The following is a 928,387-nucleotide window of genomic DNA, read 5'->3' as shown; positions in this document are numbered from 1 at the left end:
ATCATCAAACTGTTGTTTTATTTGCCTAAATAATTTAAATTCCAAAGTAATTTCCAAAGCTAAATCAATTAAATCAGAAAATGATTTGACTTTTGGACATTACTTTGGGGAATAATTTTAGAAGTCCCCCGAAGAGCCTAGTGGTTAGGATGTCCACCTCTGAATAATTGAAGGTTGGGGGTTCAATTTTAGGTACGCATCTCTAAGAGTTATGTGCGTTTTAAACAATTAATTATACTTAACTTGATTTAGCGGTGAAGGAAACATCATGAGGAAATCTGCATGCCTGAGAGTTCTCCATATTGTTCTCAAAGGAGTCAAAGGTATACTATTATGTTCAGCCTGTCGCTGGCTCACTATAGAGTACGGTTCTCTCGAGTGTGAGAAGAGTTTTGGCCATAGTCTACCATGCTGGCCAAATGCGGATTGGTAGACTTCACACACCTTTGATAACATTTTGGAGAACTCTCAGGCATGCAGGTTTCCACACGATGTTTTCCATCACCGTTAAAGCAATGATATTTAATTATTTACTTAAAATGTAAAAAGTACTCTGTGATTCTCATTTCACAGTGTTAGTATACCTCTATATTTAATGTACTCTGTGCATCAAACCTACTAATGAAAGAGTCATCACATATTCTTTTAAAAGTACTTATGAGACTTATATTAATCTAAAAATGCTTTTATACTATTATACTAGCTTCTAAAATTAATAATTGATTTCTAATCTAGCAGAAGAATTACTATAGCATTTTTTAATCCCTTTCATAACTTTATTTTAATTAATATGAGTAGTAAAACGATTTGCGGATAGCTTATGTCACTGATAAAAACACCTCTCGAGTTGTTTCAATGAAAACCTCATTTGACGTAACATTTGTCGAGGTTCTTATATGACATCAAACTTCAAAACGCGTCCGCAATAGCATTTTTCATACAATAAATTTTATCGATAGTGTAAATGAACTGTCAAAACATTTTTTTGTCCACATCTATCCTTTGTGGACTGTCTCACCGAACCGTGATAGGAAAACCATATTTTGACATTGATGCTGTCATTAAATGATAGATGCAGTCGATTCGCAATCGGCCTGCTGGCCATCAATGAATTTGGCACATTTAGATTAGACATTTCTCCACAAAAGTCCCCACCCCCTGGGACTTCGGCTTTCCTCACCCCTTTCCCCCATAGATGTACTCCGGTTAAGATAAAACCGTTTATAGCAAAAATAACTCTAATTAAATTATCTACAAGTCTGTAGGGGAATTTCAGTCCATATACTTGTATAATAGTCTCAGAATAAGGACTATTAGAAGTACCTAGCCCTATTGTGACACTTTAGAGCGAGATAGCTAAATGCATTTAAGCTCTTATTAGAACGTGACAAAATGATTATGTTTTGTCCTTATCACCGTGGCCACTTTTTTTTTGTTTGCTAAAATGTATTTGTACGTGAGTATTTGGCAAACAACGTGAAGTGAGGTTATGTTGACTCAAGTATTGTAAATAAATAATTGATTTGTTTTGTTTTTCAAGTTATTGTGCAATGCTGGGTTGCAGTATACTAGGCTACAATAGCCGAAGCGAACGTAAAATAGACGGAATAACATTTCACAAGTAAGTACCTCTGCTTGAGCGAGAGGGACTGAGGGCCGAGGGGGCCACGCCAGTTGCATATCTGTGATAATAGTCAATAGATACAATGCGAAGTACATTGTACATCGGAAACGGGTAATATTGGAATAGTAGCGGGCACGGGGATTTGAGATGCCATTAAAAAAATTATTAATTTACCAATCTAATCTCCTAAGATTAGATTAGATAAATATGTATTATTTATGTCTGTGGGGGAATTTCAGTCCATAGACTAATCTAAAATAGATATAGATCGACCGAAAAAAAAGTGAAATTAAATGAGGCCGCCAGCCGCCACCTTCTTTCTTGCGGCATATTATAAGTCCCGCAAATTGCTATTGCGCTGGAACCATGCTGCTGCATGCATGCTGTATGCTGGTAAGTGGTAACATCGAGATTTATACTCAGACTGAGCAGTGAGCCAGCTAAAACAGCAGCTCAGCCAGTACATTACTAGTATGATCATTCACTCGAGGACCTAAGTATATAGATGGTGAAATATATATGTAATCATCCCCGAAGTTATTTGTAATCACAAGTTTGTATAACTATAATTAATATAGTAGTACGTAAGTACTAGCTACTATCATAGAGTAGGATGTATATAGGGTACTACTATGTTGCAAGTACCTACCCAGTAACCATATCGCTAACTTGCACGTGTATTCCAGTAGAACAGGGGCCACTGTTTCCTTTCTTAGAAAGCCCCACAAGAGAGGCACTTTGTTAATAGGCTACCGCTAAATAATATAATGAGTTTTTAAATTTAAACATAGAGGCCATGGGGCCGATTCTCTTGTACACAATCTCTAAACTAAACTAAATTAACAGGTCTACATCTAGTGCTATCCTTTTCCACAAGCAACATTATACAAGGGATAGCAATAGATTTAGACGTGCCATTTTAGTTTAGTTAAGAGATTTTGTACAACGGAATTAGCCACAATTGTGTAATCAATACTTCTTATTATAAACTACTGACGCCCGCAACTTCGTTCGTGTGGATTTAGGTTTTTAACAATCCCGTGGTAAACTCTTTGGTTTTCCGGGATAAAAAGTAGCCTATGTCTTTTGACTATACCCATGCCTCCGTTGCGATGTGATTGAAGGACAAACTAATAAACCAACAAACAAACACTTTCGCATTGCTGATGCGAAAGTGTATTTGTTTGTTTGGCAGTTTTTTTTAATGAGATGGCAATCCGGACACGAAACGGGGGACGCACCGCACACCCGCACTGGGTTAGCGCGGAGGCTGTGCGGGTGTGCGGGGCGTTCCCTCCCCGGTTGCCATTTCAACCTGTCGCGTACATACGTCCACGACTTAGGTCCGACAGTGTGCACAGTTCAGTGTATTAGTATTATCTAGAGACCTACTCGTATAAGCCACAGCTAACGAAGGCATCCGTCAGCCGCGTCTGATAATTTGTTTCTGTCTTTATGCATTACTAGATGATAGACAGACAAACATAATAGCACACTGGGTGTTTACGAAATGCATAGGAAATGTATAGAATGCGTAGGTAAAATACCTATGTCGGGCTGCGTTGCAAAGCAAAAATCCGCCTAGGCCATTTTATATGAAACTAGCTGCCCCGGCGAACTTCGTACCGCCTAACAGTCGATTCTTTTTCAGGATTTTTAAAAAAAAATTCTCTCCGTAAGAACCATCCTCGTACTTCGAGGAATATTATAAAAAAAGAATTAGCGGAATCGGTTCAGCTGTTCTCGAGATTTGCGATCAGCAACACATTCAGCGATTCCTATAGTCCGCGACAGATGCCAATCGGGGTATGAGGAAGGGGGACGCCGCGCACACCCACACGTCACCCGCGTTCGCCCTACCGGATGAATGCGGGGGATATTCGGGGCGTTCCCTCCCCGATTGCCGTCTCGACCTGTCGCGTACATACAAAATGCCGCCGCGCCGTTGCAGTCCGATCCATCTTACTTTATCCAGGGAAAGAAGTTAGTATAGTGCTCCCATAAAAATAATAGAGAGCAAAATCTCAGTGAGCGTTAACTATTTTGTGCCACCAACCAATCACAAACATGTTTTCCAATGATACCCAATTCGATTATTTTTTCAAAAAAACATTGAAATTCAATTAGAAAACATAGTTTTGTTTGTGATTGGTTGGTGACACAAAATGGTTAGCTCCCACTGAGATTTTTGTCTCTATCATTTGTATGGGATAACGTAACAGAGAGAGCGCTATACTAACTTCTTTCCGCGGATGAGTATGGTGAACGCCTTCCTTTATGTGGATACGCCTTTAGCCAAGCCGGTAGTAAAGATGAATAAATAAAATGCAAGTAAATTAAGATTCAAGTTCTTTAATTAGCATTATAAGGACCTACTATCTCTATTTTTATATACCTAGTTCAAAAAAATAAATTAAATAATAAAATTTATGAAAGAACCATTTGGTTCTGTTCAATAAATGCAATATTAAAAATAACTAGGCGGTGGGAACAGGTTACTTCTTTCTAAACATATTGCTTAGTCTGCGACTGCGCGGGGTGCCCTGTGAATAAATAACAAAAAATTAATATCGGCCTCTCACAATCTCCAAGTCTTCAGGTTCACGGTCAAAGTAGGCTATAACATATTGCTTAGTGAGGAGTCATTTTGTACGAACTATATAGGTACCTATGTGGATGTGTAATTCTAACGACAACATCATCATCATGATCAACCCATCACCGGCTCACTACAGAGCACGGGTCTCCTCTCAGAGTGAGAAGGGTTTTGGCCATAGTCTACCACGCTGGCCATGTGCGGTTTGGTAGACTTCACAGGCCGTTGAGAACATTATGGAGAACTCTCAGGCATGCAGGTTTCCTCACGATGTTTTCCTTCACCGTTAAAGCAAGTGATATTTAATTAATTAAAACGCACATAGCTCCGAAAAGTTAGAGGTGCGTGCCCAGGATCGAACCCCCGACCTCCGATTAGAAGGCGGACGTCCTAACCACTAGGCTATCACAGCTTTTTTTTTTTTTTTTATTAGATATGCCAACGATAAATTGTAACAACATTCACAAATATTAAAAACATGTCACAAACAATTCCAGTCCTACTACAATCATCAATTATAGGCATATACAGCATTACGTAAGTCTCCGATTGTGTTAACAATAAGCTACCTACATTACAAACTTTTAACATTAACCACTATTTAATAAATATAATCTACAGCTAAATTAAATCCATACTAATATTATAAATGCGAAAGTGTGTCTATCTGTCTGTCTGTCTGCTAGCTTTTCACGGCCCAACAGTTTAACCGATTATCACAGCTTCGACAGTAGAAATACACATCCAGAAATGAAAATTTCAACTCTCTACTATTGTGGTTCATGAAATATAGCCCGCTGACAGACGGACTGACAGCGGAGGCTTAGTAATAGGATCCAGTTGGCACCCGTCGCGTACGGAACCCGAAAAACTCACTTCAACAGTATCGTTCTTGTTGGATCGGAAGAGCGAGCGGAGCCGGGAGGGAGTGCTAGTCTTGCGCGAAGCGGACGGGTCGGCCTCGATGCGTAAAGACTCGCGCAGTTCAGAATCCTGTATATGAAGAGAAAAATTGGACTTAGGTTTTTAAATATCCCGCTGGAACTCTTTATAATAGAGAATAGTATGGGCACTATCCCACTATTCCCACTAATTGGACAGACGACATCAAACGAGTCCCAGGGACTTTGAAAACCTCCCTGGCGCAGTGGTGAGCACTGTGGTCTTATATATGGAATGGCTTGGGCTCGTTTCCCGGCAGGGGCAAATTGGGGAATTTATTGGGAAACTTCGGCCATGGCTAGTTACCATTCAACAGGCGAAACCGTGCCGCCAAGCTGTATTTAGCGTAGCGGTACAATGCCGTGTAGAAACCGATAAGGTGCACGGGTGACGGTGACGAGTTTAATAATACGGAACCCTAAAAACCGCCACTCCCCTTTCAAGTTAGCTCCTGCCATGTTAGACTGCATCATCACTTACCATCAGGTGTGATCATAGTAAAGGGCTAACCTACCTCTGATGCTGCAAATGTTGATGGGCGGTGGTAATTACTTAACATTAGGTGACCCGTATGCTCGTGTGCTCGTTATTTTTATTATAATTATTATATTAAAAAATATATCTAGCAGTGGATGGCTATCAGTTGACGATGATGATGATGCATCAGTATGGATATTTACCGTAGCAGACAATCGGCCCGCTTGCTTGCTCGGAGTGGGCGGCCCAGGCTTCTTGTACGCGGTGATGCCAACCTCCTTCCTCTGCTTCCCGCCCAGCGACATACTCGGCCCGGTAAACTGAAAAATAAATAACAGAACCTTAAAAATACCGAAAAAATCGGTCAAGTAGTAACACTTTTTAATTTATTTTTATGGCAGTGCTGTACACCGATTTTTTCGAGGTTTCTGGATCGATTTGCAAATTATTATTTTTAATCAACAGAGGATGTTTCCGTAATGGTCCCATAAAATTTTCTGGATCCAACTCCTCAATCCTGATGCTGCAGGGTCATAGTGAATTAATGTTGTAGGTACCAAGCAACGTCTATGCTTGGACTCCAAGTCAATAGAAATAGAGATTCTGTGAAAATTTCAACTCTCTAACTATTACAGTTCACGAGATACGGTCCGCTGTCAGACAGACAGACGGACGGACAGAAGCGCAGGCTTAGTATGTAATAGGGCCCCGTTGGCTGTTGGCACCATTCGGGTATGAAACCCTTAAAAGTATATATCGAAACATTAAAGTTATTAGCTTAGTCGCAAAATTGCTGTTTATGACAATCAAAAGCTCAAAATAATAGTAAATTTCGATTATTAGTTGATGGCAACACAATAAATAGGGGAATCCCAGGTTTGTGTAAAAAATTAAAAAGATAATATTTGCAAGATAATATTTTACACGTCCGGTCCTAAGAGATTAAATAGATAACAAACTTGATGATAAAATATTAAAATCAATATATTCCGGAAATACCCGTATTGTTTATGAACGTGAATTCTCTGCTAAACTGTGTTCTATACAGTAAGTACATCAAGTAAAAAATACTATACTCTATCCACGGAAACAAGTTAGTCTAGCGATGTGTATGTATGTTGTTGTATTTATTTGTATGGGCATTTTAACGCACCGACCAATCACAAACGAAACTATGTTTCCAAATTGAATTTCGAATGTTTTGTTACGCAGGCATAGTCAGGCCGCAACGCTAGACGTGCCTGCTTACTGCGTTCCCACAGTCGCCGCGGAAAATGACACCGTGCGCGAGGACTGGGTTCACACATCACAACTAGACATAGAAGCCTCCGCCACAAATCGGCGGAGCAATTAGGATAATTTTTATAATAAGAGTTAGTATAATATAATATGTAAATTATTAAAAATAAAATTAGGTTAAGGAAATGTGGTTTCCTTCCGCACCCCCTGCAGTCGCCCCCTATTTATCTGTTTTATAAACATTTTCGAATTGAATTTCGAATGTTTTACTTTTATGTTTCCAAATTGAATTTCGAATGTTTTTTGAAAACATCTTCGAATTGAATATCGAATGTTTTTGAAAACATATTTGTCATTAGTTATGTATATTTGTGAGTAGTAATGGTTAACGCCCACTCAGATTTTTGGCTTTGGTTCAGGTACTGAAGCTTCAAGATGCGATGTCCGGGCGGCGCCTCGCTATATGCGCTCTAGTCTCACCTTGATGTCTTCCTCGTGTATGGCGGGCGCGAACTGCGTCTCAGCGGGGTAGGAGCTCTTGAGGTGCGGCGGACACAGCGAGTTGCGGTACTGAAGCTCCGAGATGCGATGTCCGGGCGGCGCCTCGCTATATGCGCTCTAGTCTCACCTTGATGTCTTCCTCGTGTATGGCGGGCGCGAACTGCGTCTCAGCGGGGTAGGAGCTCTTGAGGTGCGGCGGACACAGCGAGTTGCGGTACTGAAGCTCCGAGATGCGATGTCCGGGCGGCGCCTCGGTCTCGCGGCGCGGCGTGGCGGACAACTCTTGCAGCCAGCGGTTGTCAAACACCTCGCCTTCCTCGTCGGACATGTGCAAGCCACGACCGCCTAATAAAAAAAGTATTATCTATGGTATTCCAAACGTATGTAGTATGTATGTAATTCAACTAAAAAGTTTTGATTGGTGGTTTGAACGCTAAAATTACAATAACTATGAATAAAAAATACATATTTTTATTGGAGATCACAGAAAACTTACCCTTTGCATTATTAGTGTTGACGGGCAGAGAACGCAGGGAGTGCGTGTCGGATTGCCGCCCGCACTCCTCCGCCGGAGGGACGAGGCCCGACTGAAAATAAATATTACAATTAATTCGCTTCGTTCATTACCCCTTACCTGGTACCCCATCCGATCTAATTACATATTTCCACTGGACCTCGACATGATATAAACCAGAAGGTATAAGTAACTTAGTCACGTGATCCGAGAAATCTATATCTATATATAGTATAAAAGGAAAAGCTGACTGACTGATATATACCAACGACGATAGATAGATATCAACACACAGCTCAAACTACTGGACGGATCGGACTGAAATTTTATTTTATTTTATTGTTTTTTATTGAAATTTGAAAACAAATCCCGCACCGGGTTAGCGCGGAGGCTGTGCGAGGCGTCTCCATCTCGATTGTCATCTCGACCAGTCGCTACTATAAAAAATTGGCAGTAAGAGGGGTCTGCCGACAAAAGTGAAAACTTAAACATTGCTAATTGACATTTGAATAAAAATTTGAACCTTAATGGGTTGTGTTAAGGAATAAATTTTGAAACCTTGAAGTTTTAACCCAATCCAAAATCGATGAAACTAGACTAAAGAAGTTTTCACTTCAAAACATAATCAGTACCCATATTATAAATGCGATAAAGTGTTTGTTTGTTGGTTTGTCCTTCAATCACGTCGCAACGGAGCAACGTTTCCGGCAAACCTGTAAAAATACCAAAATGCTTACCGAATGCACATGTTGCAAAGACATAAGCGAGCCAGATCGCTGCTTCTTCCTCAGCCAATCAGCCTCGCCCTTTTGCATGAGGTACTTCTCTCCAACCCTCCACAGCTCAGTGGTCAGTGCCTTAATATGTTCCTCGCACTCTCGCAATTTGCTCCGAGTCCTTTTTAACTCTTCCTCCAACCTTTTCATCTCTTCATTCTCTTTTTCTTTGAATTTTTGTATTTGCTCCTGGTATAGTTGTTTCTGAAAACATTTCATAGTGTCAGACAAAAAAATGAGAGTACTATATTCTATTCATGGGAAAAAGTTAGTATAGCACTCTCTTTTTACGTAATCCCATACAAATGACAGAGAAAAATATCAGTGGGCGTTAACCATTTTGAGCCACCAATCAATCACAAACGAAACCATGTCCTCGAATTGAATTCCGAATGTTTTTTGAAAACATTTTCGAATTGAAATTTCGAATGTTTTTTGAAATCATTTTCGAACTGAAATTTCGGATGTTTTTTGAAAACATGTTTGTGATTGGTTAGTGACACAAAATGGTTAACGTCCACTGAGATTTTTATCTCTATAATTTGTATGGGATTATGTAACAGAGAGAGCGCTAACTAAACTTCTTTCCACGAATAAAGTATAGAATAGGAAAAAAAGCCACATGCAAAATATTTCCAGCATGCTTCAATAAGAAACCATAAACGCAAAAAAAGTTCGTGCAACATGCTTTTCTGTACATAAAAACACTAATTACCTTTCCGATGTAGATTGTTTTTAAGCAATACTAATTTCTATGTTTTAATGAACACTCAAACAAAATAAACAGAAATAAAACAAAAAGCATTCATTAAAACATTACTTTATTTAATAAATAAAGACTTCACAAGTCGAAATAAAAAAAAAAGCACACGTCAATCACCAAGAATCCGTTTGCAAGTAGAACCACCAAACAATTTGATAGGCAAGAATCAAGAACAGTATAGGGAGAATACTGACCATTTTCGCCTTCATCCTGTTAAGTTTGTCTTCGTATTCCGCACGAACTTCCATCACTGTTACTGATTGGGCATCTTTAGCGCCTTCTCCCTTTTGAGCGCGCGCGACTTCTTCCATAATCTTCTGGAACGATGTCTGTAACTCGTCTAACTGAATTTCTAACCCCGCGTTCTGGAAACTTCCAGAAGAAAGGGAAGCGCGCTCGGCCTCTGTTGTGAACGCTTGCTTAACCTTCTCCGAAGATATCGTCCTTGATACGCAGCGTTCTACCCATCTCTCAAAATTCATTGTACATTCTAACAAATCCTGCATTACTGCAGAATACCCCCTTTCTAGCTTCCCCATAGCTGCATCTGTTATACGCCCGTCTAGACTCAAAATCTCCCGCCTGACGGTTCTTTGTATGGACACAACACGACTCAACTTTTGCGTGTACAATTCCTTAACAGAATTGAACGTCTTTATGCTAACTGAAAGCTCAGTTAGGAACTTCCTGGTATTAATTATTTCGGATTCGTTAATCCTGTTCACTTCGATCAATCTATCCCTCTCTTTTTGGAATGCGACTTGTTTTTCGGAGCAGCGTCGTATGTGTCTCTCGGTCGTTTCGAGGAAGTTCTCTAGGTCCTCCATAGTGATCGATCCTGCAGTTAAGCTTTTCCGTAGATCGCTGTCACAATTTGTGTTTCCGAAATTCGTCAGTTCCTTCAAGACAGTATTGGACTTGATTTCTGCTATCCTCTTTAATATGATCGCCTGATACTTGGCGGAGACTTTGATTATTTGCGATGCGCGATTTTCGGTTGCGCTCATTTTGGTGACTTGCTTTTTGAGGTCCGCGATTTCTTCGTTCTTGAGATGGACGATTTTTTTGAGTTGACTTGACAACTGTTGGCAGTTCTCCTTGCTCAATTCTAAATCCTTGGCTGCGTCGAGGTATTTGTTTTCTGATTCGGCCACGAGAGATTTCAGGTATGTGATATCGCTTTGAAGGGTGGTTATCGTCCGGTTTTTGTCCTGTATGATTTTTTCGAGGTCAGAGATGGTCTTATAGCTCTCCATAGAGGAGTAGTCTGTGGAAGTGGTATCTACCTGATGCTGCAGGTGGTGCTCTTGTCTGTGGTATTGTGGACTCGAATTTTCGTGACTGGCAACGGCAACTGAAAACAATTCTTTTATTGAACATCGACCAACTATTTTACTGTTGATTGCGTCACAAACGCTATGCTGCACGCTGTGACGTCATTTATATGCAATGAATAAATCTTTTATTGGCTTTGAACTATTTAACTGATTTTTATAGCAATGTTTATTTTAAAGGCTAATTAATTTGGGATCTGAAATTGTGTGAAATTGAAGAATAAAAATAATTAGTACAATTAAATTGTAACCTTATTTATTCACATGAATAATTTGATAATACAATGTAATTACAAGTAAAACATAATTACAACTATTTATACTACTTATACATGACACAAAGAAAACATTAACTTGTTTTATTTTTGATATTAAAATTTTATATGGTTTTTGATTGAAAACTTTGTTTTTTACTTAAATTCAGCAACATGTTGCCTACCTCAATTTTTTACATATAAATGACGTCATGCAAAGTGGTGTATTTAATAAACAGTTGCTTAATTTTCGAACTTTCGCGCGATTCCCTATTTTCATAAGCAAATGAAACGGCAATATAAACTCACGCGTCTCTCTTTGTCCAATAACTTTAATTAATTTTTCGTTTTCATTTTTCAAAATGTTAATAGCTTCTCCATTCTGTTGCATTTCGTCCAACTTTTTCCTCAACTCTTGAATTTCGGATTCTTTAATATCGACAAGTTTCGTCGCAACTGCCAAAGATTCCTTTTCTGATATTAATTCTTTATATAAATCCTTTATAGTTCCATCCTTTTCTTCCTTTAGCTTATCAATTATTCTGTCTTTTTCACTCGTTTCTTGTTCTATTTTAGTTTTTAAGGCCTTTACTTCATCTTGAAGAGTGTTTATTTCTTTTTGACGCGATTCCAATTCTGCTTCTGCTTTGGACTGAAATTCTTCAAGAATAGAACATTTGTTGGTTAGATTCACTTTTTCTTTAGCTTGCTCTTCAAGCTTTTGTACTTCTAATTGGCAACGATTTTCCAACTCTATAATTTCTGTAATAAAATGCATAAAATTGGATAAACTAGAAAAAACATTCGTGCCCCCCGATTGTAAAAAAAAAACGTATTTATCGTTATCGTTATCGTAATCGACAGCAAATTCTGCCCTTTGATTGGTTGATTCGCTGTTCACATTTTTTCACAGCCAATCAAGGAGCAGAATTTGCTACCGATTACGATAACGATGAATGTTTCTAAATCTATGCGATACGAATAATTTGATTTTGATCTTGAATAAGATGATCTGTTATTTGATCCTACTTTAAAGACTTATTTTCATGTTTTAATTTTCTCATGTCCGCCATGTTGGATTTGTATTATGACATCATAATATTATAGCATATTATATACGGAACTGGGAAAAAGAAAAACAATTAGGAAATAGATGAATAAATCTACATAGACTGCTAAAATCACAAGCTATTTATAGAGTACTTTAAAATAGAAATAAAAAATCCTCTGTAACATACTTGTATTTAGATCTTCGTTTGCTCTATTTAGTTCTGCGATTTGGTTGTTTGATTGTTTTAATAACATATTGTTTTGTTCTTCTAGTTTTTTCGAGCATACATTTAATTCTTCGATTTCTTTATAAAGATTTGCATTTTCATTTTCTATTTTCTGCTTTTCTTTTTCCAAATCAGCGATTTCAATTTTAAATTTATTTATACTGTCAGTTAATTCTTCACATAAATTTGATTTTTCATTTTCAGTTTTTAACTTTTCTTTTTCCAAACTGGTAATGTCAATTTTGAATTTATTCATATTGTCGATTAATTCTTTACTCAGATTCGCTTTTTCATTCTCGATATTTAGCTTCTCTTTTTCCAAATCAGCAATCTCAATTTTAAGTTTGTTAATATTTTCAAGTAATCTGACGTTTTCTGTTTGTTTATTTTTGAGTAAAACTTCTAATTCGTGTGTACATTTACACTGTTTGTCCAAATCGTCTCGTAGCTTTTTGACTTTGTCACCAAATTCAACTTCCATAGTGTCACTTTTGATCTTCCATTCGTTATTTTGTTCTTCTAATGAACTTATACCTAGAAAATAAACATGATACTTATAAAATGCTAAAACCTAATGTTTGTCTGTCTGTCTGATTGTTACTTATGTTATGTAGATATCTTTCATCTGACTGCGATTTTACATCTGACAAACTTTGTACCATTGTGATTGACCGATTGCGTGATGGTTGATGGATTAACGTACGCGGTGGTGTACGAGCCGCATTGCAACACTAATAATTGCTAATAATAATAATTTATAAATTGTCCTAAATCTGGTCTAATGGAATAGGCAAGTTCTAGGTAGACTAAATATCTTTCCTTACTCTGCGTACAGCTAGTGTTAGCAAGGCAGAAAAAGTAAAACAGATGAGATTTTAAGCCTACGACTTTTCGAATTTCAGTCTTCAATCTAAAACGTCATAGTAATATGACCTACCTTCACTTTGTTCATTCAATTTCTCACGAACCTCATTATTTTCAAGCGTCAAAATTTCTATTCTACTTGTTTTCTCTGATACCTCTTCGATTAACTTAGCAATTCTCTGCTCAAACGTTTTTTTCTCAGATACCATTTCATTTTTAATATCATCTTTTTCTTTACGCAAATCAGAAAGTTCTTTGAATAAAGTTTTAAACGCGTCTTCTTTATCTTGTAACTTAATTTCGGCATCTTTCCTTTCAATTTCAATAGTATGTTTTAAATTGCTTATTTCTCCTTCTAAAATCTGATTTGCTTTTGTATATTCATCTATTATTTTGTTAAGGCTAACTTTTTGGTCTTCCATGACTGACTCTGTTACAGTAACCATGTTTTTCAATACAAGTCTTTCGGATTCAAAGTCGTTTATGAGTTTTTCTTGATTTTGTTTTTGAGATCTTAGATCCTCCTCTAAAGATTTGATGGCTAAAATTTCATAGGTCATGTAAATACAATATATGTTTTATACACTTACAAAATAGTTAAAAAACAGTGTGTTACCACGGCTAAACCACTAAACCGATTTTGATGAAAATTGGCACAGAAATACCTTGCTATATTTTAAATTTATACAGGGAAATTCGTATGATCCACATAGTCACTAGTTTCTTTACTTGATTATCCGTCAGTATCAGAATAAAATAAAATCTACAGCATAGTATTGTATCAAGATAAAATATTATTAATTTTCTTGAAGTATAACTAGCTGTAAAAAATGTATCCATACTCCATATATGTAGCAGGTACAGTAAAATCTAACCTATTAGAACTAGAAAGTAGAAGAGTATGAAATAACTAACAAAATTAATGAAATACTACTTTCCCATATGATATGGCTTTGAACTTTACTTTGAACTTACCTGCATTGTTGTCTTTTATAACATGTTGTAACCTTTCTTTCTCATTTCTCAAAGTCTCCAGTTCCGCGGTTTTCTCTTTCAAATAATTCGTTAATTTCGTAATCATCATATTCAAGTTATCAATTTGGCATTCGTAAGTTTTCTTCAGTTTGTCGGTCAAATTCTCATTGTCGATCAATTTGTCTTTGAGGGAGTGAACTTTAACGTCTAACTGTATTTTGACGTCATTTAATTCATTTCGTAGAGTTTGATTTTCAAGCTGCAGTTGTTGAATGTCCCTTGCTTTCGTCTCTAACGTTGTGTTGTGCTTTTCGTTTTGTTTTCTCAAATCTGGGAAAATGATTTACAATTTTGGTGTTATGATATAAGTCTACATAATAATAATAAGTATAGACTATACAGTATACACGAAAATAAAGTTAAGAAACATCTACGTATATAACATGAAAAGCTGACTGGCGATCTATCAACGCACAGCTCAAACTACTGGACGGATCGGGCTGGGTATGCAGATCGCTATTATGACGTAGATATCCGCCAAGAAAGGATTTTTGAAAATTCAACCCCTAAGGGAGTAAAATAGGGGTTTGGATTTTGTGTAGTCAACGCGGACCAAGTCGCAAGCATAAGCTAGTTTTATAATATTATAACGAAAACGTTACACTAAAAATGATTCTACAAATATATAAAAACCGAATGAACATTCGAAACTAATTTCGGATTTATTAAGTTTTTTTTATCTTTTCGTTTAAAACTTACCAACTTTAGAATCGTTAACAGACTTTTCCAAAACCTGAACTTCGTCCTGAAGTTGTGTAACTTGTATCTCCTTTTGTTTGACCATGTCTGATATTTCTTTGACGGCCGTACTTTCTTTTTCCAATGCCTTCTCTAAATTCTTCTTCAACGTTAGTTCGGAAACTAAATTATAAATAATCTTGAAAACGACATTACATTTGTCTATATCGCTGGCATTGGGAGTTAGAACATTATCATATTTACTCAAGAGGTCTTTACAGGTGTTATCGCTGTTCATTTTATCAAAAACTTTGCTTATTCCGTTATTTAAAATCGTGCGTAGATTTTCGTTATTTTCTTTAAGAGCTGAAATAAAAACATGCCATAATTGTATCTTTAAATTCAAATTAACTTATTTTTAATAGCCATATTCAACTGAACTCTAGTTTTTTTTAATTATCAACAACACGACTTAGCAAATATGTTGGTAAAAATCATGATCTCACAAACCATGATGAAAAGCTACTTGAAATGAAAGTCAACCCAAATTATTTTAGGCCTTTTTTTACGTCACAATTGTTTGTTGACCAAATAATTGACGCATCATTTCAGTACTAAACTGTCTAATCATGAAGACTTTTAATGTTCTTAAGGGCAGTGACAAACAAGAATTTTTCAACACAAAATACATACCATTATAATCAGCATTTAAGCGTTCATTGTTGACCGCCAAATTTTCTATTTCCTCTATCTTAGCAGCAATTTCTGTATCCAACTTTTTGTTTAAATCTGATATGTTTTCTAATAAATCAGTATTTTCTATTGTCAATTTATCGAGTGTCGTCCTCAATTCGGTGTAAGATTTAGTAAGCATCTCCTTTTCAATTGTAAGTAACGCTTCTTCTTTTTTAAGCACTGCACATTCTCTAACCAAACTATCATTCTTTCTTTCCAATTCAGTTTTAAGCAATGTCTCTGCTGATAATTTATCTTCTAAATTATCTTTTAATTCAATAACATTTTTCTTTTCTTGCTCAGCCAAGTCCTTAGCAAGTCTTTCTTCAACTAGTTGTTGAGTCAGACATTCCTTTTCTTCTAACAAGGTATTTTTTAAATACTCGAGTTCTCGTAACTGATTGCATATTTGTTGTTTTTCAACGTACAGGGCGCCCTTACTTTCATCTGCTATTTTTCTAATTGATTTTTCTTCCATAAGTTCTTGTACTAATATTGCTTTCTCGTTCAACAAACAATTTTTTTCCAATGTAACTTTTTTCAAAGCAGATTCTGCTGCAGAAATTTTATGTAACAAGTACTCCTTTTCCTTAATCAAATGTTGTTTTTCACTTTCTAGAGCATCTTTTAAAACCTTTTCAGCTAATAGGTTTTCTTTTAAGCTGTCATTAGTATGAGCACTTTCAGTGCAAGTATTGCGTAGTGAAGCTACTTGTGCAGTTAATTCAGCTTTTTCTTGGTTCAAGCTATGAACTGCAGCTTCCAAATTACGTATCTTTGATTCAGCACACGTGACATTATTAGTGTATTGAATAATCTCATTTATTTTCGCTTTTGTATCGTCTTGCATTTCAGTTTTCAATTTTTCCCATACGAATTTATCTTTTTCATACTCTTTCTGTAATAACTTTAAATTATCTGTAACACTTTTAAGCCGAGTTTCTAAACCTTCTATCATTGCGTCTTTTTCTTTGATCAGTAATTCATGATTACTGTTATCTTCTTCTACAGTGTAGTGCAATTGAATATTTTCCCTTTGTAACGCCTCCACCATTTGAGCATTGTTCTCTATAACCGATTTCAATTCTTCTTCGGACTGGCGAACCAAGGATTCTATATGTTTTATTTTATCGATTAGTTTTTCTTTTTCTGTATCTTTTTTCATGATAATATCTTTAGCGTTTTGTATGGCTTGATCAAGGTTACTTTTTAAGGCATTTATTTCTAAAAAAAGTTGAAACTATTATAAATTAAAAACTAACAAGAGTTAAATTACTGAAACATTATTCCGAGAAAAACCCCTACAAATAAATATTTATGTATACAATATTTTAAATTCGTAGTTCCTACCTTTAATTCTGTCTTCGTTGGATTTTGCTGAAATTTCTAATTGATTTTTTAAATCACTTATTTCCGCATTTTTCCTCAAGATTTCTTCATTTAGTTGAGAGCTTATGGAATTGAGATGAGCACATTTATTGAAATACTCTTTTTCAAATTTAGCTTTGTAAATATTGGTTTCATTTAACTGCTCTAAAAGAGCTGCTTTCTCTTTTTCAATCATTGAAGATTTCTCGTATTCTTGTTTTAAAGTTTTTTGTAATATTTCGATATCCGTTTTTAAGGTATCTATTTGTAATTCTTTGGCCTTGATCGTATTACTCGACTCTGTTCGCCGCTCTATTAGTGATTTGTGGAGTTCGTTCAATTTAGTCATCAATATAGTTTTTTCTTTATCATACTTGTTTTGAATATGATCACATGTATTTGTTTTTTCATCAATAGTGTATTTAAGGTGATCAATAGCTGAAAGAGACACATCAGAAAACAATTAATACAGAATTGAAAGTTTTATAAAAAATATTATTATTTTGAGATTAAACATTTCTATTTGGACTTACTATTTTCGTATTCCTTAGCTTTGTGAAATAGTTTTTCAATTTCATTTCGTAAGTTGATGATGATATTACGCTTTTCGTTAGTGTCTTTTAATAAATTATCCTTTTCCGTACAAAGAACATTAAAGCTTTTTTCTAAACCTTGTGAATTCGTTATTTCAGATGTTAGTTTATTATTCAACAAGTCAATAACTTTATCCTTCTCGCGAGACTGTTCATCATATTTAATTTTCGCTTCATCTAGAGACTCTTCAATAACCTTTATTTTATTTTCTTTCTCAGAATTATCCCTGTTCAATGTCTCAACTGTTTTATTTAAATTTGCACAAATTGTCTTCAATTCTGCAGTAACTTTTCTTTCGCTGATCAAACTATGTTCTGTTTCATTAAAGTTTATTTTTAATGAACTTAGTTGTTCATTTAAGATATTTATAGTTTCTGTCAATTTGTTATTACTAAGTTCTAAATCATGTAATTCATTCTGGACGCTAATTTTATACTCAATTTCATTTTGTAGTTGATTTCTTAAAGCTTCAACTGTAGCATTTGTTTCGTCTAAATTGTACTGCAACATCTTCTTTTCTTGAGTGTACTCGTTTTCAAGACTTTCTTTTTCTTTATAAATATTCTCAATCTTTGAATCTCTGCTTTGTATGTCAACAAGTAGTTTTGCCTTACACTCCTCTAAAACTCTGTTATCGTCTTTGCATTTCGCAAGACAAGAACTAAGATTTTCGATGTCTTTTTCCAATTGTTGGTTGTAAATGTTGCATTCTTGTATTTGTTCTTTTAAATGAGAAATTTCATCATTTTGTCGTCTCAAATCATCCTCATACGCTTGAATTTGCGTATTCAAATTTGTTACATCGTTATTGTATTTGTTAACTAATTCACCTCTCAACTCCTTTTCCTTTCTCAAATCGAATTGTAATTTCTCTATTGCTTCACCTTTTTCACATATTTTATTTTGCAGTTCAACTAGTTCATTATTTCTATTCAATACTTTCTCATTTAGTTTCATCACTTTATTTTCATATTCTTCTCTCATTTTAAGTCTTGATGATTTTTCAGCATCAAGATCTGATTGTACTTTTTGTATTATGTGTTCAAGTTTTGTAGTTTCGTCTGTTAGGCTCTGTAGAAGAGATAACTTCTCTTCTTGTAAAATTTGGATTTCTTTCATCTTTGAATCAATGATTCTTCTAGAATTTTCTCCATTCCCTTTTAATCTTTGCTCAAGCTCAGTAACCTCATTGTTTAATCTTGTAAGTTCGTCATCATAGCGTAATTTCAAATGATTCTTTTCTTCTATTTCTTCATTGATGCGGTGTTTTAAATTGAAAATGTCAGTGTCTTTCTCAAAAATTGTGTCCATCAAGTTTTGTTTTACTTCATCAGATTTTTTTGTTAAGTCATTAAATTGATCCTAATATAAATCAAAAACTTAGTAAAGGCAAAATTATAAAACAGCTACTGAAAAACTTTTAAATACATATCAACAAACCTGCAAGAGTTTAATCTGTTGTTCTAAAACAACTATTTTGGCACGCTCCTCGCTTAGTTGTACTTCTATGACGTTGGCACACGCTTCGCTACATATGGCTAAAACAGTACAAGATTTTTGTTAAGATCTGCATTATTGTTATACCGATAGACTCATAGTTATTGTTATTTTCCTACAAAAAAATTTAATTTATCTATATAGTACATAACTTGAATTATTCCAGGAAACTCTTTGTGTGATATCCTGCTTGATTCAACTAGTTTCCGTGACACGAATATACATACAGTTATCTTATACTGTCGATTTCACGTGGATTAAGGTTTTTTGAATCCCCGCACGAATTCTTAATTTTGCCGAGATGAAAAGTAGTGTGTGTTTACCGCTAATGCGGTGAACACTGCTTACATGACTCAGCTCTCTCTGTTTAGCAATTTGAGTCCAGCTTGAAAAAGGTAACAGACTAACAGACAGACACACTAGGACATTTATAATATCAGTCTTAATCAGAGATTCCCAAAGATTGGTAACTGACTGCCATATTATGAAGTATAATGGTAGTCGTAGAAGTATTATGTAGGGTACTCACAAGTATTCTGCAAGGATCTCACGCTCGCATCAAGCTCGTCACACTCTAGTTGGCTAGTATCAACGCTGTTACGAAGATTATGCTGCCTCAGTTCTGTGACAAGCTCTCGCAACGACTGCACCTCTTTTCGATTCGTCTCTAATTCCTCAGCTAACTGGCATACTCGAGATGTTTCCTCCTGACTTGTTGTTATCCATTTGTCACGCTCGCGTTTTAGTTCGTCTAACTGTGAAACAAAGATAATATACACATTTTAATGTAGATAACATTACCATACCACGATTAATTTGATGTTTTTATTTGTCGATATTTCAACCTAATTGCACGGGTCGTTGTCACGACGGGACTGCGGTGCTGCGAGAAATGAAGTTCGAGCTGTCATGGGCAGTAGCGAACTACCCTCTTTCTTGTATTTTTCGCTGGAACTTCACGAGCAGTCTGGCAAAATACACTTACGTCACTATTAACTTTCGATGTCGTATGATGCTGTCTTGGTTGGAAGATATAAATAACATAAAGACAATCATTTGGACAACTTAACCTATATACATATCACAAGTTTTTCAAAAGTGATTTTTTATTTATTTAACTAAACTTACCTTTACATCGCATATCAATCGATTGCGATTGTTAAGCAACGTTGACCCATGTGTGTAACTGGATGGGTGACCGACTTTGGAGGTCCAAACTTGGCCTTTTCCGTTTCCTCTGTGACTCGGAGGGCACATTAAGTCGTCGGTCCCGGTTATTATCACTACCATCTGATAATAACTGCAAACCCTAAGAAATGAAATCTCTTTCTCTTTGGGAGTTGTATACGAAAGGATCTGGGACCTCCCAACGCATTATTATCTCAAGAAAACTCCTGCCATTTAGGTGTTAATGGAAAGAAGTCACCACCCTCAGCAATGAGGAATACGACTATAAAGAAGAAGAAACTTACCTTTTTTTTATACATATCTCTCTCATACTGCACATCATCCAACTTCTCCTGCACAGTCACTAGCCGCTCCTCAGCTTGCTCCAACTGTTTGACAAGCTTGACTGTATTGTTGTTGGACACCTCAGCATCTTGGACACTGGCGTCTTGTCCACAAGTGGACAGCTTGGCTTTTAGAATGACTATTTCTTGTTTGTACTGCTCTTTGTCTTTTACTGGGAAAAGCAATATCAAGTTACTGATGAAATGTTCGTACACAAGACTGATACCTAAGTGTATTTTTATACTTAAACCTGAAAGTATGTAGATAACGATAATGAAAAAAAAACGGCTAAGTGCGTGTCAGGCTCGCGCAACGAGGGTTCCGTAATACAGTCGTATTTTTTCGACATTTTGCACGATAATTCAAAAACTATGATGCATAAAAATAAATAAAAATCTGTTTTAGAATATACAGGTGAAGACCTTTCATATGATACCCCACTTGATATATTTATCTTACTTCGAAAATGGAAAATACTAATTATTAGTTTATGACCACAATTAATTTTTTTTTGTGTGATGAAACCACAATTCACGGTTTTCAGATTTTCCCCCAAATGTCAGCTTTAAGCCTACCTGCCAAATTTCATAATTCTGGGTCAACGGGAAGTACCCTGTAGGTTTCTTGACAGACAGACAACAAAGTGATCCTATAAGGGTTCGGTTTTTCCTTTTGATACCTCAAAAGGAAAAACGGAACCCTAAAAATTATCAAAGGCCTTTGTGATAATCATGAAAATACATACGTGCATTACATACGGATCCTCCTTTTTTGAAAATTGCGGCTCCGACGCGGCAGCGGCGCTGCGCCAGTACAGGAAGCCATCCCGCCAGTCTCCGCGTCCTGCCCGCAGGTTTCTATGATATACTTCACTTACCAAGTTTCTCCATCCTCAAGTTGTGTCTGGTGAGCTCCTCCTGCAGATAGTTGCGGTCGAACCTCTCGGCATCCAGCGCGGCCTGCAGGCGCCGCACCTCCGTGTGCAGCGAGCGCAGCGCAGGCGGCGTCTCCGCTACCATGACGTATCCCGCCACAGTCGCCGCGTCCTGCCCGCAGGCCTCTGGAATTTTCGATCATACTAAAGTGTTCTATCTGCCAGCAGAGATGGCCTGGCCAAAAAGACGAACCAGGCAACCACCTAGGGTATTGGAACTTTGAGGATGGCATACCCAGGGTATGGAACAGATGTCTTAGCACAAACTGACTGGCGTGGGCGGTTAGCTCGCGTGTCTTCTGTGTGTAGCAGCATTGAAATAAAATATTATAAAGTTGAGTTGTGATTGTCCTTCAATCACAACTCAACGGTGCAACGGATTAACGTGATTTTTTACATGGGTATAGATATAGACCTGGAGAGTGACACATTTCGGATTTGTAGAGCGTTGTTTCTGTCACTCGTACCTATATGATGTTTCGTCAGCTCAACAACAGGGGCAACACTACAAATCTGCTATCTCCTTCTAAAGGCCTATGTACATTACTTTCGGCCGCCTACTGTACATATCTTGTACAATGGTACGGAACCTTGCATGTGCAAGTCCCACTAACACTTGACAGGTTTTTTGGAATCTCATGCAGTCAAATGCTCTCATCTGTCGTCCATTGATGTTTTAAGTAAAACAAACTACAGATTAAAAATAAGTTTACCTGCAATCGCCGCCAAAACATCTGTAGAGGATATATCATTACAATTCATTAGGCTTTTACTGAATTTCAATATAATTTCCTGATCGGCTGAACTAAGTTCATTGCACATTGCCTTTTTAATGTCCAGGTTTTTAGAGTTCACACACACAAAGTATAGTAAGAGTGAAGCAGCTATGTAGGTTTCCTCCTCATTTACCGGCTCCAGGTTCCCATTTTCGAAACGGAATTCCGGATACTTCTCCAATATAAACTCCTGTATTGTGTGAGCTTCTAATGTAGATGAGGTTGACTCGTCCAAGTTGAAGTTCTCTCGTAAATACGAAATAATGTTCACAAGAGACTCTGCAGTTACTGGGTACCTTTTTTTAGTACCTTCTTCAAAGTAACAATTGATCTGAAATGAAGATAGTTATCTACACTAATATTATAAAGAGGAAAACTTTGTTTGTTTGTTTGTTTGTTTGTTTGTTTGTACTGAATAGGCTCAAAAACTACTGGACCGATTTTAAAAATTCTTTCACCATTCGAAAGCTACATTATCCACGAGTAACATAGGCTATATTTTATTTTGGAAAAAAATAGGGTTCCGTAAGATATTTGGGTTTTTCGGACACAAGGTGTAAAAAATCAACCAGAAAAGTTACTTATTTTGCGTACGCTGCCTAAACTATAAAAGATAGAACCATAAAATGTTCTAATTAATTGTAGATCTTATAAATATCTACAAAAAAGTCCGCGACACACTATACCCATCTATGTCGAGTGAGGCACAGCAACCATTTTTTTATTTAAAAATCTTGAATTTTTTTTGGACTACATTTAAACGCGTTTATTTTACTCATGCTATTAATCCTTATCAAAATAAATGATTTCATCACTAAGAACAGTTTATGGAGATAATATTTGGTCTTTGAATGATTAAAATTGGACGTTTGGTTTTGAAGTTATGGCGAAATTAAAATATTACGATTTCTGCTGCACGGCCCGTTGTATTATATAAAGAGGTAATGTCGTTAAGTTTGTTTGTAGGGGGTAATCTTTAGAACTACTGAACCGATTTTAAAAATTCTTTCACCAGTAGAAAGCTACATTATTCCTGAGTGACATAGGCTATACGGGATCTTTAAAAACCTAAATCTACGCGGGCGAAGCCGCGGGGATCAGCTATATTATATAAAGAGGTAATGTCGTTAAGTTTGTTTGTAGGGGGTAATCTTTAGAACTACTGAACCGATTTTAAAAATTCTTTCACCAGTAGAAAGCTACATTATTCCTGAGTGACATAGGCTATACGGGATCTTTAAAAACCTAAATCTACGCGGGCGAAGCCGCGGGGATCAGCTATTACTTATAAGAATAATAGTAAAATAAAATAAGTTGGTAAATGAGTTGTTTGAAGAGTTTTATGCATGGGCAAAAATTTCAATTAATTTATTTATAGATTTTAACTACCTATGATAAGTACTTATAAAAAAGAAAGCTTTTTATAAGTACTAAGTATCCTCGTAACAATTCCAGCTTAAAGTATTATAAGTAGCTATGTAAACTTTTACTCCTTGTTTTTTGCTTTTAGTAGTGCACTTCGTCAGTATAAAAAATAATACCTATTATTAGAACGAATGTGGATAGTTGTTTGCGGTTTTTTTTTGTATGGCTGTTACAAAATTTGGCCATATGCAACTCGGACGCACCGCACCTGGCGGCCGGCCTGCAGATGGCAAGGAGGTACGGCGCATATTGTAATAACAAAGAATAAGTACTTATAAACTTATAAGATACCAAATTTAATTTAATGAGTCAATAAAAACATACCCAATTAGCAAGAATAATTTTCCATTTTTGTAACATTTTCTCTGTTTTTTAACTTCTAATTGCACGTTAATTTTCTTCCGAATCCGAGTACTGTTTGTTTACACTTTACATGATATAAAATAAGAAAGTAGAAACAAGTCTATAAAAGTTTTGCAAACAAGTGATTTATTGTAATTTTAGTAATTTTTCGACAGTTGTTATTTTGCCGTTGCAATTTGAAATGTTTTTTTTTCACAACGTATTCGATTCGTCTGTTCCGTCCGTTCACTTCAACTTCAAAAACGATCCCATAGATAATAAAAATATACCTACTAAACGCCGGCTCCACACGTTGCACAGAATACATTTACTCCAACGTTGGCCCCAACACTGTATGCCCAACGTGTGGATCGAGAGATTAGATTAGCATTGGCCCCAACGTTGGCAAAGCTAATTTCCCGATCCACACGTTAACGGAAACCCCGATCCTAGGTATGCGCGAGGTCCGAAAGTAGGTATAATGCTGGTATAATGTTGTTTGAATATTACCTCCATGGTTATCCATTATTATTAACTCTTTGATTGATCATTTCCATAGAGATATAGAGATCTATCCACAGAGTACTTTTTACATACGGAAAAGATACGGAAAGATCTATCCTTACAGATCCTTTAGTCTGAGATCATTTCCCAGCTTTGTTTCCCATTTCATCTGTGCCCATCACCGACCAGAAATAAAAGGATTAAAAAAAAAAAAAAACAAGAAATAATAGGTGCCTATCACAGAGTATATAATATACTGGTACCCCATTTCCCAGTATTTTTTAAATAAACTAATTACTTACTTTAGAATTACTTAATTTTACCTACTAATGATATTAAAATGAAAAGTGAGTAACAATATGTTTAAATTGTACAAGCAAAATTTTTTGACGCTGAACTAATAAACTGTAGGTACTTCGTTTCAAAGTATTTCGATTCGATGTCTATTAATTGTCTGTATAGATCTCTAATCTAATTACTAATTTAATTAATTTTAGAGAGTTAGTCCAATATGTCGCCAACGCGAGCAGCTGGTCTGGTGATATTCAGACATACAAATCAAATTATTCAGTTTCTTTTGCTACAGACTTCTTATGGAGTGCACCACTGGACCCCACCAAAAGGTACCTATAATATAAACACTTTATTAAATGGCACTGTAAATAAATTTTACTATGGAGTAAATCTAGGAAGTGTCTAGCCGACCGACCGACGCGCGACGGAAGGCTAATTTATTTTTATTGAGCCGACCGTCGTATCGCTAGCCGCTCAACAGCAGAGACAATACTCTACAAAACCGCTATCTCTTTCTAAAGGTCGGTGTACATTAATTTCTCCGCGTACTGTAAGTAGGTAAGTTTAAACTTTGAACTGTAAAAAGATATTTAATTAGGAACTACACTTTACTTTTTCAGGTCATGTAGACCCTGGCGAGTCAGATTGGGAGACAGCTTTACGTGAAACCAAAGAGGAGGCTGGTCTATCTGAAAATGAATTGGATGTAAACTGAAATTCTTTTTGCTCTTGTTCCTAACATGCCCTAAGTATTTACATTTTACACATTGTTTATTATTCTTGAAGCCAACACCTACCGAAAAACTGTACCAGCTGGTAGGAATAGCCCCCCCTTAGGTGCGTCTAGCGGTCTCTAGCTCGGTAGAACAAAGCAGACACAGGATAGACGTCACCCACTATTCAGTCATAAACCGGCCCGTCCTAGGTTACACTCCAGGAATAGCTTCTTACACTCAGTGCAGCCTCTCAACCAGTCCGCTGAAACTACGTGTCTTGCTATGTGGAGGTCATGGCTAGGCACCCTGAACCGGAACATCAGAGTGAAGGAGAGACTAGTTGAAGGATACAACCTCAGCTGGCCTAGGAAAACGAGTAGCTAAAATTTAGAACAATATCTACTGTAAATAAATATTGCTAGATATTCCAGATATACAACTGACATATAGTCCCTTAGTGAGTCTAAGTTAATTTTATTTCTCATTTTCAGATCTACAAAGATATATCAAAAATATTAAACTATAAAGTGAACGGTAAACCAAAGGTTGTTGTATATTGGTTGGCTAAACTAAAAAATCCAGATCAAAAAGTTACACTGTCAGATGAGCATCAAGATTTGAAGTGGCTGCCTTTACAAGAAGCTAAAGAAGTTTCTGGATTCGAGGATATGCAAAATTTGCTTGCAGAATTCCATGACAAGGCACTGCAAACTGTGTAACAAATGTTGTTTTATATTATTGTATAATATCTATAATATTGTTTCCTAATCAAAAATAAATACATACACTTTTAAGAATGTTGTGTAGCATTTAATTTTTATATTATCTGGTCCAAGTTCCTACCAAAAGCTGTTAGAATAATTACATCACTTTCGGCAGCGTACCTATTGTATATTATAATACTAGCTGATCCCCGCGGCTTCACCCGTGTATATATAATATAGCCTATGTCACTCAGGAATAATGTAGCTTTCTATTGGTGAAAGAATTTTTAAAATCGGTTCAGTAGTTCTAAAGATTACCCCCTACAAACAAACTTAACGACATTACCTCTTTATATAATACAACGGGCCGTGCAGCAGAAATCGTAATATTTTAATTTCGCCATAACTTCAAAACCAAACGTCCAATTTTAATCATTCAAAGACCAAATATTATCTCCATAAACTGTTCTTAGTGATGAAAAACAAAATCGGTTCAGTAGTTTCAGAGATTACCCCCTACAAACAAACTTAACGTTAACTTAACATTGTGACTAATTCCTTTGTACACAATCTCTAAACTAAACTAAAATATCACGTCTAAATCTATTGCTATCCCTTTCATAATGTTGCTTGCGGAAAAGGAAAGCACTAGATTTAGACCTGTTAATTTAGTTTAGTTTAGAGATTGTGTACTAGAGAATCGGCCCCATTACCTCTTTATAATATTAGTATAGAAATAATATTATGTGGGAGTAATTAATGTACTCTGCGAGTACCAATACGGCGGTTACGCACTCACGCGGTCCGTGAAAATACGTTCCTTTTTGTTTTGTATGGTAGCTTAAGACATAACATGTCGTAGATATTTTTCGTATCCGTATTTTCACGAATTCGGATCGGATAAGTGCATGGTCGGTGTGAGTGTGTGATTGATTAGCATCACCGACCAGAAATAAAAGATTAGCATTCAAAGAATTTGTATGTTTATTGTTAGCAGCAAAGAATTTGTATGTTAGCTACTACAGTCAAAGAGTGGCATTAGTGTCTCCAGACTAGTATATTGATCTGTGATTAGTGTTCTGTGCTATAGTCTAAGTACAATTTATTTTTATTTTCCAAAAAAAGGTCAACAATAGAAAGCACAAAATAGAAAGATTTCTAAAAATTGTAAATAAAATGCGTATTGCTATTGGTTGCAATGAATAATAATGAAGAAAAACAAGTGCCCAATAATGCTGCTTCGGAAAATATTTCAAAAAGCAAACCTAGAGTTCGTGGTAGAAAACGAAAGCGGTACCTACGTTTGATTTACTTTTAACAATCTTAGTTGTATTTGATAAACTATCAATTGAACAACAATATAATACAAGAATATCTCTAAACGATTGGAGCGTAATTCTCATGCCATAGTGCAAGGCCACATTATTTTTCCGGGAGAAACGAACCTGTCTTTACTTGTTTAGTACAAGTTTATTAGTTTACTGGTGGTTTATTTATTAGTTTTATGTAATAAAAAGTGTACATAGAAGACACAAATGTAGGGCAACCTGAGTAATCTCCGTAAGTCTAGTATGATATTGATAGTCATATAGTCACCTACTATATGAACCACAGCAGCCAGTTTTTAGCTGGTGAAAAAGCTAACCAAACCATTGTGGTTCACATCTATTATTTTTTACTGTGGTGTATATTCTTTGAATACTTACCTGGCACCTGGCATAGTTATAAGTACAAACAGAAATTAAGTTTTAATTTAATTAACTAATTAATTAGAACGCTGTTAGCCATCCGACAGTTGGGGAAATCCAAATATATAAAAAGAAAAGTGACTGACTGACTGATCTATGAACGTGCAGCTCAAACTACTGGATGGATCGGGCTGAAATTTGGCATGCAGATAGCTATTATGAAGTAGACATCAGTTAAAAATGATTTTTGGAAATTCAACATCTGAGGGGGTGAAATAGTGGTTTTAAATTTGTATAGTCCATGTGGATGAAGTCGCGAGCATAAGCTATTAATGTATAATTGTTCATCCAACGTTGTAAAAGATCAGCTAACAATATCATGGTCTTCTACATAAAAATAAATTCTTCTTCCATCAGTTGGTTGGCTAGACACTTCCAATTAATTAATGTATCAATATAAGGTTGCGTTTGTATTATTAATTTAAATTTTTTTCAGACAAGATACTGAAAGTAGCAGTGATGTCGAGGATGATCTTCCTGAAAATACACTGGAGACAGAGAAAAACTTACAGACTTTGGCTATCAAAAATAACTTAGATGATGTTAGCGTTAAAAAAATTCTAAAGGTAGGTATTTGTGTTTAAAACTTTCTACATAGGTAGTTAGTTCTACTTCACCGCCGACCTTTCGGTTTTCAGTCCACTCCTTTACCCGTTGAGCTATTGAGACACTGAATAATAATTAATAATCTGTATAAATTCCACAGAAAGTAGTGACCAACGATCATGTTCTGGCTCTAGTCAAGATGCGAGAAGAAGAAGAAGATTCAGGCATAGAAGGTGGTCTCCAACCAAAGCTTACAAGGGCAAAAGCCAAGTAAGGATACACATCAATACATGGGTATCTTACATCTGCATTGACACCTTTCCAATATTAGCATTGTAGTAGGGGGCTCTATTTATTAAGTTATGGGATTTCAACTTTTAAGTTTAACAATAAGATTATGGACAATGTTAAGGATTGTTGTCCACAGCAGCAAACGCTAAATTGTAACCTCTTAGGGCGTTTGTGCACTCATCCGTGATTTTACGGATCCGTGAAAAAAATACAATTTGAATGAAATAGTTGTATGACGGCCACTTCGAAGAATCACGGATACGGAGTGAATACGGATGAGTGTATAAACGTCTTAATGGCGTTTGTGCACTCATCCGTGAAATCACGGATTCCGTTAAAATACGAATCGAATGAGTACGTATTTGTATGACGGCCTCTTCAAAGAATCGGGGATACGAACCGAATACGGATGAGTGCACAACAGCCCTATGTTACCCATCCAGTTAACTATTTGGGTCAACATTACTTAACCAGCGCAATCAACTGATTAGCTAGTAGTCCTTTTTATATCTGTTTCTACCATACAGGGAATTGAGGAAGGTATCTCGCGGGAATGCATGGCACCACATCGAGTTGACTCCTATCAAGCATATTCCAGTCAAGACCAGGCCTGAAGTGAAGGCTCTGATCGCCCAAGACCTGCCTGATGATGAAGACGATGAGGAATATGAACCTACGCATGACGATGTAAGTGACTTTGACTGATAGGCTATGGCAAAGAACTTCGCTTATTGCTAAGAGCTTAAGCTATTCGCTTAGTGACCTGATCCTAGTGAACAAACATATTGCAAACTGCAGTTGGCCATGTTGGGTTACTCAGCTGTTAGGATAGTCTTCACCACTGTTAGTCTTGGGGAGTGTAGTACTGGGACAGTTAATTATAACACTTCGAACCTTTTAACCAGTTTAAGGCACACAGCCGCGTTATTATCGGTCGATAATATCGCATGCGTTATTGCGATATCTGTTTTCAGTACATTTTGTATCAGGATGGTCATGTAGTTACACACTGCTGCGATAATAACGCCGCAATGGAAGTAGGACGTATTATCGCAGCAGTGTGTAACTACATGACCATCCTAATACAAAATGTAGGTTAGGTTTAAAGACGTTTATTCTCATAAAGACAAAGTCACTTACATGAGAACTTAATTCTAAGAATAAAGTTTACAAATATTCGCCATTTAGGTACTCATTCAATGCATTTGTCGAAGTGATTCGCATTACTCATAATGTGAGCAGCTAATTCAGTTTTAAATGCATTGAATGAGTGTACATTTTTTATGTGTGCAGAATGTACTGAAAATAGATATCGTAATAACGCATGCGATATTATCGACCGATAATAACGCGGCTCTGGGGGAGCCTTTATTCTGTGAGCGCGTGTTCACCGAACGGCCGGTTGGTAGGGACTGACTACACAGTACGCGTCCTGCCTTGGCTACCGAGTAATGCTTAGTCAGTCCCTACAATAATGCTTAGTCAGCTCCTACAGCCACACTGCGAGCGACGTGCCACGGTAGGTGCCTAATTACCTCGCGAGTCGCGTAGCGATCGAACGTGTTGGTTAATTTTTGTTAGTCGCCTAGTGATTCAATGGAAGAAGTTTAAAGTTCTGCTGTTCTCATCAACAGGTGGCGCTAAAGTGTATTGTGTGTCACCAAGCTAGGAGCCTTGTGTATCTTGTACACAAAGATAGCTCTTAACTTATCTCTAAGCTTGACACATAATGTGGTCTTTGCCTAGGGTCGTTTAGATAGACTGGCGCAGAGAGCAGAGCTGGTTGTAGTTTATTGCGCCTTCAAAGTGGCCGCGTGGAGGCAGCGCGGCTGCAGCGCTGCGGCCGCGCTGCTTTGTAAATCCATATAATTTCTATCTATGACGCACGACCGCAGTGTGGGTGTAGCGTTACAGTCGCGCGTTTTTATTTATATGGATTTATAAAGCTGCAGCCGCGTTACCTCCGCGCGGTATTTTGCGACAAATTTGAAATCACCCTTGAGTTTTAGGACATTGAAATAAGCTTTACCTATATTTATTATCTTTATTGATAAGAGGCAAACAATTGCAAATTTTAACGAAATGCCTCAAAATATGGATAATGATATCTAACATTTATACAGTACGCGGCAGAAAATAATGTACATCGACCTTTAGATGAGCTTTTGGCTTTGTAGAGTGTTGTCTCTGTCACTCATACCTATTTGACGTTTTGTCGGTCTCAATGACAGAGACAATGCTCTACAAAACCGCTGTCTCTAAAGGTCGATGGACATTATTTTCTGCCGCGTACTGTACTTATTGGGCAGGGCACATAGTTCGTACAACCGATAGGCGTTGGGGTCCCAAGGTGCTGGAATGGCGACCTCGCACCGGAAGACGCAGCGTTGGAAGACCGACCACTAGGTGGACGGATGACATCAGACGAGTCGCAGAGAGCCGCTGGATGGCGGCGGCGCAAGACCGTGGCGTGTGGAAGTCCCTACAAGAGACCTATGACCAGCCGTGGACGTCTATCGGTTGATAATAACTGTACTTATTATGATTTCAGAGTGACGATGACGTCACGTGCAGTGATTTAGATTCGCAGCCGCGAACACCGGCCACTCCTGCCAGCCAAAAGAAACTAACCCCACAGGTTGTTAAAGATGGACCCTTTAAGGTGCCACAAGTTAGTAGCTTTATTTATAATGTGCGTTGTATTGTGTACCATACAAATATTATTGCAAAAGTATAATTAAATATCACTTCCTTTTAACGGTGAAGGAAAATATCGTGAAGAAACCTGCATGCCTGAGAGTTCTCCATAATATTCTCAAAGGTGTGAATTTTTCCAATCTCATTCCGTATGTATGCCTCTCATATTGAGAGTTATATTTTTGTTCCGTTCGCCGTGAAGACCACGTTTACAAAACATTTCACTGCGGTTAATAGCCTCATCCTTGTGAAAGAAGGGCTGGCTCGTTTACTGCGCATAGGATCAGCCTGGCTGTCCAGCGCGTAAATGCAGCCAGTATTCTTGGCACCATACGCGGGCATGATTTGTACAGATAAGGGTTAGCTTTAATAATAATAATAATAGTTTTTATTGTCAGGCATGAAAACCCATAAAACATAAAAAATTACAATAAAATAAACATTACATTTACATTGCAAAGCACATAGACATAATACATTAACTTAAGACTAACTGAAATGGTTAAAAAACTGTCATGTCGCAGGTCACAGGTATTTACTTATTTGTAGAAAAATTCTTATTAACATTATTTCGCTCTCGAAAAACTCGACAGTTTTATTGTAACACATTTTTAATAGTAAAAAAAAAAAATCTTTCTAGGAAGTTTCAGCAACAGTTCGCAAAAAATTGGACCTAGAAGAGGAAGCAACCATAGCTCTCCGAACTAGATCTAAACTGAGCCTCTCAGAGACACCCATAGAGCATATAGAGAGTTCGTTCATACCGCCCGATGATATTCCGATGCCAGATGTGGACGATCTATGGAATGAATTTCTGAGCGAGTGTATGAATCCAGAATCTAAAGCCAATGAAGATGATGATGAATTGGATCCAGAGTACAATGTTGCCGCGGATCCTGATGCAAGTACGTTCCAGGGTTGTAAGTCCCGCAAATTGCTAATGCGCGTGGCCGCCATTTTAGTGACGTCAGCACTAGACTGAAGTTTCGAGCTGATGGTATATTTTTATTTCGGCTGAAGTCAAAATGACGTCATTTCAATGTTAATGAGACATGGTTCCAGCGCAATAGCAATTTGCGGGACTTATAATAGAAAGAGCTAATTGTTATTTTTAGCTACAAAACAAAACACTATTTTATCTTTACAGATGAAGAAGACGAAGAGGCCTTAGAAAAGGGTATAATAAGAATATCAAAGAAGGAGTTGAATGATTTGGTGACTGAACTGATGAGTGTGATACCAGAGAGCGTGGAAAACCAACTCATTCCCAACATACAGGGGGATCTGAATCAGGCTAACAATGGGGCTGTAGCTACAGGGGGTGTTTCGGGCGTACCAAAAACAACTGATGTGGTAGGTTATGTTAAACATAGTATTTAGATTGTACACAATATTTTTTTATAAAAGCCCCACGTAACCCCTCCGTCAGGGGAAACGGAGGGGTTACGTGGGGCTTGCACCAGGCGACAGGCATTTCCTGTGTATGAAAAAAGGGAGCCGCTGGATTCAGGCGGCGCAAAACCGTGGCGTGTCGAAGCTACTAAAAGAGACCTATGTCCTGCAGCGAACGTCTATCGGTTGATAATGATGACGAACACTTTTTTTAAAGGTGCAAACACATTGGGAAGGTAAACAAGAGCCTATATCGGATGACGAATCTCAAACTACTCACAAAGCAGCCAGAATTACATTTGAAACCAGTAACACTTTTACTCGAGTGTCCGTCGGCAAGATAGAGATAGAAGATGTGGACGAACATGAGACAAACAAGGACAGCACAGAAGATACATCTATGGCAGATAGTGCTATGGTTCCTAAGACTGAAGTTCCTACTACTGGATCGTCGGATGTACCAACAACGTGAGTATAGTAGTATTTAATGGAAAATAACCTTCAAATCCAGTATCAGTATCAACATTTTGTATTGTATAAAACGGGTACATACCATACCACGATTAATTAGGCGATTCGCTCGAGTGGAATTTAGAAAATCGAGGTGGGGGATGAATTTCCAAAAATCCTGGAATACGTATTTCTTCATTTGGGACCGAAACCCCAAATACCAATTTTCGTGCAAATAACTTGAAAAATGACGGACTTTCATACAAACTTCCATCCCCCATTTAACCCACTTAGGGGTGGAATTTCAAAAAATCCTTTCTTAGTGCATACCTACTCTTTACAAAGAACACTTACTCAAAATTTCATGTCTCTAGGATCAGTGGTTTAGGCTGTGCGTTGATATAATTATATGTCAGTCAGTCAGTCAGGACTTTGAATTTTATATATCACATTGGGGCTAATTCTGAGCACAACCTAATTTTAGAGTATTCGTATGCTCTTCTTACTAATGTAATATAAAAAGGACAGACATAGTTTGACAGTTTTAAATTTAATTTTTAGATGGTAAAACCCGTGATTTGAGCACGCATTCGCGAACCTACTGTTTAAATTTGTATTGTGCACTAAAATTTAGAGTCTTTAAATGTGAAAGTCATGTTCCGTTCCTTTTTTAGCATTAGTAAAAAGAAAAGGATGTAGATACTCTAAATTTAGTTAAGAGAGAGACTAGAGAATCGGGGCCCAGTTAAACCGACTGTGGTTTTTGTGGCACTGAAAAAAAGTATATTATCATTTTAAGAAAAAAAAGGTTATGCCCGCGACTTCCTCCGCTTAGATTTAGGTTTTTAAAACTCTTTACTAATCGAGTTGTAGATGTTTTTAAATTGAGTTATTGTTTTTGTTTCCTCCTGTTGTATTGACTTTCCTCCATATGTTACCAACGCCTGCACTCCTATTTCGGGCACATCATGCGACGGGAGAGTGATAGTTTAACACATAGCCTACTTTTTATCCCGGAAAATCAAAGAGTTCCCGCGGGATTTTGAAAAACGTAAATCCACGTGGACGAAGTCGCGGGCATCAGCTAGTAATATTATAAATGTGAAAGTGTGGATGTTTGGATGTTTGTTACTCAATCACTCAAAAACGGCTGAACGGATTTGAATGAAATTTGGAATGGAGATAGATTATACCCTGGATTAACACATAGGCCACTTTTTATTTTGAAAAATGTAATTTAGGCATCAGCTAAATTCATATTATAATTGCAAGACAAGTTTCCGATAGAAGCTGATGGAAACAATTAATCCGCATGAGGTTGCAAGAACACCAAGACTACGACCTTCAGAAATGAAGGAAGGACTGGAAAGGGGGCATCCATAAATTACGTGAGATGTTTAAGGGGGGGAGGGGGTCGAGTCAAATCTCATCTAATTTTCTGATTGAAACAAAAAAAATTATACTATTTTGGTCCATTTAATCCAAGCGTAATCGTAATATGATTAAAATCATTCACTAATTCGTTCGAAAGAAAATAAGTAATTTCATTCAAGTATGAAACCCACATTTTGAAAAATCTCACGTGAGATTGGGGGATGGGGGAGGGGGTTGAATAAAATCTCACGACATCTCACCAGGGGGGTAGGGACGGACAAAAAATTAAAAAAAACGCCTCACGTAATTTATGGATGCCCCCAAAGAAAGACATTGTTTTTGTTATTCTGTGGATGACTGAAACGGTGTGTAAGTCTGAGCTTTGTTTGTTCCAGTACAGGCCCTCGTGTTGTTACAATCTCAGTAGAAGAGCGGGAGCTTCCGGTGGTGGAGCCCGCGCCGCCGCCCCCGCAGCCGCCCGTGTCCCTACTGCGATTAGTTAAGCCGCAACCTCTCACGGTTAACATTGAAGTCGACAACACTGTCAAGGTGAGGTATCTGTTGATGGTCCACTGGTTCAAAGCTACAACCTGGTTCAAAGCTACAACCTGGTTCAAAGCTGGTTATGTGTCCTCTCTGTCTCTCTCTCTCTCTCTCTATGTAATCCCCCCCCCCCCCCCCCCCCCCCCAAGAAAACAAAACAGTAGGGCGATTGTCTAAAACCTGCATCAATCATTATTACAATCTCAATTGTTCTGATTGGCAGAATATGTGCGATTCTTGTTGCAACAATGCATTGTGGCCAATAGTGAGCGAGCATTAACCAATCACAGATGATTGCGATCGTGACATTGTAGCTGTCAAACAACCGCGGTAGAGAAGTGGTTTATTTCAATTTAATATGCTTGACCCACTTGTTTATTGGAGTATACCTGACTATTTTGGAACCTGTCCGGGGTCCTTATTCAATGGGCCTCTGTTTGCGACGCCCAGGCAGTAAGTGAACCGTAGTATAGTTGGTCGATGCAATATTTGGTATGTATGTAAAAATTACTCATTATTGGTTTTTATTAAGCAAGATTGTCGTCAAACACAAGCCTATCTGGCAATAAAAATAAAAATTATTGGATTTCAGTGTAATCATTTGCCAACAGATGTCGCCCGAACAAGTGACCATATTGGAGCAACAACTGAGGCAACACGTTCAGCTCGCCGCTTCCAACTTCTTGCAACTCTTCGTGCACCCCATACATTGGCCCTACGCGCCTAAATACAAGGAATATTTGGTATGCATACATCAGCACAACCTCAATAGCTCAACCGGTAAAGGAGTGGACTGAAAACCGAAAGGTCGACGGTTCAAACCCCGCCCGTTGTACTATTGTCGTACCTACTCCTAGCACAAGCCTGACGCTTAGTTGGAAAGGAAAGGGGAATATTAGTCATTTAACATGGCTAATATTCTTTAAAAAAAAATACGAAAGGTTGGCGGTTCAAACCCCACCCGTTGCACTATTGTCGTGCCTACTCCTAGCACAAGCTTTACGCTTAGTTGGAGGGGAAATATTAGTCATGATTAAAATCGCTAGTATTCTTTAAAGAAAACCGGCCAAGTGCGAGTCAGACTCGCGCACCGAGGGTCCCGTACTAGGGTATTTTTTTCGACATTTTGCACGATAAATCAAAAGTTTAGTAGTAGTAGTATTATGCATAAAAATCAGTAAAAATCTGTTTTAGATTACAGACAGATTAGAGACAGGTAAAGCCCTTTCTTATGACACCCCACTTGGTATAGTTATCTTACTTTTAAAATTGAAAATACTAATTGTTTGTTCATTAACACATTTTATTTTTTTTGTGTAATGTAACCACAAATTTACAGTTTTCAGATTTTTCCCCTCATGTCTGCTATAAGACCTACCTTCCTGCCAAATTTCATAATTCTAGGTCAACGGGAAGTACTTGAGTACTACAAGTACTACTTGACAGACAGACAGACAATAAAGTGATCCTATAAGGGTTCCGTTTTTCCTTTTCCCTAAAAAGCACTGTTATTTCATAGTTTTAAATTTTCTGTCAGCAGTCTTCACTAACTGCCAATTTTTTTTTACAGGAAACTTTCAACAAAACCGTTAGTGAAAACCCCAAGTCAATAGTGAATGTATGCAACCTGATCCCCGCAGTAGAACTCGTCCGCAGCTGGGAGGCCTCTGTGTCTGAAGATACGGAGGAGAATAAGAAGATGATAGAGTAAGTACTTGAGAGAACTATGCTTTGAGTTTCTCTACGTGATCAAATCAGAAATGCGGAGATCCGTAGGAGAACTAGAGTAACCGACATAGCTCAACGGGTTGCGAACCTGAAAGTGGCAATGGGCAGGGCACATAGTTCGTAAAACCGATAGGCGTTGGGGTCCCAAGGTGCTGGAATGGCGACCTCGCACCAGAAGACGCAGTGTTGGAAGACCTCCCACTAGGTCGTCCACCTAGTGGGGGGGTCTTCCAACACTGCGAGCGATATCAGACGAGTCGCAGGGAGCCGCTGGATTCAGGCGGCGCAAGATCGTGGCGTGTGGAAGTCCCTACAAGAGACCCATGTCCAGCTGTGGACGTATATCGGTTGATGATCATGATGATGAAGTACTTGTCCCCTTTAGATTTACAAATATAGGGATTAGGCGAGCGAATTGCACTAAACTTCCTCAGTATATCAATCCATACTAATATTTTAAATGCGAAACTGTGTTTGTTTGTCGGTTTGTCCTTCAATCACGTCGCAACGGAGCAACGGTTCGACGTGATTTTTTGCATGGGTATAATGAACGACCTGGAGACTGGAGAGTAACTAGCCTCCTTTTATACCGGACAAACAAACAGTTCCCACGGGATTTTTGAAAGTCCACGTAGATGAAGTGGCGGGCGTCAGCTAGTTAATAATAATACCCTGGTACTGATTCAGAGCACAACTAAATTTTTGAGTATTCACATCCTATTCTTACTAAGATGATATGAAAAGGACAGACACAGCTCGACAGTTTTAAATTTAATTTAGAGCTGTCAAACCTCGTGACATTAGCTGCCAGTCGCGAGCCTGCTGCCGAGTCTTTAAACGTAAAATTCATGTTCCGTCCTTTTTTAGCAATATTAAAAAGAAAAAGATGCAGATACTCTAAATTTAGTTTACAGAAAGACAACAGAATCGGCGCCACTAACTCACTAAACTGAAAAGAGCAACCGCCGAGTTTCTTTCTGGTCCGTCTGAGTAGGTAAAGCAGTTTGAGTTGTGCGTTGATAGATCAGTCAGTCAGTCACCTTTTACTTTTATATATTTAGATTACATATTTAACGTGTATAGTTTATTTTAAGAACAATAATGAAAGAAATAATGGGGCCGATTCTCTTGTACACAATCTTTAAACTAAACTAAATTAACAGGTCTAAATCTAATGCTATCCTTTTCCGCAAGCAATATTATGCAAGGGATAGCAATAGATTTAGACGTGTCAGTTTAGTTTAGAGATTGTGTACAACGGAATTAGCCATAAGCTAGTTAGGGCATAAGCTAGTTTACTATAAATGCACACATTTATTAACCCTTTGCTTTCAGATTTGTCCAAGCAGAAATGGAAAAATGGTAAGTAATGTTTGTTAAATACAAATTTTTCCTTTAATTTGCTTGTTGAAAATCTATCTCTGGTACCCCATTTTTATATTTTTTTAATATGTCAGCTAAAGATTTTTATCATATCATCTAGGAGGAAAAAATAGAGCTTTTAATCTATGCATTACTTGCTATCACATTGATAAGATGGCGGATTCAAAATAGCTGATCTGTTTGGCGGTAATTTTTACGGAAGTGGCATATGAACGTTACTTCCACCCGAAAAGAGATCCAAGTCACACTTAGGCTGAGATCTATAGAGCACCCTTTGACTTTGCTCAGACTTAAGATTGAGTTAAAGCGAGACAGATTTATGTGAGAAATATAGCTCTGTCTCGTTTTAACTCTGTCTTAAGTCTAAACAAAGTCAAAGTGCGCTCTATAGATCTTACCCTCAGTCTCAAGCAATCTCTCAAGTCTTACTGCAGTACTTCAAAATCGTTTTAGCCGTCGACGTTGCGCAGCGAACAATCTGTATACGGGGGACTTTCCCGTACTTTTCAAGAAGGTGGTCGCCAACAGTCCGGTATTCCTGTACCCCCACATGCTGCCGAGTATGCCCTACCGCGCCAATTACATGAACAAGAGGTTTAACTACTCGCGCCCAGAGGACGCGTAAGTATTTAAAATCGTAATAAATTCGGTTTTGCCGGTTTTGCCAGTATTAAAAAGAAAATCTTGAACTCATGCTATCCTGGCTTACCCCTAAATCATTGTTAGGGCATACACAGTCCGTGAGGTAATCTGATAGAGTGAGATTAGTATGGTATATGTTTGCTTTGCAAAAACACCTTCCTTGTACACGCACAAAACGCTTTGCGTTATCATTTCTTATACGCATGGCTAGTATTTGGATTACTCCTTCGAGATCAGTGTTTCCTACCATTATAATCCGGGGAACTTTAAAACAAGAGTGAAGAGAGTTAGGCACTTAAAGAGAGACCGCTGTTACAAGTTGGAGCTCTGTATATGTCTTTCTTTATTATTGGTTAGGGGAAACTAATACATTGCTCATACTGAAAAATTAAAAACTCTATGCTCACATTTACAGACTCATAGTGCTAGGATTGGACCAATTCTGGTGGTACGTAGAAAACAACCCGAAAATCTTCAAACCACCCCGCAAAGTGCACCCCCGACATCGATGGGGTCTCATGATTACTGTGAGTCTGGTCAGCAAGCACATGTTCCCCTGGCTCACCCCCAAAGCATTGTTGGGACATATACAGTGTGTGAGGAAATCTGAAGATAAATCAAATCCTATAGTGGTAAGTTTTCTCTCTACATACTTTGTACATCATCATCATCAACCGATAGACGTCCACTGCTGGACATTTGCTCTCTGTTTGACATTTTTTATTGAGGCCTTTTATAAGTATGTACCTATATGCCAGCCCTGTTATAATTTAACACTTAGGTATGTGACAAAGGTCTCTTGTTACAGAAATATTTTGCGGAGAGGACTATAGATCCAGTGAGGCATGTGATTTTCCCATTTAATCCAAAACTGACGCTGTACGAACACCCCGAGATAGAAATGCCTCGGCTCTGGATCAAGTATCTGTCAATAAATAGCAAACGATTTAAAGTAAGTTCAGTATTATTCTTATATTACCATATTTGAATGCGAATCTAATATTTTTCTTGAGTCATTATTACAAGACTTTCAAATAAATATAATTTATTACATTGCAGGTTCGATAAATACTAAATCACAATAATATGGTTTTATTTATAAATATATGGTTATTGGTATTGGATTGTGTTTAGTTAGTATAATAATTACGCTAAGTTTTTACTAGTGTCCTAGTTACACACTGTGTGTTATGAATTAACTGATTTATTTCAAAAAATCTATTTTATATGATTTTAGGTCTTTGGAAATCGTAAGAAAACCGTAAGAATACCACAAGGCATTGAAGTTCTAGCCGGCAAACCAATAGAACCGATACAAAAGCAGGCTCTACCTATCGACTTTATAAAACCCATAACGTGCAACCGTGCTAACAATTTACCGACAACTCCCAAACCAAACTATGTGGACAAATTCGATGTACATATAACGACCACAACTTCAGAAAATGTGCCAAATACTAACTTCCTTATAGCTTCAAATATTTATACCCTTGTAAACACTAGTACAGGAACAAAATTAATACCTTTAAATATTGGCCAAACTAGTACAGTTAATAATAGTTCCACCACAACTATGTGTTCTACTGCTTCAAGTACCGCATATACTCTCCGTACTAGCACAGTTAATAGTTCAACTACTCCTATCTGTTCTACTACTATAAGTAGTACAAATCATGCAGAGACTAATAAATGTTTAGAAGCCTACAATGATGTAGAAGATAAAACAAGAATAGCCGAAATAAGTACAAAAACAAAGTTTATAGTTATAACATCCGATAATGCTTTGCGAACAATCGAACAACTTAACCACTGCCCATGTTGCTTATCTCTAAAGAAAATATGTAAAGTAAAACAGTCGTTAATGACAGATTACTTGAAACCTAATATAGGAAAGGAAAAAGATTGTGAATGTACTAATAAAAAGTATCCGAGGATAACGAATAAGCTGAAAATCTTAGTGAATAATTATAAAAGTCTTTCGAATGTTTTGTACACTGGGTTACAAGAGAAACTCAAGGAGAATCGAAATGTAAAAAACAAAATGAGGGCCGAATCATCGGATTTCAATTTGAAAGACTTTGGTACGTACTTTTTTTAATGTAGATTTTTTTATTCAGTTTAAATTTTTGTCGTTTTGAATCCTAATTATATTTTAAACGTGAAAGTTTGGATCAGTAATTGAATGTTTGTTACTCCTTCACGACAACCGATTTAGCTGTGGAATGGAGGTAGTTAATAATTTTTGATACTACAATTAATTTGAAAATCCCATAAAAAACCACTTATTTCATAGTTTCAGGGCATTTTAATTTTTAGTTTTACAATTATTTAACAAAAGGAACACATTTTTTTTTAATTTTACGCACGTACATCTACTGGCGTTATTTTTTTCAGCATCAGCAATATCATACCAAACGAAGCTACTAATGCGGACGGTTGTAGTAAGAAATAACTTAATCAAAAACACCGTATACAATACTTTCTCAAAATTCGACGTAGAATCTGATGATCCCTTAGTTTTGGCCCAGAAATTGTTGAAAATATTCAATGTGGATTTAGCGGATATGTATAAAGAGTTTGTGGGATTTCTAACGGCGGAGCAGGCTGCCACCCTTGGGCAATTCAAAGAGTATTTCATAGGCAATTGTGTTGAAGATTTACTCAAGAAAGTCGAGGTAAGTTTCTATATTTAGTGTGTATTCTAAATGATAGAACACTGTTATTTGATTATTATTCACTAGATGATGCCCGAGACTTCGTCTGCGTAGATTTAGGTTTTAAAAATCCCACGGGAACTCTTCTCTTTTCCGAGATAAAAAGTAGCCTATGTCGTTCCCCGAGATGAAAGCTAACCCTATACCAAATGCAACATCCGTCAGATCGATTTTGTTTGTATAAAATGTAGCTTATGACACCTGGACCATAACAACGAATTAATTGACACCTCACTTTATCAAAATCGGCCTAGTAGTTAGCCGCTACAGTGGAACACACATAGATTACATACATACATAGACTGCCAAAATCATAACCCTTCCATTTTGGCTTTGCCGTAGTCGGATAAAAAAAACAAAGAGTAAACAAGTTTTTCATTTTCAGGAACAAATGCAAGATAGTGTGAAGCGTCACGAGTTATTTGAGAAAATCAAAGAACTTTTCACGAACAAGTCAGTCTCGCCTTGTGAAATTTGCTGTGAGCTATTGATGAGTGTAGATGAGTATCCTGAACTAGCGCGATATATATTCTCACTGTTCCCACATCGACGGAAAGAGGAGGAGTAAGTCATCCATTCCTTTTTTTAATTCATAGACTAGCGCTCGGCTGCAATCAGATCTGATGGCAAGTGATGATGCAATGGAGCGTGCTTACCTAGAGGAGGCCTATTGGGAGGAGGAAGGCGGAGAATCATTATTTAATTTTGTATTCGTTTCTTTGCTATCAGTATTAGAGATTAAAGTCACGATGACTTCTTAAATTATATCAAAACAACAACAAATCAATTGGCACCTCATTCATCGAAATCGGTCCCGTAGTTCAGGCGCTATGGTGGAACACATAGAATCGGATACAAACATACGTACATAGACTGCTAAAATCATAACCCTTCCCTTTGTCTTCGCCGTAGTCGGGTAAAAAATAAACCTTGTATTCGTCAACTTCAAGTCGTTTACAAACTGCCAAAACTGGTATCGATCTTTTTTTTGAAATAATAACAATTCAATCCTTGCAATAACTTGTAGGACAAAGGAGCAATCTGCAAACAACCAAAAAGCCAAGATACCAAGTAAAATAACCACTAGAACTTGTGAAGGTGTAGAGAATGTTTGTGGAGTAACGGAAAGCACGTGCGAAGTTACAAGGAATGTCTGCGAAGAATCTACCGTCACTATGGATTATGAGGCTGATAATTCGTGCAGGTATGATAGGTAGGATGGTGTTTAATCCATGAATTTTACGGACGCACTCGCCATATTTGCTTTATGTGTCAATTGTTATGTAAAAATACGGTTTACCTTTATAATTTTAAATTTCCGCAAAATCTGTGAAGTGTAACTACATAGAAGCGCGCGCACTGCGGAATTAATTCTACACCGATTGAGCAATTAATATAGTGGGTTCTCAAAATGTATTCACTATAGCCAGCAGGAGGATTTCGTAAAACCTACATCAATCATTATTACATTATTATAATTATCTCAATTGCTGTGATTGGCTGAACTTGTGCTATTCTTGTTGCAACAATGCATTGTATCCAATAGTGAGCGAGCGTCAACCAGTCAGAGGTGATTGCGATCATGACATTGTAGCTGTCATTCTACCGCAATGGTTAAGAAACTTTGGTCAAAGTTAGTAACTAACTGGTTGTGTGACTGATTCTTTAGGCCTGAATTTGGCACTGAGCCGTGGGTCCCAATTATTTTTATCATTATAATAATTTCTGATATTGGCCCCGATTCTCTAGTCTCTCTATAAACTAAATTAAGAGTATCTGCATCCTTTTCTTTTTACTGATTTTTGCTAAAAAAGGAACGGAACATGACTTTCACATTTAAAGACTAAATTTTAGTGCACAATACAAATTTAAATAGTAGGTTCGCGAGTGCGTGCTAAAATCACGGGTTTTACCATCTAAAAATTAAATTTAAAACTGTCAAACTGTGTCTGTCCTTTTCATATTACATTAGTAAGAAGAGCATGCGAATACTCTAAAATTAGGTTGTGTTCAGAATTAGCCCCAATATGCGGCCAGTCTAAAGCATATTTTGAGAAATAATCAAATTTTATAGCGAGGAAGAGCCCCAGCTCGCCGTAGATGAAGATCGAGAACGAGAACGTTCACCTGATAACATCGATCCCGATGAAGTTCTAGCTGAAACAACTGACAGAAGAGAAGAGAACCAAGATGAGAGAGTACAACTAGTCACTACTATTAAATATGTGAGAATTTCTGATTTTCATAATTTCCCTTCTATATATCTATATATATAAAATGTAAAGCTGACTGACTGACTGACTGATCTATCAATGCACAGCTCAAACTACTGAATGAATTGAGCTGAAATTTGGCATGCAGATAGCTTTTTAATAACGTAGACACCATCTACGTTTCGTCCACGCGGTCAAAGCCGCGGGCATAAGGTAGTCTTAAATAAAACTTAAACCACGCGGATAAAGTCGTGAGCATCATCTTTTTTATTCCCATACAAGTTAGCCCTCAACTGCGTTCTCACCTGATGGTAAGTGTCTGCAGTCTAAAGCGAGTTAACATGGAAAGAGTATGACAGTTTTATTAAACCCATTACCCTGATCGGTTTCTAAACCAACCCAATGCTAAATCGCTTAGTAGCACGATTTTGCATGTAGGGTGGTACCTAGCCACGGCCGAGGCCTCCAACCAGACCAGACCAGACCAGAGACAATTTAGAAATCATAAATTTAAATTGTTTACTTTTTTTAAAAGGTTTTCCTATAATAATAATACTAAGAGATTTTTCTTTTAATACAGGAACCAATAGAAACATGCGAATTAATCGTAACCAAAACTGAAGTGCAAGATACTAGCGATACGGACATGTCCATGCTCATCATGTCAGAGGATGAATCCATTAAAACTGAACCAATCGAATGGACGAGAGAGGAAGACAAACTAATTCTAGAACTACTAAAGCAGTATTTAACCCCAGCAGAAAGAAACGATAAAACCATTATAGAAATTATGAAAGAAAAGGATTTGTTGAATATTATCATAAATAGATTGTCCCCTAAGTCACCAGAGGATGTGAGCGAACGTGTTCTGTATTTATTACAAATATTAATTTTAAGCGATTTTGGAGGCAAAAAATAACGTTTCGATTGTAGTACATTATTTATTTATTGTAATAAAATAATAGTGATCTTTTCGTTGTTTTAATTTCTTAGTAAAAATAAATTAACTTACTTAATACTTAGCAAGATTTGCAAGAAATCGTCAATTTTTTTGTGTAATCGTAAAGAGGTTCCGACATGGTCAAGCACATAGAGATGGTAATCATTCATCCAAGGTCAAGCACGTAGATTTTTGCTTGAGTAAAGCATTTTTTGAACTTGACGCGTGATTGATGCGATTTATATTTTTGCTTGACGCGACGTTCGGACAGTGTTCGATGCTTGGATGCTTGGATGAATGATGAATAATTTATTATGAGAAAAGTGCCATTTGCTTGACGGGCACATCAAGCTAAACCTATCTCTATGAGCTAAACAAATCTACGTGCTTGACCATGCTTGACCGTGTTGGAAGCTCAAACTTGCAGAAAGAGCAGTCAGCGCCATCTATTAGTGTCTTGTACGTACCTACCCTCTGTCAGTTCAACAGTTACCATAGATTATAGACAAATTACCAACATGTTACCAGGGTGCGTAAACTTAGATCAAAAAGTAGGGAAATGTATTGCGTACTATACTGCAAAATTACATAGTACGCAAAATTCTGGGTTGTTACTTATTTAACAAGTATTTTTAATTTAGCAGTATTATAATCAAGTAATTCAAAAATTCAAGTTCAGAGGTGCTGCGTATGTTTTCCAATGTCGTCAATAGATGGCGGTATGTCTCATTCCATGATTATACCAGCTCAAAAAAAACAACTAAAGTGGTACAGATCGCGCGGCGAGAGTTTGGCTTTGACCTTCGGGTGGAGGGGATTACTGCGCATGGGTACGTACTGTAGGGAACGACTGGAGCAGTGGAGCGCCAATCAGAGCACCGCGTGCGCCTACACACCCGCCCCGCACCCCACTAATTGCCCGTTGATACCCAATTTCTGATTTCTGCGCAATAACGGTCAAAGCCAAACTCTCGCCGCGCGTACTGTAGGTAGCTTTTATAAAAAGAGTTATTTTATTTTTTATTTTTTTATTAAAAGTAATTAACTTGTATTCAAAAGAAAAGAAAAAGTAAAATAACAATAATTATCACGTTGTTTCTCTACTAAATTTACATTGGCGGAATTTTTGCGAATCACAAAACGATGGTATAAAGAGCCGAATAGAAGAAAAAAAGAAGAAGAAGTTAAGTATAAATTTTTTTGTATAGCTTTTTTCGTAATTCTTTCTAAGAAGTAAAAAAATATTTGAATTTATCTTTATTTAGTTGTATTTCTGCTAAATCACACTGGCAGCACTGTGCCCTGTTTATCAAACGTTACAAGTCTTGTATTACAAGCGTTTCTCTTGTAAATTTTTGCATTTTTACAAGAATGCGTTTATCAAAACTACACTTGTAAACTACAAGCTACGAGTAATATCACTTGTAATACAAGTGTTTTTCACACTTGTATTTGTGGTTTTGTTCATCAAAAATGCCTTTGTAACTTGCAGCTTGTAACTTGTAACGAAAAAGTTGGAGAGCCTCCGTTGACTCTTAATTTATTTTACAAGTTGTATGCAAGTATGATATTGTATAAAAGAATAATTAAATTATCTAGTACCTAGTAGTAAATAGGTAAAATAACTATAAAATAATTCGAAGGTGTAATTTTATTAAACTTATCAATGCTGCTCTTTTTAAATTTGACCAAAACGTGTCTCATGTACATACGAGTATGCTGGCATAATCTTTTTCGGCAGATACAAGTCCATGCGACTGACATAGCAATAGTATCTCTTTCCACTCTGCTATTTTTTGGTCTTAAGTGGGCTCAGTTCGGTGCTTTCTTCATACAAACGTAGGAGGGTAATTACTACATTATTTGATATTGTATGCTTAAAACTAAGTATTATATAGATTAATCTCGTCATTATCTAGGTTTATTTATATGAAACATTAAAAAAATAATATGTTTTAAAGTTACGAGTCTCAAAAGATTCCTATTTTAAGACAAAATTTATGACAACTTTGGGCGTTAATAAATAAGATTAGGGGTATGAAAATTGTACAGGAATTTAACATTAGACATAGTTTATTTATTCATTAGTTGAAATAACTATACTTTGTAAACATAAAGCTAGTAGTTTTTTCTCAAAAATACTTTTCCTAAACCCTTGATTTCGGTGAAAATCATCGTGCCTCTCACCTTTCTCATACAATGTCAAGTGAAAAGCAAACAGGTTCGGTTGATCGTACTGCGTCACCTTAAGATAATTTATCAGTAAATGCGCCAAATAAAATATCTTTTTTGTCACAAATTACTTAATTGAAGAATAATTGTAACTTTCGAATCAGATTTCGCCATTTTTTGCAGTGTAATTCGAATAGCGAAATTTTTTATAGTCTATCCTTTTTTTCAAATTTTAAGTCTAACCTTAATTCATGAAAAAGAATGTAATATTTTTAATTTAAACTTTTTGTGTCGGTACTTTCTGTTGGTGTACCGAAATAGAATAAATAAAAGTAGATAGGTAAGTAAAATAAGAAGCAACAGGTTTTACAAATAGGTTATTTAACACAAAATTAAATTATTTGAAAAATAAAATTATTTTTAACAATAACTTGACTAGTTATGGTACCGTAATTTCTATTTTATCGTCATTTATTGCGGTTGAAAAATTATTTTGCAATTTAGCAAAAATAAAGTGTTATAAATTAAAAATACAAGTTCTACAAGTCTTGTAAAATCCTACAAGTCTTGTGAAATTATTTGATAAACATAATTTACAAGAGTTTGTAAAAAAGTTCTTGTAACTTGTAACTTGTAGCTTGTAGACTTGTAATGTTTGATAAACAGGGCACTGGTCATTGACAAAAACAACAAAAGTCAATAAATGAAAATGTCGGACGTGTGAGTTGTGTTGTGTTTTTTGGATTAAATAACCTAATCTAAGATTTTTGGTACGTGCGAAATGTAAATTTGCCTGAGGCATTTAAGTTGAGCTTTAGTTCATGCGGTCAGGTTCATTACAGTGATATTTGCGCAACTGTTTACCGTCTTTGTTCTGCGCGTGGAACACTAAAGACAGGATTTGTTAGTAGGTATAGTCAGTGTATTTTATTCATTGTATTAAACTTTTAGTGCATATTTAGTGTATTAAAGTTACTTCTAGTGTAAATATAGTGTAGTCATGTCATCAGCAAAACATTTTACGATGTAAATCAATTTTGTTTTCATTAAGTATAGAAAATATAACCTACATTATTTTAAAAATAACTTTGTTTTATTCAGGGCTGATTTTTTCAATCGTCAGATAAAACTCACAAATCAAAAATCTATCGTTATTTGACGATTGAAAAATCAGCCAAGTAACCCAAATCTAGAATAATAATAAGAAAGTAGGATAATATAGGAACCTAGTACCTATATTATACGTATAAATGTATATAGTACCTATATAGGTATAGGTACTATATACATTTATACGTATTATATGTATTACATATATACGTAGATATAGATTCAATCACCATAGTTCCAAATTTCAAATCTAGGGGCGCTTGTGATGCATTTCCAATTTTAGGCTCGAAGTTTGGTCTCTATTTCATATATTACAAAGAACTCTGTGCATGTTACCAACAATGCGAAGCTGTCAAATGCAGCTGAGTGAATTTTCCCCACTATTATATTTTCTGTGCTACAGTGTTATAAATAAAGATTTTTTTTTAAATTTTGATCAATTTGCAAAATATTCAGACGGTCCGTGATTCAGACTTGTGTATTTCTTGCATTTTATTGCGAAAGTAAAAGTAATGGAAGATTGGCTAAGTGAAGGATTGTCTAAAATATTAGACTTCGAAATCCCCGAAGATCTGATAAAGTAAGTCGATATACTTACCTAATTAAATCTTGTGGAACTTCTATAACAAATATTATATGCAATTATTATTCTATTTTTTTGTTACAGATATATTTTATCAATAGAAAACGAGAAGGATTTGAATGAGTATCTTAAAACTTTACTTGATTTCGATAATTCACAGCATAAAAACTTTTACTTGGAGTTGACTAAAAAGAAATTTCCAAATAGAGGTTAGTTTTATCGTTTTAGAATTGTTTTACTAAATTGTAGAGTATGTAACTAGGTTTGTTCATATGGTCGAGTTCGTTGTCTGGACTGCATGACAGCAGAACCGCTTCTCCTATGCACACTCCACAGATAAGCTCGTCCATCCATATACGATTTTAAAGCTTGTTATTTTAATTAATCATCACCAACCCATCGCCGGCTCACTACTGGGCTGTTCAGGTATCCTCTCAGAATGAGAAGGTTTTGGCCATGGTCTACCAAACTGCCCAAGTAACAGATTGGCAGACTCACACACCTATGATAACATTATAGAGAACTCAAGCCTGCCGGTTTTTTTCACTGTTAAATCAAGATGTGATACTTGATTACTTAAAATGCACACATACACAAGTTAGGTGAATAACCCGCGATTGAACCCTTATCCTCTGAAATAGGAGGCCAACATTTTAACCACTAGGCTATTACAGTTTATTATAATTACCATTATGTAAATTTTTGTTTGTTTTTTTATTTATCAGGGAATTCTCAAACAAAACAGCAAAAGAAAAAGATATCAAAAAATAAGCAGCAAGATTTTATGAGCATTGAACAACCACCTACACAAAGTGCTGCCCCTGAGGAGTCTAAATCAAAGAAAAAGACTAAATATGTCAACCTTTACTCGCAAGAGGGGAAGAATGCTCAAGTAGTCTTATTGAAAGGTATATATAAATTAATATATAATATTATATTATAAATAAATAAGTTAGATTACGTATAAGACTAGCTTATGCCTGCGACTTCGTCCGCGTGGACTACACAAATTTTAAACCCCTATTTTACACCCTTAGGGTTGATCTTTAACTATGAGATTTTAACATATTATGAGCTTAATAAAATATGTTATACTGCTAATTGCAAAAATATTAACTAATAAACTTCTTAATGGACACTTCAAAACTGACAGAGTTTCATACAAACTTCGAACCCCTATTTTACCCCTTCAGGGGTTGAATTTTGAACTTTCATACAAACTTCCATCCCCCACTTAAGGGTGGAATTTCAAAAATCCTTTCTTAGTGGATACTTACTCTTTAGTAAAGTGGGCTTAGGCCAAATATTTCTGACAGTAAAATTAGATAATCAATAGATATTCTCATTCGTTTATTAGGTAGACACCACTGTGACTGCCAGGCGTCCAAACATGAGCTGATCAACAACTGTCTACAATGTGGCCGAGTAATTTGCAAACAAGAAGGTTCTGGGCCTTGTCTGTTCTGTGGGAATTTGGTAAGTTTAGTTAGGACTTTTTCAAAAGAAGGTCAGAATAATAGTGTAACTATGAAAAAAAAGATTGTGTACAAAATAATTGGTCTAAATGTAGAATTATTGCGCAAGGTTAATTTTTACAAATGGAGTGCGTCTAAAGCGGATTACGACTGCCAGGATTACGGACACCGATGTTCATTGGAACATGTTGTTAATATGAAGCGCCGCGTCTTGTGGAACATTTATATTGCTTTATAACAAGGATTTTATAAAGCAACTAGCTTATGCTCGCGACTTCGTCGAACTTTTCTTCGACTTAAGAACAGCTGGCCCGAAATGGGATCGTATAGCGCAGGACCGAGATAAATGGACATCTTTGGAGGAGGCCTTTACTCAACCTGAGGTCCTTACATGAATAATAATAATAATTACCTAACAATACTAACAACTAAATTATAAGTTCAACTAACCAACTAACAAAGCATAGATAATTTAAACTATTGTAAAATGTAAGGAATAAAAGGCTTTTTAATTTTATTTTATTTATTTTTTATTTCACCCCCTTAGGGGTTGAATTTTCAAAAATCCGTTTTTAGCGGATGCCTACGTATAATAGCTATCTGCATGCCAAATTTTAGCCTGATCCGTCCAGTAGTTTGAGCTGTGCGTTGATAGATCAGTCAGTCACATTTTCCTTTTATATATTTAGAAAAGGTCTATTCTGGAGAAGGGTGGCCCAGGACCGGAAGTACTTGCGAGAGCTGGAGGAGGCCTTTGCCTCGAGGCACTCAGAGTTAAGAGACTTTTTGTGATGCAAACAACTGTAATATAACTAAAAAAAATTGGACACTCTGAAATAAAGGCTATTTTTATTTCATTTTATTTTATAACAAGGATTTGTAAATAGGTATGTACTCCAGAAGAGCAAAGAGAAATCAATGCGAAGACCAAATCCAGTGCCAAGCTTATGGAGAGTCTGATGGAGAAGAGCCGCCCTAAAGGTTGGGAAGCTGCCTTGTCCCATAGGAATAGACTGTTGGAGTATGATCGCACTAGGTATGTTGTACAGATATTCCAAATTAAAACTGTGTGCTTCAATTCTTCATTATTTGTCAAAGCTGTATAAGTCCCGCAAATTGCTATTGCGCTGGAGCCGAAATGAAAATATACCATCAGCTCGAAACTTCAGTCTAGTACTGACGTCACTAAACAAAACCGGCAAAGTGCGAGTCAGGCTCGCGCAATGAGGGTTCCGTACTACAGTCGTATTTTTTCGACATTTTGCACGATAATTCAAAAACTATGATGCATAAAAATAAATAAAAATCTGTTTTAGAATGTACAGGTAAAGACCTTTCATATGATACCCCACTTGATATAGTCACTCACTTCGAAAGTTGAAAATACTAATTATTAGTTCATGACCACAATTTAATTTTCTCTACCTACCTGCCAAATTTCATGATTCTAGGTCAACGGGAAGTACCTTGTAGGTTTCTTGGCAGACAGACGGACAGACAGACAGACAGACAGACAACAAAGTGATCCTATAAGGGTTCCGTTTTCCCTTTTGAGGTACGGAACCCTAAAAAGCGGCCACGCGCATTAACAATTTGCGGCTCTTATATCCAATATTATTAACGCGAAAGCGATTTTAAAGAACCAAAATGCAGACACCATCTAGAACTAGTATAACAATAATTAGTAACAATACAAATGCGAAAACGTGTGTGTTACAGTACATGGCAAAATAATATTGTAATGTTTAAATTATATTGTACATCGACCTTTAGAAAGAGATTAGTTTCGTAGAGCGTTGTCTATATCGTTGATACCGACAAAACGTCACCTAGGTCTCATACCTAGGTGACGTTTTGTCGGTATCAACGAGAGACAACGCTCTACAACAGAGACAACGCTCTACAAAGCCGAAATCTCATTCTAAAAGTCACAATAAAAACCTGCACAATAGCTTTATCTCACGACTCGAGTTGTCATGATGGGGTTTGCGACGATTGTCAATCCTACTTTCTCCAATCCTACAGCGAGCGTCGTACTAGGGTGACAGACGACGATAGCGACTACTTCAGCGCCAACAGTGTATGGCTGAGCGCGGCCGAGCGCGACAAGCTGCAGAAGTACCAGCAGTCGCTGCACGAGAAGAAGCACGCTTCGAGGCTTAACAAGAAGATGACCTTTGATTTCGCTGGTATGTCCTAGAGTGTACAATTATTCGGACTTTTCGGCCATGTTTTTAATTTATATTCAGCCTCTCAGATTAAGGGCCGGTTGTTTCAAACCATTGGTCTTCGTAAGATCCGTTCGTTAAAATTTAACGGACGTAGACGAACTTTAACATCTGTTAATTTAAGTGCGTTGCTTCATTGTACAAAAAACTGTTCGTCATTGTTATTTTGGTTGCGAAACTAACCCTAAAAATTAACTTACTTCTCCGTATCCTTTTCTTATTTCATTTTAAGTATATTAAATTATATACATAGTTATTAATATTGCTACTTCGCATTTTAAACACTTTTTCTTTCTTACAAAATCTTCAAAAAAACTATCATTAAAAGCTTTGAATTAAATGGATTCCATTATAATTTGTAAATAAAATATTCCGTTTGTAAGAAGTATGAAGTTACGAACTGATTTGACGATCACCAATGGCGCCAGCACTGGTTAACGTAAACGTAACTTTTTAACGAACGTTAGCGCTAATAGATGCTGAATCAACGCTTTTTCTTTACTTACGTTCGTTAGCGCCATATTTAAAGGTTACGTGTCCGTCAAAGTTTGTTGAAACAACCGGCCCTAAGAATCAAGTAGATTTGCCATTAAAATAATAATAAGCTTGTAATAGAGTAAGCTAGGTGTATAGAAAAGCTCTGAAGAGTGACAGAGATATAAACACAGTTTTTTGTCATTGTCATAGTGTAGCTTTTTTTGTTGGGCACGTCTTAGTTTGTGCCCAACAAACCTCTGTGATAGTAATTTATTGCGAATATTACGAGTTTTTCTTTAGTTTTCTGTTTTAAATTTAGTATTGAAGGTGTGTAGAAGCCATTTATGGTGCATTGCTGTGTAAAAGTTGTAGCGAACGCAAATTATGAAATTGACCTTTCATACGTAAGTATTATTTCTTTTGTTGTTTTGTCCCTTTCGGGTATACGCGTCTGACAAGTCTCTTGATTCTTAGTCTGAGTTCAGCCTATTTGACCATGTTTCATTGGTTATCGGTTGGTTACAAATTAGATTAAAGTATTAGATTAGAATTTCTTGAAATTAATCCCGCTGACTTGTTCTCAAATAATAATAATCTTTGAAATACATGCTTTGAATTTCCGTAGAAATACAAACATTACATTTTATCAAATAGGTACTGACAATTAAATGTTTGACCGAATATTCTGTTGATAGGTCGAATATTCGTCAAATTCGTCAGAATTTTGGATCGACTATTCGTCAAATCTTTAGGTACCTAATTCTTCACCTTACAGGCCGTCAAATAGTAGAAGACAAGGCAATAGATCATGAAGTGGATGAAGAACGTGTCAGACAAATTACTGCGAATAGTGGCGTGAGCGCTGTGAATACACAAATGCTGCGACCGGATCTGTTGGTCGACTCGTCGGGCGATCGGGACGTCGCGCCCGGTGTGAACGCGCCTTTATTACAGGTGCGTGCGCTTGTGTTCTTCTTCTTCAAAACAAACTTCTATTCAAAAGTCAAAAGTCAAATCATTTATTCAAATGTACACTACACTCATTTATTTATTTTACTTCTTAACCACGAGGCTATCACGGTGAATCAGATATAGATCCCGGCAGTTAAATAGTCGTGTCTGACTTATGATACGAGTGCGAGCTCGCGCAGGTATTATACCACGTGCTCGTGTACTGTGTACAGATGTAGCACTCACACTAATGCAGATGGTGAACGTAGGGTGCGGCGTGGCGCGCGGACTGGTGTGATCCAATCACTCGCGTCGCGCGCCCCACTGACGCCTAAAAAATGCTATTGCGACGCGTCTTGCGGTTAACTTCACAAACGAGTATATCATTGGCGCGGACTCTTATAAAATAATAAAAAAGAAAAAAAAATTCTCGATAGTTCGACGAGTCAGTAAGTCAGGAGAGTCAGGGCTACGCATCAGCAGTAAGATCGACCTGGAACCAGACCTCGCGCATACAGGATCTAGAACTTCAAGAGATGAGCGACACTGGGAAATGTCTGTCCATGCACCAACCCTGGGCTTCCTTGCTCGTTGAGGGTATAAAGCGGTAAGGGCCAATTTATTATTATTTAAGAGCTTTTTTCAGGCTACACTCAGATAGCAATATTTTTTCCGTGTACCGTACTTATACGAAATTTTATCGTGGAAATATCGGCCAATTAATCACAAACATGAATAAAAACCATTCGAAATTCAATTCAAAAACATAGAATAGAATAAACATAGAATAGAATTTATTAAAGTACCTAAACTTTTACAAGTGCTTTTGAATCGTCAAAATAGTTTATGGTTCACTGGTTTAGAATGCCGTTCCTACCGTGAAGAACCAGCAAGAAACTTGGTGATTGCTCTTTTTATGTGTTCAATTTATAATATAATACATAGTTTCGTTTGTGATTGGTTGGTGACTCAAAATGGTTAACGCCCTCCGCGTTTTTATCTTTGTCGAGAGAGCACGCTGTACGGAAACACATCATTTTATTAATACAGTCCAAGACCCTACAGTGCGACAAGGCTTTCTTGGCACTTAAATGACATTGACAGGGGGGCGCTGTTGTAGAACAAAGGCTTAGATTATTCAAACAGGAACAAAGGGGACACTTTAGGGGGAGGGGAAGGGGAGGGGGGAGTGTCTCTCCAATTCCACACAACATTGGCGAAGTAAATTGCGCCCGTTTGGTGCAGCCGCGCGCCATAAAAAAAAATGGGGACACTTGACGACGACGTTAGTTCCGATTTTCGCCACGCGCCAAGAGAGACTTGTCGCAATGTATTTCATACACACAAGTTGGCGGAGCCAAGTGCCCTGCACTTATTGATTAGGGATATCTCGGCGTCCAATAACATAGTGCACTGTACTACACGTTATATTTTATTAGTTAAGAGAACAATTAATTAACTTGAAAACAGACTCGTCTGACAAATCACTTTTCGTTGTTGAGTTGTGAACAGTGAATGTCCGGTCCGCTGGTCCGTACGTCCGTTATACGCGAGCTGCCGACGACGCGCGACCTTCTTAACTCGAATTTCATCTCTGGCGAGGTTTCATCGCATCGAGTTGTTAAAGCAACACTTCTGGGGCCGGTTTTCAAATTAATATATCACATTACTGCAGCAAAAGACCAAGTGGTTGCAGTCACAAAGGCACCTTAAAGAAGGAGATCTTGTTGTCATAAGGAAAAAGACAAGCCCCCGTTAATGTGGCTACTAGGAAGAATTGTCCACGTGCTGCCAGGCGGAGACGGTATTGCGAGGGTCGCCGATATAAAAACTAAAAAGGGGATCATTCGACGAGCGTTCAATAATATTTGCCCCTTGCCCACTAGTCTTGAAGATACTTCAACGCCGGGAGTATGTTCAGGATTGCCGCGGCCATCAGAATAATACGGCCGCGTGAAGAAGGTCGCGCGGTGCGAACCAACGGACTGACACAACGAAAAGTGAACACGTCAGACGAATCTGTGTCTTAATTAATTAATAGTTGTTCTCTTTACTAATAAATTACTTATAACGTGGAATACGGTGCATTATTATTTTGGACGCCGAGAAATCCCTCAACAATACGTGCAGGGCACTTGGCTCCGCTAGCCGTATAACCGCGGCTATCCTGAACACAAGTATATTTTGCAGACACGAGGGTCGAACCTGGTACACGAGTCACCGCGGCCGGCTGTGGATAGCCTCCACGGCTAAACCACCCGACCATTCCGTTGTGAGCGCTGTCGAGAACCAGTATAGAATTCTACGACCAGGTTTTATTATTATTTTATATTCACACACACAGTACACACACACACACATACACATTCACACATACAAGAAATATTGTAGAAGAAATGTTGTGTAGACCTTTAGAATGAAATTTCGGCTTTGTAGAGCGTTATCTCTGTCACTCATACCTATGTGACGTTTTGTCGCTCTCAACGACAGGGACAACGCTCTACAAAACCGTTATCTCTTTCTAGTTAGTTCTAGGGTAGTTCGCCACCCTTTACGGCTCGAACTTCATCTACACTGCAGTCGTGCAGTCCCGTCGTGACCGTGATCGTATGTACATTATAATAATACTAGCTGATGCCCGCGACTTCGTCCGCGTGGATTTAGGTTTTTTGAAAATCCCGTGGGAACTCTTTGGTTTTCCGGTATAAAAAGTAGCCTATGTCCTTCCCCGGGATGCAAACTATCGCTGTACCAAATTTCGTCAAAATCGGTTGAACGGATGGGCGGTGAAAGGCTAGCAGACAGAGAGACAGACAGACACATATTCGCATTTATAATATTAGTATGGATTAGGATGGATAATGATGATGAATACACACTTGAAGAAACTTGCACGCCTGTGAGTTCTCCGTAATGTTCTCAAAGGTTTTTTTTTTTTATATGTGCTCCTCCCTTTTTTTCCTCCGACATGGCGGTCGGAGACTGTTCTAGGTCGGTACTAAGATTGGTTTTTTTTTTTCCATTTGCCTTTCTTATTGCTTTGTTGAAATTGGTGCTACTACACACTAAGTGCAGTGCGTTAGGGATACTACGTTACACTAGGCTTATACTTAGACTATGCTAGTTTTTTTTTTTTTTTTAAATAATAATATTCTTAATTTTCTTTTTTGTCTTTTTTTTGCATCTTTCATAGCATATTTTCTTAGTTCTCAAAGGTGTGTGTAGTCTGCCAATCCGTACTTGACCATTATGTTGTTTTAGATGAGCAGCACAAGTTTCCGTCTTTCTACCCGACGGGCTGTCTGCTGGGATGCGTCAACTTAGATGATTGCTTGCCGCAAGAAGAATATGCCAAGAAGTAAGTTATATTATTGACTACTACACTATTATTATGTATTAAGAAGTAGACGGAATGACACATTTTTTAAACCTTCGTGGTTTTTTGCTGTGTCTAAATTGGATTTGTTAAATATTCTTTATGTTGGTAATAAAAATAAAAATAAACTAGCTGATGCCCGCGACTTCGTCCGCGTGGCTTTAAATTTTTTTAAATCCCGCGGGAACTCTTTGATTTTCCGGGATAAAAAGTAGCCTATGTGTTAATCCAGGGTATAATCTATTTCAATTCCAAATATCATCCAAATCCGTTCAGCCGTTTTTGCGTGATTAAGTAACACCACGGGGTTTTTAAAAATCCTATGTCCACGCGAACTAACTCGCGGGTATCATCTACATCTACTTAGTATCATCTAAATATCCAGTCCACAGCACCCCATTCTGTTCCATATTCCGTGATGACCATGATTAATGACTAAAAATTGAAATCGTACCAAGTTAGATCCCTTCCCGCAAGTTCAAACAACAACTGTACAAAGATTCAACTCAATCGGGTATAGGAGCGCATATGGGTCAAACAAAGAAACATTAATTTAGAATAGAATTGGAATATTTTTATTAAAATAAACTTTTACTACTTTCGAGTCGTCAAATGCATCTACTAGTGGTGACTTTTTCGGGATGCCTTTTTGCTATTTTTGAAATCTTTAAAGGACTGAAAAAGTATCTAACTTGTCATTCCCAACAAATAAAGATCTCATATTTAGAAAAACGCATCTCATATTTACAAGTACACGGTAGAAAGTAATGTACATCGACCTCTAGAAGGAGATAGCAGATTTGTAGAGCGCTGTCTCTATCGTTGAGACCGACATAGCGTCATATAGGTATGAGTGACAGAGACAACGCTCTACAAAGCCGAAATGTCATTCTAAAGGCCGATGTACATTACTTTCTGCGTCGTACTGTAGTTAGTTTATCTTTATCTTTTTGTTGCAGTTACGCAGATGCGGATGAGAGTGACAGTCCTTATGTATTTATTTGCTCCAACCCCATCAACTTGAGGCTGCGCTTTCCTATCAAGGGACACCATAAGATTTGTAAGTTATCCTCAATCTCATGACTTAAATTAATTATTATTGAAATAAGCCATAATTTCCTTCAATCAATCCATACGATACTTAATATTAAATTGGTATATAATGGTAAATTAAAACTACCTGACTATTCATAAGTACTTGTAAAAAGTTTACATGAATAAAAAAACATTCTATTCTATTTTCTATTCTATAAATGAGAAAGTGTTTCTTGTCTGTTTGATTATCTGCTGCTTTTCACGGCCCATCCGTTTAACAGATTTTAACGAAATTTCGCATAGTAGCTTGCATCTCGGGAACAATCAGAGTTCCAACGGGCTTATAAAAACTATAACCACGTGCCAGTCCAGGAACAAATCCACTCGGGCATCATCTATCTGTTACAGAGATAACTATAAAATAATTAAAGTGTTTCCACGAGATTTTTCAAAAATCCTAAATTCACGCGGACGGAATCGTGGGCATCATGTTAAATAAATGACTGGGCTATGAAATCATAATAATAGTTTACTATCTTGGTTACAGATTCTTTGGACAAAAATATTCATCAAGCGGCAGTGAAATGTATTCAGAAAACATCGAAAATGCAGGCCGAAGAAGCAAACGCAGGATAATTTAAACAAATATAACTTTTAATTTAAAATACTTTGCTTATTTATCAAAAGAAAGTGAAAATAAAAGCATTTGTTACTTAAAGAAATTCATTTATTTACACATTTAAAAACTACAGTTCAATATAAATATTTTAAGAAACACACACACACTTATACCCTAACTAACACACATAAAAGACAACTCATAATTAAATCAACTCAGACATGCATTCGTACACTTGTGTACTTTAATACTATACGAATATATCACTCTTGATATATTAGACTTAACACTAAAATGAGCACCAATCGAAAACAGGGAAACATTTTCTTAGAGTTAAAAAAAACCAGTCAATAACAAAGAAATGCAGGTGGGGTCTTATACAACCACAATTTGTAAATGCTAGAACTAATATTGCGTAAAACTAGAATTTTCTGACGCTTTGGCAGTCGAAAAGATTTGGTTTTTTGTAGTACTTAATAGGAATTAGGAATATTTAAGGATAGGAATATTTACGATTCCTTCTTTTGGTTAAGCTGAGGAAAGAATGCTTCTATCGGTAGTATTGGGTCGTCAGTAGCTATCGTGAAATAACTTGGTATTCGTCTGCTATTTGAGGGAATAGATTTAAACATTCCGGGGGTATTGTAATCTTTACTGGCCGCTAACGTTAGATCTGATACTCTTTTGGAATGTTCGAATAGTCGTTCTATGTGATCTTGATGCTTTTTGTCTGCTATTTTCATTATTGCACTTTCAGACCGCGTTCGTTCTGACGTTATATCATTTTTGTTATCATTGCTTGCTGTGGCTTCCGTAACAGTTACGTCCTGTACTGATTGCCCGATTTCTGAGTCAGAAATTTTCTTTCTTAAAGGCCTTTTATGTACATTTATAGGACTCGTTGTTTCGGTAGCATCTTCAGTTGGTTTTGGTCGTCTCTGCCCGTTACGAATACGAGCTGAAATCTTTTGGGTTGTTACTTCACTGTCTGTATTCTTCCGTCCGTTGTGTCGCGAATGGATTTCCTGTTCATTATTTTCAGTCTTATTCAACTTGTGTCTGGGTTCTTTAGGTGTAAACTTCTTTCTCTCAGTTGTAGTTTCGACGTCGCTGAAAATGACCTCGCTGTATGGATTTTTCCTATGCGGATGTCTTGCTTTGGGTGTATTTTCTACTACTTTCTCCGTTGTACTTGTTGTTGAATTCAGCCGATTTCTATAATCTTTGACGCTGAATTTCGGTCTATCCAACTTGCTTTTGAGTCTTGGCCTATGAATTTTTCCTGATATTCTTGAATCTGATTCTGTGCGTGATGGAATAGTTGTTGGTTCAGTTTCTTTAAGAGGTTCTGTGCTGGACTCCATTCCTAGAGGTCTTAGGTCCCTATGGAATGAAAATTCTTTAAAGTTATCGCTTAAACTTACGGAGACATCACTTATTGGTGTATCTTTTTCATCCTGCTTATGACTATAATCTGGAATTTCGCTCGTAAATTTAAAGTCACTAAGATTAGGTATTTTCGATGAATGTGGACGTGAAGATATTTTCATAATCGGCGACTCTTTAATATCTTCTTTTATCGACTGTGTCGTTGTATCGATTTTATCCGAAGGAGTTGTTTGGGGGCGTCTGTGACTGAGGAGCTTTTTTTTAACTACCGTAGGTTTGGTTGCAGAAGTGGTTGGTAATGCGCTCGTAGTTAAGTCAGTAGTGACAGTTGGAGTAGTCACACTCGATTCAGTTCTGGTCTTAATAGGCCTTATTCGTGGTCGTATAGTGGGAATTTCATCTGAAGTAGTAGTGGAAGCTTCTGTAGATGCATCATTGCGTGTGCTTGTTTCATTTTTGTTCCGGTTTATAGGACGACGTCTCCTGATTTTGTTGCGTTTTCGAACTCTATTATTATCTACTATAGGTTCGGAAGTGCTTGGACGTTTGAAGTGTAGACTGGGTGGCAGAGTAGGTAACGTTTCAATCGCAACATCATTATTCTCTTTATTTGCACTTTGTGTTGTAACGTCTTGTTTGTATGCATCATTCGGCCTCTTAGTTCGTCTGTAGGGTTTGTGGTCGTGGTATGCTGGAGTGGACACTTTGTAATAGTATTCCTTTAGTTTAGTTTTGCCGATGGGTTCGAAGTCATCACCAAGAGGTCGTCTGCTTTGTGTATCGATGTGACTCTCGTAATTAAATCCATTATCGTATCCTTTCCCGCCTTCCGTGACGATGGCGTATTCATCAGCTGAATCAGGATTTGTTGTTGTAGGTCTCTCGAAAATGTTATTGGTATTGCCCGGTTTTGTAATCGTTTCTTCAGATGCCTGGTAGTGGTTTTGTGGAGTTACAGTCCAAGCTGCTGAGGTCGATTGTGTTGATACTTCTTCTGATACATTTTCTATTACTGCGTACGAGGGTCGATGAGATAAAGCATTCAAAGAGCTCTGTAGATCAAACATTCCAGGAGCATTAGCGTATTGTTGGGAAACTTGTTGTGTGAGACCGACGTTGTCAGATACCTTTTGTTTTTTCTTATCATAGGAATAGTTGATGTTGACAGTTTCGGGGTCATCGTAGTTTGGCGAGTTTTGTGACTGGTAGCCATAGTTGTTGTAAGCACTCTGCGTAGTAGTTTGTAAGATAGGGGGATTATAAGTAGTAATCTTATTAAAGTCATGGAAGTTGTGGAAGCTTTTGGTGAAGGGATCCTGAGGACTAGCTTTGAAGTAGTGTTTACTTCCAGCGTTTGGATCAATTTTCAATGGCGACACTAATTTAGTTTGTGGTGTGGGCACGTTTCCGAGATCGTTAAATGTCGAACCATAGAATAAATGATTTTGCGTTGTCTGTAACTTAGGGGTAGTTGAAGAAAATACAGATGATGTCGTTTTGAAATTTGGCGAATAGTTAAAAGAGTTGAAAATGGTCTGTTTAGTCGGTTGCGGGGGTAAATATGTCGTTTTTGTATTTGGATTCAGATGATCTCTTCCTTTTACGGATTGTAGGCCAAAGGATCCGAACGTACCTGAAATAATAAAAACCCAAGTTTAGTAAATATTTTAATGACTTTAGCAAGCTTCATTATTAAGCATTAAAAAGAGCAACTGCCGAGTTTATTGCTGGTTCTTCTCGGTAGGAACGGCATTCCGAACCAGTGGTAAATTAAAACTACCTGACTATTCATAAGCACTTTTAAAAAGTTTACATGAATAAAAAAACATTCTATTCTATTCTATTCTATTCAATGATGGTATAGGTGAAAAAGCTATACGTACCTAAAATGTTCGGGAAATGTTGGATATTATAAACGTTATCTTGGAACGGATGCCCATATTGATTGATCGGGAATTTAGACGTGTACGTTTGCTGTTGAGCCGTCTTCACCGGTTGTGAAATGAACTGGGAGGCTGTGTCGCTATCTGGTAACTTATAGACTTCAGGCTTGTAGATCTCGGTTTCTGCCGACTGAGGCCGCTTTCCATCCGGTCTTGCGTATTCTACCTTCCCGTACATATCTACCGGGATGTTATACTGCCCGAATTGGATCGGTTGAACGTTCGTCAATTGTTGCAGTATGTTATTATGGTACTGGGACTTTTGCTTTGTGTTTTTCAAGACCGGGCGAGCGGAGTATGAGTTGTGAGGATTTCGGAAGATCACGCTGTCGATTGGGTAGTTCTGGAGGAATTTGTATTGGTTTAGATTACTTGGTAAAGCGAAGGGATTGAGGTATGAGTTTATTGGTTGGTTGGGTGGTAGCGAATGTGAAGTTATAGGAACAGTTCGAAGTGTTGTTGGGCGATAAGACTGCGCTATTGAAGTCAGTTTGTTGATGTCTCTGGCTGCTAGCGGTCTTGCTGAAGAATGGTACATTTCTAGTCCAGAAACGGGTATTTTATAAGGTGAATGTAGAGGCGCAGTATTTAGAGATCCATACAGAAGCCCTCCAGATCCGATAACAGGTCTCCAGCCGCCTTTAGACACTGGCAAATTCTGGAAAGAGATAAGTATGCATTAATACAGGGCAAAATAAAAATTGGATCTGAAAAATTATTTTTCAGTTATTGTAGTCCACGCGGACGAAGTTGCGAGCATAAGCTAGTATACAGTGAACCAAAAGCTTAATTTGCTATAATCCGCTGAAACAAGTTGAATCTGTATGGTGCAACATGCAGCATACGAAAATCACCGCCCGCCCTCCCACTGCTCAACATGCAGGAAGAAGCAGCCACCAGGCAAGCAATACGCACCACCACCACGCAGCACCACACAAATCCCAAACACACTCGAAGCACGACTTACAATGCACAATTGCAACTTTGCAATTATGCATTGTCTAGGTCTACATCTCCTGAGGATTCTCCGGTGGCTACTTATCCCTGCATGTTTAACAGTGGGAGGGCGGGCGGTGCATTTCGCATGCTGCATGTTGCACCATACAGATTCAATTGTATCAGCGGATTATAGCAAATTAAGCATTTGGTTCACTGTATATCATGGACTTTCGCAAAGTAACGCCTGCTTATATACAACATAAGCTAGTAAATAATATTATTTACTTAACATATTGATAGCTAACTAAGAAAATAATGAAGCTTACTTGTGCTTGAGCTGCTAAGGAGCGTCGTCGGTGGGGCTTGTGACACGCGACGGACAGCAGCAGCGTCTGTGTTGCCAGCGCGACCACACATAGCCGCACCCCTGGAAAACCACAACATGACTAAATTAACTAACATATTTTTTGCGCAAATAATCAACAGTCAATCAAAAAGCTGTTTAAGCCTAGTGGTTAAGACGTCAGCCTCCTAGTAGGGGGTCGGGGTTTGATCCCGGCCACACATCTCTCTTTTCCGAGTTATGTGCTTTAACGGTAAAGAAAAACATGTGGAAATCTACATGCCTCAGAGTATTTCCCGTCGACCTAGAATCATGAACTTTGGCAGGTAGGTAGGTCTTATAGCATAAGTTAAGAATACAAACCGAAAACCGTGATTTTGTGGTTAAATCACAAAAAAAAATTAAAATATGTTCACGAAAATTTAATTTAATAAATTACGTCATATCGATGGCGATATATTGTACATCATCATCATCATGATCAACCCATCACCAGCTCACTACAGAGCACGGGTCTCCTCTCAGAGTGAGAAGGGGTTTGGCCATAGTCTACCACGCTGGTCATGTGTGGATTGGTAGACTTCACACACCTTTGAGAACATTATGGAGAACTCTCAGGCATGCAGGGTTCCTCACGATGTTTTCCTTCACCGTTAAAGCAAGTGATATTTAATTAATTAAAACGCACATAACTCCGAAAAGTTAGAGGTGCGTGCCCGGGATCGAACCCCCGACCTCCGATTAGAAGGCGGACGTCGTATACGTAGACGCGTACGTATATTGTACGATGGTACGGAACCCTTCGTGAGCGAATCCGACTCGCACTTGAGCGGTTTTTTTAATCTGAGATAAAATCAAAATAATCGTTTACTCACTTTTTTTGAATAAAACATTCATTCAGAAAATACCTATAGATACTAAGATACTTATATAGGTAAGCTTGTTTTAATACGGACAAGTAAGTACAGTAATAAGTATAAGTAGTGATAATCCAAAAATAATGACCAATAATGCATGCCTATTCGCTTCTCCGTTTCTCCCACAATGTAATTTTACTTTTCGTATAGAGACAACATGACAAAGCATATCGAATGAAAGTGTGACCCTAACCCAAAGTTCAAACTACGTAAGTAAACAGGTGCTTAGTTTATAGGTAGAACATAGATGGCTTGAAATATAATTAGAAGAAGAGTTAAATACTTTTCAGACATGTAGCACAAGGCGTAGCTGGCGCACACCACGCACGGGTGCGGTGAGTTGCGATTTTTGATGACGGGGAAAAAAAATCCCACGAGATTTTTAAAATCCTATATTGACGTGGAAAGCTGTGATAGCCTAGCGGTTAAAAACGTCCGCCTTCTAATCGGAGGTCGGGAGTTCGATCCCGGGCACGCACCTCTAACTTTTCCGAGTTAGGTGCGTTTTAAATAATTTAATATCACTTGTTTTAACGAAGGAAAACATCGTGAGGAAACCTGCATGCCTAAGAGTTCTTCATATAATGTTCTCAAAGGTGTGTGAAGTCTACCAATCCGCACATGGCCAGCGTGGTAGACTATGACCAAAACCCTTCTCACTTTGAGAGGAGACCTGTGCTCTGTAGAGAGCCGGTGATGGGTTGATCATGATGATGATGATGACTGTATGATAATCTTATATGTATATTAATATTTGACTAATTAGAAATTGTGTTATTTGTGCTGGCAATGGGTTGATCATGAGGATATTGACATGGATGTCGCGGACATCGTATAATATTTGGTACAGAGATAGCTTACATCCTAGAGACGGACTTAGGCTAAGTACTTTTTATCCCGAAAGAGTTCCTGCAGGATACCTATTTGAAAACCTATACCTATGTCGACGCGGACGAAGTCGCCAGCGACGCCAGCATCATTCAGTATTTTAATTATGTCCTTTTTGGCAACCGATTGGCACCGTGACTAATTCCACTGCGAACACTAGATTAATTTAGTCTAGTTTAAACATTGTGAAGGTACAACACAATTAGCTATCTACGTTCACTGAACTACAAGTTTGGTTCACGCAACACGGATACAATAAAATTTCTCCTTTTTCCAAGAAAATTGTGGTTATTGATAATAGCTTATTATTTACCTAGTTCTTGAATAGAAATAAAAAGCGTGCCGAAGTCGTGGGAACGTCGGATTCGACTGCGATCAGTTCCGCTCTATATAAATTCGTTTACAGTTTTCCATTGACGTCGATATTGTGATATTACCGATCTGCGTAAATATTGATTGAGATCGATAAATAACTTAGCGGATGTGAAAATCATTAGATAGATACTTACACAACTTAAATTACGGGGTTTTAGATTAATAGATAAGTAGGTGCAGTAGAATTTCCGCACTTTTGTAAGTGTGAAAATTCACTTTCTGTCAAATGTTTCCGTTATAGTTATGTAATAATTTTCAAACTTTGTTAGATTTCGCTTCGCCATTTTTCACTGGCTATTTAAAGTAAGGTAACATAAAGTGTGAAATAGAAATATGAAACGGATTTTCATGTGAATTTATCACATACCTACTACCTGTGAAATGGTCGATCTAAGTTTTCACGTTTAGAATAATTTAAGCCGTGATGGTCTAGCGGTGAAGGCCTGGGTCAATGCCCAATTACAGTTAACTAAGATCTCGGGTTCAACACCGCAAGCATGTCTGAGTTTTCTACACATTATTTAAGTACTTAAGTTTTTAGGGTTCCGTATCTCAAAAGGAAAAAACGAACCCTTATAGGATCACTTTGTTGTCTGTCTGTCTGTCTGTCTATCAAAAAACCTATAGGGTACTTCCCGTTGACCTAGAATCATGAAATTTGGCAGGAAGGTAGGTCTTATAGCAGTAAGATATCTATACCTAACAAGTCGGATATCATATGAAAGGGCTTTACCTGTTCATTCTAAATCAGATTTTTATTTATTTTTTATGCATATTAGTTTTTGGTTTATCGTGCAAATTGTCGAAAAAATACGACTGTAGTACGGAACCCTCGGTTCGCGAGTCTGACTAGGTTTTTTTTCTGTGAAAGAAAACATCGTGAAGAAACCTGCAAGGAAAATACAGTGGAACATCCATATTTCATAATGCATTCATGCGTCATTTAAAATAGCAACAAGGTGTCGAAAAGTTATACAAATAATTATGGAGGTGTCACTTTCTAACGATTGCGTGTATGGACGTGCTATAAATTTAAATGATTTTATATGGTAGCACGTAGCACCATAACAATTCGTAATTGTTATAGGGCTTGCCCAAGACTTGTCCAATGTTGGGTTGGTAATCTAACCCAAAATAGGAAAGTATCTACTAGAAATAGAGGCGTGCGTAAAGTTAGCAAACCGTACCTAGTAGTGGGTAACAATTTCGAAGGTAGGCAGGTACCTATAGTTTCGTAATTTATGATGGGTTAATAAAGAACCGATTACCGAATATAAGGACAACTGCTACCCAAAGTTATAAACTAATATATCTATAAGCTATGCCTATCAACTATCAATAAGACTTGCAGAAGTTAGCTTTGACAAGTAATTAGTAAAGTAGGTAGGTGGAGTCCGATCGTCGCGTCGGTCGATTTCTGATCAAAGCTGAAGGAATATCTATCTTGGCTATCGCCAGAACCTTTAGCTGGAACCGGAGATAAAGGTTTAACAACACTAAGAAATTCCGTTCAAGTTAGCTAAAAGTAGGTAGATATATAGATAAAATCTTTATTGTTTTATTAAAGTTTGTGTTTGTTGTCTTTTTGAGCTTGAGAAATAATCCTTCCTGAATCCTTTTGAAAAAGGACTTCATAATTAATTTCAAGTTTCCGAAGTTCTCATTTTCTTCTACTTTTTCTCTGTATAACCGGATACACTTGCCAATGCTTAGGTAGGTAGGTACTTACAGTAGCAGAAACCGAAGAATGAATCATACCAGTTACCACACGGCTACCAGTTCCTTTAATAAGAATCAATTGGCTTTATTATGGAACCAACAGACGCATTTAGCAATGCATTTAGCTGTTCTTCTGTTTGCGCTACTGCAGGTAAGCCTAAGCATTGACAAGTGTGTCCGGCTAGGTTTCGCTGACGTTTCGTTTCAAGCATAGCATTAAAGAATAGTCCTAATTGATATCAGATTTAGGTAAATTGCACATGTCGTGATCTCGTACGCCGCTCAGTGCTCACCTACCGTGGCACGTTTCACTCTAGCTATTCGAGAAAACTTCGCTACATTTTTACCGTCTCGCGAAATATGGGAGAGTGGACAAAAGTGTACCATATCGGTATGAAAATAAAAGTGTGTTTCGGAAATTTGATCTCAGGTTGTTGCACTGACAGACACGATACGACATATTGTACTGTTATTAGCGGACGATTTGAGACAATAGATGTATTATACAAACATTGAAAAAAAATCTATCGGACCCTACAAAAAAGTCTAATATCAAGTAGGTGTTTAAGTACTTACTTACTTATCTACCTAAGTAATCTATCAAATTATTTATTAGGGATTAAGTAATATGTAAATACCTAAGTCAGAGTGAACCACCTAAGTGCAAAATTAATTTGAAAACTTAATCTACCTAGTTCCATATTAATTTTTATTAGCTGTCAAGGAATAAACCATAAAATCTGCATAAAAACCATAATATCTAATGGTAAACACATAATAAGTATTAATAAATAGGTAAATGAAATTAAGTACAAAAAAAGAGTAACAAAGCAGTCATAAAGATCGCGAACGTTAAAACGAAGCGATATGCAAAACTATAATTACACAGGAGAAATCGCCACTTACTCTTAAGATTGTTTATTTTGCCACATAGGTAAGAAGAAAAATTAATTTGCAAAATAATGAAATTAAAACTGACTGAACTAAATAGTTAGTAGACTTGAATGAAATCAAAATCAATACTGGATATTTCTTGAATGCTACTTAAGTATTACTTATAATTTCTTTCATTATGCCGATTAATGGATTTTTCTATACTTTTTAAGAGGGCCAGTATAATTAATATCAAATGGATGACTTTAATAATTAACACACCCAATTTAATAATAATAATATCACACGTTTTAGATATTGTTATTATTAGGTAGGTATTTATATTTACTTCTGGCAACGCGACCTATGAAATAAAACACATAAAATACAATACAATAAATGAAACATTTGTTGTATTGTGTTATGTGTTTTATTTCATACGGGTATGTGTTTCTATATTCTTCAAGCTTTGTCAGTTTTCGCAAGAATTGATAAATAAGAAGTGATAAATCAAATCTTTGGTAACCCCATTGAAAAATGCATTGTTGCGCGTTGATGTCTAATGTATGGGGCCTGCCCACGATCTCTTTGTTCTATATATTAGACATCAACGCGTTCTAAATTTTGTAAACTAACTAATTAATGCAAAAAAAAAAACTATGCCAACGTCCGGAAATTTGAGCATTTTATAATGTATATTATACAATAAACAGACTGGAACAATATATTAAAAAATATACAGTTAATTCTATGGTAATGTTAAGCGCTCGCGGTTCCTAGTTCCTACCATTTTATTTTGTTTATTTATTTTGTTGTTTTAGTCTACAGATGAACTGAGGTCTATAGCACTTACTGTAATCGGCATATCAGCCTGGTCAAAGTCATTCTGCACACCTACCCACCTACATATAGCCATTAACAGTCTGATAAGTCCCACTGTACCTTAGTTTCTATTGGGATGATTTTGTTATCATATTTATATAGGTAGAATATCTATCATCTTTCTTAAAAGATTATGAGATATGCCTGTTATACTTAAGTACTACATTGAACTTCTTACTTTAGGTATATATCTCATCTAAATAGATACTTTAAGCTATAATACTTTTGTTTAAGTAGTGCGTATGGCGGTTGTTTAATTTAGGAACATTTACTTATTGAATAATCCAATAGTATCGCAGACGGTACGAAGGTAAGAAAGAATTTGTAGAAATTCTATATTTCATGTAAGCGATGCTGAGGATTTAAGCTATATTTTATGAATAGAATAGGTTATAGGTAGTTTTTAATAAGCGGTAATATCTAGTCTATCTCTTATTCGGGGGAGTTCAATCCCGGGCCTCTACCTCTCCGTTTCTATACAGTGAGACAGTGGTAACGGAGCGCTGTTCTAATCTGTTACGTTGGTCCTAGTGAGTAGGGATGCCCTAGGTTCCGATATGTGAAGAAACTTTTTGGAGCTATGTGCGTTGGAACTTGTTAGCAATATAGGTCTAAATCTTGAGGAAACCTGCATGCCTAAGAGTTCTCCATGATCTTCTCGGTAGGTATGTGAAGTCTATGCGAATTTGATCAGCGTGGTGGACTACGGCCTAACCCCCTTCTTATTCTGAGAGGAGATCCGGCTTGATGATGCGTTCATTAGACATAGTAGTGACCCAATGTTTCGGCACGCTTTCCGTATCGCCTACGAAATAGCAGGGCTGTGCACCTTCCCTCATATTATTATTCTACATGAAGCAAATTGCAATATTTCGGCGATTACGCACTGCATTTGTACGAATGCGGCTTGGTCCGCATATTTTTGGAAACCTCTAATTAAACCTAAATAAGAAATGATATTTAGATTTGAAATTCTTTTTAAAGCAAACCCGAGGATATAAGCTAGGTTTTGATTTAAGCTAGCTCTCTAGAGTGCTCGGTCTGTTGCACTTTATCTTGTAAATTGAATATTAGGAAATTGACCTCAAGTAAGGAAGAAAGTGCTTATTGCAACCGCATCACGTTAGCGTGGAAAGTGGCCGTATCTAGCGTGTAGTATACGCGAAGGTCACGGGCGCTGAATAGTAATGAACGGTCGCTGCTGCTGGAATAACGATGTGTAACAAACTTGTTATTATGTATTTACCATTATAAACCATACCATATAAGCTGTGATAGCCTAGTGGTTAGGACGTCCGCCTTCTAATCGGTGGTCGGGGGTTCGATCCCGGGCACGCACCTTTAACTTTTCGGAGTTATGTGCGTTTTAATTAATTAAATATCATTTGCTTTAAAGGTGAAGGAAAACATCGTGAGGAAACCTGCATGCCTGAGAGTTCTCCATAATGTTCTCAAAGGTGTGTGAAGTCTAACAATCCGCACATGGCCAGCGTGGTAGACTATGGCCAAAAACCCTTCTCACTCTGAGAGGAGATCCGCTCTGTAGTGAGCCGGTGATGAGTTGATCATGATGAAGATGACTAGCTGATCCGCCCTGCGCTTAAAATCGGTGATAACACAGTGGTTAAGACGTCCGCCTTCTTTTCGGGAGATCGGGGGTTCGATTCCGAGTATCCTCGCAGGTGCGTTCCCAACGAGTCACACCCAATCGCGTGAGAGTGTGACTTATTGGGAATCTATTGGTTTTTCCCATCGAGTCACACCCGCAGTAATAGTGTGACTCATTAGGGATTCTAGTGAATGTCGCACCTCTAAGTTTAGAGTTATATGTGCCTTTTAAGCAATCACTACCCATATTATAATTGCGAAAGTGTGTTTGTTTGTTGGTTTTTTTGGTTTGTCCTTCAATCACATCGCAACGGAGCAACGGATCAACGAGATTTTTGCATGGTTATAGTTTAAAACCTCGAGAGTGACAAAGGCCACTTTTTATCCCGGAAAATCAAAGCATATAGCGTATAGCTCACGCCTTGCATTTATGTACTACTTACTTCCAAAATAACAGTCTAATAAAGTGACAATTCGGGATAATATTTTAAGACACCAATTAAGATAACTACCTACGTGCTGTAGGCGTTCAAATGATGTTAATCTACTTATAAATTGGCAATTAAACTGGCTACTTAAGTATTCATCCGAATATAAGTGTATACCTACTTAACGTCCTATGATATGTAAAACGGTTTAAGTGTGGGAAAAGTCATTATTTGTATATTTAATTTCATATAAAGTATTTTGTCCTCATTAGGAAACAAATAAATCTAATGCTTTACTTACATAGATTTCAAACTTTTACATTTTTGTTCTACTGGTGTGAGAACTTTAATAAACACATTGTAATAAAGTTAAAAAAACCGGCCAAGTGCGAGTCAGGCTCACGCACCGAGGGTTCCGTACTACAGTCGTATTTTTTCGACATTTTGCACAATAAACCAAAAACTATTATGCATAAAATAAATAAAAATGTATTTTAGAATGTACAGATTTGCCCTTTGAAATGATACCCCACTTGGTACATTAATCTTACTTTAAAAGTTGAAAATACTACCTACATTTTAATGTTTTTTTGTGATGTGACTGTGAAATTCACAGAAAGACAGACAACGAACTGATCCTATAAGGGTTTTTTTCCTTTGAGGTACGAAACCCTAAAAAGTGACATTTCAGGAGTTGGGCAAGCAAATTTAATTTAGAACACCTTAGATATCTAACACATTTTAAAATTATCTTAAAAATGCGTTTAAAAGTGTTCCATTTATCCCATAGGTAATATTTTAATTTCAAATATGCAGCTTATGGAAATTCGTGACTGAGGCGGGCAATTTTAATTCAGCACATTTTCACGGCTGATTAATGTAGGTAGGTAAGTATATGGCATATTTTAAAATTACCTAAAAATGTACCTACGCATACCTGCCTATATAAAGTACTTACAATACCACAAAACAGATGTTTTAATGGGAACTATTCTCACAGCATGTTAAGACACTGGCTTTTTGTGACAACAAATTAAACGTGGTTATGTACCTATTATGACATTGTGACAGTGATGGTAATCAATTAACGTGGGAATCAATTTGTGGAGCATCGAACTATGAAAGCTATTCAGAAAACTAAAATGGCCGAGTTATTGTCAAAAAAACCTACAGTACGCAGCAGAATTTAATGTACATCATTGGCCTTTAGAATGACATTTCGGCTTTGTAGAGCGTTGTCTCTGTCACTCATACCTATATGACGTTTTGTCGGTCTCAATGACAGGGACAACGCTCTACAAATCTGCTATCTCTTTCTAAATGTCAATGTACCTACATTACTTTCTAGGGTACCGAACGGGCGTGGGCGATTTTTATGCTAAGCAACTGCAGCTTGGCAATCGGAGTTGTCCGGCTATTAGGCATCTATAAGTGGTGGTCTGTGATACAACTAAATGCGGAATGGATGCTGGTAGATGAAGATTCAGGGCAAGAGTATGATAGCATTCTTATTTCATACTACGAAGTGCACTTTATAATTTCACGTTTAGTTTAAAGGAGCATAAGCCACAAGTTCATGACTACAAACTGCTAATTAATTACAATAATAGTCATTAAGTAGAGAGAGAAAATAAAATAGTGTTGATTACTTTTTAAAACCGTAGGTATGTGGGTGTCTATTTTAATACGCGTGCAATTTTATTTACTATCTACTTAATTAAAATTACAATTAACCCTTAAATGGAGTAGTTTAAGAGTAACTTTAACTAAGTATGTTCAACTCTTTACATGGGCTTATTTTTAAATCGTAAAAAATACTTTCGTGAGAAATTTTAACCCGGTCAGTAAAACGATTAACGAAAGGAAACATGAAATTCATTACAAAATAACAATTTGTACATTCAAGGAGGTTATACCAATAAATTATATAAGATTTAGACACGTGAGAAATGGACGGAAAAGAACCGGCTACCGATTAAATGTTTTGAGAAATTAGCTCAAAACAGTCAGTAGGTGAACTGCGATGTGGCACGCACTTTCTGAGCAAACTTACGCTAAAGGTCGTGTAATGGTGTCTTAAATCTTAATGATGCGAATAGTAAACAAGTTGATCTGTTATGTACTTATTTATATAGTCTGACTAACTTATGCTCGTGACTTCGTCCGCGTGGACTACACAAACTTCAAATCCCTATTTCACCCCTTAGGGTTTGAATTTTTCAAAAATCCTTTCTTAGCGGATGTCTACGTCATAAATCTGCATGCCAAATTTCAGCCCGATCCGTCCAGTAGTTTGAGCTGTGCGTTGACAGATCAGTCAGTCAGTCTTTTCCTTTATACATATTATATATGTAAATATTTAGATACTTACTTACAACTTCACGTTTAGTTTGAAGGGGCACACGCCATAAGTTTATGAATAAGTACAATATTTAATACTTATAATATTTCGAACTTTTTGCCCATACATTCACCTGTCAATCATCATAAGTTATGACTTTGCAATAGCGTTCGAACAATGTTATTGGCACTCGAGAATTTCTCTCGTTAGCTGTTCATATTAATTGTTACATGCGTACTTAAAGTTTTATAGATACTTAGAACCGTAGCGTAAGTTTAGTTATATACCCAAGCAGGTAGGTATAGCTACGTAGTTTTGTTTATAGTTCAATATCGGATTTTACATCCTTAGAAAGTAAAATAGAGATCCAGATGTACTTATTTCGTTTTGTATCCTCATCTCATTTGTACGAGAAAGTTAGGCGCAAGGCTCGCCGACATAGTAAAAGCTAAGGCTGAAATCAACCCCTAAGGGGGTAAAATAGAGGTTCAGTTTGTGTAGTCCACGCGGATGAAGTCGCGGGCATAAGCTAGTTGTAAAATATAGCATTGATGAACGATACGGTAGGTAGGTGTCACTAAGTAGCGGATGGGATGCAAGGAACTTTGCAACTGTGTGCCATGTTGGATTCGTCATAACGTCACATAGCCTATAACAAACCCTAAGAAAACACTTCAATTTAATTTTTCAAATCAATTTTCAAATCAATTTTTTTAGTCCCTAGTTTCAAAGTAACGAAAGAACAAATGAACGTGCAAAAGAACTTAGATTGCCATAATAATAATTACCCTCCCATATAAAAGTGCAACAATGCTAATGTCAAACATGCACTCTGTTACATAACATCAATAATAAAACCAATTAACAATGACATAAACTTTGTAGAACAATTTAGCACGTTACGCTCCAAATTTAAACATCCATAAGACCTCTATAAAGCATTCGCAAGTATTACAAAACAGTACCAATTTGGGTACAGCACTTTCTTAGTAGAAAGTTAATTATGATCGCTTACCGAAAACACTGTTTCACCCGCTCTGATTAACATCGATATAATTCATACTGGGCTTAGATTTGATGTTTTGCACACACGCTGTGCGACCACCGCAAAAGTGAAAATAGATCATTTATATTGCCTATATACTTAATGACAAAATGACAATTATATTGCAAGAGCATCACTGTAGGCAATTTAGGTTTAAGTATCATAAATCTATATTTACCTATTATTTAATTAATACAGTTGCTGTAAATTTCCATAAAATAAATAATAAATAATTGTGGGCTCTTCTCAGACCTTAGAACCCGCGTAGCTTTAGTTTAAATTTACGTTATTAATTATTATCACCAATGATTACCTCACAAATACAATAGTTAACAATCAAAAAGTGTACCTACGCAACAGGTCCAGACTCCAGATGGTAATCGGGGCGGGAACGCCCTGCACAGCACACCCGCACAGCTCCCGCGCTAACCCGGTGCGGGCGAACGCGGGTGGGTGTGCGGGGCGTCCCCCCGCCTTATACTCCGATTGGCATCTCAACCTGTCGACTACACTATTTTAAATAGGTAAATTTGATTTCGACTTTGACTCTGAATAAAGATGTCTATCTTAGTAATAAAGTAGGTACATAACTACAAGATATTCAACAGTTCTCCACAATCTCTGAACAAAACGATTGGTAATCCAAGTATTAAAATCCAACTTTCTGTGCTCCACAAACCTTTATAATTAACTAGCTCATGCCCGCGACTTCTTCCGCGTGGACTAGAGAGATTTTCCACCCCTAGTTTATCCCCTTAGGGATAAAATTTTCAAAAATCGTTTATTAGCGGATGTCTACATCATAATTTGCCATAAAGTCGTTCCGTCCAGTGGTTTGAGCTGTGCGTTGCTAGGTCAGTCAGTAAGTCAGCTTTTGCTTATATATATTTAAGAAGAAGATAAAGTTATGAAAGGCATTGCCACTGAATCTGAGCGGAGCGGAGACACATTGGTAAAGAGTAAAAAAACGTCTGAAGACTTTTACATAAATTTGAAAGAAAATAATTTTCATGACGTAACCAGTTCACTAAAGTGAAGCGACAAAGTGCACCAATTTATCCCCAGTGGCTTCAGACTCCCTTTCCCATGTGATTAGAAAGCGGTCGACATGTATAATGCGGAAGGCCAATGAATCGTAGGCAATGAATGACAATGAAAAGCATAGCAGGAAAAACTCGATTCAGGGGTGGGTTTGCGTTTCTTTGTTGTGTTTTCCCACGAGAGTGAAAGCCCATAGTTTTTCTGAAAGGCGAATTATATGACGTCAGAGTTTGCCATTATGTAGGTAAGGTACCTATACTAAAAACACCTCTAATTTTTGAATTAAATCTGAAGTTTGATGTGAAGCTCTTTTTCCAAGATTTCCGACTTACAAGTAGTAAGTAGGTATTGGCGTAGACTATATTTTGTTTCTATCTATCTATTAAACTAAATTGCTATCTATGGAAGGGATATTTTAAATAAAATTCTTCTGTAAAACTATCAACATTTCTTACTTAATATGACACTGGTCATCAAGTTTTCAAGCAAAAACAAGTCCACAATTTTTTTTTGTTCGGAATGACCTGCCTTGTGCGTAATACTTAGAGAGTTGTATCTATCTTTCTCTGCTTATTCCTTCATTAATGTAAATCGAGGTCCTGGCAAGATCTAGCCTCGAATGGATAAGCTATTTCCATTATCTTCTGTCGGTGACTATTTTGGCAATCGTGTAAAACTCGTACAAATTGGACTCCCTCAGTTACAGATGTATAAATTGTAACAGACATAGAAATTCTACCTGGTTTAATTTTTGCTTACAGCATCGTATGTTACGTCAAATGTAAATAAAATGACAAAGCCTGCAATTAACATAGACATTAGACACATGTATAGTGAAAGAGAAATTTAAAAGAAAACCTCTGGTAAACAGCTCAAGTATGGACATAGCATAAACGCTATGCTTTCAATTGGAGCCTGCAGTCGATATGGTAATCGGTTCCGTCTATATAAACTATATAATTTTCTATAGCACGAGAGTTCCACTCGACTTGCGCTTACGAAATGTTTTTTCCTATTATTATGGAAACTTAAATTATAGAGCACGCTGTGTTAGATTTTATTAATTAAATACCCTACCTCTACTAACTGATGACCTCTTAACATCTCTTTGTGAGCGTGATAAAAGTTTGCAGATATCTTAAATTTAAACTTAAGTATATATTCCTGCTTAATTATACAAAATCATGATGATCTAAGTACAAATAAAAGCTCTTTAAAAAATAGCGTCATTCTGGTTTTTGAGTTCGTCTTTATTAAGTAGGTATAAGAGGTCCTTTCATTTGAAATTTGGTGATTTACCTATATATCGCACTTAGCTAATAGCGTGAGTGTTCTTAGAAACCTAAAATGATCATAGAATGATCTACCTAAATCACTCTAAAGGCATTTTTGACCTTGCCTCTACACTTATATAGTCATGATTGATTGACGATGTGATGTTTCTATAGATAGTCTCTCATGATTATCGGTCGACTATATAAAGTTCGCCATCATCATCATAGTCACAAACCGTTGCCAATGAGCTGAGCACGGGTCTCCTCTTTGAGAAGGGTGTAGGCCATAGTACACCATGCTGACTAAATTGTGGATTGGCCAACCTTTGAGAACATCACGGAGAACTCTCAAGTATGCACGTTTCCTCACGGTGTTTTCTTTCATAGTTAAATCAAGTGATTTAATTGCTTGCATAAAATGCCCTTTTCTCCGCCAGGGATTGAACCCCGGACCCCCGAACAGGAGGCCGAAGTCCTAGGCTATCACCGCTTAGGTATTAACTTGATAAAGTTACAACACACAATGTCTGTATAGTCTCATACAAATTGCAAAACCGGCTGAGAACGAAAAATATCCAGTACTTAGGTTGTCTATTGTTAATTGCTATTAAGTATTTTGTAATGTACCCCATTGCAGTTTAGTTCTATATTTTTATACTTTAGACACGTTATCTGCAATGCATTGCATACCAACAGGTATAAAAAGGTTTACTTCCTACTAGCTGATGCCCGCAACTTCGTCCGCGATTTTTTTTTAAATAGAGATAACGAGCAGGCGGGTCACCGGATGTTAAGTAATTACTCCCACCCATGAAAATTTGCAGCACCAGAGGAACCGCCGATGCGTTGCCGGCTTTTTAGGAATTTGTTGGTCCGCCCCTTGAATAACCCCATGTTGTAATCTAATTCAATGATTTTCCTTAATAAAATGTAGTCTGTGTTACTCTCCAGGTCTTTAACTGTATCCATGGAAAAAATCACGTCAATCCATACTCCATAATCGCGAACTGGCAATGGAATCATGGAACGAGTGAAAACCCTAACTCCAGAAGGTGTAAAGCGCCGGACAAAGTATGTCGCTTAAGTGTTTCTCCGAGAAGGTTTCTGCGATTTGTTTATCTTTTAGGCAAACTAAGGAAAAACCAACTTATACGCTTACTTTACAACTTATACGGTGAAATAGACATTTAAAATTTGTGTAGCCCATGCATTGAATTACTATGTACTTGAGCCCATGCGGACGAAGTCGCGGGGATAAGCTATAGTCTAAGTACTATACCTAGATAACTAGATTAAATTTGCTAAAATCTGTTCTTAGCGGATGTCTACGTCTATAAAAAAAAAGGTGTCAATAAGCTATACGTCCAGTAATTTCAGCTGTGCGTCGATAGATCAGTCAGTCACACAATCATCGTTTCCTTTTATTTATTTAGATTGTAACTGCGTTTTGCAACTGACCCACGAAGTAATAGATAGGTACAGCTAACAACATAAACAAGTTAATAGAAACCGTTTTGACAGCAAAAAGTACAAGCAACCAAACAAACGAGCTCTGCTGGTCTGGTTGTCGCCGATGTACCGCTTATTGATGTGACAGGTTTCCTTTGGAACCTGTTGTTTACTCATCAGGAAGTTAGAAACTGGAGCACAAATATAAAAAGTCCATTAAAAAAAGAAAGCTTCTCAGAAAAATATTTTATTTTTAAACGATCATGCGGTCATGTTAAGTGGTTATCGCCGCCCATGAACATTTGCAGCACCAGAGGAACCACCAATGCGTTACCATAACGGGTGGTCGAAGTATACTAGACACCCAGGTGATAAGGGTGCATCCTTATTGTTAAGATTCACTCCAGTATAGATAATATAATATATCAATTTCAAAACGAGCAACCCCATCGTTCTAATTTTGGTAAAGCAGGAAAAGAACCCGGCATCAGAAGCTGGAATATTTTATGAATATGAATTATTAAAATAAATACCAGTTAAAATGTCTTTCATAGTATTTTTTACGCTTCGTAAGATGTTATACTTTTTAGGGTTCCGCACTTCATAATAGAAGGAAACTTCCCGTTGCGCTACAATCCTGAAATTTTGTACGTAGGGAAGTATTATGGCATTTATGGCGCATGCAAAGGAGGATGATAAAAAAACATTAATTTTAAATCCTGTTTGGAAAATATTACGCGAAAAGTTGATATAAGGTTTTACTACGTTAGTATTATAATATACTTATTCTGTGGTTTTACTAAGTATTAAAAGTAACATTTTTCAAAACTTCCGTAAAACTTCTAACTGCTCACAGTAGCTGCAGACCGCACAGATTCGCGTTATTATGCAGGAAATTACTGTCAAAAAAGGTAGGTTCCTATGAATCCTCTCGAAAGTAACGATATAGCAATAGTTTTTATTTTTAGTTATTATTTCAGTTTGGCAACGTAAAATTAATGGACGTATGTTTTTTTACTTAATAGTTAATTTGTAGCTCCTAGATTTTTAGTTTTTGAGGCGATATAATAAATTAATCAAATAAATACATTATTATAAGTATCCTTCCAAGGTACGGAATCCTCGGTGTGCGGATCCGACTCGCACTTGCTTAGTTTTTTATACTAAAATCTGTACCACGCTGAACGCACTGATAACCACTAACGGTTTTTATTTTTGCATGATTTCGCCGTGAAGACCGATAAAAAATTGCACTTTTTATGCAGCTAACATGCAATTATTATATCTAGCACTCACGAAAATCGATCTTCCTAAATCAAAAATAATGTTTTGTTTAATAAAAAATGAATATTTTTCTCATACTTGAAATGGTGCGAAAATAATCTGGGAAAAAGATCGATCCCAGCGACCTTGCGGATCCTCCTCACAAATTCAAATACTTAAGTAAGTATTTAAGCATTTACATATATAACGAATTTTGAAGTTATGTATAATAATTTATGTACCCTTGTCCGCCTAGTTATTTATATTATTAAAAAAATGCGTAATTTTTTTGGAATTCTAAATTTAAATTTTAACTAAGTAAAATTAAAAATACTGTTTTCACTCGATTTATGAAGGTAATTTTTTTACGTACTATGTATTTGGATACAAGCCTTTTTATCTAAAATCGGCAGAAAATAAATTCTAATTTGGAACTCACCGTTCATTTTAATACGGCTACTCCACACGTAGGCTCACAAAGTAAGGCTGTGTACACACGTTCGCATCACTGTCACAACACTCGCGGTGGCAACGCACTTACAGTTGCAGTGGGTAACTGCGTCTGAGCCACTGAGCCGTGTTCTGTGATGGGTGGTGGTGGTGTTTGAATATGGAACCACGTTCAGAAACGGGTAGGGACGGTTTGCTTTGTCGTGGTCACAGATTAATGGGATACTGGTCGTGATTGCCGTTTGTTTTGGGTACTTTACCATTAATAAATTTTTGAATTTTGCTAGAGTACCACTGAAATCCAGCTAGATACCTAGGATTTCAGATCGACATCAGCAACCAAATTCGATCAAACACGTTTAAAGAATATTGTTCATTAGATGGGCGCGAGCGGTTCTATATCAGGTAGGTATAATATGCCCTTGCATAGCCGTGATGGTAGAGTCACAGTTCACGACAGTTAGATAAGCTTGTAGGGAACTTCTAACAAAACGTCGAGGCTTCGACGTCTGTGGAAGGTGTCACATGTTAGTACATTTGACTCAGGTAGCCCTAATTTAGTCCTATTTTTCTATGATTTTAATTTTTACGTTAAAATAGCCTAACATTTGTCATATCGTGCATTCAGGATCAAACCCAGAGTTCCCTCACTCTATTACCAACGACATAACTATTACCTACATAATATATTATGATTCAAAAGGGTTTTATAAAAGCATAATACAATACTTACTTTAATAAAAGTAAGTAACTAGGTACTTACATATGTCTGTTTTTCGTGATCGTGTGAAGAGGTGAATACATTTTTGTTGATGATAAGATAAGATGGAAACGAGTCAATAAAACAGACGTTTAGGCCTAATTTTTCGTAAATGGTGATTATTTTCGAAAAACTGTGAAGCAACGTAAAACAATGATTTCATGCCTACTTAGTTTTAAATCCTATGCACCCACGACAATAATAAATAAATAAATTATTAAGTATCTATTTTACTTTCTTCCATGCTCATTTCGATTCAATGCAAGCCCCTCGTGCATATGAACGCGCGATACTATAATTTCTCTCGTCCCTTGGAATGTAAAATGTATGGAAAGTAGTTCCGGAATATTTTTTGGGTAATCGATGAAATAGAAAGTTAATTGGTTACATATTATACTTCATCATCATGATCAACCCATCGCCGGCTCACTACAGAGCACGGGTCTCCTCTCAGAGTGAGAGGGTTTTGGCCATAGTCTACCTTGCTGGCCATGTGCGGATTGGCCAATCCGCACATGTGATACTTATTAACATGCTATTATATCTAAAAATAGGTATAAAAGGAAAAGGTGACTGACTGACTGACTGATCTATCAACACAGCTCTTCTACATGATGAATGGGCTGGGCATGCAGATAGCTATTATGACGTAGACATTTGCTAAGAAATAATTTTTGAAAATTTAACCCCTAAGGGGGTAAAATAGAGGTTTCAAAGTTGCGTAGTCCACGTGGACGAAGTCGTGGGCATAAGCTAGTATTACATATAGGTCATTGCCTTCCTAACCTATATAACTTACTAGTGGCCACATAATAAAATTTAAATACCTTTTGTTAGGTAGGTACATTTTAATTGTTATATTTCGCTAAATTCTTCATATCGATAGAATAGAATAGAATATGTTTTATTCAAGTAAACTTTTTACAATTAGTGCTTTTGAATCGTCAGGTAGTTTAAATTTACCACTGGTTCGGAATGCCGTTCCCTACCGAGAAGAACCAGCATGAAACTCGGCGGTTGCTCTTTTTAATTTTTAGATGAAAGTAAATTGTATTTCTAAACAAATGAAATTCATTATTCGTAACAAAAATGTTATATGCAGATACATAATATGCGTTGTTGGTATTCGTAACACGAGGAAACCGAGAATGCATTTTCATACATTACCACAGTTATTCAATTAGTTCGGGAATTAGTTTGCTTCCGTTGTTAGTTTTTACTTCCGATTTTACTATTTGGAAAGCAATAAGTACCTATATAAATTATTATATTAACAATATGTTATTGTGGCACTCGATATCATCATCATCATTATTCATCAACGTCTCTTGTAAAGACTTCCACACGCCACAGTCTTGCGTTGCGCCGCCTGAATCCAGCGGCTCCCTGTGACTCGCTTAATGTCGTCCGTCCACCTAGTGGGGGGAGGAGGGGAGTCTTGAAAATGTCTAATAGGCACTGAAAAAAAGCAACTGTCGTCGAGTTTCCAAATCAGTGGCACTTGTAAAGTTTATTTGAATTTTTTTTTAATTTCTATTTCTATAATAACACGACCCCGCTCCGCTCTGTTTCAGTGGAAAAGGACCCAGTACGATCAGAGTTCAAGTAAATTCGTATTTAGGAAAATTCTCTTGGACTACTAAGTAGGTACCAACTATACAATACGCGGCAGAAAATAATGTAGGTACATCGACCTTTAGAATAAGATTTCAGCTTTGTAGAGCGTTGTCTCTGTCACTCATACCTATGTGACGTTTTGTCGGTCTCAACGACAGAGACAATGCTCTACAAAACCGCTATCTCTTTCTAAAGGTCGATGTACAGTATTTTCTGCCGGGTACTGTACCTTATTTTCTTATGGACAATGGACATAATTAAAAATAAATAAATAAGAATTCGAAATATTTTATTTATTGAGTAATTAATTCTTTTATTTCTTCATCTTTATTGTTTTACTAAAATAAGTACATCTACATAAAAATAGTAGTATTTTTTTCACGTGTTTCTTACTCGATGCAGAATATTACACTGTTTTAAAATTCATCAAATTTTGTTCATCTGTTTTTGTGTAATAGGTATCATCTAATTCTTAAAATCATCTAATTCTAAATATTCAAGTAAATAAATAATTGAATCGTATGCAAAACTATAGGGCAATAATTTTCAAACATTTAAGTAAATTACTAAAACTTAGAGCTCCATAATATCATTTATAATACTGAGCACATTTTTGTTCGAATCTTTTGATTCATCTGCATTTAAATTTCTTTTCAACATATTCAAAGTTTTTCCTATAAGTCTGTATTTCGAAATATGATCATTTGTGCCCTCTTTACCCTTCCTGATTGTTACTTTCAGTGAATTTAGCCAATTCTGCACAAATATCAGGAACTCTGGTGTTATGTCTTGCGTCAGTTGGAAACGTATTAAGGTGTGTGTCCACGGTTGGGAAGTTAGTGTTGCGACCACGTTTGCGTCATTCGTGTATGCAATTGTATGTTTGAAAATTGAGTTTAATGTTTTCCAACCACTTGAAGATTGGTTTTTGGAGTCCTGAAAAATAAGTTACACGAGTTTTTGAACATACCTATTGCCTCGTCTACGAAATTACCTAAGTACCTAATGAAATATTTAAGCACTATTAATTCTAGAATAATTATAAATTTCAACGACACAACTTCAACTTTATTATTAAGGATCGGAACGCTCGCTCCTTACGCTCTGACACAAACGCTCAGCTCGCTCCACACAGACTTCACACACGCGTCACACACGCGCTACACATGCTTCACACATGCACTACACACGCACAACAAACGCGCCTCACACGCACAACAAACACGCCACAAACGTGCACACACGCACAACAAACGTGCCACACACGCACAACAAACATGCCACACACATGTGTCACGCCCAACAAACGCGCCATACACGCGCTACAAAAGCGCCTCACATGCACAACAAACGCGCCAATTACGCACTACAAATGCGCCTCACATGCACAACAAACGCGCCAAACACGCTACATACGCGCCACTCACGCACAACAAACGCGTCACACCCTCGCTACACACCAACAACAAACGCGCTACACACGAACAACAAACGCGCCTCACACACACTACACAATACACATGCGCCACATATGCACATCAAATGCGCCACACACGCGCTACACACGCTCCACATTGGGTGCACAGACGACATCAAACGAGTTGTAGGAAGCCGCTGGATTCAGGCGACAGAGGACGGTGGCGTGTGGAAGTCCCTACAAGAGACCTATGTCCAGCTGTGGACGATTGTCGGTCGACGATGACGATGACGGTGATTAGATTAAGCCCTTGAAACCATTCTTACCCGACAACACAACATCAACTGTACTCTAAACATAAGCGCCCTCAACGCTTTACATTGCTGCATCTGTGAAGGATAGTCCTCCAGTTCGTAAGAGAGGGCTATTGGTGTATTTGGACCAGAGCTAAAGATTGTACGGATTAGTTCTAACAAAAAAGCTCCTCGTTCATTTTCACTGTCTTGTCGAAGAGATTTTATTATTAGATCGGTTTGCAGTTCGAGAACTGATTTCGGCTGAAAATTCGTAATATTTTATTAACTAAGCAAATCTTAAGATGAAGATGTTAGTTTTTCAAAATCAAATGTTAAAAACTCGTGTTAGTAGATAAAGCTTGAAACTTGATTCGCTAATCCTAATGTTATCGAAAGAGATAAAACACTTATTTTAAGAAACTGGATAAGATTAGAATTACTTAAAATTCATCATGATCAACCCATCGCCAGCTCACTACAGAGCACGGGTCTCCTCTCAGAGTGAGAAGGATTTGGCCATACTCTACCACGCTGGCCATTTGCGGATTGGTAGACTTCACACACCTTTGAGAACATTATTGAGAACTCTCAGGTATGCAGGTTTCCTCACGATGTTATCTTTCACCGGCGGACGTCCTACCTAACCATTAGGCTATCACAGCTTCAGTTAAAATTACTAACGTAATAATTAAGCTTAACTATGCAGTATATATTCAGAGCCTCAATAGCTCAACCGGTATAGGAGTGGACTGAAAACCGAAAGGTCGACGGTTCAAATCCCGCCCGTTGCACTATTGTCGTACCTACTCCTAGCACAAGCCTGACGCTTAATTGGAGAGGAAAGGGGAATATTAGTCATTTAATGTGGCTAATATTCTTTTTAAAAAAAAAATTAAAAAAAAAAAAAGTATGCGTCCTAAAAGAGAATAATACAGACAGAAGTTCTTACTTTGTAGTTGTTCTTGGTGAAATGGAAGATGATACAGGCAAGAAGCTGTAACGAAGTACAGGCGACCTTGTCATCAGAGCTGTTGATGGCTGTTAGAACACAGGGCAGGAAACCAGCGCGATTTATGTATGCGAGCAAAACTGAAAACATTATGAAGATCATAAAACATATATAGTGGACTAACTTATGCTCGCGACTTCGTCAGCGTGGACTACACAAATTTCAAACCGCTATTTCACCCCCTTAGGGGTTGAATTTTCAAAAATCCTTTCTTAGCGGATGCCTACGTCATAATAACTATCTGCATGCCAAATTTCAGCCTGATCCGTCTAGTAGTTTGAGCGGTGCGTTGATAGATCAGTCAGTCAGTCAGTCAATCAGTCAGTCAGTCACCTTTTCCCTTTATATATTTAGATTATTCAATATGAAGGAACTTTAGAGTAACTCCCGAGCGTAGCGAGTGTGTTGCATCTAGGGCAGTATTACCCCCAAGTTCAATACTCTACTCTTCACACCACGCGAGACAGTAATATCAAAATCTTCGTATGCTTAAATAGTTACCCACCTATCTGTCTTTAGAAGTTTCTGGGTATACTTTGAGCATTAATAGTTTCCAGAGATAAATTACTGCTGCCATATACCTATATTCAAGTTTTAAACCGAATTAGCTTCTTTGGGATTAGTTTGTATGTGAGAGAGATGTGCGTTGTGATATTCTTTTTTGATGGATTTTTAACATGAGGCCTTGTCAGGGCATTGTCAATATTCTATTAGGTAGTTAGTTAAATCATCATCAAGCATACCTTTATTATCATCGTGTTCCATGGACACATCCAAAAGTAGCAAGCATAACTTCATGCATACAAATTCAAAGTGATATTTGAAGTCTACGTCTTTTGAGTTCACTGTATTTTTGGAATACAGTGTTGCAATAAATACAGCTACTTTAAAATACACTGATTCGTCCATTTTGGAGGGTAGTTCTGTTATTGCTAAGTCTAAGAGATAGCAAATATTCGTTTCTGCCAAGAGAATATAAGTACAAATTTAAATTCGACGATTAATAATAATTACCTATTGTATTGATTGGGTATTTTCATACTTTTGAATTTGATAAATATTATAACTTTATTAGAAACTAGGATAAACATAATGACGTACGCTGAAAAAAATATTAAAATCCAACAAAGATTTATAGTTTGAATTTTGGAGTGGGAGGGTCTTCTATCCCTTTCTCGCAAAACGAAAATTTGTATGAAACCGTGCGGTTTCACGACGCTACTATGGCATTAGTAGGGTGTGACGTCAAAATTCTATATCGCTATCTCTGTCTAATCAGAAATATTTAAATGCTTATAACTTTTTTGTTATTTGATCGATTTAATTAGTTTCTTTCAATCTTTCAATTATTTATTTTTTGATCGAAAACCAACAATCATAAATTAAATTCGGTAGCGTCGTTTTGGTTTATATCAATGATTACGTCTTTCTCCATCACAAGGTTTTCTTTAATATTTAAAAAAACATTTATACCTACCTCTTTCATGAAAACTAATCAATGCTTTAGATAATACTTTAGGTAGTAAAGACCATATTAACGTTGAAAATTCTTCCTTAGCAGTTTCGTCTCCTCTTTCGATACAAATATTAATAGCTTCCATACAATTTGTTACGATTGTATTGTCTTTACTTTTTAATAAAACGTTTAGAAGTAACTCCCAGACTGTTGATTCTCGTATTAAATCTACTGGTAATGTATTCTCAATTTTCAACCATTGCGATATCTGTTTTAATAAATAATTTAATTATTGTTATAGTAAACTGACTCAAACTGCGATGCTTTCATTTTAGTAAGTACTTTAATTCTCTAATATATATAAATAATTAGAAAAAACTACTCTGTATTAAAGTTAAAAAACAAATGACTTACAACATGTAATCTAACAAAATTAGAGATCCTTAAAGATGTAAACGCCCAAAACAATATAGCGGGGTTGTGTGTATAATAGATATCGGGTTCTGGATACAACATAGCGACAAGGCGGTCTGTTGCCTTCTCTAAATAAATTCTTTGCTCTAAGGAATCTAATGAACCATTTGATACTGTTGACATCTAGATGGGACATTCAAATAATAGCTATTAATTTACGATTGACAGCCGTACTCAGAGTCGCTAATCGTTACTTAAGATTGAGTTAAAACGAGACAGATTTATGTGAGAGATATAGCTCTGTCTCGTTTTAACTAAAGTTAAGTAACGATTAAGCGACTCTGAGTACGGCTGTTAGTTACTGAACTATAAGAAAACTTTAGGAAACTTATAACAAAAATGGTTTAATATAAAAGTTAAAACTATTACTGCAAAAACAAGCCACAAAGCTTTTATTATGTATCCTGGAGGTTTGTCAACTTTGGGGAGTCTCAAAATATGTTCAATTAAATGAGGTAGCAAAGATGCTGTAGCTTCTTCAGGACTGCAAAATACCAAAAATAAAACGAATGATAAAAATAAAATAAAAAAAATTATCAGCTGAAACAAAAGTAAAGTTTTAATGTAAGCAGCAAACCAATAGGTAGACCAATTTAATGAATCTTGCAAAGATGTTTTGATTAGATACATAAGAACTTTAAAAGTGCTTAAATTATTTAAAGTTTTACAGGTATTGAATGCAGGCGTGAACTCTTAGTATTTTACTTCTGCTATAAATTAGTAATGACAAAATAAATAATATGTTATCAATAATAATATATTTAAGAACAAGTTTTTTCAAAGTAAAAAGTTCAACAAGAAAATATACTTCTCTGAAGACTGGCAGTAGAAATAGATATAAATCAACAAGCCGTAGGGGTCGTTCTTCTGTAGTTGTAAACCTATGTTTTGTGGTTTTTCAATCCCATTTTGCAACTCGACTAATCCTATCTGCAAAATAATAATAAATCCCTTATACTTTTACTTATATTTATTTATTACTACTTACGCTATTTTTATTATCTTTTTTTATAAATAAGTACAGGGATATTTTTTAAAGTCGTTAGTCCCATTGTTTTTGAGTGATTTTCAAGTTGTATACATTATCTACTCATTAATATAAATCAAAAAAGATTTGGATCAAGAAGACTACCTTGACGAACTCCATAATTTAATAACATTTAAAATGTTAAATAAAACAGCAAGTATCTTACGTGTATATCCTTTATGCAAGTTGCGATATTATCATTGTCCTTAACAGTTAGATGTTTCGCAGCTAATATTTTTAACATCTCTCCTAATATCAGAGTGCTTGTTTTACGAACCATCTCATCGTTCCTGAAATATTTTTTTGTTTTTAGAGACTAGCCAAAATTTTTATGGCACTACTTATTACTTACTTTAAAACTTATTAAGGCTCGAATACAATCAGTTTTTAATGTACTTTGCATATGTTTTTTAATTAAGAATGTTACACGAAAACAAATGGCTAGTCTAGTCTACCTACTACTATTATGCGTTACTTATTTTTTGATAAGTAGATGTCGATTGAAAATATTTTGATGATCAAAAACAAATATACCTTAAGGGTTTTTATCTGCACCTTACATTTTAATAATTTAGATAAGATTGGTACATCGTCTAGTAATCATGTGAAACATTTTACCTCATTATTTGAGTCTTTGGCAACATCATTAGATATCCCTTGGAAAATAAAACATCACAAAACGCAGGAAGAACATCAGCATTCGTTTGTTCGTGCAAGAAACTCATAAGAACTTTTAGAAAAGAACCGTATTCCTCTGTACCTATCATATCTAGACTGTCCTACAATTCCAAACACAATTTTTATTAATTACTCTATCAGCCGTACTCAGAGTCGCTTAATCGACAGCGACTCTGAGTACGGCTGTATGTTTATACTATTATTCAAATAGCTTTTAATAGAACTATTAAACTTCAAACACAGAAGAATAACCAGCGATATGGTTTAAATTCGGTTCGATCTTCGAAGGGCCGTTTATTACAGTAGGTACGCATACAATTAAACTTAAAGTTGGCTTTGTCCTTATTACTGATCATGCCTGCGTGAAATGGTGCCAAGAATATTGGCTGCGTTTTTACGCTGGACAGCCAGGCTGATCCTTTGTGCAAAAAATGAAACAGCACTCCTGTCACTAGATGATGCAATAACTGCGGTGAAATATCACAATATTTTTTTGCGCTATTCAGACTCCATGGCTCCAGGGTCTCCACGGCAAATGACACAAAAATCTAACTCTCGACATGACAGGCATTAGGTACAGGTTGATAGGTTGACAGGTTGATAGGTTGTGGGCTCTTCTCAGACCTGGGCGCGTTTGGAACCCTCGTAGCTTTAGTTTTAAGTACGTATTTATTATGACCACTATATCATATCATCTTACAAATAAAAATTTATGACAATCAGGAAGCGTAAAATTTTACCAATTCTGAATAAATGATTTGATTTTGAGTTTGAGTTGAAACATTTTACCTTTACAAAAACCACGAGCTGGTTCATCGCATTTAGGATCACATGTCTCAGTTTTGAAGAGCATTGTCTCAGCGCACTTATCTCTTGTTCATCTTTCAATATTTTATGTATAAAGTCTACTGGCTCTTTGCTTTTCTCAAGAACTCCTATGAGCCTATGAATAGGAAACATACAAACATTGTTCAAGGAAACATGTTTAAGAATTAACTAGTTAGGTATAATGCATTCAATATTAACTGGCGTGTTTCCACCTGAGACCGTCATTAGCAATTACAATAGAATTGAGTCGTGGAGGGTGAATTCAATGGTATCAACACTGGTTGGTTTGCAACAAAATATATTAGGTTGAACCGGCTCCTTTTAAAACGAATGGGCTCTAAGTGTTTGCTTTATTACCACTATTGTTTACGTGGCATGTCGAATGTAATCCTATTGTCATTGCTAATGACGGTCTCAAGTGGAAACACGCCAGTTAATATAGAACGAACTACACTCTACACAATGATCATTTTAACACAAGGATTTAAGTAGGTAAGTGTTGTTTCAATAATGTTTTGTTGATTTTATTTACCCTTTTTTTATAGATTACTAGCTGATGCCCGGGACTTCGTCCGCGTGGATTTACGTTTTTCAAAATCGAACTCTTTGATTTTCCGGAATAAAAAGTAATCCAAGGTATAATGTAGGATCTCCATTCTAAATTTCATGCAAATCCGTTCAGCCGTTTTTGCGTGATTGAGTAACAAACATCCAAACATCCACACATTCAAATTTATAATATTAAATGTAAATATTAGGATTAGGATTAGGATTGCTAGGCTGTAATCACACTTGCTGGCAAGTGATGATGCACCCCAAGATAAAGCGCGCTTGCCTCGAAGAAGCTCATTCACTGTTGACTTGTTGAATTGAAGTTAACTATATTAAAAGTGGAGGACAAAACGTATGACGGAAGGGCGTTCCACCCGCGGTTAAAAATTAGAAACGAGGCGGCGAATCGCTTCGTAGGTGTCCGTGGAATTTTGACTACACGTACGGATGCTTTATAGATAGATGAACAGTATTTAGATCCAGTACATCTTTCTGATACTACTTAACAGTTAATTAGATTTTTACTTTAAGTAGTAAAAGTATACTTAGGTATATTTTGCAAAGCGATGTTACATCTTCTAATGTTCTTGCATTGAAAAAATTTGTAGGTATAGTCATTTGGTTATAAGTCCCGCAAATTGTTATTGCGCTGGAACCATGTTTCATTAACATCGAAATGACGAAACTTTAGTCTATAGTGCTGACCAGTGGCGTGCACAGGGTTTGAAGCCAGGGTAGGCATTAGTTAGGTGAGAACCTGTTTATTGGCAGGTCATAATGAAATTAGCATTGAGCCATTACAACTGGGGTAAGCACTGCATTTATGCCTTTATGACCTGCACGCCACTGGTGCTGACGTCACTAAAATGGCGGTCACACGCTTTAGCAATTTGCGGGACTTACAACACTTATGTAAATTCTATGATAGGTGGTTACTAACTGACCTCAGCATATCAATTCCAAGTTCACACGTGACTATCAGCATCATACTCATATCTCCACCAACTCCTACCAGCGCTATATGATTCAGCCCCCCAATGAGGAGTTCGACCCATTTTTCCAAGACCTCCACAAGTATATTAGCTACACAACCCTTGAGATCCAGATCATCTGGCTGGTAAGATATCAACGCCTGCAGCACTAAAGCGCTTAAAATGATAGAGTTGGCTTTGCCTCGTATTCTATCAGCTAATGTGGTGAAGCAAGCTAAGAACTGTTCAGTGCTGTAAGGGGTCTGGTGGGATAGGGGTGATGTGGTTTTATTCGATTTCACTCTGGGGAGAATATAAAATATAAATAAATAAAACGTTTATTTTTCAATCATCTAGTTACACACATACCTACATAGATTTGATCTTGAACAAAGCGTGCTTGTTGACATAAGCATATACAATATTAAAAATGGTACAAGATCAAGAACTGGCTATCCTAGCTAGATTTTTAGATCTGTGTTAAGGATAGCCAGCCCTCTCCCTCGGTTATCTAAAAAGTAAATAAAAACATGAGTGCACAAGCACAAATCAGTTATTACAGAAGGTTGCTGTTCTTTAACGTTTTTACACTTAAATTAACGTATGATTTATGAACCTAGATAGTTGTGAAGGAAAACTATAGTGCACAGTGAGTGGCGTGTTTGCGTTTGTGAAGTGTGTGTGTGTGTGTGTGTGTGTGTGTGTGTGTGTGTGTGTGTGTGTGTGTGTGTGTGTGTGTGTAAATGTGTAGGGGTAAGTAAAGTGAGTAAACTCTAACTGTAATTAAATTATGTTGTATAGGTAAATTAAATAAGTACTTACATCTTACAAATTCCAAGTTTTATTATAATTAGAACCAAGTGATTTAATAACAGTTGCTTTGGCGGTGAAGGAAAACATCGTGAGGAAACCTGCATGCCTGAGAGTTCTCCATAATGTTCTCAAGGATGTTTGACGTTTGCCAATCCGCACTTGACCAGCGGCAGCGTAGTGGACTATGGACTCACATTTCGTGAAAAAACTCGTGCTCTGTAGTGGGCTGGCGATGAGTTGAGATGATTGTAATTTTCACTATAAAGACTTTTATATTAAACTAGATTGAGATTCCTGTACCTATTCATTTACAGATTTTGTAATGAAAATTTCTTAAGCGTGATTGAAATAGGTGCAGTGACATCTACTTTGTTGTTTAGAAGTTGTTGTGAAAATATTATGAGTTGCAAGTAGAAAATGTAGTCCCGCAATAAAATGAGGTCTCAGGTTAAAATCTCAGGCAAGTAGGTACCTACCTGTAACTTTTCGGAGTTTTTGTGCGTCAAACGCAAATAAATATCACTTTCTTTAACGGTGAAGGAAAACATTGTGAGGGAACCTGCACGCCTGAGAGTTCTCCATATTGACTTCTAAGATCTGTAAAATCTGCCAATCTGCACTCGGGCAGCGTGGTGGACTATAGCGGGGTATGAGGCGGGGGGACGCCCTGCAACCCGCATGTTATCCGCGCTCGTCCGCACCGGGTTAGCGTGGGGGCTGTGTGGGTTTGCGGGGCGTTCCCTCCCCCGCAGAGGAGGAGAGATCCGTTCTTAGTAGTGAACGGGTGACAGGTTGAGATGATGAAGACTTACCCATCCAAGAGTTCGCAGATGAAGTGCAAGCACACATCGACGGCGGTATACGCGTCGGTGGCAGTGTAGTGAGCCAGGGCCCGTGTCACCGCGGCCAGGGAGTCAGCCGCATGCTCGTCCGAGAAGAAGCTAACATCCTGCCAGAGCAGGCGGATGCACTGGAGAACTGACCTAAAGGTAGTAAGCGACTAATTCGACACTACCTATAAAGATTTGACGATCTCTCTGGCGCAGATGTGAGCGCTGAGGTCTTATAAGTGGGTATCTCGATATAAATCTTATGGTGCTGCCATACTGCAGTTATAAAAAATGTTGAGTATAAACGTTCTACTTAGTTAACATTTTGTCACAAATATGTGTTCGCAAATGGTTAGCAATCACAATTTGAAAGAAACACTAGTCAATGTGTGTACAAAAATTTTATGAGTAAGTATTGGTATTTTCAACTGTATTTTAAACAAACCAAAACATTATACATAACATGTATTTAAACAAATTAATTATAAGTATAGTATTAAGTTTCACTATGTACCTAGATTTGATTTTAATTTAATTTATAACGATGGGGCTAGGTCACCTGTAAAAGCCCCTCACATTAAGTATATCTGATTTTAAAAAAAATGTTGCAAACTTTACCAATGTCGTTTGCTACTACGTTTATTACCTACCTACAATTAATACAATACAAATCATTTATTTGCTGGTTGTAGGCATTAACCTACTAAATGTTATAACTACCTATAGTCCGTGACAGGTTCAGATGGCAATTGTGGTATGATGCGGGGGGACACTCCGCACACCCGCACGTGACTCGCGGTCGCCTGCACGGGCACCGGATTAGCACGGGGGCTGTGCGGGGCTTTACCTCCCCGATTTCCATTTCGACCTGTCGCGTACTATATTAATTATAAGTTAAGTGGTCTTAATTAATGTTCAATAATGTTTTAAAACATTTTATAACTGCAATGCTGCAATGACAGCACTTGTAAGATACGAATTGATTCGATTCTGCGACTGTTTAGTTTGTAGTACGTACGTAGTCAACCTTGTCATATCTACATATATCTAAAGTATAGAAACAGTAAGTATAGCTAGTATATGTGTAGTTGTTGTGGTTTTAATTGTGAAAACCATCGGCTTATTTGAAATGTCAAACTTATAATAGCTTTTTGTAGAATTTCTTCATAAGAAAATCAATCCAATCAAGCGAAAAAATTTCGCTACAAGTGGACAAGTGATGAAATGATACTGCTATAATAATCTCTATAAGCAGTGATGCCGTTGGTGTTTACATTTGAAACGCTAATATATTTTTTCATTGTGCTTGCAATATAGTAATGCTTACCGAAAGAGTGAAAAATCCAAGTTAGAAGTTGCTTCACACAGGAATACAGTTACATCATTGTCCAATATATATTGAACTATGTCAATTCTTTCGTTTGAATTGTAGTTGTACCTGCTTATGAATTCGATAAGGTACTCGCAAGCTTTGCTTTGAGTTGCCGTGTCTCGCGATGATAGCAATCGTTTTATGTCACATAAAATATTGTTACTTCTGGGATTATATGTTCGATTAAAGTTAACTAAACTGCACATTTTTTAAAATTTAATCTCTATAAACTTCTAAAAGCCAAATTGTGGTTTGAACATCCCGCCATTTAAAACTGCCGTAGAATTTTCAAAAACGCCGCCAATATCTTAAATGCCCACAGATAAAATATCTTAGCATGATTTTATGACGCTTGCTGCCTCAGACTAAGAGCGGCTGAAATTCTGCGCGTCCAATATATAGTGGCCTGTACACGGTCAAACATGTTTGTCAAATATTTTAAACGTTTGTAGTCGTGTTTGATGCGTTTGTCAAACAAACTACGTGTTTGGCAAATTTATTTCTCAAACATGCTTGAAGGTGTAGGTACGGCTGCTTTTATCAAACAAACTACGTGTTTGGCAAATTTGATTGACGGCGTGTTTGACAAACATGTTGGACCGTTTACGGGGCACTGTTGTATAAATTTCCCTATTCTCTGTAGTCTAAGGAATTTCCCGAAAATCATAGACAATTTATGGAAATCGCTAGGTAGGTATACGTTCTGGGCGCTCCATTGCGCTTGTACCTAGCACAGGTGCACCAACTTGCGTTGGTGTAGAAGAATCATTAGTCTCAAAATAATATAGGCTGTGGCAATTTGATTTTCATAGTCGGCAACATTTGTTCTCAAATGTCATTCTCGATAGAGCACCGACCAGAAAAGATAGAGCTTTTATATAGAGTAATAACCAGTATACATATTAATCTATGGTAATAACTAACCTTATGTATCTGCGTATCGTGAAGTATTTTTATTTTTACAAAAAATTGTTGATTAGATCAATAATTTCTTAGTAAATTACTGTTTTAGACGCCTAATTAACACCAAAATAGAATTGAAATGGTAAGAGTGACCTGGTATCGATACAACATTGTGTAATTTAGTACTTTTTAGGAACCAATCTACACATCCACATGAATTCTGTTTTATGTATCAATAATTTAATGTTATAAAATAAACGTTGTTGCAGTCGGTGATAGAATTTTTGAAGGATCTGCCTTCGTACGACGAGCACAACTTCACCCTCTTCAATACTGACCATGGCATTCGGAATTGTTCCAAAAGACCTTCAATATATCTCCCCACTAAGGATATTCCTTCTGAACAAAGTTGAGTATGCGATTTTCTCTTGTAAAATTAAGTAATTTAAATCCGCGATGGTTTCGCTTGTGTGAGATTTTAAAAATCTATTAGTAGGAGTCTACATTAAAGAGAAAAACTACATGCAAACTCAAGTTTCTAGACCTAGCGACATATAAACTGTATGTTGGTAAATTTTAGTCAATCATCTTTTCCTTTTACAATAAAATTAACTGTTACTAATTGGTGGCTACTCAGATTAGCTGTAGCTTATAATATAATAAGATTAGCTAAAATATTCTGTCTAGTTTTCAGTCCACAAATTAGTCTGACTCTTGCAATCCAGAAAAAGAAAGATTTTTATTCAAATAAACTAACTTTTACGAGTACTTTTGAATCGTTGAATGCATCTACCACTGGTTCAGAATGCCAGAATAATTAATTCTAAATTAGATCTTCAAGCATTTAAAGCAACTTAAAATCAACCTGATCAAATTGTTTCTTTGTTTTTGTCTTTAATATTTTTATACCTTACTACAATATATTTTTATTTCTTCTTTCAGTAATTGTAACAGAAAAGACAAATATTTTATTAAGATACCTACACCAGCAGTGGGAAAAAAAGGTATTTATTACTGAACAGACAGTAATTACATAATAGTTAGCTAATTAATTACCTTTATTTTTATGTACATTCTAAAACAGATGTTTATTTATTTTTATGCATAATAAGATGTTAAAAAAATACTGTAATATGGAACCCTCGGTGCGCAATACTTATTTGCACTTGGCCGGTTTTTTCAAGTGAACTCTATTGTTTTTCAGAACAACACCTCCCCAAAGAAACGGGATCAAAGTCACATAGAACAAAATGGTGATGAAACTCGACCACGCAAGAGGCCCTGCCTAAACTCTACGTTTAACTGAAAATGTTCCCACACAATTATGTGCTTCAGTTACAGACTCTACCAAGTGTATTGCCATTTTATATTAACATTTTGTATATCCCATTTTTAGGTTGACTTATTTATTGTTTCTTGAAACACACTGGTTTCATGTTTTTACGCATAACAAAATGCTTGAATTATAGATCTACTTTTCAACTACAGTTCTTGCAATTTCGTAAATTGTGTGTGTGAAAGCGTGAGGCTAGAGAACTTTACTTGTGGTAACGTGGTCATTGCGTAAGAGTGCGTGCATGTCTGACTAATCAGTCGCGAGCAAGCTCTGTCAAACACACACATTTAGTGTACCTTACGTATACCGATACGACTTAAACACAAGCATGAGTCAGTGGCCTTCGTGAAATGCAAGAACTATATCAACTATTTGTTTTACATAAACACTAAATTAAAATGACAGATCAAAAAAAGTTGCCAGCTTTATCTTGAGTAACCATATGAAAAGTTTTTAACCAATTCGAAGTTTTATGAACACTACATATTTTATTGTATTAATATTTGGTGCTGTTGTGATTTTAGTTTAGTTTTGTGTAGTAACTGAATTAGCATTGAAGGTGCACATACCCTATTATTGTGTTGTGATGCACCTGAACTGTAAGGCAGTCAGTCAACAGAACTTGAACACTTGTCTGTTGTGGTACTCTGGCTTTTTCACTCCAGAGTACCACTTCACTCTGATTGGTCGATCGTCGCGCCAAATAGCGTTGCAATACGTCAGCAATGTGCCTGCACCTTAAGATTGTAGATGATACTTTGTAAATTCTCTTCTGTCTTTTACATTTGAATGTAAAAAAGTTATGATTAATTCATTCCATGTAAATTAAGTTATTACATTCTGTGTAACATAATAACTTCAATGTGCACTAGAAAAATTGTTTTAAAATGTAAAACCTTTAGTGGCACAGAGGGTTGATGCATACTATCGATTAAAAATGTGTTCGGTATTTATTGTATAGGGGACATACTTTATTATAATATTTTTATGCTAGTTCAAGTTGTATGAACAATTTTTTTAATCAGTTTTTTATGCTATATTATTTATATTCCTAAAGCTAACCCATTGGCTACTATCACCTGAGGGTATATTCAAATTATATAATTTTATTGTTTTCTTTTAGCTGAGCATATCAAATTTTTAGCCGCTTACATTTTCAGTGTAGTTAATCCAGTTGTATACAATCTCTAGACTTGCAGGTCTAAATCTAGTGCTGTTCTTTTCTGCAGGGAGCATAATGAAAGGGGCAGCAATACATTGACTTCTCATTTTGAGCCAATTGACAACCTCGAGGGTAGTTGGGCATCCACATGAAAGCATATTTTGAAGCATATTTTGCTTCTGTAGAAAGGCTCGAGCTTCTTCCTTAAGTTGCTAGACGCTCAGATGATAGTAGATAATGTGGCTAATTCTGTTGCACACAATCACTACAATACGCGGACGAAAGTAATGTCCATCGACCTTTAGAATGACATTTTGGCTTTGTAGAGCGTTGTCTCTGTCACTCATACCTATATGACGTTTTGTCGGTCTCAACGACAGAGATATCGCTCTACAAATCTGCTATCACCTTCTAAAGGTCGATGGACATTACTTTTTGCCGCGTATTTTAACAAAATTTACAGGTCGAAAGAATGCTTCAATGTATTTGCTAATTCTAATATGCTGTAAATTTTTATAATTTTCCCTGCGGAAAAGGATTGCATTAGTTTTAAACCTGTCAATTTCGTTCTGAGATTGTGTGCAACAGAATTAGCTACAGTGTGCCGGAGTATGATAATCAATGTTTTAGTTGTGATTAGTTATATTGATCTAAAATTACATTTGTAAAAATAATTTTTCATAAACTTAGGATGAATGGTGATTTAGCAAAAAAGTTGAATTGTTATTTATCTTTGTAATGTAGGTACCAACTACCAGCGGTATTAATTTTCAGTGTCATTTGAATAGGTTTTATTAAATAAGTATGATTCAAATATTTTTATTACTTGCACATTTTAGAAACCTTTACTTTTAGTCATTAAACTATGTAGGTATTAATAGGTATTTCTGATTCTGACTCAAAATAAATGTATACCTATTACATAAGCACTTAGACAATTCCCTATTTATATGAGTGGAATATTAGGTTATTTTAAAAACAAAAAATGTTTATAATAATAAATAATAATAAATACACTTTATTTGCACAACCACAAGAAGGATTACATTAAAGAATAAAAAACACAGACAGAAGGAAGATACAAAAGGCGGCCTTATCGCTAATTAGCGATCTCTACCAGGCAACCTTAAAGATTGGAAAGTATAAGGAAAATTAGACTGCAGGTGGTGTGTAATATACTAATAAACATACATTCAAATAACTGATCAGAGTTAAACCGAAGTTAATTCACTGAATTGTAACTTTTTAATTTGTTTTGCTCAAAAATGATAGTCTGATCATAGCTTAAATTTTTTTAATACAAGCAGCTATGTTTTGACCTGTAGTGCAATTCAGGTTATTGTTTTAATACATGATATTAAATATATTTAATATACAAATGCTAAAGTAGTTTTGTTATAGCTCCCTCTCATATAGGTACCTACTATGCAGTCTTACGTGGCTCAACTGGGAACTGAACCTGCAATCATGGACGAGGTATCCTGCAATCTGTTATTAGTTGCTTTGTCAAAAATTATTTTGAAAGAGTCAATTTACATTCTCAATAACTTCATACACATATTTTTAGAAGACAGTCTTCATATTTGTTCGACTGATAATTTTCTGAATTTTCCCGCTTTGCATAAATATAAATGAGTTTGAAGTAGATGCATAAATGTTATGCCCGGAAAACTCATTACAATAAGCCTTCGATGTACTCTTTTTTCTACTATTTTCGAAAAACTAAAATTTTAATTTTCGCGGCTGGGAGTTTTTGTCAAATAAGACCCCCAGGTTTGCACACACTGATCAGCAAAATGCTAGAGTTCAAAATAGCATGAACGAGATAATTCCTTGTAGATTTTTTTATACTCTAATTTTTAGTGATGATTCAAGTTTGATGAAAATTACTCAAGCATTTTGCTGCTCAGTGTGCATTGACTCTTATGGTCTGGAGATAAAGGTCAATATGCTACTTGTAAAGTTTTAGATAGTTGCTTTTGCTTTGACTGTCAGTTTGAATAATTAACTATTAATTTTTGCAAACTGAAAATTAGAAATAGGTAGGTAGTTACCTAATTTGGAAATTGTGATGGTACAAATAAAACTACATCATTAGAATGAAAAATAATTTTAATCTAAACAATTATACTTATTTCACAATTTGCAGAATTGATCCACAAGCTGCATTGTTGGATTTTCAAGGGTATCTAATGGAATTTTTCACTTAAAAGTTAATAGTGATATCTTACTTAAATATCTAAAACACCAAATGCTAGATATCTATAGGTCATAGATTTAATAGAAGTATGTCTTGGGTGAATGTTGCATATCTATTTAACTTTGCCCAAAACATTGGCATTATAATATTTTATTGTAATAACTCTTTTTAATTAACTCACAACTTTTATTGTTGCTAAACAAGTAGTACTTCTATCATATCTATAGGCCTTTAACAAAGGTTTACTCTATGACATAATAATTGTGTCAATATATTAGTGAATACAACTTTTTGTATCTTATAGTCAGCCTTAAATACTACACTTTTCATACACTGGTATTTCAATTTAATACATCTTGTGTAGTCATTACAGCAAGTATTCTAATAATTATATGTCAAAGTGTAAACCAAGACTTCAACTGAAATTCCTATCTAGCCGCAAGTGATTCACATGGTTTTTACATCCATTAAAAATTAAAAAAGAAATGCTAATGCCATTATCTTCATGATAAATTTACTGTAAAATAAAATTTAAGATTTATTCAGCTCTGAAATAATTTTAGACTAACATTCTTATAAAATGTCTCAATTATTATGAACAACTTAATCTTTAGCAGGCACTTCGATGACTCGGGGCTTGTCAATGATGCGAGCAGTGCGGTTGCCCTTCTCAACGATGCCAATGATCCAGGCCTGGTAGCCCTCCTGCTTCTCAATGTCTTTGCAGTATGCCGCAGCCTGCTCGCGAGGCAAACAGATCAGCAGCCCACCAGAAGTCTCAGGCGCATGACCTTGTAGTAACTGAAACATGTTGCCACAGGCCTTGGCAACAGCAGCCATCTTCGCGATCACTGGCAAATTATGAATAACAAATGAAACCTCATTCTTTTGATGCGACGCCAGATTCTGTGCATGTCCAAGAAGACCGAATCCAGTGACATCAGTAGAACCATGAGCATTGTATTTGTGCATAAGCCGGGCTGCAATCCGGTTAAGTCTGCTCATAGAGTCCATCGCACGATGATAAGCTCTTCTCACATCTTCTTCAGACACTACCAATTTAATTCTATTCCATCGTTCTGGCTGGTCGAGCCACTGATGAGCATTGACTGCAACTTGGGTGCCAAGAGGCTTCGTTAGGACTAAAACATCACCCATAACAGCATTGTCGGGTACAATGTATTCATTGGGCTGGCATATAGTAGTAGCAACCCCTCCGATGGTGCACCAGGGATTGATCACAGTTTGCCCACCAGTCACAGATGTGCCTGCTTCCAGTGCAGAATCCTTAAACCCTCGCATGATGAGAGGAATGACTACGTCTCGCTCCTTTTCAGTCATCTTAGTCGATACTCCGAGCAGCATCAACATGTTGTCACATTCAGTCACACCCATGGCGTATAAGTCGCTAAGTACATTGGCACACGCGATCTTCCCCATCATGTAGGGATCGTCTACTAAAGGGTAGAAAAAGTCAGTCGTTTGTACCAAACAAAGCCCTCCATGTCTCAGCGGCGTCACCGAACAGTCCAAGCCGATTCCGATGCGCGGGATAGCCACATGCATAAATTGATCTTGATCCTGCTGCGAATAGTCCTGCTGCAGCGACTCGACGAGCTTGGAGAGGACATCTTGGGGAACTTTACAACTTCTTCCTTTGAGATCTGCGAATCTCGTCAAGCGAAAACTAGCTTCCAAATCGTGCGCCACAGGGTCGAATGGCCGACGAAGAGCCAAAGAATTGGGGTTACCGGCCATTTCTAGTTGCGCTGAAGTCAGTGAATCCTGCGCTACACTAGAATGATACGACATATTACACAATAACAAAACAATATTTTGATTCGCTTTCGGGTAAGTTCAATAAAAATATCGAAACCCGACACGCCGCCAAGTGACGCTTGCAAAATGGCGTCTCCTTTACAAAAAGAAAATGGCAGCTACAACTTCATTCGAATAACGAATTCCTATTGGTTGATATAATTAGTAAACAAACGAATCTGTTTGGTCATTGGCTAATATTATAACGATGGATGAAATTTGCAAGGAGAACGTACTTATCAAATGAAATTCTATGTTTTTGTATGATTTAAACTAAAAATTGTTGTTAATTTATTAAGAAAATTGTAAGATATTTTTTATTTTACATTACATTCATAGTCTGACATCTTTCGATACAGTTAGTTAAAAATATAAGTTTTTATCTGTACTGTGCTACAGTGCAGCAACCATAGAGATAGAATTCATCCAAGGACCAAGGCAGCAACAGTTGCAGTGATATTATTATTCTGTGACGACAAAACGACAATAAAATTTTAACCAATAGCAAGAGTTTAGTAACTTTTTTTATTGGTTCATAATTTTTTTCGGAAACAAGCCCACAATTCAATTGGTCAATACATACACATTATTTAAAACTTAGATTTTGGCGGTTATTTTTTTTATAAAATTAAACTTGTTGACTACTGCCGGAATGTCCTTCGTTTCCTTTCTAGTTAAATTCCTATTACTTATTCAAAAATCCTTATAGAATAATTTAACATGCGATTGTGTATATAGTACAGAATGGAATTGTTAAAGTGGAAGAAAGTTGAAAATGAAGCGGGCTATCCGTGTTACATCGAGTGAGTAAAATCTATTGGTATAACTTTCTCTGCCTCGTAAAATATCTTATTATCCAGCGTTTGTTTATCCACAATTTGTCTTCTGTTGCAGTGAAACAAACGGCAGACAACACTATGACCATCCTCAGTTTAGCAGGATATTGAAATCTCTGGAAGAGTACAATGACATCAAGTACAGTGCTTACAGAATTGCATTCAAATTGTTTGCTTTACAGAAAAGTTTAAAGGGTGAGTAACAAGATGTTTTAAATCACGAAAACGAACAGTATCAAAATATGGCACCAAGATCAAAATAAAATTATATCTGGCTCGTTGGTGTCTTTTCAGTTACAGTGTAACTGATACATGGGTCGCCCGTAACGCGTTTTATGCTCCACCCATGTACAACTTTAATCCCATTTCGCTTTAAAGAGATTGAAGTCAAAAGCTGACTTAATGGAATAAACAAATTAAAATAAATCATTGTTTACTTCCAGTGCCCCCACTTCGCATAAGTTCCGGCGTATTCTCACGACACCAGCTAAGCCTGTCAGAGAGCAGCTTGTCTCTAGACACAGCTGAGTTGGAAGCTGTATTAGCTGATATCTACTTTGCAGCTGAGAAGGAAGGACTATTCAGTGGTGATGTTGACCTGGCAGTGGATTTGTTGATCAACTTGTTGCTCAATGTGTATGATGAGTGAGTAGTTTTATGTATACCTTAGTTTTTTTAGATAATATAAAAACACAGACCACCACCTATAGACGCCTAATAGCCGGACACCCCAGATCGCCAAGCTTAGGCAGTTGCTTAGCATAAAAGTCGGCCCACGCCCGTCCGGTACCCTCATTCCGCACATTGCCTTGATTATGTGACTTTTGAGTCTACCAATCACAACGAAGCATTCTCCCCTGTCCCCCGCCAACCAGTTGTGAAGTCGGGCGAGCATAAAAAAAACTAAAAATCAAAGGGTGAAGTTGGCCTATACCTACAAAAGTTAATTTTTACTTTGTAGTGGTTTTGGAAGTCTGTTTTTAATAAGTATTTTTGTGGGATAAAGTCTGTGTCCTATGTCTGTGGATGCAAGCTTTTTCTTTTTTAAGGGATGTAAACTATCTCTATAGTTTTTGTCAAAATTGGTTCTGTACATAACTTGTGAAAAGGTAACATACTTATTACTTATATCGCATTTATAATATTAGTATAATATGGATATTAATTTAAAGAAATTTTGTTAATGTTATCTAGCTAACCTTATATATATTCTTTGCGAGTTGCAACTTTTAAGTTGATAACAGAGACAAGCCATTTTTTAACCGTATCTTAAAGGCATCCTTCGTTTGACGACCTCCCTGGCGCAGTGGTAAGCACTGTGGTCTTATCTTATTAGTGGGAGGTCCTGGGTTCGATTCCTGGTAGGGGTTTGGAGTTTTGTAATTTCTAAATTTCTGGTCTGGTCTGGTGGGAGGCTTCGGCCGTGGCTAGTTACCACCCTACCGGCAAAGCCGTGCCGCCAAGCGATTTAGCGTTCCATTACGATGTTGTGTAGAAACCAAAGACGCATGGGTTTAGTAAAAACTGCCATGGGTCTTCCAGGTTAACCCGCTTCCATCTTAGACTGCATCATCACTTAGCGCCAGGTGAGATTGCAGTAAAAAAACCTTTCTAAAAATATTGCAATTTTTTTTCATTGTTACAGAGAAAGAAAAACATCAATACGAGTGTTAGCAACTAAAACCATCCTAATATTATTGAGTGAAGAATCAATAGCAGAGAAATGGCAGGCCCTAGCAAACTGCTGTGCAGACCACAACGGCTGTGTGTCACCAAGGAGGTTGGCTGCACTATTGGCACATGTCACAGCTCTGCCCAAGTATCTGGGCTGTCAATGCGATCACTTGCAGGGTGACTTGGACTCCTGTTTTGCTAAGGTATTGTATCATTAAAGTTTTTTTTACTAGTGCAGGCCCTCACCAACTTTGCCAGATTAGTTCCTGAAAAACTGATACAATTACTCCAATCACACACTGGGCGGTATCCAGTTATTGACTAGGGTGAACGTTGCTTAACTACCACAATCAAGTGATATGTGCACAAGTGTGCACCAGCACGATATAATGTGACAAGATTGTACCACCCCCAAATTAACTATTTTTCAGTTATCTCACTGACTGTTGTGATGATATCGTAGATTGGCTGTGCTGTATTATCCCGGATAAACAGCGGCGTCTTAGTAATAGGGTCCTGTTGGCACCCTTCGGATATGAAACCCTAAAAATGGATACTATATTGATCTATTAAACAATATCTTCGATATGCTTACTTACAACTTAAAAACGTCTAATTGTTGGTGCTGGGGCATACAATTGCATAACTAGCACAATCCACACTAATATTATAAATGCGAAAGTGTGTCTGTCTGTGCGTCTGCTAGCTTTTTACGGCTAAACCGTTCAACCGATTTTGACGAAATTTGGTACAGAGATAGCTTGCATCCCGGGGAAGGAAATAGGCTACTTTTTATCCCGGAAAATTGAAGAGTTATCCATATAATCCATAGGATTTTTAAAAACCTAAATCCACGCGGACGAAGTCGCGGGCATCATCTAGTGAACTAATATGTAGACTAGACTAGACTGTACCACTCCCAAGTAAATATTGTTCAGTCGTTTTCTCTTCATACAGAATGCAGGCATGCTTGGAGTCTCGTCGCAAGCCGTAGCAGAATGGGGGGTGACAAGTTGCTCCAGCACTCGCTGGCTTGGTGTTGTACAGCGAGTGGTCGACAGTAGGAGCAGTGCCAATGTAAGCGCGGCCTGCAGTGCGTGTGGACAACCCCTTATACAGGTACCTAGCATACTCACATCAAGGGCGGATCCAGGGGGGGGGGGGGGGGGGGGTCATGGGGGTCATGACCCCCCCCTGGGCTGCGTCCAGGACCTAGGTGGACCACTAATTAAAATTGTTAAACAATGTTTTTTGTATTTTTATATACCTAGATTTTATGTAAGTTCCTTCAATACTTAATCAATTTAATATAATATTTTGTATGATGGCAAAAACATTATGTTCTTGCGAATATATATTGCGAAATGCGAACAAACGCATCCAAAATTTGAATTTTACCGCGCCACCGCTACCTTTCATCGAGATGTCACATTTCGTGTGACGTTCTTCAATGATTGAAGAACATCACATGGCACTTGCCCAGGGCCCACGATCGATTGGGGCCCAGTAGTCCCTGCCAGATCACCAAACTATAACAGACCAACCGATATTTTAATACCCAAAAACATATTTATTTCGATAAAATCAACGGTCAAAAAGCCATCTCAAACAAAGGACCGTAGAGATTGTTAAATAGTCAAGACTGACTTATATCCGATCTTTATTGTCTTTACTGATAACGCAAATGATAGAATATTTCATTCTTTTTCACACTTTTTAAAAAATTCCCGACAGTAAAAACCTCTAAAAGTAAAAAAAAAATGTATTATATACCTATAATGTATTGGTCGGATTGGTCCTTTACGTTTATTATTTATAGTAAAGTTTTTATTATCCAAGCGCTCGTTGCATCTGGGGACCCCTAAAGATAATAGAACTATTCTTTATACAACAGATGACTTTATAGTTTTTAGTACAAAATTCTGGCATTTATCTATATCTATATTTATCTTTTCTTTTTTTGTAAATAATGTCATAAATTTTGCGCTCGCTTCGCTCGCACGTTCTGTTCACTACGATTAAAAATCCCTTCCGAGATGTAAGCTATCACTGAGTAGTACCTACCTACCTACATTTGGCCGTGAAAAAGTACCTAACAAGATGATAGACAGACAGAAAATTTCGCGCTCGCTTCGCTCGCGCTTTTGCTCTGTATTAGTTGTTGCCCGCCCGCAACCTTGTCCGCATTGATTTAGGTTTTCAAAAAACCGTAGAAACTCTTTGATTTTCCGCATAAAAAGTGTATGCAGGTTTCCGGGATGAAAGCTTTCTCTGTGTAGTAAAAATAAATAAATAAAAAATAAAAAAGCCTTTATTCTAATACGTTATACGTTAATACAATGATTATTATTATTAAAATTAATATTAACAAATTACTACAATTCTAAATCATGTCAATAATAATAGAGGTCAATTATGTGTATATTTGAAAGTAACAATTTTTATGTCAGTCAACGATAAATAAAATAAAATAAAATTATAAAATTTAACCTCGGATAATTTTCAATTTACGTATTAGTCGCCGCTACGGCGTAGGCCTCCCCCAAATCTTTCCAGCGCTTTCTGTCCCTAGCTTGCCGCATCCAGTCAGGTCCACATACCTCTGAGAAAATGTCTCGCCATCTCTTTTTTTGGCGGCCTCTTTTTCTCTTTCTATCTCTTGGGATCCATTCGGTAACTGTTTTGGTCCATCTAGTGTTATCTAGTCTGCAAAGATGTCCTGCCCACTGCCATTTTAGTGTCCGAATTCTTTTAATTATATCTACTAGTTTAGTTTTCTTTCGAATTTTTTTGTTGCTTATTCTGTCTTTTAATCTCAAACCCAACATGCTTCTTTCCATCTTGTCATATAAAAATATTTTTCACCCCCAATGCGCAGGTGAAAAATTAAAAAAAATTACAAAAATAAAGAAATTTATTTTTATGGTGAGGTAAGGTGGAGAATACTTACCTTTTTCCTTCCAGCGGGCAAATAAGGGGTAGGAGAAGGATGGCCCTCCCCTACAGTATAAGATAAGATTCGGGCGCCAGCCAGCCGGAGGAACGACGCACGGATAGCCGAGCAGAGGCCTGAACCTTTAATCTCAAGGCAGGGATTTCGGGCCTACTCCGTCGTGGACTCTCTCACGAGACGACAAATGTCAGATAAATATGTTGGAGGATCAAAACAACGAAAAATTGTAAAAATTTTTGAATTATAATATAATTTTCTATTTAAAATAAATTACTATTAATAGCGTCCCTACGTTCCTTGCCTTATCTTAATTCTACAAAATATAGGTACCCTTTACATTATTAAATATTAGACCTAGGGTTATGAAAAATTTGTACTAAAATTAATAAAATATATCGTTCGCCACGCACCGGAGGATATTTTAAAGAGTTCCCTGATTAAGATTTATAAACCGACGCACTAGATCTTCGGATGCAGGCCGATTTGTGTGAAAGGACATTTCAACACCATGTTCTAATCAGGTTCCACAAACACATATTTTTGAAGCAAATCACCTCATAGTGCGATAAATAGGGAAACACAAGGGGAACACATGGGGAACACAGGGGAACAGCTGCAACAAGAAAATTCTAGTTAGTATATAATTTTCTTGTTGAAAATTGTATGGCGCAATGAGGTTATACAATTTGGATACTTACCGCATTAGCGCTGTTATTTCATAATATCCATATTAAGGTGAAGCCTTCAAGGCCGAAATTACTGCTTTCTAGGCATTTCGCCACAAAACGTCTCATATTTCATAAAAATCCGGAGAGAGCCGAATATCACGTACGAATTTTGGAAGAAAAGTGACAAGTCATTAGTCATGTCAAATGTCTTCCATCAATTACTATAAATTTCGTTTAAAAAAAAAACAACTGTCAAAACACTGATCTATGGTCTCCTTGAAGATAATAATGGGTAGAGGTTATGTTACCGATGTAAACAAATGCCTGTCAGTGTCAAAATTCTATTAAAAAAAAAGGAAAACAATTATAATAAAGGATGTAACGAGACCGTCTAGGTACACGTTACAATTTCCCCTTTCTAGAGAAAAAGAAAAAAAAAATTTTTTTTTTCTTTACCCTTAACAATCCTGTAAGGCAAAAACGAAGGGAACTACCAAACAAAAGAAGAATTAAATATCTAAATTCATTCAAGCCAAAACGACCAAATAATCTTTAATAAATACGGATTGAGAAGCAATCCTTCAAAGCAAAAAAAATTATCTTAAACTAAAATTGCATAGTATTGGCATTCAACTGACCAGACACGTAGCACCAACGCTGTGAAATGGTAAGCCAAACTAGCGAAGAAGAGAAGAAAACTTTCTAAAGAGTGTGTGATTAGAATTGGCATTCTACTGACCAGATCACTAAGCACTAACGCCGTGAAATGATAAACCAATCTAACACAACACTTAGCCTAAACAAAAAGAGTCTAGAGTTAGTCTGCACCCGTTCAACCCGCTGAGGCACCCTCGCCGCGCATTGACGAACTAACCTAGCTAAAGGGTTTTCGGAATGGTCTGCAACTGGACAAAGCACTGGGCACCCTCGCCGCGCAGTGTCGAACCACCCAAAATGATGCACTACAAAAGAGCGACATCCAAAACACCGTCCTGCCTAAGCAAGGACATAGCATACATGTCCACATGTGTGAGACAAGGCTGAATATGAGTACCAAAGACCCATCCAAAAGAAAATATTTACATCCACTTGCCCGTTAAACAGACACAAGCAGGAGGATAGCATGGAGCATGTGCCAACCATGATCCCACAAAAGATCTGTACATATGTACAAAACTACTTGACTGATTAAAACAGAAACAAGCAGGAGGATAATACGGGGCATGTGCTAAACCGTAATCCCACATAAAAACAACTGTACATATTTACAACAAAATAAGGTAATACGGTGCAAACAAAGACAACCGCAACCAAAAATAAGTATAGGATTGACAAAGGAGCCAAAAATCCTATACAAAATGAGCCCTTATAAAAGAACTACAAAGATAAAAATGTACAATATATACACATAAGGTAGTGCGGGGCAACTGCATAGCCGCAAGCTACAAAAGGATAGGATTGACAAAATAGCCAAAAATCCTATAAAATCAGTAGGACTGACAAAGAGTGTCAAAGAATCCTACTCAAAATGATTAGTCCTTATTGTGTTAGCTTCTGTTTAGTCCTTTTCAAAATAAAATTAATTTTAAGTTTTAATTTTGTCAAATTTTAAGAATATCTTTTATATGGTATCTACCTGTACTATTCTTTGCCAAATCTTTCAATATATAAACAGTATCTGAAATTTTCTTTATTATTTTACATTTAACAAATCTAGGAGCTAATTTAGCTGAAAAGAACGAAGCAGCATTGGATTGCACAAAGTTGCGCCTCCAAACTATGTCTCCAACACAATAAGAAATGACTTTTCTTCCCACATTGTAGTATTTGGCATTACGTCTATATGATTTAGCCAAATTACTAACAGTTTTATCAAAAATATTACTCAAAGTAAGAAGTGCGTCCGAATAATCAGAACGACTACCAATAACTAACTCTGAAGGATCAGAGATAGAATTAAATTTATGTAGGGACCCATCGAGGAAAACTTCCCTACCAAACATAAGAAAATTAGGTGTGTATCCGGTAACTAGATTAATAGTGCCATTAATAGCTGCCTGTATATGGGGCAAATATTTAGACCAGGTTCTATGATCGTTCTCAACATAGCATGCTATACAAGTTTCAATAGTCTTATTAAAGCGTTCAACTGGGTTATTCTGAGGGGTATACAAAGTGTTATAAAATAATTTTGGAATGTTATATTCTTTAGCAAAGTGTTTAAAAGATACCAAAGTGAATACCAAAATGAACCGAATTTAAATCATCATGATTATTTCTAATAGTTTCTAAAATATTTTCTCTAGGTATTACTATTTTCCAAGCTAAATTTTGATTTAAAATAGATTTAGGCTTGACATATTTATACAAGGTATGGCTTTAGATAATAATTTAGAAAAGTAGGCAATAGGATGTTATTGACATGAGTCATCATCTTGCATCAGAACGTTAATTAATTTAGTTAAGGGTAAAAAGTTCGAAATAAATCATCTGTAATAATAAAATCTATGTGACAAAACAGTTTGTTATCAAAATCTGTCCAAATAACCGATCAGAAAGTCTTGTAATTCGACGGTGCATTTATCACATCAAATGACATCCTAACGAATCCAAACAACCACGACCTAGGACTGCAAACATGGTCTAGTCAATGAAATTCAAAAAAAAAAAGTAAAATAAGTAGGTAAGTATAAAATTTAGAAAGGAAGAAATCATTTTCTTGTAAATGAACAATGAAATTCTCCGTTTTTAAATTTGGATAAAATGTCAAAATAATATAAAAGTCAAAACCAAGGATGATGTCAATAAAATATTAAAGTTGTTATTTGTCGCTGTGCACCTTACATTTTCCAAGAAAATTGGCCACGACGACTCCTATATAGTATTAAGGTTAAATTTCCTAAGAGGAAATATACCTATTTAGGTAGTTGGCATTAAGGGCAATACGATTAAGAACTCTAAAAGACAAAGACTTACCAAGAAAATATGTTAAGTTAAATTTTGAAGATTGAAATGCTTGTTTACATAATAATTACTTACAATTTGTGATGAACTATACTCCGTTCCAGACATACTAATAGAATCTTGACCGAACATGGTAATGTTTACAAAATCTATAGATATACAAAGCTTTATCATTAAATTTCACTCGCAATAGATAATAAGTAATACACAATATACCTCAAAATAAGCTACGCTTGATTAACATGAAAGAACACTTAAATTAGCTATGCTAGGACAAACATCTTAGTAACTAGGCATACAATAAATAGGTTACACGGTTACAATACACCTTAAAATATTACAAAACACTAAGTAAGACAAGAACGACGGCAATTAAAATATTGATCCACCAAACCATGAGAATCAACACGACTAGGATCCCAAAAAAGAATCAGGTCTCTGTTCCAGGGCGACAAATGTCATATAAAAATATTTTAGTGGATCAAATCAAAAAAAAGGATTTGAATTATTTTCTATTTATTTTATATTTAAAATAAATTACTATTAATAGCGTCCCTACGTTCCTTGCCTTATCTTAATTCTACAAAATATAGGTACCCTTTACATTATTAAATATTAGACCTAGGGTTATGAAAAATTTGTACTAAAATTAATAAAATATATCGTTCGCCACGCACCGGAGGATATTTTAAAGAGTTCCCTGATTAAGATTTATAAACCGACGCACTAGATCTTCGGATGCAGGCCGATTTGTGTGAAAGGACATTTCAACACCATGTTCTAATCAGGTTCCACAAACACATATTTTTGAAGCAAATCACCTCATAGTGCGATAAATAGGGAAACACAAGGGGAACACATGGGGAACACAGGGGAACAGCTGCAACAAGAAAATTCTAGTTAGTATATAATTTTCTTGTTGAAAATTGTATGGCGCAATGAGGTTATACAATTTGGATACTTACCGCATTAGCGCTGTTATTTCATAATATCCATATTAAGGTGAAGCCTTCAAGGCCGAAATTACTGCTTTCTAGGCATTTCGCCACAAAACGTCTCATATTTCATAAAAATCCGGAGAGAGCCGAATATCACGTACGAATTTTGGAAGAAAAGTGACAAGTCATTAGTCATGTCAAATGTCTTCCATCAATTACTATAAATTTCGTTTAAAAAAAAAACAACTGTCAAAACACTGATCTATGGTCTCCTTGAAGATAATAATGGGTAGAGGTTATGTTACCGATGTAAACAAATGCCTGTCAGTGTCAAAATTCTATTAAAAAAAAAGGAAAACAATTATAATAAAGGATGTAACGAGACCGTCTAGGTACACGTTACAATCTTTCTTTGGCAGATAGCTAGTTTCTCCTCTTCTTCTTTTCGTAATGACCATGTCTGACATCCATATGTCAGACATGGCATTATTGTGACTTCGTATAATTTCTTTTTTATTTTCACATCCATCTCCTTGTTCTTCATAACTTCCTTAAAGCTCCAATATTTACTCCATGCCATGGCAATTCTCCTATTTATTTCCTTTCCAGTACTGTTTTCGAAAGAGATTGATTGGCCAAGGTACACGTAATCTTTCACGTGCTCTATATTTTCACAACCAATTTTAATATCCTTCTTTTCGGCGTTGGTAAGGATTTTCGTTTTTGAGGTGTTCAAAGATAATCCAGCTTTTTTGCTCTCCTGTGCCAATTCTTCCACCATACTGCCAAGATCAAACGCATTCTCTGCAAACTCTCTGTGTAGTACCTGGTCAAAAAGATAGACCGTCAAATGGTAACAGATAAGTAGATAGACACGCTGTCGCATTTATAATATTAGTAGCTACCTTATGATTTTTTCGTAAATATTTGAAAATTTCGCGCTCGCTTCGCTCGAGCTTTTACTTTATATTGGTTGATGCCCGCAACTTCGTCCACATAGATTTAGTTTTTAAAATTTCCGTGACAACCCTTTAATTTTCCGGGATAAAAAGCCGTTTCCGAGTGTAAACTATCTCTGAATAGTACCAAATTCTGATTTAGAATATGGACTTTGAAAAGATAACAGATAGATAGAAACATTCGCATTTATAATACGTCTAGAACGTGACTTGTCTGCTTTCTTTGCCTATTCCAAGAAAATAGTACCTACTCTGTCAAGATCATAGGGGCCCCGTTATTCTAATGTGCCCAGGGCGTCCAATAGGTTAAAGACGGCCCTGCGTGCGGGTGTGCGGGGCGTCCCCCCCAACCCCCGCTCGTCATAGCCCGATTACCAACCAACCAACTCGACCTGTCGCAAGAGGTCGAGATGTTGTGACTTGACCACGACTACGTGACCCCCCCCTGGCACCAAAGCTGGATCCGCCCTTGAGTCTCACATACATACTCTACTAACAGTATGGGACGCGCTTTGTTATACCAGTGTTTGATGGCTCAGTGCAGTGTAAAGAATAGTTAGAAGTAGTTTTAATTAAAGAGCCTGTGAGGACCAGACCTTCATTATTTTAATTTATTAAAGTTCAAAGGTGTCTTGCAGGCAGTTGCCACGATAATAGACAATTAATGACGTGATTTCTCATACTATTCCAAAGAAAATATAAAAAAAACAAACTTATGCTCGCGACTTCGTCCGCGTTGACTACACTTTCAAACCCCTATTTTACCCCCTTAGGGGTTGAATTCTCAAAAATCCTTTCTTGTTGGATGTCCTTTCGTATAAAGTAATATTACATTGCAAAATTTTAAAGCTAGAATTTGCTGAACTCGTATATTTTTCTTTTTTGCCTCTTTGTTGGAGTTAAAATATTTTTTTTTTAATTTTCAGGTGCTGAAATTCAGATGTGCAAAGTGTAACGATGTTAACTTTTGTGAAAAGTGTTATTTATATGGCAAGGACTTGTCAGGTGTTCCCAGTCATAAGAAGACCCATTTAGTGCAAGAGCTAATCGATGGAGAGGTACAGTATACAAATATCTTTTTCTAAGTAATAATCAAAATTGAGTTGTGACAACACATACCAATCGATTGCGATTGTTAAGCAACGTTGGCCCAAGTCGGTAACTGGATGGGTGACCAACTTTGGAGGTCCGAATTTGGCCTTCTCGTTTCCACGAAGGAAGCGAAACACGCCTCGATTATGCTGTCGAACCCAGTTATTATCACTAACATCTGATCATAACTGTAAATAATTAACTTAGAGTAGAAATCTCGTTCTCTTAGTAGAGTTGTATGCGGAAGGATTTATCTCAAAAGAACACAACCAAACCATTATAACCATTATAGAATTAAGGAAAAGGGGTCACAACCCTCAGCAATGAGGAATACGACTAAAAAGAAGATACAGAAAAAATAACAGTTTTAGTTATGGTAAAAAGAATAGTTTCTATAATGTAGTTTTTAATTATGTTTTAGATCAAAGCTCCTGAATGCCTCAGCTTCATAAAAGGCATGAAAAGATTTTTCTTCTGCACGAAGACAAGAAAGAAAAAGACGAGTAAAAAGGATAAAAAGAACAAACATACAAGACAAGGTTCGCTCAAAAGCAAAGAAAAGCCGGCGATATTTACGTCGACGGTGGGCAAGGCTTCGGGAAATAAAACTAACAATCCAGCCATGACGCTGCAGGATATTATTACTAACATGGAAAATGACACTAAGTAAGTAAAATATGACACTACTGTTGAGTTGTTAAAAGAAATTCAAAAAATTATGGAGTTACAGTAGCCGGGAAAAAATATTGTACAGTACGCTGCAGAAAGTAATGTACATCGAACTTCAGAAGGAGATAGCAGATTTGTAGAGCGTTGTCTCTGTAGTTGAGAACGACAAAATGTCAGATATGAGTGACAGAGACAACGCTCTACAAAGCCAAAATATAATTCTAAAGGCTGATGTACATTACTTTCGGCCGCGTACTATACATTTACCTTTAAAATGATATTTTAGCTTTGTAGAGCTTTGTCTCTGTCACTCATACCTATGTGACGTTTTGTCGGTCTCAACGACAGAGACAACGCTCTACGAAACCGCTATCTCTTTCTAAAGGTCGAAGTACAATATTTTCTTCCGCGTATTGTAATATTGAAGATTTAGTTTGGATTTTTTGTGATTAAATTAGTTTAATCTCCACTTAATTCTTTGAATTAGTTTGGAACTAGCTTCGTGCGTTTAAAATATTTTTAGTAGGTACAGATAAAAAAAATGAATCTTTATATTTTACTAGATGATTCCCGCGACTTTCTGGATTGGATTTCGTTTTTTAAAAATCCCATGAGAATCTTTGATTTTCCGGGATAAAAAGTCTATGTCCTTCCCCAGGATGCAAGCTATCTCTGTACCAAATTTCATGAAAATCGGTGGAACGGATGGGCTGTAAAAGGCTAACAGACAGACAGACAGACGGACAGACAAACAGACACACTTTCGCATTTATAATATTAGTATGGATAAGCTGAAAGTAACATTTTTCGATTGCTTATTGCTGATAGTATCTTGTTTATACATTGTTAAATTATTTCTCGCTTGGTGTTAAATACCGTATTATTACCTCAAATAATTTTAGAGCTCTCAAAGATCTGATGGATCAGCTGGACACAGTGGCCAAAGCCGGCGACAAAGACAGTGACGAGCAGTTAAAAGGCAAGGCAGAGGTGTACTACAATCAGATATCCGCACAAATCGCCAGGCTCAAGACATTGAAGGTAAGTTTTACTTTTATAAAATGTAGACATTGTAACAAATAGCGCGCCACCGTTAGGAATTTCACCCTCACCATCTGGGTGTCTGGTGCACTTCGACCGTCCGCTGTGCCAAATCCTTCTTTCCACGCACGTGCAAACTGTGGAACCAACTCCCATCGGCGGTGTTCCCACTAGATTATAACATGGGGTTATTCAAGGGGCGGACCAACAAATTCCTAAAAGGCCGGCAACGCATCGGCGGCTCCTCTGGTGCTGCAAATGTTCATGGGCGGGGGTAATCACTTAACATCAGGTGATGTGCCTGCTCGTTTGCTCGCTATATCTACTTAAAAAAAAAACAAAAAAATATTGCAAAGTCTTCTCTCTATCTCTACCTATTACAGTTCACGAGATACAGCCCGTTGACAGACAGACAGACCGACGCGTGACGGACCTTACAGCGGACGAACCTTATTTCCGACGAGTTGTACTTAGCTCAATCTTCATTTCAGGATAATTTCCTCAACCCGGACAACTTTCCACCTGAAACCAAATCTGAAAAATTGGAACGACCTCAAGCATTCGACCTCTTCAGTCCCATACCAATAGTAGACGAGAAACAATCAAAAGTCACCGAAAATGCCAAAAACCAGCCGAGGGTGCTCAGCTTGGATTCTGGAAACTTCTCAGTGGCGGACAAACCTGATAGTCAGCATTTGTTGACTATGTCGGGAGATGCCTTGAAACCTGTGGTGGTTCATGCCACATCGGATAGCATTTCTACTGTGTCTATGAATGATATGAGCAATTGGTACAATGGTAAGTGTTGCTTAGCTTAGATTATCGAAACTTCTTAGTGGCGGATTGAATGAGAACGGTTTAGACCATAGTCGGCAAACTTAACATTTGAGAACATTATGGGGAACTCTCAGGTAGGCCGGATTCCTCACGATGTTTTCCTTCACCGCTAATTTAACATTTGTGAACATTATGGGAAACTCTCAGGTATGCCGGTTTCCTCACCATGTTTTCCTTCACCGCTAATTTAACATTTGAGAACATTATGGGAAACTCTCAGGTATGCCGGTTTCCTCACGATGTTTTCCTTCACCGCTAATTTAACATTTGTGAACATTATGGGAAACTCTCAGGTAGGCCGGATTCCTCACGATGTTTTCCTTCACCGCTAATTTAACATTTGTGAACATTATGGGAAACTCTCAGGTATGCCGGTTTCCTCACGATGTTTTCCTTCACCGCTAATTTAACATTTGTGAACATTATGGGAAACTCTCAGGTAGGCCGGATTCCTCACGATGTTTTCCTTCACCGCTAATTTAACATTTGTGAACATTATGGGAAACTCTCAGGTATGCCGGTTTCCTCACGATGTTTTCCTTCACCGCTAACTTAACATTTGAGAACATTATGGGGAACTCTCAGGTATGCCGGTTTCCTCAAGATGTTTTCCTTCACCGCTAACTTAACATTTGAGAACATTATGAGGAAATCTCAGGTATGCCGGTTTCCTCACGATGTTTTCCTTCACTGCTAACTTAACATTTGTGAACATTATGGGAAACTCTCAGGTATGCCGGTTTCCTCACGATGTTTTCCTTCACCGCTAACTTAACATTTGAGAACATTATGAGGAAATCTCAGGTATGCCGGTTTCCTCACGATGTTTTCCTTCACTGCTAACTTAACATTTGAGAACATTATGGGGAACTCTCAGGTATGCCGGTTCCCTCACGATGTTTTCCTCCGCTAAAGCAAGTGATATTTAATTGCTTAAAATGCAAATAAATATATAAAGTATTACAGTTTTATTATAAGTATTGATTTAAAAAAAACTGTTTCAGAAACGGAATCTTCTAATAAACGAAATACAACTAAAACAAAACTGGAAAGCAACCACAGTATATCGGCCACAGAGAAGCGCTTTGCTGCAGACATTCGCTCTGTGGAGAACAGTAACGACAAGATGAGGGAACTCAACGCGGACCTGGACACGGTGTTGGATAGACTGCAACAGATACTCACTAACAACTTCGCTATGGATGGTAAGTGGCGTATCAGTCGTAGCTTAAGGGCGTATTTGGACAGAGTGGAGCGCAGAGGAGCAGAGAAAAGTGGCAAGTGTTTCCATTGAAGCGGAGCGGGGTGGAGTGGAGCTGAGCCGAGCAGACTTGAGCTGCATCGAGCCGTGTTCCGATCAGTCAGATTGGTCTACCCTACCCGATGCGCTGCACCGTCCCCCTCCGGTTTGTGCCCACAGCTCGCTCGACTACGTTCTGTCCGGCTCGGGGCCGCGTGTTCATTTAAGTATTTTATTAGAAAGTCCGTTCAGCTCCGCTCCGCTCCACTTACACAGTTTCCACTGATACGGAGTACGGATTTCGAAAATTGTAACCCTCCATACTTAATATTATAAATGCGAAAGTGTGTCTGTCTGTCTGCTAGCTTTCACGGCCCATCCGTTAAACCGATTTCGGTGAAATTTGGTACAGAGTTAGCTTATATCCCCGGGAAGGTAATAGGCTAATTTTTACCCCGGAAAATTAAAGAGTTCCCATGGGATTTTAAAAAACCTAAATCCACGCGGACGGAGTCGCGGGCGTGATCTAGTAGGCTAATATTATTTTCAAAAAAATTTGAGGTTCCTACGAAAATTGTAATAACTTATTAATTACCCGTGTGAAGCCTCGAAGACGGATCGTAAAGGTGGGTCTACGCCTGGCGAACCGAGCGCAAGCCGAACACAATTCGTCTAGTGTGGGCCGACTTACAAGCCTCGAACGAGCGCGCTGCGAGCATTTTGTTCGTGCTCGACTGCGTTCCGCCTGTTGTCGGTTTTTTGACGAACATAAGGGGATTTGCTTTGCGCTCGCAGTGATCGAGGACAGTGATCGTTGTACGTCCACACTTGACGCCGCGAACGACGAAGCCGAGAACGGCTCCGCTTGTGCTTCGCTCGTGCTCGGTTCGTCTAGCGTAGACCCACCGGAAGAAATAAAATGCAGAAAAAGAATGAATATACAACTTAAATGTAATGGTGGCTTCAGACTCGTGTTTCGACAACACTCAACTGCGGGAGACGGCGAACGAGATGGAGGGTCTGTTGGGGACCCTCATACGAGGCGTGGAGCAACGCGCCACGCTCAACGCTAACAATGGACTCGTTTAGTATATTTAGTTACTTGTATATAGTCCGTACAAAATGACTTTTACGCGCCATTTTAACTCTATGGGTTAACTGTCATGTCGAAAGTACGGTTCACCTTTAAAATAAGGACTAAATCGTACTTTTGATAAGAAATTTGACACATAAAGTTAAAATGGCGCGTGAGAAGTCATTTTATACGCATAAATGCTTGAAATATTATAAACAGGTAAAGTTTGTTTGTTTTTAGAGCGTAATCACTGGAACTACTGAACTGATTTAGAAAATTCTTTCACCAGTAAAAAGCTACATTATTCCTGAGTGACACGCTATATTTTTTTTTATTGGAGATCCCTACAAAAATTGTAATAAGCTACCCGTGCGAAGCCGGGACGGGTCGCTAGTATCTTGTACAAGGGTACGGAACCCTTCGTGTACAAGTCTGACTCTCTCTTGGAAAATTTTTGTAGCTCTAAAAAAAAAGATGCAAATACTCTAAATTTAGAGAAAAACATTAGAATCTGCCTGTGTGCTGTTTTGCACACAAAAAATTCGCCACATTTTCCGTCCCACTTAAATCGGTGCTCAAATAACATAAGACTATTTATAAGGATCTGATTAGATACTAAATTAAACGAAAATATTAGAAAAATAACATGCCATATATTTTATAAAAATTTACAATATATTGTTCGTATATAATAAAATAATAAGTATAGTATAAATTACGTATTTATTAATGCAATGTTAAAATTATTATTTCGATATAAATTCTTAACCTAACTAATCTTATGGGTTAAGCGTAAGTGAAGTAATCTGATATATATTTTACTGTTTTCCAAATATCTTTTTGTGTTAAATGTGAAACTGTACATCTAAAAGTGTTTTTCTTAAGACTTTATATTTTTCTAAACAATTTCTTTTTTACTAATGAATTAATTTGAATTTTTTTTTACTAAACAATTCTTCAAGAAAAATAAATTATTTTTTCCTATTCTCTGAATTTTTTTTTGTTTTCAAATATTTTGGAAACTTGATTATATTAAATCAAAAGTATAGATTATTGTCATACTTGCAAAAATGAATAAATTAGTCTATAAGTACTGAAATATTATGAGCTCACATTGTTAAAAATACCAGTGAATTGATGTTTTTGTCATAAATTACACAAAATGCAATTAGATTGCACTAGCACAACCTAGAGAGTACTTAAAAAATAAAATTATCGATTAAAAATAAAACATTTACAAAAAAATATGTATAAAATTATAATATAATGTATTAACTACTCAATAAACAATTTATGTTAATGGACGGCTTTTATTTCCTATTAATATCTACATTTGGATATATTTCTTATTATTAATTAACTAAAATAATAAACTTCTATCATACCATATAACTTTCTGACAATTATCTATTTTCAATTTTACACCACCGAGTACAGATGCAGATACAATGCGAAACAAAACTAAATTAAGAGGTTTAAATCTAGTGCTATCCTTTTCCACACGGAGTATTTTGAAAGGGATAGCGATTAGCATTTAGACTATCATTTAGTTTAGTTCCGAGATTGTTTGATTTGATTGTTAAAGCAGAATTAGCCACATTGCTTGGCAAACAGTTTGAGTAAAAGCGGCGCGGTGTAGTGGGGGAAAGTTGAACCAGGGCTGATAGAAACAAACTGCGTGCTTCCACGCAGTCCGCGCAGACCTAAAAATCGATATTGTGCATTTTCTCAACATGTTTGCCAGGCACTACTCTAAAACTTGAGAAAACTCTATTAAGATAAAGATCCTAGTAACGCCAATGCGTTGTCCAAAATCCAATAAGTTGAGTTAAAATAGAGGAAATGCGGCTACTTCCTCCCCATCATCGCCTTTCAGTGTGCTTAGTATAAGATTTTACAGCTCACCATCGCAATTCGAGGTTTGAAAGTCGAATCATAGAGAGTAGTAAAATGGACCTACAAGGTCTTAGTTTAACGTAAAAAATTCAGTACCACCGATTTTAATTTCGCAAGTTTCCGCTTGGAACGCTGACTGTAGATCTATGAACGAACTTCAACTTTAAAATAAGGCTGTTAAGGCCCATTTTACTTTACGCTAAAGTGTTTGGACGATCGAATTCTATCAACATTAGATGAGATTTAAAAGCTCACACTACAGTGCGACAAGGCTCTCATGGCACTTGAGTGACATTGACAGGGGGGCGCTGTCGGAGAACAAAGGCTTAGAATATTCAAACAACTACAAAGGGGACACTTGACAGCAACGTTAGTTACGATTTTCGCCACGCACCCAGATTGCCTTGTCGCACTGTAATCATATGGATGATACATTAAAATCACTACTGCGCAGGCTTATAAACTGCAGTGTTCGTGATCTACAAGACTTGAAACAAAGCCTATTGGCTGTTTTTCAATGAGGCATGTCAGTTTCTCTTGCTGCTATTGATGAGATACTTGCAGCAATGCGTCAAGAGGTGCTTCTCTTTCTCCGTAGATCCGTTTTGATGTATAGCAGTGGGGCCTCCACGTTCCCGAGTGTATATGTCCAGTCCGTATTGACCTGGAATAGACCAAATATGTGTGGAATTAAGGTTTTATGTAGGTATATGCAGTTAAAATAATACCTACACCAAAATTGGTAGGTACTCATAAAAGTAAAGTGCATCAATTATTTATACATTGTAAAAAGTGATAAGCAGCGTATTGCAAAATTTTAGGTATGCAAAATCCTGTGACGTAGAATTTGTATGAAGCGCGCGAAAGGCTGCATATTCTGTCAGAGTTTTGCATGAAAAATCGCGCGGTGTGGACACTCTTACCATAGTACGAGTATATATCGATAGGAATCGATATGCGGCAGCTTCATCGTAAAGTAACGTTTGGACAGTCTTATAATAATCCTGCCCTTCCGAGCCGATAGAAGCGCGAAGACTGGGTGCGATTTAGTCGCTTTTAGATTTAGTCTACCCATCCCATAATAGGTACATGGAAGATCGGAATTTTTTGTGCGTGTTCGCATGAGTCAATACTCAATTCATACAAAAACGCATCCATTCCAAAGTGCTCTCGGCCATAGAGTGCTAAAGAACTCCACGGTTAAAATACCATCCGGGCTTTACCTAATAGCTAAGTATTTTTGTAGAACCAACAAAAGAACAATTAACAAAACTGCACCTACCCTCTTCAGGGAAAGTGATGTAAAAGTTGACAATGTCGTCGACCACATTCTGCTGCACGTATTTGGAGAGCCGCTTCTCGTCCACGCCGTTCTTGTGAAGCGTGGCCATGAAGTCCGCTAGCGGCCGCGACATGCGGAACTGGATCTCTAGTTCACGACCCGCGAAAACTAGCGCCTCCTGAAATATAAAAAATGAGGGTAGATCGTATCAGCTTATCTTACTTATTTTTACTGCGCCATATTGGATTTGTTGTGATGTCCTATAGCCTTGAGTCCTGTGAGTCCTGTGACACGGCTAAGACCAGTTTGGACTTACCTACTTGGTCACGTGATGCGTGAAACATGCCTAGTTGCACGGCCCTTCCATGGCTCTCACTCACTCTTATGAGATAGATAAGAGATAAAAGTTTACGCTTAGAAAAAGAGGCGTTTTCTAAATTTCAGGCCGCGGCGCTGTGCAAACTGAATTGGACTTTATTGCGCCGTAACAATAATTGCTATTTACTCAAACGGAGTAAGCATTCTGTGCAAAGACAAAGCCTATATCTACTTTATTTATCTAAATCTAATGAATAGTTTTGCAATCAGATTTTTCTGGGATGAAGATAATTCATGTCTTTACGATCTTGAACAATATCTTTTACGTACCTGATGAGTAATGGGAACTAGTCCAAAAAGTCTTGTAGCCTTCGTGGGACCCCACTCGCCGCTTGCACAGTCGGGTAAAGGTACCATGACCGTTTGTAGTTCTGCGCAGCAAATCTGTCACCAAAGAAACTGCGATGGTACAACGGGTCGAACAGAACCTGGGCAACTATGTGCGCTAGTCTTTCCTATTAAGGATAATTTCTTGAGAATTGAATTCACTTTTAGAGTAAATTTGAACATTTAAGTGAGGAAGGACCTGATGGTCCTTCCTTACTTAAATGTTCAAATTTATGCGAACTCTACTCTTTTAGCCTACTGAAATCGAATTCTGGATCTTTTCAGTCGCACTTCTACGCCAGAGAGGACTTCAAAACCAATTTTAAAGTCTGTATTCAAATAGTTAACGCACTAGACAAACTGATGTCTGAAGTCATCTTCAAGTTTTAAGCCCGGTATCCGTCAAGACCAATCATATTAAGTATAGACGATGATGTGAAAAAGTCATCTATCAATTATATTATATCTTATTGGTATATTAAACACATCTCCGCCTATCTGCCTTATGGTCGAAACGGGTCTTAGGGCCGTGTTTGCTTGGTGATGGATGCAACAACAAAAGGATTTATTTAGCTCGATTTTTACTTTAGTGGTTACCTTAAATTTGCAAACGCTCTTGAACTTCATGGGTTCTCCGGTGAGGTACTCCCGGGGCGTTACCGCATTCGCGAAGATGTCCAGCAAGAAGGCGCCGCTGCAGGGCGCGTGTACACGGAACGAGACCACGTTGCCTACCACTGACTGCAAATAAGTTATCATCAGCGGCTCGATTACGGTCAAATTATAGCTACAACTAGCTGATGCCCGCGACTTCGTCCGCGTGGAATTAGGTTTTTAAAAATCCCGTGGAAACTCTTTGATTTTCCGGGATAAAAAGTAGCCTATGTCACTCTCCAGGTCTTTATCTATAACCATGCAAAAAATCACGTCAATCTGTTGCACCGTTGCGACGTGATTCAAGGACAAACCAATAAACCAACAAACAAACAAACACACTTTCGCATTTATAATATGGGTAGGTACTGATGTCACGATTGCAATCACCTCTGGTTGGTTGACGCTCGCTCACTATTGGCTGCAATACATTGTTTGCAACAAGGACACCATGAATTCAGCCAATCACAATTCACAACAATTGAAAATTGTAATGATAAATTGATACAGTTTTTCCGCAATTGATCAGCAGTGTTGCATCGATGCTATGACATTTGCTTACACGTCCGAATATGTTGAGCTAATTGAACATCGTGAATATTTCTACAGGAGTATAGCTATAGGGAGATTTTTCCAAGGGAAAGCCTAAACCGGAGAGATCAGCCGCAGAACTAACATCGTACTTTGTGATTTATTGTAATTGTGATTTATATGTAACTAGCTTATGCTCGCGACTTCGTCCGCGTGGACTACACAAATTTCAAACCCCTATCTCACCCCCTTGAAGTTGAATTTTCAAAAATACTTTCTTAGCGGATGCCTACGTCATAATAGCTATCTGCATGCCAAATTTCAGCCCGATCCGTCCAGTAGTTTGAGCTGTGCGTTGATAGATCAGTCAGTCAGTCAGTCACCTTTTCCTTTTATATATTTAGATGTACAAATGTAAAATGTTATATTTTGCAATGCCCATGTTGTAATAATATGATAATATTATATTTTAAGACGTAAGACATGAATGCAAATAAAGATTAAAGAATAAAGAGATTTAAAGAATACTTGCTCTCTGAAGCATGTAAATGCCATCAACTTTCCAACTGCCGAACTAGGACTGAAATCCGTGACCTCATGGCCCGAAGTTAGCCACTTGATCACCGAGGCAGTGAACGAAGTCAAAATTGAAGGAATTATGTGATAAATGAAAGTACCTGCATAACAAACCGCTTGAGACTGACGCCGTCGAAGCCGTCGCCCTCAGTGTCGTAGAACTTGAGGTTGTAGTGGAAGATGAGCGAGCTCTGCATGTGTGCCGGCATGGCTATGCGCATAGTCGCCGCACCTGCGCAATACATACACTAACCTATAGAAAACTAAATAAAATCCGCAAAATAATTGGTCTCTTAGGTCACTAACTCACATTGTCTTGATGTCCAGATATATGTGTATAATTTGTAGGCTTTAATTAAGCCTTTCACCGGACAAATTACCAGAAAAACCATACCGGTTTCGTCACCAAAAGAGATTCAGGAGAACATTTTCATCTCGGTTATTTAAATTTTACATGACAAATTAATCAAAGTAGTTAGTCAAGCATAAATCTTGCTGCGCGGATAAATGGGGATTAATCCCCATTTAGCCGCGCAAAACTGGCGTTAAGCCTGTTTGATTTCAGGGGGTAATACTCCCGGTGGTCCGTGATACTTTCTGAACTAGTAGTGAGATCCTCTAAAAAATTGAGAGTTGGTAAAGAGATAGGAGCTTTCCTTTTGGCGCGTTTCAGTCTTATACTACATACCAAAATCAATAAAAGTATATTATTTAGACGGCATCATCACTTAGGTAAGTATCGTCCGAAATGGTATCAAAAACAGTTTAATAATTATATTTTCCTCACCCGTGGAGTCAGTGAACATAACAGCCTTAGTGTTAGGATCGCTGAAGTAGAGTCCATAGCGGAAGAACAGCGAACGCACGAACGGTAGCTCTTCAAAGTCGTGCAGAGTGATGGGCGTCTTGAGAAGCTGCCAGTCCGGCTGCAGCGGGTAGAACTCGTAGATGAACTCCCGCGGGTCCGTCAGGAAGTAGTGGTCGTCATACTCGTATCTGTGGAGTCAGAAAAACCCTGAAAGCTTGTCCAATATCTGCTCTGATATGATTTTGGATAGTAGGTTAAATTGGCTCCACGTTGGGCGCCAACAAATTGAAGCCCAACGTGGGGCTTCTTCTAAATAGGTAGGTACCTAAGAAAGGGAAGTGTATCCAGTGGGTGCAATACGCGGCAGAAAATAATGTTTGGCCTTTAGAATGACATTTCGTCTTTGTTTCAACGACAGAGACAATGCTCTACAAATCCTGTCATGTCATCATGTCCTTCTAAAGGTTGGTGTACATTATTTTCTACCGCGTACTATACCCATGTTTTGGTAGGTACAGGATCGTTTAGCTTTCTCCGGTTATCAATTTACAATACCTACGCTATGTCTCAACCAACAAGGCACTTCTCCTCATTTTCGTACGTATAACGTCGTTTTAGTCGAGTACCTATGGGTAACTATCGCCAGGTGTGAATATAAGAATTTAAATGCAATAAGTATATTATTTCATCACTTTTCTGTGACCGATGTTATTAATCTGATGGCATTTCAAAATTTTTTATACCTATTTAAGACCAACTAAACAGCTTTCCAGAAGCTTTTACCAACCTTAAACTATCACTCTTCCCTCTGTTCCCCGGCTTGGGAGCATCTTTCGCGTTCACCAAGTGTCGAGCTCCCCAGTTGCACTGCACGAATCTCCACGCGCCGGCGACGTACACCGCGTTCCAGGAGTTTCTGAAGCGGTTGTCTTCGAAGCGGACACCTGGTTGGTAGCCCGCGGATTTGCTGTAGCCCTTTATTACCACGCAGTGGAGACCTGCGTAGCTGGAAAACAAAATAAGTACTCTGAGTTAGTCAAGGTAAATCGTAGAGTAATACAAAAATAACAACGTCGTTACTCTAGTAATCTATCGATAGATTACAGATACATTAATTATTTATTCATTTCGACTGTACCTAAAGGGTGAGGTTTGAACCTTCGAGATTTAAAATTTCAATCTGTATTGTTGAGTTGAGTATGATTACCATGAAGGAATACAGCACAGATGCAAATAGCAAAAAAACCATTGCTCCAACTACTTAAGGCAATTGTAGCAATTGCCTTAAGTAGTTGGAGGCAGACTAAAACTTGCGCAGTCGGTAGGATTAATAAAGATTACCTGCATAATCTTTTAAAAAGAACATGGTAACTTTCAGTGCCGTGTTTGATTCCTCTGAGTAACCCTAATGGAGAGTCCCCTTTGAGGTTATCGTCAAAGTGTATGTTGTTGAGGTTCTTCACGGTGATCCAGCGGAATATCGTGCGCGCCTTCTCGACGTCGCTCGCACATCGTCCCACTAACTGCCGGACCAGGTCTGTGAAGGTCTTTTGGTCTTCTTGCGCCACCTGTAGATTAACAATATTTTTTTAATGAGATTAAGCTGCATGAAAATATAAATCAGCATTTCGCAGATATAATAATATGCTTAGGACATTGTCGTCGATTGTAAGAGTTTTCAGGGGATCCCAGAAGACCTTAAATTTTGACTTTTTTTCGTTTTTCACCTATAATATACAATATTCGACGAATGCTTAAAACCTCAAAGCTTAAAAAGGGGTTTTTAAGCATTCGTTAACTGGACTAGTTACTTAGTTTTCTGAAACTTACCGAGATGGCAATTTTGTCGACATCCGCAAACTCCATCGGGTCTGTATAAATGTGGAACTTCGAGACGAGTGGAGGCTGCGGGGGCGGCGCCCTAGCTGGGTACGGCGGGGCCTCCTCCCCGTCCAGATATAACGATGACGCTGCCATGTACTCCGATCTTCTTTCCGTTATTAGCTCCATCATTTCGTGGCTTTGCTTCTCTACTAGGGCTGCTGTGGCTGCCCTGGAAACAAATAGATAAGAAATGTTTGTTAATAAGTATATTGCTATAGACTAGTTTACTAACTAAGAAAAACCGGCCAAGTGCGAATCAGACTCGCGCACTGAGGGTTCCGTACTACAATCGTATTTTATCGACATTTTGCACGATAAATCAAAAACTACTTACCTACTAGATCTCGTTCAAACCAATTTTCGGTGGAAGTTTGCATGGTAATGTACATCATTTTTTTTTTAGTTTTATCATTTTCTTATTTTAGAAGTTACAGTTTGGGACACATTTTACCACTTTGGAAGTGTCTCTCGCGTAAACTATTCAGTTTAGAAAAAATGATATTAGAAACCTCAATATAATTTCTGAAGACCTATTGATGAAAAAAAATTTTTTGAGTTTCAGTTCTAAGTATGGGGCACCCCCAAAATTTATTGTTTTTTTTCTATTTTTGTGTGAAAATTTTAATGCGGTTCACAGAATACATCTACTTACCTACCAAGTTTCAACAGTAAGTATAGTTCTTTGTTCCATTTGTACAGTTCCAGTTAAAATGCTTATTTCCCCCTGGATACCATAACTAGCTAATTACTGATTTGATTAAGTTCTCAAACTAAAAGTCTATTGGGAACTGGGTAGCCCGGGAATTTTAGAATTAAAGTTCTAATCTAAAGTTCTAAATTAATCTAATGTTTTGTATGGCAATAAATAATTTATTTATCTATCTATCTGTGTTACGACTAGAGATTGTTAAGAATTAAGGTGAATGGTAATTAAGATTCTCATCATTTTAGCTGTCTCTTGTTAACATATTTCATCTGATAAGTCATTCAAACAATATTCTCATGCGTAAAGACTTGGGCAGACACAACGCGTTCAGCGAGCTATGGACATTTGTCCATTTGGCAGCAATGGTCTAGTGAATGTTAGAACGTTAGAATAAGATTCGAAATGAAGAGGTCAGAAGGAGAACAAAGGTCACTGACATTTCCCAAACCATTAGTAGGTACATTGATTTGTAGTAGGAGTGATAACGCTTAGAACTTGTAAGTCCTATAGAGTGGAAACTGCATACGAGTAGCATATAGTGTGAGGTGCCCTCAGCAAGGTAGACTGACGATATAAAGAGACTGGCGGGAAGTGTCTAGATGTGGAATGCCGAGGGCCGGGTAAGTTGTCGTTAATTGCGAAAGGCCTATGTCTACCTGGATAATCATAGGCTGAAACGATGACGATGACAGCCCATTCATCCGCGTGGACTTTTTAAAATCTCGTGGGAACTTTTTGATTTTCCGAAATAAAAAGTAGCCTATGTCACTGGTCGTTTACATTTGCAAAAAATAACGCCAATCCGTTGTTTTGTTGCGGCCTGATTGAAGGACAAACCAACACATAGACACACTTTGGCATCACTATCTATATTATAAACTAGCTGATGCCCGCGACTTCGTCCGCGTGGATGTAGGTTTTCAAAAGCCCGTGGGAACTCTTTTATTTTCCGGGAGAAAAGAAGGCAGGTCATGCCTGTCGTAGAGGTGATGGTTTGTTGTCATCAGCTAGTTAATAATATAGGTAGTGATCAGCTTCTAGGAACAGCGTTGGACACGTTGCCGTCGCTTAACGCTGCCGCCGCGCGATATGTCTTTCCAAACCTTTATCCAACATCCGGTTTTACAAGCGGCGCAAATGAAAGTAACTTCTCACTACTGTTGTGCTTTGAACCCAACCGCTGATGATGAATGCAATTTTTTACTTTTTACGGTCAGTGACTGAGTTTATTTGGATGCTAATATATGGATGGTAGTTAAAGAGTGTTTCTCTTAATACAATATTTAATAGTGATATAAGTTAGTTTATCTAATTAGTTACAACAAACGATAATATTTTAGGGCCTAAGTGACTCGAATGACGTACCTATCTGGTATCACAATCCCAATTGGTAGACCATAAAATGCAACGGTACTTTTTTATACAAGTTAGCCCTTGACTAGAATCTCATCTGGTGGTTAAAGATGATGCAGTCAAGATGGAAGCGGACTAAACTTGGGAGGGGTATAGCAGGTTCATCAAACCCCTAAACCTGATCTGTTATACTACGCGGCATCCTACCGTAACGTTCAATCGCAGTTATAGGGTGGTAGGTAACTAGCTACCACTCAAGTTGCCAGACGGCCAGAGCCTTTAGAAACTTCAGAGAGAATTTAGAAATCATGAATTACTAGCTTATTCCCGCGACTTCGTCCGCGTGTACCACACTTTCAAACCCATGTTTTATACATTTAGGGATTGAATTTTCAAAAACCTTTCTTAGCGGATGTCTGCGTCATAATTGCTATCTGCATGTCAAATTTCATGCCGGTTCGTCCAGTAGTTTGAGCTGTTCATTGATAGATCAGTCAGTCACATTTTCCTTGTATAGAAGTGCAAACTTGTCCCTGTAGGGAACCGAACCTGGGCCCTCCCAGTTATAAGGCCACAGCACTCATCACTGCGCCAGTGAGTTTCTCAATAACAAATTAAAGCGTAAGTACCTTTCATGTTCCAGCATTTTCCTCGTCAAACTCTCTTTCTTCTTATCTCTCCGTAGAGTCATATTCTTCTCGAGGTCTGCTCTCTCCTGCTGGTGCCGGAGGGTTAGTGCTCCGAGCTCTGACTCGGGCCTCCGTTTCTTCACTTGCATCTCTTGTTGAAATCTGTTTGTCAGCCTTTCTAGCTCTCTTTCCCATTCATCCTGGAAGATATAATCGTATTATTAATGGGTTGTTGTTTGACAAGGTATGTTAACTTTTGAGCAGAATTTTAAGCTTAACTATCGATGTACAATAAATAATTGGCATCAAGTAAAAAGAACTGAGAGTTCTCAAACTCCAACTTCCAAGTTAGTAAGCAGGCGATAAAAAAGCAGGAGATTCCAGGAATGCTGGAAAGGATCCTGAATCTACAGACTCAAATTGGCAGACACTCTACTTCACAGAATATTTAGGTAATACTACTATACATATACGTAGTACGTACAACTATAGTACGCTACGGGTCGAGATGACAATTGGGGAGGGAACGCCCCGTACACCCGCATAGTCCCCGCGCTAATCCGGTGCGAGCGAGTACGGGTGTGCGGGGCGTCCCCCCGCCTCATACCTCGATACCCCGATTGGCATCTCAACCTGTCGCATACTATAGGTTGACAGATGACATCAAATTAACTATGGATTCAGGCAGTGCAAGAGCGCGCCCAGGTCTCTATGTCTAGGTCACGCCTTTAGGTCTCTTTTGAGACATAAATATTCTAATGTTATATAGATACCTGTATTTCTTCTCGTATTCTTCGGTTTTCTTCTTCTCGATGTTTGGAGAATTTTCTGTACAAATCATCTTCTTCTTGGCGGTGTTTCATTTCTAGGTTAGTCTGTTCATCTCGATCCTGAAACAAACATGAAAAATATTTAATTTTCTATCATTTTTCTTTCAGTCTTATTTATAAAGAACCTCCCACTGATATTTTATGACAATAAATTTTATTCCAAAAGTATATTTAGATATCTTAAACCCGGTAGACGTTTGGGGTCCTAGGGTGCTAGAATAGCGACCTCGCATCGGAGAGCGCTGCTGGAAGACTAGATGGTTAGACAACATCAAATGAGTCGCAGGGAGCCGCTGGATTCAGGCAGCGTAAGACCATGGCGTGTGGAAGTCCCTACAAGGGACCTATGTCCAGCTGTTGACGTCTATCGGTTGATATTGATGAGGATGATGATGAAGAGGTATTTATATGTACATTATAAGGAGCCTATTATAATAAAATAACGATGTTAGTTCTCTGAACATCAATGATAAATGAATAGTACGTAAGATTGATTCCGTAATTGCGTTTAAACAACTCACATACTCTTTATTTTTGCACTTTCTATGCATTCATTACTTATCTAATATTTGCTGTTTACTATCTACTTGTCACATGTAGTCATTATACAAAGTAGGTAAGCAAAATTCACAAATGATATAAGTAACTCATCCAGCGACTCCATTATACCTATTGCTTACCCTAATGCTAGTTTTGGTTACATACAGAATAGGTGTGCATGTAATTTTTAAAGCTTTTTGATGGTTTTCTTCATTCAGCACAAAATGACGTGATACTTCGCAGACAAAGTAGGCCGCGTGATTATATATGTATGCGTTTTCGGACTATAAAACCGAAAAGCGTGCCATTGCCATTTACTTCAGTGCATAGTAATATTCGCGCAACGCGACTTGAATGACGATTAACGCCGATGTACGATAAGTGTGTAATAAGTATGTAAATATTACATCAAGTCACTTACAATTCACATTATCGTTCCATTATTCAAGTTTTTATCAACTCGGGTCAAACCATACGACGAAATTTGTTTTCGTATTTAATCGCTTTGATAACGGTATATATTATCGTCAGTAGTCCACAGCAAACTCGTCGGTCGGTCGTGTATAAATGTGTAATTTATAAAGTGAAAATGTTAAATCTAGTAAGAGGAATACGGCGATTGAATGGCCAATGCCGGCGGTACAGCTATGCAACAGTGATCGGAAGCGAGCCGAACAAAAATGACCCATACTACCAAGAAAATAAGACTAAAATGGATGAACTTGTAGAAGAGCTTCGACAGAAAACAAATGACGCTATCAAAGGCGGACCCGAAGAGGCGGTAAAGAGGCACACGGCGAGAGGAAAATTGCTCGTGAGAGACAGGATTAACCGGTTAGTGGACGAAGGAAGCGACGTTTTAGAATTGAGCACGTTGGCCGCCACCGACATGTACAAAGGTCAGGTTCCGTGCGCCGGCATAGTTACAGCTATCGGCAAAGTTCAAGGTCGGGACTGCATGATCGTTGCGAACGACGCTACCGTTAAAGGAGGGACCTATTTTCCTATAACGGTGAAGAAGCATTTGCGAGCACAGGCAATTGCACAGGAATGTCGACTTCCGTGCATTTATCTCGTCGACTCCGGAGGTGCTCATTTACCAGATCAAGCGGAGGTTTTTCCCGACAAGGAACATTTTGGACGAATTTTTTATAACCAAGCAAACATGTCCGCAGAAGGCATCCCGCAAATATCTGTAGTAATGGGCTCGTGTACAGCCGGAGGTGCTTATATTCCCAGTATGTCGGATGAAAGTATTATTATTAAGAACCAGGGTACAATTTTTCTAGCTGGCCCGCCACTAGTGAAAGCCGCCACAGGAGAGTCCGTGTCGGCTGAGGACTTAGGTGGTGCTGATTTACATTGCCGACAATCTGGAGTAACGGATCACTATGCTCAAGACGACGAACATGCCTTACATTTAGCTAGAAATGTAGTCGCTAACCTAAACTGGAACAATGATAAAAGCGCAAGAAACTTCCCTCCAAAAGTTGACGAGCCCTTACATGATATCGAAGAGTTGCATGGAATTGTCGGTGCAAACATTCAAAGACCTTTCGATATCCGAGAAGTAGTTGCCAGAATAGTAGATGGGAGTAGGTTTCACGAATTCAAACAGCTTTACGGAGACACATTAGTGTGTGGATTTGCATCGATATATGGTCAACCCGTAGGCGTTATAGGCAATAATGGTGTTTTGCAATCAGAAGCCGCTTTAAAAGGTTCACACTTCATACAACTCTGTGCTGCTCGTAAAATACCGCTTCTGTTTCTTCAAAATATTACTGGTTTTATGGTTGGCAGAGAAGCCGAGGCTGGTGGAATTGCTAAGAACGGTGCAAAAATGGTAACAGCTGTGAGCTGTTTTAAAGGACCTAAAATAACTATTTTAATAGGTGGCAGCTTCGGAGCTGGTAACTATGGAATGTGCGGAAGGGCGTACTCACCAAGTTTTCTTTATATGTGGCCTAATGCTAGGATCTCTGTGATGGGTGGGCCTCAAGCTGCTACTGTTCTATCATTAGTTGCAAAAGAGAAGGCTTTAAGGGATAAGAAGACTTGGACTGACGAAGATGAGAAGAAAGTAAGAGCACCATTGGAAGCTACATTTGAAAAAGAAGGTCGGCCATATTTTAGTACTGCTCGATTATGGGACGATGGCATAGTGGCTCCAAGAGACACAAGAAAAGTAATAGGACTTAGTTTATCGACTGCTTTGAATGCCCCATTCAGAGACAGTAAATTCGGTGTGTTCAGAATGTGAGCTATTACGTGGATTATAATTAAGTGAGTTTGTGATATAACGTAGTACAACGATAATGGACTAAGAGCCTGTGCGTGCCAGTACTTCCTTATTTTATAAAAGCTGAAAGTTTCTTTGCGTATTGTCCCCAATACTGCTCCCAGAACCTTTGTTTGGATGTTTGTGTGTGGCTTTGGGAGATAACATGTAATATAGGTGATACTAAGTGTCTGGCAATGCATAACGTGATTTCTAATACTACTTAATAAGAAAGTATTAAATATGAAAAAAAATTAGTCTTTATAGTTTGACGTAAGATTTTCAAACAAATATCCAAACAAACGTTCCTGTCAGTGTTAAGGACAATACGCAGAGGAACTTTCAGCTTTTATAAAATAACGAAGGTCTGGCAAGCGCTGGCTCTCTCTCTATAAAACAGTTTAATGTAATAATAATGAACTTTATAAACATGTAATTTAATTTGTGTTTGATTGTGTTATCAGTAGATAATTATATTTAGTTGTTACACAATCTTGTGTTTGATTTTTGTTTCTGGTTAAGAAATATTTAAAATGTGTATTACAAAGAGATTCATTTACAAATATATTTCGAAAGTAACATAATGCAGCAGAAAACTTACATCTACTATTTAATTATTTACCTAACACTGTTTGTATGTTTAGTTTTCTTAATTTTCTTTTTTGATTTAAGATTTTTTTACATTATGTTCAACGTAAATGTCGAATGTCACACTTCTTGTATGATTAGTTTCCTTAACTTTCTGTTATAGTTGGTTTTTTTTTTAATATTTTCAATCACATTAAGTATGCACAATTTTTCTATAGTTGTTATTGGTAGTTGTTCCTTATTTGTCAACAAAGAACAACAATCTTGAAAATGGCAATTGTCGTCTAATTGTTTTTAAACACAATGCCACATAAATAAGGACATTCATCTCATTAATTAATTTAGATCAATCAGCGTCGAAAACGATCGATGCAAATGAATAGAGACTTAAAAGTGAAAACAATAGGGGTTATAAAACATTTTTGGTTAGAGTTTAAAAAGAATAGCAGTTGATTAGGCTCCGCGCAAACGGCCCACCGACCACAGCCAACGATGACTGTCGCGCGCCACATACCTACTTTGGTACCGCGCAAACGAAGGTGGTCGGTGGCCGACACTAGTGGTCAGTGGCCGCTACTAGTGTTTGGTGGCCGCTACAATTTGTAACACCCTCCTTGTGGCCACTGCGAGTGGTCGCCACAGGTGCCATGTCGCGGACACTGAGGCTGAGATCTACATATAGAGCGCACTTTGATTTTGCTCAGACTTAAGATAAAGTTAAAACGAGACAAATTTATGTGAGAGATATAGCTCTGTCTCATTTTAACTCTGTCTTAAGTCTAAGCTAAGTCAGAGTGCGCTCTATAGATCTCACCCTGACTCGCAAGGGGCCACCACCGGTGGCGTGTTGCAGACACTGGGTCACGAGTGGACCACTCGCTACACGTGTGCGGCGATGCCATACAAAACGTGTCAACGTGTAAACAGCATGTCGCCTGCCACCGGTGGCTGTGGTCGGTGAGCTGTTTGCGCGGAGCCTAACAGTGAGAACAAAGGCGCGATAAAAACAATATCCGTTTTGATTAATATGCAGATCGCGCGACCTGGGTGTACGTACGAGCCGGGTTCACGATATTACCACCTTTACAGCTACGTAGGAGCAAGTGTCAGGCCACTCACATAAGTTGCTTTCATAATCACTGTTATTATATTACTTTTGTAAGTAACTACAACTGCCTTGTTGGTCTAGTAGTTAGCATTCGACTGCCGATGACGAGGTCCTGGTTTCGATTCCCGGGTCGCGCCAAAAATAGTTAGGTACTGGGATTTTGTTATGAAATTTTCAGTACCAGCCCGGAGTTAGGAATTTGGTGGTGTTTCACCCCCGTGCCTCGGTGTAGGTACGTAAAGCCCTCATTCCTGTGCCTGATCTCTCTCCGGTCGTGTCGGATTTCTGTCCCATCAGGCTGTGAGAGTGAGGTAATAGAGAGTGCATCAGCTGTATTTGCGCACACACGCTTGCGCACTATAATAATATATCTTCCGCGCAGTTTGCAATATACAAAGACTATATAGTTATCTCCTTTAGACTATAAATCAAACTTACTGTAACATGGCGAGTCAATTGTTCAATTTTCTAGATCGACAAATAAATTAAATTGAATTGTGATAATTGAGGTGATAGTGTACCTAACTAAATGGTAGTAGATATAATGCTAATGGGGTCCCAAGGTGCTGGAATGGCGACCTCGCACCGGAAGACGCAGCGTTGGAAGACCCTCCACTAGGTGGACGGACGACATCAGACGAGTCGCAGGGAGCCACTGGATTCAGGCGGCGCAAGACCGTGGTGTGTGGAAGTCCCTACAAGAGACCTATGTCCAGCAGTGGACGTCTATTGATTGATGATGATGATGATAATGGTAATGGTAGCTGGTAAGTGGTAGGTATAATGTCATATCTTCACACATGGTCAACTTACGTCACTCAGCATTAGTAAACTAATACCTCAGACAAAACACATCATACATCATGCACATTTTACGCTTTCCACTCTTGGGCCGCACGCGCAGTTTTTGCCCCGAGCATTGAATTCTTCATAAGAAATCTCCAGTCTTCTTTGCTATTAACACAGTTAATTGGCGATTTGTATGCCGAATGAACAACTATGGCGATTTGTTTTTGTTTGCCGTTGTCGGTGCTGTAATCTTCTAGAATTATACTCCCGTTAATGCTAATAGATCTAAAGTACCTATAAGTACGTGGCAGGTCGAGATGGCAATCGGGATATGAGGCGGGGGGACGCCCCGCACACCCGCACGTCACCGGCGCGATCCCGCACGGGGGCGCGTGGTAGCATTTTTTTTTAAATTGGCGAGCAAACGAGCAGGCGACCCACCTGTGGCCCTACCGAGGTTGTTTAACAGCTACAATGTCACGATCGCAATCATCACTGATTCGTTAATGCTCGCTCACTATTGGCCACAATGCATTGTTGCTAATTGTTGCAACAAGAATCGCACGAATTCAGCCAATCAGAACAATTGAGATTGTAATAATGATTGATGCAGGTTTTAGACAATCGCCCCGCTGATGTTAAGCTGATGTTGTGCTGTCAGCTGTGCGAGGCGTTCCCTCCCCAATTGCCATTTCAACCTGTCGCGTACCGATAACAGAAGGTTAATACGTTCTAGAAACGGGAAGGTACACCTTTCAAACTGAATTTTTTTACGGAAATCTCAAGAATTAAATACATTTTTTTTAATGAATATTAGCATGTTAAATGACTAATATTCCCCTTTCCTCTCCAACTAAGCGTCAAGCTTGTGCTAGGAGTAGGCACGACAATAGTGCAACGGGCGGGGTTTGAACCGTCGACCTTTCGGTTTTCAGTCCACTCCTCTACCCGTTGAATTATTTAAACCTGTGTAATTTTAAAACTAGTTATTGTTACTGAAAACTGGCAAACCACAGCCCGAATATTATGTCTAAAATGTGTCTACAAAATTACCTACATCCAATCCACACTTGGCCAATGCCTTAAATCTAGCTAACTAACACTATAACGTGTAGAAACCAAACTGCCATACCCCTGCCAGGTTGGCCCGCTACCATCTTAGACTGCATCATCACTTACCACCAGGAGAGATTGCAGTCACATGCAGTCAAGGGCTAACTTGTACTTATCGGAAAAAACCCTCCACATTCTAAGATGAGACCCGTAACCCGTAGTCAGCTGAGGAAGGGTAGAGGTGATGATGAAATTAATGACAAAGATGTTATGATTGAGGAGTTGGAATCCAATTTTTTTTGTCGCAAAGTTTTTCTATCGATTAAAAAAAATTATGCAGATCAGATTTCTGTGTATATAGGTACAAAAACATAACTCCTCCTTTTTTGAAAGTCAGTTAAAAAGTAGCCTATGTTACTCCTTGGTTAATCCTCTACTTGTCTGTGAAAGTTCCGTCAAAGTAGGTTCAGCCGGTATGAAGATTAGCCCGTTCAAACAAACAGACAGACACTTCGGTTTTATTAAGTAGTAAAGAAGTATAGATATAGAAGTATAGATTACTTATTACTACAAAGGTTCCTACTTGATTTATGTTACCACAACAAATGAACATGATTGTTTTAATAAATACCTAATTATTTTGCATTTAATATTCTAATTGCCAACTAATGGTTTAGCAATTGATCTATGTAACTACTTCTACAATTTATTGATAAATAATTATGGAACTTGGCAATGGTAGTTATTACGTATAATGAAATGACTGGTTATATGTAGTAAGACTATGTAGATGCTATACTTACCTAAGAATAATTTTATTTTTACCTACATGAAAAATTTTAGATCGATAGTTGAATTCTCTGTGTGTTTTGGAAGATTTGTGTGGGTACTACACAAATCCTCCAAACTACCTACTTCATGCACCACCACCACGCAGGTGGTGGTTGTGACTGGTGCATGAAGTAGGTATTGGTGCTGATTCTGTTGTCTTTCTATAAGCTAAACTTAGAGTATCTGCATCTTTTTCTTTCTAATATTGCTAAAAAAGGACGGTACATGAATTTTATATGCAAAGACTATAAGTTGAATTTCTAAATTAAATATAATTTTCTAAATTAAATTTAAAAACTATGTCCTTTTCATATTACAGTAAGAAGAGGATGCGAATACTCTAAAATTTAGTTTTGCTTAGAATCAGTACCAATGCTTGCTTTACTTGCACGACTGTGCATTTTTTTAAAAGAATATTAGCCAAGTTCTAATAGTATATGTATGAATGCAGTTTGCACCACATAATCTTGGTTCTAGCGGATTAAAATAAGCTTATCCTTAGATAATTTCTGGCTAGTAATACCTACCACAGCATAAATACATATATTACCTATCTATACAGTAAGACGATGCTCTTCATGTTTGTGGACTACTTTACTTACGAGCTAGCGCCTATTACCCGAGCGACTGATCCTCTACTAAGCAAAATAATTTAGTTATACTCGAGCTAACTCGCATCGGGTTAGCGCGAGGGCTGTGCTGCTGTGCAGGGCGTCCACTCCCCGATTGCCATCTCGACCTGTCGCTACTATACCTACGCAGTATCAACTATCGAGTATCAACTCAACAAAAAAAAAAAACTAACTATACAGTATCTATAACCTCTAGTATTTACAGCCAATTATATTCACGTCCTACGTTTTGCGTTTCGGTCGATTATCGCATTTACAACTGCGAAATTTTACGCGTAAGATTTTAATGATTGATGACAGAAACTTAATATTTCATTAATGGTTTTATCTTCACACAATCATTTATTAATTTCAAATTAGCAGCTTTAAAACTATTTATTTAGTTACGGGCGCAAAAGATCACGAGTCTCTTCTGAAATAAGAAGGGTTTGGTCATATAGTCCGCCACGATTGCCGAGTGCGGATCACGCACCTTTGAGAACATTATGGTGAACTCTTAGGCATGCAGATTTTCTCACGATGCATGTTCCGATTCACCGTAAAAGCAAGTGATTAATTAATTAATTGCTTAACACATAACTCCGAAAAGTTAGAGTTGCGTTCCCAGGATCGAACCCCGAACCCTGCGACTAGGCTATTACCGCTTTACTTTTTATAATTCCAAATTTTTATATTTCCAAACACGCCCTGGCCCCAGAATAAGACCACAACAAACTCAACCAGTTACCACTTCTTTTATCAAAAAGTTTTTATTTAAAGTCATCTCCTGTTCCTATTTGCTTTCTCTTCTAAAGCATAGATTGCCGCGCAGCATTAAACTGCAATATTAACGTCTCTATATGCCAAAGTCATTATAACTACATATGAGGCATTTAAAAGCATACTTAATCCCTCGGAGCAGGAAGTTAGGACGCCATTCGTAGCAACTAATAATCCTGTACACTTAATTTATTCTGCTGTTTATTAACATGGCTTCTTTTGTAAAGGTCCGTTTTCATGTTTATTTTCAACTAGCTTATGCTCGCGACTTCGTCGGCGTGGACTTCACGAACAAACCGATATTTTACCCCCTTAGGGGTTGAATTTTCAAAAATCTTTTCTAAGCCGATGTCTACATCATAATAGCTATCTGCAGCCCGATCGGTCCAGCAGTTTGAGCTGTGCGTTGATAGATCAGTCAGTACCCTTTTCCTTTTATATATTTAGACTAGATTACAAAAATCCTGTGGGAACTTTGTAATTTTCCGGGATACGAGTAACTTTGTATGATAATGTCTAATGTCACTCTCCCTATGTTTCTCTTTCGGATCTTCTCATTCCGATTTGAACACGTAGGGAAACTCCAAGCATAGCTCTTTTCACTGTTCCCTGAGTTGCTCTGAGCTTTCTTAGGCTTCCGCTTCAACCAACAGTGTACTGCTATAATATTGTAGTATTCTCGTGTTATCATTATCATTTGGTCTTACCATAATAAAACTAATACAGATAGTTAGGGCACATAGTTCGTAAAACCGATAGACGTTGGGGTCCCAAGGTGCTGGAATGGCGACCTCGCACCGGCAGACGCAGTGTTGAAAGACCTTCCACTAGGTGGACGGACGATATCAGACGAGTCGCAGGAATCCAGTAGTGGACGTCTGTCAGTTGATGATAATGATGATGATAAAACTTACGCCAAGCAAATTACCTTGAAAATTGTGAATGAGAACGATCATTAGGTAGGTACCTACTACCTACTTATTACATAAAGGTACAAAATTAACAGTATTAATTTTGTCAAGTCGAGCAACCCGTGGAACCGTTAGCGTCCCAAAAAAGCTCTGAAACTTTTTTCATTGCGTTGATGGATGTACAAAATGTTTTGTTACCAAGACGTAAGATCTACACACCTACAAAAACATTTTTTTTTAAATTAATTTGAAACTTCAAGCGTGTTACTGCATGAGGGACGTGTAGCCTAGTTGTGACATTACATATCAATCGATTGCTATTGTTAAGCAACGTTGACCCGAGTCGGTAAAAATGAGCTACCGGTATGATGAGAATTATGAATTATTAACTACCTTATTCCCACGACTTCGTCCCCGTGGACTAAACAGTCCATTAGTTTGAGCTGTGCATTGATTGCATCAAAACAATGTAAAGTCCGATAGTTCCTCCCAAGCTACCGACGACGTGCGAAGCCTGGGCGGGTTGCTAGTCACTACCCATATTATAAATGCGAAAGTGTGTTTGTTTGTTGATTTATTGGATTGTTGGTTTGTCTTTCAATCAAGTCGCAAAGAACGTGATTTTTTTGCATGGGGTGTGAGAAGTGGCTATTTTTTATCCCGGAAAATCAAAGAGTTTCCACGGGATTTTTAAAAACCTAAATCACGCATACGAAGTCGCGGGCATTAGCTAGTCAGCTAGTATTTTATAATTAACTAGCTTATGCTCGCGACTTCGTCCGCGTGGACTACACAAATTTCAAACCCCTATTTCAACCCTTAGGGGTTGAATTTTCAAAAATCCTTTCTTAGCGGATGCCTACATAATAATAGCTATCTGCATGCCAGCCCGATCCGTCCAGTAGTTTGAGCTATGCGTTGATAGATCAGTCAGTCAGTCAGTCAGTCACCTTTTCCTTTTAGGTATATATTTAGAAATCTGTGTCCTCAGAAATCTGCAATCTGCATCGTATGAAAACGTCCTCTAACATTGCAAGTTACAAGCAATGCATTTAATTCAACAGGTGTAATATTTTGTAATTCAAATGTACTTTAACGAGATGTCTCGGCGCGTAATTCCTATTATTTCTTCTCAGCATTCCTGTATCATAAGCGATGTTATTGCGGCGGTATACATGACAGGGCCCATTGCTTTTTACAACCCTAATAAGTATCTTGTTTAGATGCTCGTAAAATGTTTTAATGTCTTAAGTCTCGCTTTATTAGAGGTTAACTTTGGGAAAACTGTCAAGCAACTCTTGATTCTAAATGGGTATTTTTTAATAGATTTACGTTTGTTTGTCCGCCTTAGAGCTACTTTATTTAAATGGAATTGGGCAGGTCATCTACTTCTTTCGGTCCCTTAAAACAAAAACCATCTATCAACGCTACTGTGGCAGATTTAGGCGTAGGTACCTACATAAATACAAATCAATATCGCGATAAGATCAAATAGGTATTCATAATATTTTCTGTTTTGTTCTGTTTCTGTCTGTTAATTATTATAGTGCATCAGAGGCAAGTGCAAATAACATTGGAGATATGAAAACACGATGTGGTTGTTGAAATAAAATGATAGAGTAGGCGCGGGGCGATCACACATTCATTCGATAGAAATCCGTGAAAATACGGATATAAAAAATATCTACGTTATACTTATATGTTATAATAATATAATAAGCTACTTCAGAGCGTATTTTTACGAACTCGGATTAGATGAGTGCGTAACTGCCCTTACGCTAAAGCACATTATGGGGCCGATTCTCTAGTACACAATCTCTAAACTAAATTAACAGGTCTAAGTCTAGTGCTTTCCTTTTCCGCAAGCAACATTATGAAAGGGATAGCAATAGATTTAGACGTGATATTTTAGTTTAGTTTAGAGATTGTGTACAAAGGAATTAGCCACATTGTCACATTAACTAATTTGAAAAGATATAATATGTTTTTATCCAAATAAACTTTTACAAGTGCTTTTGAATTGTCAAAATAATTTGTTACCGCTAGTTCGGAATGCCGTTCCTATCGAGAAGAACCAGCAGGAAACTCGGCGGTTGCGCTTTGCAAAAGTTAGATCTACGGCTTCGGAATTTGGGCGATTAAAACAAATCTTTACATAGTAGAAAATAAAGTCGCTTCCCGCTGTCTGTATGTATGTATGAACGCGTAGATCTTTTAAACTACGAAATTTAATACGGATTTTAATGCGGTTTTCACTAATAGATAGAGTGATTCAAGAGGAAGGTTTATAGCTTTAGTTTAATTCTCAAAAATTTAGAGATCCCTAGAGAAATTGAAATAATGTGAATTAGGTCGGCAAAAAATTCCTCTCATGTGAGAGTTTCCGAGGCAATGACACCACATTAGTATCTGCCTTGCACCCACGCGAAGCCGGGGCGGGTCGCTAGTATACATATAAAATTGAGGCCCAAGTTACTTCGTGAATAATTTTCTAAACGCAGTAAATATCTAGTTTGGGAATTTTTATGTGAATTTTTAGCACTTGCTAAAAGATGATAATTTAAGTAAGTATATGTATATAGTTAGTACTAGAGGATGCCAGCGACTTCGTCTGCGTGGATTTAGGTTTCTGAAAATCCTGTGGGAACTCTTTGATTTTCGGGATAAAAAGTTGCCTATGTCAATTTCCGGGATGCAAGCTACCTTTGTTCCAAATCTCATATAAATCGGTTAAACAGACGACCCTTTAAAGAAGCCCGTGGGAACTCTTTGATTTTCCGGGATAAAAAGTAGCCTATGTCCTTCCTCGGGACGTAAGCTAACTAATTTCCTCAAATCGGTTAAACTGTTGGGTCGTGAAAAGCTAGCAGACAGACAGACACACTTTCGCATTTATAATATTAGTATGGATGTAACTGGGTATGCAAAACAGCAAGAACGTTAGTGATGTTGATTCGGTCGATACCTACAATTTAATTCCATTTTTGTTCATTAATTAATGTTAATGCGTATTCAAATTCACTAATGGCCTGTTAAAGATATTTGAAAATCGTAAATTACCAAGTCCAATCAAATTAACCGAATAACCTATCTGAGATGACCGTAATGAGCACGAACTTGTCATCGATAGGCGCCTACAAATAAATTATTATTCATAGATAGTTAAATATTTGAACACTAACCGGCTTTAATAGATATTTAAAAACTAATCAGCTCCTTGGAAAATCTGGAGCACCGCAGAGACATAAGCTCTCTTTGCGTATTATGTCGCCTTTATAATGCTCTGAAGAGCTGTTTGATCTCATTCCACCCTTCTTTTTCTACAACCGCACCGCGCGCCACCTTAAGCAATTTCACCCTCACCTGCGGGTGCCTGGTGCACTTCGACCGCCTGTTGTAGCAGATCCTTTTTTCAAACAAAAACATCTCAAGATAAACGTTCGAAATTGAAATTACTTTTTTAATTCTGCTGCCTACTCTATCACTCAGACTATTGGCGAAAATTGTGAATAGTTGCAATGCAATACAACTATTCACAGTGAACACTTGCGGTCACTGACCAAAATAACCAAACATAATATTGTCATCAATGTTTGGGATCCACAATAACGAGCAAAAAAAGCGATTTCAAAGCGTTTTATTCTAAAGACAACCAAATTGGGTAGCTGTCAAACGCTTATCCCATACGAGGGGTTACACAATCGAGCCAATCACCGGTCCTAATTAACGACTTTCTCTGATACAGTCAACGTACGCGGTGGGCCCCACGCATGGTACCTACAGCGGGTACGATAAAAACACGAGATACAATGAGCTATGTTTCATTATATTTATTTACTACAGATCCGCCGCGGTTTCGCACACGTAGCCAAAGTAACCACAGATAAAATTCCAAACCCCTGCCAGGAATCGAACCCGAGACCTCCCACTAATAAGACCACAATTCTTACCACTGCGCCAGGGAGGTCGTCAAAACCGTGCTTTTGTTGCAAGGAACCTTACTGTCATAAACTGCCTGTGTCGTCGGTCCATCTGCATCACGCTGGAGGGCGCCCTACACTTCGATTAATTGGACGCGGTCTATACTCTAGACACGGCAGTATTAATAAGGCTTATTTATTAGTTCCATATTACGATCAGTTTGTAAATGCGTGTGGGAACAGCGTAGGTTGATTTGAATAAGGTAGTTCATAATTAAGTCGTGAAATTATATTTGACTAGCTTATACCCGCGACTTCGTTCGCGTGGACTACACAAATTTCGAACCCCTATTTTACCCCCTTGGAGGTAGGAGTTGAATTTTCAAAAATCCTTTCTTAGCGGATGTCTACGTCATAATAGCTATCTGCATGCCAAATTTCAGCCCGATCCGTCCAGTAGTTTGAGCTGTGCGTTGATAGATCAGTCAGTCAGTCACCTTTTTGTTTTATAATATATTTAAGGACAAAAGAGGCGAGACCGATATTTTATGATAAGTGGGTGAAATACCTTTGAAAAATCAAACGAATAAAAAAACATAATTTTGTCCTTTCCCATAACCAAGCGTAAAGTTAGGAAAAACAAAGGGCTATGTTCTTTGAAGATAAGGTAAGTTTAATAGACGTGACACGAGCTGTTACATAAATCCAATGATTAATATCCACTTCGATACCGGAGCATCCTCAGGATTTTTTTTTTCAGGATTTTTTACGACCTCCCTGGCGCAGTGGTAAGCGCTGTGGTCTTGGTAGTGGGAGCTCCTGGGTTCGATTCTAACCACAAAGAAGTGTAGATAAAGCACTATAAAAATTATAAAAATATAATGAATAAGCTTGTGATTTCTCGTAGGTATATCATGGCTTTTCGCAAAGCAGCGCCTGCTTCTATCCAACGCAACGTTTCCAATTAGGTTTTAGAATGCAAATCGATTTTGGTACACAATAATATTGAATTCCATTTCAAAGTCAATGCACAATTCAACAAAGGCACGCATTTATAAGTAGGTGCAATATTACACCACATTTCCCAGTAAGCGCGGCGAATTACAGTTGAACACTGAATGTTCAGTTTTTGCTCCCATCGCAACCGTATGATTTATGAGTAGGTACGCCCGCCTTTGTGTATACCGAACGGTAAATAGACCGCTGCTCCCACGGCCGAAGCCGGCTGCATTCACATGTTACGCAGGCAAGACCTATCTGCATGTTTGAGATGTGTTTTGAATCAAGTATGCCATCATTGTACTCCCCCATGCTATTTGTTTGTAGCTTTAAATTGTGTTTTGCATCAATTTTATTGCTTCTGTAGTCTGTACCCTCTTAATCTAATATTATGTACCGTACATAGAAATGTGCATATTCAAGACATGATTAGATATAGGTATCTCCATGCCAATGTTATTCCCTTTCATTTAGGCATCGGGCGATTTTGAAAGCAGCAATAATACTATGAAGAATGCATAGTCTTATTATGAAATGCTGCTTTTTAAGATCATATAAAATTAATAAAATTGATGATTAAATCATTTGTTGAAGTGAGAGTCTTTTGGATTACCATAAGAAAAACTTAAACAAATGACGATAGAATGAAAATTGCATGACCCGGGTTAGATCTTCCTACGAAAACTAGAAAACTTGAAAATTAAGAAGAATTAGAGAGGAACGAAAATCAATAGTGTAGTATAGGAGAATGTAAAGACACAAAAAGTACTGATGTACCTACTGATGTATATGTGTGATTATTAGCGATCTTGCGATCTACAAATCCTAGTTGTAAGTTACTAGCTGAGATAAGGTATACCACCGTGACATCATGGTCTATGGTCTCAGCAATGAGCAAACATAATATTTTCCATTCCACGTAAACCAGTCCGACTCACCCACGCAACATACAATTTTAAATATCATTTTAATATTTATTTATACCTTACGGTAACTTCATGTGAATAAGATCTTTTGTGAAATGTCAGTAGGTTAAGTTTAAAGTGAAAATGTGTTTTGATTTGAATCACTTGTGAATGAGGCTTACAGTATTTAGGGCGAATATATTCCCAAAGATGAATTAAATTGTTGTACAGTGCGACAAGGCTATCTTGGCGCGTGGCAAAAATCGGAACTAACGTTGCCATAAAGTGTCCCCTTTGTTCTTGTTTTTATATTCTAAGCATTCGTTCTCCAACAGCGTCCCTCTGTAAATGTCATTCAAGTGCCAAGAGAGCCTTGTTGCACTGTACCTATCTTGTTTAAATAGCTGTAGGAATAAATGGTTTATAGAGATGGGATTATTACAGGGGCCAATTTAAGGGCCGCATTTGTTCCTAATCTACATAAATGAGTTGTTATCCCTATGATGGTGCTGTTGATTTTAATATTTAACTTTATTGATATGAGCTTAGATAAACCCAGAATTATAAAAAGATATACATATAAAATCTGATAGATAAAAATCGCTTCGACTTTTTGTTTACAGCAAAACTGAAATAAAGTAAGATATCGTAAAAGTATGTATAAATAGCTAAATTAGAAATAATAAGCACAGTAATTATTGTGGTTGAGTTCCTATTATCACAGCCAATTTTTGACGTTCGTAAGCTTATTTTATAATCATCAAAGGATCACACTGATACCGATTATTGTTCATTATGCCGTCTCAAATATTAATTAGCCGTTATTTATCGATGCTGTTTGGGTAAATGCCAAATATACGTTAATTGATATTAATAGTACCCTATTGCTCAAACAACTATAAAGTCTAATTGTTATACGTGTCATTATTTTTATTGGTTTCAATTGACATAATACAACCGACAAGAACTTAATATTTAATACCTAATCCTGAATAGGAATAGATTTTTTGTTTTATAAAAACAGCGACCTAACGAACAGGCGGTTCACCTGATGTTAAGTGATTACCGCCGCCCATGAACATTTGCAGTACCAGAGGAACCGCCAATCGTCGTTGCCGGCCTGTCAGGAATTTGTTGGTTCGCCCCTTGAATAACCCCATGTTGTAATCTAATGGGGACTACATAATAGTTATGGAACTGGATCAGTTTCAATGGTTTTCCACAGTCCTTCCGCGTATTTTGTCGTAACCGCCTCGTTACAGTGTCGTAAGGAACCACAGGCTCGTTTGTGTTACAAAAGCGAAAATTGATAAAGAAACAATCCATGCTCTACTTCGTATTTGTTATTTGTGTGGAAAACGAAATCGCCATTGAATTAAATTTGAATTTTGCATTACATTACATTTCCCTAGGTCTGCATTTTGTCTTACACAAAGTTCGTCATCTTCTGCAGTCCACGCCGGACGAAGTCACGTTTTATTAATAGCTATCTGTACCTATGCCTTTCAGTCCGATTCGTCCTGTAGTTTAAGCTGTGCGTTGATAGATCAGTCAGTCAGTCACCTTTTCCTTACGTTCCTTTTAATGTGTTGAACTTTATAATAATTATCATCATCATCAATTTGTAACACACATTATGCAAATAAAGAATTTCAATTTTTATTTCTATTACATTTGAACTATGCTTAAGCTTCCTACATCTGTTTTCTACTACAGATGCTATCAGAAAAAATCGGCACAGATTTCGTTCAGTTATCAAGTTACGGCCTACAACGCGTACGGTATCGATGCGCGTGGGCGCAAGGTCGCTGTGATCCATTCCATTCATACGATCTACTAAGGTCACCATCAATGTTCAACTTCAAGAGAACCTTCCTTGAAAAAATAACTTTAGTTACTGTGCGTCCAGTCCTAAGGTTCATGTAACTTTCAAGTCAGTGTTAACTAAGTATTAATTAGTTATAGATTGTTTATATGACAGGCTGTTAAAGTTACGTTACGATTAGAGTCAAACTTTAACTAATTACCAAAAGGAAAGGGGGTTGCACAAGTTAGTATTCATACCTCCATGATTAATATACGGTCTCGTACAAAGTTAACAAATCCTGCTTGTGCAACCCAAATTGCTTTTAGTGACGGTGGAATCCCTCGCCTAATAAATACTTTAGATAACAAATTTAGAAATGAACTAACTAGATTTAATTTAAAATATAAGCTAAAATCCTATTATATTAACAAATTGTAATGATCCCCATTTTTGTATAAAATGTAATGTAATAAGTGTTTATATAAACAATGTGAATTGTTTATAGAAACACTTAATGTATTATGTATTAAGAAAGAAAGATATTATGTATTAAGGAAGAAGAAACCTTCGTGGTTTTTTGCTGTGTCTAAATTGGATTTGTTAAACATTCTTTATGTTGGTAATTAAAAAAAAAAAGTATCTCCGTAACCCTAATGTAACTTTATTCCCATGTTATAGCACTGGACCAAGCTTTGATTTCCCATTTTCGCCACCAAATTTTTTGCTGGTTCTTCTCGGTAGGAAGGTATTTCCAATTTTCGAACCTTAGTAGGTAGATATATGTATTTGACGATTCAAAGTTCCTACTTCTAAAAAGTTTATTTGAATACAATATTTTTCTGTTCTCTGTCCTATTATCTGGATAATCCACATATTTTTCTTTTCTTTATTACCAACGTAAAACAAAAAAAAGAGTGCTAATATTTTTCATATTCAGGCCTGCTAGATTTAATTGTGACGATGTGATCTTTTGATCAAATTTTAATATTTTGAATTTGTAGATAGGTACTTATCTGTTTTTTTCTACAAAAATCTCTTGGATTTTGCCAGAAATTCAAGCGCAGATTAGAAATCAAAAAAAGTCCCGGATTTTCGTAGCCAAAATGGTGTAAGCCTACTTGAGTTAATAAACACTCAATTTAATATGCTTGCATCAGATTATATCACGCGGGTGACATTTGTGCATTAATTTTTCGATAACTATCTATGATTTATGTGTATAATTTGCATCCATTATACAATATAGGATATTATATACAGACGTTATAACACTGTTATATCAATTCACGAAACTTACGCAATAGAGCGTAAAAGCATCTATTTTGTTAATGTTATATGTAGTTGGAAACGTATGGCATAGAATGATTACAATTTTTAAGGCTCTTTACGCACTGCATTTGATCCGAATCGTTTTGACTTCAGTCTTTAATCTCTCTGAAGAAAAGGAAAGTGTTTTTTTTTTTTTTTTTTTTTTTTTTTTAATACAATAAAACTTAAAGCTAGCCTTATTTAATTACTATATAAATCATGACCGCGTGGAATGGTGCCAAGAATACTGACTGCATTTCCGCGCTGGACAGCCAGGCTGATCCGCTGCGCAAAAAATGAGCCAGCCCTTCTGTCACCAGTTGAGGCTATTAATCGCGGTGAAATGTCTCGTAAAAAATTTTTAGCACTAAGACTCCATGGCCCCAGGGTCTCCACGGCAAACGGCACAAAAATGTAACTCTCTATAAGAGAGGCATACTTGCGCCGCTTGCCGTTTTCAGCTGTTTCTGCTGCGGCTCCCGGTCTTGATGCTGTCTTCCTGATATGACACGGGGCCAATGTGTCAACGCAAGTTGCGTCCCACATTAGCGCCCGTCCCCGTTCCCAGGGAACCAGCGTCAATCCATCAGGTCTCTTGCCATCATCCCGACTAATCCCTGCCGGCTCAATGAGCGCAGGAATATTTATGGTGGCAAGAGCTCTTTTAATTGTATCTGAATATTGAAAGTGTTTTTGTATTGAAGTATAGTGTGTACTATGCACCTATGTACATCCGAATTTCCCGGGCAAAAGCAAAAGCAAGTTATGAATTAATATTCCTAGATATATCTAGGGTAGATTTCTTCTATGTCTATGGATAGGTATCACAGTTGCAGATAGCGTCCTCTTGGCCTCGGGGTAAGTAGGTACCATAAGGCCTGAATTTCAAAGCAATAATTTAAAAAAAAAATTGTTTTTAAAATGATTCTAACAAGCATTATTATTCTAATAAACGTATTGAAAATCGTATTTATTCATTTGCTTCAGAATTTTCTTGTGATTTTTAGACCTCAAATTTTTTAGCTTAACTGCCTTCCTTTTTCTAAAACTGCAAAAAGTAGCTTTGACTCATTGTCAAAAAACAGGGAATTCTAAAAAAAACTAAAATTTTTGATCCTACTGTAGCATTATTTTTTAGAAACATCAGGTTTTGAAAATTCCCACGTTTTGGCGATAGATCAAACTGTAGTTTTTAGACAAAGGATAGCAATTCTAAAATCTAAACCTCTATGTAGGTAGGTAGGTACCTATAGTCCGCGATAGGTTGAGATGGCAATCGGGGTATGAAGCGGGGGACGCCTCGATTGCCATCTGTCGTGTACTAGGTATGTACTAGATATGGTATGGTGACAAGAATGATGAAGAAAAACTTCGCTTCGCTAAATCGCTTTCGCTAAAATAAACCTCGTCGTTTTTCTTATCCATAAATCTTAGCTATTTTATAGGTATATTGTCAATTCAATGAAGTTGTAAGAAAGATTTATTATTTAACTTTCCTCGCGAATTAATATCTCATACTGGACCGAGATGACTAAGTCACCGAGGCATGTAAGAAGAAAGCAAAACAATTAATTATAAAAGCGAATCGCCCAAGGTGTTACATTTTCATAGTTGTATCAATTTAACAGTTGTTTTCATTGATTACGTGTAATCAAATAATTGGGACTTCATATTTTAATGTATATAACGGGTACATACAACATACCACTATTAATTTTAAAGAAGGTAGTTCGCTACTGCCCTTAACTGCTCGAACTTCATCTCTCGCAGCACCACAGTCCCATCGTAACCACGACCCGTGCAATTGGGTTGAAATATCGACAATTAAAAACAAAAAATAATCGTGGTATCTACCCGTTATATTCATTAAAATACGTGGTTAAACTACGAAATAAGCATAATATCATTTATTGGGACTTCAATATAATATAAGAATTTGTAAAATGACCATGAGTTACAGAGCCCGGGCTCCGAAGGTATACAACTAAATTGCACCCAAAATACGGAAAAAACCATAACTTTTTTATTTTTTGCTTATATTTAAGGCCCCAAATTAATAATTTTTATATCATTAAAATGAATAAAACGCGCGTAAAATGCAATTTATCATATTTACCCTACATTTACACTTAAAATGTATTATCGATTCTGAAAATTCTTTCACTGGTATATAGCTACGAGTATATTATTTCCAAGTGCTAACTTATAGGCCGTAAATTATACCAAGCGCACGAAATCGCGGGAAAAAGCTATAATAAAATAATGAAAGAAAATGTCAGAGTCTTTGTGCTTTATATGCCATCAACAGTGGAAACTACAATACACTTTCCAATTTTATGACAATCCTTTTATAATATTGCTAAATTGTCAGTCTTTTATTTCCCGTTAGCTGCAACGTGGGAAGCAACAGCTTTTATATAAAAGGAAGTTTGTTCGAACATTCTTATAAATATTGTATCACGATTTAAAATGTATAAATGATATCATTACACTCACAACAGCTATTTAACATACCGGATACGTTTTTTATGTTTTACCTAGTAAACCTGCACGCAATTTTATTTTTATAAGTCAGAAATGATAAGACTTAGGCTGAGATCTATAGAGCGCGCTCTGACTTTGCAGAGTTGAATCGAGACAGATCTATATCTCTCACATAAATCTGTCTCGTTTTAACTCACCTAAGAACAGTGGCGTGCAGGTCATAGCACATAGGCATTAATGCACTGCTTACCCCAGTTGTAATAGCTCAATGCATATTTTTCATTATGACCTACCAGTAAACAGGTTCCTACCTAACTAATGCCTACCCTGGCTTCAAACCCTATGCACGCCACTGCCTAAGAACCTATTTGTTATAGTAGGTTAGAAGTACCTAGGTAGCTACCTATCCGGTATAGTAGGTACACCAATAAACTGCAGAAGTCTAAAATAAAATTCATCAAAGTAGAAAATCAGCATCTTTATGACCAACCCGTTGCCATCCGACGTTTGAGTCCGACTCGCACTTGACCGGTTTTTTGTATGAATTGCAAGTCTCAAGATGGACAGGTACCTGCCAAAAACAGTCTGTACGCAATCCTTGGCAGGCAGAATATAAACACATCCTGTTTTCACTACAGAAGGATGCGCAGCCACTTGGTTACAAATCTTACTTGCGTCCTGCATTATTCAGCACGATACTTCAGCTGTCACCGAAAGGTACGAGACCATGTTTTTGTATAGGTACAGGGCTGCCAATCATCCTGTGTTTTCCAATACATACATATCTATGTCATGGAGAAAGTCGAAGCCGATCTTCATATAGCATTTATTAGTCATTTCAATAGCCTTGCCGATCCAAAAGCGCTATCAAGCTAAGAAAAAGTAATAATAATAATAAATCTTTATTTGTTCCAATTACAATTTTGCTTAAAATTACCCTCGACCCCCCCAAACCAGGTTAACCCGTGTCATGGGGGTCAGTCTCTTCCCAGATGTGCAATGACAATGATTATATTATTATTTTAAGTGTTTTTAAAAGTCTTCAATATTTTAAAAAGTAGTATAGTTCAACGAAGACAACGTTAAATGTATTAAGCGAGAGTACAACCTCCTATAAAAACTGGCGTCTCCATTTAAAGGTTACATAATAATGAGCTTCCCACAAGAAATGGCTGACCGCTGACGAGTGGACGGCAGGTCCTTCGACGCCGTATACGGTCACGGCCCATTGCCCGACTTAATTTGGTTTTGGCCAAAAAAGACAAAAACATCACGTAAGCAAAACTAACGTATAGAAAGGCTTACAATTTTGACGTGGCTTTATAAGGTCTGCTTGAATATTAAGTTGGTTATTTCAATCGAAATATCCTTCGTAATATATTATGTATGTACCCAATGAAATAATTGGTATTCTAAATGTGAAAGGGTGTTTGTTTGTTGGTTTGTGCTTCAATCACGCCGCAACGGAGCAACGGATTGTTTTTCCATGGATATAGTTGAAGACGTAAGAGAGTGACATAATACTGTTCATCCCGGAAAATCATAGAATTCCCACGAAAATTTTAAAAACCTAAATCCATGCGAACGAAGTTGTGGACATCAGCTAGAAGAAAAATTAAAAGATAAACAAAAGAGACCTCAAAATGAACAGAAAATAACCTATGAAATTCAGGTAAGTTAACATCATGGAAGAAGAGTAAAAAAAAATTTTGGAGTTCAAGGATCTAGACTAAAAAAAATTTTAAGTATTAAGAAGAAAAAATAAGACTTTTCAACGTAAATTCCTACAGAGAAATTGCGAAGTCGAAGATTAAAATACAAAATCCAAAGACTGATGCAAAGATACAAAATGCAAAAGAAGAAAATATGCCTGTATCTGCGTGCGGATCGTCCGGCGTCCTGCGATCGGAAGCTTTGTCGATTTCTCGCTACACTTAATGACGGTCGATTGTTATGGTGGTGTGGCCGGTCTGTAAGTTATAGGCGATAGCGATGGTCGTATATTTATATTAGATGGTTATTAGACATGCCTCTTTAGCAACAAAGTTAGGGCTATAACAGTCCTTTTTATTGAAATTTTCCTGATTGGTTAAAATTGTGGTATTTTTGTTACAACTGTGCCTTTCAAACCAAAAATACACTAGCGTTTCGTGTTGTGTAATTACACGTCAGAAGAATATCGGTTTCATACATTTAGTATAGTTAGAAAAAAAAATTTTGAGTGGCGTGTCGTGACGCCACTCAATATTTCTGTCAAATCATATTAAATGTAAGGAACCGTTAAGCATCTGATGTCCCACGACACAACACGTCACTAGTATATATTTCCGGCTTTAGCTAATACTTACTCTTCAAATTAGCCAAACAGGCTCCTACTATCAGACCCTTTAACTTTACTCTGTTACTTTATTAAGGTTGATTATGGTTCTTAAGGTACATTCTAAGGTTCATTTTGTTTGGTTATTAGTTTCTTTACCGCTTTACTCCTATGACTTATTTCAAAATATTCGCACATTCCCGATGCGCACGCGATCGTTTCTAGTCCGAAAGGCAAGAATGCGAAGATCACTCGATATTGCTCCGAGAGATAAATAATTATACCATTTTAAATCATTTATAAGGTATTTTGCTGTGCCGTTTTAATTAGATCTATTTGAGTCTATAAATACATCACAAATTGGCTTTAACGGAATCGTCAATATCGGATAGAAAAGGGAACTATAAATTATTATTATTTTTATTAGTTGTTTTAAATTTTTGTATAGTTTAATTCGTTTGTTTAAATTAGAGTAGTTTATTAATATTGTGTCGCCCTAGTTCTACTGATAAGCTGTGGATAGTGTAGTTGATTACATATTTGCCAATTAAAGTCATAGTTTTAGCTTTTAACTAGCTTATGCTCGCGACTTCGTCCGCGTGGACTACACACATTTCAAACCCCTATTTCACCCCCTAAGGGGTTGAATTTTCAAAAATCCTTTCTTAGCGGACGCCTACGTCATAATAGCTATCTGCATGCCAAATTTCAGCCCGATCCGTCCAGTAGTTTGAGCTGTGCGTTGATAGATCAGTCAGTCAGTCAGTCACCTTTTCCTTTTATATATTTAGAAGATACATAATTTAATTGTTTCTGTCCCAAATACATAAAAATAAATAAAGTAAATAAATAAAATAAGACGCAGTCGCGAATGGCTAAATCGATTTACTCATTAAGATCAGTTCAAACGCAATAGAAACTTTGCTAGGTAAACCAGTGTTACAGTGAAAACACTCAATACGCAATACCTAGGAACTAGAACACAGCCTTGCAAGGTTCTTTCGCTAACGAGTTCGACATACCTACTCTCATAATGTCTTATGCCGATCAATATTAATAGTTATTTAAAATGTGTTTTATTTAATTGGTACAGTGTAGGGAACTCAGATTCTAAGAAATTAAAGTTAAAAATCTCATAATTAATATCGGACCGTAATGTAAATTTTGAAGGTAGAGCTTTTTCGTATATTATACCTATCAAACGTAGAGCTCGAAAAGTTGACTCGAAACTCGAATGGAATATAAATGACTCATTTTCGCCACAATGTCCCATACAACAATAGAGATGTTGACAACTAGTCAAATCCATGGATGTAGTAAATTATGATTCTCTTATAATCTTAGGTCAAATCAGTAACTTTTTATCAAACGTCAAACCGCACCCTTAGTATGCGAGCTTTAGCTATGAAATACCGAGGTTGCGCGAGTCTGATCTGCACTTGGCCGGTTTTTCAGTTTAATCAATAAAATTTAAAATGGTTCTAACAAAGGACGTGGAATTTACGTATTTTGGAAGACCTTCTATTTAATAATTACTGAGAAATCATTTATTTTTGACATAATAATATGCACCATCCCTATTGGAATTACGGGTGTCAGCCGTGATATACCTGCTGATGAACAGATAAATCCTTTGCGTTGCGCGGTCGTGTAAAAATAATTGGAATTGTTGAAATGATTGATGCAGCTCTTCAGCAATCGACCACACAAGGGAAATTAGGCAAAGAGAACAAAATACTATAGATTATTATTTACTATCACAGGATTTAAAGTAACTTACCAAATAGCAATCAATAGGCTTTTCTTTAGGCCTATGATACGCCTTCTGCAGCTCTGTCTGTTTGAGTGCATGCGCGATGTGGAGTGCGCTTGCGTCGAAACGGCCATACTGATAGTCAGGCGTGTCGCGCGATATTTCACGCGCGGGCGACGCGTGCACACTGCCGCCGTTAGTCGCGCGCATCGGCAACACTGTTGAACAAAAGATACAATTACAGTTTATCACAACCACGAAGACTTACAATATAAAATAATATGAATATATTGAATAATAATAAATAAAAACCGGCCAAGTGCGAGTCAGGCTCGCGCAACGAGGGTTCCGTACTACAGTTGTATTTTTTCGACAGTTTGCACGATAATTCAAAAACTATGATGCATAAAAATAAATAAAAATCTGTTTTAGAATGCACAGGTGAAGACCTTTCATATGATATCCCACTTGATATAGCTATCTTACTTTGAAAATTGAAAATCCTAATTGTTATTTCATGACCACAATCTAATTTTTGGTTTTCAGATTTTTCCCCGAATGTCTTTCGAATTTTCGAAGTGAGGTTTCCTAATGAAATAGGACCTACTTATATTTCAAATGTACTCTAGTAAGTTTTTTTCTAAAGTATGTAAACTATTTACTTTGTAAGCCTCCTATCAGACCAAACCTGAGATAATGGGAGTTCCTATTTACGTGCTCAGCGCAATCAAGGGCATCTCCATGGAACTATGAATAAGCTTAGCTTAGGCCACAGCTTCTACAGACATGTTTAATTTTTTGGTGTGAATTGTTTTTTTTAATAGAGGTAGCGAGCAAACGTGCAGGCGTTGATGTTAAGTGATTACCGCCGCCCATGAACATTTGCAGCACCAGAGGAACAGCCGATGCGTTGCCAGCCTTTTAAAAATTTGTTGGTCCACCCCTTAAATAACCCCAGGTTGTAACTTGTAATCTAATGTCCTTTTAATAGGAACGATAAGTAGGCTAACTCACTAGTCAATACTCAATAGTCACGCATAACGGCTGTACACGGTCGGACACACGCCAATAGCCGCTAATAGCCGGCTATTATGCGGATAGCCGTTACTGATAGCGGCTAACCAGAATAAATGTGTTATAACTGTGTGTTTTGTCTACTCTTTATAAGGTCCGCGTAAACAAATGATCATTGAATAATTATTATAAAAATAAGCCGGTAAGTGCGAGTCAGAGTCGCACACGAAGGGTTTCGTGCCATCGTACGAGAAATAACTCATTTTTTTATTAATCGAAATGTCCTATTTTCTAAAACTATTAAATACTTTAACTATCAACTACTAAAAACTATTATAATTAAATAGAATTCTACAATAAATACACTTCTCTCTTGTAATATAACCACAAATTCATGGTTTTCGGATTTTGTTCTATAAGACAGTGCTATCTGTCAAATTTCATGATTCTACAATGGGAAGTAGGTATCCTGGTTTTGATTCCCTTGACGGGTCTTGACAGACATGATAGACGGAAAGGCAACGAAGTGATCCTATAAGGGTTCCCTTTTTCTCTGCAGATAGGTACGGAACCCTAAAAACTCTAAATCTGAAAATGAGAGATTACCGTTGGGGTTATCAGCTATTTGTTAATGGTTTGTTAGGTGAACAAGACTAATAATGATCGTGGGATTTGCCTACCAAAGTTTTAAAAGTTTTTTGCTTCTAGGGACCCCAATTTCTTACTCTATCGATCAAGTTTCCAAGCAGCGTTAATAAAGATGAAAAAATTTGCTAAAACACTTTAACTGCATTATTAAATACTGATACATTTAAATAATAAATTCCAGTGAACATTAAAATATTATCGCATCGGATTGTCACACTAGAATTGACTTAGCATGTCTAGAGAATAAATTAAAAGCATTTTAAACAAAACTATACCTTAATAGAGTAACAATTAAAGACGATATTTCAATAAATTAACACCTCGGAATGGTGTCAACGACCCTTTATGTAACCATAAGGCATAAGTCACACTACACTGTCTTCCCTAGAATTCAGCTACATACCTATAGTACGCGACAGGTCAAGATGGCAATCTGCGTGATGACGCCACGCACACCCGCACAGCGCCGTGCGGGTGTGCGGGGTATCCTCCTGCCTCATACCCCGATTGTCATCTCGACCTGTCGCGTACCATACTCGTACCAGTTTCGATGGTAATCTGTTTGAAATCTACAACTACAAGGCTTTAAAGGTAATTAACGTCCAACTCGTGAAGTAGGAAATAGTTAGTCAGTAGATTGGTAGTTAGCTGTTAGATACGTGACAGGTACGTCCTACTAAATAGCTAATAGGTTAGTTTCAGTTGCGGATTGAGCCTAGGTAGGATTACTAGATTGAAAAATCTCCTCTATCGTTATTTGTAGTTGATTAGGGCTAGTTGGAAAAAATAAGAACTTTAGAGAAAAAAAAAAACTATTTTTTAATGTTTTATTTGTGCCATAATATTTAACAGAACTAGGTAGGTACTTATTTTAGATCTCAGATCGTCATTATTTAAAAGCTGAAGATGAGAAAAATCTATTTTAAAGTTTCTGTGCTCTAGGGATGGGCGATAGAACTGTGACGCAGTGTTAATAATAATAATAATAATAAATTTATTTATAAGAATACAGGTGACATAACATGGTTATAAAATTATTTGGCGAGCCTTATGCATTCTACCTTAAATCATAATTAAATCATAATAGCTCTATTTGCAATTTGCATGCCAAATTTTAGCCCGATCCATCCAGCAGTTTGAGCTGTGCGTTGATAGATCAGTCAGTCCTTTCAGACAGCTTATTCTAGCAGACCTTTTCCTTTTATATATTTAGATAAGGTATTTTATAAACGGCTCTGGAAATTTACCTAAAGCTTTAATAAATTCCGCTGCCGAGCAAAAACTGGACAAAATCCATGTTTTTATCTCATCACGACCGGTTGTTGCGAAACTCGTGTAAGCGTGCTCAATTGGTCAATTTGATGGACGTAACATTCGCGTTATTACGCTTAAAGTCTCTTAAGGAATGCTTAAACTTATCCGTCTCTCCTTTTACGGCTATGTGTACCTATGTGTTACGAAGTGGTATCTACTGAGTAATCAGATACCCAGAAATGTTTACCTCACATGTACAGATTTTGCCTTAATAGTAATATCACAGCTAATATTATAAATGCGATGCTTTCTGTCTGCTATCTTTTCACAGCCCAATTTTGAGAGATACCTAGCTTGCATTTCGTCCAGAAATATGACGGCTATGTATGTATGACTACCAGTTTACATACATAACAAGTCGATTTGTCAACTTATCGTACCTATGTATGTGTTGCTAAACTTGATTGTGTATGGCCAAATGGCACAGAACATCCATCTCTCCGTAGCAAATAACGAAATTAGCAGATAGTAGGTAGGTACTGAAGTACTTAGATACAATTTCGTAATAAACGATCACCTTCTATATTTTACTCTCTCTACGTAGTTTATTTGCTAGTATTCGGAGCACGCGTGTTTTCTAACATAACAGCTCACAGCTGTATTGCCCAAGCGTTATACCTACCTACATTTCTTAATAAGGTAATGAAAATATGTTTCAACAAAACGACACCATTACAATGTTTTAAAAAATTGATAGGGTTTTCAGATTTTATACTTAGAAACTCAGTACCCGTAGTACAAGATTTTACGTCTCACCAAACCAAACCAAATTCGAGAGTCGAAATACTTCCGCGTTACAGTAAACTGGATCTTAAATGCCTTGCTTTAAAGCTCAAGTTTGTCTACACTTCTACAGCTAGCGCTCCAAGCGGAAACATTGCGAAATTAAAATCAGTGGCATTGAATATTTGACTTCAATTCAAGGATGTTTAGGTCCATTTTACTGTAACGCGGAAGTATTTCGACTCTCGAATTTGGTTTCGTTTGGTGAGACGTAAAATCTTGTACTACGGGTACTGATCAGGAAGGAAGTGGAATATAAGAGATTTTTATTCGTTTATTTATTCACTTGCTCTCATGACGTAGTAGGAGAGATGTAGGACTATCCCTTAAATATAAGTACCTATGGAGTGTTTGATAAGGTAAATATAGCACCTAATATTATATTATTATGTATTTGAAAAATGTAATTTTTTTTGCTATAGGTACATATATTTTCTAAGCTACCTTCTTGAATAAAGTGGTAATACAGACGACCTACTTATTCAGACACATGTTTCAAGCTTACATTTTAAAGGTTTTCAAATTTAGAACCTCTAGTGAAACCTCCATACTCCACAGCTCTTTTGTCTAGTTTAGTTCTGTTTAAATACTAGTAAGTATGTAAGTATGCTACATGAGTAATATTACAACTTTTTGTAACTACGATATTTTTTGTACTTAACTACGAATAGAGGTACAAATTCTCACGGTTTCGATGTTTCATTTCCGTTATTTAAAATAGCTTGCGGCAACTTATCTTTTTGAGCATTATTAAGTAAATCGATTCTATTCATTTTCATTGATATTATAATGAGATAAATTAGCGGAGCGAGACCAATAATTAATCTATGATTATATCATAGCCAATCATAGCCATAGGTCAAGCGTCAAAATATACAGGTGAGGTCCACGGGTGCTTTTGCTTTGGGTCACTGGGCTGTCGTATGGAATGCGGCCGCTTTTGCAACAAGTTCTTCTGTCCCTTTCACTCTCGCAGTCATTTATTACCCTTCCCTTTTTGACAGTTCCTTCTGTCTCATTTACACTAGTCAGAAATCTATTGCTGTCTCTTTTGGCACCGAACCGTTGCGGAGACTACCGATTTATTTGGGTGTAAGGTGAGTTTAGGCGCGGTTCTATACAATAATATTAGCGTTTTCCAATGCTTTTTCCCTTAAAAGCTGTCATTTTTGCCAAAAACGTGTAGGTACCTACTATCTACCTACTTTCTTAATTCTATGAGAATTCTACTTGAAATAATCTCCACTTTCATCTAAATATATTAAAGGAAAAGGTGACTGACTGACACGGAGGAGAGAAATGACTGATCTGATCTACCTATCAACGCACAGCTCAAACTAATGGACGGATCGGGCTGAAACTTGGCATGCAGATAGCTATTATGACTTTTGGAAAATTCAATCCCTAAAGGGTTAAAACAGGAGTTTGAAAGTGAAGTCCACGCGGACAAAGTTGCGTAAAATTTTTAGTAACTAATAAATAAACCTCTAAAAATCTAGACATTCACTCGTTAGTGATTCAAAAACTATTTAATATTGTACCGGATGCCATATATTATGCGTACTTATTATATAATATGTTATAGCACAGTTGTTTATTATATCGCAATAATGTGTACCTAACGCGACGATTAACCTGTTTCTTGGACCAGTTTTAGTTTTGCGGGATTTAAGAGAAGTATAGTAGGTGCGCGATAGGTTGAAATGGCAATCAGGGAGGGAACGCCCCGCACACCCGCGCAGTCCCCGCGCTAACCTGGTACGAGCGTGCGCGGATGACGTGCGGGAGTGCGGGGCGTCCCCCGCCTATTACCCCGTTTGCTATCTCAACCTGTCGCGGACTTTAGGTCACCCTTTTGTGCTGCCCAGTGATTCCATTCAAACGTACCTACTTAGGCTACTAAGTTTATTTTAGACATGTTCTAAAAACAAACGTTTATGTCTGTTCAGATTTCTGTAAAAAAATATTTATTTTTTATTTAAACATCTTTATTGCTTAGAGCTAGCGCGCACCACGGTGCGGCGAGTTGCGGTGCGTTTTGAAATCCGTAAATTTGATTTAAAATCTATGAAAATCCGGTGTAGAATGAATTCCGCAGTGCGCGCGCTTCTATGTACTTAGTTCTATAGTTCACAGTTTTTCTGGGGAATAAACGCACTGAAATTTACCGTGGTGCGCGCTAGCTCTTAATACTATGAACATACATAGAATAAAACATAGGTACAGGATAGACTTAAAAACAAAGGGCGACCTTATCACTAGTCACTACAGTGATCTCTTCCAGGCAATCCATACTTACTTAAGAACTTATAGAACTATCAGACGGGGAGTCGTAGTGCAACAATACATACATAGGTATACATAAATAAATACTCTAATAAATACATATTATACAATATATATACATACATATATAAATATACCTACATCCATATATATTAAATATCAAAATATTTGTCATTAAATATTATATCTAATTAAATTAAATTAAATTCAAGGATTATCTGATTTGTTCTTGCGGCTGTTGCGCCTATTGCGACTCTTGGGGAAGTGTGTGTGGTACTTTATACTTTATAGCTCGTATAGTGTGAGCCGACCGGACTGCAAGGTCACGGCTATTGTCAAAACGTCAGGAATCCGTGATATAAATAGCAACGTAATGAGGTTTGTTACAATGGAGGCTCATTTGACGCTGTTGGGAGTTTGTAATCAAATACAGAGAATCAACCAGCATAGGGTTTCAAGTAGGTATAAGTCCCGCAAATTGCGAATTCGCGTGGCCGCCATTTTAGTGACGTCAACAATAGACTGAAGTTTCGAGCTGATTTTTATTTCAGCTGACGTCAAAATCACGTCATTTAGATGTTAATGAGACATGGTTCCAGCGCAATAGCAATTTGCGGGACTTATACCTACCTACTGCCTAATCATCCATCCATCCATCATGCCTATCCATAAACAGGTGATCAAATGTAAAAGGTCATAAATACCTTATACCTATAAAAAAAATAAAAATAGTTTATTTTAAATAACTTAAGTTTACAGTAGCTGTAGGAGGTTGGAGCCTTCTTTTAAGTGTAGGCGAACTACTCCTGTGTCAGAAGACCTATAACTACTAACTACACAACAGCGTATACATTGAATGTTGCTAGGTACAGTAATTACCACGACCTAGGTAAGTAATAAGTATGTACTTGGCGAAGAGGTGTGCACTGTGGTCTTATAATTAATTGGAAGGTCCTAGGTTCGTGTACCGGCTGGGTCAATTTGGATAATTTCTAAGCTGTTTTTTTAAGTTTTGGACTGATGGGATGCCACTCATGCCGTGTAGGAACTTTGAGTGCACTTATAAAATACTTATGTACCATTTTTTGTTTGCATTATAAAGAGAAACTCGGTGTATAGCATTCCATCCAAGGATTTGCCCTGGGCGTTGATGAGTCAGTCAGTAAGTAAGTCAGGAGTCTTAGAACTTTATGACCGACTTTCAAAAAGGAGATGGATATTATTTGTTTATTAATTTTATTAAAATATAATCTTACTTTCAGTCTCATGGTTGCCACGGGCGTATTCTCGAATCTGCTCGTTCACATAGTTGTTGCTCTTGGGCACATTGATGCCTACGAAAGAGTTATCCTAGTGCCCGGGCACACATTTGGACACATGACTTGAATAGTAATTTTTCACTTAGTAAAAAGTGCCGAAGTCTCTAGTTCCTACCAATAAAAGTCTACTGCATATTGATTATAGAAAAAAATCTTACATTCAGTCTCATGGCTGTTCCGGGCGTGTCCTCGAATCTGCTCGTTCACGTAGTTGTTGCTCTTGGGCACGTTGAGCGCGCTCCTGATGCCCACGGACGAGTTGTCCAAGTGCCCGGGCCCTATTTTGGGCACATGACTCGAACAATACACCTCTTTGTCTTCTGTCCAATGCTGGTTATTGTAGTATGTCTGGGAAAGAGGTTTCGATGTTAAAAAAGATCGTGTTACAGACATTCAAACATTTTTGACTCTTTTCTACAATTCTTCTCTCTACAATTATTATAGTACACTAAACATAATGATAGTACACTTAAAAGTTTAGTTTAGTTTAATATTCTTTATTGTACACCAAAAAATAAAAAAAAGACACAAAAAGAAACATGTAAAAGAAGAACATACAATCAGCGGCCTTATCGCTGTGAAGCGATCTCTACCAGGCAACTAGGTTGAAGAGGATTTAAGGGCTAGTGAAAACTGGGTTTAAGGTGTACGTAAGTTGTTAGGGAACATAAAGATAATAATTATAATATAAGTAATATGTATATTAATAGGCACAGAAATGCCTTAATAATAATATATAGATAAAGATATACACAGGTACATATATAATACATAATATATATACATATATTAATATATAATATAGTGATAGATGAATAATAAATATACAACAATAATATTATGAGTAATATTGATGTTTTAATTGTAGGATAATATATTTAATAATGTGTAATTACATAGAAGGGTTCTGACAGTTTAGATAGTGTTTATATACACGAGTCTTGAAAACGTTAAGAGACGGAGCTTGTCGTACCTGCTGAGTAAAAACAATATTGGACAATATGCCCGCTCTTTGCATTTAATAAAAAATCACATCTTGATTCTTCAGAACTCTTCAGAAATCTCTTTATTTTTCGTCAAAAACCGTATGGGCCGTAAAAAGTTATTTGACAGAACGGACACTGGACACACCGCATTTAAAAAATACTAGCTGCCCTGGCGACTTCGTTCCGCCTAACAGTCGATTAAATTTTTTTAATTTTTCTCTCCGTAAGAACCATCCTCGTACTTCAAGGAATATTATAAAAAAAAAGAATTAGCGAAATCGGTTCAACTGTTCTCGAGATTTGCGATGAGCAACACATTTAGTGATTCATTTTTATATTATAGATTAATATGGATTTTTCTTGTGCGATTTTTTTTCGATTAAAATTATAATGTATAGGTAGGTATATTACGTATTCAATATAACGCTTAGGTTGAAGTTGGCTAGTAAATTAGCAGTTGCATTTCTGTATGGTGTACCTACCTGTATGTTAGTAAAACCAGTGCTTGACACACGGTCCAATTACCCACGGAAGCAATCAACCCATCGTCGGCTCACTACAGAGAACGGGTTAAATCTCAGGGTGAGAAGGGTTTTGGCCATAGTCTACAACGCTGGCCACATGCGGATTGGTAGACTTCACACACCTTTGAGAACAAGTCATTATGGAGAACTCTCAGGCATGCAGGTTTCTTCACGATGTTTTCCTTCACCGTTAAAGCAAGTGATATTTAATTACTTAAAACGCACATAACTCCGAAAAGTTAGAGGTGCGTGCCCGGGATCGAACTCCCGACCTCCGACTAGAAGGCGGACGTCCTAACCACTAGGCTACCACAGCTTGCGGCGGAAGCAATAACTATTACTTAAGTAACTAAGTTCTAACTAAGTACTAATTCGTTTTATTTTCACAAAAGCCTTCAATGTTCCTACTATGTCGCCAGCCATAAACGTACCTACATACAACGGAAAGCTATAAAGGTTTACTGAAGCCGGTGCATTTGCTATTGTGTTCCAATGAATGAATTAAGCAGGTATTATGAATCAACTTTGTAATGACTGCCTGTAATTGAACCGTTAGGAGCGACAACAGAATGGCTATTCAATACGCGGTGGCGTCGAAATGCCATCAAATTTTATTAATTTAATCAATGTAAGTTTTAACAAGTTCCTCAATTGCGTATTTGACTACATCAAAATTAATTTTAATTTAATTTAAAACAACTTTATTGTTAATAGATTTACAGTATACACTTACAGTAAGAATACAGGATACACTTAAAAAACAAAGGGCGACTGTTTTTTAAGTGTATCCTGTATTCTATGTAAAGTGATAAATTAAATTATTTCTCAGTGATTATTAAATAGAGGGTCTTCCAAAATACGTGAAATCCTACGTCCTTTGTTAGTTTTTAGGGTTCCGCACATGAAAAGAAAAAACGGAACCCTTGTTGCATTTTTTTGACATTTGCATATTTTGCACGATAATTCAAAAACTGTGATGCATAAAAATAAATAAAAATCTGTTTTAGAATCCACAGGTGAAGCCCTTTTTGCCGTTAAGCCGTTAAGCCGTTATCTTACTTTTTGAAGTAACTACTTATTGAAAATACTAATTGTTTATTAGTTCATAACCACAATTTAATTTTTTTTGTGTGATTTAACCACAAATTCACGGTTTTCAGATTTTTCCCCTTATGTCTGCTATAAGACCTACCTACTTGCCAAATTTCATGATTCTAGATCAACAGGAAGTACCAACAAGTTCAAAGTTTTCATAAAACGTAAACTAATTGAAAAATCCTATTACAATGTAAAGGATTATTTAAATAATAAGCACGCTTGGGAATGCGTTGCTTAACGGCTTTGTGATAGTTCTAATAAGTTTCAATAATTTTGTAAACTGGTGATAATAAAAAGAATACCCGGCTGAGTTTGTTGTGGGCTCTTCTCAGACCCGGGCGCGTTTGGAACCCTCGTAGCTTTAGTTTTAAGTTTGCGTAATAATTATCACCACTATCTTACAAATCCAACATCTGAGCATCAAAAAAAGTAATTTATTACCTATTTTGAATAAATCATTTGACTTTGACTTTGACTTACCCTGTAGGCTGGTCGTAATTTTATAACAAGTAGGTAGATGGGCTTGTTTACATTGCATTTTTAATTTTATGTGGGGAGAAAGGAGGTCAACTTACACTGGTTAATTGAACAAAAGAGTAACGAAATGATGGTAGTAATGACATGCTTCGTTATTACGGACAATTCAATTCGGACATTGATATTCAATTAAATAGTTTTTGTAGTTTTTGTGTTAGATAGAGGCCTTAATTTTGAAGGAGTGGCCATTGAACCTGTACCATTGATCATCATCAAATACTAAGAAGAATCATGCCAGCAAAAACTAGGTAAATAGGCAAGCACATGCTATTTATATGGCAGATATTCTATAGAATTACTTTTGGGCCGAATATCAGTACCCTTATTATAAATGCGAAAGTGTGTTTGTTTGTTGGTTTGTCCTTCAATCACGTCGCAACGGTGCAACGGATTGACGTTTTGCATGGGTACAGATAAAGACCTGAGGAGTGACATAGGCTACTTTTTGTCCCGGAAAATTAAAGAGTTCCTACGGGGTTTTTAAAAATCTAATTACACGCGGACGAAGTCGCGGGCATCAGCTAGTAAGTAATATTTTTACGGTCTACATCTACACTCTTCTAGATAAATCCAGGTAAAATGATTTTCATTGCTAGCTATTGCATTGTAGATAGCTATTATGACGTACCTAGGCATCCGCTAAGAAGGGATTTTTGAAAACTCAACCCAATTTTTGAATGTTTTTAAGTAAGTAATCTGAATTTCACCGTCTCAAACTTAATAAAAGTTGCCATGAAGTGAAAACTTAGGCCTTGTTTCTAAATGACTTCATATAGAAAGTATCAACGAATGCAATATGGCCTCCAAAACAATATGTAACATACAGTTACGATTATTATTATTCAATGCAACGAGTAAGGAAGGTTAATAACTCATGAGTCATACTATGAACATCTGATCTGTAACAATATCATTACTCACATTTATTTACCTTGGATTACTCATTTTGTGAAGGCTCAGCAGCTTTTGTAAACGATATATCTATTGTATTCGGAAAATTGTATAATACGGGTTTCCAGAGCCAGAATAGGTAGGTTAGAGCCTGGTGCCCCTACGCCTTTTTGGGCTTTTTAGGGTTCCGTGCCTCAAAAGGAAAAACGGAACCCTTAGGATCACTTCCTTGTCTGTATGTCTGTCTGTCCGTCTATCCGTCTGTACGTCGTATCTATCAAGAAAATTTATCTATAGGGTACTTCCCGTTGACCTAGAATAATGAAATTTGGTAGGTAGGTAGGTAGAATAAATCCGAAAACCGTGAATTTGTCACAAAAAAAATTAAAATGTGTTTATGAACAAATAATAATTAGTATTTTCAACTTTCAAAGTAAGATTACTATACTAAGTGAGGTATCATATGAAAGGGATTTACCTGTATATTCTAAAACAGATTTTTATTTATTTTTATGTATCATAGTTTTTGAATTATCCTACAAAATGTCGAAAAAATACTACTGTAGTACGAAACCCTCATTGCGCGAGCCTGACTCGCACTTTTCCGGTTTTTTTAATTCTATTTTGGTAGGGACTGCCCTGCGTTTTTAATTTTTTCAGGTAATGTTTTGTAGAGACATACCTACATATTATTATCATTTATCATTGTGTTATCAACCTTGGTCCTTGATACGTGCTTAGCGACATTTCAAATGTCTGCTGACATTTTGGCGACCTTGCGGCACCTACCTTATCGTTAACGTTTTTGCACTATTGTTATTTTGTTATCTAGCTTATGGTAATTTGGTAAATTTCAGAAGCTTCATATATTTTTATTCTGAGGCTGACAGCAATGTGTTTAAAAATTTAAAAAACCGGCCAAGTGCTTGGCGGGTACGCGCAGTGTAGGGTTCCGTAGTCACAACTTAGCCATGATAGTTTTCCTTTACAATTGATTATACATTCCATTGCTGTGAATTTTTTCACGTTTACTACCATTTTACAAACTTGACTCTAATAAAATTAGCACTTTAAAACATCATATTTTACAAACGGATCTAGAAATCGAAAAATGATGTTCCCACACCCACAGTATTTAAAAAAATCATCCCCCACTTTACATGTAGGGGAGCTACCCTAAAAAAAATATTTATCACAATTTTATTTCACTACTTTGTCGGCGTGATTAATATACCCATGCCAAATATTTGGCATGCAGACAGATAGCTATTACGACGTAGGCATCCGCTAAGAAGGAATTTTTGAAAATTCAACCCCTCAATGGGGTTGAATTTTTGAAAATTCAACCCCTCAATGGGGTAAGCTAATAATAAGCTAGTTATACATAACACTTACTTCTAAAAACTCGAAATTATTATAGCTGAATGTTTACGTTTCATCATTTAAAAAAAAGAATAACTCACCTTCAAAGTCAATTTAGTTCCACAAACAGCACATTTAAAGCATCCACTGTGGAAAAAAGTGAAATCCTTGAGTGGACCAACTCGGTCCACTTGGTACACGATCTCGTTGCACCTGAAGCACGTGCTCTCGTAGAAATTCGGCCGGTACATGGCTGGCTCTGTTTGGTCACGTCATAATTAGAAAACACTTTACACTTTCACTTCACTTCGTTCACTTATCGTTCACTTCGTTCACTTATCGGTCACTTATTTCACTTGCACATTGTCTGATAGTTTATTGATTCTGGAATTAAATTTACACATTTAAGTCATGCACAGGATTCGTTTTAAATTTGTGTTAACTATGTTTAACAAACTGGTACCTATGGACTATATGGAGGCATTCCAATTTGCGACATTAGTAAATTAACCTATATTCGGAAATATATATAAGTCAGAAAAGTATTTTTTTATGTGCCTAGTGGATTTTTCAATATTTTTTTACGTTTAACTGGAACAATTTCAAAATCAATCCTACTGTGGTTAAGATTCTTAAAATATAGAAAAGCCTGAGAAAAGGATGTTATGCTTGCCTTGTGCTAGATAAAAATACGTTATGTAAATGTTTGCGGAAGAACAAACAGTAAAAAGAGGTTAAAACCTAAGGCCGCGTGCACACGCGCTCCGGCCCAGGAAGAAGCAGCCACCAGGCAAGCAATACGCACCACCACCACACAAACCCCAAACACAATCGACGCACGTTTCGCCCCGACACCGGAGCATCTTCAGGAGATGTAGACCTTACAATGCACAATTGCAAAGTGACGCAGTGACGCAGTGAAGTTTCAGCGGATTACAGCAAATTGAGCTTTTGGTTCATTGTAGGTATATCATGGACTTCCACAAAGTAACGCCTGCTTCTATACAATAAATAAAGAGTTTCTAACTAGTAACTATAGCTTTTTAGACGAAGTACCTAGATTTTGTAGGAAAATGTAATAGTCTTAGGAAATACAAGTAAACCTAATGTTTAGAATTATCCAACTTGGTTTGTACGTTACTGTGGCTTAAGTAAATGAGTGTTTATGGCAACTAGGGTGGCAAGTTTATTGATCCACGGCAACCCCTGGGTTTACCATAAAGGAGGAATGACGCAGCGGGCACTGGTCAGTTAGCTCAGTGCCTTGGACTCGCGCACTGAGGGTTCCGTATTACAGTTGTATTTTTTCGACATTTTGCCCGATAATTCAAAAAATAAATAAAAATCTGTTTTAGAATGCACAGGTGAAGACCTTTCATATGATACCCCACTTGATATAGTTATCTTAATTCGAAAATTGAAAATACTAACTATTAATTCATGACCACAATTAATTTTTTTTGTGTGATTTAACCACTAATTCACGGTTTTCAGATTTTTCCCCGAATGTCTGCTATAAGACCTACCTGCCAAATTTCATGATTCTAGGTCAACGGGAAGTACCCTGTAGGTTTCTTGACAGACCGACAGACTGACAGACAGACAACAAAGTTACCCCTTATAGGGGTTCCGTTTTCCCTTTTGAGGTATGGAACCCTAAAAAAATGCAGATCAAATAATTTTAAACTTAGAACTTTAGTTTTTAGATAGTTTTTCCGGGATCGCCTACATAAAGAGAACCGTTTAGTGGAAGAATGGCGAGAGATGTATAAATAACTAGGAGTAACGCATGCAGCGTATGAACACGGCCTATCATTACATCGGCACGCTCCAATACGCTGCGCTGGTGCATCGTATGGTGCAAAATATAAGCGAAAAAATAATAATAAATATATTATTTTGTTGAAATATGACGGTGATGTCGGAAGATATCAAGTCGACTGAGAGGTTTCATCGAAAATGCTGTCTTTATGGAGAACACTCAGGCATGCAGGTATCCTCAAAATGTTATACCTAGGTACTATAAATTAGAAAAAAAAACTGGTTTTTCCGTTGGTCTGCCTGTGAGGATTTAGATTTCTAGGGTGCCGAAGGGTACTAACGGGACCCTACTATAAGGCTCCGCTGTCCGTCCGTCCGTCTGTGTGTCAGCGGGTTGTACCTCGTGAACAAAGGTAGAGAGTTAAAATTTTCACAGAATGTGCATTTCTATTGCCGCTATCAACAAATAATAAAAATTTCAAAATGGCCGCTATGAAAATTTTAAGTGATATTTGTTGTAAGATGGTATGTTGCTAGTAGGTATCTACTTATTTTAATTTGAAAAATCTTTATTTTGAGCAACTAGGACTCAATTTGTGAGTAAACGTAGAATTTAAATTCTTAAAAACTAATGTATGTAACTACACTTTAACTGTGGGAAAAATACAATTATTTTTTTACATTACAATCATTGTGGCCTCAATAATGACCACTTGAATAATGTATCCCAAGCATTCAATTGGTGAGTCCATTTTATCGTAAACATGTTCAGGATACGATTGGTATAGTAAATTGCTAATGCGCGTGGCCACCATTTTAGTGACATCAGCACTAAACTGAAGTTTCGAGCTGATGGTATATTTTTATTTCGGCTGACGTCAAAATGACGTCGTTTCAATGTTAATGAGACATGGTTCCAGCGCAATAGCAATTTGCGGGACTTATACTTGAGCGCAGCCTTGTCAGCAGTGCAGGTGATGACATTCTTCCGCATTTTGGTAAAGAAGTCAAGTTTAAGTCACCGCTGAAGTCTTTAACTCAAAAGTGGTATTAAGCCCGAAGCAACGGTACGCGGCTGGTAAGCATTAATTTGCTAATAAACAGCTCTTAGAACATAGCGTGGAATCAGAATGTATTGTATGTGAAATTATATTCGCTGCGGACAAATCATTAAACAGTGGGTACCCACCTTGTTCTATTCACTGAGATTTATGTGAATTACTTAATGAAACTTTTTTAAATTCATTAAATGCAAACGCTTGACCACAATCGCACCTGATGGAAAGTGACAATGTGAATTACTTTTTAAAAGACGTTTTTGAAAAAGGTTTGGGGGCTTTTCATTCGCCATAGTACCCGGGTGCACCGGCCCGAATACTGTTCTTCCCCTCGGACGTATCCAATAGGGACCAGCAGCACCCAGGCACACTGGGAGGTTACCTGCCTGGCATCCCAGGTTTGGGGGCTGATTTTTCATCGCCAAGTGTGGCCAAGTGACGTGTTTTGGGCTGACGACTTTTGACTGAGTGTCTATATATAGGTCTATGGATTTTATAAACAAAAAGTGCGAGTCCGACTAGCACACGAGGAGCACAAGAAATTTCATTTTTTTAATAATGTAAGCACACACTTACGGTTTTCGAATTTCCCCCTTTACTTTCAAAATCTAAATGACAATATTACAATAAAACTTAGTAAAGCTAGTCTTATCTAATAATTACTATACAAATAATGCCCGCGTAGAATGGTGCCAAGAATGCTGGCTGCATTTCCGCGCTGGACAGCCAGCGTAAAAAATGAGCCAGCCCTTCTGTCACCCTTTACTTGTGCTATTCGCTACTTCCCTAATTTCAATGATTCTAGGTCAACGGGAAGTCACCTATAGGTTTTGATTTCCTTGACGGGTCTTGATAGACAGACAAGGAAGTGATCCTCTAAGAGTTCCTTTTTTTCTCTGATACCTGCAACGTGTAGAAAAAAGTTGATAAATAATGGAACATCTGACTTTTCCGATGTTCGATTCGATTTGTGAATGGCAATCATTTAATTTGATAAAGTGATAACTTTATATAACACATATGTAATTAATATGAATAAATATCTTTTTTAATTAATTCAGAATGAAATTAATGCGTTAATCAATTAATAAATAATTAATATCTATACGCTTTTTGCAAATTATTATTGCATTGAGCATAGTGAAATCGACTCATTTACTTTATTTATTGCCCAAACAGGTGATAAATCTACAGGACAGTTTCTATGCCAATAAAATGTTAGAAAGCTCACATTTCAATAGTCAATTTATAGCTATTAGCTAGCACGGCTAGGCTAGGGTTTGCTTGTTAGAAATACGTGAGCGAATCGGTTAGGCCTAACTCGGTTATTTGATTTAATCTTGATTAATTGATGAAAGGTATGTGTCTAAGGCCTAAGGCGGATATGGACAAATCGGCAATTATTACGTATTCTGAGAAATCGGTAGTTACGGATATTCATTATCACCATCAACGCATTGCCGGCCCACGGTCTGAGCTCGGGTCTGGGTCTCGTCTCATAAAGAGCTTAGCGTCTCATAATAGTACATAATAATTCAATTGTCTCATAATGGGTTTAGCTTTACAAAGTTTAGAAGTCTGGCCAAGTGGGGATTGACAGACTTTACACACTTTTGAGAACATTATGGAGGTCTCAGGCATGCAGGTTTCCTCACGTCTCACGATGTTTTCCTTCACCGTTAAAGCAATTGATACCTAGGTATACATAGCTCCGAAAAGGTAAACGTGCGTGGTCAGGATCGAACCACCTTGGACTCCCAGAATAGGAGGCCGATAACGACTAGGTTATCACCACTTTTAGACAAAGAATATGACCAGATTTTTCGAAATTCCCATGGGATAGGGAATGAAGAGGGTTTAATTTTATTTTTGCCAAGCGAAGCCGCTTTCGAACACTAGTTATTTCTAATTCAGATAAGTAAGTCAGTACGCACCAAAAAGCTATTCTTCTGAATATAGACTATGTACTCGCCTATGTATAGGTTTTCGCCTTTTAAGCTCAGTGTGACAAAGACAAATCACCTTTATTGGAGTGATATATCGTATTTTCCGTTATAATATACCACAACAGGTATACAAAAGGATCCAACGGCATTAGTTACAAGTTAAACGAGAAAACGGTCACCCAGACAAAAGCTATAAAGCTATTAACTCTTCTAAAATATTTAGAAATGACATCATTCTTTGGAATATAGACATTTCACGTTAGCGAATTACTTATATAAAACAAAATTGAAATGTTAATTCTAAAATACGTTTGTATCTAGCATGTTATGCAAAACGGTTCTAAATTCCATATTCGATGGAAATAGGTGCGCATAGCTTGAACATTTAGAAATGGCCTGTCTAAATTCTGAATCATATTATTCGATAATATGTTCGAGGGATTTTATTGAAAAAATGCGACACAAAGATGGATTGAAAAATCTTTATCGCTACGCAAAAAAGATCAATTTAAAACTATATATTTTATTGATAGTTGTCTTTATCTTTAAATCATTATTTATTTACGAAATGTTAGAAGAACATTAAGATTTGCCAAAGATTAAAAGTTATAGATTAAATCCTTGTCAATTTGCTAAATTATTTCTTTACACCTTTCATAACTGGTAGATTACCCTACCTACATGTTTATTAAATTGATGTTTATTAATTATTTATTTTCACATTATCATTCGTTGAAATGGTAGTGGTTTATTTATTAACAAATCCATACTAATATTATAAATGCGAAAGTGTGTCTGTCTGTCTGTCGGTCGATCTGTCTGTCGGTCTGTCTGTCTGCTAGCTTTTCCCGGCTCAACCGTTCAACCGATTTTGACGAAATTTAGTACAGAGATAGTTTGTATCCCGGGGATGGACATAGGCTTTTTTATCCCGGAAAATTAAAGAGTTCCCACGGGATTTTCAAAAACCTAAATCCACGCGGACGAAGTCGCGGGCATCATCTAGTTGACTATAAAAAAATAAATTCAGCTGTACACCAGTTTTGCTTATAAATTCTATATTGTTCTTAAGTTATTTGGCAACTTTATGTGCAATTTTATGACCGTTTTGCAGTTTCAAACGTATCGTATGTTACGAAACTTCGCCATTTGTGTGTCCATAAAGTATAATGTAAAAATAAAAATGTTTTTAAGATTGGGTTGTTGTCAGACTGGGAGGTGAACTTTTCATTCTTAGAAGCTACCGCGGAAAAAATGTAACAAGTAAATGTTGAATTCCAAATAGGTATTCCTTAAATAAATACCCGTAGAGTCTACAAACCACAGTCAATAGTTTGCCTCTATTTAGTTTAGATCTGTTGATTTCTAATGTTAATAAAATGAATTATCTTGTGCATACAATACGATGTTAAAACGGTCAAGTGCGAGTTGGAATCGGGTCCTATTATCCCGATAGACAGACGGTGGAGGTTTAGTAATACAAGCAGTTGAGTTATACAAGGGGCGGATCAACGCATTCTTGAAAAGCCGGCAACATATTGGCAGTTCCTCCAATGCACCAATGCTGCAAATGTTGACGGCCGGGCGGGCGGTAGCAATCATTTGACGTCGATGACCAGCTTGTTCGTTTGCTCGCTTTAAATCCATACTAATGTTATAAATGCGAAAGTGTGTCTGTCTGCTAGCTTTTCACGGCGCATCGGCACGATTTTGACGAAACTTGGTACAGAGATAGCTTACATCCCGGAGAAGGACATGGCTATTTTAATGTATAAAACGGGTACATACCACGATTAATTTTTGTTTCTATTTGTCGATATTTCAACCCAATTGAACGGGTCCCGTGACCACGACCCGTGCAATTGGGTTGAAATATCGACAAATAAAAACAAAAATTGATCGTGGTATGTACCCGTTTTATATATTAAAATATGTCGTTAAACCACGAAATAAGCTTAAAAGGACATGGCTACTTTTAATCAAAGAGTTCCCACGTGACTTTTACAAACCTAAATCCACGCGAACGAAGTCGCGGGCATCATCTAGTATAAAATAAAATTATAAACAATCATTTTACTCGTTTTTTTCTTTTGAATGGTGCCAATATGATTCCATAAATGAATTCAGCATCCCGACTTATTCCAAAGTGATACCAAACTTGCTCTTTACATCAAAAATGTTGATGGTTCCACTTTTTTTCCAGAGATTCTTCCCTGGATCGTAAGGATCAATCCTAACAAAGGAAATATCTTGTTCACGAAACGCCGTATGATGTGTCTTACACTGTGGGACTAATGGTAGCTCCTGCAATTTATCTCATCCTACGATCTGTCTCAATCATTTTAACGGCACCGTTTTTCGAAATCGATCCATTCTCAACCGAGCGAACCTTGAGCCGTTTTAATGAAATTCTCACTTATCGTAGGTGATTGTTTTGGGCAGTATTGGTCAATAGGTGTATAATATCTAAATGGGTGTATTTGGGTGTAGATGATAGAGCGTCGGTGGTGAGTGGGTGCTGTGAACTTTAGAACCACTTTTACCTGTAGGTATAACGTATTACTCAATCGCAAATTTAATAGCAGGTGTGTATTGAAAGCGAAACCCCTTCAGAAGAAGTCGTCACGATCTTAGAACAGTGTTAAAAGATAAAATAAACTCCAAATGCCTTTTTGTTGTATTTGGATAATACAACAGAAGAATATCAATCTGCCATTTTAGACTAGCAAGAACTTCTTGCAAGTTATTCCGCAAGTACCTACTTGCAGAAATGTTTACACTACGAGCAATATTGTGCATGTACATACATGTGTGACTTGCGGCAAGTCCAGGAAGTTACAAAACCTGCGGAAGTGAGCTTGACGTGATTGTTTACACGGTAGGAATAGCTTGCGAATGTCAACTTCTGCAAGTTTTGTTGCTAGTCTAAACCTCAATATAGTAAACAAATTTCAAACCCCTATGTCACGCCCTTAGGGGTTGAATTTCCAAAAATCCTTGCTTAGCGGATACCTACGTCATAATAGCTATCTACATGCCATATTTCAGCTCGATCCATCCAGTAGTTTGAGATGTGCGTTGATAGATCAGTCAGTCAGTCAGTCACCTTTTCCTTTTATATATTTAGATGCCATCAATCTTTTATCATCAATATGAAGTAGGTATGGTGACCTAGTGCCGAAATATTGACTAACAATTTAAGAATAATTGTGTTGAAATTTGAAACATGAATTGAAATGTTTTTTAATTCTCAATGTTGTAGTTTCATTCATTGACATGTGATCTCATTCAAAGGCTGTATTTGCGCTGATGTCGGCATGTCGTTTGCCCACATTATTGGCGAAGGCAAACCGGGCCAGTTTAGTTTACTCTGTTTTATTTAAATCGGTGATAGCCTACTGATTAAGACGTCGGCCTCTTATACGGGGGTTGGATCCCGGTGAAGGAAAATATCGTAAGGAAACCGACATGCTTGAGTTTTTTTTTTTTTTTTTATTCATTATAGGTGTACGCTAGGTGTTCTCCATAATGCAATGTTCTTAAAGTTGTGTGAAGTCTGCCAATCCACACTTGGTCAGCGTGGTGAACTATGGACAAACCGCGACTTCGGTCTTACTGAATTTATAAGTAGGTACCTGTTCTGTCCCAAACATTTCCATTTCGGAAGAAGAATAGATTAATATTTTGGTGAACAAATATCACATACCTCAATAATAATGAAGCTGTTGTCATTACCTTGCAGTATTGCACATAAAAGTGTTAAAATAATATCTTGTACGTAGGTACGGAACCCTTCGTGTGCGAGTTCGACTCACACTTGACCGGTTTTTGTGAGATGTATTCAAGTTATCCAGTTTGGCAAAGATCACAGCTTGTACAGCCTATTCAGTCGTGACATTTTTTGTCATTCGCAAAAAATCTTGTCGCGTTCTTATTACTCTTTGATTTAATTAAGATGGTAACGGTATTTGAAACCGACTCTAATTAGATTATAATTACGCTAAATCTAGGTGGCTTAATTTTTTATGTCTTACTAGTCCATCATTCATTCTTTTGTTGAACCATTTTAAAGGAATTTCCAAAAGGAAATACCATAGACCGTAGGTATAGTCCGTATACCTATACTTAGGTTTTTTTTACCTCATCAAATTCCCCTCTTCCTTCTAAAACATGTATATATATACGTTTACCTACTATGAGTATTGAAGCTGTGGTAGCCTAGTGGTTAGGACGTCCGCCTTCCAATTGGAGGTCGGGGGTTCGATCCCGGGCACGCACCTCTAACTTTTCGGAGTTATGTGCGTTTTTAAGTAATAAAAATATCACTTGCTTTAACGGTGAAGGAAAACATCGTGAGGAAACCTGCATGCCTGAGAGTACTCCATAATGTTCTCAAAGGTGTGTGAAGTCTGCCAATCCGCACTTGGCTAGCGTGGTAGACTATGGTCAAAACCCTTCTCACTCTGAGAGGAGACCCGTGCTCTGTAGTGAGCCGGCGATGGGTTGATCATGATGATGATGACTATGAGTAGGTACGATATAAAGTACAACGGGTGGGGTTTGAAACTTTGAACCGTGGACATTTCATGACCACTGAGCTATTGAGTGTCTATAGTCTATTATCTAATTTTATTACTCATGTCTACTTGCCAATCCGCACTTGACCAGTGCAGCGTGGTAGACTATGGCCATGGTCATGACTATGTCTCTGTAGTGAGCCGGGGATCGGTTGCTCATGATGATGATGATGAATTTTATTATAATGTTGAATTAAATTTTATCAATGAAGCTATTGATTGCGATGAGCGATCTTAACTGTGGTTATTAATAGGTAGTGCAATCAGTTTAAAATAGTATCTACCTATTTAAAATAGTATATACCCCTAATCGGCTTCTACGCGGCATCGTACCGGAACGCCAAATCGCTTGACGGCAAGTCTGCCGATTTCGGATAGGTATGTAGTTTACTCTATTAGAACGAACCTATGTAAGTAAATATGAAATATCTATAGATATAGGTATTCTACGTAAGCAGAATGGGCTGAACAGTGAACACTCAAAACAGGTTTTTCTTTAACAATATACCTACCTATTTAAGTATATACAAATGTTTATTTAATTTGCAACTAAACATGTCTAAGGTTACATTTATTTTTATCCTTCGCTTTTGTTTCTTACGTAATATATTTTTAAGTCAAATGACAAGGTTTTCTGTACAATGCGGGTCATAGATTAGTTGAATTAAAAGGTTGACTTGAAGTCCCTGAAGAAAATTGATAAGGTTTTAGTAACTACCTACTTAGTAGGCTGGAAGACCCAAATACGGAATTGTCTCCCGAATAGGTAGGTAGGTATAACAAGGTGGCTACCTAGGTGTAGAATTTATTTTATAGACTTTTTTGTAAAAAAAACCTACATACATATTAATAAATAAATTATTATAATATATATGTAATGTACAAATGTTATATTTTGCAATGCCCTGACGGGGCTTCATATTGTAATAAGTAATAATAAATGCAAATAAAGAAAAAAGAATAATAACCTGAACTGTCATAAAAATTTACTTAAATTTTACTTAATAAATGCGAAAGTGTGTTAATATATGCTATATGCAGCTTTTCACTGCCCAACAGTTTTTGATGAAAATATATGGTAGAGAATTAGCTTACATCCCAGGGAAAGACTTAGGCTACTTTTTATCCTGGAAAATCATAGAGTGGTCACGGGATTTTTAAAAACCTTAATCCATGCAGACGAAGTCGCGGGCATCATCTAGTTTTTTAATTATTTTAATGCCATGCCGTTATTTCCATTGAACCGTCATTCTAAAGTTACCCGGGACCATTGGAGCTAGGTAGGTACTGAAAAGATATCCTTGTGTTTAGGGAACCCTAGTAGTAGTAGCTGAATGTTTTATTAAACCCGTGCCCCTTTGGTTTCTACACGGCATCGTACCGGAACGCTAAATCGCTTGGCGGCACGGCTTTGCTGGTAGGGTGGTAACTAGCCACGGCCGAAGCATCCCACCAGACCAGACCAGAAAATTTTAAAATTATATAATTCCAAATCCCTGCCAAAAATCGAACCCGGGACCTCCCACTAATAAGACCACAGTGCTTACCACTGCGCCAGGGAGGTCATAATTATCACTCATTGTAATAATTGTTAGGTAGATAAAAAGGGAACAAAAAATATACGAATAACAGCATCATTCCGTCTATCATTGTTAAATAACCTTTTCGACTTTATACCACCACCGGGCACCATGAGATTGCCATCATTAAAATCTGCTTACGCGGTACCTTTTACTGTAAATCTAAATACATTACGTGTACACCAATGTAATCGCACAACACAGCACTAACGGAATAAAAGAAACCTCAAAGAAACGCAACGGTACATAGGAAAACACTTAAAAAGAACGAATCTTGTCTATGACTTGGTTTGACAGTTGTTTAGGTCATTTTATCATATCACGATAGGACGCGCGGCGTTCGCGGGGACCGGCCGTGGACTGCCCGCGATTGTTTACGGCCGGTCTGGCTATGGCAAAGATGAAAGAACCTTTTATGTGTAGCTAAAGTTACTATCAATACGTGAGCATAGGTGGTCTCTGTGAGACTTGGATTTTATTTAATTTTATCTCCAAGTCTTTGAAGATAGTTGTACAGCTAGAGTTATTAGCTATTAAGAAGGTTAGACATCTAATTTCATGCCTTAAGTACAATGGCGTCACTAAATAGTAGGTAGGAATTATTTGGAAGTAGAAGAGTTTTAATCCCCCTTGCTAACTGGACGTAATGGGCAATGTCTCTTGTTAGAGAAAGAATTATTAAAAACTTTACATAACACACACTAATAAGTGAAGTAAGATAACAGTAGATTTAGTATGAGATTTCAAATCTCACCAACGTTGATAGAAGTCAAACGTTGACTTGTTTTAAAGCGTCCATACATCTTCAGCCACCGCTCCTTGGGGAATCTTGCGAAATAAAAATCGGTGGAACTGAATGTATGACTTTATATCAAGGATTATTAGGTCTGTTTTACTCTGAAATTATCTCAAATTCTATAAACGTTGACGAGATCTAAAATCTTATACTTACTGACCCTACTAAATTAAAAATGATTTAACGTAGTAAGTAAGCAACCTAGTTAAAATATTCTCGATTTTAGCGAACCAACAGACAGACTACAATATTATTATTATTAATACAGTATTATTTATTTTATTTTAGCAGTAGATGTAAACTTGATTATCTTAGATATTATGTCGGTACTGATTAGTATTATTATGATGGATTCAGTAGTTCATCAATCGCTATCGAATATCGAACAGATTTTAGATAACAATAACAAATGATCGATGTTGATAAGTGAAGTGATGAAGATAACCTTACTCCAACTTGCTCTTTGGTTAGATCATTCCTTGGTAATAATTTGTTATTGTGGATGTGCAATTTGATATATTAATATACATAATTTGTAGCTAATATCCATCTGGAATAATGTATCTACCTATCAAATGGTAAAAGCATTTTTGAAAGTTTCGAAGATTACCTACAAAAAATTTGACCCTTGTAAGGAAATATAAAACATTTTCTTACTTTCTGAGGTTATATAAATATTTAACGTTTTATCACTAAGGCATTAATACCAAACAGGCTCTTCAAAGTTAACTAATCTATGACTGCGAAGGTAGCGAAGAAGCGGCGCGGGCAGTACATCGGGCATTCCGAACTAAATCGCCTGTTGGAGAAAGTAAACTCTACTAATATAGCCTTTTACGAATCGATTAATACTAATTTAAACCCTATACCCAAGCAATAAGATTGATATTTTAAAGATGGTGATAAATACAAAGTCATCTCTGGTCGGTAATACAGGTGATTGTATCGTATAGGTACGTACCACGATAGGTACGCACTAGGCAGCCTGGGTTCAAGAGTTCTTTGCATAGCAAAATATCTCGTTTGAACTACAATGTGTGTTTACATCAGATTTTAGACTAAAACTTTTCAAGTGGATCTATTATAATAAAATCCATTCCAAAAATAGCAATGATAGACTTCACATAGAACACTACGGAGAACTCTCCGGCGTGAAGGTTTCCTCACTAGTTCTCAGATCCCTAGGGCACCGTAAAAGCAAGTTATATTTAACTAGCGACCTGCCCCTGCTTCGCACGGGTAGCTTATTACGATTTTCGTAAGGCTCACAATTTTTTTTGAAAATAAAATATACCCTATGTAAGAATGATAAAGCCCTACTGGTGAAAGAATTTTCAAAATCGGTTTAGCAGTTCCAGAGATTACTACCCTACAAACAAACTTACAAACTTTACCTCTTTATAATATTAGTATAGATTGTTTAAAACGCACATACCAAACTCCGAAAAGTGGGAGGTGCGTGACCGAGATCGAACCCCAAACCTCCCGAAATAGGAGACTGAAGTATTTACAACTACGCAACTACTGCAATAATTGTATTTACTTTTAAATATTATTTTTAAACATGAAATTCGGAACGAGTTTTCAGCTGGTTTTCCTCTGTTGCAACGCCTTTTTGAACCAGTGGTAGATTAATTAATTATCGACGAGTAGCAAACAGTCTGATGACTAAAACGTGCTTAGTAAAAGTCAATTGTTTTTTTTCAATTATGAAGAAAATAAATTTTGTGTTTGCATGGTTAATTTGTAGAGACAGGAGAAGCTAATAATTCAACAGCTCTGATATAAAAGACATCAACGGGTGTCATGCTGTTTGTGATCTTTAATTGCGATATAATTTTAACATCACCGCTTTTAAAATCATGCAAATTAATTATAAAAAAATTCTTTAATTTGTTTTTTTTAAATTCATTATAGGTATGCGCTTGACCACAATCACACCTGATGGAAAGTGATGATGTGGCCTAAGAGGCTAAGATGGGACGCGTTTACCTAGAAGATGCCTATTCACTCTTGTTTTAAAGATACCCGAGTTGTAATTGGTAGCAAACATATATCGCGGAAGAGTATTCCAAACCTTAGCCATACCTACGTATGAGGAATGATGAGGATAATTTTATCGTGCTGTCAAAGCCATAAAGCAAAATAAGAAGAAGAATTACCATCTTAACATTTTGGTCAGTTTTGTAACGATTTATCCAAAACAGAGTTTTATCTCTTTTATCTCTTTCTACATACCACATATTGATTTATAGTGTTAAAATAAGATTTTCATTTTCTTTTTAATTATAATAAAAAAATTAAAGAAGCATTTAAAAATAAATAAACGAAAACAGTGCCAAAACAAGGGGTACAGTTACAAATGGACATAAGGCATTGAAAAACAGAGAATTGTAATTGCAAGCTACAGCTTTGTGGGTTTCGGATACTTGTAGAACATACAAAAAAGTAAAATAATTAAAATGAATTATAAAACTATTTTTTTATAAACTGAAATTGACATCTTTCGATTGCCAATACTATTTTGTTTACATATACATTTTTAGATTTTTTCTCGCTTGGTGTGAAATACCCCATTAGGGTTTTAGGGTGCGTTTCTACTGACGTGGAGCTGGGTGGAGTGGAGCGGAGCGGACTGTAAATTGGCCAATCACACAGTTTTCAGTTTTTACTGATGCGCAGTGGGGATTTCAAGCACTATGATTGGCCAACTCACTGTCCGCTCCGCTTCACTCCATCCAGCCCCGCGTCAGTGGAAACGCAGCCTACCTATACCTTATATCCTTTTTTGATAGTTAAAACTGTATTGGTACCTACCAGATCATTCGCAAATTATTATATTAGGCTCCTGGTAGCTAAAAACTAGCAATTGTAACATCTAACAAAAGGAAATTAGAGATAGGTCGTCTTCGTAACCAACTTTAATCTGGTGAGAGTTGGCTTATAAAAAGAGGTAGAGTTGTAGCAAACAGACAGACAAACGTATGATAGGACATATTATGTTTTGATTAAGTATGGTAGGTAACTATAGGAAAAAATAAATTGTATTTACACAAGTTTAAAAAATCTACTAAAAGTATGCTCCCGAAAATAGCATATTACACAATCGAAGATTATCTAAATGATAAAAGAACGTGGATTTGACCAGCTCGTTTCTGCAATGCACGGGACTGCAATCACTTTTTTATACATGGCATAATATTGTATATCAAATCTTTGGAAAGAGCAACCGCCGAGTTTCTTGTTCTTCTCGGTAGGAAAGGCATTCCGAACCAGTGGTAGATGCATTTGACGATTCAAAAGCACTTATAAAAGTTTAATTGCATAAAAAATATTTTTATTTTATTTATTTATTTATTGCCTTAGATGAAGTCACTGTTTTATTTTTATGTATGATATGTTTTAAGGCTATATTTTGTAGGTACATAGGTTACTTTTAAGGTATTCGACTTTAACAAATTGTTGTAGGAACGGATGGTAAAAAAAACAAATTTCAAACTTTTTACAATGACTTAATTTTATTTACAAAAGTTGTACATAATAAATAATACATTTATGATACAACAATTATTGATAGTATTCTATATTATCTTTGTATCTTAGTTTACAGTACTTTGTAACTTAGTTTATGCAAAGCAAAATTACAACTTCATGTATTTGCTATAACATGTTAAGGTAGGTATATATAGTTCGCGACAAGTTTAGATAGCAATCTGGGTATTAAGCGGGGGGGACGCCCCGCACACCCGCATGTCACCTGTGCTCGCCCGCACCGGGTTAGTGCGGGGCCTGTGCGGGTGTGCGGGGCGTTCCCTCCCCGATTGACATCTTAACTTTTCGCGTAATATAGATATCTCACAGTCTAACCAGTCTTAGTACAAACGCGACAGGTCGAGATGGCAATCAGGGAGGGCCTTTTTTTGTTTAGGTCTAATGGGGTTGAGATCAAACTTTTTTAATCCACTATTTTCTCGTATTTGGAAAAAGAAAGTTTTATAACATTTTTATTATAAGAATAAAATTAAACTTAAAAATCTACGAATTTTATCGACATAGCGTATACATAGGTAAAATTAACTATAAAAGTAAATAAGGAGGTTTTTCTGTTTAAATATAACTAATATAGTTATATTGTAACAGTAATTAGGTACCTATTTATTAACGTAGACACTAAAAACTAAAACTACGCAGGTGCAGCCATTTGCCCGTGTTGTATTGACGCCAGCTCGTGTTGCGGTAAAGGTTGGTGTTTTCTATTCGGCTCCAAAATATCCGTACCCCAAGTCCACTGTCAAAGAAAAACATATTTTTAATTTTAATATCAAAGTATGTACATGAAAACATTATTGCTGATGTAGAAATCTGAATCTTAATAACACGCTTTTATTTTGGGAATTAGTTAAGGTGTAGTAAATCAGGAGGAAAAATCCTCCTTTTGTGGACATTAAAGTCATAGTTCTATCCGCCAAGTGTATAATTCTTCTACTAAATAAAAATTATCTCTACGTTTCCACCCTAATTAAGAAAGATGGCCACGCGGCGCAAGCAAGTGTAATTTTTTTTACAATAATTGGTGATAGTTACAGCTAGGTGACTGATTTAAAATTAAATTTCGATATATTTTCTTCTATTTCATGCTTTAAAACTTCTTTATCGTGATTTAATTTCGTGCAGCGACATCTAGGTATTCATTTGAAAGTTACTATGGCGTCTCTAGGCTTGGCCTTCCTATCAGCAAAGTTGCCCTGCGCCACACCCGGGTAGGGAGGCCAAGACCCGTACACAGAGTAGAATGTAAATATTTTTATTCAAATAAACTTTCACAAGTACCTGCTTTTGAATAGTCAAATGCATCTATCTACCACTGCTTCGGAATGCATATAGCCTAGTTTTCGGTAGAGGTGGAAGTACACTTACTATGAGCACAGCGAAGGTCATCCCAAGGAAGTATCCTGCCAGCACGTCGCTCCAGTGATGCTTGTAGTCAGTCACTCGGGAGAGCGCGGTGAACCAGCTCAGCATCACCGCGCCGAACTGAAGCACGTGGCGAAGAACGCGAGTATCTCGCCAGACCATGCGCTTTTCTAGATAGAGCTGTAATGTTTGAGAAATTAACTTTTAATATGGCTGCGGTTTGTTTCCACGAAACCTTAGTCTAATAAGAGGAGAATCATACGTAAACAACTAAAGATTACTGAAAACATTTTTTTTTTGCTAGCGAAAAAATGTTGTCTTAACTTAAACCTAGTAGGTAATTAAAGTTCGCGACAAGTTGAGATGGCAGTCGGGGTGGGGACGCCCCACACACCCGCACAGCCCCGCACTAACCCAGTGCGGGCGAGCGCGGGTGATGTGCGGGGCTACTTGCCGCGGGACAGGTGGAGAAGGCGGGTAGAGAGGCGCGACGGGTGCAACGGATCGACGTGATTTTTGCATGGATAGGTATAGTTAAAGACCTGGAGAGAGAGGCTACTTTTATCCCGGAAAATCAAAGAGTGATCACGTAATTTTTAAAAACCTAAATCTACGCGGACGAAGTCGCGGGCATCAGCTAGTAGGTACGCAATATAACTTCAAAAAGTTAGAGGTGCGTATAATGCTATGCGTGCCTGGAATTAAAACTCCCGATCCTCCGAATAAGAGGCTGAAGTATTAGCCACTAAGATATTTTCAATTGAACCGAGTCTTTATCACTAACTAGGTTATCACCGCTATATGATAAGAAAAACGAAATATTTAGACGTATAATTATCTAGAAAATACCTATACCTATCATCTATACCATGTTCCAGCGAATTCTTAGAGAACTCCAAGCTGCTCCAAGCAATATTTCAAAGCTTTCTCTGTGATAAAAGTACATATGGTAAGTATTCGACAGCTATAAGTTATACTTCATCATGATCAACCCATAGCCAGCTCACTACAGAGCACAGGTCTCCTCTGAGTATGAGAAGGATTTGACCATAGTCTACCACGCTGGCCAAGTGCGGATAGGCAGGTATACTTACAGCCAAGTAAAACATGGTGAAGGCGGACCAAGCAGAGTGTCCACTCAGGAAGGACATGTGCATGTCTGTGAACTTGTCCGTCTGTTCACCCGTGCACGTGTACTCGTGGGGCTGGATGTACCGCTTCTGCCACTCGGGGAGGCTGCAGTCTATTGAGGGTTTGCATAGCTGGAAACAAAATTTGAACTTGACAAAAGAATTCGTAAGACGATTTTCTTTCATGATTTCGATCGATATCATTGTCGACCCTAGGGTAGTGGTGAGCACAGTGGTTGTCTTATAAGTAGGAGGTCCCTGGTTTTATTTCCGGTAGAAAAGCTGTGCTGTTTAGGTACGAAACCGAAATAAGAACTGTGATAATAAGACTGCCGTGCAAGTTAGTCCACCTCTATCTTATACTGCTACCAGACAGATACCAGATGAGATCACAGTCTATCTTGTAATGGAATAAAAAATCGTGGATTAAATTAAACAATAAAGAAATCTAATGAACCAAAAGCTTAACTTGTTCATTATATATCATGGACTTTCACAAAGTAACGCCTGCTTCTATACAACAATAAATAAATCGACTGGTATGATGCTTAGGATACGCCGGTCCTCAGTGGAGGCTAGCTGATCTTCTTAGAATAGAATAGAATAGAATAAATTTTATTGCATTAACTGTGTAGGTATATTAGGTGAAGTATCAGCGTATTCACAGCATTCTGTCCTCGTGGAGTTGCATTATATAATCTGTATGATCAACTCACATCAAAGAAATGCGGTCTAGGTCTTCCAATAACGTTTTTGGCGATGTTAGTAGTGAGCTCTATAAAGCAGGTTCCGAAGGCGAACGAAGCCAGCGGACAGTAGAAGCCTCGCAGCCATGCTGGTATACAAATGCTGAGGATACGCTGGTCATCCACTTCCTTGCGTAGGAGCACCCACTCGCAGAGGAAGAACTGAAAATGAAAATTTATTTTATTACACATGAAAAGTCGATTTTTTTAGACTTATCCTACACACGGATGGGATGCGGAATATTACAGGAACTCTTTGATTTTCCGGGAAAAGTAGCCTATGTTACTCTCCGTCCTTTCAACGATCTCTGTGCAATCTATGTAAGTACCTACAAAATATTAAGTATTGATTTCAATTACATACCATCATTATTGCAAAAACATTTAATTTAAATACCAGAACAGAATTAAGTCCATACGTGCATAATATTATTGATTATATGTTTGTACTTTGTACACCTTATAGACATTCGTCTGCGGTTATATATTGTAATCGATTCTTTATAACTGCAGTAGGGTTTTTTATAGTGGTTTTTTATAACGCGTATCATCTTCTGTATATGTAAAAGGACTGACTGACTGATCTATCAACGCACAGCTCAAACTACTGGACGGATACAGCTGAAATTTGTCATGCAGATAGCTAATATGACGTAGACATCCGCAAAAATTTTGAAAATTCAACCCCTGAGGGAATTTGGAATTTGTGTAGTCCACGTGGACAAAGTCGCGGGTATAAGCTAGTCCTAATATAAAGTACTTACTGCTAATATAGGCAGGCTGAGTCCAAACATCCTGAGCATCGGCGTGGTCACTGTATCATTTTTATATGGAAGCATGAGGCTCTCGTCTCCACAGAAGAACCCTCTCTCGAAGGGCTCCCAAAGGCTGTTTGTCGCGTATATGCATAGCACCACTATAAAAAAATATAACCCTAATTAATAAATAAAATCTATCGCATTAATTACGAAAAACTAATGAATATTGGTGCACACAAGCTGTGATAGCCTAGCAATAGGACGTTGTATAGAAGCAGGCGTAACTTTGCGGAAGTCCATGATATACAATGAACCAAAAGCTTAATTTGCTGTAATCCGCTGAAACAGGTCGAATCTGTATGGTGCTGCGTGGTGGTGGTGCGTATTGCTTGCCTGGTGGCTGCTTCTTCCTGCATGTTTAGCAGTGGGAGGGCGGGCGGTGCATTTCGCATGCTGCATGTTGCACCATACAGATTCCGAGACCTGTTTCAGCGGATTACAGCAAATTAAGCTTTTGGTTCATTGTAGTAATAGGACGTCCGCCTCCGAATCGGAGCTCGGTGGTTCTATCCCGGGACCTCTAACTTTTCTGAGTTATGTGCGTTTTAAGTAATTAAATATCACTAACATCGTGAGGAAACCTGCACGCCTGAGAGTTCTCCATAAAGTTCTCATGGGTGTGTGAAGTCTGCCAATCCGCACTTGGCCAGCGTGGTAGACTATGGCCAAAACACTTCTCACTCTGAGAGGAGACCCGTGCTCTGTAGTGAGCCGGCGGTGGGTTGATCATGATGATGATGATGATAATGATAAATGAATATTGAATTAATCTGTGAATCGTTTTGTATTGATAGATTTTAACTGAAGAGTTAGATCCAGGATATTTTTTTTTAATATCTAACCAAATTCAATAAATTTCAAAGCTTTTACAACATTCAACGGTCAAGTCAAGCTATGCTGTGCGTCTCGTTTTCTCTTCACCTACGAATTTGTCAAAAAATAAATCAGGCAAGAAGTTGATTTTTATATTTATTTATACGGTATTATTTCTACAAGTTTTTTTTAAAGTTAATTTTATGAAACGCTTGAATGCTATTCAAAAACTTATTTATATTATACGAAAAAAACTGCGGCAATTTCAATTCACGATGAAAATATTTTAATTATCGTTTCAGTTATTATTTAAAGTCACATTTAATACGAGTATTAAAATAGGTAAGTACTTAACTTAAGTGAAAATATTACTATTTAAGCATCGTACAATATTATTTTACTTACATATCGTTATTAAAAATAGATCTACGAAGAACTTCCTAATAACTCGAATTGACTCTTCGTGCGACATGTTGGCCGGCCGTCGAACAAACAACTAACTAAAGATATCACTTTATATTCCTCGCTATATACCTAAGCAGGTAGGTATCTACTTATAACTATGGGTTATATAAATTGATAGAAGGAACGCAAAATCTTTGCTTATGATAGTATAATCGTAAATAGGAAATCATGTTCTGAATTTCATAATTGATAAACTTTTATATGGTTTTTAATTTTTATCAAGCTCTTTATATATAAAATTCAAAGTCTGACTGATTGACTTATATATCAACACACAGCCTTAACCGCTGGTCCTAGAGACATGCAATTTTGAGGTTGTGTTCTTTGTAAAGAATCTTTGAAAAAGTATCCACTAAACAGGATTTTTCGAAATTCCACCTCTAACTGGGAAAAATGACGGGCTTTCATCCCTCATTTAACCCACTTAGGGGTGGAATTTCAAAAATTCTGAAATATCAGGATTTTTGAAAACAACCCCCACCCGAGCGAAGCCGGGGCGGGTCAGCTAGTTAGTACATACAATACAAACGCATGGATGTCTCTTTGATATTTTTATGACTAAGTACTTATCTACTAACTTTTTCTTTTATCTATGGGCCTCATAAAAAAGCTCAGAGTCATTCAATCAGCGATGGAGAGAGCTCTTCTTGGAGTTATTCTACGTGATCAAATCAGAAATCGGGAGATCCTTAGGAGAAGGAGAACCAAAGTAATCAACATAGCTCAGCAGGTGGCGAAGCTGAAGTGGGGCACATAATTTGAAAGAGCGATAGACATTGGGGTCCCAAGGTGCTGGAATAGCGACCTCGCACCGGAAAGCGCAGCGTTGGAAGACCCCCCACTAGGTGGACGGCGCAAGACCGTGGCGTGTGTAAGTCCCTACAGGAAACTTATGTCCGGCAGTGACGTCTATCGGTTGACGATGATGATGATGAACTTTTTCTTATTTTTAAGTATTTTACATTTATGTAATAACCAACTTATGCTCGCGACTTCGTCCGAGTGGACTACACTTCAAAACCCCTATTTTACCCCCTCAGAGACTGAATTTTAAAAATCTTTTCTTAGTGGATGTCTACATCATAATAGCTATCTGTATGCCAAATTTCAGCCCGATCCATCCCGTGGTTAGAGCTGTGCAGTGATAGATCAGTCAGCCAGTCAGTCAATCAGTCAGCTTTTCCTTTTATGCAATACTAGCTTATGCCCGCGACTTCGTCCGCGTGGACTACACCAATTTCAAACCCCTATTTCAACCCCTTAGGGATTGAATTTTCAAAAATCCTTTCTTAGCGCATGCCTACGTCATAATAGCTTTCAGCCCGATCCGTCCAGTAGTTTGGGCTGTGCGTTGATAGATCAGTCAGTCAGTCAGTCAGTCATTCAGTCAGTCAGTCATTCAGTCAGCTTTTCCTTTAATGCAATATATAGTAGACTAATAAGAAATAGTAGAACTAAGTCATTGTTTAATAACAATGACTTAGTATTTGTAATGTCTGTTTTCTTTACAGTCTCTTTTCCAAAATTCTTTGAGAAATGCGTCATAAAACCTTTTAAAAAATACAGTTTAAAGTTACAAAGTTAAAGAGTACTTACAAAATATTTTTTCTTGACTTACTTAGTTAGGTACTAAATATTTTTTTCCGAAAAACAAGTTTTAATAACCTATATAATTAACACTAAGTACATAGTAGATAGATATAGGTACTATATACTTCCTAGTAAATAATAGCGTCTACTTATAGACAACACTGAGATTTCGACGGATGTTTTGAGTTGTATGATAGAAATCTATGTATCAGAAATTTACAATCGCCTGACTGAGTTTTCCTCACCCTTTATAATTTTTCTATAAGTATCTAAGTACTTACATCCAGCTATTAAAAATATGTCCACGAAGAACTTTCTAAGTATCCGCATAGAGTCCTCACGCGACATCTTGTGTGTCTGTCTTCTAAGCACAAACTGCAGAATAACGTGTAGCTTCCAACCTCTATATATAGGATATATAAATCAGGGAATAGATAACGGAGTAGAGGAAAATCTCGTACTGTAATAGATTAAGTTTATTGCAAATAGGAAATCATAAAATCGTGTATGATTTGTTTTTCGTACTAATTGATTTAGGTAGGTATAGTACGCAGGTCGAGATGCCAATAGGGGTATGCCGTATGAGGCGTAAGGACGCCCCGCACACCCGCACATTCCCCGCACTAACCTGGTGCGGGCGAGCACGGGTAACGTGTGGGTATGCGGGCGAGAGCGGGTAACGTGTGGGTGTGCGGGCCGTCCCCCCGCCTCATACCCCGACCTGTCGCGGACTTTACCTAGCAATCGAGTCCTATGCGGAAGTATCTGTTATCTAAAAATAATAATATTCTTAGATTATGTAATTGATGAAGGGATACGGACCTCAGTAAGACGCAGATACCTATATAAACAACTTCGAGAGGGTAGTGTTTACTCGTGGCAGCTATAACAACCAACTTTACCAACTTACTAACTTACTTTTACTTCATCATCATCATCATCATCATAATCATCATCAACCAATAGACGTCCACTGCTGGACATAGGTCTCTTGTAGGGACTTCCACACGCCACGGTCTTGCGCCGCCTAGATCCAGCGGCTCCCTGCGACTCGTCTGATGTCGTCCGTCCACCTAGTGGGGGGTCTTCCAACGCTGCGTCTTCCGGTGCGAGCCGCCCGCGCCATTCCAGCACCTTGGGAGTTGGGACCCCAACGTCTATCCGTTGTACAAACTATGTGCCCTGCCCATTGCCACTTCAGCTTCGCAACCCTTCGCAATTCTTCGCAAAATTTACTTACTTACTTTTAAAAGTTTACCGAGTCATTTACTTGGTTACTTTAGTTTGGAAGTTCAAAAAGTCATTACCTCTATAAGGAGCACATTGGGTATTACATGCGCATGACTAATAACTGATCCTAAGTCTAACCCCAAAACGATAGTTTTTGGGAATGTGCTAAGAGTTGGTAGGAACGAAAATAGTCCAACGAACTGTGACCTTTTAAGCTCTTTAAATCAATAAAACATTGATACAAAATTAGAAAAACATTGCGTGTCAAATTATGACGCACAAAAATTTATAGCATGTTACGTATTTAAATTTAATAATAAGTAAATAATTAATTTATTTGTACCATGACGTATCTTCTATATGAAACTAAACTACGATGTACCTAAGCACGCGTTTGTTTATTTTTCAGTGATGGAATGCAATATTCAATGGCAGTTTTTATAATTGAGTAGGGAGTTTTTTTGGTAGGGAGAAAGAGATGGGTGGACCTAGGCTCCAACACGCTGGTAGGAAGTCCAACATGCTTGTCAAGTGCGGATACCAATTCGCACTTGACCAGCGTGCAAATATCTACCAAAATATTTTACACACCTTTGAGAACATTATGGTGAACTTTCAGGCATGCAGGTTTCCTCACGATGTTTATATTTAAATGCTTAAAACGCGCATAGCTTTAAAAAGATTTATGTAGCAAATTAAAGGTTAACTTTCATTGGATGATATGACCACTTTTTTTTTCGTGGAAAAATCCGCATGGATACCACCGCGCCCGGGGAGGCACGGAGGTTATGTCAGACGGTTAGGTTGTGGCGACTAAAACCGCACGGTGTTCCACTCCACGCATCACCTGGTGGCTGGAATACGGGGTAGTACCTACACGTTCGCGCAACCCAGTCAGCGGTGCCTGCTGAGAAATCTCCTCAGGGGACCAATAGAGTCACTACACACCGTCTGAGGCGCACCAGGAACACAAAGGTGCGGTGCGCCTCCCAACTCGAGGACTGGTTTCAGAGTAACTTTTATGATCCACAATCTATTTAAGTAGAAATTAGACGGTGCACAGTGCCAGTTGTTGTTCTGAGGGTTCATATTAGAAAACGTGACACCCCAGTTACGATGTGCCAAAGTATGGAGATCAATGCACGAATTCGAACCTTCAAGCAAAGAAATTTAAATTAACATTATTCTGTCGTGTTTCGACACTCGTCTATCAACGAGATTGAGATGGGCAAACTCATACTAAGCTTAAACAAAAGTCTCCCTTTCTCTTGAGCAAAGATAAATTTGAACAAAATACATGATTAATAGCTTTATAATAAATAAGTATAAGTAGATACCTAGATAAAAGATAGAAGTTTTATTTTTAGGCGGTTAATTTATTAATCAAACATGTTTACTTTAAAAATAAGTTGGACGAGTCGATAAACTTTAAATAGGTAGCTACCCACATATTTATAACTGTATAAGTTAAAAATAACATTTGTTTTCAATGAACGAGATACACTCTTATACTTATATCAGATTGGAAAATTTTTAATAATGAAAACAATAAAAATAAAGTCAATAAATTCAGTCAATGCCCTTTAAGAGTCAGGACTGTATAGTTGACCCAACAACCTCTACATTGGAATGCTACGCACATTTAAGCTGACGGACCATTTCGAACAAAAATGTTTGCAGCTCCAGCTTTTAACTCGTTTCGCGCGATTCCATTACGCAAATTTTTGTGTGCAGGTAGGTGCTGGTGAAAAAAAAACGATGTAATTATTAGGTACACCGTACACACGAACTGATCAAAATACTTCAGACTTGAACTAATTTTTAATCAAAACGGCCTAAAATTGAGTCCAAAGTTCATGTTGTCGATAAAAGCTTTAAAAGCTTTCATTCTGTTTTTTGCTCCTTGTGTTTCGTGCAAATAGACCGTTTTGCTCATTTTGTCACATAAATAGCTCTTCTATCCATACTACCTAATATTATAAATGCGAGAGTCTTTCTGTCTGTCTACTAAGTTTCACGGCCCGCCCATTTAATCAATTTGTACGAAATTCAGTCAGGGACAGATGCATTCCGGAGACGGACATACGCTTTTGTTTCTCCCGGAAAATCAAAGAATTCCCACGGGATTATTAAAAATCTAAATCAACGTGGGTGAAGTCGTAGGCGTCATCTATTATGTACATAGATAGAGCTTGCATCCCAGATACTGATATAAGCTACTTTCGTCTTTACGTCGCGGGCATCATTTGAAGGTAGGTAGGTACTAATTGAGTTCAATGCTTATTTAATTATGATACCTATATGCTGCAATATTTCATATCAATTACTTACTAGTAATCACTGGTTCGAAGTTCAATCTATAGGAAAAAACCGACCAAGTGTGTGTCACACTCGCGCACCGAGAGTTCGGAAAGTTGGAAGTCCCTACAAAGGACTTATGTCAACTAGTACTTATCGGTCTTTTATCGGGTATATTTTGGAGAGTGTGCTCAGGAACTTTACGACCTTATTCCTCCTTCACCATTTTACCACTGAACAGCGAGAAACCGTAAACGGTGGCATCTTTATGTGGTCGACATTCAATCTACTCTCTCCGTTTTTGCTCAACGTTTCTGATTCGAGCCGCTAAGACGTGTGTAAGAGGAATGCCATTCCGCCAATCGCATTTCCTGCAACGTAGGGATAACATAACCTTAATACCTTCAAGGCAAGAATGAATAGGTATCTTCTAGGCAAGTGCATTCCTACCTAGACCTCATCATTGCTCATAGTTTATGTTGATTAGAATAGGTATTCGTCTCGAACTAGGTATAAATATTTTAATTAGGTAACAATCATAAGTTCTTAAGTATGGGTTACCCGGAAGAGATCACTGGTAGTGATAAAGCCGCCCTTTTTTTTAAGCATATCCTGTATTTTTTATTCGTTGTCATAGTATTGAACAATAAAGATATTTGAAATTAAATTAAATTAAATCATTCCCGATTGAAAATAAAGCGCGCTGATAAGGTTGGTAATCTCAATTATTACTACCATGCATTCAATACGTTTCTGGCGTGTGATTCGCGATTACCGGGGGCGTGACAGTCGAGTAAGTAGTTTTCTTATCAAAGGTGATAGCGGCTTTAAAATATAGGCTAAGACGCGGCCGATGCCCTAAGGCCCTAAGGCCTCGTTCAGGGAGACGCGTAACAACACAAGTCGAACGGTGTGAACCTCGCAGCTCTACTTGCAGTCTTCTTCAGACATCTCACGACGCAGACTTCTTTTTACTATGGAGTACGATTTCATCGACATAATATTATTAATAGAAGATATTGATGCTTATATTTTGCAGGCTTCCAGCCCCTGAAATAGAACACCACGCGCGTAACCCTTTGGACTCCGAAGTGTTACGCGCGTGTCGAGTTCGTTCTTCGGACGGAGGTATCTGCTGCACACGCGGCGGTAACCACCGCATGCTCTGCAGCGGCCAGCGGGTATCACTATACATCAAACAAAACGTAGGTACTTACGTAAATATACCTGCTAGATTGTTCATGGGCGGCGGTAATCACTTAAAATCAGGTGACCCGCCTGCTCGTTTGCTCGCTATATCTTTAAAAAAAAATAGATACTAAATACACTTCTACGTGTACTTCTTCTTCTTCTTCTTTATATTAACCTTTGTTTTTTAGCACTAGGACTCCATGGCCCCAAGGTCTCTATGGCAAACGGAATGAAAATGTAGATAATTCTCGATTAGAGAGGCATAAAAGTTATAGATAGGTATGAAACATTTTGCGCATGTAACTAATCACGTTTACACTTTAATAAATAACTTTTTAGGTAGGTAGGTAATTCTACCATGCGTTGGCTACGTTGTCTTCGTGTGATTCGTTGTTATCGAGGGCGTGACAAGGCTTTATCGCTATTTGTCAACGTAAAGCGTTCTACATACCAAACTGCTGGCCCACCGTCTCGCCGCCCGTAAGGTATTAATAATTTTAAGCTAATTACGTGGTTTAACTACACATTTTAATGTAGATAACGCCTAACGGGTACATACCACGATTAATTTGATGTTTTTATTTGTCGATATTTGAACCCAATTGCACGGGTCGTGGTGGTCACAACGGGACTCGAAAGTCACGTAATCAAGACAATGTGCGGAATGAGAGTACCGAACGGGCGTGGGCCGACTTTTATGCTAAGCAACTGCCTAAGCTTGGCGATAGGAGGTGTCCCGCTGTTTAGGCGTCTGTAGGTGGTGGTCCGTGAGGGGTTGCGTAACCGTCGGGGTCTCGGGCCATGCCTACTGCAGTCTGCAGGGCCGGCGGCTACGATGTAAGACAGATCATCTTTTTGCACGACAATGTATAGTAATAGGTAATGTAGTATAGGTAATGTATAGTATAGTATAATCTTCGATAAATAAATAAGTAGGTAGACATACTGGTAGGTATTAGTAAATTAATAAACGATGATAATTATTATCATGATAGTAAATTTATTGTAAACCTTATATTTATGATATCTATTGGATCAATAAGATAGTAGGTTGCCCCCTTACCACAAAAATTGCTCACCAAGTAAATTATCACTGCTATAATCTCAATAGTTGTGATTGGCTAAATTTATGGTATTCCTGCTACAACAGTGCATTTTAGCCAATAGTGAGATTGTGACTACGTCGCTGCAGTGTGCAGTTATCAAAGTCAGGCGATCTAGGCCTGATGATACACGAAATTGTAAATGGTAGCCAGAGTTTTATGTTATGCACGCTGCGTGCATGGGTGCATGCCCCGTGCATGCGCCACAGTTTATACAAAACTAGTTTCAACTTTTGACCAAAACGACTTTCAAATTCCTAAAAATACTAATAAGTATATTTTTGCAAAATATTCTCAAAGGTGTGTGAAGTCTGCAAATTCGCACTTTGCCAGCGGGGTGGACTATGACCTAACTAAGCCCTTCTCAGAGAAGACCTTTATTAATTCTGCAAGTAAATGGAAGTGAAATAGGTACATCGGTCTGAAAAGAAGCCCTCCAACTCAGCTCAGTTTTCTTACTACTTAATACTAAAAAGAAAACCCGGCTGGGTTTTCTTTTTAGTATTAGATAGGCATCTTACCATACCATACTTATCACTTTTATAAGAGCTAATATTATTGTCTTCAAATAATTTTTCTTATAACCCTTAATTTTTTTCAGGAAAAATCTATACATTTTGATAGGAAGACTGTTATAGATTAGTTTTAGTTTAGCTTATCATGCTCCAAGGTTCGACGCGGGTCAACTAAGTATACTGATAAAATGACTCGAAATAGGAACATTAACTTACGCAATATAAGCTTACGCACGTGATGTGCGTGTTTAGCTATTTTTGTTTCGTTATCTTTTACGAAATATGGGTGTGTCGCGTATAAGAATAATAAGTTTGAGCCTGTGGGTTTGCCCTCCATTCCTACCGTCTGCTAACTTGTTTCGTGGAGCATCCGTTATGGATACCACTGCACCCACAAGGCACAGATGTACTTATATCGGACACTTTGTTGGGGCATCTGATTACTGATGTCTGATACCTCAGATATTTGCCATAGAGGTTTGTGTCTGAGGGGCCCGACGTCTCAACACAAGCTGAGTGGCCTACCTGTTCGAGGTGTTGCACTGCTATACTGATGCCTCGAATAAGTAAATCGGTGTGCCATGCATAGAATAGAATATAAATACATTTCTGTTCAAGTAAACTTTTACAAGTGCTTTTGAATCGTCAAACTGTAAATTTAATTTGATACTAAATATCTAATTATTCAACAAAAACTAAGTGGACCTAAGAAACAACGTGGGACCACGTTTTTCTTAGGTCCAGTTCTATGTATAATCTTTAGACTTTTAGCATAATATGTACAAACTACAGTACAGTAGGTAGGTACATAGTGGAAAGTGCACGAATATTATTACGGAATCGAACAGATAACCCAGTCTATAGGTCGATTACGTACATTAAGGTCACTGTGGTTATACAGATGTAATCAGAACGCTAGCAAAAACTTAGCGTTATTGTTATATTACCTAAACACAATCCGATATCAATAACCATTTGCCTCATTTTGTAGTTTTAGTGATATTATCTTTCAAACCCGCAATGTATAGCGCGCAAAACTCTGGTCAGTGCCCCGCCTACGACGCGGCATTGACTCCGAGTGGCCTCCTTCCGCAATGTTCGTTGATCTGTAGCGTCAGTCAGATGTTTAATTTGCAATATATCGTGTGCTTTTACATAATTGGTTTTTAATTTTTTTATTTTTTTTTCGCTGTGGTATCTCATCAGTAATCATCAGTCAGCTGTCTTCGTTTTTGCTAGCGTTCTGGTACGTTAGTACTATTTTATATTCTGTGGTTCTGGTTACAAACTGTACCTAACCTACGGAGGTAGTGACTATATTAACTTATTGTTCTTTGGGTACATTACGAGGAAGAGTGGTAGGTACCATCGAACACCTCGTGGAAGGGACATGTCCGCGTGGGCGTTCCCCAATTACGTGGCAGGACTCCGAAGTTCCGTTCCACAACTAATAGGTACTGTGGTGGCCCGGATGCGTGATCGTCAAATTTTCTTTTCAAACAATAAAATGGAAGGACATGTACTTCGTTCAAAGTTAATCAAGTGGCTAATCAATCTAGTCAGTATGATAGATAGTAACTAAATCCCCTTTTTCGTAAAATAATAGGTCGGTGCTCGGTAGTGTACCGGTCATGTCACAGTACAATAACAGTGAGCGAATGCATTCAGGTACCTTGGCGGTACTTTCCTTTGTGAATTCGTTAGAATTCCTTTTCAAAATAGCTGGGTTCCTGGGGTAAACAGTGGTTGGCTTTTTTCGTCCCGTCCCATTATAGGTACTCGCGATGTTATTTAATGAATTTTGCCAATTAGATCTCGCGCAAGCGTAAGACTAAGGCTGATCGAACAAGTATGAAATTAGGGTTTTCCGAAACGGGATGAGGGAGATAATTATGCCGCCCAAGTGCTAGACTAGAAATTCTAGTCTCTAGCCCATTCTAACCATCGTCCCGTAGCATTGAGATTATCCCTACGCTGTTAAAACAGCCTTGATATCAAGTTATGGGGGCTGCACAGAGTTGGTCCTTTTATCACGCTGAGAAGCGGTTATATCCTCGACTGACAACTAGTGCCAGGAGCTAACTATGTGGGCTTAGAGCCCGCCCCATGTACCATGGATTTTGATATATATAAATTGTTATGGTATGGTTTTTGACTTGGCCAAGTCAGGTCGAACCAACTCATTCGTGCTGGGGAGGGCGTGTTTGGTATGCCCAGACGATGCCGCTAGCGGTTGCCCATCAGGAACAGCCAAGCTATGATAGTCGAACCCAAAGGTAAGACGATATGTATATATATATGTTGTCACTATACCAAATGCCATTCGCCCCGTTATGTACTTAGACTCAGATGAAAAGTATGTTTACTTAGCACTTTCAACTCATTGAAGTCCCCAACAGCAGCTAGATCCTCCTCTCGTTTCAATGTCGTTGTATCGTACTAAAGCTAGCAATTTAAATTATGTGCTAGTACAGTATTTGCAAACGGTAGCTTACTAAGGTGGTAGCATTCTATCTTGTCTAGATTAAGATATCTACAGAGACCTATTCCTGTATTAACTAGCTATGGAAGGTATTGGAAATAGCTCTTTGTCCTCGAGTTAGTATGAGGTTAAGTTCATCAATAATTCTAAGAAAGAATGAACCTTGCGTGGCAAAGAGGTAGTTAGTTCCTCTCGTCTATTGTTTCACACTGTCTATTGTCTCTATAATGCTAGGTAGGGTAACTCATTTCACGAAAGCGTCAAGCGGTAAGGGCTCATATCACATAGATAGGTAGTAATAATATTATTACATTGAGCTATAATTTAATCTCTTGTTTGACTCAGACCATAGATCGATGTAGCCCCTTATCTCTTGACCTCTTTTGAAAAACAGACTAATATTATAATAAATGAAAGAGGTTGGTTAATTCAAAATCTATTTATTGTACTTTACTTTGTTAAATGTATTAGTCAAATCTCTGATGGAGCAAAACTCTACTCTGACCACTGGAAGAAAAGTCCTTTATGTTTCTTTTCCCAGTGGTCGGGCACTCTATTCAAAAGCCATGCTATATTTTCAAGGGAAAAATAGAATGCCCTGACCAAAAAACCCTTGGGCTGATGTTATATACACATTTTATATTTAAATTACAATTATGTACGTTAATCTTAGAAGTACAGTCTATAAGCTACAGTCCTACGAACCTTTTACATATGGAGACACGAAATACAGACAACATGTGTTATTACAGCGAACATAATAATCATATCCGAGGACATCGTAAAAGCAACCTATCTTGGCTTTCACAAATTTAACATTTCTATGTTAAGTATTTTCGGATCGCGGCTAGGTCTGTAACCACTAACCCATTGGGTGCACTTGACCCATGCTTCCTTGAACATTATACAAGCCAGCAGTATTAAGAAGATTAGAAATAAGCTCAGACAAATTTGATCTAAGCCATTCCAGACTTGTAGAGGTAATTTATTATCCATGTCGATAGTATACTCGCTTCTATTACTTTGAAAATCACGTTCTATATTTAATTCCGGCAAGCAATTATATGTTGTAATTTTAAGAGATCCTCGGATATTACATAATAAGACAGTTTAAGTTGTACATTACCCATAGACTGGAAAGTGTAGACCGTCTTGCTTAACACTGGCTTTAATTAATTTCCACTTATCGACTTTATACAGATATTAAGGATAAAAGGTACCCGGACAAACTCGTTAAACAAAGAGATTTTAAGGAAGGAAGGCCGCTCGGAAACGTAGAGCTTCGTCGTGGCACTCCCGCGTCACACTTCTGTCCCCTTTGCGAGGTTGATTCCAACTGCCCTGTCCGACTCCTGCGCTTCCCCTTGCCTGTCGTCTCCCCCGCTTCCGAGTTTGTCCCCTCTCGCTTCCTCCAAACTATCGCCTTCTCTGTCAACAAAAATCACTCGGCAGAAAAAATTCTCTAGTTGCAATGGTAAAATCTGAACCACATCTGTTTCGCATTTTCGTACCCTCGAGCGTAAAAACTGTATTCAGAACTATCGCTTTATGGCGCCTTGCCTATTATTTATTGCTATGAGAACGACTCACTTTGGTCGTTTCTTATTTTTTGTTTGTCCGCGTATAGAGTACTAAAAATGTTTTTTGTTCATTAGGATTTCTAGAAGGCGGCGAAAAAAAAAAGTTATTGCCGACAGCATTATACGAATGCCTTTCTAGGAACTCAGTAAAATAATAAAATAATGTTTCTATTTTGGCGATGCCGAGAAGGTGCCTACAACACACTCCCCCGAAATAAGTTTATTTTTCCTTTTGTACTATATTCCATACCTTGTATTTTGCAAGGGGTCAAAAAAAGAAACTCTATTTCACTAACTATATTTAATTACCTACTTTTTTTTTTTTTTTTTTTTTTTTAAAGTCAATTCTATGTACTGTTCGCCCCGGCAGACGTGACAGGTATTCTTTCGTGCGCACAAGTCTCAAAAAAAAAGCCTCACTCCTTTCTTTCCTATAGTTGTGCTTTTATTTTAAGTGTCTCTGAAGGCTACCTATTTCTTTCCATTGATCTCGTATTACTCGTTCTAACGATGCCCTAAGCAAATTCATTTCAGGACCCGATGCTTTGTTTGTTAAGACATCGGTGGTGCCTGCTATGTGTCGCGATAACACATCCGCCACCGTGTTTAGCTTCCCTTTCACGTGCTCCACAGTGTAATCAAAACGTCCTATGTAATGCACCCAGCGTATCATCCGTGCGCTCAATAACTTACACGTTTGTAGAAATACTAAGCTCTTATGGTCTGTTCTTATCACTAATTTCGCGCCTCACAAGTATGTTTCGAATTTAGACAAGCTAAATATGATAGCCCATAACTCTAATTCCGTCACTGTCCATTTACTCTCCGCTAACGTAAGTGCCTTGCTACAGAAACCTAACACTCTCTCTTCTCCCTCATTATCTAGTTGGAAAACATATCCCGAGACACCTAGGTTACTACTATCAGTTTGTAAATAATAGGTATCCTTCGGATTTGGATGCGTTAAAAGTATCGTATCTATAAATAGACCCTTGACCTTCTCAAAACAATCATTTATTTCTTTCGTCCACGTCCATTTCGTACCGAGTTTCAAAAGATTACAAAGCGGCCTAACTACTTCGCTATACTTGGAAATGAACCTTCTATAATAGTTAATTACACCCAAAAAACCCCTTAATTGTTTTATGGTTCGAGGTATGGGAAATTTTAATATGGCATCTACCCGTTCAGGGTCCATACCCACTCCGTTCGTGTTCACTATATGGCCTAACAGCTTCACCTCGTCACATAAGAACCGACATTTATTTAGTCTACCTGTTAACCCTGCTGCTTCTATTCTATCTAGTACCCGATCTAGGTGCTCTAGATGTAAATTGATGTCGCCTTTCGTGAATATTACAATGTCATCTAGGTAATTCACACAGAATTCACGCACGCCTTCCAATATGATATCCATGGCTCTAGAAAAGCCCGCTACAGATGTTTTCAAACCTTGAGGTAACACTTGATAAGTGTAGGTACGTCCCAAAAATAAAAATCCGGTATATTTCCTCGAATCTTTATGTAACGGTATTTGAAAGTAAGCATTGCTTAGATCGATTAAGCTAATGTAATTCACCCCGTGAAAAGATTGTAAAATCTCAGAAGTAAGAGGCGGGGTCTCTGCGTCTCCTATCATTTTCTTATTCAACTCGCGAGCGTCTAACAAGAGTCTTATTGACCCGTCGCGCTTCCTAGTAAAGGTGAGCGGGCTGCAATACGGTGTGACATCCTGCTTTATCACTCCCAAACTTTCTAACTCGTCTAGTTCCGTCTTAACCTGTTCCCTATAGGCCAAAGGCACTGGATAACTATGCCTTGTAAAGGGTTCCTCATCTGTTAGTTTGATAATGTGTTCGTATCTGCCTGTTAGTCCTAACTTCTCTACAAATATTTTACAGTGTTTGTTCAACACAGGCAATAAGAATTTCCTATGTTCATTACTTATGTTCGATTTTTCCAATTGGGATTCTATAATTTTCTCACTACTTATGTCCCTACTCGATACTCTCTGATCTGTTGTTCCGGAGTCTTGATCTAGAATCAAGTTAGTTGTGGCTGCATTCGACTCTCCCCCTAACCTTTCAATCTCGCAATCAGAATTTAGCCTAACACAAGACCTAACTCCTAAATGTTCTATGGTCATCGTCCGTTCACTCCCACAGTTAATTATCCCTTTTACTCTTTCTAACCAATCATAACCTAGTATTAACGATCTAGGCAACCGTCGCATTATTAAAATGGGTGCCTCGACTAAAGTGTTTCCCAATTGGAATTCTATTAAAACCAACCGGTTGGTACTCTCGCTTCTAGAACCAAAAGCTCCCTGAATCTGTAAGGATGGAATAGCGATTTCAGGTAGCGTTCCTCTCTCTCTAACAATCGAATCGTACAATTCTCTAGTCATTCCACTAATCTGACTTCCTGTATCTATGAGGGCCCTTACAAAGTTGCCGTATATCTTAACACATACCTCGGGTAATTTAGGCAAGGAATAATCGATACCTACATCGGTAGACTCACTATCGAGGTCGTGGAACATTGTATACAGTTTCACACTATTCCTTACGTCATGCTCACACTTGGCTCCTCTCTCATAACATTCCAATACATTGTTAAACTGATTTTCCAATAAGATTGCTATGCCTCTGTTTTCCTGTTGGGAATCGAACCCGTCGGAAATCGCACTAACTCTCAAGCGCCGTTGAATGCCATTCAACTTGCCCCCCAGACTATGCCCTGGTTTCCAGCCGTTGTTAATTAGAATATTGTAAGCTACGTTAGTCGCATCGCGCCTCGTGGTCCGTTCACCCCTTTCGTCACAAAACGTCAAAACATTGGACCGCGTATGTGTGGGGAAATCTAGTTTTTTGCTAGTGTGTTTTCCTCCACTGGTTTCGGTCCAATACCGCTACCGCTTTCCTTCACAAACGCAACAGCCGGTCTGTTGTTTACATTCTCGTTTTTGTTGAATGTAGGTTTACCGTAATACGATCTGTTACCTGCATACCCCCGACGGTATCCACGTCCTCTACCTGCATTAGAGTTACCTACTCGCCTGCTAGTTGATATCGTTGCAACGACGGGTTGTGCCGGGATCGACCTACCGTATTGTCTATCTCTATACGTTCTACCTGACGCGACCCGCGCAATACCTTTCGATTTCTCGCTAATGTTTTGTTCAAGACTTCGTAAGAAATTTATACCATCCATTATGGTCACCTCGCCCTGTCGTGTAAACCACAAGCGTTGCATGTCTATCGGAAAATGTCTCATGATGGAGTTAACTAAATCTCTTTCACTGAATGCGATTGTTAGTGATTGCATTGACTCAGCATAATTTGCGAAATGTTCCGACATAGACATCCCAGACTCACTAGTATAAGTCGCATTAATCAGTTTATACCTAACTGACTCCTGGATTTGTTCCGTCCAGTAAACGCGTCTAAAATCCGTTTCAAAATCTGTGAAAGTTACCCAATTTTTTGAGTAAAGATCCATGACCTTTCGTGCATGACCCGTAATGCACCCTAACGCGATGTCTACACCCCGATCAGACTCATTTACTGCCTTAATGTATCTATTCAACTTCTTCAAAAAAGTTATAGGATTGGTCAACGGTTTACCATCAAAGTTAGGTTTATTTATAGATGGTTGTACCACATAGACGTTTCTTGTCTCAGTGGATGACGCGTTAGGCGCGTTCGAACCTGAGCTGGTAGATTCTTGCCTATCTAGACTACAATTATCCGATACATTGTTAGCCTCGCTCGATAGAACACTCGTATTATCTACTGATGCTAGGGTTTGCAATTTTTTTTCAAATTCGCCTAATTTTTTCAAAATCAACTCTAAAGTCGAGTTGGTTACGGTCTCATTTCGCGTATCCGTTCCTATCTCGCCGAGCTCTGATGTTTGGCTAGTGGATGGTCCGGTTTCTACGAATGTCCCTACCTGGACTTGGGTTTGCGAGACCTCTGGTTTTTTCCTAGTATTACGTTTTACCTTGCTTGGCGGCATAACTATTTGTTATTATATTCTCTTTAAAATTACTCTACTGTTGCCCGGCGGTTCCGTTACTCCGACAAAGTTCGGTTTGTCCGTTTACTCACGCCTACTTTGTTAGTAGTTAGGTAAGTTGAGTACAGTGTTTACGCTTGGAGTTGGCGAAGTTACAGATGTAATAATAATCTTAAGTATAGATAAAGCTTAGTCTAGGGTTAAGCAAGGAAACAGGTTCCTGGGTACCGCCGCTCCTTAATGATCCTGTAATAGATACATCTTATATAAGATATGCAGCTTCTTTATGCTCCCCCTATATCCTAGGATAGCTTGTAAATGTTATAATACATTATAATTAAAATGACAAGTACACCAGCTTGTTGGAAATTCCTGTAAATTGTACATTTCTAAGCATAATCATTATATATGTAATAACGTGCAATCTGTATTTCGTCTCTCCATATGTTGTTTGCAAATGGTCCCTACTGTTTCTACGTTGTGTATATCATATATATATTTTTTTTTTCTTTTATTTATATCCAGTCGTATCGTTATTTCGAGTACGTATCTGGATCCTGGTCTTGCGGTACCATTTTCTGTGGTGGCCCGGATGCGTGATCGTCAAATTTTCTTTTCAAACAATAAAATGGAAGGACATGTACTTCGTTCAAAGTTAATCAAGTGGCTAATCAATCTAGTCAGTATGATAGATAGTAACTAAATCCCCTTTTTCGTAAAATAATAGGTCGGTGCTCGGTAGTGTACCGGTCATGTCACAGTACAATAACAGTGAGCGAATGCATTCAGGTACCTTGGCGGTACTTTCCTTTGTGAATTCGTTAGAATTCCTTTTCAAAATAGCTGGGTTCCTGGGGTAAACAGTGGTTGGCTTTTTTCGTCCCGTCCCATTATAGGTACTCGCGATGTTATTTAATGAATTTTGCCAATTAGATCTCGCGCAAGCGTAAGACTAAGGCTGATCGAACAAGTATGAAATTAGGGTTTTCCGAAACGGGATGAGGGAGATAATTATGCCGCCCAAGTGCTAGACTAGAAATTCTAGTCTCTAGCCCATTCTAACCATCGTCCCGTAGCATTGAGATTATCCCTACGCTGTTAAAACAGCCTTGATATCAAGTTATGGGGGCTGCACAGAGTTGGTCCTTTTATCACGCTGAGAAGCGGTTATATCCTCGACTGACAACTAGTGCCAGGAGCTAACTATGTGGGCTTAGAGCCCGCCCCATGTACCATGGATTTTGATATATATAAATTGTTATGGTATGGTTTTTGACTTGGCCAAGTCAGGTCGAACCAACTCATTCGTGCTGGGGAGGGCGTGTTTGGTATGCCCAGACGATGCCGCTAGCGGTTGCCCATCAGGAACAGCCAAGCTATGATAGTCGAACCCAAAGGTAAGACGATATGTATATATATATGTTGTCACTATACCAAATGCCATTCGCCCCGTTATGTACTTAGACTCAGATGAAAAGTATGTTTACTTAGCACTTTCAACTCATTGAAGTCCCCAACAGCAGCTAGATCCTCCTCTCGTTTCAATGTCGTTGTATCGTACTAAAGCTAGCAATTTAAATTATGTGCTAGTACAGTATTTGCAAACGGTAGCTTACTAAGGTGGTAGCATTCTATCTTGTCTAGATTAAGATATCTACAGAGACCTATTCCTGTATTAACTAGCTATGGAAGGTATTGGAAATAGCTCTTTGTCCTCGAGTTAGTATGAGGTTAAGTTCATCAATAATTCTAAGAAAGAATGAACCTTGCGTGGCAAAGAGGTAGTTAGTTCCTCTCGTCTATTGTTTCACACTGTCTATTGTCTCTATAATGCTAGGTAGGGTAACTCATTTCACGAAAGCGTCAAGCGGTAAGGGCTCATATCACATAGATAGGTAGTAATAATATTATTACATTGAGCTATAATTTAATCTCTTGTTTGACTCAGACCATAGATCGATGTAGCCCCTTATCTCTTGACCTCTTTTGAAAAACAGACTAATATTATAATAAATGAAAGAGGTTGGTTAATTCAAAATCTATTTATTGTACTTTACTTTGTTAAATGTATTAGTCAAATCTCTGATGGAGCAAAACTCTACTCTGACCACTGGAAGAAAAGTCCTTTATGTTTCTTTTCCCAGTGGTCGGGCACTCTATTCAAAAGCCATGCTATATTTTCAAGGGAAAAATAGAATGCCCTGACCAAAAAACCCTTGGGCTGATGTTATATACACATTTTATATTTAAATTACAATTATGTACGTTAATCTTAGAAGTACAGTCTATAAGCTACAGTCCTACGAACCTTTTACATATGGAGACACGAAATACAGACAACATGTGTTATTACAGCGAACATAATAATCATATCCGAGGACATCGTAAAAGCAACCTATCTTGGCTTTCACAAATTTAACATTTCTATGTTAAGTATTTTCGGATCGCGGCTAGGTCTGTAACCACTAACCCATTGGGTGCACTTGACCCATGCTTCCTTGAACATTATACAAGCCAGCAGTATTAAGAAGATTAGAAATAAGCTCAGACAAATTTGATCTAAGCCATTCCAGACTTGTAGAGGTAATTTATTATCCATGTCGATAGTATACTCGCTTCTATTACTTTGAAAATCACGTTCTATATTTAATTCCGGCAAGCAATTATATGTTGTAATTTTAAGAGATCCTCGGATATTACATAATAAGACAGTTTAAGTTGTACATTACCCATAGACTGGAAAGTGTAGACCGTCTTGCTTAACACTGGCTTTAATTAATTTCCACTTATCGACTTTATACAGATATTAAGGATAAAAGGTACCCGGACAAACTCGTTAAACAAAGAGATTTTAAGGAAGGAAGGCCGCTCGGAAACGTAGAGCTTCGTCGTGGCACTCCCGCGTCACACTTCTGTCCCCTTTGCGAGGTTGATTCCAACTGCCCTGTCCGACTCCTGCGCTTCCCCTTGCCTGTCGTCTCCCCCGCTTCCGAGTTTGTCCCCTCTCGCTTCCTCCAAACTATCGCCTTCTCTGTCAACAAAAATCACTCGGCAGAAAAAATTCTCTAGTTGCAATGGTAAAATCTGAACCACATCTGTTTCGCATTTTCGTACCCTCGAGCGTAAAAACTGTATTCAGAACTATCGCTTTATGGCGCCTTGCCTATTATTTATTGCTATGAGAACGACTCACTTTGGTCGTTTCTTATTTTTTGTTTGTCCGCGTATAGAGTACTAAAAATGTTTTTTGTTCATTAGGATTTCTAGAAGGCGGCGAAAAAAAAAAGTTATTGCCGACAGCATTATACGAATGCCTTTCTAGGAACTCAGTAAAATAATAAAATAATGTTTCTATTTTGGCGATGCCGAGAAGGTGCCTACAACACACTCCCCCGAAATAAGTTTATTTTTCCTTTTGTACTATATTCCATACCTTGTATTTTGCAAGGGGTCAAAAAAAAGAAACTCTATTTCACTAACTATATTTAATTACCTACTTTTTTTTTTTTTTTTTTTTTTCAAAAGTCAATTCTATGTACTGTTCGCCCCGGCAGACGTGACAGGTATTCTTTCGTGCGCACAAGTCTCAAAAAAAAAAGCCTCACTCCTTTCTTTCCTATAGTTGTGCTTTTATTTTAAGTGTCTCTGAAGGCTACCTATTTCTTTCCATTGATCTCGTATTACTCGTTCTAACGATGCCCTAAGCAAATTCATTTCAGGACCCGATGCTTTGTTTGTTAAGACATCGGTGGTGCCTGCTATGTGTCGCGATAACACATCCGCCACCGTGTTTAGCTTCCCTTTCACGTGCTCCACAGTGTAATCAAAACGTCCTATGTAATGCACCCAGCGTATCATCCGTGCGCTCAATAACTTACACGTTTGTAGAAATACTAAGCTCTTATGGTCTGTTCTTATCACTAATTTCGCGCCTCACAAGTATGTTTCGAATTTAGACAAGCTAAATATGATAGCCCATAACTCTAATTCCGTCACTGTCCATTTACTCTCCGCTAACGTAAGTGCCTTGCTACAGAAACCTAACACTCTCTCTTCTCCCTCATTATCTAGTTGGAAAACATATCCCGAGACACCTAGGTTACTACTATCAGTTTGTAAATAATAGGTATCCTTCGGATTTGGATGCGTTAAAAGTATCGTATCTATAAATAGACCCTTGACCTTCTCAAAACAATCATTTATTTCTTTCGTCCACGTCCATTTCGTACCGAGTTTCAAAAGATTACAAAGCGGCCTAACTACTTCGCTATACTTGGAAATGAACCTTCTATAATAGTTAATTACACCCAAAAAACCCCTTAATTGTTTTATGGTTCGAGGTATGGGAAATTTTAATATGGCATCTACCCGTTCAGGGTCCATACCCACTCCGTTCGTGTTCACTATATGGCCTAACAGCTTCACCTCGTCACATAAGAACCGACATTTATTTAGTCTACCTGTTAACCCTGCTGCTTCTATTCTATCTAGTACCCGATCTAGGTGCTCTAGATGTAAATTGATGTCGCCTTTCGTGAATATTACAATGTCATCTAGGTAATTCACACAGAATTCACGCACGCCTTCCAATATGATATCCATGGCTCTAGAAAAGCCCGCTACAGATGTTTTCAAACCTTGAGGTAACACTTGATAAGTGTAGGTACGTCCCAAAAATAAAAATCCGGTATATTTCCTCGAATCTTTATGTAACGGTATTTGAAAGTAAGCATTGCTTAGATCGATTAAGCTAATGTAATTCACCCCGTGAAAAGATTGTAAAATCTCAGAAGTAAGAGGCGGGGTCTCTGCGTCTCCTATCATTTTCTTATTCAACTCGCGAGCGTCTAACAAGAGTCTTATTGACCCGTCGCGCTTCCTAGTAAAGGTGAGCGGGCTGCAATACGGTGTGACATCCTGCTTTATCACTCCCAAACTTTCTAACTCGTCTAGTTCCGTCTTAACCTGTTCCCTATAGGCCAAAGGCACTGGATAACTATGCCTTGTAAAGGGTTCCTCATCTGTTAGTTTGATAATGTGTTCGTATCTGCCTGTTAGTCCTAACTTCTCTACAAATATTTTACAGTGTTTGTTCAACACAGGCAATAAGAATTTCCTATGTTCATTACTTATGTTCGATTTTTCCAATTGGGATTCTATAATTTTCTCACTACTTATGTCCCTACTCGATACTCTCTGATCTGTTGTTCCGGAGTCTTGATCTAGAATCAAGTTAGTTGTGGCTGCATTCGACTCTCCCCCTAACCTTTCAATCTCGCAATCAGAATTTAGCCTAACACAAGACCTAACTCCTAAATGTTCTATGGTCATCGTCCGTTCACTCCCACAGTTAATTATCCCTTTTACTCTTTCTAACCAATCATAACCTAGTATTAACGATCTAGGCAACCGTCGCATTATTAAAATGGGTGCCTCGACTAAAGTGTTTCCCAATTGGAATTCTATTAAAACCAACCGGTTGGTACTCTCGCTTCTAGAACCAAAAGCTCCCTGAATCTGTAAGGATGGAATAGCGATTTCAGGTAGCGTTCCTCTCTCTCTAACAATCGAATCGTACAATTCTCTAGTCATTCCACTAATCTGACTTCCTGTATCTATGAGGGCCCTTACAAAGTTGCCGTATATCTTAACACATACCTCGGGTAATTTAGGCAAGGAATAATCGATACCTACATCGGTAGACTCACTATCGAGGTCGTGGAACATTGTATACAGTTTCACACTATTCCTTACGTCATGCTCACACTTGGCTCCTCTCTCATAACATTCCAATACATTGTTAAACTGATTTTCCAATAAGATTGCTATGCCTCTGTTTTCCTGTTGGGAATCGAACCCGTCGGAAATCGCACTAACTCTCAAGCGCCGTTGAATGCCATTCAACTTGCCCCCCAGACTATGCCCTGGTTTCCAGCCGTTGTTAATTAGAATATTGTAAGCTACGTTAGTCGCATCGCGCCTCGTGGTCCGTTCACCCCTTTCGTCACAAAACGTCAAAACATTGGACCGCGTATGTGTGGGGAAATCTAGTTTTTTGCTAGTGTGTTTTCCTCCACTGGTTTCGGTCCAATACCGCTACCGCTTTCCTTCACAAACGCAACAGCCGGTCTGTTGTTTACATTCTCGTTTTTGTTGAATGTAGGTTTACCGTAATACGATCTGTTACCTGCATACCCCCGACGGTATCCACGTCCTCTACCTGCATTAGAGTTACCTACTCGCCTGCTAGTTGATATCGTTGCAACGACGGGTTGTGCCGGGATCGACCTACCGTATTGTCTATCTCTATACGTTCTACCTGACGCGACCCGCGCAATACCTTTCGATTTCTCGCTAATGTTTTGTTCAAGACTTCGTAAGAAATTTATACCATCCATTATGGTCACCTCGCCCTGTCGTGTAAACCACAAGCGTTGCATGTCTATCGGAAAATGTCTCATGATGGAGTTAACTAAATCTCTTTCACTGAATGCGATTGTTAGTGATTGCATTGACTCAGCATAATTTGCGAAATGTTCCGACATAGACATCCCAGACTCACTAGTATAAGTCGCATTAATCAGTTTATACCTAACTGACTCCTGGATTTGTTCCGTCCAGTAAACGCGTCTAAAATCCGTTTCAAAATCTGTGAAAGTTACCCAATTTTTTGAGTAAAGATCCATGACCTTTCGTGCATGACCCGTAATGCACCCTAACGCGATGTCTACACCCCGATCAGACTCATTTACTGCCTTAATGTATCTATTCAACTTCTTCAAAAAAGTTATAGGATTGGTCAACGGTTTACCATCAAAGTTAGGTTTATTTATAGATGGTTGTACCACATAGACGTTTCTTGTCTCAGTGGATGACGCGTTAGGCGCGTTCGAACCTGAGCTGGTAGATTCTTGCCTATCTAGACTACAATTATCCGATACATTGTTAGCCTCGCTCGATAGAACACTCGTATTATCTACTGATGCTAGGGTTTGCAATTTTTTTTCAAATTCGCCTAATTTTTTCAAAATCAACTCTAAAGTCGAGTTGGTTACGGTCTCATTTCGCGTATCCGTTCCTATCTCGCCGAGCTCTGATGTTTGGCTAGTGGATGGTCCGGTTTCTACGAATGTCCCTACCTGGACTTGGGTTTGCGAGACCTCTGGTTTTTTCCTAGTATTACGTTTTACCTTGCTTGGCGGCATAACTATTTGTTATTATATTCTCTTTAAAATTACTCTACTGTTGCCCGGCGGTTCCGTTACTCCGACAAAGTTCGGTTTGTCCGTTTACTCACGCCTACTTTGTTAGTAGTTAGGTAAGTTGAGTACAGTGTTTACGCTTGGAGTTGGCGAAGTTACAGATGTAATAATAATCTTAAGTATAGATAAAGCTTAGTCTAGGGTTAAGCAAGGAAACAGGTTCCTGGGTACCGCCGCTCCTTAATGATCCTGTAATAGATACATCTTATATAAGATATGCAGCTTCTTTATGCTCCCCCTATATCCTAGGATAGCTTGTAAATGTTATAATACATTATAATTAAAATGACAAGTACACCAGCTTGTTGGAAATTCCTGTAAATTGTACATTTCTAAGCATAATCATTATATATGTAATAACGTGCAATCTGTATTTCGTCTCTCCATATGTTGTTTGCAAATGGTCCCTACTGTTTCTACGTTGTGTATATCATATATATATTTTTTTTTTCTTTTTATTTATATCCAGTCGTATCGTTATTTCGAGTACGTATCTGGATCCTGGTCTTGCGGTACCATTTTCTGTGGTGGCCCGGATGCGTGATCGTCAAATTTTCTTTTCAAACAATAAAATGGAAGGACATGTACTTCGTTCAAAGTTAATCAAGTGGCTAATCAATCTAGTCAGTATGATAGATAGTAACTAAATCCCCTTTTTCGTAAAATAATAGGTCGGTGCTCGGTAGTGTACCGGTCATGTCACAGTACAATAACAGTGAGCGAATGCATTCAGGTACCTTGGCGGTACTTTCCTTTGTGAATTCGTTAGAATTCCTTTTCAAAATAGCTGGGTTCCTGGGGTAAACAGTGGTTGGCTTTTTTCGTCCCGTCCCATTATAGGTACTCGCGATGTTATTTAATGAATTTTGCCAATTAGATCTCGCGCAAGCGTAAGACTAAGGCTGATCGAACAAGTATGAAATTAGGGTTTTCCGAAACGGGATGAGGGAGATAATTATGCCGCCCAAGTGCTAGACTAGAAATTCTAGTCTCTAGCCCATTCTAACCATCGTCCCGTAGCATTGAGATTATCCCTACGCTGTTAAAACAGCCTTGATATCAAGTTATGGGGGCTGCACAGAGTTGGTCCTTTTATCACGCTGAGAAGCGGTTATATCCTCGACTGACAACTAGTGCCAGGAGCTAACTATGTGGGCTTAGAGCCCGCCCCATGTACCATGGATTTTGATATATATAAATTGTTATGGTATGGTTTTTGACTTGGCCAAGTCAGGTCGAACCAACTCATTCGTGCTGGGGAGGGCGTGTTTGGTATGCCCAGACGATGCCGCTAGCGGTTGCCCATCAGGAACAGCCAAGCTATGATAGTCGAACCCAAAGGTAAGACGATATGTATATATATATGTTGTCACTATACCAAATGCCATTCGCCCCGTTATGTACTTAGACTCAGATGAAAAGTATGTTTACTTAGCACTTTCAACTCATTGAAGTCCCCAACAGCAGCTAGATCCTCCTCTCGTTTCAATGTCGTTGTATCGTACTAAAGCTAGCAATTTAAATTATGTGCTAGTACAGTATTTGCAAACGGTAGCTTACTAAGGTGGTAGCATTCTATCTTGTCTAGATTAAGATATCTACAGAGACCTATTCCTGTATTAACTAGCTATGGAAGGTATTGGAAATAGCTCTTTGTCCTCGAGTTAGTATGAGGTTAAGTTCATCAATAATTCTAAGAAAGAATGAACCTTGCGTGGCAAAGAGGTAGTTAGTTCCTCTCGTCTATTGTTTCACACTGTCTATTGTCTCTATAATGCTAGGTAGGGTAACTCATTTCACGAAAGCGTCAAGCGGTAAGGGCTCATATCACATAGATAGGTAGTAATAATATTATTACATTGAGCTATAATTTAATCTCTTGTTTGACTCAGACCATAGATCGATGTAGCCCCTTATCTCTTGACCTCTTTTGAAAAACAGACTAATATTATAATAAATGAAAGAGGTTGGTTAATTCAAAATCTATTTATTGTACTTTACTTTGTTAAATGTATTAGTCAAATCTCTGATGGAGCAAAACTCTACTCTGACCACTGGAAGAAAAGTCCTTTATGTTTCTTTTCCCAGTGGTCGGGCACTCTATTCAAAAGCCATGCTATATTTTCAAGGGAAAAATAGAATGCCCTGACCAAAAAACCCTTGGGCTGATGTTATATACACATTTTATATTTAAATTACAATTATGTACGTTAATCTTAGAAGTACAGTCTATAAGCTACAGTCCTACGAACCTTTTACATATGGAGACACGAAATACAGACAACATGTGTTATTACAGCGAACATAATAATCATATCCGAGGACATCGTAAAAGCAACCTATCTTGGCTTTCACAAATTTAACATTTCTATGTTAAGTATTTTCGGATCGCGGCTAGGTCTGTAACCACTAACCCATTGGGTGCACTTGACCCATGCTTCCTTGAACATTATACAAGCCAGCAGTATTAAGAAGATTAGAAATAAGCTCAGACAAATTTGATCTAAGCCATTCCAGACTTGTAGAGGTAATTTATTATCCATGTCGATAGTATACTCGCTTCTATTACTTTGAAAATCACGTTCTATATTTAATTCCGGCAAGCAATTATATGTTGTAATTTTAAGAGATCCTCGGATATTACATAATAAGACAGTTTAAGTTGTACATTACCCATAGACTGGAAAGTGTAGACCGTCTTGCTTAACACTGGCTTTAATTAATTTCCACTTATCGACTTTATACAGATATTAAGGATAAAAGGTACCCGGACAAACTCGTTAAACAAAGAGATTTTAAGGAAGGAAGGCCGCTCGGAAACGTAGAGCTTCGTCGTGGCACTCCCGCGTCACACTTCTGTCCCCTTTGCGAGGTTGATTCCAACTGCCCTGTCCGACTCCTGCGCTTCCCCTTGCCTGTCGTCTCCCCCGCTTCCGAGTTTGTCCCCTCTCGCTTCCTCCAAACTATCGCCTTCTCTGTCAACAAAAATCACTCGGCAGAAAAAATTCTCTAGTTGCAATGGTAAAATCTGAACCACATCTGTTTCGCATTTTCGTACCCTCGAGCGTAAAAACTGTATTCAGAACTATCGCTTTATGGCGCCTTGCCTATTATTTATTGCTATGAGAACGACTCACTTTGGTCGTTTCTTATTTTTTGTTTGTCCGCGTATAGAGTACTAAAAATGTTTTTTGTTCATTAGGATTTCTAGAAGGCGGCGAAAAAAAAAAGTTATTGCCGACAGCATTATACGAATGCCTTTCTAGGAACTCAGTAAAATAATAAAATAATGTTTCTATTTTGGCGATGCCGAGAAGGTGCCTACAACAGTACGAGAAAGATAAAGGAAAGGTTTGTTGTGGGCTCTTCTCCGACTTGGGTGCGTTTGGAACCCTCGTAGCTTTAGTTTTAAGTTCGCGTAAAAATTATCACTCCTATATCTTACAAATCCAACAACTGACAATCAAAAAGTGTAATTTATTACCGGTTTTAATTAAATAAATTATTTGATTTTGATTTTGAGATCTGTGAGTTTTGTCAAGATCGGTACAGCGGTGAAAAGTTAACAAACAGACAAACTTTTACACTTACAGTATTATTGTGGCCGACTGACTTCTTGGTTTCGTAGCAAGCAGTGGCGTGTAGGTAATAGAGGTATAAAAGCACTGCTTACCCAAGTTGATTTCATCATTGCACTCAGTACACAGTAAATAGGCACCTCACTCGCATTGCAAGTTGCAACGCATGTCGGGTATAAGCTAGTACTAGCTTATGCCCCCGACTTCGTCCACGTGGACTACACAGATTTCAAACCCCTATTTTACACCCTCAGGGCATGAATTTTCAAAAATACTTTTAGCGGATGTCTACGTCATAATAGCTATCTGCATGCCAAATTTCAGCCCGATCCATCCAGTAGTTTGAGCTGTGCGTAGATATATCAGTCAGCCAGACAGCTTTTAACAATATTTCTAAATCTAACCTACATAATTTTGCATCACCTAATTTGATGCGTTTGCAACCTACATATATTACATAGATTTTTTTCTTTTTTTGGGAAAAGATTACATATTTATATGAAAATGAAATAGTAAATAATTGTCATAAATAATATAATTTTCTTTTTTAAATTACAACAAAAAATAGCACACAAAAATACTGACAGTTTAATACACGTTGATTATTGAAGGGTACCTACAGTGATATAGGCAAACAATTTGACAAAACACCGATCAAGTACGATGCAGACTCGCACACGAAAGGTTCCGTACCATCATTACAAGATATACTTACAGTGCGACAAGGCTCTCTTGGCACTTGAATGACATTGACAAGGGAGCGCTGTTGGAGAACAAAGGCTAAGAATATTCAAACAAGAACAAAGGGGACACTTGACGGCAACGTTACTTCCAATTTTCGCCACGCGCCGAGATAGCCTCGTCGCACTGTATCTGATTAATTGTGGAATGTTATTTTAAGTTTTTTTCGCATTTAACACAACTTATCCTATCATTACTAGTTAATACATAAAATAGTTCAGAAAAAGAATAAAGTACTCGTAATTACAAGTTTCAATTCTATAAATTTCAACTAAGAAGAGCATCGTCATACTTGGAATGTAAACGAGTATTGAATAGTAAATTGATTTACATGGCACAAATAATTGAAATACATAAATGATACAATAAAAAACTTAATAACATTAAGATAAGTGAATTAAGGAAAGAGCACGGCGCGAATGGACAATTTTGGAAGTTTTAGAATCTCTGAAATAAATACGAGTTCTAGGAAAGACCACGGGGAAAGGCCGAGGGGTCATCAGACAGAAATCAAGCATTTTCTTTCTCTTGTACTTTGTGTCGCTCACCCATTATTATACACTTTATATCTCAGACCGGCGCGTTTAGAACCGTCGTAGCTTTAGTTTTAAGTTCGCGCGTTAAAAATTACCACCACTATATCATCATCTTATAAATGCAACAATCGACTATCAAAAAGTGTAATTTATTACCTATTTTGAACAAAACATTTGATTTGATTTGATTTGATATAATATGGCGATAAGCGATCCACTTTACTTATATCCATTTACGAGTAGGCCCCCATCGCAATCCTTCGTAAAGATGCTTCCCGTCCAAAAAAATCATATTGACAATAATTTTGTTCAGGTTATTTCCAAAAATAAATGTAAGTTTATTTGAGTCTGAAAGTCATCCTCTTTTTATGAAGGCTGGGTCATCGGGACAGAACAGGTCTGGGCAACATTTCCGGTGGAGCGGTTTCCCAGGATGCAGGCGGGCCGTACTTCTTTGGTTTCAATACGTAGATAAACTGAAAATAATAGTAGTACCTACATTATTATAGAACTAGCTTATTACACAAATTTCGAACCCCCATTTTACTCTCTTAAGGGTTGAATTTTCAAAAATCCTTTCTTAGCGAATGTCTAGGACGTAATAGCTATATGCATGCCAAATTTCAACCCGATCCGTCCACTAGTTTGAGTTGTGCGTTGATAGATCAGTCAGTCAGCCAGTCAGTCACCTTTTTCTTTTATAGATGACGTTCGGAGAGGGGGTTCTAAGTCCTATCCCAAAAGGGAAGGGTTTTAACCCTAAAGGGAAGTGTAGTCTATATTTACTAATGGACCAACCCTAAAAGTCTTTTGGTTCTTCTTTGTCTTTGTCTAGTGATATTGACATAATATTTTTTTGTCTTAAAAAGCTTGAACGAGGAGAGGGGCGGACAGCCGCTCTCCATTAAGTCGGCCCCCACTCGTCTTCATTGTTAAGTCGTTTCCATTACAGCTGCCTATCTACCTAGCCACATCTGCTAGCGACTAGCGTTTGGCTGCAATCACATCTGGTGGCAGGTGATGCAGCCTGAGATGGAGCGCGCTTGCCTAGAACATGCGTATGCACTCAAGTTTTTTTTAAAGAATATTAGCCATGTTATATGACTAATATTCCCCTTTCCTCTCCAACTAAGCGTCAAGCTTGTGCTAGGAGTAGGTACGACAATAGTGCAACAGGCGGGGTTTGAACCGTCGACCTTTCGGTTTTCAGTCCACTCCTTTACCTGTTGATCTATTGAGGCTCTAAATTGAAGAGCGCAAGCGCGCGCGTGAGTTTGATAAGGATTTTGCTTTAGAACATCAAAACTCGCTTGGTAACACTTACCACAACAATGCCATAGAGCGCTCCGACAGCGAATCCAACGGCTACGTCACTCCAGTGGTGCATGTGGTCCACCACACGCGACAGCCCCACGTACCACGCGCCGATCAGTACTGCGAACTGAAAGCCGTGACGTAGGAGCTTGGAGCCGCGCCATTTGCCCTTCACTTGGATGTAGAACTGAAACAAAAATGTTGAGGATCTTTGAATAGTTGATATTCGACAAAACGAGGGTCCAGGTGGAATTTGGTGATCGAATCTTTTAGGTGTTTCGCATGTATACGTTTATAGCCTTTATGTTTTCTGTCAAAAATTTCTAAAAACGATCGTGTCTCGATCGTGTAAAAACGATACGTCAAAAGTGAAGGGGAAAACAGAAGCTGGAAGGGCATTCCATATCCTAGCGGTTCGAATTAGAAACGAGAAAACAAGTCGCTTCGTAGCTTAGGTGGAATTTCGACTACATACGGGGCAGACAGCAGACTTTGACGTTGCTTTGCGGCACGACTGTAGAATGGTAGGAACCAGCAGCCCCCCGACTGTGTAAGAAAAACGTATCGTGATCACAATCGACAGAAAATTCGGCTGTTCGCATTTGTTAACAGCCAATCAAGGGGCAGGATTTGCTACCGATTACGATGAATATGTTTTTCTTCCACAAACGTAGGGCAGGTCAAAACTTACAATGAGGAACACAGCACTGTACATGGCGAAGCTGGAGTGCGCGCTAGGGAAGGACAGCCGCATATTCGTGAGCCGCGCCGCGTCCGCCTCTGGACCAGTGCATGTGAAGTCCTGGATGTAGCCCAGAGTATTGAGGGTTGATGATGCGACTGGCACTGGTCGACACACCTGGAATTTAAAAAATATTGGCATTTAGTATCCGTAAAAATCATTTAGGAACAGTTCTTCGTCTGTTCTTTTGTGATGCATCTTAGATACAGGTCTTTAAGTCCCTGAATACTACTAGCATGTATATGTAGGTATGGGCATCAGCCCGCGACTTTGTCCGCATGAATTTAGGTTTTTAAGAATCCCGTGGGAACTCTTTGATTTCCCGGGATAAAAAGTAGCCTATGTCCTTCCCTCGGATGCAAGCTTCTATCTAACACAATAAAAACTTATGTTTTATATAATTTTTTAGTGTTTTTACCTACACTTCAAGGAAATTACTAAATAATTTTAAATACACATCAAAAATTGCGTAACCGGCAGGAATCGAACCTGCATCTTCTGGGTTGGCGCCCGATGCCTTGACCATTCGGCCACGGTTTCGCTTACTGCCAGTAACGAAATTTGTGATGTGTATGTTCACTCAGTACTAGACATGTGTCCGCTATAGCGTAACTTAACTGAAAACCGCTGCCGTGCCTATAGCGTACCGTAGCGTTATTGTCGTAGCTAGCAACGGTTTTCAGTTATCATCTATGACGAACCACCTGACAACGCAACACTTCCAACTGGCAACTGACAATGCATTGTTTGGTTTTTTGGTAACTAGAAACGCAATAATTATGCCTTCTCTTTCTTTCTTTCACTGAAAGCTGAGAAGGAGCGGTTATTGGCTACCGGCTTAGTAACTAAGAACTTGGTAAACCAAAGCCGATCTTATCTCTATTACGCTAAGGCTTAACTGTACAAGTACTTGTCCATTACACTTTGATCTGTCAATCTAAATACAGTTAGCCTTAGAGTAATAGAGATAAGGTCCTCTTTGGTTTATCAATCTTCATGAAATGTTTTTGGTTAACTGGACTGTGGGAAACTATTCGTGCAGGCGTCCACTATAGTTTGACCTATGTCAATGATCAAATTAAACTTTACTGCTATGAACTTAAGGTTGTGATTACTTCACGATATTCATGAAAGTAAAATTGGTTTTATTTTAGTGAATATGCGCGCGCTAGCTATACAGACGGTATTGATACGGCAGCTAGCTTAGTTACTACTACGGAAACCGCTGCGCGTTGCGCATATTAAATTAGTTGAAACACAACTCTGATACCGATATTCGGCAACGGTTAACAATATCGGTATTGAAACTAAGTAACTGTTGATTAACCGTTGCCGTAAATAGCCAATAACGCCCATCTTTACTCAGTACTGAAGCGACTGTTTAATGCTATCTAGTAGCGACACTTTGCAGTTATCGAAACTACTTTCAAAGGTTACCATATTACAATGCAGCTCTTTGAACGAGAAAAGACATTACTGGCAGTAAGCGAAACCGTAGCCGAATGGTCAAGGCATCGGGCGCGAACCCAGAAGATGCAGGTTCGATTCCTGCCGGTTACGCAATTTTTGATGTGTATTTAAAATTATTTAATAAGAACTTACATCAAAGAAATGCGGCCTCAGCCTGCCGATGACGTATTTAGCAGAGTTCACAGTCAGTTGTTGGCACGCCGCGCCGAACGTGAACACGCCGATGGACGTGTAGCTCTCCCAGAGCCAGCCTGCCACCAGGTTCCCGAAGAGGAACTTGTCGCCTACGCCCTTCCCTTGCTTATCCCGAACTAATTCCACAATTATTATCTGAAAGAGATTTTTTTTGGCATAATATATCCCATCCAATCCAATCCATCAGCCTGTTTGCGTCCACTGCTGGACATAGACCTTTCCAAGAGCGCGCCACCAAACACGGTCCTCCGTCTGCCTCATCCATCCGCAAAATATATAAGGAAGGTAAATCTAAAGAAAAGTTTACTAGTAGCAGGCACGGTTGGAATTGTTGTAATAAAATTAATAAACCAGTTTTAAACAAAAAATGTTTTGTTTTTCCAGCAGGCTGGGCACATTTGGTTACCCGAGACTATACGGAGGGCGCGTAAGTCTAGTGTTAACTATTAGGAGAGAGAGAGAGTTTAAAATGACGATTGAAAGAGAGGCGTTTGTTAAACTTATGAAATTCAACTCGCGCAGCATTGCGGAATGCTGCGCGAGTTGAATTTCACTGAGTGGAGAGCTGCGTTTGAGTTGATATTAAAAGAAAGGACACTGTGCCTCGACTCCATTTATCTTCTTTGCCTTCAATAATATCAATATTCAGTACACTACTTAGGTATGCGCTGTGCCTAATAGAATTTTAATAGCAAATATGTTAACCAAAGCATTGCTTACCGTAAAAACATTGAGAGCAAAGCCGACGCCCGCCAGCAGGCCTTCAGATATTTGCTGCTGCTTGTACGGCAGCATGAGGGATAGATCATTCTCGAAGTAGCCGCGGTGATACGGCTCCGCTACCAGTTGTAGTACTAGCAGGGGTACTGACACTGAAACATACAACATTTTATTTATAGGATTTTTTTATTCTGATACAAGGTAGACCTTGACTACGATCTTACCTGATGGTAAGTTATAATCTAAGTTATACACTGTAGTCTAAGATGCAAGCGGGCTAACTTTGGAAGGAGTATGGTAGTTTTTTTTAATCCATACTCCTGATCGGTTTCTACACGGCATCGTACCGTACCGTACGTTAGTTGGGATATGAACTGCAAATAGATAAACAGATGGAAAAATAATCCATGTTATCTATTTGATTATGAGGGTATTTGATAGTGATCGAATAAAATGCGATAATTGTACTGGTAATTGAGATTTGACTCACTACATGGGTACCTAGTAAGTGGGCACATTACTAATTATTTTTCTTTAAAAATGGTATGAAATTAAATACCACCTATAATGTGCTAAGTAGGTACCTAAAAATAACTGAGTACCTAAGTAATAAGTACCAAGTTATAATAAAAATTGGTAGTTACCTACCTAGGTGATAAAAAATACTATCGTTAAGTGTCATTGTCCATTTAAGCTATTTTGACTGAATTTAGAACATCAGGTGAAAATGAATTTACACAAAGATAAAAATTCAGGTAGGTAAATAGCGTTTTTTATCTCCGCAGAATCTAATGACCCGGTTGCTGCAATTATACGGTATAAGTACCACCACTTCCTTATTTGATGACGCTAAGCTAAGAGGTCATTTGTATAAAGGCAATAGCTACGACTGATTGTTAAGGTTTTACTGCAAAACGGATTTATTGATACGTAAAGAAAACCATGGCTATAGTGCATACTGCATACCATTACGTATAATTATCTACCTAAACACCGATAAAACCATAAATAAGAAGACTTTTTAGACTCTGTAGTCTGTACAGGACCTACTCTATTGCCTCTATTGGTCATTTTGGGCCAACGCTGACCCAGCACACTGCAAATTTTTAGACTCTGTAGTCTGTACAGGACCTACTCTATTGCCTCTTTTGGTCATTTTGGGCCAACGCTGACCCAGCACACTGCACATTCACATAGTAGGTATGTCTAACGCGTATCTACTAGAAACTAAAACTAGGCCCTAAATAGGGATAACACTGTTATCCCTATTTAGGGCCTAGTTATCAATAACAGCTCAGCAGGGTGATTCGCTAACTCAGTTTCTAATACTGAATGATAGGCACGACGCTCATTTTTAGGGTTCCGTACCTCAAAAGGAAAAACGGAACCCTTATAGGATCACTTTGTAGTCTGTCTGTCTGTCTGTCTGGTCTGTCTGTCCGTCTGTCTGTCAAGAAACCTACAGGGTACTTCCCGTTGACCTAGAATCTTGAAATTTGGCAGGTAGGTAGATCTTATAGCTGACATTTGGAGAAAAATCTGAAAACCGTGAATTTAGGGTTAGATCACACAAAAAAATATTTAATTGTGGTCATGAACTAATAATTAGTATTTTCAACTTTCGAAGTGAGTGACTATATCAAGTGGAGTATCATATGAAAGGTCTTTACCTGTGCATTCTAAAACAGATTTTTATTTATTTTTATGCATCATAGTTTTTGAATTATCGTGCAAAATGTCGAAAAAATACGACTGTAGTACGGAACCCTCATTGCGCGAGCCTGACTCGCACTTGGCCGGTTTTTTAATCCGTTGAAGGTTTTCTACGAAAAATATTTTAATATCACCCTCATTGGTTGGTTCTACATTGCTGCTTCACTGGGTGGTAGTAAAATATTTTTTTGTAGAAAACCTTCAACGGATTAAAAAATGAGCTCTGTGGCTATCGTTCAGTGTTAGACACGCGCTGGTATTCATAATATTTTCCTCCTATTTAAGGACGTCCGTTATCTGATACGTCCGATACCGATTAACTACTCATATCAGGATAAGTCCAGGTACCTATCGATTTGTTTAGTGATAACTTGATAAGTTGGAAAAATTCAAAGATAAGCTAGTAAAATCACACGACTCTTCAGTGGGAGATGTCAAGTAGGTAAAAATCTGTAATTTGGCTCTTGCAGCAGTAGCATCTTGCATTTTAAGTGTACTTGCTTACTAAACTCGGGATAGAATTTTTCCTAAGAGCCAGCGCGTGCCAGACATTCGTTGTTTTATTAAAGCTGAAAGTTTCTCTGCGTATTGTCCCCAACACTGGGAGGAATGTTTTTTTGGACGTCTGTTTCGATCATGGTGACTTTGGGAGTTCAACATGTATTCATTCAGTATCATGGCAACCCCCTGCCAGACGCCCTTAAAGTTTAATATTTTAAGGCTGTCTGGCAGAGGGTTGCCGCGACACTAAGTTTCTGGCAATGCAGGACGTGTTTCTCTATTCCGAAGAAAATAAAAAAACTAGCCAAGTTCGAGTCACACTCGCGCACCGAAGGTTCCGTACCTACTAGTAGTATTTTTTGACATTTTGCACAATAAATTAAAAACTATAATTCATAAAAATAAGTAACAATCTGTTTTAGAATGTACAGGTAAAGCCTTTTTATATTATGAATACCCCACTTCGTATATTAATCTTACTTTGAAAGTTGAAAATACTAATTATTTGTTCATGAACACATTTTAATATTATTTTTTGTGATGTAACCACAAATTCACTTTTTTCGGATTTTTCCATACAGACAGACAACGAAGTGATCCTATAAATTTATTTTTTCCTTTTGAGGTACGGAACCCTAAAAAGGGTAAAATACCCTGTTAGATATTATTTCTTAATTATTTTTCATGAGGCATCTAGGAGGCATCTATATTTTTTAACAGACTTTCAAAAAGCAAGAGGTTCGCAAGTCGATTGCGATCGAGGTGCGATTTTAATTATTATTATACATAATATAGCAGGTAGATAAAAAGATTTTCTAGACGATTGCATTATATGACCTCTGCAGGTCCGTAGTGAACTAAAGGCATTCAAAGGTAATCAAGATTGTAACTAGATTGTAATATATTGTTAGATATAGGTATACCTACCGTATATTATACCTAATCTGGATATAAGCTATGGGTTCTAACCATTTTAAGGCAGTGGTCCAACCGCCGGCGAGAAACGACCAACTATCGGCGATTTTCTCTCTCAAGAAACGCACAATAAATGTACATTCCGTGTAAACGAAAGCGATGCATATATCAAAAGTTGCTCTCGGACTGTTCACACTGCCGGCCGGCGACGACTCGCTTTACTAGTTTTGTCGCTGAGCGACGAGCTTTCAAAAATAAACTCGCTCAGCGATATTCGTTCAGCGAAGCTCGCTCGCTTGAACACGCGTAACGCGAGCGCAGGTTTGCGCAGGACTGAACGACCGCGGGCGAATGGCGCGAGTAATCGCTCGTCGCACTTGCACACTCGCTTATAACCCGGTGACAGAACAATCGAAACTACACACTCGTTTCTAGTTCTACTCGTTTCTCGTTCATCGTCGGCGGTCGGACCACTGCCTAAGCCTCCAACTTCAAGTCTCAACTTCAGTGCCGTGAACATGCGGCACCTACTCGTATATCGCAAAAAAAATGTGTACCTACCCTACAATAAAAAAAATTTAACTAAAGATAAGAAAATAACAAAAGATGTGTCTAGAACTCTAGATGTCTTTTCAAATTGATTAGAGACAGTAAATCAGCAGTGTAAAACAATGGAACCATATTTAACTAGTAACTACTACGTACCAAGGTACAATAAGTATTCATTCATAAGAAGTACGGAGTCAGTATGATTATACATCCCTGTAAGTATAATCATACCGACCACATAATCATACGTAATGAATAGGTAATGTATGAGGATAAAATAATAATGTAGGTACTTATACGTACCTATCCTCTACAAAGTACAAGTGAGCTGAAAATATAACCAAAGAGTGGTTATGGTGTACTTCAATATATTTTATTACTAGCTGATGCCCGCGACTTCGTCCGCGTGGAATCAGGTTTTTAAAAATCCCGTAGGAACTCTTTGATTTTCCGGGATAAAAAGTAGACTATGTGGCTAATTCCATTGTACACAATCTCTAAACTAAACTAAAATGTCACGCCTAAATCTATTGCTATCCCTTTCATAATGTTGCTTGCTGAAAAGGATGGCACTAGATTTAGACCTGTTAATTAATTAATTTATTTTATTTTTATTATTCATGTACCAAAAATTGTAGTTACAAAGTAATAATAAATTAAGTTACATCGGAAATTTAGTTTAGTTTAGAGATTGTGTACAAGAGAATCGGCCCCAATGTCACTCTCCAGGTCTTTATCTATACCAATGCAAAAAATCACGTCAATTCGTTGCACCGCTGCGACGTGATTAAAGGACAAACCGACAAACCATCAAATCAACAAACAAACACACTTTCGCGTTTATAATATGGGTACTGATATTCACCAAGTATTTAAGACGATTATCATGGGCTCCTAGAATAGTAGGTAAGTATGTAGACCAAGTAGACATGTAGTATATGATTTAAATAGGTATCGTATCTTTTAAAAAAGTCGCGGGCATCAGCTAGATGTGGTTACTAATATTAAAAATCTTACTTACCGCATGCTAATACAAAGAGGTCCAATATAATTTTCAGCATCAACTTGTCAAACGCCATTTCACATTAGTCACAGATTCACCAAGGATTCACCGTTATTTGCGCAGGACTTTCATTTAGTTACCAACACAGACCAGTCACCAAACAAGTTTAAAAAAAACATTGATTTTTTTTAATCTGTTAAAATTTAATACGACCGTTTCGCCAGCGAATTGAAATCTCAATGATAAAGCATCGCTGATAAAAAAGGCAATCTCTAAGTGGGGTAGGGTTAGTCATTTATGCGAACATGGTTTCATTTCATTATGGAAAAGCCTCAGGTTTTACTTTGAATTTATGTAATATCGAATTTACTTTGTAACACAACAAATTTTGATATAACCTGTGATAACTTTCAACGTTATTAATTTACTACAATATAATTGCAAAACATTGCAAGAAAACTAGTGTGGGTGGTTTGATAAACTTAACCAGATGTGCGGAAATTAACATTTCTGTCATAGGATTTTAGTCCCTGTTCTAACAGATCAAGGAGCAAAATTCCATAATATTTTATATTCAACTGATTGTTGTCCTGAAAATGTGGAACAGTCAAGTTTACTTAAGAAATAGCGTACCTACGCTATTAGCAACTTTATTGCAATGTACTAATGATAAAATTCCAATACAATGCCTATTTGAATATCTTTGAATGTTGGCGCCATCTATGTACGAATACAGAAACAACGGTACCGACATAAGTTTACCACAAGTTTTGAAACCATTCTCATAGGGGACGCTATAAGGTTCAGTTATAGCACAGATAGGTTTGCGAAGGTTTGCGACTTGTTCTTGAAACAAAATTTTGAATTCAGAGTTTCCGCCACAGAAGTATCTATGGCGGTAACTATGAATTTAAAATTTTACAAAAATTAAGATTTAATTACGTCTCATTTTTAAGGACTCAATTAAAAACAGATATTTTAAATTCAGAACGTGTTTATTATGCTTCAGTGTTAAAACTATGTACATTATAAAACATTACAATTAAGCAGCTGCCAAATAAAAACTAGTGATAGGCAGTGCATTCTCCAAAACTACAATATAAAATAAATAAGTGCATTGTAAACATTGTACAATATAGCTTAGATTAAATATGTAACGAAACATTTTATATAACTCAAAATGTAAATAAATATTATGTACTATGAGCTGATAGTTGAAACATTTATGATAGGTACTCCTATATCATTAATTTTTTATATCATTTAAGCTGGCCGCATATTTTATCAGAAATTACTGTCGGTCCGAAAAATTCCGATGTACGCCAGCCGGTATCTTGACGCCCTTCGATTTCATGAGAGAGAGAGAGAGAGAGAGAGGGGGGAGGGAGAGGGAGAGAGATAAGAGTTTACGCGATCGAAAGAAAGGCGTTTGTTAAACTTGTGGTGCAGTGCTGTGCGAGCTGAATTGCACTTTATTGTGTCGAACCTAAAGTTGCTATTTATTTAAACGTCTGCAGATTCAAATTTCTGTGCTAGACCCTGCAGCCTGTCAGAAGTTTTCCGGCTTCGAAAGTACAATTCTGATGTTCGCCACACAGTATGACAATAAAGATAACTGAGTTCTGACAAAAAATTCCTGATAACTATTCGACCAGCCTTATAGTAACGACAAATATTTACTAATTTAAGAATGTTTGTACAATTAAAAAAAAGACATTAAATTTTTTTACCTTTTTGTTTTTAAATTCATAAACGATTCTAGTTTATTCCACTCAAATATTTTTTTCAATACTTTTAAGTGGTTTTTTCAATGTGCCAACTAAATTTTTCTTATCTATGGTGCCCATCTACAATGTTTAACTGTCTCTTAAGTTATAATATAAAAATACATTAAATTGTGATATTAACATTACTTATTTATTAACTACATAATATAACTAAAATCGGGGTAACTTTGCTGTTCAATGTAACTTTGAAAAAACTTTAATCTCTATTAAAATACAAAAAATGTCTCTACCAGTCTTGACTTTGAAATCATCCAACCGATGTGCTCCAAACCAGTTTTATTAGAAAGGCAATATTGCGAAGATGGCTATAGACCAATAAAAAAGCATTAGGATTTTTTAGCATAGTAGCACAGCCGTTTATCAAAGAATTAGTATAAATTAGGCGTTTTTGGTCATCGATGTATAGCTAATAGTAAGACAAAAAACCATTTAAATGGTTAGAGCTTCATTAATAAGCAAAGTTGCCCCCATTTAAAGTACATTAGAATTGACAAGAATTTTCAAAATTTTCTATTAACAATAAATAAGCACATTTATTTTGATACGCCTAATAAACGCTAATTCAGCAACTTTCATAAACCACTGCAATATTTTTATTTACATTTTTTCAATTGGCTCTACGGCTCTGGGTTCTAGCCCTTTTTATTTACACCTCTAAATATATCACAGAATAAAAATACAACCCAATGTCTTCAAGACAGGGTATTTTTATATCTATATCTACTAATAAATAAACGTGCCTTGTAACTTTTTTACTAAAAAAGTGAGTAAAAATGCACTCAAATTCGTTATTATAAAATACCTGTTATAATTTAAAAAATATCTTAATAATAATATAATTGTACTATCTACTAAGGCTATCTTGACATTTGATCAAATATATATAAAAAAGTAAATATATATTTAACATAGAGTAGTCGTAAGTAGAAAGGATTTAGAAAGAATACTTTTTTATGTACTTAACTAGCATAATTATTTATATTATTATTAAACCAACACCTTATAATAATATATCTTTATATTTTCTAAACCAATAAAGTTAGCTGATTAAAGGCCGATTTTTCAATTACCAAACAATGTTTAACTGAGAAAAACCCTGGTACAGTTCGCGGCCCAAAGTAATGTACATCGACCTTCAGGATGATATTTCGGCTTTGTAGAGCGTTGTCTCTGTCACTCATACCTATATGACGTTTTCTAGAAGGAGATAGCGTATTTGTAGAGCATTGCCTCTGTCGTTGAGACCGACAAAATGTCACATAGGTATGAGTGACAGAGACCAAACCAACCAAGACTAAGAGACTAGGAGGCTTCTACAAAGCCGAAACCTCTTACTAAAGGTCGATGTACAATATTTCCTGCCGGCTACTGTACTGATTGTATGTGATTAATTTTGACAGTTTTTGCATTGAAAATCTGTCAAAAGTCTTGTCAGTTAAAGTTTATTTGGAATTTAAAAACGAGCCCCTACTTATAGGTGCTCTGTAAAACTTAACACGTATTTTCTTAGTATTTGCCTTTAACTGATGTGATGTAAGGTATCATAATATAATAAAAATGCACCTCATGTATAAATGCCTTTACAATAAATTTTACATTGCACAATAGTGCACATGCTATGTGCATTGACATTCATGTTGCATTCATTGAATTATAGGCTTCAACTTAAATGCTATAAGTGCTTAAACCGCGTGTACATAAATAAATCTCTATGCGTAGTAAAGTTGCAACAGATCTCATAATACTGTCATACAAGCAATTCAAACGTGACAAGCCGACAAATTGACTTAATATGAAATGTGCATCTGTATGGAAGACGAGGGGTTAAAATAATAATCTGTGGAAATGTGTTATCGACCACGCAGATCGATTGTGTTTCGCTATAGAAAGTTAAGGGCCTTCGCACTTAATATATCGAATTCAGACGTACAGTACGCAGCAGAAAATAATGTACATCGACCTCCAGAATGACATTTCGGCTTTCTAGAGCGTTGTCTCTGTCACTCATAGCTATATGACGCTTTGTCGGTCTCAACGACAGAGGCAATTCTCTACAAATACGCTATCTCCTTCTAAAGGTCGATGTACGACATTATTTTCTGGCGCGTACTGTTCGCTTTATTAGACTGGACGCATACTGGTTACTATCGCCTGATTATTACACGACTGCACAAAAAGAGGAGTGTAATGTTTTCAGGGTATGGTTTGTATGTATTGTCAGTTTCTATATTCCACCATAACTTCTAATTGGCTGAACAGATTTGGATGAATCTATTATCGTAAGAATCCTTACATCAATCCCCTGAGACTAGCTAAGTATAACATATTTACAAATTCAACATTGGCAATTAAAAAGTGTACAATAATAAAAATAACGAGCGTACCAGCAGGCTTTAACAATTTAGTTTAGAGATTGTTAGCAGACATTGCAGAATAGTTAGCTGTGATGGACCTACATAATATTGTAAGTATATTTTTCAGTAACGATATTAATTTAAACCTTTTTTTATATAAAATACTCCAATCAACATTTTTAACTAGACATTCAAATATTTTGTTAGGTAAGGTCTTTTTACAGAAAAAGTACTTACTTATTTGTTCACGAAAATCATAACTTTTTATTGCTAGATCTAATTTAGTACAGTTAACAGCTATTTTTCTTAATTGACGCTTTAGTATTTTCTAGAATTGCCTAATAAATATGTACTTAACTATCTAGTATCTATCGAAATGTCTTTTATTAACTCTTTCAGATATCAGATCTGAAATTGCTTTTAAATTTTAAATATCGAATACGGTAAATTGACGGTATATTTATTTTATCCACCCTAAAATAACCATTTTAGGATGTACATTGTACATACTCGAAAACGTGTGTCCCCCTGATAACGGAATTTGTATATTATTTTTTAATCTAGGATGGATAAACCAACACACATTTCCCAGTTTACACCCACAGTAGGGTTGCTGTTTTAGGGTGGATAAACGGAATAAGCGAAATTAATGGCTTTTTCCGCTTATCCACCCTAAAACAATTACTCTAGGATGTATAGTCGGAAACATGTCTATCCCCCCATAACGGAATTTGTATATTATTTTTTAATCCGGGGCGGATAGACGGACACGCGTTTACGATTATACACCCTAGGGTGGCTGTTTTAGGGTGAATAAACGGAATAAGCGAAAACCATCTATATTTGCTTATTATATTTACGCAATAATGCACCAATCCCTCTGAATAATATGTGATACGATACGTATATAAATACAATTATTACTCTATCATTCTAGAGAATCACATGACTGAAAAAAACAATTCTATCTTACATTAATTATTATCTACATCTTAAAAAGTTGTTCTATATAATATACTAGTGCATGTTAGAAACAAAATTAAGAGGCAAAATGTTTACAGTTTCTTTACGTTTCAATATTTTCTTCTTGGGGATTAATCACGCTACGCATTTGCAAATAATAAATAAGTCACAATCTGAAATAGAAGACATTTTTGCGAGAACGTCGCTTAGCAATTTTAAGCTGATTGATGCGTTGCATTAAACACCCTTTTTGTATTTAAGTAGTCAGTCATAAAAGTAGTAATTTTTGTGATTTTCTAATATTTGACACTTCACCAAATTTCACCAACCAAATACCAGGGTCTCATAAATTCAGAGTTCAATCATCGAACTTCACACAGTCGTCTTATAAACTGAAAACTGCTTACGTTAAAAGAGTTCAGACTTTAGAGGTCCATATACTCATGGGAGATCCACGACACGTTCGGGGGTCATGGTTCCTCTTCGCTCAAGGAACTATGAGACTCAGGGGAGTGTCAAACATTCCAACCAGTGGGTGACCGGGTGTTGCCGTTGGTGGTGAGCTCGTTGTCGTGGTGGTTGGCTGATTGCCGTCGCGGCGTTTTGCGGAGGCCGGAGACAAATGAGAACTGTGAAAAACCGTTTTTTATTTAGAAAAAAAATTGTGTGTAATCTTTACGTGCAGTTGAAAAAAGCTCGCGCGATCTAAAATTAGTCGGCTAAAGGATTTTATCATAATCACCTACATACATTACTAGATGAAAAAACTTTTAACTAAAGCTTTTAATTAATTCAAACTACTTCATATCATCTCGATAAAAGATGGCAGCTTCAAAACAGCTGTTCTGTTTGGCAAAATGTTCATTTCGACAAAAGTGTATGAGCATTAACTCCCATCCGAAAAAAGATCTGAGACTATCAAGTTCGCATCTAGAAGTTCTATGAAATGGAAGCAGTTTTCTTTCACATGTTTCACAGGTACCAGGCAATTAGACGTAGCAGTTCCAATCCAAAATGAACTTACAATGATAATGGCGTAGAGCAATCCGATACTGAAACCGCTGAGAACATCGCTCCAGTGGTGCTTGTAGTCGGAAACTCGAGTCATCACGGTGTACCAGGCCATCATGATCAACACGAATTGTATACCGTGACGAAGGAGCTTCGACCCGCGCCAGGTGAAACGTTTTTGAAGGTAGAACTGAAATAGAATAAATAACATACGGTTTAATTATTACGTTTAAAAACTAGTGATGATATACACCAGCTATGTACCTCATAAGAAGCTCCGAGTTACTCAGCGGATGAAGGAGTGAGCTATGCTCACAGCTCTAAGTGATCAAATAGAAGAATCAAGATAACCGACATAACCCAACGAGTTGCGAAACTGAAGTGGCAATGGGCGGGTACATAATTCGAAGAACCGATAGTCGTGGCGTTGGGGACCCAAGGTGCTAGAATGGCGACGCATCGAAATGCGTAGGTAGCGTTGTTAAACCCCACTACAATGGACAAATGACATCAAAGGAGTCGCAACGAGCCGCTGCATTCAGATTTCAGGCGGCGCAAGACAGTGGCGTGTGGAAGTCACTACAAGAGACTTATGTCCAGCAGTGGATGTCTATCGGTTGATGACGGCTGTTTAATGTAGGTACTTGCAAGTGAGTGTAATATTCATAGTTCATATTCTAGTCATGAAAATGACAAAGAAATACCACCTACTCAAAACACATGCGTGAAAAATCATTATACAATAACATGCACATGTTCATTGTTTCCATATTTCATAGTTCATACACAGAAGAGGTATACGTAACGAAAGTGTTACTACGTGAGGTACTTTTCACCATTGCTATTGTACTGAAGACGCCACGGGCATCTCACGTATAGTTCGCGACAGGTCGACAGGCAATAGGGATGGGGATGCCCCGCACAGCCCTCGTGCTAACCAGGTGTGGTCTAAGATCCGTTATTAGAAATATATCTACCCTCATCTGTTCATTAATTGTGATAGAGAATTTATAGTAGATAATGTGTAAATTGATACATCGCACATGATGCATTGATACATTGCCTAAACCACGTGCCAATGATGTAAAAAAAAAATTTCATCAACTTCTCTTATGAGTTATTTATGGAAATCGAGCATCAACTGAAAGATTATACCCCAAGGAGTTGGTTGCCTAGTTTCCCCTCCGCGCAACTATGGGGTTGCCACTTGCCAACGGGTACAAACGGTTGTACAAACGGGTAAGTAAGCGACCTGTTGCGTACTATACCTACCTACGATCACAGATGTTGCTTAAAATGAATATACTTCTGCACAATTTAGACTTTCGAGAAAAGTGCCTACCTACTTCTTAACTAAAGCGAATCACTATCGACGAGTGATACAAAACCATAACCCATAAAAATGTAAATGGACTGCCCATATCAGTTTACGGATTTACTTATAGGGGAGTGAGTCTCCGTTCTGTTTACAAAGTAATAGGCTTTTTTACCAAGTTTATTGGGGCAGAACAAATATCGACACGGTGCAAAGCTATGAGGGAGAATTTAAGTCAGATCCGGCTTGCACGGTACAGGTGATTTTGCGATGATTTTTGTTGTCATAAAAGGCAAAGGCATATGCTAAACTACTGCTAAATAGATTTATTTTAAAGTGAGGGAATAGGAATATCATCCAAAGCTGTAAAATACAGCATTTCACTCCAACTTTATGTATATTACCACTAAACGCTCTTAAACTTCTGTCCTTTATATTTTAATCTTCAGCAGTATATGCATATGAATCGAATACTGGCAGATGCAGATGGCAATTCAAAAGTAGGTAAGTACACTTGTAAAAGTTTACTTGAATAAAAATATTGCTATACTATTCTATTCTAAAAAAAACTTTAGGTACAGAAGGCTCAACAGGTTACTGACCAATTGAATCCAATCTGGGTGCTGTATGAATTTTTAAGAGCAAAAGTCTTAATGAATTTTAATAAAGTTGTTCCAACTTACCGCAAAATAGAACATAGTGTAGGCAGAGAAGGAAGAGTGGCCACTGGGGAAAGAGAGTCGCATCTCTTTCATCAGCTTCTGTTCGGTGCCCAGGCATTCGAACTGTTCGATGTACCGCCACTTGTTGTCTGGCGATGTGCAGTCTATGTTTGGTTTACATACCTGTACACAAAGAAAACAAAATGACTCTGCTAATAGTGTAACCTACTCAGTTGTACACAAACTCTAAACTATAACGACAGGTCTAAAATTGCCATCTTTTACATAATGCTCTCGGCGGAAAAAGATAATACTAGAGTATTACTTATGTTTAACAGAATTAGTCGAGAAAAGACTGGCTTTTTTCGAAGATACCCACAGAAAAAAATCTAAAGCACATCATTCTCAGGACCTGTTTCACAACCACCACATAAACTTTATGTAACGGATAAATTTGACATTTTGACAGATTCCCAATACAAAAACTGTGACAAAATTGCGAAAAATGACAAATTTATTCGTTAGGTATAAAGTTTATCTGGAGGTTGTGAAATAGGCCCTTAGAATAAAACTAAAACATAGTTTTGTCACAGGCCAAAATGACACTAGAAATTAATAATGATGATCTCCATTTTGCAGTGTCAGGTTTTTATATACGACCTCATTCTATTATATTCTCAGTTACATACGATATATGACCCAGTTGCAGGTACTTAGGAAGTTAAGGAAAATGATAGTAGATAGTGTTAGAGGTAGTAGTTTAGTAGTGAAATCTAGGAATCATTAGGATGGTTGAAGATAAACAGAATTGTTTTCTAGAATAGCAATAGGTAGGTATTTGAATTAATACTCAAAAGGTAAAGATGACTAACCGTCGTACTCAGAGTCGCTAATCGTTACTTAAAGTCGTTGAGTTAAAACGAGCCAGATTTATGTAAGAGATATAGCTCTGTCTCGTTTTGACTAAACTTAAGTAACGATTAAGCTACTCTGAGAACGGCTGTAAGAGAGAAATTAAACAAACAACATCAACGATCTTTAATTGAACAACGTCATCATACAAATTAAATAAGCCAACCTTGGCACAAGCAAACCCTGTAATCAGCAAGTAATAATCAGTTCGTGATAAAATTATCAACTAGGTGGGTACTCAAGTAAATTGCTTATGCGACCACCAAGGGATTACGTCGAGTCGGAGATTTTCTTGAGCAATTTTCTTAAGTCGGCTTAGTTGAACCTACCTCTTATAAATAAATAAATAACTATCCACTAATGTACTAGAGCTAGAAGCTGTGGTAGCCTAGTGGTTAGGACGTCCGCCTTACAATCGGAGGTCGGGGGTTCGATCCCGGGCACGCACCTCTAACTTTTCGGAGTTATGTGCGTTTTTAAGTAATTAAAATATCACTTGCTTTAACGGTGAAGGAAAATATCGTGAGGAAACCTGCATGCCTGAGAGTTCTCCATAATGTTCTCAAAGGTGTGTGAAGTCTGCCAATCCGCACTTGGCCAGCGTGGTAGACTATGGCCAAAACCCTTCTCACTCTGAGAGGAGACCCGTGTTCTGTAGTGAGCCGGCGATGGGTTGATCATGATGATGAATGTACTAGAGAGCGGTGATAGACTTGTGGTTAGATGACTGCCTTCTATTCGGGGTGTTGAGGGTTCGATCTCGGGCACGTACCTCTAACTTTTCGGAGTTATGTGCGTTTTAAACAATAAAATATCACTTAGTATGAATTATAAATACTATCTGTCCCGGCTTACTCACGTGTGTAGTCGACGTTAGCCCGACTAGTTTCGAACCCATCCGGGGTCGTTTTTCAAGGGAGTCCGTCCGCGCACGCGCCGCGGTTTTGACTCCCTTGAAAAAGGACCCCGGATGGGTTCGAAACTAGTCGGGCTAACGTCGACTACACACGTGAGTAAGCCGGGACAGATAGTATTTATAATGGAAATCACTCACGGTAGTTTAAACGCTAAAATAGTATGAATTACTTTGTAAAAAATGTATTCATTACCTAATCGTTACTTACTAACGATTAATGAATAATGATCACACCTATAGTGATTATACTGATAGCTTAGCGGCATACCAAAGCGATTTATCCTATAATCATATTTATAGGAATAGTTTGACGATGGCCTCTTCGTACATGTAAAACTTCAATCATTATTTTCTTCAACAGGAACGTAAACAATAACATTTCCAGTTGAGCAGGCTCTTAACCAGTCAATATGCTTTGAGTGATTGCCTTCCCGCCGCGGGACACCGCCTGCTCGACACGCTAACGTCTTTTCTGCAATCACCTCGTCCAGCCTTGCAAAATACTAAAATATTTTAATCAAGTAGGTTCTTCTCAAAATGAATAATTATCGATAACAAATTATCGTACATAGTAATTACCTACTTATTTATAAAACAGCGCTTATAAAAGTAAACATACAATGTAGTTTCTCTTTTGCATCAAAAAAGAAACAAAAGTTCTTTTAAGGCTACCAGCTTTTTTCATCTTAAATATTAATCATACCATTGTTTACATGCCCCATGTTATTATGGTTATTATACAATCTCGTCAAAGTATCGACTATAAAGAGGGTAACAATACTGCACAATTTAATCGGGACAGTCCTAGTTTAAAACAAATTTTATACAGACAAGTCAAGGACTTATACAAGCTAGGAAATTGAAGCTAGGATCGTATTAACTATTCCTAGCTTCAATTTCTAAACCTAAAGAAACAGTTTTGAGACGCATTTAACTCTGCCTATACCTATCACTAGCCCCACAATTTAATTTAAATTGTGGTTTCAAAATCATTAAAGATTCATTATGAGAAATGTTTAGAAAACAGTTCTAAGTTCGAACACTTCACAAGAATGTAATAGATTTAACTGTAAAGTCATAAAAAGGCATGCCGTACTATTGGAGAGCTGTAGGATATTTTGCATAATTTCAGGTAGGACTTAGTCTGCGGCCCAGCTGGGAGGAGGTGCGTCATTGCGGGGCGGGCAGCGGGCGCGATGCCGCTCGGCACCCGCTCGCGATTAGGGCACGTCCGCGCGTCTTCCTTCCAATTTCTTGTAAATAATAAGAGTGCGTCTTCCTCCCAATTTCTTGTAAATATAAAGAGTTTGTACTACACGCTGGCCGCCCCATAGGACGCACCCGCTCCCACCTGGGCCGCAAATAAATTCAGCCGTAAAGATTCCTGTACCGCTACCAAAAATCGTGGTAAACCCACCCATACGTCCATCATCCTATCATTCCGTCGTATCGAGAACAAGTTTTATATTCACGATAATCGTCTTTTTATACCGAAATTGGCTGTTTTTACGATATGTTGCCTTTATAAAGTGGGAAAATGTTTATTTTTCGCGTTTTGCATACTAAACCGGTGTAATTTAGCAATTACGTGCCTCGTGAGCCGGAGGCACGTAGTTTCTTATGGTATAATCGAGTAGCTTTCTGTAAGTTATTTATTGAAAATCTTCGAGGGCTTATTTATAAATCAAAAAGTTGCTTCAAAAACAGGTCGCATTTATAATAAGGGTAGGTAGTTATTGGTTTAAAAAAACATTTTTATTCTACGTAACAGGTGCTCATACAATATCTCTGGTTTCAGCTGAACATTGATATGTCAGTCAGCCAGTTTCTTGTATATCAACTAGCTTATGCTTGCGATTTCGTCCACGTGGACTACATCAATTTCAAACCCTTATTTTACCCCCTTAGATTTTCAAAAATCATTTCTTAGCAGATGTCTACGTCATAATAGCCATCTGCATGCCAAATTTCAGCCCGATCCATCCAGCTTTGCATTGAATCGTTGATAGATCAGTCAGTCAGTCAGTCACTTTTTCCTTTTATTTATTTAGATAGCGAAATTTAGCCCAATATGTGATGTCAACTCACTAGAAAATTGCCAGGTCAACCTGTCGCGAACAGTATCTACAATGCATTTCGAGAAACTTAAAAACATTTTGTTACTGTTCAACATATTAAGGTTAAGTAACTGTTATAATTTAAAGTCACAAGAAATACCAACCAAGAAGCAAAACAATACCTCTATAAATTATAGGAAATAACTTCATAATGAATTCTGTACATCACACCGTATTTATTGGTGATTACTCACGACCCTTTACTACGGCTGTTGAATTTAATGAACCGTAGAAATATACCACACAACTCAATTTAAATTTCTAGGTATATCCACATTGATAAATACTACATCTTTTTGTATGCTTTCGTACGTACCCATGTACCTATTTCTTTTTTTGGTAAAGAATTATATGCATAAGGCCATAATTTTTTATTACGACGCAAAAGCAAGGTTTGTGGGTTATTCAGATTAAACCAAGTTGCTTTTGAAAATATGAAAAATCACAAATCCGAACATTTTAGAAATGAAACGTTCAAGTTCTGGTCAACTTCACAAATAGTGAAAAACAATTATGAATTTCAGCGGTACATATTATAGCAATGTGCCAATGACAGGGCAGTCAAATGGATAATCCCTGGTTAAATATCGGGGGTATTGTAAATTGTATAATTTTTTTTTGTATATTTTGTTATATTCATCGACGGACGTCATTGAGTTTGACACAATAATAAATAACAAAAAAAATATATATTACTCGATTCGTAAAATATATTATTCGATAATGAAGGGTACCGAAAAATTAGATGTTGCCAAGTGACTTCAAACTCTCGCCACATTTTCTGAATCGCGCTAATGAAATTTTATCTCATCATTTATTTAGCGATATGACCGCCTCTTTGTACCTACTTTTTAAGATTTCTTTTTGTAACATGTCATTTGTGTTTTTGTGGTGCGATAAAGTATAGACATACATACATACATACATCATCAATCATCATTATCAACCGATAGACGTCTACTGCTGGACATAGGTCTCTTGTAGGGACTTCCACACGCCACAGTCTTGCACCGCCTGAATCTAACGGCTCACTGTGACTCGCCTGATGTCGTCCATCCACCTAGTAGGTATCTACGGAGCACTATATATAAGTTCCAAGATACTAACATATGAAATAAATCACATAACTATGTAAAATCTTTATATATAAAATTCAAAGTCCTAGCAGACTGACTGACAGACCTAAACCACTGGTTGGAGGATGTGTTCTTTGTAAAGAGTAGATATCCACTAAGAAAGGATTTTTTGCCCCTAAGTGGATTAAATGGGGGATGGAAGTTTGTATGAAAGTCCGTCATTTTTAAAGGCGATGATAATTGGTATTTAAGCTCTCGGTTAAAAAAAATACGTTATTCAGGATTTTTGGAAATTCAACCCCCACGTCAATTTTTCTGAATCCCACCCGAGCGAAGCCGGGGCAGATTAGCTAGTAAATAAATAAATTGGTTAAATATACTAGATCGCGAATTAAGAATTAACACTGACAAGACAATGCTTGTCTCGTCAGAAATACAAAACGCTGCGTGTAAGAATTTTAACAAAACAATGGAATCCCTGATTGCCTGATCTTGCCAGCACGACTTGATTGTTGGCTATTTTTACATAAAGTCTGCGTCTAGTCTTTATTACCTTATTTACTTGCTTTGCATTCTTAGCGATTTTACTTAGTACTTACTCGTAATTGCGTGTGCTAAAGTAGTGCTTGGCAGTTAATTGCCAGTCGATAAGTTTAGCTACACTAGTTTCCAAAACTTTTCTTTTTAATTGAGTAATCCTAATTTATAACTTCAGATTTGAAGAAACTGCCAAGTTTTGGCAAAAATAAAAATGCTATAAACCATACCCTATCCCGTTGAATTTTTTTGCTGTTGGAACTAGTGACTAGTGAAACGTTAACTTGCAAATTTTAAAAGCTTTGTCTATTGAATTAACTACTGTGATAAATATAATAAATTCCACCACGAATAAACTGAAATTGAGACGAGAGAACTTCCTTTATTTAAGAGAAAATTGAAAAAACTACTGTTAGAAACGACATATTACTCGATTGATGATAACCTTTTAGAAAAGTTTTAATTTTATTTTAATTTTTGACATTTGTAATACTATTTATTATTTTATTTTTTTGTGACTGGGTATTTGATGTGACTAATTTTATCAAAACTATGTACACGTTGTTAGGTATGCCTATCATAACATATTGCATGCTAATATGCAGAGTTTGGCTGTACCTTTTTGTTTGGCTGTAACATCTCTACTGTTTACCCAGATTAGCAATAAAGAAATTTGTATTGTATTTGAAATAACATCCAATTAAATTCGAATATGTCGTAAATCAGCAATAACCCGTCAGCTATTATAGAGTTCTACCACAAACAGAATAACTCTCGGAAAACAGACGCATATTAAACGTAAGCCAATAAACAATAACAAAAGCATAAAGTCTATGGACTAGGCGTAAAATTATGCAAATATTATAGCAGCTATAACGAACCGTGTTATTTCACAGCTTGAATTGCCTCGAGCTTTGACAGTTCATAGAATTGCGCGCAAAGCTTGCATGATGCTGTACGCTATTTCACACATTGGGTATTTTACTATGGAACTAGGTACAGTACGCGCCAGAAAGCAGTGTACATCGACCTTTAGGATGACATTTCGGCTTTGTAGAGCGTTGTGTCTGTCACTCATACCTACTCGTATATGTCGTTGAGACCGACAAAACGTCAAACTACAACAACTCTACAAATTCGCTATCTCCTTCTATCTTCTGTGCTAATTTGACTTTATTAATCTCATCGAGGTAATCCAGAGATATTTCTGCATCGTAGTCTTTTTTATTTAATAGACTAGGGCTTGGCTGCAATCAGACTTGCTGGCAAGTGATGATCGCGCTTGCCTAGAGATGCCTATTCACTCTTGTAGTCTTCATTATTGAGGGCCGTAAGAATTTCCATGTATCACGTAGGTAACTAGCTGATTATTATTAGCTATAGGTATTTAAAAATCCCGTAGGAAATCTAAATTTTTCGGGTCAAAAATATCCTATGCCACAAAAATCACGCAATTAAAGGACAAACAAACAAACAATGGGGAAGTACCCTATAGGTTTTGTTTCCCTTGAATTGACAGACAGATAGACAATGAACTGATCCTATAACTAATGAACTATTCCTAGTTTAGGGGGTCAGGATTCTAGAGAAATAACCTGTACCGAGTTATTAAATAAATAAATTAGTTAATTATAAGGGTTCCTTTTCCTTTTTGAAGTATGGAACCCTAAAAATTATTTTAAATGAATATTTTATAGTTAGCTAAGTGATGCTGCATCTAAGATAATAATCATACTCTTACAAGATTTATTGTATATGGTAGAAAATGGTAATGACGAGAAGACGGCGCGATGGCACTGTAGAAATATAGCACTTACGACAAACACTGTAATTTGTGGCTGGAGCCCCCGGGGCTCCGCTTTAGCACTTCATAGAAATTGCATTTACTAAGCTTCTTATTTATTGAACACTATATGTACAATAAAGCTGTGATAGCCTAGTGGATAAGACGTCCGCCTTCTAATCGGAGGTAGGGGGTTTGATCCCGGGCACGCACCTCGAACTTTTCGGAGTTATGTGCGTTTTAAGACGGAGGCCTCGGCCGTGGCTAGTTACCACCCTACCGGCAAAGCCGTGCCGCCAAGCAATTTAGCGTTCCGGTACGATGCCGTGTAGAAACCAAAGGTGTATAGGTTTAATAAAAACTGCCATACTTCTTTCAGTTTAGTCCGCTCCCACCTTAGGGTGCATCGTCACTTCCCATCAGGTGAGATTGCTGTCAAAGGCTAACTTGTATCTGAATAAAATAAAAAAAAAACAGACGGACAGACAGACAAGAATGTGATCCTATAAGGGTTCCTTTTTTCATTTTGAGGTACGGAACCCTAAAAAGTCAAAACAAGATAATATTAATACCTCCAATTTGCATATTCATTACATAAAGTGCAATTGCTTTAAATGCAGTCGTATGAAAGTTATCAATTTCATATCCTGTATCATTATTACGCCTATTAAACTAATGTGCGATTGCATCTTCCCACTTGTCTGAAATACGATTGCTTTGATGTTAGCGATATTGGTTCTTATGCCTCCGGCCACCTGCTTCAAATGCATGGGGTTTCACTGAATGTAATGTAAGGTAATGATAATCTTTTATTTTATGTTTATTCGAGGGTGCTAATTTAATAGAGCCTCGATAGATCAACCGTTGCACTATTGTCGTATAGGTACCTACTCCTAGCACAAGCTTTACGCTTAATTGGAGGGGAAAGGGGGATATTAGTCAATTAACTTGGCTAATATTCTTTAAAAAAACCGGCCAAGTGCGAGTCAGGCTCGCGCAACGAGGGTTCCGTACTACAGTCGTATTTTTTCGACATTTTGCAAGATAATTCAAAAACTATGATTCATAAAAATCTGTTTTAGAATCCACAGGTGAAGCCCTTTCATATAGTTATCTTACTTCGAAAATTGAAAATCCTAATTATTAGTTTATGACCACAATTTAATTTTTTTGTGTGATATAACCACAAATTCACGGTTTTCAAATTTTCCCCTAATGTCAGCTACAAGACCTACCTACATGCCAAATTTCATGATTCTAGGTCAACGGAAAGTAACCTGTAGGTTTCTTGACAGACAGACAGACAACAAAGTGATCCTATAAGGGTTCTGTTTTTCCTTTTGAGGTACGGAACCCTAAAAAACTAGCTTCAATTGTCCCACGATTGAGATCTTTCCGATACTAATATCACTGCCCATCCATACTTCCCGTCCATACTAATATTATATGTAAATGCGAAAGTGTGTCTATCTGTCTGGTAGCTTTTCACGGACCATCCGTTCAACCGATTTTGACGAAATTTGGTACAGAGATAGCTTGCATCACGGGGAAGGACATAGGCCACTTTTTATCCCGGAAAATCAAAGAGTTCCCACGGGATTTTTAAAACCTAAATGCAGGCAGATGAAGTCACGGACATCTTCTTGTATATTTTAAGGTCCATAGTCACGGAACACCTACATCACCTCAGCTAAGTATTACACAAAAGAAAGATAGAGGAAGTAGTAAACAGTTTAGCCACCTGCCTGACTTAAGGCAACACAATGGCTGAGAGACTTATACGGGGCTGAACGAGTGATAACTGCAAATAAATGGCTGCAAGCGAAGCCTGCTTGAAAGGCCTTATTGACTGACGGCGTTACAGACGTAGGCCTATACGCCTTCTCAAGACGATATTAGCATCTTTATGCGTGAGGTAGCAACTGTGTGAGCAATCAAGCTCCTTTTCACACTTTGCGGTTACCTGGCAGGTCGGCGCCGGAATTGTACCAGGCGCCAAAGAGTATGGGCTTTTTGAACTTTGTCACTTTCTACACAAGGTCGAAAAACCAGAGTAATTCCCGCTCAGATTTATTGAGCAGGCGCTTCAAGCTTGTGGCAAACAACAAACAGCAAGCATCGGCAAACACAGATGTCTTGCCTGCCAATCGGAACGCTTCAAAGCGTTGGCAAGCATATGCAAGCGCTTCCACACGCTTGCTGTTTGTCACAAGCATGTGGATCAGCTGCGCAATTGCGGTAGTATGACAGCTACAATGTCACGATCGCAAAAACCTCTGATTAGTTGACGCTCGCTCACTATTGGCTACAATGCATTGTTGCAACATATTCAGCCAATCACAATAATTGAGATTGTAATAATGATTGATGCAGGTTTTACGAAATCGACCTACCGGCATCACGTATGACTAGTGGTTGGAGCGGAATTTAGGTCTCAATTTCCTATTCCTTCACCCATGTTTGATTGTAATCCGTTTTTGATTTGTTCGGCTTGCCACGTGCGAAATTGTTTAGACTTCTTGCACGTCTCAGTAAACCTACGTGCTACTTACAATCCTGTGTAATCTTACACCAAAATTATTTAGGTCACGAAACTCACGAAATGCATAATATTTCGTTTTGTTTGTAAAATAGGTTATATTATATTATATTATTATAATATTTATAAGCGAGGATGACCTCTATAGTGTTACGAATACGACTTGCGATGCCAATATTAATTTACTTTGAACCAGTAGGTCGATTCCGGGAAACCTGCATCAATCATTATTACAATCGCAACTGATGTGATTGGCTGAATGTATGGTATTTTTGTTGCAACGATGCATTGTGGCCAATAGTGAGCGCGCGCCAACCAATCAGAGGTGATTGCGATCGTGACGAATTAAAAAAAATTCAGCTGTCACTCTACCGCAATCGAGCAACAGGAATTGAACTGTGAATTTTTAAAAATTCGATACATGTTAGGTTTTTGACAGCTGTGACTATACAGTAAAAGATAAAAGCGGGCCCATATAGGGTGTGATATGAGTTTCTATACGTAAACGCCTAATCGCTTCGCAGCACGGTTTTTACGGCAGGGTGATATTTGATAACTAGCTACGGCGAAACCTGGGTTTCTCTATACTGGACGCTTTATAACTTAGTGATCATAACTGAATGAAAGCCAGCAAGCTCATTTGATATTTAGTTTTAATCTATTGAAGGCTTGCTACGAAATAATATTTTTATATCGTTCAGTGTTTGACGGAGAATCGAGAAGATCAAGATTGAAATGACTAAACTGCTATCCCATTTCTGATGACGGAGCATCAGTAAGATGATGATGATTAGGATTGAAGACAGAACTACTAAAAGTAAATGGCATATTGTTGTCGCACTTGTAGTTGCCGCCTTTTGAACGGAAGTTACGTGATCTGTTGCGGGGAAGCCATCTTGAGTCGATTTGTATAAATGCGGGTAGTTGGTGGTTTTTAAGCGAGTCTCGTTCCGACTCGAGACTCGGCCGACTATTAAATACTTTATGTGTTTAGGTCGCCATTTTGATTGAGTGGCAACCACTCAATCAAAATGGCAATTATTGTGCCCTAGTCGAGTTAGTATTGCAATTAGGTTATTATAAAAGGTAAAACTCTCGATAAGCCTCTGCGCGTTGTAATTGATATTTAATTTCACTTCTGGTATGTTTACAATATTTATAGGCTCTTTAGTCTTCGGAAACGTGACGTGGGTGTAGTACTCTCGTACGCGTCTCAAATTGAGTGTGACGGGTGCATTGCGCTATTAGACACGCTTGTGTCTGAAACGTTGTAAGAACTAAATGCGCGTGTTATGTTCTGTGACCTAGATGTTGTGTGACTTGATAGAAACTTATTAGATGGTTTACTAAACTTAGGTAAATATGCAGGCACTCAAAAATGTGTCCTAACTAGATCATAGCTATTTTATAAAAACCTCAATACCTAGTTCAACGGAGGAAAAATTTGAGAGTTCTGTTTTGAAAAATTCTCATGTTTTTGGCAATAGATTGTAGAGAAGACGGCAGATTTAGCTTGTCTACTTTTATATTCTTAGAAAGACAAGAGGTTTTTTTCGTGAATCGAACCTAGGAAACTCTAAGAACCTCTTGCTTGCTTGCAAAGTCAGCCTTATCATTTTGATAATAGCGTTTCATTGTAATATCATGTTAAGTATACCTAGTAATAATTATTTATTTTTTTGGGTTAAAAACCTAACTTCTTAGTTTATATTATACTTATTTTTAAATGACTTCCAAAAATGACGTTCTCAATTCGGTAGGGTTTTTTTAACCAAGTTCAATAAAGGAGGTTATCTATTTATGTAACACTAGATGTTGCCCGCGACTTCGTCCGCGTGGATTTAAATTTTTAAAAATCCCGTGGGAACTCTTTGATTTTCCGGCATAGAAATACCAATGTCCGTCCCGAGATGTAAGCTAGCTCTGTACCAAATTTCATTATAATCGGTTAAATTGTTGGGGCGTGAAAAGCTAGCAGACATAAACACACTTTCGCACTTATAATATTAGTATTGCACACAACACATTACAATACAATTGAACAAGAGTTCTCACTGCAGTTATGAGTATAAAACAAACACTTTCCCACTCGAGAGATACATAATCACGGCCAATTGTCGTCAATAAAAAGTTCCAGCGACAACAATCACTCCTTCAATCAGAACAGATGCAGCTGTTTACACTTTTCGATGCAACACTATTGGGTTTCATTTTGTTTTTCTTAGCGTATTACTTATTAAAGTAGGAACTTCCTACATATGTACAAGCCAGCATACGTACTGGAATATTACAATTCTTTAAAAATATTAAAATTATTTTAGCGTTTAAACTATCGTGAGTGATTTCCATTATACATATAAAATATCTCTCACCCGGCTATACTCACGTGTTTAGTCGACGTTAGCCCGACTAGTTTCGAATCCATCCAGGGTCCTTTTTCAAAGGGAGTCAGTTCGCGTACGCGTCGCAGTACATTACTTTTGGCCGCGTACTGTACGTAGTTCGTACTTGTACTCGTACGTACCTAAACTGGCACGATATTAATTAATATTGCTGTACTTTACTATCGTACCCAACACACCGCCAGTCTTCACCCCTTTGACACGGAACTTTTGTTTTTCTTATTCTCTGTAGGTGCATTTTCAAACTTCGAAACCACCGTATTTCATTTAATAATCTCTACTTCTTTATTTTTACCATGAAAGGAAGATGTTTTAATCTCAAGGAAACTTGTCGAGCGTTAAAAAAATAAGCAAGCGTAAAAGCTTTTTATTGGACCAGTAATCCCATACTAAGCCGTGACACTATGGACCTATGGAACACCTATGAAATAAAGACAGCTCGGCTACCATTCATAAGTAGGTGAATTGTTGGGATTATAAACGCCCGAAAAGGTAAGAAACTTTGAAAAAGTAGAGTTCTTTTTTGATGCGAGACGTGTAAGGGGTCACGGTAAACTGGTCGACAAAGGAGGTCAAAATAGGGGCGCGCATCAATGCAAAGGTTTTAAGCTCCCTTCACACGACGCGTGATCAAAATTGACCCCAATCGCTCAGTACATATTTGTTTCCCGCTGGTATACCTACTCACATCACAGTGGAACCGATTTACTTGTACAGTCGAGGAATTAAGTTCTTTTTCGTTTAGTTAGGATTAGTTTACTGTTGTGCGTCATGTGAGTACATAGTTTTGTTGTAGGCTATTGTATTGGTACTTGGTACGCCTAATGCTAAAAAACGAAATTCTACGAACTCTCTTAATACACTGGCAGATTTGTAGGTATATGATTATACAGGGTGTAACCAGAACGCTAGCAAAAACTTAGCGTTATTGTTATACTACCTAAACACAATCCAATACCAAAAACCATTTGCCTCGTTTTGTACTTTTAGTGATTTAAATTTTTTTTAACCCGCAATGTAGAGTGCAAAACTCGGGTCAATGCTCCGCCTACGACGCGGCATTGACTGCGAGTGACCTACTTTCTCAACGTTCATTGACCTCTAGCCTCAGTCAGATGTTTTATTTATCGTAAACTTTTACAACCTATAGCATTTTTAATAGTTTTTTTCGCGTTTTTTGTGGCATCATCAGTACTATCATCTGTCTTCGTTTTTGTCAGCGTTCTGATTACACCCTGTACTTTGAAAGTTTCAGAAGGTGTCATTTTTACTATTTTTTTATTTTATTTATTATAGGCCCACGCTTGACCACGATCACACCTGATGGAAGCTGACTCTTGTTTTAAAGATACTCGGATTGTAATTGGTAGGAAACACAGACTTGTTGTTGTCAACGTGGATCATGATAACACGTCACGCTTACGAAAACGGCCTGTAGGGCGATTGTCTAAAACATGCATCAATCATTATTACAATCTCAATTGTTCTGATTGGCTGAATTTGTGCGATTCTTGTTGCAACAATGCATTGTAGCCAATAATGAGCGAGCGTTAACCAATCAGAGATTATTGCGATCGTGACATTGTAGCTGTCATGCTCCCGCAATCGCGCAGCTGGTGTACGTGGAGTTCTAGCCGCGACGTCGCGCGGCGGTAAATTTGCCGCGACGTCGCGCGGCGGTAAATTTACCGCGCCGTGTAAACAACCTTTAAAATGATAATCGTAGGGGCATTGGATATGTCATAAGTTTTAATTAGAATGGGACATTAGGTCGGCGCTGTCAAAGACGAAATGAACGGGAGTCAGGACGAGGGAGGCGATTCAATAAATGTTGTCCGTGTAATTGATTGTGTTAACGCGATGGGAATCGTTGCATTCGATATTATTGGTGATATACTGTATTCTAATGACACAGCATGAGTTGTCACGCACATTATAATCAGTCTTTATAAACGCCGCGCCTTTTTTGTATTGCTTTTTTATGCGTTCTGAAGTTTCTCTGTATTATAAATTCACAACTACAATTATCTACATAATATATTTTTTACTTATCTACTTTAATATCACTTACTAGCTTATGCTCGCGACTTCGTCTGCGTGGACTACACAAATTTCAGACCCTCATTTCACCCCCTTAGGGGTTGAATTTTCGAAAATCCTTTCTTAGCGGATGCCTACGTCATAATAGCTATCTGCATGCCAAATTTCAGTAGTTTGAGTTGTGCGTTGATAGATCAGTCAGTCAGCCAGTCAGTCACCTTTACCTTTTATATATTAAAATTTCATTGAGTACACTACTATTATAACGGCGATTTGGCTGAAATTTGGAATGGAGATAGCTTATACCCTGACTTAGCACATACACCTAGGCTATTTCATCCCGGAAAATCAAATATTTCCCGCGGGATTTTAAAAAAACCGATATCCACGCGGACGAAGTCGCGGGTATCATCTAGTGTCTTAATAAACGACTTATCTATGATAATCTAATTTACGTCTATGACAGTTTGATTTATTTTCAATATGTTTTACAATGTTTCTCAAATACATACTAATCGTATGGTAGCTTATGTACGTTCATGGCCTTGCACATTTCCGCTATTTAACCATAGATTATATTCTAAGGCGCCTTTGGTATTGTCACAAGTTTTTCACATAACAATTACTGTCATGACCTTCTCGATAAGAAACAATTTTAGAATACCCATACTGCACGTTTTCTTCAATTCCCATGTACCAAGCACAAGTTCGCTCGTGCATGAAGTACTGCAACCATTTATGGGATACCTCTGCTAAGTATCAGCTTGATGCATAGGATTCGGTGATCGCGCTAAAAGACTCAGTGGTGACGAATCGCTGGTCAATTTTAAACTTCAAAGTTTGGAACATCGGCGCAAAGTTGCATGTATTTTACAGCTTTTTTTTTTTTTTTAATTCAGATACAAGTTAGCCCATGACTGCAATCTCACTTGATGGTAAGTGATGATGCAGTCTAAGATGATATCGGGCTAACCTGGAAGGGGTATGGCAGTTTTTATTAAACCCATACCCCTTTGGTTTCTACACGGCATCGTACCGGAACGCTAAATCGCTTGGCGGCACGGCTTTGCCGGTAGGGTGGTAACTAGCCACGGCCGAAGCCTCCCACCAAACAAAAGGATACATTTCGGAAAGCGTGCCGAAGAACTTTTCTACCTGGTTCCTCCTTCACCGTACCGCGAGGCATCGCCAAGGTCTGCACCCGTACGTAGTTGAAATTCCACGGATACGTACGAAGCGATTTGCCTCCTCATTTCAAATTCGAACCGCTAAGATTTGGAAAACCCTTCCAGCATCAGTTTTCCCCTCTAATTATAATATGAGTACCTTCAAGTCAAGAGTGATTAGGCACCTTCTAGGCAAGCGCACTCTATCTTAGGCTGCATCATCACTTGCCACCAGCTGCGCGATTGCGAGAGAATGACAGCTACAATGTCACGATCGCAATCACCTCTGATTAGTTGACGCTCGCTCACTATTGGCTACAATGCATTGTTGCAACAAGAGTCGCACAAATTCAGCCAATCACAACAATTGATATTGTAATAAGGATTGATGCAGGTATGAAATTTAAAAAAAAAACTTGATGTATAGATGAGGCAACATAAGTAGTAGATAATGCTCTTTCCATTCATCACAGGGGTTTAAAGCTAATTACGATTGACAACTCCACTCCCACTAGAAATTCTTTAATTATTATGTACTTACTTAATTTCAACAAAGTACTTAATTCTGTAATTGCTACCTATACAAAAGAACGCAATGATCTTATTGCACTATCAAACGGATTGCGTGCAAGTAGACATTAAGGCTGTACTTATTGCACTTGATAATAATTATCCACACGCAGCGAATTAAGTGTTCCACTAGATGCGGCGTTTGACAGTAACTTGTTCCAACGAACATCGGTATCTTGTCAATCAACCCACTATAGAGTTAGACGGAGTCTGTTTCTACAAACATAAATAAGTTAGAACAGACAAAGGTACAAAAACTCAACTATGATAACGTGAATAATAATTTAGAGTTATCGCGTAAGTTTAATTTTTACAGACTGAATACTTTTATAAGTTGTATCGGCAAAATTCGTTTGCGCAGAAAAGCTTGGTTGGCGCGTAGGCAACAACCAATATCGCTGTCCACACGGCATTCCATGAGACCATGCATAGTCAACGTCGCATGTTGCAGGCTCTTGAATATATTGTGCGTAATGGAAAGTGAAGTCTTCAATTTGGGCATTCAATCATTAAGATCTTAACGAGTTTTGGCTTGTAGCAGCACTATGAAGCGCTACATCTAGTGGAACATTTATATCGCTGTCCACACGCCATCCCATGAGGCCATGAATAGTCAACGTCGCATGTTGCAGTGCCGTGTAGTGCAAGCGAATTCGATCATTAACGTGCTAAATGAGTTTTGTCTTTTGACTGTACATCAGCGTAACTCATAAAAGTAGCAGCACTATGAAGCGCCGCATCTAGTGGAACATTTATATCGCTGCCCACACGCCATCCCATGAGACCATGAATAGTCAACGTCGCATGTTGCAGGCCTCTTGAACAAATTGCGCGTAATGGAAAGTGAAGTCTTCAATTTAGATGAGAACCATTGTTAATGCATCGCTCCACTTGATGCAATGGTGGTTTATTAAATGTATTCACACTTTAGTTGCTATGATTTGATTGTTTTCAATTATTTATTTCCTTCACCTTTAAAGGAAAAGCTTTAACGAATAGCTTTATCGTAAGGAAATTTGTATACCTGAGAGTTCTCCATAATGTTCTCAAAGGTGAGAATCCACACTTGACCGGCAGCGTGGCTAGACTATGGCCCTGTGGTGTGGCCGAAACACTTCTAATTCTGAGAGGAGACCCATGCTCAGTTGTGGGCTCGCGAGGGTCATGATGATGATGACTGAACAATGTGGCCAATTCTCTTGTACACAATCTCTTTAAACTAAATTGATAGGTTTAAATCTAATGCTATTCTTTTCTGCAGGCGACAGTATGAAAGGGATAGCAATAAATATAAACGTATCAGGCACAAAGTAGAATTAAAATATACTAAAATTTTAAATATTATGATATTTTTAATTGATAATGACATACTGAATAAATAATAATTGTTCCCAGCTACCCTGAGTGAGATAAAAGTCGTCAAAATTCGTAATATTACAAAAAATATGAAGCAATAACAATAAATCCTTTACAATATGAGCTAACTGGAAAAAATGTTCACATCGATTTAAGCTCTCACAAGTTAACAAACAAACCCATCAAACGAACAACCCTAAAGCCTAATATAATTTATATACGTTATAAGGTAATATAAGTATTATAAGTATTAACGTAAAAGAGAAAAATAAATATAGTTGGAGTAACGAGAAAAGTCCAACTTTAACGTACTTGTTAAATAGTAAACTCCAGGAAGACGCTCTGTTGATGGTCAATAAAATGGAATTTCCCGACTTTTAACGACAATAAACTGTTTTACGACGTACAGAATGCGGTCAGTCGCATTAGGAAATTGTTCTGCGATAGTATTTCAAATATCTCTAGAGATCGTAAAAAAGATGAAATGAAAAAGGAACCTAAGAGATATGGATTAAAATGATATGCTTCTCGAATTGAAGGAGACATTAACATTGGAATTCATAGTCAAGATAGGGGCTTCTTAAGGGGACCTTTCAGACAGCATGTGTCATATTCAACCATAATGCATTGAGGAGAAATTGGAAAAAAGCAAAATTAGAATTTTCATACAAACTATCAATATTGATAAAAAAGACCGTTAAAAACATATATGGATAATACATACATTCATTTTCCATAGAAGTTTTAGTGTAGACGATATGTTTGTCAGCATTTACCTAATATCTAAAAAAATTACAAAGGATACAGCCAATATAAAAATAAAAACATCAAAGAGATGACGCTTTGAAGCACAACAAATTTCTTATCCACTCTCATAAATAGTAAAGTAATAAACTTCAATAGAAAAACTCGATATAATTATTTTATGAACAAACAGTATTAATTAAATAAACAACAGAATACTATCAAACAATTTAATCCAGGAAGTTTGTGATAGTCAATAAAACGGAACCCAGGTTTTAATGACAATCAAGGATTTTACGATGGAATGGATGGGGCTAGTAGCACCAGGTAATTAATGTGTGAGCGTATTTCAAATGTCACACCAAAAGATAGTATCGAAATGAATGGTGTACTGTGAGTTTATAGTTTTTAAAGAATGTAATAAAAAGGCAGTTGGGGTCCCAAGAATGCTGAAAGCTGGAATGGCGACCTAGCATCGGAAAGCACAGCGTTGGCAGTATCCCCCACTAGGTGGGCAGATCACATCAAATGAGTCGCAGGGAGGTGTTGAATTCAAGCGGCGAAACTGAAATAACCGGCATGTGGAAGTCCTTGCAAGAGACCTATGTGCAGCGGTGGAGATCTATCAGTTGACGACGACGACGAATAAAAAGGGTATAAATAAAACACATCAAAAGAGTTACTTTGTACCGTATTATATAAATTAAGGAAGAGAATACAGTATTGAATTTGGAGGAAGAGAAAATGAAAGAAGGCACAACAACGATCATAATAATATCAGGAAAATAAAAGAGAAATAACGCCACAAGACTCTTTATGACGTTGTTAAGAGATACGGATGAGGCAAACGTGACATGCAACTGAGACTTGGCAAGCGTTGATATGAAACAGGAAAGACCACTTAGTACGTTGACAGATTGGCAGTGAAAATGAGAATTTTGAAATTCTTGTTATTTTTTGATAATTTGAAAGATTGTCTCTTTGTTTGTAAATACACGTCACTTGTGAGCAAATTATAAAAATATAATTATTATCTTCATGAAAAAGCACTTAACGACACACACACATCACGACGATTCCGAGGACTTCAAGGGCCAAATCAACATGGACTAATTTACAACTTCTGGCCTCATCAATAAGCAAATTTAAAAGGTGAGTCTGGTACGAATATTTCTATTCAATGAGATTTTACATCACACTGATCGTTGATAATATTCGAGATCGGAACAAAATAATGTCAGGGTTAAATGGACTGGCTCCTTGATCTAAAGTCAAAAATTGAGTTACACCGACTTTATTTTCGCAATGTTTCCACCTGGAGCGCTGGCTGTAGGTGAAGATGTATAGACAAACTTGAATTTTAAAACAAGGCAGTTAAGATTTAACTTAACATAACACTGAAGTGTTTCGACACTCGAATTTTATCAACGTTGATATCATGTAAAATATCGTACATGTCTCGTACGAGTCATGTATGTAAAAGCACACTGAGTATTCTAGATATTTCCTTTGAAATTGTTCGATATTTTTTAATTACGTACTAGTTACTAAATCTGTTTAAGTTAAAAAAAAGGACGTTCCGGAAATATAAATGTTTAAAAAAAAACTGTTAAAGTTAAAAAATACCTTTTATTACTTATAAATTGTTATAATGCAAATGATTTTCGATTCGATCTCGATTATACAACGGTTTTATTTGGTAATACGCTGGGAGTACTCGTAAATGTCACTTAGTTCTAACTAAAGGATAAAATGGCCCATAAAATGGTAACTCGGAATGGCTTTTTAAAAACACGACTAGGCTTGTGACTATAAAACTGATAATGTAATTATTTTAGAGGAATAAAAACTTTTATGGGAATACCGAAGAATAAGAAAATAAAACTTAATTTTGGGAGGGCAAGCATTTTCGAAGCATGATCGAATTAGAAATAAGAGATCCGTAAGAGAACTAGAGTAATCGACATAGCTCAACGGGTTGAGAAGCTGAAATGGCAATGGGCAGGGCACATAGTTCGTAAAACCGATAGACGTGGGGGTCCCAAGGTGCTGGTATGGCGACCTCGCACCGGAAGTCGCAGCGTTGGAAGATGCCAAGTATACCAAGTAGATTATCATATTATGAAAGGGTTACCTGTACAGTATGACACGCTTTTAGCCGGTTTTTTGGTGATCATGTGCCTAAAAGGTACTATTTTTTATGTGTGTGTGGTCAATAAAGTATTCAGGCAAACAAATATTTGGCACCATGTCCTCCCTATATGACTTTGTTACTAGAAAAATAAACTTCTTTTTATTTATTTCACACAGACACTGGTTCACCTTTAAAAAAGGAGTAAAATTATTATACTTTTGACATGAAATTTGACACAAAAAGTTAAAATGGCGCGTAAGGAGTTAAATTTTACGCCTTATACTCGAAACTAAATGTTAGTGATGGACCATCGGTCAACATAGTGCCAACACAAAACCATTTTCACATAATGCGTCAATTTTAATTGCCGGTACATCAGTGGGGCGCTTCGAATCGGCACAAAAAATAATTGTCATTTACAAAATGACATGACAAAATGACACACTTCTTTCCGCGTTCTTGTAAAATGCTCATTTCAGTGGATCTTCCGCTTAAGTTTGTGTCTCACAGGCAGCAGCGGGGTCTTCTCCGTTTGACCTAGGCCAAAACGGGGGTACGGGCCTCGAGGCATGGCCTCCTTGCCCGGGTGTGGCGCGGGGAAGAACGCTTCCCCGGTAACGTCCTTTAAGCCGTTGTCGGCTAAGGCCTGCCTTCTTGGCTTAGGGCCTCGAGGTCTCGGTTTTGTGTTGGGTCCAGGGCGCCCCTACTGTAGGCTGTGGGCTCGTCATTGTGCACAGGGGTATTATCAACGCCGGTAAAGCTTGCGTCGTCCTCATCGTCGTCCTCTTCATCAGCACGTTGCGCTGGTGTGGGTGACCGCAGAAGCTCGCGAGGTAGAGGACGCCCGTTTGGTGGTCTGGGTTGAAGCGGTGCTATCCCGTGGAGGTGTATGTACGGTCCATGGTCCGCGCGGGCGAACATTCGCCGCGCAAGTGCATGGACGTACTCCTCCACGGTGGGCGTCTTGGTATCCCGATGAATGACGTCGTTTCTGACGTACCTCGGAGCTCCAACAATCAGGCGCAGGCACTTGTTCTGTTGAACCTGTAGCCGGCGCTTCTGGTAAGCCGAACAAAGAGCGTACCACGCAGGTGCCGCATACGTCAGGCGTGAGCGGACATAGGCTCCGTAGATACGGAGTTTGGTCTTCGGTGATAGTCTTGAGGTGAGGACCTGGTACAGCATCGACGTGGCCGCCTTTGCGTGGTTCACGGCGTGATCCACCGTCGGAACCATGTTTAGGTTACAGTCGATGCGGCACCCCAAGTAGCACACCGAAGTCTGCCACTCTATGCCCTGGCCTCGAAGTTGGAGCTGACGTAGCGGCTTCCGTACGCCGAACAGAATGGCTGCCGTTTTCCCCACGTTGACAGCCATTCTCCATTTGTCCAGCCATTCAGGAAGCAGGTTCAACAGGCGTTGCATGCGATTAGTGGCAACAATTTGGTGATAGGACGACGCAAGATACGCACTGTCGTCAGCGTAAAGTGACAACAGTACGTCTTCCTCCCCCTCGCGCAGATGACCGGCGAGGGTAGGGATATCGTCTGTATACACTGCGTACAGACATGGTGATAGACAGCTGCCTTGGGGTACTCCGGCGCGTATTGGGCGAGGCTGGGAGTCCGCGCCGTCCACGGATACATAGAACGACCTGCCCTCCAGGTATGAAGCTACCAGACGAACGATCGCGGGTGGCAAGTTAGTGGAGAGAAGTTTCGCCAGGAGTCCGGCGTGCCACACGCGGTCGAAAGCCTTTTCGATATCTAGAAAGACCCCGACGGTGCAGTATCCTCTGTTCTTCTCACTGGCGATGTGGTGTAGTCCTCTTGCCAGCTGGAGCGTCGTGGAATGATTACTGCGAAAGCCAAACTGCTCATCCCTCGGTTGTAAGTGGGGGGCGAGCCTCCGCAGCAATAGACGCTCAAACAGCTTCGCGATGTGCGGCAAAAGGGTGATCGGACGGTAGCTCCCTGGTAGACGGCGGTCTTTTCCTGGTTTGGGGATAGTGATAATCTTTCCCAGCTTCCAAGTCTCAGGAAAATGTGAGGTACGGAGTACCCCGTTAAAAACTCTCGTCAGTGCTACGAGAGCTCTTCGAGGCAGCTGCTGTAACGCGGCGATCGGGATCCTGTCAGGGCCTGGCGCCTTCTTTTTTGGTAGTCTGAAGACGGTCTTTCTCAGTTCAGACGGAGAGATAAAGTCTTCTCCCTGAAGCGGAGGTATCTGGGCCGACAGGAAATCTTCCACTTGTTGGTAGATCGCCGCGTGGTGTCTGGTCGTGGTGTCGTCGGTGGCCGATGGGTTGGGGGTAAATTGACCTTCCATATACTCCGCCATGATCTCTGCTCTGTCGATGGCGGAGTATCTTCGCCTACCCTCACGGTCTAGCAGAGGGTAGGCGGGTGTGGTAGTTCCGGTAAGAGTCTTACAGAGGTGGTACAGGGTGGTATCTGACTCCGACGCCACATCGATGATATCCTCCCAGGCGGCATCTTCACGGGCGCTGAGTGCATGCGCCAACTCCTCTGTAAGACGGTTGAGATCTTGCTTGACCCTTGGGCAGCGAGTTCGCGCCCAAAGCTTGCGTAGGGCACGTTTTTTCACAAGCTTGTCTCGGAGTGACCTCGGCAGCAGATCCCTTCGGCCAGCGTGTGGTTTAGTGGTCGTTGCCGCGTCTTTGGCATTTTGTATGGCCACCATGAGTGTACGGGCGGCCCAGTCCACATCCACTGGGGTCGATATCGGTCCTACCAGCTCAAACTTCGACAGCGCGCTGGCGTACTTTTCCCAGTCTGTTATGGTTCTGGGAGGTGGCGGTCTCACAGGCGGCACTCGACTGCTATGTTTCAATCGTCATTGGATAGATAGCGCTAATTGGACTTTTGAGTCGCACCGCTAATGCGCCGCCGCAATAAATCCGATCCAATCTTCTCCGAGCTTTGGTACATGCAGCATACTCCATGGTATAAGGTTTAACAATTGAGCAAGAAAGCTGCCGGGAAAATTAATCACTTGAACTTCTTTTTGGTTATTCCTTTTGAAATTTCACCGAACAAGAATAACAAATTATAAGTCGCGAATACAGTATATCGTCATCATCACCATCAACCGATAGACACCCGCTACTGGATGTAGGTCTCTTATAGAGATTTCCACACGCCAAAGTCTTGCGCTGCCAGAGTCCAGCGGCTTCCTGCGTATCATTTGATGTCATCTGTCCACCTAATAGTGGTCCTTCAACGCAGCGCTTTCCGGTGCGAGGTCGCCATTTTAGCAGCTGGGGACCCCAACGTCTTCGGTTTTTCAAACTACGTGCCCTGCCTATTGCCACTACAGCTTCGGAACCCGCTGAGCTATGTCAATTCTTTGGTTCTCCTACTCCAGAGAAACTCCAAGCGTAGCTCTCTTCATCACCCTGCTGAATGACTCTAAGGCTGAGATCTATGCAGCGCACTTTGACCTTGACTTAAGATACTGTTAAAAGGAGACAGCGTTATATTGCTGGCATAAACCTGTCTCGTTTTAACTGAAACTTAAGTCTGAGCAAAGTCAAAGAATGCTCTATAGATCTAAGCTGTCTTATGAGAGCCATAGTTAGCGACCGTGTCCCATGTAGTAGTTTTAGTAAAATGTAGTAGTAACACCGTTAATATTTTGTTAAGTTGCTTACACAAAAGTCCGTGCGGTTTATCACGTTATCTATACCTAGTCTTATAATATTTACTGAACAAAAATCAAAACTTAAAAATACAAGACAAAGATAATAAAAATTGTAGTACATTAATTGGTTAATCCAAAAAAGACAAATTACTTTTCGTAACAACTTTATCAGCTCTATTAAGTTCCCTAGAAGTTTATAAGATAACCTCTGACCTGATGCGGCAATTAATAACAAATCAAATCATAAATGTGGAAATCAAAAAAGATCTTTATGATTGAGGGAATAAAGATAAATTTACAGCAACACTAAGTAGCCTATTTGGCAGAATTAAAAATAACTGTCCATTTCAAGTTGGTCCCGACTTGAGAGTTCAAGAATAAGTGATAACATTTAGTGTTATTTATTGCAGCACAGAATAAATAATGATGGTGAGGTTGAACTGCATGCAAGTTACATTGATGCAAATGAAGATACAAAACAGATGTGGTATTTCTTTTTAAATTGATCTAAATATATAAAAGGAAAACCTGACTGACTTGTCAAACTTGATCCATCAACGCACAGCTTAAACTACTAGACGGATAGGGCTGAAATTTGGTATGCAGATAACTATTATGACGTAGACAAGCTTAGAAATATTTAGGGATTGAATTTTTTTTTAAAGAAAAGAGTTTAATGAGCTAAAAACTGGCTAAAAATTAAACTATCATTTTGGCAAGTTTCACACACTTTTGTCGCGTCGCATTCTTGCACATCTGTGGTTAAGAGGCATCCTACTATAAATCTTTGTTAAGATAAAAAAGCGCCATTGAATATCGAATGAGGAAGAGCAAAAAAGAAAACTATGAAAAGATTGTTTCCGAAAACGGTGATAAAAGAGCCACTGTACGAATAAATTTATTGCAAGAGTTATTTTGTATTTTCATTGCAGTTTTACTCAAACAACGTTTTATTTTGAGTTGAGTCGTTATGTTTGACAAACGAGGGCTCCAGGAGTCTGACAAGATCTTGTATCTCGTCTTATTAAGGTGCTATTTTTAGACAAATACAAATAATAACAGCATAAAGACTACAGATTTAAAGTGAATCATATTTTATAGGGTTATTCCGCACGTTGCTTTAAGTCTAAATTACAGTGTATATGAGACAAAGGCCTAAAATACAGGAGGAGGTTTTCATCATTACGACACTACAGATAGTATAATGTTAATTCTGTGCTCGTCTACTTAATAAACGAACACATTTTTCACACCACTCGCTCGACAATGCCTTATTAAAAACGTGTAAAGTTCGTCATTACATTCCTATCACTTAGCCGGGTTGTAATGTTGTGCTGATATCCATTACGCCTTAAGGGATTTAATGGGATTTGTGATTGAAATCTGAAAATGTCTAAACTGCCTTTTTTTCGTTAGCCGGCAGCATACGGGTAGTATAGGACACATATTGTGTCTGAAATTATGCGCTTTAAGCAAAATGTCTCTTTTGTTAACGTTCAATAGTTTTCTAAAGGCCGCGACGACGGACGCCCAGATTCACCTACAAAATGAATAAAAATCGCAAATCACTGCGTTTATTTGGACTATACAAATTGTGCGGATGTTTTAAAATGACACTGCATAATTTCATACTGCTGATTGTCACGCAAAAACACTTTACAGGGCATAACTACGAATACAGTGCGTCGTTATATTAAAAAAAAGCAACCGAGCGTCTCTTGTGAGTTTGTGATGTGAACTACTGCGATCAATCAGAATAAATGACAGTGACACACAGTTTATGGTTTATGCATATATGAATTTCAAACTGAGAATTTCAATTTAAAAGGGTATGTGTCTAAATAAAAATCCTCATTCCTTATTTTGCAAAACAGACCAATGGCCAATCTCTCTCATGAGACGACCAATCAAACGAGACAGTTTCATGTTTGCGTTTTATGTTGACCATGATATTGAAAAGCAAAAGGATGTAACTTGTGAGTATAGTTTTTGTATTTCACTAAAACTAGTGGCTCATGCTTGTGTTTAAGTCGTATCGGTATAAGTAAAGGACACTATGTGTGCGTTTGCCAGCGCTTGCTCGCGACTGATTGGTCCGACATGCACGCACACTTACGACCATGTAAACGACGTAACCACAAGTAAAGTTCACTCGTCTTCGTGAATCGCAAGAACTATACCTACCTTCATTCAGTGTGATAAAGTTATATTCATATATAAGTCAGTATAAAAAAGTTGTTGACATTCGGAATTCAATGTAAAAAAATCTGTCTTATAATCAAACTGCTTGAGATAGTCCCATTAAATAGAAAATGGTTTCCTTATGGATTTAAAAAATTGAATAAATTTCATTGCTCTGAGTGAATTTTAAATTAATTCTGAATTATTTTTTTCAAGGTAATAGACAGTAAGAATTCCCAATTGGACTACGGGACTCTAAAAATAACCCTCTATATCGTTTTTGCTACTGGTTTCCGCATGGGTAAACAGTGATAATGCAATCCCCATTTACGTAGGGTCACTACAATAATATAGTGAATTTCTATTGTCATACATCTTACCGACATCATATTTATTGATTTTACACGTACTAAAGTGTCGAAACGTGACTGAAATGAAATTGATATTATTATGAGCGTGAGCGTATAACCAAACATATATTTTATTAACAAGTTAACAATACATGAATGTACTTATTCATGGTTGGAATAGTTTGCCAATAGGTTTAATTTGGGAATACTTATTTTTATCGGAGAGAGGTTTTAGGTTTTAGCAACCTTACTGGACAAGCCTAACTTTCTAAGGTAATAATTGTCACTGGAGCCAAAATATGAACTTCGAGCACAAAAAGCCCCAGAAACTTTCTAGGAGTACGAGCTACACAATAAATGCGGTATGGCCGTCTCCTACACACCTCTTCTACAATTTATCAAACATAAGTAGTCGCACTGCATAGTTCAGATAACTCTCAAATAATTTCAGCGAAGAAACAGACCAAAATATTTAACACCTGTTAAAAAATTATTCTTCTTCTTTCTTTTCTTGTTTTTCAACATGGTCATATCATTTCGTTCCTTACAATGGTTTAGGTGAAGAAAGTACTATAATATATAAGTATGTAATTATTACACCATATGGCATTTTTCCAAAGACCAAAAACCCAGACCTAAAAAGATAAGCATCGTTGGCATCACAAACAGAATGTCAAGTCCAAATGGCAGGCTTACCTTTGCATGGTCTTTTTGTAAAAGGACACCGTCTGGTCGTTATACGTTACGCATCGTCACTTGAACTCTCGTCTAACAGTATTATTTGTACCAATTATACTTTGTACTGCTATATTTGTTCCACGGCTTAATGTGAATGCACTCTGATATAAGTACTTAAGTTAGGTACCTACAATATTGAAACAAAAAAAAGTTGGATTTTAATTTTTGTTTGAATTTCTTTTTTAGTTACTGGGATAGTAAATAAAAAACTGATTGGTTTGGTTATAAGTTAGAACTCCTAGAGTGTAAAAGTAGTGGATAGTACGTTGACGGATGACAGAAGTGAGTGGAAGAACGTAGCGTGAGATAAGGTAAGGAAGAAGAAGGCTATCAGTTAGAATTCCAAAGAAGACACATTGAGATAGTGGAAAAATTATCAGAGAACACAATATCCCAGAGATTGCAGGAACTGCATCGAGAATTATGTTCAAAGACGTTGGTTTAGTAACAAAAACGTAGTAAGTGGGTAAGTACTTCAAATAAGGCAATAAAAATAAAAATAAATGTGCGCTTTCATTTGAAGTGCATAAATTATTATGTTGAAACAGGACATAAAATAAGTAACTTTAGAAATTGCTATTTTAGATTTATATAATATCTTTATCCATAATTCTGTATCTTTCTGATTTATGCGTTTTTAGACGTGAATTTATGTTGGTATTAGTATAAGGTACCTACTTATTGGGTTTAACGGGTTATAAAAGGTGAATGCTGCGCTAAACGCTAAAGTGGGTTTATGAGTGTACATTTATAATAATTACAGTTCTGAGGCTTAGAGAAGAACGAAGAACTTAGAGTAAAGGAAAGTACCTACCTACCTACTTCGTTTTATGCTTAGCATTGTGCGTCTAATAGGTAAATTAAAGCAAGGAAAAAAGACGCGGAAGGATCTGGGAGCTGACCACATTTTTTCCCTTAGAGACTCCTATTATTTTGACGTGAATAATTTATTAAATTTTCAAGGTGGCTGGCAGATGGTTGCTACTATAATAAGTGTCTGGCAATGCATGACGTGATTTGTAGTACTATTCTAAAGAAAATATAAAAATTAGACTTTATACCTACTTTGGCGTAAGAATTTTTTACCTGTTATCTCCCAAAGCCACCATGATTCAAACAAACGTTCCGCCCAGTGTTGGGGACAATACGCAGAGAAACTTTCAGCTTTTATAAAATAATGAAGGTCTGGCACGCGCTGGGTCTTAGGCCACTAATCAGTCACAAAATATCTAGGACGACGATCGATAAGAAATAAATAAAGAAGCAAGTGACTAATAATAACGTGGCCTAAACAAATATATGGTTTTTTTCCAACATAAATAAAGGCTTGAAATAAATGATTCACCAAAAAACAGTAAAAAAAAATCAAGATGAGTGAAAGTCTAATCAAATCAATGATAGATGAAGGTCAATAAATAATAATGTTGAAAAAGTGGATAAAAAACGGTCAAGTGCGAGTAGGAACCGCACACGAAGGGTTCCGTGCAAGCATAACACTAGTATAACAGTACGCGGCAGAAAATAATGCACATCGACCTTTAGAAAGAAATAGCGGTTTCGTAGAGCATAGTCTCTGTCGTTGAGACCGACAAAACTTCACATAGGTATGAGTGAGAGAGACAACGCTCTACAAAGCCGGAATCTCATTCTAAAGGTCGATGTACAATATTTCTTGCCGGCTATTTATTGTACCTGCTTTTTAATTTTATTTAAATTTGCACGACAGCCATTTTTAAATTCGTCGTCTTGGTTATTATTATTTTGTTGTTACAGCGACAATAGAATAGAAATATACACTCAGTGAAAAATTTAACTCTCTACCTATTACGGTTCATGAGATACAGACCGCTGACAAAGACGGACAGACAGCGGAGGCTTAGTAATAGGGTCCCATTGGCACCTCCAGGTACGGAACCCTAAAAAAGCATCAAGACAAATTGAGTAAGCGTCTGATAGCTGTTAAAAGCATTACTATTTCATATCCAATCGATCAGGTAATGAACTCTAATCAGATCTATGATCATCATTCAAATAGATAAAACTGATTGACTGTGGTCTGTGCCTTCTTTGACTATACTCGCAGGTCGATGACTCGTCTCACGGCATTGATTCGATAGTTTGCATCTACATAGTTGATTGTTTGTAATCGACATACAGAATTATGATTTGCAATTAGGTAATATTGATTTTGATTTTGATTGATTGAAAAATCCACAATTGCAAAAATTGAGGAACAAGGTAAGGAAAGGTCTACATCCCCTGAGGATGCTGCAGCGTCGGGGCGAAACGTGCGTCGACTGCGTTTTGAGATTTGTGTGGTGCTGCGTGGTGGTGGTGCGTAATGCTTGCCTGGTGGCTGGTTTTTCCTTTTTTTCATGTTTAGCAGTGGGAGGGCGGGCGGTGCATGTAGCATACAGATTCAACTTGTTTCAGCGGATTATTGCAAATTAAGCTTTTGGTTCATTGTATTCAAACATTGTTCAGGGCTAGACCACACCCGGATCTTAGCTTATTAATTAAACAAGAGTGGACGTTATCTGAACATAAAAAGACGATCAAAAACACTGAAACTAAATTTTAATAACGTTATTAACTCAAACGTGTAATAAGATACAATTATAATAATATTTTCATAGGAAACAAGTTATACAAAACTTTATGAGCCATAAACACCAAATAAAGTTATGTACAGTTACTTTGAATAACACAAACTGCCCTCTCGTCTCGAAAGTTACCGTTGGGTAGAGCTACCATTTGTATAATATCTTAAAGTTGGGACACTAAAACGATCCTTGAATTCAATAAAAAAAAAATTGGGCCTCCTACTTTTTTGGGTGTAACATCTGTTGGATCAATTTTATATCCTTATAAAATGTAGCCTTTGTCACCCGGACCATAATAAGAAATCGATTGACACCTCATTCATTAAAATCGGTCTAGTAGTTTAGCCGCTACAGTGGAACACACAAAATAGTTATAAACATACATACATACATAGATAGACTGCTAAAATCATAACCCTTCCTTTTGGCTTTGCCGTAGTCGGAAAAAAAGTATCTTAGTAAAAATAATCCTGAACTTTAACTGACGTGCGTGTCCGTACGTTCTAAACATACGTCAGACGAACGATTGACTCTAGGTTGAATACTGAAACGTAATTAATGAATGTTTCAACCTAGAGTCATTCATTATAACGATTACTATGGATGATGGTAATGAACTTGCTTCTAGTCGAACAAATGCCATCCAGATTCCAGAACATCGTTTTGGAATTTCGAACAATCAGCCCAAAATAGTAACACCAGTCTTCACATCATTCGTAAGATTGAGCCCTTAAGGGATTTCTTCCAACTGATTTTGAACAATGAAACAATATAGTTATCTAAGAAATAGACCAAATTAAAGCAAGCCAAGCCCAAACGTATTAGCGACAAAGTGTGTATTACAAAACAGATTTTGTATGATGATAGGATGAAAATAATGAGTTTATTAGGTACTTCATTAACAAGCAATACAATGGAGCTATCAAAATTATTCAAAAACCTAGAATATGCCCTTCCGCTTTCTTTAATTTTTATAATATCCTCTACTCTAAGGTTGCCTGGAAGAGATTGCTATTTTAGTAATAAGGCTGCCTATTGTACTTGCAAACATCTTTGTTATATTTCTATGCTTTTGGTTTTGGTGTACAAATAAAGAGTATTTTACTTTAATTTTACTTTACTTTATTAATCCGAGTAAATCTAGAATTATAGGGTTCCTATAGTTGGTACAATATGTCAAATTGAAGCCGTGATGGCAGCGAAGCGTGTCGCCGGACATTTATAACAGATGTATCCACTTAATACGAAAGTTAATTTAGGGTTTGGGGTGCGATGTATAAACGAACGCGCTCTGTGAGGAATTAAACTCGAATGTAAGTTATACTCGTATTGCAAATAACCGTGACCTTGTTGGTTTACGCTGGTCATACACGATCAAGTTTACCGGTCAAGTTTGCAGCGGACTTGAAGCGGCGTCCAGTACACTTGACTAATCTAATAAGACTTATCAGTATGCACTTGACGGTGCATCGCTATCAGTTGATTGGACGCCGCTTCAAGTCCGCTGCAAACTTGACGGTAAGCTTGATCGTGTTTGGCCAGCGTTGAGAGCTTAATAATAAAGAGGATAAGATGTTGATCATTGAATTAAATGTATGGAACGTCTAATTCGGACAAAAATCGTGTTTTATGAAGCTGTCAAAATTAGTATGGCATTGGACATCAAGTTGTAAGCAAAAACGAGTTGCAGAAGCGTTGCAGCTCCTGCAGACTGAGTGCCCATAGATATATCTATAGAATTAGTAGTTAGGTACCTACTGCATCCGCAAATTTTTTGTTCGGAATAATGTCTGTCTATTGCGTAATACACACCTAGGATTGGTTTCCGCTACGCTTCAACGCGCGGCGGAGACCCATTCGTTGTTGATGCGTTCGCTTTACGGAAATATTAAGCAGAAAAAAAAGTGGGAACTAGAAACCTGTCGAATATGAGTTAATTAAAAATAATAAGAAGACCTTGGTTAAGTGTCGGAATCTTGGTAAGAAAACAAAGAAAACATTAACAATTATAAAAACTACAATTAAGGATCTAAGTTTCTGCCATAATAAAATAAATGAATACGTATAATATTTAGATTCACTGTTTCATAAGTAGAGTCGTTAATGATCCAAATTAAACACCGATTATGGGTGTAAAGCGCCACCCAGAAGGGAAACGTCACTTAAAAGCCATAACACGAGCCCGAATAAATATAGACCAAGGGGATTAAACAAATGGAGACTGTGTGTAGATTTATGCACTCCCGGTCGACAAATATAAAGCGAGCAAGTGGTTTCAGAGTTAATTTAATTAAAGTGAAGGAGACATACGATGCAAACAGAACTCTACATCTCGGAGCTTAGTACTGTGAAGTTATTTCCATTTATACTTCCATACTGTGTCTGTAAGCTATGATAGCTTAGTGGTTAGGACGTCCGCCTTCTAATCGGAGGTCTGGAGTTCGATCCCGCGATAAAGCGGCATTAGTTTACTTTTGTATCCCTGAAGGTGTTTTCGAACTAAGTGCTTTGCGCATTGCCACTTCGGCAACCCGTTTAGCTATATTTTACTAGGTATGACATTAAACGAATTATAGGGACCGCTGGATTCAGGCGGCGCGGCGGCGCAAGAACGCGTGTGGACTTATATATACTTACAAGAGATCTATGTCAGCATTGGACGTGTATCGGTTTGATAATGATGTTGATGAGCCCTGAACGATTAATGTTATTCAAGATCGACAATCGATATATTCTAAAATCTAAAGGCCTATTTAGGACTACGTTAATAGTTACATGACTTTATGATAAAATGGCGGTGTACTTGAGAAACCTATGTGAGAAACTAATACGGTATTTGACAGCTAGTCAAATCAGTAACTTTTTATCAAACGTCAAAACGCGCGCTTAGTAATTAGACTAATTAGTATGCGAGATTCTATGAAATACCGGTGTGTGACGTCACAGTCATTTGAAGTGTTTTTTTTTAGTTTCCTCGATAATTTAAAATGGTTATTGCACTTAAAACCAACAAAGGACGTAGATTTTACGTATTTTGGAAGACCCTTTATTTAATAATCACTGAGAAACAATTTATTTTTGATGTAGTCAAATACCCAATTGTATAGAAGGATGGGTCAAAAACTTTTTAAAAGCATATCCACTTGAAATCAGATTATACTAAGCAGAAAGAAAATCTGTTCACACTAGCAAGAACCAAGCAATTTATTGATAAAAACTTGTCCACTACCGCCGTCAAGGGTATTCAATTTGTGAATATTTTATGCAAAGCAATCACAATCTATCAACTTTTAATCAGCAATAAATATTCAAGGGAAGGCGGCATTAGTCTGCCAAGGAGTTATCAACACTCGTTTAAGATGAGGTGATATAATTAACTGGTAATTCGTTTTTAGGGTTCCGTACCCGAAGGTTATAGTTCGTAAAACCGATAGATAGACGTTGGGGTCTCAAGGTGCTGGCATGGCGACCTCGCACCGGAAGACCCCCCACTAGGTGGACCGACATCAGAAGAGTCGCAGGGAGCCGCTGGATTCAGGCGGCGCAAGACCGTGGCGTGTGGAAGTCCCTACAAGAGGCCTATGTCCAGCCGTGGACGTCTATTGGTTGATGATGATGATGATGACCCGAAGGTTGCTTGCCAACGGGACTCTATAACTAAGCCTCCGCTGCCATCCGTCCGTCTGTCTGTGTCTCGTAAACCGTAAAAGGTAGAGAGCTGTCACAGAATATGTATTTCTATAGCCGCTATAACAACAAATAATAAAAATTTCAAAATGAGCGCCATGAAAATTAAAAAAAATATTTCTTGTACCATGGCACGGAACTCTTCGTGTGCGATTCCGACTCACACTTGACCGATTTTTTCAGACTTATTGTATTTAGATGTTCGTGACTATTAGTATGCAGTTGTAGTGTTTGCGTGTCATGATACCTGCCTGGTATGTCACGATACCAGCCGCTCTCTTGACTTTAACATTTGAAAAATTATCATTATTTATTTTTGCAAGAATCACGAGCGAGAGTGAACGTTGCGCGTGAATTGAAATTAAAGTGATTTGATTAAAATTAATATAAACTTTCATTTATGAACTTTCAACAGTAGAAGAAGGCCGCACGAAGACTAATACCTACCTAAGTACTCAGTTTTCATAATTCTAGAAATTAGTTTTCTAAATGTGTAAAAATAAAAAAGTCCGGACTCAATAATTGACTCATCAACACCCAGCCCAAGGCTTAACACCTAGAAACCATTATAATGCAGACGATATAGGAATAACGGATTTTTCAAAATTCCCACGGGATAGCGAACAAAGAGGATTTACATTTTCCTCGAGCGAAGCCGCGGGCGGTCGCTAGTATTTACTACAGTTTTTGAAATATTTTTTAAGTTTGTGGTAGAAATTCGTTATTGAGAATGAAAAACCAAAAAAAAGCTCTCAAACGACAGGGAAATCGAAGTCCCCAAAAGTTACTAAGCTACTCAGAATATTTTATTCATTTAGTTATTCAGTCACAAGTTCTATATTATAATCCCTATAATCAGCTGTTAGTGATACTCGTGGTGTAGAAGCCGGTAAGGAATCGATAATACCCAAGAATAATGCCTTAAGCTGATATGACTGTCACCCGTCATTATAAACCGCTGACTGGCGACTTCCTTTGGTTAATACTAGTAAGTACCTACTTTCTACTAATTTACATAATATGAAATAAGTAGGACATTCTATTCCTACTTAAGTAGTTAAAAGAGGTTCAATCTTCCTTTAACTAAGTAGGAAGTTGTGTACAATGTGGATTGTAAGGTCTACATCTCCTGAGGATGCTTCGGTGTCGGGGCGAAACGTGAGTCGAGTGTGTTTTGGGATTTGTGTGGTGCTGCGTGGTGGTGGTGCGTGTTGCTTGCCTGGTGGCTGGTTTTTCCTGCATGTTTAATAGTGCGAGGGCGAGTGGTACATGTCGCATGCTGCATTTTGCACCATACAGATTCGACTTGTTTCTGCGGATTATAGCAAATTATGCTTTTGGTTCATTGATCAAATAATTAGTATTTTCAATTTTCAAAGTAAGATAACTATACCAAGTGGGGTATCATATGAAAGGGGTTTACCTGTATATTCTGAAACCAATTTTTATTTATTTTTATGCATCATAGTTTTTGATTTATCGTGCAAAGTGACGAAAAAAATTCCCGAGTACGGGACCCTCGGTTCGCGAGTCTGACTCGCGCACTTGGCCGGTTTTTTAATCAAAATGTTACACTATGGAAATATGCAATACATAAGCAATGTATAAGACCCGCAAATTGCTATTGCGCTGGAACCATCTCTCATTACATCGAAATGACGTCATTTAACGTATATTTAGGTAAAAATATAGCATCAGCTCGAAACTTCAGTCTTGTGCTGACGCCACTAAAATGGCGGCCACACGCATTAGCAATTTGCGGGACTTATAACAGCTATTACACTACCTTGTGGCACATTTAATTCGAACTGTTTTTTATTACACACTATAGATAGGGTTACTTCGTAAATTCGTCATAATTCAATTATCTACTCCAGTACCTTTTAATAGCGCCACGGCAGCCCACGTTTTATAAATAAAACATTTTTTATTACCGATAAAAGTTTATACCCACGGCCTTTACAAATAAGCCGTACGCCGATATGGACTAAGAGCCCGTGAAGGCCAGACCTTCGTTATTTTATAAAAACTTTAAATTTTCATGCTGAAACTTTAATAAATAGTTAAAAGGGTGTCTGGCAGGGGGTTGCCATGATCCTTGATTTCTATTACTATTCCGTAGAAAATATAAAAATACACTTTATAAGTACTTTGACGAAATATTTTATACACCTTTGTTGCCTGTTATCTGCCAAGGCCTCGCCGATCAAACCTTCATAGTCACTGATCATTCCTATCTGTGTTGGGGACAATGCGCAGAGAAACTTTCAGCTTTTATAAAATAACGAAGGTCTGCCCCTAGCAGGCTCCTTCTCTAATATACCTACTAACGCCACGGTAATCAAATTTCATAGTTCATTTTACCATGATGGTGTTATAATATACATCGATGTATAATATATACACTACATAAAGAGTATAACGGGCGGATATTTTTAAAAAACAAACAATGGCTTCTGTTCACGAAACTTAAACACGTGTTAACTAGCGGTTTGTAAACTTTCAACAAAATAAAAACAAAGCTTTTATGAAATTCAAAGTTTTGGATAGAGGCAGGCTTTACTTTACGGACGTCCGTGATATAGGTACAAGGAACAAGCTTAATTCGCTATAATCCATCAAAACAGACCATCATGTCTGCTATAAGACCTTAACCTTCTTGCCAAATTTCATGATTCTAGGTCAACGGGAAGTACCCTATAGGTTTCTTGACAGACAGTCAGAAAACAAAGTGATCCTATAAGAGTTCCGTTTTTCTTTTTGAAAATGGCGTAATATTCAAGTTTTGGAAAAAAACAATGTACTTAAGTAGGTCTTCCTATTTAACATGAAAAGCTAAATTCGAAATTTAAAAAAATACATAGTTTGACCTCTCGAAGTATTTTCAAAAAATTATGAAAGTGAAAGTTTCTTAGACAATTTATGGAAAAAACCGTCACAGGTAACCTAACACTAGCCCTGATGTAACTAGTACACCTATGAATAATTCTATTGACCGGGCAATCATCTAATTGAAGCCACTTGAAATGATCTAGACGTCCTAATAATGACACATTGAACCATAACAATAACGGCTCGCATGATGTACGATATCTGATGGCAATGATTCTGATGATCAAATAATTTTAAAGTAGGTGTTCGCATCTTATTCTTACCCATGTTTAGGACACCAGTGTATCCAAAGGATAGACATACTTATTTTATTTTAAAACTGCTAAATCTCGTGACTTTAATTGTCAGTCAGTCAGATCAGTTTTTCAAAAATCCCATGCGAACTCTTTAATTTTCCGGGATAAAAAGTAGCATAATATGTCCTTCCCCGGGATGTAAGCTAACTCTGCACTAAATTTCATCGAAATCGGTTAAACTGTTGGGCCGTGAAAAGCTAGCAGGCAAACAGACAGACACACTTTCGCATATTTATAATATTATTAGTATGGATCTAATGGGCACATGCCTCCCTCCGATCCTTTCGCCATTCCCTATTCTGTGCCTCTTCCTTCAAGGGTTCCTTTTTTCCTTTTGAGGTAGGTACGGTACCCTAAAACCTGTTAGTATGTATTAAATTTCTAAAATACGTGACATCTTACAAGTAGGTTATAAGGAAACTGTATATTTTATCATTAACAATACAATGAAATAGTAAATAACGTTTCCCACGTTTACTTAACGTCGCGTCGAGCAAATCACTTGTTATAGCAATCAGTTAACTGCCTTACGAATTTGTTTAATTGTCATGCACGTTGTCAAGATAATCAGTTGTTTAATTTTTAATTTGATTAAACAAGATGATTAGATGTAAACATGACGTTAATGTTTATACTCGTGTTGTTAATGAAACTGATGATGTTAATTTCATTTTGTTTGATAGCAAGCGCAAATTTTATGGCTCTAAAGATAACAATATGAATATTTAAGTAAAATAAACTGTACTCGTTTAGTAGGACTTACCTATTAAAATAATTATTTTTCTATATGTATAATGTAAAAGGACAAACGGATTGTCTTTCATATCAATACTAATACCGAAAACAGCTGGCAAAAAACAGAAGCTGGCAAGATTAAAAAAATAGAAATAGCGAGCAAACGAGCAGGCGGGTCACCTGATGTTAAGTGATTACCGCCGATCATGAATATTTGCAACACCAGAGGAACTGCCGATGCGTTGCCGGCTTTTCAGGAATTTGTTGGTCCGCTCCTTGAATAACCCCATGTTGTAATCTGGTGGCAAAACTGCCGATAGAAGTTGGTTCCATAGTTCGCATGTGCGTGGAAAGAAGGATCACAACGTACGGTCGAAGTGCACCAGACACCCAGGTGGTGAGGGTGAAATTGCTTACGGTGGCGCGCGGTGCGGTGTAAAAAACGGAGGGTGGAATGAGGTCAAAAAGCTCTTCAGAGCACTCCCCATTATAAAGGAGATAGAACACGCAAAGAGAGCTTACGTCTCTGCGGTGCTCCAGGCTTTCCAACGAGTCTAAAGAGCCTACGAGAATAAAGGGGAATTCATATCCAGTGTCTAGGATAATAAAATAATTGTAAATGTACTTACATCAAAGAAATGCGGCCTCAGCCTCCCTATAGTGTACTTGGCGACATCAGTGGTGAGCTGTTGGCACGCGCAGCCGAAGAGGAACACCCCGACGACTCGGTATACTTCCCACACCCATGCCGGCATTTCGTAGCCGAGGATGACTCTTGACCGGCCGCCCTTGTAGTCACGTAGCCTGATCCATTCGGTGAGGCACATCTGGTGACAAAAAATAATAAATTAAAATTGTAACACCGATTTTAGTACTCGACTTGTAAACTAGGTGGCGCCAGTAGAACGTTATGTCGCGCTACGCCCGCGCCGTCTTGCTGGGACAGAGTTCAACGCTAGTTTTCAATAGTGCCAACTCTCATAGACTGTAATAGTGTACGAAAATATAAGTTTATGTCAAGTTCGTCCTCTTTTCTTCATCGCCTGAAAAAACCTCCTCTACAAAATTTAAATATACTTTCTTCTTAGCATGTTGAACTGCCAACTCCTAGCGATGAGTTGACGACATTTAAAACCTCTTCGCTAAATAATAGAATCTGTCGCTCTTTCCAAATCAATGGACATCCTTCTGTGACTCCGGCTCCTGTTACCTGGCACTTTTACTATCATTGTAATAATTATTGTATTATCTTCTTCTTCTAAATATAGCTTTTTATGACGCAGGCATCCGCTAAGAAAGGGTTTTTGAAAATTCGACCCCTAAGGGGGAGAAATAGGGGTTTGAAATTTATGTAGTCCACGCGGACGAAGTCGCGAGCATAAGCTAGTGTAGGTATAAGTGGAAGGATTCCACACAGGATTCCTACGCAAACGCTGGATTAAATCGCTGTTGTGAAATAGGGGTTTGAAATTTGTGTAGTCCACGCGGAAGAAGTCGCGAGCATAAGTTAGTTAAACGTAAGTGTGAATACCGGAGTCCGGAACGGTCAAAGCGCGTGGGTATAACCAGCAATTTTTTTATTAACATTGACAATGACCTCCGTATCAGAGAGCGGCAGTAGGAGGGCAACCTCTAAAAATACTGTTCTTGTATGATATCATGGTTCGATAAAAATAAACCTTATAAATTATAATTTTGCAAGTCATATCAAAACTATCACAATATGTTTGTGACGATGTTTTTGTATTCATTTCAAATTGAGTGCATCGAAATTTTTGAAGTGTAAATAAACTTCTTTACAGCCGTACTCAGAGTCGTTAATCGTTGGCGTTTCCAACGTTCGCACCAATTTTAAACTTGAGAGTTTGCATTTAGGTCCTTTCCTTAAAAGTAGACCCCCAAACTGAACGCAGTTCTGAACGGGGGAGTTTCAGAAATTCCAGCCGCGAGGCTACAGCGGTCAGCTTGACCGTGAATTAAAAAAAAACATACAATCGAATTGAGAACCTCCTTCTTTTTTGAAGTCGTTTAATCATTTAACTCGCAGATGTGTTATTGAAATGGGTTGACCAGCGCACAGTACAAGGCCGCTGCACATGAGGCAGGAAATTCATGTCATTATGCAGTCTGTACTCGTATTCGCTGCCGGATTTTTATTGTTGCCTCAAATAGGCGCAGTTTTGCCTCACAACGATTTTATTTTCCGTTCGCAATTTTAAGGTTAACGACTTTATTTGGTGAACTGTAATTATTAAAATTTCTGTAGGTAGTTACAACTTAAAGTCTGTTCACTAACATAGTGTCGCTACCCAACTTGTGTTTATTATTTATATTCGTATTTTATTACAATAACCATAAGAATAATACAGTATTCTATTTTATTCTTAGAATAGTAAACATTTACTTATCAAACGCAGTGAAAAATAACATAATAAATGCAAAACATTAAGTGTGCCTGCGGGTGTTGCGACACTAAGTCAGCGAACAGACTATACAGCCTTGATTATTACAGCTTACTAGAACTAGCTGATTCCCGCGACTTCGTAAACTTGGTTTAGGTTTTTAAAAATCCCGTTGGGAACTCTGATTTTCCGGGGTGAAAAGTAGTCTATGTCACTGTTCAGGTCTTAACCCATGTAAAAAATCACGCCGATCCGTCGCGTTGCTCCGTTGCGACGTGATTGAAGGACAAACCAATAAACCAACCCACAAACACACTTTCGCATTTATAATATGGGTAGCGATTCTATAAAATAATATGGAAGTAGCTGATGTGACTTACTTCAGCGAGGTTTTCTCTTTGATTTTCCGTGATATGGCTCCGGGATTTTTTTTAAATCTAAATCCACGCGGTAGAAGTCGCGGGTATCAGCTAGTAACACATACTCAGCCAATCACATGAACTGAGATGCAGCAATGATTGAAAGTAGAAAAAAAGAAAGAAAATCCTTTATTTTTGAATTTTGATTGATGCAAGTTTTACGCAATCGAGCGAACTAATAATGGACGACATATTTTTTAGACACGCAAATCTCTCTGAAAGAAATATCATTAACCATACAATTTGATCATGAGTGAGGCCTACCATATCGAAAGCACAGAATAGATTGTGACTAGGTCCTCAAGTTCGCCATACAATGTCAACTTCAGAAGTCGGTTTAAAAATAAAAACAAAATCATGCCGTTTACCACGTAAATACATTTAAGAGTGATGTTTGTCTAAGCATGGGCGAAAATAGCTCACAAGAGTTGATTACCATAAAAAATACCATACATTTACGCTCATCGCTAGTCGTCGGGACACTGTATGACCTCTTTATTCACTTATAGTGTAAGAGACAGTGCTATACTTGGTATCAAATAAAAACTATTAATATAAACACAAAAAATCCCAACTCTGGATTTTCTATTGATATTGCTGTCTTTATCAAGCGTTGATTTCATTTTGTATGATACCTATTATGGTCTATATAATATTATGGTCTTCTCCTATCTGAAGATAGTTTCTTCTCAGGCAAGGTGTTCTAACCCAGACCACATCATTGCTATTCATGATTGATTCCATGTCTTTAGCGTGATAACTGTCGTCAAACCCAAGCTTATCATTACCCAGGCCATAATATCAATGCGAAAGTAAATTTGTTTGTCGGTTTGTCTTTTAATCACGGAGCAACGGATCAACCTGAATTTTCATGAATATAGTTAAAGATCTGAAGAGTGACATGGACTACTTTTGGTCTCAGAAAATAAAAGAGTCCCAGTCAATTTCCGTGCGTTTGCCCCCCGCAAAATCTGTGAACTATAAAACTACACAAAGCGCGTGCACTGCGAAATTAATTCCGCACCGGATTTTGATAGATTTAAATTCAAATTTACGGATTTTAAAACGCACCGCAACTCGCCGCACCGTGGTGCGCGCTAGCTCTTATGATAAGAAAGGAACAGAGAACCAAATGTCTTTTGGCTTAGCCATCTCTAATCGACCTGGAAAGCTAATTGCTTTGCAGAATGCGGTGCTGCTAGTCCAGTCTAGGCAGAGTTTATTCTAATGAATTTTCATTAGAGTACAACTTAACAATATGGGCTCTTAGACTATCCTCTTTATGAAACATGTTTCGCATGACAGAACCTCATGAATACAAGACAAGATTGTTCCAAAATGAATGAAAATGAGTTTTGATTTGCATGTCTAGTCTTAATGGAGGAGGTACTAAATCGATTTGAATTTTGAACATTTGAAGAATAACCTCGTTTGCCTATGATTTGTCATATATACCTATAGTTAATAGGTAGGTACCTATGCATAGTTCGTGGACGTTCACTAGGTGGACGGACGACATCAGACGAGTCGCAGGGAGCCGCTGGATTCAGGCGGCGCAAGACCGTGGCGTGTGGAAGTCCCTACAAGAGACCTATGTCCAGCAGTGGACATCTATCGGTTGATGATGATGATGGTGATGATGATGCATAGTCCGATCGGGTAATGCTTGAGGCTTGAAACCTTGATCATGCTACCCTGATCGTGTGGGATTGTCAGTTTTATATGACAATATTATACATTGGCAGAACTGCCTATAAGATCAAGGTCAAAGGCCCAAGCATCGTAAGTCAAGGCCAAAATCGAGTGAAAAGGTTTAATTCTATTATTATTAGATACTTACCTGTTCGATGTTTTCGTATTTATTTCGTTTCTCGGAAATTAACAAAGTCACCATCGCATTGTCAAGATTTGGATACAAAAGCATTTAATCGTGTTTTTCGACGTGTCCAAAAACTTTGAAGTATAGTACGCGGCAGAAAGTAATGTACATCGACATTTAGAAGGAGATAGCAGATTTGTAGAGAGTTGTCCCTGTCATTGATACCGACAAAACGTCATAATAGGTATGAATGACAGAGACAACGCTCTACAAAGCCGGAATGTCATTCTAAAGGCCGATGTACATTACTTTCGGCCGCGTATATTTGTACGTATTAATTTAATCACATTATGTGCGTGACATTTGTTTTGGTGAATTGTTGTATTAAACGCGCGAACTAAATCTTTGGGACCCGAAAATTTTTTTTTCAAGAGGAAGGTTGATAGGTATAGTTTAATTCTCAAAAATTAGAGATCCCTAGAGAAATTGATATAATGTGAATTAGGTCGGAAAAAAATCCTCTCAGTTGAGAGTTTCTGAGGCAATGACAACTCAATTTACGTAATCACTGAGAGAAAAGAGATAGTAATCGACGTAGCAGGTCAAATAGTGAATCTCAATCAACTGACCCTGATGATCCAAATACGGATGCGTAAAGACATCGAAGGTAGATATGTCCAACCGTGGGACAGCTCAGATTAGATAACATCTCCGTTAATTCCAATCCCGCGTTTCATCATGATAATATTATCAAGTCTGCGATTAAGATATCAATGCTAGATAAGCCTGCATCAGATCCATTATCGAATATCGCTTATTATAATAAATATCAGATAATGCTAGGTAGAGAAATGATTTTATCAATTTCCGATCTCTTAGTGACTCAAAACCGTGTCATATTGATATGATAATTTCCTTGTAAAAAATTTGTTATCTATCGATAATAAGTTTGCGCTCAATAAATTATGATGCAAAGACTCATTCTGTAACATTTTGGTAGGTAATTGACACCACGCAAACATTGATTAAAGGGTATCGGTCGATGATAAGTTTGCGTTCGATAATTGATAAATGATGATTCAAGTTTTTAAAGAAATCGATTAAAGGGTAGGTATGGAGTTAAAAGATTGGCATATATCTTTCAACGCAGCGATTTTTTATCTTAGATTTCAGCGTCATTTATCATCGATTAAAACAAATAGATCTGCCTGGAAAACTTACTTGGTTATCTTTAATGGTCTAGATTTCAAGAACAGTTAATTAATTGTGTGTATGTAAAAATATTTATATTATATACTTTTGAAAAAAAGAAAAGTTCTGACTTACTCACTAACTCATTAACGGCCAGCCTAAATAAACCATTGGACCTAGAAATCTGAAATTTAGCACGAGAGGTTCTCTTTATAATGACGTAGACAAGGATTTGTAGACAAGGAATCGGACCGGATTTTTGAAATTCCCCCCCTCGAGCGAAGCCGCAGGAGGTCGCTAGTAACGGATAAACACGCTAGTTCTAGTAGATATAATAAACGTAAAATTGTACATTGGAAAGTTCTAACTCTACATAGTTTACGTTAACGTTGATTAAATTGTCAACAATATCGATATTTTATTTCGAATCGATATTTCATGCATCAACGCAGACTCGTAATTACAGAACGCAGTAAAATGTGTTTATTAAGTGATATTTGCGAGTTTGCAAACTAATTAAATCTCTATGCAAATCTAGATAAGAGAGAATTGCATAAAATCTTATAACTAGCGTAAGCATTGTACAGTCGAGTACGAAACTGTTTAAAAGGTTTTTCATTCGATATTTTTTTGTGACTTATTTTTTAAATATAGTGAATACTTGTTAATGGCCACTACATTTAGTAAGTAGTATGTGTAGAATAAGCACTATTTTTAATTTATTAGTTTAAAGTAGTCATAAGTAAACCAAAAAAAAAACGAATTCGGATCTATTTGCTCACCTGTTAATGCATTCTTAAATGATTTCTACGCTATTTAACAGCTAAAGAAAGCCCCGCTAGCTGCTGCAGAAGTGGTTCTCTAGAATAGTCAGACCACAGCCAATTGCAACAAAGTCATTTCTCAAATATAAATAGCATCATTGATATATCAGGCTAAAATCAATGTGCAAACTTGACTAAGTTGGGATAAAATGAAATAAGACCGAATATTGAACGACGCCGAACACTATTTGGATTAAAACCATGCGTTTGCCAGAATCCAGATAAGGTAAACGTTTCTTTATATTTAATTTTTCTTAAACGCTTTCCAAACTAACTGTACTTACAGGCAAATTCAATAGATGCATGCACACAAAACAAAGTTGTTGCGTAAATGAGAATGGGAACATGTACGTAGCAGAATGCATATTCATTGCTTGTTTTAGTTTCTAACATTTTCTCTCCGTTGAAGTATAGAAATTATCAATATTAGTAATATCCCTGCTAAATATCTCTACTCTGGAGCGAGCTTGTACGGCTGGAGTGAAGACTTCGGCGGGGAGGGGCGATGCACGCACAACAGACGGAAACGTTTAAGTTCGGAAACCAGCCCAGAGGAAGAAAGAAAGAAAGATCCCTACTAGATAATAAAGTGTCTTTGTTTATTGGTTTGTTCTTCAATCACGTCGCAACGATTCAACGGATAACGTAAATTTTTTCATGGATATATTTGAAGACCTGGAGAGTGACATAGATTTTTTTATCCCAGATAATTAAACAGTTCCCAGTTCCCACGGGATTTTTACAAAACCTAAATCCACGCGGACAAAGTCGTGGGTATCATCTAGTTGACAATAAATAGATAAAATTCAAAGTGAAGTTCAGATTATATTCGTTGAAATATGAATCTAAACAGATTAAAGGTAGCCTATGTCCTTGCCTGGGATGTAAGCTAACTATGTACCAAATTTCATCAAAATCGGTTAAACTGTTGGACCGTGAAAACCTAGCAGACAGACAAACAGACAGACAGACACACTTTTATTTATAATATTAGTATGGATTATGTTCATAGCTCACTCCAACTTTCAAGATCTAGTAATGAATAACGAAATCAGTCTAATAAACAAGATGTTGCAAATACGCAGTTCAAATGAACACCACAAGTTAAATTGTAATAGACAGCTTCTATTCTTGCAGTCTTTGATCCACATCTTCTTAGGGCGGCCGCACACGGGGAGCCGGACTGGAGCAGTTATTGCCAACTGCGGGGTGATCTCACTATTAGCCAATCCCGGTATTGGAAGCCCTAATCTCAACCTAAGCCCCCGTTCACAGGGTATTAACACTCAATTTTATATATTACAACTGCATTTAAATTGGCATTTAATTTTAATTGGGTTTCATTGCTCGAAAAGTACTCTCAAGTAGTTGACAATGATTGGTCAATCAGCTAACTTAATGTCTAACACTTGAGTGTTAGTGCCCTGTGAACGGGGTTTCAGGTTGAGATTAGGGCTTCCAATACCGGGATTGGCTAATAATGAGATCTATAAGCCACTGTTACGAAACAGCTTTATATATATCGCTGCCAAAAATTTGTCTCGTTTTGACTGAAACTTAATTTTGACCTGAATGCTCTATAAATTATCTCAGACTCAGTGTTTTAGCTCAACCACACAACAAAATTTTGCCATGTTGCTGACCGGTCGGAGCAGTCGCTGCTCGCGACTACCAGTTTAGTGAATATCAATGAAATGAATGTAATATTCACGACAAGGTCCAATTTACACTTCTGAAGGAACAATTTTTCATTTAGACATCCAAAATGCAGTTCAAAACAAAATGCAGACGCGCAAAGTTACGCAAAACAAATTAATAACCGTACCTTCAAAAAACAAATACGGTGAGCGCACCAGTGCATACATGATCCCTCGCCTAATAAATACTTTAGATAATAAATTTAGAAATGAACTAACTAGATTTAATTTAAAATATAAGCTAAAATCCTATTATATTAACAAATTGTAATGATCCCCATTTTTGTATGAAATGTAATGTAATAAGAGTTTCTATAAACAATTTATATTGTTTATAGAAACACTATTATTATTATTATGTATTAAGAAGTAAACGGAATGACACACTTTTTAAACCTTCGTGGTTTTTTGCTGTCTAAATTGGATTTGATAAACATTCTCTATGTTGGTAATTAAAAAAAAAAAAAAAAAAAATGAAGATTGTAGTTCGCTATGCAGTCGCAGTTTGAAGCGGTCCGTCATGAGTGCTTTAAGCTGCCCGTGTACGGCCACCTTTACCGGTCTAATACCGATTTACGATCTTCATCACACATGCCAGTCTCTATCTTGGGTTGTCACGTTTTATTGTGTAAAGTATCCATTTCAAAGTGGGGACGGAACAGGATTATCATTTAGATACAGGGCGACATAAATAAGGATTTCCTAGCTATTTTTGAGGTTGTAAAGTTTACACAACAGATAGACGGACGATGGACAACTCTGTTAGGGTTATAAAGGTATTAAAAATAAATTGTTATTGCTTTCGGATAAGCAAAGACATCAAATTGCCGCCTTTCTTCTTCAGATTAGAACGAGCGTAAGAGATACTGAGGAAGTTACAGAGAACCTAACAAAATTATACTTACTTACATCAGTAACCAATTCGAATTTCTGTGTCTCTTTTTATACAACTTCCTGTTTTCAGGGTTTCTACGTATTTCAGACTAGCTGATGCACGCGACTTCCTCCGCGTGAAATTAGGTTTTTGAAAATCCTGTCAGAAGTTTTAATTTTCTAGGACAAACAGTAACTATCCAGGGCCGTCTATACCCGGCGGTTCAAGGGGTGCGGTGCACCCGAGCGTAGAGTCCTAGGGGGCGCAAGGTGACCGCCATAATTTTTTATGGGTACCTACTACACTGAGCCACGCGAGCGGAGCCGCGGGCACAGCCAGTGACGTAACAATAACCCTCGAGGGCCGAGGGCCGATGGAAAATTTAAGTAAAGAGGAATGTTAGTTATGATTAACATGGCTAACCGATACCAAAAGTATCGTGTAGGTATTGTGATTTGTGGCTCGTAGGAAGTAGGCTGTACCCGTAGTAAAAGATTTTACGTCTCACCAAACCAAACCAAATTCGAGAGTCGAAATATTTCCGCGTTACAGTAAACTGGATCTTAAATGCCTTGTTTTAAAGCTCAAGTTTGTCTACACTTCTACAGCCAGCGCTCCAAGCGGAAACATTGCGAAATTAAAATCAGTGGCATTGCATATTTGACTTCAATTCAAGGCTGTTTAGGTCCATTTTACTGTAACGCGGAAGTATTTCGACTCTCGAATTTGGTTTCGTTTGGTGAGACGTAAAATCTTGTACTACGGGTACTGTTATTTTTACGAAATAAATAGAAAACGGTAAATATACCAACCCGCATGAGCTAAAATTAGCCGCGACAATGACATCGTTAGCAGTTAGCACGTTGTTTACGACACAAACAGTTTTATGTGACGCGTTAACTATTTGAGGTTAGGCTTTATGGGATCCAACGGTCTGCCCGCGAAATTCAAATTTAACTTGGTTTTTCGTAATTTGTAAACTAATACGACAAAGTAGGCTTATGGCATTCAAATTGAGCCCCTAGCAGTATCATCTTCAGAGGCTTATATAAAAATCTTTAAGTACTTGAAAGTGTCCAGTTTAAGAAATTAGTCAAAATAATGAGTTTGATGTGAGCTGCTCACAAATTAGTCATTATTTTGACTAATTTCTTAAACTAGACACACTTTCAAGTAAAGATTTTATATAAACCTGTGAAGATGATATTGCTAGGGGCGAAATTTGAATGCCATAAGTCTACGTTGTCCCATTAATTTACAAATTGTGAAAAGCCAAATTAAATTTGAATTTCGCGGGCAGACCCGTGTCTTGGGCCTTAAAGCAAGTGATATTTAATTACTTAAAACGCACATAACTCCGAAAAGTGAGAGGTGCGTGCCCTGTATCGAACTCCCACCCTCCGATTAAGATGTCCTAACCACAAGGCTATCCACCGCTGACTAGGCTATGACACTTAAGTATAATAATTATATCATTGTACGCAAATTTCACGGTTATCGGACTGTATGTAGACATAATATTTGCTCGACACGTCTCGGCCGCGCTCGTACGAGTGTTTCATCAAGTAAATCGAGTTGATTGATGCCCTAACAACATAAATCTCTGACACTGCACTCTATTTGTCAAACGCTGACAAAGTAAACTGTAGTATTTTACTCGACAGCAGTAAATAAGGAACTGACTAGATATATTAATACTTAGGTATTTACTATTAATTGTAACTGGTTCTTATTAGTTACATACAACGTGGTAGGACTGATAATAGTAGGTATAGTACGCGACAGGTCGAGGTGGCAATCGGGGTGGGTCGAGTCGAACTGGGTCCCTTTGAAAAAGGACCCCGAATGGGTTCGAAACTAGTCGGGCTAGCGTCGACTAAACACGTGAGTAAAGCCGGGTGTGAGATATGTATAATGGAAATCACTCACGATAGTTTAAATGCTAAAATTCCTCAGTATGCTCATAGTTCTTCGTGTTACATCTTACAACTCGTAAACGCTTTTTTCTAAGGGGCATTTATATGTGTTTTTGTTTTGGGCGTCCTTTTGCTTTTGCGATTTCTCTCACTGCCCTTGATACATATGAGAAAGAGAGACAAGCTATAAATATCAAAGGCGATAAGAAAAAGAGGAACAAAGCACATTGCAAGTCGATAAGTGCATCGCATCGCCCGATATTGCTCCATTCAGATAACGCACTCGCCGTTACGACTGTCATCTAGATACGAGAGGTTGATACACAGCATCTGGTTACTGACAACTGTCGACACTGCCAGACTCTCGCATCCTTTGTATGAGAACTGTACAAGTATAGAAGTCTAAGTCTGCGACCCAGCTGGGAGCGGGTGCGTCCTGCGGTGTGACCAGCGGGCGTGATGCCATACTCTCCATGCCGTTCGGCACCCGCTCTCGGTGTGGACACATCCGAGCGTCTTCCTTCCAATTCTAAACGATGGCCGCCCCGCAGGTCGTACCCGTTCCCACCTGGGCCGCAGACTGACGTTTTAACCCAGGCTTCTTATAAACTAGGCTATCATCGCTTTTCCTTAAAATTTATAAATAAACTAGCTGCCCACGAATTCGTTCGCGCGGATTTAGGTTTTTAAAAGCCCGTGGGAAATGTTTGATTTTCCGGGGAAAAAAGTAGCATATGTCACTCTCCAGGTCTTTGACTATACCCACGCAAAAAATCAGGTCAATCCGTTGCTCTGTTGCGACGTGATTGAAGTACAAACCAACAAACCAACAAACAACGCTTTTGCATTTATAATAGGGGCAGTGACTGTATACACCGTACTATTAATTAGTTGTCTAAACTTAAATTAATTACTGAAAATTAATTGTTTAATTTATCTTTATTTATTAAATTGTACTTATTTCTAATTTTTATCATTGCAGTACGTTGTCTGAAGAAGTTTTTCGGATGTGGGGTATTATTTTTTCAATAAAAATTCAAAAAAATTAAAAATCTTCCTACAAAAAATCCTCATCTAATGTGAAGGAGCACTTACACAGTATTCTAATAACTGATAAGTAGTTAGTAGACAGTGTACATTTCTCCCGCCCATTATCATCAAAGGCAGTGGGTTCGGACAAAGTCGAACACACACGTTAATGGAAAACAAATATTTGGGAAGAGATCGTTATCTCTGAGTAAGCACCATAAAAAACGTTTAAACATTCTCTTTGAACAGTTTGTATTGTAATTAAAGGAAGACGACCTCTCAGCGGACCTTATCTACGTGTCTACTATTGCTGTCTTGTATCACTAGGAGCCAGGAAGTTGCAAATTCGATTCCCGGGTAGATCAAATATTTTCTAAATGATATTATTTCAGTGCCTCTGACCACAGCTAGTTCATCTGAAATAGTTTATAATTGTCTGAAGTGAATTCACTAACTTAGATTTACATAAGTATTCACAATACAACAAAACAAGAGTGAATAGGCACCTTCTTGGCAAACGCGTCCCATCTTAGGCCACATCGTCACTTTCCATCAGGTGTGATCGTGGTCAAGCATGCGCCTATAACGAATAAAAAAAAATCACATTCAGATTTCTTTATTTGTATATTGTGTTGGTAGGTGCATAAGGTGTCTTATTACAGAGTCCAACATATTAGCCTAAGCGGCTTACAATTCAATTAACATTATTAAATACTCATATTTCAGAAAATAATTTACATCATAAAATCCTACCTACTACTACAACACTATGTATTGTATACATAAATAAACACAATGATAAATGGACATGAGGGTACACTGAATCACTACTCGCTAGATTTGGCAAGATAATCAAAAACATTAACCGCCGCGGCCGAATCAATATACCAGTACCCGTAGTACAAGATTTTACGTCTCACCAAACGAAACCAAATTCGAGAGTCGAAATATTTCCGCGTTACAGTAAACTGGATCTTAAATGCCTTGTTTTAAAGCTCAAGTTTGTCTACACTTCTACAGCCAGCGCTCCAAGCGGAAACATTGCGAAATTAAAATCAGTAGCATTGAATATTTGACTTCAATTCAAGGCTGTTTAGGTCCATTTTACTGTAACGCGGAAGTATTTCGACTCACGAATTTGGTTTCGTTTGGTGAGACGTAAAATCTTGTACTACGGGTACAGACCTTAAACTTATACAACAAGGATGACCAGCCTTTATGTTTTCGTAGGATTAAGCTGAAATAAAATCAAACTCAAAGTGAAATCATTTATTCAAAGTAGGTACTATTGTACACTTTTAGACTGTCAGTTGTTGGATTTGTAAGATGATATAGTGGGGATAATTAATTACGTAAACTTAAAACTAAGGCTACGAGGGTTCCAAACGCGCCCAGGTAGATGTTTGGTCAAGAATATTTTTATTAAATAAAATACGCTTCTAGGAAAACAGAGTTTATGCAATGATCCGCCCAAGTAACCGCTTATTTTTATACTTTACAATATTGACGCTAACTCTAGTAAAGAGCTTTCACGTTAAAAGATACCTTCCCTAAATTGGATTATGTATAAACATTTTCGCTAAACTCATATTTATTATATTAAATAGAGGGTCGAACAGTACATTATTCTAGCTAAATGTTAAAGCGTTACTTAGTGTCCCAAATTTAAAATATTTGAGATATGAAACCCTAACAATAACTTAAAAATACTCATTCAAAGATGGGTAGGCGTAAAAAGAATACAAAATCACTGGCCCAATGCCAAGTCGTTATCGGTCAAGGTGATAGAGATTGGAAGTTGACATAAGTCAAAAGAAAGAATGAATGAATGAAATAGCGTTTATTTTACACTAAGAAATATAAAATTAAAGACAACCTACAAAGTGATTCGAACAATAATAATTATTGGTGGGCTTATCGCTAAGAAGTGATCTTTACTAACCAAATAGAGAAGCCGATTCTCTTGTCTTTCTCTAAACCAAATTTAGAGTATCGACATCTTTTTCTTTTTAATATTGCTAAGAAAGGACGGAACATGAATTTTACACTTAAAGACTCTAAATTTTAGTGCACGCTACGAATTTAAACCATAGGCTCGCGACTGGCAGCTAAAGTCACGAGGTTTGACGGCTCTAAATTAAATTTTAAACTGTCAAATAGAGTCTGTCCTTTTTATATTACATTAGTAAAAAGAGGATGCAAATACTCTAAATTTTCACCAATAATTAATTATTAGATTTTTATTCAAATAAACTTTTACAAGTACTTTTGAATCGTACATTGCTCGGTAAAGGCCCGTATTTTTTACTTAGAGTTACAGTTAGAGGAAGAAATTAACTAAGTAAAATAAATAAAATCTTGTTTTTATAAATCAAAATTGCAGATAGTTTAGAACAATTATGTAAGTAGTATAAAACAAAAAATAAAAGATAAAGTGGAAATGACTAAGCAAGCATAAATATGTTGATATGACCATTTATAGTTATTAAGTATAGTTAGCAACTATTGTTACTAGACCGTTACAAACAATTAGTGCGTCACGATCTGATATAGTTAATGCAAAGAGCACGAGATGCACACTGCAAACACATAAATACCATAAGTAGGAGGTACTTATAATAAAATTATACTACGTTAAATCTACTTACTTTACAACCTAATAATGCCTACAGCAAATTGTATTGGAAATGCTTGTGACACACGGACAGACACACATTATGAATCTAGGGTTACTAATTTAGCAATGAAGCTATAAAAACAGATAGCCTGTATTAAAAGCAGAAGTCATGGCTAAACCTACAAGCTAGTAATTTCGAAAGACAGCCATAAAAGAAATGGTAGGTACCTTATACAGTTCTTGCAATTCACGAGGGCGAGTCGCTCATGATTGTGTTTAAGTTGTATCGGTATCAGTTAGGTAAAGTAAATGTGTGCGTTTGCAAGCGCTTGCTTGCGACTGATTGGTCCGACATGCACGCACACTTACGCAATGTCCATGTATACGACGTAACCACAAGTAAAGTTCACTCGATCGCCTTCGTGAATTGCAAGAACTGTACCTACTACGACAAAGTGTTGCCAAGATATTTTTAAAGTAATAGGTAATTGATAAATCGTAAATTAGAAAGAGATAATTGGTACTGATTCTGAGCACAACCAAATCTTAGAGTATTTGCATTTTCTTCTTACTAATGTAATATGAAAAGGACAGACGCAGTTTGACAGTTTTAAATTAAATTTTTAGATGGTAAAACCCGTGATGCACTGCGATGAACCGCGTGCACTAAAATTTGGAGTCTTGTATGTTCTGTCCCTTTTTAGCATTGTTAAAAAGAAAAGGATGCAGATACTCTAAATTTAGTTTAAAGAAAAACAACGGAATCGGTGCCAATTATCAAACTAATTTTATAAAACTGAAAGGAAATAGTTGTTAAAAACTAAAAGATAAGAAATAAATTAACTAATAAAGTAATTTGTTACGTTCTAATAATTTCATTTCACTGTCAAATAAGCTACAGTAGATATATTCTGGCGATGAGCAGGTGCAACGTTATATCGATAAATCTTATAGAGCTCAACGTTACATCGATAAATCTCATACCTATCCGCTCCACTGGTGAAGAGGAAAAAAAATTATCATCTAGCGGAAGATTCATTTAATTAAAACGTCAAAAGATTTGACAAGCGCTACTTTTGATAAGCGTCGGACAACGATGTCTATACAGCATCGGAGTTTTTCATCAGGAATTAATCTGATTATTGGGTTGAAAGCAGGAATTATAACTTTTTTTATCGATGACAGCTTTGCGCTCGACTACGATTTTAAGTAATAGTTAGAAAAATATGCAGTCAGATGGAACGCTCTCAAGCAGTAGAGATGTGGTAGATAGAAACCTACAGTGCGACAAGGCTCATTTGGCGCGTGGCGAAAATCGAAACTAACGTTGCCGTCAAGTGTCCCCTTTGTTCTTGTTTGAATAGTCTAAGTCTTTGTTCTCCAACAGCAGCCCGTCAATGTCATTCAAGTGCCAAAAGAGCCTTGTCGCACTGTATTTTTGACAGTCTAATTTAGACAAAAATTTACTTTTCGCTTATGTTACGCTAACTAACCAATCAAGATCAAATTGTATAGAAACCACATAGAAATAACCTCCAATCTAATCCATACTAATATTATAAATGCGAAAGTGCGTCTGTCTGCTAGCCTTTCACGGCCCATCCGATTTTGACGAAATTTGGTAGACAGCTTGCATACTGGGAAAGGACATAGACTACTTTTATCCCGGAATATCAAAAAGTTTACACGGAATTTAGAAAAAAACCTGAATCTACGCGGACTAAGGACTAAGTCGCGGGCATCATCTAGTTAACAATAAGAAAATAGTAGTATTCAAGAATATAATGACTTTTTATTCAAATAAACCTTTAGAAGGAGATAGCAAATTTGTAGAGCACTGTCTCTGTCGTTGAGACCGACAAAACGTCATATAAGTATGAGTGACAGAGACAACGCTCTACAAAGCCGAAATGTCATTCTAAAGGCCGATGTACATTATTTTCGGCCGCGTACTGTACCTACGTGCTTTTGAGTCATCAAGTGAATCTAAATATTTGTGACTTCTGAGTATTTATTTTCTAAAACTTACTGTTTTACTTTCTATAATTTCTTTTGATCAAACTAACCAGTTTCGGAACGAGGAAATTCGCAGAAGAACAAAAGCGACCGACATAGCTCAAGGATTAGCGGGCTGAAGTGGCAATGGGCAGGTTATGCATGTCTGTCGCAGAACCGACGGCCGATGGGGCAGACGTGTTCTGGAGTGGAGACCGCGTCCCGGTAAGCGCAGTGTGGGACGACCCCCAGCCCGCTGAACCGATGACCTGAAGAAGGTGGTGGGGAGCGGATGGATGAGGAAGGCGGAGGACCGTGTTTGGTGGCGCGCTCTTGGAAAGGCCTATGTCCAGCTGTGGACGCAAACAGGCTGATGGATTGGATTGGAATCAGTTTTCAGTTCAGATATTATAGAGGTCGAAATTAGTACGAGACAAAACACAATTACACACTAATTACGTTTTGTCACTGATCACTACACTAATCACTTATTAGTACACCTCGTTAACTTGTCGCATTGACACACGTCAATACAGACGATTGGGTAGGTGTAGGGTTGACAGGCGTCCGGATAAAGCCGGACATAGGTAGGCTTTTCGATTGCGTGTCCGGCCAAAATAAACGGTGTCCGGCTTGTCCGGCTTTTGTTAGGCTTTTTACATTTCTGTCAATGCAACAAGATATGTGATGGGGACTTCTTATCTGAATCGTCCTGTTTTTCGAACTTGGCTTACAGTCTACCGAGTCCACATCGTCCCGACAAGTTCTCGGTATTTAACCAAGGTCCACCCATTATTTTAAACTAATTTGACAAGCCACCGGTTAAGGGACTACCTGATACTCTACCGTACCTGTGGCACTACACGAACATAAAAAAGTTCGTATTAAATAACATCTCCAAATCAATCAAGTGCATGCAAACAATAATTTGACACCCGGGGCACCCAATAAACTACGCGTATCTACTGAATTAATCCTTTCATTGATATAGTTGAATGCATCTGAAGGTTTCATTGTATTTTGAGATTTATGCGTATTGAAATAAATCTGGATTTTACCAACCGCAGACCTTGCAATGTTTATGTTTTAAATAACACGATCCCTACTCTTAAAATATATGGAACCAGAAACACTATCTATAAGTTAAACATAAAGGAGAAGCTAGTAAACATTATAAAAAGTATCATAACTTAATTTATATAAGAGATAAAGTTTCGAAAGTTACGCCTCAAGAATTGTGACAAAGTAGAAATAGAAAGGTTTCAAGTAATCGATATTCAGTAACGAGATATCGATTGCTCTATCGAATTTATGATAAAGACAATAAACCGCTTGTAAATATATAGATTCACATTGAAATGTAACAAAATAGCAACAGAAAAGTGTAATATGTATAATATGTAACGGACACGAGGTAATTGTGATACGTAATAGTATACGTACGAGTACGTATAGTATAGTATGTTATAACAACATTGTAAGTTGAACAATTAAAAAGAGTAACCGCCGAGTTTCTTGCTGGTTCTTCTCGGTAGGAACGGCATTCCGAACCAGTGGTAAATTAAACTACCTGACGATTCAAAAGCACTTGTAAAAGTATACTTGAATAAAAATATATTCTATTCTATTCTAAATACGTATACACAACACCACAAAATAATACCAATCGTGTTCATATTAGGAATAATATATTTCAGAAATATTATTCCTAATACGAACGTAGCAATAATATAAATCTGATATATAAATATAATTACTTAACGATTTATTCGACAACTCGGCCCCTCAGGATTACGCAGTTAAGCACTCAAATAACTGAGCCAATAATATTTTCATATCAGACACAATGTATGGATATGGCTGTAATAAATTATCATTTAATACCGGTAAAACAATTCGAACAAGTTTATTAGAGTCAGAAACTAAATCAGGATTGCTAAAATTTGTTTTAGGTTACATTATATTTAATACTTATATAACATTTCTTTTTGTAACCTGTCATTTGAGTTTTGTGGTGCAATAAAGTATTAAGTATATTATTATTTATTAAGTAGGTAACTATATTGATGTGGATTTTGTCCTTTTATTAAATAACTCGTTTCGATTTTTGTTTCGGAAACCGTGGAGAGTCACTGTACCCAAGTAGGTATAGGATGTATTGTTAAAAATACTGTTGAAATTAAAACTTTCAAATTATATTCAAATAGATGAATATATGTATGTTCATATATTCATAATATATGAACATAATATTTGATGTCGTGACTTCGTCCACGTTGATTTAGATTCTCATAAATCCTGTAGGAAATCTTTGTTTTTCCGGGGTAAAAAGTAGCGTGTCACTCTCCAGGTTTTCAACTCTATACCTATTCATATACAAAACCAGGTCAATCCGTTGCTCCGTTTCAGCGTGATTGAAGGCAGACCTACAAACAAACACACTTTCGCAATTATAATATGGGTAGTGATTACTTGAAAATAATTAATAAAATTTTGGTGGCAGCGGCCATTTTCTTTTTTTCAATTTCTCTACTAAATTATCTTATCGAAATAGAATATACCATATGGGAACGGGAACTGATCTATTAACCGTGGTGGTATTCAACGCGAGTGTTTTAACCGGTAAATAATGATCGTATCAAAGACAGTAGGCGCTGATTGGATGCAGATAAAACGCTAGATAAAGCCTATTTTATTAACTAATAACAGGCAATCGTAGTAAGGTCTAACGGTATTAGTAAGTCCGCTTTCTTCTTTCTAATTAAATGTTGATTGCATCGATGAGAGAGATTTGAATTTTGTAAACAATAAAGACTTTTAGATTGAAAAGTATAGATAGATAAAGTGAGTTTACGACATCCATAAATTTCATAAGTTAACCCAAATAATTGAAAAGAGTTTAATACGAAGACGCAATGGGAAAGCTTTCATAATCACACTAATATTATAAAGGCGAAAAAGTGTGTGTATGTGTGTGTATGTTTGTTACTCTTGGATTTGTCTGAAATTTAGAATAGAGATAGATTATACCCTGGATTAACACATAAGCTACTTTTTATCCCGGAAAATCAAAGAGTTGGCATGGGATTTTGAAACCCTAAATCCACACGGACGAAGTCGCAGGCGTCAGCTAGTACCTTATCATAATATAATAATTAATAATGAACAGGATATGAATGAAGTTGAGGTGGTTTCAGAAACAACAAGTGGTGGTGATACCTACTTAATCAAGTTATTCTATTCAGCATTTTTACATTAAACTAAATAGATGGGTCTAGATAAAACATGGCATCATCATCACGACCAACCCATCGCCGGCTCACTACAGAGCACGGGTCTCTTCTCAGAGTGAGAAGAGTTTTGGCCATAGTCTACCACGATGATGTGCGGATTGGTAGACTTCACATACCTTTTGAGAACATTATGGAGGACTCTCAGGCATGCAGGTTTCCTCACGATGGTTTCCTCCACCGTTCAAGCAAGTATCATTACCTACCCTTATTATAAATTCGAAAGTGTGTTTGTTTGTTGGTTTGTCCTTCAATCACGTCGCAACGGTGCAACGGATTGACGTAATTTTTGACATGGGTATAGATAAAGACCTGGAGAGTGACATAGGCTACTTTTTATCCCGGAAAAATCAATGAGTTCCCACGGGATTTATTTTTTACTTGCAGATGTAAAAAACCTAATTCCACGCGGACGAAGTCGCGGGCATCAGCTAGTATTTAATAAAACGCACATAACTCCAAAAAGTTAGAGGTGCGTGCCCGGGGTCGAACCCCCGACCTCCGATTAGAAGGCGGACCTCCTAACCACTAGGCACGATAAAACATGTGCTAATACTATTATTATATTATTACTTTGTTAAGATTTTGTGCTTAACAGAATTAGCATAAAATATTGTAAATCTTATGGCATACTATTGATTAATTTGTAGTAGGAGACAATGATAAATGGCTCAATCAATTTGAATAATATTCATGGAAATTGACTGAGCTAAGAGATTGCCTAGCGACCCAATACCTCTATCTAATATAGAAGTTAGAAACTTAGGTATATTATTACCCACTCGTTCGAGTATGAGGAGGTTAACGACGACAGGTCGTCAGTTTATAGTGTAGTTTATATTTTGTTAGCAACTTTTACGAAATGTGTGAGAGTAAATAAATTCTTGAACGTTTTCAGCCCACGTGCGAACAGCAAATGTATACAAAAGGTTAGAGCCATTAGTTGATAAGCGCAAGGTGACAACTAATGCTTAGTTCACTCTGTGATGTTGGACCGAACTCGACCAACAGCAATTTTTAGGGTACCTCAAAAGGAAAAAGGAACCCTTATTGTCTGTGTCGTGTCAGTCAAAAAACCTTTACGGTTACTTCCTATTGACGTAGAATCATGAAATTTCGTAGGTAAGTAGGTCTTAAAGTACAAGTAACTTGTGGTTACATCACAAAAAAAATTAAAAGGTTAATGAACAAATATATTTAGTATTTTCTTTTTAAGATAACTATATCAAGTAGGGCTATATAAAAGGGCTTTACCTGTACCTTCTAAAAGAGATTTTTATTTATTTTTATGCATAGGTAAATAGTTTTTGATTTATCGTGCAAAATGTAGAAAAATATACCCGAGTACGTAACCCTCGGTACGCGAGTCTGACTCGCACATTTTCTATCAGTTTCCATGAAAAACAACACACGTTCCTCTTCGACGTGAATAGACAGAAGACAATCTTAAAAGCTTATACTTAGAAATAAAAATCTACATATAAGAGATCACTCCTAACCACTGAGATAACACTATCCATATTATAAATGCGAAAGTGTGTTTGTTTGTTGGTTGTTTCTTCAATCACGTCGCAACGGGGCAATGACAAGACGTGATTTTTTGTATAGTTTAAAAACCTGCCCCCGATTGTCTAAGAAAAACGTATTCATCGTTGTCGTAATCGTCAACAAATTCTGCCCTTTGATTGGTTGATTCGCTGTTTACATTTTTTCACAGCCAATCAAAGGGCAGAATTTGTTGACGATTACGATAACGATGAAATCGTTATTCTTACACAATTGGGGGGCTGGAGAGCGACATTGGCTACTTTTTATCCTGGAAAATGAAAAAACTATAGGTAAATCCACACGACGTACGAAGTCGCGGGCATCAGCTAGTTAAATACTAATTCTAACTCAATGGTCCTAATTGATAAGCGTTGACAAGTAATGGCTGACCAAACACAGCGGGCTGACTATTGACGGACGATCAACGGTCTTCGCACCTTGACTCTGTAGTCTGTAGGTAGTAGGTACATATGGGTTGAGGAAGAAATTACCAACTAAGTAGGTACCTACTTATTGAAAGTAGGAAATGTTTATTTTGGTTAGGCTTACGCCTATGAAGTGTGTAAAATGTGAGTAATAATGACAAACGGCTAACATACATAAATGTAAAAGCCTGATAATAAAAGATTTAAAAAAAAATTACAAACCAATTATAGTCTACTTTCGTGTTAATGATGTTGATGTAAATAAACATCGATAAAAATATATCCGTGTGGATTTCGGTTTTAAAAATCTCGTAGGTAGGAACTCTTCGATTTTCCGGGACAAAAAAAAGCTTACATGTTCGTAGTCAATGATTAGGATTAGGAAGCCAACTGTAACTCAGTAGTTGACCGGCGATAAGTAGAGATGATGAAAGAAGAGACTTACCGTGAATACAGGGAGGCCGATGCCAATGATGTAGAGCATCAAGTTGGTGACAGTGGATTCTTTGTAGGGGTGCTTGAGAGACTCATCGTCACAGAAGAAGCCGCGCTTGTACGGCGTCCCCCACAGGTAATACACTAGGATGAGGAAGCCAACTGTAACAATAGAAAGGTCTGATTATTCTAACAGTAGGTAGCATGTTATGTAGTAGGTAGGTACCTACGATTTCAATTTATAGCATAAGAACTAGCCAGACATGCGTTGTCATGCAACTGTATGCATGCAGGATATGCATGATTAAATAAAATTAGAGGTCTAGTAGAGTCCGGCAATTTGCTAAGATAGAATTGTATCAGAGAATTACGTAACTGCAAATTTTATTTTATATCCGTCAATTAGATTTTTAATCGAAAAAGATGAAGTCAGAGGACAGGGTTTTGTAATGAAGAAACACATAAGTATATACTTGTAATTAAATAAAGTGCGGAAGGATCTGGGAACCCACCGCATCATTATCCCAAGAGAACTGCTACAATGGTAGGAGTTCTCTTGGGATAATGATGCGGTGGGTGCGGTGGTTGATGGGGTGGGGTGATTAACAGAAAGGAGTCACGACCCTCAGCAATGAGGAATAACTACTATAAAGAAGAATTAAGTAAAAGTGTAAAAGTCTAATTTCTAAATTCAGAACCGAAACGAAACTGACGATGAGCCTTATCAGCCAAAAGCAAAGCGATACTAATTTGAGAAGCAAATAAATTCTAACGGAGTTTAAAAATAACGGGCAAAAAATCAAAAGAAACAAGTCATTATCTGTCTCTAAAAAACTTTAATGAAAGAAGAACAGTAAACTATTAAAAGAAGTGAAGAAAATATAGTTAAAAATCTAATATACAACCATAATAAATCACGTCCTCAATCGTTCTATATTTGGAAGAAACGATTAAAATCAACTGCAAGGCATCAGAGGGGAATTTAAATTGGTGTGGACTGATCCCATTCTTACGGAGTTCACTATTGTTTCGATTGTTGCTTCTACAAACACTTCGGGGGACAGACAAAAAACATCAGGTACTGGATGCACCGTTGCGGGATTAGATAAACTAGAATCGGCTACCAAAATATGCCACACTTTTTATTCATGTCATTTCGAGCCCGAAGGAGCTTAGTAAAGGCTACAATAATATTTATATGTTGACTAGCTGCCCCGCCTCATCAGCTAGAGAAATTTCCGAAAAATGCTGAAATACTTCTTTATTTTTGAGGTCCAAATACCAATTGTCATAGATATTTAAATTTAAAATTACGGACTTCTATATAATACAAACGTTCACCCCCTATTTAGTTAACACATTAATTAACGCCTACGTCATAAAATGAACCTACTGTTTCAAAGCACTGTAGGTACCTACTGTCAAAATTTCAAGTTTCTAAGTCCAGTGGTTGTGCGTTGATAGATCTTAATATTTCATCTCATCTCAATCATCTTTACTTGCTATAAATATTGAGTCATGATTTTGTATGTCTTTGATATTTTGTGTGATAAAATACTTTGAAAACCTTATATAATCTTTCTGATCAAATAAAACTATAGGTACGTGTTTAAAATCAACTGGCTTTCAAAGTTCGATATTTTAATTAATATTGAAATGAGAACCAAACTTTCTTTGTATGGAATGCACTGGGGAGCGTGCTAGGGTTACTTCTCTTAATGAACATTTCATCTTGAAATAACAAGTATTCTATGCCACTTCCAGTGAACCATACAAAACCATAGATCGTAAGGCAATCCCCTTTGTTATTGATCCCAGTTAAAAATAACAAACACAACATTACCCTTAGGAGTTAGGAGCGATGGGTGGAGGGCTGAAGCTTTTACGGCAAGCTGTTAATAGTTATTGAATATTGGTTTCACTGTCGCCGCAAAAGGACTTATGTTTACCATAACAATCGTTAGAAGTACATACCTACCTACTAAATACCAATATACAAACAAAAGCTTTATTCTTTTACTAGCTTATAATGAATTTTAAAAGTTGAATTTTAAAAATCCTTTCTTAGCGGCCGTCTACGTCATCATAGCTATCTGCACGCAAAATTCCAGCATGATCCGTCCAATAGTTTGAGCTGTGCGTTGATAGATCAGTCAGTCAGTCAGTCAGTCAGTCGCCTTTCCTTTTATATATTTAGATACAAGATACATATCTATACATAGTGGCGCGCACAAGTTTTGAAGCCAGGGTAGGTATTCAGGTAATTCGACTGTAGTACGGAACGGAACCCTCGGTGCGCGAGCCTGACTCGCACTTGGCCGGTTTTTTTGAATTGTTAACACATTGAGTATTGCCAGTCGTGTAGCGTTCTTAAAATTTATAAATAGGAATGATTTCATCATCAAAAAAATTGTTTTATATTTTAATCTGACCATACAGCCATAACCATGCAACTATCGATTCCTAGTTCTATGGGGATAATAATCGATAATCGAATAAGTGCATTAACGATTATACGCTACCTCATCCCTAACTGTGAGCTGTCAAAATCACCATCCTATATTAGACAAGGTATAGGTACATACAGTTCATGAATCATAGAGTCGCCTACGTATTGGGACAACGACCTCTTAATTTTACATCACGCGAGATAAATTACACGGTGTGGTCTAATCTACCTACATATTATTACGACAAACGCGTGGCTAAAGTGATTTTATACAGGAACTCACTGAAACACTATAATGGGTTTATTTTAATGTAGATAACGGGTATTTATCACGATTAATTTGATGTTTTTATTTGTCGATATTTCAACCCAATTAGACTGGGGGCACACGATCCGTTGCGGCGCCGCACCGCAAAGATTTCACCGTATCAGCAGGCACACGAGCGGTGCGGCTCCGTAACGTTGTTATGTCGCAGTGCCGCCGTAGCAGCGTTGGACAGTATATTATGTTAATAAAAACAACGGAGCGGTGCCGCTCCGACGTCGCAACGCATTTACCCTCCCCGCCTCGTCTCGGTGGTTGCAAGTCCGGTGCAGCGCCGGAGCGCATCGTGTGACATGCCACAGATATTTCTATGTAAGACGAGCGACGCAGCGACACCGTTCCGGCGCCGCACCGCCGCAACGCATCGTGTGCCCTCGCTCTTACACGGGTCGTGGTCACGACGGGACTGCGGTGCTGTGAGAGATGAAGTTCGAGCTGTCATGGGCAGTAGCGAACTTACCCTCTTTCATCACACACACAATTAAAAACATCAAATTAATCGTGATTTATGGACCCGTTGTCTACATTAAATGTCGTTAAACCACGAAATAAGCTTAAAATCATTAGTCTATAATGTGTAGTGTTAAGTTGTTTGCATTGGTAGGTACCTATTGCACATTTCGTGTCAGGTCGTACTAGGTCGCAGAGATAAACATAGCAAGTAGGTACGCAACAAATCGAGATGGCAATCGGGGAGGGAACGCCAAGCACACCCGCCCAGCCCCCGCGCTAACCCGGGGCGGGCGAGCGCGGGTGGTGTGCAAGTGTGCGGGGCGCCCCCCCCCCCCCCCCCCCCCCCCGCCTCATACCCCGATGGCCATCTCGACCTGTCCCTACGTTTGTTTGGAGCGCACTTAGAATACGAATAAACCCCTCGTGATAAAAGAGCAACAAGCTTATCAAATTATTAAAATCCCATAAACCCTAAACGTAGATCGATAGAAATCATTATCCAAACATTCCTTATCAACAACTTAGACAAGGAATTTATAACTTGAAAGGTGTAAAAGCTGATAAGGCTTGCAGATAACGCTAGATTTAAAACCACAACAAACACGAAGGTATTCTAAAGTACGACCTTCGATAAGCTACCTTAGAAAAATAAGCTTAAGATTCAAAATCCAACAGCAGATTTGATAGATAGAGGCATATTGTGTAATGCTTAAATTTCAGTAGTTGCCAAAGTAAGGTCAACGACTCTACATTTGTATGAAAATATTATAGTAGGTACTTTTAGGGTTCCGTACCTCAAAAGGAAAAAACGGAACCCTTATAGGATCACTTTGTTGTCTGTCGGTCTGTCAAGAAACCTACAGGGTACTTCCCGTCGACCTAGAATGATGAAATTTCGCAGATAGGTAGGTCTTATAGCAGACATTCGGGGAAAAATCTGAAAAACCGTGAATTTGTGGTTACATCACACAAAAAAAATTAAATTGGGTCATGAACTAATAATTAGTAATCAATTTTCGAAGTAAGATAACTATATCAAGTGGGGTATCATATGAAAGGTATTCACATGTACATTCTAAAACAGATTTTTATTTATTTTTATGCATCATAGTTTTTGTATTATCGTGCAAAATGTCGAAAAAATTCGACTGTAGTACAGAACCCTCGTTGCGCGAGCCTGATTCACACTTGGCCGGTTTTTTTTATTTTTAGTGTTGACTGGTTTTCGCTGACTTTTGGAAAAGGTAGTGGGCGAAAATAACGTCATTTATAATCATGTGTGACAATGGACCAAGGTTTTGTTTTTTCCGCAACATGCTTGCGTGGGCCGCACTCGCATTTAAATGTTAAGTATAGTACGCAACAGGTCGTGATGGCAATCGAGGTGAGAACGTTCCGCACACCCGCCGCGCTAACCTAGTGCGGGCGAGCGCGAATGCTGTGCGGGTGTGCGGGGCGTCCCGACTGAATCATAAAGGCACACACAACTAACGACAGAAACTTACAATGTTCGGTTAATATTTTGAAAAATTCTCGATTATGATAGGTCGACTGAAGTGACTGAACAACGACGAGATCCACTAAATGAAATTATTAAGATCGTCATTCTATTCATAACACCACCTGTGTTTAATTAAACTTGGATACTTACCTACTTATGGGATATGTATGTCGGAGAACAGGAGGATGGCTGATAATTATTATTCATCTTTAGCCGACATCAGAAGGTAGTAATTAATAAGTAGGTACTTTAATCCATGTTCTTTACAAATAGTTCTCAGTAACGTATCGCACATGGAAACCATCAACGTAACACAACCAGATCACCCTAACCTAACCCTACCTATGGTCGCCTCCAACCACCCCTCACAGCGACCCCTCACCTCACTCTAAACTAGCTAACCTAAGCTAAACACTACATCGTGTGATTAGGGCGCAATTGCTATTGCAACCTCTCAATCAAGTCACGACCTACTCCGTTATCTAATCATCTCAAGGTAATCAATCACAACTTCATGAACGCTCTTAAAAGGATCATTGCATCGACTCTCTTACGATCTAAACCAGATCTTATAATTGACTTCTCATTACTAATTCAGAATATCGCAATAGCTCTACCTTCTCCACTCTGTGCACATCTGCATACAGAACACCATAGCATCGTGCGCCACACGCGCCACGACTACTATCCACCCAAATAAGCGATCACAACAGAAACCAGGTAGAATGTAAGCTATTCGATCTCATGGGCAACTCATTGTCTAATCCATTTCAACATTACACGAGAGTCATCAATGATTCTTTACCAACCGGGTTATACGATTCTAAAGCGGGTACTATCAAAGTTAACTTCAAGTTACTATCGCACTAAACTATCACTTCAAACTAATCATTATCTCAACTGCCGGTATATCTCCAATTACACTCTAAATCACTAGCGTCTGCAGAAATAACCTTAACGGATGTCCTTATAATAATCTATCCACTGAGCCAAACGTTAACTCACGAATTACTCTAATATTCACCAATAATTAGTATTCCATATTCGTCAAACAACTAAGCGAACATTATTAATAGTGCTTTGCAGACAAAGTCACCGGATGGCACTAGATGTTACGATTTAACACAATGTACATTAGCATCGAACAATTACTGTTCTAACTATATCACAATCACCGAATTAAATATCACGATTAAGAAACTACCTACCTATCTCAAAGAATAATAATTAGCTAAGCTATAATCTGATAGTTAATTAATTTAATGCGAGAGAAAATTGTGAACCACAACAAATGCGTGCGTGTCAAAGTCCAACTCTGACAACTAAAATAAAGATGGCTACCTTCCGTAGAGTAAAGCTCATACGTTTCTTTTCACGGTGTCTACAGACAGTAAGAACTCTTTCAATATCGACCCTCCAATACGGCCATTCTGACATGCGACCGTCCTCGGGCGCTAGTATGTATCAAGCACAAACATTTTATAAACGTCAGAACATCCGCTCGTTCATCCTGACAATCAGCACAAGCACACAAACCACATATTCTAAAGCATGCATATCACAACCATTACAAATAAAACAAGCATGACACAACCAAAGCATAGCCCAACTTTATCCATAGTAGCAACTTCTAAAACACACTGCACCATTTGCCATAATAGACTCACCGCTCATAATTATGTCTCATAAAACCCGAACTCCAGCAGTACCCCGCTACTGATCCTATCACCTGTTCCAAACACCCACCACACTATACACCAAGCTAACTCCCCTCAGCTGAAACGGCCACGCCGCCGTCCATCCATTATCGGAACAGCCACCTCGCCGTTTATCATCTAAATGGCCACCTCGCCTTTTAGACAACTCCCTTTTTTTCAAAACAGCCACCTCGCCGTTTATCATCTAAATGGCCACCTCGCCTTTTAGACAACCCCTTTTTTTTCAAAACAGCCACCTCGCCGTTTATCATCTAAATGGCCACCTCGCCGTTTAGACAACCCATTTTTATAAATCAAATATTCTTTAACGTCGCAATAGCACTTTTCCAAAAGCAATTCACTAAGCTCTTCCTTATACACATCCAAACTCATCCTTTGATGTCAATCGGCAGCTTATTGTTCATTTTTTTTTTACAGCCATAGCGCAAACGCTTTTCATGCATGTACCACTGTGACATTCTGAAATGCATAGCTCGTGCGTGCATCCAACCGACCCACTCATCTTTACCTCATAATCTCGTTGGAAATATTTTTGACATCTCCTAATAAATACGCCCATATCCTCTATGCTCATACATCACAGTGGAAGGACCCCCCACGCATACACAAATTCGTCCAATTCAGCACACACACCTAATGTGCACCCTCAAATTAGAGTTCCTGTCGCAAATTATTTCCAAAAACTTTAACTCATCAACCCTCTCCATCGTCGCATGATCATGAACTGCATCATTTTAGTTTTATTTAAGCGCACTTCCAAGTCATTATTACTAATTCAATTAATTATCCTCCAAAGCGCCGTTCAATTCCCATTCCTACATTCCTTCAACATTATTCTATCATCTGCAAACAATACACAACGAACAATGGTCGCTATCGTAATGTGCGAAAATGCGAATTTAAAAACCTCCTCCGTTTTTGAAGTCAGTTCAAACGGAAGGATTCTAATACACCACACATACCATACACTCTGAGGTACCCCCCGCTTATCACATTCCAGTGGAAATTCGTACACCCTTTGGTATTATTTTTCATTCTAGCAATCCCAGCGCACATTTTCAGTCCATTCAAATACGACTCTATCCATTCATAAGCTCTTCTTGCAACACCATATCCATCTAATTTATCCAATAATATTTTATGATTCACAAAGTCAAAAGCCTTAGTCACATCCAGAAAAATAATAGCAATAGGTACCCTGTCATTCAGGCTATCATTATCTATTCCACTTAAACAGAAACAATCCTCGACAGTGGAGCTGTCATTGCAAAAACCAAATCGTTCATCCACGAGCACACCATTGGCATCGAATTTTTTTTTTTGAGACGTTTCACCATTACCTTTCCAATCATTCCCGCTAATATTGGCACCAATGTTATAGGACTGTATAATTTATAATACTTTAGTATAAATAATATGACAATAAAATAGCCTGCATCAAGTGTATAGAAAATATAAATATAATTTAATAATCACAAATCACAAGATGACTTTTTCTAACCAAGACTAATGACACGGACCTCTTGTATCAAGATTGACACAGACTATGTATACTCATAACATCTCCCTTTTTCATTTTGTTTTGTTTTTTAAAACATTAACTTAACTTATGAAGACATTAGGACCAACACAATGTGTGACAATTTTATAAAAATTATTTACATACTGACATTTGACATAACATTTTAACTTATAGACTGACAGTGGTACAACTATAGTTTGAAAACTTAAAATCTACTTTCACAAATTATCCTTAATCATAGCAATCTTGAAATCTAACTGGGGGTTTGACCTGTCTACCACTTATTGTTGTCTTTATTCCCTTATCTTTACTTTCTTTACAATCTTCCATTCTCATTTCCTTCTTTGGACTGACATGTTTATTACTGACTGGACTTTCTACTTTGTTTTCATGAATTGTATCCTTAGTTGGACTTGAAGAATGCGAAGATAGCAAGTGCTGGCGATTTCTTCTGTATGTAGACCCATCTGGAGCTTCAACTATAAATGATCTAGGTTGCTCACATTCCTTGACAATTTTTCCCGGTTGCCATTTTGACTCTGGTGACTTTTTAAACATAATTTTATCTCCTTTGTTGACATTAGGCAATTTTTTTGACTTTTTATCATAATAAAACTTTTGTTTATAATTATTCTGTTGTTTTATTTTCTTATATATCCTATGACTCATTACTTTAGGTTCAAGGTGTTTTACAACAGTAGGTATAAGTGTTCTGAGACGACGGGACATCAGTAACTCAGATGGAGACGGTAGGTTGTTTCTAGGTGTAGTTCTGTATTGCAATAATGCAAGATATGGATCATCACCTGACTCTGCACATTTAGTAAGTATGCGTTTTACAATTTTTACTCCAGACTCCACTAATCCATTAGAACGAGGCAGGTATGGACTAGATGTGGTATGAGTTATATTCCATGACTCTAAGAACTGTTTGAATTCCTGGGAATTATAAGGCGGACCGTTATCCGTGTTCGCAAATACAGGAATTCCGTGGCGACTGAATATAGGTTTCAGCGCATTTATCAGAGCTTTGGCTCCCGTTGAACTGACATTAGCAATTTCAATATAATTTGAATAATAATCTTCAACGACAAGTATAGTTTGATTTTTGAATTTTAAATAATCCATGCCCACTTTTTCCCAAGGAAAAGAACAAATTTTATGTGACATAAGAGGTTCAGGCGGATTAGCATTCCTGTGTGATAGACATATTTCACAATTTTCCACACACTGTTGTATATCATGTGACATTAAAGGCCAATATACAACTCCTCTGGCAAAATTCTTTGATTTTTCGATGCCTTGATGACCACTGTGTATTATTTTCAAAATTTCTGACCTTAATTTTGTAGGTATTATAAGACTGTTACCTTTTAATAATAAATTACCGACAGCATGGACTTCATGACGACAATTCCAATAGGGTAGGACTAGTTTATTGACTTCTGACTTTCTATCAGGCCATCCTTTCTGATAGTATTTTTTCAGTAGCTGCAAACATTCATCATTTTCCGTAGCCTCGACAAGCCACTGAAGACGTTCTTCTGAAATAGGTAAGTTTTTTACTAGCATATTGACATGAACCATGACATCTTCATCCAACTCATCTTCACTACACTCAGGTAAAGCTGCACGTGATAAAGAATCGGCAATATACATTTTAGTGCCAGGTTTGTATTCAACCTTTAGGTCGTAGGACTGTAATCTCAGCATTAACCTCTGCAGACGTGTTGGGACTTCAGCTAAAGGCTTTTTAAATAAAGTAATTAATGGACGATGATCTGTTTCTACTGTGACTATTTTACCATAAAGATATTGATGAAATCGAATACATCCAAAGACAATGGCATATAGTTCTTTTTCAATTTGTGCCATGTTCTTCTGACTTGACGTTAATGTTTTAGAAGCATAACAAATTGGATGATTATCTTGAAGCAAGACTGCACCAACTGCTGACTGACTTGAATCGACTGACAAGACTACTGACTTTTTGACATTATAGTGTGATAAGACTGGCGCTTGACAAATAATATTTTTTAGACGTGTAAATGTAGCTTCATGACTCTCATTCCATGACCATTCGCTTGACTTTTTTAATAATAGACGTAGAGGTTCAGTTTCCTCTGCCAAATTCTTAATAAATCCTCCCAGATAATTTAAAATTCCTAGAAATCTTTGTAGATCCTTGAGACAGACAGGCGACGGCATATCTTTGATAGCCCTGACTTTATCTGGGTCGGGGGACACTCCATTTTTTGAAAATATATGTCCTAAATATTTCACTTGTGTATGACCAAATTTACACTTACTTTTATTAAACTTTAGGTTGACTTCTTGAGCTTTTTTAAACACTCTTTGTAGATTTTCATCATGTTCTTGACGATCCTTGCCATAGACTAAAATATCATCAGCATACACCATGACTCCAGGTAGTACACCAAATGTTTCTGTCATAATTCTATGAAATATTTCAGGGGCACAGTTGATACCAAAAGGTAATCTCTTAAACCTGTACCGGCCAAATGGGGTGTTGAATGTACACAACATTGAACTTTCTAAATCAAGACAGATAACCCAAAATCCACTGCTAGCATCCAGCGTAGAAAAATATGATGCTCCATGTAGCTTGGATCGCACAATATCAATAGTAGGTATTGGATAATGTGATCTACATATCGCTTCGTTCAAATTTCTTGGGTCAAGACAGACTCTAAGTTGACCATTTTTCTTTTCGACTAAAATAAGTGAACTCACCCATGACGTTGGCTCGGTAACCTTGGTGATGACATCCAGACTTTCCATATGGTCCAATTCCTTCTTCAGTCTATCATGTAATGAGAATGGAACTTTCCGTGGTGGATCAATTTTGGGACGGACATCTTTATTGACAGTAATGTGACACTCACCAGGTAGACAGCCCAATCCATCGAATACAGATTTATACTTAGACAAAAGACTCTGTAAATCATTATTATTATTAATATAATATGACTGTAAATGTGACTGAACATGACAATTATTTTTATAATGTGACTGTGACTGACAATTATTATTGTTAACTTGACAATTATGAGACTCGGACAGAGTTTGACTATCACTTGTGACTGGATTTGACTCATAGTTCTGACATACACTTTGACAATGACTTGTGACTGGGTTTGACTCATAATTCTGACATACACTTTGACAATCATCTGACTTGGCTATATTAAAGACTCTTTTAATAAGACCTAACTCTGTACATGTACTTTTACCAATGACAGTTGGAGACGACACATTTGCTATAATAAAATTAATTGTTTTTGACTGAGATTGACTATTTATATGATAGGTACATTCAAGCTTTTGTTGACCTAATATTGGAATACTATTTCCACAATAAGACGTTACTTTGGCATGACAAGGTGACAAATTCTCAATGACATTTAATGACTGAAACAAATTATATGACATGACATTAGCATCACTTCCTGTATCTAAAATACACTGTACATTTATGTTATTAATTAAAAAATTAACACTCCAATCTGCATTTGTAGATAGACTTGAATTTAAATGCCCGACAAATAAACAGTTTGACTCATTACCTTCATATGTATCATTATCCTCTTGTTGTACATATTTCACTTGTTTAGACTTACAAAATGCTGCATAATGACCTAAAAATGAACACTTTTTGCACCTTGCATTGCGCGCTGGACATTTAAATCGATGAACTTGTCCACACCGAGTACATATATTCCTATTTTGAGACTGTGATCTATTTCTTGACTGAGCCATTGTTCTTGACTGCGACCTTGCTCTTGACTGTGACATAGACTGACTGAGTGACTGACGTTGGAAGAACACATTAGTAGATTCCTTGAATTCGGCTGCATGAGACTTTGCTGACACTATAGTTTTTGACAGATTCCTTGCCCGTTCTAGGGTCAAATCCTCTTCGAGTAAAAGTTTTTCCCGAACATGTTGATAATTTTCATGCATGTTAGTGATATAAATATCCTTTATCATTCTTTCTTGTAAACTCTCGAATTCGCAGGACTTACTTTTGTTTATTAAACGTGTTAAGAAGTCTTCCAGACTTTCACCTACATTTTGTTTTGTTGTAAAAAACTTGTAGCATTCATAGGTTATGTTTCTTTTCGGCACAAAATATTCTTCAAATTTCTTTATTAGTTGACTGTACGTAATTTCTTCTATGTCTAGACTGAAAGTGTTGAATATTTCCAGGCATTCACTGCCTATAAAATGTAAAAATACTGCGACTTTTCTTGCATCAGATTCCTCGGAAAGGCCACTTGCCTTTAAAAATATGCCAAATGCTTGTTGCCACTTCTTCCAATTAACTGCACAATTGCCCTCCAGGCTCATAGGCTTAACGTTTCCGACTATATTGAGCCTTTTTGATGTGACTTCGGTGACATTTGTTTGTCCTTCGTGCTGTCTCTCAACTTTTGTGTCCGGCATGGTTTTTTCCACGACACTTCTGACACCATGTATAATTTATAATACTTTAGTATAAATAATATGACAATAAAATAGCCTGCATCAAGTGTATAGAAAATATAAATATAATTTAATAATCACAAATCACAAGATGACTTTTTCTAACCAAGACTAATGACACGGACCTCTTGTATCAAGATTGACACAGACTATGTATACTCATAACAAGGACGGTGCCACATCAATCGCCTTTTTTTTGAACACGGGCTACAGGAATGGTAACTATAGAAATTTTTAAGTTGCTAGGGAAAACCCCTTATTCAAACGACTGATTCACTATGTCTGCAAATACACTGCATAGGCGAATAGCGCACTCTTCTACAGAGCCAGTCCTCATCTCATCTTAGCCCAGCTTCAGTGTCACTCGGTGACTCTATTATACCAAAAATCCCTTCAGTCAACCATACCGTTTTATTATTACAATTATCCACTTTCACCTTCTTAGAGGGTAAACACAGCACATAGAAAAGTTATACAACATCATGAAAGGAATCAAATGCCTCGCCGACGCTTTCCGAATATTCGAAAATGTAAGAGACAAGATAAATTTCATGAATAAAATTATTTCGTATTATCCCTGTTGTAGTCCCTCCCATATTAAGACCATGCAGACCTATATCGCACTTTTTTTTCAACCCTTACTGCCAATGCCCAAGTAGCATCATGATCTGAGAGTGCTAGATAGTCAATCTCAGCAGCTGAAAACATCAGACCACTAGCTATTAAATTAGTTGACAACCGTGCTGGGACATCACACTCCCAATGCTATAACCATTTAGTAAGGAAACCAAGTAGTTTGGAACCCTCGTAGCCTTAGCTCCAAGCTTACGCAATTCACCATCACCACCATACCACATAACTCCAACAACTGACAGTCAAAATTGTAAATTAACTTAACTTAACTATTTTGAATAAATGATTCGAGTTTGAGTTTAACTCCATTAAATCACGGCCACTTTCACCACTCCTTAGCGCATCTCTACACAAAATAATCCTTCTTTCTTTCTCTTTTTATTCAAAACACACAAAAGTAAATCAAGCTTTTCAAGAAAGACCACGTGTGGGTATTAAAATTGAAAACATGTCTTGCACAAATAAATTAAAAAAAAAAAAAAAATCTTGTAACTTTTTTTTTTTTTAAACAAAGCTAGTGTTGCAATGATTTTCAAAAATGTGGGCATAAATCGTGTATCCCACTTCTGATGTCGGAGAACAGGAGGATGGCTGATAATTATTATTCATCTTTAGCCGACATCAGAAGGTAGTAATTAATAAGTAGGTACTTTAATCCATGTTCTTTACAAATAGTTCTCAGTAACGTATCGCACATGGAAACCATCAACGTAACACAACCAGATCACCCTAACCTAACCCTACCTATGGTCGCCTCCAACCACCCCTCACAGCGACCCCTCACCTCACTCTAAACTAGCTAACCTAAGCTAAACACTACATCGTGTGATTAGGGCGCAATTGCTATTGCAACCTCTCAATCAAGTCACGACCTACTCCGTTATCTAATCATCTCAAGGTAATCAATCACAACTTCATGAACGCTCTTAAAAGGATCATTGCATCGACTCTCTTACGATCTAAACCAGATCTTATAATTGACTTCTCATTACTAATTCAGAATATCGCAATAGCTCTACCTTCTCCACTCTGTGCACATCTGCATACAGAACACCATAGCATCGTGCGCCACACGCGCCACGACTACTATCCACCCAAATAAGCGATCACAACAGAAACCAGGTAGAATGTAAGCTATTCGATCTCATGGGCAACTCATTGTCTAATCCATTTCAACATTACACGAGAGTCATCAATGATTCTTTACCAACCGGGTTATACGATTCTAAAGCGGGTACTATCAAAGTTAACTTCAAGTTACTATCGCACTAAACTATCACTTCAAACTAATCATTATCTCAACTGCCGGTATATCTCCAATTACACTCTAAATCACTAGCGTCTGCAGAAATAACCTTAACGGATGTCCTTATAATAATCTATCCACTGAGCCAAACGTTAACTCACGAATTACTCTAATATTCACCAATAATTAGTATTCCATATTCGTCAAACAACTAAGCGAACATTATTAATAGTGCTTTGCAGACAAAGTCACCGGATGGCACTAGATGTTACGATTTAACACAATGTACATTAGCATCGAACAATTACTGTTCTAACTATATCACAATCACCGAATTAAATATCACGATTAAGAAACTACCTACCTATCTCAAAGAATAATAATTAGCTAAGCTATAATCTGATAGTTAATTAATTTAATGCGAGAGAAAATTGTGAACCACAACAAATGCGTGCGTGTCAAAGTCCAACTCTGACAACTAAAATAAAGATGGCTACCTTCCGTAGAGTAAAGCTCATACGTTTCTTTTCACGGTGTCTACAGACAGTAAGAACTCTTTCAATATCGACCCTCCAATATGTATATATAGACTATTTAAATAGGTTTATTACTTGCAGATTGATAATAATAGGTATGTCATAATATCATCTAGAAAATCTACTAAAGGTACAACTCGAACTGCTGCGCTGGGATTTGATTTAATTATTAGGGCACTGATACCTACCTAGTACCTACCTACTGATGTCTTTGATTTAGGGGCACCTACCCACTTTAGCTCCTTGCGCTGAGACTACTGCACGTATGAAAGGATTTTCAGAAGGTCAGACGGAAAAGCTAGTCTGTACTAATATTTATAAAGGTAAAAGTTAGTGTCTGAGTTTTTGTCTCTGAGTTTAGTCCTCTGACTAAATAATGATCCGATACGATAAAAAAATAACAATAAGAATATTATTTTTACTGGGGACATAAACATAAACATTTTAACGAATAGTAGTAATAAAATACATACAGAGAATTACTTAAATCTAATGGCAACTCATGGACTGCGGCAAGCAGTCGACCAACCAACTCGGTTATACACATGCATCGATCACTTTATGATCAGAACACCAAACAAATCGCATACATTTATTTTTAACGAATTGACAGATCACTCTCCCATTTTACTAATAACGGAAGGTGCATCAAAGTTAAACCTAACATCTTTTCATAATAAACTAAAACTAAATTATGACGGTATAGGAGAAGACCTTAAAAAAGTAAATTGGGATGATTACTATATTATTAACGATACAAATGTGGCAGCTGACGTTCTATGTAAAACCGTAGAAGAAATAGTAGACCATAATAAAACAATAAAGCGTATTCCAAAAAAATATCAAATAATCAAACCATGGATTACAAAAGGAATGTTAAAGTCAATAAGGAAGCGCAACAAAATGTACCATAACCATAAACAACAACCTGATAACGCAGATTTAAAACAAATTTATTTAACTTATCGCAACAAATGTAACTACCTAATTAAAAAACTAAAAAATGAATACTACCGAACTAAATTTGATCTAAACTCACATAACACTAAAACTACATGGAATATCATAAAAGAATTAGGATACTATAACAAAAATAAAAGTATATCACAGGAACTATTAAATATAAAAGAATCACCACAACAATCACTAAATTTCGTAAACAGGTATTTTACAAGTATTGGGAGAGATCTGGCTAACATAGCTTATAATAAAATATCTCAACGTCAAAGCGGATCTTCACCCGATATAAATTCAACTCGGTCCTTTCTTCATTCATTTTCGTTTTTACCTACTGATTGCATTGAGGTTAAGAATATAATTCATTCGCTAAAAAATGGAGCTCCAGGTTTTGATAACATTACTACAATAATATTGAAAAAGTATTGGAACTACCTATTTGAACCTATCACTCATCTATGTAATTTATCATTAGTAACGGGAATATTTCCGAATATCCTTAAACAAGCCATCGTAACGCCGATACATAAAAGTGGAGACAAATCCCTACCCTCAAACTATAGACCGATCTCACTACTGTCAGCGATATCCAAAATTTTAGAAAAATTAGTCCATAAAAGAATGTTCTCATACCTAAATAAAAACAACATATTAGCTGACCACCAATTTGGATTTAGACCACAACGCTCAACAGAAGACGCAGTATTAAAAATTACATCTTTAATTACATCATACCTGGATAAAGGTGAAAAGTGTGTAGGTGTCTTCCTTGACCTTCAAAAAGCATTTGACACAGTATCAATACCTATTCTAATATCTTGCTTAGAAAAAATCGGAATACGTGGTATGCCACTACAATGGTTTACTAGCTATCTCTCAAATAGAGTGCAACGGGTACGTGTAGGAGAGCACCTAAGTGAACACTCAGTCTGTGACTTTGGCGTCCCTCAGGGCAGCACACTAGGTCCGTTACTCTTCTTAATCTACATTAACGAACTCTGCTTGAGTAGTATACCGAATGCAGATTTAATTATGTATGCAGACGATACTGTATTATTGTTCCATGATATCTCCTGGGACAGTGTACAAGTAGCGACTACTAAAGGACTATGTACAATAAGTCTTTGGCTGGAAAATCACTTATTAACACTAAATACACAAAAAAGTTCTTACATGTGTTTCAGCAACAGCAGACCCGGCGCTGTGGGCACAACATTTAGTATACAAATACACAATACATCCTGTAGCAGTCATAATAACAGCCTTATGACGAAATCATGTGCATGTCCAAATCTCGCAAGAGTTACAACCATAAAATATCTGGGAGTTATAATAGACGACCAACTCTCGTGGAAGCCTCATCTTATGGCAACAGCGCTTAGGGTAAGGAAATTGATTATAATTTTCAAAAACTTGAGACCCATACTGGACAAAAAGCGGCTGATACAAATTTACAAAACTCTTTGTGAATGCGTATTAACCTACTGCATTACATCATGGGGCGGAGCGCCTAAATCGAATTTCCTTCTAGTAGAACGCGCACAACGGGCAATACTTAAAGTGGCGTTAAAACTTCCTTATAGATACCCAACTCATTTACTATATCAAGAAGCTGAGGTTCTTAGTGTTAGAAAATTGTTTATATACAAAAGCATTTTAAGATATCACAACGAGACTGTTCCATTGCTACCAGCAAACACTAAAAGAGTTACTAGATACCCAACACCAGCAGTAAAAACTGCGCTGGCTCAACGCCACTTTGCCTTCTTAGCACCTTTATTATATAAAGCGATTGATAGGAAAACCACAATTAATAATATTAACAACTACTCGGCAAAAACAAAAATAATTTCCTACCTCAAGAACCTTAGTTATGTGAGTATTGAAGAACTTTTAAGCGCACACCACATTTCTACGTAAAAATAATACACACACTTACTTACACACACACCCACACACACACACACCCACACACACCACACACACACACACACACACACACACACACACACACACACACACACACACACACCCACACACCCACAAAATCATACACCCACACACATATGCATACACGCCATGTGAATTTTTATTTTATTCTATTTTATTTTACTTATTTATCTTATTTTATTGTTTAATTTAGATTTTATTATTAAGTAATAGTTAGATACTCAATAATTGTATTGTAAATTAAAAAAAAGCTTATGTAACAGGGAAGGCACTGGCTCCCATGACACAGTTTATACTTCTTTGGGAGCCAGTGGTCAAAGTCTTATGTGTCAAACCTTTTTTGCAAATAAAGATATATGTTATGTTATGTATTATGTATTATACTGAAAATTATTTCATTGATAGAGCTGGCCTTACTACATTATAGGATATAAATTATTGCAAAAAAAAATGCACAGTTCCTACAGGTCATGCAGTCGTACGAAGCTAGTATTCAATATACCTATTACCTAAGTCTATGCTGGCCTATGCTCTTAGAATCTATGCTACCAACCATAAAAGTCAATGCTACCAACCTATTACAGAACCTAAGGCTGAATGAAACACGTCGTTGTGACTTGTGTTTCTTCAGACTAAAAGGTTTTCGTTGGACAAAAGGACATTTAACAGTTTTGTTTTCTAAAATTTAGAAAAAACTCACTCAAAACAAAGAACATACAAAATGTACTTACACCAAAATAACGTCCGCCATTATGCAAATGCTAAATATTGTGTCCGAAACAAAACCCGAAAGTACCCAGCAGAACAGAAAGTAACAATAAGTGTACAGTTGCATTGGCACAATAATGGTCTCGTATGATGCTCGGATAAATACAAGCATTGCTGCATGAATGGACTCGCTGTTCCCAACTCTACCGACTGATTACGGAACGCGATTGCGACCGGACTGACTAAGCTGAGGCAGAGTGAGGGAACTCTCGGTTTGATCCTGAATCGACGATATGTCAAATTCTATGGATATGGTGACGTAAAATCAAAGAAAAATAGGGCTACTTTAGGGCTACCTGCGTCAAATTTACGCCTGCCAGTGACGTCGATGGCTAGACGTTTTTTTAGAAGTTACCATTGTCGTGAACTGTGGCTGAGGGCTGAATTATTGTGTAATCCACTCGCAAACAACAAAGATCTATGACCAAACACGCCTCAAAACAAAGAGCATACAAAATGTACACTAAATAACATGCAAATGCTAAATATTGTGTCTGAAACAAAACCCGAAAGTACCCAGTAGAATAGCATTGACACAATAATGGTCTCGTGTGATGCTCGAACAAAAACAAGCATTGCTGCATGAATGGACGCTCTGTTCCTGACTCTACTGACTGATTACAGAAAGTGATTGCGACTTAGTAAGCTGATGGCTGAATTGTGTAATCCACTTGTAATCAACAGTTTCATGTTAATAACTGACAGCTGTTGGTAAGTCTAAGCGTCGTCGCCCTAATACAACGCGAATGCGCAGTCATCGCAAGTTCGCGCGAATTTTACTCGTACGAACGTACGATCAAACGTATTGATCTCGAATATGTGTCCTAATTGGCATTCGCGCTATGATCGTGTATATTCGCGTTCTATTAGGCGCGAGCACGCGATGGTCGCATCGCTTATTCGCGCGATGATCGCGTAATCGCGTTGTATTAGGACGACGCACGCCTAGACTGGCTGGTCGATTGTGTGCTACTTAAATAAGATTTTTACGTTGTTGTTTTCATGTTGTCATGGTTGTTATTTTACGCCTTTGTGATGAATTTCACTTCCATTGTGATGGTGATTGCGATCTGTACACGTAATAATCAACGGTCACTAATGGAGTCGATGCATTGACCCCGTCCTGCAGGATGGCGTCGTTGATACATTTCTTTTGGGATTTAATCCCATAGACATACCTACGCTTTTATCGTCTTACGCAAGATTATGCAGACTTCTAGATAAGGTTTATGCTTTGGACAGTCAATTAAAATCGAGATATTTTTAATATTTTCTTATTTAATATTTTAGAATTTACTATCCCCCTGGAATAACGCTAAAAGAAGCAAATAACAATAGAACGTACATATTATTCAATGTTAGAACTGTAAATTTCAAGGAGATCCTTGACAAGGCCTAGAAAGTAAAAACCTTAAACTTCAATTTAAGTTTGTTCATGCTTTTGCTATCATGTGACCATTTTTTGGTAATCCCTTTGTATAATTCTTACTGAGATGATTTAGATTCTTAAAATTAATAATACTATCCTTTGAAGATGTCTGTCTGACAAAAATAAATACATATTGCGAACATTCTTTTTTTACACGTAAAAATTCAATTCCTAGAGCTTCAAACTCCAAAACTTCATAAAACTATTTTTTTATACTCATTACAATATACTAGTATAGTAAATATGGTACTGTCAAAACAAGCAGTGTACCGTCGTTAACATAAATTACAATAACAATGAATCCTGCCCTGAGAGACAATGGCTCAAGGGCTTGTCCAAAACAAATCAAGCATCAAGCTTACACTTACCATGTACTTGCGTTAACTAACTTGAACAAGACTATGGCACTGCATGTATATCATTTGAATGCTAAACAGGCTCAAAAGCTTATAGGTATAAGGATGGTATTAAATCTTTAATCCGTGTGGGTGTTAACACGCCAAACTATTTTTTTCTTAAGCCATGCTAATCATGACTAATATTCCCCTTTCCCCTCCAACTAAGCGTAAAGCTTGTGCTAGGAGGAGGTACGACATTAGTGCAACCCTTTTAAATTTGTTCCCTGTAGAAAAGGAGCCATTTTTTACCCTATCGTAGTAGAACTTGAAAGATTAAACCATATTAATAAACTTAAAACATGGCACGAAAGTATTAAAGTTCCATTGAATGTAATGTTGCGTGTTACTGACGATAGATGGCACTGTATTACTTTACTTTGCGTTATAACACAGCATGTCCCCACAGTAAATAAGAGTCTGGCGAACTCTACATCATTGTCAAGCGCAAACTAAAGCGCGTTCCATCTTAGACTGCAATTTTTGATACGCTTAAATTGTACTATGTACAAAAGCGTGATTAATTGATTAAATAATAATAAAAAAAGATTGACATTTCTTGAATACATCTTCAAAGTTCAAACATTCTAAAAGAATAGCAGCACACATTGACATAACAATTATTGCTTATTAGCTATCGACATCAGACGAGTCGCAGGGATCCGCTGGATCCAGGCGGCGCAAGACCGTGGCGTGTGGAAGTCCCTACAAGACATGTGCAGCAGTGGACGTCTATCGATTGATGATGATGATGATGACAATTACGATATAGATTATGGCTGATTCTTTTTAATTCGGAAGAGAAAATATTCATAACTAGATAATGCCCGCGACTTCATCCGCGTTGATTTAGGTTTTTAAAAATCCCGTGGTAACTTTTTGATTTTCCGGGATTAAAAGTAGCCTATGTCCTTCCCGGGATGCAAGCTATCTCTGTGTCAAATTTCATCAAAATCGGTTGATCGGATGGGCCGGTAAAAGCTAGCAGACAGACAGAGAGACAGACACACTTTCGCATTTATAATATTAGTATGGATAGCGTGATGCACGATAGTTGATATCTTTAACCGTTCACGACGTCGAAAACGCACGATGGTTTATCATTCGTGGCATAAAATATTGTTTTATGGAAATACGGTGAAAAGTAGACCACTAGAGTATAGGGACGTCGATGAAAGAACTGCGTACAGTGTTTATAAACACTCACCCAGATACAAGATGTATGCACATACGTACAATATTGAGATGGTCTTGTTTGGTAACTCAGAGATTTTTGACATGTAAAAAATATTGATGATTTAAAGACGTGTGTGGTCGATGATGTTTTAAAGTTGATGTTCCGTTAAAGCAAGAGATATTTAATTAATTAATACGCACATAATTCCGAAAAGTTACACGTGCGTGCCCGGGATCGAACCCCCGACCTCCGATTAGAAGCCGGACGTCCTAACAACTAGGCTATCACAGCTTCTATTAATGTACCCAAGATCATTTTTGTTTTGAGTATGATCCCGTACGATATAGTTAAGGGTTTAGGAGTTCGGATTTTAGGAGGGAACTGACATTCGTTACGTGTATTTTTAAAATAATTAGAGGGGAAAACCTTTTCACATAGAGAAATTTTCTAAATAAGTCAATAACTTCGCCGACAACGACAACTGATCACATTGGCGCCTACACAAAAAAACAGGCCAAAAGCGAGTCAGACTCGCGCACCGAGAGTTCCGTACTACAGTCGACATTTTTTCGACATTTCGCACGATAAATCAAAAATCTATTACGCATAAAAATAAATAAAAATCTGTTTTAGAATGTACAGGTAAAGCCCTTTCATATTATGATACCCCACTTGGTATAGTAATCTAAATTTAAAAGTTGAAAATACTATAATTTGCTCATGAGCACATTTTAATTTTTTTTTTGTGATGTAACCACAAATTCACGGTTTTCAGATATTTTGTCTCTTTATGTCTGCTATAAGACCTACCTACTTGCCAAATTTCATGAATCTAGGTCAACGGGAAGTACCCTGCAGGTTTCTTGACAGACAGACAGACAACAAAGTGATCCTATAAGGTAAATATCGACAAATAATCTTAATGTAAGTGAACAGTATGCTCTTTTTGAGAATAAAAATTCTTTAAACCGAAACCGAAATATCGACAAATAAAAACAAAAATTAATCGTGGTATGTACCCGTTTTATACATTAAAATATGTCGTTAAACCACGGAATAAGCTTAAAATCATTAGATCCTATAAGGGTTCCTTTTTTCCTTTTGTGATACGGAACCCTAAAAAGAATACCATGTCTTACAATCCCACAGTGTGTCTAAAGGTTCGTACGCACCTGAGCGGCGCGGCGCGGCGCTTCAGCGAGCTGCACGTCGCGGCACAGAGCGTCAAAATATCATTTCTATCATTTTGTATGGCGCATATCGCACTAGAGCGGCGCTGCACAGCGCTTCACCGCGCGTTGCCGCGCGGCACGGCTGGAGAGAATATTTTGAAGCGCAGCGAAGCGACGCGCAGTGCAGTGACGCTAGTGCGACATACCCAGCGGCGCGGCACGGCGCTTCGCGCTCGTACGCGAACGGGTATAAAAGTGACGCGCAAGTGACGCGAGGTGCCGCGTACTGAAGTTGTAGTGCGGTAGGCACCGTCGAGCGGCCTGAGGTGACGCGTTCTGCAGTCGGACTGAAGCGCCGCGCCGCGCCGCTCAGGTGCGTACGAACCTTTAATCGAACAATTAAAAGAAGAATTAATCAAACCATTGAACAATCGAACCGGCTGTAGACTGTACAGAGCGATAATAATTTCTCAACAGTTTTAAGTGTGCAGTCATTAATTTCTTGCACTGCCATTTACATTTGTCTTCATAACGGCTATGTTATGGAGAAATGTTTATTTTTTGTTTAGTTGTAGTAATTATTTTGCAAGTGGTAGACAGGAAAACAAATATTGCTAAAACATTGATAGAGACCTGTTAATAAATTCGGATGGCAAAGCATTCCCTCCAGCATGCTATTTATATTTTTTTAGGACTCTAATGTAAAAAGGAAAAACACTTTTTGTTCAACAAATAGGTATGTTAATTATCTTTATTATTATCATCACCATCTAAAAAAATTCATTCAACAATAGCACGGTAATGTTATCTATAATATTACCGTGACAATACCATTATGATAAGATAAAAGATTAGAAGCCGAAAAAGTTGTTTAAATTTTTTGAAATCATAATACTTAGTTGGTATAATTTTATTATTTCACATTTATTTTTACCTCCTCATTTATTTTCTACATTACTAAGTACCTAATTCATTTATTATCTAACTTCGTTTTCATTCCTTCAAGATTACTCTTATATCCGATTCCTAAAGCATCGATGAATTTCTCTTTACCTAGGATTTTCTTAAAATTATGTCCACGATTTCGTCTGCGTTTTAGATTTATAAAAATCTCTGATTTCATACTCACATTTATAAGGGTACTGATGGATAGATAGGTAGATTAAATAGATAACACTGCAATATATCGTCAAAAAATAGACCTTACTTTAGATTAATATCAACATTTCCATTCACACCACTGTAAAAGCCATCGTAAATCTTCCCTCATGTACCCTTCCAGGCGGTTATAGGAAGGGAGTACAGACCATTAAAACTAGAGTGTTACTAGGGCATTCACATTAGCTATTTGAGTAACTAGTACAGGAAATAATGCATGCACATGGCATTCACAGTTACAAGTCTATATTTGTCATGTTAAGTACTCTATACTCTATAATCTATGTATACTTCGTATCCGTCATTATTAACTAGTATGTTTATCAAACTCCCGGTCTAATCGCTGGAAAAAATTCGCTTGGCATAAAAAATAATGTACCTATTTATTCTAGCACCCTTATTTATTTTCTCTTAACATTGCTATTGTCAGATTCTTTTTTGAAATTGATTTGTTGTATAGAAGCAGGCGTTACTTTGCGGAAGTCCATGATATACAATGAACCAAAAGCTTAATTCGCTATAATACTGCTGCTTCTAGCTTCTAGCTTCTTCCTGCATGTTTAGCAGTGGGAGGGCGGGCGGTGCATTTCGCATGCTGCATGTTGCACCATACAGATTCGACCTGTTTCAGCGGATTATAGCGAATTAAGCTTTTGGTTTATTGTATGAAATTGATTTGTTTTTCAGAAATCATATAAGATTACATAAAGGACGTTGCAAGGTAAACACTATGGCAAACATCTGTTTACCTCAGTGTGTTACCTTACTACATATTACTTCCTCGTCACTAGCAGTTTTAAAACTAGTGACGAGGTATTATCAAAACAAACACCGTTGTCTAGGAATGTAGCGTGTCTATCGGTCAAACGAACCGCAATAAATGATTCACGGCTTGCATGCGGCATGCGCGCAGCTCAGAGTAAGGAAATGATGTTACAGAGGTTCGACGTAGCCGTATAGGTACATAGAGGAATCATGTGGTAAGTGCGGGACGAAGGACTGAGTGACCCGAACCGGCCTACGAGTTAGTGCCCTATGTTGAAGAATCATCGTGGTCGTCATTTCTTCTTCCTGCGTTGCTCCCTCAATTTTGAGGATCGCTCCCTTTTGATGTGATCTTTGCCACGATGTTTTTCCATTGTTTTCTATTTCCTGCCGCGTGGATTGCATCGCAGGCAAATCGCAGGTAGGTGTGTCGACTGCTTATTTTATTTGGTCTGATTAGGTAAGTCTCAGGCTACGTCCGCGGAGTCTCTTTCGTTCAATCTTTTTTTTAATTTTTATATTTTATTCAGATACAAGTTAGCCCTTGAGTAGAACACCAGAAACCAGCCCAGAAATTTAGAAATTATAAAATTCCAAACCCCTGCCGGGAATCGAACCTGGGACCTCCCATTAATAAGACAACAGCGCATACCACTGCGCCAAGGAGGTCGTCAATCTTACCAGTGATCATGAGTTTTTTAATATTGCTGGCGTTCTTTCTTGCAATGTGACCGTCCGTCGCGTCGTCATTTAACACGAGATCAAAGTCGTAGGACTACTGTAGCTCTGTTTATACTGTGCCCGCAGTATGAACACGAAAATTATGCAATTAGGAGCATTTGACCGGGTGACCATGTCATTAACTGTTACAACATTTATGGCACGCACTAGAAGGAAGTAGTTATTTAATCTTATGCTTTGTCGGCTTCATAAAGATTAACAGCTTGCATTTTAGAGTACCTACTTATCTATAAGATCTCTCACCCGGCTTTACTCACGTGTTAGCCTAGTCTAATGATAGATAGATAGATAGATCTAGTGTGAGCCTTAGATATCCATCCCCGGGATGCAAGTCATCCGTTTTGACGAAATTTAGTCTAAATTTCGTCAAAATCGGTTATACGGATGGGCCGTGAAAAGCTAACAGACAGACAGAGACAAACATACTTTTGCATTTATATGTAACTAGCTGATGCCCGCGAATTCGTCCGCGTGGAATCAGATTTTTTTCTTCGATTTTCCGGGATAAAAAGTAGCCTATGTCACGCTCCAGGTATTTATCTTTACCCATGCAAAAAATCATGTCAATCCGTTGCACCATTGCGACGTGATTGAAGGACAAACCAACAAACAAACACCCTCGCATTTATTATAAGTGTACTGATTAAAAAATAATTTATTCAACCCATGACAGTAAAAGCGTACGAAACACAAATAGCACAAATAGGATAAGACAATGGTATCGAAGCCTCATAAATCTTTCGTGAACAGGCGTGTCCATTGTCAAGGAAGGTAAGTAACACAATAAGGTATAAGTATCAGTATCATACAAATGGATGATATCTGCAGCCCCATTGAAATTAATTATAGGGGAGACTCCGGCACGCCTGTGCCGCCTCCGCGTGTAAACCTGTATGGATTGCTACAGTTACAAGATATCTTACACTGCAGTGAGAGCTGCAGTGTATTTAAGATTCCGTATCTCCAGAGCGTTAGAAATTATCCGGGTTCCCCATATGCGTCAGAGTGGTTGTAGTTAAAATAAATTTAAAAAACATGACTGCTATGCCAAAAAACTAACTGAAAAGTAAAAAAATCATATTTGTAAATGGCGCCACACAGCTGCCATTTTGAATTTTAACGAACTATTTTAACCTCTAATTGAAACATATAGCCACATCTGTTTTAATTAGACATTATGGTAGAACATACAACATAGAAAAAGAGGTGGATAATACGTTGACGAATGACAGGAATGAGTGGAAGAAGAAGACATGTTGTGCCGACCCCACGTAGCGTGGGATAAGGTAAGGAAGAAGAAGAAGGTAGAACATACAACATACAATAAGTACATGAACCCTGAAAATCTAAATCTAAAAAATAATCGGCAGTCGTATAAAATTTGCATTGAATTCAAACTTTGCTCTAAAAAAAGTCTGCAATATTGCCAGGGTTTTGCTAAAATCATTCCAGTTTAGTTTGTTTTAGTTAGTATGTTTACTAAGCTTTCAGCAAACTATTAAAACTGTTTCTAATTCCGTATTTGGGTTAGTTGTTACTGAGAGTATTAGTTTAGAAGACCATAATTACTCCGTGAGTCATATTCATGTTCGCGAGCTTAATATGGCACAAGCGTTGTAGGGGTCATGCAGGATTCTATTTAAAATTGTTGATTGCAATGAGTTTACCAAAATAGAGCTGTAAGTACATTCTTACAGTTTTTATTCGTTAAGCTTTGTTTTCTAGGATAGTGGCGCTATGTGACGACAACGTTCAAAATAGTATTTTTGGCAATCGTTTATAGAGCGCACTCTGACTTTGCTTAGACTTAAGACAGAGTTTAAACGAGACAGATGTATATCTCTCACATAAATCTGTCTCGATTTAACTTAATCTTAAGTCTGAGCAAAGTCAAAGTGCGCTCTATAGATATAATACATATGGTCAAGCGGGCCCGAAGCACGTCCACGGTGCACACCGTCCAATCAAAAGATTCCTCGCCATCCCGTGCCCATGCGCTTGGTGTGGTCACACGGCCATTGATTTTTTTGCAATCAATTACTAACTTATTTATTATTGGCAACAATTGTACATCCCACGATAAGCAATTACGGACGCCTCCTACACCAGCGATTCTTACAAATGTTCATCCATATATTCGCAGATTATAATTTGCAGCCATTATTTTCAAGCAGTCGGAGATCGGACCCCACGGTTAAAACTCTATCTCTACCTACTGTAGGAAATTATTCCCTAACACATGGCATTAAGGTTTGAAATCAAATGTACGAGTTCATAGATCAGATAAATTCATATCGTGTAGGTGTGGGATATTAAGAAGTAATAAATCTAGCACAGGTATTAATTATTATTATTGTATTTTCATCTGTGAAGGGACGCGACGGGAATTTTATTTCGTTACTCGACTTAAAGGGTGATAAAGTTAGAAGTTGATTTATCGATTTGATTGTGTGGGAATAATTAAGATGTATTGGACTTGGTGAACTATTTACTTTTATTGTTTTGCAGTTGTGTTACGATATTTTTCATAGAGTAATAAAGGGTCGTATTAAAGCGGCGGCAAATAAATTGTAAGTACTAGGTACTTACAATTTATTCGGGTGCTTGAAAAATTAATTACGGGCAAAGATAAATTATCTTTGCTACAGGTAATGTTAGGCTGGCGACTAAAAAAATATAGGAACCTTATATTATGACTGTGTGGGTATTTTTATATCTGGCATCAAGAATTATATGTAATAAATAATAAATAAATAAAACGTTTATTTTTCAATCATCTAGATTACACACATACATTGATTTGATCTTGAACAAATTTGCGTGCTTGTTGACATATACAATATTAAAAATGGTACAAGATCAAGAACTGGCTATCCTAGCTAGATTTTTAGATCTGTGTTAAGGATAGTCAGAATTATATGTATAGCCTCAGCCTTAATAGCTCAACCGGAAAAGGAGTGGACTGAAAACCGAAAGGTTGACGGTTCAAATCCCGCCCGTTGCACTATAAATTGTCGTACCTACTCCTAGCATAAGCCTGACGCTTAGTTGGAGAGGAAAGGGGAATATTAGTCATTTAACATGGCTAATGTGGCTAATTCCATTGTACACAATCTCTAAACTAAACTAAAATGGCACGTCTAAATCTATTGCTATCCCTTTCATAATGTTGCTTGCGGAAAAGGATAGCATTAGATTTAGACCTGTTAATTTAGTTTAGTTTAACGATTGTGTAATAGAGAATCGGCCCCATTATTCTTTTAAAAAAAAATGTACCAACAATTGAATTAAATAATTACGGACGGATAATTTATGGAGACTAATCTATATATATAAAAGGAAAAGGTGACTGACTGACTGATCTAGCAACGCACAGCTCAAACTACTGGACGGATCGGGCTGAAATTCGGCATGCAGATAGCTATTATGACGTAGGCATCCGCTAAGAAAGGATTTTTGAAAATTCAACTCCTAAGGGGGTGAAATAGGGGTTTGAAATTTTGTAGTCCACGCGGACGAATTCGCGAGCATAAGCTAGTAATAATTAAAATAAGGGCATCTAATGCGCGTTATGTGCACGATTCTTGCGCGTGCGTAAGTGTGGATCTACCTTAACAATGTTATTGCGGACGTAATAATTTTATATTAGACCTCTACAATCCAGCCCAATGGTATTACGGGTAATCTAGGGAAGTGCAGTTAGGTTACCTATAACAATGCATGGTTACTAGTTAGGAGCTAAGTATAGTGCATGGTGTACGTAAGTGTAAGGTGCTACGATGGTGAGGTAGCGTGAACCTTGTTACGAGATTCTCATACGAACGTAACGGCTACTTTAGAGGTTTGTAATTTTCTCTATTTAGGAGATAACGATCGGGTATCTTAGGATTCTGAAGTATTTTAGACTAGCTGATGCCAGCGTTTTCGTCCGCGCCTGGAATTAGGTTTTAAAAAATCCTGTGGGAACTCTTTGATTTTCCGGGATAAAAAGTAGCCTATGTCACTCTCCAGGTTTTTAAATATACCCATGCAAAAATCACGTCGATCCGATGTTCCGTTGCGACGTGATTGAAGGACAAACCAACAAACAAACACTTTCGCATTTATAATATGGGTAGTGATATCCTCCAGACTCATAAAGAGGCGTGTTTCTTTTATATTATAACTTATCTATTAATATATACATGGTTTAAGTAGAACGCTAGCAAAAACGAAGACATGTGATAGTAGATACTTGATGATTACTGATAAGTGATAAGATACCACAAAAAAAACGCGAAAAATAAATTTAAAAAACCGGTATTTTTCAAAGTTCGCAAAGTATTTATGTATTGCAAATAAAACATCTGACTGACACTAGAGGTCAACGGACGTTGCGTAGTTAGGTGCCGCGGGGTCAATTAACTTATCTATTACTACACAGGGTGTAAGTAGAACGCTAGCAAAAACGAAGACAGGTGATAGTACTTGATGATTACTGATAGGATACCACAAAAAAAGCGAAAAACTATTTAAAAAAAACCGGTATTTTTCAAAGTTCTTAATGTATTGTGTATTGCAAAGAAAACATCTGACTGACACTAGAGGTCAACGAACGTTGCGTAGTTAGGTGCCAGTTGCCACAGGGTCAAAGTCATAGGCAATGCACTGACCCCAAGTTTTGGACGCTATGCATTTTTTTTTATTCAGATACAAGTTAGCCCTTGACTGCAATTTCACCTGGTGGTAAGTGATGATGCAGTCTAAGATGATAGCGAGCTAACCTGGAAGGGGTATGGCAGTTTTTATTAAACCCATACCCCTTTGGTTTCTACACGGCATCGTACTGGAACGCTAAATCGCTTGGCGGCACGGCTTTGCCGGTAGGGTGGTAACTAGCCACGGCCGAAGCCTCCCACCAGACCAGACCAGAAATTTAGAAATTATAAAATTCCAAACCCTCTGCCAGGAATCGAACCCGGGACCTCCCACTATTAAGACCACAGCGCTCACCACTGCGCCAGGGAGGTCGTCAAAATTGCGGGTTTCACTCAGATCTGTCTCGTATGTCTATTTACTCTTGTCTGGAAGGTAGTCAAGTCATAGGTACGTGGCAGGAAACACGGACGTCGGAAGGACGTTCTATACCTTAGAAAGTTTAAGCTAAAACGTTTCGTACGAGTAGATTGAATGTCGACCACATAAGGATGCCAGCGCTAACCATTTCTGTGGTTCTGTGGTAGAACATTGAAGGAGGAACAAAATTATGGAGTTCCTAAGCACAATACTATATTAGATTAGATTAGATTTATTTATTTTCTTTCATGTACATTTACATTAATTGATGGTGGGTGCTTAAAGCTTAATATAAGTACATGAGACCCTGTCAGGGTATTGCAAATACAATTTTAGGTACAATAAAATGATAAATATTGAAGATACAATAAAAGGTTACAATTTAAAATACAATAAGAATAGGATTAAAATTATTAAATGATCATTACTAGCTATATGAAATACTAGCTTATGCTCGCGACTTCGTCCGCGTGAACTTCATAATTTTCAAACCCCTATTTCCCACCCTTAAGGGATGAATTTTTAAAAATCCTTTCTTAGCGGATGCCTACGTCATAATAGCTATCTGCATGCTAAATTTCAGCCCGATCCGTCCAGTAGTTTGAGCTGTGCGTTGATAGATCAGTCAGTCAGTCAGTCACTTTTTCCTTTTATATATTTAGACTAGCTTCTGCCCGCGGCTTCGCCCGCGTGGCCTACAGGAAACAAATGGCATTTTTTTTTCAGAAACAAACATTATAACATCAGGACGCGCACTCTGAACAGCACCGAATAACACATATAACCTTCCAACCCCCATTTCTAAGCTGACACCTAACCTCAAGAAAAAACCTACTTTCCAAATTTCAAGTCAATTATAATATCAATAATTAAAACTTTACTTTACACATACAAACTTTCATCCCCTATTTAACCACCCTTATGGGCAAATTTTCCAAAAATTCTGAAACACGTATGTCTTCATTTGTGACCGAAAACCCAAATACCAATTTTCATGCAAATAACTTCACAAATGACGGACTTTCATACAAACTTCCATCCCCCATTTAACCCACTTAGGGGTGGAATTTCGAAAAATCCTTTCTTAGTGGATACCTACTCTTTACAAAGAATAGACCCTCCAAATTCCATGTCTTTAGGACCAGCGGTTTAGGCTGTGCGTTGATTTCACATACAAACTTACATCCCCTATTTTACCACCCTTATGGGCAAATTTTCCAAAAATCCTGAAACACGTATTTCTTCATTTGTGACCGAAAACCCAAATACCAATTTTCATGCAAATAACTTGAAAAATGACCGACTTTCATACAAACTTTCATCCCCCATTTAACCAACTTAGGGGTGGAATTTCGAAAAATTTCTTAGTGGATACCTACTCTTCACAAAGAATAGACCCTCCAAATTTCATGTCTTTAGGACCAGCGGTTTAGGCTGTGCGTTGATATCTATGTCAGTCAGTCAGGCAGGACTTTGAATTTTATATATTAAAGATTATTCATTTGCATGCTTATATATTTTATTATATTATGTATTGCAGTACCGTAATTCAAGCTCAGCACTTCATGCTGGCATGTCCAATTTGTCCAACTGCATTATAGTAAATTAAAGAAATCAAGATACCTGTGTAGTTATTTGTAGCCCGTCACTTTAATCAACGTACAAATGGAGTTCCAAAGGTGGTCCATTTGTCGTACGATGCAACGAATTGATTTCTGATATAAAAGCCTGATTTCTGATATGTATGTAAATTATTGTTTATGGTTAAAACATGGCCCTTTATTTTTCCTCTTTCCTCTAAGTTCCTCGGTCAAATAACCATACATCCAATAAATTATTATTCTTTATTCAATAACTGTCTATATCTATAGTCTATACTTAAGCTGTTTCCCTCTCTGTATCGGTTTCCTCATTGCTGAGGGTTGTGACCCATTTCCAATTACAGGGGATTCTTCTGGACTCCTTGACAGAAGGATTAAGGTAATAGTAGGTAGAGGTACCTAGTCATAAATCATTAATCTACTTAAATATTTCTCTAGTGCATTTGTCATCTAGTTCATCAGTTCTTAGCTAAAAACGGAAACTTGTCATAGATAATGCAGGCCCAGTATCTACCTATCTATTTAGTTATTTCCCGCCACTTACTGAATTGACCATTTCATCTAATTTACAGGAGCACTAATACATCTAAGTAAGATCTAACAGCCGCACTCAGAGTCGCTAATCGTTACTTAAGATTGAGTTAAAACGAAACAGATTTATATGAGAGATATAGCTCCGTCTAGTTTTAACTAAACTTAAGTAACGATTAAGCGACTCTGAGTACGCCTGTTAGTAATGTAGTCTACGTATTTAATGTTGTCCATAAAGTTTTTCGGTTCTAAGCTCAAAACGGTCATAGTCATAGATTAGTTAGGTATAGTACTAAACAGATAATTCACTTCCTGCCACCTTACTTAATTGGCGCCCGGTCTAGATACAAGTAAAGTGCCTAACAACGAATTCGCCCACACACAGGATGGAATCGTTTTAGGTCTCCGGTATCAATTGAGTATAATATATCCCGTGAAATGTACACTTAATAAGAGCGGAAAGAGCCTGCGTTTCCTTGTATCGTATTTAGATGCAATTAATAGCTACATCCATTTCTTTATTAACCATTTCCATTTTTGATGAAATATCTCGAAATATGTAGATATATTTACCTACCTATCTACTCAATATTGAAATAATAATATGCACATGCTGTATATGCCCATAATTGATAGTTGTAATAGTACTAGAATTATTTGTAACCTATTTTTAATTATTATGAATGTAGTTACAATAATTTACCGTCGGCATTTCAAATAATAATCAAAAAATATGATATATATCCATGAAAATTGATATTTGGGCTTTCGGTTAAAAAATGAAGAAATAGTTCCGGTGTTCGGATTTTTTGAAATTCCATACTGAGGGGATGGGCCGATTACCAAAAAATCTTCTCAAGAGAAATTGTTACGGGTCAGCTAGTATTAAATAGCAAATAAATGATTTGTATTTGTATTTGGTTTATTAAAATAAATTTTTTCCTCATCAAAAAGGAAGAAATTTTCCCTCTAATTTAATAAGTCCTTCAATTGAATTTAATTGGAAACTAGAAAAACTAGAACATTCCATCGATAAGTTTTTCCTCTTTGATGTCAAAGACTGGTTTGGAATAAAAACACAGCGTGTTACGTCAAGTAAATCCTTGCATACTTAATATTATAAATGTGAAAGTGTGTGTCTGTCTGCTAACTTTTCACGGCCAAACAGTTTAACCGAATTTGATGTTTGGTACAGAGTTATCTTACACCCCGGGGACGGACATAGGCTACTTTTCATCCCGGAAAACCATAGAGTTCCCACGGAATTCTTAAAGACCCATCCGTTTAACCATTTTATATGAAATTTGGTACATGGGTAGACTTTCAGACTGACTGATCTATCAATGCACAGCTTAAACTACTGGACGGATCGGGCTGAAATTTGGCATGCAGATAGTTATTATGACGTAGGCATCCGCTAAGAAAGGATTTTTGAAAATCAACCCCTAAGGAGGTGAAATAGGGATTTGAAATTTGTGTAGTCCGCGCGGACGAAGTCGCGAGCATAAGCTAGTAACCAATAAATACAGACGCCATGTTACGTCAAGTAAATTATAAATCATTCAATTCAATTGGTCCGCTGCGACCGAAGTGAATATAATTTATTCAACAAAACAACCGTTGAATTAATAATGGACCTGTGCATCGCCGTGGCCCTAATATGGACGTGACCCTGGCCTTAAGAATAATAATTTTAAGGACACCGCGATTCTTTTAGAGTAGTTTTGACTTTAATTTTAAGGAAAATAGTTGACGCATTACGGTTAACTACCTTGAGGAGCTTTAGGCAGTGGTCCGACCGCCGGCGAGAAAACGACTAACTATCGGCGATTTTATCTCACAAGAAACGTACAATAAATGTACATTCCGTGTAAACGAAAGAGATGCATATTATATATAAAAAGTTGCTCTCTGACTGTTCACACTGCCGGCGACGACTCGCTTAATAGTTTTGTCGCTGAGCGACGAGCTTCCAAAAATATACTCGCTCAGCGATATTCGTTCAGCGATGCTCGCTCGCTTGAACATGTAACACGCGCGCAGGTTTGCACAGGACTGAGCGACCGCGGGTGAATGGCGCGAGTAATCGCTCGTCGCACTTGCACACTCGCTTACAGCCCGGCGACAAAACTATCGAAACTACACACTCGCTTCCCACTGATCGCCAACTCGTTTAAGTTTCTAGTTCTACTCGTTTCCCGTTCATCGTCGGCGGTCGGACCACTGCCTTACATTAAGGAGCCTCTGCGTGAATCTGCGTTTTCTTATACGGTACAACATGCAAAGAATATAACTAAATACTAAATGAAAACTAAATACTTACAATAAGTATGTAGGTACCTACTTAAATAACATCCTCATCATCATCAACCGATAGACGTCCACTGCTGGACATAGGTCTCTTGTAAGGACTTCCACATACCACGGTCTTGCGCCGCCTGAATCCAGCGACTCTCTGCGGCTCGTCTGATGTCGTCCGTCCACCTAGTGGGAGGTCTTCCAACGCTGCGTGTTCCGATGCGAGGTCGCCATTCCAGCACCTTGAGATCCCAACGTCTATCGGTTTTACGAACTATGTGCCCTGCCCATTGCCACTTCAGCTCTAGTTCTTCTATGGATCTCCTCATTTCTGATTTGATCATGTAGAGAAACTCCAAGCATAGCTGAGCGAAACTGGGGCGGGTCTGCTAGTTAATAATAAAATGATCAGACCTACAATGATATGACTCGGTCACACAAAATAGTATGATATAGCATCATATTTGAGCAAATATTTGGAAAACATATTACAATTACATGGTTGTAAAGGTGCGATGTTTCGTTGTGTCTATATAACTGTAATTTAAAACTCAAATCATCCGTATTCCGTACTAATCGAAAAAGCAAATAGAGACCAATGTAAAGACAGAAGGAGGTTATCGCCAAGGTTTGGAGTCTAACAGCCGCACTCAGAGTCGCTTAATCGTTACTTAAAGCATTAATTAGTATGGATAAGTAATGCCTTAAGTAACGATTAAGCGACTCTGAGTGCGGCTGAAAGATATCTAAACACGTCATAGAAGATAAGAAACGATAATTATTCTAAGTGAGGGCCGATTTTTCGATCGTCATTCAATCAGATAATGTTTTTTTAAGGTATAAATGGATGTTTTAACAAATTGTGTATTGCAAATCCGTAAAAAACGTCAAATCTATTCACCTGTTTTTTTTCAATATTTCTGAAAAATCAGTCCAAAGAACGTTAAGAAAAAGTGCAAAGGGTAAAAGATTTTTTTAATGTGACACAAGAAATCAACATTTTGGTGTACAATTTAAAAAAAATCCATTTTTACCTCACAGATAATTGATTATTACTATTTAGCTAAAATGATTCCTAGCTCCATGGGTTACTTAATGATTTTTTTTTTCTGCAACTTATTTAAAGGCTCTGGGTTCTAGTTTTTCGGACTCAAATACAATATTACTGTCAATTGCTAAACATAGTATGTTATATTGCAGCAGATACGACATAATACATTTTGCACGGTTCCACGTTCTATTTTAGAACGTCAATTAAAAGCAGAGGGCGGGCTAAGTGGTACAGATATAGTACCTACCACAAATATTGAACGCCGATATGAAAACACGTGGGAACATAAAAGCCGACGTTTGGCAAAGATTAAATTATCTCGCAGAGATTACAAAATCCTCACTCCTTAGTCATTATTCGCTATGACATTGAAATAGTTTCGTAAATCGTAACATACCTAAAGCAATGAGTGAAGAAGCTTATTTACACTACATTGTGGCTAATTCCATAATATCTAAATATATGATAATATAATAATATAATATCTTGCACTTTTGTGAATAATTTTGCTTTTTAAAATTTATAATTTGAACAATTTTTGTAAGTATGTTTATGTTAGTTTGTACTCGTAGTTTAATTAGTGTAATTGGCTTTATGGCCGTTCTAATTAAATAATAAATAAATAATAATAATAATATAAAAGAAAAAGGTGACTGACTGACTGACTGATCTATCAACGCACAGCTCAAACTACTGGATGGATCAGGCTGAAATTTGGCATGTAGATAGCTATTATGACGTAGGCATCAGCTAAGAAAGGATTTTTGAAAATTCAACCCCTAAGAGGGTGAAATAGGGGTTTGAAATTTGTGTAGTCCACGCGGACGAAGTCGCGAGCATAAGCTAGTCTTAACTAAATTGACAGATCTTAATCAATAAGTAAGGGATAGAAGTATATTTAGACCACTCATTTTAGTCTACTTTAGAGATTGTATGCAACATAGTTAGTCACACGTAGCTCTAATTCTGTTATACACAATCTTTAAACTAACTGTACTAAAATGCCAGGTCTGAATATAATATTGCTATTCCTTTCATAATACTCCCTATAGAAAAGGATAGCAAAGGAAAAGGATAGTATGATATTATTAGAACTGTCAATTTAGTTTAGAGATTGTGTACAACGGAATAAGGTATTTTACCCTATTTTGAAAAGTGTCTTAACTTGATCCTAAAGTGATACTATTTTACCTTATCACATACACACATTTTTATCTCATCACATACATCCTAATTCGATCGTTAACAAAATGACAATTCATAATATATTACATTTTAATTACTCACCTAATTGTAATGTTAAAATTTGCGACCATTATTATATTATAATAAGTTATTAATAATTAGCAAATAGCTTCAGAAAATACAATTATGAGTTGTAGTTATGGTTATGGGCGTTAGTAATTAAGCAGTACACAATAGGTACTGAATTGTGCGTGTTGATTATTCATTTAAATTATGGTTTTAATAAACCTTATCATTTTCAACATGTTTTTAAGTAAGTACTTAAATGTTTCATCTATGCCGAGTGCCGACTCACGGTAAAGGGATGGCGAGATTGTGTGTATGAGTGTCTCAATTATTTCAGTTTGGGTTATACGTTTTGAACATAATATTTTAATTAGGTAAGACAAGTTTAGTAACCAATTAACTGAGTGCTTACTTATTCTTTTGTTTTTATTTCTTTTCTGTTTGAATGCTACTTAGAACTTGGATATCTGTTTTGTGTTTAATCTTTGTCCCTCGCAAGGCGGTTTCAGAGACGTCCCGCTGCTAATTGTTGCGGGCTCCATGTTTGGTACATAAAGATAACAAGCATTAAGCTCATATCTTCTCCACTTAAGACACTAAGTTAACTTAAGCGTTAAGTGTACCTAAACATTTCAAAGTGGGTAGACAAAGGTAAAAGGAGAATTGAGAAACTGGTAAACTGGGAAATAATGACTGCTGAAGTTTTTACCAATTAGTATGGCTACAGAACCCAACCTTACGAGTGTTATGATATGCACTTGATCAGTTTTTAGGGTTCCGTACCTTAAAAGGAAAAAAAATCATGATAAAAGTCATGTCAATTTCCGGGATGCAAGCTACCTTTGTACAGCAGACAGACAAACAGACAGACACACATTCGCATTTATAATATTAGTAAGTATGGATTATAACTATAAAGACTGATGCTAAATGGTACTTGTAAAATGCAGTGCAGTGTACTTATAATTTTTACCTCGGTAAAAAATCCTTGACGTATTTAAATTGTCGGTAAACGAGCTGTCATAATATTGCGCTCTACATTTTTGCTCTCAAATAAAAATCATAAACAGAATGCAATTATTACTGAAGTACTTAACTACAGACAGTGGTTTTTTAAAACAACTTGACATGTTAAAAATGTACAATTTTCTTTGGGTAATGAACTCCTTGACATTATGATCATGAAATTGGCGGGAAGCGAGGCCGACAACGGCAGCCATTATTACGACGGTTTATTTTTTAGGGTTCCGCACCAGGAGGGTGCCAAACGGGACTCTATTACTAAGCCTCCGCTGTCTGTCCATGTGTTTGGCATAACTGACAGACATAGACGGACAGACGTACAATGAAGTGATCCTATACGGGTTCCTTTTTTCCTTTTGAGGTACGGAACTCTAAAAATGATGAGGTCTAGGTAGGAGATGGCAGACAGGCTAGCGATGGCCTAGAAGATGCCATTCACTCTTGCCTTGAAGGTACTCGTAAGTACAGTGCGACAAGGCTCCCTTGGCACTTGAATGACATTGACAGGGGGGCGCTGTTGGGAACAAAGGCTTAGAATATTCAAACAAGAACAAAGGAAACACTTGACGGTAACGTTAGTTCCGATTTTCGCCACGCACTAAGATATCCTTTTTCGCAAAACATTCCAAAAAAGTATGCATATGATATTTCAGTAAAATTGGCGACAAACGAGCTGTCACATCACCTGACAGTTTACTTTAATCTCACCGAAGCGTCCCCAAAGCGTCCCGCAGCCCGCTGTCACGCTATCGTGGCCGCTTCATATAAAGGCTCCTTAACGGATACGGTTAATCTGACAGCAATCGCGTCGGATGTTTTGACAGGCACCGCAATTACCTGCTACTTTGTTTGGCGGCTCACTGCGCCCACCGTTCACATCCTCCGTTCGTTGCACCTAACCGACATGACCTGTATTATCACAAGCACAACAGGTTGTAACTAAGTAGTTTTGGCTAAATGGACGAGGCACTAAAAATAAATAACGGTAGACAGTAATCTTATTCAATCTAACCAGAATTTTACACAAGGCAAAAGCAGATAATATGACCTGTTTTATCACACGCACAACAGATTTTGGCCAAATGGACGAGGCTCTGAAAGTAAACAACAGTAGACAGTGGTCTTACTCAATCTAACCAGAATTTTACACAGGACAGGAGCAGATATGACCTGTTTTATGAGGCTGATAATCACAAACCCGAAAGGTTATAAGTTTTGGCTAAATGGACGAGGCTCTGAAAGTAAACGACGCTAGACAGTAGATTTTTGATGATGACTGCAGTTAAATTACTTACACTTAAGTTCTATCGGCGATTGTTTCAGTAATTCCATTGTTTACGACGGCATATTAGTTCCACAAGCAGGCACAGAAGCATTGATGGTTCTGTTTTCAAAAAGCGCGACGATTGTTTGTTGAAGAACTATAAACCTATCCTTCAGCAGCGAGTAGCGAAATGGATTGCTCAAAAAAGCCTTTCTATGAGTTGTTCATTAGAACGTCTTGCTCGTACGATATGACGTTTTCTAGCCTCCCGATTTCCGACCCGAAGGCTTCAGAGATCAGTCACTACCATATATATCACATCCACACGCTGGACAGAATTCCAGAAACTTTGAGATGACTTGACCAAATTGCGCAGTGCCTGAAAACCAAAATCATCGAACAGTGCGTGAAGTATAAATAATGCAGTGAGACATGGGCCTCATAAGAAAACTGAGTCTCTCAGTGGCTGATGATGGGGAGATTGCTCGGAGTTTTTCTACGTGATCAAATCAGAAATGTAGAGATCCGTAGAAGTATAGAGTTACTAAAATAGCTTACCAAGTTGGAAGCTGAAGTGACAACGGGCAGAGCATGTAGTTCGTGGACGTTGAGGTCCTAACTTTCCCGAGATGTTGGAATGGCGGCTCATACCGAAAATCACAGTATTTTATACCTACTATGTTCAGTAGTGGACGTCTATCGATGACGTCAACGACGATGAGATTTGTACTTACTACTTGTACTTTTCCCAATGATCGTATCTTAAAAACCAGTCATTCCCTGACTCAATCAAGTACTCGATGCAACGGATTCAGTGTGAAATCTATAGATCGCACTCGGACTTAGCTTAGACTTAAGACAGAGTTAAAACGAGACAGAACTAGATCTTTCACATAAATCTGTCTCGTTTTAACTCAATCTTAAGTCAAAGTGCGCTCTATAGATCTCAGCCTCAGTGTATTGCCACGCTAGAAGACATATCAGCGACGACGCGGAAGATTACATAGGCTGTCTTTAGAGGAACAAAAAAACTGTGATTGGTTACATTTGGTTATTTATATCGCCTCCAAACCTACTAACAAAGTTTACTCACATCAATTCATCGGTTCCCAGTGAGCACAGTGGCTGCATTGATGGCTCGAGTGCTGCCCATTCATCACACGATGTGATGTGCCGAGCAGTCGCTACTCGCTACTCGGAAATGTGTGCGGAGTTTAATTTGATTAGCCGTTGATAAGTGCATGTGTCAATTAATTAGGTTCTTTTATCGCACACTGCGTAGTGTGCACTTTTTGTGCATTGTTCATTTGGGCTCGGCTATTGCTTTTGAGGGTGGTCATAACATCAACCGATAGACGTCCACTGCTGGACATAGGTCTCTAGTAGGGACTTCCACACGCCACGGTCTTGCGCCGCCTGAATCCAGTGGCTCCCTGCGCTTTGAATTGATATGTAGATTGTAGACCAATGGGTCTACATATCAATTTACAGCTTAAATATCCCATTGAAACTCAAAAATCTTTCAAAATCTATGGTGTCTACCATAGTGTGAACCTGCATCTTTTCAATAAACCCCCATAGTACACATCTGGTTAGACTTAAGTATTTCAGTTAAATAACTTAGAACGTTTAAAGCCGTTTAAAATGCTCTGGGCTAATCTGCGATTTAATTAGGTAGGTACCTACCTACTTATTTCAGAAATCATGGCTCCACAGGACAAAGTAGACATAAATTAAACAAAAACTAAATAGGTACCTAGGTACCTAGTTATAAGCCTATAAGTGCCTAGAAGGTGTTTTGCTAACAAGGTAGGCAGGTACCTAGGTATACGTACATACGCTATGCCCAATGGGTAGGTAGCCGTAGTAAAAATATAGAGAAATAAATTGTTGTAGGTTAGTACCTATTTAGGATTTCAGAGGGAACATAGTGTCGACTGTCGGTTTATTTTGTCGGTAGGTACTGATATCTGTGCTGATAGCATACTATGTTAAATAGTTAATTTTCTGTAGTTTTGATAACTTCGACTGATAAGCTGATAACAAAAACAGGCACTTATTCCGTTCTACTTTTTCGCGAATTGCATCCGTTGAATTTAGAACAGAACGTTATCTACCTATTCATTTTACTATTATGTTGGAAACGGCCTTGAATTAGAATCAATGTCACCGCACTACAGGAAACTAGGAAGAAAGGTTAACTGCTGTTTATAGCTGTAAAACATTTTTTTCAGTGCTGAATGAAGTCGTTAAATAAAGACGGTAAAATGTACTACGTTTTTCATTAAAAATTCATGACATTTTAAATAATAAAATCACCAAAATACTCACCGATAAAAAGTATCGCGAAATCCATAAGAACTTTTCGCAATATAAACTTCGAATCACGGTCGATTGTAATCGAATGGGCACGAGAGTTTGTTTTACGTTCGTTTCTCTCCATTTTGTGATTATTTATTGTTCAAAATAGATGAGAAATGGGAAAATTCACTGAAAAACTGTTACACAAATGTTACGAAACGTCAAGCACTACTAATCGTGAATCTGTCGTACACAACACACGTCAAACGCTGAGCGCATGCGCGCGTCGACTGCACGTCGCACGACTGCGCTGCGCTCAGCGCTGGCCGCTGCGCGACACACTGCGCTTGCGCTCCACTCGACGACGCGTTTCATGGAGCCATGGCCCAACACCAACACACGGGCTCGGGCCACGACTATGGGTACAATTTCGATATTTATATACACTGTACATATAATATTATAACAGTTGTGCAATAAATGTAGGTAGAGCAACGCTGAGGGGCCTTGCAGATAGCGGACGGGAAAAATTTTGTTCGCTTGGTCATATCTTGTCATTTAGACCCATATGAAATTTGGTATGGTACAGAGGTAGCTTGCATTGCATAGGTAGGTACCTACCTACCGGAAATTTATATAGGCAACCTTTTATCCCCAAGAATAAAGGGGGTTTGGACGGGATTAAAAAAAACCGAACGTGAGAAGTACCTAACTTGAGTAAGTATAGTAAGTAAATACCTCTAGTATCGTAATTGCTATCTTACCAACATATACCTTAGGGTCCTTAGGTACCTACTTCTTGTAAATTAAAAATACAAGTTTATACAATCCACAAGTCTTGGGAAATTATTAATTGATTAACGTAATTTACAATAACTTGTATAAAAGTTCTTGTAACATGTAACTTGTGAGCTTGTCACGAGCTTGTAGACTTGTAACGTTTGATAAAGGGCAGTGGAGATTCAATGTGACAAAGAGGTCTTAATTTTATTTTATTTTATAAGGCAAAGGCATGCCGCTCGAGTAGTAATCGGTAGCTTTGAACATCTTTTGAGGAACACCTGTGGACCCTTTTTCCTTTATACTTTAAAGGTTGGGTATTTCACTATTTACTTTTATTATTAGATCGGATGCCATTCCACGTTTTTAGAGTTCCGTACCTCAAAAGGAAATACGGAACCCTTATAGGATCACTTTGTTGTCTGTCTGTCGGTCTGTCAAGGAACCTACAGGGTTACTTCCCGTTGATCTAGAATCATGTGGCAGATAGGTAGGTCTTATAGCAGACGTAAGGGGAAAAATCTGAATACTGTGAATCTGTGGTTGCACCACACAAAAAAAATTAAATTGTGGTCATGAACTAATAATTAAGTACCTAGTAATTTAAATTTTCGAAGTAAGATAACAATAATATTATATCAAGTGGGGTATCATAATATTATGAAAGGGCTTCACCTGTGCATTCTAAAACAGATTTTCATTTATTTTTATGCATAATAGTTTTTGAATTATCGTGCAAAATGTGGAAAAAATACGGCTGTAGTACGGAACCCTCGGTGCGCGAGCCTAACTCGCACTTGGCCAGTTTTTTTACTGAATCACTTACCAAAATCTGTCACTTTTATTTAAGATATTTTGAACTCGTCAAAATTCTTCTATTTACCTGCCCCTCAAAATGTTATTTAGGTACCTACGTGTAAATAGGCTAATTATGGTCTATATTAGTGAACATAAATAAGTAAGCTAAATAAAATAAAATAAATAAATAAATAATCTTTTATTTGGGATCATAGCGCACAGTTTACAGTTAGGTATACAACACCAATCAAACGTACAGAAAAAAACCGAAAAACAAACATGAAGAAATAAAGATCACAAATAGGTACTAACTAATATGTACGGCTTTACACCTTAAAAAATTAAAATATGTACCTATACCTATTCATACCTATCTAGGTATGTTCATTAAAATTAAGACCTACTGGTAGGTACTGCAACTTTTGACTGAAACCTTATAAAAATACTTTCAATAACCTATGTAAATCGGTGCACTCGCTCGATTTTTTCAGTCTTCACTGGCCCTACAAAAAAATTAGCTGAAGTCGTTTGCCAGCTACAATTTTAATTATTAAGAATAGCGACATCTAGCTTCTATGATCGAAAATACATAGCTCAAGCTAAGTGCCATCTATGCGAACTGTATCAAACTATTATGAATTCTTCTATTCATAACAGTGCTAAGTAGTTAAACTACTGCTCAACAGATGGCGCTTTACTTCGTAATTTTACTTTCCATTATAGATGGCGCTGTAAGGCGGTAAATTTTATTTTTTGAAATAATATGTAGTTTATTTCCTTTATGGGTGGCGTTTAGCCTTTAGGAAAGAGAAATCCCAGGAATGCTAAAATATACTGGACGGAAGGTATCAAAGGCATTGAAAGTGTTCTTTATTCAAATTCTCTCGGTTCATTAGGGAAATAGAATGAGACTTAGGTAGGTACAATATTCGTTCGACCCGTAAGCTTTCAGGTATACATATTAATCTATGCCGTAAGCTAGTAAAACGAAGGAATCCTGAAACAGAACGCTATACGGCTTTGCCGGTGTGATAGGCTGGTACCTTGCCCTATCAAGCCGCGATTTATACCTACCTATAGCGTCCAATGATATTAGGTTTACAAGTTTTTCTTCTAATATCATTGATAGCGTCAGTGAAGTTCAACTTATTGTGTAAGTAATTTTTGGCGGGTTTTGCCATTCGATGAAGATAGTTCACCCACATTCATTCGACCAATTAGTCTTTTATTTCTTCAATAAATTAATTTTTAAAAATCTTTTTCAAAACATTAAGACATACTAGTATATCAAGGGTTTATTATATTTATCTACACTATTAATATTATAAAGAGGAAAACTTTGTTTGTTTGTTTGTTTGTTTGTTTGTTTGTTTGTTTGTTTGTTTGTTTGTTTGTACTGAATAGGCTCAAAAACTACTGGACCGATTTTAAAAATTCTTTCACCATTCGAAAGCTACATTATCCACGAGTAACATAGGCTATATTTTATTTTGGAAAAAAATAGGGTTCCGTAAGATATTTGGGTTTTTCGGACACAAGGTGTAAAAAATCAACCAGAAAAGTTACTTATTTTGCGTACGCTGCCTAAACTATAAAAGATAGAACCATAAAATGTTCTAATTAATTGTAGATCTTATAAATATCTACAAAAAAGTCCGCGACACACTATACCCATCTATGTCGAGTGAGGCACAGCAACCATTTTTTTATTTAAAAATCTTGAATTTTTTTTGGACTACATTTAAACGCGTTTATTTTACTCATGCTATTAATCCTTATCAAAATAAATGATTTCATCACTAAGAACAGTTTATGGAGATAATATTTGGTCTTTGAATGATTAAAATTGGACGTTTGGTTTTGAAGTTATGGCGAAATTAAAATATTAAAAGTCTGAAACTCTACAACAATCCAAGAGACTACCTTGAGTTCTCACTGGCCAAAACCAGAGTTGAAGCCCTAACCAAATCCTGTTATTTGAACTATATAGCAAGAACTGAGAACTCCATCTCGCGCGAACCTAAAATGTTCTGGTCTTACGTGAAAGAACGTAATGTTTCTTCCTCTGAAATTCCCTCCGACATGACGCTCAATGGTAGTACGGCCAATTCTGGTAAAGACATCTGCAACCTGTTTGCGAAGCAATTCTCGTCCCTGTTCACTGATCCAACACCTAACCGGTTAGTAAACTTTGCGGACCACTCTTCACAGAAGTCGCTCTCTAACATACATATATCTGAACGCGAGATTAGTAAGGCTCTCAAATCTTTGGATCCTAGCAAGGGAGCCGGACCTGACGGGATACCCCCAATCTTTATAAAAAAGACCTACAAGTACCTTACTTTACCCTTAAAAATGATTTTCAACAACTCGTTAGCAACCTCAACCTTCCCCGACCTTTGGAAGTCGGCCAACATTCTCCCCATTTTTAAGAAAGGGGACAAAAATAATGTCCAAAATTACCGACCCATTTCTATGCTAAATACATTCTCAAAAGTTTTTGAAAGCTTAGTATGTCCAATTCTGTCTCACTATTCGAAGAGCATTATATCAGCTGACCAACATGGTTTTTGTCGAAACAGGTCCACAGTTTCCAATCTGGTCGGTTATATTTCGTACATTTCCAAGTGTGTGGATAACAAACAACAAGTCGACTCAATATATACCGATTTCAGCAGTGCATTTGATAAAGTAGACCACAACATCCTTATTTTAAAACTATGTGGGTACGGGATCCACGACCCCTTGCTATCTTGGTTTAGATCTTACCTTGCTAATAGAGTCTTGAGGGTAGTAGTGAAGGGTTTCACCTCTGATCCCTTCACTGCAACATCCGGAGTGCCCCAAGGTTCACACTTGGGACCATTACTGTTTTTGTTATTTATTAACGATATAACCAATATTATACGCTATAGTAAGTGCTCTATATTTGCCGATGATCTTAAGCTTTATCGAGAAATCTACTCTATCGAAGATAGTCACCTACTACAAAAGGATCTGAACTCTATTGAGGACTGGTGTACTAAGAATAGAATGACTCTAAACGTCTCAAAATGCGCACACATTAAATTCACGCGCAAAAAGAACACTGTAAGAACTCATTATTTTATCCATAAGCAACAGCTTGAAGAGGTTGCAGTCATCCGTGATCTCGGTGTCATGATCGATAGTAAGCTTACACTCAAAGAACATATTGACCGCATAACAACCCGAGCGTGGAAGTTGCTGGGTTTCATTAAACGCAATACCAACGATCTCAGAAGTACCAATTGCATTATAAAAATATTTAATGCACTGACCCGCAGTATCTTAGAATATGCAGTCCCAGCATGGAATCCGCATTACAAAACTCATACGGCAAGAATAGAGCGAATTCAGCGTTCCTTCACAAGGTACCTGGCCTTCAAAGATAAGTCATGTCCATATCGCGCCGATTACGAAATACGAATGAAACACTTTAAAATCCAATCCCTGGAAAAACGCAGGCTTATGTCGGACTTAATAACTCTGCACAAAATTGTCCACAACACTCTGGATTCCCCTGACCTATTGAACCTGATAAACATCCATGTCCCACGACGACCTCCTAGACTTCCTGTAAATAAAACTTTCTTGCCCCATTTTTCCAAAAGTAATCTAGGAAAATTTGCCCCTTCAAATCGATTAATGAACTCTTACAATAACTTAACATACACTGACATTGATATCTTCCACGATTCTCTAATTAAATTTAAGAAAAAATTGTACTCCATGAATGAGCTGACATTGTCGTAATCTTTAATCCTTAAATTGTTATCGTTATCTGACTCTTACCTAATTTAATTAATTAAGCAATTGTATCTATTAATTTAGCTGTAGATTATATTTATTAATTAGTGGTTAATGTTAAAAGTTTGTAATGTAGGTAGCTTATTGTTAACACAATCGGAGACTTATGTAATGCTGTATATGCCTATAATTGATGATTGTAGTAGGACTGGAATTGTTTGTGACATGTTTTTAATATTTGTGAATGTTGTTACAATTTATCGTTGGCATATCTAATAAAATAAAATAAAATAAAATAAAATAAAAAATAAAATAAAAAATAAAAATTACGATTTCTGCTGCACGGCCCGTTGTCTACACTAATATTATAAAGAGGAAAACTTTGTTTGTTTGTTTGTTTGTTTGTTTGTTTGTTTGTTTGTTTGTTTGTTTGTTTGTTTGTTTGTTTGTTTGTTTGTTTGTACTGAATAGGCTCAAAAACTACTGGACCGATTTTAAAAATTCTTTCACCATTCGAAAGCTACATTATCCACGAGTAACATAGGCTATATTTATTTTGGAAAAAAATAGGGTTCCGTAAGATATTTGGGTTTTTCGGACACAAGGTGTAAAAAATCAACCAGAAAAGTTACTTATTTTGCGTACGCTGCCTAAACTATAAAAGATAGAACCATAAAATGTTCTAATTAATTGTAGATCTTATAAATATCTACAAAAAAGTCCGCGACACACTATACCCATCTATGTCGAGTGAGGCACAGCAACCATTTTTTATTTAAAAATCTTGAATTTTTTTGGACTACATTTAAACGCGTTTATTTTACTCATGCTATTAATCCTTATCAAAATAAATGATTTCATCACTAAGAACAGTTTATGGAGATAATATTTGGTCTTTGAATGATTAAAATTGGACGTTTGGTTTTGAAGTTATGGCGAAATTAAAATATTACGATTTCTGCTGCACGGCCCGTTGTATTATATAAAGAGGTAATGTCGTTAAGTTTGTTTGTAGGGGGTAATCTTTAGAACTACTGAACCGATTTTAAAAATTCTTTCACCAGTAGAAAGCTACATTATTCCTGAGTGACATAGGCTATACGGGATCTTTAAAAACCTAAATCTACGCGGGCGAAGCCGCGGGGATCAGCTAGTCTACACTAATATTATAAAGAGGAAAACTTTGTTTGTTTGTTTGTTTGTTTGTTTGTTTGTACTGAATAGGCTCAAAAACTACTGGACCGATTTTAAAAATTCTTTCACCATTCGAAAGCTACATTATCCACGAGTAACATAGGCTATATTTTATTTTGGAAAAAAATAGGGTTCCGTAAGATATTTGGGTTTTTCGGACACAAGGTGTAAAAAATCAACCAGAAAAGTTACTTATTTTGCGTACGCTGCCTAAACTATAAAAGATAGAACCATAAAATGTTCTAATTAATTGTAGATCTTATAAATATCTACAAAAAAGTCCGCGACACACTATACCCATCTATGTCGAGTGAGGCACAGCAACCATTTTTTTATTTAAAAATCTTGAATTTTTTTTGGACTACATTTAAACGCGTTTATTTTACTCATGCTATTAATCCTTATCAAAATAAATGATTTCATCACTAAGAACAGTTTATGGAGATAATATTTGGTCTTTGAATGATTAAAATTGGACGTTTGGTTTTGAAGTTATGGCGAAATTAAAATATTACGATTTCTGCTGCACGGCCCGTTGTATTTATTATATATTATATAAAGAGGTAATGTCGTTAAGTTTGTTTGTAGGGGGTAATCTTTATATTATATAAAGAGGTAATGTCGTTAAGTTTGTTTGTAGGGGGTAATCTTTAGAACTACTGAACCGATTTTAAAAATTCTTTCACCAGTAGAAAGCTACATTATTCCTGAGTGACATAGGCTATACGGGATCTTTAAAAACCTAAATCTACGCGGGCGAAGCCGCGGGGATCAGCTAGTATTATATATATTAAGTAGGTACTCTCCAAAAGTAGACTTTAATGACTTAGAATATCTCTGACGGTAAGTAGGTGGTAATTCGCCGTTTTCTTCATCGATTTTGTACGAGTGCATACCTACTTAGTAGGTTCCTACTTGCCTAGGTACAGAAAGAAGCAAGTATAGGTAGGTACATAGAAGCAGCGAGAGGCTAGTGGCTTAGACATCAGCCTCCTAGGCCAAATGCAGTTCCGTGTTTACCTACAACAATTATAACTAAATAAGTTAGTAAAGGTACCTATACTAGACAAACCATATTGATGTTGAAAACCCCCTACAAACTGTCTAAATGCAACTTCCGTGCGACGACGTCTTTTAAAATAAGTAGGTGCAACTTAATAGGTACCTAGGTATCTATACTTAGGTTATCCACTAGGTATACTACAGGCACACATTTTGGTTTGGCTATGCAAGGATACCTAATCTCATAGCGGCAGCGAGGCACGAGGCCCGCATGCTTATCTTGCAAATGGAAATGTTTGCGCCGAGTTGCGCTTTGACGGATTACCGCACGTTTAGCTAATCAACAACCTACCTTCCGTTACTTTAATACTAACAGCGCTATACATAGGTAGGCTACAGGCAGCGCTATAGGTATCTATCTACCTCTAGGTTATCCGCTATACTATAGCTACCCCGATTGCCATCTCGACCTGTCGTGTACCTACTATAGGTACCTACTCGTATCACGATAGTTTGTCGGAAAAATTTATCCTATGGGCAATGCTTAGGAATGTACAGTACTTACGTGGCAGAAAGTAATGTAAATAATATCTGTCCAGGCTGTACTTACGTGACAGATACACAGATGACAGCCGGGACAGATATTATTTATAATGGAAATCACTCACGAGTCACGGTAGTTTAAACGCTAAGAAAGTAATGTACATCGACCTTTAGAAGGTGACAGCAGATTTGTAGAGCACTGTCTCTGTCGTTGAGACCGACAAAACGTCATATAGGTATGAGTGACAGAGACAACGCTCTACAAAGCCGAAAAGTCACTCTAAAGGCCAATGTAGGTACCTACATTTTCTGCCGCGTACTGAGGTAGGTACTTACCTACATCTCTTGTGCGTTTCTGCGAGAAGCGACTTGTTTACAGTTTAACTCAGTTAATAAAAAATAAGTAGACTGTAGTGTAAGATGATCGATACGAAATTGAATGTATCAAATTCACCCCCCTTATTCTTTTGTAGAGAACACGTTCTCAGTTCTCACGCAAGATACCAGAACCCTTTGCACTGAAGAGGTTTCAATTTTATTTTCATTCGACTGTCAGGAGAAAAGAAATATTTAACAGGGATGTATCCAGGGATAGGGTGGTTTCCCCTTAAGGTACCTAAGTGCTTGAAGTTATAAGTATAGGTTCCTAATTAGGACATACTTACATAGGTACTTTATAATCTTTATATTAGACTACTTATTAGCAGTTATGCATACTTAATATTATGAATGCGAAAGTGTGTCTGTCTGCCTGTACCTGCCTAGGTATGCCTAGCTGCTTGATTTCTTGCCCTGCTAGATTTTTACGGTCCATCTGTTAAAATCGATTTGGACGAATTTTGGTACAGAGATAGCTTAGGTACATCCCGGGGATGGACATAGGCTATTGGTTCCGGAAAATCAAAATCATAATAAAATAGGTAGGTACATACTTACAAATAAAAATCTTTTTTATTCAATTAAACTTTTACAAGTAGGTATGTTGGTACTTTTGGTACTTGAATCGTCAAATGCATCTACCACTGGTTCGGAATGCCTTTCGGCTTTCCTACCGAGAAAAACCAGCAAGAACTTCGGTGCGGTTGCTCTTCAAAAGATTTGATATAATAGGTACCTAAGTACAATATTATATGCCATAAATGTAATTGCAGCCCCGCACATTGCTGGACCAAGCGTCAGGTCAAAATAATTCCCACGGTCAAATAGGTACGAGTAGTTCCCAAGAGATTAAAAAAAATCTAAATCCACGTGGACAAAATTGTGGACATCATCTTTTTGTTACAGACATAGCTTGCAAGTTGCATCCTTAAAATTTTCATCCCTGAAAATCAAAGAGTCATAGAAATCAAAGTTTAGGTACCACAAAGAGCACGATGGAGAGACCGATGGAGATTTTCATTTAATAATGCGATGAATGTTTGATAGATAGGTATACACATAATTATTAGGAAAATGTCAAAACAGGAGCGTAACCAGGGATGGGATAAGTATGTACCTATCTACCTACCTAATTTTTTTTTATTCGGTAGGTAATTATATTTTTTATTTTATTTTTATTATTCATGTACCAAAATTGTAGTTACAAAGTAATAATAAATTAAGTTACATTGGAAATGCTTATCTCTAAACAGAGATTTCTTCCAGCTTATATTTTTTTTTTTAATTTTTAGGATCGTCTACAACTGGCTCATATTTATCTACTGAATAGAATTTTACTATAGGACTGCTCAAGATCTAGAGGCCCCAGCTAGAGGTGAGGCCCGGGTTGGCTACCCCCTGTCCCACTTATAGACCACGGTTTCGGTATTTCGAGGCCCCTCATTGCCCCAAACCTTAGGCCTGCTATGCTCTGCGTGCTCTTGTTTTGAAAATGGAACTAAGTAGGTACCTACCTAGGTGGTAGGTGATGATAAATAGAGTACCTAGTACAAAATGTAAAAGCAATCTCAAAAATCATAGCTTATGTGTAACACAAAGCAAAGTTTAAATTTTATTTTCATTTAACTGTCAAAAGAAAGGTAATATAATTATTTAAACAGGGACGTCGTCAAGGGTGGTGTGGATTCCCCCAAGTAGAATTCCCCTTAGAATCTTGAAGTTGAAGTATCGTACCTACCTCTACTAAGCAGAACTAATATAAAAACTATGAAACTATATATTAGGTAGGTAGGTTTATTTTTCGGATTTTTCGCTGGCTCGATTTCCGGGTGAGACATTAGACAAGCGAATTTCAGAAAACCTTTGAATGCAGTTTTGTTTCTTTTTAAAAATAAGGGAATTTTTACTTTAGTAAAATGATCTAACTTAAGAATTTAAGGTATAAGTAGATCCCCTCCCCTTTTTTCCACTCTGTGGGTAGGTAGGTATAGTAAGTACCTACTTTATTCTGACTGCAAAAGTTTTATCTTAATTCTCAAAACGCACGAACAAATAAACAGAAATTTGTTTAAAACATCGTAAGTACCTAATTTCCATTATACATGTCTCACACCCGGCTTTACTCAGTAGGTAATTTATAATCAGTAGTAGGTACCTACCTACCTACTTAAGTACCTACCTAGAGAAAAAAAAATTTGGAACAAATATTTTGTGGGGTAATCAAACCCTAGGTAGATACCTATCTATTCATAATCAGTCATTAATTCTAAACTACGAGCTTTGTACTTTGTAGGCACAGTTACCCATACCACAGAATATGTACCTAATAGTACTAACGTACCCATACCTACTAGGCTACTAGGTATGAAGATTACCTATAATGCGGTTTCAACTGCATACAAACACGCATCACAATATGACACGCAAGTATAATTTAAACAGACAACATACAAAATCAAACAAACTTTAAACCGGTAACCGTGCGTAAACGATCGCAGAATTTCAGGAAAACGGGAAAATTCCTTCATTACAGCCGACAATGCCTACAGTTGGCTACATACAAATAACTGGCAGCGTCCAATTTAAATAACAGCCTCGCAAAGCTGAAAAACAACCCGTAACCGAAGTTGAGAATAAATTAGCAACCACCCTACCCCCCTTTTTCCCCAATGTGTACATTGTGCAAAATATTATTTGCCTTGCCAGACAATAATAGGATCTATTGCTCCGCCCTGACATGTTAGCTTTAGGAAGCTCCTCCCAAAGAGGCACACTCGACGATTGGTCACGGACCTCGTCCCTCTCTGTCGCTCGCGTAGTCCGTCCCTGTCGTTCGCATAGCTTTTCCCTCGACGCCCGAGGGGTAAATGTTTTGGTAGGAAACACACACGAGGGTTTTCCAGAGACGCGTATTGTCGGGGCGTTTCGTTAAGGGATATTCTTTACGCGCATTTTATTCGGTGATACCTGAATTGTGTGTTAGAATTCGCTTTATGAGATTTTTTTCAATAGAGTCCTTTAAGGATTAAAGGATCTTTCTATACGTATCTCGGTAAACAGTTACTTTTCCTCGTTTTGTTGGGATCTCTTTGGAGCTTTTTCATATTTATTTTCGCATCTTTTCGCGGTAAAAGTTTAGCTAAACTCTCGTTTCGGTTTGAGGCAAAATGTTTTGCACTCAAGTATGATAACAATTTTGCTACCTACCCTACTTTTTGTGGGGAACTTATTTTAAGTGCTTGTACATTTACGGAAATATCTATATCTATAAGTTAAAGTAGAAGCATGTTAGATAAGTAGGTATATGACCATTTTAAAAATTAAAAGCTATTTTATTAAAATCTTAAAGAGGGTACCTAGTTATAAAGAAATAAACATTAAACAAAATGAATTACATAACATATCTATTTATTTTATATCTACAACCAATTTCTAAATGAGTGATTTAAATAATTAAAAACACTTTATATAGGTACCTACTACCTAAGTAACTTATAAAATGTAGGTTTCTACGACTGATTTGAAAAAAAATAACTGCGGACAAAACAAGCGTCCACCGAACGAAAAAGTCCCGCCGACCAAAATAAATACCGCAACAAAGTTAAATCGATAGGGAGCCTAATAATTATTAGTCAACGGCCTGAAATTCATGCACAAAGCTCCGACCCGCAGTAATAATAACGACAATTGTTGTGTTTACTGAAACGTAAACTGCGGAGTGGGTGACCCCCTTCAGGGCGGAGCCAGGCGGGCCGGCCTCCGGCGAGCCGGGGCCCGCTGCAGTCCGTGCCGTGCCTCGCGCCTCAACGCACCTCTGACATGTGACGGTGCCATGGAAGACTGTGACTTGAGTCAGTACCGCGACATGATCATCGAGGGCGAGCTGCCGCTGGACCTGCGGCCGCCGCCTCGCCTCTACCTGCCGCACTACCTGCGCGACGACCGCGACGACTATCCGCAGGACGACACCTACGTCTCCGTGGACGAAGACACGCCGGACTTACCCCCGCCTTCCAGCGATTCAGAGCGATACGACGCGTCCAGCCCTAGCGATACGAAACCGAGTTCCCCGAAGAAGCCAAAAACAAAGTCATCATCCCAACTAATAAAACCGCCCTACTCATACATCGCTTTAATAACCATGGCCATCCTGCAATCGCCACATAAAAAGCTGACTCTTAGCGGTATCTGTGAGTTCATCATGACGAGATTCCCGTATTACCGCGAAAAGTTTCCCGCGTGGCAAAACTCTATCCGGCATAACTTGAGCCTTAACGATTGTTTTATAAAAATTCCGCGGGAGCCCGGGAATCCGGGGAAAGGAAACTATTGGACGTTGGATCCGTTGGCTGAGGATATGTTCGATAATGGAAGTTTTCTCCGCCGTCGGAAGAGGTATAAACGGCCGGCACCGTCTTTGCAGCATGCTCATGCGATGGTGGCGATGCTCGCGAGGGAAGCCTATGCCCCGTTGTTGCCTTTGCCGTGTTATTTGCCGCCGTCGCCTCTACTGTCGCTGCCGCGACCGCCGCCAGCAACTTTACGGCCGGTCCCGTTGCCACCGCGTCTAAACGAAACCACGGATACGCGAAGCAAGAGGTCGCGGAACGGTTTCTCGATAGAATCTATAATCGGCTCGCAGGAAAGCCAAGTTTCTGAGCCGAGGCGTAGTGCGTTTTCGCCGCTGCATCAGGGCATGCCGCCGGACGACTGGGCGAGATGAACGTTCTTAAACGGGTGCGTTTCTAATTTTAATTCATTTTAGAACGTCCCGACGGACATTGTTTTGGTGGTTTGCAGAAGCGCGATGGTTTTCGGTGTGAGGGAGTTAACGATATCATTACACGGCTGATTCAATGGTGTATTTTATTTGCAATGGGAGTTTGTAAAAATGTAAATTTTCGCTACGGGTGTAAAATAATTATTTTTAGTTTTATTGTTTTTTCTTTAATAATAATTATTTTTTGATGAACAAATCAGTCATAATAGTTACCTACACTGCGTATTTTTGCCGTAGTAGGTATTATTTACTTAAGAATATAAAGTCAGAGAGTAAGGATATCTACCTACTCATGTGGTAAAGGCGAAGTGAGTCGTATTTGAAGAGATATACAGCATGTTTGGAAAGATAAAATAAAAATGTAAAAATAAATTAAATTCGTCCGTGAAATAAATATAATTAAGATAAAAATAGCGTACTAAATAATTTGTTTTCTTCATCTGATAGCAGCTTGGTAATTATTTGGTTAACTTACATTTATTAGGTATCTACTATAAAACGTTTTTATATTTGGAAATATAAACAGACAATTTTTTACATCTAGACAAAATTCTTGTACCTATCTACCTAAATAAAACTTTTAATAAATTTTTTTTTAAATATATGACTTTGATATTAAAATGATTTACCTTCCTATGTAAAGATAAATCAAATTGTATTTTAAAATAATTGTTGTTATTTTGATTGAAAATTGTTTTTTTGTCAGGTAAACATCAATATTTATACGAAAAAGTACGATGCCTGTGTATAAAAAATAAAAATCTAGTCATTATTTGTACAGAGTAGTTACAAAATATAGAAACTGTAAATATTATATGTAAATTTTTGTTACAATTAGCTAGGAAATAAGTAGATATTGTTCAGTAAGGACTACTTTGCCAAAAACAAGCTGTATTTATTACGTAGTTTTAATTGTAGCATATATTTTTGTGTAATTATTTCCAATAAGATACAAAATATATAACTATAGAAGACATGCCGTTATTTCAATTATTTCGAAAAAGCTTTTGCTTATTCACTCCATTTCCAAACTCTATAAACGACGCGAGACGGTGAGATAAAGAAGCAACATAAATTAAATATTCACACCTCTATCATCAATTTTGCTCTGAATCTACACATTTTTCAGAAATAGATTATAAAGTTATCTAATTGTATTAAAAGATAGGAAGCTAAAAAGTGTTTCTAGCTTCATACGCTCGGGTTGCCACCTTTGCACCTCAGCTCAATTATTTTTATTTTTAAATATATACTAGGTAAATACCTACTAAAATATAACTACTTTGGTAAACATTGAAATAAATATGAAGTGTAGAGAAATTCAAACAATGTAGGTAGGTAAGTCTTCTTCTTCCATACCTTATCCCACGCTAAGTGGGGTCGGCACAACATGTATTCTTCTTCCACTCACTTGTGTTTTTCGTCAACGTATTATCCACCCCATTTTCACGCATATCCTCTTTCACACAATCCATCCACCTTTTCTTTGGTCCTCTCCTCTTTTTTCCTTCCACTAATGTAGGTAAGTATATTTAATAATTAAAAGTTAAATTGAATAGTGATTACAGTTTATATTAAGTACTAGCTTATGCCCGCGACTTCGTCCGCGTGGACTACACAAATTTCTAACCCGTATTTTACCCGCTTGAATTTTCAAAAATCCTTTCTTAGCGGATGTCTACGTTATAATAGCTATCTGCGTGTCAAATTTCATCCCAGTCCATCCAGTAGTTTGTGCTGGCATCAGCTAGTCAAATATATAAAAAAGATTCCGACGAATTGAGAACCTCCTCCTTTTTTTGAAGTCGGTTAAAAAGGAAAAGCTGACTGACTGATTGACTGACTGACTGATCTATCAACGCACAGCTGAAACTACTGGACAGATCGGGCTGAAATTTGGCATGCAGATATTTATTATGACGAAGAAATCCGCTAAGAAAGGATTTTTGAAAATTCAACCCCTAAGGTGGTAAATTAGGGGTTCGAAATTTGTGTATTCCACGCGGACGAAGTCGCGGGCATAAGCTAGTAATATAATATATAAAGTACTTTAAAATTAATGTAAGTATATTTTATGATCAGAAATTAAATAGAACAATTGGGGCTGATTCTCTTGTACACAATCTCTAAACTAAACTAAATTAACAGGTCTAAAACTAGTGCTATCCTTCTCCGCAAGCAACATTATGAAAGGGATAGCAATAGATGTAGACGTGTCATTTTAGTTTAGTTTAGAAATTGTGTACAACGGAATATTATAGTTTATTTTGTCCTACTCAAATTTTAAATTATTAAAAGGTTTCTTATTTTCTATGCAAAAAAAATATTTTTCAGAGAAATGTAGAGCATCCTGTAGATCACCTTAAAACAATGTTACAGTAATATTAATACTAAATAACAGACAGAACAAATGTTTGTCGTAAGATTTGCACTGGTAACAAGTTTATTTAAGTCTTGCTAATTTTGTTATTGTATCATACAATGTTGCGTCTAATAGGGATAGGGTTGCTTTACTTATGGTTTACTAGCTGATACCCGTGACTTCGTACGCGTGGATTTAGGTTTATAAAAATCCCGTGGGAACTCATCAATTTCCGGGATGAAAGGTAGCCTATGTCCTTCCCCGGGATATAAGCTAACTCAGTACCAAATTTCATCAAAATCGGTTGAACGGTTGGGCCGTGAAAAGCTAGCAGACAGACAGACAGACAGACACACTTTCGCATTTATAATATTAGTATGGATTATCTTTTTTTTACAGGACTTTTATACAATAGATATGTATATTATGACAAACCTATCGTACCTTATAACATAGATTAACTTAATTAACAATTAATTTGTAAAATAATAGGGTATTATACCCTTTTTAGGGTTCCGTACCTCAAAAGGAAAAATCGGAACACTTATAGGATCAATTTGTTGTCTGTATGTCTGTACTCAGTAACAATAGGGTACCTACTTCTCGTTGACCTTGAATGATGAAATTTGGCAGAAAGGTAGGTCTTATAGCAGACATGAGGGGAAAAATCTGAAAACCGCTAATTTAGGGTTAAAAAAAATTAAATTGTGGTCTGAACTGCTTAATAATAATAGGCTACTTGACTCATATCTAATTTCGTCCAATAAATGATTATTTATTATAGTATTTTGCTTAAGACAACGAAATATATCAATAACAATTATTAAAAACGCAGGATGGATATATAAATCCAATTTAAAAAAATACAGTTGTTATTTTTATTTGAAACGCAGAAAACGCTGTCAGCCATGATGTGACGTCATTAAATATGTAAACAAAGAAATGTCATCCCTATGTCACGCGGGGACTAACGTAGTATCCATATATATAAAATTTAGAGTCCTGACTAACTTATATATCAACGCACAGCCTAAACAGCTGGTCCTAGATACATGAAATTTGGTGGGTGTGTTCTTTGTAGGTAAAGAGAAGGTATCCACTAGGAAAGGATTTTTTGAAATTCCACCCCTGAGTGGGTTAAATGGAGGTTTGAAATTTATGAAGTCCACGCGGGCGAAGTCACGTGCATAAGCTAGTTTTTATATATTTCTAAAAACTCATAGTAAACGTAAAAAAATATCGTTTTCTCTTTAGAAATTGAATAAGTTATTAAGTAAGACTTACAACAAAGTGATCTTTGCAAAAATAAATTTGGGTTGAAGTCGTTAGTCATATAGGATCCCTTTAAGCAAGTCTTTGCGTGTTACGTATATTTATTTCACTGGGCACTCTAATCCACAACTTTCCTGTGGTCTTTATCGATGCGTTTTTTACTTTCTCGGATGATACAATAACGATAATTACTATATTTTTCATGTAAACTAGTATAGACGTCATGTTTATTAAAATTTGGGAGGTTATGCTGTTGTTTACAAATGCATGACGTCAGAGCACAGATAATCTATCGGCCAAACATGGCCGACCAGTGTTTTCACCTGTCTAAGAAAAATATATTTTTAAATTAAAGTTTTACGGTTATTAGGGCGCAAAAAAATTTAATTTTTTTGATATAATAGGACAAATATTAACCATTTAAGACCAACTTAAAAAAAGAGTCAAGTAGCCTATTAGTATTTTCAAAATTTTAATAATTACATATTTTACTTATTTTTCACCATAGGCCATCTATCCTCCTTGGCATTTTCATGGCGGGGCATCTAACCCCATCAAAAAGCATTTATCTCCAAAAAAATGGGTCTGCGAAAATTCAATTTCTGCAAAACCAGTAATTGTTAGGCCAACAAAAACTAGTGGTAACGTTACATGAAAGATTAAACTAGCTATACTAACAGGAATTATTCAAATTATATTTTTATTTTTGAAATTAGAACGCTTTTTCAAAAAGTGGGGCATCTATCCTGCCTTTACCGTAGCAGTCGGACTAACGATGACTAACCACGTGAGTACCTACCTATACCTACCTACCCACCTTACAGCCTGGATCATCTATCTATATTCATTAGGTATTAGGTTTTTAGAGATTTTTTGAAAAAACTACCGTATAAGAAATAATGACAGTCAAAGTTTTTAACAACTATCGTGGTTATACGGGACCATAATTATTTATGTAATCTATGCGTGTTCTGAAATCTGGTAACTACGTGACCACTGACCAGTTTTTTAATTTAGGCAATTTATCAGCCCTCGCAACATGCTTCATAAAACACATTAGCTTAACTTATGCTAAGCATAAATGTACTTAAATGTTGACTCAGCAAATAGTGTAGAAAATGTCGGCTGTTAAGCTCTTATCTGACGCGTCAAGTGTCACTGTCACCGACTGTACCTCTCAACAGGCTATTTTAATGTGTATTTGCCAAGGTATTTGCTAATAATAATTATTATATTGACGCCAAGGTTGACTTTGACCTACATGACGTAGGCTCTGGTAATAAAAAATAGCAATTATTTAATCGAGAACCTTTTTTGCTGTGGTAAACAGAGTTCTCCTTCTTTCATACAGCGAGAGATAGAGAGGGCTATGCTTGGAGTTCGGTACAGTACCTATGCGGCAGAAAGTAATGTACATCGACCTTTAGAACAAGATTTTTAAAGCATTGTCTCTGTCGTTGAGACCGACAAAACGTCTCATAGGTATGACAGAGACAACGCTCTACAAAACCGAAATGTCATTCTAAAGGCCGATGTAGGTAGGTACATTACTTTCTGCCGCGTACTGTACTTTATGAGATCAAATCAGAAATGAGGAGATCCGTAGGAAAAACAGAGTAACCAACATAGCTCAGTGGGTGGAGAATCTGAAGTGGTAATGGGCAGGGCACATAGTTCGAAAAACCGATAGACGTTGGGGTCCCAAGGTGCTAGACTAGCGACTTCGCACTCGAAGGCGCAGCGTTGATGACTCCCCACTAAGTGGCCGGGCAACATCAAGCGAGTCGCAGGGAGCCGCTGGAATCAGGCGGCGCAAGACCGTGGCGTGTGGAAATCCCCACAAGAGAGCTATGCCCAGCTGTGTGTTTGTGTGTCATTTTGTCAACCAGGCGCCGTGGTTTGAATAATAGTTCCAAATTTTTTCACGCTGTACCTATATGATTATGAAATTATAATAATATGTATATAATTTTAAATGAGAAATATCATTGAAACTTGTCAAAATGTACCTAAAAGTAGGTACAAGGAATCCTAAGGAAAATCCACCGATTGCCAAAGTAGCTAAGTACCTAAGTACTTACCTATACTTAAATCTATTAAAAATAGGTAGGTATGCTTAACAATTTATAATTATGTATACCTACCTTATAATTATACTCAAATAATATACATAATATATACATAATACCTATAATGTTGTTTGTTAATTAAAAAGTCGTTATATCATGATCATAGCCTTTTTGTCATTGACAAGCAACGTAACATTTCAAAACGTGAAAATTGCGAAACGTAGCACAAACTGATGAGATCTAAAAAAATAAAAAATACCATGTTTTCATTTCTATTTACACGGACAGATAAAACGGATTGTTTTAATTGGGGCATTGTTTATTCTGATAGTCAAGGAGTTGCTGGCTAACGAACTAAAAAAGTGTAATCGAAAAAAGTCAATTACAAATAAAAAAAACGTAAAAAATATTATACCCCCTTTGCTAATTACACCTGGCTAAAGTTATTTAAATATGCATAGGTATACTCATTTATAAGTTACCTTCTTATTTATATATTAACTTTATGTCTTTATTTTTGGCTGAAGTTCTATTAATATACCTACCTACTAGCTTATGCTCGCCACTTCGTCCGCGTGGACTACACAAATTTCAAACACCTATTTTAAAAATCATTTCTTAGCGGATGCCTATAAGTACGTCATAATACCTCAATACACAATCTGCATGCCAAATTTCAGCCCGATCCGTCCAGTAGTTTGAGCTGTGCGTTGATAGATCAGTTAGTCAGTCAGTCAGTTAGTCAGCCACCTTTTCCTTTTATATTTAAAAAGACAAGTACCTAAGTATTTTACGTTTTTTTATCTCCTGTGAAATTGATTTATCCGATTGTGCCTCGGCTAGGGCCGCACTGTCGATAGAATCACTGCTCTTACACTAAAAACTCTTCTGTCAATCCGAAGACAAACGCACAAACGTATATTTCAACGCACTGGGAAAACAAAGATACTGAGTTACGAAAACTTCTCAAATCTCGATGATAAGGAGTGACGAAACGAAAGCAACGTTAAGTTATCTAATTTATGATGCTTACACACAAAAAGGCTTTTCTAAAGATTACGAACAATTTTGAGGAACAATACGGTCACGGTAGACATTGGTAGCATCCATATCATGATCATCATCATCATCAATCGATAGCTGCTGGACATAGGTCTCTTGTAGGGACTTCCTCGCGCCACGGTCTTGATCCGCCTGAATCCAGCGGCTTTCTGCTACTCGTCTGATGTCGTCCGTCCACCTAGTGGGGGAGGGGGCTGTTTCCTCCAACGCTGCGCCTTCCGGTGCGAGGTCGCCATTCCAGCACCTTGAGACCCTAACGTCTATCGGTTTTGCGAACTATGTACCCTGCCCATCTTCAGCTTCGCAACCCGTTGAGCTATATCGGTTACCCTAGTTCTCCTACGGATCTCCTCATTTCTGATTTGATCACGTAGAGAAACTCCAAACATAGCTCTTTCCATCGCTCGCTGAGTGACTCTGAGCTCTACACCTAGTAGGAGGATTATCAAGGCTACGTTAACTGGTAAGAGGTTACTATTCCAGTACCTTGGTCCCCAACTTCTCATCATCATCATCATCAATTATCATCACCGTCAACTGATAGACGTCCACTGTTGGTCTCTGGTACACACATATACACACACAGGTTGCACAGGTCTCTTGTAGGGACTTCCACACGCCACGGTCTTGCGCCACCTGAATCCAGCGGCCCCCTCCACCTAGTAGAGGGTCTGTCAACGCTTTCTTTTCTGGTACGAGGTCACTAGCCTCCATATTCCAGCACCTTAGACCTCAACGACTATTAGTCCAAAATTGTAGGTAGGTACATGAAAAACACACTTTTCTATAATTATGACTTTTATTTGATAAATAAAAATTAATTTGTTTATTAAATATTAAAAGTTTAAGTAGGGATTCTATTAAATAAACTTAAATCTAAATTAAAAGTACTTAAAAATATTAAATTAAAACATACAAACTTAAATAAACATTACCAATTTAAAATTAAACGTCGTCAAACAGACCGCCCCTGAGCCAAAGGTGCCCAGCCCTATTAAGCTGGCACCATTGCCACGCTGAATGGCGATGGTCAACCTTTGGTCGCGTACGAAACCCTTCGCTTTCTCGCCCCAGATTTACCTTTAATAAATATGTAGGTAGAGTTATAAGTAGATAAATATAATGTCATAAGTTTAAAATCAATGGGTGTTTACTGAGTGAAACATGTCGGAAATTCAAATTATATGTTCTAAGATCTTTTGGTATGTAATATTATAGCTTCTTATTAGAACTAGGCAAATATACTGTGGTTTTAATACGTGAAAGTTAATATATTTCCACGAATAGCGAAGTTTCTTGTCTCTTATTCCTAACTAAGTATATTTAGATTTTTGGTAAATATAGAATTAAGTTTGGAAATGTAATTGTATTTGTTAGACAATAAATTTATAAACTTAAATCTAAAAAAAACAACATTAAATTAAAACTAAAATAAATTAAATTAAATCTAAAACCTCATCGAGACCACCGCAGCGAGGCATTGTACCCAAGATGCTGGCAGCATTACCCCTTTGGATGGCCAAACTAATTCTTTGACCAAGGTAGCTGCCAGCTCTCGGGTCCCCGGTTGACTCGATAACTCTTTTCGAAATTTCTTCAAAAAGAGCTCGAGCCCCCGGGCCCTACGGCCCCAAGGTCTCCACACCAAAAGGCACGAATACGAAGCTCCCATCGAGGTTTTCATATTTGCGCCTCTTGGCCTTTTCGACGCTGATGGCCGCTGCACCCGCCATAGAGGAGGTCGCCTGAATGTGGGATGCAGCTAAAGTGTCTACACAAGTTGCATCCCAAACAAGCGACCTGCCCATCTTCCATGGTACGAGCGTCATACCATCAGGTCTCTTGCCATCGCTACGTGCCAAACCAATAGGTTCTAGTACAGCTGGCACATGGGCGGTGGCAAGGGACCTCCGGATGATGTCGTTAAGGGTACTATGGCGGGAGAAGCGTCCAGCGCTTCTCGAACAGGAGAGCCCATGGTGGCCGAAGGCGTCAACGCAGTCACCGCAGTGGCAACGGTGAGGCTGGTTTATTGTGGCGCCAAGCCTAAGACCAATGAGAACAGAAAGTGTCGTATGGTCTAACATAGTGCCCAGGTTGGCAGAGGGAAGAGCATGTAGCCAGTAGCCGGACTCCTATTGTATTTTAAATTTTAGGAAAAATAGCGGTTACCTATTTATTAATTTATTTATTGAAGGTAGTTTCAGTCATGCAGGTTTCCTCACGATATTTTCCTTCACCGATAAAGCAAGAGATATTAATTAGGTACTTAAAACGCAAATAACTCCAAAAAGATGGAGGTGCGTGCCCGGGATCGAACCACCGACCTTCGATTAGGAGGCGGACGTCCTAACCACTAGGCCATTGGTAACTAACTATACCTATCGAAGCTTGTATACAACTTTCTTTGAGAAGATGACTATAAGTAATATAAGTAATCTAGAGTCGAGACCACCCAAAAAAAAGCTCTAAAACATCTCGTTGTTTCCTTGAGTTAATTCGGGCCTTATCACGATAAGCGTAATCACGGCTTTTTCTTGTCTGTCAGTTGGTTTGTTTGAGAAACCTCACACGGCGTCATAGCAGAGCTGCGGCCATACTTGTTTGTGTAAAAAGTAAGTAGGTAAGTGTATAAACATTATAAGTAAGTAATCTTGGGCTACCTACGGTTGTATGGAAAAATTGATTTTTGAGAAGAAATTTTCATATCGTCCTTACCCTGGTCATAAAATATTAGTGTTGCGAGTAAGTAGGTACTTATTAGCGGTGGCGTGCACAGGGTTCCAAGCCAGGATAAGCAGTAGTTAGGAAGGTATCTACTTACATTGAGCACTAAGCTATTTCAACTAGGGTAACTATTTCTTGGGTAAGCAGTGCTTTTATGCCTCTATGAACTGCACGCCACTGCTTATTAGGTAGATACTTCTTAATTTCACAAGAATCTTTCTCAGCACGTTGTCTACTAAATTCCAGTAGCAGATGCGTGCTGGATATCGTCTGTTGAGTAAACACCTAAGTAATAATATTATATTTTCATAATAGTGCTCAGAAAAAACAGTCCCAACACACGCTTCAATTGCGAATAAGCAAAAGTGAAGAATTTCCAAAGATAATTTTACTAAATAATTCTTACAGAGCTTTTATATTTGGCGGCTTTTATAACACTTCTTACAGAGTCCACATAATAATGTGAAATCAATTGAGCGTTTAATGCTGATATTTGCGATTCATGCCTTAGTTACTGGTTAGCTCTAACAATGCTCTACGCTCAAAGAATAAAAAATATAATAGAGGCGTCCTTTAGCATTGATATTATTAGACGCACCACTTCAAGTATTGTTAGTAGGTAGGTACGTGTACTCGGAGATTTTAACAACATTTTGATAAACAAGAAATAAAAGAAAGTTGATGACGGTAATCAGTACCCTTGTTATCAGTAGGTACCCTTATTATAAATGCGAAAGTGTGTTGGTTTGTTTGCTTAAACGCGGTCTCCACTCAAGGACTTTCCGGCTCCAACGGCCATCGCCTCTACGACAGGCATGACCTGCCCACTGCCACTTCAGCTTGCTAATAGTTTGGGCTATGTCAGTGACCTTGGTTCTCCTGCGGATCTCCTCATTTCGGATCTTGTCCCTCAAGGAAACTCCTAACATATGGGACGCCCTCCAGCACGATGGACCGACTATATAAAGAGGCTGGCGGGAAGTGGCTGGATGAGGAAGGCTGAGGACCGGGTGTGGTGGCGCTCTTTAGGGAAGGCCTATGTTCAACAGTGGACGTCCACAGGCTGATGATGATGATGATGATGATGATGATGATGATGTTGGTTTGTTGGTTTATTGGTTTGTTGGGTCGTCCTTCAATCACGTCGCAACGGTGCAACTGATTGACGTGATTTTTTGTATGGGTATAGATAAAGACCTGGAGAGTGGCATAGGCTACTTTTTATCCCGGAAAATAAAGGAGTTCCCACGGAATTATGAAAAACCTAATTCCACGCGGACGAAGTCGCGGGCATCAGCTAGTAAGATATATTATTTCACTCAATTGGTTTACCCAGTTGAATATGTAGTGTTTGGTAGCTAAGTTTGCCAGGTGGAGATTGCTCTCTAAACAATAATAATTATTTTTAACTATAGCCATGCAAAACAAAAAGCTTTTTGAAGGACAAGCCAACAAAGTAACAAATTTTGCATTTTCATTTCATATTAATATAAGATGGTCAGTGATTGCCTATTGCCTATTGCCACGTCTGCAACTTCTATGAACACGAAATAACCTCAAAATTCTTATGCAGGTACTTATAACCACCCGTCGAGCTATGCCCATCTCGCATAAAGGCCCCTATGATTTTTCCATGTCAATTAAACAACTACCCGCGAATAAATGTAACATGTCCAAAATACACATTGACAAAGTCCTTCAATCTATATTAACTGTATGGAATATACAACTTTGTCGTACTAATGTTAGTATTATAACGTGTGCAGCAGAGTGTATACTGTTTGATGGTACTTGAACACATGCGTCGTGGGTTCGATTCTTATTGAATTTGCTTGGAGATGTTTTTATCGTGTTTTGGAGCACCCCTGCTGTTAGTTGTAACCTTTTTTTGTTATACAAAGTAGGTTGCAAATTTTGTGGTAATGGGTCTTTTATTAGGTACGTGTTTGATTGAACAAGCTATTTGGTTCAGTGGTGCGAATAGCCGCATAGCGTGGTTCCTGGTTTATTTCCGGGTGGTTCTTTTTAGATCGACCTTTAGAGAGTTCGGCCTCGTAGAGTGTTGTCTCTGTCACTAATGTCTCTGCTCAGTCAGTGCTCATACCTATGTGACGTTTTGTCGGTCCCAATGACAGAGACAACGCTCTACGAAACCGCTGTCTCTTTCTAAAGGTCGATGTACAATATTTTCTGCCAGGTACAGTACTTAATTGATTGAAGTACATCTATGATTGAAGTAGGTACCTATACATATGTATATTGGTACCACCCTTATGTCCATACTACATCACATATTGTTATTAGGGAAACAGACCCTTGCCTCCTTTGTGAATCTAATAAACAGACGGACATTCGGAAACAATTTGAACACTTTGATTTGCCTCTTATACCTACCTATCTACTTATAACTTCACAAATCTACATCTACACTAATATTATAAAGAGGAAAACTTTGTTTGTTTGTTTGTTTGTTTGTTTGTTTGTTTGTTTGTTTGTTTGTTTGTTTGGTTGTACTGAATAGGCTCAAAAACTACTGGACCGATTTTAAAAATTCTTTCACCATTCGAAAGCTACATTATCCACGAGTAACATAGGCTATATTTTATTTTGGAAAAAAATAGGGTTCCGTAAGATATTTGGGTTTTCGGACACAAGGTGTAAAAAATCAACCAGAAAAGTTACTTATTTTGCGTACGCTGCCTAAACTATAAAGATAGAACCATAAAATGTTCTAATTAATTGTAGATCTTATAAATATCTACAAAAAAGTCCGCGACACACTATACCCATCTATGTCGAGTGAGGCACAGGAACCATTTTTTATTTAAAAATCTTGAATTTTTTTGGACTACATTTAAACGCGTTTATTTTACTCATGCTATTAATCCTTATCAAAATAAATGATTTCATCACTAAGAACAGTTATGGAGATAATATTTGGTCTTGAATGATTAAAATTGGACGTTTGGTTTTGAAGTTATGGCGAAATTAAATATTACGATTTCTGCTGCACGGCCCGTTGTCTACACTAATATTATAAAGAGGAAAACTTTGTTTGTTTGTTTGTTTGTTTGTTTGTTTGTTTGTTTGTTTGTTTGTACTGAATAGGCTCAAAAACTACTGGACCGATTTTAAAAATTCTTTCACCTTTCGAAAGCTACATTATCCACGAGTAACATAGGCTATATTTTATTTGGAAAAAAAATAGGGTTCCGTAAGATATTTGGGTTTTTCGGACACAAGGTGTAAAAAATCAACCAGAAAAGTTACTTATTTTGCGTACGCTGCCTAAACTATAAAAGATAGAACTATAAAATGTTCTAATTAATTGTAGATCTTATAAATATCTACAAAAAAGTCCGCGACACACTATACCCATCTATGTCGAGTGAGGCACAGCAACCATTTTTTTATTTAAAATCTTGAATTTTTTTTGGACTACATTTAAACGCGTTTATTTTACTCATGCTATTAATCCTTATCAAAATAAATGATTTCATCACTAAGAACAGTTTATGGAGATAATATTGGTCTTTGAATGATTAAAATTGGACGTTTGGTTTTGAAGTTATGGCGAAATTAAAATATTACGATTTCTGCTGCACGGCCCGTTGTCTACACTAATAATATTATAAAGAGGAAAAACTTTGTTTGTTTGTTTGTTTGTTTGTTTGTTTGTTGTTTGTTTGTTTGTACTGAATAGGCTCAAAACTACTGGACCGATTTTAAAAATTCTTTCACCATTCGAAAGCTACATTATCCACGAGTAACATAGGCTATATTTTATTTTGGAAAAAAATAGGGTTCCGTAAGTATTATATAAAGAGGTAATGTCGTTAAGGTTGTTTGTAGGGGGTAATCTTTAGAACTACTGAACCGATTTTAAAAATTCTTTCACCAGTAGAAAGCTACATTATTCCTGAGTGACATAGGCTATACGGGATCTTTAAAAACCTAAATCTACGCGGGCGAAGCCGCGGGGATCAGCTATCTAAATATATAACAGGAAAAGTTGACTGACTGACTGTCTGATCTACCAACGCACAGCTCAAACTACTGGACGGATCAGACTGAAATTTGGCATGCAGGTAACTATTACGACGTAGGCATCCGCTGAGAAAGGAGGGGGGGGGGGGGGGATTTGAAATAATTAACAATTCTACTAAACTACAAAAAAAAAATTGAAACTAAAATAAATTCAATTAAAACCTTTGATAATTTAATACTATTATGTTCAGAATGTTATTGTTAATATGTTCAGAATTAGGTAGGTCTACTTTATTTCGGCCAAAATTAGTCGTACTTAAGTAAGCACCCTACTCAACCCCTACTATACCCTAGTGGCACAGCTTTCTAGTGGTTTGGATGTCCGCCTCCTATTCGGGAGGCCGGGGATTCGATCCCGGGCACGCACCTCTAACTTTTCGGACTTATTATGATTTTTAAGAAATCAAATGTCATTTGCTTTAACGGTGAAGGAAAACATAGTGAGGAAACCCTCATGCCTGAGAGTTCTCCATAATGTTCTCAAAGGTGTGTGTAGTCTACCTATCCGCACTTAACCAGCGTGGTGGATTATGGTCAAACCCTTCCCATACTGAGAGGAGACCCATGCTCTGTCGGCTATGGATCATGATGAAGTCGGTTAAAATTAGCCGTACAATAAAACAACCACATAGACTCTAGGATTTTATTACACTCACTTAATGCCTTCATTCGAATGATTTATTCCACCATTCTCTAACTGACAAAAAGCAGTAGTTAGTTTCCGCCCAATCTCACGCAATCTTTCATGCTACTTTACTGCAAACAATTCGGGTGTTTTATGAAACGGCCAGCTCGCCAAATTGGGGGCTCGAGCAGCCAGGCGTCAACGAATCTGCCCCACCGGCAAAATATTTATTTCATTACTCCTATTCATGGGTCCTAATCTGTGTTGCGGAGCAAGTTTAAACTTGGGTCTCTTTTTGAAATGTCTACAAACTACAAAGCATTTAATAAGTGTATATTTAATTATTTATATTATAGGGATGCTACTATGACGTCGGTAAGTATATTTTGTTTTATATGTTTAAGTTGAAATAGGTACTTATAGCAAACTAATTTTTTTAAGTAGGTAGCTGTAGGTATACGAATTTGTTGGTAAGTAGGTAGTTATACATACACATTATATGCATAATATATTTTCCTCTATAGGTTCTTTAAATACGCAAGGTACCTTCTAAAAGCTTTGTTTTTCTTAAAACTTACCTTAAAAGAGTAGTCTTTTAAAGTCTGCTCTTTTAAGCTTCAATCATCGATGTGCTTTATAATGGACGTCCTCTAGGTGTCAGTTGGTCGAACAGGTCTTAATAATTACTAACGTCTAATTTAGAAGTTTGGATATCACATCTAATTCCCCAACTTTATCAACAACATAATAGTGTAGGAACAGATCATAGCTTACTTCGCGGGGCGTCACAATCGAGGGCTGGATTTTTTCGACCCCTGTGGTGATATTGTCACTTACACACAATCAGAAACAACCATAACACTAACAAAATAAGGTTGAAAGTTGTACAACAAGTATTTGTCAACGTAAGTTCAATGCGAAGCACTATTGTCAGGATAATGCCACGATCAAACGCAGTGCCATTGTCAACAAAACCTACATACTGAATTAAACTTTAATGTTATATATTTAGGGTTGAAATTAGGTTACTTATCGTTTCGCATAGTAAAACCAGATAAGGGGTAAGTGAGATTCATTTAAATCGTCCACACTGTCACTGGTCCTCTTAATTTTACTTGTAATAAACGTTTCGGTGGAGTGATGTCATGCGCCTTGAGAATGTTCGAGTTGTTAAAATTAATCGTTGATTAAAATAAACGATTTTGTACTAACTCCTACACTATATACAGATTTATACTACAGTCAAAACCGTTTGAAACGACATCATTTATAATGACACTAGCTGATGCCCGCGACTTCCTATGAAGTCTAAAAAGCCTATGTCACTCTCCAGGTCTTTATAATCTATACTCATGCAAAAAATCACGTCAATCCGTTGCACCGTTGTGGCGTGATTGAAGGACAAACCAACAAACCAATAAACCAACAAACCAACAAACAAACACACTTTCGCATTTATAATAAGGGTACTGATTGGACTAATAACCAAGATAATTACATAAATATCCCGGCTATACTACCGGCTATTACAACTAGCGACTTTGCAAGTTGCGACCTAATCCTTTTTGGGCCTCTGCTCGCGACGCGCCGAGATGGAGACTGCGAGCCGTGCGGGCTGCGACACACAAGGCACGCTGTGAGCGGAGCTGTGGTTTCATCTCCCGACGGTTCCAGTTTCGCTAAGTAATATGACTCCTTAAAGGTACGCGTACACGGGCAATTGAAATTCCGCAATTCCAGGCAATTTAGTCAGGACATGAAAGTCCCGTCATGACATGAAGCAACTTACTGCAATCCCCAGTAGGTAATACCTGAAAGTTTCAGCAACGTTATGCGAAATAATTGCTCCAGATAGCTCCACTTATTGCACCAAATTGACCCATATGTGTTGCCGAGCAATATTTGCTTAATAAATTGCCCATGTAAGCGCCCCATAATATCTTGGCGGTATATGCGCCTTTGGCTTTTAAAACAAGAAACATCAAACGAGGAAAAACAAAAGCCACTTATAACAATGAAAATTAACTCAATAACAATCAACATTCAAATAAAATACAAGTGTCCGTCTGTGTACGAGACCGTAAAAGTCGGTCATTAAGTGCGAGTCGGACTTGCACGCGAAGGGTAAGTACCGTACCATGGGGTGTCAGCCAGGTAACCTCCCAGTGTGCTTGGATGCTGCTGGTCCCTTGGGGGGCATCCATAAATTACGTGAGATGTTTAAGGGGGGGGAGGGGGTCGAGTCAAATCTCATCAAATCTTACGTTGGAGAGAGGGGGGGGGGGGGGGGGGGGTCGAGGCAAATAGCACGCAATTTTTTTTCTGATTGAAACAAAAAAAATTATACTATTTTGCTCCATTTAATCCAGATTGTACATGCTTAAGATTTAATCTTAAGCGTAATCGTATACGATTAAGAACATTCACTAATTCGTTATTCGGTCGAAAGAAAATAACTTCATTCAAGTATCCAACGCGTTTACGCAAGAAACCCACGTATTATGTTTTTAGGGTTCCGTACCTCAAAAGGAAAAACGGAACCCTTATAGGATCACTTTGTTGTCTGTCTGTCTGTCTGTCTGTCTGTCAAGAAACCTACAGTGTACTTCCCGTTGACCTAGAATCATGAAACTTGGCAGCTAGGTAGCTCTTCTAGCTGGCATTAGGGGAAAAATAATCTGAAAACCGTGAATTTGTAGTTACATTACACAAAAAAAATTAAATTGAGGTCATAAACTAATAATTAGTATTTTCAATTTTCGAAGTAAGATAACTATATCAAGTGGGGTGTCATATGAAAGGTCTTCACTTGTACATTCTAAAACCGATTTTTATTTATTTTTATGCATCATAGTTTTTGAATTATCGTGCAAAATGACGAAAAAATACGACTGTTGTACGGAACCCTCGTTGTGCGAGCCTGACTAGCACTTGGCCGGTTTTTTTCATGAGTATTTCTATCTTATTTTTGTACCTATTCTACTCCCTTTACAAACTCTCGCACTGCCAAGGGTCACTGGTAGCGATCTCTCATAGAGATAAGTGCTTCTCTGCCCACTTTTGCTCTCTTTTTCTCTTTACTGTAAATGTTTTTGGTACAAATAAAAAAAAAAGATTTTTTTGCATTGCTGCGGATGGGTACACAGACTTGCAACTTGGCTCAAAGCAACGCAAAGGCTTAAAAGAAGATCTTTTAAACCTAAACTGTCAATGGGCTAAATCTAAACAAGTTGATGTTTGGCGAAGTGATTCCACGGAGAGCCTGGGAGAGCGCATCTGCTAAGCCTATCCGTACACAGCTTCCCCGGGAATGTTTTATACTGTTCCCTTTATTTTGAGATTACGGAATAATATAGTGTTTGGGAGTTCCCTTTTGTTTTTGGAATGCGAGAAAAATAAATTAAATATATCTACCTAAAAGTGCGGGTCAGACTCGCGCACTGAGGGTTCCGTACTACAATCGTATTTTATCGTCATTTTGCACGATAAATCAAAAATTATTATGTCCAAAAACGAATAAAAACCTGTTTTAGAATGAACAAGTAAAGCCCTTTCATATGGAACCCCATTTGCTATACTAATCTTACTTTGAAAGTTGAAAATAGCAATATTTGTTCATCAACACATTTTAATTTTTTTCTTGTGATGTGACCACAAATTCACGGTTTTCAGATTTTTCCCCTAATGTCTGATATAAGACCTACCTACCTGCCAAATTTCATGATTCTAGGTCAACGGGAAGTACCCTGTAGGTTTCTTGACAGACCGACAGACAGACAGACAACAAAGTTATCCTATAAGGGTTCCGTTTTTCCTTTTGAGGTACGGAACCCTAAAAAGGGAAAACTGACTGACTGACTGATTGATCAATCAACGCATAGGTAAGTAGCTATTATGACGTAGGCATCCGTTAAGAAAGGATTTTTCAAAATTCAACTCCTAAGGGGATTAAATAGTGGTTTAAAATTGTGTGTAGTCCACGCGGACAAAGTCGCGGACATAAGCTAATAAATTAGAAACACAGCCTCTTTTTTTTTGCACGTAGCGTCGTCAATGTCACATACCTACCGTTGTAAAAGTAAGTAGGTATGTAGATACAATAAAATGTAGACTGTCTGTATGTACAATATAACGTTCATACATAGACACTATGTACGCACGTGTGTGTACACACAACTACCGTGCAACCGCTGTCTGGCTTAATCTCACTTGTGCTGAGCTCAAAGTCTCCTTCAAAATGTGTCATCACACTGAAAGGCACTATTTTCATACGTGCATAGTGATGCCACTGTGAATTGGCCGCTTCCCTTTTTGAAACGGAGCTTCTTAGGCACGATTTACACAGGAGAGGCCTAGGGGCAGCACAGATAATATTATGGTGTAGTTTCAAAACTTATTCATACAAAGTTTATGAAAGCGACGCGTCCGCGTCGTGAATTATAAGTACTCAAACCGCAGCGCGGCTGGCGTGACGCTTCGCAGCCTGCGTTATTCGTGCCTGTAAATCTCGCCCTACGGCGGTTACGCACTCATCCGATCAGAGTCCGTGAAAATACGTTCCTTTTTGTTTTGTATGGGAGCTTATGATAGGTATATGTCGTAGATAACGGATAGAAGGGATAGAACGAACAGATTACGTGAAAAACGTCTCTTTCACGTTCCGTATACGCGAACCTTATCATGTGGCTATTCACCCGTTCCTCGCATGCTTAAATGCTATAATGACATTTGTGTGTCAGGCGCTAGTGATGTAGATATTTTCCATGACAAACTAACCAAATTAAAAAAAAATATTATTTGTGATCAAATTGGAGACCATTAATCGTGGATATTTTGTTAGTTATATTTTGTTAAGTAGGTATATCTATATTTTTCTTTAAATTTAAATTCCTTTACATATTTAACTATTTTATTTTTACCTACTGTTAATCTGTCAAGTTACTCTGTACGTTATTAAGTCTGTCTGTTATTAAGTTAATCTATACTTTAATCTGTTAGTCTGTAAGTTAGTGCATGTTAGTTTATAAGCAAAGTTTCACCTGTAATTGACGACCATACTGTTTATTGTATGTATTTAAATGTGCGGTCTTTTATGTATGGAAGTTGTCGGTGATAAATAAATTAAAAAAAAAAAAAAAAAAAAAAAAAAAAAACAGATGACGAATATAACTCAGATGACGGAAGTGCAGTGCGTAATCGCTGTTAGGCTGTGGTCTCGACGACAACGATGGGTGGGGCGAGGGCGGCGGCGGTGGCGAGAGCGTGGAGTAATGATACAATGTCTGGGCATTCATTTATGATGCCGTTCCATCATTGTGGCGACCATCATCGTCCCACCGCTCTCATCGCCGCTTCCGCACCATGAGCTGTGGGATACCCACCGACAGAGCGAAACAGTACCTACTTACCTGTCTTGCTTACTCATATTATTGGGGGCAATAATGTTTCATTCCATTCCATTCCATCAGTCTGTGCGCATCCACTGCAGGACATAGTTTTTTCAAGAACGCGCCACCAAACACGGTGCTGCCTTTCTTATAGTACCTACATCCGTATCAGCTGTCCTCGGTCCAGCGAGCTTGAGGTAGTCCTAGACTGCGTTTACCCATACTATATACGGTCCCCACACTAGATAAGTCTGCCCCAATCGGTTCTGCGACCGATATGGCCTACTCCCTGCTACTTCAGCGCCGCAACAATGTGATGTGCGCTCCAAAAAATCAGTTTGCCGCGTTTGCATGTACATTCATTTTTTGCCTTTTAGGTTCCCATCAAAAAGTTCGTTACGAAAGCTTCCAAAATGAGCATTTGAATTTCGAATACAACAGCCATTTCTCTAGCGCCTTACCAAAGCCGCGAGTACATCCGGGCGCGGCAAGAGATCCGGTTTATTTGCGCTTATAGACTTGTGGACACAATACTTGAGGGGATAACGTCGCCGACTGTACTCCTGCTCCCTCTAGCGTGGGTGTAACGACGTATGAGCTGACTGTAGCTAGGCTGAGTATTGTGCTTTGTCTCTGTACAATTCTTTGAAGATTACGGCTTATACCACCTTTGTAGAATAGGCTATGTATTTCATCTTTATATGCTGCCTATGTTTATTTTTACCTTTTACCACGACATGGATTCTTTATGTTTTTGCTATACCTACTTCCCAGCGAGGGTATTACATAGTTAACGATTCGTTCATCCATCAGCTTGCGTCCACTGCTGGACATAAGTATTTTTTTCACACATGGTCCTCCTTCCTGGTGTATCCGTTTCTACATATTTCTACTACGTTGACTGATGACCTCGCTGGCTCAGTGATGGCTGTTGTCACAATTGGGAGGTTCTGAGTTTGATCCTGGCAGAGGCGATTTGAAAATTTATGTAAGTATTTTTTAATACACCTAAATGCGACTTCATCGGCGTAGACTTAGGTGTTTACAAATCCCGCAGAAATTTGTTAATTTTCCAGGGTAAGATACTTCTTACCCTGGAAAATTAAGCTTGCATCTATCCCTGAGATGCAAGCTAAACCCTGTATCCAAGTATGGTCAAAATTGGTAAAATGAATGGGCTGTCAAAATTAAGCAGAGAGCCAAACAGACAGACACACACTTTCGGATTTATAATATTATTATGGATTACCAGTTGCCATTTTCTTAATGTAGATTTAGATATTTCAAAAGCACAAAAATAATAGTAGGTAAATAGGTAAGAATAGGTAATTGCCCGCGTTCTCCATATTTTCGTTTCCCACAATACCGTCGGTTGGGAGAACGGCGCGCAATTATAAATATTTCAATTTACAATTTCGTATTTTTAGGAGGCGTTCAGATTGCGCTATGGAATTTTCCTGAAATAATAAAACGATCTGTCACAGAACCAACTTACGGCAGATGAGGCAGAGATATTCTGTGGGTATTCTCGAGTGGGGACCGGTACCATCATCATAATGATCAACCAATCGCCGGCTCACTACTGAGAACCCTCTCAAAATGAGAAAGGCTATTAAGAGGAACAGAACAGGGTGACAAGGACCCAATGTTGTCCAGTATTATAGAATACCACGATTAACATGGGTCCAAATTAAACTGTTCTGTTCCCTTCAAACAGTGGCGAAATTCGCACAAAGTTAGACAAAACTTTAAAAATTCAAAAAGGTCTCTGACAATGTCAGGGGAGAAGCCGCCTCTAAATAGAATCTGAAAAGACTAGATTTAAAATAAATTTTGTATCATTAATAAAAAAAAATTGAGAAAGGTTTAGCCATAGTCGCTATACCTACGCTGGCTAAGAGTGGATTGGCAGGCTTTAGAGTTTACACCTCTTTGAGAACATTGGAGAGCTCTCAGGTGTTATCCTCACGGTATTTTTCTTCACCGTATTTAATTGGTCAAAACGCACATTATCTCCAAAAAGCTAGACGTGCATACCCAGGATCGAACCCTAAGCTTATCATCACCATCAGCATCATCATAAGCAACATCATTATTGACCGTTGACGTGCGGGTGTGCGAGGCGTCCCCTCGCGTCATACTCTGATTGCCATCTTGACCTGTCGCGCAATATACCTACCTACCCACGGTGTTACAATATGAAAGATATTCAAAAGGAAGGGGGATGAATAATTTTCATTATCCGCGAGTTAACACTTAGCACAGCGACGACTCTGGCGGCTGACGCTTAATTTATTCCCTCAGTTACGCTTTTACTGCATTTCCACTTTTTATTCCATTATGGATGAATGTTTAATAAGTTTTTGTCTTTCAAGCGCCAATGGCACGAGCGTGGTTTTTTATTGGGACTTGGGAGCGGCAAACTCATTGATGTAGGAACCACCCCGACAATGGGCAAACTCATTTTGCGGATTGAAATAAAATTGTACTTACTTTTGACAGGCAACGAAGTGATCCTATAGGTAACGGTTCCGTTTTTCCTTTTGAGGTACGGAACACTAAAAACAAACCAACAAACAAACAAATAGATAGACTTACGCATTTACGAGTATAATATGTAGTACAGCGTCGTATAAAACTTTTAAAAACTTTTTGTAGTAATTTTATTTATATTTGTACTGTTTACCCGATTACGGCAAAGACAAAAGGAAGGGTTATGATTCTATTATTGTTAACGACATATCTACTGCCTACCTAACCACATACTTTGTACCTACAGTAAGCTAAGGATAGAGAAAATGTGCAGTGCTCAGATAAGCCGTCAAGTACTTACACTTACGAGCACGGAGAATCCAATATTGTTATGTTTAAAAAATGTGAATAGATAAGTAAATAAGAAGTCATTTATTTTATATATATATAAAAGGAGAAGGTGACTGACTGACTGACTGACTGACTGATCTATCAACGCACAGCTCAAACTACTGGACGGATTGGGCTGAAATTTGGCATGCAGATAGCTATTATGACGTAGGCATCCGCTAAGAAAGGATTTTTGAAAATTCAACTCCTAAGGGGGTTAAATAGGGGTTTGAAATTTTGTAGTCCACGCGGACGAAGTCGCGAGCATAAGCTAGTGACTAATAAAGTTACAACGAACAAATTTTTTTTTTACCTATTTACAGAAATTAAGGACATCTACACAAAAATACAACGTCCCCCTACAATATTGATATCAATTACAAGTATTGTAATTAGAAGGCCGCGTGGCGCCGCGGGGGTGTTTGAGATTCGCACTGGATTTTTGTCTCTGCTCTAGCTCTGCTCTCATAAGTACAAATATTAATTACTAGCTGATGCCCGCGACTTCGTTTGTGTGGATTTAGGTTTTTAAAAATCCCGTGGGAACTCGTTGATTTTCCGGAATAAAAAGTAGCCTATGTCACTTTCCAGATCTTTGATTTACCTACCCATTATACCCATGCGAAAAATCACGTCGATCCATTGCTCCGTTGCGACTTGATTGAAGGACAAACCAACAAACAAACACACTTTCGCATTTATAATAGATAGGTATACAAATACAAATTACAAATACCTATATACATATATTAATTATTATGTAAGTACTAGCTTATGCTCGCGACTTCGTCCGCGCGGACTACATATACCTATTTTAAACCCCTATATCACCCTTAGGGGTTGAATTTTCAAAAATCATTTGCCTACGTCATATTGATAGCTACCTGTAGGTTTGCCAAATTTCAGTCCATCCTGTGCAGTAGGTACTTAGTCTGAGCTGTGTGTTGATAGATCAATCAGTCAGTCAGTCAGTCAATCAATCAATATATATAAATGTATTGAACTAAATTGGGTATTAGATAGGTACTTCCGCATGAATTTAGGGTTTTAAAAATCCTCGGGAAAGTTTTATGTCCAGTCTCCATCCAAGTATCATATCTACTAATTATTTCGAAACTTACGATTTTCGTTAGAAATAGCTCTTGAAAGCGCTGTTTTATTTCATACAGGATGTAACCAGAACGCTAGCAAAAACTTAGCAGCATTGATTCTGAGTGGCCTACTTACACAACGTTCTTTAACCTTTAGCGTCAGTCAGATGTTTTATTTGCATATCGTGAAATTTTACAAAATATAGGATTTTCAAAAATAGTTTTCGCGTTTTTTAGGGTTCTGTACCTCAAAAGGAAAAACGGAACCCTTATAGGATCACTTTGTTGTCTGTCTGTCTGTCTGTCTGTCTGTCTGTCTGTCAAGAAACCTACAGGGTACTTCCCGTTGACCTAGAATCATGAAATTTGGCAGGTAGGTAGATCTAGAAAAATCTGAAAACCGTGAATTTAGGGTTAGATCACACAAAAAAAATTAAATTGTAGTCATGAACTAATAATTAGTATTTTCAACTTTCTAAGTGAGTGACTATATCAAGTGGGGTATCATATGAAAGGTCTTCACCTATACATTCTAAAACAGATTTTTATTTATTTTTATGCATTATAGTTTTTGAATTATCGTGCAAAATGTCGAAAAAATACGACTGTAGTACGGAACCCTCATTGCGCGAGCCTGACTCGCACTTGGCCGGTTTTTTTGTGGTATCATCAGTAATCATCAGTACTTTCACCTGTCTTCGTTTTTGATGGCATTCTGGTTAGGTACACATTGTATATTGTAAATGCGAAAGCCTGTCTATCTGTCTGCTGAAGGTACCTATAGAGAATAGATAGCTCGTATCCCGAGGAAGGACATAAATATACCGTTAATTTGTGGTTACGTAACAGAAAAATGTTATTTATAATACTTATACGATGGTACGGAACCCTGCGAGTCCGACTCGCACTTGACCGGTTTTTGTTTATAGTTCGCAACTACTTAGATACCTACTATAGAGTATGACCGTATGACGCTCTTAACATAATGAAATATTTGCAATGTATTAAGCAAGTGATAAGTATGTGTATACCAACCCATGGTGTTCAAAACGCGTGAAGACTAACCGTTTGATGTGTCGCGTGTCCCCAATCGTGTTCCTTAATCAATCGACGCATTCCATATTGACACACAGACGACACAGACGTGATTGTATTTGTTATTAGATTTTTAGATGTCTTTTTACTTGCTCATCATCATCATCACTAACCCATCATCGATCCATTACGTGCCATTACTGAGCACGGATCTCCTCTTGGCTCTTAGAATGAGAAGGGGTTCTACGCTGGCCAATTGCATTTCAAAATGTCGAATTTCGATCTTGTACCTGTCTATCAAACTTTTACTACTAACTGCCCGCAGCCCAGCTTCACTAGGCGAAAATGTAAGTCCTTTATTCCTCATCATCATCATCATCATCATCAACCGATAGACGTCCACTGCTGGACATAGGTCTCTTGTAGGGACTTCCACACGTCACGGTCTTGGACCGCCTGAATCCAGCTCTCTGCTACTCGCCTGATGTCCGTCCATCTAGTGGGGGGTCTTCCCGGTGCGAGGTCGCCATTCGAGCACGGACCCCAACGTTAATCGGTTTCTCAAGTGCCCTGCCCATTGCCACTTCAGCTTCGCCACCTGCTGAGTGACGTTGGCTTTACTCTCCTACGGTAATATTTGTTACCTACATTATAAAGAGAACATCTGTGTGTGTGTATGTGTGTCAGTTTTCTAGGTCCAAGGATTTGGGCTAGGCGGTGATGTCAGTCAGTGAGTGAGTCAGGACCTTTCTTTGCTTGAAAATTCTATTTGATCTAATAAAAAAAATGTAGCTAAGTACTTAAAAAGATAATTTTAACACTCCACTGAATTTAATACTCGAGTGTGTTATCACAAAACGCTCTAACACGCATCCCGTCAAATTAAATGACAATTATCTCAACACCATCTCAATATTGCCGCTTTTAGACCCCGCGGCACGTGCCCAGACCTGTGTCGATATTAGTTTTTTATTTGACTATACGACCCCCTTCAAAAGTTGTCAACGTGTATCGAAAACTACTATCGCCTACCACTTACATTTTCACTCTACTAACATTTTACTAGCATTTATTCTTAGCGATATAAAGACTAGTTTAAAGTACGTTTTTAGTTTAAGAATAGTAAAGTTAAGTTGGTTTTTGCAATGTTTGTCGTTTGCTCATCGGATATTAGGGCTGCGATTGAGTGGCGTACTATTTGACAATGTTCTTTGTAATGGCTGTCCATTCCCATGGAAATTGTATTACGTACGGATTTTGTTGTTCTTTATACACCGTTTTGAGTCTGGAGTACCCCCGGGTATTGCTTTAGGCGATGAGATTGCAATGTACCTTAGGTGTACGATGTCAATATATTTAAGTTTATTAAAATGTTAGTTACTCCATAATTTTTTCGTTTTAATTACAATTGATATTTCTACGCCAATGGGTCTACGGCCGACAATGGGTTGATGATGATCATAATAATGATATTTTAATGTCGGTACCTACAGGCATTTTCGTTTTAAAACACAATGGATTAGCGCGGGAACTGTACGGGTGTGCACCCCACAGATCCCACCCCGATTGCCTTCTCGACCTGTCGCGTATTATATGCAGGTTACCGCACTTTCATATAGTTTCTTACCACTGTGCTCTAAATATCACGCGATCAATCCAACAAACAATAAGTAGATACATAAAATATATGCATCTAGCATAATATTATTTCATCGAATACAAAAAATGGAATATCCTCACGTAGCAACGTAGCTCGTAGCCGCTTCGTAGAGCTGTGGTAGAGCCCTGTATTATTTTCTCAAACCTTTTCTTCTATGACAGGTTGTATGAAGTAACGATAAAAAATGTAAATATTTTACGATTGTCTTTGATAAGGCGAGATTTTAGATAATATAAAACATAAATCAAAAGAAATTACGGCCGGCAGTGGCTCAGGAAAGTACCTTTGCAAATCACTCTACAAATTTTCTTTTTTGAAAATATTACAATAAAATATCTCGTCATTTGTTTTTTATTACTAAGACTCTATGGTACCAGGGTCTCCCCGGCAAACGAAACATAAATTAATTGTTTAAACTAATTTTTTGTTTGTTAAAAAGAACTGATTTAACAAAAATACCGGAAAAATTAATATACTGAAAGATATTTCAGTAGGTACTCTTGCACAAGCCCGTAGGAACATTTTCCTCCTAAAAAAATTTCCAGTACGGCTTCATCAAAAAGGTATTTCATTAAGTCGCCGGCACTTGAAAGAAAAGATCGCACATTCTAGGATGCCATCGACTTTTCTAATGAAGAATGTCCATTTTAAAAAGGCCGCGACGTCTTTCTTTGGAAGCCTTTGTTTTTTTTGTCTCCGTCTTCGACAATCGACTGCGCTTTTTTTTTGTTCCATTGAACATCTAACGAACGATGTTGATATTGATTTTATAAATTGATTTTTAGAAATGCCAATCGGGATATGAGGCAGGGGGACGCCCCGCACCCACACGTCACCTGCACTCGCCCGCAACGGGTTGGCGCGGGGGCTGTGTGGGTGTGCGGGGCGTTCCCTCCCCGATTGCGATCTCGATATGTCGCGTACTATATTATTGCTCGCGGTGTATTTAGGTATAGAGTAGATTAATAATATTTTTTCCCTTTTATTTGTTAATCTTTTATTACATTTAAACCTACTTTTTTTTCACGCGTAAATACTTATACCTACAACTAGGTAGGTATTACAATTTTTAGGAATATTTTTCCCTATAATATTTTACCACCCGCTTTTAGGGAGGTATAGGTACCTACCTACCTGTGTTACTTTGACGCATAAATAATACGACCTAAAACAACGAAAAACTGAATAAAACTTAGTAAGTAACTACTACAAACTGGTGACAATAAATAATGTTCAACGGCAGTGGACGGCCTCGCACCGTCCATCGGATTGCATTAAACATTGCATTCAGCCGGTCGTATAAATTTACAATTGCTAACAAAAAACAAGATGGCATTCGTTACTCAAATTTGGGGGAAAAATCTGTTAACCTGTAGAATAATAGGTAATCAAAATATTTCCAATGAAATATTACGGTCTAATAATAAATGGGAAATTACCTACTTACTAAGTAGATTCGCCGAAAACCAATTCAGAAATTAACTTTATGTTTCTGAATTGGTTTTCGCATAATTTTAGTTCGAATTTTGATTTTAAATTGTTCTGGATTTGGTTACGTAACATTATTTTAATATGAAACAAAAAAAATAATTATTGTAAAACTTATAAAAGTTTATATAAGTTGTTTTATAAAAATTCTAATTTATACGCAGGAATAAGTGAAGCAGGAAAATTTCATGCGTAATAATTACATACATGATTCAATAAAACTCATAATAATTATTTCCGCCTTCCTAGCAGCATTAAATAAATACTTATTATTGTTATGGCTAAATCTTACCGGTAAAAAGGGCATTACTGATAAGTATAGAGCTATTAATTCCAATATCAATACTGATATGTAATTACTTTGATAATCAAAATCGCTTCATAAAAGTTTACTTAAGTTAATATATTGGATATTTTTAACATTTTCAATGGTTTTAATTTTAGTTTACCGTTTTATACTGATTCAGAGCTCCTATATACCTACAATAAATCTTTTTAGGTATAGGTAATAATATAGGCATACCATTTTGTTTCGGGTGTTGGTAAATTGCGATAGAAGCGGGGAGTATGGCGCATCAATAATGCAGGCAAGCGGACAAATCACTTAACGGACTGAGCGATTGGTACTCTCTATATAACTGTATGTATTGTAGCTGTAGGGTGTATAGGGTAAATACATTGTCTATCAACCACTGGAAGTAGTATACCTGAGTAATATTTTATAGGAATAGATTTGCGTTTTGAAGGGATATTTTTCACAACTCGGAAGCACCTTCGTTTAGTAAACTTGAGCTTTGTATTTTAAGTAGGTAAGTAGTAGATGTTTGAGGATACATTGTTAACTATATAATATATACTTATCACCTGGAGAGATAATATTTTACATAATTAGGATTCACAGGTCCATCGTTCAAAAATTAAAATTAACAATGTACCTACCTAATCACAATCTCTAAACGACACTAAATTGACAGGTCTATGTCTAGTGCTAGTGCCATTCTTTTAAGCAGAGAGCATTATGAAAGAGATAGCAATAGGTACATATTTTAGATCTGACATTTAAGATCACTAAAGATATTATAAATCATTTAAGATATTATAAAAGCGAAAGTGTGTTTACTTGTTGGTTTGTTGGTTCATTGGTTTGTTGGTTTGTCATCAATCACGTCACAACGGAGCAAAGGATCGACGTGATTTTTCGCATAGGTACTTAAAAACCTAGAGAGCAACTGTGTGCTACTTTTAATCTCGGAAAATCAAAGAGTTTCCTCTGGATTTTTAATAACTTAAATCCTCGCGGACGATGTCACGTAAATCTACTTACTAGTTAGAATATTTATTTTGTACAAAAGAATTAGCCGAATCGTTCAATTTTGTTGTATAATAGTTTCGATTCAGGCTTGGGAATATAATTATTTTAGAATTAGAGATTATGAATTCTATGGAAATATGTAAACTATAGCAGTATAAGGTATCTGGAACTGATGCAGATTTTGTAGATGAATCCATTGATGTTGGAATCCCTATTATTCTAGGGATGAATCAGTGCGTAAATGTCAAATCAGCAAAATCTACTTTCCAATAAAATCAATGTCTGCAAAATCCATTCAAATTAAAAGAAATATGTCTGTGTATCTATATCAGTACCTAACCTTATTAAATGCGAAAGTGTGTTTGTTTGTTGGTTTGTCCTTCAATCACGTCGTAACGGTGCAACGGATTGACGTGATTTTTTCGCATGGGTATAGATAAAGACCTGGAGAGTGACATAGGCTACTTTTTATCCCGGAAAATAAAAGAGTTCCCGCAGGATTTTGAAAAATGTATGTCCACGCGGACGAAGTCGCGGGCATCAGCTAGTTATCTATATTCTATGCAGTTTGCGAGCAGAGCACCAAGTGTTCCGAACAAACAACCGCACAGCTTCATCGGATGAAGCTACGCGATGCAGTTCCAGCGAATTCAATTTGATAGTGGAGGAAGAATGGGGAGGGAGGGGCGGTATACATTCTCAAATCAAACTCTAGATGCCCTTGCAAAAATGTTATGCCCCCTACACACTTGCAGATAGAACGGAATATTTTTTTACGGTTTTCAGAAATAAATTTGTTTTTAATATCAGTACTTACCCTTATTATAAATGCGAAAGTGTGTTTGTTTGTTGGTTTGTTGGTTTGACCTTCAATCTTTTGCATGGGTGAGTGACATACCTAGGCTACTTTTTACCCCGGAAAATTAAAGAGTCCCCACGGGATTTAAAAAAACCTTAATCCACGCGGATGAAGTCGCGGGTATCAGCTAGTAAATAAATAATTAAAGGCGCGGAATTTTTCGGAATGTAAATATGAGTGTGAATATAATACAAGAAAAACTTTAAAAAACCTTCGAGTGTCTTGTTGTCTTGCTAGTTTTTGTCCGGCGTGAAAAATTGATATTATAATTTTATTATTATATCAATGAAATATTGATATAATAATAAAATTAAATTCTGAACCGGTTGTGGAATTAAAACACTATCATCTTTACCTATAATGCCCGCGGCTTTATCCGCGTGGATATAAGCTTTTGAAATCCCGTGGGAACTCTCTAACTTTCCGAGATAAAAGTAGCCTATGTTGCTCTCCCAGTTTTTTATTATAACCATGCCGAAAATCACGCCGATCCGTCATTCCGTTTCGGCGTGATTGAAGGACAAACCAACAAGCCAATAAACCAACTAAAACACACTTTCACTTTTATAATATGGTAGTGATGACTGTATCTTCAAACAATCGACAATAATTAAGTACCTTGAGTATTAAATTACATGTAAAAGCACCTAATGATTCACATTGTGATTCAAGTGACATCACATGCACATCGCAGTATCGTACCATAGATATATGAAGCTAGTCTGATAAGTGTGAAGATAGTAGCATAAGTGTGAAGTTAGTAGTATAATTGCGAAGATAGTAGCATGTAGTAGCAACGCGCAGTTGACGCGGATGCAACTGGATTCAATTTGATGAGACAAGTGGTGGGATGAGGGAGTGCGACTGACGACGCCGCGCTGATGGCTAAATCGTGTTCGATTTGCACCTGACTTGCGACTCCCACTGAGATATGCTCTACTTTACCATATTAAATTTGTTTGGAGTTTCCAACCAATTCATTAAAGGATTTGCGCTTAACTAGTTCCTCTTACAAGTTTTCAACAGTTTGTATTTCTGTTCCGTGGTTACCAACTGATCTACGCGACTTCATCCACGTGGATTTAGGTTCTTAAACATCAATTGGCAACTGTTTGATTTTTCCAGGATAAAAAGAAGCCTATAATATGTAAATCTTCAGGTCTGTAGGAAAGAATAAAAAATTACGTCGAGCCATTGCTCCGTTACGACTGATTTGTGGACAAAACAACGAACAAAAAAAACCACAGTTTTGCATTTGTAATATGGGTAGTAATTTCAAGATTTTAAGCATTTCTAAAGTTTTAGAGCTTATTGCTGCAACTCAACACTAACAAACTACTACACTATAAATGTTTTCAGTGTAATTTTAGTTATGTACTTTGTTAGGTATAACTAGCTTTTACAGTTATAGTTTTAACTATCTTACACTATTTTTAGTAAAATAATTACGACTTTTTGTATTAGGTACCTATATGAGACTTATTTTAGTAGATTAAACAAAACCAACAAGATATGCGCCACCTATACCTACCTGTAATAATATAAGAGAACAAGGTAGTTCAATTTGACGAAAATCGTTTACTAAAATTGTGGTTTTAATATAACTAACTGACCAATTACTTATACCTACGCAGTTGTACTTTGTGTTTTACTTAGCTAAGTTACTTACTTATACCAACGTTTGGTAATTATAGATGCGGTAGGTATGTATCTACAATAGAAAAGGGACTGAATTTTCTTTGTTAGCATTCCTAAGAAATATAAAATAGAGCATTCTCCATTCAGTACCCCGCTACCGCAGTATTCTCTACAAAGTTGCCATCACCTCCTAGCCTAACCGAGGCCGCAAGTTTGCTACACTCAACTCTCAAGTCGGGAGTTTTTGAAACTTCAGGTCACTTCCACCTTGCAGTTGAAACTGTAGTGGGATTAACATGTTCTTAACACTTGGCTTTTGAAGTGCGGATTTATATTCCAGTTCAGCGAATAAGAAAGTTTATTTCGTTTGAAGTTGGGAATGGAAAAATTATAACCGTTTCAGAATAGTATCTATTTGGTTCGTCACTAAGTGGACATGGTTTCTCATATAACGAGGTTACGATTGAGATTAAAAACTGTTACTTAACTGCATAACATTTTGATACTGTTAAAATTTTGAAGTGAAGGTTTATATTAGCTACCGTTTAGTGAATATGTTTATTTCGTTTGAAGTTGTGAATGGAAAAATTATAACCGTTTCAGAATAGTATCTATTTGGTTCGTCACTAAGTGGACATGGTTTATCATATAATGAGGTTACGAGTGAACTTAAAAACTGTTACTTAATTACATAACATTTTGATACCATTACAATGTTGAAGTGAGGGCTTATATTACCTACCGTTTGGTGAATATGTTCATTTCGTTTGAAGTTAGGAATGGAAAAATTATAACCGTTTCAGAATAGTATCTATTTGGTTCGTTACTAAGTGGACATGGCTTAGCTTATAATGAGGTAAGGATTGAGCTTATAAACTGTAACTTAACTGTATAACATTTTGAAAACAAGAATTTTGAAGTGAAGATTTATAAGTAGTACTTACCTACCATTTAGTGAATAAGTTTCTTTCGTTTGAAGTTGGTAATTAAAAAAGTACAAGCGTTTCAGAATAGTAGGTAGGTACCTACCAACTACCAACCTATTTGCTTAGTCACTATGGGTGAACATAGTTTACGTAATAACAAGGTTACGATTTATATACCTAGCTTATAAACTATTTTTTAACTGCATAACATTTTATTGACATTAGAATTTTGAATATTTACTTAGGTATATTAGGTATAGTTTATCAACTAAGAAAGTTTATTTCACTTAGTTGTGATGATAAAGATAAAACCGTATATATCAGAATATACCTTAGGTACAACTATTTGGTTCGTCACTAGCTGAACATGGTTCATGTTACAACGAGGTTACGATTTGGTTTATAAATTGGTACCTACAGAACTGAATAATAATGCTAAAACTTGTTTTTCTATTTTATATTATTATATTCTATTTTAGCCAATATTTAAGGTTTATTTTATCCTGGAATTTTATTGAGAATGAAAAAAATTGTAACCGTTTGGAAAATGTTCTTAGGTGCTTTGCTGATGAGGCTACAATTTAGCTTGTTAAGTGTATCATAACACATTCATATCAATTGGTTTTTAAAATGAGGATTTATTTTCAGATATGAAAGTGAATAGGAAAGTTTACTGCTATCAAATTCTGTAGGTACAGAAAAGTAAAAACCACTTCGGAAATTTTGTAAGCATCATAATATTGTTGCCTTGTGGGAATGTCTGTTTTTACCAAACTGTTAAAAAACACTACTTATCTAATATCTACTTACCTATTTAATAATAGGTGTTTTTAAGTAGATACCATTTTTTTTGTATTGGTCTATCCTTTTAGGCAAGGTAGGTATGAAATCGTGTACCTATCTATATACCTACCTAATCAATATTTTTGTCGCTAAATAATAAAATGTAAAAAAAATCATTGAGGATTTTACATATTTTTAAACAAATAGGTAGGCGGAAAGAAAAATCATAAGCGTGTATACTGAATCAACTTTTATGATGTTCTCATATTGTAAAAGCTGTTTAGTGTAACATACCTTATATAAAATTATGTTAATGTTATGTGCAGTAGGAAAGTATACTTATTCAATTCAATGCAAAAAAACAAAACAAAGAATTATCTTTAAAGTAACAACGAGTAATGACAGTTATTAAATAAAAACGCGTTTCATTACACTTATACTGTCTACCTATTAAATATTAATTCATAACGGCTACCTCCATTTCCACTAAAAGGAACAAAATGCGGGAACGCTTGAAGCAAAATTAAATTTCATACCATATTATTTTGTTCACAAAAATCATTATCCGTTTACGCTTTCGCAGGCAATTATTTTAATCCGATAGCTAGCGCGGCCCGATGCGGAATGAAATAATTTAATAGCCCCCCAACGTCCCCCGCACAGATTCAAGATGGCGCCGGGGCGGAGCAGGGGGTGGGGCGTGCCGCCTCATTTGAATTTCGAACCCGAGCTTTTCGAACGTGTGCTTGAATTTCCAAACGGGTTTTCGGCCAATTAATTTCAGAATAATTCGGTTTCAACCGCTTCTATTTGGCTTAATCGTTGTTTAATTGGTAATAATGTGGGGTCCATTTTTGTGGTGGTTAATTGAAGAACGGAATAATAAAACAATGTTACTTTGTTATAACGTTTATGTTATTATGATTTTCTCCAGTATTTATCATACTTAGTTACCTTTTTTCGATTGAATAGGTATGTACCTACCTACTTAATTTTTTTAAAATAATTACTTACCTAATATGTATTTTTGCATAATTTGAACCTTTGCTATCAATAGATAATTATTATTTTCCAGCCTATGTTATTATATCTACCCATTATTATTAGTTCTAATATTTTAATAGGTAGGTAGGTAGGTAGGTAAGGGAAACGCTGGTATAGTCGTCAGTGTACCGATACCCGTCAGATTGTAAAAAATGGTCAGCTATTAATTTCTAGCAAAAACTAAATGAAAACTTTTTATGGCAACATATTTGTGATAGTATTTTCCATAAATTAGTATAACAACATTTAGTCTAAACCATAATAGAGTTGGAGAAAAACGCATTCAAAGTTAGCATTTTCAAAATTTGTGTTTTTAGCCAGGTTTAGTCACTCAATCGTAGTCCTACATGCTAGTATTCGAAGAAAGTTTTGAAACATCTGTTGGCCACTGTGGTAAATCTGATTATTTTATACAACAGTCAAGTTAATTTTCTAACGAAATAATCTATAAAACTGTGTTACTTTTATTATTATTTTTGATTTAACGCATGTGACATCTATTGGTACTTTGAAATCCCTACTTGACCCAATACTCGTCAAAATTCATACTATTTTGACGGTTACTGGGACACACTAGAAAAATGAACGTAATACCGACACTGTTCAATTTTAAACCTTATTGCAACGTGATAAGAGTTTCAGTTGTGGTACACAGACAGTGACAATTTTGGACAGTTAATCTGTACTTGAATTAATATTTAAATTGAAGATGCAATGTTTTTATTTTTAAACCTGACTACGACGAAGTTAAAGTTTTATAATTATGTTTTTATTTTTTAACGACGAAGTTAAAGTTTTATAATTAAAATTATAAAACTTTAACTTCGTCGTAGTCAGGTTAAAAAATAAAATCATTGCATCTTCAACAGCCACACAGATACGGGAATATATATTTGACCGAGCGAAGTGAGGCCTCTGAGTTTACTTGAGTGAAATGGCACTTGTCCGTCTGTCCATCAGAACCTTATAACTTCTGAATTACTGGTTTAATTACTTCAAATTTTAACATAAAATGAAAACTGACGGCCTTCAGACGAATATTGCACACAAAAATATAAAAGCTTTATTTCAGCGGGGCTCTCATATGCAATAGGGAGTTTTAAAGTGGCGATTGAATTCGACGCTATATGTCAAAAACGGCGACATATTAGAAACTGAAACTTGTGTATAATTTCAGTTATATCGTGTACTTGAACAACAAAAATTTAAATTAGATATATGTTATAAAGAAACGAAATTATTTCATTTTTAATGGGCATTAGTATTTTTAACATAACTTTACAATAATCTTAATATATTATATGGCACTGTTATGGGATAATAGAGTTATGGGATACCACGAGTTCTTAGTTCGGAGTGGACCACCGACCACTAGTTTAACGACATATTATTATGTATATAACGGCTACATTCCACGATTATTTTGTTAATTTTATTTGTCGATTTCTCGACCCAATTGCACGATCTTTGCAATTGGGTCTGGGCGATGGAGAGACTCTGAGCTTTTTTATGAAGTTCATAGTTAGCAATCATGTCTCGGAACCATATGTCAACAGGTATACATACCTACTCGTCTACAATGTCGAGTGCAGAGCTCTTAATGATTACTGGGTGGGGCAGGAAATCAGCCTTAGTCATGATTTCTGTCTTACTCATGTCCATTTCTAGGCCCACCTGTTCTGAAGCTCGGCTGTCATTGAGCATTGCATTAAGGTCTTCCAGAGTCTCTGCAATAACGACTATACATTGTCATCGGCAAATCAAAGGTGAGTGATGTACTCGCCATTAATGTTAATGCCAAGTCCGTTCCAATCCTGAAGCTTAAAACAGTCTTCTAAAGCAGCGGTAAAGAGCTTCGGGGGAGCTTCCTTCCCTGGTCCTCAATGCGGACTGACATCGTGGCGGTTTTCGTACAAGCACTTCAGCACTTGAATATGCCAGTAGTCGATTTGGCACCTCTATGGCGATCTCAATACAGCCTATGTTTCCAAGGAATCGAAGGCTTTTTCATAATCCAAAAACGTTAAACAAAGTGGCCGATTATATTCTTCAGTCTTCTGTATAATTTTCCGCAGCGTGTGGATGTGATCCAGGTCCTGAAGCCTTTTTGGTATTTTTTGCTATCGCATTGAGTGGAGTTTCAAAGAAAGAGCGAGAAAATTTGGGGTTCATAAATATAAATATTAAAATATAACAAGCAACAGAAAAACAATTTTAAAAAGATGCCTATTTGACTAGTAGTCATCATCCCTATTTGAACAATAGGTATCTAAAAACAACTTGAACAATATAGTAGGTAATGCTACCTAATACTCGTAGGTGGACCCCCCACTACGTGGACGGACGATATCATTCATTTGGATTCAAGTGGCGCAAGACCGTGGCGTGTGGAAGTCCCTACAAAAGACTAATGTCCAGCAGTGGACGTCTATCGGTTGATGATGATGATTTTTTTTATTTATTCAAATACAAGTTAGCCCTTGACTGCAATCTCACCTGATGGTAAGTGACGATGCAGTCTAAAATGATATATCATAGACAACGTAAACAGCCAAAGACAAGGCGCGGATTTCCCGCCATGGCATGGCTTGAAAGCCCAGAATCTAATAGTTTTCCATTTAAAACGACTAGTCAAATTTATATTTTACACATTTTCTCAGCTCAAGTGGCGATGTAAAATAATCACAACTTGAAAATGAAATTAAAGTAAACCTTATGTCTATGGCAATAGAGTTTAAATTATTGATAAAAATTGACGAGTTCTGGGACGCATTGACGATAATTAGGACAAATCTGACGGATACTGGTACAAATCACTCATTTTTGTATTTTTTAATTATTTAATAACATTAATGAAACTTATTAATTCCAAAACTATATTTAATAAATACATTATAATATTTGCTTTCTTGTCATGTAATTTGTTTTGTTCTAAATTAAATAACAGCAACGTGGCAAAGCTGCAAAGTCAGCTAAATTGAGAAACCGACGAGTATTGGGACATTTCCCTTACTTATGCTATTATTATATGCTATTTTGCGCACTTCACATACAAATTTCTATACCTAGGCAGAATAGGCACTTAGGTACCTACCTATAAGTGTAGGCTACCTAGGTAGGTAGGCCTAGATACTCTTGAACAATTTCTTTACATTTTCATCTACTTACCTAGTACTTCTATCATATTATAGAGTCATTTATTACTATACGTAAAACTTGTAAAAACCTTGACAGAAAAATTGGTAGGTAGGTATTTATCTATGTCTTAATAATTAGCTTTAGATACTTCATTAAGAAAAAACTAAATATTAGTAGGTATCTATTCACATTAATTAAGGAGTAGAGCTAGACCTTCTTACAATTTTTTAAAAACCAAACACAATATAAATCTGCCACAATAAATTAGTACCTATCTCATTAAGTAGATAAAAATAGAATTAATCTACGAATAAAATCAGCCAACCATAAAAACCTCTTTAACCACTACAAAAGACGCGAAACTCCTACCAACTCGCAACAGTAGGTAGGTAGGTAGGTAGGTACTATAATTACCAAGACGCAAACACGAACCTCAAAGTCGGAAAGTTCCGCCATCCAAAACTAATCATCGGCGCCTCAGAAAGATCCAAACAAGTCGCGATTCCGAACAAAAAGCCTCATAATACGTTCGCTGCAAACAGTGTATTGTTAGAACTTTCACAATATTATGTAGAGTGGTGTAATGCGGCACAAAGGCCCTCCCCGCTCGGTAAATAACGCTTTGTTCTACGAAGCCAAATTTTGACAATCACTAGCTCACTCGCTATATCTATGTTTGGCGGATTGCTGCCAAAGAGTAACTAATTCACGTAGAGCCAACAGGTTTTTCAAGTAGGTACCTACTTACCTAAAGCTTAGGCGTGACTTTTCAAGTTATAGGTAGGTAAAGCTTAGGTCTGAACTCAGATTTCAAAATGCCCGCCAACTAGAACAGGGTAGAGGCTGCTATTTTTTATCAAAATGACCGCCAAATAGAACGGCTGTTTGGAGCCCGCTATCCTTTATCGACGATAATATAGGTACAAGACGCGGCAGAAAATAATGTAAGTACTTACATCTGCCTTTAGAATGACATTCCGGCTTTGTATAGCGTATGTCTCTGTCACTCAAACCTATATGAAGTTTTTCGGTCTCAACAACAGAGACAATGCTCTACGAATTCGCTATCTCCTTCTAAAGATCAGTGTACATTATTTTCTGCCTCATACTGTAGGTCTTCAAGTGTCATCATCCTACCGGAGGTTGGCAATCATTAAGGCTAACTACTTAGATCTTGTTTACTGCTGCCCTAAACAGTCATCTTGTACTCATAATAAACCACTGGCGAAGGTTCTTGAGGGTATTCATCTACGTCTGCCATCTATCTTGCCCTGTATTATAAGCTGCAGTAGATATATTCATACTGTAGGTATTCACTGAATAAAATAGCGCCATTGACTGTCGAAACATCGATACCACTGTCTACTCTATGACGATTTTCCGCTGTGTGGGTAGGGAGGCGCACCCATTGGGGGAGCGAGGTAGGGCCCTACCCCGCCAGTCCAATGTTGACAATTGATGGATATCTCTTGTCTTCTAAAGGCAGGATTAATGTCCTGCAGCAGAGTGACAATGGTGACGATTCCTTGAGGATTAGGCACTTGAAAGCGTGAACATTCACTCCAAGATGAGAAATGTTTTACGGACAATGGCTTGGATACTTTTTGTGAACCTTTCCGGATTCATTTGGGTGGAATCGCGAGGATTCTTTCATCTTTTGCACATGAAAAAGGTTTCAGAGGTAATCCTAGTCTGAGCATATAAAGGAAGTAAATAAATATTATGATAAAAAACAATAAAAATTTTAATCTGTGAGTATAGGTATATAAAATTCAGAGTCCCGAGTCCTGACTGACTGACTAAGTAAGTGACTTATAATATATCAACGCACAGCCTAAACCACTGATCCAGACTCCAGAGACATGAAATTTGGAAGGTGTGTTTTTTGTAAAGAGTAGGTAGGTATGTAATAATATGTACCTATAGCCACTAAGTAAGGTTTTTGAAGTTCCACCCCTAAGGGGGTAAATGGGGGATGGAAGTTTGTATGAAAATCTATCATTTTTCAAGTTACATCTATGAAAATTGGTATAGGTACTTACAGGCTTTCGGTTAAAAACAAAACAATGGGTAGGTACATAAGTAGGTACTTCACAATTTTTGAAAATTCTACTGCCAAGAGGGATAAGGGATGAAAGTTGGTATGAAAGTCCGACATTTTTCAAGTTTTTTTCAATAAAATTGATTTTCAGTTACAAAAGAAAAATACGTAGGTCATAGGTAGGTACTTACCTACCTACCTATTTCAGGATTTTGAAAATTCTAGCCCCCCGCCGATTTTCTAAAATCCACCCGAGCGAAGCCGGGCGGGTCAGCTAGTTTATTTAATAAGATCTAATAGTAATGCCATGCCGCCAAACTTTTAGTTTACATCATCGATGTCAAATGTGAGAAAAAATCGAGTGTGCAAAACGGTAACACGCACTAGTGCGTAAAACATTCTTTGAAAGTTTTGTCAACGATGACAAGAGATTCTTTATTAGTAGATACCTAAGTAGATACTTAGTTGTAAATATTTTCCTACATAATGTTCATATTGCTCAGTCAGTGTTTGGTTTTCATTGTGGTGGAACCGACCGTGTCTTTACCGCAATAACAGCGAAAACTGCTGACGCCGCGATCCGACCGTCGCCGCGGCCGTGCGTGAGCCAAAATGACCTAATTCCGCGTTTCGTCGCGTCAGGTTTATTATAAAATAAATAATCATCGCTATACTACTTGGTTCCTGCAACTATGGCCGATATAAAAATAGAATTAAAAACGGAAAATGAGCGCTTGCTTTTTAACGCATTTACAGAAAAAAAAGCTGAAAATGAAAAACTCCAGCTTATAACTAAAAAAATGGAGCAGCAAATTTTGGAGCTCCAAAAACAAATTAAGCTCCTTTCTAATAAGGATAACAACCCAATGGATACGTCCGGATACAAAGAAAGTTCGGGTCCATCTGCTGAATATCATACGGACGAAGAGGAACTTGCGCAAGAAACAGAATGGATAAGAGTGAAGAGTAGGAAAAAAAGGAAACTAAGCACGTCACCCATTCTGTCACAGAGTAGAGAATTCGAAACGTCAAACACAGAAACGCGTAAAAATGAAAAAAAGAAAACTAAGAAAGTACCACTACCCCCGCCTATAATGGTGTCCGGTGTGGAAAACTATCAAACATTTTTTGACTTACTGTCAGGAAATCTTCCCGAAGCCTCATCAGATTTTACATTAAAAATGATGAACGCAAAGAATGTCAAAATAAACGTTACCAATGAGGACACCTACCGATCCTTGACGAAAATCTTAACTCAAAATCAATTTCTGTGGCATTCCTATGAGAATAAACAAGAAAGACCTATTCGTGTTATGGCTAAAAAATTGCCTGCCTCATGCCAGCCCAAAAGAATAATTGAAGACCTTCAAAGCAAGGGTTATAAAATAGAAAATGCAGTGAACAAACTAAGATGGCAGAATAAAGAGCCGCTTAATATGTTTACTCTAACATTTAATAATGTAGAAGATATAAATAAAATTTATGACATTAAACACATTCTAGGGTGTAAAGTTGAAATTCACCCTATCAAAACATCAAAACTGGTACCTCAGTGTAAAAAATGCCAAGCATATGGTCACACGCAGAAATACTGTGCCAGAGAGGCCAGGTGTGTAAAATGTACAGGAAAACATCTGACTCGAGACTGCACTAAGCCAGCAGAAGAAAAACCCAAATGCTTACACTGCGGTGAAGCGCACCCTGCTAACTATCGGGGTTGCATGGTTGCCAAAGAAATGCAGATCCTAAAAAATAAGAATCTTAAAAAATCATCAAAATCATCCTCATCTTATCCTCAGCGTTCATCGAAACCTGAGAAATCTACTAATTCCCATATAATTAAAACTAATGAAGACACGAACAAAAGTGAACATCAAACTTATGCTCAAAAAGTCTCTAGAAATTTGCCAAGCACAAAACTGCCCCAGGGAAATATGGAGAGCAAACTAGATGAAATTCTCAAATACATGTCCTCGTTTGACGAAAGATTGCAAAAACTTGAAAGTGGCGCTAATAAGGCTACCAATAAGCCAAAAAAATGAATAATAAGCTTAAAATATTTGCATGGAACTCAAACGGACTACTACAACATCAACAAGAGCTACAAGTAGTCCTTGATACACTAAAGATTGATATTTGTCTAATATCTGAGACACATTTTACTAAGCAATCGTTTATTAAATTTAACAGTTATAAAGTGTACCATGCCATACACCCAAATAATACAGCGAGAGGCGGCAGTGCCATCTTAATTAAAGAAAATTTGTACCATTATCAAGAATTCCAATATGAGGAACAGGAAATTCAGGCAGTAGCTGTGAAGGTCAAAACTACAAAATACGAATTTTCGGTAGTAGCTATATATAGTCCCCCAAGGCATTCAATTTCAAAAGAATATTATGTGAACTTCCTCGAGAAAATTGGACATAGATTTATTATTGGAGGTGACTTTAACGCGAAAAATACCTTTTGGGGCTCCAGATTGACTACTACAAAAGGTAGAGAACTCTTAAGTGCCATTAAAGATTTAAAATGCGATGTAATAAGTACAGGTAAGCCTACCTACTGGCCTACAGATACGATGAAAATACCAGACCTAATTGACTTTTTTATTTATAAAAACATATCAACAAAATATCTAGACATTGATGAAATGTTCGACATGAATTCAGATCATTCTCCTATTCTCTTAACGCTAAGTGACACAATCATATATAAAGAAACCTATCCTGGTCTTGTAAACAAAAATACAGACTGGGACAGCTTCAAAATGGATTTGACTAACAATATTAACTTAAATGTGCCGCTTAAAAACTCGGAACAACTGAACGAAGAAGTAAGAAAATTTGTATTAGATATTCAGCTGGCTGCTTGGAATAATACACCAAAGCTTAGGAAAAAGCCCCAAGGAGTGGTTGCTTATCCCAAAAATATCCTTGAACTCATCATTGAAAAGAGAAGGCAAAGAAAAAAGTGGCATCATTCAAGATCTCCACTTGATAAAAGGTTGCTGAATTACTTGACTAAGGCACTAAAGAAACAAATCAAAAACTTTAATGATTCGTCAACCTACAGTTATCTCCAAAGCCTCACGAGTGAAAGGAGTACCGAATATTCACTTTGGAAAGCAACTAGGAATTTAAAAAGACCATGTATGCATATTCCTCCAATTAAAGAAGAAAATGGAATGTGGGCAAGAAATAGTGAGCAAAAAGCTAAAAGATTTGCAGAACATCTCGAAAAAATATTTCAACCAAACGAAGGAGAGCACATTGATTTTTCTACGATGGAAACAAATCAAGAAAACTCTCCCATTAAACTAGTAACGCCAAAGGAAATACTCAGTATGATTAATAAACTGAACTTAAAAAAAACTCCAGGATATGATCTTATTACTACAGAAATCCTGCGAAACCTTCCAAAAAAAGGAATCGTAAAATTAACGACGCTGATTAATGCAGCATTTAGAATTAAGCACGTCCCTGATTTGTGGAAAGTTGCAGAAGTAATTATGATTGCCAAACCAGGCAAACCACCAAATGAGGTTACATCATACAGACCAATTTCTCTGCTACCAATTATCTCAAAACTTTTTGAGAAGCTACTGCTCAGCAGATTGAAACCTATATTAGATGAGAAAAATCTGATTCCTGACCATCAGTTTGGATTCAGGGAAAAGCACTCGACAATCGATCAAGTACACAGAATAACAAATATAATTGAAAGAACACTAGAAGAAAAGAAAGTCTGTTCAACCGTATTTCTTGATGTAGCACAAGCCTTTGATAAAGTCTGGCATGAAGGTCTTGTTCAGAAACTTAAAGTATTACTTCCTCAACCATTTGCAAACATATTAGAATCATATATATCTGATAGAGTATTTCGAGTGAGGCAAGAGGAAGCTTACTCCAAACTCAAGGTGATCAAAGCTGGAGTACCTCAAGGAAGCGTTCTGGGACCTGTCCTTTATCTCCTGTACACGTGTGATCTTCCACAACCCGATCACAATACCATCGCTACTTTTGCCGATGATACTGCTATCATAGCTGTGGGTAATACTCACCAGGAGGCATCGGGAAAAGTTCAAATAGCTCTAAATGAACTACATAAATGGACGAAAAAATGGAGAATAAGACTTAACGATTCCAAGTCTGCCCATATTGATTTTACTAATAAAATACCAAAATATTATCCCATTTATATTGACCAACAAAAGATACCCTATGCTAACACGGCAAAATATCTTGGAATGACTCTTGACAGTAAGCTACGCTGGAAAGCACATGTCAAGAAGAAAAAAGAAGAGCTAGAGTTACGGTACAAAAAATTGTACTGGCTCATAGGCAGAAACTCATCACTGTCAACTAAAAATAAGATACTATTATACAAACAAGTCCTAATGCCAGTGTGGACTTATGGTATCCAGTTGTGGGGCTGTACCAGAAAGACCAATTTACTAATAATTCAGCGATTCCAAAATAAAGTGCTTAGGGGTATCGTCAATGCACCCTGGTACGTCAGGAATGTAGACATTCATCGCGATCTCCAAATGGGCTTCGTGGACACAGCTATTAGCAAACACGCTAAATCCCACGAACGCAGGCTCCGTGAACATGTTAACGTCGAGGCTATCCAGCTCCTCGACAACACAGACCTAATACGTAGACTTAAGAGGACTAAGCCTTTTGAGCTAGTGTAGTTATAGTGAAAGTGTAGTGCTAGTGCAAATCAAAGATCACACGAACAAAGTGAAAGCATAGTGCTAGTGCAATTTAAAGAACACAAGAACAAAGTGTCTTCCAATAAGGTATCTTAACTATAAACTAAGCTAAGTCAATGGACAGATTCTTAGGTATAAGTACGTTTATAAGTTTAGGTTAATATAATATTGCTTATTAGCCTCTTTCATAGGCTAGATTGTAATGGTAGTAAAGTACTGGTGACAGTGCTTTACGACAAAAAAAAAAAAAAAAAAAAAATATTGCTCATAGCACGTAGTGACGGCAAAACGGTCAGCCCTCGGGGAGGGTTCACGTGTTCGGAACTCGTCGGCAATATTGCGATAGCCGGCGGCGGCTCATTTAATCACGCAACGGAATGTGTCGACATAGAGGTCACTATGGAGTCGGCGTCACTACCCAATACCCATATTATTATAAATGCGAAAGTATTTTGTTTCTTATTTAGGTAGGTTGAGGCGATTTTTTACGGACGGAATGTGTCGACATACCAATTACAACCCGGGTATCTTTAAAACAAGAGTGAATAGGCAGCTTCTAGGTAAACGCGTCCCATCTTAGGCCACATCATCGCTTCCCATCAGGTGTGATTGTAGTCAAGCGTATACCTATAATAAATAAAATAAAAAAAAAAACATAGAGGTCACTATGGAGTGGAGTGGAGATATTATAAATGCGAAAGTATCTTTGATTCTTGGCTTAATAGGTTTGTCCTTCAAAAGATTGAGGTGATTTTTTATGGGTGTAGTTAAAGACCTGATAATTGACATAGGCTCTTTTTATCCCGGAAAATCAAAGAGATAAGATTTAGCTTTTTTGTTATACTTAATACTTACCTTTACATAATCCAATAGGTATACCAATAACCATTTGCCTCTTTTTGTAATTTTAGTATTTTTCAAATCCGCAATGTATACCTACCTACATAGCGTGCAAAACTCGGGTCAATGCCTACGACGCGGCATTGACACCGAGTGGCCTACTTATGCAACGTTTGTTGACCTCTAGCGTCAGTCAGATGTTTTATTTGCAGTATATCGTAAACTTTACAAAATATACTTAGTTTTTTTTTTCGCGTTTTTTTTGTGGTATCTTATCAGTAATCATCAGTAGGTACCTACTACCACCTTTTTTGTTTTTGTTAGCGTTCTGGTTACACCCTGTATAGTTGTACTGTTGATATCTACAGCCCGATACACAAAAGGTTGACTGAAGAAACCCATAAAACTAATACCTAGATGGTGCGTAGGTACAAGGTCTTTTCACATTTTCTGCAAATTATTTACCTTTTAAGTCAAATCAGTAAAGTAAAAAAGATTTATTGAAGCAGTTTCCATAGTTATCCGCAAGAAGCTGGCACTTGGCACGCGGCGATCGCGCGCTTATTGGACGAGTCAATAATGTCGTACCGGACAGCAGCGCATACTTGTGTGTAGAGGCGGCAATAACCGACGTCAACCATAACGTTTGGCGTGTACATGGAAAATTATGTTCGGGATTTTGTATTTGTAGATTGACCCTTATTGGGCTGCTATCGTTTGCTTGGAACGTCTTCGAGAAATCTATACTAGATAGTTAGGTAGATAGGTACGTACTAAACTGAATGGATTTAATTAAATTATTCATCCTAAGTATTTTTTTAAAATGATGAGCCTGCTCAATTTTTTAATAATGACTAGCTTATGCTCGCGACTTCGTCCGCGTGGACTACACAAATTTCAAACCTCTATTTCACCCCCTTAGGAGTTGAATTTTCAAGAATCCTTTCTTAGCGGATGTCTAGTGCCTACGTTATAATAGCTATCTGCATGCCAAATTTCAGCCCGATCCGTCCAGTATTTTAAGCTGTGCGTTGATAGATCAGTCAGTCAGTCAGTTACCTTTTCCTTTTAGGTATACATTTAGACTTGTGCTAAAAGACCTATACCTACCTACCTTTCATGATTCTAGGTCAACGGGGAGTAAGTACCCTAAAGGTTTTCTTGTCAGACACGACGGACATCAGACGGACAGACAGACAGGCAGACAGACAACAAAGTGATTCTATAAGGGTTCCTTTTTTCTTTTGAGGTACGGAACCCTGAAAATGGAATTTTTATTGGAGAACTATGTTGTCCGTCTGTCTGTCTCTCTTAGTAGGTATAAGTACGATTTTATTATTATGTAAGATTAATAATTTATTTTACATTTTATTTTTATTTATTTATTTATACTTTATTTATTGCACATAACTCATGTAAACATAATAAAAACATACAAGGATGTAGCATGCAAAGGCGGCCTTATCGCTAAAGCATGAATATTTATGGCAAATTGAAGTGCTACTATTTAGAGCCTCAATAGCTCAACCGGTAAAGGAGTGGACTGAAAACCGAAAGGTTCAAACCCCGCCCGTTGCACTATTGTCGTACCTACTCCTAGCACAAGCCTGACGCTTAGTTGGAGAGGAAAGGGGAATGGGCCATGTTAAATGACTAATATTCTTTAAAAAAAAAAAAAAAATTATACAACACCAATAATAATAATTGTACCTCTTCTACATAAGTAAATGATTTAAATTGAATTGAGTAAGTACTTACTTAGTTTTCTCTCGCGTCGTGGATTTTGTTACACAGTTTCTCTTTCTATTTTCCTTGACTAAAATGTCCGTCGGTGTTTCTACTTCGCTTGCTCCGACCCTTATGTATTGCGGTAGGAGGTATAGATAGTGGTCAGCAATTTTCTCCGGTCAAATTCATTAGCGACCAAGTAATTTATTTAGGAAAAAACAATTTCGACGCCCATTCGGGGAGATTGCTTTAGTGAGAACGTTGTGTTTTTATGACTGTATTTAATGGTTTTGTGGTGTGGTGTATCTAGCCTATACATGGGTAGGTATTTTATATGTATAAGTAGGTATAAAAACCGGCCAAGTGCGAGTCAGGCTCGCGCAATGAGGGTTCCGTACTACAGTCGTATTTTTTCGACATTTTGCACGATAATTCAAAAACTATGATGCATAAAAATAAATAAAAATCTGTTTTAGAATGTACAGGTAAAGGCCTTTCATATGATACCCCACTTGATATAGTCACTCACTTCGAAAGTTGAAAATACTAATTATTAGTTCATAACCACAATTTTTTTTTTGTGTGATCTAACCCTAAATTCACGGTTTTCAGATTTTTTCCAAATGTCAGCTATAAGATCTACCTACCTGCCAAATTTCATAATTCTAGGTCAACGGGAAGTACCCTGTAGGTTTCTTGACAGACAGACAGACGGACAGACATACAGATAGACAGACAGACAGACAACAAAGTGATCCTATAAGGGTTCCGTTTTTCCTTTTGAGGTACGGAACCCTAAAAAGTAGCTTTTGCCCTTGACTTCATGCATAGGTATGTGTTAATGTCGAGTCTAATTCTAGCACTTCTAGCTAACGTTCTATTATATGGATTTTTATCAAAGTTAGTGCAGTAGTCTTACCTACTATCAGTACCCTTATTATAAATGCGAAAGTGTGTTTGTTTGTAGGTCTGTTGGTTTGTCCTTCAATCACGTCGCAATGGTGCAACGGATTGACGTGATTTTTTTGCATAAAGACCGATATAGGCTACTTTTTATCCCGGAAAATCTACGAGTTCCCACGGAATTTTTAAAAACCTAAATCCACGTGTACGAAGTCGCGGGCATCAGCTAGTCTGTTAATAAAAATTTGTATAACTAACATTCAAATTGTTGACGCAGCGTCCAAAATTGGGCAACTTTAGAAACATTCGCCCATTTTGCGGCACATAAAATGTATTTATTATAAAGGCAAACACAGACAAAGTAGACGCGAGCGGCTAACGGAACATTTTTCAGAGTAACAAAGCGAATATTGGAGAGCTCCACAAAAGCCACCCGCCGCCGGGCGAGGCTCGGTTAGGCCTGTGCCAACCGTCTTATTATTTTATCGATAAATTTATATTATCAGATAAACATATCGAATTATTAATATTAATGCGAAAGTGTGTTTGTTTGTTGGTTTGTTGGTTTGTCCTTCAATCACGTCGCAAGGGAGCAACCGTTTGACGTGATTTTTGGCATGGGTATACTTTAGTTAAGGACTTCTAGGGCGACTGTCTAAAACCTGCATCAATCATTATTACAATCTCAATTATTCTGATTGGCTGAATTTGTGCGATTCTTATTGCAACAATGCATTGAAAGTCGGTTAAAAAAGTAGCCTATATTACTCCTTGGTCAATCCTCTACTTTTATGTGAAAATTCCGTCAAATAGGTTCAGCCGTTGCGAAAATTAGCCCGTTCAAACAGACAGACAGATATATATATTTTTTTAAAACGTGTGATGCAGTTATGGTACAGTTCAAATAACCATAATATGAGGTGAGGTTTCGAAATTACAGACAGATACTTTAATTTTATTTATTAGTATTGATATGGGTATTATATTATGGAAAGTAGCTATCATATTCATACGTGAAAGAACAATATACGCCTGAAGATACGTACTTTACAAAGCGGTGATCATACTATCATGCTAGCAGTAGCTAGAGTCTTTATAGACTGTCTATTAAGACAATAACAGAGAAGCATCGTACTTAATTTAATTTATCGACAACCTCCCAACTCTAGCGACTGACTCAGCTCAAACCAAGTGCCTCATAGTTACATACGTAGGTGTAATTGTTTGTAAGTACATTTTTCTTTGAGGTTACTCTCTATTAAACGCTCAAAGTCAAATAGGACGCAATGGGCTTAACCACAAAGGTGTAAGAGATGAAAGGGGACGTTAATTGTTCCTCAAATTATTATGAATTTGATACACGACCGAGTCAAAGGGCTATGTTAAAATTGTGGGCCCATTTGCCGGCGAAAGTAGATGTAAGGCAGCCTCTGAACTTTGATCTTAGGGTAGGTAGGAGTTGCCTCGTTGAGATGCGGGTTTTATTAAGTGTTTCATACTAATTTTCTATTTTTAAAATTGACTTTATAATTCTCTTATATTATTAAATGCCACGTAGGTACCTACGTGCCCTCAGATTCGTCCGCTTTTCAGTGAACTGAAAAGTTTTTAAGTATTTTATTCTTATGTTTAAGTCAATGTACATATTTTATTTATAGGTATACGAAGCGATTTGCATTCTCGTTTATGATCCGAATTGCTAGGATATGGAACGCCCTTCCAGCATCAGTTTTCCGCTCCAATTATAATATGGGTACCTACCTTCAAGACAAGAGTGAATAGGCATCTTCTAGGCAAGCGCGCTCCATCTTAGGTTGCATCATCACTTGCCCAGGTCTGATTGCAGCCAAGCGTTTAGTCTATATATTTAAAAATAAAGACTTGCACACAGCTGCACAAGAGGCCGACAAACAAAATACTCTCTTAATAGCTCAATTACGATTAAGTTTTTTGTATTTGCTCACTTTGTTTATCCTTCAACAGTTGTATCCCCCTAAACAACTCCCTTAGTACGAGCTTACACATCTCGACAACGATGATAGATTACGACGCGACATAAAAGTGGGTACCTAGTTACGGCAAATTGTTGTCATGTTCGTCCATACAGCTATAATCAGCGTAAGCGACAACTTTTCCAAATTAAATTAGTACATATTATTAAATGTACCTACTTGAACATCAAAAAAAGGGAACTTAGGTCCGTTTTATTCAGATGTTATAATATACTTAGGTACCTTTTTTATTACAGGATAAACTTGCGCTTGACGACAATGATGGCTTATAAAGAGCAATGATGAGGTTTAAGTTGGAGCGCGCTTGCCTAGAAGATGCCTATTATACACTCTTGCCTTGAAGGTACCTATAGTCCGCAACAGATTGCAACAACATCGAGGTATGAGGCCCCCGCCTCCATACCCCGATTGCCATCTCTGTCCCGCACACCCGTACGTCATCCGCACTCGCCCGCACTGGGTTAGTGCGGAGTCGGAGGCAGAAAACACGAAAGCGGGAAGGGTGATCCAATCCTTAGCGGTTCGTATCAGAAACGTTGAGCAAAATATTTCGTGCGACTAGAGATTTCTTGCTCGCGATTTCTCGCTGTTCTAAAGTTTCGATATTCGAAATCTTTCAACGTTTTCGATACTTGCGAACTTGTACTAAGGGTACGGTTATGAGCTATGGAGGTTCACACAGTAAAAATCCCATAATCCCCGCTAAGACGCGGACGCTTACCCCTACTGTAAATATTTACTGAACGTCATGTGTTTGCCGTGATTTTGTTAGATTAGAGCTGATTTTAATATTGGAGCAACTACTGGATTTTTGTTTGATAAGGTCATAGCTATTGCTGTTACTGTTTATAGGTAAGTTGCAGATTCTAGGATAAACTTAATAATTTCTTGGTATCTTCTTGGTGGCTTGATATCTCTTACGGGGTGCCACAAGGTAGTGTTTTAGGACCAACATTGTTCTTAATTTATATAAATGCACTCTGTAATTTAAAAATCAATAATGCAAAAATTTTTTCTTACGCAGATGATACTGCAATAGTTTTTTCAGAAACCACTTGGGAAAAAGTTAAAAATATAACAGAACTGGGACTTGCTAAAATCGCTCGCTGGCTGAAGAATAATTTACTAACACTAAATACTGAAAAAACTAATTTTATATGTTTCTCCATCTCCAATAAAACTCAGCCGGAGGCCGACTATAGCATGATATTGCACGCTCCTAACTGTAATAGTAACTGTAATAATTGCTCCAGTATCAACAGGGTAAACTCCACTAAATATTTGGGCGTTGTAATAGATCATAGACTATCATGGCAGAGACAAATAGAAGTAATTAGTGGTAGAATACGAAAACTAATTTGGATTTTTAAAATGCTTAGGCATATAGCCTCTAAAGTCCTGTTAAATAAAATTTACATAGCTTTAGCTCAATCTATACTAGGTTATTGCATCCCCGTTTGGGGTGGTGCGGTTAAAACTAAATTCATTGATATAGAGAGAGCACAAAGATCTTTACTAAAGGTCATGTATCAGAAACCTTATAGATTTCCTACACACAAGCTTTACTCAACCAGTCAGGTATTAACTGTGAGACAGTTATATATTTTGCAAACGATTCTGAAAGTACATAAATCCACAAAATTTGAAACTTTAATTGTACGAAGGAGAAGGAAACTTAATGTCATTAATATAGCTGCAGCAAAAACGTCTTTTTCTCGGAATCAGTACACCAGAAAATCTGCTCATCTCTACAATAAAATCAACAAAATTCTCAATTTCCACACTAGTAAACAGTTTGATATTAAAAAAACATTGTCTAAGTGGTTACAAGAAAAAACGTACGACGAAACAGAATTACTTCTAGGAATATAAATAGGCAGGTTAAATTTGAAATTTGTTATTTGTTATTAAAAATATACACATGTACACACTCACACATACATACACACACTCGCACTCACAATACACACTGATACACATATGTACACACACACACTCATACACACACACACACACACACACACACGTATTTTTAAGTTTCATAATGTTGTTATAAGTGTTTGTTTGTTAATGATGGAGGAGGGAGAGCGGGGACCCTGAGATACAGGTTTTGCAAACTTACTTCAGGGTCCCTGGCACAATTTTAAAAAGACCTTTTAAAACAAATAAATCATTTCATTTCATTTTCATTTCATTTCATTTCATTTCATTTCATTTCATTTCTTGGAAACTACATATTATATTACTTATTATTTAAGTATGTTCTTAAGAGAGATTTGCGTATTGCAAAGTCATCCAGTAAGTATGGATATTATAAATGCGAAAGTGTGTCTGTCTGTCTGCTAACTTTTCTGAATTTGATGAGTAGGTACAGAATTTTGGTAAAGAATACGATTTTGATGAAATTTGGTACAGAGTTAGTTTACATCCCGGAGACGAACTACTTTTTATCCCGGAAAATTAGGTATACCTACTTACCTAGAGTTCCCAAGGAATTTAAAAAAACCTAAATCCACGCGGACGAAGTCGCGGGCATCATCTAGTTACATAATAGAAAGTACCTAATGTACATCGACATTTAGAAGGAGATAACATGGGGCTATTAATTTTATTTATCTGCACCAATCGGTACCAACCTGCACTAATCTGTCAGTACGGGAAACCAGCTTCTTTGCACCCTTAAACACCTCAGCCATCTGGCTTATAAGTATACGGCACATCCTTCGAGGTATATCCATTATCCACATCTGCTTTTTACGCAAGTCTTTCAAGTCTGGTCCATGCCTCGCTACCATATAAAACCTTATACGAGTGGGCAATAAACTCACTCAAGTATCCACACTTACCCAATCGGTTCATCGAATAAAACACCCAACAGTCATATCGATTAGAAAAGAAACAATAATTATTGCTCATAAAGAATATACGCCCTATTAATACGTGCGGTATTATCCTCAGCCACGCCATCTGTCGGCAAGACCGAAAATACCAGGATAAAAAACAATTTCATATAATTAAAATTAAGGTAAAGTAACCCTTAAAAATATGGAATAAGAGTGTGTGTAATATTTATGAGTGGTGTGAATAATTTGGAAGTAAATGTAAAGTCAAATCGTGGTGAGCTTCCTCGCGGGTGGCCGTTTGCAGCTGTAATGTCATGTGGCGGGCCACTAAAATGTTCAGTTATGAAGTCTAAGCATAATTTCAGAATCTGTGAAATGAAATACTTAATACCTACTTAATAAGTATTTATTTCATGGCGATCTAGTATCGGAAAGTCCAGTGATGGAATTTGGAAAATGCTTCATTAGTAGGTGGACAGACGACATCAAACGAGTCGCAGGGAGCTGCTGGATTCACGCGGCGCAAGACCGTGGCGTGTGGAAGTCCCTACAACTTTACAAGAAACCAGTTGTTTACCAGTGGACGTCTAAGTATCAGTTGATAAGGATGATTTATTTCATGGTTAATAGGCCAATAACAACAATAATTAATACATATAGCTAAGCATTAAGGTACTGGCCGTTCCTAATTAGGACTAATGGTGTTTCAGTACGGGGTGCCAACCACAGTGTGCCTGGGTGCTGCTGGTCCCTTTTGGATGCGTCCGAAGGGAAGAGCAGTATTCGGCCTGGTGCACCCCGGTAACATGGCTAATAATCTCTCTTCGGGGATATTGTTGGCTATGGCTATGAGAATTTCTAAATGATCGCCATGAAAATTAAACAGTGTTATTTCCTTTAAACCCTTTGCACAGCCCTTTGTGTGCGAGTCCGACTGTATTCTGAATTAGTTATAGGTTGCGTTACGGATCTCCAAAAAAAGGCCTTCGAAAACGCATCATTCTAGCGCTCCCTCGCAACTTAGGAATTGATGTCGCTATAATCTGATTCATTAAGCAGTTGCACAGGACAAGTGTGCTGTGCAGTAATAGGATTAGGTGTTTTGAAGCGATTATACGCGGCGGAGGGCGCTTACTGTCTGGACAAACTATTAATAAACTTTTGCTGGCAAATGGGCTGACCTCGTAGGTCAGATCCTGCATATTTTATGTTAATTAGTAATTTAATTAGTGTAATTGGGCTATATGTCCGTTCTAATTAAATAATAAATAAAGAAATAATAATAATCTAAATATAATAGAAAAGGAAAAGGTGACTGACTGACTGACTGATCTATCAACGCGCAGCTCAAACTACTGGACGGATCGGGCTGAAATTTGGCATGTAGATAGTTATTATGACATAGGCATCCGCTAAGAAAGGATTTTTGAAAACTCAACCCCTAAGGGGGGAAATAGGAGTTTGAAATTTGTGTAGTCCAGGCGAATGAAGTGCGAGCATAAACTTGTAATCAGTACCTACCCTTATTATAAATGCGAAAGTGTGTTTGTTTGTTGGTTTGTTGGTTTGTTGGTTTATCCTTCAATCACGTCGCAAAGGTGCAACGGATTGACGTGATTTTTTGCATGTGTATAGATAAAGACCTGGAGAGTGACATAGGCTACTTTTTATCCCGGAAAATCAAAGAGTTCCCACGGGATTTTTGAAAACCTAATTCCACGCGTACGAAGTCGCGGGCATCAGCTAGTAAATAAATAAAGAAGTAAGTAAGACTTGACATTGCATGTAACAAATTGGTAATTAGATAAGTAAGTACTTAGAAAAGTTTATTGAACATCAAGATACAAGAAATAATATAACCAATTAAAGCAATACAGGTTCTAAGTTTCCATTTAAGCAGAGCGGAGAAGAGATGTGTTCAGTCGACCATTCAGATTCTTAAAAGATAAGGTGAACCACCACCACCATTTAAAATTCTGATTGGTTGACACATCTCTCCGCTCCGCTCTCAAGAATAGAATCTGTCATAAGTCGACACGCAGGAGAATCAAAGTAAATGCTATTAGCAAGCTGAAGTGGCAGTTGGCAGGCCATATGCGTTGGAGCTTAAAATTCCCAGAGTGGAGACCGCTTCTAAGTAAGCGAAGTGTGTGTGTGAATGGATCGACGATATTAAGAGACTGATAAGAAGTTACCGGATGAGGAAGGCTGAGGACTGGATATGAAGGTGCTCATCAGCGAAGGCCTACAGCAGCTGTCCTGTAGCGAGGCCCACTGTTCTGCAGGATGCCTCGGTCAGATTATAGAACGCAGTAGAAACAATTTCAACCAGGAGGTTGACAGAAGAGTCTTCCAATCTAATGAGTGTGTCCTACCTGTGATGAGGACTGAGGTACCTATATGCAATGGATACATAAACACTGACAATAAATTATTGGCCTCGTCCACAAAAATAAAGTCGCTTCGCGCCATGAAGCGGGCGTTGGCTCTCAGGGTTTATAATTCATAACAGTATTAAATTAATAGTTTACCCACATGCCAATATTTTAATAGGTGAAAGCAATATCGAATGACAAATTCTCGTAATGTAGATCCTGTTAATACCACAATTTATGAGTTGTGGTGACATCGGAATATGCAAGCATTAACCACCCCTGTTCATCTCGTCTCCAAATGGTTAGGGCGTGAGTCGTCATGTTATAAAATGGTGTGAGATCGTTATGGGTTTATTGGTTATAATTTTAATGGTATCTTGCACGTTTAGCGTAAACATTTAAAAGTTTATATTAAAAACTTAACAATGGATTATGGAATGGATGATTTTTGAGGGTGTTTGCTTTGAGATGACTAATCATGATCTGAGATCAGCTGTATTCTAGAGTTCTAGACCTTTTGATTCTTACGGCAGTTTGATTTATTGACTAGTTTAGTAAATTAGTAGTTAGGTACATAACAACGCGTGAAGAAAACGTGTCCAATGTGGCTTAAACGCATATCAAATTTGGTCGTCATCTATGAGCCTCATAAGAAACTTAGAGGCACTCAAGTCAGCTGGCGATAGAGAGAGCTATGCTCAAAGTTACGTTAAAGTGGTCAAAATAATCAGAAATGCGCAGATTCGTAGTTTTTTTTAAATATCCTATTACAAGTTGGCCCCTTGTCTGCCATCTCACCTGGTGGTAAGTGATGATGCAGTCTAAGATGGTAGCGGAACTTGGAAGGGGTATGGCAGTTTTTATTGCACCCATACCCCTTATCGGTTTCTACCACGGAGGGCAGAAATTCGTCCGTGGCCGGTGGCATCGAATACTATATCGCTTGACGGCACGGCTTTGCCGGTAGGGTGGTAACTGGTAACTATTAGCCACGGTCGTATAGCCTCCCACCTGATGAACCAGAGTAACCGACACAATGGTTCAACGGATTGCAAAGCTGAAATCTACTTATGTGGCAGTAGCGGGGTACATAGTTCGATGAACCAATATTATAATAAGTAGATGTTCGGGTCCCAAGGTACTGGGGCCTCAACATCTATTCGACCTCGCACTGGCTCGCAGAGTCGGAGATAGGTTGGATCCAGACGACGCAAGACCGCGGCGTGTGGACTGTGGAAGTCTCTACAAGAGATCTCTGTATGTCCAGCAGTGGACGTCTATCAGTTGATAGGTTGATGATGGCGACATCCACGATTGGTAAGCCCATTTTTTTAATTGAAGGTTTTAAAAATAAACCAATGCGTTCAGAAACTTTAAATGGCATAAGTAGAAATGCAATAAAAAACAGCGATACACAAATAATTGCGTTAAACTCGCTGCACTTGAGTTAAACAATAGGTTTATTGGCGCCAAAATCGGGGTGCATACGCCACTTGGCCATCTGTGTGATTGCGGGAGTGAATACGATTCGATTTTTAAATTATTTTATTCCAATGTAAATTGGTTTGTGTACAAAAAAGTTCTTATTTGAAGTTGTGCATTTATGCTTCCTATATTATTTATGTAGGTAGTACTTAGGCAGGTAATCATCATCATCATGATCAACTCATCGCCAGCCCACTAATGAGCACGGATCTCTTCTGAGAATGAGAAGAGTTTTAGGCCATATCCGCCATGCTGCGCGCTGACCAAGTCCAGACTATCAAACTTCATGCTACATAATTATAGAACATTCTGGAGAACTCTCAGACATTTACTTAGGTTTCCTCACGATGTTTTCATTTTAAAACGCACACAGTCACTCCGAAAAGTTAGATGCTCAGGATCGGATCGGTCATCGGACCTCCAGAGGTGAACGTCTTACCAAGAAGGCTATCATGGCCGTTCATGATGAAATGCCTAAGTAGTCTCTAGTAGTACTGCGTACTATGGTTAAACACCTAGAATAATAAATACTAACCAACATCAATGGTTAAACATTAAAATATAGTCCGTAAAAAAAAACCGGCCAAGTGCGAGTCAGGCTCGCGCAATGAGGGTTCCGTACTACAGTTGTATTTTTTCGACATTTTGCACGATAATTCAAAAACTATGATGCATAAAAATAAATAAAAATCTGTTTTAGAATGTATAGGTGAAGACTTTTCATAATATGATACCCCATTTGATATAGTTATCTCACTTCGAAAGTTGAAAATACTAATTATTAGTTCATGACCACAATTTAATTTTTTTTGTGTGATCTAACCCTAAATTCACGGTTTTCAGATTTTTCCCCAAATGTCAGCTATAAGATGTACCTACCTGCCAAATTTCATGATTCTAGGTCAACGGGAAGTACCTACCCTATAGGTGTCTTGACAGACAGACAAACAGACAGACAAACACCAAAGTGATCATATAGTCATTTTTAGGGTTCCGTACCTCAAAAGGAAAAACGGAACCCTAAAAATGATTCCTCACGCGCCATTTTAACTCTATGGGTCAAATGTCATATCAGAAGTAGGTACGGTTTACATTTAAAATAAGGACTAAAATCGTACTTTGGACATGAAATTTGTCACAAAAAAATTAAAATGGCGCGTGAGTAGTTCCATTTCACCCGTTATACATTTTATAGCCGGGTCTTTACAGCGATTTGTAGAGCCCATTCGTAACGGAGGGTTATCGGGGGTCGGAAAGGATTAGGGCATTACAATAAAGGGTGGTTAGGTTTAATCACCGCGACCGTTCGGGATGCGTCCCGAATACTGTAGTTAGTCAACACAATTTATTTCTATTGAAATTAAACTGATATTAGTTTATTGATTTTAATAAGTTTGTGGGTTTCGGAGTGCCTCTGCCCTCTATGTAGGTATCTACTAACGAATGAGAAACATAGGTACTTACTAGTTGCAACTTTTATTACATACTTGATAGGTTGAAGGAATCTATGTAGGCGAAGTTGTGGGCATTCACCATAGAATAACAGCGCGAGCGAAGCGAGTGCGAAATTTTTGATATAAATACGAAAAACTCTTTAGGTAGGCATTTATATTATAAATCTAGTCTATCTACCTATCTGTTACCTTTTCACGGCCTATTTTTAGGGTTCCGTACTTCAAAAGGAATAATTAAAATAAATAAAAGCGTTATTTCTTGTACGATGGCACGGAACCCTTCCTGTGCGAGTCTGACTCGCTCTTGACCGATTTTTTAATATCAAATAATATTTCACGATACGAGTACCCGAACAGTTTTGACATCCATTTGTGTGGCATTGACGTTTGACAGATGTGTCAATTGGTATTTGATACTCACAGTTAGGTCAATAGCGTAATCAAATTCATTTTCAGCGAAAACTTTCGTTTTATCAATAAAATCATGAAAATTACTATATCTATTCACCATTCGTAATAACTAGAACCAAAAAAATGTGGCATTTACTACACGCGAGTTCTTGTAACATTATACGACAAAGGTTTGTCTTCCTAACCTATTACGTGATAATATTTGTTATTTATCCTGTTTAAAGAGGAAATAATACTGTTGTAACAATGTTTTCAGGTTACTTACGGTTAAAAGTAATGGTTACTTTATTAATTTGGTGAAAAACAAGCCGTCTCAAGCGGTGAAACAGTATGTATCAAATGTGAAAAATTCAGCTGAAAATGGTGTTTCAAAAGGATTATTATTACTCTGTAGCCCATGGAAGCTGTGCTCCGGCTTCAGTTTAGGGTTAGCTGCTCGTTTGTTGTATAATAATACTGTATATTGTAAAGCCGTGCCCTCTAGAGTTATACAGCGTAGACCAAATATTAATGAAGACAGTGCAAAGTTTGATTGGAAGCGGTTTTGGGAGTACCTGCTACCACATAAATGGCTCTTGGCTGCTGCTGTTGCTGTAAGTAATAATTTAATGTCATAATATATTTCTTTGTCATTTAAAATTAGAAAAAAAATGTGTGTAGACAGTCATTAGTGAAGAAACAAAAATGTATAGAAATAAATATCATTTGCTTTAACAGTGTAAGAAAACATGTATGCCTGAGAGTTTTCCATAATGTTCTTAAAGTTTTGTGAAACTTGCCAAACCACACTTTGGCCAGTGTGGCGCGCTATTTCCTAAGCTTTTCTCATTGCGAGAGGAGACCTGTGTTCAGTGGAAGTCCATTTTACCTATTTCTCCAAGTGATTTTCATTCATATGATAAGCTGTAGGTCGATTTCGTAAAACCTGCATCAATCATTATTACAATCTCGATTGTTGCGATGGGCTTACTTTGTGCGATTCTTGGTGCAACAATGCATTGTAGCCAATAGTGAGCGAGCGTCAACCAATCAGAGCCAATTGTGATCGTGACATTGTAGCTGTCATTCTACCGCAATCGAGCCAGATCAATCATAAACCACTACTAAAATATTATACACTTGGCTATAAATCTTTTCTATTTCATTCCAGTCAGCCCTAGCAGTGGCATTCCTGAATGTCTACATTCCAGCGATGTTGGGTGTCATAGTGAATATTCTAGCTGGTATGAGAAACAACCCCAATGCTGACTTCATTGAGGAGATAAAGTTGCCTGCGCTCAAAATGATTTCATTGTATATAGGACAGGTTTGTTGACATCAATATGGTATTTGACAACTAGTCAAATCAGTATCTTTTTATCAAACGTCAAAACGCGCGCTTAGTATGCGAGATTCTATGAAATACTGGAATGTGACGTGACATCATAATTACGTACTTTTTTAGTTCAATCGATAATTTGAAATGGTTATTTTACTTGAAACTAACAAAGGACTTGAATTTAACGTATTTTGGAAGACCCTCTGTTTAATAATCACTGAGAAATAATTTATTTTTAATATAGTCAAATACTGAATGAAATTGTACAAAATGTATTTTATTTATGTGTACATCCTTAAAACTGGTTAAACAGATGGCCATAAAATCGTAATAGATACACAGACAGACACACTTTCACATTTATAATATGTTAAAAATTGGTGATATGAATGCAAAAACCTGTCAAGTGCAAGTTGGAGTTGCACTCAATAGGTTCTATACCATAGTACAAAATATAACACATTTTTTTTTGTGATGTAACCACAAATTCACAGTTTTCTGATTTTTCCCTTTATTTGTGTTATAACTGGCTATAAGGCATTGCTACCAGCCAAATTTCATGATTCTAGGTCAATGGGAAGTACCCTATAGGTTTCGATTCCTTACAGGTCTTGATAGACGGACAAAGAAGTGATCCTATAAGGGTCCTTCCTTTTTTCCTTTTGAGTTACGGAACCTTTAATGTATGTTTACGTTTTCCAGGCAATCTTTACATTCTTCTACATACACTTACTAGCTCAAGTAGGGGAGCGAGTTGCAGCACAAATGAAACAAGACCTATTTGTATCAATACTGCAACAGGATATGGCGTTTTTTGACCAGGAGAGAACTGGGGAACTTGTAAATAGGTATATTTATAGAATTTCAAACATTATGTTTGTTGTTAAGGGCACAAGTACCGTACTTGTGCCCGTACAGTCCAGCGTACTCGGAGTACGCTCGACTGAAGTTGCTGGCGCACGTGGGTTTAGCTGTTTGCTTTTCACCTAGCATTGTATGGGAAAAGTGAGAGGCATGATGATTTTCACCCGGCCGGACCCATTCGGGCGGTCCAATTTAGGCGTTTGGTCACCGCACCACACTGTCATATCAGAAGTACCATTTTAGTCCTGAATCCAAGGTTAAACCATACTTTTGACTTGTCAGTTGACACATAGAGCAAATATGGTGACTCATCATCATCATGATCAATATGACCGGCTCACTACAGAGCATGGTTCTCCTCTCAAAATGAGTATGGTTACGCTGGCCTCACACCTTTGAGCACATTATGGAGAAGTCTCAGGCATGCATGTTTATGACGTTAAAACAAGTGATATTTAATTACTTAAAACACACATAACTACGAAAAGTTAGAGGTGCATGCCCGGGATCGAACCCCCGATTTCCGAATGAGGCGAAAGTCACTCACTGCTTATTAAATTTGGAATATCTTATCCCTGTTTCAGGATAACTGTAGATGTACAAGACTTTAAAAGTTCTTTCAAGCAAACTATATCAGGTGGCTTACGAGCAATAACACAGGTGACTAGGAATAAAATTGTTTGTAGGTATCAGTCCCGCAAATTGCTATTACGCTGGAACCATGTCTCATGACATCGAAATGATGTCATTTTGATGACAGCCGAAATAAAAATATACCATCAGCTCAAAACTTCAGTCTAGTGCTGACGTCACTAAAACCTGACCTGACGTCAATCCTGACCATCCCGGAAGACCTTTAAAACTAAGACTAAAATGGCGATCACGCGCATTAGCAATTTGCGGGACTTATAAAACTCTTCAATCATCAAATAAATCTTTGCTGTTGACTTGAGTTGAGTTTGACTTTTGAGTTTACACGCATGTGTTGTTTAAGTTAAATTAGTTTTTACTATCTAAATATTATGTATATAAAAGAAAAAGCTGACTGACTGACTGACTGATCTATCAACGCACAGCTCAAACTACTGGACAGACGGAAATTTGGCATGCAGATAGCTATTATGACTTAGACGCTCGCTAAAGGATTTTTGAAAATTCCACCACTAAGGGGGTAAAATAGGGGTTTGTTTATATAGTCCACGCGGCCGAAGTCGCGAGGATAAGCTAGTGTCCTATATTTTGTTTAAAATATTTCAGGTAGTGGGTTCAGCGGTGAGTTTGCTGGTCATATCTCCGCATCTAACTAGCTTGACACTGGTATGTGTGCCGTCCGTTGTTATTGGAGGCACCTTCATTGGCTCGCTGTTGAGGAAGCTTTCTAGAGAAGCACAGGCTCAGGTAATATTGAAAGAAAGAAAGAATCATCAATCAATCATTTACCAATGTTGTCACAAAAACAAAACACTTATTGTACGCGGCAGGTTGAGATAGCAATTGGGGGGCAAGTCACTCGCGCTCGCACGCACCGGGTAAGTGCGGGAGCAGTGCGGGCGTGCGTGGCATTCCCTCCCCGATTGCCATCTTGACCTGTCACTGCTTTAACGCTGTAGGAAAACATCGTGAAGAAATCTGCGTGCCTGGCAGTTTTCCATAATGTTTTCAAAAGAGGGTGAAGTCTGCCAGACCGCATTTGGCCAGCGTGGTAGACTATGGTATAAACTCTTCTCATAATGAGATTAGACCCGTGCCTATCGCACCTTTAGGGAGACCTTATGGGATACCTTAAAGATTTAAAACTTTTATTTACTTTCTCAAAATTAAACTTAGCGACCTTATTTAATTGACTTCTAAAATGTATTTTAGGGATATATTTTAAACTTTACACTCCAAATTACTTATATTTCATACTTTTATTTAAATTCGAGATATCTATAACCCAAAATATTCTTTCTCAGATAGAAAAAGCCACTCTAGTCGCAGAAGAAGCGATAGCAAACGTTAGAACTGTGCGAGCGTTCGCTGGCGAAGAGAATGAAGCAGAAATGTTTGCTGAAGAGTGTAATATGGCTGCAGATCTTAGTATGGAGCTTGGATTAGGAGTTGGGATGTTTCAAGCAGGGACCAATCTCTTTTTGAATGGGTGAGTGTGTATTTCTAAAATTTTTTATTAAAAAACCGACTTCCAAAACCACTACAAATTAAAAAATAACTTTTGTTTCTAGTTTCTACATGTGTAGGTATATATGTTGAAGTCGGGCGAGCTACACGTTTTCATTTCTAGATTCTTTTATGCTCGCCCGACTTCATTCATACATAGTCGGTTTTATTTTATTTTATTTTATTTTAAGCTTTTTAGTGTAAGTAGTCATTGTGGCTAATTCCGTTGTACACAATCTCTAAACTAAACTAAAATGGCACATCTAAATCTATTGCTATCCCTTTCATAATGTTGCTTGCGGAAAAGGATAGCACTAGATTTAGACCTGTTAATGTAGTTTAGTTTAGAGATTGTGTACAAGAGAATCGGTCCCAATGCTTGATACCTAAAAATATCAATTCACCATCAGAAATTCCCGAATCCCCACGGCTTAGGAGTTCAGTACCTCGCAGCATCAGCATTGAGGAGTTGGATCCAGAAATTAAAATGGGACCACCACCTTAACATCCTCTGTTGATTAAAAAAAATTTTGCAAATCGGTCCAGAAACCTGGACAAAATCGATGTACATACATTTTAAAAAAAATGGGCCGAATTGAGAACCACCTCCTTTTTGGAAGTCGGTTAATAACTGAAGCTGAGATCTATAGAGCGTACTTCGACTTTGCTTAGACTTAAGTTTCAGTTAAAACGAGACAGATTTACGTGAGATATATACGTCTGTCTTGTTTTAACTCTGCCTTAAGTCTAAGCAAAGTCAGAGTGCGCTCTATAGATTTTACCCTGAGTGTCCATATCTCCATTCAGAATGGATCATCATCATTATCATCAGCCCACTGCCGACCCACTGTTGAGCACGGGTTTCCTCTTAGAATGACAAAGGCAAAAGCTAGCACGCACCACGGTAAATTTCCGTACGTTTTTTCCCCGCAAAATCTGTGAACTATAGAAGTGCGCGCACTCCGGAATTAATTCCTCACGCAATTTTAATAGATTTAAATTCTAACTACCTTAGGTATGCTCGCGACTTCTCATCCTTAGGGGTTGGAAAAAATCCTTTCCCAAAAATCCCAAAAATCCTTTCTTAGCGGACGCCTATGTCATAATAGCTATCTGCATGCGAAATTTCAGCCCGATCCAGTAGTTTGAGCTTATGCTCGCGACTTCGTCCGCGTGGACTACACAAATTTCAAACCCCTATTTCACCCCCTTGGGGGTTGAATTTTCAAAAATCCTTTCTTAGCGGATGCCTACGTAATAATAGCTATCTTCATGCCAAATTTCAGCCCGATCCGTCCAGTAGTTTGAGCTGTGCGTTGATAGATCAGTCAGTCAGCTTTTTCTTTTATATAGATAGATTTGTCTGTACTTAAAAATAATTAAACCTTTTTCTTATTTTTGTAGTATGGTTCTAGCGACAATGTTTCTAGGCGGTCACCTGATGTCGACGGGTCAGATGACCGCCGGTGACGTCATGGCATTTCTGGTAAACGCACAGACAGTCCAGCGATCGGTCGCCCAACTGTCGCTGTTGTTCGGGTCTGTCGTTAAAGGACTTAGTGCTGGAGGCCGAGTTTTTGAGGTAATATTATGGTTCCGTACCCGAAGGGTGCCGACGGGCAGTGGCGTGCACAGGGTTCCAAGCCAGGATAAGCAGTAGTTAGGAAGGTATCTACTTACATTGAGCACTAAGCTATTTCAACTAGGGTAACTATTTCTTGGGTAAGCAGTGCTTTTATGCCTCTATGAGCTGCACGCCACTGCCAACGGGACACTATTACTAAGCCTCCGCTGTCAGTCCGTCCGCCTGTCTGTCAGCGAGCTGTATCTCGTGAACCGTAATAGGCAGAGGGTTGAAATTTCCACAGAATGTGTATTTATTTCTATTGCGGGCTATAACAATATAACAAATATGGGTACAGAGCGAATAGGCATCTTCTCTTGACCATCATCACTTGCCACCAGGTCTGATTGCAGCCAAGCGCTAGTCTATAAAAAAAAACAAACAATAAAAAATTCAAAATGGCCGCCATGAAATATATATTTAAAAAAGTTATATTTCTTGTACGAAAGTACGGAACCCTTCGTGTACGAGTCTGACTTGCACTTGCCTGGTTTTTATTATTTCTAGATTTGCCCGTACAGTTTTTTTTTATGATAAGAATATTAGCCATGTTAAATGACTAATATTCCCCTTTCCTCTCCAACTAAGCGTCAAGCTTGTGCTTGTTGTAAATATTTATAATATTATATGTATACAATATACATATATATTCATTGCACATTAGGTATTTAGGTAGGTTACAAAGCATAAGTAGTATAATTTTAAACAACATATTGTATTATAGCTTGTTTGGCGAAATTATTTCTTCTGTGTATATTTATGTCCTAAATATTTATGTACCTACTAAATTGTTGTACATTCAACAGTACATCAACAAAGAACCAAAGATGGACACGTCTGGCACTAGAATAATCAAATACCATGAGTTCCATGGAGACATAGAATTCAAGGACGTCACCTTCGCTTACCCGACGCGGCCTGAAGCGGTTAGTATCATCATTTCAACCCATCGCTGGCCCACTACTGAGCACGGGTTTCCTATGAGCATGAGAAGGGTTTAGGCCATAATGCACCACGTTGGCCAAGTGCGGACTTCACACACTTGAGAACCTTATGGGGCATTCTTTGGCAAGCAGGAAAATGTGTCTGTCTGTCTGCCCATCTGTATATCTGTCCGTTTGACCGATTACAGAGATAGCTTGCATCCCGGGGAAGAGCATATGATATTTTTGATCCCGGAAAATCAAATAGTTTCCACGGGATTTTTAAAAACCTAAATCCGCACGGATAAAGTTGCGGGCATCATCTAGTAATTGATAAAAACGAACATAACTCCGAAAAGTTAGAGGCGCGTGTACGGGATCGAACCCCTGATACTCCGAATAGGAGTCTAAACCACTAAGCTGTCGCCGCTTATCGTTAGTATCGCAAAAATTTAAATTATATAACCATAACGCGCTCGCTTCGCTTGTGCCTACGAATATCTCGGTTGCAAATGGGTAACTTACACCCTCGTTTAACAATCTAATATTTCTTTAGAAGTTTAACTAACGCAGAGAGGAATAAGAGAGCCGAGGCGCGGCATGTTTCTTGTTAGCAACTGAAACTAACCTTTATTTACATTAGCATAAAGGCGACAGCGTGTGACTCCCACAGGCGTGTCGCGCTTTCTTAAAGTCTTGTCCGTAATTTGTTTTGGTACCTATACCAATTTCAATCTTATGTTTATGTTCAAATCAATCAAAAAGATTGCTCTACACTGCTCTGATAGGCGGGCCCTAATGACGACTATGTTATCATCTTCATCATCATGATCAACCCATCGCCGGCTCACTACAGAGCACGGGTCTCCTCTCAGAGTGACAAGGGTTTTGGCCATAGTCTACCACGCTGGCCATGTGCGGATTGGTAGACTTCACACACCTTTGAGAACATTATGGAGAACTCTCAGGCATGCAGGTTTCCTCACGATGTTTTCCTTCACTGTTAAGCAAGTGATATTTAATTAATTAAAACGCACATAACTCCCGAAAAGTTAGAGGTGCGTGCCCGGGATCGAACCCCAGACCTCCGATTAGAAGGCGGACGTCCTAACCACTAGGCTATATATATACACAGCACACTATGTTATAGTTAATACAAATCTTTATGTTTTCAGATAGTGCTAAAGAATTTCAACTTGAAGATTCCAGCGGGCAAAACTGTCGCCATTGTTGGTACTTCTGGCAACGGAAAGTCCACGATTGCTGCTTTATTAGAAAGGTAGATCTATACTAATATTATAAAGAGCAAAGGAGATAGAAAATTTGTAGAGCGTTGTCCCTGTCGTTGAGACCGACAAAACGTCATATAGGTATGAGCATAGAGCAGAAACAAAGAGGAGATGTTGTATTAAGATTTCCCTATGAAATATCGAGTGACATTTTGCGGGGTGAGGGGTTGTGGAACGCCGCCCACTTCTCAGTTTTCCATCTGCGGGTTAGTAGCAAAACTACTCGCTTAGCGACCTAACATCGATATATTGATGTCACTACATAGTTCAGCTATCTCACACTAGATGTCATTTTCTAGAACTATTTTAATAATTACGTATAAAATTACTTACAAATGAAATGTGATACCATTCATAGCATCAGAACGTCTGTCTGAATAACTTTGACACGATAAAACACAACACTTCATCCTTTTGTTCTTAAAAACGCGAAAACACACCGATAATACGAGTCTCATTATATGTGAACCTGACGAACGCAGACAGCATACTAACTAAGGCCCCGCCCACAGTGATGACGTCAGGATCTAGTTGAAAATCACAGTGCACAGTTGCTTAGGCCAACTCCTCTTTGTTTCTGCTCTATGGGTATGAGTGACAGAGGCAACGCTCTACAAAGCCGGAATGTCATTCTAAAGGCCGATGTACATTACTTTCTGCCGCGTACTGTAAGTTTGTTTGTAGGAAGCTGTAAAACTACTGAACCTATTTAAAAAAAAAATTGTCCATTAAAAAGCTATAGTACGCGAAAGGTTAAAATAAAGGTAAAAATAAACATAGGAAGGTATAGTTGGCGAACAAATATTAGTATTTTCAATTTCAAAGTTCCCTACAAACTTTCAAAGTTCAAACTGTACCAAGTGGGGTGTGATATGAAAGGGATTTACTTGTACATTCTAAAACAGATTTTTATTTATTTTTATGCATAACTAGCTGATGCCCGCGACTTCGTCCGCGTGGATTTACGTTTTTCAAAATCCTGCGGGAACTCTTTGATTTTCCGGGATAAAAAGTAGCCTATGTGTTAATCCAGGGTATAATGTATCTTTCATTCCAAATTTCAGCCAAATCCGTCCAGTAGTTTTTGCGTGAAGGAGTAACAAACATACACATACACACACACACAACACACATACAAACTTTCGCCTTTATAATATTAGTGTGATAGTTTTTGATTTATCGTCCACTAGCTTGTGCTCGCGACTTCGTCCGCGTGAACTACACAAATTTCAAACCCCTATTTCACCCCCTCAGGGGTTGAATTTTCAAAAATCCTTTCTTAGCGGAAGCCTACGTCATAACAGCTATCTGCATGCCAAATTTCAGCCCGATCCGTCCAGTAGTTTGAGCTGTGCGTTGATAGATCAGTCAGTCAGTCACCTTTTTCTTTTATATATTTAGAAAATGTCGAAAAAATACGACTGTAGTACGGAACCCTCGGTGCGCGAGTCTGACTCGCACTTGGCTGGTTTTTGTTTTCAGATTCTATGACGTGAACGGTGGGTCAGTGACAATAGACGGCATAGATTTGCGCGAGTTTGATTGCCGTTGGTTGAGGGGCCGGACGTTGGGCCTCATCAGTCAAGAGCCGGTGCTATTCGCTACTAATGTTAAAGAAAATATACGATACGGCCGACCGGAGGCGAGTGACGCTGAGGTAAATATTTATCAGGATATCTATCAAACATAGATAAAAGCCGAAACATATTTATTTACTCACCCCTTGGGGATCTCTATACCCTATCCGCGGAAACAAGTTACTATAGCACTCTTTCTGTTTGGCTCTATCATTTGTATGGGTACGTAACAGAGAGTATACTAACTTATCCGTGGAATAAAATTAGTATAGCGCTCTTTCTGTTTGGCTCTATCATTTGTATGGGTACGTAACAGAGAGTATACTAACTTATCCGTGGAATAAAATTAGTATAGCGCTCTTTCTGTTTGGCTCTATCATTTGTATGGGTACGTAACAGAGAGAGCGCTATACTAACTTATCCGCGGAATAAAGTTAGTATAGCGCTCTCTCTATTTTTCCTTTCGCACTTCCGAACTTCATACCGCAGCTAGGGTATAATATATGAGCCTCAATAGCTCAACCGGTATAGGAGTGGACTGAAAACCGAAAGGTCGACGGTTCAAATCCCGCCCGTTGCACTATTGTCGCACCTACTCCTAGCACAAGCCTGACGCTTAGTTGGAGAGGAAAGGGGAATATTAGTCATTTAATATGGCTAATATTCTTTTTAGAAAAAAAATATATTAATTTTTGCAGGTTCAAATTCTTTATTTTTCGGAAAAAAAATTATACATAAAGTGTTGCAGAGTTCAAGAGCGTGTAAAATTCACTCCTATTTGCATCTTTTTTTTCTTCTCCCTTTCTCTTCTATCTGCGATCAGTCCCTGGACTATAAACAGATTGGAGGTTCGTAGACAAGATTCATGTTACCCAAAGTCTGTAACTACTACGGTGAAAGATTAAGTGAATATTTGGTACCTAAAATTTACAACGGCATAGATTGGTTAAGGGAAGAGAATAAGGTCAGTGAGGGGGTGCTTAAGAAGAAGTTAAAGGAACACTTCCTTAGGGACCCCCTTACTGTTTAATTTATTATTATTATTTGTATTTTATTTTAGTTTATTTTGTTTGTTACCTCAGATTAAGGATTGATCTCTGAAGCGTTCAATTCGCTGCAGCGACCAATCCTTAATCTGAGCATTGATTAGTGTTATGAGTTTAAGTAGGTATTTAAGTTAGAATATAAGTTTACAAGTTAGAATATAAGTTAGAATATCATTTAATACGTAGATTCTAGTTATTTTTAAGGAGCGCCAGCTCGCCAACAAACTGGCTCACCAGTTTGGCGAGAGAAAAATAATGTATATATTTGGTGTACCTACGCTTGTTATAAATAAATTAAAAAAAATATCGACAAATAAAAACAAAAATAATCGTGGTATGTACCCGTTATATATATTAAAATATGTCGTTAAACCACGAAATAAGCTTAAAATCATAGGTTAACATATTCTTTTCCAGGTATACGAAGCAGCAAAAACAGCAAATGCAGACGATTTCATTCGGGGCTTCCCGGAAGGCTACAATACGATGGTCGGAGAAAGGGGCATGTCTTTAAGCGGTGGACAGAAGCAACGCATCGCCATCGCTCGAGCTGTGTTGAAGAACCCTCCCGTTATGATACTGGATGAAGCCACAAGGTAAAGTTGAACCAACTAATGCAGATGACGTCATCCGGGGCTTCCCGGAAGGCTACAATACGATGGTCGGAGAAAGGGGCATGTCTTTAAGCGGTGGACAGAAGCAACGCATCGCCATCGCTCGAGCTGTGTTGAAGAACCCTCCCGTTATGATACTGGATGAAGCCACAAGGTAAAGTTGAACCAGCTAGTGCAGATGACGTCATCCGGGGCTTCCCGGAAGGCTACAATACGATGGTCGGAGAAAGGGGCATGTCTTTAAGCGGTGGACAGAAGCAACGCATCGCCATCGCTCGAGCTGTGTTGAAGAACCCTCCCGTTATGATACTGGATGAAGCCACAAGGTAAAGTTGAACCAACTAATGCAGATGACGTCATCCGGGGCTTCCCGGAAGGCTACAATACGATGGTCGGAGAAAGGGGCATGTCTTTAAGCGGTGGACAGAAGCAACGCATCGCCATCGCTCGAGCTGTGTTGAAGAACCCTCCCGTTATGATACTGGATGAAGCCACAAGGTAAAGTTGAACCAGCTAGTGCAGATGACGTCATCCGGGGCTTCCCGGAAGGCTACAATACGACGGTCGGAGAAAGGGGCATGTCTCTGAGCGGTGGACAGAAGCAACGCATCGCCATCGCTCGAGCTGTGTTGAAGAACCCTCCCGTTATGATACTGGATGAAGCCACAAGGTAAAGTTGAACCAACTAATGCAGATGACGTCATCCGGGGCTTCCCGGAAGGCTACAATACGATGGTCGGAGAAAGGGGCATGTCTTTAAGCGGTGGACAGAAGCAACGCATCGCCATCGCTCGAGCTGTGTTGAAGAACCCTCCCGTTATGATACTGGATGAAGCCACAAGGTAAAGTTGAACCAGCTAGTGCAGATGACGTCATCCGGGGCTTCCCGGAAGGCTACAATACGACGGTCGGAGAAAGGGGCATGTCTCTGAGCGGTGGACAGAAGCAACGCATCGCCATCGCTCGAGCTGTGTTGAAGAACCCCCCCGTTATGATACTGGATGAAGCCACAAGGTAAAGTTGAACCAGCTAGTGCAGATGACGTCATCCGGGGCTTCCCGGAAGGCTACAATACGACGGTCGGAGAAAGGGGCATGTCTCTGAGCGGTGGACAGAAGCAACGCATCGCCATCGCTCGAGCTGTGTTGAAGAACCCCCCCGTTATGATACTGGATGAAGCCACAAGGTAAAGTTGAACAAGCTAGTGCAGATGACGTCATCCGGGGCTTCCCGGAAGGCTACAATACGACGGTCGGAGAAAGGGGCATGTCTCTGAGCGGTGGACAGAAGCAACGCATCGCCATCGCTCGAGCTGTGTTGAAGAACCCCCCCGTTATGATACTGGATGAAGCCACAAGGTAAAGTTGAACCAGCTAGTGCAGATGACGTCATCCGGGGCTTCCCGGAAGGCTACAATACGACGGTCGGAGAAAGGGGCATGTCTCTGAGCGGTGGACAGAAGCAACGCATCGCCATCGCTCGAGCTGTGTTGAAGAACCCCCCCGTTATGATACTGGATGAAGCCACAAGGTAAAGTTGAACCAACTAATGCAGATGACGTCATCCGGGGCTTCCCGGAAGGCTACAATACGATGGTCGGAGAAAGGGGCATGTCTTTAAGCGGTGGACAGAAGCAACGCATCGCCATCGCTCGAGCTGTGTTGAAGAACCCTCCCGTTATGATACTGGATGAAGCCACAAGGTAAAGTTGAACCAGCTAGTGCAGATGACGTCATCCGGGGCTTCCCGGAAGGCTACAATACGACGGTCGGAGAAAGGGGCATGTCTCTGAGCGGTGGACAGAAGCAACGCATCGCCATCGCTCGAGCTGTGTTGAAGAACCCCCCCGTTATGATACTGGATGAAGCCACAAGGTAAAGTTGAACCAGCTAGTGCAGATGACGTCATCCGGGGCTTCCCGGAAGGCTACAATACGACGGTCGGAGAAAGGGGCATGTCTCTGAGCGGTGGACAGAAGCAACGCATCGCCATCGCTCGAGCTGTGTTGAAGAACCCCCCCGTTATGATACTGGATGAAGCCACAAGGTAAAGTTGAACCAGCTAGTGCAGATGACGTCATCCGGGGCTTCCCGGAAGGCTACAATACGACGGTCGGAGAAAGGGGCATGTCTCTGAGCGGTGGACAGAAGCAACGCATCGCCATCGCTCGAGCTGTGTTGAAGAACCCCCCCGTTATGATACTGGATGAAGCCACAAGGTAAAGTTGAACCAACTAATGCAGATGACGTCATCCGGGGCTTCCCGGAAGGCTACAATACGATGGTCGGAGAAAGGGGCATGTCTTTAAGCGGTGGACAGAAGCAACGCATCGCCATCGCTCGAGCTGTGTTGAAGAACCCTCCCGTTATGATACTGGATGAAGCCACAAGGTAAAGTTGAACCAGCTAGTGCAGATGACGTCATCCGGGGCTTCCCGGAAGGCTACAATACGACGGTCGGAGAAAGGGGCATGTCTCTGAGCGGTGGACAGAAGCAACGCATCGCCATCGCTCGAGCTGTGTTGAAGAACCCTCCCGTTATGATACTGGATGAAGCCACAAGGTAAAGTTGAACCAGCTAGTGCAGATGACGTCATCCGGGGCTTCCCGGAAGGCTACAATACGACGGTCGGAGAAAGGGGCATGTCTCTGAGCGGTGGACAGAAGCAACGCATCGCCATCGCTCGAGCTGTGTTGAAGAACCCCCCCGTTATGATACTGGATGAAGCCACAAGGTAAAGTTGAATCAACAAAAAACTGGTTATTATTACATAATTAGTGTTCTAAGAAAAAACTTACCAAAAAGTACGAACAAAGTTGTTTTTACATGTCTCACATCCGGCTTTACTCACGTGTTTAGTCGACGTTAGCCCGACTAGTTAAGAACCCATTCGGGGTTCAACAGGGACGCAGTTTCAACCGCGACGCGTGCGCGAACTGAGTCACTGTGAAAAAGTACCCCGAGTGGGTTCGAAACTAGTCGGGTTAACGTCGATTAAACGTGAGTAAAGCCGGGTGTGAGACATATATAATGGAAATCACTCACGATAGTTTAAACGCAAAAAGTTGTTTTGTATTCCAATTTTCAAGTTTGGTTCTTGTATAGGCCAGAGAAACAATACAATCTCATCAAGCAGCTGTGAAGGAGTATTTTACGAAACTTTTTGGTAATTGGTTTTGAATACATACATTGCACAAAATATCAACTGATTTTAAAGCGGACACAGGCACTCGCGTACACGCTCACTAGCACACACAGCAACTCACACACACACACACACTCACTCACACTCTCACACACACACACACACACACACACACACACACACACACACACACACACACACACACAGACACACACACAACACACACACACATACACACCCACTTACTCAAACACACAATCTTTGTATTTGTTATTATTTCATTTTAAGTAAAACCACTATGTATGTGAAGGCACTGGCCCCTAAGATACGGGGTCTCCTAGTATAGGGGCCAGGACTCCATTTAAGTCAAATGTAATTTTTTTAGTAATAAATAAATATTCATTCATTCATTCATTCAATTTCAGTGCCTTAGACTCAGCCAGTGAGAAGGTGGTACAAACTGCGTTGGAAACGGCGTCAAAAGGCCGCACGGTGCTGGTCATAGCGCACCGACTGTCCACTGTGATGAACGCGGACCTTATCGTCGTCCTGAGCAAGGGGAAGATTGTCGAGGTATGTACAGTACGCGGCCGAAAGTAATGTACATCCGCCTTTTTTTTTTCTTTTTAAAAAGAATATTAGCAATGTTAAATGACTTATATTCCCCTTTCCTCTCCAACTAAGCGTCAGGCTTGTGCTAGGAGTAGGTACGACAATAGTGCAACGGGCGGGGTTTAAACCGTCGACCTTTCGGTTTTCAGTCCACTCCTTTACCGGTTGAGCTATTGAGGCTATAAAATGAGATGGCCTTTAGAGTGACATTACGGATTTGTCGAGGGTTGTCTCTGTCATATGTACCTATATGATGTTTTGTCGGTCTCAAGGCCAGAGACAACGCACAAGAGTGACATAGGCTATTTTTATCCCGGAAAAATCAAAGTTGCCCCGGAATTTTAAAAACCTAAATCCACGCGAACGAAGTCGCGGGCATCAGCTAGTAACAAATAAACATTCAAACTCAAACTCAAACTCAAATAATTTATTCAGAATTGGTAAAATTTTACGCTTCCTGATTGTCATAAATTTTTATTTGTAAGATGATATGATATAGTGGTGATAACTTATACGTACTTAAAACTAAAGCTACGAGGGTTCCAAACGCGCCCAGGTCTGAGAAGAGCCCACAACAAACCCAGCCGGGTATTATTCTATTATTTAAAATTTCTTTGCAGATGGGAACACATGATCAACTAAAAAAGCTAAAGGGTCATTACTGGAACCTCATAAAGCAGCAAGACCAAGAGACCCAAGACTCCTCCAGGTCGTTATGAAGATAGTTGTATGTGCTAGCCAAAGTTATTAGTTCAATTCCTTAAGTGCAATTAGAGATAAGTAAGTATTTATTGTATTGGTATCCCTTTCATAATGCTCCCTGTGAATAAGGATAGTTGGTACTAGATCCTAACAACTGGCAGGAGAACTAAAATCACGGAAATTTGGCGATCTTCCTTCGTGGTGATCTCCTGGATGCTGTGGTGCAGTAGCCGGCAGGAAATATTGTACATTGACCTTCAGGGGTTGAATTTTCAAAAATCCTTTCTTAGCGGATGTCTACGTCATAATAGCGATCTGCATGCCAAATTTCAGCCCGATCCGTCCAGTAGTTTAGGCTGTGCGTTGATAGATCCAGTCAGTCAGTCAGTCACCTTTTCGTTTAATATATTTAGATTAAATTGGCTCTTGTGATGATGTAATATAATTATTTATGGTAATTGTTAAAATAGATATTATTAATTTTATTGTGACTTGTGGTCGGTGAAAGTGATAAATATATTTTTTTGTTATAAATATGGTATTTTATTTGTAATTATAAATTGTTACTTAAGATATACTTGATGATTCTAAATCTTGGGTCAATCCTCCGCCTTCCTCATCCACCCACTTCCCGCTACCTTCTTAAGGTCGTCAGTCCAGCGGGTTGGAGGTCGTCCCACACTGCGCTTGCCGATACGCGGTCTCCACTTCAGAACACGTCTGCCCCAGCGGCCATCGGTTCTGCGGCAGACGTGGCCTGCCCACTGCCACTTCAGCTGGCTATGTCAGTCACTTTGGTTCTCCGACGGATTTCCTCGTTGCGGATTTTGTCCCTCAGAGAGACACCCAACCGAGCTCCATAGCACGCTGAGCGACTTTGAAATTGTGGACAAGGCCTACTGTCAGTGTCCACGTCTCAGCGCCATACGCCATCACAGGTAGGACACACTCATTAAAGACTTTCGTCTTTAGGCTTCTTCTTGGCTAAATCTTGGGTATTGTGGCCGAATTATGTTGTACACAATATCTAAACTAAACCAAATCTATTACTATCCTTTTCTTAAAGGAGCATTATGAAAAGTATAGCAATATATTTTAGATCTGTTATTTTGTTTTAATTAGGAAGTTGTGTACAACAGTATTGGCCATATTTTGGTTTAGTGGTTTGTTGGTTTGTCCTTCAATCACGTCGGAACGGAGCAACGGATCGACGTGATTTTTTGCATGGGTATAGTTTACGACCTGGAGAGTGACTGACTAATTTTTATTCCGGAAAATCAAAGAGTTCCCCCGGGATTGTTCAAACCCGCGTACGAAGTCGCGGGCACCAGCTAGTACCTACTTATTATAAAAAAAAACAAAAGTCCGAAGAAATATTTATTGCATACAGGATCACCAAAAATGTTTTGTACATAGTAATTTTAAATAACACTGACAGTTTATTTACATAATAAATTATTATTCTTATAACGTACCTATTACACTATTGCCTACGTTTAATTTTACTGTGTAATCGTATGTTTATATTATAATATTTACAGATTAACAATTTTAGAATTACCTCTTAGAATTCAAATAGGTATACTTTTAGTTTTTAATTCTATGAAATTTTACAATAAACATGTATCGTCTTACAAAATAATATTAAGAGTGCGCTACTCAGGAGTTCAAATACAAATTATTCATAAGGGCGGTTGCAGACTAGCGTTTTTTTTACTTGTATTACGTGCGCTTTCGCATACATGCGGCGCTACATTTCGGTACGTAACTAATCGCGCTCATAATCACGCCGCAGCATGTTCGCTCCAACCAGTAGGTCAGTCAATAGCAATATGGATTCCGACGAAGAACGCTTCGTATATGAGCTTATAAGCGCGTCTACAATCTATATATACGGGCTTACAGCCCGTTCCCATTTGTCGGCTGTCGGGCCCGGATTTTAACCGGATGTTTCAGTGCCAGAACATTTTATATGAAGCTCTTCACACTTGTCTGAAACCGATTTTGTGTCAAAATGTTCTACTCAAAATGTAATGTTTCTTCTGTACGTTGACGGGCGCATTAAGCAGCTTGATTAAGCAAAACAAATCTACGTGCTTGACCGTCTCGGAACCTCTTAAGTTTAGTGCTACCCTTTTCTGCAGGGCGCATTATGAAAGGGATAGCAATATATTGATTTTCCTGTCGCTTTAGTTTAGAGATTGTGTATAGCGCAGCCAGTGACTTAGCTAAGAATAGATATGAGAAAAAAAGGTGAGGTGGTAAGGATAATTTTTATTTATAACATAAGAACAATACATTTTTATGTTAAGACCAGTGGCTTGTTCTTGTTTTTTTGCAATTTATATTTTTAAATGTGTTATTTGTAAATGTGACTGGTTGTAAAATACATAACAATGGATAGTTTGTACAATTAAATAGTAGGGTATAGGCAGTGGTTTCTGATCTAGAAGGATGCTACGCCACTGGTCTAACCATAGAGCTTCATTGAATTAGACGTCATTTTTGTAAATTCAAAATAATTATTTATTACTAAGTATTTTGTCTATTGAAAATTAAGTATTTTACATATTTGATGGCATACCTACAGTACGCAGCCAAAACATCGATCTTTAGAAGGAGACATGATTTGTAGAGCACTGTCTAGGTCGTTCAGACCGACATATGGGTATGAGTGACAGAGACAACGCTCTACAAAGATTATAGGTCATTCTAAAGGCCGATGTTCATCACTTTTGGCCGCGTACTGTACCTACTGTTTATATATAACGACACGACAATCTTCCGACTTTTAAATTTTTGTAGCATGCAACCCTGTGGCATGACAAAATGACATCCCAAGTAACGAAGCTTTTTACAGTAACGCCAACTACGCTAAATTAAATTACTTATAAATCCGACTTATTTAAAGTTTTAATTCCTTGGAATTCAATATGTTACATACTAAGAAAATAATTCTTTTGATTTGAAAATTTTTTGCTCAGAAAGTTTAAGATATTTTAATTTTGCAATAGTAGTAATTTTTAACTTTCTATGCCTTAATGTAATATTTTTCCTATTAATAATCAAGTATTTAAGTAATGAATCAATTAAAAAAACTTGAATTTTCTACTAAATATAGGTACTTAATCTGTTTTGAAAATAATTATTGCATAGAAATATATTTAATTGACCACAATTCGGAATAAACTTTATTTTGTTTAAAACCAGAATTATTTTATGTTCGTGTCTTATTAGACACGAACATAAAACAATTCTGGTTTAAAAATAAGTTTTGATTCTTTTTCTCTCATAGAGATAAGTGCTTCCCTGTCCACTTTTACTCTCTTTTTCTCTTTATTGTAAATGTTTTTGGTACAAATAAATAAATTGAGCTGTTAATAAGATATAGGTAGGTACCTAATAAAATAAAATAATCTTATTATATAAAATAAATTTATTTATAAAATAAAATTGTTTAAGTAGGTAACTTATTTTTGTTTACGGCGGGGAAATCTTCTAAAGATACCTTATGTTTAAGTACCTACCTACCTACTTATATAAAATAAAATAATTTTATTTTACAGTGATAATATTTTTATTCAATAAAAGAAAAAAATATAGGTAGGTACCTTTGGTGTTAATTTTAGAGGTTTTATAATTGGTATAACTTCAACTTAGATTATGTAAGTACTATTTATTTTCTATAATATTATAAATTCGAATACTTTAAGTGCCTTTAACTACATAGATATATTCAATTAATTATAATACATTTTAATTTTTTAACAATTTAGACAATAATAAGTATCTTAGTTTATTTTTGTAAAAAAAGAAAAAAATAACCACTTATAAAGTTCCTACAATCATTTTTAATATTCAAAAAATAAAGTAACTGTAGAGTTAGATAAAATAAAAATATAGAGCATAGACTAACGATCCAAAATAATAATTACGAAATAATTATTTCCTTATATATTATCCGTGCCGCATTTGGCTTAGCTACAGACAAAAATATGGGCTATGACTTAAAACTCACAATTAATTAAATTTTAGTAGTATCTCTATCCATGGAAAGAAGTTAGTATTGCGTTTTCTCTTTTACGTAATCTGTTACAAATGATAGAGCCGAAAACATAAAAATCTCAGTGGGTGTTTACCATTTTGAGTCACAAACGAAACTATATTTTTGAATAAAATTTCGAATGTTTTTGAAAACAAAAATCCAATTTGCTTTTGGAATGTTTTTTGAAAACATGTTTGCAATTTGTTGGTGACTCAAAATGGTTAACACCCACTGAGATTTTTGGCTCTGTCATTTGTATTACGTAACAGAGAGAGCGCTATACTAATTTATTTCCGTGGATAGAGTGTAGATGTCGCTGTACTAATTTCAACCACGCTAGACAAGTTTTCAGGACTAGTCCATAGATTTGTCCGAGCTGCATATTCTACTTACATTCACGTATGGTATTGAAATATTTAAAAATAAATCGTATTCTATGAGTGATAGAGCCTCTATTCGTCTAACGTCATCGCAGGCCGAAGTGTATCATCACGGAAGAGAAGAGGAGCAGGCAAGTGATGCTTGAGGTTATGCCGTGGATGGCGCTAGTGTTGCGACGGAGTATCGCTGCCATTTTATTACCTGCAATCGAAAAACATCAAGTATTATATGAGAAAATCTTAACAGAGTTAGTTAGTTCAGTGTTGCTAGCAATTTGAGCGTACCGTGCACTGACTCTTCACTTAAAAACATAAATATATAAAAGGAAAAGGTGACTGACTGACTGATTGACTGACTGACTGACTGACTCTATTAACGCACAGCTCAAACTACTGGACGGATCGGACTGAAATTTTGCATGCAGATAGCTATTATGACGTAGTCATCCGCTAAGAAAGGATTTTTGTAAATTCAACACCTAAAGCATAAGCTAGTCTTCTCTATAATATAAAAATGAATCACTAAATGTGTTGGTCATCGCAAATTTCGAGAACAGCCGAACCGATTTCGCTTATTCTTTTTTATAATATTCCTTGAAGTACGAGGATGGTTCTTACGGAGAGAAAAACTTAAAAAATTTGAATCGACTGTTAGGCGGAACGAAGTTCGCCAGGGCAGCTAGTTTAATATAAAATACTTACTGCCTTCGGACACGAAGACGTGTATAGACGCCGGCTCAGTGTTGCTTGCACTGCACGTATAATTCCCCGAGTCCTTGAGCGTGGCTCCGCGAACTGTGAGCCTAGACTGTGTCCTAGCCCCTGGCTCCGTCTCAACCGTGATGCCGCCTCGCGTCGCATCGTAGTTGATCATGCGGTCGTTGTGGTACCAGAACACGTACTGTGGCGGTGTTGGACTCTGGAATTTAAAAAAAATTGCTGATATAAGTCGAACTTTCTAAGTTCCGCAAATTGCTAATGCGCGTGGCAGCTATTTTAGTGACGTCAGCACTAGACTGAAGTTTCGAGCTGATGGTATATTTTTATTTCGGCTGACGTCACAATGACGTCATTTCGGTGTTAATGAGACATGGTTCCAGCGCAAAAACTATTTGCGGGACTTATATAACTCATTGAACTTAGAGGAGATAGCTACAAACTAAAATTGGGTTCTATGAAGCTGTCAAAAGTAGGTAGTATTTGTAGTATAAATACTGAACATCAAGTTGTAAGCAAAAACGAGTGTTAGCCCGAAAACATTGTTGTTCTCGAGGAGTTACAGCACCATAAAAATGCGTTGGTAGGTACTCCTCTTTATCTAAAGAAAATGGATCAAGTAGGTATAATATACCTTTTCAAAGAAATACATAAACGTTATCCCTGTGGACTCAAACTACTCCATTATCCTTTAAAAACTTATAAAATATTCACGATTGAGATGGATGGGTTTATATGCAATACGAGTAGATACATCCGTCTTCGAGAATCCCTCTGTGAATGAGCATTGAGCATAGAGCGGTATTATATCCTGATCCGATACAAGATTATCCGGTGCGGATACAAACAAACGGGTTGGTTGATTGAGTACGCATTGTGTAGATACAATAGTATTATAGTGATGGATTTGGATACCATTTACGTAGCTACGTTAGGCGCAAAGTAAGTCTCGATCACCGCCGTAAGGTCGCCGGCTTATCAGTGCTTTATAGGATACTAGAGGGTGGATTTAGGTTTTTTAAAAATCCCGTGGGAACTCTTTGATTTTCCGGGATAAAGAGTAGCTTATGTACTTCCCCGCGATGCAAGCTATCTCTGTACCAAATTTCGTAAAAATCGGTTGAACGATTGAGCCGTGAAAAGCTAGCAGACAGACAGACAGACAGACAAACAGACACACTTTCGCATTTATAATATTAAGTATGGATACTACCTGATGCCCGCGACTTCGTCCGCGTGTAATTAGGTTTTCTAAAAATACCGTGGGAACTCTTTGATTTTCCGGGATAAAAAGTAGCCTATGTCACTCTCCAGGTCTTTATCTATATCCATGCGAAAATCACATCAATCCGTTGCACCGTTGCGACGTGATTGAAGGACAAACCAACAAACAAACACACTTTCGCATTTATAATAACGGTACTGATTTCGGAGCGTATGCTCAGGAACTATTCGATCTTCTCCCCCCTTCTCCATTTTACCAAATGCAAGACGTTGGGCGAGTTTCCATCCTTAGGTAGGTATCCATCTACACGCACGAAACGTTTTGCATCATCATTCCCAGGGCCCTCTTTCCCACTGGGCACTCTGGGCACGTGCCCAGGGCCCACGATTCATAGGGGCCCACTAGTCCCTGCCACTAAATCACCAAACTATAACCGACCGACCGATATTTTATTACCGAAAAACCTATTTCATATTTATTTCAATTTCAAAATCAAAGGTCAAAAGGCCCTCTCAAACATTATTCTAATGTGCCCAGGGCCTCCAATAGGTTAAAGACGGCTCTGATCATTCCTTATACGCATGGGTAAGGTTTGGAATATGTTTGGAATACTCTTTGGCGATCTGTGTTTCATTAATTACCAATAATTGGGTATTTGCCTACTTTCGAATTTGATAAATATTATTACTTTATTATAAACTAGGATAAAAATAATGACATACACTGAAAAAAATATTAAAATCCAACAAAGATTTACAAAGTTACAGGCATTTTAATTTTGGAGTGGGGAGGGTCTTCTATATAATTAGTTTTTTCAGTTTACGTCATTATTTTTATTCTAGTTTATAATTTAAAAAAAAAAGTTTATAATAAAGTAATAAAAAAATTGGAGTCATATTTGACTCCAATTACAACCCGGGTATTTTTAAAACAAGAGTGAATACTGAATAGGGATCTTCTAGGCTAACGCGTTCCATCTTAGGCCACATCATCACTTTCTATCTGTTGTGATTGTGGTCAAGAAAACCAGATACAAGAGACCTATGTCCAGCTGTGGACGTCTATCGGCTTATGATGATGATGACCCACCTTCTCAACGATGCAGATGAGGTGAATGACGCTGCCCAGGTCGACGTGATGTTCTCCAGAGCCGAGGATGAAGGCCTCGGGCACCACTATCTGCAGCCTCACGTAGTGTGACACGATGCCTGTCCGAGTTGATACCTGGAACATGTCAGGTTCAGGAATGAGAAATACTAAGGGGGACCAAGAATTTTATTTTTTATTTTTTATTTTTGGAACACAACCAGCTTTTACATTTTTACTTAGCTACTTATTTCTAGTTTGTACATATGCCTATTAAGTGTTAACTTATTTACATTAGGTACATCTATTTGTGCGGGTTTCATCATCAACCGTTTGCCGACGACCTTTTGACGACCTCCCTGGCGCAGTGGTAAGCGCTGTGGTCTTATTAGTGGGAGGTTCCGGGTTCGATTCTTGGCAGGGATTTTTCTGGTCTGGTCTGGTGAGAGGCTTCGGCCGAGCGATTTAGCGTTCCGGTACGATTCCGTGTAGAAACCAGAGGTTTATTAAGAACTACCACACCCCTTCCAGGTCAGGCCGCTTCCATCTTAGACTGCATCGTCACTTACCACCAGGTGAGATTGCAGTCAAGGGCTAACTTGTATCTAAATAAAAAAAGAACCGGCCAACGCCAAGCGAGTCAGTATTTTTTCGTCATTTTGCACGATAAATCAAAAACTATTAGGTATGCACAAAAATCAATAAAATCTGTTTTAGAATGTACAGGTAATTTTAGAATATAGGACGGATAAAGCCCTGTTGTAAAAGTTGAAAATACTAATTATTTTTTCCTGAACACATTTTTTGTGATGCAACCACAAATTCACAGTTTTCAGATTTTTCTCCTTATATCCTCTTTAAGACCTACCTACCTGTCAAATTTCATGATTCTGAGTCAACGGAAAGTACCGGTAGGTTTCTTGGCAGCCACGACAGACAGACAGACAGACAACAAAGTGATTCTATAAGGGTTCCTTTTTCCTTTTGAGGAACGGAACCCTAAAAAACAAAAGTGTTCCACGCTACTAACGCTATATCAAATGCTACATGAATGCTACAAATGTTGTGCAAACTTAGAAAAAAATATTTTTTTCGTTGAATATTTGCAATATTTTGGATCCGTATTTCGTAGGCTTACAAATAATATGGGTACTACGACTCATAACAAACTAAACCCAAAGGTTTATTTATAGGGGTCCAAGTCTTTCGTAAAAGCTTTGCACTAGTGTTCACATTGCCTGCGAATTTATTTCCTTTTATTTTCACGTCACTATGTGCCCCCAAAAAACTCCGAACAGCCCTTTAATACTTGAAATCATTTCATTTATGTAAATAGGACTATTCCGTAAAGCAATGTCTCTCGACAAGGGGAGAAGCTTATGTTACGTAACATTCTCTTCTGTCATAGTATCTGATCTGACCAGTGGGTCTATTACATTACATGTCTGTGTTGTGAAGTTTTTTAAATTCAATTACTATTTTTATCATCATCTATGCGTTAATGTATCATAACCAGTAAGTACTGCGGGTGTCTGTAATTGTTTCTATTTTATTTAGAAGCTTTGAGTAAGTTAGTATTTTTTTGTTAGCTTCAGTTACGCAAGCTGTGGTCATTTCAAGTAGGTCTCAATCGCATGTATTTACTTATATAGCTAATTTTAAATTAACTGAGCCAAAAAAAATACTGATATGTTTGGCGGCCATTTTCGGTGGAAGTATTGAACGTTACTTCCGTCCGAAAAAGATATGAGTTACTTGAGAGTGATCTCTCAAGTGACGCCCGAAGAAATTTAGTATCTACTTTTTAGTGTGTCGCTTGATGGGACTATTCCATCTGCATACAAGGGGAGGATACGGTTTAAAACATTCAGGCTTGTTCCCGTTTTATCTGTCTTTGTTCTCTGTCGACTCCAGAAATAGATCTAAATCGGTTTTAGCTTAGGCGTGATACGTCAGACGCTTAACCCTTTGGGACGGAGCGCTTTGTCGATATTTTTATCAATAGATAGGTAAAAGGCCGAATACACGATCGGTTACCAACCACCAACAGAGATCACCTTGGATGGATCAACCAAATTGGGTTTCCGTCTACACGGTGGTGTGGTTGGATGAACTTGTCAGTGTACAGAACGCGGCCGAAAGTAATGTACATAAAATGATGTACATGACTACGGTTTTCAGATTTTCCCCTAATGCCTGTTATAAGACCTACCTACATGCCGAATTTCATGATTCTAGGTCAACGGGAAGTACCCTCTAGGTTTCTTGACAGACAGACAGACAACAAAGTGATCCTATAAGGGTTCCGGTTTTCCTTTTGAGGTACGGAACCCAAAAAATGTACTTATTATAGTTACTTTATTCAAGAAGAATCGTAATAAAAAGTATAGAAAATAGAAAACATCTAAAATTCATAAAATAATGAACAGCAATAATAATTTATCTTTCTTTCTTAGAATCTTCGAGAATTTTATAAAATTTTCCCTAAAAGAAATTGTAAAACATTTTCAGAAACAAAACAGATACCCAACAAAAGGAATGATTACACTTTTTCACGATATTCCTTTACAATACGGCCAATATAATTGGCATTGGTGAAAATAGAGGCTGCTATTTTCTATTTATTCGAAAGCTTTTGTAAAAGAAAAGTTTTTTTGCGTGTTTGCTAACACTTGAATGATCATGCTTTTTAAAGTATAATTCGTCTTTATTTTGTGATACCTCAAGTTAATTTATGACGCACTTTACACCCATTAATAAGTAACTAATATTAATACGTGGGCGGGTTGGATAGCCAATTCAACTGATTTAAACTAAATACAAACTAAAATAGCATAGACGATCTTAAAGCACCTTCTTTGACCCTCATGTCTACAGAGACTGGAGGGTCACACAGGGTGGTTCTTTATACCCACACACTTTCTAGACTCTAGAGAGACATTTACTACCTAATATAGCTCTGTGAATAATAATGATGACTGATTAGTTAGTCTGTACTATATAAGTCAATGGACTTACCTATATATTACTTCGTATGGACATGGTTATTGAACAAACAAAATGGCACCGAGAACCGACTCATTGGTGCTTAAGCACTAATGCAACCTCAGTGACATCTGGATTTATTTGGTTTCTAAACCGTGAAAAATTTTGTTCGCTTGACCATATCTTGTATCGATGGTCTGTACTGTTATTGCAATGTGACTATTTACAGTTCAATTGGGTACCATGTTTCCTAAGCAGTTATTTAATAATTAACCTAGGGTTCCGTACTACAGCAGTCGTATTTTTTTTTGATCGGTTTTCGGATTTTCCCTTTGCTTGTGCTATAAGACCTACCTACCGCCCAAATTTCATGATGCTAGGTCAACAGGAAGTACCCTATAAGTTCTCCTGACAGACACGACGGACAGACGGACGGATAGACAGACAAACAGAAATGATCCTATAAGGGCTCTTTTTTTCCTTTTGAGGTACAGAACCCTAAAAGTAAATAGTTCTGAGATCTTTTCAAATGGGCGCGTAAAACCCTCGTATCTTTACTTTTAAGTTTACCTATTACACTACTCCATTATTACATCGTTATCTTACAAATTCAACATTTGGCAATCAAAAAGTGTACAATGGAGTTACATTAGGGCGGCTGCCCAAAGCTGGTTGAGAAGTCAGAACACCTTTTTGGTTGTGCAATTTTTTTTTTTTTTAAAGAATATTAGCCATGTGAAATGACAAATATTCCCCTTTCCTCTCCAACTAAGCGTCAAGCTTGTGCTAGAAGTAGGTACGACAATAGTACAACGGGCGGGGTTTGAGCCGTCGACCTTTCGGTTTTCAGTCCACTCTTTTACCGGTTGAGCTATTGAGGCTCTAGATGGTAAATGGTTTTATTACTGGTTTAACATTAAATGGTATATATTAAAATGAAAGATAAGCTACACGTCCGTTCTCGTAAATGATCGAACACGAAGGCGCCTATGTGTCCTGTCTTCGGTAGTAGCTCAGCGGGGCGATTGTCTAAAACCTGCATCAATCATTATCACAATCTAAATTGTTCTGATTGGCTGAATTTGTGCGATTCTTGTTGCAACAATGAGCAACAATGCATTGTGGCCAATAGTGAGCGAGCATTAACCAATCAGAGATGATTGCGATCGTGACATTGTAGCTGTCAAACAACCGCGGTAGGGCCGCAGTAGGGCGATTGTCTAAACCCTGCATCAATCATTATTACAATCTCAATTGTTCTGATTGGCTGAATTTGTGCGATTCTTGTTGCAACAATGCATTGTGGCCAATAGTGAGCGAGCATTAACCAATCAGAGATGATTGCGATCGTGACATTGTAGCTGTCAAACAACCGCGGTAGGGCCACCGGTTGCGCTGATGGGGTAGTCAGCCAGCGTAACAGTGGTACCCTATTTTGAAAAAAATGCTTTGACTTTGAAAAACTATAACCATATAATATAATAATATATTCATACTCTTACAAGTCTGCCCACATCACCATTAATTTCTATATCACAAGTTATGAATCCACATTAAATAAATTTAGCGTGGCGTAGGATCACAATAAGGGGTCTTCTATTCGGCTCACGTGCCGCACTGATTGTTTGTGTATCTCTTTGTAACGGATATTCTTTTTGGCCGGATCTTTGCTCGGGTTATTAGTAGGTTGTTTATAGGAAATCGGCGAGCCAACTCCCTTCCACAGTGTTCCTACTAGATTTCACCATGAGGGCGGAAACAAATCAAATAAAACAAATCAAATAATTTATTCTAAATATAAATATATAAAACGAAAAGGGGTCTGACTGACTGACTGACTGATATATCAACGCACAGCTCAAACTACTGGACAAATCGGGCTGAAATTTGGCATGCAGATAGCTATTATGACGTAGCGTAGACATCCGCTAAGAAAGGATTTTTGAAAATTCAACCCCTAAGGTGGTAAAATAGAGGTTTGGTAGTTCACGCGGATGAAGTCGCGGACATAAGCTAGTAGGTAATAAATGACGCTTTTTGCAAATATTAATAGGTGACGGTTATCACCAGGTGACTCATCTGCTCGTTTGCTCGCTATCATAAAAAAAAGAATTTAGAAATTAAAAAGTCATAGTCCTCCATGCAGGCAGACTCTACAAACCTTTGAGAACATTATGGAGAACTCTCAGGCATGCAGAATTTGTTACATCGTCGTTCGTTCGTTAATTCGTCACAGGTCGTTAATTTATCACTATTTTATTTCGCCATTTACTTGCCTATAGTACGCGACAGGTCGGAATGGCAATCGGGGTGGGAACGGTGCGGGTGAGTGCGGGCGCTGTGCGGATGATTTTCCCCTATTGCCATCTTGACCTGTCGCGTACTATACCTACTTACAGTACGCGGCCAAAAGTGATGAACATCGATCTTTAGAAGGAGACAGCAGATTTGTAGAGCATTGTCTCGGTCGTTAAGGCCGACCAAGCGTCATATGGGTATGAGTGACAGAGACAACGCTCTACAAAGATGAAATGTCATTCTAAAGGCCGATGTTCATCACTTTCGGCCGCGTACTGTACTACACATTTAACTAAGCGTTACGCTCACCCATTAGAAATGTCCCATTTCCGGAGTAGAGAGAAAACAAAGAAAAAAGAACGAGAATGAAGCTTGAATCTTTTAAAGCGTTGCGTTGTATGTAGATGAAATAGCTGTATTTACATAAAGGAATAAACATAACGAAAAGGAAACCTGCATGCCTGAGAGTTCTCCATAATGTTCTCATAGGTGTGTGAAGTCTACCAATCTGCATATGCCAGCGTGGTAGACTATGGCTACAACCCTTCTCACTCTGAGCGGAGACCCGTAGTCTTTAGTGAGCCGGCAATGGGTTGATCATGATGATGATGATGACATAACGAAAATGACTTCAAGCATTGAAGGACTGTTCAAGAGTTCTTTGGCAACACAAACTGACGTGGAAATAAAGGGGTATATTATTATAAGTACTTGTGTATTATTGTAGGGCAATGTGAATATAACATTGAGAAAATTTGAGAAAGTAAGGTTTTACCGTATTTGCAAACCATTTGGGAAACGTCCGGAACCTCTATAAACAAGCCTTTTTAAGCTTGGAATGTCACACGGCACACCCAGATAAATTTAAATAAGATAAGTCATAATAGAAATGGTTTTTGTTGTATTTAAGTAGGAGACCGCTTGTCGCATGAGCAACTTATGTAACTTATTCTGATCGCATCTTATTTACACACTTATCTTATTTATCTTACCTTTGGATGCCTGCACTGCCAGTGCGTTGTCGCCGTTCTTATTAGAAAACTAGCTTATGCCCGCGACTTCGTCCGCGTGGACTTCACAAATTTTAAACCCCTATTTTACATCCTTAGGGTTGATCTTTAACTATGAGGTTTTAACATATGAGCTTAATAAAATATGACATACTGCTGCTTTGCTATGTTTTCTCAGTTTTATTGTATGGAGTCGAAGCCTGGACTTTAACGCAAGCGATGAGCAACAAGCTGGAGGCGTTCGAGATGTGGGTGTACAGGCGAATGTTGCGAATCTCATGGAGAGATCGTGTACGCAATACCACCGTGCTGCAAAGAATGGGAAAGTCCACTGAGTTACTTAAATGTGTGCAAAGGAGAAAGCTCGAATATCTGGGCCATGTTATGCGCAACCCAAAATACGATCTACTGCAGCTTATAATACAGGGCAAGATAAAAGGCAGACGTAGACCTGGCCGTAGACGAATATCCTGGCTCAAGAACCTTCGCCAGTGGTTTAACATGAGTACAAGATCACTGTTTAGGGCAGCAGTAAACAAGATCCAGTTAGCCTTAATGATTGCCAACCTTCGGTAGGAGATGGCACTTGAAGAAGAAGATACTGCTAATTGCAAAAATATTACCAATAATTAATCTATGCTACAAACCTTCTTTATAGACACTTCAAAACTGACAGACTTTCATACAAATTTCAACCCCCTATTTTTTCCCTTCAGGGGTTGAAAAAATCCTTGCTTAGCGGACGCCTACGTCATAATAGCTATCTGCATGCCGAATTTCACCGCGATCCGTCCAGTAGTTTGAGCTGTGCGTTGATAGATCAGTCAGTCAGTCACCTTTTCCTTTTATATATATAGATAGATTTGTCTTATTAGAACTTGTCTTGAACACACTGTATGTCGGTGTGTCTTGTACACACTGTCGGTGTGTATTGGTACGCGTATATTTTTGCCGTTTATTACGCACATCTATTTGGTTAGTAGGCACTTATATCCCAAATTAAAGGCCGGGTGATGCCCGCGACATCGTCCTTGTTGGTTTACCTCCATAGCATAGGTTTTTAAAAATTCCGCGGGAAAAATGAAACCACAAATAAAACTACTTCCTAAGACAAAGATCCTTCACAGTTACGCAGCTGTTTGCTAATGGTAATATTTTTCGACCATATTTATTTTTTACCAGCTGCTCCGGCGAAGTTCGTATTCGTACCGCCGTCGATTCAATTTTTTTAATTTTTTCTCTCCGTAAGAACCATCCTCGTACTTCAAGGAATATTATAAAAAAAGAATTAGCGAAATCGGTTCAGCTGTTCCCGAGATTTGCGATGAAAAACACATTTAGTGATTCATTTTTATATTATAGATTACAAGAGAGAGGTGCGCTATCCAGTCCAGTAGTTAATTAAATGTTTTCGTACTTATTGGTTGTCCTGGATCACGTTTGCGCTCGGATGAATTCAATTATTCATGTTGTAAATAAAAACAAAGCAAAAATTATCTCACAGATCCCTTGATAATCCTTTTCATTATATTGTTTCACCCTTTTTAGGGTTTCAAAAATAAACAAAGAACCATTAAAGTCGGTCTCAATGCCCGCTGCTGGTCATAATATGGGGTCGAATAGAAAAGAAAAAAATATTTTTAACTTTATTCAAAGTGCTTATGAATCGTCAAAGAGTTTATACCACTGATTAGGAATGAATGCCTTCACTACCGAGAAAAACCAGCAATAAAGCGGCTCTTTTAAAAACAAGATTATTTCTTTTCAAAGGAATTAGACACTCCACGTTCTTACGCGTTTGGATCTATAGCGACTCTGGACTGGCTGGACGTTGATTAGTCAGTCAGTGAGTAAGACAGGACTTTTTTATTTGTAGATATAAAAATCAAAGTCCTGACTGACTGACTGACTGACTGACTTATATATCAACGCACAACTTAAACCGCTGGTCCTAGAGACATGAAATTTGGAGGGAGTATTCTTAGTAGAGAGTAGGTCTCCACTAAGAAATATTTTTTTGAAATTCCATCTCTAAGTAGGTTAAATGGGGGTTTGAAATTTATAAGTCGCGAGCATAAGCTAGTAGTTAGATATGACGTGTTATTTGTTTTATAATGTATCTACAAGAACTTAGAAAGTGCTACTAACGGACAACTTACTGTTTGTTGCTTCTGTTAGGTTTCATAATCATTATCATCATAATCAACCGATAGACGTCCACTGGACGTAGATCTCTTGTAGGGACTTCCACACGCCAGTCTTGCGCCGCGCCGCGCCGGCTGAATCCAGCGGCTTGCTGCGATTTCGTCTGTCTACCTAGTGGGGAGTCTTCCAAAACGCTACGCCTTCTGACGTGAGGACGCCATTTTGGAACCCCAACTAAACGTAGGTATCCTACTTTGTAAATTTAACTGATTCTTCACGATTTATAACAGTATGATGTACCTAAGTCTTGTAACAGACAGTTTTCTGTTTTCGTCATTTTTACGGAACCCAACATTATCGCTATCCGAGTCTCACTTAAACCAGTTTTTTGTTTTATTTTGTGATCAAAAATACGGTCTTCATTACCATTGGTATCATATCATGCGGATTCTGTATTCAAAATACACAAAATTGCTTTATCCGTGTTACTGTTTGCGGATTTTGGACAGGGGATAATAATATTTTGTAAATACGTGCCTGTTGGCGATTTGCGAATGCCGACATTTTTATGACGGTCGAAATTAAATTCCTTTCTAATTATATTTTGTATTTTATTCCATTATGCGACAAGGATAAAAGTTTTCTTTGATGTCTACTCATGCACGAGAATTTGTGACTAAAGGTACCCACTTAGGTAATAGAATTTTCTAAATACCAAGGTTCTTGCTGGACATCAAAGTTCGAAATCCGTCATTTGTCCAAGTAGAAATTAGGTAGACCATTTGATAAATCTACTTACTTCCTTAAATCCGAAACATGGTAGATTCAAAATAACTCCGGAAAGTATGTAGCTATAACCAGCTATAACAATCAGTGAAAGAATTTTCAGAAACGCATCATTAGTTCATGAGATTACCCCCTTACATCCAAACTTACAAACTTTACTTCTTTATATTACTGTGGACTAGCTTATGCTCGCGACTTCGTTTGCGTGAACTACACAAATTTTAAACCCCTATATCACCCCCTTAGGGGTTGAATTTTCAAAAATCCTTTCTTAGCGGATGCCTACGTCATAATAGTCATCTGCATGGCAATTTTCAGCCCGATCCGTCCAGTAGTTTTCCTTTTATATATTTAGATAAAGCTACAAACTGTGAGCTTAATTTTTTTCTGTCTGTCTACATTTTCTTAGCAAAACAAGTCTTCATAACATTTACCACCTCAAGGAAAGGTAAGTACGAAACGCGAGTGCAAACTGACGTTTGAAACGGAATGCCGTCGCGTAATTCATTTTTCTTTCGCGACCCTCAAGAGTTCACTACGTAGAACCTCTTTGAGGAAGAGGTCTTTGCCCTGTGCGCATTGAACATAAAAATATGTAGCTTGATTTTACTTGCCATTTTTGTAGTGTTTCTAAATATTTCTTATGTAGGTAATGGAGTAGCAATCAGCATTTAAGTTTTAATTGTTTTGATTTTAAAAGGTGTTTTTAATAAATTAAGCCGCCTAATTGGCTTCTACTGACAAAATAAAAGCCTACTTAAGTTTATTTTATTTTACTCGTTTAGGTAAATGTTATTTTCCGCCTAAATTGTATATACCTACGTAAGTAATTAAAGGCTAAAATCCATACTTCCATACTAATATTATAAACGCGAAAGTGTGTTTGTCTGTCTGCTAGCTTTTCACGGCCCATCCGTTCAACCAATTTTGACGAAATTTGGTACAGATATAGCTTGCATCCCGGGGAAGGACATAGGATACTTTTTATAACGGAAAATCAAAGAGTTCCCACGGGATTTTCAAAAACCTAAATCCATGCGGACGAAGTCGTGGGCATCATCTAGTAAATACTATTATTTTGTAACTAAAGGCTAAATCAAACCCACCTCTATTCACTAATTATTCCAATGCTTGCCCAATAAGCGACTTTTAGTTCTACCCCGGGACAGAACCTCATTAAAAATACAAAGTGTAAAGTTGCCCCCGTTATTATTTGCTCAAATCCAAACAACTTAGAGCTCCCACTCAAACACTTTGTAAGGGATCAGCTAATGGAAAAGATAAGGGTCCTTATACAATGTAGTAATATAGGTAAAGGTGTAAGCCTCTAATAGTCTCTATACTCTGATTTTTAATTCGGTGGAATTCTGACGTTGTCATTTTTATACATCAGGGGAGTTATTTGTAAGAAAAACAGTGTGACCACCACCTGTAGTTCGATTTTACCCCAAATTACATTAAATCCGTATCAATATAAAAAGCCCTAAGACATAACTGTCTGTCTGTTATTTTGAAATGACTACCTCATATTAAGCTCATATGGTTATTTGAACTGTATCATAACAATCAAACGTTTTTAAAATTTTTGTCTGTCTGTCTGACCGGGCTAATCTTCAGAACGGTTGAACCTATTTTGAAAGGATTTTCACAGATAAGTAGAGCTACTAAGTAAGTACTACGTACTAGGGAGTAACATAGGCTACTTTTTAACCGACTTTCAAAAAAGGAAGAGTTGTGTTTTTCTACCTATGTACACAGAAATCTCCGAGATTTCGGAACCCTAAAAAGCGTTAAATTTTACGCCGACGCCACGTGACAGCATAAACAGAGCATACTTTTGTGAACGAAATGTCAAAGAAAAACTCATTTCATTATTCCCTTCATGTAAAATCAACCTGTAATCGTGTAGGATTTTTCAGAGTTCAGACCCTTTTACAAAATAGCCGTCCTTTGAGCACATGCATACGTTAATTTTTGCATGCACCACTCTGTCCCCTACACAAGGGGACCGCCCTTAGGGCGTTCATCCATACTATAGACCTCTGCACGACAAGACAATACGATAACGACTCTCAGTCTCACATGGTTTTTTATTCCCATACAAGTTAACGTTGAAGAAGAAGCGGTAAGCTCTGTGGTCTTATTAGTGTGAGGTCCCTCGTTCGAATCCTGGCAAGGATTTGGAATTTTATAACTTCTAAATTTCTGGTATGGTCTGGTGGGTGGCTTCAGCCGTGGCTAGTTACCACCCCACCAACAAAACCATGCCGCCAAGCAAATGTCGTGAGTTGCATATCGTAATTGCAAATCGTGTCGTGCGGTTATCCGTGGAAACAGTCACGGAATTAATGTAACAGTCGACAGTCGTCACATTAGCGCCGAATTGCAAATTGCGGTTTTATGAATTACAAGCGCTGACCCCTGTATTATGTGTGTTTGTATGTGTAATTTGGACAGTCTGCTTTAATTATATAAAGCGGCTTATACACGATCTAAAAAGGCATAATTCCTTAACTCGTGAGACACTTTACAGAAACCAAACTTTACGCATCTTTCAATCGCTCATTCATTCATTTCATCGCAATCGCTCGGTGGGAGATCTCCCTTTCACACGGTCGAGCCTGCACACCGCTCTCGTACAACTGCAATCTTACGTGGTATGGTAAGTGATGATAGTCTAAGAATGAAGCGGGCTAACCTGGAAGGGGTATGGCAATTTTTATTAAACCCATGCCCCTTTGGTTTCTGCACGGCATCGTATCGGAGCCCTAAATCGCTTGGCAGCACGGCTTTGCCGGTAAGGAGGTAACAAGCCACGACCAAAGCCTTCCAGACCAGATAAAATTCCAAATCCCTGCCAGGAATCGGACCCAGGACCTCCCACTAATAAGAGGTTGCCAACAGGCACTGGTTTGTTATCTAATCATAAAGTTAGGGCTTTAAAAATAACGTTTAGAAACAAAGTGCTCTTTAACTAAACCGTAATCGATACTACGTTTCTTCCAACAGGGACAGACTAAATCACTAATCGCGTTAAAGCCGCTTCAAGCGTATGGGCGCCTTTTGTTCTTAAACGGAAAAGGCTTATAGCGGGATTTTAGCATAAAATTTCCGTTCGTGAATTTTCACATTCTTCCTGTAACTGAAATTCTGATTGTATTTACAAAACTTTTATTGTTCTCTTTAGGTAGGTAGGTATTTATTGCTATTGGTACAAAATAGTTTTATGTATGTCTGTTTGTTTGGCCGGGCTAATCTTAGAAACAGTTGAATACATTTTGACGGGACTTTCACAGTAATTTACCTATAGGTACCTACTTGCCTGCAACACTTTTTTTCCTAGAAAATAATTTTATGTATGTCTATCTGTTTATTTGTCCGGGCTAATCTTAGAATCAGTTGAAACCATTTTGACGGGACTTTCAGAGTAATTTACCTATACTTACCTACAAGACTTTTTATCCCAAAAGTTAAGTAATTTATGATTCTATAGATCCATAAATGTATTAGTGTAATAATCTCTCTCTCTTTCTCTCTGAATTGTATTCCTCATCGCTGAGGGTTGTAAGCTATTTCATTGGAATAATAATGCGGTAGGTAGGATTCCTTCCACATACCCACCACAACTCTTTCAACTCTAGTTTTCACCATTATTATCAGGATATCAGTGAAATAATTGGGACTGACGGCTTAACTTGCACGGAGAAAACGAAATTGCCAAGGAGGCTCGGACCTCCAAAGTAGATCACCCATATAGTTCTTATCGATTTGGGTCAACGTTGCTTAACAATCGCAATCGACTAATATGCGTTGTTAAAACTAGGTCACACGCCCCTAAAAATCTGATTTTCTATCGCCGAAAATACCTAGTTTAGAGCTACGTAACTATAGTTTGTCGTACAAATATTTTATATCGGAACTAGTCAATGATATTATCATGTCCAACCATTGACTTATATATTACTTCGTAAGGACAGGGCCATTGAACAAGCAAAATGGCACGGACTCATTGGTCCTAAAATATTTATTTAGCACCAATGCAACCTCAGTGACGTCTGGATTTCAAACGGGTCGTTCATTAGTATCTAAGAGGTGGCGCTGATTTATTTGGTTCCAAAACCGTGGAAAATTTTGTTCGCTTGGGCATATCTTGACTTATATCGATGTCAAAGTCAAAGTCAAAGTCAAATGATTTATTCAAAATAGGTAATTAATAACGCTTTTTGATGGTCAGATGTTTGATTTCTAAGATATAGTGGTGATAATTACGCAAACTTAAAACTAAAGCTACGAGGGTTCCAAACGCGCCCAGGGATGTGTCCAACCCTCCAAAGCCACTACTGAAGCAAATAAATTAAGTAACCTCGACTTCCTGGAAGTCGATTTAAAAACGAAACGTTTTATGAATTTAACATGAGTTGGCAGAGATCTTATGACGTATCCGTCGTGGTCCCTAGGCACCCACCGCCGCGCTATGCATGCAGAATTCGGATCAGAAACATGAATATGATAATTTGTCGAGCTGAAATACCCAATTATGCAACTGTTCTAAAACAGATTTTTACTTGTTTTTATTTATGATAGTTTTTGATTTATCGTGCAAAATGTCGAAAAAATACTTCTGTAATATGGAACCCTCGGTGCTTGAGTCCGACTCGCACGTTTTATTCAGATTTAAGTAAACCCTTGACTGGGATCTCATCTGGTTGTTTTTTCATTAGACACTTTAGTATGAGCTGCTATGAGAGTTATGGAGCAGCGAGGATAAAGAAATCTTAATAAATGTTAAGCTTCACCTTAGGGAAGCAACGGAGCAACGGATCGATATGAATTTTGCATGGGTATAAGTAGATAAAGACCTGGAAAGTGACATAGGCTACTTTTGTCTCGGAAAATCAAAGAGTTCCCACGGAATTTAGAAAAAAACTAAATCCACGCGGACAAGGTCTTGGGCATCAGCTAGTTTTCAATAAATAAATGTAGCACTCGCAATGAAGCTACTCTACAAAATACAACTAAAACAAAACTAATTAACGGAAACAGGGTACCTATAGCATAGCCTAGGTAGGTATAGACTATAGTTTTTTTTAAATATATCTTTATTTTTAAAGGGCTTTTATTACTAAAATCAAATTTTATATGCCCAATATTATACCTAACTTAAGTAATTTAAATTTTTTGTGTATATTCGTGTCTCTATATTCAGTCATTCAGCATTTTAAGAATAGATAATAGTAGAAACCTGGAGAGTGACATAGGCTACTTTAACAAAACAAATTTGAAACAAAACTTACACATATTCTTTCAGACCAATATTATCATGTCTGAAGTCCATTAAAAAAAACATTCCATAAATTATACATGAGAGGGTAGAGATCTTAAAATGTAGCTCACTGCTTCCCTGAGTATGCATGCTGAATAATTTCACCAACGACCATGAATGTTATAATGTTTTGTAAGAAAACTTAACTTACATTGTAACGATATGCAAATAATGTATGAACGTCATCTTACAAGTATTCTCCGTCCAATTTTATAACATCGAATGTGCACGTATGGATAGTACGTGACAGGTTGAGATGGCAATCGGGGTATAAGGCGGGGGGACGCCACGCACACCCACATGTCACCTGCGCTCGTTCGTACCTTGTTAGCGCAGGGGCTGTGCGGGTGTGCGGGACGTTCCCTCCCCGACTGTCATCTCGACAGCATAAAAATTGCTTGCCCACGCCCGTTCAGTACCCTCATTAGAATAGAATAGAATATAATAGAATTTATTTTATTCAAGTAGACTTAAGTATTACAAGTGCTTTTGAATCGTTAACTGGTTTAATTTACCACTGGTTCGGAATGCCGCACATTGTCTTGATTACGTGACTTTTGAGTCCACCAATCACAACAAAGCATTCTCCCCTGTCCCCCACCAACATTTTACGATTTTGTTTCATGCAAAACCTTTTATATGCCTACTCTTGAGGTTAAACTCTCTGTGGTTCAACCTATAAATTAAACCAATTCCACTGTACGGTATTGGTACGGGTACCGGGACCAGTTTTCGCCAATAGGGTAGAAACGCTAAAACCTACTAGACTTGAATTAATTTAGAAGTTGCCCCGGTTGGAAATCGAACTGCAGGTCTTCCACTTAAAAGACCGTAGCAACTATGCTATAGAGATAGTGAAAAGGTTAAAGCCATAAAATAATATGATAGAGAATAACAGTTACATTTCCCTAACACAGTGATCAAATAGGACGCGGACGTTACGCGGAAATTCAAGATGGCCGACTCTTTTCAGAACGTTTATATTCCATTTGTGATGTTTATTGTTTCCATTTGCATATTTTCATTGTTCAGAGAATAAGGTAAAGCGTTGGTAATTAATTTAAAATATGGGCGAATTAAATATGATTAATTTTATTACTTAAAAATCCTTCAGACATTTTTATCTGCGGCCAAATATTGGCATGTTATAATTATGGCAATGGCTGTATTTAAATTCCCAAAATTGGCAGCACGTCTTTACCGGTAGAGTTATGACTAGCCACGACCAAAGCCTCCCACTAGACTAGCCCAGAGACAAATTGCAACAAAAGCAAATCAAAGGTAAAGTAATGTTCCTAAGGGGGTAAAATAGGGATTTGAAATTTGTGTTGTCCACGCGGGCGAAGTCGCGAGCTTAGGTACGCTAGTTTAAGAACTAAACGTTTTTCACTCTTTCTTTTCTTTCACTAGATGCGCCATTTAGAATTTAAAAAAAAATTGCGGGCTGAAACTTTTGTAACAACTTGTTTTTGCTAACAACTTGATGGTATGATACTAATTTTGACTGCAGACGATTTTGGTTTGAAAAAGATTTTATAATAGGTACGTATTAATTTAATTCCATGAATGTAATTGAGTGATGAGTGCTTAGCGCGTTAAGTTCCCGTATTTAAACGGTTACAAGTGTGTCTGAGTGGGCTGGAGCGAGCGACTGTTATGTTCGCTTGATTGCAAAGAAACCCCTGAAAAATATTTTAATGCGTTTAATTGAAAAGTGTTTGTTGGTTTTTGGGCTCCTCTAATGATTTTATACATTTTCCGCAATTCCTACTGGAGATCCTACTACCTCCCTACATATCCCTACCCTACCTGCCTACTTACCCCTACCCTACCTACCTACCCCTACCCTACCTACCTACCCTAACTACCTCCCTACTTACCTACTTCATGGAATTGTGAAGTTCCTATTGGATTAAAAAAACCCGAAATACACGCGAACGAAGTCCCATTTCGTTTTACTAAACGTTTTGCCTACATTTTCTTATTCCTTATACATACCTGCTATTTCTTGGGCAAATAAAGTTGTGCTTGACTAGTTTTTCTTTCGATATAGATTTTTCGCTCTTCTAATATTTTCTGCTCTCAATTGGTATGGAGTTCATTTGGTGATGGGAGAAAAAATTGAAAAACAATCATACCTACGCCTTCTAACTTCCATGTGAGATCAATTTTATTAACGGCTAACTTGTAATCGAATAAAAAATAGTAAGATGAGATCGTGTTCCAGCGAAAACTTGTTATCGATAAAAAAAGGAGAAAAAAGCGAGCTTTAAAACGGGGTCGATGGATTTTTTAATAAACGTTGTGGAGAAACATTGCTATGTCCTTGACATATAAAGGAATTTTTGTGTGAAACATTTTCAATTCGGGCGCGGGGAAACGCCAATAAAACCGACAAACAATGCGGTCCTCACTGGGAACTGGTGACAATATCCTCATACAGGTTGCCAATTTCGCAGACGTGTTCTGCACCCGGCCTTATTTACCCAATTTCGTATTGTTTTTACACAAATGCCCGAAAATAGGAGTATAATGTTTTCAGTAATTTGTGCAGTCCTCGTGGACTATACAAATTTCGAACCTCTATTTTACCCCCTTATGGATAGAAATTTCAAAAATCTGCATGCCAAATTTCAGCCCAATCCGTCCAGTAGTTTGAGCTGTGCGTTGATATCGATACCTCTGGGCTCAAAGGTCGTAAAGGACATTTGGTCGAAAATGACTTTTTGACACTGCTTTACTCAGTTTTTAATTCTCTATCGATCTGTATATTCCGTTTCACGAAATTCGTAAAAAAAATGCCTTTACGACCCACATAATTTGGCACGTTAAACAAAGTTTACCGTGAAAATATGGGTGTAAGTAACACTTGGTTACCAGAGTCTACTCCTTTTGGTAGTAAAGCAAAGTATAAAAAAAACCTTTGGGCGTAACATACAAATAAATTATCAATTGTCTTATACCACCTTAGATGGTTAATATAACACCTCAAAATTTTGGACGTAAAGGACATCACGTTTACAAATTGTCTTGTACACCCTTACAATTTAAAATAAAAAAATTAAAGTGTTCTTTACTACCTAGTTTCATTTTAATAATGCGCTTTCATTTGCGCCCTTAAGGGCGTAAATAAACAAAAGTAGATGAGGAATAGTCCCATAAGTCCTAGAATATACTACCTAACTTGATTAACCCTATTCTTGGCAGTGTGCATTGTAATGCACAACACACTTTCAGAAAATCCTGACACTACACGAAACCTTTTTTAATTTTAATTTTTAATATTGTATTAGTTCATACACTACTAAATTACAAAAAAAATATAAATGCGTTATTTGAAACATCATATTTTCAGCAGAACCTGAAATTGATAAACTGCATGTCGGTGTCTGCGCGAAGTAAAAAATATTGATTTTTAATACTATTCTTGTCAAATTTTTGAAATAACCATACAAAATTATATGAACAACAATATTTTATATCGATAAATGTCAATATTATAAAACAATTCCAATGGTTTTATGATGTCATTTTTACATATTATGTATCTTTAAATGTACACTACTCGCTCGACTACAAAAAGCGTTTATTACAAATACTTCAGATTGGCCAACATATTAACATCTTTCACTGTTATCTAATGTAGGTGCTGGCTCAGCATCAATTTTATCATCAATTTTAAAACCTTCAATCCACAATTGCAATTTTGCAATTGTGGATTGTAAGGTCTACATTAAGCTTTTGGTTCATTGTATATCATGGACTTCCGCAAAGTAACGCCTGCTTCGATAGAACATATAATTTTGGAGGGTTTATTCGAGTTTTCCAGTGATTTCAAACTTTTAATTTCAGACAAAATTATATCTATGATAGTACTAGTACACCAAACAAATTTACACATCTCACAGAAGTAAATAGTAGAAATATTTTAGCAGTAAATAAGGATATTTATAGGAATTTACATGATTGGTCTCAGAATTCCTGTAAGATGAACATAGAAAAAAGAAGTATAATTACTTTTGGGCATTTTTTATTTAATATAAATGACTTTTTTCTAATTAGGTTAAGATACCTAGTACAAGCAAGAACTTTATTGTTCTTAGAATTAAAGTAAGTAAATTTTAATAAGAAAGATTATATAAATACTGTATATTTTAATATATATAACGGGAACATACCACAATTAATTTTTGTTTTTATTTGTCGACATTTCAACCCAATTGCACGGGTCGTGGTTACAACGGGACTGCGGTACTGCGAGAGATGAAGTTCGAGTTGTCAAGGGCAGTAGCGAACTACCCTCTTTCTTGTTCTTTTCGCTGGAACTTCACGAGCTGTCCGGCAAAATACACTCACAGCGTCACTATTAACTTTCGATGTCGTTCGATGCTGTCTTGATTTGCATAATTCTACCACTGGATTCCACATACCTACTTGCTAGTTTAAAACCATCCTCACGATTGAAATTCTGGTGTTTGCGAATTTCAATCGCTTCGCGCACTAGTCTAGGTATATAGTGGAGGTCTATGGAGAGAACTCGAGGATTGTGGAGTTCAATCCAATGTTTTGTGCCTGGCTGTAGAATATGCTCCGCGATCGCAGACTTCTGAGGATCGTTGTTTCGCACCGCTTTGAAATGTTCTAACTCGGGTAGAGTTGCTGTGGGTCTCTTCGTTTGACCAATATAGGAGCTCCCACAGCTGCAGTCGATCTTATACACAGCCGGACATTGGTATGGCAGACGATCCTTCGTTGATAGCATCAAATGGACAATCTTTTGTAAGGGAGTAAACACGATCTTAATGTTGTATTGTTTTTTTAACAATGTACCTATTTTATCAGTTACTCCTTTTACAAAAGGTAGGTAGGCCATGTGTCTTTCCCGTACCCGTACCCGTACCCGTTAAATACATTAAAATATGTCGTTAAATGACGAAATAAGCTTAAAATCATTAGTTAAATATATTTACCTTTATATTTACCTGATAAGCTAGTGTGGAAATGGAACAACACGTAAAAGATTTGATAACGAATACAGTGAACTTCCATGCGATTATGAGCTACTTGAAACCTTGAACGAAACAGATAAAGAGGATGATGAAGAAAGTGAGAAGGAAGATGAATAAATAAATCATCTTATGTTTATTAAGTTGATTTACGAAAGAAGTGAAACTAATTATAACATTAAAGAAGAGAGTGGATAAAAAAATAATTAGTTACCAAAATATTAATTTATAAGATTTATTGTAAGGCTTCGTGTTCAAATCCAAATAAATGATCTCGGTTTGATTAGAAAAAATACGTTTTATTTGAACAATTATGTTATTTCATTATTATTTTTAGAGAAAATATAATAGTTTATGCATAATTACATACAAAATTACATAATGCGTTTAATACTTAACTGTAATTATTATTTTATCCTTACAGAATACCTTAGCGGGTGAGCCTTAAGAACCTAAAAATAATTACACATGTCGGTTATTTCCTTATTTTGTTCAGTTTTGTGCAGTAAAGTAGATTTACGCCCTTAGGTAATATCATAGAACGATAATTTGTAGGGTGTAAAGGACATTTATTTTCAAATTTATGGTCGTAAAGGAAATCTATTTCAGTAAATACAGCACTAGCGCAATTTTTGAACACTGCCTTAGAAAACACTATAAATTCTAAGCACTTTCTTCCTAGGTTTCATTTAAATAGCTAAAGAAACGAAGGTGCTAGAGAAAAAAGAATTTTATTTTTTTCGTTTTTTGCTTCTCCTGAAAAGTAGCGTTTTGTCCTTTACGACCTTTGAGCCCAGAGGTATCGATATGTTCAGTCAGTCACCTTTTCGTTTTATATATTTAGACTACTGAGGTACCTATTTAAAATTGCTTCGTCAGGGGGGTTGTATGAATTAAACTACCCTTTAACATTAATATAATAGTTGCGTTGTAATAATAGCTCTTTTGTCATTTTCTACGGTGCCTTTTACACTTAATTGCATGTTTTTAATCCTACGGGAGCTTTTATTTGGCAATTATCTAATTGTGAAATTGTAATTAGCTTTATTTGAACTTTGTTACATGTTTATGCCAACTAACTGAATTATGCATGTTGAACAAAATTAACCTTATGTAAATAAAACTAATTACTAATTTATTATTTACTAGCGACCTGCCCCGGATTCGCATGGGTGTTTAAAACAAATTGACCCAAAACAATATTTAACTATGATTTATAAACATCAATTAGTGAAACCCGCATTAAAATCCGTTGCGTAGTTTAAAAGATCTATATATGCCTGAGAGTTCACTTATAAGTGAACTTTCAGGCATGCAGGTTTCTTCACGATGTTTTCCTTCACCATTATATAATAGCAAGTAATATTTTTAATTACTTAAAACGCACATAGCTCCGAAAAGTTAGAGGTGCGTGCCCGGGTTCGAACCCCAGACGTCCGATTAGAAGGCGGACGTCCTAATCACTAAGCTATCACACGATGAATATGACATTCATCGTGTGATAGCTTAGTGATGATGACCATCATCATCATCATCATCAACCGATATCCATTCACAGCTGGACATACGTCTTCCGCTGCGAGGTCGCCATTCCAGCTCCTTGGGACTCCAACGTCTATCGGTATAACGAACTATGTGCCCTGCCCATTGTCACTTCAGCTTCGCAACCCGTTGAGCTATGTCGGTTACTCTAGTTCTCCTATGGATCTCCTCATTTTTGATTTGATCACGTAGAGAAACTCCAAGCATAGCTCTCTCCGTCGCCCGCTGAGTGACTCTGAGCTTTGCCGATGAATGTAATGCAGTCTTAATGTAGGTATATTAAAATGTATCTCTAGTAAATAGGTATAGGTACCTATCCACTATACTTAAAATAGTTTCATCTCAAACAGCGCCGCCGTTCCCGAGAGCACTCTAACATTTGCAATTTAAATTGCATGAATGTAAAAACCCCTTTTAGCAACCATTTTCGAGGAATTCCTTTGCTTACGAATTATAATATTATTAGAGAGCTAAGAAGACAAGAGATTTATCTGATTTAAATGTATTAAGTAGTTCTTACAAAATTTCGTAACGAATTTTTTCAGAATGTTTTTTTAAATTCGTAAAAATGTTTTCACTGTTTGAAAACAACCCTTGTTTACAGTCATGGATCAGCATATAAACAGCCGTACTCAGAGTCGCTAATCGTTACTTAAGATTGCGTTAAAACGAGACGGATTTATGTGAGAGATATAGCTCTGTCTCGTTTTAACTAAACTTAAGTAACGATTAAGCGACTCTGAGTACGGCTGTTAGATTGTTTATTTAAATGCCATTATAATAATTGGCAAACGCATTATAGTTACCTGTATGGGTATTTCTACCGCCATATTTCAGCCCGATATTTATCGAGCTGTGCCTTGATAGGTAATTAGCTTTATTCAGTCAGTCAGTCAGCGGGTGAGAACTTTTCTTTTATAAATGTACTAGATGATGCCAGCGACTTCGTCCGCATGGATTTAGATTTCTTTAATCCATTTTCCGATATAAAAAGTACTTTTCCGGTATGCAAGCTATCTCTGTACCAAATTTCGTCATAATCGGCTGAACAGATAGGCCGTGAAAGCCTAGCAGACAGACAGACACACTTTCGCATTTATAATAGTACTAGATGATGCCCGCGACTTCATCCGCGTGGATTTATGTTTTTGAAAATCCCTAGGGAACTCTTTGATTTTCCGGGATAAAAAGTAGCCTATGTCCTTCCCCGGGATGCAAGCTATCGCTATACCAAATTTCGGCAAAATCGGTTGAACGGATGAGCCGTGAAAGGCTAGCAGACAGACAGACAGACAGACAGACAGACACACTTTCGCCTTTATAATATTAGTATGGATTGATTGATGACGTACATAGGTAATATCGTACACTATGTCCGGATATTAATATAGTATGTAGGTCGGCAAACCGTAAGTATCATCAAGTGATACAGTAATAAGGTTAGTGTGCTTCTATCCACTTCACTTACAATCAGATGAGATCGCAATACAGTGTGTAACCAGAACGCTAGCAAAAACGTTATTGTTATATTATTACCTAAACAAATGAATTCCTCTGGTGCTGCAAATGTTCATGGGCGGCGGTAATCACTTAACATCAGGTGAGCCGCTTGCTCGTTTGCTCGCTATCTCTATTAAAAAAAAACACAATACAATACCAATAACCATTTGCCTCATTTTGTAGTTTTAGTGATTTAGTACTTTTTAGCCCCGCAATATATAGCGTGCAAAACTCGGGTCATGCCTACGACATTAACTCTGAATGGCCTACTTACGCAGCGTTCGTTGATCTCTAGCGTCAGTCAGATGTTTATTTTACACTACTACATAAGATTCTGTGTATTGCGTGTAAGTAGGTACTATCCAACACACCTAGTTTCTCCTTTCACCAAACGTTGCCTGGTGGAGATTTCTCTGAGCAATAAGGCCGCCTATGCATACAGTTGTTTGAGTTTTTTTTTTCATATTTTGTGTGCAATAATGTATTTCTATCTATCTATCTATCTAACACTGGAACATGGTAATGGAAAATCAACACCTATTCATTAACTTAAATAATAGAGTCTTCTTATTCATGGTTAGTTCTTATTTATTTATTTTCTTGCGCCATTCTTTACGGTGTTGGGCGAGCCTCCTCCAAGCTTCTCTAGCAAACTTGGTGATGTCGAATAGCGAATAAAATAATATATTAGTATAATACTATTATTACCTGACATTCGTAGGTACCGTTGTCTCTCTTCTGAACGAACTTGATTTGCAAAGTCCAGTCCTCTGATCCCTCCCCATGGAGCACCTGAAATACAATAACATTAAAATTATTACATACCTACAATAACGTAAAAATTAATCAAAGGGATATGGGTTGAATAAAACCTGCCATACCCTTTCCAGGTTAGCCCGCATCCGTAATATACTGCATCATCACTTATCACCAGGTGAGATTGTAGTCAAGGGCTAACTTGTATCTCAATAGCTCAACGGTTACAGGAGCGGACTAAAATGCGGTAGGTCACAGGTTCAAACCCCACCCGTTGTACTATCGTCGTGTCTACTCCTTTTTTTTTCCCCCCCCCGTGGGGAAATCCTCATGAATCCGCACCCGGGGAGGTACGGAGGTTATGTCGGACTCTTACCGACTAAAACCCCACGATGTTCCACGCATCGCCTGGTGGCTGGGCTACGGGGCCAAACACGTTCGCGCAACCCAGCCAGCGGCGCCTGCTGAGGACCCACCTCAGGGGACCAATGAAGTCCCTACACACCGTCTGAGGCGCACCAGGAACACAAAGGTGCGCCTTCCGACTCGAGGAGTCGTATCTACTCCTAGTACAAGCTTAACGCTTAGTTGGAGGGCAAACGGGAATATTAGTTAGCATAATAAACTTGGCTAATATTCTTTATAAAATAATAATAATAATAAATAAAGACTTCTTTTGGTTTCACAATCCAAAATGCATTAAAAAAAATTCAAAAAAATTATAGCCAGTGTCAATTAGGAGTATGTAAAGCTTCTAACGATTGGTACCCCATAAATCCAAATCTGTTCAAGCATTTAGAAGTCATGATGGAATAAAGAAACTCACATACATACATGAACCCTGAAAAAAAACACATCGAACCACATTTTGCAATTCATTAATTCATTGGATGGGTCGTGTTGTGCCTGTACGGGATATTATTGTGTGAAAAGATATCGAAAATTCCATCCTGGTTTACCCTTACAGAGTCAGTCAGCTATGTTTTCCTCGGCACACTTTAATAAATGAAATAGAACAGAAAATCTCTGGCGCGAATTGTTTGACATCTCTTGGGTCTGTGAGTTCGGTATGTGACAAGTATGGCGGATATTATTAGGTTATTAGGTAGAAGGTGTAATCTATACTGAAAAGCTGACAGACTGACTGACTGATTAACTGACTGACTGACTGATCTATCAACGCACAGCTCAAACTACTGGACGGATCGGGCTGTTTGGCGTGCACATAGCTATTATGAGGTAGACATCTATCCTAAGAAAGGATTTTTGAAAATTCAACCCCCAAAATAAGGGTCTGAAATTTGTGTAGTCCACGCGGACGAAGTCGCGCGAATAAGCTATAAGCAGTACTACAATATTTATTATAATATCTATACGCTCGAACGCCTACGGCGTTGCTCTCGTTTTTGAAAAATCCGGCATTAGTCCTTGTGTGTATTGTAAAGGGAACCTCAGTACAAAATTACACATTTCTTAGTTATTCTGATTTTATTTTAATTTCTTTTGTTAGTAGGTAGTATTTTTCTTGGTTATGTTTAAAAACAAAGACACTACATTTAAAATCATGTAGAAATTGTACATCGGCTTTTAAAATGACATTTCGGCTTTGTACAGCGTTGTTTCTGTCACTCATACCTATATGACGTTTTGTCGGTCTCGACGACAGAGAGAGTGCTCTACAAATCTGCTATCTTATTCTAAAGGTCGATGTACATTACTTTCGGCCACGTACTGTACTTTAGAAGTAACTTAAATTTAACCGAAACTTTGCAAATGATCTTCCCGATCAAAATGCATAGTACACAAGTACCTAATCTGATGTAATTTGTCTGTTAAGATTTATTGAGCTTGATACAATGTGCGTATCAGATCTGCGTGTAATTTACGATCAGTCAGCCTCCCTGATGATAACTCGTATGAGTTACATTGTACAGTACGCAGCTGAAAGTAATGTACATTGGCCTTAGAATGACATTTCGGCTTTGTAGAGCGTTATCTCTGTCACTCAAACCTATATGACGTTTTGTCGGTCTCAACGACAGAGACAACGCTCTACAAATCTGCTATCTCCTTCCAAAGGTCGATATGTACATTACTTTCGGCCGCGTACTGTAGGTGCGTATCACTACCGCTCTTATAAATGCGAAAGTGTGTTTGTTTGTTGGTTTGTCAAGTTGGTGCCTCAACAAGGGCTAAATTAAATAAAGGTAAAGATAAAACTATAGGTAGTCAAATAAATGAATGCACTAGCAATACAGCAACCCTCACACTAACTAAAGCAAAATTAATTAGCGAATACACGAAAATAATTAGATACTTTAGCACCAAACGATGAATGGGCACGAATCGAAAACCGCGAAATTAACGCTTCGAAGTACTAATGAAAACGCTAACCCGTTCCGCGGATTTTAGATGACTATCGAATTAACTGATGATGACTCAGTACACTAACTCTGACTAAATTCTCTATTTGTGCACTCGAACTACTGTTTGTGCGATTTATGTTTTAGTTAAGTTAGTTTAGTTATGTATGTTATATTGTATACAGGCTACGCTTGTATTTTTGCTTGAGGTATGTTAACTGTTACAATTTTCTCCTAAGACACCAAAACAAAATACATGCTCCGAATTAAAAACTGCTTCATTTTTGAAAGTCCGTTAAAAAGTAGGTATGTTTAACAAATAAATACTTAAAATAAGAATGAAATAAAAATATTTTTTTTTCAATATGATTTTTTTTTTATTTTTTACATATTTATATGAAAATACAATAAACAAAAATACCAAACTTATTCTAGAACATAAAAATTACAGATCGAAAATATCATCTAAACCACCGCAACGAGGCAGGGTGCCCAGAACGCTGGCAGCGTTACCTGCGTTACCCGTTTATTCAATTAAACTTTTTACCTACTTTTGTATCGTCAAATGCATCTACCACTGGCATGGCACTGATTGGGAACGCCTTTCCTACCGAGAATAACCAGCAAGAAACTCGGCTCAGTAGGAACTCGCAATGCAGCAACCCTACAAAATACTACTAAAACAAAACTAATTAACGGAAACAAGAAATTTGATACTTCAGCACCAAACCGTGAATGGGCACGAATCGAAAACCGCGGAATTAACGCTTCGGAGCACTAATGAAAACATTAACCCGTTCCGCGGATTTTAGATGACTATCGAATTAACTGATGATGACTCAATCACTAATTCTGACTAAATTCTCTATTTTTGCACTGGAACTACTGTTTGTGCGATTTATGCTTTAGTTAGGTTAGTTTAACTATACACTGTATGGTAAACCTACTCTTGTATTTTATGCGTTAGGTATATTTACTTTTAATTTTTGTCTTAAAACACCATTAAACACCTAAATAAAACAAACATTCCTTAAGAACTACCTCGTTTTTGAAAGTCGGTAAAAAGTAGTTATTTTAAATACACAAATGTAGCACTCGTAATGAAGCAACCTTACAAAATACAACTAAAACAAAATTAATTAACGGAAACTGGAAATCAGATACTTCAGCACCAAACGATGAATGGGCACGAATCGAAAACCGCGGAATTAACGCTTCGGAGCACTAATGAAAACGTTAACCCGTTCCGCGGATTTTAGATGACTATCGAATTAACTGATGATGACTCAGACCACTAATTCTGACTAAATTCTCTATTTGTGCACTGGAACTACTGTTTGTGCGTATGTTTTAGTTAGGGTTTTCTATAAGATTAAAAACAGAACCGGCCTCTAATCAGACTGGGTTTAGATTATAATTACTTACGAAGCTTTCGTTTTGTATAATAGCTCTCAAACAGTTTATCTTTCAGTATTTGTGCCTGAATTAACCCTTGGTTATTATTTGTGGATTTAGGTAAGGATAATATTCTTATTGGCTAACCCAGACTAAGTTCTAACTAACAAGCGAGACTAGGTATAATTAATAATATCGACCGGTCCGAATCCAATCTACAAACTCGAAGGACGTGATCTATTCGTAACAATGTTGGGTCCGCAACAGAGTTACGAAATTGCTTTTGATTATTTTTGTTACACCTCTCGGAAATAATGAAACGAGAATGATGAGATGAGGTTTTGAAGAAGGTCAGTGAGGCGAACACAACTTCGTAAATTATATTATACCTACTAGGATTTTCTCGCGCCGTTGTCCACGTGGGTTAAGGTTTTTTAAAATTTGGATTTTCCCCAAAATCTTTTTATGAGAATTAACCTTATAGAGAGAACCTACATTCAAAATCTTAAGTTTATAGAACCAACGGATAGAGCTGTAGGGTACGTTGATATGACAGTCAGTTAGTCAGCTTCATCTTTTACCTACGTATAAACCTACCTATAAGCTGGTGTTAGTTAGTGAATAATAGTTTTTTTTTTTTTTTAAAGAATATTAGCCATGTTAAATGACTAATATTCCCCTTTCCTCTCCAACTAAGCGTCAGGCTTGTGCTAGGAGTAGGTACGACAATAGTGCAACGGGCGGGGTTTGAACCGTCGACCTTTTGGTTTTTCAGTCCACTCCTTTACCGGTTGAGCTATTGAGGCTCTATATGAAAACAAAATAATTATTGTAAGTATTTAACTCACCTGAAATCTTTCATCGTTCGTGTAAGTGAACTTCCCCGAGCTCAGGATGTGCCAATCCCGCTTCCTAATCCACGACACTTGCTGTGAAATAAACAGGGCCATATTAGTTCCTCGCTGCTCTAGTACAAGAGTATATATAGGGTTACTATCTTTAATAATTTTCTTGGACATTATTTTTTATAAAACTGTCTTTTTTAACAACAGAGATACACAACGTGGCAGAAAATATTGCACATCGAACTATAGAAAGAGATTTCGGCTTCGTAGAGCATCGTCTCTGTCACTCATCTAGATATATCGTCAGAAAAAGCTGACTGACTGACTGACTGACTGGCTAATCTATCAATGCACAGCTCAAACTACTGGACGGATCAGGCTGAAATTTGACATGCAGATAGCTATTATGACGTAGGCATTCGCTAAGAAAGGATTTTTGAAAGTTCAACCCCTAATGGGGTGAAATATTGGTTTGAAATTTGTGTAGTCCACGCGGACGAAGTCGCAAGCATAAGCTAGTATCTGTGTAAAGTTTTGTCGGGCTCAATGACAGAGACAAAGCTCTACAAAATCGTTATTTCATTCTAAAGTTCGATGTGCAATTTTTCCTGCCGGGTACTGTAACTTTCCAGAGCTCGAGATCTACCAATCCCGCTTTCTAATCCACGACACTTGCTGCGAAATAAACAGGAAGATATTAGTTCCACGCTGCTCTAGTACAAGAGTTACTATATCGATAAATGTTCTGGGACATTATTTTCTAGAAATTTATCTTAGACAATATAGATAACTAGCTTATGCCGTTGAGCCGTGCGGTGATACAACTGGTGCAAAATTAGTAACACATTGCTCTAATACCCATGATTAAAATATATTTTTGCATATTTTATAGGGACAGTTTTTATAGGAATAGTATGGTTTATCCAATAGTAAAAAAATGTTTATTGTTTACGCTCTATTATTCTCTTTGAAATTAAAGTTCGTTATTTATACGAATAGGTGACTAAATATAGCTTACCATCTGCAGACAAATTCTGCTCGCATTAGGAAGCAGTCGTAATAAGTAGGCATATAAGCTGCTGGTTTCTGGCAGGCTTGAAAATAGTATAAAGACCCAATGACGCAAACAGTCAGCCAGAAACAAAGTAAGTTTTTATACAACAGGTTGCCTTATATTGAGCAATATTTATATTGTAACTAGCTGATGCCCGCGACTTCATCCGCATAGATTTACATTTTTCAAAATCCTGCGGGAACTCTTTGATTTTCCGGAATAAAAAGTAGCCTATGTGTTAATCCAGGGTATAATTTATATCCATTCCAAATTTCATCTAAATCCGTTCAGCCGTTTTGGCGTGATTTAGTAACAAACATCCAAACATCCAAAAATCCACACTTTCACATTTATAATATTAGTACTAAGGAAGTAGCATAACGCCTACCTGAGTATGTAGTTTGGACACGCTTTTGGATATTTTGTACTCGAGTGTTTCTTGAGTAACAATTTATAGGAAAATCCTAGAAACCCAAATCACCTGGTCGCCCTAGTTAATACCAAACACAATATACATACGTTCCCTTTAACAAAGACTGTTGTGACTCCTACAATCTGCATTGCGACGGCGTGAGATTACGATCAGCGAAGTTCGTAATTAGCTATTTCTCCTGAAGTTTTTCAAAGGATTTTCATGGGATTTTCTTTGATTTTTGTGATAAGTACACATTTCGATAAAACTTTTTTGTTTTTTCGTATACTTATTACTAAAACTTTAGCTTTGTTTCGTCACATTTCGTCGCGTAGTTTGGAGCACTTTTGCTGCTTTAATAAAAGTTGTTCTTTGCCATAAATAGCTAAAAAAAGGAGACAGGTTACGCTTACAGCAGGTGTTTACGGTACGCAGCGATATTACTATTTATTTGCAGTGATAGGCTAGTGGTTGAGGCATTCGCCTCCTAATCGGAGGTCGGAGGTTCGATCCCGGGCACGCATCTCTAACTTTTCGGAGTTATGTGCATTTTAAGTGATTAAATATCACTATGCTTTAATGGTAAAGAAAAACATCGTGAGGAAACCTGCATGCCTGAGAGTTCTCCATAATGTTTACAAAGTTGTGTGAAGTCTGTCAATCCGGACTTGGCCAGCGTGGTAGACCAAACACTTCTCACTCTGAGAAGAGACCCGTTCTCTGTAGTGAGCCAGCGATGGGTTGATCATGATGATGTCTGTAACGGTACGCTATCCCGTCGAAGTGTGCTGTTGCGTTACTAAGTTTTACATTGTCACACCATTATGACGATCTTATCGTTAAGATCGTCATATTGGTGTGACAATGTGACTCAATCGTGTGAGTAGCTGAAACTGCTGGACGTAAGCTAGACCGTGTTCTGTGGAGATCCTTGCGAGAGTCCTTCACCTATAAGTGGACTTCTATCGTTTGGGACAACAACGACCACTTAATTGTATTGTCTATGAAATTTTAATAAATGGTACTTACGCCTATTTCGCTCAAGTGTCCGACGAGACAGTGCAAGTAAGATGTCCCGCCGAGCCGCGCTGACACGTAGCTGACGGAGTTGTTGTGTATTATGTCTCAATAAATAGTACTTACGCCTCTTTCGCTCAAGTGTCCGACGAGACAGTGCAAGTAAGCCGTCCCACCGATCTGCGCTGTCACGTACCTGACGGAGTTGTTGTGTATTATGTCTCAATAAATAGTACTTACGCCTCTTTCGCTCAAGTGTCCGACGAGACAGTGCAAGTAAGCCGTCCCACCGATCTGCGCTGTCACGTACCTGACGGAGTTGTTGTGTATTATGTCTCAATAAATAGTACTTACGCCTCTTTCGCTCAAGTGTCCGACGAGACAGTGCAAGTAAGCCGTCCCGCCGAGCTGCGCTGTCACGTTGCTGACGGAATTGTTGGCTGTCACGTCGGCGGCCGGGGCATTGCCTCGCCAACCGCGTGCTCGCGATGTCCCGTGATGCCCTATGGATTTAAAATGGATGTAAGAGACAGATAAAAAAGTATGAACACATTGATATTTGCTAGAGATTTTTTTTATTTTTTACAACTATATTCCGCGACAGGTCGACGAACGTGGCAATCAAGATGGGGACACACACGCTTAGCCCCCGCGCTTACTCATTGCGGGGGCTAAGTGGACAGACAGATAGACAGACGGACAACGAAGTGATCCTATAAGGGTTCCTTTTTTATTTTGAGGTACAGAACCCTAAAAAAAAGACGTGGAGAGGAATAAAAAGGGGTGCTCACGTATGTCTCCATTGGAGGATGTGAAGAGGGGCAGCATGCAGAAGACAGCAGCGGCGAACGGTATGCCCATCCCGCCAGCCACTCGCCATTTCATCTGAAACAACGACAAGTAATTTTCTTAGGGTTGATGTGTAGTCGCAGCGAATCGAAGTGAATTTCTAAAAATTACAGAGCACTAGCTGACCCGCCCCGGCTTCACTCGGGTGGAATTAAGAAAATCGACATGGGAGGTTGAAGTTCCAAAAATCCTGAATCACGTATTTCTTCATTTGTGACCGAAAACCCAAATATCAATTTTCATGGAAATAACTTTAAAAATGACAGACATTCATACAAATTTCCATCCCCCATTTAACCCACTTAGGGGTGGAATTTCTCAAAATCTTTCGTAATGGATACCTACTCTTTACAAAATACACATCCTCCAAATTTCATGTCTCTAGGACCAGTGGTTTAGGCTGTCCGTTGATATATAAGTCAGTCAGTCAGTCAGGACTTTGAACTTTATATAAATAAAGAAAGATATAGGTATTTGACCCAATGGTCCAGCGCACTGCCAGAAAAAAATCTTCCCCATAGTCTCTCCCCCTAAAGGAAAATGTCTCTGTTGGTTTTTCGTACAAAATAATTGATGGACTGACTTAATAGGACGGGAAAAAATTTTTGTGCGTTCATCAAAAATGGCACAAAAGTTTTGTGTTATTGTTACGCTTCTGAAGTCAAACGAATTCAGTTTTGATGATTTTTCTTTTCGAGTTTGGAATAATATTTTTGTCCTTCCCTTAGATAACAGAAGTGTTTTGTGAGTCTTTGTAACGTGACGGAGCTTACCAGCAAGAAGTTTTGGTTCGATCACGGTCACAAAATACATTAAACATTTGATATACGGACTACGGTTCAGAAACAGGGCCGTTATGCGCCTATGGATATAAATAAGGTTCTCAAAGGTATGAAAACTTTTACTGTGTGTGCGGATCTTCTCCGTATCTCGCGACAGGCTTGTGACAGGCATAAATCTCGCGATCATTGCTGTCAAACGTCCGGCTAGAGAGAGACAGCAATAGCCACAAAGCAAAATTGGAAGAAGAAGAAGAGAGACAGCAAATGATCTGTCGGATTGCTACTGCTGTCGCGTTGCTGTCGCTACTACAACGTTTTACGTAATCACCCCGCCGAACGGCCAGACGGGGGTACGGGCCTCGAGCCTCGAGGCTTGGTCTTACCCGGGTGCGCGCAGGGCAACTTTGTGCCCTGGTTCTTTAAGCCGGGATTTCACCGGCTAGGGCCCGCCTCTTGGCTTGATATAGTGATATAGTGATTTGTATCTCTACCGTTAGTTCACCGCGCAGCGGGTGGCTCAAGCCACTTCGCCGCGCGTGGACATATTGTAAGTCCGTGTGTGTGTCAGGTCGGGATGGGTCTCCGCACGACGGCGCCAAGTCCGCTGTCCAGTGCGGAGACTTTACTTCCAGAAACTCCATGCATCAAGTATAGCCCACGACAGATGGCAGGATCTTCGGATTTTAAAAACCTAAATCCACGCAGATGAAGTCGCGGGTATCATCTTAATAAAAGTTTACATGATAGGTTTCACAGAAAAATATTTGTACTTACTAAGAAAACTCGTTTAATCTAGTATCTTATCGTTGCAATCCTAGCCAGACTGTCGGTGCTTTTTTAACCGTTATGAACGAGAACGAATGGAATAACTCGATTTTTCTTCAAATATCGGAAAAATATTTTTCCATTTCGATGCCACATAAACGATTCCATTGTACTCGGTGTTTGCTTTAATACTTTTTTGTGGGGCGGAAGTGAAATTTTGTTTATATAGGGAAATTATTTGCCTTCCAAGTTCCCCGTTTTCTCAGAAGATCTACACGGATTTTCGTGTTTTATGCAAATTGTGACACATCTCTGTTATTTTTATGTTTGATAGAACAGCGAGTGGTATAGATTGATTACTAATGGACTAGGCCTCGTTTACGGAGACGCGGGGCGTCACCCGTTGCGATGGGCGGCGCGGCCCATATGGCGTTGTATGAGTGCGTTTACGGAGAAGCAATTTTATACGCGTTTGTTTGAGATGGAGCGTTTTTTGCGGCTGAGATCGCGGATCGCATCGACGCGTCTCACGCGGCGCTCATCGTGGCGGCGCACGCAGCGGCAATTCTCGATGAAGCGATGCCCGCAGCGGAACCTTCTGCCAGTCTTTATTTGGAAATCGCATAACGCAGACGCGCCCGCCGCGTGCAACGCCGCGGGCACAGCGGCGGGCACCGCCACTCTTCCCGCCTCGCATCTCTATGAACAACATCGTACTCACAACCTTGAATGGGAAGCTGGAAGAAATCTCTGTTCAGAGATAAGCATTTCCAATGTAACTTAATTTATTATTACTTTGTAACTACAATTTTGGTACATGAATAATAAAAATAAATAAATAAATAAATCGTATATAGCCATATGTTTGTGATTACGCGTGCGATGATCAGTGCCGCTTCACGCGCCTCCTCACCATAACCATAACGCCGAGTTTCTTGCTGGTTCTTCTCGGTAGGAAAGGCATTCCGAACCAGTGGTAGATGCATCCGACTATTCGTAAGTGCTTGTAAAAGTTTATACGAATAAAAAAGATTTTTATTTATTTATTTATTTATCTATAACCAAAAAAAACGTACGACGGGCCGCGAGACGTCACGCCACAAGCGACGCACGACGCCCCGCGTCTCCGTAAACAAGCGTGATTTTTTTGCATCGGTATACTTAATTTTAAGCTACTTTCGATACCAGAAAATCAAAAAGCTCCCGCGGGAGACTTAAAATAACAAAAATACCTAAATCCACGTTAACGAAGTCGCAGGCATCTACCTACTAGTTCATAATATTAGTATAGGACGGCTAAGACGTACACACAGCACACTTATGTCTTTTTCATTTTTTCCTTGAAGTTAGACTAGTTTTAGATTTGTTCATGAGTGGTTCATGAGATGTCTTATTTCTTGTGTAATTTGGCAATATTTTCATTTTGTATTCAAAGATTTTTAGAATACTTAATTCGTATTCGGATATTAGATAATACTTAATAATTATATAATAATTATTTGCACATACGGTAAGTACTTAGATTAGGTAGTTAGCTGTTTAGAGTACCTACTTAAGCAAAGTAGCTCATTAATTAGCTAATACATACCGAGTACATACTTCACTAATGTATTAAATAGCAGTGAGTAGGTAAATATTAAGTAGGTATTACTTTATTTACCTACTTAATTTGAATAAGTTGGGAAGAATTGTGTAAAAATAAAGATAATAATATCTATTCTAAATAATATCTGTCCCGGCTCTGTCTGACAAAGACCGTCAAAACCGCGGCGCGTGCGCGAACGGACTCCCTTGAAAAAGGACCCCGTATGGGTTCGAAACTAGTCGGGCTAACGTCGACTACACACGTGAGTAAAGCCGGCACAGATATTATTTAGAATGGAAATCACTCACGGTAGTTTAAACGCTAAAATAATAATATCTAGGTGAAAACAAAGAAAATACTTGTTATTTCCGTACCTATACAATAGATAAGTATGTTTTTGTGCCTAGGTATACTTCGCGGTTCGTAGACTATATTTTTATCGAGCTTGGGGACTATCATTTCCGTCTAATTATTATTCATCGGAGGAGTCTCTGAATATTTCAATTATCTAATCTACACTAATATTATAAAGAGGAAAAGTTGACTAACTGACTGATCTATATCAAAGCATACAGTATAGTACCAGTACCCTTATTATAAATGCGAAGGTGTGTTTGTTTGTTGGTTTGTCTTTCAATCACTTTTTGTATGCATTTTGCATGGGTATAGATAAAGACCTGGAGAGTGACATAGGCTACTTTTCATCCCGGAAAATCAAAGAGTTCCCACGGGATTTTTAAAAAACCTAATTCCACGCGGACGAAGTCGCGGGCATCAGCTAGTTAATAGTATGGTAGATGCATCCGACTATTCGTAAGTGCTTGTAAAAGTTTATACGACTAAAAAAGATTTTTATTTTTATTTTATTTAAATATTATAAAAAGAAAAGTTGACTAACTGACTGATCTATCAAAGCATACAGTAGTAGGTATATAACTATATGCAGTAGAGATCCGCTAAGAAAGGAATTACACCCTAAGGGGGTAAAAAAGGGGTTGGTAGTCAGTGGCGTGCAGGTCATAGAGGCATAAATGCACTGCTTACCCCTCAATAATAGCTCAATGCATATTTTTCATTATGACCTGCCAGTAAATAGGTTCCTACCTATCTAATGCCTACCCTGACTTCAAACACTGCGCACGCCACTGTTGGTAGTCCTCGGGCATAAGCTATTACAAAATATATAATTTTGCTATGGCAATAATAAAATAAATAATAATAATAATAATAGCCTTTATTTCCCAATAAAGATAACAAAACACACTTTATCTTAAACATAGTTATACTTAATTCTATTTTTCAATATATTGACTTAAATTAGTTAATTAAATCACCTTTTCACATTTCAACATGTAATAATATGTTGTGAGGATAAAATATAACTCTTACAATGATATTAACCTTATAATAATATTAGTATTAAGTAGGAAAGTACTAGGTATTTCTTTATAATTTCAGTTCATTGACTTCTGTTACTCTAATTAGGTACATACCTACTGGCAAAAATAGTCCTACACAAGTATTTTGTTAATTAAGTTCAAAATCGTGATACTAATTAAATCATTTGCTACTTGCCATTTCATTATTGATACTTAAAATAAACAATAATTACATAATATTATACTTCTTTCTTTTCAAATACAATACATTTTACAGTTAACTAACCGTGAAAAAAAGTTTTAATGGATTGAAATTCTGACTAAAAATTAGTTTATAATTATTACAAACTTATTACATTGTTGTTGTTGTACAATCATAATATTTTACCATATAATAAAACTATAAAATAAATAGTTAAAAAAAAATAAAAATCTAAAATAATTTTGATACTTAGTAAAATTTGCAGTAAGTAAGTAATTCAGAAGTATTAATAAAACATTGTGTAGCAATTCGTTCATTATTCGGTGCAATGGTTTAAAATAAGTTTTTAGGTTAAGGGTCTGTAGCAAAAAATATCGGTCAAATGCCTCTCCGGATTCATACTGTGCACAAATCTTTTGAATAGCCTGGGTAGGTACTATAATATTATTTTTCTTTACATTTCCCGGAGTGTAACTGGGTCAGGACTTTCTATTCTAAGGAAAATGAGTGTTTAGAAAAGCTACTAAAGAAATATTTATACTGAGATATCTCATTTCGAAGCGCTTTTGTGTTTATTAACTGAGTACATGACGGCCTTAACAGCTGTTAGTCTTATAATTTTATAGGATTTTTTAATTGAATTAAATATCGCACGGAAACCTGCATGCCTGAAAGTTTTCCATATTATACTTTTTTCTCAGCGAATCCCCTGATTTTTATATTTTGGGGTCCTTGAGTGTCGGTAAATTTAATATTAAACTAGATGATGGCCGCGACTTCGTCCGCGTGAATTTCGGTTTTTGAAAATCCCGTGGGAACTCTTTGATTTTCCGGGATAAAGAGTAGCCTATGTTCTTCCCCGGGATGCAAACTATCTCTGTACCAAATTTTATCAAAATCGGTTGAACGGATAGGCCGTGAAAAGCTAGCAGACAGACAGACAGACTGACAGACAGACACTTTCGCATTTATAATATTAAGTATAGATTTTCTTTCAACGCTGCGTTTTCCGGTGCGAGATCGCGATTCTAGCACCTTGGGATCCCAACGTTTCACAACTCGCTGAGCTATGTCGGTTACTTTGGTTCTCCTACTTGACAAGTAAGTAAATACAATTCAATAACAAGAAATTCGCTTTTCCGGTTGCATACAATTCCGTTAATTAAAATAAAATTAAAATGTAATTTGGCACCACTCTACATTTTCGGAGAGCTCGTCCGTCTCTCACGGCGAGGCGTGCGGTGAATTGACATTATTTTCGTTGCGTTAATTGGATTTTTTCACAATGGAACTTTTAAATTAAATTTAACTAAAAATAAAAGAGATTTAAAAAAAACCGTTAAAACTCTTGACTGCAATAGGGTATTTTGACAGGTTTTTAGTTATGTCTAAGGCCGGCCATACACGGACTGCTCGAGCGGTTAGCCAGTGATCAACATACCGCTAACGGACCGCTCTTGCAGTCAGCGGAGTCAACAGCTTGAAGCGTGCGCGACGTGAAATGAGGAGCGCGGGTGGAGGTACAGTGCGGACAGCTCGAGCAGTCAGTGTATGCCAGGCAACTGCTTGACGCCCAACCGCCCGAAGCAGTTGCAACTGCTTGAGCGGTTCTTGTATGTACGTACGTAGAAGTCTGTAGTTCAATATGCAGTCGCAGCTGGAAGCAGTCCACCCTGACTGCTTCAAGCTGTCCGTGTATGGCTGGTCTAAGGACTCTATAGAAAATGTGTATTTGAGGTTCCATTACATATTATTGTGCAAGAAAAAACGAAAACAATAAATGTCCCGATTAGCCCGCATCCATCTTAGAATGCATCATTACTTACCACCAGGTGGTATTGCAGTCAAGGGCTAACTTGTATGTGAATAAAAAAAAAATTAAATATGCCGCCAAAACGCTTTCCTGACAACATGGCGCCTCATGACAGCGCGAGTGTGACTCACACAACTTGGCCGGTTTTGTTTGTTGGTCCGCTTGATAAGTATGTGATAAGTACAAAAACAGTTTTTTTAAATAAGAAGATTTTAAGACAAGATTTTAAGTAAACGTATTCCAACAACATTAATTAGAAAATCGGTCGATAAAATAATTATCAATTAACTTCGTGCTTGTTTCTAACTTCTTGGTAAGTAATTTACCTTGACGATACTACGATGAAAATTTGACTTCGAAATTATTAATCATGATAAGTAATTTTAAAGTACCAGAATAAACTTTACTCTCCAAACATTTACAGTGAACTAGCTTATGCCCGCGACTTGTTCCGCGTGGACTACACAAAATTCAAATTAGTATTAAAATTCGTTTGGATGCCATACAGACCACTAATAATAATTAGTAAATAGTTTGTGGGATGCCGTTAGGCGGCGTGGTGCCTGCGAAACTCGTTTTTAGCTAACATAATATCTATGTTGATTCATAGCATCACTAAGCCAAGCCAAGCAGCCAAGTGATTTAATGCAATTTTCTAAAATCCATTTTTAGCATTTTCTCCTGAAAACTTGTGATTTTTGACAAAGCGGGATTTGAATAAACAGACGGTATTCCGTATTAGACTACACAATAATACAAGCTATTCCTTGTTAAATACCAGGAGCAAGTCAGATCGAAGAAGCATCCTTAAATATTCAAACCCCAACAGAATCTGGAAGGTGGACAAACAACAATTTCCTTGTATAAACAACTTTTACCTGCGCCCCACAAAAATATTTATTAAAGTAAAGACCTCGTACAATAAAAACGATTTAGGAATCAGCTAATAAAATATTCGGTTATTTATCGATAATCTAATGAAAAAAAACATCTAACACTAGCTGCGCCCCGCTTTGTTACCCGAGGTGAATAAGTTTGTACACGTAAAAAAATATTTGAATTTGCTAAGAGTAAGTTGGCAAAGAGAAAGACATGAAACAAATGAAGCTTGTAAAAACTTATTCACAGCGAGAAATTCTTCTTTTTCCGCTGATACGTTCTTAGGCGCCATAATTGCACCTTCGCACAACCACTCCTCGTTGCTTAGGTTCTGTAATTCTGTTATAAGCTCGGAAAGACCTCATCAATTAGGTGGTCTTCCGAGCTTACTATAGTGCTGAACCGACTATCAAATATTATTAGGCCGTCCGTGTCTATCGGTACGCAGCCTTCATCGCCCTTGAGGAGGATTCTTGTAAGGACTCCAGACTCCCTATCGTTGAAGAGCTGGACTCTCACGTCATTTTAAAATCTCTTCCTTGTTGTAAACTAGATGATGCCCACGACTTCATCCGCGTGGACTTAGGTTTTTGAAATCCCGTGGGAACTCTTCAATTTTCCGAGATAAAAAGTAGCCTATGTCCTTCCCCTGGATATAAGCTAACTCTGTACCAAATTTCGTCAAAATCGGTTGAACGATTGGGCCGTGAAAGGCTAGCAGACAGACAGGCAGACACACTTTCGCATTTATAATATTAAGTATGGATATAGATAGATTGCACTTTGAATAAATATGCCTATTACAATAAACACGATAGTTTTTATGTAGGTGTGTATGTGTGTATGTTTTTTATTCCATCACGTTACAACTACTGAAACAATTTGGCTGAGGAATTAAGATAGGTATAATACCCAATATTTACATTATTTTATTAAAAATTAGCTTATGCTCGCGACTTCATCCGCGTTGACTACACAAATTTTAAACCACTATTTCACCCCCTTAGGGGCTGAATTGTCAAAACTCCTTTCTTAGCGGATGCCTACGTCATAATATTAGCTATCTGCGTGCTAAATTTTAGCCCGATCCGTCCAGTTTGAGCTGTGCGGTGATAGATCAGTCAGTCAGTCAGTCAGTCACCCTTTCCTTTTATATATATAGATTATCAAATACCTACTTAGCTCAAAAATACTCTACAATAATGGTGTGTTATGCATTATTATTTTAATACAAATTGGGAACTAAAACAATTTTGTATTTCAAATATGTACCTATTCCACAAATCATTTCCACGAAATAGGTAATTTCGTTTAAGTGTGTGTTTAAGACAGGATGTCATTATAAATACAGGATGTTCCTAAACATTAAAGATAAAGATTAACTCAGGGAAACTCCTCACGAGCGCTTCTACATAGGAAGTAGGAACGTGAGATTATCGTGTTACAGGTGTGTAGCGGACCATTAGTGCGCGTTTTTGTTAAAACTCTCTGTTTTTCCTGGTTAAAATATAGTTTATGCTATATGTCCGTCTCCGGAATGTGAGCTATCTCAAGAAATTCTTCTTATCTCTCTCGTAGTTCTTGGTAAATTCTTTTGATAATTCAAAAGCACTTGTAAAAGTTTATTTGAATAAAATTCTATTCCCGAATAAAGAAACCAAATTTCGTCACAATCGGTAAAGGTAAATTAAGGGCTGCGAACAGATAGCACACTGATAGACTTTCAAATTTATAATATTAGTGTCCGGATAATGCACGGTTCAAAGAATTGCAGTTTAAGAAATTATATGAAGTACTTAAGTAGTTTATGCTAGACTGTTTTGCACCTGTGCTCTTTTTTGACACAAATGTTTTACTAATTCTACAGTCTCGGTACGGCACAGTCCACGCATGATGTGAAGTAAATCAGGCATTATTGTGGTTGTGTGTTTTATTGCAATTCTCCCTTTAAATCTATTAAATCGCCGATTAAATTATAGTTGGCCAAAAAGTTTATAATTCGCTATCGCTTTAAGACAAGTCGGTAAGTTATTCATTAAATTTTCATGAATAATTTAGCAGATAAACAGTAAACACCCTGTATACAGCCCGCTGGAGCGTGACGCTAAACTAAAATAGTTGCCTTCAAGCTGTCTTATACTTACAAACAAACTGGAAAGTTCAACAGAGCAATTATCTTGTCTGCTCAAACTGTTGCTTTTGTTCTACGTTTTGTACGCTCTGCTATTGATAGATCGAAATACATTGATACAAGCGGTGCCTAGAGGTTAAGAAAGTGATCATAGCTTAGTAGTAAAAACGTCCGCCTTCTATTCGGAGGTCGGGTCTAATTTTTGGCTTAAATTTATAGCCCTTAAATTTATACGGGCTGCAACAAACTCTAGCAAAAACTTAGCGATATTGGGGCCGATTCTCTTGTACAGAATCTCTTAACTAAACTAAATTAACAGGTCTAAATCTAGTGCTATCCTTTTCCGCAAGCAACATTATGGAAGGGATAGCAATAGATTTAGACGTGTCATTTTAGTTTAGTTTAGAGTTTGTGTACAAGAGAATTAGCCGCATTGTTATACTACCTAAACACAAACAAATATAAAAATAACCATTTTGTAGTTTTATTGATTTAGTATTTTTCAAACCAGCTTGCAAAACTCGGATCAATGGCCCGCCTACGACGCGGCATTGACTCCAAGTGGCCTAATTACGCAACGTTCGTTGACCTCTAGCGTCAGTCAGATGTTTCATTTCCAATATATCGTAAATTTTTACAAAATCATAATAATTTTTAATATTATTTTCGCATTTTTTTTTGTGGTATCATATCAGTAATCATCAGTACTGTCACCTGTTTTCGTTTTTGCAAGCGTTCTGGTTATAATACACACCACACAGACCGTATAACATCACACTCCGGCATAATATAGGCTCTATCTATCAGTTATATAATTTTCTGAATCTGATCATTAGTTCCGGAGATTACCTCCTACATCCAAACTTACAAACTTTACCTCTTTATAATATTAAGTGTAGTCAAAGTCAAAGTCAAATGATTTATTCAAAATAGGTAATAAATTACTCGTATTGATTGTCTGGTATGGTGTTAGATTTGTAAGATATATTTGGTGATAATTATTACGCAAACTTAAAACTAAAGCTACGAGGGTTCCAAACGCGCCCAGGTCTGAGAAGAGCCCACAACAAACTAGATTCTGTAGTTGCATTAATCGCTCGCCATAAACTGCGTGGGTACAGACCCACGCAGTTTATGGCGAGCGACGCGACGGTAGAAATGTCTTCAAAAGATCATCAAAACCCCTAGATGAAATTTGAATAAAACTTAATTAATGAGAGTGCGATTTGGTCTTCAGTTTCAGTTTAATATTCCTGAAACGTATCCATTATTATCGGATTTTCTTTTATATGCTAATTGCTCGCTCCGTTTCATTATGTAACTGAGAAAACGCTGAGTTATTGCCGGGCAGCTTTTATTTCACGGCGCTTGTTATTTTACTGCTTATACTTTGGAAAATTCTTTTTCAAGTCTTTGTATTGGCGTTTTCTTGGTAATTAATCAGAGCTGGCTCATAATTGTAGCTTTAGCCTTGAAAAAGACAACGGTCGTCAAAAGATAGTACTAATCCTATAGGTAAGTATATAACTTTTTTTTACTTTTTTTAGTATTTCTGTAGTCAGGTCTACAAAACGTGCCTACAGAAATAGTTAAAAAAGTAACTCAACTCAGATAGTAACTCTAATCTTTTTCGGACGGAAGAAATATAAAAGTATTACATATTTAAAACTAGATGATAACCGCGATTTCGTCCGCGTGGCTTTAGGTCTTCTAAAGTAGTATATTATGTCCCGGAATGCAAGCTATCTCTGTACCAAATTTCATCGAAATCGGTTAAACGGATGGGCAGTGAAAAGCTAGCAGACTGACAGACGGAAAGACAGACAGACACACTTTCGCATTTATAATATTAGCATAGCATATTATATATATGGATATGGATGATTGCCAAACATAACAGTTATTTTGAGGCCACCATCTTTTATAGATGCATTTGTTTTAGAGTACCAAGTATAACATACCTAGTTAGTGTTGGTGGCATAGAAGAAAACTTCTATTATTTTTGGTACATTAGGATAAAAATAAAAACCTTTTGGCGATTCATTTTCAAAAATGGTATCACGCGCACGTTTTCTTTTACTTCAATTTACTTAAAGATAACAAACAATAACTATAATGATAAGTTGGTCGTCTTCAAGCCTATAGTTTTTTTAAAAATAAAAAAATAAATGATTATTTATTTATTTATTTATTTACAAAACTGCAGGTAATGACCATAATTATCAAAGTTCACTTTGTATAATATGTAGATATGCATAATATTGTAATAGTATTAGATAACAAAGTTAGTATTACTGAATTCTGAAGGCTTTATGCAAACTTGCCTAGAAAAAGAGTGAATAGGGATCTTCTAGGTAAGCGCACTCCAACCTAGACCTCATCATTGTTTACCATCAAGTATGATTGTCATCCAGCACAAACCTTACTTGAGGTAAAAAAAAACCTGCTACAGAATCTCTACCTATTTTTGCAACAATAGCTATAGTACCTATGAATCTACTCAGACTTAGAAAGAGCAGTTTTAAAAGCTTTGCAAAAGTAGCTCAGTGCTAATGTCGAAATTGAATCGTCTCTAGGCGTCAAAATTGAATAATGGTGGGTGAAATATACTTTTAGCGGTAAGCTCATTGAATCGAGATGTAGGTTATCTGGGTTAGATACCTAGAAACTCGGATCGAGTTATTTAGAGAAAAAAATATCACTTTTGCTTTGAAAGGTTACCGTGAAAGCTTTCTATGGTTGAATATTGTGTCAAAATAATATGTAGGTATGGCTAAACGGTAGTAATACGAAGTAAAGTAATGTACATCGACCTATAGAAGGAGATAGCGGATTTGTAGAACATTGTCTTTGTCGTTGAGACCGACAAAACGTCATATAGATATTAGTGATAAGAGACACTTAGATCATATAGCTCTACAAAGCCGAAATGTCATTCTAAAGGCCGATGTACATTACTTTCTGCCGCTTATTGTACAATATACATGGTAATATTATAATAGCAAATACAGTAGTCAGCAAGAAATATTGTACATCGACCTTCAAAATGTGATATCGGGTTTGTAGAGCGTTGTCTTTGTCGCTCATACCTAGACGTTTTGTCAGTCTCAACGACAGAGGCAGCGCTCTACGAAACCTCTATCTCTTTCTAAAGGTCAATGTACTTAACTACTTACAATATTTCCTGTCGGCTACAGTAGTAAAGATATGATAATGTATACAGAGGCTCGACGAACGAAGTCGTCTAGACAGAGCAATCGTGCGGTAAGTGTGGGACGTAGGAGCGACCCGAACTGGCCTACGTAGGGTCCTACGTTGAAGGGTCGTTGTGATCGTCATTTACCATGAGATCAAAGTCGTCAGACTATTGTGTCTCTCTTTATACTGTGTACGTACGCAATGTGTATAATATGACCGGTTCAATCTATTATTATATACTCCAAACTAATATTATAAATGCGAAAGTGCGTCTGTCTGCTAGCCTTTCACGGTCCATCCGTTCAACCGATTTTCCTTTGGTACTTTGGTAATGTGGTAGAGATAGCATGCATTCCTGGGAAGGACATAGGCTACTATTATCCCGGAAAATCAAAGAGTTACCCATTTTTCGTGCGTGCGAAGTCGGGGGTGTCAGCTAGTATTTAATATTAGAAAAATATTGATCATAGCAATTATATTTGTGTGCGAAAGCATGTCGTGTTTTACTTTAATTTGTTCTACACTATCGATCTCCCTCGTTAAAATGTACTTAATCGTTATTCTATACGAGTTAGTGGAGGTAGCAACAAACCTACTCGATATCCTTTTAAATAAATTGACAATCGATACATCAGCGTCTTACCCACATCCCACATCTCTCTTCTTAGGTTGCCATTTTCTAAACCAAGTTTGTGAAGACGTTTTTTATTAAGTATTTTTTCCTGAATAATGTTCCGTTATTTACTAATGATTTTAGGCTTATTACGTGGTTTAATGATGTAATATTTATATCGGGGTTGTTACAGTTTTGCGAGCAAACGAGCAGGTGGGTCACCTGATGTTAAGATGTTATAAGTCAACTACCGATGCGATGCCGGCCTTTCAGGAGTTTGTTGGTCAAGGTTACGTCATTTATTATTTTATAATTTTTACAATCACATAGGTAAATAAAATTTTATTCTGCCATTTTTGTTGCCGCATTTGTGGAAAAATCGATAGGTACACTTATTCGAATATTGATATCTTCTAAGCGAAATTAGAGCGACAATCGATACATCAGAGTTTCACCCACATCTCTCTTCTTAGGTGCCCATTAAGTTAACCAAGCTACGATAAGGCGTAACATTTTATGGGGCATCGTTTTCCTATTACCGTGTTCGTAGGTGATTACTGATATCTTTGCTTTAGTAAGTATACTGGGAGGACCCTCTACCTTTTTGCCTTTTTGTGGGCGTTTAGTGAGGTGACGATAAAATACCTATTTAATAAAAAGATAGAGTTTTATGATTATTTCATGTGATTCTTTTTACGATATTTCGGGAGCAATTTCAGGCGTAGTGGTGTGTGCTGAAACCTTAATATAAGTGAAGATCCTGATTTTTTTTTAATTTGTACCAAAAACATTTTCAATAAAGAGAAAAAAAGAGTTTTGCGGTACGGTTAAATAAGGAATTCAAAAGTCTGGTCTGAGGTCTGTCTGAGGGAGCTGACCTGTGTGTGGCCTGATTGTGACTTGTGAATTGTGTGTTGTGTAATTGTGTAACGACGTATGGAGCGCAAACGTGTAGGCTAACAATTATTGGCCTCGTCCAAAAATTAAAAATCGCTAAGCATGGTACAAAGTGAGTTATGTTGGGTATCTCTCTCGAGGATAAATTCCGGAACGAAAAAATTCACAAAAGAACAAAAGCGACCGACATAACTCAAAAAAATAGCAGGCTGAAGTAGCAGTTTCGGCGACAGACATGATCTGCGCGGTCATGTCTGTCGAACAAACGACGGCCGATGGCACAGAACTGTTCTGCAGGGCGATTCAGAACCCTTCGATAACATACCGTGTCGATACGATTTGGTATCGATCTCGTATCGAATTTTTTTTGTCGTGCAATTAAGAACGTTTGATGTGTTGTGATGTGTGATGTCAGAAAGTTGTTGTGAATAGCGTTTGATAGTCGTAATCGTACGATATCTACGTAAGTTCGATTCGGTTTCGGTTTCGACAACTTTACTGTCGATACGGTTATTCTGAATAATACATCTTATCGTACGACAACTTACCGAATCGAACGATAATTATGTTATCGAAGTGTTCTGAATCGGCCTGCTGGAGTGGTTACCACGTACAAGTGAGCGCAGTGTAGGACGACCTCCAGCCCGATGGACTGATGACCTTGAAGAAGAAGGTAGCGGGAAGCGGGTGGATGAGAAAAGCGGTGGACCGTGTTTAGTGACGCATTCTTAAAAGGTGGAGGTTTATTCCAGCCGTGGACTGGATTCGGCATCATCTAGTATATCATATTTCCACTACAAGTAACACGAGCCGTAACCTATCTCTCAAACCGTGAACTAGATGTTTTAGTGGAACAACCCGGGTCATTACCCGCGGTGCATTGATGTCGGACCTTTGTTCGCGCGATTAACTGCTTTGATCGCTCGCGCGTTAGCCCTGCTCACTTTTATGTTATATGAGAGTAAAATTTTATATAGAATAGACCGTAAATATTTCATTCAAAAATGAATGGGTATGTAGGTTAAAAGGTAGTATGTATGGCTCTTAAGGATGTTTCCGACTACGGTTACTAAAGTACATAGCTCAGCGGGTTCCGAAGCTGAAATAGGCAGGGCACATAGTTCGTAAAACCGATAGAAGTTGGGGTCCCAAGGTGCTGAAATGGCGACCTCACACCGGAAGATGCATCGTTGGAAGACCCCCCACTAAGTGGACAGACGACATCAGACGAGTCGCAGGGAGCCGCTCGATTCAGGCAGCGCAAGACGTGCGTGTGGAAGTCCCTACAAGAGACCTGTGTCCAGCAGTGGACGTCTATCGGTTGATGATGATGATGATGTAGTAAAACAAAGACGCTTTATAGGTTCGTCCTTTTCAGTTGTATGTCTGTCTGTGTGTCACAGCTATTTTAAAAATAAACTATAGGGGCTGTAAAGTTGAAATTGAGCACAGCAATTATAAAACCTACTACTACTATAGTACGCGACAGACTGAGATGGCAATCGGGGTGTCGGGGCGTCCTCCCGCTTCATACCCCGATTGCCATCTCGACCTGTCGCGAACTATACAAATAATATGCCGCATCCCGGGGAAGGACATAATATTATGGCAAGGTAGACTAGCAAGAATACCTACAGTATGTCCAATGATATTTTCTTTGCTAAAACAAAAGGTGCACGGAAAGGAAAAAAATAGAGGGTTATATAAAAGTTCAAATGGGGTTAATTTTTTTATAGCAGTTCGTAGAGGTACGGTTGAACTCGTGAATTTTTTCATACTAACTTTCTGTCATTCCGCTAAAGCGGCATCACTTCGCTCGTGTTCAAACCATATTAGAAGTTAAACGAACTATTCCAATATTCCTATTACTAAAGTGTAAACTTTTACTCAATTTAAAACCAGTCACGAAAATTTCAGTCTCTAACATGTAAAATCGCCTACCCCGTGCCTACACTCTGTGTTCAAAGCGATGACGTCGCCGCCTGGCACTGTAATGGGATAAAAAGAACGTTTGCAGTGGAGATATAACGGAATACGGAGGTTCGATTCCGATTCCGAAAGGTCGGTTCCGATAAATTTTAATCGGAAGTTATATCGCAGGTCGAATATGCAGATGTTGCTAACTTCACTACCTGTAGGTAGGTAGGTATTTTTAAGATTTTAGATTCGATTGTTTTTATTTTCAACACTTGCCTACCTGTATTATTTTTTGAACTGATATAAGAATATAACTTACTAGCTGATTCTCACGACATCGGCCGCGTGGATTTAGGTTTTCGAAAATCCTGTGGGAACTCTTTAATTTTCCGGGATAAAAAGTAGCCTATGGCCCCGATTCTCTAGTCTCTCTCTAAACTTAATTTAGAGTATCTGCATCCTTTTCTTTTTACTAATGCTAAAAAAGGAACGGAACATGACTTTCACATTTAAAGACTCTAAATTTTAGTGCACAATACAAATTTAAACAGTAGGTTCGCGAGTGCGTTCTAAAATCACGGGTTTTACCATCTAAAAATTAAATTTAGAAATGTCAAACTGCTTCTGTCCTTTTCATATTACAATGGTGGGAAGGGGGTGCGAATACTCTAAAATTAGGTTGTGCTTAGAATCGGTGCCAATGTCACTCTCCAGATTTTTGTTTATACCCATGCAAAAAATCACATCGATCCACTGCTCCGTTGCGACGTGATTGAAGGACAAACAAACACACTTTCGCATTTATAATAGGGGTAGTGATGAATAAATCTCACTTCTGCCAATCCGATTCCAGTTCCGATTCCGGTTCCGGTTCTTATAACCAAATCAAAAACTCCGGTTCTGAATTCGGTTCCGATATAACCACTTCCGTGACATCCCTGTGGTACTAGGTACGTTATAACTAGCTACTAGAGGTGTGCAAGGAGGGAGAAATGAAGGGAAAGAGATGTCATATCTTACAGATTATAGAGCTGTATCATAATATTACCTTCGGTTTTCGCGTGTTACGTATATCTACAGTGCGACAAGGCTATCTTGGAATTTTAAAAAACCTAAAACCATGCGGGCAAAGCCGCGGGCATCAGCTAGTTCTAAATAAAGTGTGTGATTTAGTTCATATTTATCGTTCACACGAATCTAGTTCATTTGTATCTTTTGTTCTAAATGTCTATAAAGTTAGTCACGCTCTTTTAGCTAACTCCGTAATAGCTGTGAGCGGCTTGACCGTTGAAAAATCGAAATTGAATTGTTTCAACACCAAAATCTAATAATGTCGGATGAAATTTAGTTTACTAGAGTGGGCTCAGAGTGAACGAGACCACTACTGTCTCATTTACGTAGTTTGTTCTGGTAACATAACATACCTGTAAGGTGTACCATACTATGTAGGTAACACCAAATAGTTGTTTTGTCCTAAAAATATATATATATAAAAGGAAAAGGTGACTGACTGACTGACTGACTGACTGATCTATCAACGCACAGCTCAAACTACTGGACGGATCGGTCTGAAATTTGGCATGCAGATAGCTATTATGACGTAGGCATCCGCTAAGAAAGGATTTTTGAAAATTCAACTCATAAAGGGGTGAAATTTTGAAATTTTGTAGTCCACGCGGACGAAGTCGCGAGCATAAGCTAGTTCGTAAATAAAACATTTTAGATTTTTTATTTTTGTATTCTTTATTGCTGAGAATTTGACCCTTTCATTAGATAATCATTAGAGGCTACCCAGAGAGATTCGATTTCTAATGGAAGAGAGTAAGTACTCTCTTCCATTAAGAATTATTTTCAAATTAATCTATCAACGCACAGCTCAAACTACTGGAGGGATCGGGCTGAAATTTGGCATGCAGATAGCAATTATGACGTAGGCATCCGCTAAGAATTTTTGAAAATTCAACCCCTAAGGGGGTTTGAAATTTGTGTAGTCCACGCGGACAAAGTCGCGAGCATAAGCTGGTAATGCAATATACTCCCTTCTATTATTCATTTCTTCGTATACTAATGCGGTGTGCTTTCAAATCCATCTTCATTCCAAAGATCACTACCGAGAGTAACATTTCGGTTCTTAGGTCATATTTATTAATTTAATTATCTTGCAATACCTATATTTGTCTCACATATTTTAATCTTCTTAATTTTGTATAATTATGTATCTGTAATAATAATAAAAAACCAAAAAGTGGTAAGCGATTGCTCATTTCCAAACTGGCGAACATAATTATCATTAAGCGGCAAAGTTTTAATTTGGGCTCAAACACGCGACTTCTAAATTCACGTAATTGCGCCCTCAAAGTTTATTCTTATTTGATTCTTATAATGGAGTTTATCATTTCTAATGGAATGTTTTAGCATATTATTATTTTTAATAATGTAGGTACGGTACGTACGCGGTACTAGGTACAAGTATAACTGCTAATTTCTTCGGACGAATCCTTCGTATAATTATAAAAATGAAAAAAAAATGACTTCACTTACAGGTAAGTTCGTTTAATCATTAATTATTACGGACTTCTTTATTTATATTTATTTTTAACTATTACTGTTTAGCTTAAAATATAAAATCTACAATAATCCATACATTCATCCTAACACGTATTTATGCTATGCTGAGTTTGCGACCTTATTGTATATTGTTAGTTTTTAGTCTGGATATAATATTAGATAAAAACATTGTACATAGTTACTACTAGCAATAACGAAACAATAAACGATATTTATTTATTTTAATGTATATGACGGGTACATACCACGATTAATTTTTGTTTTTATTTGTCGATATTTCAACCAAGACCCGTGCAATAGGGTTGAAATATCGACAAATAAAAACAAAAATTAATCGTGGTATACATTAAAATATGCCGTTAAACCACGAAATTAGCTTAAAATCATTAATAATCACATAATTTATACAGGTACCTATACTCAATTCCTTATTGCCTTATTTTCGTCTTAGCACCTTTCCTCTATTTTAAAATTCAAATCACTTTTACAGTTTAGTTTAGAGCAATTTAAACGGCTCTATCAAACGCTAGAATCATAGAATTGCTAGCATGACTGTGCCGCTAGCAACGACTGGAATCAAACTGGGACACAATTGGGGCGTAATTTGTGGGCGAATTGTAATTGCGGCACGCTTAGGTAATTCCTGAAGGCAAACAATGATTCATTACCCTGTACCTACCTACTACTGGCTTCTAGCATTCCATTTGCTGGATTGAAAATCCTTTTCTTACAACAAATAGATTGGCGAGGTGGGTGATTTCTTTTACTTTAAAAATACCTACATATCATGTCGATATTAATAATAATCCTAATTCCTAATCCATCTATACTCCATACTGATATTATAAATGCGAAAGTGTATCTCTCCGTCTGTCTGATAGCTAGCTTTTCACGGCCCATCCGTTTAACAGATTAAAAGATCCGTTTAAAAGGACTAGGAAAGGAGGAAAGCAAGGACTAAGGCTACTTTTGATCTCGGAAAATCAAAGAGTTCCCATGGGATTTTAAAGAACCTAAACCACGCGGATGAAGTTGCAGGTACCATCTAGAATCCTATATAATTATAAACACGTTTTGACTTAATATTATGTTCAATGTACCAATATTATTGGTACAGAAAGTACAGAACCGTCTAAATGTACACCCTTTTGTACGTTTGACCGTTTTTCTTCCAAACGATTAGTGTTTACTTATTAATCTAATCTATATTTCATATATTACGTCGTATTCCTACGCAATGATTGATGTTTCGAGCATTACGCTTGCGTGTATAAGTTCTCTTCAAGGTAAGTAAACGAAAACTAGAAAAAAATTATGAAAAAGTTTGAGGTTTCTATAAGAAACTAGACAACCCTAACTAATCAAAAAGCCACAAGCTTAATTTGCTATAATTCGCTAAACAGACAAATCTGTATTGTACAACTTGCAGCATGCGAGATGCACCACCTCCTCCCACTACTGAGCCTGCAGGAAAAGCAAGTCACCAAGCAAGCAATATTAAACGCACGTTTTACTCCAACATCGAAGCATCTTTAGGAGATTTAGACTTTACATTGCACTTGTAAGCGAGAATTTACTACGCAAAACCGTTAGAACTAGTACCATAAAATATTCATTCTAAAAATATATTCATAGCAAAATGAAGTAATAAAAAAGTTGATAGCCAATCTACGGAACAAAGAGTTCTTTGATCACAACCGTAGGTACCTATCCGATAGGGCGTTAAAGTTTATGAACCGAATTTTAAAAGGTTCTCATTTCGATACTACGATTGTAAAGTATCGTCCTGCCTTCTTTGACTTTAATTTTTAATCCCTTTAAGGTTTGCTACGATTTTTTTTTAATAACAATCAGTGAAGCAGCAATGTATATCAAATGAGCTTGGTGGCTCTCATTCAGCGTTAGGCACTGATTTAGCGAATTAACCCACAGATCTCGTTCTTGTGGATTTTCTATTGTCTGACTAACATGGTAGAGAGTTGAGAAATACACGACTGTGATGACCTCCTTGGTGGTCAATTAATGAGCCTGTTTGTGTCCACAGCTGGACATAGGCCTTCCGAGAGCGCGGCACCACCTCCTCCTCCTCCACCGTCCTCCGCCATCCTCATCCACCCACTTCCTGCTATCTTCTTAAGGTGAGTCCAGCAGTTTGGAGGTCGTCCCACACTGCACTTGCTGTTACGCGGTTTCTACTCTATAACACGTCAGCCCCAGCGGCTATCACCCTTGAGGATACTATTACCAAGCCTCTGCTGTCCGTCCATCCGTCAGTCCGTCTGTCTTTCAGCGGGCTGTATCTCATGAACCGTAATAGGTAGAGAGGTAATTTTTTTACAAAATGTGTATTTCTATTGTCGCTATCACAAGAAATAATAAGAAACCAAGATAGCGAATTACAAAATGGCCGCCACACAAATTTAAAAGATACCTACATACTACAGTGTTATATCTTGTACGATGGTACGGAACCCTTAGTATGCGAGTTCAACTCGCACTTGACTGTTTTTTCGTAAAAGACCTTATATTACGCAAACTATACTCTTAAGGAAGGTTATCAAAATCTTTAAAAATACCGTACAAAATTCTTACCAAAAAAAACTTGATACAACAAACGATACCTATTAGATTCTTGTCCAAAGGTCCAAATTCTTTAAGAGACCTCCCTATCGCTTTGTTTCGCATTAATCTTGGAGATAAGACGATCCTGTGGTCGTAATGTCTGTTTGAAAAGAGTATTTAAGGGCCACCAATACGAGACCTGAATTGATAGTACCCTCAAAGAAAGGGCAATCTTCTTAGGGGTCGAAGGAATGAACATATTGGTAAGAGGTCACGTATTCCTTGTATTTATGGAATAAATACAAAAGCTTGATTAATATGTGTTTCTGTATCTCTCTCTCTCTCTCTCTCTCCATCTCTCTCTCTCTCTCTCTCTCTCTCTCTCTCCCCCCCCCCCCCCGCTATATGTGTTTTTGCGTTTGTATAAATAAAAATAGCGGATAAATGGGAACCCTCGGTGCACGTGTCTGACTTGGCCGGTTTGTTTTATTTGGCGACGCATTTGCTAATTATACCGCATAACCGGCTTCCACATAAGTACTGTTGCTCAAAACTACAAATAGTAGGAATATTCAATGCTAAACAAATGTCTTAAGAGCTGGCTTGCAGTTCCTCTGATGCTGCTTTGGGCGGTAATAATTCGCTTGCCCGTTTGCTCGTGTATACTTATTTGGGCCGATAGTCCGTAGCTAAACGCTACGTCGTAGACGTACGCTTCGTCGTAGTTATATTGTTGTTATACTGCTCATCGTACTATAAAGCCACAAGTGAGGAATTTTCCGTAATATATGCAGATGACTTCATCAGTATGCATTTCCAGTACCTACTAGCTAAAAATTATATGCCGGCTTGTAATCTGTGATCACCTTAAACGTAATCTTGTGCTTTTAACCATTATTACCTCTTGCATTATTCTATTCATATAACTCATTTACTGTTTATCAACGCACAGCTCAAACCATAGTCTTTAAACTTGAGGTATTGAAAGAAAGAAAGAAAAGACGTTTATTTACCAAATTGTGCAACACATCACATCTTAAAACTAAGAGCTGGTTATTCCGTTCTTTATTGCATATAGAATTCTCGTAGATGTAAACGTAGGTCGTAGACCCCAATTATAAAGGTTCTCAGAATTTTCACTGCTCAAGCGAACCCGGGGGTGTTTAGCTAGTCTAGCTATGTTATAATACAATCGTTGCTAAATTGTAGAAACTAATAATAAATTTAAAAGTTTTGATTGAATCTTCAATCATTATCAAAAAGGTATTTTTGCATCGGCGGATCGGATAGACGAGTGAAATTACTCTCAGCGGGATTCTAAGGATTTGATGTCAGCGTAAACAAGAATAACCCCGTTGTTTGCCCCATTCCCGACAAGATAAAAGACCACTTTCCTTTCTTAACCCGGCGGGAGATGAGTTCCTATTTCGATCACAAGAGGTCGCTACCGGGTAAAAAGTACCCGCGGTATATATCTGTAAATACTCGTATTAGCGTTTGGTGTTTGTTATATGGTTAAAATCATGAATCAATTATGAATACATTATTGAAATGTACGCAGTGGCGTGCACAGTGTTCGAAGCCAGGGTAGGCATTAGTTAGGTAGGCTGTTTACATGCAGGTCATAATGAAAAATATGCATTGAGCTATTACAACTGGGGTAAGCAGTGCATTTATGCCTTTATGACCTGCTCGCCACTGAATGTACGTCCAAGTAATTGTATATACCTAAGTTGAAATCTAAAACCCAAATTTAACTTAAAAATCGGCCCAATTTTATCAAATAGTGTAAAATGATCAAATTTAGGTACCGAACTTAAATCACACTCTAACATTAGCAGTTACAGTCTTACTTATAAAGAAGAAAAAACGGCTCAAAACTACCGGGTTTAGTAAGTAGACCTCCACTTAGAAAGGATTTTCAGAAATTCTATCTGAGTGAAACCAGGCCGGATTGTAGGTACTAAAATACAGGAAGTACTAAAACGTATGTGTTAAGGAGTAAGCGAAAACAGTTACTTTAAGATTTAACACCTCTCTGGTATTTAATACCCGGATACGCGCTGTGCCGGGTTAAATCGACCGTGGAAAAACCTAAAGGTCATCGATCTATCTCTTGGTTCACATTTATTGTCTGTTTGCGACTTATTTCGTCGTTGGGAATGTTTTTTACGCAAATCTATTGCCTCTTACGATTTGCTTGGCCTTCGGAGTTTTATAGATCGATGAAAGCTTTGGGACTAGACTCTTGAGTTACGCCAAACTAATAGTTTCGTATTATGCACGTTTTGTTTTGCTATCGATAAAGCATTTTAAATACATAAGTACTATTGATTGGTTAGAGTGGTAAGTGAATAGTACTACTACTATGTATAGTTCGCGACAGGTCGACATAGCAAGCGGGGTATGAGGCGGGGGGATGCCTCACACATCCGCATGTCACCCACACTATCCCGCACTGGGTTACCGTGAGGGCTGTGCAGTCGTGCGGGGCGTCCCCACCGCAATTGACATGTCGCGCACTAAAGTTGTGTAAGCATCAGTCAGAAAAACAGGTATTTATATTGAAATATTTTAAGGAATAATTCAAATATTCTGCCAAAAGTTGCGCGAGGCACATAGGTCACAGCCCGTAGAAGTTTATCGAGAGATTTAATATTTTATAGGTACCTATAAAATATTAAACTCGATAAACTTCATTATAAATACTATCTGTCCCGGCTTACTCACGTGTGTAGTCGACGTTAGCCCGACTAGTTTCGAACCCATCCGGGGTCCTTTTTCAAGGGAGCCCGTCCGCGCACGCGCCGCGGTTTTGACTGCGGGACGCACGTGCCGCTGCCCGTAGAGCCCGTTGTGAGGGTGGCTGGGGTGGGGGGGAGACAGCTGCCGATCGTCTCCCGACAGTTCCTGCTGTTCTTCGTCACTGGAACCGTCACCGAAATCCAGGCACGCGGAGCTAATGGTGTCCCGTCCCACGACTGATGCCCTTGTCTTAGCGTCAAAAAGCGGTTTCCACGCTGAGGGTAGCATCCACCCGAATTTCAATCGTGACAATGGATGGATGCTACCCTCAGCGTGGAAACCGCTTTTTGACGCTAAGACAAGGGCATCAGTCGTGGGACGGGACACCATTAGCTCCGCGTGCCTGGATTTCGGTGACGGTTCCAGTGACGAAGAACAGCAGGAACTGTCGGGAGACGATCGGCAGCTGTCTCCCCCCCCCACCCCAGCCACCCTCACAACGGGCTCTACGGGCAGCGGCACGTGCGTCCCGCAGTCAAAACCGCGGCGCGTGCGCGGACGGACTCCCTTGAAAAAGGACCCCGGATGGGTTCGAAACTAGTCGGGCTAACGTCGACTACACACGTGAGTAAGCCGGGACAGATAGTATTTATAATGGAAATCACTCACGGTAGTTTAATCGATAAACTTCTACGGGTTTTTTTAATAACACTATTTAGATTTTTTTATTATATAAATAATCAGCGAACGAGCAGACGGGTCACTGCCGCCCATGAACCAGCACCAGACGAGCGGCCAGGCAGTCATGGCCGGCTTTATATAAGTCCCGCAAATCCCTAATGCGCGTGGCCGACATTTTAGTACCGTCAGCACTAGGCTGAAGTTACGAGCTGATGGTATATTTTTTCAAATGACGTCAATTCGATGTTAATGAGACATGGTTCCAGCGCAATAGCAATTTGCGGGACTTATCCTAGCACACCCTAACGGCACGAAAAAGTATTGAACTTAAAAAAAGCAATATAAGCGTTGACGAAGTCTTATTATGTAAAAAAAATGGCCAAGTGCGAGTCAGGCTCGCGCACCAAGGGTTCCGTACTACTTTCGTATTTTTTCGACATTTTGCACGAAAATTAAAAAACTATGATGCATAAAAATAAATAAAAATCTATTTTAGAATGCACAGGTGAAGCCTTTTCATATGATACTCCACTTGATATAGAAAATTGAAAATACAAAACTTTAGTTCATGACCACAATTTAATTTTTTTTGTGTGATGTGCCTCTGTAAAATTCACGATTTTCAGATTTTTCCCCTAATGTCTGCTATAAGACCTACCTATCTGCCAAATTTCATGATTCTAGGTCTACAGGAAGTACCCTGTAGGTTTCTTGACGGACCGACAGACAGACAGACAATAAAGAGATCCTATAAGGGTTCCGTTTTTTCTTTTTAGGTACGGAACCCTAAAAAGGGGAAAAATAATACACAAGAAAAACCGCAAATGAAGTAAAAAAATCGTCCATATTATGCACAGCTGGCTTATTCGCCTGCCAACTGACCTCTTTCGCTTACTTTTGGCAATGGATCCGAAATAAATACGCCTAATTAACAATGCTACTCTTCTGTCCCAGTTCACATAATACGTCTATTTAAAAAATCTTCATTTGTGTGCACATACATGGTCGCTTATATTAATAGAATTAATTAATCTGAGCATGGTCGTTACATTATTATTATATTATCCTGTGCAACGTGTTGTTGTAAAGGTTGTTTTTGTACTTATATTAAAGGTTGTTTTCGTACTTATATTATAGCTCTAATATTCTTATCCATTGTTTTTTCCTGGTCTCGCGTGCTATATATGCGTACTCTTGAAGTTGAATTATCTGTGGTAACAGCCTAGATTTATTTATAAGGCCACAGCCCGCTTCACTGTTTCACTAATTTCGGCATAATTTTGTACTCGTTATACCTCCCACAGTATCAGTGGAGCGTTGTATCACAAAGCGCAATATTCATAACTACGACCAGCCAGGCTTAGGGCCGGTTGTTTCAACAAACTTTGACGGACACGTAACCTTTAAATATGGCGCTAACGAACGTAAGTAAAGAAAAAGCGTTGATTCAGCATCTATTAGCGCTAACGTTCGTTAAAAAGTTACGTTTACGTTAACCGGTGCTGGCGCCATTGGTGATCGTCAAATCAGTTCGTAACTTCATAATTCTTACAAACGGAATATTTTATTTATAAATTATAATGGAATCAATTTAATTCTAAGCTTTTAATGGTAGTTTTTTTGAAGATGAAAGAGAATTTGTAAGAACGAAAAAGTGTTCAAAATTCGAAGTAGCAATGTTAATAACTATGTATATAATTTAATATACTTAAAATGAGATAAAAAAAGGATACGGAGAAGTAAGTTAATTTTTAGGGTTAGTTTCGCAACAAAAATAACAATGACGAACAGTTTTTTGTACAATGAAGCAACGCACTTAAATTAACAGATGTTAAAGTTCGTCTACGTCTGTTAAATTTTAACGAACGTATCTTACGAAGACCAATGCTTTGAAACAACCGGCCCTTAACCTCGATACGTATTGATGAGAACATAACAGTCGACACACATCACTCAGCGTTCACGGATTTTATGACATAAGAGTTTATAGAGCTTATCTATTACAACACTAGCTGATGCCCGCGACTGCGTCCGCGTGGAATTAAGTTTTTTTAAAATTCCCGTGGGAACTCTTTGATTTTCCGGGGTAAAAGTAGCCTATGTCATTCTCCAGGTCTTTATCTATACCCATGCCAAAAAATCACGTCAATCCGTTGCACCGTTGAAACGTGATTGAAGGACCTTTATTTAGTAGTTTGAGCTGTGCGTTGATAGATCAGTCAGTCAGTTAGTCACCTTTTCCTTTTATATATTTAGATGTGAAAGTGTGTTTGTATGTTGGTTTGTCTTAGAATCACGTCGCAATGGAGCAAAGAAAGGATGAATGTTATTTTTGCATGGATTAAAGACTCGGAGCATTTTACGAGTCCACTCACTCACTAAAAAATATCACTTTGGGATAAAAATTATTGGCTATTTTTTATCCTAATCCCGTTGTCCCGTTAATCAATTAAAAACCCCGTGAAAACTTAATGATTTTTTGGGATAAAAATCAAAGAGCTCTCACGGGATATTTAAAAACCTAAATCCACGCAGACGAAGTCGTGGGCATCACCTAGTGAAGAATAAATAGGTCTAAGTGATTTCTATTCTTCATTCCTAACGATGAGAGGAAAATGCATGTAGGTATTTTAGAATTCCCTCTGTATTAGAAACACAATAGAGCTAGACAATGTGTGCCCATAGTACTGATTCCACCGGCTCACTGGATTACAATAAGCGAAACTCAACAACGGGTAATGGTATTGATGAGTCTGGATTATATGAATACTTACTGTATTTACTGTAAATACGTTTGGAAATAATCGGATCTAGTTTTAAGTTGAGTGAAAAATAGGGTAATTTACCCTTTTTTGAAAAGTATCTTAATTTGATCCTAAAATGATAATAAACTACAAAAAAAATTACAAAATTTTTATTCAATCGATAAGTGCAATTAAAATGCATTTAACTTTTGCATTTCCAATTTCACTGCGAAAACGCTACTCGCCATCTTTTTAGGCTCATGAGCTGTCATGACGTCACACGGATTGGTAAGCAACGGTGTTTTCTAAGTGAAATACATTAAAACTACAATCCATGTGACGCCACAGTCGGAATTTACATGGCGGCTATCATGCGTTTTGGATATTTGTAGAACAGATAAAAAAGTGAAATCTTTAAAATGAATTATAAAATCCATTATATGAATCAAAACTGATGCATCGATGCGATCATAATAATATTAGTAGGTAAAATGTAGGTCGGTAATTAACGAAATGTTACTGAATACTCGCGATTTACGTGTATTTTTTTCGATTGCTAATACTATCTTGTTTATACATTTTTAAATTTTTTCTCGCTTGGTGTAAAATACCGTATTATGCACGCTAAAACTAAACGACAATGTACATGTATTTCAGTTACATATATAAACAGGTCACGGTTAAAATTTAAAAGTGGATTCAAATCTATGATCTGAGGTCTTAATTACCGCAGAACTATTACAGTAAAAACTGGTCAAGTGCATATTATGACAATGCATGAAGTCGGGTTCCGTAGCCATGCTACTTGCTAAAAACTTTGGCGATCATTATTTCTAGAGCGTTATTTTTTTTCAAAAACTGTTCTTGGACTCTATCTTTTGTGTTCTTTGGACATTTACAGAGATTCTCTTTCACAGGAGTAGCTTAAGAAGAAATAAATTAAGGCAAAATGGCTCCAGGTTGCCAAAGATGCAAATGGTGGGACGATATAACTAAAGGGCCAGACAAGGCTCAGTTACCCGAAGTTATAAGAAACAGCTTTAATAGAGAAGCTCTTCGTCTGATGCTCGCCAAACTTCGTTTTGAAGAGGGCACGCGCTGATGATTATGACTCAGGCATACGGACAGACAAACTGGATGAAACTATAGTGTTAGTTAGTTCGTTACAGAGGAACCCTAATAAAAGTAGAGCAACTGCTCATATTTCGCCCAAACATTTAATTACTTAAAATATGGGTTAATGATATGAGTGTATGTACGAGTACGTGTTTGCATTTACCAACAAGATTTCAAACGAATTTCATACAAAAGGGTGCTGCGTTAAAAATATTATAAGCATATTTTGCTTTTTTAGCACTTTTTGTCGTAAATGTTTTGTCTTCTAATTTTATTTACATTTTATTATGAGACCCGTAATATTAATATTAGGTAGCTGTAAATATTGTAAATGCAGTGATAGTCTAGTGGTTACATCAGCCTCCTAGTCGATGGGTCCTGAGTTCGATATCGGGCACGCGTCTCAACTTTTCGGGGAATTTTACCCTTTTTTGAAAAGCGTAAAATTCCCTTCTAAAAAATTTTAAAATAAAATAAAAATTTCATTCTAAAGTGATAACAAACTACAAAAAAATCACAAAAAAATTATTCAATCGATAAGTGCCATAAAAATTCATTATAATATAATTTTATTAACTGAAATCAGTCTGAAATTATCATTTTTCGATTGCTTATAATACCAATTTGCTTATACATTTTTAGATTTTTCTTGCTTGGTGTAAAATACGGTACCTAACAAGGTATCACTTGCTTGAACGGTTTTGAAGGTTTCTTCACGATGATTTCTTTGACTATCAAAGCAAACGATATTTAATTGTGTACAATGCACATAACTTCGAAAAGTTACATTGCTAAACGAGTTAAGTAGTACTCTTCTTCCCGTAGTCGGCTAAAAACTTAAAGAGACCATTAGAACTTTAGTTATTGAACTTTATCTTGTTAAGGATAAGATTGTAAAATTTGAAAAGCTCTCAAAGTTTCAAGTTACAAAAACCCTCGACGCTTTCGATAACTCAACGATTTTGCCGACTTTGTTAAAAGCGTAAATTAATTTTAGTGGTCTGCCCGAAATTGCCTTTTAGCGCGAGCGCTGAGCAATCAAATTAATGAAAAGGATTTTGTTTGTTGTTTAGGCTGCCTGTGATTAATGTGAAGATGATTTATAAATTGAGATAATAACGTCCTTTAAATTAAATTATGGTAACATAAGCTATGGTTAGCCTAGTGGTTTGGATCCAATTAAAGATAACTTGCTTTAACGGAGAAGGAAAACATGGTGAGGAAACCTGCATGTCAGCGTGCCTCCATAATGTTCTCTAAGGTATGAAGTCTGCCAATCCGCACCGGGCCAGCGTGGCATAAGCCCTTTTTATTCTGAGAGGAGAGCCGTACTCAGTAATGGGCTGGCGATGCGTTGATCATGATGATGGTGATTGCCTCGATAACATAACACTGTTCGTACAAACTTCTCCATTATAGGTATCACCGACAGCCCTCTAGGCAGAGCATTTTTTTTAATTCATAGACTAGCACTTGGCTGCAATCACACCTGATGACGCAGCGTAAGATGGAGCGCGCTTGACTAGAAGATGCCTATTCACTCTTGACTTGAAGGTACCCATATTATAATTGGAGGGGAAAACTAAGCATGCATCGAGAGTGGGGAGATACGCGTACGGGCCACAACACATGAATAAGGCACACGTCACAGAGAATGAAGCTTGCTTTACCGTGATAAAAAAATCCAAGAGGCGAAATTGCAGGCCGCTAACTTAATGTATTTCATGGAATATTGATAAGACATAAACCGCTCTCAAAGGATATAAAGGCCAATCTGAAATTATAATGAGCGGTTGCCGGGGGCTGACGAATTGCCTCTAAATATTTAGACGGGCGTTTACTGAATATTTCGGGAATTTATTTTTCAACAAAACTGTCCATCCAACTTTGATCGTATTTCTATTTTTTTGTGGAACTCGCAGGGCTTGGAATACCTAGATGCCGGATACCGCATGTAAAAAATCTGACGTCAAAGAATAAAGTATCTCCCAAAGCCACCATGAACCAAACAAACATCCAAACAAATGTTTGACCCAGTATTGATAACAATACACAGAACTTACAGCTTTTATAAAATAACGAAGGTCTGGCACGCGCTGGCTCTCTCTTTCTCTCTGTAAGCTCTGCATAGGAATGACAGACGTAAATATGCCAAAGATGTCACTTCAATAGCTTGGATTTAGATTCGAGATCAGATTAGTGCGTAAGCAATATCCGAGTTCGGTCCGAGTTTTTTAATTTCCGTATTTTCACGGACTCGGATTGGATGAGTGCCTAATCGCTCTAAGGGTTTAGTTTAACTAGAGAACCCTAAAACTTCTAATGTGAATACGCCCTAAATAATGAAGCTTTCAATCGAATTTCACTGGAATAACGTTAAAATATTAAATTGTCTGGCAACAATAGCCGTTTTCGTTTTCTTTCTCAAAACTGAACACAAAGTTGCTAGAACACTTGATGATATTTCATGTCTGAACGTCCAAGGCCTTCCAGGTAACTAGTAAGGATCGTTACAGGCGTGCCACAACTACGCCCTAGTGGCGCAAAAATGACGCCGAGCACAACATTGTATGAAAACACGTAGTTTCATTATTGTACACAATTTGGAGTCACATTCAAACAGCTCTCGCGAATCTGTAAAAAGAGCAACCGCAGAGCTTCTTGCTGGTTTTTCTCAGTAGGAAAGACTAGAAGAAGTTACTTGTGGTGCTCGCACGCAAGCGGTCGACTACATCACGACCGTATTGTATATTACGCGACAGGTCGAGGTGGTAATCGAGGTATGAGGTGGGGGATTTCCCACCGGGTTAGTGCGGGGGATGTGCCGGTGTGTGTGGCGTCCCCACCCCGATTGCCATCTCGATCTGTCGCGTAGGTAAGATACCAATATAGCAAAACCGACAATGTAACTTACAAAAGCTGCAGAGAGACAATTCATAATATATTATAGCCTGGGGATATTTTTGCGCCGTATTGTGGTCCGTTTGAATAGACACTCAGTTGATAAATGTGCCCGAATGTCTAAGCAATGACAAATGTTATTCAAGTCTTTCATTGGGACTGAATTTACTCAATTATTAGGTAAGCTTCTGATAGGTACAGTTGAAAATATCTAGGAGTCAAAAACGATGAAATATTTCTTACTAAATACCTACCTAATAATTCAACTGTCTACTACCGCGCACAAAAAGTGTGATTTTTTTATTTATATGTGTCAAAAATTAGTACCTTATAGAGAAAAGAAAAAGAAAACCCCCGACCTACCAGATAGGAAGCGGACAACTTAACCACTAGGCTATCATTGCTTCGCTATTAAGTAAATAGGCTAACTTTATCTATTTTAATATTTATTCAAGACTAGCTGATGTCCGCGACTTCGTACGCGTGAAATTAGGTTTTTTAAAATCCCGTGGAAACTCTTTGATTTTCCGGGATAAAAACTAGCCTATGTCACTCTCCAGGTCTTTATCTATACTCGTGCAAAAAATCACGTCAATCCGTTGCTCCCTTGCAACGTGATTGAAGGACAAACCAACAAACAAACACACTTTCGCATTTATAATAAGGGTACCGATATCAGATTCTTATTAAAATATCCATGAACGAGCAGAGAGAACTCCGACAGTCTTCAGAATTTTGTTTATTTTTAATTATATAATTTCCACTGATAAAGCATGCCGGTGTTTTACAGATACCCCTGTACAAAGACAGCTCAGCGTTCTAGGTGAAAACGTGGAATGAATAAAAAAAGTCCGATTGAAAACACGACTCAGCGAGCTACGGCAAATATTAAAAAAAAAAACTGGAACAGCTGCTTTTATTCCCACGACGCATTTAATTAAGAAAAATATGAGGTAATGGTATATTTCAATGTGTGTATCAGCGATATAAACGTTTTACTAGATGGGGCGCTTCATCGTAACAACATGACCCAACGGTGTCCGCACTTCTGTCAATCGTAATGCGCTTTAGACGCAGTCCGTTTGTAAAAATTAAAATTGCGAGATAACTGTAATAACCACAAGCTTCAGTTTCTGATATGTAGCTGTTTTTGACATAGGTATAGCGTCGAATTCAGTCTTCACTTTAAATCACCCCATTTCGTATGAGATATATTTTTAATTTTTTTATGCAATATTCAGCTGGAGGCCATTAGTTTACATATTATGTTTAAATCTGAACTAATTACGTTCCGTAATTCAAAAGTCATAACGCTGTGACAGACAGACAGACAGATAAGTGCAATTTCACTCAAGTAGACTCAGAGACCTCGCTTTGATCGGTCAATTATTCACACGTATGTGAATAAGCTTTAAAACCTATAGCCTGTTCTAAATTATCTATGTTCGTAGAAACGGATGGACTGTGTCTAAAGCGGATCACGATTGACAGGAGTGCGGACACCGATGTTCGTTGAAACATGTTGTTACTATGAAACGCCCCATCTAGTCACTTATATATATCGTTGGTGTGTACTATTTTTTTCACCAACCTGGACGTGTGTACTGCGAATTTTAATCACATCTACATTAAACACGGTTAAAGCTTAACATCAAATATAGCGCTGTGTGAGCCAAACGGAGCGTATGATTTTGAAAAGCACTCGACGTTTCATAATATTAGGCTTTGTATGTCTAGTCAACTTAGGTCAATGACATCTATGACTTCTATGAGCTATGATAGCCTAGTGGTAAGGACGTCCGCCTCCTATTCAGGAGGTCGAGGGTGTTTTTTTTAAATGTGTTCCTTCCTTTTTTAGGGTTCCGTACCTCAAAAGGAAAAACGGAACCATTATAGGATCACTTTATTGTCTGTCTATCTGTCTGTCTGTCTGTCAAGAAACCTACAGGGTACTTCCCGTTGACCTTGAATCATGAAATGTGGCAGGTAGGTAGGTCTTAAAGCAGACATTCGGGAAAAAATCTGAACACCGTGAATTTGTGGTTACATCACACAAAAAAAATTGTGGTCATGAACTAATAATTAGTATTTTCAATTTTCAAAGTAAGATAACTATAATATTATCAAGTGGGTTATCATATGAAAGGTCTTCACCTGTGCATTCTAAAACAGATTTTTATTTATTTTTATGCATCATAGTTTTTGAATTATCGTGCAAAATGTCGAAAAATACGACTGTAGTACGGAACCCTCGTTGTGCGAGCCTGACTCGCACTTGGCCGGTTTTTTTAAATGTGTTCCTTCCTTTTTTCCTCTAAGATGGCGGTTGGTGATTTTTGTAGGTCGGTACTATGGTATTATTGTATAGGTATTTGAACTGTACCAGTTCAAATAACCATATGAGCTTAATATGTGGTAATTATTTCGAAATAACAGGCAGAAACTTTTTATTTATTAGTACCTATAGATTACTATTTTGAACTCCAATAGCTCTTATGTCAACACGAACTGCAAAGTCGCATTATTCGACAGCATTCCGTGAAAATATCGAAGGCAAAAGTTAGCTGGAAATAAAAGTTATCGTCGCATCGCTTGAAAATGTTTTACGATACATTAAGAGCGCGTCAAAACTTCAACGCTAACCGACATTTTGCCAAGTCATTTCCGATAAAATTTTGCCGATATCGCCAACTTCATTAAAACCGTGAAAGATTCGCTTAATATTAGGAATTAACCTGAAATTAGCTCTTAAGGTGCCATCCACGTTATCCATACTAATCGCTATCTATATTATAAATGCGAAAGTGTGTCTGTCTGTCTGCCAGCTTTTCACGGTCCAAAGTTTTAACCGATTTTGATGAAATTTGGTACAGAGGTAGCTTACATCCCGGGGAAGGACATAGGCTAATTTTTATCCCGGAAAATCAAAGAGTTCCCATGGAATTTTTAAAAAACCTAATTCCACGCGGACGAAGTCGCCGGCATCATCTAGTTTCCGATAAAACTTTGCCGATATCGCCAACTTCATTAAAACCGTGAACGATTCGCTTAATTTTAAGAATGTTCTAATGAATGTTCTAGAATGAAACTTGATATGCTTTCTGTAATCGGACCTAGGTTACTTTTTATCCCAAAAAATCAGAGTTTCCACGGGATTTTCAAAAACCTATGTACGCGGGTATACGTAGAACTAATAAATAATAATCCATGCAGAAAATCCTTCAAGCTCAACGGTTGAATTTCGAAAGGTGGCCGGATCAAACCCCACCCGTTGCGTTGCACTATTGTCGTACCTACTCCTAGCACAAACTTTGCGCTTAGTTGGAGGGTAAACGGGATTATATAGTCATGATTAGAGTATGGGTAATCATCATCATCATGATCAACCCATAGCCGGCTCACTACAGAGCACGGGTCTCCTCTCAGAGTGAGAAGGGTTTTGGCCATAGTCTACCACGCTGGCCATGTGCGGATTGGTAGACTAATATTCTTTAAAAAAATCGCTCAAACAGCAGTTGTCTACAAGGAAATTTAAGTCCAGTAAAATTAAGTAGATAAATCGTTTACGGCGTGAATGAAACGAAGTCGGGGATAATCGAGAAATTTTATCGGAAATGACTTCGCGAAATGGCGGTTCTTGATGCGAAGTTAGACTTTCGAAGCGATCTTAATGTATCATTTTCAAAAAGTTCTCGAGTGATGCGATGACAACTTTTATTTTCGACTGACTTTCGAGTTTCGACCATAAAAGAAATGTTATCATACTAAATTACACTGGAAATGGTTTGTAATTGAAGTAAGATTTCTTTAGGCAATTGTATCGACGCCTATACTACAGATAACCAGAACACTATATCCATGGAAAGAATTGCTTTTTTATTCAGATACAAGCCCGTGACTGCAATCTCACCTGATGGTAAGTGATGATGCGGTCTAAAATGTAAGCGGGCTAACCTAAGAAAACCTATAGGGTACTTTCTGTTGACCTAGAATCATGAAATTTGGTAGATACCTACTCGTAGGTAGGTCTTATAGCGCAAGTAAAGGAATAAATCCGAAAACCGTGAGTGTGTGGTTATATCACAAAATAATTAAAATTAACCTTCAGGATATGTGTACCAGTGATAAACAAAAGATAAGAAAATCAAAGAGTTCCCACGTGATTTTTAAAAACTTAAATCCACGCGGACTAAGTCACGGGAATCAGCTAGTAATTTAATGAAGATTTCAGAAAAACAGACGTAACCGCCCCTTTTCCGGTCATTTAAAATTATCACGCATAACTTCCCTGCTTGTTTTCCCATATGATTGCCAGAAGAAGATTACTTCAAGCGAGAAATATAGGGCTCTTAATATTTTATGAAGAAATATCATATTATAGACCGAGAGAGATATGCGTGGTACAAAGGCAAGTTATCTTAATATATAAAATGAAAGGGTGACTGACTGACTGACTGACTGGTCTATCAACGCACAGCTCAAACTACTGGACGGATCGGGCTGAAATTTGACATGCAGATAGCTATTATGACGTAGGCATCCGCTAAGAAAGGATTTTTGAAAATTCAACCCCTAAGGGTGTAAAATAGGGGTTTGAAATTTTTGTAATCCACGCGAATGAAGTCGCGGGCACAAGCTAGTTTAGTTATAGATGACTAGCCTTTTCCCACGACTTCGTTTGCAGGATGTAATTTATAACCTATAGGTAGGTAGTAGGTACTTATCAACCGTCTACGTTCCTTAGATTTTATACAGAATGTAAAAATGAAAATGAATTTATTTATTTCACGTAAGGCAGAATGTGCCACTTATGATATGACAACACTCTAGCACCGGTTCGGAAAACAGGTTCCACTGAGAAGAGCTAGCAATAAACTCAGTAGTTGCTCTTTAAAAAAACTAACAAAATACATAAGCAATGTAACTACCTTGTAGGCTGTTCATTAGGTATTATGTATATGCATAATATTGCGGCTTTAACCATGCTTCTACATTTGTATGTATTGTATTCTGTACAATACATATCTAGATGAACACCTAGATTTGGTGCATCGATTTACATGGAACATGGTTCAATTTATACCAGAATTCGAAATAGCCGACGGGGCGTATATCATTGGGATTTCTGACGATTTATTTCGCGAAATTCGAACAACATGAAGCCGAATCGTTGTATTGGTCAATCAGGCTTACCGGTTGCCTTGTTACCAATCAAAACTCGGTTCTCTCTTTGTACCATTTAGGGCAGGGTAGAGAAATTGAATCTACTGCATTTGGTTTTGTTAATATTTGCACATTTTTTGCATAGTTGCTCGTTGTTCTGTTCATGTAAAAGTAACGCTCTTTAGAGCTTACTGCACTTATTTTTACACGAGTAGCCTATGGGTGGACTACACGAAAAAACAGTACAGTACCCTGCGGGTTCAGTACAATAATGCATTCAGGATGCTAATGGGTCTGCCTCGACTGTAGCGCGTCGGGTATGTTCGTGGATGCGCACGACTCGTAAGCCTCCCCTTAAAAATTTCTCAACGCTTCTCTGAACATTCCTTCACATCGACCAGGCTGATCCGATGCCCAAAAAATGAGCCAGGCCTTCTGTCACCAGAAGAAGCTTTTAATAATTATTCTGTTCTAGTTGGCTAGCATTACCCGTCATCATCATCATCATCATCAACCAATAGACGTCCACTGCTGGACATAGGTCTCTTGTAGGGACTTCCACACGCCACGTTCTTGCGCCGCCTGGATCCAGCGGCTCCCTGCGACTCGTCTGATGTCATCCGTCCACCTAGTGGGGGGTCTTCCAACGCTGTGTCTTCCGGTGCGAGGTCGCCATTCCAGCACCTTGGGACCCCAACGTCTATTGGCATTACCTACCCGTAATATATCGATTTTGTGTATCTTAAGATATCATCTCCACGGACGAGAGAATCACGGCGATAGTCTCGTGACAAAATTCGACACAAACTATCGATGCGATAGTATCGCCCTATGTAGATAGGCCCAAGTTCGTATCGAATTTTGTGATGCGATTTTCTCGTCCGTGGAGATGGTGAATAAGATGCCGACTATAATCTGAGCCTTGAGAGTACCTAACTTGTTGCATGAAAGCTTGACGCTGGAGTTAGCGAGAAATGTCATTAATTATTACGCAAGAGAAAACGAACAGTGCCTCAAGTGGAATATTTGAAAAGCTCTGAGCTCGTGTAGTAAGTTTTCAAGTAAACTACCTAACTTGATATTAGCTTTTCAGTAAAGTTCAAGCTCCGTGCGAGGAGCGAAGCAATGTATCTGTTTAAAATCGTCAATTGATAGATGCCTACTGATAAACATTAGACAGTACGCGGCCGAAAGTAATGTATATCGGCCTTTAGAATTACATTTCGGCTTTGTAGAGCGTTGTCTCTGTCACTCATACCCATATGACGTCTTGTTAATCTCCAACGATAGGGATAGTGCTCTACAAATCTGCTATCTCCTTGTAAAGCTCGATGTACATTACTTTCGGCCGCGTACTATAGAAACTTGATGACGACCTCTCTGGTGCAGTGGTGAACTCTGTGGTCCTATTATTCCCAGCAGGGAAAATTTGGAATTTTATAAATTATTTTTCTCTGGTCTGGTCTGGTCTGGTGGGAGGCTTCGGCCGTGGAAATTATGCAGTAAGGAGCTACTAGCTGTAGATGTAACACATACGATGAGTGTGTGCTGAAAGATTTGTATGGTATTGTCTTGGTTGTGTTGCTTGCCTGTCTTTCTTCTTTAGTAGTGGGACGGTGGGCAGTGCATACCGAACGCTGCATGTTGTACCATACACATATTTTGTCTGCTTTGGCAGATTATAGCGAATTAGAGCAATTACGCACTGCATTTTCGTCATCCGAGTTCTCTCTGTCATCCATGAGAATATTATGTCGGATGTGCCTCGGATTAAAATCGGACATATGACGTAGATATGTCAAAAATGTCCACTGAATAAATTGGATTCGGATCAGAGATCGGATTAGTAAGTGCGTAAGAAATATCCGAATTCGGTCCGAGTTTTTCATATCCGTATTTTCACGGACTCGGATCGGAAGAGTGCGTAACCGCTGTTAAGCTTGTGGTTCCTTGTATATCACGATTTTCCGAAAAGTAACGCCTGGCTTCTATCGAACAATAATGCAATCCTAGTTTCAGTTTTTTCGCCGTCCTTTAAAATTTAATTTGGTGGATTAGACCGGTTTTGTACGCCAGCTCCTCAGTTTAGGGTCGTTTATTCAGCAAAGAATAAACTCACAATAGACAGTTTTCCCGCGATGAAATAAAAGAGCATAACAAAAAGCCTTTACACAATACAATTGATATGAACTCCGAGCAAAAAATAACAGAAAACTTTTGCTACGTACCTACGGACAGACTAACTTTTAGAGGCCGCGTAGACTACAAACTTTTGGTCAGACTAAAGGTATAGTACGCAATAGGTTGAGATGGCAAACGGGCAGGGAACGCCCCGCACACCCACACAGGCTTACTTTCCTTAATGATAATTTCAAATGTGTTTTGAGGTTTGTGCCAAAAAATTCATTAGTTTTAAAAATAATAACGTAAAACATAAGTACTTAGTAAGTAAAACTTAGTACCTACTTAAAACATCGTACATCTCACTCTTGAGTATGTTCCGCCCTAAATGGTGGTTCGTCCAGCATGAACTTGACTTGAAGTGACCATAGAGAACACTCTTAACTATCGACCGATCAAAGTGTGAAGTCTGCGCAAGCCTTTACCGTCCCTACTACGTCGGAGATGCGTCGGAGAAACTAACTTTTACATGACAAAATAAATGTTAGATCTCTTTTAGGGATAATCCTACGGACAAAGACGGATTGTGCCAAGGTCGTATTTATGGCCCCTTTTTGTCTGACCAGGGGGTACTTTTGAAACTACAATACGATACATTAACTGTCACCCTTTAGGAAAACAGCCTAAATAAATATTGTACTAAAAGGGCTTAAAAACTGGGAAGCTTTTCATGACAGGCGTCTCTATCTTGTATAAAAAAGTAGTTGAGTTCGACTTCGCTGAGTGGAATTTTTGAAAATCGGCGTAAGGGTGGAATTTCCAAAATCCCTGAAACACGTATTTCGTTTCGTTTCGTTTTTAATCGAAAGTTTTTATATAGTGTGTATACATTTTGAGATCTCACTTGACATAAAAAAGTACGATTCGCCTTTAAATCAAGGACTAAAATCGTACTTTTGACATGACAATTGACTCATACAGCTAAAATGACGAGTGAGCTCTCAAAATGTGTGCATTATTCCAATTTTTATGGATCATTTTTCATCATAAAGTTTATACTGTCAGGTAGGTATGTCTCATGTAGGTTGAGATAAAGGGATTCAGCACTCACCCGATCTGAGTCCGTGAAAATACGGATATAAAACTCAGATCGAACTCGGATATTGCTTACGCACTAATCCGATCTCTGATCCAAATCCAAGCTATTCAGTGAACATCCTTGACATATCTACGTCATATGTCCGATTTGGATCCGAGGCACATCCGAGATATTCTCACAGATGACGGAAGTTGGATCTAGTAAATAGTTCTACGTATTTTCACGGGCTTGGATCAGATGAGTGTGTAACCGCCCTAAGTGAAAAGTTGGGTCTTGAAATTTCAATATAAAGAAGATTTATCTGTAAGGTAATAATAATAAGAGAGTTTGGAAATCAACAGACCAGCCGAGCGGTCAAACTCTCAACAGTGAAACCACAAATCGGTCAAACCGCGTCCCAATTTCATTTTCGGTCCACTGGAAACCGGTCACGCATTTCCTCTCCATAGAACAGGAAAAGATATTAAAATAATACTAGTCAAGTGCGTGACATACACGTATAAGTTAGGGTTCTGTAGCCTTGCTAGTTGTTAAAAACTTTTTTATTTATTTAAGGAACACTTACAATAGGTATAGATATTCTACATTTACTACAATAATTACACAAATAGATAACAAGTGTTTACAACGCCAATTATTGCGCCAAGTTGGTAAACTTAAATAAATCTTTATTAAAACTTTTATGCTTATTAATTCTTAAGGTGACGCAGCACGCTCGACCGAAGTTGCCAGCGCACGTGGGTAACCTGTTTGCTTTTCACCTGACATTGTATGAGAAAGGTGAGAGGCACGATGATTTTCACCGAAATCAAGCACGCGAAAAGGGTTCAGGGAAAGTATTTGGGAGAAAAAAATACTAAATGTGTGTTTGCAAAGCAAAAATATTTCAACGTATAAATAAATAAACTATGTCTAATGTTAAATTGTTTTAGAATTCTCAGATTCCTAATTTTATTCATTTACGCCCAAAGTTTACGTAAATTTAGTGTTAAAATAGGAATATTTCGAGGCCCTTAACTTTAAATCAATATTTTTTTCAATGTTTTATATATTAATGAACCTAGGTAATAGCAAGACAAACCGTCAGATTGTCATCAAGCACAAGCCATGGCAATAAAAAAGAGTTACTAAAACCTCGTTAACTAAAAGTTTATAGAGTACCCTAAAAACTAGGTACCTCTAGCGTTATTATAATATTTCTCATAGCGTTTTCCATCCTAACGAGCTTGTGTATTTTGTTGTATTTTTACGATATCATAAATTACTTAGCCGGAAGTTTCCTTCCGATCGGCGAGGTTGCTCCGCGGGGAAAATGAATTTCACTAACAAAAGCGAGGGAATTAGTGTTGCTCTGTGGTTAAGTGTTTGGTTTCTTTTACGCAATTGAATCCTTTTGCGAAAGTTTGCTTATTTATTGGCTTTTTAATTTCATCTTTTTTGTTTGCTTCATTCACATTCACTTTCATGTTCACTTTTGTCTACGATATGAATTCTGATCTGTAGAAGGCTTGGGACTTGGTAGCCATCATATTTAAAAAATGGAGTTCAGTACCCTTAGTACGAGATTTTAAGTCTCACCAACGTTGATAGTATTCGAGTGTCGAAACACTTCCTCGTTAAAGTAAACTGGATCTTAATTTCCTTGTTTTAAAGCTCAAATTTGTCTACACATCTACAGCCAGCGCTCTAAGCGGAAACGTTGCGAAATTAAAATCAGTGGCATTGAGTGGCAGACTTCGGTGCGCTACTTGGGGTGCCGCATCGACTCTGGCTTGCACATGACCTCTATGGTTAATCACGTCGTTAATCAAGCATGTGCAGCTACGTCGATGCTGCGCCAGGTCCTCACCTCGAGCCTCACACCGAAGACCAAGCTCCGGATCTATGGAGCCTATGTCCGCTCACGATTGACGTACGCGGCACCAGCCTGGTACTCCCTTTGCTCCGAGTACCAGAGACGCCGCCTACAGGTCCAGCAAAACAAATGCCTGCGAACAATCGTCCAAGCTCCGAGGTACGTGAGGAACGACGTTATACACCGCGACCTCAAGACGCCCTCCGTGGAGGGGTACGTCCGTACACTCGCGCGGCGCATGTTTGCGCGTGCAACACCAACAACGGACCGTGCGAACACCTCCACGGCATCGCTCCACTCATCCCACGTCCGATGGACGGGCGTCCATTACCTCGGGAGCTTCTCCGATCGCCCTCACCAGTGCGCAACGCAGGCGATGGCGACGACGACCGAGACGACGAGACAACCACCGGATTTGGCACCGATACCGTCTCTGCACTGGACGACACGCCTAGCGCCGTCGTGCAGAGACCTACCAACGAACACACCAAAACACCAGGGCCCAAGCCAAGATGGCAGGCCCTAGCCGAAAAAGGCTAAAAGAAAAACACCTGGGCACAGAGATGCCCAGCGACCCGCCCGGGTAAGGAGGCAAAGCCTCGAGGCCCGTACCCCCGTCTGGTCGATTATCGACCAAACGGAGATGACCCCGTGACAATTTTTCACTTTAATTCGAGGCTCTTTAGGTCCATTATACTTTCACGTTACTGTGTTTCGAATCTTGAATTCTAGCAACGTTGGTGAGACGTAAAATCTTATACTAAGCGTAGGTACAGAAACCTTTGCACAAAATGGTCATTATTTTAATTCATTTTATTAAAGGGGATATTCGCATAAGGGAAATGGTTCCACCATCGATTATGAAGGCAACGTGTTATGACCGCTGCCCCAAAGTTATTAATGTGGGTGACGCCCCAAACTATTATTGCGGTGCGAACTTTCATTGAAATCCTTTTACAAAATCGACAAATGTTCACAGATAATGGACTAAGAGCCAGCGCGTGCCAGACCTTCGTTATTTTATAAAAGCTGCAACTTTGCGCATCGCCCCCAACACTGGGAGAAACGTTTGTTTGGATCATGGTGGCTTTTGGAGATAACAGGCAATAAAGGTGTAAAACCCTTACATCAAAGTGTAAAGTCTAATTTTTTTTTACATTTTCTTCGGAATAGTATAGATAATAATATAATATAATACTACTAATATATCTACTACTATTCCGAAGAAAATTGCCTGTTATCTCCCAAAACACAATGAATGGTCCATACTTCATGGTCGCTGATCGTTCCTCCCTGTGTTGGAGACAATACGCGAAGAAACTTTCAGCTTTTATATAATAACGAAGGTCTGGCACGCGCTGGCTCTCTCTCTCTCTATGAGTAAATAGCGGTGAAGTTTAGACTGAAGAAGAGTATCTACAACTACCTAATATGAAAGAGTATGGCAACACTGTGGAGATACTTAGGGTTTTTTTTATTGCGAGATAGGCGCTTGACGATGGTCACTTCTGCATAATTGTAATATTAGTTTGGATAATATGGATATTACCTACCGATAGTTTTAATTCTACTGCGGTTACTATCCACTATAGGGGTACCAGGTAAGCTTATGCAGATGTTTTCGCAATAAAAGCGGATAATGGCGCTCATTTTCCGCAGATTAAACCCGCTTACCGCGCAGGTTGGTACGCTTGTATTGTTCCAACCCCGCTTATGGCTCGCGTGATCAACTGTACAAACTTCATAACTCGCTGACTAATGAAAGTCTGAATAGATCGTTTAGTTGAAACAAGAAAGACAAAACAGTAATATGCCTTTAAAATGGTCTATTGTATTTTGTTACATAAAAGTGCCCCTATTTTCTTATACATGGTGTCACGAAACGTTATCAAAAACTTAGCGTTATTATGTTATACTACTTACCTAAACACAATCCAATACCAATAACTATTTGCCTCATTTTGTAGTTTTAGTTATTTAGTATTTTTCAAACCCACAATGTATAGCGTGCAAAACTCGGGCCAATGCCCTGCCTACGATACGGCATTACTCGTCTTCGTTTGTAATATGTAGGGGTGGTTTCGACCTCAATGCGTTTCGTGTAGGTATGCGTTGAATTAAAAGGTTGTAATTATAGGAACTTTATAAAACTACTAGATAATGCCAGTGACTTCACGCGGATTTAGGTTTTTAAAAGCCCCGTGAAAATTCTTTAATTTTCCGCGATAAAAAGTAGATCATGTCCGATTAGAGGGAGCGCCACCGTCTTTTTACCATTTCTGAATTTTCAAAGAAACAGTATTAAATCCTGAAGGTTCATGGACTCACAAAATGAGAACGTATTATGTACGTGTCCTTTAGAGAATATTGCTTTTCTGGCGTAGATTGGACATTTGTAAAAGATACTTTACGACTGATCCGTAAGTACGTAGTCCGCAATACGTTGAGATGGCAATCGGGGTATGAGGCAGGGAGGCGCTTCGCACACCAGCACATCACCCGCGCTCACCTGTACCGGGTTAGCGCGGGGGCTGCGCGGGTGTGCGGAGCGTTCCCTCCTCGATTGCTATCTCGAACTGTCTCGTACGAGATTTAGCAAGCGAAATCCAATCCTGTCTTCGTGCGAAGTAATCTGTTTAGTTTTTTACTATTGTGTTGTTTTCTGCAGCGCAACGTCTATTGATAGATGGAACAAAGGCTACCAACTCTGCGGATAGCAATTGGCTCGGATCTATCTGCTTGTTTTATCTGTCGAAAGATGCAGGCGTTACTTTGCGGGATTTCCTACAAGAAACAACAAGCTTTAGTTGCTGTTATCAATGATCAATGTGGTAAACAACTATGTATTAAGTAATATTTTAATATGTAAAACGAGAAGGTGACTGACTGACTGATCTGTCAACGCACAGCTCAAACTACTGGACGATCGGGCTGAAATTTGGCATTATTATTGGATAGCTATTATGACGTTGACATCCGCTAAGAAAGGATTTTTGAAAATTCAACCCATAAGGGGGTAAAATAGGGGGTTAAAGCTAGCAAGCACATGGACATACATTACATTTTTAATATTACTAAGTGTGGATTAGTATAATAATTATAATATTAGCATATACAAGCATATTAGCATAAGCAAAGATAATATATTAAACAAGTATACTTGTATATATTATCGTTGGCATAAGTATACAATATTAAGAATGTTACAAGATCAAGAATTTTATAGTATATCTAGCTAAAAGTATGACGTCATGTTACGCGTACAACTATGTAATGTATGTAATGTATGTACTATGTAAGTAGCTATATTTTTGATACTACAATATTGAAAATCTAAAAAAACCCACTGTTATTTCATAGTTTTAAGTTTTAACTTCAGTGGGCGGTCCCCACTGACTACCAATTTTTTTTGAAGTCGGTTAATATCAGCATATAAGCCTATGCTTGCAGAGTCATTCAGTATAAGATGGCTATTGAGGCTGGAATAATAACAGGTAACATTGAAAAACTCCGCGGGCGTCGACGCGCGCCACCCACGCGTTCCATTTACAGACACTCCTGCTTTTCGTTTTACGGCAAAAAATTGCTATCCCGAAAAAACTATAAAAGTCATCGTTATCAACCCATAGCCGGGTCATAGTTGGTCAAGTGCGGATTAGCAGACTTCACACACCTTGGAGAACAATATTGAACAATGGAAACAAGAGTTAATCAATAAGTATTATCATTAATTAACTCTTCATTATCTCTCTATAAAATAATGTAGAACAAGAGAGTAAAATAAGAAATAGGGCCAATCGTAAATAGGGAAATAGACAGCCCGTCAAGTATAGCCCACTTTCACCGCGACAATGTTAATCATCCGAAGTAGGTTGATCTCCGGCGTTGTTATCTCGATAGACACTTCTGATTCTGGGAGGAGACCCGTGGTTCGTAGTGAGCCGGCGATGGGTTGATCATCGTGAGGATGATGCTGATAACATTAATTAACTCTTCATTATTTTTCTCTCTATAAAATAATATAGAACAAGAGAGTAAAATAAGAAATAGGGCCAATCGTAAATAGGGAAATAGGCAGCCTGTCAAGTATAGCCCACTTTCACCGAGAGAATGTTAATCATCCGAAGTAGGTTGATCTCCGGCGTTGTTGTCTCGCCGTAATAAATGGCAGCCGTCACTAATTTTCAGATTATCTCAGAGTTTATTTGACATTTAACGCTTTTAGCACGCCTTGAATAGAAAGGCATTTCTATTCATAAATCATAGTTTACTACACCGCAATCGAGTCATGCCATGGCGTAGTTGCGCAATAGGGTCTTGGACTGAAGTAATGAAATGATTATCTATTATGAGCAACAGATCGACGTAATTTTTTGCATGAGTATAAGTTAAAGACCTGGAGAGTGACATAGGCTATTTTTTATCCCCGGAAATCAAAGAGTTCCCACGGGATTTTTAAAAACCTAAATCCACGCGTACGAAGTCGCGGGCATCAGCTAGTTCAATATATTTTTTCGGCATAATAACAACATAATTATTACACTCATATTCGTGTGGTAACAAAAGGTTTTTCTTTTTCCCCATTAAAACGTTTTGCCTCGTGTTCTCCGTTGAAAGTATTAAAAATCCATCAATGTGAATATTTACAAAGGCGCTAGTGTAAAAAAGTGTATTTAAAGGTCTACTGTTTCAGAAGCGTTAATTATTTTTAGTTATTTCTTTCGCAAATTAAATAATTAATGCGTACCTCTAAACTAGTGGTTGTCGATGAATTCGTCCGCATCTTTTATTTTTAACTAGCTTATGTCCGCGACTTCGTCCGCGTGGACTACGCAAATTTCAAACCCCAATTTCACCCCCTTAGGGGTTGAATTTTCAAAAATCCTTTCTTAGCGGATGCCTACGTCATAATAGCTATCTGCATGCCAAATTTCAGCCCGATCCGAGTTTATTAGATCAGTCTGTCAGTCAGTCAGTCAGTCAGTCACCCTTTCCTTTCCTTTCCTTTTCCGTTACAAGTTAGCCCTTGACTGTGATCTCACCTGGTGGTAAGTGATAATGCAGTCTAAGATGGAAGCGGGCTAACTTGGAAGGGATATGGCAGTTTTATTAAACCCCTCATCTATGGTTCTATGCGGAATCGGTAAGGTGGTAGCAAGACTTTAACCAGAAATCCTCTTAAATATTTTAAAATGTCAGTTTATGATGCTCGTGAATTTGTTCGCGTAGATTCAGGTTTTTAAAAATCTTTAATTTTCCGGAACAAAATGTAGCCTACACATATTTGTCCCGCAAGCTTTCTCTGTACTCTCTGTCTCTTTCGTTAAAATCGGCTTAACGGATGTACTGTGAAAACGTAGCAGACAGACAGACAGATAGACACACATTCACATTTATTAATATTAATTACTAAGTTACATTATTTTACTGTACTATACAGGATGTAACGAGGACGCTAGCAAAAACGAAGGCAGATACTATGATGATTACTACTACTACTACTGATATGATAACACCAAAAATAAAACGCGAAAAAACCATTAAAAATCCCTACATTTTGTAAAAGTTCACGATAAAACATTTGGCTGACGCTAGAGGTCAACGAATGTTGCGTAAGTAGGCCATTCGGAGTCAATGCCACGTCGTAGGCGGGCATTGACCCGAGTTTTGCACGGTATTCATTGCGGGGTTGAAAAAGACTAAGGGCCGGTTGTTTCAACAAACTTTGACGGACACGTAACCTTTAAATATGGCGCTAACGAACGTAAGTAAAGAAAAAGCGTTGATTCAGCATCTATTAGCGCTAACGTTCGTTAAAAAGTTACGTTTACGTTAACCAGTGCTGGCGCCATTGGTGATCGTCAAATCAGTTCGTAACTTCATACTTCTTACAAACGGAATATTTTATTTACAAATTATAATGGAATCAATTTAATTCAAAGCTTTTAATGATAGTTTTTTTGAAGATTTTGTAAGAAAGAAAAAGTGTTTAAAATGCGAAGTAGCAATATTAATAACTATGTATATAATTTAATATACTTAAAATGAAATAAGAAAAGGATACGGAGAAGTAAGTTAATTTTTAGGGTTAGTTTCGCAACCAAAATAACAATGACGAACAGTTTTTTGTACAATGAAGCAACGCACTTAAATTAACAGATGTTAAAGTTCGTCTACGTCCGTTAAATTTTAACGAACGGATCTTACGAAGACCAATGGTTTGAAACAACCGGCCCTAAATCACTAAAACTACAAAATGAGGCAAATGATTATTGGTATTGGATTGTGTTTAGGTAGTATAACAATAACGCTAAGTTTTTGCTAGCGTTCTGGTTACACCCTGTATTATTAAAATATAATATACCTACAGATGAATTTCTTCCTACAAGTATTGTAAAAGAATGTTAAACAGCACAACACAATAGGTACAAGGAGGAACTTAAAATAACTTTCTACTTTCCCGATACAAATGTCAAAAACACTTTGTGGAGGACAAAGCCGACTTAATGTTCAAGTAAAGTATTCCCTTTGAAACTTACAAAACTCTGCCACAGTTTGACGACCATACAGACGGGAAACATTACGAGGTTGGTGTAGCCTAGTTGCAGCAGAGTATATGAGTCAATAAAGCTTGACCTATAAAGTTCAGTGAGTCACAAAGTAAAGTGGCAATGGGTGGGGGCCATGTAGGTCGATGAACCGACTTAATTAGGTATTTGCCTACTTTAGAATTTGATAAATATTATTACTTTATTATAAACTAGGATAAAAATAATGACTACACTGAAAAAAATATTTAAATCCAACAAAGATTTACAAAGTTACAGGCATTTTAATTTTGGAGTGGGAAGGTCTTCTATCCCTTTCTCGCAAAACGAAAATTTGTATGAAACCGCACGAAGCTACTATGGCATTAGTAGGTGTAACGTCAAACTACTGTATCGCTATCTCTCTCTAATCAGAAATATTTAAATGCTTATAACTTTTTTGTTATTTGATCGATTTAATTAGTTTTTCCAGTTTACGTCATTATTTATAAAATTTTACGTCTCACCAAAGTTGCTAGAATTCGAGAGTCGAAACTCAATAACGTCAAAGTAAAATGGACCTAAAGACCCTTGATTTGAAGTTGAAAATCCTATGCTACTGATTTTAATTTCGCAACGTTTCCGCTTGGAGCCCTGGCTGTAGATGTGTAGACAAACTTGAGCTTAAAATCAAGGCATTTAAGATCCAGTTTACGATAACGCGGAAGTGTTTCGACACTCGAATACTATCAACGATGGTGAGACATAAAATCTCGTACTACGTACAGATGTCACGCTTTTTATTTGAAGAAAACTGTAAGGGCTCTGTACGCTTGCTAAACTGTGCCGCTACCTTGAGTTTTGTTACGAATAGATGAACAAAAATTTTGAAGTCGCGTTTAGAATTTTGTTATTGTATAATTAAGGGGAAACATTCAAACTTGACTGCGTAGGTAATGTTATCTCGTTAACGTGGCTAATTATTTCTTGGGAAATAACAAAAGCCCACCTTTGTTACCGTTGTATAAATATTAGAGTAAAAGTCGAGTAAAACATTCTTAATCGTACATCGTATCGTATACTAATATTATAAAGAGGTAAAGTTTATAAGTTTGTTTGTAGGTGGTAATCTCTGTAACAACTATATAGATTTTGAGAAGATTTAAAAAAGACTCCCCCACTAGGACTAGGTGGACAGATGACATAAAACGAGTTGCAGGGACCCGCTGAATGTAGGCGGCGCAAGACCGTGGCATGTGGAAGTACGTACAAGAGACCTTTGTCTAGCTAGCAGCTATTTCTGCCAGGCAAACAGGTTGGGGAGAATTTAATGACTAGTGAGAAAGGGTTTAAAAAAAATTATTATCAGGCTTTTACATTTATGTATGTCAGCCGAGAAAGGGTGTGTAAAAAAGTTGTCGCGGAACAGCGATTCAGGGAAACATAAAATTATGGTGATGATTCTAAAAAATGCATGTACCTATCCATTGGTATATCAAAAGAACACAAAGTCTTTCTCTATATACAAAGTAATGTTTCTTTTATATAAACATTCACAGAGGAACGTGTGAATTTTTAATACTCACAAAGGAATGAAGCGAATCATTTTAATAAGCGATGTTTGCATACTATACTCGGAAGGCAGAAATAAGCTTAGGGACTCAGATTTCATATTTGTTTTAATTAAAAGCAATGTGTAGAATGTTGTAGAGGGATCAGATTGTTATTTACAGTTTTTTTGTGTATGTTTGTGGTTCTATACGAGTGTTTTCATTGTATTTTTAAGTAATTTTTAAGTAGCTGGAAACCGCTGGGTACCTATCATTACCCATATTATAAATTCGAAAGTGTGTTTGTTTGTTGGTTTGTTAGAAAGAAAGAAAGAAACAAAAAAGAAAAGACGTTCATTTTCCAAACTGTTAGTTTGTTGGTTTGTCCTTTAATCACTTGGCAACGGAGCAACGGATTGCCGTGATTTTTTACCTGGAGAGTGACATAGGTTACTTTTTATCCCGGAAAATTATTATGATATCCTATTTTTGAAGTTTTACATGTATATTCCATTTTTGCCGACTTTTACTGGACTATTATATTGTCGTCCACGAAAGGGTTAGTATTAGTAAGAGTTAGTCAGTATAATAATAACTTGCAAGACAGGTATTTTAAAATAGCTTTCGAATACTTGTACCATGATCAAAATACAAACTCAAACATTCGCCTAAAATATGCAAAATAAGGCCTAAATACTAACGCTCGCAAGTTTTGGAATGTCAATAATTCCAAGTAAAGCTACAGTGAATTAGCTTCGCCTGTTAAATTTATTCTCCGCTTAAAATTCTGCAAGCGTCGACCGTAAGCGCTACAAACTGGACGGTATTTCTGGTGTTGGGAAAAAGCGACCATCCACTTCGAGGGGAAGAGACTCATGCATAACTTTCGTCTTTGTCAAAGTACCAGACCATTGGTCATAAAAGTCTAAGGAGCTAATACTAACTTCTATAACTTAATACGAGAACGTAGTGTGTTTGGATTTTCAAAGTTGATGTGTTGTCTATATTTCATAACATTTTTCCTATTGGTTACGGTACATATCTGGTTACAATATATTACTGTCAGACATACTTTAGCTGGTTACGTTTCATACGTTACACGTACTTGTTCACGTAAGTAGGTAGACAATAGTAGTATTGGAGTGCTTTGCATAATTAAAACCCTACAGTTCCACGAAACACGAACTGCAGCAGTTGATGGTTAAGAGTCAATAAGAGATCAAGACGAACTTAAATAGTCAATGACTTGACTTCTCCACAATGTAGTGTGTCATTGAATGACGCATTGTGGAGTCTACATATTTCCCCGCGAATGTTACGGTGTCGGAGTGAAACATACATTGAATATGTTCTAGAAGATTTGTGCAATGTTGTGTATTGCTTGCTTTTCCTAGTTCTTTAGTAAGGCATTTAGCATGCTGCATGTCGCACCATACATATTTCTCTGTTTTGACTCATTATAGCAAATCAAGCTTTAGGTTTTTCCACATTAATATAATATATCTCATTGACCGATACTTAGTTCAGTAAAAGCGAACTTTTGTAATTAAATTATGAGTTTTTTGTATCGCATGAAATTCCAGAATTGTATCTGACTATAATTGATGTCTACTCCTAGGCGTGTAACTTGAAGCTGAAAACGCTACAAACTGGCGAGTATTTTTGGTATTAAGTTTCAAGTGGAAAAAACAAAGAAACAAATTTGCGGACGCCAACTTTGCCGGCGGCATTCCAGATAATCCTGGGAATGAGGCCATGGAAAATGCTGAGGTATTGCAGAATATTATCAAATAACGGTTTATTATTTTCCAAAAATATGTTATTCTGGAAGAGTTCTTAGCTGACTAGCTTGTGCTCTCGACTTCATCCGCGTAGACTACACAAATTACAAACCCCTATTTCACCCCCTTAGGGGTTGAATTTTCAAAAATTCTTTCTTAGCGGATGCCTACGTAATAATAGCTATCTGCATGCCAAGTTTCAGCCCGATCTGTCCAGTAGTTTGAGCTGTGCGTTGATAGATCAGTCAGTCAGTCAATCCTTTTATATATTTAGATTAAGATTATAATAGGTATCATCTAACAATATTATGTAAAATGATTCTAATTAAGTACAGAGGATTTTGTGATTTAATTTTCCTGGAGGATTGTTTTTTTACACAGACAACAGAAACAAAGTATTTTATACTTCAGAACTCTTTGATTTTGAGGCATCAAAAGTAGCCTATATCACTCTCCAGGTTTTAAACTATAACAATGCAAAAAATCACGTTTATCCATCGCTCCGTTAAGACGTGATTAAAGGACAAATCAACAAATACGCTTTCGCTTTTATATTATGTGAAGCGATTAACAAATTTAATCCAAAGAAAATTATATTTCTTACTCACAAAATCAATTACTTACTTATTACTTTATCTTTACCTTATCTGTAAATATAAAATTCAAAGTCCTGACTGACTTATGTATCAACGCACAGTCTAAACTGCTGGTCTTAGAGACACGAAATTTGGAGGGTGTGTTCTTTGTAAAGAGCAAGAATTCATTAAGAAAGGATTTTCTGAAACTCCACCCCTAAGTGTGTTAAATGGGAGTTTGAAATTTATCTGTAAATATAAAATTCAAAGTCCTGACTGACTTATATGTCAACGCACAGCCTAAACTAACTGGTCTTACAGACACGAAATTTGGAGGGTGTGTTCTTTGTAAAGAGCAAGAATTCACTAAGAAAGGATTTTCTGAAACTCCCCCCTAAGTGGGTTAAATGGGAGTTTGAAATTTATGTAGTCCGCGAACTATCGAGTCGGAGTCGGACGAAGTATCGAGCATAAGCTAGTCTATAATATAAAAATGAATCGCTAAAGTATAGTATGTATATGCTTAGTTATAGTAGTAATAGTATAATAGATATAGTTCTAATAGTTATAGTAAACATGTTAAATTTTATATCTACGTTACATGCAGATTCCTTTTCTTTTGTATATAAAATGAGCCATGAATTTTAAGGAGAGTGCTGTCGCCTAAAACACAGGTGTATGTATACCTAGCTTAGGGACAGTCGATTTTTCTGTATACCTACCTACTTAACAAATTGGTTTGTTATGTATAAGTATGTATTAGTACTCGTAAGTAAGTATGTATAATTGTACCTATGTTTTGATCAATAAATAATTTATTTATTTATATTATTTATTAAACTTAAATTTGTTGCTTGTCGCAAATCTCGAGAACAGCTGAACCGATTTCGCTAATTCTTTTTTTATAATATTCCTTGAAGTACGGGGATGGTTCTTACGGAGAGAAAAATTTTAAAAATTTGAATCGACTGTTAGGGGGAACGAAGTTCGCCAGGGCAGCTAGTTTCTAATAAATAACTAATAATTACGGTATGTATTTACTACCTACCAATTCATCATTAGTATTAACATTCCAGCGCTCTCATTATCTATTGCCAATACCACGAAACCGTGAATTGAACGGATTCAGCGAATCCCTTTCCACTGGTTTTGTATTAATTTATGCAATCGCCATGCGCGCAGGATGAAACACTAATTACGCAAAGCGGATTACATGGTGATTTCCACTCATCGTCATCCTCAAATCGCTGCTTTTCTGGCCTCAATACATACTAGTATTTCACAACGGCGTCTACGCCGAAAAAAGAGAGAAAGTTTAGACGTTTAAACGTATTAGGAGTTAAGACAATGGCGCCGATTATGGTGTCTTTTTTAAATTGAATTTAGAGTATCTGCATCTTTTTCTTTTTAATATTGCTAAATTAGGACGAAACACAAATTTTACATTTAAATATTCTAAATTTTAGTGCACGCTATAAAACAAAGGGCTCGCGACTGGCAGCTTTAGTCACGAGGTTTGAATTTTCAAACTTGTCTTTATGAATTTAGATTTCTAAAAATCCCGTGAGAACTCTTTTATTTTCCGGGATAAAAAGTAGCCTATATGTTACTCTCCGTCCTTTCTCTATGAAAAAAATCAAGCCGATTGGTTGCTTAGTTAGGGCGTGAAGGAAGGACTAACAAACAATCAAACAAACACACTTTTGCATTTATAATATTAGTATGATCTATAGTATTAAAGTCTATAAGTGTGATCATTAAAGCGATCACGATTGGTTTTATGCACAGCCCCTACACGCTTTGTCATACCTATTACATTAATTAATAGTAATCCGCTTACTGCTCATCACAATAAATCTATTTTAATGGCCCCAGCTTGCAAATATAATATTCGCTCGTGTCGGCTATTCCGCTGAATTAGTGGCCACAGTTTGTGCGGATATTCGGTTAATGCGCTGCAAATTGGATCATTAAACATTTAGAGTTTCAGTTCTATGCTGTCTGCAGTTAAAAAGCATCGTCAGCTAAATTTGGATTAAATGTAGGAACAAACTAGCGGAATTCCGCGACCGGAAAAACGTGCGTGGAGTTTCCTTTCGTGCGCGTCGTTTCCACAGTGTGGCACTCCACTAAAATTTGCCATTTATGAAGTGGCGGCATCCTCTAGTCTATATCACTTCACTACCCCTATTATAAATGTGAAAGTGTGTTTGTTTGTTGGTTCATTGGTTTGATGGTTTGTTGGTTTGTCCATCAATCACGTCACAACGGTTCAACGGATTGACGTGATTTTTTGCATGGGTATAGATAAAGACCTGGAGAGTGACATAGGCTACTTTTTTATCCCGGAAAATCATTAAGTTCCCACGGGATTTTAAAAACCTAAATCCACGCGGATGAAGTGGCGGGCATCATCTAGTAAGCCAATAAATTAAAAAAAACCTTATTCTTACATGCATTATAATGCATGCAGGTTAAAGAGTAAATCGGATAAAATATGGACACATCATAATGGCCAATAAACGCTTTACAAACAACGCGAGGGCGGCGCCTGTTTATCGACACTCGATAGTAATTATCGACCGAGTGTTGGACCAATATTTTCAACGAGATTTATTATGAGGGCCATTTTTACGATTTCATTGATTACTATTTTTTGCTAGGTTAGATACTGTATCTATTTTTTTATTTTGTATTTATTTTGGGCAGGGCACATAATAGTTAGTAAAACCGATAGAAGTTGGGGTACCAAGGTGCTAGAATGGCAACCTCGCACCGGAAGACGCAGTGTTGGAAGACTCCCCACTAGGTGGACGGACGACATCAGACGAGTCGCAGGGAGCCCAAGAATATTCAGGCGGCGCAAGACTGTGGCGTGTGGAAGTCCCTACAAGAGACCTATGTCCAGCAGTGGACGTCTATTGGTTGATGATGATGATGATGAAGATGTCATACATACTTATTCATTTCGAATAGGTACCTATTCAACCTCTCAATACCTCCCTTGAGGTTCACTCAAGTCTATCTACAGAAGAAAGCTCTTATAAATAATTGGATGAAGATAATCGTTTGCTATAAGTACCTACCTATATGGTATATATGGTTGTTATTTCAGTTGGAATGATAAAGCCAAAGAAATCTACTTAATAGACAAAGAGCCAGCGCGTGCCAGGCCTTCGTTATTTTATAAAAGCTTTAAGTTTCTCTGCGTATTGTCCCCAACACTGGGAGGAACTGGTTTGTATCATGGTGGCTTTGGGAGATAACAGGTAATAAAGGTATAAAAAACCTTACGTCAAAGTATAAAATCTAATCTAAATATATAAAAGGAAAAGGTGACTGACTGACTGACTAACTGATCTATCAACGCACAGCTCAAACTACTGGACGGATTGGACTGGATAGCTATTATTACGTAGGCATCCGCTAAGAAAGGATTCTTCAAAATGCAACCCCTAAAGGGGTAAAATAGGGGTTTGAAGTTTGTATGAAAGTCTCTCAGTTTTGAAGTTGTCGATATTGTCTATAAAAAAGTATTTTTGCAAATAGCGGTATGACATATTTTATTACTCATAATATGTTAAAATCTCATAGTTAAAGATCAACCCTAAGGGTGTAAAATAGGGGTTTAAAATTTGTGTAGTCCACGCGGACAAAGTCGCGGGCATTAACTAGTCTTCACTATGAGTCTCAGTGTTAAATACTAGGGTATCATCGCTCTGTGTGTATAGATTTTTAAAATAGCGACACAGTAAATTCACACATCACCAAGTTTCTCTTCGCGACATTGTAATAAATAGGAGTTTCGTTTGTGAGCGTTGAGCGAAGGGCTTACACGGCATTATTAGGGGGCCTTTTTCATTTTTCCACTCGACTGTAGTCAGTTTTTGTCTTAACATTTCCGGAGTAGGCTTGACACCGTATTATTAGCTTGTCGACGGAAGACAACTTTGATTACTTTTTATGGTGATGATGTTTTGATGTGCTGATTTGTCCAATTTTGCCTTCTAGGTATTAATAATAGTAAGTATAATTTGCTACTAGGTACTCCGTACTAAAAGCTGTGATAGCTCAGTGGTTAGGACGTCCGCCTTCTTATCGGAGATCGGGGTTTCGAGCCCGGGCACGCACCTCTAACTTTTCGGAGTTATGTGCGTTTTAAGTAATTAAATATCACTTGCTTTAATGGTGAAGGAAAACATGGTGAGGAAACCCGCATGCCTGAGAGTTCTCCATAATGTTCTCAAAGGTGTGTGAAGTCTACCAATCCGCACATGGCCAGCGTGGTAGACTATGGCTAAACCCTTCTCACTCTGAGAGGAGACCCGACACTACAGAGGTAGTCGTGTCGGTCTGCTAGCCTTTCAAGCCCCATTAGTTTAACTGATTTTGGCAAAAATTGGTACAGAGATAGCTTGCATTCCGGGGAAGGACTGCGACTTTTTTTTTTGTTTGATGTCATTTATCCACCTAGGGGAGGTCTGTGCGAAGTTGCCACTCTAACACCTTGGGACTCCAACATCTATCAGTTCTTAGGATTCCGTACCCAAAGAGTAAAACGGGACCCCATTATACTACTAAGAGCGTCCGTCTGTTCGTCTGTCTGTCCGTCTGTCACCATGCTGTATCTCATGAACCGTGATAGTTAGACAGTTCAACTGTCTAACTATCACGGTATTTTCACCTGTTGCAGCTATACCAACAAAATATACTAATAAAAACAGAATAAAATAAATATTTTTATTATAAATTTATCTCCCATACCGCAAACGTGATTTTTTTCGCACTTGGCTGTGTTTTTAAGTTTGTGTGCACGGTCCATTGCCATTTCAGCTTTGCAAACTGTGTCGGTTGAATTAGTTATTCTATGGGTTTCCTTATTTCTGATTTAATCACGTCATAGCATAATATATTATATTATGCAGCTTTGTAAGTAAAATTAGAGTTTGCTTTACTCTTTTAATCGCCATTTTTATCGCAAAACTTTATAATAGTGTTTATCCATAAAATAATTAAGTACTATCGTCTATCGGTAATCTATAAAATAACTTGAGCCAATCAAAAAGTTTCTTATAACTCCGACCATCTTCCGGTAATAAAACAAATCGAGAGTAAGATAAAATAACATATTGTTATTAAGTATAGACTTTCATGTATTTGAATAGGGTGTTAATATTAGGTTAATTTACATAATTAGAAAATGTAAATTAGAAAACTTTGTATTATTATAAATAAACATAATGATGTAATTCTATTATATTTTGTCGTATCAAAGCGTTTGATAAAATAGTATGAACGAAGTAGCGCTTGTATAGAAAAAAAATCATTACAGAAAAATTAAAATACTAAGTATGTAGGTAGGTACCTACTTACCTGATTATCCTTAATTTTTTTATGATAAATTATAATATTAGTAATTAAAAACCTTATTCCACGTGGTTGAATGGGCGACATCTGTTAGTTTACGTGAAAAAAAAGAACAATATAATCAGTACCCATATCAGTACCTACCCTTATTATATCAGTAGGAACCCTTATTATAAATGCGAAAGTGTTTGTTTGTTGGTTTATTGGTTTGTTGGTTTGTCCTTCAATCATGTCGCAACAGAGCAACGGATCGACGTGATTTTTTGCATCGGTATAGTTAAAGTTATTTTTTATCCCGGAAAATTAAAGAGTTCCCACGGGATTTTTAAAAATCTAAATCCATGCGTACGAAGTCGTGGGCATGAGCTCATCTCTATATATAAAAATGAATCGCTAAATGTGTTGCTGATCGCAAATCTCGAGAACAGCTGAACCGATTTCGATAATTCTTTTTTTTATAATATTCCTTGAAGTACGAGGATGGTTCTTACGGAAAGAAAAATTTAAAAAAATCCTGGAAAAGAATCGACTGTTAGGCGGTACGAAGGTCGCCGGGGCATCTAGTAATCTCATAAATGCAATTTTATCCTGAAAGTGAACTTAACTCTTACTAAGTCACTTTTATGAACAAATTCCTGTACAAAGTGTAAAGTTAGCAAGTTCTATTTAAGACGCTTTCTATATAATAAAGTTTCTGTAACATTGCTGCGAGTTGTACGTGACTTTCGCAAACTTAGTAGGTTCCGATTGTAATTCAATTCACGCAGGGTTTGTTATGCCCGTACATCTAATATTACACAAAATACAATTACGTCGTACTGTATCGTATTAATTGATCTACGAATTGTGTATTGATAAACGAAATTTTGTCCCTATTGACTATATAAAGCTCGCTGTAAAGGCTGTTCTACGCCGGAGAAATAACATGCAGTAATGCGGCATGCTACAAAATGGAAACCTTAATAGTCTTATTCATAAAAAATTATAGAAGCTTTATTAGCTTGTTATAAGCAAAGTTCTCAAAAACATTATTCATATACGTTCAATAGTGCTATAACGCTCAATAAGTATTCAATAACGGCTCTGTAACTTATAACAGGGTTGTATAACTTATAACATACGTATATTTTGTGGCTGTAGTTTATTTTACGAGACAACATCGTGCTGTTAGAACAAAAAATTTACACTAAGTACAACAATCTTCCGATGATTCTTGTCACATTTTATATTAATTTAGCATTCAGCCTTATGGCATGTCGCAATCATGTCGCACAGTATTGCTCTGGTGTAAAACTGCCTTTAACTGGCCTGCGCAACATAGTATCAAGATAATGAATTATATTGTAAGTTGTGGCCAGAGTTTTCGATTACGCGCTTTGTTTTGTTTTTGTTATAGTTTCAGTTCAGTGTTCAGTTAGTAGTAGAGTAGTATTATTTTAACTATTTGGGGATACAACTGCGGTGTTAAGATTGCTTAAATTTAATTAAAGGGTTTTTATACCTTCTTTTTTGATAATAATAGCAAGTAAACGCGCAGACGGGTCATTTGATGAGAAGTGACACAAATACCGCCGCTCATGAACATTTGCAGTACCAGAGGAACCGCCAGTGCGCTGCCGGCCTTTCAGGAATCTGTTGGTCCGCCCCTTGAATAACCCCATGTTGTAATCGAATACCTAGTATGATCAAATTTCATCTCTCTAAGTTCAGAATAGGTATCTACCGAAATCTAAGTCTACATACGCTAGTACGTAAGAGGGTCAAAGTGTTCAAAGGAAGCGATTCGAGGGTCCCTGGTCGTTCCTTGAAAGTCTTGAGATCCAGTGTAGGGCCTTGCTCACTTCCCCGTTCTTTGACGCATTATGCAGTGTAATAGAGGATCACTATTCATATAGGTATATGGGTATACCTAACTAAACATATCGACACTGTCAGATATAAAAATACGACGAAATCGTGATTTTGACACGAAGCGCTTTTATAAACAACTCGCTTATGCTCGCGACTTCATCCGCGTGGACTATACAAATTTCATACCCCTATTTCACCCCTTTAGGGGTTGGTTGAATCCTTTCTAAGAATCCTAGCTATTTTGACATAGCTGATTGCCAAATTTCACCCCGATCCGTCCAGTAGTTTGAGCTGTGCTTTGATAGATCAGTCAGTCAGTCAGTCAGACAGTCAGACAGTCAGTTAGTCAGTCAGTCACCTTTTCTTTTTATACATTTAGATTTCGCTAAAAGAGCGAGGCCCGACTCGTACTTAACTGGTTACCTATTTATATTTAATCATATTTTTACTAATACTAAATCACATAATACTAAATCAAAAATGTATTGGCTATGAACGGTCCTAATTGAACTTCGACCTTACAGACCAATAGAACATTGGTCTGTAAGGTCGAAGAGACGAAGCATCCTAGGCATCGATATAAATGACAAGATATGCCCAAGCGAACAAAATTTTTCACGTTTATGGAACCAAATAAATCAGCGCCTCCTCTTAGATACTAATTAACGACACGTTTGAAGTCCAGACGTCACTGAGGTTGTATTGGTGCTAAAGCACCAATGAGTCAGTGCTATTTTGTTTGTTCAATAGCCCTGTCCATACGAAGTAATATATAAGTCAATGATCCTAGGCCATCTGTTTCAACAGCAATAGGCGTTAGAACCCAGGCTCAAATTGTACGTCAATAAATTCCATACAAACAACCCTCACATTAATCGTACAGCAAGTCGCAATAATTTGTGACGTATTAATTGTTTGGCCGTACGCTTAGCCTAGCTCGCAATATATCTAGATAGATTGTTACCCATTAGTTATGGTATTGGCCAAGTTTACAGGCATGTTATTTTGACAGATGGTTATTAGTTTGAGAATAGTGTAAATTATAAGTTCAAGGAACAACAAAGAGGGCGCTACATCGAAGCGATTGCTCGTTGGTCGGTGGACCCTAAAATAGTGCTGTGCTTTCTGACCATGTCTCGGATCCATATTTCATCACTGGCAACACGCACAGTTCGAAGACTTTGGTCTTCGAGCACTGAGGAATTTTGGACAAGAAGACATCTCGAAGCTTCCTGAATGCTGCCCAACCGAAACATGCAACTACATTCAACTACAGAGGAATGTGCAGTGCTCAGACAAGCCGCCAAGCGCTTACGAGCATGAAGAAACCAATATTGTAAGCGTTTTTTCTTTTTGTGTGGAAATAAATTAAATTAAATTAATAGGCTTCTTGACTCATATCTAATTTCGTCCAATAAATGATTATTTATTATAGTATTTTGCTTAAGACAACGAAATATATCAATAACAATTTTTAAAAACGCAGGATGGATATATAAAACCAATTTTAAAAAATACAGTTTTTATTTTTATTTGAAACGCAGAAAACGCTGTCAGCCATGATTTGATGTCATTAAATATGTAAACAAAGAAATGTCATCACTATGTCACGCGGGGACTAACGTAGTATCGATATATATAAAATTTAAAGCCCTGACTAACTTATATATCAACGCACAGCCTAAACATCTAAACAGCTGGTCCTAGATACATGAAATTTGGTGGGTGTGTTCTTTGTAGGTAAAGAGAAGGTATCCACTAGGAAAGGATTTTTTGAAATTCCACCCCTGAGTGGGTTAAATGGGGGTTTGAAATTTATGAAGTCCACGCGGGCGAAGTCACGAGCATAAGCTAGTTTTTATATATTTCTAAAAACTCATAGTAAACGTAAATAAATATCGTTTTCTCTTTATAAATTGAATAAGTTATTAAGTAAGACTTACAACAAACTGATCTTTGCAAAAATAAATTTGGGTTGAAGTCTTTGTCATATAGGATCCCTTTAAGCAAGTCTTCGCGTGTTACGTATATTTATTTCACTGGGCACTCTAATCCACAACTTTCCTGTGGTCTTTATCGATGCGTTTTTTTCTCGGATGATACAATAACGATAATTACTATATTTTTCATGTAAACTAGTATAGAAGTCATGTTTATTAAACTTTGGGAGGTTATGCTGTTGTTTACAAATGCATGACGGCAGAGCACAGATAATCTATGGGCCAAACATGGCCGACAGTGTTTTCACCTGTCTAAGAAAAAAATATTTTCAAATTAAAGTTTTACGGTTTTTAGGGCGCAAAAAAATATAGTGTTAATTTTTTTGATCTAATAGGACAAATATTAACCATTTAAGACCAACTTAAAAAAAGTGTCAACTAGCCTATTAAATGACCGGAGGGCTGGCAGTAACCTCGGTCAGCATATTAGTCTGGCCATACAACGAGGGAACGCTGCCAGCGTTCTGGGCACCCTGCCTCATTGCGGTGGTTTAGATGATATTTTCGATCTGTAATTTTTATGTTATATATAGAATAAGTTTGGTATTTTTGTTTATTGTATCTGAATAAATGATTTGAGTAATTAAATGCTTGGTATACCTATTATTAAATAAACGCTGCAGATACATCGCGTCACTGTTAATTCCAGCTGGAAATGCCAGTATAAGGCTGCTTTTCCACCAGAGATGTGCTATGCTACGTTGCTATGGATGCGTTTGATATCCACCAATCATGTTCATTGGTGCACATAGCTTAGCACTGGTGGAAACGGATTCAACTAAGATATGTTTTTTATATGGAAGGATGCGTGCTATGGGCCGTCTCGAGTGGTGTAGCTATGTGCAGAGCAGAGTACCTACAGTACGCACAGTTACATAGCTTAGAATTGGTGGAAACGGTCATATATTTTCGTAGCGTAGATTTCACATTTTCGTAGCATAGCTGCATAGCACATCTCTGTACCCGTAGTACAAGATTTTACGTCTCACCAAACCAAACCAAATTCGAGAGTCGAAATACTTTCGCGTTACAGTAAACTGGATCTTAACCGCCTTGTTTTAAAGCTCAAGTTTGTCTACACTTCTACAGCCAGCGCTCCAAGCGGAAACATTGCGAAATTAAAATCAGTGGCATTGAATATTTGACTTCAATTCAAGGCTGTTTAGGTCCATTTTACTGTAACGCGGAAGTATTTCGACTCTCGAATTTGGTTTCGTTTGGTGAGACGTAAAATCTTGTACTACAGGTACTGGTGGAAAGGCACCCTCACACCTGCCGCACGCCGCCTCGCGTCTCTATGAGTCGGGACAGCATCCATTGCTTACTGAAGTATGAAACTCAATTTTGAAACTGTTATCTTGCCCGCTTTTATAAAAGTTTCCAACAAAATATTGTTTTAAACTTTTGTATTATACCTATCCTTTTAAAATAATGTCAAATTCAATTTCGTACGCTAGATCACATTATTTTGTACGCAGTAGGTACGTACCTACCTAATAATGTGCGACAAGGCTTTCTTGACACTTGAATGACATTTGACGGGGGGCGCTGTTGGAGAACAAAGGCTTAGAATATTCAAACAAGAACAAAGGGGACACTTGACGGCAACTTTAGTTCCGATTTTCGCCACGCGCCAAGATAGCCTTGTCGCACTGTAGGAGGAATGTTTTACTAAGTGCATCCTATTTTCATTGAACTTTAAATTCAGTTGGTTTCACGTTAACATAGAATATATAAATATTTAAAAAATATATTATTTAAAGACCACATTTGACACTCATTTTTCCTCCTCTTTACACTAGATTTAATTACCTACTAAGTACTGGAACAGCAGCCTATTCGCACATAATTTTTGTGTGGATAAGGGTAACGAAACCAGTCGAGCGGGACAAGGCCACCGCTAAACGTAGGAAACATTAGCGCTTCTTCAACACCGCGTGCCATTACGTTGCGACCAGGTTGGAAAGTAGATTGTACTGAGAAGAGCCAGCAAGAAACTCACTAGATCAAGATCGGGCTGAAATTTGGCATACAGATAGCTATTATGACATAGACATCCGCTAAGAAAGGGTTTTTGGAATGGGATAAAATAGGAAGTCGCGGGAATAAGCTAGTTAGATATAAGGACAAAAATAGGTAGGTATTCTGAGCACGTTAAGTTTCTTCTTATCGTTTGGTCACTAAAGTATGTGAAATCCGAAATCACTTGGACGCGATAAACCTCTATCCCGCAAATCCCTGGCAGTAAATTGATGAGCTATCCGTAAACGGATCTGGGGATGTCTGGGGCTATCGGACGGTATTAGGGACGAGATTTTCTAGGCTCCTGTTAGGGAATGAGAGTACCTAAATCACGAGTAAGATAATATGTAGGTCATAGGTGCCAGATTCCTTAGGTTTATACCTAATCGCGTTTCTTTTATAACAGTATATTTTTTATATTATTACAGTGGGATGTTTAAACTCAAGTCTATTTAAAAATGAAAAGGGCTTAGGCCATAGTTCAACACGGATAGCCAAGCGCGGATTCGTACTTAGATTTCGCACACCTTTAAGAACATTATTATTGAAAACTCTCAGGCATGCAGGTTTCCTCACGATGTTTCACTCATAGAATACGAACACTCAAAAATTAACCATGAAGATCTTTACTAGAGTTTCACGCAATTGAAATTTGAATGTATTGTCAATTAAGCGTGAGGATCCTCAACTAACAACTGACTTCATATTACGTGATACCTCGTCGCTTTGTGTGCAGTAAGTGGTTAGTTCCGAAGTTCCTACGTGACCGAAGTAGGAACTCGTTCACGCTCTACAAAATTTGTTCCATCCCTCGATTTCATAGTCCAGTAATCTCGCCCGGGTTGATCCTTGTGGACTCAGGTCGTTTATAATCGGGTTTCTTTTATAACGGTGTGATTTTTTAAAATTATAATCGCCGGCTTCTCGGTAGGAAAGGCATTCCGAATCAGTGGTAGATGCATCCGACTATTCGAAAGTATTTGTAAAAGTTTATTCGAATAAAAAAGATGTTTTATTTATTTTTTTATTCTTAGTAGATACTGAGCACGGGTTTCATTTCAGAATGAAAAGAGCTTGGGCCATAGTCCACCACGCTGGCCAAGTACGAATTAGTAGATTACGCACACCTTTCATGAACATTATTGAGAGCTCTCCGGCATGCAGGTTTCCGGTGTGAAAAGTAGAGTATTGAACATGGGGGTAATACTGTCTTAGTCTTGGGCGCCCCTAAACCCCACGCTTTACTCAGGATTCTAGATTCCTTAGATCTCGATTTTAGAGAACACCCTCGGGAGTTACTCTAAAATCCCTCGTTACGCCTGGGATTTATCCCGGCGCCCGTGACGTAAGACATTACGTTACCCCCATGTTGAATAATCTACTATTAAAACGCACATAACTTCGAAAAGTTAGAAGCGCATGTCATGATCGAAACCCGACCTCCCGAATAAAATGCCGACAACTTAACCACTAGGGCACACAGGTACAGTACATCAGCCTTTAGAATGACATTTCAGATTTGTAGAGCGTTATGTCTCTGTCACTCATACCTATATGACGTTTTGTCGGTCTCTCTGACAGGGACAATGCTCTACAAATCTGCTATCTCCTTTTAAAGTTTGACGTACATTACTTTCGGCCGCGTATACACCACACCGTCTTTAAGACTCCGTCCGTAGGTATATGAAAAATGCAAAATTACGCTAAGGCGCATTTATCGTTAAAAATTGTAACTAAACACGCATGTAATTGATGCACAGCGAATAATCACGAGCGCCTAAAGTGTGAAGTGATTTTCATTATCGCAAAAACCAGTTTCGGCACGTTCCTCGCGTTTCGCTGAAAATAATCCATGTATTATTAGCTATTGTCAACAGCTAACTTTCATTTTACCCTGAGCAGATAGAACGTCAGCGATACTGGTTGGAACTGTTATTTGCTTGAACTCTGTGTTTTCATAGAGAGAGAGCCAGTGAGTGCCAAACCTCCGTTATTTTATAAAACTGAATGTTTCTCTACGCATTGTCCCCAACGATCCCCGACTATGAATGCATGACGCGATTTCCAATACTATTCTTTATCATCAACCGATAGACGTGCACTGCTGGAAGAGAATACAAAAATATTAAACTTTATACTTTGACGTAAGATTTTTTTAGACCTTAATTACCTGTTATCTCCCAAAGTCACCATGATCCAAACTTCATAGTCGCGGATCGTTCCTCCCTGTATTGGAGACAATACGCAAATAATCTTTCAGCTTTTATAACACCGACGTATATTGTACCTACGGTGTACAATACATGTCGGTTTTTATAAAATAACGAAGGTCTGGCACTCGCTGGCAGAGTACATAAGCAATCATTGTTCTGTAGGATTATGATGCATGATGAAAATTAGTCAGGCATATGAAGGTAGGTTTGTTTTCACGTTTAAGCTTAAATAGGTAATATAATATTTGATTAAATCCTCTTAGAAGATATTTCAACGAAAATAGTAAAAAATATGTTTTTCAAACTTATTGTAATATTAAAAGTATTATTTAATAATATAATGTGAAAAATACAAAAAAAGCTTGGTAATACAATTGCCTAAACTTTCCTAAAATTGCCTTACCTATATATTTTTGTTGTAAAATTCCTGTATTTTGTGGTCAGTAAAAACTAATTCACTTATTATTTATTTATTAATGTTATGTAGGTATATTAGTTATATTCTAAGGTGATCATACTAAAAATACCTACTGCCCGGCTGAGTTTATTGTAGGCTTCTTCATATCGTCTGGAATCTTCGTAGCTTTTATTTTAAGTTGACCTGAATAATATTATAGCGAAAAAAGCTATGATTTTCTTTTTATATGTAAATCAAGGGCAAAAATATATAAATCACACATTTTGGACACGTTTCAAAAGATAAAAACAGCTACGTGCGACAAATGAAGGCTCGCCGTCCCAACAGGCAGGTAATCCTACATTAGATCGTAAACCGTTAAGCTGGCAAGTGGAGTCATAAAATCGGGGAATCTGCTCTTCCCGTCATAAAACTCCCATTCTCGCGAAATAACTCCAGCATATAAATAGGTCTTTCGGCATTAGTTTTTATGCGCAGGCCTTGATCCTTAATAAACTTGGCTGCGCCACTTAATACCGTTGATTGAATTACGCAAAACAACATTATTCTGTGTCTGTTTTTGGTTTACGATCATATAGAATCACTAGCTTATGCTCGCGACTTCGTCCGCGTGGACTACAAAATTTCAAAACCCTATTTCACCCCCTTAGGAGTTGAATTTTCAAAAATCCTTTCTTAGCGGATGCCTAGGTCATAATAGCTATCTGCATGCCAAATTTCAGCCCGATCCGTCCAGTAGTTTGAGCTGTGCGTTGATAGATCAGTCAGTCAGTCAGTCAGTCAGTCAGTCAGTCAGTCAGTCAGTCAGTCAGTCAGTCACCTTCTCCTTTTATATATATAGAAGATTATCATCATCATCATGATGAACCCATCGCTGGCTCACTACAGAGCACGGGTCTCCTCTCTGAGCAAGAAGGGTTTTGGCCATAGTCTACCACGCTGGCCATGTGCGGATTGGCAGACTTCACACACCTTTGAGAACATTATGGAGAACTCTCAGGCATGCAGGTTTCCTCACGATGTTTTCCTTCACCGTTAAAGCAAGTGCTTTAATTTTTTTGCTTGAATTAGCACATTGGAATGTGGTGTGAGACAAGGGAGATTAACATTCCCTTTGTTATTTAACTTATACGTAAATGATCTGACTGTTCGCCTCAGTGTTACACACGTCGGGAAAATATCGTGAGAAAACCTGCAGGCCTGAGAGTTCTCCATAATGTTCCCATAGGTATGTAAAGTCTGCCAAACACCTTTCTCATTCTGAGAGGAGACCCGTGCTCTATAGTGAGCCGGCGATGGGATGATCATCATGATGATGATGACGATTATGGTAGAGGATAAGTAATAAAATAAATAGCCCAAAAGCTCAGCTAAAGTTGGAAAAGACAGTCAACACTCTGTATTTAATCAACCACCACTCTAATCAGAGGTGGTTGATTAACTTTAACAGAGTGATGTATCTCCAAAAAGATCCCATACGAAAACCTCAATATTCAAATTTATGTATATACGAGTAGGTACTTTATAAAAATACTAGCTGATGCTGATGATACTAGTGGGTTTAGGTTTTTAAAAATCCTGTAGGAACTATTCAATTTTCCGGGATAAAAAGTTGCCTATGTCCTTCCCCGGGTTGCAAGCTACCTCTGTACAAAATTTCGTCAAAATCGGTTGAACGGTTGAGTCGTGAAAAGCTAGCAGGCAGACAGACAGACAGACAGACATATAGACAGACAGACAGACAGACAGGCAGACAGACACACTTTCGCATTTATAATATTACTATGGACGTATGAGCCCTTTTTTCCGCACTACCGCACGGCTTACGGCTATTTTTTAACCTAATCCATATTCTACAGAAACACTTTTCTTAGGCTAAAGAGCTCTCCAATCTGTCTCTACCAATGTACTCTGTACCTAAATAGGTACGTAAATATTTTGTCCCAAAAATGAGTGCTCAGTTTAAGAATAATAATAATTTTCAACACACTTGCTCATAAAGTGGCTCAAATTTCACCGGAAAGCTTCGAGATATCTTTTCGTCCAAAATTACTTGGTGCTTGAAGACCAAAGTCAACGAACAGTGATGACATAATGATATGGATCTGAGACAAGTTCGCTAATTGTGGACTTCTTTATAAAGGCCATCACTCAACGTTCGATGAAAAGAGATAATAATAGCTTTAGTTTCTCTACGTGATCAAATCAGAAATGAGGAGATCCTAGCTAAAGTAAAGCTAAGGTGGCAGTAGGCATGGCATAGTTTAGAAACCCGATTAAAGTTTGGGTCCCAAGGTGCTAGAACGGCGACCTCGCACAGGAAGTGGTCAGATGACATACGTGTGGCAGGGAGCCGCTGGATTCAGGTGATGCAAGACCGTCGTATGTGGAAGTTTTTTTTTTAATTTGGCTGGATGGTAGTAGGAATAAATCTGAAAAATCCAGACGAAGTCGCCTGAAAAAAACAAGAATTATTAATATATTTTTACCTGTAATCAACTTCCAGATGAACGTTCTAAGGACGAAGGATGAAATATTCCATTTCATTCCAAACGGAACGTGACGAAGCGTCGGTTTCCTAATCTACACGAGTTGGGGGCCCTTTTGATCTTTTATACTGCGCACTTCCTTTGACGGCTGGAAATATTGGTGGAATCAGGTTTTATGGTAGCACGTAGTCCCCCGCACTTGTAAATATCGGACCTACCTACAAACTATTGAAATAGCGTGAATGATTTTTAAGGTTCCGTACCTCAAATGGAAAAATGGAACTCTTATAGGATCACTTTGTTATCTGTCTGTCTGTATGTCCGTCTGTCTGTCAAGAAACCTACAGGGTACTTCCCGTTGACCTAGAATAATGAAATTTGGCAGGTAGGTAGGTCTTATAGCAGACATTCAGCGAAAAATCTGAAAACCGTGAATTTGTGTTTACATCACACAAAAAAATTAAATTGTGGCCATGAAGTACCTAATAATTAGTATTTTCAATTATTAAAGTAAGATATAAGTGGGGTATCATATGAAAGGGATTCACCTGTGCATTCTAAAACAGATTTTTATTTATTTTTTTGAATCATAGTTTTTGATTTATCGTGCAAAATGTCGAAAAAATACGACTGTATTACGAAACCCTCGCCGGTGCGCGAGCCTGACTCGCACTTGGCCGATTTTTTCTTAGGGTTCAACAATAAAACAAGGGACAAGGTCTGTGTGTCACAGGCATTTTAGAAGCAATAAAACCTGTCCTGAAGCGATCAAGTGTCTATAATAAAGGGCCAAGAAGCGCAAATATGAAAATATAAAAAATAATTTCATATTTGTCCCTTTTCGGCTGAAAACAATGGGTTCGAGGACGCTAGATCCTTTTTTAAGGACCTGTCATCCCATCTCGTGGAGTCCACGAGTCACCGGAGGGCTGGCAGTTACCTCGGTCAGCATATTAGTTTGGCTATTCAACGAGATAATTTGAACGAGGTACCTAACGCAGCCAACGTTCTGGGCACCTGCCCCATTACAGTGGTTTAGATGATATTTTTATTTGTAACTAGCTGCCCCGGCGAACTTCGTACCGCCTAACAGTCGGTTCTTTTTCAGATTTTTTTTAAATTTTTCTCTCCGTAAGAACCATCCCCGTACTTCAAGGAAAATTATGAAAAAAAATTAGCGAAATCGGTTCAGCTGTCCTCGAGATTTGCGATCAGCAACACATTCAGTGATTCATTTTTATATATAGAGAAGATTTTCATGTCTATTTATTTTAAAATTTGGGTCCTTTAATTTATTGAAAAATCTAACTAAGAAATCTATAAAAGCTGTTAAGTTGAAAATGAGCATATTTATAGAAATGTCCTCTTACCGTTATACAAAGGAGGCTTTCTGGTTTGTGTACAGAGACTTATTAAAATTTGAAAAAGTGACCTGAACATGAAAAGTGAGAGAAAGAGGCGGATTTTTTTTTATTTGGAATGATATTGTGACCCCTTTTTATTACTCACAATGATAGGAGTTTCCTTTAGATAATTTTAAGATTTAGAGGTGGGCTCCCAGTAACAATCGCATTTCCGAAAGTTAAGGTGTCTCTCCAGAATCGGACCCCCGACCTCCCGAAAAGGAGTCGGTGGTCTTAACCACTAGGCTGTCACAACTTGGTAATCGCTAAATAGTGACCTGCTAGCTCGTTATTTCACTATTCATATATAAAATCTGTTCAAATCATAATTGTATAAGTTCGCGACAGGCTGATATGGCAATCGGGGTATGAGACCGGGGGATGCCCCGCACACCCGCACGTCACCCGCGCTCGCCCGCATTGGGCTAGCGCGGGGGCTGTCCGGGTGTGCGGGGCTTTCCCTCCCCGATTGCCATCTCGACCTGTCGCGTACGACACCTACTGCTTTAAAAGCTATTAATGCAGCTTTTATTGTTACAATAGTCCAAGGCCTCAATCCAATATCTTTCAGTTTACCTCAACAAAAGGCTCACGTACTCACATTGACTCACACAAAAAACCGCCGTCACGCTACCACAATATGACCTGAGGGTCGTCCGAACGAATCTATAATGTTATAGATACTAGATATAGCTAGATCCAGCTTTCCATTAACTATTGTGGTGGCAACCATCAATCAAACGCGTAATATGAAACGCCTACAAAGCATTACGTATTGTAAGGCCTAGTGCTCATAGGAGGAAAGATACGCACCGATTCCTTTTTCTTTTTCTAGTTGACCCGTCTCGGTTTTGCTGGAATAAAATTTCTGAAATTTACGTGATTGTCATTGTCATTCATGTCATTAACATAATTTTGTAAATGCTAGGTAACTATTGCACACCATTATAATGGTAAATACACTGTAACCTGACTGCTGTACACCTATAAAACGTGTACGTGTACGTTGCAATAATAAATTATGATTATGATTATTATAATTCTGTGGAAGCTCTTAGTGGGCTAAATAATAGCCTATGTCGTTCTCCAGCTGTCGTCTATATCTAAATATATAAAAGGAAAAGCTGAATGACTAATCTATCAACGCACAGCCCAAATTACTGGACGGATCGGGCTGAAATTTGGCAGATAGCTGTTATAACGTAGACAACCGCTAAAAAAGGATTTTTAAAAATTCAATTCCTAGAGGAGTAAAATAGGAGGTTGTAATTTGTGTAGTCCATGCGGATGAAGTCACGGGCATAAGCTAGTAAACAATATGCATGTAAAAATTCTGTTGTTGTTCAAAAAGTTCTTGCGGCGTGATTGAAAGAACGCACTAAGAAATATGTAAATAGTACAGTAGCAATATACCTAGTTGGTAATTATTATAATATTATGCGCTTTGCCGCCATTACAAAATCAAGGGAATATTTTAAACAGGAACATCCATAGGCACTGTAAAAATTTACGTCTTTCAATCCTATTAAAATTAGCAATGTAAATTTTTAAGTCCGAGAAAATCTTATCTTTCTTGTGAATTAATATTGTCGGATTTGTTCCCACAGATTTTTCGAATATCGTCGGACATTTTACGACAAATTTAATTTTAACTTTTTTTTTTTGTAATATTTTTATCATCATCATCATCATCATCATCATCGACCGATAGACGTCATAGGTCTCTTGTAGGGACTTCCATTTTTATCATAATAAGGAAAAATGTCAGTGTGTGCTCGGCCTTATGGTGTCTAGTTATAAAAACCAATATGTGATACTCAGTCATTAATTATTATATATACGATACTATTTATAATACTTTACATACTGTTTACACATTACTAAAGGTATAATTCCGAACCACGCTGCACGCAGCAGCGCTGCCGCAACAGTGCTGTCACCAGCTGCGCTGCTGCGTGCAGCGTGGTTCGGAATCATACCTTAACTCAGAAAAGTTAGGTGTACATGTGTGCTAATTTTAAAAGATTGAATGAATTTCGATTGAATTTGATTGATTGAATGATTAAAAGAATGTTCTGTCCGAGCTTTTACAAATGTGCAAGCGGAACTTTTTGCTCAGAGCTTTGATCTTAACAAGACCGATGGCTGTATTTTTTTTTAAATAGAGATAGCGATCAAACGAGCAGGCGGGTCACCTGATGTTAAGTGATTACCGCCGCCCATGAACATTTGCAGCACCAGAGGAACCGCCGATGCGTTGCCGGCCTTATATATTAATATATTACGGGCTTATTTTGTATAGCTTAAATTCCTTAGTTAATACCTATGGGTATAGACGTGCCAGTCGTTTCTTAAAACTAGCATAACTCCAATAGCATCCCGAATGGTTCCCAAGCCGCACTTTGTATATAAATTCACTGTATTCTTAATTATATTGCGTAGCTTCAGCCAATTTTCCCCCTAAGAGTCGTCTGGAGTCTTGGACCGCAATACTCATAAACCATGCCGAAGGACTTAATTTATTTATCGTTTCTCAGCTTAAAGTGCTTTTTGTTTACGCTACGAACTGTACGCGACTCCGCGCGTGAGTTGTTATCATCATCATCATGATCAACCCATCGCCGGCTCACTACAGAGCAAGGGCCTCCTCTCAGAGTGAGAAGGGTTTTGGCCATAGCCTACCATGCTGGCCATGTGCGGATTGGTCCACTTCACAGACCTTTGAGAACATTGTGGAGAACTCTCAGGCATGCAGGTTTCCTCACGATGTTTTCCTTCACCGTTAAAACAAGTGGTATTTAATTACTTAAAACGCACATAGGCCCGAAAAGTTAGAGATCGAATCCCCGACCTCCGATTAGAAGGCGGACGTCCTAACCACTAGGTTATCACAGCTTGTTGTTATATTGTCTCAAAATTTGTTTAGGTATAGTACACGACAGGACGAGATGGCAATCGAGGAGGGAACGCCCCGCCTCATAGCCTGATTGCCGTCTCGACTTGCCGCGGACTATACTAGCTGATGCCAGCGACTTCGTTCGCTTGGAGTTAGGTTTTAAAAATCCCCTTCTTTTTTATTTTGCGGGACGAAAGTAGCCTATGTCACTCTCCAGGCCTAAATACCTATAGCATGACTATATCCTTACAAAAATTACGTAGATCCGTTGCTCCGCTTCGGCGTGATTGAAGGACAAGCCAACAAACGAACACACTTTTGCATTTATATTATGGATAGGGACAGAATGTTTCATCCAAATGTTTTAATCCACACTAAGTACCTACTTACTTATAAATGGGAAAGTATGTATGTCTTGTTTTTTTCCACAACGTTTCTGATACAAACTATTAAGGCCCTTCCGGAGTCCGTATTTCATAATACCTTCAAGACAAGAATGAATAGGCTTCTTCTAAATAAGCGCGCTCCTATATATGTATCTCTATAACTAGCTAACCCGGCGAACTTCGTACCGCCTAACAGTCGATTCTTTATTTTTTAATTTTTTTAATACTTACAATTATTGTTTAAATTTTTCTCTCCGTAAGAACCATCCTCGTACTTCAAGGAATATTATAAAAAAAGAATTACCGAAATCGGTTAAGCTGTTCTCAAGATTTGCGATCAGCAACACATTCAGCGATTCATTTTTATATATAGAGATATTTTTTTATAGATCTTGATTGCTTTTCATTAAGCATGATTGTCGTAAAACGCAAGCCCATTTTGCAGTAAAAGTAAAAATATAATATGCTGATAGGCACCAATACCTATACTTACTACACTTTAACAGTGTTATCCTTATGATATTATTTGAGTGCAACCGATCGCACTCAAGTTCCATCCATTGTGCCAGCTATATTATCTCGTCCACACCACGATAAAAGTTTCCGGTGGCGGGACACAAGAGACATGGAGAAGTATTTTTTTGCAAATATGGCGAAGTAAAAAAATTACTACTCATATTATAATAATACGAATGTAAGTACAGTTCTTGCAATTCACGATGGCGAGTGGCTCGTGTTTGTGTTTAAGTCGTATCGGTATAAGTAAGGTATAGTGAATGTGTGCGTTTGCGAGCGCTTGCTCGCGACTGATTGGTCCGACATGCACACACACTTACGCAATGCCCGCGTATTCGACGTAACCACAAGTAAAGTGCACTCGCCTTCGTGAATTGTAAGAACTGTATATGGAAATGGTTCACAAAGATAGAGAACTCATGTCCACTATCATGCGAAGGAAGCTCGCTTTCTTTGGACATTTACAAAGAGGAGCCCAATCTCATTTCCAAGATTAGTTTAGGGCTTTAGGTCGCCAAAGACGCAAATGGTTGGACGATAATATAAAGGGGTGGATAGGGCTTAGTTACCCAAAGTTAAAAGAGGCGGCTTTAAATAGATAAGCTTTTCGCGTGATGACCCCCAAACTTCGTTTCGAAGAAGACACGTGATGATGAAGAAGTATATGTTGCATTAGTTTTTGTATTTATTTATTCTTCGATTGAGACTTATAAAAGCGCTTACGAAAGTCAGATCGGTACAGTACAATCCATACTAATATTATAAATGTGAAAGTGTGTCTGTCTGTCTGTCTGCTAGCCAAGCGCGGATTCACCGTTGTGGGCACGTTGGGTATGCCCACAACCTTAATAGACAGAGGCGTAACAATTGTGCTCGTTTTATCAAATTGCAAATACCTAGATTTGATTTCGAGGGTCACCGAACAGGCAACACATTATATGCGCCTTCCAAGGGCAATATTGTAAAAACCGATTCGCACTTGGCCAATTTTCAGGTGGCTGTGCCCACAACCTTTTTTGAGAGCTCGATCCGTGCGTGCTGCTAGCTTTTCACGGCTCAACCGTTCAACCGATTTTGGTACAGAGATACCTTGTATCCCGGGGAAGGACATAGGCTACTTTTTATCCCAGAAAATTGAAGAGTTCCCTCAGGATTTTTAAAAACCTAAATCCACGCGGACGAAGTCGCGGGCATCATCTAGAGTACAATAATAAAAATAAGTCTAGATAATAATTATCGATTAAAAGTGCATAAAAATTAATAAGTTACCCAAACACCTTGTTATACAGAAATTAAATGTGTTAATTGCAATTCTTTTTTTGTTAGCTTTCGTTTGTTTGTTGGTTTGTCCTTTAATCACGCCATTACGGAGCAACGTTAGTTTTTTAAATTGTAGAGTCACTAAAAGTTGCTAAAATTGTAGCTTAGATCAGTGAGATGATATCATGTAAGTACTCTTAAAAGTTTAATTATATCTTGGTATCTTTATAAATATGATTATAATACTTACCGCAGAGTGACACTTTGACATAACAATTTCCGAACACTGATTTATAACTTCAAAATACATTTTAAATTAATTTTATTTGTACTGTACTACTCCATTGCATACCATGTCTATAATATAAACGAATAAAAACTGATTATTACAGTATTATGTTTAATCTAAACCCGGAGGTTCCGTAGGTATTTCTACTATTTTTTTAATATTCGTTAAAAAGTATTTATAAAGTGATTATAAGTCTATTTGAAACCTTTACGCGTTGAACCTATATCCTAATTTATTTAAATATATAAAAGGAAAATCTAAATATATAAAAGGAAAAGGTGACTGACTGACTGACTGACTTATCTATCAACACACAACTCAAATTACTACAGGACGGATCCGGCTGAAATTTGGCACGCAGATAGCTATTATAACGTAGACATCCGCTAAGATAGGATTTTTGAAAATTCAATACCTAAATGGGTAAAATAGGGGTTTGAAATTTGCGTAGTCCACGATGGTGAAGTCGCGGGGATAAGCTAGTCTAAATATATAAAAGAAAAAGGTGACTGACTGACTGATCTATCAACACCCAGCTCAAACTACTGGACGGATCGGGCTATTTGGCATGCAGATAGCTATTATTACGTAGACATCCACTATTACTACTATAAAATTGGGCTTTATAATTTAAGTAGTCCACGCGGATGAAATCGAGGGCATACGCTAGTTTTTATTACAAGTTTTGGACCGAACTTTGTCCCGTGAGAGTATGACATATTTTGAGGGACCCTAAACTATTAATAAAGTGTTTATTCATATTGCAATTCTTATCACTCATTCAGAGTTTAGGCGATGGCACATCTGCTTGTTTCGACATTTCGTTTAATCTGTGGGTCTTATTAATAATGTCATAGAATTAATACCATCTAGTTAATGTAATAATTCACTTCCAAAATGGAGGATAGGAGTGCTCTTATTTGTAAGTAGATGTATATTTTATTGAGTGTGTTTTTAGATTATTGGTTATGTTATTATGAACAAAAGGTTAATTTTTTTAATTTTTAATTCTGATACAAGTTAACCCTTCCTGCGGTCACACTTGGTGGTAAGTGATGGCGCAGTCTAAGATAGAAGCGGGCTAACTTGGAAGGGGTTTGGCAGTTTTATTAAACCCATACCCTTAATTCCGTATTCGGCATCGTACCGGAACTCTAAATTGCTTGGTGGCACGGCTTTGCCGTTTCGGTAGTAACTGGTCACAGCAAAAGCCACCCACCACCAGAGAAGACCAGAGCAGAGTTAATTTAGAAATTATAAATTACCAAATTGCCACTGCCGGGAATCATACCAGGTAACTCACAGCACTCACCAACGCGTCAGGGAGGTCGTGAAAAATTTATGGGTCCCGATTGTGTACTCGTTGAACAGTGAGCTACTTTATAATTAAGTTTATTTTAAAAATATTACTTGTGATTTTTTGAGCTTGCACAATGTTGGACCGTTAGATATATAAATATTTTTGAATTTCAGATTTCCTTGTGGCCACTTCAACTCTTTTGGGCGTACACCCGACACATAACTGCGACATTGAAGATAGAGTCTCAAGCTGTATTTTCACAGTTGTTTGTGAAATTTATGCTGGAAGTGCTGCAATCACAAGTTGTAGCTCCGATCCTTATGTCACTTTTGTCATAAAAAAGTCTACCGCCAATATTCTCAGCGCTGGCTTCTTTGGAGCGACCAATTTTGATTCAAGAGTGAGAGTTATTAATGCCAGTGAAAATAATTGGAACACTATTGCAGAATCAGTTTTCAGGTATTACTCTAAAGTTCAACACATGGATATTTCGAATAACAGGATCAAAGACGTACAAAATATGGCATTCAAAAATTTGATATATCTCGAAACACTGAATTTATCAAGAAACGAAATCAGTTATCTCGGCTTGAGTTCACTATACACTCATGACAATAAAGATTCAGAAATAGTTTCGTTGGATCTCTCATACAACAATTTAGAATATCTACAAAGTGGTTTGTTCAAATACATGAACAAAATAAAACAGCTAGATCTAAAATGTAACAAGATAAATGACTTGCCTGACGATGTGTTTATGAACTTAAGAAACTTGACAAGATTAGACTTACACAATAACAATTTGACAGCGTTTAATATGACTCTGATTAATTTAAAATCTTTAGAATACTTGGATGCGTCAATGAATAACTTAATACGGTTGTCTGGATATGAATTAAATCGGTTAACATCTTTAGTTTCAGCAAATTTTTCTAACAATGTTATTGAAACATTGGATTCTAATTGTTTCAATCAAGCTTTTAACTTAGAAGTTTTAGACCTTAAAAATAACAAAATAAAGTCGGTTTTAGAAAACATAATGCTTATTAATAACGTCAAATTAAGATATTTGGACTTTAAAACGAATTCTATTACTGCGATAGAAGATAATGCTTTTAAGCATAACAATCTTAATTTTTTGAATTTAGAGCAAAATAATATATCAGGACAAATTACTGAGTCAACATTTGCTGGTTTAACAAATATAGAGGAGCTTAATTTGAATGATCAAAATATAACATCACTAAAAGCTGGTGCATTTTCAGACATGGCAGCTTTAAAAGTTCTTAACCTAAGCAGAAATAGCATTTCAAGCATTGATAGTTCCTGTTTTGGTTTAATGAAAAATTTAAGTATTTTAGATCTATCCCATAATGACATATTGGATCTGCTTTTTATTAAAAATTCCTTGATAAATTTAACAGAATTGATACTGAAAAACAATCAACTATTAAAAATAAGTTCGCATCAATTTGCTAATCAGACTCAGTTAAAAAAACTAGATCTATCTATGAATAAAATCAAAACTATTGAAAGATTTTCTTTACCACTTGAAAATTTACAATATTTAAATGTAACTGGAAATTGTTTAACAGGAACAATAGAGCCAGATACTTTCAGTCCAGCTAAATATTTGAGATATTTGGATTTAAGCAACTTTAATTTGAATAAAGTAAAAAATATGTCATTTATTAATTTGCCAGTGTTAGCACGAATGAATCTCTCAAACAATAAAATAGAAGATATAGAATTTAATAACTTTGTTGGTGTGAATAATTTGTATTCCTTAGATCTCTCTCACAATCAGCTTCAAATGTTAGAGCTGACGAATGAATTAAATAATTTGAAGTCTCTGTATTTAAACAACAATAATTTGAAAAATCTCCCAAATGTTAATGTCTCTAGTGTTCTGTACTTAGATTTATCTTTTAACAATATTTCAAATGTGTGTGACATATTTTTCAAACAATTACGGAATCTTAAAGCGTTACACATGTCCTATAATAAAATAGCACGTTTTAACTGTCATTATACGAATTCCCTAGCAGAACTTACAGACTTAAGTTTGTCTCATAATGGAATGAGTAGTTTAGATTTGAGTTATTTTAAGGAGTTAATTAGTTTGGACATAAGTAATAATAAATTCCATAATATTGACAAACATTTCCTAAAAGATATGGATAACTTACAAGCTTTGGATTTAAGCAAAAACGATATCACTGAGGTGCCACCTGGGACATTCCAGAATATAAAAATTTTGAAGATGCTCAATTTATCATCAAACCATTTATCCGACTTAAGATATGGTAGTTTCAGAGGATTGCATAGAACCGAAGTATTAGATTTATCTAAAAACGATATAACGGAGTTAGATGTAGATATTTTTCATGAATGTTTAGAACTAAAGAAACTAATCATAGACTACAACCATATTAAATATATAGATTTTGAGAGGTTGTTATTTGTCACTCCAAAGTTAAGTTCAATAAGTTTGGGAGGAAATCCCGTATCCTGTAAAGAGATTGTCCGAAATATGAGATCGGTTAATCATACTTTTTTCCGTTCGATAGAAGTGACATCAATGGATAAGATATATCACGAAGACAATGTTCACGGAATTAAATGTGGTAATGCCAATAAAAGCGTCAATCCACACAAGATTAGACCTGAGGACAAAGATGCTAGTTCACCACAACATTCATCAGCATTAGTATATTTTGTATGGTCTACAATGATAATATTCATTATTATTTTAGTCTTAATAGGGATTATTTATTTTAAGTATTACAGGAGTCAAAACAGCGATAATTTTAATGCTCTACGATCACGGAGATCATTAGAACTCAGTAATTCTAATATTGACAATGATTTATTAAGTTAGATTTATTTTATTTTGTTACAGTTTCAAATATGATAAATGTTTTATAATTTAGTGTTTTTCTAATTGGTGTATTTAAGGATATCTTTCCTCGGTTAAGTCTAAGCAATATGTAAGTTTGACCAGTCATAGAGGATTTTTCCTAAATCAGTCGTCTATTTTATATTGATTTGTGTTATAGAAGCTGTTGCGCCGCCTCTTGCTGGGCCTCATTCATTGCCTGTATGTTTATACTTCGAGTAGTTAGAGCTTTTATTATTTTCCTTTGAGACTATTTCGGCGTACTCTAAGATAAGTTTTGCTTATGTTAATATTAAATTACAATAATATTATAACTTCGGGCCTGAGATGTTTTAACCGGCAACGGGGAGACTTTTGTAAACCTTTGACGTGACCAGACGTGTACAGTGAATATAAAATTCTAAGTGGAATAAGATATTTGATTTTCTCCATCCTGACCCACCTTCTGTTACATTTGTTAGTTTTTTTGCAGGTATTACAATTTTCATGAAATAGAATTTACAATCAACCATTTCACTTTCGACATACAAACGTAAGGCTCAATTAATTTTTTATTAGGTAGTTGAGAGCATAAACTGATCACTAGTTTACTACTCAGTACTCATAGCTATCATAAATGCGAAAGTTTGTTTGTTTCTTTGTTTGTTGGATTGTCCTTCAATCACACCGCAACGGAGCAATGGATTGACGTGATATTTTGCATACAAATATGAAAAATCTGAGAAGTGGCATTGCGTCTTTTTATCAGAAAGTTCCCACTGGATTTTTAAAACCTAAATCCACGCGTACGAAACCGCAGGCACTATCCAATAATTGATGAAGTCATAGTCAAAGTCAAAATTCATTTATTGTATTATACATTGCTTTTCCAAACGTGCAATATTATATTATACAGGACAAAACAAATGGTTTAGAGTTATAGGGAATAAACAAACTAAATTTTGATTTTGATTTTGAAGCTCTATCATAATTATTATAAGAGTCAAAGATGTAACAATATTTAATAATTTTAGTAAGTATTATTACTTAGCTTTTGTTAAAGAAAGTGAATGCTCTCAGTTTCGAAATAAAACGCTCATATAAGTAGAACCTAAACAATGAAATAGCGAAAAAAATCGAAAGGGAAACATTTTTTCCCTTCGACGCCACATTTGTCACGGGCTAAGTACGAAGGTTCGCAAACATTTGCGTTGTTCTGTTAACACGCTCGGAATTGCGGACGAAATTCTATATAAAGACAATTTTATTCGTAAACAGCGCTTTTGGCTGACACTCGCCGAATGTATTGGGCACTGTGTACTGCAGTCTACAGGCAATGTCACTAAATCCATACTAACATTATTATAAATGCGCATTGCGCAAGTGTCTATCTGTTTTCTCTACTTGGCTAAACCGCTGAATCGATCTTGAAAGAGGTTAAAGAGTTATAAGTACAGTGATAGCTGACAGTTTTTTTACTACCATCCATAATTCACAATTTTTAGGGTTCCGTACCCCAAAAGTAAAAAGGAATTATACCCTGTCCGTCTGTCCGTCGTGTCTGTCAAGAAAACCTATAGGGTACTTCCCGTTGACCTAGAATCATGAAATTTGGTAGGTAGGTAGGTCTTATAGCACAAGTAAAGGAATAAATCCGAAAATCCAGAAATTAAAATGTGTTTATGAAAAAATAATTAGTATTTTCAATTTATAAAGTAAGATAACTATACCACGTAGGGTATCATATGAAATGGCTTTACTTGTACATTCTAAAACAGATTTTTATTTATTTTTATGCAGTATAGTTTTTGATTTATCGTGCAAAATGACGAAAAAATAAGACTGTAGCACGGAACCCTCAGTGCGCGAGTCTGACCAGCCCTTGACCAGTTTTTTTTTAATCTAGGCAATTTTGTGGCACTTGCCTATGCTACCACCGCCGTGCCGCGCCGGTCCGAAAAGCAGATTGTATAATTCAACTGAGAAGAGCCAACAAAAACTCAACAGGACCCTCTTTTGGTCTGTTAATTTTGTTCTTTGTTTGGGCTAGTGCGCTCACCATACTCAATCGATTATTGAGGACTGATGCCTTAGCTGTAACGTCAACCGTCACTTCTCCTTCGTGGCATAGCTCAGAAACTCTCTCAGTCGAATGTTAGAGCTATACAATATTACGTACTATATAATATTTTGTAGCATATTGTATACCAAAACCTATTTACTTATTACACGCGAGAACTTTTTCGCGAACAACACAATAATATAGACCATCAATCATCTCGAACTCCGAGGTCGGTTTTTTCGAATATTTCGCACTTGACGTGAAATATGCCTGAATAAATTTGTTAATACCTATAGCCCAAGCACAAGCAGCGTGACAACGTGACTCTTACGACTTTTTAGTCGACAAAGCGTTGCGAATATGAGAGAGATGTGTTGTCAGCCCCAAATTGAGAAGTTATCGGTGTTACTTATTTTTTATATTTTACTACCTGCCCGCCCTGACTTCACCGTACCGTACCGTAATACTAATTTGGTTTTGGCCATAGTCTACCATGCTGGCCAAGTGCTAGTGCAAATACCTATTCCTATTTAATGACTTTATCAAGTACCTACTTAAGTCTAACTTCTTACCTTGTACAATTTAAACTGGAATCGATATTGACTTCTAAGTAAGTGCCATTTCGAATGCTAATGTAAATTCGTTACCGAGAACTCTCGTTAATGTAGTCGAAGTTTAATTTAACTGTACTACTATACTATAATGTATATTATAACGGTACCCAATTGCACGGTGCAATTGGGTTGAAATATCGTCAATTAAAAACAAAAAATAATCGTGGTATGTACCTACCCGTTATATACATTAAAATATGTCGTTAAACCACGAAATAAGCTTAAAATCATCAGAACTGAGTACTTTACAATGTACCTAACTAAAGCTTTATAAATGCAATAAAAAAGCATGAAACTACTAAACTTAAACAATATCGATTCGGTTATCATGTACGTTATCCAAATCGATATTGAATGAAGGTATAGGTACATCATATTATTATCACAATGATCATCTTCAAATTATAGATTTCCAGAGCTGGACATAGGTCTCTTGTAGGGACTTCCACACGCCAAGGTCTTGCAACAAGTAAATCCACTCCATGCGACTCGTTTGATATCGTATGTCCACCTAGCGGAAGGTCTTCCAACGCTGCGCGTTCTGGTGAGAGGTCGTTATTCTAGCCCCTTCGGAGCTCATAGAGATTATAGACCATAGAGTAAACGGTTTCGACATCAATGGAGGTAATGACATTATGAAGTACTTAAGTCAGTAACTTCTTACCAAGCTTCTTACCTTGTACAATTCAAACTGGAATCGATATTGACTTCTAAGTAAGCGCCATTTCGAATGCTAATGTAAATTCGTTACCGAGAACTCTCGTTAATGTAGTCGAAGTTTAATCGAACTGGGTACTTTTCAATGTACCTTTACAAAGCTTTGTAAATGCAATAAAAAACCAGCCAAGTGCGAGTCAGGCTCGCGTACCGAGGGTTCCGTACTACAGTTGTATTTTTTCGTTATTTTGCACGATGAATCAAAAACTATTATGCAAAAAAAACTGTCTTAGAATGTACCTACTCTTTCATGTGATACCCCACTTGGTATAGCAATCTTACTTTAAAAGTTGAAAATGCTAATTATTTGTTAAAAAAAGCAATTTTTTTTGTGATGTGACCACAAATTTCAAAGAATAATTAAACTAAGGTTGGTGAAACGTATTATTCAAGACTAGGTAAATGTAACGGTTAATTTTATTCCTGGCATAGCTGTTATTCTCGGATAACGCCGCAGTTGATGAAATTGGGCCTTGAAGCCATTATTTCGTCGCACTCAATGCTGCTGACTTCAGAAGTATTTTCAGTATCGAAAATTGCGTCTTTTGCGTCTCATATGCCTTCTTTGGCTGATCCTTTGCCATTTTCAAATGCTAATGTTCTTTCTACACCATCAATCTTACGCCCTTCGCTTCGGTATTGGCTGTATACGCGACAGGTCGAGATGCCAATCGGGGTGGGGACGCCCCGTACACCCGCACAGCCTCCGCGCTAACCCAGTGCGGGACAGCGTAGATGAAGTGCGGGTGTGCGGGTTGTCATCCCGTCTCATACCCCGATTGCCAGCTCAACCTGTCGCGGACTATACGTGTGCCCTTATATTGTTGACCTATTGATGGTTCGACGATATTCTGAAGTGTTAAGTGTAAGTAAGTTCTTACCTTGTACCGTGAATCGATATTGACTATTAAGTTACCTCCATTCCAAATGCTAATGTCAATTCGATACTCAACTGTCGTTAATGTAGTCTAAGCTTAATCCAACTCTAATGCCTTCATTGAAACGTATTTAACTTTTTATTCGGTCTTTCATTTCAACTGGAGTTTTATTGTATTTTGTTTATTTTTGTAACTTGTTTTAGTCTGTTCACTAAGTATTTAAAAATAAGTGATTTGAGGATCAATCAAATTTACTGTGTAGTAGATCATTAGGTAATTCAGGGTAAAATAAAATGAACCTTAAGCGGTGTTTATTTATAGTGCGTTTCAAGCAAATGTAGTTTGGCTCTTATTTGAATACTAGCTTATGCCCGCAACTTCGTCTGCGTCGACCACACGAATTTAGAGCCCTATTTTACCCCCTTAGGGGTTGAATTCTCGAATATCCTTTCTTAGCGGATGTCTACGTCATAATAGCTATCTGCATGCTAGATTTCAGCCCGATCCGTCCAGTGGTTTGAGCTGTGCGTTGATCGATCAGTCAGTCAGTCAGTCAACTTTTCCTTTTATATATTTAGACTAACCAATCGTACTCAATGAAATTTTAAAGATACGGTCTAGGAACTAATAATATTACTTATCTGTGTCTGTGGTTTTCCAGATTTCCATTAAAATATTTTGTTTTAATGGACACGGGCTCAAGGATTATCATACAAATATTTAAACCCATTTAACTTTCAAACTAGACATTTTCAAACTAAGTAGCCCTATTGTGACTCTTACTATTAAAGCGAGATACTTAAATCTATTTAAGCTCTTATAAGAACGTGACAAAATGAGTATTTTTCGTCCTTATCACCGTGGCCACTTTTTTTATTTAGGTACCCCATAGGTTTTCTTGACAGACACGGACGGACGGACGGTCAGACAGACAACGAAGTGATCCTATACGGGTGCCTTTTTCCTTTCAAGGTACGGAACCCTAAAATTAGATCATAACAAAGTAATACCTAGTAGGTAGGTATATTCAAAATAGATATGCGATTTCTTCCTCGAAACTATTATTTATCTTTAACAGTAACATCAATTTCAATTCAATCGTCAATGGATATTGAATCGCGGTGATTTTTCTTTCCCGTGGGGATGAACCCTTAGTTTGGTGAATAAATCCCAGCAAAAACCAAAGGTAAGGCTCGAGTTTCATTAGCGACGGTCCAGCGGTTTGCGGTTGGAACGGACAGAAAGAATGTTGGGATGAAAAGTTGTGTTGGAAAAAGGGGTCAACCAACTGAGGTCCTATTTTTGTATTCATTAGCGAGTCACAGATTCAGCTTTGCATTGAGAAGCCGACAAGATAATGTTATTTTATTTGTTGCATTGATATACCATCATGATAACACAATATTGTCGGCCTACTACTGTTGAAGGATCTCCTCTCAGAATGAGAAGGGTTTAGGCTGTAGTCCGCCACGCTGGTCAAGTACGGATTAGCAGACTTTACACCCACCAATACATTATGGAGAGATCTCAGGCACGCAAGTTTCTTCACGATGTTACTTTTACCGTCAAAGTAAGTGATATTTTAAGTTTTTTTTTTCAATTCAACTTTTGAATCGTCACATGCATTTACGAGTACCACTGGTTCGGAATGCCTTTCTTACCGAGAAGAACCAGCAAAAAAACTCGGGTTTTTAATTGCTTAAAACGCACATAACTCCGAAATGTTAGAGATGCCTGATAAATGAATGCTTTTGCCACATTGGGTAATAGATAAGCTGAAACAAAAATGACACACGCAAAAACACACGGGTCTACGGGTCATGTGATGAAACATAACATTAGGTAAATCTGACGTATAAATCGGATACACTTTAAGTATTCGATCCCTCTCATTCAATACGGGATAAGAGGGACTCAATACCCGAATCCATTCGCATCAATCAACGTTGACTGGGTAAAGCTAATTTAACACACAAACGTACTTACATTTCAAAAGGAATTTCAGAAGGCTTGACGGGCTTATAACATGTAAACTAGAGTAACTTTGCGTAATACGTACCTACCTAATGGAAATGTGGCGCAGTATTGCAAAGATATTGAATTAACATCGAATAACATGAAAACCTGAAAGTGTGTGTGCTTTAAATGACAGGACTTGCTTTGAAATGATATGTTTGTTCTATATTTACATACTTCTTATACAGGATGTAACCAGAACGCTAGCAAAAACTTAACGTTATTGTTATACTACCTAAACACTTCAATAACCTACCAATAACCATTTTCCTCATTTTGTACTTTTAGTGATTTTGTATTTTCATACCCGCAATGTACAGCGTGCAAAACTCGGGTCAATGCCCGAGTCATCAAGGTCATTGTCTCCGAGTGGCCTACTTACGCAACGTTTGTTGACTCTTAGCGTCAGTTGCTTTATTTGCAATATATATCTTTCACGAAATAACTTATATCTCTATCTTTCACAAATAACTTTCACAAAATTATAAGATTTGTTTATTTTTGCGCGTTTTTTTGTAGTATCATATTATCAGTAATTATCAGTAGGTACTATCACATGCCTTCGTTTTTTCTGGTTATACTCTGTTTATCAGTCAGTATAGTCTAATAGATCAGTCAGTCAGTCTTTCAGTTTTTCTTTTATATATTGTGCAATTATTGTGCCACCAGCTTCGCTCTCGCTGCCGCTTCCGCTCCCGCCAACTGCTGTCGTCGAGGCCACGGCATCAAACTCACTCTTGAATAGGTACATTTTGTTCCAACGACCTTCAATTTGTTATACAATATACTATATAGGCATATAACCATGAGAAAAGATAGACTATATTGCAAAATAATATAAAAAGGTTTTAAAAAAGTAAATTGAAAAAATTTAAACCAAATTTGATTTTTTCTTTCCCTTTGATATCATCCGAAACGTGATTTAGAATAAATTACATTTGTTAAAGATGCGTCTAACTGCTAACATAAAATCATAAAGATGACCTGAGCGACAGTGGAAATTTTTAGAAGCGATTTTTTCAAAAAATCTAAAATATTTTTAATCTATTAAACTTTTACGAGTACTTGTGAATCGTCAAATGCATTTATATGGTTTCTGACAAAGCTGTAGAATATATAAGCATTATCATTTGAGGTTTTGCTTGTTTTTGTTTTACACCTTTACTTTTCGGAGTCATGTGCATTTTCAGCAATTAAATATCACATTCATTTAATGGTGAAGGAAAACATTGTGAGGAAACCTGAATGCCTGAGAGTTTCTGATAATGTTCTCAAAGGCGTATGAAGTTTCCTAATACAGCCAGCCAACCAGCGTGGTAGATTATATGGCTTTAACTATGTATTCTCATTCTGAGACGAGACCCATGCCTAGTAGTGAGTCAGGGTTGAGATGACAACGATGATGATTAAAACAGTTTAGACAACCTTGACATAGCCATATTTGCCATCTTGACATAGACATAGCCATAGTATGTGTTAGCCGCTATGTTAAGGCACCTGTGATTTTTCAAATTTCAATCCAACTCTTTCACGTTAGGCTATTGACATTTATTTTCATCTCGCTGACTCACTCTGGCTTTGCTAAGATAGAATTTCCAAAAATCCCTATCTACCCCCCCCCCGTTCACACGACGGAAGATAATGTCAGATCTACTTGTTATCGGATCCTACAAAACCGGATAGTGTGTGTACGTGTCGTCGGCTCACGGGCGCCATCCGTCCAAACCATCGGTTCTGGTTTTTACCGGATCTTGCAATCGTATGCTTGTTTAACTACATAATATATTGAAATAATATTACCACTAAATTGGATCCGGCATTTTTTAGAACGATTTGTAGTCGCAAAATCAAATAACAAATTTAGCCGGATCTGTTTTTTGTCGGATCCTACAATCGTATGCACGTAAATACGTGCATTGGAATATTGTTGTCAATTAATCGGATCTTACAAAGATCAGTTCGACGACTAAGAATCGGATGTATCAGTATGAACGGTCTATGTTATAGAGAGACCTACCTATACATTGCAAAGTTTCAAGTTTCTAGACCCAGGCGGTTGTAGCTTTACGTCAATATGCCAGTCAGATAATTTCTCCTTATGTTGTATAGGCTCCTTATATGTATCGAGTTCATGCGTATCTTGGAAAAGTTCGTCTAAGTTACCTACATGAATGTTTCACATTCAAGGGATACCTACTACAAAATTAAGCAAAAGCAGTAACTTAATCAAAACTTTGCTTTGATACAAGTTGCGAATGTCTATCCATTTTAACGGGAATTTTGTTATAACTTGTTGCCAAAGTGGAGGGATCTATCTTTGCAATGTCTGGAGACGTTAGGTTAGTTGAACTTTTAGTTAAAAGAAATGAAAAACTCGAGTACAGAATGAGTTAACTAGCTTATTATAAAACTTAATCCTCGTGAATAAAGTCACCTGCAAAAGCTAGTACCTATCTACTAAAATATGTATAAGTTTCTTACATCCAAAACAATAGTTACCTATTTAAGTTCTCAGTTCTCATCCAAAATTCCTACACGAGCTAGACCCGTGTTTTCTTGGCATCATGCCTGCTCTATGTACCGTAACCACATATTTTTATTTATTCAACAAACATGCAGGATAACATTAAAAACAAAACTTTGTCTGTCACAGAACCGATGACCGCTGGGGCAGACGTGTTTTGGAGTGAAAACTGAGAATTTGTATCGTATTTTAACGTATTTTATTTATTTTTATTTTATTTCCACACAAAAAAAAAACCACTTACAATATTGGTTTCTTCGTGCTCGTAAGCGCTTGTTGTTGTTGTGTATGTCCGATGAGGCATGAGGCACGATGCTCTTGCTATATTATCAAGCCTCTTACATTGATAAACGCTGTCTTTTATCAATTCAGCAGCTCGCTCTATGTAAATAAGCCGTAAAGTTCTTAGTTCTCCGTTAAAATACACAAACTCGATACAAGTGTACCCACTTCTCTTGCAAGCGTTCCCGTTTTGTTTATTCTTGCTGAAGATTTTAATTTATTCAGCTGCTGTTCCAGAATAAAATGTGCTAAGTTTATTTATTAAAAGCTTAAATTATGGTAATCAAGTACTTAGTAATTCATGATTACCGATTAGTGACATAGCCCAGCGGGTTGCAAAGCTAAAGTGGCAATAGGAGGGCACATAGCTCGAACTACCGATAGACCTTGGGGTCCAAAGATATTTACCTACTCATGTGCCCAAAGTGTTGGAATGGCGACCTTGAACCGGAAAGCGCACCATTGGAAGACCCCCACTAGGTGAACAGACGGCGTTTAAACGAGTCACTGGGACCCGCTGGATTCAGGCGGTGCTAGACCTAGCGTGTGAGAGATCCTACAAGAGACCTACCTATCTCCAGCAGTAGACGGTTGAAGAAGATGATGATTTGTCTATGAAGTAATTTAATCGAATAAGAGATAAAAAGAATCAGAGTTAAGGTGGTTTGATAGACCCAGCCGCGAAAATTCAAATTTTAGTTAGTTTTTCGAAAATAGTAGACTAATCATACTTCGAAAGCTTATGGTAATGCGTTTTGGGGCATAACATTTATGTATCTACATGTTTTTCCATAAAACTTTAGTCAAAAATACTCATTTACTTCATATTTGTTCCTGAAAGATAATTTTCTGAATTTTCCCAGATTTGCACAAATATGAAGTACCTAGGTAAATGAGTATTTTTGACTTTACGTGCAAAATCTTTAGTTTACCCTAGCGGTTATGTCAGTCAAAAAGTTTCCCGTTTTTTTAGATATATGACGCAGGTTTTTTTGGATTTATATACAAAATTTGGTCGTTGTTGATGGCCGCTATATCGTTTTTCTTATCAATCAGTACGCACATCCGGCGCTCACATCTACTCGTGTGCTCACGCTCTCTTGAGAATGAATACATGAATACCTATCGATTGAACGACTGTCTGTACCCGTAGTATAAGATTTTACATCTCACTAAACGTTGCTAGAATTTGAGAGTCGAAACACTTCTGCGTTATAGTAAACTTGTTTTAAAGCTCAAGTTTGTCTACACATCTACAGCCAGCGCTCCACGCGGAAACGTTGCGAAATTAAAATCAGCGGCATTGAATTTTTGACTTCAATTCAAGGCTCTTTAGGTCCATTTTACTTTGATGTTATTGTGTTTTGATTCTCGAATTCTAGCAACGTTTGGTGAGACGTAAAATCTTATACTACGGGTACATATATGACAATAGCCACAGACAACTTCACTCTAGTCTAGAATTGTACCACAGACCATCCACAACGTACACTGTCTATGACGTTCACTAAGGCTGGTATAAGTCCCGCAAATTGCTATTGCGCTGGAACCATGTCTAACTAACATCGAAATGACGTCATTTGACGTATATTTAATTAAAAATATACCATCAGCTCGAAACTTCAGTCTAGTGCTGCGCCACTAAAATTGCGGCCACGCACATTAGCTATTTGCGTGAATTATACCACAGACCTACGTATACTCTGTGTTGCTTTTCAAATAAATTCCAATGGAAAATGAGACGTGGTATGTTTGTTTGCATTATAAGTAGGTTTATCATTTTAAATAGACTTGTAAAATTATGTCATCAAGTTACAAACTTGAAGCAGACCTCGAATCAGTGGATACATTAATTCGCACAGTTTGCCTTGAAATAATACCTACACAAACTTGTGCAGCCCCCGTTGGCAGCGTGCCTACTCGGTGTACTGGTAGTCAACAGTTTTTATTTATCTACCCTCTCGTGGATCATATTTATTAGCTACTAGACGATGCTCGCGACTTCGTCCGCGTGGATTTAGGTTTTTAAAAGTCCCGTGGGAACTCTTTATTTTCCGGGATAAAAAGTAGCCTATGTCCTTCCCCGGGATGCAAGCTATCGCTGTACCAAATTTCGTCAAAATCGGTTGAACGGATGGGCCGTGAAAGGCTAGCAGACAGACAGACGGACGGACAGACAGACACACTTTAGAATTTATAATATTAGTATGGATATGGACTATTAGCCCGCAATTTCATCCGCGTGGATTTAGTTTTTTTAGGTTATACAACTCCCACGCGATCTCCGGGATAATAGTGTCAATTTCCGGAATTTACTCTACCTCTGTACGAAACTTCATATAAATCGGTTAAACGGGTGGGGAACTCTTTGATTTTCCGGTATAAAAGTAGCCTCCTTCCCCGGGATGTAAGCTAACTTTGTACCAAATTTCATGAAAAACGCTTAATCTGTTGGCCCGTGAAAAGCTAGCAAACAGACAGATACACTACGAAGGAAAGGTAAAGGCAAGTATCCCAAAAAAATAAAAGGTAAGTACTTAACTACTTACGGGATTTTAAGAAAACCTTATCTTCTCGGTAAAAGTCGTGGGCAAAAGTTAGTAGTATAAATCATTGGCATCCAATAAACCTATTTATACCGTTTCCGTATTGCGCCTGATTTTTCCATATCGATATGGACGTAGGTACCCGCTTTTGTAATGGATATTTTTATTTGTTGAGCGTATCGACATTTCCCCGCTGTGTTTAATCGTCTATAACAGCTTTGCTGCTTTTATTTGACATTTTAAAATGCAAGCTGCATGAGTTTAATTTTTATGCGCTGCTACTTTGAGTTAGCTTTTATTTTTTAGTAATTTTTTACCTGGTTAGTTCTTTCTTTTTATACTGGGTGTAATTTGAACGCTAGCAAAAACTTCGCGCTACTATTATATTATACTACCTAAACACCATCCAATACCAATAACCATTTATTTGCTTTATATTTTTCTAGTTTTAATTATTTAGTATTTTTTTCAAACCCGCAATGTCCAACTCGGGACTAATTCCTCAAACACGATGCGGCATTGACCCCGTGGCACCTATCTACGCAACGTTCGTTGACCTCTAGCGCCAGTCAGATGTTTTATTTGCAATACAATGCGAACTTTAAAAAATACTAACAGTTTTTTTTTGTCTTCTTCTCGTCTTTTTGATATTCATCAGGGTATCATCATCTTGTTTTTGATATCTTATCAGGGTCCTGTCTTTATTTTTTCTAGCGTTCTAATAGCATCCTGTATACACCCTTATAATCAGTACCCTTATTTCAGTACCCTTATATGTGAAAGTGTCTTTGTTTGTTGTTTTGTTGTTTGTCCTTTAATCACGTCGCAACGGTGCAACAGTTGGCGTGATTTTTTGCATGGTTATAGATAAAGACCTGGAGAGTGACATAGGCTACATTTCCCGGAAAATCAAAGAGTTCCCTCGGGATTTTTAAAAAACCTAATTCTACACGGATAAAGTCACGGGCATCGGCTAGTTTATCATATCTTACAACTAAGTAGGCATGTAACTAGTAGCTTTCATTATAAAAGTTCACGAGAATAGACCAACTACGAGTTGGACGTCTAAAACAAATTTCGGACTCTTCTATCCCGTGTTAAGCTAATACTTTCCCGGATATTCTTAAACTCGTTTGGTCCCCAGGAAAGGCTATTACGGATTCCATCAACGTACGCGCACCAGGAAAGTAGACCGTGGCAGGCGTTGGCAAAATTGAATTTGGACAACTCAATGGACTCCGTTAAGTAGACGAATGTAGGTGCTTGAAAAGTTGTAAGAGGAAATAAATACTATTTTTATCCAACTGCGACGAAGCCCAAAAGTAGGGTTATGTGTTTGACCTGTACATATATGTATGTTCGTTCCTATGTCCGCTCGTAACTACTCAACGGTTTGACCGATTTTCATAAATGATACGGCATTAGATTCGTCTTATGGCGCGACTTTGCGAGTGTCACTGGGTGCAGATTTTACCAACGTCGAGTGACGTTTAACCGAGGAATAAATTAGGCGTGATAACAGTTTTGTATTGAAAATCTGCCAAAATATATTTATACTACACCTGCTCGGAAAGTACCTTCTGGTTTGTCTCATAACGAAAGTCAAAGTACGTCATTACTGTCAAACAAATATGCGGGCTGAAAAGATGTATGGAAGATCGGGCTGGAAAGTTGTATGAAAATCCATTACCAACGTGGTTTTTTTTTTAAATTTTTGATACTAAATATTAGGTACTTTTTATGTCATGTTTCGATTGTTTGTCGAAACAAGACTTAAAAAGTATCTAATAACTAAGTAACAAAAAAATATAATACCTACTAACTAAGTAAGTCATAACAGCTAATAACGGGGACACTTTTGACTCTAATAAAAATTAACACTGTAAAACATCATATTTTACAAACGGATCTAGAAATCGAAAAATGATGTTCCCACACCCGCAGTATTTTTAAAAGACCTATTCAACGATATCCCACACTATGGGGTAGACGAGAAAAAAAATCATCCCCACTTTAAATGTAGAGGAGCTACCCTAAAAAAATGGCAGTCGGGGTATGATGAGGAGCTACACCCCACACACCCGCACATCACCTGCGCTCGCCCGTACCGGTTTAGCGCGGGGGCTGTGCGGGTGTGCGGGGCTTTCCCTCGCGTACCTACTATAAATAGATAAATAAATACTATACTACTATAGAAATATACCAAGAAATACGCTTACTTACTAGAGTTTTAACTTAATTCTTAACTATAGAAAATATAACGGTTAGAGAAAAAAATAACAGTTTTTAGTAGAGAATTTTACCTAATACAACCTTTATGCAACAAATGCAACAGGTCCAAAAATAGAACAAATTCAAGAAAGCAACAATCACAACAATGCAATAAGTAAATGCAATTCATATAAATCGCTTTACATTTGCGATTTTTCCAATATCCGAATGACGTTCCCGTTTCGTATTGCGACAGCTTTTTATTTGCATTTTATGTTATTGGGCTGCTGTTTTTAATTGTCTATAATAGAATTTTATTTTATTTTACTACCATGAGATATTTTTTTATTTTTAGGGTTCCGTACCTCAAAAGGAAAAAAGGAACCCTTATAGGATCACTTCGTTGACTGTCTGTCTGTTGTGACTGTCAAGAAACCTATAGAGTACTTCCCGTAGACCTAGAATCATAAAAAATTTCAGTTAGGTAGGTCTTATAGCATACGTAAGGGGGAAAATCTAAAAATCCCTATTGCATAAACGTTAAATTGGGTCAAACAGATTTCAAATTCATGCTTTGTTAAGTAAGTAATCTATTTAAGATGCAAATGAACAAACAAGTCCAAACCCAACCAAACTAACCCATAAATAGTTGAATATAGACCGGTTGAGATTTAATATAAGGCTAGGAGTACATTAGCTACTCCCTTCCTCCTTGGCATCTCGACCTGTCGCACACTATGCCTACTCATTAATAGGTAATTCTGTCGGCGAAAACTTTCTCTCCGCAGCGACTGGAGCTATCAAAGAAAAACCTAGTTAGCGACGCTCTCTTGACAGTCAAAATAGTGGCGTACAGTACACGGCAGAAAATAATGTACATCGGATTTAGAATGACATTTCGGCTTTGTAGAGCGTTCTCTCTGGCACTCATGACCTATATGACATTTTGTCGGTCTCAACAACAGAGACATGTGCTCTACAAATCCGCTTTTTTTTTAATTTATAGACTAGCGCTTGGCTGCAATCAGACCTGGGTGGCAAGTGATGATGCAACCTAAGATGGAGCGCGCTTGCCTAGAAGATGCCTATTCACTCTTGTCTTGAAGGTACCCATATTATAATTCGGTGGGAAAACTGATGATGGAAGGGTGTTCCAAATCTTGGCGGTTTGAATTAGAAATCGCAAGGCAAATCGAGGCAAATCGCTTCGTTATCTCCTAAAGGTAATTTTCTGCCGCGTACTGTAGTTTGCGCAGTTATCTATGCCTAGAGCGACCGGCTTCCAAACAGCATCAGCTGCTGAAATGAAGTGATTGCTGCTGCGATTAGACAGCATCTAGCCTAAGGAGATCTATAAATTAATAGAAAAAGTTGTCAAGAAAGGTCCAGTCCCAAAGTTAGAACTCTAACTTCAATAGACTTCTAAACTAATCAGTTAACGTCAAAGTGGGATTCACAAAAGATACAAAGGTAATTTTGTTTTCAACGCGTAGAGACTATCGTCCAAAGAAAACTCTGGTATATAATTTATATGAAGCTGAATTATTGTAAGGGCGCATTCACCTTTATTTCTATCCTGCATGTATCAGCCTGATCCGTCCAATAGTTTAAGCTGTGCGTTGATAGATCAGTCAGTCAGTCAGATTTTAAAGTATTTTTTGGTCAAAATATAACCCGTAGTAAAAATGATTGCCATTCTGTTACTGATTCTGAACAAACTACTTTTAGATTTTGCGTATACTAAAACTAACGTTGTTTAAAACCAAAATAAATAGTCAAAGAAGTTAATGATATTATCATTCCCAAAATACCAAACATATCGGAAATCCAAAAGTAGTGAAGCAACAAATCAAACATCAATCAACTCACAAACTCTAATGATGTAACATCGAAGCCAGTCCCACAGACACTTGAGGATGTTCACAGATATTTAAAGGTGATGACGCACTGTCGCACAGTTCACGACAGTTACGGAACTTGTAACAAAACATCGAAGCTTCGAAGGCACTGGCAGGCGTGAAATGTTACCTGCATTTGACGCAGGTAGCCCTAAAGTTTTCTTTGATTTTACGTTACCACAGCCTAATATTTGACAAATGTTAAACATTATCATGATCTGAAGAAGGCGGTGGGGAGCGGATGGATGAGGAAGGCGGAGGACCGTGTTTGGTGGCGCGCTCTTGGAAAGGCCTATGTCCAGCAGTGGACGCAAACAGGCTGATGGATTGTTTAAATTTGAATAGTAAAGCACAGCCAAACAAGTCCACGAACTAATGTTACGCGAACGCCACTTACCAACTAACGCTCGCTTCGGTTACATTGCGATTAGATGCTCAAGTCAGGGCCTACCTTAAGGTATATTTCCAAAGGAAAAGTCCGGCATACAAACTTAATACAATTTATCTGAAGCAAAACTTCGTCTCTTGCTAAGTTTGTGGACACCGTCCTTTTTGATCTTCCCTTCATAAAGCCTTACTTATATGAAGTTTTTCTTGTATTTTTGTGACGTATCATTCCCAACAATATTAAGTTTTTTGGGGATCCCTTGACATAGAAAGTTAGATGTTTTCTTTTTTTGAACAGTGTTTTGTTTAGCAAAGTTGGTAATCTCGTCACATTTTCGAAGTTTACCTCGTATTTTTAGGTAGGTAAGTACATGTTCTAATCAATGGTAAAGAGATTTTTACCATTTAGTCGTGAATTTGTTTTATTTTATAGGTGTTATTATGACGCGCTTACCTGCAACGCGCTTTAGTATGGAAGCAGTCTTTTGCTTGTGTTAAAAAACTCGATCACTAGAAAAGCCCGTGTTTGCTGACCTCAAGTTCTTGACAGTGACTCGTTAGTCGTTGGCTTTATCTCTTACGCTTATTGACATTTAACATCGATTATATTGAATAGGAAAGTTATCATAATCTTTACCTATTTTATGCTTTTTGTAGCGTGTTTTAAATGGATTCAAACAACGCAGTTTGATCGTCATTTGAATATTTAACTAATCAATTTTATCGTAATATTTTAAATTTAAAAAAAACCAATGAAATTCAATAAAATTCCATAGAGATGTTCTAAAAATTAACATCTGTAATTACTTTTTAAAATTATACGGGTTCAAACACTAATACACAAATCTTTATGCCTCCATAACTTTGATAGTAGGGAAACTTTTCTCAAGTTAGTTTAACAATATACATACGTACTCAGACATTTTATTCGTACCTGCAGATAAAAGAATAACTAAACGATAAAGTTTTTTAGCTATAAGACTAACAAAAAGAAACTCTTTAAGAAACAAAACATGTACGATCTTTTATGTGACAAAGAGAAATGTTCCTTAAAAGACAAATCTATTCGTAGGGTTTCTGTGACCCGAATATATTGGTGTGATATTATTGTGAAAGCTATCTTGCGTTAACGTAATGTATGCTTAACTAGCTGATGCCCGCGACTTCGTACGCGTGGATTTAGGTTTTTAAAAATCCCATGAGAACTCTTTAAAATCAGGATAACTTTAAAATCCGTAACCCATTCGTTACGCCCACATAGGTTAAACTTGTTTATCTGATACTAGCTTATGCTCTAGCTTATGACTATATAAATTTCAAACCCCTATTTCACCCCCTTAGGGGTTGAAGTTTCAAAAATCCTTTTTTAGCCAATACCTACGTCATAATAGCTATCTGCATGCCAAATTTCAGCCCGATCCGTCTAGTAGTTTGAGCTGTGCGTTGATAGATCAGTCAGTCAGTCAGTCACCTTTTCTTTTTATATATTTAGATTTTATTACACATCCGTATAAATTCCAAATATCTCGCAATATGGCTTGAATCAGCAACTAAAAGTGATTTTCGTCTACTTATCAATAATAGGTAGGATACTATTTTGGGACTTTACCTACCAATCGACAAAAAACTAATGTGTTTTTCCAGCACGGATGTAGAGTCTACTGATAAAACAACATAACTAAGCGATAAAAAATACGTATTACCTAAACTAACATACATATCTAGACGCTCGCAAAGTAATAACAAATTCCGGAAGTTGATTCCTTCAACAGCGTAAAAATCTATACTGTTATCAACAGTAGCTATAGATTTTACCGGAGTTTTTCGTTAGTATCTAAATACGATCTCACGGTAACACGGTACGTGATGATAAAGTACAAGATGGAAAAGTGCTAAACTGGATGTATGTGAAAAGTGGGGAGAATCTTAGATTGCCTCCTAAACATGTCGTATGTGTAGGAGGGTATGTACGTATGTATACAGGGTGTAACCAGAACGCTGGCAAGCGTTATTGTTATACTATCTAAACACAATCTAAAACCATTTGCCTCATTTTGTAGTTTTAGTGGTTTAGTATTTTTCAAACCCGCAATGTATGTATGTAAATTTCTCCAAGGGCACTTGGGTTTCCACTCGCTCAAAACCCGAAGAGACTGCGACCAAATTGGTACAATTTGCAAGATTCTTAGGGGTGTGATCGACTGCTCTGAACTACACAACAAGCTCTGTTGCGTTTATGCACCCTCTAATTACAGCTAACTTCGCCACCGCTCCAAATTTTTCAAAGTCCGTTTAGTCGCACGGTAGCGCGCTCCAGGTCACCCATACCGCGCACTTTGGCTGCGCTCAACGCGCTGCTGAAGGAGTCCCCTCGCTGTGACATATTTGCTGACAAATGGGCTGACCTCATGGGTCAGATTTTGCACTTTTGTGAAAATTTATAATTTTGCTTTTCAAAATTTATAATTTTAACAATTTTTGTATGTATGTTTATGTTAGTTTGTACTCGTAGTTTAATTAGTGTAATTGGTTTTATGGCCGTTCTAATTAAATAATAAATAAATAAATAATAATAATAATAATAATAGCGTTCAAAACTGGGGTCCCCATCTACGACGGGGCGTTGATTCCGAATGGCCTACTTACGCAAAGTTCGTTGACCTCTAGCAGTCAGATGTTTTATTTTCAATATATCGTGAACTTTTACAACATTTAGGATTTTTTTATTATTTTGTTCGCGTTTTGTTTGTGGTATCATATCAGTAATCATCAGTACTATCACCTGTCTTCGTTTTTGCTAGCGTTCTGGTTACATCCTGTATAAGCTTATTAGTCTTCCTCGTGTATGGACTTCCGTAAAGTAACAATTGCATCTATCCAATCGTTTAGAAAATGCAATTGTCTAAACAGCCCCCAGTCCTCCTATAATTTGAATCATAAAACATACCGCAATGTTGGCTTAACCGTATGCAATGGTGGTGCAAACAGACTCAGTCGGGCTATGGAACTTTAGTTTTCGGGGCATAATATAATTTATAATATAATTTTAGTTTTAATTTAATATTGTTTTCTTTTTTTTAGATTTAAGTTTATTAATAGTTTATTTGTTTCCATCTTCAAGTAATTATTAAATAATAAAAGAATATTTACTATATAATTTTATTATAAACAGAAAATTCCTGATCCATTAATTGACTCACTCATCATCTCTCAGGGATCTAGAAAGCACGGAGGTTCCCTCTATAATGCCATAATGATAATGACAACGAATAAGGCTGGATTTTTCGGAATTCCCACGGGAGTAAAACTGCAGACGGTCACTAGAATAGGTGTAAAAGACCAATGTCTTCTAAAATGAAATGAAATGAATATAAAATAGTTTATTTGTATAAATATGGGAACACAAGGTGTTAACAATACAGAGTTACAAGCTAAGATAATGAATTAGTTGCAGATATTCAGAGAGTTGTAAAAATTCATACATTTTATTTGAAAAGCAATATCCAGAATATTGAAAAAAATAAATTTACACTAGTCTAGGCTAGACTATTGGGAATGTAAGCGAAAATTCGATAGAGCTCGACTCAAAACGCGAAATGAATATTCGATAGAAATACCTCTTTTTTATTCTTAATACAACTCGCCTAGTTATTCTAGGCATGAAAGATAAAATAGAAGTTTTACATTTTTGCGAACGTAAATAAAATACTATTTGGTAGCAAAAATTTGTTACATGTTACATGTGTTTACAAGAAAATTTGGAGGAATATATTTTTCATTATTTAGGCAATTTTACATGAATACCTGTTGACATAATTGTTATCATTCATCATCATCATCATGTTCAACCCAACGCCAGCCACTGCATAACACGAGTTTCCTCTCAGAATGACAAGGGGTTTGGCCATAGCTTACCACGTTGACCAAGTGTGGATTAACATTCTTCACACACCTTTGAGAACATTAAGGAGAATTTTCTCTCAGGTTTCCTCACGATTTCCTTCACCGCTAAAGCCAGTGATATAATCACTTAAAACGCCCATAACTATGAAAAGTTAGAAGTGCGTGTCCAAGATCGAACCCCATATCGATATCTTAACCACTAGGCTATCATAGCTTCATAATAATAACTACTTACATAGATAATAATAGGTAAACTTTCTTGAACAAAGTTTTGAAAGTTTGCAGTTTCAAAACTTTGGGAATTTTTGAAAAAGTTAATCACACTTTGTCTGGAAAAAAGTTAATAGTATACTATGCTAACAGCTGATAATAGGACACAGTTATTAATAAGTAGTTTGTTTCGAAAAATAAATCCCTAAAAACTATAGAACAGTGTCAATTTTGCCTGTGTATTCGGGTATAACTATTACTAATAAAGTGTGATTTTTTCATTTTAATATAAAAATATGACTTTCTTACCTACAATAAAACTTAACGCTAGCCTAATCTTAGTATTGTAGGTATAAAATAATGAGCCAACGTAATAGCCAGGCTGACCTTTGCATAAAATAATATGAGCCAGTCCTTCTGTTATCAGATTGGTATGATTATTACTATAATTTTAAATATTTTACAACGATGATGAGCTAGTTTTTTTATAAAAAATATTACTTAGTTAAGTAAAATAAGTTAACTTAATATTTTTACCACAAAACTTTATTCTACATCTAATCGAAATAAATCGCAATCCTCGTCATGGATTTGAGCATTTACGTAAAAAACCGACGTGGCCCGTAAAGTGGCCAAGAGTCATCGATTGTTTTCCCTGGTGAAAGGCCCTTGAATACGTAATTTGACAGGCGTGAATGAAAATATTGTGAACAACCACTATAGTACAAGCCCGGGTAACCTACTTCGTGAAAACATACGAACGGATAAAGATATTTGCACCGCCACGTTTTATAGGCCAGTACTTGCAAGCCGCGGGTGATTGAATGTCATAAATAAATACTTAAATATAAAATATATCCGCATATAAACGCACTTGCTTTGACGTATGGGTTGAATTGGAAACACACGTCAGTCTAAAAAGGCGCCCAACGTAATCTATTTAAATGTGTGTCGGAAAAAGTCATAATTAGAAGTAAAGTAATAAGAAGCCTTTAATGAAAGGATTTAGAAAAGTTTATAAAATAAAACATGTAAAGGTCGTTAGATTGTAGGCTATTGACCTTGGTATTAAAATGAGGACGTATAACACGAGTTTGTTTGTTAAGCTTTATTAGGTCAGTATTTTTTAACATCAGCTTGCAACCGCAACGTCTATCGGTTTTTCGAACTAAGTGCCCTTCACATTGCCACTTCAGCTTTGCAACCCATTAAGCTATGTCCTATGAACTTTAGGTCTCCTACGGATCTCCTCATTTCTGATTTGATCATGTGTAGCACTCTTCATCGGCCGCTGAGTGACTCTGAACTTTCTTAAGAGGGCCATAGTTATCGAACATGTCTCGGATCCATAATATTATGTCATCGTGCAACACACACTGTTCGAAGACTTTATCGTTCAAGCACTGAGGAATTTTACAACAAGGCGTCTCGAAGCTTCCCGAACGCTACCCAGCCGTTAGATTCGCTGGTTGACCTCTTTCTCGAAATTGAACTTACCTAGATGGATTATGTGTCCCAAGTATACATACTCGGCTATAATTTTGAATGGAGAACTCTTAACGATTACTGAATGGGACGGGACATGAGCATTAGACATGATTTTCATCTTACCTACTCATGTTTTTAGGCCCACCTGTTGAGAAACTCTGCTAAGTTCATTGAGCATTGTATTCAAATCTTCTAGAAACTCTGGAATATTTGATTACAGTACGCAGCCGAAAGTGATGTACATCGACATTTAGAAGGAGATAGCAGATTTGTAGAGCGTTGTCTCTGACATTGAGCCCGACAAAACGTCACATAGGTATGAGTGACGGAGACAACGCTCTACAAAACCGAAATGTAATTCTAAAGGCCGATGTACATTACTTTCGGGCGCGTAAAATTGACTTTAAGAAAACTTATTCAATACGACAACAAAAGTCGTCACATTAAAGGAACCCAGATCGAAAAGTTAATCCGAAGCGATTGGAGTCTCCTGTAGCGTATTTTTCATGTAAATCACCAGGGATCTTGAGCCAACTGACAAACTTGTCGCTCTGAGTTTGATTGATTACATACTTATCTAAGGACTTGTGTAAGCGGATATGTTGCCAAGACAGGCTTGCGATAAGCGCAAGAGATTCCGGTTTGAAAAACGAATTAACTTTACGCTGTCCGCTGGAAGGAAAGATCATCACCATCAACCCATTGCCAGCTCACTACTGAGGACTGGTTTTCGCCCTTAGTCTACAACGCTGGCCAAGTGTGGGTTGGCAGACTTTACACAGTATTTGGAGGAATATATTTTTCATTATTTAGGCAATTTTACATGAATACCTGTTGACATAATTGTTATCATTCATCATCATCATCATGTTCAACCCAACGCCAGCCACTGCATAACACGAGTTTCCTCTCAGAATGACAAGGGGTTTGGCCATAGCTTACCACGTTGACCAAGTGTGGATTAACATTCTTCACACACCTTTGAGAACATTAAGGAGAATTTTCTCTCAGGTTTCCTCACGATTTCCTTCACCGCTAAAGCCAGTGATATAATCACTTAAAACGCCCATAACTATGAAAAGTTAGAAGTGCGTGTCCAAGATCGAACCCCATATCGATATCTTAACCACTAGGCTATCATAGCTTCATAATAATAACTACTTACATAGATAATAATAGGTAAACTTTCTTGAACAAAGTTTTGAAAGTTTGCAGTTTCAAAACTTTGGGAATTTTTGAAAAAGTTAATCACACTTTGTCTGGAAAAAAGTTAATAGTATACTATGCTAACAGCTGATAATAGGACACAGTTATTAATAAGTAGTTTGTTTCGAAAAATAAATCCCTAAAAACTATAGAACAGTGTCAATTTTGCCTGTGTATTCGGGTATAACTATTACTAATAAAGTGTGATTTTTTCATTTTAATATAAAAATATGACTTTCTTACCTACAATAAAACTTAACGCTAGCCTAATCTTAGTATTGTAGGTATAAAATAATGAGCCACGTAATAGCCAGGCTGACCTTTGCATAAAATAATATGAGCCAGTCCTTCTGTTATCAGATTGGTATGATTATTACTATAATTTTAAATATTTTACAACGATGATGAGCTAGTTTTTTTATAAAAAATATTACTTAGTTAAGTAAAATAAGTTAACTTAATATTTTTACCACAAAACTTTATTCTACATCTAACCGAAATAAATCGCAATCCTCGTCATGGATTTGAGCATTTACGTAAAAAACCGACGTGGCCCGTAAAGTGGCCAAGAGTCATCGATTGTTTTCCCTGGTGAAAGGCCCTTGAATACGTAATTTGACAGGCGTGAATGAAAATATTGTGAACAACCACTATAGTACAAGCCCGGGTAACCTACTTCGTGAAAACATACGAACGGATAAAGATATTTGCACCGCCACGTTTTATAGGCCAGTACTTGCAAGCCGCGGGTGATTGAATGTCATAAATAAATACTTAAATATAAAATATATCCGCATATAAACGCACTTGCTTTGACGTATGGGTTGAATTGGAAACACACGTCAGTCTAAAAAGGCGCCCAACGTAATCTATTTAAATGTGTGTCGGAAAAAGTCATAATTAGAAGTAAAGTAATAGAAGCCTTTAATGAAAGGATTTAGAAAAGTTTATAAAATAAAACATGTAAAGGTCGTTAGATTGTAGGCTATTGACCTTGGTATTAAAATGAGGACGTATAACACGAGTTTGTTTGTTAAGCTTTATTAGGTCAGTATTTTTTAACATCAGCTTGCAACCGCAACGTCTATCGGTTTTTCGAACTAAGTGCCCTTCACATTGCCACTTCAGCTTTGCAACCCATTAAGCTATGTCCTATGAACTTTAGGTCTCCTACGGATCTCCTCATTTCTGATTTGATCATGTGTAGCACTCTTCATCGGCCGCTGAGTGACTCTGAACTTTCTTAAGAGGGCCATAGTTATCGAACATGTCTCGGATCCATAATATTATGTCATCGTGCAACACACACTGTTCGAAGACTTTATCGTTCAAGCACTGAGGAATTTTACAACAAGGCGTCTCGAAGCTTCCCGAACGCTACCCAGCCGTTAGATTCGCTGGTTGACCTCTTTCTCGAAATTGAACTTACCTAGATGGATTATGTGTCCCAAGTATACATACTCGGCTATAATTTTGAATGGAGAACTCTTAACGATTACTGAATGGGACGGGACATGAGCATTAGACATGATTTTCATCTTACCTACTCATGTTTTTAGGCCCACCTGTTGAGAAACTCTGCTAAGTTCATTGAGCATTGTATTCAAATCTTCTAGAAACTCTGGAATATTTGATTACAGTACGCAGCCGAAAGTGATGTACATCGACATTTAGAAGGAGATAGCAGATTTGTAGAGCGTTGTCTCTGACATTGAGCCCGACAAAACGTCACATAGGTATGAGTGACGGAGACAACGCTCTACAAAACCGAAATGTAATTCTAAAGGCCGATGTACATTACTTTCGGGCGCGTAAAATTGACTTTAAGAAAACTTATTCAATACGACAACAAAAGTCGTCACATTAAAGGAACCCAGATCGAAAAGTTAATCCGAAGCGATTGGAGTCTCCTGTAGCGTATTTTTCATGTAAATCACCAGGGATCTTGAGCCAACTGACAAACTTGTCGCTCTGAGTTTGATTGATTACATACTTATCTAAGGACTTGTGTAAGCGGATATGTTGCCAAGACAGGCTTGCGATAAGCGCAAGAGATTCCGGTTTGAAAAACGAATTAACTTTACGCTGTCCGCTGGAAGGAAAGATCATCACCATCAACCCATTGCCAGCTCACTACTGAGGACTGGTTTTCGCCCTTAGTCTACAACGCTGGCCAAGTGTGGGTTGGCAGACTTTACACAGTATTATTTCTAACTTTGTTTTTCTATTATTTTGTTGTAATCTTGTCTTCTTTTTTAAATTCAGACACAAGCTAGCCCTTGACTGCAATCTCGCCTAGTAGTAAGTGATTATGCAGTCTAAGATGGAAGCGGGCTAACCTGGGTATGCCAGTTTTTATTAAACCCATACCCCTTTGGTTTCTACACGGCATTGTACCGGAACGTTAAATCGCTTGGCGGCACGGCTTTGCCGGTAGGGTGGTAAGTAACCACGGCCAGACATTTAGAAATTTTAAAATTCCAAACCCCTGCCAGGAATCGAACCCGGATCCTTCCACTAATAAGAACACAGCGCTTACCACTGCGCCAGGGAGGTCGCCGGTATTATTTCTAATTCTGATCTCCTTTTATTTTTCTGTGGTCTTGTCTTATGTATTTAAGCGCCCTTCCGACAGCGTTTGAAGCCATCTTTATCGCTAATGTCGTGCCCTTTGAGAGGACGTATTTCCATGTTTTACTATACAACTTTATAAAATACGCGCGAGTAGTTGGTACATTAGAGACCTTTGTATTCTGTCTTTCAGGAAAAATGTATTTATGTGCTCTTGTCATGGTCTATTAGTATTTTAATGGCACTATCGGGGTACTCAATTAAATGCAGCTGTAGTTTCTAAAGGTATCTTTGAACTGAGTTTTTATCCGACAGAAGAAAAAAGGTTCTCAATTTTTTTAAAGTTAATAATTGATTTACGTATATTATCTCTCTCTCTGCTTCGTATTCTGTGGTGCTGTTGTATTTTTTTTGGAAATTTGTATTTTTTTTGTGACTGTGTGTATTTTATGTGACTAATTTTATCAAAACTATGTACACGTTGTTAGGTATATCATAACATATTGCATGCTAATAGGCAGAATTTGGCTGTACCTTTTTGTTTTTGTAATATCTCCACTGTTTACCCATATTCGCAATAAAGAAATTTGAATTGAATTGAATTGAATTGTTGCCACTGCCAAACACTAAAATAGCACTTTTGACGTGAACACTAGTTTATAAATTAAAAAAAAATACTGAATACAATCGCTGGCAAAAACTACTGGGTAATAATTACAAAGCCTCCAAGAGTTTTGTCTATCTGTGTATCTACGTCAGCCACAAATTGCTTTAGTTAATTTCCAACTGTGTCCCTGAATTTGGGTCACTCCGAGCAGAACTCTGTGTCCCTTTTGTGTCCACGAGCTACGCTTCACAGGTCTTACGTAAGCACTTGTTAAATGAAATCGTATTGTTTAAAATTTAGCCTTTTAGCCTAATGTGGTAACACCCAACAGGAGAGTAGGTAATGTTTTAACCTGTGTGTAAGTAGGCAGGTATGTAAGTTTTATTTATTTTCCCCATGCATAAAATATTATAAATATGGATACCTATATCCCTCATAAGAAAGCTCAGAGTCACTCAGCGGGCAATGGAGAGAGCTATGCTTGGAGTTTCTCTACGTGATCAAATCAGAAATGAGGAGATCCGTAGGAGAACTAGAGTAACCGACATAGCTCAACGGGTTGCGAAGCTGAAGTGGCGACGGGCAGGGCACATAGTTCGTAGAACCGATAGATGTTGGGGTCCCAAGGTGCTTGAATGGCGACCTCGCACCGGAAAACGCAGCGTTGGAAGACCCCCCACTAGGTGGACGGACGACATCAGACGAGTCGCAGGGATCCGCTGGATCCAGGCGGCGCAAGACCGTGGCGTGTAGATGTCTCTACAAGAGACCTATGTCCAGCAGTGGACGTCTATTGATTGATGATGATGATGATAAGATACCTCATTCAATACAGAATATTTCTCTAGATTCGTCTCCTCTGCGAATGAGAAGGGTTTGACCACAGTCTACCACACTGGTCAAGTGCGGATTGGCAGACTTCACACACCTTTGAGAAATTATAGAGGCATGCAGGGATGCAGGTTTCCTCACGATGTTTTTCTTCACCGTGGCCTGGACCCTCGCCTACGGAGGAAAAAATATAATATCTAATTCGTGGTAAGTTAAAGTAGGTAGGTAGGTAGGTAGGTATACTTTGTAAAAGTTTAAGTAAAATTATAATTTAGTCGTTCAACTAATTTTCAACAAAAAGAAATTAGGGGTTCTAAGCAATAGTACCTAACCAAATTTAATTATCAAATTATTCAAACAGAAATTTCGAGATGAAACTTTAAATAGGTCATCGCCCACACCTGTTTCAATTCCCGAATTCAATATTGCACCTTCGATTGAACATAGCTTTCATTTTTCTTTTTGGGTTCCCTTTTTGTTTCTTTGCATAATTTGCCTACTATGGTGTTAAATAGGTCAGCTTTTGAAGCAAAAAATCAGTTTATGAAAAAAATTATGAAAGGATTGGGAGGAATTTATGTTAGGACGTCCGCCTTCGGATGGGAGGTCGGGGGTTCGATCCCGGGCACGCACGGGTATACGCAACTCTCGAATCGGATGCATAACGTTTTAACGTTTTGACGACCTCCCTGGCGCAGTGGTGAGCGCTGTGGTCTTAATAGTGGGAGGTCCCGGGTTCGATTCCTGGCAGGGGTTTGGAATTTTATAATTTCTAAATTTCTGGTCTGATTTAGCGTTCCGGTACGATGCCGTGTAGAAACCAAAGGGGTATGGTTTAATAAAAACTACCATACCCCTTCCAGGTTAGCCCGCTATCATCTTAGACTGCATCATCACTTACCACCAGGTGAGAATGCAGTCAAGGGCTAACTTGTATCAGAATTAAAAAAAAAAAAAAACCACTAGGCTATCACCGCTCTCATACATAGATACAACTAACTTCAATCTATAGCAGCTTTTCCCCGTAACAAGACAGAACACCGTAAGCTCTAATGAACCCCATGCCTCCATCGTGTGCGAGCTGCGAGGCGCACTGACCAACTGACCTGATTAATTTAGACTCCTCCATTAGGGCGCCCTATTACTGTACACAGAGAAGCTTCCTGTAGGCGCTACGATGAAAATTGCACCCGCTTTTCTGCATGGGTATTGGAGAAAAATAATTGACTATACTAACGACATCAGACGAGTCGCAAGGAGCCGCTGGATCCAGGCGGCGCGGCGCAAGACCGTGGCGTGTGGAAGTCCCTACAAGAGACCTATCCGGACCTAACCGGACTTACTTATCAGTTAATTCCATTAATCGTGAAAAAATTTACCTAGGTATTTTGAGGATTTTTTCTGATATAAGATATAACTATTTTCCTGCAAAACTTTTCGCGTCATGACACGAGACATTTTCTCGATAAAAAGTAAGCTTTACGCCTTTTCAATTCATCAAGCTAAGAGCATCTCAATGCCAACGAACTAAATGTTTTATATTTTATTCTGTAGTTTGCCCTTGAAAAGGATACATCAATGTCTAAGTACCTATTGACAAACCCATTAAATCTGGGGATCAGCTGCACAAACACACATCAACAGATTACAAAGAACCCAGAATAAACTAATAAAGACACTATTTCATTATAATTACCTAACACCAACTAAAGACCTATATAGAAAGACTAGACTCCTTAACATAAAACAATTATACACATACAACACATGTCTTCTCATTAAAAAAATTACTAGTAAAACTGTACATACCAATATAACATTTAAACAAAAAACTATCAACTATAATCTTAGAAATAAAAGTAAATTACACACTTGGCAACCACGAACAAAAACCTACGGAACTAAAAATATAATGTGTGAGGGTGTACATATGTTTAATAGCTTACCTGAAGTGATAAAACAGACTAAAACCATTGTTCAATTTAAGAATAGGCTAAAGAAATATGTTGCGGACTATATTGTTTAACTAGAACTTGTAATTTGCATAAAATTGAAATAGTTAATAAGTTAGATAAAAAATATTATAATTAGGTACCTATAGACATAGTTAAGTATTATTATAGTAAAATTTAAAAATTGAATTTGTAATGCATGCGTCTGTGTTAGTAGTTACTAAAATGTATATATAATTAATCTTAATGTAAGTGAACAGTATGTTCTTTTTGTGAATAAATTCTTTAAACCGAAACCGATTAATAGAGCTTATTAAGGCTATTAGAAAATTATAAACGAAAATTGTAATAAGTAATCAAGCACGTGTCAGAAAACGCATATAGTATGGTTCCGTAGTCATGCTTAAAACGAATAGTCATTATTAACATTTTTTTAAAACTATCTTGAAAACCTCTTAATGATTTTAAAATACCTATTCAGCGAAATATCACGCAATGGAATAAACCGATTTTTTTCCGCTCTCGATTTTTATATTCAGGATTACCTACCTTGATAATTCTTTTTAAAATATAAACAAATTTTTCAACTTTATTTATTTATTTTTTATTTTTTATATCTTATTAGAACGGCAGTGCCACTTACACTAACTAGATAATTAATAATAAATTTAAATACAAATAAAGGTACAAGAAAAAAGACATAAAATACAAAACGATAAAAAATCAAAGGATTTTGAATATGTACGCTGAAAACATTGGATGACATATTTATACCTTTAATCTACTTAGGTTATGTTTTAAATGGCTGTAATACGCAAACGGACAAAAGTACAAAGTGTTCCTAACCTAAAGGCAAACGGATAATACGAAAAAAGATGAAGAACCGCATATCTCATCTCAAGATAATATCCCACGGATAGCATCCCGTATCATTAACAAGGAGGCATCTGAATAAAGTCGTATATAGCCACGTGTCATTAACCCTGAGTGAAGGCAGGCTGATATCAAGTCCAACCCGCGTCGGGGTAAAGGGAAATTGAGATATAAAACTGACAGATAAAAAGACTCACCTAAATAGAGGGTACAAAATGGTTTACATATTACATTTTTGTAAGCTGTGATAGCAAAGTGGTTAAGACATCCACCTCCTAATTGGAGGTCGGGGGTTCGATCCCATGCGAGCACCTCTAAATTTTCGGAGTTCGGTGCGTTTTAAGTACCTAATTAAATATCACTTGCTTTAACGGTGAAGAAAAACATCGTGAGGAAACCTGCATGCCTGAGAGTTCTCCATCATGTTCTCAACGGTGTGAAGTCTGCTAATCTGCACTTCGCCAAAGTGGCAGACTATGACCAGAACCTTCTCATTCTGAGAGGAGACCCGTGATCTGTACTGAGCCGGTCATGGATTAATCATGATGATGATGATGATGCATTTTTGATGACTTCCCTGGTCTTATTAGTTGGAGGTCCCGAATTGAAGGGGCAATTTGGGAATTTATGTTTTCTAAATTGTCTCTGGTCTTCTGGCAAGCTTCGACTAGTTACTACTCTACCGGCAATGCTGAACCGCTAACGATTTAGTGTTCCGTTATGATTCATTTGGTAGGCATTCCGGACCAGTGGTAGATGCATCCGACGATTCGAAAGCACAAAAAAGATTTTTATTTATTTACTCCTCGTAGAAACCGATAAGGAGAATAATTATGGGTTTAATAAAACTGCCATATCCCTTTCAAGTGAGCCTGCGTCCAACTTAGACTGCATCATCGCTTACCAAGGGCTAAAACTTGTAATCGATAAGAAAATACGAAATATCAACTCGTAATGTACACGATTTTTATGACCTAAGTAACCGAACTGGGTTATAATATACCTACTTTGTGATTTCTAATATCTAACATGTTTGATTTTCGGTTACGGAACCCTAAAAAGACATGAAAGTAGTGGCTAGTAGTAACCAATCTCATCACCAACTATACTAAGCAAGATTACAGTAGGTATAACTTGGTAGTCGCAAGTACTAGATTGCAATGTAGCACGTGTTTTTGTAGCCTAACTCGCTGCAATTTATGGTGCAGATCGTTCTTGGAATAGGGGTACCATTAATTTTGGTTATCTTGGACATTTTCCCGTATTTTGTAAAATATCGGGCTTGTTTTTACACCATGATTAATGTTTCCCTTCCCATCCAATAATTAAGCTTAACGCTTGTTTCAGGAATAAGTAATAATATTATGGACGTATTATGTAATATTTTTTAATTTAGAGTCTAGCCATCGTCATTATAATCAACTTATCACATTGAGCAGATTAAGAAGGGCTTAGGCCATAGTCTGCCACGCCTGACTAAGTGCGAATTGGTAGACTAAGTGTATTTGGTATACCCATACGTCTTATTAAGCACGTGATGATGCCCGCGACTTCGTCCGCGTGGATTTAGGTTTTAGAAAATCCCTTGGGAACTCTTTAATTTTCCGGGATAAAAAGCAGCCTATGTCTTTCCCCGGGATGCAAGCTATCTCTGTACTAAAATTCGTCAAAATCGGTTGAACGGTTGAGCCGTGAAAAGCTAGCAGACAGACAGACAGACACACTTTCGCATTTATAATATTAGTATGGAAGTATGGATTAGTATGGAGTATGGATTTAAAGCTTTATTTTGTCTTACTAACTTACTAACTAATAAAATAGAATAGAAAATTATCATGTTATGCGCAACCCAAAATACGATCTACTGCAGCTTATAATACAGGGCAAGATAAAAGGCAGACGTAGACCTAGCCGTAGACGAATATCCTGGCTCAAGAACCTTCGCCAGTGGTTTAACATGAGTACAAGATCACTGTTTAGGGCAGCAGTAAACAAGAGAAGTTAGCCTTAATGATTGCCAACCTTCGGTAGGAGATGGCACTTGAAGAAGAAGAAAATTATCAAAAGGTTGCATCAACATTAGTGGTTTGTCCTACATTTTCGTAAAACTTGGTATCACCAATAGCACCGTAGCAATTCTAACTAACACGTACAGTTTCAGGTGGTACCTAGGCATCTATTATGTAGCACCTACCTGCAGTGGCGTGCACAGGAGTTCAAGCCAGGGTATGCATTTAGGTATGAACTTATCTTACAGCAGGTTATAATGAAAAATAAGCATTGATTTATTACAATGAGGGTAAGCAGTGCGTTTATGCCTCTATGAGCTGCACGCCACTGCCTACCTGCTACCTACATTAACAAATGATTAATTCCAACGGAATTATTTAGTGCACGAATTATTTAGGTATTCTACTATGTACTGGGAATATATAAGTGAGAAGGTATCATCCAATTTTCCACTCAGTAATTGATTTGATTGGTTATTAGTATTATTAGTTAGTATAGTAAGATTTATATAATATATATTCTGAGTCAGGTCGATTTTTAGGGTTCCGTACCTCAAAAGGAAAAACGGAACCCTTATAGAATCACTTTGTTGTCTGTCTGTCTGTCCGTCTGTCTGTCAAAAAACCTACAGGGTACTTCCCGTTGACCTAGAATCATGAAATTTGGCAGGTAGGTAGATCTTATAGCTGACATTTGTGGAAAAATCTGAAACCCGTGAATTTAGGGTTAGATCACACAAAAAAAAAATTAAATTGTGGTCATGAACTAATAATTAGTATTTTCAACTTTCGAAGTGAGTGTCTATATCAAGTGTGGTATCATATGAAAGGTCTTCACCTGTACATTCTAAAACAGATTTTTATTTATTTTTATGCGTCATAGTTTTTGAATTATCGTGCAAAATGTCGAAAAAATACGACTGTAGTACGGAACACTCATTGCGCGAGCCTAACTCGCACTTGGCCGGTTTTTTTTGTATAAAATGTAGCCTATAATATCACCCGGACCATAACAACGAATCGATTGACACCTCATTCCTCAATATCGGCCCAGTAGTTTAGGCGCTACACACATAGATACAAACATACATACATCCATACGTATATAGATAGACTGCTAAAATCATAACCCTTTCTTTTGGATTTGCCTTAGTCGGTTAAAAATGTAACTAAGGATTAAACTAAGTGTATAACAATGTTAAGACTCGATACATTTTATGAGTAAGTAGAGAAACTATATCAAACTGGGTCTGAAACTCAGCAAGGATTAACTAACAGCTTTTCCTTCACTTAGTGATTACTTCATAGCAATATTCCTAAGTAGTATTTGTTCATAGGAATTAATATTCAGAGCATGACTTTCTCTAATTACGTCGAAATAGGTATAAAATTTCTTGGAATTGGGTTTGTGTGCTAAAAACTGTGTGTCAAATATGTCAGACTTATTAAATGCCTTATATTATAGTGTCAAGGCCGTGAATATGATTAATTTTTGTATAGGTACCTGCCTAAAGGTATGATTCCGAACCACGCTGCACGCAGCAGAGCTGTCGCGGCACTACTGGTCCCCATACAATCTCTATAAGCTTATATGAGACTAGCTTATGCTCGCGACTTTGTCCGCGTGGACTACACAAATTTCAAACCCCTAAATTCATACCCTTAGGGGTTGAATTTTCAAGAATCCTTTCCTAGCGGATGCCTACGTCATAATCGCTATCTGCATGCCAAATTTCAGCCCGATCCGTCCAGTAGTTTTAGCTGTGCGTTGATAGATCAGTCAGTCAGTCAGTCAGTCATCTTTTCCTTTTATATATTAAATATATAAAAGGAAAAGATGACTGACTGACTGACTGACTGATCTAAATTTATCTAAGTATCTAAATTTTAGATTACATTCCGAGCTAGGCAGCAATGTCGCGGCAGCAATATGCTTGCCTAGCTCGGAATGTAATCTCATATAAGCTTATAGAGATTGTATGGGGACCAGTAGTGCCGCGACAGCACTGTTGCGGCAGCACTGTTGCGTGCAGCGTGGTTCGGAATTATACCTTAACATACACACAATGAAACGACTAAAGCACGCGACAGATCGAGATGGCAATCGGGGTGGAGACACCCCGCAGACCCGCACAGCCCCCGAGCTAATCTGGTGCGGGATAGTGCGAAGCGTCCCCCGGCTCATACCCCGATTGCCATCTTGACCTGTCGTGTACTATATGCACGTATCTTTCATTTCACATCACCAGAGTGAACTAGAGTGAGTAAACTCTCGGTTTGATCCTGAATCAACATCTACCAGATTCCTTGTCGTTTCATAGACGTTAAACGACGAAGACGTTAAACGTTAGTTAGTAAGAATTTACCTATATTTAAATTAGTCCAGAGCACGCTCGTGCTCTTGACTAATTTAAATATAGCAGTTAATGAACAGAATATGTAATTCATCATAGTTTGTTAAACACTGCAGTTCGAGGGAGTCATAATTAAATAATAATATTATGATAGCGAGTTTAATCTGCAAGTTTGTGATATACTGCTCTAATATCTCTGTTAAAGTCCACCAGAGCATGGCGTAATTTAATTCACCCGCTTGCCCACGAATTGCTTACTCTGAACGCGAGTAAACTCCAACCGCTTGATAATATTATCTATCGTAACAACTAGCCCGAAATAATTGCTTTTTGTCTAACTGGATATGGAACAGGTTGTAAGCTTATCAAATAATTTAGTCCGACCGACACATTGGATGCGTTTTCGTACGAATTTGTAAAACACGTATGAACACGCACGAACAATTTCGAACTTCGAAGTACTCTGCGAGCGCGCAGACTGGGTGCGCGTTGTCGTTAGCGAACGCATGACTAAGTAGACTCCTGCCGTAGTGGAGCGGTTCGAGGGGGTGACAGGTTGTCACAAGTTGACGAATGACTGAGCTCTCGCATCACGTCATCACACCTCTCCCGCACCGCTTCACTACCGCAGAAAAGTCCTCAGTTATGCCTGTTTAAGTCCAGTAGAGCGTTCACTCGCTTGCCCACGAATTGCTTACTCTGAAAGCGAGTAAACTCCGACCGCTTGAATAGATAATAATCTATCGTAACAACTAGCCCGAAATAATTGCTTTTTGTCTAACTGGATATGGAACAGGTTGTAATGCTTATCAAATAAATTTAGTCCGACCGCACATTGGATGCGTTTTCGTACGAACACGCACGAACAATTTCGAACTTCCAAGTATAAGTCTTCTGTATAACCTGCCGCAGCGTGTGGATGTGATCTATGGTACTGAAGCCTTTTCGGAATCCGGCTTGTTCGGGAAAACTCCATTTTTTTAATATTTTTAATGGCAATGCATGACGTGGTTTCTGATAATATTCCGAACTTTACGACTATGTACTTTGACGCACGACTTTTTACACCTTTGTTACCTGTTATCTCCCAAAGCCACCATGATCCAAACTTCATAGCCGCGGATCGTTATACACAGAGAAACTTTCCAGCTTTTATAAAATAACGAATGTCTGGCACGCCCTGGCTCTCTCTCTCTCTACATGTTTTAAAACATGTTCTAAAGATAAAAAAGTAATTATTTTTATAGTTATAATTTTATATTATAAACAGATTCAGACAACCTGGGAAAAAACGCAATTTATATACGTACCTACGTACATAGGTAGAGTGTAGATCCAATTATAATAATTTTCTTTTCATTAAACCCGTTAGCGAGAATCTGATATTTTAAACTAAATTATGTTTTACAATTAACAGTTGTAAGATATAAGTACTTAATAATCGTAAAATAAAATAAAATTTAATCTGAAAATATGGCATTGAGAATAATTATTATTATGTTTACATTCAACAAAACGAGACGAAAAGTAATTTCGTCGCGCTTTAGAATATTGTTTTAATTTGAAAGCGAATGAACTTTAAAAGGACCTGCTTGTAGATTAATATTCACTGTAGATAATACTAAAGGTTAAAAGTAATAAACTTTTATGTGTACAATAAGTATATCTTTCTTAAAGGGAAAGTTTAGGACGTTAAATGTAGTCATGTCTGAAGATAAGTAACTTTTGATGTTTTCCGAAATTATAAGTAAGTAGGTACCTATTAATGAAATTGTAAATAATAGTCAATAGAGTCAAAGTTAATTTGACAAGACTTGATGAAATTTAGCAATACCTATTGAATTTGAGAAAGCGGTGATGTATAGTGGTTACTGAGTTTGTTGTGGGCTCTTCTTAGACCTGGGCGCGTGGAACCCTCGTAGCTTTAGTTTTAAGTTTGCGTAATAATTATCACCACTATATCTTACAAATCTAACACCATACCAGACAATCAATACGAGTAATTTATTACCTATTTTGAATAAATCATTTGACTTTGACTTTGACTTTAAGACTTTGGATTCCTATTAGCAGTGGCACGCACTGGATTTGGAATCCGGTTAAGGGCAATCAATAAGTAGGAACTTACAACGGGGAAACTGATATAGAAAATCAGCATTGGTCTTTACAACAAGGGTAAGCAGTGCTTTTATGCCTCTATGATCTACACGCCACTGTGGCTATTCGTATGGTTCGAGGTTTAAACCGCGCAAGCAGTTTGCCTCTCCAGGTGGCCTCGTATGACAGATCGTATGACATCGAATGAGTGAAATAGCGATTTTATTAAACTACCTTCATTAGATAAATTAATAATTTTACATCATTTCTGACAATTCAAATTATTTAAAAAAAATAACCTGACACTAAGCATACTGTCCTCAGTAGTGGACAGGCGATGCGATGAGTTGAAAAGGTGAAGAGAGAGTTTTATCTACGAGTTGACGATATACTGCTGCGATTCGTTGACATCCAACAGCCAACAGGGTGTGGTTTAATTGAGTCGTTGCACGTAAATTGCTTTGATGTAAAGACGAACGAACTTGCTAACTGCTTAATATTGTGCATCTTGAGTAATATCTTTGACCTACTAAAACGCTCCTGGTAAAGCTAGATTTAAAGCTTGGCTGATTTAAAGCTTCTGATTTAAAGTTCGTAGGGAGTGTAAGTTTTGATAATGATTTACGTGTGATGACTTCTGTAAACTTATTATATCTATACTAATATTATGAGAGGTAAAGTTTACTGTACACGCAGTCAAAAGTAATGTACATCGACCTTTAGAAGGAGATAGCAAATTTGTAGAGCACTGTCTCTGTCGTTGAGACCTACAAAACGTCATATAGGTACGAGTAACAGAGACAACGCTCTACAAAGGCGAAATATAATTCTAAAAGCCGATGTACATTACTTTCGGCTGCGTACTGAAAGTTTGTTTGTAGGGTGTAATCTCTGTATCTACTGACCCGATATTGAAATTGAAAATGTTTAAAATTCTTTCACCAGTAGAAACCTACATTGAATGGCTATATGGAATTTCAAAAATTTTGAGGTCTCTATTAAAGTTGTAATAAGCTATCTGTGCAAAACCAGGGCGAGTTGCTAGTTGTTAATATTGATTTACTATATTTTACTAAGTTTTTACAACAATCGCTATTAATTTGCAGACTTGCTGAGGAGGTTTGTGCTCCATCTCCAAATTATCAAATCTTCACCTAATTTATTATACAAAACTAACATAATAATGCAACCTTTGTATAAATAAAAGAATTGTCAAAATTGGTTCAGTTTTGATGGAGTTATGGAGTAATATAGACAAAAATTAGTAGGTATTCCCTATCCCGAACGAACCCTATAGTTTTTCGTGGAAAAAACTATCCTAAGTATTTACATGCATACTCGTATTAGCCCGGAATATTAACTCAACCCATTTCAAGATGCGTTCAAATCTGTTCAGTAGTTTCAGCGTGAAACGTGCATAGACAGACAGACAGACAGACAGACGAACAGGCAAAATTTTCAAAATACATAATACCTCATCCTCTGGTGCTGCAAATGTTCATGGGCGGCGGTAATCACTTAACATCAGGTGACCCGCCTGCTCGTTTGCTCGCTATATCTATTTAAAAAAAAACCTATATTTAACTAGATGATGCCCGCGACTTCGTTTGCGTGGATATAGGTTTTAAAAATCCTGTGGGAACTCTTTGACTTCCTTCCCCGGGATGCAATCTATCGCTGTACCAAATTTTGTCAAAATCGGTTGAACGAATGGGCCGTGAAAGGCTAGCAGACAGACTGACAGACACGCTTTCGCATTTATAATATTAAGTATTAGTATGGATGTACAAAAATCATCCAGTTATAGTTTTATTATAAGTGTAGCTATTTAGTAATTACCTAAAACGATCGCATTTGCTAATTAACCTTGTATGTGTACGTACGGGTGTCGGTGAGTTATGTAGCTACCGACTACCGGCTCATGTGATAATAATTGTTAGGTATAAATTGTAATGTTAATATTAATTTATTCTTGTTTGTTATAATGATTATTTTGGCGAATATGTTGTGGACGGACACAAGGGGTAAGTTGGTTACATAATATTCTTACATCACCTATTAGGTATGTAGGTATAGTGCGCGACAGGTCGAGATAGCAATCGGGGTATGAGGCGGGGGGACGCCCCGCACACCCGCACGTCACCCGCGCTGTCCCGCACCGGGTTATACTGATAGCAAAGCTCGATCTCTTCCCAAAGAGAAAGGGGCATCTTAAGAAGAGAATAAAAAGGTGCCTGTTTTGCAGTGGTGTGCAGCTCATAGAGGCATAAACGCATTGCTTACCCTCATTGTAATAAATCAATGCTTATTTTTCATTATAACCTGCCGTAAAATAAGTATATAGGTACCTAAATGCATACCCTGGCTTGAACTCCTGTGCACGCCACTGCTGTTTTGTTACTTTTGAAGAAAGCCCTCTTAAGAGCCCGCTTCATCGAAGCGATAGCTTGTTGGCGGGTGGAGCCTAAAATAGTGCTGTTTCCACAGATGACGGAAACAAAGTTATCTTCCCTTTCTCTCTAACCGCACAAACTAAAGACCAAAAATTATTGTGAAGTTTAAGTGTGACACTGTAAGCTTATTGAATAGGCATTTTGTAGGCAAGGCTGGCATTTTCGGCTCCATTATTAGATACATTGCTAGCATGTCTTTTTTTTAATAAAAATGGTGAGCAAAAGAGAGTGGCGTAGCTACCTAGGGGCAAGGCAGGACAGTGCCCGGGGGCCTTAAAGCTCAGGGGGGCCTCGAATCCTTACCAGAAAATCTAGATCGAACTAAACTTTTGAAAAGTTCTCCCATTTTTAAAATAAATATGACAGGTTGCAACCTGACTTTAATCATGGCAACTCAGTTGAGAGAACTTCGAAAGTAACTAGGGAATTCCCCTAAATTCTTTCTGTAAATTTATTTGTATATTTAATATTTTTACTTGATAAAACCTAACCAGTTTCGATAGCAGTGGAGCCCCATTTTTTGATTTGCCCCAGGAACCTTGGTTACCTAATGTGACACGTAATGTTAAGTGATTACCGCCGCCCATGAACATTTGCAGTACCAGAGGAACCACCAATGCGTTGCCGGCCTTTCAGGAATTTGTTGGTCCGCCCCTTGAATAACCCCATGTTGTAATCTAATGGGAACACCACCGAAGTGAGTTGATTTTATCCAAGCGCTAGTCTATAAATTAATAAAAAAGAATGCTAACATGAAACTAAAAGCATCATATCCCTTCCGCAGTACCTAAAACTATTATAGATACAAGACTTACGTCTATTAGCTCATGATAAAATTGTCGCAATCAAGGTTGATTTAAGATAAAATTAGTTAAGACAAATTACGTTCGTGATGAAAACGAATTCAGTAGCTCTGATGTGGGCCTAGATATGAATCCTCATAGACTGACGTTCATAATTTTATATTATTCTTGTTTTTTGTTGAAGGTACTTTAATGAAAATGAGTGAAGTGAATCCTCAGATAACGGCAGTGCGTGGTATGTACTTAGATGTATTAATTTTCTCAAAATGCTATGCACGCGATCGCCACTCTAGGAGTTTCATGCTCATATGGCTATCGCCACAGTTCACGACAGTTACGGCGATTACGCACTGCACTTCCGTCATCCGAGTTATATCCAACATCCGTGAGAATACCAGCGATTAATTTATCTACGACATAATATGTCATAAGCTACTATACAAAACAAAAAGGAACGTACTTTCACGGACTCGGATCGAATGAGTGCGTAACCACCGTTAGGGACCTTCTAACAAAACTTCGAGGAATCTACATCACTGGTAGGCGTCAAATATTAGTAAATTTGACGCAGATAACCCTAAAGTAGCACTAGTTTTGTTTGATTTTACGTCACCATAGCTTAATATTTGACATAATAGCGTCGATTCAGGATCAAACCGAGAGTTCCCTCACTCTAGTTCACTCTGCTATCGCTCTGTGATGGCCAGTGTGGTTGACAATGGCATCAACCGGCGATGGGTTTAAATTATGCGGCTGAGTTTGTTGAGGGCTCGTCTCAGATGTGGGCGTGTTTGGAACCCTCATAGCTTTAGTTACAAGTTTACAAAATTAATTATTTTTATTATCACCACTACTACATCATCTTACAAATCCAACAACTGACAATAAAAAGTGCACAATATTATAGTACCTAATTTGAGTAAATATTTGACTTTGACTTTGATTATGACGATAGTGAAATCAAATTTGTAAACGTCTCATTTTTCATTTCAGTATCTAATACACGAACAGTTGGTGTTTTACAGCAATAACATAAACAGAGTTCAATGACTTTTGGTCGTATCGATTTAAAAGTCAATTAACTGCGCTACGCCTAAAACTCATTCTAATAATGTTTAGAATAGATTAAAATATAATTCTTTGTTCCTCTACATTTACTTTTAAAACCACTCAAGTACGAGTCGGATTCGCACACGAATGGTTCCATTTCATATTACAAGATATTACCTTCTTAATCAATAGTTTTTATTTGCATAGTGGTCATAATTCGCCATCTTGGTTTTTATTATTTGTTGTTATAGAAATACACACTGTGAATATTTCTACTCTCTTCCTATTACGGTGCCTGTTATCAGACACGCGGACGGACAGCGTAGGTTTAGTAATAGGGTCCCGTTGGCACCCTTCGGGTACGGAACCCTAATAGTCTAAGGGGTATGGGTTTAATAAAAACTGCCATACCCCTTCCAGGTTAGCCCGCTATCATCTTAGACTGCATCATCACTTACCATCAGGTGAGATTGCAGTCAAGGGCTAACTTGTATCTGAATTAAAAAAAAAAAAAAATAGGCAAGAATAAAACAAATTAAGAATAGAATGCTATTTTCACTTTAATTTTTACTTTTAAAAAGTAGGTAATTTTCAACAGTCAAACGAATTAACCACTGGTAAATCGTAAATGTGAGAACGCAAAATTTTTAAAACATCTAAATTTTTAAAACTGGGAAGCAGTAGAGTGAAATTTAAGCCGAATAAATCCTTGGGACGCTGGCAACGCCGGCATTTTGTTTCAGCGCATCCATTTTGTGAAAATATGAGCTGCTATTGTTCACAGCTCAAAAATCGGTTTGTTCACTCGAAAACCAAAAAGATTGTTACGGGTATTAAGAGATATTATGGAAAAATGCAATGTAGACATGCAAAATTAATGCTTCAGACGTATTTCAAATAGGCAAGTACAGTACGCGGCCAAAAGTAATGAACATCGATCTTTAGAAGGAGACAGCAGACTTGTAGAGCACTGTAACGGTCGTTTAGACCGACAAAGCGTCATATGGGTGTAAGTGACAGAGACAACGCTCTACAAAGATGAAATGTCATTCTAAAGGTCAATGTTCATCACTTTCGGCCCCGTACTGTACGATGCTACGATTGTTTATTTGTAGCAATTTAAAAAAAATTGTGGCACAAAACATTTAAGAGGAGTTTGTTCGTAGCGCGCTCCAAAAAACGTAGCTTCGTTTTCATTTGAATTTCAACCAACCAAACTCAATGAATTAATTATGAAATTAATATCTATCTGTGTCTGTAGTTTGCCCCGTAATAAAATTTTTTTACAAAAAAAATAAAAACCGACTTCGTTACACAAACACTAAAAATTGAAAAATAATTTAATTTATTACCGATTATATTATGTATACAAGAGTTAATATAGTTCCATAATAATACTTTTTGGTGCCGGTGCCAATTAGCTTTAGCTGCGCGAATCGTCTAGACTTCATATTTTTATGGGACTCCACAATGGCACCTCATTGGCACCGACCCCAAAAAATATTATTATGGAACTATATTAACTCTTGTATACATAATATAATCGGTAATAAATTAAATTATTTTTCAATTTTTAGTGTTTGTGTAACGAAGTCGGTTTTTATTTTTTTTGTAAAAAAATTTTATTTCACAATTTTTAGTGGCCCCATGGAATTATGCTATGACTGGTTAAAAATCTACTGTTTACTAAGCTATTACACTGATCGCGAGCAATTTACTCTTATCCGTTGAGGAGTTCCAGTATCTATCTTCGAAGATGTTCATCAGATCTTCACCAAATTGAAATGGGACCAATTTTGAAGTATACCCTTTCAAACAAAAAAAGAATTTTCAAAATCGGTCCAGGCGTTTTCGAGTAATCGGGGAACATACATAAAAAAAAAAAAAAAAAAAAAGATTCCGACGAATTGAGAACCTCCTCCTTTTTTTGAAGTCGGTTAAAAATTTGTAACTTTAAAGTTACAAAGTTCATGTAAATCTTGAGCCCCTTTTTACGGAAATTCGGCAGGAAGTGAGAAGTGACATAGTGGAAGCGCGCTAGGGAAACTTCTCTTAAATAATTTCTTGTTATACTAACCGTACTTCATTTTCTTTTCAGACAACAATGAGCCTGCAAACGCTCCCACTGCAATGCAGGAAGTCAATCTGGCGCTAAAGGAGTGCGGATTAGGCCTCTTCCACATACGACTGATGTGCACATCCTTCTTTGGTGTCGCAGCTGGAGTCGCCGTGTTGAACAGTACACCTTATATTTTGCCTATAGCGGAGTGTGACCTTAATATGAGTTTACTGGAGAAAGGAGTTTTGAATGCTATGCCTTTTGTTGGTGAGATTTTTTAATTGTGTCATCATCATCATCCCATCGCCAGTTCAATACAGAGCACGGGTCTCCTCTCAGAGTGAGAAGGGTTTGGCCAGGTCTACCACACTGGTCATGTGCGGATTGGTAGGCTACACACACCTTTGAGAACATTATGGAGAACTTTCAGGCATGCAGGTTTCCTCACGATGTTTTCCTTCACTGTTAAAGCAAGTGATATTTAATCACTTAAAACGCACATAACTCCGAAAAATTAGAGGTGAACCCCCGACCTCCGATTAGAAAGCGGACGTCCTAACCACTAGACTATTATAGGTTACTAGGCTATCGCAGACACTGTTAAAAATTCTGTTACAGGGAACAGGCAGGCAGTAAAGATTACAATTAGTCACCAGGAGATAAAATTCTTTGTCGATTTTAACGACAAATTTTAAATTATATTATCAGCTGAACCCGTTCATGTAGTAGGTACCAATTATTTGATAGTTAGGGTGATAATAAATAAACTACTAAGTAGAGTGTAACTTCGTTGGAACTTTTGGATTTTCAGGGATAAAAGTAACCTATGCGTCACTTTCCAAGTCTAACTATGCCAGTCAGTTGGTCCGTTGCGATGTAATTAAAAGATAAACCAATAAACCAACAACCTGCCATGTTAATTACACTTTCGCATTAATAACATGGCAGTGATAGGAGTACCTACCTACTGGTGTTTCATAATACTACAATTCATTAAAATCGAAGATTGAATATAATATTACAGGTTATAGTAACGTCTAATGCAGTTACTTAGTACAGAGGCGGATTATCCCTAAAGCAAACTAGGCACGTACCTAGGGGCGCGAGGTAACGAAGGGGCGCAGGTGATCATTTAGAGTGCCACTACCTGGCCTACCAAGTTATCCGTACTCAGTAAATTGTCTTGGAGTGACCGAAACTGCATCTTCTTTGATATTGCAAAGTGTCATGACGTGATGTTCTTCACTCGTTAACATAAATAAATATAATCACCAACTACCAGCTATGCAATGAGACGATTCCTTGTTCTTTGGAACTTAGTAAATTTTTTAATATGGCTGTTAGTGGGGCGCCTATGAGGTGCTTGCCTAGGGCGCTCTTGACATTTAATCCGCCTCTGACGTAGTATGTCAGTCATCATGATTAAAAGCAGTTGTGACCGCGCATTAATTGTGTATTAATTTCCATGGGATTAAAGCGTTAATTTATTAACGTCATGTATAAAGACGCATGCGATGGCTCGGGCGGTCTTATTGCCCCATCAAAAGGATTTAGCACGTCACATAGGACGACATGTGGCTACACCCTAGTCACATTTATAGTACGTGAAATATTGTTTAATTAAGAAGGCTTACTCCTACAAGTTTCTGTACATGATTAAGTTTGAAATGAGAAAATCCGTAGAAGAACCGAAGAAATTCGACTGAAATTTGGAACGGAGATAGCGTATTCCCTGATTTAACGCATAGGCTACTTTTATATCCAGGAAAATCAACGAGGTCCCGCGGGATTAAAAAACCTATATCCACGCGGACGAAGTCGCGGGTACCATCTCATTATCATCATCATCAACCAATAGACATCCACTGCTGGACATATAGGTCTCTTGTAGAGACTTCCACACACCACGTTCTTGCGCCGCCTGAATGCAGCGGCTCCCTGCGACTCGTCTGAAGTCGTCCGTCCACCTAGTGGGGGGTCTTCCAACGCTGCGTCTTCCGGTGCGAGGTCGCCATTCCAGCACCTTGGGACCCCAACGTCTATCGGTTTTATGAACTATGTGCCTTCCCATTGCCACTTCAGCTTCGCAACCCGTTGAGCTATGTTGGTTACTCTAGTTCTCCTACGGGTACCATCTAGTTAATAATAAATCCACGCACCAATCTATAAATTGGTTTTTATCACCTATATTGTAAAATATTATTATTTTTGCAGGTATGGTATTAATATCGGTAGTGGCAGGTTTTTTAACTGACATATTCGGTCGTAAATTTTTTATATTGAGTGGATTTAGTGGCCTCTTCATATTTACGGCTATAAGTGGAACCAGCCAAACTTATTTAGTGCTAGCCATTTGCAAATTTTTCGAAGGATTATTGTAAGTATAAATGAATCTATATCCTTTTTTATAATTTTTATGTGTTTTACCTACACTTCAAGGAAATCACTAAATAATTTTAAAAATACGTATCAAAAATTACGTAACCGGCAGGAATCGAACCTGCATCTTCTGGGTTCGCGCCCGATGCCTTGACCACTCGGCCATGGTTTCGCTCATAGTACGCTCGAACGCACAGGGTACCTACATAAAAGCTATTCATAAACAACACTTGAGGGACGGACGACACTAACTGTATTCTCTGCTAGTATGGTAAAAGTGGAAATGTGTCTGTCTGTTTGTCTGTCTGTTATCTTTTCATGGCCCAGACACAAATAATTGGTTTTCAGAGGCGGGCATAGATTAATTTATCTCGGATAATTTTAAAATTTTAGAGTTTTAAATTTTATTCACGGGATTTTTGAAAACCTAAATCCACGCAACGGAAACTCAGCTGCTGGCTGGTCGTAACTGGCCATGGATGAAGCTTTCCACTAAACCCACAGAGAATTCAACCTTAAGAGTACGCATATACAACGTTTTGCATGAAAACAAAATCGTAAAATGTTGGCGGGGGGGGGGACAGGGGAGAATGCTGCAATTGGTGGACTCAAAAGTCGTAATCAAGACAATGTGCGGAATAAGGGTACCGAACGGGCGTAGGCCGACTTTTATGCTAAGCAACTACCTAAGCTTAGCGATCGGGGGTGTCCGGCAATTAGGCGTCTATAGGTGGTGGTATGTGACTAAACCAAACCCGAGCCAATATAGAAATCATGAATTAACAAATTTTAAAATTTATAATTTTCGAAAACAGTATCTAGACAACAGCACTCACCGCTGAACCAAAATTTTGTAAATACATTGTTCTGTCGCAATGAATTTTATTCATTTTTGATTATTTTCAGATCAGCTACCGCATTCTCGCCTATGATAACTCTGACGTCGGAGTTTTGTCACAGTGATATCAGAGACCGAGTGATGCTGTTGCAGTCTTCATTCACGGCAATCTCCCAAATAGCTATTGCTCTCATGTCATGGGCTATATTACCTCAACACTGGGAATATACAATGTTTAATGGAGCTATAGGTAAGATTAGAAGTTTTTAAGCAGTGTGTCCTGCCCGCCCTCACGTATGGCGCTGATACGTGGAAACTGGCTGATAGCCTTATCTGCAAATTCAAAGTCGCATAACGAGCTATGAAGAGCCTAGGGCTATGTTGGGAGTTTACCTTAAACATACTTAGTACTTATCTATACTACTATCTTATTAGACTGATCTATCAACGCACAGCTCAAACTACTGGACGGATCGGGCTGAAATTTGGCATGCAGATAGCTATTATGACGTAGGCATTTAGTAAGAATGGATTTTAAAAAATTCAACCCCTGAGTTCGAAATTTGAGTAGTCCACGTGGACGTAAGTCGTCTCTCAATCTAGTCGGAGGGCACCCTAAAGTGCCCCGTAAACGGTCAAACATGTTTGTCAAACACACCAAATACGTAGTTTGTTTGACAAACGCAGCCGTACACCTTCAAGCATGTTTGACAAACACGCAAACACGCCGTCAATCTTTACCAAATACGTAGTTTGTTTTACAAACGCATCAAACACGACCGCAGACGATCAAATAATTTGACAAACACGTAAAATTTGACAAAAATGTTTGACCTCTCCTCGAGGATTTTGAGCCTCTATCTCAAAGATCTCTACTAAAACAGTGGTTTGTAGTCTAAAGTATTCGAAGCTGCATACTATTAACTTTAACGGCAGAAGTTTGCACAGCCATTGTGACTAATTTTGTTGTACTAACTGAAATAACGGGTCTAAATCTATTGCTATCCCTTTGTAATGCTCCCTATGGAAAACGGTAGCACGTTAGATTTAGACCTATCAATTTGGTTGAATTGCGAGACTATACCACAATAAGCTACATTTCCTGACCATCATAAAAACACTAGCTTATGCTCACGACTTCATCCACGTGGACTACACAAACTTCAAACCCCTATTTCATCCGGGTTGAATTTTCGAAAATCCTTTCTTAGCGGATGCCTACGTCATAATAGCTATCTGCACGCCAAATCCTTTTATACATTAAGATTTTCTTTCAGTGTTTAACACGTGGAATTTTTACCTATTCATCATGTCGTTATGGTCACTAACGGCGACCCTCCTTTTCGCATTCCTACCCGAAAGTCCCAAGTACTACATAACGCAGAAACGATACGACGAAGCGAGGGATATACTCATTAAAATTTATAAGCAGAATACACGGAAACCGGCTGATACTTTTCCCGTAAGTATGCCTACTTCAAGATGGCCGGTGCCACAGCTTAACGATCATACAGTTGTATAGATTGTCACTTTGCAATTATGCATTGTAAGGTCTACATCTCCTGAGGATGCTCCGGTGTCGGGGTGAAACGTGCGTCGAGTGTGTTTTGGGATTTGTGTGGTGCTGCGTGGTAGTGGTGCGTATTGCTTGCCTGGTGGCTGCTTTTTCCTGCATGTTTAGCAGTGGGAGGGCGGGCGGTGCATTTCGCATGCTGCATGTTGCGCCATACAGATTCGAACTGTTTCACCGGATTATAGCAAATAAAGCTTTTGGTTCATTGTATATCATACAGTTCAAATGGATTTTTTGCATATTATACACGTCATCATAATCTCAATCCGGCTTACTACTGAGCACGGGTCTCCTATGTATTAACCTATATTTATATTACTATGTACTTATGTACAACATTGTCATCAATCCAACATGATTTGCACGTGTCAAAACAACTCATCTTCTCAACATGTAGTTTTTCATCGAAGATCGCCAACTTCAATAGTGAATATGTTTACTAAAACATAAAGACACGACAAACTTGGAACTCACTCGAAATTGGAACGTTCTGATCTGTATGGTTACTAAACTGTGGCCATATCATGTAAGAACTTGGACCCTCGAAGATTTAATTTAATATTTAAGTATGTTTTTTTTACTTTACTACAAAATTTCTAAACCCTATTTCACCCCCTTAGGAGTTGAATTTTCAAAAATCCTTTCTTAGCGGATGCCTACGTCATAATAGCTATCTGCATGCCAAATTTCAGCCCGACCCGTCCAGTAGTTTGAGCTGTGCGTTGATAGATCAGTCAGTCAGTCAGTCAATCATTCAGTCAGTCAGTCAGTCAGTCACCTTTTCCTTTTATATATATAGATAACCTATAAGTAAGGACTATGTATTCGCGGCGCTTCCGTTTGAGACTCTGAGCCCATGGTCATCGGACACGAAAGCTTTTATAAACGTCGTGTCCCAAAAGCTGATCCACGCATCTGGTGACCCAAGAGCTGGTGCTTATTTCGCTCAACGGTTAAGCCTTGCCATTCAGCGAGGTAATAGCGCCAGTAGAATATAAGAACCTACCAACTAAATTATTTATGGAAAGTTACTTTCCTTTTAGTACAAAAATATTTGGAAAGAGAAGACTAAACAAGACATAGAAGAGTCTTCAGGGCCCGTTTCAAGGAAAAACCTTGGGCACATGCTCTCGGCTGGTCTACACAACGTTAAAGTCATGTTACACAAACCTCGTGGACTGTATCTATTGCTTTTTTGCACTCTGAACTTCTTTTCAATGCTTTTGTGAGTATTTTCGTTATTCTTTACTCATTACGGCATAGCGCAGTCACATAGTCACATAGTCGCATGACGCGACCAGCATAGAAAAGCTCACAGGGAATATCGAAGGAATTTGACTTGACGATTTAGAGGAATTTAAAGGAGGAAGGCTCGAGAAATTTGACGGACCAAGTTAAGGAAGAACTTCATTCTGGCATCTACTTCTGGCATCTAATGTACTTATCACTTGGCGAAGAACGGAATGCGTTGGAAGAATATCATCCTGTTTAACCTATCGCCAGCTCACCACAGAGCATGGGTCTCTTCTCAGAATGAGAAGGGATTTTGGGCATGGTGTTCCACGCTGGCCAAGTGCGGATTGGCAAACTTCACACACATTTTGTGTTGATGTTTTCCTTCACCGTTAAAGTAAGTGATGTTTAATTGCTTCAAGCAAACTAACTCCGAAAAGTGAGAGGTGCGTGTCCAGGATTGAATCCCCCGACCAATCGAAATATTACAAATATTTAGAAATATATAGAAGCCACGATTTTCAGTAATGAAACCGTAGCCGATATAGCGTACACAGACATTTTTAAGCACAAGTCCACAGTTATGAAACTCTATAAAATATTTCACACTTTAATTTCAGATACAATGTAATAAGGATGTGGTTCCCTCAGCTTTCGACGATTGTCGAACATTACAGCACTAGAGACAGTCAAGACCTGTGCGTCATGTTAGACACCTATACGCACGACTTGAGTGTAAGGAGTTCTAATGTCACAGTGGACGAAGTTTGTATACCAGTAAGTATACTTTTTACCAACGGGCGATGGTAAGAGCTATGCTTGGAGTTTCTCTACCTGATCAAATCAGAAATGAGGAGATCCGTAGGAGAATTAGAGTAACCGACATGGCTCAACGGGTCGCGAAGCTGAAGTGGCAATGGGCAAAGCACATAGTTCGGAAAACCGATAGACGTGGGGGTCCCAAGATGCTGGAATGGCGACCTGGCTCCGGAAGGCACAGCATTGGAAAACCCTTCTCTAGGTAGACGGATGACATCACGCGAGTTGCAGGGAGCTGCTAGATTCAGGCAGCGCAAGACTGTGGCGTTTGGAAGTTCATACAAGAGACCTAAGTCCAGCATTGGACGTCTATCGGTTGAAAGTACGATTAACACCATGGGGATGCAGCAAGTAATTCTACCTGTTTTCTAAAAGATTTACCATCTCCTTGATTTCAGGCGGTTAGTGGAACAGAAACCTACATAAACACCGTGATCCTAGGCTGCGTGTGTATAGCACCGTACATCATCACGGGCGTGCTAGTAAACAAAGTTGGGAAGAAGAACCTGTATATAGCGTGTTGTCTCATCTCCGTGGGAGCTACACTGGGACTTAGATGGGCAAGCTCCAAGATTGGCTTTGTTGCTCTATTCTCGTTCGACGTTTCAATCTCTCAGACGATGAAGAGTCTCAATCAAGCTCTGGTTGTAGAACTTTTTCCGACCACTATAAGGTGGGTATATCTTTCTTCTTATTAAATCTATGACAGGTCCCAGTAGGCAAAGTTTGGAAGAATATTTGTATAAGTAAAAGCATGTTGTCTGATGTCTATTTGGCTATTTGAAGACCATTTGACACGAAGTGCCTCGTCCGCGCCTCGTTTGTGGCACGGCCCGCGCCCGCCACGTGCTGGCATAAATCTATATATACAAAAGGAAAAGGTGACTGACTGACTGACCGACTAACTGACTGATCTATTAACACACAGCTCAAACTACTGGACGGATCGGGCTGAAATTTGGCATGCAGCTAGCTATTATGACGTGGGCATCCGCTAAGAATGGCTTTTTGAAAATTCAACCCCTAAGGGGGTGAAATAGGGGTTTGAAATTTGTGTAGTCCACGCGGACGAAGTCACGAGCATAAGCTAGTCATCCATAATTCAATAAGTGCCACTCAAACGTTGATCCATATATCTAAATTTTATCTGCCTGCGTGGACCCATTATCTTTTTTTCTTCATTTAACCCTGAAATGCAATGCAATGATATTATAGCCTCAATAGCTCAAGTGTTAAAGGTGCGGACTGAAATTCGAAAGGTCGCCGGTTCAAAGCCCACCCGTTGCACTATTGTCGTACCTACTCCTAGCACAACTTTTACGTTTAATTGGAGAGGAAAGGGGAATGTTAGTCAAGGTCATGGCTTACTCTTTTTAAAAAAAATTTGCTACTTATCTTTAATTTTCAGATCTCTTTCACTCGCTATGATAATGACAATTGGTCGAATCGGCAGTGTAGTTGGAAACATCTTGTTTCCGATACTATTGGATATGGGCTGCGCTGTACCATTCTTCACTTTAGCGGGGACTATGATAGGTAAGAAATATCATCCATAATATCCATCCATTATCTATGAGTGGATCATGATAATTGTGTGGTAGGTATGTTTTTAATATGATACTCGTAATAGCCAGTAATTTATTAAAAAAGGTAATTTCAATTTTTCAGGTACTACTTTATTGAGTCTAGTGATACCAGTGAAGAAAAAATGATTTACTAAAAACTTTATATTGTAGGTACATGAATTTTTAATAAACTTTTATTTTTGGATCCAGTTTTTAATTCTATCCCACCCCCAATTGTGCAATCAGAGGTGTTCAAATTTTAACATATTTTTGAATAACTAACCGATGCCCGCGACTTCGTTCGCTTGGAATTAGGATTTTTAAAAATTCCGTGGGAACTCTTTGATTTTTCGGGATAAAAAGTAGCCTATGCCACTCTCCAGGTCTCGAGGTCTCCAGGTCAGGTTATCTATACCCATGCAAAAAATCACGTCAATCTGTTGCATCGTTGCGACGTGATTTAAGGACAAACCAACAATCAAACACGCTTTTGCATTTATAATAAGGGTACTGATTTAGTAATCTATATATTATATATATAAAAGGAAAAGGTGACTGACTGACTGACTGACTGACTGACTGACTGATCTATCAACGCACAGCCCAAACTACTGGACTGATCGGGCTGAAATTTGGCATGCAGATAGCTATTATGACGTAGGCATCCGCTAAGAAAGGATTTTTGAAAATTCAATGCCTAAGGGGTTGAAATAGGGATTTGAAATTTGTGTAGTCCACGCGGACGAAGTCGCGGGCATAAGCTAGTTTATATCTAAACTACGTAATGCCCTCGACTTCGCCCATGTAAATTAAGATTTTTAAAAGTCCTATGGAAACTCTTATTTGCCGGGTCAAATACATTTTGTCCCGGAAAATAAGAGTCCATGCCCGTCCCCGGGATACAAGCTATCTCTGTGCCAAATTTTGTGAAAATCTATTAATCGAATGGGCCGTAAAAAATAAGCAGACAGACAGACACACTTTCGGATTTATAATATTAGATATTAGTATGGATTTTATAATAAAATCCCGCAAACTATTTTGGACTTACCTTTGCACAAGTTTAAAAAATCTATTAAAAATATGCTCCTGAAAAAAGCATATTACACAATAATTGAAAATTATCTAAATGATAAAAGAGCGTGGATTTATATTAGTATTTGTATTAGGATTTATATTAGATTTATATTAGTAGTAGTATTAAAGCGCGCCGCGGTTTAACATAGGCTCCGTATATAAATCTGATTTAAAAATACATGCGATGGAAAAGCTTACTTATTTACGTATTCATCCGATTTAAAACTATGTAAAACAAGTGTAAAAATGTGCGCAAGTCAAACTGTCTGGTAATATTTGCAAAAAAAAAAAACGTAATATAAAATTTAATAACTTTGTGTGGAGTGCGAACAGTAAAACTTTAATATTATGTAAAATAAACCAAATTCCAGTGTAAGTAACCCAAAAATAAGTGCATAAAATAAGTATATAAAATAAGTGTATACAACCAATAAACATTAACTATTTTACCTAAACACTAAATTCGATGACCGTTTGTTATTTCAAACCGAGTGACAATTTGAAATTTGAATCATAACAAAAAGGTTATTGACATGAACTGCTGCAACAAAGCACAAAGTTAATAGTTACTACTAATTTTGCCTAGAGCTCCTATAGTTGTGATGGACTAGTGGTACTACGGTCGGACATTCTATAATAAACATTGGTTTTCGTCGTGGTTCAAATCCTCGACTGGTTCCTTCAAGTTTTGCTACTTTTTTATTTTATTTTTTATTTTTGTTTCTCTTTACCGTACACGTGATACATACCTACTTGTAATAATGGAAGAAAAAGTGATTATAATAAATGAATTTTTAACATTTTTGCAAAACAAAATAGAAATTATTGATGAGCTAAGCATCATTCAGATTTGTACAACAAACTTTACTGTGGAAGAAATTGACTCAGGGAAGACGGTGCTGTTTAATGCCTTGGCGTCAGAAGGCGTTAAATATGTTCAAAGAAAAGGGGAGGATAAAGTAAAGAAAAATATAAAGGACATAATAAAGGTACTTAAAGAAACGGATCCAGCAAGACAACCTACATTTGTAGCACAAAATCTTAATAAATTACCGCCGGTCTCCTTTGATCATGTTGACGTCACGCGCCTGCTCAAAGACATTGTTTTCTTAAAAAACGAACTGCAATCCCTACGTACTGACTCTGTGACAAAATCTGAGATGATACTATGGCAGACGAAAATTAGTTCCGATATTACGAACTTAAAAATTATGACAAAGACCGATCGCCAAAATAGTCCGGGGCAAAATGTACAATCAAGTAAACAAAGGGCACCACAAGATAATATTAATATTATGCATAAAAAGTGCATTTTGGAAACAACAAACGACTCGGGGAAGTGCGATGCGCTGGCCCCGGTTCTCGACGAGTGTACCTACGTACCGAGCTATCGTGATATTACACGGACGAATACAAGTGCATCGGTGCCGATGACCCAGGGAAATCTGGAAAGTAATAATGCACTCTGTACGGATGACAATGGTTTCACGCTAATTGAACGTAAAAAATATAAATATAGAAAAGCCAACATGCGTGGTTCGCTCGCGAATAGTGGACATATCCAAGTAGCGGAATCGCTCTGTTCCATTTATGTATCTCGAGCGAAAACGACTGTCACAGAAGAAGATATTAACGACCATATTTTGGAAAGGGGACAGAAATGCATTAGTGTGGAAAAGTTAAAACAGAATCATACAACTGCTTTCAACTCGTTTAAAATTGTAGTTACAGCAAACAATTTGGATACGTTTCTAGATGCAAATTTCTGGTCTAAGGGATTAGTATATCGCCGATTCCGAGATCGCCCTGTATCCCACGCAATTAATAAACAAATTCATGGTTGATAAACCCACTAAGATAATAAATAAAAATAGAGAGCAAAGGCAGCTCAGTTCGGTGCTTTCTTCATACAAACGTAGGAGGGAAAATACAACAATATTCGATATTGTACGCACAAAACTAAGAATTATATCGATTTATCTCGTCATTATCTAGGTTCAATGATATCTAAAACATTGAAAAAAATATTGATTTAAAAGTTACGAGCCTCAAAAGATTCCTATTTTAACACTAAATTTATGTCAACTTTGGGCGTAAATAAATAAGATTAGGAATAGGAAAATTCTAAAAAAAATTATCATTAGACATAGTTTATTTATTCATTAGTTGAAATAACTTTACTTTGCAAACCTAAATTCAGTAGTTTTTTCTCAAAAATACTTTTCCCAAACTACTGTTCAACCCTTTTCAAGCGCTAGATTTCGGCTAAAATCATCATGCTTCTCACCCCAAAACATTAGACACCGCGCGGGTGGCGGAGGGAAGGGCCAGCCCAGCGGCGCGCGGCTGCGCGTGTAATATTGTGGTTTCTATGACGACAACTGTTGTTATTAATATGTTTTCAAAAACAAAAGTCGTAATGATTTTATAAAATTAATTTTTATTCAGTGGCTATGCAAATGTGTAGAAGATTGAGCAGAGCAGAGTCAATAAGTCCTTCAAATACTTATTGCATTTTGTACATTGACCTCTGGAATTTGAAATTTGGACACCAATTTTATTCATTGGTTTATTGACCTGACTTTGTTGTTGAGGTCCTAGTAGGGATATCTACTCGTGTGGTCCTAGTACAATAGGTAAGTAACTTTGTTTAGTTATTTATTTTATCTAATTTTAAAAAACCGGCCAAGTGCGAGTTGCTCGCGCACCAAGGGTTCCGTACTCAGGTATTTTTTTGACATTTTGCTCCATAAATCAAAAACTATTATGCATAAAAATAAATAAAAATGTGTTTTAGAATACACACAATACAGTAAAGCCCTTTCATATAATACCCCACTTGGTATACTTATTATACATTGAAAATTGAAAATACTAATTATTTTTTCATTAACACACTTTAATTTTTTTTTTGTAAGTTGTAATCACAAATCTATGGTTTTCGGATTTATTCCTTTACTTGTGCTCTAAGACCTACGTACCTACTAAATTTCATGATTCTGGGTCAACGGGAAGTATCCTATAGGTTTGTGTGACAGATACGACACAGACGGAGAGACGGACAGACAGACAGACAACGAAGTGATCCTAAGGGTCCCTTTTTTCCTTATAAAGTACGGAACCCTAAAAAGGTACCTGTATATGTATAATAATATAGGTAGGTAGGTACCTACCTGGTGGTATTTCTTTGTATTTTTAGGGTTCCGTACCTCAGAAGGAAAAAACGGAACCCTCTGTCTGTCTGTCTGTCGGTCCGTCTGTCCGTCCGTCCGTCTGTCCGTCCGTCCGTCCGTCCGTCCGTCCGTCCGTACGTCCGTCAGTCCGTCCGTCCGTCCATGCGTCTGTCGGTCCGTCCATCGGTCCGTCTGCCCGTCCGTCTGTCCGTCTGTTCGTCTGTCGGTCTGTCCGTCTGTCTGTCTGTCCGTCTATCTGTCTGTCTGTCTGTCTGTCCGTCTTACAAATAAAGTACGCAACGCTTCGTACAAATAGTACTTTTTTATTTATTTACTAGCTGACGCCCGCGACTTCGTCCGCGTGGATGTAGGTTTTTAAAAGCCCGTGGGAACTCTTTTATTTTCTGGGATAAAAGAAGGCAGGTCATGCCTGTCGTAGAGGTGATGGCCGTTGGAGCCGGAAAGTTCTTGAGTGGAGACCGCGTAGGTATAAGTAAGCGTAGTGTGGGACGCCTTCCAGCACGATGGACCGACGATATACAGAGGCTGGCGGGAAGTGGCTAGGTGAGGAAGGCTGAGGACCGGGTGTGGTGGCGCTCTTTAGGGAAAGCCTATGTCCAACAGTGGACGACCGCAGGCTGATGATGATGGAAAAAAATCACGTTGATCCGTTGCACCCCTCACACGTCCCTATCCGCCTTCTCCACTCCTGTCACGCTGGCGAATAAGTTTGGAATAGAATAGGATTTCGATGGAGTGCGTGGATTTTTGTGAACGGAGTTCAACCATGTAGTCGTGGTTTGGTACAATAGTAAATGGTACAATATTAATTCACCAACAACAGTTCCTAAAACCCATAGAATAGGAGTGCAGTACCCTGCAGCATCAGTATTGAAGAGTTGGAACTTAAAGTTCAATAATGGTATATATGTTTGGCATCTACAATATTATCTCACAATCAACAGTGGCTTAGGAGTGCAATACCCTGCATCATCAGGGTTGAAGAGTTGGGATATCGAGTTGAATTATGAAGTCGTTGCTTGGTACCTAAACCAGAGATAGTTTATTCTAAGCGTACCTTTAATATCAATTCAACATCAACTATTCCTAAAACAGCTGATTGAAATCCAAAAGTACAAAAGCTACCCGTGATTATTATGATGATGGTTGAGAAGTTGGCACTTGAAGTTTTAACATGTATGGTTTCTAACAAAAAAGAATGAATGAAATCGGACTACGCGTTAATGAATTACAGCTCAGTATACATTTTAACTTTCAACCCCTCTCCTAAGGGAACCATGCTGAATTTCGGGATAAAAAGTATCCTATATCCTATATCCTTATAGTATGACGTCAAATCGTACCAAGTTTCATTGGAATCCATTCAGTAGTTTCAGCGTGATGCGCGGCCGTGATACAGACAGACAGACAGACAGACAGACAGACAGACAAAAATGAAAAAAATTCCAGTTTTGGGTTCAGTATCGATTATAGAGTGCCCTCGAAAAAAAAATTTCAAAATATCTTCAATGTACAGAATTTCACCTGTTACAGTTTTATTATAAGTAATAAAATAATAATAATAATATTGATTCAGATACAAGTTAGCCCTTGACTGCAATCTCACCTGGTGGTAGGTGACGATACAGTCTTGCTTACGACTATTTCGGATCGGAAATTCTTGGATTCAGGTTAAATGCAGTGCAAAAAGAGAGATCATTAGGATTCCGTACCTCAAAAGGAAAAAGGAACCCTTATAGGATCAGTTTGTTGTCTGTCCGTCTTACAAATAAAGTACGCAACGCTTCGTACAAATAGTACTTTTTTATTTATTTATTCAGATACAAGTTAGCCCTTGACTACAATCTCACCTGGTGGTAAGTGACGATACAGTCTTGCTTACGGCTATTTCGGATCGGGAATTCTTGGATTCAGATTAAATGCAGTGCAAAAAGAGAGATCATTAGGATTCCGTACCTCAAAAGGAAAAGGGAACCCTTATAGGATCAGTTTGTTGTCTGTCTGTCTGTCTATCTGTCAGTCTGTCAGTGTGTCTGTCAAGAAACCTGTAGGGTACTTCCCACTGACCTAGAATGATAAAATTTGGCAGGTAGGTAATAACAGTTATAACACACGTAAGGGGAAAAATCTGAAACAATGAATTTGTGGTTACATCACGAAAAATAAATAAAAATGTGTTCATTAACGAATAGTTAGTATTTTCAACTTTCAAGTAAGATTAGTAAACCAAGTGTGATATCATATAAAAGGACCTTACTTGTACATCAAAAACCGATTTTATTTATTTTTATCCATACTAATATTATAAATGCGAAAGTGTATCTGTCTATCTGTCCGTCTGTTTGTCTGCTAGCTTTTCACAGCTCATCCATTTAACCAATTTTGATGAAATTTGGTACAAAATAGCTTGCATCCCGGGGAAGGACATAGGCTACTTTTATGATAAATAAGATTTAGTGGATACCGCTATTTTTCTGGAAATAACGTTAGATGCGAAACTTCAATGGGGCTCTCATATAAATAACTTATCGAACAGACAGTTCTGCTGCATATGCGGTAAAAAAGATTCGCCAGTTGACAGACATAGAAACGGCGAGACTAGTATATTTTAGTTACTTTCACAGCATTATGTCATATGGCATATTATTAGAAAAGAAAAAGAAAGAAAAGAAAAAACGTTTATTTTTAAAGCTGTACCACACATTACCAGTTACCAACTGGTTAGGTTATCCCAGCGCCTCTTATACTTGAGTAATAAAGTCAAAAAACCTCAAGTAGAAGAAGCGCCGGAATAAAGTATGTCATGTGTGGCACAACCCAAAAAAAAAGGTCCCTACTCAGCATAAATGCATATTGTCTTGCACAAGTACAAAAACATACAGCGCTGGTTTTCAGTAGAAACCCTGATTCAGATGGCACCACGGAATTATTATGGGGTAATGCTGCTGATATAAATTCTATTTTTGTGCTGCAGAAAAGGGCTGTTCGAGCCATATATAGTATGGGACCACGAGAGTCGCTGAGAACTAAATTTAGAGAAGTTAAAATTATGACAGTGCATAATCAATATATTTTTGAAAATTTATTGTACGTATATAAAAACATAAATAAATTAACAAAAAAAGTGACTGTCATAAGTTCAAAGTGACTGTCATAAGTTCAAAGTTTTCATAAAACGTAAACTAATTAAAAAATCCTATTACATTGTAAAGGATTATTTAAATGATAAGCAAGCTTGGGAATGAGTTGCTCGGCTTTGTGATAGTTCTAATAAGTTTAATTTATGATTTTGTAAAGTGGTGATAATAAAAAGAATACCCGGCTGAGTTAGCTGTGGGCTCTTCTCAGTCTTGGGCACGTTTGGAACCCTCGTAGCGTTTGCGAAATAATTATCACCACTATATTTTACAAATCCAACAACTGACAATCGAAAAGAGTAATTTATTACCTATTTTGAACAAATCATTTGACTTTGACTTTTGATCCCGGAAAATCAAAGTTCCCACGGGATTTTTAAAAAACCTAAATCCACGCGGACGAAGTTGCGGGCATCATCTAGTGCATAATAAATAGTTTTTGATTTATCATGCAAAATGTCAAAAAATACTATTTACCTATTTATTTATTTTTATTTTTCACTAGCTGCCCCGGCGAACTTCGTACCGCCTAACAGTCGATTCTTTTTCAGGATTTTTTTAAAAAATTTCTCTCCGTAAGAACCATATTCGTACTTCAAGGAATATTATAAAAAAAGAATTAGCGAAATCGGTTCAGCTGTTCTCGAGATTTGCGATCAGCAACACATTTAGCGATTCATTTTTATATGTACCGAAATTCTAGTTACATAGTAGTAATAAATTAAGTTACATTGTAAATGCTTATCTCTAAACGGAGATTTAGAGATAAACATTTTACTATTGTAGTACGGAAACCTCGGGGCGCGAGTCTGACTCGTACTTGGCCGGTCGGTCTGTCGGTCGGTCGGTCGATTTATTTTAGAATGCATCGTATCGACAGCTGGTGGTAGTAGTTTACATATATCCTACTAATATTATAAACTAGGTGAAGCTATGATAGCCTAGTGGTTAGGACGTCCGCCTTCTAAACGGAGGTCGGGGGGTTCGATCCCGGGCACGCACCTCTAACTTTTCGGAGTTATACGCGTTTTAATTAATTAAATATCACTTGCTTTAACGGTAAAGGAAAACATCGTGAGGAAACCTGCATGCCGAGTTCTCCATAATGTTCTCAAAGGTGTGTGAATTCTACCAATCCGCACATGGCCAGCGTGGTAGACTATGGCCAAAACCCTTCTCACTCTGAGAGGAGACCCCTGCTCTGTAGTGAGCCGGCGATGGGTTGATCATGATGATGATGATGAGGTGATGCCCACGACTTCGTACGCGTGGATTTAGATTTTTAAAAATCCTGTGGGAACTCTTTGATTTTCCGGGATAAAAAGTGGCCTATGTCACTCTCCAGGTCAACCATACCCATGCAAAAATCACGTCGATCCGTTGCTCTGTTGCGACGTGATTGAAGGACAAACCAACGAACCAACAAACAAACACACTATCACATTTATAATAGGTGTAGTGATGTGTGTGTGTGGATGTTTGGATGTTTGTTACTCAATCACACAAAAACGGCTGAACAGTTTTGGATGAAATTTGGAATGGAGATAGATAAAAGTGTTAATTTAGGGTATACCCTAAATTAACACATAGGCTACTTTTTATCCCGGAAAATCAAAGAGTTCCCACGGGATTTTTAAAAACCTAATTCCACGCGGACGAAGTTGCGGGCATCAACTAGTAATAAAATATAATTTGGACTTATCCGAATTCCGAAAGTCAGGGTTGTCAAATCACACTTTACATTATAAAGGCGAAATTTTGTATCTGCGTGTGTGTGTGTATAGGTTTGTTACCCTTTCACGCAAAAAGTACAAGACGGATTTGGCTGAAATTTGAAATAGTGATCGCTTTTGAAAGAGTTCTCGCGGGATTAAAAAACCACTATATCCTCGCGGACGAAGTCGCGTATATCATCTAGTTACAAATATAAGTATGTAGGTCATATTGTGTGCTTAGACAATTTAATTATATACTTGAGTTTTCGTGTAACAGAAACAAAAATGGATTGGCGGAAGAGGAAAAAGAAACGGTTTAGACTCGCAAAAGCTTCTCGCAAAAGCAAATCCCTTGCAAAGAGGAGATCTATTAAAATTCATCAGAATCTTTCCAAACCATAATATTATCTTGTGATGATAATGCCATTACTTTTTCGGGGTTATTCCCGTGCGTCACACCCGACGTGAGTAACAATGTGACTCGACGGGAATTTTATTTGACTGAATATGTACTTTTCCGGGATGCTGAATTTGATAATGACATTTATTTTCAAATCCAAAATAGTAGACATGCACTTTTCACAAAAAATAGAAATGGGTGTCGTTTTCAGGGTTTCCAGGATGCTGGTTTTGATAATGACATTAATTTTTTAATCTAAGATGGCGGGCCAGCACTTTTTATAAAAAATAGACGCGAGTGTCGTTTTCAAGGTTCTCCAGGATGGTGAATTTGATGATGACATTTATTTATTTTTAATAAATACTTATATATTATACTTCTATTTTAGTGGATCACGGGATTTTCTTTGGCAAGGAAACGACAAAGCAAAAAATCGAATTGAATTAGATTATGATGCTATCACACCGTACCATTTAGAGCCAGCTTCTGAAAGTTTGACACTGTGTTTGTAAGTTGATATTATTTAGATACTAGCAAATGCCCACGACTTCGTCCGCGTGGGCTACACAAAATTTCGAACCCCTATTTCACCCCCTCCAGAGTTGAATTTTCAAAAATCTCTTCTTAGTGGATGCCTGCGTCATAATAGCTATCTGCATGCCAAATTTCAGCACGATCCGTCCAGTAGTTTGAGCTGTGCGTTGATAGATCAGTCAGTCAGTCAGTCAGTCAGTCAGTCAGTCAGTCAGTCAGTCAGTCAGTCAGTCACCTTTTTCTTTTATATATTTAGATTAGGAATTAGGATTAGGATAATATAATTATTATGTTACTAGCTGCCCCGACGAACTTCGCACCGCCTACAGTCGATTCTTTTTCAGGACATTTTTTAAATTTTTCTCTCCATAAGAACCATCCCCGTACTTCAAGGAATATTATCAAAAAGAATTAGCGAAATCGGTGCAGCTGTTCTCGAGATTTGCGATCAGCAACACATTCAACGATTCATTTTTATATAATAATATAGAGATTTACTATTTGTTGTCAGATTTGTCAATGCTGAATTATGTTGTATTTTAGTGACTCAAGACATTCCTTTTAGAAGAAAACAAGGAAAATAAAATGAATGTGCCCAATATACGTACCACTGAAATCCAACATGATGCTGCAACATTCAATTCCGTACTAAATATTGAAAGGTCTACCCATACCATACTTGTAAGTTGTTATGCTATGTTTTTTGCATACATTCTATATAGATAATACTCACAATATATTTACGTTGATTGTATGTTTATTAATTCCAGAAATGAAATGGAGAGCTTCAATAGTTCTGCGTCGAATGATACATCTAATGTGACTGTTGAAACAGAAAATGATACATATTGTGTTTATGTGTGTAGTGGGCTTTTAGAGGGAAATTGAATTGTACCTACTTCCTACTTATAAAAATAAAATTTTCATTTTTGAGATCAAAGTGGAATTTATTTAGACTTTTTTATACACAAGTAGATGGTATATATAGTTTTTAGTCGCTACTAATAGATAAGTGTAGGCAACAAAATTTATTTTCACAGACAAACGAATGTGTAATCATGTGTTCCTAATAGGTAATCCGCCAGCACAGAGAATTCAACTCCTAGAGTACGCATATACAAGGATTTACATGAAAACAAAATCGTAAAATGTTGGCGGGGGACAGGGGAGAATGCTTTGTTGTGATTGGTGGACTGACTAATAAAAACAATGTGCGGAATGAGGGTACCGAACGGGCGTGGGCGATGATTCATTTAAAATTCCGTGGGATCACCACGATTTAGCAATGCAATTCCTTAGGTACAGCATCAGGGTCGAGAAATGGGTCTTCGAGTTCAATGATAAAGTCTTTACTTGGTAGATATAGGTACCTACCTCTCAATATCAATTTATAACCGACAGTTTCAAAATCCCATAAGTTTTGGTGGTCATGTCCCCTGCAGCATCAGGATTGAGGAGTTGAAATCCACATTTTATATAGGACAATGTTGCAAAGTTTCTTTATCAATTAAAAAAAATACGCAAATCGGTTCAGAAATCTCGGAGATTTCTGTGTACATAGGTAGAAAAACACAACTCCTTTTTTAAAAGTCGGTTAAAAAAGTATCCTTTGTTAATTCTCTACTTGTCTGTAAAAGTCCCGTCAAAATAGGTTCTGCCGTTCCGAAGATTAGCCCGTTCAAACTTCAAACAGACAGACAGACAGACAGTTTTTAAAAACATTTGATTCAGCTGTTATGGTACAGTTCAAATAACAATATTATGAGCTTGCGGTAGTTATTTCGAAATTACAGACAGACACTTCATAGAAGTATGGATTTCTATAATATAATATAAGTACGAGTTGTTTATACACGCTGAGGTAGTAGTTACCTAATAGGTATGTATGTAAGTGAGATTTTATAGTATTCATCAAAAGATAAGTAGGTAATCATTATCATTCAAAAAAAATTTAAAAATATCTATTTCAGTAGGTAAAACAATTTCACATAGTGCGTAGTAATTGGGACCATCCCAGTAAGTGTTTTAGTATTGCTACGAGTACTCGTGGCAGGCGACCCCGCTCTTCCATAAAATCTTATACAATAATAATTGAAATAAGTAGTTCCTTCATAAATCATATATTTACAAAAATTCATCGGTGACATCTGTCCAACTATCTGTGTGCCATCATCAATATATCTGGACGCTAGTGTGAGCGCATGCACTCGCTACACTGCTCATCACTGAGTCTATTTCTTTCTATCACAATGTTAGGTGAAATAGCATACAGGTTACCCACGTGGGCCGAGCAGTTCGGACGTGCATCCAGCGTCACCTTAATTATGTACACAGTATACATAACGAATTCGGATGTACGGCAAAGTCTTCTGTTGACACATCAGCAGGTATCCTGAGAGGAAGACCTTATGGTGGACTAGCATTAATGTGGCGTAAGTCTAAGTTCCACAATGTATCGGTGATTGAGTGTTCGAGTGATAGAATTGCAGCGATTCGTATTAATATTGGTGAGTGCGTTTTTGCTGTTTTTACGGTGTATATGCCGACAGATAGTGACGAAAATCTGCCAAGTTTTACAGATTGTCTAGCTAACATGAGTTCAATCATAGAAGTAAATAATCTGACAAAAGTGTACATTCTAGGAGACTTTAATGCCCATCCTAATACACGGTTTGGCTCTGAACTAGTGTCATTTTGTAAGGAGCAAGAATTAATATGTGCCGATTACGAGTTACTGAATATCAACTCGGACACTTACACTTTTGTGAGCGACAGTCATGGCAGTCGTAGGTGGCTGGACCACTGTGTCACTACCAAGTCCGCACGGAGCACAGTAGAGTCAGTGGAAGTTATGTATGGGGTTTACTCATCTGATCATTTACCTATGCGCATAGTGTGCAACATGGGTGACATACAGGGGAGTCCTGCTGCCTGTGATAACATGAACAGTAAAAATACTTACGATTCCAACTCTTTTGATAGAATTCGTTGGAATAAACGCGATGCTAGTGAGATAGATTTCTACTTTAATTATTGTAATTCTAAACTTAAGGATTTAAATGATTTTTATTGTGATAAATGTATAAATAAAGAACAATGTGATAAAATAACTGAACACTGTAAATATATTAACGATTTGTACATAAGTATAATTAATATTCTTCAAACGGGCGCTATTATTGCTTCTAGTTTGCGTCCCGATGGACACAGTAAGCGTAAGCGTAAGCATATCATTGGATGGAATTTTCAGGTAAATGAAAGTCACAAAAATGCACAAGTTTATTATAAAAGTTGGTTGTTAGCGGGCAAACCTGCCTCTGGGCCAATTTATAATAATATGTATGAAAGTCGAAAAATGTTTAAGAATAAATTAAATTGGTGCCAGCGTAATGCAGAAGCGATTAAATTAGATATACTAGCGACACATAAAAGAGATAAAATTTTTACAAAATTTTGGAATGCAACTAAAAAATTCAATTGCAAACAAAGCCTGCCAGTGATGGTCGAAAACGTGCAGAAACCTGAGGAGATAGCCAACCTTTTTGCCAAAAAATTTAAACTGGAACCTTTAAACATAGATTTATTAAAAGATGGAACAAATGTTACACCCTCAAATTCAAATTTAAGAAATAATGTTGTACAGTTTACACTAGTAGATTTAAAAAATGCCATCAAACAAATTAAACGCGGTAAAGCACCAGGTCACGACAATTTGAGTATAGAACATGTCGTATGTGCGGGAAATGTTCTGTACTCAAAGCTATGTACCTTATTTAATATGTGTGTTAAATATTCATACCTACCTGCTGACCTTATGAAAACTATAGTTGTTCCAATAGTTAAAAATAAAACTGGTGATTTATGCGCTTCTACTAATTACCGGCCCATCTCCTTAGGTACTGTAATAGGTAAAGTTTTAGAAAGAGTGCTGCACCCTGAACTGCAGAAAAACATAAGTATTGATGATGCTCAGTTTGGCTTCCGTCCTGGTCTCTCGACAGACTCAGCTATCTTTAGTCTCAAACATACAGTGCAGTATTACACTCAACGTAATACATCCGTTTATGCATGTTTTCTAGACCTGAGCCGCGCATTTGATCTAGTAAACTATGATGTCCTTTGGAACAAATTGCATGCGGCTCAGGTCCCGAATGAGATGGTGAGTCTGCTGAGGTACTGGTACGGGGGTCAGATTAACCACGTAAGATGGGGTGACGCAACTTCTAGTGGGTATAGGCTAGACTGCGGGGTTCGCCAAGGTGGGCTTACCTCTCCGGACCTTTTCAACGTCTATATCAATGACCTGATATGTGAGCTCAGGGGCACCAGGATCGGCTGTCATCTAGGAAATGTTTGTGTGAACAATCTTAGCTATGCGGACGATATGGTGCTCCTGAGCCCCTCGATTAGTGGACTCCGAAAATTACTTTCGATCTGTGGTCGATATGCAAAAGATCATGGGTTGAAATACAATGTCTCTAAATCAGAAATGATGGTATTTAGATCGGGAAAGGGACCGGAGAGGGTGCCCCCGGTTTATCTGGAGGGTTCTGCGGTTCGGGAGGTGCAACAATTTAAGTATCTGGGGCATGTTCTCACTGGTGACCTCAGGGATGATTTAGATATAGAAAGAGAGAGAAGAGCCCTCTCGGTTCGGTGTAACATGCTTGCCCGCAGATTCTCTAAGTGCAGTAAAGATGTGAAATTGACACTATTTCGTGCATATTGTCAGTGTTTTTATACCTGTCAATTATGGACGAAATATAAAAGAGCAACAATGAACACCATTAGGGTGCAATATAATGACGCATTTCGCATCCTAATGAGATTGCCAAGGTACTGCAGCGCGTCAGGCATGTTCGCCGAGGCGAGAGTCAGTGACTTCTTCGCCATTATTCGTAATCGTGTAGCCTCTTTCTGGGATAGAATACGACAATCCAATAACGTCATACTTGAGGTTATAGGTGGGCATATGACCGGTCAGATATTCGATCACTGGCGGCGTGTGCATCGGGACGCGAATAAGAAGTAGAAGTAAGATTTTACTTCTACTTCTTGAACATCAAATAATATTTTAGTTATTTTAATTTTAATTTTAATTTATATTAATTTCTTTATTTAGTAGGTATTTTATTATAATGTATAATGTATAACTTGCTGGATTTATATCTGAAAATAAAGATTTATTTATTATTTATTATTATTTATTTATTATTTATTTATTTAACCTGCAGCTCGTTCCAGCAACGCACAAGAATGCAAATACTATTTTATACATGGCATAATCTTGGACCTATATCAAATATTTGAAAAGAGCAACCGCCGAGTTTCTTGCTGGTTCTTCTCGGTAGGAAAGGCATTCCGAACCAGTGGTAGATGCATCCGACTATTCGTAAGTACTTGTAAAAGTTTATACGAATAAAAAAAGATTTTTATTTTATTTTTTATTTTATTTTACTTTAAAAGAAGTTATGTAAGGCACAATATATGCAGATAAAATAAATATACAGTGCAACCATTCATATTTTGAAGTTAACAAAATATATATGTACCAGTATGCACCTCTCAGCTAGGTACATAATATTATATTGCCTAGGACTAGGTCATACTAGCGATATTACGTCATAAGACTAAAAGTTTCTTTTGACAATAAAATAACAAAAAGTTGGCTGATATTACAATACTTCGTCACTTCATTCCTCGGATATAATAATTTTACCAAGTAGGTATAGTTAGTCCCTTTCACCTAAAAGTAACGACGCACGTTTTAGAGACATTGAGTCTCTTAAACGTGTTTCGTTACTTTTAGCTTATTGCCGCGACTTCGTCCGCGTGGACTACACACATTCAAACCCCTATTTTACCCTCTTAGTAGTTCAATTTTCAAAAATCCTTTCTTAGGAGATGTCTACGTCATAATAGCTATATGAATGCCAAATTTTTGCCTGATCATGATCAGTCGCTGTGCGTTGATAGATCAGTCAGTCAGCTTTTCCTTTTATATAATACTAGCTTATGCTCGCGACTTCGTCCTTGTGGACTACACAAATTTCAAACCTCTATTTCACCCCCTTAGGGGTAGAATTTTCAAAAATCCTTTCTTAGCGGATGCCTACATCATAATAGCTATCTGCATGCCAAATTTCAGTCCGATCCGTCCAGTAGTTTGAGCTGTGCGTTGATTGATCAGTCAGACACCTTTTCTTTTTATATATTTGATTTAGGTTCATTTCTGGTATGGCAGCAAGATCGGACTTCACATGCTCACCTCGGGCGCGTGGCTCATGGCTGCTGTATCGCCTGTATCCGTCATTCCTTTTTCGTGCGTAGCAACGAACGGACGTTTAAAAATAAGTAAGTTTTTACGTTAATCTTTTTTTGTAGTACCTGCTTAAATAATATATTGTATTATTCTTGTAAATATTTAGTGAATTTCAAGTGAAAAACTGTGATAGCCTAGTGGTTTGGACGTCCGCCTTCTAATCGGAGGTCGGGGGTTCGATCCCGGGTACGCACCTCTAACTTTTCGGAGCTATGTGCATTTTATGTAATTAAATATCCCTTGCTTTAACGGTAAAGGAAAACATCGTGAGGAAACCTGCATGCCTGAGAGTTCTCCATAATGTTCTCAAAGGTGTGTGAAGTCTACCAATCCGCACATGGCCAGCGTGGTAGACTATGGCCAAAACCCTTCTCTCTGAGAGGAGACCCCTGCTCTGTAGTGAGCCGACGATGGGTTGATCATGATGATGATGATGATGAAGGGAAAAACAAGGAAGACCACCAGATTATATCGGGTTTGCTAAGAGGTTATAAAATACCTCGTTAGCATGACATTACAAAATTATACATTATAGCATGCAAGATATCAAAGCGATACTCTGGGATTTTTTTTTGTACCAAAAACATTTACGTAAAGAGAAAAAGAGAGTAAAAGTGGACAGGGAAGCACTTATCTCTATGAGAGATCTCTACCAGTGTCCCTTGGTAGTACGAGAGGTTATAAAGGGAGTAGAATAGGTACCTACAAATGTTGTGCCTGAAGGTCGTTAGAAATAAAAACGTGAGGATGGTGATGATATTAATGTTTTCGCATTATGCTATATTAATAGCAATATAAAAGTTTAATATCTTTACAACACGAAAACCATTTTTATTAGGTATATTGGTATATTCAAATAATATAAATATTCTGTGCTCTGGGACCATAATACAAGAACAAGTACTTAGTACACAGTACAAAATTCTAGCATTCGCTTGTCCAACCATTAGCCATACTCCAAACTAATATTATAAATGCGAAAGTGTGTCTGTCTTGTCTGTCTGTCGGTCTGCTAGCTTTTCATGGCCCAACAGTTTAACCGATTTTGATGAAATTTGGCACAGAGTTAGCTTACATCCCGGGGAAGGGCATAGGCTACTTTTTATCCCGGAAAATCAATGAGTTCCCACGGGATTTTCAAAAGGCTTAATCCACGCGGACGAAGTCACGGGCATCCTCTAGTATTTTAATAGTTTTTTTTTTATTTATTCAGATACAAGTTAGCCCTTGACTGCAATCTCACTTGATGGTAAGTGATGATGCAATCTATGATGGTAGCGGGCTAACCTGGAAGGGGTATGGCAGTTTTTATTAAACCCAACCCCTTTGGTTTCTGCACGGCATCGTACCGGAACGCTAAATCGCTTGGCGGCATGGCTTTGCCGGTAGGGTGGTAACTAGCCACGGCCGAAGCCTCCCACCAGACCAGACCAGAAATTTAGAAATTATAAAATTCCAAACCCCTGCCAGGAATCGAACCCGGGACCTCCCACTAATAAGACCACAGCGCTCACCACTGCGCCAGGGAGGTCGTCAGTTTAATACTACGAAGTTGTCCGAGATAACAACTCAAAGGTTGTACAGTATGCGGCCGAAAGTAATCTACCTTTACAACTTTGTAGAGCGTTGTCCTTGTCGTTGAGATCGACAAAACGTCATATAGGCATGAGTGACAGAGACAACTCTCTACAAAAGCGGAAATGTCATTCTAAAGGCCGATGTACACTACTTTCGGACGCGTACTGTAAATAGATGCTCCCAGCTGTACTCACGTGCTAAGTCGACTAAGGACGTATGTTTCACAACTTCCAGATAAACCTTATGAGGTTATGACAGCTGTTTTTGTATTGGGAATCTGTCAAAATGATCTGTTAGATAAAGTTTATCTGGTGGTTGTGAATTGTGAAACATGCCCTTATAATTCTAAAGGTTAGCGATGATAGTGGATGAGACGCCGGCCTCCAATCGGGTATTTGACTCCAATTTTTTATTACTTCATTATAAACTGGAATAAAAATAATGTCGTAAACTGAAAAAAAAACTAATTAAATCGATCAAATAACAAAAAAGTTATAAGCATTTAAATATTTCTGATTAGACAGAGATAGCGATACAGCAGTTTGACGTCACACCTACTAAATATGCCATAGTAGCTTCGTGCGGTTTCATACAAATTTTCGTTTTGCGAGAAAGGGATAGAAGACCCTCCCGCTCCAAAATTAAAATGCCTGTAACTTTGTAAATCTTTGTTGGATTTTAATATTTTTTTCAGTGTACGTCATTCATTATTTTTATCCTAGTTTATAATAAAGTAATAATATTTATCAAACTCAAAAGTAGGCAAATACCCAATTAGGTGGTCGAGGGTTTGATCTCGGGCCTTTCGGAGTTATATGGACCCATATTAAGCAATTGCTGTAACGGGGAAGGAAAATATCCTAATAGACCTGAGAGTTCTCCATAATGTTCTGGAAGGTGTGTGAAGTATGCCAACCCGCACTTGGCCAGTGTGATTGACATGGCCAAATCTTTCTCATTGAGATGAGACCTGTGTTCAGTAGAGCTGACGATGGGTTGATGATGGTGATGATGGTGTTCTGCTGCAACAATGTATTTTAGCCAGAGGTGATTGCGAAAGACAATTGATAAGACAAAAGTCTCTCGTATAGTCGTACCCTTATAGAGAGAGCCAGCACGTGCCTGACCTTCGTTATTTTATAAAAGCTTAAAGTTTTTCTGAGTGTTGTCCACAACACAAGGAGGAATGATCAGCGACTATGAAGTTTGGATCTTGGTGACTTTGGGAGATAACAGGTAATAAAGATGTAAAAATCTTACGTCAAAGTATAAAGTATAATTTTTTATATTTTCTTCGGAATACACCAGACGTCTTTAAAGTTTAACAATTTATTAACGTTTAAGGGTGTCTGGCAGGGGTTGCCTCGATACTAAGTGTCTGGCAATGCATGACGTGATTTCTAACACTATTCAAAAGAAAATATAAAAAATTAGACTTTATACTTTGATGTATCTAAGATTTTTCAAACCTTTATTACCTGTAATCTCCCAAAGGCACCATGACCCAAACTTCATATTCGCTGATCGTTCTTCCCTATGTTGGGGACTATACGCAGAGAAACTTTCAGCTTTTATTAAATAACGAAGGTCTGGCACGCGCTTGCTCTTAGCCCATAACGGTTCGAGATAAAATTGTTTGAGAAAACAGTATCATTGTTGACACAAGATAAATATTATTTAATAGGTAGGTTGTACCCATCTCTCATCTTAAAATGAGTAGTTCAGTTACAAAAAACCTTGATATGCATCAGGTTATGATGGAAACTAAAAATATTGCCTTTTGTTGAAGGTACTTACTTAATAATTGAAAATGAGTGAAATTAATCTACAAGCGTTGGCTGGAAAGGGTAAGTATTTATTGAATAGTTAATTTACAAATTAAAGAGTGAATCTTCAAATAGAGTGCTGCAGCTATAGAATGACGTGATTTTTTATGGGGCTAGAATTCATTGTTAAAGAGAATAATTTAAAAAAAAACATGATTTGTATTCATTTTTAAAATAATTAATTAATGAAAAATGTTTTAACATAAAAAATATTTTCCCGCATACTTAAATGACTCTATTTTTATGTTAAGAAATTGAAAAAAATTGTCGTTTATGGATTGTGACGTCTTTGTTCACCTTCCGTACAGCGTTCCTCCTACGTTCATGTTTAAAAAATAAATAAAAAGTATGATCTTTTTAATGATTTTCTATAATAACCCCATAAAAACGCCGCTATCCAAAAAAATCACTTCATTTTATTACTACAGTTCAAGACGCTATCATTGTTAACTACATGGTGCCTGCGACTTCGCCCCTTTGGATTTAGGTTTTTAAAAATCTTCTGGAAACTGATTGATTTTCCGGAATAAAAAGCATCCTATCTTCATTTCCAGGATGCAAGTTATCAAAATCGGTTAAACAGAAAGGTTTTTAAAAATTCCTTGGGAACAGTTTGATTTTCTGGAACTAAAAGTAGCCTATGTCCTTCTCCCGGAATGCAAGTAATCTGTTTACCTTTCGTTGAAATCAGTTTTTTTTTAATTCAGATCCAAGGTAGCCCTCGATTGCAATCTCACCTGGTGGTAAGTGATAATGCGGTCTAAGATGGTAGCGGGCTAACCTGGAAGGGACATACCCCTTTGGTTTCTACACGGCATTGTACCGGAACGCTAAATCGCTTGGCGGCACGGCTTTGCCGGTAGGGTGGTAACTAGCCACAGCCACCAGACGACCTGAAATTTAGAAATTATAAAATTCCAAACCCTGCCAGGAATCGAACCCGGGACCTCCTACTAATACCACAGCGCTTACCACTGCGCCAGGGAAGTCGTCAAAATGGATGTGCCGTGGAAAGGTAGCAGACAGACAGACCGACACACTTTTGCATTTATAGCATTAAACTGGATTGATGTAGTAGTTTTCTTAATATTATATTTTAAGTCTAAAATAGCATAGAAATGTTTTAGCATGATAATTATTCATTTCGGTGAATATATCACATTGGCTTGCTTTGATACAGCCGGCCGCGAAAACTCAAATTTTAGTTAGTTTTTCGAAAATAGTAGACTAATCATACATCGAAGGCTTATGGTAATGAGTTTTGCGGGCATAATATTTATGCATCTACAATTCTACATGTTTTACTATTTTCGAAAAACTAACTAAAATTTGAATTTTGGCGGCTGGATCTATCAAACCACCCAAAGGATTCTCCGTCACTCGCTCCATAACTAAGTAGGTTACTTAGTTTCTTTTTCATCCGAGTACTAAGCAACTAAAGTCAATATTTTGTGGACACGTTTTAGAAACTAATATCTATGTTTGTGGTTTGCTAGTTTTTCATAAAAAATTCTAGTTTTAAAGTTACAGTTTTAAGGATTTGTATGCACGTAGGTAATTATACTTGAGCCCGTATACCTATCTACTAAATTTCATTGAGTTTTAATAATTTTTACAGTGTTTACCTCCACTTCAAAGAAATTTCAATTTTTTTTAAATACATATCAAAAGTTGCGAACCGGCAGGATTCGAACCTACGTCTTCTGGGTTCTCACCCGACGCGGATGCCTTATGTATTTAAAATTCATTGAGTTTTAAAAAAAAAATATTAGCCATGTTAAATGACTAATATTCCCCTTTCCTCTCCAACTAAGCGTCAAGCTTGTGGTAGGAGTAGGTAAGACAATAGTGCAACGGGCGGGATTTGAACCGACCTTTCGGTTTTCAGTCCACTCCTTTACCCGTTTAGCTATTGAGGCTATAATTTTAGCCAAACTACGTTTGTTTGGAGTCCACTACGAATCAGCCCCCTTAACAATCTCTTTAGTTTTCAAATGAGCTAACTGATTTTTGAGAATTGAACATTTTGGAATAATAATAGTGCATGCTCCTGTTTTCCACTGAGGATACGAAAACAAAATGTCAACATTTCACGCGTTTCAAGATAGGTACTTATTTGGTAAAAACTTTCATCGTTTCTTCGTTTCATCGTTCGCTACGGATGAAAGCAATTAAATCTTACGGTTTCCCAGGCGTTATTAAAAACATAATATCTAACCTGGTAAAAAAGTCACAATTCGAGTTTTCCGGTGTATCTGTTCACTTATTGCTTAGTAACTTTTCAGTGGATTTCAATTTTGCACAATCATTTAGAAAATTACACGTTTTTTACACATTTATATTTAGTCCATAGAATAAATAAACCCATCTGTGAAATATCGGAGTGAGTAAGCTAATTTTTAATAAATAAAATCGACAGGTATGGTTGTGAGAACTAAAAAATCTGCTACACCTGAAATACCCCTATTTCACAATACAGTTGTTTTGTTGCGTCAAAATTAGTCTTAATAAATATTTGTTAGCAGTTTAGTTTAGTCTTAAAAATATCTGTCTACTGTGTAAGACTTATTATTTACTTATCTGATACGAGGTAAAATATTACAAGTGTATGAAGATAACATTATTATCAAGATAAATATTTGAACCATCTTTTACATCATAAGAGAGGTAATTTTGGAGCTAGGTTGCGTAAGTTTGTAATAGGTATCTTTACAATAGTCACAGTTAAATTGCTTTATCGCTAAAAATAGGGTTTTCATGATACACTCTGGTATCGATGACTCGATGCTCAGAATAAGGACTATTAGAAGTAGCCCTATTGTGACACTGTCTGTTAGAGCGAGATGCTAAATTCATTTAAGCTCTTATTAGAACGTGACAAAATGATTATGTTTTGTCCTCATCACCGTGGCCACTTTTTTTTTGTTTGCCAAAATGTATTTGTACGTGAGTATTTGGCAAACAACGTGAAGTGTAGAAGGAATGACATTTCACAAGTAAGAAAATCTGCTTGAGCTAGAGGGACTGAGGGGGCCACGCTAGTTGCAAAGTCGATGAGTCATTGTTATCTTTCTTTTTTAACCGACTTCAAAAAAAGGAGGAGGTTCTCAATTCGTCGGAATCTTTTTTATTTTTTTATTTTTTTTATTTTTTTTATTTTTTATGTATGTTCCCCGATTACTCAAAAACGCCTGGACCGATTTTGAAAATTCTTTTTTTGTTTGAAAGGGTATACTTCAAAGTTGGTCCCATTTCAATTTGGTGAAGATCTGATGAACATCTTCGAAGATAGATACTGGAACTCCTCAACGGATAAGAGTAAATTGCTCGCGATCAGTGTAATAGCTTAGTAAACAGTAGATTTTTAACCAGTCATAGCATAATTCCATGGGGCCACTAAAAATTGTGAAATAAAAATTTTTTACAAAAAAAATAAAAACCGACTTCGTTACATAAACACTAAAAATTGAAAAATAATTTAATTTATTACCGAATATATTATGTATACAAGAGTTAATATAGTTCCATAATAATATTTTTTGGGGTCGGTGCCAATGAGGTGCCATTGTGGAGTCCCATAAAAATATGAAGTCTAGACGATTCGCGCAGCTAAAGCTAATTGGCACCGGCACCAAAAAGTATTATTATGGAACTATAATAACTCTTGTATACATAATATATTCGGTAATAAATTAAATTATTTTTCAATTTTTAGTGTTTATGTAACGAAGTCGGTTTTTATTTTTTTTGTAAAAAAATTTTCTATAATTATAAAAATGAACCGCTGAATGTGTTGCTGATCGCAAATCTCGAGAACAGCTGAACCGATTTCGCTGATTCTTTTTTCATAATATTCCTTGAAGTGCGGGGATGGTTCTTACAGAGAGAAAAATTTAAAAAAAATCCTGAAAAAGAATCGACTGTTAGGCGGTAAAAAAGTTCGCCGGGGCAGCTAGTATAATAATAAAATCATTAGTGTGTACATACATCTAACTTCAAGATAAAATATTTTTTACTACCTATCATTATTTTTAACTAATTGATGTCCACGCGGATAAACTGCGTCAACTTTAAAATTTTCGTGGGAAATATTTCCTTCTCTCAGATTAAGAAGGGCTTAGCTTAGTCCATCATACTGACCAAGTGCAGACTGGCAGACCTTTGAGGTAGTATAAGTCCCGCAAATTGCTATTGCGCTGGAACCATGTCACATTAACATCGTAATGATGTCATTTTGTCGTCATTTGACGTATATTTAAGTTAAAATGTACCATCAGCTCGAAACTTCAGTCTAGTGCAGCTGACGTCGTTCGATTCCTGGCAGGGGTTTGGAATTTTATAATTTCTAAATTTCTGGTCTGGTCTGGTGGGAGGCTTCGGCCGTGGCTAGTTACCACCCTACCGGCAAAGCCGTGCCGCCAAGCGATTTAGCGTTCCGGTACGATGCCGTGTAGAAACCAAAGGGGTTGGGTTTAATAAAAACTGCCATACCCCTTCCAGGTTAGCCCGCTATCATCTTAGACTGCATCATCACTTACCATCAGGTGAGATTGCAGTCAAGGGCTAACTTGTATCTGAATAAAAATAAAATAAAAAGTCACTAAAATGGCGGCTACGCGTATTAGCAATTTGCGGGAATATTCTATTACATATTCTGTGCCTTGAGTTATTAGGCTTCACTTAATTTGACTGAGAACTCTTGCCAAACCTGAAGATTGACTTGTTAAATCTACCTAATTTGACAAATAGAGATTTGATTCACAAAATTCGAAGACCAATTGATCAGGATTACGTCTTATAGAGATAGAGTAGTAGACTTTGTAGCTTATTTAGAGTAGTTATTTTGTAGTTTGTTGTTTGAGCCAAGCACCTGAACTAAAACTACAAACATCAACATTTCAAAACACACATAGTTTTGAATTAAAACTTTCGTGAATAGTAGTTATGAATTTGTTTCACAAAATCATACCAGCTATGATCTACCTCACGTAAACTTTATCTTTCTGATGTGGAGGTATATGCTATCACTACCCATTTATGCGAAAGAGTGTTTATTTGTAGGTATGTTGGTTTAATGCTTTTTTGGTTTATTTTTCAACTAGCTGATGCCCGCGACTTCGTACGCGTGGATTTAGGTTTTTAAAAATTCCGTGGGAGCTCCTTGATTTTCTGGGATAAAAAGTAGCCTATGTCACGGTCTTTGACTATACCCATGCAAAAAATAACGTCAATCCGTTACTCCGTTTCGACGTGATTGAAAGACAAACCAACAAACAAACACACTTTCGCTTTTATAATATGGGTAGTGATTACGCCACAACGGGGTAAAAGATTGGTGTGATTTTTGGCGTGGATATATTTATCACTATTCATAATATAAGCATGCGAAAGTGCGATTGTTGGTTTCTTGGTTTGTCCTTCAATCACCCCGTAACGGAGAAACAGATCAGCGTGATTTTTTGCGTGGATATTAAAGTTAAAGATCTGGAGAGTGACATAAGCTACTTTTTACCCCCGGAAAATCAGAGTTCCTTCAGGATTATAAAATCCTGAACTTTTGCTAACGAACCGCTGGTATCAGCTACTAGTTGTTTTAATAAAAACAAAGTTTTACTTATATCCAATTGGAGCTATTTAAATCAGTTTCACGTTTTAGTTCTAAATTTTCTAGTCGTTACAGCGCTGCTAGAATAAATTTGAATATATTCGCACTTACTCGAACATTTGCAGTTTTAAGTCGATTTATTGAATTCGTTATCTATTGAACTAGAATTTTGAGGATTTTCTCTTAGTGCTAGAATTCCTGAGACGCCACGGTTAATCTTAATTAGGTTACGATCATAAAAAAGCTTAATTTTTTCTGGAAACCGCTGAAGTTTTTGTATATTATTATATTTTAATGTAATCTAGACTAGAGTAATTACTCAATTTTATAAACTGAGTAAAGATCATTATTCTTATCACGGAAAAAAACAATCGGCGTTTATAATAAATGCGAAATTCTGTCTATCTATTACCTTTTTACAGTAGATATACTTGTTACAGAGATCGAAATATCATCAAAGACTTCCCATGGGGGTTTTTAAAAATCTTAATCTACGCCAACCCAAATGTTTATTATTTTCTCCATCCGATTTGATATTATTAGATGCATACTTTTTAACCGACTTCCAAAAAGAAGGTTGGTTTTCAATTCGGCCGTTTTTTTAAAATGTATGTTCACCGATATTTTTTGTTTTGCAAATAGGGTTAATTTTTTTCTCCACTTATGAAAGGAATCACACAGGTGAATCTGTTGGCAAAATGTTTGTTAAATAAAATCGTTTCCTCAAAAAGTAATGTTGCTTTATTCATTCAAGATGTTCTTCCAATGCGTACAGATTTCCCATGGCAATCCAATGCCATTAAATATTCAATCTAATGCTTCTTTTATGTGCTCGCAACGATCAGTGCCTAATGAAATTGTCTAATGAAAATAAATCTACTTTCAGTTTCCGACGTTCTCTAAATCTAAACTTACCTTTCTAATACATATTTGATTTTGTTGGTTTTCTTTGTAAAGCTTTTAAAAGCTTTTTGTTAGTTTGACTTGTTCGTATGTTGTCATTCCCTTGAAATTGGTAATTGACTTTTCGGCTACTTTCGGTGAAATTTTGCAAACACGTGTGGTTTGGATAACAATAGGTATATTATGTTAAACTTCTATGTTGATTACATAAAAGTTTAACATTTCATTCATTATTGATTTTAGGTATTTTGTCGGTTTTCTTTCCGTCGAAATTGGTTCTTAATTTTTCGGCTACTTCCCATTTTCCAACTGAGTTGAAATTATTCAAACACGTGATTGGTTGACTATACATATTTAATTTTAGAATTTGTATTTCCTCGGTTTTCTTTGCTATGGCTTTTTAAACGCTTTTTATTCGTTTGAATTATCAGCATGTTGTCATGACGTCGAAATTGGTAACTGATTTTTCGCTGGTTCCAATTTGTTTGATTGAGCAGGAATTTTGGAGACACGTGTGGTTTGATGACTGATGTGACTCTGATGATGGCGGAGGGAGGTGGGAGGTGGATATTGGAATTGTTTGATGGTACGAGTATATAGCAGGACAGTCGAATTTAAACTCATTTGCTCTGTTTCACGAGGAGATAAAAATAGAATGAACTGATAATGTTGATGGGCACTGAAACTCCCAAAACATAATGGTATAATGACGGTAGTCGGTAGTCGTGTTTGAAGTTTGGAGTTTGGACGTACTTTTTTTTCATGAGTATGTTTCAATTATTTTAAGTGGAAGGTACATTTTATAAAGTTGTTTTTTTAACTTATCTAGAGATAGGTACTTGTTCAGTTCTCTTTATTTTTTCTTTCATGTATTTCTGTTTTTAATATTTTTCTTTTTTTTCATTTCAAGGCAAAGGTAATATGACTTTCTATCATTTATGCATTGAGCTTGATATATTGTTTGAGATTGCAAAAACTTTTAAACAAGCAACTCTGCGGAAGTATCGAATATTTCCGTTTAAAGTATCTTTTCAATAAAGATACGCAGAAATTTTGAAATTTGAATACAAAGAGCTCGCAATATGATACAATTTATTGATTCCTTCATCTCGTGACCTACTTTGGGAGACTTAGCTTATCAAGCAATAATGTGAGAAGGAAAATACTTTGTTCGGGAAGAAATGAATATAAATTGTTCGTATTAATCTAATTAGGTAGATAAAAGATGTTGTTAAACTTAATGAGGTTTTTGATTAGTTTTTACGATAATAAGTTTTGGGATCATGTTTCCTATTATTTATTTAGTTCACTATGGAAACCCTGGAGAGATGCAAAAATCTTACTCTTGTTTATTCATTTTTGTGCGAAGAATCAGTTTGGTAGTTTACCGGGAAAATGCAGCTAGTATTCTTGGCACCATTCTTCTTTATATGATTGGTTTAGGTATAGAATTTAAGTTTGTAGCGTCAAAAAAGTTTTTTTTAATTTTAATAAAGTCCTGTTCTTTCAACTTTTTCTAAATCTTTTACCAATCCAAAACTGTACTCGAAAGCCTGCTTTTGCGTTGGTCGTCGTTTTATCGTCAAATGACTTCATATTTAATTCGAAGTTAGAGACGTTTATTTTCTCTTTGATCACAAGATTTTTTCCATTAGCATTTATATAAGCAATAGAGCAGAGAACAGATCTCGTCTCAAGTGATCTGGTTTGATTAACGTTTAAGTCTGAGAGCGAGGTGTCAAATTCTGAGAACATGATTTATAAGTTCAAAGTTTGTAAGGCGTATTCTGCGTTATCTGTTTATAGTAAACTAGCTTTTTTCAGTGACTTCATTTGCATACCTAATTTAACGTCTATAATGTAGCTATCCATCATTGAAAGAATTCTCAGAATTGGACCCTAGTGGAATTCCGGCAATCACCTCTGAGATTTTAAACTTACAAACTTTACTTCTTAGTTTCGTGTAATTACTAACACCAATATGATCCTTGTTGGTCGAAATAAAAACATTTTATTTTTTTATTTTTATTTAATAATACTTCTAGCTTATGCCTACGACTTTGTATATCAAATATTTAAAAAGAGAAACCGCCGAGTTTCTTGCTGGTTCTTCTCGGTAGGAAAGGCATTCCGAACCAGTGGTAGATGCATCCGACGTTTCGAAAGCACTTGTGAGAGTTTACTTGAATAAAAAAATGTTTATTTATTTATAACACCTATTTTATCCCCTCAAGGGTTGAATTTTCTAAAACGCTTTCTTAGCGGATGTCATAATAGCTCTCAGCATGCCCAATTTCAGTCTGCTCCGTCCAGTGATTTGAGCTGTGCGTTGATAGATCAGTTAGTCAGTCAGCTTTTCCTTTTGTAAATATAGCTTATCACACTTGATTCAAAGCATTAGGTACTCTTTTATTGATAAACATAGATAAAGGATTTGGATCCTTTATCAATTGATCAGGAAAGCAAATGCTTACGAAGGCAAAACGGCAATCATTAGAGACGTTAAGGGAAACTTAGAGAAATTGCATCATTATGCTCGAAAGAATCGGAGCTCTCTAATAGATTGAAATTGCTTGTTTTTGCACATTTCTCGTTATCTTGCTTGTTAGCTTACTTCCTTTGTAATGGTTTAGTAATATGTGAGAATTTTTACTCAGTAGGTATGGAAGGATTGCGCACCTCTCATTTCGAAGTTATGTCTTATTTACTAAACTTGAAAATATTATATCTTTACTAAGTATTGGTATATTAGGTCGTCTTTAGGGATTATTCTACTAACTAGTACATTCTTTAATCATAATATATATATAAAAATTAAGCTTCTTTTTTTTTTAAAGTTCTACCAGGCTTACTGGGTGATAATTTGTATCTTAATAATTACTGTAAAGAAATAATTGAAGTACAATTTTATTTTGAATCGTAGTTTGTTTTGAAAACATATTAAATTTGTCAAATTTTATTTTGGCATTCAAATTACAGGAGCACCTAAATAAAAAAAAACACAATTTACTTTAGTCTCAAGAACTAGTCAGAGCAATATCAAGTACATCCTAAAGAAATCAACTAACTTGATGCCGACTAAAAGCCCACTTAAATAAACTTTAGGGAAAAAAGTAAAAAAAAATATTGAACGATACTCCACGCTTCACTAACAACACTTGAATTGGCTTTGAGAGCTGCAAGAACCCTTGAAGTTTTCGTTTAAAATGAATTCAAATAATTTTTAATACCTAATACGCCGAATTTGAATCCTCTAATAAGTCACTTGAAATTAGTACTCTTTTTAATTTTTTGAAAGAATTTTTAGAAACCTCAGTATCACTTTTGAAGACCTATCCATAGATAGGGTACACATATGGGTTTGATGAAAAAAAAAATTTGAGCGTCAGAGTATGGGGAACCCCAAAATTTGTGTAAAAATCTTAATGCAGTTCACAGAATACTTCTACTTACCAAGTTTCAACAGTATAGCTCTTATAGTTTCGGAAAAAAGTGGCTGTGACATACACACAGACAGACAGACAGACATGAGGAATCTATAAGGGTTATTTTCCATTTGGCTACGGAACCCTAAAAAGCTAGTAAAATAATAAAATAGAATTAATTCATTTACAGATAGTGATGAGCAAAAAGCCCCGACTGCTATGCAGGAGATTAATCTCGCATTGAAAGAGTGTGGGTTTGGTCTATTTCACTTTCAACTACTATGCACCTCTTTCTTCGGCGTCGTGTCCAGTGTTGTGGTGACTAACAGCGCGCCTTATATACTGCCGATAGCTGAATGCGATCTCAACATGAATCTCGTACAGAAAGGGGTGTTGAATGCCATACCTTTTCTTGGTAAGTTCTTTTCACTGGTAATATTATGTTAGGGTAATACAACAAAGGTTTTAAAAATTATGTTGTGGTGTCGTGATTCGACAGGTTTTTTTTAAAAGACTATTAGCCATGTTAAATGACTAATATTCCCAAAGACTAATAAGACTATACTCTGCAACTAAGCGTCAGGCTTGTGCTAGGAGTAGGTACGACAATAGTGCAACGGGCGGGGTTTGAACCGTCGACCTTTCGGTTTTCAGTCCACTCCTTTACCGGTTGAGCTATTGAGGATTATAGATTGATGACTAGAGGTGAAAGAGTCGTGAATACATGAACAGTTAATGATTTTAAACTTATTTCGCGTTTTAGCGACATAATATGGTAATGAAGGTAACGAGTACATACCACGATTAATTTGAAATTTTTATTTGTCGATATTTCAACCCAATTGGGTATTTGACTACATCAAAAATAAATTATTTTTCAGTGATTATTAAATAGATGGTCTTCCAAAATACGTAAAATTCACGCCCTTTGTTAGTTTTAAGTGCTATAACCATTTTAAATTATTATTATCGATTAAAACTAAAAAAAGTCAAACGTCAAATGGTTGTGACGTCTCACACCGGTATTTCATAGTATCTCGCATACTAAGCGCGCGTTTTGACGTTTGATAAAAATTAAAAAGTTACTGATTTGACTATTTGTCAAATACCGTATTGCATGGGTCATGGTCAAGTATGTATCTTATTTGTATAATCTTACGTTGTGATCTGACTTCAATGAAATGACTGCGCGATTTAGTTGTTACCTGTAACAAAAAGTCAAATATAATAAAATATCATATATAATCACATATTTGCTGACAAATGGGCTGACCTCATGGGTCAGATCTTGCACTTTTGTGAAAATTTATAATTTTGCTTTTTAAAATTTATAATTTTAACAATTTTTGTAAGTATGTTTATGTTAGTTTGTACTCGTAGTTTAATTAGTGTAATTGGCTTTATGGCCGTTCTAATTAAATAATAAATAAATAATAATAATAATAATAATCATATCAGATACGCCCTGATCTAACTACTAAGGTGACTATACCCTATCCGTTGAAAGAAGTTAGTACAGCGCTCTTTCTGTTACGTTATCTCATACAAATGATAGAGCCAAATACTCGTAAGGGTTAAATTTCAAAGATTCAAAAAAATCAAATAATTTATTTAAAATAGGTAATAAATTACTCTTTACTGTCAAAGTCATTTGTAAGATATAGTGATGATAATTACTATGCGAACTTAAAACTAAAGCTACGAGGCTTATTATAAAAACGTATAGAATTAACAACAAATGAATTGCTAACTTTACTTAGCCTAGAGGAGGGCATTACAAGTTAATTTTTATTCCTAGTATTTACATTATGACAGTAATTTTTTTGAATTTATATATTATGTTTTTATGGACGTATAATAAATTTTCAAAAATATATTGAGTATAAATACCCCAAATTACTAAATGCGTGGCCGCCAATTTAGAGACGTCAGCACTAGACTGAGGTTTCGAGCTGATGGTATATTTAAGGTATATTTTTACTTAAATATATTTACGCCAAATGACATCACAATGATGTCATTTCGATGTTAATGAGACATGGTTCCAGAGCAATAGCAATTTGCGGGACTTATATGCAATGTCATAATTTATTGTTATTTTTATGATCATGTTTTATAATTTTGTTTTTAGGTATGATCTTAGTATCAGTATTAGCAGGGTTCTTGACTGACACATTTGGCCGCAAATATTTCGTACTGCTCGGTTTTGGGGGATTATTTACATTCACAGTAATAAGTGGGACTAGTCAAAATTATACTTTATTGGTCACTGCGAAATTTTTCGAAGGAATGTTGTAAGTATTATATTTTTTTTATGCAAATACAAGTTTGCCCTTGACTGCAATAAATAAGCAGCAGTCACCTAATGGTAAGTGATGATGCAGTCTAAGATGGAAGCGGGCTAACTTGGAAGGGATATGGCAGTTTTTTATTAAACCCATATACATAATAATATATCCCTTTGGTGTCTACACAGCATCGTACTGTAATGTTAAGTCGCTTGGCGGCACCACTTTGCCGGTAGGGTGGTAACTAGTCACGGCCGAAGCAACCAGAAAAAGAAGACTACAGAAAAGCACAAACTCAATAATTGATCATCATCATCTAACACCATCACCAGCCAATACTGAGAACGAGTCTCCTCTCAGAATGAGCTAAGGGTTTTGGCCAAAGTCTACCACGCTGGCCAAGTGCGGATTGACAGACTTCAAACACCTTTGTTCCAATTTCAAAAAGTTAGAGGTCGGACTCCCCCTCCCCCCTTCCCCCTCACCCACCACTCTCCACCCCTCCCTCCTCCTCATCCCCCCTCCTCATCCCCCTCCTCATCCCCCCTCCCCCCATCCCTCCCTCCTGATTAGGAGGCCGTTGTCTTAACCACTATATTATGAATTATCAAATATCAACACTTGCATGGAGATGTCTAATTAAGTACGATGTTTCCTAGTTTTCACTCGTATACATTTCAGAATTGAATCTAACTGAATGCATACTCTGTATGAGTAATAAGTAATTTAGCGGAGTACTGAATACGGATCACTTATTCCGTTAGGAACTTGAACATAGTGAACAGGCTTTATTCAACTGGTGTTGAATGCCAACTTGACCGCAGGCAAAGACTGTTTTAGACAACATTTAAGCTGTTCTGTTTAGACTTTGAAACATGGCTGGATGTGTTTGGAAGCTTCAACTTTAATTCATTAAATCCATTGTATACACAGTGGTGAGTGGACTCAGAACAGGAAATCTCTTTAGCTCAAACGTAGCTGTATAATAAGTTCAAAATTGAAATGGCAATAACAGGTTCGACGGTCACCCAAATCTAAATCAGTTGATTATAATAGCCCCAAAGCCTAAAGACGAAAGCCTTTAATGAGTGTGTCCTACCTGTGATGACGTATGGCGCTGAGACGTGGATACTGACAGTTGGCGTTGTCCACAAGTTCAAAGTCGCTCAGCGTGCTATGGAGCGGACTATGTTGGGTGTCTCTCTGAGGGACAAAATCCGTAACGAGGAAATCCGTCGGAGAACCAAAGTGACTGACAGCTCAACGAATTAACGAATTAATTTAACGTAAGGAATTTCACCCTCACCATCTGGGTGTCTGGTGCACTTCGACCGTCCGCTGCGCCAGATCCTTCTTTCCACGCACGTGCAAACTGTGGAACCAACTCCCATCAGCGGTGTTCCCACTAGATTATAACATGGGGTTATTCTAGGGGCGGACCAACAAATTCCTAAAAGACCGGCAACGCATCGGCGGCTCCTCTGGTGGTGCAAATGTTCATGGGCGGCGGTAATCACTTAACATCAGGTGACCCGCCTGCTCGTTTGCTCGCTATATCTATTAAAACCCTGGCCCAAATATTCACGCCAAATGAAACTGATCCTGACACTGATGAAACAGAAATAGAAGACGTCCTCGGTCAGCCTTTTCAATTGGATATGCCCATTACGCCAACAAACCCAAGTGAGGTTATCAACATAATAAAACGTATGGATAGCAAGAAAGCGCCTGGCTTTGATCTAATTGATAAAAAAGTCCTATCAGAATTACCCAAAAAAGGTATTGTGTTCCTCACCATTTTGTTTAATGGCATCATTCGTGTTGGCTACTTCCCAGCACTATGGAAGGTCTCACAAATTATAATGATAGCAAAGCCTGGTAAACCTGTCCATGAAGTAACCTCATACAGGCCAATCAGTTTACTACCTGTGACATCAAAAATTTGTGAAAAAGTTGTGTTGCAGAGACTTATGAAGGAACTCTGCTCAAGATGTATCATTCCAGACCATCAATTTGGCTTCCGGCAGCATCATGGAACTGTCGAACAGGTACACAGGGTATGCAGAACAATTAGAGATGCACTTGAACATAAAGAATACTGCTCTTCTGCATTCCTTGACGTGCAGCAAGCATTTGATAAAGTGTGGCATACAGGACTATTGTTCAAAATTAAATCGCTACTACCTCATACATTCTTCGGATTATTGAAATCTTACCTGACTGATAGGATATTTCAAGTCAAGGAAGCCGAATACACCTCTTCGTTTCACCCAATTACAGCTGGTGTGCCACAGGGCTCAGTGCTAGGTCCTGTACTTTACACCATCTATACGAGTGACCTACCTCGAATTGACGATGTTACTGTGGCTACATTCGCAGATGATACCGCTGTACTTGCTCGCAGTGAAAATCCTGACGAAGCTTCGGCTATTCTACAACGTGGTCTAAACGAGATTGACAAATGGCTGTCGAAATGGAGAATAAAAGCTAGCGGTACAAAGTCAGTCCATATAACATTTACTCTTCGTCAAGGAAACTGTCCTCCAGTCTCACTGCGGAACAATCAGCTTCCGCAATGTGACAGTGTTAGATACTTGGGCATGCACCTAGACAGAAGGCTCACCTGGAAAAAACATGTTCAAGCCAAGAGGGATGAGATCTATCACCGATATAGAGGACTGTACTGGATGCTCTCAAGGAACTCCAGGCTTTCCCTAGACAACAAGCTCCTGATATACAAGACAATAATAAAGCCGATATGGTCATACGGCATTGAGCTCTGGGGATCAGCATGTGACTCCAATATTCAAATTGTACAAAGAGCTCAAAATTACATTTTGAAACAACTATCCAACGCGCCATGGTTCTTGCAGATATCGGAACTCCATGAGCACTTAAATATCAACACAGTAAAGGAAGAGATTAGAAGCTATAGTTGCAACTACAAAACAAGACTTACTAACCATCCAAATCGTCTGGCAGTGCAGTTGACAATGCCGCAGGCGATTCGTCGACTAAAGAGAAAGCATATACTGGATAATTAGCTGAGACCCATGGAGTTTTCCCGCTGGGGAAGTTGTCTCCAATCACGCCAACCAGTCCTCCAACCAATCTGCTCATAGTCCATCGACTGATCGCATGATAAGGCACAACAACAAAAAAAAAAAAATCTATTAAAAAAAAAAAGAATTAGCCAGCTGAAGTGGCAGTGGGCAGGCCACGTCTGCCGCAGAACCGATAGCCGTGGAGCAGACGTGTTCGGGAGTGGAGACCGCGTATCGGCAAGCGCAGTGTGGGACGACCTCCAACCCGCTGGACTGACGACCTTAAGAAGGTAGCGGGAAGTGGGTGGATGAGGAAGGCAGGCATACTCCAGTTTTATTTATATGAACTTTGGCCCAAGCGGGAAAATAGTTATTCCGCGCTCAAAACATAGCGGAAACTGCTAATCCATAAAATAAAAAAGCTTTACTGCTTCGTTTGAAATGTTAGGTTTCATCTCGTCTTTAATACTCAAACATTGGCACCGATTCCGTTGTCTTTCTCTAAACTAAATTTTGAGTATCTGCGTTCTTTTCTTTTTAACAATGCTAAAAAGGGACAGAACATCATTTAAAGACTCTAAATTTTAGTGCACGCAACAAATTTAAACAGTAGGCTCGCGACTGTGCGCTAAAATCACGGGTTTTACCATCTAAAAATAAAATTTAATCTGTCAAACTGCGTCTGTCCTTTTCATATTACATTAATAAGAAGAATATGCGAATACTCTAAAATTAGGTTGTGCTCAGAATCAGTACCAATTTGTGCTTCTTTCAGATTTGGGACATCATTCTCTTCCCTGTTAGCTTTAACAGCAGAGTTTTGTCACAACGACATCAGAGACCGTATTATGATGCTGCAATCTTCCTTCATATCAGTCGCTCAAGTTATTACTGCCTTGTTATCCTGGGCGATATTGACACAAGACTGGAACGTTTCATATTTCAATGGAGCTATTGGTAAGTCGTACTTAGAAATAAGAGAAAAAAGCTAGAGAACTCATGCCCACCATCATGCGAAGAAAGTTCGCTTTCTTTGGACATTTACAGAGAGGAGCACAATTCTTATTCACAAGATTAGTGTTGGAAGGTAGAATTGCAGGCAAAAGGGCTTCAGGTCGCCAAAGATGCAAATGGTTGGACGATATTATAAGGGCACATTATAACAGGGCTTGGTTACCTGAAATTTAAAGAGGCAATTTTAGATAGAGAAGCTTTTCGTATGTTTATCGCCAAACACGGGATGATGACGATGATGATGATAAGTAATAAGAGGTGCGGGATCAAATTAGAAATGAGATTCGTTGGAGAGCCAGAGTAACCGACAATGCTTAACGGTTTTCAAAGATCCAAGGCAAGGGAAAGCAAGGCAAGGGGCAAGGCACATATTTCCCAAGGTGCTAAAATGGCAACCTAAGACTGAAAAGAGCAGGCCCCTCACTAAGTGGGCAGACGATATCAAACGAGTCACAGGGAGCCGCTGGATTCAAACGGCGGCTGACTCTTCGTATAGTTCTTCTCGGTAGGAAAGGCATTCCGAACCAGTCGTAGATGCATCTGATGATTCAAAAATACTTGTAAAAGTTTAATTTGAATAAAGAATATTTTAATTTAATTATATTGAACATACGTATACCATAACATTTAATATAATGCACATGACTGCACCAAAAAAGTTAAGTAAAGATTTTGTAGTAAAATATGCCAGTAGGGAAATATAATATAAATTACTCTTACATGTTTCGCAAGGTCTCAGAGTCAATTTCCGTTTGTGTAAATGTAGGAAACTAGTTTATCTAAATTGGCTAGGTCTGGGAATTTCCTCTGGTTTCCAATTCTGCTCTAAATAGCTAATGCCCTACGGAATAGCAAGACCAGAAAATTACTATGCTTAACGATTCCATGAAAAAATCACGAAGATTTAAATAAAGTGTGTCATTCCGTCTACTTATCAATAAATAATAGGTGCTTCCATAGCGTTCCATAGTATAGAGTATTCCATAATCAAGATATTTTACCAATAAAAAAAAATTGTAGTCAGTAGGACTCTCCATAAGGATCTATCTCTGATAGAATGGTAGTCTTTTAGTAATTATAAGATGTGATGTGTCATGTGTGGCACAAAAGAACTTATTAACCAGAAATCGTGTCATTTTACTATCGTCAGGTATTAAAATTTTCCATTTCAGTTCTTCATAGATGGAATTTCTACTTATTCGTCATGTCATTATGGCCATTATTCGCGACTATCCTATACTGCTTCCTGCCTGAAAGCCCGAAGTACTACATTACACAGCAGAGGTACGATGAAGCAAGGGAGGTCCTTATCCAAATCTACAAGAAAAACACAGGGAAGTCTGTTGATGAATTTGCGGTAAGCATATTATTCTAGACTAGCTTATGCGACTTCGTCCGCGTGGACTACACAAATTTCAAACCCCTATTAATTCATCCCCTGAGGGGTAAAATTTTCCAAAAATCCTTTTTTTAGCGGATGGCTACGTTATAATAGCTATCTGCATGCCAAATTTCAGCCCGATCCGTCCAGTAGTTTGAGCTGTGCGTTGATAGATCAGTCAGTTAGCCAGCTTCCATGTTTGATTGCCGATGATGCACCACGAGGTGAGATTGCAGTCAAGTGCTAGCTTGAATTTGAATTTAAAAAAAGGGTATTGTAAAATAAAAATAAAACGTTACTGACCAATGACCATGTTTACCCATAAAAATAGTTATCATAATGTAAATACTAAAAAACTCGTAAACTTTTTACACTAATAGATCCAAAGTACTAGACGAGCCAAATGGGTCACCGCTATTCATTTTGGCCGCCGTTGCAATTATGCAATCAGAGGTGCCACTGGACCGAGGCCAAGTACTAAATGGTATTAGAATCTACAAGACAGTACGGTATTAAATGTTTTTTCTGACGAAAAGCACTTAATCTGCATTAATCTGCTTTTTAGATATTGCAGTATCTAGAGATATAAAAGGAAAAGGTGACTGACTGAGTGACTGATCTTTCAACGCACAGCTCAAACTGTAGGGATTGGGCTGGACAGATAGTTATTATGACGTAGACATCCGCTAAGAGAGGATTTTCAAAAATTTAACCCCTAAGGGTTAAATAAGGGCTTTGAAATTTGTGTAGCCAAGTATAACTGTTACGACAAGTCTTTGTAGGTCTCAACGACCTACAAAACGTCATATAGGTATGAGTGACAGAGAACGCTCTACAAAGCCGGTACCAGTACTTATAGTTTTTCTTCATGTTAGTGTTTTTGCTATGCTCATGAAGGATTGAGGTTGATTACCTAAAACCCTATACATTTTATGGACATATATTTGACTTCATTATGTTTTGAGATTTTTGGGGCAAGGTACTTTGCTGGTCCTATTACGCTATGCAAAAAAGGCCTCTTTTTATAGAGTGTGTCTGACAGTTGTGTTCTAGGGATAGTTGGTGTGTGTGTGTGTGTACGTAGATCCGTAGTAATTTATTACCCCTTCACGGAGGTTTACGAAAAATGGCAGGGCAATTTTCCCCATATTTTCCCTTATTTTTTGCACTGTTTTTGTAATGAAAGAGCCTGTATTAAAGAGTTGTATGAAATAAAAGATTAATGTAATTAATCATTCCGGACTTCGTCTTTTGCTAAGATAATTAATATTTTGCCAAAAGATAAAATCGTTTGGCGCACCTGAAAACGATAAATCAATTTAAGTCAAAAGTAAATAAGGTTTGTGAGGAAAACGAATTCAAATGATAATAATTATTAGCATAGGTAGGTCCTATACGTCCCGCAAATTGCTAATGCGCGTGGCTGTCATTTTAGTGATACCAGCACTAGACTGAAGTTTCGAGCTGATGGTATATTTTTATTTCGGCTGACGTCAAAATGATGTCATTTCGATGTAAATGAGACATGGTTCCAGCGCAATAACAATTTGCGGGACTTATATTAATAGGCAGAGCTGTAAAAAACCGTTAATACATGTTTAAAATATTTTTGTTAAAAACATATTTAAAACATTGGTTTAGACAATATATTTCTTGGCCTGACTTGAAAAATGAATACACTTAGTTCTTCCTCAGAATTTTCAAACAAACTTACGGCTTCTAGAGTACCTAAACAACTTAATCTGCAACTGACATTTTCCCCGGAACCCTCACAACATACAATATAAACACATTATACCTTTTCTTCCATCGTGTTCTCAAACACAATATGTCATCGTAACATAAATACAGGGGGATTATGAATTTATGTGGCATACTTCTTTACCGACCGGTGCCATCAAAGAGTTTCAACTGAAGGATAGAGTAGCTAATGAAAAGATTTTCTTTCAAAATTGTGTTCCTTTGAATCAGTTGTAATATCCGACGTTCTATTGACAGGCAATTACTCTATTAATGTATTAATAAACTTTTTTGTGAGCTCTTAGGGTAACTTTTTAGCTAAGTAAACTTTTTTTTGTAGGAGACGCTTCGGTCCACATTACTATCAAAACCACGCCACCAATCAAATATTTAGCTTTCTGTTGCCATGCCGCGAATAACGCGACATGAGTTAGTTATGGGTTTATTAAAAACAAGTCACGGGTAATGGATTATTTTTTTAAAAAAAACTTACTAAGTTTAGCGTTTGGTAGTGTTATTTTGTATCAATGGTCAAACATAATTATATAACATCTTGTCGCCAGTGCTACGTTAACTTGAAAACTGACACTCCAGGCATTTATGAGTAGGTAATGTCAATATTAGTTTTTATTGCACTTTGTCCTCCACAAAGCCTTGCTGGGATTAGAGGAAATAGTAGCCAAATGGCCTCTTTTCTGCTTTCACTTTATCTTATCTGTCACATAGGGATTTTTAAATTAAAATATCATTGTCCGCACTTTTTGAGGCCGATCAACGACATCGTTCTGTGAATTATTAATGCGAATTGCAAAGTTAAAGGCATAAAGGCAAAAGAAAAGATTTATGTGCTCAAATATTCGTCGCCCGTACGTCGAATGATCATTATTTGTTAAACATGTTGCCAGCTGGGGTTACGATGGTTATTGATGATCGGGGCTTATAGGGATTTATTACTGTGAGGCATGCAACGTTAATATTTAAAAAACTTACTTAAAAAGTTGGTAGTTCCAAATTTGGCTAACGTAGCGTAGAATCTGAATATTAATCATGGAAAAGTCAAAGTTAACTAGTCATTGCGAAACTAAGCTTCATATAGTCTCTTTACTATCAAAGATGAAGTCAATGTGTTATAAAATAATTTTCTTAAAAAAATAGCACTTACTACTACCAACCCCCACTTGGCCAACGTGGTGGACTATGGCCTAAACCCTTCTAATTTCGAGAGAAGACCAGTGCTCAGTAGTGGGCCAGATCTGGGTTGAGATGATGATGAATAGCCTCAAAATAATAAATAGCCTCAATAGCTCAACCGGTAAAGGCGTGGACTGAAAACCGAAAAGTCGACGCCGACGTTCAAACCCCGCCCGTTGCACTATTGTCGTACCTACTCTTACTAAACTAAACTAAACTTAGTTGTAGAGGAAAGGGGAATATAAGTCATTTAACATGGCTAATATTCTTTAAAAAAAAATAAAAAAAAAAAAAAAACAATAAAATAATAATGCACAATGTGAGATAATTTATATGTAAAAGGAAAATTGACTGACTGATTAACTCACTATCAACGCACAGTTCAAACTGCTGGACGGATCGGGCTGAAATTTGACAGGCAGATAGCTATTATGACGTAGACATCCGCTGAGAGAGAATTTTTAAAATTTCAACCCCTAAGGCTTAGGGCTTTGAAATTTGTGTAGTCCACGCGGGCGAAGTCGCGAGCATAAGCTAGTACTAACATATTTTTTTTATTTTACTAGAACCTTTGGAATAATATTTTTAGCTACTTACATTATTTTTGTTAATAAGATAATTTTATGTTATTTAAAATTCTCCCATTCAGTTTTCTCATTAAACTGGTAACAAAATACAAGCAACGAATTCGTGTTCACATAAAATGCGTCCACCATTTCCCATTTAATTAAGTAATTGCATTAAATGGGTAACAAGATACACAGTTATCATACGAAATTACAGAATAATATGAACAGTTTACAGAATCAGTTACATTTAATTGGCTACGAAACTATATTTTAACGTTATATATAATATCTGTCCCGGCTTTACTCACGTGTTTAGTCTCAGATATTAGTGTGTTCATATATTATATAATATAATGGAAATCACTCACGATAGTTTAAACGCTGAAATATATTTTAACGGTTTAAATTATTAAAATGATTGGTCACCGAATAGAGATGCTCTACCCTTAAGTCCAGTTTCATAACAATTGGTTAAATTTATTACTGTTACCGTCAATTATTAAAGCAAAATGGAATGTACCTACAAATCAAGATTTGTTAACTGAATAGTAGACTGGCTATGGGCAAGATTTTCGCTCAACATGCGATATTCATTGAAAAAATTGGTAATATTTTGAATTTTATTTACTAACTATATAGTTTTGAGCACAGAAATTTGGCAACTACCTATTTATAAGTAGTTAGTTAGTTGAGCTTCGGTGCTATAACAATCATTGAAAAATTGCATCGGACTCAGCATTGTGTTTTGACAGTTGAGGCTTGGAATAGTTTAAGTCAAAAGGACCTATTTTTTGACTAAAGCTTATTGTACCTTTTTCCTTTCTATCACAATTATTATCGTCAAATATCTTTGAATTATCTAATAAATTATTGAGTTAATACGTTACGTGACGGTGTGACAGGCGGCCGCATTGATTACTTCCTTCACGCAACGTGGTTTATTACGAAAGGGGGTGCTAAGTAATAAAATAAAATTAAATGTAAACAAAATTATCGCTGATGCCTTTAAAGGGCGTGAAGACTGCAATATAATTTTACGAGTGCTGAATAAAATTATAATAATATTTTTCCTCTTGAGTAGCGTGTTAATGATGATTATTAACTGAAATTATTCTTGTTTGGTCAAAAATTGTTTGCGAATTTGAGAAAATGGATGTATCGTTTTGTTTAATTGAATTTTTGAATTGCATATTTATAATAGGATGTGACAAGAGGTCTTTAGAGATTTTTTGAGAACAGTACGGTATTTGACTACTGGACTCCCTGCGACTCGTTTGATGCCGTCTTTTCACTTAATCGGGGGTGTTACAACGCTGCGCTTTCCGGTGCAATTTTCTCGTCTTAAAATCCCTAGTGCTTGAAAATCGAAGCCCTCAAGCCACATACATTGCTACTCGGTGCTTCAAGCAGTGCTTGTTCATAATTATGTCGCTGACTATGGGCCTCATAAGAAAGCTCAGAGTCAGTCAGTAGGCGATGGAGAGAGCTATGCTTGAAGTTTCTCTACGTGATCAAATCAGAAATGAGTAGATCCGTAGGAGAACCGTAATCACATAGCTAAACGGGTTGCGAAGCTGAAGTGACATTGGGCAGGGCGCATTAGTTCGAAAAGCCGATATGTTGGAGTTCCACGGTGCTACAATGGCAACGTTGCACCGGAAAGCACGGTGATGGTCACGAAATATTTTATTTTACTTTCCGTTTGTTTGATATAATTAGGTAGTTTTGTTTTTCTAGTTCCATTTTCCTTTATAATGGGAGAAATAAGGGACTAATATTCTAGAGTCATCATGAGCAACCCATCGCCGGCTCACTACAGAGCACGGGTCTCCTCTCAGAGTGAGAAGGGTTTTGGCCATAGTCTACCACGCTGGCCAAGTGCGGATAGGCAGACTTCACACACCTTTGAGAACATTATGGAGAACTCTCAGGCATTCAGGTTTCCTCACGATGTTTTCCTTCACCGTTAAAGCAAGTGATATTTTAATTACTTAAAAACGCACATAACTCTGAAAAGTTAGAGGTGCGTGCCCGGGATCGAACCCCCGACCTCCGATTGGAAGGCGAACGTCCTAACCACTAGGCTACCAAATATTCTAGAAAAAAAACTCGTATGTACTTGCCAGCGGACAGTAAACGATAAAGAGACCTCCCGCTTTTAAACTTTTTTCTCATCCCCCTGTAATCCCTGGCTTATAACAAGATTGTCTTAGGGCCGACTGCGTCACAAAGCATACAAATGAATATTAAATAACGCTTTTAACAAGGGAAACGTTGTTTCCCCCTGCCTGGCGTACATGCAAAGTGGCGTATTTATTATTAACAAGTTGATTAGATTCTTTTTCAGGAACTCCTTTATAACTGACTAGCTGATGCCCGCGACTTTGTCCGCGTGGAATTATGTTTCTTGAAAATCCCTTGGGAACTCTTTGATTTTCCGGGATGAAAAGTAGCCTATGTCACTCACCAGGTCTTGATTTAGACCCATGCAAAAAATAACGTTAATCGGTTACACCGTTGCGACGTGATTGAAGGACAAACCAACAAACCAATAAACCAAAAAACCAACAAACAAACACACTTTCGCATTTATAATAGCCTTATTACCCTGATTGGTAATTCTATTTGCGAGCGTTTATGATCTTTGAGCCTTTCGAGTAGACGGGATTTGTTTAAATTTTAAGGCAATATGTCGTGGCAGAGTAAAAATCTAATTTAATGACCATCTTCTCAACCTATCACAGGTCCACAGGAGTATGGGACTGCCTCGTTAGTCTAGTGCAGGGGTCACCAATTAGCTCCATTTGGGGTCCGTTTCTAAAATATTATGACCGTCGCGGTCCGTTTCTACTTTTTTAGGGTTCCGTACCTCAAAAGGAAAAACAGAACCCTTATAGGATCACTTTGTTGTCTGTCTGTCTGTCTGTCAGTCTGTCAAGAAACCTACAGGGTACTTCACGTTGACCTAGAATCATGAAATTTGGCAGGCAGGAAGATCTTATAGCTGACATTTGGGGAAAAATCTGAAAACTATGAATTTGAGGTTACATCACACAAAAAAATTAAATAAAAAAAAAAAAAAAAAAAAAAAAAAAAAAAAAATTGTGGTCATAAACTAAAAATTAGTATTTTTAATTTTCGAAGTAAGATCGAAGAAGTTTCGAAAGCGCTTCATTCGTGCATTCTAAAACAGATTTTTATGCATCATAGTTTTTAAATTATCGTGCAAAACGTCGAAAAAATACGACTTTAGTACAGAACCCTCTTGCGCGAGCCTGACTCGCACTTGACCGGTTTTTTATACACCAGATAAGTTTCTAGACCAACAAACCGTCCTTCTCCAGGGGCCACATCTTAACGAAACTCAGTCTTCTAAAAGATGATTTAGTTTCTGTTGTGTAAAGGTCCGCCCATTTGGTGATCCCTGGTCTAGTGGTTAGTCTGTTCTACTGCGGATGACGAGGCCCTGGTTTCGATTCCCGGGTCAGGCCCAAAAAGGGGTAGGTACCTATTGGGTTTTTCTGTTAAGGAATCCTCAGTAGGTACTAGTACCCAGAGTTAGGAGGTTGGCAGTGTGCTTTGTTTTCCTTTACTGCAAGTCCAAAAAGTGAGAGTGCCCAGATTCACAGACACAGCTGACGCAAGCTAAGCTATGAAAATGAAGCAATCCTTTTAGCTAGTTTCGCTCACATCACTTACATCGCACGTCCCTTTTGAAAAGGGAACTCGTATACTTAATCTCAATCCGTCACATGCAAATTGTATATTGGCCTGAATACATCAATGTTTTACGTCGCCACGGTAATGGCGTGAACACAATAACCTGGTAAACAAACCCGCTAAGGCTGCCATAAGGGTCGCGAGGAATGTGTTTGATGTGATAGTCACAAATAGATTCGTTCCACTTTCAAATCCTAGCTCACTCAACTATGACATATACTAAGTTATAAAATGAACCGTTTCATTTGGAGAGTTACTGTCACCGTCAATTCTTAAAGCAAAATGAAATGTACAAATCAAGGATTGTTAACTTTCGACCAAAGAGGTATGAATACTAACTTGTGCAACCCACTTTGTATTTTTATTAGTGGTCTGTTTAACGATAACCGAAACGTAACTTTAACCACCTGTCATGCTTGTAGACCTAGACCGGTCTTTTTTTTTTTTAAAGAATATTAGCCATGTTAAATGACTAATATTCCCCTTTCCTCTCCAATTAAGCGTCAGGCTTGTGCTAGGAGTAGGTACGACAATAGTGCAACGGGCGGGGTTTGAACCGTCGTCGGGGTTTTCAGTCCACTCCTATACCGGTTGAGCTATTGAGGCTCTAATCCTACTGAGTGTCTTAAGTCATGGCATATTGAGGCTCTAATAAACTGAGGGTCTTAAGTCATGGCAAAGAGATCAACCTGAATAGTAGACTGGCTATTGGCAAGATTTTCACTCAACATGTGATACACATCTTTTCATCCCTCCTCGATGAGAGAGATGTAAAAGATCCTACAGAACGCGGCAGAAAATATTGTACATCGACCTTTAGAAATAGATATCGGTTTCGTAGAGCGTTGTCACTGTCGTTGAGACTGACAAAACGTCACATAGGTATTGAGTGGCAGAGATAACGCTCTACAAAGCCGAAATCTCATTCTAAAGGTCGATCTACAATACTTCTTGCCGACTACTGTACTTATCCTAATCCTAATCACACTTACCTAGAGGCTATTATAAAGGCGAAAGTTTGGATGTCTGTTACTCCTTCACGCCACAATGACTGAACCAATTTGGCTGAAATTTAAAATGGAGATAGCTTATGACCCTGGATTACTCTTTATTCCGGGAAATCCAATAATTCCGGGATCTATGAAAACCTATATCCAAGTGGGCATCGTCTAGTTTTTATATAAAATCTGCCGCATGATTGTGGAAATGTGATAGTAGAAAGGCAGCCTTGCACTTAATCGTAATCCGTAAGAAACAAATCATATATTGGCCAAAACACATCAAACTTTTACGTCTTCCCCATAAAAGCGCAAACACACATGCAAAACAATAACCTGGCAAACAACCCGTTAAGGCCGCATAAATCTTTGGCGTTCTATCGCGGCTGGAAATAGCCGGAGAAGTTGAAACGTTCCGTATAAATTCTAAGAATATTGCCGCCATTCGATATCGGTATTTATGGCTGGTGCCACAGGGTAACCACCATTTTTAACATTAAAAAAAAAATCAAAAATTCAAATAATTTATTCAAAATAGGTAATAAATTACTCTTTTTGATTGTCAGTTGTTTTATGAAAAATGTACCACCTACTTTGTCAAAAAATTTGTATGTCAGGGTTTCCTGGCTGGATAATCTTGGCTTCTGTGTATTGTAAACACCTTGTCTTCGCATATTCATACAAATAAACTCTTTCATTTCATTTCATTCCCATGTAGCGACTAGCAAGGCTACTCTAAAGAACATCAATGACGAAAAATAAGTTTTTGAGAACTAATAAATTCCCAGAAGTGTTTATTTTATTTTATTCTGCTTTCAAGGAATATAATATAGGTGTATAAACATACCGGAAGTGAAGTTAAATATTATTCACGACGCGGACAGGCTTATCGAGAGTTTTACCTTTTATAATAACCTAACTGCAATGTTAACTTGATTAGGGCACAATTGCTATTGTAACCACTCAATCAAAATGGCGACCTAAACACAAAAAGCATTTAATAGTTGGTTGAGTCTCGCATCGGAACGAGACTAGCTTAAAAACCATCAACCACCCGTATTTATACAATCGACTCAAGATGGCTGCCTCGTAATAGATCACGCAACTTCCATTTCAAAAGGCGCCAAATGCAAATGCGATGTCATTTTGAATCCAATAATCAATGTTTTATGACTGTTGGTCTTAGGCGAACTTCGTGTGAGTGCAGAGCAATCTCATTTCGTTAAAATCGGTCAAATGGATGGGCCGTGAAAACTAGCAGACATACACCCTTTCGCATTTATAATATTAGTATGAAGTGTAAATACGAGCTGACAACCCTAGCTGTGACGTCATAGCACCTGATACCATCTCCCAATATATTGTTTAGCGTCTTATTGTCTCACTGCTATAATTTTCGTGAAATGGGTTCTGTATTACTCTTGTGGTGGAAATCATGGTTTTTGTTCCACAATGCATGGAAATTACATAATAGTTATCTCACTGATTCAAAAGCAAAACAAAATAGAAGTAAAGACTTCGAGAGTGATTTTGACGGTTCACTAATGAATGACAAAAAACGTATGACAAATTATCAGTTCACCAAAAACTTTTGAAAAACTAATCAAATCACAAACGTCGTATACCGCAAACATATCATTTTACAAAAGATCATTTGACAAATATTTTATTCACAAATGTTTTACTTTGCAAATTTGCTGAATGTTAAAATATCATTTAAAAATTTATTATTTCAAATTCGCGATTTTACAAAATAATAGATGATAAATTTATTATTTGATAAAATAACTAATTAACAAAAAATACACAAAAAGTCTGTTTTGCATACATATGCAAACCCCTATGCAACGCAGCAATAATATCATGGGGCTCCTTTTTTCTGGATGTGAAAAAAAAATAACCCACGAAGGAGATGGCGGGGTCTCAGACCGCCATCCTCTTCTAACCTAACCGTTCCGAGTCGGAGTGCCCCAAGTCCCGAGCTCGCTTCGCTCGCTCTTCATGGTGGGAGCGGGAGGGAGGAAAGAGACCCCCCACCATAGTGGTGGTCTCTTCTCGTCGACCGGGGAGCGGGGCTCCTTTTTTCTGGGTGGAAAGAGACCCCCCATTATAGTCAGCGGTCTCTCTTAAAAAAAAGTGCGATATATTGTTTTACTAATTAACACGATTAAAGAAATCAATTGTTTGTCAAATGATATTTTATGAAATAAAAATTTGTCTGGTAATTTGTTTTATCAAGTGAATTATTTGTAGAAACATAAGTTTTATAACGATCATAAAACGATTCATAATTTTTATTATAAAATTTAAAATTTGTTTGGGAAATGAAACTTTGTCATTTGTTTTTTGTCAATTGATCGGTCACCGATTTTGACTTGTGACTGTTTAGATTTTGGTACGTTTTGTGTCGTAGGTAGTTTTCTTCTTAATATATAAAAGGTGACTGACTGACTGACTGACTGACTGATCTATCAACGCACAGCTCAAACTACTGGACGGATCGGGCTGAAATTTGGCATGCAGATAGCTATTACGACGTAGCCCGTAAGCATCCGCTAAGAAAGGATTTTTGAAAATTCAACCCCTAAGGGGGTTTGAAATTTGTGTAGTCCACGCGGACGAAGTCGCGAGCATAAGCTAGTTATAATATATTACAGTAGGTACGCGGCAGAAAGTAATGTACATCGGACATCGGCCTTTAGAATGACATTTCGGCTTTGTAGAGTTTATCTCTGTCACTCATACCTACATATATGACGGTTTGTCGGTCTCAACGATAGAGACAACGCTCTACAAATCTGCTATCTCCTTCTAAAGGTCAATGTACATTACTTTCTGCCGCGTACTGTAGTCGATTGCGTTGATTATAATGGACGATCGAATACCTATAGTACGCGACAAATTGAGATGGCAATCCCATCAAAATCCCGGTGCGGGATAGCGCGGGTGACCTGTGGGTGTGCGGGGCGTCCCCCACCTCATCAACCTTGTTAGCCTGTCGCATACATATGGTCTGGCAGAGTTGGTCCATTTCTGAGCCATATTGCCATGTAATATTTAAAAAATAAACTGGCCAAGTGCGAGTCAGGCTCGCGCAATGAGGGTTCCATACTACTGTCGTATTTTTTCGACATTTTGCACGATAATTCAAAAACTATGATGCATAAAAATAAATAAAAATCTGTTTTAGAATGTACAGATGAAGACCTTTCATATGGATACCCCACTTGATATAGTCACTCACTTCGAAAGTTGAAAATACTAATTATTAGTTCATGACCACAATTTTTTTTTTGTGTGATCTAACCCTAAATTCACGGTTTTCAGATTTTTCCCCAAATGTCAGCTATAAGATCTACCTACCTGCCAAATTTCATGATTCTAGGTCAACGGGAAGTACCCTGTAGGTTTCTTGACAGACAGACAGACAGACAACAAAGTGATCCTATAAGGGTTCCGTTTTTCCTTTTGAGGTACGGAACCCTAAAAATATACATATAATTAAACTTGTACAAGTTCCTACTTTTGAATCGCCATGTCATGTCTTTGGAGTAGGTATGGTATAATATCATTGATTTATTTATATATTTTGCAGTATAAAGACTTATGGAAAGACAAGAAAACGTACGCAATAGACGAAGCACCGGAGAATGGTCCGAACAAAAACTTCGCGGGCATGCTCACAGCCAGCCTCCACAATGTCAAGCCGATGTTCCAAAAACCCCGCGGCCTATATCTTCTGCTTTTCTGTGTCATGAGCTTCTTCACTTTGCTATTGTGAGTACACATTTTGATATGTAGGTACGAGAAAGTATTCTCTTTATGGTTTATTAGAGTTGACTTGATGTGATTATATTATATTGACTACTTTTTAATTTTATTATTTCTTGGTTAATATATTACAGGTAGATAATTATTATGTGACATGTGATATTATATTATATTATGTGATATGTGACTGTTGAACATTATAATTCTAAAAAAAAAAGTTAAAAAAAATAGCTTATTAATAATAGATAATAAGAAAATAAATTTTGCATGCCCACTGTATGGCGGATTGTAGCTGTAAATAAACCACTGTAACACCATCATTGTACCTGCAATCGTGCAAATAAATGATTTGATTTGATTTGATATGCCCGCGACTTCGTCCGCGTGGACTACAGAGATTTCAAACCCCTATTTTACCCCTTTAGGGGTTAAATTTTTAAAAATCCTTTCTTAACGGATGCCTACGTCATAATAGCTATCTGCATGCCAAATTTCACCCCGATCCGTACAGTAGTTTGAGCTGTGCGTTGATAGATCAGTCCTTTTATATGTTTGTAGATATTGTTGTAGCCACAGAACAGAAAAAACAGGTTGTAGCTGTTAATGTGCGTTTTGAGCAATTTAATATCATTTGCTTTATCGTCAGTCAGTCAGTCAGTCACCTTTTCCTTTTATATATTTAGATTAATATTTTGTGTTTTTTAGGTTTCCCTACCTCAAAAGGGAAAAACCGGCCAAGTGCGTGGCGGGCCACGCGCAGTGTAGGGTTCCGTAGTCATACTCCTTACTTAGTTATGATAGTTTTCCTTTAATTTTTTTTATATATACCTTACTACTGCTGTGAATTTTTTCACGTTCCTATAGCCATTTGGCTGATAAAGGGCCACACTTGACTCTAATAAAAAAACCGGCCAAGTGTGAATCAGACTCGCGCACTGAGTGTTCCGTAGTACAATCGTTTTTTATCGACATTTTGCAACGATTTAAATCAAAAACTACTTACTAGATCTCGTTCAAACCCATTTTCGGTGGAAGTTTGCATGGTAATGTACATTATATTTTTTTAGTATTATCACTCTCTTATTTTAGAAGTTACAGGGGGACGGGGGGGGGGGGGGGGGGGACGGACGGACGGACAAATTTTACCACTTTAGAAGTGTCTCTCGCGAAAAAAATGATAGTAGAAACCTCAATATCATTTTTGAAGACCTATCCATAGATACCCCACCCCACACATATGGGTTTGACGAAAAAATTTTGAGTTTCTGATCTAAGTATGGGGAACCCCAAAATTTATTGTTTTTTTTCTATTTTTGTGTAAAAATCTTAATGCGGGTCACAGAATAAATACATCTACTTACCAAGGTTCAACACTTTTTTCCGAAACTATAAGAGATAGTTTCGGAAAAAAGTAGCTGTGTCATACACACAGACAGACAGACAGACATGACGAATCTATAAGGGTTCCGTCTTTTGCCATTCGGCTACAGAACCCTAATTAGCAGTTTAAAACATCATATTTTACAAGCGGATCTAGAAATCGAAAAATGATGTATTTTTAATGATTTTTTTTTGTTTTTGTTTTAAAAGGTCTTTTTAAAAATGATAACATTGAAGTAGCCGAAAAAATTCTGAAAAGCCTTGAAAAGGCTTCCTTCACCTTCTGAAAAGGTGTTCGTGTTTCAAGATTTATAGTTTTCATAACTTTTATTTCAGGTACAACGTAATAAGACTATGGTTTCCTCAACTGTCGACAATTGTAGAACATTACAGCAAAACAGACAGCCAAGATCTATGTGTCATGTTGGATTCTTACACTCACGACTTGGCCTTAATAAGCACCAACGATACAGTCACCGAGGCCTGTGTACCAGTACGTATGCAGTTTTTTTTTTCTTTTTTTTTAAATTATCCCCTTTCCTCTCCGACTAAGCGTATCATATTATACTATATCCCGCTCCTTCCTACTGGTATTCAACCGTTGAAACTAAGTAGTTCCTAAATGATTTTTAATACATCTCAAAATTTGTGGAACCGGCAGGATTCGAACCTGCATCTCCTGGGATCGCGCCCGACGCTCTGACCGCTAAGCCACGGTTCGCTTGCTGCCAGTGATGGTTCACTCAGTACTGAAGCGACTGTTAACGCCATCTAGATACTAGTAGCGACACTTTGCAGTTATTAAAAAATTATTTAGAAATTTCCTTGCAGTGTAGGTAAAAACCACACATTATCATGAAAAATTATAAATAAGTAGTTCCTGTATCTAAAAGGTAAATAAATGCGATTTCTTCTTAGATAACCTTCTATGGAATTTCACTACAACCTAGGTAACAAATATTTGAAAAGTTATCATGTACAGAACGCGGCAGAAAGATCGATACCTACATCGACCTTTAGAAGGAGATAGCGGATTTGCAGAGCATTGTCTCTGTCGTTGAGACCGACACAACGTCATATGAGTGACAGAGACAACGCTCTACAAAGTCGAAATGTCAAATAATGTAAAATAATGTAGTAATCAACCTCCTACGTTTGTATGAAGAAAGCACCGAACTGCGCCCCGAAAGGGGAAGTTACCAAAATAATTTATCGGATTTTCATTTTTTAAAGCTAATAACCATAAAGTTAATTTTTAGGTCTGTAACTTTAAAAACATAGGACTTTCATATTCCAACCACCATTTAACCCACTTAGGGGTGGAATTTCGAAAAATTCTTATACCTACTCTATACAAAGAACACACCCTCTAAATATCACGTATCTAGGACCAGCGATTTAGGCTGTGCGTTCATATATAAGTCAGTCAGAACTTTGAATGTTATATACACAGATTATTTAAGCAGCATATTTACCCCTCTTTCAGGTGGTGGGCAGTGCAACAACGTACATAAACAGTATGATACTAGGCAGTGTTTGTTTAGTACCAGTCATAATCAGTAGTGTGCTTGTAGTAAGAGTGGGGAAGAAGAACCTCTACATTGCATGCGGTCTCATCTCTGTGGGGGTGACCTTAGGACTTAGATGGGCGAGTTCGAAAGTAATCATGGTAGCTCTGTTTGCGTCAGACATAGCGATTGCTCAAATGATGGTGAATCTGAACCAATATCTGGTTGTGGAATTCTTCCCAACGACTATGAGATATGTTATTTTAGCACACTTGTACACATTGGCCCAAATACTCAGCTAATAAACTTGGCGTACGTGCCAGTGCTGGCTGCCTTGCCAACTTTTAAGAAAAAAAAGTCAATGGCAGCTTTAGCCTCGATAGCTCAACGGTTAAAAGAGCGGACTGAAAACTGAAAGGTTGCCGGTTCAAATGCCATCAGTTGCATTATTGTCGTGCCTACTACTAGTACAAGCTTTACGCTTATTTGGAGGGGAAATCACTTACCAACAGGTGAGATTATAGTCAAGGGCTAATTTGTAACTGAATAAAGAAAACCCTTAAGCAATTCAGGTGAATGTGACATGTCATAGTATTTAATAGTGAGTTAGTGACTATAATTAGTATTTTTTGTAGCAAATTACACATTTTATTTTGTAATTATTGGGTTCAGAGAAACAATCAAATACTCGTTACTCAAACACGGACACTACCCTACTGGTACGTCATGTCAAATGTTGGAATGGTTTCCAGTGATGGCTAATTATTATTTCATTCCATTATTATACCTTTTATACGTTGCTTTCAATTATTGATTTCAAAAGGCTAAACATGCACCTCATTCCCCCCTCTTTTTTCCACAACCGCACCGCGCGCCACCGTAAGCAATTTCACCCTCACCACCTGGGTGTCTGGTGCACTTCGACCGTCGATTGTGCCAGATCCTTCTTTCCACGCACATGTAAACTGTGGAATCAATCAACCCAGCGGCGGTGTTCCCACTAGATTACAACATGGGGTTATTCAAGGGGCGGACCAACAAATTCCTGAAAGCCTGGCAACGCATCGGCAGTTCCTCTGGTTGCTGCAAATGTTCATGGGCGGCGGTAGTCACATAACATCAGGTACTCCTGCTCGTTTGCTCGCTATCTCTATTAAAAAAAAAAACCTTGCAATATTCTCGTCTATTCATAAACTCTAAATATTCCTTTTTTATATCCCGAATCTCCTAATGTACACTTCTGTGTAAATTTGTTAGTACCTTACAAAAGCAGTCTAAGTACAGAAATCCTTCCAAGATATCTTTAAGGACGATTACCCCTTTTGACTAATAAAAAATGCCACAGGAGCAGAATATGAAACGCTTCGACCAGACAGACTGGTCTAGACAGAGCCTTTTGCTCTATGCTTTTGTACAAAGGAATAAAGGCTTATGCGCTTTGAACCACGATCGTGGTCTACTTTCAAACAATTTTTTACTTAAAACCTCAAGCTGAACTGATAAAGTCGCTTGTGAAGCTTTACTTAAAACATCAGCTACTTTTCATCTGAATCGAGTAAAACACAAGAAAGGAATCCCTTTGACGATTATATCATTTCTTTACACAATTCAGTAGAACAGTAGACATTTCGAGCTACTAATCAACTTAAATATATCATTCTTTCGTATCATGTTCCTTCCTTTTTTCGTCGGATACAATAAAATAATTGGGCAAAGACTGTTTTGTCGTGGCATTGAACGTTATGATAAAGGACTCCTGACTGACAGTCTGAAGCATATAAATTGCTGTATTAAATTATCGCCATTTTGGCGCCATATACCTACCTACCTACCTACCTACAGTGATGAAGACACCCGGAACGGAATTATACCTATACTAGCTTATGCTTGCGACTTCGTCCGCATGGACTACACAAATTTCAAACCCCTACTTCACCCCCTTATGGTCGGTTCACATTATTCCAGTAGCATTCCAGTCCAGCATTCCAGTCCAGTGCTGGAATGCTACTGGAACAATGTGAACCTGCACTGGAATGTACCCATTCCAGTGATCAATCCAGTCCAGTGACTGGAATGACGGTCTATTTTTCATTCCAGCTCGCCCATTCCAGCGCCACTGGAATAGTGTGAACGGCCAATCCAGTGCTTGATTACACGTTTTACAGTGAACACGCATTGTTGTTTTTTGTGGAGTTCTATAGCTAATTCCTAACAATGAAATTAACTGAAAACCAAACTCTTCTGTTTGTTTCTTTGTATAGAGAACATGTGTGTCTGTGGGATATCACTTCAGAATTTTATAAACACAAAGGCATGCGCCAATCCGCCCTGCAAAAAATTTGTGAGGGTATGCAAATAGAAGGTTTTACTGTAGAAGATGTAAAAAATAAAATAAAAAGTATGCGATCTACATACTACCTTGAACTGGACAAGATTAAAAAATCCTCCACTTCTGGTGCTAGTGGTGATGTTTACCAGCCGAAGATAAAATGGTTCGCCGAGTTCAATTCATTTATAAGAAATGCAATGGTGAAAAGAAAAGTACAGGTTTGTTTGTTAAGAAATTAAATTATTCAGAATTTATTAATGAAATTATATAATTCTAAGATTATTTAGAATGAATGATAAATTGAAATGAATTTTCGTCTACAACCAGTGACTATAAAATTTACAGTTACCTACTTTTTAAAAAATCATATTATTTTGCCACGGTACTTTCCCTTCGTTCACAAAATAATTAGTATACTGTGTTCTTTTCTCTCTTGCACTTAACGATGAATGGTTACTGCCTTGCTGTGTGATACTGTTTAAACCGCGTACGTCAGTTCTCCACATACCTTCAATCAAACTGTGGGTATCAATATCATCGCGGTCAACAGAACAAGTAGTTAGATAAGCGCTCGACTTTTTTCGTAACCAGTTGTGTAGAGAACAAGCTGCAAATACAATGTGATCCACAGTATCTATCTTTGTCGAAATAGCCTTTTCGAAAACTCGAAATCGGTTTGCTAATATTCCAAAAGCATTTTCGACAATGCGTCTGGCACGTGATAATCTGTAATTAAATATTTTTTCTTCAAAACTTAAATTGGGCCCAGGATATGGTTTCATCATGTATGTTTTTAATGGAAAGGCAGCATCAGCTACAATTACCCCTCCTTCTGGTATAAAGCCGCTAGTTTCCAATTGATTATAGATAGAACAGTTTTTGAAAATACCACCATCAGATGCACTTCCATTTGCTCCTACGTTGATATAGGTAAAGCAATAATCGTGGTCTACAAGTGCCATTAAAACAATGCTATTATCTTTTTTATAATTAAAATTCACACTTCCATACTCCTTGGAGCCCGTAATTTTAATATGTTTTCCATCAATCGCTCCGTAGCAAAGGGGAAAGTTCCACTTATTCCGAAATCCTTTCTCGATTTGTCCCCATTCGAGTGGCGTACTTGGTACCTGTAATAAAATAATAATTTTATTTTCAGGAAAATACAGAATCTCAATCTAGAGTGCGGGCTGATGACGATCCCTCCGCTTTTGCACCAGAAACTCCTACACCAGAAACTCCTACACCGGAAACTCCTACACCGGAAACTTCTGCACCGGAACCACGAAAGAAGAAGTCTAGATTAACAGAGTTATCTGCAATTGTCAAAAACATGAAGGAGATCAAAAATGACTTCTCCAACTCAGAAAGAGAGGAAGATGAATTTGATATCTTTGGAAAATACATTGCAACGCAATTAAGAAAACTTTCCACAGAACAGGCTATCCTAGGCCAAGAAGAAATACAAAAAGTGGTAACAAAATGTAGACTGAACGATTTGAGATTTAGTAATACGAGTTATTCTCACATACTACAAGCGCCTGGTCCAAGTTCTAATACATTTTCAATGAGTCCAGCATCTACTACAGACACCCAAGCCACTGATGATTCACTTAATTTATTGTGTGAAGATACAGAATACGCCAATATTATTATGAATGCTTTCAATCAAGCTTAAATGTGAAATAGTGTTAAGTATGAGGAAATTATAATAAAGAAAATTAGTTACCTTGATGTGATCTTTTAATGCCCTTTTTATTTCTTGACAAACTTCTGATATGATTTGCGATATAGATGATTTTGGCAACCGAAACAGATGACTGAGGCTTCTGTAACTATTTCCAGTAGATAAAAAGGATAGAGTGACTTCTAGTTTTAATTTTGCAGGTATGGCATCTCTTAATAATGTATCGTTACGTTGAATATTGTTTGAAATTAATGATAACAACTCCTCAAAATTTTCTGCTGTCATTCTCATTGCCAATCTATATTCATAGGCATCTTCTGATTTCAGCTGTTGCAAAAGCATTGTTGAGCCTCCTTTTACATTTCTTTCGCTTATCCAGTTTCTCACCCAAATCCGCTTTTTTCTTTTTAGTTCTTCTTCAACTACATCAGTTACTTCTTCTAACAGTAATAATTGAACAGTTTTAAAACAATTTCTAAACTCCTTTCTTGAAAGCATTGTCACTATAGTGTTACCGATCTAACAGCTTTTGAATGACTGGAATAATGTGGACGATATAATCCAGTCCAGCACTGGACTGGATTAACTCGCTGGATTACTGGACTGGAATAATGTGAACTGACCATTAGGGGTTGAATTTTCAAAAATCCTTTCTTAGCAGATGCCTACGTCATAATAGCTATCTGCGTGCCCAGCCCGATCCGTCTTGTAGTTTGATCTGTGCGTTGATAGATCCGTCAGTCAGTCAGTCAGTCACCTTTTCATTTTATAAATCTAGATTACAAGCTGATACGCCTGGCTTGACTCAGATGGAATTTTATGTACTTATGTGACGCGAATCCGAACACATCATAAATTTCTGATGTGCGTTGAAAGCTTAGAATTTATTTTGTCGATTAATTTTTCTACGTACCAATATTTTATAGCAATATATGGGAGCAATCAATCATCGCCGGCTACCTACTGGCACATAATAAGAAGGTATTAGGCCATAGTCCATCACAATGACCAAGGTGTTGATTGGCAGACTTCAACACCTCTGTGAACATTAGGTAGGTAGGTATGCAAAACTTTGAGGCATACATTTTTCAGATGTTTCTTTTTCACCGATAATGCATATGAATGTCAAATTGCTCAAAAAGCACATAAATTACAACAATATGGGAAACTAGCTGATGCCCGCGACTTCGTCCGCGTGGATTTAGGTTTTTTTAATCCCGTGGGAACTCTTTAATTTTTCGGGATAAAAAGTGGCCTATGTTCTTCCCCGGGATATAAGCTAACGCTGTACCAAATTTCATCAACATCGGTTAAACGGTTGGGCCGTGAAAAGCTAGCAGACAGACAGACACACTTTCGCATTTATAATATTAGTATGGATCAATTAATTAACACGTAGGTATTTCCAGTATGAAACATAGCTGCTATTATTACTCGTTTACCTAACTATTTATTAAACGCTAATTTTAATACCTAATTAATCACGATAGCAATCACTTGTATACCATTTACAGCAATAAATAACACCAAAAGGAAAATATCTTACTTTGCATCAAATTTGCATAAAGAATGTTGTAATAGTTTTGCAAAGCGTAGTAGGAAAGTGCCTGTATTACAAAACTTGTGATTGAAACATTGCGATCATCGCTTAGAGCTATATAGTAAACTAGCTGATGCCCGCGAGTTCGTTCGCGTAAATTAGAGTTTTAAGAACTCTTTGTTTTTCCGGGATAAAAAGTAGCCTATATCACTTTCCAGATTTTTAACTATACCCATGAAAAAAATCCAATCCGTTGCGACGTGATGAAGGACAATGATTCACTACTGAGCATGGGTCTCCTCTCAGAATGAAAAGGGTTTGACCAATGATAGTCTACCACGCTTGGCAAATGCGGATTGGCAGACTACGCACATTTGAGAACATTATGGAGAACTCTCAGGCATGCATGATGCAGGTTTCCTCACGATGTTTTCCTTCACCGTTAAAGCAAGTGATATTTAATTAAAAATGGCGCCATGGAGTCCTAGTGCAAAAAAAATTACGAGACATGTTAGCCTCATCTGATGACAGAAGGGCTGGCTCATTTTTTGCGCAACGGATCAGCCTGGCTGTCCAGCGCGGAAATTCAGCCAGTATTCTTGGCACCATTCCACGCGGGCATGATTTGTATAGTAATTAGATTGTAATATTTTCAATAAAAAAAAATAAAAAAAAAATATGTTCATAATTATTATAACTTAAACTTACTTAAAATTAGAGGTGCTGCCCGGGATCAAACTCCCGGCCTCCCGACTACTAGGCTGAAGTCTTTCAAATTCAAGTTTCTTGTCTTTTTCCCCTTTTTCTTAATATGGGTAAACAGTGGGGATGTTACAAAAACAAAAAAGGTAGGTACAGACAGTGGCGTGCACAGGGTTTGAAGCCAGGGTAGGCATTAGTTAGGTAGGAACCTGTTTACTGGCAGGTCATAATGTAAAATTTGCATTAAGCTATTACAACTGGGGTAAGCAGTGCATTTATGCCTCTATGACCTGCACGCCACTGGGTACAGCCAAATTCTGCCTATTACGACTAGGCTATCATAGCTAGTTTAAATAATAAAGTACTATAATAAATAGTAGGGGTTGAAAAGGGGTATGAAAATTTGCGTTTCATATTAAGACTGTTTCAGATTTATGATACATCGCCGCAATATGTTATAAACAAAGCATGTTTATTGCGAGCTAATTTTATTACGTGATTAATCACGATAGCTATCGCGCTCGACTTTTGCAGGAGTAAATAACGTGGAAAGGAACATCTAAGTTTGTTTATGAAAATATTTCATCATCATCATCAACCTCACTACAGTACCCGTAGTACAAGATTTTACGTCTCACCAAACGAAACCAAATTCGAGAGTCGAAATACTTCCGCGTTACAGTAAAATGGAGCTAAACAGCCTTGAATTGAAGTCAAATATTCAATGCCACTGATTTTAATTTCGCAATGTTTCCGCTTGGAGCGCTGGCTGTAGAAGTGAAGACAAACTTGAGCTTTAAAACAAGGCATTTAAGATCCAGTTTACTGTAACGCGGAAGTATTTCGACTCTCGAATTTGGTTTGGTTTGGCGAGACGTAAAATCTTGTACTACGGGTACAGAGCACTGGTCTCCACTCAGAGTGAGAAGGGTTTTGGCCATAGTCTCTACCACGCTGGCCATGTGCGGATTGGTAGACTTCACACACCTTTGAGAACATTATGGAGACTCTCAGGCATGCAGGTTTTCTCACGATGTTTTCCTTCACCGTTAAAGCAAGTGAGATATTTAATTACTTAAAACGCACATACAACTCCAAAAAGTTAGAGGTGCGTGCCTGGTATCGAACCCCCGACCTCCAATTAGAAGGCGGACGTCCTAACCACTAGGCTATCACAACTTTCAACATGAAAATATTTACTTATAATTTAATGTTGTTTAATATTAGCTAACTGCGTTAAACAAAAGATATCTTGTCTATGAATCTGTAAGTCAATGTAATTGTGTTCAATATAATAGGTAATAATTATTATTGTGTCCACTTCTTACTGCATTCTAATTCCCAACGAATTACTTATTTACTTACTTAAAGTTTGTTTCCTTAATTATTTTATTTACAACTAGCTTATGCTCGCGACTACACAAATTTCAAACCCCTTTTCACACCCTTAGGGGTGGAATTTTCAAAAATCCTTTCTTAGCGGACGCTTACGTCATAATAGCTATCTATCTGCGGTGCCATATTTCAGCCCGATCCGTCCAATAAAAATAAAATAAAAATAAAAATCGTTTAGTTATATAGTTTGAGCTGTGCGTTGATAGATCAGTCAGTCAGTCAGTCACCTTTTCCTTTTATGTATTTAGATAATATTGTATACATATTAGATATTATAATTTGATAAATTAAAAGGTGCATGTTTGTTTGTCACCTGTCAATTTGATAACACTTGTTGTTAATTAAATTACTCCTAGAAACATTACCCCAAACGAAAAATTATTTTAGTACTTACCACGACAAAACAAAACTGTACGCAAAGTCGCGGTTAAAACTCAAAGCTTTATGAAGTTGCAAAAAAAAGTAAAATAAGATTGGGGAGTCTTGTAAAACTAAAATGAGTTTGAAAAAAACTCTTGATGAGCTTTGATGTGTCTTTAGCTCTAAAAATAAGACTCAGCTTTTAAAAACGTGAAGATCGAGCAAGTGATTGAGATAAAAACTCCATTTCAAAAGCTGACATCGTCGCCTCGACTTTGCCGGGCCCTATTTGAGAATGTCACAGTAACTTCACGGTCGAGGGCATCTTCGCATTATTAAAATTAGACAAGCAAAAAGGTGTCTCATTTTCTAAGACAATATATACCAGAGATGAGTCTTAATGCTACTTTGAAATCATTTTCATTTGGTGAAATTATTATTTTTTCTTCTCCTATTTCACATGCTATTTTTCACGGAAAATGTTTTTTTACATTATTGCACTTAAAATTCATGTCAAAGTCAAAGTTAAATGATTTATTCAAAATAGGTAATAAACTCTTTTTGATAATCAGATGTTGGATTTGTAAGATATAGTGGTAATAATTATAACGCAAACTTAAAACTAAAGCTACGAGGGTTCCAAACGCGCCCAGGTCTGAGAAGAGCCCACATTACTAATATAGCTACGGCCGTAGACTGGGAGGCCAGACCAGACCAGAGACAATTTAGAAATCCATACTTCCATACTAATATCTGTGTCTGTCTGTTGAAGGGAACAGATGAATCGATCAACATACAAACAACATTCATACTATCTTCATAGACAACTAAACGTGTAACCTTCTCGTATTTAGGTAAAAAGGTTTCTGTGAATTGTCGACAGCAAAAAGGGGGCGTATAACAAAGCATAGAAATTTATATGTTACAAGAGAGCGTCTAAGATAATTATATTGTAGCATCGCCACATAAGTCACGGCTAACCAAGACATTAGATGCAGTGTAACTATAAATGTCTTCGCACATTACACAGACGACGTCAGTCCAACACTATCCCAACTCAAACTTTCGGTTTGGACTAGACTAGGTCACCAGCGGACAACATGGCGTCAATGAATAGGCATGGCGTCTTTTTCACCATTTGATATTTTTAAAGGGATTTTATAGGTGAACTACCTATATGCCAGCCCCATCGTTACAAACTTAATTTAAAAAAAACTATAGTTAAATGTAAAACTATAACAATTTGAGAAAATCACTAACAATTTCGTACACTTTCACCGCCGAAATGCTCAAAGGTTTACTTAAAATACAGTTGAAAATACCAATATTCATAAAATCTAAATTTATTTAACACGTTAGTGTTTCTCTCAACTTGTGATTAGGGTTTCGTTAACGAGTAGGATATTATTTATTCACTCGGCATAAACTAGGTGTCTAGGTATCAGACATGCCAGTGCTGCCAGTCGTAAGCGCGTTGTAGGCAGCGCATATTCAACGAATGGCAAACGGGTCGAAGTTGGCTATAAGTGTACGACGCGTAGACCACGCGTGGAACACGCACACTTTGTAATTAAATGTTGAAAATTCCACGCGATATAAAGCTCACATTTCCATGCCTTACGGAGTTGGCATCTAACCTGTGTGATGTGCGAAGACCTTTAATGTGTGTGTGTCATCTTAATGGGTCGGCAGAATAGGAGCCTAGAGGAATATTAAACTAGATACCAACTAGTTCCTATGAATCCAGAGTCGCATTGCAACTACAAGATGGGAGAATTTAGTGGATGCTAAGTATTTCATCGAGATTGTTACTTGCAGACTATTGCAAGTAGGTCCTTTAATGTAGGTTTAACATCGTTACGAAAAGTAATACTTAGAGAGTTTTGTCTTCTTGAAAGTTTCTCAGCGTATTGTTTATGCTTTGTACGAAAATGATTCCTCCTTCAATTTTCTACTATAGTATAGCAAAGCATCGTCAAAATCTGCACGAAAATTCGAAATTCCATGAGCACGCACGAAGCGTTCTGATTCTCCTCGTTTAGTGATTTGATCCGCTAGAATATGGAACTCTGGTACTGAAAATGTTCATGGACGGTGGTAATCACTTAACATCAGATGACCCGCCTGCTCGTTTGCTCGCCATTTCTATTTAAAAAAAAAAAACGCCTTTTCGGCATCAGATTTCCCCTACACTTTTCATATACGTAGGTACCAAGCAGCTAAGCGCTAGCCTATAAATTAAAAAAAAGTGCCCTTGTTGCGCAAAGCAACATACGAGTATATACGTATACTAGCATATTATGGTCGCGACTTCATCCGCGTGGAGATTGTTTTTTCAAAAATCCTTTCTTAGCGGATGCCTACGTCATAATAGCTATCTGCCAGCTCGATTCATCCAGTGGTTTGAGCTGTGCGTTAATAGATTAGTCAGTCAGTCAGTCAGTTAGTTTTTCATTTTTTTGAACTGGTTTGCTTTTGTAAGGGAACAAAAAGTCATTTGTTATTTTTTTTCAGATCTCTGGCACTTGGAATGGTAATGATGTGGGGTAGAATCGGCAGCCTAGTGGGAAACGTACTGTTTCCAATACTATTGGATATGGGGTGTGTTGTACCCTTCTACACTTTAGCTGGGACGATGATAGGTAAGTTACTTTTTCACGCGATGATAGGTGAGTAGTCATTGGTCATAGAAATTAGTCAAAATAATGAGTTTGACGTGAGCTACTTACAAATTAGTCATTATTTTGACTAATTTCTTAAACTGTACACTTTCAAGTAAAGATTTTAATATAAACCTGTGAAGATGATATTGCTAGGGGCGAAATTTGAATGCCATAAGTCTACTTTGTCGCATTAGTTTACAAATTGTGAAAAACTAAATTAAATTTCAATTTCGCGGGCAGACCCGTGTCTTGGGCCAGTAAGCTAAGCAGTGAAAAATCTCTTTTTTTCGTTTCAGGTATTACTTTGTTAAGTTTTGTTATACCAGTAAAGAAGAATTAATTATAAGTACTTAGTATTATTCTGTGTTCTTGTAAATATTGGTAGGTAACTTTAGTTTTTTTATTGTATAAAACAACGTAAGTAACAAAAACGTTTCATTTTTATTTTTTCCAACTTTAACCAACCAACCAACGATTTACCTAACTGCTCGAGCAGCAGACCCCGCAGAATTGCTCCGTCCAGACATCTCCATCAACTCCGTTAACCTACTGTATTTATAGACTGTGACACTGGTCAACATCCTCTCAATTCCAACTATTCAGTAAGTTAAGATGGATACAGATTAAGCATTTCAAACTCGAACTTGTAAACTTGTTCTGTATTTAGAGTCAAAGGCAAAGTTAGAGTCAGCTGAATTCAGCTTTGATAAATAAGTAAGCTCAGACGACTGTCGAGCTCAGGTACACCGAACAAAATGTCATGTTACACTAAAATCCCTTGGATTTTAACCCCTATTTTAGGGAGCTTAAGATCTAATATAATTTCTTCTTTTTCGCAATGCGAGTTGGGATAGTGTATCGGGGTCACCGAGATCCAATTTCTTTGAGGATATAGTTTCAAGTTTATTGTTTCAAAGTGCCTGGGCGAATGAGAACTTTAGTTTCTTTTAATGAAATTGCTTGTACATGCAAAAGGCTTACGCTTAACTTGTCCACTTTATTTCTCTTGGCATTTTGTTTCTTTAATTTTTAAACATCGTCGTCGAACTAAGTTTGTGAACTAATTTAAGTAAGTATAGAATTCATTATTATAATTTTATATAGGTACATTTTTAGATTTTTTCTTGCTTTGTGTAAAATACCGTACCTATTAAGAATAGCTTAGACTATACATTGAAACGAATGAGAATAAAGAGATTTCACCATTCCGTCTCTTTAAACAGAATTCCCTCGGAAATGTTACCCAAATTACGCAATCCTGAAACTGAAGTATTTTTGCCTTCCAAGACATTTAAGGAGATCCAAGGGAACTTGGGCCCTCAATTAACATAAAAGCTTTTCTTTTTCATTAACCTAATGATTGTTTTGTTAAATCTTCGTGAATGTTTGTCAGTTTAGGACGAAGTTGACATAAAATTTGGAAAGTTCAGGACTAAATTACAATTTTCTTTAATAGAAATTGTAGACAACAGATTGGGTAGGTATTTCTCGACATGGGAACTGATTGTTAGAGCCTGAATAGAAGCAGACGTTATGATGTTGTTAACACATTCTACCCCTTTAGTATTTTTTGCATAAGTACGACTACATTTAGTAGAACTGTACCTATGCGGAAAACTCCGTAGGTAATTTACGACTTACCAGCAGGTGAGATCGCAGTCAATGGCTAACTTGTATCGGGATAGAAGAAGGGTCCATATAATACTAAAACATGTGGTGACCTTCACTTAAAAGGAGCTGAAAATAACTATAAGTCTATTCAACTGAATAGAAATCCTCTTAAGACTCTGGGAAGTCTGAAAGCACATCGAAGTTTTAATCGATTTGTCGTTTGCCCGAACCCAAACTAAATGATAAGAGGTAGCAAGTTCACTAATGAACTTTGGGAATTAAATTTGAAAGCGGGTAAAACTTGTCATACTTCTAAGTTTTCAAAGAAAAGCAGACTGACTGACTATCATAGCTCAAATTACTGGATGGATCGGGCTGAAAGGTATGCATATGGCTATAATGACGCGTAGACATCCGCTAAGAAAGGATGTTTGAAAATTCATACCCTAAGGGAGTAAATAATAATAAAAAATAAGGGTTTGAAAATTGTGTAGTCCACGCGAACGAAGTAACGGGGATACGCTAGTACTTTAATATATAAAAGGAATTTTGAAAGTGATGAAAATTTGTATAAAAGTCATTTTATGTCATTCAAGTTATGTCCATAAAAATTGATATTTTGGTTTTCGGTTACAAAAGAAAAAATACCTAGGTACCTATTTCAGGATTTTTGAAAATTCTACCCCACACCGATTTTCTAAATTCCACCCGAGCGAAGCCGGGGCAGGTCAGCTAGTTAAAAATAAAAGACGGGGAACGCTCGCCGCGCTTGGGCACGCCTGCAATTGCCACGCGCCGTATGCCTTTAGTAAAAGAAAGTAATGCTTATTTTACAATCTTATAAAAAAAAGAGGGCGATGCGATATCGCTTCGCGGTTTTGAGGTTTAGCATATAGCCTTGAATTGATCAATATAAAAAAAAGATTCCGACGAATTGAGAACCTCCTCCTTTTTTGAAGTCGGTGAAAAAATGGAATTAACTTTGCACATTAATCTCCTAAAGGACCTCCTCCCACTCCTCCTCCTAATCTCAATTTAATAAGAAGTCAGATGTTATGTTACGTCAAACATAATAATTCATTACGGTACCTAAGCATTTTCCATGCCTTGGGGTGGGTAATCTTTGGAATTAGCGTACAAAATAACTTACTTGGCATTTCCTTATGACTTAGTTAATACTAAACTCGGCTCTTACATGATTTTATGAACTCAATTTGATAACATGTCTAATTAACTTAATGGTTTTTCCTTGATCTTAAAATTATTAACATTTTACTAATTTGTACCTAGTCTTACTTAAGTATCTACTTCATCATCATCATGATCAACCCATCGCCGGCTCACTACAGAGGACGGGTCTCCTCTCTGAGTGAGAAGGGTTTTGGCCATAGGCTACCACGCTGGCCAAGTGCGGATTGGCAGATTTACACACCTTTGAGAACATTATGGAGAACTCTCAGGCATGCAGGTTTCCTCACGATGTTTTCGTTCACCGTTAAAGCAAGTGACATTTTAATTACTTAAAAACGCACATAACTCCAAAAAGTTAGAGGTGCGTGCCTGGGATCGAATCCCCGACCTCGGATTAGAAGGTGGACGTCCTAACCTCTAGGCTACCATAGCTTATTGGAAGGCGGTAGTAAGTATCTAGTTATGTTATTATTATTTTACTTACAAAAATTCAAATTACCAATAGGTATGATATAAAGAGGCTGGCGGGAAGTGGCTGGATGAGGAAGGCTGAGGACCGGGTGTGGTGGCGCTCTTTAGGGAAGGCCTATGTCCAACAGTGGACGTCCACAGGTTGATGATGATGATGATGAATAGGTACATCATCATAATCATGATCAACTCATTGCCGGTCCACTACTGAGTACAGCTGGTCTCCTCTCAGAATGAAGGGTACACCCTAGGCTATAGTCCGCCACGCAAACTTGGAGAACATTGTGAAAAACTCTTAAGCATCCAGGTTTCCTCACGATGTTTTCCTTCATCGTGTAACAAGTGATATTGAATTGCTTTAAACGCACATAACTCCGAAAAGTTAGAGATGCGTGCCCGGAATCGAACCCCCAATCTCCCGAATAGAAGGCAATTCTATTAACTAATCACCGCTCTGTTAGGAACATAGTTTGAATTTATTGTTAGAGTATCGAAAACGAATATTTTTGCAGCAGTATATCTACCCTTATAACCAGCCTAAGAAAAGGTTCACTGTAAATAACGTACGAGAATATTTTCCAGGGTCTTTCTATTTTAGATGACATATAAATAATATGACATAACGTAATATGAAAGCGTAATCAGGATACATGAAGGGACGGACGCTGTTATTAAAGGACGTAGGATGATGGTATGCAAGATAAATACGGCCGAATATTATGAAAATAGACGATACCATCTCTCAATCCAGTTATAGGGATTGTGATATGGGATCGCATACATTTAGGGTAGAATCGCTCTTCGGATACCTACTTTTTTGTTTTAATTTTTTTTTAGATAAATTTCCCTCGCATGCTTTCCGCTCCGCATAAAAAAAAAGTGTAGTTTAAAGTTAAACGGGCTCAAAATTTGAATGTGAATCTTTGAGCTCGTGTAACTTTAAAACTACACATTTTTTTCAGGAACCTAGAAAATCACATGTCATAATTATAATTAACCGCGTAAAAGCGGTTGACCACTCATCCGATCCAAGTCCGTGAAAATACGGATATAAAAAACTCGTACCGAACTCGAATATTGCTTACGCACTAATCCGATCTTTGATCCAAATCCAAGCTATTCAGTGGACTTAGATATGTCAAAATATTCTCACGGATAATAGCGATCACACACTCATCCGATCCGAATCCGTGAAAATACGGATATAAAAAATATCTACGACATAATGTAATAAGCTACCATACAAAACAAAAAGGAACGTATTTTCACAGACTCGGGTCGGATGAGAACGTAACCGCCGTTACGGAGAGAACACGGATGACGGAAGTCGGGACATTTTTAAAAAAAAATTATAGACTAGCGCTTGGCTGCAATCAGACCTGGTGGCAAGTGATGACGCAGCCTAAGATGAAGTGCGCTTGCTTAGAAGATGCCTATTCACTCTTGAATTGCACCTATTGCGTAAGCTACCATACAAATAGTTCTATGACTACTTCGTATCGATCGTATTTTCACGGATTCGGATCGGATGCAGTGCGTAATCGCCCTTAAGCTTTGAGCGAAGTATTTTTCATGTCCCGTTTGTTTTTTCCACCATGTATATTATTATACTAAGTAGGTAATATAATGATGAAGTCGGAAAATAATTTTCTAGAACAACAAAAATATTTGAATATCTGATAACAGGCAATAAAGTCCCTAACTTTTATATACTTAGAACTGTCTATGACGCAATCCCCAGTAACTTATCGAGATCAATTCCGAAAGTTGCCAAAGATTGGGGCAAAACGAAAATAGATTTTCATCCACACGATTTCAGGTTTTTGGACAAGTTTTCGCCCATTTTTATCCTATCTCTCGACCGTATATATTACCGGTAAGTGATATACGAATGTCGTGGCTCATGGGCTATTTATTTTCGGACTATTTTTCTCACACAGTGTAATAGTATTGGTTTTGGTGTAAGTACCCTATCTTACAAGTTTACTTTGAGTATACATTAATTATACACCACACAATAATTACAGAAATATACAGTCATATGAAGCTCGTTTTATCAGCAGCAGCTTATCGCTTTTAAGCAATCTCTTCATCCTTATTATTCATATTTTCTATTTCGCATTCACTATGGGATGGTATTATTTTGATGGTGTTTAGGTACCAACCTAAGTAGGTGTTTAAGCATGTAAAGTTTTGTTCAAGAAAGGCGAATTCTGAGCGGGATAGAAAGTCGCTCGCGCCAATTGCTTACAATGAATTTATATGAAGGTGAATACGTAGTTCCCGGTAATTTTTGTTTCTTTCCGTTATTTTTAACCGACTTCAAAAAAAGGAGGAGGTTCTCAATTCGTCGGAATCTTTTTTTTTTTTTTTTTTTTTTATGTATGTTCCCCGATTACTCGAAGACGCCTGGACCGATTTTGAAAATTTTTTTTTTGTTTGAAAGGGTATACTTCAAAGTTGGTCCCATTTAAATTTGGTGAAGATCTGATGAACATCTTCGAAGATAGATACTGGAACTCCTCAACGGATAAGAATAAATTGCTCGCGATCAGTGTATAAGCTTAGTAAACAGTAGATTTTTAACCAGTCATAGCATAATTCCATGGGGCCACTAAAAATTGTGAAATAAAAAAAATTTACAAAAAAAAATAAAAACCGACTTCGATACAAACACTAAAAATTGAAAAATAATTTAATTTATTACCGAATATCTTATGTATACAAGAGTTAATATAGTTCCATAATAATATATTTTGGGGTCGGTGCCAATGAGGTGCCATTGTGGAGTCTCATAAAAATATGAAGTCTAGACGATTCGCGCAGCTAAAACTAATTGGCACCGGCACCAAAAATTATTATTATGGAACTATGTTAACTCTTGTATACATAAGATATTCGGTAATAAATTAAATTATTTTTCAATTTTTAGTGTTTGTGTATCGAAGTCGGTTTTTATTTTTTTTGTAAAAAATTTTCATGAGATAAGACATCTCAAAAGATGGTCTCATACTAAGAGATTTTTTAAATTCTCTAATTTGATCCCAACTAAAAGTGACCAACAAACTATTCCAAGTTCATTTATTGACTCATCATCATGATCAACCCATCGCCGGCTCACTGCAGAGCACGGGTTTCCTCTCAGAGTGATTATTATTTACTATTATTCGATTTATTCACTACTTGTAGCAAATTTAAATTTAATTAGCCAAATAGATTCGCAGCAAATTGACTACGAAAAACGGACAGACAAGCAAACAAACGAGTGATCTTATATGGGTTCCGCTTTTTCATTCAGACATGCGGAACTCTTAAAAGACTAAATTTAGAACTAAATTTATGAGAAAAGAACAGATTTTTACTTTGAATATCACGCTTCGTCATTAGCAATTCCGACTTTGTACCTTGGGACGTAAAATGCTTTTTACGTCACTTGCAATGTCTGCATTTATAACTTCCCTGCAATATAGCGCTAAAATCTCCATAGACTGTAGTCATAACGGTGAACGACCTTAGTTACTTATTCCTAGCTCCAGGGGACACCTGGCTAGCTAGATAGCTTAATACCCTGAATCTTGATTAACTTGTGACTAACTTACAGTTGAAGCGAAGATATCTATGTGCGATATAGAAAACTTCGTCAGTTTCAATGGCTTGTTCTTATGATTCGATTTATGAGATCCCGTGTTCAAGTTCCGGGATGACTCAAAATGAGTTATTCGGATTTTCTGCCATGAAATTCTAATTTATTTGCGGCCCGGGGTCGAGAAGGTAGCAGTACAGTACAACAACGTTAATACGTTGGTCTTGGCTTAGTATGACTATAATAATGAGCGAATAGAGAATGCACTTGTGTTTACGCACACACTTCTGCAGTAGGTATACCTATCTCCTGCATAGTTGGCTAGTCTGCAGTAGGATTGACTATTGTAGCTGAATTTAGATCAGAAAGTTATTAAATATTTAACAAAGTTGCAGGTGTAACCTTTGCAGGGTCTTATAGAGCTAATTGCAGTAAGATGTTACATAAATTATTATAACTTTAGGTATATGATTACAACAAGCTTTGCAGGGACACATAGCTATTTATGTAGCTTAATACCCTGAATCTTGATTAACTTGAGATGAACTTCCAATTTAGGCGAAGAGATTTACATGCGATATAGCACAATTGTTGCAAACAGCACTTTCGTAGCACAATGTAGAGAAAATACTGATTTACTAGTATATAATAGAAGAAGTAAAAACAACTACAGACTTTTAATTGCTTTGCAAAAATTGCCCTGATTAAAAATGCAAATAAACCACAAAAAATGTTGTATAATGAGCTAGCAGAAAAGTTTGTTCGACCACCTGTTTTAATTTCCAAGGAATAACTGTGTGAGCCTTGAGAAATTTTTGGACTAATCAAAAGCCTTTAGTTTCTGAGAACTTCAAGATCGCTTGTGAATTATGCTGATTTAAATCTGAGTAAATAATCTTAATATTATGTAAAAACAATAAATTTTTTGGGTTCCGTACCTCAAAAGGAGAAAGAGGACTTCGTTGTCTGTCTGTCTATCGTGTCTGTCAAGAAACCTATAGGGTTGACTAGAAACATGAAATTTGGCTAGTAGGTAAGTAAAACATGTAAAAGGAATGTCCGAAAACCGTGAATTTGTGGTTACATCACAAAAAAATGAGTTCAAGAACAAATTTAGTCTTTTCAACTTTTAATGTAAGTTAAGTATACCTACTACTAAATGGGGTATCATATGAAAGCGCTTTACCTGTACATTGTAAAACAAATTCTTATTTATCTTTATGCATGATAGTTTTTTATCGTGCAAAATGTCGAAAAAATACGACTATAATACGGAACCCTCGGTGCATGAGTCTGACTCGCACTTTTTTATTTTTTTACAAATAAATACAAATACAAATACAAATTATTTATTTGCTGATTGTAGGTTACATTTATAAGTTGTCAATTACAATTTTTGTTTCGAGTAGACATGTGTCCGCTATAGCTTAACTTAACTGAAAACCACTGCCGTGCCTTTAGCGTACCGTAGCGTTATTGTCGTAGCTAGCAACGGTTATCAGGTATCATCTATAACGAACCACCTGACAACGCAACGCTGCCAACTGGCAACTGACAATGCATTGTTTGGTTATTGGTAACTAGAAACGCAATAATTATGCCTTCTCTTTCTTTCTTTCACTGAAAACTGAGAAGGAGCGGTTATTGGCTACCGGCTTAGTAACTAAGAACTTGATAAACCAAAACCGACCTTATCTCTATTACGCTAAGGCTTAACTGTACAAGTACTTGTCCATTACACTTTGATCTATCAATCTGAGATAGAGAGATAAGGTCCTCTTTGGTTTATCAATCTTCGTGAAATGTTTTTGGTTAACTGGACTGTGGCAAACTATTCGTGCAGGCGTCCACTATAGTTTGACCTATGTCAATGATCATTATAATTAAACTTTACTGCTATGAACTTAAGGTTGTGATTACTTCACGATATTCATGAAAGTAAAATTGGTTTTATTTTAGTGAATATGCGCGCGCTAGCTATACAGACGGTATTGATACGGCAGCTAGCTTAGTTACTACAACGGAAACCGCTGCGCGTTGCGCATATTAAATTAGTTAAAACACAACTCTGATATCGATATTCGGCAATGGTTATCAATATCGGTATTGAAACTAAATAACTATTGGATAACCGTTGCCAGAAATAGCCAATAACGCCCATCTTTAGTTTCGAGCTACAATCTACCATACTATGGTGTGCATCAAACTCTGTTATAACATCCAAAGATCTCCACTTTTTTCGATTAGAACCAGACTAGTGCACGTGACAGAGATGAGATGCCGCTTTATCCAAAGAGCTGGCAACTATAAGGAGGTTGAAGACCTAACTTTTATTGGTGCAAATTCTATGACTTTCCAGATAAGCTATATGGAATATTAAACAGGATATTCCAATTGAATTGAATACCTACGAGATTGTGAAAATTTCTTCGGTATAAAATGAATGTGAATTATTTATGGTTACATCACAATTTTTTTTAAATTTTGTTATGGTACCCTTCGTGAGTAAGTTCGACTCATACTTGAATGGTTTTTTGTAAATAGTACCAAGCCATCTTGTCAACTCATCTTCTAAGATGAAGCAGTACAATCACACTAATTTATTTGCAACTTCATAGTTATATCACACTAATATTATAATCACTCCGATTTAGTTGTTACACTTTACATAATTACTGTTTACTTACTTACTTACACTGACAGAGTTTTTGCTTACAAAATATATAAAACGAAAAGGTGACTGACTGACTGACTGACTGATCTATATATAATTAAAAAAACTAAATCATCTAGTTTGGCATAAAATATTATTCTGATAGCTAGTAAAATGAAGAGTTATGCCAGAGCTTCAATCTATTTTATTTTAACTCTTGAAAGTCTTAAGTTGAGATTTATACAGCGTACTTACACTTTACTCAGACTTAAACTTAAGTTAACTTGAGTATGAGTAACTCAAAGTGCAACCTATAGATCTCAACCTAGACTAAAAAGAAGGGCTATACCTGGCTGAGTTTGTTGTGGGTTCTTCTCAGACCTGGGCGCCTGGTAGCTTTGGTTTAAGTTTGCGTGAAAATTATCACCACTACATACTTAATCTTAAAAATCCAACAACCACCATCAAAATGTGTAATTTATTACCTATCTCTATATATAAAAACGAATCGCTGAATGTGTTGCTGATCGCAAATCTCGAGAACAACTGAACCGATTTCGCTAATTCTTTTTTTATAATATTCCTTGAAGTACGAGGATGGTTCTTACGGAGAGAAAAATTTAAAAAAAATCCTGAAAAAGAATCGACTGTTAGGCGGTACGAAGTTTGCCAGGTCAGCTAGTTTAGGATAAAATATTTGACTTATACTTTGGGCAAATAAAGACTATAAAAAATTATTACTTCCGTAAACAGGATATCCTAGAAAAAAATCTGGCAACACTATTCGCGATACAAAAGTTTAGCTAAATTGCCGTTGAATAATCTAAAACATACTTCCGTGCATTTTACATGAGGCGAAAAACAATGAAAAACGCCGGCATCCGCTTTGTGTTTCCGCCATGTTGTTTTGTTTGTTTTCACTGTTATGGCTTGTTATCCGTTCTGTACCCGTAGTACAAGATTTTACGTCTCACCAAACCAAACCAAATTCGAGACTCGAAATACTTCCGCGTTACAGTAAACTGGATCTTAAATGCCTTGTTTTAAAGCTCAAGTTTGTCTACACTTCTACAGCCAGCGCTCCAAGCGGAAACATTGCGAAATTAAAATCAGTGGCATTGAATATTTGACTTCAATTCAAGCCTGTTAAGGTCCATTTTACTGTAACGCGGAAGTATTTCGACTCTCGAATTTGGTTTCGTTTGGTGAGACGTAACATCTTGTACTACGGGTACTGTTATGATTTTATGTGAAATGGTAAATTATAAAAAAGTAATCAAAATATATCAAAATGTAGTTTAATTTTCGCATCGAAGGAAAAAGGCACCCGACCATTGCGCACTAATAATACTAAGTACATCTAATACTTTACGCACATTAATTCTGATGCGCCCGGCTCACGTTGCGTGCTTTCTAAATGATATCTTCATAATATCAATAATTCTTTTCATAGTAGATGGACAGACGGACAGACAGACAGACAACAAAATGATCCTATCATCCTATGGAACCCTAAAAAAGTAATAGTTATGAATAATATAGGCACGGTAATGTTATCTATAACATTACCGTGATATAGGTAGGTATATGAAGCTTATTAACTCTCTCCGAAACGACGTACCTACAACAATATAGTTCATAAATCCCGAATCAGTTTCGGTCGTGAAATGAGGTCTCTATCCACCAAGGCCGGAATAAGTTATTCATAACCGTCAGGCGCTGTCAACATTCCCCACTCTAACGAGACAAAATGCCCTAAAAGGCAGTGACATATGAGACAGAGTTTTTTATTTATCTTCAACCTCTCCCTGAGGAAAATCCCGTGGCAACTTGATTGTCCGGGATAAAATACCTATGCCACTCTCCAGGTCTTCAACTACACCCATGCAAAAAACTAAACTAAACTTATTTCCAAACGAAACGGCACAAAACTGTGCTAAACTATAGTCCGAGATTCATGATTTTGATCACTGTATGAAATCTGAACTCATTTTAAACAAAACGGTCTAATTATTGTGCTCTACTTGTGTCCAAAGTTCATGATTTCAATCACTGAATGAAATTTGAACTCAATCCCATGTAAAAATGGTCTAAAGTTGTGCTAAACTATCCTATCCTATCTATTAATTTCATGATTTCGATCACTGAAAGCTGAACTCATTCCTAAGCAAAACTGTCTATTCTATATTTGCTTGTCAATTCGTTAGATAGATTTGAAAAATACAAGACTTCTAAGAATCTACGACTGCTTGTACTGATTACCTACTTGCTGTAAGTATGCCTTCTGTTTTCAATATTTCTTCACAAACAAAGCTGAGGTAATTTACAAAGAAAATCAGATTTGAAGTAAAACTCTGACAACTTGCTGCTGGCTACGAGTTGCCATCAAAGTACTTAAAAAGCTTTCATTTCTATGAGAAGCAAGGATTTTTTGCGAAAATATAAATAAATTAGCAGTCAGTGGGGACTGCCGACAGAAGTGAAGAGTTGACGCTGCTTTTAAAAATTGTACCTTGATGGGTTGTATTATGAAACAAATTGTTAAAACTAACAAAATTGTCTCTGACGTGATCATGAAGTAAAGAACAATCACTATCTTTCGTACAGTCTTGCAATTCACGAAGGCTACTGAACTTTACTTGTGGTAACGTCGTTTACATGGTCATTGCGTAAGTGTGCGTGCATGCCGGACCAATCAGTCGCGAGCAAGCGCTGTCAAACGCACACATTTAGTGGACCTTACGTATACCGATACGACTTAAACACAAGCATGAGTCAGTGGCTTTCGTGAAATGCAAGAACTATACCTACCTTATAATATCTGAATAATCTTTCTAAAGTCAAAATGAAGAGGAAGGGTACAACTACAACTCGAAGGACGTATTAATATTGCACCTTGCCTTTTTCGTTACAAATCTTACTTGACAACGTGACATATCCCCCAGCACATTACTACGTATATGAAGGTTTTCAGTATCTTTGCCCCTTTGGGACAGCTTGCGCGTAAATAAAAATACATACCTTCATACTGCTTGTCATTCTATATTTTATTGATTTTTTGTTTTGAAAGATCACATTACCTTACCGAAATATTGCTAGGACTAAAACAGCCAAGCGGGTTGTACTTCTCAAAGAATAGTGAAAGTCGCGAAGCAGCGTTGTCGCACTGATCGTCCTTGGCTGCAGATGAAAAAGCGACAATGTATAGAAGCAAATTAACACAGCCTAAAGAGATCACATAGTCGGTCGATAGAGACAGCTAGACAAGACAATCCTGTGGGAATTTTTTCTTGGTGGTTTTGATCACGTAGAAAAAATCAAAGCGTAGGTAGCTCTTTCCATCGCCATCTAAGTGACTTACCTGTCTTTCTATCTTCTTATTTCTGTGGATGGGACGGATAGTTATGAAGTGCTCTCTAAGGTACAAAGTAATCGTAAATAGCCTATGCTAAAGTCTACGTCGTTTAAGCTCAAAATATTATTTTATTCATAAAGTTTGTCAAGATTTTCTCGACCTTGAGCAATAAAATAACGTAGAGGAGGGTCTCTTGACACTTTCTGTTAGGCTTGAAGTAGAGTACCGATTTTAGTAATCAAGTACAATTTTTCTTTCACCAAATACACTGATTTCATACACTTTTTACAACAAAAAGATTGTGATTTTACGCAAGTTTAATTTGAGAATTTCTTTTTCTACGCTTAGTCAACAAAATTATTGGCTTCAATTGGCGAGTCTGTTTACATTAATATTTCTTTTGATTCAGATAATAATATGAATGAAATGCATGTTTATTTTATTGTTTATCCTTATAAGGGTTAAAATTTTCCACCATACGCTGGGGATAAATCTAGCAGACATTTCCTTATTTGTCTTTTGTGTCTATGTAGGTTATATAATTATTTATATTCGTGCTAATCCTATTCACCTAATAAACCTATAAATTTAATAAACCTACTCACGATTATATGTTACATCCTTACTTGATTCTTCGCGTTTTATAGCTACTGTAGCAGTACTTAGAAAAACATAGTTTTCTCATAACTGGATTATTTCTTTAAGTAATTAGTTAATACCTAATCGTAGCAGCTAGGCACTGAGGACAAACCTCTGTGGTTTTTTCGGAGTTTTTAGACTAAGCTTTTTGAATTGTATTATGGTTTGATAATAAATAATTAAAAAAAAATTGTCACGCAAAATGTACGCTCAAAGCCACCATCAAAATCACCTTCGGACAAATCTAAGTGATTATCAGCTCTGCGACATTGACAAAATGCAGTTGCACTAGACATAAAAGCGTGCCTTCTGCGCTAGACCTTAGCCTAAGAATATATTTTTTTATTCGTCCCCAAGCTGTCTCAACAGGGCAAAAGGCTGAAGTGGTTAAAGTAATATGACTCGTAGTTTTAGTGTGCGAGGGAATATTAGAGGTCCTTATGTGCTGTCAAGCAAGATTTATTAGTAAAAAACATAAAGTACCTACTTATTTCATCTTTGTGTAAATAAACTTCGACTTTATTTTGGCCGCCATAGATCAAAATAAAAAATAGAATAAGTCATTAGCTCCTTAAACACTGCCATAACTTACTTTATTTAGATAAAGATATACATACTTTAACATAAATTAAAAAAAGCTGTCACCTAATCGTGGTTGACCTGATTTTCGTGAACATTTTTGGGGTCCCGTACTTCAAAAGGAAAAAAAGGAACCCTTATAGAATCACTTCGTTGTCTGTCTGTCTGTCTGTTTGTCTTCCCGTTGATCTAGAATCATGAATTTTGGCAGATAGGCAGATAGATAGGAAATATCTATAATAATAATTAAAGAATGTTACTTTAATTTTTGTTTTGCGATGTAACCACAAATTCACGTTTTTTGGATTTTTCCCCTTACGTGTGCTATAAGACCTATCTACTTACCAAATTACATGATTGTAGGTCAATGGGAAGTACCCTTTATTTCCCGTTGACGGTTTCTTCACAGACAGACATACAGACAGACAACAAAGTGATCCTATAAGGGTTCCGTTTTTCTATTTGAGGTAGGGAACCCTTAAAATCTACGAAGGTAAAAAACGTACCTATTGTCACCAATGTGGAAACTCCTGTGTGAAACTTCTACATTACATTGAAAAAAAAAACGATTTGAGGTGGTTCACCTCCTTTTTGGAAGTCGGTTAAAAACATGTTATTTCTTACTCTTTACATTAATTTCAGCATTTCTTTTTCAAAACCACTCTATCCTCTTAGTAATAATATCTTTGGTTAAAGACATTGAAAGTCGCTGGCTGGGAAATTTTTAATTGCCAGCTAAATAAAACCTGAGTGGACTCCAATTATAAATAGCAAATTGCGAAATAAGAAAAATTACGAGGACAAAATGGAAGCGTCTGAAATTCAGAAATTTCATCAAAGAAATTATACTAATTAATTTTTAAAACCACTCTTGATAATTAAAACATTTTTGGAAGTGTATGTAGCAAAATGGGTTATTCAAAGACGTGTTTTTTTTCATGGGCATAGCTAGGTGTCCTGAAAAGTGACATAAGCTATAATTTGTAAAGACGTGGAGGGTGACAGGGGGCTATTTTTATCCCGAAAATCAAGAGTTATCACGGGACTTTTAAAACCAAAATACACTCGGATGAAGTCGCAGGCATCCAATAGTCCGCCTTAGAATACCGCGTTATGGTAAGATCGATAAGGTTATATAATCATCATCATCATGATAAACCTATTGCCGGCTCACTACAGAGCACGGGTCACCTCTCAGTTAAGGAGGGTTTTGGCCATAGTCTACCACGCTGGCCATGTGCGGATTGGTAGACTTCACACACCTTTGAGAACATTATGGATAACTCTCGGGCATGCAGGTTTCTTCAGGATGTTTTCCTTAACCGTTAAAGCAAGTGATATTTAATTACTTAAAACGCACGTAACTCCGAAAAGTTAGAGGTGCGTGCCCGGGATCGAACCCCCAACCTACGATTAGAAGGCGGACGTCCTAACCACTAGGCTATCACAGCTTGAGGAGGTTGTATATAGACAGATTTAGTTTAAAACATTTACGTTTTGTTGTAATGGTTTTTGTAAAATCAATAAACGATATGCAATTTATTGTTCCAAATATTTGTTAACCTATAATATAAACATCGTTCAATGTGTTATAGACATACCTATTGATCTAGTAATCATAATTATTTGTTTAATAAGAATCCCGTGTTAACAATCACTACATTTTGCTAGCATAATGTTTGAGCTAGCAAATATTAATATTGGCGAGATTGAAACAAATTTTATAATAGCTGTTAATTTAATAAAACAATTTGCTTTTCGGACAATTTTATCGAAAAACATAGAGATATTAAAATTGGTATTGTTAATAAATACTTTTGAAGTCCTCTGCGGCGCAGCGGTGTGCTACGTTGACTACGAGTAGCTACGAAAAGAACGATTTTCCGGTACAAAAATAGCCTCTTTGCGTCCTCAAGACGAAAAAACGTGGAGAAATTAATTTCATAAATTGGTATAATATTATTGATTTTCCGGGACAAAAGTAGCCTATGTCCGTCCTCCAGACGCAAGCTACCGAATTTCAACAAAATCAGTTAAACAGACGGGCCGTGAAAGGCTAGCAGACAGACACATTTCCACATTTATAGTATTATACCTGATGTCCGCAACTTCGTTCGCGTGAAATTAGGTTTTTCAAAAATCCTAGTCTTTAGGAAGTCTTTAATTTTCCGGGATAAAAAGTAGCCTATGTCACTCTCCAGGTTTTTATCTATACCCATGCAAAAATCACGTCAATCCGTTGCACCATTGCGACGTGATTGAAGGACAAACCAACAAACCAACAAACAAACACGCTTTCGCATTTGTAATAAGGGTACTGACTAGCTTATGCTCGGGACTTCGTTCGCGTGGCTTTCAAAAATTTTGAAACCCCTATTTCACCCCCTTAGTGGTTAAATTTTCAAAAATACTTTCTTAACGGATGCCTACGTCATAATATTATCTGCATGCCAAATTTTAACCTGATTCGTCCAGTAGTTTGAGCTGTGCGTTGATAGATCAGTTAGTCAGTCAGTCACATTTTCCTTTTATATATTTACTTATCGTTTTAATTAATAAGAAAGAAGTTTTAAATATTTTACTTTGTATCTGGCGAGCACGCAAAGCCATTTATTTACATCAGTCCAGACAAAATTTCGCAAGCCGGTAGAAACTACACTTATTTTCACCGGAAGATACACACGCACCTGTCTAATACTATGAAATGACATGAGCAATTCTGTAAACTATTATAGTCCCTAACTCGTCTTGGTACATTCCAAAGTTGCCTGCACACATTCGATAATTACTGATATTTCATCATGCTCGATATGATGTGCCCCCTCTGGCGCCACGACGAACGTTTGTCGCTCAGGTTTGTCGCAATTAAAATGACGACCGGAATATGACGACACTTCCGCTCCAAAATGTATGCTATTTGAAACCTTTTGTAATACATCAAACCCTGTGAATCTCATCGTTATGATCAACCCATCGCCAGCTCTTGAAAGTGAACTTGAAATAAATTTTTGGTAAAAAATTAGTGTCCCTGACAGCTTTAAAGGATTAGGATACTTAATAGAGTCTGCCTTTGAAACTTCGAATGAAGCATGAAAAGGATTCAATTTAAAATGGGTGATATAATTTAGAAACCCTTTTTAGAATATCATAATACCTCTGGGTGACCCATTAACCGCTTATATAAACTCAGTTTAGCCATTTTATACTTAACTTAGGGTCATGAGTCATGACCTCGTTACATCGTCCAAAGACTTGGCGCTGAAGATATTGTATAGTTTTATTTCTAGGGTTCTGTACCTAAAGAAGCGTTGCACCTTTTTTGTAACACACATTATGACAATAAAGAATTTCTATATCGTGATCGTGGGTTTGATCCCGGGCACGCACCTCTAACTTTTCAGAGTTATGTCCTCCTACATCAATATGTTTACTCCATTTTTGTTACGCTCCGCAATGTGAAAAATCGTTTCTTGAAAAAGTATTTATTTATTTATTGAATAAATTTTAATTTGTGAAAGAACTGTCGTTTTGACTTACCTCTAATCTCTCGATAATTTCTTACTGATAGTACGGTATCGAGTAAAAGTATCGATACCCCGCTAGCATCGTTTCCTTCTTACCCTTTCTTTGAAATAGTTTATATAGTGACACCTAAAGAAATAGACACCATTTTAGTTGACTGTAAAATAAAATAGTAAGACAAACAATACAAAATAATCTAACAACGCGTACTTAGGCAAAGTTTTAAATAAATACACCAACAAATGTCCCTCTATAACACGTAAGCACATAAAAGGCCCATACAAATTCGAAAAGGGGCCCTTCCCAAACCACAGGTAACCGCATGCAATCTACCCTCACTTTTATAAGCAATAGAACGCGTATAACATTATACAGGATGACACCGAAACTGTGTGTAAGCGCCTATTTTGGGCTCTTTCGTGTAATTTCACGTCTTTTCGTTTCACGAAACTTTTTGTTGCGATAGACCGCGGTCTGTATTCACGAGTGACAATAATAATTACACGCACAAGTCCTTTATTTTGTAGCTTTTTTTTTTCTCTGAATTCTCATATTTATGGTTGTTAACTTGTTATTAGGAAACTATGATGAAACAGTCGATGGAGACTGGAAACGAGACGATCTGCGGGGTGATTCACAAACTTAGGCTTAGATTTATAGAGTGTAGGTACTTTGACTTTGCTCAGATTTAAGGCACCATTAAAAAGAGACATTTATGCCAGCTATATAAAGCTGTCTCGTTATAACAGTGTCTTAAGGCTGAGCAAAGTTAAAGTGCGCTCTATAGATTTCAGTATCAGTATCTAACACTGAACGATAGCTACTGAGCTCATTTGACATTGGTTGGATCTACATTGCTGCTTCACTGAGTTTTTCGTAGAAAGCCTGTAGAAATCAATGTCAACTGTGCTCGGTGGCTCATTGAGTTAGAGAATCACTAGGCTGTAGACATGTGTCCGCTATAGCTTAACTTAACTGAAAACCGCTGCCGTGCCTATAGCGTACCATAGCGTTATTGTCGTAGCTAACAACGGTTATCAGCTAACATCTATGACGAACCACCTGACAACGCAACGCTGCCAACTGGCAACTGATAATGCATTGTTTGGTTTTTTGGTAACTAAAAACGCAATAATTATGCCTTCTCTTTCTTTCTTTCACTGAAAGCTGAGAAGGAGCGGTTATTGGCTACCGGCTTAGTAACTAAGAACTTGATAAACCAAAGCCGACCTTATCTCTATTACGCTAAGGCTTAACTGTACAAGTACTTGTCCATTACACTTTGATCTATCAATTTTATTACAGTTAGCCTTAGAGTAATAGAGATAAGGTCCTCTTTGGTTTTTCAATCGTCGTGAAATGTTTTTGATTAACTGGACTGTGGCAAACTATCCGTGCAGGCGTCCACTATAGTTTGACCTATGTCAACGATCATTATAATTAAACTTTGCTGCTATGAACTTAAGGTTGTGATTAGGTACTTCACGATATTCATGAAAGTAAAATTGGTTTTATTTTAGTGGATATGCGCGCGCTAGCTATACAGACGGTATTGATACGGCAGCTGGCTTAGTTACTACTACGGAAACCGCTGCGCTTTGCGCATATTAAATTAGTTGAAACACAACTCTGATACCGATATTCAGCAACGGTTATCAATATTGGTATTGAAACTAAATAACTATTGATTAACCGTTGCCAGAAATAGCCAATAACGCCCATCTTTACTAGGCTGGAAAGACTTTAGTTCGCGGTGCGGCGCGGAGCCTGAGCGGTGCCGCCACGTCATCCTACATCACCGCACCGCACACGCAACGGACTTGGGACCAGAGACGAAGCGGGGAGGGGTGGTGCGGCTATACATTTTGCCGTAGCGGCAACGCAGTGCCTGTGTGGCGCCCAATACTCAAATCCACAGCGACGGTGCGGCGCGGCACCGCAACGTAGTAAAAACGCATCGTGTGGCCTTCAGCGCAGTCGAGTATAACCCTTTTAGTCCAAGAAATTTTCTAAGCTTTCATCTCAAATTAAGTATCCCTGGGGAAGAGATAAGTGTGCATGACAGCTAAAAGGATTACTCCGTTCAAGAAAATCTGCTTTCGAAATATTGAATGAAGTATGCGAGGATCCAATTTAAAATGGCTATTTGAAAGTCCCTTTCAGAAATAAATTAATGTTTGGTTAGCTCGGAACCGCTCCTTTGGACTTTGTTTTAGCATTATAGCTCGCTAAGGAATATTTTATTACTGTTCATAATTTCGAAAGTAGGTAATCTCTTTGAAATTTCTTCCTTTGTTCCACATTATATTGCAAAAGTATGTCGTCTATCCGTCTGTCTTTTTTTCTGTCTGTCTTTTCACGGCCTATTCGCTTAACCGATTTACACTTTTGCGTTTTTAATAAACGTCTAAATTTTGATTGTAAAAATTATTGTAAAAAATAATACCTATTATGGTAAAGCAACTATACTGGTTAAATATTTCATGCAAAATACTTTTAGAACAGTGACATTATTCTAGTGTAGATAACGATTGTTTATATAGACTCGAAATTCTATTCCGGCATGTCAAAGTGAAAACCAAATTTTCATTCAAAGGATATGCATAACGATGAGTTCAAATTGAATTCATTTTGGTGCGGAAACAAAGCATCCATATTGTGGGACTCCATTTTAATTGCGAAGCGTCGTGTATCGAGAAACATCATATCGAATGCCGGAATATCAATTATATTGTTCCTGCCGAGGGCTATTGAACTCTATGTAAATGGTATAAAGTCCACAAGGGATGTAGTATTGATAAAACGTCGCATGTCGTTGGGTTGGTACGAGTAGATGTGTCAGTTTTCCCCTGAGAATAAACGGTTTGGTTCGAAACGGGCGAATATTTGCTTACGTAGATACTGTTCATTAGTAACATCAGTTTTTTTCTGAAACCACAGACAACGGATTGTGAAGCTCAAGTCGCGGGCGTCAAGGCGGGGTACATAGTTTACAAACCGATAGATGTTCAAATTCTAAGTTACTGGAACGGTGACCTTGCACCGGAAAGCACAGCGTTGGTAAATCCTCACTAGGTTAGCAAGTTGCAGAGAGTTGCTGATGCAAGACCGTGGCGTGCAGAGGTCCCTACAAGAAATCTATGTCCACCAGTGGACATCCATCTGTTGATGACTTTTTGCTTTTATGTTTTCTATAATCTTGCAAAAAGGGGAGAACCAAATGAAAGAAACAAGCTCTATTGTTGATTAGTAAGCTAATTTGTAACTGTAATGAAAATAAAACGAGGTGAACATTCTTAGAATTTTGGGCTAAATAAATCTATTAAATTGCATTATTTATCTAAATAAAGTCAAAAAAGACTGACGGACCATATGAGTAGATTATGTCTGGACGGAGACTATAATCACAGTATAAAAAGATACACAGTAGGTCCGACGCGTTTGACCTCGTGGTAAATGACGACCACGACGACCACGACGCGACGACTCTTCAATATAGGTCTCGGAATTACTGGGGTCTGGGGCTGTCTTGGGTCGCTTCCTTACCGCACTATTGCTATGTCTAGATGGCTTCGTCGAACCTCTGTAACATATCTATACTTACTTGTACTATGATGGTTCCTTGTTTCACTACGAAACCCCTTTTTTCCGCTGGTACAAAACTCAATCAATACCGTAAATATTAAATGAGAAAATTACTAAAAGTTATTGGTTGGGATTGTTTTAATTACCAATTAATTACAAACCTTACGCCAATTATTGTAATTTATTATTTCTGTGAAGAACAAGGTTGAACGGAGTCGTTATTGCATATAATGAAATAATTAATTATATTGTGTTTTGTATTGTATGGAATGATTAAAAAACCTAGCGACTTTAGTGTAGACAAATGCAAATAAAAGCTATAAAAAATCACTCCAAATTCAATGCAATTGTTGTATGTAATTCACGTTTATTAAGATATAAAACAAGACTAATCAATAATAATAATTCAATACAATAATAAAACAATACCTTCGATATGAAAAACAATATCGTCGATATGAAAAGAATATAAATTAATTTGATAAAAATGAAAAACAAAAGTTAGTGGTAATTATTAACGATACGGTCTAAGATAGAAGTGGGTTAACTAGTGTCTAGTAATTAATTAAAGTAGTAGAACTGAAACTAGCTGTGTGGTGATATTTACAACTTTGGTCTCTTACCCTTCACATTCTGAGAGGAGACCCGCGCTTGATAGTTAGTCAGTGATGAGTAAATGACGATGATGACAGATACGTTCTCAATGTGAGCCCGCTTCATCAAAGCGTTAGCTTGTTGGTTGGTGGAGCTTAAAATAGTGTTGTTTCCACGGATAACGGAAACAACATTATCTGTGCATGTCACCCTTTTCCGTCTAGCCCCACCTTACCATGAGAGAGGCAGAGTGAATGAACTTTGCTGGAGCAACAAGACTTTTTATTACAAAATTTCAGAATAAATTTAATTTTCCTAAGTATATTTATTACTAGCTGACCCTGCGAACTTCGTTCCGCCTAACAGTCGATTCAAATTTTTTAATTTTTTTTAAAATATCAATTCACTATCAGAAATTCTAAAATCCCCACGATTTAGGACTTCAGTACTTTGCAGCATCAGGATTGAGGAGTTAGGATCCGAAGTTCAATGATGTAGCCTATGCTTGGTACCTAAAATAATTTTGCATCATCCGCAGTTCCTGAAACATTATAGTTTAGGAGTGCTGTACCCTACATCATCAGGGTTGAGGAGTTGAGACTTGAAGTCTGAGAATAAAGTCGTTGCTTGGTACCTACAATATGAATTCACTATGAACACTTCCTGAATCTTGATAACTCAGGCGGGCAGTAACCCTGCAGCATCAGGATTAAGGAGTTGAATCCAGAATTTTTTATGTGACCACCACAAAAACTTTTTTTGTTGATTTAAAAAAAAATTTGCAAATCCGTCCAGAAACCTCGAAAAAATGGATGTAAAAAAAGAACCACCTCATTTTTGACAGTCGGTTAAAAACCGATTACCTTGAAATATTTACGGAACAATTTTTAAAATATCCCCTTTCTAACAAAAAAAGAATGAATGAAATCGGACTACGCGTTAATGAATTACAACTCAGTATACATTTTAACTTTCATCCCCTCTCCTACGGGAACCATGCTGAATTTCGGGATAAAAAGTATTCTATATTCTTCCTCATAGTATGACGTCAAATCGTACCAAGTTTCATTGGAATCCATTCAGTAGTTTCAGCGTGATGCGCGGCCGTGATACAGACAGACAGACAGACAGACAGACAGACAGACAGACAGACAGACAGACAGACAGACAAAAATGAAAAAAATTACAGTTTTGTGTTCAGTATCGATTATAGAGTGCCCTCGAAAAAAAATTTTCAAAATATCTTCAATGTACAGAATTTGACCTGTTACAGTTTTATTATAAGTATTGATTGATGATTGATGATGATTATTTTGCATTGATTATTATCAATCACTTCGCTTCTTATTAGAAGCGAAATCGATATCTGCCTTAGTTTTAGGCCTACAACAGCAAAAAAAAATAGATTTATCAACGTAAAACTTGTACGGAGAAGTAAGTAAGAAGGATATCATTTAACATTCTGAATTATTCCTCAAAATTCTATGAGGCTTAATGTAATTTACGTATCATGGATAAAGAAGTAAAATAAAACGGGCAAAGTGGGATTAAGATTGGATTCGTAACCATAGGCATGGTAAATATAATTAAATAATAAGCTAGAGTCGCCATTTCTTATAATTCCTCGCCCCGTGGCCCTACCTCCATAATTTACTTTTGTTTCAATTGTAACAAGTTTAAGAAGAAAAAGATTTATTCGACAGGCCCCTCAAAGTTTTATCGTAAAAAAATGTTCCCAAGATTTGATGAGAAATTTTCACAAGGGATATTACTTAGAGGTAAATTTTGGCTAATTTATGATGTATGGTTTCAGCAGTTCTTTTTTAGAAGGGTATGGCCTAATTGGTACAGATGGTATGATTTAACTTTCAGAAGTTTATAAATTACACAGTAGGTAAATGTCATGTCCAACTAAAGTGAGCTGCTTTCTTCTTTCTGGTTCTATTCCTCATTGCTGACGGTCGTGACCGTTTTCCATTAATCACATGGTAGGAGTTCTCTTGAGATAATAATGCGGTGAGTTCCCAGATCCTTCCTTCATTAAAGAAGAAGATGAATAAATAAGTTGACAACCACCTTTACGCAGTGGTAAGTGCCGCCTTATTAGTGGGAGGTCCCGGATTCAATTCCTGGCAGAGATTTGGAATTTTGTAATTATTAAATTTCTGGTCTGGTCTGTTCTGGTCTAGTTACCACCCTACCGACAATGCAGTGCCGCCAAGCGATTTAGCGTTCCGGTAGCATGGGTTTATTAAAAACTGCCATACCCCTTCCAGGTTAGCCCATTTTCATCTTATATTGCATTGTCATTTACCACCAGGTGAGATTGTAGTCAAGGGCTAATTTGTAACTGAATAAAGAAAAAAGAATTATTTACTTGGTCAATGATTACACTTTTCTTTACTTGGTAACATAAACGTTAAGTGTGACGTAAAACAACAAGCTTTAAGCCCATTAAACAGTGAAGTTATTTTCAATGGTCCAAGTTGTTCAGTACTAAGTATTACCTAAGAAACTGGGAAGTCCTTTTGCCTGGATAACTTTTAACAACGGCCTCAACTACGGACCTATTGTTTGAATGTGTTCTTTACCGTTTAGTTGGGTAATGAAAAGTTCTAAACAGAGCAAATTTCTTCAATAGCTGGAATAATACCATTTTCTCTTAATAAAAATAAAACAAATACCTAGAAAATTCTGTCCCAATCAATTAGGTACATATATTAACTCAGGATTCTTGTATCCATTTTATATTTATTCTAGTACCGTAAGACCTATTCCACTTCTTAATACGCCTTACTCACAACCTTGAATTGGAAGCTGGAAGAAATCTCTGCTTAAGATAAGATTATGAGATAAGCATTTCCAATGTAACTTAATTTACTACTATGTAGGTTAATTTAGTAACCTGATTCCAATCTAAAATCCACTTTCGGAATATTTTGAAAATCCTAAAACGTAATTCACATTAAAAGTTTAGCTTTAATAACTTTAAACATTAAACCCATTAAAGCACCAACCTGTGAATTGTGATTTCACTGGCCCCCGAATTACTTAGCATTACAAATACCCGAGTAACTTGGAAGTTCTTACACTTGGGTAACTTAGATCAACTTTACCTGGCGTTGTAACAATTCGTTACTTATTATTTTACCGAGCAACTTCTGAAGCAAGTCGCTGAAAGGTTATTTGACCAGACCAAAGACAACAGAAAGGGTGGGCGGATAAAGAAAATGCCCTTTTATTTAACTAAGAATAGCATTCAATTCACCTTATTTAATGGAATGTAATGAAGAGTAGGCAACCTTGGCAAAAAAATCGAAAACCTTTTTTTTGATGCTCAAAAGTTAATTTATTTTTTATTTTTTAAAGGCTTTTATATGCCAGCCTCATCGTTACAAACTTAAAAAAAACTAGTTCTCAGTCCCCCAAATTACATATTGTAAAAGTAAAATTTACTGTATCAATACTTATAAATTATTTAAATAAACTATTAATAAACTTAAATCTAAAAAAAACAACATTAAATTAAAACTAAAATTATTATTGAACTGGAACCATGTCTCATTAACATCGAAATGACGTCATTTTGACGTCAGCTGAAATCGAAATATACCATCAGCTCGAAACTTCAGTCTAATGCTGACGTCACTAAAATGGCGGCCACGCGCATTAGAAATTTGCGGGACTTATATTATTAAATTTGAAAGTATAATGAGAAAGTTAGGTTCATTATATCTGCTACAATAGTTTTACTGCGAAGGTGATGAATAATCAAGCAATAGACATTGGTGTAACCAGAACGCTAGCAAAAACTTAGCGAATAATTGTTATACTACCTAAACACAATCCAATACCAATAACCATTTGCCTCATTTTGTAGTTTTAGTGATTTAATATTTTTCAAATCCGCAATGTACCTACACGCTATAGGTATAGGCAAAACTTGGGTTAATGCCCCGCCTACGACGTGGCATTGATGCTAAGTGGCCAACTTACACAACGTTCACTGACTTCTAGCGTTAGTTAGATGTTTTATTTGCAATATATCGTAAACTTTTACAAAATTTTTATATATTTTTTTCCTGATTTTTTTGTGGTATCGTATCACTAAACATCAATCACTATTACCACCTATCTTCGTTTTTGCCAGCGTTCTGGTTGCATCCTGTATTTTATAATCTCTCTGTGTTGTATTTCTCATTGATGAAGGTGATCGCCTTTGATAAATAACTACAAGAATGCTTGGGTCTTTTTTGAATCACGACATAGTAGGTATGACTTTAGAACTCTTTCGTGACCACCCAGTAGATAAATGTAATTTTATATTATACGATTGCATGCCAGTAAACATGCGAAATAAATATTATTTACATGAAAGGAAGAAAACAGTTATATCTCCATTTGTAATCTTTTTAAACTGAAATGATTTCCATGTATGAGTCCAGTGGCGTGCAGGTCATAGAGGCATATATGCACTGCTTACCCATTTGTAATAGCTCAATGCATATTTTTCATTATGACCTGCCAGTAAACAGCTTCCTACCTAACTAATGCCTACCCTGACTTCAAACCCTGTGCACGCCACTATGTATCTACAAAATGATATTAAGTAGGTATATTATATGCCAAAAAAGAAGTAGATATATATAAGTTAATAATATAAGTTTAGTATCAAAGTGAAGACTTAAAACCACGACACTTGCTTAGGTCACATTTATAGTGCTATCTTTTTTACTCTCGTGAGTTTTTGATCTTCTGTCCTACTTTTCACCGAGCAATAATTTTATACGCCACTACCTTTGAACGTCATGTCTATAATGTCATTGTTTGTATAGTACGCGGCCATGTAGGTACATCGACCTTTAGAAGAAGATAGCAAATTTGTAGAGCACTGTCTCTGTCATTGAGACCGACAAAACGTCATATAGGTTTGAGTGACAGAGACAATACTCTACACAGCCGAAATGTCATTCTAAAGGCCGATGTACATTACTTTCGGCCGCACCCTGTGTAACATTCCCAGAAGACAATATTTCTGTATCAATCTTGGGTTTTTAAGGAACTAGCGGGTACCCAGCAATACTACGCTAAAAAAACCGACCAATTGCGAGTCAGACTCGCGCATTGAGGGTTCCGTACTACAATCGTATTTTATCGACATTTTGCACGATAAATAAAAAACTATTATGCCTAAAAATAAATAAAAATCTGTTTTAGAATGTACAAGTAAAGCCCTTTCATATGATACCCCACTTGGTATGGTAATTTTACTTTAAAAGTTGAAAATTGCAATATTTGGTTATGAACACGTTTTAATTTTTTTCTTGTGATGTAACCATAAATTCACGGTTTTCAGATTTTTCCCCAAATGTCAGCTATAAGATCTACCTGCCTGCCAAATTTTATGATTCTAGGTCAACGGGAAGTACACTGTAGGTTTCTTGACAGACAGACGGACAGACAGACAACAAAGTGATCCTATAAGGGTTCCGTTTTTCCTTTTGAGGTACGGAACCCTACAAATAAAAAATTATAATGAAACCGGTTTGAGGCACATCGTTGGATAGTTTCTAAGTTTAAAACGGATAGTAAACATTTTTTGGGTTTTATACAATAATCATTAAGATTTATAAAACAGTTTTCCATTGCCATGTTTTATAATCTATGTTCATGCATGCATGCTTACATGCATGTTCCAAGCTACCTAAATCTTCTATTATCATTGTTATCCATCATAATATTATGTAGCTGCTACGCGCAAGTCTATCTTGCATAAAAATAAGTTCTCTATTACACGGCATCGTACCAAAGCTTATCGTACACACAAGTACCCTTATTGTAAATGCGAAAGTGTGTTTGTTTGTTGGTTTGTTGGTTTGTCCTTCAATCACGTCGCAACGATGCAACGGATGGGCGTGATTTTTTGCATGGGTATAGATAAAGACCTGGAGAGTGACAATTGGCTACTTTTTATCCCGGAAAATCAAAGAGTTCCCACGGGAATTAAAAAAAACTATAGACAGGTGGACAGAGATATCAAACGATTCGCAAGGAGTCGCTGGATTCAGGCGGCGCAAGCCCGTGGCATCTGTAAGTTCCTACAAGAGACCTATGCCAAACAGTGGACGTCTATCGGTTGACGATGATGATGATGATAGAATGTACGGTAGCCAGCTGGAAATATTGTACATCGACCTTTAGATAGAGATTTCGGCTTCGCACAGCGTTGTCTCTGTCACTTAAACCTATGTGACGTTTTGTTGATCTCATCAACCAGAGTCCAGAGACAACGCTCTACGAAACCGTTATCTCTTTCTAAAGATCGATGTACAATATTTCCTGGCGGGTATTGTAACAATATCATTACTCTTGTTTTATTTTATTTCCATGCAATAAATAATAATATGTTCAAATCTTAAGCAAACATAATTTACGGAATATGACGTTACATGCAGAACGATAAGAAGAACAAAGGGTATCTCTTATAAATAAATTTGAAAGTGCTTTAATTTTAAGGGACGCGTGTGATATACGGTATTTGAAAGGGGAAAATAAATTGCCATTTTGTCACGTGTCGGGAATTTTGAAATTGGCTTATTTAATCTACGTTGTTCCGGCGTACGCGGGTCTTAGCTAATTATATTATTATGTCCTACCGCTAAATAAAAGCTTTCTCTTTCATTGAAGAGTCATCATCATCATCATCAACCGATAGACGTCCACTGCTGGACATAGGTCTCTTGTAGGGACTTCCACACGCCACGGCCTTACGCCGTCTGAATCCAACCCTACGTCCTAAGTCCCTAATCCTAGTCCCTACAAGAGACCTATGTCCAGCAGTGGACGTCTATCGGTTGTTGATGATGATGATGATGATAGTTTCATCAATTTCAACGCGGCACGCTAAATCGCTTGGTGGCACAGCTTTCCCAGTAGGGTTGTGACTGGTGACTAGCTAAGGCCGAAGCCCACCAGACCAAACCTATGTGGCGTGGCAGACTATAGCCTAACCCTTCTCATTTTGAGAGGAGACCGGTGCTCCATAGCGGGCCAGCGATGGGTTGATCATGATGATGATGAACCTTAGTCCCTAGGACAAGGTTCTGATAATAAATTCTAAGGCCGTTATCTTTCTGGGGACGTCTGTAATGTATTATAGTACTATTATATATTCTGTGATATTGCGATATTAAGGCCATAATTAATTCCATATGAATTCCCACTAGATGATGCCCGCGACTTCATCCGCGTGGATTTAGGTTTTTAAAAATCCTCTGGAAACTCTTTGATTTTCCGCGATAAAAAGTAGCCTATGTCCTTCCCCGGGTAGCTAGCTGCTATCTCTGTAGCTAATTTCGTCAAAATCGGTTGAACGGTTGAGCCGTAAAAAGCTAGCAGACAGGCAGGCAGGCAGACAGACAGACAGACAGACACACTTTCGCATTTATAATATTAGTATGGAAGTATGGAATTTTGTCACGTGTCGAGAATTTCTTAATTAATTTGCTTACATCATCTTTGTCATTTGGAAATATCATTTTGTGATAATGAGTTTAAAAACATACATGTTCTATTTACAGAGCCTCAGTTGCATGATAGACCGTTAAAATTAAGCTAAATTTTGACCACCATTAAAAATCATTCGGTTGATCTGGTTCGATCAACCGAATGATTTTTAATGGTGTGACCTTGTTTTGCATTGCATAAGTCATTATCCATACCTCCACGATTTAAGTTACTTTACAGTTACCGTTATTAAACTTTGATCACCATTAAAATCGATCTATCGATCGAATCGTCGTATGGCCTTGTTTTGCGTTGAAGAAATCATTATCAACATGGGATGAAGGTTAAAGTAAAATTTCTTGACTTGACAACCAATTTTGCTTTTATTGATGGTCAAAGTTTAACGGTAATCATTACATAAATTTAAATGCCTGTCATACAACTGAACGTAATTCCGTTTAAAAATATATTATTTGACATTTATTTATTTATTTATAAAAAAAAAAATTTTATTTTTAAAAATTATTTTAATTTATATAATTTATACAATTCAGATAAACTATTAATAAACTTAAATCTAAAAAAACAACATAAAATGAATTTAAACAATTATATTTATTAATCGTACTTTTGAAATGACAGTTGACACACAGTTCTTAGAGAGACATAATTATGTCCTTGTGCAAGAGGGCCTAAAATCATAATAAATCGACGTACATCATAATTTTGTTTTTTTTTTTTAAAGAATATTAGCCATGTTAAATGACTAATATTCCCCTTTCCTCTCCAATTAAGCGTCAGGCTTGTGCTAGGAGTAGGTAGGACAATAGTGCAACGGGCGGGGTTTAAACCGTCGACCTTTCGGTTTTCAGTCCACTCCTTTACCGGTTGAGCTATTGAGGCTCTAAATTAAATGAAATCATGGTACAATAATTATTGTTTTCATTCCATTCGTATAATTCCGGTTTGAAGAAACATTTCAAAATTGCAAACCAATTATATCGGTAAAGTAGTATCAACAAAATAAAAACTAATAGCGCGTTAAAATATTGTACTTTTCACAAAATGGGATCCTAAATCGTCCGACTAGTTCACGGGCTGCTGCACTTTGTATTGGTAAAGTATTTTATTTTAGTTCTCGAACTATTGGCTACAAAACTTTTCTTATAATACAGAAATGTAATAAAAAGGTAACTTTCTGTAATAAAAACCGGCCACGTGAGAGTCAGACTCGCGCACCGAGGGTTCCGTATTACAGTAGAATTATTTCGATGTTTTGCACGATAGAGCAAAAACTATTATGCATAAAAATAAATGAAAATTTGTTTTAGAATGTACAAGCCTTTTCATATGATATCTAACTTGAAAATAGAAAATACCTACTAATATTTGTTCATGAACACATTTTTTTCTGTGATGTAACCACAAATTCACATTTTTCGGATTTTTTCCATTACTTGTGCTATAATACCTACCTGCCTACCAAATTTCATAATTCTAAGTGAGTTCTAAGTCAACGGGAAGTACCCTATAGGTTTTCTTGACAGACATGACGGACATACGGACTAACAGACAGACAACAAAGTAATATAAGGGTTCCTTTTTTCATTTTGAGGTACGGAACCCTAAAAATATGAATTATGTTATGAAAAATGAAAATCATATTTTATTGGCATTTATTAACTAGATAGGTACTAGAAAATTCGAAGAAAATATCGAAGCGAATCAGGTTGTTAATAAAAATAAAAAAAACTCATAAACTCTAATTTACACAAACAAAGTATGTACAAATGCAAATTATTTATAACAGGACCCAATTCTATTAGGATCCTTCTCTCAAATACAACATTTCTGTATTCCAAGCTCATAATATAACAATAATTATAAGCCACCGGGGACCGGCCGAGGGGGGAGGTTGGGGAGAGGGAGACATTTTCATAACGGCGTCGAATTAATTATCCAACATGACCTAACCTAACCCTTTTATGTTTCATGGTGCTCCCTACAGGTAATGTGGCAGGCTGTCATATAAAATTAATTGTTTTGTAAAGTAGATTGGTCGTTAGTCTCTACTTGATATTACTGTAACATTGTTATTGACATGCGTGATTTTGCCCTGAATAGGGTCTTGGACTGTACCTAGTAATAAAATTAACTGATTTCTGTATAGCGGTAGTTTATGGGGCTAGAATTCATTATTAAAGAGAATAATTTAAAAAAATCTTGATTTTTCGGAATTCGTCGGAATCTTTTTTTAATGTATGTTCCCCGATTACTCGAAGACGCCTGGACCGATTTTGAAAATTCATTTTTTGTTTGAATAGGTATACTTCAAAGATGGTCCCATTTTATTTATTTCTAACATGAACGTCACGCTGTACGGGAGGTGAATAAGTCATTATTCACAGTCACAACAGGTAAACGACAATTTTTTTTCAATTTTTAGGGTTCCGTACCTCAAAAGGAGAAACGGAACCCTAATTGGATCAGTTTGTTGTCTGTCTGTCTGTCAAGAATTCTACAGGGTATTTCCCGTTGACCTAGAATCATGAAATTTGGCAGGTAGGTAGGTTTTATGGCAGACGTTAAGGGAAAAATCCGAAAATCGTGAATTTGTGGTCACATCACAAAAAAATGGGTTCAAGAACAAAATAAGTAGTATTTTCAACTTTTAAAGTAAGATTACTATACCAAGTTGGGTATCATATGAAAGGACTTTACCTGTACATTCTAAAACATTTATTTATTTAATTTTAGGTATAATAGTTTATGATTTATCGTGCAAAATGTCGAAAAAATACGACTGTAGTACGGAATCCTGGGTGCGCGATTCTGACTCGCACTTGGCTGGTTTTTTTTATTTATAATAACGCAATCCTGAGGAAGTGGGAGAAAAACTATTTACGTAAGACGAGCGATGACCCTTTTGCCTATATTATGAAATGTTACTTTCAGCGACACGTCGGCCTACTTGAATCACAAGGGTGTGATTTATGTACGGTGAACTTACCTATATGGGAAGCCCTGTAATCTAATATAATCCTATTAATTCTGTAACCCTTGTAAACCTATGGGTAACTGAGTCTCTAGGCGCCATAATACTATTTACTAATAACGCCAAAATATTATGAAACTAGCGACCCGCCCCGGCTTCGCACCTGTAGCTAATTACAATTTTCGTAGAGATCTACGAAACATACAATACAACATATTAACATATTATATTATAGTAGGATACATTACAAGATAGCCTATGTCACTCAGGAATAATTACGCCTTTCTACTGGTGAAAGAATTTTCAAAATTGGTTTAGTAGTTCCAGAGACTACCTCCTAAAACAAATTTACAAACTTTACCTCTTTATAATATATATATTTTTTTTGTAAATTAATCAAATATGGACTTAGTTCTTTTGACTAACTCTTATATTAATTAATTAATGTAGATTTTTTTTTATTCAGATACAAGTTAGCCCTTGACTACCAATCTCACGTGGTGGTAAGTGATGATGCAGTCTAAAATGGAATCTGACTAACCTGAAAGGGGTATGGCAGTTTTTATTAAACCCATGCCCCTTAGTTTCTACACGGCATCGTACCGGAACGCTAAATCTAAAAATTATGACGACAGTTTTATCTCATACTATTATAGACTAGTTTATGTTTGCGACTTCGTCCGCGTGGACTAAATAAATTACAAACCTCCTTTAAACCCACTTAGGGGTGGAATTTTGAAAAATCCTTTCTAATCTTTATAAAGAACACACCCTCCAAAAATAATGTCTCTATAGGACCAGCGGTTAAGGCTGTGCGTCGATATAATACTTAAATCAGTCAGTCAGTCAGAGCTTTTGTTTTTTTTTTTTTTTAAAGAATATTAGCCATGTTAAATGACTAATATTCCCCTTTCCTCTCCAACTAAGCGTCAGGCTTGTGCTAGGAGTAGGTACGACAATAGTGCAACGGGCGGGGTTTGAACCGTCGACCTTTCGGTTTTCAGTCCACTCCTTTACCGGTCGAGCTATTGAGGCTTCAAAGCTTTGAATTTTATATATACAGATTACATAGATAAAGGGATTATACGGATTTAAAGTAAGAGGATTATATTAATTGTTATTATAACTGGATATGTCACTGGTATTAATCGCATAGCTGTTAGTGTAGCTAATTACTATAATATTAGTCTGTATTAATGTGCTTATTGATATAATAAACTAAAATAATAATTATAATATTGCATGTGAGAAAGATATTTAGTCCAGCAGCCGCCGAGTGTTTTTTTTTGTGATTAATAACAGGCTGTAGTATAAGATTTTATGCCTCACCAACGTAGATAGTATTCGAGTGTCGAAACACTTCCGCGTTATAGTAAACTCGATCTTATCTGCCTTGTTTTAAAGCTCAAGTTTGTCTACATATCTACAGCCAGCGCTCCAAGTGGAAACGTTGCTAAATTAAAAGCAATGGCATTGCATTTTTGACTTTAATTCAAGGCTGTTTAGGTCCATTTCACTTTGACGTTATTGTGTTTCGACTCTCGAATTCTAGCAACGTTGGTGAGACGTAAAATCTTATGCTAAGTGTACTGAATGTTCGTGAGTAGGTTCCGTTTGACGAGACGCCCGAGGTTTCCACTGTGAAAACACGGCAAAAGTAATGTACATCGGCCTTTAGAATGACATTTCGGTAGAGCATTGTCTCTGTCGTTGAGACCGACAAGACGTCACATAGGTATGTGTGACAGAGACAATGCTCTACAAATCTGCATTCTCCTTCTAAAGGTCGATGTACATTACTTTCGGCCACGTACTATACCTGTGTCCGTTATAGACTTTAAAACCATCCAACCGATGTGCCCCAAACCAATTTCATTAGAAAGGCAATAAAGCGAAGATGGTTTAAGAGTTTTTAGCGTAGTAGTATACGCCGGGTATCCGCTAGTTGTCGATATTTTTTAACTTCTATGGAACATAAATTAAAAAACATAGCCATAAAACGTGTTCCATGAAAAATAACATAATTCGTAGATACTTGTGACTGTTTTTTCGCTCCGCCTGCCATTGTATGTCTGACGTCCAATCAAGATAATAAAGCCGTATACCCAACATCGCGTGACCAAAATATTTCATACTTTTAATCTGTAAAGACTTTTCTTTGTTGAACGTTAATGTTATGAAGGCCCTGTGAAAGTACATTCCTGCTCATTGCCGATATGAATCTGTGAAATAAAAACTGTATTTGAAACAGCTTGTTTAATCCTGAAGTCATGCTAAAGGCCGATGCACATTACTATCTGCTGCGTACTGTACTCGTATTTTGATTTGGTCATCATTAAATAATTTATTTGTAGCAAATTAATGTAATTTATTTAAATCAATGAAGTTGCAAACGGCACACCTAATAAATAATTGTTTATTTGAGCTGCACCATTTATATGATCGAATTTGAGTTTGTTATTATTGCGGTAAGCCGCTACTAACAGTCGGTCTATGAAATAATCTAAATACATAAAAGGAAAAGGTTGCTGACTGACTGACTGACTGACTGATCTATCAACGCACAGCTCAAACTACTGGACGGATCGGGCTGAAAGGCATGCAAATAGCTATTATGACGTAGGCATCCGCTAAGAAAAGGTTTTCGAAAATTCAATCCCTAAGAGGGTGAAATAGAGGTTTGAAATTTTTACAGTCCACGATGACGAAGTCGCAAGCATAAGCTAGTTTAGAACTAAATGGGACACAAGTAGAGACATTATGGAGGTCATGCCACATCGAAAACTCATGCAAAGCTATTAATCTAATGACTGTGTAAATAGCTCAACAACTCAACTGGCTCTACTAATAATGGTCTCTTATTATTCAGTTTGACACTTTTATTTATCAAATCACTAGACGATGCCCGCGACTTCGTCCGCGTGGATTTAGGTTTTTGAAATCTTGTGGGAACTCTTCAATTTTCCGGGATAAAAAGTAGCCTATGTCCTTCCCCGGGATATAAGCTAATTCTGTACAAAATTTGATCAAAATTGGGTGAACGGTTGGGCCTTGAAAAGCTAGCAGACAGGCAGACAGGCAGACAGGCAGACAGGCAGACAGACAGACAGACAGACACACTTTCGCATTTATAATATATTAGTATGGATTTGTGACGAAATAAATGTACTTACAAAAGTCACTAAAAATAAAAACTGTCCTAAATCAACATAAGGACAAAAAGTATTTTCTATTTCTATAACTAATAGTTAGGTTGGACACGAGTGAGAGGTTCTGTTGGCTTTTTTTTTTATTTTTTTTATTTGCAAGAATGTTTGTACAAGTTTTTGAAACTATTGTTAGTTGTTTTAACGAAAATGTTTTAGACCGATTTCTATCATAGATTAGGTAGACTGTCTTTATAACAATTAAACTAGTAAAATAACTTATGGTGAACTAGCTTATGCTCGCAATTTTGAAACCCAATTTTGAAACCCCTATTTCCCCCACTTAGGGGTTGCATTATCAAAAATCCTTTCTTAGCGGATGCCTACATCATAGCTATCTGTATGGGGAATGATAGCGACTGCATCCGCGTGAGTTTGATTAAAAATCCTGTGTGAACTCCTTGTTATCCGGGATAAAAAGTACGCCTATGTCACTTTCCAGGCCTACTCCAGGTCTTCTATTTATCTATCAATGCAACTCTGTCACTCCCTTACTCCGCTGCGGCTGCGGCATGGTTATAGGATTTAAACCAACAAACAGACACACTTTCGCATTTATAATTAATTTTAGTACTTACTGTTACCATAACAGATACACCCCTCTTTAATTTAAAACTCTCGCCTCGTTAAATTTGAATAAAAACAAAATATAAAGGATGGTTTATGTTAGACCGTGCCGAGGCACCAGATTGGCAATTTGTATGAGGTCACATACAGACTGCACCGTATCCGAGTCTTCCGAGCCTCATCTGTGTTGCGTTTCTTCATAATATAAAATTCCAATCCATGGATCATCCTGCCGGGCCTGGCGCGGTCTAGCATAAATCATCCTTTATGCTGTTTGCATACCAAGAAAGTCGTTTCATGAAAACAAGGAACAATAATTAATACTATCATCAATAACATGTAAAATACCTACAAAAATACATTTACATGTTACATGTTATACTGCATACAAACGACTATTTGTATAGTAATAATATTGTACATGTATCCGTAAAACTAATATTTCCACGGCATCCGTACCTTAACACGGCAGTTGCCAAGTTCTAATTATGGGTTTTAGCAGCGGTGCAAGCGTGAACAAGTTTCATAATTGAGTTTAGTTAGAACTACGACTTGTGGTTATAGCACACTTTCTCTACCTATAGTCTGTAACAGGTTGAGATGGCAATCGGGGTATGAGGCGGGGGGACGCCCCGCACACCCCCACGTCACTCGCGCTCGCTCGCATCGGGTTAGCGCGGGAGCTGTGCGGCTGAGCGGGGCGTTACCTCCCTGATTGCCATCTCGACCTGTCGCGTACTATACCTTGTTGTGGGTGTGGGGTTGCACGTTTAACTAAGTATGATTAAGGTAAATTAATATCTAGCTTACCACTACCTTAGTTACCTATCTGTTGTAACAATTATTTAGTTACATACTAAATATTATTCAACATGAATTTCAGTGAACTTGGAACATGAGCGGTAATACCTCTAACTTTTTAGAGTTATGTGTTTTCTAAGCAATTGAATAAACATCGCGAAGAAATGATGCATGCCTGAAAGTTGTTCTAAAACGTGTGTGAAGTCTGCCAATTTGCACTGGACCGATTGGCCGGCTGTTGCCCTTCCCATTCTGAAAAGAGACCCGTGCTCTGTAGGTAATGTGCCGGCGATGGGTTGAACATGATGATGATTATGAAAAATAAATAAAGATAAAAAAATAGCATCGACTAATAATTAACAAACTCATAAAAATGTTTCAAAACTAGCGAAACGACCTGAAAAACGAACCTAAAATGGAACGGAGAAAGTTGGAGCAAAACAAAATGAGCTTGGCTGGCATCCAACGGCAATAGAAGGTCTGATGTTAAGGGTTTGTGAAGTGAACCGAGAGCGTGAAGTAATGAGATGAAATTGAGAGTCTTACGGAACTAAACCTCGAGTACTTACTTACCTAAGTATAATACCTACTTGGTTATTGAAAATAGTTGAAGAAGCTTTTATATTCTACCAACTTACTATACTTTTATTTTATTTTATTTTTTATTTTATTATAAAGGCACACAAAACAGGTTTCAGCTATAAATGGACCAAATAAAAATAAAAAACAATAGATTAAGATCTAAGCGGTAACCCTTAATATGTGTACACAACAATGCTTAAATAAATATATGCACTAACTTACTGATAAGATACAATTTATAAAAACACAGAAAAAAGAAATACAAGAAAATTAACTATGAAAAATATACTTGAAGTGTTACTTTTATGTTTAAAATACTATTTATTATTGTTATTAAAACTACTATTTATTATTAAAATACTTTTTATCCCGAAAAGTAATGCGAACGAAGTCGTAGGCATAGTTAAAGACTTCTTTAACTATATTAATGCAATTAATAACGTCGATCTTTGCTCCGTTGCAACGAGATTGAGGGACAAACCAATAAAAAAAAACACATTTTCGCATTCATTATTGAAAATAGATGACAGCGCTAGGCTTTTATATTCTACTAAATATATTCTATATTTAGTCTGGAATATCAAATATATTCTAATTATAATATTTATATTCTATTTCGCCAAATTTGTAGTTGACCGTTTGTTTTTTGCGGCTCTATAGAAATTTCCATAGATCACATTTATGCCCAAGAGCATAATAAGCAGTTTAGTCCGCTTACACTCGGCATAAAGAAGAACTTTACGAGCATGACAAGTGAAAAATCATTATTAATTTTCGAGTCTACTCAAATTCATCTCGTTACTCCACATTTTACACTTGGCCTGGGAAATGTTCCGGCCCTTGATATTACACTTGCAATTGTCTTTGGAGAGTTGCCAAGTTTCTTTTTGTTCGAACTTTCTCGAAGTATTACTCCAGTTTTATTTCCGGTTGTGAGAATTTTTTTTAATAGTTTTATTATTAGTTGTTATCTGAACTAGACTGTTCGCTTGGGGATATGGATCTTACATGCACGTAGAGCTCTAGGCGAGTGGATGAGATGAAGGCGAATTTACAGTTGGTCGTGACCACAGAGTTCTATAGGTAGTCCGGGTAAACTTCGCTTTAGATGCTAAGAAGAAGTGATCGGCCAGGATATAGAACCCAATTGGCGTTTACCCTTAGTTTATTTTGCTTTTTAAAATTTATAATTTTAACAATTTTTGTATGTATGTTTATGTTAGTTTGTACTCGTAGTTTAATTAGTGTAATTGGCTTTATGGCCGTTCTAATTAAATAATAAATAAATAAATAAATTATCATTATTTAAAACATATAACATGATATAACACCACTTCAAAACTTTAAGCGTGCTTTAAAAGCGGTTAAATACGTTAAACAGAGTTTAATTTTTAATTTAAATATTTTTGATACACATTTTAATTTTTAATTATCAACATGTTTTTATATGGGTCCCAAACCTGAAATAAAATGATTTTATTTATTTTATTATTTATTTATTTAAGCACGTAAGTACCTATATCTCATTTCACGTCGCGAGCATAAGCTAGCGTATAAATAAATGCATGAATGATTAATGTAAGCGAGATATAAAACATTAGGTCATAAATTGTGTAAAAAAATATTATTAAACAGAATGAAGAAAACATGCGTCGAATAGTTTCACCTCATTATTTTTTTGAAGTAAAAAAATCTGACGCAAATATTATCGTAGAGTCGAATAGAAGCATAAAAATAGGTGAATTAAAAATGAAAAGAATTTTGTAATTTCCCAGGTTTATGATCCTTTATTTCCTTCTTATTTTGCAGTTCACGCTCCCACCTCGCTTGTCAAAGCCAAAAGCTCTCGGCCCTTGATATCAGACCTTCCATTGTCTTTGGAAAGCAGCCAAGCTCGTCTCTTTTTACTCTAACTTTCTCGAGTTCTCATTGCAGTATTATATTATTACCCTCGGGGCGTTTTTCCAACCATTTTAATATTTTGTCAAAACTATTTTAAAGGTGACTTACTGACTGACTGACTTACTGACTGACTGACTGACTGACTGACTGACTGACTGACTGACTGATCTATCAACGCACAGCTCAAACTGCTGGACGGATCGAGCTGAAATTTGGCATGCAGATAGCTATTATAACGTAAGCATCCGCTAAGAAAGGATTTTTGAAAATTCAACCCCTAAGGGAGTGAAATAGGGGTTTAAAATTTGTGTAGTCCACACGGACGAAGTCGCGGGCATAAGCTAGTAGATGGATAAGCTTTTAGTTTGCTCGGATTGACATCAATATTACACCAAAACAACTTCAATGCATTTTAGTGTTTAACTTGTGAGTCATATTCATCAGTCTCCTTAACACCGCGTTGCAAGTAGAGGCAAAAAACGGACCCCGGACTGGCATATTACTCTAAATCAATACGTGAGTTCAGCCGTCAGAGTTTTATATTTATAAAGGCAATTAAAAATAGTGCAAAAGTAATGATTTTAAGCTTATTTCGTGGTTTAACGACATATTTTAATTTAGATAAGCCAGGCACAAAACATTGGACTGAACTCCACAATCTTCGGTTTCTCTCCACAGACTGCCACGATATTATTATACCTAGACTAGTGCGCGAAGCGATTGAAATTCGCAAACACCAGAATTTCAATCGTGAGGATGGTTTTGAACTAGTATGTGGAATCGAGTGGTAGAATTATGCAAACCAAGACAGCATCGTACGACATCGAAAGTTAATAGTGACGTTTTGAGTGTATTTTGCCGCACAGCTCGTAAAGTTCCAGCGAAAAGAACAAGAAAGAGGGTAGTTCGCTACTGCCCTTGACAGCTTGAACTTCATCTCTCGCAGCAATGCAGTCCCGTCGTGACCACGACCCGTGCAATTAGGTTGAAATATCGACAAATAAGATTTACATTAAAATAGTGCAAACATTTTATGAAGTGTCTGTTCCTAAGTTCCTAAGCCCAAATACCTATACGTGTGAAGTTTTCAAACTTCCAAAATAGAAGTTGAACTATGCTTTGTATGATACGGCTAACGTGTAACGGTATTTTCCTTTGATGTTGTCGTCAAAGCGCTTTTTGACACTAGGCCTTAGCGCTAGGCGATACGCCGCGACGGCGAGAAAATTGTCATTTTTTTAGTGTCACTTTGTAAATTACTTATGACTAACTGATGCCCACCTGGTCTGCGTAAGCGTGGATTGGGAACTCATTGATTTCTCGGGATAAGAAGTAGCGTATGTCACTCTCCAGGTCTTTATCTATACCCATGCAAAAACTAACATCAATCCATTGCACCGTTGCGACGTGATTGAAGGACAAACCAACAAAGAAACATACTTTCGCAATTATAATAAGGGTACTGATAAATTAAATTACCACGCGCATTAGCAATTTGCGGAACTTATAATAATCATTACATTCGTGTAGAGCGAGATGGAAACATTTAAAACAATGTCAAGAATACTGCTTTATCTAGTAACATATTAAATCTAAAGCCATTCACAAAAATTATGGCTTGCGGTGGCGAAGCTCAAATGAAAATTCAATAACACTTTATCATATTACCATTTTGTGACACTGGACCCGCCTTAACGCGCTTTATAGATTTTTACTCCACCTATAATTTCGTATCGATCGATTAACTAGAGTGTCATTAAAATACGTATTCATTTGTTAGGTATAATTGTACGTTGATGTACTGTGCGTTATGTGAATTTTGATAGTATTCATAAAGATTACTAAAGTAAAAGCTCGGTAAAAAAAATAAAAATAAAAATCATAGAAACAGATGTTACTATTTCACGTCAATCCGCCGAACAGTACTGGAAAATGGAAATCCAATAATACCTAATTCTCATACTCAACCCTCCTCTTGCTCACCGTACGTGATCGGGCGTTTATGGATTTTTACCCCACCTTTAATTTCGTACGATGCGATGAGGTGCGTGTCATGTCATGTAATTGAATTCTGTAATGATTGCCATGTTACCTAATATACCGGTCAAGTGCGAGTCAGGCTCGCGCAATGAGGGTTCCGTACTACAGTCGTATTTTTTCGACATTTTGCACGATAATTCAAAAACTATGATGCATAAAAATAAATAAAAATCTGTTTTAGAATGTACAGGTAAAGACCTTTCATATGATACCCCACTTGGTATAGTCACTCACTTCGAAAGTTGAAAATACTAATTATTAGTTAGTTCATGACCACAATTTAATTTTTTTAGTGTGATCTAACCCTAAATTCACGGTTTTCAGATTTTTCCCCAAATGTCAACTATAAGATCTACCTACCTGCCAAATTTCATGATTCCAGGTCAACGGGAAGTACCCTGTAGGTTTCTTGACAGACAGACAGACAGACAGACAACAAAGTGATCCTATAAGGGTTCCGTTTTTCCTTTTGAGGTACGTAACCCTAATTACAGGGATATTTCATCATCATCAACCGAAATACGTCCACAGCTGGACATAGGTCTCTTGTAGGGACTTCCACACTGGAGGTTGCCATTCCAGTATCTTGAGACCTCAACGTTTATCGGTTTTTGAACTATGTGGGCGCTCATTGCCACTTCAGCTTCGCAACCCGTTGAGCTATGTCGGTTATTCGTGACTACGCTCACGTTAATTTCAACATCAAGCTACTTTAATACATCAATATAATACTTAATTATTCTTAGGGGTGAATAACTTATTAACTTAATGGGTGTGGGGGACTCTAATGTGGGTTTAGATACACTATTTGTTTTGTTATTAACTAGCTGCCCCGGCGAACTTCGTACCGCCCAACAGTCGATTCTTTTTCAGGATTTTTTTAAAATTTTTCTCTCCGTACGAACCATCCTCGTACTTCAAGGAATATTATAAAAAAGAATTAGCGAAATCGGTTCAGCTGTTCTCGAGATTTGCGATGAGCAACACATTTAGTGATTCATTTTTATATTTTTTATTACTAGCCGATGCCCACGACTTCGTCCGCGTGCGTTTCGTTTTTTGAAATTCCCATGGAATTCTTTGATTTTCCGGGATAATTATTGTAGCCTATGTCCTTCCCCGGGATGCAAGCTATATCTGTACCAAATTTCGTCAAAATCGGTTAAACGGATGGGCCGTGAAAAGCTAGCAGACAGACAGCCAGACGAACAGACAGACACACTTTCGCATTTATAATATTAGAATGGATTACTAGTTGATGCCGGTAACTTCGTCCGCGTGGATTTAGATTTTTAATTTCCCGTGGGAATTCTTTGATTTTCCGTGATTAAAATGAGTCTATGTCCAGGTCTTTAACTATACTTATTATCCATGCAAAAAATCACGCTTACTCGTTGCGACGTGATTGAAGGACAAACCAACAAACTAATAAACCAACAAACCAAGACCAACCAAGGTTTGTTGGTTGTCCTTCAATCACGTCGCCACGGTGCAACGGATTGACGTGATTTTTGCACGGGTATAGATAAAGACCTGGAGAGTGAGATAGGCTACTTTTTATCCCGGAAAATCAAAAAGTTCCCACGGGATTTTTAAAAAACCTAATTCCACGCGGACGAAGTCGCTGGCATCGTGCATTAATTATTAATATTGCTTACCTAATCGATTTTATGGAACATTTGAAAGTCGTACTATTTCTATGAAAATATTCCTTGCGCAAATAATTTCACTTAGATAAACCTGTCCACTTAAGCTCCTAAAGTTAAGCGCTTTGTATTAGTACCTACTATTATAATATATTCTGTGCCTAAAGCTGGTAACGTTTTAATATTGAATGTACAATTAAGGGTTCAGTGAATTGAAGTGACTTTGAATATCACTTCAAAATAATAGGTACCTAAGTAGTCTATTTAGCCGGTACCTTTGTCGTCGTAAATATGTCGGCAACATCAAAGGACCTGCCACACTGGCCTTGTACAAACTAGGCAAACGCAAATTCTGCTCTAAAAGTTTGAAATACACCGTAATAAATTCAATTTTCCATACCTCATGTTGTGTATGAAAAACTATAGGTACTTAATGCCCAAGATGGGTTGCAATAAATGTCTTTCGATTTACATTTTACAAAGTTGATGTTTCAGAAACCTTCTCGCAAATGCCAACAACAACTGTACAAAGTTTTGACTCAATCGGACGAACGATGGACTAGCGCGTATGTAACGAACAGACAAACACTATTTTTTTATATCATAAGAAGATATCTAATATTAAACACTAACGGTAACGGTAACGGTACCCGGCTGAGTTTGTTGTGGGCTCTTCTCAGACCTGGGCGCGTTTGGAACCCTCGTAGCTTTAGTTTTAAGTAGGTACGTATATTAATACGTACTGGGCTTTTTAATGTGGAACGTAAGATCTCTACATAAAGTTGTAACTTTGAAAGAGATTCCAACTTTGAAGAACTTACTACGTCATCATAAACTTCTATCAACGCTGCGATAAAATTTATGAACTACGTATCTGCCGCAGTTGCAGAAATGTTGAGTAGAAAATTTTCTTCCTCTTCACTAAAATGCGCTTACATCGGCAATTTTAATGAATTGTTGCTCGGCAACACGTATGGATCAATCTGGAGCAATTTCAATAAAATGCGGCTATTGTTTCGGCAATATTGTTTCTAATTGTTCCATATTATATTACATTATTTTTTCTATTTTTATTTTTTAAACTTATGATAATAAAAACTCTAGAAGCCTGCATGTAAAACCTCGTCCATTGCTAGCGACTACAATTGAACTGAATTGCTAGTGTATGAATATATTGGTTAGTTGATTATATTCATACATGTTACTCCATGTCTTTCAATACTATATGGCGCTATGGAACAAACATTGCTGTTTTCAGGTACCTACTGCAATACATTGCTTCATGTGGTCGTGACATCAAAAAAAAAATAAGAAGAACTCGCTTCGGTCACCCAAAAATTTTTACCTAAGTACATATTATTTTTATAACGTGTAGAAACTCACTACTAAGGGTTTTTGGAATATTTAGCCCAAAAATTATACTCGAGCGAAACTGGAGTGGATCAGCTAGCGTAATAAACTAAGGCTAGCGGTTCAAAGCTGGATCGTGTCATATATTATGCACATTGTAGGCGACATTTCATACATAACTTCTCTCGCTTGCGCCATAAAACTGCGATCTTAAATCTTTCCAAATAACTTTGAACTTTGTAATTTTACCGAGTCAGTAATTTTCAAAGAGCTTACAAACTTCCTAAGAACTATGGGTCTGTGCATAAAACATTCGTAGCCACAAGCTTCTTCCAGCTTAAAATGTCGGGATAAAATTTAAAAGCTGCAGTAGGAAAAGCAGGTCTAATTTAGTAACTGTCTGTTGATCTTGAAGATTTTCTGTTCAAATAAACTTTTACAAGTGATTTTGAATCAACTGAATCAAATGCCTTTACTACTGCGAAGAAACAGCATCCAAAAGATAAATCCACAAGATAACCAAATCTATAAATCCACGAGATAACCAAATCTATAAATCCACAAGATCCACCAACCAATCACAAATATGTTTTCAAAAAACAGTCATTGAAATGCAATTCAAAAATGTTTTCAAAAATATTCACAATTCAATTAGCAAACATAGTTTCGTTTATGATTGGTTGGTGACTCAAAATGATTGACGGCCACTGAGATTTTTGGGTCTGTCATTTGTGTGGGATTACGTAACAGAGAGAGCGCTATAGTAACTTCTTTCTGTGGATAGAGTATAGTAGGGTCAGCAATAAAGCTAGGTTTGCACCTGCCAGTACAAGTGACTATGGACGGGTGCATACCTAGCTTTGTTGCTGACTGTACATACATCACTGGAACCATAATATTGAGCAAAATCATTTTAAATATATAAAAATGAATCGCCAAATGTGTTGCTCATCGCAAATCTCGAGATCCGCTGAACCGATTTCGCTAATTCTTTTTTTATAATATTCCTTGAAGTACGAGGATGGTTCTTACGGAGAGAAAAATTAAAAAAAAATTGAATCGACTGTTAGGCGGAATGAAGTTTGCCAGGGCAGCTAGTGTAAAATAAAAGTTTCATTTACAATGTAAGCGCCATAAATAATGCTTTTTCAAAAATTATTACCAAGTGCAGCAGCCACTTCGAGGTTTTCTATTAATTATCGCTGCAATAAAAACAGAAACATTGCACCGGAAATGCTAGCGGCGGCTGATCGTTAATTAGTTACTGTTCCAAGCTCACGCAATTAAACTCATTGAAAGCTATTTCACGTTTAAAAAGTTTATAAAAGTAACGCTTATTGGTTTTCCGCTAGTTTGTTGCTAAAATGCTTCTATGAAGAACTAAAATGAATAAAACGAATACTTAAGTAAAAATAACCTTTATATACAACAATGCAATCTCTAATTTTTTTTTCTAAATATATAAAATATCTTCTTTATCTATAAAAGGAAAGGTGACTGACTGACTGACTGACTGATCTATCAACGCACAGCTTGAACTACGGGACGGATCGGGCTGAAGTTTGGCGTGCAGATTGCAGATAGCTATTCTGACGCAGACATCCACTAAGAAAGAAATTTTGAGAATACAACCCCTAAAGGGGTAAAAAGTTTTTTTAAATTCAGCTAGTCTAGCATACCTAAGCTAGTCTTTAATAAGACACGCAAGTCATTGATCGATCGAAAATTAAAGGGTGGGGTAAAAATGTTCAAAGTGCGGGCACGTACGTAGGGTACGTACTAGACTCGAGTCGAGTATCAAAATTGGATATTATTGGATTTTCACCGACACTCCGCCGTTGTAATCTTGATATCTCTTTTGCTGAGTCCCTTTAGACTTTGTGAAAGGGTAACATCTGATTCTATGACAGGTGGATTTCAAGGGTAAGCTTTCTTAGACTACTTTTCTTCTAAATAAGTAGGTATCTTAATTTTTATGGGGCTATGTCCGACACGGATAGGATACGAATTATGGCATTAGCGGACTACTATTTCAGTTGTAAGAAAAATCAACTCGCTTAAACAGTTCTGTACTTTGCTTATCGATTGTTCTACGGTTTATCTATAAATTTTATGTTATTCTAAATGATGATCAAATATTTTTCAATATTTGTCGTTTACGGATTGTGACGCCATTATTCGCTTTCCGAATAATTAATTATTATGTTAAAAATTTGATTTTTTTTAATTATTTTCTATTAAATAAAACTAAATACCTATATAAAAAATTACATTTGGTACACGCTACTAGAAACGCTATGAAACGTAAGGTAGTTGTGAAAATGTTTTAAAATTTTCCTGCACTTAGCAATTTTACAAAGTCAGTAGTTTTTCCGAGTTACCAACTTCCCAACAACAATCCTTCGGTTGCATAAAATATTTAACTCGTGAACTCCATAAATTGTGCAAAACGTTGAAATTAAATTTTATATTTAACTAGCTTGTGCTCGCGACTTCGTCCGTGTGGACTACACAAACTTCAAACCCCTATTTCACTCCCTTAGGGGTTGACTTTTTAAAAATCCTTTCTTAGCGGATGCCTACGTTATAATAGCTATCCGCATGCCAAATTTCAGCCCGATTCGTCCAGTAGTTTAAGCTGTGCGTTGATAGATCAGTCAGTCAGTCAATCCTTTTATATTTTAAAAGATTAGGTGATGCCCGCGACTTCATTCGCGTGGATTTACGATTTTAAAAATCCCGTGGGACTCCCGAATTTTACGGGATAAAAATTAGCCCTTTTCACTCTTGAGGTCTCAAACTATACCTATGCAAAAATATGGTCGATCCGTTGCTCCGTTGCAACGAGTTGCTGATTAAATCAGTTGGCAACATCCCTATTATACCTTTTAAAAATTCTAAGTTGTTTTTCTTTATTTAAATTTATTCAAACTTTAAATAAGATGGATATGACTCAAATAAAACAGATTAAAGATTTCTTATATAAAAATAAAAATATAATAAATAATCGTAGACATACAAAGTCCCACAAAATGTATTCATATTCCCAGAACGTTTAACGGTACGTCAGACTGGCTCTCTTTCCCCCAGCTTTTTATTTACTGTTTTATGAACTTGGGGAATAGAATAAATTATTCACGACTGTCTTTGTTACAATGTATTAAGAAAGATTTTTGCGTCTGATTCTATTTTTGGAATAATCTTATTCAAATCCTCGGAATAAATCCCTAATAATACGTAGGTAATAAGTAATCCATATTAGGTATATTTAAATCACCTAATTCAATGATCTTCATTCTGATTATGTCACTGACAGAGTCTTTATTTATGATTCTTACATTTTCAGCCAACACAATTTTGTCTTACCTTTTTCTATGTGTGTCTTTTTGTGGGATGTATGTACCACCACCTAGAGGCACAGGAGGTCCTTCTCTATCGTAATGAGAGGATTTTTGAAAATTCATTCCGTAAGGGGGCATATAATATATTATTATGTGTGTGGAAAGTACGCCATTTTTGAAGTTAAAAAATGTGATAGGTATACGCTGCTGTATTAAAATAAAAATCAGTTGTGTTAGCGTTTTTAGAAATGTATCTCCTAAAGGGCTGCACGAAGGAAATAATTTGAGACCAGTCTCATGGTTCCTGGGAAGTTGCGATGGGAAATTCCATCGGGCTTAGAAACTACTCACTCTAATAAGAACGGCTCGTGGCAAAAAAAGAGGTGTTGAACCATTAGAACGGAGCCGGACGATGTTTCTACCGAATGCCTTCGGTGTGGACACGCACATCTAGGCTACGATTTCCGTCTAAACGCACAGACCGACCGACGTTGCGTTAATGTTAATGCATTTTAATTCGATTAGAAGTAAGTCGTTATAGCCTAGTGGTTCAGGGTAGCGATCCGGGGTTCGCTCTTGGCCCACAACTCTCTTTTCGGAGATATGATGGGAATTTTGATCGGCCATCAAATATAACGGAACCTGCATGCAGACGGAGATGCCAGTCGCAAGCGATATATAAAACGGTTTACCCTGATTAAGAATGGCTTGGGGCAAAAACAAGAGGTGTTACTTGGAATCATTAGTACGAATTCGGACGATGTTTTTACCGAATTCCTTAGGTGTGAACACGCAGATCCGGGCTACAATTTCCGTCTAAGCACACAGTTCAAACACGGAAAACATCTGAACGGTGGTAGTGTTTTAAACCTAGTTGGTTAAAGCTTCGGGATGCATCTCTAACTTTTAAGAAACATGTGAAGTGTGAAACATGTTAACGGGGAAGGAAAATATTGTGAGGGAACCTGCACACAGACTGAATTCCAGTGGTAAATGAAATATGAATCGCTTTACCGTGATTAAGAACCGCTTGGGGCAAAAACAAGAGGTGTTAGAATAATTAGAACGGAGTCGGACGATGTTTCTAACGAATTCCTTAGGTGTGAACACGCACATCCGGGCAACGATTTCCGTCTAAACACACAGACCGACGTTGCGGCAACGAAATGTTATTTTAATTCCGTTACAAGTAAGCGGTGACAGTGCTTAAAACTTAGTAAAGACCTCCCTGGCGCAGTGGTAAACATCGTCATCATCATCATCATCATCATCAACCGATAGACGTCCACTGCTGGACATAGGTCTCTTGTAGAGACTTCCACACGCCACGGTCTTGCGCCGCCTGAATCCAGAGGCTCCCTGCGATTCATCTGATATCGTCCGTCCACCTAATGGGGGTCTTCCAACACTGCGTCTTCCGGTGCGAGGTCGCCATTCCAGCACCTTGGGACCCCAACGTCTATCGGTTTTACGTCTAGCGTTCAGGAAGCTTCGAGATGTCTTCTTGCCCAAAATTCCTCAGTGCTTGAAGACCAAAGTCTTCGAACAGTGCGTGTTGCCAGTGATGACATATGGATCCGAGACATGGTTGCTAACTATGGGCCTCATAAGAAAGCTCAGGGTCACTCAGCGGGCGATAGAGAGTGGTAAACGCTGTGGTCTTATTGGTGGGAGGTCCTCGGTTCGATTCCCGGCAGGGGTTTGGAATTGTATAATTTCTAAATTTTTGGTCTGGTCTGGTGGGAGGCTTCGGCCGTGGCTAATTACCACCCTACCAGCAAAAGCCGTGCCGCCAAGCGATTTAGTATTCCGGTACGATGCCGTGTAGAAACCAAAGGGGTAGGGTTTAATAAAAACTGCCATACTCCTTCCAGGTTAGCCCACTTCCATCTTAGATTGCATCATCACTTACCACCAGGTGAGATTGCAATCAGGGGCTTACTTTTATCTAAATAAAATAAAATAAACTTCTGCCTCTTATTTGGGAGCTCCATGGGTTCGATCCTGGGTTCAATCCGTTCTGGGTTGGGTGCATGTCCGGGGTCGAACCCCCAACTTCCCTATTAATAGGCTGACGTTTTAACCACTGGGCTGTCACAGCTCTCTCTCTCTCCCCTTCCCACTCATATAGCAATTTTACACGGTACCAGAAATGTCGATAAAAAATAATTTACCAGGCAATCAATCAAAATGTACGACCGATAACCACTCACTATACTAGATATCTAATATTTATTGAATGCTATCGTAAACTACTGTAATATAAACTAGTATTCATTGAAAGCGTTTCAATACATGTTAGTTTTCTATTTTCAAATAAACACAACCCTTTTATGTTGAAAGCGTAATCCATTCAGCTTATTAGCTTTTATAGGTTCGTATTTAATAACACTTATACATCGATGCACTTAAATGAATATGATCTAGTCAATAGAATGTGTTTTTTTTCTGTTGACAAATTTGTAATCCCTTGATTTGGATTACAATCTATCTACCTAAGGGTGAGATCTATAGAGCCCACTCTGATTTTGCTTAGACTTAAAAAACGAGACAGCTATATTTCTCACATTCGTCTGTCTCGTTTTGACTCAATCTTAAGTCTGAGCAAAGTCAAAGTGCGCTCTATAGATTTCAGCCTAAGTGATCGGTCCGATCCCAGGCACGTACCTCTAAATATTCGGAGCTATGGACGTTTTGAACAATTAAGTATCACAAGATTAAACAGTGAAGGAAAACATCGTGAGAATAGTTCTCTTGAGAGTTCTCCATAAAATTCTTAAAAAGGTGTGTGAAGTCTGCCAATCCGCAATTGGCCGGCATGGTAGACTATGGCGTAAATCTTTCTCATTCTGAAGAGAGACCGGTGCTTATTACGTTGTGTTCACTTGTCATCGATATACATATCAGTGTGACTTGTAGTGAGTAATTCATGCGCTAAAGGTAGAATAAATGTATATTGTAAGTGTTCCTTATTAAATTAAATTAAATCAATTATTAGTAAACCGATGATATTATGATATATATTGATGATCAAATGGAGATGTAGTCTAAGTATGAACTAGGTTAAACCTGGAAGGATTCTCGCAGTTTAAGTTAAACCCATAGGTAGATATATACCTAATCGGTTTCCATACGGAGCGCGAAATTGCCTGGCATTAATAATAAGCCACGGTAGAATCTCCCACCAGACAAGATCGGAGCCAATTTATCCGCTTTTACCCGCAACTTCGTCTGCTATATATCACTACCCATATTATACATGCGAAAATGTGTTCGTTTGTTGGTTTATTGGTTCATTGGTTTGTCCTTCAATCACATCGCAACGGAGCATCGAGTCGACGTGATTTTTTGCATGAATATAGTTTAAACCCTGGAGAGTGACATAGGCTACTTTTTATGCCGGAAAATCAAAGAGTTCCCACGGGATTTTTAAAAATCTAAATCTACGCGTACGAAGTCGCGGGCATCAGCTAGTACTAACATAATGTTTTAAATGCAAAAGTGTTATTGTTCTCTATCTATTACTTTTCACGACTCATCCGTTTAACCCATTTTGGTGCAGAGATAACTTACATCCCGGGGAAAGACATAGGCTACTAAATACTAAATTGAATATTCAAATCTTATATAAGTTAAATTATTTTGCAGCTAAATATTAACGCTTCGTAGTAACCTATTAAAAACAAATAAATACAAGAACACATAATATTATAGAATCAATAGATATAAATTTTCAGGCCAATGTAGAGCTGCAGTTATTAGTGACACCAATAAATTATTTATCAGCACTAAATTAAATAAACCGAAGTAAAGTTTTCACATAAAATTACGAATACAATAACGAATTACAAAATTATGACTGAAAAGTCAATTATAGCATATTTTATAAAATGCTAACGCTCGCGCTGTTTGTTACGGTCTTTATTAATAAACCGGTATTTTTTTAACAGTATTCAATTCTAAATTGCCGAGTTTTCCTGAGAGGAACGAAAATTAAGAACCTCTTGGAGCGGCCCATGAAAAATTAAGGCATACCACTTAGCAAGTAATCACGCTAGGGGGTGAAATGTAAATATAATTTACCATTTTTGCGCACCATCAAACGGGCCGATCGAAATCCTTGCGTACACTGCCACTGCACATGGTGTTATTTACAATCACAGAAAAAATTCGTCTCGCACTCAAAATTAATTACAAATCGAAATAATCACAATCACCGATTTATTTCTCCCGTTTTTGTATGAAACGAGCCTGATCGCGGCGTAGCGGGTTCGCGGCAACGGCTACGTAACTGCCGCTACGGCGCTACGAAGTCACCCGAGGGCGCACGAGTTTTCCCGACGATCGTTCGGGGTGCCGGGCGAAATTCGCTCAGTGTTTCATATTTTTATATCGGTTGGGACGGCGCGGAATTACGGAGTTTGCTCGGGTAGGTTTTTATAGCGTAACGGAACCGAGCGCGGCTGGCGCGTATTCTATTTGGGCGGTATTTTTTCGACTTGTGTGCCCGCCGCGAAATTTTTCATTGTTGGTATGGCCCCCGCTAGCAGGTGCTGTATTTATAATGCCCTGGTGAAAAAGTTTGCCTGTAATTCACGAAATAGGGTTATCTGTTTAAGTGCATTTTATTTGATCCTGAAGCTCTATTTTTTTAGATACAGGATGAGAAATTATCAACAAAATAGCAAGGATGCCGTCTGTTAAAAACTGTACATGAGAGTGGAGTAAAAAACGTTTATTTAAAAATGAGCCACACGTGTAACTATTATAATGTGTCAAAAATGAGTCCTCATACGCCATTTAAATTTGTGACAAATTTCATGTCAATTTTATTCCTTATTTCAAAGGTGAACCGTACTTTTGACATGACAGTTAAAAAGGCGCGTAAGGAGTCATTTTTTACGGAATATAAAACAGACGCACCAAAAGTAAGCACTCTCACTATCACGCCTCGTACTTCAGAGTAAAAAAAAATTGTTCAAACAAACTTTTACAAGTGCTTTTGAATCGTCAGAGTAATTTACCACTGGTTTGGAATACAGTTACTCCTACTTTCTACTATATTATAATAGCAGTAGCAATATTTATAATAGCAGTAAATTGACCTATTTATATTATTAATTATAGAGTTCAGTGGTTAATATCCTCCTGATATTTAAGGTTGGCTTACTTATTAATTAGCGCTCCAATGTACGGCCGTAAAACTCTTTGTTTGCAGGCGTATTGGGGCAACAAACACAATCAACGACCGCAATGACATCACCAAAGTATACGTTCTTACACATTGAGATACTTGTATAGAGAAGTAAACTTCATACATCAGACATCAAAAACTCTCTTAGTAACAGATACTCTGTAATGGAATACTCCATTTATAAAGAAGAGCAAAACTACTAAGTACTTACCAATGTGCTGATTGTATACAAACCTGTCTAACCTATGTAATAACCAGTCAAATTAAGCTCATATTGTTGGGCATTGTAAGCTTTATTCTTAAGCCATTAGATGAATCCCACGACTTCATCCGCAAAGATTTGAGTTCTTTTTTAAATTCTGTGGGAACTCTTTGATTTTCCGAGACAAAATTAGCCTAAACAGGCTAATTTTATCTCGGAAAACCTGGATCCTGCAATCTACTTATTTCTGTAACACATGACTTCATCTTAGTAGATTTAGGTTTTTTGAATTCCCGTGATTTCCCCCTTTTTGATTTAACTCTTTGGGTTTTTCGCCAACTCCCGTTTTCTCCAACAAAAAAAAAACAACGTCCCAACTATCGTTTTTCATTTCATGTTTCCAATTCCGAGTTTCTTGCTGGTTCTTCTCGGTAGGAAAAGCATTCCGAACTAGATGCAGATGCATTTAACGATTCAAAAGTTCTTGTAAAAGTTTATTTAAATAAAAATATTTCTATTCTATTCTATTGTATTGTTTGCCACGATTATTACTTTTTTTGACGCATTTATATTGTGCGTGCGTGTATTTTTCATCAATTAGCTAAATACGGAATTAGTGTTATTTATGTAAACAGTTCAACACGCACAGTAAAATAATTAACATGGTGATTGATTATTTTATTTATTGTATTAGGCACTCATAATGTAATTCATTTCTAATTTTTAAATAACATATTAAACTATTCCTACAATTAACGATGGAAGAAAATATCGTGAGGAAAACTTCATACCTAAGAGTTCCCGACAACTGATGTTCTGAAAGATGTGTGAAGCCTGCCAATCCGCATTTGGCACACATTTCGGAAGGATTTTCACCCCTTCTCCAAATTTCAAAAATTTCTCTCCAGCAAAGCCTTGGTGGGTCAGCTAGTCTATATATATATATAAAAGGAAAAGGTGATTGACTGACTGATCTATCAACGCACAGCTCAAACTACAGGACGAATCGGGCTGAAATTTGGCATGCAGATAGCTATTATGACGTAGGCATCCGCTAAGAAAGGATTTTTGAAAATTCAACCCCTAAGGGGGTGAAACAGGGGTTTGAAATTTGTGTAGTCCACGCGGACGAAGTCGCGAGCTTAAGCTAGTTAAACTATAAAACAGAAAACTCCGGAACACCTTGTTTGTAGTGGCATCATAATAGGCGGCCATTTTACTTTTATCGCTTGTAGCATATGCACGGATAAATAAAAAAGCTTTTAGGCCCGTCTTAACCTTAATCTGCTGGCAAACTGTGTTTAACTTTCACAATGGATGATGTTTGCATCTGCTTGCTTATGTAGATAACTGGCTTTTGCTCGTGACTTCGTTCGCGTACTTAATTATAATTTCTAACATCAAAGTCAAAGTCAAAGTCAAATGATTTATTCAAAATAGGTAATAAATTACTCGTATTGATGGTCTGGTATGGTGTTAGATTTGTAAGATATAGTGGTGAAAATTATTACGCAAACTAAAACTAAAGCTACGAGGGTTCCAAACGCGCCCAGGTCTTTTCTTTATTGCAAACACTTAAAAATAGAAACATCCTATAAAACGGATTTTGGCTTATAGAAATACTAGATAGAAAGAAGAAAGAAAACTAATTTATTCATCTTATGCCTAAGGTACAAACAAACTTAAAATTAATGGTTAGTAGATCGTAGTTAGTAGATAATAAGAAGTACTTAATAATTAATTAAATCTAAAATGAGTTCTTGCACCCACTTGGCACAAGATGAAATGGCCCCAGCTCAGCATTAATAGATAATGCCTGCAACTTCGTCCGCGTGGAAAATTCCATGGGAACTCTTTAATTTTCCGGGATCAAAAGTAGCCTATGTCCTTCCCCAGGATGCAAGCTATCTCTGTACCAAATTTCATCGAAATCGGTGAAACGGATGAGCCGTGAAAAGCTAACAGACGGACAGACAGACAGACACACTTTCGCATTTATAATATTAGTATGGATATGGACTTTATGGATATTGTTAGTATCCAAATTGCCCCTGCCGGGAATAGAACCTGGGACCTCCCACATATAAGACCATAACGCTTACCACTGCGCCAGGGAGGTCGTCATAATGTATCTTCATTTGATTAGCTAGTGTGATTACAATCACCCGCAATCAGTACCCATATTATAAATGAGAAAGTGTGTTTGTTTGTTGGTTTGTCCTTCAATCACGCAACGGAGCAACGGATCAACGTATTTTTTGGGTTGGTATAGTTAAAAACCTGGAGCGTGACATAGACTACTTTTTATCCCGGAAAATCAAAGAGTTCCCACGGGATTTTTAAAAACCTAAATCCACGCGTATGAAGTCGCGGCATCAGCTAGTTCCTAATAATTAAAAAGTCCGGGAAGTCTTATATTGCATGTACAAATGAAAATAGACAGATGTATGTACGAACCTTTTTACAGACTTGTAAAAGGCTCTATTTACTCTATATGAGAGCCGTCCGAGATTAGAAAAGTTGCCGGTTTGAACTTCAGTCGACTGTATTAGGTCAAACCTCATCCGGCACACTATTGTTGTACCAACTGATACAAACTGTTCAGTACCTTTTCTTTAGAGAAGCAAGAAAATATAATCGATACTTAATATTATAAATGCGAAAGTGTGTCTGTCCGTCTGGTCTGTCTGTCTGCTAGTTTTTCACGGTTCACCCGTTTTACCGATTTTGATGAAATTTGGTACATAGATAGTTTGCATCCCGGGGAAGGACATAGACTACTTTGATCCCGGAAAATCGAAGTGCTGCCGCGGGATTTTTTAAAATCTAAATCCACGCGTACGAAGTCGAAGGCATCATCTAGTATTATCTAAATCATGATGAAGTTAATCCACACTTCCATACAAATATTATAAATGCGAAAGTATGTCTGTCTATCATGTCTATTTTTCTGTCTGTCTGTCTGTCTATCTGTCTGTCTGCTAGCCTTTCACGGCCGGTCCATTCAACCGATTTTGACGTCGGTAATTTGGTACAGAGATAGCTTGCATCTCGTGGAAGGACATATGCTTTTTATCCCGGCAAATCAAAGAGTTCCCACGGGATAAATCCACACGGAAGAAGTCGCCGGCATCATCTAGGCACTTATCTATGAGCTCGATTGGTGAAGCCTTATGATTATGCTCTCATTTTTACGAAAGCTTGTTTTCTTAGCATGATTTTTTATTCCGTCCGACTATCTGTCTGTGTCTATATGTCACGGCTAGTGATAGAGTTTTGACATAGCATAAGTGGCATAAGTTGTCTTCATCATTATCATCATGATCAACCCTTCGCCGACTCACTATAGAGCACGGGTCTCCTCTCCAGAGTGAGAAGGGTTTTGGCCACATTCTACCACGCTGACCTTGTGCGGATTGGTAGACTTCACACACCTTTGAGAACATTATGGAGAACTCTCAGGCATGCACGTTTCCTCATGATGTTTTTCCTTCACCGTTAAAGGAAGTGATATTTAACTAAACAAAACGCACATAACTCCGAAAAGTTAGAGGTGTGTACCCGGGATCAAACCACCGACCTCCGATTAGTAGGCGGACGTCCTAACCGCTAGGCTATCACAGCTTTTGTAAGTTGTCTTACATGACAATAAATACATTTGATTTCATTCCAATGCGAGTAGAACATCATATTAAATAATTTATGAACCCTAAGCAACCATGTTCAGACAAAAAAATATGGCATCAAGCGAAAAACAGGAATTATAAATTTGCTGGGCAATAAAAATGAATGAATCAAATGTTTCCGTCGCTACGTCATTGTCAGACGCGTTCACAGTTTTACAGCGCCATAAAAAATTGCGTTCCATTCGTTTCTATGAATTGGGATTTGGGTGGTGTGAAGGAGGCGTAATGATTTAAATTGGGTTGTTTTCTCAAACTTTTTACATAAAGAAAAAACCGGCTATGTGCGAGTCAGAATCGCGCACCGAGGGTTCCATACTACAGTCGTATTTTTTCGTCATTTTTCACGTGAAATAACTATTATGCATAAAAGTAAATAAATATCTATTTAGAATGTACAGGTAAAGCCCTTTCATATGATATCCTACTTGGTAGGTATATTAATTAATCTTACGTTGAAGTTGGGTTCATGAACACATTTTAATTTTTTTTGTGATATAAAACCACAAATTAACGGTTTTCGGATTTCTTCCCTTACGTGTCTATAAGACCTGCCTATCTGCCAAATTTCATGATTCTATGTGAACAGGAAGTACCCTGTAGAGAGACACGACAGACAGACGGATAGACAGACAGACAGACAGACAACGAAGTGATCCTATAAGGGTTCCTTTTGAGGTTTGGAACCCTAAAAAAACTGTGCGAGTGCGTACTATGTTAGTGATTGTAGTACTTAGTTTCCTTTTAGTTGTTAATCCATGTCTGTCCGTATATCTATTTATCTGTCTGTCTATAATATGCGTTAGCCATTTTATTTTACATAGTTTATAAGTATATATTTATAAGTATAGTCATTGGTTGGTTACATTCAAACCTGGTCACGCAATTCGAATGAATGAGTAGGAACAGTGAAATGGGTTTCATTGTTTGCAGGTAAGTGCCATTTTTAGGGTTCCGTAGTAAACAAGGAACCCTTATAGTTTCGCCATGTCCGTCCGTCTGTCCGTCCGTCCTCGGTTAATCTCAGAGTCTATTAGTGTTAGAAATCTGTAATTTGGCATGGGCTTAAATATTAATCACGCCGACAAAGTGCTGAAATAAAATTTTGATAAATATTTTTTTAGGGTAGCTGCCCTACATGTAAATTGGGGATGGATTTTTTTTCTCGTCTACCCCCTAAAGTGGGGTATCGTTGAATAGGTCTTTTAAAAATACTGTGGGTGTGGGAACATAATTTTTCGATTTCTAGATCCGTTTGTAAAATATGCTGTTTTAAAGTGCTAATTTTTATGAGAGCCAAGTGTCTCCCCCCTCTATCAGCCAAATGGTAGTATATAGGAACGTAAAAAATTTCACAGCAGTAGTATATATAATCAATTACAAAGGAAAACTATAATGGCTAAGTACGGTTCACAGGTTAAGGAGTTATATCTGTTTTTCGAGGATTGTGACTACGGAACCCAACATTGCGCGTGGCCCGCCACGCACTTGGCCGGTTTTTCAAACTAAGGCTTAGTCACACAATAGAGTCGATCAGGCTACAGTTTAGATCCGGTAAAATATTTTTCTATATAAATCTATGGGGAGAATTTAAACCGAAGCACCGGTTTTTTTTATTCGACGCGACGCGACGGGGTAAAGCCCAAATAAGTGTTACGTGTTTGACCTGTATATATGTATGTGTGTTTCTAAGTTCACTCATAACTACTCAACGTCTCAACCGATTTTCGATAAATGTCGATTTTGTCTTGATGTCGCGAGTGTCACTGGGTTCATAAATTCTTAAAAAATCAAAACTGTATGCACTTTAAAGTGGGCTGTAAAGGATGCACTGCAAACGCAGTAAGGGTTTTTTCGAAAACTTTTAAATTACTTGTTTAAGAGCCCGCTTCATCGAAGCGACAACTCGTTGATGGGTGGGGCCTAAAATAGTGCTGTTTCTATAGATGACATTAACTTATAATTTATAAGTATGGCTAGCTCAATCAATCTGCATACGAAAGAATTTATATGACACATTATTTTCTCAATAATTTCGCCTCAACTAAATCCAAAGAAAAATATTGTATTAAAAAAGAAAAGAAGTTGAAAAACGCGAGGCAATAAAAGAAAATTCTCCCTCTATCTAGTTAAGCAAATAGATTCAAAGTTAAATTGTACGTGAAGCGGCGAAGAAACTTTTGTTTTTTAATTCGACTTCTCTAATAGGGACCGCTTGTAAACTAGAAAAGCTACAATATTTGTTTGTTTCGAACAACTTTCGGAAAATATTGCGGTATTTGTATAGGTAATAAAAAAGTGGTATACGACAACTATAGCTACATGCCATTACGGGCTTTATTCTTTGAGAAATAATCACGGAAATAGCTTGAAAACATCTCAATGTTACGGTAGGTAGTGTTTGTGACGTGCGAAGTTTGTTTAGTCTCAACAATATTGGATGTAGGCCATTATAGCGTATACATATAAAAATATATAGTTATTTCCATACTGAAGCATTTATGTAAGCCAAGGCCAGACTCGAGGCATATTTGCAATAATGTTCGCTGAAGGAACGGTTCGCTAATATTACGTTTAGAGCTAGATACCGCTACGCTACGGTTGGCAGTCAAGCCAGAATTATATTTACTAGTCTATCATCTAGACTTTTGTCTTAAATGCTCAAGTATTAGAGGCGCCGGGATAATCTAACCCGTAGGTAGATAATTGGTAGTGTGTGGCACAGCTTTCGAATACAAAAGTATTTCTCTTCTTTCTTCTTCTTCCTTTCTTTCTTTAATTACTCAAGTTACTTCATAAATCAGAAATCTACATAAACTTTTGTACAATTTAGGGCGATTTCATAAGGGATCTTCTTATGTATCGATTAGATACGAAATGACAACATAGATAGGGTCTATTTTCAGAGAAATTCCTATAGGATACCATGCCATACTATTATAACTGGCTGTTAATTAGAGAGTGAGAGAATTCATACTAATATTATTATTACAAATGCGAAAGTGTATCTATCTATCTTCAGTCTGTTAACATTTCGTGGCTAATCCCTTTGACTTATTTTGACGAAAGATACAGGGTTAACTTGTATCGTGCGGACGAACAAAAGCTACTTTTTATCCCGATTTAAAGAGTTCTCTCGAGATATTCAAAAACCTAAATCCATGTGGACTAAATCGCAGGAATTCCTAGTTAACTACAAAACAGCACTGTGGGGTGTTTAGACATAAACTGGTTAAGTTGGTACATAGTGTTACGCGTAACCACAAGCGCAAACAAAATGCGAGCAAGGTAACTCGTCTAGTGTGAACCCAGTTTGTTTTATTACTTTTCGCGCAGGCTTTCGCGAGATAAAATATTTATAGGTATAATAACCTAAATTCTCACAGTCTCTTTTAAAGAGAGTAGCTCACGTCTATCAGTGTCTATAGAACGAAAATAGATTTTGTTTTTGCGGATAATGTTCCTAAGTAGGTACCTACCTAAGCTTGTTGTTTCTTGTAATAAAGGTTCATAATAAATATACTTAATATTCTAATGCTCAAAGCCTGAAATCCAGCTCGATATTTGAATCCTTGTTTCCTATGGTAGGTAGTATGAATATAATTATAGTGGAAAAAGTTTCTTATTTTACAATTTCAATCGTAATATTTGAAATTTCTTCAAGTCGCAAGTCAGTTTTAGTAGCCCCTTCCATTAATCATCCATACTAATATTATAAACTAGCTGATACACCCGGCTTCGCTTGGGTGGAATCTGATACACTCGTAAGTATACAGGGTGTAACCAGAACGCTGGCAAACACAAAGACGGGTGATAGAACTGATGATTACTGATAAGTATACCACAAAAAAATACGCGAAAAAAAAAGATAAAAATCCTATAATTTTGTAAAAGTTTACGATATATTGCAACTAAAACATTTGACTGATGCTAGAGGTCAACGAACGTTGCGTAAATAGGCCACTCAGAGTCAATGCCACGTCGTAGGCGAGGTATTGACCCGAGTTTTGCTAGAGGTCAACGAACGTTGCGTAAATAGGCCACTCAGAGTCAATGCCACGTCGTAGGCGAGGTATTGACCCGAGTTTTGCACGCCGCCAACATTGCGGATTTGAAAAATATTAAATCACTAAAACTACAAAATGGTTATTGGTATTGGATTGTGTTTAGGTAGTATAACAATAACGCTAAGTTTTTGCTAGCGTTCTGGTTACACCCTGTATATGATACTAATATGTCCTATCTATGTTTGTTATACATGACAGTTTGTTCCGGCGCTTCTTTTGCTTGTTCTCAGGTGGAAGAAGCGCCGGAATAACCAGCTCTTAGTTCTAAGATGTGATGTGTGGCGCAGTTTTGTAAATAAACGTCTTTTCTTTCTTTCTATGCTACTTCCGGATACAGATACCAATATAGAAAGCAAGACCGTGGCTGACCTATGTCCAGCTGTGGACGTGTATCGGTTAACAATGATGACGATGATGATGATTATGAGGACAACGAATAGGGTCTTTTAAATACAGGAAAAGATTTTTCACCTTTTTTACTTAAACAGCAGCAAAGAATTTATCGTGAGGTCAAAACAATGGCTTCGTAAAACCGCTCTCTTGTCCAAGTGAATGTAATAAAAGTCCGCCGGCCATTTTGTCGATGCGCAATGACCTGAAAAAGCAAATGGCGGCCGCGAAGTTTTTTCAACAGCTCCGATATTACGTCTGATTCAATGCGTGCCAAAAGGTTCGAGCAGAAGGGAAACGTAGATAATTAAACTTTATAATTTTTTGTTCCGTGCTAAAAGCCGTGATAGCCTAATGGTTAAACATCCACGTTCGGCTCCTATTAGGGAGATCGGGAGTTCGATCCCGGGCATACATGGTTAGGTAGGTTTCAAGCAATTAACTTGCTTTAACGGTCGAGGAAAAACGAGGAAACCTGCATACCCGAGAATTCTCCATAATGTACTCAAAGATGTGTGAAGTCTCCCAATCCACACTTGGCCAGCGTGGTAGACTATGGCCAAAATATTTTCATTCTGAGAGAAGATGCATCCTCAGTGGAGAGCCGGCGACGGGTTGATAATGATGATGATTTTTTATTCAGAATACTTTACTTACTAGGAATAAAGTTCACTTAGATATAACCGAATATTGAAAACTAGCTGATGCCCGCGACTTCTGCTGACGTCCGCGTGGATTTAGGTTTTTAAAATCCCGTATAGTACTTATTTTAATTAGTAGATGTGATAACACTGTATGGACCATAAACTTCTCATTAAATGAACATTTTTCTTTAAAAGAAAATTAAACCTGACTTTCTGTTGTTAATTAAGGTGACGCTTTTAAAATAAGCTATACTATAAGTTCCTACAGTACAAGTAAGTCTAAAGTTAAACATAAAATTACACCATAATTAAGGTTTCTGAGTAAAGCCAGTCTTAATGAGGGCTTTAGAAAGACTCGGTTTTGTAGGGCTGTCGACTGCTACAGTATTTAGACTAATACCCATCTGAAACATAAAAATTCATGGTTGTTTGCCCGTCTGTCTGTTAATCAATTTACTGAACCAAACCTCTTTGGACCCCCAAATAGAGGTCTAAGTCATAATTACTAGACTGTCATTGCTTTTTAGCTTATTTTAAATCAATAAAGAAGTTCACTTCAAGAAACAAATACGAAGAAAATGGGTATTCCCTAAGTTATAACACTCATTTAGCAAATTCAAAACCTATAAATCCCAGCAACGAAGCTGGTGATTCCCGAATAACCCCATACATCTAGTTTCCTCGTCTCACGTTTATATGCCCAGACGCACATTAAATCACGAACCAGCATAACCGCACCGAGCTCTGCAACTCGTAACCCGTTCTTCACATTCAATGTATTATTGTTATTGCCTTTGTTCTACTACTTATAGTAGGCATACTAGTTTGTGCCCCTGATTTTGTTGTCCTATTTATGCCTAGTATACTTATTAGTATACTATAGTAGATTATGCCTATTTTATCTACGTGGATTTAGGTTTTAAAAATCCCGTGGAAAATCTTTGATTTTCTTGAATGAGGAACACTCTTCAGGATTTTAAACTATAGGTTAGGTTAGGTTGCGACGTGATTGAAGGATAAATCAACAAATGTATTAGCCAACAAACAAACACTATAATTTTATAGTGATACTAGATGATGCCTGCGACTTCCACATTGTTAGTTTTGGTTTTTTTAAAGTCCCACGAGAAATCTTTTATTTTTCGGGATAAAAAGTAGCCTTTAGGTATCCATTTTCTAATAAAAATCTTTTAAAATACAATTCATCCCCAAAGCTTACTAACAATAATATTAAACCCATATTTATTTTATCTTCTGTTGCAATCCCCATTATCGAAATATATAAAACGAAAAGGTGACTGACTGACTGAGTGACTACTGGACGCATCGGGCTAAAATTTGGCATGCAGATAGCTATAATGACGTAAACATCCGCTAAGAAAGGATTTTTGAAAATTCAATCCCCAAGGGACAAATAGGGGTTTTAAATTTGTGTAGTCCACGCGGACAAAGTCGTGAGCATAAGCTAGTTTTATATACTAGGAATAAAATTATATTTATATTATATAGAATCTGAATATTAAATTTAAAATAAACAATCCGTGCATCACGAGTAAGCCACGAGAAAACTCAAACACATTTATATTACTAACTGGAACACCCATAAAGGGAATAAAGAGTATAAAAACTCATATATTTTGCATGCCAGGGGTCACAAAAACAAACGCCATTAGAAGCTTATATAATATAAAATATTTTTAATTGAATCATATTCATGCTAATATTATGAATGTGAAAGTGTATCAGTATGTTTGTTACCTCTTCAATGTATTTTTACGTTTGGTACAGAGATAGCTTGCATTCTATGGACATAAATGAAAACTTACGAATATTTACACCGTCAAACTTTCATACTTGAGCCGTAAATTAAATTCTAACGTGTGTTTAAACTGCAGTTATGAGTATGAATTAACCATAGTATAAATCACACGAAGCTAAAACTTATCATTTTGTAATGGCGCTATCAATTCTCAAGCTGCAAAGTGGCTCATAGATCTTACTTTTATAAAACGTATTTATTTTTTTGACATAATATCATAAATAAGCTCTGTTAGTGTGTGTGCAAAAACTACTGAACGGATTTGGCTGAAATTTGGAATGGAGATAGATTAACACATAGATTAACGCTACTTTTGATCCCGGAAAATGAAAGAGTTCCCACGGGACTTTGAAATATCTAAATCCACGCGGATGAAGTCGCGGGCGGGCTAGTAATATATAATATTTACACATTTCCTTGTACTTACTGCAGTAACGGCTATGTTAATCACAGAAAGCTTATAGTTTTATAATGACGCTATCAATTCTCAACCTGCAAAGAGTCTCATATGTCTCGCTTTTATATAAAAGGTGCCGAAACGCACTCTAAGTCACGATATTTTTGTTTTGAACACCATAAAAACCGTGTTATATTAATTTAAATACCATAAAAAGTTCACGGTCCAGCAAAGTAATACTGATTAAAGAATGGACAGGTAGAGAAATACTTTGAGGACAATATATTACTTACACAACACTAAGTAATTCAAATCACCATATTTCATAGAGTATACACAATACTTTGTATCATAACAATAACAGCTATGATTATAATTTTATAATGACTATCAATTCTCAACCTGCAAAGAGTCTCATACGTCTCGCTTTTATATACAAGGTGCCCAAACGCACTCTAAATCACGTCCCAGTACAACCGCATGAAACTCCACAACTCGCGGCCCATTTACATCGAACGTAATATTCTCTTTGTTGCCAAATCAAGCCGTAAATATACCTACGCCACTAGCACTACTTATAACTTATTCTTCCAAACCAAACTGGGAAGTGTGACAGAGTATAATTATAGAAACAAAATATAACTGATGACAAAAGAATTATTTAACACTTGTCCTCGTCATTAAAGTGACGTATCTGTAATATTTTAATTTTTGAACACCATAAAAATCATGTTATATTTAATTTAAATACCATAAAAAAGTTCACAGTCCAGTAAACTAATAATGTTTGACAAATAAATGGGTAGATAAATTTATTGAAGACATACGCACCTCTATTATTTCAAAGCAGCATATTATTCGTAAAATATACACAACAATACTTTGTATTATAACAGTAACAGCTTTGAATAAGTGTTAATTACAGCAAGCTTATAATTTTATAATGACGCTATCAATTCTCAACCTGCAAAGAGTCTCATACATCTCGCTTTTATAATAAAAGGTGCCCAAACGCACTCTAAATCACGTCCCAGTACAACCGCACGAAACTCCGCAACTCGCGGCCCATTTACATCGAACGTAATATTCTCTTTGTTGCCAAATCACGCCGTAAATATACGCCACTAGCACTCTATTCCAGCAATTACGCGGTTATTTAAAATTTCTTTAACGGTGACGCTTTCTGAATAAATATTATTGTGAAACTCTTGAAATTCAGTTCATATTTCATTGTTACACGTGATGTTTATGTAAGTTCATGAACTCTTTCTTAAAATGAATGTACGCTCGAATAGTTTGTAAAAAAATGCGAAATTTAGAACGATATTTTATGTGTAATGCTTCGGAAAATTGTAATAACTATTTATTATTGTTTGACCATAAATTGTCATGATGTTCTTTGAAGAAATTATTGTGAACTAGATGATGCCCGCGACTTCGTCTGCGTGGATTGAGGTTTCTAAAAATCCCGTGGGAACTCTTTGATTTCCCGGAATAAGTACCAAATTTTATCAAAATCGGTTAAACTGTTGGGCCGTGAAAAGCTAGCAGACAGACACACTTTCGCATTTTTTATTTTTCATTTTCATTTATAATATTAGTATGGATAGGTATTTTGACCATTTTGATAGAGAACCTAATGACTCATTAAATCTCGTACAGTAAAAAAAAGGAAAAATTGCCTCCTTTACTAAATCTACTTATTATTAAATATCTACTACTAAACCTACAATTAAATAAAGGGTAGCAAATATTATAATTGTAATTTAGGCATGTAGATAAATGAAAATAGTATTGTCTTACTTTTAGCTATACGAAAATAATAATAATGTCAGTTTAACCAACCACCTTGGCCACATATTTCGACTACTACTCATCCTCTTAACGGAACTGGGTGAATAGTTAATAGTTTCTCAAACAGCTAGGTTAACATGTACCCGCCCATCTTGTGGTCACAGCGTCCACTACAAACTGCGTAATAAGGAGTTGTAAGCCGACAATTAAGCCACCAACCCGCAAGAACTCGACGAATTAACGGAACACTTGTTCGTGTAATTAGTAACACGTTAGCCCTATTCAGTCTCAAGATTTTCCTCATAAAACGTACAGTATTAAGCTTAATTTTTAATTCAGTCGCGGTTACAAAAATTTTCTACTAATTTTTTGTCTAGACCACAGACGCCATATAGACGCCATAATATCACTACGTCCACTGTTGGCACCACGTCCACTGTTGGACATAGGCCTTACTTGAAGAGCACCACCACACCCAGTCATCAGCCTTCCTCATCCAGCCACTTCCCGCCAGCTTTTGTATATCGTCGGTTCATCGTGCTGGAGGGCGTCCCACACTACCCTTTGTTATACGAGGTCTCCACTCAAGAACTTTCCGGCTCCAACGGCCGTCGCCTCTACGACAGGCGTGACCTGCCCACTGCCACTTCAGTCCGGGCTATGTCAGTCTTGGCCATGTCAGTGAGCTTGGTTCTCCTGCGGATCTCCTCATTTCAGATCTTATCCTGCAAGGAACCTCGTAACAAATATAGTCCTCTCCATAGCTCACTTACCGACTTTGACTTTATGGACAAAGCCGTTTGGAATATCAGCTGTAATAGATAAATTAATAATTGTTCGAGATTGTATTGCCGCAAGTGGGTATATCTTAAGTCCTTTTGTTTAGTGTAGAAAAACACATACTCCAGGCATCTGTACGGGACACTGGCAGTCAGCAGAGAGCGTCCGTTACCGTACATCATGTGGTCACGCGCCGTCACACATTGCGAGGATAAATCCTGTTTTAGCACCCCGCAACGATCGCATATAACGTGTTTGTTTCAGACAAAAGTGTGACAGCGCACGTATTTTATAGTTTACGTTTTTGGCTTTGGTTTGTATGTAGCTTTTTAGAATAACATTGTACAGACTTACGTGAAACGTATCTCAACCAAATTCATCATTTTCAACCCATAGACGGCGTTAACAAAAAATCAAATACCAATTTTTTTTAATTGGGTAGGTATCATTGTACACTTTTTGATTGTAAAATTGTGAAAATTGTACGATAATAATGTAATATCTTAAAACGAAAGCTACGAGGGTTCCAACCGCGCCCAGGTCTGAGAAGAGCCCACAACAAACTCAGCCCAGTATTATTTTTAGTATCACCACATCATCATTTAAATATTTCTGATTAGACAGAGAGAGTTACCCTTCTCATTCTGAGAGAAGATGCATCCTCAGTAGAGAGCCGGCCATGGGTTGATAATGATGATGATTTTTTATTCAGAATACTTTACTTACTAGGAATAAAGTTCACTTAGATATAACCGAATATTGAAAACTAGCTGATGCCCGCGACTTCGTCCGCGTGGAGTTAAGTTTTTAAAAATCCCGTGGGAACTCTTTGATTTCCCGGGATAAAAAGTAGCCTATGTCACTTTTCAGGTCTTTATCTATACCCATGCAATAAATCACGTCAATCCGTTGCAACGTTGCGACGTGATTGAAGGACAAACCAACAAACCAACTAACTAACAAACAAACACACTTTCGCATTTATAATAAGGGTACCTACTGATTATATTTATTCGTTCGATCATCAAATGACAGTTGATAGATGTTCGGTCGAGGAATGATATCGAACAAACGAAAGCATTTCTTGGCATTGCTGTTATCAGATTAAAGATAAAATGTATTCGAAGTTGATGTCGGAAAACCCGTTATTTATTGAGCTTGGTGATTTCAAAAATATCGCATTATAAATATCTAAATATCTAATACGCCCCCGACTTTGATTTCCCTACGGAACTCTTTGATTTTCCAGGACGAAAAGTAACTTATGTCCGTTTTCGAGTTGAATTTTAGACTCTTTCATTTGATATCTCAATCGATACGATATCCAAAAAATTTTTTAGGGACTCCACTTTTTTAGATGTAACATCTGTCACACTGATTGTGTTCGTATAAATTAGTAGCATATGTCACCCGGATCTAAATAACGAATTGATTGACACCTCATTCATCAAAATCGACTCAGTAGATTAGGTGGTACTGTGGAACACACATATATACAAACATACATACATACATACATACTTACATACATAGACTGCTAAAATCATAGCTCGGTGACTCCACAGGAGCAAGGGCAGCTAATAATTTCTTAGGTTAAAATAAAATTCCAAAAGAGTTAAAAATGAGGTATTTCATACGTGTAATGTGAGCGTAATGTTGTTATGAATAAATGGCCGCCCAGATACCTCGTAATATACTTTAATGTTTCAAATTTATGGCCGAAATTGAAAGTCATGTGCGCAACGTAAATTAACTTTAAAATTTTCGTTCGCTTCTATAAAAAAGTGACTTATTTTTTGTTCAAAATACTAAAGCTATTTAGTAAAATAAATATATTCCAAACTGAAGTTGTACGTACCTACATTTCATCAATACCCTTATTATAAATGCGAAAGTGTGTTTATTTGTTCGTTTGTTGGTTTGTTGGTGTGTCCTTCAATCACGTCGCAACGGAGCAACGGATTAACATAATTTTTTGCATGGGTACAGCTAAAGACCTGGAGAGTGACAAAGGTTACTTTTCATCCCGCAAAATGAAAGAGTTCCTACGGGATTTTAGAAAACCTAAATCCATGCAGACGAAGTCGCGGGCATCAGCTAGTTTACCATAAATATGTTTCTATACTTACCTACTATAAATGATACCCGCGAATTCGCCTGCGTGGATTTAGACTTTAACAATCTGCTGAGAATTTTATGATTTTTCGGGATAAAACTAAAGTCTGTTTCTGGGGATGCAAGCTATCTCTATGGCATCGAATATAATATTTGATAGATTTGTCTAAAGTCTAAAGGCAGATTTAGATCAAACGAGCAAAATGTTCACTCTATGTCCACTCTGTCATATTTTCTTTGGGATAAACAGAGGCCAAGCAATCCTGGATCTCTGTTTTTCCAAAAAGAGAAGAGATAGAGCAAGCATTTGCTAGTTTAGTCTAAATTCCCTTAAAAAGATATGATAAAGCGACTGCTAAGAGGTAGAAATTGGTTAATTGTGGATGTCCATAAAATACACTCTCCAGCTGTTGTCTCCAGCTGTGAACATTCTGGTTCTCTGGTTTAAGACTCATTCGATCCCCAAATCCTATTACAAAACCCCGAGTTTTAGGTCACACTTCAACACCTACACCGCTAGAAAATTTGCATATCTTGAGAGAAAATTCCGAGATAGGTACGTGTAGTGTAACTTGTATCAGATACATATTTAACTTTCAGGTCACGAGTCACCTTTACGTTCCGCGATCTCATGTAAATGAGAGTGTCGTTGTTTCGACTTTTCCAACTCATTTGTTCGAACCATAGAGTAGGATATAAGCGTCATGTAATCGATGGTGAGTATGTTATGTTCGAACCTTGGTTTGTAGAAATCCCTAACAGACGCTTGAATTTTGTCCAGCAGTACCTAAACGTCTTGCCGGATGAAACGATAACGACGATATTTTGGCTATTTTCCGACCTTTCCCAAATTCTTTTACAAATTCCTGAGTTTAGGTCACATTAATTCAACACCTAAATCTATCTGACTTTACACAGTTTGCATATTATCTTGAGAAAAAATTCCGAGATTGGTACGTGTAGTGCAGTGGCGTGCAGGTCATAGAGGCATAAATGCACTGCTTACCCCAGTTGTAATAGCTCAATGCAAATTTTACATTATGACCTGCCAGTAAACAGGTTCCTACCTAACTAATGCCTACCCTGGCTTCAAACCCTGTGCACGCCACTGGTGTAGTGTAACTTGTATCAGATACATATTTAGCTTGCAGGTCACGAGTCACCTTTACGTTCCGCGATCTTATGTAAATGAGAGTGTCGTTGTTTCGACTTTTCCAACTCATTTGTTCGAACCATAGAGTAGGATGTAAGTATATTATCTTCGAACCTTGGTTTGTGGAAATCCCTACAAGACACTTGAATTTTGTCCAGCAGTAAACGTCACAAGTACGATACTTGACTAGTTTTTATACTCATTCGATTCCCAAATTTTATTACATTTCAAAACCTACGCCTGACTTTAGACAATTTGCATATCTTGAGAGAAAATTCCGAGATAGGTAGGTGTAGTGTAACTTGTAGATACATACAGGGTGTAACCAGAACGATAGCAAAAACTTAGCGTTATTGTTGTACTACCTAAACACAATCCCATACCAATAACCATTTGCCTCATTTTGTAGTTTTAGTGATTTAATATTTTTCAAACCCGCAATGTATAGCGTGCAAAACTCGGGTCAATGCCCCGCTTACGACGCGACATTGACTCCGAGTGACCTACTAACGTAACATTCGTTGACCTCTGGCGTCAGTATTTGCAATATATCGAAATATTTACAAAATAGTAGGATTTTTTAATTTATTTTTTCGCGGTTTTTTTATGCTATCATATCAGTAGTCATGAGTACTATCACTTGTCTTCGTTTTTGCCAGCGTTCTGGTTACAACCTGTATTTAGCTTTCAAGTCACGAGTCACCTTTACGTTCCGCGATCTCATGTAAATGAGAGTGTCGTTGTTTCGACTTTTCCGAGTCATTTGTTCTCGGTTACCTTTTGTGGGAAGCCAGCTGCCGATGGGGAAGTAAATGGGCGTGAGAAGGATCCAAAGTACGGTAGGTCGAAATTCATGTGCAATCAATATACCTTCAATCGATTGATTATTGAATGAACACTAGCTTATGCCTGCGATTTCGTCCTCGTGGATTTCACTAATTTCAAACCCCTATTTTACCCCCCAAGGAGTTGAATTTTCAAAAATCCTTTCATAGTGGATATGTACGTCATAATAGCTAACTATCCGTCCAGTAGATTGAGTTGTGCGTTGATGGATCAGTTCTACTACGGTTCTCCTACGGATCTCCTCATTTTTGATTTGAATATCCAAGCAATAGCTCTCTCTATCACCCGCAGAGTGACTCTGAACTTTCGTATAAGGCCCTTAGTTAGCGTTTTCTGGTAGTGGCATGTTTTCTACCGCGCCCGTACTGTACAATGCACAGCCCCTAAAATAGTTAGAAACACGTAGACGTCAAAACTGCAGTCTCGAAGCGTTGAGCTCGGTTACAGAATGAAATGTGTTCATCCACGTAACCCCAGCACTGTTTGTCGTCTCTACACACGGACATACTAACACCAGGATCGTGCACTTTGCACTTACTGTCTAAAGTCAGTGTTCCACACAAAGCTAAGCTAGGCTCTTTTTCTACTCACGCTCATCGTCGGTGTCGCATGTCAATAATATTAGGTAATTCATTTCAGTGTGAAACGTTCCCTAATGAGTACCACTTGAATACACCCAGTCCTCAGCCTTCCTCATCTAACCACTTCCCACCAGCCTCTTTATATCGTCGGTCCATCGTGCTGGTGGAGGGCACCCTACCAAAAGCTTGCTTATACCCGGTCTCCACTGTAGGACTTTTCGGCTACAACGGCCATCGTCCCTACGACAACCATAACTTAAGTATTCTGTGGTAGAACCTTCATAGACTACGCCTATGTTGTAATATGCACAGTTCGTAAGTCAGAAACACGTAGACGTCAAAGTCTCAAAGCGTGGAGCTCGGTTACAGAATGAAATGTGTTCATCCACGTAACCCCGGCACTGTTTGTCGTCTCTACACACGGACATACTAACACCAGGATCGTGTGAGTTAGGCTACGATGTACAGAGGTAAAAGAGCGATAATCACGTTTTCTTTTTGTCACGTTTATATTTTATATTTGCTACAAATATCAAGCCATATTTACAATAATATAACCAATATAATAGTATACCAAATATAACCAACCAAACAATAATATACCCAAGCTATAATACGTATATCTATTATCGCATTTGGTAGAACGATGACCTTATTCCTGCCACCTTGCCACATCCGATTGGTATACATAACGTGAATTGTGTTCCAAACGGCTTAGATTCCCAGCGGTTGCCTTTGCAATTTAAAATTTTCATCTAAGTAAACGTTCGCACAATAACACCAAAAACCGTTTAAAATAAAGTAGGATAGTGCTGGCTTCCCATAGCACAGGAAATCCTAGTTTTAGCTTTAGGCCTAAGGGCCAGGAACTTTGCACTGCTACTACCATGGTTAATTTAGTGTTTACCTTGTTTTTTATCAAATAAAGATTATTATTATTATAGTTGAGTAATTTCGCGAAATCTTCCTCGACCAAGCATTTCTGTTTATCAAAACGTAGCTCCTTACGATTGGTGTGATGTGATTAGTCTCTCAAAAAGTATTAAATAAATAAAAATATAAAAAAAATGTTTTTATTTCGACCAACAAGGATCATATTGGTGTTAGTAATTACACGAAACTTAAATCTAATTGTTAGTAATTATTAATATTAGTGTTAGTAATTACACGAAACTTAAACCTATTTGTTAGTAAAAAAATCTACAAGTATTTAAATTAGGACAGGATCGATTTGCCAGCACGTGAATCCTACAACAGTGATTCAAGTACAGGCAGTCGGTCCTGTCAGAAAATACCTTCAGGAGGCCGTTGAACGTATTTGAATTAAGTTTGCAACAATATAGCATTAACTACGCAGTTATAACTATTATATTATTTATATAGCTTATGACAATACTTATATAGATAATACCTACTTATACCTCTTCTATATGCAGGAGACAGCATCAAGAGCGCCGCAGCACTTATCGTGAGTTACATTTTTGTTCCGTTTGCCGTGGAAACCCTGGGACCATGCTAAAAAACTCTTACGAGACATTTCACCGCGAGTAATAAATTATGATTATGATTAATATTTTCATTAAAAATGTCAATCATACATTGCGGGTTTGAAAAATACTAAACTACTAAAATTACAAAATAAGGCAAAAGGTTATTTTCCTGTTATATAGGTATTTAGATAGATTAACGAAGTAAGATCATGATTAGAGAAGGATGTAGGTACTCTCCATCAGTCCAACGTTACTATAGACAATATTATTAAGTAGGTACCTTCTACCAAAGTTCGGGACCACTTCAATTACCAAATTCGAACTAAAATAGGAACTAATAGATATTGCTTTGTCACAACTAAGTTCCGACTATGTACAGAAAACTAGTAGAAACGCTGCATATTACACAGGGTGTAACCAGAATGCCAGCAAAAACTTAGCATTATTTAATACTACCTAAACACAATCCAATACCAATAACCATTTGCCTCATTTTTTAGTTTTAGTGATTTAGTGTTTTTCAAACCCTCAATGTTTAACGTGCAAAAGTTGGGTCAATGGCACCTACGACGCAGTATTGACTCCAAGTGGCCTACTTACGCAACGTTCGTTGACCTCTAGCGTCAGTCAGATGTTTTATTTGCAATATATCGTAAACTTTTACAAAATATAGGATTTTTAAATATTTTTTTCGTGTTTTTTTTTTCGTGGTATAATATCAGAAATCATCAGTACTATCACCTGTCTTCGTTTTTGCCAGCGTTCTGGTTACACCCTGTATTATAGGTATGTATGGAAGTGGACGGTAGGCGTGCAGCCATTTTGAGCTGCTTTAAGCTTCTGCATGCAAAGTAGGATTTAGAATTGACAAGGTGCCTATTCGGCTGAGGGATGGAAGCGATATTTCTGCAAATTGATAGTCTATTGTGAAGCCGAGTAGAAAGCGAACAGTTTGCTTTTATGGGAATTTATGTGAAGTTTGCAAATGTCTGAATGTACGTATTTATTTATTATTACGAACTAAGTAGATGCTGGCTGATGCTCGCGAGTCGCGAAATACTTTATACAAAAAAAAAACTAATATTACTACTAAAAAAATACTAAATACTTATCTACAAACTAGCTGATGCCCGCGACTTCGTACGCGTGGAATTAGGTTTTTTAAAAATCCCGTGGGAACTCTTAGATTTTCCGGGATAAAAAGTAGCCTATCCTATGTCACTCTCCAGGTCTTTATCTATACCCATGCAAAAAATCACGTCAATCCGTTGCACCGTTGCGACGTGATTGAAGGACAAACCAACAAACCAACAAACCAATAAACCAACAAACCAACAAACAAACACACTTTCGCATTTATAATAAGGGTACTGATTATAATAAGGGTACTGATATCAGTCATTTATCAATTGTAAATAAAATATATAATACACACCCACACTATCCCGCACCAGATTAGTGCGGGGGCTGTGCGGGTGTGTGGAGCGTCCCCACTACATCATTGCCCCGATTCCCATCACGACCTGTCTGTAGCAAACTATATGTTTGTCTGATACCGACGAAAGAAGTTATGCGAATGGCCACTGTCTCCCCGTGGTACATGCGCAACGTGGACCTCCACAGAGACCTTCAACTCCCGACAATAGCTCATTACTTTAAACAGCTTTCCAAAAACTATTTTGAGAAAGCCCACTCTCTTGAGACACTCCAACACCCTAATAGTTGAGGCAGCGACATACACCTTTGACCGAAACGACCTCCCCGATAAAAGACGCCCTAAATACGTCCTTAACGATCCCGACGATCAAATCATGACCGACAATGCTCCCTATCTCGTAGGGCTACACAATACAACCTCATCACAGCGTCTTTGCCGGCGAAGACGAGGTCCCCGATTTCTAACGTCACCCGGACGTGGACTCACGCTACGGCCTCGGGGGCGTACGGACTAACCAGTAGTCCAACAACTCCACCCATCCCAACGTCATCCTTAAGCCGTGGTCCGAGCCTCACAGGAGGCGCCCTTAGGAGGACGTTGCCCCCCAACCTCTCGAATTATTTCTTCGAGCCCTAGGGCTCACCCCCAGGCGGAGCTTCGCGCTCGCCAACCCCCCCGGTGACGCTGTAGCGGCCAGTAGGGCCTACGCAGCATAGTCAATCCGAAACAACACAAAAACGATAGAAGTTACACAAAGTTTGGTTATTGGTAGAGATATTTGGTATCTAAGCACAATCGATCTCAATATGCAACTTAACTGATTCGTCATTCATGAATTCAATTTCCTATTCCTCGACAGATTTCAATTTTCAACTGAATTTGCGCTAAGCTTAAGCTAGCTTTAAAGATTTTAAGACATTATGATAAACATTATGATTTTTAAAACAACAACAAAAAAAACTGGATGATGCCTTGGTCCGCGTGGCTTTTGGTTTTTACAAATCTGAGAACTTTTGACGTTCCAGGATAATAACTGGACTAAATTTAAATTATTGTATTCTTTATGAAACAATAAACGTACTATAAAATATCAAATTTCATAAAATTCGGTTTGACGGATGGGTCATAGAAACTCTTTGATTTTCAGGGATAAAAAATAGCTTATGTCCGTTCCCGAGATGTAAGCTAACTCTGTAAACTCCAATTTTTTTCTAAATCAGTTGAACGGATGGGCCGTGATATAGTAAAAGACAGACAGACACACTTTGCCAACCTCTGATAGGAGACAGCACTAGAAGAAGACCAATAAAAACCTATAATTATATCAGCTGTAAACACCGTGATAGTATCTAAACCTTAACTGAAATAATAAACACGCCGCTACCAAAATGTCCGCCGTTCCAGACAAGTGAGAACAACGCAATTTAGTTCAAGCTGAATGTAATTAACGGGAATTTATGTGCTTTTGAGGAGCTAATGTTATGAGGTCTGACCATACCATGTGCGTGCAGTATGCTTAGTATCAGACTTTACATCTCGCCAACGGTTATACGTCGTAACATAATAATCAAAGTACTAATAATGGACCTAACAATACTCTATATTTAAAGACAAAAATTCAGTACCACTGATTTAAATTTCACAAAGTTTTATTTGGGACGCTGCTGGACGAACATGATCTTTAGAATAAGAGAGTTACGGTCCATTTTACTTTAACGCTTTTGTATTTCGATGCTTAAATTCTATAAACGTTGGTTTGGTAACACGTAAAAGCTCATACTAGACGTAGGTACAGTTGTATGCGGTAGACGCGTAGTGTTTTAGAAAATTGAATTTGAAACTGCTAAAGCTCTTTGGTAAAGGAGATGAATGAAGTCATACCTTTATTTATAGAGCCACGATAGCCTAGTGGTTACGACGTCCAGCTCTTATTCGGGAGGTTTGGGGTTCGACCCCGGGCATGCACTGTACTTGGCCAGCGTGGTGGACTATGGCCAAACCCTTCTCATACTGAAAGGAGACCCGACCTCTGGACCATTTTAATTACCCATGAAATACAGATGCGAGCTCATTTCCCTGCAGAGGGACAGGGCAGAGGGGACTGACAGACAATTGGACAGACGGATAGACGCAGTCTTTACCATAATGGCACACGGGGCCCGTGCCCAGGGTCCCCATCGTCAAGGGGGCCCCGAAAGGCCGATATATTCGCCTACATTTTACTTTTCTTTTCTGTTTTAGGCACATCTATCCCGAAAAAATCTTTAAGAGTAAATTAGCGAATGAATTTGTTTTTTTTCATTCGCTTTTTTACTTTCTAACAGGGCCCCAAATTCTTGTATGCCCAAGGGCCCCGGCATGGCTTAAAACAGCCCTGGATATACGGGCAGATGAACTAGACTAAACATAGGTAAAAAGAAAATCACTTAAATTATCACAACTCCACATTTTTGCGACAAGGGTTAAAAACTTTCTGGAATTATTTCAATTTCCTGGGCCTTGAAAAATACTTGTGCTGCACTTTCAACCCTGAAACAGCGGGTCCCGTAGAGTGCTCATTAAAAACGGCTTTTGCTGAGTAACCTTAATGACGCCATAATTTTTTTTTATACCATTTTGTACACTATTAACCCGACGTGACTTTTAAACATAAATAAAATGAACGTTTAGAAATATTCCACAAGTTTTTAAGTAAAAACCAGAGTTAGAGAAGCTTTTATAGGATTTTCTCGTATGTTTGTCTCAGAGGTAGGAATACCTACATCATACCGTACACAGGTAGGAAGACATATCAGTACGTATAAGGGTACTGGGTACCTAAGGGTACCTTATGATAAATGCGAAAGTGTGTTTGTTTGTTGGTTTGTCCTTCAATCACGTCGCAACGGTGCAACGGATTGACGTGATTTTTTGCAAGGGTATAGATAAAGACCTGGATAGTGACAGGTTATTTTTTATCTCGGAAAATCAAAGAGTCCCTACGGGATTTTTAAAAACCTAATTCCACGCGGAGGAATTCACGGGCATCAGCTAGTGATTCATACTTTTTTAATTTATTTTAGCGTTTAAACTACCGTGAGTGATTTCCATTATAAATACTATCTGTCCCGGCTTACTCACGTGTGTAGTCGACGTTAGCCCGACTAGTTTCGAACCCATCCGGGGTCCTTTTTCAAGGGAGTCCGTCCGCGCACGCGCCGCAGTTTTGACTGCAGGACGCACGTGCCGCTGCCCGTAGAGCCCGTTGTGAGGGTGGCTGGGGTGGGGGGGGAGACAGCTGCCGATCGTCTCCCGACAGTTCCTGCTGTTCTTCATCACTGGAACCGTCAATTTACTTCATTTGTGAGGTAAAAAAAAAGATAAATATGTCCGGGTTTTACGCTCGACAATCCGGGGTTTTTTCGTTCCTTGTCCTATATTTCGTAGATTTTACAGATGGCAACCCTACTTTAAGTAGCTTTTAAACAGGCAAGAATACTACAGTATTTTTCCATCCCTCAACTAAATAGGTCACTTGTCAATTCCAAATCCTACTTTGCATGCAGAGAGTGACAGTGCCGCAACGGCTGCACTCGCGTACCAAATAAACTCTTAGAAACTGACGGATCTCTGAGCTTGAACACGTCAAGGATAACTATTGGTTTTCGAATATAAGTCACTGGTAATGAAAAAACTATGCGTGAGTTTACTAGATATAACGCTTACTCTTTCTGTCGGTTCTGCTATGCCCATTGATGTTGGAAGGCCACCACAACTGTTTGATATATTCAGTTGACAGACTGAGTAATTTCAAAGCACGCTCTATATTTTTGTAAAAAATAAAGAGTTCGTGGAAGGAAATACATAATTAAATATTTTGAATCTCTATAGACGTGCCATTTGTTAAACGCGCAATGTTCTGGGACCATTTGAAACGTGTATACGTGCGTAGTCATTTCGATTTGAACAAATCAATAGTATAAGGTCTAAAAGAAACATTGATAGAAATAACACGGGACATAATATGATTATATTTACCACTTTAACGCAGACGTCGCGCACTAAATGGCCCCACTCTCATGAAAATCAAAGTAAGTAAGTAGGTACTCGTAAGTACGAGTAACTCCACCGATTATTATTGTAGATCGATTTTTGTTGAACATGATTGAATGCATACTGACTGACACATACGATCTTGTTACATTGAGTTGATATAAAACTAGGTTTCGCTTATCACCGTCCAAAAAAATCCGGAGAAAAATCAGTCTCATACATGAAACAGTAGTCGTTATTAGGTTTTACTAGCATTTGTTTTTGTTACAACTTTTGCGTTTCGAGAATAATATTTCGAGAACCCATCGTAGTACCAAAACAGTAACTACAGTAGTATAAAAGCTGATTTGGAATATCATCAGATACATTTAGCTTGCGGGTCACGAGTCACCTTTACGTCTCACGCCCTCATGTAAATGAGGCTGTCGTTGTTTCCGAGTATATTCGACTCTTTGCCGGCTCATTTGTTAGCACTTACCTTTTGTGGCAAACCTTCGAAGATACCGATATATAAATAAATATAAACCGTGGTGTGTGGAAGTCGCTACAAGAGACCTATGTCCAGCAGTGGACGTCTATCGGTTGTTGATGTTGATTCGATCATTATTTAATTAATACGGTAATTGACTATGCCAAAAATAAATTATTTCTCAGTGATTATTAAATTGAGGGTCTTTCAAAATACGTAAATTCCACATCCTTTGTTAGTTTTATGTGTGACAACCATTTTAATTATCGATTAAACTGAAAAAAGCACGTCAAATGATTGTGACGCCACATACCGGCATTTCATAGAATTTCGCATACAAAGCGCGCTGACGTTTGATAAAAAGTTACTGATTTGACTAGTTGTCAAATACCGGATTATTTTGGAACTTAAAGCGTTGTTCTTTACGCACTTGGGTATAGTGTATTTGAAGTTAAAATAATTATTTTACTTGTTAAGTACGGTACCTGCGGTGTGAAGCCAGACAACGTTAAGAATAGGTATGATTAAAGCAATTCCCTGTATAGAGTCTGTACTTACTCCTAGAGTCTAAAAAATATTTTGGTGAGCATTTAAGTTGTACCCTTTGATCATTTGAACACACTGATATCCTGCATATCCTGCATAGCGCAATGGCCCGTACGCCGTACGAGCCATTGCGCTAAAAAACATCGAAGAGTAAGTAATTTCTACCGACCTATTCGTGAACCCATACATAAAGTAAAGCAATAAAAAGTTCTGCAAGTAATCATACTCGTAGCTACACAGATTTGACAGAAGTTTTATAATAAGGAAAATGTTTTCCACGAACACGGGTTTGCGGTAGTTTAGAATGATAGTCCGGGAGGCAGCGTCGCATGTTGGTTGGTATTATTCATCCCTCACAATTCTGGTTTAATACATTTCAATTTTAGTATCAAATTATCATTTATAGGTATAACTACTAGATGATGCCCGCAACTTATAAGTTTTAAAAATCCCAAGGGAATTTTTTGAATTTCCAGAATAAAAAGTAGCTTATATATCCTTCTTCAAGATGCAAGCTTTGTATATCAAATAGATAATGTCCGCAAATTCGTCTAAATGTATTTAGGCTTTCAAAATCTCGTGATAAGTCTTTGATTTTCCGAAACATAAAGTAGCCTATGTCCTCGGGATGTAAGCTACAATGTAATACTCTGTACAATCTGTACCTGTCCAAATCGGCTAAGCGGATGGGCCGTGAAAAGCTCCCAGAGAGACAGACAGATAGATGCCTTTTCGTTTTTATATTACTATGAATTAAAGAAACCAAGCGTCAGTTGTTTGTATTTAGGTGGAGCTGAAGGTTGACGAATCAAGAGTATTGAATTTATTTTATATCCAACTAGCTTATGCTCGCGACTTCGTCCGCGTGTACCTACTGCACAAATTTTAAACCCCTGTTTTACCCCCTTAGGGATTAAATTTTCAAAAATATCCTCTTAGCGGATGTCTAAATCAAAAAGCTATCTGCATGCCAAATTTCAGGCCGATCCGCTGAGTAGTTTGAGCTGTACGTTGATCTATATAGGATATAGATTTTTTCATAGCCATCTTCACCCTAACTGGAGTAGGATTGGCATGGATTCTTAAATGATTAACAAAAACATTCCAAAAGAAATTGTAAGGGATGAAACGCTCGTTCTTTACAACGCTGCCTCCTGGACTATTATTTTCTAGATTGAACCAGCAGCGAGTCAAACCCAGGGCCTTTTTACGGCGTGAATATTCGCATCGCTGTAATAGAGAGGTTGTAAGGGCCAATGACAAAAGTTTTACCTATTCAACTACCTACAGTACCTAACCGTAGATTCTGTAAACTTAGCTACAGTATTATAATCATCATCATCATCATCATCATCATCATCATCATCATCATGATCAACCCATCACCGGCTCACTACAGAGCACGGGTCTCCTCTCAGAGTGAGAAGGGTATTGGCCATAGTCTACCACGCTGTCCATGTGCGGATTGGTAGACTTCACACACCTTTGAAAACATTATGGAGAGCTCTCAGGCATGCTGGTTTCCTCACGATGTTTTCCTTCACCGTTAAAGCAAGTGATATTTAATTAATTAAAACGCACATAACTCCGAAAAGTTAAAGGTATGTGCCCGACCGACCCGGACTTCCTAACCACTAGGCTATCACAGCTTTTTAGTCATCATTGTCATTAAATTATAGACTTCACGGCTGGACATAGGTGTCTCGTTGTGACGTCCACATGCCATGAATCCAGCGACTCGACTTGCGACTCGTTTGACATCACTAGATTACAGCATGGGATTATTCAAGAGGCGGGCCAACAAACTCCTGAAAGGCCGGCAACGCATTGGCGGTTCCATTGGTGCTGAAAATGTTCATGGGTGGCGGTAATCACTTAATATCAGGTGACCCACCTGCCTGTTTACTCGCTATTTTTATTTAAACAAATCTATCAACCTAGTGGGGAGTCTGCTAACGCTACGCTTCGCGTTGAGAGGTCGCCATTTCAGCATCTCGAGACCCTGACTACAACTCTTCAAACATTATGCCCCGCCCATTTCTACTTCAGCTTCGCAAACCGTTGACCTAGCTTAGTTACTAAGAAAGCTCAAAGTCACTCAGCGGGCGACGTGATGGAGAGAGCTATGCTCAAAGTTTCTCTACGTGATCAAATCAGAAGTGTGTTGATCCCTCTAAGGACAGTATTATAATAATATGACTAACTTCGTCCGCGTGGATTAAGGATTGAAAATTCCGTGGAAACTCTTTGATTTTCGGGGAAAAGGTAGTTTATCACTGTTCAGGTCTTTATCTATACCCATGCAAAAAATCACGTCAATCCGTTGCACCGTAGCGACGTGATTGAAGGACAAACCAACCAACCAACTAACCAATAAACCAACAAACAAACACACTTTCGCATTTATAATAAGGGTACTGGTCACTAACTGATGCCCGCGACTTCAACCGCGTGGGCTTGTGATGTAAGATCGCGTGAGAACTCTATGATTTTCCGGGAAAAAGTAGCCTGTCATTCTCCAGGTTTTTAACTTTATCTATGCAACACATCACGCTGATCTGTTGCTCCTTGTGGCGTGATTGAAGGGCAAACCAACTAACCAACTAACCAATAAACCAACAAACAAACACACTTTCGTATTAATAATATGGGTTGTGATTACTTTACTAAACCCGCCCACTTCTTAAATACTTTCTCTGAGGAGTCTACGTTATAGAAAGACTCGGCCAAGTAGGTACGAGTCAGGCTCGCGCAACGAGGGTTCCGTACTACAGTCGTATTTTTTCGATATTTTGCATGATAATTCAAAAACTATGATGTATAAAAATAAATAAAAATCTATTTTAGAATGTACAGGTGAGGATCTTTCATATGATACCCCACTTGCTATAATTATCTTACTTTGAAAATTGAAAATACTAAATTAGTTCATGACCACAATTTAATATTTTTCTTGTGGTCTAACCACAAATTCACGGTTTTCAGATTTTTCCCCAAATGTCAGCTATAAGATCTACCTACCTACCAAATTTCATAATTCTAGATCAACGGGAAGTACCCTGTAGGTTTCTTGACAGACAGACTGACAACAAAGTAATCCTATAAAGGTTCTGTTTTTCCTTTTGAGATAACTGTACCTACCCTAAAAATCTAGATTTATGCAAAATCTCAAGAGTCTAGACCCAACAACGGTTTGAACTTTGAGCTGTACGTTGACATTAAGTAATCAGTCTTTTTTTATTTTTATATTACCTAAAGGAGATATTTTGTTTTCACATCTCCCTTCGAAATGCATAAATCACGGCCAAGCTAACAACAAAAATAAAGTTTTCACACCCCTACAATATAAAACAACGATAAATAAAGCGAAAAGAATTTCATTTCACAACAAAACAACAAATACGAGTTGAGTGTTGACCGCTGGACGCTTACATAAGATTTATAAGCTCGTATTCTTCGTCCCCTAGAGGTTTAGGCATCGGGAATTATGATCAGCGCAGACGACCGACAATGAATGATCTAATCTGCGATTGTGTAAAAAGTTACCATGGAAATGGTATTCATTTCATGGCGTAAACAGACGATTTCAGTTGTCAAACGACAATTTCGAATTGTGTAAGGTGTTCATGATTGTTTAGTCATTACATGGTTATGAGATTGGTTTTTAGACCATTGAGTGAATGATTTGATAAGATTTGACAGCTAATTTCGATTGTGTAACTATTTTGAGGCCATTGCTTATGTCAAATAATAACTGTGACTCGAGACCTATGACAATGGTCTTAATATAGGTCATAATATAGGTTTTAAATATAATTATCTAACTTTTTTAAGCCAATTCCTACTTCACCGCGGTAAATTTTGTACCTTTTTACTCGACTACGGCAAAGCCGAAGGCTCAACAGTGCACAAATTAACACAGCTCTTTATCAAAAAGTGTTTTAAACAAAAATTGACGTTATTATTGCAATAAAAGGTACTTAATAATTCATTGCATACATAAGTACCTAGCTAAACTACAACTAGTGATAATAATTTAGTGATGCTAGATGCTAGAAAACCACTAGGTATCGACGCCTCTCAATCCGGCTGGTCACCCTGAGAGGTTAGACCAATAACCTTCAGTGTAAATACAGTTCATAGGTGTTTTGATTGACTAGGTAGGTACCGTATGTTAAATGGACACAGAAAACACCTGAAGGAGGCCTCACACCCTAGGGCCTAGGGTGTACTGCACAGCTAAACGGTATCTACCTAGGTATCTACTGGAAACAAATTAGCATTTAAGTAATTTGTTCACTGATTACCTTAGAAAAGAACTCGACTGATTACAGACAGATTGTTTTAAGTTTAAATTGGCTTAGGTATAATTATGTTGTAGGTACTTATGTATGTACCTACCTACTCAAATCTAATAGGTGAGTTTTGTAGGTAATTAAATTTTTGTTTGTTTATTTAATGTAGTATTTTATGTTATGTAAAATAGCTTACTTTATTATAAACATTAAATGGTTTAATGGTATAAAATTTAACTCCTTACGCGCCATTTTAACTTTATGTGTCAAATTTCATGTCAAAGGTACCATACTTTGAGGTGAAAGTTGACTCATAGAGTTAAAATGGTGCGTGAGGAGTCATTTTGTATACTATACCTAACTATACCTAACTACCTACTTAAAACATCATCATGATCAACTCATAGCCGGCTCACCACGGAGCACAGGTTTCCTCTCAGTATGAGAAGAGTCTGGCCATAGTCCACTACGCTGGCCAACTGCGGATTGGCAGACACAACCTTACATACCTACATTTTTATTATTAAAAGAACCTACTTCCTTGGATACAATATCAATAATATAAGTTAGTAAAAATGAATTGTTTATTTGCATTCTACACTACACTAGACAAGTACCTACATAAGAATGAATATTATTTACAACTTTTAATTTGATCATTTATTCAACAATTTAATTTACCTTGGTTTCCATATTCCAGTCAAAAAGAATGAAAATAGCTACTTACATCTTTTATTATTTAATAGAATGTTATAAGGACCTACCCAACTATCTACTATCATTTAAGAAAAAACATTGTCAAAGACTAAAATTCTAGAATGTTATACTTAAAGGAAAGTAGCTACCTAATAGGTACTTATATTTTTTATATAGAAATACTGAAGATAAAATAAACGAGAAAAAGAAGTATGCATTATTACTACATATAATAGCAAAAATATACTTACTAATAAGTAAAAGTAGGTAGGTACATTTATGTTAAAATATTTAGGAAATAGTAATGTAACAGGTTTCAAGGGCAATGTTATTAAGTACCTACCAATAATAATGATAAAGCATTTTTTATTTATGTTATTAATGAATGTACTGTACTAGTTATACCTATCTACTACCTAGGTAGGTAGGAACGATACCTAGGTACTTATTAAAACTCTATTAAGTATGTTTAAGTTCAGTAAATAAAGGGCTTTAATATTATTATTATTACGGCAAAGCAAAAAGGTAAGGATATGATTTTAGCAGTCTTTGTACCTAGATGTTTGTATTTAAGTACTTATGTTCCTAAACTACTGAGCCGATTTTGATAAATGTGGTCTCAATCGATTCGTTAGTACAATATTAAGTAGGTACCTATGCAATTAATTCTGTTTATTTGGCCATGCCAGTTTAATCAGTTAGGTAGGAACCTAGTTACAGTTTTATTTAATTAATTGCTATGTTTTAGTAAGTAAGTTTTCTGTTTCATCATAGGTTTAAACCGTGTAAATATTTGGTGAGTGTTTTTTGCAATTAAATCTATTCATTTCATACATTGGAGAGAGTTTTACTTAGTTGATTAGACCCCAGGGTAGCTATATTTAGGTACCTATCTACTTACCTATTTCTTAAGAGTAGGTACCTAGCTGTTTAACTTTTTACTTTATCTTGTTAAGTACCTACCTAATTGTAATTGTGAAAATAGCTCACCCATACATGCTGAGAATGGGAATGAGGAGTTCCCAGCTGCCGAAAGCCCCTGCCACATCCCAGAAGGGGAATTTGTGGACAATTACAGGCTATCTTTGCCACTGTTCCAGCAACTTGTCGACGAACTCACACCCATACTTGCAGTCAAGGCAGAGATCTACACGTATCTCTACAGAGTTCAAAGTATTGGTCTTATTATAAATACTATCTGTCCCGGCTGTACTAACTAAACGCTAAAATATTGGTCTTATATTATAGTAGGTAGGTACGTATTGATGAAAATAAGAAAAATTAGGATAGAATAGTCATGTCTGCCAAGAAAACCTAAGTATAGGGTACTTCCCGTTGACCTAAAATCATGAAATTTGGCAGGTAGGTAGGTCTTATACTACAAGTAAAGGAAAAAATCCAGAAACCATGAAATTTGTGGTTATGATTCTAGGTCAACGGGAAGTACCCTGTAGGTTTTGATTCCCTTTTCTTGATAGACACAACAGACATACAATGAAGTGATCCTGTAAGGGTTCCTTTTTAAGGTTCTGTACCTCAAAAGGAAAAACAGAATCCTTATAGGACTACTTTGTTGTCTGTCTGTCAAGAAACTTACAGGGTACTTCCCGTTGACCTAGAATCATAAAATTTGGCAGGTAGATAGGTCTTATAGCAAACATAAGGGGAACAATCTGAAAACCGTGAATTTGTGGTTACATCACACAAAAAAATTGTGGTCATGAACAAATAGGTAATTAGTGTTAACAATTTTCAAAGTAAGATAACTATATCAAGTGGGGTATCATATGAAAGGGCTTCACTGGTGCATTCTAAAACAGATTTTTATGCATCAGTTTTTCATTTATCGTGCAAAATGTCGAAAAAATACTAGTACAAAACCCTCGGTGCGTGAGCCTGACTCGAACTTGGCCGGTTTTTTTCTTTTGGAACCCTAAATAGTAGGTCTCTGAAAATTTTTTGCTATGGTAATGAGTAGGTAAGTAGGATATCAAATGAAAGAGGAGAAAATTCTGTTCATAAAATAAAAAGTATGTAAATTACGATATTAAACATCTTTATTGTCTACAACTATTACAAATAATAAAAATATAGGATAAGCGACAGATGATTAGGAACCTACTAGCTACTCAGCCCCACCCGTTTGGTATTATTAGGTATTTCTTTGGGTTTTAGTTGGGTTTATCTGTTTACTTATGATAAACATAGGAAAATTTTACCTACTTATAATATGCTAAAATGTTGAATGTGAATCACAGTCAATTTTAACACGGCACACAACTCATCATCATCAACTCATCACTGGTTTATCACATTGGAGGCAGACATCTTAACCACTACACTATCACCGCTCTTGATCAAAGATTACTAATTATGAACACATAGTAAATAATAAATTATTTGCCTACTTATATGCTATAAATAACTCAAAGTCTTAATGTGAGAAAACTTAACATTTGATTTTTGATTTATTTTTATAAAGAATGTTAGCAAGTTTATTATGGTGACTAATAATCCCCTTTTCTTTCCAACTAAGCGTAAAGCTTGTGCTAGGAGTAGGTACGACAATAGTGCAATGGGTGGGGTTTGAACCGGCGACCTTTCGGATTTCAGTCCGCTCCTCGAACCGTTGAGTTATTGAGGCTCCGATAACACTCTGGGCTGTTCATAGTAAACCAAGTAGGGTTCTAGGGTTAAGGATAATGCCTTTACAACTTCTTCAGTGCCTGTTCTGCAATCTCCATTTGATATCCAAGCAATTTCAAGGCGTTGCTTCTCATAACTTTGTGCCCCCACGTTCCCCTCGTTGGCTTCTAGTAGGCCAGAGTGCTTATAGGCATTTCTCTGCCGGAGACTTCTTAATTTTATTAACGTATGGAAATTATGGAATAGATATCGAACTGAGAATTTTGTCTAATTTGTTATTGTAATTTGTTCTCGTAAAATTCGTAATTTGTCATTACTGACATTGACACCACTGTCACTTGTCACTTAATTGACACTTGAAACGTAGACTTACAGGAAAAAGCATAATCTAAGAGGAAAAACATAGGAAAAAATAAGTCCACTAACGCCACCTATTGTCGAATAGCAGTAAACTCGACTATTCATTCGTTCAAAGCGTTTAGTTATTGCAAATGCATTATATAATAATAACGTTAGAATTCAATGTTTTAAGTATGAAAGGTAATTTTTATGATGAAATTAATAAGTTAACTTTTAAGTTGCATTGTTTTTGTGTCCGACATAATTCTTAAAAACAAAAAATATTGACTTTCACTAATGCTATTTGTATAATAAAACGCGATTCTAATGAAAAATTTTTAAGTCACCGGTCACCAGTAGGTCTTCATATGATGATACAATTTACGCAATTCGAATTCGGTTTTACCATTTATGACCAATCGCTTAGATTTGCCATGATGGTTAAAACTTACGCAATCGCACTTCTGGTAATATCAGCGAAGACCAATAGTTGTGAGTAAATACCGAAGTTTGTAGACCCAATGGAAAAAAAGTGAAAAATCTTTACTTTTCTCTTTAAATTGCCTTAAAAGTAAAAAACGGTAACAAGTGCTTTAGTTAGGAACTGTGCCTCCAGATTGAGAAATTACAAAAGAAAAAAAAGAAAATGTTAGAAATCAATTAATATTATGTTACAGCTTATCCACAATTATACACAAAAAAACACACACATTGTAACTTACAATGTGTGTGTTTTTTTGTGTATAATTGTGGATAAGCTGTGAAAAAATTTAAACAGCGAATCAACCAATGAAAGGCCAATGAAAGAATTTGCTGACAACCTTACAACTGTAGTAATATAATAATGTAATTAGGGTTCCGTACCTCAAAAGGAAAAAGGAAAAGGAAACCTACAGGGACCCGTTGACCTAGAATCATGAAATTTGGTAGGTAGGTGGGTCTTATAGCTGGCTTTAGGGGAAAAATCTGAAAACCTTGAATTTGTGGTTACATCACACAAAAATACTTAAATTGTGGTCATAAGCTAATAATTAGTATTTTCAATTTTCGAAGTAAGATAACTATATCAAGTGGGGTATAATATGAAAGGGCTTCACTTGCACATTCTAAAACAGATTTTTATTTATTTTTAGGTATAATAGTTTTTGATTTATCATGCAAAATGTCGATAAAATACGATTGTAATACGGAACCTTCAGTGCGCAAGACTGACTCGCACTTGGCCGGTTTTTTTTTACGGTGGTAGTTTATGGGGCTAGAATTCATATATTTTTCATATACCCTATTCGGTCTCAAAATGCGGTTGTCTACGTTAGATCTCAATCCGAGACCTAGGGATTGCCTGGGCCTCTGACCGCATAAATTTTATAATATTAGAAGTATTTTGTTTTATAAAACATATAAGTAGGTAGGTGTCGTGGAACTTTTTAATTTTATTTTAATATTCCCAAATGTTACAGAAAGCTATGAATCTGTAATTGCATGGCGTCGAAATACTGTAAACATCCACTACTTTTAATAAGTGCGGTGCATTTTAGAACGTTACCTAACATTTTTAATTATTCGACAAAAAATCTCGTTACAGTAATGGCGCTGCATCCTTCAACACTAACGAAAATATACACTTGCGACAAAATGTCGCTCATCAAAAAGTCGCTCAGAGATCAGTAATTTACAAATTTTTGAGCTGGTCTAAATTTGAAACTACACATTTATGGAAATCTGATAATACACAGACAGATTTTTTTTGTAGAACGTGTCTTTAAAATTCCATTGAGTTTCATTAGTACACAGAATCGAACTACACTAACCCTGTATATAGAAAACGCTGGGTAGCCCAATAATTATGGTTACTTTACTTGATTGGCAATTAAAGAACCTTGTTAATGGCCGCAAGACCCCTATGACGCGCTACAATAGTGCCAGCAGCATCGTGCGCATCTTAAAATTAATCGGAACCAGTAATACATTCACTTGACGATCCTAAAACACTTTGCAGCTTAAATTGCATTTTATTGCGTCGTATCAAAAGTTTGCGGAGGGATTCTTCTCTACCTGAAAGGTACTATTTTCTGTAATGAAACGATACTTAGAAAAATAGGCTATGAAGCCTATGAAATCTGAAATAACTAATTTGACAAGACAAAAAGTTTGAAAACAAAAAGTCTTAAGTGTTACATTACTCTATTACTTCCGTGCCCATGGGGATCGCAACATCCGCAACACAATGTACCTACCACTAGGCAGTTACTGCCTTGTAAAGGGGATGGACCATAAAGTTGATCGTCAATACACTTTGCGAGGGAAAATCGACCTTAATGCAACGATGATAGTGATTCGATTCTCGACTTTAGTGGTGGTTTACTAGTGTTATGTGGGTTCAGCGAGAGACTGGCGCGACTGAACTTGAAGACTGAAGCTTTCGTTTTAATTAATATTCGAATATTTTTTTTTGAAGATGAGCTACGCTCGAGCACTCACCTGATATTAAACGATGCTGCGAATATAAAAAGTGGTATAAAAATTACGCATAATTTATCATATTTTTAACCGATTTCAAAAAAGGAGAAACAAATAGAGGAAAAAAAATGCTCGATAACACAATATTGTTTATACTACGATTTTCAAGGTATCGTTGTCTTGTAGGTACCTGCGAACCTTGTATTATAAAATACTATGGCTTTCGCCGAATACAATAATATGTAAAAAAAGACAAAATTAGTCACATCTATATAACACACAAACTTGAAAAGGAGTGTAAATTTTTATTGAGATCTCGTAAAAGTAGCTAATCCATATTAATATTATAAATGCGAAAGTGTGTATGTCTGTCTGTATGTCTGTTACCTTTCACGGCCCAACCGTTGTGATGAAATTTGGTACAGAGTTAGCTTATATCCCGGTGAAGGACAGAGGCTACTTTTTATCCCGGAAAATTGAAGAGTTCCCATGGGATTACAAAAGAACCACGCGGATGAAGTCGCGGGCATCATCTAGTCTAAATATATAAAAGGAAAAGGTAACTGACCGACTGATCTATCAACGCACAGCTCAAACTACTGGATGGAACGGGCTGAAATTTGGCATGCAGACAGCTATTATGACGTAGGCATCCGCTAAGAAAGGATTTTTGAAAATTCAATCCCTAAGGGGGTGAAATAGGGATTTGAAATTTGTGTAGTCCACGCGGACGAAGTCACAGGAATAAACCAGTATAGTATATTTTGAATGTCCTACGAATCCAACGTTTACACTGACTAAGTAAGTACAAAGAATTTTCAAATGTAGATTGAATCGTTTTAATGTAGAAATTTAGTCGAAAACAAACAAATCAGGCAGCCAAACGAGATTTATTTCTACATCGGTTGACCGCATGAAGTATGGAAAAGCGCTCTTGTACGCTAGGGACGGTTGTGCGAACTTTTCGTTCAAATTTATTTTATTTGTTTGGCTGAGAAAACTTAATTTGTTAAAGGGACTCAATTCACTAGCAAAATTGTGTATTTCGAAATCTCATACAGACTCGGGAATAGGGTTGCCAGGCGTCCGGATAAAGCCGGACATAGGTAGGCTTTTTGATTGCGTGTCCGGCCAAAATAAACGGTGTCCGGCTTGTCCGGCTTTTGTTAGGCTTTTTCATTTCGCAAACGAGCGTGGCCGAGTGCAGGCGAGTCGACTGCCGGTCGCTCCCGCTTGATTTTACATACAATTTTTTTGCATTTTTTTTGAAAAGCTTGATTTTACATATAATTTTTCTGTCGTACCTATTAATACTAAGACACAAAATCGTCAATAATGTAGGGTGTCCGGCCTTTCTACCCAAATGTCCGGCCAAACTGGCTGGTCTGTCTGGCTATTAGATTTGGCGACCTGGCAACCCTACTCGGGAACATGCCTCATTGTTGTTAAAATTATATGAATCTTAGGTGTATCGGTTGCATTACTAAAATGGGCTAAGCCAGACGATTCGCCTCATCGTCTCTTCATTCAGCTTCACCTACTCGACCTTCGTTTTGCGGCTCGCTTCGCTCACCACTTTCGCTCTTTTCCTCACTTAGCCTTGTAGGCTGGCTTCATTCAACACCTCCTTCGATAAAAATCTGAAAAAACTAATTAACTTAATGTGTAGACATAATATCACTACCCATGTTATAAATGTGAAAGTGTGTTTGTATGTTGGTTTGTCCTTCAACCACGTCGCAACGGAACAACGACTCGACGTGATTTTTTTAAATTGTTGAAATTAAAGACCTGGAAAATGACAAAGGCTACTTTTTATCGCAGAAGATCAAAGAGTTCCAACGGGATTTTTAAAAACCTAAATTAACGCGAATCAAGTCGCGGGCATCAGCTAGTTATTAATAGTTAATTAGAATCTCAAAATCTAGATTAAGTACCTCCAATTATTCATTATAATATCATACCTAACTAACATAATATTTGAAATCTATAACGTTCTGAATACTAAATAGAGAATATTATGCGGTGAGATAGTGTATAATATACCAAAATGTTGGTTTAGTTAGTAGGCATAAATGCAAATGTTATACAAATCAAATGTACGCTAAATTTTAGAAATTCAATTATACGATTCATAGTTTAAGTTAGTATCAATTTCAGTTAATAACATTTTTCTTTTGTATAGATAGCAACTAGATTATGCCCGTGACTTCAGCCGTGTGGATTTGAGTTGTCAAATACATTTCATGGGAATTCTTTGTTTTTCCGGGATTAAAAATATGCTTGTATCACTGTTCAAGTCGTCATCTATATCCATGTGAAATATTACGTAGATTATAATGTTGTAGGGGTATATTACTAGGGACTAGCAGCGACTTCGTCCGTATGCAGTTTTTTTAATAGATTCCGTTGCAATACTTGCAATAACAATAATCTATATATATAAAAGGAAAAGGTGACTGACTGACTGACTGACTGACTGACTGACTGACTGACTGACTGATCTATCAACGCACAGCTCAAACTACTGGACGGATCGAGCTGAAATTTGGCATGCAGATAGCTATTATGACGTAGGCATCCGCTAAGAAAGGATTTTTGAAAATTCACCTCCTAAGGGGGTGAAATAGGGTTTTGAAATTTTGTAGTTCACGCGGACGAAGTCGCGAGTATAAGCTAGTAATTTATAATATCGTAGAATACTTGAGAAATAATTTATATTTAACAAACACACAAAATAAGTATTCTAAAATATAAATTACTAGCTGATGCCCACGACTTCATACGCGTGGATTTAGGTTTTTAAAAATCCCGCGGGAACTCTTTGATTTTCCGGGATAAAAAGTAGTCTATGTCACTCTCCAGGTCTTACACACGTCGATCCGTTGCTCCGTTGCGTCGTAATTGAAGGACTAACCAACAAACCAACGAACAAACAAACACACTTTCGAATTTATAGTATGAGTAGTGATCGTTATTGCAAGTATTGCAACGGAATCTATTAAAAAACTTGGCTGCATACGGACCAAGTCGCTGCTAGTGACTAGTCCATACTAATGTAGTTATACCTAGCTACAATATAATAATACCTACATAAATAATAATACATAGGTTGCAAGTAGTTGCAACCTATGTAAAATTACTAAACCCAGTGGTTTCAGTTTTTTTGTTATTAGCAGGCAATTTTCTTTTGAAAAAAGATTTGATTGATTCAGTGTAATATTTATATTCACCGGTGAGATAAGTAAAATCTGGCAAGAATCTAAATATATAAAAGGAAAAGGTGACTGACTGACTGATCTATCAACGCACAGCTCAAACTACTGGACGGATCGGGCTGAAATTTGGCATGGCATGGCATTATTACGATGTAGACATCGACTAAGAAAGGATTTTTAAAAATTCAACTCCTAAGGGGGTGAAATAGGGGTTTGAAATTTGTGTAGTCCACGCGGACGAAGTCGCGAGCATAAGCTAGTAAAATATATAGGCGCAAAAAAACTAATTACTTTAGCACAAGGAAACCTTTTAGTCGAACGAGAGGGATACACCCACCAGGACACGAAAAATCGATCTCTATATTAAATCTGATCATTAGTCACGGACGCTTTTACGGGATTATCCCGTTGCTCCATTAGCAAAAACGTTGCTAAGCCACACATGGTCAAATTTGAGATCTCGACATCTTCCCTGAGTATAAAACAAAGTAGTACCTAATCTGCGTAATAGGTACTCTGTGTAGACAATCGGTTTTAGTTTTTAAACTGTTACCCGTTGAGGAGTTTAACTCTGAAACTACTATTGACCAGAGACCTACTTGACAATAGAATATATTTGATTTTACGCTCAGAACAAATACCTTCAGAAGTAGCCCTAATGTGACTCTTACTGTTTTTATTAAAACGATATAGCTAAATGCATTTAAGCTCTTATTAGTGACAAAATGATTGTTTTTGTCCTTATGACCGTGGCCACTTTTTAGGGTTCTGTACCTCAAAAGGAAAAACGGAACCCTTATAGGATCACTTTGTTGTACTCTGTCTGTCTGTCTGTCCGTCTGTCTGTCAAGAAGGTACATACCTACAGGGTACTTCCCGTTGACCTAGAATCTTGAAATTTGGCAGGTAGGTAGATCTTATAGCTGATATTTGGGGAAAAATCTGAAAACCGTGAATTTAGGGTTAGATCACACAAAAAAAAAATTGTGGTCATGAACTAATAATTAGTATTTTCAACTTTCGAAGTGAGTGACTATATCAAGTGGGGTGTCATATGAAAGGTCTTCACCTGTACATTTTAAAACAGATTTTTATTTATTTTTATGCATCATAGTTTTTTGAATTATCGTGCAAAATGTCGAAAAAATACGACTGTAGTACGGAACCCTCATTGCGCGAGCCTGACTCGCACTTGGACGGTTTCTTTTGTTTGGCAATATTTGTACGTGAGATCTTGACAAACAACGTGAAGTGAGGTTATGTTGACTCAAGTATTTTAAAGAAATAATTGATTTGTTTTGTTGTTTTTTGTTTTTTAAGTTATTTTGCAATGGTGGATTGAAGTATACTAGGCTACAATAGCCGAAGCGAACGTAAAATAGAAGGAATAACATTTCACAAGTAAGTACCTCTGCTTGAGCGAGGGGGACTGAGGGGCCCACGCTAGTTGCATATCGGTATATAAGTGATATAAGTAGGTATCTGTGATTTTACGTCACCATAGCCTATTTAATATGTGACATCGTTGATTGTGCTTCCACGCATCTTTGTCATTCTCTCTACAGCAACAACTCGTAAACTTGTAAAGTATAGATACAGCAATGAAAACTCAGCTACCTATTTATTTTCATTACCATTTTTATTTTCACAACATGCACCATTTCCCAGAGCTATACATTTCCACGTGTCTCGCTCGCACCGCGAAACTTGGTTTTTTGCATTTATCTGCGTTTTATTTATCGGATGGCAGCCCGTTCGATCGTTATAGTCCGCAAATCGCTAATGCTCGTGGCCGCCATTTTAGTGACGTCAGCACTAGACTGAAGTTTCGAGCTGATGGTATATTTTTATTTCGGCTGACGTCAAAATGACGTCATTTCGATGTTAATGAGACATGGTTCCAGCGCAATAGCAATTTGCGGGACTTATACGGCTCCTATTTGTGTGTAGTAGGGTAACCACATTTATGTGGTGATCGCGAATAATGATGGATAGGCTAAGAATTAATAAATTACCTAATAATTGATTAGGTATGCCACCATCGCCCATTCAAATAAATGTGAATAAAAATAAATAAACAGAAATACATTATCTGTGAAAATTTCAACTGTCTAACTATCACGGTTCATGAGATACAGCCTGGTGACAGATGGTCAGACAGACGGACAGCGGCGTCTTAGTAATAGAAAAAAACCACAAGATCAACGAGGCAACTTCGTTATGAAACAAACAAACATTTTCATTCCAGAGATAGCATTTAAATTAAATCAACAGTTGCACAAGCGGGTAGCTATTTCATTAATAACCGAGAGCCAGATGATTTATTACTATCGAGTTTACATAATTCAGCTTTTAATTGTATAGCATTTGCATTTATACTAAGCAAATGCTAACGTGCTATTGAATTAATCAATGTAGTACGAATGAGTTCGATATTTAGTGTGCTAGTATCAGATATATATAATTTACGACTAGTGTTATAAAGGAGTAAGCGCTGATAGCCTAGTGGTTAGGACGTCCGTCTTCTAATCGGAGGTCGGGGGTTCGATCCCAGGCACGCACCTCTAACTTTTCGGAGCTATGTGCATTTTAAATAATTAAATATGCTTGAACGGTGAAGGTAAACATCGTGAGGAAACCTGCATGCCCGAGAGTTCTCCATAATGTTCTCAAAGATGTGTGAAGTCTACCAATCCGCACATGGCCAACGTGGTTGACTATGGCCTAAACCCTTCTCACTCTGAGAGGAGACCCGTGCTCTGTAGTGAGCCGGTGATGGGTTGATCATGATGATGATGATGATGATTCTTTTCGTTAGGTCGAGGTTCAATCCCAAGTTTATGCCCGCGACTTCGTCCGTGTGGACTACACAAATTTCAAACCCGTATTCTACCTCCTTAGCGGTTGAATTTTCATAAATCCTTTCTTAACGGATGTCTACGTCATAATAGCTGATATGCATGCTTAGCCAGATCCGTGTAGTAGATGGATTCGTGCCTTGATAGATCAGTCAATCAGTCAGCCAGTCTCATTTTCCTTTTATACATTTAGATAGATGATTTTTGATGGCTCAGTTTTCGAACGCAGATTTTAACCAATTGGCCACTGAATGCATAAAAGAAATCGCTATGAGGAAACCGCAGTAAATATCGTTCATTTCCTCAACAATATTTATTTGATGATGTCGAGGAAATATTAACGCGAGTACATGAAAGATCCATCGCGACATTACGTCTCGATCATTAGTCACGGACATTTTTACGGGATTATCCTGTTCAATCACTTTGCTGCTCAGTGATTTGAGTAGGATGACCACAGTTTAGGGGCAGACATTCGTATAATAACTATACCGTTTACTCTCCTAATACTAATTTGTACAGCCTTCTTGTCTTTTCTTATGGTAGGCATTCTTGCTGTTTCATGTTCCTATATGCTTAGAAGATTTACATACTGTTAAAAATCCGATATTTCAGCTTTGTTTCGGACACATTCAGCCATTATATGCAGTATATCCCCCACTATATCCCACTCTGAACAGTTAGGAGATGGGAGCTTGCCCATCAAGCTGCGAAACTGTTTAGCGGAATAAGTATGTCCAGATCGAAGTCTATGTATTACCACCTCGGTCCTACTTATATTGGCAACCTATGGTCGTCGTCACAAAGTTGGCTGTATGGTTTTATACCAAAGACCTGGAAAGTGACGTTGGCTGCTTTTTATACCGGAAACTCTAAGTGTACACACGAGATTTATAAATAGTACATCACTGCACGAGTCCGGGAAGTATAAGCGTTTTCTGGTCGAGTGTGAGTTAGACGGCCAAGCCTTGGCGAGGACGTCTATAAAGTCGTCGTCGTCGTCGGACGTCTTGTAAAAGTTTATACGAATAAAAAAGATTTTTATTTTTTATTTTTTTATTTATAATACGAGGCCAGAAAAGCACTCCCGGTCGAGGCATGTATAGTGCTTTTCTAAAAAATGAAACGAGTAATTTATTTAAAAAGTTTATGTATTTTGCTAATTCAGCTTCCTCTCTCAAATTAGGTGTGCAATGAAATTCCAATTTCATTTCATTTCTGGACAGTAGTATCCAGAAATTAAATTCCATCATAATTCCATACTTACTTTTCTGACAGTAGCAATACTGTCCGGGAAGTTTAACTTTCGAACCAATCTATAGGGTATGAATTATTGTGCACATTTCATATCATTTTTTAGAAAAATCTAAATCCACGCGGCCGAATTCATGGGCATTAGCTAAGTAAGATTTCATTAGAGAAAATCCATAGTTCATTAGTCAGCCATTTTGTTGCTCAGCGATTTGTGGAAAGACCACAATTCTGCCGGGAGCGGATAATGGCGGATGTGACGTCAGTAGTATCTGACCGCAGTCGATTCGCTCGAAATCAACTTGAAATCCAACAAGGACTTCCTGACAGCGACGTTTGCGAAACTTGACATCTTTTGTATCTGTTCTAACCATGTTCAAACTTAGACGTTAATAATTTAGTAGGTATCTGGTATTATGCTTTGAGTTATTAACTTAAATCACTTGCTATGAATGCGAAAGATTGTTCGTTTGTTGGTTTGTCACTTTGTCCTTCAATTAAGTACGACGCAAGGATATACTTAATGTAGGATTGGTAGACTTCACACATCTTTGAGAACATAAGGAGAACTCTCAGGCATGCAGGTTTCCTTACGATGTTTCCTTTGTAACGTAGCAAGGAGGTTGATGTTGGCAACGTCCTTACTACGTACATGAGATAGGAATTATACCTGACTTCGACTGATCGGGAGATCTTTAAAGCAAACACGAATCGCACACAAACATAATCATTTATTCACTTCTAATTATTAAAGTTACCTTACAGAAAAGTTAATCTACATGACCGCTTATATTAGGCTACAATTCTAGATACGGCGGGAAGATTTATTAAACGCGGATATCGGTACGCGGGTACCGGCGGCAGGTATATAACGCGGATCGCGTCGCGGACGGCGGAGGGGAGCGAGACGCGCGGGGGGAACGGACGGTAGCTGCTACCGGCAGGCTGAAGGCTACCGGTGTCTCCCAACCTCTTCACCCTGGCCGAGCAGCGAGTAATCACACCGGCCGTAGTGGGCGAAGGCGCCGAGAGACTGTCGTGAACTCGTGGACGTTGCCCTATTTATAGTCTGGGGGGCGTGGCCTACTCGGTGGTGTGATCGCTCGGCGGAGATCGGCGGAGGTCGGTGGTGTGTTCGGTCGTGGAACATTCGAGATGCTTCCGCGCGTACTCGGCGCGCGGGCAGCTGACTGTTTGTGACACCTTGTCACACTCCCCTCCTCCGCTGGAAGATTTTTTCCTGTAAGGGGAAAAATCACTGGATTAACAAGGAAACGGAAAAAACTCTGAAAGAAAAAAAAATCTTCTTTTATGAGGGTAGTCTGTCCCTCTTTTCTTTTTATTGCTCGTGGACACTCTGTCCATGTTTTCGGTCATTGATATTAAAATCTACTAGATGTGCTTCTTTCATTTTTCCGGTTTAATATTTATTCGGGTTTTCCCTTCTTCTTCATATTTCTTTAGCCGGCTTTATTCTATTTTACCCTTTTGTTTGACGTGATTGTTCATGTCTAGTCTAATTTTAATATGCTAGTTCCATATTCGGTTCGATTCCTTGCCATCGTTCGGTATCGGATAATGTCGTATCTATGCTATACTGACATCATTATCTATGTTCGATGTTGAAATCCGGTTGTTATTGCAGGTATACTTGTTCGCTGTTGTGCCGAAGTACCTAGTAGTCTTTTACATTTACGGTGTATACGGAACTTCTGAAAAGATCGGTCGGAAGGGTTTCCGGTGTATCGGTTCTGGTCGGTACATTTATTAATATAGTTTTGTCGATGTTCCCTCCAATTATAATTTAAACCTATTTTTTGATTATGCGGAATATTTGATTTCTCCCGGATTTGACTCTTAACTACGGAGTTATTTATGTTTTCTTGTCTATACGTATTTGTAGTATTACGTATTTGCTGGATTATTTTTATCGGTTTCAAGCCATGCGAGCTTGAATTTATTTTCTCGGAGTTTTCGGATTTTACGGTACGGACGGTTTGACATTTTATTTGTTGTTCGGGTAGTCGGATCGCTTTATTTTGAACCGCTGGTTTTTGTGTCCTAGGGTTGTCACGTAGAGGTTTTTTCCACACTATGGTGAGTCCTAGTCTGTGTAAAAGGTCCATTCCTATAATCATCGCTGTTGTCGATGGTAGATAGTTGACTTCATGTATCAAGTTTTGTCCATTTACTTCCAGTTCAATATTGATTACCTTATCGGTTTTTATTTCAGATCCATCAGCTAATCTTATTCTGTTTTGTTTTTCCGTTATCCCTTTTACCTTTCCCTTAATTCGGTCCATAATTTCTTTGTTTATGAACGTTTTCGTTGAGCCTGTATCTACTAGTGCTCTAAACGTTTTTCCATATATTTTGGCGTTGACAAACATTCTGTTGTCCCCATTACCCTGGGTGTTCGCCGTGTATGCTTCTAGTTATGTTTTGCTCGTATCCCCGGTTTTCTTACAGCAATTCCGTGTTAACTTCCCCAGTAGCCCACACTGACTGCAGAAAATAATTTGTTTGCCTCTGCACTCTTGAGATCTGTGATTTTTCTTGCCACATTTCCAGCAGCAGGCTTGTGGGTCGTAATTCGGGTATATTAATCTTTTTTCGGCTCTGGGTTCTATAACTTTTGGGGTTTCGGAAGTTATTTCGATTAGGCTTAATTGGATTTCACTGTCTCCATGATCGGACATCGGTCTGTCGAGTGAGTTGTACTTATCTTGGTTTGAAGTAATTTTCTCGTATTCAGTTGCTAGTTCGACCAGTTCCCTCAGTGTGCTGAAGTCTTTACTTTTTGTATACAATTTATAATTTGGGTTCATGTTGTCGTAGATTCTATCTAACTGATCGGCTGGTTTCATTTTTCCATATCGCCTCATTAAGGTTTTCAGGTCGGTCAAGTATTCTATAAAATTTTCTCGGTGTTTTTGTCTTCTATTTATTATGGTTTCCAGCAGGTTTCTCTCGTAATCTCTCGGAAAATAATATAATTTGAAATTGTCTGTAAAATCTTTCCAGCTTTTCCAGTCTAGCTTATTATTTCGGTACCATAGAGAAGCTCTTCCACTTAAGCATCTAGGTATTAGGTGTATGATCTTGTTTCTATCAACTCCTAATGTTTCGGTGAGTTCTTCGATTCTTTCGAGGAACTCTACAGCATCCCCGGTTGTGTCGAATTGTATATTCCATCGGGTTACGGCCTTGTCAAATTCTTTCAAATAATTTTCGTTGCTCATGATGCAGTACTTACAATTTTTGCTTTTTCGGTCGGATAATCGGATTTTTCGAATTGAGTTTTAAACGGATTTTTTGATTTCTGCCGAACGGATTCACAGATTGTCGCGTTTCTAAGTCCTTAGTCAAAATGCTTCGATGTAGGATTGCGACTTAAGTCTGGTTTTCTATCGGATCGGTATCGGAACGAACGTGTCGTATCGGTGTCGTATTAGTATCGGATCGTCGCGTCTATTGTCCCCCTTTCAGATAGACGGTTACGACTGTTACGTACTACGGTACGGTAAAATTTATTTTGGTGAGTACGGTACGGTAACTTTGGTTTTTATGCGTTCCCCTCTGGTCTGTTTCGTAAGATCGTGTTTCGGTTATTGTCTGTCTATTTAGAGTGTACTTTGTATTTTGTTGTGACGATGAGATGTTTATCCTTTGGCTTAGTAGCTGACTTAGCATCTATTTCACGTTGTTCTTTATACGTGTACTTCAAGTTTTCTTAGATACAGACGGGTCAGATATTTGCACTCGCAGTCGACACGAGGGTAATCGCACCGACTTATCTGCGAGAACTTGTATCTGTTTTATTTTTCAACACCGCGGGTGTGTCTCTTATTAAACGCGGTTCGGATACGCACTCTCACCTTCGCGCAGCGAGGGTAATCACACCGAATGTGAGGGTTTGTATCCGTCTTTATTTCGTGTAAATACGATCTTGTCTTTGTGTAAGTTACACGCGGGTCAGATATTCACTCTCACATGCGAGCAGCGAGGGTAATCACACCGCCTGTGAGGGTTTGTATCTGTAATATTTCGTAAAAATACGATCTTGTCTTTGTGTAAGTTACACGCGGGTCAGATATTCACTCTCACATGCGAGCAGCGAGGGTAATCACACCGCCTGTGAGGGTTTGTATCTGTAATATTTCGAAAAAATATACGGGTGTAACGAAATTGTCAGGTTCCCTATGTCTTCGGTACGGATTTTTTTTTTTTTTTTTTAACGGACGCGGCGCGGAACCCGGACGGTGGGTTATTTACGTGGGCGCCAATGTAACGTAGCAAGGAGGTTGATGTTGGCAACGTCCTTACTACGTACATGAGATAGGAATTATACCTGACTTCGACTGATCGGGAGATCTTTAAAGCAAACACGAATCGCACACAAACATAATCATTTATTCACTTCTAATTATTAAAGTTACCTTACAGAAAAGTTAATCTACATGACCGCTTATATTAGGCTACAATTCTAGATACGGCGGGAAGATTTATTAAACGCGGATATCGGTACGCGGGTACCGGCGGCAGGTATATAACGCGGATCGCGTCACGGACGGCGGAGGGGAGCGAGACGCACGGGGGGAACGGACGGTAGCTGCTACCGGCAGGCTGAAGGCTACCGGTGTCTCCCAACCTCTTCACCCTGGCCGAGCAGCGAGCAATCACACCGGCCGTAGTGGGCGAAGGCGCCGAGAGACTGTCGTGAACTCGTGGACGTTGCCCTATTTATAGTCTGGGGGGGCGTGGCCTACTCGGTGGTGTGATCGCTCGGCGGAGATCGGCGGAGGTCGGTGGTGTGTTCGGTCGTGGAACATTCGAGATGCTTCCGCGCGTACTCGGCGCGCGGGCAGCTGACTGTTTGTGACACCTTGTCACACCTTCACCGTTAAAGCAAGTGATATTTAGTAATAACTTAAAAGCGCACATAACTCCGACAGTTAGAGGTACGTGCCCAGGATCGAACTCCCGACCTCCGATTAGAAGGCGGACGTCCTAACCACTAGGCTATCACAGCTGTAATATTAATTGTATTTTATTTAAATTACTTGTAGATACTTACACAGTTTTAGCATTCATTTTTTTTGGGTAGGTAAATCTTTTTTTTTAATGAAAATATTACAATAAAACTTAATAGCTTTAAGTTTTAGCCTTATCTAATTACTATAAAAATCATGCCTGCGTGGAATGGTGCCAAGAATACTGGCTGCATTTCCGCGCTGGACAGCCAGGCTGATCCGTTGCGCAAAAAATGAGCCATCAGATGACATTCTGTCACCAGATGACATTCTTGTATCTAAATCTAACAAAAACACACGATTAAAACTTTTCACATAAACACGCAACCCTTTATAATTACGCATAGATTAGTAGCAAGCAAGCTAGATTAGTTTTTACTCTGACATTAAATCGTCTGTTACACGGGAAATCGATGGCGACATTAATTTTAATCATTAGTAATGGCTGGTTACGCTCGATAATGCCGTTCAATCATTTTGCTGTGCAGCGACTCGAGTAGGGAGACCACAATTCCACAAATGTAATGTTTTTAGGGTTCCGTACCTCAAAAGTAAAAACGGAACCCTTATAGGATCACTTTGTTGTCTGTCTGTCTGTCTGTCTGTCTGTCGGTCTGTCAAGAAACCTACAGGGTACTTCCCGTTGACCTAGAATCATGAAATTTGGCCGGTAGGTAGGTCTTATAGCTGGCATTAGGGGAAAAATCTGAAAACCGTCAATTTGTGGTTACATCACACAAAAAAAATTAAATTGTGGTCATGAAGAAATATTGCTATTTTCAACTTTCGAAGTAAGATAACTATATCAAGTGGGGTATCATATGAAAGGGCTTTACCTGTGCATTCTAAAACAGATTTTTATTTATTTTTATGCATCATAGTTTTTGAATTATCATGCAAAACGTCGAAAAAATACGACTGTGGTACGGAACCCTTGTTGCGCAGCCTGACTCGCACTTGGCCGGTTTTTTATTTAGATACAAGTTAGCCCTTGACTCCAATCTCACCAGAGGGTAAGTGATGATGCAGTCTAAGATGGAAGCGGGCTAACCTTGAAGGGGTATAGTAGTTTTTATTAAATCTTTTGGTTCTACACGGCATCGTACCGGGACGCCAAATCGCTTGGCGGCACGGCTTTGCCGGTAGGGTGGTAATTATCCCACGGCCAAAACCTCCCACCAGACCAGATCAGAGGTCGCTTAATAATAATTATTGTTACAATGACAGTTTGAATAATACTAGTAACTCAAAGTATTTTGAAGTCGATTATTCGATAAAACACAGTAGGTATGCTTAATTTAAAAGTCAATAAAATCAGGAATGAAATTCGATGTAAGCTCTCTCGTAATGAAAAAATAATGAATGTAAATATTAATATTGCCATCGTCATTATAAATTCTGCCCTCTGTTGCCTCGGACATACAGTTCGATGTTTACAGATTCATGCGGATAAATGTATCATTTTACGAAAAAAGCAACTCGGCTCTCTCGCCTCTCTCGATTCGGAGGTGCTTTACGGAGCGTTTACTGCCTTTACTACCTTTACAGTGCCAACGCACCTGAGCTGCGTTGCGCTGCACTGCAGGGCGCGTCACTACAGGCCGCGCGTCGGTGCCTATCGCACACAGAGAATTCAACTCCTAGAGTACGCATATACAAGGTTTTGCATGAAACAAAATCGTAAAATGTTGGCGGGGGACAGGGGAGCATGCTTTGTTGTGATTGGTGGACTTAAAAGTCACGTAATCAAAACAATGTGCGGAATGAGGTTACCGAACGGGCGTGGGCCGACTTTTGCTGAGCAAGTGCCTAAGCTTGGTGAGCGGGGCTGTTCGCCTATTAGGCGTCTATAGGTGGCGGTCTGTGCTATCGCACTACAACTGCAGTAAGCGGTAGCTCGCGTCACTTCTATACCCGTTCGCTTACAAGCATGGCCGTAGCCAGAGGGGACCTTTGGGGGTTCAACCCTATCAAAAATCTTTTAAATTATTTATGTAATAAGATTATCAAAATCACCGCCATGAAATTTTCAAAATACATATAGTAAAGTGTTATTTCTTTATACGATGGTGGGTACGGAATCCTTCGTGTGCGAGTCTGACTTGCACTTGGCCAATTTTTTATAACCCGTCCGCGCTCTTTGATACACGATTGAAATTCATACGATGAGTCCTCTTCTCCCATGAAACTAAGGACTGCAGCGTCCTGTCTGTAGTTGGCTACTGCCTTAACATGGTCCCATGAGAGTCCCACTTGATAAGGTTTACCTCAATGGACCTCTGAAGAATGGTGGTTAATGTAATGTTGGGTAATTGACCAGGTATCCTTCAACCATCACCATCGCCTCAAAGCTAAGCTAGAAATTGGTATAAAGATTTTTTTTTTATTTAGATACAAGTTAGCCCATGACTGCAATATCACCTGGTGGTAAGTGATGATGCAGTCTAAGATGGAAGCGGGCTAACGTGGAAAGTGTATGGCAGTTTTTATTAAACTCATGCCCCTTTGGTTTCAACACGGCATCGTACCGGAATGCTAAATCGCTTGGCGGCGTGGCTTTGTCGGTAGGGTGGCAACTAGCCACGGCGGCCGTAGCCTTCCACAAGGTATATGTAAAACACCGATGAGAAAGCCTGCAAAAAAATCTCTTCATAGTGCGTTGCTCCTATGTCTTCACCTAGGCATATAACTCGATGATTTTCACGGAAAATGCATGGCTTCACTTATTCATGTTCGGAAAATTTAAATTAATGTAGCGAAGTAACGTTCAGAAAAGGTATTATTAATAAAGTGATTAATGGTATGATAGAAAAAAAAATTAACTTCAACTTTTAATAACTGTAGGTATACACAGCTGATTGTGATAGCTAACTGATAACGTAACTTATGATGAGTACAGGTACGACAATATTCCCTTCTTTCACAAATCCCATATTATAAAAGCGAAAGTGTGCTTGTTTGTTGGTTTGTCCTTCAATCACGCCGCAACGGAGCAACGGATCGGCGTGATTTTTTGCTTGAATATAGTTAAGAGTTAAACAAAAAGTAGTCTATGAAAAATAGACTACTTTTTATCCCGAAAAATGAAAGAGTTCCCACGGGATTTCAAGCTGTTTCGGTTGGAGATGAGTTCATACTTTGTATTCAGCAAGTCATAAATGTCCAAATTAAAAAAAATCTTAATCATAAGTGTAAAATCGTTTTATTCACCAGGTCATCACATGTTGAACTCCTAATTTCGGGTAATCTTGGTTTATAGATAAGCATTTCCAATGTAATTTTTTTTATTACTTATTACTTACTTATAGTAACTAAAATTTTGGTACATGAAAAATAAAAATAAAAATAAATAAATAAAGTTATACCTACGTATAACTTTATTTATTTATTTTTAACTTGTTCGAAAAGAATTCTGGTATATATTTTTGTAAATGGAAAAATTCTATAAACTAACCTATTTCCATTAACGTCACAGATAAGACGCCGCGGCCCACCATTTCTGCACTGATAGCATCTATGCACCGCCATTCACTACTTAATCAACCGTGGAAACTGCCCTATACAGGAAACCTTTGCTTTCCATACACTTATTTTATTTTCTGACACTCGTAGCTTTAGTTTTTAGTTTGCGTTAAAATTATCACCACTATATCTTACAAATCCAACAACTGACAATCAAAAAGTGTAACTTATTACCTATTTTGAATAAAATTATTTGATTTGTTTTGATTTGACTTAGGTATATGCCATCCGCACATGGCCAGCGTAGTGGATCCGTAGGAGAACAGTAGCCGACATAGTCAACATGTTGCGAAACTGAAGTGGCAATGGGCAGGGCACATACTGCGAAAAACCGATAGACGTTGGGGTCCCAAGGTGTTGGAATGGCGATGGCTGGAAGTCACCCTATTAGGTGGACGGACGACATCAGACGAGTCACAGGGAGCCGCTGGATTCAGGTGCGCAAGACCGTGACGTGTGGAAATCCCTATGAGACCTATGTCCAGCAGTGGACGTCTATCGGTTGATGATGATGATGATGATGATGATTACTATTTTTAGGGTTTTTAACTTAAAATCTTGCTCACAAAGCTGATATATAAGATTAACATCTGTATGTATCATATAACTCAATTGAAAAATACTTGAATAAAGTATATTTTAATTTCCTATGCAGCGACCAAATTGAAAATTCCTTCTTGGCGATACGAAGTTATTGAAGTATGTTCTAAGAAGTTTATTATAAAACGCTTTATGAATTTCTAAGATACGATAAGACGCGTCTGGTCTATTAGTTTTATCTTGCCCTCATAGACACTCGGAACAGACTGACCCCATGTCTACGGGCTATCCTAGCTTGGGGGTCGAGGGTAATTTTATGCCAACTTGTATTTTTAATTTTGGAACAAATAAAGATTTTTTATATTGATAAGTATTACTAGCTGATGCCCGCGACTTGGTCTGCGTGGATTTGGGATTTTAAATATCCCGTGGGAAATCTTTGATTTACCGGGATAAAATGGCAATGTCACTCTCCAGGTCTTTAACTATACTCATGCAAAAAATTACGCCGATCCTTTGCTCCGTTGTGACGTGATTGAAGGACAAACAAACTTGTCCTTCCCCGGGATGTAAGCTAGCTCTGTACCAAATTTCATCCAAATCGGTTAAACTGTTGGGCCGTGAAAAGCTAGCAGACATACAGACAAACACATACACTTTTGCACTTATATTATAATTAGTATGGATAAGTAAGTCTTACTAGGATAAGAAAAGTAAGCTTTACAACTTTGTGTATCACTTTAAGTTTTCTAGCTTTTAGCTAGACTCAAGCATGACTTAGACATTTTCATTGCATTTTCTTATAAATCTTATTGGAGTTTGCGGTGTTTTCTTGTTTGGAAAATGTATTTATTTTCTTTTAAAAGTGCTTTCATTTCAATACTAGAATAAGCATTTTTTCTTTTTAGGGTTCCGTACCCAAAGGGTAAAACGGGACCCTATTACTAAGACTACGCTGTACGTCCGTCTGTCTGTCCATCTGTCACCAGACTATCTCACGAACCGTGATAGTTAGACGGTTAAAATTTTCACAGATGATGTATTTCTGTTGCCGCTATAACAACAAATACTTACTAAAAAACAGAATAAAGAGTAAATAGGCATCTTCTAGGTAAACGCGCCACGTGATTGTGGTCAAGCGTTTGCATAAATAATTAATTGAAAATAAAAAAATATATATTTAAGGGGGCTCCCATACAACAAACGTGATTTTTTGCTCGTGTTTATAAATAATAGTACGGAACCCTTCGTGCGCGAGTCAGACAGAGATAGCTTGCATCCCGGGGAAGGACATTTGGCTACTTTTTATAGCGAATAATCAGAGTTCCCATGGGATTGTTAAAAACCTAAATCCACGCGGACGGAGTCGCGGGCATCATCAAATTTTAAACAAAGCTTACCTCCACTATTATTTATTCTCTGCCATATAGATAACATTATATATCGCTTCGCAAAAAGACATTAAAATCGGGTCGCCACTTTTAGTGCTAATAAAAGACATAATATCCGACACACCAAGCGCCAAATGTACGGGAAAAAATCCGCGCAGTTAAGCTGAAAATTTTAGTCCTTCAGTTTTATGATTTCGCGCGAAACTGACGTTATTTATGACACTCGGTGTGCTTTTTGTAAAAATAATAGTTACCAACATAATATGTTACTTACTTTATGCCTGCAAACCTACCTACCTACCTACCTAGTTGGTAGCTGTAGCACACGAGTAGATATTATAGACCAGAGGGGAAGCTTCACACTAGCTCACGCACACCACGACGTGTCACGGACGCTCCGTGCGCCCAGTTTGGCGGCAAACGGTGCGTGAGCTGCTCTAGAGAGAGTGAACCTACAGCCACCCGCTAATATGAAGCTTCCCCTCTGGTCTATACATCTACTCGTGTGGCTGTAGTACGGCTGATACGGTTAGTACCTGGTTGATTGGTACTTGGTTGGTACCCTAGAATAAGATAACACGCTGCCTCTTCCAACATCCTTCCAACGTTGGTACCTACCTAGTTGTTGTACACCACACTGCTTTGCGGAATTTCATTCTTTAGGGTTCCGTACCACTGGTACGGAACCCTAAAGAATGAAGCTTTTACCACAAAAGGAAAAAGGATCACTTCGTTGTCTGTCTATCCGTCTGTCGTGTCTGGCAAGAAAAGGGTATCAAAACCTATGGGGTAGGTGCTTCCCGCTAATCTAGACTCATGGAAGGCAAGTAAGTAGGTCATAATACTACAAGTAAAAGAAAAACACTGAAAATTTTGAATTTGTGGTTACTTCATAAAAATTAAATACCTAATTAGTTTACTAAATCACATGTAGATCGCGCTGTATGTCGTTAACTTGCAGTCTTGCACATAGAAGTGTTATAATATCTTGTACAATGGTACGGGCGGCTGTAATATAAGGCGGGGGGACGCGGACGCCCCGAACACCCGCACGTCACCCGCGCTCGCCCGCACCGGGTTAGCACGGGGGCTGTGCGGGGTGTTGCCATCTCCCCGATTGCCATCTCAACCTATCGCGGAATATACCTACCTAACAAGCTCATTATAAACCAGCGCAGCAAATTACTATCGATAGATCCTGAACACAATATCTCATAAACCTTCTATTCTACGTGAAACCCTTTGAGGCTCAGCTACACAGGGTACTGTAGTGCCTATAACGAAGATCAAAGGTGTTTATTATTAGATGGAGGTAACTATCCAGTTCTGATTAATTCCTGATAGTCAATAAGGGTGCTGTGTGCTTTGGTACAAGCATATTGTTTATTATCCTTTTTTAATTAACAGCCCGAAGGTGAGCTTACAAGTATAAAAGTTGAAAATTGTAAATGTTATAATGAATAGGTACTAGGTGCAGTAGGTACCTACGCGGAAGAAAATCAAACATCAACTTAAACTAACTTAATTGACTAACTGATTAATTAATTATTTAATTAATTAACTGATTAACTTAGGAATAGGCCTTTAGAACCACATTTTGGATTTGTAGAGCGTTGTCTCTTTCACTCATACCTATGTGACGTTTTGTCGGTCTTAACAACAGAGACAATGCTCTACAAATTCGCTGTCTCCTTCTAAAGGTCGATGTACATTATTTTCTGTCTACATGAAATGAGGTGAACCAGAGTATCTAACCGAAAGCTCAACAGGTTGCAAAGCTAAAGTGACGCAATGGACAGAGCACGTCATAGTTCGAAAGACCGATAGGCGTTGGAGTCCCAAGTGTAGGTACCTTAAAAGCTTCCGATACGGTCCAGCTTGACGTCAAGCACGTAGTTTTGCTTTGCTGCTTGATGCGGCCGTCAAGCGGTTTGATCAAGCAAACGACACTTCTGAAGATATAAATAGTCATACAACGCACACAGAGCATTTTTATTATGTGAACTTCGCTATTCAGTATCATGTCGTAATATCTCCCTATTAACCCATCTCAAAATCTCACTCTGTATAACTGACAAAGCCTCGGAAATATAGCAACAAGATTTATATTCATAGAATTTCCATTCCACGATGTGCCACTGTCACTTAAAATTCTTAGAAACCTCCTCAAACAGAATAGATGTTGTTGGGGCCACTGTTTCTTTGTAAGAATGTTACACTAATTAAATTCCGCCTCCTATCTTTTGACCTTTATCGTACCGGACGGGAGACCAGCTTAAGCTGAATTTTAACACTGTCTATTTGCCTCCCAACTTGAAACTTGTGGAGAGCGTTTGAATAGAAGTCGGGGGTCAAGTGGCGTTGGTGGAGCTTAGCTTTAAAATATAAAACTGTTTTTTCTCCGTAACAAGAGATGTTTTCACTGTTTACCGGAGATAGCTAAGCTTGAACAAGAGCGGGTATGAAAATGGATAAAGGTAATGAATAGGGGAATAATTCGGGGTGTTTTCTTTAACACCATTTTACTGTGGATACGGCAGAAGATTTATTGTATTTGTTAACATTTTGAAAGCCGAATATAAAAATTAAAGCTAAAGGCTAATAGGCTAAAAGGATTTTATATTTACCTAATATTAAAACGTTTTTTGCAGCATTTGAGAAGTTAAATCAGGTCTTCTCATCGTCAACAACTCAGTGTCTGTAGACGAAAGTCTTTGAATATTAGTGTGTCCTTCCCGTCCTCACTTGTGGAGCTAAAACATGGACACTGTCAAAAGACCAGCTGGTCGATTGCGGAAAAAATACATCAATCATTATTACAATCCAAATAGTTATGATTGGCTGAATTTATGGTATTCTTGTTGCAACAATGCATTGTAGCCAATAGAAAACGAGCGTCAACCAATCAGAGGTGATTGCGATCGTGACATTGTAGCTATCAAGTAATAGCGCGTAGGATCTCCACTGGTCGATTACAAAATTCAAAATTCTAATAATTTATTCAAAATAGATAATAAATTACTCTTTTTGATTATCACTGATTAGATTTGTAAGATATAGTGGTAATAGTTATTATGCAAACTTAAAATTAAAGCTACGAGGGTTCCAAACGCGCCCAGGTCTGAGAAGAGCAACATGAGAGCTTACAGTAAAATGACAGTAGGTAATAATATTGGAATGTGACGATCGCAATCACAGGTGGTTGGCCGGTACTCTCTAAAATACATTGTTACAGTAAAATAAACCTCAGCCAATCACAACAATCGAGATTGTAGCAATGATTACGACTGTCGCATTTAACATAAATAAATAAATGTAGAATTTCTCCGTCTAAAAATATCGTGGGAATCTTGCTAACGCAACTGATACAATTGTGAACGCATTTAACTAATGGTAAAATGTAAGACCGTAAATAAGGACTCGGAGAAATTCCACGGAACTTAAAACTGTTTCAGTCGTTGAATTATTGCCGATCGGGACGCGTTGCGGAAAATATAAGCGGATTGTTTTTGAAACGTTCAAGAATTCCCTTTTACAAACAGAATGGCGCCGATTCTGTTGCCTTTCTCTGAACTAAATTTAGAGCATGTCTGCTTCTTTTTAGCGTTTAAACTATCGTGAGTGATTTCCATTATATAAAATATCTCTCAACAGCTATACTCACGTATTTAGTCGACGTTACCCGACTAGTTTCGAACCCATTCGGCGTCCTTTGTCAAGGGAGTCGATGGGGATGGGAATGAGGTAGATACCCCATCTGTTTAAAGTTAACTTTAAGTTTGCATAGATTGGCGAAAATTTTATGGAGATGCCATTTTTAAGGTTCCGACAGGACCCTATTAACAAGCTACCGCCGCCCGTTCTCTGTCCATCCGTCTGTCCGTACCGTAATAGGTAGAGTTGAAATTTTCACAGAAATGTGTATTTCTATTTCATATATTGTTCTATAACAACAAACAATAAAATTTTAACATACATAACATATAACACACAAACATACATTTGTTTTTATTTAATTTATGCAGCATGACACCGCGCGCTTAGATTACACTCATAAAGAAATAACCAGACAAGTGCGCGTCGGACTCGCACACGAAAGGTTCCGTACCATCGTACAAGTATACCTACCTAACACTTTTATGTAGAATACTGCAAGTTAATGACGGACTGCGTCATATATAAGTACTTATGTGATTTAGAAAATTATTTTTTCATGACACACTTTTTAATTTTTTTTTTCGTGATGTAACCACAAATCCACGGTTTCCGGATTTTATCCTTTGCTTGTGCTATAAGACCTACCTACCTGCCCATGATTCCAGGTCAACAGTAAGTACCCTATAGGTTATATTGACAGACATGACAGATAGACGGCCAGACAGATAGACAGACAACAAAGTGATCCTATAAGGGTTCCTTTTTTTACCTCTTGAGGTACGGAACCCTAAAAATATCATAGGCAAGCTATGAAATACACCCAATCATTGAATTGACTATTAGATAGGTATATGAATGGGAATTTCGAAATGACCACGGTTTACGGACTAACTTCGCCGTCGCGTTATCTTATCACTTGAGCAATGCTTTAATGGACTAACTCGTTAGCGAGGCAAAGATTATCAACAAATCATATTTCATACTGTGAAATATATCTGTAGGTAGACTTAGACACTTCCCATAAACTCCTAATACTAGTGTTTCTGGTACTAGTAATTAAGTACTTTACCTTCATCAGCCTATGTAGTCCACGGTTGGACACAGGCCTTCCCTAAAGAGCGCCTGGTCCGCGTCCTCAGCCTTCTTATAGTACAAAGTAGTATAAGCTACATTACCTTTGCTCAGTATTTAATTAAAAATAAAGATAATTGCTTTGGAATAGTCAAATTATGTGAAGTAAAAGAAGAAAGAAAGAATCCATTAGTGGCAACTGGCAGATCAACATGCTAGAGTCCAGAGATGTAATATGGATTATTAAAAAAAAGAAACATATCGGAAAAGGCGCTGTTGAAGAACCTGACAGAAAAAACATGGCGTCAGGCGGTGAACACCGTGAAAAGGGTCGTGTGTAAAAGTTGTACTATAGGCAATGGAAAAAGAATATAAGTGTCATATTGAATTAATACAGTGTATTTAATTAGTATTTGGCGTTTTATTTAGGTGTATAGTAGTAATTAATTACTTACCAAAGTAATACTCTAATATCAAGAAATTCCTAAATTCCTAAAAGTCCGGCAACGCATCGGCAGTTCCTCTGGTGCTACAAATGTTCATGGGTGGCGGTAATCACTTAACATGAGGTGACCCGCCTGCTCGTTTGGTCACTGTCTCTATTTAAAAAAAAAGATGCCAAGGATATAATATGCTGAGGGCTATAATGATAATAAGAGAAGAGAGAAGAAAATAGAGATTTAGAAGGTCAGTATGAAGTAATGCCACGCTGTTCCGTGCTCATCTTGGAAGACATGGGGAGGTTATATTAGTCCGTACCAGGGGACACGCCCTGCTAGCAGGCAAAAGTTCGTAGGGATTATTTCCTCCCCCGAAAAAAAAGATACAAAGAAAAAAAGATGTGTTATTCATCCTCATCATAATCAGTAATCACAAACCATAGCCAGCCTACTAATGATTCTGAGCAAGAATCTCTCAGAAAGTGCAGGGTTTAAACCACGACGCATGGTCAAGTGCGGATTAACAAAATATCTACAGGAACATCACGGAGAACTCTCAGCCATACAGGTTTCTTCACCGTTAAAGCAAGGGATATTAATTATTCTGATAAGTTAAAGGTGGGTGTCCAGCATCGAACTCTGAAACCTCCGAATAGGTGGCGGAAATATTTAACCACTCAGCCATCACCACTTTTTTTACAAAAGGTATTCAAAAACAAAGGTTAACTCAATGAAAATAATACAATTGACTAGTTGATAAGACAAATATGATGTATCATATTATCATACACACGGAATATTGTAGCATCTCTACCATACACGGTAACATAAGATTTTTATGAATAATTTATGTTACACCTTTTTATCGCACTCGGTACGATCGCAATGTACTCGAGTTTTCTCGAAGGAATTTTTGCTGGAACATTCTACGAAATTTCGTCACCCATTTTCTATGTTTATCTTTATCAGAAAGCAGCACGGGTCTTATGGAAAGGAGAAGATATAGAAGAGCATCACTCTTCGTTCCCACATACAGACGCTATAATATAACCGCATTGACTGCGCCACTTGAACTTATATTATGAAGGACTTCACACGATGTGACGAAGAAACATACAACGCAATATCTCACCATCAATCCTCGACTATGCTAACGAAGTTTTCTCTACGAAACACTACATTATTGTACAAGTCCCAACATACAATGCTTGTACCAGCTCGGTAGCAGGTACAGGAAGATCTTTTAGGTCTATTAAGTATAGGTTAAATGAATAATATTCCCTACTCCCGTACAGAAGTTATTCGTAACGTTCAGCTCTGCCAAAGTACTAGACCACACGGTCTGAAAGTATATTATGTCAGCTGTCAGAGCTACTCAATTTTAAACTTTCTTATCATTTAAATAATCCTTTACATTTTAATACGATTTTTCAGTAACTAACTTACTGAAAAATCGTATGTTGTATGTATCTTCTTGTAAGCGTGTTGTTTGATGGACTTTATAGGTCTTTAGAAGAACTAAAAGCCCTAAAATAACAGCTTTCGCAGCGTATTTTCCTTTGTAATGGGTGAAATAAAAGAAAAAATTAAAGTTCGTCGAGTCTTATCGTGTTGGAGAGAAAACCTTGCAGAGTTCTTAAACGTATTTTAGTTTTTCGAAAGGAAAATACAATTAATTTATTTTTGAAACCAAATGTACTTTTAAACATCTACCGTGTCTTTAAATCCATACTTAATCTAAATATATAAAAGGTGACTGACTGACTGACTGATCTATTAACGCACAGCTCAAACTACATGCCAAATTTGAGCCCGATCCGTACAGTAGTTTGGGCTGTGCGTTGATAGATCAGTCAGTCAGTCAGTCACCATTCCTTTTATATATTTAGATACTTATAACATGGGGTTATTCAACGGGCGGACCAACAAATTCCTAAAAGGCCGGCAACGCATCGGCGGCTCCTCTGGTGCTGCAAATGTTCATGGGCGGCGGTAATCACTTAACATCAGGTGACCCGCCTGCTCGCTTGCTCGCTATATCTATTAAAAAAAAAAAAAAAAAAAAACTTTTTTAGCAAGTTCCTGCGAACTAATCATCGATGTAAGAGTGTGTCGAGCCAAATCAGACTCAACCCAATTCAAGATAATATCCAGTACTTCCTCGCATAACACAAGAGCATTATAGCCTAAATCCACGCGGACGAAGTTGCGGGCATCACTTGCAGTGGCGTGCAGCTCATAGAGGCATAAACGCACTGCTTACCCTTATTGTAATAAATCAATGCTTATTTTTCATTTTAACCTGCCGTGTAATAAGTTCATACCTAAATGCATACCCTGGCTTGAACTCCTGTGCACGCCACTGATCACTTGTATCTTATAAGATGGCACGGAACCCTTTGTATGTAAGTGCGACTCGCACTTAGCCAGTTTTTCCCATCTCGTCCTCTCTATTCGTGCTATTATTAAACTAGTACCGCTACCAATTCTGTCGAACCAAATCAGAGTCGACCCAATTCAAGATAATATCCAGTACTTCCTCGCATTACACAAGAGCATTATCGGCTCCATTTTCCAATACGATGTTGGCGCTAAGGTGGATGTGAACGACTCTCGGGTACCTCGCACTTTCATATTACTCGTAGATATCTGAGTTCAACTTAATAATATATTGCCCGATTTGTTTGTTTTTAGGGTTCCGTTGCTAAATGGCAAAAAACGGAACCCTTATAGATTCGTCTTGTCTGTCTGTCTGTCTGTCCGTCCGTATGTCACAGCCACTTTTCTCCGAAACTATATTGCTATACTGCTAAAACTTGGTAAGTAGATGTATTCTGTGAACCGCATTAAGATTTTTACACAAAAATAGAAAAAAAAAACAATAAATTTTGGGGTTCCCCATACTTAGAACTGAAACTCAATTTTTTTTTTCATCAAACCCATATGTGTGGGGTATTTATGGATAGGTCTAAAAAAATGATATTGAGGTTTCTAACATTTTTTTTAAAACTGAATAGTTTGCGCGAGAGACACTTCCAAAGTGGTAAAATGTGTCCTCCCCCCCTGTAACTTCTAAAATAAGACAATGATAAAACTAAAAAAAATATATGATGTACATTACTTACCATGCAAACTTCCACCGAAAATTGGTTTGAACGAGATCTAGTAAATAGTTTTTGATTTGTCGTGCAAAATGTCGATAAAGTACGATTGTACTACGGAATCCTCGGTGCGCGAGTCTGATTCGCACTTGGCCGGTTTTTTTCTTTCTTGATTTTTATGCTAATTTTCTGTAAAGAGCCGTGATGGCACAGAGTACATTATATATACTGCGTGATGGCTTAGTATAATAGCAGTAGGTGACTGTACCGCTGAGACGGCATATAAGTAGTATAAGTCCCGCAAATTGGGGTTTTCAAATTTTTCTATCAGCTTAGCAAAATGATAATTGTCCTAAATTGACTCTCAAAATAGACAAGAGGTTATTAGAACACCTGCCACAAATATTATTGCAAAAGAGATTGCCCATTTTCTTAGGAGCTTTGGGCCCCCCCTAATATAATTGTTATGTCACCATGGTTTTAATTTTATTTTGTAGACAAATAATTAACTCTTTATATTGTGCAAACGATTTCTATTTATTCACCCTGGTTATAAAGAAATCTTATTTTTTATATTGCTGATATTGAGGTTATATTTAATTAATACTTCTTCAAAATAATTGCATGTTTACGATTCTAACTGTAATTGTGGATATTTTCAATAATAGAGTGAAAAAAAGTCGTTATAAAACATTATCGTAAAAAAATAACACATTTAAAAAAAAAATTAAGTTTTGACACGACGCCACAAAAGAGGGCCCGTTCACGGGCGATCTCCTTTAACTTCACTAGGTAGATATAAAGCTATGTTAAGAAAGTCTGTTTTCTTACGTGAGAAACTTAGATTATAATTAATCTATTCTGAGACAAATAGGTAATAATAAAATTATACGACGGAAAAGTATAGGTAGGTAGGTAGGTATTATTTCAAAAAGACCTAGCACAAAATTCAAAATGTCTGCTTATCTTTCTTGCCTGATTCTAATTTTGAATTTTACTAAAAAGCTAAGAAACTATGTAGGTACTACTCTGTCTACTTATTTAAAAAAAGTTTCTGTTTTTTCCTCCTCTGTGAGCCTAACTAATTTTACGACGAAATAGATCTCTATATTTTTAGAATGCCGACTCAAAATACAAATGTCTGATTCTGAATCAAGCTGCAACAGATAGGTGAGTACCTACATGGTAAAGCACTTTATCAATTACGTAAATATGTCCACTTTGTACGTAATAATGATGTGCTGGCCTGTTTGATGGGTATCTTTGCTTAAGGAGTTTATACCTTAATCCGTTTGAATGAGATTCACAATTGCTTGGCTGGTGATAATGATTAGTAAAGTTTGTCGAGTACATCAAAGGCATTCCGTTCTGATATCCCAGGTATGTGATACGAATATTAATCAATGCAAATAGGTTTACGCTAAACGGGAACAAATCGACCAATCACACTATACAGACTTACGATAATATTGTTATGTTCGACTTGTGGACAATCCCAAACTAACCGGCTCGTTGGGAAGCCTGGAGCACCGCAGAGACGTTAGCTCTCTATGCGTGTTCTATCGCCTGTATAATGGGGAGTGCTCTGAAAGGCTTTTTGACCTCATTCCACCCTCTTTTTTCTACAACCGCACCGCGCGCCACCGTAAGGAATTTCACCCTCACCATCTGGGTGTCTGGTGAACTTCGACCGTCCGCTGCGCCAGATCCTTCTTTCCACGCACGTGCAAACTGTGGAACCAACTCCCATCGGCGGTGTTCCCACTAGATTATAACATGGGGTTATTCAAGGGGCGGACCAACAAATTCCTAGAAGGCCGGCAACGCATCGGCGGCTCCTCTGGTGCTGCAAATGTTCATGGGCGGCGGTAATCACTTAACATCAGGTGACCCGCCTGCTCGTTTGCTCGCTATATCTATTTAAAAAAAAATATGCGTCATTAACAGGCAGTTCTATTATTATACAGTTTTTTTTTTCAAAATAAAAACAGCTAGCAAACCAGCAGGCGGGTCAACTGATGTTAAGTGATTACCGCTGCCCATGAACATTTGCAGCACCAAAGGAACCGCCACTACAGTACACTAAAGCAGAGATAATTAACAATAAATTATCTCTGATTAAAGGATTGTTTTTTTTACCTTGTAAGCCTCAGTGTTTATTATCACTACCCATATTATAAATTCGAGGGTGTGTTTGTTTGTTGGTTTGTCTTTCAATCACGTCGCAGCGGAGCAGCGGATTGACGTGGTTTTTTTGCATGGTTATAGTTAAGGACCTGGAAAGTGGCGTAGGCTGCTTTTTGTCCCGGAAAATCAAACAGCTCCCGCGGGATTTGTAAAAACCTAAATCCACGCGGGTGAAGTCGCAGGACCACAGTCTCGTCGTGACCACGACCCGTGCAATTGGGTTGAATTATCGACAAATAAAAACGCCAAATTAATCGTGGTATGTACCCGTTATCTACATTAAAATAGCCAGATAATGATCGCTAAACATAAGAGATAAAATGGTACTCTTATCTTAGTCAAGTCGAATGCTTAAAGATCAGTACTACTGATACTTTATTGTTAGAAAAGGTTACGAGTTAAGAACCTCAGTAATGAGGCATACTTGGCATGACACAGAGGGACATAGTGAGAGAGAAACCCGTAAGTAATAGTCTAATAGTATGCTTGTGCAGAAAGTTTATCTTTTCCGTATTAACAAGAGAACTGTTAACTGGGACACGTTTCGACAAAGGCAAAGCAAACAGGGCTATAATATCCGGCCGCGCAAACTGTGGGTAAATAGATATGTTTGTACTACAGTAGTGTTAGTATACCCAAACGACTTTGAAAACTCGCCAATGTTGAGCATTGAATCGAAAAAAAAAAGTAATAAAAAAAGAAATAGGAGAAATGAAGTAAAAAAATCGGTGATAACTTAGTGGTTAAGAGTTCAGCCTCCTACAATAACTATAATTTTTTAAGTCAAAAAAATAAAGTTATTGTGCCTATTTATAGTTTTGGAATAAAAAGCTTCCAAAATTTGGCATAATACCTACCTACTACGGGCCTACAAAAATTATTATTGTTTCCATGTAAATCAATGTGTAAATCAGTATTTATATTTGCAGGTTTGGCTTAGTCTTATTTGGCAAGTCCATCGTTAAATTTGCTGTAAAACATTTCGATACGGTTTGCCGCAACAACTCGGATCAAACGTAGCCTTTGGGCGACTAATATATCTGCCTAAATCCTAAAATATAGAGGATAGTTGGAAAATAACGTTAATTTTGGAAATAGCACAATTTGTAACTTTATCACTGTACAGTACCCGGAAGGAAAAAATTAGTCCAGTATGAGGCAGATGTAAAGGGCGGGTGCTATCCTGCGTGTGACGTCAGCGTCACTAACGGCGAACCGCATTCTCTGGGGAGCGTATCTATCAAGAAAGTCGCTGTGCCTCGGCGCTATTCCACTCAGCAAGTATGCGTTGTCCTTAAATTACACCTAGGGTTAAACTCGATCGTTTCGTTCCTCATTTGCCCTACATGTATAGGGCGGGTGCTATCCTGCGGGAGCGGTATTGGCGTGTGTGTCGTCAGCGTCACTAACGGCGAACCGCATTCTCTGGGGAGCGTATCTATCAAGAAAGGCGCTGTGCCTCGGCGCTACTTCACTCAGCAGGTATGCGTTGTCCTTAATGTACACCTAGGGTTAAGCTCGATCGTTTTGTTCCTCGTTTGCCCTACTGATGTATAGGGCGGGTGCTATCCTGTGGGAACGGATAATGGCGCGTGTGACGTCAGCGTCACTAATGGCTAACCGCATTCACTGGGGAGCAAATTTGATGACGCTCGCGAAATTAATTGTTTGTCACATACGCATTTTAGACGGGTAAATCTTTTTTTTTAAGATTTTACATTGTTGCATACTAGCCTTATTGAATAATATTAGCTCTAAAACAATATTAAACTTTTTTACTCAATAATAATGAAGAAATTGCCAATAAATTGTAAAGGCACCAACGTTAAATTTGTTCAGATGTAAACATTTAATCACTTGGTCAGTAGGAAGGTACAATTAATTGTATTTATTACCAACTAGCCTAACCTAACTGATGCCCGCGACTTCGTCCGCGTGGAATTAGGTTTTTAAAAATCCCGTGGGAACTCTTTGATTTTTCGGGATAAAAAGAAGCTTATGTCAGTCTCCAGGTCTTAATCTATATACCAATTCAAAAAATCACGTCAATCCGTTGCACCGTTGTGACGTGATTAAAGGACAAACCAACAAGCCAATAAACCAACAAACAAACACACTTTCGCATTTATAATAAGGGTACCGATTGATTTGTTCTTTCTTCTCGGAAGGACCCGTCTAGTGCGTAGTACTATATAGAGTTCGTTGGCTACATTATAGAGAAAGATAAATGTGAAGGAATCTTATAATATTATGTAGATACGCGACAGTTGAAGATGGCAATCGTGGTATGAGCCGGGGGGACGCCCCGCACACCCGCACTTCACCCGTGCTCGCCCGCATCGGGTTAGCGAGGGGGCTGTGAGGGTGTGCAAGACGTTCGCTCCCTCATTGCCATGTCGACTTGTCGCGTACTATACTTTTGTTTCGAATGTTGGGGACTTCTCCACAATCTCAACTCTACAATTCCATTTCGACAAAGAGTTTTAGCAGTTTTAGGTTTCAACAATCCGAATATTTAGATGAGTGTTCAGGTATGCAGAAAGTCTGTCTTGTTTTAAATGGGTCCCTCCTTTTACTAAGGCTTCAAAGGAGATGAATTATACGAGATTTTACGCCGTAAAAGGATTTCCAGGCAGGGCTGAGATCTATGATGAGTACGTGAGTAGCTTTACAACATGATCCTAGAATATCTTTTGTTATACTCGTATCAACGACTAGCTTATGCTCGCGACTTCGTCCGCGTGGACCATACAAATTTCAAACCCCTATTTCACCCACCTATGGATTGAATTTTCAAAAATCCTTTCTTAGCGGATGCCTACGTCATAATAGCTAATTGCATGCCAAATTAATTATTAAGTACTTCTTATTATCTACTAATTACTATCTAATAACCATTAATTATTTTAAGTTTGTTTGTACCTTAGGCATAAGATGAATAAACTAATTTTCTTTCTTCTTTCTTTCTTTCAAATTTCAGCCCGATCCGTCCAGTAGTTTACGCTGTGCGTTGGTAGATCAGTCAGTCAGTCAGTCACCTTTTCCTTTTATATATTTAGACTAGCATTTGCCTTCGGCGTGAGAAAGTGGTTAAAACATCAAAACCAAAAAAGATCGTTATATAATTTGATCAGCTAGGTACCTGATCACGCCTTTTTGTTAAAAACATTACCTATTAAAAATTTGAATAAACACGTTTACAAAAATATTAAAAATTGGTTTTGTTTCAACACGCATCGCGAAGTGCTTTATAAGTTTGTTTTTTGCCTAGTTAAAAGGTTTTTTAATGGGTTTGTTTTGTGAAATATCGTAAAGTAAGACTGTTAGCCCATTAGCGTCGCCCAGGAGTCTTTCCATAATGAGAGGGTCGTTAGTAGAAGAGGCCTTTTAACTACAGTTTATGTATTGTAGAAAAACTTTCTTTCACTTTCCCCTACATTTTAAGATAATGGAGTAACATTGTAAAAAAGAGAATAAATTTTATTTTAATTGTTTTAGCTTGTTTACACACTTACAAAACTTTTTGATAGTAGCCATTGATGTAGGATAGTATAATCAAAGAATTTGTATGTAGTATAATAGATGACAGATCACGAACAAAATGGCATCGTTCAAAGTTCCGTGGTTCAAATGGCAAAAATATACAAGTTACAAAATGTAAAAAAAAAGTTTTATAATATCAACAACTTCAGTTTATTATAAACCTTAAAACTTGAACATAAAGTTTAATAACGATTGCAAAATATTTAATACTAGCTGATGCCCGCGACTTCATCCGCGTGGAATTAGGTTTCTCAAAAATCCCGTGGGAACTCTTTGATTTTCCGGGATAAAAAGTTGTCTTTCCCCGGGATGCAAGCTATATGTGTACTAAATTTCGTCGAAATCGGTTGAACGGATGAGCCGTGAAAGGCTAGCAGACAGACAGACAGACGGACGGACAGACAAACATACTTTCGGATTTATAATATTAGTATGGATTGGTATAATAACTGCAGCACCGTCATGTCTGTAATCTGTACATACCTCGTTTCATTATAATAATTCATTTCAGAGGGAGTCTTCCAACGGTTTGCTTTACGGTGGGAGGTCGTCATTCCAGCACCATGGGACCCCAACGTTTATCGGTTTTTCGAACTAAGTGCGATTCCAATTCGATTTTTTATGTGAGAATAAAAATATTTGTTCTGAAATATAACTTGTCACCTAATTTAAGCAATAAGTCTAAAAATTTTACTAAGTAATTTGAAATAAAGATTTTTTTTCATTTTTTTTTAGTGTTAGCACTGGTTGTTAAGTTGAAGATAAGAAGTTTAAAAAAAATCTGTTTCTATGCCCTCCGCGTTAAAGAGCGACTCATACCTATGCGATGTAATGAAAAGGCTGGCTGCATGCCCCTCACATTTGTTTAACATAGATCCAGGATCAAAATTTTCAAAAAATGTAAACCTGTATTTTGAAAGTTTGTTACAAAACAATGTGTACGTTTGAAAGCCGGACTGAGCGTTTTGCAGAAAAATTGTTTCAAACATACGTCATATAGAGTTTGACTCTGGGCAGTGGTAGAGCCACGGACGTAGGTACTTAGAACAAAATATCCGCAATTTTTCTGATATTTTAATACTTATTCTGCTATTCAAAGCGGAGACAAATCCAACAAGTTCTTCTTCTGCTTCTCGTGTCGGTCCCTCAATTTTGAGGATCGTGGCTTCCTCGAGATATCAACTTCTTCGCGATGTTGCGCCATTTTTCCCTGTTGGAGGCCGTACGGAAGGCATTGCAGAAGGGTGTGCCGCTTCACGAATCTGGTCGGACCAACGTCTCGGGGTTTCTTTCCTCCGATCTTGCCAGTGATCAGCAGTTTCTCTATGCTACTCGCGTTTTTCCTGGCAATGTGACCGAAGAAGTGGAACATCCGGCGCAAACAGATGTTGGACAGCCGCATCTATCAAGTAATAGATCATTAAAATTAGTGCAGCCGTTCTTGAGTTACAAATGGTGTAACTATCCCGATTTTATTTTGTTTATTTAAGTAGTTTTGTTGATAAATAAAAATGCGGGGGTTTTAGGTCTGGATAGCATTACTAAGTATTGTTTTAAAAGCATTACAATTAGAGCAATATAATTAGAGAGATGTCTTCAAAGTTATAACAATTCCTAAAATTATAATGACAAGACACAGATATACCAGATATGCAACTAGCGTGGCCCCCTCAGTCCCTCTCGCTCAAGCAGAGGTTACTTACTTGTGAAATGTTATTCCGTCTATTTTACGTTCGCTTCGGCTATTGTAGCCTAGTATACTGCAACCCACCATCGCACAATAACTTCAAAAACAAAAAACAACAAAACGAATCAATTATTTATTTACAATAGGTACTTGAGTCAACATAACCTCACTTCACGTTGTTTGCCAAAATCTCACGTACAAATACATTTTGGCAAACAAAAAAAAGTGACCACGGTGATAAGGACATAACATAATCATTTTGTCACGTTCTAATAAGAGCTCTTAAATGCATTTAGCTATCTCGCTCTAACAGTAAGTGTCACAATAGGGCTACTTCTAAAGGTATTTATTCTGAGTGACAAGATGAAGATCCCAGAACACTTGTCTTTATAAAAAGATTATTTCCAAGTAAGTAGTAGGTATGTCATCTCCAAAGTAGCTAGTGTCACTTGCTACCTACCTTACTACCTAAGAGCCGTGTCAAACGCAATGGACACTGTAGGGGCGCCCGTTTGTCTTTCAGATGCCGTTTTATGATTAAACTTCCACACGCTGTCTCTCTTTTTAACCGACTTCAAAAAAAGGAGGAGGTTCTCAATTCGTCGGAATCTTTTTTTTTTTTTTTTTTTTTTTTTTTTTTATGTATGTTCCCCGATTACTCGAAGACGCCTGGACCGATTTTGAAAATTCTTTTTTTGTTTGAAAGGGTATAGTTCAAAGTTGGTCCCATTTAAATTTGGTGAAGATCTGATGAACATCTTCGAAGATAGATACTGGAACTCCTCAACGGATAAGAGTAAATTGGTCGCGATCAGTGTAATAGCTTAGTAAACAGTAGATTTTTAACCAGTCCATGTATAATTCCATGGGGCCACTAAAAATTGTGAAATAAAAATTTTTTACAAAAAAAATAAAAACCGACTTCGATACACAAACACTAAAAATTGAAAAATAATTTAATTTATTACCGAATATATTATGTATACAAGAGTTAATATAGTTCCATAATAATATTTTTGGGGTCGGTGCTGTCTCTCTTTTGGTGCATTTATCTTGAAATTGATCTGAAGCACTTGTGTACACAAGATTGGATGTCTCCAGCCAATACTACTATCACGTAGCTGCTACGCCGTAGCTACTACGTTGTAGCGACTGAGCGTTGTAACTTGTACGACGAGCGGCCAGAAGTGACGCACCCTGCAGTGAAGCGCAGCGCCGCTGCTCAGGTGCGTACAGACCTTTAAAGTACTCATCTTGTGAAGTGCTGAATAGAGTTTTCGTTTATAAAAAGTAACTCGCTACTTGCATAAAAAATAGAAATATTTGTCAGCTAGTTTTCATATACTTAGGCATTACTTAGAAAGAAACTTCGAAGAAAATTTACCGAAACGAGAGAGCGATTCAATAATATTAATCACCAGAGCGAGCTTAACGAAGAAATCCCACAGCTCTGAAGATAAATAATGAAATAAACTTAGGTAGAGTAACGCAAGATTTCAATTAAAACTTCTCATTTCGAAAGTTTTCTGCGGATCCACGGACCGCACGGTAAATAAACAATGCTATTAATTACTAAGTGTAATTTATTAATCTAAATATATAAAAGGGAAAGTTAACTGACTGATCTATCAAGGCACAGGTCAAACTACTGGACAGATCTGGCTGAAATTTGGCATGCAGATAGCTATTATGACGTAGACATCCGCTAAGAAAGGATTTTTGAAAATTCAAAAATAATGGTTTGAGATTTGTGTATTCCACGCACGCAGTCGCGGGGCAAAGCTAGTTCATAATATTAGCATAAAATTACCCCGTAGTGGATTGGCCGACTTCACACACCTTTGAGAACATCTTGGCGAACTCTCATTCAAGTAATTCAAGTCATTCAAGTCTCACGGGCGTTTTCCTCACCAAAACGATGGCGACGAAATAACTAACATTACGTTTACGTCTCCTAAAATCAATTTTATAACCAACTAGCTTATGCTCGCGACTTCATCCGCGTGGACTACAAAATTCCAAAACCCTATTTCACCCCATTAGGAGTTGAATTTTCAAAAATCCTTTCTTAGCGGATGCCTACGTCATAAAAGCTATCTGCATGCCAAATTTCAGCCCGATCCGTCCAGTAGTTTGAGCTGTGCGTTGATAGATCAGTCAGTCAGTCAGTCAGTGATTCAGTCAGTCAGTCAGTCAGTCACCTTTTCCTTTTATATATATAGATTCCCCTTTATCTCAAATGGAAATCTTCCATAATTTCCTACTGCCCGCGACTCCCCGGTACTAGGAGTGCAGAACTCAGCGCAATAAAACAAACACTAGGTACCTGAACCTGGGCAGTAGTTGCGCCGTACATAACCCGCTCCCGACTTCCGAGTTACCGATAACGTTCAACATAATGGCTCTATAAAATTTCACAGTCGCATCCAGCGGTTTTCAATTAAAACTTAAGCTGCGCTATCTTCGATAAGTGCGGTAGCCATACTTGCTTGCGGTATAGAATTTTCAATTTAATAACTTGTGGTATTATTACTGTATTGTATTGAAAGTAACCCAAGTTTCAAACTTCTACTAAGTTTACTTCTACTAAAATTTAAAAAAATTAAAATAAAGGAATATATTGTTTAGATTATATATTGCCTAGATTCATATTGCATATTATAATTCATTTTTTGAAATCCTGATATAAACAAAAAAGACACTTTCTTAAAAAACTATCTTTTGTAATATAGGTACAACCTAGTACCTACCTATCATATAAAATATCACGTACTTTTTTCTTAAAGTTCTTATTATTTTTCTTTTTCCAAAGAAATTTGAATTATGGATTACTTAGAACAATAATAATTATTTCAAATCAATACGGTACCGTTCTATTAAAAGTTTTGCCTGCGAATTTTTTCGCGTCTATATATTAAGTTTTTTTAAACCCCACTAGAACTATGTATTTCCAGGAATAAATAGTAGCATAATATGTATGTGTTAAGTCAAGGCGTAAGTTATTTTTCTTCCAAATAGCCTAATCAGTTGGAGCAGTAGCATGAAGGAATGACAAACATCCTTTTCACATTTATAATTAGAAATAATCAATTTTATTATAATTAAATGGACTTCCAAAATATCAAAATTCCTCAAATAAACGTTTTTGGTGATTGTTGGCGCCGTTGTACTTGCTTGAGACCGTTTGTCAATCTATAAAGAAAAAAATAGCGTCATAATTCGATGCGTTAAGTATAGTACTCCTTAAATGGCGGTGGGCAGGACATTGCAAGAGCAACTGATGGGCGATGGACTGAGAAAGTACTGTATTGGTATCCACGCGACGCGCGCCGGCCAAGAGGCCGACCGCGGCGTCGCTGGTGCGATGACATCACTGAGACGGCAGGCAATACCTGGACCAGGCTACCGAGGGACAGAAACGAATGGAAAAGGATGGAGGAGGCCTATGCCCGAAAATGGGCGTTCCAATTGCAATGACATTACAAGACGTTATTTATATTCAAAAAATATACACTAAAACAGAACATAAATAGAAATAGGTACTAAGACATTGAAATTATGAATATACTTAATAATAAATTTTGACATAAGTACTATAAATAAATCAACACTAATAAAAACTAAATATTGACTACTTGAATTGACATTAAAATAAAATATTAAATAATAAGAATAATATTATAGACTGATTAATATTGTAATACCTGCTTTATCTTTAACTATTCTTGTGTTAACTATAGTCATATTTTGTCATGAATTGTAACAAATAAAAATGCTTGTACCTAATGAACTATAAAAAATTAACGTAACTTTTGAATTATCGATTGGAAATAAAGGCTTTATTTATTTATTTATTTATTTATTTTAAGTATAGTAAACTGTTTTTTGACGCTACGTTTTCCAGTGTGAGGTCGCCATTTGAGCAACCTGGGACCCTGACAGCTATTGGTTCTTCAAGCCTCGTCCATCGTCACTTCAGCTTCACGACTCATTGAACTGAGTGACTCTGAATCCTGCGCTTTAACCATTGCCCATTGTAAATAGCCCATGGTTACCCTACAGCTAACTAGGGATTTCATGGCACAGTTAGCACTAACTTATTCCATGTAATTTACTCACATAACTTAGCTGAGCTTAATCATAACATTGCGTTATAATTAACGCGATTTGAGCTTCAATTAACAACAGCTATTGTTGATTAATGCGGTTAACTATATCTCTAAGCTTATTAATATTAATAATACGATATCCTAAATAATATCTGTCCTGGCTGTACTCACGCGTTTAGTCGACGTTAGCCCGACTAGTTTCGAACCCATCCGGGGTCCTTTGTCAACACGATATTGCAAATTGAACTAAGTTATTACAAATTAATGTAGAAGAAAGCTATTTAAAACAAACATCGTAATCCCATACAAATGATAGAGTCAAAAATCTTAGTGAAAAGGAGATCGCCCGTAAACGGGCCCTCTTTTGTGGCGTCGTGTCAAAACTTAAATATTTTTTTTTAAATGTGTTATTTTTTTACGATTATGTTTCATAACGACTTTTTTTCACTCTATTATTGAAAATATCCACAATTACAGTTAGAATCGTAAACATGCATTTATTTTGAAGAAGTATTAATTAAATATAACCTCAATATCAGCAATATAAAAAATAAGATTTCTTTATAACCAGGGTGAATAAATAGAAATCGTTTGCAGAATATAAAGAGTTAATTATTTGTCTACAAAATAAAATTAAAACCATGGTGACACAAAAGTTATATTAGGGGGGGGCCAAAGCTCCTAAGAAAATGGGCAATCTCTTTTAACATTTGCGTCACAAACATGTTTTTAAAAAACATTTGAAATTCAATTCCAAAATGTTTAGAAAAACATTCGAAATTCAATTAGGGGGGAATTGCGTTAAAAAGCCACTTCCGAGTGTAAACTATCTCTGAATAGTACCTCTTCTCACTTTACTTTTTCTTATTTAAAAGGTACTTTAAAAACAAAAGAATTTGTTAGGGCCTAGCTCGTTTCCCTACAGCTTTAAACTTTGTGTGTTAAAATAAAAAATTGCGCTCGCGCTTCTGTAAGTTTTGTATCTTATCTTACTGTCAAATTGAAAACTAAAATTTGTCTACTCTTACACACCCCCCCCCCCCCCCCCCCCCCCCTTTGAAAAGAGCAACCGCCGAGTTTCTTGCTGGTTCTTCTTGGTAGGAAAGGCATTCCGAACCAGTGGTAGATGCATCCGACTATTCGTAAGTACTTGTAAAAGTTTATTCGAATAAAAAAGATTTTTATTTTATTTTGTTTTAACGTTTAGAGACGTGTGGCCTAGTCTAGTTGTTATGTTTATGTTTTTGTGTATGATTGTTAGGCAACGTTGACCCAAGTCGGTAAGTGGTTCGATGACCAATTTTGGAAGTATATTATTATAGTATGTAAATTTTTAATTAAGAGACATGGTCGCTAACTATGGGCCTCATAAGAAAGCTCAGAGTCACTTAGCGGGCGATGGAGAGAGCTTGGAGTTTCTTTACGTGATCAAATCAGAAATGAGGAGATCCGTAGGAGAACTAGAGTAACCGACATAGCTCAACGGGTTGCGAAGCTGAAGTGGCAATGGGCAGGGCACATAGTTCGTACAACCGATAGACGTTGGGGTCCCAAGGTGCTAGAATGGCGACCTCGCACCGGAAGACGCAGTGTTGGAAGACCCCCGACTAGGTGGACGGACGACATCAGACGAGTCGCAGGGAGCCGCTGGATCCAGGCGGCGCAAGACCGTGGCGTATGGAAGTCCCTACAAGAGACCTATGTCCAGCAGTGGACGTCTATTGGTCGATGATGATGATGATGATGATGAAAAAAAATTTTTTTTTTTTTCACTTCACATGTCCATTCACAAAGTTAATAATAAACACGCAGAGCAACAAAATATAAAGAGCCTGCAGGGTTGAATCAAAGGGTCAAGTCAGACGTAACGGTTCGCTTTCATCCAACATAAATAACAGTTCTTTGAAGCTCACACCGGAAACCGGGGCATGCCCTGGGGCGGGTCAATGACCTTACCAGCTACATGCTGAGTAGCTTAGTTCAAGTTTATCTTCAGTTTAATCAAATGTAGAAGTCGCGCTAAAGAGCCTTGTGGAGGCTCATTAGCTCAACGGTTAAGGAGCGGCGGTAATCACTTAACATCAGGTGTCCCGCCTGCGCGTTTGCTCGCTATCACTATTAAAAAAAAGGAGGACTGAATTCCGAAGGTCGGAGTTTCAAATCTCACGCTTGCACTACTGTCATACCTACTCCTAGGTTTACGCTTAGTTGGAGGGGAAAGAGGAATATTGGTCATAATTAACATGGCAAATATTCTTTCTTTTTAAAGGCTGTTGTGTGCCGGCGCAACCACATGCGACATGCTAATCGAAACTTTTTTACGGCATTAAAGAGCATCCTCAGGAGATGTAGACCTTACAATCTACAGTTGCAAAAAGTCATTGTAAAGTGAATCTACTCTTATCTTCTCTTAAGCCGTGAATGAAACTTTAAAACTGCAAGAGATTCATGCATATTATCCCAAAATCCGCACTCAACGGTTCGTCGACAACCATGGGATATTTAACTGCTTATAAAATAATTATGAGCGTAATGAAAATATATTTTGTGATTCACAATTTGCGGTTTTCATTTTATTTGCATCAATGCTCAAACCGCTTAATGCAATCCTGTTGTTTATTGACTATAATATTAATACGTGAATTTATAACACACTACATTAAATCGAAGTGATTCCTATCAATATTTCAAATTAAATTAGTGTTACATGCACAATTCACGTTTCAAAATATTTTCTCATTCGAGTCGTGAATAATTTTACTGTTTATTTTATTTTATAATGTTCAGAAGTGTATTTTTTGTTGTATAGTCCATACTAATATTATAGTGCAAATATAATAAATGCGATTGTGAGTCCTTTTCTAGGGTTCCGTACCTCAAAGGGGAAAAAGGAAAATGTCTGTCTGTCTGTCGTGTCAGTCAAGAAAAGGGAATCAAAACCTATAGGGTTACAAGGGCTACAAGTAAAGGACAAAATCCGAAAACCGTGAAGTTGTGGTTATATCACAAAAAATTGCTCATAAACAAATAATTCTTTTTTTTTTTTTTTTTACTTTTTTTTTTTTTTTTTAATACAATAAAACTTAAAGCTAGCCTTATCTAATTACTATATAAATCATGACCGCGTGGAATGGTGCCAAGAATACTGGCTGCATTTCCGCGCTGGACAGCCAGGCTGATCCGCTGCGCAAAAAATGAGCCAGCCCTTCTGTCACCAGTTGAGGCTATTAATCGCGGTGAAATGTCTCGTAAAAAATTTTTAGCACTAAGACTCCATGGCCCCAGGGTCTCCACGGCAAACGGCACAAAAATGTAACTCTCTATAAGAGAGGCATACTTGCGCCGCTTGCCGTTTTCAGCTGTTTCTGCTGCGGCTCCCGGTCTTGATGCTATTAATATAATAATTCTTAGTTTACTTAAATCACATGTCGCTGTTCGTTTGCAGATAAAAGTGTTCACATCTTGTACGTTGGTACGGAACCCTTCGGTGCGAGTCCGACTCGCACTTGACCGGTTTTTAGTGTCTATCTGTCCATGTGTCTGTCTGATAACTTTTCACAGCTCATCCGTTTAACCGATTTTGACGAAATTCGATACAGAGAGATTTGAGTTTAAAAATTGTCTTTATAATAATTAACTTTTTAACGACCTCCCTGACGCAGTCGTAAGCGCTGTGATCTTATTAGTGGGAGGTCCCGGGTTCGATTTCCGGCAGGGGTTTGGAATTTTATAATTTCTAAATTTCTTGTCTGGGCTGGTCTGGGCTGGCTGGAGGCTTCAGCCGTGACTAGTTACTGGCAAAGCCGTGCCGCCAAGCGATTAAGCGTTCCAGTGCGATGCCGTGTAGAAACCAAAGGTGTATATGGGTTTAATAAAAACTGCCATACTCCTTCCAGGTTAGCCAGCCCGCTTCCACCTTGGACTGCACTATTACTTACCACCAGGTGAGATTGCAGTCAAGGGCTAACTTGTATAGGAATAAAAAAAACTTAATAGCCAAGGCTTTTGAGCTGTATAAGTCCCGCAAATTGCTATTGCGCTGGAACCATGTCTTATTAACATCAAAATGACGTCATTTGACGTATATTTAAGTAAAAATATATCATCAGCTCGAAACTTCAGTCTAGCTCTGACGTCACAATAATTGCGGCCACGCGCATTAGCAATTTGCGGGACTTATAACTGAAAACACTCGTATGGCTTGGAATGCTCAATCAATGTTAATATGCATGTCTCATTCGCTGTGAGAAGCTTCCAATTAATTTCGAAGGACTAGAGATATTTCAGCGTTTCTAATTAATTGAGTATTTCATTGAATATTAAATGAACTGTGAAACATGAATAATGGATTTTAACTACTTCAGGTCGGTGACTTTGCCTTTAACTTGTTTCTGAGTGAACAGGACTCATGAAATACACTACAATCGACATTATCTGACAGTATAAGAACGAACTAGGCTATCACAGCACAGCGGTTGGGACGTCCGCCTTCTAATCGGAGGTCGGGGGTTCGATCCAGGGCACGCACCTCTAACTTTTCGGAGTTATGTGCGTTTTAAGTAATTAAATATCACTTGCTTTAACGGTGGAGGAAAACATCGTGAGGAAACCTGCATGCCTGAGAGTTTTCCATAGCGTTCTCAAAGGTGTCTGAAGTCTACCAATCCGCACATAGCCAGCGTGGTAGACTATGGCCAAAACCTCTCTCACTCTGAGAACACAGTGTTCATGAACACTTTTTAATTTTTTTTGTGATGTAACCACAAATTCACGGTTTTCGATTTTTTTTCCTTTACTTGTGCTATAAGACCTAAGTACATACCTGCCAAATTTCATGACTCTACTAGGTCGACTTATAGGTTTTCTTGACAGACACGACAGACGGACAGATAGACAACAAAGTGATCTTATAAGGGTCTTTTTTCCTTTTGAGGTACGGAACCCTAAACCCCAACCAAGTGCGAGTCGGACTCGCACACTAAGGGTTCCGTAGCATCCTACAAGATTATGTACTTTTTTTTAAAAATCTACAAGGTGGCTATATTAATTTACTTATTTATTATTTTTGTTATGTGGCAATAGAAAAAGACACTCTGTGAAAATTTCACCTCTCTACCATTAGGTACTGTTCATGAGATACAGCCTGCTGACGGACAGACAGACAGAAGGACGGACAATGGAGGCTTAGTAATAAGGTCCCGTTGGCACCCTTCGGTTACGGAACTCTAACAAGATCCCCAAAAATTGCTTAAGTAAGGACCTTATAAGAAATATCCATACTTCCATACTAATATTAACTATAAATGCGAAAGTGTGTCAATCTGTCCGTCAGTCTGTCTACTAGCTTTTCACAGCCCATCCGTTCAGCCGATTTTTAACGAAATTTGGTTCAAAGATGGCTTGTATCCCGGGGAAGGATCATCATCATCATCATCATCAACCAATAGACGTCCACAGCTGGACATAGGTCTCTTGTAGGGACTTCCACACGCCACGGTCTTGCGCCTTGGGACCCCAACGTCTATCGGTTGTACGAACTATGTGCCCTGCCCATTGCCACTTCAGCTTCGCAACCCGTTAAGCTATGTCGGTTACTCTAGTTCTCTTACGGATCTCCTCATTCCTGATTTGATCACGTAGAGAAACTCCAAGCATAGCTCTCTCCATCGCCCGCTGAGTGACTCTGTGCTTTCTTATGAGGCCCGGGGAAGGATATAGGCTACTTTTCATCCCGGAAACTTAAAGGGTTCCCACGGGATTTTTAAAAACCTAAATTCACGGGGACGAAGTCGTCGGAAGACATAAGACGGCAAGATGGCGGCGCTGTGTGCTCTCATTTACATACAAATGAGGCGCGACTACGGCGAGCAGCTCATAATACTTAGATGACATTTCCGCTAGATATATTATAAGTATAACAAGGGGGTAGTTGTGGAACGCACTTGCAATAATAGTAGCTTTAATATTATTAATGAAAAATCCTATTACAATGTAAAGGATTATTTAAATGATAAGCAAGCTTGGGAATGAGTTGCTTAACGGATTGTGATAGTTCTAATAAGTTTCAATAATTTTGTAAAGTGGTGATAATAAAAGAATACCCGGCTGAGTTTGTTGTGGGCTCTTCTCAGACCTGGGCGCGTTCGGAACCCTCGTGGCTTTAGTTTTAAGTTTGCGTAATAATTATCACCACTATATCTTAGAAATCCAACATCTGACCATCAAAAAGAGTTATTAATTACCTATTTTGAATAAATCATTTGACTTTGAATGAAAAAGTGTATCTGTCCGTCTGTCTTCTGGTTTTTCACGGTCCATCCATTCTAATGATTTTAATGAAGTTAGGTTAATGCAAATTTTGTCACAGAAAATTAAAGAGTTCCCATGGAATTCTCAAAAAAACCTAAATCCACGTGGATGAAGTCACGGGTATCATCTATCCGTATCCATACTTCCATACTAATAATAATTATAAATGCGAAATTGTGTCTGTCTGTCCGTCTGTCTGTCGTCTGCTAGCTTTTCCCGACCCGACCCAATTTTTGAGGAGAAATAATTCAAACAATCTATATATATAAAATTCAAAGTCTTGACTGACTGACTGACTGACATAGATATCAACGCACAGCCTAAACCGCTGGTCCTAAAGACATGAAATTTGGAGGGTCTATTCTTTGTGAAGATTAGGTATCCACTAAGAAAGGATTTTTCGAAATTCCACCCCTAAGTGGGTTAAATGGGGGATGGAAGTTTGTATGAAAGTCGGTCATTTTTCAAGTTATTTGCATGAAAATTGGTATTTGGGTTTCGGTCACAAATGAAGAAATACGTGTTTCAGGATTTTTGGAAAATTTGCCCATAAGGGTGGTAAAATAGGGGATGTAAGTTTGTATGGGAAAGTTTTAATTATTGATATTATAATTGACTTGAAATTTGGAAAGTAGGGTTTTTCTTAAGGTTAGGTGTCAGCTAAGAAACGACTATGAACTATGAAAATCCCCCCCTAAAGGAGTGAAATGGGGGTTGGAAGGTTATATGTGTTATTCGGTGCTGTTCAGAGTGCGTGTCCTGATGTTATAATGTTTGTTTCTGAAAAAAATGCCATTTGTTTCCTGTAGGCCACGCGGGCGAAGCCGCGGGCAGAAGCTAGTTCCATATAATTAGTTTTAGTTTTAAGAATTTTTTACATTAATTGTTATTACAATTTTATGGAATTGTGCATAAAAATAAACAAAAGTATATTTCAAAAAAATAGTTCAAATTAATTTTAGGAAATCAGTCGTGATTGTGTTGCGCAATAAACCCCTGCTCATGAAACAATGAGGTTTAAAATATCTTCCTCCTATCTTAATTAAAGTCATACTTAAATCATAAGTTAATTTAAAACCTTGTTTTATAAATAAATATAATTGTTAACAGCTTACTAATAGCGTACAGCGTATTAGTAGGACTGTTGTATAGAGAAAATTAATTTATACCTAAAAGGTACCTAACGGTATAAACGTAGTTTGATAATAAGTAGGTAGCGTTTTATATTAGATACGTTATAATTCATAACACGATTTTCAATAAGTTATACATACCTACATATAAAATAGAGGAAGTTAAAATAGTGGATGAATATTTGTATGAATGCCCGTTATTTTTCAAGTTATCCATGAAAATTGGTGTTTAGGCTTTCGGTTTCAAGACTTTTTTAAATCTATCTCCTCACTGATTTTCAAAAATTCTATTGAGTGAAGCCGATTGCCAATAGTTGATGATTTGGTAAGCCTACGGACGGGAGTAGTGATGCAAAGTTTATTCAGCTTAAAAGCGGGCATCGGAATCAGTTGGTATAATCCCAGTAGAACTACTTCTAGTCTACATTTCTAAAAGCGTTTTTGTTCCATAATAAGGATTAAACTAATTAAAGCCAACCAAGATTAGCATCGTTAAAACACAAACACTTCTTTGTCCCGACGCCAAAAACGACGAAAAGAGTTTAGATTGCATAAAATTAAGCTGCTGTTTATATGTGTACACTGGCGTGCAAAAAATGGGAGTAACCATAAAATTTGCATGCGATTATCTCCACAGGAAATACACGTCGTTTTCTCCTCAAAACCCTCACTAGCAAAATATCCCTGTTAAGTTAAACTAGGGCTGCCAAGAACAAGCGTTGAAATCGGCTCATTTACCCTAAGCCCTCCCAAATTTTTGAGCTTGGAGTACGCTTCCCCCTTTCTCATTTTCTTTCCTTTCCTTGTTTACCCTTACCGATCTAAACATTTATTTTACTTAAAAAAATTAAACAGTCTTGAATTGAAATAATTAAATTGGCCGTACTTAAAAAAAAGTAATTCCGCAGGCCGATTGCGAATCGACTGCATCTATCATTTAATGACAGCATCAATGTCAAAATATGGTTTTCCTATCACGGTTCGGTGAGACAATCCACAAAGGATAGATGTGGACAAAAAAATGTTTTGACAGTTCATTTACACTATCGATAAAATTTATTGTATGAAAAATGCTATTGCGGACGCGTTTTGAAGTTTGATGTCGTATAAGAACCTCGACAAATCTTACGTCAAATGAGGTTTTCATTGAAACAACTCGAGAGGTGTTTTTATCAGTGACATAAGCTATCCGCAAATCGTTTTACTACTCATATTAATTAAAATAAAGTTATGAAAGGGATTAAAAAAGGCTATAGTAATTCTTCTGCTAGATAAGAAATCAATTATTAATTTTAGAAGCTAGTATATAGTATAAAAGTATTTTTAGATTAATGTAAGTCTCATAAGTACTTTTAAAAGAATATGTGATGACTCTTTCATTAGTAGGTTTGATGCACAGAGTACATTAAATATAGAGGTATACTAACACTGAGAAATGAGAATCACAGAGTACTTTTTACACGCACCTATAACTTCTTGGAGAACAGTTATGTGCATTTTAACTAAATAATTAAATATCATTGCTTTAACGGTGATGGAAACCTGCATGCCTGAGAGTTCTCCAAAATGTTATCAAAGGTGTGTGAAGTGAAGTCTACCAATCCGCATTTGGCCAGCATGGTAGACTATGACCAAAACTCTTCTCACACTCAAGAGAACCGTACTCTATAGTGAGCCAGCGACAAGCTGAACATAATAGTATACCTTTGACTCCTTTGAGAACAATATGGAGAACTCTCAGGCATGCAGATTTCCTCATGATGTTTCCTTCACCGCTAAATCAAGTTAAGTATAATTAATTGTTTAAAACGCACATAACTCTCAGAGATGCGTACCTAGAATTGAACCCCCAACCTTCAATTATTCAGAGGTGGACATCCTAACCACTAGGCTCTTCGGGGAACTTCTAAAATTATTCCCCAAAGTAATGTCCAAAAGTCAAATCATTTTCTGATTTAATTGATTTAGCTTTGGAAATTACTTTGGAATTTAAATTATTTAGGCAAATAAAACAACAGTTTGATGATTTTTTATGTATTCTTTATTAATTATATCACCATCTGCTTCTTATAAATCTAATCTGGCACCGTTCATTATTTTATTTGTGTCTGCACGGGGTCCAAGAGCTCGAGTTCACAACATATTCCAATCCATATCTTTGTCAGGATGAAGAAATGAATGCAGCACTGTATCACCTTTGCCTGAAAAAAAATTATGATAACTGAGTAAGTGACCACTGACTGTGTTGCTTAATCTATACCACTAGGCACTACCAGCTTCTGTTTAGGTATGACGTTGTCTGCGAAGACTTTAGAATCAGTGTATATGGTATCTTTGTTACTAATTTAGCTAATCCAAATTGTTTCTTTAAATATTTGTGGTGCGAAGGAGTAAGAAACATCCAAACTTTCATATGAAGAGCAACGTTTTAGGCAGCTCTAGATACATAAGGAAACATACTCGAGAAAGCACTTGTAGTGTGGAGGTACTTACTATGAAGTCATAACCACCAGTAGCAATGGACTCAATTTGTATAATAGGTACTTTATGAAACGCTGTTAAAACTCCTCTAACTTTTCGGAGTTTAATACTATTGTAACAACTAAATATCACTTGCTTAGCTGTGAAGGAAAGGGAAGATCGTGAGGAAACCCGCATGAGAGCCTTTACTTGTATTGAATGATAACGTTTGTTAACTTACGAGTTCTAACTTCCAAGCAGCCACAGTCCGTCAATAAGGGTCCCAATACTTAGGCAAATCAGTGCCCAGGCATTTGCGTATAAGTTCAGTGAGAAAAACTAAGTCTCCGGAGTCCGAGGAGCAAGCAAAGTTGCAGAATTAATCACAAAAAACAAACGCGTAAACTAAGGAAAAACAACAAAAAATTGTACTTTGTGGTCTGGGGTTCTAAATAGTTACCACAGACTAACTACTTATTTGTAATAAGTAACGTAACCAAATTTAGGAGACTGTTATGTCCATGTAAATTGCTAGATTACCAAGTGATTACCATAGATATTCGATTTAATCGGGTTATAAATAGGTCCGTGCTACCAATACGTCATCAAAATGTCGATAATGACCAAATGCGATATAGTGCATTAGTCGTCCGCGATAGCAAATTTATCAACTGTAACGATCACGATTCTTAAGGATATTTCTATTGCGATGTCACATGTCAGTTTACGGCAATCGGCCTGCCGGTCTTGGGGCACGCCCGACAGAAGCATTAATGGATTTGTCAGTGAAAGACATTTTGAGTTGACCGAACCGGGTTTGACAGGACCAGTGCGGATAGGTCCAGTCTATTCCGGTTAATCCAGTCAGTGAATCAGTCAAGTATCATCATCATCATCATCATGATCAACCCATCCCTGGCTCACTACAGAGCACGGGTCTCCTCTCAGAGTGAGAAGGGTTTTGGCCATGGTCTACCACGCTGGCCATGTGCGGATTGGTAGACTTCACATACCTATGAGAACATGGAGAACTCGCAGGCATGCAGGTTTAGTCACGATGTTTTCCTTCTCTTTTTTAAATAATTAAATATCACTTGTTATAACAAGTGATATTTAATTACTTAAAACACACATAACTCCGAAAAGTTAGAGGTGCGTGTACGGGATCGAACCCCCGACCTCCAATTAGAAGGCGGACGTTCTAACCACTAGGCTACCGCCTACTAACTAGGTTTGTTGGGCCATGAGTGGTGGTCAAGCCGATCGACGTTCTTAGACGATGAAAACAAATTTCAAACTAAAGTAACTAAAGCCAATATTCTAAAATCCCATAACCACAACCCTACATTGAATACCTACGTAATGGGAATTTATGCCACTCTATTACTCTCGGTGCCTGAAGAATTTATTGTCACTAGATCATAATATATTAACTGGTTCAAATAGTTTTATATTCTAAGCGATAAGATTCGGTTAGAAACTAAAACTTTCTTAGCTTTCATTACTTTCTGTCTGACTTTGCTCAGACTTAAGATTTAGTTAAAACGAGACAGATTTATATGAGAGATATAGGTCTGTCTCGTCTTAAGTGTAAGCCAAGTCAGAGTGCGCTCTATATATCTCACCCTAAAACTGTCGACATGGAAAATAGAAGACTGTGGCACACCATTGTTTGACTTACATATGTACCTACCTATTCTTAAGCTACGGCCACACCTACGTCAGGAATGAGGGATGAACACTCAAAAATTTAGTTGCCATCAGAATCAGTATCATCGGCTACCCAATTTTATCTCGTAAACTAGGTTATGCTCGCGATTGCGTCCGCGTGGATTACACAAATTGCAAACCCCTATTTCACCACTTTAGGGGTTGAATTTTCAAAAATCCTTTCTTAGCGGATGCCTACGTCATAATAGCTATCTGCTCGCCAAATTTCAGCCCGATCCGTCTATTAGTTCGAGTTGTGCATTGATAGATCAGTCAGTCATATATTTAGATTTAGATCATAGAGATCCCAAACAAAACTAAATCCACACGGACGAAGTCGCTGGCCTCAGCTACAACAAAATAAATCGTAAACTCCATTATAATTTAATAACAGCCGTCGAAATATTCATGAAGACACAGCCTAGCAATCAAATTTTAATCTGTTAGAGGCCTACCCAAATAAATTGTTCGAGCGAAGTCTCTCCGGGATTTCGTCTTGTTAGGCGTACTCGTATGAATAACGTATGATACACGCTGTGACGGCCTAATGGGTAGAAACTAGATAATTATTTTATTTTAACTTCTCATGCTCGTAAAGTTCTGCTTTATGCGGACTAAAGCTGCTTTTTATGCTCTTGGGCTATAAGTGCTGTAAGTATGGAAATTTCTATAATGTCTGAACCTCTCTTGGCACTTTATTCATAAGCTACAGTAGGTATCCTTGAACTTGCGCAGTGAGCGATACCTTCCTACATATTTGACATCTTGTTAAAAGGCCTAACCTTATACCTGCGGAGTGGATGATTTATCGACGATAAGTCGAAGATGGCAGGATCTTAAGTTTCTCCTGGATTTGGTCCTATTAGGCGTACTCGTATTAATAACGTATGATAAACGCTGTGACTGCCTAATGGGTTCTAGGTACAAAGTCAAAGTCAAATGATTTATTCAAAATAGGTAATTAATAACTCTTTTTGAAGGTCAGATGTTGGATTTCTAAGATATAGTGGTGATAATTATTTCGCAAACTTAAAACTAAAGCTACGAGGGTTCCAAACGCGTCCAGGTCTGAGAAGGTAGTTATTTAATATTTTATTTACACACGACTTTACTTCAAAGTTTTAAGGCGAATACAGAAAAGTTATTCTTACTTAAGTATTGTTTTTAATGTGCAATCGGTGTTAATTTAACAAAGTTATTAAAGTTTATTGTTTTTCAGAATATAGAAAACTAGCTGATGCCCGCGACTTCGTCCGCGTGGAATTAGTTTTGTTAAAAATCCCATGGGAACTCTTTCATTTTCCGGGATAAAAAGTAGCCTATAACACTCTCCAGGTCCAAAAAAAAAATCATCAAAAAAAATCACGTCAATCCGTTGCACCGTTGCGACGTGATTGAAGGACAAACCAACAAACTAACAAACAATTAATACACTTTCGCATTTATAATAAGGGTACAGATAGGAATACGGTAGACACAATATATACTTACCTATACTGCCTATGTCCTGTGTCCATAGTCTCAGCCAAAATGAATATTTTACAAAATAATATCAGAGAAGATTGTAATATTTTTAAATATCAACTAGAGTATTATTAATAAAAAATGTTACAAATTTTTGCATGAAAATTACAGTTTAATTAGTTCGCCACAACGCTCGTTTTATTTCAGGCTTTCCCAAGAGGCGAACCTCTTTCAAAAAGCTGATAACCGACACAGACTAAATCAAAAAGACGGATGGCACAGATTCTGGGGGAGTCACCCGTACTATATTAATCCATACAAATATTATAAATGTGTGACTGTTTGTCTGCTTACTAGCTTTTTAAGGCCTATTTGATAAAATTCGGTACAGAAATAGCCTAAGTACATCTCGAATACGGAGGCTACTTTTTGTCCCGGAAAATTAAAAACTTCCCACGGGATTTTTATAAACCTAAATCCCTGTGGAGGAATTCGTATTCATCATCTATTTGATACAGAGATAGCTTGCATCCTAAAGATGGATATAGGCTACCTTCATCACGGAAAATCGAAGAGTTCTCAGAGATGTTTAAAACCTAAAACCACATCGACGAATCACGATAAATACGATATTTGTTATCGAACTATCAATTCAGTTACGTGAATAGTGGTCACGACGGAACTGTGGTGCTGTGAGAGGTGAAGTTAGAGCTGTCATGGGCAGAATCGAACTACTTACTCGCCTTTTTGTTCTTTTCGTAGGCATTTCACGATCTTCTTGCAACTTTTGCGTCATCAAAAGCTGCCAGAAAACCTTGTCGCAATGATTGTGTTTCGGCTGCAAAGCAAATAAAAGCTTCAGTTTCATTATCGCTTGCAAGTTATCTGTTCTATTACTTTTCTTTAGTCCGTGTAACCATGCTACGAAAACAAAATTAGGTAAGTAGGTTAATTCTACTTTGAAACTTTACCCCAAGGTTGTATGTGCCAAATTATAATCCCGAATTTTTAATGTAAGTTACTCATAATTACTTAAAGTTGTAACACGTTAACTAGAATAGTAAAATTCGGTTGATCATCATCATGATCAACCTATTGTCGGCTCACTACAGAGGACGGGTCTCCTCTCAGAGTGAGAAGGGTTTTGGCCATAGTCTACCACGCAGGCCATGTGGGGATTGGTAGACTTCACACACCTTTGAGAACATTATGGAGAACTCTCAGGCATTCACGTTTACTCACGATGTTTTCCTTCACCGTTATATCAAGTGATATTTAATTACTTTAAACGCACATAACTCCGAAAAGGGAGGCCCGGGATCGAACCCCCAACCTTCGATTAGAAGGCGGACGTCCAACTACTAGGCCATCACAGCTTAAAAATTAAATTCGGTTATCCAGCTTTAATTCTTATGAGGTTTATCATCATCAACTTGCAGCCTGTGAACGTCTATTGTTAAAAATAGGACTAAAACCGTACCTACTTTTGACATGACAATCGACAAATAAAGTTAAAATGGCTCGTGAGAAGTCATTTTGTACGCATAATAAATACATTTTGCAAACAAATATCTGTGGCAGATTGCCAGATTTCCGTTAAAATGTGTAGTTTCAAAGTTACATGGGCTCAAAGATTTGTATTTAATTTTATAATATTATTACTATTTAATTAATAGCTATCGATATAAATGATAAGATATGGTCAAGCGAACAAAATTTTTCATGGTTTAGAAACCAAATAAATCAGCGCCACCTCTTAGATACTACTTAATGAACGACCCGTTTGTCACTGAGGTTGCATTGGTGCATAAGCACCAATGAATCGGTGCCATTTTGTTTGTTCAACAACCCTGTCCATACGAAGTAATATACCTATAAGTCAATGTTAATAGCTTTATTATATTAAATTCATGCTCTTAATCACGTTCTTGACTCCGCAACTCAATTAATTTCATTCCGTTACGTTGTTTTAAAGCTCATATAAAATGTAATTCGTCTATTAGTCGATCGTAAAACAAAATTGAGCATAAAATGTTATGTCGCCTTGAATATGGGTATTATGTTGTAACAAGCTTTAATATGGACGACTTTATCGGTGTGGGATAGGCTTATAATAGTAGGTATATTTTAGTTTAACCTCCCAGTGTGCCTGGGCGCTGCTGGTCCCTTTTGGATGCATCGGGCATCCGAGGGGAAGAGCAGTATTCGGGCCGGTGCACCCCGGTAACATGACTAATAATCTCTCTTCGGAGATATTGTTAGCCATGGCTAATGACCTGGCAAGGGGCAGGTTTCTCCGCGTGTTTCTCTGATTAGCAGAGGGCACAGTGGACGAGGCGGCGGATGCGACTCGGGCGACTTGCGCGGAGTCTGCAGTTGTCGACGCCCGTTGGGTACTCGTGTGGTGCGGTGTGGGGACCTCGTGAGCGGGGTCCCCGGTGGAGGGTCCGCCGTTTTTTTATTTTTTATTTTTTTTATTCCGGTCGCCTCTCGGCCGGCGAGTCCCACATACCTTGTGTCTGTCTGTTTGTCCGTCTGTCTGTCTGCTAGGCTTTCACGGCCAATGCATTCAACTGAATTTGCCGAAATTTGGTACAGCGATAGCTTTCATCCCGGGGAAGGACATAGGCTATTTTTTATCCCGGAAAATCAAAGAGTTTCCACGGGATTTTAGAAACCTATATCCACGCAGACGAAGTCGCGGGCATCATCTAGTAATTATATCACGCAGACAAAGTCGCAGGGAAAAACTAGTGTCACCTAAGCTGATCACACCGCTTTAACTTCAAAAGTTACTAGGGTCTCAGATGAGTGAGTGGTTCTTTACGGGCCTTGAACACTTTCGACAAAAACAAAAAAGTAATTTTACATTTAATATAAGTTTAATCTCTAATATATGGACATGAAAAATACTTTTCACAGCGCGCAATCCCATCCCAATATGCAAAACGAAATACAAAGAATGACAGAACATATTGTAAGCTTACACTTCACATACGTCCAATTTCATACAACGCCGCGCCTCAAAAATCTTTTGGATATAACAAATAAAATACCGTATTACGGGATTATGAGTCTTACTAGCTCCAAATAAGGACTAGAGTGAATCATTGTTGTAAGCGTGCAAGAATCAACAGAGGCTTATAGTTTCTAGAAGTGAAAAGATTAAATGCAAAAATGTTTGAGGAAATTATACTAAATATTTCGCGTAACGCAGTGAAGTTAGTGTCGTTAGTGTGCTAGTGTGTGTCCTTTCCTAGTTACCTAGGTACTTAATTACATTCAACATGCAAAAACAAAATTTTGGGTGTTTAATCGTGTGTGAGTACGTGTTTGTGAGAGCATGAGTGTGTGTGTTTAAGTGCGTGTAGTGTGTGCGTACGTGCATGCTTTACCTATTTAATCCATACTTCCATACTAATATTATAAATGTGAAAGTGTGTCTGTCTGTCTGTCTGTCTGTTAGCTTTTCACGCCCAACGGTTTAACTGATTTTGATGAAATTTTGTACAGAGGTAGCTTATATCCGGGGGAAAGACATAGGCTACTTTATATCCCGGAAAGAGTTCTCACGGGATTTTTAAAAAACCTAAATCCACGCGAACCTAAAACCGAAATCGCGGGCATCATCTAGTTTACTATAAACTAGTCCTGATTTTTTTCATGAAATATGCATGAGAATAAATCAAGAACATCTAGTATAGCACTAGATCTTCGGAGAAATATTAAATTTAACTGTATATATCTCGGCTAGACTTGCCCATCCTCTGGTGCGCAGAATGCTGATACAGTGTTTAGCCTTGCTGAGTTTGAAACGGATTAAACTTAATATATAACAGCTTAAGGGGCGATTGAAACTCGTCTGCTGTGAGACATACTCATAACTTGTTAGCACGATGTCGTCGTCGAACTGAAACTGTATTCATAGAAGCTCTAAAGCTCTACATCCATACTAATATTATAAATGCGAAAGTGTGTCTGTCTGCTAGCTTTTCACGGCCCAACCGTTCAACTGATTTTGATGAAATTTGGTACAGAGTTAGCTTATATCCCGGGGAAGGACATAGGCTACTTTTCATCCCGGAAAATTGATGAGTTCCCACGGGATTTTTAAAAAGCAATCCACGCGTACGAAGTCGCGGGCATCAGCTAGTAATAAATATTTATTTTTCTTTCTATCATAAATACGTAGTTACTAAAATAAAAACTAACATAGATAGAAAACATGTGTGTCTAGGCATATTCATAGACTTAAAAAAAGCATTCGATACTGTCAGTCATAAAAAGCTATTACAAAAGCTAAGCAACATGGGAATCGCAGGAACAGCACTGGATATGTTCGTCTCTTACCTTACCAACCGCCAGCAGATCGTACAAATCTCCAATTATAAGAGTGACTCCCAACTGGTGACGTGTGGTATTCCACAGGGCTCGATATTAGGACCATTGCTCTTTCTAATATACGTAAATAATATAGTAAATTTAAATTTATCAGGGCTTATCACTCTACGCAGATGACACTTGTCTCTTCTATTTTGCACATTCTATTCACGAAGTTATAACACAAGCACAAAAGGATCTAGATATATTAAATGAATGGTTTCTAGATAATCTACTTACAATTAATACAACTATAACATCTAAAACTATAACAACTAAAACATCTTACATGATTTTCAGTGCCAAAAACAAAAAAATACCTAACTACACACCACTTAATAATAGTATTCTAAACAGATCTAAAAAAGAAAAGTATCTAGGCCTAATATTAGATGACAAGCTTATATGGGACTCTCAAATTGACCAAATAACTTCCAAATTAGCATCACTCACAGGAGCATTACGAAAAGTCTCAAATTGCATTCCACCTCAAATCCGAACAATCATTTATAACGCCCTTGCTAAGTCACATTTGGAGTACCTGATAGAAATCTGGGGATCAGCTGCACAAACACACATCAACAGATTACAAAGAACCCAGAATAAACTAATAAGGACACTATTTCATTATAATTACCTAACACCAACTAAAGACCTATATAGAAAGACTAGACTCCTTAACATAAAACAATTATACACATACAACACATGTCTTCTCATTAAAAAAATTACTAGTAAAACTGTACATACCAATATAACATTTAAACAAAAAACTATCAACTATAAACTTAGAAATAAAAGTAAATTACACACTTGGCAACCACGAACAAAAACCTACGGAACTAAAAATATAATGTGTGAGGGTGTACATATGTTTAATAGCTTACCTGAAGTGATAAAACAGACTAAAACCATTGTTCAATTTAAGAATAGGCTAAAGAAATATGTTGCGGACAATATGTTTAACTAGAACTTGTAATTTGCATAAAATTGAAATAGTTAATAAGTTATATAAAAAATATTATAATTAGGTATAGACATAGTTAAGTATTATTATAGTAAAATTTAAAAATTGAATTTGTAATGCATGCGTCTGTGTTAGTAGTTACTAAAATGTAAATATAATTAATCTTAATGTAAGTGAACAGTACGTTCTTTTTGAGAATAAAATTCTTTAAACCGAACCGAAACCGATAAATATTACGCAAAGTTTAAAAATTGTGAGAAAAATGTATGTGGTTACGTAAATCTATCGTAAATAGACCAAACTTTTAGTATTGGACGAAAAAAATAACATTGACCTACTTGTATAGAAATATGCAGTAGGTATCACTTCCAAACGGGGTAGAAGTGTAAAAAGTTTCAGTTTTCAGCGCACCCGTAGCTACGAGATATGGCACTGAGAATTTTCTCGCCATTTCGTTATGGCGAAAGTTCTTCACCTTGCATAACATAAATTATGAACTAACCAATATCTGCGACTTTACTTCATCATCATCATTATCATTGCCAATCGATAGACGTCCATGAATGCTGGACGTCTCTTGTAGGGACTTCCACACGCCACGGTCTTACGCCGCCTCAATCCAGCGGCTTCCTGCGACTCGTTTATTAGCAGCTTTCGCTTATAGATCTACCTACTCGAGTTTATTTTTACCAGAAAGCACAGCGTTGTCAAAAGGGTTCCGTATAAGATTATGTACTTTTCAATTTACATGGTGGCCAGTTTGAATTTTTTTTTATTTAATAGCTGATACCCGCGACTTCATCCGTGTGGATTTACATTTTTCAAAATCCCGCGGAAACTCTTTGATTATCCGGGATAAAAAGTAGCCTGTGTATTAATCCAGGTTATAATCTATATCCATTCCAAATTTCATCCAAATCCGTTCAGCCGTTTTGGCGTGATTGAGTAACAAACATCCAAACATTTACAATTTCACATTTATAATATTATTAGGATATTATTAAGATTGTTATAGCGCCAATACAAATACACATTCTGTGAAAATTTCTACTCTCTACCTATTACGGTTCACGAGATACAACCTGCTGACAGACGGATGGCCGGAAGGACGGACAGACGGCCGGATGACGAAGGCTTAGTAATAGAGTCATGTTGGCACCCTTTGGGTACGAAACCCTGAAAAGAAATTATTTTTGTCTGCTGCATAATAAAGCTTTCCATCTCAATGAACGTTAGAAAGAGTGATCCTTCTCAGTAACATGCTTGCGTAAGGGGATACGGCCGATCTGCACGGACGGATGGACGGACGGATGGCGGAGGCTTAGTAATAGGGTCCCGTAGGCATCCTTCGAGTCCGGAACCCTAAAAAGAAAAAAAAATTGTCTGCTGCATAATAAAGCTTTACATCTCAATGAACGTTAGAAAGAGTGATCCTGCTCAGTAACATGCCTGCGTCAGGGGATACGGCCGATCTGCACGGACGGATAGACGGACGGACAGACGGGCGGATGGCGCAGGCTTAGTAATAGAGTCCTGTTGGCACCCTTTGGGTACGGAAACCTAAAAAGAAATATTTTATGTCTGCTGCATAATAAAGCTTTCCATCTCAAGGAACGTTAGAAAGATTGATCCTGCTCAGTAACATGCCTGCGTAAGGGGATACGGCCGATCTGCACGGACGGATGGACGGACGGATGGCGGAGGCTTAGTAATAGGGTCCCGTAGGCATCCTTCGGGTACGGAAACCTAAAAAGAAATATTTTTTGTCTGCTGCATAATAAAGCTTTCCATCTCAATGAACGTTAGAAAGAGTGATCCTGCTCAGTAACATGCCTGCGTAAGGGGATACGGCCGATCTGCATTCTATTGTAAACAAACCTTCGATGCTCCGATATATCAGCGCGTAAAACATTGTATAAGGCACGCCACACATGTTCGACTATTGCAGGTAGGTAATTATATCATCACTACCCATACTATAAATGCGAAAGTGTGTTTGTTTGTTGGTTTGTTGGTTTGTTCTTCAATCACGTCTCAACGGAGAAACGGATCAACGTGATTTTTTGCATAGGTACAGTTTAAGACCTGAAGAGTGAGATAGGCTACTTTTTATCCCGGAAAATCAAAGAGTTCGTGGGGGGGGGTTCGTGTCTTCAAACACTGCGTCTTCCGGTGCGAGGTCGCCATTCCAGCACCTTGGGACCCCAACGTCTATCGGTTTTACGAACTATGTGCCCTGCCCATTGCCACTTCAGCTTCAGTTTTAGACGCAATTTATGCGTCTATAGTATCATCATGATCAACCTATCACCGGCTCATTACAGAGGACGGGTCTCCTCTCAGAGTGAGAAGGGTTTTGGCCATAGGCTACCACGCTGGCCAAGTGCGGATTGGCAGATTTACACACCTTTGAGAACATTATGGAGATCTCTCAGGCATGCAGGTTTCCTCACGATGTTTTCCTTCACCGTTAAAGCAAGTGATATTTAATTAATTAAATCGCACATAACTCCGAAAAATTAGAGGTGCGTGCCCGGGATCGAACCCCCGACTTATCATGACGCCGATAAGAAGGCGGACGTCCTAACCACTAGGCTATCACAGCTTATATACACGTCTATAGTATAATCTGCCTTATTTCTTCCAGTTGCGAGTGTATATATCTAGACACAGTCCCCTGTACGTCCGGGCGTCACGTTTTTTAAATCATCGCTCCCGGCTCCGCATACAAATTGTGTTTCAACCGGCAGGCTGTGGGATTAGTGGAGATAAAATCCGTTCGAGAGCACTGCTTACTTAAGCATAGTGCTAATTTTTACACAGTTTCGGCTTGTTAAGTTATACGAGCTTAACTTAGCTTTCCTAAATTTACATTTTACGCGAAGGTTTTTTTTTTAATTTAAAAACTAGCGCTTGGCTGTAATCAGACCTGCTTGTAAGTAATGATTCAATCTAAGATGGAGCGCGCTTGTAAACTTCATATACCTAAAACTCTTATAATAAGATAAGCTTTCCAATGATGAAAGAATGATTAAAATCGGCTCAGTAATTTCAGAGTTTATCATATCATACAAACAAATCTTTTCTTTTTATAATATTAGTTAGACTAGATGATGCCCCGTGACTTCGACTGCGTGGATTTAGATTTTTTAATCGCGTGGGAAACCGGCTCACTCTCAGATTCATCTCAGTATGCGAAGCGGATACTAAATTGAAATTTGCTTAGGTACTTGTTATATAGCTCAGTGGCAGAGCAATCGACTGCAGATCGATAGGTCCCCGGTTCAAATCCGGGTGTCCCCTGACAGTTCATTTTATGATATTTAAATTTTATCTTTTTTTATAAAAATAGCTTTTAGTTGGAACGGTACCTACTATTATAAATTATTGTTTTATTTATTTAATTGATATGGAAAATAAATTTACTTACATATTTACTAAAGAAAAATAGCACAACACGAACTTAAAAACGGGTTATTTTAGATTTTAAACGATCGTGAGTGATTTCCGTTACACGTAGATATATCACACAACGGTACAGTTTTCCGATTAGTTGTGTGATATATTACGTACTAGCTGCCCTGGCGAACTTCGTTCCGCCTAACAGTCGATTCAAATTTTTTAAATTTTTCTCTCCGTAAGAACCATCCTCGTACTTCAAGGAATATTATAAAAAAAAGAAATAGCGAAGTCGGTTCAGCTGTTCTCGAGATTTGCGATGACCGACACATTTAGTGATTCATTTTTATATTATAAGATAATAAAAACGGTTTGCCTGGAAGAGATCACTGTAGTCAAGTGTAGACAAGGTCGCCCTTTGTTTTTAAGTATATCCTGTATTTTTTATTATTTGTGAAAGATATATAAATTAAATTAAAAGTTATTACAAAAATTGGAAAATAACAAAACTAAACAAAAACCGCTTACTTTAAAAAAAAAGACAATTATTTACCTATTACAGAATTCGTAGGTTCAGAAACGTGGTTTTGATCTATAGAGAGAATAGAGCTGGATTTTTTACTTACAAAATCGCTATTTTGTAAGTAAAAAATCCACCAATACATTCAGCTAGTTGAACCAATGTTTGAACAAATTGAAACCAATCAATTGGCCACACGTTGTGAGTCTAGATAAATTGGGTTATTTGAACGAAATATTTTCCATCGTAGCTTCTCAGTCCGTACTCCGTAGCGGTTCGAATACCCCATTCTACGGGTAAATTGTTATCGTCAATCCCAAACCACATTCTAACAAACATTTTATGAAGTGTCAAGTTAAGGCCCAAGACATGAGTCTGCCCGCGAAATTCAAATTTAATTTGGTTTTTCACAATTTGTAAACTGTAAAAGCGACAAAGTAGAGTTATGCATTCAAAATTCACCACTAGCAATATCATCTTCACATGTTTATATAAAAATCTTTACTTTAAAGTGTCCAGTTTAAGAAATTAGTCAAAATAATGACTAATTTGTGAGTAGATCACGTCAAACTCATTATTTTGTCGTATTAGTTTACAAATTGCGAAAAACCAAATTAAATTTTAATTTCTCGGGCAGACCGTGTCTTCCACCTTAACCATTATATTTAAATCTTTCGACAGATTTCTTACCAATTTCTGCTGATCAATATCTATTATGCATCGTCATAATACGAAGTAAAAGCATTGTTGAACCTAGTAGTGGAGACGTCGTCGGCCTCCTATTCAGAGGTCTTAGCTTCGATCCCGGGCACGCACCTTTTCAGAGGAACTCTTTGATTTTGCCGCCAATAAACTATCCAAGTCTTTAAGTACCTATCCCATGAAAAATATCACACCGATTCGTTACTCCGTTGCGACGTGATTGAAGGACAAACTCAAACCAGCAAGCAAACACACTTCCGCATGAAAATCTTCTTTTCTTTACATAGTATAAAATAAAGTCGCTTCCAGCTGTCTGTATGTATGAACGCGTAGATCTTTTAAACTACGCAACGGATTTTAATGCGTTTTCACCAATAGATAGAGTGATTCAAGAGGAATATTTATAGCTATAGTTTAATTCTCAAAAAATTAGAGATCCCTAGAGAAATCGACATAATGTGAATTAGGTCGGAAAAAAATCCTCTCATTTGAGAGTTTCCGAGGCAATGACACCTTAATGGCACCCCATTACTATCTACATTGCACCCATGCGAAGCCGGGGCGGGTCGCTAGTATTACAGTAAAACTTAAACTTTTTATAATATGGGCAGTGATTGCTAGCGTTAGCTTTTCAACTTTATCTTTAAATCAATGTTCAAAACCACCATTTCAAATAGTAAAGAGTTTTGGTCGGTCGAATTTTTGTGGTCAATCGTAAAGTTGGCAAGCGCTAACAAAACGCAGCGCTCTGTTGAATCGTGCATTTGTATTGGCTTCTACTCAAAATGAATATTTACATCCGAGTTTGCTTCGCGTGCTTTCGATATTTTGAATTTTCATGGTGCGTGAAATTTGCATTTTAAAGTGGAAGATTCATATTCTGACAACGGTCGAAATGCGCTTTTAATATTTACAGCTTCTTTAAAACCAAATTATTCACTGTCTTTTTATAAAAAAGTACCTAAGTACCTATTTCTAAATAATTTTAAATAAGTACATATCAAAAATTGCAATCAGGAATCGCGCGTCTCCTGGAATCGCGCCCTAAGAACGCAGGACCCGTTGATGTATGATATTTGGTTCTTCTACGGATCTCCTCATTTCTGATTTATTCATGTAAAGAGACTCCGAGCACAGCCCTCTGCATCGCCCGCTGAATTACACTGATACGATTCTTTCTTATGAGGCTATTTTATCTGATATGACTCTTTCTTATGAGGTTATTTAATTTAGTACTAGTACTTACCTCACCATCTCTCGTTCTGGTGAAGTGTTCAGAAATAGAAATGGTCTTCAAATATTATATTGATTTATTTTTAAAAAAAGCATCGACCAAGTAAAATGCGCAGTCCCTCATAAAATATAAGTTGAGCTGAAACATTGGAGTAGGAAGTTGGATTGAATGCCACAATCGTATAGTCAGCCGGGAAATTGGCGAAGAGGCAGTCTTTGCATTGGTTTGCCCATTTGAATTGGCTGCTATTCAATATGAATACTCTGGTCCAAAGTTTTCGCCTATTATATAAAGGCGTTCTAGGTCAATGCATTGATATAATAGATATATACAATATACTAGACATGTGTCCGCTATAGCTTAACTTAACTGAAAACCGCTGCCGTGCCTATAGCGTACCATAGCGTTATTATCTTAGCTAACAACGGTTATCAGCTAACATCTATGACGAACCACCCGACAACGCAACGCTGCCAACTGGCAACTGACAATGCATTGTTTGGTTTTTTGGTAACCAGAAACGCAATAATTATGCCTTCTCTTTCTTTTTTTCACTGAAAGCTGAGAAGGAGCGGTTATTGGCTACCGGCTTAGTAACTAAGAACTTGATAAACCAAAGCCGACCTTATCTCTATTAAGCTAAGGCTTAACTGTACAAGTACTTGTCCATTACACTTTGATCTATCAATTTTGATACAGTTAGCCTTAGAGTAATAGAGATAAGGTCCTCTTTGGTTTATCAATCTTCGTGAAATGTTTTTGGTTAACTGGATTGTGGCAAACTATTCGTGCAGGCGTCCACTATAGTTTGACCTTTGTCAATGATCATTATAATTAAACTTTGCTGCTATGAACTTAAGGTTGTGATTACTTCACGATATTCATGAAAGTAAAATTGGTTTTATTTTAGTGAATATGCGCGCGTTAGCTATACAGACGGTATTGATACGGCAGCTAGCTTATAGTTACTACTACGGATACCGCTGCGCGTTGCGCATATTAAATTAGTTGAAACACAACTCTGATACCGATATTCGGCAACTGTTATCAATATTGGTATTGAAACTAAATAACTGATGATTAACCGTTGCCAGAAATAGCCAATAACGCCCATCTTTACAATATACATATTGAGTGCATATCTACGTACGTATGCATAGTACGCGACAGTTCGAGATGGCAATCGGTGAGGGAACTCCCGCATACCCGCACAGCCCGTGCGCTAACCCGGTGCAGGCGAGCGCAGGTGACGTGCGGTTGTACGGGGCGTCCGCCCATACCCCGATTGTCATCTCAACCTGTCGCGGACTATATAGTATGAAATTTTTTTTTTGGGTTCCTCACTTCCGTACCCATAGGATGCCAACAGACCCTATTACCCGAAGCCTCCGTTGTCGATCCGTTTGTCTGTCAGCGGGCATGAATCGTAATTCGTATAACAGGTAGAGAGGTGAAATTTTGGTAGAGAGGTGAAACACGGATCAATGCAGCTCTAGTCTGCTCAGCTCCACTCCGCCCTGCTCCGCGTCAATGGAAACACTTGTCACTTTTCACTGCTCTTATCCGCTTCACTCCGTCCAGCTCCGCGTCAGTGGAAACACTTGTCACTTTTCACTGCTCTTCTCCGCTCCACCCCGCCCTGCTCCGCTTCAATGGAAATACTTGTAACTTTTCACTGCTCTTCTCCGCTCCACTCCGCCCTGCTCCGCTTCAAAGGAAACACTTGTCAGTTTTCACTGCTCTTTTCCGCTCCACTCCGCCCTGCTCCGCTTCAATGGAAACACTTGTCACTTTTCACTGCTCTTCTCCGCTTCACTCCGCCCAGCTCCGCGTCAGTGGAAACGCATCCTTTTACTCAATACCTTTAACTAAATTTATTGCTGAATTCACGCATTATAAACCCTCAAATAAATACATGCTTGGTGTTTGATTTAGTGTTATTAACTTGTCACTGGCGGTGCGGTCTGACTTCTGAGAGACTGAACAATATTATCGATTAACGATCGGCTGCTATTTATGACGATAAACTCTTGATAGTTTTGTAAACTAATATTACCTAGCGTTGACACGTAAATCGAGCCATTTAAAATAGGTATGTTTTGTTTGCGATAATAATATCGATATAACCTTTGTGTTTGACGTGTTAAATTAAAATATCGGTACCTTATACAACAGTATCGTATATACCTACCTACAGTGGCGTGCACAGGAGTTCAAGCCAGGGTATGCATTTAGGTATGAACTTATTTTACGGCAGGTTATTATGAAAAATAAGCATTGATTTATTACAATGAGAGTAGACAGTGTGTTTATGCTTCTATGAGCTGCACGCCACTGCCTACCTAATAAAACGAAACACAAAATAGCTATACGGTCAAAACTCTGTTAAACAAAAGTATACAATATGATGGCCGCGACTTCATCCGCATGGGATTAGGTTTTTCAAAAATCACTAAAATATAGTTATAACGTAAAACCTAAACTTACCTACTCAGTTGATAATATTATACATGGTGAAGTTTTAGTGGTTGTCTTCCCGCGGCAGAACGATTTGTCCTCAGTAGTACTATCGAAATTTGGAGTTAAATTTAAAAAGTAAAAATGTTTTTGTTTTGAAATAATAATAAAAAAATCATCAACTCGAAAGTGTGAGAAACTATAGTAACCCACTAGACGTAATGTAAATAGTAGGTAGGTAAGTTTAGGTACCTCCACTCGAACCGCGCTACCAATAAAGTGAAAAAGTTTAGAGCAAAATAAACTCTCGCCTGTAGTGATACGGTATAAACTAGCCTGCACGCACGCAGTACTACTATTGGTTCAAGGTCTCATTCGATTTTTGCTTTTCTCGATTGTAAATTTGTCATTTTTGACTCTAATGTTTTTTTATATTTTTAAATCGATTGTAATACCACGACAAAATCATTTCGCTTCGGGAAAACAACCATTAAAATTTCAGCGTGTATACTTGCGGACAATAAGTCCGAATCGTCACCATAGTTTTTATTTCAACATCCAACTCAAATTATTTACTTGTAACTTTAGTAGATACACAGGAAAATATTTGTTTGAAAACTCTGTGAAATGATGTTAAAATATAAAAACAAAGATACTTACAAGAGAATGAGCCAATTTAAAAAAGCACGCTGTAACTTGAAAAAGAATATACGTAAAACATTGAACGCTTTACTACTTTTGCTGCAGTTACCAAGTAAATTCCAGTTAAAGTTTAGCTGTACGTAACAGACAATGGGCGATAGAAAAAACTGTGGCTATTTTGAAAAGTTTAAACAAAAGACGGGAACAAGTGTACCGTGAAGCTTAGATAGTGTATTGAAACTCGTTCTAGTATGAGCCGGTTTATGTGACAGCTTCCCATTTACTATAGTCCGATTTTCCTTAGTTTGCTTAAAAGATAAACAAATGGGAAAAACCTTCTCGGAGAAATGCGATTTAATTTTGATTTTTGCGACGTGATTTTCTCGGCGCTTTAGACCTTCTGGAGTTAGATTTTACACTTGTATCATGTTTTTACTGTCAGTTAGCGCTATAAAGGTCATATAATATAAGGTCATAATAATATAAAGGTCATACATAAAGTATCACGGCCACTATAGTGCGCCTCTGACTTATTTCAGCGAGAAGCTACTTGTTTATCTTATAAGTAAACTAAGGAAAAGTAGGTAAAGCTTACTTTAAATTAAAGTTGCACCTTTTCATAATCATACGTTATTGCGTTTTTAACTATAGTTGTCTCATCCATCATCACCCCAACCCATCATCAGCCCACTAACGACCACGCGCTTCCTCTCATAATGAGAAGGATTAGCCCATAGTCTACTACGCTAGCCAAGTGAGGATTGACAGTTTTCGCCCAATTTTGAGAACATTATGAAGAACTTTCAGACATGCAGGTTTCCTTACAATGTTTATATTTTTGGCAAGCGTGGTGGGCTAAAATGCCAAATCCCTTTTCATTCTGAAAGATAACCCGTCCATAGTTGATGGTGATGCCTTTTTGGTAGATACTTTATTGAGATAATAGAGTCTTCCGCCTATAACCTTTGGCAAAGTAAGCAACTGCAAGACAAGTAAGTCATAGTCTAGTCGTATATCGTAGTAATAGTGTTAGCACAGACAATTAGTAGCTTAGTAGTTTGTGAGTGTTAGTGAAAAATTTACGATCCTACGTACTATCAAATACTATTCTTTTGTCGCCTGAATTCTAGTTAGAGTTTAGCTGAGCGTATCGCGGAATGGCAGATACGGGAAAAAACTGCGCTCCCGCCGCTGTTTGGGAAAGTTTAAACAAAAGATCACAACAAGTGTAGCATGAAGCGCAGATACTGTGTATTGGGCTCAGTGAAGTACGATCCGGTTTATGGGACAGCACCCGATTTACTGTGGGTGCACAAAAGCAAGCTGGTTCTTTATTAATTTTAGGATAACGGAACGTGGATTTTAATTTTATGATCTTTGTACCTACTAGGTATGCATTATGCAACAGGGTAACCGCACTTTTTTGCATGGAATATAGATAGTTATTAGATTTATTTTGATCGTTGTTCAATTTTTTAAGATATTTAATATTCCAAAGAGATGGTAAATATCAAAGTCAAAGTCAAATGATTTATTCAAAATAGGTAATAAATTACTCTTATTGATGGTCTGGTATTGTTAGATTGATTGAGATAGCTGGTTGTGTTAGATTTGTAAGATATAGTGGTGATAATTATTACGCAAACTTAAAACTAAAGCTACGAGGGTTCCAAACGCGCCCAAAAAGATCTTTCTTATATAAAAAGATTTTTCCGAAACTATAGGTGTCTGTCTATCTGCTAGCTTTTCCATCCGTTTAACTAAATCAATTACAGAGGTAGTTTACATCCCGGGGAAGGATATAGACTTATATTAGTCGCAGAAAATCAAAAAGTTCCCTTGGAAACTTTTTGATTTTCCGAGACATTTTTTGAAAACCTAAATCCACGTGGACGAAGTTACTTGCAGAGGTAACTTGCATCCTGGCGTTGGACACAAACTGCTTTTTATCCAGGAAAATCAAAGAGCTCCCACAATTTCAAAAACTTAAATCCGCTGCAAAAAAAAAGCACCAAACAAAGTCACGGTTAGCAGCTATGTTTCTAAATCTCGTTATTTCCTCTGACGTTAATAACATTTCAAAGTTTTGTTTCAAACTAATAACTCGATAATATTAACTTGAAAACTATCGTGAGGTGGCTAAAGCCGGCAAATAGCTGACCGTTAATCGATGATATTGTTCGGTCTCTCGGGCCCCGCGGCGACTGACAGGTTAATAACAATAAATCAACTACGAACCATGTATTCATTCGGGGGTTAATAATGTGTGAAATTTTAGAGTTATTAAATTAAATAGAATATAATAAATTTTTATTTCTTATTTTTTTATTTTGAAAAAATATGATTTACAAGTTGGTTTGTCCAAATACAGACCAACTACAATATAGCCCCTTGGGTAAAATCATCATCATCATCACTATCAACCGATAGACATCTATTGCTGGACATAGGTCTCTTGTAGGGCATCCACAATCCACATGCCACGAACTTGCGCCGCCTGAATCCAGCGGCTCGCTGTGACTCGTTTAATGTCTTCTGTCCATTTACAGGCGAAAGGGTGTCTTCCAACTGTTGTTGTTCCCACTAGATTAGACTTGACGGGGTTATTCAAGGGGCGAATCAACAAATTCCTGAAATGCCGGCAAGGCATTGGCGGTTCCTCTGGTGTTGCAAATCCTCATGGGCGGCGGTAATCGCTTAACTTCATGTAACCCGCCTGCTCGTTTGCTCGCTATTTTTTTTAAAGGTAACCTAAACGTTTCACCTTATACCAAAATATAGTGGTGTAATTTTAAATTTCTGCCGTCTTGGACGCAACCGGGGCATGAGTCGTTCTGAGATAATAAATAGTATAATAAACAAGATTAACGACGCATAAGGAGGCACGTTTCACGGACAGTGATGTAAATGCACATGGCGACACCCTGTCACTCCGAAGCGTAATATATTTTTTCATAAACCAGAAAAATATTTTTCTTAATTCGCTAATTCCTAAATTACCTTTTATTTAGACATAGGTAACGTAAATATAAGATTATATTATTATGTCTGTAATCAAAAATCCCCAATTGAATATTTACTTTATTTCACATATCTAGATATATATAAAAGGAAAAGGTGACTGACTGATCTATCAACGCACAACTCCAACTACAGGACGGATCGGGCTGAAATTTGGCATGCAGATAGTTATTATGACGTAGACATCCGCTAAGAAAGGATTTTTAAAATTTAACCCCTAAAGGGTTAAATAGGGGTTTGAAATTTGTACAGTCCACGTGGATGAAGTCGCGAGCATAAACTTGTTATTTAATACAGAGTAAAGTATAGTTGTAGCGTAAATACCTACAGCGAAACGAGATATTCCTGATGTTAGTAGACGAGCCGGCTTTACGGTTGCAGTACCTACCTACTGATTAAATTCAATAAGTACCACAGATTTTAATTTCGCAACGTTTCCGTTTGAAGCTCTGGCTGTAAATGTATGGATGAAGTTGAGCTTTAAAACAAGGCTTGTATTATCGTCTATGTCACTTATACACTGAATCATTTCGACGGTCGAATTCTTTCAACGTTGCTGTGATGTAAAATCTCATACTACGTTCGTACGCGCGATCGACATCAACGAAGGAGTTCAAACCCTAAGCCGAATTACGCAACGGTGTACAACTGTAACAATTTTCAGTCACATCGCGCATGCTCCGTATGCAGCCTGGTTGAGTTCAAATATTTATATCAACGGGGTTTGGTCTCGACTATAAAATTTACATTTTTACAAACGTGCGGTCTCGACGCCCCATTATGTTCGTATGTTAGTTCCGACTTCCAACGAAATTGTTGAAATCGTAATTGCAGATTGTATCTAACGTAAAAAATATCTATTAATGTTACAGTTATGCTTATGCTGCGGTGGGAAAGTCTAAAACTTAGTAGGTGTATTACTACTTTTGCTCGTTCAGCACTTTTTAATAATATTTTTATCTAGGTGCTTACGAAAACATTTGTGGTAGATACTTAGGTGTGGATATTCTTATAGTACGAGACAAGTCGAGATGGCAATCGGGGTGGGGACGCACCGCACATCACTAAGTTCTATAAGTTCTTAAGTATGGGTTGCCTGGAAGAGATCACTTTAGTGATAAGGTCGCTTGTTTTTTAAGTGTATCCTGTATTGTTACTCTCTGTAAATCTATTAACAATAAAGTTGTTTTAAATTAAATTAAATTAAGTTACGGTTTCATCAACGCAGGGCTTCATTTTCGTTTCTCTAGTAAGATATCATTCATCATCATCATGATTAACCCATCGCCGGCCCACTACTGAGCACGGGTCTCCTCTCAGAATGAGAAGGCTTGGCCATAGATCGCACGCTGGCCCAGTGCGGATTGGCAGACTTCACACACCTTTAAGAACTGTGGACTCAGGCATGCAGGTTTTGTCACGATGTTTTCTTTTACCGTTAAACAAGTGATGTTTAATTGCTTGAAACTCACATAACTCTGTACTCTGTACACATAAAAGTTAGAGACAGAGTGCCCGGGATTAAACTCCCACCTCCCAACTAGAAGACCACCGTCTTGACTACTAAGCTCTCAGCACTATCGACCACAAACACTATTGTAACGACCTCCGTGGCGCAGTGGTAAGCGCTGTGGTCTTGTTAGTGGGAAGTCCTAGGTTCGATTCCCGGCAGGGTTTTGGAATATTATAATTTCTAAATTTCTGGTCTGGTCTGGTGAGAGTTTCCACTCTACCGGCAAAGCCGTGCCGCCAGGCGATTGAGCGTTCAGATACGATGCCGTGTAGAAACCAAAGGGGTATGGGTTTATTAAAAACTGCCATATCCCTTCCAGGTTAGGCCGCTTCTATCTTAGATTGCATTATCACTTACCACCAGGTGAGATTGCAGTCAAGGGCTAACTTGTATCTGAATAATTTTTGAAAAGGACACGTCCACATATAAAACTGAATACCGTTTATAAATAACGGCAAACGAGTCTGACTAACTCGCTTGAACTTTTATTTCACTGCCGAGCGGGGAGTTTCATTTTGAAGAACATCTATTCAACTTCTTTACGGTTATTGGTCACTTTGCCACAGATTAATTAAAAAGAGATGCCAAAAAGAGAAATTTTTCACAATAGGAATATAAGTCCCGCAAATTGCTAAAGCGCGTGGCCGCCTTTTTAGTGACGTCAGCACTAGACTGAAGTTTCGAGCTGATGGTATATTTTTAATTAAATATACGTCAAATGACGTCATTTCAATGTTAATGAGACATAGGTTCAGCGCAATTGCGGGACTTATACCTATGCACTGTAGTGTAGATTAATATTTAAAAAATCGGTATTTTTTTTATTATTTGTTGTTATAGCGGCAATAGAAATACAAATTCAGTTCTCTGCCTACTATGGTTCACGAGATACAGCCCGCTGACAGACAGACGGACGGACAGACGGATGGACAGGCGGACCGTGGAGGCTGACTAATAGGGTTCTGTTGGTAGGTACCCTTCGCGTACGGAACCATAAAAGTTTAATTTAAATTTATATTTATAAATTTTAATTTATATGTATTAAACTTATTGTACTTGGGCTGCATGTATTGATACTGTATGTGAAGTTTAGAGTTCAGTTTTGAGGAGAGTCAGTTTGATTTTAGCAAGCTAGGTATTTCTAGCAATACATACCTACCTGTACCTACTCTATGATAATTGTAGTCCAAACTAGGAATGGTAGTGTAAATACGAGTCCCCCTCCAGCGTATCTGCTGATTGGTGTTTCGAAATGCGTTTAATATTCAAATGCATTCGATGTAACGTGTAACATCTGTTAGTGATACTACTCTTGGATAGCTCTAAATTTACATTTATACTACGCGACAGGTTGAGACGACCATCGGGGAGGGAACGCCCCGCACACCCGCACAACCCCCACGCTAACCCGGTGCGGGCGAGTGCGGTGACGTGCGGGTGTACGGGGCGTCCCCCGCCTTATACCCCGATTGCCGCGTATGTATATAATAAATGTTATAATATACACACATCAGTGTCTGGGATCAAGTACCTACATTTTTAACTATAACTAGCTGCCCTGGCGACCTTCGTTCCGCGTAACATTCTATTCAAGTTTTTTAATTTTTTCTCTCCGTAAGAACCATCCTCGTACCTACTTCAAGGAATATTATAAAAAAAGAATTAGCGAAATCGGTTCAGCTGTTCTCGAGATTTGCGATGACCAATACACATTTAGTGATTCATATTAGGTATACTTAGATGAAAAATTATCCAATTGATATTTACCGAATCTAGTCTTCCACGCTGGCTTCTTACTTTAATTCCTATGTTTAGTTAACAACTTATCACTATATTTTGTAATAATTAAGAAAAACTGCAATTTTTGTGGGAAATTTAATCTAATGTTGTCGATTAAATGGCAAAAAAAATAGTTTTTTTTTAATTATTAAGTACTAGCGACGCGCCCCAGCTTCGCATGGGTGCAATGTAGATACTAATGTGGTTTCATTGAGGTGTCATTGCATCGAAAACTCTCAAATTAGAGGATTTTTTTCCGACCTAATTCACATTATTTCAATTTCTCTAGGGATCTCTAACTTTTGAGAATTAAACTAAACCTTCCTCTTGAATTACTCTATCTGTTGGTGAAAACCGCATTAAAATCCGTTGCACAGTTTAAAAGATCTACGCGTTCATACATACATACATACAGACAGCGGGAAGCGACTTTATTTTATACTAGCTTATGCTCGCGACTTCGTCCGCGTGGACTACAAAATTTCAAACCCCTATTTCACCCCCTTAGGAGTGGAATTTTCAAAAATCCTTTCTTAGCGGTTGTCTACGTCATAATAGCTATCTGCATGCCAAATTTCAGCCCGATCCGTCCAGTAGTTTGAGCTGTGCGTTGATAGATCAGTCAGTCAGTCAGTCAGTCAGTCAGTCAGTCAGTCACCTTTTCCTTTTATATATATATATATATAGATATAGACTATGTAGATTGTAGAGATTGTAAAGTTTAAAAAAAACCGGTGTTTCCACCACTGACACGAATCGCACAACCACAGCGATTGCTTTTTATAAAGCATTTTTTTACTAAGTATAAGTCAATTCTCAAATCAAGATCAGTTTCTTAATAAAATATGATTGCTCTCTTTATATTATGTATATATTGTAACAAACATTGCGTTACACAAAGGAAAGGCTGGGGTCACTTCCGTGCAATTACACAGCTTTGCACGGTGAAAGAGCACAGGGATTATTGTGGAATTCATTATTTGGCTAATTAACAAACGATACAAAGAACAGACAGAAATTTATTATACTTTTTTCTAGTTAAACTGGTTTTTTAAAATTTTTAGTTATGCTAACAATGATAATCGTTAGATCTTAATCTATTGTTTTTTATTTTTATTTGGACCTTTATAATAAAATAAAATAAAAATAAAATAAAATAATAAAAAAGAGGCATTATCAAGATTAGTTTCCTAAAAAAATATAGTTGTTGTTCTTTATTATATTTATTTCACATGCTGATTAATAAAGAATCACTGACGAATCTAAGCTCCCGTGTGGAAGGTAAACGTTATTTTTCGGACAAACATTGCGTTACACAAAGGAAAGGCTGGAGTCACTTCCGTGCAATTACACAGCTTTGCACGGGGAAAGAGTACAGGGATTATTGTGCAATTTATTTGTTTGGTCAATTAATAAAGGAGATGTACTATAAGCCTAAATAAATCATTTCTCTATGTGTTATATTTTTTTAAATTTTAACCATGCTAATAATGGTTTAGTAGGTTGATGAAAAAGAGCAATATCAATATTACTTTCTTTCTTAACAAAATACTGGGGCCGATTCTCTTGTACACAATCTCTAAACTAAACTAAATTAACAGGTCTAAATTTAGTTCTATCCTTTTCCGCAAGCAACATTATGAAAGGGATAGCAATAGATTTAGACGAGCTATTTTAGTTTAGTTTAGAGATTGTCTACAAGAGAATCGGCCCCATTGTTGCTTTCTTTATAATATTTAGTCTACATGCTGAATAAAATATAAAAGTTCACTAATGAACTGAGTCCCCATACGCAAGGTAAACGTTATTGTATGGATATCCGAGAAACAAACATTGCGTTACACAAAAGAGGGGATGAGGTCATCGACATCATCGTCATCAACCGATAGACGACCACTGCTGGACAATAGGTCTCTTGTAGACTTCCACACGCCGCGGTCTTGTGCCGCCTGAGAGCGGGGGCACACGATGCGTTGCGGGCGGTGCGGCGCTCGAGCTGTGTCGCTGCGTCGTCTTACATAGAAATATCTGTGGCATGTCACACGATGCGCTCCGGCACCGCACCAGACTTGCAACCACAAAGACGAGGCGGTGAATGCGTTGCGACGTCGGAGCGGCACCGCTCAGTTTTATTAACAGACTGTCTAACGCTGCTACGGCGCCGCTGCGACATAACAACGTTGCGGCGCCGGACCGCTCGTGTGCCCGCTTGTTCGGTGAAATCGTACTTTGTCAAATAATCGTCAGCCATAGAAATATCAGTCACAAACCATTTTATACAGATAATAATCTCGCTTACCCGTGCCTTTTGAGCGGTGAAGTTGAAGTGAAACTGAAAAATATTCTAGAATGCATTGTTAGAGAACTTGGCGGTACCGCGGCGAGGTAAGGCATTGTGTATTGTGACGTCACTTCTGTTTCCATTGTTAAACGTCGGAAATGACTTAACATTTTAAGGCGTTTGGAAGTCGGAACGTTTTGACGTTTCCATTCTTGTTGATTGTTGGCGGTTTGCAAAGAGTTACGATTAAGTAGGCCGTGGCCTCGTTTTAAAATTTAGTTGAAGGATATACTATTTTTATGTTCTCTTTTTTTCTCTTACTTTCTTCTTGTTTCTCATATTCAACTTTAGCAATGCGTTAAGGTGTTGTATAACACATGTCATCTGAATCGTCCTCTAAAGATGCCCCCTATCTTGTCTACGAATTTCGGTGTTAGTTAGGTAGGTATACCTAATAATATTATGAGGATCTGGCGAACAAAACGATGTAATTGCATTAAATAAAATTTTACAAGAGGAGTAAAAATGAATGAAATAAGTTTAAGCTGTAGGTATGTGATCGAAACGTTTTGATTGAAATCATGACCTTTGGACTCAGATTTAGCATATTTTTAGGCCGTTTTTCTTGGAAATAAGTTCACTTTACAGTTAGTCTGGTTTGTATTGTACGGCACAACCTGAAATAAAAACCGGCCAAGTGCGAGTCAGGCTCGCGCAACGAGGGTTCCGTCCTACAGTCGTATTTTTTCGACATTTTGCACGATAATTCAGAAACTATGATGCATAAAAATAAATAAAAATCTGTTTTAGAATGCACAGTTGAGGATCTTTCATATGACACCCCATTTGATGTAGTTATCTTACTTCGAACATTGAAAATGCTTAATTATGTTGAGTTTTATTGTATATTAGTTTTTAATTTTACGGATCATTAAAATGAAACCATTTTACTTGGCGTCCAATAGACCACAGACAACTTTATTTTTCTTAAATATCTTAAACTAACTCTTTACTCTATTACCATAGATTCGCTTAGATAGACTAGATATTTTTAAAGGCAAAGGAAATAAATTAATTTCTATCACACTCCCCTAATTTTGTTTCCTTTGTCTTTTACACAATTTTCTTTTTTAACACAAAAACAATTTTTTCTTTTATACTAAGTTACACAGAAATTACTTATTCAAAATTTTAACAATGTTGGTTTTTTCACTTATTTATTAAATGACAATTATATAAACAAAAAGTTGTTTTATTTTCCTTATACATAGTTTTTAGTTTAGTTACTACATTTACTAAGTTATTACTTATTACTAAAACATTCTTAAGATAAAGTTATACAATTTTAGATTAAAACAAAAGTTATATAGAATTCCTACTTTGAATTAAGTTTTAAGCAATATTTTTAAATTTTAAACACAGAATTTAATTTATACAACAATCTTATTAGCATGATAATTAAATTTGATTCTGGTTAGTACTTTAGTAAAAATGTCAGCTGTTTGTTCACTAGTTGGACAATATTTTATCATCAGATCACTGTTTTTCACTTTTTCATGGATAAATTTGAATCGAACGTCTATGTGTTTGGAACGTCTATTTATAACTCCATTCTCAATTAGTCTAATTGCACTTTGATTGTCTATAAACACTGTCACTTTAACACTAGTTAAGTCCAAGAGTTCTTGAATCACTGATTTTAAGTATAATAGTTCTTTGCAACATTCAGCTGCGGCAATGTATTCAGCCTCAGTGCTAGAAAGTGCTACTATAGGTTGACGTCTCGTGCACCATGTTACTGGGCAGTTGCTCAGGAATATTATATATCCCGTTGTGCTTCTCCTTGTTTCAGAATCTCCAGCATAGTCTGAGTCACAATATGCTGTTAGTTCGATATCTTGTTTCTCTTTCTTGTAAATAAGACCTTTCTCTTTAGATCCTTTGAGATATTTCAATATCTGTTTCAAATTGTGTACATCTTGATCGGTTGGGTTTTCTACTTTTCTGCTGCAGTAGTTAACAGCAAAACTTATGTCGGGTCTAGTTTTATTTGAAATGTATGTTAAACTTCCGAGTAGTTCTCTGTAAGGAAATTTAGTGTTCTTTGGTGATTCTATTACTTTACTCGATTCTATTGGTATCTGTGATATTTTTGTTTCCATCATATTATAATCGTTTAAGAGGTTTTCTATAAAATTTTCTTGTTTTAAGTTTAACTCATCTTCCTTTTGTATTATTTCCATACCAAGGTACTTTTTTGGGTTGTTATCTACTTTAGTTATAAATCTGTTTCCTATTTTTCTTATTATTGTGTCTATTTCTTTTTCATCTTTCCCAATTACTATTCCATCATCTACATGGATGCCTAAAAATATTGAATTTTCCTCATTTTTGAAAATACATGGTTCTGTTTTAAGTTGTAATAAACCTTGACTGTTCAAATAATTTGTAAATGTTTTATTCCACTTAAGAGGAGCTTGTTTCATGCCATACAGGGCTTTCTCTAATTTGCATATACCATTAATATTCATTCCCTCAGGTGGATACATATAGATTTCTTCATTGTCCAATCTGCCATATAAAAATGCAGTTTTAATATCAAATGTTTTGATTTTTAAATTGTTTAGAGCAGCAATTGCTAAAATCATTCTTAAAGGACTACTGTTTATTACTGGACTGAAAATCTCATTATAGTCAATTCCCTCTCTTTGCTCAAATCCTCTGATCACAAGACGAGCTTTGTATGTGCCATCATCTTTAATCTTTAATACCCATTTATTACTTAGAATCTTTTTTCCTTTAGTCTCTTCTTCACTTACAATTTTCCAAACTTCATTTTTAATCAAAGAATTCTTTTCATCTTCAATAGCCTCTTGCCATTTATGTTTGTCTTTACCACTAATTGCTTCACTATATGTAATCATAACATAATCTTCATATCTTTGCGGTGGTTTTCGTTGTCTTTTACCTTTTGAACTTTCTGTATTGTCATCATCCTGATTTGTATCTGTTATGTCATCGGGTATATTTATTTCTTCTTCATTTGTTTTTGGTTCTTCTTCATATATTTTTTGGATTTCATTGTCTGTTTGTGTCTGTGTTGTTTCATTGTTCTTAGTGTTTTCTTCATTCATAACTTCTTCTATTTCTTTTTCCATATTTTCTTTATTTTGTAATGAGCTATGAGTTAATTCAACTATATCTTCATCATTTTCTAGGTTATTACTTTTTACTTCTTTTTTGCTTTGAACAAATTTGACATCTCTTCTTATTATTATTTCTCTGTTTTCAGAATTCCAGAGTCTATATCCAGTCGGAGCGTATCCAATCATTATAAGTTTTTCACTTCTCTCGTCTAATTTTTTTAGGGGTTTTAATATTTTTGTATAGACTTCTGAACCGAATATTTGAATATTTGTCACATTTGGTTTTTTATTTGACCACATTTCTATTGGAGTTAGTGTTTGATTATCTCGTGGAGTTCTGTTTAACAAGTAGGTTGCTGACAGTACAGCTTCGCCCCACATTTCAAATTCTAGGTTAGATTCATATAGCATAGCTCGTGCTTTCTCCATCAAGGTGCGGTTAAAACGTTCAGCTTTGCCGTTAAGTTGTGGACTGTAGGGTATTGTATAGTCTATTTTTATACCTTTGTTTTTACACCATTCTTTCAGGTTATTACTAGAATATTCTCCACCACCATCGCAGCGTATGATGCTGATTTTTTGGTTTGTGTGTCTTTCCATTTCTTGAACGTATTGTTTTAAATACATAAATACTTCACTTTTATTAGATAATAGATAGACTTGAGTATAATTTGTATAGTCATCAATAAATGTTAATATATATTTCTTTTCATCCCACGTTATGGGTGAAATCGGCCCACACACATCTGTGTGTATTGTATGTAATTTTCTTTCAGATTTTTGTCTAGTATGAAATGGTATTCTTGTTTGTTTTGCCTTCATACATATGTCACAAGTAGAGGTAAGTGTATCTATTTCCTGACTTGTTATATTTATGCCATTTACTGATTTAATAATATTTTTCAATGTTTCTTTTCCAGGATGGCCATATCTACGGTGCCACTCTTCAGCTGTTTCTTTTTTATATGAAATCAAGACATTTTCTTCAGTATTTGTGTTGATATTTATGATATATAAACCTTTAATATTTTTTTCGCCTTGTAGTATTATTTCATCGTCCTTTTTAATAATAACATTATCTTTTGTGAATATGACAACTCCGTCTTTCTCCGTTATAGCATTAACTGACAGTAAGTTTTTTTCAAGTTTTGGAACATAAAGCACATCATCAAAGTTGCAGTTTTTAGTTTCTATTGTGCCTATATTACTTGCTGTTATTGTGTTATTCTTTTCTGCGGTTTTTATTTCTATTTCACATTGTTTTTTATTATGTAATATTAAGTCGTTATTTGTCATGTGACTGGTACAGCCTGAATCGATTATGAAATTTTCATTGACGGCCAGAAAAGATACTTGTTTCTTTTTCCAGAAGCAATCTTTTTCTTGATGATTGTTCTTCTTACAGACAGTGCAAAAAGGTTTCTTGTTTTTATGAAAGCAGTCTTTTTCTAAGTGATTATTTTTATGACAAAATTTGCAAGATTTGAACTTTCTATTGTTATTGTTTTTATTATAGGCTTTAAATGCAACATTTTCAGTATTATTCGTGTTTGACAAGCGCTTTTCTTCAGCTAATATTCTTGAAATTAAATTGTTAATAGTTTTGTCAGAGGTTATAGTTGATTCCCATGCTGTTATGAAGCTATTGTACTGCTCAGGTAATGTGGACAGAATTTTTGAAATGAGCATGTTTTCATTTATTTGTTCACCAAGACAATTCAGTTGGTATGCTATGTTTTCAAGCGAGCTAATATGGAAGGTCATATCATGTTGTTTGTTATAAGAATATTGGAAGAATTCTTGTAAAGTATTACATTTTTGTTGGTCACTTTTCTTTTCGAAGATAAAGCATAGCTTGTTATACATTTGAGATGCAGTACTGCATGATAGTAATAATGGTAGGTGTTTACGGTCAACTGTACTGGTGATAATTTTTTTAGCTTGGGCATCTTTTTTTATTTCTTCTTTGGAGGTGTACGTTTTGTCTGTCGGATCAAGTGTGATTTCATACAAATCAGTACTTCGGAGATGAATATCTATTTGAAATTTCCATAAGGTAAACGTTTTTTCATTTGTAAGCCTTTGTATACGAGAAATTTCGTCTTTTTCCTCCATTTTGGTTTTCACGAGTTTTCACAACTCACAACTTTTTCTTACACAGTTTTATGTTTATTATTTTTACGGTATAAGTGTTTTATTATTGATTTTTACGTTTATCGGAACCACTGGTCTGCTACCATGTTGAGTTTTATTGTATATTAGTTTTTAATTTTACGGATCATTAAAATGAAACCATTTTACTTGGCGTCCAATAGACCACAGACAACTTTATTTTTCTTAAATATCTTAAACTAACTCTTTACTCTATTACCATAGATTCGCTTAGATAGACTAGATATTTTTAAAGGCAAAGGAAATAAATTAATTTCTATCAAATTATTAGTTCATGACCACAATTTATTTATTTTGTGTGATGTAACCACAAATTCAGGGTTTTCAGATTTTTCCCCAAATGTCAGGTATAAGATCTAAGACCTACCAAATTTCATGGTTCTAGGTCAACGGGAAGTACCCTGTAGGTTTCTTGACAGACAGACGGATGGACAGACAGACAAACAGACAAGAAAGTGATCCTATAAGGGTTCCGTTTTTCCTTTTGAGGTACGGAACCCTAAAAATGATGCGTGTAGGTATCTATCTTCTACAAGATAAACGCACAAACTATTCTTACTGCATAATTAATAGCAAACTGTAGAAAATTCTCATGTAATTTACATTGTGGCAAAACTTCAAACATGTTATGTTATGGGACGGACACCTAGGCGTATTAACAAGGTTCCCGAAATTACAACAACAGGCGAACTTCGGATAACTCAACAGTAATTTATGAGCACAACTATGCTCAAAGGGTCGTAACTCGTATTATAGTTAGACACAAGCTTTTTCTGTGGTTTTACCCACGTGAAATTCGGGTAAAGTTTTTTTTTAAGAATAAATAATATTAGCCATGTTAAATGACTAATATTCCCCTTTCCTCTCCAACTAAGCATCAAGCTTGTGCTAGGAGTAGGTACGACAATAGTGCAACGGGCGGGGTTTGAACCGTCGACCTTTTGGTTTTTCAGTCCTTCCTTTACCTGTTGAGCTATTGAGGCTCGAGTAAAGTATACTTACAATTTTTTTTACAGGTGGCGAAGCTGAAGTGCAACCACAACGCACTTAGTTCGAAAACCGATAGACGTTGGGGTCTCAAAGTGCTGGAATGACGACCTCCCACCGTAAAGCGCAGCGTTGGAAGATCCCTACGAGTACGGACGACATATAAAGTACAACAACAAATAGGTACTAAAAAACATACAACAGACATGATTTTTGCCGTTTTTAGATAATGGTACGGAATCCTTCGTGCGCGAGTCCAAATCGCACTTGGCCGGTTTTTAAAGGTTATTATACCAATCCCTTATTATAAATGCGAAAGTGTGTTTGTTTGTTGGTTTATTGGTTTGTTGCTTTGTCCTTCAATCACGTCGCAATGGTGCAACGGATTGACGTGATTTTTTTGCATAGGTATAGATAAAGACCTTGAGAGTAGAGGTGTCAAAAAATAATGTACCTAATAAATTTATTAAATATATAAATGTATTCAAGATATTCGTTTTTAGATTAAAACAAAATTGAATACAATATATAATAAGTAGTGAAAATTTGAGAAAATCCTTCCTAAAAAACAACTCAGGCGTTCGATCTTTGATACGCCGCGCGCGGCGCGACCGAGCGACGATATTAGAATAAAATATATTAGGTAGGTACAGCTGAATACAAATATCGTCGCGATTCGACGGTGAATAATTATTACATCGAATTTTCGTATTGGCCTGTTACATGTTGACTGTGATGATACGAGTATGCGGCTAGTATTTTTATCATTTTGTTTGTTTCGTAATAAATTTTGAATGCAGTTTTATTTATTTGTGAACTTGAGTGTCGATAAATATTTAATGCGAATAATTGTAATGAAGATTAGGCAAAATAATGTAGATTAGGTACATTTTTGTGTTGTGATAGATTTGTGTCGCGCGTTAATAATACCTATTATAGTAGATTTGTTCTTTTTGGAAATACTTGCGTCATTTTATAAATCGTATGAGAAAATGTTTTTCAAAGTGTAGGTATTATCATACATTTAAGTATTATAGGTAATAGGTTAGGTACGTGAAGTGGTATTGTTCTTTTTAGAAATCATCATCATCATTTTATAATTCGTATGATAATAAATATGTAGAAATGTATGATAATAAATATAGTAGTTACCTACTAAAAAGATTTTTTTATAGGTAACTAGGTAAACTTACCTACCTATTGTATTGTAGGTATCTACTTGACATTGCTTTATCGTTCTACTTGTTTTTATTTTTACATACATAGGTAGGTACTAGGTACTGTATTCCGCGACAGGTTGAGATGGCAATCGGGGTATGAGGCGGGGGTGAAACCCCGCACACCCGCACGTCACCCTCGCTCGCCCGCACTGGGTTAGCACAGGGGCCGTGCGGGTGTGCGGGGCATTCCCTCCCCGATTGCCATTTCGACCTGTCGCGAAGGTATGGATTGGGTACCTATTAAGAGTAAAATTTAAAATTTAAATCAATCGAGTTAAATACAAGCTATACCCTAGTTCTCGACCTTATTGACGGTTATGAGAAAGTTGTTTTTTGTCATATTCTTGTTCAGTAGGTATCATTCATAGATTGTTAAAATGTTGTTCCCTATGTCAATAAGGTCGGAAATCGCTTGCACCCATTTATATGCTTGCGCCTCATGGTGAAATCGGTGCAAGCAAATCTCGACCTTATTGACGGTTATGAGAAAGTTGTTTTTTGTCATATTCTTGCTCAGTATAATTCATAGATTGCTAAAATGATGTTTTCTGACGTATGTCAATAAGGTCGAAAATCGATTGCACCCATTTTTCTGCTTGCGCCTCACGGTTCAAACAATTTTTTTTTTGTAACAAAATAATGTAACGTTAATAATTATTAAATATTTGTCTGTAACACGTGATAATATTGTGATACACACATGAACCTGTATTTGACACCTCTACTTGAGAGTGACATAGGGTACTTTTATCCCGGAAAATCAAAGGGTTTCCACAGGATTTTCAAAAACCTATATCCACGCGGACGAAGTCGTGGGCATCATCTTAGTAAATAATAATACGCAAGTTCGAAGGAATGTCTTATAGTGATATTGTTTTCTCCGTGCTCTTACCCTATTTAGGGTTTAGGGGTTAGGGATAGGTTTAGGAGCTTAATTACCATCGCATCATAAGCGATAAGACGACGCAGCGAACTGTGAATTATTTGTTACCAAAGTTTTGTCATAGTTACGACTAGTTTATGCCCGCGACTTCGTCCGCGTGGACTACACGAATTTCAAACCCCTATTTTTCACTCCCTTGCGGAAAATCCTTTCTTAGCGGATGTCTACGTCATAATAGCTATCTGCTTGCCAAATTTTAGCCCGATCCGTCCAGTAGTTTAAGCTGTGCGTTGATATATCAGTCAGTCAGTCACCTTTTCCTTTTATACATTTAGATTTCTGAGCTGCAGACTGCAGACAGTTCAATTGAGCCTCTTTTTAGTTACAAAGTCACCTTTGAAAAGACGAGCCATCATGGGTTCCCATAAAAATAAAACTTGTTAACTAAAAAAGCTCTCGTAAACCCAACTTTAACTCGCTCTTCAAATTGGATACAAAGTTTCCCTTTGCTTTGATACGGGGGCTATAAAATTCCTTCTTGCAAATGAGGTTTGGACGGTGTACATTCTTGTACGTAGAAATTCTTTTAGGTTTCTCAGGTAAAAGCGAGTTGTTTTTTTTTCATTAATCAGTACCCTTATTATAAATGCGAAAGTGTGTTTGTTTGTTGGTTTGTCCTTCAATCATGTCGCAACGGTGCAACGGATTGACGTGATTTTTTGCATGGGTATAGATAAAGACCTGGAGAGTGACATGGCATTTTTATTTTATTATTTACTAGCATAAGCTTGTAATACAATAAAAATGCCCGCGACTTCATCCGCGAGGGATTAGGTTTTTTAAAAACTGGGAACTCTTTGATTTTCCGGGATAAAAACTATGTCACTCCCCAGGTCTTTATCTATACCCATGCAAAAAATCACGTCAATCCGTTGCACCGTTGCGACGTGATTGAAGGACAAATCAACGAAGCAACAAACCAACAAAACAGTAAACTAACAAACAAACATACCTACTTTCGCATTTAATAAGGGTACCTACTCATGAACTTTAATTTACGGAAACTTTAGGTCGTTCTACACTATGTTGACATCCGATCAACTGAAACGTTTTGTTTCTAACGTTTCTGATACGAACCGCTCAGGTACTTTAGTTCTCCTTCCGGCGGCGTCTGTTTCCTGCCACGTATAACTTAAATACCATCAAAGCCAGGGTCGGCTCGTTCATATAGGCGACTAAGCAAAGAGTCAGGGCGCTCTTTGGAGAGAGATATGACGTGGTTAAGGTACGGACAGACGTGCTCAAAAAAAGCGTGCTTTTATGCTTGCTTAATGTTAGCATGCTCATGCAACTGTTCACATTTGCCAGCAATAAGCATGCTTAAATAAACTGTAGAGTTATATGTTGTATGTTGTACTGAGTACATGCTAATAAGCAAACCCTGTTCAGACGCGCTCGGAGCGCGCCTCAGGTAGCATGCTCGAAAATCAAACGTCGGTTGATTTTTGAGCACGCTCTAAATAAGCATGCTCATTACATTACACACGTGCTACTAATGAGCACTTGCTCAATAAAAGCATGCTTTCGTGCTAGTAATGAGCACGTCTTGTAACGATACTCAACTGGCATACTAAAATATTATAAAATTGTAATATGCAAAATAGTACAAAATTTTTGCTATAAATTTATCGAAATTAGGTTAGTACATATTAGTAGTAAGGTATCTCCACATAAGAATATAAAGGTTCACTTTTAAGAGTTTCAATTTTAACTCATAACGCATAACGTTGGCAAACATTGGGAATCGAGGATATACGCCGCACGGGTTATCGGGAGCGAAGACAGACAGCGATGCGCGGGGCCGCGTCGAGGCGTTGTGTGCGCGCCGCGCTGGTTAAAGCGTCTGCTGTTCTGTTTGTACTCTGACATGCGTTGGAATACTTAACCACCTTGTGGTGTTTACTGAATACACGCACAATATAAATGCAACATTATTATACCAATACATGAATATTGAAGGTTGAGTTAAGGCCTGTGGATATTCCCGCAGTGAGTCTGACTCTCCTTGAAACCTATTAACAGGTCTGTAGTGGGAGAGCACCACTCTAAAAATGCTGTATCAGCTATGGCTGCATCGTGGGATCATAAGAGGCACGCACCTCTTTCTAAAGTATGCTTGCATACGTTGCGCCGTTTATCGAATGATGACGTTGTGGGGGGGGGGGGGCTACTGTTCGTTGGTATTTTATGTACTTAGTGTCATAGGATACTAAGGGAAGGCAGAAGCTCACCGTACATGGCGCGGAGGGGCTATGTACCATCATTTACTTTTTAATTCCCCAAGTAAATGATGCCATCCTTCGAAGCTTCTATCCCAAAGGGGTTAGCAGTTTGGAGCAAGAAGTCTTCAAATCCGCGAACTCCGTAAAGTCGTTGGCTTGATAAACGCGGTTCAATACGTGAACGCACATTTTGAATTGCACCAGAACGGCATTTGTCTTGTAAAGTCGTTTAGGCCTGATGAACTCATTATTTCCGATACTCTAAAAGTTCTTGGTTTATTATGGACACAACATTTCAAGGGGTCTTACTGCTATACGATACACGTGCCACTTTAGGGGAATTAATTTATATCATAATCTTTGGAAAGATTCGAAGGAAAATAGGGTAGAGTTTCTTAAGACCTCGTCAGTTTAGTTACAGTCTGTCCGTAGCTTTAAGGAATAGGCTGCATTATCGCGCGAGTTGACTGGTATGCTTCGTACGGTTAATTTTTTTCGTACAATGTACAGAGATTGCCTAGTTTTATTCAGTGAATCTGTATCGGACTGCCCTTTTCGCCTTCATTAAAAGTTTGTATAGTTTCTGTATTTTTAAATATCACACTTGCATCAAAAACACACAAATGCCATTAAAATCGACCCAAGCGTTTACTATATAAACACAATCCAGTACCAATAACCATTTGCCTCATTTTATAGTTTTAGTGATTTAGTATTTTTCAAACCCGCAATATATTATAGCGTGCAAAACTGGGGTCAATGCCCCGCCTACGCCGCCTACGACGCGGCATTGACTCCGAGTGGCTTAGTTTTGCAACGTTCGTTGACCTATAGGCTATAGCGTCAGTTAGATGTTTTATTTGTTAGTTAGATGTTGTATCGTAAACTTTTACAAAATGTAGGATTTTTTATTTATACTTATTTTTTCGCGTTCTTTTTTGTGGTATCATATCAGTAATCATCAGTACCCGTAGTACAAGATTTTACGTCTCACCAAACCAAACCAAATTCGAGAGTCGAAATACTTCCGCGTACAAGTTTGTCTACACTTCTACAGCCAGCGCTCCAAGCGGAAACATTGCGAAATGAAAATCAGTGGCATTGAATATTTGACTTCAATTCAAGGCTGTTTAGGTCCATTTTACTGTAACGCGGAAGTATTTCGACTCTCGAATTTGGTTTGGTTTGGTGAGACGTAAAATCTTGTACTACGGGTACAGTAGGTACTATCACCTGTTTTCGTTCTTGTTACACTCTATGTCCTGAAAATAAACAAAAACGTCATCTAAACAAATCTACTTCTTGTCTTATTATTTGAATAGTTACTTATTGGTGTTTTATTTTGTTATGAAATTTTAGTTTTAGGGGCGCGATCCAGTACTTAATTCACCTATTGTGCCGTGTTTGCCTGGGCTTGTACCTACATACTGATCAAAGCAAGAGTCTACCTAGGCTAAGTAAAACGCATGTAAAAATTTAGTTTAAGTATGTACTATATAATATTAGCAAAACAAGCGTCTTTTGTCTAATTAAAGACAGTATTATTACAACAGACTAAAAGCCTACCCAAGGTCTGTTGTTAAAAATTATTATAATATGAAATTATCCACGTTTTCGTCGTTTATTTTAAGCCTGCTATAATTTTCAGCCACCGCATGGATATTATCATTCCAGCTCCATTCCACGTAGTTTTGTTACGCTTTATGATAATTAACTTTAGTGTGCACAATTTTGGTGCGTTTATTTTTGCTGTTGACCGTTTTGAATGTCATTTTCTACCAATTTTAGAGACAAACTTTTCAAAATAGGTTAGTTTTACCTACTAGGTTGGTAAGGTACGTGACAGGTCGAGATGACAATGGGGGTATGATTCGGGGGTACGTCCCCCACACCCGCACTTCACCCGCGCTCCTCCGCACCAGGTTAGCGCGGGGGCTGCACGGGTATGCGGGGCGTTCCCTCCCCGATTGTGATCTCGATCTGTCGCGTACTATACCTACCCTATTTCAATCTCACTGCATCGTCACTATCAACAAATGAAATTTCTTAGTCAAAGAGCTTAGTACTGTATCAAATTAAAAAAAAAACTTTATCTGTAAAGTTTGATAAAGCTGATGAAACCGGTCCAACTTTTAACATTCTAAGTATGAATTTTTGAAGAGCGATTAGTATACAAAATGGGATTCATAAAATTTTAAAGGTTTTAAAAACAGAAGGGGATTGTAAGGGATGAATAATTTTATATATTATCATAAATGAATGATAAAACTCGGAAACCTGAATATAAATCTTACGATCCATCATTTTGAGGAAGTATAATATTTTAATATCTTAGTAAGAGTAACTTGATTATAAAATAAAGCACCTACTATTACGATTGGATTTCTGAAGACTGTATTTAAGATTTAACGCAATGTACTATGATGTAATTTACTAGCTTTTACCCGCAACTTCGTCTGCGGTACGTGTGTAATTTATAGCCTACTAGCTGATGCCCGCAACTTCGCCCACGTTGAATTTGGTTTTTTAAAAATCCTGTGGGAACTCTTTGATTTTCCGGGATAAAAAGTAGCCAATGTCACTCTCCAGGTCTCTATCTAAACACATACAATAAATCACGTCAATCGATTGCACCGTTGCGACGTGATTGATGGACAAACCGACAAACCAACAAACCAATAAACCAACAAACAAACACACTTTCGCATTTATAATAAGGGTACTGATGCTACTTTTGGATAAAATAGCTTTACAAACGGTGCAAAAATTATTAAAATCGCTTTAGTAGTTGCATAGTTTATTATATCTATATTATAACGAACAAACTAACCTTTCCTCTTCGTTTTGTGTTTGTTTGTTGGTTTGTCCTTCAATCACGTTGCAAAGGAGCAACGGGTCGACGTGATTTTTTTACGTGGGTATAGTTAAAGACTTGGAGAGTGGCACGGGCTACTTTTTATCCCGGAGAACCAAGAAGTTTCCACATGAATTTTAAAAACCTAAATCCACGCAAACGAAGTCGCGGGTATCAGCTAGTAGGCTATAAACTATGTCACCCAGACGAATTCGCGGGCAAAAGCTAGTAAATAATCCATACTATCCATAGTAATATTATAAATGCGAAAGTGTGTCTGTCTGTCTGTTTGTCTGGCTGTCTGTCTGTGTGCTAGCCTTTCACGGCCCATACGTTCAACCTATTTTGACGAAATTTGGTACAGATATAGCTTGCATCCCGGGGCAGGACATAGCATACTTTTTATCCCGGAAAATCAAAGAGTTCCCGCGGGATTTTTAAAAACCTAAATCCGCGACGAAATAGACGAAGTCGCGGGCATCATCTCTACATTGTATAAAATAAAGTCGCTTCCCGCTGTCGATAGAGTGATTCAAGAGGAAGGTTTATAGCTATAGTTTAATTCTCAATAAATTAGAGATCCCTATGTGAATGTGAATTGCGCTCGGAAAAAGATCCTCTTGTTTGAGTTTCCGAGACAATGACACCTCAATGACACCACATTAGTATCTACATTGCACCCATGCGAAGCCGGGGCGGGTCGCTAGTCTAGTATATTATAGATTTTAAAGTATACCTACTCGTACATAGGTAGGGCCGTGGTTCCAGCGGCAGCGTCCCACACCTGCGCTTAGAAATTCCTCGGTAACTTCACCGCAACCTCAAATTACTCCATGTAGCCGGTAAATAATGCCTAGTGCGGGCGACATGACATATTTGGCTGTGGCGATTGCCCCTACCAATTTATTATAAGTACCTAAGTAAAATAATCCGCCCACTGAAAACAAAAATTGGCAGTTCTAAGTGTATGGAATACGTTGGTTACAGGAACTGGAGTGGCAAACTAACATTAATAGAAAAAAATTCTAATACAAAATATATAAAAGGAAAAGCTGAGTGACAACAGACAAACTGATCAACGCATCAACTCTACTAGTACCTACAGGATGGATCGGGCTGAACTTTGGCATGCAGATAGCTAATAATATGACGTAGACATCCGCTAAGAAAGAATTTTTGAAAAATCAACTCCTAAGGGGTAAAATAGGGATTTGAAGTAAGCTTAAGCCGGCTTAAGCTCATTCTTGTTTAGCATAACACTAATAATGCAATAAATAATGCAACAACTTTTCATATAACCAGTCGCAAATATGGTAGGTAGGTATAGCTTTTTCTAGAACATTAACTAAAAGCTGAGCATCGAAAGGTTATAGACATTAAAATTGGTAAAATTTAGACATGTTAGAGGACAATATAAAGTAACTCCGTGCTATGGAGCGAGCTGTGTTGGGTATCTCTCTCATCAGAGATTAAATCCGAAATGAGAAGAAAAATCCACTCAAAAGATTAGCAATCTGAAGTGGCAATGGGCATGTCATGTCTGTCGCAAAACCGACGGCCGATGAGGTAGACATGTTCTGGTGTGGCTAATTTTCGGAACGGATGAACCTATTTTGACGGGACTTTCACGGACAAGTAGAGAATTAACCAGGGAGTAACATAGGCTACTTTTTAACCAAATTTCAAAAAACAAGTTGTGTTTTTCTACCTATGTACGCCGAAATCTGATGGGATTTAGATTGTCGGTTATAAATTGATATTGGAGGTACCTACCAAGTAAAGACTATCGTTGAACTCAAGGACCCAACTCCTCAACCCTGATGTTGTAAGGAATTGCATTTCTAAATCGTGATGATTTAAAAATTGGCCTACTAAGTTGGTTATAAAAATGACTAAACAGACGCGATGCCGCTTGCTTTCAAATCCTACTAACATTGGGCTTTGAAATTGGTAGGATGTTACTTGCCAGCGCGACAGGAGTGCAGAAAGCGGGTAGAGACGGGGTATGGGGTGAGGGGTAGAACGGATCGATGGATATTGTTATAGATCAGAGACTGGAGAGTGACATAGGCTACTTTTATGCCGGAAAACCAAAGAGTTCCCACGGAATCTGTAAAAGCCTAAATCCACGCGGACGAAGTCGCGGGCATCAGTTAGTTCAGACTATAATATAACATTAGAGGAAAAACGCATTTTCGTGAAAACCAGTAGTAGTGGTTATCCCACGTCACTAACAATGAGTAGGGTGCCCGACACACGTCTGTTCCACGTCTATGGGCGAGCAATAAAACATAACCTTAATTAAAGGTCGCTCCAGCCAGAATTCTGGCTAGATTGATGGCAGGTCAAATTAATCTGAATATAATATGTACCGATTCCAACGATATTCGATCATAGAGCATTGTTAAGTACTAAAGTTCGATACATGCGAGACCAATTTAATCTATGGTTCGATATTAAGACATGCCAAGAAAACTTTTGAGGTATGGCACCCTGTAAACAAACATACATATACATTTATGAATTTGATGTTAAAAAACTGAAAAATATGTGTGGTTTACGCCATGTGACGTCATTAATCGCTTTCCGTACAGCGTGACGTTAGTAATTAATTATTTTAAAAATGAATAAAAATCATTTTTTTATTATTCTCTTTAATAATAATTTACCTATAGCGCCATAAACTACCGCTAAACAAAAAAATCACGTCATTTTATTACTACAGTACAAGACCCTATTCTCAGCGCTGTGAAAACAAACTTCGTACAGTCGAGTAATATAGAGTGATAACAGCTGAGTGGAAAGAATCCCGGACTAAGTACCCCCGCGAGACTGACTCCTCGCTCAACCAATACTGATACCCGCTGAGTTTGAAGTGGATTTTACTTCTTTATCGAAGCTTTCAATTAGAGTTACTCTACACAGAGGCCTCAACTTATTTCATATACAAAAAAAAACTAGTTTTTAGAGTTCCATACCTGAAGAAGAAAAAAGGAACCCTTATCTAGAATCACTTCGTTCTCAATCTGTCTGTCTATCTGTGTTGTCTGTCAAGACTCGTCTTATATAATCGAAAATTTGGCAGGTAGCAATATCTTATAGCACAAGTAATGGGAAAAATCTGAAAACAGTGCATCTGTAGTTTGAAATTTCTCTATTTAATTTACGTGCAAACAATTACTATGATAACTAGGATCAAACTAGATTTATTAAGTACTAGCTGACACGCCCCGGCTTCGCTCGGGTGGAGTTTAGAAAATTGAGGGGGCGGTTGAATTAAATTTTTCTCTCCGTAAGAACCATCCTCGTACTTCAAGGAAATTATAAAAAAAGAATTAGCGAAATCGGTTCAGCGGTTCTCCAGATTTGCGATGAGCAACACATTTAGTGACTCATTTTTATAATATTATAGAAGATAAAGTTATTGTCTCGCTTCTAACTTTTCATCTGTTCTCAAAAGTAACAAACCATACAAATATTTATCAAAATTTCATACACCTCCGACCTCCGTGCAGAATGTCGAATCTAAAACGTCAAAGTTTGCGGCGGAAACTTTCTACCCGAGTCAGGAACACGTAAGTCAAGTCTCGAGAATGAAAACATCTTCCAACTTCGCCATGCAGCTCCATCTGTCGGTTGAAAGTTTTATTACCTATATCTTCTGTGATTATTAATCCCTGGATAGAAATTAAATTTATTTTATAGGCATCCAAACCTAAGAGAAGAGAGCCCAGGAGGGCTAGCCTTCGTTAAATTACTTATTATTTTATATTTTTTATATTTATATTTTATATTTATTAATAAATAATATTAAATTATTAAATGTGAAAGTGTGTCTGTCTGTCTGTATGTATGTCTGTCTGCTAGCTTTTCACGGCCCAACAGTTTAACCGATTTCCATGATACTTGGTACAGAGTTAGCTTACATCCTGGGAAAGGACATAGTCTACTTTTATCCCGGAAAATTAAAAAGTTCCCAAGGGTTGTTTAAAAAACTTAAATTCACGCGGACGAAGTCGCGGGCATCATCTAGTTATTTTATAAAAGCTGAAAGTTTCTATGCGTATTGTCTCGAATTTTTGGCAGGGGGTTGCTCTAGCAATGCATAACGTGATTTCTAATTCTATTCCAAAGAAAATATAAAAAAATACATTTTATACTTTGACATAAGAAATTTTGCACCTTTGTTAGGTACTTACCGCCATAATCTAAACTTCATAGTCGCTAATAGTTCCTCCCTGTGTCCTGTGTTGTGAACAATAGAAACTTTCAGCTTTTAAAAATATCGAAGGCCTGGCCCTCCCGAGCTCTAAGTCCATTATGAAAATGTACTTTCACGATTAGCAAACGTGGCAAGATTTTATGTAACAGACCCTGTGGAATCTATTCTCTCATATTTCAAAAGGACATGTTGGCAAAGGATCAGGGGTACGACCGACGGCTTTAGGTACGTGCTCTAAATTATCTAGATTTTTTTTTAAAGAATATTAGCCATGTTAAATGACTAATATTCCCCTTTTGCTCTCCAACTAAGCGTCAGGCTTGTGCTAGGAGTAGGTACGACAATAGTGCAACGGGCGGGGTTTGAACCGACGACCTATCGGTTTTCAGTCCACTCCTTTACCGGTTGAGCTATTCGGATTAAACAGGTATAACTAGTGCCTCTAACCTCTTAATTCCAAAGCAAATAACATTATTATTATTCCAGCAAAGCTCTCAGTACGCATACGTAGGGATGGACCAATTCACAGGTAGAATATGAAAAATCATATGAAAAGCCTGCATAAACTACCTTACTTAAAGTAATCCGTTAAAAATCTCAAAAATCACGAAGCAAAATCTCACATTTAGTTCCACTGTTGTTTTTCCCATAACATGATCACTTCATCAGACATGGTCGATAACTATCGGCCTCGTAAGAAAGCTCAGAGTCACTCAGCGGGCGATGGAGAGAGCTATGCTTGGAGTTTCTCTACGTGATCAAATCAGAAATGAGGAGATCCGTAGGAGAACTAGAGTAACCAACGGGTTGCGAAGCTGAAGTGGCAATAGGCAGGGCACATAGTTCGTAAAACCGATAGACGTTGGGGTGACAAGGTGCTAGAATGGCGACCTCGCACCGGAAGACGCAGTGTTGGCAGACCCCCCCACTAGGTGGATGGACGACATCAGACGAGTTGCAGGGAGCCGCTGGATTCAGGCGGCGCAAGACCGTGTCGTATGGAAGTCCCTACAAGAGACCTATGTCCAGCAGTGGACGTCTATCGGTTGATGAAGATGATGATGATGATGATGATTGTTTTTCCCGCGCACACGAGCTAAGAGCGCGCGATCGAGAACACTCGCATCGCTGCTTGTAGAAATCATCTAGTTAAATAATTAATGTAGAAAACAATCACGTTTTATGGAAAGCTTCACACTCATCATAACCATACGAATAAGTGCGAAAATTCGCTTTCTTTGAAAAACCACCTATGAAATGTAATGACATTTCATTTTCTATTGATCTTGATCATGAGTTAAAATCAAACATATAAATTATAAATTTTTTCGTACTCGCCTTTTAAACACGTTTATTTTGACACCCCACTAGAGGTTTTGAAAATAAAAAATAAAAATTCAGTCCAGACATTAGAGCACATAAAATCCCCCGCTTCGTAGTGACACTCGCGTCATCAATACGAATCTAATGATGTATCATTTATCAAAATCGGTTGAGCCGTTCAGTAGTTACAAGTGGACATAGAAACAGACATACATACATACATACATACAGGTCAAACACATAACCCTCCTTTGTCGCTGCAGTCGGGTAATAATATAGCAAACGATTGTAAGTTCGAAAATCGAAAAATCACCCTCCGTAAAAATAGCCTGTGAAATCACTGTGATGAAAAATAATAATTTCAGCAAATGAAAATGATTTCAAAGTAGCAATAATACCCATCTTTGGTAGGCAAGCTGTCTCGTTACATTTGAATAAGCTGCTCTCGACGCCAGCTGCGCAAACCTGAGCTTCTAAATAATTTCTGATGGAACTGTTAGGATATGGAGATACCTACTTCCACCTTCCATCTACTCTACACACAATCAGCAGAGTGATTCGCTAACTTAGTGCCTAATGACGAATGATAGCCACCGAACTCGTATTTTGACATTGGTTAGTTATACATTGCTGCTTAACTATAAGTGATAATAAAATTACTTTTCATAGAAACCATCAATGTATTCATACTATTTACTATATATTTTACTATTAATATTATAAATGCGAAAGTGTGTCTGTCTGTCTGTAAGCTTTTCACAGCCCAGCCGTTCAACCGATTTTGATTAAATTTGGTACACAGATAGCTTACACCCAGGGGAAGGACATAGGTTACTTTTATCCCGGAAAATCAAAGAGTTCCCAAGGGATTTTTGAAAACCTAAATCCAAGCTGATGAAGTCGCGGTCATCATGTAGTCATAATATTATAAATGTGAAAGTGTGTTTGTTTGTTGGTTTGTTGGTTTGTTGGTTTGTTGGTTTGTTGGTTTATTGGTTTGTTGGTTTGTCCTGCAATCACGTCGCAACAGAGCAACGGATCAACGTGATTTTTTGCATGGGTCTAGTTAAAGACCTGGAGAGTGACATAGGCTACTTTTTATCCCGGGAAATCAAAGAGTTCCCACGGGATTAAAAAAAACTAAATCCAGCGTACGAAGTCGCGGGCATCAGCTAGTCAAAAATAAATCTCAAATGAGATCGGTGGCTATCATTAGACACTGAGTTATTGAATCACCCCACAGTGCACAGGTGATATTCTTGTTCATAGACTGACTTTTGATGAAACTTCTGATAAACTTTTATTAAACCTTAGCAAAAGTATGCTTAAAAGCCTTAACGAATCGCTTGGAAACATATGGATAAATCTGGAATGCCGTGAGAAAAATCCGACATCAAAGATAACGTACAGACGGTACTATGTGACGCTATAATAATAAAAATACAACGCGCGCTTCACTAGACGAGCCATTTATGGCGGGAAAGGTCACGTTAAACATTGAACAGCGGTATGATTCGTTTCAATACTTTAGCTATCGCTAATGTCCTATACGTTAGTTTTTCTTCATCATTATCATCATCATCAACCGATAGACGTCCACGGCTGGACATTAGGTCTCTTGTAGGGACTTCCACACGCCACAGTCTTGCGCCGTCGCCGCACGGATTGCTAGTTTTTAGGGTTCCGTACCTCAAAAGGAAAAACGGAACCCTTATAGGATCACTTTGTTGTCTGTCTGTCAATAAACCTACAGGGTACTTCCCGTTGTCCTAGAATCATAAAATTCAGCAAGTAGGTAGGTTTTATAGCAGACTAGCTGATGCCCGCGACTTCGTACGCGTTAGTTTAGGGTTTTAAAGGTCCCGTGGGAACTCTCTGATTTTCCGGGATTAAAAGTAGCCTATGTCCTTCCCCGGGATGCAAGCTATCTCTGTACCAAATTTCGTCAAAATCGGTTGAACGGATGGGCCGTGAAAGGCTAGCAGACAGACAGACGGACAGACAGACAGACAGGCACACTTTCGCATTTATAATAGTATAGTATGGATATTAGGGGAAAAATCTGAAAACCGTGAATTTGTGGTTACTCGCTCGATGTCTTGCGATTCCGTGGTAAATTAATGGTGAAGGGGGGACAAATCGAAAAGTTCCTGAGCACACTCTCCGAAATTCGGGTTTTCAAACCGCTCTGCTTAAGACTATAGCCACAATTTTCAACTCAAGCAGTTGTAAGAGTATGTAGAACGCAGTCTGTGAACTATTTTATACTCCGCATTGCTCTGAACTAAGTATTGTGTACATGATTGTACATACAAGAGCTCTTAGGAAATGTACAACGGAATCCGTTTTGCTTGAATTTGTGAAGAGCGTCAAACGTACGTAGTAAGTTATTTTTGAGAATACAATGGTACTGATTCTGAGCACAACTAAATTTTAGAGTATTCGCATCCTCTTCTTACTAATGTAATATGAAAAGGACTGACACAGTTTGACAGTTTTAAATTAAATTTTAAGCTGTCAAACCCCGTGACTTTAGCTGGCAGTCGCGAGCCTATTGTTTTTTGTAGAGCGCACTAAAATTTAGAGTCTTTAAATGTAAAATTCATGTTCTGTCCTTTTTTAGAAATATTCAAAAGAAAAAGATGCAGATACTCTAAATTTAGTTTAGAGAAAGACAACAGAATCGGCGCCATTGGCAATGATAGGGAACAGAATTTAAGAAAATGTTGAAGTGCGAATGTGTTTAGTGAGGTTTTTTCTTAGACCATTTTCGATCAGAAATAGTCATACTATGTATTTGTATTTGTATGAGGGGTTGCACACTAGAACCGTCATTATAGTACGCGACAGGTCGAGATGGCAATCGGGGTGGGGACACCCTGCACACCCATATAGCCCCCGCCTCACACTCCGATTGCCATCTTGAACTGTTACGTAGGTATACGCCAAATACACAAGCAACATCAAGCAAAATTTTCATTTCATTCCATTCCAATTTTTAATTCATTTCATTTTATTACATCCGATTTTTTTTTATCAGAATTTTCTCGGATTCGGATTGAATGCAGTGCCTAAAGAGCCTTAAATTAGGAGATTGTGCTAAAGAATTTCCGTTATAAGTAGTAGGTAGGTACTAGCTTATTCCCGCGACTCCATCCGCGTGGACTACACAAATTTCAAACCCCTATTTAACCCCTTTAACGACATCGAGGATGTAGCAGGACCGACGTGGACGAGACTCGCCACGGAGAGATCACAGTGGAGCAATATGGAGGAGGCCTACACCCAAAGATGGGTACCCAAAATATAAACTAATACAACCAAACTAAATAATAGGTGCATCGTTTGTTTTAAATAATATGTTACATCTTTTAATTTTTTTGATAACTAATACTATTAATGGAAAGTAATAATAATAACAATGAAATAACTTAATTTAGTTTTAATAAATAATTTACCAACTTTGTATAATAATTTAATTGAAGCAATGACATAAGAAATTTATATAGATCTTACAAACTAGACAGATAACAAATAATCTAATAATGTACCTACTTAGATAACAATTGTAATTATGTATTTTGGAAATAAATGGCTATTTGTTTAATATTATTATTATTATTATTATTTAACCCCTTAGGGGTTGTATTTTTAAAAATCCTTTCTTAGCGGATGCCTGCGTCATAATAGCTATCTGCATGCCAAATTTCAGCCCGATCTGTTCAGTAGTTTGAGCTGTGCGTTGATAGATCAGTCAGTCACCTTTTCCTTTTATATATTTAGAAGATTCGTAATTCATATTAAATTATTATTATTGTTCAGCTTGTTATGTACATACAGCACAAGTCGTGGGTAAGATATTGGCGGAGTTGTTTGGTTCTTCCTCACATCCATTCGCGACTGCAAGATCTGCATGATGCATCCATATTTATAACTTCCACACTGAAAGTTTTCTATTGATCAAAGTTCAGAAGCATTCTGGTTATACTCTATAGGCAGTGGCGTGCAGGTCATAGAGGCATAAATGCACTGCTTACCCCAGTTGTAATAGCTCAATGCATATTTTACATTATGACCTGCCAGTAAACACGGTTTCTACCTAACTAATGCGTACCCTGGCTTAAAACCCTGTGCACGCCACTGTCTATAGGTATAAATAAATTCCCTTAAAAGTCTAAGTCCCTTGCACTTAATTAACGTAAATTTCCGCGCTAGAATAATGCTCGTTTCGTGCAACAAAGCGTAAAACAATGGCCTCTCCTAATTAAAAGCTCTAAATTGTGACGAGAAATATTACCACCGGTCCACTAATCATGATAATTACTGCTAACTCCGGTTATTTGAGAGCGTATGAGAAAAACATTTAGTTTCTACGGTAAACTGTACTTTATATTTAACTAGCTGATGCCCGCGCCTTCGTCCACGTCGATATTGGTTTTTTAATTCCGCGGGAACTCTTTGTTTTTTCCGGGATAAAAAGTACCTATCTCTATTCCAAATTACCCGCAAAATTAAAGAGTTTCCACAGTATTTTTAAAAACCTAAATCCACACGGGCAGCAGAGAGTAACAGATAATAATAATTACATGACTGCAATGGTAGTTACAAATTAAATTTATATTAAAAGCTTAAACTATTTAAGCCTAAAGCTTAGCCGTTAGAGCAACAAAGAGCTTTAATTTAACCCTTTTAGCGTCCCGGCAAGCAGGCAGCTACACAATAATTTATACTAACATTCCACCTTTGCCGCGTGCCGGTCTAAAGAAAACAGCTTATTGCTAAGGCTCACCTCCAGCCTCCTAAGGGAACCTCAGCTCTCCATACAAACGTACTTTTTTTTTTTCAAATTTATAGACTAGCGCTTGGCTGCAATCAAACCTGGGTGGCAGGTGATGATGCAGCCTAAGATGGAGCGCGCTTGCCTAGAAGATGCCTATTCAGTATTCACTCTTGTCTTGAAGGTACCCATATTATAATTCGGTGGGAAAACTGATGCTGAAAGGGTGTTCCAAATCTTGGCGATTCGAGTTAGAAATGAGACCCCAACGTCTATCGGTTGTACGAAATGAGTCTGAATAATAATTTTTTAAATTTATTTAAAACAAACATACATTTTTAAATACTAGATTACAGACTTCATTCCCATGCAGCAAAAACCTGGTCGGGTTTATCCGTGCAACGGCAATAATAATCAATCTCTGTGAAAAATCAAAATCTAGTGAAAAATAATCTACGGTTGATATAAAACAGGTAACTGATTGCACTGGAGGGGGACTTCGCAGGACAATAATTGGCGGCGCCAGTCACTGCGCAAATTACAGGTGACATCATCATTACCCCCTGCTCTTTCATTTACCCCTTTGAACTCCTCGCGAGCCTTTGAAGGGAAAATGTAATTTATCACTGAAATTAAAAGCCGACTTGTTCGAGTCAAAACCTTAGAAATGTTAAAAATATATAATTTAATGTATTTTGTCTTATAATCAACTTCAAAATTCTGGACGGATCCGCACAAACCTATTGTCAAAATTCATGGAAAAATATCCGTTGCAATTCTCGCCATCATAATCATTAGTTTGGATACAAATCTCGGGCGTATCAGGTCGATCATGAAAAGTCGAATAGCCAATCATTAGTCCGTCATTTTAACACTTTTTCAACTCAAACCACTGAGTATACGGGTATCAAATATTGAAAACGTTTAAAAAACAATATGTTTACTGCCGCTTACTAGCAATATTACAAATAGACAAAAAAATGATTATAAGTCCCGCAAATTGCCATTGCGCTTGAACCATGTCTCATTAACATGGAAATGACGTCATTTTGACGTCAGCTGAAATAAAAATATACCATCAGCTCGAAAGCTCAGTCTAGTGCTGACGTCACTAAAATGGCGGCCACGCACATTAGCAATTTGCGGGACTTTTGCCCGAATGAAAAAGTTACCCAACCAGTCTTTTATCACTTACAAACAACTGATTGCAAGACACGGTGACTTTGCACTACACCCGGTGCAAGTCACCGCGTAAATTACGTCAGATGACGTCATTATTACCCCGCCGCGTCCCTTTACCCCGCTAGATAGGGAAGCTGTAATTTATCACTGAAATTAAAGGCATTCTGAGGCGGAAACGTTGTAAAAAATAAAAGAATTTTCTCCAAGATAGGTATTATGATTAGGTGCGTAAGTACATTTTATATTTTTACGTCACTTGATTAAAATTTTTACAAAATATTAATTAAGTAGGTATTCTAAAGGTTCAAACGCATTTGCGCTGCGCTGCGCGCCTTGCTCAATATCCATACAAACTTATATAAACTGTAGTACCTACGCGATAGATCGATGGCAATCGGGGTATGAGGCAGGGGGACGCCCCGCATACCCGCACGACTTCAGCGCTAACCCGGTGCAATTTCGAGAAAGAGGTCAACCGCCGAATCCAACTCGGTTGGGCAGCATTCAGGAAGCTTCGAGATGTCTTCTTGTGCAAAATTCCTCAGTGCTTGAAGACCAAAGTCTTCGAACAGTGCGTGTTGCCAGTGATGACATATGGATCCGAGACATGGTCGCTAACTATGGGCCTCATAAGAAAGCTCAGAGTCACTCAGCGGACGATGGAGAGAGCTATGCTTGGAGTTTCTCTACGTGATCAAATCAGGAATGAGGAGATCCGAAGGAGAACTAGAGTAACCGACATAGCTCAAAGGGTTGCGAAGCTGAAGTGGCAATGGGCAGGGCACATAGTTCGTAGAACCGATAGACGTTGGGGTCCCAAGGTGCTGGAATGGCGACCTCGCACCGGAAGACGCAGCGTTGGAAGACCCCCCCACTAGGTGGACGGACGACATCAGAAGAGTCGCAGGGAGCCGCTGGATCCAGGCGGCGCAAGACCGTGGCGTGTGGAAGTCCCTACAAGAGACCTATGTCCAGCAGTGGACCAGTGGACGTCTATTAATTGATGATGATGATGATGATGATGATGACAGAGTCGATCGTAGTACCTACAGTGAAATAGGTCAATATTTAGGTCGCGAGGAATTGCACTGAAAAATCTGAGCGCTATTTTAACGAGCGATTTCAAAAATTGAGATTGTTCATTGTTACTTCAAGTCATTGGATAAGTCTGTTTATTATCGAAGCTATTGTATGTGTGTGTTGTTTTATTCACTTTTATTAAGTACCTATTTAAGTGTTATTCTATTTCCTTGTTAAAATTATGTTACTTACATCCTTACCTTTCTCACTAAGAAGACGTACCTACCTACTATCCATATTAAAAATGCAAAAGTGTTTGTTGTTTTGTCCTTCAATCACATCACAACGGGGCAATGGATCAACGTGATTTTTTGGATGATTATAAACACCTGGAGAGTGACATAGGCTATACTTTTTTTTAATGGGATTTTCAGTAAACTAAATCCACACGACAAAGTCTTCTAGTTTTACATAAATCTTCTGCGACGTTGCCTGGTACTAGGTCGCTCCAAAGTGAATAGATCATCATCATCATCATCATGATCAACCCATAACCGGCTCACTACAGAGCACGGGTCTCTCCACAGAGTGAGAAGGGGTTTAGCCATAGTCTACCACGCTGGCCATGTGCGGATTGGCAGACTTCACACACCTTTGAAAACATTGTGGAAAACTCTCAGGCATGCAGGTTTTCTCACGATGTTTTTCTTCACCGTTAAAGCAACTGATATTTTAATACTTAAAACGCACATAACTTCGAAAAGTTAGAAATGCCTGCCCGGAATCGAACCTCCGACCTCCGATTAGAAGACGGACGTCCTAGGCTATCACAGCTACAGTGAATAGATCGCCTATTTTTATGTTATTGTTTGATTGCATTTTTATTTTGTAGAAACAAGCATATAATTAATTTCGTGCATCCCAACCACAATTTAATAACACCTACTTATTAAAATATGTGGAAAATTTCAAAATCAGGAACAATATTTTGTATGTTGTGATCAATTTTAATTGGCCGCAAATTCGAAATTAAACATAACATAACTTTGTGTTAAAATTATACATAACTGGCTCTATAAAATGTATTAATTATACAAGCTTATTACTTATTTATTTTTATTATAATATAACACTAGTAAATAAAACCGTATATAATTTGTAGTTACTTCGGTTAGGTAGATTACGCCTAAGGGAACAATTACAACTATGCGTACTAAAACTCTATGTTCCGTGAAATAGCCTGCCTAATATCCCTGTATATTTTGCTGACACCAATTCACATAGTTAATATTATCAAAATTACTTATAGCAAAATAATTAAATGACTAATAGTCATATTATTATATCCAGTACCTGTTGGCGCATCACGCCGGGTTTGGGTTATTTTCTGATTCAAACACTCGTTCAATTTGCTTAAGAGTTTTAGTTTAATTATAGTTTACATTTGAGTATCACACACTATTTTATACATCTTCCAACAATGAGAGAAAACAAAGTGTCGAACACAAAAGAAACTATACTTACTATAAAGTAAATATATCGTATATCTTACTATAAAGAAACTAGTAAATGGTTATTAGCCAGCCTAGTACGTAAGTAGTAAGCATTTTATTCGATCCTGAACACGCATCTCTAACTATTAAGAAGAAATAGAAATATAAATAGTTTCATTTGCTAAAATGTGGTACAATTTGGCACAGAGTAATTTTTTAACATGACATAACATAACATAGGTATTTTATGTTGAAAAATTGAAAAAAATTGTCGTTTACGGATTGTGACGTCATTATTCACCATCAGTACAGCGTGACGTTCATGTTAAAAATAAATGTTTTTTTAAATTATTCTCTTTAGTAATGAATTCTAGCTCCGTAAACTACCGCTATACAAAAAATCACATCACTTTATTGCCTCAGTCCAAGATAGGGATTGCAATCCCGCAAAACGGGATCCGGCATTCCCGCGGGATCCCACTCCACTTATTAATCTGCTGGATCCCGCACCTTCAAAACGCGGATCCGCGGATCCCGCAAATTTAAATTTACCGCTAAAACATTCGTGAAGTTTTGCGTAAGAAAGCGAGTGGCTCGAGCACGACGTTGCCGTTTCGCACAGTGACACATAGACTCACCGACTACCATAGATTATGACCACCGTGCGCTTCGCGCGTCGTTTCTGTATGTGACAGACAGAGTGTTTTCGTATTCACCGTCCGGCGTTTAACGTAAGTATATTAATGTATTCTATTTATTTTTTGTTTTGTGCTATTTTATATGCTGATTATGCCCGTAAATGGGAATATGTCGTAATGTGGCGTGAACATTTGCTTGCAAGTACACATTAAATACATACTTGCAGGTAACGAATAAATGAATCATGTCCAAGTCCAATGAAACTGAGAATTCCGAGAAAGGGAATAAAGGCGACGACAATCAACTTGGTAAAGGTCTGTGGCGTTATAATACGAACATAATGTAAGACTTGTTTAATTAATAATACTTGATTTTTGAAACAAAAACCTGTAGTTTCAATTCGATTTTATAACATAATTTTAAATAAGATAAAGTATTAATTTTTCGATCTTATAGCCCTATAAGATCAAAAAATTAATACTTTATCTTACATACAAACGGCAAAAAGTTGAACTACTGTGAATAATTTCAAATATGCGGGATCCCGCGGATCCCGCGCGGGATTCATCAATCCCGCATATCAATCCCGCGGGATTGAGTGAGCTGCGGGATTGCAATCCCTAGTCCAAGACCTTATTCCGTGACACGATTCGCGGCCAATTCCCCTCTTCTGGACAACGTCTAACTGACGAGTACAACGCAGAAGGAGAAAGGTTAATTAATGTCCTGTTTATCTAGTGAAATACGTTCGTTAAACTTCCATTGTTAATTTAGAGGTTTTGTTTTGTACGGATTTATAACCCGGCTTTTGTGCAAGTCCATCCGTTGATCGGGGGCCTTTTGTTTTCATGTAATAGCCTGTGTTGATAGCGAAATCATTTCGTTAACGAGAATTAATACTGGCCCACTTTGTGGGGATCAAATTGGAGTGTTTGACCCGTTTTCAGTGAGAGATAACCTTTAGCGTTCGTCTTCAGGTTACCGGTATTTAAACTTTGGTCTTCAATCTTTAAGTAGGTACCGTCATCATCATCAACCAATAGACGTCCACTGTTGGACATAGGTCTCTTGTAGGGACTTCCACACGCCACGGTCTTACGCCGCCTGAATCCAGCGACTCCCTGCGACTCGTCTGATGTCGTCCGTCCACCTAGTGGGGGGTCTTCCAACACTGCATCTTTCGGTGCGAGGTCGCCATTCCAGCACCTTGGGACCCCAACGTCTATCGGTTTTACGAACTATGTGCCCTGCCCATTGCCACTTCAGCTTCGTACCGTACCGCACTATTAGTACCGTACCAAGTTTAAATTAGTATTTAATATCAATTGTTGTAACTTGTAACTAATAGTCCGCGACAGGTCAGCACGATGGACCGACGATATGAAGTGGCTGGATGAGGAAGGCTTGGGTGGGGTGTGGCTCTTTAGAGGAAGCCTATGTCCAACAGTGGATGTTCAGGCTGATGATAATAATGATTAAGCTATGTTTAACAGACTCCATAAGTCCATACACCCTTAGGCCCAGGGCAGACCAAACTCGTCGAGTATAGAGTCGAGGAGCTGCGAATAGCGGTGATTTCAGAGATGGACATTATTCATCTTCATCATCATGATCAACCCACCAATGACTCACTACTGAGGACGGGTCTCCTCTCAGAATGAGAAGGGTTAGTTTGGCCATAGTCTACCACGCTGGCCAAGTGCAGCTACCAATATGAATCAATGCAATCATTATTATTGATTCACGTTGTTACAGCACACCTACAAACAACGGGGCTACACGTCTTATATATTCCAGCATAGTCAAAAACAGAATTAAATAAGTGATTCTATCCGCTAAACCTATTACGGAATGCTACCTTAAATCGTACGTCTTTTCAATTCAAATACCCTACATCTGAGCTGTAGGATCATGTCTTTAAGCTATTATAATTCAAATTTGAACGTTATTTCGAAGAGCTTATGACTGATTTTTGAATGCACATGGTATTTTGTTCAAGTAACATACTAGAATAGTTCTATAAAGAAAATCAGCTCTATGATAAAGTTAATAGAGTCTCAAATTGAGTGCTGGTTGATTACTAAAAGGGTAGAAGACCCAGCTCTTCAAATAAGCACTGCATCCATAGGACTACAATGCATGAATATTTTCAAGTTTTCTCGACAAATATGGAATACAATAGGCTGAATAAACACGCCGTCGAGTCTTTGGATAGCGATAATAGGGCATACGTAAGATTTACTTTATAAAGATGGGCTTATTTACACAATCACAGAACGAATATCATTATGATCAACCCATCGCCGGCTCACTACAGAGCACGGGTCTCCTCTCAGAGTGAGAAGGGTTTCGGCAATAGTCTACCACGCTGGCCATGTGCGGATTGCTAGACTTCACACACCTTTGGGAACATTATAGAGAACTCTCAGGCATGTAGGTTTCCTCACGATGTTTTCCTTCACCGTTAAACCAAGTGATATTTAATTAAGTACTTAAAATGCACATAACTCCGAAAAGTTAGAGATGGTTGCCCGGGATCGAACCCCCGACCTCCGATTAGAAGGCGGACGTCCGAACTACTAAGCTATCACAGCTTTCACAGAACGAATATAAATACAAGAAACTTGATTTTAGGGCTTTGAGGACCTTTTTTATGCCATACAAGTTAGCCCTTGGCTGCGTTCTCACCTGATGGTAAGTGATGATGCAGTCTTAAATGGAAGCGGGCTGGCTATAGCTTGGAAGGGGTATACAAGTTTCACTAAACTCTTACCCCTGATCGGTTTCTACGCGGGGTTGTAACGGAACGCTAAATCGCTTGGTGGCACGCCTCTGCTGGTAGGGTGGTAACTAGCCACGGCCGAAGCCTCCCACTAGACCAGACCAGAGACAATAATTTAGAAATTATAAATTCCTAAATTATCCCTACCGGGAATCGAACCCTGGACCTCCACTTATAAGACCACAGCACTCACCGCTGCGACAGGGAATAAAATAGAATAGAATATTATATTATTATTCAAGTAGACTTTTACAAGTGCTTTTGAATAGTCAAAATAATTTACTTACCTACCCTACCATACCACTGGTTCGGAAGGTCGTCAATCACCAATCTGGCGCAATGGCAAGTTATGTAGTCTAAGGCGCCGTCCTATTGTCATCGCTCGTGCGATGATGCGTGCGTCCGACGAAAATGATCGCGCGTCGGTGCGTTCAAACAAACTGTGTTCTACTGAATGTCCTATTGAAGATCGCGCGATCATGGGATGCGTTCATATTGTATTCGTCGCGCGACCGTATCGACGCACGGACGATCACCGATCAAACATACTGATACAGTACTGAATGTCCTAATGGCGCTCGTGCGACCACGTGGGGAACAGGAGCGATGGAGGGTATAAAGTAATAGGGTAATGTGGTCCACGTTTTCTTTTTTTAACGATTAAAGAAATATTGCCCGAAAGCAAAAACTGTGCATCTCTGTTAAGAGCCATTTCGAATGATATCGCATCGCTCCAAAACAGGACACACAATTTCTTATCGCGCGACCAGTTTAATCGCACGATGAAATCTCATCGCATCATCGCGCGAGCGATGACAATTGGACGGCGCCTTATAAATAGGAGGTCCTCTCCTGAAGCTCAAATCCACGCAGAGATCAGGGATAGCTTACAGCTAGGGACGGACAAAAACGGATCAATGCACAGCTGCTTGGGCTACAAATGTATGATAGTAGATTCCTTTTATAACGTAGGCGTAATTTTTTAAATTTTATCCCTAAAGAGGTTACCTAAATAGTGAATGAATGAAGAACTAAGTAAGTAGGTACGTATTTCAGGATTTTTAAAAATCCACATCCTCCACCTATTTTCAAAATTTCTACGCGAGCGAATTCAGCTTCCTCTTCTTCTTCTTTGTCGTATCACTCTTGGCAGAGCGGTCGTGGTCATCACGAAGCAACGTCTTTGAGGGCAGATGTTATATGCCTCACGAGCATTCGCCATTTCTCCCTGCTGGCTGACAGCCTGGTACACTCGTGCAAAGGACCGCCCACAGCAGACTTAATTTGGTCGGTCCATCGCATGGGTGACCTTCCTCGCCCTCTGGTGCCCTCCACCTCAATTCAGCTAGTAATAATATAAATAATCACAAACTATTAACATACCAACGTATCCGTAGTGTTTGTTTAACATAGTCGGAAAATTTCGTTTAATTACGCGAAACGCGAAAAGTTCGTACCTACTTTGCTCCGTGTATGGTACACCATGAGCCTTGAAGTTCGTAAACAACCTTTGAAAACTGGTTCACGTGTATGCTAAGAGGAGAAATGTTATCAAGTGGCTTGTTTCAGACAAGTGTTTTGCTTTACAAAATCTTTGGCTTTTTAAAAGTTATCATCATCATTTCAACCCATCGCAATACTGAGCATGGTTCTCTAATCTCCTCTCAAAATGAGAAGAGTTTACGCCATAGACTGCCTCGGCCAAGTGCGGGTGTGTGATCTTCACACACTTTTGAGAACATCACGGAGAACTCTCAGGCATGCAGATTTTTTCATGAAGTTTTTCTTCACCGTGATATTTACGCAAATAACACCAAAAACTTAGAAACGCCGAAGTCTAAGCCTCTATGCTATCACTGCTTCAATCATCCTTATTGGGCTTGGCACCTCTCAAACCAAACCTTTTTACTTCATCAGTTGTCACCATCATAAACATCAACAGATAGACGTCCTCTGCTGGACAAAGGTCTCTTAAAGCGACTTCCACACGCCACAATCTACCACCGCCTGAATCCAGCGGCTCCCTGTGACTTACCAACGCTGGGCTTTCCGGGCCCACCTTGCCATTCTATCATCTTGAGTCTATCGACTTTATCCCGGAAAATTAAAAAGTTCCCACGGGATTTTAACAAACTAAATCCACGCGTACGAAGTCGCGGGCATTAGGTAGTAATATTATAATAACATACAAACAGACTGTAGAGATGATTTTACCAGAGAACCCTAAACATTTCGATTTAGAGAAAAAAGACATTATGTACGAAATGTATAGAAAACTAGCTGCCCCGGCGAACTTCGTACCGCCTAACAGTCGATTCTTTTTCAGGATTTTTTTTAAATTTTTCTCTCCGTAAGAACCATCCTCGTACTTTAAGGAATATTATGAAAAAAGAATTAGCGGAATCGGTTCAGCTGTTCTCGAGATTTGCTATCAGCAACACATTCAGCGATTCATTTTTATATACAGAGACTAGCTGCCCCGGCGAACTTCGTACCGCCTAACAGTCGATTCAAATTTTTTAAATTTTCTCTTTGTAAGAACCATCCCCGTAATTCAAGGAATATTATGAAAAAAGAATTAGCGAAATCGGTTCAGCTGTTCTCGAGATTTGCGACTACCAACACATTCTACGATTCATTTTTATATATAGAGATTTCCTCAAATATATTCTCGCTTGTATTCAGGAGTGGTTAGGAGAGTGGAGAGCAAACTGAAAACTCCGACAAACTTCCAACTCCCGGGAGCTCGAGTCACGTATGGACAGACGTCAGTGCCGAATTTAGAATTTATAGCTGAAGTACACCAAGAGCCAGCATTCTCTTTTCAGCATTTGTTGTAATAACTTTCTCTTTTTCATCTATCATTATGATAAAGCCACCGCCAGCCCACTACGGAACACGGGTCGCCTTTCAAATTAAATCAAATCAAATCATAAAAAAAAATATTATAAAAACCGACTTCCAAAACCACTGCTAAGTAAAAAATAACTTTTGTTTCTAGTTTCTACACGTGTTGCTATGTATGTTGAAGTCGGTTTTTTTAATATATTTTTTTTAAAGCTTTTTAGTGTAAGTAGTCAGTCATTGCGCGATACCTAAAATATCAATTCACCATCAGAAATTCCCGAATCCCCACGGCTTAGGAGTTCAGTACCTTGCAGCATCAGCATTGAGGAGTTGGGATCCGAAGTTCAATGGTGTAGTCTATGCTTGGCACCCCAAAAATAATATTGCATCATCCTCAGTTCCTGAATCACTATAGTTTAGGAGTGCTGTACCCTGCCTCATCAGGGTTGAGGAGTTGGGACTTAGAATTCAAGCATAAAGCAAGCAAGCGTTGCTTGGTACCTACAACATTAATTCACTATGAACACTTCCTGAATCTTGATAACTTAGACGGGCAGAAACCCTGCAGCATCAGGATTAGGAGTTGGATCCAGAAATTTAAATGGGACCACCACCTTAACATCCTCTGCTGATTAAAAATAAAACTTCGCCTGCTCGTTTGCTCGCCATTTTTATTTAAAAAGAAAAAAAAATTAAAAATTGGTGAGGGGTGGAATTTCCAAAAGTTCTGAAATACATACCTTGTTATTTTTGACCAAAGGCCCAAGTACCCATTTTCAAGGAAATGGCATGGACCTAGGATTAATAATTTCAATTTATGCGAACGAGTCGCATCAGGGAGCCGCTGGATCCAGGCGGTGCAAGACCGTGGCGTGTGGAAGTCCCTACAAGAGACCTATGTCCAGCAGTGGACGTCTTTTGGTTGATGATGATGATGATGATGATGACATGGAATTATATTATATTCTTCAACTCTTAGACTATAAGAACTTAACTGTACTCTTATGTAAAGTTTTCTTTTGTAACGCTCTATCCTTTAAGCTTCTTTGATATATTATTACGCAGTGGAGAGAAGTTTCTGAAGTACTCTATACTCTTTATTAAATGCTTTAAAAATGTAGATAGATAAATGCTATGTTAAAAAGTTAACCGCGCGCCGTTGAAATATTCCTTCCGGTAATTTCGGTGTCGGTAATATTCCGGAAAAAATTGTATAAATAAATAGGTATCATAATGATCAACTCATAGCCAGCTGGCTACGGAGCCAAAAATCCTGAAACACGTATATCTTCATTTGTGACAGAAAACCCAAATACCAATTTTCATGCAAATAACTTGAAAAATGACGGACTTTCATACAAACTTCCATCCCCCATTTAACCCACTTAGGGGTGGAATTTCGAAAAATCCTTTCTTAGTAGATACCTACTCTTTACAAAGAATAGACCCTCCAAATTTCATGTCTTTAGGACCAGCGGTTTAGGCTGTGCGTTGATATATATTATGTCAGTCAGTCAGTCAGGACTTTGAATTTTATATATATAGATAGTAGAAGAAGATAATTAATATCAATAATTACTTTGACCCGTGTTAATGACAAAATTTCCACTAACTTCACTTTCCACTATTACAGCGACGGTAAACCCAAATCAAGTAAAACGATTTAATTAAATACTTGAAATGGCTTACAGATCCGTTGTAGCCGTTAGTTGCAGAATATTATTGCAGAACACCGTTTACACAACGTCGAATCGGTATTCAAAGTCATTCAAACCACACATTACAACTGAATCGACGGACAATAATTGGAAGTAGTGGGAAAATGTCTCTTGTAGAGACTTCCCGACACTGCGATCTTGTACCACCGGTCTCCCAGCGCATTAGTGCTTTACGATGCAAGGTCGTCGTTCCAATACAGTAGGATCTCAACGTAATAATCGGTTAAGATGACACAGACAGAGATATTTTCATTTTTACATAGGCCCAAAAAAGGAGTAAGTATAATGTTTTTCAGGGTTCATGATGTATGTGAGTTTCTTTATTAAACCATAAACTCTAAACGCCTGTACAGATTTGTATGTATCGGGTATCGTTAAAAATTAGAATCCTTACATCATACCGAATGTATCTAATTAAGTAGGTAGTTATAAATTTTTTTGAAAAACAATCAATATGACAGGACAGTTTGTGTTTTTGAATTTTAATTGTTCCTTGTCTACACTAATATTATAAAGAGGAAAACTTTGTTTGTTTGTTTGTTTGTTTGTTTGTTTGTTTGTTTGTTTGTTTGTACTGAATAGGCTCAAAAACTACTGGACCGATTTTAAAAATTCTTTCACCATTCGAAAGCTACATTATCCACGAGTAACATAGGCTATATTTTATTTTGGAAAAAAATAGGGTTCCGTAAGATATTTGGGTTTTTCGGACACAAGGTGTAAAAAATCAACCAGAAAAGTTACTTATTTTGCGTACGCTGCCTAAACTATAAAAGATAGAACCATAAAATGTTCTAATTAATTGTAGATCTTATAAATATCTACAAAAAAGTCCGCGACACACTATACCCATCTATGTCGAGTGAGGCACAGCAACCATTTTTTTATTTAAAAATCTTGAATTTTTTTTGGACTACATTTAAACGCGTTTATTTTACTCATGCTATTAATCCTTATCAAAATAAATGATTTCATCACTAAGAACAGTTTATGGAGATAATATTTGGTCTTTGAATGATTAAAATTGGACGTTTGGTTTTGAAGTTATGGCGAAATTAAAATATTACGATTTCTGCTGCACGGCCCGTTGTATTATATTATATAAAGAGGTAATGTCGTTAAGTTTGTTTGTAGGGGGTAATCTTTAGAACTACTTAACCGATTTTAAAAATTCTTTCACCAGTAGAAAGCTACATTATTCCTGAGTGACATAGGCTATACGGGATCTTTAAAAACCTAAATCTACGCGGGCGAAGCCGCGGGGATCAGCTAGTTCTTTATATAAAACCAACGATAAAGTACGATATATACCTATGCGATATATCGTACTATATCGTTGGTACAAGATCGGATATAGATCGTATAAACGTGGTCTCAACTTCATAATCTCGTTAGAGCCTTCATCAGTAGTTTGAGCTCCGTGCGGGATAATTGCCTTTGTTACAGGCCGGGTGCTTGTTTTTTCTCTTTCCTCATTAAAATGTCCTTTATGTTATAAGCATAACCTACTCTTAACAAGGGTACGTTTATATTGAACTACTTAGATACCTACTATTTTCTTCCTCAAAGAACACCTACAACACTTCACGAGGAAGGGCGATTAGGTATGTCTAGCACTTTCACCTGTTACATAACAGGCGGTTAAGGAATAAGGACATTTTAAGGTTACCGTTAAACTTTAACCGTTAATAAAAGTAAAATCGGTTGCATAAGTCAGGGTTTATTAACTTTTCCCTTAATCGTTTTACCTTTACCCTAAATCATTGTAATATGAATACTGACCTAGGTGCAACCCATTTTTACGGCGGTTACGTACCTACTCATCCGATCCGAGTCCGTGAAAATACTACGTTTCGAACTTGTCATAGTACTATTTGTTTGGTACATATGACGTAGATAATTTTTATACCCGTATTTTCACGGATTTGGATCGGATGAGTGCGTGATCGCTCTTATAGGGTTCCATACCTCAAAAGGAAAAATGGAACCTTTATAGGATAACTTCGTAGTCTGTCTTTCTGTCGTTATTGGTGGTCGAGCTTTACATAAACTTTCACTAAACAAACTCAAAATCCTAAACATTTTCAAATCCAGGGTCCACTCACACTGAAGTGGGCTTGCGAAGTTCAGAAATCTCTTGAGAGCTGAAGTTTGAATCGGAAACTACATCACATTATTAATAATATCAAGGAGTTCACAAATTGGCGAGCTTGGAGGCCAATCCCGAAGCTTGATTTTGAAATCCATATTAATATTATAAATTGATCACGTATAGAAACTCCAAGCATAGCTCTCTCAATTGCTCGCTGAGTAACTTTGAGTTTTCTTATGAGACCCATAGTTTGCTTGCAGTACACGGCAGAAAGTAATGTGCATCGACCTTTAGAAGGAGATAGCAGATTTGTAGAGCATTTTCTCTGTCGTTGAGACCGACAAAACGTCATATAGGTATGAGTAACAGAGACAACGCCCTACAAAGCCGAAATGTCATTCTAATGGCCGATGTACATTACTTTCTGCCGCGTACTGCACCATTTTTTTTTAATTTTTTTTTTAATTCAGATACGAGACGTTAGTCCTTGACTGCAATCTCACCTGGTGGTAAGTGATGATTTAGTCTAAGATGGAAGCGGGCTAACCTGGAAGGGGCATGGCAGTTTTTTATTAAACCCACACCTCTTTGGTTTCTACACGGCATCGTACCGGAACGCTAAATCGCTTGGCGGCACGGCACCATGGCTCGGATCAATAATATGTCATCACTGGCAACACACACTGTTCGAAGACTGGCCTTCAAGCAATGAGGAGTTTTTTACGAGAAGATACCATCGAGAAAAGGTACTAGAATGGCGAACTCGCACCGGAAAACGCCTTGGTAGACAGACGACATCACGGATGCTTTTGGATTCAGGCGGCGCAAGACCGTAGCATGTGGAAGTCTCTAGCCCTTACCTATGTAAGAGGCTTAATATGTCCAAGCAGTGGACGTCTATCAGTTGACAAATGACAATGATGATTATATGATATTGGTGGAAAATAAGTGAAAAATATACTTCGGATACTTAGCTTCAGCCATTTTGTTTTTTCCTTACGAATTCGCTGTTCCCTAACCGGACGGGTTACAAACAAGTAAAGCTTTAAGTTTTATTGTATTAAAAAAAAAAAAAAAAAAAAAAAAAACAAGTAAATAAGGCATCCATTTAAAGCTGGATGTTCGCCAAATATTTGCTTTGGTGTTTAAGCGAAAGTGTTGCTTATCCTAAATTAAAAATTCCTATCTATACAAAAAAAACTATATTAAGCTAAAAAATGTTTTTTTTTAAATGAAAACATTGAAACTTAAAGTTACTCTTCTCTAATAACTATACAAATCATGCCCGCGTGGAATGGTGCCAAGAATACTGGCTGCATTTTGGTGTTTGGCAGCCAGGCTGATCCTTTGCGCGAAAAATGAGCCTGCCCTTCTGTCACCAGATGAGGATACTGCGGTGAATGTCTCACATTTTTTCTCGTTATGAACGAATGTAATAATAGAATGGAATGAATGAAGGTTGGTAGTTAAATGGAAATATTTTGCAATTTAATACATCTACATAATTTTATGTCCTACAATGACTTTTTAAACATTATCTATTCACGTAAATTAAAAAGAAAAGCGTCCAATAAACGCCAAAGCTTTATCTTAATTAACAACGAGTGAAAATTAACGTTTTTTAACGCCTAGAGTTTCCCTAAACAACATTTAATTGGGCAGTTTTTTCTTGGCGTAGAAAATTGAACGTTAATGCAGCCCTTGAGATTTCTGCGCGCACCGGTTAATTTGAGTGTAAAATGTATATTTATTTACTCCGGTTATTCTGTAGTCTTTTACATCTAGAAAATAAAAAAAATAAGCGTAAAATTCACCGCATACGAAGCTACAGTGCGACAAGGCTATCTTGGCGCGTGGCGAAAATCGGAACTAACGTTGCCGTCAAGTGTCCCCTTTGTTCTCGTTTGAATATTCTAAGCCTTTGCTCTCCAACAGCGCCTCCCTGTCAATGTTATTCAAGTGCCAAGAGAGCCTTGTCGCACTGTACTTACTTATATTTTTAAATAATATGTAGGTAGGTACTGAAAAATTATGAAAATTATCATTTTAAACAATCTAAAGCGTCCGGATTTCTTGCATTGTTAATTTTGAATACCTACTACAAAGGAGTTGCTATCTGCAAATTTGTAATTAGCATTTTACTACGTTAATTTTCCTGTAAAGTTTTAAGTTTCTTATTAAAGGTTGTTAAAAATTATCGTTACATAATGAAACTTTTATTGACAAACTATTTATTTTTAGTATATTAACACAAATAATAAATACGATCGTAGTCGGATTTTAGTTACCTTATCGGTACATTATTATAAATGCGAAAGTGTGTTTGTTTGTTGGTTTGTTGGTTTGTCCTTCAATCACGTCGCAACGGAGCAACGGATCGACGTGATTTTTTGCATGGGTATAATTTAAGACCTGGAGAGTGACATAGGCTACTTTTTATTCCGGAAAATCAAGGAGTTCCCCCGGGATTTTGAAAACCTAAATCCACGCGACCGAAGTCGCGGTCATCAGCTAGTCTTGTTAATAATAATGTTCAATAATAATAAGTGTTGACGTTTAATAACCATTGACAGTAAAGACGAAAAATATAACGCTCGGCCGCAATCAGACTTGCTGGCTAGTGATGATGCCGCCTAAGGTAAAATTGGTGGATTTATTTCATCCAATACTTAGTGGACAACCCTAGTTTCAGGCGACTTTTTTTACTTCCATTGAAAGCGGTCGCCCATTAAAATCATCAAATCATTAAATCATCGAACCATTAAAATCGTCATTAGTGACATAATACGACAGTAACATTTTTTTAATAAGACAACCTGAAAAGAATTAACGTTTTACAAAAATTAAAAAAAATGAAACGTTCAATTTTTCATAATATTTTCACGTGGAATTCTAAGACAAAATAAAGCATATCCAGTGCCCACTGGCAAGTTTTCTTACAGAAATCCTATACCGGACTAAGGGTGGGGCGGAGCGGATGGTACCTACGCCTCGGGTTTCAGGTCTAGAGGGACCTCTAAATCTTGAAAGTCAATTTCCAAATCAGGCCGATATATTTTCAGTAAATAGGTATAGGCTTTCCTATCAGGCCCATAGTTACTGACCATGTCTCGGATCCATATAACATCACGGTAACAAGCACTTTTCGAATACTTTGGTCAAGCACTGCGGAATTTTGAGTAATAAAACACACTGGGTAATAAAACAAAATTATGAGAAAAGCAAAAATATAAGAGCCACTTTAAAATTTACAGGATCTCCCTCTCCATTCTTATAATGAAATAGCGAGATAACGTGTAGAATATAAATTAATTCCTCATGTAATAGCCGGGTCCGGCGAGATTAATATTGTATCAGAGAAACCTTTTACATTGCTCCGCAGACTGTGCGTCGTTTGGACGCTTGAAAACTGGCTTAGATACTGGAAATAGCAACAATTTAGTAACCGGTCCTTCTACATTTTCGTCGATATTAAAATCGATACAAGTTCGTAACAAGAGTAAATAGACATCTTCTAGGTAAACGCGTCCCATCTTAGGCCACATCATCACTTTCCATCACGTGAGATAGTAGTCAAGCGTTTCCCTATAATGAAAAAAAATAAAAAATGCGTGGATTGAAAAATTTGAAATTAAGTAATTTTTAGGTTATTATTACAAATAACATCCGGCTGAGTTTAAGTGCTTCATCTCAGACAAGGGCGTGCTTGGAAAGTGTGTAGCTTAAGTTTTGACGTAAATACAATTAGTTATGACTGCTTTTATTTGCTTTTCCATTCTATTCTTTTTTCATATTTTCTACTTATGAACGTATTAGACGATGCCCGCAATTACGCATGGATATTGGATATAAGGTATGAAGTTTGATGAAATTTGATGAAATTCAGCTTATAAGCTTAGTTTATGCTATTTCCAATTCAAATATTAACCAAATCGTCTCAGTCATTGTGGAGTAAAGGAGTAAAATACACCCAAATTTTCACTTATTTCATGTATTTTTACTTACATTGAAATAGTTAAATCTCAAAATATTTTTCGCGTCAGGTGCCTAAGCTCTTTGCGTCTTAGTTCAAATGCTAACAAATTCAACAAGCTCAACCTAGACTTCATAATTTACAAGTAACTAGTACCAGTTGGTGTCTCGATGTAAACGAGGCATAGCAGTTGTGCAGAGCAATCTTTCTCACTTAGCTCGGAGTCTAACCCCATAGGGAATTTAAGAAGCACTGGTAAAGAGCGAAATACTTTATCACATTACTATGTATCATGTTGAGAAATGGAATTTTTCATATTTCTATTTCTTTGCCATGATACTCCCACAGAAAAATTATTTTTAAGAGCGTCCTTCTGCTACCATTTGGCATCTTCTAGGTAAGCACGCTCTCTTTAGACTTCTGTACCTACCCGAAGGGTACCAATGGGACCCTATTACTAAGCCTCCGTTATCTGTCCGTCCATCCGTGCATCCGCCTGTCTGTCAATGGGCTTTATCTCGTAAACCGTAATAGGTAGAGAGTTCAAATTTTCGCCGAATGTGTGTTTCTATTGCGCTATAACAAAACAAACTATAACTCATAAGCAAAATGGCCGCCATGAAAATAAGAAAGTGTAATTTCTTGTAAGATGGAGTCATCATGGATGCCACCGGCCACGGAGAAACGCAGTGGTTCTGTCCTACCAACTAAATACTTCACGAAGTTCCATCTTACCGAACATAACTGAAACTCAAGGATTGGCTCCTTGTAACACTAGGTGCCCCCAAACACTATTAGATCCTAGAGGTATGCAGGAACCACAGCTCTCAAACCAACTCAAGGACCATACTGTGAGGTTAGCGGTTCTATACTTAGTACATGCGCACTAAGTATTCGATTAGATATTTTATTCTGCAAAAACACGTTAGAAATTAATGTGACCTTAATTTCTAACTCAATGTACCTACTAGGTGCCTCTACGTTTTATCCGGCAAAAAACGTGTGGTATTATAGTGCCATGTTTAACGTAATCTTAGGACGACGTCGATCAACCAACAAAGTCGATGCTAGGTACACGTGGTGTCTTAACCACATCACACTGCCTGCTTCTACCCAACAGATAAGACATTTATTTGACGGTCACTATAAAAATGAATTTAACGATACCGTTGCTTTCCGATATCCCTTTCTTCTTGTGTTTTTATTATCTGTCTCAGGACGACCATCTAACAGCCCATCAGCTTTGAGGAAATAAAAATTTACTGGAAATATATTTATGTACTTAGCTTTTGCCCACGACTTCGCCCGTATACACATTTTAAACCCCTATTTTACCCCCTTAGAGGTTGAATCTTCAAAAATCCTTTCTTAGTGTATGCCTACGTCATAATAGCTATCTGTACGCCTAAGTTCAGCCCGGTCCATCCAATAGTTTGGCCCTATGCGTTGATAGATCAGTCAGTCAGTCAGTCAATCACCTCTTCATTTAAAATATAATTGTATTTTAAACAAGATTTTGCCCGCGACTTGTTTACGTGATTTTTAAGATTGCCTCCAGGATGCGTGCTACCTGAATAATTCTGTCTGTTTTTATTAATCGTTTCCGCGGTGGTCAGGTAGACGACACTGATCGATAAGTATTATACCTACCTAGTTAAACAGCCCTGGAGAGTGACATAGGCTAATTTTATCCCGGAAAATAAAAAGTTCTCACAGGATTTTTACAAACCTTAATCTACGCGGACGAAGTCGCGGGCATCAGCTAGTTATAAGTATTAATAGATGTACTCACACGAATATTTGTTCTTTATGTTCCTTATATTTGACCAGGTTTAAACAAGTTATCTGTTTACACTGCCGTCTGTTTTAATAGCGATAAGCAATAAACAAAGAACTTGAAATAGGATAATAGAATAGTCCATGCTTATTACCAGCCTACTGATTCTGGAGCTCATTAGACATTTATTTTTAATCCGTTGAAGGTTTTCTATGAAAAATTATTTTAGTATCACTCAATGAAGCAGTAATGTAGAACCAATAATTAGTGTCAAATGAGCTCGGTGGCTGTTATTCAGTGCTAGATAGGTACTGAGTTAGTAAATCACCCCGCAAGACATAAATGGAATGGAATAAATGGAAAGCACTTTTCTATGGAATAGAATAAATAAAACCAGACAGTTATTAAAAGTTCTTTATTATCAAACTTTATACTTACCTTTTAAATAATATATCTACTTTACAATAATGTAAATTATATTTAAGCCTTACTTTATTTACAACATCAAAAATTTATAATCGCTACCCTTATTATACAAGTTTGTCGATTATTATTTACTCCATTTCTAAACCATTTCTGAATGACTGTCCACAATCACACAAGTTATTTTTACATATCCTGTGAGAGGACTGTCTATATATATATTTATAAGTTAATGCTACTGCTTGAAGTAAAACCATAATCGCTAAACTTACAGCTATAAAATATAACAGCACTTTTATATCTCCTTCTGGACTTTTATCTAATTTTGCTTCAAGTGGTTCAGCGACATGTAATTTTGGCACAATTGGTTCAGCGACATGTAATTTTGGTACAATATTCTTAGAGTTTAGATAATCTTTACCCTTGACAGTATCATTAAGAACCAATGCTTGTAATAACTCCTTGTAGGTGTTACTTAATTTCGTTAAGTTATTGTTTATTTCTAATAATGGTATCATCAATTTAATGTCATTTGCTACTTCATTACTTGTATTTACTAACTGCGGCAATAGAATCTTACTCTGGTTCAACAAGTCTTTTAATTGCTTAGTAATAATCGATTGGGGATGGTTCAAATTAGCAGAAATCTTATCTGAATTTGCAGGAATATTTTCCAAAAAAGCATCAACTTTCGAAAACGTTTCATTAAAAGATATTTTTGTTAAATAACTGTACAGCAGCCCAACTTTTTCTTTAATTTCAGTTACTTCGCTAATTGTATTTATGTTAGTACTTTCATTTTGAGATTTTTCCCGTGAAGAACTTGTTTTACAACGTATGCCATAAATATTTTCGGAATTAAAATCGAAATCCTCTGCAGTAACGTTTAAATTACTATCAGCGTTCAATTTCTTCCAATCTACTAATGTATCACATGACATACGGTTACCACCAATAGTTAACAACCTAACTTTTGTTCGAGAAAGTCCTTTAAAGTCTATACTTGCTAAATTATTATTTTCAAGGAACAGTTCAGTCAAATACGGTGTAGTATGTAACAGATTAACACCAAATGTATGCATTTCATTGTTGGATAAATTAAGAACACGAAGGTTTTTAAGCCCATCAAGTACTCCAAATTGTAGAGATTGTAAATTATTACCGAAAAGATTCAAAGTGTTTATCATGTTATTGGATAAAAAGGTTCCCGGCTGTATACTGGAAATTCTATTAAAACTTATATCGAGCCAATTAAGATCAGCCATATTTGGGAATGAGCCTTTGTCCAACGCTTTGATTTTATTTGAACTAATATCTAACTTAAGAATATTGTTAATGTTATAAACAAAAACAGAATTTATATCTTCAATTTCACAATGTGACAATATTAATGTCGTAATTGAAGTATTCAAAGCATTTTTGAAATTAAATGGTTGCCTTATATTTCTTAAAGAAACTTCTGATATAATCAAATTGTTAAAAATATCGCTCTTAATACGTAAATTCAAATTAGTAAATAGATGCAAATAACGTAAATGGGATAAAGTTTGTAAGCCACTAGAATCAATAAATAGGATGTTGTTAAATGCTAAATTTAGTCTTTTCAAAAGAAGCAAATCCTCAAAAGTTTTTCTTGTAACATTGTTTAATTTGTTATGGTTTAGATATAATTCTGATAATTGTGAAATGCTAGAAGTATTAACGTAAAAATGGTCTAAAACGTTATATGATAAATCAAGAATGCTGATAGCCCCAGTTGCTTTAAATATATCATACTCAATTGTTTGTAACTGACCATGCGATACGTTTAGATACTTAAGAGTAGTCATTCCAGAAAATGATTCATTGAGACAAGAAATTATTCTTGTATTGGATAAGTCTAAAGACTTTACCTTATGTAGCCCTTGGAATAGATTTGCTGTTATAGAATTAACAAAATTGTTACTACTTACATCAAGTTCATTTAGGTTTATAAGTTCAACAAATGAATATAAATCAATATCTACAATTTTATTATGCGACAGATCCAACTTTACCAAACTTGTCATATTTCTGAACATATTAGGAGTAACCTTTTTTATTTTGTTGCTCTGTAGATAATATTCAGTTAACCGTATAAGATCACTTGTATTAAAATCAATATCAATTAGATTATTAAAAGACAAATCTAATTTCAAAAGTTTTTGCAACGATTGAAAAGCAGATTCTGTTATATTTTCAATTAAATTGTTACTCATATTCAAATACTTCAAATGGGAATATAAAGAACTAAAAGCTTTATCCCCTAATACTGTTAACTGCCCATTACTCAAATCCAAGCTTTCGACAGAAATGCCTAGAAATGTGTCATAATCAATGTATCCGCTAATATGGTTATTTTGAACATCAAAATAAGATATGTTAGTTGTCCTAAATGCACCTCCTTCTATATTTTCTATGTCATTATATGAAAGCGATAATTTGTACAAGTTTAAGTTATTTTCAAAGAGCGTCCGACGAATTACATTAATTTTATTGTGACTTAAATCTAACTGTTTAAGATTTGTACTTGTAGATAGCGATCGATCTTCAATATGTTTTACTAAATTTGAACTCAGGTTTAGTTTTTCCAAACTGATTAGGGTCCTAAAGTTTAACTCAGTAAGTGATGTTAGTTGATTATAATCTAAACTCAGATCTTTTAAGTTCCTGAATCTTGCAAAGGCTTGACCAATTTCTGCTAATTTATTATTCGATAATCGTAAAGTCTCTAATTGCGTTATTCCCTCAAATGTAAGAATATCTAATTGTTTAAGTAAATTAGATGAAAGGTCCAAATATTTCAGTTCTGTAAATCTTGCAAAGCAGTTATCTGATAGAGATTCAATTTCATTATAACTAAGGTCAATAGTAGTAATCAAAATAGGCACAGTACTTTTGGCTAAGTCTTCTTCAATAGTTGATATGCTGTTATGAGATACATTTAAGTACTTCATTGAAACACCAGCTGAAACTTTTCTTAAGTTTATAGTTTCAACTTTGTTGTATGTCAGTGAAAACTCAGTCAATTTGACTAAGCTCCCTACAACAATTGGTACTGAGACAAGGTTGCCATTTTTAATGTTTAAATGAATTACGTTATTGCTTACATCAGTCATTCCAATTAAAGGATCCTCCGAAATGTCGATATCTACATTTGTAAGATTCACGTATAAGTTATAATTACTATCTAATTCATTTTCATAACGGCCATAATAGTTGTTATACCGCCTGCCTCTTTTTCTACAATCCCAATCCTTTACGATATTCCTCACGTTTCCTGTTGTTCCATTGCAAGAAACTTCGGCACTGCAAACGTTATTTAGTTTTGGTAGCTGTTTTATAGAGCATTGTCCATTTGCGCCAAGAATCGTTGCAAAAACCAAAAAACTAAGCAGCAGCATGGTATCTGAAAGAAACACAAACAACAAGTAATTATTACTATTCAACCAAGACATAGTGAGATTGATTTTGCGTTATTTAGTTCTTACTTCTTTCTATTTTCATGTGAAATAAAAAAAAAAACACTTCAAAAATCTACACAAGTTCCAGGTCCCAGGACGCAATGCGTTTCTATGGAAAATTCCCAAATCGATTCTGCAGTTTATATTTACTTCTTCTTTTTCACTCTGGGCTGGTTTCTGGACTTAAACGTTTTTGTCTGTTGTGCGTTTTTTTATATTTACCTACTTATAACAGATAGATAAACAGACTAATAGGGTACCAGAAGTGGATTTAAAGTCAGACAGAAAGGCAGGGCATTATAAGCTTTTTTGGATTAGTTATTTGAATGTCCTCTCTTTTTAAACTTGCGCACAGATAATTATGATCACACGACAAAAATGAACAAGACAAATAGAGGCGCATTTATTTATTTATTTTAAACATATTTATTGCTAACTGTCATTATATTATTAGCGATGTAGAATGTAGATATGTGTTTGTTCTTAATAATTATTTGCCCACGATTTCGCTGCCGCAGATTTAGATTTTTGCATTTTTAGTCAGTAAAAGTGACCAGAGATAACACATTTTTTTTTTATTATAGGCGCACGCTTGACCACGATCACAGCTGATGGGAAGTGATGATGTGGCCTAAGATGGGACGAGTTTGCCTAGAAGGCGCCTATTCACTCTAGTTTTAAAGATACCCGGATTATAATTGACAGGAAACACTGATCTAGGAAGAGTATTCCAGACCCTAGCCATGCGTATAAGGAATGATGACGCAAAGCGTTTCGTACGCGAAGATGGAATGTTGACGACATAGGGGTGGAAATCCTGTTTAGCCATTTCAATTTTTGGCCGGGACAAACAGAAACAGAGAGACGGAAATTTTAAAAATATTATAATTAATAGGCACTTCTGTTCAAAGCACTTCCGTTTGTAACTTCACACTTCAGTTTAGTTAATTTGTAGGTATGTATACTTATTGTATAGGTTAAATCAGGTACCTAAAATATAATAAAATGAAACCGACCCCAACCGAATTTCGGTCACGGCGGTGGTCAATCTCTATAGAGATTAGTCAACTGCGGGGAAGATTGTTATATTGCACAAGTGCTCAAATCCAGGTGCACTCTCTATTACCTCACTCTCATAGCCAAAAACACAGTGGGAATTAACCATTTTGAGTGGTCAACATGTTTTAAAAAACATTAGAAATTCAATCCGAAATATTTTCAGAAAGCATTCGAAATTCAATTCGTAAACATAGTTTCGTTTGTGACTGACTGGTGTCTCAAAATGGTTAACGCCCACTGAGTTTTTTGTCTCTGTCATTCTTATGGGATTACGTAACAGAGAAAGCCCCATGTTAACTTATCTCCGTGGATAGAGTATATACAAACACTAGACTAAAGAATTACTATAGATAACAATTATATCTCTACCTATATAAATATACAAAGCCGTTATTTATTTTCTTACCAAATGTGCCGCCTGGTGTTTATAAAACTCACTAATTTTACCTATTGACTGATATTTTCTAATCTTTATTTATATAGTAATTCTATCGCACGATGACTTCTGAATGGTATGCAGGACAGTAGCGCACTACTAAACGTATTCATGTATTCATGATAATATGATATTCAATGAAAGAGTAAGTGCCTACTCATGCATATTTTAATTTTATCAAAACAAGTGTTATCAAGAATGACGTGTTGCGGTCCAACCTAATAGGTACACTTCCATACTAATATTGTAAATGCAAAAGATTGTCTGCCTGTCTGTTTATTACCTTTTTACGGGTCCGCTCAACCGATCTTTACAAATTTTAGCACAGAAATAACTTACTTATCCTAGAAAATCAAAGAATTCTCAGGTGTTTTTAAAAGCCTAAATCCACGCCCACAAAGCTGCGGGCATCAGCTAGTCTATACTAATATACAATATTGTGAAAACGAATGATTTGTTTGTTTGTTTTTTGAAATCTATGAACTCTGGAACTACTGAAACGATTTTAATAATTCTTTTACCATTAGCTACTTTATCCAGAAGTTATAGTGTAAACTTTAAATTACATATTATATACCGTGGACGAATTCACGGGCAAAAACTAGTAAGTAATATAATAATTGCGATAATGCGTCTGTCTGTGATGTTTTTTAGGGTTCGTACCTCAAAAAGAAAAACGGAACCCTTATAGGATCACTTTGTTGTCTGTCTGTCTGTATGTCTGCCTGTCTGTCTGTCGGTCTGTCAAGAAACCTACAGGGTACTTCCCGTTCACCTAGAATCATGAAATTTGGCAGGTAGGTAGGTCTTATAGCAGACATTCGGGGAAAAATCGACTGCGACCTCACATTCCCACAAATGGTAATAGTGATGATGCAGTCTAAGGGTCAGCGCATACAGGGAGAGCGGAGTAGAGGCGAGTTTCTAAAAATAGGAAGGAAAGGAAGCCGTGCCATCGTACAAGAAACAACACTTTTAATTTTTTTGTGATGTAGCCACAAATTCACGGTTTTCAGATTTTTCATTTTACTTGTGCTACAAGACATGTGCTACCCGCCAATAATTCTAGGTAAAGGAGAAATACTCTATTTTTGAATAGGTTTTAATAAACTTAACGGGTCTTGACAAACAGACAGACAGACAGACAGACGGGTTCCTTTTTTCTCTGGAGATACGGAACCCTCAAAATTGACAGACGACGTCAAACGAGTTGCAGGGAGCCGCTGCGCGCTGGATTCATGCGGCGCATAATCGCGTCAGAAGTAGCGTAGTGGAAGTTACGGACGCCTATCGGTTGACGAAAAAGAAGAAATAAATAATCAAACAATAATTTATTATACTCCTTTATTATCAAGTTTAATTTCAAAACTTACATTATTTATCCATACTAATCTAAATATATAAAAGGAAAAGGTGACTGACTGACTGACTGACTGATCTATCAACGCACAGCTCAAACTACTGGACGGATCGTGCTGAAATTTGGCATGCAGATAGCTATTATGACGTAGACGTCCGCTAAGAAAGGATTTTTGAAAATTCAACCCATAACGGGGTAAACCAGGGGTTTGAAATTATCGAATTCCATGCGAACGAAGTCGCGAGCATATGCTAGTATTATTATAAATGCGAAAGTGTGTCTGTCTGTCTGTCTGTCTGCTAGCTTTTCACGGCTTAACCGTTCAACTGATTTTGACGAAATTTGGTACAGAGGTAGCTTGCAACCCGGGACTTGCCTTGGACATAGGCTACTTTTTATCCCGGAAAATTTAAGAGTTCCCTTCCCACAGGATTTTTAAAAACCTAAATCTTATAAAGTTATAATTTATTTCATGCCATACTTTATAATCTTTTAAATAGTATTATTATTTACTCCATTTCTATGCCGTTTCTTATTGATTGTCCACTATCAAACAAATGGTTTATACGTATCCTTTGTGAGGATTGTTTGTACAAATATTTAAACGTTAATGCTACAACACAAAATAAAATTACAATCGCAAAACATACAGCAATAAAATATAACAATACTTTTATATCTGCTATGGAACTTTCATCTAATTTGACTTCAAATGTCTCGGCTCCATATAATTTTGGCTCAATAGACGTCGAATTTAGATTTTCTTGTGTTTGGATAGCTTTACTAGAAATCGGCGTCTGGAGTGATTCTTTTTGAATGTTACTTAGTTTCGTTAAGTTATTGTTTATTTCTAATAATGATATCATCAATTTAATATCATTTTCTACATGATCATTTGTAGTTACTAACTGCGGCAATAAATCTTTATTCTGATTTAACAAGTCTTTTATTTGCTTAGTATAAACCAATTGGGAATGGTTCAAGTTTTTCGAAACCTTATCTAAATTAACAGGAATATTTTCTAAAATTTTAATAATTTTAGAAAATGTTTCGTTTTGAGATATTTTTAAATAACTGTACAGCTGACCAACTGTGTCTTTAATTTCAATAACTTCGCTAGTTACATTTACATTAGTGGTTTCATTTTTAGTTTTTTCTCGTAATGCACTTGTTTTACAACGTATCCCATATATATTTTCTGAATTATAATCTAACATCTCCGCAGTAACATTTAAACCAGTATCGCTGTTTAATTTCCTCCAATCTGCCAAAGCATCACATGATATACTGTTACCACCAATAGTTAACAATGCAACACTCATTTCAGAAAGTTCTTTGAAGTCAAAACTTGCTAAATTATTGTTTTCAAGAAACAATTCAGTCAAATATGGCGAAGTGTGTAGCAGATTCACACCAAATGTATGTATTTCATTGTTGGATAAATTAAGAACACGAAGGTTTCTAAGCCCATCAAGTGCTCCAAATTGTAGAGATTGCAAATTATTACCATACAGATTCAAAGTGTTTATCATGTTATTGGATAGAAACGTCCCTGGCTGTATAATGGAAATCATATTAAAACTTATATCAAGCCAATTAAGAACAGCCATATTTGGAAATGAACCTTTATCCAACGCTTTGATTTTATTTGAACTAATGTCTAACTTAAGAATATTGTAAATGTTATACACAAAAACGGAATTTACATCTTTAATTTCACAATGTGACATTATTAATGTTGTAATTGAAGTATTCACAGCATTGTTAAAATTAAATGGTCGCCTTACGTTTCTTAAAGAAACTTCTGATAAAACTAAATTGTTAAAAATATCACTTTTAATATGCAAATTCAAATTATAAAATAAATTTATATAATGTAAATGAGTTAATGTTTGTAAGCCATCAATAGAAAAGATATTATTATAAGCTAAATTTAGTTTTTCTAAAAGCAATAGATTTTTAAAAGTTTTACTTGTAACATTGTTTAATTTGTTATGGTTTAGATATAATTCTGATAATTTTGAAATGCTTGAAGTATTAACGTAAAATTTTTCTAAAAGGTTATATGATAAATCAAGAATGCTGATAGCCCCAGTTGCTTTAAATGTATCATACTCAATTGTTTGTAACTGACCATGCGATACGTTTAGATACTTAAGAGAAATCATTCCTGAAAATGACTCATTGAGACAAGAAATCAAGCTTGTATTGAATAAGTCTAAAGACTTTACCTTATATAGCCCACGAAATAGATTTGCTTTTATAGAATCAATAAATGTGTTGCCACTTACATCGAGTTCAGTTAGGTTTACAAGATCAATAAATGAATTAAAATCAATATCCACAATTTTATTTTGCGACAAGTCCAACTTGACCAAACTTGTCATATTTCTGAACATATTAGGAGTAATCTTTTTTATTTTATTGCTCTGTAGGTAATATTCAGTCAATTGTAGAAGATCACTTGTATAAAAATGGATATCAATTAAATTATTAAAAGACAAATCCAGTTGTGAAAGTTTTTGCAATGATTGAAAAGCAGAATCTGCTATATTTTCAATTAAATTGTTACTCATATTCAAATACCTCAAATCGGAACTCAAAGAGCTAAAAGCTTTATCGCCTAATTTTGTTAACTCCCCGTTGGTTAAATCCAAGGTTTCGATAGACATGCCTGCAAATGTGTCATTTTCAATAGATCCACTTATATGGTTATTTAGAATATCAAAATAAGATATGTTAGTTGTTCTAAATACGCCTCTTTCTATAAATTCTATAGCATTGTACGAAAGCGATAATGTGTTCAGGTTTATGTTGTTATCAAATAGTGGCTGTCGAATAACATTGATTTCATTATGACGTAAATCTAATTTTTTAAGATTTGTATTTGTAGCTAGAGATCGATCTTCAATATTTTTTATCAAATTTGAACTTAGGTTTAGTTTTTCCAATCCGATCAAGTTCTTAAAATTTAACTCAGTCAGAGATGTTAGTTGATTATAATCTAAAGTCAAATATTTTAACCTCCTAAATCTTGCAAAGGGTTGACCGATTTTCGATAATTTATTGTTTGAGAGTTTCAGTGTCTCCAATTGTGCTATTCCCTCAAATGTTAGTATATCTAATTGTTGAAGTAAATTATATGAAAGGTCCAAATATTTAAGTTGTGTAAACCTTGCGAAGCAGCCATCTGATAGAGATTCAAGTTTATTATAACTAAGGTCAATAGTAGTAATTAAACTAGGCACAGGACTCTCGATTAAGTCTTCTTCAATGGTTGATATACAATTATGAGATACATTGAGATACTTCATTGAAACCCCAGCTGATACTTTTCTTAAGTTTATAATTTCAATTTGGTTGTATGTCAAAGAAAGCTCAGTCAATTGGACTAAGCTACCCACAACAATTGGTATGGATACTAAATTGCCCCTTTCAATGTTCAAACTTACTACGTTAGTGCTTGCATCTATTATTTCAATTAATGGATCCTCCGAAATATCGATATCTACATCTCTAACGTTTACGTTTAAGTAATAATCAGTCTTTAATTCTTCTTCGTCATGACCCGTATACTGGTTATAATACCACACGCCACTTTTTATACAATCCCAATTCTTCACGATATTCATTAAGTCTCCCGTTGTCCCATCGCAAGAAATTGTGGCAATACATATATCATAAATTTTTGGTAAATTTTCTAGTAAGCATTGTCCATCTACGCCAAGAACCGTTGCAAAAATCAAAGAACTAAGCAGCAGCATGGTATCTGGAAATAAATACATAAACTTTACCTCTTTATAATTTAATAGCTTGAATTAATAATAATAAATTATTAGCTTTTTACTTTTGTCTAAGATTTCGCTAGTCAAGATTTTGATTATTTTAATTATTATTTTGTAATAATTACAAAATAATAATTTAAAAAAATATTTAAGTATTGTAGTGATTTAACTATTGTTATAATATTATTATATTTACATTATATTATTAATAGTTATACATATTATAACTAGCTAATGCCCGCGACTTCGTCCGCGTGGATTTAGGTTTTTAAAATCCCGTGGGAACTCTTTGATTTTTCGGGATAAAAAGTAGCCTTTGTCACTCTCCAGGTCTTTAACTATACTCATGCAAAAAATCACGTCGATCCGTTGCTCCGTTGCGATGTGATTGAAGGACAAACCAACAAACAAACACAGTTTCACATTTATATTAAGTATGGGTAGTGATATCATTATTACATTTGAAAGATAGCATCGAATTAACCGTACCAAACAAGTAATTAAAAAGCCATTATTTGATTTCTTACCAATTGTGTCGTTTCAAGCTTTCACTTCTTAGCTTTTTTATATTATATTATTTAACATGATGGCTTCTGCACTGCATGAGAGACCATAGCGAACTACGGAACATTATGTTTGATAGAAAGATATATTATTTTAATTTTATCAAAGCAATATTATCACGGATGTGGTTTACCTAACTAATATTAATTATGAAATCGTGTCAATATGTCTTTCTGCCTAACTAGATATGTCTGTGTCATTCCGTCTGTCTATCTGTTCATGGCTCAACTGATCTTAAAGAATTTCAGCAGTAGCTTGTGTCACAGCCACACAGACTTTACTGTGTACAGTAAACACAGGTTTTATTATAATATTTTCTATATACACTACAGAGTGTAACCAGAACGCTAGCACTAAAACTTAGCGTTGTTGTTATACTACCTACTACCTAAACACAATCCAATACCAATAACCATTTGCCTTATTTTGTAGTTTTAGTGATTTAGTATTTTTCAAACCCGCAATGTATAGCGTGCAAAACTCGACGCGGCATTGACTCCGAGTGGCCTACTTACGCAACGTTCGTCGACCTCTAGTATCAGTCAGATGTTTTATTTGCAATAATATCTATATCGCAAACTTTTACAAAATTATAGGATTTTTTAATATATTTTTTTTCGCGTTTTTTGTGGTATCATATCAGTAATCATCAGGTTCAGTACTATCACCTGTCTTCGTTTTTGCCAGCGTTCTGGTTACACTCTGTATCTAAAAAACCCATATCCATATTGATATGCGAAAGTGCGTCTATTTGTCTGTCCACTAGCCTTTCTCGGCCCATCGATCGGCCCATACCGGGAAAGGACCCGGAAAAATCAAAAAGTTCCCACGGCTTTTGAAAAACCTAATTCGCGGGCTTCATCTAGTAAACTATAAAAGCTATTAAGTTTTTAAAAGTCTAACTATACCCATGCAAATAATATAAAAATCACGTCGATCCGTTGCGCGACTTTTTTTTAAGATTTTTAAAAACCTAAATCCACGCGAATGAATTCGCGATCATCAGCTGGGCAGGTAGTAAGAGAAATAAAAATACAACTTAAACTAGGACAAGAGACCTGATGGTTTGACGCTGGTTCCCTGGGAACGGGGACGGGCGCTAATGTGAGACACAACTTGCGTTGACACATTGGCCCCGTGTCATATCAGGAAGACAGCGTCAAGACCGGGAGCCGCAGCAGAAACAGCTGAAAACGGCAAACGGTGCAAGTAGTATGCCTCTCTTATAGAGAGTTACATTTTTGTGCCGTTTGCCGTGGAGACCCTGGGGCCATCATGTTTTATATAGTAATTAGACTTGATAACTTAATAAGTAGGTACCTACTTTCTGTTGACACAATTATTATTAACTTAAACTTACACTTTAAGATACGATTGAAATTGGTGTACTGAAAACAAAATTCAAACTACCTACATGGTTATCTATGGTTTATAATGATGATGATGAATCAGAGTAGGTATATGACGTATGTACGCAACGCAACGTAAGGATAGTCTTTACTGTGCTATATCTACAGTGGGGCGTCCATAAATTACGTGAGATGTTTAAGGGGCGGAGGGGGTCGAGTCAAATCTCATCTAATCTTACGTTGGAGAGAGGGGGGGTCTCGGCAAATATCACGCAATTTTTTTCTGATTGAAACAAAAAAATTATACTATTTTGGTCCATTCCAGATTGTACATGTTTAAGATTTAATCTTAAGCGTTATCGTAATACGATTAAGATCATTAACTAATTCGTTAGAAAGAAAATAATTTCATTCAAGTATCCAACGCGTTTACGTAAGAAACCCACATTTTGAAAAATCTCACGTGAGATTGGGGGATGAATATAACCTCACGACATCTTACCAGGGGGGGGGGGGGGGGGGGAGGGACAGAAAATTCAAAAAAAAAAACACCTCACGTAATTTATGGACGCCCCCAGTCCATTTAGTTCCTAGAATAGTTGTCTTAGGTAATAAAAACCATAGAAAACAAGCTAAGCTGATTCATAGCTCCATGTTGTTATAACCCATGTGAGACCGGGGTGGGCGGTTTGTAAATAATATAAATAGTGCATTATAGATTAATAAGCGATTTCCTTTTCCCTTATGTGACAAAGATAACGTGCAACGTGTCACTCATACCTATATAACGTTTTGTCGGTCTTAACAACAGAGAGAGTGCACTAGAAATCTGCTATTTCCTTCTAAAGGTCGATGTACATTACTTTCAGCCGCGCACTGTAATGTATGAAGTAAGGGCAATGCAAATCACCTTGCTCACGCACTTGGCTGAAAGGCAGTAAGTGAGATATACACGCATGTGGTGTACACAGGTAGTGAGCCGATATCAGTACCCTTATTTTATCAGTACCCTTATTATATCAGTACCCTTACACACTACTACTATCTACACGTCGCAACGGTGCAACGCATTGACGTGATTTTTTGCATGGGTATAGATAAAGACAGGAGAGTGGCATAAGCTACTTTTTATCCCGGAAAATCAAAGAGTTCCCAGGGGATTTTTGAAAATCTAATTCCACGCAGACGAAGTCGCGGGCATCAGCTAGTGTATAATAAGCAAACAGTACAATAACAAAGACGAAAAAGTCATTATGAATGAACAACCAACAAAAGAGCTTTAGCTGTTTTTCGTACTGAGTACCTTGTTTCCGGGGATAGATATTAGGTACGGAAAACAGGCTCATTTGTGATTAATGATGAAAAAAATAAGATTTCACCACAATTTGGCACCAAGCTTGAAAAACACAAGAATTGATGTATATCGGCATACTATTTTATCCCAGGATATTATAAAGAACTTCTATAGGATAAAAAACAACTTTTTTATGCAGACAAAGTTGCTGGTAAAAACGAGTAACATACAGGCTGTAACCAGAACGCTGGCAAAAATGAAGACAGGTGATAGTACTGATGATCAGTGGCATGATACCACAAAAAAAACGCAGAAAAAACGCGAAAAATATTTAAAAAAATAACCTATTATTTTGTAAAATTTCACGATATATTGCAAATAAAACATCTGACTGATGCTAGACTTAGAGGTCAACGAACGTTCTGTAATTAGGCCACTCGGAGCTAATGCCGTATCGTTGGCGGGGCATTGACCCGAGTTTTGTACGCTATACATTGCAGGTTTGAAAAATTACAAATCATTAAAACTACAAAATGAGGCTAATGGTTATTGGTATTGGATTGTGTTTAGGTAGTAGGTATAACAATAATGCTAAGTTTTTCATAGCGTTCTGGTTACACTCTGTATTTTAGGTCTGATTAAGAATCACATTGTAAACCATTACCTAATTGTTATTTGTCTCAAAACTTTCCGAGTTCCCTCACACGTAGTATGCATGTATATTTGATGATAAGACATAAATGAATGTTATTATTTACGCTTTCGGGGAATCACCATTTTATCATCAGACATAGTGTTGCCATTTAAATAAATAATTATTAATTTATTTTATTTAGAGATACCTATATATACACACACACACACACACACACACAGCGTCGTATCCTACTAATAACGCCACAACGGTCGAAGTGGCGTTTTATTTTCGTTTGCAGTACCCGTAGTACAAGATTTGACGTCTCACCAAACCAAACCAAATTCGAGAGTCGAAATACTTTCGCGTTACAGTAAAATGGACCTAAACAGCCTTGAATTGAAGTCAAATATTCAATGCCACTGATTTTAATTTCGCAATGTTTCCGCTTGGAGCGCTGGCTGTAGAAGTGTAGACAAACTTGAGCTTTAAAACAAGGCATTTCAGATCCAGTTTACTGTAACGCGGAAGTATTTCGACTCTCGAATTTGGTTTGGTTTGGTGAGACGTAAAATCTTGTACTACGGGTACTGATTTAAAATCTACTCTCAAATTATTACACATCATTCAACCTAAAAAACGTTTAAAAAAAAAATTGATTTCATTTCCTAGAAATTAGCGTTTGAAAATAAGTCATATAAAACTTTAAAAAAAGAGAATTAAAATTTAAAAAAAAACAACTCTAAAACCATCTTTGCATGAAAGCAGTTTTGGATGGTTTCAAAGTCTATAACGGACTAGCTTCTGCCCGCGGCTTCGCCCGCGTGGCCTACAGGAAACAAATGGCATTTTTTTTTTCAGAAACAAACATTATAACATCAGGACGCGCACTCTGAACAGCACCGAATAACACATATATCCTTCCAACCCCCATTTCACTCCTTTAGGGGGAGAGGGGGGGGATTTTCTCATAGTCGTTTCTTAGCTGACACCTAACCTCAAGAAAAAACCTACTTTCCAATACCACCCTTATGGGCGAATTTTCCAAAAATCCTGAAACACGTATTTCTTCATTTGTGACCCAATTGTGTACCAATTTTCATGCAAATAACTTGACAAATGACGGACTTTCATACAAACTTCCATCCCCCATTTAACCCAATTAGGGGTGGAATTTCGAAAAATCCTTTCTTAGTGGATACCTACTCTTTACAAAGAATAGACTTCAAATTTCATGTCTTTAGGACCAGCGGTTTAGGCTGTGCGTTGATATCTATGTCAGTCAGTCAGTCAGTCAGGACTTTTTGAATTTTATATAATATATAGATTGTGAACAAATCACAAATGCTCAAACAAAGTACTTACAGTATGCGAGTAATCAATGTACCTACATCGGCCTTTAAAATGTCAATGGCTTTGTAGATGTCTCTGTCACTCATACTCATATATGACGTTTTATCGGTCTCCACGACCGAGACAGTGCTCTACAAATCTGCTAACTCCTTTTAAAGGTCGATGTACATTACTTTCGGCCGCGTACTGTACCTACGAAGTACCTACTATGGCTACTTCAAAATTCGAATCATGTTTTCCTACTTTGGAATTTGATGAATTATTATAAACTAGGATAAAAATAATGACGTACGCTGAAAAAAATATTAAAATCCGAATAGATTTACAAAGTTACAGCCATTTTAATTTTGGAGTGGGAGGGTCTTCTATCCCTTTCTCGCAAAACGAAAATTTGTATTAAAACCGCACGAAGATACTATGGCATTAGTAAGGTGTGACGTCAAAATGCTATATCGCTATCTCTGTCTAATCAGAAATATTTAAAGGCTTATAACTTTTTTGTTATTTGATCGATTTTTTCAGTTTACGTCATAATTTTTATCCTAGTTTATAATAAAGTAATAAAAAAATTGGAGTCAAATACCCACTTGAATTCGGATAGGGTGCAGTCCATAAAGAGCCACTATTCAATAATCAATTTCATTATACAAATACAAAGAGCGGTAACAGCGTAGTGGTTAGGACGTCAGCCTTATTTTCAGGAGGTTGGGGGTTCGATCCCGCTAACTTTTCGGAGCTGCGTTTCCAGCAATTAACTAAGTATCACTAAAACATCGTGAGGAAACCTGCATACGTAAGAGTTCTCCATAATGTTCTCATTTTTAAAAGGTGTGTAAAGTCTGCCAATCCGCACTGGGCCAGCGTGGCAGACTCTCATTCTGAGAGAAGATCCGTGCACAGTAGTGGGCCGGCGATATGTTGATCATGATACTTACAAATAGGTTACCTACGTTGCGATTCCTCGAAACAATTCGTTATATGAGCTTGTATAAAATGCATAGATCAAAGAAAGGTATCAAGACTTGGCTATACAATAAACATTTGATATGAAACATGTCATAGAATATTTTTAATATGAAGACATTCCACATCAATCTTCATTACCTACCAACATAGTCATAGCCCGCGACAGGTTGAGATGGCAAATGAGGCGGGGGGCGACGGCGGAGCCCCGCACTCTCGCACGTCATCCGCGCTCTCCCGCACTCGACCGCCATCTCAACCTGGCATCTCAAAAAAATTGGATCAGAGATCCGATTAGTGCGTATGCAATATCCTAGTTCAGTCCGAGTTTTTTATTTCCGTATGTTCACGGACTCGAATCGGATGAGTGGAATAATGGCTTTAAGAGTTGCGCACCCGGAATCAAATGCTGGACCACCCGAATAGGAAGCCGACGTCTTAACCACTCGACCATCACCGATCTAGAGCTAAAGTAACAATACCATATTTTATCCAGATAATAACCTCAGGGTGGACTACTACAGGACCACTATTTGTCACTTCGGCTGCATGCTACCAGACTACTCAACGGCCCCAGAAGCTTTAAGGATGCTCCGGTTCCTTTGGGAGGCGATAATTTTGAAGCTATTGGAACTGTTCGAGACTGTGTTCTTTTTGCTAAGGAAGAAACAGAGGCAGGCCTCGTTCCTGCACATACACCATGGAACCCCAGATTCCGCAGGCCAATATCCACTGTACAATCACCGCAACTAGGCTGCCGTAGGTATCATCATCATCATCATCATCATCAACCGATAGACGTCCACTGCTGGACAGGTCTCTTGTAGGGACTTCCACACGCCGCCTGAATCCAGCGGCGCCCTGCGACTCGTCTGATGTCGTCCGTCCACCTAGGTCTTACAATTCTGCGTCTTCCGAGGTCGCCATTCCAGCACCTTGGACCCCAACGTCTATCGGTTTTACGAATTATGTGCCCTGCCCATTACCACTTCAGCTTCGCAACCCGTTGAGCTATGTCGGTTACTCTAGTTCTCCTACGGATCTCCTCATTTCTGATTTGATCACGTAGAGAAACTCCAAGCATAGCTCTCTCCATCGCCCGCTGAGTGACTCTGAGCTTTCTTATGAGGCCCATAGTAACGTATATACCTACGTAGGTAGGTATAGAGACAACAAAATTTGGCTTCTATAAGATACCTATTCTATGACGACATACCTGTGTTCCCATTTCGCGAAGTCAGCAAAATGATGCGAGCATCAAATTTAAATAAGACTCCGGACTTTAGAACCAGACTTCACTGCAATAGCTTCACAATTGTGCTGTCCGCAGGAAGAAACTACTGGGTAAGTCTGTTTTTACTTTTTTTCCTTTTATTAGGGTTCCGTACCTCAAAATAAAACAGGAGCCCTAATATAATGGCTTTGTTGTCTGTCTGTCCGTCGTGTCTGTCAAGAAAACCTATGGGGTACTTCCCGTTGACCTAGAATCATGAAATTTGGTAGATAGGTAGATCTTATTAGCACAAGTAAAGGAATAAATCCGAAAACCGTGAATTTGTGGTTACATCACAGAAAAAAATTAAAATATTGTGTTCATGAACAAAATATAAGTATTTTCAATTTTTAAAGTAAGATAACTATGCTAAGTGTAGGCCTACATACATTCTAAAACAGATTTTTATTTATTTTTTTGATTTATCTTGCACAATTTCGAAAAAATACAACTGTAGTACGGAACCCTCGGTGCGCGAGTCTGACTCGGCCGGTTTTTTTTCTTTTAACCCTTCACTGCGATCTCACCTGGCTGCAAGTTATCATGATGTTTTCCTTCACCGTTAAAGCTAATGATTTTAACTTTCTTAATACGCACGTTCGTAAAGTTAGGTGGTCGTTAAAAGAGACTTGTGCCCGGAATCGAATCCCACACCATCATTAAGAGGCCGACATCCTAACCTCTAAGGCAGAGTGAACTAGAGTGAGGAATAAGGAGGAAACTCTCTATTTTGATACTGAATTGACTTCTGTCAAATATTAGTATAGGAGTGACGTGAAATCAAAGATACCTAGTCGTTTCATAGCCTACCTGCGTCAAATGTAGGTAACTTTTGACGCCTGCTAGAGTAAGTGAAGCTTCAACATTATGTATCAGGTTTCCTAACTGCCGTGAACTATAACTATGAACTATAAATAACAGCCGCACGTCACCCACGCTCGCCCACACCGGGTTATCGCGGGGGTTGTGCGGGTGTGCGGGGGAACGCCCTCTCCGATTGCCATCTCGACCTGACGTGTACTATAGGTATCATCATGATCAACCCATCGCCGGCTCACTACAGAGCACGGGTCTACTCTCAGAGTGAGAAGGATTTTGGCCATAGTCTACCACGCTGGCCATGTGCGGATTGGTAGACTTCACACACCTTTCAGAACATTATGGAGAACTCTCAGGCATGCAGGTTTCCTCACGATGTTTTCCTTCACCGTTAAATCCAGTGATATTTAATTACTTATAACGCACAAACTCTAGAATTTCATTAGAGGTGCGCACTATTACTGCTTCTATAGGTATAGAGTCAACATTTAGCTTCTATTGAATATCTATTCTATGACGACATACCGGTATTCCCATTTCGCGAAGTCAGCAAAATAATGCGAGCGTCATATTTAAAAAACCGGCCAAGTGCGAGTCAGGCTCGCGCAACGAGGGCTCCGTACTACAGTCGTATTTTTTCGACATTTTGCACTATAATTCAAAAATTATGATGCATAAAAATAAATAAAAATCTGTTTTAGAATGCACAGGTAAAGCCCTTTCATATGATACCCCACTTGATATAGTTATCTTACTTCGGAAATTGAATATAGATACAAATTATTAGTTCATAACCAGATATTTTTTTTGTGTGATGTAACCCTAAACTCAAGGTTTTTCGATTTTTTCCTGAATGTCTGCTATAAGACCTACCTACCTGCCAAATTTTATGATTCTAGGTCAACGGGAAGTACCGTGTAGGTTTCCTGACATATTATACCGACAGACAGACAAACAGACAACAAAGTGATCCTATAAGGGTTCCGTTTTTCCTTTCGAGGTACGGAACCCTAAAAAGACTGGACTTTAGAACTAGGCTTCACTGCAATAACTACGCAGTTGTGCTGTCCGACGGAAGTAGGTAACTACAGGTAGGTAAGTCATTTTATTTATTTTTACTAGCTGATGCCCGCGACTTCGTCCGCCTGGATTTAGCCTTAGGTTTAAGTAGTAAAAGTTTAGGGAAACTCTCGTGAGAGCTTTGATTTTCCGGGATAAAATCGGGGTTGCCTTTCTCCAGGTCCCCATGCGAAAAACAAGCCGATCCTTTGCTCCGTTGCGGTGTATTTGAAAGACAAACCAACAAATCAACAAACAAACACGCTTCCGCATTTATGGATAGTGATTCAGAATTCAGATGGTACAATATTTTATACTTAGCCTTATAATCTTACCTTAGCGGTAAAGTGCTGATGAATAAAAATATCGTGAAGAAACCTGCATACTTGAGAGTTCTCCACAATGTTCTCAAAGATGGTAGATGCATATTATGACGATTCAAAACTCGAGAGTACTTGTAAAAGTTTAATTGAATAAAAGACATTTTTATTTATTTATTTATTTAAAGGTGTGTGAGATTCTACCCCCAAAGGGTTAAATAGGGGATGAAAGTACCTATTTGGGCTTTCAAGCAAAAATGAAAAAGTAGGTAAGTCCCTACGTTCAGGGTTTTTGGAAATTCCACCCACTCACCGATTTTCGAAACCTCCAATCTACACCACCGTCATAAATTCCTATTTCAATTCCATACAATACAAGACCACTAGTACTAGTTCTTAAAAATATTGATTCTATGCATTGAAAAGTTATATTTTTGTTTTTCAGATTCAACTCTTATATTGAACCGCGTATGCAGAGAAAATGAAGGAAGGTAAGTTAGTAATTATTTATTAAATTACTAGCGACCCGCCCCGACTTCGTGCGATGTAGATAGGTACTAATGTAGTGTCAGTGTGGTTATTTTGTTATATTTCAAAAGAAGAAGACAGCATTTTCGAAAGACTCCCACTTTTTTGGATGTAACATCCGTCAGATGGATTTTGTTTTAAGTATATAAAATGTAGCCCCGGACCATAACAACGATTCAATTTATTTATTTTCCTTATTGTTGAGTGACAATTAGCTACTGAATTGTATTACGATCTAGCCTAATTTATGAGTAATAAATAATTTTATTTTAACCTAAACTTATAAATTATCTTATATACTAAGAAATTGTCCATTAACGCAGTCTTTCTTGGTTTGAAATACACTTTGCTTACGTGTTCTTTCAGCACTTACACTATGTACACTATCACTATTATACACTGACTCAAAAGGTTTGGTCCTTTTTAGTCTTTTCACTGTCTCCGTTACGTCATTCAATTGACACCTCATTCATCAAAATTGGCTCAGTAGTACATACATACATACAAACTTAATTATTTCTCATTGATTTTTATTTATTAAATAGAGGGTCTTCTAAAATACATAAAATCCAGGTCCTTTGTTAGTTTTAAGTGTAACAACCATTAACGAATTGTCAATTAAACTTAAAAAAAAACCAGCCAAGTGGGAGTCGGACTCGCGCACGAAGGGTTCCGTACCATTATCTATAAAAACGAGCCAAAAAAATGACGTTTGTTGTATGGGAGCCCCCTTAAATATTTATTTTATATAGCGGCAACAGAAATACATCATCTGTGAAAATTTCAACTGTCTAACTATAACGGTTCGTGAGATACAGCCTGGTGAAAAAAGCGCGTCTTAAAAAGCCTATATCACATGCCAGTATTTCATAGAAGCTCGCATACTAAGCGCGCGTTTGTAGTTTGATAAAAAGTTACTGATTTTACTAGTTGTCAAATACCAGATTCCTCTTTGCCCTTTTTCAGTTATAACCTTACTGGTGATTTTAATCAGCGCGAGCTTCGTCGCGGGCAACTGTCCCCTGGATCAAATGCATGCGATCGGGCTATGCTCCTATCGCATCGTTTGCATTAACACAATAAAGGATGTCAAACTGCACAGCGATTGCCAAGGCTCTAGCAACTATGACGTCAAGGTATTGTGTTTTTCTTGTCTCATTCATTTAGTGGTTTGCAATTTGAATGTTCGACTGCAGATCACGAGCTGGGTTCGATTCCCGCGTCGGGTCAAAAATAGGTTTTTTGTTAAGAAATTCTCAGTACAGTACATGGCAGAATGTAATGTACATAGACCTATATAGAAGGAGATAATGCTGGATTTGTAGAGCAATGTGTCTGTCGTTGAGACCAACAAAACGTCATATAGGTATGAGTGACAGAGACAACGCTCTACAAAGCTGAAATATCATGTCTGTATCTTACTAGCCCGGAGTAAGGAAGTTGGCGGTGTTCCGGACGGAGCACGTAAAGCCGTCGGTCCTGCACCTGACCTCTCTCCGGTCGTGTCGGATGCCCGTCCCATCGGGCTATGAGAGTGAGGGAATAGAAAGTGCATCTGTGTTTGCGCACACACTTGTGCACTGATATCTCCCGCACAGTTAGCTACATCTATAGAGATTGGCTCGCGCCGTCGCCGTTTAGTGGAGAGGATACATTTCTTACTCTTACAACAGCTTAAGAGAAGTTACCCTAGCCTAATATGTAATTACATATAAGTGGAGGCTTCGGCCGTGGCTAGCTGCTACACTACCGGCAAGGTTAGTTTAGGTAAGTAGGCTGCTAAGAAATTTAGCGTTCCTGTACAGTGCGGTGTAGAAACTAATAAGGGGTATGAATTTAATGAAACTGCTTACAGGGTTTTTTTAATAGAGAACCTGAACCTGCGGGTCACCTAATGTTAAGTGATTACTGCTGCCCATGAACATTTGCTGCACCAGAGGAACTGCCGATGCATTGCCGATTTTTCAGAAATTTGTTGGTCCGCCCCTTGAATAACCCCATTTAAGGTTAGCCCGCTTCCATCTTACACTGCATCACTTATCACTAGGTGAGATCGCAGTCAAGGGCTAACTTGTAACCGAATAAAAAAAGAAATATGATGCTGAGTATCGCCGGTGGTGTCATTGTAGATGAACCACTGAGATTATGAATAAACATATTTTTATAAGAATAATTATCAAGATAACTCCATTTCAATAGATATACCTATATTACATACCGTAGGTAATATAGATAAGGGAACAGTAGCTAAAATTAAAATCTAGCGTAATCCCCACCACCGAGCCCTAGTGTTGATTTTTATAGCACCTATTATGGTATGAGGTGCTAAGCCACCGGTGATGTTCACGAGTCAAGCACTCAACAAGTCCAAGATTATTTTTTCTATTGTATTTTACCAATGTAATGTCCTTGTAGGTCGACGTCACTCTTCAGAACGCATCCGAAACTTTCCATATCGGAGCAGATCCAGAGTTTCTCGCTATGATCACCACGCTCACTGTTCACGGGAATTGGCCAAGAACCGATCTATCATTTCTGGAAGACATGTACAGACTCCGAAACCTCTACATCGTCAATAACAATATACAACAGATCATCACTAACGATATAGAACAGAGCGGCCCATTCCGAAATCTCGTCAGTATTGAAGTTATCGATCTATCCCACAACCAGATATCGAACATTGGAGAACTTTTTCAATTTGAAATTCGACCATCCTCAATGCAATCGATATCATTGGCATACAATTCTATCGTAGAAGTTCCCGGTGATACGTTTGGCGAGCTGTCTAGCCTCATTGAACTGGATCTTTCCCATAACTTTATAAGGGAATTGAGGGAGGAACCATTCTGTAACTTGACCCATTTAAAAACCCTTAGATTAAATAACAACAAAATCAAATATCTTAACGGCGCATTGAAGAATTTGTATAACTTAAGGCACCTCTACTTGACATCTAATCAAATTCAGAAAATCGACATGGAATCGATAAATACCATAAATCATTTGGAAACTTTCGACATATCTAAAAACCTAATTGAAAAAATAGACCCAACATTGTTTCCAAGACACTGGAAACATTTTAATAATGGCACGATTTGTAAGATCCTGCTTTCAGATAACTACATCACGCACGTACCGAATGTATCGATTGAAATCGCTGAAAGATTCAGAAGAAATTCTATTACGCCAAAACTTGCTTACACTAAACTTGATTTGTCTAACAATTCCATAACTCATATCGAATACAATGCGTTCAGTCTCTTGGAGCTGAAATCGGTGGATTTGTCTAATAACAAATTGACCGATTTTATTGTAAATCCCAAAGACCTGATCTACGTGAGGTATTTGAATTTAAGCGGCAATTACTTGAACAGGTTATATTATGAAAGTTTTTCATCGATGCACAGTTTACAAAACTTCGATTTATCACATAACTACATGGAATATTTTCCCGACCAGTCATTGTCGAATACACAAAATTTGAAATACGTGAACTTAACATTCAACGATATCCTCGAACTGCACAGCTTACGAATTACATTTCATCCTGAAGGTGGATATTTGGATCTTTCGAACAACGGCCTATCGGCTCTGATTATACCTGACAATGAAGCTATAGGCTTAAGGGAGCTCGTCCTCAGTCATAATAATATCTCGGATGCGTATCTTATACGGTTAACTGATCAACATGATCTGACAAGATTGGATATGAGCTACAATTATATCCTGGAATTAGATGAATCATCCTTACAGTTACCTGAAAAATTAGGCGTCTTAGATTTGAGTTTCAACGACATTTACAGAATTGCACCTTCAGCTTTCAATCGCATGAGCAACTTAAAAACTTTGAGATTGTCCCATAATAACCTTAAAATTATTGACCATGGTGTATTTCGTGGCCTAACGAGTCTGCTGAACTTAGACCTTTCATTCAATCAGATCGGCCAGTTGGATTCGAAAGTGTTTATGGACTTACAGTACTTGAGCTTGCTGTCTCTTCGCCACAATGGTTTGAATGTACTGGATAGCGACGGTTGGCTTTCTTATAAGCAAGATTTGACAGTGTATCTGGATGGTAATAATTTGTCATGCCAGTGGCTAGCGAAGGCTTTGACTGATTTCAGCCGAGGTTATTCGAAGATGAATCCGACGGTATTGGAGACTGTAATGGTAGGAACATCAATACAGGGAATCCCGTGTGAACAGGAAGTGCAAAATTATGAAAAGCCGAAATATTTGGCTGATGAGCGGCTACTGATAGTGAGCCAGAAGATTCTTGAAGCAGTGCAGGAACAGACGTCATTAATGAAGAGATTCATGTGGCATGCGATCCTTCACGAAGCAGAGCAGAGAAATGCCAGGAACGTTTCACGTTTCTATTTTCGCTGAAAAATTTAATTTTTAATGTGTATCATTTGTAGTTTTTAAGTTAATTGTCTTTGTCATTTCATATTGTGTAACTTTTTTTCCATGTATCCTTTGTGTTTTTTAAACCAGTTAAGTACAACTTATTAAACAAATATTTTTTGGATTTTATTATTTTTTACTATCCGATTCCATTAATTGTTATTTATTTTGAAGACAGCAAATCCCTGATTGAGCACCCCGTGATTTGTTCCTAGTAGGAAACATTTTTCACCAGCTTTTGCCCGTGACTTCGTCCACGATTCATATCTTCTTTCTATATATAAAAATGAATCGCTAAATGTGTTGCTGATCGCAAATCTCGAGAACAGTTGAACCGATTTCGCTAATTATTTTTTTATAATATTCCTTGAAGTAGGTACGAGGATGGTTCTTACGGAGAGAAAAATTTAAAAAAATGGAATCGACTGTTAGGCGGTACGAAGTGCGCCGGGGCTGCTCTTTAGTATAATTTATAGCCCTCGTATATAATCCATCCATATATCAGTGAAAGAATTTTCGATCTCAAATCTGGTTTTTGTCAATTTGTTAAATCTACGAGATAAGAATCTTTAGCATATTATATTAGTAACACTTAACAGTGAGTTCGGTACTAAATGAAATTCTTATTTTTTTTTAATTTCAATATTTTAATAAACTAAAAAGAGTAGGTCTATTCTGGGCGTATTTTCATTTCTAAGGTTCCGTATCTCCAAATAAATGGGAACTTTACAGGATCGCTTTGTTGTCAGTCTGTCTGTCGGTCTGTCTGTCAAGAATAGAATAGAATAGAATAGAATGTTTTTTTATTCATGTAAACTTTTTAAAAGTGCTTATGAATAGTCAGGTTTAATTTACCACTGGTTCGGAATGCCGTTCCTACCGAGAAGAACCAGCAAGAAACTCGGCGGTTGCTCTTTTTAATTTTTCAATTTACAATGTTATTATACCGTACTATACAAGCCATTGCAGCCCCGTGCATTGCTGGAGCGAGTCAAATCCAAGCTTTTTTATCGTTTACATAGTCTGCGACTGTATAATATGCTTTTTTTAGGAGCATACTTTTAACACATTTTTTAAACTTGTGTAAAGGCAAGTCTAAAATTGCTTGTGGAATTTTATTATAAAATATTACACTCATTCCCACAAATGACTTTCGCACCTTACAGAGGCGGAGCGCAGGAGTAGCTAGCTTATTTTTGTTTCTAGTTTGCCTATCATGGAGATCACTGATTTTTTTGTAACTGTGAATGTTTTGTCGTACAAAAATTATATTATTGTATATATATTGGGAAGCTACTGTAAGAATACCTATTTCCTTAAATATCTCTCGTAGGGAATCGCGCGGTTTTAAATTATAAATTGCACGTATTGCCCTTTTTTGTAATACGAATATTTTCCCAATATCTGCCGTTTTACCCCACAGCAAGACTCCGTAAGACATAATACTGTGGAAATAGGCAAAATACACAATTTTTGCAGTTTCCACGTCAGTTACCTGTCGAATCTTTCTAACAGCATAAGCAGCAGAGCTGAGTTTACCAGCAAGTGTTGATATATGGGCGTTCCATTGAAGCTTTGCATCTAACGTGATTCCTAGGAACACGGTGGTCTCCTCCACTTTTAACATATATTTATTTATCATTAAGTTAATGTCCTTGGTCGCCTTTGTATTGGGCAGAGAAAATATAACACACTTGGTTTTCTTTGCATTTAAAAGTAAATTGTTGACAGTAAACCAATGTGTGACCCGCGATATGGCATTATTTACATCGTCAAAATTGTTTTTATTTCTATCGATTTTAAAAATTAGGGACGTATCATCTGCAAATAGCACAATATTGCAAGTATCATGAACGAAATATGGTAAATCGTTTATATATACCAAGAACATGAAGGGACCTAGTATAGAGCCTTGAGGAACGCCCATTAGTGAGGGTGATCCGGATGACTTCACATCATTTACACATACGGTTTGTATACGGTCACTCAGATAAGACGCAATGAGGCTAAGCGCAGTGTTTTTAATTCCATAGTGGCTCAATTTAGTTAGAAGAGTCTCGTGCTCAACGCAATCGAACGCTTTAGACAAATCACAGAAAATTCCAATGGCATTCTGTGAGTTCTCCCACGCATCGAATATATGCTTTAAAAGCATTGCGCCCGCATCAATTGTTGATCGACCCTTAGTAAAACCGTACTGCTCAGAGTGAAGTAATTTATTCAGATTAAAGTGTCGGGGCAGTTGGTTGAGCATAATTTTTTCAAATATCTTGCTAAAAGTCGGCAAAATTGATATTGGCCTGTAATTGTTTGGGTCATTTTTACTGCCCGATTTAAAAAGAGGAATTAGTTTACTACATTTCATAAGATCTGGAAAGCATCCTAAATCTACAGACTCATTAAAAATTAGAGCACTAGATCAAGACCCGTCAAACGGAATCAAAACCTACTTCCCGTTGACCTAGAATCATAAAATTTGGCAGGTAGCAATGTCTTATTATAGCAGTTATAGCACAAGTAAAAGGCAAAATCCGAAAACAGTGAAATTGTGGTTACATCACAAAAAAAGTGTTATTTCTTAAACGATGGTACGGAACCCCTCGTGTGCGAGACTGACTCGCACTTGAAAGGATTCTTTTAACATTAAAAGTCTTCAAACTCTGGATAGTGATCGGCATAGTCGAAGCTGAACAAGGCTGCGCACTCGTCTTCGCCCGCGACGGAGTCTCGACTGACGTACACAGGTCCGAGGTCCACCAGTTCCAATAGAGCCAGGTCACACTTTATAGATAACATAAACGCTAACCTTAATTTATCCCTGAAAAAAAAATCATCAATAGTCTTCTATACATAGATACTAGGTATAGTACCCGTCCGGTCGTGATATAAGTCTCGCAAATTGCTAATGCGCATGGCCGTAGACTGAAGCTTCGAGCTGATGGTATATTATTATTTTTACTTAAATATACGTCAAATGACGTCAAAATGACGTCATTTCGATGTTAATGAGACATGGTTCCAGCACAATAGCAATTTGCGGGATTTATAGCAATAGGGGTATAAGGTAGGGGGACTCCCTGCACACCCGCACATCAGCCGGGAGCTGTCTGGGGCGTCCCCACCCCGATTGCCATCTCGACCTGTCGCGTGCTATGTATTATACCTAAATAAACTTGTTCTGAATAACTGACTGATTTTTCAACGCAGTCTAATAGCGATGGGTGATACATTCGAGTACCAATGGAAGTATTCTATTGTTGTTATTATTCGATAACAAACGAAACAATCGATTGTTATGAGTGTTCAATTACTGTGACATAGGTATAGCACGCGGTTCTGGGACGAATGAATCGAAAATTGAATGAAATTGAGCAATTGATTTAGATTTTCGATTTATTCGTATCCAGACCATATTTTGTGCTACGCATTCGTAAATTTAACAATCGATTGTTCGATTGTGTGATTGTTCGATTCATTCGATTTTATTTTTGCAACAATCGCCCATCACTACAGTCTAATTTGCAACGCCTGGAGAAACTTGAGACTTTGACAGTAAGCTTTATTATTCACAAGTTGATGCCCGCGACGCGACTATACAAACATCCACGTGGATTTAATCCCTCGTGGTTATCGTGGATCGTGGATTGGATCCCTTGGAACTCTTTTCTTTTCTGGGATAAAAAGTAGCCTATGTCCGTCCCCGGGATATAAGCTAACATCAAAATTGGTTAAACTGTCGGGCCGTGAAAATCTAGCAGACGAATATAGATGGACAGACACACTTTCGCATTGATAATATTATTAAGTATGGATTCATGGTTTCTCTTAAATATAAAGATACATATCCACATACAGTTTATAAGTTTTGTTTTTCTGCATATCATCGAACTGTTTAACGCTGTACGCGATATGAAACGCGTCGAATGGGCAGGTTGCTTTGAAAATACCCATCTGAAAACAATATTTTATACTAGCTGATGCCCGCGACTTCGTCCGCGTGGATTTAAGTTTTTAAAATCCCGTGGGAACTCTTTAATTTTCCGGGATAAAAAGTAGCCTATGTCCTTTCCCGGGATATAAGCTATAACCCTGTACCAAATTTCATCAAAATCGGATGAACGGTTGAGCCGTGAAAAGCTAGCAGACAGACAGACAGACACACTTTCGCATTTATAATATTAGTATGGATAGTGTACCTACTTAATCACTACCCATATTATCAGATGATAAAAGATCTAAATCTCTCTCTATCTCTCTATTATTCTATTCTCAGATCTTTGCATATTGGAAGTCTTGAGTAGGAAGTATTATCTGTAATCTTATTGATGTTTGTATTTTTATTTTGTCACATATGTTTGTAAATGTTGTATTAACTTATAATTGGCGACGACATTTAGTAAGTAATATTTTCAGAATTAAGTTTTTTTTTAAATGTATTAGTGTAAGTAGCCGTTAGTTAATTTAATTAAAAAAAAATATATATACACGGTGTCTACAGACAGTAAGAACTCTTTCAATATCGACCCTCCAATACGGCCATTCTGACATGCGACCGTCCTCGGGCGCTAGTATGTATCAAGCACAAACATTTTATAAACGTCAGAACATCCGCTCGTTCATCCTGACAATCAGCACAAGCACAAACCACATATTCTAAAGCATGCATATCACAACCATTACAAATAAAACAAGCATGACACAACCAAAGCATAGCCCAACTTTATCCATAGTAGCAACTTCTAAAACACACTGCACCATTTGCCATAATAGACTCACCGCTCATAATTATGTCTCATAAAACCCGAACTCCAGCAGTACCCCGCTACTGATCCTATCACCTGTTCCAAATACCCACCACACTATACACCAAGCTAACTCCCCTCAGCTGAAACGGCCACGCCGCCGTCCATCCATTATCGGAACAGCCACCTCGCCGTTTATCTCTAATGGCCACCTCGCCTTTAGACAACTCCCTTTTTTCAAAACAGCCACCTCGCCGTTTATCATCTAAATGGCCACCTCGCCTTTTAGATAACCCCCTTTTTTTTCAAAACAGCCACCTCGCCGTTTATCATCTAAATGGCCACCTCGCCGTTTAGACAACCCATTTTTATAAATCAAATATTCTTTAACGTCGCAATAGCACTTTTCCAAAAGCAATTCACTAAGCTTTTCCTTATACACATCCAAACTCATCCTTTTGAGGTCAATCGGCAGCTTATTGTTCATTTTTTTTTACAGCCATAGCGCAAACGCTTTTAATGCATGTACCACTGTGACATTCTGAAATGCATAGCTCGTGCGTGCATCCAACCGACCCACTCATCCTTACCTCATAATCTCGTTGGAAATATTTGACATCTCCTAATAAATACGCCCATATCCTCTATGCTCATACATCACAGTGGAAGGACCCCACGCATACACAAATTCGTCCAATTCAGCACACCACCTAATGTGCACCCTCAAATTAGAGTTCTTGTCGCAAATTATTCCCAAAAACTTTAACTCATCAACCCTCTCCATCGTCGCATGATCATGAACTGCATCATTTTAGTTTTATTTAAGCGCACTTCCAAGTCATTATTACTAATTCAATTAATTATCCTCCAAAGTGCCATTCAATTCCCATTCCTACGTTCCTTCAACATTATTCTATCATCTGCAAACAATACACAACGAACAATGGTCGCTATCGTAATGTCACCAATACAAGTTACAAAAAGAAAACAAATATTCCGGCGAATTTAAAACCTCCTCCGTTTTTGAAGTCAGTTCAAACGGAAGGATTCTAATACACCACACATACCATACACTCTGAGGTACCCCCCGCTTATCACATTCCAGTTGAGATTCGTACACCCTTTGGTATTATTTTTCATTCTAGCAATCCCAGCGCACATTTTCAGTCCATTCAATACGACTCTATCCATTCATAAGCTCTTCTTGCAACACCATATCCATCTAATTTATCCAATAATATTATAAATGCGAAAGTGTGTAATATAATATTTCCCCAAAAATTTTAATACTTATGTATGATACATACATTAAAAACCATTTATCAAGTGGAAAAAAAATCTTACTATATGATGCGTTTGTGCAATTTGAAAATTTATCCTATGGAAAATAAAGAATAAAAATAATTTGTAACATTGAAACCCTCTCTTTTTTTAAATCCATATTTTTACCAATTAATTGCTATATTATATACCTACTGTTGATTCTATATATTATGTAGTTTCAAATGTGGGCACCTAAGGGCCAAATATGGACGCCTGGCATTCCCCTTTGGCACGCAGATAGCTTTCATGACGTAGACATCCCCTTAGACAGAGTTTTTGGAAAATCAACCCCTAAGGGGGATAAAAGTGTAGTCCACGTGGACGAAGTCGCGGGCATAAGTTAGTATATTAATATGTTACTAAAATACTTTTTAATATATTTAATGTAACTATGTTACTAACGTGTATAATTTCCTTGTTGTACTTAGACATAGCTGCAATGGCTTTATACCTTTTCTCGATATTCATCATAACTAGCACGTGCGGCGGCAGAAACTCGGGTTCCGGGGTTACGTTCTCCAAAACTAACTAAAATATTAATTTTGATCGTAAGCATTATAGTTCTTCTTCGCTCTGGGCTGGTTTCCGCACTTAAACGTTTCCGTCTGTTGTGCGTAAGCATTACAGTTTTTATTAGGTTAATTTGTGTATGGCCTAAAGATATGAAGGTACGAAAAAGACGGCGATAATAATCGCCCATTAACTTAAACTTAAATGCGAATGTTTGTTGGTCTATTGGTTTGTTGATTTGTTCTTCAATCACGTCGCCACGGAACAACGGATTGATGTAATTTTTTGCATGGGTGCAGTATTAAAGACCTACACAGTGACTAACCGCCGCACAGATTTATGTGAGAGATATAGCTCTGTCTCGTTGTAACTAAACTTAAGTGACGATTAAGCGACTCTGAGTACGGCAGATAGACTACTTTTCCTGGAAAATCAAAGGCTTCCTGCGGGACTTTCAATACCTAAATCCACGAGGACGATGTCACGGATATCAGCTAATCTACCAATATTATAAAGAGGTAAAGTTTGTAAGCTTGTTTGGAGGAAGTAATCTCTGGAATTATTGTACCGATTTTGAAAATACTTTCACCAGTAGAGCTACAATAGTGAGATCAGATGTATTTTATTGACGACCTCCCTGGCGCAGTCGTGAGCGCTGTGGTTATTAGTGGGAGGTCCCGGGTTCGATTCCTGGCAAGGGTTTGGAATTTTATAATTTCTAAATTTCTGGTCTGGTCTGGTGGGAGGCTTCGGCCGTAGCTAGTTACCACCCTACCGGCAAAGCCGTGCCGCCAAGCGATTTAGCGTTCCGGTACGATGCCGTGTAGAAACGAAAGTGGTACGGGTTTAATAAAAACTGCCATATGCCTTTCAGGTTAGCCAGCTATCATCTTAGACTGCATCATCACTTACCATCAGGTGAGATTGCAGTCAAGGGCTAACTTGTAACTGAATTAAAAAAAAAAATCAAAAAAATTAGAGACCCCTACAAAAATTGTAATAAGCTACCCGTGCGAAGCCGGGGCGGATTGCTTCCTAGTTCTAGTAGGTACCTACTTTAGGAAATAAAATAGCTAGGCCGTTAGTTTTCGCTATATCATTCGGTGGAGAGTAGAACCCTGGTATCAGGAGACCTGGCGGCGGGAAGTACTCGTTTTCGTCCTCTTTTTCACTATGTTCTTCCTCTTCGAGGTCAGACAACGCCTAAAGAACAAAAACACTTTATTACTTGTTTTTTTCAATGATAGTAGGCTACTATTGAAAAAAAACGGCCAAGTGCGAGTCAGACTCGCACACTGAGGATTCCGTATTACAATCGTATTTTATCGACACTTTGCACAATAAATCAGAAACGATTATGCCTTAAAATAAATAAAAATCTGTTTTTGAATGTACAAGTAAAGCCCTTTGATATTATACCCCACTTGGTATATTAACCTTACTTTGAAAGTTGAAAATAGTAATATTTGTTCATGAATACATTTTTGTTTTGTGATGTACCTAACCACAAATTTTCCCCTCATGTCTGCTATTAGACCTACCTTCCTGCCAAATTTCATGATTCTAGGTCAACGGGAAGTACCCTGTAGGTATCTTGACAGACAGACAGATGCACAGACAGACAGACAACAAAGTGATCCTTTCCTGTAAGGTTTCCCTTGTTCCTTTTGAGGTACGGAACCCTAAAAAGGCGTAAATTTTATTTATAACTAGATATAAATGGCAATCATATCTGCAATCCGTACTTGGCCAGCGTGGACTATGACCAAACCATTTTCTTTCTGAGAGGTACCGATCTCCTCTCAGAATGACAAGGATAGTAGTGCCTCAGTATAGTGAGCTAACGATGGGTTGATGATGATGATGATAATGCCGAGTACTTCATCCACGTGCGTGTAGGTTATTTAAAAATCCCGTTTAGATCTTTTTTTTATTTTCCGGGTTAAAAAGTAACTTTTATCCATCTGTGGAATCATATTCCGTGCTCGGCCTCCGCCCCGTGCGGACGTTCGCTCATGCGCTCTACCTCTCGGTACCGCTCCGACTCTCGCGCGAGTTCGCCCTGTGTCAGTGCAAGTGCCCTGGATTGCCAGTGCTTCGATTGTTCCTGCGTTGTGTATAGTGTAGTGTAGTTCTAGAGCCCAGGTTCCGTGAGTACACTAGTCTAAGCGCAGCATAGGTTCACACCCCCGTCACCCAAGGGCGGGGACTCACATTAGGGCCACACCGTAGGTACCCACCTCCCTGCCTTGGCAGGGAGGACCTTTAGCGCCACCGGGTCCACTATGGGCCCCAACCACCCCGACCAACCCGCTCCTGGGCCCCATCAGGGCCCGGAGTTCCCCCAGACATTTTACCAAGACGTCGACATGAGTGCTCTCATCGCCGACCTCGCGACCCGAGACCCCAACTACCTTAAGAAATTTAAGGTACATGCGAGTCGGACGCCTACGCGCTACGACCGTCCCCCGGCATCTCCTCCCTCGGCCACGGCCATGGAGGACGACACCCCGACCGTGACACCGACCGACACTAAGGAGCCTCACTCCAAAACCCCAGCCGGGCCTTCAGCCCAAAAACCGATCCCGACCAAGGAGCCTCACTCCGAAACGTCCCCAGCCTCCTCTGAAACAGAGGAATTCATGACGGTGCAGACGAAGGCCCAGAAGCGAAAGCTGAAGGCCTCAAAGTCGCACGCAAACCCACCTAAAAAGGTGGGCGTTGCAGCCCCTTCAGGGCCCGGTAACCAACCCACGACCTCCCAAGCGACCTCCGAGGAGGAGTCTGAAGACTCCCCCATGGAGGAACCGCCAAGGGAAAAAGTCCCTCCTCTCTTCATTAGAGAGAAACTGAGCTGGCAGCGTATCCTGCCACTTTTAGACCAGCAGGGTATCTCCTTCACGAGTGCCCGCTCGACCGCAGTGGGCATCAAAGTTCAATGCCCAACTTCAGGCGACCATCGCCTTCTCACCAAGACTCTCCGTCAAGAGAATGTAGGGTTCCACACCTACGCTCTTCCCGACGAACGCGTTTTACGCGTAGTCATTCGCGGCCTTCCGAAGGAGCTGAACACCGACCACATAAAGACAGACCTCCTTTCCCAGGAGCTGCCAGTACTAGAGGTTCACAGGATGTACCATCCTAGAACCAAAGCCCCCTACGAGATGGTGCTCGTAACCCTCGAACTTACCCCCGCGGGTAAGAAAATCCATAACATCACATCGGTGTGTCGCCTCACGGGTCTTAAAATAGAGCCCCCCCGTAACCGCGGCAGGATGGGCCAGTGCCATCGCTGCCAGATGTACGGCCATTCCGCAAGGAATTGTTTCGCCCACCCCAGGTGCGTTAAGTGCCTAGGGGACCACGGCACCTCCGACTGCCCCAGGAAGCAACCTACCGAGGAACCCCCGAGCTGTGTTCTTTGCAGGTCTCAAGGGCACACCGCGAATTATCGCGGATGCCCTAAAGCCCCCAAGGAGCAAAAGCGAAGGGTCAAACCGGCCGGCCGCAAACCTGCTGCAGCTCCCCAACCCGCCCAGAAATTTGTCCCTGCGCCGGCTCCGGCCACCAACGCATGGGAAAAACCCCTTCCCAGGGCTAACCCTCCTGCGCCAAAGCCCGCCCAACCAGCCCCGGCCAAGCCCGCCCAATCAGCTCCGGTAAAGGCTTCCGCGCCTACGCCCCAGCCCCAAGCAGAGCCTTCTCTCCATTCATCCGCGGCGACTAACGCTGCGGATAATCTCCACTTAATCGAAACTGTCCTCGCCTCTATTGATATAGTGGAGATGGAAGTTTTCGCCCGGACCTTCAGGAAGGATCCCAAATTAGCTATTACCCAACACTTGGGTCTGCTCATCTCCATTAATAACCTTAAAGCAACCCATAATGGATAGTACGACCAAAGGTAGATTAAAACCCCACTCCTTAGTAGTCGCGTTCTACAACGCGAACGGCCTTATCGACCAAATGGACGAAGTCCGCGAATTTGTATGTGCACATCAAACCGACATTCTTCTAGTGCAAGAGTCCTTCTTGAAACCTAGTAGAAGTAATCCCAGAATTGCTAATTTTAATATAGTCAGAAACGACAGGGCCACTGCTAAGGGTGGCACTGCCATATACTACAGAAGGGCTCTTCACTGCACTCCTCTCGATCCTCCACAACTAACCAACATGGAAGCTTCCATATGTCAGGTGAGTATGACTGGCCATCCGTCGGTCATACTAGCATCCGTTTATCTCTCTCCCTCGAAAGATCTGTTAGAAAGTGACATCCGCGCACTTCTCTCATTAGGAGACTCCGTTATCGTGGCCGGAGACCTTAACGCCAAACATCAAAGTTGGAATTGCCGCTCCCCGAACTCACGAGGACGCCAACTCGAAAGACTGACGCACCGCCCCGATCTTAACTTCATAGTTATAGCCCCTGACACACCGACTCGTTACCCAATGACCGACAATTCAACAGACAGACCGGACATACTCGATATAGCTCTTCTAAAGAACATCGCCCTTCAGGTGAGTCCTTTGGAGGTGCTGTCCGAGCTAGGTTCAGACCACCGTCCCGTCCTAATGCGGCTAGGACCCCCGCCCACCGCGGCCCCCCCGACCAAAACAGTCATTGATTTCAAGAAGCTCTCAGAGCATCTTAAGTCTATAGACTCAGTGCACATCTCTCAAATTCCTGACATTATAGGTAGTCTAGATGAAGCGCATGCAGCCTCACTGCACCTTACTAATCATATCCGCGATGCTCTAAGCGCCTGCTCCCGACAGATGCCGAACGGTTTCACCCGTCGACAGTTGCCGGACGACGCCAGAGAGCTCATCACCATCAAAAACGCTAAACGTAGAGCCCATGACGCATGTCCTAACGCCGACAACCGGAGAGAACTCTGGAGAGCCCAGAGGGAGGTAAAGGCTCGCCTTGCCGAACTCCGCGACGAACAATGGGACAGGAAGCTGAGTGAGCTCAAGCCATCGCATGTAGCCTACTACAGCCTGGCGAGAGCTCTCAAAGCCGACCCTGTCTCGGCCACTCCTCCGCTTTTACGTCCCAATCAACCGCCCGCCTTTGAAGATGTCGATAAGGCCGAATGCTTGGCCGATAGCTTAGAAGCCCAATGCTCCCCGAGCACCATCTCTGTAGACAAGTCCCATATAGAACTAGTCGAAAACAAACTAGCATCTATCTTCTCTTCCGCCCCAGGTGGCGATCCAATCCTCCCGACGAATAGCGGCGAAGTTTGTCAAATTATCAAAGAATTTCACGCCAAAAAAGCCCCAGGCCCCGACTCTATTAATAACAAAACTCTAAAGTTACTCCCCGACGTATTAATCAACCTCCTGGTTGTCATTTTCAACACCCTCATGGCGGGATGCTCCTTCCCCGACAGGTGGAAAGAAGCTACCGTTATAGGCATCCCCAAGCCAGGGAAACCTAGGAACCTCCCTACTAGCTACCGCCCCATTAGTTTGCTCAACACCCTTGGCAAGGTGTATGAGAAAGTCATCCTTAACAGACTTAGGTCCGTCGTAGAGGAGAAAAACCTCCTCAACGACGAGCAATTTGGCTTTCGAACCAGACACTCATGTGTTCATCAAGTGCACCGCCTCACGGAGCACATCCTTCTCGGTTTCAACCGATTCAAAACGAGAGGTATCCCAACGGGAGCCCTCTTCTTCGATGTAGCCAAAGCCTTCGACAAGGTGTGGCACGCCGGCTTGATCTACAAGCTTTACCATCTAGGCGTGCCCGAAAGACTCGTACGTTTACTACGAGAATTTCTCACCAATCGAACTTTCCGCTACCGTCTGGATGGAACCCTATCCTCCCCAAGACCTCTTCGAGCAGGAGTCCCTCAGGGCTCCCTGCTCTCGCCACTTTTGTACGCGCTGTACACCAGCGACATTCCCAGATCCCCTCATGTTCATATAGCCCAGTTCGCGGATGACACCGCTCTATACAGCTCCGACTTAAACTACCGGAACGTTAAAGCTCGACTCCAAAAGGCAGTCAGTAGCCTAGGCCACTGGTTCCGCCTTTGGAGGATAGAGGTTAACCCGGAGAAAAGCGCAGCAGTGCTCTTTCAAAAGTCCAAAAGGAAATCACAATACAAACTTCGACAGACTGAAATAACTCTTTACGACCGCCCCATTCCCTGGCAAACTAATACCAAGTACTTGGGTGTAACCTTTGATGACAAGATGAGCTTCGCCGCGCACATTCGTAGAGTCCGCAAGAACGCAGCGTATGTGCTCTCCCGTCTTTACCCCATGATTTGCGCAAAGAGCAAAATGTCACTTCGACATAAAGTCACGCTATACAAAACGTGCATCCGCCCAATAATGTCTTATGCCTGTGTTGCATTTGCACACCTGCCGCCCTCCTCTCTCAAACCTCTCCAAGTCCTACAGAATAAGTTTATGCGTACGGCCACTGGCTCCCCGTGGTACATGCGCAACGTGGACCTCCATAGAGACCTCCAACTCCCGACAATAGCTCATTACTTTAAACAGCTTTCCAAAAATTATTTGAGAAAGCCATTAGACACCCCAACCCCCTAATAGTTGAGGCAGCGACTTACACCCCTGACCGAAACGACCCCCCAGATAAAAGACGCCCTAAGCACGTCCTTAACGACCCCGACGATCAAATCATGACCGACAATGCACCCTATCTCGTAGGGATACACAATTCAACCTCATCACAGCGTCTTCGCCGGCGAAGACGAGGTCCCCGATTTCTAACGTCACCCGGACGTGGGCTCACGCCACGGCCTCGGGGGCGTACGGACTAACCAACAAAACCGACAACTCCACCCATCCCAACGTCATCCTAAGCCGTGGTCCGAGCCTCACAGGAGGCGCCCTTAGGAGGACGTTGCCCCCCGACCTCTCGAATTATTTCTTCGAGCCCTAGGGCTCACCCCCAGGCGGAGCTTCGCGCTCGCCAACCCCCCCGGTGACGCTGTAGCGGCCAATAGGGCCTACGCAGCATAGTCAATCCGAAACAACACACAAACATCTGTGGAATGCCAAGCTATACCTATTATCTGTACCAAATAGATGATGCCCACGATATTTAGACTTTAATTAGTGATCTCATGGCCTCTCTTTGATTTTTCGGGATGAAAAGGGCATGTCGGGATATGAACTAATTCTATGCCAAATTTCAACAAAATCAGTTGAACGTATGGGCCGTGAAAAACTAGCAAACAGACAGACGCAATTTCGCATGTATGGTCAAAGTATGGATTAGGATGGATTAATATGGATATTAAAGTAAGTATGAATTTTACACATTTCGCAAATTACTGACATCTGGTACAGCGATATTCACTTCATCGTCATCGGGTTCTTGTTTTAAATTTTCTAGCGCCGATAAATTCTGCAAAGGGAAGTAGATACAAAATATTATTAATGTTTTAAAGCGGTGATAACCTAGTGATTAAGATGTCAGCCTCCTTTTCCGGGAGTCCGGGGTACACAATTCTAACTTTTCGGAGGTATTGTGCGATTCAATTCGTCCGTAAGCCCCCGAGGCCGTCGCGCCGTCCGTATGATGTTAGAAATCGAGAATCTTGTCGTCGCCGGCGAAGACGCCGTAACGAGGTGAATTTGTCCCTACAAGATAGACAGGGTGCATATGTCATGATTAAATAATTATTATTGATCAACGGGGTCGTTAAGGACAAGCTTAGGACGTCTTTCCCCTAAGTAGGTAACTTACTCCAGTTTTAAGCAACTCAAGCTTGCGTTGTTCCTTTGCAGCTCTTTTGGCTTGAATAGCATCTTCGATAGCTTGTCTAGCCAATCGTTGCATTTCGGACAGTCTTCTCGCTCTCTTTTCAACTACTTCTTCCTGAAATGCAATAAAAACTAGCTGATGATCGCGACTTTATCCGTCTGGTTTTTATTTTTCAACTCCCGCGCGAACCTTTGATTTTCCGGAATTTCCTGAATTTAAAGTAGCCTATGTGACTCTCCAGGTTTTTAACAATATCCATACAAAAAAAATATGCCCATGAAATTATGCTTAGCGTTGGTAGATTTATTTATTGTTAATTTCGGAACTTGTGATCCATAATATTATGAACCCGAGACATGGTCACTATTTAAAACATGATGGAAAGGGGTGATAAATTATTAAGTACTAGACTAGATGGTGCCCGCGACTTCGTCGATTTAGGTTTTTCAAAAATCCCATTTGAATTCTATAATTTTAAGGTTATCGGTTAAGCTGTGGGGCCGTGAAAAGATAGCAGACAGACTTTCGCATTTATAATATTAGTATGGATTAGGTAAGATTTAAAAAAAATCTTACCCTTGAGCTTGAAGGATATCATTGTTTAGAGCTTATTGAGTAGAATATATTTTTTTAATTCTTTTTATCTTAAAAAAAGAGAGCAATATAAAAAAGTTAACCTTCTTTCTTAAGCGATCTTCTCTACGTTTCTTCAGAATTTCGTCTCTAGAAAGGCTGTATGATTTGTATGCGTCAAAAGCAGTCTTCAACGCATGAGATTCATCTATTGGTGCCACCTCTTCGTATAGGATTCTCCGTACTAGAGCTAAAATGGGTACAATTTAGCTTAACAACCTCTCCCACTGACAGCAGTCACATAATCTCTACCCATCGCAAGCTCACTACAAAGCACCGCGGTCTCCTCTCAAAGTGAGAAGGGTTTGGCCATAGTCTACCACGCTGGTTATATGCGGATTGGTAGACTTCAGGTGGTATACAGGTTTCCTCGCGATGTTTTCCGTCACCGTTAAAGCAAGTGACATTTTTAAGAACAAGAATAAATCTTATTGCGATAACTGTGTACATGTTCAGGCGCTATACTAAGTTTTAATAGTCCTAACAGTTTGCCACTTTGTGGCATGCAATACTACAAAACTTTTAATAACTTATAACGCACATAAAGTTAGAGGTGCGTGCGATCGAACCCGCAACCGATTACAAGGCGGACGTCCTAGAAGCACTTGGCTATCACAGTTTTTTTTACGCTTTTAAGAAGGGTATACTAACAAACAAAGTGCTTCTCTGTATCGAGCAATCGGAAGCATATAGCTAATGCCGGCGCAGACAGCAGCATATGGAGGGAAGCCTCGTTGAGTTCCGCGTCGCCGGCGTACAGGACATCGAACACCGTTTCCTTTGTCAGCTGGATGTCTTCGCGACCCACCATGATTATATCTACAACACATTTCTTTTTATCCACTACGAAGTTAGAGCAGGGTCGAATGAGTAGGGGTACCAGCCAGGTATCCTCCCCGTGTGTTCGAGTCTTGCGGATCCCTTCCGGGGGAAGAGCAGCACTTGGGCCGGTGTACCCTGGTAACATGGTTAACAATTTCTCTTCATGGGATATTGTCAGCCATGGCTAATTGCCTGGCAGAGAAGGGGTGTTGTCCACGCGTCCCTCTGAATGTCCCGAGCAGAGGGCGCAGTATACGCTCTCAGGAGCACTACACTATTATCTACACTATTCTAAATACTTAACTGTTCACGTCCCATATCTCATACTGTTCAGAATGACCATGCATCGTATGAGACCAATATAACACGAAATTTAGCTGTTGCAAATGCAGTATTAATACTAAGGCTAGCTATGTCGCCTCCGTGCTGCTTGACGTTTCATTCTACGCCCCTCTGCTCTAGCTACCTAGTTCCTTGTCTACTCGGCACTATTCTAAACACTTAACTGTTTACGTTCCATCTCTCATACAGTTCAGGATGAGCATGCATCGCGTGAGGCCAATACAACACGAAGTTTAGATGCTGTAAGTGCGGTATCATGATTTCTGATCTATGTCGCTTCCGTGCCGCTTGACGTTCCATTCTACGCGTCTCTGCTCTTGCTTCTTCTTGCTGTTTCTCGAATAATCGTTCTTTGTACCATTCCTTTGAAATTAGTTTCAAAATTGCATTTCGAATTTTAGATTAAGTAATATCTAAACTTATGAAATTGATAGATCTACTTACTTATGTCTATCCGTGTTAATCTCGGTAAAAAAAAAAAACTTTTACCGAAACCATGCGAAGCCGGAGGTCAACTATTATCTACGAAATAAATATTTTTTAACAAACGAGTTCTTCAGGTGATGCCTCATCTAAATCGTAGGTTATTCTATCAACCGGAGAACCTTCTTTGAGTTGCTTGAAACAATCGATTTCGTATTTCGCTGCCTGCGCGAATCCCATATTGTCGACTCCGCGGAAAATTCGAGTTATTTTCCGATTCTGAAACCAAAAAGCTATTTTTTAAAAGCTTGAAAGTATTATTATAATTATGATTGATCTTATGTATAGTTAGTCCCACAAAGTGAACGAAAATAGTGAACAAAAGTGGACGAAAATAGACAACACATACTTACCTACACAAGACATTTTTTTATACTAGAAAGAGGTACTTTACCAATCGCTAGGCTAATATTTTATTGTACCTAGCCAGCATAAAAGTGAATACCTATTGAGGTACTTACAACTATTAGATGATGATCTAGGCCTAGGGGCCTCGGTGGGGCAATCTCCGGAAACATGATCCGATTTTGTTTTTTTTTTACCGATAGATAGGCACTTATACTAAAGATACTTAGTTATACTCATAAGTTAGTTTAGTGCATATTTTTACCATAATAAACAGAAATACGGGTTCACTTCGGTTGTGGAAACGGCTCAATGAGTAAATTTCATCAATTAACACCTAGAACAAAAATTTTTCGTTAGGGTGGGTCTACGCTAGGCTTGGACGATTCCAAGACGCTAGGCGAACCGAGCACGCCTCACGAGCACGAGAATTCAAAATATCTACTTTATATCATGAAGGCTAACTTGTAGCTCTTATGATTAATCTAGTTAGCCTCCTCCTAGTCCTCTCGACCGAATTTCGGCAACAACGGCCAATCTCCACAGAAAAATTAAAAAAAAAAGTACAGTACCTAGCACAGAGTACATTTGGTACCTAGTAGATAGGTGAAGTAAAACCAGGTTAAAATAAAAAGGTATCTTTACCCTTAACAGCACAATGTTCCCATCGCTCCAATCAAGTTTTATCCTCACAAAAAGGTAATCAAGAGCTGTACACGGTCCGGCAAAGGAGTTGTATATATTTGCGCCTGAGGAAACAGTAGGTAAGTAAGTGTACCTACATAATATTACTCCATTAATACCTATTATAGAAGGGATCTATACGAGTTGCTTACAAATCAGCCTGTCTTGGTTGTGATTGAGCACGCACTCAAACTGCTGTTCATTTTTAATATCTACGAATACTTCTATTTTCTTTTTAGCCATTAGGTACATCTTTTAGATAACGTGAGTATTAAATTGTTTTAAGGTAAAATCACTATGGCCAAGCTAAAAAACCGACCAGGCGCGAGTCAGACTCGCTTGCCGAAGGGCTCCGTTATCCGTGCCTACTACAGAAGAAGTAAAACGGTAAGAATCAGTTTTGTTAACGAACCGCAAAACTAACTTTGTTTGTACTCTACAAACAAAGCGGCAATGGAAAATACACTCTATAAAAATTTCAATTTTCTACCTGTTACGGTTCATGAGATAGGTACAGCCTGCTGACAGACAGACAAATGGACAGGTAGGTACCTAATAGTATTCCTCCTATCCAAAATAACAATACCTACCTACTTATTAAGTATCTCTGTTCGTTTAATAATTAACAATAATTAATAGGTAAATAATCAATCTAAATTAAAAAATTAGATGTTAAAAGTTTTTAAATTCTATGGAATACTTACTTTTTGATTTTCCGGGATAAAAAGTAGCAGTAGGTTATAGGTAATAGGTATCCCTCCCCGGGATGCAAACTATGTCTGCACTAAATACAATATCTAAATCAATCAAACGGATAGGCTTTTTTAAATCCCATGGAAAAATTTCGATTTTCCCGAATAAAAAGTAGAGTCTGCGGAGTGCAAGCTACCGTCAAATCTGTTAAGTTAAACGGATGGTTCAGTAAAAGATGGACAAACAAACAGACACACTTCCACAATTTCATAATATTAGTGTGGTGGTCTTTTTGCACTGTAGGTAAAGACTTTTTAATTAAATGTCGCGTCTACGAGACGTTTCTAAAGTTACCCGTCACCTCTGTGGACAACGTGTCTATCATCTAAATAGTAGTACCACAGTTTAGTACTTACTGCATTAGAAAATAGATGGGAAAAATCAATCATTCATCTAAGGAAAAATCACTCTTTTCAATAGGTATTTAATTTTTATGCATGGAATCAGAAAGTACCTACTTCGTTATTTCCTACATCCATGATTTTATGTTAAGCGCCCTGGCAACATTGCAACAAAGTCAAACTGTCTAGCGGCCATATTGAAATTATTAGTGATTCGGAATTTATCGTTTGCGATGGAGTCATATTTTTGCGTAACAAATTCTGATTGTAACTCCGTTGAAAATTTATTGAAATTATGTCACTTGTTTATCTTTTTCCAACTCGGTCGTGTTCAATGCAGAAAAGTCTCGATCGTTTGACAAAGTTCGTCTGATAATTGTTATTGTTAGGAAAAATTGTCGATTCGGGAGACATCTTGTGTTGAAAAACCTGCAAGTTGTCCGTCTTGTCTGGTTTTGTCTTTCACGTGAAAAGTAAGCAAAATTAGATCGGTGCTATAGACGTCCGCAATCATGGACGTGTCGTGGGGTGCGTATCATTTCGTATGATAAATTTTCTAGTGAGCTCCAGATGTGACGCATTACGTATGTATTTTCGCAGATGCAGAGAATTTCGAACCGAAACTCCCGACCACGTTGACGTCGGCCCACAGATGGGAGGGTGAGGACGAAGAAGAGACCGTCAAGGTTAGTAACCGAAGCATCTGCCAAATACTTGAAATCGCTCTAGAATTGATAGTTGCAACGACATATTGATTAAACTAGCGGCACGCTATGATGGCCGGTTTGACGTTTGTCCGCTCATGAAGTTCCGTATTAATTGATAACGACTTTGAAGGAAATAATTGTATTACTTTATTGACGATAGTGATGTGCAGAGATTCATAAATTTTATCGAATGTAGTTTTAGGTTTAGGACTCAAAATTTATTTATTAAATTGATTTCTTAAATGTATACAAGTGTAGAAAAATCAGTTTGCACCATTTAAGGGGTGAATGTACTTGTGAATATGAACAATTTTCACTATGTGGACAAACCTCTGAAATCGCAAAAAAATATCAATAAATTTTAAAAATGGAATCTAATACGATCGTCACATAGGATCGCTGGCTAGCACAACTACTACCTCCGGCAAACTCGCGTCAATGCTCAATGCAAAACAAAGCAGTTTCGAATTGACGTTGCTTCGAAAAGTATAAACTGTCAGTGCAATGCGATTGTGATATAGTTTTGACCTGGCTTTGGATTTCAAATATTGATACTGCATTACTGTTGACCCTTGCTCGTTAATTTGGACTCTGTTCAAGCCCTTTGTTGTGGATTTCGTCGATATGACCGAACGTACGCAGAGAACTGTTCTAAATAGTCAGACACGTGAGTTCCTAATACGCCTTCGTAACTATTTCGATCGTGAAGCTCAAAATGGAGGGCCAATTTTACCTATAACGTCAGTGGTTGAACGCGTAGCTGATGCGCTTAATATTGGACAACGAACTGTTAGACGGATAACTAAAAAAAAATATGGCGAGACTGGCACAGAAGAAAATAAACTTCACACACCAAAAAAGAGAAAACGAGCAAAACCAGTCGTAGGCATCGATAGCTTTGATGCCGATGCTATCCGAAGACATGTTTACGGCTACTATTTACAGAAGGAGTATCCAACAAGAAAAAAGTTGGTGCATTCACTGAAGGAAGCTGGATTATTCTTCGGTGGGGAAAGTTCTTTAACGAAGATTTTGAAGACCATTGGATTTCGATACAAAAAATGTAACAAACGCAAAATATTGATGGAAAGATTTGATATAGCGATGGCAAGGTATACTTTTTTACGGCAAGTGAAAGAAATCAAAAATTGGCAAAATGTTGTGTTCTTGGATGAAACATGGCTTAATGCTAACCATACTGTAGGCCGTTCTTGGAACGATGACACAGCAGCATCTACTTCCAAAGTTCCTGTAGGAAAAGGATCGCGACTTATAATTTGTCACGCCGGAACCATCAACGGGTTTGTCGAAGGTTCTCTCATGGCTTTTGCGTCAAAAACCACTGGAGACTATCATGAAGACATGAATGGAGAAAAGTTTACTGAATGGTTTACCTCAATGTTGTGTAGCCTCCCTGAACCATCTATTATAATTATGGACAACGCCCCATACCACTCGATGCAAATTGACAAGCCACCTGCCCAATCCCAAAAGAAAGCTGATATCGTCGCATGGCTTCGTAAAAATGGCGTAGATGCAAACATGAATATGTTAAAAGCGGAATTAGTACGTCTTTTAAAAGAAAACAAACCAACCAAGATCCGATACGTCATTGACGAAATAGCATTAGAACATGGGCACAGAGTTATACGGTTACCGCCTTACCATTGTGAGTATAATGCGATTGAGTTGGTGTGGGCTCAAATTAAGGGATATGCTGCAAGACACAATACAGAACCCCCATTTACCACAAAAAAAATGCTAAAATTATTAGAAGAAGCTTGTGAACATGTGACTAAAGGAGACTGGGAAAAGGTTGTGAATAGAACTGTTAAATTAATAAGGGAAGATTATGAAAGAGATGTGAAAATAGATAATATTATAGAAAACGAACATATAATTATTAATGTATGTGATGATAGCAGTGACGACAGTGAAAATAGTAGTATGGACGAATCTGATTAATTATGGCCTTTTGTGGCACCTTTTTCGGTATCTTTTGTATTCATATGTTTCTTGTGTGCATATAAAGTATGTATATTCATTTTCGTTCAAATATTCAGTTCGTTCAAATAAATTAAATAAACATATACATTTTTGTTTTATTAAACCTATTTAATCAGGTACAAAAACAAAACTTAATTGTTTTTTGTTCGAGAATAAATTGACATTCCACATCACTATTGTAATGTGTCAAACCGGCCATCATAGCGTGCCGCTAGTATAGAGTGTGTTTGAAGGACATAACCTCAATCGGACTACGTGTTGACGTCAGCTTATCTTACAGGACAGTTGGGAGGACGAGGAGGAAGAAAAAAAAGATGAGGAGAAAAAGGAGGCCACCCCAGCCCCTCCCCCGGCGGCGGCTAAGCCAAAAAAGAAAATACAAGAAAAAATCGCTGAAAAAGAGGTTGGTTAAATTCATTTAAATACTTGTCAATGTCACAAATTGTGACTCACAATTCCCACTATCATACTGCAATTAAATTTAATATTGTAAGGTATGTGTTGAAATATATGTAGAGCAATTTATAGTTGCTTGTGAAATATTTGTTATCATCAGTACCCATATTATAATAATGTGAAAGTGTGTTTGTCTGTCGGGTTGTCCTTCAATCACATCTCAACACATCAACATGGTTTTATGCATGGGTATAGTTAAGGACCTGGAGTATGACATAGGCTACTTTTTATCCCAGGGAATCAAAGAGTTCCCATGGGATTTTTAAAATCTAAACCCACGCATATGCCCGCGACTTCGTCCGCGTGGACCCCATCCCGTGGGAACTCGTTAATTTTCCGGGATAAAAAGTAGCCTATGTGCTAATCCAGGGTATAGTCTATCTCCATTCTAAATTTCAGCCAAATCCGTCCAGTAGTTTTTGCGTGAAGGAGTAACAAACATACACACACACACATACAAACTTTCGCCTTTATAATATTAGTCGGGATAATATTTGAATTGAAAAGAGTTTTTATTTATATCTTAGGTATGTTGGACTTAGTAAATATAAAGCAAAATTGAATGAATGATAATGTGCAACCCCATTTTAAAAACATAAGCCTGTTTATAAACCATGCAAAAAAAATTACTTGGACAATTTAAGTACTTTATATAGGCCCACTTGTGGCCCTTATGAGAATATGTTGAGACTACCGCCAGTTCAGAAAGCAAATTCTACTGAGAAGGCTATGCTACTATGTCCATCTCCAGAATACAAGGTATCTATATCTTATGTCTAAAACAACTATTGGTCTTTTTCAAATCCTCTTTCATCATCATCCTCACCACTATCCTCAAGAACTCTTTGATTTGCCAGGATAAAAGTAGCCTATATCTGTATTGGGGCTAAGCTATCTCTAACAATGCTGCTCACTGCTGCTGCTAAGGTGCTCAACCATGATTAATGAAAGCCTTATCTCATAGCGTCTAGAGCGGGAGAAGTCGGAGCAATTGGCAGATAAAGAAGAGGAGCTGACGCCAGAACAGAAGCTGGCAGAGAAGCTGCGTCGCCAGAAACTGCAGGAGGAGTCTGACCTGCGACTTGCCTTGGAAACTTTTGGTAAGTAACCAAGTCAAATAGAGAAAATATTTTTGAAGTAATCATCTCTACCTAGTATAAAACAAAGTCTTTAATAGATTACACTCTTGTCCTGGCTGAATCCAGCTACTCTCTGCGACTTGTTTGATGTTGTCTGTCCACCTAGTGGTTGGTCTTCCAATGCTGTGCTTTCTGGTGTGAGGTCATCATTCGTCACCTTGGGACCCCAAAGACTAACATCTATATGTGTAATAGTAAGAGCCTCGATAGATCAATGGGTAAAGGAGTGGATTGAAAACCGAAAGGTAACCGATTCAAACCCCACCCGTTGTACTATTGTCGTACCTACTTCTAGCACAAGCCTGACGCTTAGTTGGAGGGGAAAGGGGAATATTAGACTGCATGATAAACTTGGCTAATATTCTTTTAAAAAAATGGTTTTATTTATTAACTAGCTTATGTTCGCGACTTCGTCCGCGTGGACTACGCAAATTTTAAACCCCTATTTCACCCCTTAGGGGTTGAATTTTCAAAAATCCTTTTTTAACGGATGCCTACGTCATAATAGCTATCTGCGTGCCAAATTTCAGCCCAATCCGTCCAGTAATTTGAGCTGTGCATTGATAGATCAGTCAGTCAGTCAATCCTTTTATATATTTAGATGAAGATGAATCTTGTTTTGATTTGCAGGTATAACAGAAGTGGGTGGTCCAGGCAAACTGGACAATTTCAACCCCACCACCAAGGAGGAGTTTACAGAGTTTGTAGACCTCCTCACCAAGAAAATCACCTTCTTCAAGAGTAGAGAGGAGTTCCCTGCCTTTGTGGACGATCTCGTCAAAAATATTGTTTTACAAAGTAAGTATGGGTGACAAGAAGAGCGGCCTAGTGGTTAAAACATCGGCCTCCTATCCCGGGTTCTACCCTTTGCGTGCACCTCTTAGCTTTTGGAGCTATGGACTCCTGTGGTCTGCCTCAGGAAAGTACAAAAGACATTTGTGGGAATGGGAATAACCTTTTATAACAAAACTAGCTTATGTTCTATTTTGGACTTGCCTTTACTCAAGAAGTATGCTCCTGAAAAATCATATTACACAATCAAAGATTATGTAAATGATAAAAGAGCGTGGATTTGACCTGCAGCTCGTTCCAGCAACGTGCGGAACTGCAATTACTTTTTTATATAAGTATGGCATAATAGTGTATATCAAATCTTTGAAAAAAAGCAACCGTCAAGTTTCTTGCTGGTTCTTCTCAGTAGGCATTCTGAACCAGTGGTAAATTAAACTAGTTGACGATTCAAAAGCACTGGTAAAAGTTTACTTGAATAAAAAAATATTTTATTCTTTTCTATTCTAATAAAGTACCAACTTATCTTGTGCAGGAGCTGTGTGCAGGCTCGACTGTACCAAAGGGAGATCTCCAACCGAGCGGTTTTGCTCGGTAGCCCCAGCTGGGCTGATGGTTGTACCTTGTTGCCGAGTTTCTCGCTAGTTTTTCTCAGTAGGACCGACGTTCCGAACCAGTAGTAAATTAAACTAGTTGACGATTCAGAAGCACTTTTAAAAGTTTACTTGAATAAAAATATGTTCTATTCTATTCTACATAATATATTCTATTCTATTGTATTCTATTCTTGATGATATAGTGCAGATTGCAGAAACCTCCGTTAGTGCGAGTACTGTCGGCGGTACATTTGCCCGGGATTACGTCATTAAACGTTATCGATTGAATTGCGCCATCTAGTTGCAACTGTGGCAACCGCCACATCCTAATAAATATTATCATTTCACAATTTCTGTTGGCAGTGCCATCGGCTGACATCAAGAGGATAAAGTTGACGGTGGACAACCTGTACATAGAGAAACAGAAGGCGGAGAAGAACGACAAGGGCAAGAAGCCCACCAAGGGCAAGGGCAAGGCCAAGTTAAAAGTGGAAGGCGATAATGTAAGTATTTTATCTATCCAATTAGTAATTACTAAATATTACATAATCCCTAACCATATTATAAATGCGAAAGTATGTTTGTTTGTTGGTTTGTCCCTCAATCACGCTGCAACAGAGCTACGAATCGACGGGATTTTTAGGGTTCCGTACCTCAAAAGGAAAAAGGAACCCTTGCGGCGATTTCGCACTGCACTTCCGTCATCCGAGTTCTATCCGTCATCCGTGAGAATACCAGCGATTATCTACTACATATGTCATAAGATCCCGTACAGAACAAAAAGGAACGTACTTTCACGGGCTCTGATCGGATGAGTGCGTAACCGCCGTTATAGGATCACTTGGTAGTTGTTTGTCTGTACAAACAACAACAGACCTTCTGTCTGTCTGTCGTGTTTGTCAAGAAAACCTATAGGGTACTTCCCGTTGACCTATAATCATTAAATTTGGCAGGTAAGTAGGTTTTATAGCACAAGTAAAGAAACAAATCCGAAAACCGTGGATTTGTGGACATCAGACAAAAAAAAATTAAAATATGTTAATGAAATAATAATTAGTATTTTTAATTTTCAAAGTAAGATAACTATACCAAGTGTGGTATCATATGAAAGGGCTTTACTTGTACTTTCTAAAACAGACATTTATTTTAATGCATAACAGTTTTTGATTTATCGTGCAAAATGTCGAAAAAAATACGACTGTAGTACGGAACACTCATTGCGCGAGCCTGACTCGCACTTGGCCGGTTTTTTCATAATAATGCTTTGTTTCAAATCATCATATTATTTTTTTGCACACCCTACCTACATGAAGTTGAATGGATAATATTCCGCAAATTCTATTTTTATTGATTGGTGTATAACCTTCTATTGTGTAAGAAAAACTTATTCATCGTAAACGTAATCGGTGGCAAATTCTGCCCCTTGATAAAATTCAGCTGTGAAAAATGTGTAGGTAAGGTAAAAAATCACATGAAAAGGATTTCATATGATTGTTCACAAGCTACCTGTGAAATGGTAATTAATTCATATGATTTTTCCCATGCTACCTGTGAATGGTTTAATAAATTAAATATCACTTGCTTTAACGGTGAAGGAAAACATCGTGAGGGAACCTGCATGCCTGAGAGTTCTCCATAATGTTCTCAAATGTGTGTGAAGTCTACCAATCCGCACATGGCCAGCGTGGTAGACTATGGCCAAACCCCTTCTCACTCTGAGAGGAGACCCGAGCTCACATACATAGTTTGAACGCTGAAATGATGTGTTACTTGCTTGTTCCAGGCACACCTCAACCAATACGACGCGTACGGCAACTACGACGACGATTTCGACGACTTCATATAAACACCTCCAATACAACGATATCTGGCCTCTCATTCATGTATTTATACTAGCTTGTTGTCGCGACTTTGTCCGCGTGGATTTAGATTTTTTAAGATTCCTCAAATTCCTGTCTAATGGGTGTCGTCCACGGGCTACGGTTACGTTATAGGGGTTTTATGCTGATGTCAGTCAGTATGTCCTTATTTATAAGTTCTATTGTACATGTATATAGATAGGTACGTCGCTCTCAGCTCGTTGATACTTTCTTCCTCCTTTCTTTCTTTCTTTGTTGTAATCCTCATTTCTGAGGTTCGCGACCCTTCCCATTAAACATAGTAATAACAATAATATGAAGTGATTTTTTGTATAGCGGTAGTTTATGGGGCTAGAATTCATTCAAATAATATAAATATATTATACAGATTATGCATTGAAGGCGACGTACTAAAAATGTATATTTTTTATAATCACATAATTGTATGACAACCTCGAATTATACTCATAATATGTTTATTTCAAAACTATATTATTTGTTGTGAAGATATCCATCTGGTATGGATTTTTATTTATTTTCGACTAGATGATGCCCGCGACTTCGTCCACGTGGATTTAGGTTTTTTGAAATCCCGTGGGAACTCTTTAATTTTCCGGGATAAAAAGTAACGTAAAGTAGTAAGGGATATAAGCTAACTCTGTACCAAATTTCATCAAAATCGGTTGAACGGTTGGACCGTGAAAAGCTAGCAGACAGACAGACACACTTTCGCATTTACAATACTAGTATGGATTAATTTGAAAATAGTAGTGGCATTTACGTGGTGTAACGAAAAGTTAAAAAATGAAATCTGTATATTATGAGTTAACTAGCTGATGCCCGTGACTTCGTCCGCGTGGAATTAGATTTTCAAAAATCCCGTGGGAACTCTTTGATTTTCCGGGATAAAAAGTAGACTATGTCACTCTCCAGGTCTTTATCTATACCCATGCAAAAAATCAAATTGCGACGTGATTGAAGGACAAACCAACAAACAAACACTTTCGCATTTATAATAAGGGTACTGATAGTACAAGTACTACGACGTATAAGTCGCATTGACAAAATTCGTTTGCGCAGAAAGAGCAATTTATCATCGACTAAAACCGAATGTACAATGAAATACAGACCTTATTGCTTGACGTTAAGATTTTAAACACAAGAACAACAGAGACCCTTTGTATCTCGCTCATAATTGGCTCGTACAAAACATGGAGCGTAGGCAACAACCAATAGCGGACAGATGCGCGCTATGATTGGACTGAGATATTTTCACGCCATTCAAAAATAAGATTTCTGCGCAGGTATAGTCCGCCCCAATTTAATAGTCGTTCTTGAAGTTAACCGCAAGACGCGTCGCAATAGCATTTTTTTGACGTTAGGGGCGCGCGCGAGGGAGCGAATCAGTCAATCCCTTATTTCGCCATCTGCATAAGTGTGAGTGCTATATCCGCACGCTATAGACTCCACCACCACCTCATTGCTCACATACTTGGTTCTAGTTTTTAGCTCGTCCTTCTCGCTAATCATCGCGGTCTGACAATTGTCTAACGGTTATACGTGACTAAACATGCACTTTGCATGTTTAGGTCACGCAGTGCTATAAAAGTTATATAATGTTGAAATTTCACAAAAATACTAAGTAAACTTAGCTTTTCATCAAGACTTACCGCGTCTTTACTTCTATGTATATACAATACCTATGTCATAATGGGACTAATTTTCTAAAAACGTGCCAACTAAGAGCAAGCGCCCACCACGGTACATTTCCGTGCGTTTTTTTCACCCCTGCAAAAGCGCGCGCACTCCAGAATTAATTCCGCACCGGATTTTAATTGATTTAAATTACGGATTTTAAAACGTACCGCATCGTAGTGCGCGCTCTCTTTTATAATCAAGTCAGAATGAGATAATAATATGAACAAACTGATACGGGCTATCACAGTAAGGCACATCAAAACAATAAAAAAAACCGGCCCAATAGAGAACCACCTTTTTGGAAGTCGGGTAAAAATAAAGTGGCGTTGTGTCACAGTGTGGCTCAAAGATTTTTCACGTTCAGTCAACACTGTTGTCACACACGCAATATGTAGGTGTGACTCAACGGGGGAATAGATTTCCCCTTGAGTCACAGTGTTATTCAACGGGATTTTTCCCCGTTGAGTCACACTGTTACTCTCAAGGGTGTGACTCAACGGGAATAACCCATCCCCACGAACGAGAGAATCGCAGCGATAGTTTCGCCGTGTCACAAAATTCGATACAAACTCTATAGGCCAATCTCCAAAGGACGATACTATCGCGGTGATAATTAATATCGAATTTTGTCACACGTCGAGACTATCGCCGCGATTCTCTCGTCCGTGGAGAAGGCGCCTTACATGACAGGTCATGATCAGCTTGTTGTTTGTTCATCTCAATCTTGACTTGATGTGGATTAGAATGTTTTTCAGAAAATACGTCCAATTATTATTTAATGTTTTAACACTGTTTTAAATATACATAATTATTTATTCCCGAATTCATCGATTGTAGAGGTCAGGTATCATAGTGGTCCTTACACAATTTAAAATTTAAACGTACGAAAAATGTTTCTTTTTATTGCCTCAGTGTCAGCTCAAACAGCCGGAGTGGAGTAGATGTCACGTCCTTTTGGTAACAACTTAGAGTGAAGCCACACGATGCGTTACGTCAGTGGTGCGGTGCCGCTGCGTCATTTTATTTTATTAGGAAAACCAACAGCTTGAATTAATCCATACTAATATTATAAATGTGAAAGTGTGTCTGTCTGTCTGCTAGCCTTTCACGGCCCATCCGTTCAACCGATTTCGACGAAATTTGGTATAGAGATAGCTTAGATCCCGGGGAAGGACATAGGCTTACTTTTTATCCCGGAAAATCAAAGAGTTCCCATGGGATTTTTAAAAACCTAAATCCACGCGAACGAAGTCGCGGGCATCATCTAGTCTATTATAATATTAAAATTAAGTAACTACAAGCTAATAATAGGTTTTCACAGTTAGATACATCATCCTACATCATATCACTGTACCATACTACACGATGTGTTACAAAGTCGTGCGGCGCCGCACCGCACGCGCAAAGGACTTGGGACCAGAGAGACGAGGCGGAGAGAGGTGGTGCGATGCTTATACACTGCTGAAGCGGCGAACGCAGTGCCCGAGTGGCGCTCAATCCTCAAAATCATAGCAGTGTTTTGTCGCAACGCACCGGAAACGCATAGTGTGGCCCCAGTCTTAAACTCTGCTTTATGTAATGTAACATACAGTGCGACAAGGCTCTTTTGGCGCGTGGTGAAAATCGGAACTAATGTTGCCGTCATGTGTCCCCTTTGTTCTTGTTTGAATACTCTAAGCCTTTGTTCTCCAACAGCGCCCCCCCTGTCAATGTCATTCAAGTACCAAAAGAGCCTTGTCGCACTGTAACGTTGAAATTGGAATACTGAAAACAAAACGCGGTGGATGCGCGAGTAACGTACACGGCAGCTATGCCAAAGTAAATATAGCTTAGTTTGAGTTGTTACCAAGAAAAACGCCGTACATCAACTCTGGCGGTGTGCGCTGAGCCTAAGGCTACTTCATTGTCACAACTTGAAGTGTAAATCTAGTCGTATAATTGGTTACTTTTAGATCAATATTGGAATTTATTATGCTGCTTGCTATGTATAAAAGTTTAGGTAGTATTAAGTTTTAACAGCCTAGCACACATTAGCCTAACATATTCGGCGAATTCATAATCTGTATTGTTCTCAAAGCTGCTTAGTCTGTCTTGATCTGCGTGGTGGACCATCGTTATCTCATTCTGAGAGGAGACCCGTGCTCAGTAGTGGGCCGGCGATTGATTGTCATGATGATGGATGACGAGTAACTTATCGACATATTATAGATAGATTGAATTATTTTATCAACTGTTTTTGCAAATGGAATTGTACAAAATTTTATTTTACCTGACTATACAGGTGTAACCAGAACGCTAGCAAAAATGAAGACAGGTGATACTACTGATAATTACTGATAAAATACCATTAAAAAAACACGAAAAAAATCCTATATTTTGTAAAAGTTCACGATATATTGCAAATAAAACATCTGACTGACGCTAGAGGTCAACGATCGTTGCGTAAGTAGGTCATTCAGAGTCAATGCCACGTCGTAGGCGGGGAATTGACCTCAGTTTTGAGCGCTATACATTGCGGGTTTGAAAAATATTAAATCAATAAAACCACAAATGAGGCAAATGGCTATTGGTATGTGTTTAGATAGTAAAACAATAACGCTAAGTTTTTGCTAGCGTTCTGACTTCTGGTTACACCCTGTGTGCAAGTGGTGCAAATGTGTTGTTAAAATTTAATCAATTTGTTGGAACATTTTTTTAACATTCAAGTTTAAATCAAAGAAAAGTGTGTATGGACCACTAATCCATACAACCATCCACGAGCCATGTATCGTGTAATAACAAACCTATTTTGTAATATACTATCGTTTCATTCACGGTTACGGTCCGATGTTATGTTATATAGAATAATAAATTTTTTATTGTGATAAACTTTCGTATTTTTATTTATATAGTTTTCCCAATAAAACTAAAAAAACTTGTTTGGTTCGGTACCTATAGAGGATGCAAAACAATTAACAAAGTGAGAGTACAGTACGCGGCAGAAAATATTGTACATTGACCTTTAGAAATAGATAGCGGTTTCATAGAGCGTTGTCTCTGTCGTTGAGACCGACAACACGTCATCTAAATATATAAAAGGAACAGGTGACTGACTGATCTATCAACGCACAGCTCACACTACTGGACGGATCGGGCTGAAATTTGGCATGCAGATAGCTATTATGATGTAGGCATCGGCTAAGAAAGGATTTTTGAAATTTTGTAGTCCACGCGGACGAAGTCGCGAGCATAAGCTAGTCCTATTCTAAGGGTCGATGTACAATATTTCTTGCCAACTACTGTAGTAGTACATAAAATTTCTTTGGGTAGTAGTTAAGGCTCTAATTTTCTTGGATTTTACGTCACAGCCTAAAATATTTGACATGCCTAATAATAATCGTTGATTCAGGATCAAACCGAGAATTCCCTTACTCTAGTTCACTCTGCCATTGTACATAAACAGATCTCACCCGGGCTTGTATATTTAATCATCTTTAATGTATATGACCTGCGCAACTCGCCATGATGCAACTTCAGATTGGACTACTTGTTTTGTGATTGGTTTACCTAGTTTAGTATACACTCCGGAAAAAAAATAGAGCGTGCGATCATACATCGATCAGCTCTTGTCATAAACCATTGAGTAATCAGTAACCACAGTAGATCGTCTTGCATAATATTATTATCGGTAGGTAACTGGTAAGTAGGTAATGTATGTCATAAATCTTAATAGGCGAAAGGCCCAGCACCAGCACCTTTGACCATAATGAAAGGGTTCGCCTTCGACAGCCACACGGTGTGACGATTCAAATCACCTCTGATTGGTTGACTAATAATAATGCAGGGGGCATTTTTCTTTTGAACCAACTGGGTTATAGGTATCTGCTAGACAGCCATAGATAAGATAGCTATAGATTGGACTAGGTAGCTAATAGCTATATCTCATCATCATCATCATGATCAACCCATCGCCGACTCACTACAGGGCACGGATCTTCTCTCAGAGCGAGATGGGTTTTAGCCATGTGATTTTCACTCCACTCATCTAACATATCTCCGAAAAGTTACAGGTGCCCGGGATCGAATCCCTGACCTCTAATTAGGAGGCGGACGTCCTAACTCCTAACCACTTAGCTATCTAGGCTAGCAATCTATCTACTTGTACAGTACGCGGCCGAAAGTATAATGTACATCGGCCTTTAGAATGACATTTCAGCTTTGTAGAGCGTTGTCTCTGTCACTCATACCTATATGACGTTTTATCGGTCTCAACGACAGGGACAACGCTCTACAAACCTGCTATCTCCTTCTAAAAGTCGATGTACATTACTTTCGGCTGCGTACTGTAATTAGTATTATAATTGGACACTAGCTGATGCCCGCAACTTCGTCCGCGTGGAATAAGGTTTTTCAAACTCCCGTGGGAACTCTTTGATTTTCCGGGATAAAATGTAGCCTATGTCACTCTCCAGGTTCTTATCTATACCCATGCAAAAAATCACGTCAATCCCTTGCACCGTTGCGACGTGATTGAAGGACAAACCAATAAACCAACAAACAAACACACTTTCGCATTTATAATAAGGGTAGGTACTGATTTCTAATCGGCCAGAGTTCACGTAAGATGTAAGAGGATCATAGGAACTGCGAAGACTGCAGGTAGGTATGATTACCATTATTTCGCACGGCCGTTAACACTTGCCCAAGTCGCTTGCCTAATAACGAGAGATGACGGTATGATAAATGGACTGTTCACAGGAAATATTATGTGAACCGTACTGGATGTAACAATGGATTACGGAGACGAAAATGAGTGCTTGCGAAATCCAATTAAGTGTGGCTAAATCCCACCGGATATTGTACCGAATGTTACCTAGTCGTTATAATGAAGCTGAGTCTACAGTGTATCATTTTGGTGGGAATGTACGAGATCAAACGCGGATTATGAGGGTGAGATCTATAGAGCGCACTCTGACTTAGCTTAAACTTAAAACAGAGTTAAAATGAGACAGGGCTGTATCACTCACATAAATGTGTCTTGTTTTAACTCAATCTTAAGTCTGAGCAAAGTTAAAGTGCGCTCTATAGATCTCAACCTGAGGCTCTCAGAGCAAAGCTCTAGTCTGGAGGAGAGTCCGAGAAGTCTCATGGACCGAATTCCGCACCAAACGTCTTTCGGCGTCTGTACAGAGTCGCATATTAAACTCTAACACGTCTCCTGCGGCGTGAGAGTGACTCCACTGAGCATTTTGTAGCAGGGCAAGGTGGAGGATACCAGAGGGCGAGGAAAGACGCAGGCGTCCTTATTAGAGACCGACCAAATTAGATTTTGATGCGTCATTTTTTAATGTTTTGATTGTGTTGGATCAGCAAATAAATCTATTCTATGTTATTCTATTCTAAATTAAGTCCGCTGTGGGCGGTCCCAACTATCGGCCAGCAGGGAGAAGTGGCGAATGCTCGTGAGGCGCATGACATCTGCCCCCAAAAACGTCACTTCATGATAACCACATCCACTCTGCCAACACTGCTACGACGAAGAAGAAGATCAGTCTACTAGCTTGACGACTGACGGCATTTAAAGCTGTTATACAGAATATATAATAATACCTACTGACTTATTGGTACTTAGCGGTTCTTGTTCATTTAATAAACACCCATTTATATGCAGTAGCTACAAACTGCAGTCAGTTTTTTTTGGAAAACTCTTTAGGTTGGTAAGTAAATGACATTCGCTCTTTATTTTTTGACGGCGGCAGCTCAGTAGTTATAGAAAAGAAATTCGACATAAATCACGACCTTTCGCTTTGTATTTGCATACACTAGGTGGAAAGCGTTGTTAGGCGACAGACGCGTTATTTACCTACACTAAAAGCTGGGACTGTTGCGTGCTCGGCTTACCTATGTTCTTGTTGGCGTTGAGTTCGTTAGATAAGCCTGGGGTTTGGTTCGACTAAATACTTACAGCTACTTCCGAAAATTCGTTGACTGATAGAGTAGGTAAGTACCTAATAACGTCAAAGCCAGACAGTGGTCTTTACTTTGTGGTAGGTGCTGTTAAACTTTAACAACATAAGTAGTAGTACCTGAAGATAGGTAGGTACTGTAGATATCGATTCTTGTTACGTCGCAATAAATTACAATTATTCAGCTCGCACAGCGCTGCGGCCAAAATTTAAATGCCTCTATCGTGTCATCCTTTTCGTTCGCTCTCTGTCATATCTAAATAGGTATATTATTATAAAAGACTGATTGATCTATTCACGCACAGTTCCAACTACTAGACGGATCAATTTAGCATGCAAATAGCTATTATGACAAAGGCATCCGCTAAGAAAGGATTTTTGAAAATTGTACCCCTGAGGTGGTGAAATAGTGGTTTGAAATTTGTGTAGTCCACGCGGGTGAAGTCGCGAGCATAAGCTAGTTAAGAGATAAGTGTCGTGAAGGGATGCGCTGCCGTCTTGGGTTATGTGACCATTATTTTACTCCATGTATGTGACCAAGTGTGCCCGGATAGATTAAGACATTTTTCTTTTGCTTGCCCTCCGAAAAATCTATCGAAGATAAAAACATCATATCTTTTTAATAGCTCAGCATCGCATTCCGACCGTAGCATATCTCTCTAACCGGTATTTTAGTCGTGGCTCGTGACTGAAGGATCTGTCGTCAAAGGTTTTATGTAAGCTGACCGGCTGACCGGCTTTGTTCTAATCTTTACCCTAATAATATTAGAGGGTTACATGTTACCACATGTTACCTCATAATATTGTTACACATGTCCTAAATCCTAACCATAATAAAGATAAATAATCGCGAGCAAGATTTTGGTTAAGTCAACCAACCATACCTATACCGTATTCTGAGCCTATACTTAATTACGCGACGGGTCGTGAGATATCACTCGGAGTGGAAACGCCACGCACGCCCGCACAGCCTCCGCGCTAACCCAGTGCGGGATAGCCCGGGTGACATGCGGGTGTGCAGGACGTCCCCCCGCCTCATACCCCGATTGCCATCTAGACCAATCACGGACTATATGTAGGTATATAGTTACGTGCTACGACCATGTACAATAGAACTTGTTTTACCGACGTAGTTGATGAGAAGTATGAGAAGGGTTTAGGGCATATTCCACCACGCTGGCGAAGTGCGGATCGGCGGAACGCACAAACATTTTCCATATTGTGTTAAATTATATTTTTATTGCTTGAAAGTTGAAACGCAATAACTTCAGAGAGAATATAGAGATACGAGCCCAGGATCGAACCTCGGACCCCTCGATTAGGAGCGATTTAGTGTTCCGGTATGATTTTTTTATTTTTTTCATTCAGATACAAGTTAGCCCTTGACTGCAATCGCACCTGGTGGTAAGTGACGATGCAGTCTAAGATGGTAGCGGGCTAACCTGGAAGGGGTATGGCAGTTCTTAAAAAGCCCATGCCCCTTTGGTTTCTACACGGCATCGTACCGGAACGGTAAATTGCTTGGCGGCATGGCTTTGCTGGTACGGTGGCCTGGCCACGGCCGAAATCTCCCACCAGACCACCCTGCCAGGAATCGAACCTGGGGCCTCCTACGTATACCTATACCTCCTACCACAGCGCTTACCACTGCGCCAGGGATTGCCGCGTAGAAACCGATTAGGGCTAAGGGTTTAAATTTTAATCATTTTAATGGAACTGCCTTACCCTTTTCAAGTTAGCCGCTTCCATCTTAAACTGAATCATTACCTCCCACCACGTGAAATCGTAATCAAGGGCTAACTTGTTATGGAAAAAAAAACTTTAAAAAAAAACGTATGTTCCCGTCCCGATTGCCATCTTGACCTGTAGCGTACTATAGGTTCAATGACAATGAGCAGGAACTGTGTTGGTATTGTATTGTAAGGACAGCCTGGACTTTCACTGCCTCTCTATTCCGAGCACATCGCATCTACATTCTACAGTAGGCCAGCAATTGTTATACTATACCTACATAATATTAACTACTTGACGCACCAAAATGCAGTGATGATATGCTGTAATTATATCATTTACTATTGTTGCAAAATAATGGCATGATTATTTTTTACTAGCTGATGCCCGCGACTTCGTCCGCGTGGATTTAGGTTTTTAAAAATCCCGTGGGAACTCTTTGATTTTCGGGGATAAAAGTAGCATATGTCCTTCCCCGGGATGCAAGCTATCTCTGTAAAAAAATTCGTCTAAATCGGCTGAGCGGATGGGTCGTGAAAGGCTAGCAGACAGACAGACACACTTTCGCATTTATAATATTAGTATGGATTGATGATGGTTTTTTGCAAATTTTTCTAATATTTACCTCTTTTTAACCGACTTCAAAAAAGGAGGAGGTTCTCAATTGGTAGCATCCACGAACGCCAACGTACGTATTTCTAGAATAGAATAGAATAGAATGTTTTTTTATTCATGTAAACTTTTTAAAAGTGCTTATGAATAGTCAGGTAGTTTTAGTTTACCACTAATTCTATTATATTCCTAATTAGGTACCTACCTAAATATAATCAGTAACCAACTTCATAATCATTGATAGTATAGTTTTTGAATCGGATGAAGTCGCGGGCAATGTTAAAAAACTATGATGGTGATATTTTATTTGATCCATAATACCTTAAACATGATTTCTTATGTTTTTCCAGCACACCCACATAAAATATCGAGGTCTATTGATGTTGAAATGGTTTCGAACCGTGAATAATTATAATTCAAGCATCTTTACCTCGTAAAAAGAAGAAACGGAGTGTCACTTGAGTTATTAAAGTTTAGGTGTGTTGTAAACATAATACGCAGTTACCTAAGCGGGCCGAGCATCCTTTCACCGCATAGCACCTTTTAGGTGCCACATCCGTTGGTAGAGCGAAGCATCGTTTCTGCAGCGTTAAAGCCATATTTGCTGCTGCGAAGGTCCCTAACTTCTTCGCCTAGTAAATTTATCTCTGGCCATACTCAGAGCAAGGACGGCTTCGGATATTATTCAGTAGATATCTTTTACTATAGAATCTACAAATCTAAGGGACAGTAGGCGTCATAGATCACGCTTCACTTTAAAAGTGGCTTCAAGCCAATTACGAGCGCTCAAAATTCGTTTCCAACATTTTAAGGGTTCCGTACTTCAAAAGGAAAAACGGAACCTTTATAGGATCACTTTGTTGTATGTCTGTCTGTCGGTCTGTCAAGAAACCTACAAGGTACATCCCGTTGACCTGGAATCATGAAATTTGGCAGGTCGGTAGGTCTTATAGCAGACGTTGGAGGAAAAATCGGAAAACCGTGAATTTGTGGTTACATCACACAAAAAAAATTGTGGTCATGAACTAAAAATTAGTATTTTTAATTTTCGAAGTAAGATAAGTAACTATATCAAGTGGGGTATCATATGAAAGGGCTTCACCTGTGCATTCTAAAATAGATTTTTATTTATTTTTATGCATTATAGTTTTTGAATTATCGTGCAAAATGACGAAAAAATACGACTGTATTACGGAACGCCTGCGCGAGCCTGACTCGCACTTGGCCGGTTTTTTTACACAAACGCTTAATATTTTTTCACGTAAATATAGCACTGCAGTGGAACACCAGCCTCCGAATGACATCAGTAGGCGATAGGCAAGTGTTATTACTACCGTAATACCTGTCATTAGGTACCTACCTGATGCCGGCATCTTCAGACGAAAAGGTAATCTATTTATACATCACTATTTTAATAACCATAAGAAAATTTGCTTAGTCATATTAATTCGATGTTATATGCCTTCACGCCTCAATGACCAAACCTATCTTTTTTCTTCTTTTTTTAAAAGAATATTAGCCATGGCCCTTGACTAACATTCGCCTTTCCTCTCCAATTAAGCGTGAAGCTTGTGCTAGGAGTAGGTACGACAATAGTGAAACGGGTGGGGTTTGAACCGGCGACCTTTGGAATTTCAGTCCGCACTTTTAACCTTTGAGCTATTGAGGCTATTTGACTGGTATGAAGATCCTATGATGATAAACCTAGCTTATTGCCTGACTTAAGTTGAGATAGCCTATAGTGGTTAGGACGTCCGCCTTCTAATTAGAGGTCGAGGGTTCGATCCCGGGCACGCACCTCAAACTTTTCGGAGTTATGTGCGTTTTTAATAAGTAATAAGTTGCGAGTAATTAAATATCACTTGCTTTAGCGGTGAAGGAAAACATCGTGAGGGTTTCTGCATGCCTGCGAGTTCTCCGTAATGTTCTCAAAGGTGTGTGAAGTCTACCAATCCGCACATGGCCACTGGCCAGCGTGGTAGACTATGGCCAAAACCCTTCTCAGTCTGAGAGGAGACCCGTGCTCTGTAGTGAGCCGGCGATGGGTTGATCATGATGATGATGACTATTAATTACCTAGGTAAATATTAAGATCGAAGTTACGCGCAAGCTTAGATAAAACTCGATTGAAAATAACGACATTTGCGATGCTATGTGCCGTTATAGTTTCAAAGTCATTAGGGGTACCATAGGCAGGTAACCTCCGTATGCCTGGGTGCTGCTGGGCCCTTTTGGATACGTCCGAGGGGAAGAGCCGGGCCGGTGCAGCCCGGTAACATGGCTAATAATTTCTCTTCAGGGATATTGTTGGCTATGGCTAATGACCTGGCAAGGAGGATTTTTCTCCGCGTGGCCCTCTGACTAGTAGAGGGCGCAGTGGGCGAGGCGAAGGATGGGACACGGGTGGACACGGGCGACGTGCGCGGGGTCGCGTTGTCGCCGGTTGGATCCCCGGATGGAGGCAAACATTGTTGGTGCGCCTCGGACGTGTGGTGGGGGATCTCGTGAGTAGGTCCCCGGTGGAGGGTCCACTGGGGTTTAGTGGGTCTTCCGGTCGCCTCTCGGCCGGCGAGTCCCACATACCTTCCTTCAAGTTGGCTGGTTAGTTGGGTAGCTGGCTGGCTTCCAGAGGCGGGGATTGCGTAAACGCATTTCCCAGCGATAAAAAAAAGTTTCAAAGTATTTAGAAGTGTTAATGGTTTTATTTGCTCAAGCTGTGCCATTGAACATAATCAATTAGTACCTATTACGACATAAATTCTTGCTTAAGTGATAAATGATAATATTAAGTTAAGATGACCGCACACGGCCGCAATGAGCCGCAAGAGGAGCATTTTTCTGTACAAATGACTGTTTTAACAGCATGCAATGCGACATGCTACAAATGGAAACATTTACTTTGCGGCCTTATCTTGTACAAGCTTATGCCCGCGACTTCGTCCGCGTGGACTACACGGACTCAAATCCCTATTTTACCCATGTATCTGCCGATACCTACATTTCTTTGGGGTTTCAGGTGTAGCAGATGAAACACTTTTTTTGTACTACAATAACAGAGTTTTGACAGAAGAAAAAAAGGAAGTAGCGGCTAGGATTGCCCGCTAATTAATTAGTGCATGAAATATGTTCGAATTAAATAAAACTAAACGCGCGCTGTCCCGTTTTAACTGAAACTTAAGTCTGAGCAGAGTCAAAGTATTTATGCTCTATAGATCTCAGCCTTAGACTATGGGCACAAAACTCTGATATCAGAACACTGGACTGTTGCCAGTATGATCGCCACCTAAGTACTAAAACCGTAGTTAGTGTCATAATATTGTTTCAGTGTCTAAACTGAGACCTGTAAGCTCGTGATGAAACAGCGAAAGTGAATTCGTGAGTAACGGTCCGAAGTCGGATTACTCAATGCTGCCCATCTCATAGGGAGATGCGAATCTTTCGATAGAATCTAAAGACTAAAGACACGCTATTACCTACGCTTGATTAGGTATCAAAGTTAAATACTCGTAATCATCGATACCCCCACTAGGTGGACGGACGACATCAGACGAGTCGCAGGGAGCCGCTGAATCCAGGCGGCGCAAGACCGTGGCGTGTGGAAGTCCCTACAAGAGACCTATGTCCAGCAGTGGACGTCTATTGGTTGGTGATGATGATGATGATGAATCATCGATATAAATGACAAGTATGCCCAAGTGAAAAAAAACACGGTTTTGGAACCAAATAAATCAGCGCCAGCTCTTAGATACTAATGAACGACCCGTTTGAAATCCAGACGTCAGTGAGGTTGCATTGGTGCTAAAGCACCACTGAGTCGGTGCCATTTTGTTTGTTCCAATGGCCCTGTCCATACTAAGTAATATATACCTAAGTCAATGCTCGTAATAGGTACAATGGTGCTGGTTAAGTTTTTTATTCTGAATTTTTTGGGATCTTTTAATCACTATGTGACCATGTCAGATCCATCTCTCTCTCTTAACCTATGACATTATATTCTAACGTTTCTATTACATTTAAAATATATATAAAATGAATCGCTGAATGTGTTGCTGATCGCAAACTTCGAGAACTCTTCTTCTATTCTGAGAGAATTCTTTTTTATAATATTCCTTGAAGTACGAGGTATGGAGAGAAAAATGAATTAAAGAATCGACTGTTAGGCGGTACGAAGTTCGCCGGGTCAGCTAATTTAAAATAAATTCAAAAAGAGTTCTCGCGGCTGAGAAAATAAGCATCGCGGAAAATACCCAGATCTGATAAATTTTGGCAAAACTGAGTCATCATTGTGGCTCGCATTTCTTCACTTCGCATCATCATCATCATCATGATCAACCCATCGCCGGCTGACTACAGAGCACGGGTCTCCTCTCAGAGTGAGAAGGGTTCGCTTCACTCACTTCGCATACACTCTACCAATAGATGGTGGGTATGTTCTATTCTATTAAACCACAAGTTGAACAGTTATTTGTGTCCGCCTTTTACATTAAATATTTTAAACTATTTAGTGGAGATGTACACAATCTTTAAATCAAATTAATAATTTGCTTTAAAACTAAAACTAGGTAAGGTATCCCTTAAACTATCGCTAAGAAAGACAGGAATAAGTACTTAGATACTTTAGGCCTGTCAATAAATATTTAGAACAAAATAAATTAGCTTCAATGGACAAGTTGCCGAGTTCAGAATTTTGATGGCATCCGTATCATGATCAAACCGTACCTACTCCAGTAAATTATAGTAAAGTAAAGTAAATTATTTAAAAAAAAAATTCATGATGATCACAAACGTTTTTCAAGATGATAAGTACAAAGAAAAATCAATATTCTATCATGATATAACACCAAAATTACACGGACCAACACACAAATATTACCAATACATTTTGTCCATACAAACAAAACCAGGAGCGACAGGTGTCTG

At 37.7% G+C, this 928,387-nt stretch overlaps 25 protein-coding genes and 2 long non-coding RNA genes across 38 annotated transcripts; 14 read left to right on the top strand and 13 right to left on the bottom strand.

The window, feature by feature from the left end:
* Positions 1 to 3,960: 3,960 nt before the first annotated feature.
* Positions 3,961 to 24,307, bottom strand: LOC117992096 (uncharacterized). The gene is made up of 21 exons (XM_034979754.2): positions 24,040 to 24,307; positions 22,228 to 22,621; positions 21,458 to 21,640; positions 20,541 to 20,752; positions 19,598 to 19,823; positions 19,012 to 19,109; positions 17,511 to 18,933; positions 16,960 to 17,415; positions 15,568 to 16,833; positions 14,896 to 15,240; positions 14,137 to 14,466; positions 13,235 to 13,702; positions 12,259 to 12,831; positions 11,330 to 11,782; positions 9,627 to 10,786; positions 8,631 to 8,873; positions 7,876 to 7,966; positions 7,507 to 7,724; positions 5,843 to 5,959; positions 5,097 to 5,213; positions 3,961 to 4,167 (listed from the first exon to the last, which is right to left on the bottom strand). Exons 1-21 carry the CDS (start codon positions 24,073 to 24,075, stop codon positions 4,120 to 4,122), a joined length of 8,457 nt encoding a protein of 2,818 aa, XP_034835645.1. The 5' UTR covers positions 24,076 to 24,307; the 3' UTR covers positions 3,961 to 4,119.
* Positions 24,308 to 24,747: 440 nt separating this feature from the next.
* Positions 24,748 to 26,368, top strand: Datp (purine phosphoribosyltransferase family protein Apf). 2 transcript variants are annotated; one of them, XM_069505201.1, is made up of 4 exons: positions 24,748 to 24,908; positions 25,059 to 25,184; positions 25,476 to 25,561; positions 26,063 to 26,368. In XM_069505201.1, the coding sequence occupies exons 2-4, from the start codon at positions 25,073 to 25,075 to the stop codon at positions 26,288 to 26,290; spliced, it is 426 nt and encodes a 141-aa protein (XP_069361302.1). In that variant the 5' UTR covers positions 24,748 to 24,908; positions 25,059 to 25,072; the 3' UTR covers positions 26,291 to 26,368. The 2 variants fall into 2 exon arrangements, with proteins under 2 accessions (XP_069361302.1, XP_069361301.1); XM_069505200.1 differs by having other exon boundaries at positions 24,750 to 24,968.
* A 1,000-nt stretch (positions 26,369 to 27,368) lies between these two features.
* On the top strand, positions 27,369 to 44,968 carry LOC117992092 (uncharacterized). Its single transcript, XM_069505506.1, has 21 exons — positions 27,369 to 27,568; positions 28,460 to 28,589; positions 28,730 to 28,839; positions 29,388 to 29,547; positions 31,412 to 31,531; positions 32,198 to 32,462; positions 32,705 to 32,910; positions 33,167 to 33,417; positions 35,169 to 35,322; positions 35,928 to 36,059; positions 36,887 to 37,023; positions 38,380 to 38,406; positions 38,881 to 39,048; positions 39,485 to 39,701; positions 39,878 to 40,021; positions 40,307 to 41,150; positions 41,464 to 41,744; positions 42,169 to 42,347; positions 42,811 to 42,987; positions 43,858 to 44,008; positions 44,577 to 44,968. The coding sequence occupies exons 1-21, from the start codon at positions 27,474 to 27,476 to the stop codon at positions 44,913 to 44,915; spliced, it is 4,287 nt and encodes a 1,428-aa protein (XP_069361607.1). The 5' UTR covers positions 27,369 to 27,473; the 3' UTR covers positions 44,916 to 44,968.
* A 3,648-nt stretch (positions 44,969 to 48,616) lies between these two features.
* LOC117992094 (activating signal cointegrator 1) lies at positions 48,617 to 59,065 on the top strand. Its single transcript, XM_034979752.2, has 12 exons — positions 48,617 to 48,798; positions 48,886 to 49,010; positions 49,527 to 49,709; positions 50,159 to 50,277; positions 51,164 to 51,312; positions 52,302 to 52,465; positions 53,757 to 53,935; positions 54,370 to 54,539; positions 56,123 to 56,244; positions 57,194 to 57,290; positions 58,268 to 58,368; positions 58,891 to 59,065. The coding sequence occupies exons 1-12, from the start codon at positions 48,731 to 48,733 to the stop codon at positions 58,977 to 58,979; spliced, it is 1,566 nt and encodes a 521-aa protein (XP_034835643.1). The 5' UTR covers positions 48,617 to 48,730; the 3' UTR covers positions 58,980 to 59,065.
* On the bottom strand, positions 59,060 to 92,889 carry LOC117992093 (mucin-3A-like). The gene is made up of 4 exons (XM_034979751.2): positions 92,840 to 92,889; positions 63,560 to 63,660; positions 62,235 to 62,952; positions 59,060 to 61,984 (listed from the first exon to the last, which is right to left on the bottom strand). The coding sequence occupies exons 1-4, from the start codon at positions 92,874 to 92,876 to the stop codon at positions 59,472 to 59,474; spliced, it is 3,369 nt and encodes a 1,122-aa protein (XP_034835642.2). The 5' UTR covers positions 92,877 to 92,889; the 3' UTR covers positions 59,060 to 59,471.
* LOC117991963 (uncharacterized) lies at positions 82,936 to 92,609 on the bottom strand. Its single transcript, XM_069505532.1, has 13 exons — positions 92,587 to 92,609; positions 91,188 to 91,517; positions 89,653 to 89,806; positions 88,804 to 88,964; positions 88,352 to 88,475; positions 87,967 to 88,088; positions 87,528 to 87,642; positions 87,099 to 87,281; positions 86,706 to 86,952; positions 85,972 to 86,190; positions 85,169 to 85,308; positions 84,250 to 84,480; positions 82,936 to 83,442 (listed from the first exon to the last, which is right to left on the bottom strand). The coding sequence occupies exons 1-13, from the start codon at positions 92,607 to 92,609 to the stop codon at positions 83,080 to 83,082; spliced, it is 2,412 nt and encodes an 803-aa protein (XP_069361633.1). The 3' UTR covers positions 82,936 to 83,079.
* A 2,228-nt stretch (positions 92,890 to 95,117) lies between the features above and the next one.
* Positions 95,118 to 96,476, top strand: LOC117992056 (DET1- and DDB1-associated protein 1). The gene is made up of 4 exons (XM_034979709.2): positions 95,118 to 95,274; positions 95,402 to 95,540; positions 96,075 to 96,136; positions 96,337 to 96,476. Exons 1-4 carry the CDS (start codon positions 95,272 to 95,274, stop codon positions 96,436 to 96,438), a joined length of 306 nt encoding a protein of 101 aa, XP_034835600.1. The 5' UTR covers positions 95,118 to 95,271; the 3' UTR covers positions 96,439 to 96,476.
* Positions 96,477 to 98,392: 1,916 nt separating this feature from the next.
* Positions 98,393 to 423,680, top strand: LOC117991780 (mitochondrial potassium channel ATP-binding subunit). Its single transcript, XM_034979384.2, has 15 exons — positions 98,393 to 98,405; positions 407,321 to 407,445; positions 407,532 to 407,868; positions 408,426 to 408,581; positions 409,296 to 409,441; positions 410,042 to 410,117; positions 410,715 to 410,855; positions 411,413 to 411,597; positions 413,019 to 413,196; positions 414,045 to 414,164; positions 415,337 to 415,440; positions 416,933 to 417,107; positions 418,491 to 418,669; positions 422,258 to 422,405; positions 423,065 to 423,680. Exons 2-15 carry the CDS (start codon positions 407,399 to 407,401, stop codon positions 423,161 to 423,163), a joined length of 2,091 nt encoding a protein of 696 aa, XP_034835275.1. The 5' UTR covers positions 98,393 to 98,405; positions 407,321 to 407,398; the 3' UTR covers positions 423,164 to 423,680.
* On the bottom strand, positions 99,725 to 101,762 carry Sps1 (inactive selenide, water dikinase). Its single transcript, XM_034979708.1, has one exon. The coding sequence runs from the start codon at positions 101,640 to 101,642 to the stop codon at positions 100,434 to 100,436; it is 1,209 nt and encodes a 402-aa protein (XP_034835599.1). The 5' UTR covers positions 101,643 to 101,762; the 3' UTR covers positions 99,725 to 100,433.
* Positions 102,281 to 351,217, top strand: LOC117992053 (dystrophin-like). 2 transcript variants are annotated; one of them, XM_069505508.1, is made up of 12 exons: positions 102,281 to 102,451; positions 102,543 to 102,679; positions 102,928 to 103,129; positions 104,130 to 104,361; positions 105,116 to 105,277; positions 113,567 to 113,698; positions 114,154 to 114,398; positions 115,304 to 115,442; positions 115,934 to 116,240; positions 117,284 to 117,484; positions 118,487 to 118,623; positions 351,170 to 351,217. In XM_069505508.1, the coding sequence occupies exons 1-11, from the start codon at positions 102,393 to 102,395 to the stop codon at positions 118,606 to 118,608; spliced, it is 1,938 nt and encodes a 645-aa protein (XP_069361609.1). In that variant the 5' UTR covers positions 102,281 to 102,392; the 3' UTR covers positions 118,609 to 118,623; positions 351,170 to 351,217. The 2 variants fall into 2 exon arrangements, with proteins under 2 accessions (XP_069361609.1, XP_034835597.1); XM_034979706.2 differs by lacking the exon at positions 351,170 to 351,217 and having other exon boundaries at positions 118,487 to 119,617.
* Hil (peptidase hillarin) lies at positions 120,876 to 179,467 on the bottom strand. 3 transcript variants are annotated; one of them, XM_034979699.2, is made up of 15 exons: positions 179,266 to 179,467; positions 168,297 to 168,579; positions 162,956 to 163,145; positions 155,461 to 155,651; positions 130,392 to 130,508; positions 129,619 to 129,818; positions 126,877 to 127,099; positions 126,388 to 126,614; positions 125,834 to 126,052; positions 125,026 to 125,234; positions 124,340 to 124,470; positions 123,075 to 123,218; positions 122,421 to 122,534; positions 121,773 to 121,950; positions 120,876 to 121,154 (listed from the first exon to the last, which is right to left on the bottom strand). In XM_034979699.2, exons 2-15 carry the CDS (start codon positions 168,444 to 168,446, stop codon positions 121,018 to 121,020), a joined length of 2,430 nt encoding a protein of 809 aa, XP_034835590.1. In that variant the 5' UTR covers positions 168,447 to 168,579; positions 179,266 to 179,467; the 3' UTR covers positions 120,876 to 121,017. The 3 variants fall into 3 exon arrangements, with proteins under 3 accessions (XP_034835590.1, XP_034835594.1, XP_034835591.1); XM_034979703.2 differs by having other exon boundaries at positions 179,288 to 179,467; XM_034979700.2 differs by having other exon boundaries at positions 179,293 to 179,467.
* Positions 131,371 to 133,761, top strand: Mccc2 (methylcrotonyl-CoA carboxylase subunit 2). Its single transcript, XM_034979707.2, has one exon. It carries the CDS (start codon positions 131,578 to 131,580, stop codon positions 133,249 to 133,251), a length of 1,674 nt encoding a protein of 557 aa, XP_034835598.1. The 5' UTR covers positions 131,371 to 131,577; the 3' UTR covers positions 133,252 to 133,761.
* LOC117991551 (putative phosphatidate phosphatase) lies at positions 183,413 to 190,794 on the bottom strand. Of its 2 annotated transcripts, none has more exons than XM_034979144.2 (6): positions 190,671 to 190,794; positions 187,468 to 187,619; positions 186,674 to 186,865; positions 185,922 to 186,089; positions 184,831 to 185,007; positions 183,413 to 184,201 (listed from the first exon to the last, which is right to left on the bottom strand). In XM_034979144.2, the coding sequence occupies exons 1-6, from the start codon at positions 190,735 to 190,737 to the stop codon at positions 184,097 to 184,099; spliced, it is 861 nt and encodes a 286-aa protein (XP_034835035.1). In that variant the 5' UTR covers positions 190,738 to 190,794; the 3' UTR covers positions 183,413 to 184,096. The 2 variants fall into 2 exon arrangements, with proteins under 2 accessions (XP_034835035.1, XP_034835036.1); XM_034979145.2 differs by lacking the exon at positions 190,671 to 190,794 and adding an exon at positions 188,740 to 188,883.
* LOC117991552 (putative phosphatidate phosphatase) lies at positions 216,166 to 578,616 on the bottom strand. Its single transcript, XM_034979146.2, has 7 exons — positions 578,604 to 578,616; positions 226,066 to 226,242; positions 221,367 to 221,518; positions 220,584 to 220,781; positions 218,931 to 219,098; positions 218,250 to 218,426; positions 216,166 to 217,401 (listed from the first exon to the last, which is right to left on the bottom strand). The coding sequence occupies exons 2-7, from the start codon at positions 226,121 to 226,123 to the stop codon at positions 217,306 to 217,308; spliced, it is 849 nt and encodes a 282-aa protein (XP_034835037.1). The 5' UTR covers positions 226,124 to 226,242; positions 578,604 to 578,616; the 3' UTR covers positions 216,166 to 217,305.
* Positions 230,548 to 336,142, bottom strand: LOC117991549 (putative phosphatidate phosphatase). The gene is made up of 6 exons (XM_034979143.2): positions 335,864 to 336,142; positions 294,068 to 294,219; positions 272,206 to 272,403; positions 234,161 to 234,322; positions 232,176 to 232,352; positions 230,548 to 231,780 (listed from the first exon to the last, which is right to left on the bottom strand). Exons 1-6 carry the CDS (start codon positions 335,973 to 335,975, stop codon positions 231,667 to 231,669), a joined length of 915 nt encoding a protein of 304 aa, XP_034835034.1. The 5' UTR covers positions 335,976 to 336,142; the 3' UTR covers positions 230,548 to 231,666.
* On the top strand, positions 347,946 to 350,050 carry LOC117991712 (forkhead box protein D1-like). The gene is given in 1 exon segment (XM_034979313.2): positions 347,946 to 350,050. A coding segment is annotated over 1 exon segment (1,074 nt). The 3' UTR covers positions 349,020 to 350,050.
* Positions 424,511 to 707,323, bottom strand: LOC117991784 (zwei Ig domain protein zig-8-like). 2 transcript variants are annotated; one of them, XM_034979391.2, is made up of 8 exons: positions 707,129 to 707,323; positions 461,828 to 461,921; positions 461,391 to 461,539; positions 458,557 to 458,637; positions 453,903 to 453,986; positions 430,603 to 430,737; positions 428,274 to 428,490; positions 424,511 to 427,773 (listed from the first exon to the last, which is right to left on the bottom strand). In XM_034979391.2, exons 1-8 carry the CDS (start codon positions 707,129 to 707,131, stop codon positions 427,658 to 427,660), a joined length of 879 nt encoding a protein of 292 aa, XP_034835282.1. In that variant the 5' UTR covers positions 707,132 to 707,323; the 3' UTR covers positions 424,511 to 427,657. The 2 variants fall into 2 exon arrangements, with proteins under 2 accessions (XP_034835282.1, XP_069361620.1); XM_069505519.1 differs by lacking the exon at positions 707,129 to 707,323 and adding an exon at positions 519,460 to 519,495.
* On the top strand, positions 537,931 to 541,736 carry LOC117991779 (insulin-like growth factor-binding protein complex acid labile subunit). The gene is made up of 2 exons (XM_034979383.2): positions 537,931 to 538,066; positions 538,618 to 541,736. The coding sequence occupies exons 1-2, from the start codon at positions 538,042 to 538,044 to the stop codon at positions 541,323 to 541,325; spliced, it is 2,733 nt and encodes a 910-aa protein (XP_034835274.1). The 5' UTR covers positions 537,931 to 538,041; the 3' UTR covers positions 541,326 to 541,736.
* Positions 580,824 to 592,531, top strand: LOC117991781 (synaptic vesicle glycoprotein 2B-like). Its single transcript, XM_034979388.2, has 10 exons — positions 580,824 to 581,049; positions 583,963 to 584,190; positions 586,138 to 586,300; positions 587,209 to 587,390; positions 588,418 to 588,602; positions 589,757 to 589,938; positions 590,567 to 590,723; positions 591,164 to 591,438; positions 592,174 to 592,301; positions 592,434 to 592,531. Exons 1-10 carry the CDS (start codon positions 581,007 to 581,009, stop codon positions 592,475 to 592,477), a joined length of 1,587 nt encoding a protein of 528 aa, XP_034835279.1. The 5' UTR covers positions 580,824 to 581,006; the 3' UTR covers positions 592,478 to 592,531.
* Positions 595,809 to 604,563, top strand: LOC138403750 (uncharacterized). Its single transcript, XR_011237932.1, has 3 exons — positions 595,809 to 602,361; positions 602,931 to 603,068; positions 603,158 to 604,563. It is a non-coding gene; the product is annotated as an uncharacterized lncRNA (long non-coding RNA).
* LOC117991782 (synaptic vesicle glycoprotein 2B-like) lies at positions 608,693 to 655,757 on the top strand. Of its 2 annotated transcripts, XM_069505512.1 has the most exons (11): positions 608,693 to 608,741; positions 612,077 to 612,134; positions 622,237 to 622,461; positions 624,178 to 624,340; positions 628,154 to 628,335; positions 629,565 to 629,749; positions 641,587 to 641,768; positions 643,479 to 643,635; positions 644,629 to 644,905; positions 655,180 to 655,305; positions 655,623 to 655,757. In XM_069505512.1, the coding sequence occupies exons 2-11, from the start codon at positions 612,098 to 612,100 to the stop codon at positions 655,664 to 655,666; spliced, it is 1,578 nt and encodes a 525-aa protein (XP_069361613.1). In that variant the 5' UTR covers positions 608,693 to 608,741; positions 612,077 to 612,097; the 3' UTR covers positions 655,667 to 655,757. The 2 variants fall into 2 exon arrangements, with proteins under 2 accessions (XP_069361613.1, XP_069361614.1); XM_069505513.1 differs by lacking the exon at positions 608,693 to 608,741 and having other exon boundaries at positions 612,047 to 612,134.
* Positions 646,964 to 648,848, bottom strand: LOC117991783 (uncharacterized). 2 transcript variants are annotated; one of them, XR_011237931.1, is made up of 3 exons: positions 648,709 to 648,848; positions 647,333 to 648,109; positions 646,964 to 646,978 (listed from the first exon to the last, which is right to left on the bottom strand). It is a non-coding gene; the product is annotated as an uncharacterized lncRNA (long non-coding RNA). The 2 variants fall into 2 exon arrangements; XR_011237930.1 differs by lacking the exon at positions 646,964 to 646,978 and having other exon boundaries at positions 647,199 to 648,109.
* Positions 707,324 to 862,489: 155,166 nt separating the features above from the next.
* On the bottom strand, positions 862,490 to 867,590 carry LOC117991777 (chaoptin-like). The gene is made up of 2 exons (XM_069505202.1): positions 867,460 to 867,590; positions 862,490 to 865,939 (listed from the first exon to the last, which is right to left on the bottom strand). The coding sequence occupies exon 2, from the start codon at positions 865,932 to 865,934 to the stop codon at positions 862,644 to 862,646; it is 3,291 nt and encodes a 1,096-aa protein (XP_069361303.1). The 5' UTR covers positions 865,935 to 865,939; positions 867,460 to 867,590; the 3' UTR covers positions 862,490 to 862,643.
* Positions 867,591 to 869,301: 1,711 nt separating this feature from the next.
* Positions 869,302 to 873,179, bottom strand: LOC138403787 (chaoptin-like). Its single transcript, XM_069505638.1, has 2 exons — positions 873,162 to 873,179; positions 869,302 to 872,618 (listed from the first exon to the last, which is right to left on the bottom strand). The coding sequence occupies exon 2, from the start codon at positions 872,611 to 872,613 to the stop codon at positions 869,359 to 869,361; it is 3,255 nt and encodes a 1,084-aa protein (XP_069361739.1). The 5' UTR covers positions 872,614 to 872,618; positions 873,162 to 873,179; the 3' UTR covers positions 869,302 to 869,358.
* A 6,846-nt stretch (positions 873,180 to 880,025) lies between these two features.
* On the top strand, positions 880,026 to 887,324 carry LOC117991962 (insulin-like growth factor-binding protein complex acid labile subunit). 3 transcript variants are annotated; one of them, XM_034979600.2, is made up of 4 exons: positions 880,026 to 880,135; positions 882,708 to 882,753; positions 883,757 to 883,926; positions 885,206 to 887,324. In XM_034979600.2, the coding sequence occupies exons 2-4, from the start codon at positions 882,744 to 882,746 to the stop codon at positions 887,180 to 887,182; spliced, it is 2,157 nt and encodes a 718-aa protein (XP_034835491.2). In that variant the 5' UTR covers positions 880,026 to 880,135; positions 882,708 to 882,743; the 3' UTR covers positions 887,183 to 887,324. The 3 variants fall into 3 exon arrangements, with proteins under 3 accessions (XP_034835491.2, XP_069361701.1, XP_069361700.1); XM_069505600.1 differs by lacking the exon at positions 880,026 to 880,135 and adding an exon at positions 881,957 to 881,974; XM_069505599.1 differs by lacking the exon at positions 880,026 to 880,135 and adding an exon at positions 881,960 to 881,978.
* Positions 887,325 to 889,766: 2,442 nt separating this feature from the next.
* Positions 889,767 to 905,124, bottom strand: LOC117992088 (thioredoxin domain-containing protein 3 homolog). Of its 2 annotated transcripts, XM_034979744.2 has the most exons (13): positions 904,987 to 905,124; positions 904,796 to 904,899; positions 904,416 to 904,487; positions 903,872 to 904,024; positions 903,487 to 903,685; positions 902,810 to 902,977; positions 902,203 to 902,348; positions 901,508 to 901,639; positions 901,097 to 901,165; positions 894,832 to 894,978; positions 893,668 to 893,793; positions 891,054 to 891,151; positions 889,767 to 890,018 (listed from the first exon to the last, which is right to left on the bottom strand). In XM_034979744.2, the coding sequence occupies exons 1-13, from the start codon at positions 905,084 to 905,086 to the stop codon at positions 889,844 to 889,846; spliced, it is 1,689 nt and encodes a 562-aa protein (XP_034835635.1). In that variant the 5' UTR covers positions 905,087 to 905,124; the 3' UTR covers positions 889,767 to 889,843. The 2 variants fall into 2 exon arrangements, with proteins under 2 accessions (XP_034835635.1, XP_034835637.1); XM_034979746.2 differs by lacking the exon at positions 894,832 to 894,978.
* Positions 905,125 to 906,119: 995 nt separating this feature from the next.
* LOC117992091 (eukaryotic translation initiation factor 3 subunit J-like) lies at positions 906,120 to 913,543 on the top strand. Its single transcript, XM_034979748.2, has 7 exons — positions 906,120 to 906,456; positions 906,529 to 906,614; positions 908,923 to 909,045; positions 910,063 to 910,198; positions 910,868 to 911,035; positions 911,986 to 912,125; positions 913,406 to 913,543. Exons 1-7 carry the CDS (start codon positions 906,441 to 906,443, stop codon positions 913,466 to 913,468), a joined length of 732 nt encoding a protein of 243 aa, XP_034835639.1. The 5' UTR covers positions 906,120 to 906,440; the 3' UTR covers positions 913,469 to 913,543.
* Positions 913,544 to 928,387: the final 14,844 nt, after the last annotated feature.

This window comes from Maniola hyperantus, chromosome 20 (assembly GCF_902806685.2).
Source record: "Maniola hyperantus chromosome 20, iAphHyp1.2, whole genome shotgun sequence".
NCBI classification, from domain to species: domain Eukaryota; kingdom Metazoa; phylum Arthropoda; class Insecta; order Lepidoptera; family Nymphalidae; genus Maniola; species Maniola hyperantus.
The sequence above is the reverse complement of the archived record's forward strand: the minus strand, read 5'-3'. Positions and strand labels throughout refer to the sequence as shown.

Coding starts and splice junctions, on each gene's coding strand:
- LOC117992096 (XM_034979754.2), bottom strand. CDS start 24,075: ATGTTACAAAAATGGAAAATTATTCTTGCTAATTGG. Junction 15,241..15,567: donor CTTAAATGCTGATTATAATG/GTATGTATTTTG, acceptor TTTTTATTTCAG/CTCTTAAAGAAAATAACGAA. Junction 11,783..12,258: donor AAACGAAGATCTAAATACAA/GTATGTTACAGA, acceptor ATTTTATTACAG/AAATTATAGAGTTGGAAAAT.
- Datp (XM_069505201.1), top strand. CDS start 25,073: ATGTCGCCAACGCGAGCAGCTGGTCTGGTGATATTCAGACATACAAAT. Junction 25,185..25,475: donor CCACTGGACCCCACCAAAAG/GTACCTATAATA, acceptor TTACTTTTTCAG/GTCATGTAGACCCTGGCGAG. Junction 25,562..26,062: donor TATCTGAAAATGAATTGGAT/GTAAACTGAAAT, acceptor TCTCATTTTCAG/ATCTACAAAGATATATCAAA.
- LOC117992092 (XM_069505506.1), top strand. CDS start 27,474: ATGAATAATAATGAAGAAAAACAAGTGCCCAATAATGCTGCTTCGGAA. Junction 32,911..33,166: donor TACCAAAAACAACTGATGTG/GTAGGTTATGTT, acceptor CTTTTTTTAAAG/GTGCAAACACATTGGGAAGG. Junction 41,745..42,168: donor ATTTACTCAAGAAAGTCGAG/GTAAGTTTCTAT, acceptor TTTCATTTTCAG/GAACAAATGCAAGATAGTGT.
- LOC117992094 (XM_034979752.2), top strand. CDS start 48,731: ATGGAAGATTGGCTAAGTGAAGGATTGTCTAAAATATTAGACTTCGAA. Junction 50,278..51,163: donor GTCTGTTCTGTGGGAATTTG/GTAAGTTTAGTT, acceptor ATTTGTAAATAG/GTATGTACTCCAGAAGAGCA. Junction 51,313..52,301: donor TTGGAGTATGATCGCACTAG/GTATGTTGTACA, acceptor CCAATCCTACAG/CGAGCGTCGTACTAGGGTGA.
- LOC117991963 (XM_069505532.1), bottom strand. CDS start 92,609: ATGGAGAACTCTCAGGCGTGCAG. Junction 91,518..92,586: donor GAGAACTCTCAGGCGTGCAG/GTTCCCTCACAA, acceptor TATTCTCCCCAG/AGTGAAATCGAATAAAACCA. Junction 86,953..87,098: donor ATTTTGTTAGATTACATGTT/GTAAGTCATTTG, acceptor TTATTAAAACAG/ATATCGCAATGGTTGAAAAT.
- LOC117992093 (XM_034979751.2), bottom strand. CDS start 92,876: ATGTGTGCTTGCACTTCATCTGCGAACTCTTGGATGG. Junction 63,661..92,839: donor ATCTGCGAACTCTTGGATGG/GTAAGTCTTCAT, acceptor GTGGTTTTCCAG/GGGTGCGGCTATGTGTGGTC. Junction 62,953..63,559: donor CCTTAGCAGCTCAAGCACAA/GTAAGCTTCATT, acceptor ATCTCTTTCCAG/AATTTGCCAGTGTCTAAAGG.
- LOC117992056 (XM_034979709.2), top strand. Junction 95,541..96,074: donor GGATATTCCTTCTGAACAAA/GTTGAGTATGCG, acceptor TTCTTCTTTCAG/TAATTGTAACAGAAAAGACA. Junction 96,137..96,336: donor ACCAGCAGTGGGAAAAAAAG/GTATTTATTACT, acceptor ATTGTTTTTCAG/AACAACACCTCCCCAAAGAA.
- Sps1 (XM_034979708.1), bottom strand. CDS start 101,642: ATGTCGTATCATTCTAGTGTAGCGCAGGATTCACTGACTTCAGCGCAA.
- LOC117992053 (XM_069505508.1), top strand. CDS start 102,393: ATGGAATTGTTAAAGTGGAAGAAAGTTGAAAATGAAGCGGGCTATCCG. Junction 115,443..115,933: donor CCAGGCTCAAGACATTGAAG/GTAAGTTTTACT, acceptor TCTTCATTTCAG/GATAATTTCCTCAACCCGGA. Junction 117,485..118,486: donor TAACAACTTCGCTATGGATG/GTAAGTGGCGTA, acceptor TGGTGGCTTCAG/ACTCGTGTTTCGACAACACT.
- Mccc2 (XM_034979707.2), top strand. CDS start 131,578: ATGTTAAATCTAGTAAGAGGAATACGGCGATTGAATGGCCAATGCCGG.
- Hil (XM_034979699.2), bottom strand. CDS start 168,446: ATGTACCGGCCGAATTTCTACGAGAGCACGTGCTTCAGGTGCAACGAG. Junction 155,652..162,955: donor GAACAGCCATGAGACTGAAT/GTAAGATTTTTT, acceptor TTTGTTCAACAG/TGTTGCCGATGCGCGCGACT. Junction 124,471..125,025: donor TATGTTCACTGACTCCACGG/GTGAGGAAAATA, acceptor TGTATTGCGCAG/GTGCGGCGACTATGCGCATA.
- LOC117991551 (XM_034979144.2), bottom strand. CDS start 190,737: ATGTCGCGTGAGGACTCTATGCGGATACTTAGAAAGTTCTTCGTGGAC. Junction 187,620..190,670: donor CATATTTTTAATAGCTGGAT/GTAAGTACTTAG, acceptor ATTTTTTTATAG/TGGTGCTATGCATATACGCG. Junction 184,202..184,830: donor TGACCTTCGCTGTGCTCATA/GTAAGTGTACTT, acceptor TTTCTTTGACAG/TGGACTTGGGGTACGGATAT.
- LOC117991552 (XM_034979146.2), bottom strand. CDS start 226,123: ATGGCGTTTGACAAGTTGATGCTGAAAATTATATTGGACCTCTTTGTA. Junction 221,519..226,065: donor CCTCTTTGTATTAGCATGCG/GTAAGTAAGATT, acceptor TGTATGTTTCAG/TGTCAGTACCCCTGCTAGTA. Junction 219,099..220,583: donor TGAGGCCGCATTTCTTTGAT/GTAAGTTCTTAT, acceptor TTTAAATTCCAG/GTGTGTCGACCAGTGCCAGT.
- LOC117991549 (XM_034979143.2), bottom strand. CDS start 335,975: ATGGAGAGAAACGAACGTAAAACAAACTCTCGTGCCCATTCGATTACA. Junction 272,404..294,067: donor TCGGCCTCCCTGTATTCACG/GTAAGTCTCTTC, acceptor TTTTGTCACCAG/ATGTGCCTCACCGAATGGAT. Junction 232,353..234,160: donor ACACTATGTTCTATTTTGCG/GTAAGTTGGAAC, acceptor ATTCTATTTCAG/TTCTACCTTCAAAAACGTTT.
- LOC117991780 (XM_034979384.2), top strand. CDS start 407,399: ATGTGGCATTTACTACACGCGAGTTCTTGTAACATTATACGACAAAG. Junction 409,442..410,041: donor ACTGGGGAACTTGTAAATAG/GTATATTTATAG, acceptor TCCCTGTTTCAG/GATAACTGTAGATGTACAAG. Junction 417,108..418,490: donor CGGAGGCGAGTGACGCTGAG/GTAAATATTTAT, acceptor ATTCTTTTCCAG/GTATACGAAGCAGCAAAAAC.
- LOC117991779 (XM_034979383.2), top strand. CDS start 538,042: ATGGAGGATAGGAGTGCTCTTATTT. Junction 538,067..538,617: donor GGATAGGAGTGCTCTTATTT/GTAAGTAGATGT, acceptor TTTGAATTTCAG/ATTTCCTTGTGGCCACTTCA.
- LOC117991781 (XM_034979388.2), top strand. CDS start 581,007: ATGAAAATGAGTGAAGTGAATCCTCAGATAACGGCAGTGCGTG. Junction 590,724..591,163: donor TGGACGAAGTTTGTATACCA/GTAAGTATACTT, acceptor CCTTGATTTCAG/GCGGTTAGTGGAACAGAAAC. Junction 592,302..592,433: donor TTTAGCGGGGACTATGATAG/GTAAGAAATATC, acceptor TCAATTTTTCAG/GTACTACTTTATTGAGTCTA.
- LOC117991782 (XM_069505512.1), top strand. CDS start 612,098: ATGAGTGAAATTAATCTACAAGCGTTGGCTGGAAAGG. Junction 628,336..629,564: donor ATATTTCAATGGAGCTATTG/GTAAGTCGTACT, acceptor TTTCCATTTCAG/TTCTTCATAGATGGAATTTC. Junction 641,769..643,478: donor AGCTTCTTCACTTTGCTATT/GTGAGTACACAT, acceptor CTTTTATTTCAG/GTACAACGTAATAAGACTAT.
- LOC117991784 (XM_034979391.2), bottom strand. Junction 458,638..461,390: donor GACACTTGAGCGAAAGAGGC/GTAAGTACTATT, acceptor TTTATTTCACAG/CAAGTGTCGTGGATTAGGAA. Junction 428,491..430,602: donor TCATCTGCATCGTTGAGAAG/GTGGGTCATCAT, acceptor TTTAAATTCCAG/AGTCCAACACCGCCACAGTA.
- LOC117991777 (XM_069505202.1), bottom strand. CDS start 865,934: ATGCTGCTGCTTAGTTTTTTGGTTTTTGCAACGATTCTTGGCGCAAAT.
- LOC138403787 (XM_069505638.1), bottom strand. CDS start 872,613: ATGCTGCTGCTTAGTTCTTTGATTTTTGCAACGGTTCTTGGCGTAGAT.
- LOC117991962 (XM_034979600.2), top strand. Junction 883,927..885,205: donor CTAGCAACTATGACGTCAAG/GTATTGTGTTTT, acceptor ATGTCCTTGTAG/GTCGACGTCACTCTTCAGAA.
- LOC117992088 (XM_034979744.2), bottom strand. CDS start 905,086: ATGTACCTAATGGCTAAAAAGAAAATAGAAGTATTCGTAGATATTAAA. Junction 904,488..904,795: donor GGAACATTGTGCTGTTAAGG/GTAAAGATACCT, acceptor TTTTTGTTCTAG/GTGTTAATTGATGAAATTTA. Junction 890,019..891,053: donor AAAAACAAAACTTATAAACT/GTATGTGGATAT, acceptor TTTTTTTTTCAG/GGATAAATTAAGGTTAGCGT.
- LOC117992091 (XM_034979748.2), top strand. Junction 911,036..911,985: donor CAAAAATATTGTTTTACAAA/GTAAGTATGGGT, acceptor TTCTGTTGGCAG/TGCCATCGGCTGACATCAAG. Junction 912,126..913,405: donor TAAAAGTGGAAGGCGATAAT/GTAAGTATTTTA, acceptor TGCTTGTTCCAG/GCACACCTCAACCAATACGA.